The sequence below is a fragment of the Homo sapiens genome, chromosome 8 (assembly GCF_000001405.40).
Source record: "Homo sapiens chromosome 8, GRCh38.p14 Primary Assembly".
Taxonomy (NCBI): domain Eukaryota; kingdom Metazoa; phylum Chordata; class Mammalia; order Primates; family Hominidae; genus Homo; species Homo sapiens.
In genome coordinates this window covers 69,661,809-70,543,276 of record NC_000008.11, presented here as the reverse complement: position 1 = coordinate 70,543,276, position 881,468 = coordinate 69,661,809, and the positions used below count along the sequence as shown (strand labels likewise).

At 40.7% G+C, this 881,468-nt stretch overlaps 3 protein-coding genes, 4 long non-coding RNA genes and 14 pseudogenes across 64 annotated transcripts, besides 41 other annotated features; 12 read left to right on the top strand and 9 right to left on the bottom strand.

Moving 5' to 3' along the window:
- Window positions 1,145-1,645: an enhancer, noted in NCBI's record as "H3K27ac hESC enhancer chr8:71453867-71454367 (GRCh37/hg19 assembly coordinates)". NCBI's record gives its function as "activates a minimal SCP1, AML or CMV promoter by ChIP-STARR-seq in primed H9 embryonic stem cells {active_cell/tissue: H9 hESC(primed)}" and the evidence as "EXISTENCE:reporter gene assay evidence [ECO:0000049][PMID:30033119]".
- On the top strand, window positions 7,332-18,179 carry LOC105375890 (uncharacterized). Of its 3 annotated transcripts, none has more exons than XR_929030.3 (3): window positions 7,332-8,063; window positions 15,012-15,216; window positions 17,925-18,179. It is a non-coding gene; the product is annotated as an uncharacterized LOC105375890 (long non-coding RNA). The 3 variants fall into 3 exon arrangements; XR_929027.3 differs by having other exon boundaries at window positions 14,978-15,216; XR_929028.3 differs by having other exon boundaries at window positions 14,978-15,216; window positions 17,891-18,179.
- RPL13P11 (ribosomal protein L13 pseudogene 11) lies at window positions 36,414-37,058 on the top strand (annotated as a pseudogene).
- Window positions 57,590-72,143, bottom strand: LINC03020 (long intergenic non-protein coding RNA 3020). The gene is made up of 4 exons (NR_110653.1): window positions 71,432-72,143; window positions 65,114-65,184; window positions 61,969-62,555; window positions 57,590-58,586 (listed from the first exon to the last, which is right to left on the bottom strand). It is a non-coding gene; the product is annotated as a long intergenic non-protein coding RNA 3020 (long non-coding RNA).
- RN7SL203P (RNA, 7SL, cytoplasmic 203, pseudogene) lies at window positions 62,790-63,085 on the top strand (annotated as a pseudogene).
- Window positions 72,144-86,830: 14,687 nt separating the features above from the next.
- Window positions 86,831-433,495, top strand: NCOA2 (nuclear receptor coactivator 2). Of its 49 annotated transcripts, XM_047421241.1 has the most exons (25): window positions 139,469-139,577; window positions 246,477-246,533; window positions 248,022-248,086; window positions 286,720-286,839; window positions 326,513-326,617; window positions 329,202-329,374; window positions 368,418-368,521; window positions 372,898-373,075; window positions 376,523-376,711; window positions 379,711-379,812; window positions 380,423-380,566; window positions 383,625-383,772; window positions 386,037-387,306; window positions 394,794-395,004; window positions 398,429-398,635; window positions 401,878-402,093; window positions 404,945-405,074; window positions 411,275-411,440; window positions 414,297-414,575; window positions 414,767-414,844; window positions 416,230-416,671; window positions 418,412-418,589; window positions 419,195-419,393; window positions 421,886-421,975; window positions 429,634-433,495. In XM_047421241.1, exons 5-25 carry the CDS (start codon window positions 326,532-326,534, stop codon window positions 429,643-429,645), a joined length of 4,602 nt encoding a protein of 1,533 aa, XP_047277197.1. In that variant the 5' UTR covers window positions 139,469-139,577; window positions 246,477-246,533; window positions 248,022-248,086; window positions 286,720-286,839; window positions 326,513-326,531; the 3' UTR covers window positions 429,646-433,495. The 49 variants fall into 49 exon arrangements, with proteins under 49 accessions (XP_047277196.1, XP_047277189.1, XP_047277203.1 ...); XM_047421233.1 differs by lacking the exons at window positions 139,469-139,577; window positions 248,022-248,086 and adding an exon at window positions 139,060-139,251; XM_047421247.1 differs by lacking the exons at window positions 139,469-139,577; window positions 286,720-286,839 and adding an exon at window positions 139,060-139,251 and having other exon boundaries at window positions 416,230-416,464.
- Window positions 100,768-101,309: an enhancer, noted in NCBI's record as "OCT4-NANOG hESC enhancer chr8:71354203-71354744 (GRCh37/hg19 assembly coordinates)". NCBI's record gives its function as "activates a minimal SCP1, AML or CMV promoter by ChIP-STARR-seq in primed H9 embryonic stem cells {active_cell/tissue: H9 hESC(primed)}" and the evidence as "EXISTENCE:reporter gene assay evidence [ECO:0000049][PMID:30033119]".
- Window positions 118,658-119,190, top strand: RPS18P11 (ribosomal protein S18 pseudogene 11; annotated as a pseudogene).
- Window positions 138,693-138,852: a silencer, noted in NCBI's record as "silent region_19271". NCBI's record gives its function as "represses an Ori minimal core promoter by ATAC-STARR-seq in GM12878 lymphoblastoid cells {active_cell/tissue: GM12878}" and the evidence as "EXISTENCE:reporter gene assay evidence [ECO:0000049][PMID:35858748]".
- Window positions 138,953-139,072: an enhancer, noted in NCBI's record as "active region_27507". NCBI's record gives its function as "activates an Ori minimal core promoter by ATAC-STARR-seq in GM12878 lymphoblastoid cells {active_cell/tissue: GM12878}" and the evidence as "EXISTENCE:reporter gene assay evidence [ECO:0000049][PMID:35858748]".
- Window positions 139,543-139,852: a silencer, noted in NCBI's record as "silent region_19270". NCBI's record gives its function as "represses an Ori minimal core promoter by ATAC-STARR-seq in GM12878 lymphoblastoid cells {active_cell/tissue: GM12878}" and the evidence as "EXISTENCE:reporter gene assay evidence [ECO:0000049][PMID:35858748]".
- Window positions 139,893-140,182: a silencer, noted in NCBI's record as "silent region_19269". NCBI's record gives its function as "represses an Ori minimal core promoter by ATAC-STARR-seq in GM12878 lymphoblastoid cells {active_cell/tissue: GM12878}" and the evidence as "EXISTENCE:reporter gene assay evidence [ECO:0000049][PMID:35858748]".
- Window positions 140,213-140,872: a silencer, noted in NCBI's record as "silent region_19268". NCBI's record gives its function as "represses an Ori minimal core promoter by ATAC-STARR-seq in GM12878 lymphoblastoid cells {active_cell/tissue: GM12878}" and the evidence as "EXISTENCE:reporter gene assay evidence [ECO:0000049][PMID:35858748]".
- Window positions 152,481-152,848: a silencer, noted in NCBI's record as "fragment chr8:71302664-71303031 (GRCh37/hg19 assembly coordinates)". NCBI's record gives its function as "represses an EF-1alpha promoter that drives an FKBP-Casp9 reporter gene in an ReSE screen in K562 erythroleukemia cells {active_cell/tissue: K562}" and the evidence as "EXISTENCE:reporter gene assay evidence [ECO:0000049][PMID:32094911]".
- On the bottom strand, window positions 185,829-185,930 carry RNY3P14 (RNY3 pseudogene 14; annotated as a pseudogene).
- Window positions 251,045-251,785: an enhancer, noted in NCBI's record as "H3K4me1 hESC enhancer chr8:71203727-71204467 (GRCh37/hg19 assembly coordinates)". NCBI's record gives its function as "activates a minimal SCP1, AML or CMV promoter by ChIP-STARR-seq in primed H9 embryonic stem cells {active_cell/tissue: H9 hESC(primed)}" and the evidence as "EXISTENCE:reporter gene assay evidence [ECO:0000049][PMID:30033119]".
- BTF3P12 (basic transcription factor 3 pseudogene 12) lies at window positions 269,109-270,014 on the bottom strand (annotated as a pseudogene).
- Window positions 310,822-311,323: an enhancer, noted in NCBI's record as "NANOG hESC enhancer chr8:71144189-71144690 (GRCh37/hg19 assembly coordinates)". NCBI's record gives its function as "activates a minimal SCP1, AML or CMV promoter by ChIP-STARR-seq in primed H9 embryonic stem cells {active_cell/tissue: H9 hESC(primed)}" and the evidence as "EXISTENCE:reporter gene assay evidence [ECO:0000049][PMID:30033119]".
- Window positions 323,696-323,745: an enhancer, noted in NCBI's record as "active region_27506". NCBI's record gives its function as "activates an Ori minimal core promoter by ATAC-STARR-seq in GM12878 lymphoblastoid cells {active_cell/tissue: GM12878}" and the evidence as "EXISTENCE:reporter gene assay evidence [ECO:0000049][PMID:35858748]".
- Window positions 393,921-394,658: an enhancer, noted in NCBI's record as "NANOG-H3K27ac hESC enhancer chr8:71060854-71061591 (GRCh37/hg19 assembly coordinates)". NCBI's record gives its function as "activates a minimal SCP1, AML or CMV promoter by ChIP-STARR-seq in naive H9 embryonic stem cells {active_cell/tissue: H9 hESC(naive)}" and the evidence as "EXISTENCE:reporter gene assay evidence [ECO:0000049][PMID:30033119]".
- Window positions 412,789-412,838: an enhancer, noted in NCBI's record as "active region_27505". NCBI's record gives its function as "activates an Ori minimal core promoter by ATAC-STARR-seq in GM12878 lymphoblastoid cells {active_cell/tissue: GM12878}" and the evidence as "EXISTENCE:reporter gene assay evidence [ECO:0000049][PMID:35858748]".
- Window positions 418,980-419,164: a silencer, noted in NCBI's record as "fragment chr8:71036348-71036532 (GRCh37/hg19 assembly coordinates)". NCBI's record gives its function as "represses an EF-1alpha promoter that drives an FKBP-Casp9 reporter gene in an ReSE screen in HepG2 liver carcinoma cells {active_cell/tissue: HepG2}" and the evidence as "EXISTENCE:reporter gene assay evidence [ECO:0000049][PMID:32094911]".
- Window positions 437,861-438,368: an enhancer, noted in NCBI's record as "H3K27ac-H3K4me1 hESC enhancer chr8:71017144-71017651 (GRCh37/hg19 assembly coordinates)". NCBI's record gives its function as "activates a minimal SCP1, AML or CMV promoter by ChIP-STARR-seq in naive H9 embryonic stem cells {active_cell/tissue: H9 hESC(naive)}" and the evidence as "EXISTENCE:reporter gene assay evidence [ECO:0000049][PMID:30033119]".
- H2AZP2 (H2A.Z histone pseudogene 2) lies at window positions 439,009-439,858 on the top strand (annotated as a pseudogene).
- Window positions 454,389-454,683: a silencer, noted in NCBI's record as "tiled region #5072; K562 Repressive DNase matched - State 8:EnhW". NCBI's record gives its function as "represses a minimal TATA promoter and a strong SV40 promoter by Sharpr-MPRA in K562 cells {active_cell/tissue: K562}" and the evidence as "EXISTENCE:reporter gene assay evidence [ECO:0000049][PMID:27701403]".
- Window positions 454,586-454,645: a silencer, noted in NCBI's record as "silent region_19267". NCBI's record gives its function as "represses an Ori minimal core promoter by ATAC-STARR-seq in GM12878 lymphoblastoid cells {active_cell/tissue: GM12878}" and the evidence as "EXISTENCE:reporter gene assay evidence [ECO:0000049][PMID:35858748]".
- Window positions 465,245-465,371, top strand: RNU1-101P (RNA, U1 small nuclear 101, pseudogene; annotated as a pseudogene).
- Window positions 468,380-469,226: an enhancer, noted in NCBI's record as "OCT4-NANOG-H3K27ac hESC enhancer chr8:70986286-70987132 (GRCh37/hg19 assembly coordinates)". NCBI's record gives its function as "activates a minimal SCP1, AML or CMV promoter by ChIP-STARR-seq in primed H9 embryonic stem cells {active_cell/tissue: H9 hESC(primed)}" and the evidence as "EXISTENCE:reporter gene assay evidence [ECO:0000049][PMID:30033119]".
- Window positions 471,072-471,801: an enhancer, noted in NCBI's record as "OCT4-NANOG-H3K27ac-H3K4me1 hESC enhancer chr8:70983711-70984440 (GRCh37/hg19 assembly coordinates)". NCBI's record gives its function as "activates a minimal SCP1, AML or CMV promoter by ChIP-STARR-seq in primed H9 embryonic stem cells {active_cell/tissue: H9 hESC(primed)}" and the evidence as "EXISTENCE:reporter gene assay evidence [ECO:0000049][PMID:30033119]".
- Window positions 471,802-472,531: an enhancer, noted in NCBI's record as "OCT4-NANOG-H3K27ac hESC enhancer chr8:70982981-70983710 (GRCh37/hg19 assembly coordinates)". NCBI's record gives its function as "activates a minimal SCP1, AML or CMV promoter by ChIP-STARR-seq in naive H9 embryonic stem cells {active_cell/tissue: H9 hESC(naive)}" and the evidence as "EXISTENCE:reporter gene assay evidence [ECO:0000049][PMID:30033119]".
- On the top strand, window positions 472,025-491,626 carry PRDM14 (PR/SET domain 14). Its single transcript, NM_024504.4, has 8 exons — window positions 472,025-472,127; window positions 473,393-474,116; window positions 474,745-474,798; window positions 474,890-475,047; window positions 476,772-477,042; window positions 484,435-484,637; window positions 487,876-487,977; window positions 490,973-491,626. Exons 2-8 carry the CDS (start codon window positions 473,417-473,419, stop codon window positions 491,198-491,200), a joined length of 1,716 nt encoding a protein of 571 aa, NP_078780.1. The 5' UTR covers window positions 472,025-472,127; window positions 473,393-473,416; the 3' UTR covers window positions 491,201-491,626.
- Window positions 481,661-482,251: an enhancer, noted in NCBI's record as "OCT4-NANOG hESC enhancer chr8:70973261-70973851 (GRCh37/hg19 assembly coordinates)". NCBI's record gives its function as "activates a minimal SCP1, AML or CMV promoter by ChIP-STARR-seq in primed H9 embryonic stem cells {active_cell/tissue: H9 hESC(primed)}" and the evidence as "EXISTENCE:reporter gene assay evidence [ECO:0000049][PMID:30033119]".
- Window positions 508,069-508,128: an enhancer, noted in NCBI's record as "active region_27504". NCBI's record gives its function as "activates an Ori minimal core promoter by ATAC-STARR-seq in GM12878 lymphoblastoid cells {active_cell/tissue: GM12878}" and the evidence as "EXISTENCE:reporter gene assay evidence [ECO:0000049][PMID:35858748]".
- Window positions 532,300-532,494: a silencer, noted in NCBI's record as "fragment chr8:70923018-70923212 (GRCh37/hg19 assembly coordinates)". NCBI's record gives its function as "represses an EF-1alpha promoter that drives an FKBP-Casp9 reporter gene in an ReSE screen in K562 erythroleukemia cells {active_cell/tissue: K562}" and the evidence as "EXISTENCE:reporter gene assay evidence [ECO:0000049][PMID:32094911]".
- Window positions 535,246-535,747: an enhancer, noted in NCBI's record as "H3K27ac hESC enhancer chr8:70919765-70920266 (GRCh37/hg19 assembly coordinates)". NCBI's record gives its function as "activates a minimal SCP1, AML or CMV promoter by ChIP-STARR-seq in primed H9 embryonic stem cells {active_cell/tissue: H9 hESC(primed)}" and the evidence as "EXISTENCE:reporter gene assay evidence [ECO:0000049][PMID:30033119]".
- Window positions 547,845-548,411: an enhancer, noted in NCBI's record as "NANOG-H3K27ac-H3K4me1 hESC enhancer chr8:70907101-70907667 (GRCh37/hg19 assembly coordinates)". NCBI's record gives its function as "activates a minimal SCP1, AML or CMV promoter by ChIP-STARR-seq in primed H9 embryonic stem cells {active_cell/tissue: H9 hESC(primed)}" and the evidence as "EXISTENCE:reporter gene assay evidence [ECO:0000049][PMID:30033119]".
- On the top strand, window positions 555,523-555,915 carry SUMO2P20 (SUMO2 pseudogene 20; annotated as a pseudogene).
- Window positions 563,217-563,316: a silencer, noted in NCBI's record as "silent region_19266". NCBI's record gives its function as "represses an Ori minimal core promoter by ATAC-STARR-seq in GM12878 lymphoblastoid cells {active_cell/tissue: GM12878}" and the evidence as "EXISTENCE:reporter gene assay evidence [ECO:0000049][PMID:35858748]".
- Window positions 563,722-564,404: an enhancer, noted in NCBI's record as "OCT4-NANOG-H3K27ac hESC enhancer chr8:70891108-70891790 (GRCh37/hg19 assembly coordinates)". NCBI's record gives its function as "activates a minimal SCP1, AML or CMV promoter by ChIP-STARR-seq in primed H9 embryonic stem cells {active_cell/tissue: H9 hESC(primed)}" and the evidence as "EXISTENCE:reporter gene assay evidence [ECO:0000049][PMID:30033119]".
- Window positions 565,145-566,073: an enhancer, noted in NCBI's record as "OCT4-NANOG-H3K27ac hESC enhancer chr8:70889439-70890367 (GRCh37/hg19 assembly coordinates)". NCBI's record gives its function as "activates a minimal SCP1, AML or CMV promoter by ChIP-STARR-seq in naive and primed H9 embryonic stem cells {active_cell/tissue: H9 hESC(naive and primed)}" and the evidence as "EXISTENCE:reporter gene assay evidence [ECO:0000049][PMID:30033119]".
- Window positions 567,004-567,932: an enhancer, noted in NCBI's record as "OCT4-NANOG-H3K27ac-H3K4me1 hESC enhancer chr8:70887580-70888508 (GRCh37/hg19 assembly coordinates)". NCBI's record gives its function as "activates a minimal SCP1, AML or CMV promoter by ChIP-STARR-seq in naive H9 embryonic stem cells {active_cell/tissue: H9 hESC(naive)}" and the evidence as "EXISTENCE:reporter gene assay evidence [ECO:0000049][PMID:30033119]".
- Window positions 585,701-585,909: a silencer, noted in NCBI's record as "fragment chr8:70869603-70869811 (GRCh37/hg19 assembly coordinates)". NCBI's record gives its function as "represses an EF-1alpha promoter that drives an FKBP-Casp9 reporter gene in an ReSE screen in K562 erythroleukemia cells {active_cell/tissue: K562}" and the evidence as "EXISTENCE:reporter gene assay evidence [ECO:0000049][PMID:32094911]".
- Window positions 595,965-596,545: an enhancer, noted in NCBI's record as "H3K4me1 hESC enhancer chr8:70858967-70859547 (GRCh37/hg19 assembly coordinates)". NCBI's record gives its function as "activates a minimal SCP1, AML or CMV promoter by ChIP-STARR-seq in naive H9 embryonic stem cells {active_cell/tissue: H9 hESC(naive)}" and the evidence as "EXISTENCE:reporter gene assay evidence [ECO:0000049][PMID:30033119]".
- SDCBPP2 (syndecan binding protein pseudogene 2) lies at window positions 598,991-600,468 on the bottom strand (annotated as a pseudogene).
- Window positions 600,532-600,581: an enhancer, noted in NCBI's record as "active region_27503". NCBI's record gives its function as "activates an Ori minimal core promoter by ATAC-STARR-seq in GM12878 lymphoblastoid cells {active_cell/tissue: GM12878}" and the evidence as "EXISTENCE:reporter gene assay evidence [ECO:0000049][PMID:35858748]".
- Window positions 600,592-600,641: an enhancer, noted in NCBI's record as "active region_27502". NCBI's record gives its function as "activates an Ori minimal core promoter by ATAC-STARR-seq in GM12878 lymphoblastoid cells {active_cell/tissue: GM12878}" and the evidence as "EXISTENCE:reporter gene assay evidence [ECO:0000049][PMID:35858748]".
- On the bottom strand, window positions 613,255-613,372 carry RNA5SP270 (RNA, 5S ribosomal pseudogene 270; annotated as a pseudogene).
- On the top strand, window positions 620,230-620,526 carry RN7SL675P (RNA, 7SL, cytoplasmic 675, pseudogene; annotated as a pseudogene).
- On the top strand, window positions 682,722-684,307 carry LOC100288097 (BAG cochaperone 4 pseudogene; annotated as a pseudogene).
- A 4,003-nt stretch (window positions 684,308-688,310) lies between these two features.
- Window positions 688,311-709,165, bottom strand: SLCO5A1-AS1 (SLCO5A1 antisense RNA 1). 6 transcript variants are annotated; one of them, NR_186568.1, is made up of 4 exons: window positions 709,084-709,165; window positions 699,880-699,975; window positions 692,968-693,140; window positions 688,311-688,605 (listed from the first exon to the last, which is right to left on the bottom strand). It is a non-coding gene; the product is annotated as an SLCO5A1 antisense RNA 1 (long non-coding RNA). The 6 variants fall into 6 exon arrangements; NR_186566.1 differs by lacking the exon at window positions 688,311-688,605 and having other exon boundaries at window positions 692,486-693,140; window positions 709,071-709,165; NR_186567.1 differs by lacking the exon at window positions 688,311-688,605 and having other exon boundaries at window positions 692,486-693,046; window positions 709,071-709,165.
- Window positions 708,034-708,143: a silencer, noted in NCBI's record as "silent region_19265". NCBI's record gives its function as "represses an Ori minimal core promoter by ATAC-STARR-seq in GM12878 lymphoblastoid cells {active_cell/tissue: GM12878}" and the evidence as "EXISTENCE:reporter gene assay evidence [ECO:0000049][PMID:35858748]".
- SLCO5A1 (solute carrier organic anion transporter family member 5A1) lies at window positions 708,299-876,231 on the top strand. Of its 3 annotated transcripts, NM_030958.3 has the most exons (10): window positions 708,299-708,423; window positions 710,108-711,510; window positions 781,402-781,534; window positions 787,636-787,853; window positions 805,073-805,237; window positions 838,048-838,246; window positions 860,934-861,093; window positions 863,658-863,899; window positions 866,604-866,668; window positions 869,951-876,231. In NM_030958.3, the coding sequence occupies exons 2-10, from the start codon at window positions 710,604-710,606 to the stop codon at window positions 870,406-870,408; spliced, it is 2,547 nt and encodes an 848-aa protein (NP_112220.2). In that variant the 5' UTR covers window positions 708,299-708,423; window positions 710,108-710,603; the 3' UTR covers window positions 870,409-876,231. The 3 variants fall into 3 exon arrangements, with proteins under 3 accessions (NP_112220.2, NP_001139480.1, NP_001139481.1); NM_001146008.2 differs by lacking the exons at window positions 708,299-708,423; window positions 866,604-866,668 and having other exon boundaries at window positions 709,922-711,510; NM_001146009.1 differs by lacking the exons at window positions 708,299-708,423; window positions 805,073-805,237 and having other exon boundaries at window positions 869,951-870,944.
- Window positions 708,464-708,543: an enhancer, noted in NCBI's record as "active region_27501". NCBI's record gives its function as "activates an Ori minimal core promoter by ATAC-STARR-seq in GM12878 lymphoblastoid cells {active_cell/tissue: GM12878}" and the evidence as "EXISTENCE:reporter gene assay evidence [ECO:0000049][PMID:35858748]".
- Window positions 709,974-710,043: an enhancer, noted in NCBI's record as "active region_27500". NCBI's record gives its function as "activates an Ori minimal core promoter by ATAC-STARR-seq in GM12878 lymphoblastoid cells {active_cell/tissue: GM12878}" and the evidence as "EXISTENCE:reporter gene assay evidence [ECO:0000049][PMID:35858748]".
- Window positions 710,234-710,323: a silencer, noted in NCBI's record as "silent region_19264". NCBI's record gives its function as "represses an Ori minimal core promoter by ATAC-STARR-seq in GM12878 lymphoblastoid cells {active_cell/tissue: GM12878}" and the evidence as "EXISTENCE:reporter gene assay evidence [ECO:0000049][PMID:35858748]".
- TMX1P2 (TMX1 pseudogene 2) lies at window positions 743,035-749,255 on the bottom strand (annotated as a pseudogene).
- Window positions 752,169-752,463: a silencer, noted in NCBI's record as "tiled region #147; HepG2 Repressive non-DNase unmatched - State 24:Quies". NCBI's record gives its function as "represses a minimal TATA promoter and a strong SV40 promoter by Sharpr-MPRA in HepG2 cells {active_cell/tissue: HepG2}" and the evidence as "EXISTENCE:reporter gene assay evidence [ECO:0000049][PMID:27701403]".
- Window positions 804,330-804,379: a silencer, noted in NCBI's record as "silent region_19263". NCBI's record gives its function as "represses an Ori minimal core promoter by ATAC-STARR-seq in GM12878 lymphoblastoid cells {active_cell/tissue: GM12878}" and the evidence as "EXISTENCE:reporter gene assay evidence [ECO:0000049][PMID:35858748]".
- On the bottom strand, window positions 823,512-831,741 carry LOC105375889 (uncharacterized). Its single transcript, XR_929026.3, has 3 exons — window positions 831,657-831,741; window positions 828,353-828,429; window positions 823,512-823,600 (listed from the first exon to the last, which is right to left on the bottom strand). It is a non-coding gene; the product is annotated as an uncharacterized LOC105375889 (long non-coding RNA).
- Window positions 831,627-832,127: an enhancer, noted in NCBI's record as "H3K4me1 hESC enhancer chr8:70623385-70623885 (GRCh37/hg19 assembly coordinates)". NCBI's record gives its function as "activates a minimal SCP1, AML or CMV promoter by ChIP-STARR-seq in naive H9 embryonic stem cells {active_cell/tissue: H9 hESC(naive)}" and the evidence as "EXISTENCE:reporter gene assay evidence [ECO:0000049][PMID:30033119]".
- Window positions 842,782-843,053, bottom strand: RN7SKP29 (RN7SK pseudogene 29; annotated as a pseudogene).
- Window positions 852,949-853,243: a silencer, noted in NCBI's record as "tiled regions #11728 and #13723; K562 Repressive DNase matched - State 24:Quies". NCBI's record gives its function as "represses a minimal TATA promoter and a strong SV40 promoter by Sharpr-MPRA in K562 cells {active_cell/tissue: K562}" and the evidence as "EXISTENCE:reporter gene assay evidence [ECO:0000049][PMID:27701403]".

Genomic DNA, 881,468 nt, shown 5'->3' with positions numbered 1-881,468 from the left:
TGCCTGGATAATTTTTGTATTTTTTGTAGAGATGGGGCTTCACCACACTGTGCAGACTGGTCTCGAACTCCTGGACTCGAGCATTCTGCCCACCTCAGCCTCCCAAAGTGTGGCATTATAGGCATGAGCCACCACACCCAGCCCCAAGTGTTTTTCTTATATTATTTTGTTTACTTTTCCAATAATTTGCTTTATACAATAAGGTACAAATTATTTATATTTCTAATAGATATAATCAATAGAGAATTCATAATAGTATTAAGCATTTATTCATCAAATGATACAGTACCAAAGATACATAAAGCAATAACTTTGGAGATAAAAATAAGGATTTGTAGAAATGCAATTGACATGTAACATAATAACAGCCCCTTCACAAGCTCTGTACAAAATCAACTAGACAAAAATAAGGAAGGTAAGGAAATTTGAACCATATACTTTCTTTACATGTGTCCAAAGAACATCTTTTTGAAAAATAATCCGTTATTAGAGCAAAGAAAATCTAAAAGAAATAAATCAAAACAGCAATAATTGAAAAGGCCACATTATCTGATTAAAGAGAATAAAATTAAAAATTCGTAAAACATTTAATTTACAACAACTCTTTTAGCCTATTTTCATTGTCACATTGCTATACAGCACTACTGGAGAGTGGGTAATTTATTAAAAAAAAAAAAAAGGTTTATTTGACTCACAGTTCCATAGGCTGTACAGGAAGCATGGCTTGGGAGGCCTCAGGAAACTTACAATCATGGCAGAAGGCCAAGGAAAAGCAGGCACATCTTACATGGCCAGAGAAGGGGGACTAGAGTGAAGGGGGAAGTGCTACACATTTTAAACAACCAGACTTCATGAGAACTCATTCACTATCACAAGAGCAGCAAGGGAAAAGTCTGCCCCCATGATCCAATCACCTCCCACAAGGCCCCTCCTCCAACACTGGGGGTTACAATTCGACAAGAGATTTGGCTGAGGACACATACCCAAAACATATTATTTCACCCCTGGGACCTCCCAAATTTCATGTCCTTCTCACATTTCAAAATACAATTATCCCTTCCCAACAGTCCCCCAAAGTCTTAACTCATCTCAGCATTAACTGAAATGTATCATCTGAGATAAGGTATGCCTCTTCCACCCATGAGCCCATAAAATCAAAACCAGTTAGTTACTTCCAAGATATAGTGGGGATACAGGCACTGGCTAAATATGACCATTCCAAAATGGAGAAATCAGCCAAAACAAAGAGACTACAGGCCCCATGCAAGTCCAAAACCCAGCAGGGCAGTCATTAAATCTTAAAGCTCCAAAATAATCTCCTTTGACTCCATGTCTCATATAGAGGCAACACTGATGCAAGGGGTGGGCTCCCAAGACCGTGTGCTTCTCCACCCCTGTGTCTCTGCAATGTACAGCCCCCTTGCCTGCTTTCACAGGCTGGCACTGAGTGCCTGCAGCTTTTCCTAGCACACGGTGCAAGCTGTCGGTGGATCTACAATTCTGGGGTCTGGAGGATGGCTGCCCCCTTCTCACAGCTCCACTAGGCAGTGCCTCAGTGGGGACTCTGTGTGGGGGCTCCAACCCCACATTTCCCCTCTGAACTGTCCTAGTAGAGGGTCTCCATGAGGACTCCACTCCTGCAGCAGATTTCTGCCTGGATATCCAGGTATCTCCATACATCCTCTGAAATCTAGGTGGAGGCTCCCAAGCCTCAACTCTTGCACTCTGTGCACGCTCAGGCTTAACATCACATGGAAGCCACCAAGGCTTATGGCTTGTACCCTCTGGAGCAGCTGCCTGAGACATAGCTGGAGCCCTGTTAGCCACAGCTGGAGCAGGAGCAGCTGAGAGACAGGGAGCAGTGTCCTCGGGTTGCGCAGGGCAGCAGGGCCCTGGGCTTGACCTACAAAACCATTCTTCCCTCCTAGGCTTCCAGGCCTGTGAGGAAAGGAGATGCCATGAAGGTTTCTAAAGTGTCTTCAAGGCATTTTCCCCAATGTCTTGGCTACTAACATTCCACTCTTCTTTACTTATGCAAATTTCTGCAGGCAGCTTGAATTCCTCCCCAGAAAATGGGTTTTTGTTTTGCTACCACGTGGTCAGGTTGCAAATTTTCCAAACTGTTATGCTCTGCTTCCTTTTTAAATATAAGTTTCAGTTTCAGATTATCTCTTTGTTCACACATAACAAAAATGAGCTTGGTTCCAGTTCTCAATAAGTTTCTCAAATCCATCTGAGACCTCCTCAGGCTGGACTTCACTGTCTATATCACTATCAGCATTTTGGTCACAACAATGTAACAAGTCTCTAAGAAGTTCCAAACTTTCCCTTACTTTCCTGTATTCTTCTGAGCTCTCCAAACCCTTTCAACCTCTGTCCATTACCCAGTTCCAAAGCTGCTTCCATATTTTCAGGTATCTTTATAGCAATGCCCCACTTCCCGATACCAATTTTCTGTTTCTGTCACCTCTCACATTGCTATAAAGAACTACCTAAGACTGGGTAATTTATAAAGAAAAGAGGTTTAATTGACTCACAGTTCCATAAGCTGTACAGGAAGCATGGCTGGGGAGGCCTCAGGAAACTTACAACCATGGCAGAAGGCTAAGGGGAAGCAGGCACATCTTACGTGGTCAGAGAAGGAGGACTAGAATGAAGGGGGAAGTGCTACACACTTTTAAATAACCAGACCTCATGACAACTCACTCACTATCATGAGAACAGCAAGGGAGAAGTCTGCCCCCATGATCCAATCCTCCAACATTAGTGGTTACAATTCGACATGAGACTTGGGCGGGGACACAAATCCAAACTGTATTAAACACTAATAAAAATTCACATTTGGGAAAAAAAGTAATCCTTTCTTATCCTAAAAATAAAATTCCATAAAGCTATACTTAGAGGTGAACTTCTGGCCTTAAATGCTTTTATGATCAAGAAGAGAAGATAAACTAATAAAATCACTACTTAAATAAGTAAGATGTAAACAATAACTTTCCTTTAAATCACTATTAAACTGTTAAAAGTAAAATGGAGGAAACATCCCATTTATAATAGTAAAACAATAAAAATAGAACCATATATACTTAAAAAATGTGCAGGAACAATACAAAGGAATTATAAAATTATATGAGGACATTAAAAATGTGAATATTCAGTTAATAGGATTGTTTAAAAAATGTGAATACATTGAGAGATGCATCATGCTTCTGAATGTAAAAGCTGTGAAATGATCAGTTTGTCCCAAGTTAATTTCTGGATTTCATGTAAGTCTAGTCACATTGCTAATTAAAATTTTTAAATTGATAAAGTAACTAAACATTTATCTTGAAGTATAAACAATGAAGACTATTTTCTAAAAATTAGAAAACTAGGAGTAATGAGGAAAGAGACAACCAGCAACTAAACATATCAGAGACTTCTACTTCTGGTAAGAGAGGATAATGCAGACTAAGTGTCTCAGATAAACACTCTCCTGAAGGCAACTAGACAAACTAAACAAAATATAATGATCCTCTGCTCTAAGGTAGAGGATAGCTAACGAGAAAGTGAAGAATTCTTGGGTTACGAACCAGGGAAGTACAGTGGCCCAGGGAAGTAAACCAGGGTAGTGTTGGTCATTCCAAAGGGGCTGCTGAGGGACTAGGAGGCTGATCTGTGCTTTCACAGTCTCTTGGGGCAGAGAAAACAGGGAAAGGAATTTCAGGTGCACTGAAGGGAACTCCAGTAAAGCCTCTCACTTTGGGTTGAGATTCTAAAGAGCTGCTTCTAAGGATTTTTTTTTTTTTTTTTTTAGAGAGAGACAGGGTCTTGCTCTGTTGTTTAGGCTGGAGTTCAGTGGCACAACCATAGCTCACTGCAGCTCACTGCAGACTTGAACTCCTATTCTCAAGTGATCCTCCCACCTCAGGCTCCTTTAGTGCTAGGATTACAAGTGTGAGCCATTGTGTCTGAACTCAAGGAGGATTAATAAACTGAAATACATGGGGCATAGGTGGGAACTACAGTTTAATTTCTAATCATCTTAGCTCCTCAGTTTGGTGCATGTGACCCCAGGCACTACAAATGTAAATCCTCTCAGAAGGAAGAAATTATTACCCAAGTTCTCTCAATTATTTCTAAAACAATTTTGCAAGTATGTATGGCACATAATAGAAAATAGCCATGTACATGAGGAGGTAAGACAATAGGAATACAACACAGCACAGACAAAGGAAAATACAAACATCTCCAGGTGCAGCAGCTCACGCCTGTAATCCCAGCACTTTCGGAGACCACGGTGGGCGGATGGCTTGAGGTCAGGAGTTCAAGAACAGCCTGGCCAACATGGTGAAACCCCATCTCTACTAACAAACCAGAAATTAGCCAGGCGTGGTGGCACACACTGGTAATTCCAGCTACTCAGAAGGCTGAGGCACAAGAATTGCTTGAACCTGGGAGGTGGAGGTTGCAGTGAGATCATGCCACTGCACTCCAACCTGAGTGACAGAGTGAGACTCTGTCTCAAAAAAAAAAAAAAGAAAAAGAAAAATATAGACAGACACATGAGGTCTTTAAATATTAGAGTTTCTAGACACAGACTTTAAAATAACCATGTGTACTCTCTTCAGAGAGATAAAAGATTGAGAATTTTGGCAGATATTTTAAAAAATGGAATTTAGAACTGAAAAACTCAATAACTGAAATTAAGGAGTCAATGGATTGAGTTTAACAGCAGATTAAAACAACTGAAGAGAAATTAGTGTCCTGGAAGACAGACTACAAGAAATTTCTAGAATGAGGTACAAAGAGACAAGAAGATGGAAAACACAGATGAGAAGGTAAGAGACATAGAGAATTCAGTAAGGACTAGCTTAAGTGTAGAGCCCCAAAAGGAGAGAATAGGGAGAAGGGAGACAAACAATATTTCTATAGATAATTTAGTTAGAAATCATTTAATAAACATGAATTACATATTTAAGGACCTCTAAAAGTTCCAAACAGAATAGAAAAAAAGAAAAAGAAGGAAGGAAGGAAGGAAAGAAAGGAGGGAGGGAGGGAAGAAGAAAGACAGAATGAGATCTATGTTTAGGCACATCACAGTGAAAAACAAGATAAATAAAACTTAGAAGAAAAGAGAGATTGTCTTAAAATAAACCCCCCAGAAAGACAATTTAAATTCAAAGAAGCTACATTAAACTGACAGTTGATTTCTAGCAGAAGTCATGGAAGTCAAAATATACTGGAATAACATCTTTAAGATTCTAAAAACACCAATCAACAAACTAACCATTTCAACCTAGAATTTCATATCCAGCAAAAATATCCTTCAAGAATAAAGGTGAAAGAAAGGCATTTTTAAAATTGCTTGAACCTGGGAGGTGGAGGTTGCAGTGAGCTGAGATAGCACCACTGCACTCCAGTCTGGGTAACAGAGCAAGACTCCATCTGGGGAAAAAAAAAAAAGTTCCAGGTGCTAGCATCTTCTGCATTTGTGCAAACAACAATAGTAACGTTGGTATTTAAAATACAGGGAGAAAATACCTGACAACAATGGCATAAAGGTTAGGTGAAGATTAATAGAAATATTCTAAGGTGCTTGCACTCCCTGGAAAGAGGCAAAGACACCAATTCTTATTAGACTTTGTAACGTCAAAAAGGTAGGCTATACTCATTAGAGTAATTACCTAGAGACCTAGGGTACCACCAAAAGAATAATTAAAAGGCATACAATTTCCAAGCTAATGGACAGGGGGAAATGAAATAGTAAAAAATCTTATCAATCTGAAAAAGGGCAAGAAAGGAATATAACATGGAGCAGGCAGAAAAAAGAGAGTGTGTTTAATAAGAAGGTATATTTACACCCCCAAATATCACTAATTAATGAAATGTAAATGGGCAAAATGCTATAATTAAAGGCAAAGATTGTCACACTGGATAGACAAGCATATTTTTTTCTCTGTATAATTTGATGCTACATTATTAGGTAAAGATAGATACACGCACATAAGCACATGCTCAACTTTCTGTGTTTACAACATAAAAATACAAAAACATAAAGTAAAAAGATGGAAAAAGCCAAAAACTAGTTCTCTGAAAATACTTGTATCTCCCTAGTGAGAATAATTTTTGAAAGAGAGAGGAGGCACAGATTACCAGTGTTAAGAATGAGAAAGAGAACATCACTACAGATCATTCAGACATTGAAAAGACAAGAGAAGGATATTATGGACTATTTTATGCCAATGCATTTGAAAATTTGGATGAAATGGACAAATTCTTATAACAATAAATTTTATAAAATCGAGCACAGAAAGACAATAAAGAACTCTTGATTTATGACAAAGGTGACACACAGAGAAATGGGAAAAGGATGATCTCTTCAATAAATAGAGCTGGGGCAATTTCCAAATACAAAAAAAAATTAACAAGCTTGATTAGTATGTCACACCAAAAAGAAAAATAGATTCCAAAATATTTATAGGTATAAATGTGAAAGTCCACAAAATAAACCTAGAAGATAATTTTGACTATCCTCATAACCTCAAAGTAGGAAAAGATTTCTTAAATATATATAGAAATATACTTTAAAATGTAACATATTTATATAAAATATAAAACATATATTGTAACATACAAATTTATATTTAAATATATTTTCTTAAAATATATTTTAAAATATATTTCTTAAATAAATGTGAGATTTGAACAATAATGTTAACCACAGAGGAAAAGATTGATAAATTGGATTTCATCAAAATTGCGAACTTCTTTTCATCAAAATGACGAGAATAAGAGGGCAAGTGACAGAATAAAGGAAATTATTTGCAATATATTTATCATATAAAGAACTTGTATTAATCAATAAAGACAGACAATCCCGTAGCAAATGAACAAGACACTTCACGAAAATGATATTCCAATGTCCAATAAATGTATATAAAAGTACTTTATTTCCTTATCAGAGAAATGCATACCATTTCAATGTTATTACAATTACAATCTCACCAGAATGGCTAGAATTAAAAGGATTGGCAACACAAATGCAGAAGATGCCAGCAACTGGAACTTTTTTTTTTCCCCAGATGGAGTCTTGCTCTGTTACCCAGACTAGAGTGCAGTGGTGCTATCTCAGCTCACTGCAACCTCCACCTCTCAGGTTCAAGCAATTCTCCTGCCTCAGCCTCCCAAGTAGCTGAGATTACAGGCACTCGCCACCACGCCCGGCTAATTTTTGTATTTTTAGTAGAGATGGGGTTTCATCATGTTGGCCAGGCTGGTCTCGAACTGCTGACCTCATGATCTGCCCACCTCAGCCTCCCAAAGTGCTGGGATTACAGGCATGAGCCACAGCTCCCGGCAGCAACTGTAACTTTTGATGCAGGATTTTTCTTCTCGGTCACTTTGCAAACCGGGACCTCCGGCCAGCGATGCCCCACCCGCGCCCTGCTCAGCCACGCTGGCATGCCCCAGCTCGCCTGTGTTATAGCTTCTATCCGCGTTCGGCGGTTCCCAAGCTCTTGTACCCACGTTCGGCGGTTCCCAAGCTCTTGTACCCGCGTTCGGCAGTTCCCAAGCTCTTGTACCACGCCTGAGAAGAATGAGGATACGTTGGACATTGAAGGGTGAAGAGGGCGGAGAAGAATTTTATTGAGCAAGGGAACAGCAATTAGCGGAGAAGGGACTCTGGGGGGTGGTCGCCCACCCCCTTAGTCGGATGGTTTTTTCCTCCCCTCGTGGCTGGGTCACGAGCTTTTTATAGGCTTAGAATAGGGGAGGGGCAGGTCATAGGTAGTATTGGAAAAGGCAACGCTTGATCGGTTAAAACGCATTATTTAGAAATAATTAATCAGGAAAGAGCGGGGGCAAAAAGGAACAGAAATACTCAGCCTGTGTCGCGGGTTTCATCTGGGACCAGCAGTTCAGTGTTTTTGGCTGGAAGGTGGGGTTTCACCCCATCCTCCTGGGCATTTAGCAGCCTCCAGCCGCTCTCACTTTCGTGTGCCATGGACGAGATGATAAACTGAGATTGTAGAGGAGTTGCAGTTCTTGGCAGTGACCAGGTCTAGAGAACGACCACTGAGGTAAGTGACTGAGGTGGGTAGATGACAAGGGGAGTTAAAGGTGCTGAGAGGCCTGGGTACAGAAGCAGTCATCAGCGTGGATATTAAAATCACCAGGAACAAAGGCTGACGTGGTTTCGGAGAGACTTACAGAAAGCTAAAAGCTAAAATGATGGAGATGTGAGGGGCTCAGCTCAACTGATGACGGTATCAGTAGGTGTGGTAGACGGTGGATGGTATAGTCTGAGGACAGGAGGTGAAAGCTAGGGGAGCACAGGGACTTTCTGGTCCACCACCATCCTCGTCTGTCTGACCAATACATCTCTCTGCTGGGTTTCTATGTTATCTTTTTCTCTTTTAAAATTTAATTACATTCCATCTCATAGATTTCAATCGTTGATTTACTTATTCCCTTTCCCAACCACTCTATGAGAACACCACGTCTAATTTGATTTTGTGTTCCCGAGGCCTCGCTCATTGGAAGCACTCAAAGATTCTTTGTTGGATGTATGAATGAAGAACTTGTTAAGTGCACCCGCAGAGTATACGTGGTTGGCTCAGCCACGCGAGGTTCAGTGTTAAGCACAGTCCACTGGGAGGCAGTGTTGTGCAGTGAAAAGGTCTCAGCTTTACGAGACAGAAGGCCAGATCTCCAACATCAGTTCTGCCACCTTCTATCTGCCTGACCTTGGGCCACAGTCTCCTTAAGACACAGGCAAAATGGGAATACTGAGAAAGAGAGTCATTTTCTTACAGGAGTACTGTGAAAATTAAAGGTAATTTAGGTAGATTTAGGTACAATATCCGCATATAGTCGGTGTATTTATCATAGGGTAACTTGATTGCTTTCTAATAACAGTAAGCACGATTGCAGGTTAAGTCTTCCAAAGAAGTGTTTTTCATAATCATGCTGCAAATGATTCTCACTCTAAAATTGTCAGCCCAATTCTCACCTCTCTCAGAGGCCTTGTGGTTGGATGCTTGAGGCTCAGAGGTTCTCAGGGCTCCATGAGACTGGGGGCTCCACTGGGGATCAGGCAAGTCCAAGACTTAAGGGACTGGCCCTGGTTCAGCTGCATGTGCATTAAATAGATTTTTGTGCACTGGCCTGGGAAACAAGCCACCATCTATAATTCTGTTTCTATGGGGAAAGGCTTTCTGTGTTCCAAACAACCGACTTACTAATGAACTCCTGGAACACAACCTATGTGTCGATGGGGACTGGCCGACTGGGTTTTCATGGCCGAGTCAGCCGCCCAAGCAACTGCACAGTGTTGAGCTAATTATAATGGGTTCTCTACGGTGACTAATCTAGCTGTGGTCTCCACAATTGAAGTGGAATTTTGAAAAACTGGAGAAGGTTCTGCAAAAAACCACAAAGATGATTAAAGGACTTAAGGAAAATCTAGTCTGGTCTCTACAGTTTTAAGAGGACTGTAGAAACTATCCATGTAATCATCACTCTCGATTGAAAAAACAAAGTATGCACGCCTGTAGTCCCAGCTACTCGGGAGGCTGAGGCACAAGAATCGCTTGAACCTGGGAGGTGGAGGTTGCAGTGAGCCGAGATCGTGCCACTGCACTCCAGCCTAGCATCAGAGCGAGACTCCATCTCAAAAAAGAAAAAGAAAAAACAAAGTATTTGATTCTGTACTGTGGCAAGTGCATTTCTCACTTGTAAATTTACTATAAATTGGCAGAGAAGGGAGCCAGAGTTTGTTGGGCACCCACACCAGGGGATTAGACACTCTGCAGGCCCTTTACATGCAATATTTATACTTATTCTCACAGCTACCCTGCCAGATAAGGCATACTAATAATTATCTCTGTTTTACAGATGAGGAAACTGAGATTGTGTGAGATTAAGTAATTTTTTGAAAATCTTAAAATTAATAACATGGACCATAGATTTAAACCTAGGCCAGATTAATTTCAAAGCTTCTCTAATCAATTTTCCACATGCAGCCAGAATGATCTTTCTGAAACATAAACCTGAGAGGGTCCTTCCCCTGCATCAACACTTCCATGGCCTCACTATGCTCCTGGGATGAAATCCAAGCCTAACATGACCGATGTGACCCCAGGTGTTCTGCCTCCCACATAGCAGCCCTGGCTCCTACTGTCACCCACTCCCACTCTGCCCTGATGATAGCATCTATATTCAGAGATCTTTCCACTTCTTGATTTCTCCATATGCCTCCAGCCTCCAAGCCTCACACACATAGCTCCACCTGCCTTCCTGCTGTGTCTCCTGTTGGCCAACTTTCTCCCACTCACCCTATGCATCTCAGCTTGCACATGCCTTCTAGGTACAGGCTTATCAGCCCTTCTCTTGGGTCTCAGGGCGTGCCACATTTCCTGTATAACAGCATTCATCACTAGGAATTGGTTCAGCCACATCTCCCAACACAAACACACACACCCCTCACTCAAGAATTATCTGTTAAAGAAATGTTGAATGGAGTGGGGTGTGGTAGCTCACACCTATAATCCTAGCACTTTGGGAGGCTGAGGTAGGAGGATCACCTGAGGTCAGGAGTTCGACACCAGCCTGGGCAACATGGTGAAACCCTGTCTCTACTAAAAATGCAAAAATTAGCCGGGCATGGTGGTGCACGTCTGTAATCCTGGCTACTCAGGAGGTTGAGGCAGGAGAACTGCTTGAACCCGGGAGGCAGAGGTTGCAGTGAGCCGAGATTGTGCCACTGCACTCCAGCCTGGGCAACAGAGTGAGACTCCATCTCAAAAAAAAAAATGTTGACTGATTATATCACAAGTTATTTAGTTATTTTTACAAGCAATAGTTAAAAGACTGACATTTACAAAACATTTACCTTTTTAAAAAAGAGGAGTTGAGGTTATCCTGATCACCAACAAGTAGCTCTTGTTTCCTAATATGTTTTCTTGAGAAGAAGGAAAGGAACACAGCTGCCCGTAGGATGCTGGGAGTTGTGCAAAACGTTAGTTTAGCATGCACATCGAGTGTGTCCCACAGTGAACATCATCCACTGCCATCCTGGTCATGGTAGAAATGAGACTGCCAGGCTTCCCGCCCTTTACTTCAGGAAAGAGCCAATCTACTGCATTTAAAAGAATATTGATTTTGCAAAGTCCTCCAAAGAAAAATCTCCAGCCCTATCTGGTGTCAAACAACCCTAGGCATCAGGAAATTCTTCCTTTTGTTTAACTTTAATGAGCCCATTCTTTTTGTGTCCTTGGCAACAGAGGGAAAAAACAGTCATCATCCTCCACGCAATGGCTCTTCTGAAGTTTAAGTCCAATGCTGGCACTTCTTAATTCACCTCTGATGCATCTCCTCTCTAGGCTAAATAATCCTAGGTCCTTTAGCCCTTGTTTGCTGGTCACAGGATGACTATTCTGCTTTAGCTCTGAACTCTCCACATTCTCTCAATTCCCGTAGAACTATGGAGCCGGGAGCCAGCCCCAGCTCTCCGTTACAGCTCTGGACAGTACAGAGAGCAATGTAACAATTACCTCATGATACAGACATGCTTTTCATTTGCTACAGTTCTCTGCTTGCATTTTTTTCAATCAACAGAGCTGCAGGATTGTGACAATTCTTCCCGGTCAACTGGCTGTCCACTAAAGCTATACTTTAAATTTTCCAGCCAACTGCCTTTGAGTAGTTGGCACCTTGCCTTTGAACATGTTCACTTTTCAACTCCAAGTGCATAACCCTGAATTTTTCTCTACTGAACCCCATCCAGTTTATGTCCCATTATTCCAGTTGACCAGGATTGCCTTCTCTGATGACTCTAGCCCCCTGAGATCTTCCGGTTTTATGATATTTCAGGGTTTGCGTTATGTTTCCCATGCGTATTTCTTATTGACCAGTGCATTAGTCAGATTAAGCTAAAATATGCTGCAGTAAACAAATCAGCAAATCTCAGCGGCTTAGAACAATAGTCTGGGGTAGTTTTTTGTTTTGTTTTGTTTTCGAGAAGGGGTCTCACTCTGTTGCCCAGGCTGCAGTGCAGTGGTGCAATCTCGGCTCATTGCAGCCTCCACCTCCTGGGTTCAAGCCATCCTCCCACCTCAGCCTCCGAAGTAGCTGGGACTACATACGTGCACCACCACATCCAGCTAATTTTTTAATTATATATGTATTTGGGAGATGGGGCTTGCTATGTTTCCAAGGCTGGCCTCGAAATCCTGGACTGAAGCAATCCTCCCCACTTGGCCTCCCAAAGTGCTGGGATTACAGATGTGACCCACCATGCCCAGCCAGATTGTTTTTCATATTCACACTACATTTCCCACACTAATTGGCGGAGGGGTTCTGATCATCAGAGTCCAGGTGGCCCAGGTTGACAAAAGTTCTACCACTGTGTGAAATCAACAGAAGGCTTCAGGGTTCATGGAAAATGGAGAAGTTTTATACATATTTAATACAAGTAGAAGTGATACCCGTTGTTCAGTTAATAGGGTTGCTAAAGTTAACAACAAAAAAAGCTAAAAAAATTTTTTTAAAGCGATACCCATTGTTATGCCAACATTTTGTTAGCTAAAGCAAGTCACATGGATGTGACTAATTCTGAGGGGATGTGTGCTCCCAAGGAAAGAACTGGAGAGAAATCTTGGCATTCACTAGTTGTCTCCCAGAACCAATGAGATTCCATTTTCCTAAACACAGTGATCTTGTCTTTTATTTCTGCATCATCATAAATTCAACCATAAATTCTCAAAGAAGACTTATAGATTCTCAGCCAATTTTTCTCCCACCCAGCATCTCTTACAAAAGTAGGGGCATTTTTCTATTCCGTGGTCCAGATTATATACGAAGATATTAGTTCAAAGACCAGATTCTGCCAAAAGCTGCTGGGCAGAATGATGAGGACTGAGCCACTGAGAACAAATTTCCTCTTTACTAAGAGCACTGTACAATATAGAATTGTTTAGAAACCAGTGTCATGAGCTTGTGAGGGACATCTCTTTCAGTCTACCAAATCCACTGCTCAGCCAAATTTGGGTTAGAACTGATCACATGTTACAAACACAAGAGGGAAGTGCAGACCCTCATCAGTGGCTTTAAAATCGAAACAAGACCAAGGAATCTGGTGGAGAAATGAGCCCCACAGAGAAGAAACGACAGTGGCCTAGGAGTCTGAGCTTCACTCAGCTTCTAGGGAGCTCTGTGACCTTTGGAAAGTCTCTCCACCCTGCAGGAAATCAGGTCTAGCTCTGTCATGGAAGAGGGTGGGACTGACCTGTGACTCCCAGCTTGGGTTGCTGCTCAGAGTCCCTGAAGAGATTTTTTTAAAACATGGATTACTAGCCAGGCGCGGTGGCTCACGCCTGTAATCCCAGCACTTTGGGAGGCAGAAGTGGATGGACTGCTTGAGCCCGGGAGTTCGTCAACAGCCTGGGCAACATGGTAAAACACCGTCTCTCCTGAAAATAGAAAAATTAGCTGAGTGTAGTGGCCTGCACCTGTGGTCCCAGCTACTTGGGAGGCTGAGATGGGAGGATCACCTGAGCCCAGGAGTCAAAGGTTGCAATGAGTCAAGATCGCCCTACTGCATTCAGCCTGGGTGACAGAGTGAGACTCTGTCTCAAATAAATAAATATATAAATAACAAAAACAATAACAATAACCATGGATTCTTAGGCTTCACCCAGGCCTTCTAAATCATCTCAGGTGGGACCTGGAATCTATTCTAGAAAATAACCTCTTATGATGCCCTTACGATGTGGGGCACCCCATGACTCTGTCCTTGACCTTCTTTTGGACTGCTCTGTCTTCAGTCCAGACACAAGGAGCACAAAAGTGAACTCAGCCCTTAATGGCTCTGTTAATATCCAGACATCCTACAGGTGATTGCTGCAACCATGAATCCCATCAGCGAAGCCCGAGAAACCTGGATTCATCTTTTAGTCTTTCCTCTTTCCACCCACTTAGTCTTTTTTTTTTTCTTTAAAAGACAAGTTCTAGCTCTATTGCCCAGGCTGGAGTGCAGCTGTGGTATCTTAACTCACTGTGACCTCCATCTCCTGTGCTCAAGTGATTCTCCAATCTCAGCCTCCCAAGTAGCTGGAACTACAGGTGTGTTTCACCACGACCAGCTAATTTTTATATTTTTTGTAGAGACTGGGTTTCACCATGTTGCCCAGGCTGGCCTCGAAGTCCTGAGCTCAAGTGATCTGCCCACTTTGGCCTCCCAAAGTGCTGGGATTACAGGCGTGAGCCACCACGCCCGGCTCCAGTTAGTTTTTCAGCCCTAAACATTCCTCCTGTTTATGCCCAGAGCCACTGCCCCAGCTCAGGCCTTCAACGTCAGTGGCCTGGACTATTGATTGTATCAGCCTCTCTCTAGATGTCCCTGATTTGAATCTCATTGATTCCTCCTCCCATTCCATCCACACCCCTTATTTCCCCAAAGATCTTTTTTTTCTTTTATTTTTTATTTTTATTTTTCTTTTAAGATGGAGTATCGCTCTGTCGCCCAGGCTGGAGTGCATTGGCAGAATCTTAGCTCACTGCAACCTCTGCCTCCAGGTTCAAGCAATTCTCCTGCCTCAGCCTCCTGAGTAGCTGGGATTACAGGCATGCACCACCACACCTGGCTAATTTTGTATTTTTTAGTAGAGATGGAGTTTCACCATGTTGGCCAGGCTGGTCTTGAACTCCTGACCTCGGGTGAACCACCTGCCTCGGCCTCCCAAAGTGCTGGGATTACAGGTGTGAGCCACCATGCCCCACCCACCAGAGTGACCTTTCTAACATAAAAGATCTGCTTAAAAATCTTCAATGTTCTTTCTGTTGACTCCAGTTTAAAATCGAAATTCCCTTGCATGGTATTCAAGGTCCTTGTCCCAGCATGACAGGGCCATGGGCAGGAGCTTCCCTGCTCACAATGCACCCTACAGCAATACTCGGCCATTAGTCGTGCCCCAGCTTCTCCCTGTCTTTGCAGGGGTTGCTTGCTCTGATGGAAACGTTATTCCTAGGCTTCATTTCTGAATATGGATGTCCCACTGCCAGCTTTGGGAAGCCTTCACCATCTCTGCCTATACAGATGGACACACTCCCTGCCTGTGCTGCTGCTAGACTGTGCTTACACTTCCATCACAGAATTTATTTGATTGGGTTATCATGGCTTCTCTGCTGGAATGGAAGCTACTTGGGAGCCTGGGGAAATGCTTGGCTCAAAGCGTAAGTATGTGAAGAATACATGAATGAATGAATGACCCTGTCAGCTCTAAACATCCTATAAGTTTATCTTGCTTCATGGCCAGCACAGGGGCTCATGCCTATAATCCCAGCACTCTGGGAGGCAGAGGCGAGCGGATCACCTGAGCTCCGGAGTTCGGGACCAGCCTGGCCAACATGGCGAAAACCGGTCATACTAAAAATATAAAAATTAGCTGGGTGTGGTGACAGGTGCCTGTAATCCCAGCTACTGGTAGGCTGAGGCAGGAGAATCACTTGAACCTGAGAGGCAGAGGATGCAGTGAGCTGAGATCACACCACTGCACTCCAGCCTGGGCAGCACAGTGAGACTCTGTCTCAAAAAAAAAAAAAAAAAAGTCTATCTTTGCTTCAGTACAAAATATGAAGTATAATATTAAATTCCAAGATTAAATTAATACCTGAGCAATGATTGGCAGCAAGGTATGAATGAAATAGAGGTCTGAGCAGGAGGGGAAGAAGCAGAGAATGGGGAATCAAGATGGGGAAAATGGGTCAGGCGCAGTGGCTGGTGCCTGTAATCCTAGCACTCTGGGAGACTGAGGCAGAGTCTTGAGCCCAGGAGTTCAAGACCAGCCCTGACAACATAGTGAGACCCTGTCTCTACAAAAAATAAAAAAAAAAAATTAGCAGGACATGGTAGCATGCACCTGTAATCTCGGCACTTGGGAGGCTGAGGTGGGAGGATTGCTTGAGGCCAGGAGTTCAAGAGCAGCCTGGACAACATAGTGAGACCCCTGTTTCTTAAAAAAAAAAAGACTGGTCAAAATCAGGGGGTGCACAGAGAAAATAATGTTCAGGCCCCAATTCTGCCCAGAGCAATTCTCAATACTGAAGTTGTTTTAGGGAATCTCAAAGTACAAGTCAAGCAACTAGAAAATTAGGATCCACTTGATTGAAAGTCTCTGAATAGCATGATTTCACAGAAGCACTGCCTGCGTTCTTAAAGCAAATTATTTTCACTTTCTGCTGCTTTTCTCTGACCTTCTTCTCAAGTACTGACATGCACTAAGTTTGAAAAAGCTGAAACTATCCTTAGAAAAATTCCAAGACGCAGAACTTCCAAAGTGAAGAAACCTTTCCGTTGGCTTTTCCCTGGAGGAAAGCTTCACTGACAGGCTCCTTCATGCTCCCTGCAAAGACCAGGGCTCAGATATGTGCCCTCGGTAGTCAAGGCCATCATCACTGTGAAAAATGTCTCTCTTTTAAAACATTTCTTGTTTAAACAAACATTAAAGAAATATTTGGTGCCAGATGCTTAGAGCTGGTGGCACAATGAATTTTTTTTTCTTGAATGTTTATGCTGCCCAGCCTGTAGAATTTAAGTTAACAAAGAACGTTTAGTATAAGGTAGCAATGTGGATGAATAGTTTTTTTGTGTGCTTACTAAAAAGTGGGGCTCCAAAGAACAAATCAGAAACCCATTAGGCATAATTTTGCTTCTCCAAAGATGGACAGAAGTCATGTAGGGGAAATGGAGAAAATTATAAAAGACTGTATTCTAAAGGGGCAATAGTCAAATGTCAGTCGAAGAACTTTTAAATGAAAACCAAACTAGCCAGCAGTTGGGCTATAAGAATGAGCCACCACAACCTGCTCTCTGCATCTCTCCTGTGTGTCTCAATCTCCCTCTGTTTCCCTCTCATACGCAGACACACACACACACACACACACACACACACACACACACACTCTTCACAAATGGAATTTAATAAATCAGAACTTCATCATGGCTCTTTTGGCTTGACACTTAAACTTTCCAATAGTTACTGATATAAAATTTTTTTTTGAGATGGGGTCTCACTCTGTCACACAGGCTGGAGTACAGTGGCTTGATCACAGCTCACTGCAGCCTCAACCTCCTGGGCTCAGGTGATCCTCCCACCTCAGCCTCCCAAGTAGCTGGGACTACAGGCTCGCACCACTGTGCCTGGCTAGTCTTTTATATTTTTTGTAGAGAAAGGGTCTCACTCTATTGCTCAGACTGGTCTCAAACGACTAAGCTCATGTGATCCTCCCATCTTGGTCTCTCAAAGTTCTAGGATTACAGGCATGAGCCCCTGTGCCCACTTTTGCAAAAAATTACAACAGTGAAGCCAGGCACAGTGTCTCATGCCTGTAATCCCAGCACTTTGGGAGACCAAAATGGGAGGGTGGCTTGAGCTCAGGAGTTTGAGACTAGCCTGGGCACTTCAAAATTTTTTTTTAAAAATTAGCCAGGCATGGTGGCATGTGCCTGTAGGCCCAGCTACTTGGGAGGTTGACATGGGAGGATTGCTTAAGCCTGGAAGGTTGAGGCTGCAATGAGCTGAGGTCATGCCACTGCAATTCTGCCTGGGCAACAGAGGAAGACTGCCTCTAAAAAAAAACAAATAAATCACAACAGTGAGAAAATGCCTACAGGGAAAGGCATGGGCCAAACTAACTATGGGAGAAATTTAGTTTATAGTTTAAATAATAATAGCCCTTTTATAATAATTATTATAAAACTAATAAAAGGCCACAAATTTAGGATTAAGAGAAGGGCCTGAATTCTGCTAAGAAGTAGGTTTAGTTAAACAATTACCAGCCATTGTACTGGAGATCACAAGATTTGTAACTTCCCCTATTACTCCTGTGAATAATGTCACTATTGTAGAGCCTAAGATTGGACTTTTGAGATGTCTTTTCAGACTTCTGCACTTCTGATGGTTGGATGACTCCACTGAGACCCAAGACTTAAGACTCACCTGGTCCTATAGCCCCCACCCAGAAGTGGACTCAGCACATAAGAACCATTTTCTACATCTCTATGATTGCACCCCTGACCAATCAGCAGCACCCATTCCCTAGCCCCCAGCCCACCTAACTATCTTGAAAAAACTCTAGCCTCCAAATTTTCAGGGAATCTGATTTGAGTAATAAAATCAACCCATCTGTTATTATTAGTCTGGCCATTTAGCTGGTTCTATGTATATTAAACTGTTTCTCTATTGCAATTTCCCTGTCTTGATGAATCAGCTCTATCTGGGCAGTGGGCAGGATGAACCTGTTGAGTGGTTACACATCTGGGTGTCAATTATTGCTGAGTAACAAACAACTCCAAATTCTGATATTTAAAACTATATTCGGCCAGGCACGGTGGCTCATGCCTGTAATCCTGACAGTTTGAAAGGCAAAGGCAGATGACTCACTTGAGCCCAGGAGTTCAAGACCAGCCTGGGCAACACAGCAAAACCCTGTCTCTACAAAAAATACAAAAATTAGTCAGGCATGGTGGCATGCAACTGTAGTCCTAGTTACTCACAAGGCTGAGGTGGGAGGATGTCTTGAGCCTGAGAGGTTGAGGCTGCAGTGAGCTGTGATTATGCCACTGCCCTCCAGCCTGGGCCACTGAGTGAGACACTGTCCCTAAACAACAACAACAACAACAACAACAACAACAAAACCACATTCATTTACAATCACTCATGTATGCAGAAGTTAGTTAGAATTTGGCAGATCTAGTCTGGGCTCAGTTGGGCAACTCTATTGTAGATTGCAGCAGCCAGAGTGGCTCTGCTGCTCACTGTAGGTCTCAGGGGTGACTCTATGCCCCATGTCACTTATCCTTCTTGAACTAGCAGGCCAGTCTGGGAATGTTTCTTTCATGATGGCTTCTGAGGTTCAAGAGCACAAGTGCAAACACATAAGGTCTCTTAAATCCTAAGCTTGGAATGGCATACTGACATTTCTACTTATGTCATTGGCTGAAGCAGGCAACATTGTCAAGCCCAAAGTCTACCCACAGTAAGGCCTTGACAGTGATATGAAGGCAGGGAGGGGTGAAGAGATTCAATATACTACATCTTCCTTTTCTTTACTTCCTGTAACTGACATGTTACAGAGGCCTATTGATTTTACCACAAAAATCTCCTGAATAGTTCTGCTTTTCATCCTCTCCCTCATCACCGCTCTCATCTAAGCTATCAGGTTTTATCTGGACACTGCAGTAGACTCCTAAATGGTCTCTAGTTATTCAATCTCGGGCCTAACCCCAAAGGGATCTTTTAAATTCACAGACCTGCTCATGTCACTTGCTATGGCTGTTATTTTTTGAGGATAATGACAAAAGTTTCTTCTATGGCCTAGCACCCCCATATAATCTGACAGTCATCAGCTCTCCGGTCTCATCTCTAAACCACTTCCTCTCACTCTCTGTGTTTCAGTCCTAAATGGCTTCCTTGCAGTCTTTCATAAGTGCCTTTACAGATACTGTTTCTTTGCCTAGAACCCTATTCTCTACCACTACCCCATTAATTCTGACTTATCCTTCAGAGTTTAGCTTGAAGATTTTTTCTTTAAGAAAGCCTTCTTTGATGCCACAGACCAGACCACCTCTTTGTTTTGGAGAGTCTGAGTCTCATGTCACCATATACCTTTACATCACTTTTTGCATTTTGCCATCATGGAGCATTTATTTGTGGGATTATTTAATTAATGTCTCATTTCTCCAACCCACAGTGGTAAACTCCTTAAGGATAGGAACTATGTCTATTTTTGCTTATTATTATATCTCAGTGCCCAGCATGGTACTTAGCACATGACAGGGACTCAATGCATTTTTGTTTAGTGAATGAACAAACTAGCCCAAACAATGAAGAAAATAAAACTTACTCTCTTTTCATTAATTTTCTCAAGAACCTGAGAATACCCACATACTTTTTTTTTTTCAGACAGGGTCTCACTCTTTCACCCAGGCTGGAGTGCAGTGTCACAATCTTTGCTCACTGTACTTTCCACTTCCCAGGTTCAAGTGATTCTCATGCCTCAGCCTCTTGAGTCGTTGAGACCACAGGAACATGCCACCATGCCAGGCTAATTTTTGTAGTCTTAGTAGAGACAGGGTTTCACCATGTTGGCCAGGATTGTCTTAAACTCCTGCCTTCAAGTGATTCACTTGCCTCAGCCTCCCAAAATGCTGGGATTACAGGCATGAGCCACTGCGCCCAGCCCCCACACATTTTAAATCAAGCTTTAACAGGAAGAAAAATGCAATCTCAGACAAATTACAATTTCTAAGGACAATAAAAATCTTCACCCACAGACTCCTCTGGCCCTATATCCATCCCTTCCTAGTCTTAATCCAGATTCAATTTAGCAGAAAAAATCTTCCAAGACCCAAGGACCTTTGTTTATGTTTCATTTCCTGAATGTGTCCATGATGACTGAGAAGAACTATTGTAGAACTTGAGTTCCTCTAAGAAGAAAAACTTGGCTGCGTGTGGTGGCTCATGCCTGTAATCCTGGCACTTTGGGAGGCCAAGAGAGGAGGATTCCTAGAATCCAGGAGTTAGAGTCCTGCCTGAGCAACATGGGGAGACCCCATGTCTATAAATACATTTTTTTAAAAATTAGCTGGGTATGGTGGCACGTGCCTGTGGTCTCAGCTTCTTGGGAGGCTGAGACAAGAAGATTGCCTGAGCCCCAGAAGTTGAGCCTGCAGTGAGCCTTGATCATGCAGCTGCACTCCAGCCTGAGCAACAGAGCAAGGCCCAGTCTTGAAAAATAAAAAATTTAAAAGAAAAACACAACTAAATAAAGACAATACATTCAGGTTTTTTTGTTGACGATGATCCTTACTATTTTCAATTCCAATCAACAACTTTTATTAATATTATGGTAAATTGATTACATTCATAGCCCCAATTGGTGGTCTCTCTGTACCCATGATTTTTGCAATATGACATTGTAATTTGTCAAGCGATAAGTATATTTCCCCAGCCCTTGAATCTGGGTTGGTATTGTTTTTTATCTTGACTAATGTAGTGCAGTGGAAATGACATTGAGCCACTTATGAATCTATGCCTCAAGAAGTCTTTCATGCTCCTGTTCTCTCTCGTGGACCTCTCTCAAATGGATGATGTGATAAAAACAAACCCAGGCTGGCCTAATGAAGGACAAGAGACCATGTGGAGGAATGACAAGTTGTCCCAGCCAAGGCCCTAGGCCAGTCAACCCCTTGCCAATCTCCAAGCAGAAATCTGCCAAGATTGGCCCAGATTCACAGGAATGATTTGCTGAGCTAAATAAATGTTTATTGTTTAAATTGGGCTTGGTTTGTTACATGGCAATAACTAACTGGAACAATATTTAAGACAACGTGCTAAGTTTATAAAATAAATTATTACTATTCCCATCCCCTTTGCTCTGCCCTCAAAGATAGACCTAGACAGATGTAGTTTTGAATCCTCTGTCTTTTATCAAGCAGGTGACTTTGGGCAAGTAACGTAAATGGGTTAATCACTCTTTCCTCCGTTTTAGATCCTCAAAGTTGTAGTTGGCACATGGCCACCCACCTACACATGTTTATATGACTGCCTTCTGGCCAATGGACTCTAAATGAAATATCATGTAGTAGAAACCTTACTAAGCAAAGCAGTATGTTTCCTTTGCCCTCTTTCTCTTATCCCTTTCTTTGCTGTTGGCACTGCAGCCAGTGAGCATTTATAAGAGAGAAAGAGCTTCAGTCCCTAAGTACTTTGTAGAGCAGAACTATAAAGCCAGGCCTAGAATGCCTACCTCTGGACTTTTATGTAAGATAATACAATTCATTCTTTTTAAAGACATTATTATTTTAGGTTTCTATTACTTGCAATTGAACCTAATCCTTGCTAACATATAGTAAGCATGCTAGCAAATTTCTTTGCTGGCTTGTTGTAAGCTAGATGATAAGTGCCTGGCATCATTTGTAATGCACAGTGACAATAAATGAATGCAGTTATTACTATTTTTTATTGATAATAATAATAGAAGCAATACCAACATACCTCCCTAGCTAATGTTGAGAGAAAACTGGCAATACTGTTAAAGTCAGCTGAAGTAATGGGCTCCAGTCACAACATTTGCATAATAGCATAGATCTATGAAATGTGTTTCTTGATAATTTTGTCTTAAAGAATTCTTGATTCATCCCTCACTAAAATAAAAATTTTACCTTAATGAAATTTAGGAAACAGATGTCCATTAGATATGTTAGTATAGCAGTCACTTTGTTACAAATTCTAACGCATAAAAGAGTTTTGAGCATGTTCTATATAATTCTCATTTCTTCATAAACATTTCAAAACTCTATGAAGAAAATATAATCTTCATATATATTTGAAAAGCAATGTTATATATTTTAAATGCTATGTTTACTAAGGTAATACAGTTTCTTCACAGAAAATTATACATCAGCCTTAAAATATTTAAAAATTTTATTTTAAATATTGGAAGAAGGAATCGTTTTTAGAGAACAACTACTATTGTGATCCTGCCATTAGCATCTTTGATATTCTCTACTGTGAAGATCATTGAGACTTGGAAAGTCAGCAAAAAGGCATGCGGAACCTCCCTAAGTCTTGAATCCAATTTTTAAGACAATTTTTCCTCAGAAATATGGTGAAACACAGAGAAGTCATTCATAATGAGTTCCTCAAGCAAAAATTCTTTTTAATTATTCTGACATTGGAAAAAGAACTCACAGAGACATACTCTTCACAGTGGATTCCATATAGCATTTAATAGTTATGTGTCATTAGCAAAATAACTGACAGGTCCCAATTTAACTAGAATGGGCCTTTTCCCATTAAGGTGCTTTTTACAATTCATTTGTTCCCAAAGCCTATGATAAAGGCTTTTCTATAAATCCTATGCTGTGAAGATCAATAGAGAGATTTAAAAATGGTTATTAGGGGAAGCTGGTCAGAATATTGCAAGAAAATCTAAACTAATTCAACAAGAAAGTCAAGAAATGGTTTTAAGGTGTAAGTAGACTTGAGATGTTTTTAAGAGAGGAGTAGCAGTCCGCCTAGTGAAACACACAAGGGTATAAGAAGTACAGGTCAAGGCAAGAGTTGAGATAGAGGCTGTGGACAAGTGGCAGGTGGGAGATTAGTTGGGAATAGTAGGACATACTACTGGGAATGCATATCATAGGATGTTATATTGAATTCATTAGGTGATTGGTAACCATTGAAGGGTTTCAAAGAGGAGGATGAAAAAGTCATTGCTGGCTTCACTGGGTGAATTTTACCAAACACTTACAGAAGAATTAACACCAGTTACTCATGAATTCTTCAAAAGAAATTATAAACCAGTATTTCTTATGAATATAGAGATGAAAATCATCAACAGAGAATTAGCAAACCATATCCAGCAACCCATAAAAGGATTATACTCCATGACCAACTAGGATTTAATTCCAGGAATGCAAAGTTGGTTTAACATTCAAAAATGAAATAATGTTATCATATCAATAGAATAAAAAATAACCACATAATCATCTCAATAGATGCAGAAAGAACATTTGAAAAAACCAACTCTTGGCCGGGCATGGTGGCTCACACCTATAATCACAGCACTTTGGGAGGCCAAGGCAGGCAGATCATGAGGTCAGGAGATCAAAACCATCCTGGCTAAAACAGTGAAACCCCATCTCTACTAAAAATACAAAAAAATTAGCCAGGCATGGTGGCTAAATTTTTTAGCTGAGTAGTCCCAGCTACTCAGAAGGCTGAGGCAGGAGAATCGCTTGTACCTGGGAGGTGGAGGTTGCAATGAGCCAAGATTGTTCCACTGCACTCCAGCCTGGGCGACAGAGTGAGACTCTATCTCAAAAAACAACAACAACAAACAAAACAAAACAAAAAACCAAAAAAAACCCCAACTCTCTCTTATGATTAAAAAAAAGTTCAACAAATTAGGAACAGTGGACTTCCTGAACCTGATAAAAACCATCTAGAAAAACCCATAGCTACTATCACACTTAATAGTGAAAGACTGAGTGATTTCACCCAAGATCAACAACAAAAGGAGGACTGGGCACAGTGGATCACACCTGTAATCCCAGAACCTTGGGAGGCTGAGGTGGAAGGATTGCTTAAAGCCAGGGGTTTCAGACCCACCTGGGCAACATAGTGAGACTCCTTTCTATAAAAAATTAAAAAATTAAAAGTAGCTGGGTATGGTCACACACACCTGTAGTCCTAGCTATTCGGGAGACTCTGGCAAGAAGATCAATTGAACCCCGGAGTTTGAGGATGTAGTGAGCTATGATCACACTCCTGCACTCCAGCCTGGGCAACAGAAAAAGACTCTAGTCCTTAAAAAACAAAGAGAAGGATGTCCATTCTAACTAGCTCTATTCAACATTGTATGGGGGTTCTAGCCAGAGCAATTAGGCAAAAGAAAGAAATAAAAGAAATCTCAATTGGAAAGGAAGAAGGAAAGCTATCACTATTTGGAGATGACATGATCTCATATACAAAAAAAACCATTAGAATGAATAAATGAGTTCAGCAAGGTTGCTGAATACAAGATTAATATGCAAAATCAATTGTATTTCTATACACTTTCACTGAACAATCCAAATATGAAATTAAGAATGTGATCCTACTTACAATAGCATCAAAAAGAATAAAATTTTTAGGAATAAATTTAACAAAAGAAGTGCAAAACTTTTACCTAGAAACTACAAAAATCGTTGAAAGAAGTTAAAAAGATCTAAATAAATGGGAACACATTCCACGTTCATGGATCAGAAGATTTAATTTTGTTATAATGGCAATACTCACTAAATTGACCTGTGAATTCCATGCAATCCATATCAAAATCCCAGCTGGCTTCTTTGTAGAAATTGACAAGCTGATTCTAAAATTCACATGGAAATTCCAAGGATCCAGAATAGCCAAAACAATTTTCAAAAAGAACACTGTAACCCTTGCACTTGGGGAGGCTGAGGTACGAGGATTGATTGGGGACAGGAGTTGGAGACTAGCCTCAGCAATATAGTAAGACCCCCATCTCTAAAAAATGTTTAAAAAATTATCCAGGTGAAGAGGCATGCACCTATAGTTCTAGCTGCTAGGGAGGGTGAGGCAGGAGGGTCACTTGAGCCCAGGAGTTTGAGGCTTCGGTGAGCCGTGATCATGACACTGCACTCCGTTCTGGGTGACAGAGTGAGACCTGTCTCTAAAAAAAAGAAAAAGAAGATCAAAGTTGGAGGGTTCATATTTCCCAATTTCAAAACCTACTATAAAGCTACAAGTAATCAAGACAGTATGGTATTGGCATAAGGATAGACCTACAGATCAATGAAATAAAATTAAGAATCCAGAAATAAACCCTCGCATTTAGAGTAAATTGCTTTTTGACAGCGTTGCCAAAACAATTCAATAGAGGAAAGAATAATATTTTCAACAAATGGTGCTGAGACAACTGGATATCCACGTGCAAAAGTATGAAGTTCGACCACTATCTTATACCATACACAAAAACTAACTTAATGGAGCAAAGATTTCAGTGGAAGAGCTAAAACTATAAACTCTTAGAAGAAAATGTAGGCGTAAGTCTTCCTAATCTTTATTTGGCAGTGATTTCTTAGATATAACAACAAAGCACAAGCAATCAAAGAAAAAAATAGATAAATTGGATTTCCTCAGAATTAAAAACTTCTATGCTTCAAAGGACACCAGCAAGAAAGTGAAAGGACAAACAACAGAATGAGAAAAAATATTTGCAAATCATATATCTAATAAGGGACTTTTTATCTAGATTACATGATATTCTAGTCAATAGCAAAATACAAATTACCTGATTTAAAAATGGGCATGGAATCTAAATAGATATATCTCCAAAGAAGATAAACAGATGACCAATAGCACATGAAAATATGCTCAACACCAATAGTCACCAGGGAAATGTAAATCAAAACCAAAAGAGATACCACTTTACATCCACTAGTTCGGCTATAATAGAAAGGACAGACAATAACAAGTGTTGCCAAGAATGTGAAAAATTGGAACACTTCTGCACCACTGGTAGGAATATAAAATAGTGCAGCCATTTTGGAAAACAGTCTGACAGTTCCTCAAAAAGTTAAACGTTAGAGTTACCACATGACCTGGCAATTCCACTCCTAGGTGTACACTCAGGAGAACAAAGTAGATACCTGATAAACACATGAAAAGGTATGTCCACACAAAAACTAGCAAATGAATGATCATAGCAGCAGTATTCATAATAGTCAAAAGGTAGAAAAAGCCAAATGTTCATCAACTGATTAATGGGTACACAAAATGTGGTGTGATCATAGAATGAAATTTTATTTAGCCATAAAAACAATGAAGTACAGACACATGCTATATCTTGGATGACCCTTGAAAACATTTGGTAATGGAAAGAAGCCAGTCACAAAAGACCACATAGCACATAATTCCATTTATCTGAAATGTTCAGAAAAGGGAAATCTAGAGAGACAAAAAGCAGATGTGTGGTTGCCTAGGGCTGGGTGGGGAAATGGGGAGATTGGGAGGTCATGGTTAAAGAGTACACATGATGAAAATGTTCTAAAATTGATTGTGGTGATGATTGCACAACTCTGTGAACATACTAAAAACAATTGAATTGTTAAAAAAAAAATCAATACTATGCTTTAGGGGAATCTCTTTGACTGGCGTGCAAAGAAACAGAAGGCATGAAGACCAATTAGGAGGTTTTTAATCTTGACTCTTAGAGAGAAAGCATCTCATCTCCAGGTCTTCTTTTCCTTCAATCTCCACACCCATTCCCTTTAAATATAATTAAAACACAGTTATGAAATCCATGCTTGATAAATTGGTAAATAAGCTATGGGATGGGGCTAGGAAAAAGGGGGTCATAAAAGGGAGCTCTTAACTCTATAGTGATCATTTTATTATTTAAGTAACCAAGGGCAAAAGATACTTCTCAATTGTTTACATAAAAGTCACAAATTTAAATTTAGGTTCTGAGCAAGACATGTTAAGCTCACGTAGAGCCTCAGACTAAATGGTGAATGAGTTTTTGTTTTGTGCCTGGCACATAGTAGGTCCTCAGTGTTTTTCAAAATAAATTAAATGAATGAATTTTAAGAGTAAACATAAACTTTATAATGCGTTATATAAATATGACCAAGAAAGGCACTGTGAGATGAAAAAACAACACATAATCTTAAACTGGTGAAGGAGAAGAAGGAAAGAATGAGGAGAAAGGAAAACTCGTAATTCAACAAGACAGCAAGCCACTAAAATGTGTAAGAAGTCTCTTTCATTCCCTTCAGGAAAAAAAAATTGATGAAGAAAAAGGTTATAAATTTATAAAGAAGAGTGAGGATATTGTACCTAAAGAATACAAAAGGATGAAAAATCAATAAAGGCAATTCATCACATTAGCAGGCTAAAGAAGAAAAATCATATGATTATATTAATAATGCAGAAAAAGCATTTGACCAAACCTAACATCCATTTATGATTAAAGACTCTCAGCAAACTAAGAATAGAGGGGAATTTCCTCAACTTGGTAAAAAATGAAAAAGGAAATTAACAAACCAGAAACCAAACCTTTTAAGGATGCAGAGGGGAAAAGAAATTGCTACTCATCCAAAAATTTGCTAAATAAAAAGTACAGTAGAGGAAAAAGAGATTAAGGAAAAGAATAAGGAAGTAAAACAAAACAGAAATAAGCTATCTTCAGTATCTAAAATGGAAAGTAAGAGTTAGACATCAGAAACTACCCAGGCACAGTCTTATTCTCCCAGACCAGTTTTGGCCAGAGAGATCTGGTTTCTCCTATTTAGAGAGCTCTTGTTCTCTGTCCTAAAAAATAATTAGGAAGTTGAAAAGAAATAAACGAGATTCAGGGATTACTAAATGCCATCTCACAAGAATGATGATTAAAATATCATGATTAAGAATCAAGGACCTTTAGCCCCTTTGAGTGCTGATTACAAAGTGATTAGTAGGGATTACTGTGAGATTAACAATGTTTGCAAGGAAGATGATTTGATTCATTCCAGGCGTTAAGGGACAGGGGTGGCAGATGGTTTCGTTATACCAAGAGAAACTGTAAAACACACAGACTAAAAGGCAATCATCTTTTTATTCTATTTCCTTTGAAAAGAGGGGAGGGAGAGACTCTTGACGGGTGAGGATATGTTGTTTAAAGTTGTATAGACTGTGTCATATTTTTTCCAATTTGTCAAGAGTGCGAAAATGAAATGATTAGTTTCTGCCTGGGAAGAATGAAGAGATCCAGATAAAGAAAACATTAAGTCCTAGGTGCCCATTTTGTCCTTTACATATTAATTAAAAGCCCTTTGATGGGAATTTATGGTGTGAACTAAACTGCTTGGTTTACTATTTAGACAGCTGTGAAAGGAAATAAAATAGTTTAGATGTTTAAACTAGTACTTGCATATGCAGATGACATGTCAATGATTGTATCAACTGATGAGTCTGTAAAAAACATCTCTTGAATGTTTGAAGCATATGTTGTAAAGCAGCTGGTTCTAAAATAAGTTTAAGAGTAGCTATTTGCTTAATAGAACTGACAAATAGGAACAGGTGATGGTCTTGGAAGAACCCATTGTTTAAAAATGAACCAGTTGGGAGCTTAAGAGGGTTTTTGGAGAGTCAAAACAATGAAAAAAATCAAAGAAGAGAATAGATGTAGCAGATAAGTTAGTGTCTCTCTAGCCGATTTGGAAGTTATTTTATTGTAGTGAATATGTTGTTAATCAAAAAAGTTTCTCATTGCCTTGAGCCATATGGAAGTGATTTACCATGTTTTTCTTGCTGTCCATTTGCAAAGTTATGTTTGAGGGAGCTGGCAAAGTGCCCTTCTAAAAAACACTATCTTTACAAAGTTACCTTAATGAGCTGATTGAAGACAAGATTCTTTGCATGGCAACCATGAGAGAAGAGGTTGTCTTAACTTGTAAGAAGAATCCATATAAGAAAGAACTTGACCAAAAAAAGAAAAAAAACACTCTTTCTCAAATAATTTTGTTATTCTGAGACATGCTTAGGAAGCACGTACACTAAATACACTGACTGCATAGAATTATCTACAGAAGGGCCTTTCCAGTCAGTACAGTTTGTAAGCATTATTTTCTAATCTTTTAAAAACTTTTACTATGATGAAGAGACTTACTGATATGGAATGGTTAAGAGGCTACTAAATCCTCTCTTTAGGCAAAATGATGAAAGGGAAAGAGGCAGAGTGAGAGTCAAGGGACTGGGTTTCCAGGAAGAAGTCCACCACCAGTTGTCACTCACTCTTCTCCTACTTTGTTTTCTTCACCTGAAAAAAATATTAATAATAACTGATGTTTATAAAATGCTTATGTCCGGGCATGGTGGCTGATGCCTGTAATCTCAGCACACTGAGAGGCGGAGGCATGAGGATTGCTTGAGTACATTTCAAGACCAGCCTGGGCAAGCAACATAGGGAGACCCCATCTCTACAAAAACAAAAAAAATAAAATGCTTACTAGTGGTCAGGCACTGTTTACACATTTTATATAAGTGTATTAGTTCGTTTTCATGCTGCTGATAAAGATATACTGGAAACAGGGAACAAAGAGAGGTTTAATTGGACTTACAGTTCCACATGGCTGGGGAAGCCTCAGAATCATGGTGGAGGGCAAAAGGCACTTCTTACATGGCAGCAGCAAGAGAAAATGAGGAAGAAGCAAAAGCAGAAACCCCTGATAAACCTATCAGATCTCATGAGACTTATTCACTATCGTGAGACTAGCATGGGAAAGACTGGCCCCCATGATTCAATTATCTCCCCGGGGTCCCTCCCACAGCACGTGGGAATTCTGGGAGATACAATTCAAGTTGAAATTTAAATGGGGACATAGCCAAACCATATCATCCTACCCCTGGCCCCTCCAAATCTCATGTCCTAACATTTCAAAACCAATCATGCCTTCCCAACAGTCCCCCAAATCCTTAACTAATTTCAGCATTAACCCAAAAGTCCACAGTCCAAAGTCTCACCTGAGACAAGGCCAGTCCCTTCCACCTATGAGCCTGTAAAATCAAAAACAAGCTAGTTACTTCCTAGATACAATGGGAGTACAGGTATTGGGTAAATACAGCCATTCCAAATGGGAGAAATTTGCCAAAGCAAAGGGGTTACAGGTGCCATGGAAGTCCAAAATCCAGCAGGGCAGTCAAACTTAAAACTCCAAAATAATCTCCTTTGACTCTAGGTCTCATATCCAGGTCACACTGATGCAAGAGGTGGGTTCCCATGGTCTTGGGCAGCTCCACCCCTGTGGCTTTGCAGGGTACAGCCTCCCTCCTGGCCGCTTTTGTGGGCTGGCATTGAGTGTCTGCAGCTTTTCCAGGCACATGGTGCAAGCTGTCAGTAGATCTACCATTCTGGGGTCTGGAGGACGGTGGCCCTTGTCTCACAGTTCCACTAGGCAGTGCCTCAGTAGGGACTCTGTGTGGAGGCTCTGACCCCACATTTCCCTTCTGCACTGCCCTAGCAGAGGTTCTCCATGAGGGCCCCACCCCTGCAGAAAACTTTTGCCTGGGCATCTGGGCATTTCCGTACATCTTCTGAAATCTAGGCAGAGGTTCCCAAACCTCAATTCTTGACTTCTGTGCACATGCAGGCTCAACACTACATGGAAGCTGCCAAGGCTTGGGGCTTCTACCCTCTGAAGCCACAGCCTGAACTGTACATTGGCCCCTTTCAGCCATGGCTGGAGTGGCTGGGACACAGGGCGCCAAGTCCCTAGGCTGCACATAGCACGGGGACCCTGAGCCCAGCCCACGAGACCACTTTTTCCTCCTGGGCCTCCAGGCCTGTGATGGGAGGGGCTGCCATGAAGGTCTCTGACATGGCCTGGAGACATTTTCCCCATGGTCTTGGGGATTAACGTTAGGCTTCTTGCTACTTATGCACATTTCTGTAACCGGCTTGAATTTCTCCCCAGAAAATGGGTTTTTGTTTTCTATTGCATAGTCAGGCTGCAAATTTTCCAAACGTTTATGCTCTGCTTCCCTTATAAAACTGAAGGCCTTTAAAATAACCCAAGTCACCTCTTGAATACTTTGCTGCTTAGAAATTTCTTCTGCCAGATACCCTAAATCATCTGTCTCAAGTTCAAATTTCTACAAATTTCTAGGGCAAGGGCAAAATGCCTCCAGTCTCTTTGCTAAAACATAACAAGAGTCACTTTGCTCCAGTTCCCAACAAGTTCCTCATTTCCCTCTGAGACCACCTCTGCCTGGACCTTATTGTCCATGTCACTATCAGCATTTTGGTCAAAGCCAATCAACAAATATCTAGGAAGTTCCAAACTTCCCCACATTTTCCTGTCTTCTTCTGAGCCCTCCAAACTCTTACAACTTCTGCCTGTTACCCAGTTCCAAAGTCGCTTCCACATTTTTGGGTATCTTTTCAGCAATGCCCCACTCTATTGGTACCAATTTACTGTATTAGTTGGTTTTCACACTGCTGATTACGAATACTTGAAACTGGGAACAAAAAGAGGTTTAATTGGACTTACAGTTCCACATGGCTGAGGAGGCCTCAGAATCATGGCGGAAGGCGAAAGGCATTTCTTACATGGTGGCAGCAAGAGAAAATGAGGAAGAAGCAAAAGCGGAAATGCCTGATAAACCCATAAGATCTGGTGAGACTTATGTACTATCACGAGAATGGCATGGGAAAGACCAGCCCCCATGGTTCAATCACCTCCATCTAGGTTCCTCCCACAACACATGGGAATTCTGGGAGATATAATTCAAGTTGAGATTTCAATGGGAACACAGCCAAACCGTGTCAATAAGTTATTTCATCTCCCAACAGCACTGTGGTGAATACAATAATCATCATTTTACAGATAAGTAAACTGAATGGAGATAATAGAATACTTCAAACCTCTCATGAGAATGCATTATAAAAATTTAAGGGTTTTTCCAAACACTGCATGTTCTCACTCATAGGTAGGAATTGAACAAGGAGAACACATAGACACCGGAAGGGGAACGTCACACACCGGGGCCTGTGGTGGGGTGGGGGGAGGGGGGAGGGATAGAATTAGGAGATATACCTAATGTTAAATGACAAGTTAATGGGTGCAGCACACCAACATGGCACATGTATACATATGTAACAAATCTGCATGTTGTGCACATGTACCCTAAAACTTAAAGTATAATAATAAAAAATAAATAAATAAATAAAAATTTAAGGGTTTTTTGATCTTAAAAATAATATTTAATCTCAACTGCAGAGTAGTTAGGCATAGCCCAGACTAAGAAAGGTGGACATAGAATAAAAGTTTCCCTCTATACCAACCCATGATAAAAAAGCTTAGCAAGCTAGGAATAGAAGAATATGGGGTTTTCGTTGTTGTTGTTAATTTTTAAAATTAAAAAAAAGAGAGAGAGAGACGAGGTTTCGCCATGTTACCCAGGCTGGTCTTTATAATAAGTCCTGGGATCAAGGGATCTTGGGTCTCCTGGGATCAAGGGATCCTCCCACCTCGACCTCCCAAAGTGCTGAGTTCTGATATCTAGGCAGAGGTTCCCAAACCAAATAAAGTTAGCCAGGCATGGTGGCATAAACCTGTAGTGCCAGCTACTTGGTAGGCTGAGGTGAGAGAATCGTTTGTGCCTGGGAAGTCAAGGCTACAGTGAGCCATGATCTCACCGCTGTACTCCAGCCTAGGTGACAGAGTGAGACTGCCTAAAAAAAGAAAAAGAAAAAGAAAAAGAAAACTACAAAACTGTATTGAAAGAAAACTGTGGTGGAATTCAAAATGCAATGTTTGTAGATTAGATGATGTGATATTGTAAAAATGTCAATCTTCCCAAATTAGTCTAGAGATTTACCATAAATCCAATACACATCTCAGCAAGTTCTTTTAAAAAATAAAAAACTGATTAGCAGGGCACAGATATTCACACCTGTAATCCCCACACTTTGAGAGGCCAGGCAGGAGGATCGCTTGAGCCCAGGAGTTTGAGACTAGCCTGGGCAACATGGTGAAACCCTGTATCTACAAAAAATACAAAAAAAAAATTAGCCAGGTCTGTTGGTGGGCACCAATAGTCCCAGCTACTTGGGAGGCTGAGGTGGAAGGATCACTTGAACCTCAGAGGTTAAGGGTGTAGTAAGTCACGATTGCACTACTGCACTCCAGCCTAGGTGACAGAGCAAGATTCTGTTTCAAAAAAAGGAAGGAACGAAGGAAGGGAGGGAGGGAGGGAGGGAAGGAGGAAGGGAGGGGAGGGGAGGGCAGGGGAGGGGAGGGGACGGGAGGGAAACTGATTAGCTGATTCTAAAATTTATGTGGAAGTTCAGTGGACCAAGAATAGTCAAGACAATGGTGAAGAAGAGCAAAGTTGAAGGACTTATTATAAAACTAATATAATTGAGACATATTATTAATACAGAGATGGACAAATAGACCAATGGAACAGAATATATAGTTCAGAAATAGAACCACTATAGTGCCATGAGGGAAAGAATGGTCTTTTCAAATGCAGCTGGGTTCACCAATATCCATATTGTATGAAAATAAAATTTGAAACTTATCTCTCACCACACACAAAATTAACACTAGATGAATTTTAATCCTAAATATAAAACAATAACACATCTAGAAAGAAGACATAAAAAATATTCTTGTGAGTTTGAGGCAGGCAGTGATTTCTTAAACAGGACATAAGAAGCATTAACCATAAAAGTAAAGATTGATAAATTGAACTACATTGAAATAAAAACCAGTGTTCATCAAAAGGCATTAATAGTTCCAAGACTAAGAGACAAAACAAGAAACAAAACAAGAGTGAAAAGGCTACAATGCCAAAAAAAAGTGAAAAAGAAAGCTACCAAGTAGAAAAAGATATTTGTAATACCTATATATAACAAATGAATCATAACTATCGTATATGAAACATTTCTACAAATTAATAGAAAAGAAGCAGACAACCCAATAGAAAAATGGGCAAAAGACTTAAATTGGCATTTCATAAAAGAGGACACTCAAAAAAAATCATCAATCATATGACAGGCTGCTCGACTTTATTAATCACCAGGACAATGCCAATTAAAACCAAAATGCAAATTTGAATCACTGTACCCCACCAGAATAGCTAACATTAATAATAAGACCACAATATCAAATTTAGGCAAGAATGCAAAGCAATTTGGACTCTCAGACACTGTTGGTGGAAGCGCACATTTGTAACAATGTTGGAAAAGTGTTTGATAATATCTACTGAAGTTGAACTTACCCAAACCCTCTATTTTTTATGTATAGCCAAGAGATGCTTATATGTACACCAAAAGTCATGTACAAGTGTTTATAACAGGACTATTCAAGATAGCTCAAAACTCAAAACAACTCAAATGCCCATCAATATTTCACAAATAGGGCCTGGCTACAGTGGCTCATGCTTATAATCCCAACACTGTGGGAGGCTGAGGCAGGTGAATCATGGGAGCTTAGAAGTTTGAGACCAGTCTGGGCAACACGGTGAAACCTCATCTCCACAAAAAATACAAAAATTAGCCAGGTGTGGTGGTGCACACCTGTGGTCCCAGCTATTCAGGAGGCTGACGTGAGAGGATCGCTGGAGCCCGGGAAGTCAAGGCTGCAGTGAGCCATGATCATGCCACTACACTCCAGCCTAGGTGACAGAGTGAGACCCTGTCTCAAAAAACAAAAATTCACTTGTTGCTCCATAGGTCCATGTAAGTTTATGAACAGGAATAAAGAAAAGAATATGAATAGAATCAATTGTTCTTCAAGCAATTCTTGCAGGACCTTCCTGAAATGTTGATCATTTCTGGGCTCATTGTCAGCACTGGGGTAGATAAAAAGCTACTGTGGGTTTGAATTTTTTTAAAAAATAAAGAAGACATTCATGCAGCCAAAAGACACATGAAAAAATGCTCACCATCCCTGGCCATCAGAGAAATGCAAATCAAAACCACAATGAGATACCATCTTACACCAGTTAGAATGGCGATCATTAAAAAGTCAGGAAACAACAGGTGCTGGAGAGGATGTGGAGAAATAGGAACACTTTTACACTGTTGCTGGGACTGTAAACTAGTTCAGCCATTGTGGAAGTCAGTGTGGCGATTCCTCAGGGATCTAGAATTAGAAATACCATTTGACCCAGCCATCCCATTGCTGGGTACATACCCAAAGGATTATAAATCATGCTGCTATAAAGACACATGCACACGTATATTTATTGCGGCACTATTCACAATAGCAAAGATTTGGAACCAACCCAAATGTCCAACAATGATAGACTGGATTAAGAAAATGTGGCACATATACGCCATGGAATACTATGCAGCCATAAAAAATGATGAGTTCACGTCCTTTATAGGGACATGGATGAAGCTGGAAACCATCATTCTCAGCAAGCTATTGCAAGAACAAAAAACCAAACACTGCATGTTCTCACTCATAGGTGGGAATTGAACAATGAGAACACATGGACACAGGAAGGGGAACATCACACACCGGGGCCTATTGTGGGGTGGGGGGCGGGGGGAGGGATAGCATTAGGAGATATACCTAATGTTAAATGACAAGTTAATGGGTGCAGCACACCAACATGGCACATGTATACATATGTAACTAGCCTGCACGTTGTGCACATGTACCCTAAAACTTAAAGTATAATAAAAAAAAATTAACAGCATAAGATCAGAACTTTCGGCTGGGCATGGTGGCTCATGCCTGTAATCTCAGCACTTTGGGAGGCCAAGGAGCGTGGATCACTTGAGGTCAGGAGGAGTTCAAGATCAGCCTGGCCAACATGGTGAAACCCCGTCTCTACCAAAAATGCAAAAATTAGCCAGGTGTGGTGGCACGTGCCTGTAATCCCACCTACTCAGGAGGCTGAGGCAAGAGAATCATTTGAACCCAGGAGGTGGAGGTTGCAGTGAGCCAAGATTGCGCCACTGCACTCCAGCCTGGGCAACAGAGCAAGACTCTGTCTAAAAAAAAAACTAAACTTTTTTTTTACTACTATGATAAAAAATAGTGTTGATTGTTGATATTACTGGGAAAACGTATTGTCATTTCTACTCTTTCTTGCTCTGAGTATTATAAGTAATTATCCCTTTTCAAATTTATTCCCAGTTAGTGCCTATCTTCAAATTTCTAATGCTCCTAAGTCTCATGTATTTATTGAACTTTCTATGTGTTACTTTATTTTCTTTCCTCTTAATCAACAACTCTGACTGGTAAGTAGTAAGGTTCAACCTCAAATAGCTGGTGTAAATTGCCAGGATACCAGGCTACTAAAAACAGCAAACTGCAGTTAAATTCTCTTTCTTCTTTGTCATTTAAGAAAAGTTGAGCCCTTTCCACTCAGCTGTTTTCTTGCACAGGAGGGCCATAGTCAGCCATGGAGCCCAGCAGGAAAGGCATGATCTTCAAGTCCCACTTCAACAAGCACTGGCAGTGGTGTGTGGCTACATGGTTCAACCACGTCTGGACCCATCCAGCCCATAGTAAGGTGCTGCATGGTGAGGTATCACACCAAAGTACACGCTGGCCAGGGCTTCAGCATGGAGGAGTTAAGGGTGGTTGGTATTCACAAGAAGGTGGCACAGAACACTGACATCTCTGTGGATCCGAGAAGGCAAAACAAGTCCACCGAGTCCCTGCAAGCCAATGTGCAGTGCTGATGGAGTGCCACTCCAAACTCATCCTCTTCCCCAGGAAGCCCTTGGCCCCCAAGAAGGGAGACAGTTCTGCTGAAGAACTGAAATTGCCCCAGTAGCTGACAGGACTACTTATGCCTGTCCAGAATGTCTATAAGAAGGAGAAAGCCCGAGGCATCACTGAGGAAGGGAAGAACTCCAAGGCCTTTGCTAGTCTCCACGTGGCCTGCACAAATGCCCAGCTCTTCTGCATATGGGTAAAAAGAACCAAGGAAGCTGAAGAACAGGATATTGAAAAAAAATAAAGATAAAGCCCTGGGGACTTGTAATAAATCAACAGTAAAAAATAAAAAGGAAAAAAATAAAAGAAAAAATGAAAAATTGAGCCAAGTGTGGAGGCTCACGCCTGTAATCCCAGCACTTTGGGAGGGCGATCACTTGAGGTCAGGAGTTCAAAACCAGCCTGGCCAACATGGCAAAACCCCATCTCTACTAAAAATACAAAAATTAGCCAGGCATGGTGGTACATGCTTGTAATCCAAGCTACTCGGGAGGCTGAGGCAGGAGAATCGCTTGAACCTGGGAGGTGGAGGTTGCAGTGAGCCAAGATCACGTAACTACACTCTAGCCTGGCCAACAGAGTGAGACTCTGTCTCAAAACAGAAAAGGCAAAATAAAATAAATAATTAAAAATTATCTGAGCACGGTGGTGTGCACCTGTAGTCCTTGCAACTAAGGAGGATGACATGGGAGGGTGGCATGAGCCCAGGACTACACCACTGCACTTGAGCCTGGGTGACAGAGTGAGACCCTGTCTCTAAAATGAAGAAAAGAAAAGAGAAGAAGAAAAGAAAAGAAGAAAAGAAAGAAAAGAAAAGAAAGAAGGAAGGAGGGAAGGAGAAAAGAAAGAGAAAAATAAAGAGGGAGGAAGGGGAAGGGAGGGAGGGAGGGAAAAAGAAAAAGAAAGAAGAAGGGAAGAGAAAGAAAGAAAAGTTGAAAAGTTCAGGGTAGCATCCAAATGTACTCTACTGTTGAAGCTTAACACAAATGGTGGAAAGGAAAAGCTGATTAATACTCTTCTAAACCAAAGTCCTTAGGACAATATTCAAAAACTTTATTCCTTTCAATAATCAAGGCAAAAGCAGAAGAGCAATCATGAATTGCAAGTTAAACTGGAACCTTGATTTTTACATTCTCTCATGTTAGAGCTTCCTGGATCCTTAGAAAGCGAATTCTGAACAAGCTCATTTCTGTACCTTAGACAGCACATACTCAAAAAAGAATTGGTCTGTACATTTCCACTTTATGTTTTAAAAATTTCTGTATCCAAGGTTTCTGAAAATCATATGAGTGAATTGCCTTGGGACAACTTCAGATCTGGTAAATAAACAACTTGCTTCCTCCTTATAAGCATAGATAGCTAGAAGCAAAACTCTTTTAGCCAGGGGTTGGAATTTCTCAAGAGAGAAATAAAAGATTCTTGACTTTCAAAGATTGCTAGTGATCTGAGGCAAAAGTTTAGAGCTGTTTTTCATTGACACTAGGATCTGTGATACAATTAGGCACCTTTCTCCCCTCCCAGCCCTTCCTTATCCAGAGGCTTATGGTAACTAGAAGACGACTAGTTGAAGCTCACATTCTTTAAAGTGGACACTCACCTTATCAGGAACTAATCTATGACTTCAAACATCTCTAAGATATAAGAACTAAAACCACCACATTTTAGGCCAAATAGAAATTAGCTAAGTCTCATTTTCCCCTTTGTGTCATCCAACTGACATAAAGAATATTATTGTCCATTAAGCACTCATCAATGAGGACACAGTGTAATCTCAGCACTTTGGAAAGCCAAGGTGGGAGGATCGCTTGAACTCAGGAGTTTGAGACCAGCCTGGGCAACATGGTGAAACCCCGTCTCTATGAAAAACATAAAAATTAGCTGGGCATGGTGGTATGTGCCTGTGCGCAGCTACTTAGGAGGCTCAGGCAGAAGGATCACTTGATCCCACAGAGGTTGGAGTGAGCCAAGATCATGCCACTGTGCTCCAGCCTGGGCAACAGAGTGAGACCCTGACTCAAAAGAGGGAGAAAAAAGGAGACCTACAACTCACTTTAACATAACATTTTGAAATTTTGAACACCAGGATGGTATTATGAATAAGTATTTTTCAAATTGGACTCATCCAACATCCTAAAATCAGTGCAATCAAAAGAGTAGGCATTTCATTGTCTTCTCAGAGACCAAAACTTGTGCAAAAAGTTAATATATTGATATATATTAAATGTGGTATAAACATGCTAAGAAATTCAGGTTATATACTGTATTAGTTTATTCTCACACCATTATGAAAAAAACTACCCAAGACTGGGTAACTTATAAAGAAAACTGGTTTAATTGACTCACAGTTCCACATGGCTGGGGAGGCCTCAGGAAACTTACCATCATGGCAGAAGGCACCTCTTCACAGGGCAGCAGGAGAGAGAATGAGTGCCCAGCAAGGCGGGAAGCCCCTTATAAAACCGTCACATCTCATGAGAACTCACTATCATGAGAACAGCATAGGGGACCTCCCCCAAGTCATGATTTAATTATCTCCCCCTGGTCTTACACTTGACATATGGGGATTATTACAATTCAAGGTGAGATTCAATGACACAGAGCCAAACCATATCGTTCCACCCTGGCCCCTCCCAAATCTCATATCCTCACATTTCAAAACCAATCAAGCCTTTCCAATAGTCCCCCAAAGTCTTAGCTCATTCCAGCATTAACCCAAAAGTCCAAGTCCAAAGTCTTATCTGAGACAAGGCAAGTCCCTTCTGCCTATAAGCCTGTAAAATCGAAAGCAAGTTATTTAGTTCCTGGATACAATAGGGGTACAGGCATTGGATAAATATTCAAAATGGGAAAAACTGGCCAAAACACAGGGGCTACAGGCCCCATGCAAGTCCAAAATCCAATAGAGCAGTTACGAAACCTTAAAGTTCCAAGATGATCTCCTTTGGCTCCATGTCTCATATCCAGTGATATGGACAGGAGGCAGGGAAATACTGCGTAGAAGAGGGCAGTTCCCTGGCAAAGGCCCCATCCTCAAGCCTAGAAACCCATGGCTCTAAATGGGAACAGGCATTCCTGTTTTATGCCCAATGTTGCCTTTTGGCCCACTATGCCCCCACCTATCCTGTACCCATATAAATCCCAAACCCCAGGCTCCATGAGCAGAAGAGCAGCAGAGAAGGAGAGAAGAGGAGCATCTGAACGTCAAGAGGAGTTCGTCTGGGGATGGTCAGAGAGGAGATCGGCTGTGGGATGGCCAAACTTCAGGGGAGGATCAACTTCCCACTCCATCACTCTTCCAGCTTCCCATCCATCCCACTGAAAACCACCTCAGTCACTCAATAAAATTCCTGTATTCACCATTCTTCAAGTCCATATGACCTGATTCTTCCTGGACACTGGACAAGGACCTGGGTACCAAGAGGGCAGGGCATAAAAGGCTGTCACCCTGACTCTCCACTGAGCTGGTTTAACACTTAGCTGTCTGCAGATGACAACTGCTAGAAAAGCATTAATTGTAACACAACCCTAGATGCTACCATGGGGCCAGAGCCCCAAAGCGCCTGCCCTGGCTCCTGCACCTGCCTGTCTGCATGATCCCCCTCCTATAAGGTGTTTGAGCATGCAGTGGCTGAGCAAACAAGCTGCACCCCTGTTGCAAGTCCTGTGAGGGGGACAGAGAACTATCCTGTTTCACCAGGTCATGCTGATGCAAGAGGTGGGTTCCCACAGTCTTGGGCAGCTCCACCCCTGTGGCTTTACAGAATACAGCCTCCCTCCTGGCTGCTTTCATAGGCTGGCATCGAATATCTGCAACTTTTCCAGTCACACGGTGCAAGCTGTCAGCTGAGCTAACATTCTGGGGTCTGGAGGACAGTGGCCCTGTTCTCATAGCTCCACTAGGCAGTGCTCCAGTGGGGACTCTGTGTCGGGGGGCTCCAACCCCACATTTTTCTTCTGCACTGCCCTAGCAGAGGTTCTCCATGAGCGCTACACCCCTGCAGCAAACTTCTGCCTGGACATCCAGGCATTTCCATACATCCTCTGAAATCTAGGAGGAGGTTCCCAAACCTCAATTCTTGTCTTCTGCAGACCTGCAGGACCAACGCCATGTGGAAGCTGCCAAGGCTTAGGGCTTGCACTTCTGAAGCAATGGTCTGAGCTGTATCTTGGCCCCTTTTAGCTATGACTAGAGTGGCTGGGATGCAGGGTACCATGTCCTGAGGCTGCACAGAGCAGGCCAGAAACCCATTTTTCCCTCTTAGGCCTCAGGCCTGTGATGGGAGTGGCCACCATGAAGGTATCTGACATGCCCTGGAGACATTTTCCCCATTGTCTTTGTGATTAACATCGGCTCCTTGTTACTTATACAAATGTCTGCAGCTGGCTTGAATTTCTCCCCTGAAAATGGGAATTTTTTTTCTATCACATAGTCAGGCTGAAAATTTTCCCAACTTTTATGCTCTGCTTCCTCTTGAATGCTTTGCTGCTTAGAAATCTTTTTCTGCTAGATATCCTAAATCATCTCTCTCAAGTTCAAAGTTCCACAGATCTCTAGGGGAGGGGCAAAATGCTGCTAGTCTCTTTGCTAAAGCACAGCAAGAACCACCTTTATTTCAGTTCCCAACAAGTTCCTCATGTCCATCTGAGACCATCTCAGCCTGGACTTTATTGTCCATATCACTATCAGCATTTTGGTCAAAGCCATATAAGAAGTCTCTAGGAAGTTCCAAGCTTTCCCACATTTTACTGTCTTCTTCTGCGCCCTCCAAAATGTTCCAGCCTCTGCCCGTTACCCAGTTCCAAAGTCCCTTCCACATTTTCGGGTATACTTAAAGCAGACCCCACTGTCTGTGTTACCAATTCACTGTATTAGCCCATTCCCACACTTCTGTGAAGAAATACCCAAGACTGGGTAATTTATAAAGCAAAGCGATTTAATTGACTCACACTTCCACATGGCTGGGGAGGCCTCAGGAAAGTTATAATCATGGCAGAATGCACCTCTTCACAGGGTGGCAGCAGAGAGAATGAGTGCCGAGCAAAGCAGGAAGCCCCTTATAAAACCATCACATCTCGTGAGAATTAACTCACTATCACAAGAACAGCATAGGGGAAGCCCCCACCCCGCCATGATTCAATTAGCTCCACCTGGTCCTGCTGTTGACATGTGGGGATTATTACAATTCAAGGTGAGATTCAGGCAGCAACACAGAGCCAAACCACATCATATACCAATTTTACAACAAAATTACTGTTAACTTTTTAAAGGTGTAACAAAAGTCTTCTTATATTTTAAAGATACATATTGATGCTGGGCCTGGTTGCTCATGCCTGTGATTCCAGCACTTGGAAGGTCAAGCAGATCACTTGAGCCCAGGAGTTCGAGACATGCCTGGGCAACATGATGAAACCCTGTCTCTACAGAAAATATATTTAAAAAAAAATTAGCTGGATGTGGTGGCATGAGTCTAGGCCCAACTACTCGGTAGGCTGAAGTGGGATGCTCATCTGAGCCTGGGAGGTCAAGGCTGTAGTGAACCGAGATCACATCACTGCACTCCAGCCTGGGTAACAGAGCAAGACCCTGTCTCAAAAAATAAATAAATAAAGATACTTATTGAAATGTTAATGGATGAAATGATAAAATGATGTCTGGGATTTACTTTAAAATAATCCAGGGAAGGAGTAGGGGGAATAGGGGATACTGATAAAAGAAGATTGGCCATATTTTGAGAATTGTTGAAGTGAGATGATGGGTTTATTATATTCTTTCCTCTACTCCTGTATGTGTTTGAAAATGTCCACAATGAAACGTTTAAATAATAGAGTTGTAAATTCATGAATGATTAGGTTTTGCTTTAATATATGAGTCTTTCCATAAACCCATTAAATTATTTAAAAATGGATTTCAATTCTCTTAATTGATCCTCCAAATCTATAGGTAAATGAATTTCTTCATCAAAATGTATTTACAACTTGCTTAACATTCATTTATTGAATGCATGTATTCACACAGACTTGGAAGTATTTATACTTTTAAAATCAGAATATATACAGTTTTCTATCTAGAAAGAATATGTAAGAAAAGATTCTAATGAAGCAGGCACTGCTGTATTGTGGGAGAGATCGACAGGTGACGTCAGGACACCTGGGAGTTCTAGCTCCAGCTCCACCACTAAGAAGCTAGGAGACGTAGAGCAACCAATCAAGTCCTCTGGGCTTCAGTTTCATCTATTAAATTACAGTAATGTTAGCTGCTCTATCTGCTGCACAGGGTGTTTGGGGATTCATATAAGTAGTAAATGTAACAGCCCCCTAAATGGTTAAAAAAAATAAAGTTGCTCTTTCTAGCAAGGCTTCATTAAAATGCACCACCAGAGTAGAATCTGAGGCAGTGTCAACATAGAGTTGGGAGCAAAGAAATCCATCATCTAGCCAATTGTTTTGCTATGTGACACCAAACAACCAGTTTGGCTGAATTTCTCACTGACTTGTCCAAAGGGAGCAGATGTTTCAGTCCTATTGTTGCAGTCCTTGGAAGACAGACCTTTGCCACGTGTGAAGTCAGGTACGGGGCTGAGCATCAGGCATTATGCTGGGTTGCTCTGCAGGGCTCAAGCTGAGTGCTGATGAGGCTAAAGGGAGGGGACAGTTGGGTAGATAGTGTCAGCACAGAGTCAATCAGGACCCTTAGGACCCTGTTAGAGACATTAAAAGACAAACAGCAGGAACCTGTACCAACAGCAAGCAGGAGAAGCCCCTTCTCTACCAGGGTCCTATATAGATTGGTGCAGAAGTAATGGCAAAACCACAATTACTTTTGCACCAATCTAACACATCTTGCTAGCTCCAGATTGTTTTAGAAGCTGGCAACTTTCTGAAATATATATCCTCAAAGCCTCTTTCCTTTGTTCTGTGTTTCTTTCATCTCCATTTGTAATGCATTTAGCCCATTTTTGGCAGGAAGGCCTCTCTGGTGTGTGCTGGGGAGAACTGTCCAAGGAGCTGAAACTCTGCAAGTTTCCGTTCTACATAGACAGAGAGGGTGAGGCACTTGGAACCAAAAGATATGGGGAAATTCAGCCCAATAATGGTTTTCATCCCTTGAAGATGACAATATGGTTTTGGTTTTTGTTTTTGAGATGGAGTTTCGTTTTTGTTGCCCAGGCTGGAGTGCAATGGCATGATCTCTGGCTCACCACAACTTCTGCCTCCCAGGTTCAAGTGATTCTCCTGCCTCAGCCTCCCGAGTAGCTGGGATTACAGGCATGTGCCACCACACCTTGCTAATTTTGTATTTTTAGTAGAGGTGGGGTTTCTCCATGTTGGTCAGGGTGATCTCAAACTCCCACCCTCAGGTGAAACATCCGCCTCGGCCTCCCAAAATGCTGGGATTACAGGCGTGAGCTACGGTGCCTGGCCGACAATAATGTCTTAATTTATTAGAATACTTGCGTCATTTCTTTATGAAACTTTCACAGTTGCACAAACAGCCATTCTTCTCGCTCTGCCATAGAATGAAGGTAATGTTCCATTGGAAATAAGACAAAACTCTTTCCCCTTCTTTTCTTTTCGAGCCTCAACAAGCAGCTTATATTAACCAATGCCTGCCTCTATGAAGTCGTGCAATCTTGCATAAGTCACAATGTCTCAGAGCAACTTTCTTCCTAATCAGCAAGATGAGTGGGTTTGGTGAGCTTCTCCTATCATCTCTGTGATATTCTGAAGTTCTCATTCTCTGGTTCTTACCAGAATGCTTAGAAAAGAGAAGCTTTTATAATCTTGAACTCCTGAGCTCAAGTGATCCTTCCACCTCAACCTCCTGAGATACTGGGACTACAGGTGGGCCACCATGCCTGGCTAATTTTTTAATTTCTTATAGACACAGGGTCCGCTATGTTTTCCAGGCTGGTCTTGAACTCCTGGTCTCAAGCGATCCTCCTGCCTCAACCTCCCAAAGTGCTGGTATTACAGGCGTGAGCCATTGTACCCAGCAAATAATTTTTCTTATAATTATTTTTATTCAAAAATCTTCCTAACATGCATTATAATCCTTCTGATGAATTCAAATTCCAAATTATAACACTAGCAAATTAAATCTAACAGACTATTAAAAGAATCAGGCCAGGCATGGTGGCTCACACCTGTAATCCCAGCTCTTTGGGAAACTGAGGTGGGAGGATCACTTTAGCCCAGGAGTTCAAGACCAACATAGGCAACATAGTGAGACCTCATCTCTACAACAATAAATAAAAAATAAAAAAACAACTGAGCATGGTGGCAGGTTCCCATGGTAGCAGCTACTTGGAAGGCTGAGGTGGAAGAATTGCTTGAGCCAGGGAGGTTGAGGTTGCAGTGAGCAATGATTGTGCCACAGATCAAGACCTTGTCTCAAAAAAAAAAAAAAAAAAAAAAGGATCATATATCAAATCAAAGGAGAATTTATTCTGGAAATGCGAGGAAGGTTTGATATTGCTAAGTGCATTAACATAATTTGGTATTGGCCAGTTGCAGTGGCTCACACCTATAATCCCAGCCCTTTGGGAGGCCGAGGTGGGCAGATCACTTGAGTTCAGGAGTTTGAGACCAGCCTGGGCAAAATGACGAAACCCCATCTCTACCAAAAATACAAAAAATTAACCCGGTGTTGTGGCATGCACCCGTAGTCACAGCTACTCAGGAGATTCAGGTGGGAGAATCACTTGAGCCTAGGAGGCAGAGGTTGCAGTAAGCTGAGATCACGCCACCACACTCCAGCCTGAGTGACAGAGTGAGATATATATATGTGTGTGTGTGTGTATATATATATATATGTGTGTGTGTGTGTGTATATGTGTGTGTATATATATGCACATATATACACACATATATGTAAAATTGGTATCAGTAAGACTAAAGAGAAAGAATCTGTAATTATCTTAGTTTATGATAAAAAGACAATTGATAAAATTCACATATTTTTTCTTATTCCTAAACTAGTACTATAAGGAATTTTTATTTATATGGTCTTAAAATTTGCCTTAAACCAATCGCCAACCTCATTTTTTTTTTTTTTTTTTTTTTTGAGACAGGATCTCACTCTGTAGTCCAGGCTGGAATGCAATGCCGCAGTCTCGGCTCACTGCAGCCTCGACCTCCCAGGCCCAAGCAGTCCTCTGGCCTTAGCTCTTCATGTAGCTGGGACTACAGGCATGTGCCACTATGCCTGGCTAATTTTTGTATTTTTTGTAGAGACGAGGTCTTGCCATGTTGTCCAGGCTAGTCTCAAACTCCTGAGTTCATGTGATCTGCCCATTTTGGCCTCCCAAAGTGCTGGGATTACAGGCATGAGCCACTGCGCCAGGCTGCCAACTTCATTCTTTAATAATGGAATTCACAAAAACTATTCATGTGTCTGTCCATGGTTCTTGAATCTCCTAAAACTATATACAACACTTTGTATGTCTATCTTTCTAGAGTTCGCATTAATCAAATACTTAAAGGGATAGGACATACCAAAAATTCTATAGAGGTGTTACCATTAGTATCAGGAAGAGGGAAAGGAGCTTGCTATTTGCTATTACCACTATTATTTAATAATATTCTGGAATTCCTGGCTAATGCAATAAGACAAGAAACAGAACCAAGAAGCACAACTATTAGACATTAAAAAGATTAAATTATCATTATTTGAGGATGATGTGATTATAGTAAGTTCTTTAGATTGCAAGGCATAGAAGCATGCTTAAGTTATATTAGTTTTACTTATCAGTTTATTATGAAGATACGTGGGAAGTCAAGAGGAGAGGAATCAGCCCCATTGAGTGGTATGTTGCCTGGGACAAGGGAATATGTCTAATGATCTGATGGCAGATGTCCCTTGTTCTTCACTGCTGTGCTACACCACCAAGGTGATTGATCTCCTATTTCTGCTATAATTAACTAATTGGCAGAATCTATATGTCTCTTCTTTGTAAACAAACTTGCTTTTTCCTGCTCATATGGCCAAACCCAAGTCATCCTGACTCTGGGGCCAACCCTCCTATTAGTTTAAGGGAAGTGAGAAGAAAAAATTCTCATTCTTGCTGTTGTTCAGGAATATCCACAACATTGTTCAGGACCACAATGCTTCAACCAATTTCTGGAATGTGCTATAATACTGAACACAGCCATCGCTAAACCTAATCCATGTGTATTTATTCACTTCAATGCTTCATTGGGAAAATCCAACTATCCATTGGCTTTCGTATGGGGAAGGATAGCAGTTTCACTAACGAAGTCAAACTTGGGATATGACAGCTTCTCTTGGTAATTTACCTGGCTTTTAGGCTCACGCAATCTGTTCCCATACATACTAAGTAATAATAATTATAATAATGATAATAATAGCTATTACTACTCTTTGAAATGGGGGCTGGGCGAGGTGACTCACACTTGTAACCCCAGCACTTTTGGAGGCCAAGGTAGGAAGATCACTTGAGACCAGGAGTTTAAGACCAGCCTGGGTAACATAGTGACATCCTGTCTCTACAAAAAATAAAAAATTTAGCCAGGCATAGTGGTGCACACCTGTAGTCCCAGCTACTTGGGAGGCTGAGGTAGGAGGATCACTTGAACCTAGGAGTTGGAGGCTGCAGTGAGCTAGGATGGCATTGCTGCACTCTAGACTGAGCAACAGAGTGAGACATTGCCTCAAAAAATAATAGTAGTAATTAATAAATAAGAAATAGCCTAATGGTTAAGAGTATGACCTCTGGAGCCAGAATGGATTCAAATCCCAGCTTCATCACTTGCTAGCTGTGTAATATTGGACAAGATATTCAACCTCTCTGTGCCTCGGTTTCCTTGTTTATAAAAATGAGAATGATGGAGTTGTTTTGAGGATTAAATGAGTCATTGCCTATAAAGCACTTAGATTACCTAGTTAATACCATATAAATTGTTTGTTAAATAAATAGCTAATGCTTATTGAGCACTTACAATGTGCTTGACACTATGCTAAGTATTCTGCACGCATTTTTTCATTTAAATCCGATAATCACCCTATAATGATGACTCTCACAATATAACAGGGTGTTTAAAAGGGACTCTTTCTGTCTAAGTTTCAGCTGGGAAGAAAATAATACTAGCTAGAATTTCCACATTCCAAAGTGTGATGCTAACTGACTTCTGCAAGACTTGCAAAGGAGGTGATTAAGAACCAGCTTTGAGCCTGAGGTTAAAATACCCAGGAAGGGGAGTATTTTGGGGAAAGGGCATAGTAAATGAAAAGAGGAGAGTAGTTCCCTGACTACAAATCAAGTGAGAGGGCAATAAGGAGAGACTTAGAAAGCTCACCCTGTGTCTCCTGGAGTTCGGGGACTCAAGGGTCTAGTATCTTGTGCCTGCCGTTTGATTCTGCAAAATCTAAAGAACTAGGACTTCCAACCTGTGGCTAGAGCAAGGACAGCTGCTTTCATAGGAGCAAGTTGACCTGCCAGAGATGGCAGGGCAGAAGTACGCGATTTCCCTGGGCAGCATACTCACATGGGATAGGGCAAGCCTGGGAGTCATTTTACAAGGGACCTGACGTCAGTGACATGGGACCTTAATCAGAAAATAGGGGGTGGGAGGTCACTGAAGCTTGTAAGTGACCAGCCCCAAGACAGCCATTCCTGTGTTGGGTGCTGCTAGTATGTTCCCAAGTAGGGGTCTCCAAAGAGCCAACAGAAACATCGCATGTAAGAAAGAGTCAACTTGATCATCTGTCAGCCCCAGAGAACTCCAGCCACAGCGTCAGTCAAGAAAAATCACTGATGGAGCATGGTGGCTTGTGCCTGTAGTCTCACCTACTCTGGAGGCTAAGGAAAGAAGATCACTTGAGGCCAAGAGTTTGAGACCAGATTGGGCAACATAGCAAGACCTCATCTCTAAAAATAAATAAATAATAGCCGGGAGCAGTGTCACTTGCTGTAATCCTAGCTACTCGGGAGGCTGAGGTGTGAGGATCGCTTCAGCCCAGGAGGTCAAGGCTGCAGTAAGCTATGATCACGCTGCTGCTCTCCAGCCTGGGGAAAGAGACACAGTCTCTAAAAAAATGAAACAAAAATCCCAGAGGGGTCGGCTGCTCTGGTTGGGGGTTGGGGTGGGAGAATGGGGGTTTGGGATTAGGGAAAACATAGGTTTGAAAGAGAAGAAGACAACCAGAACCCAGCCCTTTTCTCTTTGCAGATTTATGTAATCAATCAGTGCTGACGTCAGGGAAAGAGAAAATGAAGCTCAAATTGAGATTTTTACATAGGACTAGGCATTTCAATTACTGAAATGGGACTGTTTTGCAGTTACATGTGATAGAGATAGTAAAGTAACTGGAGTAGTCCTAGGACTACCTTAGATTTCATCCCAGGGACAGAAAAAGGCTAGCCCTACTGAGTAGGGGAAAGAAAGCTATTTTTCACTTGTAACCCATGGAATCTGATTCTTCAAACAAGATGGTGGCGGTAATAATGATAATAACAATAACAACTCTTAACATTTACAGAGCTTACTATGTGCCAGTTCAGGTTTAAAGCTTATAACATGTCTTTGTTCATTTAATTTTCACAACAATCCTAGGAGGTAAACCTATGGAGTATTGTAAGACCGATGGACAAAAAAAAACCACTGATGCTTAGAGGAATCAAGTACCCGCCCATGGTAATAAGCTCAGAAGTGGCAAATCTGGAATCCATTTGATGTTAGCACACTCAACTGTGACCCCTGGCAGATCACCTTCTGCCCTGAGCAACTTGTGAGCACAATAGCAAGTCAGAAGCTGTCTCATATGGACATAGGTGTGATTGAAAAGGGGCATCGACTTACTCCAAAACCCCCACGATTATCCTCATATCCCACACTTCCTGTGGGCTCCACACAGTACCCTGATCTACAGGGACCTCTCTAACTCATGAGACCAGTGGAAAATGTTCCTGAGTAGGTCTTTTTTGGAAAGACTAAGGGAAGATTCGTGACATACTGCTGTGGTTTTATAGCAGCCTTCTTGAAAGATATCTAGCCTTTCCTTTCCTTGAGAGTGCCTTGGATTTTTTAATTAACTTAAGTCTGGGACTTGCCTGAGGGCCTGGTACTCCTTGCTCTGTTGAGTTTGAATTGGGTACAGAATCCTGTTTGTCAGGTCTGAGGTTTTTCTTCTGATACAATCAAACAATCCTTAGCCTTACCTGATAGTCTTGTTCCTGTGCTCCTCTTAATTGATAAGCCAAACCGTGGGGTCCTGAGCCAATCCCATGCCCACTTGGCTCCCAGCGCTTCACAGCTGCAGCCCCCATGGTGGCATATCCCATGTGGCTTTAGTCTTACAATACCCACTACCTGGACCCTCCTGTCAAAGCTCCTCTCATCCCCATTGTAGTCAGTAAACTGATTTTTGTTTCAAGTTTTTGAGGTAAGATATGCGATGATAAGCAAGGATAAACTGGGCGTTAAGAGTTAAGGTAAGGTCCAGAGTTTGAAAGATAACAAAAATCAGCTGGGCATTTCAATCGCTTGAGCTTGAGATTTCCAAAGGTAGTATGAATGTCAAGATTTTCTTACTATAAAAAAGAATGTCTCCTAATGACTTATACCTTTATTATTATACCTGAAGGATTAGGAATAAAATCACATACAGTTAGGAAGACAGACATTGACAAATAGGTAAAAATAAAATACTAATAAACATAGCCAGTTGAGTGTGGTGGTTCACACCTGTAATCTCAGCACTTTGGGAGGCCAAGGTGGGCAGATCACTTGAGGCTAAGAGTTTGACACCAGCCTAGCCAACATGGTGAAAACCCATCTCCCCTAAAAATACAAAAATTAGTCCGATGTGGTGGTGCATGCCGGTAATCCCAGCTACTCAGGAGACTGGGGCATGAGAATTGCTTGAACCCAGGAGGCAGAGGTGCAGAGAGCTGAGATCATGCCTGCATTCTAGCCTGGGAGACACAGAGAGACTCTGTCTCAAAAAAAAAAAAAAAAAAAAAAAGCCACATGGCATATATTAAGCCATTATGAACAATTCGGTACTGGTGTATGAAGAGATAGAGATAAATAAAAAAGAACATAGAGACTTCAGAAATAGTCTTGAATATTAATATTTTGTCTAAGATAAAGGCTAGTTCCAATTCAGAAGGAAAATAAATGGTGTTGAGACACTTGGCAAGCTATATGGGAAAAAAAATCAAGTTTCAATTCCTACTGCACTCCTAATTAAACAATAAAATCCAGATAGCTCAAAGATTTAAAGATAAATGTAAAACCATAAAAGTACTAGAAGAAAACATGGAAGATTTTTTTTTTTTGTTTATAGTCTTAAATTAAGAGAGGCCTTTCTTTTTTTTCTTTTTTCTTGAGACGGAGTCTTGCTCGGTCACCTAGACTGGTGTGCGGTGGCACAATCACAGCACACTGCAGCCTTGACCTCCTTGGCTCAAGCGATCCTCCCAAAGTGCTAGGATTACAGGTATGAGCCACTGTGCCCGACCAAGGCCTTTCTAAGTATGGGACAAAAGACATAAGGAAAAAAATACATTTGGCTATGTAAATTAAACATTTCTACATGAAAAATTACCATAAACAAAGTTGAAAAGCAAAGACAAACTCAGAAAAAAATATTAGCAAGTATGATAGAAAAGGAGCTAATTTCCAAGAGTGCTTAGGAAGGACAGACAAAAACAGAGACAGAAAGGCAATGAAAAAAGCAAGAAAGGAAGGAGAAGATCAGGGAAGGAGAAAGGAAGAAGGAAAGAAAGAAGAAAAGACTTGGCAAGACTTGAAACAATTGTTCACAGAGAAACACATATTTGTGTAAACACAACAATATACTCATATTCAGTTGTAATCAAAGAAACACAAAATTTTAAAACAATGCGTCATTTTTAACCCATCAGAAAACTTTGTAGTCCATAATATTAGCACAGATATGGGGAAACAATCACTCTCTTACAGTGTGAGAAAATACATTAGCACAGTCTCTGTGAGGAACAATTTGTTAACATTCAAAAATTTTATACACTTAAGTTAAATACAAGCCAACCACAGTGGCTCACACCTATAATCCCATAACTTTGGGAGGCCGAGGTGGGCAGATCACTTGAGGTCAGGAGTTTGAGACCAGCCTGGCCAACATAGTGAAACCCTGTCTCTACTAAAAATACAAAAATTAGCCAGGCATAGTGGTACACGCCTGTAATCCCAGCTACTTGGGAGGCTGAGGCAGGAGAATCACTTGAACCTGGGAAGCAGAGATTGCAGTGAGCCAAGATCATTCCACTGTACTGCAGCCTGGGTGACAGAGTGAGACTCTGTCACACAAAAAAAAAAGGTAAAAAAAGTTAACTCCAAATGTCCTTTGACCTACAAGTGTTTCCAAAAATTTATGTTAAGATTCATAAAAACCAAATGAATAGTGATATTCATTACAGCATTTTTAGTAACAAAATGCTTGAAACACCTACATTTTTATCAATAAGGACATAGTTTAATAAATCATGGTACAGGCCAGGCATGGTGGCTCACGACTATAATCTCAACACTTTGGGAGGCCAAGGTGGGTGGATCACATGAGGTCAGAAGTTCGAGACCAGCCTGGCCAATATGGTGAAACCCCGTCTCTACTAAAAATATAAAAAATTAGCTGAGCATGGTGATGGATGCCTGTAATCCCAGCTACTCGGGAGGGTGAGGCAGAATTGCTTGAACCCAGGAGGCGGAGGCTGTAATGAGCTGAGATCACACCATTGCACTCTAGTATGGGCAACAAGAGCAAAATTCCATCTCTCACACACACACACACACACACACACACACACACAAAAAAAAAAAAAAGCCGGGCGTGGTGGCTCATGCCTGTAATCCCAGCACTTTGGGAGCCCAAGATGGGCAGATCACGAGGTCAGGAGATCGAGGCCATCCTGGCTAACACGGTGAAACCCTGTCTCTACTAAAGATTCAGAAAAAATTAGCTGGGTGTGGTGGCGGGCACCTGTAGTCCCAGCTACTCAGGAGGCTGAGGCAGGAGAATGGTGTGAACCCAGGAGAAGAAGCTTGCAGTGAGCCAAGATCGTGCCACTGCACTCCAGCCTGGGCGACAGAGTGAGAGTCCGTCTCAAAAAAAAAAAAAAAAAAAAAAAACCGCATTGCCAAGTCAATCTTAAGCCAAAAGAACAAAGCTGGAGGCATCATGCTACCTGACTTCAAACTATACTACAAGGCTACAGTAACCAAAACAGCATGGTACTGGTACCAAAACAGAGATATAGATCAATGGAATAAAACAGAGCCCTCAGAAATAATGCCACATATCTACAACTATCTGATCTTTGACAAACCTGACAAAAACAAGCAATGGGGAAAGGATTCCCTATTTAATAAATGGTGCTGGGAAAACTGGCTAGCCGTATGTAGAAAGCTGAAACTGTATCCCTTCCTTATACCTTATACAAAAATTAATTCAATATGGATTAAAGACTTACATATTACACGTAAAAACATAAAAACCCTAGAAGAAAACCTAGGCAATACCATTCAGGACATAGACATGGGCAAGGACTTCATGTCTAAAACACCAAAAGCAATGGCAACAAAAGCCAAAATGGACAAATGGGATCTAATTAAACTAAAGAGCTTCTGCACAGCAAAAGAAACTACCATCAGAGTGAACAGGCAACCTACAAAATGGGAGAAAATTTCTGCAACCTACTCATCTGACGAAGGGCTAATATCCAGAATCTACAAGGAACTCAAACAAATTTACAAGAAAAAAACAAACAACCCCATCAACAAGTGAGTGAAGGATATGAACAGACACTTCTCAAAAGACATTTATGCAGCCAAAAAACACATGAAAAAATGCTCACCATCACTGGCCATCAGAGAAATGCAAATCAAAACCACAATGAGATACCATCTCACACCAGTTAGAATGGCAATCATTAAAAAGTCAGGAAACAACAGGTGCTGGAGAGGATGTGGAGAAATAGGAACACTTTTACACTGTTGCTGGGACTGTAAACTAGTTCAACCATTGTGGAAGTCAGTGTGGCGATTCCTCAGGGATCTAGAACTAGAAATGCCATTTGACCCAGCCATCTCATTACTGGGTATATACCCAAAGGATTATAAATCATGCTGCTATAAAGACACATGCACACGTATGTTTATTGCGGCACTATTCACAATAGCAAAGTCTTGGAACCAACCCAAATGTCCAACAACGATAGACTGGATTAAGAAAATGTGACACATATGCACCATGGAATACTATGCAGCCAGAAAAAATGAAGAGTTCATGTCCTTTGTAGGGACATGGATGAAACTGGAAACCATCATTCTCAGCAAACTATTGAAAGGACAAAAAACCAAACACCACATGTTCTCACTCATAGGTGGGAACTGAACAATGAGAACACATGGACACAGGAAGGGGAACATCACACTCTGGGGACTGTTGTGGGGTAGAGGGAGGGCGGAGGGATAGCATTAGGAGACATACCTAATGCTAAATGACGAGTTAATGGGTGCAGCACACCAACATGGCACTTGTATACATATGTAACAAACCTGCACATTGTGCACATGTACCCTAAAACTTAAAGTATAATAATAATAAAATAATAAAAAAAAACATGGTACATTTATCCAATGGAATACTATACAACTGTTTAGAAGACTGAATTCCAGCATTATGAATTGATACAGCATTGCCTCCACAATATATTGTTAAGTAAAAAAGTATAATCTGTTGAACAATGTGAAGAGTATGCTCTAATTTGTGCTTATAGAAAAGGAAGCGGGCCATTTCTACATAAACATCTTTGTATATGCATATATGTTTGTTTTTTTTTTTAAAAAAAAACCTCAAGCTCATTTTGGAAGTAAAAATGGTATAAACCATCTAAAGAGAAAAACACTTTAATCCTTTATGTAATGGCAACAACAACAACTGTATCATCAACAAATTGTGATTAAGGATATCCTTGATTGATTATTTTTTATCTAGCTCTTGTATTGAAAGTTTTATTTTTAAAAAATATTATTTTTTTCCCCAAGATGAGGTCTCACTCTGTTGCCCAGGCTCTAGTGCAGTGGTGCAATCATAGCTCACTGCAGCCTTGAACTCTGAGACTCAGATGATCCTCCTGCCTCAGCCTCCCGAGTAGCTGGGACTACAGGCATGCACCACCAGCTTGGCTAATTATATTCGATTTTATTTTTTGGAGAGACAGGGTCTCACTTCGTTGCCCAGGCTGGTCTTAAACTCCTGGCTTCAAGCAATCCTCCTACCTTGGCCTTCCAAAGTGCTGGGATTATAGGTGTGAAACACTGCACCTGGCCAAAAATATAAATTTTAAATATAAGCATGCTTTCTCTGATTTCCTTTTTTCTTTTAAAAACAAAATAATTTTTCTTTTTTAAACTTCTTTCGTTACATAGTAAGTTCCAGTTAATCATGGTTTACTACATATGTTTGCTTAAGCAGTTAGAAGGACCACAAAAGGCAGGATGGAATTACCTTTGCAGATAAACAGAAAATCTTCCAGAAGCCTCTAGAGCACCCTTGCTTTTTGCAATTTTTCTTTCTTTCTTTCTTTTTTTTGATATGGAGTTTTGCTCTTGTTACCGAGGCTGGAATACAATGGCACGATCTTGGCTCACCGCAACCTCCCCCTCCCGGGTTCAAGTGATTCTCCTGCCTCAGCCTCCCGAGCAGCTGGGATTACAGGCAAGTGCCACCACACCCTGCTAATTCTGTATTTTTAGTAGAGATGGGGTTTCTCCATGTTGGTCAGGCTAGTCTTGAACTGCCAACCTCAGGTGATCCGCCCACCTCGGCCTCCCAAAGTGCTGGGATTACAGGCGTGAGACACTGTGCCCAGCCTTGCAGTTTTTCATCAAGGGCAGAGGACAATGATGAAAGGCAGGGGTCTCTACTCCAGGACCTTCTGCCAACAGGCCAGGGAGAGTTCTCAGGGAACTAGTCGGCAACATTGAATATGGAAGTCATGGTGACCTTGATGGTCTAAAATACTATAATCTAGTTTCTGCAAAAAAGGCTTAACTTCATAAAATACTTAATAATATTTAAGTATTATTATTTTATTAATGCTTTGATAAAAGCATTTAGAAACTAGGATAAGTTCTCACTTCCATAAATAAGTGTTGCCCACGTCAAATTTGAGCCATTTTCCTGGAGCATGTCTCAGACCCTGTTATGACTGGCAAGTAGAAAATGAGAATACGCTAGTCTTCAGACATGTTCATTTGATAGTTTTCATCACGATACATTTAGCAGTCATAGAAATAAGAGGAAAATATTTAAGTTGGTTCTCTATGAACCTTAATTTTCCATCTGCAGCTTAATAGCTAACTAAATATTATAAATACTTAACGAAATGGTCTTGGTCTTAGGCAGTGATTCTTCACTGGGGGAGATTTTTACCTCCAGGGGACATTTGGCAATATCTAGAGACATTTTTGGTTGTCACAACCAGGGAACTGTTTCTGGCATCTCTAGTGGGTAGAGACCAGGAAGGCTGCCAAACATCCTACAATGCACAGCACAACCCTCCACAGCAAAGAATTACCCAGTCTAAAATGCTACAGGCCAAGGATGGGACGCCGTGGCCTTTTTGTTCCTAGTGTAATAGGTGAAGTATCCCTGCTTGAACTCAAGCTCAGGAGAAAATCCAACCTTCCTTTGAGTTAAAGTCATCAATTCATTGTTTATGAACTTAATACAGTTCTAAGAATGATCAATTAGCTCCTGAAGAACATCTTCTTAGGATTTACTTCGTCTTTTTCTCTCTCCCACTTTCAGACTGAATTACATATTCTTGCAAGAGGCTCCCAAAATACCGCAGGCATTCTTCTACTACATTCTATATGACAGCTAAGACTTATCAGTCCTTTACTACGTGCCAGGGAGTGTAGTAGGTGCTTTATATGCATGGCTCTTTTTTTAATTTTTAATTTTTGCGGGTACATAGTAGGTGTAGCTGGTCTTTGTAAGCTCCATGGCCACCTTCCTCAAGAGGTGTTGCTTTCCTCCCTGCCTCAAGAGTACACCTGTGCTTTACAGTACCATGCCTTCCTTGTCACACGACCCTTGCTCTCTGATGCTCACATCAGACTCCCTCCTACAACTGGGTCTTATTCATTTCTCTATCTTCACAGCATCTCAGAGCCTCGTGCATAGTAAGATAAGTGATGAATGAACAAATGGATAATTGGCTATATAGATATATGCTGTCAAATTTGGAAACTTGTTGCATTTGTAATACCCCCATATAGATTCTCTGCCATATAAAGGAGACAATCTATTTCAGTTTTTTCTCTATGCAAAAGAAAAAAAGGATTGAGAAGTAGTATAGTATCTGGAGGCTTCTATAAAAGTATTCGGCTAAAAATACTGGTTCTTATCTTGACTCTGTGTTTCAGTGTCTTAATTCAATTCCCACTGACCTAAGAAAAGCAACATTATTCAAGAAGCATTCTATTGGAAATGTTTCCTGGGAACAGTTTATTTGGTTGATCTTTCAAATACTTTGTCACATGTAATAATATCTGAAGTAAGTGTTAAAATGGTTTTACAGTTTCTGTGTAGGGTGTTCTGTTGACTGGTGTCATCTGTCTGCAGCTTTTTCACAGTGAATGTGTAGCCCTATTATGTCTGTTCAGAGAAAGCTACATAATCACCACTTGGCTTGACCATGGGGTAGCTCTTTGGCACATGGAAAAGATGTACAAGTACAAGGCCACACTACAAGTCTTATCTTTTCTTATTTAGAGATCAGTGAACGCAGAGCTTTTTTTGTTTTTTCCAGGTTGTTTATTCTTTTTAATTATGAATGCACATTTATTTATTCATGAACATTGGGAAAAATGCAAATACATCAGAATCGTTAAAAATCTACAGCTCCTCATTCTTCACTACTAGTTTCTCTTCTCAGAGGTAAACACTTTTTCAAAAATTCGTATTTTAAATTTGGGGGTGGGTAATTCACATGGTGCAAACATCAAAAGCTATGAAAAGGTGAAGTTTCCCTCCCATTTCTCATTGCTCCAAAGCAGGAAATCATTGTGATTAATTTTGTTTGTTTTTCCAGAATGAACACAAAGTTTTATAATATTTGGAAAGGACACTGTTCCTCAGAGTCCACCCTCTAAGCTAAGCATTTGTGATATAAAGTCAGTAGAAAATATATTAACATTTTCCCCCTTTCTAGATGTATTTCTAGAACCAGAGAAAGGAAAGGCACACAGGGGAGTAATAGTCTCATTAAAAGTTTGAATCAACCAAATAAATTTGTTTTCTTCAGAGAATAGTTTATTGCTTCGATTTGTTGACTTGTAAGAGAGATGGAAAAGGAATTGTCCAAAACTTGGGCAACTTTTTTCTAACATACATATAGGAACCTGCCTAACACTTTAGATCTGGCACCTGGTTATACTGAGCAAAAGTAGTGCTTTGGCTTCAGTTCCCATGTTTCTTATAAATCTGAACCACAAACATCTCTGTGTGATGCAACTGTCCTAAGCAAAGGCCAATGGTTTTCCAGGAAATGTCTTCAGCATTGTATGTGTTCAAGAAGCATGTTCTCATCCCTTTCCTGACATAAAATCGTGCTACTTCTCCATGTGAGAAACACACTTGCTAGTGTGGACATTTAAGTCACAAATCTATCAGAGGGGACTTTAAACTTTAGCTTCATTCAGAATGCGTGCCTGAGGCTTAGCGTGACTGGCAACACTTTTGTTTTCAGACTTGCCTGTTATTTTGCTTTGCCTTCATTTTTCCTCCACATTTGTGCTGAAAAGAAAAAAAAATTGCCCAATAAATACAACACTCAAGGAAACAATACGTACATGATATGAACTGTCCAGATTTTTCTCCTAACAATACCTTCTATTTAATCAGAATCTGAAAATCTCCAAGTACTTTGAAGGCTTCCAAAACATTTTCTTCCTATTTTAAATCTCATTAACTAGCTATTTTATCCTCGCAGTGCCCATATAATGAAAGTGGAGAGAACAGGGTATTATACCTGTCTATGCATGAGGCCACAGAAATAGCCTAAGTGCTCAGGGACACACAACAAGCCAGAGATAAAATCTAGGCAAGAATTCTGGGCCCCCGCATCATTATTAGCTCTGCTGAGCCTACTGTGCTTATGGCATTCTTTCCTTTGCCTTTAAATAAGAAGTTCTCCTGCCTACAACAGTACACTGTCCATTTTGTCAATTGAAAAACCAATGTGCAGAGAGGACGAGTGGTCCCCCAGGTCACCTGGACCAAATACAGGAGCTAAAAATAGCACGTGCAATTGGCAGGCCCTGATCCTTCACTCAGCTCCTTTAACCTCACGTTTGGGGTTGCAATATTAGAAGATATTAGAAGTCCATGTATCTCCTGAGTGAAGGCTTTCCTCCAGCTGTGGCCAACCGCGAGCTTATTGCTAGCACTATCCAAGCCAGGTCTCTAGTTTGGCCATCGACAAAGGGCAGGAGGTGGAATCCAGGGCTACTTGGGAATAATGAGGATAATTCAGAGGAAGGTGTTGTGTGTCTGGAAAATACAAATAGGTCAGGGGAGGCCTGGAAAGTTGTGAGGCCTTGGAAAGTTTTCTCAATTTCACATTTCCTTTGCTTATGGGCATACGGCCTTAACAAGGTCCACATTCGCAGTCACTCATGTCCCTGCATGTCCAGGTGAGGAGAGCACATTGAATGAACCAAAACCCTTAGACATCTACTCCTCAGACATTTCGAAGTTAAAAGCCATTAAAATCAAATAGATGGAAAGAAAATCCTCATAGTATAAGGAGCGTTTCCACTATAGAACAGATCCCTGGAGTAGTGAATTTTTCATTTTATCTCCTTTTTATTTTAAGGCACATTTGAGCTCCAGAGACCTTGACAAGTTTCTCACCAATGGTTTCTTCAGTACACGAGAATTTCTTTAATTGAGGAGAAGCAAAAAAGTTGAAAAGAGAGTGAAAGAACAGGATTACAACATTAATTAGAACACAAATGGATGCCATTTTCTATTCAAATTCATAGACTGTCACATAAAATAAGCACCAAGTTTTGTTGGTTATAGTAAACTATTTTTATTATAGAAGTAACAGTTTTTCTAATTATAGAAAAATTAGACATTTCATGTGAACGAAAAAGAAAATTCACTCATAATCACATCACCAGAAGTAATCACTATATAATTTATGTGTGTGTATACATACATTCATTTAAAGTAGAGATCATATGATGCATACCATTTAGCAAACTACTTTTATTATTGTACTATATGGCATAAATATCTTTTATGGGAATAAATATCTACATCATTTATTTTATTTTTTGAGACAGTCTGTCTCTGTCACCCAGGCTGGAGTGCAGTGGCGTGATCTTGGCTCATTGCAACCTCTGCCCCCCGGGTTCAAGCAATTCTCTTGCCTCAGCCTCCTGAGTAGCTGGGATTACGAGCATGTGCTATCATGCCTGGCTAATTTTTGTATTTTTAGTAGAGACGGGGTTTCGCCATGTTGGCCAGGCTGGTCTCAAACTCCTGACCTCAAGTGATCTGCCCGCCTCAGCAGTGCTGGAATTACAGGCGTGAGCCACTGCGCCCAGCCAACATCATCATGTTGGCCAGGCTGGTCTCAAACTCCTGACCTCAACTGATCTGCCCGCCTCGGCAGTGCTAGGATTACAGGCGTGAGCCACTGTGCCCTGCTGACATCATTAATTTTAATAGCTGTATAACATTTAATTGTATGGATATACTTACATTTATTTAATCAACATTATTGTTGGACATTTAGGTTGTGTATGAATTTTTCAATAAGATGGAACAGGTCTAGAATAAACAGGCTTATACAAGTTCTTTACCTACTGGTTGAATTATTTCCTTAATACAAATTCCTAGAAGCAAAGTTTCTGGGTCAAAGAAATGCACATATTTGCAGGCTATTGACTCCTTCAATAACCATTTAAAAATAGTAAGCAAAGGAGGTAGTTTTTGTCTAAAGTAAACCTGAGTAATAGAATATTATATTAGAGGAATAAATTAAAAATCATATCAGAAAATAGTGGGGTTTTTTTTCATAATTATAGGCCAGGCGCGGTGGTTCACACCTGTAATCCTAGCACTTTGGGAGGTTGAGGCATGAGAATTGCTTGAGCCCAGGAGTCCAAGGCCGGCCTAGGCAACATAGTGAGACCCTATTTCTACAAAAAGTAAAAAGATTAGCTGGGCATGGTGGCATGTGCCTGTCGTCCCAGCTACTCAGGAGGCACAGGTGGCAGAATTGCATGAGCCTGGGAGCTCAAAGTTGCAGTGAGCCATGATTGCACCACTGTACTCCAGCCTGGGCAACAGAGAGAAATCCTGTCTCAAAAAAATTAATAAATAGTAAATAAAATAATTATAGCCAGTACCTTCGTAAACTCTCATTTTAGTTCTAAATCTCAGTTTAAGGGTGAAAGAGAGAAGGGTAATGTGGAAGGGATTGAAGGATACACAACAAAAATCTATGCATAAACCAAACAAGGGACAGAGAAAGGGGGACACACAGGGAGAAAACCCTACCGCCTATTTCAGTCCGTAACTCCCTCCCCACATTCCCTTTTGGCTTTTAACCAAAAGTATGGGTTCCCTGACATCTCTAAGTGGACTTAACTCTCAGTGTCCAGGCCCCAAACTAACGAACAAACACAGATCCACCAATCAACATTTCCAGCCATCTCACAGTGAAACTCACCAGGAGAGGGGCCTTTCTTTTTCTTAGTGTCAAACTTTTTAGCACAGTTTTATTGGCTGAATTTTCAATTTCATCTTCAAACATGTAGGAGACAGGGAAAGAAAACATTTTCTACAGTTTCTTAGAGTTATAAAGAGTAAAGCTGCAAAAGCGTGTGATAAATTATGCCTACTTTAAAAATATATTGACTAAAATTTAAGAAACTGAGGTCTGCAGAAAACCCCTCGTAAATGAGACCCAAATGCCTTTTGAATGCTCCAGGATAATCACTACCTTGCATGCTAGACTTTCTTAAGTGTGGTTAACTTTTAAGTAGCCAATTTTCTACTATTTTTCCCATAATGGTTTTTGCCTTGGATAGGAAAATTGAATATAAGGTCAGAGCACTTCGACATTCATTGAACAAATATGTATTTAGGACTTTTAACTTACATTTGTAACAAATGCCGTGAAGAAAACATAAACTGGCTCATGGAAGAGAAAGTGGCTGTTTCTTTTCTTTTCTTTTCTTTTCTTTGGTAGAGACAGGGTCTTGCTCTGTTGTCCAGGCTTGTCTTGAACTCCTGGGCTCAAACGATACTCCCACCTTGGCCTCTCAAAGTGCTGGGATTACAGGTGTGAGGCACCACACCCAGCAGACGGAGTTTTGACGAAGGAATAAGGAGCAGCCCTGGCCACAGCTGGTGGGAAGAAGCCAGCCAGCAAGAGAGAGCATTCCAGGCAAAGGACACAGCCTAGGAAACTCCAGACAATACATCGAGGTAAGTGTGATACATTGTGAATATGGGCTCTGTCGATATAAGAAGAGACAGTCCCTCTGCAACACGGAGCCATATTTGGGGCCTTTATAACTTTAGATAAGCAGGCACAAACAAGCCTCTGACCAAATAAAAACTAACTTGATTAGTTTCTCTTCGTCTTTAAAATATGGCACACTCAAAGTAGTAATCAATTCATTAACACATTTTTTTTTTCATGATGGGGTGAGCACATTGATTCTGCTATGACCATGCTTAAACCTAGTGGAGAAGAAAAATGAATACTGGAAGAATTAAAATGCATTGAAATGATAAACCATGGACGTTAACTGAACATTCAGTGAGAGTTCATAGATCATTTCTGAGAAGGGCAAGTGGTCCAAAATGGGAGGTGGGACTTCATCCATTTCATCAATAAACATTTGCTAAATGTTTATACTAAGGCTAGGTATTGAGACAGACACAAACACAGGATAACTAAAATATGTCTTTGTTGCTGGACATGGTGGCATGTACCTGTAGTCCCAGATACTTGGGAGCTGAGGCAGGAGGACAGCTTGAGCCCAGAACTTCTGGGCTGTAGTGAGCTATGCTCACTGGGTGTCCACACTAAACTGGCATCAATATCATGACCTCCCAGGAGTGAGGCCCACTAGGTTGCCTAAGGAGAGGTGAACTGGCCCAGGTCAGAAATGAAGTAGGTCAAAATTTCTGTGCTAATTAATAGTGGGATCTCACCTATGAATAGCCACTTCACTCCAGCCTGGGAAACTTAGCAAGACCCTATCTCTAAAAGCTAGCTAAACAAATAATATGCCTTTGTCCTTGGAGAGCTCACTGCCTAAAGGAGAGAGACTGAAAATTAAATAAATAATTACAGTTCAACATTATAACACAGATATGTGCAAATGATTGAAGGAACTCTGATACTTACGGGAGCATGAAGGAAGACTGACCCACATCAGAGCAAATAAGAAACGACATTTGTGCCAAAGCTTAAAGAGTGAGTTAGATTTTATTTAGGGTTTAGGTTCTAAATGCTGATGTTGGCCGGGTGCGGTGGCTCACACCTGTAATCCCAGCACTTTGGGAGGCCAAGGCAGGTGGATCACCTGAGGTCAGGAGTTCGAGACCAGGCATGGCCAACATGGTGAAACCCCATCTCTACTAAAAATACAAAAATTAGGCATGACGGCGTGCTCCTGTAGTCCCAGCTACTCGGGAGGCTGAGGCAGGAGAACCACTTAAACCTGGGAGGCAGTGGTTGCAGTGAGCCGAGATCATGCCATTGCACTCCAGCCTGGGCAACAGGAGCAAAACTCCATCTCAAAAAATTAAAAAAATAAAAAATAATAAAATATAAACAAATAAATGCTGATGTTTGAAGTGAACCCTTAAATCACCCATAAAGTACAGCACCTAGGTATTTAGTATCTAGATATTCAGTATCCAGTAAGCCCCACACAGCCAGTTTTCCTCCAGCTTTGGAACAGATTGTTGCTGCTTCTTTGAGCACCAGATGCAGAAGTTGGCTTGTGTTTATTGGCTCTGTTGTATGAAAAACGGTTATCCTTCAACACTGGGATTACACCCTCTGTGGTGAAAGCCTCACACTAACACAGGACGGGCACCGGGGGTCTGAGTGGACTGAGGGAATGGTAGGGTAAAGTCTCGCATCTCACGTTCATTCACAAACATAAACTCATTATGTGAAATGAATGGGCAGGCAGTATTGTCCTCATTCTCCCTGTCTCTTTGAGTGAGAGACAGAGTGAATAGTTGAAATCTCAAAAATTAAACTGACAAATGAGTAGATCTAAGAAAAAAAAATTAAACTCATGTGATGTGGTTGCTTATCCTGTGAAGAAATGAGAGAAGGATATTGTACATAGAGCGACAAGATGTGGGAAGACTTGGAAACCATGGAGGATTTGAACTGCTTGAAGAAAACTAAGAAGTTAAGGATGGTTAAATTATTGGACAAAGAGATAGGTAAAACAGAGTTGGACGGGTTGTCACACCATAGAAAACATGGGACTTGACTATGCAGGCAATGAGAAACCATCTTTTAAGTTAGAGGGTGACTGGATGGGTGTATTTTTGGCAAGACCATTTTTGTAGCATGGTAAAGATGAGGTCCAAAAAATTATTTTCTGTAAAGGGTCAGATCATAAACATTTTAGGCTTTGTGGGTCATATGATCTGTGTCACAACTACTTATTTCTGCCTCGTAGCAGACATGGACAATGTGTAAACAAATGGGCATGGTTGTGTTCCCATAAAACTTTATTGATGAAGACAACCTGTGGGCTTGATTTGGCTCAAAGGGCCAGGGTTTGTTGATTCCTGGATTAGAAAATGATGAGGTTACTTGTGAAGAGATGAAGAGGTAAGTGAGGTAATAGTCTGGGCCAGTGGTTTCAAAGTGTAGTCCCTGGACCAGCAGCATTACCATCACCTGGGAATTCCAGAGGATGGGAGAGGCAGCAATCTGAGGTTCAACACACTCTCCAGATGACGATTTTTTTGGTTTTTGTTTCTGAGACAGGGTCTCACCCTGTTACTCAGGCTGCGGTGCAGTGGCATGATCATAGCTTACTGCAGCCACGAATCCCTGGGCTCGAGTCATCCTCCTGCCCCAGGCTGCCAAGTAGCTGGGACTGCAGGCGGACCACCATACCTGGCTAATCTTTTATTTTTCGTAGAAACAAGGTTTCACTATGTTGCCCAGGCTGGCCTTGAGCAATCCAACCCACTCAGCCTCCCAAAGTGCTGGGACTAAGGTGTGAGCCCCTGCACCCAGATGATGATTCTTATACCTGCTCAAGTTTGAGGACCACTGGTCTAGGAAAGAAGAAAGACAATGCATTTCCACATTTGGGAGGTGACACTAGGAAAGAACAGAATAGGGCAAATTTAAGGCAAGATGGTAATCTCAATTTCTAACACACGTACAATGAACAGGACTTTGATGATTATCTGGGTGGGAGGCTGGGGAGATGAAAAAATATTTAAATTCTATTCAGATATTTTCTACACACCTAGATCTCCCATGCCTAAAATACTGCTAGGTGTAAGGTAAGTGCTCAAAAAACGTTTTTTTGAATGCATCAAGGATGATTCAAAGTTCAGCTTAGGTGACTGAAGAGGTGAGACATGCATGGTATTAGCCAAGCTAGAGGACACACTTTGTTGTTTTTGACAGTTGTGAGGGAAAGAGATAAAGGAACATTTATTGATCAAGTATACCTGCTTTGCCTATGATGTGCCAGGAAGTATTTTACATCCATTATCTATTTGTCCCTCAAAATAACTTTTTAAGTAGTTATTATCATAATTTTACAAATGAAGACAATCACAGTTCCCACAGGGATCAATGGCAAAGAATGAGCCTATCCCTGGCAGTGAGTGACAACTAAACCCAGGCTCGTTGCACTTTGAAGAACAGAGTCCTGTTTTGCCTTCTGGCCAAACTTTGCAGAATATGTTTAAGCTGTCACTATAAAATATTCTGAAACTTTACTGTTTACAAAGCAGCTTCGTAGATTATTTCTTTTGAGGGACATCATTTGGTATAGCAGCAAAAGCATAAATTTCTAGGTTCAAATCCCAGCTTGGTCACTGATGCCATGCCTGGATGAGACCACAGGCCCATGTGTAAAATGGGGGTAATGATAATAACTATGCAAGTGAGATGCTGCTATGCAAGTGAGATGAGATATGTAAAGCACCTGGTGCAAAATGAGAGCTCAGTAAATGGTAGATACTATTATTTCATGATCCTTAATACAGCTTATTATGTACATTTGAGAGATGTCTTAAAAGTACCTCTTAATGAGTTCCATTGCTTTGCTTAAAAGACTTATCTTCTTGTTTAAGGCAAGTTGATGGTTAAACAGATTTTGAATTTGGGTGAGGCGGCTCCATGTAAAGGCTGGCTTTAGTGCACCTCCTTGCTCCTAGTCCTGCCCACAGTGGGCACCCACTCCACTGGTTTCAAGATCCATCCATACAGGTTCTCCTTCTTTAGATGAGTTAAAAAAAAAATCTTTCTTTCCCTTACTTGTCAAGTGAAACAATGGGTGGGGTTGACTATCAGAAAACAAAAGCTAAAGCAGGTAAAGATGTTCTTGAAAGAAATGCTTCCTTGTTTCAAAGGAATTTTACTCTCTGGGATGAAGGCAAAAAAGAAATAATCTGAAAAAGAGCTGGATTTTCTAAAGAAGTAAAACTAATCGCTGGTTCCCTTCCTCTCTTCCATACTTAGAAGGGCCTAAAGGGGTGGTGGCTCTCCACTTTCAGAATCTGAGAGTGTCACTTGTTTGACCTCCTGAAGGACACGTTGTGGACATCACCAGTGCCTTTATGGCAGACAGGTTGGTTTGTGACATTGTGTTTACCAGCTTTTGGGAGAGAACCTTCTTGCTTTCAGGTATGTTTTAGGTGATTAGAGAGCAAGGCTACTACTTTTGCAACATACTAGATAAACAGCAGTTTCCATATTAAGGGGAAATCATATCATACCTGACCATCTTGCCTCCTTGGTTCCACTGGATTAGAAAACAAGCAGAGATAAACACAACTTTGGTGGAGTTGGTTGCACAGCAAGGAAAGGAATAACTAAGCCCTTTAAGATCAATGTAACTGACAGAGTGCATTCTGCAAAAAATAAACACAGCTCTAGGAGAGTTATTGTGAACAATGGTATCTGAAAATGATAGGTGAATAATTTTGATGCACAGATCTTTTTCCCAAGATTGGAAACAAAATCTTCTCCCCTTCTCTCCCATCATTTAACCAAACTTTTGGTCCTCTGATAAAAATCATGCTGTCAAAAATGACTGAACTAATTTGTGACTTTTGACCAAATCAATTTTGATGTAATACAAGATTAAATGAGTGGTTTCTTTTATCCCTCAACCTGAGGTAGAACAAATTGTACTGCTCACGGTGTCCTGCCACACAGGGCTGACTTGACATAAAGCTCAGTATTTTATCACAAGATTTGGAGAATAATTATTAGAGATCCACTTTGCGTGATGTTTATTGGGTTCTTAAAAGATAACTGACCATTTCTTATCACAGAACAGTAGTCTGACATGACATTTGGGATTATTTGAAGGTCTAGTTCAGGACTCTCAGGCCTTCTGTGAGTCTGCCCATTTTTGCTTTGAATTTATTAACTGGGATGACAAGAACCAAGATCTCCCCGCTCATGTTTCTTCCACTCAGTGATAAATTGGAGGGGGAAATCATGCAAGCAATCCTTACAGTGATTTGTACTCATAGCCATTCACACTTACAGCCCTTTGCCAATTACACCCATGTTGTAACTTCTGACACGTAAACAGGCAGTTTCTCACATGAACATATGTTGCTCTCCCCTTTTGAGAAAATGAATCCCAACCTTAACCACACTAGTGGGCTGTGATTAGTTCTAATCCCTAGGTTTTACAACAGGAAAATTGACTATCAGAGAACGAGGGAATGGCAAGTAATCACTCCTGAGTTCACTTTTTTTCTTTTCCAGAACGGCATCACATAACTGCCCCAAACTTTCCTTCAATATACTCGTCAAAATGTCCTCAAGGAAATCATCCTGAAATCCATAAAATGAATAAGCCTGCCCATTGGAGTTGTTTTGCTTCAGTGTAATAGTTGGCAGGAAGATGTGGTCAAACAGACTGCACCATATTAAATGGATTTTATGTTTATTGACTACTTGTAGCACTACTTAATTGATTTATGTGTGTGTGTTAGAAAGCTTTATGCTATGAAACTAAAATATATCATTTATAGTTTATTAAGTCCTGCATTTAGTAAAAGTTGGCATAAGGCCCTAGGTCAGGAACTTTACCCTTCTGTTACAGCAGTGTTTCTGGGAGAAAATAATAGTTGATACACTTTATTTCCACGTATAGTAAATTGCCTAGGAATATAATCCACATGGAAAGGTGGCTTGTTTTTGTTTTTCTTAGGGTCTTGCCCTGTTGTCCAAGCTGGAGTATAGTGGCGTGATCTTGGCTCACTGCAACCTTCGCCTCCTGGGTTCAAGCCATCCTCTTGCCTGAGCCTCTAGAATAGCTGGGAATACAGTCACTCATCACCATGCCCAAATAAATAATTTTTTTTTGTATTTTTTGTTGATACTGGGTTTTGTCATATTGCTCAGGTTAGTCTTAAACTCCTGAGCTCAAGCAATCCTCCCACCTCAGCCTCCCAAAGTGCTGGAATTACAGGTGTGAGCCACTGTGTCTGGCTTGTGTTTCTCAAGTGCTACTCACTGTCATATTACCACTGTGTTTGAATGAGCATTCTTTTGTGATTCTGAGTTGAAATAATAAATTAGAGAAAATGGTAAACGAAGTATAACTTAGTACCTAAGGTTTTTATTCTACTAGTTTTTAGAACTGGCAGGAGAGGCCTAAGACAAAATAAAAAAGATATTATGATAATGCTAAGATCTTGCAAACTGTAATATAATAATGCTCAGATTTTGAAAATTATATTAAATATATATATATATACATATGTACTATGTATGAAAATCAGGCCGAGCGCAGTGGCTTATGCCTGTAATCCCAGCCCTTTGGGAAGCCAAGGCGGGCAGATCACTTGAGGTCTGGAGTTCGAGACCAGCCTGGCCAACATGGCGAAAACCTGTTTCTACTAAAAATACAAAAAAAAAAAAATTAGCTGGGTGTGGTGGCACATGCCTGTACTCCCAGCTACAGGAAGCTGAGGCAGGAAAATGGCTTGAACCCAGGAGACAGAGGTTGCAGTGAGCCGAGATCGTGCCACTCTGCACTGCAGGCTAGGCAAAAGAGCGAGACTCTGTCTTAAAAAAAAAAACAAAAACAAAAACAAAAGATTAATTAAAATTATAGTAAGTTTTAATATAATTACCACTGCTGCATGTTGGTACTCATAGATGGATAACCAACATTAGGAACCTGAGCCTGGCTGGGTGTGGTGGCTCATACCTGTAATCCCAACACTTTGAGAGGCTGAGGTGAGAGGATTGCTTGCAGCCAGGAGTCTGAGACCAACCTGGGCCACACAGTAAGACACCACACCTCTACAAAAAAATTAAAAAATTAGTTGGGCATGGTGGCACATGCACATAGACCCAGCTACTCAGGAGGCTGAGGTGGGAGGATCGCTTCAGCCCAGAAGCTCAAGGCTACAGTGAGCTGTGATCACACCACTCACTCTACCCTGGGTGACAGAGTGAGACCCTGTCTCAAAAAAAAGAACAAACAAAAAGCAAAACCAAAACACAAAAACCTCCCTGAACCTGGTCTTCAGTCACCAAGGTGCTACATAAAGGGTACCAATAATACTTAGAGTAATCAAAATCATAGAGACAGAAAGTAGAATGATGGTCGTCTGGGGCTGGGGGGAGAAGGGAATGGGGAGTTAGTGTTTAATGGATGTACAGTTTCAGTTTTGCAATGTTAAAAAAAAACTTTAGACAATTTAACAGAGTTTAATTCAGCAAAGAACAATTCAAGAACCATGCAGACTCCCCGACCTCCTTGAATAAGTTAAGAGCAACTCTGGCACTGCCTCGCAGTCAGAGAGGATTTTTCACAGAAAAATGCAAGTGACATACAGAAAACACACGTGAGGTACAGAAACAGCCTGATTGGTTACAGCTGGGTGTTGAACACATTCGATCAGTTGGCTACCTGTGATTGGCCAAAACTGGATGATTGGCACAAGAGTAGGTTACAGTCTGTTTACACCTCCAGTCAGGTTACAGTTCACTGTGTATGGAGAAACATTTAGACCAAACTTAAAATATGTAAGGAGGCAGCTTTAGGCAAAACTTAATTTAACAATTGCCCCCTTTTGGTCAACCTCTCAGTTTTGATTGGCCAAAACTTTAGACATTGATGTCACTCTGTCACCATTGTCAGTGTACTTATTTGGTCTCAAATCTCAGTGGGAAATAGCAAAACAGTGAGTTTTTAAATGTGAGAACCAGGACTTCAGGTTTGTTTTTTTTTTGTTTTGTTTTGTTTTTTTTGGTAAGGGTTAGAACAGAAGGGACCTCTTTATGCTGGAATCTCCTGTTTTCAGGTGAGAAAAAAAAACTGGTCTGTTTTTGTTGTAACCAAGAAAATGCTGAATCAGGAAAGTAGTAATCTAAAAATGGCAGCAAAGCTTTGCAGCTTCCTTAGTTTCATTTTGATTATGTCTCATTTAGCATGAGTGACTCCATTTTGATTTGGTCTGGTCTGTTGGGGCCTAGTGCAGAAAGAGGTCTGATCTGATTTGGCCTAGGTCCAAAACAATGGCCTCTCATAATTTTAACAGCAAGATGAAAAGAATTACAGAAGTGGGTGGCGGTGCTGGTTGCACAACATTTTAAGTGTATTTAATACCTCTGAACTGTATACTTAAAAGTGATTAGGATGGTAAATTTTATGTTATGTGTATTTTACCACAATTTAAAAAGTAAACCCAGTAGCAGCGGCTCCTGCCTATAATCCCAGCAACTTCAGGCGCTGAGACAGGAGAATTACTTGAGCCCAGAAGTTCGAGATTGCAGTGAGCTATGATCACACCACTGTACTCCAGCCTGGGTGACAGAGCCAGACCCCAGTTCACAAAAAATAAATAATTAAAAATTAAAAAAAAAAAAGAGGTGCCATTACCTCTAACTGTGGCGTCTCTTGAGCGTGATTTTGAGAGGAAGCCAGTGAGACCAAGAACCCACCAATTCCGGACACAATTTCAGGCCTCACTCTAGCCAGAGTTGCCGGGCTCTTGGGTATGGGCAGGTCCTGTTTTTCCTGCTTCTGCAGCACCAGGGCAATCTACTTGATATGGGAAAAGCTCCCTTGTCCCCCTCGCAGGGTGTGTGATGAGGTGTGGCTCGATTCTTCAGTGCCCTGCTGCTCAGACCTCTAGGGGAGCATACAGGCGGGCAGGCTGTGGGGCTCCGATCGCACAGCAGTGTCTAGGGGTGAATATTTACAGCTCCTGAAGCCCCAGTGGGCGGGCGTGTGTTACAGGATGCTCTTTTAGGTTGCCATCTATAGGCGGTTTGTGTTAGCTCAATTACACCCCCTTTCTTATCACAAGGACAGAAGGATTTCTGTATCCTGGGGTTTCTTGCCCTGGCTTACCTGAAGAATCGGATTACACGTGGGCTTGGAGAATGAGTGCAAGGTTTTATTGAGTAGAAGTAGCTCTCAGCAGATGGGGGAGCCAGAAGGGAGATGGTTTTCCCCTGGAGTCGGGCCCCTTGGCGGCCCAGGCTCTTCTCTGACTGCCCCGTCAAACTCCGCATCATTCTGCTGGTGCATGGCCTGCCGGTGGTGTGTCGGTGCCTGTCGTTGTGTGCTCTTCTGCTGGCATGCTCCTCTCAACGTCCTCTCGAGGACCAGCCACTTGCGTCTTCTTCTGCTAATGTGCTCCTCTCCATGTCTGGCTGGCTGTGTGTCTGCCCACTAGGGTCTTGGGAGGTTTTGTTTTGTTGTTGTTGTTGTTGTTGTTGTTGTTTTTGAAGGAGTCTCTGTCGCCAGGCTAGAGTGCAGTGGCGCAATCTCTGCTTACCGCAACCTCCACCTCCCGGATTGAAGCGATTCTCCTACCTCAGCCTCCCGAGCAGCTGGGACTACAGGCGCGCACGCCATCACGCCCAGCTAATTTTTGTATTTTCAGTAGAGTCAGGGTTTCGCCATGTTAGCAAGGCTGGTCTCGACTTCTTGACCTCGTGATCTGCCCGCCTCGGCCTCCCAAAGTGCTGGGATTACAGGCATGAGCCACCGTGCCCGCAGTCTTGGGTTTTCGTAGGTTCAGGATCGGCGTATGGCGGGCCAGGGAGGTCTTAGAAAATGCAACATTTGAGCGGGAAAGCAGGAATGGGGTTCGTCGGGGAGGAGCCTTAGCCAGGGACCCGCCTTTCTCTACCCAGCACTTCCCTTCCTCCATTCCGCATCATTTAAAGGGACCACGCTTTTCCCTTCCCAGCACTCCATATCATACTGACCTCACTCCTCCAGTCCTGTGAGCAGGACCCAACAAATAAGTAGTATGAGAAATAAAGCTTAGCATCTCTATTTGAAAACACAGGAAAAATTGGGGGCAAAAGTTGTGTTCCATATTGGAATTTATTTGAATTGTCACATCCAGTGTCACTTCTCTTTTGATATATGTCAAGAGCAATAACTATGAAATATTACATATAATTGTTTCCATTCTAAGCAATTGAACCAATGTTCAGCTAATAGCATTAGTGAAAGAGAACACTGCCTGAGCAATGTAAAATAGCGGCTGATATAAACATTACTAGTATTTGGCTTTGAAATATGCTTCTTATAAAGACTTAGATTTACACATGGCAGATTTGATCTCAAAAATTCCAGCAAGACTAGGTGCCATGGTGGCTCATGCCTGTTATCCCGGTGCTTTAGGAGGCTGAAGTAGGAAGATCACTTGAGGTCAGGAGTTCAAGACCAGCCCTGGTAACGTAGCAAGACCCCATCTCTACCAAAAAAATTCAAACAAAATAAAATAGAAGCGTAACTCAAGAGAATTGGGAGGCGGTCTTGCCTCGTTATCCTGGCGTTTACTTCCCACCCCTCTGCCTACTGGCTGCTGGCTGGCAAAGATTGCTAGTGCTCCTAATGGATGCAACTCACAAGGTCAAACTTTTGCCTCCCAATCTTTCCTGACTCAGAGACTTTCATTTTGTGTTTTGTTTGGGATTGATTTAAAGTGCTTCTCTCGCTAATGTGTAAGTTTCATGTAAAAATCAGTGTAAAAATAGAAAACTGAAAGGTCAAATTAAGTATTGTGAATAATGCAAGTGCTGTTAAAATTAAAAGCAAGATTTGCTGGAAGTGATGTGCCCTAGATTGATAGTAGATGGAATCTATTTGTATACCTCGCAGATTATTATGTGTGAGTGTATTGTTCATTTGTCGACCATCATAGACTGGCTTCCTTCTTCTACTTAACCTGTTTTCATTTAGTTTCTTTTTTTTGAGACGGAGTCCCTCTGTCGCCCAGGCTGGAGTGCAGTGGCATGATCTTAGCTCACTGCAACCTCCACCTCCTGGGTTCAAGCGATTCTCCTGCCTCAGCCTCCCGAATAGCTGGGACTACAGGCACGTGGCACCACGCCCGGCTAATTTTTTGTATTTTTAGTAGAGATGGGGTTTCACCGTGTTAGCCAATATGGTCTCGATCTCCTGATCTCGTGATCCGCCCACCTCGGCCTCCCAAAGCGCTGGGATTACAGGGGCGTACCACCACACCTGGCTAATTTTTTGTATTTTTAGTAGAGATGGGGTTTCACCATGTTAGCCAGGATGGTCTCGATCTCTTGACCTTGTGATCCGCCCACCTCGGCCTCCCAAAGTGCTTGGATTACAGGCGTGAGCCACTGTGCTCCACCTATTTAGTTTCCTTATGGCAGGTCTTGGTGGTATTATGGAGCCAGACAGACCAGACTTCAAACCCCAGTAGCAATGCCACTTACAAGCTGCGGGAGCTTAGGAACTTGGCTTATTGTCAGTTTTGACCCTTACTTGTGCCACCTCAAAATGGCATTAATCACACCTCCTTGATAAAACTGTTACAGGATTAGTGATTCCATGTGTATTAATAAGAGCACATTATCTGTTCCATCTTCTTTTATCAATTTTGCAATAACTAATACAGCAACATAAATATTGTGATTATTTTCTTTGGCAGTAAGTTTTGTACTGATAAAGTTAAATAGAATTATTTTATTGGATTTGGGGAGTAAAGAAAAGCTTTTAAAGGGAGAGATTTTAAAAAAACAGCTTTTAAACTAAGCACAAGTAGTTATTTAAGTCTTGCATAGTTATTTCCTCCATTTTGAGTATGATTCATCCTTCTTGCTTAATCATGTGTGGGTTTGAATTTCTTTCTGGAGTAGCTTCTTTATATAGACTACTTTAATAATACTGCTTGTTGTAAACCTACAGGATGCATTTACCTCTGGGAAGTTATTTAGGTCGCAGCTACACATTCAAAACGCTTCGATAATGGTGACCAAACTGATGCTGAATCATCATCAGTTGAGTGAATTTCTTGTGCCTGCAGTACCGTCCCTCATCCTTTAAGACTGGGTCTTGTGTCCACTTCTCTATGAAGCTTTCCTTCGTTCTCTAGAACCTTCTCTGAAAGGTCCAATCCAGTCAATGATTGCTCAGCCCTCAATTCCTATAATATATATTTCAACCCATCAATGTAGCTCTTAACTATATACTTTCACGTTAGTCTCCATTTTAGGTGGTTTCTGCTTTATTTATTTATTTAATTATTTATTTTTATTTTTTTAGACAGAGTCTTGCTCTTGTTGCCCAGGCTGGAGTGCAATGGCACAATCTCAGCTCACTGCAACCTCCACCTCCTGGGTTCAAGTGATTCTCCTGCCTCCGCCTCCTGAGTAGCTGGGATTATGGGCGCCTGCCATCATGCCTGGCTAATTTCTGTATTTTTAGTAGAGACGGGGTTTCACCATGTTGATCAGGCTGGTCTCGAACTCTTGACCTCGTGATCTGCCCGCCTTGGCCTCCCAAAGTGCTGGGATTACAGGCATGAGCCACCGCGCCCGGCCGGGTTTTTTTTGTTTGTTTGTTTTTTGTTTTTTTTTTTAGCTTTGAATAGATTATAAACTTCTCCAGAGCAGATACCATGAATGAGAGAGGTGAGAGTGTGATCCCGATGTAGGGCTATTGTGTTTTTGCTTTTTCTTAGTGCCTCCCACATAATTTGACACATGAAGAGAATTCAACATATTTCTTATGTGACTAACCACAAGCATTCATAAAAGGGAAGTTTTTGTGAAGTGGCTAGGCCTTTCTGGTCAACTCTGGTCTTTTAAATTTTTCGGTAATGTGGGAGGTAAATACTTTTAAGAACACAGGAAATTACCACGACACAGAATATTTGGTGATTTGTGAGGTGAATCAAGATGGAAAAGAAAACTTATCCTAATAACACAGACAGTGGGTGTGCACTCAGATTGCTTTCATGGTACATGAGGATGGCACATCTAACCACAGTCATGCTGCAAGCCAACAGGCCTACCATGTCTGGGTCACCTGCCGGAAATTATCATCGCAGCTGAAAAGACAAATCAGGTAGTTGATTGACTGGATCTAATTCAACTGTCTTCTAATATTATTTAGATTCTACTATTCTTTAGGTAAATTGTCCAGGAAATGTTATATGCTGATTAATTGTGCTTTCAGGAATGTACATGTGTCTATGATAATTTTTTTTTTTGAGACAGAATCTTGCTCTGTCACTCACACTGAAATGCAGTAGCATGATCTTGGCTCACTGCAACTTCCATCTCCCGGGTTCAAGCAATTCTCCTGCCTCAGCCTCCAGAGTAGCTGGGATTATAGGCTCCTGCCACCACATGTGGCTACTTTTTTTGTTTCATTTTTAGTAGAGACGGAGTTTCACCATGTTGGCCAGGCTAGTCTCCAACTCCTTACCTCAAACAATCAACCTGCCTCTGCCTCCCAAAGTGCTGGGATTACAGGCATGAGCCACTGCGCCCAGCCAACTATGATAATTTTGCAATCCCAGAGCAATATGAGAGAATGATACAAATCTAGAGAACCACAGTCCTGTATTAGTAAACACTGAGTCATTTTTTTAGTAAAAGGTATTTATTGAGCACATATTATGTGCCAAATCAATTTAGGTGCTAGGGACACATCAAGGCACAAGACAAACAAAAAATTCCTTCTGTCATGAAGATAGCATGCTGGTAGCTGAGAGAGATAACAAACTATAAACAGAAGTATTGTGATATAAATTCAGGTAGTGAAAAGTTCCGTGAAAAAAATACAGCAAATGAAGGATACTGAGAATGACAAGGGGCAGGTGACCTAACTTATAAAACATGGAAAGGGAAGGTCCCTCTGAAGAGGCAACATTGAACAGAGACCTGAGACATATGATGCGACAAGGCAAGAAGCTTCCAGGTAGAGGATGGAGTAGTAGAATAGCCCTGAGACACAAGCTAGCTTCATACCATACACATAAAGAATATCGAGATGCCCAGCATGGCTGGATTCAGGAGAGAGACAGGGAGAGTGGTAGTTGGGATCCAGTTCATGTAGGGTCTTGTAGTTCGAATTGTCTTCTGAATATTTTGGAAAGCTTTTGGAGGCTTCAGAGTATAGAAATAACATGATTCAGGCTACATTTTTAAAACATCACTCTGGCATCTGTGTAGGGAAAAGATCCTTTGGAAGACAAGATTGGAAGAAGGGAGGCCAGTCAGAGGCTATAACTATAGTCCAGGCAAGTGATGACAACAGCCTCCACCAACATGGAAATCATAGAAATGGTGAAAAGTGGTTGGATTCAGAATATATAGTGCTGGCGGTTCTTGCTGATGGATTGGCTGAAGGATTTGAGAGAAAAAAAAGACTCTGATCTTTCTCATCAAGAGATAAAAAATATAAGGCCGGGCACAGTGGCTCACGCCTGTAATCCCTGCACTTTGGGAAGTCGAGGTAGGCAGATCACCTAAGGTCAGGAGTTCAAGACCAGCCTGGCCAACATGGTGAAACCCCATCTCTATTAAAAATACAAAAAATGGGGACTGGCCTAGCCTCCCAGCCTACATCTTTCTCCTGTGCTGGTTGCTTCCTGCCCTCAAACATTGGACTCCAAATTCTTCTGTTTTGGAACTTGTGCTGGCTTTCCTTGCTCCTCAGCCTGCAGCTGGCCTATTGTGGGATCTTGAGATCATTTAAAGAAGATATCAAAAGAGGAACTGAAAAGTATTTTGACGGAGTCGCTTCCAAGATTGCCGAATAGGAAGAGCTCTGGTCTACAGCTCCCAGCGAGATCAACGCAGAAGACGGGTGATTTCTGCATTTCCAACTGAGGTACCTGGTTCATCTTATTGGGACTGGTTGGACAGTGGGTGCAGCCCACGGAGGGCAAGTTGAAGCAGGGCAGGGCGTTGCCTCACCCGGGAAGCACAAGGGGTCAGGGAATTTCCCTTTCCTAGCCAAGGGAAGCTGTGAGTGACTGTACCTGGAGGAACAGTACACTGCTGCCCAAATACTGTGCTTTTCCCATGGTCTTCACAACCGGCAGACCAGGAGATTCCCTCCTGTGCCTGGCTTAGCGGGTCCCATGCCCAAGGAGCCTTGCTTCACTGCTAGTGAAGCAGTCTGAGATCGACCTGGGATGCTGGAGCTTGGCGGAGGGAGAGGTGTCCGCCGTTGCTGCGGCTTGAGTAGGCAGTTGTATGCACACAGTGTAAACAAAGCAGCAGGGAAGCTTGAACTGGGTGGAGCCCACCACAGCTCGGCCAGGCCTACTGCCTCTCTAGATTCCATCTCTGGGGGCCGGGCATATCTGAACAAAAGGCAGCAGACAGCCTCGGCAGACTTAAACGTCCCTGCCTGACAGCTCTGAAGAGAGCAGTGGTTCTCCCAGCACAGCATTTGAGCTCCGATAACAGACAGACTGCCTCTTCAAGTGGGTCCCTGACCGCCGTGTAGCCTGACTGGGAGACACCTCCCAGTAGGGGCCAACAGACACTTCATACAGGTGGGTGCTGTTCTGCAGCCTCCACTGGTGGTACCCAGGCAAACAGGGTCTGGAGTGGACATCCAGCAAACTCCAACAGACCTGCAGCTGAGGGTCCTGTCTGTTAGAAGGAAAACTAACAAACAGAAAGGAATAGCATCAACATCAACAAAAAGGACATCCACACCAAAATACCATCCATAGGTCACCAACATCAAAGACCAAAGGTAGATAAAACCACAAAGATTGGGAGAAATCAGAGTAGAAAGGCTGAAAATACCAAAAACCTTGAACACCTCTTCTCCTCCAAAGGAAAACAACTCCTTGCCAACAAGGGAACAAAACTGTACAGAGAATGAGTTTGATGAGTTGATAGAAGTAGGCTTCAGAAGGCCAGTAATAACAAACTTCTCCAAGCCAAAGAAGCACGTTCTAACCCATCACAAGGAAGCTAAAAACCTTGAAAAAATGTTAGATGAATGTTACACTAGAATAACTAGTGTAGAGAAGAGCTTAAATGACCTGATGGAGCTGAAAACCACAGTACGAGAACTTTGTGACGCATACACAAGCTTCAACAGCCGATTCGATCAAGTGGAAGAAAGGACATCAGTGATTGAAGATCAAATTAATGAAATAAAGTGAGAAGACAAGATTAGAGAAAAAAGAGTGAAAAGAAATGAACAAAACCTCCGAGAAATATGGGACTGTGTGAAAAAACCAAATCTATGTTTGATTCGTGTACCTGAAAGTGACGGGGAGAATGGAACCAAGTTAGAAAACACTCTTCAGGATATAATCCAGGAGAACTTCCCCAACCTAGCAAGACAGGCCAACATTCAAATTCAGGAAATACAGAGAACACCACAAAGGTACTCCTCGAGAAGAGCAACCCCAAGACATATAATTGTCGGATTCACCATGGTTGAAATGAAGGAAAAAATGTTAAGGGCAGCCAGAGAGAAAGGTTGGGTTACCCACAAAAGGAAGCCCATCAGACTAACAGCAGATATCTCAGTGGAAACCCTACAAGCCAGAAGACAGTGGGGGCCAATATTCAACATTCTTAAAGAAAAGATTTTTCAAACCAGAATTTCATATCCAGCCAAACTAAGCTTCATAAGTGAAGGAGAAATAAAATCCTTTACAGACAAGCAAATGTTGAGAGATTTTGTCACCACCAGGCCTGCCCTACAAGAGCTCCTGAAGGAAGCACTAAACATGGAAAAGAACAACCAGTACTAGCCACTGCAAAAACATGCCAAACTGTGAAGACCATTGATGCTATGAAGAAACTGCATCAATTAACGGGTGAAACAACCAGCTAGCATCTTAATGACAGGATCATATTCACGCATAGCAATATTAACCTTAAATGTAAATGGGCTAAATGCCCCAATTAAAAGACAGACTGGCAAATTGGATAAAGAGTCAATACCCATCGGTGTGGTGTATTCAGGAAACCCATCTCACATGCAAAGACACACATAGGCTCAAAATAAAGGGATGGAGGAAGATCTACCAAGCAAATGGAAAACAAGAAAACAGCAGGGGTTCCAATCCTGGTCTCTGATAAAACAGACTTTAAACTGACAAAGATCAAAACAGACAAAGAAGGCCATTACATAACGGTAAAGGGATCAATTCAACAAGAAGAGGTAACTATCCTAAATATATATGCATCCTATACAGGAGCACCCAGATTCATAAAGCAAGTTCTCATAGACCTACGAAGAGACTTAGATTCCCACATAATAATAATGGGAGACTTTAACACCCCACTGTCAATATTAGACAGATCAATTAGTCAGAAAATTAACAAGGATATCCAGGATTGAACTCAGCTCTGGACCAAGTGGACCTAATAGACACCTACAGAACTCTCCACCCCAAATCAAGAATATACATTCTTCTCACCACCACACAGCACTTATTCTAAAATTGAACACATAATTGGGAGTAAAACACACCTCAGCAAATGTAAAAGAACAGAAATCACAACAAACTGTCTCTCAGACCACAGTGCAATCAATTTAGAACTCAGGATTAAGAAACTCACTCAAAACTGCACAACTACATGGAAACTGAACAACCTGCTCCTGAATGACTACTGGGTAAATAACGAAATGAAGGCAGACATAAAGATGTTCTTTGAAACCAATGAGAACAAAGATACAATGTACCAGAGTCTCTGGGACACATTTCAAGCAGCGTGTAGAGGGAAATTTATAGCACTAAATGCCCACAAGAGAAAGCAGGAAAGCTCTAAAATCGATACCTTAACATTACAATTAAAAGAACTAGAGAACCAATGGCAACCAAATTCAAAAGCTAGCAAAAGACAAGAAATAACTAAGATCAGAGCAGAACTGAAGGAGATAGAGACACAAAAAACCCTTCAAAAAAATCAATGAATCCAGGAGCTGGTTTTCTGAAAGATCGACAAAATTGATAGACTGCTAGCAAGACTAGTAAAGAAAAAAGCGAGAAGAATCAAATAGATGCAATAAAAAATGATAAAGGGATATCATAAAGGTTCTGAAATTGAGGAACTAATTAATAGCCTACCAACAAAAAAAAGTCCAGAACTAGACAGATTCACAGCCGAATTCGACCAGAGGTACAAAGAGGAGCTGGTGCCATTCCTTCTGAAACTATTCCAATCAATAGAAAAAGAGGGAATCCTCCCTTACACATTTTATGAGACCAGCATAATCCTGATACCAAAGCCTGGCAGAGACACAACAAAAAAAGAGAATATTAAGCCAATATCCCTGATGAACATCAATGTGAAAATCCTCAATAAAATACTGGCAAACCGAATCCAGCAGCACATCAAAAAGCTTATCCACCACGATCAAGTCAGCTTCATCTCTGGGATGCAAGGCTGGTTCAACAAACGCAAATTAACAAATGTAATCCATCCCATAAACAGAACCAATGACAAAAACCACATGTTTATCTCAATAGATGCAGGAAAGGCCTTCAACAAAATTCAACAGCCTTTCATGCTCAATAAACTAGGTATTGATGGAACATTATCTCAAAATAATAAGAGCTATTTATGATAAACCCACAGCCAGTATCATACTGAATGGGCAAAAACTGGAAGCATTCCCTGTGAAAACTGGCACAAGACAGGGAGGCCCTCTCTCACCACTCCTGTTCAACATAGTATTGGAAGTTCTGGCCAGGGCAATCAGGCAAGAGAAAGAAATAAAGGGTATTCAATTAGGAAAAGAGGAAGTCAAATTGTCTCTGTTTGCAGATGACATTATTGTATATTTAGAAAACCCCATTGTCTCAGCCCAAAGTCTCCTTAAGCTGATAAGCAACTTCAGCAAAGTCTCAAGATACAAAATCAATGTGCAAAAATCACAAGCATTTCTATACACCAAGAACAAACAAACAGAGAGCCAAATCATGAGTGAACTCCCATTCAGAACTACTACAAAGAGAATAAAATACCTAGGAATCCAACATCCAAGGAATGTGAAGGACCTCTTTAAGGAGAACTACAAACCACTGCTCAACGAAATAAAAGAGGACACAAACAAATGGAAGAACATTCCATGTTCATGGATAGGAACAATCAATATTGTGAAAATGGCCATACTGCCCAAGGTAATTTATAGATTCAATGCTATTGCCATCAAGCTACCAATGACTTTCTTCACAGAATTGGAGAAAACTACTTTTTTCATGTGGAACTAAAAAAAAGCCCACACAGCCAAGCCAATGCTAAGCAAAAAGAACAAAGCTGGAGACATCACGCTACCTGACTTCAAACTATACTACCAGGCCACAGTAACCAAAACAGCGTGGTACTAGTATCAAAACAGATATATAGATGAATGGAACAGAACAGAGACCTCAGAAATAGCACCACACATCTACAACCATCTGATCTTTGACAAACCTGACAAAATCAAGAAATGGGGAAAGGATTCTCTATTTAATAAATGTTGCTGGGAAAACTGACTAGCCATAAGTAGAAAGCTGAAACTGGATCCCTTCCTTACACCTTACACAAAAATTAACTCAAGATGGATTAAAGACTTAAATATAGGACCTAAACCCATAAAAACCCTAGAAGAAAACCTAGGCAATACCATTCAGGACATAGGCATGGGCAAAGACTTCATGACTAAAACACCAAAAGCAACAGCAACAAAAGCCAAAATAGACAAATGGGTTCTACTTAAACTAAAGAGCTTCTGCACAGCAAAAGAAAGTAGCGTCAGAGTGAACAGGCAACCTACAGAATGGGAGAAAATTTTTGCAATCTATCCATCTGACAAAGGGATAATACCCAGAATCTACAAGAACTTAAACAACTTTACAAGAAAAGAACAACACCATCAAAAAGTGGGCAAAGGATATGAACAGACACTTCTCAAAAGAAGACATTTATGCAGCCAACAGAAAAATAAAAAAATACTCATCATCACTGGTCATAAGATAAACGCAAATCAAAACCACAATGAGATACCATCCCATGCCAGTTACAATGGCAATCATTAAAAAGTCAGGAAACAACAGATGCTGGAGAGGATGTGGAGAAATAGGAACCCTTTTACACTGTCGGTGGGAGTGTAAATTAGTTCAACCATTGTGTAAAACAGTGTGGTGATTCCTCAAGGATCTAGAACTAGAAATACCATTTGACCCAGTGATCCCATTACTGGGTATATACCCAAAGGATTATAAATCATGCTACTATAAAGACACATGCACACGTATGTTTATTGCAACACTATTCACAATAGCAAAGACTTGAACCAACCCAAATGTCCATCAATAATAGACTGGATAAAGAAAATGTGGCACATATACACTATGGAATACTATGAAGCCATAAAAAAGGATGAGTTCTTGTCCTTTGCAGGGACATGGATGAAGTTGGAAACCATCATTCTCAGCAAAATATCACAAGGACAGAAAACCAAACACCACATGTTCTCACTCATAAATGGGAGTTGAACAATGAGAACACATGGACACAGGGAGGGGAACATCACACACCAGGGCCTGTTGTGGGGTCGGGGGCTGGGGGAGGGTTAGCGTTAGGAGAAATAACTAATGTAAATGACGAGTTGATGGGTGCAGCAAACACATGTATACCTATTTAACAAACCAGCACGTTGTGCACATGTACCCTAGAAGTTAAAGTATAATTTTAAAAATATACAAAAATTAGCTGGGCTTAGTGGCAGGTGCCTGTAATTGCAGCTACTCAGGAGGCTAAAGCAGGAGAATCGCTTGAACCCACAAGGCAGAGGCTGCAGTGAGCCAAGATTGCACCACTGCACTCTAGCCTGGGCAACAGAGCAAGACTCCATCTCAAAAAAAAAAAAAAAAAAGAGAGAGAGAGAGAGAAAGAGAGATAGTAGAAAATAGTCACTAAAATTTAAGACCAGGTGCCTACAATCCCAGCTACTTGGGAGGCTGAGATGGGGAAATACTTGAACCCAGCAATCCAAGACCAGCCTGGGCAATAGAGTGAGACCCTGTCTCAAAACAGAAAAAAAAAGTTTAGTTGCGTGAAAATATGTACAACCAGAATATTCTATACAAATAGGAATGTGAAAAAGATATCAAAGGTGAAAGATAACTTTGAAGTTTGTCAAACAACTACTTAACAGTAAAGCAACTAATTGGTGAATGAATTCAATCATCAGTTGTGAAATAAATGTTTAAACTTATTCTACCATTTCTTTCAACAATCTTTCTTGCGTGCCTACATGTTTATATTTTTGCCTATCTACATATACAACTGCTATGGTTTGAATGTATGTGTCTGTCGAAAATTCATACATTGGAACTTAAACCCAAAGATGATAGTATTAAGAGAAGAAGCTGTTGGGAGGTGATTAGGCTATGAGGCTCTGCCGTCAGACTTGGGATTAGTACCCTTATACAAGGGCCTGAGGGAGAGAGAGAGTTCCTTGTTTTGCACTTCCGCTCTTCTGCTATGTGAGGACACAGTGTTCATCCCCTTTGGAAGACACAGCAACAGGTGCCATCTTGGAAACAGACAGCAAGCCATTACCAGACCCTGAACCTGCCAGTGCCTTGATCTTTGACGTCTCAGCCTCCAGACCTGTGAGAAATAAATTTCCTTTTTTTTATAAATTATCCAGTCTAAGGTATTTTGTTATAGCAGCACAAGCACAAACAGACTTAGACAACAACATTTGTGGCCAAGTAGAAATCTATATCTCAAGAACACTAGGTCAGAAGTCTATGGATACTGGTTTTTAGGGCCTACCACTGTCGAACTTTGGATGAAAATGAAAAGTATGTAACTATTTAGTTATTCCCGACTACTTAGCTGGGTAGCTATAGCTTTTCATCTTTATCCAAAAATATAAACAGAGCAGACTGGGCACGGTGGTTCATGCCCATAATCTCAGCACTTTGGGAGGCTGAGGCAGGTGGATCACTTGAGGTCAGGAGTTCAAGACCAGCCTGGCGAACATGGTGAAACCCTGTCTCTACTAAAAATACGAAAATTAGTAGGGTGTGGTGGCGCACGCCTATAATCCCAGCTACTCGGGAGGCTGAGGCAGGAGAGTTGCTTGAACCCAGGAGGCAGAGGTTGCAGTGAGCCAAGATCATACCACTGCACTCCAGCCTGGGCGACAAAGCAAGACTCCATCTCAAAAACAAACAAACAAACAAACAAAATATATATAAACACAGCAATCATGTGAAGATAGTATCATCCCAGAATAGCAATGGCATATCATCACCTCCTTAATGACTGCCTTACTTAGACCTGCACAGACCCCAGAAAAGCACCCAGAATATAAAAGCATAATTAAATTGCAATTGGGCAAAAACACCAGGCATAATAAAACACTCAATAAATCTGAAGAAAATATTCATAAAAGCAAATAATACACAAAAAACCAGATGCTAAGATCAAAAACAAGATTACAGTGTCTTGCAAGAAACAAAGCAGTCAGTCCTCAAATGTGCAGTGGTTTATTTATATTTTTTAAAAATCAAAAACTTACATCTACCTGGTTTTTCTCATGCAATTTCTTCATATAAATCAAGTTACTCAACAATAACAACACTTAATATTAATAATGTGAAAGAACCTTCACAAATTATTCCAGAAAACATAGCAGTGTGGGAGTATGTAATTTTTTATGGATGAAGGATGAAAAAGCTCAGGCATAGCCCAAGCTAATGTCTTGCCAGTGGCAATTGAGCAAGTTAATGACAGAGCCAGGAGAACACAGAGGGACAAGCCGAACAGTTCTGTGCCGATAAAAGGAAAGATGTGAACTTAGTCCCACGTTACTAATTGACTCATGTATTTAATCATTCAGCTACATTGCTCCCTTTGGCATAAGTTGGATAGATTTTCTTTTTATTCTGTTTCAGCCACAGAATTAGAAACATTTTACAGTTAGAGACATGTAATATACATAATCAAAGCAACACTAATGAAAAGAAAAACAGGATGGAAAATGAAGGATAACAACTTTTAGAGTGTCAAGGAGAAGACAAATATATTAAGGATGTTACTTTTTAAGGTCACTATAAATGTGTAATCAAGTACATAAAATTTGGTGTGATACAATGGTAGATAACATTGCACTTCATCAAACTTTTATAAATTATGTCTTTAAGGAATCAAAAAAAGGGGTATACATGGAAAAATATATACACTGACTAATGCAGAGCTAGACGAAGAATTATAACCCAAGAAACAAGATAGTCAGAAAAACATAAAAATATCTTTTTTAAACGTCTTAAATGTATTTTAGGCAGGACTGTTGTCAGGGATATTGGCACATTAACATGACTTTTAAATATTCAGAGCAATCTGTTAATAAAATTATCAGCCAGAAAGAACTTTCTTAATTATAGAAAAAAGACAAAACAAAACCATCACTAGGGTACAAATTCTCAAGACCAAGACTTCAAAGAAACAACAACTTTATGCTAAGCTTTCAAGGTCAACAACCAGTCCAACAGACTGAGAAGTGACCAAAAATAGAGATAGATAGCAGACTTGCATCATAATGGATTAAGGGTTCCTAAAATATAGATTTTTTTCTTCGTGCTGCTGACTCATTGTGAAACAATGAAAAGGTTGCTCATGCACACAAGCTAAATTTTAAAACACTTTTGACCCAGAGCATGTAATAAATGCTATAAATGCTCTGTCTTTCTCCTGCCAAAATGTCCGTCAGTTCAGAGAGAGTTTGCCTACATAATGCCAGACATCTGTGCAAAAGCTGAACAGCTTGGTCAAGGATTTTAATGTTTTGTCGACATGGTGCCAAACATCTGGGTATTGGAAAAATATCTAGATAATTGACTGACTTTTTACTTTTCATCCAGATGTTTGGCATCAGAATTAAATACTCCCTTACTATATAAGTACATTTATCATGTAAAAGTGCTAACAATATACTCTTAATATAAAAAATAGGTTTAAATCTGCATATACAATGTGATCCCAGCTTTGAAAACAAAAATTGTATATATGCTCATAGAAAAGAACACAGAAGGAAACATACTGAAATGTTGAAAGTGATCATTCATCCTCTGGGTGGTGGGATTATTGTCAATCTTGATGTTACATGTAGTTTTTTTTTTTTTACTTTTTCTAATATTCTTCAATAAAGCATGTATTGCTTTCATAACCATAAAAGCATTTTAATTGTGTGATTAGATGGTATCAGTTAATTTGGAAACTGAAAGAGTATAATTTATGGCTTGGCATTGTATACATACAATTAACTATAGCTATGAACCTACTAGTAAGTTATGCTGGTTTGGGAAAAGCAAATGAAAAGTAAATTAGCAAAGATAGAAAAGCTCCAGAGATCTAATGACTGCTACGCACACATGACTTGAAACAACGTGCCTAACAGGTTTTTCCTCACTCAACTGACTGGAACTCTTTATTTTGCACACACCCCACTATATACCTGCTGGCACAAACACACAAGCCCAGAACACCAGGTGCTGTTCTCAACAACGTCCGGCGCTTGACCAGTGCATTGAGAAGGTTGGTCCCCAATAACATCTATCTCAAGACCACTTTCCACAGCCTTTTAATCTCCCACTCCCAGTCCTCTCTCTTTGTTCTCTTTCCACTCTGACGAATTAAATTTAGCCCTTATTCTTTTTCTTGCTTTAGAAAAGTTCCTCGAAGTTTAGACGTGTAGAATGTTAGTGTCCTCAGCATATCTCGCCCAAATCCCTCCTTTTATAGGTGCAGAGACTGAGGCCCACAGAGGTTAAATGCCAGGCTCAAGGTGGTACAATCAAGACTAGAACAAAGGGTCTGTTTTCAGATGCGGGCATTTTTTTTTTTTTTTTGCTACGCAATGTTACAATGGTTACTCTAGTCCCCAAATGTCTTCATCTATAAAGTAGGATAAATATTTGCATGCAAAGTGCTTTGGGATTTTTGAGATAGAAACTAAATATAAATATTAAGTATTATTTTGGCAACCTTTTTCATTTTATAAACTCTGCTATCCAGTAATGCTTGGAAAAATTAGATCTGATCTAGATGGAATCTCAAATAGAATTTTAGTAAAAATGTCAGCTCCTAAAAGCATCAAGACCTTAATTGTTCTGAAATTGTTAGGAAAGCAAGTGTTCTTCAGATGATCTAAACAATTCCAAATTAAATAAAGAACAAATGGTAAAGTTATCTGGAAACTTTTGAAATGAAACATCTGAGATCCTTTTCAAACAGTAACAAAAAAAAAAAAAATGAAGGACTCGCGTTGGGTGATTTTTTTTTTCCAGCCTTTGTAGAGACCAAAGTGACCATAATTGGCTGATGAATCCCATACACTCTTCAGTGGTTGTTAATCTTAAAAAGCTGTTCAATAAACAACACTTAGAGTAAAAAGGCAAACACTGTTGTCTTTAGTTTATTTTAAGGTTCTTCCCATAGTTCAAGAACAAATAGACTATCCTGAAATACACCAGGTAAACAGAACCGAAAAAGAAAACGGCTCCCACTTTCTAAGCAAATTTAAAGCTATGCAGCTTAAGAATACTATTTGGTAAAGCTTTCAGTTTTCCCATTCCCTTTCCGATAGGAGGGAAGAAAGAACAAAATAATCATTTCTAGGCAGTGAGCCCTGTAATTACATGCAACCTGCTTAACTCAATTCTTCAGAGCCAACCCAAGAAACACTTACACATTATAAAGAATGTAGCAAACACGTGCTTAGCTAGATCTGGAAACATCCGTAACTCTTAACACTTCCTGGTTTTTTAAAAAAGTATTTATTTGCTCAAGTCATATAAAATGTGAAAAGAAGTAAGAAGTTAATCTGTAAATATTTCATCTCTTCTATAGATTTAATGTTCTTTTCAAAGTATCCTTTCATGAGCCTGGGCTTGGAGCCACAAAGTTACTAGTACGAAAGCCCATTATTGCTCGAATGTATGTAGTACTTCTATTTTCAAAGCATTTCGCCATCATTAACTTCAATTTCACCATCATTAACTTCATGTCGACTAAGCAGGATATTGGTTTTGATGGGGAAATGATCTAATCCAGTATGGAAAATTCTGTATCTAAAAACACCTGAAACAGGAAAACTTTTTATCTTTTCATTTCTTTGTTTGTGTCTGAAACTTCTCAGTACAGAGGGCTCACAAAATGTGCCTCACATCACTGCAGAATGAGGACAACAGGGGTATCCTGTCTCGTGGAATGGTTTTTATGGTAACTGTCGAATTTGTGTTTGTTATTGGCAGTGATGGTGCTGTTTTGATAAATGTTGTTGATTTGGTTTTGTTTGGGATTGGTTTGGCTTCTCAGAAATGAAAAAAGGTGTTTAAATGAAGTAATTGTCAAGCTAAAAATTGGAGTCTGCTTGTGTTCCAAGGTAATTTAGCTGATGGTCTACTTGTACTACCTTTGAGATAAAACAAAAGATTTTTAGGAGTTAGGGACTCTAAATACAGTTTCCTCCGAAAAAGGTCAAATAGCCAAGCAGTCAATTAGAAGGAAAGTTTACAGTCAAGTTTTGATGAATAGAGCAGTTCCGTTCTTTGCACAATTGCTAGTTTTGCATCCTGTCATTCACTCTTTTCTCAAGAACAGTTCAGAGCTGCCGAGCTGTCATGAGCGTGACTTGATTCCTGTGAATTGACTGTGTTCCAAAAGCTCATTATTGGAAAACTTTTCCATTTGATGCTAAATATAGAGTATTATATAAACACAATGTATTATAGGTCAAATTCTGTTACCATAAATGCTAAGAGGCTATCCAATTTGGAGTTAGGAAGGGAGTATTAGAATCTTATAATACAGATAAAATGTGATTACAATTATATAAAGCAAAACTATTTTCAAGGCTTAGTCAATGGGCACCATATTTCAATTCTCAGTAGAAAATCCTTAAGAGTTTGTCAAAATGAGAGTTACTTTAAATGAAACATGAACAATTCTCAATCTTTTTCATCTCACAAGGATCTCACCCTCCTAAACTCATAGCGCTTATTCCCATACCACCACATAGAATGTAATAGTATATTGCTTTGTGACAATGCTCATATGTTGTTTAAAGCATAACATTATCTAGCATTTTCTATTTCTATTTCTCTCTTCAACTTGACTGTAAAGTCTTTGAGGGCAAATATCCAGTGTTTGACTTCTGTGTGTGTTTCACAGTGCTGAATCCACAGTAAGTCCTTAATGAAAAGGATGGAGAAAGGAAAAGGAAGGAGCGAGAAGATGGTGTGACAATTTCAGGCAGAATAGATAGCCCTTCGAGAGGGCCTCACTGAGACTTCAGGGGATTTTATTTAATAAGGAAACCTCTTATTCAACACTTGATTTAAAATAAAGAAGGGGAATAAACTGAGCATAGCTTTCTACTTATGAACAGACTAGGCTTATAAATGTCTAGCTCCCAAATGCATTACCCTATACAGGAGTGTGAGTTCATCTTTTAAGCTTTAGGATCAGGTTAATACACATTCTATCAGCCACCTTTGGGCAAAATGGATTAGTTTCATCTCCACTCCATGTGTGAAGAAGGAGGCAACTCCTGTCCGTGGTAATTTCTGCGTGAGCCTAGGGGACCACTCAGCAACTGTAGGATCTCCTTGCTGTCTACCTGCCCCAGACTCTGACATTGGGCGCATTTCGATGTGGGCCAACGCCAGGGTAAGGGGAAGGTAGATAGCAAGGACTAGGGAAGTCTTGCCACAAAAGTTTCATCAGGAACACTTTGGCCAGGCTTAGCATTTAAATTCTCAAGCTCCAAGCCCTCTCCTGAATTAACATTAGGCGAATAGGCTCCTCTATCTGAAGGTTCTACTTAAAAGTTTGTTAGGTTGGGGCACTTCTGTACTAATAAATATTAACCCTTACTCTTCAAGAGAATCTTTAGAATTTCAGTCTGACCTTGATCCTGGGTTACATTAGACTGAAAATACAAAACCAAACACTTTCACCTGTACTGCTAATTTTCTATCTCTTAAAGAACTAGGTCTTGAAAGAAGATTTTTATCCTAATCTTCAACTCCCAGTTCCTTGCAATCTTTGTAATCTTTACTTCCTTCCATTTACTCCCTTCTAATTGCCCTATGAATAGAGTGATCATATAATTAATTGTTCAAACCAGGAGACATTGAAGTTTTATGTTTTTGTTTGGGTCTTTTAGATTTTTGGTGTTGGCTTTTTTTTTTCTTTTTGCAATTTTAAAAATTGATATTTAATTCACATAAAATTCACCATTCTAAAATGTACAATTAATTGGTTTTTAGTATATTTTGTGTTTTACAAACTTCAATTCTATCTAGCTCTAAAACATTTTCATCATCCCTAAAGGAGACCCCACACACATTAAGCAGTGACTCCCCATTCTCTTTTCCCCCAGGCCCTCGAAACCACAGAGATACTTTTGTTTTGTATGGATTTGCCCATTCTGGACATTTCACATAAATGGAATCACACAACAGGAGCCACTATGCCCAGTCTTGTTATTTTCTCTTTTTTTGATTATAGTTATCCTCATGGGTGTGACATGGTATCTTGTAGTTTTGATTTGCATTCCGTAATGATTAGTGGTGTTAAACATCTTTTAACATGCTCATTGGCCACTTTTTATTTCTTTGGAGAACTGACTATTACAATTATTTAACAGTCCAGGTGAAGTGGCTCACACCTGTAATCCCAGCACTTTGGGGGCCAAGGTGGGCAGATCACTCCATCCCAGGAGTTTGAGACCAGCCTGGGCAACATGGTGAAACCCCATGTCTACAAAAATTACAAAAAATTAGCCTGGAATGGTGGCATGTGCCTATAGTCCCAGATACTTGGAAGGCTGAGGTGGGAGGATCACCTGAGCCTGGGAGACAGAGGTTGCAGTGAGCTGTGATGGTGACACTGCATTCCAGCCTGGGCAACAGAGTGAGATCCTGTCTCAAAAACAAACAAACAAACAAACAAACAAACAAACACCTTAAATGCCCATTTTAAAAGTGAGTCATCTTTTTATTGTTGAGTTGTAAGAGTTCTTTATCTATTACAGACACTTTAACCTGGTATATGAATTGCAAATATTTTCTTCAGGATATTTATAAGTGAAGGGAGAGAACTGTTAATACTTGCTCAGAGAATACAGACATACTGAGACAGTTTCAAGCAAAACAGGACATATGATCAACCTACCTGTGGAGGATCGTGATCCAGCAGGTTGAAGAATGAATGTTATTTCAATTTTAATGGGACAGTCTATCTAAATAATCAAACATAGTCAATCGAACCAAGTACCCTTTCTGCATTAGCTGCAGTGCTATATGCTGTGGAAAGGAATCTAAAAAAAAATAGTTTAAAATATTTGTGAGTGCTTAAGCAACTTTAAGGTCAAGATTGAAGGACAGAAGAAACGCACACATTATAAATGAAAGGATTTGTGTACTACGGTGGCTTAGAAGAAGAGATAAGTGTTAGGATACTTAGAGAAATTCTAGCTCTTTTTCTTTTTGTTTCCTCCTTTTTTTTTTTTTTTTTTTTTGGTCTCACTCTGTCATCCAGGCTGGAGTGCAGTGGGGTGATCATGGCTCACTGCAGCCTCTGCCACCCAGGCAAAAGTGACCCTCCTGCCTTAGCCTCCCGACTAGCTGGGACTACAGGTGCGTGCTGCCATGCCTGGCTAATTTATATATATATATATATATTTTTTTTTTTTTTTTTTTTTGAGACGGAGTCTTGCTCTGTCCCCCAGACCGGAGCACAGTGGCGCGATCTCAGCTTACTGCAAGCTCCGCCTCCCGGGTTCACACCATTCTCCTGCCTCAGCCTCCCTAGTAGCTGGGACTACAGGCGCCCGCCACCAGGCCAGGCTAATATTTTTGTATTTTTTGTAGAGACAGGCTTTCACCATGTTACCCAGACTGTTCTTGAACTCCTGGGCTCAAGTGATCCGCCCTACTCAGCTCCCAAAGTGCTGGAATTACAGGCATGAGCCACTGTGCCCAGCCAGTTCTAACCTTAAAGAACAGATAGCACTGAAACTAAGAGAATTCTTGTTTTGAAAAGGAAGTGAGTTGGCCAGGCACGGTGGCTCATGCCTGTAATTCCAGCACTTTGGGAGGCCAAGGCGGGTGGGTAACCTGAGGTCAAGAGTTCGAGACTAGCGTGGCCCCCATCTCTACTAAAAATACAAAAAGTACCCAGGAGTGGTAGCGCACCCCTGTAATCCCAGCTACTCAGGAGGCTGAGGCAGGGGAATCACTTGAACCCAGGAAGTGGAGGTTGCAGTGAGCTAAGATTGCCCCATTGCACTCCAGCCTGGGCAACAAGACTGAGACTCCATCTCACAAAAAAAAAAAAAAAAAAAAAGAATAAAAAGAAGTGAGTTAGTGCATCTGTTCAGGTTGCTTTAACAAAAGTATCATACACTGGGTAGTTTATAAACAACAGAAATTTATTGCTCACAGTTCTGGAGGCTGGAAAGTCCAAGATCAAGTTACCGGCAAATTCAGTGTCTGGTGAGGGCCCACTTCCTGATTCAGAGATGGTACCTTCTTGCTATATCTTCACATGGTAAAAGGGGCTAGTTAGTGTTCAGGAGTCTCCTTTATAAGGACCCTAATCCCATTCACATGGGTGGAGCCATCATGACCTAATCACCTCCCACATGCCCCACCTTCTGATACTATCACATTGAGGGTTAGTTTTGAACATATGAATTTGTTCAGGATGTAATAGTTACTGAGAGCTCTAGCTCATGTGTGTGACATGTGCTAGGGAGTCCAGAAGGGCAGAGCACCCTTGTATGCTCCTATGCTGAGAGAAGGAACGAAAAATAAGGGCTGTGTTTCACACAATGGTTTTGTTCTTCTCTTTCCAACCTCTTACGTTATCACCCCATTAGAGCAAGGAGAAAGGTTTCTAAAAATAAAAAAAAGGTATATATTATTCTACATTCCTGCTTTTGAAGAACACAGCAGCCATTCAGAGCACATTGATTCAATTCTGTTGCTACTTCGTTGCATTTCATACTGTCCCAACCGGAAATTAGCCCTTAATTTGTACTTGCCTAAAAGCACTTTTATTGCTAAAGGTTGACATCGATGCTTTCTAATAAATAAGTCAACTTTGTGAGGACAGGTGCTTTCCTGTTCTCTGGTCTAGTCCCATGTGAACGTCTTGGATCTGCCCCTGCAGACCTCCTGTTCACTCTGCTCTCTGCCTTTGCTCTCTGGCTGCTGCCCACACAGACTCAGCCAGTGGGCTCAGGTCTCTGCAGATGCTGGCTGAGTTCAGTCAGTGGGGATCCCTGGGTAGAGATTGGAGGAGGGAAGAAGGGTAAGATCAAGGTGTTGGTTCACCTGGCTCCTTTTCTGTAAGGTTCCCTGATCCTGCCAGCTCTCTCCCTGGTCGTGTTCCTTTGCTCGCTCCCTCTCCTTCAGGACCTACAAGGGGTGACAGTTTTGCTGGTGCTAGCCTTGAGTTCCTGCATAATCCTGCTTTACCCACACCTTTGAAATTAATCCCTTTTGTAAATAAACTCCCTCTGGATTATTGTAATTTGAATGTGCCATCTGTTTACTCTTGGGACTGTAACTGATATAAATGCTCATAGTGCCCAAAACTTTAGAAGGTGCTTAACAAGTATTTGTGGAATAATTAATAAATGCATAAATGAGAGCAGGTGCTTCTATTTCATCTTGTTTTCCTTGACAATTACCTGGTTAGAGAAGAGATTTTTGATAAGGGACATGAAACTTGTAAATTTTCAGTTTACACTTAATGTATAAGTTGACTTCATTTTGAGAAATCTATTTTTAATTTAAAGTGTAAGGTAGGCCAGGTGCTGTGGTTCACGCCTGTAATTTCAGGGCTTTGGGAGACTGAGGTGGGAGGATTGCTTAAGGCCAGGAGTTTGAGACCAGCCTGGACAACACAGTAAGACCCCATCTCTAAAAAAATTTTTTTTAATCAGCTGAGCATGGTGGTGCGGCACCTGTGTCTCAGCTGCTCAGGAGACTAAGGTGGGAGGGTCTCTCGAGTCCAGGAGATCAAGGCTGCAGTGAGCTGCGATTGCACCACTGCATTCCAGCCTGGTTGACAGAGCAAGACTCTGTCTCTTAAAAAAAAAAAAAAAGCCAGGCAACAAGTCTCATTGTATGATAATTCTGCCTTATTTTGTCACCACAATAATTAAGTATATTCTTTTCTGTGCACTAAGCAAAAACATGTAAGATTGGAAGCAAGGGACATTTTAACATTTTTTTCTACATCATGCGATGTAAGTGGTGTGTGTGTCTGCTCAGTATCAAAGGAAAAAAGAAAAATGTTGTTTTTTTCCTTATTTCAAAAACATCATACTTTTTCTTGCAATTGTTTTCTTAGTCGTGATGCCAATTTCTACCTTTGCCAATTGTCACACTGAGTGCTTCTGATCACAGGGCAGTAGTTCAGAAAAAGCCCTAGGGTATAGTACACTAAATTTTAACTTTAGTCTTACCTCTTTCAGTTTTGACTTCTCTTTGTTCACTCTGATATTTTTGTTTTGTTTTGCTTGTGGTATGTGTGTCTGTGCACACACACATATTTTCAACATGGCCATGCTACAGAGAAAGGCATTTCTTACCTTCCAGCATACTTATAAAAATATTACCTGCTTTCTCACAGAAGCAAGATATCCATAGCTACCTGCCCTACAAAGATCAATAAAACTTTCTTTTTGCTTTCATAAATGATTTCCTCAGTCCTCTAATTTTCTTGAGGACAAGAAGGAAAAAAAATTAGCATTAGCCTCCATTTTATCCCTTTGTTCAGGAGACTTTATAAGCTCCAAGAAAAAAAAAAAGTCTGTTAGAAATAACAACTATGCCTATGCAGATTCCCTTTGTCAAGAAATTTGATTAGAATAAGAATATCAAAGATTGTCAAAGATCAGTAATGGTGAATTAACAGATCGGGGGCTAGGCATGGTGGTTCATGCCTGTAATCCCAGCACTTTGGGAGGCCAAAGCAGGAGGATGGCTTGAGCCCAGGAGTTTGAGACCAGCCTGGGCAATATGGAGAAACCCCATCTCTAAGAAAAATACAAAAAGTAGCAAGGTGTAGTGGCATGCTCCTGTAGTCCTAACGACTCAGGAGACTGAGGTGGGAGGATCACCTGAGCCTGGGAGGTCGAGGCTGCAGTGAGCCATGGTGGCGCCACTGCACTCCAGCCTGGGTGACAGAGTGAGACCCTGTCTCAGAAAAAAAAAAAAAAAAAAGAAAACAAAGACCTAAGAAATGATGGCCATTTCAGCTAGTGTGGAAATGAAAAATGAAAGTATAAATTAACTATCAACCAGGGATTAGGAGAAAAAAAAAACTTGTCTCAAAGAAAAAGTCTGTGGAACAACTTTTCGGTGGATTCTAAGTGAGTCAGTCACTCTAAGTGAGTCAGTCACATCTCTTGGATGGCGAACAGACTGGACACAATGGGTGTGGCCGCCATTATTTGACTGGACACGATCCCTACTGCTTTCTAAATTGGGAGCTTGCTACATGATCTTTTTGGAAAAGTTTCTTTCAAATTATTGCCTGAGCTTGTCATGGCTTGCCCCAAAGCAGCCAAACAACTGTCTCCTATGTGCTTTTTCGCCCCAATCCAGCTATTGTGTGCTCTGATGCGACTGAGGGCTATGCTCCTAAGTCTGGTCTGCATCTTAAGGAGAAACGACAGGGAAAGAGTTTGGAATGCTCTAGCCCACTCAGTGACAATGTGTTAGAGTGTTTTCCTCAAATAAAATGCCATTCTTAATTATATTTTCCTCAAAAAATAATTCTCTGTGATTGCCAAAGAGAAATTCATTCATATGTATCTTTGTTACTCATTTTCTCGTGGATTCTGTAAAACAGATTATTATCACTGTAGTATGTGTGAATTTTCTATATTGCTTTGATTTCAAGACAAACTGAAATTTTGATTTGGTGATTTTAGCGAAAACATTTCAGGAAGCCTAGAATTGCTGAGCAGGCTCAGATTTAGCTTCCAAGGACAGGACAAATCGTGAAGGCTTTGTTGCATTTTGTGCATAGTTTGGGGTGAACATCAAATCTTGAAGTTTCCAGAAGGACAAAGGTTGTGTTAAATGGCATATTTTCTTATCCTTCTCTTTCTTTTTAATCCTTCTCATATAACTTGTTGGAAAAAAAAAGAAAGAACCATTTCTTTCAGAAAAATCAATTTAAATGGACTCTCCCATCAGATGGAAAAACTGAGCGAAATTGAAAAATAGCTCAGCTCATTAGAATACTTCCTGGGGACTCTCTGGGGGAAAGGCAGGGAGGGAAAAAAATAGGGATTTACAATAAAATTAGGGATGAAAACAAAAACAAAACCTCATTCCAAACTATTATGTAATGATGACCCAGGAATTATGGCAACGAGAGATATAGTCCAAAACTATACAGTAAGTGCCACAGTCATTGGCAAAGGAGCTAAGGGAAACAAAAGAAAGAATCAACGCTGAGAATGGGAGGGTTTTTGTGAATGTCTACACCAAGAATCTGTGAAGTTCTGTAATCCTATATTCTTCCACAGTCCTCTGGAAGGCACCTTAGGGGTTAATGTGACTACGAAGCTATCTGAGGCAAAAACCAAATTTTGGGCACCCAGCCCTGGAGCCGATAAAGGGGTTGTGGTGGTTTGACTTCAGGGCCCTACTGCTTCTCCCAGTTCTCCGAGTGAGCCGTCCTCGAATTGAAGTGCCGCTTTGGGCATGAGGAGCAGAAGTAGCAATGTGGAGGGGTGGAGACAGCTTGCTCTGAAGAGCTTTTTGTCTGGTGATTCTGTGACTAAAGATAATATTTGTTTATCTTGTATGTTTAACTTGTGTCTTGTAATCCAGAAAGCTGGAAAAAAAAAAAGTAGAATTACAAGTAAGTTAGTGAACCAACCCATAGTATAGGGTATAATTTCTAGGCATGGGAAGGGCAGGAAGAACAAAATCAGCAGTTATGATAGAATGTATTTTTTCTGTGCTCTCTCCGACCCTTCCAGTAGGATAATTTTACAATTAAAGTGCTGATTGCGCAGCAGTGTTTGATGTTGAGTTATTCTGCGCTATTCATGGAAGCAACTTTCTTACTTCTTGCATAGTTAAATGATTTTTAAAAAGAAAATAAAACATCAATCAATCAATCAAACACAAAAGTCTTCCAGTGGCACTCCAAGGCTGGGAAGCCCCAGGCTGCAGAACATGGAGAAGGATTTAAAACTCGAACATCCTCCCATCAACAAAACATGATTACAGTAGCTCTGTGAATATACCAGATATTATAATGAGTGTGGAGAGGCCAGAGGCGTGGGGGGTCTTGGGGCAACACGTTTAGGCTTTTAAAGGATAAAAGGCCCAGAAAAATTCCAGGAAGGAGAAACTGTATGTTCTATCACAGCAGTGTATTTTTTTCTCAGTGAGATCAGCTCCTCCTCTTTCTCTCGTTACAGGCTCGGCTCAATATTATTGAAGTAAAGCCAACAGCAAGTTAGCAAACCAGCAGGGGAGCAAATTGATTATACAGTTAACTGTGGAAAAACTGAAATTCTTTATTAAGGGAAAATGAAATACAGTTAATTTATGCTTCAACCAAGCCTTTCCCCACGTGGCATTTACTCTATTGGTTCTTTGACTTTGCTGTGAGGCTGTAACTCAGCCAAAAAATGACAGAAGCTTTACTGATTTAAAAATAAGGCAGGTTTTGAGCTTTTTTCCCCCCTTGCATGATGATTTTTCCAGCTACAATTACTGTAACTCACTCATTATAGAGGATAACATGGCAGGCAAACAGGCAAGAAAAAAAGTGTGGTAAAACAGTTGGCAGAATGTAAATTGAAAGTCTTTGCCATCTAATTTTAAACAGTATTTATAGAGAGCACCCATTGAATACAGCATTCAACGTCTCACACAAAATCTCTTAAGTAGTAGACACATTTGCTGAAGTTGTTAGCAAAACTAGTGGACCCTAATAAGTGAAAGAAATTAATAAAACTCTAAGCTCCAAATTTAAAAGATAGAATCAAGGTGAGGTCCATCAATTTCATGTAATTTTGAACTATAAAACCTAATGCTGGGGTGCCCCTTCAGAATTAAAAATAATATTAATGTTTTATACACACAAAGAAAGCTTTCAAAGATCTGCATTCTATATTTTGTCTTATTAATTCTTACAACAGCCCCAGGTTCAGAGAAATTGCTGTATTATTTTCTAACTTTTTATTTTGAGATAATTATAGATTTTCATACAGTTGTAAGAAATAATGTGGGGAGATCCCATATACCCTTTGCCCAGTTTCCCTCAATGACAATGTCTTGCATAATTATAGTACAATATCACCACCAGAAAATTCACACTGATGCAGTCCAGCAATCTTATTCTGTTTTATATGCACTCATTTACATATATGTATGTGTGAAGGGGTGTGTGTATATACTCAGTTCTATGCGATATTTTCACATGCATAGTTTGATGTAACCACCACCAGTGAAGATATGTAATAGTTTCATCATAAAGATCCCTCGTGCTACCCTTTTATAGCCACAGCCACAGCCACCTCCTTCCTACCCCACTCCCTAACCTCTGGCAACTACTAATCTGTTTTCCATCTCTGTAATTTTGTCATTTCAAGGATGTTATATAAATGGAATCGTACAATATATAGCCTTTTGAGATATCCTTGAGATCTATTCAAGTTGTTGTGTATATCAATAGTTTGACTCTATTAATGCTTAGTAATAGTCCATGATATGAATATACCACAATTTGTTTAGCTATTCACCCATTGAAGGACATTTGGATTATTTCCACTTTGGGACTATTACAAATAAAACTGCTGTAAACATTTGTTTACATGTTTGTGTGTGAACATAAGTTTTTATTTCTCTGGAATAAATGCCTAGGACAATTGCTCTGTGTGTGTGCGTGTGTGTGTGTGCAAGCACGCGTGTGTGCATGCTTAGTTCTATACAATTTATCTAATGCTAAGATTCATGTGACCATGACCATAGTCAGAATATATAGTATTATTCTTTTAGCAATAAAAATATAATATTATAGCCGGTAATTGCAGCACTTTGGGAGGCAGAGAAGAGAGGATCACTTGAGGCCGAGAGTTCAAAATCAGCCTGGGGGGCAATATAGCAAGATCACATCTCTACCAAAAAAAAAGTTTTTTTTATTAGCCAGGCATGGTGGCATATGCCTGTAGTCCCAGCTACTCAGGAGGCTAAGGTGGGAGGATCCCTTGAACCCAGAAGTTCAAGGCTGCAGTAAACTATGGTCTGATCATGCCAGTGCACTCCAGCCTGAGCCACAGAGTAAGACTTTGTCTCTAAACAAAATTTTACAGACAGATAGAAAAATAGAACAGAGCTACCCTGCAGCATGCTGAATTGGGGCAATTGCTCTGTTTCAATTCAATTATATTCAAAATATATACAAATATGCAGAAAATCACTGCTGTCTAAAGATAGTGATTCCTGTAAGTTATAGGCATAATAATAAATATATTATACCTAGTATTATTATTATTATTTTGCGACAGGGTCTCACTCTGTCACCCAGGTTGGAGTGCAATGTCATGATCAGACCATGGCTCACTGCAGCCTCAACCTCCTGGGCTCAAGTGATCCTCCTGCCTCAGCCTCCTGAGTAGCTAGGACCACAGGCATGCGCCCCCCACCACCCAGCTAATTTTTAAAAACTTTTTGTAGAAATGGAGTGTCACTTCATTGCTCAGGCCGATCTCAAACCCCTGGCCTCAAGCGAGCCTATCACCTCAGCCTCCCAAAGTGCTGGGATTACAGGCATGAGCCACCATGCCCAGCTATGCCTATTATTTTAGTAAATTTTTATGTCTTCGAGGAAGCCTAAAAGTTTTACATTTACTATGTTTTTGTTAGAAAAAGACTTGTTAAGCTTTTTTGTGCAATGGACTGCGTACGGATGCTTACCCGTAAGTGTCTAATTCTGAGTCAATATCACTGCTTTTATTTGGAGGATTCTAAGATAATGAAATGTGAGACATTGGAATCCTATCTCTGATCAGAAGAGGTATAAAATGGCTCAGAAGAGGTATAAAAGAGCCATTCCTACCACAGGACAGCTAGAATCATCCTCCAGCAGAAGCGACCTGGGGAGTGGTTATTAAAGACTTCAAGACAAAGGGAAAAGCCTTGGTATGTTGGGACTGCAACATTCTATTGAAAGGTAAGACCCTTTGCATAAGCAAATCAGAGGTCAGTAGCTGTTGGCAAAGCCTTGTTACAAGAAAATAAATACTGCTTAGAGGAATTTCACCCTGTGTTTCACAATTAGGCGTGTGCTATTTAAGTTAGCAAAATTTTCTAACTTAAGAAGTTTCCCTTTTCATGCAAATGAAGGTTTTTTCAAGCTAATTATGAGCTAAGAAAACCAGTACTTCAAAAGTATGTGAAAGGTTAATATACAAGAATGGTGACTATTTTTGTCTCCACCGAAGTGATAACAAAGGTGAAAATAAAGTTTCAAATATGTTGCTTGAGGGATTTATGTGTAAATACATCCAAGTAAACACTAAGATAACCTGAGGAAGTTGGTAAATGTTCTTCAGCCCTAAAAGTTTACTTCTATACATCTAGAATGGCTTAAAATGCATGTGTGAGCTAGGCCAGCGCGTGCCAACTTTAATGGGAACATTACCTGTGACTGTGACCCTGTTAAATGCAGCTTCTCTCATCGGCCTAAAGACCTGAGAGTCAGCCTTTCTCTTTCTTTCTTTCTTTCTTTCTTTCTTTCTTTCTTTCTTTCTTTCTTCTTTCTTTCTCTGTTTCTTCTTTCTTTCTTCTCTTTTTCTTTCTTTCCTCTTTCTCTCTCTTTCCTTTCTTCTCTTTCTCTTTCTTTTCTCTTTCTTTCTTTCCTTTATTTCTTTCTTTCCTTTCTTTCTCTCTTTCCTCTTTCTTTCTCTCTCTTTCTTTCCTTTCTTTCTTTCTTCTTCTTCTTCTCCCACCTGTGACTGTGACCCTGTTAAATGCAGATTCTCTCAGGGGCCTGAAGACCTGAGAGTCAGTTTGTCTGTCTGTCTTTCTGTCTTTCTTTCTTTCTTTCTTCTTTCTTCTTTCTTTCTTTCTTTCTTTCTTTCTTTCTTTCTCTTCTTTCTTTTCTTTCTCTCTCTTTCTTTCTCTCTTTCCTGTTTCTTTCTCTCTTCTTTCTTTCCTTTCTTTCTTTTTCTTTTCTTTCTTCTTCCTTTTCTCCCACCTGTGACCATGACCCTGTTAAATGCAGATTCTCAGGGGCCTGAAGACCTGAGAGGCTTGCTTGCTTGCTTTCTCTCTCTCTTCTTTCTTTCTTTTCTTTCTCTTTCTTTCTCTCTTTCCTCTTTCTTTCTCTCTCTTTCTTTCCTTTCTTCTCTTTTTCTTTCTTCTTTTCTTTCTCTTTCTTTCCCTTCTTTGCTTGTTCTCCCTCTCTCTTTCTTTTCTTTCTTTTTTCTTTTTTCTTTCTCTTCTCCCTCTTTGTTTTCTTTCTCTCTTCTTTTCTTTCTTTCTCTTTCTTCTTTCTTTCTCTCTCCTTTCTTTTCTTTGTTTTTCTCTTTCTTTCCTCTTTCTTTCTCTCTCCTTTCCTCTTTCTCTTTTCTTTCTTTTCTTCCTTTTTTATTTCTTTCCTTTTTTCTCTTTCCCCTTTCTTTCTCTTTCCTCTTTCTTTCTTTCTTCTTCCTTTTCTCCCACATGTGACCATGACCCTGTTAAATGCAGATTCTCTCAGGGGCCTGTAGACCTGAGAGTCTTTCTTTTTTCTTTCTTTCTTTCTTTCTCTTTCTTTCTTTCTCTCTCTTCTTTCTTTTCTTTCCTCTCTCTTTCCTTTCTTCTTTCTTTCTCTCTTTCTTTTCTTTCTCTTTCTTTCATTTCTTTCCTTCCTTTTTAAATTTCTTTCCTTTCTATCTTTCCTCTTTCTTTCTCTCTCCCTTTCTTTTCTTTTCTTTCTTTCTTCTTCCTTTTCTCCCACCTGTGACCACGACCCTGTTAAATGCAGATTCTCTCAGGGGCCTGAAGACCTGAGAGTCTGTCTTTCTTTCTTCCTTTCTTTCTTTCTCTCTTTCCTCTTTCTTTCTTGCTCTCTTTCCTTTCTTGTCTTTATTTCTTTTTCTTTCTTCTTTTCTTTCTTTCCTTTCTTTCCTCTTTCTCTCTTTCTTTTCTTTCTTTCTCTCTCTCCCTCTTTTTCTTTCTTCTTTTCTTTCTTTCCTCTTTCTCTCTTTCTTTCTTTCTCTCTCTCCCTCTTTCTTTTCTCTCTCTCTCTTCTTTCTTTCTTTCTCTCGCTCTCTCTTTCTTTCTTTCCTTCCTTCCTTGTCTCAGTCTCTCTCTCTCTCTCCCTTATCTCACTCTGCCACCCAGGCTGAAGTGCAGTGGCGCATCTCGGCCCACTGCCACCTCTGCCTCCCAGGTTCAAGCAATTCTCGTGCCTCAGCCTCCCGAGTAGCTGGGACTACAGGTGTGTGCCGCCACACCTGGCTAATTTTTGTATTTTTTGTTAGAGACGGGGTTTTACCATTTTGGCCAGGCTAGTCTCAAACTCCTGACCTCAGGTGCTGGGATTCCAGGCGTGAGCCACCACTGCTAGCTGAGATTACTCATTTGTTTCTTTCTTTCTTTTTTTTTTCTTGGAGACGGAGTCTCGCTCTGTTGCCCAGGCTGGAGTGCAGTGGTGCAATCTTGGCTCACTGCAACCACTGCCTCCAGGATTCAAGCAATTCTCCTGCTTCAGCCTCCCGAGACTACAGGTGTGCGCCACCATGCCCAGCTAATTTTTGTATTTTTAGTAGAGATGGGGCTTCACAGTGTTAGCCAGGATGGTCTCGATCCTCGTTTCTAACAAGCTTCCAAGTGAGATGATGCTGCTGGTTTGGAGACAACAAGGAGCTGTGCTACCAATGGGTCTCTCAGTGGCCTTTTCGGGTCCCAGAGTCTTTGGCAAGATTGCTCTCTTGACACCTTGTCTTAATTTTGAGGTACTGAGCACAGAGCATGTTGGGCTCCAAGGGAAAATTGGTATAGGTGGAGACGGGTTGGCGAGAGGCCCAGCACACGGCAGGCCCTCTGACAGGGGCAGCCCTGAAAGGACAGCGACGGGATGAATAGAGTCCATGCAGGCTTGATCCAGAAGGCTCCACCTTGGCACAGAGCAGCAGAAGCCTCCTCCGCGGGGCTGAGATTGTAAACTGAGCCAGGTGGGCATCTGGGTTGGAAGTCCTTCCTCAGCTCTGTTCCACCCTGGGAATGCCTCTGCTATTTTCTTACAGTACTATGTTCACCTTATCCACGTATTAGATCTTCCTTCTCTATCTGACAGTACACTTCTTAAGGCAGAGCCACGCGTTCTACTCATAGCACATAGAACTTGCTCAGTAAATTTTTTTGAATGGTTGAATGAATGAGGTATTGCATCTTCATTTGTGCTGTTTCCTCCCCCCGAGTGCCTTCCCCATCTTGTCTGACTGATCAGACCCAAATCGCTTAGAAGACTCAGCTCAAGGGTCACCTCTTCCCTGGTTTTCCCTGTTCCTCCTTCTCACTGGCCAGGTACTGTGGGGCACTGCTCTTCTTGAATGCTACCGCTACACTTTGTCCATGCGGCCACTACTCCATTATGTCTCTGTGAGTTCCTTCAGGGCAGGGACTGTGTTTAACTTAGTTTTGACTCCCTGGCACTTAGCACAGTGTTTGGACATAGTAGCACTCCATATATAACTGGGCATAGCAAGAGACATACAAACTTAGGAATTTAAACCACAGATAAAAGGAAAAAAAGGCAGTATTTTATATTGAATTAGTCCCTGTCATCAGAGGATATTATAGGACCTATACACAGCAATCCCTGTTAAACTTGGTTAATGGAGTAACTATTACTTTACCAATTTTCCCTAAGGATAACCTTAGAAAAAGAGTATAAGCCCTTAGAAAAGGACTTAGGCAGAAGCCCAAATTTCTGGATAGAAAGAGGACAATGCAGAAAACCATTGGAATGTAGGGCCTATAGAATGCCCTCTATTCAGATATCCTGAAACATCCCAATGACTACATTTCCACCCCCTCACCTCGGTGTTTGGTATCACATAGACTTGAGCCTTCAACTAAATTCTAAAATTGGAAAAAATAATCTAAAATTGGAAGAAACCTTTTGTCCTAGCTACTGGAAGCCAGTGTTATTTATTCCCAGATCAAGGTCCTTATTAAAATGCATGTATTTTTTAAAATAAATGTAAATTCAATGGCAACGAGTCCTCAATATAAAACTCTCCAATCAGGCCAAGTCAATCTCTTTAAAATTTTCCCAACAGTCACAATTTATAAAACATGTAAGCCAAACCCAATAAATCAAGTAAATAGCATTGCATAATGGAGGCTTAAATATAGAACAAGACAAGCCAGAAAAGTTCAATTAAGTAAATGCTGTACATATGTCTAGCTTTGGTGAGGTCAGTATAATATATTGGGTTATTTTAGTATAAAGCCAAGTAAAATAAGATAATTTAATGATTAAATAAAAAAGAGGAAGAAAAAAGAATGAAATGAATACTTTAGGAAAATATAATGGACCAAAAAGTCCTAGAACAAGCTAGGGTTTTGAATTACAATACACTTTTAATAGAAACCCTAGAATTAGTAAATAGGAAAGTTGTGAAACTCTGAAAACAACACAAAAATAGAGTGAAATTCTCTGAATAATTAGTGCATACTATTGTAATTGTGATTTTTAAATCCTAAATTGTTTTCAGATAATTAATATGTAGCAAAAGCAAAATGTACATATATGATATAAAGTTACCATGGAGATATTAGGCCATTGAAGGAGTATGTAACTCTGAAACAATCGGATGAAAATGAAAAATGTATCTAATCATCCAGATGTTTTGTCTACACAGTTGCAAAATTATAATATTTCAAGCTATGTGGGTGATTTAATGAACTTACATTTTTCCTATGAATGTTTGATCCTGGCCAACAATGTTTTCTACCTCTTTGCAGTAGAAAGGGGATCCTATCAATTAGGAAAAACTTAACTCATGAAAAATACAACTGTTACATGTATGTATAATACAATATCCATGAGCAAATGTCTATAATGATTATGTTGTCAAACTAATCATGATTACCTTTTCTCTTCTAATATTTTTTGCTGTACATTCATTTATTTTGTTCTTCACTGATGCTTACAGGCAAAAAAAAGAGACTGTGACTACTGTAAGTCTTCAAATGCTTAGAAAAAATATATAGGAGAAAAACTTTAAGTGGAGAAATCTATCCATGAATGTATTGTCTTATGCACTGGGAAACAGGAGCCATTTTTAAATTTTACCAGAAAAACACTTTTGGACAATTTGTATGTCATCATTGTGTCTGAACATAAACTTGAAGATTATTTCTTCGGTCAAACCAGATTTTTTATCAGTTTCCAAACACACCTCTGTGCTTTCCTTGGCTCATATTAATTCATGTATTCATTCAATACCAATTATTAAGCACCTGGTAGGTGTCAGACATTCTGCCAGATGCAGGTAATACAAAGGTGAAGTAATACACACAGTTGGTGCCCCCGTGGAGCTTATGATCCACTGGGGCACACAGACTTCAATCAAGTGATCATACAAATGAATGGCATGAGAGCCTGTGTGAGAGGATTTGATCTCCAAGGCTTCCCTGAGGAGGTGGCACTTGGGCTGGGGTCTGAAGGATAATTAGGAGTTACATAGGTAAAAAGGTGGTACAAAGTTGTTCCAGCCAGAGGGAATAGCATATGTAGAAATCATGTGACAGGAGAGAGGGTACCAGGAACTAAGATGGGCCTATGTGGCTAGACCAGAGAAAGGACAGGAACATGTTCAGGTGAAGCTCCAGAGAGAAAGTATGTGACAGAGCACGCCCCTTGCAGGGCCTTGTAAATGAATGGAATTTCATCATATCCCAAGATATTTTTCCTAAAAGGCCCTTTGAAATCCTATATGGCCGTTCTCAAATGCCACCTCCTCCAAAATGCATTTCCCAATCCCCTCAGCTAAATGTGTTGTTCCCCTCCTCTATGCTTCAGATAACGGTGGTCATACCTGTGTCGTCTCATTATCCCTTTCTGCCTTGTATAGTGGTTATGTGTGCTGCTTAGTGTCAGGGTTGTGAGTTTATTCACCTTTGTATTCCACACATATGTAATAAGTGATCAATCCATGTTTTGAATAGCTTCAATTTAATCAGCACTCTGGTTCAGCAATTTGAGCCACTGCTTTTTCATAATCAAAACTGCTGGTTAAAGCCTTTAGTAGTTCTATGGAGTGGATAAAGGATTTTGACAATCACAGGTAAACTATGAAATGTGTGGCAAAATATTGTTACATCTAGGCAAACTGGAGGAGATATGACATACCTGGGTACATGGCTTACTGATATGGGAACACGAAACCATTTGTAGCTCAGTATTCAACTTCACAGCTGCACGAGAACTAATGGCCTTTACCATGTTGTGAAAGTTCCTAGGAATGCTGTGTGATCCTGAGATGTGGGTGACCTCCAAGGGCAGGTGCTCACTTTATACCTGACCAACTTTCACACATGTAATAAACGTTGGCTATATAATACTAAAAATTTGGAAAAAATTTTAAAATTTTAGTTGAACAGTCTACCAAATAACTCTGGTTTTATCTAGAATTGTGGTAATGCTTACAAATAATCAACGTCTGGGCATTAGGCTAAAACAGAAAATATGAGACATGGAAATAAAATGCATGCCTCTGAAAACTAGTACCTAGTTTTATTATTTGTTTTTTGTTTTGGTATCTAGTTTTTGGGGAAAGAATTACTTTTTTTCCTTTAAAAATATGGCTTTATTAAACACAGTTGAATAAAACTTATATGAAGTCAATTCATTCTTACACATCATGGAGAGGAAAAACGATCATGGATAAAACTAATAATAAAATGTTTTCTATGTCAGACGTCGTGGCACGCACCTGTAGTCCTAGCTACTCAGGAGGCTGAAGCAGGAGGATTGCTTAAGCCTAGGAGTTAGAGGTCAGCCTGGGCAACATAGCAAGACCTTGTCTCTAAAAAAGGTTTTCTAAATTATAAGCAGCAAAATTATTAAACACAAAGTGAACATTCACAAAAATAAATGTAACAAGATAAAATTAAAATAAAGAAAAGAAAGAGAGGAAGATCATATATATATATATATAAGTGTAAGTATTATACTTATATATATATAAGTAGAAAAGGAGTAATTGCTGTTTATGTGTTAGGCTTGCTAGGTATTTTACATGTGTGAATTTATTCAATCTTCACAGCACTCCTATGAGGACAGTACTATTATTATCCCCATTTTACAGAAGAGAAAACTGGAGAACAGAGAGATTAAGTAGCTTGTACAAGGTCACACAGCTAAAAAGCAGTAGAGCTAGGACCTCAGTTGGGGCAGTGTGACTCTCCAGAGTGTGTATTCTTTTTTTTTTTTTTTTTTTTTTTTTTTTTGAGACGGAGTCTCACTCTTTCGCCCAAGCTGGACTGCAGTGGCGCTATCCCGGCTCACTGCAAGCTCCGCCTCTTGGGTTCATGCCATTCTCCTGCCTCAGCCTCCCGAGTAGCTGGGATTACAGGCGCCCACCACCACGCCCGGCTAATTTTTTGTATTTTTAGTAGAGACGGGGTTTCACCGTGTTAGCCAGGATGGTCTCGATCTCCTGACCTCGTGATCCGCCCGCCTCGGCCTCCCAAAGTGCTGGGATTACAGGCGTGAGCCACCGCGCCCGGCCGAGTGTGTATTCTTAATGAGAGCAGAAATTGATTTTTAGGGGATAAAAACAAAATCTTAGATATTACCAAGGTTTGTGGCCCTCCCAAGGGACAGATACATAAACAGTCACATAGTACACAAATAGAATTAAAATCTCATGGGGAAGGAGAGATTGGTTAAGAAAAATATGTCTAAAATATCTCCTTAGGAGTGCAATGAAAATGAAGGCTGAGGGCAGTGGTTACACCTGTAATCTCAGATTCATTATATAAATGAGATCATTAGCATATGTGTTGTCATCAAAATCATGGGAGTGGATGAAATTGCACTTTGAGAAACCAAGGTGGGAGGATGGCTTGAACCCAGGAGTTCAAGACCAGGCTGAGCAACACAGTATTACCCCTATCTTTATGAAAATTTTAAAAAAATTATCTGGGCATGGTGGCACCCACATGTAGTTCTAGCTACTTGGAGGCTGAGGCAAGAAGATCACGTGAGCCCCGAAGGTCAAGGCTGCAAGGAGCTATGATTCCATCACTGAGCTCCAGCCTAGGCAACAGAGCAAGACCCTGTTTCCAAAAAAAGAAAAAAGAAAGAAAGAAAGAAAATGAGATTGAGAAACACTACGCTAAAGTTTGTGCTCATAACTCCTATTTAATAATGCCTCTCAAGCTTCATGCTGTGTTTTTTCTTTTCTCAGAGAGCAAATTGAAGGGGTGATGTTCACATTTCATTAATAATGTGGATTCATGAGCTAGCTCCATAATGATGTAGATTCAGTCTGCTAGAATGTGTCAGTTCTGAAATAGCTAATTTAGCTATCTCCAAGTAATGTTATCGTATCAATTTTATCTCCAAGTTATTAATTATTGAAGTTTTCTTAAAACTTTATTTATAGTATGCTTGTTTTTATGGTATTCTGCTACAGAACATATGTTCCGATGACCGAAGACAATCCTGAGGAAACTTACAGAGTGGGTTCTGTTTATCCTGCCTGGCACTTTCCCTATTATTTTGGAGCTCCTCCTTGACCTCTGAGTTCTCTCTTTTAATCTTCCCTGGTTATTTATTTATTCATTAGACCCAGTAACATTTACTGAGGACCCTGTGCAATTTCATTCACTTCCATGATTTCGATGACAACACACATGCTAATGAGTCTCATTTATATAATGAATCTGAAATCTTTCATCCCAGCAAATATTTTTTTCCCTGAAGTTCCAGAGGACCAGACTGCCTAGTGGACATTTCATTGTCAAGTCCCCCAAATTACATAAAACTTAACACATCCCACAGGGAATGACCTTTTTCTGCATGTGTGCTTCTCCTCCTGGTGCCCCCTTTAAGAAGCGGCAACTTCATCCATCTCATCACCCAAGCCAGAAACCTGGAAGCATTTGTCACCGGTCACATTCAGCGAGTGACCAAGTCTTGACAACTGTACTTCCTTAACATTTCTCAGATCTTTACTCTCCTTTCTAGTCAAATATATTACTAAATTCACAGTCTTATCACTTCTGTCTAGAAAACTGTTCCCTGCTTTGAAACTCTTCAGTAGCGGCATTGCATAAAGAATGTAGGCCCTATATGATCTGACCTCATTGGGCATACCATTCCATCACCACTCACACTCTACATTTTTGAGGCTTGTAACTCATTTTTAACAAGGTCACTTTGAAAATGTCTGAATCAGAGGCCCTAAATTGGCATATGGGAATCCACCAAAGCTACCTTTGACATATAGAATGGAAAACATGTCCTGTATTTGTTGCCTGAATGTGAATTCCTACCTAAAGTGGACTCCTCTTTTTTTTTTTTTAGTGTACTTCTCTTAAAAGCAAAGACATCAAACAAAATATATTGCTATCACCCCTACAGTGCCTTGTGTACTATAGATGCTCAATAAATATATTTTGACAAAAATCACTATTGACTATTATTCTACAGACTTGCATGTTCTTTCTCTTGGAAATAGAATTATGTTATGAGACCACAGTATTTCTTATTCATATAATTTGATGGGAGGGCAGACAAAATAAACTATAAATTCAATTTACTGACTTACTTATTGAGGAAATTGAGATATTACCAAGTAAAATATAAATATCCAGTCCACTTTTTCAAAAGACAGATATGTAAAAATATAGTTATTGCTAAAACTGGTTTGTGACATGCTTTCTCAGTTTATTTAATGTAATTATAGCCTGTAATCAATATATAAACAATAGAATTCCCAAGTAATACATAAATCACTGAAAGAAATAGATTAAAATCAGCTGTTTTTTGTTAAAATATTGGGGCTTTAACCAAAACATAGATTTTTAACTTTGCTATATCTAAACTTATTATAGGAAATATAAAAATACATATAAGCATGAAATTACCATTAAAAAGAATTTTTATTGTAATTTTATTTCCTGGGAATTCAGCATTTATTTGTTTTTGTGAGTGAACCCTAGGATTTTACTTTATTTTATTTATTTTTATTTATTTATTTTTTGAGACAAGGTGTCACTGTATTGCCCAGGCTGGAGTGCAGTGGTGCAATCCTAGCTCACTGAAGCCTCCATCTCCTGGGTTCAAGCAATCCTCCTGCCTCGGCCTTTCGAGTAGCTGGGACTACAGGTGCATGCCCCTAGGCCTGGTTAATTTGTTTTTATTTTTGTAGAGACAGAGTCTTGCTTTGTTGCCCAGGCTGATCTCAAACCCCTGGCCTCAAGCAATCCTCTCACCTTGGCCTCCCAAAATTCTGGGATTACAGGCATGAGCCACCGTGTCCAGCCAAAACCCAGAATTTTCTGAGTTCAATTTTGGTTGGCCAACTGCCAGTCTGAAATGAAGACCCTCTCATCTAAAATCTTTGTAGAGCAGATACATCATAGAAATATTTCATTTGTAAATCAAATCCACAGATCCACAGAACTGTTTCATTTCAAAACTGTCTACTTCAGCCTCACTGTCAGGGAAATTGTTAACAGATTCAAAACCAGTAATGAAGATGGACTTGCAGTATCTTTGCAATGATCAGTATTAGCAAGTAGTGTAAATACCTATCTAGGACTCATCCATATAATCATCTGTACCTATGGTTATCAACCACTGGTTTACTTTTATGTCCTCCCTAATTTTGTGTGCTTGAGAGCACGCTCTGATTTTACCATTTACTATTCCGTTCAAATAAACTTTGATTCCTAGTCTGGTGCTAAATACAGAGTGCTCAAAAACATGTCTTTCAAGTGTATGAATTGATTTGAAAATACGTCTGTATCTTTTAAATCAGAACTATATGAATAAAAAATATTTTAGTAAATTGTCAAATTAGGTTGGTCACTGCCATATCTTTCAACACTATGTAAACAGTAATTGAAACTAATAGACTATTTGAAACATATTTTAATTAAAATTCATATACAAACCCATGTATAAAGTATATGTTAAGCTATGTATTTTACACAGATTTCTGCTATTAAATTTATCTAAGCATATTCAAGGTTTGAAATGCATATAGCCCAAAGAACGAATACTTCATTCATCATGAAAGACTAATTTGTTTTATGAGAGTGTGGAATAAGCATTCACCACAAGAAAACATTTTAGTACAACCACCTTTCACAAATAGTGTATTTCTGGTTTCTTGCTCTACAGTGGAAGAGCTACAAAAAGCAAAAGCAAACACCTTTGTGGTAATCAATAAGTAGCATTAGTGCTACATATATTATGCTTCCAACAGAGTTGGGTCTATTTTTGTTTTATGTTTCAATGTACAGCATTATCCTTTGGCAATGTCAAGAGAATGAAAAATGTGCTGTTTATAAAATGAAGTATTGAGCTTATTTTAGATATCACATCTTACAAAAACACTCTCAAAATGCAAAAGCGAACCCTCCAAGTTCAATAGAATAATGTATATTGGAAAGGGGTAGAAATAAATTATTTATTATACATAATAAAATATTTATTTAATTTAAAATATATACACATAATTCCACAAGCCAGCAAAATTGAACTGTCATTTTTGAGATTCTCAGCCAGTCTTTACTTATCTGCATATATAATTTTTACATATTGTAATGGAATAAAATCACACTTTCATAAGATAGAGTTTAGTGTTTTAATGTCATTTGCAACAATTTGCCTTATTATTGACATAAAACTCCAACATACAGCTTGTTTTGAGCATTTATCAGTGGAGACCTTCATTTTTGGCCAGATTTCGTAAATCCATTTATTAACTAGAAATAAGTTGATAGATAAGGTAGAAAAAAACCCGTTATTTATTAAACTCAACATACCTTTTTTACTTCATTTCCTGGATTCTTGAATCTTTAATCCAATTAGCATTAGGCTGTGGAGTATGAAAAATAATCGGCAAAATCATTACTCAGGTGAGAGTTCCTTCTGATGACCTGTGTGTCTTCCTCCTCACTCCAACACTATTACTTTACCTTCCAGTTAAGAAACGAAGCAACCATTTTTTTTAATTGAGTGAAAGGGAACATTTTTGTTTTCCTTACAGATTATTAAACGTAATGCCGAACTAACCTATCATGACAGCCAATGAGGCAGTGGTTGAGCCAAAGAAAGGGGGTAGAGGGCAGGAAACTGAGCGAGGAACTGCCACAAGGCAGAAGAAAACATTTGGAGATGACTATGTTGGCTATCTCCATCAAGGTGGCGGTTTCAAGGATATATACATATGTCAAAATTTACCCACTGTAATTAACTGCTGTTTATTGTGTGCCAATTATCCCTTTATAAAGCTGTAAAAAATGTAGTGCTATTGTAAAAGTAAAGATAATTATTGAAGTAAAAGTAGTTATCAAATGTCTGTGATGTTATGCCATTTTCCTTAAAGGGGCAAGAGATTTTGCCTTTTTATCTCATTTTATCTGTAAGGTAAATTCAAAATTTTGGGAAAGCTTACTTAAGGCAAGACTAATTTTCCATATATTGTTTAGCTTGCTTTCTATTACAATTCATAGTTGCACTTCACCATTATTAAAAAATACAGGTTGGGCTCAGTGGCTCATGCCTGTAATCCTAGCACTTTGGGAACCCGAGATGGGAGGATCACTCGAGCCCAAGAGTTCAAGATCAGCCTGAGCAACAAAGTGAGACCCTATCTCTACACGAAATAAGAAAATTAGCCAGGTGTGGTGGCACACTCCTGTAATCCCTGCTGCTCGGAAGGCTGAGACAGGGGGATCGCTTCAGCCCAGCCATGATCACACCATGGCACTCCAGCCTGGGCTGACGGAGGGCGACCCTGTCTCAAAAAAAGAAAACAAAACAAAAACCCCACACACACAAAAACAAAAGCAAAGGTCCTTTAACTAAAAATAAAAATAAAACATGTATTAAAGCCCTACATTCTTTTTGAGTGTACAAATCACTTTTGCTGATATCTTTATGATTTTAGTCTTTAATCCTGTTCTTGAAATTGACGATTGAGATTTAAAACCTCATATGTATTACTTTTATACTCTCCATTTATGGTTAATTATGATTGTTCCATATTTCCCCTTATTCTTTGCCTGTATAAGAAGACAGTGAGATGTCAAACAAGATTCTTAGGGATGACTTTACAACCATCACAACTCTGGGAGAAATTGCCCTACATGTGTACAAAGTGACTCTAATCTAGAAAGAAACATAAATTTACAAATAAAGTAGCAAGCAAGAAAGGATGAAATGGAGGAAGGAAGGGAAGCAGAAAGAAAAATGCATACATTAAGGGGAATTACAACACAGTTACAGCACTCCTGCTTTATTGTAAAGGCATACCTAAGTAGCTCCACTTAATTGAAAGGCTTGTCACCTCTGGAACAACCTTGTGGATGCTTTCAGCCTCCACAACTCTGAGCAGAGAAATTGCCTTCATTTAGCAGGAGCAATCTTGAAGGTTGGTGCTCACCCTCATGCCCCAGCACCCATGCACATATTTTTACCAGGCTTCAAACATAAATGAAAGAATGGGGCCTATTATAGTATTGCTGCAAAACATCTCAAAATTATGCATTTATAATTCCTGAAGGTAAGCTGATGTGCACTGTACTCAGCTTGATCCAGACAAATATGTTTTGGCATGAGGCAGAATAATGAAAAATTGGTATTTTGAAATTTGTGAAGGTTTTGAAATGCAGAGACTCCAAAATAGTTAAATATTGACATCAGCCACAATATATCTTCCTTCTTCTTATATGAGATTGAAAATCATACAAAAACATATATAGTCGTTTCCCACAGTAAGTAGCTGACATGAAGTGATAGCTTTTGTTCTAAACTTTTTTTTTTTTAGCAAATTAGCTCGGCATGGGCACATGTTAGATTGCCACACAGAGGGCATATTGCTCGCTGAGCAATTTGCCCTACAGAATAGTTGCTATGCTGCCTTGCTTTGGGCACACTGCTAAGCTAAATTCCTGTCTCCTGTCATCATTGACAGTAGAACAGCTGGAAATTAAAGATTGCAAGATACATTATAATTTCTTCCTTAAACAATTTTTTTAGATAACAGCAAGTTATTTTTATTTTTATTTTTAGATATGGTCTCACTCTGCCACCCAGGTAAAGTGCAGTGGCGCAATCCCAGCTCACCGCAGCCTTGACCTCCTGGGCTCCAGCAATCCTCCTGCCTCAGCCTCCTGAGTAGCTGGGACAACAGGCATGTACAACCATGGCTGACTAATTTTTATTTTTATATTTATAGAGAAAGACAGGTCTTGCCCAGGATGAAGTGAAGTGGCATGATTATAGCTTACTGCAGCCTCAACCTCCCAGGCTCAAGGGATCCTCCCGCCTCAGCCTCTGGAGTAGCTGAAATTATAGGTGCATGCCATCATGCCCTGCTAATTTTTGTATTTTTTTTTTTTTGTAGAGACAGGTTCTCCCTATGTTTCCTGGCTGGTGTCAAACTCCTGAACTCAAGCAGTCCTCCCTCCTCAACTTCTCAAAGCACTGGGATTATAGGTGTGAACCACCATGCCTGACCAGCAAAAGTATTCTGAGAAAACCTTCGAGGGGAAATATAGCCTATTTTTATCAATCCTGCCATGAGAACCATGTTAATTTTCTCAATTTTTTTTCCTTATTTGTATGTCATTTTAATCAGAGATTCAAGTATATTTTATTCAAAATTTTAAACATTTTAGACTTTCCTTTTTCACTTAAAAAAAACCTCAAGAAGGACAGGTTTATGTGAACTGATTTTTGTGGCATATAATTGTGACATTTATCCATACGTAACTAAAATACTGAATTTATGAAGCTGGAAAAGCCACAACATCACAGTTATACCCTGCCTGGTTTGACTTCCTAGAAAGTGAATGTAAACCACTGGCTTGCAATCATGTTGACGGAGTGTCACATGGCATATGTCATAAATTTGGGGACCACAGAGCTCCTCTCCTGGCATCTTCCTCCTACGGCCAACTTTCAGCATAAATAGTTTGCTCCAGTAAGTTGAGAGAAATTGAACAGGGGCAGAGGCTGGGAGAAGGGGTACCACTTGTACAAATTGTGGGAAATCACTACTCAACTTTTTATAACATTAAGACACTTTGTAAGGGCTTTTAGAATATTCAAGCAGCAGGTTATCGAGCTATTTGCTTGGGGCTTTTTTTGGTACTAAAATATTTAAATGATATAACACTATTTCGCTGACCAATAGATAATCTGAGGAAATTTAACTGCTTTTAAATAGAGATGTAAGATTAGTAAATGAAAAGGTGTTACACTTTATATATCTGATTCTAGTAGATCATTCGTGTGAACACATCCCTACTTATGCTCAGATATAATTCTCTACCTGATGATATCTTACTCTTCCTTTTTAAAGTAAAACTTTTATATTTAAAGATTCATAGTTAATTTTCATTTTATTTCTCATTTTACTAGTTTCTCTGTTTTAATGAAATGCTCATTTTTCCTCCTGAAAACCAAATTATTACTAACTTCAAGGCCACTTTAAAAATATTAATTTAATTGAGAATTACAATTTGGCACAGTGTTAGAATATAATACATACTGAATATAATTTAGGCTTTCTTGGCTTAAAAAAACAAAACCAGGCCAGATATACTAGTATTACTGTGCTCACACCTGTAACCCCAGCACTTCAGGAGGCTGAGGTTGGAGGATCACTTGAGCCCAGGAATTCAAAACCAGACTGTGCAACATAGGGATAAATTTAAAAATTTAAAAATTAGTAGAGTGTGGTGGCACACACCTGTAATACCAGCTACTTGGGAAGCTGAGGCAGGAGGATCCTTTGAGCCCGGAAGGTTGAGGCTACAGTGAGCTATGACAGTGACACTGCACTCCAGCCTCAGCAAGACCCTGTCTCTAAAAACACAAAACCAAAAACCAATTCAGAGTTTTGTAGTGTCTCATCCTCACCACCATATTCATTCATTCACTCATTGATTCATTTCAGCTCTATTTTTTGAGTTTACTACATGCCGGGCACAGAACAAGGTGCAAGAAATTTTAAAACAAACAGATGCATAAGACATAGACCTTGCCCTCCACGAACTTGGATCAAATAATATTGAATGGGTAGATCAAAGAACCACTCACTAAAGCTTTCTAGTTGACAGCATGCCAGGTATCAAAGAGTTCACAGTGCCTGCCTTTAACTTAAAGCATGACAGGTTTTCTGCTGGTCTTTTAGTCAGTTCTTAGTTTATATTCCAGTGCCCATAATTATGTCAATTTGAATTGATTTCTTCAGTACAATTTCATGTAACTATATGAATAATTTATAAAATTAAATATATAAAGTGTAATACCTTATCATCTATTAATCACACTGATCTGTTGAAAGGCAGTTATTTTGTTTCTTAGTTTTATTTTAGTATGAATGTTTTTATCGGTCACAAAAATAGTGTCATATCATATACACATTTTGCTTGCTCTGAAACATGTTCAGTATCTCTAAGAGTGCATTAGTTTAGATTATCAGTTGTAATGGATGGAATGACTAGTCTACCTCCCAAACTTGTTACTTCCCAGTAGAAGGTATTAGGTCATCTCTCTTTTGGCCCAGAGGCATAAATTACCCCACTATGAAGAGAAGAGTTTTGCTGTTTACTTAGCATCTAATTTTTATTCTCTGCTCAGATTTATTTCATGAATAATATACCTGAAAGAGCTAAGGGAAATGAAGACAGTGATCCAGATAATTTTGGAAAATCCAGTTCCATTCACATTCCATCCTCTGATTGTGCCTTAGGCCTGTTGCTTGGAAGAGCAAATGAGTCGTGGACCCAGACTCAGGCTGGGGAGCAGGCAGTCCTAGGGCCATAGTGGCACACAAAGCCCCTAGCACCAAAGGCATCACCAGGCATGGGCAGTGCAGCCAGTGGGGAGGGTATGGGGTTTGCATCATCTTTTCTACTTCCCACATCTTCTCCCTTGCGTTCTGTCTGAATTAAAGACACCACCCAGGTGCTAAAAACTAGACTTAGTGTGCAAGCAAAGAAGACAGTATCAGGATTGACGTTGAAATTTAGGCTGGATAAGGAGGAAAGTGAGGATTTGATTTGGGTGAAGCACGGTGAAAAAGTAATAGAAACAATTGGTCATGGATCTGATGGGTGGAATAATTGTTGCCATTGAGGCAGTAAAAGGAATGGAGTGAAAGTGGCTAAGAAGGTAGAGGAATGGGGCAGGGAACAGGATGTGAGGAGTTCAGGGAGGGGAGTTAGTTTAAGCTTCAAATTCTAGTGTGGCCACCGAAGGGAGGGGCTGGGTGGGGTGACAGGCAGTCTTTAAAGGAGGGCACCACTAAATTCTCAGGAGTCACCACTAAAGAACTCATCCATGAAACCAAAAACCACCTGTACCCCAAAAACTATTGAAATGTTTTAAAAATGCAGATTAAAAAAAATAAAGGGGAGCACTGCAGGTACTGAGAGCCCAGAGTGAGTGATTCTTAGAGAGATGGTTGGAATGGAGATGGAAATAACAAGACCTCATGCTTAGTGCAAGGATGCCTTCCAGAAACAGGAGTGCTAACTGAATTCCAGCTTTGGGAGGGTATTTAGTATTGCCTAGTTTCTAGAAGATGCATTTCTGTCATCGCCTATCACCTACCTTCCGCACATGTTAATGTACAAGTAGGAGTTTAGTGGCTGAGATCTCTGTTTATGTATGTCCTTTAGAACTGTCCTAGTGGAGTGAGTGGCCCTCACTTCAGCAGCCTGGACATTTGAACACTCCACCCATTTGGGAGGTGGGGCACTTGGCAAATGATGATCCACGCTGCCTTTTGAACTGCCCTTGAGCTAGGGATGGTTTGTACATCTTCAAGTGGATGGAAACAACTCAAAAGAAGAGTAACACTTTGTAAGCAATGAATATTACATGAAATTCACATTTGCGTGCTTAAATAACGTTTTACTGCAACACAGACCACCCATTGTTTCACATTGTCTGTGGCTGCTTTCCTACTACAAAGACAGAATTGAGTAGTTAGGACGGGGATCACGTATTTCACAAAGGCTAAAATATTCACGATCTGGCTTTTTGCAGAAAAAGTTTGCTCTTCCACAGGAGGCCTGCACACCGCCGCTTGTGCTGCTGCCTTATCTCTTGTGATCCCTGAGAAATTCCAGCATATTTTGCGAGTACTCAACACCAACATCCATGTTGGCAGAAAATAGCCTTTGCCATCACTGCCATTGAGGGTGTGGGTCGAAGATATGCTCATGTGGTATTGAGAAAGCAGACACTAACCTCACCAAGAGCACAGGACTCTCTGAGGATGAGGTGGAACATATGATTGCCACTAAGCAGAATCCATGCATTCAAGATCCCCAACTGGTTCTTGAACAGGCAGAAGGATGGAAAGGCTGGAAACTATAGCCAGGTCCTGGCGAATGATCTGGATAACAAGCTCCGTGAAGACCTGGAGCAACTGAAGAAGATTCCAGCCTGTAGAGGGCTGCACCACTTCTGGGGTCTTCGTGTCTGAAGCCAGCACATTAAGACCACTGGCCACTGTGGCCATACTATGGCTGTGTCCAAGAAGCACTAAGTCTGTGGCCTTGTCTGCTAATACATAGTTTATATACCAAAAGAAAAAGGAAAAGAGAAAGTTTGCTGCTCCCTGCTCTAAACATTAAATAACCATTCATTTGTATATCCTCTGGAAAACAAACTATCTGCTGTATGCTAAGGATCCTCATCAAAAAATAAGATGTTAATCACAGGAGAGGCCATTGTGCAGCCAAGAAAAGAGATCGAGATCGGAGCTGAGGGAAGACTGGATTGGCGGAGAGTGTCGGGGACCCTGTGCTGGCTCTATTGCTGCTGTGGGACAAGAGTGTGCTGCCCAGGACCACTTGGCACAGATCTGGGGTGGATTGAACCCAATTTTACCCTGGTACCCCACTTTTGTAGCCAGTTACTCGTTCCTTTGAGTCTCCGCTTATTATTCCATGAAGTGGGATAGTGATTCCCTCACTGGGTGGTGACATGTGACAACCTTTACAGAAGGCCTTGTGTGGAGTCAGCCTTCGGTCATGTTCTCTTCCTTCCCCCTCATTAGGGCGAGACCTCCAAAAAGGACAAATTACAATTTATATCACCAAGAGACCATTTCACACACTGCAGCAATGAGAGAGAAAAATTTTCATCTTATGATCTCCTGCACTTCAGAGGATTCAATTAGAAAGTATAAAGAAAGCCCAGGCGCGGTGGCTCAATCCCAGCACTCCGGGAGGCCAAGGTGGGCAGATCACCTGAGGTCAGGAGTTCCAGACCAGCCTGACCAACATGGTGAAATCCCGTCTTTACTAAAAATACAAAATTAGCCAGGCATGGTGGTACATGCCTGTAACCCCAGCTACTTGGGAGGCTGAGGCAGGAGAATCACTTGAACCTGGGGGGCAGAGGTTGCAGTGAGCCAAGATCGTGCCATTGCACTACAGCCTGAGCAACAAGAACAAAACTCTGTCTCAAAACAAAACAAAACAAAACAAAAAACCACAAGAAAAAAAGAAAGTATAAAGAAGGCTCAGCCTTTACACTGAGCCAAGTGGAGGGAAAGAGTATAGTGGAGATGAAAACACACTGAGCTGTACCATGAACATCCCAATCAGGAGGTTAATACATTACAGTACAGCCATATGACTGAACATTATATAGCTCTTAAAAGAAAAATAATGAGTGGGGCACAGTGGCGGCCCCTGTAATCCCAGCCACTCAGGAGGCTGAGCCTAGGAGTTAGAGGCCAGCCTGGGAAACATAGCAAGACCTCATCTCAAAAGAAAAAATAAAAAGAAAACGTAACAACATTTTAATGACATACATAAAATATGAAAGATATGATAGTGAAAAATCAGAATATAAAATTGTATATACAATATGGGATTAACTGTATATTTAAAAGAAAAAAAACACAAAAAGAATAGGAAGGAATAAAAAGCTCATGAACTTTTTTTAAAAACAGCATTTTGGCCAGGCTCAGTGGCTCACACCTGTAATCGCAACACTGGGAGGTGGGAAGATTGCTTGAGCCCAGGAGTTCAAGATCATCCTAGGCAACATAGTAAGACCACGTCTCTACCAAAAACACGAAAATTAGCTGGGTGTGGTGGTGCACACCTGTAGTCCTAGCTACTTGGGAGGCTGAGGTGGGAGGATCGCTCGACCCTGGGAAGCAGAGGTTGCAGTGAGCTGAGATTGCACGACTTCACTCCAACCTGGGCAACAGAGTGAGACCCCAACACAAAAACAATGACAACAAAAAAAAAAAACACAGCATTTTGAGAAATAATTCACATACAAGGATATGCACCTTTAAGGCAAAACACGAGACTTCAAGAAAATTTGGACTTGCAGTGGGTGCTTCAGGTTGCCTTGGCTCTGAGCCACAGGCTACATTCTTTACTCTCTTAGAGGAATCTTGCAAGAAGCACTAGTTTAACTAAAGCTTTCAATTCCCTAACTTTGCAGAAAAGAAATTTGGGCCCCAGAGAAATGAAGAGACCTCCTTAAGGACACATAGCATCTTTTCTTTCTTTTTTTTGGTGGTTTGTTTATATTTTTACTTTTTTTTTTTCGAGACCGGAGTCTTGCTCGGTTGCCCAGCCTGGAGTGTAATGGCGCAATCTCAGCTCAATGCAACCTCCACCTCCCTGGTTCAAGCAATTCTCCTGCCTCAGCCTCCCAAGTAGCTGGGATTACAGGCACACTCCACCACACCTGACTAATTTTTGTATTTTTAGTAGAGATGGGGTTTCACCATGTTGGCCAGGCTAGTCTCGAACTCCTGGCCTCAGGTGATCCACCCTCCTCAGCCTCCCAAAGTGCTGGGATTACAGGCATGAGCCACTGCGCCTGGCATATATTTTTACTTTTTTAACTATATTTTTACTACATTTACTTTTTTTTTTTTACCAAAAGCCCAAACCTCACCACACGTATGCATCTAAATAGCAAAGTAGGAACCAGAACTTCAAGCTTCAAGTTTAATACACCTAAACATGCCAATCATTTAATATCTCTTTTCTAGTCCTCATCCACAGACACATATAGTTTTTATGTTTTCGGAATTATTATCGTATAGACACTAATTTAAAAAATACTTTTTTGTTGTTTGAGACAGGATCTCACTCTGTTACCCAGGCTTGAGTGTAGTGGTGCGATCATAGCTCACTGCAGTCTTGAACTTCTGGGTTCAAGCAATCCTCCTGCCTCCGCATCCTGAGTAGCTACGACTAGAGGCGCATGCTACCACACCTGGCTAATTGTTTTGTGTTCTTTTCTTGTAGAGATGGGGGTCTCGCTATGTTTCCCAGGCTAGTCTTGAACTCTTGGCTTCAAGTGATTCTCCTACCCTGGCCTCCCAAAGTGCTGGGATTACAGGCGTGAGCCACCGTGTCAAGATTTTAAAGAATTAGTATTCTAATACTAATTCTTTTTTCCCCTCTCAAGTTCTGTCATGTCAACTTTGATTCTTCTTTAGGCTTTCCTCTTAGTGTATTAGTCTGTATACCTAATACACTTGCTGTGTTTGCCTGCCTACACAGTATTTTTTGTAAAAGCCCCAAAAATTCAAAGAGCCCTTTTATTAGCATTTGTTAGAATCTCTGACCTCATTTTAAAATTTAAAATTAAATATTTTTTCCTTTTCAAAGTTTACCTCTTTAGATAGTACTTACAATCTTTCTCCTTAAGTTTTTAAAGATAACAGATACCTTAAAAAACACTTCTGGCCGGGTGCAGTGGCTCACGCCTGTAATCCCAGCACTTTGGGAGGCCAACGCAGGCAGATCATGAGGTCAAGAGATCGAGACCATCCTGGCCAACATGGTGAAACCCCGTCTCTACTAAAAATACAAAAATTAGCTGGGCGTGGTGGTGCAGGCTTGTAGTCCCAGCTACTCGGGAGGCTGAGGCAGGAGAATCACTTGAAACCAGGAGGTGGAGGTTGCAGAGAGCAGAGATCGCGCCTGCACTCCAGCCTGGCGACAGAGCAAGACTTGGTCTCAAAAACAAAACACAAAAACAACAACAACAAAGAACACTTCTGTCTCCAGCCACCCCCAGCCTCCTGAAGGGAGAAATGGACTCTTTAAACTCCCCACCTCCCTTCCCACAGCAAAGAACTTCTTTGCCACAATCATTAGAGACCTCGCTTTATTTTCATGCCCCTTAGAACATGCCATCGGTTGCTTCTCTCTTAGTTAGCATAGTAGTTCTCAGCCTTTCCTTCACATTAGACTCACCTGGGGTTGGGGGACTGGTGTTTCTAATTTATTTTTACTGGGATGGGGACATGATTCTCACTTTCAGCCAATTTCAGCCAAGATTAAGAACTTCTGCCTTGGATAAATAGGTTTAAATAAATGTGTTTTTCTAACGGTATTTTTGTTGTAAAATAAGTCCAGTTGGGAAAGTAAAAGACTTGGCCTTTGTGAAAGAAATTTCATTTAGTATCATTTGGAGCTGGCAGAGGAAGTATTTTTTGAACAAGACCATGGAAATTACACAACTAACTTTGTTCTCATCCATTCATTTATTTATTTACTATCCATTCATTAAAAACCTGCCCTGTGCCAGACACTAGAGATTTAAATATGGTTCTTGCTTTTAAGGGGCTTACAGTCTAATAGCAGGAGAAAAATACTCCAGCACATATGATAAAGTGACATATACGCTTGCCAGAGGCATGTGCACAGGCTTTCCCAAAATAAGGAATATGTTAAAATTTAATTTCAAGCATATTAACAAAGTGTATTTCTATAGCATTATACCTAAATCAAGTTTAAAAACTGTCGTCATTCATGGTTAATTGGAAGTCATGGGAAATGTATACAAACATTATAGTTATATCAATAGCAAATGGGAAGTTTATTTGAAATTGAAGTCACATTTGAGGGTGCCTTAAAATGACAAAACTGATTAACAGTTGGTGAAAAAAATAGTAAAAACTCAGTTTGGTAGATGACACAAATCATTTAGGATTATAGGAAAGGAGAGTTAAAGAGTTAGATGAAAAGCAAGTAAGCAATAAAAGTATATGAGAAAGGGACATTAAAACAGACCAAGAATAGAAAAGAAACAATAAGTAGGGACAAGAAAAAGGGCAAAAACAATAAGTAGGGACAAGAAAAGGGGCAAAAAAAGTAAAAGAGCCCATCGTAAAGAAAGTATAATCACTCTAGAATAGAGTTAAAATGTAGTTAAGATTATCACAAGTTAATGATATATTTAAAGGGAAGGAAAGAATTTCAAATTTTAAAGAAAACAGATTATGCATAATAGCATAGTACTTAAAAATAGATACTATTACACACATTTTCATTGACTATTTATTTAAAACATGCTATATAAAATATATCCTTTTGGTTCATTTAAAAAAACATCATTTTAGGAGTGAGCAGACTAAAGATAAAAACTCCTTGAAGAATTGCAACAATGTCCCTACTTAAAATTTAACATATGAAAAACCTAGCAAAAATCAAGAAAAAGCCAACAGTGAAACCAAGCCAAATACACTGGGAGGGTTTGTTCAATAAAGAATCTGGATATCTAGTTTTTTTTTTTTTTTATAAAATCCTACAAAATTCCACTATACTATAAAAAATCTTGAAATTATGCCCATGGGGATCCAAATCTTCTCAGCTTGGCACTGACAACCCATTATACACACTGATGGAAGCATACTGAATAGAGCACTCACTTTATTACTACAGATACATCACATTGCTGGTATTATGTTTATAACCAATTGTCAATTATAAATATGTTTTTTTGCATTTTAGAGCAAGTTTGCTAAAATGAATATATTGCAAATATAGTACTAGATTTTTGGTCACCAAAGAAAGTGAGTTAGATTGTTTTAACTACTATTTCAGTGTTATGTATATTCTTTTGAAAAATATTGCAAAGAGATGGTGCTTCTGAGCAAAGTGGTCTATAATAGTAGTTTTCACAGAAGCATTTTGTGCAGGGAAGGCATATCTATAACTAGAGTAAATGCTGCTTCTTTCATGTTAGAAGCAGTCCAATGTAATTGACCTACCACTAGGTAGCTAGCTGATTAGGGAATGGTGCCATATGGGGGACTCGGTGTGGTCTCTGCTGCTGGCAGACTGGGGATTTAGCAGTGGCATCCACTGATTGGAAGTCCATATTGCCATCATAGTCACCTTGTTTATGAGTTTGCTGAATGATGACAGGAGTCTCTGGAAGGAGGCTGACTGGTATCCACAGAACGGGACCTCCTATTCACCATCATGGCATTCTACACAGCATTGCTTCTGATCAAGAAACTCATTTTATGGTAAATGAAGTTCAGTAGGCCCAGGGTCATGAAATTCACTTGTCTTACCATGTTCCCCACCATCCTGAAGCATCTCTGGCTTGACAGTACAGTGGAATGGCCTTTTGAAGACTCAGTTATAATGTCAGCTAGGTGACAATACCTTGCAGGACTGGGACAGGGTTCTCCAGGTGGCTGTGTGTGTTCTAAGTAAGTGTCAATAAATGGTGCTGTTTTCTCCCATACCCACTATTCACAGGTCTGAGAATTAAGAAGTAGAAATGGGAGGGAGTATCGCTACTATGCTACTGATTCACTAGCAAAATTTTTGCTTCCTATTCCTGAGATTTTATATGCTGCTAATCTAGAGGTCTTAGTTCCAAAGGGAGGAATTCTTCCACTAACAAACATAACAATGGCTCCATGAACTGGAAGTTAAGATTGCGACCTGGCCACTTTGGCTCTCTCGTGCCTCTGAATTAGCAGACAAAGAAGGGAGTTAATGTACTGCTGGAATGATTTATTCTGATTGCCAGGGGAAACTAGTCAGCAACTACACAATGGAGATACGAAAAAGGCTGAAATGCAGAAGATCTATTAGGATGTCTCTTAGTCCTCTATACCCTAGAGTAAAATCAATGAAAAACTACAACCCAATTCAGGCACAACTACTAATGGCTTACTTAGATCTTTCATGAATGAAGTTTTGAGTCACCTGACCGGGTAAAAAACCACGATCAGCTGAGTAACATGCTTGTTGAGGGCAAGGGGAATACAGAATGGATAATGAAAGAAGGTAGTTTTGTTTGTTTGTTTGTTTGTTTGTTTGTTTGTTTTTTGAGACAGAGTCTCACTCTTGTTGCCCAGGCTGGAGTGAAATGGCACAAGCTTGGCTCACTGCAACCTCTGCCTCCCAGGTTAAAGCAATTCTCCTGCCTCAGCTTCCCGAATAGCTGGGATTACAGGCGCCCACCACCATGCCTGACAAATTTTTGTATTTTTAGTAGAGATGGGGTTTCACTGTGTTGGCCAGGCTGGTCTCAAACTCCTGACCTCAGGTGATCCACCCACCTCGGCTTCCCAAAGTGCTGGGATTACAGGCATGAGCCCCTGCGCCTGGCCTTTTTTTTTTTTTTTTTTTTTAATAGAGACGAGGTCTCACTATGTTGTCCAGGCTGATCTCAAGCTCCTGGCCTCAAGAGATCCTCCTGTCTCAGCCTTCCAGAGTTCTGGGATTATAAGCATGAGCCACCATGCCCAGCACCAAGAAGGTAGTTTTAAGTACTAGCTACAACCACATGACCATTTATAGAAATGAGGCTGTAATTGTTTCCTTATTTCATTTGAATGCATGTATGTGTGTATAGGGCAAATATCTTGTTTTCTTTCCTTTCCTCCCATATCCCCTTAACATATAACATAAGATGTATTGATTTTACATCAAGTATTTAAGTATTATCAACTTAACATCTGCTGTGGTTTAAATGTGTCCCCCAAAAAGCATGTGTTAGAAACTTAATCCCCAAGGCAATAGTGTTGGGAGATGAGCCTAATGAGAAGTGATTAGGCTATTACCGCAAGAGTGGTTCATTATAAAGGGCAAGTTTGATACCCTTTGTTCTCACTCTCTCACTCTCTCTTTTCCCTTCTGCCATGGGATGATAAAGCATGAAAGCCCTTGCCAGATCTGGCCCCTCAGTCTTGGACTTTCCAACTTCCAGAATCATGAGTCAATACATTTCTCTTCATTATAAATTACCCAGTCTCTAGTATTCTGATATAGCAGCATTAAATGTACTAAGGCAATATCATAGTAAAATTTAAGTTACAAGATATCAAGAAGAGTGAACATTACTCAAGGACTTTGCTTTCCTCTCTGGGGAAAGTGTTAGTGTATTTTTGGTTACACACAAGATAGTTGTATCATGTTAGGCAGAAGTATGAATTTTTTATTGTCTTCACTTGGAGATTAAGTATGGCTTAAGAAGACTGCATGGATCCAACTTGAGAAATAGTAGTCTGTGGTGATTTATTTAATGTGTCAATTTGTCTAGGCTGTGGTGCCCAGTTGTTTGGCCAAACACTAGTCTAGATGTTGCTCTGAAGGTATTTTAGATGTAATTAACACTGAAATCAGCAGTGCTCATTGAACATTTAAATCAGCTGAGCGCATTAAGAGAAAAAAAAAAAAAACAAAAAAACTGAGGTCCCCCAAGAAGGAAGGAATTCTGTTTCCAGACTTCCTTCAGACTGAAGACTGCAACATCAACTCTTGCTTCAATTTCCACCCTACTGGCCTTCTCTGCAAAGTTTGGACTTTCAAGTCCCCACAATTGCATGAGCCAAATCCTTAAAATTAATCTCTTTATTAGATATAAATATCTAATTTCTATTTCTCTAGAGAACTCTAATACAAAAATGTTTGGCTTTTTAGGAGGATTGCAATCGTAGTAATATCATAAAGAAGAAATACATTATGAATATCTATGAAGATGGGATTTCAAATGCAACTAATTATCATGGTCTAAAGCCTTTGTTACATTTGGTAAAATTCTGTCTTCTGTTACAATGCTACCGTAAATGAGTGCAGAGTTCTTGAAGTGAAGATGATAAATCTAAACTACTTGTAGATAAAATACACTTAGGTCTCAAAGTTAAAATTAGCAAAAAGGTATAGAGGTAGTGGTGGGATGGCACTTGTCTCCTAACCCGTGCCCAGCAAAGTAAGAGCCATATGGGCTGTAGAGGTGTTGCCTTTCTGGTCACAGTCACCCAATATTCCCGCCCACAATTACTTCAGTAGGAATAGGAAGTATTTTAACTTTGATTGCTGTAAAATTCCCCTGCCTAATTTATATTCTGCAACCCCTTCATTCATTGATTTCATTGAATTTTATGAAACAAAAATATCTATCGTATTCTAAGGGTTTTCTTAGGCACAATCACTCACTCCACAAATATTTATTGAGTGCCTAGTATGGGCCGCATCTGCTGTAAATTTCATTCAGATAGAGGAGTTTGTTTAGTACTGGGTCTCTAGTACTTTTTGTTTGTTTGTTTGGGACAGAGTCTTGCTCTGTCACCCGGGCTGGAGTGCAGTGGTGTGAACATGGCTCACTGAAGCCTCAAACTCCTGGGTTCAAGCGATCCTCACACCTCAGCCTTCCAAGTAACTGGGAACACAGGTGAACATTAGCTAATTAAAAAAAAAAATAAAAAACTCAGGTTAATTTTGAAGAAAGTTTTTTGTAGAGATGGGGGCCTTGCCATGTTGCCCAGGCTAGCCTCAAACTCCTGGGCTCAAGCAATCCTCCCACCTCAGCCTCCAAAGGTGTTAGGATTACAGGCATGAGCCACCATGCCTAGTCTCCAGTACTTGAACTAGAGTAGAAACTGAACAAATTTTCACTGAATTAATAAATGGAAAGAAACATACCCTATCTTTTTTTTTTATCATTTTGTGCATTATCTCCTGGGCTTCATGTCAAAGGTTGCTAATAAATGCATCTTAGTTATGAATATAACAAGTCCTTGAATGGCTATTAGTTGTGTCAAAAGGCTTTTTTAAAAACTGTGTTTTATGAAGGGCTTTGAAGTCTTAGATGGAAAGCACAAACAATCTTCATGCACTTATTTCCAAAGTTTACTTTTTCATTTATTGGTGGTAAAGTAAAGCATGTTTTTCTATAGAAACCAGATTTTCGAGGAGCCTAAATTCTCAGAGCTGTCTTCCTAAAACCTGTGACATCAATAATAGTACTGTACTGGTAATAAAACATAACCATCATATGCATTTTTGTGGAAAACTATGCTGCACTTGGATAGGGACTCTGCTAAACATGTATAGATGAAGATGGGGCACCTTGGGGTAATGTGGTTGCTCTGTCGGGGAATACTCAAAGTCACCTGGGCTTGGGATTTTATCTTAGGGATGGCAACAAGGGATCCAGAGGAAGGAAAACAATCATCTCCAGAGGGAGGTAGAACTCACATATGAGGCAATGGTGATATTGTCAATGAAACCACTATTAAAAAGGGAGAGAAACAGCTGCAAAGCCCACAGTAAGGAGAGAGAAGAGGAAAGAGGATAAGGGAAGAGGCAGGCAGAGGCAGAAAGAGAAGGGAGTTCAGACATGGAAGAGCATTGTTAGTCTTAGACGGTGGTTAGTTGACCATGTGTAAATCAGAGACAAAGTGTATGAGAAAGTACCCAATATTAGTAATTTATTTTAAAACTTGGTCTAAAGAAAAACAGGGTCTAAATGTTAGCTTTTGTTGTTTTATAAGAAAAGAATGTGATTAAGTAAAACAGTTATTATAGAAGGAATTTAAATTTTTTAAACTAAATATCATATATACACAGAAAATATTTATAACATGTGTGACAGATATAGGAATAATAAATATTCACATACCTACCACTCGGTTTAAGAGCTTGGACATTAATCATCTAAAAGGGCATGGGGGTGGGGCACGAGACCAACTGCAATCTCTCTGGTAGTCGCATGGCTGGAACTTCATAATTATTTTGGGGGAAAACTGAAAACAAAACAAAACAAACAACCCAGGGGCCGAGGCATTTAATCAAAGATGTTAAAAAACGACATTCATAAATAATGGACTAATAAAAGTATAACATTGATTGACTCTGTAAATATTTTGAATAAAAACAAAGTTTTGATTTTAGAGTTCAGAAACTATTGCTGGAGTGGGTGTTCAGTGGTAAGACTCTCTGTCAAGTGGTCCATGTTTATAAAGCCTATTTCAAAAGAAGTGAAGGGTATATTACTCTTCTGAAGATGGTTCTTTTCCTGAGGCAAAAGAACAATTATTTAGATGCAGTCTGTTTCGCAAAGGCATTATTCTATCCCAACTGTAACTGAACATTAACATAGGTTTCTGGATCTAGGGTTTTATAAAACTTGCATTTTAACCAAAGGAGTCTGTTTTTCTTTGAATGTTCTTTAGTTCCCGGATGTAGTGTTTCAGAGCTGCATGGAATCTTAAAAATGTAGGACTCAGGTAGGAAACTGAGTCCTAGATGCATTTAATTGCATGTCCAGAAGATTTGCTTGAAAAAATTCTAGAGATGGATAGTGTTGAGGGTTGCACAGCAAGGTGAATGCATTTAATGCCACTGAATTGTAACTTAAAAATAGCTAAGATGGCAAATGTTGTGTGTAAAGAAAGACACACACACAAAATGCCCAAGTCTCATTGATTATGCATTCAGATACCGGTTTAGAACCTTTAGAACCTATGTCTCTATTCTTTTTTTTTTTTTTTTTTTTGAGACGGAGTCTCACTCTGTCGCCCAGGCTGGAGCACAGTGGCACCATCACAGCTCACTGCAACCACTGCCTCCTGGGTTCAAGTGATTCTCATGCCTCAGCCTCCCAAGTAGCTGGGATTACAGGTGTGCACCACCACACCTGGCTAATTTTTATATTTTTAGTAGAGACAGGGTTTCGCCATGTTGGCCGGGTAGGTCTTGAACTCTTGGCCTCCAGTGATCTACCTGCCTTGGCCTCCTAAAGTGCTGGGATTATAGGTATGAGCCACTGTACCCGGCCCACTATTAACTTTTATGTTAAGTGGTGTTAAGTCAGGTGAAGCCAATACCTGGTGTTATGTCTATCTGTATTCCAATTTTTACATACTAGCAATACTCAAATGAGATGTGATTCTCACATTGGGCTTAATTTATTAGATTCTAGTTTTTTTTTTTTTTTTTTTTTTTTGAGACGAAGTAGTGCTCTGTTGCCCAGGCTGGAGTGCAGTGGTGTTATCTTGGCTCACTGCAACCTCTGCCTCCTTGGTTCAAGCAATTCTCCTGTCTCAGCTTCCTGAGTATAAATTCTACTTTTAATATATATCTAGAGCTTTCTTTTGGAGTTACTAGAGATAAACTAAGAGAAAGGAGATCTTTAGACAAAATGTCAATACTTAAATTGATTTTACATATCTTTATATATTTTATATATATATATAAAATATGTTGTTTTACTATTATTTGTACTTACACTAAAACTAAACAAATAGACTTTATTGGGAACTATATCAACTTATTTTTGTAAAGTAATCTTTTATTTTCTATTTTTATTCTTTTTAGAGACAGACAAGGTCTTGCTTCATTGCCCAGGCTGGAGTACAGTGGTGTGATCATAGCTCACTGCTGCTTGAACTCCTAGGCTCAAGCTACTCCTCCTGAGTAGCTGGAATTACAGCTGCTAGCCACCACGCCTGGGCTGTAAAGTAACATTTTATGAAGCAGCTGTGCTAAAATCTGTGAGGGATGCTAAGAAATCTAAAATATAATCCCTGTCTTCAGGGAGTTTACAGTCTAGTTAGGGAGCGAGATTCAGTAAATGCAAACAACAATAACATTTAAAAAATTGAAGTGTAATATACATAGGCACACAAGTCATTTGTATACCATGAATAAACTGTGCACAAATGTTTCATAAAATCAACATGTCCATGTAACCTCCACTCGGATTAGAAACAGAATATTCTCAGAATCCCCAAATCTCTCTCATGTGCCTTCCTAGGCCGCACCTACCTGGCAAAAGGTAACAACTATCCTGGTATCTATCACCATAGATTAGGTTTGCCTGTCTGACCTTTATGTAAATAGCATCATATAGTAGTGTTCTTTTGTATCTAGTTTCTTTTATTCAAGGTTATTTCTCTATGATTTATACATGTTATTGTGTGAAGCTATAGTTTGTTCATTTTCATTTCAGTATAGTATTCCATTGAACAAAAATGCTGTAATTCATTCAGTCTTCTGTTGAAGGACTCTATAGGATACATACTAAGGAACAGAATTATTAGGTCACCCAGGAGACATGCTCAGCTTTAATGGATATTGCCAAACAGTTTTCAATTTACATGCCAAATTTTCATTTTCTAATTGTTTCTAATATATAGTAACACAATTAATTTTTCTATATTGACCTCCCATTCTAGAGATCTTATTAAATTTAATTCTAATAGTTTGTAGATTCCTTTGCATTTTTCACATAAACATTCATGCCATCTGCAAATAATGACAGTTCTATTTCTCCCTTAGCAATCTTTATGCCATTTTTTCCCCTTTTATCACATTGGCTAGAACTGCCTGTACAATGTTGGTTACAAATGGTAATACTGGGCATACTATTTGCAATTCTCTTTCTCAATCTCAGGGGGAAGCTATAAATGTTTCAATATTGAGTACAATGTTTGTTATAGGCTTTCTGTAAATATACTTCATTATACTGGGGAACTTCCCTCTTACCCGGTTTTTTAAAATGCTAATAGTACTTTGTTTAGGTATAATTTGCATAAGTTAATAGCAAAATACACAAATCCTAAGGGTACAACTCAATACATTTTTGACAATGGTTTGTCAAAATGTAACTATCACCTAAATCAATATTAATCACCCCAGAATATTTCTTCATCCCTCCAAAATTCTGTCTTCCCTTTTTCCAGTCAATCTGCACCCCCCACAACCCTAGCATCAACTTTCATCATTATACATTCATTTTGCCTGCACCTGTAGTATTCTAGCATAAATGCAATTGTACAGAATGCACCCGTACGACTACTTTTGCTTAGCAAAATGCTTCTAAAATTCATTCATGTTATTGCATATTTCAGTAATTTGTTCCTTGTATTGTTGAGTACTATTCCATTGTACGAATATACCACACTTTGTTCCTCCACATAACTTGACGATGGAAATTAGTTTCCAGGTTTTCACTATCATGAATAAAACATCGGCCATGCTTGTGTTCCAAGCACTTTGGGAGGCCAAGGAAGGAGAATGGCTTGAGCCCAGGAGTTCAAGACCAGCCTGGGCAACATGGTGAAACTCCATCTCTAAAATAAATAAATAAATAAAAAAGCCAGGTGTGGTGGCACACACCTGTAGTCCCAGCTGCTTGGGAGGCTGGGTTATTATTATATTCTATATTATTAATGTTCTATACAATCTTTTGGTGAACATCTGTTCTCATTTCTCTCAGGTAAATACCTAGGAGAACTGTAGGGTAGAATTGTGTATACTTAACTTCATGAGGAAGTTTCTGTTTTCCAAGGTGTTTGTACAATTCTGCCAGCAAAGAATAAGAGTTCCAATTGCCCAACATTCTCCCCAGTATTTGATATTGTCAGTTTTTTGTTTTTTTTTGGACAAGAATCTCACTCTGTCACTCAGGCTGTAGTGCACTGGCACAATCTCATCTCACTGCAACCTCTGCCTCCTGGGTTCAAGTGATTCTCCTGCCTCAGCCTCCCCAGTAGTTAGGATTAGAGGTATGCTCCACCATGCCCAGCTAATTTTTGTATTTTTAGTAGAGACGGGATTTCATCATGTTGGCCAGGCTGGTCTCGAACTGCTGACCTCAGGTGATCCGGCTGTCTTGGTCTCCCAAAGTGCTGAGATTACAGGCATGAGCCACTGCACCTGGCTGCTCTCTCTTTCTTTCTTCTCTCTCTCTCTCTCTTTTATTCTTTCTTTCACACAGGGTCTTGCTCTCTTGCTCAGGCTCCAGCTCAGCTCATTGCAGTGGCATGATCATGGCTCACTGCAGCCTCAACCTTGCAGGTTTAAGTGATCCTTCTGCCTCAGCCTCCCAAGCAGCTGGGACTACAGGTGTGTGCCACCACACCTGGCTTTTTTATTTACTTATTTTAGAGATGGAGTTTCACCATGTTGCCCAGGCTAGTCTTGAACTCCTGGGCTCAAGCCATTCTCCTGCCTTGGCCTCCCAAAGTGCTTGGAATACAAGGATGGCTGATGTTTTCTTCTAGGAGCTTTATAGTTTGGTTTTTATCATTTAAGTCTATGATCCATCTTGAATTCATTCTTGTGTATGGTAAGAAGTCACTATTTTCTCCAAACTGATACCTAGTTGTAGCACTACTTATTGACAAGACTTTCCTTTTTCCATTGAATTTATTTGACAACTTTGTACAAAATTCATTGACTATAAGTTTGGGGGCCTATTTCTGAATTCTCTATTCTGTTCCATTGATCTGTTTGTCTATTCTTACACCAATATCACACTGTCTTAATTAGTGTAGCTTTATAGTAAATATTGAAGCTGGCAGTGTAAGTCATTCAACTCATGCTTCCTCAAGTTTGTCTTGGCTATTCTAGGTAATATGTATTTGCATATAATTTTTAGAATTAGACCTCAATTTTTACTTAAAAAGCTTGCTGGGATTTTGATTGGGATTGCATTGAATCTATAGATCCATTTGCTAAGTGTTGACATGTTAATACTGATGACATCTTAATACTGTTTTTTAAAACAGAAATGGAGTCCTTTTGCCCATTTCTGTTGCCCAGGATGGTCTCAAACTCTTTGCCTCAAGTGATCCTCCCACCTCAGCCTCCCAAAGTGCAGGGATTACAGGCATGAGCCACTATACCTGGTCCCATCTCTTGTTTTAAAAATTTAATGTTTTGGTCTGGCATGATGGCTTATGCCGTAATCCTAACACTCTGGAAGGCTTAGGTGGGCAGATCACTTCAGCCCCAGCAGTTCAAGATCAGCCTGGGTAAGACGGTGAAACCCCATCTCTACAAAAAAAAAAAAATCCAAAAAAAAAAAAAAAAGCTGGGTGTGGTGGCACACACCTGTATTCCTGACTATTAGGGAGGTCAGGGCTGCAGTGAGCTGTAATTGTGCCACTGCACTCTCCAGCCTGAGTGACAGAGTAAGGTCATGTCACACACACACACAAAAATTAACTTTTTAAGAGACACAGTATTGCTATGTTGCCCACGCTGGTCTACAACTCCTAGGCTCAAGTGATCTTCCCGCCTCAGCTTCCCAAGTAGCTGGAACTACAAGCATGTGCCACTGTGCCCAGTCTATTTCTGTTTTTAGGCCATTGTGAATTTCTATTAGCAATATTTTTTTCTCAATGTAGAGATCATGTGACATCTTTCATTAAATTTATTCCTGAATTTTGATTTTTAAAATGCTTTTGTAAATGGCATTTTAAAATTTTCATTTTCCAGTTGTTTCATGCTAACATACAGAAGAAATACAATTGACCTTGTACCTTGTGATCCTACATTCATTTTAGTAGTTCATGGATTCTTTTGAATTTTGTACGTACACTATATCATCATTAGTGAATAAGTTTGGTTTCACCTCCTTCCAATTCATTTTCTTGTCTTATTGCACTGATAAAATTTGCAGAGATGCCAAATAACTTGCCCAAGTTCACCCAGTTAGTAAGAGCCAAGATTGAAACTCATGTCAATCTCACTCAGAATACCCTGGAATGAGTGTGGGTGTATTAATATTTGTTTTTGCTTGAGAAATAAGGGAGGTATGAATAGAGGGGGAGAAATAAGGGAGGTATGAATAGAGGGGGTATATCAAAGAGGTTCTTAATCTAAGATGAAGGATTTGAATTGTATTCCATAGTTAATGAAGGATCATTAAGTGTTTTCAAGTGGGAAAGTAACAAAATAAGACTGAGGGGATCAATCCTGTGACAGTGTACAGTATGACTTGAAGGGAGCCCATTCATTCATTTATTCATTCTTTTCATGATCATTTATTGAGTATGCATTATGTTCTAGGAGACAGAGTCTTGCTCTGTCACCAGGCTGTAGTGCAGTGGTGCGATCTTGGCTCACTGCAACCTCCGCCTCCCGGTTCAAACAATTCTCCTGCCTCAGCCTCCCAAGTAGCTGGGACTACAGGAGCGCGCCACCACACCCAGCTAATTTTTTTTTTTTTTTGTATTTTTAGTACAGACGGGGTTTCACCATGTTGGCCAGGATGGTCTCAATCTCTTAACCTCGTGATCTGCCTGCCTCGGCCTCCCAAAGTGCTGTGATTACAGGCGTGAGCCACTGCGCCCAGCCAATGTGTTTCTCAGAGTAGTAGAAATACAAGTGATGAAGAGTAGAATCCTAACACAATCTTAGATATGCAGCGAAGGCAGTTCTATGACTTTGCATTAATTTACTTGAAGTCTCTGAAGCTCAGCTTTATTGTACATAAAATGAGAATAATATACATACAATGACTACTTCAGTAAGGAAAAAATTTATGTAATATGCTTGACTTATATTAGACATTTGTTTATTGTAGTTATACTATTTAAGGGATTTAGAAGAGAGCAAACAATAAGAATGAAACATTTCATCACAGTCGTTCAATAATCAAATTGACAAACAAATGTTTTAACTGACGCCCCCACCCTATGATTACATTTTAATAGAATGAACTATAGATTTTTGCTTTGGCAATTTAGGAATGCACCAAAACAGAGATAACTGTGCTACATATTAGCTGACATAATAATATTCCCTTACATCTGTATAAAGAGCTTGATAGTTAACAAAGTACATTTATTTACACCATTTTGAGTCTTGCAACAATTACACAGATGAGGAAATTGCGATATTTAGTGACTTGTTTGAGGTCACACAGTAACTTACAGAGACCACTTCACATCATATTTATTTGCTTATATTCTATAGCTCTTTTTTACCATACTGTTACCTCTAATCTCATGATGTATGCTAGTAGTATTAACTCAAAAATAGTATAGAATCTCCCACTTTTATGCAGTTTACTTATGAAAAAAGTGAGTACTTTGAAAACTGTGGAAGAAAAGGCAGACAAAAATAGAAATTCTTGTCTTGTAGCAGTCATATTGTTCTGATTATTCCTAGGTTATATTGTTAAATATATAATTTGTCATTTTCTTTACTTTTCCATGCTGCATTTATGATTCTGCTGACATTTTTGGTGTTTCCTTGCCTCATCCATTCACGGTATGTTATTTCTACTTCCACTAAATTTCAATAATTTCCTTCCCCTTTATGATCTGCACCCACATATTTTTTCCTTGTTGTTCTCTCTTGGTAATATACCTAGTTCCTATATCTTTGCCTTCTTTTTTCTTTCCTTCTTCTTCCTTTCTTAATTTGTGTCATTGAGCCAACTTATTTACCGCCTCCTCTACCTTTTCATTTTACATTATCATAGTGATGATTCACTAAAAATTATGGCTAGTTTTAATAAACAATTGTTCTGAGGTCTCATGGGAATCAAAGTTCTTTCTAAGTATGGAAGATGTTTTTTATAAACATGTTTTATGAGCAAGGGATTGGAAGATGAGGTGGGGAAGAGGACATGAGGATCGGAATAGATACTATTATTTATATTTCACAAATTCAATGAAACAACAAACATCATACATTCCTTGTTAGGTGCTATAGCATGTACAAACAAGAACAAGACTAGGTCTTGGGCTCTGTTGCACTTACAATCTAGTGAAAGAGAAAGACAAACATATAAACAACTCTAGTGCAAGACAGACTACTGTTACAGCAAGAGCCTGAAGTTCAGAGGGCACCCAGAGATTGTACCAGAGCGCGTTTAAGTCACACAATTCAATTCAAGCTCAGGCAATTGAGTAGCACTTGGGCATGGAACTCATCTACTATGCTGTCAGACGTTTTTGTTTATTTCTTGTAAGAAAAAGTCTTCAGCCGTCGTAAGACGTTTTATTGGGTAATACGGGAATGCAATGGGGGGAGTCATTTGTTTGCAGAGGTATCATGGGTAGTTTTAAAAAGTGTGAAATCTACGATTGCAGAGGACTGATAGACTCTGGACTTCTGCCAAAATGGGAGGGATAGCAAGCAAGAAGGAGAATCTTTTTTTTAAATTTTTATTTATTTATTTATTTATTATCACAACTCCTGATAACTCACAGTTGGGGGTGAGGACAGGAAAGCAAATCGGGAGTTCAGAATTGTGACAAACCTCAGGTGACTACTACCCCATTGTAGACAAGCTACAGACTGGTATTAGCAGAAGATAGGCCATAAACAAACTCTCCATTTCCTCTCAACGCTTTGGGAACATAATTCTATTATTCCAGCTAGCTAAAAAAAAAAAAAAAAAAAAAAAAAAAAAACCTTTAAAAATATACATTAATACATAGTCAATGCAAACATTTCAAACATTAGATAGGTGTGCAAAATAAAAAGTGGAAGTGCCTCATCACCCACTTCTTACACTCCCCAGCGCTAACATTTGTTGTTATAGGCTTCCAAGCATTTTCTATCCACAAACAAACACAGACACACACACCCCACACATTTTTTTTATTCTTTTCCCAAATAAAATTGGCGGTACACCCACAAATTTTAGGATGAAGACATGTTTAAAAGCATGGGCTTTGGAGCTCACCAGAACTGGGCTCACATCCTCTCCAACTACTGGCTGTGACCCTGGGCAAATTACTTTAAGCTTCAATTTTTTGTGTGAAGTGAAAAGCGGCAATGACTTCGGAAGGTTTGAGGATTAAGGCCTATAGCATATATACATCACCTAGCACAGTCAGATTCACAGTAAGTGTTCAATAAACACTCTTATTGTCTACCGCAAGTGACCTTTCTCATTATAAGATTAAAATCAGGGAATATGTTCCTCTCATAGTTTGATAACTGCCATTAAACAAAAGTTTTTTTTTTCAACTAATTACCGTATAAGTTGGAAAAAAAACTTGCTTTTCCAAAGCGTAAAACAGATTGGTCTAAGTAACACTTAAATGGGGGTTCTCGCATTTTCAGTGCCAATCTCCTACGTCCCCTCAGTACTTTGTTCACGGATGTCTAGAGAATGGACTTTCCAATACAAACTTATGATTTCATGATGTGCCGAAAATTCTCAACCAGGTTAAGTTTCACACTCTGTGTGCAGCATTTGCTTTATCCCGCAATTGCCGGGTGGTGCCCCTTCCAGCTCCCACAGTCGCGCCTCTCCATCCCCTCTGGAGCTAGGACTGCAATGGGAGAAGCCTCTCCCTGTTGGAGCCGTAGGGGACTTGACGGATGCGGGGCGCCTCCGGGGAGCAGCGGCAGGACCGGGAGTTGGGTAGGGTGAGGTGCGCCCGAGGGGGTGCAGGGTGCTGGCCGAAGGGTCCGGCCGGACGGGCGCGAGGGTCCTCTGCTGGCGACCCTGGAACTCGGCTCTCCCCGATCTTCGTCCTGGGGCACCGTCCCTGCCGTCTGCAGCCCCCAGGCCCCACTGCCTCTAACTCAGCGGCCCAGGCCCGTCCCAGTCGCTAGTTTTCTTTTTGGCATTGCCCTTTGCCCTCCCATGCAGTCCTCTGTTGACTCTCTCTTCAGTTCCAGTCACCTCTAGGTCACCCTCCCTCTACCACAGTCACCCATTTTGTCCCCTGTCCCCTTACTCTTCTTCACCTCTCCCCGGGCCGCCTTCTCAGAGGACTCTGCCGACGGAGATGCTGCGGACCCCGCGGCCAGGGGCTGCTCCCCGGACAACCCTGCGTCCACCTTTGCCCCTTCCTCGGGGGCGCGAGAGGCAAGTTTCCGCCCCGTCCTTTTCCCGGTGACAGGACTTGGCGGCGGCCACTGCCGGGGAGGCAGAGGGAGGGACGGCCTGGCTCCCGAGCCCCCTCCCCTGCTCGCGAGCTCGCGCTGTCTGTCTCTCCGCAAGTGCGGAGACGCGGAGGAGGAGGAGGAGGAGGAGGAGGAGGAGGGAGTTGGGGGAGGATCTCCATTGAAATAAACAACCAGGCAGCAGTTATTAACACGGGAACATGGCGGCCGCAGCCTCGGCTACAGCTTCGGCGGCGAAGGTCAGCGCCGACGGCAGCCGGCACCTGACGGCGTGACCGACCCGAGCCGGTAACCGCGCCTTCCCCCGGGGCCGCGAGGGCGGGCGGGGGGCGGGCGGCAGGCGGGGGGCGCCGCGTCCCCACCCCCGGCCGCGACTGCCCTTCCTGCGCCGAGCTCCGACAGAGCCGTGCGCCTCCGAGAGGCTGTTTTTGTGTGCGGGGACCGCCGCCGGAGTGCGCGGAAAACGGGAGTTGCATCCCGGAGGCGCAGCGACGCTGGGGAGTTGGGGCTTGGGGGTGGGGAGGGCGGGAAGCGACGGGGAGACGCGGAGTCCCCGGGAGAGAAAGGAGGCGCTCCAGCGCCTTGCGAGAGCTCAGGAGACGAGTCCCGGAGCGCGAGGCGGGCGGAGGCTGCAGCCCGCGGCGCGGGCGAGAGGTGAGCGCCGAGGCGCGGCCGGGGGTGCGGGCGCGGCCCCCGCCCCGAGGAGCGAGTGCCCATTGCCCAGCCCGGTGCGGGGTCGGCGGAGACCGAGGCTCTAACCCCTCGGGGGCAGCGCGGCAGAGCCGAGAAGGTGAATCCTGGGAAGGTGCATTCTTTAATGGAAGCGCGGAGCGGCTGCAGCGGAGAGTGGGAGCCGGGCGAGGGGAGGCAGGACTCGGGAAGTGCTGGGGGTGTGTGAAGGTGAAGCGGGGTGTCGGGGCGGCCGGCGAGCTGCAGCGCGGGGCGGGGAAGGGGAGCCGCGGCCCGGCGGGTGGCCCGGGCCCGTGTCAGCCCCGGGGGTGGGGGGCGAGGGGCGCCGAGCACCGCGGGCGGACGGGAAGGAGCTGCGGCGGGCGGGGCGGGCGGCGCGCTGGGGCCGAGCAGGCCGGGCCGTGGTGGGGGCGGGGAGCCGGGGGCCGGGCCCCGGCGGCGCCGAGCCGGGCTCGCCCCTGACTGAACTTTCTGGGTGCGGGCGTGTATGCAGGAGGCGCGCTGGGGCCGGGGCCGGGGGCGGGAGGCGGACCGGGAGGTTCCGGGTTGGCTCGCCAGCGCCCCCTTTTCTCGCCCCCTTCTCTCCGCCCCTGAAGGGACAGGCCCTCGGGGCCCCAGGCGGGAAGCGGGAGGGGCCCTGTGGCCGCCTCGCGACGGTCACGCCCCGGGCACGGGGACCCGGCCCTCTCGGGCCCCTGGGGGGTGCTGGGGGAGGGGGCCGGGGTCGTCGCTGCCGGCTGCGCTCCCCGCCTCCTCCCCTCGGGGGAGTCCCAGAGGCGCCTCTTCCGAGACCGGGGGTGGGTCGGTCCCTGGTTAGATGGCCCCTCCCTCTTCCCCTCCCTCTAGTGGTTTCCGGGGCCTGCGGGACCGAGGGGCGGGAATCGGGGACTGGAGCCCCCTTCCGCTGGCCCGGAGCTGGACTGGGCCTCCCGCGTTCTGGGTCCGTCACTGGTAGGGGAAACTTTCCCAAACCAGAGACCGAGCCTGAACACCTTCCTCCGCCACCTCGTCCTCTAATCCCACTCCCTCTCCACCTCCTCCGACGCCTTCCCCTCCCACCGACCCGAATCTCGGTGCGTCTGACTGATGGGGCAGTGAGCCAATCGAAGGCAGGGAGCTGACCTGCCGGGTGTCGGTGAGCCAATCGTGCGGACCGGAGGAAGGAAGGGGGCGGGGTTTCTCCTGACCAGTTAGAGCAGAGTTGCATGCGGGGCGGGGGAGTCATGGAGACGCTGAGAGCCAGCTACTCTTGTCCATCCCCGAGTCACCCGCTCCTTGATTTCTGGGGTTGTGTCACTTATAGGGGCTCCGACCCGCAGAGGCTGCCGAGGCACTCGAGGTCCTGTATGTCTTTCGTACCGAAATAGACGTTGTCTTAGACACGACGAAGTCTAAAGCCACTTTAGGATGTGGCAGTAACTCACCGAGGCCGGTTTCTAAAATGGCATATGCTGTAGTGATCATGTCCTGGACCTCAGCGTCCGGTTTACATGCTAAGGGTCACAGAAGACAGAAGTTACCCGTTTACCTCTTATCTCGGTTTCACTCAGCTATGCCAGAATGGGGACAATGAAATTTGAAAGGGAACCCTGAGAATGAAGGCATGGGAGCAGTATCACGTCAACTGATTATTGGTAGTAGAAAGCATCATTGTTCATAATGGCTTCACTGGTTTCTTGTTTAATTAGAGCTCCAGTTCCCAAAGTGTACTTGAAACTTCGGCATTGGGGATGTCATTAAAAAAAAAAGTTGTGGTTTATGGTATGCATTTTTTTTTCTTTTTGCAAACAAAATGAAGTTGGGAACTAAAGCATCACTGATTGAAACATTAAGTGTGGGTATTTAAGGAGCAAAGCTAATCAAAGAATATTTGTCTACAGGAAAAAGTCTGAGTAAAATGTAGTTTGCCAGATTACTCCCACACAAAAGATTCTTAAAAATAATTTTAATTTTCTTAAACACTGCTGAATTGTACAGTGTGTGGGTACTTTTCTGGTTTATACAAGGTTTGGAGACATCTTTGGTTTTAACTGTTTATTGCGCGTTCAGTCAAGTGACTTTCTCAACTCTTGACTTTTAGGAACAGAGGTCTTTGATTCTCTGTAAAGATCACAGGTTGCTCTGCAGGAATAGCAGTCTTTTAAAAAGAAAGCAGCTGCTACAAAGCATGTGTGTGTGCGCGTGTGTGTGTGTGTATGTGTGTGTGTGTTCCTGTTCTTTGTTGGTGAGGTTAGGCACACTGACAGAAGTAATGCTCCCTTTCTCACCTGGAATTTGTAGAATCTTTGGGAGCTCAAAGAATGAAAAGTGTTAGATTAAGAATGAATTCATTGATTTTTGTCATAAGTATCCCATGAATTTAATTTTGGGAGTGTTTTCTTTTAGGTATCTTATGTGGAAAATGTGTATCTTTTCTATAAGTCAAGCTTTTATTAATCTTGGGTTGCTAAGAAAGAATCGAAGGGGACTGCAGTTCTAGGGAACAGTATTTGCCAAATCTTACAAATGTGTTCTGTTGTAATATAGTGTTTTCAAATTTACCATGAGAATTCCCAATTCAGGATCATTTTGGGTGCATGTAGACAAGAATTAATTGCATTTTGCTGTGGCTCTTGAGATGTTTTTTGTAATAAAATAGTAAAAACAGAGAAGGTAAACCAAACACTTAGACTGACAGAGAGGTAAGGAGTATTAAAAACAACATTCAAAATTTGACAACATTCAAAACCCCCCACCATTTGTTAATTTAGTTACTTATGGGCACTCTGACATATGCCCTTCTCTCTTTTGTATGCTGAAGAGCAACACATTATTTTACTTAATTCTTTGCAACAATCCTTGAAAATGTGGTAAGATTCTTGGTGGCAGAGAGAACCAAGTCTCCTAATGGCTGGCTTGGGGGGAAAAAAACCTCTCAAGCATATGGAGACATCTAGAAAAAGATGTGCATCGTCAGCTGTGATTCCATTGTGTGCTCTCAGACTGGATCTGAGCTTCCTTCCTCCTGGGAATTTCAGTCTTAAACAGAGGAGTTCTTTGACTTTTAGATGTCAGTATACTGAAGCAGGAGGGTAGAAAAGGAGCTCACCAATTACGGATTTATTATGTTTTGAGTAGTTAATATGTTTTGGATTTTAACCCTTCATTGGTTAAATATAATTTAGATGAGTGGCTTAGTGTTAGAAGAGCATTTTATTGGAAATATAAAATGTAAGGCTTGGAGGGGGATTTGGGCTGTGGATAAAGGGGTAATGCTCCTTAGTTGTCTTTATTTATAGTTGTATCTTATTAAAGCTTTCCAAGCTTCAGTAACATCAAGGATCTGTGAGCAGTCCTTCCATTATATGCCCTGTATTTAAGGATTCAGTACCGTAGCTGTTTCAAATTACATAAGGTTGAAATGTGACCCATAAGTTGACAGCTTGGATTTCTTAGGAAAAATTGTTTGTGTTGTATTGAGTTGAAAAGCAATTCTTTAAGCACTCTTTAGGATATTGGATAGTAAAGGAAAATACAAAAGGGGATGGTCTCTTTAAACAATTTTTCTGAAATGCACAGCATGTGCCCTCATTTGATATTTTGGCCATTATTGTGTCATGATCGAAGTTATATTTAAAAGCCAAGTTAATGCTTATTTATTGTTATGAAAAAACTGCTATTTAAGAAATTACTAACTTTAGTATTTTGCGTATGTAGTTTTGTTTAGTAATGTATGTTATTACATGCTTTATTGATTTTAGATTAAGAGAATAGGAGGGAGAAAATAAGTCACTGCTTTAAGGTATTGGTCTTTTATTGCAGCAAATCATAAAATCAGCAACAAATCAGGATCTTTTTCCATAGTATAAGAATAAGACTATAGTTCATACCAAAAATGAAAGCCATTTAAGGGAAAATGGAACAAAACCTTCAGTTTTTTTGTACCCTTTCATATTTAAGGCTAATTTTACCTCTCTATGCCTTACTTTTCTAAACAAACAAAAAAGGTTCTAAGTGTTTGTGTTCTAGGTGTTTGTGTTTTTCCTTTTTTGTTTTTAAAGGCTTCTAGTAGGGCTTTATGAATTGCAAGCTGTAAAAAGAATATGTCATATTACTCTCTAAAGTCTATTACAAGTAATGGCTGGAAAAGCTATGAAATACAATTTTAATGTTGCAGACCTTCAATTCAGACATCATAAAGAAAACACATCTTTATGGATTCTAGATGCTAATTTCTAGATAGAGGTGATCACGAATGTGACTTTTGTGGGTATTTTAGAAGCTGGTGTAGTTCTCTTAGCTGTGGTAAAACATTATGAAAAGGAGTGGAAATCTTAAGGATAAACTATGAAGGCAACTGAAATTAAAAGACTAGGTGGTCTGTAGGTAGATCCTAATACTGTTAGCTTTTAGGGCAAAGATTTTATGTGTTTACTCTATGAAATGTTGATCAATGACCACATTTCTGGGTCCCCATGGCTGTGATGACATAATGCAATTGTGGAAATGTTGATTCCAGGATAATTTTCAGTTGGTTCTCTGGTTGGAAATTTCTAGAGAAGAATTAAATGACAAGGGAACCTATGGTGGTGTTTTACATAGCTGTTTTTGAGGCTTTGGACACAGAATCATATAGGTAGAAGTTACTCGCAACTGGTTAAATGTTCTAAAGGAAAAAGAAAACATCTTTACTTTGACTAGGCGTCAGCTGACAGATAACGTGGAGAATTGAAATTAGCCTGTTAATTCTGGCAGAATTTATGCTTTGTAGGCAGCCAGTTCCGAATTGTTTGAGTTCCCCTGGCCAACTTAAATCTTACTTTGGTCTTGCTGTTGTTGTTATTATTATTATTATTTTGAGATATGGTCTCGCTCTGTCATCCAGGCTGGAGTGCAGTGACATGATCACAGCTCACTGTATAGCCTTGACCTCCTAGGCTCAAGTGATCCTCCTGACCCAGCCTCCCAAGTAGTTGGGACTACAGGTGTGTGTCTCCACGCCTAGCTAATTTTTGATATTTTTTGTAGAGATGAGGCTTGCGATGTTGCCCCAGGCTGGACTTAAACTCCTGGGCTCAGGCGATCCTCTCCCCTTGGCTTCCCAAAGTGCTGGGATTAAAAGCATTAGCCACCGTACCTGGCCATCATTTTGGGCTTTTTGGACCTTGTGTTTGCCTTCTTGTCTGACTTTACTATTGCTTCATTCATTTTATCGTTTAGTCGTTTGATGAGTACTGTGTCCTGGCCTTTTCAGTGTACTTTGATAGTATAAACCATCCATTACAGAGCCAGTAATTAAAGGGGGAACATAGAGTGGGTGATCACTTTTTTTGGTTGGGGAGGTGGGAGGGGACATATATGCCTTAATTTCAATTTGCTTTAGTACTAAAGATCTGTTCTTTTTGTGTGTATGTAATTTTAATTATATAATGTCAGCACATTGTGCTTTGATTTGGGTTTGGGTTGTCTTTTCCCTGAAAATGGGGTTGAAATGTTTATAATAAAAAATATTGTAAAATGTCCCCTTAACTGATTAGCTTACAACCGAATAGATTTCATGTAATGAAGGTATGAATATTTATAATTCTTTTTGTTTTATTTCCTCTGGAATCATGTTTTGTGCTCTCTGTCCTTGAGTCCTGTGTGGTGTATGGTAAGGATGGCACTCTTTAGTTGGGCGAAGGTGATAGGCGTTGCCTGTGTATTGTTGCTGCTTTAGGACTACTCATTTTGGGCCTTAACTACCTAGGTTTCTAAAGGATGGAATGCTCCTGAGTGCAGCCTTGTGCAAGTATTCTGCTATGGTTGTCAGTTTTTCTAGATGTAGCTTGTTCTTGCTCTTTTTTTTTTTTTTTTTCCTTTTTTTGAGACAGGGTCTCACTCTGTTACCCAGGTTGGAGTGCAGTGGTGTGATCTCAGCTCACTGCAACCTCTGCCTCCCGGGTTCAAGCGATTCTCTCACCTAAGCCTCCTGAGTAGTTGGGACTGCCGTCACATGTCACCACTCCCAGATAATTTTTGTATTTTTTGGTAGAGATGAGGTTTCACCATGTTGGCCAGGCTGGTCCTGAACTCCTGACCTCCTGCCTGCCTCAGCCTCACAGAGTGCTAAGATTACAGGCATGAGCTATTGCACCTGGCCCATTCTTGCTCTTGACTAAAAGGTCTGTATTAGAAGAGTAACAATGATAACATAAATGATAATAGCAGCTATCATTGAGTGCCAGGAACCTGATACAGGCTTTTTTGATGTGTGCTTCATTCTTTAATTCTTGCCACAACCCTATAAAATAGAGGTTACCTCCATTTTCCAGAAGGAGGCTGAAGCTTAAAGTGAGTTTAAGTCCTGTGCCTGTGAGCAAAACTTTGGCGAGGAAAAATTAACTTTGCCACTAAGTGGGGGAAATAAATAATAAACATCAGAGGGAATGGTTGAATCTGAAAAAGTCTTTCTTTTAGGAATCTGATAAAGCAAATGTTTGTGGGACATTATAAGGCTCAGTCTACTTGTTAAGTCCGTAAGAAGGATGAATAGATTTGAATAGTTCCAGTCCTGCAAATTGTATCAGGAGGCATCTTCCAGACTGTTGCCTTAAGGAGGGCTTATACCTGCACAGAGGTTATTTATTTTAAGACCCATGAATAGTCTCTAGCTTTTTTAGTCATCAGCTCAGTTTTTAACTATTCTTGAAATTATAGATTTTTTCTTTTAATTTTCAGGAAATAAGAATTATATGGGTGAAGTAAAATAGTTAACATTTATTGAGTGCTTACTGAAAACCAAGTGCAGGGCAAAGATGACCGTACAGTACTCTTGTATGTTTCTTACTGTAGCATTGAGAGGTAGAACCCTGTTCTTGTTAGCTCTCTTACCCAGTGCTTTATTGAAGTAACATAGATCAGTAATTCTCTGCTAGTGAAAAGGAAAAGAGTAGGGAGTGTATTTTGCAAGAGCATATTCAGGTTGCCTGTTGTTCTCACAATAAAAAGCTCAGAAAATAAAGCTCAAGAAAACTTGATTGTGGGGGATAGGTAGAACATAGATTGACAGAGCACTATAGAGGATATAGGCTTAGAAAGGATAGAATGCTGATACAGGTATTTGGCTTCTTATGCCCTTAAAACATTTAATTCTAGTATTGTTTAACTGTTGTGCGCAGATTGTGTGATGCATGTTTTGCAGATGTTTTGTAATCATGTAGCATGGATGACTAGGTGTTGAGGTATTGTAGTCCCAAAAAGAAGGCTGATAATATATTCAGTCATCTGACTTCTGCTCTGCTATTTGTGGAATTCTTCTGTCTGCTCAATTGTTTGCACGGAGCGCGGAGAGCTTTCAGGGAACTCTTTCACCTGCACATATAGGATCAGCATGCATTGCTTACAGTGTTCCAGCTGCTGAGACTGAAGACCTGTTGTCATCGACGAGAATATAATGCACGGTATTTTCTATTATTCATTTAGTGTGTCCATATGAAATATGACCCAAAACCTTTCAAGGCTTAACTTGGAGAGTGTTAGTTCTGGTAGTTCCTGTTGGTGCTGACTGATCTCTGCCCATTGAAGTCCCCGTCTAAATGAGGATTGTCTTTACTAGCAGATCATTCCTGCTTATAAAATCAGTACATGATTTAAATATGAAACAATTTCCCTTGTCTTTGGTATTGTAGTAGCATTTGTCAGAATATTTAATATTAACTTATCTTAAAATTTCTAATTGTACTGTTAATATGCTTAAAAAGGAAAAGCTTTCAGTTATTGTCGAAATGTTTTTAGATTCCTAAATAAGGAATACGGAAATTCCGTAGTAGAATTGAATGTCGGGAGTATATGAATTTCTACAAATTTAACCTAATATTACAGCATTTCTGGAAATTACAGAAGCAGGTTGTAGTTATGGAGACAGGCATTGGGGGCTTGCCGGTGCTTGAGGCGGTTCTGCTGTCCTGCATCTGCCATCTTGTGCCAGCAGCCTGTTCTGGATGTAGCATAGGGTGTGCCTGGCATTAAGACCAGACTCCAGTAGCTGACCACTTACTACGCAGTGCTTTGACATCAGGGTGGAATGATAAATAATGATTCAAACTTCTGACCACTTCACTTTGGGTATGAACCTTTGCACATCTTTCTCCTCTACCTCCTTTTATCTTTCTTCTTCCCTGACTTTAATTTTTTCTTCAAGTTGAAGATTAAATATAAGTGGTAGTGAAAAGAATACAATCAAGATTACGGGGGAAGTCTGTTACTATCATTAAGGATTTCATGTATGTAGATCATGTCTGATCATGATCTACAGTTTCCCCTTTACCAAACAGATTTACTCTGCCAAAAACACTTAGTGAAGAAGTCAGCTGTTTGTTAAGAAAGCAGTTATGTTGTGCCTGTGTTAAGATCGCTTAACCCAAGAGTGGTGAGGTATTGGCTGATTTGTTGTTGGAGTTAGTTGCTGGACAACATTGTGGTTCAGAAGACTGGGGCTGAGCTTCTATTGTAGTAGGATCGAGTATTACATTCCTTAGCTTTTATATCTGTATTTTATTTTTTCCCTGTTTAAGGATATTGTTATAAACCCTACAGTGTTAGATGTCATGAAAATGGTGATTAAAGCCATCAAAATGGTGTTAGCTGAAAATATTAAGACAATTTAAGATTGGTGAAAACTGTAGTCAAATTGCTAAAACTTGAAGAATGCCTGCCTCTTTGGAGTTTCTCAATATATTTTCAACTTCCGTAATTCTATTTTGAGACTTATTTTGTGTGGTGTTCTTGTTACTGTTTTAAGTAATATTAATGTTTTGATTCCTTAAAGCTTTTTCATACAAGTGTGATGTAAAAATATTTATTTCATTTCAACATGTTATTTTGGCCAGGCGCGGTGACTCACGCGTGTAATCCCAGCACTTTGGGAGGCCGAGGTGGGCGGATCACCTGAGGTCAGGAGTTGGAGACCAGCCTGACCAACATGGAGAAACCCCATCTCAGTTAAAAATACAAAATTAGCCGGGCATGGTGGCGGGCACCTGTAATCCCAGCTGCTTGGGAGGCTGAGGCAGGAGAATTGCTTGAACCCAGGAGGCGGAGGTTGTGGTGAGCCAAGATTGCGCCATCGCACTCCAGCCTGGGCAACAAGAGTGAAACTCTGTCTCAGAAACAAAAACATGTTATTTTATTATATTTGAGCACCACTGTACTCTTTTCTAAATAGGCAGTACGTCATGAAACCTAGTGAAGGAAATGGGAAACCACATGACTATCTTTTCCTTATACTGTGCTACTTTTTATTTTAAGCAAAGGGTTGTACAATCAATTAACGATCCTAATAGAATGGAATATTCTAAGCTATTACATGTAATACCAAAAAATGACATATTCGCTGACTGAACTTACTGACAGTGAACAACAACAATAGAAGTCAACAAAATGCCTGGACGTTGAAGGGCATTGGAAAACAAAACTGGAGCATTATTTCCTGGTTAAAGGACACTCATGCAATCAATAGCAGCATTCTCACGATCGTTTATTATCTCATTTCTAGTATTAAGTATTTTCACTTTAAGAAAACACATTTAGCGGAGAAGAGAACCAGGAGACAAGGGGAGCCCAGATTTTAGGCTCCAGGGAAGCAAAGGCTTGGGCAGGAAGGAACTGGGCCTGGGCACACCTGGCCTGGCCCTACATGTGGGTTTCAGGGTGATCTGAGACTCTTGCAGGCGTCATGAACTGGGAGTCACTAGGAGAGGCCTCAGCTGTTCCCTGCCTCCTCTCACTGTGTGTATGGGTGGGGGTGGAGGATGTTGGGGGCCAGCTGCTGACCTTTGGTGGGGAGGGAAGAAGAGAGGAAAAGAGGGAGCCTTTGGTAGGTAGATAGAGGATGGGACAAGTCTCAGCAGGTGGAGGCCCTAGATGCTCACTTGCACTACAATTGTACAATTCAGGATATCCCACCAGGAGCTCATGTATAGAGAGAGCCGTTTAATCCGAATCCTTAATTGTGGAACAGAATGGCAATGCTGATGGCCTGTGCCCTTCAAGCACCACTAAGCCCCAAAGCTCTTCTGCCCTCATCCTCTGTGTTACCAGACTGAGCATTTGGGGGATTGTTTTCCCCTTCTTAGGACAGAAGTGATCTTGGATCTGCACCCAAGATCAGATAAAGAGTAGGTAGTCCTAAGGCAAGGGAAGGCTTTCTGGGGCTTGTGGTTTTCAGAGGCTGAGTTCCCTGTCTTCACTGGGCTTGTGTACCTCTAGGGCCCTTGGAAGGAGTGAGGGGAGGCAATGTCTTCCCACCGAGGGGTAAAGAGAGTTTTCCCTTTCCCATCTCCTTCCTATTTCCTTTTGAGGTTCAGGTATCCCTGGGAGCTTAATCCCACATTTTCTGGGACTACCACAGGTTTTCATAGATGTTTACTCCTTTAAGGCAGTCCTCTAACCTTCAAATCAGAAACAATAAAGAATTAAATTTTTGGCTTTGTCACTTCAGTAAAATTGGACATTTTTCACACCTGGACTTATTAAATTTTCCCCTGCAGAATATTTTGCCACTGGAGTGAGAAGAGGGATTAATAGTATCAGTTTTTAGTGGATAGAGGAGGAAAAGGTAAAGAAAACCTTGGGGAAATTCAGTAGTTCTGAAAAGGTAATAAAACAAAACCAAATACAAAGAAAGTATACCAGGGTTGGCACTTAACTATTTCCATTGAAGAAGTGATAAAAAAAGAGAATGAAGGCATCACTTAAGGGCTGATGTCTTAATAGATAAATAATGAAATTCTACAACTATCCAAGGAGCAAAGACCTTCCAGTTCACACATTAATATATACTTGTGGCAACACTTGTAAAAATGTTCTCAACGTTCTTCCCAAATTTCTCCTTTTAATAATAATTTCTTATTTTGTGGGATGTTTTTATTTGCAGAATAAGTCAGAAGGCTATCCATCTGTCTGTCATTTATTCATTTTCTGCCACCAACCAATGAACGTTAAATCGTAGAAACACTGTGCGACTCAGATGGAAAAGTGGGCGGCGCTTTGTGCAGTGTCCTGTTGCCCTCCTAGCTCCCCTGATCCTTTAATAATGTGGTAGAATGAGAGGCTAAATACTGTTATTTCAGTGTGTTCTTGTTTTCAGTTCCTGACAAAAAAACCTGCTAGAAAAGTATTGGGGTTTAGGGAGGACTAAGGATTTCTTTGGTCCCAACTTTCTTTATGAAAAATTTCCTACACACAGGTTGAAAAATAGTACAGTGAATCCCTGTATAAATTTTGCTATAAATGTTTTTAATTTCTCCTCCTACCCTCTCCACGGTGTGGTTGTGAGTATGTATATTGGATAAACCATTTCAAAGTAAATTACAGATATGATTCTTCATCCATAAAGTGCATTGTCTTAAAATCAAGGCATTATCTTAGGTAACCACACACACAGTACCATTATTAAACCTAAGAGAACTAATATCATCTAATATCAGCTCTATTTCAGTTTTTCAAGCTGTCCCCAAAATGGCTGTTACAGCTTTGTTTTTCAAACGAGGATCTAATCAAGTTTACTCATTGCATTTTGTTCTCTCCCTTTCATCTCTTTTAAGGTGGACCAGTTCCCGTGGTTTGTTTTGTTTGTTTAGACTTTTTAGAGTCTAAGCCAGTTGTCCTGAAGAGGATGCAATTGTTCTATCAATTTTGGGGTGTCAGACTTCAGTTTCTCCAGAACTGTTAGGAAATTAAGTTGTTAATGTGTTACTGAGTTTGATCAGGGCTGAAGAAGCACAGCCAACCTTTGAGAGCTTATTGCTTGAAATGATGGCATCCTTGGACCTTTTCATGGCATGTTCCTTCTGAAGTCTCTAGGTCTGGGCCTAGACAAACTTTCTACTGGCAGATCATAAGGAGATGCAAATGAAGAGGTAGTATCTGACCATGAGACATTTACCGTCTAACAACTTGAGATATTTTTTCCCTCCTGGGAAGTAGATTTCTGTTTTAGGCTCAGATTAAGGAGGGGGATAGAAATTGAGACACTTAATTTTACAGCCCCCTTGGCTAAATAGAAAGCTTTTATTCAAACACTTATTTGGAGTAACATTATGGAGACGAAAATTTCCTGGAGCTTTTCGGAGCAATAGTAACTTCAGTTTCTTGAATACTTGACTACTTCATAACTTTGAATTTGGAAGTTTCTGTTTCTCTCTTCTGTTTTTCTTTGCAATGTCTTCATCTGTTCTCCCTGTTGACTTTTCCTGTCCTATAATTATTTCCATCTTCTTTACTTTATACCTAACCTTACCTTTTCTCTTTCCTACTTTAGGATCTTATTAGAAGTGTGGTAGAGCCCTCTCTTCCCTCTTGGATCACAGTGTGCATAGGGGTTCATTCTCACTTTGAGAAATAGACCATAAATGTAAAAATCATTCATAGGTATGTAGTAGACACCAGAGAGAGGTACCTGGTCAGTCTCACTCACCTAATCCAGTGGAGAAGTAGTAGTAGTAATATTCTTCATATGTATGTGTGTGTGTATGTATGTATGTATGTATTTATTTATTATTGTTGTTTTAGAGACAGGGTCTTGCTCTGTAGCCCAGGCTGGGGTACAGTGGCACGGATCATAGCTCACTGCAGCCTCAAACTCCTGGGCTCAAGTGATCCTCTCACCTCTGCCTCCTGAGTAGCTGGGACCACAGGTGTGCGCCACTATGTCCGACTAATTTTTTTTTTTTTTCTCTATAGAGATAGGGCTTGCTATGTTGCCCAGGCTGGTCTTGGACTGGGCTCAAGTGATCCTTGTGCCTTGGCCTCCCAAAATGCTGGGATTATAGGTGTGAGGCACTGTGCCTGGCCTCATAATTATATTCTTAATTGTAGATAGAAAAACCTTGGTGTAAGAGTAGTGGGCAGGAAAGATTTTGTCACCCAAGAAAACAATAAGAATTATCACAAGCATTTGAATAACTCCAGAAAAACACTTGGCTTGAAACTTTTAAGCTTTGGAAAAAGCAAAACACAATGAAGTTATCTCCTCTGACTCAAAGTAAGTCCTCTTAGAGTCATTGTTAGGCTAATGGCCTTGAATCAGGCCCTGCACTTTTCTGAATGGGACATAGAGACCTAGACAACATCTCCCAACCCCAGGATAGAAAATGCTGCTTAAAAATAATGCAGATATTATTTTGTGGAATTAATATTTAAAACTGGGAAGTCATATACTTAGAAGATAGAAAAAAGAATGGAAAGAAAAGTGACACTGGTCATAGACCTTTTTTGTTTAACAAATCTGGGCAATTTTAAGGTGACTATGAACTTGAAATAATATGTGACTCGGATTTTTATTTTTATTTTTTGTAAACATTTTCCTGAAATGGCCGGATATGGTGGCTCATGGCTGTAATCCCAGCACTTTGGGAGGCCGAGGTGGGCAGATCACCTGAGGTCAGGAGTTCGAGACCAGCCCACCCAACATGGTGAAACCCCATCTCTACTGAAAATACAAAAATGAGCTGGGTGCGGTGGGCACCTGTAATCCCAGCTACTCGGGAGGCTGAGGCAGGAGAATCGCATGAACCTGGGAGGCAGAGGTTGCAGTGAGCTGAGATTGCACCATTGCACTCCAGCCTGGGCAACAAGAGCAAAACTCCGCCGTCTAAAAAAAAGTTTTCCTGAAATGTCTTACAGACATACTTGATGACATTCTCCTTGTTCTTGTCATTCTGTATGTATTGTGCTGCTTTTAAAAAAATGTTGGCGTTGGCCAGGCATGGTGGCTCATGCCTGTAATCCCAGCACTTTGGGAGGCTGGGGCGGGCAGATCACCTGAGGTCGGGAGTTCGAGACCAGCCTGACCAACATGGAGAACCCTCATCTCTACTAAAGATTCAAAATTAGCCAGGTGTGGTGGCGCATGCCTGTAATCCCAGCTACTCCGGAGGCTGAGGCAGGAGAATCGCTTGAACCCCAGAGGCGGAGGTTGCGGTGAGCTGAGATGGTGCCATTGCACTCCAGTCTGGGCAATAAGAGCGAAACTGCGTCTCAAAAAAAAAAAAAATTTGGCCTGTTGGAGGGAGTTTGCCAAAATATTGGAGTTGCACACTGAGTGGCTCTGCTACAACCCAAACAGATGTGATAGTAGCTTGGGTCAGTTGGGAGGAAAATACTTAAATAGTCTGAAGTGTAACGAAAACAGGGACATTAAAAACAAGGGGGAACAACAAAAATAGTATAAAGACAGTGATATTATTGTAAAACAGTAACTATATAAAACCCCCAGAAAATGAGATCTCTTGCTTGGTTCTGTTTTTTATTCCTTTAAAAGGCACCTCCAATTTTAAAAGTAGTCACTTAGGAGAAATACTTATAAAATGAGTAGTATTTCCCTCTTTACTAAACTTACTTGAAATGTGCAAAAATTCACTGAGATCTATGAGATCTTTTAAGATACTGACCTGTCTCTCTCCACTAAGTAATTGTAAACTGTAGACCCTACACTAAAGAATTCTAGGCTTTTACTTAGTTTCATCTTTGTTCCCTGAGACCTCTTTCTGTCTGCGTGTGTGTGTGTGCGTGTGTGCTTTTTAAAAAGAACAGTTCATTTCCTCTTTTCTAATATTCTGTGTTTTATCTGCTGTGGATTTGGAAATCAGATAACCAGGTTTGTTTGTTTATTCAGCAAAAATTTAATGAGTGACTCGTATATTGCAGACACTAGTATACAAAGATTAAAAAAGAAATGTTCCTATCCTCGAAGACCTTACGCTTAGGGAAGGCAAAAGCCATGTAGACAAATAATTATTGTATAATATATACATTAGAATAAAAAATTGTATTAGAGTGGAGGGCTATACAGATATGTTACGTGAGCAAACTGCATTTTGCAAGGTGAAGGAAGGCCTCAGAGCTGCTGTAGTGTTTGATTTGAGCCTTAAAGACCGGCCTAGATGAGATTTCATCAGGGAAAAGGAATCCTAAAGAGGCCTATGCATAGGATGAAGACAGAAAATATTATAGTATGTTTCTATTTTTCCTCATTTTACATATACCTTTAATAAGAGCTGCATGATAATTTGAGAGACTTATCAATAAAGCTAGTGATCTTTAGTGCACAGAATGTGGAATATTTATTTTGAATATAGGGAAAGCAGCCTTAAATTCTTTGCTTCCTTTTCAGTTTTTTCCTTGAGTTCTGAATCAGGGAGTTCTATTTACTATTGCTGCATTATATACCATCCCAAACTTGGTGGCGTTATGCTCACAAATGTTGTGGCTCAGAATCATAAAAGGTATGATTGACACAGCTTATCTGCCCCATGATGTCTGGCACCTCAGCTAGGAAGACGCAAAGCCAGGGCTGAGTCTATGACTGGGGAGCTGGAATCAGCTGAAGCCTTGCTCACCTGCATGCCTGGCCTTTCCTACTGGCTGTTGGCTGGGATGTAGGCTAGGTTGCAGGCTAGAATATCTACAAATTGGACTCTCCTTGTACCTGCTTGGACTTCCTCACAGCATGGCGGCAGAAGTTCAGTGGATGAAAATTCCAAGGAAGCTGTGTTCCCTTTATGACTTAACCTCAAAAGTTACATAGGATCACATATGCCCTTAGTCCCAAGCTGCCCCCCCGCCCTCCCCCTCTATCCCCCATCCAGATTCATCAGAGAGGAAGCCTTGATTCCAGCTGTACTTCAGAGGAATTCAGCAGGGAGGAAGCATTGATTCCAGCTGTACTTGGAAGACACATTATAAGAGGAGCATGTGGGATAAGAGATTGCAGTCGTGTTGGGAGCCACCATCTGTCTGTCACAGGCTAATTTGTAGAAAGTTGAAGCGTTACTGTCCTTTCCTTTAAAATAAGAGAGGAAAGAGGATTTATTATTTCTGAGACGTATGAAGTGATTCAATATGAGATATAATGACCAGATGTTCTTTAGTTTACAAAAGAGAGCATTCTTAAACTATATCTAAAGGGATTTTAGACAGACATTTAGAAGAACTTTCTGATATTGCCAACATGGCAGGGTGGTGCATACCCAAAGCCCCAGCTACTCAGGAGGCTGAGTCAGGAGGACTGCTTGAGCCCAGGAGTTTGAGGCTACAGTGTGTTATATGAATAGCCACTGTACTGCAGCCTGACAACATAGCAAGACTCTGTCTACAGTAGGTAAATAATTTTTCAAAAAGTTTATAGGCTTTTTTCTTGACTAGAGGACATTTGTATGATTTAAAAGAAAGTTTACCAGACCGGGCGTTAAAGCGAGACCCCATCTCTACCAAAAATAAAAGAAAAATTAACCCAGCTACTTGGGAGGCTGAGGTGGGAGAATTGCATGAGTCCAGGAGTTTGAGCTTGCAGTAAGCCATGATCATGCCACTGCACTCTAGCCTGGGCGACAGAGTCAGACTCCCATCTCTTAAAAAAAAACTAAAAATATTAAAAAAGGAAGTTTAATAATGGTTAAGTATACTGCCTCTGGATGGACCTGTTGCATTGGACAAGTGCTTTATTTCTGAGTCCCAAATTTCCTTTTTGTTGGATGGGGATAATAACACTTGAGTTGCTGCTGAGCATCAAATAGAAGATTTTTGTTATTCATGAAGCCAGAATGAATTAGATGATTTTAAAGAAGTCTTCTGGGATTGGATTCTCTGGTTATCACTAAGGAAGATTGAACGGCATTAGTTAATTTTTTAAAAATTTTTCTTTACATTCTAGAATTATCTTTTTTAATAAAGAAAAAGTATGGCCCCTCTCTATTGTTTCTTCTCATATACAGTGTGTAGAACTCTTGATTAAATGACGATGACATGTATTTTTTGGACTGTTTATTTTACCACAAGCGTTTCCAGGGAGTTAGCCCTGAAAGCCACTTATAAGTAATAATGAACACAGTTCTCCCTGAAAGCACTAGAATGATGCTGCTTCCCCAGATGATCCATTTTGTAGATTAAGGCAGCCTTTTGTAAAAAGATGCAGGGCTTTTTACATGGTGAGAGCATGGATGATAGAACAAGTCTCTCATCCAAGAGTCTATACATTTATTTTAGAGTATATAAATTATCTACTTTGCTTATCAAAGTGGTAGTTCCAAGATCTCATTCACTGAGATTTATAAAAGTATGGATGCATCTAGAAATCTGTTTGTAATTTTAAAGAGAGTTTTCAAGTGACTTTTGATAGATATAGTGGGGAACAGTACTTGAAGATCCCTTTGTCTGGTCCTAAGCACAGAGGGTCATGGAATCCTCTTTCCCATAAGGAATCCTGGTAACCTGAGAAGTGTGGAGATTACTGGCAAGACTGTCCATCAGTCTGCACGTACTGTTTGGGCTCACTCTTGCGTATTAAGAAATTTCTCAATAGCAGAAAGAGAAGAAAACCGTGCACTAAAGTAACTAATGTGTGTTTTGTGTACCACAAGTTACACACAAATGCCTCAGAAAAGGCATTTCAATTCTAAGGATAAAATGAAAGTAAAATATTTCAAGATACTATGATTAGTTTTTTTTTTCCTCATCACTCTTACAAGGTGATGCCTAAAAGGCAGAAAAATTGTAAAATTTGTGGAACATTCTATTGGAATATGTTAAGTACCTGCAAAATTTGGAGGTCTTGGCTGGGTGCAGTGGCTCATGCCTGTAATCCCAGCATTTTGGAAGGCCAAGGTGGAAGGGTCACATGAGGCCAGGAGTTGAAACCAGCCTGCCCAACATAGTGAGACCCCATTTCTACAAGAAATTAACAAAATTAGCTGGGTGAGGTGGCGGGCACCTGTAGTTCTAGCTACTCAGGAGGCTGAGGTGGGAAGAGTGCTTGAGCCAGGAGTTGTGGCTGCAGTGAGCTATGATGACACCACTGCACTCTAGGCTGGGTGACAGAGGGAGACTCTGTTTCAAAAAATAAAATAAAATTGGAGTTTCTTGAATACAAGAGTATTTGTTTTTCAGTTCTGTGAAGGCAGTTTGGTGTAGCACTGTCTGGATTGCCATCCAACTCCATCACTTAAACAAGTGTGACCTTGCGCCCCAATTTTTGTAAATGTTCGCTGTTGTTATTGTCACTTTGAATCACCTGCAGTGATAGGTATTTGACATACAGTTGGTGTTCAATAAATCTTGGTTAGTTATTTGGTATTATAATTCAGAGTAGATTATTTTAAATTCAAATAGAGGATGTTTAGAAGAACTATGAAAAAAGTTAGTCTTGAAGACAAGACCCACCTGTGCATTCAGGATTATTTATGGTCAGGTTTTTATGGTCCTTCTTTATCAATTGAAGGGTGTAACAGAAATGCAATGGGTGATGCAGCACTCTGTAGTCCATAAGGATACATTATGAATTATTTTCTAATTATTCACTGTTTAGAGTAACTGTGTTTCTACTTTGTTTGTTTACAGAATGATTATTATTACAATCCCTTAACATTTTAGCACTTGGTAGGTCTGATTCAATGGTTCTCAATGGATGGGAGTGGGGAAGGACAAAGATGATCTGATGTATCATTTGGCTTACCAACATTCCTGTCCCTGTTACATTCCTGTGGTTTCATGGTGGTTGAAGGTGAACCTGACAGTGCTGTTTTACAGAGAAGATTGAAGGGAAGGTGTTTTAAGTCAATAGAGTTAAAGCTCTTTATGTTTTGGAAAAAATTTGGGGGTTATTTTAAAAACTACTCAGAGGTGATAGAGTATTGTAATTATCATATGGAAAATAATCCAAGAAATATAGTATATAAAATTCACATTTCATTAACCTGGAAAATTGACTGATTGTTTGATGTATCTAAGTGTTGGACTTAGAAGTGGACAGTATTATATTCTCGACAAAGAGATTATATTTAGATTTCTCAGAGAAGTGTGTAATGATTAAACTCAATGTTGGAACCATTTGGTTAATTTAATTATAATTTAAAATAAAACCCCTTTTGAGAAAATTCCTGCATAAGACTTAAGTGTTATTTTTGACTAGTTCAGACTGTGGCTTAATATACAATAATTTTCTCAGAAAAATGAAGCTCTTGCGAAGAATGGTTGGGCATATTTCACCAAAATCAAGTATTTGTGTGTGTGTTTTTTTTTTTTGGAGTTTGAATATAATCCTGTAAGTAGATGCTTCAAAACCACTTGAATCACCATGGAAAGCAAATCTCTTTAGTTATTCTCCATCTAAGCAGCCTTTGCCGTACAGTTTAATTAAATCTAATCATCAGTAATAGTTCTCTTTTCCATAGGGATAAGTTGGTTCTTTGGGTTTTTCAAGATTTGGCCTGTTTCAAAGATAAATTCACATTTTACAGAGGTTTGCCCATGGTTATACACAAATGGAGTACACTGATGTTCTCAGAGGTGATGGAAAACTTGGTATAGCTAAATTCCCTGATGGAAAATTTCCAGATCCACAGGGAAAGGTGAGATATTTAGATACAGTTACCAGAGAAGACTATTTATAAGCTCTGTTTATGAAGTTCAAAGGAATAAACTTTTTTTTTCTTAGAAGTATGAGTAGAGCATTCAAATAGCAATAAAGAAAATTTCTAGGCCAGGCACGGTGGCTCACGCCTGTAATCTCAACACTTTGGGAGGCCGAGGTGGGCGGATCACCTGAGGTCAGGAGTTTGAGACCAGCTTGACCAACATGGAGAAACCCTGTCTCTACTAAAAATACAAAATTAGCCAGGTGTGGTGGTGTATGCCTGTAATCCCAGCTACTCGGGAGGCTGAGGCAGGAGAATCGCTTGAACCCAGGAGGCAGAGGTTGCAGTGAGCTGAGATCATGCCATTGCACTCCAGCCTGGGCAGCAAGAGCGAAACTCTGTCTCAGAAAAACAAAAACAAAAACAAAAAAAACTAGGATGATTTTAGTGTCCCTCTTCTGTAAGAACATAACCATTTAAAATGTTGGATTTCAAGTATTCCAATTTAAACATGATTTATAAATCTCAGTAACACTGCATAGGTTAGACCAATAACTTCTAGTAAAACTTCTGACAGTGTGTCTGTCTTAAATGAGTAATTATAGGTCAAGGGATTAAACAAAAGGAGGTAATTCCTGGTCCAGCTCCTCCTTGGTGAGGTGTTTTCCTCTTAGATCTGGTTGCTGTACATTCACACAGGCGATAACACAGCCCCATCCACTATCTAGCCCTGGCCTTCATATCCCAGCTTCTTGGTGTCTTGATAGGACTTCTCTGGAAGCGCGTACCTGTGTGCACGAACATCTGAAGGAAAGGTGTGCTCTGGGCGCTCTGTCCAGAGTTCACCCTTTCAGGTAGATGCCTCTGCAGTGGGTATGAAAATTGACTTTCTACCATTTTCTGTAATTTTTCGTATTTGTTTTTAATCTTGAAATAGGAACATTTATTAGTAAGTCAAATGAGCTATTCACTCAGAGCTGTGGAAACTGCAGAGTACCATCTGTGTAGTTTGTGATGTGCCATATCAACTCATATTTGAGCTTTTAGCAGGAAAAGTGACATAAAATTGCGAAGTATTATTATTAACACGGCTGATCCTACAGTGAATCAGGGTGAGGAAAGAATCTCTGTGGTACAGACTGCTTTTCCATATCGGTTGTATTAACCCTTCTGGAACGCGTGCAAGCATTTGGTAATTTTACCAATTGGTACCCACCAATTGATCATCTTGGTTATGTCAAGAAAGAAATGCCTCCATGTTCTGACTTGGATCAGATTCATTTTTACAAATTATAATTTTCATTCAAAATAGATATCTACTAGCTTCCCTCCCTGGTTCTTCTGGAATTCCTGAACAACAATGCCTAATAGCTGCTGTTTGTATCTAGATAAAACTGTTGGTGGACCTGGTGCAACAGATATTCAAACTTTCCCAACATGGAATATTAGTCTTTCCTGACTTTATCACATTGGGGCCAAGATTTCTTTGTTCTCTTTCTTCCTTGTGGAAACGACATTTTAAATGTAAGCCTTACACTATGCTAAACAACCCTTTATTCTAGCCAGTTTATTTATTATTGCCAGTTTCTTTATTGGGAAAAGTGATCTTCGAAGTCAAAAAGCCGTCTGCCTGCTTGTGTCAGGTGGGCCTCCTCCTGGCCTCGGGGCACTGACTTTTCTTAGAAGAAGCCTTTTTTAGCAGCTTCGGCCCTCAGCACTCTCCTCTCCTGATCCTAACTGGTGCTTATTTCCCAGACCATATGTTGGCTGTTAACCTTACGATAGCTTATTTTATATTCTGGCTTTTTCTGTATGTATTTAGGTTTTATGCTGCTAACAAAATGATAAACTCCTTCAGTGGCAGCAGCAGCCTGGGATAGTGGAAAGTGAAAAGAATTTGGATTTAGAGGATGATTTGGTATCAGTCTCGCTCCTCTATCCCTGAGTTGGAAGCACAGGCAAATTCTAAAACATATTCTTTAAAAGTAGTCTCATGTAATAATACCTGACTCACAGGATTTTGTGCATTTTATAATCTATATAGATTAAATGCTTTTTACCTATAAAATGCCATTACGGATATTATTTATTGTGGTTGTGAGCACATGGGTAAGCCACCCAGTACCTGGATCAGATTTTACATGAGAGCTTCAGAGGTTCTTGGGAAATGTCAAGTAAAATGTGTTATATTTTCAAAACCTATTAGCTTTGTTCCCTCTGCTGCATACTTCATTATCTCAGGTTTAGTCTTGTATTTCTGTTATCATCTCTATATAAGCTTGAATAACAAAAGAAATATTATTATTTTACATTTGGTAATTATATGGTGTCACTACAACAATCCCAATTCACCTGCTAGGCTGGAAAAGAAACATACTTTTCCATGATTAATATTAGTGCTTATGTAGCATTAGTATTATACCTTCGTAGGGTTCCCTGTAATAACTTTTATCACAGAGTCCTAATACATTTTTCATTGAGAGAGATTAGCACTACTGCCTTCACTTTAACAAACGAGCCATTTGAAACAATGGAAACTTGATATTTATAATCGAGTTAAGATTAGGATTTAGGATCCCATTGTGTATTAAATAGAAGTTACATTTTAATATTCTGTTGTTATTACGCTGTTTTTCTGTGCGGCTTCCTGAAATTCCTAAAAGTTAAAGTTTTTGGTATTGGCAAAATATCCCTTTACAAATGGTTACAAAAAATTACTATGGAAAAGTTTAATAATAATAATGTAATGAACGCCCATGAACCGGTCATCTATACCTTTATCTATTACTCCCCCATCTGTTTTGAGGCAAGTCCCAGATACATCTTTTCATCCTATAGGCATTTTTTTTTTTTTTTGAGACAGTGTCTTGCTCAGTTGCCCAGGGTGGAGTGCAGTTGTGCCATCTCCACTCACTGCAACTCAACCTCCTGGACTCAGGTGATCCTCCTACCTCATCCCAAGTAGTCGGGACCACAGGCGGGCACCACCACACCTGGTTAATTTTTTATATTTTTTGTAGAGGTGGGTTTTTGCCATGTTGCCCAAGCTGATCTTGAACTCCTGAACTCAAGTCATCTGCCTAACTTGGCCTCCGAAAGTGCTGGGATTACAGACGGGAGCCACGGCCACAGGCCTTTTTTTTTCTTTTTTAAAGAAGAAAATTTCGTGTGGTATATATGAATTAACAAATGCTCACTCGAACAAAATTTTGGGCTGTATAGTCCTTGAAAATTTTTGTTCCGTGGTAGCGTAATAATAGTGCAATTAGGCTTGGAGAATGAGGGCTGTACAGAATGAATACCAGTAACAGGCATATAGTCTAGGGGAGAGAAACATTAATAAACACACACAGTTCTAAGCTCTGTGACAGCAGAAATCTTTTTTGCCTTGCACAGTGTCTGAAACAACGTAAATGCTAAGCAGTTTGTTGAGTGAATGAAAAAAATTAGTAGAAAGTGGAATTCTTGGGAACATGAGTCTTGTTATTTGTGTTCAGTGTCATTTGGGATTTAAAGTATGTGTGTGTGTGAGTGAGTGAGTGTGGCACTGTGCGAGTGAGGAGTATGAATTAAGAATTTGCCTTGACAGAGAATTTAGGTTTGCCCTAAAACTGAGTTCTGAAACCTAGTAGGATCTCATCTTACAAAAGTATTATGAAGTGCATAGGTAAATGGAAAGTAATTCATGCAGCTCTACTAAATGAAACAGAATGAAATGTAATTTTAGAACTTGTACATATAATTAATTATTCATTCTTTAGGCTGAAGTTGACTTATGGCATTACTGATATTTATTTTCTTTCTTTCCTTTTACATTAAGAACCTGCTTGACACTTGTTTCCTGTCTTATTTATAGAAGGCTTAAGCTGTATGTTAATTACTCATGTTTGCATATTCAGAGCACTTAGAACTAATCCGACTGCCTTTTTTTTGAGCCTCATTAAGTTATTTATAAAGTTCATACTCATTGACACCTTTATATCCTTCAGTGGGAAATTTAATGTGAGAAAACAGCATTTCAGTTTATAATCAGCCATGCGTCATTTTTGTATGAGTTTTAGTTGATGCAAACTGGTAGTTAAAGCATGATACAGAAACGATAGAATCAGAAGTTTAGTTGCTCTAAATTTTATGTATAGGATAAGGACAAGACTCTGTTTTTGCTACTAATATATATTTTTTAAATTTTTAAAAAAATCTCAATCCTGCTTCTTCTATAGCTACTTATCTTAATATGTAATATATTAAAATTTTGAATGGGCAAAAAGATGACTTTTTTCTCTTCGGGTGTGCTTTGTATAAGCAGTAAATGCAGTTCATTTTTCCCAGATACTGTCTTTGATAAAATAAAATGGTGGCAGAAAGAGATAAAATGTCAGTGACAACATGAACTGCTGATATGTGGAAGACAGGCAGTCCGATGCCTCCATCACACAGCAGTGCATTTGTCTGGACCAATTCGTGGAAAAGGCAGAAGTCTGCTAGGGAACTGAAAAGATTGTATGAAACCACATGATATTAAATCTTTATTAGGGATCTTGAAAGGTTTGATTCTCCCCGTCATGTGCTATGTATGTTTAACAAATATTTCTAAAACATAGGGTTTGTCCCGTCCTTATCAAAATAAATGAATTGAAGTGGAAGGACAATAGAAGCTTTCCTAGATTGGAGGGTGGGTATAATGCTTTGAGTTTACCCAAATCTTTTAGAAACCAGAAAATCATTGTAAGTATTTTTGATAATTTAGGCTTACATGGTGTTAAATTTTAGCTAAAATAAGGAAAAATTACCATATAATATTTATTTTGTAAAATGCTACTTAAAACATTAAGAGATTTATCTTGGGATAGACTTCTTCCCACATTTTCTACCCTTATCCTTTAACTGCTTGTCTTCAGGAGAGGAAGGCATCAAGCATAGAGATTAAGGGTATGGCTGAGGAGCCAGGCTGCCTGGGTTTGAAACCCAGCCATGCCCCTTAGGAGCTATGTGGAAATCATCATCATGGTGTCTGCGATTTGGTTCTGTTGCTGTGAGGATTAAATGAGGCACTGACAACAGTGCCTGGTACATAGTTAAAGTTGTATATGTGTTCACAATTACTAGTCAGCATCATCAGGCTGCTTTTAGCAGAGTTGATTGAATAACATTTCTTCATTTTATGTTTTTTTTTTTTTTTTTTTTAGCATAGCCTACAAGTGCAGGGACTTTGGAACTCGAATAACTTGCATTCTCATTTGCTGTTATTTTACAAATTATTGGCCTTGGGAAAGCTTTTCAAATACATTGAGCTTCAGTTTTCTCATTTTTGAATTAATACACCATAAGATTGTGGTAAGAAATCAATGAAACTATATTTGGAGTTGCTAGACCCGTTCGAAAATCTACCAAAGCTACAAACCATCTCCCTTGAAGAAATGGACCCCTTCCCTGCATTTTGCATACTTCAGCCATCTGTGAAGAAACATGTGGGGATCTCCTACTTTATAATGGCGTTGGGTTAGGTGTTCCTTCCCATTTCTACCTATGACTCTACTTCCCTCAATTTAGAGCCAAGCATCTGTCAGATTTTCAACATTCAAAAATATTTTTTGTAGTATATAAAAGATTTAAAATAATATTTTCTTTTTTATTTTAAAATTATTTTTATGGCGATGGGGTCTCACTATGTTGCCAGGCTGGTCTCAGACTCCTGGCTTCATGCAGTCCTCCCACCTGGGGCCTCCCAAAGAATTCTAGGTGTGAGCCACTGCTCCAGGTCAGTTTGTGGCTATTTTATTCAAGGTGGTTTATATGCTGTGTAAGCGGTATCTCTTAAGCCTATGTTACTGACCTTAATCTTCCAGGAAATAAGTAACTGGAGGGAATTGGTCCATTTTACTTGCAGTCTCATGGTTCCAACTTGGGTGAAATTTTCTGCTTCCTTCTCAAACCCAAACTGATTTTGGCACTGATAATTAGGCCAGTATCAGTCTATGGAAATCAGAGTCAGAGTTATCATTGTTAAAGACTGGAGTACTGACTATCAGACTTGTCATTTCCTTGGGAAACAAAAATAATTAAAATCCTGTGCTTTTTTGCCCATTTAATTTAGATTTATAAGCTCCAGTGGTAGCAGCTGTCTTATTTTAGATTTTGTGCAAGAACTGTCACATTTTTGGTGCTCAATTAATGTGTTTTTACTTTTTATCTAAATTAATGATTCTGCCCATGAACTAATTTACATATTTCCATTTTCAGTACTATGGAAATGGGAAACATTCTTTTTAATTCAATGCCTGGAATTCTAGACTAAAAATTCCAGATCATCAGGCAGTAGCATAAAAGACAGTTTGATTTGAAAAATGTGATTTCAAATCACAGTTTGATGTGATAAAGGATTTTTTTTAAAGCTGTTCAACCTATTTTGCTTAGAAAGATGGCTCAGAATTGCCAAACTGATTAAAGATAGAATGTTAAATGATTTAATCCTTTGTAACATACTTTGGATACTAAAAAATGTAATGTACTAAATACTAAATTTTTATTTATTAAATTTATAAGGTACTATTCCTTTTCTAATTATTTTGAGGAAATATAAATGTGTTAGAATTGTTAAGAGTTTTTTTTTTCTTGTCAAGTTGACACGGAGATTTCTAATGGATAGGAAATATAAGTTTTTAAAAAAAGTTTCCATGTAATCAGGATTTTAGGAGTATATATGATCCATGATATAAGAATTAGTAGAGATATTTCATTCATTTTTTTCATTTTGGTTTTTGACTCATTAAGGGAGCTTTGATTAATAGGTCCTACAAATAAATACATAAAGCACTTTTGTTTTCCTGTGTTGATCATAGTCTTAGTGTATAGAAAAAAAAAAACACAACGTATAAGCACATTTACTACAGAAAAAGCCATCATCGTCATCTGTGGAAAATCAATATATATTTTTCAAAATTTAGATTGATGATCATGTGTTAGCAGTGTTAGCTAAAGCTTGGGGGCTGCTCCAGGGGTCAAGTACAGGCCAGCGGAGCTCTGGCATCATCAGTGACTATGAGATTGACTTTCTCAGGCAGCTTACCTAGCGCCGGCCCTGAGCGCCCTGGCTGAAGATGAAAGATACACCTGAGTAAGATTTTGACAGGAAATAGTAATAAATAAGTGTTGTGTTGGTCTGTATCTATAACACTGCTACCTTTGGCTAAGCCCAGTAGATTTTGCCTGTCTATGAAAATTGAATTTTGTTGGTCTATTTTTATGGAAATTTTAGAATAAAGTAAACCATTCAACCATAGATCTTTAAAATAATGTTGCATTTGCACTTATTTATCTAACAGAATTCTAAGATGTTAAATCTATTCACACCCTGGTCTCTTGATTCTGTAATAGAATTTTTCAAACTGAAGGTCACAATCAACTAGTGTGTCCTGAATCACTTTAGTGGATTATAACCAGCTTAAAAACAAAACAAAACTAGAGAATATAATAGAAAAATCCAGACTGTATTGCACAGAGTTTAGGCAAGTATGAAGGTAGGTGCATACACACGTTTGTGTGTGTGTGTGTGTGTGTGCGTGTGTGTGTACTGGGCCACTGTGTAAAATGTATTTTTTACTATGGTTGCACTCAAGAAAGTTAGATATGATAATATCAGTTACTCTCCCCGAAGGAGACTGACTAATGACCTATTCAAATTTTGAGGACACTTATTCCTAAAATAGGAAGTGATAATGTGCCTTCTGGTGAGTATTGTAAAATTGCCACTGCATTTTGTATTTGGAAATACTTATCCTCCTCCTGCCCTGTTTCTACTTTTATGTATGTCTTCTTTACTACTGGTGTATTACGGAATAACGACTCTCAGACAGTGTTCCTATGGACTGAGGTATTTTACTACTAAAGTTGAATGGAAGAGTATTTTTCCAAATCTTAGAAAATAATAATGAATAAAATTATAGTTCTTCTCTCATAAGTTTTCCATAAGTCTTCGGTGACTCTTATTGTCAGGGGATAAAATTAAAGTGAAAAGAGCAAATGGGTATTAGTAGGAAAAGTCATGCTTAATTCAGCAGTGCTATCTTTTTCATAAACATAAAAAATTGTATGCTTCATGTATATAATATGGTCTTATTTTCTGCTATTAAAAGGTTTCTTGTTCATAGGGTGGAATTAGAGATATTGACATTTCATGCTGTTCGGTAAGGTAGTCTGATATTTGAGCAAGTCTGAAAATGACCCTGGTTGTGGAACTCTAACCAGGTTCACCTCGATTTTCTGATCAGCAATTGAAGTTAGAATCAGTATCACAAATGTGGACTGAGCACCAGTAGCAACATTACAGTGACCTGAGATGTGTATATTTAACAATTTTATTACAAATGTGTTGAAATACAGCCTTTTTCTTTTAAGTCTCATTATTTTTGCCCTCAATTTTAATTTCTATCTATGTTTAGGGGTTACTGAAATAGCATATTCTGTTTCCTTCTGATTCCCAAGGACACATGATGAATCCTTTTTGAGTTTCCTGAAACAGCCATCTCACCTGATGCCACTGCAAATTTCTAGCCAAGCAAAGGCTTTTCTTCATCTTAGAATTCAAGTGACAGACAGTTGGCATTTTTGGCATACGGAGTTGGGTAGCCTTCCTCTGGGATGATCTTTTCATTATTGCATCAGTTTAACTAATAGCACACAAACACGCATATGCACAAGTACTTTATTTTTATTGATGAATATTTAGCTTTTCTTAAATACCTGAAATACGGTCATTATAATAAAACAACCAAACATTAATAGATGTATATAAAATAAAAAGTGAGTCTTCATTCTTCTTGGAATAATCACTCTCCCCCGATGAGAGTTAATAGTTTGCAGTTTATTGATATCTTTTTTTTTCATTTACCAGGATGATATGCGATGTTAAAAATGCAGACGTAGGGTGACTGAACTTTTTTTCTACTTAAGTTATTCTGTAGATTTATTATATATAATTGTTTTCCTTATGAAATTGTTTATTAAGGAAACATTGGAAAATATAGATAAGTAAAAAGGAAAACTTAATTTTCTGTAATCTCATCTTTTAGAAAGACTTTTTTTTAACGTATCGGCATATATGCTTTCACTTTTCTTTCTTTTTTTTTTTTTTTAAAGAGACAGCATCTTTCTCTGTCTAGAGTGCAGTAGCATGATCATAGCTCACTGCAGCCTTAACCTCCTGTGCTCAAGCGATCTTCCCACCTCAGCCTCCCGAATAGCTGGGAGTATAGGTGCACACCATTGCCCCAGCTAATTTTTAAATTTTTCGTAGAGATGGGGTCTGGATTTGTTTCCCAGGCTGCTCTTGAACTTAAGGGCTCAAGTGATCCTCCTGCCTTGGCCTCCCAAGTTGTTGGGATAACAGGTGTGAGCCACAGCACCTGGCCTCACTTTCTTTTATGTGTGTCCATTTCTTTTTTCTTTTTTTTTTTTTTTGAGACAGAGTCTAGCTTTGTTGCCCAGGCTGGAATGCTGTGGCGTGATCTTAGCTCATTGTAACCTCTGCCACCTGGCTTCAAGCAATTCTCCTGTCTCAGCCTCCCTAGTAGCTGAGATTACAGGCATGTGCCACCATGCCTGGCTAATTTATGTATTTTTAGTAGAGACAGGATTTCACCATGTTGGCCAGGCTGGTCTCGAACTCCTGAACTCAGGTGATCCGCCCACCTCAGCCTTCTAAAGTGGTGGGATTATAGGCGTGAGCCACCACACCCGACCAGTGCATGTCCCTTTCAATATAGGCTTGATTTAATGAAAATGGGATTTTATTTATATATTTTTAAATTCATGCTATTTTGACAAGGGGATTATATTTTCAGTGTTGTTTTCCATACTACTTTTTTCCCCCATTCAGCAGTGAGTGAAAAATTATAGAAATTGACAGGCTGGAACTAAAATTCATATGGAAGTGCAAAGACTTAGGATACCCAGAATTTGTTTTGAAAATGAAGAATAAGGTTGGAACTTTTACACTCTCTAATTTCAAGATTTATTATAAAATCTTCAAGAATGAAAGTATTGTGGTCTTACCATAATAATAAACATATAGATCAATGGAGCAGAATATAGCCCTCAAATAGACCCACGTTATACGGTCAATTGTTTTTTAGTCAACAAATGATGTTAAAACAACTGGATATTGGTATGGGAAAAAATGAACCTTGTCTACTTGACCTTTCCCTCATAAAATACATAAAAACTAATTTGAAGTGGCTCATAGGCCTAAATAGAAAAGCTAAAACTATGAAAGTTTTAAAAGTAAACTTAGCACAAGATAATATCAACTTTGGTTAGGCAAGGATTTCTTAGAACACAAAAAAGTACTAAGTGTAAAAGAAAAAATGATAAATTAGATTTTATAAAAAATAAAGCTGTCTGCTGTTCTAAAGAAGCTGTTAAGAAAATGAAAAGGTAAGCCACATATTGGGAGAAAATATTTGTAACACAAAAGTCTTTTATCTAGAATATGTAAAGAACTCTTATAACTTAAATCAACCCGATTTTTAAAATGTTCAAAAGACTTGGACAGATGCTTCACAAAAAATTGAAAGTACAGGAAAAGATATTCAACACCATAAACCATCAGGGAAATGCAAATTAAAACCACAATAAGATGGAGTAGCTAAACTTTAAGAAAAATGTGAGAATACCAAGTGCAGGGGAGACTATGAAGCAAATTAGATCTCATTCTTTGCTGGTTGAGGTGTTCTTTGGAAAACAGGTTCGCAGTTTTTTAGAAAGTGTCTTGTAAAGTTTAAAGTATACATACCATATTCCTAAGCATTAATCTTATAGGAATGTAAGCACATGTCCACAAAGACTTTTTACATGAATGTTCCTAGTAGCTTTATTGATAATATTCTCAAACTGGATAAAACCTCAAATGTCCATGGGTAGAGTAAATGGTTGAATACAGTGTATTATTCATACAATGGGATACTATTTAGCAATAAAAAAGAACAAACTAGTGATAAACTAACACCATATGGATGAGTCTCAAAAATATTATGCTAAATAAAGAAGCCAGACATATATTGTATATTTCCTTTCATATGAATCTTAAGAACAGGGACAAAGTAAGCTGTAGTGGTAGAAATCAGGCAAATGGTTGCTTGGGATGTGGTGGGGAATTAACTGTAAAGGGTGATGAGGGCACTTTTTGGAATGGTAGAAATGTTCATCATATTGTGGTAATAGTATGCATTTGTTACCTGTGTGTTAAAACATACCAGACTTACACATTTATACACATCAGTATATTTCATGAAAAATAAGTTTTGGTATAGCTATGCTTTATTTAAATGATGGAAGGGTGCCTTTGAGAAGTGTATGAATTCTGCTGTTCCCCTACTTCCTAGCCACACAATATGACCTAGGCTGAATCATAAAATAATTTAAAATGAGCATTTGTGGCAATTCTCTGAAAAGAGTAGGATTTTGGGTTGGTGGGGTTGGTTTGTACTTGTTAATTGCTTCTTTGGAAGCTGGCTATGCGTGCTCAGTTTGCATAACCCCCAACTAATCTCAGCACTTCTGAACATGTTAAAGCATTAAATTCTAATTTCTGTACTAAGAGTTATATTCCTTTTCCCTCTTCTCCAGTAACTAAGAGAGCTTTAGTAGTGATTTTTGTATGAGTGGATGACCTTTGAGCTTTTTTAGAATTTTAGAACAGAATCTGGTTTCCAGAAATAATGTTTTAAAACCTGCTTGGAATTTTTGGTTTTTGTCTGTAGGGTTTCAAAATAAATGTATTTTATGTCTGGGCTTTTTGTGTTTTATTCTGGGTTTCTTTCTTCATTAACTCGGTATCCAGCTCACTAACTTTTCCACTTTTCCTTGCCCAAATCCATGTATGGTTAATATGATTTTTAGCCTAATAACATTTTTTCCCTAATACTTTAGAGGTAAAAAAATTATAAAGATACACAGTGTAGATTTGTGAATATTTGTTAGTTTTTAAACTAATGAGTTTTACTTATTAGACATCAGATGAACGTACTTTGTTATATTATCTAATAATGCACTTTTAAAAACTTACAGTTTTTAAAATAGCTCTCTTAAGAGATCCCTGTGATGCAGGCTAGAAGTGATAAGAAATTTTCTTAGAGTTTTGAGGAAACTGTTGCTGTAAGTGTATTTTAAAAGCTGCAGTAGTGTTCTTATGTCCTCTTGGGACTGAACTGTTTGCCCACGTGTAGTACATTTGTGTTTATGTGGTTAAACAACAACAACAACAACAGAACTGTAGATTCATGTTCATAAGATCAAAGTTTTCATTGCTAGCCAATAGTAAAATATCCTGTATCAGAATATTAGGAATATCTATAAATCACTTAAAACTTTTTAGTATCTTTGTAAGTGAAATTGCTTGTCCTTTTTTTCCATAAAATCAGGCTATATATATGTTAAATAAGAAATCTTAAAAATTTGATGTCTCTGTGTTAAGTATAAGAATTCTAGATTATTCTGTGCTATTCTTACCTTTATTTTATTTTATTTTGTATTTTTTTATTGTGGTAGAAAAAGACATTTCAGAATTTACTATCTTAACCATTTTCAGGTGTACGTTTACATTGTTGTGGTTACCTTTATTTTTATTTATTTATTTATTTATTTGAGACTGAGTCTCACTCTGTCACCCAGGCTGGAGTGCAGTGGTGCAATCTCAGCTCACTGCAAGCTCCACCTCCTGGGTTTATGCCATTCTCCTGCCTCAGCCTCCCGAGTAGCTGGGACTATAGGCGCCTGCCACCACGCCCGGCTGATTTTTTTGTATTTTTAGTAGAGACGGGGGTTTCACTGTGTTAGCCAGGATGGTCTTGATCTCCTGACCTCGTGATCCGCCCGACTCGGCCTCCCAAAGTGCTGGGATTACAGGCGTGAGCCACCGTGCCCGGCCGGTTACCTTTATTTTTTAAGGTGGCTTAATTTAAACACACGTATCATTATTGCCCAGCACAACAAAGGATATGTGGGTTTACTTAGAGTTTTCTTTAATTTAATATCACTAGTCTAGAATTCTAAGAAGTTGATTCACACACCATTTATTCCTGGTAAATATTCTCTAATTGTTTGACTAGTAACCTGCATATTCTTTCTATCATTCTTCTAATTGTGGCCTCTATTCCTTAGGATATTCCCTTCCTTCTCTTTTTTTTCCTTTTCTCACCTGTTCACAAAAGTATTTTTTTTTTGAAATAAGGAATAAATAACGTACGTGGAGGAAACAGATGTGTTCATCTTAAATTCATTATTTTTCTTACATAGGTTTAGATTTTTTTTTCCAGAAGAGTTGATCTTATGGCATATGAAGTATTCTTAGAACATATCCAGGTGAAGCAGTCATGGCTGAGACACAGTCATAGTTAAATGATGGCATTAGGAAGAACGTGGAATAAATAAATAAGACCCAGTGTGCTGATTTTCCTACTGCCTGAGTCCTTTTAGCTGCCACAAACCCATGATGGAAAGGAAATAAATATGTCAAGAAAAAGTAAGTTTTTTTGACATAGGATTTGTATTTATGGAAGTACAGTAAAAGTTTTTATTTCATGATTGTTACTATTTAAAATATACTTTTCTCATATAGGTGGGAAATAATTTCTAGAGAGCTCCATGAAAGGAAGCCTGACATTTTTTGGACATAATATTCTTCATTTGTGTGTTTTCTCTTAATTGCTCTCGCCTTTTCTTTGCGTGTTTTTAAATATTTAGTTTAAAGGCTGGGCACGGTGGTTCACAGCTGTAATCCCAGCTCTTTGGGTGACTGAGGCAGGTGGATTGCTTGAGCCCAGGAGTTTGAGACCAGCTGGGCAAGATGGCGAGACCTTGCCCATACAAAAAAATAAAAAAGTAGCCCTTTGTGGTGGCACACCCCTGTGGTCTCAGCTCCTCTGGAGGCTAAGGTTGGAGGATTGCATGAGCCTAGAAGGTTAAGGCTGCACCACTGCACTCCAGCCTGGGCGACAGAATGAAACCCTGTCTCAAAAAATAAAATACTCAGTTTATAATCCTGAAAAAAAAAAAAGATTAATGAGGCACTATTCTGCCTTTAGTACTTTGTAGCTTCTTGTCTTACTCCTTAGGCAAGCACAGAAGGTATAATGTGCCTGGGACAGAAAAATCTACTATGTGCCCAGAGCTTGACTCAGGTTGTCTTGTGAAAACCTGACAGTATTACTAGGAAGTAGGTAATAGCATCCCCTGTCAGCCCCCCAAAACACATACATTGACTGTTTGGATTGCTTGGTGATATCTCAAATTAATCATTGGCAGAAGTAGGATCTAAATCGAAGGATGATGATAAAGATTGTGTGCCTTCTGCTCTATCTTTAAAGCTGCCTCATGCTGCCAGGGAGCAAGACACAGTGAAACTCATTGTGGATAATTGGGTCCATGCCTCACTAATCAGAAAACTGAGTTGCAATATATTACATTTCTCTGTTCTATTATGATGGGAGTAATTTCATTATAAGTGAGTTTTTATAGCACCATCTAAAAAGAATATACACTTTAAGAAAATCTAAAATCCAAACTTAGAAAGCCAGATTAATCAGGGATATTTATTCACTTTACATTGGTGTCTCTCAATTTTATAAAAGAACCAATTGTACTACAGCCTTCCTTAAATGGACATCTTCCAAATGTTTCGTATGTTTAAACTATTTGAGTTACCAAAATTGAATTTGTGTGGAATTTTTTAGACTACGTCAGTGTGTAAAATGAACTGAGTTTCAAGTGAAGTCTATTCATTTTGATAATGGATAGAAAATCACATAGCATTTAAAATGTTGCTCAAGTTTATTATTTTAGGCATACTGTTAACTCTAAAGAAATGGGTAAATGTATAATGAAGTAGTTAATGGGACAGAAATGGAATTATCCCTTTTTTTTCCTTTTTTTTGAGACTTTACTGTTATTTTTGGAAAACATTTAATAACTCTTAATATTTTAGTAGCCATTATATCAGAGATGCTACTTTTGTTTTTGTAGAATAGATTTACAGAGTACATAAGCAGCCAGACTTTCCCACAGGGAGTGACAGAATAAGTTGTGCAGTTTTGGGAGGGGTTACATTGACCAATAAATGATTTCTGTCAGTACCCAAAGGGCACCCTTACGGCCCAACAGAATTAATGAAACTGTGCAGCAGCATTAATTTCCTTTTGAAAGGCTTAGGACCAATAATACTGTCCTTATTTTCTAAATTAAAGTGAATTTTTATATAAATACAGTTTGTTATGTGACACTTAAGAAATACAGTGAAAGGTTTTAATAAACAGTCTAAACTATACTTAAGCTGTTTTATAAGAAAAATAAAGTGAAGAGTTGGTGAATTTCATTGATATAGATAACGAGTTACTTTGGTCTCAGTAGCAGATTTTGACTTGAAAAACTAAATAATGGCTGTATTTCTCTGCCTCATTTAATTGTGCACCATTTTGCTTTTTTGGTCTTTTATCTATAATCCATCCATTACTCCCCTTTGAGATTAAGTTTTCTAAAACTCTGCTTTCATTCCTCCCTCAACTTTTCCATGTCTTATAAATTGCCTCTTGGTTAAAGTCCCAGCCTAGTGTATTTTACAGCCCCATCTCCAAGTATTTCCCTATGCGGCCTTGCACTTCAGCCAGATGTCTCTAGCCAGCACTTGTGACACTCTCTTTGTCTTTCTTTCTGTCCACGTCCTATATATGCTTTACAGCATAGAAGAATAAGCCACATTTAACTTTCCAGACCAAGCCAGCACACTTGTATGTCAGGTTTTGAAATTGTTGCAGCTTTGAGTATAAAAGCTGTTATACTTTGCATTGTCTTCTAAGATTTCTAAACTCTTAAGTTATTTCTCTCATTTCCTAGTCTTCATTTGGAAATTTACTGAGAGCAGAGGCCTGCATCTTATACTTCTGAGTCTATGTTGAATTCATTCCTACAGTGTCTACTTCTATGTAACAGTATTTTACACATATTGAAACCCTAAAAAAGACACAGAATTAAGTCATAGAATTTTAGGGCTAGAAATAATTTGTAAAAGGTTGTCATTTATAGTTGAGAATACTGAGTCATAGAAATGTTGATTTTGATTAATAGTATCTTGAAATCATGGTATGGCTTGGAGAAGTGTTATCTGTTATTTTTATTTTAGTAGGGTCTTTGTGGTGGTTTTCACTTTGATTCTTTCTGAAGAAATAGCTTTAAAAATCCTTAGCACTTGGATATGTAATTATTTTACTAAGATAATTTTCAAACACTTTGAATAGTTCTACTTAATACACGGAAACTGATGATCAAACATTTAAATTGAAACTGTTTGGACCTGTGAACTGGTTTTTACTAAAAGCTGGAGTACTGTGATTATTGGTCCCTCTGTGCAGTAACTCCAAAATCTATGTTATACTCTCAGCAGTCCTATTTATATATGTTATTGGTGTAACTATTACTCTGTTGGTAGTCTTTTCACTGTATCTGGAAATGCAGTCCACCTCCTGAGGAAAAAAGGAAAAAAATAGTAGTACTTAATACTATTATTCCCACAGAGCTTCAGAAATTGGCACAAAAGTTTTCATGTTAATCTCACAAATGCTGTTATTTTGAATTTATTTAATTTCAAAACAGTATTCAGTGTCTTTTCATGAAATGCAAACTTAAACAAGGTCAGCATTATAGAAGGAAATGAGAACAGTCTTAGGAGTTTGTATTAAAGGAGATAGCTATGGTTGAAAGGAAAATCTGGGCTACTAGTAACTTGTGTTTATTTCTAAAACAATAATTTTTCCTCCCCCAAGGCCTGGTAGGGTGTTTTGAAGGTTGTATGTAAAGTCAGACATGATCGGGTTGCTATTATTGTCCTTTAGGAGAACTGTAGAAGATTTCTGCTGTGCAGTGTCAGGAACAGGTTGCTGTGGATGATGAGAGTATCCTCATTGGCCACTATTATTCTGTATGAATCTTCTGCTTTTATGAACCTTTAGCACATCTAGGGGTAAAAGGCGTGTTTTATTTCAGAGCTACGAGGTCAGAGTTTGGATGATATGCTGCCAAAGTGTGTGAATTGTGGCTACTGGAGTTCTGAGATCCCATCTTTGCCTAAAATCAGAATTCTAGAACAGTAAGCATTCAATAAGCACTCCAAGCTTCCAAGTAACCTTTTTTTTTTTTTTTTAAAGCCAATGGCTGCTTAATTTTATACAATGGTTTTCTTGCTTGTTTTCTGAATGTTGTAGATAAATAACTTATGCCGGCAATGGATATATAATTCTCAATCAGATTCTTAGGGAAAAAGCCAAAGTAGTAAAGAAAACCTTTTATATCAAAAAATATAATTTGTAAATTTGAGGTTTAGATTTAAAAAATAACATTAATATATACATATTAAATATATATATATATGAACTCTTCTCCCCCCGAAAGCCCCTGAGTATTAAATATTTTGGTCTTACCAAGTCGTGACTAAGGCATATTAAAGCCAGTTCACATGGAAACATTTAATAACCTTTATATTACTATTTCCTAGATTTATAATTTGTATTAGATACTGTACAGAGCCTGCTAGAGAAGCTTTGTGAACCTGTGCTCTGTGTATTTCCCCCCTCTTTTAACAGTTGAGAACATACTTTCATCAGTCTGTGTCCTTTTCTCAAATCCACATACTTCACTTTTGGGATGCTATTTTTCCCCCTAGAATGTGGTCACAAGAGCCTTGTGGTCATAGGAGGGCTCTCGTGGGATCTTTGGAATTGGCCTAGATTCAGGCTTGGGTGCCCGAAATTGGTCTTGTGGCTTTTGAGGCCAGGCAGTGAATGAACAGTGTTTAATGCTGGTAAGAGAAGCACATGCTCATGGCTTTGTTAGCTTTTGTTTAAAGCTCTTTTCCCTGAGTTGCATGAGGTGCAGATTTAATAATTATGTTCATCTCTTGCTTATTTCATTATTTTCCCTCACTGTCTCTTCCTTCTGTCATTAAAATGAAGGTGTTTGTTGGGCTGGTGATTGTTAAGGGCCTGGCTCTCTTGCACCTGTGGTTTTGCTGGGTGATAATCTTCTTTCTCCGTTTTAAAATTTATCCTCTTCTTTCATTGTCATATTTACTCATTTCTTTCTCTTTTTTCTCCCTTTTCATTGTGAAGGAGAACTTAGAGCAGTGTTTTCTGTTCTTCTGCCACCGGCAATGGCTTTTATAGGCAGAAAGAACATTGGTGTCTCTAGTGTGGAACACTTATAAGGCATTTTAAAAACATTTACGTCTGTAATTGGAAAAGGGCACCATAGGAAAATATGAGCTTTAATCATTAACTTTCTAGAAGTTTATAAGATGGGAGTATTTTCTCCTGAAAGAATACCTATGGTCTATTTGAAGCTTAGGCTGAAAAAGAGTAGGATGCTGTATAATTTGGTTCAGAATTAGATGATTTAGAGACTACATAGATAATCAGAGAAGGAAGAAAAATTTGGCTATATGTAGATTCCTTGTTTTTAACTAGAATAGGACTTCTTTCTCTGGGCATATTATTTATGGTTGTCATACCTGTTTTTTTTGTTTGTTTGTTTGGATTTTTTTTGTTTGTTTGTTTTTTGAGACGGAGTCTCGCTCTGTCGCCTAGGCTGGAGTGCAGTGGTGCGATCGTGGCTCACTGCAGCCTCGACCTCGCAGGCTCAATCTGTTTTCCCACCTCAGCCTCCCTCGTAGCTGAGACTACAGGTGTGCTACCATGCCCAACTAATTTTTGTATTTTTTTGTAGAGATGGGGTTTCGTCATTTTGCCCAGGCTGGTCTCAAACACCTGAATTCAAGTGATGCACCCTCCTTGGCCTCCCAAAATATTGGGATTACACACATGAGCTACTGAGCCCAGACACATATGTTCTAAAGAGTTGGCACTTCATAAGAATTCATTGGATTGAAGTGAATATATTTTTTCCAAATTTCTTAACCACATCACTCGGCCATTGTAATAAGACCCTCCTAGACTTGCAGAAACACTTGGAACCACATCAGAGTAGATGAACAGAAATGGTAATCTCTACCACAGAATCTCTATGCTGATGTGCACAGACTGGGGGAAAAAAAAAAAAAAACAAACCTTTTTACTTTATAGAACTGGTCTGGTAGTTATTGAATATATTACTTTGCTCCTGAAATTTGCTAGTTTTTTTTTTTTTTTTTAAGTATTGGGAGATGGAATAATGTAGTGGTCAAGAGAGACTGTGTCAGATGCATTTGGTTTTGAGTCTTATCTCTTCCATTTATGCCCTGTGACCATAATCATCTGTGGGATTAGCATGCTAGCTTAAGAATTCTCATGTTCATCTTTCATAGCTCAGAGTACACTAAACTAATAGCAGTTATTAGCATTTTTACACTTCACCATTAATAGACTTCATTACGCATCATCTGATTTAGTTCTGCAAGGTTCCTCGACGCTGTTTCTTGCTGTTTTCAGTTTGCCACATTTTGTCTTCAAAAACATTGCATTTTTCTGAAAAAGTCAGAGCTGGTGTTACCATCAAATTAAACAGTTGACTAAACATTTTTCCCAAGTAATTTTTTTAATGCTTTTTGCATACACCTTTTCTTCCTTTTCTCCACTTTCCACATACTGTATTTGAAGAATGAGTTTTGTGGCTTTGCTTTCAGATATGACATTTCCTTTTTTTTTTCAGTCCTAAATGTAAAACTCAAAAGTTTTAAGCCATAGCCCCTTTATTTGGTGTTGGGATTAACAGCTAAGGTAATGCTTCCTCTCCATATTCTTCCTGGTTGTAGAGACGTTAGTCACATCTGCTTTCAGTTCTTGTCTTTCTAACTGGAGACTGTGTCCCATAACGCAGCAGTCTTTCTCTTCAGCATTTTTTTTTTCCATTCTTTGAGTCTTTATTTGTGGGTTTTTTTTTTCATTGTTGTATCCCACCTGTACTGCATATAGCATTCAAGTTGTGGGAATAGCAGTTTTATAATAGCATAAAGAGGGGTTTTGTTTCCCATACACTCCTGAGGATGGCCGGCATCTTCTTGACCTTGAATTGAGGGCTTTAAAAAAAAATCAGTTTATATACAGTAAGATCCATCTCTTTAAATGTGTAATTCTGCAAGTTTTGGCTGATGTATGTAGACAAGTGTATGTAGTCAGAAATTTTACTCTGCTTCTTTTTGGTCAGTGCCAACCCTACCCTCAGTTCCTGGCAACCACTGATCTGTTTTTCTCTTTCTGTAGTTTTGCCTTTTCTAAAATGTCATGAAATAACAATCCTACAGTCTTTTGAGTCTGGCTGTTGGGTGTATGAGTAGTTTATTCCTTTTTATTGCTGATAGTATTTCATAGTATGGTTGTATCAGAGTTTTATCTATTCACATATAAAAGACATTTGGGTTGTTTCCAGTTTCTAGCAATTATGAATAAAGTTGCTATAAACTTTTGCCTACAAATTTAGGAACATAAATTTTTATTTCACATAGGTAAATATCTAGGAGTGGGCTTACTAGGTTGTGTGGTAAGTTTAAACTTGTTTACTTTTTTTTTTTTTTGAGATGGTGTCTAGCTCTGTCACCCAGGCTGGAATGCAGTGGCGTGATCTCTGCTTACTGCAAGCTCTGCCTCCTGGGTTCACACCATTCTTTTGCCTCAGCCTCCCGAGTAGCTGGGACTACAGGCGCCCGCCACCACGTCCGGCTAATTTTATGTATTTTTAGTAGAGACGGGGTTTCACTGTGTTAGCCAGGATGGTCTCGATCTCCTGACCTCGTGATCCACCCACCTTGGCGTCCCAAAGTGCTGGGATTACAGGTGTGAGCCACCGTGCCAGGCCTTTTTTTTTTTTTTTTTTTTTTAAAGACAGAGTCTTAACTCTGTCAACCAGCTGGAATGCAGTGGCAGGATCACAGCTCACTGTAGCCTCGACCTCTCCGGGCTCAGGTGATCCTCCCACCTCAGCCTCTCAAGTAGCTGGGACTATAAGCATGCATCACTACACCTGACTAATTTTTGTGTTTTTTGTAGAGACGGGGTTTTGCCATGTTGCCCAGGCTGGTCTCAAACTCCTGGGCTTAAACAGTCCTCCCACCTTGGCCTCCCAAGGTGCTGGGATTTCAGGTGTGAGCCACTGTATTCAGCAAGCTTATTTACTTGTAAACTTAACTTGTTAAACATAAACTTTATAAGAAACTGCCAAATAGTTTTCAAAGTAGCTATGCCATTGTGCATTCCCACCAGCAGTATATAAGGTTTTCAGTTGCTCTGAACCTCACCAGCACTTGGTATTGCCAGGTTTTTTCTTCTTTTAACCATTCGGATAGGTGTATAGTGGGATATGTAATTGAGTTTTCATTTTCTTGGATGACAAATGATATTCAGCATGCTTTTGTGAGCTTATCTGCCATCTGTATATCTTTTTTTGGTGAAGAGTCTGCTAAAATCTTTTGCACGTTAAAAAAACCTTTTTTTAATTGAGTTTTGAGAATTCCTTATATTTGCTGATCAGAAGTCTTTTATCAGATATGCGACTTGTGAGTTATTTTCTCCCAGTTTTTGGCTTGTCTTTTCATTTATCAATTATTCTTTGATGGATTGTTTTGAGCATTGATTTTATACTATATGAAAAAAGGTTTTAAAAAGTCCATCTAAATATGTCTATGTGCATTAACGTAGACGTATGGTTTTGATTATCCTTTTTTCTTGTTTTCCCTCTATTGTTTGACTTGGCCTTTCTATATTCTCCCCTTTGCTCACATAAACACATATTTTCCTTATTTATTTTAAAATTAGGTCCTTTAGGGCAATACAGTAAATATCTGTGCTCCAAAAAAATCAATCCTGTCACACCAATGTTTAACGGACTTTGAAAGAATGCAGCTGTATGGAGGAAATGAATTCTGTTCTCTGTCAAAATTGTAAAGGACTGCTTGTTTTAACAGCTACTGAAGATGGAAGCATTTATACTGCGGCCATACGGCTTGTCAAAACTAGATATGTTCCTGTGTTTAAAATATTTGGGATTTTCCAAAAGTTACCATTTTCTCTTGATCCTTCTTAAGGAGTACTAGGTTTCTGATTACAGTTAACTCCTACTTCACTGTTAAACTGTCTCTGAATAGACTTAAAATATTTAGCCCATTTAGATAAATGATTGAGCGTCGTAAGTATTGGCATTCCATTTTGGACATTTAGAAATGTATTTACATATAATTGGATTATTTCAGATTTCTCTATTAATGGAACAGGTTGGTTCTACGTTCTGTAAAAGTAGATTTTTAGGGAAAGCTGAAGACAACATATTCTTTTGAATAATGGTAGGAGATAATATATGTCAAAATGTCCTCATTTTTATGCATATTAAAGAGTTAGAATATGTAAACATCTAAAATGAATTAAGATTTCATACATGTTATTTTTTTCTATTCAATCATGTTTTTCTTCTTTCTTTCTTTTTTTTTCTTTTTTGAGACGGAGTTTTGTTCTTGTTGCTCAGACTGGAGTGCAGTGAGCCTCCTGGGTTCAAGTGATTCTCCTGCCTAGCCTACTGGGTAGCTGGGATTACAGGCACCCACAATCACGCCTGGCTAATTTTTTTGTATTTTTAATAGAGACAGGGTTTCACCATGTTGGTCAGGCTGTTGATCTGCTCACCTTGGCCACCCAAAGTGCTGGGATTACAGGCATGAGTCACTGCGCTGGGCCCTCAATCATTTTCATAAAGCTAGAATTTTCATTGTAAATGTTTGCTCTGTAGAGACAGTTTTGTTTTGAAGAAGCTAGTATTATAAAATGATAACAGATTAAGATCAGGGTCATTTTATTTAACAATGCAAAGTTATTAGCAATGGTGGATTTAGGCATAGAATTTTATCTTAATTTTTTAATTTAATTTGGCCTTTTAGAAAAACAGCTTTTGCCATTAAGCAGTGTGTTTGGCCAGAGGCCACAATGAGATCAGTATTTTACAAGTAACTTTTTTTTTTTTTTTTTTTTGAGCTGGAATCTCCACTCACTCTGTCACCCAGGCTGGAGTGCAGTGGTGTGATCTTGGCTCACTGTAATCTCCTTCTCCCAGGTTCAAGCAATTCTTCTGCCTCAGCCTCCCTGGTAGCTGGAATTACAGGCATGGGCTACCACGCCTGGCTCATTTTTGTATTTTTAGTAGAGATGTGGTTTCACCATGTTGGCCAGGCTGGTCTCTAACTGCTGACCTCAGGTGATCTGCCCACCTCAGCCTCCCAAAGTGCTGGGATTACAATCATGAGCCACCGCACCCGGCCTACAAATAACATTTTAAATGACAGATTATATTGCAGTCTTCTGTTTATGTGGAAATGAATGGTTTTGTGAAAACTCTGGCTTTTAAACAGGTGTATTGCAAGAAACTCTCTTGGTGGGATGAAATAACCATGAACATAAAATCTTCCAATGACCTCTTTTAAAATCTCCTGTGCTGTAATTAACTACCCTTTAAATATAAGGGTTCTGTTTGTACTGCTAATTAAATTCATAGTTAAGACTTGTAGAATAGCATTTAATTTATGTGTTGTTTTGTCTTGGGACTTCACTAACTTGAAAGGTGATGAAGGTATAAATAGTGAATTTTCATTAAAATGTACCAGAAAAATATGTGCTAAATTCTCAGATAATGACTAGCTTGTCTGAAAACTAAACATATGGCTAAAAGGGACAAATCAACGGTTTTCTTGCTGTATGCTACAGTTTTATGTTAGGCTCTTTCATTTGCTCATTGATCCTGATTTGATTTTGGAGGCATTTAAAATGTACTAAAATTTACCTGATTACTTATAAATTAGCTTAATTAGTGTGGGCTTCTATAAATAAAAAATACTGCATTTGTTATAGTTAATTCAGAGTAGGGATAACCTCAAAATATTTGTGTCAAAGTTTTTGTATCTGTTTCTCTTTCCTAAGGGATTGCAGCAAAACTTAGAGCCTAGGAAGAGAAAGAGAAATATCAAAGATGGAACTGGGAGAGATAGACACTGCAGAATTAAGCAAGATGAAATGATCCACATTCAAAGTAAAATTTTAGGGCAGGGTATGTATATTTGAAATGCAAATAAAATGTAGAGTGATTACCTCAGTGTTTATTAGAAGAATTTGTCCTTTTGCAGGCCAGCACAGGAGGGTATAAATCTCTGTTAAGGAGTCTAAGACAAAGAAGATATTAAAAAAATTGAGGTGAAGTTGAGTTAATAATATAGACTTAACCTTTTTAAAGCAAACAATTCATTGGAATTTGGTACATGCATAATATTTTGTAACCACCACCTCTCTCTAGTTCCTAAACATTTTATTATGGCAAATGGAAACTCAGTATCCATTAAACAGTTTTTCCTTGTAACTTCCCCTTCAAGAGTGGCTGGCAACCACTAATCTGCATGTTGTCTCTATGAATTTACCTATTCTGGATATTTCATATAAATAGTATCATATTCTATTGTACCTTGTTTCTTTTTCTTAGCACAAATTTTCTAGGTGCATTTATGTTGTAGCATATATCAATTCTTTATTCCTTTCTATGTCTGAATAATATTCCATTGTATGGATATACCACAGTTTACTTACCTGTTCATTCATTGATCGACATTTTGGCTGTTGCTACCTTTTGGCTATTTTGAATAGCTGTCAATATGTGTACATGTATTTGTTTGACTATCTGTCTACACTTTCAGGTATATACCCAGGAGTGGAATTGCTGGGTTATATGGTAATTCTGTGTTTAACTTCTTGAGGAAATGCCACACTGTTTTCCACAGCAGCTGCACCATTTTATATTCAGCAATGTATGAGGTTTCTAATTTCGCTACATCCTCACCAACACTTGTTATTAGCAATTTTTTTCAAAAATTGTAATATAGCCATCCTAGGGAGTGTAAAGTGGTTATCTCATTGCAGTTTTTATTTAAATTTCCCTAGTGACCAATGATGTTGACATCTTTCATGTGCTTATTGGCCATTTGTATATCCTCTGGAGAAATGTCTGTTCAGGTCCTTTGCTCATTTTTTAATCGGTTTCTCTTTATGTTGCTGAGTTGCAGTAGTTCTTTATTTTAGATACTAGACCCTTATCAACTATGATATACATATAGTTTTCACCAATGCTGTATGTTGTCTTTTAGTTTTCTTCATAATGTCCCTAGATGCACACACACTTTAAATTTTGATAAAGTTTGATTTATCCATTTTTCTTTGCTTTTGCTTTTAGTGCCAAGTCAAGGTTGTAAAGATTTGGCCTGCTGTGTTTTCTTCTGAGAATTTTATGGTTTTAGTTTTTACATTTTGGTGGTTGATCTATTTTGAATTAATTTTTTATATATAGAATGAGGTGGGGGTTCAATTTCATTTTTTTGTATGTGGATATGCTGTTGTTCCAGCATCACATGTTGAATAGACCATTCTTGCCCCACTGAATACTCTTGACATCATTGTTGAAAATTAGTTTGCCATAGATAATGTATTTCTGGACTCTGCATTAAATTCCGCTGATTTTTATATGGGTCTTTATGCTGGTACCACACTGTTTTGATTATGATAGCTTTGTAGTAGATTTTGAAAGCAAGAAATATGAGTTCTTCAACTTTGTTCTTCTTTTTCAATATTGTTTTGACTATTCAGGGCCTCTTATATTTTCATATGAATTTGAGGATTGGTTGGCTCTCATTTCTATTAAAAAGGCCATTGGAATTTTGATAGGAATTGCATTTAATCTTTAGATCACTTTGGGTATTATTACCATTTTAACAGTATTAAGTCTCCTAATGCATGAACAGAGGATAATTTCCCATTTATTTAAGTCTTTAATTCCTTTAGGAGTGTTTTGTAGGGTTTTTTTTGTTGTTGTTCTGTTTTGTTTTTTTTGCGACTGAGTCTCGCTTTGTCACCCAGGCTGGAGTGCAATGGCATGATCTCGGCTCACTGCATCCTCCGCCTCCCAGGTTCAAGTGATTCTCCTGCCTCAGCCTCCCAAGTAGCTGGGATCACTGGTGGACACCACCAAGCCCAGCTAATTTTTGTATTTTTAGTAGAGATGGGATTTCACCATGTTGCCCAGGCTGGTATTGAACTCCTGACTTCGGGTGATCCACTCGCCTTGGCCTCCCAAAGTGCTCACATTACAGGTGTGAGCCACTGTGCTCGGCATCTTCCCCCCACCGCGCTTTTTTTTTGAGATGGAGTCTTGCTCTGTCGCCCAGGCTACAGTGCAGTGGCGCACGATCTAGGTTCACTGCAAGCTCCGCCTCCCAGGTTCACGCCATTCTCCTGCCTCAGCCTCACTAGTAGCTGGGACTACAGGTGCCCACCACAACGCCTGGCGAATTTTTTGTATTTTTAGTAGAGATGGGGTTTCACCGTGTTAGCCAGGATGGTCTCGATCTCCTGACCTCGTGATCTGCCGACCTCGGCCTCCCAAAGTGCTGGGATTACAGGCGTGAGCCACCGCACCTGGCCTTTTTCCCTTTTTAAGGCTAGTCAAGTAAAGCAGTGAGAGTGGAGAAGAAACAAATAAATCTGTAAATGGTTGTGATCAGTTAGTTGTAAACACCACTGCACTCTGGCCAGCCGTGTTTTGTAGTTTTCAGTGTAAAAAAAAAAAAAATTTTTTTTTGCCTCTTCAGCTAGGTATATTATTCTTTTGGATGCTATGGTAAATGGAATTTTCTTAATTTTTTTTGGATTGTTCATTGCTGGCATATAGAGACACAACTGGTTTTTGTGTGTTGATTTTGCACCCTGGTAGAGGAGGGCATTTCAAATAAATTTTGAAGATTAGAATTTGATAGCTAAAATAATGTGGGAGGAGTATGTTTGAAGCAGGCGGAACTCATTAAGCAAGCATTTGTTAAACTGCCACCTTCATGTATAGGTAGTGGAGGAAACAAAGATTTATAAAATGTAGAAGCTACCCTCAAAGAACTATGTTAGGGAAAATAACCATATATAATAACTCTAACAGGAAACAGACTATGAGACATGAAATGCAGGGAGAAGGCCAAGAAAAGATGACTTTAATCTAGATTAATGATGTTCCCTGTTATGTAAAAACAAGTAGTCTTTTTAGTCATGCCATCAAATATTTTGGTAGCTAAATGACAGAATGAATGTGAAAATACCTTTTGAGGTAAAAGCATTATGGTAGTATACATACTGTCAAAGCATTATGGCAGTATTGTAAGGTGAAGTTATTTCTCCTCTGCTGTGGTTTTTACGTCATCAGTCTGGGTAGCAGTCAACTAATAGGAAAAGCGTTCTGCTTTTAGGGATGTTCAGTAGTTTTAAAGGGTTAATCAGGAATTTGTGATCTGCTTGTTTTTTAGGAAAAAGGATATTTATTTATAACTATTAAACACACCGTTAGAATTAAAATATGTAGTATTTGAAACTTTCTAGCCTTTATTCTCCACTTGTCCTTTTTAAAAATCATTGGTTCAGTAGTTTCTGTAACAATTTGTCATAATTCATGGTTCCTTAGGAATACAGCTATTAGAGCTATGTGCCTATGCTGCTGTAGAATGACTAGTGGAGTGATTTTACTTGTTTTTGCTGCAGGGATACTTATTGGGAAGAAAAAAAGCAATCAACTCTTTCTCTTTTTCTTTTTCTTTTTGGTATCATTTACAGACATTGGGTCTTACTATGTTGCCCAGGCTGGTCTTGAACTCCTGGACTCAGGCCATATGCCTACCTCAGCTTCCCAGTGTTGGGATTATAGGCATGAACCACTGAGCCTGGCTGTGATCAACTTTTTATAAGGGAGACATGGATTATAAAATTATCTCCCCATAGTCCTTCTAAATTCTAAGATGGCAGGTAAAAATTATTATTATAATCATATGTTTAGTCTGAGAAGTATGAAAATACTTGTGTAGCCCTTGGGTAGACAGTAGTTCCATTTAAATGTAGTATCCCTCTACTTCTACTGGAGATAACCATTTAGTCCCATTCAGAATCATGAGAGAGATTAGCATAAAACTTTATATTATTAGATTAAGTTTTATGTAATATATAAGTAGAAGTATGAGAAAATGATTTCCTAGAATGAGGATGGCAAATTTAAGTTCCCATTCTGTCTTTAGCTGTTCAGCATGTCCATAACAGATATACTAATGAATTACAACTTTTGTTTTGAAATTTGCACATGGCCTTAAAAGCTTTCTTAGCCTAGGGCTTCAGGCAGTATTTTGGAGTGTGTAGGTAACAGGAAACTATTTGCATTTCTTAGAGCAGGGGTGTCCAATCTTTTGGCTTCCCCCACATTGAAAGAAGAATTGTCTTGGGCCACACATAAACTATGCTAACACGATAGCCGATGAGAGAAAAAAAAAAAGAAAAAAACAAAAAAATCTCATGACATTTGAAAAAAGTTTATGAGTTTGTGTTGGGCTACATTCAGAGCCATCCTGGGCCATGGATTGGACAAGCTTGTCTAAGAGAATACAGGTTCCCTGAGGATAGTTCTCACCCCCTCATTTTATTGATCACACTGTATCTTCAGTGCCTAGAATAGTGTCTGGCACATGTAGGCTCAATATCAAAGTAAAGAGTGGAAATCTGTCTTAGAAGGTGTTTGCGAGATATTCTGGCTTGAAGGACTCGTAACTGTGCTTCCTTTGTTTCAGAGTCAGAATCTGTTCCCCTTCAGGTGGATGTTTGTGTGTTTTTATTAACTTAGGTCAGCACTGTCTTCTGGTTTTGAATGTTCTTCTGTGTTCTTCATACTGAGCATGGCTGATCTGGCCATGTGCCACACATATGGTCAACATAGTAATAGAGATAGAAGTACAATTGATAACTTGATCAGCATTCATTTCGCCATATATAATAGCTTGGTTTGGTTGAATTTGCGTTTAAAATATTATACAGAGTGTGCTAATTACTGCAGTGTCAAAATGGATTAGACAGCTGACAAAGCAAACATTCGAGGACCAACATCTGTGCCAAAACACCTTTAATTACTGTAGGCTTTGATCATCTTAATTTTTCCCATAAATAAATTCATTATATTGGTACTGTTCACATCTCAGAGAATAATAAACTATCAGCTTTTTCACAGTTTATGCCATATAAGAATAAATGTCTTTTCCCAGTCTTGCTTAAGTGAAGTTCTGCCATTTTTTCAAGATTGTTATTATGCAAACATATTTTTCATAGAATTCCTTAGCATTAAGTAGAGCTTAAGTATCATTAATATTAAACTCTTAATATTAGTTCATCTAAGAGATACGAGTATTTTCCTAGTAGATACCATTGTCAAGAGACTTGGAGATTAGAAACATATTGTTAAATTTCTTCAGAGATGAAGGGCCAGGTTTCTCTAGTCCCTGGCCCATTGGGTTAGGCCTATGTTTCAAATTTTTGTATGAGTTTCAGACTGTAGAATAGTTATTCTGTGTTAAGAAAGCACATTTTCAAAGCATATGTTTTCTAGAGAATGTTTGCTACTGCCTTAAAGTAGAAGAGTGCATACTCCTGAAATCTACCTTAGAACTATCTTCGGGGGAATCATGTGAGAAGGTGCAGACTTTTCATTGATTTGTAGTTGAGTATGAATTTTTCCTCTGAGATAACTTAAGCCACATCAACAAAACATCAAAATAAATCGTTATAAAGTTCAGTCAGATTTATGATTTGGTATTTCAAAAGATCACATGGTTACATAGTGGTGATTTTTAAAAATAACTGTTTAAATCACTTTTATAAAAACAGTTCAAACAATGCCCTAACGATATAAGAAAAGATAAGAATGACATACATTTTCATATTATTGGTGATGCTCTGTAATGGGTTTGGAATTACAACTGAAACCTTCTTGGTCATACCCTTGGGAGAAGGTAGATTGTGCAAATAAAGAGAGTAGTTCCTTTTTTTAAAGGAGAAATGGTTTCATTTGATAGTTACAACTCTGATGGATTCCAGAGCTAAGGTTTTGGCATTCATTGCATGCAATTAGGGAGATTAAAAATGGAACTGATTTTCAAGTAGTTTTATTGGGTAAATTATATTACCATATTTAACCATTTATAAGGGTCAGTGTATTTATAAGACATATCTAAAGGTCTTAATGGGGAGTTAAAATGTATATCCAGCAAACAATTCTAGGACACTGCGCAAGCTTACATAATCAAGCGTACTTAAATCGTATAGGCCAAACCATAATTACCTTAGAACTTAGATATGGGAGATTATCAGGGTTGGCCATTGTTATTGGTATTGATATTTGGAAGGTATGGACAATGTGTCACATAGTGGAAAGAGACTGAACTGCTGACAGATAAGTAACAAGGTTCTAGTCCAAGTTTTACCATTAAAGATGTGTATGACTTTGGCCAAATCACTTAACTTTCTAAACCTTTAGTTTTTTTCATTTTTGAAATGAGTTTATATGATCATTTTGATTTCTAAGGTCTCTTCTGTCTTTCCATCTAGTATGCTAAAAAAGATTTACCAGATAAAAACTTTTTTTTGGAGAAAAAGTTGGCTTATAAACATAATGTTTGGCCAGGCATGGTGGCACCCCCCTTTAATCCCAACACTTTGGGAGGCTGAGGTGGGAAGATCATTTGAGCCTGGGAAGTTGAGCCTTCATTGAGCTGTGATTGTGCCACTGCACTTCAGCCTGGGTGACAGAGGGAGGCCTTGTCTCAAAAAAACAAAAACAAACACATGTTTACGGATGGTTTAGGTTTCTTCAAATATCTTAAGGTGGTTGGTTTTCCTAAAGAGGTTTCTTTAATGGTGATAGACTGTCACTGTGCTATGACTTTAAGCTAGATTGCAGTAGTTACTTTTTTAAAAAGAAATGTTTTTAAAGTAAAACTTGAGTTTGCATTAATAGTTTGGCTCTAACAACCTAATATTTTCAAATTAGGAAAAATTTGAAGCTCTCACAAGTAATTCAGCATTAAATATGAGAATGTACTAAAGCATAGGGTGGATTGAGGCACTGTATGTTATGCTACTACTAAGGTAGTAGCAAAATAAGCTCTTATGGGTGTTATCTGCTGCCAGGATGGCCAGATTGAATCAGAAACAAAGTCAAGATTTCAGCTGGTCAACCTGTTTTATTTAGGACAATGTTTGGCAAATTGGAGAGTGTGACCTGTAAGTGGGTTGTAAAATTAATTTAGTGGATCACGACCAGTGTTAAGAAAACTGTAATAGAAGAGAATAGAAAAGATGACAGTATGTTACATGCAGTAACGGTAATTACTTGTTTGTTGCAGTTGTTGTATGTATTGGTTCATGGTGTGAAATGTATTTCTTAACTACATGGTGTTTACTATGAGCACTTAGCACAGCTCATAGAACATTCAAGATAATAGGCAGTCAATGAATGTTCAACTGCACTAAATTTAATTTAAACTTATATAGGAAAAAATTGCACAAGTAATTTCAGAAAAGTTTTCTAACACAAAATGGCATTAGGAAAATTGGTAGAACTTTAACTGTTGTGCTGGAATTATCTTGTTATATGCCTGTGACCTTCTTGGGTCTGTGGGGACTTAGCTTTATATCAGTGTGCATGATGGAAGAGCCTGATTTTTAGAGTCAGAAAGAACTGCGTTCCAATTTTGTCTCTTGACCCATATAAACTTCTGGACATTGGGCAATTTTTTTCAGCACTCTGAGCTTCAAATTCCTCATTTAAAAAAGACGACATAATAGCACTTACCTAACGATTAAGAGAGGGATCAATTCTAAACATCTAATACTTTGCCTGGAACATAGTAGATGCTTAATAAACAGTTAATTAAAAGGGTATGAAACATAATTGAATACTAGTATATATTTTAAAACACTGTTTTGAGTATCCAGGAAAAAGTATGAAGTGTAAGAGTAATTAAATCACATGCATGGGTAGAAATTCCTTGTGACCTTTTGAAAAATTGAAAAAAAGCATAATTGTAAAAGATTGCTTCCTTTTTTAAAAAAAAAATTGCCCAGTTAGCATAATATGCAAGATGTAAACTAGAAATTAAATGAGCCAAAACCAGAGTTAGTTGCTTGTAAAGATTAAAAGTGAACTCACACTGGGTGTGGTGGCTCACACCTGTAGTCCTAGCACTTTGGGAGGATGAGGCTTGAGCCAGGAGTTTGAGAACAGCCTGGACAAAATAGTGAGACTTTATCTCTACTTAAAAAAAAAAAAAAAAAAAAAATTAGCCGGGGTGGTGGTGTGTGCCTATAGTCCTAGCTACTCTGGAGGCTGAGGTAGGGGGATTGCTGGAGCCTAGGAGTTTGAGCTTGCAGTGAGCTACGATCTTGCTTGTACTTCAGCCTGGGTGACAGAGCAAGACTTTAAAAAAAAAAAAAAAAGGAAAAAAAGAAAAGGTGAACCCAAATAAATGCTCTCAAGTCAAGAAACCTAGATAAAGATTCATTAGTAATTATTGAAATTGGTTGATATTCATGTGTAAATTATATACTCAGGGATGAAAAAATAGGGATATGTTTAGATGGAATCTTTATAGAAATTTTCTTTTAGAATTAGAAGCAGACAAAACTTTAAAGAATAGAATATCCTGGGTTTAATTAGCAAACAAGTACAATCAGTTGATAAAATGGTGTTCACTCAAGAGTTTTCAGAGAATTAATAGGTAGAGTTATGGAGCTGTTGGCTAAAATGTATAACCTATTACTCTTCATATCAATCATGTTCATATAAAGGTAGGTTGTCGGTATATGTTTACCGTGGTTTCAATGCCCTCTCTAAAACTCAGGTTGAAATTTAATTGCCATTGTGACAGTATTAAGAGGGATCATGAAGAGGTGATTAAGCCGTGAGGGCTCTGCTCTCATGACTGGATTAATGTCATTATTGTGGGAGTGGGTTTGTTATTGCAACAATGGGTACTTACAAAAGTGAGTTTAGCTGTCTCTTGCTCTCTCATGCTCTCTTGTCCTTCCACCTGCTGCCATGGCACAGAGGCCATCATCAGTTGCCAAGCATCTTGATATTGGACTTCCCTGCTTCCAGAACTGTGAAAAACAAATTGCTTTATAAATTACTGAGTCTGTGGTATTTTGTTATAGCAACACAAAATGGACTAAGACGATGTCCCATTATAAGAACGTTTGTAGAGGACTTACAGATAACTATGGGTCAGCTTGTCTTGCTATATTTTTAACACTCAGGAGTTTAGAATAAAACAAATTATTGAATTTGGTTTTGTAAACCAAAAACCTGAATGATTGGTATACTGGAGTTATTTAGGGGATTATGGAGTATGTTGAAGAGAAACAGTGAAAATAATTTATGTAAACTTTACAAAATCTTTCAAGGTTCTAATCTGAAAGGAATAAAATCTTTTGTGTTACCATAGGATGGAGGAGAAATGTTTATTCATGGAATCACATTGATTTAGTAAGTAAACATCAGTTGTGAACTGTCACTCTTTAGAGGAAAAAGTGTATTATGTGGGTCCCCAAGTTGGGGCCAATTTAATTTCACATTTTAATAAATGGTGTAAAAGAAGGTGTATGTAGTCAATTTTTAGCTCTTTTGGATAGTGAAATATCCCAGGAAAAAAACCTAACTGCAGATAATGAGTGAGCAAAAAACTGAGTGAACTCATGTGAGATAGTTTTCAGTGGTATATTTGGGGGAAAAAATCACATGAATTATAATTATTAACTGAGGAGTCTTGAATTTAGTTAAAGTCAGGAAAAGAATCTATAAGCTATCATAGATGATTATGGATACTGTGCTAAGAAGATCCACAGTATGCTAGACATTTTTTGAGAGTATGGGAATAGTAAGTTATCTTGCCATTATTCAAAATCATACCTTATACACACCCAAGATAAATACTATATGTTCTGTTAAATAAAAATAATGAAGTGTCTGGCTACGTAACAGTATACTAATAAATATTTATTCCTTGGGGCTTTTAATACTAAGGAGGAAGTGGAGGAGGAAGATGTAATTGAGGTTCTAAAATGGGACCTTGGATGAATTACTCAAATTCCATCATGCTGGAATTGTGGGCAGAGTATGGGTGCTTCTAGGAATTTTATAAAAGTCAGTTTAAGATAAATATCTTAATTATCTATATAATATTAGAGAGTAAGTTAGTGGAAATTAGTACCATAAGATGGGATATAGACTGAACAAATTTTTTATGAAAATTAGATTCACAGATGATACATACATAATAGAATAGTAAAGAAAATCTGAGATATTTAGAACATATTTTTTCCTATTTGAAAAAATGACATGAAGATCTTCATTTAGTGTCAGACAGAATCTAGGATTTATGGAAAGCTTAGGAGTTAAAACTAGTGAAGTATAGTTGGTTGTGACTGGAGACCACTCAAAATGTATAGTGGGGTTATCAATACTTTTTATCAGGTGAAGGAAGAAGCTTCCTTCTATACGGAGTTTGCTAATAGTTTTTTTCTTCTCTAGTTTGCATCTATTGACATGATTATACAGTTTTGCTTTTTTTATTTGTTAGGGGATCTCAGGTAAAAATTCATAGATTTTTAAATTTAACTTGAGATAATTTTGGTAACATACATTTCTTTAGAATATTACCCATATGTAAATTTGATAATGTCTGTTTCTCTAGAATATTACCCATATATAAATTTTCAAATATTGGCATAAAGTTGTTCATAATTTTTTTTTATTGTGACAGCTCTGTATCTATGGGTGTAATGATGTCATTTTTCATGTGTGTATGTTTTTGTTTGTTTTTGCTTGATTTTCTTGACGTCACATTTTAATAGTAGGGACTATACTGTTACTCGTCATTTTACCTCAAATATAATACTCACAGGTAACAGGCTCCAGTGAACTTCCAGTGAACTGAATAACCTTGACTTTAATTCTTCTGTTTCTGGCCAGTCTTCTCTGTGTCCATTGCTAACTTTCCTTCCCCTTTTCCCTCCCATCCCCCACTGCCATGCCCCCCACATTTTCAATTTTTTCCCTCTCTTCTATGCCAGTATGCCCTTTTAATTTAGTGATCTTATGCAATCCAAGCTTTTGCCTTCTCTTATTTACATAGCTCCCAAATTTATAACCTTAACCTGACCTTTCTTCTAAGCTTTAACTGCTGGCTTGACATTTCTCCCTGGGTATCTCCTTGCTTCCACCTTCAGTGCAGCACAACCAAAGTGAAACTCCTTACTTCCCTCCACCCAAACCAGTTCTTTGTCCAAATTTCCTGGTTTCTATTAATTGGCACTGCCACTCACCCAGGCTCAAAATGTCAGTCATTCTGAGACTCTTCTCTCTTATCTTACATGTGCTCATCTGCAAAGCTGTACATTCTACTGCTACAACCTCCCTATATGTATACATGACCTCCCTTATCATCCCTTCAGCCACCACCTTTATTCAGACCCTCACTGCTTTGTACCTGGACTACTGTAACACCTCCCTGTCTGATTGAATCTAGTTCATCTGTTACACTGAGGTGAGATTAAATTTGCTAAACACAGTAATTTTGTACCACTCTTTAGCCCCAAATTACGTAGTTCTCATAGCTGCTAAAATAAGAACAAACTCTTTAGCTTTTCCAGGTCTTCCATAATAATGCCCAAATATACCCATCTTGGCTTGTCTTTCCCTTACTACCTTACTGGCACCTGTATTCTAGCATAAGTGTTTTATCTCTATTGTACTTTTTAAAGTTTCTGCTCAGCTGTTTGCTCTTCAGGGAATGCCATTTCCCTTATCTCTGCCTGTTGAAAGGAAGCTTGTCGAGGGTAATCTCTTAGATTCTTTGCTAGGCTTTATGACCCACAAAACACTTTTCTTTATGCTTTTTAGGGCACCTACCTCACTTTGTATTGTAGCCAATTGTTTACTTGCTTAATATTTCAGATTATAAGCCCCTGGGGGGTAGGAACTATTTTTTACTCAGCTCTTTCCTTTTTATTGCTTTAGCAAATTAGCATGGACAAGAAATATTGATTGAAAATAATTAAAATGATTACAGTTGTTTTTTATTTCCTTCAGTGAAATTTCCTACACTCTCTTCTTAAGAAGTTTACTCCAATGCAAATTAACAATACAGAAGTCCAGTAAATTTATCTATTTTAGAGATGTAGCTGCATGTGTACAAGTCTTGTTCTTGGAGTGTTTTGTGTTACTTTTCTAACAGGTGCTATCTTACAGTATAATAAGGTTTCTGCTTGAAGTGAGACCAGAGACATTATAGTTGAGGCATTGATTGATTGTGCTGTAGCGGGGCTAGGTTATATCTACCTCTACACTTGTTCTGGATATCTAAAAATTTTTTTAAGACAAGGTCTCGCTTTGTCACCCAGCTGGAGTGCAATGGTGCAATCATGGCTCATTGATTGCAGCCTTGACCTCCCAGGCTCAAGTGATCCTCTTACCTCAGCCTCCCAAGTAGCTGGGACCGCAGACATATGTCACCATGCCCAGCTCATTTTTTTTTTCTTTTTTTTTTTAAGATGGAGTCTTGCTCTGTCGTCCAGGCTAGAGTGCAATGGCACGATCTTGGCTCACTGCAACCTCCGCCCCCTGGGTTCAAGTGAGTCTCCTGCCTCAGTTTCTCGAGTAGCTGGAATTATAGGCACCCGCCACCAAGCCTGGCTAATTTTTGTATTTTTAGTAGAGACAGGGTTTCACCACGTTGGCCCGGCTGGTCTCGAACTCCTGATCTCAGGTGATCTGTCTGCTTCAGCCTCCCAAAGTGCTAGTATTACAGGTGTGAGCCACCGTGCCCAGCCGATTTTTTTGTATTTTTAGTGAAGACAGGGTTTCGCCACGTTGCCCAGGCTAGTAAGATAAAAGTACATGTGTGTAAATTCAACGTGGATAAATTTAAGAAGTAAATCCCACTATCGTAGTTTGTTCCTTAATCCATAGAATGAAGATGATTAAAAGAGAAGAGATTGAATTTTGTTCACATTAAAGAAAACTGTTATAGGCCAATTTAATGTGAATCTGCCATTATATTTTACATTGATGATATTGTCAATTATTAAAATGATGCCTTTGTAGTTGAAAAGTCATGATTAACCTGTCCATTAGCCTGTCAGCAAACTGAACTGATGAAATGTCCTCATAATAAAAGATTCAGGAATACAGGGAACAGATGCATATGGAAATTACATTAAGCAGTAATTCTGTCATTTACAAAAGTTAGGTTTCTCTGCAACCTAACAGCTTGAGTACTTGTTAGCTACATCTTGGTTCTCTAACTTCTACTCTTTCCTCCCTGCCTCCCTTCCACTGGTATTTTCGGTAATATGAGGTAGGCACTAGGCTGAGAACCAGCAATGCATTGGCGAATAATGTACACTCAGAAGCTGCCTCATTGAGCATCCACTCCACTTTTGGATATGTGTGATAAATGATGTTCTTTGTTTTGTAAAATAGTTTCTTATGACAGTGTTTATCTTTTTAAAGGAAAAAGGCAGGCAACTCAAGTTCAGATTGATAGTCATTTCAATAATAATGAAAAGTTTAAGCTTCAGCTATCTAAAAAAATTACTGAGCTCAGTGCAGCTACAGGCCTTAATCTGAATCCCTTTGCTTATCTCTGTCAATAGGGATATTGTGAAAAAGAGAAGTAATAAATGTTTAGCAAGCAGTTTGATATTTACACCCAGTGGCTGCAAACAGTTATTAAAAGCCATTGCATAGGTCAGGATAGCAGGTTCGGTGGCTTGGCCAGGACGAGGGCTAGAAGAGCACTGTCTTTGTGGCTTCAAAGAAGGAGATACACGTGAAATTATTCTACTCTTGATAAAACATTTTCTTATTAAATGCTTAGAGTTAGGATTTTGTCTGTAGATTTCTGTACACTTCAAAACATCCTGAGAAATTCAAGTACTGTTTGTGAACACAAGCAAGTTGATTATTTCTTGATTAGGATATTTTATATACAATACTATAGATTTTAATTCCACTTAGTAAAGACAGCTCCCTGACAAGGCCTGGAAAGGTCATTTCGTGAGACTACAACAATCACAACCATTCATTGTGTTTGGAGGCAAGTATTGGGGCTGGAGTGGGAGTTCCTGTTTGGTGTGCTGGGAGGATTGTTGGACATGGGACCCTGGTTCTAGCTGCCTTCTAGCCTCAGCTCTGCTTCTGCTAGCTGACCGCCTGAACTTAAATCATGTTTTCCTGTATCCTTTGGGCATTATTTGATTTTAGGCAAATCACTTGGCATCATTTTGCCTAAATTACTTAAACATTTTTGAGGGTGTTGGACTAGATGCTCTTTCAGATCATGTCCGATTAAAAAAAATCTGTGATTTGCAGAGCAACAGTAGCAGAAAAATACTAAGCACAATAAGTTGATGAGAAGTATTTAGTGCTTGTGCAGCATTTAGGATTTTATGGCTAAAACAAATCTAAATTATGAATGATTCATCATTTTAATAGGATTTTACAAGGTACTTGGAATGGGTCCAAGCATTATATGTACTTCTAAAAGTCAAGGTTTCATTACTAACTGCTGCTGTTGTTTTTGTAATCCCTCAGACCCCTTGTGAAGAGAGAAGATAGTACATATTGGGTCAGTTGTTGAGTGGATGTGCTGTTAATCCTGTGGGAAAAAATTACATGTCTCTGAAAATGCTTTGAACTTTTATCTGGCTGAAAAAATACATTTCTAAATTTGAAGACAACTCTGAGCAGAGAAAAACTTTATGAATCCTGCATGATATGTTTACAAATTATTTGAGAAAACTGCCTGTGAATGTCTTTGGCATGATTGTTTACCCCTAGAGTCCCATATGTCACACATTGCCTGTTTACCCCTGGGGAGTAACCATATTGCATTATTTGTGATCCTTTGGAGTTGTATGAAGGATAATTTAACTTTTCAGATGTGGTTAATATACAGGCCCTCATTCCTAACTATTAACATACATAGCATGACAGGCTTAAATGTTTCCAGGCGTGATTGAGGAATTTGGACATTAAATTACTCTTAGATTATCTTGGCCATTGTAATTTACTACAGAACTGCAGTTTGGGCGTCAACACTTGAAGAGAGTATGTTAACATGAACACCACTTGAGGCACATTTTACATTAAATAAATTGTCTTCTTGAGACACTTAAGTGTTTATTATTTTTTAAAAATACAGTTTAGAACTCTTGTCTTTTGAGTGCTTGAAGTTTTGTTAATAAGCAGGCCTTGATTTACATAATCCTGACTGATGTTGTGAGACATTTACTGTAGCTGGAGCACTCTCTCTCCTGCTCATGGAACTTTACTCCCCCCAGTCCTGCTTTTATCCCTGCCCTAGTCCAGAGAAGCCATCTATCTTTCATCCACTTCACAGAATAGAGTCTCATTTTCCTCCAGAAACAGCTCACCATTAATCAGTGCATAAGAGGGCCCATTTAATACTGCCGCTGTTTGCAGCTAAAATCCTTAGAAATCTAGAGAGTTTGTTATTAATGGAGACATAAGAGAGGCTGTGTTCTATTTTGTAGCGGACCAGAGGAGGAGCAGATGAGGTGGGCAGAGGTAGCAAATGAGGTGAATTGAAAGAGAGGCAGAAGGCTGGCTTGGGCTGAGAACTGCTTGCTGTTATAGCTCTGTGGGCTGCCGCCCCGCACACTCTGTTCCTTACCCATGTCTATCTTCTCTCAAGCTTAGTACCTACCCTCAAACTTCCAGTCCCCATCTGGTCTTCAGCCATTCTCAAACCTTTCCCACCTCTCCACCTCATTCAGTGGGAGGCACTGCCTCACTGCAGCAAGGTAGAGAGTCGATGGATTCCTGATGCCCCCTAATTGGAATTCTGAGTTTTCTCACTGAAATGTTTGTGCTCATGCCAGTTAGTCCTTGTAGAACTGTAAGTATACTGTAGTGCTATACAGTTAGAATACACGGGTTTAAAAGGCTTTTGTTGCTGGCCATAGAATACATAGATTAAAAAGGCTTTTGTTGCTGGTCCTAGAATATATAGATTAAAAAGGCTTTTGTTGCTGGTCTGGGGTAACCTTATAATCATTTATGACATTGTTCACAAGAGTGTCCCAGGTTCTAAACAGTCAACCTAAAATGGATTTTTGAAACACATTTTTCTAGAAAGATTATGTTTTCCCATGGAACTCATGTTCAATTGTCTTCTCTTTCACTTTTTTTTTTTTTTGAGATGGGGTCTTGCTTCATCACCCAGGCTAGAGTGCAGTGGCACGATCTTGGCTCACTGCAACCTCTGCCTCCCGGGTTCAAGCGATTCTCCTGCCTCAGCCTCCTGAGCTGGGATTACAGGCACCCGCCACCATGCCTGGCTAATTTTTGTATTTTTAGTAGAAATGGGGTTTCACCATGTTGGCCAGGCTGGTCTCGAACTCTCCTGACCTCAAGTGATCTGCCCGCCTCGGCCTCCCTCCCAAAGTGCTGGGATTACAGGCATGAGCCACTGTGTCCGGCCTTCACTTTTCCTTAACTCTGAATTAGAATGAAAGCTTCAAGTGATACTAGATCCTTAATGAAAGAGAAAGTAGGGATCTTTTGTTCTTAGAATTTCAAGTTGGTCACCCATTTTAAAGTGCTATAAATAATCACTGATTATTTGATTTTTTTGGATCAACTTTGAAATGGTACTGGTGTGGAAAGGTTCATATATTATTTTAGTTTTTTGTGACCTTCTAGGAAGGATATTATGTATGACAGAATGGAACTTAAGAACCTGAAAAGGCATAAGTAGAAATTTTACACTGATTTCATTTATTAGAATGCAAGTTTTTAAAGGGATATTTGATCCAAGGCTTCGAATAAACTTCAGTTCTACTATTGACTTTGTCCCTTGAAACTTTTTACTAACCTATGGAGTTACAACTTTAGGCACTTGCTAATGTATTTGCAATGACTGTTGAAATAATTCAAATTTATTGACCATAGGAGGATACTAAATATTTATCTTTCCTGTTTAGTGCCTGTAGTGAAATAGAATATAAGTTAATGGTTAATGGCTTATAGGCTATTATTTCTGAAATACTATCTTCATGTACTCTATCTAGTGGTATCATTTATATTTTGTATGTGTTAAACAGCATATTTGGAATCTACCTTACATAAATTTTGCAGCTTGGGTAAAAAAAAAATTCCAGGAGAGATTTTCTAACCATGTAGGGATGTGTGTGTGTGTGTGTGTGTGTGTGTGTGTGTGTGTGTGTGTGTGTAATTGCAAAAGAAGAAAAGTGTGTAAGTTTGGGCTAGGGAGAAGTCCTTTTTAAAAAAAAAAAAGGTAATGTAGTAATATTATAATGTGTATTCTGGCACTCCTGCAATATCTAGTGCATTCTAGAATGTCTCTGCTTGGCATTAATTCAGCATGTGACAATCTGTGGCAAGTATGTTAGCTTAGTATTGGGATGACCAAATGAAAAATGTGTTTGTAGATGTAGAACCAGAGAAGGAAGCTGAAGTATTTAATGCAGTATTAAACCAAAAGCATTTTAACATAAAAGTAATTTAATTTGCATTGGTATAAACATTAGAGGGAACAAAAGGCAATATTTTTATGTTTTAAATTTTGAGGGTAATAATTTATAGAATTCTTTTGAATTTTCTGAAAACTTCAAAGTTGACTTATGAAAGCCACTTAGTAAGAGAAGCTTTGATTTTCTACAGGCCTCAAAGGACTGCCTTAGGGTTTATTGTTTTGTTTTGCTTCCTGTTTAATTTTCAAGATGCTGAAAGTGATTGCTTATTGTGGTTAATTTAAATAATCCAGATATTTTGAATTTTAAAACTATGAGGACTTTAATGTCATTCATTTGTCAAAACAGATAAATAATTTAGAAGTGGTTGGTTGGCTGAATAATTCCTTACGCATGTAATATCAGCTCATGGAAGTATTAGGTATATTATCGAGTTCTGTAGTACAGATAACAAATTTTAAAAATACATCAAATCCTAGCAGCATTTTTTAAAAGTTTAAAAAGTTTGTTTTTAGGAGAAAAGAATCCTCAGAGCTTTTTAATTAGTTATATTCAGAAGTTGTCTTAGATAAAAAGAGATGTGTATTGAAAAAGTTTTTGTATGGAATATGGCATTTGCACAAAATACATTGAGTAGACAACATGGTTTTGAACATGTATTATTAAATGGAATGCATTTGAGCATTGGAAAATTCATCCTAAGGTCTTTCTTTTGTTCCTTTTGTATCTTCCAATATTATGGAAGATTATATAGCTTATCCGTTATATTTTGTTACACTAAAATTTAGAATTCACTCATTAAAAGAGTATAAACAAGACAGTAATATTTTAAGTACTAAATAAGAGCAGTCATGAGTAATATTTGTTACCTTTGTTAAAACAAAATTCATTGCTGATTAACAAAGCAATTAAGTTGCTTTTTTCCCTCAGGCATGCATCATTGCAAGACAGTTTTACCAACTTTAGTTATGGACAATTAAACTGTGTGGCTATGTATGTGTATATTGAGGAACTAACACATTTATAAATTGGTTGAGGCAGCAAGACTTCATTGACTGCCCTTGTAGTGTTGGCCAGTTTCATAGAATTTTAACTACTGATTTATTTTTATTTACTTAATTTGTTTTGAGACAGGGTCTTGCTCTGTCACCTGGGCTGGAGTGCTGTGGCACAGTCATAGCTTATCCTAACCTCAAACTCCTGGGCTTAAGCGATCCTCCCACCTCCCAAGTAGCTGTGACTACAGGCATGTGCTGGCATGTGCTACCATGCCTGGCTAATTTTCAAAGTGTTTCTAGAGATAGGGTCTCACTATATCAGGTCTTGAACTCCTGACCTCAAGCAATCCTCCCACCTTGGCCTCCCAAAGTGCTGGGATTACAGGCATTGAGCCACCATGCCCAGCCTATTTGTTTCTTTTTTTTTTTTTTTCAACTTTTTAAGTTCAGGGGTACACATGCAGGATGTACAGTTTTGTTACATAGGTAAACATCTGCCGTGGTAGTTTGCCACACAGATCATCCCATCACCTACGTATTAAGGTCAGCATTCATTAGCTATTTTTCCTGATGCTCCCTGCTACCCCCAACAGGCCCCAGTGTGTGTTGTTCCCTACCATGTGTCCATGTGTTCTTATCATTCAACTCCCACTTACAAGTAAAAACATGCGGTGTTTGTTTTTCTGTTCCTGTGTTAGTTTGCTGAGGATAGTAACTTCATGTCCATTCATGTCCCTGCAAAGGATATGATCTTGTTCCTTTTTATGGCTGCATAGTATTCCGTGGTTTATATGTACCATATTTTCTTTATCCAGTCTATCATGTTGATTCCATGTCTTTGCTATTGTGAATAGTGCTGCAGTGAACATATGCATACATGTATCTTTATAATAGAATGATTTATATTCCTTTGGGTGTATACCCAATAGTGGGATTGCTGGGTCAAATGGTATTTCTGACTCTAGGTCTTTGAGAAGTCGCTACACTGTCTTCCACAATGGTTGAACTAATTTACACTCCCACCGGTAGTGTAAAAGCATATCTTTTTCTCTGCAACCTCGCTAGCATTTGCTGTTTTTGACTTTTTAATAATCGCCATTCTGACTGGCGTGAGATGGTATCTGTCTCCTTGTGGTTTTGATTTGCATTTCTCTAAGGATCAGTGATGTTGAGCTTTTTTTCATATGTTTGTTGGCTGCATGTATATCTTCTTTTAAGAAGTGCTCGTACATGTCCTTTGTCCACTTTTTAGTGGAGTTGTTTGGTTTTTTCTTATAAATTTGTTTAAGTTCCATGTAGACTCTGGATATCAGACCACTGTCAGAAAGATAGATTACCAAATGTTTCTCCCATTCTGTAGGTTGTCTGTTTACTCTGATGATAGTTTCTTTTTCTGTGCAGAAGCTTTTTAGTTTAATTAGATCCCATTTGTCAATTTTTGCTTTTGTTGCAATTGCTTTTGGCATTTTCATCATGAAATCTTTGCCCATGCTTATGTCCTGAATGGTATTGCCTAGATATTCTTCTAGGGTTTTTATAGTTTTGCATTTTACATTTAAGTCTTTAATCCATCCTGAGTTAATTTTTGTATAAGGTGTAAGGAAGGGGTCCACTTTCAGTTTTTTGCATATGGCTAGCCAGTTCTCCCAGCACCATTTATTAAACGGGGAATCTTTTCCCCATTGCATGTTTTTGTCAGGTTTGTTGAAGATCAGATGGTTGTAGGTGTGCAACAGTTATATTACTGAGTTCTCTATTCTGTTCCATTGGTCTGTGTGTCTGTTTTTATACCAGTACCATGCTGTTTTGGTTACTGTAGCCTTGTAGTATAGCTTGAAGTCGGGTAGTGTGATGCCTCCAGCTTTGTTCTTTTTGCTTAGGATTGTCTTAGCTATTTGGGCTCTTTTTTGGTTCCATATGAATTTTAAAAGTTATTTTTTTTTCTAATTCTGTGAAGAATGCCAATGGTAGTTTAATGGGAATATCATTGAATCTATAAATTACTTTGGGCAGTATGGCCATTTTCATAATATTGAATTTTCCTATCCATGAGCATGGGATGTTTTTCCATTTGTTTGTCTCCTCTGTGATTTCGTTGAGCAGTGGTTTGTAGTTCTTCTTGAAGATGTCCTTCACTTCCCTTGTTAGCTGTATTCCTAGGTATTTTATTCTCTTTGTAGCAATTGCGAATGGGAGTTCATTCATGATTTGGCTTTCTGCTTGCCTGTCTTTGGTGTATAGGAATGCTAGTGATTTTTGCACATTGATGTATCCTGAGACTTTGCTGAAGTTGCTTATCAGTTTAGGAAGCTTTCGGGCTGAGACTATGGGGTTTTCTAGATGCTGGATCATGCTGTCTTCAAACAAAGACAATTTGACTTCCTTTCTTCCTATTTGAATACCCTTTATTTCTTTCTCTTGACTGATTGCCCTGGCCAGAACTTCCAGTACTATGCATAATAGAAATGTTGAGAGAGGGGATCCTTGTCTTATGCCGGTTTTCAAGGGAAATGCTTCCAGTATGATACTGGCTGTGAGTTTGTCATATATGGCTCTTATTATTTTGAGGTATGTTCCTTCAATACCTAGTTTATTGAGATTTTTTAACATGAAGGGATGTTGAATTTTATTGAAGGCCTTTTCTGCGTGTATTGAGATAATCATGTGTTTTTTGTCTTTAGTGCAGTTTATGTAGTGAAGCACATTTACTGTTTTGTGTGTATTGAACCAACCTTGCACCCTGGGGATGAAGCATACCTTGAAGCCACCTTGATCCTGGTGGATAAGCTTTTTGATGTGCTTCTGGATTCAGTTTGCCAGTATTTTATTGAGGGTTTTTGCATCACTCTTCATCAAGGATACTGGCCTGAAGTTTTCTCTTTTTTTGTATTTCTGCCAAGTTTTGGTATCAGGATGATGCTGGCCTCGTAGAATGAGTTAGGGAGGAGTCCCTCCTTTTCAGTTTTTTGGAATAGTTTCAGTGGAAATGGTACCAGCTCTTCTTTGTACCTCTGATAGAATTCAGCTGTGAATCTCTGGTCCTGGGCCTTTTTTGGTTGGTAGGCTATTTATTACTGCCTCAACTTCAGAATTCATTATTGGTCTGTTCAGGGATTCAGTTTCTTTCTGGTTCAGTCTTGGGAGGGTGTATGTGTCCAGGAATTTATCCATATTTTCTAGATTTTTCTATTTCATGTGCATGGAAGTGTTTATAGTATTCTCTAATGGTTGTATTTTGTGGGGTCTGTTGTGATAATCGCCTTATTATTTCTGATTGTGCTTATTTGATTCTTCTCTAGATTTTCTTCTTTATTAGTCTAGCTAGCAGTCTATCCATTTTATTAACTTTTTCAACAAACCAGCTCCTGGATTGGTTGATTTTTTTTTAAGGGTTTTTTTGTGTCTCTATCTCCTTCAATTGAGCTCTGATCTTGGTTATTTCTTGTCTTCTGCTAGCTTTCGGGTATTTTTGCTCATGGTTCTCTAGTTCTTTTAGTTGTGATGGTAGGTTATTAACTTGAGATCTTTCTAGCTTTTTGATGTGGGCATTTAGTGCTACGAATTTCCATCAACACTGCTGTAGCTGCATCCCAGAGATTCTGGTATGTTGTCTCTTTGTTCTCATTAGTTTCAAGAACTTGATTTCTGCCTTAATTTCATTATTTACCAAGAGTCATTCAGGAGCAGGTTGTTGAATTTCCATGTAGTTTTGTGGTTTTGAGTGAATTTCTTAATCTTGAGTTCTAATTTGATTGCGCTGTTGTCTGAGAGACTGTTATGACCAGTTCTTTTGCATTTGCTGAGGAGTGTTTTATTCCAATTACGTGATCAGCTTTAGCCTCATTTCTTTTACAGAAACTTGTATAGTGTTTACCATGGGCTAGGCATTGTTCTAAATACCTTTGTTAATATTGACTTACTTAAACCTGAGAGCAACACTGTGAAGGGGTTTTGACTGTTTTCAGTGTTACAGATGGTAGAGTTATACAAGTTACGCAGAGGCTGGGTAACTTGCCTAAGGTCCCACAGCTATTATGTATAGGATCACTATTCGAGTCTCAGCAGTTTGCCTCCTGAATTTTTGACCTTAACCACTGTCCTCTGTTGCCTATTCAGAAAGGTCTCTCTTGGAAAGTTGCGTCCAAATTCTTTCCTTTGTGAGACTCTTTCCTCTCAAGCTTTTTCTGACCAGACAAGGGACCTTGGGAGGGACATGTTGGCAGGAGTTTCTTACATTCTTGCTCTTCTTGATGTTTGGGAGGCAGTGTGGCAGCTGTGTTACACCACACACACACACACACACACACACACACACTCCTCAGCAGTGCTGGGTAGGCTAAATTGTGTGTACAAACACTTAGAGTTGTCAATTATCAGTCCATACCAGGTATTCAAAAACATTAATGAGTTTATTTTGGCACTCAATTTGTTTTGTGAGTGCTCCTGCTCCATGGCATCTTTATAAATATAAACTTGTCTCCGTCAGTATATATATTTGTGGGACACCTATTGTCTCTTATTTTTGGCTATTTTGGAAGATGACTTTTTTCCATTGTGGTGCCCTAGTCCTCTCCCCTCTTCACATGGCCCCTCCAGAGTGGACACCTGTGTTCACAGCACCATTATTTACAATAGTCCAAAGGTAGAAGCAACCCGGGTGTCCATCAGTGGATGAATGGATAAGCAGAATGCGGTATATACATTGATTTGGTTTTGCACTGTGTCCCACCCAAATCTCATCTCAAATTGTAATCCCCACATGTTGGAGGAGGGGCCTGGTGGGAGGGGATTGTATCATGGGGGTGGATTTCCCCCTTGTAGTTCTTGTCATAGTGAGTGAGTTCTTACGAGATCTGGTTGTTTTGTGGCATTTCCTCCGTTTTCTCTCTCTCTTTCTCTCTCCCTCTCTGTCTCTGTCTCTCCTGCCACCATGTAAGATGTGCCTTGCTTCCCCTTCACCTTCCACCATGATTGTAAGTTTCCTGAGGCCTCCCCATGAGGAACTGTGATTCAATTAAACCTCTTTTCTTTATAAATTAAGATACTTCTTTATAGTAGTGTGAAAATGGGCTAATACGTACATATAATTAAACATTAATTACCTTTAAAAAAGAAGGAATTTCTGATACATGTTACAATATGGGTGGACTGGCTAAGTGAAATAAGCCAGTCACAGAAGGACAGATCCACCCATGTGTCACATAATGATTTTTCAGTCAGCGACAGATCATATATACGACAGTGGTCCCATAAGATTATAAAGGTACTTAAAAATTCCTATCATCTAGTGCCATAGCCATCAGTATGTCTTAGCCCAGTGCATTACTCACATGTTTGTGATGATGCTGGTATAAACAAACCTACCATGCTGCCAGTTCCATAAAAGTTCGCAGTAATGTCATAGGTATCCCTGTTCACTCACCACTCACTCACTCACTCACTGACTCACCCAGCATCTTCCAGTCCTGCAAGCTCCATTCATTGCAAGAGCCCTATGCAGGTATATAATTTTTTAAAAATCTTCTATACCTTAAAAAAAATGTTTCAGACAGTATTTTTACTGTGTCTTTTCTTTGTTTATATATATTTAGAGACACAAATGCTTGCCACTCTGTTGCAGTTGCCCACAGTATTCGGTACAATGGCATACTGTACAGGTTTGTGGTCTGGAAGCAATAGGCTATACCATATAGCCTCGGTGTGTAGCAGGCTCCACCATCTAGGTTTGTGTAAATATGCTCTACAATGTTCGCAAAATGATGAAATCACCTAACGATGCATTTCTTGGAAGGTATCCCTATCATTAATTGACACAGACTGTAGTGTATGATTCTACTCTTATGAAGTACCTAGAGTAGTCAAATTCATAGAAATAAGATAGAAGAGTGGTTGCCAGGAGTAGGGAGCAGGGGTGCGGGAGGAATGAGAGTTGTTTAATTGGTATAGAATTTTGGTTTTACAAGGTGAAAATAGTCCTGGAGATTGGTTGCACAACAGTGTGAATGTGCTTAACAGTAACTAAACTGTCCATTTAAACAGAATCATGGCAAATTTTTGTTATGTGTGTTGTGTCACACACAGAAGAAAGCCCTTCAGATTTGGTGTAAAATCTGTTTAGCTGTTGTAGTGTGTTGCTTCAGTAGACAAAAAGACAAAAAGACAAACCAGCTCAGTTCTGCTTTTGAGATGACACACATTGTGGTACCTGTGTGAATGTGTTTGTATCAATTCAGAAAAGGCCTGTTGTGGAAGTTGAAGAAAGGGAAAAGCCAGTATGGGGGGCAGTGTGAGCAGAGATCATGGAAGCAGAAATGAATGGAACATGTCTAGGGTGACTGAGAAAATGGTCATAGGGAGAGATCTTTTTTTTTTTTTTTTTTTTTTTTTTTTTTTGAGATGGAGTCTCATGCTGTTGCCCAGGCTGGAGTGCAGTGGCACAATCTCAGCTCACTGCAACCTCCACCTCCCAGGTTCAAGAGATTTTCCTGCCTCAGCTTACCAAGTAGCTGGGATTACAGGCATGCACCACCACACCTGGCTAGTTTTTTTATTTTTGTAGAGATAGGGTTTCACCGTGTCGGTCAGGCTGGTCTCAAACTCCTGACCTCAGGTGATCCGCCACCTCGGCCTCCCAAAGTGCTGAGATCACAGGCACATGCCACTGCGCCCAGCCAAGGAGAGAGAATCTGACCAGAGCAAAATGAATATTACTAAGAGCTGGTATCAGTCTCCATTTTTTCAGTCTCTACTTTTTGATAATTGAAGTTTGGTCATTTTGTTTATATTTCATTTCTCACCACATCTATCAGGTAGAGTATTTGATGCCTTTTGCCAAGGATCATTTCAGGGAATGCTCTGCGCTGTGAGTTACTAGGATTGATGTAAGGATAAGTCTACAACCCCCTTCCCTTAGAATTTCATGCTCTAATAGGCAAGATAAGAAACGTGGACCAGTATAACTAAAATGCAAGACAGAGAGTCGAGTGATATGCAGTATCAAGAACGTTGTACATAGACTAGAGAGATGGAGTTCTCAGAGGGAAGACCAGGGAAGGTCCTAAAGAAGTAGGAGCGGAACTTTGAAAGAGAGGAAGGATGTTAATAGGTAGAGCTAATAAAGGTATAGATCCAGGGTGAGCACATGACACAGAAAGATACAGGGAAGGCTTAAAGTGTGGGAAGACAGTGCATTGACACCATCAGAAGGTCAAGCCAACAGATGCTGTGTTAGGAAGCATGAGGGTTGATATATGGGCCATTTTGTGATTGTTCAGTGATACGGCTGATTTGATTCTTTGGTGTCCATCTGAAGTAGGAAATTAGCTTGGATAAATAAATAAGGAGGATATAAATTTGGCCTTAAAAGTTAGGCATAGGGGTTAAAATTTGATTGAGTTCACTATATAGAGCTATTGAAAGAGTTCTGAGCAGAGTTTTATCAGGTAGGTAGCAGTATGTAGAGTGAATTGTATTGATGAGAAAGACTGGGTAGTTCAAAGGCTATTGAAGAGTGAAAAGCATGAAGACCTGGACTAGGGTAGTAGTAGCAACAGACACCAAAAGAAGAGAGGATTAACCTGAAGTAGAAGAAATAGTGGAAGGAAGGAAGGAGGGAAATTAACAACTAAGATGCATATTTTATTTGCAAAGCATTTATTGCTTGACATTAACTGGCCAGTGTTACCCACTCTTAGAGAATAGGTATGTATATTGCTCAGGCAAGGGGCATTGTCATGTAACAGTCTGGGTGAAGAATCTTTGTTAGAGCAAGCTGATGGGGAGGGTCTTGGATGGCTTTTAGGACTGGTGAATTGACAAGTGCAGGTAGTGGTCACCATTAACGTGTACTGGGTTTGTTGGCTGTGTCCACTGGTGTGCCTAGGCCAGTGGTTCTCACCCTTCCATGCCTTGATAAATGGCAAATTCTGTTAAATTTTGAAAGTTTGTGTTAATTTTTTGCTGCTGATGTGTATTCATGTCGCCCAACAGAGTGTGAAAGAGAATCTAACCCAGCAGGTTATTCATGGCAGTGTTGGAGCAAGGCAATGATTGCTCTTAAGAAGCAAGAGGCTTAATCTCTAGGCCAGTGCCCAGAACTGCCCATTGCTGGCAGAGTTCAGGAAATGTACTTCAATAGCAGTGGCTGCTATTGGGAGTCTGGGACTGATGCAGCTTCAGGGTGATGGGACAGCATTGGCACCCCAAGGTACCCATCGGTGTAATAGTGAATGCTTAGGAATACTCTGGGCATGGTTCAGTTTAGATGTGGGTTTTTAAATTCATTCAGGTCTGCCCAAAAAAAGTCCAGTCTTTGAACATGCCCTGCAAGCAGTTGGAAAAGACCGGTCCAGCCAGCTCTTTGATAAATGCTGCAACTACATAATGGGGTGGATGAAGGTAGGGTGAAAAGAGAATGGAATTTGGAAAATGAAATCATAAGTTTGAATCCTTGCTTTGCCACTATCATTGAGACCCCAGGCAAGTTATCTCAGAAACTGAGAAATCCCAGTTTTTACAGTTTCTTTGTAAAATGAAAGTAATCATATTTACCTTTCAGGCCTAATCTGGTAACTGTAGTTAATGACTATAAAGTTCTAGGCATTGTACTCCATGAATAAAAATAATTTATTTCCTGTCTCCACTGTGGGATGACTTCAGTGCTTTATTCTTCTCTGTATTAAGCAACCACATCCCAGCTTTCGTAAAGCATGTGTTTCTCTGAACTATGGACTCCTGGAGTTTGATCTTTAAAGATTAAATAGGCTTAGAGTAGTCAGGCCAAGAAAGCAAGTGTTGGTCACTTGTGAATTATTTAAAATGGAAAAAAATAATTAGATATAAGCATCAAAATTTGCTGTTAAAAATCTATTTAAATTGTAATACATCTGAATACACAGTCATACACATTATGAAGCACCTTTAAAAAAGGCTCCACTTGCCACCCCCACCTAAAAACAGCAACAGCAAAATTTATGACTAAAATAGTCAAAGGGGATTTTGGCAGACTTTTCTATCAACTTCCACAGAAAAAGACCCATTTTCCTATTTAGAATTAGGAAGAAGAAGTTGGGAAAATGTTTTAGAGCAGCGTAGAGTCAGAAATATCATATTATAATATATTGTAGTATTGTGGAACATATTCAAGTGTAGGTAGTTTTCTTTTAATTATTAAGCATAGTTTTAAACCTGCTTACAAATGTAGCCATTTTAATTCACAGTGGGCTAAACTTGGCACAGATATTCTCTGCTCAAACACAAATGTAGTTGCTTTTTAACTGAAAAAGTTGACTTGCTCCTTTTTCAAAATTCCTAGAGATTTAAAAAAATGTATTTACTTTGTCCAGTTTTAGCTACAAGCAATGGTGTTGGCTTCTTCCCCAACCACTTCTAATTCAAGTTACTGTTTACTATATACTTTTGTTTTTAGTAAAATAGTTGATTTACAAGTCTTAAAATGGCTTCTCTCATCGCATAGTGACTGCTTTTCATAAGTATTGTTTTTGAAACCTTAATAAAGGAGCGCATGTAACATGAATATAAAAGAAAATCCTGTTGACCTTGAGGGTACTTTGCATTCTAACATTTTCAGCATCTCTATTCATGTCATGATGTAAGTCATGTTTTATTGTTTAAAAGTGTAGTTTGTCTATGTATGTGAAAAACTGCATTTATTCATACTGCCTTTGCTGGGACTGTAACATCTTAATGATTTTATTTTGTTCACAATATGTTTGATTGCTCCTTCACTGAATATGAGATTTTTGCTTTAGAAAATTTAAATGTAAGCATTTAAAGATACAGCTTAAATGAAAATTAAAGCTTAGCTTAAAATGAAGTTGGCTAAAGTCTGACTTTTACTTTGATTTCTCTGGTCGTATGCAGTTTAATGCCAGAAAAAAAATGTAGATCTAAAATAACATCAAAATGTTAGACTTTTTAGAAGTTTCACATAAATTAATACATAGCATTAATTTTAGACATTTTAACGTAAGGAATATCTGTTACTTGTAGCTATGAACTCTTAGGCAACTGAAGAGATCTGTAAAAAGGAAAAAATCTGTAATTTAATACAGTTTTAGCAATTTAAAAATTAGCTTAAAATTTGTAGTACCATTTTATATTTCAGCAAGCTAAAATTTTGAATTAGAGTAAATTCAAGGACACATAAAAGCTGTATTAAAAATTTAAAGACTAAAATGATTACTTTTCTGATTATGTGCTATACTCTATTGTGTTGTTTTAGTTTGTTTGTTTTAGTAAGAAAGCTTTATGCTGTTGTTTCTATGTGCCAGAAATGATTAGCAGGTGACAGTTTTACTCCTGATCATTATTGTACGAGAAAGCCCAGTAAAGAATATCTTAAAAATATCATACATTTGCTATATATGTAAATGTAGAATTTGCTTTTTTTTTAATTAAAAGCTGTACCATATGAGCATTTCAGGATGTAAATAAATTCCTCCTCCATGTTAGAACTGTTTTCTTTACTGACTGTTCTTAAGTAAGTGGGAGTACGGGAGGCTTTAAAATGAATTAGCTAATTGAAAGTTCTTATTTAGGAGAGAAATATTATATATTAATTCCTTATCTATTTGCTTTGCATAGCTGCCATTTCCAGATAACTGAAGATAACCAGCTCGTAGGTGTTAGAATTGCTTTTATTTTATTTAACCACTTCAACTGGAAATTTTTTCTAAGTGTATTGCACACAGCCATACTTTTTAAGATTGCGTAAGCATAACCTGTCTTTTTCTTGTGACTCAGTAAATACTGTGCACGTTACTTTTTGTTAACTTGTGTTCAGCATTTTGCTTTTGTACTATGACATAAGACTTTTCCAAATTTTAATTTCTGGTATCTGATTTTTTTCTATGACTGCCAGCTATTGTTTTTACTAATTGACATTCATCTTTTTTTTGTTTGTTTTTTGGGGTTTTTTTTTTTTTTGAGACATGGTGTCTGTGTCACTCAGGCTGGAGTGCAGTGGCATGATTGGAGCCTACTGTAGCCTAGACCTCCTGGGCTCCAACAATCTTTCCATCTCAGCCTCCTGAGTAGCTGGGACTGCAGGTGTGTGCCACCATGCCCGGCTTATCTTTTTATTTTTTGTAGGGACAGGAGCCTCTCTATGTTGCCTGGGCTGGTCTTGAATTCCTGGCCTCAAGGGATCCCTCTGCGTTGGCCTTCCAAAGTGTTGGGATTACAGGCATGAGCCACCGTACCGAGCTCATACATTATTCCACTGTGTTCCTTATTTGAAGCAAATAAGAAACCAGATCATCATCATCATCATCATCATTATCATCATCATCATCATCATTTATTGAGTGTTTTATAATCTTCATATCCTGTGTCAAAGTCATTATTCCCATCTTGTACTGGAAAAAAAAATAGGTTTAGATAGGTTAAATAACTTAATGGAGGTAAGGCAGTTGGAAGTGGTAAGATGGAATATGACTCAGATGAGTTTTTCTATATATATAAATATGTATGTGCCTTTGTAAATACTACCCAGATGAAAACAGGATATTTATATCACTCCAGAAGGTTCCCTCTCCTGTGCTCTTTTCCATTAGTATTTCCCCAGAGATAACCGCTGTGGTGACCTTGGTCCCTATAAGATAGAGCTCTGTTCTTTGTAATTAGTTTTACCTGTTCTTGAACTTTATAAAAGTTGAATCATATAAGACGTACTTTTTTGTGTCAGGCTTCTTTGCTGTGCATTGTTGCATCCATGAGATTTCTGAATGTTGTAGTATATAGCGTTAGTGCTTTTGTTTACATTGCTTTGTAGTATTCCATTATATGAATATATTAATATTTATTTATCCTATTGATGAATACATCAACATTTGGGTCACTTTCTATTTTGGTGTTATGAATAAAGCTGCTGTGAACATTCCTATTTGTGTTTTTTGTGGACATGAGCCCTCACATCTCTTGGGTATACCCAAGATCAAAATTGCTGAGTCTTGGCTGAGGCATGTGGACTCACACCTGTAATGCTAGCATTTTGGGAGGTCCAGTTGGGAGGATGACTTGAGGCCTGGAGTTCAAGACCAGCCTGGGAGACTCCATCTCTACAAAAAATTAAAAAATAAAAAAGGTCAGAAACAGTGGCTTATGCCTGTAATTCCAGCACTTGGGGAGGCTGAGGTGGGTCGATTGCTTGAGCCCAGGAGTTTGAGACCATCCACATGGCGAACTCCCATCTCTACAAAAGGACAAAAAATAAGCCAGGTGTGGTGGCTCACGCCTGTAGTCCCAACTACTTAGGAGGCTGAGGTGGGAGGATTGCTTGAACACATTGGGGGCTACGGTGAGCTGTGATAGCACCACTGCACTCCTGGGCAGCAGAGTGAGACCCTGTCTCAAAAAAAGAAACCAGAAAACAGTAGCCAGGCATGGTGGTGTGCATCTGTGGTCCTAGCTCCTTAGATGGCTGAGGCAGGAGGATTATTTGAGCCCAGGAGTTCAGGCTGTAGTGAGCTATGATCATGCCACTGCACTCCAGCTTGGGTGACAGAGTGTGAGATCCTGTCTCTAAGAAGGAAAAAAAAATTGCTGGGTCTTGAGAATAAAGTATATTGAGCTTTAGTAGGTACTAGGTACTACCAAACAGTTTTTCAAGTGGTTGTATCAGTTTATATTCTCATCAGCAATGTTGTGGAAGTTCTAGTTGCTCTGCATCCTCATTACTTGTTGGTATTGTCCTATTTTTTCTCTTTGTTTTTAATTTTATTTATTCTGGTAAGGTATCTAGTTTGACACCAGAGAAATGCAAATGAAAAGTTATTTTTTAACATGAAAAAATATTTAATGTGAAAAATGTATTCTGTGTGTACAGATGAATAGGTGTGTACATGGTCTTGAACCTTGCTGAGTTTTTTTCCTCTTAACCTCAGTTTTTATAAGTGAGCCTTGATTGCCTGCTTAATCACTGATATTAATAGAGTTCTTCTATAACAAGGACAAGTTCAGTATTCTAGAAACCACTTGTTTAGTTTAGAATTTTATTTAAGGAAATTTATTCAAGGAATTTAAGATGGTAAATGTCTATTCAAAGAATCCAGTTTATGAATGATGTCTAGGAGACCTAGAGAGGACAAGAAAAATTGTACCCAAGAATGTCACAAACTTATTGCGTAGAAACATACAAATTGTCTTGTAGAAGAACTGAGGAAAGACCTTTACAGCTGAAAAATAATCGGTTTCTTTCACTGAAATATAGCAGGTACATATAATCTATAAGACTTAGAATTGTATTCATTCGATGGTTTACATAATCTCATAGCTATTCTGCTGAAAAGTTCTTGAATTGATTAGTTCTTGGTTTTCCAAGTTCAGTGCCATTTACAGGTCTTCAACTTTTCTGTATGTGTCTCAGGTACGCTGATTAGTCAGACGGTCTCATCTGAAACTAATGTATAATAGTGCTAAGTTGTGTAACTTGCCATACCAGTTTTACAGTGTTTTTGTTTTGCTCAAAGTAGATGAAAGGTTTATTTAAGTGTGGCCACACTGGTACTGCATTCCTGGTGATCTTGGTAAGGTTAATGACAATCTTTGTCATAGAAATCAGGAAATGTGGGTTGAGCCTCTGGGATGCATGTAGCTGGTTCGTTAAAATGCTGCTTCCCAAAGGAGTGGAGATTGTTGGAAGCTCTTGGTAGGTAATGTAGCTTTAAAAACCCATCTGTCTGTCTGTCTGTCTGTCTCTCCATCTATCTACATTCAGCTTTTTTAAAACTCTCTTAATACATCAGTGTTTAATCATAATATCTACTGTGTGATTGCTTTCTCTAGTAACATTAAAAACCGCTTTGGAAATCCAGGTCGGTTTTTTTCCTGGTTTTGTTTTAGTTGGAGTGTTTTGATTAGTAGTGATGATGGTCATATAGTGAGATTGTACTTGTACTTTAACTGGTTGACTTTTAACTACATTAATTTTGTCTGTTGGTATTCTGATTTATGCCACTGCTATTTACTTTTAGAAGGTGGATTGAAGAGTTGCTTAAAATAAATGTCTTTGAAACAGAATCAGTTAAAGCAATTAAAGCAGTTTTGGTACTCACTTAACTTTGAGGTATCCTTTGGACAATATTTGAATGGATTATATTAATGAATTTTGCAAAAATTTCAGGCTTCTCACAAATGTATAAATGTAGGCATGCATTTATGTGCAGAGAATACATACTGCATTCTTGCTTTCTGTTGAGTATGTTGTTACCAGGCACACTTTACTTAATTTGTTTCAGATATATTCCTTAATGACATTATTCAAAATGCAAATGAATACAAGGCAAGATTGTTGCTCATTTGAAGATTTGTTCATTTCAAGACTTTTCATGTGTGCCTATGTTTTAAGGAAAGTGATGACAGAAGCCGAATGTATTAATCTCCTCGAGCAAACTTCAAGAATATACTTAATCTTGAATATGAATGGAAAACTTTGAAGTTAGGCAAGGAAAGCTTAAGCAAAGGCAGTGAAGTGAGTTAGTGGCTGGTAAAGGACTACTGGGACAGGACTGAGTGAAGTTAAGATTGTCCTTAGTGTGATCTCTAGAGAAGCTAGGAGATAAGTTATGTATTAGAACCACAGTAAGGTAGCTGAGGCCTTTAATTTTTTAAAAGACTGTTTCTGCATTTTGTAAAGTTAGTGTTGAATTTAGAGACTATTTCCAATACTTCAAAGGCTAAAACTAATGAAAGCTGAATATATCTCATTACATTTTCTGTTCTTCTTTATGCATCTGGATGATCATGAATATTGAGTTACCAGTATGTCTAGGAGTGAATCTGTATAATGGTCAAGTAAACTTTGCTAGCTTTTGAGCTTGAAATCTTCAACACTGGATCACTGGAGGCCGTGACCAATGATCTCCATGATTTGTTATATATATATCATGTAAGAAATTAAAAATTTGCTATCAGTTTTCCTCATGTGAACCCCCCTTGTTTTATATTTTATGAAAGACATGTCCTCCAAATTACTTTGTTTTCTGTATAATTTTAGGAATCACAGCTGTGTGTGTGTGTGTGCATGTGTGTGTGTGTGTGTGCACGTGTGTGTGTGTGTGTGTGTGAGAGAGAGAAATGCAGAAAGGGTAGTTTTCTGTCATTTTATTTGTATTAATTTTATTGCTGTCACTATTTTGAACTAACAGTGAAATGCCTGTATCCTTTCACATGTATATGGGAGAACTTAATAAAGGTAAGAGCATATGTACTTTATATACATATATACACGGACTTATTTATGTGATGGTGACTTAATTATAAAGGGTAAGAGGATGTATACTTCATACATAGATGTACACAGACTTACAGTTTATATTACATGTAGTAGACTACTTTGAAAATAGTATTAATTGAACCATATCATGGGTACTAGGAAGAATTGACAAAAGTGTTTATATGATTAAGAACTGTAGGAGTTTTGGTGGAAGCCTATTAAACTGTAACTCAGTGTTTTTGGCTTGTCTTGCCAGTTGTGAAGAGGTGAGGAGTAGTGCAGGCTAGTTTCCTAGTGGCCTCATTTGAGCTGCCTCTGCTATTAGAATGGTAGGTGTGTCCCAGGGAGAGCAGTCAGCTACTTAGAATGTTGGTGGTAATGGCCTTCATTTGTGAGGTGATGAGGTTAGAGATGATGAAGCTTTGGCCAGAAAGATCAGAATGGCAGACCAAGTAAATGGGCCACCCATGTGAAAGATTCTGGGGGATAGCTAGATCCCATTTTAGCCTCGATAAAGAACAGACAAGATTCTTAAATGAAAAGTATAAGTGAAAACTTGCAGTTAAGATGTTATTTTCAGCCAGGCACGATAGCTCACGCCTGTAATCCCAGAACTTTGGGAGGCCAAAGTGGGCAGATTACTTGAGTCCAGGAGTTCAAGACCAGCCTGGGTGACACGGCGAAATCCCATCTTTACAAAAATTAGCTGAGTGTGGTGATGTGCACCTGTAGTCCCAGCTACTTAGGAGGATCACCTGAGCCAGAGGAGGTTGAGGCTGCAGTGTGCCGAGATTACGCCACTGTACTCCAGCCTGGGCGACAGAGTGTTTAAAAAAAAAAAAAGATGTTATGTTCTACTTTCTATTTATTAAATTAGTAGAATGAGTGAATGAGTGAGAGACTGCCCTTTGTTAATTAGATTGTGATTGAAAGAGCATTTTCAGGAACTAGTCTTTGGTATAAATTGTTACTACTTTTCTGAAAAACCACTTTGGCTTTGTATAGCAGAAGCCTTACCAGTTGAGCATATCTTTTGACCAAGGAATGCCTAGGAAATAATTATATAACCAGACGAAGATTTGTGTTCAAAGATTTCTGTCATACAGTTTCTGTAAACAGTGAAACAATGGAAACAGCACTGTTTAACAGGAAAGAAATGGTTAGGTACATGATGCCATATTCTTAAGATAGGAATAACAGTAATGGTAAGGGCAAATAGCTAAGTAGTAAATTATTATGTTTAAAGATATGGATAGTAAAAACATCTGAAAGAAATAAATTAAAAAATATTAGCTAAAATACTAAGAGAAGTTACTTCATGGGGGTAGAGATAGTGGTGAATATTTCTTCCTCTCTTTTATGCTTTTTTTCTATTTTTCAAAATTTCCAAAGTAAACATAAAAAGGAAAATTTAAAAAGATCAGAGTGAATGATAACTTCATTAAAGGGGGAAAGGTAGAACTGACTGCATTTGAAATAGTTGGTTCAGATATGAGGCCACGTTTGGAAACAGTACCTAATATCTTGTCTCTTGGAACAAGTCCCAAGGATAGCAAAATCTTCTTGGAATGAGTAAGAAAGGGTTATTAATTTTCTTTTAAAGGTTGTTGATCTATAGAGTTTATCCTATATGAGTACCTTTTTTTTTTTGGGGTTGGACACCATGGCTCGTGAGCTTTTGGGAGGCCAAGGCGGGTGGATTGCTTGAGGCAGGAGTTTGAGACCAGCCTTGACAACATAGTGAGAACCCTGTCTTTACAGAAAATAAATTAAAAATTAGCTGGGTGCAGTGGCACGTGCCTACAGTCCCAGCAACCTGGGAGGCTGAGGCAGGAGGATCACTTGCGCCCAATAAGTTTGAGATTGCAGCGAGCTTTGGTCACATCACTGCACTGCAGCCTGAGTGACAGAGCGAGACCTTGTCTCAAAAATAAACCTAAAAAAAACAAAGATATTAATACAACTTTTTTATATCCTCTGGCACCTGGTACTTGATGAGTTCATGAGGAACTAGAGAATGAATGAATGAAATTTGCACTGCATTTTGGTCACAAATTGACAAGATGTCTCCATATACTTTAGGGATTAGATAGCATATATTGATAAGATGGAGAAAATAGAGATATTTGGAGTAGAATAATCACCAGCTTACTTAGTATATTTTATCCTAACATGTGTATCCTAGGCATATACATGTCAGTCTTGAAAAATGAAGTCCTTTATTAAGACGGATTTTCAGAGGGAGAGAAAAACTAGTAGCAGAACCAGTTAAGGTGGTATGTGGGACCAGTAATGGGTAGGGGAAGGGCTGGGCCTGGGAAATGGGACCCCAGACTGTTCAGGGAAGCATGTTCATCCCCACTGAAGATTAGGACTGTCCTGGAAATACCATGTTAACCTACCATATGGTATTGGATAGTTGTGTTTGTATATACATATTATTCTTTAAATTTTGGATCTTTTTGGGAGTTCATTTTAAAAACTATTTTTTTTCTAGAAAACCAGAAAATTAGCACATAGGCTCATACCAGGTGTCAGAAAGGTTATTGGAGATAGTTGGGTAGATAGTATTTATTGAGTGAGACAATGTTATAATCATATAATCAGTAGTCTGATTTACACATCGTTTATGGTAATAAGTATCCCCAGGCAATAATCTCCCCCCCTTCAATAATTAGCAAAGGACTTAATGTATCAAATAATTATTTTTTAAAAAAATTTTGTTAAATTTCCAGATTAGGCTGTTAGCACCCTTAATATCAATGACCTTTTTGAAGTTTGCTAATTTTTTTTCCTACCTCAGATAAATCTGCTTTTCACTGTCAGCATTACTTATGTTTCATCCTGTGTTCGTGTGCTTTCTCGCTGTTGCTACATTCAACATCCAAATTGTAATTTATATTTATAACTGCCTCTCATCTAATTATATTCTTTCTCGTTTTTAAAACACAGCAAAATCAACTTTAGCTAGCCATTATACTAAAACATACTACATTTTCTTTTAAACTTCTTTTAGTTTGTTTCCTCTAGATGGTAAACTCTACTCAGGCAGGGATTATGTTTGATTATTGATGTGAATGCAACTTTTTAGAACATAGCTGCGTACTCAGTGGACTCAGTACATACTGACCAGTTGTTGAAAAATCTGATGCAGCCTCCCTAAGTGTTTAGCATAGCCAGAGTAGTTTACGTATTCGTTAAATCTGACTCAGTAATTAGCAGACCTAGTGTTTAAGTACTGGGGAAATACCTGCTTGCCTCTCACAGATGTCAAGAAAGTACCTGGTAGAAGAGTCTTACGACACAGCCTAACTTGTGTAGGACAGAAGATACCATCTGGACTTTGTAGAACCCAGAAATACAAGTCTAAAAATATCTTGATAACAAATTCTTTGAAATATTTTTGAAGGTCCTGAGCACTTCACTTTTTTGGCTATATTATTAGGAATTGTTTGATCTCTGCAATTTCAACAATGATTACAGTAATCACTGTCATTATCAAGCATTTACTATGGGCCAGACCCTTTCCTAGGTACTTTACATACAATATATTGTTCTGTTAAAAACTTAACAAGGTTTGTATTATTATTTTACAAATGAAGAAACTAAGGCCGAGGGAGGTTAACTAACTTGCCCAGGATCACACGTATGGTAAAGGCAGAAGTAAATACTTGAGATATGGTTTGTTGAGTTCTAAAACTTAGGTGAATTTTACCTCCTAATACGTCTCAAGGATGTGGGTACTGGAGGAAGAACTGTACTGAAATCCAAATATTTGGTGCTAGCTGTTTTGTATAATACTAGTAAATATTCATATTGCCCTTATGGTATTGCTTATGATCATACAATAATTGGTTCTTGCTTATATAGAAATCTACAGTTTTCTGTAGTGAATATATGTGTTACAGCAACCACAACTATTTATCTGAAATATCAGTAAATATTTATCATAGGAATGAACATATATTAAGTCTTGACAGAGCTCTCGAGGCATAATGACTTGGTTGAAAGTAGCAGATTTCAGTAAGAACCATGCCAAAAATATTAAGCTATAAGTTATTAGTGTACCTAGTTTTAATGGCAAACATGATGATTTTCTTAGTGCCATATGATGAAATAAATAACTTACTAGAAGTTTGTAGACAGGTTTTTTTTTCCCCCTCTGGAGACAGAGTCATGCTTTGTTGCCCAGGCTGGAGTGCAATGGCATAATTTTGGCTCACTGCAACCTCTGCCTCCCAGGTTCAAGCAATTCTCCTGCCTCAGCCTCCCACGTACCTGGGATTACCATGCCTGGCTAATTTTTGTATTTTTAGTAGAGATGAGGTTTCACCATGTTTGCCTGGCTGGTCTCGAACTCCTGACCTCAGGTGATCCCCCCGCCTGGGCCTCCCAAAGTGCTGGGATTACAGGCCACCTCACCTAGGCTAGATAGTTTTATTCACTTGGCTGTTTCACCAAAAAAAAAAAAAAAAAAAAAAAAAAAAGGTATATTCTGAAACTTAGGAAAGCATTACCTAAGAATCAAGTTTATAAATAAAATATATTCTTGATGAAGGAAAAAAGCAAAGCATTTCTGATATATTAGAAATTTCAAACCTCATAGGAAAGAATGCTGTTTTGCTTCTTGTGTGGCGAAGGGTGTCTTAGTAAGTCTACTTCCTCTGTGAGAAAGAAAATGGATGTGCACAGCCTGCCTGGTACCTACTGAAATCTCCTTTGGATAAATAATTTCTTTTTCAAAAATTTTAATTTTGTAAATTGGCAATTTGTAATTACATACTTATGGGTTACAAAGTGATGTTATATTTTATGAATATTGGCTGGGCATGGAAGCTCATGCCTGTAATCCCAGCACTTTGAGAGGCTGAGGCAGGTGGAGTGCTGGAGCTCAGGGGTTCAAGATTAGCCTGGGCAACATGGTGAAACCCTATCTCTACAAAAAAAAAAACAAAGTGATGTTATATTTTATGAATATAATGTGGAATAATTAAATCAAGCTAATTAACATATCCCTCATTTTGAAAACTTTATGTGGTGAGAACATTTGAAATTTAAGAATTTTGATGTGTATAATACACTGTTGTTAACTATACTTTCCATGCTGTACAATAGATCTCAAAATGCAAAACAATAGAAAACCCATTGAGGCTTTCCAGGGGCCTAGAAGAAAATCCCAAAGTTAATTTGGAGCTCAGAAAGTTAATTTAGAATTTGATTTTGGGAAGCTTGTCAAAATTATTGAAGGTTTAAAACACTTGATCAAAATAGGATCACAGGTCACTGCGAAATAGTAGTCATTCATTTAATCAGTGTGATAATAAAAGGATTTCAAAAGGCAAATACAGAAAGTTATATATTTGTAGATAAAACCTTAGTTCTTTAATAGAGATAACTCATAACACTTACTAAAGACAATATGCACAGTGAATCATACTGATAAAACACAGAATCCTTGTTTTCGAGACCAGTTACCTAAAAGATAAAAACCTTTCATTATTTTTTATTAAGAGCAGATCAATACTCCTCCAAGAAAACCTTTTTTTTAACAGAGTATCAGATTACCTGTTTTGTGTTAGTGTATTTTGATATATATGCTCAGTTTTTAGAAAAACTTTTAATTTCCTTGCAATTTTAGCCAGTTTGATTGCATGTAAAATTTCTTTTGCAAGTTTCATTTTCCACAAACCTTTTACAACCCTTCTTATAGCCTATGCTTTTTATTCATATTGGAACAACCAGTCACTCTAGGACAAAAATTACTATCTTTTTCTCTTAATAAAACCATATCTTTCATGTAAGCCTGACTTACCAAAAAACCACATTCCTTTCCTTGCATAAAGAGTTTTTTCTCTTATTTCTAGTTTTAATTATCATATAGTAGAGTTTTTAACTTAGTGATTTTAATTTATAGAGAAAACTGAGGAAGTAATAAGCAGTTGTGAGCTGTTGTGTATCAGCATTTTGTAGATGAGCACTGTTTCAAAATTTTTAGAACACTTTTTCTCATAATGTAGTTTCTTCATGTTTTTTTTAACAGACCCAGATATATAGCTTCCATATAAAAACAAGATGTCAAAATACATATACTTTAAACTTGTATTCAGCAATTAATGTTTCAGCATTTTAACTTACATAGAAATGAGGCAGACATTTCATGAATATCTATTTAAGATTTCACGTTACTGCAAAGGAATTTTAAAATTTTGAAAAGTGAATTTATAAACATTTATACTATTCACATTCACCTAATTTATTCATTCTTAATAGTTATGTTTGAATTGCTCATGGAAAACAAGGCTACCCATCATCATATTTTTTGACAAATCGGACAGTTAAAAATATCACAGAAGCAAAGAAACCAATAACTTAAACTTGGTTTTTCCCTCTTCCTTTTACCTCCATGTCTGACATGTATCAAGCAATTTATTTTCATGAGTATTCTGCAATAAGCTTGGATTTATAGTTTTAAGGTCTTAAATATCTAGGAGATAACAAGCCTGTTTGACTAGTAAAACTAGGTTTAAAGAAAGTATGCTTGCATTATAATTGATGTTAGCAATTCCAAAAACATTTTTAACAATAATTTTAAAACTAGCTTTATTTACCAAAGATTATCTCAGATCACCTGAAGTAAAAGACATTAGTTTCTGTTTTCTGAGAGAATATTTATTTAAGCATCACTTTTTAAAAGCCAGCTAAATAGAGCTTTTATTTATTTATTTATTTATTTATTTATTTTTGAGACAGGGTCTCTGTTGCCTATGCTAGTGTGCAGTGGTGTCATCACGGCTCACTGTAACCTCCACGTCCTGGGCTCAGGTGATCCTCCCACCTCAGCCTCCCAAGTAGCTGAGACCATGGTCCTACACCACCATGCCTGGCAAATTTTTGTATTTTTTGTAGAGTCAGGGTTTCACTATGTTGCTCAGGCTGGTGTCGAACCCTTGGGCTCAAGCGACCTGCCCACCTCAGCCTCCTAAAGCATTGGGATTACAGGTGTTAGCCACCATGCCTGGCCTAAATAGAGCTCTTTATAAATTTCAGAAACATCATCCAAGGTATATAACATGCATAATAGACATACACAAATGTACAGATGCCAGTTTCCCAATAGTTTCTCTCCCTGTTTCAGATTATCCGTCTTTCCCGTTTCATTGCTCTAGTCAGTTGTTAGCTAGGCAACCCTAAATTTGTACTTGGAAAGGCGTGAATGTTAATGTGGAAAGTTTACTTCTCAAAGGCACTGGGAAAAAATGGAAGTTTTTTTCAAGAAAGAGCTTAGGGCGTATTGCCTTTTGTCAGAGGTCAATGGTATAGAGACTGTGGACTAAAATTTAGGTCTGAATATCTCCAGAGCTCATCTGGGTGGACAAAACACCCATTTTCTGCTAAAACTGGATACAGTGTATTTTCCTATGACTTGGTCTTGAGATTTCTGCCTGGGGAGTGGCTGTAAACTGTAGTCCTGCCCTGATGGGCCTATTGAGATAGCCCCTCCTTCTTTTTTTTTCTTTTGAGACAGGGTCTCCCTCTGTCACCCAGTCTGGAGGGCAGTGGTGATTACAGCTAACGGCAGCCTCAACCTCCTGGGCTCAAATGATCCTCCCACAGCCTCCCGAGTAGCTGGGACTACAGGCAGGCGCCACTAAGCCCAGCTAATTTTTTTGGTATTTGTTGTAGAGATGGGATTTTGCCTAGTTGCCTAGGCTCACCTCAAACTCCTGGGCTTAAGTGATCTGCCCTCCTTGCCTCCCAAAGTGCTGGGATTACAGGCATGAGCCACCATGCCTGGCCAGCCACTTTTTAAGAGCACTGAGCAGGAGGAGAATTAGGTTCAGGTGTGTCAGTTAGGGAGCCACAGAGGAGGATTCAAAAGATATGCTGAGGCAACAAAAAGCCATAGGAATTCACTGCAGAATTTTACAAGGAAGTACACAGATGAGCCTAGGAGAACATTCAGAAGCCTATTCAAAATAACCGCCTGAATGCCAGAAAGGCGTATTTTGGAAACAAATTTTGTTAGGTGGCTTTTCAGTTTAGCTTCTGTTTCTTCACTGGCTTATTGAGTTCCAGGTGGGGCACATTAACAAATAGGGCTGATTAAGCATTATGACTGCACTCAGCATGGAAAGCTCTGAAAAAGAAGCAAACCGGCTTGACCTGAGGGCCTAACTTTTATAAGACTTTCCCAATGTTCCTTTGTTTTTGTGGTGAGGTAGTAACTAAGTGAAATGGCCTGCAACTTGAATTTTTTTGTCAACTAGTTTTAAGTGTTTCATTTTCCTTTTGTAAAGTGTCTTAAAAGTGGCAATAAACAATTTTTTTTGAAAACTTCATTTTTTTTTGTTTTTTAGAGACAGGGTCTCACTCTGTCACCCAGGCTGGAATACAGTGACATGATCGTAGCTCACTGCAGCCTCGAATTCCTGGCCTCAAGCAGTCCTCCTGCCTTGGCCTCCCAAAGTGTTTAGATTACAGGTATGAGCCACTGTGCTGGCCTGAAATCTTTTTAGAAGCTTCTACATACCAATAGATGCCCCTGGGTTGGCCTGAATTAGGACTCCTTATTTTTAAATGGACTTCTTAAAGTGCAGTGCTGTTTATCTGAAATGCTCCATGTAATGGCCATTGTAATTCTAAATTATCTTTGTTGTGATTTTGCCATTTTTGCCAGTATTTTGTAGCTTCTGGGACCTAACACTTACTCATATAAAAGACAGGTTTATCCAGAAGGTGGAGTACTTAGTTCTTTAGAAATTAAGGATCTCATTTTTTATGTTGAATATTGGATCTCTCAAATCTGAGGTAAAAGCCTAAGAGGGAAATGCCACAGTGTTGGGTTGTGCAATGCTTTTGGTGTGCCTTCTTGTGCAGATACTTCCTGAAGGTGGTGGCACTGCTGTGTTTTGTGTCCAGTTTATCCTCTCACGACAGTCTTATTTTTTCATGTCTGGTTAATCTAACAGCTCTTAAGTGCTTGAACCAGGTCCACCAGTCAAGTTGTGACTTTTGGCACTGGGATCCCCTTGACTGACTAGCCAGTGATTTCCCCCTACCAAAGCACACAAGAAAAAGAAACAAAGAGGATAGAATCCAAATCTTTGTGAATTCTGAAACCTGGAGATCACACCCTCTGCAATCATAGCCACTCATTGCAACCGCGGTACATTGCCTTTAAAACTGTAGCTCTTGCTAGCCACTGCAAACCCCAAGAGTTCATGTGCTCTCTTATAGCACAAACTAACCCTGAGTTCAAAAGCCAAAACTATCCAGGGGCTCCACGCAGAGATCAGAGTCTGAACCGTGAGGAACTTACAACCTTCCGAACAGTGTGAGGAAGACAGGGGACTTTAAAAGAGGTGGGCAACACCTCTCCTGCATTCCCCATGGGTCTCGGGCGTCATCAGCAGTGTTTTTCAGGTCCCACTGTTGGACACCAGAACTACCAAAAGACAAAATTACAAGAAGTTTAGTTATAGATTTGATTGGCTTTTATTTTATTTAACATCAGGTTACTTCGGTTACTTTCTGGTAAGGGTTAAAGCACAGGGGACTTCCTTATTACACTGGCTCAGGAAGACTGTAATCTCCCATTTTCAGAAAAAAACTGATCTGTTTTGGGATCTATCTCCTACCTTGAAGTTTCCGTTTGGTTATGTGGCATAGCATGAGTAATTCCAGTTTGGTTTGGTCTGGTCTGTTGGGACCTAGTGTAGGAGCTCAGTCCAAAACAACGGCCTCCCATAATTTTTGTTTAACAATACCCAGAAGTGGGATTGCTGGATCTGAATGAGTAATTTCTTGAATGATCTGGAAACAAAACCAGAGTGCTGTTTTAGAGAGTTCTATCGGGATTGAGATGAAGTGTTTGGCATTTGTGTAGGAAGGTGTCTGGCTTCTTGGAGTTGGTTGAGGTAGTATCATGAGGGACACTCCCAGGACTTGGTAAAAACATAGTGCCTTTAAAACAGCTCATTGAACAAGTTTGAGCCCTCATAAACCAGTTCAGTCTCCAAATCTAATAAGACTTTGCTTTCAGCCATATGGTGCTTTGACTCGAGAGGAAACGAGACTCTTAATGTTCACACAAACATAGTTTATTTACTGAGAGCAGATTTTTCATCTAGGCATACCCTCTGTATTGTTTCTGAAGGTGATGCTGCATTTTCCTTACCTTATGCATCGTGCGGATGACTCTCCCTAGAAAGCATGTACTGCAGTACTTCAGCTGTTTCATCATTAATGGAAGAGGCTCACATTCAAAGCAGTGTTCCTTTAGGAATTTTCTTTAGAAGTTCCGTCATCTATTAATTCCTGCCTACCATAATATTATACCCCAGCAGGGCAGTGTTTCATTGGAATCAGATTAGGGCTCAATTCAGTCCTCAGCCCTCCTGATTTCTCTATCTTGGTTCCTCTCTGGAAGGCTCTCAGGGCCGCCAGCCGTGTGGCCTGTTTGAAAGCATTAGGTTGTGGATGAGGCTTGTGGCAGGAATGTGGGTTTGCTATTAGTGTTGCAAAATCACTTCTTATAGAGAATGGTGCCTTCCTCCTGCCTCCTGCAGTCTGGTTTTAGATTATTTTTCTTGTGGTTTTGGTTTGTGAGTGTGTCCTCATGGCTTTCTTTTCCTTTATTCCTTTTCCCTTTGTTAACACAGATAGGGAAGAAAAGAATAAGCAAGAGATACTTCTGTATTTGTTTATAGTGTCAAGTTTTATAGGCGACTTCCCCTTTGTCTTGTGTAGTATAAGGTCAGGGTAGTTAAAATGTTTGGAATCATTTAACTTACTTTCCCAGTAATGCTTTTATTGTTTTGGTATTAAATATAAGTATTAATAATATGGTTATAATTTAGAAGGCGTGGACATGAAAGAATCTATCCATAATGGCGTCATCCATACACAACCACTTTTAGTGTTTTAATGTATTTTCTTTTGGGTCTCTAAGAGGTTATTCTGTTTGTTTTGTTTTTTAAGTGTTTTTGCTGGAAATGAAATTTCATAGGTTGGAATTTTACCTCATTTTCTCAATTCTTTCTTTTTCTTAGAGGTGTTGAATGCCCAAAAAGACACCTGAAAGAAAAGAGGAAGAAATCAAACATAGAATGACTTTTGTATCATCAGCATCATCAACAAGCTAGATGATCATCCCTTTATAATCAGTGTCAAGTATCTTACTTGATTTCTGTAAGACATAGGCAAAAAGTGATTGTGAGGCACAGTGCATTGCCTTCCTTAGCTCGTCAAAACTTCTTTACCTTCCAGTATTTTATTGAACATGTTGGAGATTTAGGACACTCAAATAAATGAAAAGGCTCAGATATGTAGGAGTGAGTGGTATCAACCCACATCAGCGTTTATCATTTCTGCCTTCCTGCTAGATAAAATGAATAAGTTCAATGAAATGTCTACTAGAAAGCATTGATTACATAGCACACTTGCGTTTCTCTTGTAGGCCTTAGGAAACATGGTTCAATTCTCAATTCATTATATAACTGAGAAAGACAACAGTCTTGTTCACACATACAATAATACAGTTTTAATATTCTAAAAAAGCATAGCAGTTGCTGAAAAACAATTTTGGAATGCTTAAATAACAATCCTTTTCATTATTTTTTAAATTATATTTTACATTTAGGAAATGAATGCTGCTTGGTTTCATATTTAAAAAACATTTCAAAACCCTCACTTTTCAATGTTTCAGGGATTTTGTTCTAGTTTAACAATCTGCAGAGTGTAAATTTCTTGTTATATCCATCATACAGGCTTATTACATCATGGAATTTAGGCACTGGAGATGGTAGTTCAATTTTTTTAATGTGACCTTCCAAAATATGCTGTTTGTTATTGTTTTTGTAAGTAGTTTAGACATAATTCCTTAATCTAGCATTTGGAGTCTAAACTCACTTGCAGAGAGGTCACTTTATATAATTTTAGTCCATAGATAGAAATAGGATAATATAGGTTGGTGAAGCATACTGTACTTTGATGCCTTTATGAGTCTTTGTGGCATTCTGTACTTTATTTTAAAATATGACTTACTCATTTATTTGTGGACATGACAGTTGCTTTTTTTTTTTTTTTTTTTTTTTTTTTTGGAGTCAGAGTCTTGCTCTGTCGCCCAGGCTGGAGTGCAGTGGCGTGATCTCGGCTCACTGCAAGCTCTGCCTCCCAGGTTCACACCATTCTCCTACCTCAGCCTCCCGAGTAGCTGGGACTATAGGCGTCCGCCATCATGCCAAGCTAATTTTTTGTATATATATATATATTTTTTAGTAGGGATGGGGTTTCACCGTAGCCAGGATGGTCTTCATCTCCTGACCTCATGATCCGCCCTCCTCAGCCTCCCAAAGTGCTGGGATTACAGGCGTGAGCCGCCTTGCCCGGCCAGCAGTTGTTTTTGAAGTTTACTTTCTGTTTATGGCCTGGTTAACAGATCACCTTCTGAATTATAAAATGGATATAATAGGGGGATGGTGGAGGAAGTGGGGAGAAACTTGTATAAACATTTTAAGGATTAGGAAGTGACTGAAATATCTAAAATCTTTTAGCCAACACTGAGTACTTCTATTCCTAAAAATTTTTTCGTGTGTGTACCTTAAAAGTAAATATATAACTTACTCTGTTGTTAATTCTTCCAGTTTTAAACAGAAATTTGATTTGTGAATTACAGAAGCATAACATTTCATATATATGAGGTGAAGGGTGAGGTTTGAGACTAGAGCCCACAATTTCTTATTTTCTCAAAATAACTCTTTTCAGCTTCCCGAGTTACCACTATTACCAGTGACAAGTCATACCTCTTTGCCTGAAGTGGTAAGTTATACCACTTCTAAAATACCATTACTAAAAACAGCTTATTTCTAAGCTGCCTTACATTTTCAAAAGCATTTGAAAGTATTTTTGGACTTGCTAAACATTATTAGTTAGAAGTAAAAAGAAACTTGTTTGGTTATTAGGGAACTCATCGTTGCCTAGAGGAAGGGTTAGAAATGCCTAATCCCTTTGGGAATAAATAGATATATCTAGTGTTATAAAATCATGAGCACAAGATAAATTCAGATTAGCTAATTAGCCTTTGCCTCATCATTTGCTATTTTATAAATAGGGCAAAACCACACTTATATTAATAGTTACTTCCATGTTACAAGTAGGTTAATGGGCTCAGTGATTAAGTAATTTATCTTCCCCTTTACCTGTAAATGTTTGTTCCCAATTTTAGATACAGATCTCTGTAATAGTTTAAGATGGATTCAAATGTTATTTCTCTGATGTACATTTTCCCCCAATTACCTGTCTTTGCTAATATGTATTTAAAGTATACATTTCATCTGAATTGAAGTCTCCCCAGATTTTTCAGTATTAGTTCTGGGTATGTGATTTAGCTAAGAAGGAGACCTTTTAATATGATGTCATGTCATTTGTGTCACGAGAGTACACTTTAAGATTACGAGAAGATTTTTTACCATAGTTCTCTATTCCAAGTTGCTGTTGATTACGAAGTACGATATTGGGTCAACAGCTTTTCAGGAAATGAAAAAAGGGACACTGTCGTGTTAAATGTACAAATAGTAAGATAATTTACCTTTTCAGAAAAGATGAAAATGTGGATGTTAGAGAAATAAGGAAAAATTATAATAATTTTGTTTTTTATTTAGGAAATGATCATCTTTTAAAAATACACAGAAGTGTTTTCCAAGATGATTTTGTTCATTGGAACAAAAGTGCTTTAGAATGACCGTTGGTATTTTATAAAAAGTCTGAAGTATATATCAGTCAGCAAATTTGTGAAATGCTAGATTAAACTAAAGACCTTATGTGCATTATTAATCTACAAATATTCCAAATCTTAATTTCATACAGACCCCCTTTTTCCCCAAGAAAGATACATTGATTTAGGAAATCCTGATAGATGGTAATATTTTGATAATGTGTTAAGCCACTGGGATTTTCTTGTTCCAGGAGTCTTGAAAATAATTTTGAGATATAAAGGCCTAAAATTGTACTGTTTTAGGGAATTTAAGACTATGACATTGGATTTAAAGAAACAGTATATTCATTTAAAAATAAACACCATTTTTTCCCCTTCCTTGTAGTTCTTGTGAATTTAAAAGTGGCTTGTTTCTGGAAATCTCTTGCGTGAGCACTGAGCTAGAGTCAGAAGATCTGATTTCCAGGTTTTTCTTGGCTAAGTGACTTTAATCAAACCATGTCACCTCACTCAGCCTCCCTTTAGGCATTTTCCTAATGCACATCAAAATTACAGGGTCAACATACCTCACAGAGTTGTTGTAAAGATAAAATAAGAAAGTAGTCTATCTCTAGGCATTTGAAACTTGTAAAGTGTTTAGTGCAAGATTAAGGAAATAATTGCACCTTAAGCAAATAGAAGATGTGGATGCCTTAAAACCTTGTTTAGACTAATGGCTCTTTATTTGAGGATGGTAGAATTTTTTTAGTCCTAAACAGGATTTAGGGACAATTGTGCCACTCTCTCCTTTTGTCACTGAGGAAACTGAGGACTAGAAATGTTAAGTGATTGGCCTTGGGTCTCACAGAGATCCAGGAAGATGGCCAGGTCTTCTGACGCATGTTCTGATGCCATGGCCAGTCTCTAGACCAGTCTAGAAGAGAACAATGAGCTGTCTGTTAAGTAAGACATTCTTCAATATCTTCTTCCCAGATATTGCAACTTTTTATAATGGAATGTTGGTATTGTTATTTTAAAGATCCTGATGATGTTCTTGTGCAGTACACTGTTACGACTTTTATACTGTGTTTTGGGTAAAAAATTAATAAGTTGCTTTTTAGCAGTGATAATTTTTTTCTTTTTTGCATCATATTTTAAAAAAGAAATTCTGACAAATTACTATGTAATGTGCTAAAACTGAAATTATGAGAGAAAAGAAAATACAAGTTAGTTTATAATTCTGTTACTGCTTCATTGTCATCTGTGCGATACTGACATTTAGAGCACATAGCACTTGTTACCACTTTCCCCCACCCTATTCCTTTTAAAATATTTTCAAGAGAAAATGAAAAGGGCAGGTATGTTTCTTTGTGACCTCTTTTGAAAACATTTTTTTTCTTTGCCTCAAATATTACTGGGATAAAAAAATAGGATTGCTTATTTTTCTTGGACACACTTAAAAAAAAACTAGGAAATAAATGTATTATCAGTCAACAGACAATTGCTGAGAATCTACTACCGAGACATTGTGCTAGGTGCTAATGATTTTAAGACATACTACGGTCTTTTGCCTAAGAGACCATAAACATAGTTATTTACTGTGTTGTTCTTTTACAATGTGATATCAGACATTTTCTTTTATTTAAAAATACCATGTAGAATAATTTTCTCTATTTGTGTTCTTTTTGGCATTGTATGAAATTTGAATAGAGAAATGCTACAAATAGAAAGGTGTGAATAATTTTAGAGCCCTGAGGATGATATTATGAAAGGTTAAATTGTCTATGCTTTAATAAAAGGAGCAGTTAAAAATTATTTTAGTCACTGGAATAGTGAGTGTGTTTGTTTGAATTGTAGCACACCTAGACAGAAATAAATCTTGTTAAAACAACAGCTTACTACTGACCTTACTTGCTTTGCCCATTTTAGGCCCTAGAATCTTGACTATAGTAAAATAGAAGAGGTCTACTATGTACATTTGTAAGTGTATCTTTAAAAGATATTTTAACCTGATACTTTATGAAGAAAAAATAAAAAGAATTCATTACGCATGCCTTGAATTTATGGTCTGAAATCAGAACCCAAACATTTTATTATATACTATAGTTAACTAAAGTGTGTTTAGATACTACAAACTACAAATAACTTTTTGTGGGATTTTGATTCAATCTTCACTTCCTTCTCATAGAGGAACTCAAACTCTCGGTCACTCTATGAGATTTTTTTTTTTTTTTTTTTTTTGGGAAGACAGAGTCTTGCTCTGTCACCCAGGCTGGAGTGCAGTGGTGTGATCTTGGCTCACTGCAACCTCTGCCTCCTAGATTCAAGCAATTCTTGTGCTTCAGCCTCCCAAGAAGCTGGGATTACAGGCACCCCCCGCACCATACCTAGCTAATTTTTGTATTTTTAGGAGAGACGGAGTTTCACCATCTTGGCCCCTTGCTGGTCTTGCTGGTCTCGAACTCCCGGCCTCAAGCAGTCCTCCCTCCTTGGCCTCCCAAAGTGCTGGGTTACAGGTATGAGCCACTGCGCCTGGCCTGTGTTTTGATTTGATCTGAATTGTTGGTTATGTCCATAAAAAGCTAGCTATTTTTTGTTTGGTTTCGTTTTTTTGTTTGTTTGTTTGTTTGTTTTCGAGACAGGGTCTTGCTCTGTCTCCATGCTGGAGTGCAATGGCGTGATCACTGCTCACTGCATCCTCAATCTCCTGGGCTCAAACGATCCTCCTGCCTCAGCCTCCTGAGTAGCTGGTACCACAGATGTGCACCACCACACTCAGCTAATTTCTTGTTTATTTCTGGTAGAGATGGTGTCTCACTATGTTGCCCATGCTGGTCTGGAACTCCTAGGTTCAAGCAATCCTCCCATGTCGACCTCCCAAAGTGTTGGGATTACAGGTGCTTGCTACTGCGCTTGGCCAAGGCTAGCAATTTTTGTGGGGAAAAAAAAAATTTAAGTACTGTATATAGAAAGATACCACTATGATACATAATGTTTTCTTGTAAGTTCCTTGAAGGTAGGACTTTTTTTGTTTTTTTAAACCATTATATTCCCAGAGCCTTTATATATCCCTGTTTATATATCCCTTGTATATAAATCTTTGTTGGGTAAATGAATTAATTAATTTTTATTTATCCTTAAGCATCGTAATCCTTTTTTGTGTTTGTTGCCATTCTGGTTTCCAGCTTGTCTGCCCGAGATGTTTCTTTTTTTTTTTTTAAGTCCTTATTACTATTTATGAAAGGCGATTCATTTTTGTTCTGGTGATCTATCTATTGTTTAAAACAATAATTTATTATTAATATAGCTCATAATTCTGTGGGTTAGGAATTTGGACAGGGCACAATAGGGATGGTTTGTCTCTTCTGTATCTGGAGTCTTAGTTGGGAAGACCAGGAACTGTCAGGGGCTATAATAGATGGGGCCTGGCTGGGCATTTAATTCTCTTTTTTCATATGGCTTTTCCACATGGCCAGCTTGGGCTTCTTCATAGTATGGCAGCCTCAAGGCAGTCATACATACGTAGCAGCTCAGAATGCTAAGATCGAGGGTTTCAGGAGTCCCAGGCTGAAGCATCAAGGCTCAGAAGTCCCAAAATACTGCTGCTGCTATATTCTCTTGGTCAAGCCAGTCATTAAGGCAACCCCAGCTTCAGGGGAAGGGCGGTTACACTTCAGTTCTCAATGAGAGTAGCAGCAAAGAGTTTATTGCTGTCTTTAATCTTTCACAGTTTCTGTTCAGAGTTTTTGTTGTCTTGTCATTATTATTAACACTATTAGGCTGTGGTTTATTCTAGGATGTCTAGCAAAATAACTATTTCCAAGTGTTTAGATATCAAATGGTAATAGCTCCTCTTTTCTCTCCATGCTGTAGTTTGTGGCCTGACTGCCTAGAGTGCTCTTTGTCCTAGATGGGCTAGAAAGAGGGGTGTTAGATTCCTTTTGATAGAAATAAGAACTTCCCAATTGGGAGTTCATGCTACAAATGAATTTCCCCCATGGAATAGAAATTCCCAGAGGAGAATACCTGTAACTATGTATCTATATCTATTTGTATGTGTTTGTATATACATGTTTTATATATATATATATTTATACACACACACACATATATGTGTATGTATAAATACACTCACAGATACACACACACACACCTCATTTCATAGTAGATAACTTGTAGGCCAGTAGTACCCAGATTATGATTTCATGTTTCTATTTAAAAATTTTTCCCAAATCTGCAAACTGGCATAGGAGTGCCACAATTTCAATTTTGTCAAGTCATTATATGAAAATGAAAATGACCACTTACTAGCATCACCATTTCAGAAAATAAAAGGAAAATTTAGCCCCATGAAACAGTAAGCTCATAATCTATAATAAAGTCAGATTCTTCACATTTACTGAAATTTAGCTTTATAAAAAAGGATTACATTTTTTCTTTTAGTTTTAAAAGACTTTGTTCTTTAGTTACAGTTCAGAGACATATTTTGGGTACCACTGGTAGGACCTTTGATTTGTCAGTGAAATTTTTGGTAAACAAAACATGTACATGAATGATTCTTAAAATCTACATTTTATGGCCATATTTATTATGTAAATAATTGGGAATGTTAACTTGGTTAATGGCTCCTATGAAAAGCAGCCAGTTTAGTATGTTACTAGATTCCTTTTCAATACAGAAGATTTTAGTTTAATTAAGACCTATAAAACAAAAATAGATTTACTAACTAAATATAAACAAAACTACCAAATCGATAAGATTTAAATTAGCACTACCATGCAAGCGTATTTGGCTGTAACAAAATTGCTGTGTATAATCTGCTGAGCTCAGGTTACATTGAGTTCAGCATGTACTGCTAGTAGCTGTGTGAAGATGTTTCAAATACTCCACATGAATTTTCTTTACTGAATTCATAGAAAACTTTCCCTCTCAAGATTTGACTTCAAAGAAATTAAAATACTCATCTTTAACACGAATGTAAGCACAAATGGAAGTCCTGAAATTAAATGGCAATAAGTTATCAGTTATATAATGGTCGTCCACATGATTTAGCATATCCATATGTTAAGTAATTTCAGATTTTCATCAAAATGAAAGCATGAAATTAGAAAATTTCATGGATGTTTTATGGACATTTATATACATTCTTGGTCTCTGGGACCCCCAGTTTGAAGAAAAATTTAGCCACAATAGATTGTTTTCCTAGCTGTCTCCCACCTTAGGTTTCAGAATTGTCTTCTTTTCTAATGAAATTCCTTGTGTCAAGTAAAGTTCTCATTTTGTCACAGCCTTAAATTTTTTTTTCTTCACTGTCTTTTATCCTGCAATATTGTATTATTTCTTCTATTTTTTTTTTTTTTTTTTTTTGCTTATGTAGGTACAACAGCCAATAACTGAATAATCTTGTTAGTGAAACCTTTTTGGGTAACTCATTGTTAAGTTGGTGCTTGTGACTGCTGTGTAAGGCTGGCTTTTAGAAAGTATCTTCTTGATATCAAATCCTTTTCTTTGAGGGAATAAGGAGTTGGGTAGAGCAAGAATTGCAGAGAAGGGAGCCTGGCAGAAGAAGCAGTAATAGAAGCAACCTGGGAGAGTGGAGGCCTTGAATTCAGAACGACCTGGATTCAGTTGGTATTTCTTCCTCTTGCTTTAACTTGAGTAAATTGCTTAACTTCTCTTAGTTTCCTCATCTGTAAAATGGATTTTTAAGAGACATGGTCTTGCTCTGTCACCCAGGCTGGAGTGTGATGGCACAAACATAGCTCACTGCAGCTTCAACCTCCCAGGCTCAAGCAATCCTCCAGCCTCAGCCCCTCAAGTAGCTGGGACTGCAGGCACGCGCCACCACACCTGGCTAATTTTTGTATTTTTTGTAGAGACGACGTTTCGCCTTGTTGCCCAGGCTCATCTTGAGCTCCTGAGTTCAATAATCCTCCCACCTCAGCCTCCCGAAGTGCTGGGATTACAGACATAAGCCACTGAGCCCGACCAGCATGTAAAATTTATAGCAGGGGAACTGGCATCTGTTTCATAACAAAAGGTAGCTCCTGTTATTCTGTATGCTTAGGGTGTTGGAATGCTCATCTCAAGATCTATCCAGTTTTATTTATGTTTTGTATGTTAGATATTTTATCAATAAATTCTAGCTTCACAACTAAGTTAGAAGGCCCTTTCACACCTTTTCATGTACATAGTGCCCTTCTGTGACGTGGAGGTTGAATAGCAATTGGTTAAGATAGGATAGTGAGGCCCAAGTTTTAATGATATATTTGTTCCTGGGTTCATAGAAACTCTGTTAGTCATGAGGACTGGGAGAAGTCCTGTCATCAGTAGAGGTACTAATCTCTTTGAGCCCCAGATTTCCATCTGTGAAACTCAGTAGTTGAAACGTGATTTCTAAGTTTGCTCTAGATCTCAATTTTTTCCCGAAATGGTACTGTTGCCATAGGATCCAGTTTTCTCCAGTATTCCTCAATGTTTTTGTTAGAACCTAGGCACCTAGTAAAATGAAAAATCCCATTTTTAGTTTTTTAGGAGGACAAAAAACTCTATATAGTCTCACACAGTAGGGCCACATTTCTAATGAAATCTGTTTTCTGATAACATTTCTTCTGAGTGACATTTGGATCCATGGGATGACTCAGTAAAATACAGAAAGTTGATTAAAATGTGGCTAGGTACTAACTACTCCACAGGTAAAGTTCTTCACTGTCCTACACAGTGAGTTGCAAAGCTTTTCTCTTAGTCTGGTGCTAGCTTTTGGAATACTACATTCTTTCTACAACTCTGTAAAATATTGACATACTTAATCGCATAATACATAATTATAATTTGAGTCAAAGAAAATAAACTTATTTTTGTTTGATTAAAACATTATGGCTATGAATACCTATTATACACACTTGTGAGCTGTTTTCAATTTTTTTTCTGTTTAAAATACTGTTCATTTGGTGCTTGCTATCCTTTGTTTTGGTGGGTCGGTGCTGCCTAGCAGGCAGGCAGAGCAGTAAAAATACAGGTCCTGTGCTCGGGCAGTCCTGGGTTTGACATCCGGGTCCGTTTTAAGTTTTTTGACTTTAGATAAATTGTGTTACCTTACTGTCTTCCTTTTTAAGGAGACACCTCCTCTCTTGCCCTCGTACATGCTTTGTGTGCATTTTAAAAAATTAATGTTCTCTTTATTGTATTGAAATAATGATTATATCTTAATGCGGTCATGTTGTGTTGATAGATTTGACCTCTCTGTAGGAGATGAGAATTGACAGTGACCATCATTTGGGGAAGGGTGCCTTTGGTGGCAAGTTTGTGCTGGTTCCTCTGAGGCTGTCTTTGAGGGTACTTTAGGTGTTGGAAGTTAAAGACTGCCGCTGCCCTTTGTAGTTACATATATAATGTTAATGTTGGCTGGGGTGGTGGGTCACGCCTGTAAAACCAGCACTTTGGGAGGCCTAGGTGGGAAGATCACTTGAGGCCAGGAGTTCCAAGTCCAGCCTGAGCGACATAGCAAAACCCCATCTCTACAAAAAAAAAAAAAAAAAGAATGAATAAATAAATATGAAAATCAGCCAGGTGTGGTGGTGCATGCCTAATATAGTCCTAGCTACTCAGGAGGCCGACATGGGTAGATCAACTGAGCCCAGGAGGTCGAGGCTGCAGTGAGCTGTGGTTGCACCACAGCACTCCAGCCTGAGCAATAGAGCAAGACCCTGTCTCAAAAAAAAAAAAAAAAAAGCTAGTTACTTCTGGTCCACTTTCTTTTCTTACCCATAGTCTTAAGATATTATGCATATAGTTGCCAGGCATGGTGGCTCACACCTGTAATCCCAGCACCTTGGGAGGCCAAGATGGGTGGATCATGAGCTCAGGAGTTCAAGACCAGTCTGACCAAGATGGTGAAACCCTGTCTCTACTAAAAAAAAAACAAAAAAACAAAACAAAACAAAAAAACAAAAAAATTAGCCGGGCATGGTGGCGGGCACCTGTAATCCTAGCCACTCAGGAGGCTGAAGCAGAGAATTGCTTGAACCTGGGAGGCAGGTGTTGCAGTGAGCCGAGGTCATGCCACTGCACTCCAGCCTGGGCGACAGTGCAAGACTTGTCTAAAAAAAAAAAAAAATATGCATATAGTCACGCATCACTTAGATGCATTCTGAGTATTGCCTCATTAGGCAAGAGTGTACTTACACAAACCTAGATGGTCTAGCCTGCTACATACCTAGGCTATCTGGTGTAACCCATTGTTTCTAGGCTACAAACCTGTGTAGCATGTTACTATACTGAATACTGTGGGCAGTTGTAACACAATGGGAAATATTTGTGTATATAAACATGTCTAAATATAAAAAAGTGCAGTAAAAATATGGTATTATAATATTACAGGACCACTATGGGATATGCAGTGTGTCATTGACAAATGTTGTTATGCAGTGCATGACTGTATATTATACAGAATCTTGAAGTGTTTTATAGGCTCGTCTGTATTGTACCCAAGGGATATAAAAGGAATGATTCTAGGCTCAGTTGTGTCAGAATGGTCGTTGCAACAGTAATTAGGGGAAAAAAGCTAAGGAGAAGATGAATTTCTGAGGGGAGTTTATAATCTAAAAATTATCCACACTATTGGGAGAAAAACAATAAAAATTCTACTTATAGTGTGTTGGGGCCTTTTTACTTGAGGTGGGGGTGGATTGGTTGTTAGGGTGGCATGCTCTAGTCTTGGTGGGGAACTATCCCTGAGCCTTTTACCTCTGTTTAAGAAAGATTAATTTCTGCCCAATAACTTATCTTCCCCCTCCGCCGTAATTCTGTTAAAGACTGTTGTCAGTTTTTTGGCAAAGCACCCTAATAAAAGCCCTAGGACTTCTGCAGTTGTTTAAAAATTACTAGTCCAGCAGCAGGTTATTGTCTTACTCAAAGATGGATGCAACCTCATCCTTGCCCTCAAACAGCTCACAGTCTAGAGGAGAAGATAAATTTTAGTATAAGATAATGACAGCAATCATTTGTACATGCCGTATCCAAATTCTTATTTCCTTTTCACATGTCAACACTTCAACCTTCTCTAGCCTGATTTATATCTTTATCTCTCCATTGAAACTGTCCTTATAAAGGGCACCAGTAATTTCTGATTGCCACATCAAGTAGAAATCTTAATTTCCAGTGTCATTGAACAATGGGGACCACCCTCTCCTTCTTGGAATTATCTCCTCTGGAATTTTATAGTACTTGTCTTTGCTGGTCTTCCTCTTGTCTTTTAGGTAATTTCTTCTCATTTTCCTTGGTCAATTCCTTTTCTACATAGTTTTTACCTGTAGAAGTTCCTCAAGACTTAGTTCCAGTCTCCCATCCTCCTTTCTTTATATTTTCTGCCAAAGAAATCTTAACCATTTCTATGGATTCAAGTGCTATTTTCAAGTCAAGGGCTGCCAATTTAGTATCTTTCATCCTTTTCCAAATTTGAACTTTGTACATTCAACTACAGATATGAGATTAATTGGTTGTCTAGGTCTATCTCTGGGCAAGAATACTAGTCTTTACAGAGTTGCTGTTTTATTATAGTTGCTTTATTGTATTGCCTCTGACCATGGTAGGCAAGAGACAAGATGGAAAGGAATGGGCATAATGAGATCCGTGAGTGTGATGGATATATTATTTTTCACTGTGTCATATATGTAAATAGTGGATGTGTATGTAACTGTAGCTTAAGAATTTTTAAACTGATATATTTTTTCTATATATCTGTTATAATTATGGCCTATGAATTTTTTTTACATTTAGTGAGGATGAAAATTTATTAAATTGTATATCTAAATCTCTACTTGTTTAACTTATGACTAATTGTACTTTCAGAAGCTTTTTATTAAACTGAGTTGAAATAACAAAAGAACATCTTAAGATTGACTTTCAGTTAACTTTAAGCACTGGTTTTATTAACCTAAAAATTTATCTGTATTAATTTGTATACCTTAATAGGCAAAATGAGTAGTTGGAAAGAATAAGTAGGAGGTTAGTTAATGTTTACCTGTAAGTTATCAGGGCTAAATGTTATTTTAAGGGAGTTTTGCCATGATTCTGTTGACCTTACAGAGGACTTTGGAGAATGAAAATTACCTTTAAACATTTTCATTAGTTAAGAGTTATTGTCTGCAGTGGAGGTATAGCCTTTTAAACAGAGAAAGAAATCATGAGCTTGTCTGCAGTATATATAGAAGTTAATCAGTCAATTTATAAATTATTCTTCTGAGGTCTAGATGCTTATTAGCACCATCAAACTTATTGGGAAACAATTTTACTTTGCATGTCTAGTCCTCATTCTTTATATTATTAAGTCTTCTGCAGTGAAACTTTGGAATTTTACTATTTTATTAAAATTCACATGAAGGCTATATATTAGGACACATTTGCATTACAAATATATGTAATATATTTGTATAATAACAATATCATGTTCAATAATCTGAAATAGTTTTCAAAGGTAAGTCGTGAAAGTATGACTTTCTTCTTGGGGTTATATCCTGTGGTGACTTAAAGGTGTTTTTTGTGTTTGAGAGTTTGTGCTTTTAAGCAAAAAAAAGGGAAAAATAAATTTTGTATTAATCATATATTATGAGTGTACACTATGGGTATAAATTCACATGTGCTTGGCTGGAACTATTGAAAAATCTTAAGTAATTTGAGCAGTTCTTCCTTAGCTTTTTCTTCTGTTCCCTGTGCGTTCTCTTTTTTCCTGCCAGTCTGTCTGGCTGGCTTGATTAAGGTGGTGCTGGCTGGCCTGAAACATGAAGTGTGATAGTTGTTGGGCTGCCCTTTTGTTTAGTCATCTCTTTCCAACAGCCTGTTTGTTCCATGTTTTCAGTTGTCCATGAAAAAATTGACTTGGTTGTTTTGAGTTGACAAACATATCTTTCTTTTTTTTTTTTTTTTTTTTTTTTTGAGAAAGGGTCTCACTCTGTCACCTAGGCTGGAATGCAGTGGCGTGATCACGACTCACTGCAGCCTTGACATCCGTAGGCTCAAGTGATCCTCCCATCCCAGCCTCATGAGTATCTGAGACTACAGACATGCGCCACCATGCCTAGCTAATTTTTTTGTATTTTTTGGAGACGGGGTTTTACCTTGTTGCCCCAAGCTGGTTTCGAACTCCTGGGCTCAAGTGATATGCCTGCTCAAGCCTCCCAAAGTGTTGGGAGTACAGGCGGGAGCCACCATGCCCTGCAACAGACATATCTTTATTTACATCCAGCTCTATTAGTGATTGCATCCTTTGATTGGTAGCAGCTTTGAGAAAATTGTGAGGCCTACATTTGGGCTGAGAAAATAATAATGCCAAGATTTAATAATAGTGTCTGCCAAAGGTGCAAGATATAGGGAATACCTTTTGCTGGTCTTGTTAGTACTATACCAAAAACCTCAAGAAGGCAGTTTTCAGGTTGGTCACATTTCTGCCATTTGCTTTTTCAAATCAAGTTGGCAAAAATAGCATTATCAAAACAGTGACCTTCTGTAACAGCCTACTGGGTAAGATCATGTATGAACTCCAGAGTCAGACTCTTGTGGGTTAGAACCCAGACTTTTGCTAGTTCATCAGCTCTCTGGCTTTAGAGAGAGCTCTTCACTCCCCAGTTAGGTTTCTGTATCTATAAGGTGGACATGATAGTAGCAGGGCCTACCCTCATAGGATTGTTATGAAGGTTAAATTAGGTAACACACAAAAAGTTCTCTACTCAGTGCTCTCACAGAATAAGCATTCAATAAATGCTATTGATGCTATTGTTACATTGTTGTTAAGCCAAAAAAAGTATGGCACATCTCTTATTATAGTAGTTATAAATTAAAATGTTCTTTTAGCCAGTATTACAGCTGTCATTTCATTTTCTTCCCAGTTTCCATTGCTTCCTCTGGGTCTGTTTCTATCCATTCACTTAAAAAATAAATAAAATGAAATATTGAGCATATCTTCTTCAGTTCTCTCTCACGCCCTGCCATTAACCTACACAGTTCTAATGCTGCCAGCTGTCTTATTTATGTGTGGTGTAGATTCAGTCCTGACTGCTTTTTGCCTCAGACTCGTGAGGTGTTACTCCACCTGCTAGTTGATGCTCTACTTGGCAGGTGTTCACACCACCATATGCAGCTAGAACTACCTTTACCCTTAGATCCCTACTCACGCGGAAACTGTAGCTATCACACAAGAAAGAGCAAGGACACACAGGTGCATTTGTGAAAAATCACTAAAATATTTTTTAACATTAAAATTTTTTTTTGCATTTTAAAAATTTAAGTATAATTTGCAGACCATAAAATGCACCCATTTTAAGTAGCAGGAGTTTCAGTACATTTTTGCAGTCATATATCTTGTGTCTGTTATTCATCTTCTTTAGGACACAATTCAGTTTTAGAACAATTCTATCACCCCACAAAGTTATCTTGTGTCCATTTTTAGTCAGTTTCCATTTCCATATCCTGACACTGGAAACCATCAGCCTGTTTTCTGTCTTTATAGTTTTACTTTTTCTAGAAATTTCAAATAAATGGAATCATACAATACAGTGTGTGTTGTATTTGTGTCAGTCTTCTTTCATTTAGCATAATGTTTTTGAGGTTCATCTGTGTTGTTCACATATTGATAATTCATTCCCCTTTATTGAGTGGTATTCCACTGTATGGATGTACAGCATTTAAGAAAATCCCTTGATAAACATTTGTATTGTTTACAATTTTTGGCTATTGTGGACAATAACTGCTGTGAACATTTCCATTCAGCTCTTTGTATGGATATCTCTTCCCCAAGAGAAATGAAAACATCAGGGATAAAATTGCATTGTGTAGTGAGAAACTTCCAAACTGTTTTCCCAAATGACTGTACTATTGCATTTTCTACCAGCAGTGGATTAAAAGGGGTTCTGATTTCTTCATATCCTTGTCAACACTTCAGATAATTTTACTGGTTGTGTAGAATATTTCATTGTGGTTTCAATTTCCATTTTCCTAATAACTAATGATGTTGAGTATTTTTTCATGTACTTTTCCTTATTGTATATCTCATGGTGAGTTGCAGAATATGTTGCCCATTTAAAAATAATTGAATTATTTGTCCTATTATTAAGTTGTAAGAGATCTTTATATATTCTAGATACATGCCCTTTATCAAATAATTTAGCTCCTTATATAATATATTCTAGATATGTGTCCTTTATCAGATAATTATTTTGCAGATATCCCCAAAATTATCCCTACTCCTTCCCTTGAAACACATTCTTAGAGGGGCTTTGTGAAAACTCTCGGGACAGAGCAGTAACGAGATGCTTCTTTATTATAGAGCTTTTATTACCTCCACTTTTGCTTTAAATGACTACTAGTTTCTCTTAGTAACTTATAAAAAAGTTTGTAATTCTGTTTTTATGGAAGTATTTTATTCTTTTTGTTTAAAATGTTACACCAAGGTATCTAGATGTTTGGAAATTTTAGTATCTTTATATCTCCTAAACATCTTTCTGGTTTTTTTTGTTTGTTTGTTTGTTTGTTTTTTGAGTTGGAGTCTCCCTCTGTCGCCCAGGCTGGAGTATAGTGGCGCGATCTCGGCTCACTGCAAGCTCTGCCTCCTGGGTTCACGCCATTCTCCTGCCTCAGCCTCCGAGTAGCTGGAACTACAGGCGCCTGCCACCACGGCCGGCTAATTTTTTAGTATTTTAGTAGAGACGGGGTTTCACCGTGTTAGCCGGGATGGTCTTGATCTCCTGACTTCATGATCCACCCGCCTCAGCCTCCCAGAGTGCTGGGATTACAGGTGTGAACCACCGCGCCCGGCTAACATCTTTCTTTAGCATGGGTGCATTGACACTTTTGCCTCATGTTATGGTAGCTTATTAATAAAAGCTTACTGAATAGTATAGAGCCAACAGTAATCATTTAATATAATTCCTACTAATATCACAAGTTTCAGCTCCTGATTGTTGCATAATATGATGTCCTTGAGCAAATTAGTTGTTGGTATAGAATTATAACGGGCTTAAGTAGGCCAGCATAATGAATACATTTATCCCAGTAGTGTTAGAAAGAGTTGATGACTCCTATTACTTAAGTTTATTGCACACTATTCACTGACTGCCACTTGAGTGGAATCCATTCATTTTATTTACTGTGATAACTTCTTATTTGCATATAGATTCTTTTTGTTTGTTTTTCATGAAGTATCTCTGACTAATACACTAGCTGCATTTCATTATATATGATGAGTTCAAGACTGGCCAGGTCTTGGTAAAAATCAAAATGCCATCTTTTTCTGTTTCTCTCCCCTGTAGACCTTTTAGATTATGAAATCAGATGTTTCTAGTGTCCAAGAAAAATAGTAATTTTGATATTAAATTGATGTTAACTTGTTTGTGCTATTGGATTCTATTTACTGTTTTAACGAGTAAAGGGCTCTTAAAGGAATTAGTAATGTTTTAAGTTTTGATAATCCAAATTGTAAATTCTTACTGATGGATGTCATTTGAAGGAAGAAAAATCTAGTAGCTTAGTTATAAAAACATTCCTTGGAGCTGATTAAATCTAGTAGTGTTTAATGTTTTTTAAAAATTATTCTTAAAAAGAGATACATTTTCAGTATCGTTACTAGTAGCAATCAAGCCACTTTTCTTGAGTCCATAAAATATACAAAAGCAGTAAATATTAATATACATAAAATGCCGTAAGCACATACTTCTTGTTTTCATATTCCTCATTGTGTTTCTTGGGAACAAACTTAATTGGTGCAGTGGAAGGATCAGACGAAAAGCTGCAGGCTCATTTACAGCGAAGCACTTTGTTCACAAAGACACAGACTCTGAAGAAACATTGCAAACAGTTGCCCTCATTATTGAAAATATTCAGTTCTTCCTTTTCTTATTCACCTTTTCTCTTGCAAATTATCTTGGTTATTATAACATCATTTTTACTGCCATAAAGGCTGTCCTTGGCTGGGCATGGTGGTTCACACCTGTAATCCTGGCATTTTGGAAGGCCAAGGCAGGAAGGTCACTTGAGGCTAGGAGTTCGAGACCAGCCCAGGCAACTTAGCAAGACCCTACCACTACAAAAAATAAAAGATTAGCTGGGTGTGGTGGCGCATGCCTGTAGTCCTGGCTACTTGGGAGGCTGGGGCGGGAGGATCACCTGAGCCTACGAGTTTGAGGTTGCAGTGAGCTGTGATAGTGCCACTGCATTCCAGCCTGGGTAGCAGAACGAAATTTTGTCTCTGAAGGGGGGAAAATAAAAGATAATTCTTGAGATAAGAAATTATTTAGTCATTCAGGCCTTTTGGTTCCATATAGGTAAACTGTAAATCATGGTAAATTAAGATTAGCATGGGAACTTTCTTTATTTATTCAGCACACATTTTCTGCCTGTTACAATGTGCTGGGCACAGCCCTAGGAATGCAGTGTGGGAGTAGGTCACTAGGGCCTCCTGCTTTTACTCAGCTTTTTGTCTCATAGGGAAGGCTGGTGGTTAGACAAGCAGTTAAAGTATAAGGACGGCCACTCAGAATTTGTAGGCACTTCATAATTCACAATGAAATGCAGCCTTATATATTTTACATTACCTTGTACAAATAAAAGTAATGCAGCAAGTCTACTTCTTGATTTACCATGCGATTTAATAAGAGATGTTATTAATGCATATTACTTGTGTATTGATGGCAATTAACAAGTATTACTTTGAAAATCGGTTATAAAAATCACATCTGCTCTAAGGAATCTTAGGATTCTGCAGATTTTATTCACGTTTATTTGTTTGTTTATATTACAGATTTCTCTTGGATTTGGCTACACACTTATAGATCTTCTGCACTGTTTACAGGCACAGGTGAGTTAACGTTGAATTCTTCATATTGGATACTTTGATATTTAATTAAAATTTTAAAATTCTTTATATAGTTTAGGAAAATATGTAAATAAGATGATTTTAAATAAAAACAATAAACTGTATATTTGTCTATATTTCATTTTTATTATGAAAGTTCCTTACAAATGTATTGGAAATAACATTTAAAGGTAAAATGCTCATATCTGTTTATCAGTGGTTACTATATCTATTTGGGATGAGTTTACATTATACCCATTGGATGAGTTGATTACAGTTTATTCTAATTTCATAGCCTGACAAAATGTTTATTATATTTATTTTTATATGTAAAAATTTGAGTGGTGGTATTTCTCATTTCTTAGCAAACTAGCATAAAAGAGGAGAAAAGAAAAGTTACTACAGATTTTAGCAGCAAATCTCAGACTTACAGGGGTAGATGTTATAAAATGCAATGAGCCAACCTTTCTTGTCCAACCTGTGTAAAATAGCTTCTCAAGCACTCCGTATCACACAGCTGAAATTGATTTTTATCACAATATTTATGATCATGTGATATATTTTTACTTACTCTTTACAACTTTCCCTGCTAGCTTCATGAACATCGGGACCATTTCTATCTTGTTCAAAACAGCATCCCTAACACTTAGGATGGTGCCTGGTATACAGTAAAGACTAAATAAACGTTTGTTAAAGTAATTATCGGGTAATAAACATTAAGAATATATTTATATTCAGAGACACTGAACTTTGTAAATACAAATAGAAATAGTTTATTAAGCTTATTTCATTTTTTGTTTTTGAGATGGAATCTCGCTCTTTCACCCAGTCTGGAGTGCAGTGGTGCAATCTTGGCTCACTGCAACCTCCGCCTCATGGGTTCAAGCGATTCTCCTGCCTCAGCCTCATGAGTAGCTGGGATTACAGGTGTCCACCAGCATGCACCACTAATTTTTTTTGTATTTTTAATAGAGACGGGGTTTCACCATATTGGCCAGGCTGGTCTTGAGCTCCTGACCTCAAGTGATCTGCCTGCCTCGGCCTCCCAAAGTGCTTGGATTACAGACGTGAGCCACTGCGCCCAGACTCTTAAGCTTATTTCTAGATATGAAATTAATTTATACCGTGAACTTAAGGTATATAGCTCTTAAATGTTATGAAAAATTAGTTGTATTAGATATTTTGTGTATCCAAATATGCTTAATCAGGGTAGAATTAAGAAGATAACTCTTCCAATTCCACATTTATTTTGTCACTGTCCCAGAAGGTTCTTACAATCAAGTAAAGAACAAACCTGAAGGAAGTGTGGCAGCTTCTCGTCTCCATACTGGATCATATTAACATATTAGATGTGTTTTGTGGTATATTTATAGAGAGCAAAGTAGATTTGAAAGTTGTCCAGTTTATATCGCTGCAAACCAAATAAATTAATATTTTCCCACTACCTGCCACTTGATACAAAATGTAACTTATTTCGTTTTTTGTTTCTAGGTTGGGGAAATGTTTTGGTCATTTTCCTGCCCTATATATTGATGTGTTTGAACTCATTATCAAAGGTAGCGGTAGGCATAATTTTATAAGCTGACTACTTATTTCCTTTCCTTGTGTCCATGACAGTTTTCTTTGTGCTTCAGGATGTCAGTTGTTATTGGGTTCTTGTCTCGTTTTATTTTTTTGTTCTTTCTTACCTTTTTCAGACATTTGCTTCTCTTTCTGCCATCAGGATTTTTCATTTATAGAAGGAATTAAGTCTGACCTTTAAGAATTATTGAAAGTAAAATTTTAGGGATTATACAGCTGTTTCTGATTCACATCTATTTTACAAGTGCAATTTGCAGAGATTCTACTGATAATACTAATAACAACTATTACTTATTGCTCTTTTACTGTATGCTAGGCATTATGTAAGTGCCTTTTGGTTGTCTTCAAAATAACAGATAAGGAAGTTGAAGCTCAGAGAGGTTAAATGACTTTTCCAAGGTCATATCAAGTAAGAGGCAGTTTGCCACTCCAAAGACCTTGACCTTAACCACTGAGCTCCATTTTCTGCCTAAATACCCCTAGTACAAGAATATTTGTGACAACAATTGTAGTACATGAAAATCATATTCATATTTGAAGACTTCAAAATTAATTTAAAAGCCAAACATTATTTCACTTATATTTCATTAGGAGACCTTAACTTGTAATTGTTATTCCAAACTGAAACATGACGACTCATTTGAAATGTAATGATTACCTAAACTATTTAAGTTCTACTCTGAGACTTTGATTTTATACTCACAGATTATGGGTAGGGGCATGGGGGACAGCTATTCTAATTCCTTTTTCTGTTGTAAACATGATATGCTATTAATATGAATCAGCATTCTTTCTCTCATGCAATATTAGAAATTTTAGATTGTAAGTGGCATCTGTGGTTCATTGGATAAATCACTTTTCTTGCAAAGAACAGATTGTTTGAAATATAGTGACTATAGAATTACTTAGAACCTTTATCTTGAAAAATTTGATAGTTTGTATCTCTGGGAAAAATACTTTAACTATTGAAGAAATGAAGTTTAGTATATAGCCTTGCAGTATATCAGGAGTTGGTTCAGATAGAACTTTAGCTTCTCTTACTTAGTTTATTTTCAAAGCTGAGTAGGACATACTATGTAAAAATATAATTATTATATTTTGGGTCTTAAATTTATAAAGTGGACAAAATGTTCTGAAGGACAACTTTGTTGAATATACCTTAAGATTTTGATTTGAAAATATTATTATTTATATACTTCCTTAGACTTTCCAAAAGAGTTGTATCTATGAGTGTAAATGCAAATTCCAGATTTGAGTATATGAAAAATGGAATTCTGTAGTTTGAGTTAAAAAGACAAAACTTATTGAACAGACTGAACTATGATTTTTAATGTACAGCTAGGTCAGTATTTCCGTTCTAGTCTCACATTTTAAGCATTTTTAAAGTTAGCCAATAAAATTTACTTGGCATTGATAATCAAAACAGGAGCAAGAGTTATATAAATCTATTTGGCAATATAGCTTTGAAATGTAATTTTCCTTTCACTACAGAAAGTTGAACTCACTGTGGATTTATATAGACCTTGGATTTATTTATAAGTTTTCTCTGTGTTGGAAGATTTGGGTGGGAGGATAGGGTGAAGGTAGGTTGGTGAATTGTTCACACATGCTAAGTACAGCCCAACTCTTAAATACCAACATGGGGGAGAAGTTCTCCACTGTACAATAAAACACAATATATACTTCATGTAGTACCAGTTTACTTTGTTGTTGTGTACTAAGTGCTATATACTAAAAATTAAGCATATCAAGGCCTAAGAGAAACTTTGACCATATTGGATATGACATGGTTGAAATACATTTCAAATGAATATTTGTTGGAGTTTTTAATCCCTCCTTTGTTCATAGATGTGAGAAGATTTGTGATTAGATATCTGATTTAACTGGATGTATATGTATCCATGAAGATATGGGCACTTTGATTTGAGGTACAGGTATCAGGCTTTGGGCACTATCTACTGAAAATCAGTATTAATCTAAACTAAAATTGAGAATACTGAAATATATATCTTTTGCTTTAGGCAAAATCTGCCCATATTTATTTATATCACTATTTTTGTGGTATTTTCTTCAAATGACAGCATGGTAGGCACTGTCATCTGTAGAATTAAAAAAAAAATTTAAGTTGACAAAATGCCCTCAGTCATTTAACTGTTCAGAGTAGAATCACGATCCTGGTCTCACAGGGTAGACTCCTCTGCACTTAATACGCAGAACGGACTACTGAACTCAGGATGATGTAGGCTCACATTGAAATGATCTTCTGATGGGTGTTGTTGACACAAAGCCAGCAGTTGGAAACTGACAGGCAGTTTACTCTTTTCTTGTTGTTTTCTTCCTTTTATGTGCACACATTAGTGTGAACCGGTTAGCTTAGTTTTCCTCATTAAACTAAATCATTCAGCACCATTAACTCTCCTTTCTCTCTTCCTGACTTCCTTTTACCCTTAGGCCATCCCTAGCCTAGGCTAAGTGCTATAGGAAATACAAAGAATGGTTGCCAAAAATTATTAAATTAAAAAGGATTATCTATCCATGCAAGTTTAACTCCATGTTTCCTTGTTCGATATTTTTACATTGTGTTTAGGTTTTCTGATTCTTTTTTTTTTTTTTTTTCCTGAGATGGAGTCTTTGTTGCCCAGGCTGGAGTGCAGTGGCAAGATCACAGCTCACTGCAGCCTCTGCCTCCTGGATTTAAGCGATTCTCCTGCCTCAGGGCTGGGTGCGGTGGCTCACACCTGTAATCCCAGCTCTTTGGGATTCCCAGGCGGCAGATCACGAGGTCAAGAGATCGAGACCATCCTGGCCAACATGGTGAAACCCCATCTCTACTAAAAATACAAAAATTAGCTGGGCATGGTGGCGTGTGCCTGTAGTCCCAGCTACTTGGGAGGCTGAGGTGGGAGAATCGCTTGAACCCAGGAGGTGGAGGTTGCAGTGAGCCGAGATCACGCCACCGCACTGCAACCTGGCCACTGCACGCCAGCCTGGCGACAGAGCAGGACTTCCTCTCAAAAACAAACAAACAAAAAACAGGGCACTGATTTCTGAATTATATGTCTCCCTATTCAAAGTCTTTTTTTTTTTTTTTGAGACGGCGTCTCGCTCTGTTGCCCAGGCTGGAGTGCAGTGGGTGGATCTCAGCTCACTGCAAGCTCCGCCTCCCAGGTTCATGCCATTCTCCTGCCTCAGCCCCCGAGTAGCTGGGACTACAGGCGCCCGCCACCGCACCCGGCTACGGGGTTTCACCGTGTTAGCCAGGATGGTCTCAATCTACTGACCTTGTGATCCGCCCGCCTCGGCCTCCCAAAGTGCTGGGATTACAGGCGTGAGCCACTGCGCCCGCCCGGCCAACTTATTCAAAGTCTTAATCTGTCCATGTGAATCGAGGTTAAAGCAGTAGCAACAACAACAAAATGCTATCATTAGTAAATGTTTTGTTTATTACTTAGTGTTAACAGAGCTCTCAGAGTGTGCTCTTAGGAAGACACGCACCTCTTAAGGTAGGTGTGTCTTGCTTAGTGAGGTTGAACAAATCACAGTCCAGGCAATCTTCATTCTGCATGATGGCATTGCTGTCTTCATATGGACAGACAAGTAGAATGATGTTGGAAATCATGTATTTAGAATTAGACAGTAATTTAATTTTTTTTTCAGAATGCACAAGGATGTTGTTTCTTGGAGTATAAGAGAATTGAATTTTAGCTTAGAGCCACTTTACTGTGGGAGCAACTTTTTTTAAATTGAAAATTTCTAAGTGTGACCTCTGTTGGCATAGCTGGTATTCTTTGAAAGTAATTAAAATGAAAAGTATTACCAGTCCATATCTTGTGTAAATCTTTTGAGTTAGCATGTTTAGAGGAGGTAGGACTGGTGTCAGAATATTCTGAGAAAGTTAGGGTGGGCCATAATTTCTCAGCTATGCTTTCTGTACTAGAAAACAGGAGAGATTTATGCATAGGAGTGGGATAAGTGGTTTAATAGATTGTTAATAAAATACATATCTGTTTGTTGTTTTTGTTGTTGGTCCTTAGGGTTCAATTCAAACTTGAATATTCCACTTGTCTGGGTGGTACAGTTGTTAGCTTCAGGGAGAAGGTCTGTGACAAGTAGAATTTCACATAAATGCCACCACAGTAACTTTTGAAATACTTGGCATTAGATTTGGGTCAGTTAGTAGGATTTTTAGCTAGGCTGTTCACTTTCACTTTGGAAGGCAAATGCCAGATGTATGTTATTTTCTAGGCAGGTGCTGAATTTGAGTCAGCTAACTTTGCCAGAATCCCCTTAAAGATAAAATAGCAAGTAAAGTCAGGCTGTTTCCATCAAACACCTTATAGTTTTGTTTTTTTTTTAAGCTGAAATTCATACATGTTATTTTGAACCATTTATAACATCTAGATACAAGGGTCTAAATTAAGCATTTATAAAATTATCCATAGCCATGCAATTAAGTTTTTTTTATTTTACTGTGATTCTTTAGCATTAGGATATAGGTATTTCTATTTATTTTGACTTGTATTGCTAGCTTGAGACTCAGTATAATGGGAGAAAACCAGAGAAATTAACAGTAAGCTTTGCAAATTATGATTTTTATCTTAATTCCATGCATTAGGTTGTCTAAGCCTTGTTTGCTATTTCATGAATGATTCATGGATGTCTATAATCAATGGAAATAGGCCGGGCGCGTTGGCTCACACCTGTAATCCCAGCACTTTGAGAGGCCGAGGCAGGCGGATCACGAGGTTAGGAGATCGAGACCATCCTGGCTAACATGGTGAAACCCCGTGTCTACTAAAAATACAAAAAATTAGCCGGGTGTGGTGGCAGGCGCCTGTAGTCCCAGCTATTTGGGAGGCTGAGGCAGGAGAATGGTGTGAACCCAGGAGGCGGAGCTGGTAGTGAGCCGAGAAATCGCGCCACTGCACTCTAGCCTGGGCAACAGAGCGAGACTCCATCTCAAAAAAAAAAAAAAAAAAAATCAATGGAAATGTATTTTTTGGCCTAGGCACCATTATATTTTGCCTTCTCATCTACAAAGATTAAAGAGAAAGTAAGAAGTATACGTAGGGGTAGCATTTAGCTGAGGCCTAGGCACCATTATATTTTGCCTTCTCATCTACAAAGATTAAAGAGAAAGTAAGAAGTATACGTAGGGGTAGCATTTAGCTGAGCACAGTGGCGTGTTCTGTAGTCCCAGCTACTCAGGAGCCTTGAGGCAGGAGGATTGCTTGAGCCCAAGAGTTGGAGGCTGTAGTGTGTCCTGATTACCTGTGAATAGCCACTGCACCCCAGCTTGGGCGACATAGCAAGATCCAGTCTCTTAAAGAAAAAAAAAAGTGTGTAGCACTTAATAATGGCCAAGTAGGGAGTCAACATACAGTTTAAATCAATGTAGTCCAATTTTGAGGAGGATCTTTTAACTGCATGCTTCCATGCAAGGTTGCTTTTGTGGTGCCACTGTGTATGGAATTGTTTGTTTTCACTACTTTTTAAAAAGTAGAATTAAGGACTTCCTTTTTTTAAACCAACAGTTTTGGCTTTTTTGGTGCCAGTTACATAAATTTTACAAGCAGAAGTCACACATTAGTGTCAACCTAATGGTCTGGAAATTTGTTAACTATCAGTATGACAGAACCCCAGCATGGTTTTATCATGTTTCCCTGAGAAGTGAAAAGAACTGGGAAAGCAAGGATGTGATAGGCCAGAGTTTCAGTGGAAGGATGAATGGGGAAATTTTTAAGATACCTACCAGTGTTGGATATGAGTACTGAGACTTTTAAATCTTTACCTAGACTATAAAAGACTATCTTTAAAAGAAACAGCTGTGTCATAATTATTGAATTGGTAGCTTATTCTAGAATATAGAGAGTAGTGGCCAGTGAAAACAGTTCATCTCTCAACTTTTCAATTCTTTGTCATTAAAAAGGCTATTTGATCTAGATTACTAATTCTTCCTTTTAAGTGGCGGTTTTATTACAGTCCAGAAAACACTTCTGTTTCCTGGGTTATAAGACAGAGTATGAAAATAGAAGATAGTTTTGAACTCATGTATTTTGAAACTGTATCATGATTACTTACGCTATTATATTTGAATAGAATAGAAATATAAAATTCTTTGACTTAAACATCTATTGGACAAATTGGTTTGATGAGTTTCTTATTAATATAAAACAGTAGATTTTATTTTATTAACTGAGTAGAATTTAGATTTTTTTGTAACTAGATGCTTTGGGAACAGTTAAATTTTTTCTCTAATATAGAGGTTAGATGTTTAATTGTTGCTGCTGCTTCAAAATATTCACAAAATTTCATAAAATCTTTATTGTCTGACACATAAACTATTTGCACTTGTGCGCTGACATATTGCGTATCAAAGTCAGGTTCAAATTTCCTCTTTAAAGTATCTTTTGGAAATAGGAAATGATAGCCTTTTGTAAAATATTGCTGTTATCTTTTAAATGTATTTTTAACATATCCTAAATGCAGAAGCATGTTCCTTTAAACCGTAATGTGTGTGCCCTGTGTTTATCTATTTCCAATATTGTAATTTATTTCTTCCTTTTTTTTTTTTGTTTTTGTTTTGAGACAGGGTTTCGCTCTGTTGCCCAGGCTAGAGTGCAGTGGCGCAATCTCCGCTCACTGCAACCTCTGCCTTCTGGGTTCAAGCGATTCTCCTGCCTCAGCTTCCCCGAGTAGCTGTGACTAAAGGTGCGCACCACCATGCTGGCTAATTTTTTTTGTATTTTTAGTAGAGATGGGGTTTCGCCATTTGGCCAGGCTGGTCTTGAACTCCTAACCTCAGGGGATCTGCCCACCTTGGCCTCCCAAAGTGCTGAGATTACAGGCATGAGCCACACACCGGCCTATTTCCTCCATATTTTTAAAAGGAAAAAAAATAACCCTTCCTCTTTCACATCATAGTGAATAAAAAATTCTTGGAACTGAAAGATCATTTATAATAGCTAGCATGCCTATTGTGCTTATCATGTGCCAAGTAGTGTTCTAAGCCTTTCTCATAGTAATTCACATAATCCTCAAACCTATGATGTAGCTGCTATTATGATCCTATTTTAAAGACGGGTAGACAAAGGCACTGAGAAGTTAAATAACTTGCCCAGTGATTTGCACCTAATTAGCCAGTTAGAGGCCAAATTGGGAATCCAGCCCAATCTGGCATTTGCAGTTTTTGGCTTGTGAAACTTGGTTCTCTTAAAACAAACAAACAAACAAGCAAAAGACGGAGAAAGCCAAAAAAGAATTAACTAGTAATTTTCAAAATAAAGTTTCAGGCTGACTTTGTCATTATAGGTAAGGCTGTGACAAGGCTTAATGCTGTGTATGCCATTTTCTCTACAGTGAGGGTCTGCAGGCTCATATCATTGTGGCTACTAGCTAGACTGAAGTCCATGAAGTTGATAAATTGCCTATTTTATCAGACATGATAATCTGCCATTAATTAACAAAGGAAATGCAGGTTACAGAAATGATATTATGCTGTTTCGTGGCTTCAAATGAGGTTACACAGATAATGCTTTCAATAGGATGTGTGTTTAGCTTTTCTATTAACATGGTTATTTTGTTTTGAAAGATGGAAAAACAGGGCCCAGCCCTACTCCCTTTGATTCGTCTCTTTAAAAATGACTTCACAAGTTTTATTCAGTAAAAAAATTCTTAAAAAGTAATTTAGAATTCCCATAATCAGAAGCCTATATAGGACCTTTTTACGCAAAGTTGAAGAAAGTTTTCAATTCTAAAGCAAATTTCAGCTTTGATTTAGAAAAGAGTACATTCTTTTGTTCCAGCAGTGAAAAGAAAAAAATTTAAAAAAGAGAAAATACTACATTCTAAGAGTGACTAGAGAATCCTTTCAATTACTTTTAAAAACCTAATTAATTAATTAATTAATTAATATATTTTTTGAGACAGGATCTTGCTCTTTCACCCAGGCCGAAGTGCAGTGGTGCAGTCATAGCTCACTGCAGCCTCGACCTCCCGAGCTAGATTGATCCTCCTGCCTCAGTGTCCTGATTAGCTGAGATTACAGGTGTATACCACCACATCCGGCTAATTTTTGTATTTTTTTGTAGAGACAGGATTTAAGCATGTTGGCCAGGCTAGTCTCTAACTCCCGGGCTCAAGTGATCCGCCCATCTCTGCCTCCCTAAATGCTGGGTTTACAAGCATGAGCCACCACACCTGGCCAAAAAACCCTTAATTTATATTGGACAGTTTTTGTTTCATTTTGACTATATTTCAGATTATCATACCTTAACAGACATGGCCTTTTTATTTTATAAAATGTTAAGAAAAATAGGCCATCCTTTCTCTCAGATTTCCCCGGGTTTTGTTTTGTTTTAAATATATATAGGGGAAATTACAGCTGCTCTTTACAATCAATACACAGGGTTTTTGGTTGCTTATGAGTATCTGTGATATAATTAACAGTATTTACCATGAACACAAAAAGAGGTTTTAATTGCTTACTACCTAGAATTTACTTTATTCACAACTGCCGTTTTCTTTTTCTCTTGTCTTTTAAAGCAATTTCTAAGCATACATAGTAAAGATAATTTAATTAATAATGTGAAATATGTTTTTAGTGTTTGAGCAATTCATGCTGTTTCTTAAATCACTGGTTAAATCCACCTTTAAAATTTTATCTTTGAGTATTTATATTGTAGCTCACGGTTAAGTCTCTTGAAAAGTTTGTTTCATTTACTTTCTAGCAAGGGTTTGACCACATCTTTTTAAAACAGAGATGGAAATATATATGTATATTTCCTTTTCCTTTTTCTTGCTCTGTCACCAGACTGGAGTGCAGTGGCACAATCATAGCTCACTGCAACCTTGAACTCCTGGGCAGAGGTGATCCTCCTCCCTCAGTCAACATGCCCAGCTAATTTTTTATTTTTTTGTAGAGACAAGTCTCGTTATGTTGCCCAGGCTGATCTTGAACTCCTGGGCTCAAGTGATCCTCCCACCTCAGCCTCCCAAAGCACTGGGATTACAGGCATGAGCCACTGTACACAGCCTGGAAATATTTTTTATACATTAGAATATAAAGAAGTGCAAATTTAAGAAGGAAACTTTTCTTGCATACCTACATTCTGCTAGGCATAATATGCTTTTTATTTCATCAAATTCTTACCAGTAGCTTGGGAGAGAGAACTTACCCCATTTTTAGCTGAAAACACTAAGGTATAGAGAGATGAATTAAATCATATTGTCAGGTAGGTAGTTCTGGAATTTGAACCTGAAACTATATATTTCCAAAAATCTCTTTCTGATATGACATAGAGCCTCCTCTAGTGATACAAATGGAACTTGTTGATTACATGAAAGCCCTGATTTGTTTTTCATTCCCCATCCAACCGGTAGCATTTTTCAATTTAGTCTGTACTCATTTCTGGAGCAATGATAGTGCATGCAGTAAAGTAGTCATGTTTTAGGTATACAGAAGCAATATATATAGTCCTACCCACATCTTACGGTGTAGTAAGAGAAATGGCAAACATTAAGTTACGTGAATGGGATTACAAAGCAGTGTATCAACAAATGTACAATAATGTAGTAGGCATAGAGTGCAGGAAGGGCAGTGGGCACTGTGCCCATGGCTGTCTGTCTCTCAGTGTTCTTCGCCATGTGCGTATCTTGCTATGAAGGCTACAACCTGCCATCTATTTTAGATCATCACAACAGGAGTAGTTAGAAATGAAACACAGAAATAAGGGGAATCTTGATTAATGGGACTCAAGTGCCAAAAGGTAGGAAAATGACTCTTGGTTATCATCTTAGCTGAAGTATGTGAGCACTTAATGGTGGATGCTGTGTTCTAAACCTTGTCTAACTACATAGTAAATTTATTTGCTAAATGATAGGAACTCATAACACTTGGGTATCTACAGGACTCTAAGTAAATTCTTGTTGATTTTTAATTTTCTTACTAGACCTTAATAAATTGTATCTGATATATTTTCTATTTGAAGAATACCTCTAGTTGAAGAAGTATAAAACATGGTTAAGCATGAGGCTCTCAAAAGCTATCATGAATATAAGGATATTATAAGACCATGTCCTTTTTATAGGTAGTCACCTGTAGCTACATCAGATGGAAAGTGTAGAGCAGGTCTGGTTTTATTGAGCATATAATGTAAAGCCTACCTTGAGGGTCCTTTATTCTTGATACCAACTTGAGTCTAATCTGTTCTCCCCGTATAGATTCTACTTCCCTGCTCCGTGGGACATCTGTTCTTTTTCTAGTATGTGGTTTTTGTGTTGAGATAATTCTCTCCCCGTCTCCCCTCTCCCTTCTCCCTTCTCCCTCTCTCCTGTCTCCTCTCTCCATATTGTGCCTTAAAAGTCTTCACTTATGCTGCCAGAGGGTAGAGGCAAAGCTTCTTTCCTAACAATCTCATGATACGTTGAAATCCCCTTCAGTAATACACACTCTCTTCCGTACACCACACCCACACACACAACACACACACGTTCTCCCTCATTTGTATATACCATCCCTTAAGAATGGATGCTCATTAAGTTAGCCACAGATTATCTGAAGTTACCTGATAGGCAGTTTGTAACAAAGGGGGATGGGAGAAGGTGGCTGAGAGGGTTAAAGTCCCTCCCTATTATAGTCTTCCCTTTCTAGCTTTTTAGGAACAAATGAGTATCATGAGAGCTAAAGACCTTCAGAAAGTGAGGATAAACAACTACAAAATTTATTTTCTAGGACATTGCTCTCTTGAAAATCACTGAGTATTTCTACTAATTTTCTTTTAATACATGTTTTCTTTGTGACTACTTCCTTGCCTCCATCTACTTCCACCCTGTCAGGCCTCCTTTTAGAGGGAGAATAGGAGTGAAAGAGAAAGAGGAGGACATTTATTTTTCAAATTTGTATCCAAGGAGGGCTTCACACAAATTCTCACTTGAAAGCACCGTCCAGAGATTCTGAGGATGAGAATCTAAAAAGAGTTATAAAAGTGGTGAAGCATGTTACCTGTGGACCCCAGCAGATGATCATTTGTGTTCTTCAGCCTCTCTCATCCCATTTCTAGTGCACCTTGCTGTTTTCAAGGGGTGTTGTCATTCTTGGCAGTCATCTAGTGAGGAGAGGGGGCTGTTTCTAACATGGAGGGGAATGTTGCTTATTTATTCAAGAGGAATACTTCTAAACATTGTTATTGCTAAATATGTTATTGTAAACCTGGAGAAAAGGGGAAGAAAAATCATTCAATTAGACAAATAAATGTAGATTGAGCATCCCATATCTGAAATCCTCCAAAATCTCAACTTTTTGAGCACCAACATGACACTCAAAAGGAAATGCTCACTGGAACGTACAGGATTTCAGATTTTTGGATTTGGAATGCCAACTAGCGAGTGCAATGCAAATATTCCAAAATCTGAAAAAAACCAGAAATCTGAAATACTTCTGGTCTCAAGCATTTTGGGTAAGGGACACTTATCTTGTATTATTTTGACATATTATCAGAAAATACTGTATAATGGTAGGTAGACAACATAAAGACTTTTAATACCTCTTTACTGATTGTTCTACCAATTACTATAGCAAATAAAAGTTAAGGCTGGGCTCTTTGATCTTTGTGTCTTACATCAGAAAAAGGTGTAAGTGAACCAAACATGCATAAGAGTCAGTGAGTCGGTAATTCACCCACTTGTTCCCAGGTGGTAGCTGTGAGATCTTGTGCAAATTGTATTTGTTGCCTGGACTCAATACTGAAAGCAGTCTGAAAGATTGCTTCTAGAAATCTGTTGTGACTCTGCACTTAAAAACTCATCAATGACCATTTTAAATGCATCATTTTGGTATTACGAATACACATCTCCACTTTGAGAGTGAAGGAAAAAAATGATACAATTTAACTAATGTCCCTAAGAACAACTAGTCGCACCTATCGATGGCAAAGTTTAAATTCCCCATTAGTTTTCTGATTTTTGCCTAGAATATCTGTTGGAAGCCTCTCTTCAATTTCGTGGATAAACCAAGGAAGATACCAGTGTTAGCACTGAATTACAGAATGTGTTCACTAGAAGATAAACTAGTAGATCCTGAGTTAAGTCAGCATGAACCAGAGTCCTGGGGCCAAGCTCTGTCTGTACTGAATTTTATTCTCAGTGTTTAGCCCTGCTTGTGGGTGGCCTTCTGGATGTTTACTAAAATGAAAATTCAGTTTTTGTGAACAGACACACTCATTCATATGTGTGCTCACATGCACACACACTGTGAGTACATTAGTATTTTAGAAAATGGGGACACTGAGATCACTCTGGAGCGTCATTGCACATCAGATGTGGGTCCTGTCACTTGGGTTTAATATTACACCAACCCTAGTAGTATCCAGCTGACTCTCTTATTAGCAATATTGAACGAATCATGGAATTTTTGACAGGAAAATTTTATGATTGGGAAGAAACAAGTCCAGGAGCCTGGCTACTTTTTTTTTTTTTTTTTTGAGGCAGTTTTGCTCTTTTTGCCCAGGCTGGAGTACAATGGCACGATCTCAGCTCACTGCAACCTCCGCCTTCCGGGTTCAAGCGATTCTCCTGCCTCAGCCTCCCGAGTAGCTGGGATTACAGGCGTGCGCCACAATGCCTGGCTAATTTTTTTGTATTTTTGGTAGAGATGGGGTTTCACCATGTTGACCAGGCTGGTCTTGAACTCCTGACCTCCAGTAATCCACCTGTCTCGGCCTCCCAAAGTGTTGGGATTAAAGGCATGAGCCTCCGTGCCCGGCCTTATGGCCTGGCTGATTTCATGTAATTAATTAGTAGAAAAGACGGGACCCATAATAAGGTTATCCTGTTGCCTGCACAGTCTTTTTGTTGGCAGTTGTTTTTGTAGTCCTTGATATATGCATGATCATATATCTTTATTAATCTTTATAATCAATCTGTATACATCTAGTTGGATATAATGAACTTGGATTAACATGAACCCCATATTGAGATGCTCAAATAAATAGCATTTTAATCTCTTACATTGCTGTTAAATTGAATCTCAGGAAATTAGAAATCAGCATATATATGTACACACTAATTTGTTGGGGTTAGTAGACATTTGGTCTTATCTCTCACCTCTTAGGTTTCATTATTTTGTGTTGGTATCAAATATTCAGAATGATATTCCTACAGACTATAAGATCTTAAGTTGTAGAGAAAGATAAAATTATATTTTGAATGTTATATTTTACTAAAATAGGAAATTATATCATACACTTTTAGGAAGGCTTTGAATAATAAATAATGATGAACCACATTTGGTGGTGATAGTGGGGTAACGTAACTTATCTCATGAGTATTCTGATTAATAGTGGCTTTGTTGTAGAATCTCCATTTTGCAGGTGTAAAGATCTGAAATTCTAAAGCTTAGTGTGTTTTCAAAACTGGTACTGTGAGCAGCTCTTGAGCATTGACCCTTGGCCACGGACTGCTGCATGGTGTTCAGGCAGGATATGTGGAAGAGAAGGCTATGTTTCTCTTTTCCTGGAAGCCTCTGATTCTGTTGAGTGTTGTTACTTTTGCTGCTACTATCCAAGAAAACAAAGAGGTGGGGGGTGATGAGTTTCCTAGTTTAGAGGCTTTTCTGGGAATGCTCCCTAGCCACTTGTACTTAATTCACCTTTTCCCTTGATCTACAAGAGGCCACAGCATAATCTTTTCTGTATCACCAGCTGCTTATGCTCCCTAAGTGGAAGAGAGATTTAAGTTAATGCAACTGCAGAGTCTTTCATACCTGGAATTTCTAATGTATTTTTTCCTTTTTTTTTTTTTTTTTTTTTTTTTTGAGACAGGGTCTCGCTCTGTCACCCAGGCTGGAATACAGTGGCACTATCTTGGCTCACTACAACCTCCGCCTCCCATGTTCAAGGTTGATTTTCCTGCCTCAGCCTCCCAAATAGCTGGGACTACAGGTGTGTGCCACCATGCCCAGCTAATTTTTGTATTTTTAGTAGAGACGGGATTTCACCATGTTGGCTAGGCTGGTCTCGAACTCCTGACTTCAAGTGATCCACCCACCTCGGCCTCCCTAAGTGCTGGGATTACAGGCATGAGCCACCATGCCCAGCCTATTTTTTCCTAAATTTTAATAACTGGTTCCCAGTGCTTAATTCACATTAGAAGCTTCCATAGCCAGGATGCAGATGTGTACACCACATCTTCCCAGCCCTCTGCCTTCCCCTGCAGATGCCCATTATCTCGTGTGACATGCTCTCCACAGAGCTCACACTGGCCTCCCATTCTTAAGATCGTGTATGAGTGGGAAGCCCTCAACGATGTTATGCAAAGTCATTCTTTTGGAAAAAGAGCCTGGAAGTAAGGGGTAGAATGGATTTCTATGAGGCATAACTAACTAGTAGGAAAAAGCCCCAAAGCTGCTTGGTGTAGATCCTATGCTTGACTCCAATTTTCTGATTATTCTTGGTCATATCGTTCTTTCTACTGTACTATACCAGTCACTGAGGACACAGATGATGTCTCAATTTCAGTATCTTCTCCTGTCACCAAGAAATCTAGTTTAGATTAACACTCAATTTTGTAACATTTCATGAACACTATATTCAGAAAAACTGGTTCTATCCTATTTACTCCACCCATAGGGAAGTAGTTGGTATATTGTGTATGGGTCAGTATTTCTATATCTTACATGAAATTTGGAAGAATTCTATACAACCAAACCTGACCCTTCAATTTCAGCAAATTGATTTCTGAGAAAACAGATGAATTTTGATTTATCTTACGTCTCTAAGGATGAAAGCAACAGAATTGCGATCGCCCCTCAGTTGGTCCAATTCTGTGCTGTCTTTTATCATTTTCCCCATTATAGGTTGAAAGCTTCAGATGTCACAATTTCCCAGGGTCTTAGGATTCTACCCTGGCTCTGGCAGCCTACCTTCATTGTTTTACCCACCAAAGGAAATGGTAGAAACTCAGCTCTGAGGCAAGGGGTTATGGCTTCTACTAAGGTATCCCTAAGAATAGGGCATATGCTTTGTCTGAGCTTTAAACTATATAAATGGTGATGCAGAATGGCAGATGCTTGAAAGGTAGGTATAGTCTCTTAATGCCTAAGGTAGACTAACACAAGAAGATAGATTCTTGATGTGTGTAGTCATGGACTCCTTGGCTGCAAGTGTAGAAATGCAACTCAAACCAGTATAAGCAAACCTGGAACTTATTACCTTTTGTAAGTGGGAAGTCCAAAGCTACAACTGGCTCAGGGCAAGTCTGGATGGAAGGAATTAAGTGATGTCATCAGGACCTTCTCTTTTTCTCTACTTTCTTGTGTTGGCTTTTTTCAATTAGGACCTTACGTCATGGCAGAGAAGGTCATTAGCAGCTCTGCCTTATGTCATTTTAACAGTCAACAATCCCCTCTCAAAAGGATCTTTCCTGATAGCTCTAAAAAAAAATTACAGGAATGACTCTCACTGGTCCATGTTGGATTACCTGCCTGTTCCTGAGCCAATCTTGCCAGGGGGCTGAAATTAAGGCACAGCATTTTGGCTAGTCCTGGTCACTCTAGAGGCTGTGAGGAAGTAGGGATATTAGTCTCATCATGAACCATGTGACCTGACAGGGGAGGGTTGCTTGCATGTGTTGTAGAGGGGTAAGCCAAGGTTAAGGTTTGTGTTTTGTATTTCCTTACCAGCTTTTTATCAACCCCAGAGCCTAGGAAAGTCCTTCTTACTCAGGAATTATTCAGGTATACTAATAAGCATAGCATTTCCTCATGAGAGCCACAAATAGTGTTGAAAATCCACTCTATGCCATTGATTGTACTAGATCCGCTGGTAATGAGAAAAGACACATTTCACTCACTTGGAGTGTATGTCATTGTGGAGGTGATGGCATATTGAAAAAAAGGTAGGAAATAAACAGTTCCATCATAAGGGGAAGCACCTACTGCGGGTAATTCCAGGCAGAGAGGGCAGCATGTACAAAGGTTCAGTGGTGAGAAGAGGGAGCAAGGCCTTTGGAATAATGAACTCCAGTTGTTCCTCATAGGTGCAGCAGAAATAGCGAGAGGTCAGGATTATGGAGATTGGTAAGGCGAGATCATCCAAGGGCCTTTTGCTTGGTAAGCCATTTTACTTTAATCTTGAGTGCCATAGGGATTCATTGACGGATTGATACAGGGAAATGAAATGATTTTTTTTTTTTTTTGGTTGGGGGAGACAAGAGTCTTGCTCTGTTGCCCAGGCTGGAGTGCAGTGGCACAACGTCGGTTCACTGCAGTGTCTGCCTCCCAGGTTCAAGCAATTCTCATGCCTCAGCCTACCTTGTAGCTGGGATTACAGGTGCACACCACCACACCCAGCTATTTTTTATATTTTTGGTAGAGACGGGGTTTTGCCATTTGTCCAGCCTGGTCTCGAACTCCTGGCCTCAAGTGATCTGCCCACCTCAGCCTCCCAAAATGCTGGGATCACAGGCATGAGCCACCGTCCCAAGCCAATTCATTCATTTTAGAATGAATGCCCTGTCCTGGGGTGAATGGACTAGAGGAGGGCAATACTGGAGGCTGAGGCGGGTTTAGCCTGTGGAAGTGATCCAGATGAGATGTGAACTGAGGGGTAGTGGCAGAGGGGATGAAGATAAGCGGATTCTAGGAAGTGACTGACTTCTAAGGGAAGGAGGAGTCACCCCAGGTCTTACAAAAGACCTGGTTTGGTCTCCTGTGGATATCCAGGCTCCCTATGATCCACATCATCCCATTACCATAAACTAGTTAGTAGACTTTCTATATTGATGGAACGTGAATATGAGAATGTTCATAGCAGCATTAGTCATAATAGTCCCAAAATAAAAACAGTCCAAACATCCATCAGCTGATGAATGGATAAGTAAAACTTGCTATATACTTCAGTGGAATATTATTTGGCAATAAAAAGAAGTGAAATACTGATACATGCTACAAAATGGATGAGCCCTGAAAGCATTAAATTTAGTGAAAGAAGCCAGTCATAAAGGCCATATATTGTATGATTCCATTTATATGAAATGTCCAGAATAGGCAATGCTGTAGAGATAGAAGGTAGATTAATGGTTGCCTAGGGCTGGGATTGGAGAGTGGGAGAAAATGGGAGTGAGTGCTAATGGATATAGGGTTTCTTTTTATAGTGTTAATAATGTTCTAAAATTGATTGTGGTATTGGTTGCACAACTCTGAATATACTAAAAACTATTGTACATTTTATTTAAATTGATGAATTGTATGGCATGTAAATTATATATCATTAAAGCTATTATAAAGATATGAATATGGGAGTAAAGTCTAGAAAACAGAAAACTGGCTGGTAGAATCAGGCATATGGAATACATCAAAAACGACAGTGGGGAAATAGCAAAAAACTGGAAAAAATTTAAATGTCTAACAGAAGGATGGATAAATTGTAGTGTATTCATTTTTTAAAAAATGACAGTGAGTACCCTGATAATTAAGAAATTCACATAAAAGTATGAATAGTGTATAAACGTGACCTAAAAATAGCATTTGTGGGAACATTTAGTTTAGAAGTAATTTTTTTTTACTCAACTGTCTGGCCCTTAATACTGCTATTAACATTACCAAAGAACACCATTTAGGAAGGTAAAGAAACCATGTACTTTAGCAAAGATTTTATTTTAAAATGTAGGGATTTTATTTTTAAAAAAGTTTCAGGATTAGTTTCATTTAACCGAAAGATATAGCTACATCTTTAGAACATCTTTACAGAAGAACCAGTAAATATTTTCTCATCTGAATTGTGAGTTTCTTAAGGTTAGGGTAAATAGAGAAAAGAAGAGATTATTACTTGGAAAAACAGAAAAGGCAAGAGATAGTAGTAATGTATAGTAAAGTTTCAGAAGGAAATTGGACAGTTAAGGATCACTCAAGCTTTAGTGACTTCTGTCATTTGTGCTTTATTGCAGAAATGTTATACAGACCATTTTTGGGCATTTGTCTCATTTTGTTTTTGCGTAATCACTGAAGCAATTAGGAAAAAAAACAAAAACGCCTGCTTTAGATGAAGAACCCGAGGGAAAAAAAATTAAAGAGCTTGCCCATGGTTGGGACTGGGGAATGAAGGATAAAACACAAGGTGGAGAAATCTAGGTTCTGCTTAAATGGGGTCTTAGAAATTGTTTTTTAAGAGAAAGTATTTGTGCTTTAGTATACTTACACTTTATTATGTTATTCATTCTGAAATTATTTTACTTAGACAATGAGACAGCAGAATGAAAGTGGCTAGTAAAGAATGAAAATATCAGAAAATTTAGAATGCCATGTAGATGATGTCTGTTTTTTAAAGGTCTGTATATCAGAATTTGAGAGAATTGTTTTGAGACTAACGGGTGTATATATTAGTCCTCACGCTGCTATGAAGAAATACCCGAGACTGGGTAATTTATAAAGGAAAGAGGTTTAATTGACTCACAGTTTCACATGGTTAGGAAGGCCTCAGGAAACTTAACAGTCATGGCAGAAGGGGAAGAAAATATGTCTTCCTTCACAAGGCAGCAGGCGAGAGAAGAATGAGAACTGAGTGAAGGGAGAAGCCCCTTATAAAACCATCAGATCTCAGTGATAACGTACTATCACAAAAATAGGATGGGGGAAACCACCTCCCAATTCAATTACCTCCCACAGGGACCCTCCTAGACACCTGGGGATTATGGGAACTACAATTCATGATGAGATTTGGGTGGGGACACAACCAAACTATATCAGTGTACTTAAAATTTGGCATTCAGAAGTTTTTGCTGCCATATTTTGAATTTACTTCTTAAATCGCCTCAATTTGCTATTCTTTAATGTTAATCTTTTTTTCCCCCTAAGAGCAAGTTTCTCATCTTGGAATCTGGAGGATTTATTTGTCTTTCCTGAGAATTTCCTTTCCTTATCTTTTTAATTGCAGTGCTGTTATGGGTCCTGTCCCAAATTTCTTCCTTAATTTCTTTTTCTCTTTTCATTTAATTTAGGCATATTCATTTTACATTAATGATCTGTGCCTCCTTTTATCTTGGAGGAAGAAATTGGTATTCTTTGAGTGTATTGTGAAATTCTTCCATTAAAATTAACAGCAAATATTGAAATATGTCTCTGATAATTAGGGAATCATTCATAGAAAGAGGAACAATTCTAGATGTTTTCAAAGGTCATCTCAGTCAATATTTTACCTTACAGCTAAGTGGACAAAAACTTTGCAAAGTTTAGTATTTTTTGGCCAAACTATTTCTGCTATACTACCAGCTACATAGCCTTTATAGTTGTTGAAAGTGTTTAAGCATAAGAACCATCGTCTATCTATATATCTATGACACAAGATTTTCAGTGCACTTTTAAAAATTAACACATATTCTACTGTTGGTTGCATCTGTTCCATCCTAGTTCTCTAGAAGAACTGCCAATTAGAGTCTAGTTCTTTGTGTTGGTGTTCTAATTAATCAGGAAAGCAAAATTTGCTTTTATGTCTTTGTGAAAGCCCTTGCTAATTAGAAACATTAATTCAAAATTTTTTTCATATTTTCTCCGCTAAGCTTGTTCTTCTTTGGTTAGCTGTTTGTTTTTTTAATTAGAGTAATACTACATAGACAACCTGTTTTAAGGTATCAGATTCCTACATATAAAATAATTTAAGTAGGAGTTGATCATTTGTATTGCTAAAGATTATTCAGTTTTAAAAAAGAACTCAGCAGGTTTCCTTTTAAATATTAAATTTCCTTCACATATTGAAAATAAAATTCAAATTTACATGATTTATATAGTATTTTTAAGAATACAATTCTTTAATAAGCTGAACAACTATATATAAGTACTTATTTCTTTTTAAGGACTATATTCTACTCTTAGATGATTTCTCATTATACCTACTGAATTTATGGTGATGATTTCAGTTTACTGGAAATTTCCTGTGGTTAATTAAGAATACAGTTTTGCAAGTAAAGTTTGATAACTCTAAATGAGAGAAATAAAACTTGAGAATTAGAGAATTTTAGAAGATGGCATATTTGTACTTATTTTGATTTTTGGAATATCTGCTCATTTAAAATAATCAGAACTACAGATGAACCTACTGGCTGGGTAAAGATGCCTTTTGATTAGGTATATATGAGTTTTTTATGTGCAGAAATTTTAATATATTTAATTGTAGTGTAAATCTGTTAGGTCTGGAAATGGTATAACTTACTGTGCCACTTCTCTAGCCGAAATCTTAATTACGGGAGATGATGCCTCAGTGTTTCTGTTGTGGACACTAAGAGGTGAGACAGTGGAGTGAGCGAGCATCTTCAGTGGTAACAGAGTTCACGAGTAGCGATGAGATTGAGGTCCTGATTATGAATACTTTTCAGTTCATATTTTATGGGATTGTTGCGTTGCAGGCCACCAGTGATTTTGTAAAGGAGTCTTAGAATAATTGCTGTGTTCTATAAGCAGTATCTTTCGGAGTTATTTTGGAAGAAAATCATTTTGCTAAATATGAGAATAAATATTTGCTTGATCATTAAAGACTGTATTTGTAATATGAATGTAAAACAGATTTGTGGATAGAGCTAATGTTGAGCAAATTTATGATGGGATATTACCAAAATTATTCAGAGAATTTTTCAAGGATGACATAAAGCAAAAGAATTTTGTGATTGGTAATTAGTTTAAAAAAATAACTGTAAATTTTTGACCCTACTTAAAAAGCCCTGGAGTTGTGTAAAGCACTTACAGATGGCAAGATTGAGCACATGGTAGGTTCTCGCCCTTCACAGCAATTACAATTAGCTGAAGCTCTGTAGGCTTTGGAAACTTCAGTATCCTAATGGAGTAGATATGGATCTGAATTATTTTTCAGGTGCTCATATGTATCAGAGAACCACCAAGCACTTTTAACCAAAAAACAAGTTTTTCTTGTTGCTTTAGTTAAATGTGTCCCTGATGTAAGGTTTTTTTTTTTTTTTTTCCAAACATGAGAACTTTATACCACCTGTGTTACACTACACTGTGATTTACTGTGTACAGATCGGTGTCAATGAAATAAAGAATAAAACTGTATACTAGGCAAAGAACTTCGTTAACCTTTGTTTCAAACTTTATTCACAGACTTCTTCGGCTTAATTAGCTGCAAAGAATGAATTGCGTATAAGCAAAAACTGAAAAGAGCTGTAGTGTCCAAGGGACTTGAGCTTAAAAATATTAGAGATCTAGATTTTATCAGACCCATAAACAAAAATTTCTTAAAAAGCAGTCATAATATAAAATAGCAGCTCCCAGTAACTTCTTCAAGTTTTGTCTTCAGAAGTTGAGTCACTGAAGTTGACTCACTTCAGTTTGCCTCATTCTTGGAAGCCTCATCCAAATTCTCCACAAGATCTGGAACTTCATCATCATCATTCTCTCCAGTAGTAAGTGGTGCTTTTCCACCCACAGATTGTTTGGACAGTGCTTCAGCCAGTCCTTAAACTAGTCAGACTGCCTGCACCAAGCTGGTTTAAGATTCTGGGTAGCATTTCTGTCAGCTGCTTTGTCTCAGTATAGCCTGTAATGGTGAAAGTGTTCACTGCCAGAGATGTCTGGGCTTTAGGGTTGTTAAAGTGGATCACTGTTGCTTGGTTTGTAAACATATTCACCTCTTCAATGCCAGAGATTTCTAACTTCTTTAAGGAGAACTGACGTTTTTTATCATTTGCTGTGGCTGTTCTGTGAACCACCTTCTTTCTGTGAGCAGTTCCACCAATGGGCACTTTTGCCTGCAGTTTGGCGAGTTTTTCCTGGTTCATGATTGTTTCTTTCATCTTGTCGCAGCGGATAAGGGGCTGCGCGGGGGACTAGGGTTGGTGCTCAGGGGGTCTCGGGGGAACCAGCTGAGATTAGGTGCACACACACGGGGATGCAAGATGGCAGCTCCCTGTTCTAAGTTTTTTGGCATCATGTTGCAAGTTAAAACCACTTACACTGAAATTTCTGAGATGTCTGCTCACTGCTTTAGGCTACTCTTATCATCATTTAAAAAATTATAGGTGTGCCTTGGCAGCATATAAATAGGTACTGATTCATTGTTTCATCCATTGAAATAATTTTGGCAGATTTATATACACAATCATTAAATCAATTCACAGATAAGTTTTTAAAATAGGAAATATCAAAGATAAAGTTATTTTCTTAGTAAAATACCTAAGTAGCTACATACAATGTATAATTTGGCTTGTAATTAATGTATTTCACTGTTAATATTTCTGATAGTATTAGAGATTACTTTAAAAATGAAGATGAAAGTTAGTTTTCTTCACTGTAAATATTAAATTATTACTTTATAAGTGTTTAATAAATCTCTACATATTGAATAATAAAGGGATTATTATTTTACATCTTTAAAGAGAATTTTTATTTAGGAAATTAACATTCAGCCTAATGTTATATCTAACATGGTGTCCTTTTGTACAATTGTATCAAATAAAGAATAGAAACTATATTATGGTTTCTAGTGATGCCCTAACCACTAGTGTTTCATTTTTCTGGTGTTCCCTCTTACGTGCACACCCCTTGCTCCCCTTTGGGTTGACTTATAATCTGACTTTTGTGACAGATGTTAGGAGGTGGAGCAAAGGAATTTCAGACCAATCAGTTAAGAGACTGCTGTGGGGTAAGAAAAAAAAATTAGCCTCTTAAAATTACTCTTATCAAAGGAAAAAAAGTTGGAAGCACATGATAGTATAACCAGAAACATGACACAGAAGAATTAAGGGAAGAGTAGAGGAGACACGTAGATAAGTTAGATAGTTACTGCTGAGAAGGTTTTTTAGGTGGGGGTAGGGGTTTCATGTTGAAGCCTGTGCTTTGCTTTGAGTGAATCTGGCTTAATTTCTGTAAACATCCCTCCTTCTAGGATGAATCAATGCATTTTAGCCATGTCTATACCTGTAGCAGAATACTGGTGATGAAAGTTTACAGGCAGTTTAAAAAAAGAAGAAGAAAAAGTGAAAAACCTTGATGTTTCAAGGATCCCACAGTTTCTGCCAAGTTTGAACACATTCCAAAATCCTAAAAAAGTGTGTACTTTTGAAGCTTTATTTTTCAAGTGTTTGTATGTACATTTCTGTAAGTTGGAAATCAGTCAACAATAAATACGTACTTTAAAATATTTCTTTTACTTTGGTAATTACACATGTGTGAAGAATTCCTACAATTTTTCAATCTCTTTATTCAATTTACTGGGATATCTGTACAGTTTTTCCTATGGAAAGTAATTTCAGTGGAGAGATTTAGCTAGGAACTTCATTAGGCAGCCTGTGTGATTCAGGAGCAAAGGAATAGCCTGTTAGTTTAATGTGTAGAAGGTTGTGTTTGCAAACATGTGGGTTGAGGGCAAGTATGTAGGCACAAGCTGTCAGAAGCAAATGATGGATCTGGTGGCTCTGGTTTGCTAAGGCGTTTCTGTCTATCTCAGTCGTGCAGGACCTGGCCATCCTGTACTGTTGCTGACTGAAGGCCAAAGCTTCGCAGAGCAGAGTGCTGACATGTTTCTCATTGTACATTTGATGTTGAAAGCACTAACATGTAAGCTCTGGAAAGCATTTAATCACTGTAGTTTCTAAATAGTCAAGTCTAGTGAGAGCAACTTTCAGTAATTTACAACTTAAAAAGTTGAGTGTTTTTTCCCCTAAAAATCTTACTTTATTAAGGCATTTAATTTTAAAGGAGGAAGAACTTCTTAGTTTTCCCATTAGAGATTACAAAAGAGCATAATGACTGCTTATTACACAGTCTTCACATAAACATAGCAGTTTAAATTTACAGTCAGGGTACCCTTTATAGCTACATTTAGTCAGTTGAAATATGTAAAAATTAATACTAATAATCTCAGTGTGTTCCACAGTACTCTGGTGCTTACCTTGTTTTTTATTTTTTGTTAACTCAAAGACATAGCAAATCTGTCATTTACTATACTGTATCTTGCTTAGAATCAGGACCAGAAATGAATGTTTATTTGAAAGATGGCAAACAAAGATCTCCTTCTTGGTTTAAAAAGATGTTTGAAAAGAGCATATGCCTGTGTTGCGTTTTTAATGAGCCAAGATGTATTTTCAACATATATCTTCCCCTCTATTGCATATTACAAACAAACAAAAAATTAACAAAGTTAGCATTCTAAAGTATGTTCATAGAATTTCAATGCTAATTTAATGTGCTTTGAAAATTCATATAATTCATCATCTTTTTCTTTATATTTAGACTAATTGCTCATAGGTATGTGTTCAAAATAAATGAATTTAAGCATGATTTTATATGGTGTTTTTAAAATAACTATGCAAACATATTTATTTCAACAGACAATATTAATGTCTGTTGATTAGGCAGATTTCAAAATCGTTTTCCTTGTGTACCAGGAAAGTAAATGGAAGTTTCTTTAATGAGAGCAACTCAAATATTTAATTTCAATCTGGTTGTTGTTATTGTTAAAGGGATAGGGAACCAAGGTAGCAGAAAAGACTAAAGCAGAATTTTTTTATGGTTTTTTACTTTTAAAGAAAACAATACATTTATATAACAAATAATGGGATTATAGTGGCCACTGTGCCTACCTGCTATCCCCCCACCCCCGCCAGCCACCCCGACTACAGCACACACTGTCTGGGACACTGCTGAACAAAATTACAGGTTTAGGATTTGATGTACATCAATAAGTCGCCTGTCCCGTGGCCGTCAGTTGCATGCCAGATAATGGTAGCATTATCATCTTTATTTCTTAGCATCTTTACTTTAGAGCTGGAAGAGACAGTAGGAATCACATCATTGAAGGACTACACTTTAAAGTTAGGACCTAGAGTTAGTAAACAATTTTTCGGCTGTTGCATAGTTGAGGGCCATGCTGGGACATGAATCCAAGTTTTTGCCTTCCAAGTTCAGTGACTCTTTTCATCAAATCATGCTGCTTCCCTAATGTTCTCTTTTCTTTTTTCTTCTTTTTTTTTTTCTCCCTGTTTTTTGAGACAAGGTCTCACTGTGTCACCCAGGCTGGAGTGCAGTGGTGAGATCACTGCTCACTGCAGCCTCGACCTCCCTGGCTCAAGTGATTCTCCCACCGCAGCCTCCCCAGTAGCTGGGACTACAGGCATGCGCCAGGATAAAATTTAAAAATGAGCCTGGCTAATTTTTAACAGTTGAGGTCTATGTTGCCCAAGCTGGTAATTTTTTAAATAAATGAAACATTTTTACTGGTTGCCGTTAGTCAATTAAAGTAGTATGTGTTGAATCTGGCAAAATTCATAATTAGGTTTCAGTAAATGTGTGTTATATGTATTTTTAAAATCTCTGATAACCTAAAGTATCCTTAAGCTACCAGATGGAAAATTTAAGTTTCAACATAGGCACATCTATGAATTTTTCTTACTGTTGATGAATTTAGGTTGACTTGCCTTAAGTCGGAATGCAAACATGTATATTTTGTATATTGATTGAAGTTGTTAGTTTGTCTTAGTGAAAAATTGGAAGTGCTCCTTAATGAAAATTAACATTTAAGTTGAAGCCACAACTTTGTTCCATATTTTTTCTTCCTGTATTTATTAGCTTAGTGCTACCATCATTGTTTTGACTATACTAAGCACTAGAAAGATGCCAGTGTGTGTGCTGTAGAAAAAAGTTTGCACTCCCATGACTGTGGATCCCGACTGACATTCTTTTTTCTTTTTTTAATTTAAATTAAATTTTTTTTAGAGATAGAGTCTCACCGTGTTGCCCAGGCTGGTCTTGAACTCCTGGTCCTTATCCCAGATTTGAACCCCTGAACTCTTAGCCTCCCAAAGCAGTGGGATTATAGGTGTGAGCCACTGCACCTAGGCCCTCCATCACTATTCTTTTATGGCAAGTATGCTTGCAGTTGTCACAAGAAGGTCCTGCCCACGTTTGCTTTAGAATATGTGAATTCAACTTGAAATATTATGCTGCTATTAAAAATTATATTGTCAAAGGCTGAACCAACAAGGAAAAATACTTCCATGGTACTGGTAGGTAGAAATGGTAGGATTTAATTTTATATAACTGATTTTAAAAAATTACATTTTTGATATAAAATTCTTGGAAGTAAATATATCACATAGTGTATATAGTGGAAATATGCATGTCCTCCCCCCCTTCACTTTTCCTTACTTTCCACGCTTTTTCTAGTAACCACTTTCTGTATTAAAATAATAAATTTGAGGGAGAAAAATCTATAAATATTTATCTTTACAGACTAGCTGCGGAGACAACTGGGAAAGTTGTGTTTATAATTTTTCAAGCTCAAAAGAGCCTACTAACCAAAATGATACTTGCTCAGTCTTATTAAGCATTGAAAGTATATTTATAGCTTATTACTCCAGTAACTAGTGTTACTGTTACTCCATGTTAAAAATGCAGGATTTGTACAGAATTCATGTTAGGTGCTTTTCTGTTTTACTTGTACTAACTCATTTAATATTAATAAAAACCCGTGAAGCAGTAGTGATGGTTTTTGCTCTTGGGGCCTAAAAATATTAGTAATTTTTTTAAGTTAACATAGCTAATAACCAGTGCAGCCCAGATTTGAACTAGTGTCACACAAGAGCCTATAATCTTAAGCATTATATAGTAATTACCTAAATTTTATGTTATGGTATAGAAAAGGTGACTTAGAAAGAAAAATAAAGGGAAAAATAGTCAAATAAAAATAGTCAAACTGTACCTAATGTAAGATTTTGCCTGTAAACTGAATGGTAAATGTTCAAATTTCTGTTTGTTGCCATGTCATGTAAAAATGGCTAGATTGAGTATCATTAAATTTAGAGGGTACATGAGGAGCCCTATAATGTAAGCTAGATGGTCTACTTGAAATTATCTTTCTGGGGTGGATGTCAAAGATGGGCAGTGGACTTCTCAAGTAGCTGAAACAGAGAGATAATGAGAGATTTCGAGCCACTGTGGATTAAGAGAGATGAGCCTTGTATATAAAGACAATGAGGATAGAGACCAAATTGTGGTTTAAAAAATGAGCTCCAAATGAAGGTCCCAAGGGTAGGCTCCAAATTGTAGTCAATCTAAAGTTGATTTTAAAAGCAGCTGCTTCTCTTGTGGGCAACTGCATCCAGCAGGAGCAGCAGGGATTCCTAACAGAGGTTGATAATTCTTCTGAAAAACCAGGTAGGCTAGCTAGTTGATCAATAATGAATTCCCACATATCCTGCTTCAAATAGGAAGTCAAATATGAAAAACGATTTTGTGAAAGAGGAATTCAAAGTTTTCTTGATCATATTTATTATAATTAGCAATTTTGTTAATTTCTCTATTCTTTTCCAAATCCCATTTTCATTGGTGCTTTTAGCAAGGTTATAAATACCTAACGTTTGTGCCTTATGTGATAAATAGAATAAAGACATTTTAAAAATAGAATTTTATGGCCTTGAGATTATTTAATATGTAATTCAAATATTTTAATTGAATATTTGAATATTTCTGTAGGTATTCCTTTCTTTCACTTACTAGTCAAAGACAGCATTTCCATCACCTAGCAGAAAGGAAATGGATCTTCCAACCTGGGTAACATGGCGAAACCCCATCTCTACAAAAAAATAAAAAATAAAAAATAAAAAATTAGCCGGGCATGGTGACGTATGCCAGTAGTCCCAGCTTCTTGGGAGGCTGAGGCAGGAGGATCACCTGAGTCTGGGAGATTGAGGCCTGCGGTGAGCTGTGATTGTCACTGTACTCCGCCTGGGTGACAGAGCGAGGCCCTATCTCAAAGGAAAAAAAAAAAAAAAAAAAACAGAAAGGAAACAGATCTTTATTAGCTCTTCTGGTGGGAAATGAGGATATTGGCATCTGTTGAAAATAACCTAGTAAAAGTTTGTTGGATTCATGAATGAGTGCGAGGCATGCTTCTAGCACAATAAAATACGTCTTTTTCTAATTTACTTATGCCTCATAGTCATGAACATCTTCACAGGTAGGTGTAAATATTCTCATTTTATGGAGATTAATGTACAGAGAAAGTAATATGGCCAGAGGTGGTGCACAGTGGAGCCCAGGTTTCACACAGACCTTCTGACTCCAAGTCCATTGTTCTTGTATAGATGTATATATACATCACAAGAAAATGCTGTAATTGTTCAAAGTTCCAAGGATAGGCATTGATTATTTTGGGTCAAAAAATTAGAAGATTATAACTTATTTCAAAATTCATTTAGCCAGAGAATGTTGAACCCTAAACACAAAGTACTACGTTATTGCCCTGTGGAATAAATGAACTCCTTGTCTTTAAGAAGCACATAATGTAGTTGAGGTTGACATATACATTAACAAAAAGAGCAAAACAGTATTTAATTCATGCGTAGTATATATATAGGCATTCTGTGAGTGCCCCTAGAACTGTGTCTCCTGTCACATGCTAGGCATCCAATAAATATTGATTGATTGAATGAATGAGTCTAAATTAGAGTGTATTGGTTAGGGAGGCATTTATGGATTAGATAAGACTTGTGTGGCAAGGTCTTAGAAGACAACTAAAATTTAGATACTGTGAGAAAGGTGGTGTTAGAGAGGATGGCATTCCAAACAGGAGACACAGGATGACCAAAGAAGAGGTGAGAAGGAGCAAAGCCCATGCAGGGCTTTGAATAGAGCAGTTTGGCTAGAGGGAGCCATTTATATAGAGTAATGGAAGGTACAGTTAGAAATAACCGCTTTGAGCCAGGCTTAAAGACCTTTACATGCTAGATTAAGGAGTTTTCATTGTATTGTTCAGCAATGGCTGCTGTCAAAGAGTTAAATTCCAGGAGCTAACAAGTGACATTACCAAAGTAACATTTTATGTAGATTGATTTGCCCTTGAAGCTGGGCATGGTGGCCTGCACCTGTAGTCCCGCCTACTCAGGTGGCTAAGGTAGGAGGATCACTTGAGCCCAGGAGTTTGAGGCTGCAATAAACTGTGATCGTGCCACTGTACTCCCACCTCGGTGACAGAACAAGACTCCATCTCTTTTTGTTTGTTTGTTTTTGTTTTTGTTTTTGAGACGGAGTCTCACTCTGTCACCCAGGCTGGAGTGCAGTAGCGCGATTTCGGCTCACTGCAACCTCTGCCTCCTGGGTTCAAGCAATTCTCCTGCCTCAGCCTCCTGAGCAGCTGGGCCTACAGGCATGCACCACCACGCCCAGCTAATTTTTGTATTTTTAGAGATTTTTGTATTAGAGACGGGGTTACACCATATTGGCCAGGCTGGTCTCAAATTCTTGATCTCGTGATCCCTCAGCCTCCCAAAGTGCTGGGATTACAGGCGTGAGCCACCACGCCCAGCCGACTCTGTCTCTTTAAAAAAACAAACAAAACAACAACAACAACAACAACAAAAAACTGAAGTTTCTGGTTTGCTCTTGGTACACAGGGTGAATTTGGAAATTGGAGAGAAAATAGATCAGAGGTGAAAAGACTAGTGAGAGAGGCTATGCGTTGGTTCAGAACAGTAGGGATGGCATTCCAAATGGACTGAGTGTCTCTGACATCAAAAAGATTTGTCAGAACCTGATTACTGATTGTTTTGAAGAAGAGGAAGTCAGTATTTTTTTAAAAAATAGAATTATATATAGGATAATAGTCTTAAAGTTGTTCTCTGAGAACTAGTGTCTTATTAGTGTGTTCTAATTGAGAACTGCCATGCTATGTCATTCACTTAATCTGGATTTTAGTTTTTTGTTATGTTTTACCTGTTGAAAAATATAACACTTAACTGTTTCAGCTCGTGCTGTCATAACAAAATACCATAGACTAGGTGACTGAAACAACAGACATTCATTTCTCACAGTTCCGGAGGCAGGGAGTCTAAGATCATGGTGCCAGCATGGATCCCAGTGAGAGCTCTCTTCCTGTCTTACACATGGTGGCCTTCTTGCTGCATCCTCACATGGCAGGGAGAGAAAGAAAGAGAGAAGGGGAAGTCTCTGGTCTCTTACATGGACACTAATTCCATCATAAGGATCCCATTCTCATGACCTCCTCTAAACATAATTACTCCCTAAAGACCTCACCTCCAAATACTATCACATTAGGGGTCAGGACTTCAATTTATGAATATTGTGCCCCATAGACGTTGAGTCCATACATGTAATTTTAAGCCCTTTTTGGATTATTTATATCATTCTCTTCTTTTCTTAGAGGTAAGTGCTATCCAGAATTTATTGTGTATTATACCCATTTAAAAAAAAGTTTACTCTTTGTGTATTTGTTTATAATATTTAGTATTTTTTTAGGTTTTAAAGCTCAGTTAAATAGTATACTATTCATATTATTCTGCAACTTCTTTTTTTCCTATAACATTATGGGTTTTTTTTTGGTGATAATATCTATGTAGTTGCAAGTCAGTCAAATGTTGTGCAGTATTCCATTTTGTGAACATATACAATTTATCAGTTTTTCTCTTGATCTGCATTTAGGTTGTTTCTAATTTTTTCCAATTTCAAGTATTCCGGCAGTGAACATTTTTGTTCATGATACCTTACATAGATATGACAGTTTCTTTAGAGTATTACCTATGAGGGTAATATCCCTAGACTGGGTTGTATGTGATTTTTAGCTTCATTAAATATTTTCAATTTATTCCAATTTACATTGGAGCCTGAAGTATATAGGTTGACATTTGGTATAAGACTTTGTTGTTGTTGTTGTTGTTAAGAGATGGAGTCTCATTCTGTTGCCCAGGCTGGAATGCAGTGGCACTATCACACCTCTCTGCAGCCTCTAACTCCTGGGATCAGGGGATCCACCCACCTCAGCCTCCCAAGGAGCTGATTCTACAGGTGTGTACTACCATGTTCAGCTAATTATTTTATTATATTGCCCAGACTGGTCTGAAACTCTTGGCCTCAGGCGATCCTCCTGCCTCAGCCTCCCAAAGTGGCGGGGTTAGAAGCATGAGCCACTGCACTCAGTCAATCCCCCTTTTTTTTTTTTGAGACAGAGTTTCACTCTTGTTGCCCAGGCTGGATGAGTGCAATGGCGTGATCTCGGCTCACCGCATCCTCTGCCTCCCGGGTTCAAGTGATTCTCCTGCCTCAGCCTCCCAAGTAGCTGGGATTACAGGCAGAAGCCACCACGTCTGGCTAATTTTGTATTTTTAGTAGAGAAGAGATTTCTCCATGTTGGTCGGGCTGGTCTCAAACTCCCAATCTCAAGTGATATGCCCGCCTTGGCTTCCCAAAGTGCTGGGATTATAGGCATGAGCCACCACGCCTGGCCCACTGTTTTTTTTAAGACTTAATTTTTAATAACATGAGGGGTATGAAATGGTATTTCACTATTCAGTTTCATTATGCGTTTTCTGATTACTGTTGAGATTACACAGTGCACAGTGGCCATTCTGATTCCTTCTTCTGAATTGCCTGTTAATATATTTTGCCCATTTAACTGTAGGGTGATTTTGTTTGTTTGTTTTTTTTTTGAGATGGAGTCTCACTCTGCCGCCCAGGCTGGAGTGCAGTGGCGCGATCTCGGCTCACTGCAAGCTCCGCCTCCCGGGTTCACGCCATTCTCCTGCCTCAGCTTCCCGGTGATGTTTTTTATATTGACTTACAGATATTGATGTGTATTCCAAATACTTCAGGTGGAATTTTTAACCCTTGGTTAACTAGCTCTGTTAATATGATAGAACTCTATATCAGATCAACTTTGGTGAAAAAGATGACCTTTTTTGGAAAAAGGATCATACCACTTACATGAAACGGAGTAATCTGTTTGGTCACTACAGTTGTGCACCCTTATACGTGGTTTCAGTTATCTGCGGTCAACTGTGGCCCAAATTTATTGCATGGAATATTCCAGAAATAATCCATGAGTTTTAAATTGCATACGGTTCTGGGCATTGTGATGAAATTTCCCGCCATCCTGTTCTGTCCTGCCCAGGAGGGGAATCCTCCCTTTGTCCCTCATCTCCACACTCTATGTGCCACCCACCCATCAGTCATCTAGTAGCCGGCTTGGTTATCAGGTCCACTGTCTAGGTATCGCAGTGCTAGTGTTCCAGTGACCCTTATTTGACTTAATAATGGCCCCAAGGCACAAGAGTATTGATGCTGGCAATTTGGATACTCTGAAGAGAAGCTGTAAAGTGCTTCCTTTAAGTGAAAAAGTGAAAGTTATTGACAAAAACAATCATAGGCTGAGGTTGCCAAAATCTGTAGTAATAATGAATTTTCTATCTGAAATTGTAAACAGTATATTGTTATAATTCTATTTTATTATTAACTATTGTTGTTAATCTCTTACTGTGTCTAATTTATAAGTTAAACTTTATAGGTATCTGTGCATAGGAAAAACCGGTGTATATACAGTTCAGTAGTATCTGTGGTTTCAGGCATCCACTCGAGGATGAGGGGGACTACTGTACTTCACTTCCCTAAAGATAAAAGAAATACAATCTCTATTGCATCAAGGCTGAAATTATAGCAGCCTTCTCAGGCCTTCTTGCCTCCTCCCACATTGACTGCCACTGTTTTTTTAGCATTTGTGTCCACTGGCCCCATTGTCCTTCCTCTATTAAATGTCCAACCTGTTTAAAAGTTGGTATTCCACTTGTTGAGAGACCTGGCCTTGCCTGGCAGCATGGGTGCTTGATTTTGCCTTTGAATCTTTCCCGCAGCAGTACCAGCCAAGCTCGTATTTGGGCTATGATTCAAGGAACTGCAATTAAGAGTAACCCTGATTCAACTTTCCCATCTTCTCTCCTCTTTGTAAAGGTACTTTAAGGTGTGTAAGTTTTAAAAATCCATATGGTAACTCCTGTAGGACCAGAGGACTGGACATGTTGATTATCCTGTGCATGTGCTTAATCATTAAAATTATATGAAAGTTAGTACAGTAAATATGATAACAGTTAAAAGAACCAAGTGAGACTCTGGGTTTGAAATCAAGCTCTGACAGTTACTATAAAATGGGGGATACTATAAATATCTGCTTCATAGGGATGTTGTTAAAGGAGATATATATAAAGTGTTTACCATTAGGCTTAGCACTTAATAAGCACTCAATAAATATTCGCTGGTCTCAAAATTAATTTGAAGCTTTGATATTGAGATGGTATTAGAGTGTGAGGTGCTTGCTAATTTTTTATATTATAATTATTTTATAATATCTTCTATATATACTGAAGTTTTAAATTTTTAACTTATTTTACATGTTTTCCTAAATGAAGACTTAGATTTATCTGCAGTGGTTGGCCATCATATTCGCTGTTTGCTGTATCCACTTTTCCCCCCTCATCTGGAGCATGCCTACCATTTTGTACTTTTTAAAATTTTTTTCTATAAAAGCATATCGTCATATAAGCAAGGGAGAGGGTTAGCTTTGAAGAGTCACCTTTTATGTAATACGCTGTTTTATCTTTACTATCACCTATAATAGGGGCTCGGGTGGTGTGGCATTTCCCAGTAAAATGTCTGCTTTGTTCACTCACTAGTTTATGTTTCAGTAATTATTGTGATTATTCCCTTTTTTGGTAAGCGTTTTGTAAATGTTTTAGTTGTTAATCATTTTTTAGCTAGAAACTTTTACTTGACAGTCCATTTATTATTATTATTATTATTATACTTTAAGTTTTAGGGTACATGTGCGCAATGTGCAGGTTACTTACATATGTATACATGTGCCATGCTGGTGTGCTGCACCCATTAACTCGTCATTTAGCATTAGGTATATCTCCTAATGCTATCCCTCCCGCCTCCCCCCACCCCACAGAGTGTGATGTTCCCCTTCCTGTGTCCATGTGTTCTCATTGTTCAATTCCCACCTGTGAGTGAGAATATGCGGTGTTTGGCCTTTTGTTCCTGCGATAGTTTACTGAGAATGATGATTTCCAATTTCATCCATGTCCCTACAAAGGACATGAACTCATCATTTTTATGGCTGCATAGTATTCCATGGTGTATATGTGCCACATTTTCTTAATCCAATCTATCATTGTTGGACATTTGGGTTGGTTCCAAGTCTTTGCTATTGAGAATAGTGCCGCAATAAACATATGTGTACATGTGTCTTTATAGCAGCATGATTTATAATCCTTTGGGTATATGCCCAGTAATGGGATGGCTGGGTCAAATGGTATTTCCTGTTCTAGATCCCTGAGGAATCGCCACACTGACTTCCACAATGGTTGAACTAGTTTACAGTCCCAGCAACAGTGTGAAAGTGTTCCTATTTCTCCACATCCTCTCCAGCACCTGTTGTTTCCTGACTTTTTAATGATTGCCATTCTAACTGGTGTGAGATGGTATCTCATTGTGGTTTTGATTTGCATTTCTCTGATGGCCAGTGATGGTGAGCATTTTTTCATGTGTTTTTTGGCTGCATAAATGTCTTCTTTTGAGAAGTGTCTGTTCAGACAGTCCATTTTTTAAGGAATAGATTCCCTTTAAAATAAGTGTTACTGTTCCTGCTTTTAAGGAAAACAAATTGACAGCCTTAGTATCTTTAAGAGTAGAACATGGATGTTAGTGTACTATTCAGTAATTTTAAATTGACTGTATAATTGTGCTTGTGATAGTTAACACTAGAAGTTGAACAGTTAATTTGTTCATTATAATGTTTAAAGCAAATGGTTAGGTATGTGCCTACCTTAGCCCCACATGTAGATAGACCCTTCATCCTCATTAGACTCTACCTTGTTGGTTTAGAGTTAAAATTCATTTGGAAGTTTCAGGCCAAGAAATAATACATTTGAGATGTTAAAGACTCATTTCCAGCCAGACGTGGTGCCTCATGCCATGGTGCCTCCCAGCACTTTGGGAGGCTGAGGCGGGTGGATTGCTTGAGGCCAGGAGATCGAGATTAGCTTGGGCAACGTGGTGAAACCTTGTCTCTACAAAAAATTTAAAAATTAGCTGGGTTGGGAGATCACTTGAACCCAGGAGGTCGAGGCTGCGGTGAGCTGTGATAACACCACTGTTCTCCAGCCTGGGCGACAGACCGAGACCCTGTCTCAAAAAAACAAAGCAAAACACAGAAACTCACTTCCATTGTCTAAGCATATATTCATACATTGACAGCATCTAAGCTACTGGAAAATGGATCTTTATTTGATTTTGCTTTAACTTTGTTAAGGAGGGTTATGGTTGTAACTTTGTTTCCTGGTAGTGGTGTTGACCAGGAAGGGATGAGTTAGAGGAGTTGTCTTGTTGTCAGATTTTCTTTACACTTTGTATTTGACTCATCCTGCTGGCTAATAACCCTTGTGTTTAACACCGAATCAGGGACTCAGTACAGTGAATTTGTTCTTTATTCAGCCATTTTAATTTCTGTTTACATATGGCATAGTGATTCCCAGTTATAAGACTTTTATGTGCGAGAGCTCTCTTAATAACAAAACACAGAAGTTTGTAATAACATTTAGTATAAGGATTGAGGTTTTATTGAGTGATTCTTATTTTTATTTAATCATTGCTTTGATAATATTTTTTCAACTGAAGTTTGAGGTTAAGTGTCTAAGACTCTAAATTCTATTTCTAGTTTTATATATTTAAATCATGGTAAAGTTTTACGTACATAATTGCTCTATATATATTTCTTCATCTAACATTTTACAAATAATAGTAATTTCTCTTCCATGTCTTTTAGTAATAATTATTTTTCTCTATGAAACCCTTTATGATTCTCTGGAATAAAATGTTATTGAAGTATAACAAAATAATTGTGACTACCATCAAATTTAAGTTTACATTATGTACCAAGGTATCATAATAAGTCCTGTAGGGAATACGAAGATGAGTAATAGAATCACTATGCTGGTCTATTTCATGTTTATAATATACTTAGGGCAAAATAAGTACATAGACAGTAATAACCATGATATAACATGAATAGTTTTCTACTTTTTTGTCCTTATTTCCTGATACAGGCACATATTTATAGACTGACCAAAAGGCTCTGTCAGCGTAGTCCATTGGTTTCAGGGGATTGAGAGAGAGGGGAAGGTCTCACTTGTATGAAGCACTTAAGAAAGGCCTTCTGAGGCAGCAGCTATTGAGATAATAAACCTTTGAGGGTCAGTAAGACTTAGGCGGAAGATGGAAGGAAAGGTCACTCAAAATGTAAGGATGGAAAGCATGAGCAGTGATCTGTCTGCATAAAAATGCCAGGCCAAGTCAAAGAATACTGCACACAGTATGAGTTTGGTTGGAACGTGCACCATACAGCTAGGGGAATATTTGATGGACAGAGCTAGGGAACTGGGTAGATTGCAGAGGCCCCTGAATGCCAGGTCACTGTTTTGATTTCACAGAGAGTAAGAAAAAGAGAAGTGACATTTATTGAGTTCCTACTATATGTTAAGAACTATGTTAGATGGTTAATATAATCATGTTTAATCCTCAAATCAGTACTGTACAGTAATTTCTATCTCCATGTTACACATGAGGGAATTGTAACCTAATAACTTGGTGCTAATTATAGGATAGATTGAGTAAGGGAGAGACCTGGCATGAGAAGAAGTTATTGGTGGTGGGGTTACTGAAGAGAAAGAAATCTTGATAATTGTAGAGGGATTGGAAAGAAGGTGATGTGATGAAGAGAAACTGCAAAAGTAGAATCTAAAGGTCTTGGAAATTGATTGGATTTGAAGATTGAGAGAAAAAAGGAGTTAAAAATATTTGCTGGTGACTTATGAAAAGTAGCAGATACAGATTTCCTATCTCCCCTCTCCTGGGGAAAAAAAAATAGCAGATAAAGAAAAACTTCCTCAGAAAGGTGAGGAGTTCAATTTTGGGTACATTTAGGGAGATACGTTTATGAGAGCTTGAAAGTTGGGCACGGTAGTAGCTAAGGTGATATCCTGAAGCTACAAATGAAAATTGGGTCTCATTTACATGAATATGATCTTTGATACTGCATCAGCAGACAAGATTTCAAGGAGCAGCTTTGTAGTGAGAAGAAAGGGCAAGGATGTTATTCAAGAAATGCCCATTGGGCATTACAGGTGGTTCACACCTGTAATCCCAGCACTTTGGGAGGCCGAGGCTGGCGGATCACTTGAGCTCATGAGTTAAAGACCAGCCTGGGCAACATGATGAAATCCTATCTGTACAAAAAATATAAAAAATTAGCCGAGCATGGTGGTGTGCCTCTGATCCCAGCTACTGGGGAGACTGAGGTGGGAGGGTCACTTGAGCCTAGAAGGCGGAGGTTACAGTGAGCTGAAATTGTGCCACTGTACTCCAGCCTGGGTGACAGAGCGAGACAGAGTCTCAAAAAAAGAAAAAAGAAAAGAAAAAAGACATGCTCATCTTTCTTTTTTTTTTTTTGCTGTTGTTGCGGAGGTGGGGCTCAGTGACAGGGAGACGCAGATCCAAGACAGATCAGGGAGGTAGGAAGGGAGAAGCAAGATACTGCCAGTGTCATTGAAGCCAAGGGACAACAGGGAAAAAGTTTTCTGGTAGAGGCCAAGTTGTACAAGACTTCAGAGAATGGCAGGAAACTATAGTCTCTGTGTGGTTCTCAAGGGCCAGTGACCCTATGGCATTTGGAAAGGGGCGGGGGTGGTTTTGGCAGTAGCGATGTGAGGCGTGCTGCCTTAGTTTAGCAAAGCACAGGGGAGGCCCCGACGGCCCCATCTCAGATGTCCACCTCCTGCCCTCTTCTCTAATCCTCCTGCCTGCTGCTCTTTCTCCTTAGTGCTTATCATCATCTTACATACTATGTCTTTTCCTTATTTATCTTGTTTATTGTCTGTCTCTAGATTGTTAGGTCAGGAGGGCAAAGATACTTATCTGATTGGTTTGCTGCTATATGCAGTGCCTAGAACAGTGCCCTACATTTAGGAAGGACCCCAAGGAATGGTTCCTGAATAAATGTATGGCAATTATAGTGATTTGAATAACTGACCTTTCTCCTTCAATATACTGTAAGCTTCTTAAATGGAACTGAATCATCTTTGTAACCCTATGTATTGTAACTGATATATGAAGTTTTATTTATAGCAGCATCAGAAGGGAAAAACCAAGGATTTGGGACTCAACTGGTGTGAGTTTAAATTTCTTCTGTTCTTACTAATTTGGCCCCAATTAAACTACCAGACCTCTCTCTGAGCCCTATTTTCTTCAGCTGTAAAGTGGACTAAACTAGTACCTCTGTCATAGGGCTGTTGAGGATTAGAAGATGACGCCTATCAGAGTGGCTGGCACATTGTTTGTGCCCAGTAAATAACTGGTGTTTTGCAGTCTTTCTACTCTGTAACCTTGAGTAATTTACTTCACTTCACTGTTTTTTCATCTCTAAAAGGGGAGGATGAAACCAATCTCATGAGATTTGGAGGAACCAATGAGACAGTAGGCACAGGTGCCCTCTGTTTTTGTATTGTGATTGAGAGCACAGACTCTGGAACCAGACTGCATGAATTCCAATCCTAACCCATTTACTTTAGCTTTACTTGACTTTTCTGTGCCACAGTTTCCTCATGTGTAAATTGGGAGACATAACAGTACCAGCTCCATGGTACTCTGAAAAAAATGGATGTGAATATTAATAAAAAGCTTAGACCAATATTTGGCATATGGTAAGCACTAAAAGTGTTTGATTTAAAAAATAATAAAATAGTATGCCTTTATTGCTTTTTTCTTTCTCTTCAGTCTGTCAAATGGTATAAAGAATGGGGCACCTTTACAATGAAGTCGGCCATGTTTATGTTGGAAAATATAATGAAACAACAAAAACAATACTACTGCTTCTTCATGGTTTGACCTGACTGGGTAAGGCAGCTGTGGTCCCAAATCTTCCATGCAGCAGCACTGTAAAATCTGTCCTTTAGTCCCTGTTCTTGTCAAGATTCACTTACTACTAGCAATGGCAGCCTGGTTGAGAGCTTGTCTCTGAAAAATGTTTTTGTCACTTGCAAATCTGCCTCCATTTCCTTGCCTCCCGTTCTGTCAGCTGGTCTCTAGGAATGGTTAGGAATGTAGTTTGAGTAGAAACCTGGGAGGAAGCAGCAAAATGAGAGGGACAGGTGGTGAGTGGCTGGCCAATCTGGAAACCTTCCCCTCTTGCTAGGGAAGGTTTTCTGTAGTAGCAGTAACAAAACTATAAGAACATATCCTTAAATGTGTCTCTCAGTTCGTTAATTCTGTCAAGGGTAAAAGGTTTCTGTATGTAAAGAACCACAGAGCTTATTACATCACTGAGGACTTGGCTGAATCTTTATTCACATCCAAAACAGACTTAGGAAGGAAAGGTAGCAGCTTCAAGTCAGCAGATTCAGCTTCCATTCATGTAGCAAGCTGCTGTTGGAAAAGCTGTTGTGTGTAGATCTTCTTTCCATTAGCAGAGGTTCTACTGGATCTTCTTTGTGTGTGATTCATCGTTATGCCTAATCTGCCCCCGACTCTCACCTTGGTGCTGGGGTGGCAAGCATGCTTCAATCTCTGGTGCCAGTTCCTATTGATTATAGTGATTGTGTGGAGTGCTGTGTTGAGGAGAATTGAGAGGCCACATACAGGCTTAAAAGTGATTTAATTGGCAATGTCTGCTGTGTGAGGGGAGAGGAGGTAACCACAGCATATGTGTTGTGTATGTGCCGAACGTGATAGATTCCACGATAGGGCTCACCCTTGAGAGATTCAAAGTCACATTTTGTGTCTGTGTATTTTTGTCTTTGAATTGGTATGTACATATTACTGTATTACACAGTAAAATATAAATAAACTGGGAATTATCGGTTAGCTTGGGTTATATAGAATTACCTATGTATGCTTTTCATGGCTTGCTTAAAGCGTGGATCTAAATTATTATTCTTTCATTTCTGAAATAAAATTACCTATACTTTTCTACACTTTTTGTGAGTTTCTCTTGTTTAGTTGATACATGATTCTGATCTCCTGTTTTTTAAGTTTGGCAAAAAATACTTTTAAATTCTTGGGTAATTTCACTTACCAAACTACTGACAAATTAACATGAGTTGCTTGAAACCTTGGGCACACAACAGGTGGTTGTGACAGACTCGGGGGTTCCAATCATTGTAGAACAGACCAGAGATCTCTTTCCTTAAGGAATGGTCATGTGTCTGTTGCCACTTGGCTTCTCTCCTTATGGGTCAGAGGTAATCCTCAGTTTAACCATTGAGGTATAAAAGTATTTTTTAAATTTTATTTTGTTTTCCTTCTTGTGAATCAAAGTCTTTCCTAATTTGGCAGCTGACAAAGAATACTCTTTCATTGAGTTAGAATGTTGAAAGTATAAGCAAAAATTTGAGAGGCACTTTTTACATTTGCTAAGTAAAGAAATATTTATATTAGACTTTTCAAAAAAGTATGATAAAATATACATAAAATTGACCCTTTTAACCATTCTTAAATGTATAGTTCTGTGGCATTAAGTGTATTCACACTGTTATACAGCTATCAACAACATCCATCTTCACAATTTTTTCATCTTCCTTTACCCGTTAAACACTCTACCCATTAAACTCTTAACTCCCCATTCCTACCTGCCCCCACCCCCGCCCGCCCCTGGTAACCACCATTCTAATTGCTGTAGCTACTTAAAGATTTGACTACCTCATGTAAGAGGAATCATACAATCTTTGTCTTTTTGTGACTGGCTTATTTCACTTAGCATAATCTTCAAGGTTCGTTTATGTTGTAGCTGGTGTTAAAATTTCTTTTTCATGGCTGAATAATACTGTATTGTGTACCACATTTTGTTTATTCGTCTGTCAATGGACACTTGAGTTGCTTTCACCTTTTGGCTATTGTGAATAATGCGGCTATGAACATGTGTTCTTACATCTATTCAAGTCCCTGCTTTCAGTTCTTTTGGATACATACCCAGAAGTGGAATTGCAGGATCATGTTTTTTGAAAAATTTTTGTTTTCCACAGTGGCTGTGCCATTTTACATGCCATCAGTAATGCACAAGGGTTCTAGTTTTTCTGCATCCTCACCAACACTTATTATTTTCTATATTTTTGATAGTAGCGATCCTTATGGGTGTGAGGTAGTATCTTATTGTGCTTCTTATTTGCATTTCCCTAATGATTAGTGATGTTGAGCATATTTCCATGTGCTTATTTGCCCATTTGTGTGTCGTCTTTGGAGAAATGTGTATTCAAGTCCTTTGCCAGTTTTTAAATCAGATTCCTTGTTTTTTGCTATTGAGTTGTAGGAGTTCTTCATATATTCTGGATGTCAATCCCTTATCAAATATACGGTTTGCAGTTTTTTTGCCTGTCCATGGGTTGCCTTTTCACTGTGTTGATAGTGCCTTTTGATGCCCGAAAATTTTTAATTTTGATGAAATCCAAGTTATTTTTCTTTTATTGCCCATGCTTTTGGTATCATATATAAGAAATACCAAATCCTGTGTCATGAAGTTTTTCCCCTGTGTTTTCTTCTAAGTATTGTTTAACTTTTTCTCTCTTACATTTAGATCTTGTAATCATTTTGAGTTAATTTTTGTATGCGTAAGGTAAGGCTCCAGCATTATTCTTTTTCATGAGGATATCCAATTTTCCCAATACTATTTGTTGAAAAGACTATCCTTTCCCCATTGAATGGTCTTGGTGCCCTTGTCAAAAATCATTTGACCATATATGTGAGAGGTTTTTTTGTTTTGTTTTGTTTTGTTTTTTTCTGGGCGGTATTTGACATTTTAAGGTTAAGTTCAGAGTTTCATCATTTCTCAGTGATATTGCACACTTCCTAACTATTGTCCCTAATTCAAGTATCATTTTTGATACATTTCTACTCTGGCATTCTGATTATGTTTTCTAGGTTTTGCCTGCTCTTCTATTTTCCCTCTTTGATTATGAGTCCCTGGAGGGCAGGGATTTTGTTCTGGAGACCTAGTGCCTTATGCGTCATTGGTACTGAATATGTGTTTGTTGGATGAAATTAACTTAGAGCTAAAAAAAGAAAGAACTAGAAGACATCAAGTTAGGTATAAAAAGTACTTTTTCATTATTATAAACTATTACTATGGCTTATGAGCCTTTAAGGAAATATGTCTTTTTTCTGCTAATGGTATTTTCCCTCTTTTCCCATGCTTGCCACTGTGACTGCAGTTATCACCCTCTTCCTTACAAGGATAAATAATCTTCACAAAAATTTGAGAGGAAGACAAGAATAAGTAGAAAACAGAAGAAAGGAAAGGAAAGGTGAAAGAAATAAACCTCATTCAAAAGCATTTAACAGTACACTTGAAGTTGAGTCAGAACAGGCTGAAGGTGCTAAGAAGCAGTGATATGCTGTGAGAGATGCAGTCTTGCAGACAAAACTTAAAACACATGTTCCCTAGCACCTTTTGTCACAAGTGTCTATTGTGCCTGTTGAAATTTGGAATAGATGAATAATTAATTATTTGCCTCAGAATATAACATCTCTACAAAGAGTAGCCTTTTGTCTTCGACAATTCTATTTGTATGGTCAAATCTGCGAATAAATGAAAACATTAATTAGTCTAATCTTCATCAAAGTAGGCTGTCCAAAAAAAGACATAAAAACCTTAATACCAATGACCTGTGTAATACTTGATGCATTGAGGAGCCAGGTTTCTTCAGGGCCCTAACGTATGTGATTGTCACTTTCTTTTGACTCTATTTGGGAAAAGTTAATACATAGGAGAACCAGAGAATGGTAGAGTCAGAAGAGCAAATCTGGTTAACCCACCAGAGTTAAGGATGGGAAGAAGTTATGTAGGGCCATTAAGCCATCATGGTCAGAGCATATGTTGTACCCTGAAAGTTCCATTCCCTCTAACGTTTTATTTTGTTTTATTTTTTAAAAATAGATACAGTGTCTCACTATGTTGCCCAGGCTGGTCTTGAACTCCTGGGCTCGAGCGATCCTCTGACCTCAGCCTCCCAAAATGCTGGGATTACAGGCGTTAGCCACTGCAGCCAGCCACTAACTACCACTACTTAAGTAGTATGATCTTCTCTCTGCTTTCAGTTACTTATTGACTTAATAACAGTTTGGGAGATTCTCCTTACTTAGTACGTAAATGATTCTAAAGCTAGGCACATTCAGCCCTCCATGTTTGCAGGTTTCACATCTTTGAATTCAACTAACCATGGATCAAAAATATTTTTAAAAACCAATAAAAATAGTACAAATTTTAAAAACACAATATAACAATTATTTACATAGCACCTTGTATAGGCATTATAAGTAATCTATAAATGATTTAAAGTCTGTGTGTAGGTTATAAGCAAATATCATTTTATATCAGGAACTTGAGCATCTGAGGATTTGAGTATCCATGGGAGGTCCTGGAACCAATACCCTGTGGATATAGGGAATGACAGTACTGGAAAAGTCTAACCAGAGACAATGGTTATCCAAGTCTGAGAATTTGAAACGGATGACTTTGAGATTCCCAGGCCTAGATGGCTCTCACATTCTTTTTAGCCCCTTTTAAAGTTCTAGTTGTTCATTAAAACTGTCAGAGACTTATTTGGGAGTAATACTGATCTCAAAGAGCTGGATTAATACTGAATCAAATTCTTGGGATCTTTCTCTGAGCCTTTGGCATTTTTGGAAGCCCAAGGTTTATAAGGTATAACCTGGATAGACCATTAGGGTTCTCATTAACTCTGGTTAACAGATGACTTAAGAATTTCAGTTTTAACCTAGTGATACTCCACTGACTTCAAGGAGTAAATACATTTTTAAAGGCGACTTACTTTAGAGTGGTTTACAGTGTGCTAATTAGGAAGAATTTAACTCAGTCATTTCAAGCCTCTGAAATCCTTGGATGAAGTACAAATGCTGAGATGGAAATGTAGTATGCTATTTGTATATTATTCCATTTCATGAAGTGGTAACTTGGCAGAGTCGTATTTAGAAGTGATTGCACTCTATAGTCCTTCTCCTCAGCCCTCTTTTGTGTGGGTATAATCTACTGCAGTAGTATCATAGACATTTATGCACTGCTGTTTGCATAAGCTTTTTATTGGAAATAACCCAACAAAATAGCAGTCCCTGCTAGCTTAGCACAGTTGGGCCTTTTCTAAGGCTCATTTTCCTACACATCAAGAAAAAAAACTCTCTAGTTAATGTTAGTGGGATGATACCCACAAGCAGGAGATTCAAAGATGGCCCTTTTCTTTATCCCTGGCTCACCTGAGGAAGGAGGTCAGAGGCCCAAGTGACTTAATTCTATGCAGATCTATGCCTAATGGAAACAATAAATTCAAATGGGCAGTATTACTTTTTCCCTTACTATCTTACTATTTATGAAATGTATTTCTCACTGCATTTAAAAATGTATTTAACATATAAATTATTTCATGATATTTTATCAGGTTTTAAAAATCTGATATTTAGCTGTAGTATGGAATTACAATGCTAATGGGTTTACAAATTAATATTACAAATGACTGAAAAGTTCACACTCTGCAACTTGTTAAACATGTCACCTTCAGAGCTTATCTCATTTTTAATTAATAAATATGTGGTCATAGTGTGTAAAGAAGAAATCTTTATAGATTAAAGATTTGTCACCTTTTGGAACAGTGGACTCTGTTTTTTAACATTTGTATTATAGAAATTTAGAATAGTATAGTAAACTTCCATGTACCCTTCATACCCAGCTTCAGAAGTTATATAAACATTTTTGCCTTCTTTTTGAAATGGGGTCTCGCCGATGCCCAGGCTGGAGTGCAGTGGCACAATCTCAGCTCACTGCATCCTCTGCCTCCTGGGCTCAAATGATCCTCTTGCCTCAGCCTCCTGAACAGCTGGGACCACAGGCGTGCCACCACGCTCGGCTGACTTTTTTTTTTTTTTTTTTTTTTTTTTTTTGAGACAGGGTCTCACTCTGTCAACCAGGCTGGAGTGTAGTGGCACAATCATGGCTCACTGCAGACCTTGGCCTTCCAGGTTCAGATGATCCTCCCACCTCAGCCTCCTGAGTAGCTGGAGCTACAAGTGTGTGCCACCACACCTGCCTAATTTTTGTATTTTTTTGTAGAGATGGGTTTCACCATGTTGCCCAGGCTGGTCTCAAACTCCTGAGCTCAAGTGATCCACCTGCCTCTGCCTCCCAAAGTGCTGGGATTACAGGGCATGAGCCACCGTGCCTGGTCTTTGCCATGTTTTTAAATGATGAAAACGACATTACTAAAAGTTTGGAAATTAGGATGAAAATGACCTCTGGTCTCACCCAGTTTAACTCTCATCATCATTTTTTGGTCTTCTTCTTCTTCTTCTTCTTCTTTTTTTTTTTTTTTTGGAGGCAGATTCTCTCTCTGTTGCCTAGGCTGGAGTGCAATGTTCTGATCTCGGCTCACTGCAACCTCTGCCTCCCAGGTTCAAGCGATTCTCCTGCCTTAGCCTCCGAGTAGCTGGGACTACAGGCACACACCACCACGCCCATCTAATTTTTCATATTTTTAGTTGAGGCAGAGTTTCACCATGTTAGCCAGGCTGGTCTCAAACTCCTGACCTCAGGTGATCTGCCCGCCTCGGCCTCCCAAAGTGCTGGGATTACAGACATGAGCCACTGCACCCGGCCTACAGTTTTGATATACAGATACTGTTTCTTCTTTTTGCTGAACATGATATCAAACTAAGAGCTAATGGTGGCTACCATCAATTGATGTCTTCCTATGCTATGCACTGGGCCAGTTGCTTTACATATAATTCATAGACTCTTCACAATAACAATACAGTAGTATAAACATCCTCTCTACCCCAGAGACACACATTTATAGATAAGGAACCTAAGACAGGGAGGTTAAGTAACTTGCTCAGGCACTGCATATCTGGCATATGTATTCGGGCAAAAGTCTAACTCTGAGTGCATGCTCTTTCCTCCCTCTAAAGTGGCCTCTTCAAAAGCATTTTTTCATATTGCAACGTAATCACCTTTTTAAGGAAAAAGAAATATCAGTATGTAAATTTTGACCGTGTATCATATAGAAGCAGCACTAGGACAGATGCTGCTGTGGGTTAGAGGGATAAAAGGTATGGTGTCTGCTCTTCAATGTCAGTGCTCTAATGCTGAGGAGCCTGCCCCATCGGGTACACTAACAAAGAAAATGCATGGTTAGCTCAGGCCCACCCTGGTTATCTTTCTTTCTTAGAGCCAGTTGTGCCATGTAACATAAACTAATCATAGAGGTAAAAACATCTGTCATATTTACAGTCCTAGGAAATGTGCAGGACATGTCCATCCGGGGGGTGGAGAATCTTGCAGAACCACGTCAGAATTCTGTTCATCACAAGCTCCCAATTGGAAACAACTTAAATGTCTACCAATAGGAGAATGGATAAACTGTGGTATATTCATACAATATCCTAAGCAGTGAAAAGGGACAAATTGTTACTATACAGTCACCCTCTGTATTGGTGGGTTCTGCACACTAGATTCGGCCAACCTCAGAAAATACTCGGGAGAAAAAAATTTTGTCTGTACTGAACATGTGCAGACTTTTTTCCCCTGTCATTATTCCCGAAACAATACAGTATAACAACTATTTGCATAGCACTTACATTTTATTAGGTATCATAAGTAATCTAGAGATGATTTCGTGTATATGAGAGGATATGCGTAGATTATATGCAGATTCTATACCTTTTATATCCAGGACTTGAGCATCCATGGATTTTGGTATCCAGGGGGAGCTCCTGGAAGCAATCCCCCAAGACCATGCAGTAATATGGATGCGTCTCGAAAGCTTGGTACTGAAAGGAGCCAGGACATAGAGTACTTACTGTATGATTTCATTTATTTAAAGTTCTAGACAAAGCAAAACTAATCTGTGGTAACAGAAAATCAGAGTATCGTGGTTGTTGGCAGGGATGAGGAGATGTGGAGTTTGCCTGAGAACAGGCACAAGAGAACTTTGCAGAGTGATGGAAGTGTTCTACATTTTGATAGGAGCCTGGATTACAGAGATGCTTTCATTTGTCTCAACTATTGAACTTTACTCTTCTCTTTAGATCTGTATATGGCACTGAATGTAAATTGTACCTCAATTTAAAAATGAAAACATTACTCTATTGAATCCTTGTTTTACTTCTCACCAGACTCTTGGATTAAGAAATGAACCACCATTATATACAACCACCATCATAAAATGTTAAAGCTAAAAACAACTTGACAAATTATCTAGTCTAATTCCCTTGTAAACACTACTGCCTTGGTGAAGAAAAAAGTTTAAAATTGCTAATGATAAAATCTGCTGTTGCTATCTTCTGCACTCAGGAGGAGAGTTAGGCAATTTTACCAATTCGTGTATGCCAGCAGAAAATATGAGAGAGGGACAGATTTGCTAACAGCAATACATCTTGAAGTGTAAGCACAGAATCTGGATCAAGACATTTTACTTAGATTTGTTTGGCAGAAGGCATTATCTTAGCTGCGATTGATCTGGTCAGGGAATGCACAGCATTTTGCTGCTGCCCATGATCTGGCTGAGAAATAATTTGTAAAAGCGCCGTTGTAGTTAATAAAGGACACATGGTGTTAATGTTAGCGTGTCTGTGACCTCACGCTCTCTCTATGGAAGTGATCTATAAGATTGCCAAAGGTTTCATGACCTTGTGAGCAGAAAAAGAACACATTTGGGTAGACGGATTTCACAAACCACCCCCTGCAGTTTTTTGCTAGTCTTTTAAAACTGCAGTCATTGCATTGATTTTATATGTTGCCTTGGCTGATTATTGATTTTAGTCATTGCATTGCATTGCATTGATTGTATATGTTGCCTTGGCTGATTATTGATTTTAGATTTTAAGTCCATAATGAAAATATTTAGGTGGTGGTAAAAATCATTATAACTTTTAAAGGTTCTTTAGCAATTAAAACATTATCTTAAAAATTCTGAATTGTGCTTTTTTGTGTTTTCATTATGAGGTGTTGGCATAGGCTGGTATTTTAAATTTTTTATGTTTATTTTCTTCATCTCTGAAATTACTTTATTTCCTAATTGAATTTCTTTGCTCAGGTCTTTATGGAAACTTATGTTCCCTGACACCTCACTAATCATTTCAGGCTCTGTTAGTTGTTAGTGTTGTCTTCCAGAGTGGCCATGGTTCCCTTCAGTGACTTAAAGAGAATTAGTAAACACTCATTCTATCCTATTTATTTCTATGTTGAGTGGTTAATTAGAGTAAACTAGGAGTTTTGGAATTGGAGTTGTTAAATTCTTTGAGTTCTGAGAACTTAGAGAATTTTTTGTATAGATAACTTTTATATGATAATAATCCCTTCTGGTATCTGTAATAATTCTTGGTTTTTCTGTATTAAAGAATATAAGTTTGGCTTGGTTTACTTATGAATAATGCAGTTTATGTAAAATGATTTTGTGAAATGAAAACTCTCTGTCTTGATCTGGTATTAAAATAATCCATGAAGTATCTACACACAAAAGAAAATTAATGTATGATTCCACTTATATGAGGTATCTACAGTACTCAAACTCATAGAAACAGAAAGTAGAGTGGTGGTTGCCAGGGGCTAGGGGAGGAGGAAATAGGAGTTGTTAAATGGGTGTAGAGTTTCGGTTTTGCAAGATGAAAAAGTTCAGGAGATCTGTTGCATAACAGTATGAATGTGCTTAACCCTATTGAACTGTACACTTACAAATGGTTAAGATGATAAATTTTGTGTTATGTATATTTTACCACAGTTAAAAGTAAAATATATATATTAAAAATATGTTTTGCATTTATGAGATGAGGAAGCCAGTTACAACCAAGAAATGTAAAATATAGTTTAAATTTCTGTTGACTTCAGATTAACAGAATCTGTCATTCTTTTAGTCTCCTCGTGTACAGCATTCTTCACTTTGCACATTGCACTTGAGCGTAGTTCCTTACACCATCTTTTTCCCCACTTTCAACTACCCAGCACTCTCACATTTAAACTTCTTCCTCAAATTGCTTGCTTCATGGATTAAGAACAATTTTTAATGTGAAACAAACCATAACCAAAGATAAAGTAGGAATATAATGTGATCAGCTGCTTTCTTTTGATCTGGTGCTTCTACTTGTTACTAAGGACATTTAAAAAAAACATGGAGCAGCCTCTGTGTGTCAGGTACTGTGCTGGTGTTTCCAGATATGTGTTTTCAGAGTTGATTATTTATCAGAAATGGACAAAGGTAACCAGCCTTAAAGGAACTTCTGATTATTATTTTTTAAGATGCTTTGGCCATGGGAATATTTTTCTTCTTGGGACAAATTATAAATTACTTAATAAGGATATATTCTTAACAAGACTACATTTTGATGTTAAAAAGTATGTTTACATGTGTTTTACTAATACAGGGAATTAATTCTCAGTATGTGGATAGCTATAATGTCTCCAAAGTGTTCATTATGCCAGATTTGTCAGATTTATATCATTGAGGGCAAAGCTCAAGAGAGTATATATTTGCTTTTAACTGCCCCTCACTGTTCATGGCCAGTGTAGTACATCCTAGTGAAAGGAAGACCATGCATCAGAATGTTTGTTTTGAGCATTTATTTTTAGCAGCAGATCTAGAAATTATATTTTCATTTTAGGGTATATATTTTTTATTTATTATGAACATTCCAAGACTAAATAATTTTAGACATGCGTATGTGAGTGCATGTGTACATTGCATGCACGTGTGTATGTGTATGTGAGAGAGTGAGAGACTGAGTCTGAGACTGTGTGTGAGAGAGAAGGAGAGGGAGAGAGAGGGAGAGAAAAGAAAAAGACATTCCCTTAATAGCAGGAGGGGTAGAGGCTTACTCAGTCTATTATCATAAAGCTCTGCTAATGTAGCTTCTGAGTCATGTGACTGCAGAAAAGGCTATTATCTCAATGAAAAGGAAACCGGGTTTTAGAGCAAGCAATAGAATAGAAGCAGGAAGAATTTTCGAGTGTTCCACCATGCTGGATTGTCAAAGGGGGATCTGTCTGATCAGCAGCTAAAAAAGGATTTGTGTGGCTAGTTTGTCAGCTATCGTTAGAAACAAATGATAGAGGAGATAAGCGGCGGGGTGCTCAGCATGTGCTTAGGTTTACATCAAGATGTAATGTTGGTTTGGGTTAACAGAGGAGATTTATCTCTGAGGCAATAAATTTATTGCTAATTGTGGGGGTTTTTGTTTTGATGAGTGATGTATGGTATTTGTATTTACATCACTGGTGAAGATAAAGAGAAGCTGCTGAGCTCTAATATGAACTGCAGAAGCTGTGGACAGTTACAAGGTGTGTTTCAGAAGTGCTCTGACTTAATATTTGGTAATGTTCTTGGAATTCTGTGTGCTTGTGGATTGGATGTGCGGTGCGTTGTAGAAGGGAGAACTGAGCGTGACAACCAGGCAGTGATAATGTTCTCAGGAACACATAGATACAGTGTGACCCAAATTGATTCCGTGGTCCTTATTTCTTTTGTGTTTGTGTAGTGTTTTTAAAATATTCCTTGTAGTTTCTTTATGTAGCCAAATACAGTGTCACGCTTGTTTGTAGGAAATATTTTGGTAAGCATTTTCTAAAATTCAGGAGGAGAATCTTAATTTTTTAGATGCAAATCTTAATTATTAAGGAATAAATATAACTATAAGCTTTATCTTTCTACCTTTATACTTTTTATCCTTTTCTAATTTCAAGCTTAAAGGGGAGCTTTGTGATAAATTTGAAATTATTTAATTTTTGATTACATGATAAGTACAGCTTTTATTTTTGGTGGAGGCCTTGATTCAGTGATTTTTTTGTTGTTGTTATATATAGTACCTAACTTTCTCAGATTGATCTTATGCTACTGTATGCAGAGAGCTAAATAACATACAGTTAATCTTCAGACTGTACTTGTCTGCTTTTGCTCATGTTAATGCTATTAATTCTCATAGCAGTCTGTACCTGTCTCTTAACCTTGGAAAATGTAGCACTTGAAAGTCTGAGATTGGTGAAAGATAATCAGAAGCATTATCTGAAAAGGGTTAACAATTACACAACATATATTCGGAGAATGATTTTGCTAATGTTTTTCATTTAACTTCTAGAGCAGATGGGCTGAAGTGTATGTATGTTTCCAAATCACATATGATTTTGAAACTAAACTATACTGTATACAGTTCCCTTTTGAAATTGAGGTTGGAAGAGGTAAGGAATGTATCAGGCAATTTCTAAGGTGTATAGACAGTTTAACAATTAATTCTCGCTGTCTTTTCTAATAAAAGATGAGAGCAACTCAAACATAATTTTTAATTATACTAAGTGCAGGAGATTCTTCTTTATATCTACAAGCCATATCTTAGCACAGTATAGTTTAATAAATCATTAATTTTATTAAATGGGATTTTCTTTTAAAAAGCAGACAACACTGGCACTTTACATAGAAAAACAACTTGGTTCAAATAAGCAGTTAATTTGGGATTTTTTTTAACTATCGTATTCTCCCACATTCTTTTTTTTTTTTTTTTTCCATTTTTTATTTTCACTGCTCTTTCAGTAACTCTCATGTTCTTGTAAGTAGTCTGTGAGACAGGGTTACATACCATTTTCAGGGTTACATACCATTTTCCGCCCAGAAAGCACTAGCACCATATGTTAAATATTTTGAATAATAAAAGTTTCAAAGTTGTATTATTTGAGCTTTCTTTGTTTTTCTTTATTTTTAAATCTTATTTTGTTACCTTATCTAAGCCTTTGAATGAGCCAAGACTTTTGTAATAATTAAAAGGTATTTTTATTGAGCACCTATTATTATTACAAGCCACTGTATGAAACAATATGGGAACATGAAGACAAATAAGATATTTAATCCAATAAGTTAACTTATAACTGGCGTTGGAATCCAGCCTCAGTAAATGTAATTATCCTGTATCTTATAGGAATTTAAAATGGCTAAAAGGAATAAAACTTATCTGACTGTTGAGAGAGTACTTCTCTGATTTTGTGAATGACGTTTCATATGAGCAGATTTGGATGGTAGTTTTAACTGGTCTGCATCCATGCCATTTCATTTTCCTTTGTTTCAGAACAGAAATACTTTTTGTTTTTTAAATAATCTTCTACAGCTAGAGTAGTTTTTATTCCTGATGGTTTTGTTTTTCCCCTAGGACATAAAATATCAGTCCTTTGCAAATTTAAAGTATTTTCATAAACAGATTAACATATTGAGTTATCTAAACAAACAGTATTTACTTTTAGAGGTTGGGGAGTGAGGAAGCACCCCAGTATTATTATCAGAGTTAAGAGGTGCAGGTGTTGAAGTCCAGGTAGCGTGTAAACAAGCCAGATGTCTAGCTTGCAAATCCTGCTACACTTCAGAATTCCAACCACAGTAATTAACCACAAATATTATAATCGGGTCTGATCTTGTCAGGCTGAGGGGGTTTGTTTCTTGGAACGAATTTTAATTTGTAGAATAGATAGGGTAAGAAAAAGTAGAATTAAGTGTGATCTTAGTATTCAGTGTTGTAAAACTCAGTGAAATGTGTTCATAGGACCTTTTTGTTTTTTGAGAAGGTAAAAGTTTGGGAAGATTTAGGCAGGATTAAAGTACGGGGCTATATTTTAGAGACATTTGAATTCTGTGGAAGCCAAGGGAATATAAGATTCAGGAAGTGGAAAAGCCTGTGTAACAGCCAGCAAATTTTCCCACGGTACCTCTTATAGGATTTGCTCTAAAAATTATCATTCAGAAATGCAGAAAAAGGTTTAGAATCAGTTGGCTTATCCATTTCTCTCACAGGTGCTTTGGTCCTTGTCATTAAAAAGGTAAGACTTTGCATTTTTTAGCATGCGTTTTAGTAGTGATGGCTCTTTTCACCAGGTTCACAGTTAACATGCAGGGTTATGGCTTGTAGTAATCACTAATATAGTACAACATAAACATACATTTGCATTATTTTAATGTTAAAGATAACATGGTTATTGCTATGTATGTTTTATTAAAGATTTTATAAGAAACACCAAACACTATAATCTTGACATTGAATGATTGTTTCTTCTTTAAAAGTCAGTCAAGATTAAGAAGTATGTTGAGATAGAAGCTAGATGTTTGGTTTCATCATTTTAGATGTCAAATCCAATTACAATAGTAAATTGATTGGCTAGAATAGTCATAAAAGCATACTATGAGGCTTATGTTTAAGTTACCTGTTTTGTTTCTATAAGTCCTTAGACTGTAGTCAAAATGAATGATAAATAAACATAGTATTGAAACCGTAATAGCCTTTTTATTTTTAGTTCTACATTAATTGGTTTTTCCAAATTTTGCTTTCATGTTTTAATGTGAAAATGTCCATTTTTATATGTCATTTTTACATATGCTTATTAAAAATAAAATTTTAAAGGCTTTGTTTTTACTTTTTCTTTTGATGAGGAAAATGACTTTTGCAAAACAATTAACGGTAGTTTTAAAGCTTATCTTTTATGTAGAACTTACATGCCAGGTCCTGTTCTATGGACCTTACATATATTAATTCAATTCCTGTTTCACAGTTGGGAGATGGAGACATGGAGAGGTAAAGTCACTGGTCCAAGCTCACACAGCTAATGAGTCAGTGGTGCAGGATTTCAGCCCAGGTAGTTTGCCTTGAGAGTCTACACTCTAAATTACTATGTATATTGAGTTCAGATGATGCTGGGTTCAGTTAGATTTGCTGATTTATTCTAGAATGAGGACAGGATGAACATAATGGACAAGGAGGGAACTATTACAGTTGAAGTGATTTTTTGTTTTTTAATGTTTGTACTTTAGTGAACTTCTGTTTCATTTCAAGTATGTTAAGAGTAAGACATTATTTAAAGAGTATTCGGTCCGCATTGAAAAGAAACATATTCATGAACATTAACTCCCAGCTAATTCAGAAATCTGCTTTAGAGGAAGGAGAATGAAGGAGAGCATTAAAATTGGGATAGCAGAGATTGTTAAAACAGAGTGACTATGAATTGCCATGAGATTAACTGGGTGGGGAGAAGCTTTGTAGTTCTGGGATCTGAAAGAAGTGTGTTGCATATTTTCTTACTTAGTTTCTTTTCCTTTTTCTTGGCAAATGGAGAACTTGCTGCTTCCAAGGTCCTTTACTCACTGCATTGCTATGATGGAGCATTCAGGTATAAAAACCACAGAGAATCCAAATAAAGATCCTTGTTTACAGATACCAGGGATTCCATAAAGAGGAGGAAGGTATACAGACCCTTCCCAAGCCCATAGTCTTTGAATCAGTAACTACATGTTAGAAGCAATTAGAAGTCCACCTTCCTTGGTAGGACATAAGAGCCTCTTTCACTATCTGGACCTGCCCCTCCCACTTGGAGATTCTCACCTAGTCCCATATTCTACCTTTAATGTAATAGCATTGATTCTCCTGATTTCACAGGAGTTATGTTTTATAAAGTTGTGGGAAACATTGAACTGGCGAATTCTGAGGCATGGCTCCTAGTGGAAAATTGAGGGCTAGGTTCCTGCAGGCCTCTGGTCACATCATCTTAGTCATCTGATCAATACATAACCTTATGTGTATTTCTGTTTAAAGACAACTTATTTAATATGTAAGTTACATAATATTGTTGATTCATTAAGATTGCACTCACAGTCAACAGCAATGTAACTCCTGCCTTAACAAAGCTTGTCTAACATTCATATTTTCTCATAAGGCACATCACAGCCTTCTGGCACTTCGGAACCCTCTATAGCGTTCCAACATCACGCTTGGGGGCCATTTTCAACATCAGAAGAACAAAAATGCAAAAAATGTGGCCCTAAAGAGACTGAAGAAAGATAATTGCTTTACAGTATGAGATCTGAAACAAGACAGAGCATCTCCTGTTTGAATAGGGAGTGTTATTTGTGGAGTACCTACAATGGGCCAAGTGTTTCAGATAATAATGACAATAATAGTGAAGGCAGCTTATTTTTATGAGGGTGTTTCTGTATACCAGGCCATGTACTTTTCTGCTTTATCTCATTTAATTTTCATTCAAACTTGTGAAGTAAATGTTATCTGCAAATATTACAGACATGGAAACAGCTTTGAAAGGTTAAGAACCTTTCCTAAGGTTGTGCAGCTAGTAAATGGTGGAAGCAAGAAATGACACTGAAGCTTGTTATTATCTGGAGGTTCAAGGCCGTGTTAGGAGATGCAGTCAAATAGGGCTGCCCTTCTCAACAGAGCTTCTTTGTTGGAAAGGGGTAGAGGGCCACATTTCCCCAAAGCCTTTGTGTCTGTGTGATAGTCTAGATATGGAAATCTGGAAGGATTGGGCACAAGAGATTATTTCCTGTGTGGAGAGGTTGGAGAATCATGAACTTGTTGACTGTAGTAGCAAAGGTGGTCTCTCAGTCTGCTTCTGCTCTGCCTGTCATGCCAGCTAACCAACCTGTTCACACTCTCACTGTGTATCTTTTCTCTGCCTTGTAACTTTGGCTCATTCATTTCTTCTTGTAACTTTATTATCTTGTGGTTTCTTCCTATGTGTCTTTTTAGCTGTTGTTTTCTCTTCTCACTGAACAATTCTCTCTCTTAATTATCCCAAAGACTGAGAGAACCTGATTGAGCCAACCAATCACCATTGTCTTTGTCTGGATAGAACTTTTGTGCCAAGCCATCCCTCTAGACCCTGGCAACCTGTAGATTGGATACCTGAATCAAGTGCTGGGGGGCGGGCAGTGTCTCATGGTGTTGTCAGGGTGTCTTCTGTGTAAGGAGATGGAGAAAAGCTGCCTTATATCAGCAGGTTGTGGGTCCTTAGGAAGAGCTGTGGGAATGGATTGTTTGGTCCAGAATAGAGTGCAGTGGAGTCTTGTACTACATGACATTTACCAAGAAGATCAACAAAGACTGTAGGTCTTGTGTTTCTTCATGCCTAAAATTTGAAGACCAATTTAAATTCTCTGGTTTTTCTGCTTGGTGGTTGGTAGAGGTTAGTCTTTCATTTAGATGATAAGTTGTTGTATATGTTTATCAGAATGAACCATTGTTCAAATATATTCAGTTGCCATTGCAAGGCCGAAACAGAATTCCTGTAATGACCTGTTTGAGGCCCCTTCTGTCCTACCCGGTTTGATCTCCCATCACCTCCAGATATTTCAATTCCCAGGTAAACTCAAGGCAGTTGAAATTATATTCTGGAACACAGTCTTCTAAAGTTGATTAGAAATGTTATCAGAGTACCTAGGATTCAGTAGGAAAAGGCAAGGTAGTGGATGTAAACAGAAGGTGGTTTCTTATACAGAGGTTAATGTGAGCAGAACACACCAAAGTAAGAGAAATCAACCCAACTACTGTGAGACACAAAAATCTATTGTTTCTCTAGAATAGTGGGTCAAGATTGCAGATATGGAGGGAAATGGGGACACAGTTGAGCTTATGGGGGCCTGAATCTGTCCTGAATGTCTAAACCACCTAAGTTCTGTATAATTTTGTGGTTTGGTCAAGTAATGTACCATATTTGCTGTTGGTTATGGTCAGCACCTGGAGCTGCTGAGAACGGTTTGGGTGCTAGAAATGAACAGAAGCACAAGTCACCATACTCCAGTGACATAACTCAAGGAAGATTTGGGTAAAGGGAAAATTCATACTTCCTTGGTCTCCAGGGACAGACAGTCCACAGACTTTGAGGATGACATGTTCGTCTTTTCAAATATGTTTTACCTAGATCATTTCCTTGTGTTGTTGGCAATTCTCCTGTTACGTATTTCTAGATAGTTATTTAATGGCATTTCTTAGACAATGGGAAGAATTGTGCAGAGCATGGCATTTGCAGTCAGAGCTTGGTTTCAAGCCTTGTCCTGTGATGTAAGAGCTTTGAGACCTTGGAGAGGTCGGTCATGTAACTTCTCTGAATCTGTTTTCTCCTCTGTAAAATAGGAACAATATTTACATTGTGGAGCTCTGAGAATCAAATAATGTCATGCATAATACATTCTTCAACACTATACTAATTACTAAGCACCTAATATATTGTTATTTTGTTTGTTTTTTAAACTGCATATTTTGTCAGTGTGGCATCTCTTGTCTGTGAAATATTCCTTTAACACATGTGGTGTATTTTCTCACCTACGTATGTTTCCTCTTCCTAAGTAGTTTAAAACACACACACGCGCGCGCGCGCGTGTGCACATGCTTATTCATTGACTAAGTTATCCATGAACCTGTCATTTCTGTCTTCTGGAGCAACATGGAATCTCATATTTCTATCTTAATCACATATGTTTAATTTTGCCTTTGTTTTGTGGTCTGTGGGTACATTTGTTATTTTTAGTATCAAGTCATTTGGCTAAATCATATTAAATTGCAATCACCTAAAATCCCCTGGTTATTTTGACTTAAATGACTGTCATCTTTGGTTTCCCTTACTTAGAACGTCACACAGTTAATTTTTTTTTTCAACCTAATGGCAAGTGTGTGTGTGTGTTCTTGGAGTAGTTCTGCTGGCTATGAAGAGTATGTAGTAATATGCTAAAGCTTTGTAAACTCTTCTTTTGTTGTTTTGGAAGATGGAGTGTTGCTCTGTTGCCCAGGCTGGAGTGCAGTGATGTGATTTTGGCTCACTAGAGTCTCCACCTTCTGGGCTCAAGCAGTCCTCTCACCTCAGCCTCCCTGGTTTGTGGAACTACAGGGGCATGCCAGCATGCCCGGATAATTTTTGTATTTTTTTTCTTTTGTAGATACAGAGTCTCACTATGTTGCCCAGGCTAGTCTCAAACTCCTGAGCTCAAGCAGTCCTCCTGCCTCAGCTTCCTGAAGTGTTGGGATTACAGGCATGAGCCATTGCACCTGGCCCTAAATTTTAACAGATACAAAACTATAAGTTTATACTTAAAAAAAAAAAAAAAAGGAAAATACTGGATGGAATTATTTACTTGAGATGAGACATGCACAGTAAGAAGTTGAGAGAGTAGCAGTGCATCAAATAATGAGGCAGTGTCCTAGAGGTAAAGAGTACAGGCTTAGAGTCAGACAGCGCGGGTTCAAATCCTGCTTCTGCCAGCTGTTGGCTGTGTTTGACCTTAGTCATGTTACTTGGATTTTCATTCAGGGAATAATAATAATTACTTCATACAGTTAATTGTGAGGATCAAATAAGATAATACAAGTATACTACTATACCATAGTAAATATTCAACGATGCTACCTATTTTGGTGAAGTAGCTTCAAACTCGATAGCAGTTTGTAAAGCAATTTATTCCATGAATATTAAGTACTTGTGCATCAGGCATTCTAATAAGGGCCTAGGATTTTTTTACAATGAGAAATACTTCCTTTCTGTCTTTCAAAGAGCTTAAAATATGGTAGGGAAAAGGCATAAATAAGATAGTTATGATATACATGATTAATGGTAGAGTTATATGCAACTGTTCTTCAGTATTACAGGGGATTGGTTCTAGAAACCCAGTGGAGACCCAAGTCCACCAATGCTCAAGTCCCTTATATGAAATGGCATAGTAATTGCATATAATGCGCATCCTCCCATATACTTTAAATCATCTCTAGATTACTTACAATACCTAATACATTGCAAATGCTATGCACATAGTTGTTATATTGTACTGCTTTTTTATTTGTATTACTTTTATTGTTGTTTTTTTCTTTTAAGTTTCCAATTTGAGATTGGCTGAATCTGCGAATACAGAACCACAGATACGGAGAGGGCCAGCTGTATAGGCGTTTAGAAGACAGAAGAGGGGAATTTAATCTTGGGAGGAAGAGTCAATGTGAGCTAGGTCTTAAAGATGAGTGGGAGTTACCCAAAAGGACAAGATATATGGCTTATTGCATATATGACAAGCAAAAGAACTTAGGTAAGAGCTGGTATGTAGTAAGTGAGGAACCATGTGCATTTATAGTTCCCGGGCAAACAGAAAAGGTCAAGAAATGAACCTGGAGACAGAGGTATGGGCTAGATCATAAGGCACCTTGTATTACGTTTGAGAAAGCACAGACTTCGTCTTGGAGGGAGCGAAGACTATTGAAGGATTTTAATCAAGGAAGTTATCTGGAAATAAGGAGACTTATTTTGGATAATCCAGGTGAGAGGTGATAAAGACCTAAAATAGAAGTAGTAGTGATTAGCAAAGTGATAAGAGGAGAGACTTGAGGATATTGGAGAGGCACAGATATCTTATTGATGATTTGACAAGAATACAGAAGTATAAGGAGGATGTTCAGTGGATTGACATCTTACACATGGGGCATTTTGGGGGCGGGGAATAAAAATGGATGTGTTTAATTTTCTGAGTAGTCACTTAGCAGGCGGCATGATTTTTAAGGTGAAAGCTTTGAGAGGTGAAGGCTGGAAAGATGTGGGAAACCCGTAGGGATAACTGATACCACCAAAGATACTATAAAGCAGCAGTTCTTAATCCTAGTTGAACATCAGAATTATCTGGAAAATTTTTAAGAAAAAAAATTTGTTTTTTGAGACAAGGTCTCACTCTATTGTCCAGGCTGGAGCATAGTGGTGCGATCATAGTTCACTGCAGCCTTGATCTCCTGGGCTCAAGAAATCCTCCTGCCTCAGCCTCCCGAGTAGCTGACACTACAGGTGTGCACCACGATGCCCAGCTAATTTTTGATCTTTTTGTAGAGACAAGGTCTTGTCTTGTTGCCCAGGCTGGTCTCTAACTCCTGGGCTTGAGTGATCCTCCTGCCTTGGCCTCCTAAAGTTCTGGGATCACAAGTGTGAGCCACCGCGCCTGGCCTAAGAGAAGTATTGATGGTCATACCACACCTCTAAAATTTCTGATCTGATGGGTCTGGAGTGGTACCTGGTTATCTTGGATGTTTTTAAATATTTTTTTAAATTTTTTATTATGGTAAAATATCCATACAATTTGCCATTGTAACTATTTTAAGTACACATTTCAGGAATGTTAAATACATGAACAGTATTGTGCAACCATCACCATTATTCATTTCTAGAACTTTTTCATCATCCCAAATAGAAACCATTAATAACTCCATTCCCTCCCACTCCCCAGCCCCTGATAATCTATGTTCCTCTTTCTGTCTCATAAATTTGACCAGTCTAAGTACCTCATATTAGTGAAATCATTCTTTCATTTAGGGTATTCTCAAGGTTCATCCATGTTTTAACATGTATCAGTACGATACTCCTCTTTAAGGCTGAATAATATTCTATTATATGTGTGTGCACCTTTTGTTTATTCATATGTTGATGGACATTTGGGTTGTTTTCACCTTTAGCAAAGCCTATTCACCTATTATGCTGCTTAGAGCATGGATGTACATATGTCTGAGTCGCACATAAAGTTCACATCTTTTGGGTGTGGAGGTAGAATTGATGGATTGTATGGCAATGGAAAATGAAAATCAGATGGTTTTTATCTATGCAGCCATGGTTGGGAACCTATGGTATAGAACAGGGGTTCTTAATCTGGAGGATCCATAAATGGTCTTAGTGAGTTAGTGACATTTTGGAAAAGTTGTATGTCATATTCTGTATGTGTGTGCTTTTACTTTTTGGCCTTGGTCAGGTACTCAGAGAGGTTCATAACCCCAAAAGCTGTTAAGAATCACTGACCAGAGAACCTAATTTTAGGGACAGGCAAAGGATTTGAGTAGGCACCTCTCCAAAGAAGATATGCAAATAGCCAAATAAACACAAGTAAAGATGCTCAATATTGTTATTAGGGAAGGGCAAATCAAACCCACAATGAGATATACTGCTTAATATCCAGTAGGATGGCTATAACTTAAAAAGAAAACAAAAAGAACAAGGTTTGGGGAAGATTTGAAAAAAAAAGTGGAATCCTTGTTTATTACTGGTAGGAATGTAAAATGGTGTAGCAAGTTTGGGAAGTAGTTTCGCATTTCTTCAAAAAGTTAAACATAGAGTTACCATATGACTCACCGATTCCATTCCTAGCTATATATCCAAGAGAATGGAAAGCATACATCTGTGTAAAAACTTGTACACAAATGTCCATGATAGCATTATTCATAATAGCCAAAAAGTAGAAACAACCCAAATGTCCATTCACTGAGTAATGGGTAAACAAAATTTGGTATAGCTATACAATGGAATATTTGGCCATAAAAAGAAATGAAGTACTGATACATGCAGCAGTGTTGCTGAGCCTTGAAAACATTATGCTAATTGAAACAAGTGAGACATAGAAGGTCACATATTATTTGATTCTGTTTATATGAAATGTTCATATTAGGTAAATCCATAGAGATAGAGAGTAGATCAGTGGCTGTGAGGGGCTGGGAGAGGAGAGAATGGGGATTAATTGTATGAGTTTGGGGTTTCCTCTTGGGGTGATGACAATGCTTTGGAATTACATATGGTGATGGTTTCACAACCCTGTATATACACTAAAACTACTTTTTAATGTATATATTAAATTGCTGCATTTTACGACATGTGACCTCAGTAAAGCTGTTAAAAATAATTTTTAAAATAGAGATGAATGAGGAGAGAACTAGCCAGATGGAAACCTGGATAACTTCAAAAAGGAAGAAGATCCCATAAAAGAGATTGAAAAAGAATAATTATGTAAGAGGAGGACCTATAGATTGTTGTGTCATGAAAGCCACAAAATGGAGAGGTTAAAGGAGGAACCACGGAAGGGGTGTGATTTTTAACTGTGGTAAACACAGCAGAAAGTTTGGTAACAACATACAGTATGCCCAAATTGCTGTAGGTTGGCATTTGAATGTCATGGAAGACTAGGGAGGGCAGATTTAATGGGGTAATATGGGAAGAGATACAATATCTTTGGGTCATAGAGTGAGTGGAAGGGAATAGGAGAATAATCTACATGCCTGTATTCCCTTATTTGAATCTCAAAATTCAGCACACTGAAAATGGAAAGGTGTTTTGTAATTCATTTGGCAGTAAAACCTGACCTGAATGGATGTGAGATGATTTATAATCATTTGTTTCATTTAGTGTGAATATTCATACATTTCACTGCAGAAATAATACTGAATTTGATTATAGAATGCTTCTGTAGACCCTTCTGGGGTTATAATGAAATATGGTATATGACACGTATTATCTTTTTTTTTTTAAACGGAGTCTCACTCTGTCACCCAGGCTGGAGTGTAGTGGTGCGATCTCAGCTCACTGCAACCTCCGCCTCCTGGGTTCAAGCGATTCTCCTGCCTCAGCCTCCTGAGTAGCTTGGGAGTACAGGCGGACACCACCATGCCCAGCTAATTTTTGTATTTTTAGTAGAGATGGGATTTCACCATGTTGGCCAGGATGGTCTTGATCTCTTGACCTTGTGATCTGCCCGCCTTGGCCTCCCAAAGTGCTGGGATTACAGGCATGAGCTACCGCGCCTGGCCGACATGTATTATCTTTCTAGAATGAAATATATATATATGTATATCTACGCACGTGTGTGTGTGTGTGTGTGTGTAAATTCTAAATCATATGGTCCCCAGTGTTTGGGGATAAAGGAATCCCAGACCTTTGTATTCTTTAGACAGGTCTGGATGTGAAGGAAGATTTGAGATTGAATGGTAGTTGGAGAGGAATTTAAGCTCATCCTTGAAACATTTTTATTTTAAAGGATGGAAATGACCTGAGTATGCATTAAGTAGAGAGGAAGAGGTTGAAATATTGCAGCAGGGTCTCCCAAGGTGAGGAGGGGAATAGAAATGGGGTTGGAGTAGTTAGTGTTTACAGGCAGAAGGATCACACATTCTCTGAGACACCAGAAGTGATGTTGAAGATGGAGTTGGCTATCTTTCTAAGCAGGAAGAAGGGAAGTTGAGGAAAATCAAATTGAACGGGTATTTACTGAAGTGGCAAAAGCTGGAAATAATTGTTGAGGTCAATAGAACAAGCTGAGAACAAAGTAAAGGATTGACAGGCAGGACTAAGGGCCTGGGCAATTTTAGAAACCCTGAAATCTTTGGGGCCCCTCTGCCCCTTGTTGCTTGATATTCTCCATCAGTGCTCAGCTTCCCCTTATGGTGGAAAGACTTGGGAATGAAGTTTTGCAGAAAGAATTCTATGAGAGGGTGGTGTGAAAGAGAACTGAGGTGGCTGCAGGTGGGGAGGTGGCTCTAGCTTGAGAATGACGGAAAGGGGCAGGGGCTGGCATACACTGAAGACTGTTGGGGAGGAAGACAGTATGAAAGCTAGTGTGCTAGGAGTTTGTGGACCAAAAAAATGGTGTTCAAATGGAAACAGTACTGCGTAATAACAAGGTTCAGGGCATGATTATAGAAGGCAGCGGCCGAAGTGGAGGGGAGGTGAACTTCGTTGGAGTTGACAGACAAGGACCTGCGGGATACTCATTAGTTCATCCACACAGTCTTTGAAATTACTCAGAATGATGACCAGATTTGAGCTAGAGAGGAAGCGCTAGTCTGATGGCAGAATGCTTCAGTAACTGTGGGGGATTAAGCTGCATGTTGGTGAACTTAGGAAGATAGATAGAGGCGTTCTATGGTACTGGTAGAGAGAGGGTTTTTTCAGAGGAGGAAAGATTCTATATAAGGGCATCTTTGTAATGGAGTGAGGAGAGGGTGACCCCACCTACTATCCCCACTACACGTGTAATGAGAGGACAGCAGCTTCTACTGGAGTGGACTGCAGGGAAGTGGTGGCCTGTCAGGAGAACCAGACAGGATTAATATCCTATTAACACCCAGCAGGTTATTCCACCAGCCTTAACTCAGTTTTCCATTGTCATCTAGCCCAGTAGGTTTCAGCTGATCTCCTAGGGTCTTTCCTCAAGGGATTCTGCTTTAGTTGGTCTGGGGCGGAGCCAGGAAAACTATGGTTTCAAAAGCTCCTTGGGTGATTGATTAGTGGCCAAAGATGAAGACCACCAGTGGAACCCACATTTTGCTTTCATCTGCACAACAGCATTACATCACATGCCTAGCTGACCTCAACATATTGCACCTATGGCATACCTGACTCGGCATTCTTTCATCAGAGTAGAAATGAAGTGCTAAAACAATTCAAAGATATTCAATTACTAGGAATCAGTTTAAATTGTGAAACAGTGTCACACCATAATCTTTAAATTAGCAAAGCATTTTTAAAACATCTTAATACTCGTTGTGAATTGTGAGAAGGGAACTCGCATACTCTGCTAAGGGGATTGTAAATTAATACAGTCTTCTTGGAAAACAGTTTGACAGTACATAAATAGGATTAAATATGGTCAGACCCTTTGATCTAATAATTACATTTCTAAGACTATTGTAGGTATATAATCAGAAATGTGGATCAAGACATATTTAAGATATTAATCAGTGTTACTTATAGTCACAAAAATGGAAACAAATGGTTAAATATGGTATATTCATATGATGGGATATCACAGAGCCATTGAAAATTATAAAGACATTTAATGACATGGTGGATAACATTAAGAAAACAAAGACCCAGCTATAAAATTATATATACACTTTGTGCTTGATTGTATACACACTTACATTTTAAAATACTGAGCAGGAAATTTTTTAAGTTATTGATTGTTCTCTGGGTGGTAGGAATATGTGCTATTCTATTCTTTTGTGTTTTTGTATTTTTCTAAATTGTATACTAGGAGCATGTTTATTAAGCAAAAAGTAAGCTTTAAAAAATTAAAATTCTTACTCTAATCTCTTTAGCAAAAAGAATAAGGAAAACTCATTTGGGATGAATGTTGCTAGAGAAGTCCTTGCTCATAGTAATCCCCAGTGTGTTTTCTAAATACTTGCAAACTATCTATTTATCTGTTGCACAGTGTTGCCAGGTTAAGCCTGTTGGTTTTGTTCTTTTTGTTTCATATGATAGCTTTCTTGAGATATAATTCACATAAAATTCAGCCTTTTTAAAGTGTACAATTCAGGAGTATTCAGTTTATTTGCAAGTTGTGCAGCCATCACCATGATCTAATTTCAGAACAGTTTTATCAACCCCAAAAGAAACCCTGTACTCAACAGTTACTCCCCATTTCCCCTTCCCTCCAGCCCTTGGCAGCCACCAATCTCCTTTCTGTTTCTACGGATCTGCTTATTTTGGACATTTCATATAAATGCAGCCATACAATATGTGGCCTTTTGCAGTATCCTATTAATGAGTCTCCAGTATCTCCTCCCTACACTGCTGGAAACGTCATTTAGACCGCTACCATGCTAATCTTTCTAGCGTAACTGTGACTTTACCATCTTCAGCTCAAAAGTTTTCATTGTACTCACAGTTTATTAAATTGACAAGAGCTATTCCTTATTCTGGGGGTTAAGGTTTTCAGACTCTACAAAGTAAGTGCCTAACTAAATACCTGGTAAATAAATGAACTAAATGAATTAAATATACTCTACCTTATCTCTTCTTTTCCTTCTCCCTCAGAGAGGAAGATAACACTATGTGTTAGTCAGATTTCAGGTCACCCATAGAGCAAGACAATTTCTTTCTAAAGTTTAGGGCAGCGGTTCTTACATCTCAGCAAGCATCAGAATCATGGGGAAGGCTTGGCAAGCTGATGCTGTGCTTCACCTCCGAAGTCTCCTTTCAGCAGGTCTGGTCAGAGCCAGAGAGTGCATTTCTGACAGTTCTCAGGTGACCCTTTGATAAGCATGGTTCTGGGGTCGTGCTGGCTCAGGTAGGATGCAGTCAGCACTCAGTCCAGGGCCTGGCAGTAACCTGGGGGAAAGAGGAAAGTGAGGAGGGGAAGGACCCACACTCCCAAATCCCCGGATCCCATGGTCATCCCAGCATGCAGGCTCCCCACAACAACTCTAGCATTGTCTCACTCTTTAGTAACTGTACCACTTTGGTGCCCTGAAGTTCTCTTATACATGCTCACCCATCTCCCCTTCACTTTGGAAAATTATACCCATTCTTCAAAACCTAGCTCAGGCATTCATAAAACCTTTGCCTACTCTTCCAAATGAAGGAAGTAATTTTTCCTTCGTTAGCACTTTGTATTTTTTATGTATATTGTCTTGTATGTTAATTAATTCCATACTTGTATCTTCTTCCTAAGTCTTGCATTTCATGAGATCAAATTCTGTTATTTACTCAGTGACTGTATTGCAGTGTCCATAGAGCAAAGCATTTTGCCCTTAGCAGCTACTCAATAATTATCAGTACAGTTGAATTCAATATCAGAAGAAAATAAATGCAAATAGATTTTTAAGTTAAAAGCCTGTAATTTAGGCTGTATTTTAATACCAAAAGAGACCTGTTTTAATTAGAAACTTAACCATATATAACATTAGATTGTTCAAATATATTTTTGCCCTAAATATAATAGTCACTGCTCTTGGTTCAGAAACATTGACTTGAAAGAAAATACCAACTAAAGAAATCATATATTTGTGCTATGAACACGTATATACTGTGTCGTGGTGTCTCTGAGAGCTAGCTTAGTTTTCTCCACGTCATTCTATCCCAACTAGAACCAGGGTTTAAATTTCAGCTTGATGGATTATTATCAATTTCATTTTAGTATCAGGCAGAAGGAATATAATATAGCTAGCTGTCTCTGAGGCGTCAAGCAATTATCTCAATTTCTTTCAAGTTTCATTCCATGCTTATTACTTGCTAGTTATAGCTAAATAGGGTGCAGCAATCTTAGAGATCTTTATCCATAGGTGTAGCTTTTATAAACAATTGTTCTTTATTCTCTCAGTGGAAAAACGTCTTAGGACTATTTAAAAGAAACAGGTAGAGAGCAACATAAAAAATAGAAGGAATTTTCCTTAATCTTTTTAATGCCTACTGTAGACCACCCTTATTAACTACTCAAGGGATAACTAGAAGCTACCTTTCTTGAATCCAATTACATATTTAGTTCCACAAAGCGTAATAATTCTCCATCTGGGGCTATAAAGGGGAGAAAACCCTCCACTGGCAGCTTGCCAAGGCTATTCTGTGCTCTTCACAAAGTTTGTCTGCCAAAACTAGAGGGTCCCCCCAGTCTCTGACACTGAGGTCAGAGAATTGGACTCCACTGTACAATCCCAATGATAGCAATATGCTTATGCTTTTGCTGACAGCTACTTGCCTGTGTCTCAAGTTTGAAACTTAAAATAGCTAAAATATAAATCGTGATCTTACAGAATGGCTGGTTTTGATGATTACCAAAATCCATCATTTGAGGGAGAAAAAATTGTTAAATTAAGGGTTTTGATTCACATTTTTAGGTGCCAAGGTAATTTTCAAATTCCGTTTGTAAAAAAGACTTTCTAAGTTCTAGTAATTCTCAGTAAACATTCTGTAGGGATGTGTTATTTGCAAATAAAAATGCTTAATTTGGCTTTTTTTTTTTTTTTTTGAGATGGAGTCTCACTCTGTCGCCCAGGCTGGAGTGCAATGGCTCACTGCGACCTCCACCTCCCAGGTTCAAGTGATTCTCCTGCCTCAGCCTCCCAAGTAGCTAGGATTACAAGTGCGTGCAATCATGCCCGGCTAATTTTTTTGTGTTTTTGTAGAGATGGGGTTTCACCATGTTGGCCAGCCTGGTCTCAAACTCCTGACCTCCGGTGATCCACCCCACTCTGCCTCCCATAGTGCTGGGATTACAGGTGTGAGCCACTGCACCCGGCCTAATTTGGTTTATTTTTATGAGATAAAATTGGTATCTTTTTGGAGCAGGGGAGCTTCTGTTAATCTAGAGCTGCCATTTTCATTATTAATGTCAACCATTGCCTCATAGCAAGTAGTGTTCAGAATAATTGTAATGATCTGACGAAGAGTAAGTTTTTAGGAATTTGTATGGTAAGAAAATGATTCAGAGGTCCCCCCAAACTAGATTTTTCCTTCTTGTTATTTTTTACCACTGTAGAAGTGTGGTGGAAAACAGAGAAAAGAGCATAAAAAGGTATTTCAGAAGAATACTTCTTACACACTCACCCTAGAAAGGAAGCATTATTTACACTGCCAAAACAGCCTATAACTGTGTCCCTTATTTCTTATCAAACCACAAGCCTTTATTAAATTTGGGTCCTGTACTTTTTTCATGCAACATGCTTGAAAGTTTTGCAGAGGCAAAACTGTGCTTTTCTGTTTGATTGAGGTAAAGAACCCACAGGAAAGTTTGGAGTTAAATGAGTGACAGTGGACAAAAGGGAAGAAGGAGTGAGTTTCTTAAGGCCCATCCCTGACAGAGACACTCGAGTGGGAGGCAGCAGCATGAGCCTGCCTGGAGCCCACAAAGGGCTGCCTCATGGTGACAGTGGGTGCCAACAAAACCGTGGACCCTCTCCTGGGAAAGAGGCAGCTGATCAGGAGGCATTTAAAAAAGTGTTACTTTCACTTTAACATACCATGGGCTTGGAAAAAGTAAAAGGGAACCTTTAATTCTTCCTGGTGGAATCTGTGAAGCCTGCGTAAAGGGAGTATGCTTTGAGCTGCTTTGGAAGGATAGACCAGATTTTTCTGAGATAGAAGGGCAATTTTAGTAACCTTTACTGGAAAGCTCTTGTGATTTAGATATATTTCTTGCTCTGAAAGAGTTGGTAGAAGAAAAAACATGAGAAGTCCATATAGTTAAAGAACATATGATATGCTAATGACTCTAAAATATCTAAGTATCTGTCTATATTATACAGAAGAACTTAGGATAAATATAAGTTTACCCTAAGTTTTAAGTATAGTTTTATATATATATATATATATAAATAATTAAAACATAAGTTTTAAGTATAGTTATACAGATTTAGTAGGTTGGAAATTGTTATAGAATTATCCTTTGGTTTACCAAAGAAAATAATTTTTACTTGAAATTTCATTGCTAATACCAGTAAAATGAGATTTGATTTCTCATTTCATTCATTGTAGGCAGTCTTTGTGCCACTTAGTACAGTATAGGTTTCCCTCAGTTGTTGCAAGATTTTTTCTGAAAATAAGCATGTAAACAATTCATACACTTACAGTTTATATTCCAAAGAGCAGGTTACTTTAAAAATTCCGTTTGGTTTGCCTAGGTTTTAGTTTGTTTGTTTTTCCCAGCAGCACAGTCAGCTTTATTTCATTCCTTTTCTTCTTTCTTTCTTTCCTCTCTCCCTCCTGTTCTTTCCCTCTTCCTTCTTATTATAAACTCACAAAAGTCTGATGTGTTAATGAAAGGGAATTTGGAAAATACAAAAATTAAATTACATCCGTAATGCCCATTGAAATAATTTAACTGCTAATATTTTGATAACTTTTCTGTTTTAAATTAATTTTTAATTTTTTAATTTTCTTTTTAAATTAATTTTTCTTTCCAAATTCACCATCAATTTAGATTATTTTATAAACATTTATAGTCTATTAAATTCAGATAACAGTTTATGTTTATTAAATAAGCCCTTACTATATGCCAGCTGCTCTTCTGTGCCCTTAACATTTCATGCTCTCAGCAAGCCTATAAAGGTATGTATTATTGCTCCAGTTTTACAAATGAAGAAACAAAGCTCCAAAGAGGTTAATTAAATAACTTGCCACGGGTCAAATATGTAGTGTTCTAGGGATTTCCAGCCAGAGTTGACACCAGAGAATGTGATCTAGGCCACAACATTGTACCGCTTTTCATATGATTAATGGTTGTATATTAAAGAAATTATATTATGAATCTTAGAGATCTGTTAGAAAGCTCTCAGATAACACTCATCTGAGAGGACTTTGCTGGCTACCTATGTAAAATAGTATCCCTCACCCCATCTACATTATACTCTCTTAATCTTACTGCCTTGTTTTTCTTCTCTTTTTCTTTTTCTTTTCTTTTCTTTCTTTTCTTTTCTTTTTTTTTTTGAGACAGAGTCTCACTCTGTCGCCCAGGCTGGAGTGCAATGGCACAATCTTGGCTCACTGCAACCTCTGCCTGGGGGGTTCAAGCGATTCTCCTGCCTCAGCCTCCTGAGTAGCTGGGATTACAGGCATGCGCCAACACACCCGGCTAATTTTTGTATTTTTTTAGTAGAGGCGGGTTTCACCATGTTGGTCATGTTGGTCTCGAACGTCTGACTTCATGGTCCACCTGCACCGGCTCCCAAAATGCTGGGATTACAGGCGTGAGCCACTGCGCCTGGCCCTACCTTGTTTTTCTTTATACCTCTAATCACTATCTGATGTGGTAAATATTTTGTTTGTTTTACTATTCCCCACCCTCTCCCTACTTTCCTGTTAGAATATAAGAGTCAGTGACTTGGTCTATTGGGTTTATTGCTATATTCTCCAATAACTAGAACCTTGCTTGGTGCATAATAGGTATTCACTAATATTTGTTGTGATCTGCATTCCCCCTTAATAGATCATGTCCTCTTGCTGCCGCTGTCTGAGAGTCTCGGGATGATGGGCAACTTAAGTACTCCAGTGGAGACTGAGACTCTGGACAGGAGAGGAGAGGGGTAGGGGAACAGAGGAGCAGGAGGACAGGGAGGAGCGGGGCAGGGAGTGGGGCACTCTGCGCCTAGCCATGATATTGTATGCCTACCAAGAGCCAGATTCTTGTTTCCTGGACAGTTTTTGCCAGTTGTACTTCTTATTATAATGACATAATTTAATTAATATATATGTAATATAATAAATTAATTAAATATATGTAACGTATCAAGTGTGAGTTTGAAAAGATACATTTGTTTCTGTGAAAACTAAGACTCAAAGTGAAATGAAGAAACATTGCTGCCAAATGGGTGTATAGGACACATAACACATGTCTAATAGACTGGGAAAAAATCATACAAATCTGCACCTTATAAGCACTTTTAAGAAATCTAAGTGTCTATAAGTTCTAGGTCTGTTTTAAATAAACAGAAATTGGAGAGTAGACACTGTTTTTATTGCCCACTATTTAGATGATAAATTATAGGTATAGGTATGATTTATGCAAGAAGGACACTGTGAAACTCCAGTGGAGACTGAGACTCAAAGTTACATTTATATGTTTAAAATTAAAAGGAAATTATTAAGGTGTAGTATGTATCATTTTTACAATTACCCTTCATAACTGACTTTTTAAATTAACCAATTACCATTTCTGAAACAGAAGAAAAGGCTTTTACTGTTTTAAGTGAAACTGAGCATTCTTGGTATGCCAGATAAAATTTCTAGTTGGTGTCTTATTTAATAGCTTCATAATAAATTCAGTAATAACAAAAATATTTGCTTATCTTCGGGGAATAATTGTGCATGAGCTGAGCATGACATCTTTTCTGCACTGGAATGTGAGCTGCAGGAGGACAGGGACTGTTAGCTGTTTTGTCATGACTTTCTCTCCAGTGTCTGCAGCAGTGCCTGGAGCATTAGTTATATATTGAATAAATGGATACATGATTCTAACATATGCACTGTTTAACAGAAAGAAGTGTTTTACATTTCACAGTGATACTGTTTTTAAGAAAAAGAAAAGTGCTTTCAAATTACATAGTCACTGTTGACTAAGTTAAAATATAGTGCTTCCTGTAATACATACTAGTTTATAAATTTCTCTCTTCAGTGAAAGTGTCAAAGTATAGGACCCTTTAATGCCCACATTACAGTGGTTAAGAATTGAGGAACTGTTTGGATTCATGAGCTCCAAGACTTCCTGTGTGGCCTTGTTCAAGTTACTTTATTTCTCGTGTACCTCAATTTCCTCATCTATACAATGGTGATAATCAGGCTGTTACAGGAACTAAAGGAGTGTATACAGGTAAAGTACGTAGAAAACGCCAACCAATGTAGAAACACTCCATGGATGATGGTTATTATCATTACACCCGTGATCTGTGTGACCTGTTAGGAAACAGGTCGGAGAGGTTAGATAATCTATAAGATGTATATATACATACATATCAAATTGTGGCTTTTAAGCAAGGAAATATGTGCTAAGTAACCTAACTCATAATAAGTCTTCAATAAATGTTAGCAAAAAAACCAAACAACATATTATGCTGTGAGAGAGAACTCTCATTTATTTAAGAACTGTTGACAACTCAAATGATAAAAACACTCTTTGTATAGGTACAGACTGTCTTGACCTTGCCAGTTAACTTTCTCAGGAATTAGAAAGTCATTTTTTAATCTCATAACAAAATTTAAAATGGGTTTCAGAATGAAGAAAGATAATTGAATTTTAGTCTGGACAAGTTATGAAACTCAAACACAAGTGCTACATTGTAGTCCTTGATTTGATGACTTCTTTCCAGAATGCTAAGCCTTTGGTGAAAACTGGTTTTCAGAATAATAAAAAGACACTGAGTACACTCTGCTTGAAGGGGAGAGAAAATGCTTACGTTATGCAAGGAATGCAGCTTCTTCCTGCGATGTTTTCTCATCTGAGGCCTCATTAAAACCTAGTCTTGCTATTCCTGGCCATATTCGCACCAGCTGACGTCGATATATAAGCAGTCCAGTAACTGGCTATGTTAAGGAACTTGGCCTATGAGAATTTAGAAAGTAGAAGCCATCATGTGCCACTGATGTCAGACTAGACATTTTCGCCCATGTTGGTAATGATAGTTTAGAACAGCTCCCTGCTACTTATGTATTCTGGCCTGAATTCTGCTAAGATAAGACTTTGAAGGAGGTTTTCCCCTTCTTTAGGACAGATGCAGATGATGGATATGTTGCAGCAAAATATTTGTGTAACCAGTGAACATGAATGTAGCCATTTATTTGATTATTGCAGCATGTGTTAAAGAGCTGCTACTGCCCATTTGCAGCCTAATGTGTTTATTACAGTCTTCCCAATGGCATCTTGAAGTGTCTTTCAGCTAAAAAATTCATGAGTATTATTGGCTTTCAGTCAGAAAATGGAATATGTCTTCTAGTTACTGTCTAATATACCACTTTAAGGCCATTATACAAAAGTAATCTAAGAGCAGACGATACTGAGAGGAAGGAATTTTTAGCTTAAACATTTGTTTATATACTGTTATTACTGTTCCTGGACTAAGACACAGCATAAGAGAAGGTAGGTGCTAAAGCCAGTTTACCTAGAGACTAGTTGTGGTTGCAGGATATGTTATTTTCTTTAATCCTCTACCTAACAATAAATGGCTAGTGTTTTAGTATTGAAAAATCATATCCTAATAATAGTGGTTTGTGTCTATCTTATTGTTATTTTTAAAAGGCAAATGTACAGTAAACTGCTCTAAACTAGTAAAGTTGAACTTATTTGAAAACAAATTCTAGATTTTTCTGGATTTATTTGAAGTGAGTCCTCTAAAACTTTGTAACTTAACTGTTGTTACTATATGAATTAATGTACAGTTTTTTGATTCTGTACATTAATCTGTAGATACAGACTATAGTATGTGAGGCAAATTAAAATTTTACTGTATGAAAACCAAGAAGCACTACAGTATTACGTAAAGATGACGTTAAAAGAGCCCTTATGATCTAGTAAAAAAGAGTAATGACACTTGGGAGGAAATAATACATAATTTTACTAGGTAAAAATTTTAAAAATATTGTGTCATGTCCTCTATCACTGTTGAATGCATTACTTGTTTGCCAATGGGAAGCAACGTTTGATTTTCTGTGCGCTGTCATCCCAGCATTTAGTAAATCCACATAGTTCTACTTCTGTTTTATTTGTCTGTGTGATGATTCTTTGTATGAATCAACATTATATCCTTGAGTAGTCTGTATATTTCCTGCATAGAATATTTATTCAACTGTTGCCAGAAGTTGGGATCTTGCCAAAATAATGTCTGCTTTGGGTAATTTCGACCAATTAACCCTATTTGAAAAGAGGTATTTCCCTTCCTCTAGCAACTGGATGTCTTCTGTATCATCTTACTGACTTCCCAAGTTTGGCCTACTTTCTTTTCTTTCTCAGGCATCTACATCCAAAAAGCACATTTTGTTTATTGAAGCATTAGATACTATGTTTTTTAGACTTATCAGAGCCTGGCCCAGAAATTTTGCTTTTATCCTTATAAAGGGATCGCTCTTGGAACACAGTGTACTTTGAAGGAGAAACTGTTACCAGTTTAGAATGAGCAAATGTTTTCATTTGTGATAAAGCAATAGTGGATGCAGCTTTAGCTGTTGAGGTGGGATTCTGAGAAACAGTGGGCTCTAAAAGATTATCCTTCTGTAGTTTAGTTAAATAGAAATGGAAGGGTATTTAAGTGAGGTTTTATGTATACTTTTAATATTGCTTGAGCATTTCTTGGTTTTAAAAGTTTGTAAAGGGTTAGACTACATATTACACAATTTCATATGTCTATCGTAAAGAGAGCTCAGAAGGAACCTCGGAAATCTCTAAGTCTTTCTGTTCTCATAACAAGAGCTAGATGATTTATCAGGCAGGTCCTCTTCAAGTAGACATTCATAAGAGAAGTGGTTTCAGTAGCTCTTTCTGTGTCGTTTCTAACTTGGGGAATTTCAGAGAAGGCCTAACTTTAAGAACATTTATTGGAGCTAGCAGTCAGGATCAGATGTTCGATCACTTTATTATGTTTGGAGTTCAGCAGCAGTAGTATCCTTATTCTTTAACTGAATTTGTTCTGTATATAATGCATCTGGCAGTTTTACAAGCCTTGTTTGGAAGATAGGCTGTCTTGATAAAAGATAAAATGCATATTATCGTTTACATAAATTATGGATGATTAACAAGCTTTAATGGTATGAGGTTGTATTGAGAGCAACAGCTTTGTTACCTTATAAATTATATTGGTGAATTCCATGAAAGTACATTTTTGAATTGTGTTGAGGTTTAACATTTTATTTTGCTTTCTGTCATTATGCTAAGGATTCAACTGGCTTTGTTCACCCCTCCCAGAATATTGTTACTTTTTAGAGATAAAACTTACTAATCGTAAGGCTATAACTCTTCCCTACCGTCTAGCTCATCCAAGCTGATATCAAGGGATGTAAGGGAGGATGTATGGTCACTGTGAAAACAGGGCTATTGTGTTGTTACAGATAACAAGAATGGATGATTTGAAACTTTTTTTTTCAGACTTGTCCTTTCACAACCCCCAACATCTGGTAGAAACTGGTTTGCTCTCAATGACTGTAATTACCATCAAATACAGCCTGAGAGTTTACTTGTGTCATTTTCAGTTTTTGTGATTTACGTTAAACAGTTTCAGCATTGAGAGTGAGATGCTTAAGAATTTTAATTTCATGTGAGTGTGCAGAAATTATAAGAAACTATTAATTTAGAGCTGGTCACCAAATGAAATTTTAGAACCTTCAGTGCTGCTCTTTAGTATTTTCCATCTCCTACCTTTACACTGGAAATGAATTTTTTAACTTCGATCTACAAAAGTGCATAAAAATTCCTCTGTCCATAGAGTTTATTTTAGATATTTCTCTATGAGTGACTATACACTAGAATGTACATTTGTATAGAAAAAGTAATTTATATAACTTAGAAGAAAGTCGTTTTTATAACTTATCTATCTCTCTCTGGTTTTTATTTGTGTCACTTCTGCATTGCCCAGTATTTTGAGTTGGGGGAAAAATGAACTCACCTGGCCCCACCTCCTGTTCCAGTGTGAAATACTGACACTTGCTGCCAGCCCAGCCTCCTCACATAAGCATTAGAAATATCAGACAGTCCACTAGGTTAGAGCACCTCATTCATGAGGTTCTGTTATTTATTCGGCTCTCCCACTAAAATGCAGGGCATAAATTTATGTGTCTGCTCTAAGACTGCAGCTGTCTGCCCCCCCTCCACCCTCCTCCTGCCCTTCCTGTGTCAGTGTTACATTCGCTCCCCCCACTTTTGGTCTCAGGTCTGTCTCCTTTTTGTTTTTATGGGTGATTTGCAGTGATTCAGACAGGGCATCCTTGCATGTTGGCACTTCCTGGAGGTTACCAGGAGGCAGCCATCCTTCCTTGGCTTGGCCAGGCATCCCCGACTCCACCCCACTTTCCCCTTGGTGGTGGAAAGGTGGGTTGGAGGTGTGTACTGGGGCACATAGCCCAGGAATGTTGCTCTGAGAAGAGGACATGTGCAGTAGACACAAAAATATAAGGAAGCAATTATGTTCATCAAGCCGAAAGTTGCAGATTTTGAGGAAATGTGTTTAAGATACCACTACATAATAAAAGGGAAAACCACTTGGCATTTAAATAACTTACTTCAAGAGGAAATTATGATATTTTCAGTCTACAAATAGAGTGGTTTTTAAGCCAACCTTGAGTAGGTACAAGCAAATTATAAACAGTCTGCTCAAATGATTTTACTATACTTAGACTAGAAAATGGCTCCTCTTCTCTCTCCCTCTGGTCCCTATGTCCCAGTGCTGTCCCTCATATGTTACAATTGTTCGTGTATGTATTTTAGAATATTCACAGGTAAATGATGCAAATAATATATATATAATGTTAAATCATCCTCAAACTGGGTGTATATGACTTTAGGTAAAACAGTTCCTTACTTTAATTGTCTGTTGAAAGCTTTCTGATCTTTCTGATAATACTATACATTTTAGTATATGTGGCATTGCTTTTGAGGGGGGGAATAGCCATTTTAACAAAAAAACTTGTCACCTATACCTACTATATAGGGCATTTTGCTATGCTGTATATTGAAGGCTATATTGTAATGATAGAAACTTTCTTAAGTTTGTATGACTTCTAGAAAGCTGCTTTCAGAGTGAAAATCTCCTAGGTCATTTGTTGAAAGGTTACTTAGACTGGATGTGTAATGTTTTTTCTTACATCTCATGATTGAAACCATGGGAATTGTGATTCAGAGAGAAGTACTGAAAGTGAATGTCTATAAGGTATCATCTGAGAAGGGTTCTGGAATTTAGGGTTTTGTTGTTGTTACAGAGATGGGATCTTGATACGTTGTTCAGGCTGGTCTCCAACTCCTGGTCTCAAGTGAGCCTCGCATAGCTAAAAGTGGTGAAGCTTGGACATGAATACTGGCCCTTCACTTCTCTGCTATCCTGCCTCTCATAGTCTGCCTCTCTCATAGTAAATAAATACAGATTATACTTATTATCAGGCCAAAATTGTGACCACAGTGTGGGACATTGGGACTTGGTTGCATTGCTCTAACCAGCAAGAAGCTTGGGTATCAGCTTTGAGAATTATTCCCTTCTGTGTCACCTCTTGAATCAAATGTGTACCAGTGGTGCAGCCTCCCTAAACGGATACAGTATTTCTTCATTCTGCTTACATATGACTCTTTAAAAAAAAAAAAAAAAAAACTAACTCCACTGCGCTATTGTATCAGAAGTGGCGAGAAGAAATTATTGTAGTACAGCTGAGACTGGGCAGCCCAGATTACAGGGAAGAAGTGGCCTGGCGGTTTGACTGGTACGCGTTATGTTCCTTAGCCCTCCTTGCTCTTTGTCCTTACTCTTGATTGTCCTCTGTCATCTTCCTTAAGTTCTCTGTCTTCTAATGCACTTTACCTTCCCTTTGATTTTTTTTTTTTTCTATCCAGAAAAGAAAAGAAGCCACTACAAAAAGTAAAGGAGGGGCAAAGGTGATTTAGAAGTCTGGGGGCCAGAAGGAAGGGGAAGTAGTATCGAATAGGAGCTCTAGGAAAGACTTTAAATGCAGATTTCAGCTTGTCCTGCTGCATTGTTTTTTCTTTTGGTAAGCAGTTATTGAACACCTTGAGTAGCAGTCTTTTATGGTTTCCTCACAGTCTTTGTAAGTCTCTTTGTTTAGCTCTTTCAGTACGTAAACCTCTGTCACTGGCTTGTTCTTGCTTACCTAAATATTATTTTGATTATGTTAGTGATGACGAGCACACTGATTTTCTTACATTTTTTTTTATTTTCTTACTGAGAGGAATTCAGCAAGCAGGAGCTGATCATGGTTCTTCCCACTTGGGGGTCAGTAAAGTTCCCCTGACTTCTGGGGCATATCTTAAGACCTTTGGCGTTAGCAGCCAGAACCAGCTGAGGGAAGGAAAGTTTGGAGGCGGCAGGATGTGAGAGAGGAAGTGACCATGCTGTGTGCAGGGAGGCGAGCTGCCACAGAGAGAGGGCACCGATGGAGGAGCAGCCAGGCAGCTGCTGCAGGAGAGCCAGGCACAGGAGCTTCCCGAGGGGCCAGGAAGATCCCCCACTAGGGGGCATTGATTAAGAGGCCTTGTGCAGGAACTCGGGGCTACAGGGGTGTCAGATGTACCTAGTTAAATTTGAAAACCTTCAATTTCGTGTCCTGGCACTGGCTCTTCCCCGGGCTGTCTGTTGTGGGTGAGCTGTTGCAGCATAGACTTCACATTGGCTAACCCAAAACAGAGACTGGGAGGAGCCCCTTACAACACCTGTAGTTTCCACATGGTGCAAGATCACTCTTGAAACTGGAGGCTGGCAGCCCAAACCCAGAGCTGGTAGATTGTAGTTCATGGTGCTGTTGAAATACAACTCGTGTTTAAAGAATTTGGGCCCAATGAGGTAGGCTTGTTTGTTTCTTAAATGTTAACCTTTACATTTGCTTAATCTTAAAAGATTTTTTTAAAGAGACGGCTTTTATATTAGAAATTATACATGCACATAAAACAATGTTAATTACTGGTCTCAAATTTCTGATTGGAGTCAAAATTCTTTTATTGTTGGTAAAATGATCAGACACTTCATCATCAGCTCTCTTCATTTTTTTCTTCCTCTTCTCTGTTTTCTGTTTTAGTTGCTGATATGTGTTCAAGATGAGTGGGATGGGAGAAAATACCTCTGACCCCTCCAGGGCAGAGACAAGAAAGCGCAAGGAATGTCCTGACCAACTTGGACCCAGGTTAGATTCTTGCTGAGAAAAGGAATCAGTATTGTCTGTTAAAGCCACATGAGTGCTTCTTTGTTATTTTAGCATTGATTTTACTGCTGATTCAAATATTGAGTTGGTTTTTCTCCTTAACAGTTAAATCTCTGAATATGTACTTGCTTACATTTTGAATATGCAAATCAGTTACAGATTGTATTCTTTACAAAAAGAGGAAAGCTGTAAACTTCTGATATCTTTTGACTCTTAGAATCAATTTATTTAATAATATTGAGTTTGATTACACAATATTATAACAAGAAGATCCTATAGTAAAAAGGATTTGCCGTTAATTTTATAATGGGTTTTATTTTTGTTGTTTTATTTTTAAAGACATAAAATGTTAAACCCATGTACTTCTGAGTTGAGAACAAAGATTGTGGCTCTTTAGTGAATAAAACAAAGAATTTTAAAGCAAATTTCATCTCATATATTATGGGTGGAAGTATGAGTTGTTATAATGCCCATGTAGGGTAATTTGGCAGTATCAAAATTATAAATGCATATCCTGTTTGAACTAGCCATTCCACTTTTAGGAATTTTCCTATTATATACTTTAACACATGCAAAATGACGTGTATATGAGGTTACTCAAATTGCAAAAGATTCGGAAAAACCTAAATGTCTGTTAAACAGCTGTGGTACATCTAGAACCTGGAACACAGTTCAGCTAGGATAAAGATGAGGATGCTCTTTATGGGTTAATATGAAAAAAAAATCTCTTAAGAATATTGTTACAGACAAAAAGCAAGGTTTAGAAAATGTTTTTGGAATATTGCCATCTGTATAAACAAGGAAGAAAAAAGAATGTGTATTGTTTTAGGATAATCAAGAAACAATAATTGTTGCTACCTGTTTCGGTGGATGAGAACTGGGCAAATAGTTACCAAAAGTAGAAGAGAGACTTTTCACTTTTTCAATGTTTTAAATCATATAAATAATTTTAAGAATTAAATAAAAACAACACCTTCTACCTAATGGACAGTAAAAGCATCAGACATGAAATAGTAGGGAAGAGGGCTAGGAAAAGTCATCAAGAGAGGCAGAGCAGGAGAAAGGGCAAAACACCAGTATTTTATATTCCCTTTTCCCCTTCTAGTTGCCAAGCAAAACATCAAGCCCAATAAATCTCCACTCTCTACATCCCAGCCCCCAGCTCCTCTAGGTTCCCTACTACTTCCTGGTAAACCACAAACTTCTGTCTGTCAGACTGCCTTTAATAGTCAGGAGCCCTACCTGGGGAGGCAGTGGGAGAAAGTGGGAACTGTTTCAGCTGTGGGCTGTAGTGGCAGGTCTCTGAGCCCTCCCTCTGGGGCGCTCAGGGGTCTTTTGAACACAACTCCCCTTTCTCACCTATTTGTCATTTATTTCTTACCTTGTGAGAGGGTGAGAGGGCATGGGTGGAGGGTGGTGGAGGGGGTCAGAATGGGAACTGGGCTATTCTAAGCATTCCAGCCACTCTTTACCTTTTGCTGTAAAAACAGAAGCTACGGGTAAAAATGAGACTTAGAAAAAAAACCAAATTCTGAATTACTGTGCCAGTAATTCGTGGGGTGATCCTGGACAAATTGTATAAACACTATAAAATAGAGACATTGTATTATAGTATGTATTTATGAAAATCAAACATATTTAGAGATGCATATATGAAAGTCTATTGTGAATCCAGAAATTTTAAAATTAGTATTATATACAAATAATTATATATAAAAATACAGAAAGCTGCTACATTAAGCAACTTGCTTTTCTTCCTTATTGTATTGTTTTGAATGTCATTTAATGGGCCCCCCTTTGCACTTGAGAAAATAATTGTATGCTGTTATTATGAAAAGGAACTTTTCAGTTTACTATTTTGTCACATTCTAATGGAAGATTTTGCCTCTTTTGATATTTTTCCATTCCATTAACTTTTTAAACTTTAGTTGAAATTGGACTGTTTGTTTATATTTTGCATGTCATTCAGCTTGGACAGTTAACAAATTTCCTGGGTCAGTTTCGCTTTTGTTTCTAGCTGTATTGTGACTTTTTGCATTACCTAAAAAGGCTGTTTGGTTTGCTTACTAACATTCTGAAGAAGTCTATAAAATTATAAATATCTGGTTTTATTTTTTATGTTTTACCAAAAATTATTGAAATTTATTCCTGTTATTAACTGGGTTAACTTCTCTTCTTTTACTAATCTTAAATAAATTTTAAAATATAACCTCCTTTACCTTTTTGAAACATTCTTTTATTTGTCAACTAATTTGGTGCCCACTTGTTTCAAGTACTGCACTAAGCACAGTGGTGAGCACAGTCCAGGTCACTGTGAAGTGGACAGTCCAGTGGGAGACGCCAAACACATTGAACAGATAGTTTCATTACAAACTAGGCTTAGGTTGATTTTTTTAAAAAAACATGGAACACTTTTGGAAAATTGTGTTTTTCCCCCAAAAGTATTTCTGTGTTTATATAGGTAGCTTTTGTTTGCTATCTTTGTATTAAACTTGTTTAACACGTTCATTTTTTTCACAATAGCTCTTTTTCAAATACATCATAAAAATGTGTTTCTTCTTTTAAGCCCCAAAAGGAACACTGAAAAACGTAATCGTGAACAGGAAAATAAATATATAGAAGAACTTGCAGAGTTGATTTTTGCAAATTTTAATGATATAGACAACTTTAACTTCAAACCTGACAAATGTGCAATCTTAAAAGAAACTGTGAAGCAAATTCGTCAGATCAAAGAACAAGGTAAGAGGACTGAATTAGTATTTTGAAGAGTTGAATTGGTTTCTGTTTTTCCCTGTGTGAGAAGTCCCTTCAGAGTCCCTTTAATCCATTTCTTATGCTTAAATTATTGATGAGGAAATGATGTCACAGTGTAAGATGAATGCAAGTATCACTTGCAGTGGTTTATAAATAGGCTTTGTATAAAATTCAGCCATACCCTAAAGACAGAGAAGACTGAGGTGAGTCAGGGTGATGGAACTTTTCATCTAGTAAACTCAGTTAGGTGCCCACAATTCTCCTCCCCACACTGTGGCATTTTCAAGGCATACACAGCAAGTGACCATCAAAAGTTGCAAGTAGCAGCCAGATTGAGATGTAAACCAGAAGTAAGGAAGTGAAGCACCTCCTATTTCAGCTAGTCAGCATATTTGATTAATCTGAGCCTCAACTGGCCATGACACTAGATTAGAATTTCATATCCTGAATGACAAGAGATTTGAAAGTCTCTAACCTCCAGTAAGAAATCCATCTGTGAACTTGAAACATAGAACATGACAGCTCTCTTCCTATGGTTTTCTTTTTTTCTGAGATAATTTTATGATTCTTTTCTTTGATATTTATGCCTACAGAAAAATATCAAGAAAATAATGTTTTTAAGAACACATTTGACTTTGTGGTGCCAAAAATAAATCTTTATTCGGCATGTATGAACAACGTTTTGGTGCCCAGGGCCAATATATGCTCTTGAAGTATCTGTGTACTGCTTTTCTTTAGGCCTGGGGAGATTATTATCTTTTGTAATCTGGTGTGGTTTTTTTTTTTTTTTTTTGGTGTTTTTTTTGAGACAGTCTCACTCTATCGCCCAGGCTGGGGTGCAGTGGTGTGATCCTCAACTCACTGCAACCTCTGCCTCCTCGGTTCAAGCGATTCTCCTGCCTCAGCCTCCCGAGTAGCTGGGATTACAGGTGCCTGCCACCATGCCCTGCTAATTTTTTAGTATTTTTAGTAAAAACAGGGTTTCACCGTGTTTGCCAGGCTGGTCTGGAACTCCTGACCTCAAGCAACCCTCCTGCCTCGGCCTCCCAAAGGGCTGGGATTACAGGCGTGAGCCACCGTGCCTGACCTGTAATCTGTTTTTGAATGCATCCTCTTAGAGTTCAAATTTTTAAAATCTGCCTTTTATATAATATTCAAAAAAGGCATATTTCATAAAAATAATATCTTTGTCTTTATAATACATGAGCCTGAAACTGTCTGCTCTTATCTGTCACAAATCCTAGCTACCTATTAGCATATCATCTTAGCGTTTTCCATTTCATACCTATACTGTTGAGCTAAATTCTGTATAAAATAGTTTTACAAGTATAGTTCTGTCTTCTAAGAACATAAAAATATACATATAGCATTCACAACACAGTTTCTAACACCAGCCCACTCTGCAAATCAGTCTTTATTTCCTGATTTCTCCATGACCTTTAACATCCAGTGGGTTTCTTCTCCCAGTGCCCATTTCAGTCCCCTTCATCACTCGTCTTTCTTTTCCCTTTGGGGTTCACTAGTTATCAAAAACTCAGTTTAAACCTCAATTTTGTATCTTCATATTTTAGTGTCAGCAAAGGGATAAAATAATATTCCTAGAACTCTTAGGAGAAATAATTGGTTAAAGTTATTAACCAGTGCCTTGAAGTTGCTGTGTTTCTAGTTGCTGATGTCATTACAGTAAAGAAATCATTAAGCTTCTTGTTTTAGGTTTCTAAGGATTATGAATGATTCAGTTTTGAGAACACTGCATGTTTAGGTAGTACTTCTACATTTCAAAACAAATATATATATATATATATATATATATATATATATGCGCCACAAAGAAGGTCTTGCACAAGTTTTTAAAGTTTGCAAAACCTTGGTAATTCCCCCTTCAAACCATAAAACATGTTCAGATGTGTCATGCTGGGACTGCGCCATACCTTAACCATAGTTTTAATCATAGGGCTGCATACCACAACCACCCAAGAAGCAGCAATATATACCCTGTCACGTCTTATTCTTCTAATAATGTTCCTGCTAATTTGAAAAGCAACGTGTTTTGTAAAGGGAAGCAAAACTTAAATACCAAATGAAAAAACGAAAAGCATAAATGTATTTTTAAGTTCTCAACTACTCTGATATTTTCCGAATAGTCTTTGTTTAATAATTTGTTTTTTAAAAAGAGCAGAATTGAATCAGACAGGAGCTAGGTATGAATCCTGGTCCATTTAGGAGCTTTTTGAACCTGGGCAAATTATCTTATCTCTGAGACTCAGTTGCCTCATATAGAGTTTAGTGCTAACAATACCTAGGTTACATAGCTGTTGAAGATATCATGAGCCATGTAAATTCAGTAAACACCTGTCATAGTAGATGTTCAGTAGTTTTCATTCCTACTTAAGCAGAAAGATGCTGTTTTTTCTTTTTTTTTCTTTTTTTTTTTGGAGTCTTGCTCTGTTGCCCAGGCTGGAGTGCAGTGGCGCGATCTCAGCTCACTGCAACCTCCACCTTCTGGGTTCAAGCGATTCTCCTGCCTCAGCCTCCCGAGTAGCTGGGATTACAGGCATGCGCCACCACGTCCAGCTAATTTTTGTATTTTTAATAGAGAAGGGGTTTCACCATGTTGGCCAGGCTGGTCTCGAACTCCTGACCTCATGATCTGCCTGCCTCGGCCTCCCAAAGTGCTGGGATTACAGGCATGAGCCACTGTGCCTGACCTATTTGTAGAAAGTAAAAGAATTTTCTGGTGCCAGAAAATCTGTGCAACCCATGCGTACCACTCCATCAGCAGCTCTGTTTGGGCCAGTTTGATTTTTCTCAGCATCTGACAGCCAGTAAGAACAACACATAAGTCAGGCCAAAGCCTTTCTCTCTAACTCTGTCTTCCCCCAACCCCAACTGATCCCCTGACCAATCAGCATAAATAAAATCCAACTACCATCTTTACACCATTATCCAGACTTAATTTGTATTTCAGTCATAGTTGTCAGCGTGAATAAAATGCATTTGGGAGCTCAGGAGAACATGCCCATTATGTAATAAACCTGCCTATTTATCCTAGAGAAGTTAAACTGGGTTGCATGAGGGGCCATACTAAAGAATACACAATGAGGAAAGCTGGGCTCATCTTTATGGAACCCTGCTCCAGTGTCAGAAGCTATGACGTGTCAGCCAGGCATGGAGGGCTCTTTCCCTCAAGTCTGTGCTCTGTCAGTTACTTCTCAACTTTTATATGCTTTATAAATAAAGGGAGAGAAGAAAAGGATTTTTAAATGGCCTAAAGGATGGAAATTTGGAGGGGAAATTACCAGCTAGTTAAATTAATAAGCATTCTGTTGTACGTAGCGCTTTATGAGACCCGTGTTTCATAAACGCTAGCCCTCCAAGAGCATTAACTGTGGAATGGACTTTGTAGAAACAGAGCAAGTACACACAAGAGTTTGATGCTAATAGTGTGACTGCCATCAAATAGAGAATTCCGTACATGTTGGTGGGGTTTTTTTTGGCCGACATTCATAATCCTTAGTTATTAGCTAAGTTAGTTACTTAGTAATTAAGTTAGATCTTCTGTTGGCTAAATAATCTTGGAGAATTTTTAATACTAGCTAAGACTAAATAGTTCTTACTGTGTGTCAGGCAGTTTTTAAAGTGCTCAGATTTGATAACCTATTTCGTACTCAAAACAAACCATGGAATAGGCGTATTGTTTTCCCCCTTGGCAGGAGGGGAACCTGAGACACAGAGTGGTTAAGTAGCCTGGCAAAGTCACACAGCCATTAAGCGAAAGAATAGGGCAGTCTGGGTCTGGAATCTGCACTGTCATCACAGCTTTCTGATACTGAAGTAGGATATTTCTTTATATTTGGTATGATAGTCATAAATGTTTAGAACTTCTCTCTTCTATAACTTAGAAACAGGAGTCATGGAAACAGATAGCAAATAACCATTTTCCCTAACTGGGAGGCTAATATTGCTTCTATTCCACAGAAAAATAGTAAGCACAGGCATACCTCAGAGATACTGCAGGTTCAGTTCCAGATCCGCACCATAAAGCGAATATAAAATAAAGCAAGTGACATGAATTTTTTGTTTTTCCAGGGTGTATAAAAGTTATACTTCACTGTACTGTAGTCTATTAAGCGTACAATGGTATTACTTCTTTAAAAAATTAATACATTTTAACTTAAAAATACCTTAATGCTAGAAAGTGCTATAACAAGCATATGAGCCTCGTCAACAAGTTCTAATCTCTTTGCTGGTGGGAGGGTCTTGCCTCAATGTTGATGGCTGCTGACTGATCAGGGTGGGAGTTGCTAAAGGCTGGGGTGGCTATAACGATTTCTTAAAGTAAGATAACAGTGAAGTTTGTCATACTGATGGACTCTTACTTTCATGAAAGATTTCTCTGTACCATGCAATGCTGTTTGATGGCATTATACCCACAGTAGAACTTTCAAAATTGGAATCAGTCCTCTCAAACCCTGTTCCTGCCTTATCAACTAAGTTTATGGAATATTCTAAATCCTTTGTTGTCATTTCAACAGTGTTCACAGCATCTTTACCAGGAGTTGATTCCATCTCAAGAAACCATTTTCTTTGTTTATCCGCAAAAAGCAACTCCTCGTTTGTTCAAGTTTGATCATGAGATTGCAGCAATTCAGTCACATCTTGGACTTCACTTCTAATTCCAGTTCTCTTGTTATTTCCACTGCATCTAGAGTTACTTCCTCCACTGAAGTCAGGAATCCCTCCAAGTCATCCATGAGGGTTAGAATCAGCTTCTTCCAAATTCCTGTTAATGTTGATATTTTGACCTCCTCCCATGGAATCATGAATGTTCTTCATGGCATCTAGAATGGTGATTCCTTTCCAGAATATTTTTCTTTGTACTTTGCCCAGATCTATCAGAAGAATCACTGCCTGTGGCAGATACACCCTTACAAAGTGTATTTCTTAAGTACACCTTGAAACATGGCTATAGCATAGATACTGTGTTAGTTAGCAGGCATGAAAACAAACATTTTTGGCCTTGTACATCTTCATCACAGCTCTTGGGTGACTGGGTCCATTGCCAATGAGCAGTAATATTTTGAAAGGAATCTTTTTCTAAGCAGTACATCTCAACAATGGGCTTAAAATAGTCAGTAAACCATACTATAAACAAATGTGCTGACATTCAGTCTTTGTTATTTCAGGGCACAGGCAGAGTAGATTTAGCATTATTCTTATGAAGAGCCCTAGAATTTTCAGAATGGGAAGTGAACATTTACTTCAAGTCACCAGCTGCATCAGCCCCTTAACAGAAGAGTCAGTTTGTCCTTTCAAGCTTCGAAATGAGGCGTTGACTTCTCTCCTCTAGCTATGAAAGTCCTAGATGGCTGCTTCTTCCAACAGAAGGTTTTTTTGTCTACATTGAAAATCTATTGCTTAGTGTAACCACCTTCATTAATGATCTTAGCCAGACCTTCTGGATAACTTGCTACAGCTTCTCCATCAGCACATGCTGCTTCACCTTATATTTTTATATTATGGAGGATTTTTTTCCTTAAACTTTATGAACTCACCTTTGCTAGCTTTAAACTTTTCTTCTGCATCTTCTCATAGAATTGAAAATATCTTCTGCATCTTCTCATAGAATTTTCTTCTGCATCTTCTCATAGAATTGAGAGGGCCTTGCTCTCAATTAGGCTCTCATTTAAGGGAATCTTGTGGCTGGCTTGATCTTCTGTCCAGACAACTGAAACTTTGTGCATATCAGCAAAAAGGCTATTTCACTTTCTTATATTTATTTTATTTTATTTTTTTATTTTCAGAGATGGGATCTCACTAGGTGGCCCAGGCTGGTCTCGAACTCTTAAGCTCAAGAGATCCTCCCACTTGGCCTCCCAAAGTGCTGTGATTATAGGCATGAGTCACCACGTCCAGCTGTTTCACTTTTTTATTGTTGATGCATTCGCTGAAGTAGCACTATTCATTTTCAATTGCTTTTCTTTTCTTCTTCTTCTTCTTCTTTTTTTTTTTTTTTTTTTTTTTTGAGGTGGAGTCAGGCTCTGTCACCCAGGCTGGAGTTCAGTGGCGCCATCTCAGTTCACTGCAACCTCTGCCTCCCAGGTTCAAGCAGTTCTTCTGCCTCAGCCTCCCGAGTAGCTGGGATTACAGTGCCCACCACCATGCCTGGCTAATTTTTGTATTTTTAGTAGAGACAGGGTTTCACCATGTTGGTCAGGCTGGTCTCAAACTCCTAACCTAAGGTGATCCACCCGCCTTGGCCTCCCAGAGTGCTGGGATTACAGGCATGAGCCACCACACCCCACCAATACTGCAGTTTTTAATGAAGATTAACTATTTTTCCACTGAACTACATATAATTCATTTTCGCACATTTTCATGTGGCTTAATGGCTTATATGGCTAATGAAATCCTTAAAATTAGTGAGCAGGGATGGAATTTCTATTCTCATTTCCTCCTAGGATCCCCTTATTTTATTTCTTAAGTACATGGAAGTTTTTTGTTTAACAGCTTTCAGATAAAGAGGATTTAAATAATTGAATGTGTTATAATGCTTTAGGATTTATGATGTGAGCTCTCACTTCAAGACCCAAGCCGGCTATCACACTCTGATAGAAAGTAGACATCCCTTGTTTTCTTGATCACCTTGTACTTGTATGAAAAGAAATTAATTCTGTCATTAATGTATGACACTAATCATACATCAATACTGTATGTATTGCTTTCATTCAAGAGTAAATATTCATTCAATAAATTTTGTATTGAGTATATACTATATATAAAACGTATGGTTATTTGCCAGGGGAAATCCAGCAATCAGTAAGTACATGATTCTTTTTCTTGGAGCTTTCACTCATTTGGGGGAAAATCAGCTTTCAGACAACTAGCTGTGGAACTGTAGGGAACAATGGAAAGGAATGTGATTATTAAAGAAGCCTGTTGATTATTAAAGAAGCTGGCACAGGCTTCGAGGAGGACAATAAACTTGAACTGGGTCTTGCTGTAAAAGTAAGATTTTAATAGGTAAAAAAGTCGGGGCTGGGCGTGAGGAGAGGCACTCCACACAGGAAATAGAGGAGCCTGAGTGCTCAGTGGCATGTGGTGTGTGCCGGGTCAGACTGTAGAATAAGATGTATGGGAGCACTTGGTTGGATTTGAGGCTGAAAAGGGCAAGTCAGAGCTAGATAGGAGAGTAGTAAGCCCAGTACAGTAAGCAATATTGGAATTTGGAGAGGGTAACATTAAATGAGAGACCTCTAACCATCTTCAGCAGAGCTGGCTTGAAGTCATCTACCATCCTCTCCAGATTCTAGAGATACTCTATATTTGGAATGGGAGATAATTTGGATTTTTAAAAATTCTAAATCTAGAGGGGGAGAGGTGCATAACTAATGAAACAACAAGAAAAAATGAAGTTAAAACAAATGCTGGAAAACTATAAAATTTCTCATTCATCAATAAGAAATAAATTTTGTTTTATAAATAAGCTTTCATTTATTTTTATAATTTAAATAGACTTAGAAGGAGCAGGAGGAAATGAAGAGGGGGAAATGACAGAGGTGAAAGACAGTGAGAGAGACTCACAATGACAGAGCTGGACACAGAGAGAGGAATATGGAAAGTACACTCAGAAGTACCCACTTGCAGGTTCAAACACCAAGATAGAGAAATTCTTAAATATCTTAGTTTATAGTTCCTTATGACATTGTCACTAATGACTTAATGCAGAGTCATATTGTGACACTGCGGGCACATTTGTAGATAAGAGCCCTTGGGCTGAGCCCACTAGCTGCCAGTCCTTACCTTCTGTCCTACTCCCACCCCAGCTTTAGTGAAGAGTGCCCACATGTTTCCTGGCTGCTCAGCCCTCTCTTGTACTTGTCAGAGGGTGGGGGAGGTGAATCAGTATGCTACCTGCTCCTGCCACTTTGATTGCTGGGGCATAGTATCTGCCATTGTGCCCAGGGGAGTAATACTTGGCCATTCCTATACAAGAATCTGCTAAAGGTACTCCTTAAGATCCTCCTTGAGGGAGCCAGGTTGATCATTTGCCCCGACTTCGTGACTACTAGCGGAGTCTATGACAAAGTCCAAAAGAAGAACCCTCACCATAGAAGACTAGTACCCCTGTGATTTGTCTCCAGTCCTGCCATTCTCCCTTGCTCCAACCGACAACCTCCTTTGCACTTGCATCTCTTCCCCATGACATACACTGGCTCAGGCTCTCACGTTGTGGTTTCCTCCTTCTGGGTCTTCTGTTTGGGAATGCCTCTTTTTTTTTCCCCTCTCAGCTGGTTGACATCTGCTCACCTTTAGTAGGCCATCCTGATGGAGTATCACAGCTATTCTGCGTTTGTAGTGTATAGTGACAGGGAATCTGGGTGGATGATAGTAGAAGGTCCAGTGGCAAGGGGGCTTCACCAAGACCTCGGGTCTGACCAGTTTGGCCTACTACTGTATTCTTGTGGCTCATTTCATCAGTACGTATACCCAAAGCCCATTACCCTAGACTACTTATTATTGCTGACACATACTTCACATACTTGTGCTTTTTCACTTTGGTGTGATTATTTGTATTCTTTCCTCCCTATCCAAAATACTGCTTTTCCTGTTTCTGTCTATTCCCATTACATTCCTACTGTTCATTCTTCAAGGCCTATCTCAAACACTGCTTTTTTTTTCACAAAACACTTTCTAATCTCCAAACAAATATGAATTCATCTCCTTTGACATCTCTGGTACTGTCTGATCTTACTCTGTTTAGTGTTTGTTTAGTGTTTTAGGTACTTCACTTTCTCTTCACCCACTGAATGACAGATTTCTTGATGGCAGAGGTTGTATTATCTACCTAACCCTTGGACCTGCAGCACTTCTTTTTTTGAGACAAGGTCTTGCTCTGTCTTCCGGGCCAGAGTGCAATGGTACGATCTCCGCTCACTGCAACCTCTGCCTCCCGGGTTCAAGCGATTCTTGTGCCTCATCCTCCTGAGTAGCTGGGATTATAGGTGTGCACCACTACAGTCATGCACCACCATGCCTGGCTAATTTTTGTATTTTTAGTAGAGACAGGGTTTCGCCATGTTGCCCAGGCTGGTCTTGAACTCCTGAGCTCAGGTGATCTGCCCTCCTTGTCCTCCCTAAGTGCTGGGATTACAGGCGTGAGCCACCGCACCCAGCCACCTGCAGCGGTTTTGAGTATCATGTTTGTTCTTAGTTTATGTAAAATAAATATTTGTTGGATTTTTCTGATTCCTGGCCTTTATTCAGCCTTGTGTAATGGTTTTATATCAGGAGAAAATACTGCCCTAAATTTAAGAACATAACATTTGTATTATAGTAACTGAGTGAATACATTCCCATCCTTGCACAAGGATTACAGATTACAACCTATCTTGTGACAAATATTATTTACAATATTTTTGTTTGCCTCCTGATAGTGCATTAACATCTTTATAAAACAAGTGGTGGTGAACTGTTAACTCTCTTAGATTCTGATAAGCATAGCTGGAGCCCTGTTTGTTTTTGTAAGGATGAAGAATCCTCACAGCTTGTCGACTAGAATATATTTTGAAATCCTATTCGCCGGTCATGGTGGCTTATGCCTGTAATCCCAGCACTTTGGGAGGCTGAGGCAGGCGGATCACTTGAGGTCAGGAGTTCGAGACTATCCTGGCCAACATGGTGAAACCCCGTCTCTACTAAAAATACAAAAATTAGCCTGGCATGGTGGCACACGCCTGTAATCCCAGCTACTCAGGAGGCTGAGGCAGAAGAATCGCTTGAACCCGGGAAGCAGAGGTTGCGGTGAGCCAAGATTGCACCACTGCACTCATGGGTGATAGAGCGAGACCTCATCTTAAAAAAAAAAAAGAATCCTATGAAAAGAAGTATTTTATAATTTTTTATTAGGAACTTTAATTACCATGGAATATTTTCTCTAATGTTTTAAATAGACATATTGTTTTAGACTAGAATATATAATATAGAACGCACATTCACATTTTATGTTAGTGCTGCGCAGATATTAGATATATTGGTTTTGAAATAACTCATGTAAGAATTTGCCGAGTACATTTAAATTTCTGTGAGCTGATGTTTACATTTAATTCATTCTTTTAGTTTGAAGAATGATGCCAATTTTTGAGAAATGAATTAAATATTTGTGCTGTGGTAGGGAGAAGAGTTTAAACATAGAAATAAACAAAAGATATAAGAGCACAAATACCACTGTTTATTATTGTCATTCACTGGTTAGCTTAGGTTTAAAGTAGGTTTTTCTGTTTCTTTCTTTCTTATTTCTTTTTTTTTTCAGTTGAGGTCTTGCAATGTTGCCCAGGTTTGATTCAAACTTCTGAGTTCAAGTGATCCTCCCACCTCAGCCTCTTAAGTAGCTGGGATTATAGTAAAGTACATTTTTCATGGGTGTTTGTTTTGGGTTTGTTTTTTTAAAAACAAATCAATAAGAACGATCCTATTTTAAAAATCTGTTGTACTGGTAGAAGAAGGGAGAGGGAACTGTGACTAATTTTATGGACTTTAGACTTACGTATTTTCAGACTGATATGGATTATACAGTAATAAATTACACATGCAACTATTTCCTCTTTCTTTTTTCTTTTTTTTTTTGAGACAGAGTCTTGTTCTATCACCAGCCTGGAGTGCAGTGGTGCGATCTCGGCTCACTGCAACCTCTGCCTCCCAGGTTCAAGTGATTCTTCTGCGTCAGCCTCCTGATTAGCTGGGACTACAGGCACATGCCATCATGCCCAGCTAATTTTTATATTTTTAGTTGAGACGGGGTTTCACCGTGTTGGCCAGAATGGTCTCGATCTTTTGACCTCGTGATCCACCTGCCTCAGCCTCCCAAAGTGCTGGGATTACAGGCATGAGCCACCACTTGATCTCTTGACCTCGTGATCCGGCCACCTCAGCCTCCCAAAGTCCTGGGATTATAGGCATAAGCTACCGCGCCCAGCCCTTGCAACTATTTTCATTGGTCCTTCCAAGGAGACTTTTTTTTGGTTGGTGAATTTGTGGGTGGGGTAGTAAATAAGCACATAAAGTAAATTGACTCTCTTACCAATTTTTAGGTGTAAATTACAATATTGTTAACTATATGCACATTGTTGTACAGTGGATCTCTAGAATTTCATCTTGCATGAGTAAAACTCTGTTCCCAGTAAACAGCAACTCTGTTTCCCTGCCCCTGACAATCACCATTCTAGTTTCTAGTTCTGCTAGTTTGACTACTTCGGATACCTTATATGAATAAAACAAGGCAGTATTTGTCTTTTTGTGATTGGGGTTCTTTCACATGGCTTAATGTCCTCAAGGTTCATCCATTTTGTGGCATGTGACTGGATTTCCTTCTTTTTTTAAGCCTGAATAAGATTCTACTGTGTTATATACCACATTTTCTTTATTCATTTATCCATTGATGTACATATAGATTGCTTCCATATCTTGGCTGTTATGAATAAAATACTGCAATTAACATGGGGATGCAAATATCTCTTTGAGATCCTGTTTTCAATTCTTTTGGGTATATACCCAGAAGTGAGATTACTGGCTTATACATGGTAATTCTGCATTTAAATTTTCAGGGAACCTCCATAGTGTCTTCTATAGTGGATGCATCATTTTACAATTCCACCACCAGTGTGCAAGACTTTCCATTTTCCCATACTCTCACCAACACTTACTCTCTGGGGGTGGTTTTGATAGTGGCTGTCCTTAATAGGTGTGAGGTGATATCTCATTGTGGTTTTCATTTGCATTTTCCTGCTGAATAGTGATGTTGAACATCTTTTCCAAGGAGATATTTTGAAAAGAATAATTATCTAATACTATATTGCATCACAGAATGCCTTCTATAGTCAAGTATCATAATATTTATCACTGAATAATCTAGGGCACTAAACATGATCATAGGCCAAGAAAATGGGAGCGGGGAGATTCTAAGGTACAGGAAGGAGGATTCTTTGAGGCAGATTAGAAGTCAATAGGAGAATGAGAGAAAACCACCATGGCATTGACATCTCCTTTCTGGACATTTTGCCTCATTTCAGTCGTTTCTCATGTCCCCCTAAAGAGTATTTCTTGCGCTGAAGCTTTTTGCTACGTTAGACTTCCTATACAGGTTACAGGGAAAGAAGAAGTGTAATGGCTGTCCTTCTATCTGTAGTTTGGGCATGGGCAGAATAGAGGCACTCACTTCCAGTTCTTTCCTCCTCTTATTACTGCTGCTCACTCTGAAATATTTTAGTTCATTTCTTCTTACAAAATGTTCACCTTTTGTTAATTACTGAGTCATTTATCCCTGGTAATCAGTGTAGGAGCTTGTGTTTTTATCCTCTTATCATCCCCATCCCTGAGATTTGTAAGGTAATAACTCCGGGGCAACAGTAATAGTGTTCTTCACCTCAGCTTTATAGGTAAGAAATGGAGCCTCTTACAGCTTAGGTGTTGTCATGAGTGCAAAGTCTGCTAAAAAGTTGACCTGCAGTTCTGGACTTGGAGATTATGATTGCTAGTCCAGCTTTTACTCCAGAGGTGTGTTTATCAGCATGTCAGATTCTGGTTCATATTTTGTTAAGAGATTTTCTGTGAATGTGACTGTAGAGGATACTTCACAAAATTACAAGAATTGCAGTTCTGCTTGTAATACTTATTGATTTAAAGACTCTAAATACCAATTATCCTTTAACCTGAGAATTGATTTTAATTTGACCTTTTTTGTTGTGGTAAATATTCATAATATAAAATTTACCATCTTTAAATGTGCAGTTCAGTGGCATTAAGTAAATTCACTTTACTTTTTTTTTTTTTTTTTTTTTTTGAGACACAGTCTCACCCTGTTACCCAGGCTGGAGTGCAGTAGTGTAATCGTGGCTCACCGCAGCCCCTTGACTTCCTGGGCTCAAGTGATTCTCCCACCTCAGCCTCCCAAGTAGCTAGGACCACAGGTGTACAACACCACATTTGACTTTTTTGGTAGTGTTGAGTTCTCGCTATGTTGCACAGGTTGGCCTTGAACTCCTGAGCTGAAGCAGTCCTCCCACCTCGACCTCCCAAAGTGCTGGGATGATTACAGGCATGCACCACCACACCTGGCCTTACATTCACATTTTTGTGTAACCATCACTACTGTTCATCTTCTATGAATTTGACTATTATAGTTACCTTGTGTAAGTAGAATCATGTAATATTTGCCCTTCTGTGACTGGCTCATTTCACTTAGTGTAATGTCCTTAAGCTTTATCCATGTTGTAGCAATTATTGTTCCTTCAATTGTGTCACCTGACTAGGGATAGGTAGTGGCGAGTCAGAATTACACAATGATTTTGTCAGTCAGGAAACCCTTAATGAATGCCTTCTTCATGGAGCTGGAGTTGAGCAGTAGGAGAGACAGGCCACAGATCAGTAAATTACAGTGCAAAATCCATCCCTAGAGTAAGGCAGTAATGCTGTATGCCTTAGGAAGTGATCTTGCTTGGGCTTCATGGAAGGTGGTTGGTCTCTTGCCTTTCAGCTAGAAATGAATAGATAAACCAGGACCCATAATATTGAACTCCAATAATATTTGATGTTCATTCTAACAGAGGTACATACGTGTACCTTATAAATAAATATACATATTTTATGCAGTCACCCCTCTGAATCCATGGGGGATTGGTTCCAGGACCCCCATGGATACCAAAATCCTTGGATGCTTATGTCCCTGATATAAAGTGGTATAGTATTTGTGTATAACCTATGCACATCCTCCTGTTTACTTTAAATCATCTGTAGATTACTTATTATATAATATGTAAAACAATATAAATGCTATATACATAGTTGTTATAGTGTATTGTTTAGGGAATAATGACAAGGGGGGAAAAAGAAAAGCTTGTTCATGTTTGGTACAGACCATCCATCTTTTCCTGAATATTTTCAATCTGTGGTTGGTTGAATCCACCAATGCAGAACCCATGGATACAGAAGGCTGACTGTATACATTATATAGAGGTACGAAAAATCCTGATAGCGTGAGTATTAAAGATGTTTCTTTTAGCAAATTCTGGCCTAGTTGGCTGTCAATGGATGTAATTAGCCTACAGCTAACAGAGGAGTGAATAGGGAGATGGCAGGATGTGGCCTGGGACCAAGAAAGATCTGAGTTCTGCCTCCTTATGATGGTTTTCTTGTCACCATACTGTTTGCTCGTTCTTCTTCTCTTTATTGCCAAATTTCTTACAAAATGAAGGAAGTTACACTCCTGTTTACTGTTCAGCAGCTAAACTCTGGCCTGTGTGCCCCTCACTGCTCCCTGGACTGTCTGCAGCGACTCCCGTTGATCAGAGGTGGCAGCTCTTCTTCCCATCTGCCTGCCTAGCTTCTCTGGTAGCTGTCTCTGTTGACCATCCCTCTCTACTTTTTTTTTTTTTTTTTTTTGAGATGGAGTCTCACTCTGACAACCCAGGCTAGAGTGCAGTGGCGCAATCTTGGCTTTCTGCAACCTCCACCTCCTGGGTTCAAGCAATTCTCCTGCCTCAGCCTCCTGAGTAGCTGGGACTACAGGCACCCACCACCACACCCAGGTAATTTTTTTTGTATTTTTAGTAGAGACAAGGTTTCATCATGTTGGCCAGGCTGGCCTCGAACTCCTGACCTCAGGTGATCCTCCCACCTCAGCCTCCCAAAGTGCTGGAATTACAGGCATGAGCCACTGCACCTCACCCCTTTCTACTTTTGAGCTGTACCACATTCATCCTCACTCACTGGCTTTTTTTCCTCATCTAAACCTTGGCCCTTTCTTCTTCTCAAATAAAATTCGCTCTTTAATGAGTTTTAACTATTGCTTGTATTTGTGCTGACTGTCAAGGTAAATCTGCCCTTGACCTTTCCCTCATCTTTCATTGCACAGATACTCGGTGAGTCCCTCCCCACAGCCCCCGTCTTACAGTTTCATTGTCCGTCCAGATTGCCAGCTACCATTAGACATCCACAGGGGTGTTCCACAGGTGCCTTAAATTGATACTCTCAAACCAAACCCGTTTTCTCCTCTGCCTTCTGAAAAGACTGCCTCATCCTTTTTTCTGTGCTCTATCTCAGTCTGTGTAACCACCATGCGCTGATCACCTGTTTTGTCCTTACCGAGGCTAGAAACCTCAGTTCCAGCCACCTTCTCTTTTACCTCTTCCTTCCCCACAATCAGCCAATTTAGTCAGCTCTGTCAGTTCCTCACTGTATTCTGTGCTATATAACCCTTTTTTCCCATGTTTATTTTCAGCACTCTAATTTAAGACATCTTTTCTCACCTTAACTCATCTCTGCTTCTTTACCTTCTATAATCCATCCCCGCTGCTATCACCATTAACTTTCTAAAAATACATTGGCTGTGTAACTCCTGAGCCTCCAGTGAGTCTCCCTGCCTGCAGGACGAAGGAAAATGCCTTCCCATGGTATTCAAGGCCCTTTGCTGGCTGGTCCCATTGTACTTTCCAGGCTGTCTCCTGCTCTTATCTTTCTGGCCATCGTACTTCTAGGCAGACCTCCAGCCTTAATTACTCTTTAACTCATAACTGCACAGCTTGTGTGCCACTTTTAGATCAAATGTATACATCATTTTGGCTTGTAGTGTAGTTTAAACTGAAAACAACAACAACAAAACACAAAAAACTCCCTATTACCATTACCACGACAGCTCTTTTGTGGAGGAACCTTATCTTAATAATTTTTATACCCTTTTACCTGTCTTGTACATAAGAGATACTTAATAAGCATTTATACAAAATGAACAAAAAGCCAGATGCCATTACTCACACCTGTTATTCCAACACTTTGGGAGGCCAAGGCAGGAGGATCTCTTGAGGCCAGGAGTTTGAGACCAGCCTGGGCAACGTAGTGAGATCCTGTCCCTACAAAAAATAAAAAAAAATTAAATGGGCATGGTGGTGTGTGCCTGTAGTTCTAGCTACTCAAGAGGCTGAGCTGGGAGGATCACTTGAGCCAATGCACTCTAGCCTGGGTGACAGAGAAAAGCCTTGTCTTTAAAAAAAAAAAAAAACTTTTAGAGAAAATGTGAAAGCAGCAAGAAATCCAAGGTTTTCTTCAGATGCTTTAAGAAGGTATGAATAGAATAATGAAGAAAAAGAACACATTTAAGGACTTTCATTAACTGCTGTGTCAGTTTAAAATAAATTCCAATGATATGGTCTGGAAATGACCAAATGACCAGGGAATATGCCATAATTATATTTAAACATGGTGATTTCTTATTAATTCATACTTACGTTCAGGACACATTGGCCAGATATCTTCTATGTTCAAACACTGTGCTAGCCATCAGGAATATAAAGACCTGTAAAGCACTGTCCCTGTCGTTGTGGGGCTCTCAGGCTGTGCAGACAACAAAGAAATCGTTAAAGCTTTTTTAGAATAGCTGCTCCTCAGCATATGTCCCTCACCCTCCCTGACGTAGGGACCCACCCTCAAGGGAGGCCAGTGGGGGTCCAGCTTGGCCTGTGCCTGCATTTAGTAGGTAATAAAGCTGATACCTGGATCTAAGAAAAAGAAGAAGTAATAATAGCAAATTAGTAAGTACTATGATTGATTGATTGATAGGTTGATGTAGATATATAGTGATATAAAGGAAAGTGGGATAAGAGAAGGTAGGAAGTAAAACGTTTTTTGATCTCCGGGAGTATATTGAAGTTCACCATATGGGTAATGTTTAAATAAAGTCTAATACTAAGAATCAAAATTCCTTGTATCCAGGGCTACTTAACTATACTTTTTTCTTTAGCAGCGTTAAGAGAATGTCATGTAAATGCATTCATACATACTGTTTTCAGCTACCTCATCCCATTTAGACGCCTACTGCATTCTACACTCTGTCCATAGAATAGATCTGTGAGACTGCCTCAGGATTGGAATTATTGCCTATGTTTCATAGATAAGGAAACTGATACACAAAAACAGTAGTAAGGTTGAGGCCTTAAAACTAGTCAGTGACAAACTAGAACCCAAAGCGCAGTCTGGTTATTCTGCAGCCTGTGATCTTTCACCTCCGCATTCCATTACCTACCTGAGAATGGTTGTCATGTCTTCAACTTTGCCTTTGTTTATTAAGACAGAAAATGTTGTTCCACAGAGAAATTCCAAAAGCAACACATTCAAAATAAAAATAAAGATTTGTAATAGTTATTGCTGTGTCTTTAGAGATAGTTTTTTAGAGGTAGTTTTAACACATATTGTTCAGAAAAGAGATTTTGATAATTTGAGTTAGATGTGGTTTCATTAAAAACCTTAAATCTTATGTAGGCTGTAGTCAAGGCCTCTGAGGCATTATAGGTTAAGGAAGCACTATAGCAAACAGCACCTTTAGGTCATAACTGTCTCTAATCCAGGGTCCTGTATGTTCTGCACATCTAAGCATTTCTAACCAGGCTTTCATCGCCGATGTATATCCATCATAGGTGAAGAGAAAAAAGGAAAGGTTATTTTTTATTTTTATTTTTATTTTTTTGAGACACAGTCTAGCCCTGTTGCCCAGGCTGGAGTGCAATGGTGTGATCTCAGCTCACTGCAACCTCCGCCTCCCAGGTTCAAGTGATTCTCGTGCCTCAGCCTCCCAAGTAGCTGAGATTACAGACGTGCACCACTATGCCCAGCTAATTTTTGTATCTTTAGTGGAGACGGGGTTTCACCATGTTGTCCAGGCTGGTCTCGAACTCCTGACCTCGTGATCTGCCTGCCTTGGCCTCCCAACATGCTGGGATTACAGGCGTGAGCCACCGTGCCCAGCCAGGAAAGGTTATTATTCTTCTTCCTCCTCCAGATGCGAGAATTCCTCATGGCCATGAACACTATCTGAATACTGCTGCTCTGTATTCAGAGCACTCATGCCTTTCTGTTGTCTTAAAAGGAACATAAAATATGGGGTTCAATGAATGATGTCCCCTATAATGCTGTTCCTTCTGGGCCACTCTTCTCACAGGTGGCTGTAGTTTGGCGTGGTGTGGAGCACAAGAAGATGTGACCACACGGTGTTTGGGGTGGGAATGAATTGGTCTCTTAAAGGAATGTGGTGAAGCAGCTATTGGGAAGAAAGTTGTAAGCGGTGTAGCAGGATGCAATGGAACGTGGGATTTCTGTAGCCACCGGGGATCATCAGATGAAACAGTGATTCCTGTATGACCATTTATATTTAAGGGACTTGTAAATATCAAGAACTTTGGTCTAACAATCTGCTTGTAAAGATAAAATATAGAACATAAGATGTAATTAATATTACAAGCCAAAAGCCAGATGAATGACATAAAAATAATTAAGTGAAAATTTTATATTGTACATTTTCAGAGGCAGAATTCCCTCTAGGCTGACAAAGCTTAAGCTTCAGGACCCCTTACTTGTATGGGTCCTATATGTGCCAGGAGCTATAGAGTGTTCTAGATAGGACCCCACGTTTCAATCAGGAAGCACTTCTTCAGAAGCATTTCAGATTATTATCTACAGAGTTCTCAGAAGAAGAAATTTGAATCTTGTTCATCACTCTAGTGTTTACAGCTCTTTTCTCATTCTATGTAAATATTCACTTTTATACTCAATTTTTTACTCTTAAAGAGACACCCTTCCCTGTAATTAAGCTCCAGGCCCTACAAAATGCAGATCCATCCTTATGTACTAGCAAAGTCTGTCACATATACTCTGTCAAAAGCAAAAGGGTCAGCTACTACAGTGAAATGAGAATTCACACATACAGAGTGCTGACTTGGTGCCAGGCACTGCTCTTTCATACGTCATCTCATTTCAGCCTTGCAACACTCCCTGTAGGTAAGTTGAGTTATTATCTCCATTTTACAGAAGAAGAACCTAGGTTTGGGTCTAGACTCCAGACTTCTCTAGAGTCACACAGCTAATAAGTGGTAGGACTAGCATTGAAGTCTAGATCTCTACCTAGCTCCACATCCACTGTCTCCCAGTGAAGTGGAAAGACAATTAAACCTGTTACCCAGCTGTTTACTCTTGGCTTTGTCTGCCATTTGGAAGAAGGTTGTTAGGAGTCAATTGGGTAAGCATGGTATCAGCTGTTATTTGAAACACAGAGACACCGAGTTTTAGTTTACTAGGAAGAATATTTTTTGCAGATCCCTATTTCAGAAGATGATGCACACTTTCAAGGCAGGTCAGCTTTTCCTGTCAGGAAAAAAAAAAAAAAAAAAAAAGAAGATAAAAGAGCCCAGAAAAACAGAAAGTTGCTCTCTAGACCAAAAAAGACTTCTTGGTATTTAGCCAGAATATTGGATACCAGGCTTGTTTTAGAACATTCATTTTGTACCCCTATGTGAGCAGATGAGGAATTTTTCTGTCAGAGTGAATGTTCTGTTGTCCATCATAAGATCTGTCCATCTTCACTTGTGCGATGTAACCTCTAGATAAACAACACTGGCCTTGTTAAGGTGTTCTCTCCCATTTTGGGAAGTATGTTGGGAGCAAAACAGACTTTGCAGATAGTCACTGTGACCACCCCAGTATTCATTACATCATTGATCAAAAATGAAGGAATGTAATCTGAGGGCCAAGAGTGCTTAGCTATATACAAGACCGTATGCAGTGTGTTTTAACTTGTGTTCTGGAAAAGAATGTAAAATCTGAACTTCCACCTAGAAAATGAATTTATTAGATTTCAAATATTTACACTTAAAATTTTAGATATGAAATTGCATCTTTGCCTATGTTTCTCATTTCTGTTGTTTTGTACAAAAGGAAACCCCAATTCAACATAGTCACATAGAAAAAATACACAGCAGAGAAAAGTTGTTCATTTAAAACGGACTTGGATTCTGCTCTTCCAGTGTTAGAACCTTGATATCTGTAATAGATTTAGAGTCCAGTTGGAGCTGTCTTTTTTGGAAATAAGAAATTTTGTCTGAGGAAGAAGAGTAAAATAAATAATGCCAATATCAGCGTGGTGCTGCTTCCCGTACATTCATCACTGAGATGCCTTTCCACTGCCAGTTAACACCAGATAGCAAACATTACAGAACTCTGAGGTCGTTTTGGGGAGCCTGTATCCTCTATTTCTTTAGGCCCGAAGTGGTTCTCAGAGCAGTGGTGATTTCTTATTTAAGCCTGTCTACATTAGATGGGCATGCGCATACCACCATTCTGTAAGATTCCAAGTGGTGTATTCATTTTGTTACATCTGATGGGAGGAAACAGAAGAGGAAAAGAAGCAAGCTCTTTTGGGATTGACATGATTAAACTCAACTTCTTAAAAGCTTTTTTCCTCTGGTAGACCATCTTCAATTTGTAGATCCTTTATGTCAGATGAGGGGAAAAAATTACACATAGTACATTTTATTTGGAATATTGTTAGATAGCTGAATTGTCAAAGATCAGAAGTTGTTACATATTTTTGTCTCTTAGATAATATGGAAGTATATACCTTGTGTGATTGCATTTGGGAGTCTTTTTTTTCCCTCACTTCCATGCTTTCTTAAGAAAGAAAGAGACCTTTTAACCTTTAAACCTTTTCTTTTTCTGAGATTTAACTATAAGTTAATTGTTCAGAATGGAGGGTATTTTCTATCAAACCAATGCAAATTTTGGTGATTAGATTATTGGACCAGCTCCATAAGGCCTATTGTTATCAATATTGCATCTAACGAGAGAAGTTCTTAATCTATGTGGTGCATATAGCTCTGATGGTGTAATGATAGATAGTTCTTTTAGAAGCATTACTGAACTTACTGTAACCTGTTCTTCATGTTATATATCATTTTCAAGTATGATATTGTCCTATGGGTCTCCATTTTTTTTTTTTTTTTTTTTTTTAATAGAGTCTCGCTCTGTCGCCCAGGCTGGAGTGCAGTGGTGCAATCTCGGCTCACTGCAACCTCTGCCTCCCAGGTTCAAGCAATTCTCCTGCCTCAGCCTCCTGAGTAGCTGGGATTACAGACATGCGCCACCATGCCCGGCTAATTTTCGTATTTTTAGTAGTGATGAGTTTTCACCATGTTGGTCAGGCTGGTCTCGAACTCCTGAGCTCGTGATCTGCCCGCCTCCGCCTCCCAAAGTGCTGGGATTACAGGCATGAGCCACCGTTCTTGGCCAGGTCTCCATTTTTATTGATGTTAAAAAGAGCCCTCTTACCCCAAAAGGTGGGAACCACTGACCCAATGTTTATTACAAGGAGGGATACTATAGAGGCTAATTGATCAACACATCCATATATTTCCTGGGAAGATCTGTTCTGGATTTCCAGAGAAGCCTGGAGCATGGTTGCCTCTTCCTTCCTTTCTGCCCTGGTAGTGTCCTGGCTCCTCCCTTTGCAGGCCTCCACTGCCATGAAATACCAGGCAAGACTCTTAGGAGCAGAGGGGCAGGCCCGTGGGTGGTGGGGTTGTCCAGTCACAGGTGTATGCACAGGCTGGAAGCCAGGAGCTACTAAGGGCTCAGGCTAGCACAGTAACTCTTCTAAGACTCTGGCAAAGTTCCTTCCTTTACTTTATAAGTCACCTGCTTCCCATTCTGCTGTCTTCCTCTAGCCATCAGTTTATTTCTTTTTTTTCCCCTCCTCTGGTCCGCTGTAGCACAAAATTCAGGTTTTTATGTACAGTTGTCCCTGAAGCAAATGCTCAACTCTTTGGGGAGTAAGGATTGTTACTGTAATAACAAAGTAAAATAAGGGAAAAGTCACAAACTTTCAGCAAATCTTAAAAACTCCTACTAAATGGTATTCCACGTACAGATACAATTGGAAATGTATTCTTTGAAATACATGTAAAGCTTGGTTTCAACTCTCCCATGTTGTCTTCAGTCTTTTATTTTTTGTTTTTATTTTTATTTTTGTTTTTTGAGACGGATTCTCACTCTCTCGCCCAGGCTGGAGTGCAGTGGCACGATCTCAGCTCACTGCAGCCTCTGCCTCCCAGGTTCAAGCGGTTCTCCTGCCTCAGCCTCCCCAAGTAACTGGGATTACAGGCGCCTTCCACCATGGCCAGCTAATTTTTGTATTTTTAGTAGAGATGGGGTTTCGCCATGTTGGCCAGGCTGGTCTCAAACTCCTGAGCTCAGGTGATCCACCCACTTCGGCCTCCCAAAGTTCTGGGATTACAGGCATGAGCCACCGTCCCTGGCCTTTTCAGTCTTTAGAAACCCCTCAGTTTATCTCTTTTAATCTCACAGGAGATTCTCATGGGTCTCTCTCACTTCTATAAAAACATATCCCATTTGTGTATGTCTCTTTCTCCCTCTCCCTCCCTCTCTCTTCCTCCCTCTCTCTTCCTCCTTTTCTTAGAGACAAAGGCCACTGTATAGGTAAATGATGAGTCTTTTATTACATGAAGAATTAATGTAAGGTTCATCTCTTCAGAGGAAAACTCAGTCTAATTTTCTAGGAGCTCCCTATGCCAGAGGATATTCTAAGTGGGGGGACTAGGAAATGTGGGTGAGGCTATGTGTGCAGCTTGAGGAGTGGATAGAAATCCACCCTGTCTGTCTTTTGACTGGCATTATTTCAGTACTGAAGTGATTGTACATTACCTGGCTAACCAGGTGGACATTTGAGTTTTTGTTTACTACTTCAGTGGCTTCAAATTGATAGAAGTTTTATCTTTGATTTCTGTCTATTCATTATAGTAGTCACTCAGAATTGTAAGAATATACTCTCTGCCCATTCCTTGCCTATAGGACACAATAAGGCTATTTTCATATTTTTTTAAAGCACACAAATGATGAACAATTTAACTTTTTTTGAAATGACCCTTGGAGTGAGAGTGGGAGAAGTCATTCATGATGAAGCTGAAAGTTTATGGACCTGGTATCAGTGTTTGTAAAGACCTGCAGTATCAGATATTCTTGTGTCAAAGTCATGTACCTACCAGCTTCTCAATTAGTTTTCTTGCTGTTAGGTCCACTGCTTTTAGCTCCCTTACCAAAGTATCCTCCACAAATGATCCTTGATTTTTAGACTCCCATTCCCCTGATTTTTCTCATTTATAATGTAGTCATTTGAAGTTCATCTTCTTCCAACTTTCTTTTACTTTACTTTTTTTTTGGAGACAGAGTCTCACTCCATCGCCCAGGTGATCTCAGCTTACTGCAACCTCTGCCTCCTGGGTTCAAGTAATTCTCCTGCTTCACCCTCCCAAGTAGCTGGGATTACAGACGTCTACCACCACGCCCAGCTAAATTTTTTTTGTATTTTTAGTAGAGACAGGGTTTTGCCATGTTGGCCAGGCTGGTCTCGAACTCCTGACCTCAGGGGATCCACCCGCCTCAGCCTCCCAAAGTTCTGGAATTACAGGCATGAGCCATCACACCAGGCCTTACTTTCCTTCTTATAAATAGTTTATTATAGTAATTCGTCTGAAGAGCCCCTGAGGTACTTTCATATACTCTACTAAACCCTCTCTGTTTTTGGAAATCAAGGTTTTAATTGAGCTCCCAATCCATATTCGGATACGTGAGAGCAAAGATCTAAACACCAATGAGTTTTATTTAGTTCCATTCCTGACTTAGTGACTCATAGTTTCTTTAGAAAGGACAGATAGTATAACTCCTCTTTGTATAGATGCTTTTGTAGTTCCATGATTGTAGGTTTTTCTCTAAGTCTACCACTTAACTGGGTTTAGTTTTGAAAAATTAACAGATTTCTTTTTATTCCTGCAGGGTATGTTCTTAGCCTGAATTTTTGAGATTTGTAAGTCTAATTTCCTTGGCAATTGGATTTATCCTGAGAGGATAATATAAGAGATTATTAATCTTCACATTTTTATTTTCCAAAAATTTTTTTGAGCTGTTATACTTCAGAGAACTAATTAGGCCCTGTTAGCATCCTGAGGTGTATGTATTGTTCCTGGTGTGTTGATGGAAGTTTATTTTGAGTTAAGTAATCAGCTTTGCTATGTTCATTCTCTGATGAAAGCATTCTTAGTGAAAATCTTAGATAATTAGAGTCTTTCTTTATTCAGCATCCAGATCAATGCTGTTTCCTATACTCTCCAAACAAGTGGAGTCTTCTAGCTAAATAAAGAAAAACCTTTTTAATACTTATGAATTCACAAATTTCAAATTTAATTTTTCTTTTGTTCATAAATCCCTAACACTTTAATCACGATAATCCACTAACCCCATTTCAGCACTTGGCTTAACCGTGGCAGTGCACCCTAAACCCTATAAGAGGCAGAGCTTGTCTTTTTCATCTTTGCATTTCCACCATCTAATATCATGTATTTTTAAAAAAGAAAACATAAACTACTACTTCTCTAAAACAAAATTACAAATGAAAATTAGAGAGTAAAATTCCTCGTCCCATGTGCTTGAAGTTGCTGCTGTACAGCCTGTTCAGCCCACTTGAGGGAAACAGTGTTTTCTCCAGAGTGTGGGTCACTTGGGTCTACATGGTGTCTACATGGGTCAGCAGTTGCATGGTGAATAGAGATACACAGATGAAAAATGGAATTTCTGGCTCAGAGACTGGACAATCTTGAGGGAGTTCTGAGATCTAGATCAAATAAGACGATTTATATGATACAGTAAATGATATTATGGACATGTTGTGGAAGCACAGAGGGTAAACAGCTTGGATCCCCTGAAATTCTGAGATTTCCTTGAGAAAATGGCATCTGCTGAACCAAGAAGGCCCGTCACTATCCAGTAAATTCAGTGGCACCTAAGAGCCTAGCAATGCCACTTCAACCTGGCCAGCTCTGGTAGAGAGACACCCCAAATGAAGTGGAATTTAATGCATCGTGTTCCTTTGGCTGGGCGTGTCCGGAGGAAAAAGAAATAGGCATTTCCCATCCATAAGACAAATGCTGTTGGCAAAAAAGGAAGAAAGAAAGAAAAGAAGAGAAAGAAAATCCAGCATTATTTTAATTTGTTAAAAAGAAACAATGTACATTTGGTATAGTATTCATGTTTTATTCTACTGAGAGTTAAATCAGTTTTATCATTGATAACTGAAGAAATTTTATTACTGTTAATACTGACTTTGATTTAAAATTTATTAGTAAGAAAGCCATAGAAATATAACTAAATTTAATTCATAACAGCAATGTCACAAAATAATTTTAATAAAATATACTTTTCTTTCTTGTAAGTTTCTGATTCCATTTCTATTCTCTCACAAAGCAATATAATCTTTCTGTTTAGTAGAAACTTGTCTATTTCTTTTCATTTTGACTTAGCCTTATGAAGTCTGTTCATTCCACTTTTCAGACTGAAATGATTTCAGGTTTTTTTTGTTGTACAATTAAATTATTTAAGCTAGTTTTTATTTGTAATTTGTGAACAGGTCTATTAGATTTTTGCCATTGTAAGACTGCTTGTCATTATAAATGCAGAATAATATTATTACTTCCTGCCTTTCTTCTGTAGAGCTCAGAGTGCTTCACATGCATTATTTTATTAAGTCTCATAACATCCCTGTGAAGCAGGGCATTTTGCAAGTGATTATTTATTGCTTTGCTGAATCAGCATAGCCTTACGGCATTATGATAAGCTTGGAAAAGATTGAGGTCGTGTACTAACTTGCTCTCAGGAAACCCTATATGCAGCCAAATATTTTCCTTGGCAATACAGAGCTGACAAACTGCCACCATTCCATTCTCTGGGAAGCCCACTGTCCGTTGATGTAATTTAAAAACAACACACAATGCGTTTTTGAAAAAGCAAATCTAAGACAGTATTCAGTTTATTTGAGAAGCAGGTGAATTACATATGAAATGAGTACACCATCATCCTCGTGTCCAGGCTATCAGTCTACAAAAAAAAGGCTACCTTCTGTTCTTGCTATGGCTCTGAAAACTGGACCTGCCCAGCTGTCACATCAGTCATCTTCAGCCTCACCTGTAAGCCATCACCTGGCAGGCAGGATTTCCAAAAACAGGTTTCTTGGATTCAACCCATGCATCTGCATTGAAGCTAAGCTTATTGTTTCAAACTGCCACTGGGGGAAAAATGCCATTGGGTAGAACTTTTCTGAAGTCTTATGATAGTGTATTACTAAATTAGTTAGCATCTAGAAGCTTATGTAGGATAATTAAATTGAAAGAAGAAGAAATTTTATGAGGATTTTATTTTATTTCATTATTTGAATGGTTGTAGAATGGTGGGGAAGCATCTCTTGTGGTTAATATATGTAAAACAAAACTAATTTTAAGGTAATTTAAACCAGTTAATTTGATAGGGAGTAACTTAATTACCATGTCTTTTTCATATTTATAATTAGATACTGAATTGTGATATGTTCTATGGCCTATATGGATGATCATAATTAATTTTCTGAGAGTTTTTCGTTTTTGACTTATCCATCCATAGCCATGGTGCTCACAGTCTGTATATCTGTCTGTTGTGGCTCAAACTTTTCCATAACATCTACTGGAAAATTGTTAGACTTTAAATAGACATTTGTTCTGATTTCTTGCAAGTGGATTTGATTGCTTAAACAGTCCTTGTATTTGAGAGCACGTAACCGATATAAAATCTCAGGGAATTACTAAATTACTGAGGATATTACCATTTTTTCCCCTCAGGTTACAAAATTTGCTGCAGAATTAAATAAAATAAGAAAAGGAGAGGATTTGGTTATAGAAAGGTTAGTCTGGATACCAAATTTAGGAAACATTGTAAATGTTGGTTGGCCTTTGTTAATGTCACTTTGACCTCAGCATGCAAATTGTAACCACCTCTCTTTCACACTTGTGCTGGGCTTTGCAGCATGGAAGTGCCAGCCATTTCTAAGGCCCTCACTGCTTCTCCTGCTGCCTGGTTGAGGCATGTCAATTTCTGAGTGATGCCAGTCCTTGTATTCTTTTTAATTGCCTACTGCTTTAAATAGTTGTGGAAGGTTGGTTGATGATTCACTGCCATGCCTGCTTAAATTGGAGAGAATTTATGCTGTAAGGTATTTAAAGGGTCATTTTAAAGATGTATTTAAAGCTCTTCCTGTTGTCATTATGAAATGCAGTAATTATTGAATGGATATTTGACAGGACCTCTTTTTCTAGAATGTCCTTTGAATTTAGGTGTTAATGAAGATGTTAATAAAGAAAATTCACATTTTTACAAATTAGGAAGATCTACTTTGGAATTATTTTCCAAATGCTTCCTAGTCTTTCTTCTCACCTACTGTTTTACCTGATCTCTTACTCTCAATACAGTGAGCATGTTACACAATAAGACATACTGTAAATTTGTCTGTAAATACATATCAGGTTTATTTGTTACATATGCAAACCTTGCTTTTAAAAATTTTGTAGTAGCATATTTTTGATCTTCAGAACAAATCAGGTCCTTTATTTTACCAGACTTTACTTCGCAGAATTTACCTGTCCCAGGTAACAGCTCTCTTCTGGAAGAGGGCCCTGATGATCTTAGTGCAGAAGATGAATACTTCATAACAGCTTTGTCCCTCGCAGCACCTTGCCCTCTGCAGTCAGCCCTGATCTGAGGGGCCTTGGTAGTGCCGAGTTCATAAGGACTGGGACCATTCTGAGATTAGCTGGTCAGGGGAGGAAAGTGAGGAGGGAGGACATACACTTTGTATGTAAAAATGTGAATTCAAAATTAAGCTGTTTCAAGCATTTGAACAGAATCTGTTTCTATATGATATAAATATTATTCTTTATGTAGTTTTCCCCACAGAAGTTCTGTTAGGAAGAACATAGACCTTCTAATGGTTAGAAAGTCCCTGGGTTGTGAACTGAGACCCAGGATTATAAACTTTTTACACCATCCTTTCTTGACATCCTGGAGGATAAATCTGGGCTCCTTTCCCCAAGATGGGTTTCTCTGGAGAAAGAGAGAGAGAGAGTGAGAGAGTGTGTATGTATTTAGGTTTATTATTTGTATGTGCGTTTTCATTGTTAGGTGGCCGCATTCCTATACGTAGTTTCTAATAGGTTAAAAAAAAAAATCCTGTGAACCAGGTAGAAAATAAACATACATGTAGAGAAGGACTAATGACACAACAAATAATGGCAGTTGGAGAATCACAAGAAATGGTAAACTCTGCCTGTAGTAACTGCTCAAATTGCCAAAAAAATACTTGAGACTAGACAGACCTATTCTCATATACCCACTTATTTTCCTCCCTAAATGTTCACTTAGAAATTACCTAGTTTTTGTCTTAGCAGTCAGCTTTCCAGAGAGTTGATTTGACTGAAGCAAATTCTTGGCTACTAGAGATCTTTGCCTGTGGGAGATTTGAGTGGTGTCAGATTGTAAACTTTTCTGGAGCCTGCCTCTGGAGTTGTTCCACCTCCACGCCACCCCACCACGTGCCCCATGACCCTGTCCACAGAGAGCTTGCGCCCTGGCCACAAGCAGCCTGCACTCGCCTTACAGTTACTTCCTTTGTTCTCATGGTCTTTCTTGTTTTGCTCCCTGGAGTCTGCTGTCCTCTCAGCCCCATTCTCCCTGTGCCTTCATTGCTTGGCCAGAGCCATGGTGCTGCGTATATTTATGCAGAGTTCTCCCATTGTTAACACTGCTTTGCTTTCTCTGCTACAATGATATGATTTAGCATAATGTTTTAGGCTCTAAATTGGATGATTCTGTGTTCTATTATCAGCTTTTTGCATTAGGTACTTTAAATTAGGAACACCTGCTTTTTGAAAAACCACACTGGTGAGGTCCTCCCATGATTGCTCAAGCAAATGCTAGAATGAGAGAACTGGGAATAGACGGTAGTAAGCAAAATGAAACCGGGAATTTCAACCTCCCTATGATATTGTTAGAATCACAGTAGGGGAAAGGAGAAGAGTCTACATATGATGAGTTGTAGCAGTCTCTTTAGAATGACATCAGATCCTGTGTCTGTAGAGAGAAACTGGAAGGAAAAGATAACCAGATGGGAGAAAAACACAAGGAGAGAAATGCAAGCAGGTCTGAGAAGTGGAACAAAATGCATTGGGGAGCAAGATGTCAGTGAAAAGGAAGTGAGGAGCAGGGAGGATTCCTAGGCATGGAAGATATGGCCCCAGAAGACAAATGAAGGTCAGGTACTAGGATGGTTTTCAGTCCTTTCGAAGCCTTGAGAGACACCCCTCCAGATAGCCACCATTAAGGTGAAGCAGCGGCCTGGGTGTGAAGCCTTGCAAGCTTCATAGAAATGAGGGTTGGTGGCAGAGCCAGAAAGAAGAGACAGCACAAAGTAACCAGCCCCCCTTCCTTTCCTTCATCCTTCCCTCTGTCTTTCTCTACACGTTTATTGGCCATCTTTAGGGCGTTCAGCTTTATTTTAGTCATTGGATATTCAAAGTTGAATAAGACAGGAAGAACCTTGGCAGCCTCTCCAGGGATTTTAGCCCTTCGGCCAATCCCACTTTATAAAGCCACCTATAAAGCGCTGCTTTATAGGTGGCTTTCCTCTATCAGCTGTTAACCTTATCCTTAGAATCCAAGGCTTCTCGCAGCACTCTGCGTGGGAGGGACAAGAAACCTGATGAAGTGCTCTTTTATCCTGGCTCCCCAGGCAAATGTGACAATTTGTACAACCTCCACTTGGGTAGGTTTATTTTCTTAAGAGCTGTGAGTGGCTGGGAAAATCCCAAGGACTGAAAAAAATGTCTGTGTTACCCAGATCACTTTTTTTGTAAAGTAGGTTGTAACTTCCTAGATGAGAATCTGGACTAGTAAAGTAGGCTGGTTGGGGTTTTTAAACTTCGTGGCTCAGGTGTAGAGAAAGCCTTGGTGACTTTTCTTCCAAATCCTCTTCTCATTGGCCTGACCACCTGAGCTATTATTCTTGATGCCCTTAGCAAATACGGTCTGACCTTTTTTCTCATCCCATCTCTACCTAATACTTTGACTCCAAAAATAAAAAATCAGAGTCTTAAAATGAACCTCCACTATGTTAGGTATATGGTAAAGCTCTTCCAAACAGATACCTCTGAAGAGACATTTGTGATATTTCAGCCCTGGCTAAATGGAATTTAATTTTAGCTCCAGCTGTGAAACTGTATTCACAGCTGTGAATACTGTGTTCAGTATTAACACAACATCATTGAGCGCCCACTATGTGCCAGGCAGCAAATAAAAAGTCATTTCTTACAGCCAAGGAGCCAGCAATGTAGTGAAAAGGGACAGACATGAAAATAGATCATTTCAAAATGGTGAGGGGAATGTTAAGATGGGGATGGGCATAGGGCATCACAGAAGCACGGCGGCAGGGGCCTAACTTCGTTGACATGAGCTTTCTGGAGCTGTGGTGGCATCTTCCAAGAGAAGGGGTGGAAGGGCATCTGTGCCAATGGAACAATCTGAGAGAATGCTCAAAATCTTGAAAGAATGTGATGCATTTGGGGGGAGACAGATACTAAATATTGCTATGGTGTATAAGCTAGGAATAATGGGAGATGAGGTTTACTGCGCTAATAAACAGAATTGTGATTTAGGAGATTTTAAAAGTTGCACAACTAAGACCAAAGTCTTAGAATTTTATAAACAACTTTTTAAATATAATTTTCATATTTTAAGCTATTTATCAGAAACTTTATTAAGTACTCCTACAGTGTAACTTTGTTGGCCTTGCTTTTGAGTTGACATTCATATTTGGAAGAAATAGAACTTTTTTATAATTTGGTCTTTTGACAGGCTTACTCATAATCTTCTGAATAAGTGATGACTTCGAGCCTCACCTCACTTCTCATTTCTTTCACACCCATTGATTTTTTTTCCTTCTTTCATCTAATCTCAATTTCACCTTTCAACTTTCTAAGCAAATTATGATTCCTTTATTTCCTTGTTCAGGTAACTTCCAAAACTTTAGTGAGTGGAGCCCAATAAATTAGAATTTACTCTGAAATAGCAGTTTTTATATTTTATTTTGCCTTCACCTCTCAGTACTCCATTGCTGTGGAAGATACAAATAGAGATGCACCATTATCATATCAGGGAATGAATGAATGCTGCCATAATAAATGTAGTAATATGTATAATATTTAATACTTGTTGGCTTTCAGTTCACTAACTTGAAGCACTTCTGAAGCCATGTTTCCATGGGTTCTTTCAGTGTCTACATTGTTTATTGTGTGCCTAAGTATTTTTTTTCTTCTGCAGTTGATCTTTAAATTTAAGCTCCTATAGGACATGAACTGTGAGGTGCAGGAATTTGGATTATATAAAAGGAAGATTTTGGACAAATTGTTATTCACTGACATGGCTTATCATGAAAGATTTTCCACTGCCCATTTTACCTTTCAGTAAATTCAATACTGATAGGTACTATATGAAGTGGGCTATTACATAGTAATATGTATGGGCAATAGCAGAGGGAATGATAGTGAATTCCCATGAACAAAAGCATTTTCTATTAAAGTCTATTCTGTCTATACTCAAAGCCTAAATATTCTGTCTAATACTCAAAGTCTATTCTGGTTGCTGTCCTTTCTCTTGGTAACTGTAGTACATTAATTTTAAAAGTAGGCCTGTGTATTTCAAACTTGAGACATGATTTTTGTTTCTACTTAAGTAGTCATGCCTTATACCATTGATGAAAATGAAGCCAAATATGTTGCTTTCTCTAAAGCAGAGAGTAAGAGGGTTTTGCTGGGTGGAGATGGCCTTCAGATTGGTTAATTTTGCTATTTCTTCATGCTGAAGGGAAATCATGATGTTAAGAAGCTCAATGTCAGAAAAAGAGGGAGGCAACTTGCGGCTTAGGTTCCTCCCACTACTAAAGAAAGTGCAGCTGCGCGCTTTTAATATGCACGGCAGGAGACTTCAGCAGCTTGATGATATATAGTGCATTAATGTTGAAAAGATAAACACATTTGGAGAGCACAGGAAGGGCCTTGTGTTTTTATGTTAGCAGAATGCTTCCTAATGAATAAGAATGTGCTGCTGGCTTCACAAAGCCATATGGCAGCTTTTCTAATTTTAGTTGGGTGCAGATGCATAATTCTCTCATTTTACCTTCTAGAACCTTGGAGATGCTACATAACTTTTCCTGTAATATTTCATCTATAGTGCTTGGTCAGAAACTGCCCATCATTGTTTCAGTGACTTCTTTGCTCTGCGTAGGTCTCACTGCTGCTGGGTTTGACAGTCACTTCACCTGAAACATCCAGTTCCTTAATGCAGGAAAACATAGAAATTGTGGATGTTTTCCCATTAGAATCTTCAAATTTGTTGTGGAGGTAATTAGACTTGTGTTTGACGTCAGTCTACTGAAAAATTCGTAGATTTCTAGGTGAGTGATTTTACTCACTTTGAAGCAGAGGAATTAATTATAAAACCTACACAAAGTATCAGATTCCATTTTAGTCAGAGATTCTATCTAATTTAAATAATACAGCTTCTGTAAAAACAACTCTCCTCAGGCTTGACCAAACAGAAAGATAACCTAAATTCTTAATTGTCTTTACACATCAGGGATCTGTAAACATGGGCAGTCTTAAAATGTCTCTATATATGTGTACATACCCTGTGGATTATCTCTCAGTAGATGCATTATTACAGAGTGAGTGACATTGTTTGGATTCTGACTTTTTGAAGATAGACTAATTTCTGCGCGTTTTCTACAACCTCTTCAGATGATCCCCAAAAAAGGAAAAAGCAAGAGTATCAACTTCTACCATAATGACAGTGTCACCCTGTCCCTATAATGGGAGACATTTAATAGCATTTAGGTTTCTAAGTAATCAGTAGTGGTTGCCACTGCTGCTGCTGGAGTTAGAACAATTACGTGGCTGTCCCTTGAGCATGACTGCCACCCCAGTGAAGGGATAGAACTCTGTTCTGGTAATGCTTTGTGGAAAGACTCTCTGAATTTGTAATCTCAGTTCAGTTGCCTAATAAAAAATTGATTAAGAGTACCTAATACTATGAGATTAAGTAAGCTACCAAAATTAATAAATGATACTTCAGAAGATTATGTAAAGGCCTTTTTTTAAAACATCACTTGATAATTTAAAAATGTTTAATTGTACTTTTTTAAAAATAAATTTTTTGCTAGGATCAGTTTCTAATTTATTGTTCTCACCAGAAGACTGGAATTTTACTTTCAGTTTATGCATGGAGCTGAGCATGGTGGCATTTGCCAATAATCTCAGCAACTTAGGAGGCTGAGTCAGGAGGATTGCTTAAGACCAAGAGTTCAAGGCTGTAGTGTGTGATGATCACACCTGTGAATAGCCACTGCACTCCAGCCTGGTGACATAGTGGGATGCTGTCTCTAAAAATAAACAAATAAATAAATAACAGATTTATGCCTGTACATGCCAATGAGCAATTTAATACAGCTGCTTCAAAAAATAAATATTTTTTCCTTGTATTTTCAAATCACTTATATTTCTAGGATCAGATTCTTCCCTGTTCACCTTTTCTTTTGTTCTAAGAGAAAGCACGAATAATAATTACTTATAAAAAAACCTATGGAATATAATATTAATGATTTTTCCCCAGTTTGTGGTATGACTCATCTTAACATGGTCCCTGAAGAGATGGGGTTTTGTTCTTCGCTTTGAAAGTGGAAATCTAATTAATTGGTGTTGGATTTCTGGAGCGCGGGCAAATGGAGAAGGAGATTGTGAGGGATTGCTGTTCAAGCAGCCACCCAGGAGGAAAAGGCGAGTCAGAGAAAAATTATAGAGGCATCCTTGGATGATCTCTCCAATCAGGTTTTGCATTTGTAAAACTGGGCGCTATTAAAAAGATCATAGCTACTTCCTACTGATCAGATCTAAAAAGATCAGAGATATTTTATGATTTCTTTAAGTCTTTTGTGAGTGAGGAAGACAAGGATAGAATTAGTATTTTCATTGTTACTTTCTTAGGTCGTGGTCTTTATCTAAAAAGAAAAACTGTGGGGATTGGGCATGGTGGTTCATGCCTGTAATCCCAGCACTTTGGGAGGCCAAGGCGAGAAGATTGCTTGAGCCCAGGAGTTCAAGACCAGCCTGGGCAACAGAGTGAAACCCTGTCTCTACAAAAACAAAAACAAAAATTTAATAAAATAAAAAGAATAACTTTAATGGTAAAAGCGTAGCAGGAAGAAATAATGAAGTCAGGGCTTAGAAGAAATATTCTAGTAGTCTCTGAAAATTTGATTTTATCATCTCTTTCTCTGATTTAAAAAGATTTCCATCTGTAATAATGAGATTTCATAAGGTTTTGATCATATGAAACTCTGAGACGAGCTTTCTACTGTTGAGTTTACTGAAGGATATTTTTGTAACAGAATATATTTTTATGGTTAATGGATGCAAAAGATAGAAAAGTAAATATAGTTTGTGACCGCTGAGAAAACTGCCTTATTTAAAAATATTTAATAGTGTGTTTTAGTGTAGTAATGCTGTACTTACAGAAGTATAAATATCTAAGGATTTAAGCTTATTTATATCTGGTACATAAAAATAGCATACTCATTACTGAAATGCTCTGTCAAGATACCAGTATATGTCCGGTTAACATAATAGTATCTCTCTAAAGAGTCCTTTTCTTTTTCCTCCTCCCTTCCTCCCTTCTTTTCCTCCTCCGGTATAATATCAAGGCTCAACTGAACATTCAACAGAGGTAGTAATTACTTCATGAAAAGTACCCAAATAACATAAATTTAGGGCCACTTTAATTTAGATTCCGATTACATTGGTAAAGCCATATTTCTGAGTGTTTTCTATCACTTCATATTATTGATTTTTTTCTTTTTAATATTGAGAAATGGTCAAAGCACAAATTCAATACAGAATTAAAGAATAGATGACAAATTAGCTAGAAAATACATATGTTTCATTCTTGTGAGAATAAGAGTAAGCTCTGAATTCTTCACCCTTTTTTCTTTTATTAATGAGGAATAAAAATTTCTCATTCTCTTAATATATATAAATAGCATTTGTGTAAATATTGCAACACTTTTTAAAGCTTCTCTTGCAATTAACCTATAGAGTCATTTGGAATTTTCTTTCAAATCACAATTTCCACTAATATAAGTTTAGATTGATCTTGTGAACAACTTTGTTGTTTTATTTTCTGTCTGAGTTTGCTAGAGTTCCAGCTTAGATCAATGTTTCGCCAGTGTTCCTTACCATGGGCTTTCAAACCAGGCTGAGATTTTGTAGTGGCCCGATGCCAGCCACACATCCGTCTCCACCTGTTTTCTTGCTGTCCACTTGCATATCCTGCAGAATCCAATTCGGTTACAACAAATGTGAAATACTTTCAGCTATGTCCAGCCATTTCCATCCCTTTTTTTGAACTGAGGGCTTGCTGTTTAGCCCTATGTTGTGCTCATTTGGTTGGGTTGTATACTTTTGCCCTCCTGGACAGAGGGTGAGCCCTCGGCAGACGAGGATTTTTCACTTTGCTTCCCCTGCACAGACAGTGCAGGCCACAGACCAGACACACAGACATAGGCTACTCTGCCCATCCCAGTGTCACTGTTCCATTCCCTCATGTGGGCTCACATAGGCCACTCATTCTCCATTACTGGTGTTAGCTACTGCTTTCTTCCTCTTAAATATTTATCAGTTGACTATTTTAAAGAATAAAACAGCATGTTTTGCATTTATAAGTAATGTTTCAGGGTAATAATTATTTTTATCCAGGCTTTCCTCCAGTTGTTCCTCAAACACATGTTTTGTGAGATCCAAATCATCTCCCAATTTAAATTGTAGGCCCTTACCCCAAATTATATCTGATAAATTCCTAAAAATAAAATACTGTACATATTTGATCCTGATTCTACATAACCTCTGACAAAAGTCTAAAATTCTTTGCCTGAGCACATTGCTAGAATTTAGAATACCCAGGCATGAAGACTTAGCAGTGTTGAGGAACCTGCCTGATTGAGTTATCTAAGTGTAAGGTTTTTGTATCACACAGAATGTCGATGGCTGAATTTAGATCCTCAGAAAGATTATCATACCCTGATAATATAAACATCTCACAAGGCCTACTTATTGTCTTTAAAAGGCCTAGAAATGGGTTACTATCACAAACATCATTATTTTGTATTTATTTTGCCCAAAAATGCAACATTAGTATAGATACCATAGGAAACAATAATTCATTACTATTGTGATATCAGAATCTCATGTGCCAAATAGGCTGATGTTTTCTAGTGATCAGCGATAGGCACAGGGTTGCCTTTGTGATTGGGCAGCTGTTGTTTCCTCTCACTCTCTCCCGCAACATTAACCTAAATTAAATTCATTCTTAAAAAGAATAAAATAGGACTTGGATCCTGAGAGAATAATAGGACTTGGGATCCTGAGAGAATATGAGATGCCTTGAAACTTCTTGACTATAGCAAGATAAGATTGTTATTTAAGACCAGTTTTTAGGAAACCCTTTCCCATATTACTTGACCCTGTCCACCTATTCTATCTTCCTCCTCTACCCTGGAGGTCCTGTGAGGCAAAAGGGGAAAATTACTTTATCTTTCCACACACCCTCGATCCCACTTGCTCCCATGCTTCTGGGAGGAAGTGCTGGTGGTGGGTCTAGCCTTTCAGTCAGCCCCCATAGATGCAGTGAAAACCTGGTCTGAAATAGGGACGGTGCTATTGAGGATCCAGACACAGTTCAAAAAGCTTACCTTCAAGTCGGGTAGCCTACTCTTTTGTGGACTGTGTGTCACACTGTAGGAGGCAGGAGAATGGGGATATCCTCCTAGGAAGATGTATCAGAATCTCAGCAAAGCAGACCTTTCAAGCTGTCTGTGTGTTCCCACTGCACATTCTGATAGACCCCCCTCCAGGGAGGTTGTCTTCTCATGTTTACCATTGCATTTTGAGAATCACTGCTGCTACTGAAAGATGGGAGAATGTGACCCCTGATGCGACCCCTGTGAATAGTTAGGCGAAGGAAAGGCTGCAGATCAGTCAGTCTGTGGGATGTCAGCACATTGCTCCTGCATGTGGACTGCTGCAACACTGAAGACAATAAAGAAGTAAGAATGCAGTAGGACCACATAAATTATGACATGTTTTATATGGGCCTTGAGATTTAGTATTCATGAAACATAGGGATCCTTAGGTCTGAGGCACACTGGGGCCTCTACAACAAGGACTGTTAAGGGAGGTACACACCCTGTCCACATCCAAGAAGACCCCACAGAGTGTGGTGTGGATGGAGGTGCTCAAGGAAAATCCAGCATAGCTACTGTAGCAAGATGGCCCTTGAAAATTAGATGAAGCAGCAGGTAGCAGTACAAATCCTATTCCTGTACTGGTGGGTAGAAAAGTGAGCAGATCTTGAGGAGAAATCAACATTCTTAGAGAGTGAACTGCCAAAAAAATTAAAAAGTATGCCCCAGTGCACATTTATTTTACTGTGAGTCTATTTGGCAATGAAAAAGATTCCAGTAAAAGGGGGTGGGGGCGGTCACATGCAATAATTGGCCAAGCCAATCCTGTGGCTGGAGACCCTGAGGTATTTGCCGCCTCAGAAGGGACCGGCTGAGGAATTGGAATGAGACCAAGCCTGCAGACAGAACAAATGTACAGGACCCAGCAGTGAGGAGCTTGGGAAGGCAGCAAAGCCAGAAATGAAGCAAGGACTGACAAATCCACCAATATTGAGTTATGAAGGCTACCAGACAAGTCATATCTCTATTTATAGGCAGTCACAATTTTTTCGATCTAAAGAGGTGAATCAGGAATATATTAGAGAGTTGATAAAGCAGATACAGTCTGCTTATGATAAGCTCTGCAGAGAAATTACTACATTTGGAACTCAAGGAAGAACTAATCAATACAGATATGCTAGTATTAAGATACATTTGTAAACTTCTTTGTATTTTTAAAGAGTGTTTCACATACCATCCCATTTACTTTGGCTCAGTCCATGATATACGGGAGACAGGTAAATTGAAGCAACTTGCTTGAAGTCATACTTCTTAGTGACTGAGTTTGAGCTTGAACTGCACAGGTCATCCTCCCCTCTGTGAAAGCTTTGTCATGGGAATGGCAAGATTGGGAGGACCCACATCATTCCTAATTGTTTTCTAGGTTCTCAGCCATAAATTAGGCTTTACAGATTTTCAACATACTGTATAAAATATTTTTGACAAAAAAAAAAAAATTATTAAGGTTCTGAAAGCAGGTTAATTCTGAGTGCTAAATTGATTTACAGTTTTCTATTTCTACGTTTAATTACAACGATAACATGCAGTGTAAACAGGATATAATTTATTCAAGTACAAATAATTGTCACGTTGTTTTGTGTTGTTTTCTAGCAAGTTGTTGATATGTATGTGTTATGCTGTAAACTTTTTTTGGTGTTCTTGAAATAACTACTTTACCACATACGTTGATAAGTGTGCATCTTTTTCTTCTGTGAGCTTTTTCACAAAACATTCTCATTCTATGAAGAAATGTCTTCCGGGGCCTTCCTGTCTTCATGAGCCTAAAATTTGCCTTGCACGTTTCCATCCAGGAGCGCACGCTACGCGCCTTTCTGCTAGATCAGAGGGCAGCCATTGAAATTCCCCAAGTGCCTGGTAGGGTGCTTCTAACCTCTTAGATGGAGAAGCACTTTGAACAAGTCAGGGACCAAATCTTCCTGTCCACTTTAAATGGGAATGTAAGCAGAAGTGGAACAGTAAAAGAGTCCAGGCAGACATTGCAGAATGTCTCATGGGGGCAGCCATAGCAGTTTAGGAGTCCTTGTTACTTCTTCAAATGTGTGCAAATCTATCTGTGATTATGCTACCAAATTCTGAACAACAGACCTTCCTTTATCCTAGTTTGGGGAATCTCCTGAGTAGAAATTAATTGTGCCATAGAATATAGCAGTTTCATAATCTAGAAAAAAATGCCTGTTGGGGACTGTCATGAAACCTCAAAATTCATTTTCTGGGCAGCCTGAAAGTGGATCCAAGCCACAGGTTCTAGAGGTGAAAAGTTAATGTTCTGGCTTCTGCTTCCAGCAGTTTCTCCCATTTAGGGGCAACAGGGATGTACTGTAACTCTTTTGTAGCTGCATCTGATCCCACTAGAGATTTTTAAAAATCATTACAGTAAAAACATTTCTGTGTCACTCTGTCCTTGAAATAGCACTGCCATTTAATTCACACTTATGTTTATTGCAGAGAAAGCAGCAGCTGCCAACATAGATGAAGTGCAGAAGTCAGATGTATCCTCTACAGGGCAGGGTGTCATCGACAAGGATGCGCTGGGGCCTATGATGCTTGAGGTAGCACATCTTCATTTTAGTGCTGTATTTTAAAATCTTGTTGATCTTCACATTATTACATTTAATTTCAGGTGAATATAATTTAAGGAGAATCCACACTAGTACTAGTACTATGGACCTCTTGAGCTTGCTGATATGCCTGTGTGTCTCTATGTATGTTTTGGCTCCTGCTGCCAGTATATGTGTGTTTGAAATTAACATAGAATTAAATTAACTAGATTAGAGTAGACATTGACAAGTTGTAATTGCCAGTTGAGCATTTATTTGAGAAACTGTATTCACAAGTCCTACTAAATTCTGTGTTGTATTTTAGCTTGAAATGTTCTCAAAATTCTTAAATTTTGTACATGCCATGTACAAATGCCTATACATACAGGTTAAAATATGAGGACCAAGGAGGAGCTTTATGCTTTCTATTTATGCTATTTGAAACTAGCTTATTTATCTCATAAGGAAGAAAACTGAAATAATAGGCAAAAGGAACTTTTAAGAGAAGCATAAGGTTGGTCTTAACTACCTGTTGTTTATTAACTTCAGGAAGCTTTATGACCAGCTAATGTCTACAGTTTGTAAAGTACAGTTTTTCTATTTTATTAACTAGTACTAAACGCCAAGTGCTTTGCTGTACCTGTTCCAAAATTAAAATTCAAGATGTAGGTTATGGTAAGATGAGAAAAAAAAATGTCAGTGAATATATAACAAGAAACAGAGGAACCCTGAGACATAAATTATGTCAGTTCTCAGGATAATTTGCTCGGCTGATGATACGATGAGGTTGAAAAGACTGCATGGCCAGAAGCTTTGCAGCACTGCCATTGTAGAATCAGCTAGCTTGCTGCAGCAGACAATAATTAGTATTTTTAAAACAGAGATAACCAATAGTCCCCCTTATCTCTTTTTTTTCAGTTGATGCTTAAAGGGATTTTTATTTTTAGAAAATCTAATTCTATGAAAATCTACCATAAAATTGGGGGCAGGGCGGAGGGGGGGCACACAATAAAGACTCCAAGAGCATCTGACCCAGTCTTTGTATTTAGAAATGACAAACTTCATTTCCTGGGGCTGGACCTGCTGGCCAAAAGGCTTTAAATGTCCCAGTGTTGGCCCTTGCTTATCTCCTCTAGAATCACTGGCTTGAAAACATTCAGCCTCCCTTTCCAGGAGAAAAGCAAAAACACACTTAACCCAATTTTCCATAGTCAACAAGGCAATGGAAGGCCAGAGAGTGCTACTTCTCTCTGGGTTCTTAGAAGCAGATTATGAAAACTATAACTAGGTGGACCATTTAGAATTAAATGAAAGAAACTGGATAATTTCCTTTGGAAAATGTTTGAATTACAAATTAAAAACTGATTTGAAAATTATGTTAACTAAATTATTACAATTGGGAAATTTCCCTATACATGTGTTTATTCATTGTATCTTGGGGTGGGGGGAACATTAGAGTGGCAACTCCTGGGAAGACTTTTGATACTTCTAAATAGAAATGCTGGGAATAACAGAGCTGGGACTCAAGCCCTTTGAGACTGAGTTCATTAATTGTAGAAATCAGATTGCTAGATGTCAGTAGACCTGATGTCATAAAATCAAACCAACATTTTTGTCATTCAGAATAGTCTTCTGAGAATTTAGTGCATTGATCAAGAACCTGTGTAGCAGGACTTGAGTGTTAAATGTGTTAGAGAGGTTATTCTTAAATCTGGTGACTTATGGTTTGAATTTAAATTTTTGTCCCTGTTTACGTGTAATCACTTAAACAGAGAGAACATGTTCTCATGGAGCTGTTCCTAGGCATAGATGCACACTCATGCTTACATCATAGCATAGTGGTTGCTAGGCAACAAAACCAAATGTCAGCTTTTTTCATCAGAGCATATCATAGTGAGCCTTAAAAAAAACACAGCTTTATGAGAGGAAACAATTTCGTCTTTCAGTTTTATTATACCTCAAGTCAGTCTTTTTACTGTGGTATAAGCAGTAGGAAGCAACATGTACTTTTAAAAATGAACCATAGGTAATATGATTATGAAAATCCCTATCAAAGGGTGTATCCAAAGCAGTGAGTTGAAAAGGGACACTGGGCATGTAACTTATCACCTAACCTCCTGAGTGCACACACTTGCACACAGTTCTCAAGGTTAGTACCATGTATTATGAAAGGCTATTTATTTACATATAGTCTTGCTTTGTCCTGCATGTGGTTCATACAATTGAGAAAACCTGATAGAATGTTTTAAGAAAAACTTAAAAACCAAATGGGTGAACCTTTCTCTGGTGCCTTATGGTCAGTTCTAATTTGAGAGAGCACTTAGTTTTGTGATTAAAATAGAATTAAAGATGAAATATATTCAAAGATAGCTCATAAAATAGGAGCCTGTTTAATAACATAAGGGAAAAACAAACTAGGGAAAAAGTAAACACTTCAGGCCCCATCCACCAAATTCATTGTTGTATGTGTATACATGTGACATTCATGTTAAAAATAGTAATAAACTTGCTGGGCATAGTGGCTCATGCCTATAATCCCAGCACTTTGGGATTACAGAGTGGTGGGAGGATCACTTGAGGCCGAGAGTTTGAGACCAGCCTGGGCAGCATAGTGAGTTCCTTTCTCTACAGAAAATTTAAAAAGACTGGCGCACTGGCTCATGCCTGTAATTTCACCCCTTTGTGAGGCTGAGACAAGGAGGATCACTTGGACCCAGGAGTTCAAGACCAGCTTGGGCAACACAGGGAGACCCCATCATTACAAAAATAAAAAAATTAGTCAAGTTTGTAATGGTACATGCCTGTAGTTCCAGCTACTTGGTAGGCTGAGGTGGGAGGATCACTTGGGCCCAGGAGGTGAAGGCTGCAGTGAGCCATGATCATGCCATTGCACCCCAGCCTATGCAACAGAGTGAGACTGTGTCTCAAAAAATAAAAAATATCTGGGTGTGGTGGTGCATACCTGTGATCCTAGCTACTCAGGAGGCTGAGGTGGGAGGATAGCTTGAGCCCAGGAGTTCAAGGCTGCAGTGAGCTATGATCGTGCCACTGTACTCCAGGCTGGGCGGAGAGCAAGACCTTGTCTCCAAAAAAGATAAAATTGTAATAAACACATATCACAAAGAAACTGACTAGACCCCATGGCCCTGGTCCCAGGTATGATGAATCAATGTAAAGCTTTCAGTCCTGATCACTCACGTGATCCATAAAACAGAGCTTTGATAAGCAAGGGTCAAAAAGAGAAAAATGGGGTAATGTAACCAGGAGAAACTAAACCCCCAACATTTCCATCACCAAGGTAAACATGATGGGAAGTGGATTAGGGGTGAATGAATATTAGAGTAGAGGACTGTACTGAATGGTCATCAAAGCATGAGCTTTGGAATCTGATCCTTCTGGATTCACATTCAAGCTGTACTACCACTGACTAGTTCTGAGACTTTAACCTCTTTGAGCCTCAGTTTCCTCCTCTGTAAATTGGGAAAGATAAAAGATTCCTTCCAGGAGGTACTTGTAAGGCACAGTGAACATGCTCCACAGCCACTGTTATTATCTCAACTTCCTGAAATGATCCTAGATTCTTTATCTCCTTCCCTTACCTCCGTTGGGATGACAACAAAAAGTGAGGCTGTGAACTCATTACCGGAAGCGTGCTACTGTTATTTGGGTAATTTAGGAACCTGCATCTTAATCTGGAGAACAAGTAACATAGAATAATTTGACATAATTAGTGCCCTTCTAAGGTCAGGGCAATGCTGAGGTCCCCATGAAGGTGAGTTTGCCACATCAGAGACACTTCCGAGACCCTTTCCCATATACACCAAGTAATAAAGGATTGATGTTTCTTTAAAGGTCTGAAATTATCTGTGATGTTTTTCATATAATCCGTGACAGCTAGGTGGTAAAATTCAGGAAGGTTTTCCTGGTAATTATCCTTAAACTGGGGAAAAATTATGACCCCTTTCTCTCATTGTATAACATGACAAACTATAGATCAAAATTACCTTGCATTAGGTTGATGACATAAAAGTTGTTCTTGGCCCCGTGGAGTATGTCAGTCTCATTTTGAAAATACAGATGAATGTCTGTACACTTTTACTTCACGGTAATTATCTCCTGATAAATTAATGGAGTTAGTGTTGGTCGTTTAGTTTGTGACAAGAAACCCTAGTCTAGGCTCTCTCTCCCACTTACTAAGATGGAATAATTTCTATTTCACCAAGAGAAAATGTGTTAATTGTTCCTGAAAACTGGGAGAGGGCTGAGAAAGATCTCTTTTCTATCTGTGTGTGAATTGTGTTTCCTTGAAAGGGATCATTCCCTTCTTAACAATTGCATGTGATGTTATGTTGCATCCTTTCTAACACAATTTGTACTTTGTTCCCTAGGCCCTTGATGGGTTCTTCTTTGTAGTGAACCTGGAAGGCAACGTTGTGTTTGTGTCAGAGAATGTGACACAGTATCTAAGGTATAACCAAGAAGAGCTGATGAACAAAAGTGTATATAGCATCTTGCATGTTGGGGACCACACGGAATTTGTCAAAAACCTGCTGCCAAAGTCTATAGGTAAATGTCTGCTGGGTCTCCCTCCCTACCTCCCGTCACCCCCACCTGCCCTGCCTCATACACACAGTGTCTTGGTTGAAGTGGATCAAATAAAACTATATTATATCAGATGGGGAGGAGAGTGACTGGGTAGTTTTTTACAGATGCTTGTGTGTTTAAGCTTAAAAGTCATGGAAAAGGGGGCATCTTCAGATACTGATCTCAAATGAGTGATCATTTTCGATCCTATATTTAAAGTACGTGAAAATCATTGCTTCTTAGCCAAAAGGCCAAGAAGTGATGATGATGATGATGATGATGATGATGATGATTTTGCTTGGCAGTAATTACCTCATGATAAATGAACAGAAATTGATTCAGATTCATGAAAATGATTCAGATGGAAAGTACTTATATGGCAACTATTTTCATTAAGATTGTTGTATTTTTTTTAATTTTTTATTTTTGTGCATACATAGTAGGTGTATATATTTATGGGGTACATGAGGTGTTTTGATACAGACATGCAGTGTGAAATAGTCACATCATGGAGATGGGGTATTTATCCCCTTGAGCATCTGTCCTTTGTGCTATAATGCAGAGATTGTTTTTTTAAGGTGACACATTGCCTCACCCTGTTCCATGCTAGCCAACTTTGTTTTGTCCATTTTCTCCATGACCATCTGAAAAGTCAAAGGTCATGAGAAGTTTGAGATTCAGCGTATTTTGAGTCCTGCACATGAAGCATATTATAGGTGTGTACACATTCTAAAAATAAAATGTTAAGGAACAAGTGGCAGATGGAGAGGTTCAGATGCTATAGCCCAAGCCCTGAATGGGCTCTTCGGTCTTGCAGACTCTCCAGTGGGCCCTGTAGGTGTGATCACCAGATGCCGCTGCCTTAGCCTACTCTCCCTGTCTGGAATTTCCTGACTTCATCTTATTTTGGAGATGTCGTCCGAGTACGTGATGATTAAGGACACACTGTGCAGTGGGTGATTCACAGCGTGGGCCCACCTTAGCTGCTGCTCTAGAGTACTGCTGTTCCCACTCACTAAGTGATTCTTTTTTTAATATTCTCAAATTGATGATGCTAAGAACATCTTCACGGATTGAAGGAAGTGCAAAATAAGGTCAAATCCTGAGTTGGCAAGTACTTCTGTTCTTAAGATTGTTTATACTAGCTGGTCTTATTGTTGTAATAAGTAGGAAAAGGTCCTTTTCAAATTTCATTCGGGCTAGCTTTTCCTTTATGTGATAATTCTTTGTTCAAAGTGACTATAACAGTGATACAAAATGTATGAATACTTGTGTAGGATTCCTTTATTATATTCTCTAGTAAATTAAGAAAATGGGATTTCTTATTTCAAGTAACTAATATTTTCAGATCTCTTCAGTAGTTTTATGACTTCCTTAAAAGACTTCTACTTATTAATTCACTATTATTAATTCACTTGTCTAAAGAGCTCTTTGCCTTACTTTATATTGTATCCTTTTAACTTTCAACTTATTAATCTGACTTAATAAGAACTCTTTTTCCCTTCAGTTGACTACTCTGTGTAGTCTTTATTTTGTAAATAAGCTTTTCAAAATGCTGATACTGGCTGGGCTCAGTGGCTCACCCGTGTAATCCCAGCACTTTGGGAGGCCAAGGCTGGTGGATCGCTTGAGGTCAGGAGTTCAAGACCAGCCTGGCCAACATGGCAAAACCCTGCCTCCACTAAAAAATACAAAACATTAGCCAGGCATGGTGGCTCGTGCCTGTAATCCCAGCTTCTCCAGAGGCTGAGGCATGAGAATCCCTTGAGCCCAGGAGGTGGAGATTTCAGTGAGCCAAGATCACGCCACTGCACTCCAGCCTTGGTGACAGAGACTCTGTCTCAAAAAAGTAATAATAATAAAATAAAATGCTGATGCTGAAATAAACTTCCCAAATGTCTGCAAAAACATAAAAAGCTAGTTATGGGTTTTTCTGTAATTTTCAAATAATTTCTTACAGCTAACTTTTTCCTTTCGAGGGTTTGTTTCCTTTCTCATTCTACAGCCCAGTGGCCATGGGCTCTTTGGGTTCACTGGGCCATTCATGGGCCATTGGATTCGCTGTAACACCTACATGTCCTTCTCCATTTTCTTTAGCTGATGACTGGAGAATATATTAGTTTTCTTATGACTCACCCTTTTTTTGATCTCCTGTTCTATTGTCCTACTGTCCCCAGTATATTTTAGATAAAGCATAAGGAATGATATAGAAAAGAACACCAAAATGAGAATTAGGATTGATTCTGATTCCAACTTTTCTAGTAGTTGAACATGTCTTTGGACATCAGATTTTTTTTATGTGTCAAATGAGGAAGTTAACCTGGTAAAATCCATAAACACCCTTTAATTCTCAAAATCAGTCATTGTTTTATTTCTTTCATTGTTATCTCTAATGCATTTCAAAAATAATTGTTGTCTTTCCTCTCTTTCATTGTCTCATTCTTAAATATATACTTTTTTTAGTTTTAATACTCAAATAGATGTCTGAAGTAGTTAACTTGAAAAGAAATGACATTTGCACTGTATTTTCAAGGATTTTTCAGTCTTATTGAAGAAATGTACATGAAACAATTTAAAAAGACTACCACTGAACAACTTAGGAAAAACAAAGTTATAAACTATATACTAAAGTTTCTGTAAAATTTGAGAAAAGAAAAATCTGCCCAAGGAGGCAGTATGGGGGAGTAGTTAGTAAAGTATTGATTGTAGAGGACCTCAGCCTTAGAGCATGAGTACCTATGGAGAGAGAAACTGAGGCAACCTGATATGTCAGATAGGGTGGCAGCAGGAGCAAGGACATCCATGCGGGCCCGGTATGGTGGAGCATGGGGAGGCTTGTGCAGGGGAATGTGGAAGATCCCGTTAGATGGATGCAATGGAGCTGGTTAGTGAGAGTCTGTGTTAATGGACTTCATCCTCCAGACTACATCAAGTCTAAATCCTCTGAAAGAATTTAACGTGCACTACATTTGGTGCCACTCACAGAATTTTGAGCAGGGCTGACTTATCTAAAATTAGAATGCAAGTAGATTGAACTAAATTTCTAAGAAATCAGTTAGGAAGACGCAAAAGTAGAAAACTATAGTATTCTAGTAACAAATAATCCAGGACTGGACTTGAAGGGAAGGAGTCAGGGTAAAGAAGTAGTGTAGAAAATGTTTTGAAAATCCCAAGATTCCACATGTATTCCAGAACTTGAAGTATAATAAAAGAAAAAAAAATTGGAAAAAAGAAAATCCCAAGATATTCCCAAGTTGTAAAAATGGTAAAGATTTTTCCTCCTCTAGATTATGAAAGTATTTAGACAAGTATAAAAGTAGTACATAAAGATGAAATAATCATATTTTTCCTACATCATTTTAATAATTCAGAGGCAATGAATCTGATGTTTGTTTCTTTGTAAAACTGGATTACTTTTGCCTTGCTCAGTAAATGGGGGATCTTGGTCTGGCGAACCTCCGAGGCGGAACAGCCATACCTTCAATTGTCGGATGCTGGTAAAACCTTTACCTGATTCAGAAGAGGAGGGTCATGATAACCAGGAAGCTCATCAGAAATATGAAACTATGCAGTGCTTCGCTGTCTCTCAACCAAAGTCCATCAAAGAAGAAGGAGAAGGTGGGACAGAATCCCTAGGGTGTTCTGTGTGTCTGTGTATTTATTCCTGTGCTACTTCCTTCACACTTTAATTAGTGGTCACCCAAAGAAAAGTGAGGAGGCAGTATCTTTGTTCTTTTCAATTTTACTGTTTTGTGATGGAAATTTTTAAGTCTTCAGAACAGCACTGTCCAACAGAATTATCTGCAATGGTGGAAGTGACATATCTTCACTGTCTGGTGTGGCAGCCACTAGCCATGTGTGGCTGGTGAGCCTTGAAATGTCAGTAGTGCAGCTAGGGGGCGGGAGTTTTAATTTTTATTAAATTTACGTTTGAATAGCCACATGCAGTTAGCGGCTACTGTACTAGTATAACTGTATTAGTGAGCACACTTTTGAGGGATCCTAGGCTCTTTGAACATCTAGTGCAAGCTGTGAGCCACAGCCCTAGAAAAATGCACAGTTTTCCTGGCACGGTGGCTCACGCCTGTAATCCCAGCACTTTGGGAGACTGAGGCGGGTGGATCACGAGATCAGGAGATCGAGACCATCCTGGCCAACATGGTGAAACCCTGTCTCTACTAAAAGTACAAAAAGTAGCCGGGCGTGGTGGCTGGCATGTGCCTGTAGTCCCAGCTACTCAGGAGGCTGAGGCAGGAGAATCACTTGAACCTGAGAGGCGGAGGTTGCAGTTAGCCAAGATCACGCCATTGCACTCCAGCCTGGGCGACAGAGTGAGACTCCATCTCAGAAAAGAAAAAAGAAAAATGCACACAGTTAAAACAACCTTTTAAATATACTTTCAAGGGGTTAATGGAATCCATGTAGCCTATCCATGGATGCTGGGCCCAGAATTGATAAAATACAATGGTACTAAAGAGAGGATAGAGACAGGAGTGGGGAATGGAGGGGGTTTTAGACTCTAAGCTTATTAGGCTGTTTGCCATAAAGATGTGCTGATGTAGCATTCACTTCCTGAGCCCACTAGGCAAGCCGTCCACACAGCTGAGTGTCACTCTAATACAAGGCAGTGTTGAAGAGTGCATTGTGCGTGGGGAGCAGAAGGGAAAGAGCTGAGGACCACTTGTGACTGAAAACATCCCCGGCTACATAATCAGACAGGCCAACTCCTAATTCAGCTGCTCCCAGCTCTGGGACTTTGGACAGAATCCTTGGCCTTTCTGAGCAACAGTTTATTATCAAGTGAAGTCACCAATACCAGTATCAGAATGTAATAAGGTTTAAATGAATATGCTGAACTGTGGTTGGCATTGAATGCTAGTTATTTAATGCTTATTTTAAAATTTAAATTTTATTGAGAAGGAAATATTAGAGCTGTTAGAGATAATAAACACATAGTATTTCAAAATTAAGTTTTTTGCCTAGGTCAAATGATTTTATTTTGTTTTATGCAGCGGAGTAAGTGCTGCTAATTTATCCATCTGATAATATTCCAAGGCAGTATAAAAAAGGAATAGCTGAGCTAATTTATTACTTTGTGCTTTATAAACATTTTTTGTACATTTAAAAGTACGTTCTATGTTAAGTTAACACAGTATAGCATAAGCACAGGGTTTCTGAGCCATGGCATGCTCAGATTCTAATCCTGGCTTTGCCGAAGGTTTGCGTGACATTGGACAAGTTACTTAAACTTTGTGCTTTGATCTTTTTGTCTGTAAAATGGAAATAATGCTACTACGTGTGTCATAGAGCTGTTAAGAGGATTAAATGAGTTAATAACTCATACAGTAGCTAGAAAGGTGTTTATCTCGTAGTGCCCAAAAATTTAGTTGTTATTTTCTTGAGGACTATAATTGCATTTTAGTTTTGTGATACCAGCTATTACTGGATATTTCAGTCTTGTTGAAGAAATAATACATGAAACAGTTTTAAAAGACTACAGTAGAGCAATTCAGGAACAGCCAAGTTAAAAACTATATCCTAAAATTTCTGTAAAAGTTGAGAAAGAAAAATCTGTCCAAGGAGGCAGTGTGGGGTCCTATAGTAGTTAGTGAAGTACTGATTGTAGAGGACCTCCGCCTTACAGCATGAATACCTGTGGAGGATGAAATTGAGGCAGCCTGATATTTTAGATAGGGTAGCAGCAGGAGCAAAGAAAAATAATAAACTCTTTGTCAAATTCAAGAAATTCTCAAATTTAGAGGTAAACAATCAGAAATCAGTGATATAAGAAGACATGAAGGGATTACTTAAGTTTTTTGACAACAGCATTTGTCCAGTGTTTTTTAAATGGAAAGGGCTGTGCAGAGTACTCTGCATGTTACAAAGATAAATAAAACTTTTCCCTTTCCTCCAGAAATGAACCCTGACGCATAAGACAGTTGAAGCAAGGTGAGGATTAAGTGATTAGAATTGGCTGTGTGAGAAACCGTCCACAGCCAAGATTCTGAACTATAATGCAGCTGTTCTGGTGCACGCTGCATTTTCTAGGTATTGTGGGAGTCGTTCTCTGAATCTGCGTCTAGACCCAGTTTATATTCTTTGCTTTAAATTGCATGTTGCCATTGTAGTATTTACTTAGTTTGGCATAAGGTGTACCTAGTTTTCCTGAACCCTAAAACTCAAGAAGCAAACCCTTGACAAAACAAGAGTATCATATTTTAGTTTCATCATTTTTGTACTTCATTACAAATTAACCTGGTTTTCTATCAGCCATTTAAAAAGAAAGGATTTCATTTTTTTTTCTACTGCTGGAGAGAGGGTTTCAGATTATTAACGTTTTAGTGTAGTCGATGTATTTCCATCACATGTATCGCGGGGACTTGGCAGTTTATCCTTTGCTCCCCAGCTCTCCTTACACAGCCACCCTCCGTCTCCCTTACCCACCTACCACTTTCATGAAGAGAATAAAACCAGTAGGAAGCTCAGGTACATAGTGTTTCATCACTGTCTCCCTTACTGCTTTTTTAATGACAGGCTGTGCTGTCATAAATACACTTGGGTTTGTTTGAATCACTAGAAAAGCCCAATATGATAAATGTAAACATGTGTGGTTTAAGATTTGCAGTCCTGCTTGATTTGCGTGGCAAGAAGAGTTCCCATGAAGGAAAGACCAGTTCTTCCCTCATCAGAAAGTTTTACTACTCGCCAGGATCTCCAAGGTAAATTTCCTCTCCAAAGAAGACCAAAGGAATCATTTTAGAATACTTACATATTTGGGAATGCAAGGACTCTATTTAGAAGACTGTAAGGATGCTAGTACTAGCAATTGCTGCTGCAGTAGAAATGTCAAGGAGTTGGAGGACCGGAGAGAGAGCCACTGGCTCTCACTGTATACCCTTTTGTTCCATGTACTTATGTTACCTAGTTTAAATAAATACATTTAAATCTTGTTAAAATTTAATTGTTTCTGGCTGGGCACGGTGGCTCACACCTGTAACCCCAACACTTTGGGTGGCTGAGGCAGGAGGATCACTTGAGGTCAGGAGTTCAAAGCCAGCCTGGCCAACATGGCAAAACCTCATCTGTATTAAAAATACAAAAATTAGCCAAATGTGGTGGTACACGCCTGTAATCCCAGCTACTTGGGCATCTGATTCACAAGAGTCGTTTGACCCCAGGAGGTAGAGGTTGCAGTGAGCTGAGATCGCACCACTGCACTCCAGCCTGGACGATAGAGTGAGACTCTGTCTCAAAAAAAAAAAAAAAAAAAAATTATTTCCATAAAGAATAGATCAACATGTAGGTATAATGCCTGCTGTTACTTAATAGGCAAGATCACGTCTCTGGATACCAGCACCATGAGAGCAGCCATGAAACCAGGCTGGGAGGACCTGGTAAGAAGGTGTATTCAGAAGTTCCATGCGCAGCATGAAGGAGAATCTGTGTCCTATGCTAAGAGGCATCATCATGAAGGTAAGCATCTCTAAATGATTTTTCTTAAATTATTGCTTCCTGTGGGAGCTTTCTGTCAATGATTCCTGGAGTTCACCTTGGGAACAGAGCTGGTGACTGTTCTCGTGAGCTGTCTCATCTGGCCCCAGTGTTGCCATCTAAAGGAAAATTTAACAGGAGAACCTGTAGGACAGAAGAGTGATGAAAGTAGAACAGGAGATGATAGTGTCACAGAGGCAGGCAAAAGGAGGAAGAGGTCATTTTCTTTGATCCAGGGGCTTCTAGATATGTGACAAGATTATAAGTACCATCTAATGAAAAGAAATATTAACGATTCAGTTAGAATCTGAATATAAGAGTAAGTGGAATTTTGGAGAGTGAGTGAACCCCTGGTGAAGGTAACAGTGGGACCCCAAGCCCTTCTTCAAGGTGGTAACCAACAAAGACTATCCAGGTGTTTCTAGAGGGCCCAAAAGTTGACACGACTTGTCTCAGCTCACAGACTTAAGCAATAGGACAGCTGGAACTGAGCCCAAGACTTCAGTAATAACAGCAGCCCTTATTGAGCACCTGGTCTTTGTGTGGCATTATCCCTTTTGCCTCCTCTCACTGGCCCTCACAGCAAGCCTGTGATGTGAACATCACGTCTCTCACTCTGGACAAGGGGACGAGGAGGTTCAGGCAAGTGAAATGACTGACTCTCTAGCATTCAGTGTCAGTGCAGGACGTCCATCTGAGCTCATTTTGGTCACTGTCATGCTGCTTCCGAAGGTCTTCCCAAAGAATCACTTTTTCTCAAGTGCATTGTTGTTTTCTGTTAAAGAGGTAGGAACCAAAAAAAAAAAAAATTCTTTTGCTTTAGTATGTGCTAATTTGGGGAGGGAGACTGTCCTTCTCTCTGTGTCCCAGCAGTGCGGTTGGCCAGGGCTCCACATGCACTGTCAGCTGCGCCATGCTGCACGTGAGGGACTCATGCAGTGCAGTGCAGCTTGTAACTCAGCTTCAACAGTTGTCTGCATCCTTGCAGAAAAAAATTTGTAGCTAGTTATTGAAAATGGAGTTTCAGTTTGTCATCATCCACCTAATGTGCATCTGGCACTTTACCAATAGTGTTGGTATGTTTAAACTTTATACTTTTTAGATCACTTATAAAAAAGCAAAAATCTTAATAAATGACCTGTTTCTCCCATGCCCTTTTTTTCCCCTCATCTTATTCATTCTTTTCATCCTATTCATCCTATTTTTTAGAAATAAGTGCATAATCCAACAACTTGTGTCTTCCGTCATTTTTCTTCAAGTTTGAAAGAATACAAGGAAATAATGATGCTACATTGACAGAAATCAATATTTAACCTACTATTTCATTACATCTGGTTTAAAATAGGAAGAATAGTAATAACAAAAACTAAGAAACTGGCATAAGCAAACATGTTCAGCATCCTTGGGTCCTGAGTTTAATTCTTTGACAACCTGATTCCTTACAAAAGGATTTACACAGATGGATCAGGCACTGCACTAGATTTAAACAGATGGGACCCACTGGAAGGAAACCCCGTATAGACATTTCAAACTTTTGAAATAGGTAAGATCAGGAATGATCAGTTACATTGAACAGAAATCTACTGCAAAGCGTTGTTTAAATGGAGGCACTTCCTAAATGTGTTCAGGTGCGTGCTCACAGATACCTACTTTTCAGAGGTGTTGGATGTAGACCAAGAGGAAATGAAAATCTTTAGGGATCACAGCCAAGGTCAGGTAAAATTCTGAAATTATAAGCCATTGGAAATATAAGTCTTACTATAAAAAATTACATTTATGTCATCTTTTAGACACTTTGTGCAAAGCAAGATACTCACATGTTCAGTAATTCATTTTCAGTACTTCCACTTCAGACTAACATTGTGCAACAGTTGATGGCAGAAAGTGAAACCTAAATGTAGTATCTAACTGAAACTGCAGAGAGGAGTCATTAGACAAATTGCTTAAAGTGAAATTTTACGAAGAAATTAGAATCCACATTATATGTCAGTCTCTCTCTCTCTCTCTCTCCCTCTCTCTCTCTCTCTCTCTCTGTCTCTCACTTGTGGCAGTTTTGTGGCATGGTGAATACACATGGTTGCTTTAGGGGTAACTATTCAACCCACAAAATTTGTGCTGAGGATTATGTGGTAGCAACATAGTAGCCTTGTTAAAATGGTTTAAGAGGAACTAAATTCTATGTCTTTTTTTTTAACTGAATTGAAATGTTCTTTTTTAATAGGTGATATAAGACAGTTATAAAACATAGTAGCTTTAAAAGATAAATCTCAATTCTTTTAAGAGAAATTATATTAACCTAGTTGATTTGTGTTCTATTTTGTTATTGTCTTGAAAATGGAAACACCTGATCCCTTATCTAAAAGTTAAACCAATTCCAGTGTTGCTAAGATTTGCACTTTTATTGTTTCAGTTTTGTTTAGCCTTTTTTTCTCTGAATAGATTCTTCTGATTGTTTATCTTTTACTTCCTGTTGTCCTAACCACATAAATAATACTTCTTACACAGTGAGAAACAGGACTGGGGGAGAGTAGTGTGTGAGATGATGGATTGAACAGTACGTAATTTCTAGATGAATATTCAGAGAACATATTAAATGTCATAAATTTTATTTTCATATTTGTATTAGTTTTACAAGGAAATTAAAGTCATATTGTATACGTAAGAGATACCCTGTTTATACATTGTGTTGTTTTCTACCATTTTAAGCAAATCATTATAAAGCTTGTTTGAGCAGTTAAATGGTTTACACTGTTTTGCCATAATAATAAAGATTTTAAGAACACAGTTTGAGGGTCCAGGCTCTTACTCCTTTTCATAAGGAAAACAGATAATTGAGGTTATTGGTATTTTCAGTGAAAAGTAAATGTGCTTTTAAAATGTTATGTTTCAATCTCATAAAGTATTACTTATAACTCTTTACATGCTGGTGGGAAACTATTATGAAACTTAATGAAGTTGATTACTCTTATTATGTCTTGTCCTCCCCGACCCCTCAATTTTTTTTTCTAAACGTGCCTTCTGTTTCCTTGCTTGCCTGCAGTACTGAGACAAGGATTGGCATTCAGTCAAATCTATCGTTTTTCCTTGTCTGATGGCACTCTTGTTGCTGCACAAACGAAGAGCAAACTCATCCGTTCTCAGACTACTAATGAACCTCAACTTGTAATATCTTTACATATGCTTCACAGGTAATCCTAGTTCTAAGAAGTCATTTTCCATTTCCAAGTTAAGAGGAGATATTACAAAAGCAGCAAATTATTTTAGAGCTTTGAGGATTTGTTAGACATTTCTTCTCATCAATCCCAGTAATGTAAAATATAAAATTAAATTGTTATTAGCTGTTGGCTAAAAGACAATTCATAATATAATTGGCCCTCTGTATCCATGGCTTCTGCATCCCAGGAGTCAACCAACCACAGATGGAAAATATTTGGGGGAAAAAAAAAAAAATATATATATATATATATATAATGTTATACTGTATTATTTGTATTATAACTATATTTACACTGTATCAGGTATAAGAAATTATTTCTAGAAATGATTTAAAGTATATAGGAGGATGTGTGTAGGTTATATGCAAAAATTATGCTATTAATTTCAGGGACTTGAGCATCCATGGATTTTAGTATCTGCAGCGTGGGGGCAGGGTGGAGGCTAGAACCAGTCCCCCATATAACCAAAGAACAACTGTACTGGCAAAGTAGGACTCTACTTTGAATTTTAGCCTTAACACTAGTTAATTGTAAAACCCAGTTGGCACTAAGTTTGCTTAGACATGATTGCCCATTACATTGAAAAAGGGAAATTTATTGATCAGCTCCCAGTAGCAACAAATGCAGGGCAGGAATATTGATGTCACTAGTATGATTTCTGCTCCTGTGTGTTTAAATGTAGAACTGTTTGGTTTTTTTGTTTTGTTTTGTTTTTTGTTTTGTTTTGAGGCAGAGTCTTGCTCTGTCTCCCAGACTGGAGTGCAGTGGCGCGATCTCAGCTCACTGCAACCTCTGCCTCTTGGGTTCAGGCAATTCTTGTGCCTCCACCTCCTGAGTAGCTGTGATTACAGGCATGCGCCAGCCTTGAGTGATCCTTCCACCTTGGCCTCCCAAATTGCTGGAATTACAGGTGTGGACTACCACACCTAGCCTAAATCTAGAACTTTCTATGTATATATTTACAAATAATATTTTAGATTTTTGTTCTCTGGTTCAAATTAACTTCTCAACATTAGACCTTAAATTGAAGGGTAATAAACATTTTCATAAAAAAGTGAAGATAAAGAAATTGAATATTGATTTTTAAATAAATGTCATAAGCCATATTGTCTTAGAGCACATATTTAGGAAAATGATTAAATTTCATTAGTTATCTAAATATTTATGCTTATGCTGTGGAAAACTTTATGAGGTCCTATCAGTAAATATATAACGTTGCTCTGGCTGAGGAGTTCCATTTTATCACATTTCTCAATTCACTGTTTAGGAGTAAAAAAATCAGGCAACTCTGTTTGCCAACTGTTAATAAATCTAACCTCAAACTGAAACAATTTGAAAGTGATTACAGATGTGGCAAATTTCACCCACCTAACGAAAAGCTGATGTTTGACAATTTGTGAAACCTGTTTTATTTGGATTTGTGAACACATTTGGTAACTCAAAAGTGACTGCCAAGGCTGTAAATTAAAGCTCATAGAACTTGCAAAATCATCTTGCTCAGAAAGCCTGCTTTTAGTCATTAGTAAGGAGATGGAATGGAGTTATCCAGAAGTAGAAGAATAAGATCCCAAACTAAAGTCACTCTGAACTTCCCTTCCCATGCTGTTGGCTCTGAGGTCTTGCTCTGACTTGGAGGGGTGTGGGGTGAGGAGATGAGTGGAAATCTGTTAAACAAGGTGATCTAATTCTAAACAGTTTTAGTAACTATTAGTTCTAGAACTGGCAGAGTTTCTCTTTTAACAGTTAGGGGCAAGTTGTTTTCCCCTAAGCGTGTTTATCTTGAGCCAAGTAGTAAATATCAGAGCTCTGGGCTTACAGATGTGTCTATTGTTAGGAATTATAATCTCTGGAAAAAAAACTGAAGACAGCTCTACTCATTTCTTTAAGACAGTACAAGCTCTCAACTACTCATGAGAAAGATGTATTATGTAATTGGAACCCTGTTAATGTCTTGTCTAGTAAATGCAATTTAAATACAGTAGTAGTCAAATTTAAACACACCCCCTCTGTAAAACCAGACATCTTAATGAGTTGCCTGAAAAACATCCCTCTTGGTCCAACACTGTACATGTTCAGTCTTGTCAATAATTGCAGATGATTTCAACAAAGTATTATCTATCCTTAAAATGTAGCCTGTTCTTTTAAGGTGAAGAGGCCATATCATTTTTAAAAATTAATAACAACTTGCTAAGTATTTTTCCTTTTATCTTACATTTTTTTCTTTTCTCGTTATACAGAGAGCAGAATGTGTGTGTGATGAATCCGGATCTGACTGGACAAACGATGGGGAAGCCACTGAATCCAATTAGCTCTAACAGCCCTGCCCATCAGGCCCTGTGCAGTGGGAACCCAGGTCAGGACATGACCCTCAGTAGCAATATAAATTTTCCCATAAATGGCCCAAAGGAACAAATGGGCATGCCCATGGGCAGGTTTGGTGGTTCTGGGGGAATGAACCATGTGTCAGGCATGCAAGCAACCACTCCTCAGGGTAGTAACTATGCACTCAAAATGAACAGCCCCTCACAAAGCAGCCCTGGCATGAATCCAGGACAGCCCACCTCCATGCTTTCACCAAGGCATCGCATGAGCCCTGGAGTGGCTGGCAGCCCTCGAATCCCACCCAGTCAGTTTTCCCCTGCAGGAAGCTTGCATTCCCCTGTGGGAGTTTGCAGCAGCACAGGAAATAGCCATAGTTATACCAACAGCTCCCTCAATGCACTTCAGGCCCTCAGCGAGGGGCACGGGGTCTCATTAGGGTCATCGTTGGCTTCACCAGACCTAAAAATGGGCAATTTGCAAAACTCCCCAGTTAATATGAATCCTCCCCCACTCAGCAAGATGGGAAGCTTGGACTCAAAAGACTGTTTTGGACTATATGGGGAGCCCTCTGAAGGTACAACTGGACAAGCAGAGAGCAGCTGCCATCCTGGAGAGCAAAAGGAAACAAATGACCCCAACCTGCCCCCGGCCGTGAGCAGTGAGAGAGCTGACGGGCAGAGCAGACTGCATGACAGCAAAGGGCAGACCAAACTCCTGCAGCTGCTGACCACCAAATCTGATCAGATGGAGCCCTCGCCCTTAGCCAGCTCTTTGTCGGATACAAACAAAGACTCCACAGGTAGCTTGCCTGGTTCTGGGTCTACACATGGAACCTCGCTCAAGGAGAAGCATAAAATTTTGCACAGACTCTTGCAGGACAGCAGTTCCCCTGTGGACTTGGCCAAGTTAACAGCAGAAGCCACAGGCAAAGACCTGAGCCAGGAGTCCAGCAGCACAGCTCCTGGATCAGAAGTGACTATTAAACAAGAGCCGGTGAGCCCCAAGAAGAAAGAGAATGCACTACTTCGCTATTTGCTAGATAAAGATGATACTAAAGATATTGGTTTACCAGAAATAACCCCCAAACTTGAGAGACTGGACAGTAAGACAGATCCTGCCAGTAACACAAAATTAATAGCAATGAAAACTGAGAAGGAGGAGATGAGCTTTGAGCCTGGTGACCAGGTAAGTTTTATCACATCTTCTCGCAGGTGTACTAATCTGTATCCATCAAGGATTTTCTCCATAGGGGCATTTTGAAGTCTCAGGTGATTGGATAAAAATAAGCTTTCTCCTTTGTTGTTCTTATCTTGAAAATCTCGCTGAAGCTGTGTGTTTCAAATACTCTCCTAGCAGAGTGACATTGTTATAGAACATAGGTGGGCAGGCCTTTTTTTGTGAGGACCAAATGTAAGTATTTTAGGCTTTGCAGGCCATATAGTCTCTGTCACAGCCATTCAAATCCACCATTGTAGTGCAAAAGCAGCCACAGACACTGTGTAAACAAACTTGAATATGACTTTGCTCCGATAAAACATTGCTTATAGACACTGAAATTTGAATTTCATGGAATTATCATGTGTCACAAAATATTTAAAATGTTTTTAACCATTAAAAAAATGTAAATTCATTCTTAGCTCATACAAAAACAAGATTTAGCCCACAGGCTGGTGGTAGTTTGCTGACCTCTGTTATAGAAGCTGCCTGAATTGGAGATAATCACTTCCTTGAAACTGGGCTTTGTCAGAACAGACGTAATTGAATTATTTCTTATTTACCTTTCTCTCTTTTTAAGATCAGAGTTTAACTGGTTTTGAAACCCAATGAAGGTCGTTCTACCTCTCTTTATTCTTAACTAAACTTCTGATTAATGCAAAAGAATTTCTTAGACCACTGGTATAAAAAATATTTAAGAGGGAAAGGGATAGTAGAAAGGAGAAAGAAAGATTGAACTGATATTAGTACGTCTGAGCCATGGTATGTAAATTCAAAACTAGAATAATAGGCTACATTATGTGCTCTCATTGTCTGAAAAATAAGTTCCCTGAAAAAATCCAGGATACCTTAAGTGATATTCAAAATAATACTTATTTATACTTGACAAATTAAAATTGTATATATTTATGGTATACAACATGTTGTTTTGAAATCCATATCCTGGAATGGCTAGACCAAGCTAATTAACAAATACATTACCTCACATACTTTTTGGGGTACAAACACTTAAAATCTATTAGTGATTTTCAGGCATATAATACATTGTTACTAACTGTAGCCACAGTGTTGTACAATAGATCTCTTGAACTTACTCTTCCCGGCTAACTGAAATTTGTATCCTTTGACCAACATCTCCTCAACCTTCCACCCCAAATCATTCTTGATAATCCTCTAAGGAGATAATGACATCACAGGGAAAAAGTAAGCTATTTTTCTTTATTAAAAAAACAAAAACAGACTGGGTGAGGTGGCTCATGCTTGTAATCCCAACACTTTGGGAGGCCAAGGTGGAGGACTGCTTGAGGACAAGAGTTCAAGACCAGCCTGGGCAGCATGATGAAACCCCATCTCTAGAAAACATAAAAAATTAGCTAGGTGTGGTGGCATGCACCTGTAGTCTCAGCTACTCAGGAGGCTGAGGCTGCTTGAGCCCAGGAGTTGGAGGCTGCAGTGAGCTATGACTGCACCAGTGCACTCCAGCCTAGGCAATAGATTGAGACCCTGTCTCAAAAAATTAAAACCCATTTAAAGAAAACATGGGTTATTAACAGCCACAGTGACTTGGCATGAGACGTTTCCTAGGGAATCAATGATCAAAGACTTTACCCTAGCCATCACTTTTCTCTAGTCCCTGAATATGCCCTATACTTCTTATCTGTTCTTGGGTCATGATTGGTTAAGAAGTGAAGAAGCCAAGAGGGCTTTCCTACTTTAAATGACTCAAGGTTTGTCCTTGAAATTTGTTTTGCGAGAGGATATTTCATGTGTCAGTGTCTTCAATGGATGGAGAGAGGAAAAGCACACCCCTTGCTGTACCTTGGAGCTCTGCTGAGTCGGTAGAGCTAACCCAGAGGCAGGTCTGGGGTTGAGAGCCATCCTCAGGGAAGCCAAGGCCACACTTGCTCTTCTAGCTGGGCTCCATCTAGGCTTCTAAGCACTTGGCTTCCTTATTTCTTTCACTTTGATGTCTCGACAGCTGCTACCATTCCTAAAGGTCGGATACAATTTTTCAAACCTTCATGTCCTTCACAAGGGAAGCGGAGCCAAATTATATAAACGTCTTGGGTGATTAATCCTTAAACTTAGATATTAGTGCAAGGTTCTATTAGCAGCTGTTCCGTAACACTGTAAAATCATTAAATGGGGAAACTGGTGTCTCAGCAGAAAATTAATAGCAATGTCTTGAATAAAGTGAAATGTAAAACCATATTAACACCTGTAAGTGTTTTAATCTTTTGAGGTGTACTAGATTAGAATCTACACAGCTAGTGGTAATCCAGAGTGGCAGGCACAGACAATGGCACTCCGGTCTCTTGACACATGCTGGAGGGCAAGATGGTCTCCCCTAGCTTAGTGTCTAACGTGGCCAGGCCTTCCCTGTGTAAACGATTTATTTCTATCCTAGGCCTGATCTGAGGCCCAAGGGACTTAGAGGGTCAAGGAAAGGGGCCACTCTTTGGTATTTCTGTATTTATTTATGTGATTGCACTAACTTCAGACAAGAAACTGACAAAAGAGGAGTTTTTTAAAAACTCCTTGAGTCACTTGCAGTTTCAGGTTATTTATTTAGGAGAAATGTTTTTCTGATAAAAATTGTCTCACCTAGGAAACATAAAGTCCAGAGTGTAATCAGCACAGATCTGTTTTTTTGGGGTGAATCAAAAAGCAGTGTACACAGGCACACATGCATGTGCACACACACAGAGGCACATATAGTAAGTATATTTTTCTTAATGAAATCCAGTCTCTGGTCTCGCCCTCCCTTTACTCTCATGTAAAACTCCACCAGAAGTACTGCTTTAGAGCAATTTTAACATCAAAAACATTGCAGCTTGAAAAGTTACCACAGGAAGTGTGCATTACCTATATTTAGATCAAAGTTAGAATGACTTACTTTAAGAAAAAAACAATGATTCTTTCACCTCTTGCTCACCTTCACTGTTTCCAAATACAGGTTAATTGTATCTCCTATTGATTGCTGTACAAACTTATTGAAGACTTTTCTTTCATTTCAAGGGAATACAATAAGTTATTTAGTGAGATAAAACAAACTATTAATGAGTCTGAATTGCACAGTTAACTGTCTTGTTATTTTGATTCAGAAAAGAGCCATTGACTGAGTGTGTGTTTAACCTATTACTAACTTATTAATGACAGGAAGTACTTCGATGGTGCTATTATACCCAAAATAGCATTTTTTACCGAGCAGAGTGGTTAAACATTTGTTTCTACAGCATTTCCTAACCAGCAGGAAACAGTAACAGAAAAATTTCCAGTATGTTTACACACTTTTAAGTTACATGCTTATTTACACAGTGGAACATGGTTGATACTTAACCAAACGATACTACTGGGTCCTTTCTAATGCTGCTGAGACACGTATGATAAGGGTTTGGAAATAGTCTAAAAAGAATTTCTTCTTGGTATTTGACTCCATTAGAAAGGCAAACCATATTTTAAACTGATAGTGTCCTGAAAATTTCTCTCCAGATGTGGTAGAATTGTATTACCATTTCTTAACAACTTTGTGTTAGGCAAATATGGTAAAATTATACTTTTTATTTAAAATATTTTGAAAAGATGCCTTGTAATTTATTAGAATACTGATGTTGTTTAAATGCTTGTGCTTTTTATATTTCCTGCAGAGAACAAGTTGATTTGACATGAAAAAATCCTAAAACCAGAAAAATGAAAAATTAAAGAAATCAAGTCTGATTTTCATTTTGTAGAACTTTTATAAAAATCTTTCTGACTCATTTTCTGCCTGAAATAGTTTAAACTAACAACTCAAATTGATGTGGCTAATTTGAGCATTCAAATAGATGCCTAAGCAAAACTTTGAAGTATCTTGGCAAAGCATTTTAAAGGAAGGCATTAATCTTTTTGTCTTGTAAAGAAATTGTGCCTAACAAAGTGGATAGAGACTAGAAGAACTTTTGATGAGAATTAAAGCCTACAAAAATTGAGGGGAGAAAATTTTTTAACAGAAACTTAATGTGATCAAATTTATTCCTTCCAAAACTTACATGAATACAGAAAAAAAAAAATTCTGTAGTCATCAAATGTTACTGTTAACCTGAGGGGTATAGATATTCTGAACTTTATCTCCTTGAAGAAGAACATGTAAAGTGAACTTACGACAATTAATGTTAAATGTGTACTCCATAAATTGACAAGGAATAAACACAGGCAAAGCAATATTATCTCTAGTTGGGAAAACTTCATAGTGCATTTTTCAGATGCCAAGCTTGAATGAATTCAAATAGTGTTCATAGTTTTAAGCCTTCATAGAACTAGTTCCTTTTGATACTAAGAAGATCCTGAATGGCTTTCTTAAGAAAAATGTATTTAGGCCGGGCGCGATGGCTCACACCTGTAATCCCAACACTTTGGGAAGCCAAGGCAGGCAGATCATCTGAGGTTGGGAGTTCAAGACCAGCCTAGCCAACATGGTGAAACCCCATTTCTACTAAAAATGCGAAAATGAGCCAGGTGTGGTTGTGCACACCTGTAGTTCCAGCTGTTGGGGAGGCTGAGGCAGGAGAATTGCTTGAACCTGGGAGGCGGAGGTTGCAGTGAGCCTAGATTACACCACTGCACTCCAGCCTGGGTGACAGAGTGAGACCTTGTCTCCAAAAAAAAAAAAGGAAAAGTGTGAGTCTAGACTGTTCTTAATATATATTGTCAAAAGTTCCTTTTACATATGTCTGGGATTGGAAGCAAATATAAATGTATCCATTGAGAAATAACATACTTTACTTTTATTGTTTACATGGACCTATTTATTTTGGATATTTCTCTTAAAAGTAATCTGCAGAGCTTTCTCAAGAGGCAACTCATCACTTATTATAGCCCACCTCCCTCACCCCCACACATGGAGCTTCTACCTTTTAAAAATGCTCAACACAGGACAACATTGTAGTAGGGAAACTGGTTTTCATAGAACAGATATAACCTTCTCAGTTTATTAGAGGCTTTTTCTGATCTATCTTCATGACAAGTGTAAGGAAATTTACCACACATTTTTATGAAACATTTTCTGAAAAAGTAATGGAAATTATAGGAATTCCTATGAAAAAAATTACTGATTTGGGGAAGATTTTTTAAAGTTTGTGTTAATATGATTAAAAGAAATCATCGTGTTGACTCAGTGCCCATTACTTAGTTCTAGGCACTGTCCTTGGAGGACAATCTATGTTTATACTGAGAATAACAGTTTATACCTTATGCATTCAGCAAAACATGATAAAGAAGATTACAGTGGAGTCAACTTTACATATGTATTTTAAGTACATAAAGTCAGTTTTATGTTCCTGGAAGAACAGATGGTTATTAAATGGTTATTTCAGTAGTATGAGCAGTTTTGCCCACCATTGAACTCAATGAATACCTGCCGTAGTGGAGTGATCATGAGGTGGGTGACATGACTTTGCTGGGTTTTGGTTCCCTTGTGGCTCTAATAGTGTGAACATGTACCTATGGGCTTTTTAAATGCAGTATGGCCCCTACATAAACTACTTCACTTAGGACTCAGCCAAAGAAATAGTAATTTGCTGCCACTCTGGAGGAAAGACTGTTGCTGTTGGAGGAGATAGTCAGTGCGGTGCCTTCCTACAGAGCTTTAAGGATAATTTGACCTGTCTGTGACTGTTGGTACTTTAGGATGCTAACTTTGGAACCCAGCTCTTAATTCATAACTGACTCTCCTGTATTAGATACCTCCCTCTTTTGTTACAATTGAGTGGCTAAACTAGCTAAAAAATGGTCTTGTAATTGCTCTAACAATGCGTTAGGAAAATGGATCTCCCAATCATTGCTAAGCTAGTTGTCTCTGAGAAGAACCAAATAAAATCTCACTTCATTCTATTCTTCCTAACTTGAGAAATATTTCCAATCAAAAAACATCTCATATGGATGTTAAATTTGCTGTAAGTTGCAAAAATCTTAGCATATCCAACCTCTGCATGGGGAGGAATTGTATGTCGGATAAAAATGTAAGCCATCCTACTTTCAGTGTAACTCATTATTAGATGTATGCCATGTATTTCATTTGATTTGCCAGTGTAGATGAAAGGAATAGTTGTGGTCAAGGATTCAAAGTCCAATGACTGAGGAAACTAACTTACGTTTTCCACTTACACATCAAGAAAATCGTTCGTACTACTTTCTGCACTAGAAAGCAATCCTAGCATGCACTATCTGATTTTAAATATCTGGCACATAGATAGGTTATATTTAAAAGAATATCTGTAAAATCTAGAATAAATTCCAGTTTAGCTTCCTAGCAGAAAAGTGCTAAGTGTGAAATAGTGGTGATACTTAGCTTATGTTAGTGCTTGAATTTTGTTTTTTTTTTTAATGGAAGAGAAAACTTAAAAACATTTTTTATGGCTTCTGTAGACAGGCACGGTGGCTCTCTCCTGTAATCCCAGCACTTTGGGAAGCTGAGGCAGGAGGACTGCTTGAGCTCAGAGACCAGCCTGGGCAACAAAATGAGACCCCCATCTCTAAAAAAAAAAAAAATCAAAAAATTAGCCAGACATGGTGGTGGTGGTGCATGCCTGTGGTCCCAGCTACTGAGGAGGCTCAGGTGGCAGGATCACTTGAGCCCAGGAGATCAAGACTACAGGGATGAGTGTTTGCGCTACTGCTCGCCAGTCTGGGTGACAGAGCAAGACCCTTTCTCAGAAAAAAAAAAACAAAAAAAACATTTTTATAGCTTCTGTATAATTAGGTTAATAGTGCTATGTTTGGGGGGCAACCAGTTTTTATCCTGCTTCCCTACCTTTGTTACCTAAGCTGGCAAAAGACTGGGAAAGCCATTGTCATTCAAAATTGAAAGTCCAAGCAGAAAAAAAGGACTACTCAAATTGAAAAGGCAGTGCTTAGTTCATGGATGCTTCAAGCTTATTTTGCTTCTCTCTCCCCACCCCTGTGTTCTTTTAAAGATTAAAAAAAAAAAAATCCTGAAGGGAAATGACTGTTTGTTAAATACTGATTGGGTGCAAATTTGGATTACATTATATGCCAGTTTTTTGTTGTTGTTATTTCTTAGGGAGTTTTGATGATAAAACCTAGACCTGGACCAAAGTCATAGTCTATTCATAATTAATTGGAAATATATATTCTTATAATTAATTGAATGATAAGCATAAAATAAAGGAGAATTTATAAATTGCCAATAAATCACAATGCTGGAAGAGAGCTTTCTTTCTTATTCAGCCATCTCTTTTTATAGATGAGGAAATTGAGGACCAAGAGATTAAATTATTTGTCCTTTGTTAACCTAATTTTTTAAAAGATGATCAATTATCTGTTAGGCCTGTGGTATGCAGGAATCTACCTATTTTATTTGGCTGTGGTGCCTTATGGCAGTTAGGTCAGTGATTGCAAATGGGCTTGTGGTGTCTACTCTTAGAGTAGACTGGATAAACTCTTCTGTTTGTCAACTACAGCCTGGCAGTGAGCTGGACAACTTGGAGGAGATTTTGGATGATTTGCAGAATAGTCAATTACCACAGCTTTTCCCAGACACGAGGCCAGGCGCCCCTGCTGGATCAGTTGACAAGCAAGCCATCATCAATGACCTCATGCAACTCACAGCTGAAAACAGCCCTGTCACACCTGTTGGAGCCCAGAAAACAGCACTGCGAATTTCACAGAGCAGTGAGTATGAGAAATGGCTGGTTATGCCAAGAAATTTCCATATAATCACTATCAGAAACAGGGATTATTGAAGTCTGATGCAACCAGCTTAGTCACTTTAAGGTTTTTGTGATCAAATAGCACCATCTACTGTCCTGGTCTTTTGAAACAGTATTCAAAATGGATCCTCCTGAGCATGGTTCTCTCACATTCTCTTGTGGGTTAATTTAATCAGCACTGGACAGGGAGACTGACCTACATTGATGAAGTTCTTCAACTGATTGTCATATTTCCCTTCATTTCAGTGACTGCCTTCAGACATGGAGTTTATCCTGGATTTTATGTGTTTAATAGACAATGAAATACTGAAATATATAACATTTGGGAGCTATGCTGACTTTTTAGGGATAATACACTATTTAAAAATATTCTACCCTCCCAAACTGCTCAGCTGGTAGTAACAAAAAATAAATTTAAAAAAAAATAATAAAATATTCTACTAAAAGTATTTTTACATGAAAGGGCTACACACATTAAAAATCTTGCCCTGTCTCAGGAATCTTCATATAAACATCACTTGACGTGGAACTTTACGTTTCTAAATGTATTCTAAGTTAAGTTGTCTGTTTAGAAAGAACATCTTCTATCTTTTCATTTTAAAGTTTTGTAAGCTTAGGATAAACTTGTTTACTATGAACACTCAGTTTACAAACTTGATTAATACCTGAAGTTGTCTGATAATCTTGAATGGAAGAAAATATCTGTTATGTAGCAAGGCCATAATTTATGAAAGATAGATAACCTCTTCAGCATTAAATTGGCAAAACAGAGTGATTTTTCCTTTTCAGATACAATTTGAGCCAATACCTGGCATTTGTTCTCAGATCAAAAATGGCAACCATCAGTCAAATCATAGAACATCTTTCATTGCTAGGTCTTTTCTCAAGTGATTTCTGACCATTCTGAAATAGGAAAAACAAAAGACAGATGAGTTTGGGCCGGGCGTGGTGGTGGGTGCCTGTAATTCCAGCTACTCGGGAGGCCGAGGCAGGAGAATTGGTTGAACCCGGGAGGCGGAGGTTGCAGTGGTCCGAGATTGCGCCGCTGTACTCCAGCCTGGGCGACAGAGCAAAACTCCATCTCAGAACACACACACACACACACACGCGCGCGCGCGCGCGCGAAAGATTTGCATGTGACCTCTCAAACCTCACTCTTTCTTGGGCAATGGAGAGTTAATTGTGGATCATGGGAGATCACGAAGTCAAAAGAGTTGAGAATTGGGTAAGAAACACACTAGACAGGCTGGGCGCAGTCGCACGTGCCTGTAATCCCAGCACTTGGGGAGGCTGAGGCAGGTCGATCACCTGAGGTCAGGAGTTCAAGACCAGCCTGGCCAACATGGTGAAACCCCATCTCTACTACAAAAAATTTGCTGGGCATGATGGTGGGCGCCTGTAATCCCAGCTACTCGGGAGGCTGAGGCAGGAGAATTGCTTGAACCCGGAAGGTGGAGGTTGCAGTGAGCTGAGATCATGCCATTGCACTCCACCGTGGACAACAAGAGTGAAACTCAGTCTCAAAAAAAAAAACAGACACACTAGACAGTCCATGCTCATTAGCCCTAGGGGAGGTTATGAAGGACTGTGTAGAATTTATGGTTTCTCCTCTTTCTGTAGCTCCTGGTGGTATTCAGATTATTGATGGCAACCTGATAACCAAACCTGAGGAAGTCATGATTAAGCACGCACATAATTTCCATTCTCAGCCCTAATTTTTTAAAATATTTTATTTCTATCATTGATGGTTAAGAACTTTTTCTTTTAAATGTGCTATTTCAGACTATGTTTATATAATTCAGGAAAATAAAGTACTTGATGTTATGTAATAAGTTACTATAATTTGTAATATCTTAGTATTAAATTTAATAGCGTTAACAAATTATAGGTTGTCAGTGTGATGCTGGTCTAGTGCTTAGTACACAATAAATTCTTGTCAACTAGCTATAAAAATCATATCAAATCCAAATATGTCTAGAATTTAAAGAAGCTGTACTTTGAAAAGTAAGCAGGGTCCTACAGCTTTAATTTAATACTGCTTTAGGCAACAGAGTTCACACTTAAAATTTTTAACTTCTAATGAGAGTAACCACTTTTAATCTAATTCTAATCCTAGGAAAGCCCAGTTAAGAAGTGATGTTCTAATATCCAAACCATGTATGTATAGGTTTGGTGATATATGTAAGAGATGTTAATAGCTTCATAGCTGTGAGAAAGCAGTACTCCTAAGTCTGAATATTATAACGTGAAAAAAACACTGGTTTAATTAGCAAATACAGTTATATATTTGAAATTACTATTGGGAGCCAGACACGGTGGCTCATGCCTGTAATCCCAGCACTTTGGGGGGCCAAGGCAGGAGGATCACTTGAGGCAAGAAGTTTGAGACCACCTTAGGCAATATAGTGAGACACTGTCTCAACAAAAAAATTTTAAAATTAGCCAGACCTGGTGGTACTTACCTGTAGTCCTAGCTACTCAGAAAGCTGAGGCAAGAGGATCTCTTAACCTTTTCTTAAGCCCAGGAGTTAAAAGCTGCAGTTAACTACAATTGTGCTGCTACACTCCAGCTGGCACAACAGAGTGAGACCCTGTATTAAAAAAAAAAAAAAAGGGCTGGGCACAGTGGCTCAGGCCTGTAATCCCAGCACTTTGGGAGGCCGAGGCAGGCGGGTCACACGGTCAAGAGATCGAGACCATCCTGGCCAACATGGTGAAACCCCGTCTCTACTAAAAATACAAAAATTAGCTGGGCATGGTGGCACAGCTGTAGTCCCAGCTACTCGGGAGGCTGAGGCAAGAGAATCACTTGAACCCTAGAGGCAGAGGTTGCAGTGAGCCGAGATCGGGCCACTACACTCCAGCCTCGCAACAGAGCGAGACTCCGTCTCAAAAAAAAAAAAGAAAAAATTAGCCGGGCATGGTAGTGCACGCCTATAATCCCAGCTACTTGGGAGGCTGAAGCAGGAGAATCTCTTGAACCTCGGAGGCAGAGGTTGTAATGAGCCGAGATCGTGCCATTGCACTCTAGCTTGGGCAACAAGAGCGAAACTCTGTCTCAGAATAAAAAAAGAGAGAGAGAGAATGAATGAATGAATGAATGAATGAAATTACTATTGGTGAGGAAGGTATATGGTAAATAATATACATGTGTTTGTTTTGTTTTGCAAGATCGTCAAGAATTAGAGACCAGTTGATTAGATCACACATCTATGCTTTGGGGTGCTGCATGTGTTTTTTGTCTGTGATTTTGTCTTTTATCTAGGTAGTTGGTCCCTGACATACATACCTTTGTCATTTTACAGACATTGTCCCTAAACACTACTGTTAATATTATTTTCCATTATCCTATATTAACCTTCAATTTTCATTTGTTTTCTCCTTAGCTTTTAATAACCCACGACCAGGGCAACTGGGCAGGTTATTGCCAAACCAGAATTTACCACTTGACATCACATTGCAAAGCCCAACTGGTGCTGGACCTTTCCCACCAATCAGAAACAGTAGTCCCTACTCAGTGATACCTCAGCCAGGAATGATGGGTAATCAAGGGATGATAGGAAACCAAGGAAATTTAGGGAACAGTAGCACAGGTAAGGGGTCAAATGCACTGTTACTTTATTGGTGGGTTATTTAATTTAATGGTATATTTATCCACATCAAACTAGTAGAATTTTTCAAGTGAACTTTTTATGTTAGAAAATAACATCTGAAAGTGAGAAAATTCTACAGATTTTCACTGTGAGAATGGCATGTGGGAAAGCCTTTGGGTGAGCTAACCATTTAATTCTGTGATTGTTACTTTTATGAGGTTTCCAACCATTAATCCTATAGCTGAGACTTATTTCACTTCTATCCCAGTTACTGTTCTAGGCATTGCAGGGTATATATAAAATTACTCCAGGGATAATTTACTGATACCTCAAAAACTTATGGATTGATTATTTGTGTTTGGAGAATTTCAGAATAAGAGCTTAAAATTCAACCAACCTTTTATACTTCTAGGTGATAAAATTCTTATTCCAAAAAGTACTAATTAAAAATAAAGAACTTTAAACAGTAATATGCCTGGCCTAATAGCTTTCAGATCTGGTCCCCAGCTCCCTTTTGAAGATGTAGGAAGTTGCCTGTGATCAGGTTTGGATGTTGACCTGCTATAATTGCAGGTGTCTGGCAATTTGCCTAGGCACATTTCCTAGGTAGTAGTCACTGTCTCAGTGGCCATTATATTCCCAAGCTTATATCCAGTTCAGATTGGAAGTCACTGCAGTAGCACCGATTGCTGTTGCCACCACATCCACATCCTGTACCCTGTAACATATTTTTATTATGGATATAGCAGGATGCTGTTTTCTAATGCAAAGCTGCTCACAGTTTATAGCTTTCTTCCTCTGTCTCAATGAGTCACTAGAAACAAAGGCATGGAAAGAAATCTTGTAAGAAGAACTTATAGTGGTAGGTGTTTTAACTGTTGGTATTTTATTTTTAGCCAAGCCTGTATCCCTATACACACATTGAGTGCTGTTTACACAGTTAACTGAATATAAGAGTTCAATTTAAGGGGAAGAAGTAGATTTTTAACTTTCTATTGTTTATAAGGAATTCATGGCAACTGTGAACTGTGCTGTATTAAGGTAACTTTTTCCTTCAGCAAATATTTATTGGGTGCCTGCCACATATGTCATGCACTGACTGCTTCACTAATTATATAGTCATATTCATTTCATTAAATATTCAGTAAACAAAGATTAATTTAAAATTTAAGATAAATAAAATATTGATTTATATAAAGTTCTATAAGAGAAAAAGGAGCCATGATTTATTAAGGCTTACCAGCAGAATACAAGAAGATATGAGTTCTTGTAGGAATCTTCTGCAGGAATTTGAGAATAGGCCTGTATTAAAATCCGAGCAGCCAAGAGAGCACTGGTGTCCAGCCTGTGAAGATCATACAATACTCTCACGCTGTTTAAAAAAACACAGACTAGGCCAGGCATGGTGGCTCATGCCTGTAATCCCAGCACTTTGGGAGGCCAAGGCGGGTGGATGACAAGGTCAGGAGTTCGAGACCATCCCGACCAACATGGTGAAACCTCATCTCCACTAAAAATACAAAAATTAAATGGGCGTGGTGGCGTGCACCTGTAATCCCGGCTACTCAGGAGGCTGAGGCAGGAGAATCACTTGAACCCAGGAGGCGGAGGTTGTAGTGAGCCGAGATCATACCACTGCACTCCAGCCTGGGCAACAGAGTGAGACTCCATCTCAAAAAAAAAAAAACAAAAAAAACAAAACACAGACTGAGAGGGACTTTCCCATTTATCATTGCAGTAATATTGTTGAATTATGGATCATTCTCTTTTTTGCTTTCTAGACTTCCTATAATCTTGTCATATTATTTAGATAACAGATTTTTAAAAAAATAAAATCCCTTTTTCCCATAATATTTTTCTATAGTTCAAATCTAATTCTAAAATGGTTTTTAAAATATGTGTTAATAGAATACCCTTCTAACTTTTTATTTTAGTTTATTTTTGAGACAGAGTCTTACTTTGTCACCCAGGCTGGAGTGCAGTGGCTCAATCACAGCTCACCATAGCTTCAACCTCCCAGGCTCAAGTGATCCTCCCACCTCAGCCTCCTGAGTAATTGGGACTACAGGCATCTGCCACCATGCCCGGCTAATTTTTGTATTTTTTATAGAGATGAGGCTTCCCCATGTTGCCCAGGCTCACCTCGAATTCCTGGGCTCAAGCAATCTGCCCACCGCAGCCTCCCTAAGTGCTGGGATTACAGACATGAGCCACCGCGCCTGGCCTCTTAACTTTAAAATCTAACTGACTACCTTTCACCCTTAATCATCACAGCACATTCTCATTTCGTAAGTGAAGAAACGCCCACAATGCATGTTCATTTGTTAAATATACCCCATTTTTAGTTGTTTATCGTAATTAAAGAAAATGAAAGCAGCCATATATTTGAAAGCAGAACCTTCATGTATCCATCATTAAACACTTCAAAATGAAGAGACCTCATTTGAAGAGTTTTCCCTTTAGAATATCAAGTCTTAGCAAATGTTTGGCCATTATCAGCATCCTGGGGGCCAGGACAGGACAGAGCAAACACAGTCCTGCTTAGCAGCGTTACGCTCTTATGTGTGGTCAGATAACTGTTAACACCTCAAAAAGGAAGGGATTTTTACAAATCTGTCCTAACCCATTCTAGGTCTGTATAGTCAGGAATACAGTGGATACAAGGCAAGGAACTCCCTTGCCTTGGCTATGAAGAACTACAGTAAATATCAGAAAGATCTATAAGTTCTCCATTGCTTAGAGGCTACTCTTGGTCAGTTTTGAAGTATACCCTGAAGGAGACTTGAGGATAAAGTCTCATATAGACTTCAAGATATCTTCTATGATTATCGTTTATAATGAGAGTATTGATTATCAGTTTTTACCTTATTCCTCTTGGCCTCTACCTCCCTTTTGGAAAGTAAAGCATTGACGTGTATATCAGCTAATGTGATTCACTTCCTGAGGAAGGAAGTTGGGGTTATCCACACGCCACGGCACCTGTTTCTAAGTACAAATGGGAACAATTTTAATAGCTTTTCTAAACTATAAAGAGCGGCAGGTCCATGTTATGAAAACTATGTAGTGATTGCCAATTGTTATTTCTTAGCCAAGGTCCCACATCTGCCCAATGAGAACATTAGCTATTGGCTAAGTGTGAATTACAGAATGATTGTTTTGTAGGGTAAGATCATCTGGTGTTCATACATGCTAAATATGTTTTCAGTTACTGCATCTCTCAGTTTTCTTTGGCTTGCATGCAGGAATGATTGGTAACAGTGCTTCTCGGCCTACTATGCCATCTGGAGAATGGGCACCGCAGAGTTCGGCTGTGAGAGTCACCTGTGCTGCTACCACCAGTGCCATGAACCGGCCAGTCCAAGGAGGTATGATTCGGAACCCAGCAGCCAGCATCCCCATGAGGCCCAGCAGCCAGCCTGGCCAAAGACAGACGCTTCAGTCTCAGGTCATGAATATAGGTAAGGTGGCTCTAGTGCTGTTTGCTTTTAACTTTTATGCTCTCTTAGAAAAGAGAGCGTCATAAGTTCTTTCAAGACATGCTTCTTATGGGCATTTTAGATAATCCTCCCATGAAGCTGCCATAAGTGGGATTTTGCTGGAACTCTGTATGGAATTAGAATCTCAAAAGTTCTTCAGTCATATAAGAGACCCAACTACCTTTGAGATGTTTTATTTTTACTAAATTACCTAATTTCAACTTTGGGGAAGAAATGAATTATAATGTCACACTATTAATAAAGAAATAGGCCAGGCACGGTGACTCACGCTTGTAATCCCAGCACTTTGGGAGGCCGAGGCAGGAGGATCACTTGAGGTCAGGAGTTCGAGACCAGCCTGGCCAACATGGTGAAACCCCATCTCTACTAAAATTACAAAAATTAGCTGGGTGTGGTGGTGGGCACCTGTAACCCCAGCTACTCAGGATGCTGAGGCAGGAGAATCACTTCCTGGGAGGTGGAGGGTGCATTGAGCCAAGATGACACCACTGCACTCAAGCCTGGGCAACAGAGCAAGACTCTGTCTCAAAAAAAAAAAAAAAAAAAAAAAACTTAGGTGGTACAGCAGTAGTTTCTAACGCTGTGTGATCATCAGAACAATATCAGGAACTTCAAATGCAGATTCCTGGGCCACCACCTAGACTACTAAATCAGACTATCCCAGGCCCTCACTGAAGGTTGCAAGGTCTTACAGAACATCTCACAGAATGTGAGGATTACTAGAATTCTATTTGGAGACAGTTCACATATTATTAAAATTGATGGTCTGATACATCATATGATACCATTTATATGAAATGTCCAGAATGAGCAAATCTGTAGGGACAGAAAGTAAAGTAGTGGTTACCTAGGGCCAGGAGTTGTGGGGAGGGGCTCAGGTAGGAAGTAGGGAGTGACTCCTAATGAGTAATGGGTTTCTTTTTGGGGGAATGAAAGCGTTCTGAAGTCGATTGTGGTGTGATGGTTGTACAACTCTGAATATACTAAAACTCATTGTACACTTTAAATAGGTGAATTGTATGTTATGTGAATTATCTCTCAATAAAGCTGTTATATTTTAAAAATTAATGGTCTGTACAACTCATACTTGAGATTATTTCCTTTATCATTGACATGTTAGCCCTCTTCTTGTACATTAGCATAATTCCAATAAGTTTATGTTCTTTTCATATACTTAGATATTGCACAATGAGGAAGAGCTAAATAATTCACAAAAAGATGCCAGGCACTGTGGGAGGCTGAGGTAGGCAGATCACCTGAGGTCAGGAGTTTGAGACCAGCCTGGCCAACATGGTGAAACCCGGTCTCTGCTAAAAATACAAAAATTAGCCGGGGGTGGTGGCGCATACCTGTAATCCCAGCTACTCAGGAGGTTGCGGTAGGGAAATTGCTTGAACCCGGGAGACAGAGGTTGCAGTGAGCTGTGACTGCAACACTGCATTCCAGCCTGGGCAACAGAGTGAGACTCCTCCTCAAAAAAAAAAAAAAAAAAAAAAAAAAGATGGCCAGCGTTGTTTTGACAAGACAGTGTAGAATTTTCATCCTAACTTGGCATTAGTTTTCTTACCTATTTAATTGTTCAGCATATTTTGGCTTATTGTTTCTCAGAGATGGCATTTATATTGCCTCACTACATTGAATGTACTTAATGAGTGATTCTCAAACATAAATTTGTATAATTTGACAGCACGAAAAATGCTAAAAACTGATTTCTGTGCAAAATTAAATGAGAAATTTAAAAATATTTATTGATTAAAAATCATAATAGTGAGTACCTTATATCCAGAAATGTAATTTATTCTCAGTCTTCACTGAAGAGCATCTGGCTCTTGAGCTGGAAATATGGCTCTATAAGCTTTATTGTATAGCTGAGTTTCTCTGATTTTTAATAAACTCCAAAAGCTATTAATTCAACAGAAAATTATCTTTTGGAATGGAATACAGGTCTACAGATAATGATGATAATATAATTTTTAAAAGCTCATCTCATCCATTGGCTTTAAAGCCTTTCGAAGAACTTCGGAGAAAGAGTGCTTGTGGGTTGTCTTGGCCTCCTTTCTGCTCTGCTCTTTCTCTGGTAGGGGAGCCAGCTGAAGTACAGTTAGTCGACGTTCAGGAGCCAGCAGTCTCGACATGGTGCAGCACCCTGATTCCCAGTCAGAGAGTCTGCAAGGCCAAAACTATTTTCATACTAATCCTAAAACACTGTTGGCTTCTTCACTCTTATTATCGCCCAAGCGTTATGGTAGAGTTTTCCAGAAATTTTACATGCTATATGATATCACAGAAGATGAAATGCGAAAACAGAGGATTTCACTCTATTCCATTAACCCAGGCATTAAAGCTATTTGCAGAAATGTAAAACGATGCCAATAAAAGAATTTTTTAATTTTGCAATCAAAAATCTTATTTCTTCCACTTACTTGGATCTAGAAAAAAATCTTTTAACATATAATTCATTTATTGTGATTTTTAAATGAATCTACACTTTTTTCTGTTTCTCAATTTCAATTTCCAGTACAGTAAATATCAGTAAGATATAACGCACATGAATAAAAACTTTTTTGAGTATTTAAAGTCTTAAATGCTAAAGGTTTAGAACTGCTTGTCTAGATATTCTCTGAAATGGCTTTCATATTTATTGACTTCTATTTCAGAATCAGAATTTTATCTTCTTATATTCACCTAGTTAATTATTACTGCTTCTGTGTTTTCCCTTTTTCATAAACCAGACATTTCACTTTATATTACATAGCAGAAATAAATGCTTCCTTGATTAAAGATGTAAGATTTTTTTCTTCTCCCTTTCTAGGGCCATCTGAATTAGAGATGAACATGGGGGGACCTCAGTATAGCCAACAACAAGCTCCTCCAAATCAGACTGCCCCATGGCCTGAAAGCATCCTGCCTATAGACCAGGCGTCTTTTGCCAGCCAAAACAGGTGAGTCCTGAGCACCTAGGGTAGCCAGTTATTTTATACCTGTCCAGAAATTAATCTTTTCCTTTGGAGTAGTCGGTGCCTGACCAGTTTTCATTTATTGGTACTATATTATCTACTGTGCAGTGCATGAAGAGGAGGGGTGAATCCAGAAATCAGTATGACCTAGGACATACCTTTAAAGGAGTTACAAATTAAATGGAAAATAACATATGTATGCTGATAACTGTAATATTGAGGTAGTGTGTGGTATAAAAATCATAAGCCATGTTTCAGAAGATCATCCAACCAGGATGCTTGGAGAAGCCTTCAGAATCTTGAAGAAAAGGTCTCATTTCAGATGGCAGAGATGACAGGAAGCCAGTCCAGCTGGTAAAAGCTGCATATCACAGGGCCAGAGTAAGGATTGCTGTGAGTAGAATTGAGGCAGTGGGTGACAGAGGAAGAACCTCAGGCAGGCGGTGTGGCTCGTCCCAAACTGGCTGCCAAGGGCAGTGGTAGGCGCACACTGTGTAGACAGGGAAGCATGCCCCAGGTAGATAGCCATTGCTGTCGCACTTGGAGCTGCTGTCATACTTGGAGGTGGTGGTTTCTCACAGTCCATCTTGTTCTTTGATTCTTGTTTCATGACATCAGTGAATGGTAGGCTATTTCTAGATACGTTTATTTGATATGTTAGAAACCCACCCATTTCCATGGAAACTTGAATATAACACAGGACAAATGTATAATAATTAAATCCACCACCTGTTAGTTGTTTTTGGATGAAATGTCAAAGATTAGTTTTTAGGAAGAACTAGACCCAAAATTAGGATTTTTAGTGTTGCCCAAACAGGAGGAGAGTTCTCTTAAAACAAAAATGGAGCTAGACGCGGTGGCTCACGCCTGTAATCCTAGCACTTTGGGAGGTTGAGGCGGGCAGATCACCTGAGGTCAGGAGTTTGAGACCAGCCTGACCAACGTGGAGAAACCCTGTCTCTGCTAAAAATACAAAAAAACTTAGCCGGGTGTGGTGGCGCATGCCTGTAATCCCAGATACTCGGGAGGCTGAGGCAGGAGAATCGCTTGAACCCGGAAGGCAGAGGTTGTGGTGAGCTGAGACCGCACCGTTGCACTCCAGCCTGGGCAACAAGAGCGAAACTCCAGTGATAGAGTCAGCATGTTAAGTTTGCTGTGCAAGTGTCTGTGACTCAGCACTGCCCTAGCATGTTGTTGTTTCTGTTACCATCAGTTAGGTTTTTTGCATAAGCAATGTGTGGACAAAACATTTTCATTACGTTTAAAGTTATTTCAGTTTTTCTAGCCACTCTCACATTTTTATTTTAAATAATTCAGTGTGGAAGAAACTTAGAACCAGCTTTATGGTAATCTTACTGTCATAGAAAATCAGAAGTAATGGGTAATAAAGTTTCTAACCATGTCTCTCTTTTGAAATAAAAGAAGAGCAGTGCTTTTTAAAAATCCCCTTTATAAGCATCACAGTTAATATTTAGGAACCAGGTTTTTTAACGTTTTATGAATCCAGCATCAGTTTATGTATACATTTCAAAAAGATAGTAGTTTAGCCCTTAAATCTGTAACATTCACATATTCATGTATTTATAGCTAATTTCCACTTTTAGTTCCATTATGGGTTTTTGGGTTTTTTTTTTTTTCCTTCATTCATCTGGTATATAAAAGAGATCTTTATAATATAGCCAAAAATTTATAGATGACTTTTTAAAGATATCTGTTGGTTTTATTAAAGGGGTTTTCTCTTGAAATACAATAGCTGTCTTTCATGAAAGACTTCCTTTTGCATTAAGTTCACAATTTGGTGGATTTTTGTTTGGTTTTTTTGTTTTGAGACAGAGTCTCACTTTGTTGCCCAGGCTGGAGTGCAGTGGTGTGGTCTCGGCTCACTGCAACCTCCACCTCCTGGGTTCAAGTGATTCTCCTGCCTCAGCCTCCTGAGTAGCTGGGATTACAGGTGCCCAGCTAATTTTTGTATTTATAGTAGAGACAGGCTTTTGCCGTGTTGGCCAGGCTGGTCTCGAACTCCTGACCTCAGGTAATCCACCTGCCTCAGCCTCCCAAAGTGCTGAGATTGTAGGTGTGAGCCACCGCGCCCAGCCTAAGTTCACAATTTTAATTTGATTTTCCCCTGTTTGAAATGTATCTCTAAGTAAGGTTTCTTTTGTTGACTATTTCTCATCATTCAGTAGCTGCTGCTTTTTTGCAGAATTTTGAAAATACTTTTGAAAAGTGAAGAAATGGTAATGTTATGGTTTCTCAATCAAGTGCTGAGAATTTGACCTAATTCTCCTTCTTAGTCCCGTACTTAATGACCTACTAGTCCATAAATAAACATGTAGACTTTAAGGTATGGGATTTCCATTGATTATGGATCTCTCTCTGCTTGTTTATTAGTTATTATTTTGCACCAGCCTGGGGCCTGTGTGTGTTTTTCCCTTTATTACCCTGAATTCTATTCTCGTCTTAATATTATATTTATCTGTCAGATGCTAACTAGGTTGTAACTATATGTAATTGCCCAAAACATAGGAAAATAATTTCTTCATTGTGTTAGTGGCCATTTATAAAGTTCAGATTGGGAGTCTGGATCAGTGTTTTTTCTGTAAGCAAGCATATTATGACATCTCTAAGGGAAGTGATATCACTCATGCCCAAATTTATAACACCAAGCCACAAGGCAGTATGTATTTCTGAATATAAAAGTGGTTTTTAATGTATTGTAGCTCAGCCAAATCAGGAACCTTTTGTTTTCATCCACTAGAAACTTACTGCACCTATACTGTGTTTATGTTCAAGCACTGGGCCAAAAAGAGGTAGAGGATGCAATGCTTGCCCCGTGTGAGCATGGTGTGAAGTTGTGTTTTTAACATAAATTGTTAGTATCAATTCAGCATAGCACAGTAAGTGGTTTAATGCTGAGAGGAGAAAGCGGGGCAGTCTATGAGGAGATGGGTGGCACCCCAATGGAAAGTAGACCCTCAGCTGGAGAAGAGCGTGGGAAGGATGGGGTAAATGTCAAGGTATTGGTTTTCTGGTGGTATGTGTAGCATCTTTTGGAGAAAGATCAGCTGCCCGTGGTAGCTGGAGCTCACAGGGAAGGCATGAACATTAAGTTTGGGAAGGTTAGGCGTTACCCACCACCACTACCACCCTATTCCAGGGGCGTTTTCCTGGGAGAGCTGAAGAACCACATAAGAATTCTGAGTAGGGCCTGTTTGCTCTGTAAAGTGTGCTTTGGGAATGGGAACCTGAGAGCATCATATTAGAATTAGAGATACCATGCAAGCAGGAAAGTTGTTGGGAAAGTGTCCCGAGAGTCCCAACTTGTGTTGAAGAGGGCCTTGACCAAAGTGGGACGGTCTGGAGGCACTGTTTAACTTTTTAATCTCTGCATTTATTTGGGGTTTTTTAAATTAAAAAAGAAAAGCATGTAACAAAAAGTGATTTTATGATGTAGGAAATTGTTTAAATTCAAATGATTGTTTTAGTTGTTTGTTATTAAGCATTTGGCTGTATTGCTGATCTGTCAAGGTGGAGTGGTCTTACAAAGGCACGAGACAGTGCCTGCCTCCTCCTGACAGTGGGTTTCCGCCAGATGTGAGGCTGAGAAGTCTGCTTGTACAGCCTGCACGCATTAGATTTCACACGAACCTGCCATCACTGAATACATCTGGGACGGGAGGGTTGCATATGAATGCAGCTTCCAAAGAAACAAGTTGAAAATGACAAAATCTAGGTAAAGAAAATCCTTTAATGCCTAACTTAACTAGCATTTTTAGGGAATGAGGTAGCTGCCTAGGAGAATTTGGTAAATAGCTGACATTACTCTTGACTGACTTGAACTCTTTCATGGAACTCCTGCCATATCCATGTTTGTTGGCCCCTCCTCATTGAGGAATCTCCTCTCTTTGCTATCATGGCAGACAGTCCAGTGGTTTCTCCCTCTCCTGACTGCTTTTCTGCATCTGCTTCTTCCTCCCGCTCCCTAAGTGTAGCAGTAGTGGAGCAGTCTGATCACATTTGGTTTAAAGAAAGTTCTAGGAGAGTGTGGGCTGTGGAGAAGAAGCAGGAGGAAGGAGCCAGCAAGCTCCCAGCATGTGTGACTTTGTGAAGCCCAGTAGTGACAAGAAAGGGGCAGAAAGGGGCGGGAGTGGGAAGAGCACCTGCCTCTCAGGGGTCTGGGTGGGTCCCTTAGAAATGCAAGGAGCTCCTGCAGTGAGGAAGTCGGGGAAGCAGGTGACGCGTGGCCTCAAGGGACCCTCAGCTGGACAATTTCCAAGTTACTAGAGGTGAGTGGAGAGAATAGGTTGTTATTAATGCATTCCTTTATGAACATTTGAAATTAATTGTTGGTTTCAGTGCTAGCACTTCAGTATTTCAGAATTCTAAGCCAAAATAGCATATTAGAGCATTTAAAAACCACATGGCATATTGAACTGTGTTCATAGGTAACTTCATTTCTTGATAAGTTTATTCTGACTTGCTTAAGAATGAGTTTGCTCATCTATAAACTTTTTGTTTGTTTTTTAATCTGTAAATGTTTATTTTCTCCAAAACATCATGTAGTGACTCTAAGAGTACAAAATAGACTTTTGGTAAAGTACAAATACCATTTTCCCTTTTAGTATTCAGGCAACTCAGAAGCTCTTTTTTAAAAGCCTCCTCTAGGCTAGATGTGGTGGCTCACGCCTGTTATCCCAGCACTTGGGAGGCCAAGGTGGGAGGATTGCTTGAGTCCAGGAGTTCGAGACCAGCCTGGGCAATGTAGCAAGACCCTGTCTCTACAAAAAATGTACAAAAATTAGCCAAGCGTGGTGGTACACATCAAATCTGTAGTCCCAGCTACTCAGGAGGCTGAGGTAGAAGGATTCCTTTAGCCCAGGAGTTCAAGGATGTAGTGTGCAATGATTGTGCCTGTGAAAAGCTACTGCACTCCAGCCTGGGCAACATAATGAAACCCTGTCTTTACCAAAAAAAAAAAAAAAAAAAAGTAGCAGCCAGTTGTGGTGGCACACACCTATAGTCCTAGCTACTCAGGAGGGTGAGGCCAGAGGATCACCTGAGCCCAGTGAGCCATGATGGCATCACTACACACATACACACACACACACACACACACCCCTCCTCTACTCTAATCTGACAATTAATTTAAATGTATAGGAGTTGTATGTACCATGTAATTTAGAGTTTAGTGTTCTGATTTCATCACCAATTATCTTATATAATAACAAATATAATTTGCATGTTGATGATCCACTTTCCTTATGTACCTAATGCAGGAAGGCTAACAGATACACTTCTTGAGGGTTTTAATAAATGTTTTCAGGCCAGGTGTGGTAGCTCACGCCTGTTATCCCAGCACTTAGGGAGACCGAAGTGGGTGGATCGCTTGAGCTCAGGAGTTCAAGACCAGTGTGGGTAACATGGCGAAACGCCATCTCTACAAAAAAATACAAAAAATTAGCCAGGCGTGGTGGCGCGTGCCTATAGTCCCAGCTACTTGGATGCTGAGGTAGGAGGATCACCTAAGCCCGGGAGGTTGAGGCTGCTGTGAGCCATGATCACACCACTGCACTCCAGCCTGGGCAATGAAGTGAGACCCTGTCTCAGAGAAAAATAAATGTTTTCCAGGCCTGCTTGTGCATGACTAAGAAATTTCCTATCAACCCAGCCAAATTTAATCTAGCTGCAGCTGAGTTCAAGAAAGTTAATGCAGCTCTGATGCCTCTAGTTCTCTCATTTCTCCCAGGTGGGTCATCACAGCTTCTAACTAAGAATCTTAAGTCAATCCGTGATTCCTACTAAAGGGCAGAAAAGTCCTTTGGTTCCTTCAATGCCAAGTAAATATTTACATGCTTGAGCAGTCGGTGTAGGTTGGTGAGCCCTGGACTCACACAGATCCATGTGGACCTCACCTCACTAAGCCTCAGCTTTGCCAGCCGTGAAGTGGGACCAATAGAAATAAAAATCATACCTTAAATGTCTAGATTTGTGCCTGGCCTGTATTGGGCACTGAATAAAGTGTATCGAATATTTCAGACTGTCCTTTTGTTCTGTGTTGAGTTGGTACAGTAGTTTGTTGCAACAACCCTGGAAGTCAATTGATACTTTCACCTTTGAGATAAAGAATTTGTTCTCTAATCAACTAGCTTTTCCATTGGCCCAAGGTGACATTTCTGTCTTTACAGGCAGCCATTTGGCAGTTCTCCAGATGACTTGCTATGTCCACATCCTGCAGCTGAGTCTCCGAGTGATGAGGGAGCTCTCCTGGACCAGCTGTATCTGGCCTTGCGGAATTTTGATGGCCTGGAGGAGATTGATAGAGCCTTAGGAATACCCGAACTGGTCAGCCAGGTATGCGCGGAAGGGCAGCAGGTGGGGGCCAAGCGCTCTCATGGGCGCAGAGGTGTCCATTTTCTGTTTACAGGTACTCCACGGTCTGCTTTTTAGAATATATTGTTGTTGTTTTTTTTACCTCAAAACAGGCTGGCCCTGTTTCTTCCTCCCCTTTCCTTGTAACCCTCACATAAACTTTTGCCTGAGAATGGAGAGCACTGAAAATGAGCATTGCATACAGTTCAAGTTAGCAGAAAGACACAAACTCAAGTCCATTTCACCTGGTGTCCGCCCTTGCTGATAGGGAAGGACACACAAGATACAGAGAAACCACAAACAGCACATTGCTGCCTTGTGACCTAGAACGCTTCCCCCTGGAAGTTGGTGTGAGTGTAGTCGTGACCCCAGTATTCATTTCACACCTGTGGGCTGGTGATAGGAAGCTGTTTGTGCTAAAAGAATACTTTCCACATAAGTTAGCAGAAGTCATTTTACAGGTAGCTGCAACTCTTTCATCATTTTTACCTTTAAAAATGGCGGGTTAAACCTTTCACTTATGGTTTAGCCCAGGAGTTCAAGGATGTAGTGTGCACTGACTGTGCCTGTGAAAAGCTACTGCACTCTAGCCTGGGCAACATAATGAAACCCTGTCTTTACCAAAAAAAAAATAAAATGTCACAGCCAGTTGTGGTGGCACACACCTATAGTCCTAGCTACAGTTCCTTTCACTTATGGTTTAGCCCACCATAATTTTGGGGATGTTTAAGCGTAAATGGGAATATAAAAAAGTTAACTAATCTTAGTGAGCTTATTTAGCTTTCTTCTTCCAAGTAATTAGTTGGTTACTATAAAAAAGGAAGTCCCTGCTTTTAGAGTACCTGATAGCAATGATATAGTAAATAACCTAACATAGTCCCTTGAAAGAACAAAACACTATCTGAACTGACTGCACAGCTAACTTTGTGTGAAGCAGTGCAGCCTGGCTTACTGTGTAAAGAGTAACCCAGAAAAACCATCATGTTCTAGTTACTGTTTTCCTCCTTACTTAGCATGAATCATCTTTATTTCTTACTGCCAAAAAGTACCTGCCAGTGTCCAGTCTACTTCTTGGCCATATGATGTGTCATCATCTTTCTGAGAGAAAGATGATGCAGAGTCATTGGAGACTTCTCTGAAACATTAAAATTAGTCTTGTCATAATTCCCACAGTTGAGCAGACACAGGTGGGAGTTGTGACTTACCAATTCATATTGAAAACAGCAGAATGGAAAGAAATGACTTGAGGTTACATGATATAACCTGAAATAAGAAAGGAAAATGGAGTTTAAGTATTTCCTGTGTGACTGGTTTGCTTTGTCTTCAGTGATAGTTAGAATTCAGCCCTCAGTACTATTTTATCCTTGAGTTTATCTAAGTGACATTTTAAAATGTGATCCGTGGAGTTGCTGAGTGACTTGTAATGTTATCAAAACAGGTGTCATGTCTTTTAATATTTTTAGTCCGTTTTTCACTCATTTCTGTTATTTCTATTTTGTCTCATCAAATCCACCATCATTATAATATTGTCATGAAACTGAATTATAGAAATATGTTTATTAGGTAGAATTGAGGGAAGTATAGAATACAAATTATTCGTATTCATGTTAAAGTTCTGAGATGTTTTTGTGTTTAGTTAGAGCAGTAATTCAGCAATGAGTGGTTTCCTCTGCTTAGGCTCCATCCCTGTGTTTAGAATTACCATAGGGAGGGCAGTGGGCTCCTGGCTGTCACAGGCTGGCCTTAGGGCTGTGCTGATCAGAGCTCAGGGCTCTGGGCGGCTCCAGCACTACATGGGTAGATGGTTTTCAAGAAGGCCTAGGACAACGCTGAGCTAAAGAAAACTTGAGGCTGGGCGTGGTGGCTCACGCCTGTAATCCCAGCACTTTGGGAGGCTGAAACGGGCAGATCACCTGAGGTTGGGAGTTCGAGACCAGCCTGACCAACATGGAGAAACCCCGTCTCCACTAAAAATACAAAAGTAGCCGGGCTTGGTGGCGCATGCCTGTGATCCCAGCTACTTGGGAGGCTGAGGCAGGAGAATTGCTTGAACCTGGGAGGCAAGGTTGCAGTGAGCCGAGATCACAACATTGCACTCCAGCCTGAGCAACAAGAGCGAAACTCCGTCTCAAAAAAAAAAAGTCAGGAGTGACAGACACATAAACCATGTCTAGTAGGTAATGAGAGGATGATGGCAAAATGTGGGGCACGTAGGAAATCCTGACAGCCACAGAAAGCAGTAGATAATAGGCAGCGCATCACATTGGTGAGGAGCTCAGATCCCAAATCACAAACTGAATTGGACCCCACCATGTACTAGCTGAATAGGGCTTATTGCAATTCAATTCATGTCTTTAAGTCTCATTTTTTTAAGCTACAAAATCAGGATAATGATGGTCAGTACCCCACACTGCTGATCCCAGTCAGGTGCCAAAGAGGTTATCTAATTAAAATGAACTCTACAGATATGAATAATCAATCAAAAACTTAACACTTCCAGGGGATATTTGCATCTGAAAGTCCAGGCCAATATGATTGGTGGAGTGGGTAGGAGGCATTCTGTAGTCCTGACCCATTTTTCCCCTTCCCTTGGAAGAAGTGCTGCTGGGAGTCCAGTGTGACCCCGGCTTCTGTCCTTGTGTAACCAGAGCTGTGAGCAGAAGCATTTTCTAGAAAGACAAGTGGAGTCAAGCTCTAAAGGTACCTTTGTGTAGTAAGTATAATATTAAAAAGTATAAAAAGCTTCAAATATATGATAGTGAGAGAAAACAGCCTTATATTGACTCTGCTGTTTTTATGGTTTAATTATTTGTTTGTTATTTGGGACTTTCTCTCCAGAGCCAAGCAGTAGATCCAGAACAGTTCTCAAGTCAGGATTCCAACATCATGCTGGAGCAGAAGGCGCCCGTTTTCCCACAGCAGTATGCATCTCAGGCACAAATGGCCCAGGGTAGCTATTCTCCCATGCAAGATCCAAACTTTCACACCATGGGACAGCGGCCTAGTTATGCCACACTCCGTATGCAGCCCAGACCGGGCCTCAGGCCCACGGGCCTAGTGCAGAACCAGCCAAATCAACTAAGACTTCAACTTCAGCATCGCCTCCAAGCACAGCAGGTCTGTTCTTCGATGGCACCTGGGAAGTCAGGGGTGCTGGGTGGAGGACATGGGGAAGATGATGTGAGACAGCACAGCTGTCCAACAATGTGCAGATACTGGGTTGGGGAGGGCAGTTACTTGGGAAACTTGATTTAAAGTAAAATGTATTCTGTTCTTAAAATGTATTCATCCTGTTTGTATGTATTTAGAATCGCCAGCCACTTATGAATCAAATCAGCAATGTTTCCAATGTGAACTTGACTCTGAGGCCTGGAGTACCAACACAGGTAAGGCAACATACCAGCCATTAGCTTTCATTGTATGCATGCAGCTGCTTTTGTCATTTCTTCCTCTCTGAAGAAAGTTAACTTAGTAGACGTGGATCCAGATCAGCACACTAGCCCTGTACTGTCATCTAGTTACCTACTAGTGTGTTATATTTTTCCCTTCTAATCACTGCCATTTTTATTGCCAGGTACAGTCAATTCTTGTTATTCTAAGAAGTTGTGCTACATAAAGTTACTGCAAACACTGAATTAGAGAACAGCCAACTATCGTTCCTAGGAGGAATACAGGGTTGGGTTCCTGCAGACCTCTGGTCACAACATTGTCATCATCCAGTCAACACATAACCTTGTTTTATGTGTGTTTCTGTTTAAAGAACTCACTGTAACTCAGGCCTGAATGGCGCTTATCTAGCACACCTGTTTTCTCCAGAAGGCACATCACCGCCTCTTGCACTTAGGAACACTAGAGAGCACTGCAGCACCATGCCTGGGAGCCAGTTTAAGCAGCAAAATCACCAACAGGAAAAGCAAAAAATGCAAAAATCTTGGCACCAAATAGATCACAGAGGACACTAGTTTACAGTATGAGAGCTGAAACCAGAAGGCAAAGTGTTGCCTTGTTCAACCTCTGCTGGAAGTGTGCACATTGCATATCTGAAATGTTTTACCACTGTGCTCATGTCTACGAATGACTGTGACAGTGGCATGTGTATTGATTTGGGGGTTACAAATAAATTTTACTGAGTAGGCAACTTCAGAAATGTGGAATTCATAAATGAGGATCAACGATATCTTAGCAGCCTCATGCCTCTCACTGACAGCAAGCACTGGGATCCCTTCCCTTCATCCATCCTGCCTTTCCTCCCTCTCCACCCTCCACCTCTGACTCGGTCTCTGTGCGTTCTTATCAGGCACTCTCCTCGCTCTCCCCTTTTCCTCCTGCCTCTGCTCAGCCTTTTGTGAAGTGCACCACGTCACCTTTTGTCCCAGTGATTTTATTTCTCTATAGACTTGAATGTCACTTGAATGAGACTCTAAACTACCATCCTCAGGGTTTATATTACAGTCTTCTTATAGAAAGGACTGTGTTATTTTGAGATCCTTCAGTTAATTGTGTCCTTACAAAATGATTTAATTGATATTAGCATCAAACTTAACTCTGCTGAGTCATAGCAAAGCTTCAGAATAATCATATCTTTAGAACTTAGAAGCTCATGTTCTCAATCACTAGTTGTTCAACTCTGAGTCATTCCTTTCATGTAATTTTTTTCCAAATAATTTTACAGATGATAGTACCATTTGCTAGCCTCTCTATAATACTCACTTTGTTTTTTAATCTATGTCTGTCCCCGACATTTTCCTCCATGTGTTGCCCCGGATTTCAGGCACCTATTAATGCACAGATGCTGGCCCAGAGACAGAGGGAAATCCTGAACCAGCATCTTCGACAGAGACAAATGCATCAGCAACAGCAAGTTCAGCAACGAACTTTGATGATGAGAGGACAAGGGTTGAATATGACACCAAGCATGGTGGCTCCTAGTGGTATGCCAGCAACTATGAGCAACCCTCGGATTCCCCAGGCAAATGCACAGCAGTTTCCATTTCCTCCAAACTACGGTACTGGACTTAGATCCCCACCACCTTTCACCAGTCCTTTCTCCCCAGTGTCCCCCAGTGTTGGGTCACAGCTCCTCTCTCACAGCTCTTTGCATGGCTCCCAGATGAATCTGGCTAACCAGGGAATGATAGGAAACCTGGGAGGACAGTTGGGGCCTGTGAGGAGTCCCCAAGTCCAGCACAGTACCTTCCAGGCTCTCAGCTCAGGTACCTCCTTTTCTCTGAGTGCAGGTCTTACTTTAAGAATGACCGAAGTAAGTGTGTGTGCATAGACTGTGTCTATCTTGTGTGCGAGCGTGTATGGATCTATGTTTATGTCAATGTCTACAAGTTCATATATGTTTATATATTTGAAAGCCTCTGAGTCTGACTCAAACAAATCAATAGATACAAAATGTAAAAAGACCTCTATAAATTTAAATATAGACATTCTGCGACTTTTGAAAAATACTTTACAGATTATACCAGATCATTAATGAATAGGTAATTCTTGAGAAGTACTGTATAGAAACTACAGTGGGAGACCTTTTAGTCCTCTTCATATTGATTTGTTGTTTAATGTCAGTCTTAAGAGATACCAAGTGTGTAATGTCATGAACATTAATATTTGTGTGCATGTCATGTTCAGTTAATGGTTGAATTATTGATAAAGTAAGTGCTTACATTAATGTTAATATTCAAAAATGACTTTCCCTACCCTTTGCCAGTTATCTGTAAATAACTGTGAAGTCTGTTGCCGAAATCCAAGTCTCCTGTTTCTTTAAAGAACAGAAAGATAATGTGCAGCCTTTTTCTATATGATCTTAAGCTTTTCTTTTGTAGCTAATTTAAATATTAATTAAATATGCATGTTTTACAAGTCTTCTATGCAAAAGTGTACTTAATACCATCCTCAAAATACTCTAAGTTGCCTCCTTTGTTTCCCAGCTCCTTTCTCTATTTCCTTCTTGATGATTTAGAAAAGTGTGCTGAAAGTTCTCTTTCCTTTTAGTTTAAATTCTGTTTGCCTCGAAACTGAACAAGAAGCATACATTGAATTTTTTTCTTATTCTTACTAATATTGGATAGCCCTAAAGTACCACAGAGCTCTTTATAAAGACAAAACAAGCTAACCATGAATACAGCTATTTATTTTTAAAGGTGGATCCATCTCATCATGGAATGGCTTCAGCTAATTTAATATAAATTTATTCAAATGTGTTGACTTTTGATATATAGCTGAACTTTAATCCAATTTAAATTTAATTTAAACAATCTGGCCAGGTGCAATGGCTCATGCCTGTAATCCCAGCACTTTGGGAGGCCAAGAATCTCTTGAGCTCAGGAGTTCAAGACCAGCCTGAGCAACATAGTGAGACCTTATCTCTACTAAAAATTAAAAAAATTAGCTGGGCATGGTCGTGCATGCCTGTAGTCCCAGCTACTCAGGAAGCTGAGGTGAGAGGATCCTTTGCGCCCAGGAGGTCAAGGCTGCAGTGAACTATGATCACGCCACTGTACTCCAGCCTGGGCAACAGAGCAAGCAAGACCCTATGTCAAAATAATAATAATAAGCTTAATTTAAACTAATTGCAGTGATACTTTGAGATTTTATATGTGTATATATATATATATTTCTTGTTGATCAAAATATGTGACTCATTCTTGATTTGGAAAGGAATTTGAAGAAAGAATAGCATTGTTTCTTTCTAACTCTAGCTATGATGGTTAATGGTTCCTAGGCACCATCTAACTACTAAGGGGAATCAGTATGGAGATTTTATTTTCTCCATATTTTATCCGAGCTTGGAATCTTTCTTAAATGTATGTAATTAATCAGTACACAATCATATATTTGAAAGTAATTTTTTATGCATGCCTAATTTGGAATGTTCTTTCCCCCCCACCAGTCTCTACAATATAACTAACAGTCTCTTTTGGATTTCTGTTTCTGTTTTTTTTTTTAAGGAATAAGTCAGCAACCTGATCCAGGCTTTACTGGGGCTACGACTCCCCAGAGCCCACTTATGTCACCCCGAATGGCACATACACAGAGTCCCATGATGCAACAGTCTCAGGCCAACCCAGCCTATCAGGCCCCCTCCGACATAAATGGATGGGCGCAGGGGAACATGGGCGGAAACAGGTAACCGCAAATCCTTCTCCTTTTCATACCGCCACTGTGACAGCTGAAGGACATCCCCCACCTTCATGCCTGCACCCGAGGAGCTTTCTGTTTGTTTTTATCAAACGTAGTGATAAAGGATGGCTTCTAGGTCACCGCCTTCCACAGCAATTTCTATCATAAATTGGTCGGTGGTACCTTGTTAGGGATGTTCTTGTTCCTCCAAAGAATGTTCCTTGCTAAGCTTTTGTAAATTCTAGTGACTCCTGCTCTAGGAAAAGTAAACTGGCTTATTTAGAAGTTTGCTTGATATCGCTTGCATGAGCAAAGACTTTAAAAAAAAAAAAACAGAAAGAAAGAAAGGAGACAGGTAGTCTATAGAAAGTTTCCCTGGTGATCATTTATCACAGCAACACACAGAATTGCCCCCACAGCTTCATTGAATGCCACTTCCCCTGCTGTCTCGGCTTCAGCAAGCCCACCACCTGCCGGCTGTCTCAGCCTGGGTTCATGCAGTTCAGGTTTATTCACTCAGAGTAAACGCCTGAGAAACAAGTGCCCTGAGCTGCCTGCCTCTGGATACCAGCAAGCTGTAACATTCATTCAATCTTTCCATTGTATTCCAGCATGTTTTCCCAGCAGTCCCCACCACACTTTGGGCAGCAAGCAAACACCAGCATGTACAGTAACAACATGAACATCAATGTGTCCATGGCGACCAACACAGGTGGCATGAGCAGCATGAACCAGATGACAGGACAGATCAGCATGACCTCAGTGACCTCCGTGCCTACGTCAGGGCTGTCCTCCATGGGTCCCGAGCAGGTGAGTGCCCAAGGAGAAGCAACCCAGTGGCTTCATATCACGGCTTTTTTTCTACTTCTGCATCAAATATATCTTTCCATGTATCTGACTTTAGCCACCAACTCCCACATTTACTTTGAGGAGTGTTTTTCACCCTTCACCTGTGTTAGTGACATTAATAAAAATCTTTGTTAATGATTAAATAAACAGAAAGGATTCCTGACTGCTTGAGGAGCTTTTAAAATATTTTGTAACTTTCTTATCATTGACATTTTTCTCTTGAGGAATTCACCAGTATCTAAAATGAATCTCTAAAGATGAAATAGTGAGTGTACTTTTAAAATAGCTCTATTTGGGGGTTATCGTTTGGGGGGGTTTTGTTTTGTTTGATAGAGAGTCTCACTCTGTCACCTAGGCTGGAGCGCAGTGGCACTATCTTGGCTCACTGCAACATCCGTCTCCCGGCTCAAGCAGTCCTCCCACCTCAGCCTCCTGGGTAGCTGGGATTATAGGCACATACTACCGTGCCCGGCTAGAGGATTATAGTTTAATAATGGATTTATTTCTAAGTGTAAAACCAGATGAAAAGCAAAGGCCAAACTACCTGCCATCCAGTTAGTTTGAAATGATCCTTCATTTATGCAAAGAGACCGACACAGATAATCCAAAAACTATTCTTTTTACTTTGGAACGTGAAGGCAATGATTTTTTAAAATAATTGTTTTGCGTTGAACAACATCAAAATGATTCTGTTCCTAACTTCACTAGATGGCAGAGAGACTCAAAGCATTTGAGATAGCAGTAGCCAGCCTGGAATCCAAAAATCTGTGGCTGATTCAGAGGTAAAAGTAGAGGTTAATAATTGTACCATGGTATTTACAGAAGATCTTGTTTTTAAAGGCCCAAAATGCTGACCACTCTACCACTGATCCTCAGTAGTTCACACAAGTAAAAAATATGGCAAGACCTTGACTCTTATTTCATATAAGGAGAAAGTGCAGTATGGAAAGTGTAAATGACTTAAGCATGAAATCACTGACAGGTCTGTGAATGTCTGTTAGAACAAGATTGTGAGAATGGTGAAAGATTGAAGAGTTTGATTAGATCTATTTAATTCTGTTAGTAGACCACAATTTTTGTGAAAATTTTAAGAACTATTACAGAGCTTCCGTGTTTTATTTAAAACGATTAATAAAAATGGAAAGTGGTACATGAGAAAATTTAAAGCCCTTTGCATTTTAAGAAGGTTGTGTGCTTGTAGTAATAACTTACACTTCTGTTGTTGAATTGATGGCAGTTAAATGCTTATTTGGATACATTAAGCAGACATAAAGAAATACAGACTTTTAGCCTGGCATGTTGGCTTGTGCCTATAATCCCAGCTATTCAGGAGGCTGAAGTGGGAAGATGGCTTGAAGCCAGGAATTCAAGACCAGTCTGGGCAACATAGTAAGACTCTGTCTCTGAAAAAAAAAAAAAAAGTTTAAATTAGCTAGGCATGGTGGCAGGTGCTTATAATTCCAGCTACTTGGGAAATTGAGGCTGGAGGATCTATTGAGCCCAAGAGTTTGAGGCTGCAGTGAGCTAAGATTGTACCACTGCACTCCAGCCTGGGTAACAGATCAAGACCCTATCTCTTAAAATATATGCGTGTGTTTATAGAGAGATATCTATGCTTTTATTTCTTCAATGGAGAAATGTAGGGTTGATGTTTTATTTCCTGCAAAAATGGGCCACTAATGACTCCTAATTTGCTTGCTGAGGAAAAGCGTACAAAGTAAGGGCTACTGAGATAGTCTAGTGTAATACGATCTTAGTCCAGTCTGCTCAGCAATGAATTGATGCATTTTTATTTGATGTATTTTTAACAATCCAGATTGTTTTGAAACTTCTGCATGATTTTAAACCATTTGAATCCCATGGTTAATTTGGAAGCCCCAAGGCACAACTGCAGTGTGTCTTCCTACAAAAATCATTATTCTATTAGCATTTGCAAATTTACTTTCTAATGTGTAAAGAAATGTACAAATGCAAATGAATAGTCCATTTGGTCAGAGTAAATTGACAAAGTCCAGCACTAGTTTGGGTATTTACACTTGCTCTTGATAATTAATAACTTGCCTAAGTAGCAAAGATGTCAGGAATTTCTCAGATGACTTCAAAGTCCCAAATGTGAGTCATTGGTCTAATTTGAATAAGCCAAGAAAGCATGCTGGTTATGGCACAAAAATGGCTCTATTATTATTAAGTCAATTGAATTTGATTTCTGTACAGCATGCAGATAAAGGTTAATTTTGAAGGCAGCTAGTATTTCATGAGTATTTTCATGTTCCTCTAGACTCCGCAAAATACGTACATGGGAGAGCTTGTGTAGGATGAGGCCATTGTTCTGCAGTTCCTTTTCCCCGTTTTTACACCCCTAAAAACAGAGGAAGGGCGGCGGCCACTTGTTTTCCAGTGCACTCTTGGACATTCTGCTCTGCGTAGCCACTGTCCTGTCTTCTTGTCCTTAGGTTAATGATCCTGCTCTGAGGGGAGGCAACCTGTTCCCAAACCAGCTGCCTGGAATGGATATGATTAAGCAGGAGGGAGACACAACACGGGTAAGAAAGAACAGTGAAATATATGAATATGGAAGTAAAGCAAACATGAATATTTGATAGACCAAAAGTGGCATAGATATATTGTCAACCAGTAGATTAAAGATAATCGTAAAATATCTTCTGGTTTCATCTGGCATACAGTGCTTTTGTGTGAATGATTATTTCTTTAAGCTCATTTTAACTCAGCTAATGGTACCATATGAATTAAGAACACTAAATTTTTTTTTATTTATTTATCTTTTTTTTCTGTAGTCTTCGTAGCCAACAAAAGAACAGTAATTTTGCCCTGGAATGATACTATGATAGCAAAGGAAGAAATAATGTGGCAAATAATTAGTTGTGTTAGGGCAAACTTTTATTTTTGCTATTTCTGAATTATAAGGCTAGATTTTTAGGAGGATTAAGAGGAATTAACTTACATTGTTCACTCCCTTAATTAAGTCTTCTTAAGGGTTTTCTATATTTCGTTGTGTTTAGGAACAATCTAGTACATTATTTACATTATTGTGTTATTTGCCTATTACACCTTAAACACTTCTCTTTTTGTTTTGTTTTTTTGTTTTGTTTTGTTTTGTTTTTTTGAGACAGTGTCTTGCTTTGTTGCCCAGGCTGGAATGCAGTGGCACAGTCTTGGCTCACTGCAACCTCCACCTCGCGGGTTCAGGCAACTCTCCTGCCTCAGCCTCTTGAGTAGCTGGGATTACAGGCACATGCCACCATGCCTGGCTAATTTTTGTATTTTTAGTAGAGATGGGGTTTCACCATGTTGGCCAGGCTGGTCTTGAACTCCTGACCTCAGGTGATCCACCCACCTCAGCCTCCCAAAGTGCTGGGATTATAGGCGTGAACCACCACACCTGGCCTATTAAACACTTGTTCTAAAGAGAATGATATTACCATGTTCAGCCAATGAAACTGTAGAATAATTAGTACTTAGACGTAATTGAAATGTGTACCTAGCAGCAGATCTCTTGCAGGAAGAAGTCTGAGCAGTTTGGCACATAGATAAATGGGCCTATGTGGCCCTTTAAGGTAAGAGATATTACCCTTCACAGTAGGTAGCTCTTTTTTAAAAAATCCTATCCCATACAACCTGTTAAGTGGAAGAAAATATTTGCAAACCATTTATCCAACAAGGGACTAATATCTATAATATACAGAGAACTCAACAGGAATAAAACAGATAATCCCATTAAAAAGTGGGCAAAGTTTGTGACCAGCCTGGCCAACATAGTGAAACCCCATCTTTACTAAAAATACAAAAATTAGCCAGGTGTGGTGGCACGTGCCTGTAGTCCCAACTACTTGGGAGGCTGAGGTGGGAGAATCACTTATACTTTGGAGGTGGAGGTTGCAGTGAGTGGAGACCATGCCATTGCACTCCAGCCTAGGTGACAGAGTGAGACTCCATCTCAAAAAAAAAAAAAAGTGGACAAAGGACATGAATAATTTCTCAAAAGAAAATGTACAGGTGGCCAGCAGTTATATTAAAAATGCTCAGCATCAGTAATCATCAGAGAAATACAAATAAAAACCATAAGGAGATACCATCTTACCCCAGTCAGAATGGCTATTATTAAAAACACAAAAAATAACAGATGTCGGCAAGATAGAGTAAAAAAGGGAACTCTCATACACTGTTGGAATGTAAACTAGTAGAGCCAGTATGGAGATTTCTCAAAAAACTAAAAACAGAATTATCATTTGATCCAGGAGTCACACTGCTGGGTTTCTACCCAAAGGAAGAAAGGTCAGTATATCAAAGGGATACCTGCACTCTTGTGGTTATTGCAGCACTATTCACAATAGCAAAGATACAGAATCAACCTGTGTGTCCATCAGTGGATAAAATGGATAAAGAAAATGTGGTACATATACACAGTAGAATACTATTTAGCCATTAAAAAAATGAAATCATGTCATTTGTGGCAACGTAGATGGAACTGGAGGTCATTATCTTAACTGAGATAAGGCAGGCACAAAAAGACAAATATCTATTGCATGTTCTTACATATGAGAGCTAGAAAATTTGTTCACATGGAAGTAGAGAGTGGAAAAATAGATAACAGAGACTGAGAAGGGTGACTGTGAGGGCAGGAGAGGAGGAAGAGAAGTGGGTGAGAGGTTACAGACATACAGTTGGAATAAATGTAATGTTAGCAGAGTAGCATAACTATAGTTAAAAATGTATTGCATCTGGGTAATGGACACCCTAAAACCCTGTCTTGATCCCTCACTATGCATTATGTAATGAAATTTCATATGTACCCCCATAAATTTGAACAAATAAAAATAAAATAAAAAATCCTCTCCTGGCCAGGTGCAGTGGCTCAAGCCTGTAATCCCAACACTTTCGGAGGCTGAGGCGGATGGATCACCTGAGGTCAAGAGTTTGAGACTAGCCTGGCTAACATGGTGAAACCTCACCTCTACTAAAAATACAAAATTAGCCGAGTGTAGAAGCACACGCCTGTAGTCCCAGCTACTCGGGAGGCTGAGATAGGAGAATTGCTTGAACCTGGGAGGCGGAAGTTGTAGTGAGCCGAGATCATGCCGTTGCACTCCAGCATGGGTGACAAGAGCAAAACTCTGTCTCAAAAAAAAAAAAAAAAATCCTCCCCCAGTAGAGACAGTACAAGGTTGTTGTTCAGTTTCCTCCCAAAAAAAAGTGGGTATTTGATGATTTGGTTAATACTAGCATTCAAGTTGAGAAAGTAATAGCATAAGTTTGCTCCAGATTTTAACTTACTGTGTGCATATTCTCCATGCGGTTTCTCTTGTTTTTAAGAATCACAGTCCCGAGTGGCAGAGGTGCTGGCTGTTGGTGGGAGTCCTGTAGATGTTGTCTGTATATACCTAGAGGGGCTGGTGTCTTTCCTGGTGCCAATCCTGTTCTCTCCTCCACTGAGTACAGGAAATGAGTGGCCACACAACTCAGTCGTGGCTTATGTGCAGAAGTTGAAATCAGGAATGCACTTCCCAGAAGAACAGTGATGTTACTGATAATTGGGCTCCCACAGAGGGGCCATTTTAACCCAAAAGTGCCAGGGAGCTCAACCTCTGAGCGTATCATATCTCTATGGGAGAAAAATGGATTTGGGAGGCCAGGCTTACGTCTCCCTCCCTGAATTCACCACAGTGAGATTAGACCTCCCTGCCTCACCCTTCATCATGCGGCTGCATGCTAGCCACCTAGGCCAGGGCTCCAGCAGAGCAGGTGCCCCGAGAAAGCCACTCCGTAGGGTAAGGCCCTCAAATATTGCATGGGCCCCGTCTGCCACCCCTGTCTCCCAAGAACCCCAGGAATTGACCTGCCCTGCCTTGTGCTCTTTCTTCAGCTGCCATGTAACCTCCAAGAAGAGACTCACCTACTATAAAAGCAGAACACTGAGATGGTCCCACATTCTGCCTTTTAAAAATTTACAGAAACAACCAACATGTACTGAGCATTTACTGCAAGCCTATTCTCTATTAAAAGTTTTGTTTAGATTCCCTCATTTAAACCACACCACAACTGTCTGGTAGAGCTACTGTTTTGAGAGTTTAATGACTCGATCAAGGTCTTACAACACTGGGAAGTAAATCCAGGCCGGCTGACCCCAAATATGCATTCTTAACCCCTGCACCCTCCTGCCACTTCCCTAAAGGGAACACTGAGGGCTTGTGAGATTTTTCTAAGGGGTTTTATGCAGGTAACATTGGAGAAGGCCAACAATGGATAATTTTCTTCTTTGGTGCCACTCCCTTCTCTATTTAGATCTTGAAGGGACAAGAAAGATATTGATAAACAATGTGGACAGACAGTAAATATTCAGCTACATTTTTGGAAGCATCCTCAGCCTCAGGCATTGGGATTCTTCATCTCAGGAGGGAGGAACCTCCCAGAGCGAGGGAAGGGAATGAATCTTTTGGCCTCGAATTTACCAGGGATAGTGCCAGGCCCTTCGTAGGTATTTAAGGTTCCCCACCATTTCAGATGAGACTGAATCTCAGAGGATGAGATAATTTATGCAGGGCTACCAGCTAGTCTGAAGACTTAGAGAACTGGTGACCCAGACCAATCAAGGTAGAAAGTGCCCGGCTGGGGGTTTAGGGGTAGGCCTGCAACCAGCCCTGTGGTGCGGGCCACACGGCAGGCTGGCAGGACCAGGGGTTCACCTTCACGTGCATCCTGGTGGCCCATGGGGGCCCTTTAAACCCAAAATGGAAAGAGTAGTGTTAGGATGTAAGACATCAATTTTCAGTAAATATAGGATGTTCTCTCTTCCCAGCAAAGGCGTCTTTCAGGTGAGGCACAGTGGGTGGCACGCTTGTAGTCACAGCTACTCAGGTGGCTTGAGGCCAGGAGTTCTAGGCTGCAATGAGCTATGACTACACCTGTGAACAGCCACTGCACTCCAGCCTGGGCGACACAGCACCTCTCTGTTACCATCTTGCTCAGGCCACTGATAACCTCGTCAACTTTCCCTGTTTTTTTCTAGTCCCCCTCTTGAATCTGCCTCATCCACCTGCACTTTCTTCATGCTGATTGTTAAGGCCAGAGAACAGTCCGTCATAGAGACTCATTTGCTTTAGAGAATAATCTGTATAGGATATCCCTTTTCATTCATCAGAAATAACCGGAAGTTACTTGGATTTGTCACTGTGCTACTTATGTGCACATTGACAGGGGTTCAGTCATCATCCCGTGTTTCCGTAATAAGCTCTGCTGCTGTTATGAATCAAGGAGCTTTTTCCAGAATTTTTTTTTTTTTTGAGACGGACTCTGTGTCGACCAGGCTAGAGTGCAGTGGCGCGATCTTAGCTCACTGCAGCCTCTGTCTCCCAGGTTCAAGCGAATCTCCTGCCTCCACTTCCCAAGTAGCTGGATTACAGGCCCATGCCACCACACCCAGCTAATTTTTGTATTTTTAGTAGAGACAGGGTCTCACCATGTTGGCCAGGCTGCTCTCAAACTCCTGACCTCAAATGATCCGCCTGCCTCGGCCTCCCGAAGTGCTGGGATTACAGGCGTGAGCCACTGTGCCCTGCTCTTTTCCAGAATTGTTATTGGTAACTTGGTTCTATTTGTTGAACAAGATACTACTGTCATCCTTTTTTTTTTTTTTTTTTTTTAAGACAGAGTCTCGCTTTGTCGCCCAGGCTGGAGTGCAGTGGCGCAATCTCGGCTCACTGCAAGCTCCGCCTCCCAGGTTCATGCCATTCTCCTTCCTCAGCCTCCCTAGTAGCTGGGACTACAGGCACCCTCCACCACGCCCGGCTAATTTTTTTGTATTTTTAGTAGAGACGGGGTTTCACCGTGTTAGCCAGGATGGTCTCGATCTCCTAACCTCATGATCTGCCTGCCTCGGCCTCCCAAAGTGCTGGGATTACAGGTGTGAGCCACTGCGCCTGGCCCTGTCATCCATTTTTAATTGACTGTTCCATTTATCTTGAATTGGAAATTATAATGGTACCTTGCTTTAAGCAGAGCTAGTATGTACAACCGTTGACTTACCAAAAATATATATTTAGAGAAGGGCAGTTATTTGACCTAACCAGAAGATTCTTCCTTTTATAAGAACTTACAGTATTTCTTTATATTTTAGATATATTTAAATAGATTAAAATTGAGTTTACTGCTCAGCAGCATGGTTCTCTTGTAATTACTTGTATTTACTAGTGTTATGAAAATTGATTACTAATAGGGTCGGCTTTTAGTTGATGATGATGGTGATAGTGGTGATGACATTTACTGAGCACTTATGATGTTCCAAGAACTATTTAAACACTTCATGTGCATCATTTTGTTTAATCCTTACAACCATCCTAGAAGTATTAGGTACGTAATGGACCCCACCCCTAAAGTGACACAGCCAGGGTACACCCCAGGCAGCATGACTCCAGAGGTGTGTGCGGAGCACAGCATTCTCCTTCATCAAACTGATTCTGGCCGGTGGCTGCTCATTGATGTTAGTCCATGCCAGAGAATACTGCCTTACAAAGTTTCTAAGCCTCAGAAACGCAATAGGTATAAATACTTCTCCGGGAGGCTGAGGCAGGAGAATTGCTTTAACCTGGGAGGCAGAGGTTGCAGTGAGCCGAGATCGTACCATTGAACTCCAGCCTGGGCAACAAGAGCGAAACTCCGTCTCAAAAATAAATAAATAAATAAATAAATAAATACTTCTCAGTAGACTTTTTCTAGACTAACTGGAAAATTGAGGGTTTTTCATATTTTAATCAGCACCATGGAGTGTTTTTATATGAAATCATAAAAGTGACACAAGTTAGGAATACATATCTATTCAGCTTTATATTATAAAGTATGCTAAATGTTCTTCTCTGAGAAGTAAAATCACAGGTATTCTAAGCTCATTTTTTAAGCTTAGGAGAATTGTGCACCTGATCAGGGGCTAATGTAATTCCACCTTTGGCCACTAGAACTCATGATCTGGCAATACTTTCCCCAGAACTCTCTTTTTGGAGTGCTAAGGTAAAATAGATTATTTGGAGCTGGCTTCCTCTCTAATCTTACTTAAATTAGATAATTTCTAATGGCCCTGATGGGCTAGAATTCTGTGTCTAAATATCTAAATCCCAGAAGCAATTGTTCCCAAAGCAGACAGTATTTCCACTAACCAAACTCAGATCATGTTGTTATTTGTAATAATTTGATTTGTAGCAAGGTACAATTATAATCTCCAGTGTTGTCAGCCTTGCCTAGTCGGGCAATTTTTGTGATAGCAGTGACCAAGAATGTCTTGTTGTGGATATATCCCAGCACCTAGCATGTAATAGATGCTGAATTAATATTTGCTAAGTGAATGAAAACTTTTGGAAGGAAGATAGTCGGTAGCCAAAGAAAATCATTGACAGATATATTTGCACCAACCAAAGAAACAACGCCACATAATTTGCTCACTATAACCTTTGGTATTCAGTCATTCACATCATCAGCACATAGCAGCCAAAAACCAGCAAGAACACCCCAAGAGGCCGGGTGCAGTGCCTCACACCTGTAATCCCAGCATTTTGAGAGGCCAAGGCGGGCAGATCACTTGAGGTCAGGAGTTTGAGACCAACCTGGCCAACATGGTGAAACCCCATCTCTACTAAAAATACAAAACCCCAGGAGTCAAAACCCATCATGATCTAGCTTGCTGAAGCCAGGGAGAACACACCCAGAGAACCTTGGGAGTATCTGATTAGGGAAAATCAGGAGGGCCATTTTATAGAAGAAGGGTTTGTACTGGATGAATTTGAGGAAGAATTAGGAAGCAGTGGCCCCTTCTGGATCGGATGCTGCCAAAAAGCAGCTGGGTGAATTGTTCTGTCATCTTTATTGAAGGTGGGAGAAATGAAATTGAGCTAGGATGTTGTTGGTTGGAGAGCGGTCATTAAGGAGAGATTCATCATCCATTTGCAGACGATGGCCTGCGAGAAATAGCATGTAGGATTCGCTGGGCTCCTCCTTGGCTCCTGGAAGCGTTGTGTGGAGGGAGGAATGGCGCCCTCTGCCTGTTCACCTCCACATCGAATGTACTCATCCAGATGCGGCCTCTGTGATTTGCTTTATTGAAAACAGTCAGGAATTTTGATGTTTTTGTGGTGGGCTTTATGATGTTTTTTTCAAAACCTCAAAGATGTTTCACAACTTTTTATCTGTTTTCCTACAGAAATATTGCTGACACTGCTGAAGCCAGTTGCTTCTTCAGCTGACCGGGCTCACTTGCTCAAAACACTTCCAGTCTGGAGAGCTGTGTCTATTTGTTTCAACCCAACTGACCTGCCAGCCGGTTCTGCTAGAGCAGACAGGCCTGGCCCTGGTTCCCAGGGTGGCGTCCACTCGGCTGTGGCAGGAGGAGCTGCCTCTTCTCTTGACAGTCTGAAGCTCGCATCCAGACAGTCGCTCAGTCTGTTCACTGCATTCACCTTAGTGCAACTTAGATCTCTCCTGCAAAAGTAAATGTTGACAGGCAAATTTCATACCCATGTCAGATTGAATGTATTTAAATGTATGTATTTAAGGAGAACCATGCTCTTGTTCTGTTCCTGTTCGGTTCCAGACACTGGTTTCTTGCTTTGTTTTCCCTGGCTAACAGTCTAGTGCAAAAGATTAAGATTTTATCTGGGGGAAAGAAAAGAATTTTTTAAAAAATTAAACTAAAGATGTTTTAAGCTAAAGCCTGAATTTGGGATGGAAGCAGGACAGACACCGTGGACAGCGCTGTATTTACAGACACACCCAGTGCGTGAAGACCAACAAAGTCACAGTCGTATCTCTAGAAAGCTCTAAAGACCATGTTGGAAAGAGTCTCCAGTTACTGAACAGATGAAAAGGAGCCTGTGAGAGGGCTGTTAACATTAGCAAATATTTTTTCCTTGTTTTTTCTTTGTTAAAACCAAACTGGTTCACCTGAATCATGAATTGAGAAGAAATAATTTTCATTTCTAAATTAAGTCCCTTTTAGTTTGATCAGACAGCTTGAATCAGCATCTCTTCTTCCCTGTCAGCCTGACTCTTCCCTTCCCCTCTCTCATTCCCCATACTCCCTATTTTCATTCCTTTTTTAAAAAATAATATAAGCTACAGAAACCAGGTAAGCCCTTTATTTCCTTAAATGTTTTGCCAGCCACTTACCAATTGCTAAGTATTGAATTTCAGAAAAAAAAAATGCATTTACTGGCAAGGAGAAGAGCAAAGTTAAGGCTTGATACCAATCGAGCTAAGGATACCTGCTTTGGAAGCATGTTTATTCTGTTCCCCAGCAACTCTGGCCTCCAAAATGGGAGAAAACGCCAGTGTGTTTAAATTGATAGCAGATATCACGACAGATTTAACCTCTGCCATGTGTTTTTTATTTTGTTTTTTAGCAGTGCTGACTAAGCCGAAGTTTTGTAAGGTACATAAAATCCAATTTATATGTAAACAAGCAATAATTTAAGTTGAGAACTTATGTGTTTTAATTGTATAATTTTTGTGAGGTATACATATTGTGGAATTGACTCAAAAATGAGGTACTTCAGTATTAAATTAGATATCTTCATAGCAATGTCTCCTAAAGGTGTTTTGTAAAGGATATCAATGCCTTGATTAGACCTAATTTGTAGACTTAAGACTTTTTATTTTCTAAACCTTGTGATTCTGCTTATAAGTCATTTATCTAATCTATATGATATGCAGCCGCTGTAGGAACCAATTCTTGATTTTTATATGTTTATATTCTTTCTTAATGAACCTTAGAAAGACTACATGTTACTAAGCAGGCCACTTTTATGGTTGTTTTTCTTGCCCACTCTGGTAGGGGAAAAATCTTTTATTAATAGGTGTCAGTTTCAGACAACTCCAATACCAAGAAACTGATGACCTTTTTTGAGCTATTTCTCCTTAACCCCTAATACCTTTCTTACCTAAATTTCAGAATGATATCTTTTTGATGTCTAAAAAGCAAAGCATTTTATAATATCTCATTAGCCAGGCTTTTTAGGAACAGAGAAGTTTTTCCTTGAAATTTGATTGTTTGTTTATTTGTGGCAGGGTGAAAAATGTACAAACTACCCCTATTTATACTTATATCTCTCTCTATATGTACGCATTATGGAAATATAGGAAGAGATATAGCCCAAAGATAGATGGTAAGTAGACAGTCTGAAAATGTTGCTCCATACTAAAGAACCTTTCTGGAAATTTGCATTTCGCTACTTTTTTCCACTTGAGAGGGGTCTCAATACAGGGAGGTGGCCAAGGAACAACACTTCTCAGTGGCCACCAGTTCATATATCCCCTCAAAAGGCTCTACTTTTCTCCACCAAACCATTGGGTTGCCCAACTGTGATGGAAAAAACAAGCAGATGTTGGCCCAGAACTCCAGGACCTCCCCGTGGGCTGAGGCTCATGTGGCATACAATTCAGTGTGACCAGTTTTAATGTTCAGAAATATGTGAATTAGAATGACTTTTAACTTCACACAGCACAAAAGAGAAATGGAGTTTAAACTGGATTTGTTTTGTTTTGAGTTTCAAGTCCCTTTTCACTACAACACCGTCCAAAACTATCTACCTATCTCTTCTTTTTTATCCATCTGCCCGCTGTATTTTAATGTCAATCCTAATTCAGACAAATCCGCAACTTCATGATACTGGTAATTTATAATAATTCGTGATCATTGCTGTTTTGAAGGAAAAGAGATGATAAATTCTCTTACGGTTTCAATCAGGTAATGGATTTTGTTTTACATCTAGTTAGGAGAAGAAAAGTAAGTGAAGGAATCCTCTGATCATATTGATCACTATAGAAGCAAAAGCCAAATCAGTTCCCTTCATTATCAGTATTTCTCATGCTGTACACAATAAATTTGTTAGACTGAGTACTTGGTTTTTGTTTAATAGAACAAATAATCAGTGTTTCACTTATATTACTAAATGTGAAAAACATAATGTGAAAAGTATACATACATTAACTTGGTTGTAAAACTCATTTTAAGTGTTCATGTAATGTGGTAAGTTTAAAAAGTGAAGTGAGCTGTTTTACTACAATGAATTCGTTTGACTCAAAGATTAAAATGCCCCTCCCCCTATGTGTATCTCTTATGGCCTGTAATAATTGAAAGCAATGTTTTTGCAGTTTATATAATGCAATTTTTAATCTGTGTTCAAAAATGGAGTTCATATGGGCTTAACACATGAAATGGGTGGCACAGATCCACTTGCAGAACCCAAAGATACACAATCAGTTTTGAAATGCAACTTAAGCCATTAATTGTTGGTGTGAATTTAAAATTTTCTAGTGTTTGTATGGTGGTATGCTGCCTAAGAGCAAAGCATCCTCTGCACAAAAGAAAATTACTGTAGTGGCTTCGATTTTAATTAGAATTTTCTCCCTGGTGTTTCTTTATAGACTAAAGCAAAATCTTTTAAGTTTCTTACTACAGGTAAAAGCTATGTGCAAGAACCTCAAAATGCTAAAATCTAGCATAATGCCTTAGATCTGTTTTTAAGTCTTGTATATTCCTACATAGCTGTCCGATGTATTATATTTGTATAGTGAATTGTGTACAATTTTTGAATAAGTGCATCATCACTTAACCTTTATGTTGTTTGAATAGTGATGATGATACATTTCTTCAGACATTTAACTGTCATTTTTTTCCTTTGTCATTTGTGAGTTTTATTTGTACAGTTCCTCATGAAGTTGCATCTGAGATGTGTGTATATGAAAAGATTATACAAGGGTAAAATTAAGCAATATATTAACTATGGTTCTTCAGGAGAAAGCTTACAGTGTTTCAGGTTGTGATTTATTTTCAAAATGGAGTTGACTCTGAACATCACTTTGTTCACCTGCATTGATGTTTGTATTTCTAGTGTGAGCAGTTTATGCAAAGGTAGATATATTCAGAGAAATTTTAAATACATTTATGCAAGTTAATATTGCTTTGCTGATGCTATTTGCTTATTTGATGTTAAATAATGCTATTGTAAATAAAGAATTCTGTTGTTATTGCATCATTTAATAAATTTTAATGCCTTCGGGTTTTACATGGCTTTAGAGATTTTAATGTGTTTATATTGTATCTTCTTTCATAATTGCATTTAAAAAGACCTTGTAATTTAATAATTTATTATATTTATATGGTAGTTGACACTGTTGACAGCACCTTAACATTTAATTCTTCCAATAACCCATTTTATAAATTTTTACATTTGAAATAAAGGATTATCTAATAACTTAATGGCAAATATAAGCCACATCTAGTTCCATTCAGTCCTAGATGACTCATCACCATACTGTTCCACCTTCCACTCCCAAATCTCCAGACACATTTACAAGAATAATGTGGACTTCTGACTGGCTTAGGAAGGTCGTATCATGCATTAGAATATCCATAATGGTTTAATAGTTGATAAGCAGTACAAGTACAGTACCTGAAACCTAGATCATAAACTATGTGAAATATTAGGAAATACAACCTGGAATTGTATTTTTAAAAGATCCCCCAAAAAATGATTAGAAAACTATATCAATGCTATTAACTATTTTAACAGATTAAAGGAAGAAATAAACATGATTAACAATGAGTGCCATTTGATAAATTTGTGTAGGACAAACGTTAGCTCTCATTCATTTTTAAAAAATAAAGCTAGGAAAAGTAAATGTCATAAATATATTTAAAGTTATCTGATGGCATTCCCAATGAAACATCTTAATGGTGAACTAAAAGTATTAATTAAAGTCAACAAAACAAGGAGCCCCACTACCAAGACTAAGAAATAAAGTACTAATACGAGAATAGACAGAAAACATTTTTGACAACTTGATTATGGGAAAACCCGAAAGGTTTTTGGGTTTTTGGTTTTGCCCTGCTTTTGGAATGAATAGAAAAGCTCTGTAAGATGGCTAGACTATACAAAAATCAATGTAATCTATCCACACTAATTTTGAAATCGTATCTTTAAAAGATGCCCATTCACAATAACAAAATAATACAATGCTTATTAAGTGGAATTACATCTAACAGGAAGTGTCACAGAGCTTTGTGAAGAAAACTAAAGGTTAATCAAAAGATGTAGATTTTAAAAAATGGAGACATGCTATCAACCCAGAAAGACCCAAATATAAGACCATTCATTCTTTCCCGAAATTCATGACAATCCCTATCAAGAAAAAGAAGTAAGATGCATTTGGAAGAAAAAATGTATGATAATAATGAGAAATTTGGAAGATGTGGGACTTCTAACAAAACATTTTATAATCTATTGATTTGTGGTATAAAATACTTAACACAGGTAGGAATAAATACTCTTTATTTATTCCTTTACTTAACACAGATAGGAATAAATACTCTTTGAAAAAGAGCCCAGAGACAGATTGCTGTGTAAATATAAAATCAATATATGACAGATTTCATTTCTAATTCACAGAATCATTGTTCTAAAAAAAAATGGTGTTGAGACAGTTGGTCACATTTGAGTGAAATACCAAGCTTAACTCCCTACCCCACGATATTAACAAATGCCAAATGGATCAAGGGTTAAACATAAATGTAAAATTGCTAGAAGGTTATGTTTGCATTATCAGAAAAGTGGAAACATCTTTTGAAAAACAAGTTATTAAGAAATGGATAAGTAAATATACATATATTTGTGTGTGTATAAGTATTAGATTTATTATATATAAGATTATATTAGATTTATTTATATATTATATATGTGTATACATATAAATCTAATATGTAATATATATAATATTCTACCAAAAATATTCTAATATTCTACATATACATAAATCATATATACTGTAGACTCACCAAATATAATGTATAACAGTAATATTAAAATACAAAGTTAAAAATGAAAAAAGGAAAATGAGCAAAAAAGATGAAATACTGAAAGTGAAAAATGGCTAATATTAGGTGTTGAACATCATAATAAGTTGCAAACAAAAATAGTAAGGAGATGCTATTTTTCATTTATTGATTTGGCAAAAAAGAGGTTAGTAATAGCCACAAATAACTTCCATGGACTATGGTGGAAATGAACATTCTTTGGCACCTGGAATAAATGTGTAAGTTTGGTAAGATAGGTATTTCTTTGTATTTTGGGTAGAACTCATGACTGAAGCCATATGGCTAGAGTTGTCTGGCCTCCAGTTTAATTCTTCAGAATGTCTCCTCTTACTTTTTAAACCTGTCTATTCCACCTACTGCATATTTGAACCAATTTTTTTTCCTAGCTTGTGTTTACTTTGGGTTTATCTTGGTAGGTTTTTTTCTAACTTCTTGAGAATGTATAAATTTTTCAACCTTTTTTTTTTTTTCCTACTGTATAAATTTCAAGGCTATACGTCCTCTTTACAGCTTTTAGCAGCATCCTACACATTTTGTCTACTAATGCTAACAAAGTCTCCGATTATGGTTTGGAATTTTTCTCACTTCTGTTGATTTTTGCTACTTCACTCAGAAGCTATGTTATTAGGAGCATATACGTTTCTCAAGACAAACTGGCTCTTTTATATAATGCCCCACACTGTCTCTGGTAAGCTTCCTTGCCTTGTTTTCTTTGTCCGAAATGCACATAGACATGCTAAAGCTGGATTCATTTTGCAGGTTGTATCTTTATTCATCCTTTAACTTCCAACCTTGTAGACAGAATATAAGTGGTTCCTTACTAATTTTTAATCTGGTTTGTTATCAGTTACTGAGGTCTCTTTCTCCCTTTAAGTATATTATCTCTGCTTTTGTACTTTGAAACACTATTTGGCACATAGACAGTACCAATATAACAGTTACATGCCCTTCTGATGCATTGACCCTTTCATCATTTGGTCAGAGATCAGAAAGTGAGGGAGCCTGATATGGAAGAAACTGGGAGGTGTGTTCCAGGTAGAACAAACAGCAGGTACAAAGGTCAGGAGACAAAACCAACTTGTGATGTCTGAAGGACGGTGAAGCCAGTGTGTGGTTAGAAAGACACTTGAGGGGCAACCTCAGGAGGCGAGGGCCAAAACGCAGCCTGGGGCCAGATCATCCAAGGTCTCAAGGACCAAAGCAAGGAACTTGGTTCTTATTCTAAGTATGGAAGCCAGTGGAGAGTTTCTGTTTGTTTTCGTTTTTGTTTTTTTTGTTTTGAGACGGAGTTTCGCTTTTGTTGCCCAGGCTGGAGTGCAATGGCGCAATCTGGGCTCATTGCAACCTCCACCTCCCAGGTTCAAGCAATTTTCCTGCCTCAGACACCTGAGTAGCTGGGATTAGAAGCATGTGCCACCACGCCCCGCTAATTTTGTATTTTTGGTAGAGATGGGGTTTCTCCATGTTGGTCAGGCTGGTCTCGAACTCCTGACCTCAGATAATCCACCCCCCCCGGCCCTTGGCTTCCCAAAGTGCTGGGACTACAGGCATGAGCCACCACACCTGGCCTGGAGAGTTTTTAAAAGGGAGTAATAGGACCTAACTTTTGTTTTCAAAAGGCCAGCAACTATGTGGAGAAATGTCTCAATTTAAAAAATAATTATGGCTTGGCGCAGCGTCTCACACCTGTAATCCCAGCACTTTGGGGGGCCGAAGCAAGCGGATCGCCTGAGGTCAGGAGTTCGAGACCAGCCTGGCCCACATGGTGAAACCCTGTCTCCACAAAAAAAAAAAATAAATAAAATCAGCCGGGTGTGGTGGCGCGTGCCTGTAATCCCAGCTACTCGGGAGGCTGAGGCAGGAGAATCGCTTGAACCCAGGAGGCAGAGGTTGCAGTGAGCTGAGATTATGCCACTGCATTCTAGCCTGGGCAACAGGAGCAAAACTCAGTCTCAACAACAACAACAAAAAGTTAAAATAAATTTTAAAAATGAAATACCACACGGGGCCAAATTTTTTTTTTTAAAAAGTCCAGGGAAATCAGTTAATAGCCTATTAAAGAGGTCAGTTAGAATGGAGGATTGAACCCATGACTACCTCATCTCCCTCCCATATCCCACTAACACAAATGCCTTTTTTTTTTTTTTTTTTTTTTTTTGAGACAGAGTCTCACTCTGTGGCCCAGGCTGGAGTGCAGTGGTGTGATCTCGGCTCACTGCAACCTCTGTCTCTCAGGTTCATGCGATTTTCCTGCCTCAGCCTCCCAAGTAGCTAGGACTAGAAGTGTGCACCACAACAGCCAGCTAATTTTTGTATCTGTAGTAGAGATGGGGTTTTACCGTGTTGGCCAGGCTGGTCTCGAACTCTTGACCTCAAGTGATCTGCCCACCTCGGCCTCCCAAAGTGCTGGGATTATAGACATGAGCCACTGCACCCAGCCAAATGCCTTTTTTTTTTTTTTTTTTTCACACACAGGATCTCTGTCACCCAGGCTGGAGTGCAGTGGCATAACCATAGCCACTACATCCACGAACTCCTGGGCTCAAATGATCCTTCCACCTCAGTCTCCTGAGTAGCTAGGACTACAGGCGTAGTCCTAGCCCAGCTAATTTTTTACATTTTGTAGAGACGGAAAGGTTTCACTATGTTGCCCAGGCTGGTCTTAAACTCCCAGCCTCAAGTGATCCACCCGCCTCGGCCTCACAAAGTGCTGGGATTATAAGCATGAGCCACCGCGCCTGGCCCAAATGCCTTTTTATAAAGGCATAAACCCACAAGGACAAGGATAATAGGAGATGAAACAACAGCAACAAAATGTAAGTTGAAAGCTGATAAAAGGGTGGTGACTCATTTTGTAGCCCCTGGAAAGCTGAATGGCAAGCAGTGAGTAACGTCAAGAAGCAAGCGAAGTTTCCCACAGATGTCTCCCGGCTCAGGAGCCAGCCAGCACCTCTGGATGCGTGATTAAGAAGCCAAATCATCTGGGCGCGGTGGCTCACGCCTGTAATCCCAACACTTCTGGAGGCCGAGGCGGGCGGATCACCTGAGGTCAGGAATTTGAGACCAGCCTGGCCAACATGATGAAACTCCGTCTCTACGCAGGGCATAGTGGCGCGCGCCTGTAGTCCCAGCTGCTCCGGAGGCTGAGGCAGGAGAATCGCTTAAACCGGAGAGGCGGAAGTTGCAGTGAGCCGAGATGACGCCACTGCACTCCAGCCTGGGTGTCGGAGTGAGACTCTGTCTCTAAATAAATAAATAAATAAATAAAATGTGGCAGGGATACCAAGGCAGACCCAACAGGAGACAGGACTGCTGTAAGGAGCAACCTTGACTCAAGCACTCTGTCGGCCTTGCCAAACTTGGATTTGGGACTGCACTTTTAGACCCTTTCACCTAACCTTCCTTCACGGTCTTTCCGCTCTTCTAGCCTCCCCTCGATTCCTCCCTACTTTCAGGCGATTGGCAGGTTAAGGAGCTAATTGTTAAGAGGTTTTAGATGCTGAACTAAGGAAGGTCTGTTACGCAAAAGATAGAACCCTTGTAGGAAAAGCCTGGGGCCCTTCAACATGGGTGGAAATATCTGGATGGATACTTCTGAAGCTATTGACTGAAGCTCCCTGAGCCTTCTCGGCTTGTAGAGAAGGCCCATCCTTCCCTACCGCGAGCTATCGGCTTAACAGCTACAATCAAAAAAGATAAGAATGGGCAGTTTGAATCGCGGTGGGACGAAGGAGTCTCGCCATGGGTCTGATTAGCCCTTTCTCTGCCTTGCTTGAGCTTCAGCAGAATTCGAAATGACTGGCGGTAAGGCTGGGAAGGACTCCGGAAAGGCCAAGACAAAGGCGGTTTCCCGCTGCCAGAGAGCCGGCTTGCAGTTCCCAGTTGGGCGTATTCATCTACACCTGAAATCTAGGACGACCAATCATGGACGTGTGGGCGCGACTGCCGCTGTGTACAGCGCAGCCATCCTGAAGTACCTCACCGCAGAGGTACTTGAACTGGCAGGAAATGCATCCAAAGACTTAAAGGTAAAGCGTAGTACCACTGGTCACTTGCAACTTGCTATCCGTGGAGATGAAGAATTGGATTCTCTCATCAAGGCTACGATTGCTGGTGGTGGTGTCATTCCACACATCCACAAATCTCTGACTGGGAAGAAAGGACAACAGAAGACTGTCTAAAGGCTGCCTGGATTCCTTGATATCTCAGGACTCTAAATACTCTGCCAGCTGTCCAGTGTTGCGGATTCCAGTGGACTGCATCTCTGTAAAAAACACAATTTTGCCTTTTTGAAATTCTATGTGAGCAATCTGGAAGTTTAATTAGCTTTCCAACCAACCAAATTTCTGCATTCCAGTCTTAACCATATTTAAGTATTACTGTGGCTTCAAAGAAGCTATTGATTCTGAAGTAGTGGGTTTTGATTGAGTGGACTGTTTTTGAAAAACTGTTTGGATTTTAATTGTGATGCAGAAGTTAGAGTAACAAACATTTGGTTTTGTACAGACATTATTTCCACTCTGGTGGATAAGCTCAATAAAGGTCATATTACAAACCTAAAAAAAAAAAAAAAAAAAAAGAAAAGCAAAGAATGAAGGAGCAGTTGCCTCAATTAAAAGTCATGATTCTTGTTCAGTTTCCAGAACTGAGCCAATTTTCAAATCCAAAATTCACTGATAGGAGGTGGCCAAGACCCTAGGGGTAAGAACCCTGCAATCTCATGGCAAATATATACTGCAAGGATTCCCCCAGTATTTCCCTAAAGGGAGCTATGGTCATTTACTCAGGTGACTATACACTGGGAGACATTTAAAGGATTCTTGGCACAGGGTCTGAGTTGACATTGATACCTGAAAACATGAGCGTTATCCCGAGCCCCTGCTAGATTGGGGGCCAAGTGATCAATGGAGTACTGGCTGAAGTCCCATTCACAGTGGGCCCAGTGGTTCCATGGTCCCAGTTGGCTTTTCCCAAGTCCCTGATTATACAACAGGAATTTTATGCTTGGCAGTTGGAATAATCCTCATGTTGGGTTGCTGGCCTGTACTGCCTTGGAGTGGAGTGGGGCAGTGCAGATGAGCACCATTAAAGACCTTCATATAGAATACAGAGTGCTGGCCCTTAGCATTTGCAGGGTGATCCCTGCTTTTGCACCCCGGAGAATGACTGTAGGCTACCACAGATGTAACCAACTTCATTTCTGATTGCACTGCAAGGCTGGATGTGATATTGTCACCGTGGCAGACTAGGCATCAGGTACGTGGTGATGCAGCCAGTGATTTGGCAAGTGCATTCCTTTCCATTGTAATTAGAAAAGAGAACCAGAAATATTTGCTTTCAAACAAGAGAAACAGGAATATTCATTTATAGTTTATTTCAGGACTATATTAAGTTTCCCAACATCTGTCATGATATAGTCCAAAGAGAACCTGGACCACGCAGACATCAAGCAGAACATGACGCTGACCCATTCTATCAGTGACGTTGTGCTGATTGCACAGGACAGATGAGAGGCTCATATACCAGAAGTCTTGGTAAGCTCGTGGGAAGTAAATGCTATGATGACTCAGGGACTGGCTGCTTCAGTGACATTTTGAGAGGTCCAGTGATGGAGGGCATGCCAAGATAACCACTTCAAAGTGAAAGGCAAATTGCTGCATCTGGAATCTCCTACCACAAACAAGGAGGCACAGCTCCTGGTAGAGCTATTTGAGTTTTGCAGGTAACACCCTACACTCTGAGGACTACTATTCAGTGCCTTCCACATGCAGGAATACTTCTCCAGCCTGTAAACCAGGTGACACAGAAGGCTTCCAGCTTTGAGTGAGGCCTGGAGCAGGAAAGGGTTATGTGACAGGTCCAGGCCACAGTGCAAACCACACTGCAACTTGGACCATCTGATCTTCAGACCCTATGGTGTTGGTGGGGTAGGGGTAGTCAGCAGTTGGAAAGGAGGCAGCGTGAGGGGATGGGTAATGGCGAGCTCTGGTGGAAGAATCAGATCGCAGCCTCCTGGGATTCTGGAGCAAGACCATGATATCCACAGCAGAGCAGCTTATGCTGTTTGAGAAGCAACTGTTACTGGAGCCTGGTGGAGATAGAACCCTTGGCTACCAAACACCATGTGACCACACGTCCATAAGTGACTGCTGGGAACTGGGTTCTGTTGGACCCAACAAGTCATAAAGTCACATGTGTCCAGCAGCAATCATAAAATGGAAGTGATCCATCAGGATTGGGTCCTGGAGGGGCCACAGGGCATGAGTAAGCTGCATGAGCAAGAAGCCCAGAGGCCCATGTCACCCATAACAGATGCACCCATGCCCTCCCCTGGTTATGTGTACAGCCTACTAGGGAGAGTCCATATGACTGGCTAAATAAGAAGGAAAAAGCCCAAGCTTGGTTTACAGATGGATCTGCTCAGTTCATGGGTAGAGCTAAAAGCGGACATTAGCCACACTGACGGGTGGCCCGGAAAGAGGGAACAATGTTCTCAATGGGGGAAGCTGCAAGGAGTAGATACGTGTGAGGAAAAGTGGCCTGAAGGGAAAATATGTACAAATTCCTGGCCAATGACCAATGGTCTGAGCATCTGGTCAGGGACTTGGAAGGAAACAGATTGGAAGATTGGAGACAAGGAATCCTGAGAAAGAGGCATGTGGATGTGCATATGGAAATGGGTAGACAGTTCAAGGACTTCTGATTTGCATGTTAATGCCCACTGGAAACATCTACCACAAGAGACGCACTGAACAACCAAGTAGACAAAATGACTTGCCAGTGGACATGAGCCACCTTCAGTCACCCCAGAACGGCTGGAGACATGAATGGCATGCCCATGGTGGCAGAGACGGGGCTCTGCTTGGGCCCAACAACGTGGATTTTCACTTACCAAGGCAGAGCTAGCCATTGCTGCCTCCGAATGTCCAACTTGTGAGCAACAGGGACCAATACTGAGCCCCAGTATGGCGCTATATCTCCAGACCAGATCTGTGAAAGGCAAACACATCGTGCCCCTTCAATCTTGGAGGGTCAGCAGTTCATCCTCACCGCTTTAGATACCCGGGCATGGATTGACCTTCCCTGACCACAGATCCTCTGCCAGGCTTGGGGGATTCCTGATTCACAAACACAGAATTACAAGGAGCAGAATATCTGACAAGAGGCCCAACTTCCTAGTGAAGGTGGGGCAGGAGGGGGCCCCTGGCCATAGGGTCCATGGTCATATGACAGACTGCTCCAGGTTGAAGCAGCTGGCCTCACAGAGCTTGGGAGCAGCTTCCTGAAAAACAACGGGAAGTGCTAGCTCGGAGGCATACTCCTTCAGGATTCAACTTATGCACTAAATCAGAAACCTCTAAATGGCACTGTGTCCTTAATCAGAGAATATGTGGATCTGGGACTCAAGGGATGGAAGCAGGAATGGCCCCTTTCAACATGATTCCCAATAGCCCACTGGGGAATTTTATCCTTGTCATCCCCGAAACTCTGGGTGCTGCAGCGTTGGAGGTCCTGATCTCGAAGGGAGCACACTTGCCAGTGGACATGGTAAGGGTCCATTGAACTACAAGTTACGGCCGCCACTGGCACACTTAGGACTTCACATGCCCAGAACCAGCAGGTGAGAAGAGTCACTACAGTGGCAGGGCAATTAACCCTGATTGGCAGGAGGAAGTAGGGCTGTCCAGTGCATCCCAGAATTGCCTGGATCCATTGTAACTGTGAATGGACACATGCAGCAAATCTGGACTGAAAGACTCAGAGCCCTCAGGAATGAAGATTTGGGTCACACCCCCAGGGAAGCCAAGGCCTCCTGAGGTGATTGCTGAGGATGAGGGGAATTTAGAATGAATGGAGGGGGAGAAAGAAGGCAAGTGCCAGTTGTGGTCTCAAGACCAATGGCATTGATGGCGACTACAGTTCATCCCACTGAATTCTCTCTTCTCAGTTTTCCCCAAGAAAGAGAAGTCCACAGAAATCACAGAGGAGCAGACCCGAATATATGTGAAGAAATAGATCTGTGAAGAAAGAGGTGAACTATGGCATAACAGCAATATTTAATGAAATAAAGACAAAATTTTCCAAATCTGATGAATGATATACATCCACAGATCCAAGAAGCTCACAAGCCTCAAGTAGGATAAAACGCATGCACCACCCACACTCATTTACTTATAGACACATCAACATACACGCACCAAGACGCACCACAATCAAATGGATGAATGCCAGTGATGAAAAGGGAAACCATAAAAGCAGCCAGAGAAAGATGACGCATTACACACAGGTGAACGGCATAAGAATGACTGCAATCTTCTTTTGATTTTTATTTTTTAGAGATGGAGTCTTGCTATGTTGCCCAGGCTGGTCTTGAACTCCTGGCCTTAAGCAATCCTCCCACCTCAGCCTCCCAAGAAGCTGAGATTACAGTTGTGTACTACCATGCCCAGCTGGTGCAATCCTCCAGTCAAAAACTACACAAACCAAGGCTGGGCACTGTGGCTCATGCCTCTAATCCCAGCACTTTGGGAGGCTGAAGCAGGAGGATTGCTTGAGACCAGGAGTTCAAGACCAACCTGGGCAACATAGCAAGACACTGTCTCTACCAAAAAAAAAAAAAAAAAAAAAAAAAAAACACTTCACAAGTCGGAAGAGAAGACGTGTGACTGGACAATGAAATATGACTAAAATTCTTAACATTTCAGTCAATGAAGTCAATTCAGAGGAGAAATATGAGTTCTGGTACTTGTCTGGACACCCAGTAAAACCAAAATGTACTAGAATAAAAACATATAGAATGATTCTGAATATCTTGGAGGAAAACCCCAGAGACAATAATGGAGCACTCTTTTTCCCTCTCCTCTCCTCCTCTCCCCTCCCCCCTCCCTCCTTCTCCCCTCCCCTCCCCTTCCCTCCCCTCTCCTTTTCTTTCCTATCCTTTGCATTTCAATGGCTACAATTGAAGCACTCTTTAATTCCCAGATCACCAATATTCTTAAGACAAAGAGGATAATATTACACAAAAAACACAGACAGCTGGGCGCAGTGGCTCACACCTGTAATCCCAGCACTTTGGGAGGCTGAGGCGGGCAGATCACCTGAGGCTGGGAGTTCAAGACCACCCTGACCAACATGGAGAAACCCCATCTCTACTAAAAATACAAAATTAGCTGGGTGTGGTGGCACATGCCTGTAATCCCAGCTGCTCGGGAGGCTGAGGCAGGAGAATTGCTTGAACCCAGGAGGCGGAGGTTGTGGTGAGCCGGAGATGATGCCATTGCACTCCAGCCTGGGCAACAAGAGCAAAACTCCGTCTCAAAAAAAAAAAAAAAACCCAGACATTGGCCAGGCATGGTGGCTCATGCCTGTAATCCCAGCACTTTGGGAGGCCCAGGCAGGTGGATCACGAGGTCAAGAGATCGAGACCATACTGGCCAACATGGTGAAACCCCATCTCTACTAAAAATACAAAAATTAGCCAGGCATGGTGGTGGGCACCTGTAGTCCCAGCTACCCAGGAGGCTGAGGCAGGAGAATCACTTGAACCCAGGAGGTGGAGGTTGCAGTGAGCCGAGATTGCATCACGGCACTCCAGCCTGGCCACAGAGCAAGACTTCGTCAAAAAAAAAAAATAATAATAATAATAATAGAAACACAGACATTGAAAACTCCAAGTCAAAAAGTGATTCATTAGCACTGGATTCTGAGTGTGAATTTTAGGAACACCTTAACCAAATTATTTCTCTCGTATTTTCTTTTTCACAAGAGTGATATATGATTAAAATTTATGTCTAGCAAGTCTAAAATAGCTCTTTCAATAAATATAAAAAGTTAAATTCTAAGTGATAGGATGAGGTTGTCATGGTTAAATTGGCAGCATCTTTTTCATTATTATGGGTTATAAAATAAAAGTTCATCTTTCGGCCGGGTGAAGTGGCTCACGCCTGTAATCCCAGCACTTTGGGAGGCTGAGGTGGGTGGATCACCTGAGGTCAGGAGTTCGAGACCAGCCTGACCAATATGATGAAACTCCATCTCTACTAAAAATACAAAAATTAGCCAGGCATGGTGGTATGTGCCATAATCCCAGCTACTCGGGAGGCTGAGACAGGAGAATTGCTTGAACCCGGGAGGTGTTCAATATCGGCCACTGCATTCCAGCCTGGGCAACAAGAGCAAAAAGTCTCAAAAGAAAAAAAAAGTTAATATTTCGGCCTGGTGTAGTGGCTCACCTGTAATTCCAGCACTTTGGGAGGCTGAGGCAGGTGGATCACCTGAGGTCAGGAGTTTGAGACAAGCCTGGCCAACATGGAGAAACCCCGTCTCTACTGAAAACACAAAAATTAGCTAGGCATGGTGGTAGGTGCTTGTAATCCCAGCTACTTGGGAGGCTGAGGCAGGAGAATCACTTGAACATGGGAGGCGGAGGTTGCAGTGAGCTGAGACCGCGCCATTGCACTCTAGCCTGGGTAACAAGTGAAATTTCATCTCAAGAAAAAGAAAAGTTCATCTTTCAACAACTGAAGACATTTAGATTCTTTTTTTTTGAGACAGCGTCTCACTCTGTCGCCCAGGCTGGAGTATAGTGGCATGATCACGGCACACTGCAGCCTCACCCTGCCTGGGCTCAGGTGATCCTCCTACATTAGCCTCCCGAGTAGCTGGGTCTATAGACACACAACACCACCTAATTTTTGTATTTTTTGTAGAGATGGGGTTTCGCCCACCATGTTGCCCAGGGTGGTCTCAAACTCCCAATCTCAAATGATCCACCCACCTCGGCCTCCCAAAGTGCTGGGATTATAGGTGTGAGCCACCACGACTGGCCCTAGATTCAATTAAATAAGATTATTTAACACTGTTCAAGGAAAAAGAGCCAACATAGTAAGACCTGAAACAAGATACCTCACTAGTTTCAGAAGAGAATTAAAGAACCTACTGGGGGTGGGTGAGGTGGCTCTCGCCTGTAATCCCAGCACTTCAGGAGGTGGAGGCTGGTGGATCACTTGAGGTCAGGCAGTTTAGACCAGCCTAGCCAACACGGTGAATCCCCATCTCTACTAAAAATACAAAAAAAGTAGCTAGGCGTGGTGGCACATGCCTGTAATCCCAGCTACTCAGGGAGGCTCAGGCAGGAGAATCACTTGAACCTGGGAGCAGAGGTTGCAGTGAATGCCACTGCACTCCAGCCTGGGCGACAGAGCAAGACTCTGTCTAAAAAAAAAAAAAAAAAAAAAAAAAAAGAAGCTACTAGGCTCATAAGAAATGGGTGAAAGGGGCCAGGTGCAGTGACTTACACCTGTAATCCCAGCATTTGGGGAAGCTGAGGCAGATGGGTCACTTGAGGCCAGGAATTGGAGAGCAGCCTGGACAAATTGAAAAATCTGGTCTCTACGAAAAATACGAAAAATTAGCCAGTTTCATAACCCATTCTCAAAAAATAAATAAATGGCCGGGCGTGGTGGCTCACGCCTATAATCCCAGTACTTTGGGAGGCCAAGACAGGTGGATCACGAGGTCAGGAGTTCGAGACCAGCCCGACCAACATGGTGAAACCCTGTCTCTACTAAAAGTATAAAAATTAGCTGGGCGTGGTGGCACATGCCTATAATCCCAGCTACTCAGGAGGCTGAGGCAAGAGAATTGCTTGAACCCAGGAGGCAGAGGTTGCAGTGAGCCGAGATCGTGCCACAGCACTCCAGCCTGGGTGACAGAGCGAGACTCAGTCTCAAAAAAAAAAAAAAAATTAAATAAATAAAATAAGTACAGACAGGATCTCCCTATGTTGCTCCCTAAATAAATAAAATAAGTAGAGTTCAGGCTGGTCTTGAACTCCTGGGATCAAGTGATCCTCCTGCTTTGGCCTCCCAAAGTGCTAGGATTACAGGCATGAGCCACCACACCCGGCCAAGACCCTGTCTCTTCAACAAAAAATTTATTTTAAATTAAGTAGGCATGGTGGCTCACACCTGTAATCTCAGCATTTTGGGAGGCTAAGGTAGGAGGATTGCTTGAGCCCAGGAGTTCTAGGCTGCAGTGAGGTATGATCACGCCACTGCACTCCAGCCTGGGCGACAGAATGAGACCGTCTTTAAAAAAAAAAAAGAGTTTTGAGGGAAAATAGGAGGAGGCAAGGAATAATAGGGAGGCAAAGAACACAACAGAACTCCAAAAATAAATTATCTTAGTGATTTTGTAAAGATCTCTGAATTTTTAGTTGAGTTATTTCTTTTCCTTTTCTTTCTTTTCTTTTTTTACCTAGCCCAGGACAAAGATGAATAGTTGGATAATTTCTATTAACCTACCTTCGCTGATCCTTTCACCAGCTCTGTTGAGTCGTGTGGTAAGTTTATTGAAGAATCTCTGGCACCAGCTGTTTAATTTCTAGCACTTATTTATTTATTTATGTTTGAGAAAGTCTGGCTTTGTCACCCAGGCTGGAGTGCAGTGGCCTGATCTCAGCTCAATGCAACCTCGGCCTCCAGCATTTAAGTGATTTTCTTGCCTCAGCCTCCTGAATAGCTGGGATTACAGGCATGCACCACCACACCTGGCTAATTTTTGTATTTTCAGTAGAGATGGTGTTTCACCATGTTGGCCAGGCTGGTCTCAAACTCCTGACCTCAAGTAATCCTCTGCCTGCGCCTCAGCCTCCCAAAGTTCTGGGATTACAGGTGTTACAGATGTAAGCCACCCTGCCTGGCCTTTGTAGCACTTTTTTTTTTTTTTTTTTTTTTTGAGACAGAGTTTCTCTCTTGTTGCCCAGGCTAGAGTGCAATGGCGCGATATCAGCTCACCGCAACCTCCGCCTCCCGGGTTCAAGTGATTCTCCTGCCTCAGCCTCCTGAGTAGCTGGGACTACAGGCATACGCCACCATGCTCAGCTAATTTTGTATTTTTAGTAGAGACAGGGTTTCTCCATGTTGCTCAGGCTGGTCTCAAATCCCTGACCTCAGGTGTTCCGCCTGCCTCAGCCTCCCAAAGTGCTGGGATTACAGGTTTAAGCCACCGAACCCAGCCCTTTCTAGCACTTTACTTGACTTTCTTTCTTTGTTTCTTTCCTTCCTTCCTTCCTTCCTTCCTTCCTTCCTTCCTTCCTTCCTTCCTTCCTTCCCTCCCTCCTTCCTTCCTTTTTCTTTTTTTTTGAGATGGAGTCTCACTCTGTCACCCAAGCTGGAGTGCAATAGCACAATCTCGGCTCACAGCAACCTCCGCCTCCTGGGTTCAAACGATTCTCCTGCCTCAGCCTCCTGAGTAGCTGGGATTACAGGTGCATGCCACCACACCCGGGTAATTTTTGTATTTTTAGTAGAGACAGGGTTTCACCATGTTGGCCAGGCTAGTCTCAAACTCCTGACCTCAAGTGATCCACCCACCTTGGCCTCCCAAAGTGCTGGGATTACAGGTGTGAGCCACCACACCAGGCCTTTCTAGCACTTTTTTTTTTTTTTTTTTTGAGACAGAGTCTCGCTCTGTCCCCCAGGCTGGAGTGCAGTGGCCCGATCTTGGGTCACTGCAAGCTCCGCGTCCCGGGTTCACGCCATTCTCCTGCCTCAGCCTCCGGAGTAGCTGGGACTACAGGCGCCTGGCACCACGCCCAGCTAATTTTCTGTATTTTTAGTAGAGATGAGGTTTCACCATGTTAGCCAGGGTGGTCTCGATCTCCTGACCTCGTGATCTGCCCGCCTCAGCCTCCCAAAGTGCTGGGATTACAGGCAAGAGCCACTGCACCCGGCCTCTAGCACTTTTATTTGACTCTTTCTTGCTGTTTTCATCTCTGTGCTGCAATTTCCCATCTGTTCATGCATGTTGTCCACCTTCTTCTCTAGAGCCTTTACCATAGTCATCACAGGTCTTTGAAATTCCCTGTCTAGGCTGGGGGCTGAGGCAGGAGAATTGCTTGAACCCGGGAGGTGGAGGCTGTAGTGAGCTGAGATTGTGCCACTGCACTCCAGCCTGGGTGACAGAGCGAGCCTCTGTCTCCAAAAAAAAGAAAAAGAAAAATTGACAACAGGTATCAGGAGTCTTTTTTGTTTGTCCCATTTCAGAGAATCTTACCTAAGGCAAATAATACGAAATACAGAAAAACTGTGAGCACAAACTTATGTTGGCATTATTTATATTATTGAAAAATTGGACATAACTTAAGTCAATGATTCTGTCACCTATTATATAGGCTATTAACCTTCTATGAACTTTTCATGATGTTCACACAAAAATGAAATCACCCGGCAACTCTGCTCTCAGAATGCATCCCTGTCGTTAAGCGACACATAACTGTAGTATCAGTTTTCTTAGTCTTTCCTCATTAGACATTTTTAGCTGATGAAATTCACATAACTTTTTTCTCTGACTTTTTTCCAACGTTTGTAAATATGCTATAATGATAATAAACTGCGTACTTTCATCATCAGAAACGCCTACGCACAAACCTCCTGCAGAGAAAGCAGAATGTTTCTCCCACTGGGGGGCCCCAGACCCTGAGCTAAGCAGCTGCGATGACCTCCCAAGCGAGGGAGTAACCACGGCAATTGCTTTGCCTTCTCCCTGTGAAAGTTCGCTTTTCACTGTTTGTTCTCTTGTTCCACAGCTGGCCATTGTCCCGCTCCTGATTTGGACTGTCTACTTGCCTTTTCCACAGAGACACCGGCGCCCTCGGCCCAGCACCCTCTTGCCAGTGGTTTCTCATAGAGACGAGCTCTCTCTTAATAGTTTCTATGTGGTCTGAACAAGAGGATTTTTAAATTCCTCTTGGAATTTAAAAACAAAACGAAAACACAGAAAATGATACTTCCTAAAAAGTAAGTGCCTTCTCTGAATCTACCCTTTTCCAAACTGCCCTACAAAGAACATATTTCAATTCAATTCGTGTATATTTATGAAGTATGTGCAGTGTGGCAGGAACTAATGGTGTGGAGGCCAGGGGTCAACAGATGGGTAAAATCCAGGACTTCCAACTGAGCCCACGGTCGCCAGGCCATGTGGTAGGAGCACGTGAGTAAGCGGTGGACAAGGTAGAAATGGGGCTTCTTGATTATTAGACTGCTCTGGATTCAGCATGCTGAGGCCTTGGGTGCAGCTGGCCAAATGGAGGGCAGCTCATGCGGAATCAATGAGCTCTCTCACAATACAACAAAGCTCCAATCACCAGGAAGCTGACCTCACAGTCTAGACTCAGATCCCTGGATTCATCGACCCCTGTGGGGTCCTCTTGCATCCAGTGCCCACCAGCCCACTGACTCCCTCTAACGCCCTGTTCTGTTGTCAGAATCTGTGCTGCTGAATGGTGAGTTCAGCCTCTGGTGGACCCCTCATTCCCTGGTTCTCTTCATTGTCCAGAATCTCCTGAGACTCCCAACCAGTAGGTAGTGGAGTCGGAACATGCACTTGGGTTGGCCAACCTGCGATCTAGGGCTCCATCACAAAACACACTGCCCCGTGGTCTGGCCTCAGGAAATTCGAGAGTTTCTGAAGAGGTGTGGATGGATGCCGGATAGACCCGCGGGACACCCCTGCAGCCTCTGCAGTGCATTGGCAGATGCTGTGGCGAGGCTTCTCTGGGTATTGTGAATATCCTGCATGTGTATCAGGGACTTAAGCACTTCTATTTCTGCTGCCTGCCAGGCATGTGTCTAACTCCAGCCCAGGTAGTGGGGGCTCCCCTTAAGAAAATGCCATGCTGTGGACATGATAGTGAAAGTGGCATTTCTGAGTGAGCAGGAGCATTTTTGGCTGAAAGGTGGAAAGGAAGATGCGCAGGAGGGGCTGCAGAGGAAGATGAAAGGAAAGAAAATGATGGAAGCCAATGTAATTCACTCCTTCACTGACCAAACAAATATTAAGGTCAGTGCAAAATTGTGGTTTTTGCCATTATTTACTTACAAACTGCTTTGAAAGGGCAAAAATGAATGCCTTATGGTCTACCTGGAAGATACAAATATAAGTAAGCAACTACAGAAGTAGGGTACCTGGGCTGGGCACGGTGGCTCATGCCTGTAATCCCAACATTTTGAGAGGCCCAGGTGGGAGGATTCCTTGAGCTCAGGAGTTCGAGACCAGCCTGGGCAACATAGCAAGACCTCATCTCTACAAAATACAAAAAAGAATTAGCCAGGCATGGTGGTGAGCACCTGTAGTCCCAGCTAAGTGGGAGGCTGAGGTAGGAGGATTGCTTGAGCCTGAGAGGTCAAGGCTGCAGTGAACTATGATTACACCCCTGCACTACAACCTGGGCAAAGGATCAAGACCCTTCCTCAAAAAAAAAAAAAAAAAAGTAGGGCAGAAAGTTATAGTCCTCCCAAGTGAAGTAAATTATAGGAAATAGGAGTGACTACTTTGCATTGGAAGGTTTTATAGAAATGGTGGTATTTAATCTGTTTCCAAAGGTCAGGAGTTGAGCTACTGGAGTTGAGGAGGTATACTCTCCAGGTAAGGAGTCCAGCACCACCAGCCTCTTAACTAGAAGGGAGACTTCCTGGGACCAAGCGTGGAGAGAAACTGCAGGGCTATCCCTGCTAAGACCAAAGGCCCACCTTCCAGCCTCTTCTAATAGACAAGCAGGCTCCGGGGAGGGACACAGGGGCAGCCAGTCCCAGGCTCTTTCATCCAAGGTAGGCAATAGCCTTTTCCGATGAACTAAGCCCAAACTGGTCGTTGGCAAATAAAGCTACTTGCTCTTGTTAAGACTATGTCTTTCTGGTCGGGCGCGGTGACTCACGCCTATAATCCCAGCACTTTGGGAGGCCAACATGGGCAGATTACTTGAGGCCAGGAGTTCAAGACCAGCCTGGGCAACATGACAAACCCCGTCTCTACTAAAAAATACAAAAATTAGCCGGGTGTGGTGCCACACACCTGTAGTCCCAGCTACTTGGAGGGCTGAGGCAGGAGAATTGCTTGAACCTGGGAGGTGAGGTTGCAGTGAGCTGAGATTACACCACCGCACTCCAGCCTGGGTGACAGAGCAAGACTCTATCTTAAAATAATAATAATAATAATAATAATAATAATAATAACAACAACAATAATAGGCTGGGCATGGTGGCTCATGCCTGTAATCCCTACACTTTGGGAGGCTGAGATGGGTGGATCACCTGAGGTCAGGAGTTTGAAACCAGTCTGGCCAACATGGTGAAACCCCGTCTCTACTAAAAACACAAAATTAGCTGGGCATGATGGTGCGCGCCTGTAATCCCAGCTATTTAAGAGGCTGAGGCAGGAGAATTGCTGGAACCCAGGAGGCAGAGGTTGCAGTGAGCCAAGACCACGCCATTGCACTCCAGCCTGGGCAACAAGAGTGAAACTCCATTTCAAAAAAATAATAAAATAATAATAATAGATGTCTTTCCCAGATGTCTGGGACCATCACCATGTATCAAGGCCCCTACCCTTCAAGCTAGGCAAGGAGTTCTTTGAGGACATTTAATCAGTGTAGAAAGACCGAAGAGGCAAGCTGGGCTTGGTGGCTCATGCCTGTAATCCCAGAACTTTGGGAGGCCAAGGTGGGCGGATCACGAGGTCAGGAGATGGAGACCATCCTGGCTAACATGGTGAAACCCCGTCTTTACTAAAAATACAGAAAAAAAAAATTATCTAGGCGTGGTGGTGGGTGCCTGTAGTCCCAGCTACTCGGGAGGCCTCATGAGGCAGGAGAATGGCATGAACCCGGGAGGCGGAGCTTGCAGTGAGCAGAGATTGCGCCACTGCACTCCAGCCTCTGCGACAGAGCGAGACTCCGTTTCAAAAACAAACAAACAAACAAACAAACAACAACAGAAAGACTGAAGAGGTTGTTCTTGCAGAAACAGGATTCCTGGGAGCAAACAATTCCCTGGGACTATTCCTCAGCAGAGGTCCTCGGGAGCCTCTGAGCCCTCAGTGACTGGGTCTTAGAGACGAAAGAATGAAAAACAGGAAAGTGAGACAAACTCCAGATATTATTGTTGTTAATATTAGTGCTGTTTATTACTCATGAGAGTAAAAGCATGAAAGTGTGAAGAGAGGGAAAAGTAGGAAAGAGAAAGCGAAAAAACGATCATTTGCCCTGAGAGACATGGCCGCCAATCATCACACAATGCCCAGGAGAGTGATCTGTGGGGCCCCTGCAGCAAGTGTCAGAGAGAGAGGGGGAATCAGAAAGTGCCCCTCAAAGCAGGTTCTTAAAGGGAAGAGAAGGAGAGGACCTGGCAAGAGCTACTGCTTTTCTTTTTATTTCTTGCCTCCACCAGGGACCCATAAGATGAGCTATAAATCATGAGGCCGGCATGGTGGTGGGCACCTGTAGCCCCAGCTTCTCAGGAGGCTGAGGTAGGAGGATCTCTTGACCCCAGGAGTTCAAGGAGGTAGTGCACAATGATGGTGCCTGTGAAGCTACTGCACTTTAACCTGGGCAATATACTGAGATCCCACCTCTAAAATAAGATGAGCTGGCCGGGTGTGGTGGCTCACGCCTGTAATCCCAGCACTTTGGGAGGACAAGGCAGGCGGATCACCTGAGGTCAGGAGTTCGAGACCAGCCTGACCAATATGATGAAACCCCATCTCTACTAAAACTACAAAAATTAGCTGGGCATGGTGGCATATGCCTGTAATCCCAGCTACGCGAGAGGCTGAGACAGAAGAATCACTTGAACCTGGGAGGCGGAGGTTGCAGTGAGCCAAGATCACGCCATTGCACTCCAGCCTGGGCAACAAGACAGAAACTCTGTCTTAAAGAAAAAAAAAAAAAAGATGAGCTACATATCACCTCTCTAGGCTGACCATACACACACACACACACACACACACACCCCACACACACAAACACATCCCTACCTTTCTGGAACAATTCTAACAAACTTGAGCAAAAGGAACTGTGAACAAAATTTTATCTATACTTGCTTTCCGAAGACTGACAACAGTCACGAGATGTCAGAGTTAATGTAATAAGAGGAAAGAATGGAAAAGAGAAGTTCAGCATTCATTTGGTTTAAAACTAATGAAATATGATAGAAATTTCAAATTTGTCTTTTCTTTCCCTACTTCTCCCACCATTTTAAAAACAAGGAAACGAAGCCTAGATTTGCAAGAATAAAAGGTTTGGGTTTATTTACCTGTTGGACTCTATACCAGTTATTGATTTATTGCCTCTCACCTCTGAATTCACCTTATTTGACTGCTTTGCGAAAATAAATCTGAACCTTTTCAAGAATTTGCCGTTGGCACCGAAGTTTTGCCAGTAGAGGGCGCTCGAGAAACATTGCAGGAGAAAGAGTTTTGCCTCCGGCTCGGTGGAGTCTCAGCGGGGTTGGCAGGGGCGCGTGGTTTCGCTGGCCCCCAGCGCCTTTGGCTCACAGGTTCTCCAGGGCCCTCCTGCTGCCATACACAGCCAGCAACACTCAGTGGCCAGTGGCTTTCCCCTGCAACCTCCTAAGGTGGTTTGTAGCCAAGGCGCGGTAGTGAGACATCTTCCCATAAACAGCTTTCCCCAGCACCCTACAGGACTGATTTCTAGCAAGTTTCACCATTATGGCATCACAGCAACTTGTCCGCCGTTCAGTAGCCATGACTGAGCCATGGATCTCAGCCCACGGAGTATGGAGTTGGTAACACATATATTATTGCATAATCATGCCAATCTCCTGCTATAGAGAATAATTCTTTATAGTAAGCTTTTCCTGTTCAAATTACTATATGGTTTTTCTCTCTCTGGATTGGTCCTAGATGGATACAGACATTTAAACAAAGCTGGCTCCTACTGTAGCTGCATCAGATTTGCAGGGGGGCGTGCAGTGCGGGGGTGGGGGGCTGTCAGGGGTATGGGTTGGGGGGTGGTGTAGGGTAGATCATGTTTCTGAAGACAAAAATTTTGTACATAGGAGTAATCTATTGTATTTGTTGGCCAAGCATGGTGGCTCACGCCTATAATCTCAGCACTTTGGGAGGCCAAAGTGGGCAGATTGCTTGAGCCCAGGAGTTCAAGACCAGCCTGGGCAACATGGAGAAACTCTGTCTCTACAAAAAATACAAAAATTAGCCAGATGTAGTAGTGCACACCTGTTGTCCCAGCTGCTTGGGAGGCTGAGGTGGGAGGATCACTTGAGCCCAGGAGGTTGAGGCTGCAGTGAGCCATGATCAGGCCATTGCATCCAGCCTTGGCAACAGAACAAGACCACGTCTCAAAAAAAAAAAAAAAAAAAAAGTATTTGTTGCAAATTATCAAAACTGCAACAATTAATGAGAAACAGAGACAATTCTCCATTGTTCTGTACATTTTGTGAGTGCAACAAATACCCTCTATTCTACACTATGTTTTCTCTTTTTTTTTTTTTTTGAGATAGAGTTTCGCTCTTGTCATCCAGGCTGGAGTGCAATGGTGCAATCTCAGCTCACTGCAACCTCTGCCTCCCGGGCTCAAGTGATTCTCCTGCCTCAGCCTCCCGAGTAACTGGGATTACAGGCGCCTGCCACCACGCCAGGCTCATTTTTGTATTTTTAGTAGAGACGGGATTTCACCATGTTGGGCAAGCTGGTCTCGAACTCCTGGCCCCAAGTGATCCACCCGCCTTGGCCCCCAAAGTGCTGGGATTACAGGTGTGAGCCACCACGCCTGGCTCTGGACTGTTTTCATATAGGATGTTTGAATGGCCAACCACATGGAAAATATAGTGTCTCCCTCTAGAGACAAGAGTAAGTTCGTTGTCTTGGAAGATAGAGCAAAGGGCAGGTGTGCTCACTGCCCATTATAAATGATAAGATTCCCAACTCCCTACACACCTATAATGCAGCCTTCTGTGTGCACTGGAGTCATCTGACCCTCCACATTGCCCTGTGGGATTAAGACTTTGAGAACTCGTGCAAAAATGTTGGTAGTCTGGCTGTTGCTGTTGCTGTGAGTGATAAATTGCCCTTCAGCTCTGGCCCTGGATTCTGATGTCTTCAACCAGCAACCATGAAGCTATGGCAGGCTGCCTTGGTAACTTGCAAGTAAGGATGAAATCTCAGATCTTTCACAGATCTTGACAATGGGTTTCTTGTAGACAATCTATAGTCAGAACTTGTACTGTTTTTTGGAGTTTGTTTTTATTCAATCTGATAAACTCTGCCTCTTAATGGCATAGTTAGACCATGCACATTTAATGTAATTATTGACATGCCTGGGCTTAAATCTATCATCATTTTCCTTCTGCCCCAAGAACTTCCTTTTTAAAGCTATTTTTATTTTTATTTATTTATTTTTATAGACATGGAATCTTGCTATGTTGTTCAGGCTGGACTTGGACTCTTGGTCTCAAGGGATCCTCCTGCCTCCACCTCCTGAGTAGCTGGGACTACAGGTACAGACTACTACACCCAGTTAAGAGCTTCCTTTAGCATTTCTTGGAGTGCAGGTCTGTTAGTTATAAATTTTCTCTGCTTTCGTTGGTGTGGGAAAGTATTTATTTCACCATAATTTAAAAAAGATTTTGGGGGGTAGGTCGGGCATGGTGGCTCATGCCTATAATTCCAGCACTATGGGAGGCCAAGGTGGGTGGATCACATGAGGTCAGAGTTCAAGACCAGCCTGTCCAACATGGCAAAACCCCAACTCAATACAAAAAATTAGCCGGGTGTGGTGGCACCTATAATCCCAGCTACTGGGGAGACTGAAGTGGAAGAATCACTTGAACCCAGGGGGTGGAGGTTGACTCTGTCTCAAAAAAAAAAAGATTTTTTCAGGGGCACAGAATTCAGGTTGACAGTTCATTCAGTATTTTAAAGATGTCTCTATATTGTTTTTATAGTTTGCATTGATTGTAATGGAAAGTTTGCTGTCATTCTTACCTTTTTTCATCCTTAGGTAATGTCTTTTTTTTTGTTTTTTTCTGGTTGGTTTTAAATATTTGTTATCAGCACTTTGGTGTTTTTTGTTTTTTTTTTTGAGACAGAGTCTCACTCTATTGCCCAGGGTGGAGTGCAGTGGCACAAGCTCAGCTTACTGCAGCCTCGACCTCCTGGGCTCAAGTGATCCTTCTACCTCAGCCTCCCAAGTAGCTGGGGTAACAGGCATCCACCACCGTGTTGGCCAGGCTGGTCTCAAACTCCTGGCCTCAAATGATCCACCCACCTTGGTCTCCCAAAGTGCTGGGATTACTGGTGTGAGCCGCACCTGGCCTAGCATATCTATACTAACTATTTTATCATATTTCTCTACTAATTTCATAATTGCTATCACTTCTGAGTCTGTTCCTATGGATTGTTTTGTATTTTGGTTATGGGGTCCATTTTCTGCCTTCCTGCATGCCTTTCTTTTTTTTTTTTACTAGATGCCAAAAATTGTGAATTTTACATTCTTGAGTGCTGGATTTTGTTCTATTCCATTAAAAACTGTTGAACTTTGTCCTGACATGTAGTTACTTAAGATAGGTTTGACACTTGCTTTTGAGGCTTGCTTTTAAGCTTTGTGAGGGCAGGTCCGGAGCAGCCTTTAATGTGGGACAATTTTTTTTTCCCACTCTTTAGGTAACAGTCCCCAATGCCCTATGTACTGTGGTCTCTCCGTGCCGGGTGACTGGAATGAGAAGTCTTCTCAGCCCTTGGGAAGATCCTGGAATTGTCTGGCCCACTGCTCTCTAGTGGCTTTCCCTGGCCTTGTGGGGTTTCCTCTCATACATGAGTAGATCAGTGCTCACCTGAAGACTCAGATCCCTTTGCAAATTTCCAGACCCATCTTTCTGTGTGGTTTCCCCTTCACTAGTATCCTGTGCACAAATTCTAACCACCTTGCCTCACATCATTAAAAAATAAGCCCTCGGCCAGGCGCGGTGACTCACGCCTGGAATCCCAGCACTTTGGGAATCCAAGGCGGGTGGATCACTTGAGGTCAGGAGTTCAGCCTGGCCAACATGGCGAAACCCTGTCTCTACTAAAAATACAAAATAAGCTGGGTGTGGTGGCTCCCACCTGTAATTCCAGCTACTTGGGAGGCTGAGGCAGGAGAATCGCTTAAACCCAGGAGGTAAAAGTTGCAATGAGCCAAGATCATGCCACTGCACTGCACTCCAGTCTGGGCAATAAGAGTGAGATTCCAACTCAAAAAAGAAAAAAAACAAAACAAAAACAAACAAACAAACAAACAAAAAAAACCCTTAGATCTCTGTCTTCAACTCAGCCAGCCCAGGGGATTTAATTTGGGGACCTCTTTCTGTTCTATGTCATAGAAACTGCCTCAGTGGTAAACTTAGGCATCCTACCACTTGGCTCATTTGTTTCCCTTCTCTCGGGTGTCACAGTTCCTGTGCTGCCTGCTGCCCACCGTCTAAGAACAGCTGATTCATATATTTTGTCTAGTTTTCTATTGTTTATGGCAGGAGGTCAACTTCCCTGGCAGTTCATCCTTCATAGGCAAACAGATAATCCTGTATCATAGATTCATAATGTATTGCCAGATTTCAGTGTCTCATTTTATTTGCAATTTTGCACTTTCTCATAAAAGTGAGATTGCGTTTTTAAAGTTTTCTATCTTGGTGGGGTGCGGTGGCTAACACCTGTAATCCCAGCATTTTGGGAGGCCGAGCCAGGTGGATCACCTGAAGCCAGGAGTTTGAGACCAGCCTGGCTAACATAGCAGAACCCTGTCTCTACTGTAAATACAAAAATTAGCCAGGCGTGGTGGCACACACCTGTAATCCCAGCTACTCGGGAGGCTGAGGCAGGAGAATCACTTGAACCTGGGAGGTGGAGGTGGCAGTGAGCCGAGATTTTGCCACTGCACTCCATCCTGTGAGACAGAGTGAGACTCTGTCTGGAAAAAATAAAAATAAAGTTCTCTATGTTTATCTGTCTCTACTGGACATGAGGTTTACATAGACTTCTCTAATCATTACTTTAATCTTATCTTTATCTATGGATATGTTTTCTTTCTCATTACTATTGCTGTATATTTCTTGTTTTTTGTTTATTTTTTTCCTTCCTTGGTTATGTTTGCCAAAGGTGTATCAGCTCCAATGATTTTTCCAAAGCAGCAGCTCTTGGTTTTATTTATTAATTTCTTTATTTTTAGTTTGTTAATCCATCAAGTTTAGGATTTTTTTTTAAAATAAATCCTTTCCTCCTGATTTCATTAAGTGTATTTAGTCATTCTTTCTCTAGATTCTTATCTTGAATTCTGATTTTGTTTATTTTCTATTCTATGTAAATGTCAAAATTGGCTGGGCATGGTGGCTCACGCCTATAATCCCAGCACTTTGGGAGGCCGAGGCGGGCGGATCATGAGGTAAAGAGTTCAAGGCCAGCCTGGCCAACATGGTGAAACCCCGTGTCTACTAAAAAAACCCAAAAAATTAGCAGGGCGTGGTGGTGCACAACTGTAATCCCAGCTACTGGGGAGGCTGAGGCAGGAGAATCGCTTGAACCCAGGAGGCAGAGGTTGCAGTGAGCCCAGATCGCACAATTGCACTCCAGCCCAGGTGACAGAGCAAGACTCTGTCTTGAGAAAAAAAAAAATGTTAAAATCATTTATGGTTATGATTTTTTTTCTACCTATGGCTTTGGCTGTCACTACTGTGAATCAGAACACACACCCCCCATCAGTTGTGGAAGACAGAAGCAGAATGATAGCTCTGTTGGTTATGGAATTATAATTGTACAATGTTTTGTGCTTCGAGTATCACTTCTTTCTTCAAGTAGAACCTCACCTCGGTTATATCAACCATGACCTTGAGGAATCAACCAAAGAGTCATTCCAGGTTTGATATCCCATCTCAGGAGCTTCCCAACCCAACCTGTAAGAAGAAGGAAAAAAAAAAAAAGCACACCCATTTCCCATTTCAGGATTGTATGTGGGTGTTTTTACGGTTTGTTTATCTCATAACAGGTTGTTTATTTAAGGAGGAATGATTCCACAATTTGGAGGTCCCATGGAGACTCAACTGTGACTCTCTGCCATTGCCAGGACTCTGCATCTGGGCATCTGGTGGTGGCGGGGGTGGGGTGAGGGCTGGTCTCTCTTCCGCTTGCATTTTCTGGCCTCAGCAGAGAGGGGAGCCGCACACTAAGTGTGAGCTCCAATTTCATTGACGTGGCTAGTTTTCTCAGGAAAATCATATTTTACCCACTGAAACTCCACTTTTCTGAGTAGACCTATCTTTCTAATGATTCTTGGTGGAAGTATGCTCTTTGCCTAACCTTATCTTTATCTTGTCCTTTCTTATATTGTGTAATGACATGGAAAAAAAGCAACAAATGATCAATCCACAGAGTCCCAATGCGTCCATGACAAAAGGACTGACAAGTGTAAGGTCTTGTCACACCAGTCTCCCTCGGTAGATGAAGTTTGCCTTGGGTAACCATCTAAAAACCTTATGAAGTCTATTATTCCCCTAGCTATCCTTAAGAACTGATTTGGGAAAAAAAGTCTCCAAAAACTTTGATCATCAGGGGCTGCAGTTATCAGTTCTTTGGTCAAAGGCAGCTAACCTCTGGTTGTGGGCTGAGATCAGAAGTACACAAGCAGCAGGTTTGGTCCTTACCAATTCTCAAGGGGTTGTCTCAGTCCAAGAAAGCCCATGCCATGCCTCCTGGATACTCACTTCTTTTCTTTTTTTTTTTTTGGAGACAGAGTCTCACTCTGTTGCCCAGGCTGGAGTGCACTGGTGCAATCTCGGCTCACTGCAACCTCCACCTCCCAGGTTCAAGCAATTCTCCTCCCTCAGCCCCCTGAGTAGCTGGGATTACAGGTGTGCGCCACCACACCTGGCTGATTTTTGTATTTTTTGGTAGAGATGGGGTTTCACTCTGTTGGCCAGACTTGTCTTGAACTCCCAACCTCAGGTGATCCGCCTGCCTCTGCCTCCCAAAATGCTGGGATTATAGGCATGAGCCACCATGCCTGGCCTGGATACTCACTTTTTAAACATATTCTTTGTTTTTGTTTGTTTGTTTGAAACAGAGTCTTGCTCTGTTGCCCAGGCTGGAATGCCATGGCATAATCATGGCTCACTGCAGCCTCGACCTTCCCGGCTCAAGCAATCCTCCCACTTCAGCCTCTCAAGCAACTGGGACTACAAGCATGCGCCACCACGCCTGGCTTATTTTTAAATTTTTTATAGAGACAGGGGTTTCCTGTTTCCCAGGCTAGCCTAAACTCTTGGTCTCAAGCCATCCTCCCACTTCGGCCTCCCAAAATACTGGGATTACAGGCATGAGCCACTGCGCCCAGCCTTTAAACATATTCTTGTTATTCTTATGCGTATCTTACAAAGTGACACAATTTACCAAATGACCACTTTGAGGAACTTTAAATGTGACCAAAATTATCCATTTTAGGAACATCTTAAAACAAAAGAGCAAAAAAAGGGGGAAGTAGCAAATGTTTAATATTTAATTGTCAGCCTTTTATGACCGATATGAAGAACCTGAGAATCTAGAATAGTGCTTGGAAGCAATGGTCCCAATCTCCCTGATGTACATCACCTAGTACATGTATCTAGATGCTAACCCTACCTTAAAGAGTCCACTGGAAGGACCTGGGAAATAATCTATGTATTCCTGAGGACCAGCAAACAGAAAGGGACTTTTAAGAAGCACAAAATGTAGTGCAATCCTTACTGAAGGCAATACCTACTTTATTTTGAGTAGAGATTCTCTGGTCATTAATCCAGTTTTTTTGTGTTTGTTTTTTATTTTTTTTTTAAAGCAAATTCATTAAAAATTTTAGAAATTGCTGGGCATGATGGCTCACACCTGTAATCCCAGCACTTTGGGAAGCCAAGGCGGGCGGATCACTTGAGGTCAGAAGTTCAAGACCAGCCTGGCCAACATGGTGAAACCCCAACTGTATTCAGGGTGTTGGGTGCCTATTACCCAGCTACTCAGGAGGCTGAGGTGGGAGAATTTCTTGAACCCGGCAGGCGGAGGTTGCAGTGAGGTGAGATTGCACCACTGCACTCCAGCCTGGGTGACAGAGGGAGACTACGTCTCAAAAAAAAGAAAAGGTTTTAGAAATCACCTTCAGACAACAGTCTGGGATAGATCAATAGGCAGATGTTTTGCTACATTATCCTCATTGCTTATGAACGGCCTTTAGCCAAAATTCAGGGGTTTGGTACTTAAAGGCTAGAATAAGAAATAACTCCACTAACAGCCCTATAGCATGTGTCCAAATCTTCTGAGAAACTCTTAGAACAAAAGTAGAGTAAGATCCTAAACAACTTAACGGTTTTTCAAATTAAACAACTGGATGACCTCACAACCTCCACAATCCCCCCCAGCAAAATGCCCAGTGATAAGAATACTTGCTGCTACTCTGAACAAAAGAGACGATGGAAAACCAATTGTCTCACTTTGGGCAAAAAGGAATCTGACAGATAATGAGACAGTTCCAAGAGAGAAGATGGCATCCACTTCTGAGTCTTCCCTTAAAACTTGCAAGAAGATATCATTAACTCTTCTGGGCCACACTCAGGGTTAGGGGTGCAACATTTTCAACAACAACCCTGCCACTAAGTTCACTTCTTGTCCTTGGAGTCAGCAAAAACCAAGAGGTGGATGTCTCCATCTGCCTGGCCACTCCCTGTATCCTGGCCACTGTTATTCTTGGTCTTTTTACTAAAAACACCCTTCTCTTGTGACATCACACCAGCATAAACTTAATGAGGAGTCTTTATTATGAAAATGGAATCACCAGATTAAATTTTCCTAGAAGGGAGCTCTTCCTTGAAACTCATGAGGGTGTCTCTATTCATAATCAAATCATAGCTAATTTGGATACAGATACATAAACCAGACACAATTTGAAGATCTTTGTGAGGTACCAAGTCCTAATGAGCCAAAAATGTATCACCATTTTAGGATTACTGGGGCTGAGCACATCAAGGTTCAGACTGACCAGGTCCCAACCTTCACCCAGCCTTGTACAATTCCCTTGAAGCCAGAAGAAAAAAATTAAGGCCCATAGTAGAAGGACTAATAGGCAAAAGACTCATTATTCCTTGGACCAAACCTTCTCACGCTCCTATCCTGAGTATTAGGTAACTCAACGCATGAGTGCGCAGATTTATTCATGATCTTAGGGATATCGTTAAGATAATTATTCCCCACATTCCAGCAGTGCCAAGTCCAAATACTGGACTTTGTTCTTTCCCCCAGTCCCGCCCAAGGCCATCTATTTCACAGTTGTGCATCTATGTTCTTCCTTCTTTAGAACCTGTTCTCTGTCTTTTTTTCTTTTTTTTTTTTTTTTTCGAGACAGAGTCTCACACTGTCGCCCAGGCTGGAGTGCAGTGGCACGATCCCAGCTCACTGCAACCTCTGCCTCCTGGGTTCAAGCTATTCTCCTGCCTCAGCCTCCCGAGTAGCTGGGACTACAGGTGTGTGCCACCATGCCCAGCTGATTTTTTTTTTTGTATTTTTAATAGAGACGGGGTTTCACAATGTTGGCCAGGATGGTCTGGAGCTCTTGACCTCGTGATCCGCCCACCTCGGCCTCCCAAAGTGCTGGGATTACAGGCGTGAGCCACTGGCGCCCAGCGAACTTGTTCTCTTAAATCAATGCCTGTTCTCCTGTCCTTAGGAGAACCCACAGTACATGTGGATTGTTATGCCTCAGAGATTCACTGTGGTTCCTTACTTTTTATAAGTTCTTAGGCCAGGCGTGGTGATGGCTCACCCCTGTAATCCCAGCACTTTAAGAGGCTGAGGCGGACAAATCTCTTGAGGCCAGGAGTTTGAGACCAGCCTGGGCAACATGGTGAAACCTCGTTTCTACAAAAAATACAAAAAATTAGTTGGGTGTGGTGACACACACCTGTAGTCCCAGCTACTCGGGTGGCTGAGATGGGAGGATTGCTTGAAACTGGGAAGTCAAGGCTGCAGTGAGCTGAGATCACACCACTGTCCTCCAGCCTGGATGATGGAGTGAAACCCTGTCTCAATAAATAAATATAAATAAATAAATAAATAAATAAATAAATAAAATGAAATAAGCTCTTAATCAGAATCTCAAGGACCTTAAAGTTCTTCTATAGGATGAGCTTTTGCTAATCTCTGAAGATTAGAAAAGCACTAAAAATGAATTCTTTCTACCTTCTATTTTTGCACAAAAGGACACAGGTGCTCAAAAAACTTGAAGTTTTTTCAGAAAAAAGGTTCATTATCTAGATCATGATCTGTCTCAGGCAAGTCTCTTCCCTCTGATTGACTGAACTTCCACTCAGAACTGCCCTAAACTCACCACTGAAAACTAATTGCTACGTCTCATGAGGGATTGTGGACAGGGAGCTCCCAACTTCTCTGCAATTACTTCTTCTTTAGGACCCGACTAAATTCTTGGTGACAGACTTGCCTCTCCTGGGAACACAGCATGAACAGACATTTTACACGCTAGAGCTAGCTCTTCAACAAACCCCATCCTTGACTGCTCTAACTTACCATAAACATTTCTCCAGGTTCATAGATGATCTGCTCAGGTCCTTGAGGTTTTAACTCAATGACAAGAAAACCACCCATGGGTTCCAGCCTGGCCAACATGGTGAAAACCCGTCTCTACTAAAAATACAAAAATTAGCCGGGTGTGGTGGCAGGTGCCTGTAATCCCAGCTACTCGGGAGACTGAGGCATGAGACTCACTTGAACCCAGGAGGCAGAGGCTGCAGTGAGCTGAGATTGCACCACTGCACTCCAGCCAGCCTGGGTGACAGAGTGAGAATCTGTCCCAAAAAAAGTCCCAAAACCAACAAAACAAAAACAAAAACAAAACCACCCATGGTTTACTGTAATGTCCCTGCTCCCTACTCTACTGGCAAAGGCCTATCTACCTTGTCTCAAGGCAATGGCAGTCATTGTCAACTCGGGGAGGCTTCTGCTTACTTAGTTTTGGGATCTCATGAACCCAATGGTCTCCCAAGTTGTATAATCACTGCTACTTAATCAAATGGACAACATTTCTAGCTGAGCCACCTTGCATCCTATGAAATATTGTTACAATATACTTACCTGACCAGGAAGATTCCATGATCATGAAGGTGGTTTTCCCAGGATGAGGCTTATCCATTGCACTCCAGATGTGCTGACCCTTGAAATTTCCCCAGATACAGGAAACTTGACTGCATTGAAAGGAAAGAAAGAAAGAAAGAAAAGGAAAGGAAAGGAAAGGAGGAAGGAAGGAAGGAGAAAGAAATAAAGAAAGAAAGAAAGAAAGAAAGAAAAAGAAAAGAGAGAGAAAGAAGAGGAAGAGGAAGAAGAAGAAGAAAAAAAGAAAAGAAGAAGGAGAAGAAAGAACAACTAATGCAATAATGCCCGGGTATGGGGGCTCACATCTGTAATCCCAGCACTTTGGGAGGTGCTGGGATTGGATGGATTACTTGAGGTCAGGAGCTCGAGACCAGCCTGGCCAACACGGCAAAACCTTGTCTCTACTGAAAATAAAAAAATTAGCCAGACTTGGTGGTGGACATCTGTAGTCCCAGCTCAGTCCTGGGCTGAGGCTTGAGAATCACTTGAACCTGGGAGTGCGAAGTTGCAGTGAGCTGAGATTGCGCCACTGCACTGCAGCCTGGGCGACAGAAAAAAGAAATATTGTTCTTTTCCCTATACATATGTCTGTCAATCACTGTGGTTATTTGAACTCTGCCATGCTCCTTCCATCTCAAAAGAAAAAATGCCAAACTGGCATTTGTCCAAGCCCCATGCAGATGTAATAGAAATACTTTTGGAGAGTCCATAATTGACCCTGATTGTTGATGGGTCAGATCTGCAGACAGAGGCAGGATATGATCAGTCTGACTTTGCCATAACAGATCTCAAATCACCCCTAGAATATGCATCGTTATAGCCCAGATGGCAGAAGCGATTGCTCTCACTGGAGCCTGCCAGCCAGCTGGAGAGAAGAGAGTTAGCATGCTCAGACAGATTAGTCTTGGGGTCATTTATAAAGTCTGGGTGCTCTGGAAACAATGAGGCTGTCTAACTTCAGTGGGGATTCCTATCAAGGTGGAACTTCAAAATACCTTAATGCTACCCAAGGAATAGGTAGTATCTAGGTCTAGAATGATCTAGATGCTAGGAGAAATGCCCTGTCTGATCACTTACCCTAAACAGGGGGCCCTTACAAAAATACTGGTCCATCGAGATAAGAAAAAAATTCCATGACCTTGGAGGGGTTCAAGGCGGCCATTACAGGATGCTAAAATTGGGCCTCCATATCAAAGAAAAAGTACTGAGGCAGATTTGGAGGTAAATACATGAAGATACTCTCTGGTGTTCCCAGGATGGTTTCTTGGAAGCACCAGAGTTTCTCCAGTGGAGAGGGCCTTGCTGAGGTCCCAGGTGGGACCACCCGCCAACACAGGGACACACTGGCTGCCATTGCAGACAACACTGTCCCTACCAGGCACGCCTCACTGGCTGTCAGTATATACTCTTGGCGAAAGCAAGCCATTAAGATGGGCATGGGCAGGAACCAAACTTCAAGGCCCATTTGAACTCCTCTAAATGGGTTTCCAATAATTACCCCTGTGGTGGGACATAAATATGGTTGCTGTTTGCTTTCTTCGGGGTGCCTCAAAGCTTCTCCCCTATCAAAGAGCTAAGCCTCTTGAAATATATAGTGAAGAGCATGTGCTATAAAATTCCATTTACAGGAAGTCAGAACAGGCAAAACCGCATGTCTGGAAGAAGAAAAAAATGGAACAGTTACTGGGGGAGGGAATGGGAACAGGGATTACCTGGGAAGTGACTTGAAGGCGTTTCTGGGGTGTTAAATTCTATATTGTGATAGGGATTGAGGCTACACTTGTTTATACAACTGTCAAAATGTTTTTCCTTTCTTCTTTTTTTTTTTTTTTTTGAGGCAAGTTCTCGCTCTGTAGCTCAGGCTGGAGTGCAGTGGCACGATCACAGCTCACTGCAACCTCCACCTTTCCAGCTCAAGTGAACCTCCCACCTCAGCCTCCCACCTCAGCCTCCCACTGGCATGTCACTACACATGGCTAATTTTTCTATTTTTTGTAGAGATGGTGTTTTGCCATGTTGCCCAGGCTGGTCTTGAACTCCTGACCTCAAGTGATCCACCCACCTCGGCCTCCCAAAGTGTTGGGATTACAGGTGTGAGCCACTGCACCCAGTCAATACTTTTTTTTTTTTTTTTTTTTGAGGCAGGGCCTCACTCTGTCACCCAGGCTGGAGTGCAGTGGTGCCACCTTGGCTCACTGTTACCTCCACCTCCTGGGCTGAAGCCATCCTCCCACCTCAGCCTCCTGAGTAGCTGGGATTACAGGCATGCACCACCATGCCCAGCTAATTTTTGTATTTTTTTGCAGAGACAGAGTTTCATCATGTTGCCCAGGCTGGTCTCCAACTCCTGGACTCAAGGGACCTCCCTACGTCGGCATCTCAAAGTGCTGGGATTACAGGTATAAGCCACTGCACCCAGCCATCAACTGTCAAAATTTATGGTACAGCCAAGATACATGCATTTCATCATATGTAAATTTTACCTTTCAAAAAAAGAACCATAAACAAAATGCTGAATTTGATTTAATGATATGCATGCTGAAGTTCTTTAGTGATGAAGTATGCTGATGTCTGCAGTGACTTCTTACTACTTCTTGGTGAATACTTGGAAGTAAAGCTGTAAGGATACTTACATCTTAGCAAGTGTTCTCTGCAAGACCTGGTGTCTGCTGACATTCCAACCTCAAGCTGTCTCCTGGCACCAGTTCTGTGAATCAGCCAAGCTTCCTCCAGGCTTAAGGCCTTAGCACCAAGGGTTCTGTGGCCCTGGAGTACCACTTGTCCTCATCCCCTTCACCAAGTTCATTTCTACACATCTTTCCAATTTGATAGGTTGGGAGAACCCTCCTGTACTCCCAGCCTAGACTGAGGCTCGTTACTTGTACTACACTTTCTTCCCTCCTTATTGCAGTTCATAGTGACTCATTCATCAAGTATTCACACACATACAGACCTTCTTCATTAGGCTTTTAAGGGGATCAAGACTGCTTTGTTCACAATTGTATTCCCTATGCTTGGCTTGCTGACTGGCTCATCAATAGGCAGGCATTCAAAAGAAACTTTGTTATGTAAATGACTAAAAGGCAATTAGAATACGATTTTACTTCTTATGTGAAAGACAGGCAGCTTTAAAGAATTGGCAATACTCCCAAGGTGTGGTAGCTCACACGTGTAATCCCAGTACTTTGGGAGGCTGAGGTGGGAGGATGGCTTTACACAAGGAATTTGAGACTAGCCTAGGCAATATAGCAAGACCCCCGCCTCTACCAAAAATTAAAAGGTTAGGCGGGTGTGGTGGCACATACCTGTAGTCCTAGCTCCTGGGGAGGCTGACACAGGACAATTGCTTGAACCCAGGAGTTGGAGGCAGTAGTGAGCCGCAATCATGCTGCTGCATTCCAGACTAAGTGACAGAGTGAGGGCCTGTCTCTATGAAAGAAAAAAAAATTTAAGGCCGGGCGTGGTGGCACATGTCTGTAATCCCAGCACTTTGGGAGGCTGAGGCAGGTGGATCACTTGAACTTAGGAGTTTGACATCAGCCTGGGCAACATGGTGAAATCCCTGTCTCTACAAAAAACACAAAATTAGACAGGCTGAGATGAGAGGATCGCTTGAGCTGGGGCAGTTGAGGTGCACTGTAGCCTGGGCGACAGAGTGAGACCCTGTCTCAAAAAAAAAAAAAAGGAATGGCAATATTCGGTATTAGATGAAGCATGGAGAAATAGGCACTTGCCCTCACTGCTGGAGGAAGTATAAATTGGTATGGTTTGAAGTACTTGTTTATTTTGTATTTTTTGAGGCAGAATCTCACTCTGTCACCCAGGCTGGAGTGCAGTGGCGTGATCTTGACTCACTGCAACCTCTGCCTCCTGGATTCAAGCTAGTCTCCTGCCTCAGCCCTCCGAGTAACTGGGATTACAGGCTTGTGCCACCATGCTTGGCTAATGTTCGTATTTTTAGTAGAGATGGGGTTTCACCATGTTGGCCAGGCTGGTCTTGAACTCCTGACCTCTAGTGATCCACCCACTTAAACCTCCCAAAGTGCTGGGGTTACAGGTGTGAGCCACTGCGCCCAGTCTTGAAGTACTTGTTTAAATGATCAGTGTTTATACCTGTTGATCCAGCAACTTCACACCTGGATATTTCTTCTACAAGGCACAGTAGCACAACTATGTATCTGTATCAGTGTTTCTGTACACTGCCAGAAGTATTGAAAAACTGGCAACAACTTAAATACCTTTCAAGAGGAGGCTGATAAACTATGAGCACACCTATAAAATGGAAATTCTGTACCACGCAACCATTATAAAGAATAAATTTGCCGGTGTGGTGGCTCAGGTCTGCCATCCCAGCAATTTGGGAGGCCAAGGTGGGTGGATCCCTTGAGTTCAGTAGTTTGAGATCAGCCTGGGCAACATGGTGAAACCTGTCTCCACAAAAATATACAAAAATTAGCCGGGCTTGGTGGCGCATGACTGTAGTCCCAGCTAGTTGAGGGGAAGGGGCCGGGTGGTGAGACGGGAGGACAGCTTGAGCCCAGGAGGCAGAGGCTGCAATGAGCCAAGATCATGCCACTGTACTCCAGCCTGGGTGACAAAGTGAGACCCTGTCTCAAAATAATAATGATAATACTAAAATAAGGTTAATTCTACTATACTGATAGGGAATGATTACTAGTAGGAGCTAGGCCGTTGCAGAAACGAGTGAAGTATAATCCCATTTTTATTTTTACAAAATCCTACGTAATCCTACACAATCTAAAAGTATAGTGGGTTTTGGTTTGTTTGTTTGTTTGTTTGTTTTTAAGGAATGGGGGTAGGGAGCAAACCAAACTGTTGATCAGGATTATCTCCTAGAGTAGAAATGGGAAGCATGGATTTCAACTTTTCTTTTATCGATTTCTCCCAACTTCTTAAAACAAGCAAGTGTTATTTTAAAATAGTGTCAAATATAGTAAACTCTGGATTCTTTGCAAAACAAACCTCTAAGATAAGGTTTGATATTGCTTCCGCTAAAATAAAGCTACGACACTTCCGTGCACGAAAAAACGGCCTCTTGAGGACCTGCAACCCACAGATCACCCAGGTGCCCCCATATCATTCTTGAAATCCTACCTGTAAAGCCCAGGAGGAAGTATAGCGAATGCCAGTGGGTCTAGGAGCTCTGGGGTGAGCACGCCTCCGGAAGGAAAACGGCAACAGAATTTATTCTGCTTTTCCAAGTAAATGATCCTTCCACAGAGGCACTTGGGACAAGAGGCGACGGGTACTTTTCACGTTTTCGATCTATTGGCTAAGATCCTATCACCTCAAAACAAGGAGACGAGGAAACCCTGGGATCTTGATCCCATTTCGATTGAGAAAACAACACGCTCCTTGCGAAGCGAAACGGGGCTGGCCGCGGGCAGCGCGGAACCACGCGAAGGCGTCGGGGGCGGGCGGGCGCGGGGACCAGGGCCACCCGGTGCAGCAAAGGGGGCAAGCAGGCGGCAGGGCGCGCGGGGAGACAAGGCTGAGTGCACGCCGCCCGCGCCCTCGAAGGCTCTAGTCCCACTCCTTCCTCCCTTCTTGCAGCCCCGCCGCGCCCTGGCGAAGGCTACAGGGTCAGGTTCCCCGCACCGAGGAGCCCAGAAGCCCGGCTGCGGGCGCTCTGAAGATCCGGGACCCCGGCCTCCGTCCCCCGCCAGCTTTAGGGACTCTGGCGGCGTCTCTTAGCCGGGTAGATGTTCCTCCTTTCCCTCTCTCTTCCAAGCCGCTGCCAGGCCGGGGGTGAGGCTGCACCTCAGTCTTCAGCCCCGAAGGCCGCGCCCGGGGCGGGTCGCTCCCCATTCAGCTAAGAGGAAGCAGCGGCCGGGGGGCAGGCGAGGAACCTGTCCCGGCTCACCCGGCAAGACTGCGTTTCCCCCACCCTCGGCGCTTCTTTCTGTGAATGTGAATGGAACTAAGCGTTCCTTTCTCTCCCTCAATGGCCGGCGAGGAGAATTCAAATGCGGTCTTTGGGCGCTCGGTATGGGTCTGGACCTTGGTTTTCAGAGCCTGCGCGTCCAAGGTCGCTAGCCTTTCCCGAAGGAAGTGACAGCTGCGGCGGCGCGGGAGGCCCATCCTCGGTCGTTTAAAGCCACTTAAGGAATAAAAGCCCCCGAGAGAGCAAAACGACCACCCGAAACCTCGGAAGCGTCGGGGGTGCCGGGCCCAACGCTCCCACGTGTCACTGCCGGGGACTCGCGAGGCGAAGCTTCCCAGCGCTCAAGGCGCTCCCGCCTCGTCCCCAGGTATCAGGAACAGACACCCACCAGGTCCACCAGCGGGTCAGACGCCGCCTTCGGGCAGGCTGGGATCTTCCGAACTGGGAGCGGAGAGTAAGGGGCTCGACCCCGGGACGCGAGTCCGGCCTTCTGGACTCCGGTTCAGGGTGTGTGTGCGCGCGGAGGGGCTTATCTGGGGGCCCTGGGTAGCACACGTGTTCGGTTTTTTTCTCCCCGACTCCGCACGCCTGGAGCGGCAATACTGCCTGCCCTAGAAGGCCAGCGGCGAGTGCTCGCCACTAGGGTCCCAGGGAGGGTTTGGAAAACTGATGAGTTAAGTGAGCGACCCCAGGGGACAGAGGGCGAGTCGAGAGTCGGCCAATGGCTGCGGTGGGCGGGGAGAAGACGACGCGGGGATCTGCGTGGGCCGGGTCAATTCCCTACCCTCGACCTGTCGATGCCCCGCGGCCCCGCCCGCCCTCTTAAGCCTGGCTCAGCCCTCAGGGCCCGCCCGAAGTCTACCGAGCCCGAGTGGCCTACCGAGCCCGAGTGGCCCCGCAGCGTCCAGGAGGCGCCCGCTCCGCGGTGGCGCTCTTGGAGGTGGTGTCGGAGGTAGGCACGGGACAGGACGCGCCTGGGGCCCGGGGCGGTGGTCTTCCAGGGCCGTTGGGGAGGGCGGCAGCACTCGCTGGCGCAGTTCGTTTTGGATGGTCGTTCTGCCCTCTCGGGGGCTTTGAATCCCAAGTTGCAGATCCCTGAGGTCGGAGGAGGCTAGGAGAAGGGCGCCTTTGGAGGATCGGGAGGAGACGGGCCGCTGCCTGTGTCGTGGCTGACCTCTTCTCCTGACCCCGTGTTCTTTAATTTCTGAGTCATGACCCTGCTTGGTTTTCTTATTGGGCTCATTGATCTCAAGACCCGCCGGCCCTGAAGGGGCTTCATTCTTCAGCCTCGGTGAACTTGCTGCCTGTCTATTAAAACGCCATCCTTTCCCGGCGGTGCGGGGGCGGGAGGACTGGCAGTCGCCGAGGCTCTTCGCTCCCACCTGGCCAGGGCTCGTCCACGCGGCTCCCGAGGGGCTACCCCAGGCCCCAATAGTCCTGGTAGAATGATTGGAGTTTCCGAGGAACCCGGGGAATGTGGCGGACGCTGCCCGCGAGGGAAAAGAGGTTCAGGCGGCGCATCCTAGGGCAGCCAAAAGTGGCGCGCCCCTCCCCTGCGGGCAGTCAGGACCGCCAGGACCCGCGGGGTCACACCGCTGGGCCAGAGCAGGTCGCGGGGTCCCTGGACCTGCCCGGGGGCTCTGGGAGCGCGTCTCCATCTGCGCGGTGCGACCCAGGGTCCTCGGCTCTTCCCTCCCAGCCGAGGGCCCAGGAGCGCCTGGAGCTGTCGCTTGCTCCATTGCCCTCCGACCGCCTGCGCTCGGCTCCCGGCCCAGCCCCGAGGTTGGCAGGGCCCCGCGGCTCCCACAGACCCTACCAACGAGTTTTGTAGGACTGAGAAGAAGGAAGGAAAGGGAACTTCAATGGGTTTTGCAGGAACCGGGTTGGGGGCCGAAAGCGGAGAGCGGGTGTGGGAAGGCGGCCGGGCTTAGGGAAGGGGTGCTTGGAGAGGGAAGGGGAAGGCAACACTAACCCGGAATTTAGAGTAGGGCAGGATCCCGGCAGATTTCCGTTTGGGGCTTTTTTGTGTTTGCTTCTATTGCTGTTTTTTCGTTTTGTCTTAATTGTGGGAGCGGGCTGGCGGGATCGGACTGGGGGCGTTTATCCTGTTCCCTTGGATCTGGGGCTGGCTGGGGTGGAGGAGGCTGGTGGGGAGGCGCGGGTCGGACCCCGGGAAGCTCCCGCGCGGTGTCCTCAGCGGCGCCCGCTTTTCTGCAGAGCCGCCGAGCGTGCGGTCCCGGGATGGCTCTACCCCGGCCAAGTGAGGCCGTGCCTCAGGACAAGGTGTGCTACCCGCCGGAGAGCAGCCCGCAGAACCTGGCCGCGTACTACACGCCTTTCCCGTCCTATGGACACTACAGAAACAGCCTGGCCACCGTGGAGGAAGACTTCCAACCTTTCCGGCAGCTGGAGGCCGCAGCGTCTGCTGCCCCCGCCATGCCCCCCTTCCCCTTCCGGATGGCGCCTCCCTTGCTGAGCCCGGGTCTGGGCCTACAGAGGGAGCCTCTCTACGATCTGCCCTGGTACAGCAAGCTGCCACCGTGGTACCCAATTCCCCACGTCCCCAGGGAAGTGCCGCCCTTCCTGAGCAGCAGCCACGAGTACGCGGGTGCCAGCAGTGAAGATCTGGGCCACCAAATCATTGGTGGCGACAACGAGAGTGGCCCGTGTTGTGGACCTGACACTTTAATTCCACCGCCCCCTGCGGATGCTTCTCTGTTACCTGAGGGGCTGAGGACCTCCCAGTTATTACCTTGCTCACCCAGCAAGCAGTCAGAGGATGGTCCCAAACCCTCCAACCAAGAAGGGAAGTCCCCTGCTCGGTTCCAGTTCACGGAGGAGGACCTGCACTTCGTTCTGTACGGGGTCACTCCCAGCCTGGAGCACCCAGCCAGCCTGCACCATGCGATTTCAGGCCTCCTGGTCCCCCCAGACAGCTCTGGTAAAGGGAGTTCACACCATTTGGGAGTCGAATTGGACGGGAATGCAGGCGGGAACGGGAGTGTCCGGGAAGAGGCGCTTCCAGGTGGAGCTGAGGCTGCAGAGTGCGGGAAGGGGGAAGTACCTCCATGAGAGCCAGGGCTGTTCTAGGCTCACTTCTGAGGCCCTGCTTGCTTAACTGCATGACTAAGGTTGGTTTTAGTGAGAGCTGAGGACCAAGAGAGAAATGGTTCCTGCAGCGAACTCCCAGGTAGGTTCAGATTCTATGCTAACATGCAATGACAGCCTTCAGCAGTTCACACCTAACAGTCCCAGCTCAGCTAGCTACGCTGACCTTAGTCAGGCATTACCTCTGATCCTCAAATTCCTTGAATTTGCCTAATGGGGTTAATTACATAAACTTCCATGAGGCTGTTCTGAGTCTCAAATGAGAAATTGTATATGGAATTGTTTACAGTGAAATCGTGTATGAACAGACCATGTAAAATGAGCAGGGAAAAATAGAAACAACAAATAAATATCAAACTGGGATGATGGTTACCTTTAGGGAATTAAGGAGGGAAACACCTCATAAAAGCACTTTATAATGCATTTTTAATGAAAAATTGTTTTAACCTGCCTTTTGCTAGGATCTGATTCTCTTCCTCAAACTCTGGATAAAGACTCCCTTCAACTTCCAGAAGGTAGGCAGGACTCCTTGCATGGATTTCTTTCCCTGAACTAATGCAGAGTCAACTCTCCTCATTCTCTTTTCCTGCCTCGGCTTTCCCCTAGGTCTATGCCTCATGCAGACGGTGTTTGGTGAAGTCCCACATTTTGGTGTGTTCTGCAGTAGTTTTATCGCCAAAGGAGTCAGGTTTGGGCCCTTTCAAGGTAAAGTGGTCAATGCCAGTGAAGTGAAGACCTACGGAGACAATTCTGTGATGTGGGAGGTAAATCTGTTTCTGGTGGGTCTGCTGCTGAAAATGGGGCGGGAGACTAGTCCGGGGAAATCTTGGCCTTTGCCCTTTTGGGAGAGTCCTGGTCAGAGAGAGAGGACATCCAGGGCAGATATCTGTGGTTTGTGTTGCCTGTAAAAGGAAGGAACGGCCAGTGTTTGCTCCATGAGGATAGCACCTCTGCATGAATTCTGTGTTTTGTGGGTGCCTTAAGTCATTTTAGTCTGGAAGATTAGCAATGGAATATACATTTAAAGAATCAATATGTTGTATTATATTTATAGACAAAACTAAATGCTTTAGATATTATAGAGTGCTGAAACTATGCTAAAGAGAATAAAAACAAGTTTTAAAATTCAATATTATTCACCTATAAAATTAGTCAAGGATTAAAAAAAAAATAACCAGATACTCTTCAAGATCTAGTGATGATATATTAGGGATATGCTAGTGGGACTGCAGTTTATTACCTGCAGGAGAAAATTTGTCAGAATGTATCAGATACCTTAAAATGTTCAAAGTCCCTTGACCCTGAATTTCTACTTCTAGGAATATAGTACAGGAAAATAATCTGAAATTGAGGCTATGTGGAATATGTTAATCCTAGGGTTGTTTATAATAACAAAATGTTGGAGACAGCGAAATTGCCAGCAGCAGAGAAAGAAGTAATCTTTCTTTGTTTTTTTTTTTTTGTTTTTTTTTTCTTGAGACGGAGTTTTTGTCTGTTACCCAGGTTGGAGTGCAGTGGCGTGATCTCAGCTCACTGTGACCTCCACCTCCTGGGTTCAAGCAATTCTCTTGCCTCAGTCTTCCGAGTAGCTAGGATTACAGGCATGTGCCACCATGCCCGGCTAATTTTTGTATTTTTAGTAGAGAGGGGTTTCACCATGTTGGCCAGGCTGGTCTCGAACTCCTGACCTCATGATCCGCCTGCTTTGGCCTCCCAAAGTGCGGGGATTACAGGTGTGAGCCACCAGGCCCGGCCTTGAAAGAAATAATCTATAGCTCCATTAATATGCATGAAACCTAACTGGGAGTAAAATATAAAACTATTCAGTTGTGTTTAAGTGGTGGAATTAAATAAAACCTTTTTGTTTCACTTACCTCTGCTTATGAAATTAACATGTGCTCACTATAGGAATTTGGGAAGCAAGAAAGTGATAAAAGTAAGAATCTTTTAGAATATGTCACATTAGGCAGGCTCAGTGGCTTACACCTGTAATTCTAGCACTTTAGGAGGCCAAGGTGGGAGGATCACTTGAACCCAGGAGTTTGAGGCCAGCCTAGGAAAGAGTGAGGCCCTGTCTCTACAAAAAATTTTTTTAAAAAAATTTGCCAGGCGTGATGGTGCATGCCTTTAGTTCCAGCTACTCAGGGGGCTAAGGTGGGAGGATCATTTGAGCCCAGGAATTCGAGGCTACTGTGACCTGTGATTGAGCCACTGCACTCCAGTCTGGGCAACAGAGTGAGACTCTGTCTCTGAAAAAAACAAACAAACCCAATATGTGACATTACCTAGAGAGGTGTCCTTAAACTAACAAATCTATGTTGGCATAAGTAAATTTATAAACTACTTGTAATGACATAAAAATCAGAATGATAGAAGTGTATTTGGTGGACTCAAGTGTGATATTTAGGTTACAAGTATTAAAAAATTTATTTTATAGATTAGACCAAAAAAGAAGTACAATACAAACTTCATGTCTTATTTCATTTAGATCTTTGAAGATGGTCATTTGAGCCACTTTATAGATGGAAAAGGAGGTACGGGGAACTGGATGTCCTATGTCAACTGTGCCCGCTTCCCCAAGGAGCAGAACCTAGTTGCTGTGCAGTGTCAAGGGCATATATTTTATGAGAGCTGCAAAGAGATCCATCAGAACCAAGAGCTCCTTGTGTGGTATGGAGACTGCTATGAGAAATTTCTGGATATTCCTGTGAGCCTTCAGGTCACAGAGCCGGGGAAGCAGCCATCTGGGCCCTCTGAAGGTGAGTGCACACCCTCGCCTTGCCCAATGAGGGCATCCCAGTAGAAGGACTGGGCTCTTTTCCACAAACCCTCCATGCACAGCTCCTCCCTCCTAAAGGCTAATGCAGAGGACTAACCGAGAGTGTCTCTAACCAGGGGGGAATTACCCAGGTGAAGGAAAGCATCCTCAATTTCCCAAAGCTGCGGAAGCTACTCCTATTTATAAAGATATATACTCCTATTTATAAAGACTTGTTCTTCTTCCCTACCTTCCACCCCAAGAGTAAAAGAAAACGTACTAAATGGATGTAACTTCTACCATAGGTGAGCCAGTTTCTGATTCATCTCTGCCCAGGCTAATGTAGCTGAAGTCTAATCACTAGAGCAGTGTTTTTCAAATGGTGGGTTGCAGAGTTGCATGTCTTAGTGGGGTGGGAAATCAATTTAGTGGTCAAGACCCACATTAAAAAAAAAAAAAAGTATAGAGTAGAATAGAAAATATTGATGGGAATCCCTTAAGAGTAAGGATTGTTTTGTGAAATTTCTATTTCACATGGGTATATGTGGGTATGGTGGGTGTCAAGCATAAAATACATTGCCTACTATGGGTCTCAGGCAAGTTTGAGAAATACTGAGCTGGACTCTCACTCTCAAACTTTAATGTGGGAATGAATACCCAGGGATCTTCATGATGCTGGTTCTCATTCAGGGTAGGGGCCCAGGATTTGGTATTTTTATCAACTTGCAGGGAGTGCTGCTGGTCCTGGTCCCTGGTCCACATTCCAGTAGCAAGGGGCGAGGGAACCACCAGCCCACTCTAGGGGTGAGACTTTGGAATTTGCATGTTAAATAAGCTCTCCAAGTGATTTCTATATACACTGAAGTTTAGGAACTACTAATCTAGTAGGTGGGACAAGATAAATGTAAATTCCTGTAAATAAGAGAGAAGGCAGGCCGGATACTGTGGCTCACACCTGTAATCTCAGCACTTTTGGAGGCGGAGATGGGCGGATCACTTGAGGTCAGGACTTCAAGACTAGCCTGGCCAACATGGTAAAACCTCATCTCAGGTCGGGCACAGTGGCTCACGCCTCTAATCCCAGCACTTTGGGATGCCGAAATGGGCAGATCACCAGGTCAGGAGATCAAGACCATCCTGGCTAACGTGGTGAAAACCCGTCTCTACTAAAAATACAAAAAATTAGCGGGGCGTAGTGGCACACACCTGTAGTTCCAGCTACTCAGGAGGCTGAGGCAGGAGAATCATTTGAACCCAGGAGACAGAGGTTGCAATATGCCAAGACCGCACCACTGCACTCCAGCCTGGGCAACAGAGTAAGACTCCGTCTCCAAAAAAAAAAAAAGAGAGAGAGAGAAGGCAAATTATTATGATGTAATAAATGTGTAAGGAGCAGGTTTAAAAAAAAAATGGCCCAGGCGTGGTGGCCCACGCCTGTAATCCCAGCACTTTGGGAGGTGAGGCGGGCGGATCACGAGGTCAGGAGATCATAGCCATCCTGGCTAACACGGTGAAACCTCTTCTCTACTAAAAATACAAAAAAATTAGCCGGGCGTGGTGGCGGGCCCCTGTAGTCCCAGCTACTTGGGAGGCTGAGGCAGGAGAATGGCGTGAACCCAGCAGGGGGAGCTTGCAGTGAGCTGAGATTGCGCCACTGCACACCAGCCTGGGCGACAGAGCGAGATTCCGTTTCAAAAAAAAAAAAAAAAAAAGTAAATTGCATCTGCATGCCTGTTTTCCTGCTAGGCTGAGATGCTTCAGGGCAGGAAATAACCCTAAACACTTTAGTATCTCGTGCTTCTGGATCCCAGTGCGTACTGACTGAGAGGAAGACATTAGAACTAAGCTAGAAAAAGCTGCTTAGGGATGAGATGAAATAAGGCACGTGTAAGAGGGAGAGAGGGAAGGCAATCAGGCTCAGGGAACAGTGAAGCAGAAGGCAAGGAAATGTCCAGAAATTAGGGGGTAAATAATAAGCAGTCATTATTTATCTAATGATAAATAATGAGCAGTCAGCCGTCATTATTTATCTAATGATAAATAATGGTCCCAATGATGAGGGGCTGTCAGGATTGTTTTGGTGAACTATCTTCCTACTCCCCCAGGTATCTTATGTCCATGCTGGGTTCCCCCCGCCACTGAACCATCATAAGCCCTCATTCTGTTGCTTGTTCTGATCGCCTCTGATATCTGCATACAGGTTGAGTATCCTTTTTCTGAAATGCCTGGGACCAGAAGTGTTTTGGTGGGTGGTGTGGGTGTGGGAATGTAGGTGAAGATAGGAATGGAGGCAAAAATGGTTGGGATTCTCTATGATCTGTGGAGCTCTAAGTTGTCTCCTACTTAGCACCAAACCAAGACCTGTTGGTCACTTCCTGAAATGTACCAACTCCTTTCGAAATAAAAGTCAACAGGCTGGGCGTGGTGGCTCACACCTGTAACCCCAACACTTTGGGAGGCCAAGGTGGTTGGGTCACCTGAGGTCAGGAGTTCACGACCAGCCTGGCCAACATGGTGAAACTCCGTCTCTACTAAAATACAAAAAATTAGCTGGGTGTGGTGGTGCATGCCTGTAATCCCAGCTACTCAGGAGGCTGAGACAGGAGAATCGCTTGAACCCAGGAGCAGAGGTTGCAGTGAGCTGAGATGGCGCCACTGCACTCCAGCCTGGGTGACAGAGTGAGACTCCATCTCAAAAAGAAAAATGAAAGAAAGAAAAGTGAACAATGGATTTGAGAAAAGTATCTGCTTAGTAACTGGCAAGATGGTTATTATCCTTTTGAGAAATCATTATTATTTTTTGAGATAGGGTCTCACTCTGTCACCCAGACTGGAGTACAGTAGTGTAATCTAGGCTCACTGCAACCTCTGCCTCCAGGGTTCAGGCATTTCTCCTGCCTCAGCCTCCCGAGTAGCTGGGATTACAGGCATGCACCACCACACCCAGCTAATTTTTGTATTTTTAGTAGAGATGGGGTTTCGCCATTTTGGCCAGGCTGGTCTTGAACTCCTGGACTCAAGTGATCCACCCACCTTGGCCTCCCTAAATTCTGGGATAACAGGCATGAGACACCATGGCCGGCCATTTTTGAGAAATTTTTTCACCGTATGTATCAAATTATTACAATGTTTGTAACTTTGATGTCTCAGTAATACTCTTCTGGAAATCTATTATCGAGAAATAGTCCAAAAGGAAAAAGCTATGCTTATGAAAATTTTTAACTGTGGCACCACTCTTGTGAGTGAAAAATCACAAACAACCTAAATGTTCAGTAGTATAATAATTAAGTAAATGATGATACAGGCTCAGCAGCTCCAATCAAGAAATCCCAAATCCAAAATGCTCTAAAATCTGAAACTGAGCACTGACATATTGCCAAAAGTGGGAATTTCCACACACCAGTACTTGACACAAACTTTGTTTCATGCACAAAATTATTTAAAATATTGTGTAAAATTACCTTCAGGTGGGCCAGGCACGGTGGCTCATGCCTGTAATCCCAGCGCTTTGGGAGGCCGAGGCAGGCAGATCACCTGAGATCAGGAGTTTGAGAACAGCATGACAAACATGGTGGAACCCCGTCTCTACTAAAAATACAAACAAATTAGCTGGGCATGGTGGCAGATGCCTGTAATCTCAGCTACTCAGGAGGCTGGAGCCGGATAATCGCTTGAAACCGGGGGCGGAGGTTGCAGACCGAGCAAGATTCCGTCTCAAAAAAAAAAAAATTACCTTCAGGCTATGTGTATAAAGTATGTATAAAACAAAACATAAATGGACTTTATATTTAGACTTTGGTTCCATCCCCAAGATACCTCATTATGTATATGAAATATTCCAAAGTTCGAAAAAAACCTGAAATCCAAAACACTTCTGGTCCCAAGCATTTCAGAAAAAGGATACTCAACCTATTTGTTATTAACATGGAATAGTATGCCGATATCAGAGGCAATCAGAGCAAGCAACAGAATGAGGGCTTATGATGGTTAAGTGCAGGGGATACCCAGCATGCAGATAAGATACTTGTGTTCCAGTTCTGAACCAAGTGATACCTGATGCTTACAGCATTATTATGAGGACATATATTTTGGACAATGGAGGGAAACTTGTAAACAACTTAATTTGTTGGGAATAATTATAAATGAATGTTAATTTGTTAATCTGTTAATATGAATGGTTTGGATGTGATAAAAAGGAAAGAAAAATTAAAATTCCATTGCATTCTCAAATGAGTTTTTTTCCCCAAAGGCTTTTTGGTGGGGATTGGTGGTAGGTGGGAGCCTTCCTCTTTAAGGTCTTGAGTGGTGAGGGAAGGGTCTAGACTCTATGTGGGCGGGTTATTTGAATATGCAAGCATTCCCCTCTTGTGAGGGAGAGAGGGAATTTGGGTGTGTGTTTTGGGGTGTGGAGGTGTGAAGAGCTAGGGGGAGGGAGGATAGGGAACAAGATAAAATTAGGAAGGATAGGGAACAAGATGAAATTAGGTTTCATTTCTACCTAAGTGGTTGTTCTTAAGCGAACTCAGTATTGAAACTTTATTCTGAATTTTGGTGTGCTTTAGTGCTTAGGTTTGTAAAATTGCTGACCCTCTCTTCCCTTCCCACCCCAGGAAGCAGGAAGGCCAGGTATTTCTGACCAATAAAAATTCTACCTCTGTGCCAAAAAAGTGTCCCAGCACGGGGATTCTGAGAGTATTAGCACCTCAATGAAAGTGATAGACAGAGCAGGGCGATGGATCAGCTTGGGGCTGGCAGTTGCCTTCCTGGTTATTTACTTAATGAATAGTTTATTTCCTTAGCCACCTGTTAAACGTGCCTGGGATGTAGTTGTCAACTAACAAAGCCCCTGATGGACAGCTTCCCTGCTGTCCTGATGCTGAGAAGATTTCTATCTGCAGACTCTTGCATAGACTCACTCTTGGCTGCTCTTCCTCCCTGGGGTCAAACAATGAGATCTCTGTGGTGCATTCATAGTCAAAGCCACTTTATCCTCTGGGATCCAGAGTGTCCTCTGCAGGGATGCTTTTGTAGGTGGCCCCTGTTCTCTCGCCTTCCCCCAACACATAGACACCCCTGGACGTGGGACCTGCTTTGCTAGAGTCTAGCTGCACCCTCTCTAACTTCTCTCCTCCTCCCTCCTCCATTGATAAAAACAGATTTACCTCTCAGTCTTGTCTGCCATTCAGTGATAGTATCACTCACATTGGTAAGACTCGGTAAGTGTTAGAATTAAATTAGTCATCACGGTAACCCTGTGCATTAGGGAAGTCAAGATGCTTTCAACCTTACTCTATACATAAAGATTCTAGCTCTGGAATCTGCCACAAGTTTTGAGTAATGAAGTATAAACTAAGAAGGTCCCTTGAATTGTGTAGAATAGAACAGCACTGTGAGCTGCGGGTGTCCTGGTGACTGCTCTGAGCTTGTAACTCAGGCTGATCTTAAAGGCACAAAGAGAAATAGGTCGGCCTCAGTGCCTCAGTGTATTAACCTTGTAACAAGTGCCAGGCAGGAATGTGTTCAAGAGCTGCAGGGTTGCACTGCCCTTAAATGGGGCTGGTGGAATGGTCTCTTCAACAGTACATATCAAGGAACAAAAGGGAAAGAGAGCCTATAGGTTAAGATATTTAAGAGACATAGCAACCATATACAACATGTAGACTTTGTTTGAAGCCTAATTTGAATGGACTGACCAGAAAGTAATTAAACAAATATATATGTGTGTATATAAATGTGCATATATAAGTACATATATGTTTCTATAAAAGAATAAGAGTTAATCGTTTAGGTATGACAATGTGACAATGACATTATGGTTATGTTTTTTTTTTTTTTTCGAGACAAAGTGTTGCTCTGTTGCCCAGGCTGGAGTGCAGTGGCTCAATCACTGCTCATTGCAGCCTCAACTAACTTCCCCAGGCTCAGGTGATCCTCCCATCTCGGCCTCTGGGACTAAAGGCGTGTGCTATCATGCCCAGATAATTTTTATTATTTTTTTGTAGAGATGGGGTCTTACTATGTTGCCCAGGCTGGTCTCAAACTCCTGGGCTCAAGCGATCTGTCCACTTCAGCTTCCCAGAGTGTTGGGATTATAGGCGTGAGCCACTGCACCTGGCACAATTATGCTTTTTTTTTTTTTTTTGAGATGGAGTTTTGCTGTTGTTGCCCAGGCTGGAGTGCAGTGGTGCAATCTTGGCTCACTGCAACCTGCGCCTCCCAGGTTCAAGTGATTCTCCTGCCTCAGCCTCCCAAGTAGCTGGGATTACAGGCAGGCACCACCACGCCTGGCTAATTTTGTATTTTTAGTACAGACGGGATTTCACCATGTTGGCCAGGCTGGTTTTGAACCCCTGACCTCAGGTGATCCACCTGCCTCAGCTTCCCAAAGTGCTGGGATTATAGGCGTGAGCCACTTTGCCTGGTCACAATTATGCTTTTTAAAAATATGTCATCTTCTAAAGATTACGGTTAGATGTTTTTGAGTCAAAGGATGAATTAGTATTAAAATAATCTACTATGGCGAGCGGTGATATAAATGAAAACAAAATTAGTTACGAGTTGGTCAAAGCTTGGTGTTTGGCACATGAGGGTTTATTACACTATTATTTTCACTTTGGTATGTTTACATTTTTCTGTAATAAAAAGGTTTTTAAAAATTCTCTTGGCGGCCGGGCATGGTGGCTCATGCCTGTAATCCCAGCACTTTGGGAGGCCGAGGCAGGTGGATCACAAGATCAAGAGATCAAGACTGTCCTGGCCAAGATGGTGAAACCCCACCTCTACTAAAAATACAAAAATTAGCTGGGCGTGGTGGTGTGTGCCTGTAGTCCCAGCTACTTGGGAGGCTGAGGCAGGAGAATCACTTGAACCCGGGAGGTGGAGGTTGCAGTGAGCCGAGATCACACCCCTGCACTCCAGCCTGGGTGACAGAGCAAGACTCCATCTCAAAAAAAAAAAAAGAAAAGAAAAGAAAATTCTCTTGACCAGGCACAGTGGCTCACGCATGTAATCCTAGCACTTTGGGAGGCCAAGAGGGGCTGATCACCTGAGGTCAGGAGTTCTAGACCAGCCTGGCCAACATGATGAAACCCTGTTTCTACTAAAAATACAAAAATTAGCCAGGCGTGGTAGTGGGCACCTGTAATCCCAGCTACTTGGGAGGCTGAGGCAGGAGAATCGCTTGAACCTGGGAGGCAGAGGTTGCAGTGAGCCAAGATCGTGCCACTGCACTACAGACTGGGCAATACAGCAAGATTCTGTCTCAAAAAAAGAAAATTCCTCTTGAAGTAGCCAAAGAATTCTTGGCTAAAAATAAATAAATAAATAAATATCCTCTTGAAGGAACTAGGGAGGGAAGTAACTGAAGAGACATTGTGTTTGCTGTGTTTGACAGAGTCTGCAGAAGGCTACAGATGTGAAAGATGTGGGAAGGTATTTACCTACAAATATTACAGAGATAAGCACCTCAAGTACACCCCCTGTGTGGACAAGGGCGATAGGAAATTTCCCTGTTCTCTCTGCAAACGATCCTTTGAGAAGCGGGACCGGCTTCGGATCCACATTCTTCATGTTCATGAGAAGCACCGGCCTCACAAGGTGAGTATTAGGAGGACACATGACCCACCATCACGTTCTCTCTCCCTTCCCAAGCTCCTGAACACGGGGAGTTGCCTTGTAGGTGCTAGCTGCAGGGCTGTGATGCCTGACGGACACCCTCTCTGAAGGAGGAGAGGATAGTATTACGGAACAGGCAGGCGTGAATAGGCACAGCGATGCACATGTGTTAGGATGCAGGTACCCACAGAGGGAGGAACATGGAGGAAGGAGTGTCCACGGCCACCTGGACACGTGGATTATGAAAGATGCACAGAGGTGGCCTTGAGCCAAGTATAGAAGGACAAATGGGGTGTCTGATTTATACTGGTGGCAGGGTTAGTTGGGCAGGAAAGAGTCGAGCTGTTCCAGACAGGAGAGAGCCTGGCATGTGCTCCTGGGGAACTGCGCCTTGTTCCAAATCTGTGCAGGTGTGTTGACAGGTATAGGTAAGAAGGAAGTGAAGGCACGGTCCTTCCAAGGAGCGGAAGGCCTCTACAGTGGGCCGAGGATTTTGTAAGACAGAAAATCAGTAATGACATTACGGAGCCATTCCAAATACCTGGATGCTCTGCTAGGCTTGCTGCAAAAAAGTACAATATTCCCTTGGGCTTAATTAAAAGGAGGACGAGGCTTGGGCACAGATGTATTCTTGCTTGACTGTTGGCCTTGTCGGAACTACCTCAGGCAGCTACGACCTTGAGCCCATTTTCCTGTTTTGAAAACTGAGAATAAAATCATCATAAAATTGTCCTAATTTCTCCCTTCCTTCCTAAGCTTCTGGAAAAGTCATGTTTAATCACTATATTATATACTCCTATAAAATTTGAATACATTTACAGTTATCATGCATTTGTGTAATTCTAAAAGGATTTAAAAATATCAGGACGGTGAAGGTATTTCTCGCTTATTAGACTGGCAAAAGTGAAAACTATCCAGTATTCTGATAGTGAAAAGTTTGAGACTGCATGTTCATCAACACAAAATTGATTATATAAATTATGGCTTACTGGCCAGGCGCAGTGGCTCACGCCTGTAATCTCAGCACCTTGGGAGGCTGAGGTGGGCAGATCACCTGAGGCCAGGAGTTCGAGACCAGCCTGGCCAACATGGCGAAACCCCATCTCTACTAAAAATATAAAAACATTAGCCGGGTGTGGTGGCAGGCACCTGTAGCCCCAGTTACTCTAGAGGTTGAGGCAGGAGAATTGCTTCAACCCCAGAGGCGGAGGTTGCAGTGAGCCGAGACTGTGTCATTGCACTGCAGCCTGGGTGGCAGGAGTGAGACTCCATCCCAAAAAAAAAAAAAAAATATTGTCTTATCAAGCAAAAACCAAATTACAGAAGATGTATAGAATGCTTGCTCTCTTTGAAATTGGAGGCCGGGAGTGGTGGCTCACGCCTAATCCCAGTACTTTGGGAGGCCGAGACAGGTGGATCACGAGGTCAGGAGATCAAGACCATCGTGGCTAACATGGTGAAACCCCATCTCTACTAAAAATACAAAAAATTAGCCAGGCGTGGTGGTGGGCACCTGTAGTCCCACCTACTCGGGAGGCTGAGGCAGGAGAATGGCGTGAACCTGGGAGGCGGAGCTTGCAGTGAGCCGAGATCGCGCCACCGCACTCCAGCCTGGGTGACAGAGCGAGACTCCGTCTCAAAAAAAAAAAAAAAGAAAAGAAACTGGAGGGCTGTCAACCAGGAGGTCAGTAGATGACAGGACTGATGAGGAAGCTGGTGATAGTGAGATGATGGCTTACCCTTCAACAGACGAGGTGCTCTTACAGTACAGTGGAGGAACAATCTTTTTTTTTTTTTTTTTTTTTGAGACAGTCTCACTCTGTTGCCCAGGCTAGAGTACAATGGCATGATCTCAGCTCACTGCAACCTCCACCTCCTACGCTCAAACAATCACCCAACCTCAGCCTCCCAAGTAGCTGAGCTGAGGCTATAAGTGCATGCCACCATGCTCAGCTAATTTTTTGTATTTTTTGTAGAGATGGGCATGTGGTGCGCACCTGTGGTCCCAGCCACTCGGGAGGCTGAGACACCAGAATTGCTTAAACCCAGGAGGCAGAGGTTGCGGTGGGCCGAGATCATGCTACTGCACTCCAGCCTGGGCAACAGAGCGAGGCTCTGCCTCAAAAATAAATAAAAATAAATAAATAAACAAATACAAAGATTTGCTCTCTCCTCTGCCCCATAAGCATGCCTGGAAAGAGGTTGTGAAAGCACAGAAACCTTTCTCAGAGAAAAATTGTTTTTTCTCTTTAGTTAGTGTAATTTCCTTAAAAGTGATGTCAAAACCAAAGGCCTTCTGCTTTATCCCTGGCAAACTCTCGGTGCTTGCACCTCTCTGGTAGTTTACTTCACCTGGTGTAGAATTCCTGAGACAGTTTCGAGAGGAGTTGCCAGGGTCAAGAAACAATATTAATTATTCACAGCGTGTGAACAAAATATTAACCTCTTCATGCAAGTTCAACACGTCTCAGATAATCTGCTACTGTGCATTACCATGTTGGCTTACATGTTCATCGTCACCCCTCCTTGATTTCTAGCTCCTGGTTTCTAGCAGTGTGGAGCACACAGTAGGTACTCTGTAAGTCGTAGATAATTGTTGAGTTAATTGCACAGTACTTGTAGTTTACTCATAGCTCTGTGAGGAAGGCAGAGCAGGTATTTTGCCCATGAGCAAGATCGGGAAACTAAGATTCCAGATTTAACCAATGTTCTGTAGTCACACAGCTACCTGTTGAGAGAGCAGGACTAATTCAGGCCTCTGCCATATACCACAAACCTGTTCAGTTCCCACATTCCACATCTGAAGCAAGAGTTCTCTCAGGTCGGGTGCCGTGGCTCAAGGCTATAATCCTAGCACTTTGGGAGGCCAAGGCAGGAGGATCTGTTGGAGTTCAAGACAAGGCTGGGCAACATAGTGAGACCTCATCTCTACAAAAAAAAATTTTTTAAGTTAGCTGGCTTAGTGGCACGCACCTGTAGTCCCAGTTACTCAGGAGGCTGAGGTGGGAGGATCGCTTGAGCCTGGGAGTTCCAGGCTGCAGTGAACCGTGATTGTGCCACTGCAGTCCAGTCTGGGTAACAAATTGAGATCCCGTCTCAAAAAAAAAAAAAAGAAAAAAATTGGAAAAGAGTTCTTCTCTAACCCCAGGTAAACGCAAGGTTGAAATGGACTTGTTAGAGGAAGGTGTGATTTCAACTATATTTTTCTTTTTCACCTTAGTGTTCTACATGTGGGAAATGTTTCTCTCAATCTTCCAGCCTAAACAAACACATGCGAGTCCACTCTGGAGACAGACCATACCAGTGTGTGTATTGTACTAAGGTAAATGGAACCTCTTACTAAGGGATGTGTCCTGAGCTCTGCTTGAGTGTCTATGGATAAGAACTTGAAACAAAGCCTGGCTTAATGAGTTCTTGGTAAATGTTAGTCAAATATCAGCCCAGTCCTCATTTCCACCCCTAAATATGCTCAAGTTTGCTAAAGATGGTCAAATATAACCAACCTCCTATTGCCAAGCTGGCATTTAGAGTACATGTAATAAAATACATTCCAAATTTATGGGGACCTGATGACCTATTACATAGTATTTAAAAGCACTAGCTGAGTGTGGTGGCTCACACCTATAATCAAATTTTCCATGCATCGGTGGCTTATGCCTGTAGTCCCAGCTACTTGGGAGGCTGAGGCTGGAGAATTGCTTGAGTCCAGGAAGTGGAGGTTGCAGTGAGCCAAGATTGCACCACTGCACACTCCAGCCTGGGTGACAGAGTGAGACACTGTCTCAAAAAAAAAAGGAGGGGGTGGGGAGGCGTGGTGGCTCAAGCCCGTAATCCCAGCACTTTGGGAGGCTGAGGTGGGCAGGTGCCTGGAGATAGGGAGTTCGAGACCATCCTGGCCAGCATGGTGAAACCCCATCTCTACTAAAAATACAAAAATTAGCTGGGCATGGTGGCACGTTCCTGTAATCCCAGCTACTTGGGAGGCTGAGGCAGGAGAATCACTTGAACCCAGAGGCAGAGGTTGCAGTGAGTCAAGATTGTGCCACTGCACTCCAGCCTGAGTGGCAAAGTGAAACTCCGTCTCCAAAAAAAAAAAAAAAAAAAAATCACTATTTCATAGTATTTAAGAACACAAACATGGCCAAGTTTCAAATCCTGCCTCTGGTGCTTACCTAGCTGTGCCACCCTGAGCAAGTCCATGAACTCCTGTTAGTTTCCACATTGATAAACTGGGGAGAATAGTCTTTACCAAGTTGTTGGATAACATCAGTAAAGTATATAAAACTCTTGTAACAGTGCCTGGCATAACATAAAAGTACTACTGGAATGTTAACTGCTATTATTACTACTTTAATCTGTGAAGGATGCTACTGATGTAATTTTCTATAGGAGCATTGCAGAAGCGGCATCTAGTCTATGTTACACAGAATACAGAGTTGTAAAAACAGAGATGAATCATGTGGTTAGAGGTTGCTATAATAGAAACAATAGGTTGACCACGCTTTAGACATATTACACCAAAATAGCTCTATGCTACCCAATGTGCAGTTCGCGGTTAATCATATGTGGCTATTTCAATTAGTAAAGACGAAGTAAAGTTGAAAAATTCCGTTCCCTAGGTTGCATTAGCCACATTTTAAGTGCTCAATGGCTCCATGTGGCCATTGATTTCCAAGATGGACAGCGTGGGTAATGAATATTCCCATTATTGCAGCAAGTCCTGTTGGAAAGCACTGGTATAGATTATGTTTTCAGTCACTGAGTCATTTACGCTTTTTACAGTAAAGCCGTAAAAGGAGTAGAGGCTGTCCTACAGCTACTTCTAAGCCTCTCAAAAGGAATAAAACATTGAGTCTACCAGATTAGAGCAACTAATACCTCCAAAGTGTGTGTCAATAGAATGAAAATAATGGGCATAGAAAAACACCACTGAGCTGGGCGTGGTGGCTCACACCTGTAATCCCAGCACTTTGAGAGGCCAAGGTGGGTGGATCAACCTGAGGTCAGGAGTTTGAAACCAGCCTGGCCGACATGGAGAAACACCATCTCTACTAAAAATAGAAAAATTAGCTGGGCATCATAGTGCACCTGTAATTCCAGCTACTTGGGAGGCTGAGGCACTAGAATCGCTTGAACCTGGGAGGTGGAGGTTGCAGTGAGCCAAGATTGTGCCACTGCACTCCAACCTGGGTGATGGAGTGAGATTCTGTCTCAAAACAAACAAACAAACAAACAAATAAAACAAACCTACAAACCATCTCAAAAAGTTTAAATTAAAAAGAAGAAGAAGAAGAAGAAAACCAGTAAGGCACTGACTTATGCAAAGACACTGGCCGATATTAGCTTCTGGTCGATATTAGCTTCTCTTTCTGTAATGAGGTTTGTCTTGAAGTATGATCCTAGGACCCACATGCATCAGAATTGCTTGTTTAAATGCAGGCTCCTGGGTCTCATGTCAGATTTATTGGGTCACACTCTCTTGGGTGGGGTTGGTAATCTGCTTTTTTTTTTTTTTTTTTTTTTAAAGAGAGGGTCTTGCTCTGTTACCCAGGCTGGAGTGCAGTGGTGCCATCATAACTCACTGCAGCCTTGACCTTCTGGCTCAAGTTATCCTCCCACCTCAGCTTTCCAAATAGCTGGGACCACAGGTACATGCTACCATGCCTAGGTAATTTTTTTACTTTTTGTAGAGGTGAGGTATTGCTATGTTGCCCAGGCTGGCAGTCTGCTTTTTTTTTTTTTTTTTTTTTTTTTTTGGAGACAGAGTCTCACTCTGTCACCCAGGCTGGAGTACAGTGGTGCAATAACGGCTTACTGCAACCTCCGCCTCCTGGGTTCAAGAAATTCTCCCATCTCAGCCTCCTGAGAAGCTGGGATTAAAGGTGCACGATAGCATGCCTGACTAATTTTTGTATTTTTAGTAGAGATGGGGTTTCACCATGTTGGCCAGGCTGGTCTCGAACTCCTGACCTCAGGTGATCCACCTGCCTTGGCCTCCCAAAGTGCTGGGATTACAGGTGTGAACCACTGCGCCCAGCCTGCAATCTGCTTTTTTACAAACTGGACCTCCAGATAATCTAGCCATTGAAGAACCACTGTTCTAACATCCAGTGCTTCTCAAAACTAGCCAGAAGGACACATCAGTGGAGTCCTTTCGGATTAAGGCTACTGATGATGACCAGGAGTGCTCTATGGCCTTAAAACCCAAGGTTCGTCCATAAGGATGAGCAACAGTGAAATTTACCCCTTAGTTTAATTGGTTGTCCAGCTCGTGGAAGTTGACTTTTTCTTGTGTTCTGTATTTCTGTTCTCTGCAGAGGTTCACAGCCTCCAGCATACTCCGCACACACATCAGGCAGCACTCCGGGGAGAAGCCCTTCAAATGCAAGTACTGTGGTAAATCTTTTGCATCCCATGCTGCCCATGACAGCCATGTCCGGCGTTCACACAAGGAGGATGATGGCTGCTCATGCAGCATCTGTGGGAAAATCTTCTCAGATCAAGAAACATTCTACTCCCACATGAAGTTTCATGAAGACTACTAGCCCTGCCAGGCACAATGACTCACGCCTGTAATCCCAGCACTTTGGGAGGCAGAGGTGGGTGGATCACTCAAGTCCAGGAGTTCGAGACCAGCCTGGGCAACATGGTGAAATCCTGTCTCTACCAAAAAAATACAAAAATCAGCTGGGGGTGGTGGCACATGCCTGTGGTTCCAGCCACTCAGGAGGTCGAGGTGGCAGGATGGTTTGAGCACAGGAGACGGAGGTTGCTGTGAGCTGAGATCGCCCCACTGCTTTTCAACCTGGGTGACAGAACCAGACCCTGTCTCAAAACAAAACAAAACAAAAAAAATGAGTAGCCCTCAAGAGTGTGGAGACAATGTAAAAACAAGAGATTCGGATTCTCTCTATTTCCTTTTATGGGTTATAGAAGTCCCTGCAGTTGGCTGTGTGTGGTGGCTCACGCCTGTTATTCCAACACTTTGGGAGGCCCAGATGGGCGGATCAGCTGAGGTCAGGAGTTCAAGACCATGCTGGCCAACATGGTGAAACCCCGTCTCTACTAAAAATGCAAAAATTAGCCTGGTGTGGTGGCACATGCCTGTAATACCAGCTACTTGGGAGGGGAATTGCTTGAACCCAGAGGCGGAGGTTGCAATGATCTGAGAAAAAGGTAGCTTTTTCTCTACTATTTGCCTTGGGCCCCCAATTATACAATGCGGTCATCACGTGTTACATTTCTTTATAGAAAAGATTCTTATACAGAGAGGCAGATCCCAACATGTTACCCAGGCTGGTCTCAAACTCCTGGGCTCAACTGATCCTCTGGCCTCAGCCTCCCAAAGTGCTGGGATTATAGGTGTGAGCCACTGCATCAGGCCTAGAACAAATCCTCTAAAAATTCGCTTATCATACTGTGCACTTGGCAGAAACAAAAACAAACAAAAACCCCACTAAATAAATAAATATTAATTTAAAGCCAAGCGTGGTGGCACAAACCTGTAGTCCCAGTTGCTTGGGAGGCCAAGGCAGGAGGATCCCTTGAGGTCAGGAGTTTGAGGCTGTAGTGCTCTATGATCACACCTGTGAATAGTCAGTGCACTCTAGCCTGGAAACAGCAAGATTCCCACTTCTAAAATATACATAAATAAATTAAATAAAAGTAAAAATTTGGCTGGGCACAGTGGCTCATGGCTGTAATCCCAGCACTTTGGGAGGCTAAAGTGGGCAGATTGGTTCAGCCCAGGAGTTCCAGACGAGCTTGGGCAACATGCTGAAACCCTATCTCTCCAAAAAAAAAAAAAAAAAAGAAAGAAAAACTAGCCAGGTATTGTGGCACATGCCTGTAGTCCCAGTTACTCAGGACACTGAGGCGGAAGGATCAGTTGAGCCTGGGAGGTCGAGGCTGCCATGAGCCATGATGGTGCACAGCCTGGGTGACAGATCGAGACCCTGTCTCAAATAAATAAATATAAATAAATAAGAACTCATTCGAGTCAGAGCTTCATTAGTATTGTAACTCCTCGGTCGTGAATTAATATTCCATCTTTATTTTGATTAATTTTAAACACTTTGTTCCCACCCCTCCCCCACCACATGACAAATGCCAGTTAATGTGTTTAGCTCCAAAGTTACTTGGAGGGCACAGAAGTTATCTGTCGCACCATCTGTGATGTTAAGCAATTGGGGAAGAAATATGATAACCAAATGAAGAAAGGCTAAAAAAATACTGATACTGCTGTAGGTTTAAACCTGATTTCATTATTGATTAATAGACAGTATGAAATATACAGGATATTTTGGGGGGATTTTCTAATTAGCTGGTAATTAGAGGCCCACTGAAAAGAAAAATGTGCCCTGCATGGTATCCTACGGCTGATGCAAGTGTTCGGGGAATGGGTTTCTCTAACGTGCACAGAGACATCAGACTCATCTCATACGTGGATCATAATAGCCAACAACTATCGAGCATTAACCCTGTGAGAGGATACCACTGAGTTTACCACTTTACAGATGAGGAAACTGAGACTGAGAGAGATGAAAGAAGTGGGGCAAGCTGATTTGCCTCTAAGAGGCAAAGCCAGGTCTGCCCAGCTCCAGAGCCCAGCCTCCTAACTAGCCTCTATGCCTGGTTTATGGATCCTGTTAAGAATATAGCATTTTTTCTGGGCCAGGTGCAGTGGCTCATGCCTGTAATCCCAGCACTTGGGAGGCTGAAGCAGGTGGATCACCTGAGGTTAGGAGTTCGAGACCAGCCTGGCTAACATGGCAAAACCCCATCTCTACTAAAAATACAAAAATTAGCCAGGCATTATGGTGTACAACTGTAATCCCAGCTACTCGGGAGTCTTGAGGCAGGAGAATTGCTTGAACCCGGGAGACAGGTTGCGGTAAGCCGAGATGGTGCCACTGTACTCCAGCCTGGGTGACAGAGACTCCATCTCAAAAAAAGAAAAAAATAAAAAAAAAAAAGAAAATAGCATTTTTCTGGAGACTACCCATCCCATTCTTCCCTATATTAAGTTAAGCAATAACAGACTGAAATACCCACGTGGAAGATTTGAGACCAGAATAAGCAGGATAAAAGTGCTTTGAAGGCAGCCACAGCTGCTGAGGATCTGTCCCATCCCAGCTGTGTTTCTGCTGACTGCCTGGGGATCTGCTGCACCCTCCACCCATGGCCACAAATGGAGCAAATTCAATATGGAACAGATGCCCCTTCCAGAGGGAGGCTCCCAGCTCTAGCCCAGTCCTTTGAGAGAGAGATATAGTGCAGGTGGAAAAGCAGTGACAGATTCTACTCTAGGGAATTATTTGCTGCCTTGCTGAAGTCTGAGTAATTTATCCTAATGGGAATGTGCCCTGTTGTTTTAGGACTGATTTACTTCATGTTAATTAAGACAGAACAATGGTCTTTCGAAGACGTGGGGGCTCATTGTGTAATTAGGCAGCCTTTCCTTAACTGCTGGTTCAAAATGTATTACTCGAAACATGTTCTTACTGTTATGGGTTTAAACATTATTTTTAAATCAAATAGTAAAACAAGTCATCACAAACTGGTGTGATCCCAGTTTTTTCACTCACTGAATAATTCAAATTAACAACTTCATTCTTTGACCTAGAATAGCAGCAAAGGGAGGTAGGGTTATTTTTTCTTATTTTATTTTTTTTGCTATTTTCTAACAGTCATTCAAATGCATGCATGCCAGTAATTGAACAATCAAATAATAATACCGTATAACGGATAATATATCCTATACTAACTAGAAAATTTTGGGGACCATTTCATTTAATACCTGTTTACTCAAAGTTTTGGTCATATTGATAGGGTTACATAATTCAACTTTTAGTTTGGGAAATACAGTCATTCATAACATAACATCTTTCTATAGTAATACCCTGAAGCTCTTTTATGTTTATTTTTTTTAATGTATATTATTGGCCAGGTGCAGTGGCTTATGCCTGTCACCCCAGCACTTTGGGAGGCCGAGGCAGGAGGATCACTTGAACCTAGGAGTTTGAGACCAGTTTGGGCAACACTATAAGACCCTGTTTTAAAAATATATTTAAAATTTTTAAAAATAAAATGTATGTAATCTATTTCTAAAGCTAATTTAAACCAGTTTAAAATAATAATAAAAGCTGTAGACAGCCAGGCATGGTGGCTCATGCCTGTAATCCCAGCACTTTGGGAGGCCGAGGTGAGCAGATCACCTGAGGTTGGGAGTTCACCACCAGCCTGACCAACAGAGAAACCCGGTCTCTACTAAAAATACAAAATTAGCAGGGCGTGGTGGCCCGTGCCTGTAATCTCAGCTACTCGGGAGGCTGAGGCAGGAAAATCACTTGAACCCAGGAGGTGGGGGTTGTGGTGAGCCGAGATCACGCCATTGCACTCCAGCCTGAGCGACGAGCGAAACTCTGTCTCAAAAAAAAAAAAAAACAGTAGACTAGGACAGTCAAAGTAGAAGACAAAGCACCACGTAGAATGTAGAATGAGATTAAAACTACGCTAATACACTTATTCTGGCTGAACATTTTTAGATGCAGCATAAGGTATAACATAGAGAATGCAGATTTTGGAGTCAGGCAAACTAGTATTTGTCCCCCATTTCCTCATTGTATAATGTTGGAAAAATCATTTGATTTCTGAGGTTTAACATCACATCCATAATATTGAAGAACCATTGCTTTATTTGATTTATCCTCCCAGTCACTGCAGCTATTAATTAGGAGACACCATTATAATGAGGACTGCAGGCAGTATGGTGTACTTACTGGGAATAATGGATACCAGTGGAAAACAGTTTTCTTATTTTATTGTTGGAAATACAGAACTGTTTCTGGAGCTACAGATAGAATTTAGAGATCTCCTGAGGTAGTTTCTCTGCTTATATTTCTTTTCCCTACCTGAGTCTGTATCTGATAATTGTATCATCCTTCCACTCATTAGAATAAAAAAAAATGTATAAAGAGGGACATTTAAAACCCTGAAAAAATAACTAGGCTAAAAGTAAAGCGGCATCCCTGATATTGATGGTGCTCCTAATAAGCCCTCAGGATGTCCTTTCTGAATCTGGGGAAGTTGGCAGTTGCAGTGAACAAAGCTATCAGAGTAGATAGATGCTTGGGATCTCAATGGGCCTGCAGAAGACTCAGTGTTCTGGCCACACTGGCCACAAAGTTACAGCTCATTTGTACCCAGGCAAAGCACAGGGCAGGCTGGGGTTGGTAGGAGCTGCCATTCCAAGTATAATACAGGTAAAATCACAAATACTGTCCTAGACCATCTATTATTGGTGGATCTGATTTTGACATTATAGATTGCAGAATATTTTGCTCAGACATAGTTTTTAAGGGCGTTCAGAATGCTTTGTGAGGCCGGGCACGGTGGCTCATGCCTGTAATCCCAGCACTGTGGGAGGCGGAGGTGGGTGGATCACCTGAGGTCAGGAGTTCGAGACCAGTCCGGCCAACATGGTGAAAACCCATCTCTACTAAAAATACAAAAATTAGCTGGGTGTGGTGGTGGGCACCTGTAATCCCAGCTACTTGGGAGGTTGAGACAGGAGAATTGCTTCAACCCAGGAGGCGGAGGTTTCAGTGAGCCGAGGTCACACCACTGCACTCCAGCCTGGGTGACAAAGCAAGACTCCATCTCAAAAAAAAAAAAAAAAGTTTTATGACTCCAGGGGCAGTAACTGAATAACTGCAATGGACTCTTAAATTTATGAACCCTGCCCAAAGTTCAGGGGAACAGACTTGTACATTGAATTATTTCAATAGAAACATTGAGCTAGAATCTCATATCATAGAACTTTTTTGTTGTGGCCGAGCACCATGGCTCACGGCTGTAATCCCAGCACTTTGGGAGGCCGAGGCAGGCAGATCTTTTGATGTCAGGAGTTCAAGACCAGCCTGGCTAACATGGTGAAACCCAGTCTCTATTAAAAATACAAAAATTAGCCAGGCGTGGTGGCATGTGCCTGTAATCCCAGCTACTCGGGAGGCTGAGGCACAAGAATTGCTTGAACCGGGAGGCAGAGGTTGCAGTGAGCTGAGATCGTGCCACTGCATTCCATCCTGGGTGACAGAGTAAGACTCCATCTCAAAAAAAAAAAAAAAAAAAAAGAACTTTTTTGTTATTTGGCAGATATTAAAATAGAATTACCAAAATTATCTTGAAAGGAAAATAATGTTAAAAATTATATAAAACAGAGATAAATGTCTTCCTCATTGACATTCTCTTCATAAAGTATGAGAATCTCATATAGAAAATAATGGTTTTCTTTATTTTTTTTTTTTTGAGAGAGAGTTTCACTCTGTCACTCAGGCTGGAGTGCAGTGGCATGATCTTGGCTCACTGCAACCTCCACCCTCCGGGTCCAAATGATTCTCCTTCCTCAGCCTCTTGAGTAGCTGGGACTACAGGCGCCTGCCACCGTGCCAGGCTAATTTTTTGTATTTTTAGTAGAGATGGGGTTTCACCATCTTGGCCAGGCGGGTCTTGAACTCCTGACCTCGCGATCCACCCGCCTCGGCCTCCCAAAGTGCCTGGATTACAGGCGTGAGCCACCGCTCGCAGCCAGAAAACAATGGTTTTCTACATTATTCAAAGAGGTTACGTGTTCAAGAAATAAAAAGTACTTCCACTAGTTAATGCAAAAAATTTTCACCACATCACTTTGTTGGTGTAAAGGAGCTTAAATAGAATAAATTCTAGTATTTTGAGATGAGATATTTAGCCCTGATTACAACTAGGAGAGAGAATGTTTAGGGAGAAGATTGGTTCTATTTTTGCACATGATCTCAGGATATTCTTTTCACTGTTAAATTGTTTTTCATCTTAAATTATCTCAGAATTCTTATTTATTTATTTATTTATTTATTCTCAAACTCCTGACCTCAGGCGATCCACCTGCCTCTGCCTCCCAAAGTGCTGGGATTACAGGTGCGAGCCACTGCACCCGGCCAGAATTCTCTTCTCTTTTGAAAAATAAATTTTAGGCCGGGCACAGTGGCTCACGCCTGTAATCCCAGCACTTTGGGAGGCCGAGGCAGGTGGATCACGAGGTAAGGAGATCGAGACCATCCTGGCTAACACGGTGAAACCCCGTCTCTACTAAAAATACAAAAAATTAGCCGGGCATGGTGGCAGGCGCCTGTGGTCCCAGTTACCCAGGAGGCTGAGGCAGGAGAATGGCGTGAACCCGGGAGGCGGAGCTTGCAGTGAGCCGAGATCGAGCCACTGCACTCCAGCCTGGGCAACAGAGCTAGACTCCGTCTCAAAAAAAAAAAAAAATTATTGTTTATATTTGAGATGAGAATTCTTGATACATTTTTTGGTATATTAAAAAGTGAGATAAATTGTTTGTGCTTTAACATGTAAATTGCATCGTAGATTCATAAAATTCATCTTGGATTTATTTCTAGCACAGTACTTTCTATTGAAAGCAGTTTACTATCAAGAAAATCTATCAAAGGGGATGGAATCCCATTCTTCATTTTCATGAATTGTTTTAAAAAGTGTTCTTCTGGCCAGGGTCGGTGGCTCACACCTGTAATCCCAGCACTTTGGGAGGTCGAGGTGGGTGGATCACGAGGTCAGGAGATCGAGACCATCCTGGCCAACATGGTGAAACCTCGTCTCTGCTAAAAATACAAAAATTTGCTGGGTGTGACCGCACGTGACTGTAATCCCAGCTACTCGGGAGGCTGAGGCAGGAGAATCGCTTGAACCTGGGAGGCGGAGGCTGCAGTGAACCAAGATCGTGCCGCTGCACTCCAGCCTGGCAACAGAGCCAGACTCCGTCTGGAAAAAAAAACAAAACAAAAAACAATGCCGGGCGCGGTGGCTCACGCCTGTAATCCCAGCACTTTGGGAGGCCGAGGCAGGCGGATCACGAGGTCAGGAGATCGAGACCATCCTGGCTAACACGGTGAAACCCTGTCTCTACTAAAAATACAAAAAATTAGCCGGGCGTGGTGGCAGGCGCCTGTAGTCCCAGCTACTCGGGAGGCTGAGGCAGGAGAATGGCATGAACCCGGGAGGCGGAACTTGCAGTGAGCCGAGATCGCGCCACTGCACCCCAGCCTGGGCGACAGAGCGAGACTCCGTCTCAAACAAACAAACAAAAAACAAAAAACAAAACAAAACAAAAACAGTAGACCTCCATTTGTTTCTGTGTGGGGAAGGTAGGGGGTGGGGGAGGGGCAGGGGTTGAAACTGAATTTCGCTCACTCTGTCTCCCAGGCTGGAGTGCAGTGGCTCATGATCATGGCTCACTGTATCCTCAACCTCTTGGGCTCAGGTGATCCTCCCATCTCAGCCTTCTGAGTAGCTGGGACTACAAGCATGGGCCACCACGTCCAGCCAATTTTTTTTTTTTAATAGAGATGGAGTTGTCACTTTGTTGTCCAAGCTGGTCTCTAGCTCCTGGGCTCAAGCGATCTTCCCGCTTCCTGGGCTCAAGCGATCTTCCCACTTGGTCTTCCCAAAATGTTGGGATTACAGGTACAAGCCACTATGCTGGGCCCATTTGTGTTTTTTTTGGCATCTCTATATATGTATCAATTGTTTTTTTCAATTTTAGCATGTGTGCTGCTGAAGCAAGCACTTTTTTTTTTTTTTTTGAAACGGAGTCTGGCTCTGTCACCCAGGCTGGAGTGCAGTGGGGCGATCTCGGTTCACTGCAAGCTCCGCCTCCCAGGTTCACGCCATTCTCCTTCCTCAGCCTCCCTAGTAGCTGGGACTACAGGCGCCCACCACCACGCCCGGCTAATTTTTTTGTATTTTTAGTAGAGACGGGGTTTCACCGTGTTAGCCAGGATGGTCTCGATCTCCTGACCTCCTCATGATCCACCCGCCTCGGCCTCCCAAAGTGCTCGGATTACAGGCGTGAGCCACCGCGCCCGGTGCAAGCACAATTTTTTAAGTGTTAATAATGAAAATATTATGTAAGATTTTTCTTACCTAATATATTATTTTTTTAATTCTTGGCATTTGTGTTTTGTTTTGAGACATAGTCTCTTTCTGTCGCCCAGGCTAGAGTGCAGTGGCGCTATCTCTCTCATTGCAAACTCAGCCTTTCAGGCTCAAGCGATTCTCCTGCCTCAGCCTCCTGAGTAGCCGGACTCACAGGAGCACACCACCACGTCTGGCATTTTTGTATTTTTGGGGAAATGGGGTTTCACCATCTTGCCCAGGCTGGTCTTGAACTCCTGAGCTCGAGTGATCCGTCTGTCTCGATCTCCCAAAGTGCTGGGATTTCAGGGGTGAGCAACCGTGCCTGGCCTTTTTGTGTATTTATTTATTTTAAAGAGACAGAGACAGGGTCTCACTTGGTTGCCCAGGCTGGTGTGCAGTGGCCATTATAACTCACTCAAACTCCTGGGCTCAAGGTATCTTCCTGACTCAGTTTCCTGAATAGCTGGGGGTTGGGGGTGGGGTTCGCATTATTAACCAATGCACGTACTGAGATGCAGCCAGAGAATGCAGAGGGAAAACTGCAAAACAAAATCACTCATTTTATCCCCATTAAGCTTGCTTTGGGGTCAGTAGGATTTTTTTTCCTTTGGAAAAGTTTCCTCAACCTTACTGCTACAAGGCTGTGCAGACCTGACCTAGGGAAGAGCCCTCTAGGTGAATTCCACTCCCCCGGGTTATCTGATTTAAAGGTGCCAGAACCAAATTCTCTTAAATTTGATTTTGAATCTATCTTCCATTAAAACTGTGTACGGTGTCTTCCAAGGTTGCTGTTCCGGATTCTCCTTAGAGGGAACCGGCCGTCTCTCTTTCCCAGTTGTTAAATACTATACCAAATCCCTTCAGCCCTAAAACCCCCTCAAGGCAAGTCCAAGGTGGGTCTCTCTATTCCTGATGATAACAGGGGGGTCTGAAATCTTTCCTGTTGACTAGTAGCTTAGGTTATGGCTGGTGTGACATGTGGCTGGTGTGACATGGGATCCCAGTCTTGTGCACGTGCCCAAGGGGAGGACTGCAGGGCCTGGGAAGGCCAGTGCAAAGACAATGCTCCAATATAAGGCCCTTTAAGGCCCTCCAGGCTCTGGCTGCCTGGGGGTTTTGAGCCTGCAGACTCAAGTGCCCAGTAAGAGGAAGAAGACACTTGAACACTGTCAGCCAGGAACTTTTGCAATTGCCAATTTATGAATTGCAAAGGCACCTCCTGGTTCACCAGTTAGCTGGATACTTACATGCAATTGTTTTTTCAAGATGTGGCAAGATTTGAGAGGGAGAGAAAGTAAATACGAAGAAACAGATGTTTGTAAACTATTACTTGAATAACAAATACAAAATGACTCTCAAAAATAGAGATCTGTCTGTGAATTACAGTATATTAATCACAAAATGCTTAAAGGCAGCATAGGGGAAATTCTCTCTGAGAAACCTAAACTCACAACCCAAACAGGACAAACACTATGATTCCACTAATATGTGGTACCTGGAGTAGTCAAATTCACAGAAAGTAGAATGGTGGTCACTGGGCCTGCAGGGTGTCACTGTTAAATGGTTGTAGAGAATCAGGTTTGCAAGATGAAGAGTTTTGGAGCTGGATAATGGCTGTGGCTACACAACAATGTGAATTTACTTAATGCCACTGAATGTGAAGTAACTCAGGAATGGAAAATCAAATCTTGTATGTTCTCATTCATAAGTGGGAGCTAAGCTATGAGGATGCAAAGGGATAAGAATGACATTAATATAATGGATTTTGGGGACTGGGGGAGAAGGGTGGGAGGGGGGGTGAGAGATAAAAGACTACATTTTGGGTTCATTGTACACTGCTTGGGTGACAGGTGCACCAAAATTTCAGAAATCCCCACTAAAGAACTTACCCATGTAACCAAAAACCAGCTATTTCCCCAAAACTAGTGAAATTAAAAAAAAAAAAAAAAAAGGCCAGCCTCAGTGGCTCACACCTGTAATCCCAGCACTTTGGGGGGCCAAGGTGGAAGGATCATTTGAGACTAGGAGTTCGAGACTAGCCTGGGCAACATGTAAACCCCATCTCTACAAAATACAAAATAATTAGCCAGGTATGGTGGCGTGTGCCTGTAGTCCCAGCTACTTGGGAGGCTGAGATGGGAGGATCACTTGGACCCAGGAGGTCGAAGGTGCAGTGAGCCGTGACTGTACCACAGGGACACCAGCTTGGGTGACAGATGACAGAGTGAGACCCTGTCTCAAAAAAAAAGAAATTTAAAAAAAGTTTAGACAATAAATGTTACATCTATTTTACCACAATTTTAAAAAATCATTTTAAAATAATTTTTTTAAAATTAGACCAATGACAGATGCTACAAGTGGACAAACCATATGAATCCTGGGGCTCTAAAGGTACTGCCCCAATGGACAGCCTTCCCCCAGCTCTGAGAGGCTTTTCCCCTGCTGTCTTGTCTTTGTTCCTAGCTCTTCCTATCGGATCCCGGCACTGATGATAGTGTGAGGGCTGCACACTCCCCACTCCCAGGAGAAGCTTCACTTTTCAGAGTGTTTACTCCAGGCCCTCTCTCTAAGTGGCTACCTGTCAGTTTCCATTTCAACTCTACCTCTACTTGCAGGACTGCTGACCACCAACTGACATATTACCTGTATTGATTCTCTAAGAGCTGTCGAGGTGAAGGGAAAGACTATTCTAAGGCAACCCTGAGCTCTTAGCTGAGTGGGATCATAAAACGCCCCCATTAAAGGTTTCATTCAATAACAATCTTTGCAAAAGTAAATGGACATCAGTCTCCCACCCCCACAACTAATACAGAGGCCATTATCAATGGGCAGAGAGCACTGAACGGCGGCAGTATCAGTTTCCACATTTTCAAATGATTCCTTTAATGAAAAGCTGCATTCTTTTCAGGCCATAAAACACCAAGGAAAAGTCTATTCATTTAGCTATTGTACATATTAGCTTATTTATTTATGGCTAATGCTGCCATCAGCATTCCCTGGGTGTAGAGTTAACTCACTTAATGATTGGTTGATAAATTGCTAAAAAGCGGAGAGGTTGAAATTGGCTATCATGCAGGGTGATTTAAGTTTGTTTTGTCATTTCAAATACAAACTCACTGTCTTTATACTCTATTTTAAATGATCCATCTCACATAAGGTGTTTTATATTCGCATGCCTATTTGATCCAGAGTGCACAAAGATTGATTTTCAACCACGTGCTTAGGAAATAAGCATATTGTCATTATTTTACCAAAAGAGAGATAACATCTACTAGCTATTTGAAATAGATCTTCACCACCAAATTATGGACTCTTTTATTGCAAAACTCATCTTCTCATTCTTTCCCTCTCTTGCTCCCTTCCTTCCTCCCATCTTTCTTTCATTAAATAGTTACTAGTAGGATCATCTCAGCAGTTTTATGTCTTGCATAGCAGGGACTCGATGGTTGTTGACGCAATCTGCTTTGGGGAAAAAATAGTGCCTAAATGAGACAAGTCATGAATGGGTCTTGGAAAGCAATTAAACGCTACACCTTGGTGTTTTCTGAACATCAGGGTTCAGAACTTCATTTCCTATTTGTACAATTCTGAAGATACTGTACTTAAAAATGTCCACTTGTATTTACTTGATAATAGCTGATGTGGAAATGGTGGAAGATAAGAGTAATGAAATGTTGACAGCAAAATGTGTTCTTTCATTAAATTACCCCCTTTTCTTTGTTAATTGAGATATACATGTAAAAATCTGAAATAAACTACAAAGCGAGGCCGGGTGCATGGCTCATGCCTGTAATCCCAGCACTTTGGGAGGCCGAGGCGGGCGGATCAAAAGGTCAAGAGATCGAGACCATCCTGGCTAACATGGTGAAACCCTGTCTCTACTAAACATACAAAAAAAATTAGCCAGGCATGGTGGCAGGCACCTGTAGTCCCAGCTACTTGGGAGGCTGAGGCAGGAGAATGGCGTGAACCTGGGAGGTGGAGCTTGCAGTGAGCTGAGATCGCGCCACTGTACTCCAGCCTGGGTGACAGAGCGAGACTCCGTCTCAAAAAAAAAGAAACTACAAAATGAGGCCTAAAGTTCACTTGCTAGACCTTCAAAATTATGTTCTGCTGAAACAAATGGAGCAGAAGGAGGGCTGCCCATCAGCCCACAGCAGAATCACTAACTGCAGTTTACAAATCTGAGAGCCCTGCAAACCCTGGTCCCAAGGATACTCCAACTTCCATGTCCAGCAGGCGAGTCGGCTCCTGAAATATGTGCTGCCCTCTGATGTTCCTCCCCGCTCCTGGTTCCTGGGGTACATTTACAGGCTTCCTGCATTCAACCTGTAAATGTTTGTGCCCTGCACTCTTGTCACTGTTCTCTCTGTCCCTGCACAGTCTCCTGCATTGCCATAGCTTGTTTCGATTGCCATCTGTACACTGACAATTCCTACATTTTGATCTGTCTTTCTACATGGAATCTCTACTTGTGTGTCTCAGAGGCAACTGACTTTGACACATCTAAAACTAAACTCAAGATCTTTCCTACAAACCTGACAGTGTCTCCATCCCATCCCCAGGTCCCTATCTGAGGAATGGCACCACTATCTACTGCCCTAGCAAGCTGGTTGTCACACCTCACACCCAGTTCATGCAATTCATCTCAGAAGCCTAAGGCCCTCATCTCAACCCATCTGATAAAATAACTTTTATATCTGTTCTTGCCCCAATCCAGATCATTTTCTTCCCAGCTAGAGGCATCTTTTCAAAACACAATGTTATCACTCCTTTGCTTAAGCCCCCACCCCCTTTTCTTTTCTTTTCTTTCTTTCTTTCTTTTTTTTTTTTTTTTGATACAGGGTCTCTGTCATCCAGGCAGTGGCACACTCACGGCTCACTGCAGCCTTGACCTCCTGGGCTCAGGTGATCCTCCCACCTTAGCCTTCCTGATAGCTGGGACTACAGACACACACCCAGCTAATTTTTTATATTTTTGTAGAGACAAGGTCTCACTCTATTGCCCGAGCTGCTCTTGAACTTTTGGGCTCAAGTGATCCTCCCGTCTCAGCCTCCCTAAGTGCTGGGATTATAGGCGTGAGCTACTGCCGGCCTCAAGACCTTGTAAAAGCTTCACATTTGTAGTCCACAATTTTTTTTTTTTTTTTTTTTGAGACGGAGTTTTGCTGTGTCACCCAGGCTGGAGTGCAGTGGTGTGATCTGGGCTCCCGGCAACCTCGGCTTCCCAGGTTCAAGCAATTCTCCTGCCTCAGCCTCCTGAGTAGCTGGGATTATAGGCACCCGCCACCACACCTGGCTAATTTTTGTATTTTTAGTAGAGATAGGGTTTCACAATGTTGGCCAACCTGGTCTCGAACTCCTGACCTCATGATCCACCCACCTCGCCATCCCAAAGTGCTGGGGTTACAGGTGTGAGCCACCGTGCCCAGCCTCTGTAGTCCAAAATCTTTAACACTGACCTACAAGGCCTTGCCTCTTCCTCCAATTAGGTCTTGGGCTCCCTTTAGAACTCTGTTATGGCCACATAAACTTTCTTTCAGCTTTTTTTTTTTTTTTTTTTTTTTTTTTTGAGACGGAGTTTTGCTCTTGTTGCCCAGGCTGGAATGCAATGGCATGATCTTGGCTCACTGCAACCTCTGCCTCCCAGGTTCAGGTGATTCTCCTGCCTCAGCCTCCTGAGTAGCTGGGATTACAGGCATGCGCCACCACGCACAACTAATTTTGTATTTTTAGTAGAGACAGGGTTTCTCTATGTTGTTCAGGCTGGTCTCGAACTCCCGACCTCAGGTGATCCACCCGCCTCGGCCTCCCAAAGTGCTGGGATTACAGGCGTGAGCCACCGGCCTTCTTCTAGTTTTTAACAAGCCAAACTGCTTTCTGCTTCAGGGCCTTTGCTTATGATATCCCTTCTGCCTAGAACACTCCCCACTCTTCTGAAATCTGTCTGAGTGCTGACAGCCTGGATTGGGATCCAGGCTCCACCATTTAACCAGCTGTATGACCTTTAACTTCTGTAGTCATTAGTTCTCTTATCTGTAAAATGGGGTAAATAATAGTACTTACTTAATCCTTAAGTAAGATCCTGTGCACAGTCTTATCCTTAATGCAGTGCCTGTCTTTAGTGTTCAATAAATGTTAGATATTAATGTCAATATTATTTCCTTCTGTGTCCGCAACAAGCACTGCATATAATAGGTGGCTCAATGAATAGTTGTGAAATGAGTAAATGAATGAATGTGCGAACAATGTGATCTGGCCTTCCCTTTGTTGTCATTACTTTGGAACTAAAATATCCCCAAGTAAGAGTGACAGCAGCCACCCAGGGCACATGACAGTGTGAAAAAGGGGAGATGAGGACACAGAGCAAAAGGACAAATGCGAAAGCATGACATGCAAAGACAAGCATGGGAAAGACAGTGTAATGATGTCCTTAGACCTTCTGCCAGCAGCTTGTATGTCTGCTATTTTCCACTGAGTGTGCACAAAGAGACGACAGCCCCAGAAACTGAGCAGTTGTGACCTATGGGAGTAGGTGTGGGGGATCAGAAGCAAGGTAGGAACATATTTATTCAGTCAACAACATGTATGGTGCTGGATGTGCTAGAGATGCCAAGCACAATGGGTTTTTGGTGCAGTTAAAGAAGGTGAAGGCCAGGTGCGGTGGCTCACGCCTGTAATCCCAGCACTTTGGGAAGCCGAGGCGGGCGGATCACGAGGCAAGAGATCGAGACCATCCTGGCCAACATGGTAAAACCCCATCTCTACTAAAAATACAAAAATTAGCTGGGCGTGGTGGCGCATACTTGTAGTCCCAGCTACTTGGGAGGCTGAGGCAGGAGAATCGTTTGAACCTGACAGGCAGAGGTTGCAGTGAGCCGAGATCACACCACTGCACTCCAGCCTGGTGACAGAGCGAGACTCCATCTCAAAAAAAAAAAAAAAAAAAAAAAAAAAAAAAAAGAAGAAGAAGGTGATGCCTTTAGAATAGAATACCTAGAATACCCCGTCTGATCATGATCTACCTGCGTAAAGACCTTGTCACTCTTGCGTATTCTCAAACTCACTGGTAATGAAAAGATACGAGTGCACCTATTCTGCTAAACCTATAGACTGGCACAACCCTTTAGTAAGCAGTTAAGCACTGTGCACCAAAAGATCTGTAGTCTTTTTTTTTTTTTTGAGAGGGAGTCTCACTCTGTCACCCAGGCTGGATGCAGTAGCACGATCTTGGCTCACTGCGACCTCCGCCTCCCAGGTTCAAGCTATTCTCCTGCCTCAGCCTCCCAAGTAGCTGGGATTACAAGAGCCCACCACCATGCCTGGTTAATTTTTGTAATTTTGGTAGAGATGGGGTTTCACCATGCTGGCCAGGCTGGTCTCAAACTCCTGACCTCAGGTGATCCGCCCGCCTCAGCCTCCCAAAGTGCTGGGATTAGAGGCGTGAGCCACCACGCCCAGCCAGGTCTGCAGTCTTTAACCCGGAAATTTCAGTTTTGGGTATTCCTTCCAAAGAGTCAGAAATACAAAGATATATGAACAAGAATGTTAGCAGCACTCTTTTTGATGATGAAAACTGCTAACAGCCTAAATGTTCAGCAATAGGACTTGTGGCACATTGCTAAAATTGAGTATTGGGTAGTTACTAAAACTGAAGTTTTTCAAAGACTGTTTGGCATTCTTTCTACAAACATTTTTGAGAACCTTCTTCAGGACATTGGGAAACACTCACAATACAATGCTAAGCTGAAAGTAATCCAAATTCTCTGTATAGCAAATTCTGTGTATAGCAGGTGTTATCTCTGGGGCACTTATAGATAATTCTTCATTCAAGACAGGTAACAACTATTTCATCCATTTTTCCAGGCATTAGTAGCTGAGCAGATGGAAATTAGATGGGAAACCCTCCTAAGAAGCGTCCATAGACCTTATTTGAATTCTTTCACAGCTGTCATTATGGACTGAAGCTACAAGCCACCCAAGCCTGGCCTGTCACTCCAATGGGCCTTAGTTTCCTTACATGTCAAATGGGGAGGTAGGATTACATTATTATTGCTACAGCTTCTATGAACAAAATATGCAAGGCAGGCGAGGTCTCAATTATCCTTTGTCATTAGCATATCTTTGTTTTCTGGTCCCTTTTGGAAAGGCCGAATGGTGTGCAAAGCTGATAAGCATTTGAATTAGAGAACTCGGGAAAGGCATTTTTTTTCTCCTGGTCCCCAGCAGCCTCCAACTGGGCGATGGAGAAGAAGAGAATCACAGAATGGGTGTCCTGTTGGTTTTGGGGGCGGAGGGACAGCACGGCAGATTCTGAGGAATACGATAACGGCTCCCAGGGATCCTCGAGCAGATGCCCCCAGGCGGGGCCGGCAGATGGCCAGGACTTCCTCTCCCGGTTGTGTCCCGGGGGAGCCGCAGCCACCTCGGGTTCCGCTTCCTCTTCGTTTTCTGGTCTCAAGTGGGAGTCAATCTGGTCTCTGCTCTCAGACACTAAGGCCATCCCTCCCCACCAGTCAGGGGCACTGGGAACGGAGGCCCCAGCGCAGCCCCTCCCGCCCTCTGTGAAAGCCTCAGGGAGACTTCTCGGGGAGGGGACGCCTAAGGTTACCGCGGCGAAGACCCTCGAGGGTCTAGAGGGGCTGTTTGAAGCCTTTCGGGCCTAATCGGAGCTCTACATCAGAGGGCATTTAATTGGCCTTGAAATTTTCGATCGATTCCCGAATTCAACACACTTTGGAAAACGTGCCTTGAGAGAGGCACCGGGCGAGAAGGGGTGCAGAACACATGGACGCCGGCTCACGTCCCCAACCCGCCTCTGGATCTGGGAACCGCAAGCCCCGCCCCTTTGCCCGTAGCATCCACCTTCCGCACCCCGGCAGAGGCCGAGGGTCCCGCCAGTCTCAACCCGACCCCGCAGCCGGCACTCCTGCGGCGCGCGCGTTCCGAGCTCTTGGGGCCAGTGACGCCGGCGCCCTTCCTGCAACTCCGGGCCGCTTCTTGAACCTGACAACCTCTAGGGAGGCGAAAGGGAGAGTGGATTTGGAGAGGAGCAAATTCCGTATATTTAAAATAACGTTTTTCTCCTAGCCTTACAAAAATAACATTGCGGCCAACCTATACCCAGCATCCAGCCACCTAGAGATAATCACTCTTCAGTCTCCGCCATCCAGATTATGTCTACGTGTTTTCTCTTTTCACCAGAAACTGTTCTGTAAACAGCTTTCCCCCCATTTAGTGTGTAGTGAGCATTTCATTTTGATAGTATTCTCCGGTAAAATGACTTGAAACGTGCCCATTAAAGTCGACCAAAATGATTGGTCGGGCGCGTGGCTCACACCTGTAATCCCAGCACTTTAGGAGGCCGAGGCGGGTGCATTACGAGGTCAGGAGTTCAAGACCAGCCTGGCCAAGATGGTGAAACCCCGTCTGTACTAAAAATACAAAAAAATTAGCCAGGCGCGGTGGCAGACACCTGTAATCCCAGCTACTCGGGAGGCTGAGGCAGAGAATTGCTTGAACCAGGGAGGCGGTGGTCGCGCCACTGCACTCCAGCCTGGGCGACAGAGCAAGACTGCGTATCAAAAAAAAAAAATTACCATGATTTACAATCAATCGACTATTGTGAAACAGGTAGCTTACAATTTTTTGAGTATTACAAATAGCTGTGCTAAACATCAGTGTAGATTAAATAATATACCTACATCCCAGACTGTTGTTCACTTGAATACATTTCTAGACGTGAACAAATGGAAGAAAACACAGGTAAGGAATGGAAAGGTTGGGCCCAGGTGTGCCGAGAATAGCACAGCGACAGCACAGAAACAGTGGCCACTTCTTCCTTTCTTTTCTTTTCTTTCTTGCTTGCTTGCTTTTCTTGCTTCCTCGCTTTTTTGTTTCTTTTTTCTTTTCTTTTCCTTCTTTTTATTTTTGGATCTCGGTTCATACAACCTCTGCCTCCCGGGCTCAAGCGCTCCTCCCACCCCAGCCTGCCAAGTAGCTGGGATTACAGGCGCATGCCGCCACGCCCGGCTAATTTTTGTATTTTTAGTAGAGACGGGTCTCGCCATGTTGGCCAGGCTGGTCTCGAACTCCTGGGCTCAAGCGATCCTCCCGCCTCGGCCTCCCAAAGCGCTGGGATTACAGGCGTGAGCCGCTGCGCCCACCTCCTTGTCACTTTCTTGATTTACCTTGTTGCTTCCTGTCCTCCCAATAATTATTATTCAGAGCTGAGCTGGATAAAGCAGGGACCTGATTTCACCAGGACAAACGGTGCCAGAGATGTTTTCCCCTTAAGAAACCTAGCTCAGAGACCCGGGGTCGGGGATGGGGGGTGGGAGTTACGAGGAGAAAAGGCACAGGCGGGGGCAGATCCGGATTATGAATGGATGCTCCTCCCAGGTGGCACCCAGAGCCTGGCCCCATCCACGCGTGCGTGGGCGCGGCAGGGGGTCGTGACGATGGCTGTGACCACAGGTGGTCCTCCTCTGACCCTTGAAGTGCCCAGTCTCTCCCTTCCTCCTTTCTCCTCTCCCTCCCTTACTCCACACCTTTAGACCTCCTCCCCTTCCCCTCCACCTGGCGCAGATGAGTGGGACCAGCCCAGGCGCTGCGAATGGGGCTTTGGGCTAGAGAGGGGGCAAGCGAGCCCGAGCGCGGACCACGCGCAGCGGCAGAGAGGGAACTGAGCGCGGCTTTACTCCCTCCCTCCGCTCACGCCCCAGGCATCCTGGAGCTCCCAGACCCGCTCCTGGCAGAGCTCCGCCCGGCCAGCTACTGCCCTAACCCTGGGGGCTTGGCTCCCTCTCCATCTATCTTTCGGGAGTGCCCAACCACAGCTAGAGACCAGCCGATGGAGGAAAGGGTCTAACTCCAGGTTCTTTATCTGCACACTGAAATGGGGGTGACTGGTTTCTTTTAGTGGTGTTTTTCTTTTTGCCTGAAGGGGATCCGTACATCTGAAAGCGGTTCGTGAGGGAGCAAGGCGTCAAAGCCGGAGGGAGGCCTTTCCTCCCATCCTTGTCTTCGTGTTTTGCTAGCTGTTCAGGGAGTGAAAGGATGAAGCCTTAGTGCAAGGCCGATGCAGACCACTCACCTGCCATTTTGTGGTATTTTTTCATTATTCACTTTCCCTAAATCTGACTCCCCTGTACATCTACTTCACAACTGCATAACCTTCTTGAATATAAGAGATTAGCTCTTATACTGCTCATGTTGGTTCCTTGATAGATTAGTATATGTATAATATATATTTGTATATGTTAAATATATATATTTAGGCCAGGCTTAGTGGTTCACATTTGTAATCCCAGCACTTTGGGAGGCTGAAGAGGATGGATAGCTTGAGCCCAGGATTTCGAGACCAGCCTGGGCAACATGGCAAAACCCCTTATCTACTAAAACTAGAAAAACTAGGTGGGCATGATGGCAAGCACCTGCAGTCCCAGCTACTCAGGAGGCTGAGATGGGAGGATCATTTGAGCCCAGGAGGCAGAGACTGCAGAGAGCTGAGATCATGCCACTGCACTCTGCATTCCAGCCTGGGTGACAGAGTAAGCCGCTGTCTCAAAAAATATGTACATATACACACATAACCTGCCTGCTTGTGTGTGCTACTTACTGCTTGAGCAAAAGATATAGCTAGGAGTAAAACCTATGCAACAATTGCCCTGCATAGCAATAGGCTGCTTCTCATACTCACTGCATTTTAAAATATTTATTTATTTATATATTTTTTTGAGACAGAGTCTCGCTCTGTCGCCGAGGCTAGAGTGCAGTGGTGCGATCTTGGCTCACTGCAAGCTCCGCCTCCCAGGTTCACGCAGTTCTCCTGCCTTAGCCTCCCAAGTAGCTGGGACAACAAGCGCCCACCACCACGCCTGGCTAATTTTTGTATTTTTAGTAGAGATGGGGTTTCACCATGTTAGCCAGGATGGTCTCGATTTCCTGACCTTGTGATCCGCCCACCTCGGCTTCCCAAAGTGCTGGGATTACAGGCGTGAGCACCTGGCCTAATTTTTATGTTTTGAGACAGGGTCTTGCTCTGTCACCCAGGCTGGAGTGCAGTGGCATGAACATGGCTCACTGCAGCCTCGACCTCCTGGGCTCAAATTATCCTCCTGCCTCAGCCTCCAGAGTAGCTGGGACTACAGGCATGCACCACCATGACCAGCTAATTTTTTATTTTTCATACAGGCAGGGTCTCACTATGTTGCCCAGGCTGGTCTTGAATTCCTGGACCCAAGCAATTCTCCTGCCTCTGCCTCCCGAAGTGCTGGAATTATATACATGAGACACCATGCCTGGCCTCATACTCACTGCATTTGAACCATCATTAATAGGAATGTCCCCTGACTACTGTTGCAGGGGTCAAGGGATATATAGGGAGATAATTTACTCTACCTGGGTCACCACGCTTCACCTAGCTAAACTCCTTAAATCTCAGCTTAACCTTCCCTTTCTCTGGGAAATTAGTTCTAACTTTTCCCCATAAAATTAGGAGGCATAAATCCTCAGGAATCCCACCCTTGAATGGATTAACTTAAAATGAATCACCAGGCTGGGCACAGTGGCTCACACCTGTAATCCCAGCACTTTGGGAGGCCGAGGCGGGTGGATCACCTGATGTCAGGAGTTCAAGACAAGTCAGGCCAACATGGTGAAACCCTGTCTCTACTAACAAAATATAAAAATTAGCTGGGCATGGTGGCAGGTGCCTCTAATCTCAGCTACTTGGGAGGCTGAGGCAGGGAGAATTGCTTGAATCCGGTAGGCAGAGGTTGCAGTGATCTGAGATGGTGCACTGCACTCCAGCCTGGGTGACAGAGTGAGACTCCATCTCAAAACAAAATAAAATAATAAAATAAAATAAAATAAAATAAAATAACCTCTCTCTGATGGTCTATTATCCCTTGGGAGTGAAGGAGGGCTGTGAGTCATGGGAAGTATACCAGATGTATAAATAGCATGAACATGAAATACGATGTCCAATATACAACTAGTGAGTTAGAGTGAACTAGAAGGATTGGGAAAAGATGCAGCTGGCAATGGAGGAATGCTTCATGGAAGGCAAACACTGCGAATAGAGTTTTGGAGAACTGAAAAGATAATATTTAAGAAAAGAGAAAAAGTTTCATTATGCCATTGTTCTAGAAAAGTTGACTCAAGATATGTGGGAAACCATGGGAGAAAAAAGAAGCCAAGCAGTTGTGAAATCTAAGGGTTTCTTTTGCCTTTATCATCAAAATTCTGGAATCAGGTGTGATGAAGACCTGAGTACTATACATGTTAGCACAAAAATGTAAATTGCATAAGAGAAGTCTGCTGTATTTGAATTGCTTGGTTTGGAAGGTCCAGGGGAAACATTTAGAACCCAGATGTTTATATCTGTTCCCTCATGAAATCCAAGTGAAATAGTACTAAAAGGCTAAAAAGGAGAAACCTATAAAAACAAAGGGAAAAGAAATGACAGTAGATGAGCGATTTCAACCTAGTTTTTTGTAGAAGGCTGGAAGCAGATGGCCAAGTATTAACTGATTTAGCCAACCCGAGAGAGCTGACTCCCCTGAGTTGGTGGCGAATTTGACAAGAACCAAGAGAATTCCCACCACAGACCTCAGGACGGCTCAGGAAAAAAGACATCAATTTCTTCTGAAAACGCGAGTGTGGGTGGGAAGGAAATTAGGATAATTGGTTGGAAGTTGTATAACGAGCAGTTAGATGCACAGATCTCATCCCCAACGTGTGCATCCAGGCCCACCTGAGAGTGAACAGAACATGCCAAACAGAGCATCCCCAACAAGGATCACCAACATTAGAGAAAAGCCTCCAACATACCAGACAGAGACCAAAATAAGGAAATAGGGCCAGGGGCAGTAGCTCATGCCTGTTATCCAGGCACTTTGGGAGGCCAAGATGGGTGGATCACCTGAGGTCAGGAGTTCAAGAACAGTCTGGCCAATATGGTGAAACCCTGTCTCTACTAAAAATACAAAATAAATTAGACAGACGTGGTGGTGCACATCTGTAGTTGCAGCTACTTGGGAGGCTGAGGCAGGAGAATAGTTTGAACCTGGGAGGCGGAGATTGCTGTGAGTTGAGATCGTGCCACTGCACCCCTCACTAGGCAACAGAGTGAGATTCCATCCCCGCCCCCCGCCAAAAAAAAAAAATAAGGAAATAGAAAGAAAAATAGAGACAGTATATGGAGCAGAGAAAACTTTAAAAATAAACTCTCAGACCTTCAGAGACATACTAGAAGATCTTGCATTCATGAAACAAGAACAGGGGTATATACAACAGTAAACAGAGGACAAAAACCCCTTGGAAATTAAAAATATAACAGCAAAATTTTTTTTAAATAGCACAGTTGGAAGGGTGGAAGATGAAATTGAGGAAATCACAGAAAGTATAAGAACAACAACATTAACAAGCACAAACAAGTGGAAAATGGGAGAGAAAAAAAGGTTTAATCCAGGAGACCCCAAATCTAAAAGGAATTATAACCGCTGATATGGTTTTGTTGTATCCCTACCCAAATCTCATCTTGAATTCCCATGTGTTGTGGGAGGGACCTGGTGGGAGGTAATTGAATCATGGGGGCAAGTGTTTCCCGTGCTGTTCTCATGATAGTGAATAAGTCTCATGAGATCTGATGGTTTTATAAAGAGGAGTTCCCCTGGACAAGCTCTCTCTCTTTGCCTGCTGCCATCCATGTAAGATGTGACTTGCTCCTCCTTGCCTTCCACCATGATTGCGAGGCCTCCCTAGCCACGTGGAACTGTAAGGATCCAGGAAACAGAGGACACAGCACAGATGTTTGCATCCCAGAATAATGGCAGGAGAAGTCACAGGATGATGGCTATGTCCCAGGGCCAGAGAGCAAGCAGTACAAACCAGAGCAGAATGGAGGCACCTCAAGGGGTAAGGAGGGAAGTGAGGAAGAAACCCACAATAAACTAGGCAAGCAAACACCAGCCAAAAAGGAAGACACTTATGAACTCCAGGGATAAAAAGAAGTGGTAACAAATAAAAAGTAAAATAAAAAAGAATTTTTAAAAAGTAAAACAAAAAAAAAGAGAGAAATGGTACAGGAAAGGGAAAATATGCCATAGCTATAGCCAGGATACTATTTAGCTCATCTAGGAATAATATGTGCTGCCATAACAACAAACAATGAGTAATACTGATAAAACTGAAAGAATGATATGAATATATTGTGAGGATAGAGGGAGGGGATAACACATGTGGGACCTGGGAGGTATGAGAGCCTCATCTTCCATAGTAGGAAGGCAAGAGTTAACAAATAAAATAAAAGAAAAGAAAATAAATGGTGGTATATACATATTATTTACAAATTTGGGGCTAGCTATTGCTGATAGTTTCTTTAGGGAGAATATGAATCAACAATAGCCTCACAGCTTACCAGCAGTAAAAGAAAGAACAGAGAAAAAAAAGAAGAAAAGAAGGAAAAAAAGAAGGAAAGAAAGAAGGAAGAAAGAAAAGAAAAGAGAAAGAAAAAACAATGGGGCATGCTAGGATTAGGATCTGGCAAATTTTTGTTATAAACTCTGCAAAATTATGTGAGTTTTTAAATAGTTGTTATTTTGAAACATTTTAAGCCTAACAAGAAGTTTCAAAGATATTACATGGGGTTCTCATGTACCATTCATCTCATTTTCCCCAATGATAACATCTTATCTAACCATAGAACATTATCAAAACCAGGCAATTGACACTGTTATAATACTATTAACTCTACGTGACTTTTAAAATCATGTTCATATATAATTTTGTTTTGAATAAGCATTAAAAGAGAAAGATACGGCCGGGCATGGTGGCTCACGCCTGTAATCCCAGCACTTTGGGAGGACGAGGCAGGTGGATCACGAGGTCAGGAGATTGAGACCATCCTGGCTAACACGGTGAAACCCCGTCTCTACTAAAAATACAAAAAATTAGCCGGGCGTGGTGGCAGGAGCCTGTAGTCCCACCTACTCTGGAGGCTGAGGCAGGAGAATGGCGTGAACCCGGGAGGCGGAGCTTGCAGTGAGCCGAGATAGCCCCACTGCACTCCAGCCCGGGCAACAGAGCGAGACTTCATCTCAAAAAAAAAAAAAAAAAAAAGAGAGAAAGATACGGGCTGGGCATAGTGGCTCAAACCTGTAATTCCGGCACTTTGGGAGGCCAAGGCAGGTGGATCACTTGAGGTCAGGCATTTGAGACCAGCCTGGCCAACGTGGTGAAATCCCATCTCTACTAAAAATACAAAAATTAGCCGGGTGTGGTGGTGGGCGCCTGTAGTCCCAGCTATTTGGGAGGCTGAGGCAGGAGAATCGCTTGAACCTGGGAGGTGGAGGTTGCAGTGAGCTGACATCTCGCCACTGCACTCCAGCCTGATGACAGAGTGAGACTCCGTCTCATAAAAAAAAAAAAGAAAGAAAAGAAAAGGGCTGGGTGCGATGGCTCACGCCTGTAATCTCAGCACTTTGGGAGGCCTAGGCAGGCAGATCACGAGGTCAGGAGTTCAAGACCAGCCTGGCCAACATGGTGAAACCCCATCTCTACTAAAAATACAAAAAATTAGCCGGGCGTGGTGGTGCACGCCTGTAATCCCAGCTACTCAGGAGGCTGAGGCAGGAGAATCGATTGAACCCAGGAGGCAGAGGTTGTGTTGAGCGAAGACTGTGCTACTGCGCTCCAGCCTAAGTGACAGAGCAAGACTCCGTCTCAAAAAAAAAAAAAAAAAAAAAGAAAGAAAGAAAGATGGACTGTGTTGCATAGCCTGGAGGTGAGACAGCCAAATAAAAAGAGCTCCCCAGAGAATCTCCAACTGGCCTGCACACTGGGAGACAGGGTGGGGCCTTGGGAAGTTTCTGAGGTTCTCAGCTAGTGGGGAGCCTAGTCCTGTGTGGTAACCTGGGATTCAATCTGTGAGATGGGGGCCTGTTAACAGGAACACCTCTCGCTTTGCTGTGTTTCCTTTTTACTCAACAAATTCCATAACCCCCTCACCCTTCAAAGTGTCTGCGAGCCTGATCTTTCCTGGTTGTGTGACAAGAACCCGTATTGCCTCCAACAGAGGCTGTAGCATAGTGGTGCAATCAGAGCTCACTACAGCCTTGAACTCCTGGGCTCAAGTGATCCTCTCACCTCCTTCCTAAGACTACAGTTGAAAAACTTTCTATGATTTACCATACAATCTTTCTGGCACATTCTCTCAAATTCCAGATTGTGTTTTTCTTTCCCATTTGTTTGTTTTCCCCTTCTTTTTTTTTTTTTTTTTCTGAGATGGAGTCTCTTTCTGTCACCCAGGCTGGAGTGCAGTGGTGCGATCTCTGCTCACTGCAACCTCTGCCTCCTGGGTTCAAGCAATTCTCATGCCTCAGCCTCCCGAGTAGCTGGGATTACAGGCATGTGCCACCACACCCCACTAATTTTTGTATTTTTAGTAGAGACAGGGTTTTGCCATGTTGCCAATGCTGGTCTCAAACTCCTGATCTCAAGTGATCTGCCCGCCTCGGCCTCTCAAAGTGCTGGGATTACAGACATGAGCCACTGCGCCCAGCCTGTTTTCCCCTTCATTCTAGTCATTTTTCCTTTTTCTTTTCAAAATCACAACCTGTTCCTAAAATGCATACATTCTTCAGTCTTGTTGAGCAATTTAATTCACTGGACAAAACCCCCCCAAAATATTGAAAATATTTTGTCTAAAAGAATTTCAGACAGTTGGTGATATACAGTTTGAAGAATTTTGGTAGCAATTACAGTTAAATGTGTCTTTTTGGCTTGGGGTATAAGTTTAGAGAGAGCATGTAATCTTGACCATTTCTTCATCACTCATCTGGTACACATTTCTAGTTACATTTCCCTTCAATGCCTCTGAGCAAACACTGGGCACTGATTGAACATTTTCGCTAACTCACGCAAAAGGCTGCTTACTAGAAATTGATTTGTTGATTTTTAAAATGCCTCTTAGAATAAGAATCCTCATTAAATTTCATATTGGAAAAAGAAACAGTATGTATGATAGACACCACCAGAAATCTCTGTGTGCTGCATATGTACAATTTTTTGTAGTCATTATATTGAACATGCCTCATTTTAAGAGTATGACCTTGAGTTGTCATTGCCTTAGAAAACATGGACTGGTTAGGACATCCATTAATGTCCTAGAACAAATGCTGTAGCAGAATCCCCAAGAGAGGCAGGGATTTTACTGGTCTCCGGACACAGGAATCCATTTGTTGGAGCATGTGCTGAGTGTGATGAGCTGTAAAATGAAGTTAATTTCTGTGCCAGACCAAACTAGGTGAAAGACCGAGCAACCCGATGAGGGCTGCATATCCTTCTGAAGGAACAATAACTGTATTTTTTCAGATACTGTCATATGTTTGTTTTGGTTTATTTCACAGGGCCATATAGAGCAATAAAGAGGAATGAAATCTAAGTAATCACTCCAAATCAGAGTCTAGGAAGTTCTCACTGTGAAATTTTTAAATTTGAGTTGTATTTCATGCAGAGTAGTAGAAGACAATACCTTATGGCATCCTCTAAGGGAAAAAGCTATTAGCACGTGTGTCATAGGTCTTTGTAGCTGAAAATTTTACAACAAAAGAATTGCAATTTTTAGGCCAGGAGCGGTGGCTCATACCAGTAATCTCAGCACTTTGGGAAGCCGAGGCAGGTGGATCATGAGGTCAGGAGTTCAAGACCAGCCCAACCTACATGGTGAAATACAAAAATACAATTTTCAGTCTCTACTAAAACACAAAATTAGCCAGGTGTGGTGGTGCATGCCTGTAATCCCAGTTTCTTGGGAGGCTGAGGCAGGAGAATCGCTTGAACCCGGGAGGCGGAGGTTGCAGTGAACTGAGATTGTGCCATTGTACTCCAGCTGGGCAACAAGAGTGAAACTGTCTCAAAAAAAAAAAAAAAAAAAGAAAAAGAAAAAGAAAAGAATTACAATTTTCTTTCTTTCTTTTTTTTTTGATACGGAGTCTCACTCTGTCACCCAGGCTGGAGTGCAATGGCACAATCTCAGCTCACTGCAACCTCCGCCTCCCGGGTTCAAGCAATTCTCTGCCTCAGCCTCTAGAGTAGCTGGGATTACATGTGCCACCACCACACTAGGCTAATTTTTGTATTTTCAGTAGAGATGGGGTTTCACCATCTTGGCCAGGATGGTTTTGAACTCCTGACCTTGTGATCCACCCGCCTTGCCCTCCCAAAGTGCTGGGATTACAGGCGTGAGCCACTGCACCTGGCCAAGAATTGCAATTTTCTATCTTCCCTTTAGGGTATTGAATTGTCAAAGCAGAGGCCAGGCACAGTGCTGGTGAGAAACAAGTGACAAGATAAACTTGCCCTCAGGCTGTTAAAAAGCTGACGGGAAAAGTTCTCATTTCAAAGCTGCAAATTTTCAGTCTTGCAAATGATGGGGCTTGAATTCATTTTTGGGCCTGACAGTTTCTTGGAAATGGATAGATCACCTGAATCTAGGTATGCAAACTCAAAGAACTTATCAAAACATGTTGCAAATTGCCCTTGGTGAGATTATAAATGGCTATTTTAACCCCTTATCTGGTGGGTCGGTCACTCTCCTACTCCCACCCCTTGAAACATTCTCTGCCCTTGACTTCTTGAAAGGATGGCCTCTGCAAGGTCCTCCTGTCCTCCTCATGGACCTGCTCTTCTAGCTACACAGTAAACCGTTGTTCATGATAGTCACCTGGAATAGCTGCTGAGGTTGTGTCCTTACCTCTGTTCTGGCTCCCCTTCAATCCCTTCTTGCTATAGTAAACGGACGTTTAAAAACACAAACTGGGCTGGGCAAGGTGGCCTCTAATCCCAACACTTTGAGAGGCCGAGGCTGGTGGATCACCTGAGGTCAGGAGTTTGAGACCAGCCTGGCCAACATAGTGAAACCCCATCTCTACTAAAAATACAAAAATTGCTGGGTGTGGTGGCACACGCCTGTAGTCCCAGCTACTTGGGAGGCTGAGGCAGGAGAATCATTTGAACCCAGGAGCAGGAGGTTGCAGTGAGTCGAGATTGCGCCATTGCACTCCAGCCTAGGACACACAGCGAGACTATGTCTCCAAAAGAAAAAACAACAACAACAACAACAAAACACAAACCTGGCTGAGTGTGGTGGCTCATGCTTGTAATCCCTTTGGGAGGTCAAGGCAGGTGGATCACCAGAGGTCAGGAGTTTGAGACCAGCCTGGCCAACATGGCGAAATCCCATCTCTACTAAAAATACAGAAATTAGCCAAGTGTGGTGGTGCATGCCTGTAGTCCCAGCTACTTGGGAGGCTGAGACAAGAGAATTGCTTGAACCTGGGAGGCAGAGGATGCAGTGAGCCGAGATTGCGCCACTGTACTCCAGCCTGGGTGACAAAGCAAGACTGTATCGCAAAAAGATAAATAAATAGGCCAGGCTCGTGTCTGTAATCCCAGCACTTTGGAAGGCAGAGGCAGGCAGATCACGAGGTCAGGAGTTCGAGATCAGCCTGACCAACATGGTGAAACCCCATCTCTACTAAAAATACAAAAATTAGCCAGGCATGGTGGTGCATGCCTGTAATCCCAGCTACTCGGGAGGCTGAGACAGAAAAATCACTTGAACCCAGGAAGCAGAGGTTGCAGTGAGCCGAGATTGCGCCATTGCACTCCAGCCTGGGCGAGAGAGTGAGACTCTGTCTGAAAATAATAATAATAATAAATAAAATAAAATAAATAAAAAAAAATACACCAACCTGGGCTGGGTGTGGTGGTTCATGCCTATAATCCCAGCACTTTGGGAGGGCCAAGACTGGCTGATTGCTTGAGGTCAGGAGTTCAAACCAGCCTGGCCAACATGGTGAAACCCCATCTCTACTAAAAATACAAAAATTAGCCAGGCGTGGTGGTGCATGCCTGTAGTCCCAGCTACTTGGGAGGCTGAGGCAGGAGAATTGCTTGAACCTGAGAGGCGGAGGCTGCAGTGAGCCGAGATCATGCCACTGCACTCCAGCCTGGGCAACAGAGAGAGACCCTGTCTCAAAAAATAAAAATAAAGGCTGGGCGCGGTGGCTCACGCCTGTAATCCCAGCACTTTGGGAGGCCAAGGCCGGCGGATAAGGTCAGGACTTTGAGACCAGCCTGGCCAATATAGCGAAGCCCCGTCTCTACTAAAAACACAAAAATTTGCCAGGCGTGGTGGCACATGCCTGTAGTCCTAGGTACTCGGGAGGCTGAGTCAGGAGAATTGCCTGAACCTGGGAGACGGAGGTTGCAGTGAGCTGAGATCGCGCCATTGCACTCCAGCCTGGGCAACAGGGCGAGATTCCAACTCAAAAATAAATAAATAAATAAATATAAAAATAAATATAAAACCACAAACCTGATCTTAGCCCCCATTGCTTACAGCCTTTCAGTGGCATTTTATTGCTCCTAGGAAAATTCCAGAGGCATCATCATGCATGCAGAGCCAGCCTGATGAGTTTGGGTGGCCTTTCCAACTTCCAGTGGAGCTGTCTCCTTTCCCACCCTCCAGGCACACTGGAGGTTTCACACACATACATTTCACAAATGAAGGGAAAGCCCTTCAGTGGAACAGCCTCTCCCTCCCCTCCCTCAGTGCTCTCTGCCTAAGAAACTTATTTTTAGTTTCCAACTTGAATGCCTCTTTTTCAGGGAAGCCTTCCCCATTCCAGTCTCTTCTTAAATTGTTCGCTTTGCACAAGATGCGGAGAAACCGGGAATCAGCAGGGTGTGTGTGGGGAAGCCAAGCAACCCACTATCGCCAGGAAAGCAGAGGGCAAGGTAGCTGCAGAAGTGAGGGACTGGGAGTGGAGGTGGATGGGCGAGTGAATGGCATGGGCTTTGGGAAGATATGGAAAGTGGTTTCCATCATGACTTAGCCACTCTCATTAGGAAGGGGATTTTGGAAAGTTACTCGATCTCTCTGAACCTCAGTCTTCTCAGCTCTAAGTGGGTTGATGAGGTTTGATGTGGGGCTTCCAGGAAGGAATAGTTGAAAGAGGCTGCTGGTTACTAGTTATGCTGTGGGTGTTGTCAGCCTTTCTGGCAGCCTAGTCTGAGGTTCAGTGGCTCTCTTGAGGCTGGCTATGTAGATTTGGGAGCTATCAGCATCTGGGTGATAGTTAAAGTCAGAAGAGAGCCTGAGGCCAGGTGTGGTGGCTAACTCATAATCCCAGCACTTTGGGAGGCTGAGAAGGGAGGCTCACTTGAGCCAAAGATTTCAAGATCAGCCTAGGTAACATAGTGAGGCCTTGTCTCCACAAAAAAATAAACGAAATTAATCAGGCATGGTGGCATGTGCCTGTGATCCCAGCTACTTGGGAGGCTGAAGTGGGAGGATCCCTTGAGCCCTGGAGATGGAGGCTGCAGTGAGCTATGATTGCACCATTGCACTCCAGCCTGGGTGACAGAGTGATACTCTGCCTCAAAAAAAAAGAAGTAGAAGAAGAAGAACAACAACAGCAATAGAGCTTGAGATTGCCAGGGAGGTGAAGAGAGGGGAAAGAGGATTGAGGCTGGAACAACGGGAGCATCGGCATTTATAAAGGTGGCACCCTGCCCCGTTCGGCACACAGCAGGCACCCAGTACATCCCATACATGTACCTCTGGGTGAAATGATTAGGCTTCTGATAAAATCTTAGCCCTTAACTTAATTCCCAAGATTTTGGCCTTTTGGCAACAGAAAACATTTCCCAGTAGCCCAGTGGATAGGAGACTCTGGGTCCAGGGCAATTGTCTTGATTATAATTTATCTATTTGAAGAAATGCTAACCAGAGGACTAGGGTGAGACTACACTATCTATCTTTTCCTTATTCCACTGGGAGCAAACTTCTGGCTCTCACTCCTGACAGGTCTCAGGGACTGAGCTGCTGCACGGGACACCAGGTGTCTGAGTGAACTAGCTCGTGTAGGCTTCACACCATGCCTTCACAACAGGCCTTTTTATTATTAAAAAGAAAAGCCAGGCCAGGCCTTCATTTGTTTCTTGTATTTTATTTTATATTACATTATTGTATTTTATTTTTTGAGATGAAGTCTCACTCTGTTGCCCAGGCTGGAGTACAGTGGCGTGATCTCGGCTCACTGCAACCTCCGCCTACTAGGTTTAAGCAATTCTTCCTGCCTCAGCTTCCTGAGAAGCTGGGCTTACAGGTGCCTGCCACCATGCCTGGCTAATTTTTTTATATTGTTTAGTAGAGACAGGGTTTTGCCATGTTGGCCAGGCTGGTCTTGAGCTCCTGACCTCAGGTGACCTGCCTGCCTCAGCCTCCCAAAATGCTGGATTACAGGAGTGAGCCACTGCACCCGGCCACATTATTTTATTTTTTAAAGATAGGTTGTTGCTCTGATGCCTAGACTGGAGTGCAGTGGTGTGATCATGGCTCACTGCAGCCTCAACCTCCTGGGCTCAAACAATCCTCCCACCTCAGCCTCCCCAGTAGCTGGGATTACAGGTGCATGCCACCATGACTGGCTAATTTTTGTATTTTTTTGTGGAGATGGGGTTTCATCATGTTTCCCAAGCTAGTGCTTCTTGTATTTTAAATTATTATTCGAAAGCCAAGCACTGTGGGATGTACCTGTAGTCCCTTTACTTAGGCTGAAGCAGGAGAACAGCTTGAGCCCAGGTATTTGGGCTGCAGTGAGCTATGATCCACACCTGTAAATGGCCATTGCACTCCAGCCTGGCAATACAGCAAGACCCTGTCTCTAAATAAATTTTTTAAAATTATTATTATTAGCTGGGTGCAGTGGCTCACACCTGTAGTCCCAGCACTTTGGAAGACGAGGCAGAAGGATCACTTGAATCCAGCAGTTTGAGACCAGCCTGGGCAACATAGTGAGATGCCATCTCTACAAAAAATAAACAAAATTAGCTGGGCATATTGGTATATGCCTGTGGTCCCAGGTACTAGGGAGGCTGAGGTGGGAGGACCACTTGAGCCCAGGAGTTTGAGACTGCAGCGAGCTGAGATCATGTCACTGCACTCTAGCCTAAGTGACAGAGCAAGACACTGTCTCAAAAAATATATATATTATTGTCATTTTGAGATAGGGTCTCATTCTGTTGCCTAGGCTGGGGTGCAGCAGTGTGATTATAGCTCATTGCAGCCTCAAAGTCCTGGGCTCAAGTGATCCTCCCACCTCAGCCTCCCAAATAGCTGGACCACAGATGATCATCACCATACCTGGCTAATTTTTTATTTTTAGTAGAGACAGGGTCTTGCTATGTTGCCCAGCTGGTTTCCAACTCCTTCCCTCAAATGATCCTCCTGCTTTGGCCTTGCAAAGTTTTGGGAATACAGGAGCCACTGCACCTGACCTATGAAAATTATTGTTTGATGCTAGCCTGGGCTTGATATGCTTTGCCAGCACCTCAGCCACCCCTGTGCCTTCAGCCTTGAAGATGCTACCGGTTCCCCAGGTTCTGGTTGTGCTCGGCTTTGCTGAGTCTCTGGATTTTGCACCAAACTGGCCTCTGTGCCCTGGACATACATCGCTCATAACAAAGAAATCAGGACACCACGCTGGGTTGGGGCCTTGTCTGGTCTTGGGTGGCTTCTCCAGTTTCCCAGTCCAGCCTGCAGAGGTGAGGGTGAGGATTGAGCCCACCACACTCACAGGGTGGCTAACATTACCCTTATTCAGGTGCGGCTTAGCTGGCTTGGCTCAAATCCTCCTAAAAATAACCTTGGAAAACCATGGGTGCCTTCTCCCCACTTTAAAGTTGACATCTGCATTTGTTCATTATAAGTTCAAATAATTACAAAGGATGACTTTTCTGGCACATTGTAAACACTGACTTTAAAAAATGAAATGGTTATACACTCTTTAAAAAGTATCGGCTGGGCAAGGTGGCTCACGCCTGTAATCCCAACACTTTGGGAGACCAAGGTGGGTGGATCACAAGGTCAGGAGTTCGAGACTAGCCTGGCCAGCATGGTGAAACCCCGGCTCCACTAAAAATACAAAAAATTAGCTGGGTATGGTGGTGTGCATCTATAATCACAGCTACTCGGGAGGTTGATTCAGGAGAATCACTTGAACCCAGGAGACAGAGGTTGCAGTGAGCCGAGATTGCGCCACTGTACTCCAGCCTGCACGATAGAGTAAAACTCTGTCAAAAAAAAAAAAAAAGTATATAGTGGAATTAGAGCAGGCACTGTGGCTCACACCTGTAATCCCAGCACTTTGGAAGGCTAAGGTGGCATGATTGCTTGAGGCCAGGTGTTCAAGACCAGCTGGGGCAACATATGGAGAATTAATCAAGCATGGTGGTGCATGCTTGTGGTCCCAGCTACTTGGGAAGCTGAGGTGGGAGGATCACTTGAGCCCAGGAGTTCAAGGTTACAATGAGCCATGATAGCATCACTGCACTCCGGCCTGGCCGACAGAGTGAGAACCTGTCTCTGAAAAATAATAATAATAAATTAAAAATAAATACATACATACATAAAAAGTATCTAGTGGAATATCTGTACATTAATTATTGAATACTCACCATTATCCATTAAAAAATACACTAGTAGTCTCCTTTTTTTTTTTTTGAGATGGAGTCTTGCTCTGACACCCAGGCTTGAATACAATGAGGTGATCTCTGCTCACTGCAACATCCGCTTCCCAGGTTCAAGCGATTCTCCAGCCTCAGTCTCCTGAGTAGCTGGGATTACAGGCGCCCGCCACCACGCCCAGCTAATTTTTGTATTTTCAGTAGAGATGAGGTTTCACCATGTTGGTCAGGCTGGTCTTGAACTCCTGATCTCGTGATCCGCCTGCCTCGGCCTCCCAAAGTGCTAGGATTACAAGCATGAGCCACTGCACCCAGTGTAATCTCCTCTTTAACATTTGAAAATTTTACATTATTCCTTTTCTCTTTGAACATTGCATTTCACTTACTCCACACATTTTTACTTTTTTTTTTGTCTAAATAATTTTATTCCAGCCTGGCCAACATGGTGAAATCCCATCTCTACTAAAAATACAAAAACTAGCAGGATGTGGTGGTGCATGCTTGTAATCCCAGCTACTTGGGAGGTTGAGGCAGGAGAATTGCTTGAACTGGGGAGGCGGAGGTTGCAGTGAGCCGAGATCGTGCCACTGCACTCCAGCCCGGGCGACGGAGTGAGACTCTGTCTGAAAAAAACCACTTTATTACTATTCTTTTCTTTCTTTCTTTCTTTCTTTTTTTTTTGAGATGGAGTCTGGCTCCGTTGCCCAGGCTGGAGTGCAGTGGTATGATCTCAGCTCACTGTAATCTCCGCCTCCCAGGTTCAAGCGATTCTCCTGCCTCAACCCCCTGAGTAGCTGGGATTACAGGCATGCACCACCACACCTGGCTAATTTTTGTATTTTTAGTAGAGATGGGGTTTCACTATGTTGGTCAGGCTGGTCTCGATCTCCTGACCTCGTGATCTGCCTGCTTCGGCCTCCCAAAATGCTGGGATTACAGGTGTGAGCCACCGCGCCTGGCTTTACTAATATTTCTTTTATCTAGAACATGTCTCTCTGACAATAGAACACGTAAATCAATAAATTTTATGGAAATAAATAAATTTTCCATCAAAGGGAAAATTCTCAACTAGTTTTTTTCCCTGTGACCATGATGCAGCTAAGTGTTAACAAATCTATTCTGCATTATTATTCTATTAGTTCATAACTAATACAAACACATAAGTATATTACATATTTTGAGAAGGAGTTACAAAGAGAAAAAGTAAACCTACTGAAAATGTGTCTCTTATTGACATGGATCATAATTAAACTTTCTCCATGTGCCTAATGGAAGATGAAGATATGCTCTCCTCAAAACAAATTGATCTGGCAGCTAGCATATAAATTCGTTCGAGGTTAATAGGAGATAGAAGATATTAAACATTTTACAAGATGAAATAAAATGAGGATTGACTATAATTAGCAAATGTCATGATCTGATTTGCTAATGTAATTTTTACCTCTTTTAAGAATAACACACATCAAATATGAAAGAATAACATAAAAGCTCTATCTGAGGGTTTTATCCAGTATGTTTTGAATAATTTTGCAGTTTAAAAAAAAATTTCTAATCATATTTAAAAGGAATCAGCTTTACTAATGCAATTGTTCTGCCTGTTTGAAGGTATCCCCTCCCCTACCCTAGAGTGTGGAGTCCCAGGACCGAGTATTGAGAATAGCTAAAAAAGAATTGCTCATGTTCAAATGTTAGACAGTCTCTTTCTTTCTCTCTCTCCTTCCTTCCTTCCTTCCTTCCTTCCTTCCTTCCTTCCTTCCTTCCTTTCTTCCTTCCTTCCTTCCTTCCTTCCCTCCTTCCCTCCCTCCTTCCTTCCTTCCTCTCTCTCTCTCTCTTTCTTTCTTTCGACAGAATTTCCCTCTTGTCGCCCAAGCTGGAGTGCAATGGTGCAATCTCGGCTCACTGCAGCCTCCGCCTCCCGGGTTCAAAGGATTCTCCTGCCTCAGCCTCCCGAGTAGTTGGGATTACAGGCATGCACCACCACGCCTGGCTAATTTTGTATTTTTAGTACAGACAGAGTTTCTCCATGTTGGTCAGGCTGGTCTCGAACTTCCAACCTCAGGAGATCCGCCCGCCTCGGCCATCCAAAGTGCTGGGATTACAGGTATGAGCCACCTCTTCTGGCCTAGACAGCCTTTCTTAGCAGTCCATAGTTCTTCCCCAACTCTCTTTCCCTTTCCTCTTGGTACTGTCTCTCAGGAATGACGCATTCTGTGACTAATGATCAGGAAAAGAAGGAGCAAAGTCAAACAAAAATTATCATTTTTCCACTACTTACTCTACCATATATGTAAAATAAAAATATCTGATACAGACCAAAATACCACATTTCTAAGGCCATGTTTCTCCTTTAATAGATGTAAGATTAGACAGGGAGAAGACCAGGAAATGCAAGCCCTGAGGATTTAAGGCAACTGGAGTGAGCATTAAAACAGTCTTCCTCTTTGGGTCTCCAAGAGGCCTTTCCACCCTGGAGCAAATACACAGCTGCCTTCGGATGGGTGAGACGTGCATTTTTCTTTTGTAAAGCTGTTGTGAAGCTGAGTAATTGCGAAAGTAAAGGGTTTGGTAGGTAATTCCCCTAAGACTAGGTAAGGTCTCACCAGGTGCAGTGGCTCATGCCTGTAATCCCAGCACTTTGGGAGGTTGAGATGGGTGGATCACCTGAGGTCAGGAGTTCAAGACCAGCCATGACCAACATGGCGAAACCCTGTCTCTAATAAAAATACAAACAATTAGCCGGGCATGGTGGCACATGCCTGTAATCCCAGCGACTCTGGAGACTGAGGCAGGAGAATCGCTTGAACCCAGGAGGTGGAGGTTTCAGTGAGCCGAGATCATGCCATTGCACCCCAGCCTGGGCGACAAGAGCAAAAACTCTGTCTCAAAAAAGAAAAAAGAAAAAAGAAAAAAGACTACGCAAGGTCTCATAACCCTTGGAAAGTGTTTGTGTACCCCAGGGGTATGGGCACTCCAGTTCAAAGACTTGACCTTGGGGTGGTCTACGGGCGTCAGAATGTTCAACACCTTTGGGAACCTCCATCTCCACTCGCTTGGTGGTCACAGAGAAAGCAGCTGACTCTAGTCTTGAAGATGTAACAACCAAAGTGCTGAGAAACATGCTGGAGCCAGGTGTGGCTGTGGTCCTAGCTACTTAGGGGGCTGAGGTGGAAGGAGCCTCTGAGCCCAGGAGTTGGAGCCTCTGAGTCCAGGAGTTCGAGCCCGCAGTGAGCTAGGATAGCATCACTGCACTTCAACCTGGGCAACAAAGAGAGACCCCACCCCTTCTCTAAAAAAAAAGAAGAAGAAGGAGAAGGAGAAGAAAGAAGAAGAAGGAGAAGTTCTAGAACTTGCCTAAGGCCACACAGTTGCTAATGTCAGAGCCAGCAATTGGAGCTTCTGTCTGTGAGTTTGTCTTCACAAGTACACCCTTTTTCCCCCACCTCCACTCTGCCAACACCTTTCTGTCCAACTATTCCAAAGTCTGGTTGTTTACAGAACTCTTTTATGACCATTATCTCTTCTCACCCTCATGGCAACTTTGTCAGGTTAGTGTAATAATCTACTTAGTAACAAAGGGAGAGTAAGAGATAAGCAAGCGCAGGGGGAGGGTGGAATATCGTGTCAGTCACAGCCAGACAGTAAGCACACCCTGTTGGCAAAATGTTTTGGGATACGACTCTTGGGCTCAATACAGGGCATCTGGAGAAACATATAAACCTCATTTACCCAGTAATTCAAGAACCTGCCTTTTTCTAGAAAATATTGAAATGACTATAATAAGCTAAAAAAGGAGGTGGGCTGGGGGAAGGGGACACCTTTTCAGGCAGAGGGGACAGTATGGTCAAAGGCAGAGGCAAAAACAAAAACATCATGGTGAAGGCAAGAACGTAAAAGCATTCTGGAATGAAAATGTCAAACACTGCTCAACCCTCAAGTTACCTTGCCTAAACATAAGGTGTATTACTTGGATTGCAACTTATCTTTCTTTTTTTCCTTTTTTCTTTTTCTGAGACAGGGTCTTACTCTGTCATCCAGGCTGGAGTGCAGTGCGATCTCGACTCACTGCAACCTCCACCTCCAGGCTGAAGGGATCCTTCCACCTCAGCCTCCCGAGTTGCTGGGACTGCAGGCATGCACCACACTTGGCTAACTTTTTTTGTATTTTTAGTAGAGATGGGGTTTCACCATATTGGTCAGGCTGGTCTCGAACTGCTAACCACTGGTGATCTGCCCGCCTTGTACTCCCAGTGTTGGAATTACAGGTGTGAGCCATCGCGCCTGGCCCCTGCAACTTATCTTTCTATATTTCTCATTTTTCACATGAAAAGGTTGGTCTATTGTATCTGATTTTATGGAAGCTGTGCTCTGTATTTGTGGGTTCTGAAATTGTGCTTATGATATGACTCATTACTGATTGTTTCACATCTTAGAGATGAGGTTAGACTGAAATGTGGACCGGAAGCCTATTTTTGTGTTTCAATTTAAAAAATAAAGCCAGGCGCAGTGGCTCACGCCTGTAATCCCAGCACTTTGGGAGGCCAAGGCAGGCGGATCATGAGGTCAGGAGATTGAGACCATCCTGGCTAACATGGTGAAACCCCGTCTATACTAAAAATACAAAAAAATTAGCCGGGCGTGGTGGCGGGCGCCTATAGTCCCAGCTACTCGGGAGGCTGAAGCAGAAGAATGGTATGAACCCGGGAGGCGGAGCTTGCAGTGTGCCAAGATCACACCACTCTACATCCAGCCTGGGCGAAAGAGCAAGACTCTGTCGCCAAATAAATAAATAAATAAATAAAAATAAAAATAAATGCCTGCCGGGTGCAGTAGCTCATGTCCATAATCCCAGAACTTTGGGAGGCCGAGGCAGGTGAATCACTTGAGGCCGGGAGTTCAAGACCAACCTGGCCAACGTGAAGAAGCCCCGTCTCTACTAAAAATACAAAAATTAGCTGGGTGTGGTGGCACCCACATGTAATTCCAGCTACTTGGAAGACTGAGGCGTGAGAATCACTTGAGCCTGGGCAGTGGAGGTTGCAGTGAGCCAAGATTGCACCGTTGCACTCTAGCCTGGGTGACAGAGCAAGACTCTGTCTCAAATAAATAAATAATAATAAAAAAAATTGCTGACCAGGCGTGGTGGCTCACGCCTGTAATCCTGGCACTTTGGGAGGCTGAGGCGGGCGGATCACGAGGTCAGGAGTTTAAGAACCAGCCTGGCCAACATGGTGAAACCCCGTCTCTACTAAAAATACAAAAAAAAAAAAAAAAATTAGCCGGGCGTGGTGGCATGCACTTGTAATCCCAGCTACTTGGGAGGTTGAGGCAGGAGAATTGCTTGAACCCGGGAGGTGGAGGTTGCTGTGAGCCCAAATCGTGCCATTGTACTCCAGCCTGGGCGACAAGAACAAGACTCCGTCTCCAAAAAAAAAAAAAAAAAAAAAAAAAAAAAAAATATATATATATATATATATATATATATATATATAAAATTGCATATGTATGTATACAAAAACATATATACAAATTTATGAATAGGTTATCTCTGAGAAGACATACAAAACCCTGGTAATATGGGTTGAGTTCCTGGGAGGGCAACTAGTTGGCGAAAACTAGGAAACAGAGGTATAGAAAGGCATTACTTTTTCTCTGTCCACTCTTTTGTGATGTCTGAACTTTGTGCACACATTATCTACTGAATTCGTTTAATAAAGAAAAGAACTGGAGACAAAGATAAGAAATGGTACTTATTTGTAATGAGTTTCTTAAACTGACAAAAAAGGGAAAGGCACACGGCGGTGGCAGAGGAGAGACGTGTGTTGGAGAGTGAGACCAGCAGCTCTAGGTGCTGGCATGCCCACCCTCACAGCCCCGGAGCCTTGGGCAAGTGAAGCCTTTCTCATTGGCTTCTGTAGTGTGTATTCCCTGCCCTGGGTAGTACAGATGGTCCCTGCAGAGACAGATAATGAAAGCACTAAGTAGTTTATCAGCATATACTAAATGCCAAAATGATTTCAAAGTTTAAGTTAAAATCTAGTCTATTCTGACTGGGCGCGGTGGCTCACACCTGTAATCTCAGCACTTTGGGAGGCCAAGGTGGGTGGATCACCTGAGGTCGGGAGTTCGAGACCAGCCTGACCAACATGGAGAAACCCCGTCTCTACTAAAAATATAAAATTAGCCAGGCGTGGTGGTGCATACCTGTAATCCCAGATACTCAGGGGCTGAGGCAGAGAATCACTTGAACCTGGGAGGCAGAGGTTGCGGTGAGCTGAGATTGTGCCATTGTACTCCAACCTGGGCAAAAAGAGCAAAACTCGTCTCAAAAAAAAAAAAAAAGTCTTGGCTATTCTTTAAGTTTTAGAATTTCGGGCCAGGTACAGTGGTTTATGGCTGAGGCAGGTGGATCAGCCAAGGTAAGGAGTTTGAGACCAGCCCAGGTAACATAGTGAGACCTTGTCTTTATTTTAAATAAAGAATAAGGCTGGGTGTGGTGGCTCACGTCTGTAATTGCAACACTTTGGGAGGCTGAGGTGGGTGGATCACCTGAGGTCAGGAGTTTGAGACCAGCCTGGCCAACACGGTGAAACCCTGTCTCTACTAAAAATACAAAATTAGCCGGGTGTGGTGGCACATGCCTGTTAATCCCCAGTACCTGAGAGTCTGAGGCAGGAGAATTGCTTGAACCTGGGAGGTGGTAGCTCTCAAAGTGGGGTGCCCAACAAGCAGCATCAGCATCACCTGGGAATTTATTAGAAATGTTAAGTCTCCAACCCCAGACTACTGAATCAGTGACTCTGGGGATGGAGCCAACCATGTGTGTTTTAATAAACCCTCCAGGTGATACATGCTCAAGTTTGAGATTCCCTGAGCTAGAACTATACTGTCCAGCATGGTAGCCATTAGCCAAAGCTGTCTGTTGAGCTCTTGAAATGTGACTAGTTGGAATTTAGATGTGTTGAAAGTATAAAATATACACCTGATTTCAAAGGTTTAGTGTGGAAAAAGAAAGCACAATGGTTCATTAGCAATTTTATTTAGGTTACATGTTACAGTGTTATTTTTGAGATACTGGTTTATATAATATACACTATTAAATTAATTTTACTTGTTAATTTTTAATTTATTACTATTGTTACTTTTTTTTGAGACAGAATCTTGCTCTGTCGCTAGGCTGGAGTGCAGTGGCGTGATATTAGCTCAATGCAACCTCCGCCTGCCGGGTCCAAGCGATTACCCTGCCTCAGCCTCTTGAGTAAGCTGGGACGATAGACATGTGCCACCACACCCGGCTAATTTTTTGTATTTTAGTAGAGACAGGGTTTTACTATGTTGGGCCAGGATGGTCTCGATCTCCTGACCTCGTGGTCTGCCCGCCTCCGCCTCCCAAAGTGCTGGGATTGCAGGCATGAGCAACCATGCCCGTCCTATATTTCTTTTTTTTTTTTTTTTTGAGACAGAGTTTTATTTCAGAGAGTTGGGAAAATATGAGAAATGTGACATCCTCTGACAAATGTTTTACAAAAGAAAGGCATAATAATTATTATTATTATTTTATTTTATTTTTTTGAGACGGAGTTTCACTCTTGTTGCCCAGGCTGGAATACAATGGCATGATCTTGGCTCACCGCAACCTCCACCTCCCGGGTTCAAGCGATTCTCCTGCCTCGGTCTCCCGAGTAGCTGGGATACAGGCATGTGCCACCACGTACGGCTAATTTTGTATTTTTAGTAGAGACGGAGTTTCCCCATGTTGGTCAGGCTGGTCTCGAACTCCTGACCTCAGGTGATCCACCCGCCTTGGCCTCTCAAAGTGCTGGGATTACAGGCGTGAGCCAACGTGCCTGGCCTTTTTCTTTTTTTTGAGACAAAGTCTTGCTCTGTCGCCCAGACTGGAATGCAGTGGCATGATCTTGGCTCCCAGGTTCCAGGGATTCTTGTGCCTCAGCCTCCCCAGTAGCTGGGACTACATGTGTGCTCCACCATACCAGGCTAATTTTTGTATTTTTAGCAGAGATGGGGATTTCACCATGTTGGCCAGGCTGGTCTCGAACTCCTGGCCTCAAGCAATCCACCCCCCTCGGCCTCCCAAAGTGCTGGGATTACAGGCGTGAGCTATCGCGCCTGGCCCCAATGTTAAATTTTTTTTTTTGAGACGGTGTCTCACTCTGTCGCCCAGGCTGGAGTGCAGTGGCGCGATCTTGGCTCACTGCAGCCTCCGCCTCCTGGGTTCAAGCGATTCTCTTGCCTCAGCCTCCCGAGTACCTGGGATTACAGGCACCCACCACCATGCCCAGCTAATTTTTGTATTTTTTTAGAGGCGGGGTTTCATCACGTTGTCCAGCCTGGCCTCGAACTCCTGACCTCAGGTGATCTACCTGCTCTGGCCTCCCAAAGTGCTGGGATTGCAGGCATGAGTCACCGTGCCTGGCCGATTTTGAATTTTTTAAACGTGGCTATTAGAAAATTTAAAATATTTCTATTGGATAGTGCTGGTCTAGAATATTGAAATATTCTCTCAGTGTTGGAGAACTCCATTCTGAATTTGAGTTTGGAGAAGAGGTGCTTCTTGTTGTATATTTTGTCCATTTCCTGCAGAGCAGGAATCATCATGATCATCATCATCATCATCATTATCGTCATCGTTGTCATACTCTTTCTTTGGCTGAGAGCAACATTTGCCTGATATCCTGAATAACAGAGGCCCTTCACGCAAAATTTCCAAATAATGTCACCAAAATAGGACTGTTGCACCAAGTGACTAGTGCTGGAGAGTGTGTGCTGACTTCGTGGGACTATTCTTATATTACCATATTCCAACTTGGCTGGTGTTAAAATGTAAGATAAAGAAAAGATGGTTAAAAAAAAGTAGTAGGGACTCTGTGTCTTGAAATAAAATTGCCTCCTTAGTTTGCCCTTGCACAGTTGAGCATCAGTGCCTTATTGATCAGAATTAGGAAGTTAATAAGGTTTGGGCTAATTAATCAGATGGGTAGGGACTGGAACTGCACTGCAAGGCTTAATCAAGTCATCAAAGCTCTCAAGCCATGAAGAAGGTAATTAAAGGAAAAGGATGCCTGTTATATAGTAACAGGAGACCAGGAGAGGACAAGAGCAAGATAGAGAACCTCCATTTTCTTTTGTACACTTTTCTGATATAAATCAGGCCCAATGACCACAGCACGTTGCTTAGCTTCCTATCAGAGAATTGAGTTGAATGAATTTATAAATCACCTCATTGGGTAATTTACTTGCTTCACTTGCCCTAGACTAAATGTCAATGAAACTACACTTATTTATATCAAATCTGGGCTTCGCCAGGTTCTGCAGAAATGAGTTCTTGAGGATAACCTGCAGTTATCATGAAAGGTTGCAGCAATTCTGACCTACAAGCAATGCATAATTGAGTAGTTGATTATTCAACAGATACTGAGTGCCCCTGCTTTCAAACATTGTATTAGACACAGAACCATGGACCTTATCAACTGTAGAGATACTCAGGTAAAGTATGCTGCAAGGTGAATGTTGGAGATTCTTGGGAAATATTTTTTATCCCTGGTGCTCAATCGGTCTGTGCCCACACCCTGCCCCTCCTTAAAATCCTTCACTGTACCATTCTCAAACTCAAGCAGAAAAGAAATAAGGATGACGTAAGGAGGGGAAGATGCGAAGGGGAAGAAGAGGCATGAAAATAAATGCAGAGATTATTGTGTGACCCAGACATCATTGTGTCTGGATTAGATTCTCTTGGACTGGGGTGATGAACTCAACTCAAAGGAATAGGAGGTGTGCCGCTATTCAAACTGGGTCTGACCTTGTAGGTTAATAAGAATATCAGCAAAGCACTGCTATCTTTTGGGGACTATCTACAAGACCCTAAGAAAAGAGTCCATTGGATTTCAAAACCAGAAAAACCTAGTGTCCTTTGTCAAGAGCATTTCGGTGGAATGGGGTAGCAGGAGCCATGTTGCAGGGGAAGGGAACACCGCAAACTCATCTGTTTTTTTCTCTTGCGAGTCAGGGTCTCACTCTGTCACCCAGGCTGGAGTGCAGTTGGTGCAATTATAGCTCACTGCAGCTTCAAACTACTGGGGTCAAGCAATCCTCCACCTCAGCCTCCTGAGTAGCCAGGACTACAGGTGCGCACCACCATGCTAGGCTAATTTTTTAATGTATTTTTTGTAGAGATGGGGTCTGGGTTTGTTGCCCAGGCTGATCTCCAGCTCTTGGACTCAAGCAATCTCCTGCCTTGGCCTCTCAAATTGTTGGAATTATAGGCAAGTGCCACCAGGTGAAAGTGCCCAACCTCATCTTTCTTGTCTCCTCCCTTCCTCCCTCTAAACTCTTTCTTCCTCCTTTTCTCTCTTTTACAACTCGCAGTGTCTGTGGGGACAGGTTGAGCTAATTAACATCTGAATGTTCCCTTGTTTTCCTGCCCCCAATCCTTGAGTCTCTCTAGTACTTACCAAATCTTATTAAAATGTGAAGAGGAAGTATCTTGAAATTAAGTACTCATCTATTCAATGTAATGTATAATACATTCTGAAAATAAATAAAAGGAGTGAAGGGATCCTTAACAGACATTAAAATGTTTTGTGAAACTACAGTAAGTGAAAGAGTTTGGTACTGAGGCATGGATACACTAGTCTCCCCTTACCTTGGTTTTGCTTTCCCAGGTTTCAGTTATCTGTGGTCAATTGTAGTGCAAAAATATTAAATGGAAAATTCCAGAAATAAACAATTCAATTCATAAGTTTTAAATTTTGTGCCATTCTGAGTTATGTGATGAAATATTTCGAGGTTCTGCTACATCTTGACTGGATGTGAATTCTCCCTTTGTCCAACATCTCCATGCTATAGACGCCATAGAGGCTACCTTCCCCTTAGTCGTTTAGTAGTTGTTTGGTTATTGGTTAACAGATTGCAATACTTGTGTTCAAGTCACCCTTATTTTACTTCATCATGGCCCCAAACTGCAAGAGTAGTAATGCTGGCAATTCAGATATGTCAAAGCAGAGCTGTAAAGTGCTTCCTTTAAGAATAAGGAAAGGGGCCAGGTGCGGTGGCTCATGCCTGTAATCCTAGGACTTTGGGAGGCCGAGGCGGGTGGATCACCTGAGGTCCAGAGTTCAAGACCAGCCTGTTCAACATGGTGAAACCCTGTTTACTAATAATACAAAAAAAAATTAGCCGGGCATGATGGCGGGCAGCTGTAGTCCCAGCTACTTGGGAGCCTGAGGCAGGAGAATTGCTTGAACCCAGGAGGCGGCGGTTGCAGTGAGCTGCAGAGAGCTGAGATAGCGCCATTGCACTCAAGCCTGGGCAACAAGAGCAAAACTCCGTCTCAAAAAAAAAAAAAAAAAAAAAGAATAAGGAAAGGAAAAACAAAAAAGTGTGCTGAGGTTGCTAAGGTCTACAGTAAGAGCAAATCATCATCATCTTCTTTTTCTCCTTCTTCTTCTTCTCCTTCTCCTTCTTCTTCTTCTTTTTTGAGACAGCGTCTTGCTTTATCACTCAGGCTGAAGAGCAGTGGTGTGATCCTAGCTCATGACAGCCCCGACCTCCTGGGCTCAAGCGATTCTCCTGCCTCATCCTTTCGGGGAGCTGGGACTACAGGTGTGCACCACCACAGCTGGCTAATTTTTTAATTTTTGTAGGAGGGGTCTCAAACAATTCTCTAACCCTCTGAGTTGGTTGGGTTGGTGCAGCAAAGTGTTCAATGAGGAGTCAGCAATGGAGTAAACTCTAATACAGGGAGAAAATGGTTTTGTTGGAGGTTGATCATAAACATTAAATACAAATCTTTGATATTCTGGCCTCTGACCTCATGAAGCACATTCATAATTGATCACACAGGGTTGCTAAATCTTAGTATTATAGTAAAGTTTCCATTTAGATTAAATTTTAAGTTTTTTTAATTGATAAAGCAATAAAATTACATGCTGATTATTTTCAACTGTTTTGGCAATAATTTCAAACTTGGAGAAAAATGTCAAGAAAAGTACAAAGAACTAGGCCGGGTGTGGTGGCTCACACCTTCAATCCCAGCACTTTGGGAGGCCGAGGCGGGCAGATCACCTAAGATCAGGAGTTCGAGACTAGCCTGACCAATATGGTGAAACCGTGTCTCTACTAAAAATACAAAAATGAGCCGGGCGTGGTGGCAGGTGCCTGTAGCCCCAACTACTCGGGAGGCTGAGGCAAGAGAATCATATGAACCCGGGAGGTGGAGGTTACAGTGAGCCGAGATCATGCCACTGCACTCCAGCCTGGGCGAGAGAGCGAGACTCCATCTCAAAAAAAAAAAAGGAAAAAAAGAAAAGTACAAAGAACTTCCATATGCCCTTGAACAATAAGATTCACCAACTTGTAAAAAACAATTCACTAATCACTTAAAATTTATTTTTCTTCCACACATTTTTATTAGAAATGGTGCTTGCTGGTTAGCATACGATAGGTAATGCTATTTAATTTAGCACAACATCTATTATCTTTTGTATGTTAGTTTTTTCATGGCTGTTCATAATGAGGACCTCTTTGTCCAAGAATTCTATCACCTGGAAATTTTGAGAATTATTGCCCCCAAGGTGTGCTCTGGTGGAAATTTCACAAGAAATGAGCAGGGGGCTCGCTTGAACCTGGGAGGCAAAGGTTGCAGTGAGCCAAGATTACACCACTGCACTCCAGCCTGGGCAACAGAGTGAGACCCTATCTCGAAAAAAAAAGAAGAAGCAGCAGAGAGAAAGCAGGATCTTTTTCAGGACCTTCATCTTAGTGGGATTTTCTCTAAACCACTACATTGCTCTATCATTGGCCTTTCTAGTAAAATTATTGGTTTTTAAATTTATTATTATTTTTCCTTTCTTTCTCCCTCCTTCCTTCCTCTCTCTCTTTCTTCCTTTCTTTCTTTCCTCTCTCGCCTCTCTCTCTCCTCCCTCTCTCCCTCCCTCCCTTCCTTCTTTCCTTCCTCTCTCTCTCTTTTTTTTCCTATTTATTTATTTATTTTTGAGACGGAGTCTCGCTCTGTCACCCAGGCTGGAGTGCAGTGGCACAATCTCGGCTCACTGCAAGCTCCACCTCCCGGGTTCATGCCATCCTCCTGCCTCAGCCTCCCGAGTAGCTGGGACTACAGGAGCCCACCACCACGCCCGGCTAATTTTTTATGTTTTTTAGTAGAGACGGAGTTTCACCATGTTAGCCAGGATGGTCTCGATCTCCTGACCTCGTGATCCGCCCGCCTCGGCCTCCCAAAGTGCTGGGTGTGAGCCACCGTGCCCGGCCCTTTTTTCCTTTTCTTTTCTTTTTTGATAAGGTCTTGCTCTGTTGCCCAAGCTGGAGTGCAGTGGGACAAACATGGCTCACTCCAGTCTCAACCTCCTGGGTTCAAGTGATTCTCCCACTTCAGCCTTCCAAAGTGCTGGGATTACAGGTGTGAGCCACCGCGCCTGGCCCCTTTCTAGTAAAATTAAAGTATTGATTCAAAAACGTTCCCTTGGCTGGGCACAGTGGCTCAAGCCTGTATTTAATCCCAGCACTTTGGGAGGCAAAGGCAGGAGGAGTCCCTTGAGCCCTGGAGCTTGAGACCAGCTTAGGCAACGTAGTGAAACTCCATCTCTACCAAAAGAAAAGTCCCCTTTGCAGGTTCATTAGCCACTGTCACCATTCTTACTCTATTGTTATAATGGAAAGTGTGAGTTTTGAAGTCAGGCAAACTCAGAATTGATTTAAGACTATCACTTACTAGAGGCAGGACTTGTCTTCAAACCTTGAGTCCTCATTGGTAAAGTAGCTGATCACACAAGATTGCTACAAGGATTAAAAAGAGATCCTATAAAGAAAAGTGCCTGGCACATCACAGGTTTTTGATAAACGCCCCATGCATAAATGATTTGTAAGTAGTTATGAAACTAGGAAAGCCAGGAAGATCATAGGGAACATAAACTGACATGCCTCAGAGAGTTGTTTTTGATTTTAACATCTTGGATTTTTTGGCATCTCCCTACCACTTTCTCCCTTTTCTCCCATCTGCAAAATGAAGCATGGTAGGTCATCATCAGCATCTATCAGCTACTGTTACTGAGTTTTCTTTACCTCTCTTCTAAGTGTTATACATGTTTCATTGTAATTCTCCTAATAACCCTATGTGCTAGAAATGCTTATCATCTTCATTTCACAAATGAAGAAGCTGAAGCTTTGGAGGTTCTGCAACTTGCTGAGGAATCACCCAACCATCACTGAATCACTTTACTATACTGAAAATACAACATAGTTATGCTGATGACCCTGAAGAAAAAGGTTCAATTATGTTTAATACATTCTCTTAAAAGGGCAGGGAAGTGGGCTGGGCAGTACATTTTAAAAATAGTCTCACTGAGCTGGGTGCGGTGGCTCACGTCTGTAATACCAGCACTTTGGGAGGCCAAGGTGGGCAGATCATGAGGTCAAGAGATTAAGACCATCCTGGCGAACATGGTGAAACCCCACCTCTACTAAAAATGCAAAAATTACCTGGGTGTGGTGGTGCGCACCTGCACCTGTAGTCCCAGCTACTCGGGAGGCTGAGGTAGGAGAATAGCTTGAACCTGGGAGGTGGAGGTTGCAGTGAGACGAGATGGCACCACTGCACTCCAGTTTGGTGACAGAGTGAGACTCCGTCTCAAAAAAAAAAAAAAAAAAATTGAGGCTGGGCGCCGTGGCTCACGCCTGTAATCCCAGCACTTTGGGAGGCTGAGGCGGGCGGATCACAAGGTCAGGAGATCGAGATCATTCTGGCTAACATGGTGAAACCCCGTCTCTACTAAAAAGACAAAAAATTAGCCGGGCGTGATGGCGGGTGCCTGTAGTCCCAGCTACTCGGGAGGTTGAGGCAGAAGAATGGCGTGAACCTGGGAGGCGGAACTTGCAGTGAGCCAAGATTGTGCCACTGCACTCCAGGCTGGGCAACAGAGCGAGACTCCATCTCAAATAAATAAATAAATAAAAATAAAAATAAATAAAAATAGTCTCACTGACATATGATTTATGTGCTATTGTAGCCAGACATGGTGGCTCAAGCCTGTAATCCCAGCACTTTGGGAGGCCAAGGCGGGTGGATCACCTGAGGTCAGGGGTTCATGACGAGCCTGGCCAACATAGTGAAACCCCATTTCTATTAAAAATACAGAATTAGTCAGGCATGGTGGCAGGTGCCTGTAATCCCAGCTACTCAGGAGGCTGAGGCAGGGAGTCATTTGAACCCAGGAGGCAGAGGTGTCAGTGAACCAAGATCGCGCCATTGCACTCCAGCCTGGGTGACAAGAGCGAAACTCCATCTCAAAAAAAAAAAAAATTACGTATTGTAAGTGCACAGTTAAATTATTTCTAGTAAATTTATGGTTGTGCAACCAATCCCACAATCAGGTTTTAGAACATTTCCATCACCCTAAAAAGTTACCACATGCTCACTGGCAATGAATCCCTCTCCCAACCTTAGCCCCAGGAGAGCATTGATCTGCTTTCTTTCACTATAGATTTTTCTTTTCTAGAAATTTTATAAAAATAGGTAGATATATACATCATACAATATGTATTTGGCTTCTTTTCCTTAGCATAATTCTTCTGAGGCTCATCCATACTGTTGCAAGTTTCAGTAGATTGGTTCTTTTTATGCTAAAGAATATTCCATTGGCTATTTATGAATAATCCTGCCAGCAATGTTCATGTATAAGTCTTTGTGGGGAAGAAGTATTTTTGCAACTCAGAAATTTTAGGTAATTCAATGATGACTATATTGTCAGATCAAAGCTAATAAGATTTAAGCAGGCTGCTTCTGAGAGGTGATTGAGCTGGGAGAAAAAGTGTATATAAGTGAAGGGGGGCTGAGAAAGAGAGGACAGAGAAGAGGGGGACTCTAATCCTTAACATCCTCTTTTTTATTTTTTATTTTTTTTTTGAGATGGAGTCTGGCTCTGTTGCCCAGGCTAGAGTGCAGTGGCACCAGTGGCGTGATCTTGGCTTACTGCAACTTCTGCCTCCCAGGTTCAAGCAATTCTGCCTCAGCCTTTTGAGTAGCTGGGATTACAGGTGCACACCACCATGCCTGGCTAATTTTTTTGTATTTTAGTAGAGATGGGGTTTCACCATGTTGGCTAGGATGGTCTCGATCTCCTGACCTCGTGACCCACATGCCTTGGCCTCCCAAAGTGTTGGGATTACAGGTGTCAGCCACCGTGCCCAGCCCTATCATCTTTCTTTAAAAAAATTTCTTTTATTTTATTATTTGTATTTATTTATTTATTTATTTATTTTGGAGACAGTCTCACTCTGTTGCCCAGGCTGGAGTGCAGTGGCATGATCTCAACTCACTGCAACCTCTGCCTCCTGGGTTCAAGCGATTCTCATGCCTCAGCCACCCCAGTAGCTGGGATTACAGGCATGCGCTACCATACTCGGCTAATTTTTGCATTTTTAGTAGAGACAGGGTTTCACTTTGTTGGCCAGGCTGGTCTCAAACTTCCAACCTCAGGTGGTCCACCCACCTCCACCTCCCAAAGTGCTGGGATTACAGGCGTGAGCCAATGTGCCCAGCCTATATACGTGCCCTTGTATCTTCCCATTACATTAAGGTGTAAGTCAATTTGCTACCGCTGGCCCTTCAGACCAGCACACTGGCTGCAGAGCTTGGCCATGGCACCGACCAGAAGGACTGCCCTCTCTTATATATCTGACAAAGTGTTACATTTATTAAGATTCAGCCTCTCTCTGACCACCCTTTCCCCGTCAGGTGAGCTGTAGACCCTTCTGTTCTCTTATATCTTTACATAGCAGTGGTTGTCAGTTGTCCCTCTCTAACCATCTGGCAGATATATGATCTACAATATATCTATATCCATATATGCACATACATCTTGCTGTTTTTTGGGGGCGGGGGGATGGGATCTTGCTAGGTTGCCCAGGCTGCTCTTGAACTTCCAGGCTCAAGTGATCCTCCCACCTCTGCCTCCCTAATGCTAGCATTATATGCATGAGTCACCACGCAGCCACATCTTGATTTCTTTTGTTGATATATCTAACTTCCTTCAGTACATATGAGCTCATTGGCAGCAGAGGATTTTTGGTCTTGGTCATCTATGCATCCTTAGCATTTAGCATGGTAAATACTCATTATGTGTTTGTGAAATGAATAAAAGAACTAGCAAATGAATGAATAAATAATAAATTAACATTCTGGGAATAAAAGAGAAAGGTGGTCTCACTGCAGATCCAATATAAGGGACAACATTTATGTGTCATGGAGTGACAGCATGCACTGGTGTGTCATAATAAGTTGTAAGGTAATTTTACAAATATTTTGTTTTTTCGAGAATATACTCAAGTTATGACCCGGGCATGGTAGCTCACTCCTGTAATCCCAGCACTTAGGGAGGCTGAGGCAGGCAGATCACTTGAGGTCAGGAGTTTGAGACCAGCCTGGGCAACATGGCAAAACCCCCATCTCTATAAAAAATACAAAAATTAGCCAGGGGTGGTGTGCATACCTATAGTTCCAGCTACGTGGGAGGCTGAGGTGGGAGGATCTACTTGAGCCCAGGAAGTCAAGGCTGCAGTGAGTGGTGATCATATCGCTGCACTCCAGCATGGGCAACAAAATGAGACCCTGTCTTGAAAAAAAAGAGAGAGTATATGCAAGTTTGCAAATATACCCATGTTGGCTTGCTTTAACAAAAAATCAGAGCAGATTTGAGGTTATTTATACAGTAATATGACTCTTACTTGCTTTCCACTATATTTTCTTGAGTGGGAGGAAAAAGGATAAAGTTACATATGGTCATTCAAAACTGGTGCCCAGGCTTGGGTATGCTCAGTCATGTGCTGTGAAAGTGGATTGCATCTGTCAGAAGTCACCGTATAGAAGAGGACAAAGCTGTCAGGCCAGAATACCATGAAGAGGGAATCTGTGAGGTGCTGATTCCAGAGACTCCTTCCCTGACTGGGACTGAAACAAAGGCAGTCATGTCTGTCAAGGAGGAAGGCATTCATTCTTGGCATGCAGTTGGTAGGTACAGCACTCTGCCTTCTTTTGCCTGGAAGTCCAACACACTGTACCCACTAGTATGCATATTTTTTCAGGATGTGAAATGAAACTCCCTAAAAGAGAGACTTGGTCTCTCTTGGAAAACAGTTATGAGACACACATATAGAAAAATTTCCATCTAAAATAACCAGAAATTTTGATGATAAAAGCTTCTGGAACTGGGAAAATTCATTTGTGTGTTATTTCCTTACACCTTAAGTACAAAGACCTATTTTCTACAAATTCCTCTTAAACTTCAATTATCATAAAATTGACCACATGTCAAAAAGTGACAGATGAATTGCACCAGAAATCCAAATGTGTAAGAGCCTGGCATTTCTGCAGACCAACTGGTGCTTGAATGTATGACTCCAGAAGAACTAACCAGGTTCACAGACATCTATTATTTTGGCTATTTATTTATTTATTAATTTATTGACACAGAGTATCACTCTGTTGCCCAGGCTGGAATGAAGTGGTGTGATCTCAGCTCACTGCAGCCTCCACCTCCTGAATTCAAGCGATTATCCTGCCTCAGCCTTCTGACTAGCTGGGATTACAGACATGCGCCAACACGCCGGGCTAATTTTTGTATTTTTGGCAGAGACAGGGTTTCACCATGATGGCCAGGCTGGTCTAGAATTCCTGACCTCAAGTGATCTGCCTGCCTTGGCCTCCCAAAGTGCAGGGATTACAGGTGTGAGCCACCACGCCAGGCTTTGGCTGTTTAAAACTAATAGCTATCAGGCCAGGCGCGGTGGCTCACACCTGTAATCCCAGCACTTTGGGAGGCCGAGGCGGGTGGATCACGAGGTCAGGAGATGGAGACCATCCTGGCTAACACGGTGAAACCCCGTCTCTACTAAATATACAAAAAATTAGCCGGGCGCGGTGGCAGGCGCCTGTAGTCCCAGCTACTCGGGAGGCTGAGGTAGGAGAATGGTGTGAACCTGGAAGGCAGAGCTTGCAGTGAGCCAAGATCATGCCACTGCACTCCAGCCCTGGTGACAGAGTGAGACTCCGTCTCAGAAAAAAAAAAACCTGATAGCTACATGTGTTCATCAGGGCAGGAGGGGTATAGTGTGATTCAAAAGCAGCAACCCAAAATGACAATCTTTGCTCTATTTATTTATAGTTACCTTAATTCTTTTTGTTTGTTTGTTTATTTTGTTTTGTTTTGTTTTGAGACAGGGTCTTGCTCAGTTATCCAGGCTGGAGTGTAGTGGCTCAAACATGGCTCACTGCAGCCTCAACCTCCTGGGCTCAAGCGATCCTCATTTTTGTCTGTTTTGTAGAGACAAGATTTTGCGATGTTATCCAGGCTGGTCTCCAACTCCGGGGCTCAAGTGATCTGCTTGCTTTGGCCTCCCAAACTACAGGCATGAGCTATCACACCCAGCAGTTGCCTTTATTCTAATGAAAAAAATTAAACAACTTATGTGAGATTTCTTTCCATGGTTTAATTATAAATTGTTTAAAATCACCATTTGTTTGTATTATCATTTTAATTATGCAAAATAGATGCTGTGTAATAAAATAACAGCAAATACATTGAATGTCCCCTTTTACTCTTGAAAGTGTCCTGGTTTTGATGATGTAATCGCACTATTCACTGAACATTTACTTGGTGCTATGCCCTTTTCTAAGTACTTTATATGGACTCGTTATATATTGTAGAGGTCCCATACATTGTAAGACCATGCCTTCAAATTTTGAAGGCAGTTAGCGATTCAGCATTAGCTAGAATGATATTGTGCATGCTACTAATAGATTCTTCTTAGTATTTTCATTAGTCAGGAGTGTAATGGTGCTGGGGAAACCTAATAATAAAGTAAGCAATGGTAATCGATTGTTATGGATTAATCAAAGAGTACATAAAGCAGAGCATATACATTTTGGAATGAATCATCACCATTTGGAAGCATTCTGTCCTTTCAGGGAAGATGAATGAGCATTGAGAGAAAACTGATTTTTTTTTTTTCTCATTAATGACACTTCTTTTCATTAAAGGTAAGTTTATCACTGTTAATTACCTTCATTCCTTCAACCAGACTTGTATAGGAGAACAGGACTAGAGAAAAAAAATCTGAAAAACTTATCATAATCAAATGGAAATTATTGGTTCTTTCACATTTTGTACCCCTGTATAACAAAAATTAAAAATTTAATTCCCTGACAACTCTATGACTATACTAAAAATCATTGAATTGTACACTTCAGTTGCATTGTGTAGTATTTGAGTGAATTATATCACAATAAAATAGTTCTTAAGATTTTTTTTGGCTGGATGCAGTGACTCACATTTTGGGAGGCTGTAATCCCAGCATTTTGGGAGGCTGAGGCAGGAGGATTGCTTGAGCCCAAAGTTCACAATCAGCGTGGGCAAAAAAGTGAGATCCCATCTATACAAAAAATAAAATCAACCAGGCATGGTGGTCTGTAGGTCTAGCTATTTGGGAAGCTGAGGCAGGAGGGTTGCTTGAGCCCAGAAATTTGATGCTGCAGTCAGCCATGATCACATCACTGCACTCCAGCTTGGATGACAGAGCAAGACCCTGTCTCTCTTTTTTTTTCTTGAGATGGAGTCTCTCTCTGTCACCCAGCCTGGAGTGCAGTGGCACGATCTCGGCTCACTGCAACCTCTGCCTCCTGGATTCGACCGATTCTTTTGCCTCAGCCTCCCAAGTAGCTGGGACTACAGGCACATACTACCACGCCCAGCTAATTTTTGTATTTTTAGTATAGATAAGGTTTCACCATGTTGGCCACAATGGTCTCGATCTCTTGACCTCATGATCCGCCTGCCTCGGCCTCCCAAAGTGCTGGGATTACAGGCATGAGCCACCACACCCGGCCTGACCCTGTCTCTTAAAAAAGAAAAAAGTGGGAGTCTGGCCTATTCACATGTAGATCTATCAAATCAGAATCTCTGGGGATGGAACTGGCCCACCAGCAAGTTTAAAATCTTCCTAAGTGATTTCAACATGCAGTCAAAGTTGAGAGACACCAGTTTAGCTAAAGATGACTGGGGTCAGAGCTCTGGGTGACAGGTACCTTCTTCCAACTGGATAGGGTAGAAACGGGCCCTTTCCTAAGGGCAGTACTCATGGATACTGCTAAGTACTAACTCTGGATGAGCTCAGCATGTACTGAGTGGATACAAAATAAGAGGACAACATAGCTAAGGAGGGCTGGAAGCATGAATTAAAAGAAAAAATCAAGGTTGGGCACAGTGGCTCAAGCCTGTAATTCCAGCACTTTGGGAGGCCAAGGCGGGTGGATCAACTAAGGTCGAAAGTTCGAGACCAGCCTGGCCAACCTGGAGAAACCCCATCTCTACTAAAAATACAAAAATTAGCTGGGCGTGGTGGCACGCGCCCGTAATCCCAGCTACTCTGGAGGCTGAGGCAAGAGAATCACTTGAACCCAGGAGGTGGAGGTTGCAGTGAGCTGAGATCGCACCATTACACTCCAGCCTGGGCAACAAGAGCAAGACATCATCTCAGGAAAAAAAAAAAAAAAGAAAGAAAAAATCAAAATAGAATAGAAAGAGCTAAGGAGGCAAAGGAGAACCTAGAAACCCTTTAATTGGTCTTACATTTTAAAATTAGAAAGGACATTAAAAATCTAATTAAAAAAAAAAGATATCTAGACCGGGTGTGGTGGCTCATGCCTGTAGTCCCAGCACTTTGGGAAGTCGAGGTGGGTGGATCACCTGAGGTCGGGAGTTCGAGACCAGCCTGGCCAACATGGTGAAACCCCATCTCTACTAAAAATACAAAAAAATTTAGCTGGGAGTGGTGGCGGGCGTCTGTAATCCCAGCTTCTCAGGAGGGTGAGGCAGGAGAATCACTTGAGATTTTTTTTGGCTGGATGCAGTGGCTCACATTTTGGGAGGCTGTAATTGTAGCATTTTGGGAGGCTGAGGCAGGAGGATTGCTTGAGCCCAAAAGTTCACAACCAGCCTGGGCAAAAAAGTGAGATCCCCTCCAGGGGGCAGAGATTGCAGTGAGCTGAGATTGCGCCATTGCACTCCAGGCTGGGTGACACAGTGAGACGCTGTCTCAAAAAAAAAAAATCTAATTCAATATCCACAGTTTTCTAAGGTAAGGGATTAGAAATTAAGCAGTGTATCCCAGCAGGACACATTAGTTTACAACAAAACCTTGAGTAGAAGTCAGGATTTATCAGTGCCAGTGCATTCTAAACCTAATACAAGATGGGAGGCCCTCCTTGTTTTCCAAGTCATCTGCCCCTGAAACAGAGAAGCTGCAAAAATGCAGTACTATACACAATTCTCACAACCTGGCTTTCCTGTATGTTAACATTTTACATAGCCAACTTTCAATGATCCAAGCCAAAAAATTAACATTGGTACAATGCTATATTCTTTTACAAATGAAGGAACCAAGGCCTGGAGGGGTTAAGGGACTTGCCCAAGGGCGCTCAGTCAACAAGTGGCTGAATCTCCATAACCTTAAAGGACACAGGTACCCAGTTCCCTTTTGTTTCATCTGAAGACCACTTTACATTGAAACATGTTTCTAGAAGAAGGCTGGTTATAAGCATTATGTTGTCCGGCTGACTCCACGGATGCAAGACTAGAGATGAGGCTGCTAGAACTGCCTCGCCTGCTCCTCTGGAAATAGGAGTAGCTTAAGCCCACATAACTGTATGGGCATGTGACAGCCCCCTCTAAGAAAGGCCTTTGCGCCTGGTTCAATGCTCTGCTGTTTTTTTTTTTTTTTTTTTTTGCACAGGTCTCACTGTCACCCAGGCTGGAGTACAGTGGCATGATCTCGGCTCACTGCAACCTCTGCCTCCTGGGTTCAAGCGATTCTCCTGCCTCAGCCTCCAGAGTAGCTGAGATTACAGGCACACGCCATCATGCCCACCTAATTTTTGTAGTTTTAGTAGAGACGGGGGTTTCACTATGTTGGCCAGGCTGGTCTCGAACTCCTGACCTCAAGTGATCCTCACCGCCTTGGCCTCCCAGAGTATTGGGATTATAGGCGTGAGCCACCGCGCCCGGCCCCTGCACTCCTAAAATTCTTAATTATTTTATCGTTGAACTTGTTTTGTAAGTAAAATCCCATGGTACAAAGGAGTATGAGCATGAGCTGGAGCGATAAACCCGCAGCAGGGTGGGGGACTCCGGCCTGCGGGCAACGCAGGCAGGGCCGGCGCCTGAGCCATTATTCAGGCGCCCAGTGCGCATGCGCAAGCCTCGCCACGGCGGCGAGGCCGGAATAGACCTCGGAATAGCTGTGGCCACTGTAGCAGCTGAAGGGCTGCGGGCGGGAGGAGGGCTGCGCGCGTGTGTCTTTGGAGTCCCTCCCTGCAGCGCCTTGCCCGCCCGTTGGTTCACACAGGGCAGACGTTGTCAGTAAATCATTACAGAACAGAAGCGTCCGCGTGGACATTGCCATCAAGCACACCAGGGGTTACTGGACTTCTGCAATGAATTTAGACTCTGGTTTTGAAAACTGCTGCAGCATTGCAAAAGTGAATATCCACAGGCTTAGAAATAGAAATTAAAGGCCGGGCGCGGTGGCTCACGCCTGTAATCCCGGCACTTTGGGGCTGGCGGATCACCTGAGATCAGGAGTTCCAGGCCAGCCTGACCAATATGATGAAACCTTGTCTCTACTAAAAATACAAAAATTAGCCGGGCGTGGTGGCATGTGCCTGTAATCCTAGCTACTCGGGTTGGGGGGGGGGGCGGGGGGGACCGCGGGGAGAGGGTGCTGAGACAGGAGAATCGCTTGAACCCGGGAGGCAGAGGTTGCAGTTAGCTGAGATAGCGCCACAGCACCCCAGCCTGGGCAACAAGAGCAAAACTCCGTCTCAAAAAAAAAAAAAAAAAAAGAAAAGAAAAGAAAAGAAAGAAATAGAAATTAAATTTAAAGAGTGTCACATTCAACAGAAAACACTTTTCATATGATGCTTCGGATGAACCAGTAATTACAGAGAAAGACAATTTTAAAATGGCTTTTGGCCGGACACGGTGGCTCACGCCTGTAATTTAAGCACTTTGGGAGGCTGAGGCCAGTAGATCATCTGAGGTCAGGAGTTCGAGAGCAGCCTGGCCAACACGTCGAAACTCCATCTCTACTAAAAAAAAACAAAAATTAAGACCGGGCGCGGTGGCTCACGCCTGTAATCCCAGCACTTTGGGAGGCCAAGGCAGGCGGATCACCAGGTCAGGAGATGGATACCATCCTGGCCAACATTGTGAAACCTTGTCTCTACTAAAAATACAAAAATTAGCTGGGTGTGGTGGGGGGCGCCTGTAGTCCCAGCTACTCCGGAGCCTGAGGCAGGAGAATCGTTTGAACCTGGGAGGCGGAGGTTGCAGTGAGGCGAGATTGCGCCACTGCTCTCCAGCACGGCGACAGAGCTAGACTCCGTCTCAAATAAATAAATAAATAAATAAATGAAATTTAGAAATAAAACGGGTTTTTCCTAAGGTGATGGTTATCCCAGTTACACTGATTTTATCTTTACAAGTTATATGAATGTATTAAATTATCATGTGCACTCTGAAAATGGGTACATCTATGACATATCAATGAAAACATTAAAAAATAGGTCAGACTCAGTGGCTCCCGCCTGTAATCCCAGCACTTTGGGAGGCCGAGGTGGGCGGATCACCTGAGGCCAGGAGTTGGAGACCATCCTGGTCAACATGGTGAAACCCTGTCTCTACTAAAAATGCAAAAATTACCCGGGTGTGGTGTGCTTCTGTAATCTCAGCTGCTCAAGGGGCTGAGGCAGGAGAATCACTTGACTCTGGGAGGCAGAAGTTGCAGTGAGCCGAGATAGCGCCACTGCACTCCAGCCTGGGTGACAGAGCAAGACTGTCTCAAAAAAAAAAAAAAAAAAAAAAAAAGGCTGAGATGGGAGGATCACTTGAGCCGGGGAGGGTGAGGCTGCAGTGAGCTGTGATGGCACCACTGCACTCCAGTTTGGGTGCCAGAGGGGGGTCTTTGCAGATGTAGTCAAGTTAGGGATCTGGAGATGAGATCATCCTGCATTATCCAGCTGCGCCCTAAGCCCAATGACAAGTGTTTATAAGAGAAAGAAGAGGAGGACCCAGACCAGGAGAAAGTCATGTGAAGATGGAGGCAGAGATTAGAATCCTGCAGCCACAAACCAAGGAATGCCGGGAGCTGCTAGAGGCTGAAAGAGGCAAAGAAGCATTCTTCCCTAGCACCTTTTGAGGGAGTACAGCCCTGTTAACACCTTCGTTTTGGACTTCTGGCCTCTGGAACTGTGAGAGAATACATTTCTGTTATTTTAAACCACCCACTTTGTAGAACTTTGTTACGGCAGCCTCAGGAAATTAACGCAGTCGTCTTGCAGAGCATAGTAAAGCTGAACTTCAGTGTTGGTAAATTCTTGTTAAGAGGATTTATTAGCCTGTTTTTTATGAAACCAACATTTTGGTGGCATCATTCAGAACAGTCCTGTGGCTCCTCCATCTTGCCACCAACGCTATCTAACTTCCCGAATTCCCCCCTTCTCCCTCCTACGTTTTATTCCCAGACCACTGATCTGAATAGAGAATGCACAGGTAATACCCAAGGTGACTTATTAGGAAGACAACTACCTAATTTAGTATTCCAACATCAGAAAACGTAAATCTAATGAAGGATGATTTTTACCCAAATGAACATCGGGAAGGTAATTACCGCTGTGATTTGGGGGTGAAGTAGCACGCTTTGTTTCCTCAAGGTGTTACTTCTCTGTATTAACAGAGCCACATCCAGGCCTTGGAATGCCTTGTTAAGAGAAGAATATTCTCTTTCTTTCAAAGCTGCCAGGCATATGTTTCTTTATATTTTCCTTCTTTTAAGAAAGAAACACAAACTGGTTTTTTTTTTTTTTTTTTTTTTTGAGACGGAGTCTTGCTCTCTCGCCCAGCCTGGAGTGCAGTGGCGCGATCTCGGCTCACTGCAAGCTCCGCCCCCCGGGTTCACGCCATTCTCCTGCCTCAGCCTCCTGAGTAGCTGGGACTACAGGGGTCCACCACCGTGCCCGGCTAATTTTTTTTGTATTTTTAGTACAGACGGGGTTTCACCGTGGTCTCAATCTCCTGAACTCGTGATCCACCCGCCTCGGCCACCCGAAGTGCTGGGATTACAGGCGTGAGCCACCGCGCCCGGCCCCAACACTAAAAGGATGCACAAACAGATTGATATTTCTCTCCCAAATGCGGCAGTTACGAAGAATGAGGCAGATCTGCGTTTATTGAGTAGAAAAACAGAAAAAACATATTTCAGAACAATGGGTATTTAGTCCTTGCATTTTTTCTCTTTTGTCTCATAGCTTTAATAATTATCTTTATGTGGACAAATATTATATTTATATCTTCAGCTTGGATCTCTTCCCTGAGCCCAGATTCTGCCCAACATCTCCACTATGAAGTCCAACAGGCATCTCAAACTTAATTTGTGTGGCTGGGCGCGGTGGCTCACGTCTGTAATCCCAGCACTTTGGGAGGTCAAGACAGGCAGCTCACGAGGTTAGGAGACCGAGACCAACCTGGCTAACATGGTGAAACCCCGTCTCTACTAAAAATACAAAAAATTCGCCGGGTGTGGTGGCGGGCGCCTGTAGTCCCAGCTACTGGGGAGGCTGAGGCGGGAGAATGGAGTGAACCTGGGAGGTGGAGCTTGCAGTGAGCCGAGATCGCGCCACTGCACTCCAGCCTGGGCGACAGAGCGAGACTCCATCTCAAAAAACACACACACACAACAACAACAACAACAAAAACCCACTTAATTTCTGCAAAAACAAATCATGGCATTCCTCCCTACCTTGCTTCATCCATGACTTCTCTCAGTTAATGCCATTCTAATCTTCAGCTGCTCAGTCAAATGTAAGTGAACAAGCAGGTAAGCAGGAAAAAAAAAAGGCCTTAGAGTCATCCTTCTCTTGTCTCTTACCCTACATTGAATCCTTGAATGGGACCAGCCCTCACCATCTCTGTAGCTGTTGCAGGGCTCCTAACATCATCTCTCTGGCGTGATCACAGCTCACTGCAGCCTCAGTCTCCCTAGGCTCAGGTAATCCTCCCACCTCAGCCTCTTGAGAAGCTGGGGCTACCGGCATGTACCACCATACTTGTCTAATTTTTTTGTATTTTTGGTAGAGACAGGGTTGGCCAGACTGGTCTCAAACTCCTGGGCTCAAGTGATCCGCCTGCCTCGGACACTCAGAAAGCGCTGGGATTACAGGCATGGGCCACCATGCCCAGCCACACACTGATCTTTTTAAAACCTAAGACAGGTCATGTCACTCTTCTGTTCAAAATCTTCTGTAGACATAAATGAAGACCAACTGAGAAAAGCAAAGGCTATTTATTCAGCGCTTGCTATAGCAAGGCAGTCAGCCACCATCACTTGTGTTTGCAGAGTCTCAAAGGCAGGTAGGGGAAACAGAAAAGCTTTATAGCAGAAAAAGGGAAGGCTTCAGGTCGGTCCTGAATGGAGGCTGCTGGCTTGGGAAAACTGTAGGTGGCTAACTGAAGGAAAGCACCTGATGTGATTGGTTAGGGGTGTGTATTTGACTTTTCTGCTTGGTCCTAAGTTGGAAGTGAGCATAAAAACCAGGGAAGCTGTCAGTTACTAATCAAGTTCTTCCTAGCCATTTTGGGCCAGTCGTTATAGCTGGTGTTATTTAGCATCCCGAACTGTTTTAGAGATAGAGTGTGGCTTCTGCAAGTCTGAGTTAAGCATGCTGGATCCCTGTGCTGTTAATTGTAGATAAGGGATTGATTTTCTGGGCAGGTGGCTGCAGGTTGTCGGTCAGAGTTCTAGTTTATTTATTTATTAGAGATGAGGTCTCTCAATGTTGCCCAAAGTGCTGAACTCAACTCCTGGGTTCAAGTGATCTTCCTGTCTCAGCCTCCTGAGTAGCTGGGTAGTCCCAGCTGTGGCACCAAGCACTGCTCAGAGTACTCTTTTTATTTGTATTATTATTAATTTATATATTTATCTGTTTTTGAACAAGGTTTTGCTCCGTCACCCAGGCTGGAGTGCAGTGTGGCACAATCATAGCTCACTGCAGCCTCAAACTCCTGGGCTCAAACAATCCTCCTTCCTTAGCCTCCCAAGTAACTGGGACTACAGGTGTGCACTAACACACCCAACTAGTTTTAAACATTTTTTGTAGCTGGGCACAGTGGCTCATGCCTGTAATCCCAGCACTTCGGGAGGCCAAGGCGGGTGGATCACCTGAGGTCAGGAGTTTGAGAACAGCCTGGCCAACACAGTGAAATCCTGTCTCTACTAAAAATATAAAAAAATTAGCTGGGCATGGTGGCACACACCTGTAGTCCCAGCTACTCAGGAGTCTGAGGCACCAGAATCGCTTGAACCTGGGAGGCGGAGGTTGCAGAGAGCAGAGATCGTGCCACTACACTCCAGCCTGGGCAAAAGAGCGAGACTCTGTCTTGAAAAAACAAAACCAGGCCGGGCGCAGTGGCTCACGCCTGTAATCCCAGCACTTTGGGAGGCTGAGGCGGGTGAATCATGAGGTCAGGAGATCGAGACCATCTTGGCTAACGCGGTGAAACCCCGTCTCTACTAAAAATACAAAAAATAAGCCGGGTGTGGTGGTGGGCGCCTGTAGTCCCAGCTACTCGGGAGGCTGAGGCAGTAGAATGGCGTGAACTCAGAAGGTGGAGCTTGCAGTGAGCCGAGATCACGCCACTGCACTCCAGCCTGGGCGACAGAGTGAGACTCTGCCTCAAACAAACGAACAAACAAAGAAACAGACAAAAAACAAACCATTTTTTGTAGAGACGAGGTCTCGCTATGTTACCCGGGGTGGTCTCAAGCTCCTGAGCTCAAGCGATCCTCCCATCTTGGCCTCCCAAAGTGCTAGGCTTACAGGCGTGGACTGCCACGCCTGGGCTTCTTGCTACCCCTTAACAATAAGGCAGCTCCTCCTCAGGCTTTCACAGTCAGCTCTTACTTCTACTCCAATGCTTTTCCTTCAGGAAATCCCAAGGTCACTGTAGATAAATAAAATAGATTTTTTGAGCTCCTTTAAAATTTTTATTTCATTGTTTAAATTGACAGATAAAATTGTATTTATCATGTGTAGCATGATATTCTGTATATATACATTGTGGAATGACAAGATCTAGCTAATTAACATATGCATTACCTCACATAGCTATCATTTTTGTGGCAAGAATGCATAACATCCACTCTGTTGGCATTTTTCAAGAATACATTATATTGTTATTAACTACAGGCACCATGGTGTATGGTGGAGCTCCTTGGAACATCTCTCAACATAGGCTGATGGCATAACAGCAATGAACGGACACAAAATTATATGGTCTACATTTGTCATTCTCTGAAGGTCTGGCTAATAGATAAAATGTTGACTATCAGGGTAGAATTGAAGGGCTCCATTTATTTCAAAACATTCCCTAAGTAGACAGCTTTTTGACCGGCGTGGTGGCTCAGGCCTATAATTCCAGCACTTTGGGAGGTCGAGGTGTGTAGATTGTCTGAGCCCAGGAATTGGAGACCAGTCTGGTCAACATAGAGAGATCCTTCCCTTCTCTCCCTTCCTTCCTTCATTCCTTTCTTTTTAAAAATCATTTTTATGGCTGGGCACGGTGACTCATGCCTGTAATCCCAGCACTTTAGGAAGCTGAGGTGAGCAGATCACCTGAGATCAGGACTCGAGACTAGCCTGGCCAGCATGGTGAAACCCCATCTTTACTAAAACTACAAAAATTGGTCAGATATGGTGGTGGGAGCCTGTAATCCCAGCTACTTGGGAGGCTGAAGCAGGAGAATCACTTGAACCTGGGGAGCGGAGGTTGCAGTGAGCTGAGATCACACCACTGCACTCCAGCCTGTGCGACAGAGCGAGACCCTATCTCAAAAAAAAAAAAAAAAAAAAAAAAAATATATATATATATATATATATATATATAATTATTATTATTATTATTTTTTGAGACAGAGTCTTACTCTGTCACCCAGGCTGGAGTGCAGTGGCACAATCTCGGCTCGCTGCAACCTCCGCCTCCTGGGTTCAAGCAGTTCTCCTGACTCAGCCTCCTGAGTAGCTGGGATTACAGGCATGCGCCACCATGCCCGGCTAATTTTTGTATTTTTAGTAGAGACGGGGTTTCACCGTGTTGGCCAGGCTGGTCTCGAACTCCTGACCTCGTGACCCACCCGCCTCGGCCTCCCAAAGTGCTGGGATTACAGGCATGAGCCACCGTGCCTGGCCTATTATTAATTTTTTTAAAAAAAAGATTTTGCTCGTTCCATGCGAACCTGGTACCTCTCTTGTGAAGCTACAGCTGAGGAGACTCTGATGCTCACCATAGCTGACGAAAAGCCCAAGGAAGGAGTCAAGGCTGAGAACCACGATCATACTAATTTAACGGTGGCAGGGAAAGATGGTTCTGTGATGCAGTTTAAGATTAAGAGGCATACACCACTTAGTAAACTAATGAAAGCCTATTGTGAAAGACAGGGATTGTCAATGAGGCAGATTAGATTACAATTCCACAGGTAACCAATCAATGAAACAGACACACCTGCACAGTTGGAAATGGAGGATGAAGATACAATTGATGTGTTCCAACAGCAGACGGGAGGTGTCTACTGAAAAAGGAACCTGCTTCTTTACTCCAGAACTCTGTTCTTTCAAGACCGAGGAGATTACATTCTCAATTAGAAAACTGCAATTTGGTTCCACCACATCCTGACTACTACAGTATAGTTTTCTCTATTCTTTCATTTCCCCTTTTCCCATTCCTTTATTGTATGTAAAGTAATTGGTATATGTGCACAAGCATATTGCATTTTTTTTTAACTAAACAGCCAATGGTATGTTTTGATTGACATCAAGTGGAGATGGAATGGGGAAAAATACTGATTCTGTGAAAATACCCCCTTTCTCCATTAGTAGCATGCTCATTCAGCTCTTTATATTCCAGTAATTTATTTTACTCTCACTGTTTTAACAAAAAAATAAATAAATAAAAAATAAAAATCCTTGCATACTTTGTTCAATTGGAGAATTTTACTGTTTTTCATTTATCATTGTAAAACCAAGGACAATTTTATAACTTTTTTCTACGTAGCTGTTACATGTAGGGCAATCTGTCTTTAAGTAGGGATAAATTACTCTAAAACAAAAAAGAATCCTAGATAGTTTTCCCTTCAAGTCTTGTTGTTTAAATAAACTTCTTGTTTAAAAAAATAAGTGAATAAAATAAAAAAGAGTTTTTACTAAGATGGGGGGCTTACCATGTTGCCCAGGCTGGTCTTGAGATCCTGGGCTCAAGTATGTTTTGTGGTTCATCCACATTCATGTATTAGTACTTCATGCTTTTTTCTTTCTTTCTTTCTTTCTTTTTTGGAGATGGAGTTTTGCTCTTGTTGCTCAGGCTGGAGTATAATGGCGTGATCTTGGCTCACTGCAACCTCTGCCTCCAGGATTCAAGTGATTCTTCTGCCTCAGCCTCCCGAGTAGCTGGGATTACAGGCATGTGCCACCATGCCCTGCTAAATTAAATTTTTAGCAGAGACAGGGTTTCGCCATTGTTGGTCAGTCTGGTCTCGAACTCCTGAGCTCAGGTGATCCACCCACCTCAGCCTCCCAAGTGCTGGGATTAAGGTGTGAGCTACCGTGCCCAGCCTACTTCATGCTTTTTTATGGCTAAGTAATATCTCAATGTGTGTATACCATGTTTTGTGTAACTGTTCATCCACTGTTGGACATTTGGGTTATTTTCATCTTTTAGCTCTTGTGAATAGTGCTGCTATGAATATTTGTGTATAAACATTTGTTTGAATCCCTGCTTTCAATTATTTTGGGTTTCAAGTAGAAATGGTGGGTCCTATGATGATTCTATAATTGCTTTTTAAGGAACAGATAAACTATTTTCCATAGTGGCTGCAGTATTTCACAGTCACACCAGCAATGTAAGAGGGAGGGGTCAAATAATAAATTTGCCAACATTTGTTATTTCCCACTTAAAAAATTATAGCCATGCCGGGTGTGGTGGCTCACGCCTGTAATCCCAACACTTTGGGAGGCCAAGGCAGGCGGATCACCTGAGGTCAAGAGTTTGAAACCAGCCCGGCCAACATGATGAAACCCCGTCTCTCCTAAAAATACAAAAATTAGCCGGGTGTGCTGGTGGGAGCCTGTAATCCCAGCTACTCGGGAGGCTGAGGCAGGAGGATCACTTGGACCCTGGAGGCAGAGGTTGCAGTGAGCCAAGATGGCGCCATTGCATTCCAGCCTGGGTAATAGAGTGAGATTCTGTCTCAAAAAAAAAAAAAATTATAGCCCTCCTAGTGCGCACGAAGTGCTATATCGTGGTTTTGACTAGTATATACCTAATGACTGATGATGAGAAACTATTATCTTCTTTGGAGAAATATTTAAGTCCTTTGCCCATTTTAAAAATTGCACTTTCTGCCGGGTGTGGTGCATCACGCCTGTAATCCCAGCACTTTGGTAGGCCAAGATGGGTGGATTACCTGAGGTCAGGAGTTCAGGACCAGCTTGGCCAGTATGGTGAAACCCTGTCTCTACTAAAAAATACAAAAATTAGGCCGATTATGGTGGCTTACACCTGTAATCCCAGCACTTTGGGGGGCTGAGGCAGGCAGATCACAAGGTCAGGAGTTCAAGACCAGCCTGGCCAACATGGTGAAACCCCATCTCTACTAAAAATACAAAAATTAGCCAGGTGTGGTGGCATGCACCTGTAGTACCAGCTACTTGGGAGACTGAGGCAGGAGAATTGCTTGAACCTGGGAGGCGGAAGTTGCAGAGAGACAACACCGCGCCATTGCACTTCAGCCTGGGCAAAATAGTGAGACTCTGGGCCGGGCACGGTGGCTCATGACTGTAATCCCCGCACTTTGGGAGGTCGAGGTGGGTGGATCACCTGAGGTCAGTTTGAGACCCGCCTAACCAACATGGAGAAACTCTGTCTCTACTAAAAATACAAAACTAGCCAGGCATGGTGGCGCATGCCTGTAATCCCAGCTACTTGGGAGGCTGAGGCAGGAGAATTGCTTGAACCCAGGAGGCGGAGGTTGCAGTGAGTCGAGATTGTGCCATTGCACTCCAGCCTGGGCAACAAGAGAGAAGGAGAGAAGCTCCGTCTCAAAAAAAAAAAAAAAAAAAAAAGTGAGATTCTCTCTTAAAACAAAAACAAAACCAAAAACAAAATTAGTGACAAGAGTGAAACTCCATCTCAAAAATAAATAAATAAATAAATAAAATTGCACTTGTTTGTCTTTGTTGAACCACTGCATCTGTTTATTTCTGTTATACAACAATGATTAATACTTTTAATGGGCCGGGCTTGGTGGCTCTCACCTGTAATCCCAGCACTTTGGGAGGCCGAGGTGGGTGGATCACGTGGTCAGGAGATCGAGACCATCCTGGCTAACGTGGTGAAACCTCGTCTCTACTGAAAATACAAAAAATTAGCCGGGTGTGGTGGCGGGCACCTGTAGTCCCAGCTACTCAGGAGGCTGAGGCAGGAGAATGGTGTGAACCCGGGAGGCAGAGCTTGCAGTGAGCCGAGATCACGCCACTGCACTCCAGCCTGGGCGACAGAGCGAGACTCCATCTCAAAAAAGAAAAAAAAAACACCACTTTTAATCATGACCCAGAAGCACACCCAGAAAGAATATATTAGAGTCACCATAATTTTGGTATTTGGAGATTATTGTCATATTTCAATTATTTGACAATTGATAATCCAATTATAATGAACATAACCATTAACGAGGCTATTTGATAGAGCATCTCATTCTTCAACATATTTCTTTCTTTCTTTTTTTTTTTGAGACAGAGTCTTGCTGTGTTGCCCAGGCTGGAGTGCAGTGGTGCAATCTCAGCTCACTGCAATCTCAGCTCACTGCAACCTCCGCCTCCTGGCTTCAAGTAATTCTCTTGCCTCAGCCTCCCAAGTAGCTGGGACTACAGGCATGCACCACCACGCCTGGCTAATTTCTGAATTTTTATTAGAGACAGGGTTTCACCATATTGGCCAGACTGGTCTCTAACTCCTGACCTCGTGATCCACCTGCCTTGGCCTCCCAAAGTGCTAGGATTACGGGTGTGAGCCACTGAGCCCAGCCTGTTTCTTTGAATTTTATTTCTTTTTGAGAAGGCGTCTCACTCTGTTGCCCAGGCTGGAGTGCAGTGGTGCGATCTCAGCTCACTGCAACCTCCACCTCCCAGGTTCAAGTAATTCTCTTGCCTCAGCCTCCTGAGTAGCTAGGATTACAGATGCCTGCCACCATGCCCGACTAACTTTTGTATTTTTGGTAGAGATGGGGTTTCACCATTTTGGCCAGGCTGGTTTTGAACTCCTGACCTTAAGTGATCTGCCCACCTTGGCTTCCCAAAGTGCTGGGATTACAGGTGTGAGCCACTGCGTCTGGACTCTTCAACATATTTCATTCAGTAATAATGTTTGCTAAGTAAATTGCTTTTCAGTTGCTATACCGTATGGATTTGCAGGAAAGAGTTTTGTATAGGCTTTCTGTCTAGTCACCCCGTATAACAACTAAAGCAAAGTTGGCTGCTTGGAAAAGTTTTTTTTCTTTTCTCACCAGAGGTTGAATGCTGGAAAAAGTTTTTAATTTTGACATTTTCCATCCTTGATTTTAAGCGTATTTAATAATAACTATAATAATTTCAAAGTAATTAGGTGTTACCTGGGTGCTAGAAGATTCTAACAATAGGTTATTATTATGTGCTTTGCCAAAAATACTAAATTCAGTGGCCAAGTATTGTATTGGCCTGCAGGAAAAGCATAAGAAATAATGGGGTTGAGTCCAAGGGAGAAAGTAAAGGTTCTTTTTATTCTGAATGATCTAGCTTACTCTTAAATTTGTACAATACCTAACCTCTCTGCTTTGGTGAACCTTGGTTATCATCTATTCTATAGAATTAAAAACATGGTGGGGGCTGAGTGTACTGGCTTACTCCTGTAATCCTAGCAATTTGGGAGGCTGAGGCAGGTAGATCACCTGAGGTCAGGAGTTCGAGACCAGCCTAGCCAATATGGTGAAACCCTGTCTCTACTAAAAACACAAAAATTAGCCAGGTGTGGTGGTGGGTGCCTGTAGTCCCAGCTACTCAGGAGGGGGAGGCTGAGACAGGAGAATTGCTTGAACCCAGGAGGCAGAGGTTGCAGTGAGTTGAGATTGTGCCACCGCACTCCAGTCTGGAGGACAGAGGGAGACTCCTCTCAAAAACAAGCGAACAAACAAACAAAAACATGGCGGGACAAGGTAGGTGGCTCATGCCTGTAATTCCAGCACTGTAGGAGGCCAAGGTGGGTGGATCACTTGTGGCCAGGGATTTGAGACCAGTCTGGGCAACATGGTAAAACCCTGCCTCTACAAAAAATACAAAAATTAGCCAGGAATGGTGGTGCACACCTGTAGTCCCAGCTACTCAGGAGGCTAAGATCAGAGGATTGCTTGAGCCTGGGAGGCAGAGGTTGCAATGAGCCGAGATGGCACCACTGCACTCCAGCCTGGGTGACAGAGACTCTGTTTCAAAAATAAGTAAATAAATAAAAATGAAACATAAAAAATAAAAACATGCACAGTGAATTTTCTTGGGCAAAAACCAAAAGCCAACTGTCTTGACCTTCATTTCCAACTCTAAAGGCCACTGTACCTTAACTTAGCCAAATGACCAGATGGAAAATGATTGCATTTTCGGCCAAGAAATGCAGTGCTAGGATCTTTTATTTTAGCTAAATCTTCAGAAATGACATTAATTTTGGTATTGGAAGGAAGCCATATAGCACTATTATATTAAAATCCTGAGGATTCTTTTTTTTTTTTTTTTTGAAACGGAGTTTTGCTGTTGTTGCCCAGGCTGGAGTGCAATGGCATGATCTCGGCCTACTGCAACCTCTGCCTCCTGGCTTCAAATGATTCTCCTGCCTCAGTCTCCCAAGTAGCTGGGACTACAGGCACCTGCCGCCACATCGGCTAATTTTGTATTTTTAGTAGAGACAGAGTTTCGCCATGTTGGCCAGGCTGGTCTTGAACTCCTGGCCTCAAGTGATCCACCTGCCTTGGCCTCCCAAACTGCTGGGATTACAGACATGAACCACCGTGCCTGGCTACAAATAGGTTCTTAAATTTCATCAAGATTATACTCTTGATTTGGTTTTGATTTAGATTTTTTTTTTAAATGATAGCTATACCAACAAGTGCATCAGCCAGATACAGTTATGTAGTGTCTCCTTCCAAAGAGAGAAGCTTTGCCCACTGGGATTGAATCTTATTAACCTTGGCCTAATTGTGGTCTTGAGCCGTCACTCATTTATTATTTATCTTCATACCCTCTAACCTGGTTCTCTATCCATTTTAAACAAACAAGATAGCCCTAAGGGCTCTCTTAAGCCACCTAAAATACAGACATTCTTCCACTTACCCGACATCCCTAGGCCCTCTCCTTATAAAAAATGGCTGAACCTGACAGGATCAGCTGCATGGTTCTTGAGATAAATAAGGCTTAATGTTTGCATTCTTTAATAAATCCAAGATATACCAAAGGTCTAATATCCTAAAATATATAAAATAAAAATAATTTTAAAAAGAAAAAGAAATCCAAGACTAAAAAGCTATTGAGCCAGGCGCGGTGGGTCACACCTGTAATCCCAGCACTTTGGGAGGCTGAGGTGGGTAGATCATGAAGTCAGGAGTTCGAGAACAGCCTGGCTAACATGGTGAAACCCCTTCTGTATTAAAAATACAAAAAATTACCGAGGCGTGCTGGCAGGCATCTGTAATCTCAGCTACTCGGGAGGCTGAGGCAGGAGAATTGCTTGAACCTGGGAGGTGGAGGTTGCAGTGAGCCGTGATCGCGCCATTGCACTCCAGCCTGGGAAACAGTGCGAGACTCCATCTCAAAAAAAAAAAAAAAAAAAAAAAAAGCTATTGAAATCTTAGGGGTGTAGTTTCAGGCATTTGTTAGCAGAGGCTGGGGGACTTCCAGGGCTTGCCTTCTTTGCCTGCCCGTCGAAGTGGGCCCCTAGTCACTGGCACTGTTTCCAGAGTCAAGATGGAAGGCAATCTAATGTCAATAGAATGCTGAAGCTGTACCTACAATTGGCATTACTCAACGCTGCACACACCCAGTCTTCTAAATTGTGAACACCTAATTTAGGCATATCTTGCCAAGGTAAGTGGTCAATTGTACACTATCCTCTTTATCTCCCTCTTGCCTGGAGGCCATTTCAGCTAGTTATCAAAGTGTATCTTCCATCTTTCCTGTATCTCTGCACACAGGGACATTGGCCCAGCCATGCCTCCCTTCTCCATCTTTTACTGGCAAGAGTTTCCTTACAGATATAAACACAATCTTTTTGCCTGCCTCAGGTTCCGTCTGTCCTCCAGCTCATACTTTGAAGGACAGGAGGAGAGGGAATCTCTTTAATCCTCACTCAACCTCACTTTTGTTCTAGAAAGCCTTCTAGAAGGGAAGACTTTGAGATAACTCATGCAGTTTCCTAAACTTGCCAGAGGAGAAGAGGCACCTGGGCTGCTGGTTAAAATACCTACTCTCGGGGGCCCCAGAGCGGCTCTACGGAGTGACTCTGAGTAACTCCAGGGAATGGGTTCTGAGAATCTTTCCTTTTAATCAGGGCCCCAGGTTATTTTTTTTATCACTAGGATAGTTTTGGAAACAGAGGCCTAATCCAGTTCTTCTCGAACTTTAGCATGTCTCGGAAGCCCCTGGAGGCCTATGGAAACCCAGATGGCAGGGGCCCCACCTGGGAGTTTCAGTTTCAGTAAGGCTAGGGTAGGGCCCGGGAATTTGCATTTCTAACCAGATCCCAGGTGATGCTGATGTTGTTGGTCAGGGAACCCCACCCTGAGAACCACTGATCTGTCCAGTGGCTTCATCTGAAAGTGAGTTATCTAGCTGTGAAGGGATTTAGGCATCACGACTGAGATGATAAGAATAGTGCTACGTCAGTGTCAAGGAAATGGTGAGCTATCCTTCTCAATTACATACACTAGCTAAAGGACACTCGATAGGAAAGAAATCACGCCTGCCTGCAAACCTCCTGAACAAGCCCGTAACAGTCTCTAATTAAATCTGCTTTTCTCAAGCACTGGAATTACGGATGAATACACCAATTTCTTATCCTTTTATTTTTACAGTTTTGTTTAATTTCATTTTGCTTTCTAGTCTTTTTTTTTTTTCCATTGCAAATTAGCAGAATGACTGTGAAAGCTTTTGTGTCCTGGCCAGAGAACTTCACAACTATTTTAACATAGTTTCTTCTTTTTTTTTTTTTTTTTTCCTGTAACATAGTTTCTATGGAAAAAGTTATTCTAATTCCAAACAAATGAGCTCTGAGGAAACTTTGGGAACAGATCTTGCTGACTCCGACACAGTGCAGTGTGTGTGTTTGGTAGGTTCATTACAGTGTGTGGGAATGGTGCAAGAACTAAGCTAGTAACTGGAAGCAGAGTGCATCAGCCGGCATTTTGCTGATCAATTAGGTATTGATGCGTTTGCTCCTGTAAGTAGGTCTTTGGGGAGTGACTAAAATGGGATCCAATACTTTGATGCTGTACTACTTTGCAGACATTATGAGAGTTAATAAAACTCATTATCTTTTAGCTTCTTAGCTTCCTTCTGGCAAGGGACAAAACACTAATTTACTCTAGCATAGCCTTCTCTCTGTGTGTGTGTATGCAAGCAATTAAAATAACTTTCATGAAAAACAGTGCAGAGTGAAAACGGGTTACCAACATTTATCAGCAATTTATTTGTGGAATCCTGCAGTTTCAGTGCATTGTTATGTTGATTCTACTTTCTAAGATGTCTGGCTTCTTGGAATGTAAATCTCATCAAGAGAGCTTGTGGTAACCTCATATGCATTTATAGATAAATATTTTCATTCACTGCCGAGGACCTGTGAAGAACATTAGAATGCACAGCTCTGGTTGGTGGGCAAGGGGAATAGAGAAGGAGAATTTATGCAAATTTTAATCACTGTTTCATGGGGTTAAGGGTGCAAACTGTCCAAAAATAAAATAATTTAATGAAAGGGAAAGACCAAATGTTCTTTTCAAGATCTTTAGGCAGAAAAGTTTGAATGCATTACACAGGGAGAAAAAAGTATTAGAGATTCACGTTAATTGACAGCAACAAATTGACAGCTATGTTGTCAGTACTTTCTAAGGAGTCTTTGTGTAAATATTGGGTAAATATAATGAACAGTCAAACAGGAAATTTTGATGTAAATTAAACTTGCAAGAACTAAGCAAAGGCAATCTGAATTAAAGAAAAAATTCAATAAAACTAAAGTTCTGTTTTCAAAGATGCTTCTTTTTTAGTCTTTTTTTTCAAGAGACTTATACACTTAATTTTTATTCATTAATGTCAGAGATGAGTCTCTAAGATTCTGCTTTGTACATGCTGCAGGAAAAGAATTCAAAAATGGAGTTTTCTGTCTAGTATAACATTTTGGAGGGCAGAGGGGTGGGATGCCAGGAAATGAAATGAAAAATTAGGTATCTGGGAAGCTGTGCCTCAGAAAAATTTTGTAAGAGGCAAACAGTAAGGACAATCTTGGCTGAATAGATACATTGAAAGAATAACCTGCATCCTGTCTGCATGCCTTTTTCTTCACTGAAAAAAAAAATGATGGTCAATATTTTGTCAATTTTCAAAATAATTAAAAAAATTGTTTTACTATGTGCTCATTATACAAACCCAAATACTACAGAAATATGTGTAAAATAACCTACCTACCCACTCCCCCCAGTATTGGATCAGATTAGCTCTTCCATTTCCATTTTCATCAGAAAACTAAGGTAGAGTGTGAATAAATGACTATTTTTCCTGGAAAATTAATTGGGAGTTGTAACCAGTGAATCTTGAGTTCATGCTATGCTTTCTCAGGCTTTCTCTCTGTGGACTTATAAAAATGTTTATTTTACAGCTACTGTATTAAGCTGCACCTGTTTAAGAATAAAATTTATGTTAGATTTTGGCATTCAATAGAATCTGTCAGGTAATCATTCTTTTAGAGGAAAAAGTATTGCACACACAAATGCTTCACGTTTCCTTGTGGTCCTATCAATCCATTCATTGATCAATGTCTCATGAAAAAATAAAAAGGTCAGAATGGACTTTATGGCATATAGACCCAGCTAGTTAATAATCTACAGACTGGACTTGTCTTCCCCTTTAGGAAAGACCTGGCCCAAACTCCAAGACCTAATAAACCTAATTAGTACGTGTTAAAATAATTGCAGTTGCTGCGATGAGGTTAGCAGTGAGTGACACTGATGATTTGGGAAGTGATGATGGGGGGTTGGGGGCGTGGAGGGAGCAAGCTTTTAAAACCTTTAAAGGTTTTCAGAGTTTTATGCCTCATTGTAATCGTGCAAAGATGAGGCAGGGACCCATGACTCACTTTGGCTCTTTGTGCTAAAAGGGGTCTCTATTTAGGTTAAAACGAAGCACTTAGCCCATGTTTTAAACAATGAAAGGTACTTAGGCTCTAATACCTTAACCCTGCAGAGCCATTGTCTTCTTGCAAGTATATTCTATAGGCTTTGCACTCAAGATTGATCTATGTAAATAAGAAAACCTTTTGTTAAGTAAATTTAGGAATGCAAATAAATATGCAAGAAAAAGAAGCAATTAAAAAATCTTTAACTTACATTACTAGTCATTCAAGTAATAAAGCCATCGAGAAAAAAATAGAAGTGTATGTGGGGTTGTAAATGTGTATTTATTGAGTTGCAATATATTCTTTAGTTTAAAAAGCACTGCATGAGGGGAGGGGAGAGAAAAATAAATAAAAAGCACTGGGTGAAACACAGAATTGTACCACTTGCTAGTTTGATTGGGAGCAGGTAAACTGAGTTAAGTGAAACACTTAGATAGTGTATTCCTTTTTAGATAGTCATACATCAATTATTTTTCTATTTTCTGAACATAATTACAGTGTACCAGATATAGTATAGTCATCCACAATTTATCTTTCTGTTACTTTATGTAAACACACAAGGTAAACATCAAACAATGTCTTAAATTTACAGGAGAAAATTTCAAGAAGTCTATTTTCTACTTTTGTCACCTTTGGCAATCATAACTATGGGGCAGTAATTTTATCTGTTATTTTTAAGGTGAAGTGAATCTCAATGACGTTTTTCTTGTACATATTATGTTTTCTAATGGGTTCATAAAGTGTGTGAACAGGGATCTTTTCTTAGCTTTCTGCGGGGCCAAGGCCAGAAGGCCTTCATCCTATCCCCCTTCATGCATACCATGAATGTGTGACCTTGGGCAAGTCAATTACCTTCTCAATGCTTCTGTCTCTTCCGCTGTGAAATGGGAATAATAAACGTAGTACTAAATCAGAGAAATGCTACCTGGATTGAAGAGACTAATGCAAAATACCCAGCTTGTTCAATAGAGTACGTTTATTATTATTTGGTAAATATCTTACTAGATATGAAAGTTACACTTAATGTTTATAAACTTGTAAAATCTTTGCTGTGTTTTCTAGTAGAGATAATAACATTTACTAAGTATTTGCTTAGGGGCAGGCAGGTTTTGGGTTCTTTAGATACCTTTTCTCATTTGATTTTCAGTCACTCCATGAGGTAGGAATTACTACTGTCGTTATGTGTAGAGAGTAAACTGTCCAAGGTCACGTGTTGTGGCAGAGCTGGGATGGGGTTCCCAGTCTATCTGGCTCAGTACTGGACGCATACTCAACTGTGTGTCATCACTATGGATTGGCCCTCAGCCCTTTTCCTTCTCTATATGCTGTCCCCAAGTGGATTCATTCATTTCTGTGCCTTCCACTGCCACTGATGATTCTGTAGTTACAGCAGATCTTTCTCCTGTGCTACAGACTTCTTATTTCTAAATGCACACCGTTTAGATCTCAATTTGAACTCCTTTCCTAACTAACTATCCCTCCTGAATTCTTTCTGTCACCAGGCTGGAGTGCAGTGGTGCCACCTCGGCTCACTGCAACCTCCGCCTCCCAGGTTCAAGCGATTCTCCTGCCTCAGCCTCCCGAGTAGTCGGGATTACAGGAGCCCACCACCACGCCCGGCTAATTTTTCTATTTTCAGTAGAGATGGGGTTTCACCATTTTGGCCAGGATGGTTTCTGTCACTTGACCTCGTGATCCGCCCTCCTTGGTCTCCCAAAGTGCTGGGATTACAGGCGTGATCCACCATACCTGGCCCCCTCCTGAATTCTCTATTGCCACTTAATGGTCTTTTGTCACTTAATGGCGTTACCAGAAACTTGGGAGTGACCCAGGATGTTGGGTCTGTCTTTCCTTTGTCTTCCACATCCAATTCATTGTCATCAGGTCCTGCCTCATTTCAACTTCAAATTAGCTCTCAAATTTTCCCTCTTCCAGTTAACAGTCATTACCTTAATTCAGAGTCCCCACCCCTTGCCCCATTTTTTAGAGATGGGGTCTCCTTTTTTCTTAGCCTCCAAAACCACTGGGTTTACAGGTGTGAGCCACTGTGCCTGGACCAGTTTGTACTTCTTTCTTCTTTTTTTTTGAGACAGGGTCTTGTCACATCCCGTGCTCATCTAATTTTTGTATTTTTTTGTAGAAATGATATTTACCATGTTGCCCAGGCTGGTCTTGGACTCTTGGGCTCAAGCGATCCACCTGCCTCGGCCTCCCAGAGTGCTGGGATTTCAGTTGTGAGCCACTGCACCTGGCCAGCTTGTACTTCTTAAAACTAAGATGACATTGCCCGTCTTTGACACACACTGGGCTTGTTAACTCTATGACCTTAGGCAAAAGTTGGCTAAATTCCTCTCCTGTAAATTGGAGATGATAATAGCGGCCTCATAGGATTGCTATGAAGATTACATGAGGGCCTGGCACAGCGGCTCATGCCTGTAATCCCAGCACTTTGGGAGGCTGAGGTGAGTGGATCACCTGAGGTCAGGAGGTCAAGGCCAGCCTGGCCAACATGGTGAACCCCCCTCCCACAGCCCCCCGCCACCTGTCTCTACTAAAACAATACCAAAATTAGCCAGACATGGTGGCACGTGCCTGTAATACCAGCTACTTGGGAGGCTGAGGCAGGAGAATCGCTTGAACCTGGGAGGTGGAGGTTACAGTGAGCTGAAATTGTGCCACTGCACTCCATCCTGGGCGATGGAGCAAGACTCCCTCTCCAAAAAAAAGCAAGATTCAATGAGACAATGAAGACATTATTATTATTATACATCTTGAGCCAACATAGTAACATGTAGAAAGTTTTCAATAAATGCTGCATGGATTAATAAACCTATTAATACATGTATCATGTCTTTTCTTCTGGTGACCAATAGGATGCAGTCATAAGAGTTAAGACTGCAACCATGATTATGGATATTCTTATGACTTGTTGGTTCTAGAACAAACTGAAATTTGTTCTAAAAGAAGGTACATTTTGGCTGGGCATGGTGGCTCATGCCTGTAGTGCTAACACTTTGGGAGGCTGAGGCAGGCAGATCATTTGAGCCCAGGAGTTTGAGAGCAGTGTGTCCAATGTGGTGAAACCCTGTCTCTACAAAAAATACAAAAATTATCCGGGTGTGGTGGCTTTCACCTGTGTTCCCAGCTACTCAGGAGACTGAGGTGGGAGGATCACCTGAGTCTGGGGAGCTCGAGGCGGCAATGAGTCATGATCCCGCTACTGTACTCCAGCCTGGGGGACAGAGTGAGACCCTGTCTAAAAAAAAAAAAAAAAAAAAAACTAAGAAGGCAGCCAGCACATTTTAATTTATGTTGATGCTATTTAATGGACTATACAGGAAACAATTCTAAACGCGTTTCTTTTCAACTATTTTAGGACTTGGAGAAATATGAATTTAGAATTAGAAAATGGTCTAGCCAGGATTTGGAGAAAAGTTCTTACATGGAGCCAACATAATTCACAAATACACACAGTCCGTTATGGCTTTATCTTACCCCAGGTGATGAGATAGAGAAATGAGAGCTTTGGGAGTTAACTTCCCATCAGGAGCAGAGAACAGGCAATAACTATTACTCTATGGATGCCAAACAGACATGCCCGTGTCGGGGAAATCTGGTGCATATTAATGACATTGATCAGAGTCCTTCTACCATGAAGCTATTACCCAAAACAGCTCCAGATTGGATCATTGGATTTTTTTTTCTTTTTGAGATGGAGTCTCCCTCTGTCGCCCAGGCTGGAGTGCAGTGGCGCAATCTCTGCAAGCTCCGCTTCCTGGGCTCAGGCCATTCTCCTGCCTCAGCCTCCCAAGTAGCTGGGATTACAGGCGTGTGCCTGCACGCCCGCCTGGCTAAGTTTTTGTATTTTTAGTAGAAATGGGCTTTCACTATGTTAGCCAGGCTTGTCTTGAACTCCTGACTTCAGGTGAGGTGCTCACCTCGGCCTCCCAAAGTGCTGGGATTACAGGTGTGAGCTACCACGCCTGGCCAGAACATTGGATTTTTCTTACTCATACACTTTTTTTTTAAAGGTAATTGGTCAGGCACAGTGGCTCATGCCTGTAATCCCAGCATTTTGAGAGGCTGAGATGAGAGGATTGCTTGAGGCCAGATTTTGAGACCAGGCTGGTCAACATAGCGAGACCCCATGGGAGGCCGAAGCGGGTGGATCATGAGGTCAGGAGATCAAGACCATCCTGGCTAACGTTGTGAAATCCCGTCTCTATTAAAAATTCAAAAAATTAGGTGGGCGTGGTGGCGGGTGCCTGTAGTCCCAGCTACTCTGGAGGCTGAGGCAGGAGAATGGCCTGAGCCCGGGAGGCGGAGCTTGCAGTGAGCTGAGATTGCACCACTGCGCTCCAGCCTGGGCGACAGAACGAGACTCTGTCTGAAAAAAATAAATAAAAATAAAAATATAAATAAAAAAGGTAATTGAAGAAGATTATCTATGTAATCTTTTTATAATATGTGTAGCATATAACATAGAAGATAGTGAATAATATATTCTGAGTTACAGTTTTCTAAATATTTGAAATGTATGTTTTCCTTTCAAGTGGGTTAGAATACTTCGTTGAAATTCTCAGTTTGTTCCCAAACATCAATGACATGATATCTTTTTCTTTTTACTCACATTACCCATGGGCGTCTTGTAAGGTACTCAGTAAATATTTATATAATAAAGTTCTTGAATTAAGAAAATGTATGAATCATGGGAAGGAAAGAAGTGGAAGACAGAGCCACTTCTGTGGCTTTTGGCTCCACTTGAGTACTGGCTAAGGGTCTTTTGGCTACAAGTGCAGAAACTGGCTCAAGCTAGAATTTTTTGTAGGGACACAGGTAGGCTTTGTGAAAGCTGAAGACTCTAAACTGGAGTCAGGAACCTGAGTACACTCAAGCGTTGTCCTTCTCTTCTGTCTGTTTTGTTCTTAGGTCTCTGCTTGATTCATTTTCCTCTCTCTCCTGCCTCTTTCATTGACTCCTTCTGTCCCCACAACAGAGTATAAAATGGCTACCATCAGCTTCTGCATTTAGATACAGCAGGTCCAGCCTCCTGCAGAGGTTAACCTCCCTCAGAGTCCTATGCACATTTAAGGAGGAAAGGATTTTGATTGCCACGGCTCAGCCAGGTTCCCAGTGGGACTTATCAGCCATGAGCAGGGTCAAGGTTAGGTCTTTCCACAAACCTGGAGGGAATCATTCCCATAGCCAAGAGTTAGACAGAGGGTGCTTACTTTTGTACCCACAAAAAATTAGGTAAGGCCAGGCGCGGTGGCTCATGCCTGTAATCCCAGCATGTTGGGAGGCCAAGGTGGGTGAATCACATGAGGTCAGGAGTTCGAGCCCAGCCTGGCCAACATGGTGAAACCCCGTCTCTACTAAAAATACAAAAATTAGCCAGTTGTGGTGGTGGCACCTGTAATCCCAGCTACTCAGGAGGCTGAGGCAGCAGAATCGCTTGAACCCGGGAGGCAGAGGTTGCAGTGAGCCGAGATCTCACTATTACACTTCAGCCTGGGTGACAAGAGCAAAACTCCATCTCAAAAAAAAAAAAAACAAAAAAAAAAACTAGGTCAATTGGCAAGCAATTTGGGAGGGATCCACAGTATATTACCCATTTTTATAAAGTAAGCTAAAAAGTTATTGGCCAACATCTAAAATTTCTGTCTTGTTTCCCTTCTCATTTTTTTTTCGTAGTATTCATCCAAAAAGAAATATACTGAATGGAAAACATGTAACAATTTACAACATTCTTGTAATATCTATGCCATTTACCATTTCTTTAATGAGGTCCTTAATTCTTTTCTTACTTTATTTATTTATTTTTTTGAGACAGGGTCTCACTTTGTCACTGAAGCTGGAGTGCAGTGGCGGGATCATGACTGACTGAGGTCTTGACCTCCTGGCTCAAGTGATCCTCCCACCTCAGCCTCCCAAGTAGCTAGGACTACAGGTGCTTGCCACCACGCCTCGCTAATTAAAAACAAAATTTTTGGCCAGGAGTGGTGGCTCATGCCTGTAATCCCAACACTTTGGGAGGCTGAGGCAGGTGGATCACAAGGTCAGGAGTTCGAGACCAGCCTGGCCAACACAGTGAAACCCCATCTCTACTAAAAAACCAAAAATTAGCTGGGCATGGTGGTGCGTGCCTGTAGGCCCAGATACTTGGGAGGCTGAGGTTGAGCCTGGGAGGCGGAGGTTGCGGTGAGCCGAGATCGTGCCACTGCACTCCAGCCTGGTGACAGCAGAGGGAGACTCTGTCTATTAAAAAAACAAAAATAAAAACAAAAACAAAAACAAAACTTTATTGTAGGCCAGGTGCAGTGGCTCTGTAATCCCTGCACTTTGGGAGTCCAATTGCTGGAGGCCAGGAGCTCAAGACCAACCTAGGCAACATCACAGGACTTCACCTCTAAAAAATTAGAAATTAAAGAAATTAGTTGGGCCGGGCAGGGTGACTCATGCCTGTAATCTCAGCACTTTGGGAGGCCAAGGCGGGCTGATCATGAGGTCGGGAGATTGAGACCATCCTGGCTAACACGGTGAAACCCCGTCTCTACTAAAAATACAAAAAATTAGCTGGGCATGGTGGCGGGCGCCTGTAGTCCCAGCTACTTCAGAGGCTGAGGCAGGAGAATGGCGTGAACCTGGAAGGCAGAGGTTGCAGTGAGCCGAGATCGCGCCACTGCACTCCAGCCTGGGTGACAGAGCAAGACTCCATCTCAGAAAAAAAAAAAAAGAAATTAGTTGAGTGTGGTGGCATACGCCTATAGTACTAGCTACTTGGGAGGCTGAGGCAAGAGGATCACTTGAGCTCAGGAATTGAGGTTACTGTGAGCTATGATTGTGCCACTATACTCCAGCCTAGGCAACAGAGTGAGACCTTGTCTCTAAAAACTAATAATAATAATTAATAATAATACTAAATACTTTATTGGTAAAAAATGCTAATGGTCATCTGAGCCTTCAGCAAGTCATAGTCTTTTTTTTCTTCTTCTTTTTTTTTTTCGTGAGACAGAGTTTTGCTCTTGTTGCCCAGGCTGGAGTGCAATGGCATGATCTCGGCTCACTGCACCCTCCACCTCCTGGGTTCAAGCAATTCTCCTGCCTCAGCCTCCTGAGTAGCTGGGATTACAGGCATGTGCCACCAAGCCTAGCTAATTTTTTGTATTTTTAGTAGAGACGGGTTTCTCCATGTTGGTTAGGCTGGTCTTGAACTCCCAACCTCAGGGGATCCACCTGCCTTGGCCTCCCAAAGTGCTGAGACTACAGGCGTGAGCCACCGCACCTGGCCCAGCAAGTCATAGTCTTCGTGCTGGTGAAGAGTCTTGCCTTGCCTTGATGTGGATGGCTGCTGACTGATCAGGGTGGTGGTTGCTAAAGGTTGGGGTGGCCATGGCAGTGTCTTAAAATAAGACAACAATGAAGTTTGCCCATTGATGGATTCTTCCTTTCATGAAAGATTTCTCTGTAACATGCAATGCTATTTGATAGCATTTTACCCACAGTAGAATTTCTTTCAAAATTGGAGTTGATCCTCTCAAGCCCTGCCCCTGCCTTATCAAACTAAGTTTATGTAATATTTTAAATCCTTTATGTTGTTTCAACAATGTTCATAGCATCTTCACCAGGAGCTGATTTCATCTCATGAAACCCCTTTCTTTGCTCATCCTTAAGAAGCAACCCCTCACTTGTTCAAGTTTCATCGTGAGATTGCAGCAGTTCAGTCATGTCTTCAGGGTTCATTTGTAATTCTCATTCTCTTGCTATTTCCACCACACCTGTGATGACTTCCTCCATTGAACTCTTAACCCCTCAAAATCATCCATGGGGGTTGGAATCAACTTCTTCCAAACTTCTGTTAATATTCATATTTTGACCTCTTCCCATGAATCATGAATGTTCTTAATGGCATCTAGAATGGTGAATCCTTCCTAGGAGGTTTTTAGTGTACTTTGCCCAGATCCATCATAGGAATACCTATCTGTGGCAGCTATGGCCTTAAGATGTATTTCTTTTTCTTTTTCTTTCTTTCTTTTTTTTTTTTTTTTGAGATGAATTCTCACTCTGCCACCCAGGCTGGAGTGCAGTGGCACAATCTCGGCTCACTGCAATCTCTACCTCCTGGTTCAAGTGATTCCTGTGCCTCAGCCTCTTGAGTATCTAAGATTACAGGCATGCACCACCATGCCCAGCTAATTTTTGTATTTTTAGTAGAGATAGGATTTCACCATGTTGGTCAGGCTGGTCTCAAACTCCTAACTGCAGATGATCCACCCACCTTGGCCTCCCAAAGTGCTGGGATTACAGGCATGAGCCACCATGTCCGGCCAGTGCCTGACCTTCTTAAAATGTATTTCTTAAAAAACATGACTTGAAAGTTGAAATTACTCCTTGATCTGTGGGCTGCAGAATGGGTGCTGTGGTAGCAGCATGAAAACAGCATTCATCTCCTTGTACATCTCCATCAGAACTCTTGGGTGACCAGGTCCCATTGTCAATGAACAGTAATATTTTGAAAGGAATCTTTTTTTTCTGAGCAGTAGGTCTCAACAATGGGCTTAAAATATTCAGTAAACCATACTGTTAACAGATGTGCTGTCATATAGGCTTTGCTGTTCATTTCTAGAGCACAAGCTTAGTAGATTTAGCATAATTCTTAAAGGCCCTAGGATTTAAAAATGGTAAATGAGCTTTGGCTTCACCTTAAAGTCACCAGTGGCATTAGCCCCTAACAAGAGAGCCAGACTGTCCTTTGAAGCTTTGAAGCAAGGCATTGACTTCTCCCCTTTAGCTATGAAAGTCCTAGAAAGCATCTTCTTCCAGTAGAAGGCTGTTTCACCTACCTTGAAAATCTCTTGTTTAGTGTGTTGACCTTCATCAGTGATCTGAGCTAGATCTTCTGAATAACTTGCTGCAGCTTCTCCATCAATGCTTGCTGCTTCACCTTCCACTTTTATGTTATAGAGATGGCTTCTTTTGTTAAGACAACTTGTGCTTGCTTCAAACTTTTCTTCTGCAGCTTCCTCACCTCTTTCAGCTTTCATGGAATTAAAGAGAGTTAGGGCCTTGCTCTGAATTAGGCTTTGGCTTAAGGGAATGCTGTGGCAGGTTTGATCTATGCAGACCACTCACTTTCTCCATATCAGCAATAAGGCATTTCACTTTCTTATCACTTATGTGTTCACTGGAGGAGCACTTTTAACTTCCTTCAAGAACTTTTCATTTGCATTCACAACTTGGATAACTGTTTGGCGCAAGAGGCCTAGGTTTTGGCCTGTCTCTGTTTTGGACTTGCCTTCCTCATTAAGCTTAATCATTTCTAGTTTTTGGTTTAAAGTGAGAGATGTGCAACTCTTCCTTTCACTTGAACACTTAGAGGCCATTGTAGGGTCTTTCATTGGCCTAATTTTAATATTAGTCCAATGTTAATATTAGTCCAGGGAATACAGAGGTCCCGAGGAAGGGGAGAGAGATGGGGGAAAGTTAGTTGATGGAGCAGTCAGAACAAATGCATTTCTCAATTAAGTTTACAGTCTTACACGGGGGTGGTTTATGGTGCCCCCAAACAATTACAATAGTAACATCAAAGATCACTGATCACAGTTTACTACAACAGATATAATAACAATGAAAAGTTTGAAATGTTGCAAGAATTACCAAAATGTGACACAGATATTTGAAGTGAGCATCTGCTTTTGGAAAAATGGCACCAGGGCATGGTGGCTTATGCCTGTTATCACAGTGCTTTGGGAGGCTGAGGCAGAAGGATTGCTTGAGGCCAGGAGTCCAAGACTAGTCTGGGCAACATAGTAAGACCCTGTCCCTACAATACACATATACATATATGTATATGTATTGTTTAATGTATATATGTATATTAGCCAGGAACAGTGGCTCATACCTGTAGTCCCAGCTACTGAGGCAGCAGGATCACTTGAGCCCAGGAGTTTGAGGCTGCAGTGAGCTATGATTTGTACTCCAGCATGGGCAATAGAATAAGAACCTGTCTCTGAAAAACAAAACAAAAGGGCAATGAAAAATGGTGCCAATAGACTTGCTCAATGCAGGGTTGCCAGAAACTTTCAATTTGTAAAAAACACAGTATCTGTGAAGCTCGATAAAACAAGATGTGCCTGTATTATTTATCTCCTTTATTACACAAAAAGTAGCCTGCTTAACACTCTTAGATTAGTTAGTTATTGCTGCATAGCAAATTTCCCTAAATTCAGCATCATGCAACAACAAACATTTATTACTTCTCTCAGTTTCTGAGAGTTGTGAATCCAGAAATGATTCATCTGGGTGGTTCTAGCTCAAGGTCTCACAAGAGGTTTCAGTCAAGCTATCGGCCAGGGCTGCAGTCATCTGAAAGCTTAAACATGGATAGAGGACCTACTTCCAAACAGGACTTGCTCACATGGCCATTGGCTGGAGTCCTCAGTGGCTTGACACATGGGACCATCTGCGTGTTTTCATGGCAGTGATTCAAGAGAAAGGGCAAGGAGGAAGCGGCAGTGCCTTTTATGGAGTCTCTGCAGTCACCATCACTTCTTTTCTCATTCTTTTTTTTTTTTTCTGAGTCGGAATTTTTTTTTTTTTGAGACCGAGTCTCGATCTGTCGCCCAGGCTGGAGGGCAGTGGTGCGATCTCGACTCACTGCAACCTCCGCCTCCAGGGTTCACTCCATTCTCCTGCCTCAGCCTCCCGAGTAGCTGGGACTACAGGCGCCCGCCACAACGCCCGGCTAATTTTTTGTATTTTTGGTAGAGACGGGGTTTCACCATGTTAGCCAGGATGGTCTCGATCTCCTGACCTCGTGATCCGCCCGCCTCGGCCTCCCAAAGTGCTGCGATTACAGGCGTGAGCCACCGCTCCCGGCCCTGAGACGGAGTTTTGCTCTTGTTGCCCAGGCTGGAGTGCAATGGCGCGATCTCGGCTCACTGCAACCTCCGCCTCCCAGGTTCAAGCAATTCTCCTGCCTCAGCCTCCCTAGTAGCTGGGATTACAGGCATGTGCCACCACGCCCAGCTAATTTTGTATTTTTAGTAGAGACGGGGTTTCTCCATGTTGGTCAGGCTGGTCTCCAACTCCCGACCTCAGGTGATCCACCCGCTTCGGCCTCCCAAAGTGCTGGGATTACAGGCATGAGCCACCCGGCCCGGCCACTTCTTTTCTCATTCTATTCCCGAGAAGCCAGCGTCTAAGCCCAATCTCTACTCAAAGGGAAGGGGCATTAGGCTCCACCTCTTGAAGGGAGAAGTATCAAAGAATCTGTGCACATATTTTAATACCACAACAATTATTTTGCACCTTTTTTTTTTCCTGGAAAGTCTTGGTCCTGGGGGGGAAAAAAAGATCCAATATATATCATGAAGATTTTTAGATGTCTGTACATATAAAGCTTTCCCATTCTTTTTTTATTTTTTAATTTTTTTTTTTTGAGACAAAGTCTCACTCTGTTGCCCAGGCTGGAGTGCAGTGGTGCGATCTCAGCTCACTGCAGCCTCTGCCTCCCAGGTTCAAGTGATTCTCCTGCCTCAGCCTCCCGAGTATCTGGGACTACAGATGCGCGCCACCACCACTGGCTAATTTTTGTATTTGTATTTTTATTTTTTTATTTTGTATTTTATGTTATTTTATTTTTTTGAGACAGAGTCTTGCTCTGTCACCCAGGCTGGAGTGCAGTGGTGTGATCTCGGCTCACTGCAACCTCTGCCTCCCAGGTTCAAGCAATTCTCCTGCCTCAGCCTCCTGAGTAGCTGGGATTACAGGCATGCACCACCAGGCCCAGCTAATTTTTGTATTTTTAGTAGAGATGGGGTTTCACCATGTTGGTCAGGCTGGTCTCAAACCCCTGACCTCGTGATCCACCCGCCTCGGCCTCCCAAAGTGCTGGGATTACAGGCGTGAGCCACCGTGCCCGGCCGACTTTTGTATTTTTAGTAGAGACGGGGTTTCACCATGTTGGCCAGGCTGGTCTCAAACTCCTGAGCTCAGGTCATCCGCCCACCCTTGGCCTCCCAGAGTGTTGGGATTACAGACTTGAGCCAATGCGCCCAGCCTATTTTTAAAATTTATTGCCAGGTGCAGTGGCTCATGCCTGTAATCCCAGCACTTTGGGAGGCTGAGGTGGGTGGATCACCTGAGGTCAGGAGTTTGAGACCAGCCTGACCAACATGAAGAAACCCCGTCTTTACTAAAATTACAAAATTAGCTGGGCGTGGTGGTGCATGCCTGTAATCCCCACTACTCGGGAGGCTGAGGCAGGAGGATCGCTTGAACCCAGGAGGCAGAGGTTGCAGTGAGCCAAGATCATGCCATTGAACTCCAGCCTGGGCAACAAGAGCAAAACTCCATCTCAAAAAATAAAAAAAAAGGCTGGGCGTGGTGGCTCATGCCTGTAATCCCAGAACTTTGGGAGGCCAAGGTGAGTGGATCACGAGGTCAAGAGATCGAGACCAGCCTGGCCAACATGGTGAAACCCCGTCTCTACTAAAAAAAAAAACACAAAAAATTAGCTGGGCGTGGTGGCACGCACCTGTAGTCCCAGCTACTCAGGAGGCTGAGGCAGGAGAATTGCTTAAACCTGGGAGGCGGAGGTTGCAGGAGGTTGCAGTGAGCCAAGATTGCACCACTGCACTCCAGCCTGGGCAATAGAGTGAGACTCTTTCTCAAAAAAAATGAAAAATGAAAATAAATAAATAAATAAAATAAATAAGTAAAATAAAATTTATTTAATTTTAATTTTTTTGGGGGGGAGATGGGGTCTCACTGTGTTGCCCAGACTCGTCTTGAACTCCTAGGCTAAAGTGATCTGTGCACCTCAGCCTCCCCAGATGCTGGGATTACAGGTGTGAGCCACTGCACCCAGCCCAATTCTGTTTTAATTTTTGATTTTTGTTAGAGACGGGGTCTCACTATGTTGCCCAGGCTGGTCTTGAACTCCTAGGTTTAAGTAATCTGCCTGCCTCAGCCTCCCAACGTGCTGGGATTACAGGCATGAGCCACTGTGCCTGGTGCTTTCCCATTCTTTTCTCCATTGTTGAACGTGTTGTCATTAATTTAAAAATTTCTATAGATGGGCTGGGCATGGTGGCTCACACCTATAATCCCAGCACTTTGGGAGGCTGAGGTAAGTATATCACTTGAGGTCAGCAGCTCAAGACCAGCCTGACCAACATGGTGAAATCCCGTCTCTACTAAATATACAAAAATTAGCCGACTTCTCAGAGGATGAGGTGGGAGAATTGCTTGGCTTGAACCTGGGAGGTGGACGTTGCAGTGAGCCGAGATTGTGCCATTGAACTCCAGCCCAGGCAACAGAGTGAGACTCCATATAGACAAAAAAAGTTTTCTATAGATGGACAATTGGATTGTCTTCACCTTTTGCTATTAGAAGTCATGCTGATTTTAATAATCTTGCTTATTTAGAATGTATCCAGGGATAACTTAGGATAAATTCTTAAAAGCACCCTTGCCACTTGAAAGGGTCAATGCATTTGTAATTTTAATATATATTGCTAAATTACCTCCATAGGGGTTGTACTTCTCCTATATCCCCCACAGAGTATGTTGCCCAAATTTTGATTTTTTGCCAGCCTGATAGATAAGACATTATGATATCTCCATGGAGGTTTAACACACGTATACTTTCTTCACTGTGAGTGAAATTGAGCATCTTTTCACATGTTGCAGGCCTTTTCTGCTTTAATTTCCCTAAACTGTCTATTCATGGCCATTCTTTGCCATTAACAGCGCCCTTAAATGTGACACTTTTTCCTCTGGTAGTCTCACTGTGTGTGTGTGTGTGTGTGTGTATGTGTGTGTGTGTGTGCAAGTGTGTAAATAATAATATATTTCTCTGTTGCTGCAATCTCTCCTCCACCCTCCCCGCTCTGATGTTGTTTGATTTTATACTCCCATTCTGTTTTTTTCTCACTAATAAAATGGAATACAAAGACTATTAGTCAATTAATTTTATTTTTTATTTAATTAATTTATTTAATTTGAGACAGAGTCTAACTCTGTCTCCCAGGCTGGAGTGCAGTGACGCGATCTCAGCTCACTTCAACTTGATTCACCTCCCGGGTTCAAGCGATTCTCATGCCTCAATCTCCCGAGTAGCTGGGACTACTCTCCTTGAGCCACCATGCCCGGGTAATTTTTTTTCGTATTTTTAGTAGAGATGGGATTTCACCATGTTGGCCAGGCTGGTTTTGAACTTCTGGCCTCAGGTGATCTACCCGCCTTGGCCTCTCAAAGTGGCAGGATTACAGGCGTGAGCCACTGTACCCGGCCTTAATTTTAGTTACTACTCACAATTAACACATCAGATATCTCATTAGGTAGATGCTTCATGTCTTCTGCACATACTTTTTACGTCTTCTTTGCTGCATTAAAGAAAAACACGGCATCAGAGACAAATAGGCAATAACAGCTGTGATGCTATTTTTAAGTGTGGGAGCTCAGAGCCCCATCCTGGTTTTATTTCAATGAGCTGATGAGGCAGCAGCGATGGATGGGTTCTTGGACCTTTCCTGACTACTGGAGAAAATGGGTTCAAAATAGAAATGACCTTTTGGGAAGCACAGGGAAATTTTGGAAAGCCTGATGAGCTTCTGAAACCATCTGTGTAACATCCCTCAGCAAATGTATTTTCAGAGAAATAAAATGACTGTAGAGTCCATTTGCTTTCCTTCTGGCTCACTGAATCACCTCTGACTCTAATTTGTTTTTGTAAGTCTGACTCAGGAACAATCGAACAAATTTGGGTTTGTAATTTTCATAGGAAAGTGAGCCAAGTGTAGGGATTAGAAATGTCTATGTGGGTAGGGTCCAGTGGCTCACACCTGTAATCTCAGCACTTTGGGAGGCTGAGGCAGGAGGATTGCTTGAGCCCAGGAGTTTGAGACCAGGCTGGGCCATACAGCAATACATCATCTCTATTATCTTTATTATTAAAAACAAACTAATACATAAAAATTTTAAAAAGAAATGTCTATTTACTAAAAATAAAACCTTCCAGCCAATAGAGACAATTTTATTAACTAAGGTTATGATTTATTGATTCATAAGTGCTTAGGGAAATCTGAAAATATGGCAGGTGATCATTTCTTCAAGAAAGCCTCCTAGCTCAACAACTCTTATAAAAAGTATGAAAAGGCACGTTATGGTGGTTCATGTCTATAATCCCAGCATTTTGGGAGGCCCAGGTGGCCTTTTGAAATCTGGCAAAACTCTGTCTCTACGAAAATAAAAAGAAAAGAAAAAAAAAATAGCCAGATGCGGTGGTGCACACCTGTAGTCTAGCTACTTGCGAGGCTGAGGATCTCTTGAGCCCAGGAGTTGAGGCAGAAGTGAGCAGCGATTGAACCACTGCACACCAACCTGGGCGACAGAGCAAGATTGTGTTTCAAAAAAAAAAAAAGTTTTGAAAATAACAGTGATGTGAATGTGAATGTGTGTTGTTGCTGTGATTTCTGGGTATTGGGTTCTGTATTAGTTTCCTAGGGCTGCTGTAACAAAGTACCATCAGTGAAGTGGCTTAAAACAACAGAAGTTCGGCTGGGTGCAGTGGCTCATGCCTATAATGCCAGAACTTTGGGAGGCTGAGGTGGGTGGATCGCCTGAGGTCAGGAGTTCGAGACTAGCCTAGCCAACATGGCAAAACCCCGTCTCTACTAAAAATACAAAAATTAGCTGGGCGTGGTGGTGGGCACCTGTAATCCCAGCTACTCAGGAGGCTGAGGCAGGAGAATCACTTGAACTGGGAGGTGGAGGTTGCAGTGAGCCAAGATCGCACCATTGCACCCCAGCCTGGGTGACAAGAGTGAAACTCTGCCTGAAAAAAAAAAAAGCAAAATGTTAGTCATAAAGGACAAATAGCATGATTCCTGTTTTTTTGTTTTGATTTGTTTTGTTTTGTTTTGTTTTTTTGAGACAGGATCTTGTTATGTCACCCAGGCTGGAGTGCAGTGGTACAATCTTGGCTTGCTGCAGCCTCAAATTCCTGGGCTCAAGCGATCCTCTCACCTCAGCCTCCCGAGTAGCTGGGACTTCAGGCATGTCACCATACTTGGCAAATTTTGTTAATTTTTTTGTAGAGACGGGGTTGCTCTATGTTGCCCAGACTGGTGATTCCTATATTATATAAGGTTCCTAGAATAGTTAAATTCATGGAAGCAGAAAATAGAATGGTGGTTGCTTAGGGCTGAGAGGAGGGTGGGAATGGGGAGTTAGTGTTTAGTGGATATGAGTTCCCTTTTGGAAAGATGAAAAAGTTCCAGAGATGGATGGTGGTGATGATTGCACAACAATGTGACTGTATTTAATGCTACCGAGCTGTACACTTAAAAGTGGTTAAATACAAGGCTGGCCGCGGTGGCTCATGCCTGAAATCCCAGCACTTTGGGGGATTTCGAGGTGGATCATGAGGTCAGAAGTTCAAGACCAGCCTGGCCAACATGGTGAAACCCCCTGTCTACTAAAAATAAACAAAATTGCTGGGTGTAGTGGTGTGCACCTGTAATCCCAGCTACCCAGGGGGCTGAGGCAGGAGAATCGCTTGAACCCGGGAGGTGGAGCTTGCAGTGAGCCGAGATTGTGCCACTGCACTTCAGTCTGGGAAGCAGAGCAAGACTCTGTCTAGAGAAAAAAAAAAGTGATTAAATACAAAAATTAGCCGGGCATGGTGGTGGGCACCTGTAATCCCAGTTACTCAGGAGGCTGAGGCAGAGAATTGCTTGAACCCGGGAGGCGAAGGTTGCAGCAAGCTGAGATCGCACCACTGCACTCCAGGCTGGATGACAGAGCAAAACTTTCTCTCAAAAAAAAAAAAAGTGGTTAAAATGGTAAACTTTATGTTCCAGTTATTTTCCCATACACAACAACAAAAAAATGGTTACAATGGTAAATTTTTATTTTAATTTATTTTTTGGGACGGAGTTTCGCTCTTCTCACCCAGCCTGGCGTGCAATGGCATGATCTTGGCTCACTGCAATCTCTGCCTGCCGTGTTCAAGTCATTCTTCTGCCTCAGCCTCCCAAGTAGCTGAGATCACAGGTGCCTGCCACCACGCCCGGCTAATTTTTGTATTTTCAGTAGAGACAGGATTTCACCATGTTGGCCTGGCTGGTCTCGAACTCCTGTCCTCAGGTGATCCTGCCACCTCGGTCTCCCAAAGTGCTGGGATCACAGGTGTGAACCACTGCACCCAGCCCACAATATATATATATATTTTTTTTTAGGAAAGGGTGTGCTAGCTCCCTCGTGATGGAAGAAACCGACCAAGCCAGTGGTGGTTGCAGCCCTTCCTGTGATAACTTTGATTCAATTAAGCACGTTCTCTTCAGACAATCAAGGGTTAGTGGTTGTGGGGTGGAAGGGGGTTAACTGGTGGTGGAGGGTGTTTTGATTAAGAGCTTTATTTTGTTATCTTCTCCTAGGGCTCAGAATTCTTTTTTTTTTTTTTTTTCCGACAGAGTCTTACTTTGTTGCCCAGGTTGGAGTGCAGCGGCAGCGGCGTGATCTCGGCTCACTACAACCTCTGCCTCCCTGGCTCAAGTGATTCTCTTGCCTCAGCCTCCTGAGTAGCTGGGATTACAGGTGGCCACCACCACGCCAGGTTAATTTTTTTTGTATTTTTAATAGAGATGGGGTTTCGCCATGTCGGCCAGGCTTGTCTCTAACTCCTGACCTCAAGTGATCCACCCGCCTTGGTCTCCCAAAGTGCTGGGATTATAGGCGTGAGCCACTGCGCCTGGCCAAGGCTCAGAATTCTGACTGAAACTCCTTTTTTGGTTTGTTTGACACCTTTTCAAGGGAGTATCACTTTCCCTGCTCTGAGTCTAGTGGCCTAGTCACTTGTAGAGTTATTTCCTGAGAAACCCAAGCACCACTCCTCTGATCTTGGCTAGGAAAGCAGTTCACAGCCCCTGTGTCTTCATGAAAAAAATGTATCACTCAAGGGCCAAAAGGTGGGTATTTGGATGTGAGTTCTTTGGTCTTTTGTCTAGGTATTTCTTGAATCTCAAAGAGCAAAATATAATATAGCCCCTGGTTTTCTAAACAAAAGTATCATACCAAGAGACTTTTTGATATTGAGAATTTCCAATTAAAACAAAAATCCATTATCGTGGAAAAATTGGTAGTTACTCACTCATTTGTCAATGCAAAATAAGAGACTAAAAAAATATGTAGCTTTCTAATTTTAGCCAGGCCTGTGCTCTTCATAAAAGCTCCCTGTCGGCTGGGCATAGTGGCTCACGCCTATAATCCAGCACTTTGGGAGGCCAAGGCTGGCGGATCATCTGAGGTCAGTAGTTTAAGACCAGGCTGACCAACCTGGAGAAACTCTCATCTCCACTAAAAATACAAATTAGCCGGGCATGGTGGTGCATGCCTGTAATCCCAGCTACTCGGGAGGCTGAGGCAGGAGAATCGCTTGAATACGGGAGGCGGAGATTGCGGTGAGCCGAGATCGTGCCATTGCACTCCAGCCTGGGCAACTAGAGCAAAACCCTGTCTCAAAAAAAAAAAAAAAAAAAATGCTCCCTGTCACCTCTCTCCGCATTGCATTCCTGTGATCACGGGTAGTTGTCAAGTTGAAAATGGTAAATGACCCTACAGCCTTTGCTAAGAAACATTATGTATTCAATTAATGGCCCATAAAATGATTTAGGTAAAAGACAAGACTGCAATTTCTTCTTCCAAAGGAGAAAGAAAGACGATACTGTCTAATTTACCAAACTTCAAGCTTTTAAAAGGTTTTAGGAAATGTAAAATATCTCTTGCACAGGATTATAGAAGCTGAAAGAGGAAACCTGGAGCTATAAGTCAAAGAGAAACTATAGGTACATTCTAAAGGTACATTCCTTTCTGTGTATGTGACTGTTTCCTCCTCGCAGCCTTTCTGTGGGCAGATTGCTCATTTAATTAGAGAAAACGTTGATATGGAATGAGATAAACACTGTGTACTTAAAAATTAAATTAAATACACCAGGCACCATGGCTCACGCCTGTAATCCCAGCACTTTGGGAGGCTGAGGTGGGAGGATCCCTTGAGCTCAGGAGTTTGAGACAGTCAGGGCAACATAGTGAGACTCCCATCTTTATAAATAATAATAAAAAAATATATTAGCTGGGGCCGAGTGCGATGGCTCACGCCTGTAATCCCAGCACTTTGGGAGGCCGAGGGGGGCAGATCATGAGGTCAGGAGATTGAGACCATCCTGGCTAACACGGTGAAACCCTGTCTCTACTAAAAATAAAAAAAAAAAACAATAACTGGGCGTGGTGGCAGGCGCCTGTAGTCCCAGCTACTCGGGAGGCCGAGGCAGGAGAATGGCTTGAACCTGGGTGGTGGAGCTTGCAGTGAGCCAAGATTGCGCCACTGCACTCCAGCCTGGGTGACAGAGCGAGACTCTGTCTCAAAAAAAAAAAAAAAAGAAAAATATATTAGCTGGGTGTGGTGGTGCACGTCTGTGGTCCCAGCTACTCTGGAAGCTGAGGTGGGAGGATCACCTGAGCATGGGAGGTCAGGGCTGCAGTGAGCCAAGATCGCTCCACTGCACACCAGTCTGGGTGACAGAATGAGACCCTATCTCAAAAAAAAAAATTATATGTAGAAAAACGTGACATTCATAAGGAATATACACAGATCCTTTGCTCTTTATCACATATACTATAGATGAATAAAGTTGCATAATTAAAACAACATGGCATGAAAGGAAAGTGTGTAACACCCCAGATGGTAGGAAGGCACCACTGAAGAAGGGGGTACTGTATGTACTCTGGATGTCTGTTTGTATTTTTTTTTTTCTTTTTGAGAGGGAGTCTTGCTCTGTGGCCCAGGCTGGAATGCAACTGCACAATCTCAGCTCACTGCAACCTCCGCCTCCCAGGTTCAAGCAATTATTCTGCCTCAGCCTCCCAAGTAGCTGGGATTACAGGCAGGTGCCACCATTCCCGGCTAATTTTTGCATTTAGTAGAGACGGGGGTTTCACCATGTTGGCCAGGCTGGTCTTGGACTCCTGACCTCAGGTGATCCACCCACCTTGGCCTCCCAAAGTGCTTGGATTACAGGCGTGAGCTACCGCGCCTGGCCTAGATGTCTGTTTTCATGAGACTGTTAACTTTACCAACATCTGAAGAGGTTCTTTAATTCAGGACCTTATAATAACATCAAAAGTGTTCTTTGAGGACAGGCATGGTGGCTCACACCGGTAATCCCTGCACTTTAGGAGGCTGAGGCGGGCAGATCACCTGAGGTCAGGAGTTTGAGACCAGCCTGGCCAACATGGCCAAACCCTGTCTCTACTAAAAATACAAAAATAAGGTGGGCTTAGCGGCAGGCACGGGTATCCAGCTACTCAAGTGGCTGAGGCAGGAGAATCCCTTGAGCCCAGGAGGTGGAGGTTGCAGTGAGCCAAGATCGAGCCATTGCACTCCAGCCTGGGTGACAAAGTGAGACTCCATCTGAAAAAAAAAGTATTTTCTGAGAATGGCTGAACTACACAATGAAGTGAGACTTCTGTTTTCTGAAACCACTGGCTTAAGCGTGAGTAAATATATCACAAACACCGTGTTGTGTGGCTTTGGTATTAAGCCCTAATTCATCCTGAGGCAGCTGTGGGGCACTGGACTGGGCATGTCAGGAGATGTCTTCATCTGTCACACCCGGAACCCTGTGGCTGCCCTGGTTCTTTTCTGGCTCTTTCTCTGCCGCTCCCTGATGATAGGCACCAGATGGATACCAACCACGGAAACACTAGGTCTCTCTCTGCAGTTGCTCAGAGCTCTGAAGAGTTGAGGTTCGCTCACTTTTGGAAGTCCCCACTTCATCCTGGGAGGGTAGGCGCCTCACTGCACTGTCGGCAGCTCTCTCATCTGTCACTCTCAGAGTCCCTGTGAGCCAGGTGCTTGTGTCGGTGGGGATGCAATGGGGATACTGCTCAACTTTTGGATACTAGCACAGAGCAGCTTCCAATTTGAATTGCACCTAAAAAATCCTCCTCCCCAAAGCAGGAATTATAGACTCTGAGATTCATTCAGTCTTTCATTCATTCATTCATTCATTCATTCATTTTGGTCTTTTTTCCCTCGTAGTAGAGAAAGCAATCAAACCCAAATTTGATCATGTTATTATTATTATTATTTTTTGAGACAGAGTCTCACTCTGTTACCCAGGCTGGAGTGCAGTGGCGCAATCTCGGCTCACTGCAAGCTCCGCCTCCCAGGTTCACGCCATTCTCCTGCCTCAGCCTCCTGTGTAGCTGGGACTACAGGCGCCTGCCATCACGCCCGGCTAATTTTTTGTATTTTTAGTAGAGACGGGGTTTCACCATGTTGGCCAGGATGGTCTCGATCTCCTGACCTCGTGATCTGCCCTCCTTGGCCTCCCAAAGTGCTGGGATTACAGGCATGAGCCACGGCGCCCGGCGATCATGTTATTTTTCTGCTCAAAAAATAGCCAAAGTGCCACTGCCCTTAGAATGAACTCTAAGTCTGTATCTTGGCTTACATGTCATTCTTTGGGTCTTTATCATGAGCTCTATGCCATGTGCAAGGCCAGTTTTAAGATATTTGGGATGGATCGGTGCAGCAAATAAGACCCCCCATGCCACAGGGGCTTGCATTCTGGCCAGGGGAGATAGTAAATATAAACATGACATGGAAGTAAATTTTAAAGATTGTTAGGTGATAAGCACTTGGAAGAAAGCAAAAGTAGTGCATGGGCCGGGCGCAGTGGCTCTTGCCTGTAATCCTAGCACTTTGGGAGGCGGAGGTGGGTGGATTGCTTGAGGTCAGGAGACCAGCCTGGCCAATATGGTGAAACGCTGTCTCTACTAAAATACAAAAATTAGCTGAGCGTGGTGGCTACTGGGGAGGCTGAAGCAGAATTGCTTGAACCCAGGAGGCGGAGGTTGCAATGAGCCAAGATCACACCACTGCACTCCAGCCTGGGCAACAGAGTGAGACTCTATCTCAAAATAAATAAATAAAATTAAATAAAAAGAAAAAGTAGTGCATGGAGTACAGGTGTGTGGTGGTGAGTTGTCCTTTCAATCAAGACCCTAACTGCTTATCCTTGCCCTGGGCCTCCCTGTACACTGACCACAAAGTGCTCTGCCTCAGTGCTTTTGCGCTGGTTCCTCTGCAGGGAGTGCCTCTCATACGGATCCAGTTTTTTTGTCACTTCAGTCAGTTGTCTCCTCAAACGTCATCTCCTCTGAGAAGACCTTCCTGCCCACTTAATCTAAAGTTCCCCCACCCACCCCCAGCAAACTCTATCTCCTTATCTTGCTGTTTTCTTCATGATAATTAAACAGGGTTGTGTGATATTTGCATTGGTTATATATTTGTCCTCTCTCTCTACCCACTAGAACATAAACACCACAAAGTCAGGGATTTTGTGTGATAGTTTTGCTTTTCTATCACCAACACCTAGCTTTTTTTTTTTTTTTTTGAGAAGGAATCTCGGTCTTTCGCCCAGGCTGGAGTGCAATGGCGTGATCTTGGCTCACTGCAACATCAGCCTCCTGGGTTCAAACGATTCTCCTGCCTCAGCCTCCTGAGGAGCTGGGATTACAGGCGCCACCACCATGCCCAGCTAATTTTTGTATTTTTGTAGAGATGGGGTTTCACCATGTTGGCCAGGCTGATCTTGAACTCCTGACCTCAGGTGATCCACCTGCCTCGGCCTCCCAAAGTGCTGGGATTATAGGCGTGAGCCACTGCGCCTGGCCCCTTTTTACATTTTCTTGTACCTTTGTTAACACTGAGCCTAGTATTTATTTCATTCTTGGTTCTGAATTGCTGCTGCTGCTGGGGGTGGAGGTGGATGCTGATGGGACCAATAAGTCCTCACCCAGAAGCTTCCTCAAGTATTAAATATTCTCTCAGGGGACTGCCCCAGGTGTTCTTTGTCTAATGCTCACCTTTCTGAGGCTCCATGTAGGTCTTTATAATATGAATCCAGGGCTCCGATTATGCTGACACCAAATTGGCGTGTTCTAACCTCAGCTTCAAAAGCTTCATTAGAATCACAATGGCTAATATGATGGAGCACTTACTTTGCTGCCGACTTCTTGCTAATCTCTTTCTGTGCTTCAAACGTTTTCAGTCTCACCCCTCTGAGGTGAATACTATTATTGACCCCAATTTTACAGATGAGGGAGCTGAGGCTCAAGGTCACACAGCTGGTGCAAAGCCGAACCGAGATGGGAAAGCAGCCCACCCCACTCCAGGATGCTACCTTTCACTGCAGTGGACCACTGGTTCCAGATTGGCCCTCATTTTGGAAGATGGGTTTCTGTACTCCCACAGTCCAAGCCCCTTTCTCAGCTTCTACTGAGATGTTGGTGCCTGTAGGCAATATTCTTCTTTTTAATTCCTGTTAAAAACTTGTCCCAAACCCCTGTCAGGTTTCTCCTACTGAGAAGCTTTGGGGGACAGCATGGAAACCTCAGACTTTCTTCCTCCTGTCTCAAGGCCCAGAGAAGAAACAGCTGGAATCCGTTGGTTCTGGGCTTGCTTCCTCTAACCTGGGCCCCGCGGGGGTCCTGCTGGGCCTGTTAGAGGTGAGAGCACCTCACAAGCTGAAGGGTCCCTAAAGCCCCTCTTTCTTGCACTTGTTTTATTGGGTGGCAGGGCCTTTTGAGCACTGTTTCTGCTCCCATAGAAAGTTCTACCCTCCAGTAATGTTACTAAATTATGCATCTGGTAGACAGGATTTTGTCCTTTATCAGAACTTCTCTGTAGGGTTGGGAATACAGGAGGGAAGGAGGCCTTGACCTCTCTTCCTAAAGGTTAGAGGGTCTGACCCAACACAAAGCAACATGCATTTGGACTTTAGTTTTCATTTCAACAAAGAGGTGATGATTTTCCAAAGTGACATATAATCATTAACCTCCTAGTTGGATTGGAAAATGGATCTCTCCTTGCAGCTTCTATGCTCAAACCACTTCATCACACTGTTGTCTTTGGGTAATTTCAATTAGAGTATAGACTGTCTAGCAGAGTATCATGTCCCCAATAATACGGTGGCTGGATAAAGGACAGGAGAGATGAAGGAGTTATGTAAATCATATTCTGTTTCCTAAAATGTTTTCTAGAGCAATATTCTGTTTCCTAGGTTTGCATGTCTGTGGGTAAGCTAGGGTGCTTGGTGACTCACATCTGCTTACACATTCAGATCTTTGTGAGGGAGTCGTATAATACTGAAGTTCAGCTAGGTATGTAAAAATCTATATATTTAGCCAGTAGGATAACATTTGATTGAAACACTTCTTCAAGGACCAAAGACTTTCCCCTTGCCAGGGAGCTGAAATACAACTTTCCCAAAAGATCTTGTTTGCTTCTAAGAAGAACCACATTACTGAACATTGAGCCTCAGTTGTCAATTTTATGGGTACCTGCGGATAAGATATTGTGATTCTTTGTTTGTCTTTGCCTATTGTGTGTGTAGACTGTGGTGTAGAAGTTCAAAAACAGAACAGTCCTTTCAGTACTCCTCCAGCTGTGCATCCCATAGACCCACAGGGGAGAACTAAAGCTTGTACCAGTTTATGCTGTTGAAGGATTCAGGTCCTCTTCCCTAGCCCTAATGCCCTAATGGCCTCTTCTTTCTTTCTTTTTTTTTGAGATGAAGTCTTGTTCTGTCACCCAGGCTGGAGGGCAGTGGCCCGATCTCGGCTCACTGTGACCTCTGGCTCCTAGGTTCAAGCAATTCTCCTGCGTCAGCCTCCCAAGTAGCTGGGACTACAGGCGGCCACCACCACGCCCGGTTAATTTTTTGTATTTTTAGTAGAGACGGGGTTTCACCGTGTTAGCCACGCTGGTCTCGATCTCCTGACCTCGTGATCTGCCCGCCTCAGCCTCCCAAAGTGCTGGGATTACAGGCATGATACACTGCGCCCGCCCTCTTTTTTTTTTTTTGAGAAGGAGTTTCTCTCTTGTCGCCCAGGCTGGAGTGCAATGGCACAATCTCAGCTCACCGCAATGTCCGCCTCCCGGGTTCAAGCAATTCTCCTCCCTCAGCCCCCTGAGTAGCTGGGATTACAGGCGTGTGCCACTACACCCGGCTAATTTTTGTATTTTTAGTAGAGAACATAAAACTTCATTCAATAAATACATCAAATGATAAAATAGATAGTGTCCAGTAACCATTAGGGAGCAATAATAAAAGCAAACTAAGATGAAGAAGGGAAACATTTGAGCCGAGTCATAGATGTTCTGTTAAGCACTATGTCGTGCAGACAATAAAAAATAAAAGTGGACTTGATGGGCCAAATCAAGTATTACTAAATGCAATCGAGGATAAATGTCAAGGCCCTTGATTTGTCAGAAAAAAATCAGCTGCAGAAGTATGGGGGGGTAGAAATATTAATAACTTGGCACTTAGGTGTCAAATAGGCTTTATCTGTGTGTCAGCTGTCAGTGGCTGATTGAAGATTGTGTTGAGAAGGAACCTGAGAATACTTCTAACTTTTGAGTGTTAAAAGAAAAACCTAGGCTGGGCATGGTGACTCATGCCTGTAATCCCAGCACTTTGGGAGGCTGAAGCGGGCAGATCACCTGAGGTTAGGAATTCGAGACCAGCCTGGCCAACACGGTGAAACCTCGTCTCTACTAAAAATACAAAAATTAGTTGGGTGTGGTGGCTCATGCCTATAATCCCAGCTACTTTGGAGGCTGAGGCAGAAGAATCGCTTCAATCCAGGTGGCAGAGGTTGCAGTGAGCCAAGACAGCACCATTGCACTCCAGTCTGGGTGACAGAGCAAGACTCCGTCTCAAAAAAAAAAAAAAAAAAAAAAAAAGGAAAAACCTTAAACAAATTAAGTTGAACACAGTTTAACTGAGAAACAACCGATATCAAGTTAGGCAGCCTCCCGAGCCAGAGTAGGCTCAGAAAATCCAGTGCAGCCATATGGTGGATTTTATGGACAGAAAAAGGAAAATGTCCTACAGAAAACGGAAGTGAGGTATAGATACAGCCAGATTGGTTACAGCTCAGTGTTTGCCTTATTTGAAAACGGTTTGAACAGCTGGCAGCCTGTGATTGGCCCAAACTCAGTGACTGGCACAACAGTGTGTTATAGTCTGTTTACACATCAAGTGAGGTTACAGTTCACTATGTATGGAGATACCTTTAGGCCGAACTTAAAATACACAAGGAACCAGCTTTAGGCTAAACATGACTTAACACAGGGAACAATGTGACACATTGAGTGGCATTGCCTGTCATAGATGGCTGGTGGTACATATGTAGTAAATATCAATTCATGAAATCATCTATGCATTTTAGTAGATGGCAAGTTCTGAATGTGTCAACAGTGTAATGTGACTGCCTCACATCATTATACTATGTTAGAGGAAGTATAGTTTCAGGAAGAAAAGAGGCCATGCATCGCAGGAATCCTGTGCTCAGTACCGGGTCTGCATTTTTTGGAAGGACATTGATGAGCTCATTAGAGTGTGTTGGAGATGGGCATCCAGGGTGGCGAAGAGATTGAAAACCATGCCAAATGAAGAAGGAAAGTGTCAGGGATAGTCTGGATGTGAATGGAATTAAGGTGGCACTTACGGCCTAGATACATAACTATTATGTGAAAGAAGAATTAGGTTGAACTCAGAGGGTAGAAATAAGACCAGAGTCGAAGTTGTAAGGAGGCAGATTTCCACTTAACACAAGGAAGGATTCCTTAACAATTTAAGTGTTTTGAAAATGGAACGTAGGGCTAGGTGCGGTGGCTCACGCCTGTAATCCTAACACTTTGGGAGGCCAAGGCTGGAGGACTGCTTTAGCTCAGGAGTTCGAGACCAGCCTGGGCAACATGGCAAAATCCAGTTTCTACAAAAAATACAAAAGGTAGCTGGACATGGTGGTGCGTGCCTGTAGTCCCAGCTACTTGGGAGGCTGAGAAGGGAGGACCACCTGAGCCTGGGGAGGTCAAGGCTGCAGGGAGCTAAGATCACACCACTGCACTGCAGCTTGGTCGACAGAGTAAGACCATTTCAAAACAAACAAACAAACAAAAACCCACAAAAAATCCAACAGAATAATCCTTAATAAATGGCTCACTTTTAACATGAAAAATGATTTATAGTAATGTCTTTACCCTTGACTTTGTCACCATTTTATTTTATTTTTTGAGACAGGGTCTCACTCTGTCACCCAGGCTGGAGTGCACTGGTGAGATCTCAGCTCACTGTCTCCCAGGCTCAAGTGATCCTCCCACCTTAGCCTCTAGAGTAGCTAGTACTACAGGTGCATGCCATCATGCCCAGCTAATTTTTTTTTTTTTTTTTGAGACGGAGTCTCACTCTGTCGCCCAGGCTAGAGTGCACTGGTGCCATCTCAGCTCACTGCAAGCTCCGCCTCCCAGGTTCACACCATTCTCCCGCCTCAGCCTCCCTAGTAGCTGGGACTACAGGCGCCTGCCACCATGCCTGGCTAATTTTTTGTATTTTTGGTAGAGACAGGGTTTCACCGTGTTAGCCAGGATGGTCTTGATTAATTTTTGTATTTTTTAGTAGAGATGCGGTTTTGCCATGTTGTCCAGGCTGGTGTCAAACTCCAGGGCTCAAGTGATATACTCGCCTTGGCCTCCAAAGTGCTGGGATTGCAAGCACAGACCACCATTCCTGGCCTTGTCACCATTTTTTATTTTTTATTTCATTTTTTTTGAGACAGAATATTGCTGTGTTGCCCAGGCTGGAGTGTAGTGGTGCGGTCTTGGCTCACTGCAAACTCCACCTCCTAGGTTCAAATGATTATCCTGCCTCAGCCTCCCAAGTAGCTGGGATTACAGGGACATCCCATCTCAACTGGCTAATTTTTGTATTTTTAGTAGAGATGGGTTTTTGCCATGTTTGCCAGGCTGTTCTCGAACTCTTGATCCCAGGTGATCTGCCTGCCTCAGCCTTCTAAAATGCTGGGATTACAGGCATGACCCACTGCACCCGGCTCTTGTCAACATTTTAATCAAAGACTTGGATGAATATAAATAAAGTCTACTTATCAAATTGTAAATAACATGAAGTTGAAGGGGGTTGTAAATGTATGGCATCATAATTCTGAAAGATCAGATCATATTGCCTGGCTAGAATGATAGGTGAGATCTAAGAAATAGAAATGTAAAGGAAATAGTATAAGATTCTACAATGGACTCTGAAAACCCAACTGGACAAATTTGCATGAGAAAGACTCACAGACTGGCAGCTAATTTGAATAATTTGGAGCAGCATGATCTGATAGAAAAAGAATACAAGCCATGCATAAATTTTGCATTTTCTAGTAGATTCCTTAAAAAAAAAAAGAAAAGAAGCAGATGAAATTAATTATAATAATATATTTTTACTGAACTAAATATATCCAAAATACTCATACTGATTACATGTTGAACATGTATAAATTATTGATATATTTACATTTTTATATAAGGTTTTTGAAATCCAGTGTATATTTTATATGTACAGCATATCTCCATTCAAAAGCTAAATTTAAGGTTGAGGTCAGTGGCTCATACCTGTAATCCCAGCAATTTGGGAGGCTGAGACAGGTGGATTGCTTGATCCCAGGAGTTCAAGACCAGCCTGGGCAATAGGGTAAGACGCTGTCTCAAAAAAAATACAACCACACACACACAGAAAAACAGGCACATTGGTGTGCACCTACAGTCCCAGCTACTTGGGAGGCTGAGGTAGGAGGATTGCTTGAACCCAGCAAGTTTGAGGCTGCTCTGGGCAACATAGCCAGATTTTGTGTCTAAAAAAAAAAAAAAAAAAAATTAAAAGATTTTCAGCTAGGTGTGGTGGCTCATGCAAATCCCAGCCCTTTTGGAGGCTGAGGCAGGAGGATCACTTGAGGCCAGGAGTTTGAGACTAGCGTAGGTGACAGAGTGAGACCTTCTCTCTCTGTTTTTCGTTTTTGTTTTTGTTTTTTGTTTTTGGGATAGAGTCTCACTCTATTGCTGAGGCTGGAGTGCAGTGATTTAGCCTCGGCTCACTAAACCTCTGCCTCCTAAGCTCAGGTGATCCTCCCACCTCAGCCTTGCAAGTAGCTGGGACTACAGGTGTGTGCCACCATGCTTGGCTAATAAAAAATTTTTTTTCGTTTTTGTTTTTGTAGAGATGGGGTTTAGCCATGTTGTTTAGGCTGGTCTCATGCAATTCATCTGCCTTGGCTTCCCAAAGTGCTAGGATTACAGGCTTGAGCCACTGTGCCTTGCCTCTTTTTATTTTGAAAAATTATTATTATTATTTTTTATCTTCTCCACAGATAAAGAAGAGACCTTGTCTCTGACATATATATTTAGGAATTGAATTGAGTCTGTTTTTTACATTTAAATGATATAAAACTAAAAATTTGGCTGGGCGTGGTGGCTCACGCCTGTAATCCCAGCATTTCGGGAGGCCGAGGTGGGTGGATCGCCTGAGGTCAAGCATTTGAGACCAGCTTGGCCAACATGGTGAAACCCCGTCTCTACTAAAAATACAAAAAACTTTAGCTGGGCGTGGTGGTGCACATCTGTAATCCCAACTACTCAGGAGGCTGAGGCAGGAGAAGCACTTGAACTCGGGAGGCAGAGGTTGCAGTGAGCCGAGATTGTGCCACTGCACTCCAGCCTGGGCAACAAGAGTGAAACTCCATTTCCCCCCCAAAACAAAACAAAACAAAACAAAACCCTAAAAATTCAATTTCTCAGTTGCATTGGCCATATAGTCAGTGCCCAATAATCACATGTGATTGGTGGCTACCGTATTGGATCATGTAGCTGAAGCGGTTTTAGTTGGTTTGAGTTGTTTAGGAGCTTACTAATAATTTGAAATAAAAGTACATATTTTGAACAAGGAAGTTGACGGTTCTGTTCTACTCCACTTTAGTTAAACTTTACCTGAAGCGTTTCACTCACTTCTAGGTAGTAGAGTTTAAAGGGACAAAGACAAACTGGGTGTGTGTGTGCTTGAGTGTGTGAATATAGAAAGTGGCCCTTGGAGCAGGGGTAAGGCTTACCTGAGGGTGTAGGATTAGGGCCGAGGCTTGGAAGCCCACACAGTATGGGTTGTTGTGTGATGTAATGGACTGATGACTCCTGGAGTCACAATTTTCTGGGAGAGATATGGCAGAAAATTTCCAAGAGCAGAATGGCTTTTTGAGCTGGATTCCCCTCATAGTCCCTTTCAACTCTGATTTCACAAATTCTTTCCTTTTACTAAGGGATCATTCAGGATTCCTTTTGGGGGAGAACAAAGTAACATTTATGAATTAGAGGGGACTTTATTATTATTATTAGATTCTTGCTCTGTCACCCAGGCTGGAGTGCAGTGGCATGATCTCGGCTCAGTGCAGCCTCCTCAACCCAGGTTCAAGCAATTCTCACGCCTCAGCCTCCTGAGTAGCTGGGATTACAGGCGCACGCCACTATGCCTGGCTAATTTTTTTTTTGCATTTTTAGCAGAGACTGGGTTTTGCCACATTGCCCTGGCTGGTCTCAAACTCCTGACCTCAAGAGATCCACCCGCCTTGGCCTCCCAAAGTGCTGGGATTACAGGCGTGAGCCGCCGTGCCTGACCTCACCCTTATTATTATTTATTTATTCTTATTATTTTTTTGAGATGGAGCCTTGCTCTATCGCCCAGTCTGTAGTGCAGTGGCGCGATCTCGGCTCACTGCAAGCTCTCTGCCTCCCAGGTTCACGCCATTCTCCTGCCTCAGCCTCCTGAGTAGCTGGGACTACAGGCACCCGCCACCACGCCTGGCTAATTTTTTTTTGTATTTTTAGTAGGGACGGGGTTTCACTGTGTTAGCCAGGATGTCTCGATCTCCTGACCTCGTGATCCGCCCGCCACGGCCTCCCAAAGTGCTGGGATTACAGGTGTGAGCCACCGCGCCCGGCCACCCTTCTTATTTTCTAGATGAGAAAGCAGGGACCGTAAGAGAGCCTGCTCAAGGTCACATGGCTTTTTGGCCTTAGAGAGGTGCCTGGGAGCTGGCACTTCTGCGGTGGCATGGGTTAGGTCTGCTCCAGATGGATACAAGTCTTGTTAAGGGGAGAATTTTTAGATGAAGGCATAGGGAGTGAGGCTATATTCTTTCTCTCTTACTTAGAATAAAAGGAGTCATTATGTAAGATGCATCTGTGCCTAGTATGATTCCTGAAAGGTCAACGCGTTCTTTCAGTTGAAACCAGTACACGGGTGCCACCTACAGGATTTGTAGAAAACAGATGTTCAGCATTTTCCTATCAATAGGCTTGGCTTTCAGCACAAAGGTATTAGACATTCATTTAAGGCCATCTGAAAATTACTATTATTAATATTCAAAGGGGGCTGATAACTAGTGGTTTTGCTGAGGAAAAATGTGTAGCCTAAGAGACCTAGGAGTGACAGAGAAGGCTGTGAGGTCGTGTGCCTATGGGATGTGACATCAGGACCATCTTTTTTTTTTTTTTTTTTTTTTGAGACGGAGTTTAGCTGTTGTTACCCAAGCTGGAGTGCAATGGCGCGATCTCCAGCTCACCGCAACCTGTGCCTCCTGGGTTCAAGCGATTCTCCTGTCTCAGCCTCCAGAGCAGCTGGGATTACAGGCCACCATACCCAGCTAATTTTGTATTTTTAGTAGAGACGGGGTTTCTCCACGTTGGTCAGGGTGGTCTCGAACTCCCAACCTCAGGTGATCTGCCTGCCTCGGCCTCTCAAAGTGTTGGGATTACAGGCATAAGCCACCACACCCGGCCTTAAAATGAGCTTATTAAGTGAATGCCTGAAGTATGGAAGGATGGTATAATGGGACATGTTGGGGAAAATTATTTATAAAATAATTCTTTAAAAAAATTTTTATGTATACATATTTAATTAAAATAGAATAGGTATAAACCAAAAAGAAGAAAAAAATCGGGATAAAGCATCACTACCATTTTGTTTGCAAAAGGAGTCAGGATATGAAACAAATTACCAGAAAAATACTCTAAGTTCATCCCAAAGTAGCTAGGTTACATAATCTTAAGAATCAAATACCATAATTAAGTATTATACCACTTAATCCACAAATGAACAAAAGAGGAGTCAAAAGTTTATCCTGGTTTAGGGTAATAATTTTTACATTAAATATATAGTGATTTGCTTCTCACAAAGTGGTACTGGCAACTTTTTTTTTTTTTTTTGAGATGGAGTCTCAAAAAAACTCCAGTCTGTTGCCCAGGCTGGAGTGCAGTGGTGCGATCTCGGCTCACTGCAGCCTCTGCATCCTGGGTTCAAGTGATTCTCCTGCCTCAGCCTCCCAAGTAGCTGGGATTACAGGCACGCACCACCACGCCTGGCTAATTTTTGTATTTTTAGTACAGACAGGGTTACACCATGTTGGCCAGGCAGATCTTGAACTCCTGACCTCAGGTGTTCCCCCCCGCCTTGGCCTCCCAAAGTGCTGGGATGACAGGCGTGAGCCACCACACCCGACCTCAAAGGCAATCATTCTAAATGTACTATGGTAGCATGTTAAAAATGGAAGTATGCTATAGAACTAAAGTAATATGAATAGCACTACTCACTACCTAGGAGAAAGGTACTGGTTCTCATGCAAAGCTAAGCCTGTATCAGTCATCCTAATCACAATGGCTTATAAAAGCATCAGGTTTCCAGTAGAGAAACTATTCTAGGAATGTCAGTAATCTCTTGAAAATTTCACATCTGTTAAACCAGGATAAGTCTACAACTATTTTGAAATCTGAACAAGGTATCACATGAAACAGTAAGATTCCCAGCCATAATGTAAGATAGAAAGGTCCTCATGCATATGCTTGCTGGCTCCAGGAAAGCTTCATGTGCATAATACAGAAGTTGCCAAAGAAGGAAACTGGAGCTACATTTCCGTGGTGCCGTGAATTTTAAACCTCAGGAATGGTGTGATCCATTAGGCTTTTCATAATGCTTGGTGCCATCCGCTTAATAATATGCTCACGGCTGGGTGCGGTGGCTCACGCCTGTAATCCCAGCACTTTGGGAGGCCGAGGTGGGCAGATCACAAGGTCAGGAGTTCGAGACCAGCCTGGGCAATATGGTGAAACCCTGTCTCTACTAAAAATACAAAAATTAGCTGGGCGTGATGGCAGATGCCTGTAATCTCAGCTACTTGGGGGGCTGAGGCAGAAGAATCGCTTGAACCTGGGAGGCAGAGGTTGCAGTGAGCCGAGATTGCAGCATTGCACTCTAGCCTGGGTGACAGAGTGGGACTCTGCCTACAAAAAAAAAAAAAAAGTTCAAAGATAAAAGGAGGCATGATTGTAATAGTAACTACAGTCCCATATGTTGACAGTATGTCTGCAATTTGAGAGTTCTTCAATCCAGTGACATTCTGTCTGTTGATTTCATAGATGTTATGTTCCGTGAGAAGACCATTTCTGGCTGCAGAGCTGTTTTTCACTGTGGATCACTGTGGACGTTATTTTTCCTTTTTTCTTTTCTTTCTTTCTTTTTTTTTTTTTTTTGAGATGGAGTCTTGCTCTTGTCACCCAGGCTAGAGTGCAATAGTGCGATCTTAGCTCACTGCAACCTCCACTCTCGGGTTCGAGCGATTCTCCTGCCTCAGCCTCCCAAGTAGCCAGGCACCTGCCACCATGCTCGGCTAATTTTTTTTTTTTTTTTTTTGAGACGCAGTCTCACTCTGTTGCCCAGGCTGGAGAACAGTGGCCTGATCTCGGGTCACTGCAAACTCCGCCTTCCGGGTTCAAGTGATTCTCCTGCCTCAGCCTCCTGAGTAGCTGAGATTACAGGCTCCCGCCACCATGCCCGGCTAATTTTTGTATTTTTAGTAGAGACGGGGGTTTCACCATGTTGGTCAGGCTGGTCTTGAACTCCTGACCTCGTGATCCACCTGCCTCGGCTTCCCAAAGTGCTGGGATTACAGGCATGAGCCACCGTGCCCGGCCTATTTTTCCATTTTTAAAGATAAAACCAACATGTCCAGTGCTATCCTTATGCTTGGTAATCGTCCGTTCAAAGGGCCTGTCACGAATTGTCATGTCATGGTAATCTTCTCTCCAAAAGCCTGTTTGAGCACCTTGTGCGCTTTATCAGAGCTCCACCCGGCAGTTTTCACCACTGATCTGGAGTACTTGGTCCCCAAATCTCAGACCAACCAATGAGGCTGGAGAATTAGCCTGGACTAGCTGAACAAATATATCATTATCTATTGATTTAAGCCTGAGTCCAATTTTTCCATCTTGATCCTTACACAAAATGACTTCGCGAATCCCTTGTTTAATTTCTGCTCTACGAATTCCAGCATCATTTTCAGTTACAGGAACCACCATACAGATCATACCGGAAGATCTTGCTACCAACTACCTCTGAATTGATGCACCAGAAACCACGGCCACATTTGCACGTATTTCTTCTTCATTTCAACTCAGGCCCATGTATTATTGAGAGAGCTCCGGATATAGTTTGGGATAGAGATTTCCATCTTGAGAGATGGGAGCAGCAGCTTCTGACAAAATTGCTGGGTTGGCAGGGTTTGCAGAAAAAGCAGTTTGAGCCTGAGTTACATTGTCTTCCTTCAAGTCTTCAAGAGATGGATAGAGAGACATTTTTGCAGGATTCTTCTAGCTCACAAGGACCCACTCGCTGCCGCTGTCGCCTCCGGTCACTGGCACCGACTTCTGAGGCCCGAGGGTAAGAGAGCGGCGCGCGCCGAGGACCGTTCCCGAGGCGCGTCACGGCGCCGCCTAAAAGAATTCTTCATAGCTGGCAATATTTTACGTATTTTTGGTGACTGTTCTAAGGGGTGGCTTGTTGGGAAGGGCTGTTGAAGCTGCAAGGATTTCTCTGGGCAATTGCACGCTATCTCCTCCTATGTAAGCATACCTTTGAATTCCTTCGGGCTTCCATTCTTGTCTCAAGCCCCTGTATACCAGTTCTGGAGCTAGCGAGGCAACCAACCTAAACCTCCGGATTTTCCCCAGGAGTGGCTGACTCTGCTGTTCTTTCTACTTATACCAGAGCGCCCTCTGCTGGACACGCCCAGAAGTAATTCTCAAATCTCGATGTTTGGAGTTGGCCCTCTCCCTCATTTGCCAGGAAAGTGACCCCTTTTCCTAGTGTGGGAGAAAGGCGAGTATTTCACTTCCTCCTATTTTCCCTCATCCCTCATCTCTCTCTTCCACCAAGACGGAGCTCTTCCCATGAAGCGAACATTTCTGTTCGTGAGGTGGCTCTGAGCAGGGGTGAGACGCTCAGTTTTGTCCTGTTGCTGAGCCCAGCTCCCAGGTGACCTTGTTCAGGGTGAAGTGACACTGTGCAGACCACTGGGCCCTTGGGAAGGGCACCTAGAAACTCTAACTTATTTGCATTGGGATGGAATCGTTACGAAGGATGAGGTTAGAGCCCAGAATATACAGTCAGAAGCGGGGCATAAAACTCTCTTTGAGCTTTTTAGCAACCAGCCCGAGGAGGATGGTGGAATCAGACAGGACAGTGTGGCGAAGAACAGTGACAGTCCCTCAGCACGTGTTGATGAACAGCAAAGCTGTCCTAACGTGCACTGAGATGTCAGGTTCACTCATTAGCAAGAGTTTCATATCACATCCTGGCTTTACAGTGGTTGTGAGTTAAGCAACTGACATGTCTCTTTTGAATAGCTGAACATGCAAAGATCAAATCTGCAAATGCCAAGAATCTATGGTTCATGGTGTGTATCTAAAAATAAACAGGCTGCTAAGGGGAAGTACAACTATCCCTGGGGCTGAAACCAAAGATAATTTCTACTGTCTAGTAGGAGACATCGTATTGTGCAGTGACCAACATCCTCTACAACATTCTTATGATAAATATGAATGCCATGTGGTTCTTTTAATATTTCCTTGTTGTAGATTGAAGTCATGCTACCAAAGCATAATTTACTAGAAAGAATTTGAGGGTGAGGCAGGGCTGTGTTTGGTATAAAAAGAATGGAGTCCAAAACACACATCAGGAGGAGGACTATTCTGGCGAGGTGGTAAGTCACTGGATGTTTGCCTGGGTACATTTTCTTCCATAGTGAACCTTCCAAGCTGATTGAGGGCACTATTTTCAGCAATGGATTATCCTCTTTCCTAGCTGCTAAATGATCATTTTTATTTCTTAATACTCAGCAAAGACCTACTCCATCCCAGTTAATGAACACAGGATTTTTCTGACCTTGAGCAGAAAATTAGATTCTTTAAAACAAAATGTAGAATGCTGAAAAATTTGTGGTCTTGCAGGGAATGCAGAAGACTCATTGGTCAATGGTTTAATAACTCTAAGCTATTATGTAGCATCACTTCTTAATCAGTTTTCATAATTAGATTGATTATATATCATATAATGGTGTGTTAAACTCATGGAAGGTCATGTCGATTTAACCCAGACAAGATAATTTGACCAGGCTCAACTTTTCAAAAATTATCAGTGACGGGGCTGGGCACAGTGGCTTATGCCTGTAATCCCAGCACTTTGGGAGGCCGATGCGGGTGGATCACGAGGTCAAGAGATTGAGACCATCCTGGCCAACATGGTGAAACCTTGTCTCTACCAAAATACAAAAATTAGCTGGGTATGGTGGTGCGTGCCAGTAGTCTCAGCTACTTGGGAGGCTGAGGCAGGAGAATCTCTTGAACCCGGGAGGTGGAGGTTGCAGTGAGCCGAGATTGCACTACTGCACTCCAGCCTAGCAACAGAACAAGACTCTGTCTCAATAATAATAATAATAATAATAATCAGTGATGGAGTCTCATTGTGTTTCCCAGGCTGGGCTGTAACTCCTGGGCTCAAGTAATACTCTCATCTTAGCTTCTGGAGTAGCTGAGACTATAGCCATGAGCCACCTTGCCTGGCATCAGTAATAATTCTTTTCTCTTTAACAGTGAAGGAAAGTCTGGGTGTGGTGGTTCAAGCCTGTAATCCCAGCACTTTGAGAGGCTGAAGCGGGATGATTGCTTGAGCCCCAGAGTTCAACACCAGCCTGGGCAACATGGTGAAACTCCATCTCTACAAAATTAGCCAGGCATGGTGGCATGTGCCTGTAGCATGGTGGTGCACACCTGTAGGCCCAGCTACTCAGGAGGCTGAGGTGAGAGACTCACTTGAGCCCAAGAGGTGGAGGCTTCAGTGAGCCAAGATCACACAACTGTACATCAGCCTGGGTGACAGGGTGATCCCCTCGTCTCAAAAAAAAAAAAAAAAAAAGTGAACTAAAAAAATAGGTGATCAATATATTTGCCTTAATTTGTGTATTTGTTTTTGTGGAGCTTTTACATGTCTGAATTGAGGCTGGGTTTTAAGTGGATGGTCCTGCATCTGCTTGTGGCTTGCCTTGGCAATATTGTATAGAGGAACCACATTAGGGTGTGGGTCTTGACATGGAAGACAGGCTCATCAGAGGATTTCCAGGTAACATAGACCAAGCCTTCTCAGGAGGGAGATTTGAGAGGGTGAAGGGGGAACATCATTACTAAGAGGTGGGAATTAATTCTGGGGAGAGAAGGGACAAAAAAATCACAGATATTTATTTCAACAGATATTACAATGGTTTGTGGCTTCCAAAGAGCCACAGTACATACAGAGATACATGGTATATCCGTAGTATTAAAATTTCATGGTGAGGCATGATTAGGAAAAAATGTCTGCTGGTATAGAACGGTGCACTGATATGCTGGGGCAGCTCTTGAGGTGTGTTAGAGGCCAGGCGGTGATGATGAAGATGATCAGGGTGATGCCATGCCTTTGTTGAGGGTGTATTTATTGTATGCTAGGCCTGTGTAAACACCACATGTGCATGATGTCATTTCATATTCAAAAGACCAAGTACGGAAAGTGAGATTTGCAGAAGCTGGGCAAGTTGTCCAGGGGAGGAGGTAATGTTTAGTGTTTGAGAATTCAGGCTGAGGTATGAGACCAGGCCTCCAACGATAGCATTTACTAGTCATTGGACCTCTGTTAGGCCTCACTTCCTCAATTATAAGTTGGAAATATTAATAGTAGCTTCTAAAGGGTTACTGGGAGAACTATATGACAAAATGCATATAAAGTGCATAGTAAAATGCTGAATAAAGGTTAGTTATTATAATTATTATATTAAATATAATAATATATTTAATACATATACTATTTTAAATACAATGACTATATATCATATCTATAATATAAATGTAAATATTATAATACATTCTATTTATAACATAAATATAACAATTATAATATTTTGCAATATATAATATAATAAAATTGTTATTATTATTATTAAAGTCTGCACCCTTCACCACTTCCTTTTTTGTTTCAGCTAGAGTGCTACACTTGGTTTCTTTTCTTTTCTTTTTTTTTTTTTTTTTGAGACAAAGTCTCGCTCTGTCGCCCAGGCTGGAGTGCAGTGGTGCGATCTCGGCTCATTGTAGGCTCCGCCTCCCGGGTTCATGCCATTCTCCTGCCTCAGCCTCCTGAGTAGCTGGGACTGCAGGTGTGTGCCACCACACCGGCTAATTTTTGTATTTTTAGTAGAGATGGGGTTTCACCATGTTGGTCAGGCTGGTCTCGAACTCCTGACCTTGTGATCTGCCCACCTCAGCTACCCAAAGTCCTGGGATTACAAGTGTGAGCCACAATGCCCGGCCCCTAGAGTTGGTTTCAATGTGTGTACTTTTTTTTGCTTGTCTCCACTTCTTTTGTGTTTGATTTCTTCTTCTATATATATATTTTAAATATAGAGACAGGGTCTCACTATGTTGCCTAGGCTGGTCTTGAACTCCTAGACCCAAGCAATCCTCCTGTCTCAGCCTCCCAAAGTGCTGGGATTACAGGCGTGAGCCACTGCACCTGGCCTCTTTTCCTATCCTCTTTTTTTTTTTTTTTGAGAGGAGGTCTTGCTGTGTTGGCCGGGCTGGAGTACAGTGGCATGGTCTTAGCTCACTGCAGCCTCTGCCACTCGAGTTCAAGTGATTCTCCTGCCTCAGTCTCACGAGTAGGTGGGATTACAGGTGGCTGCCACCACGCCCAGCTAATTTTTTGTATTTTTAGTATAGAGGGGGTTTCACCATGTTGGCAAGACTGGTCTTGAACTCCTGACCTCAGGTGATCCACCCGCCTCGGCCTCCCAAAGCGCTGGGATTGCAGGCGTGAGCCATTGTGCCCAGCCAACTTCTATTCTTGGTAAACATCAATAAATACGTCTTTAGGGATAATAAACTGACATTTTAGGGCATAGCCAAGCGCACATAAAATAATATTCAATTTCACAGATGCTATTTTATCTTTCAAATATATTTGATATTTGAAATGCATCTTCAATAAAAGACAGATGACCAACTCAAACATTTTTTCTACATATATGAAAGGATTGGTATAATTAATAATGAAATTGCTTTTAAAAATCACTAAGAGATGATAACTCTTCCAACAGAAATGGGCAAAGGACAAGATGAGGCAATTCATGCTAAAAAAGGAACAAAAATGGCTAATAAACAGGTAAGCAGTGTTTACTCTGGTAACAGTGAATTGTCTTTCTTTTTTTTTTTGGAGACTGGGTCTATCTTTTTTTTTTTGAGATGGAGTCAGGCTGTCACCCAGGCTGGAGTGAGGGTCTCACCATCTTGCCCAGGCTGGTTGTAAACTCCTGGGCCCAAGCCATCCTGCTGCCTTGGCCTCTCAAAGTGTTGGGATTATAGGTGTGAGCCACTGTGTCCAGCTGAATTGTCATTTTTGTTCATGAAATTGGTGAAATTTATTTTTTATTTTATTTATTTATTTTTTTTGAGACAGAGTCTTGCTCTGTTGCTGAGGCTGGAGTGCAGTGGCGCTATCTCGGCTCACTGCAACCTCCACCTCCTGGGTTCAAGCAGTTCTCCTGCCTCAGCCTCCCAAGTAGCTGGGATTACAGGCATGCACCACCCACACCCAGCTAATTATTTTGTATATTTAGTAGAGATGGGGTTTCACAGTGTTGGCCAGGCTGGTTTCAAATTCCTGACCTAAAATGATCCGCCCTCCTGGGCCTCTCAAAGTGCTGGGATTACAGGCATGAGCCACCGTGCCTGGCCAAAATTTAAAATGATCATTATATCTCTTGCTAGTGAGAATGTGAAAACATAAGCAATCATGCACTATTGTTGGCAGCATAAAATAATTTAACCTGTTAATAAAAAGCAGAGCTGTTTTTGGAGGAAAGTTTATATGTATCAAAAGCCTTACAAATTATGCAAGACTTTTGATCAGGAATTCCATTTCTAGGAGTTTATCTTAAGGAAAAAATATTTTCTTTATATTTTCATCTGAATGCAAAGATGCATATGTAAGGATTATTATTGCAGTTGTCTTTATAATAATAAACAATTAGAAACAAGTTAAATACAGGCCGGGTGCTGTGGCTCATGCCTGTAATCCTAGCACTTTGGGAGGCTGAGGCAGGTGGATCACTTGAACTCAGGAGTTCGAAACCGGCCTGAGCAAACATGGTAAATCCCCTTCTCTACTAAAAACACAAAAATCAGTTGGGTGTGGTGATGTGCGTCTGTAATCTCAGCTACTCATGAGGCTGAGGCACAAGGGTTGCTTGAAACCAGGAGGTAGAGGCTGCAGTGAACTGAGCTCTTGCCACTGCACTCCATCCTGGATGACAGAGTGAGACCCTGTCTCAAAAAAAAAAAAAAAAAAGAAAGAAAGAAACAGGTAAATTCTTAGTAATAGCTATTTCAGTTATTATTGTCAAAGACACTATTGTTCAATAAAATGGAAAGATTTTTCTTTTCTTTTTTTTTGAGAAAGGGTCACACTCTGTCTCCCAGTCTGGAGTGCAGTGGCACAATCATGGCTCACTGCAGCCTGGATCTCCCAGGCTCAAGGGATCCTCCTGCTTCGGCCTCCCGAGTAACTGGAACTACAGGCATGTGCCACTAGCCCACCTAATTTTCTTATTTTTGGTAGAGATGGGGTTTCACCATGTTGCCCAGGCTGGTCTGGAACTCCTGGGCTCTATTGATTCGTCTGCCTTAGCCTCCCAAAGTGCTGGGATTACGGGCGTGAACCATGGCACCTGGCTGATTTTTCAATTAATGTTGTCAAGGTAAAAAATCAGAGCATAGAATGGTACCTGTTCTATGATACTGTGCTTGCTTAAGTAGAAAAATGTGTCCATATGGCCATAGAAAAATATTGGAAGCACATAGCTCAAACTGTTAAAAGCAATTGCCTTTGCATATAGAATTACAGGCGATTATGTTCTTTTTTGAAGTTTCTGCAACAAGCAGGTTTTATGTTCTAGTTATTATTGCTGCATTATAAACCATTGTAAACTTAGTGACATAAAAGAACAATTATTTTATTATGTCAACAAGTTCTGGAATCAAGAATTTGGAAGGTCAGAGTGGGGATGGCTTGTTTCTGCTTCATCCTGTCTCAGATCTTAGCTGGGAAGTGACTAAACAGCTGGAGGCTGGAATAATCAGAAGGCTAATTTGCTCACCTGCCTGACACCTGGGCTAGGAGGACATTAAAGGCTGGTCTGATGCCAGGCGCAGCAGCTCACGCATGTAATCCCAGCACTTTGGGAAGCTGAGGCGGGTGGATCACTGGAGGTCGGGAGTTCGAGAGCAGCCTGATCAATATGGTGAAACCTGGTCTCTACTAAAAAAGATACAAAATTAGCCTGGATGCAGTGGCTCATGCCTGTAATCCCAGCACTTTGGGAGGTCGAGGCGGGCAGATCATGAAGTCAGGAGTTCGAGACCAGCCTGGCCAACATGGTGAAACCCTGTTTCTACTAAAAATACAAAAATTAGATGGGCGTGGTGGCGGGCGCCTGTAATCCTAACTACTCAGGAGGCTGAGGCAGGAGAATGGCTTGAATCCGGGAGGCAGAGGTTGCAGTGATCTGAGATTGTGCTACTGTACTTCAGCCTGGGTGACAGAGCAAGACTCCATGTCAAAAAAAAAAAAAAAAATTACAAAATTAGCTGGGCGTGGTGGTGCATGCCTGTAATCCCAGCTACTTGGGAGGGTGAGGCAGGAGAATTGCTTGAACCCGGGAGGCAGAAGTTGTAGTGAGCTGAGATCGCACCCTTGCACTCCAGCCAGGGAGGACAACAAGAGTGAAACTCTGTCTCAAAAAAACAAAACACAACAAAAAGATATATAGGATCTCTGACATCGCCTGTAATCCCAGTTCTTTGGGAGGCCGAGGTGGACGAATCGCCTGAGCTTAGGAGTTCAAGACCACCCTGGGCAACATGGTGAAACCCCTTCTCTACTAAAATCCAAAATCAGGCAGGCATGGTGGCAGATGCCTGTAGTCCCAGCTACTCAGAAGGCTGACGCATAAGAACTGCTTGAGCCTGAGAGGTGGAGGTTGCAGTGAGTTGAGATTGTGCCACGGCACTCCAGCCTGGGGAACAGAGCAAGACTTCATCTCAAAAAAAAAAAAAAAAAGACTGGTCTGCCTTCTGAAGCCCCTACCTGTGGCTTTTCCATGTAGCCTGGCTTCCTACCACCAGCATGCTGGCCTCGGTGTAGTTGGACTCTCATGACAGCTCAATAGAAGTTGAATTTCAGCAAGTCACAAGCCAGTCCATACTTCAAGTCGCAAACCTATCCATATTCAAGACATCCATATTCAGTTTGAACTTCTACAAGTCTTAAACCTGTCCATATTTATGAGGAAAGGGACACAGATACCACCTCTTGGTCACTTTGTGGAAAAGTGGGATGGGAGACATAGTTGCAGCCATCTTTGGAAATACATATATATTACTTTTGTATTTGGAAAAAAATCCATAAATATCATTGCAGTTAAAAAAAAAGTCTATAAAATACCTAGGAGCCTAATTATCTGAGGTATTCATTGCAGAATCATTTTGCATAATTGAGTTGAAAAGAACTTTCCTAGGTTTTGGAAGGAAAGACATCTGTGTGTTGCTCCTTGTGTCCTGGGTGAAGGTGTTACCTTTGAGATAATCCTGTGTGTGGGTGCCAGGGTAGATGTGGGGAAGGATGGGGGCAGGATTGCCAGACACAACACAGGACATCCCGTTACATTTTTTTTTTTTTTTGAGATGGAGTCTTGCTGTGTCTCCCAGGCTGGAGAGCAGTGGCACTGTCTCGGCTCACTGCAACCTCCGTCACCCTGGTTCAAGCTATTCTCCTGCCTCAGCCTCCCCAGTAGCTGGGATTACAGGTGTGCACTACCACGCCCAGCTAATTTTTGTATTTTAAGTAGAGACACGGTTTCACCATGTTGGCCAGGCTGGTCTCGAACTCCTGACCTCAGGTGATCCACCCGCCTCGGACTCCCAAAGTGCTGGGATTACAGGCATAACCCATCCCATTAAATCTGAATTTTAGATAAGTTACAAATGTTTTGTGTAAGTGTGTCCCATGTCCCAAATATTGCATGTGCCATACTTATACTAAACAAATTTTCTTTGCTTATCTGAATTTCAAATTTAACTGGTTATCTCATATTATTGTTTTTGCTAAATCTGGCAGTCATAATTGGGGGCAGTTCTGGAGATAAGCCCGAATGGGCCATTGCCACCTTCTTATAACTCTCCCACTGCCCGGCAGTGACGAGAAGAGCTCTGGCAGTGGTAGGGAGATTCTATTTTCAGCGTGGGCATCAACACAGTCTGAGAATAGAACAGGGCAAGGGATGGGTGAAGGAAAGAATGTTTTCCAGTATGTGAAGGGGGATCTGCCAGTAGGGCTGGAAACCTGGACTTGATTCCTGGACTAGTTGAAAACTCACTTTGACCTTGGACAAGTCACTAAATCCCTCTATGGCCAAGTTTCTTGTATAAATCCTACTAGTCCAATAGAGGGTTCTTGGGAAGATGAATATGAAATGAGTAAAGCTGCTGTGAAAGCCTTAAAAAGGAGCCCTAGGAAGGAAAATTCAAAGTATTGGTGCTAGTTCCCTCATTCTGAGCTGGCCAACACAGGACACCTGAAGGGCTTTCTCTACAAACTTTCTCTGGATGAGCTCACATCATTGTTTTTTATTTTTCAAAGTATTTTATTTTATCTTTTTTACAGATAGGTCTGTCTTCATCACCCAGGCTGCAGTACAGTGGTGAGATCATAGCTCAGTGCAATCTCAAACTCCTGGGCTCCAGCAGTCCTCCCACCTCAGCCTCCCAAGTAGCTGGGACCACAGGAATGAGCCACCACACCCTGCTAATTTTTAAATTAATTTTTTTGTTTGTTTGTAGAGACAGGGTCTCACTGTATTGCCCAGGCTGGTGTCTAACTCCTGACTCCTGGTCTCAAGTGATCCTCCCACCTCAGCCTCCCAAAGTGCTGTGATTACAGGAGTGAGCCACCACGCTTGGCTAACATTGTTTTTAAACAAAATATCAAGCCAAAGTGTTGTTGCTTTTTAAAATCTATCCCCTGGCCCACTTTGGGCTACATGAACTAGGACAACACCAGACGTTTCTGTGAATTAAAGAGGTAAATGTGCTGTGTCATTAAGTACTACTTTTTCTTCGTCTTCACTTATCTGCTATGACTAGTCTGCTGTGAAGTTCACACTAGTTAGATGCATAATGTGCTCTAAAAAGCTGTGTTCTTTTCCTTCTCTCTCTGCTAAGATGCAATTCCAGTAGCTAAAGTAAGGCTAGTGAATTTATGCCTATTTCCAAATAGAGATCTGGCCAATGACAAAGGGTTTTGTTTTTTTTTTTAATTTTTTATTTATTGGTTACTAGGTAGAAAAGGCTCCTGCATGGCTACAGTCCGACATAGTTCTGCACAGCAGGAGGGAGGCAGGCAGCCTGCTCCACTAACAAGAGGAAGTCATTTTTACATAATTTTCACAAAGATAGAAGGGTTTCCATTTTCTGGGGGGGGCGATTACAGGCACCTGCCACCACGCCCGTCTAATTTTGTATTTTTAGTAGAGACAGGGTTTCACCATGTTGGTCAGGCTGGTTTCAAACTCCTGACCTCAGGTGAACCACCTGCCTCGGCCTCCCAAAGTGTTGGGATTACAGACATGAACCACTGCGCCCAGCTAAAACCTCTATTAACTGGGAACCAGTTGTTTGGAATCTTCAAATTCGCCCCACTTCCAAGTCTGCATTTTAGCATTTAGTATATTTTTTATCAAATACTCAAATATTTGCTGAGTATTGATTTCGTAAAGCAAGCCACTCTTAAGAAAGTCACATTGTAAGTTTATTAAAAAGGAATAAATAAAAACAATCTTAAGTATCTCCTGAGGTGGCTATACATTCAGCTCTGTTCCTTATTTTTGTATTTTTTATTTTGAGTGTAGCATTGTAAACATACAATGCATAGTGAGACTTTGGGTCCAGCGCTATGGCTAAAGCCTGGCAAAATCCCCAGGATTAAGTACCCATGTATTTTGACTATATGGGTACTTAATCAGTCAAGGGGAAATGCTTTTGTTAAAAACAAGGTTTTTCCCTACAATTAAATAAATAAAAATGTAAAAAAATTCAGGATCTGCCGGGTGCAGTGGCTCACACCTGTTATCCCAGCACTTTGGGAGGCTGAGGCGGGCAGATCATGAGTTCAGGAGTTCGAGACCAGCCTGGCCAATATGGTGAAACCCTGTTTCTACTAAAAATCCAAAAAGTTAGTCAGGCGTTGTGATGGGTGCCTGTAGTCCCAGCTACTCGGGAGGCTGAGGCAGGAGAATTGCTTGAACCCGGGGGGTGGAGGTTGCAGTGAGCCAAGATCACGCCAATGCACTCTAGCGAAACTGTGTCTCCAAAAAAAAAAAAAAAAAAAAAAAAAAATGGGATCCAGGACATAGGCTCATTTCACAGAAATTTAAACAATTTAAACAATTGCATGAATAACATCTTCTTCATAATCATAGTTTTACCATATGCTAGGTAATACTAATATTAACTCACTCCTATTTCCATGACAACTATGATCCAGTAAAACACTCGCAAAAGTCATGTCTCATTGGAAATATGTATTGGATATTTGAAGGTTATTTGACGATGAGCTAGACCCGGCTTAGACTGTACCTAGAGTGCATAAATCCTGTTTGCACATTAGATTTCTATGGAGGTGGGACCTGGTTCACCTTATTCTCCAGGCACTGACAGATAATTGAATCTCACTAAATATTTGATGAACAAAGTAAATAAACTGAAGAATAGTATTTCTTTTTTTTCTTTTTTTTTGAGACAGAGTCTCGCTGTGTCACCCAGGCTGGAGTGCAGTGGCACAATCTCGGCTCACTACAAGCTCTGCCTCCCGGGGTTCATGCCATTCTCCTGCCTCAGCCTCCAGAGTAGCTGGGACTACAGGCTCCCGCCACCACGCCCGGCTAATTTTTTTTTGTGTGTGTGTTTTTAGTAGGGACTGGGTTTCACTGTGTTAGCCAGGATGGTCTCGATCTCCTGACCTTGTGATCCGCCTGCCTCGGCCTCCCAAAGTGCTGGGATTACAGGTGTGAGCCACCGCACTCAGCCCTAAGGGTAGTATTTCTTTCTTTCTTTTTTTTTTGTTTTTTTTCGCTCTTGTTGCCCAGGCTGGAGTGCAATGGAGTGATCCCAGCTCACTACAACCTCCGCCTCCCAGTTTCAAGCAATTCTCCTGCCTCAGCCTCCTGAGTAGCTGGGATTACAGGCAGGAGCCACCACGCCCAGCTAATTTTGTATTTTTAGTAGAGATGGGGTTTCTCCATGTTGGTCAGGCTGGTCTCGAACTCCCAGCCTTAGGTGATCCACCCACCTCGGCCTCCCAAAGTGCTGGGATTACAGGCGTGAGCCACTGCGCCCGGCCAAGAGTAGTATTTCTTAAACTTGGGTCTTATAACTAAGGCTTAGAGAGGTTAAGTAAATTCCTCAGGGTCACACAGTAAGTGATGGAATGGGGATTCCAAACCGAGGACCCCAGGTCCCATGGCCTTAACTGTTACTGTCAATTGCCTGTTATGGTTAATTGACTCCTTAAATTATACATTCATACATACATACATACATACATACATACATACATATGTGTGTGTGTGTGTATGCATACAGTCATGTGTTGCTTAATGATGAGGACATGTTCTAAGAAATGAGTTATTAGGCAATTTTGTCATTGTGTGAACATCACAGGGTACACTTACAAGCCTAGATGGTATAGACTACTACACACCTGGGCTCCGTGATATAGTTACATACCTGTACAGTATGTTACTGTACTGAATACTGTAGGCAACTGTGATGCAATGGTATTTGTGTATCCAAACTAGAAAAGGTGCGGTAAAAATACAGTATAAAAGACAAAAAATGGTACACCTGTATAGGGGGCACTTACCGTGAATGGAACTCACAGGACTGGAAGTTGTTCTGGGTGAGTTGAGTGACTTTATATATTATAATAAAGCATTTAATAATAACAACACATTATTACTATTATTACTACCAATACATTATTACTATTATTAATAACAAGAGATTATTACTATTAATAATAATAATTTTTTATTACTATTATTAATATAAAATTTAATTTATAAAGCAGCACTCTTCTTTCCTTTAAAGACTCCAGCACTCAGTAGTCCTAGGATTCTCCTATCCAAGTACTAACCAGGCCTGACCTGGCTTAGTTTCTGAGATCAGAAGAGACTGGCTACAGTCAAGGTGGTATGGACATAGGCAAATACTCTTCTTTCTTCAATAATAAATTAACCTTAGCTTACTGTAACTTTACTTTTTTTTTTTTTTTTTCTGAGACGGGATCTGGCTCTGTTGCCCAGGCTGGAGTGCAGTGGCTCAATCTTGGCTCACTGCAACCTCTGCCTCCTGGGTTCAGGTGATCCTCCTGCTGAGGCAGGAGGATCCCTGCCTCAGGAGGCTCCTGAGTAGCTGGGATTACAGCCAGCACCATGCCTGGCTAATTTTTGTATTTTTTGTAGAGTTGGGGTTTCACCATGTTGCCCAAGCTGGTCTCGAACTCTTGGGTTCAAGCAATCCACACACCTTGGCCTCCCAAAGTGCTGGGATTACAGGCATGAGCCACCACGCCCAGTCTAACATTTTACTTCATAATAAACTTTTTAGTTTTTAAATTTTCAACCATTTTGTAATAGCACTTTGCTTAAAACACAAACACATTGTATAGCTGTATAAAAATATTTTCTTTTTATTGTATTAAATAGCGATGAGGGGGTCTTAGCTTGTTGCCCAGGTTGTCCTTGAACTCCTGGACTTAAGCAATTCTCCCGCCTTGGCCTTTCAAAGTGCTGCGGTTACAGGTGTGAGCCAGTGTGCCTGGCCAGTTTTCTTTCTTTATATCCTTATTCTATAAGCTTTTTCTCTGTTTTAAAATTTTTACTTTTTAAACTTTTTTGTTAAAAATTAAGACACAAACACATTAGCCTAGGCCTACAGAGGGTCAAAATCATCAATATCACCATCTTCTACCTCCACACCTTGTCACTGGAAGGTCTTCAGGGTACCCTAGGAGCTGTCATGCATGGAACTGTCATCTCCTATGATAACAAAGGTATTCTTCCTCTGGAATACCTCCTGAAGGACCTGCCTGAGGCTGTTTTACAGTAAATTTCTTTATAAGTAGGAGTACACTCTAAGATAATAATAAAAAGTATATTATAACCGGGTGCAGTGGCTCACGCCTGTAATCCCAGCACTTTGGGAGGCCGAGGCGGGTGGATCATGAGGTCAGGAGTTCGAGACCAGCCTGACCAACATGGTGAAACCCCGTCTCTACTAAAAATACAAAAATTAGCCAGGTGTGGTGGTGCGCACCTGTAATCCCAGCTACTCAGGAGGCTGTGGCAGGAGAATTGTTTGAACCCGGGAGGCAAAGGTTGCAGTGAGTCAAGACGGCGCCACTGCACTCCAGCCTGGGTGACAGAGCGAGACTCTATCTCAGAAAAAAAAAGTATATTATAGTAAATACATAAACCAGTAACATAGTCATTTATCTTCATTATCAAGTATTATGTCTATACATAATTATATGTGCTATATGCCTCTACTGGCAGCACAGTAGGTTTGTTTATACCAACATCACCACAACACACATGAATAATGCATTGTGCTACAACATCGTTGTGCTATAATGGAGTTTTCAGCTCTATCATAATCTTATGGGATCACCATGTCCATGTTATGGGAACGTTATGGGAACAACATTTATATGTTTCACCACATTACTGAATACTGTAGGCAGTTGTAACACAGTGGTAATCATGTTTGTGTATCTAAACATGTCTAAGCATAGAGAGGTACAGTATAGAAATACTGTATTGTAATCTATGGGACCACCGTCATATATGCAGTCCCCTATTGACCCAAATGCTGTTATGTGGCACATGACTATACTTAGTTCTTTGGCCATTTTGCTGTTTCTAGTGAAAATACTTGTACAAACAGCATTAGTTAAGAGTATGGACATAGGCCGGGTACGGTGGCTCATGCCTGTAATCCCAGCACTTTGGGAGGCTGAGGCAGGCAGATCACCTGAGGTCAGGAGTTCGAGACCAGCCTGGCCAACATGGTGAAACCCCCATCTCTACTAAAGATACAAAAAATTAGCTGGGTGTGGTGGCAGGTGCCTATGATCCCAGCTACTCGGGAGGCTGAGGCAGGAGAATTGCTTGAACCCAGGAGGTGGAGGTTGCAGTGAGTCGAGGTCGCGCCATTGCACTCCAGTCTGGGTGACAGGGCAAGACTCCGTCTCAAAAAAAAAGACTGGAAAGGTAGGCTAGGGAAAGACCTTGTAAGAACTCCACAGAACTATATACACTTGAAAAAACCACAAAACAACGCAGAGTAATAAAAAGTAATATAAATACACTTAACAATAGTGCATTATCAATAATTATAACATACTAATCTCTCAAAAGTGTTCTGGGAAATAAAAATTCATTGTTCAGTTTTTTTTTTTTTTTTTTTTTGAGACAGAGTTTTGCTCTGTCATCCAGGCTGGAGTGCAGTGGCACGATCTCGGCTCACTGCAAGCTCCGCCTCCCTGGTTCAGGCCATTCTCCCGCCTCAGCCTCCCAAGTAGCTGGAAGTACAGGCACCCGCCACCAGGCCCGGCTAATTTTTTTGTATTTTTAGTAGAGACTGCATTTCACCATGTTAACCAGGATGGCCTCGATCTCCTGACCTCGTGGTCCGCCCGCCTCGGCCTCCCAAAGTGCTGGGATTACAGGCGTGAGCCACCGCGCCCGGCCTCTCAGTTTTTTAATCTTTGGGTCTGAACCATGTCAAGTGTTTTCTGTTACTCTCTGAAGGACAAAACTTCTTCCTCTCTGTCTTATGGTTGTTAAACTGTTCTGCGGCTCACTGAGAGATGGAAGGGACGCACGGCCTGCCCTGGCCATGTTTGCCTGGTGAGGCTGCTTCAGCTTCCTCTTGGTGGATCTGCCAGGGTCTCCCTTGATTTCCTTGGAAACAACACAGTGATGTGGGCTCCAGCTGTGACAAGAACGAGACTTTGTCTCAAAAAAAAAAAAATCAAACTGCATTTATTTTTATCTTATTTTTTATTTTTGAGACTGAGTCTCGCTCTGTTGCCCAGGCTGGAGTGCAGTGGTGCGATCTCAGCTTACTGCAACCTCCGCCTCTTGGGTTCAAGTGATTCTCCTGCCTCAGCCTCCCAAGCAGCTAGGATTATAGGTACATGCCACCACACCCAGCTAATTTTTGTATATTTAGTAGAGAGGGGGGTTTTGCCATGTTGGCCAGGCTGGTCTTGAACTCCTGACTTCAAGTGATCCCCTCGCCTCAGCCTCTCAAAGAGCTGGGATAACAGGCATGAGCCACTGCTCCCAGCCATGTTTTCTCTGTATTTTCTTTCTTTTTTAAAAAATTATTTCCTCTAGTGTTTAAACTTAACATGTTTTCTTCTTATACTTTTATGGTTTCTTCTTTTTTACACTTAAATCTTTGATTCATTTAGAATTTATGTAGGATAAGATAGGGATCTCTTATTTTTAATTTTAATTTTTCAGATGGCCACTCAATTGTCACAATATTATTTATTGGTTAACCTATCTTTTCTTTGCTTATTTGAAAGTCCACCTTTACCATATACTAAATGTCTATATAAGTCTGGGTTTATTTTTTACTTTTTTCTGTTCTATTGATGATTCCAAACAAATCTGACAACTTTTAAGGGATTTTAAAAATGATTTGGAATTTAATTGAAACGCAATATTTCCTATTATTTTAGACAATTAAAATAACCAAAAATTTAAGATATTTGATTTATTACTATTCCTCAATTAACCTTTTATTGTAGTCAATATTTTGAACCCAACCTTCATTAAAAAACGCCTCCATGTTGACTCTCTTAGTGAACATTGTGGGTTCCCATGGGAACATTATGCAAGAAAACGAACTATTTCAGATTTGTTTTACTCACTGTCCTCCTTGTTTGCTCTTTTGTCATTTAATATTAAAGCATACATATTTATGTAAAATTACTATTGTAAGCATAATGTCTTTGCACTTTATTGTTAAAGCTGAAACTTTCAAATATGTCTCCATCTACTTTTTCTTTCCCAAGTAAAACATTTTAAAATTATGGTAAAATATACATAAGAGAAAATTTACCATTTCTAGCCTTTTTTTTTTTTTTTGAGATGGAGTCTTGCTCTGTCGCCCAGGCTGGAGTGCAGTGGGGCGACCTCAGCTCACTGCAACCTCCATCTCCCGGGTTCAAGCAATTTTCCTGCCTCAGCCTCCTGAGTAGCTAGGATTACAGGCATGCGCCACCACACCCGGCTACATTTTTTGTATTTTTAGTAGAGACGGGGTTTTGCCATGTTGGCCAGGCTGGTCTCGAATTCCTGACCTCAGGTGATCTGCCTGCTTTGGCCACCCAAAGTGCTGGGATTACAGGCGTGAGTCACTGCGCCCAGCCCATGTCTAGCCATATATAGTGTATATAGTTCAGTGGTGTTAAGTACATTTTTAAAGTGTATATAGTTCAGTGGTGCTAAGTACATTCATACTGTTGTGCAACCATCAGCACTAACCATTTACTTTTTAAAATAAATTTAAAATTTGTCTTTAAAAAGACAGAGATAAGCTTAAAATGGCATGTTGAATTCTTGGGAAGCAAAAGCCAGTCAGTAATTTGAAGCCGACACGCACGGCATCTCCCTGGAACACAAATGCATTCTATAAAAGGAATTTGTTTCTTGGCTCTAAATGGCAATACATTAAATTTGCCCATTTAGAAATTGATCTGAAAGCTGGTTCTTAAACTCTCAGATTCAGCATGAGCTCAGAGGCCAAGTTGTGACCTCAGCTTCTCCTGTTCTTAGGACAACAGGACACACCAGCATCACCCACTCAATCACTGTAGCCTTTGTGAATTTGTCCAAGACCTGGAACTTCTCATTTTTTTTTTTTGATGAGGGTCTCTCACTGTTAGAGAAATGGAAAAATGCCTCTTTCACACATCCTGAATGCTGATCCCCTGCACCCTTCTCACCTTGCTGCATGTGTCACTCCTACCCGATGAGCCAGTTAATCTGGGAATATCTTTTTTCTTTTTCTTTTTTTCTTTTGCGTGTAGCCATATGCCATGGAGCTCCAGATGAAGAGGTGCTAGCACGCCATATTGCGGCGCACTGCCACGTAAAAGGTGTTATCCAGGCCAGACTCTAAGGGTTATCCTTCTGAGTGTAGAGGCACTTTTAAAAAAGGAGTGCTTTCCTTCTCGGTCTTGTAGAGTGACATATGTTAATGAACGGGGCGGAAGAGAGTCAATTAAAGGAAGCCGGGGCCTCGCTCAGCGGAGTCAGCTCTCAGGTGGTCCTTGCTTGGAGCCAGATTGGGAGCAGCTGTGTAGTTCTTTCCTGACAAAATCCTGACCCTCTGCACATTGAAGAGTCTGCTTTTCAACAGATTGCTGCAATAATGGAAAATGGAATGGGCATAATTTTCCCGTTTTCCTGTAGCTATTGCACTTTATTTTGTGCATCCTTTTTGGCTATGCTTATTGCATAACTTGTCTCACAAAAGTTAAAAATTGACATTATTACAAAAAATTATAGGACATAGTATATTATATGTATTACTGGAATTAATCTTTGAATGAGAAAGGAATGAAGATTTCCCCTCTCTCCGCTTTTGCAACCATGCCGAGAGAAGCTGGACAGAAAAAAGATTGGAATGAGCATTGATCCATCTAATGAAAGTCATAAAGTGCAAGAAACAATGTCAGTATCTTGGTCATTTTTTTTTCCTGTAGATAACTTGAAGCTAAATTGATCAGTTTTTCTTCCCTGTAAAATGAGGATAATAATAGTGTCTTTCTTATAGGGTTGTGTTGAGGATTAAACAAATTAGCAGACAGTGCTTAGGACAGTGCCTAGAATGGAATAATCTAAATGCTAGTTATTGTGATAGGCATTTTAATTCTTACATCATTTCTTATTCCATCTCTGAGTACATTTGGAGACATCAGCATTTTTGAGAAACTCTCATATTTTTCTTCTCTTTGAACATTGGTTCCACTTGTTCTTAGAGGAAAAAGTTACCACAACCCCCATCTCACCATAAAACAAAACAGCAACATTACTACAAATTATATTTTGATTTGGATCAGAGCTAGACATTATATTGCTTTTTTTTCTTTTTTCTTTTTTTTTTTGAGATGGAGTCTTACTCGGTCACCCAGTGCAGTGGTGCAATCTCGGCTCACTGCAACCTCTGCCTCCCAGGTTCAAGCGATTCTTCTGCCTCAGCCTCCTGAGTAGCTGGGATTACAGGCACGTGTCACCACACCTGGCTAATTTTTGTATTTTTACTAGAGACGGGGTTTCACCATGTTGGCCAGGCTGGTCTTGAACTCCTGACCTCGTGATCCACCCACCTCAGCCTCCCAAAGTGCTGGGATTACAGACATGAGAAACCGCTCCCGGCCTCTCTTTTTTTTAGACAGGTTCTCGCTCTGTAGCCCAGGCTGGAGTACAGTGGCATGATCTCAGCTCACTGCGACCTCTGCCTCCTGGGTTCAAGTGATTCTCCTGCCTCAGCCTTCCGAGTAGCTAGGATTACAGGCATGCACCACCATACCCAGCTAATTTTTGTATGTTTGGTAGAGACAGGGTTTTGCCATGTTGGCCAGGCTAGTCTGAAACTCCTGACCTCAAGTGATCCACCTGACTCGGCCTCCCAGAGTGCTGGGATTACAGGTGTGAGCCACTGTGCCTGATCTGCTTTCTTTTCTTTAATAAATACAGTAATGCTTTCTTTAAGTGTATTTGCTCATAGAAAGATATTTTGGAAGAGAAAATGGGTCCTGGAAAGTTAGAGTTGGAGAGTACCTTTTATTCATTCATTCAACTGCCAGGTACTGTTCCCTTAGCTGAGAAGACAGAAATGGGCAAGCAGATGTGGCTCCTGCCCTTAGGGAGCTTTCCTTATTGGGGGAAGATAGGCAAGAAACATGCAAAGACAATTTCAATTTTATAAATATGTGTCACAAGAAAACAAGAACAAAACTGTATCTCATTGATAAAGAGGGACTTGGGGTAGTGGCATGCACCTGTGGTCCCAGCTCCATGGGAGGCTGAGTGGGGAGGACTGCTTGAGCCTAGGATTTCTGGGCTGTAGTGCGCTATGTCCATTGGATGTCCACACTAAATTCAGCATCAATATGGTGACCTCATGTGAGCGGAGACTACCCAGTTGCCTAAGGAGTGGTGAACCAGCCCAAGTTGGAGACGGAGCAGGTTAAAACTCTTGTGCTGATCAGTAGTGGGATTGAATCTGTGACTAGCCACTGCACTCTAGCTGGGCAACATAGTAAAACCCTGTCTCTTAAAAAAAAATTATATATATATATATATATATATATGGGGAGGGGTAGGGGAGGGCTGCTTAAAGTCACATGGTCTTGTAAGACTTCTCTAAGGAGGTAACATTTGAGGTCAGAATGGTCAGGGGAAGGAATCAACCCTGGGAAGACCTGGGGGAAGAGCATTCAAATTAGAAGGAACAACGATTCCATATCCTAACACAGAGTCCAGGTTGCTGTGTTTGAGGGACTGAAAGGCCAAGGGGGATAAAAGGATAAACTGAGGCTGGTGTGGGAGGCAGGGCCAAGGTCTTGTAGGGCTCCTGTTATAGTAAGGAATTTGTTTTTTGTGTTTTTTTTAGACAGAGTCTTGCTCTGTCACCCAGGCTGAAGTGTAGTGGTGTGATCTCGGCTCACTGCAACCTGTGCCTCCCGGGTTCAAGCGATACTCCTACCTCAGCCCCCCAAGTATGGTGGTGCATGGCTGTAGCTGGGACTACAGGCATGCACCACCATGCCTGGCTAATTTTGTATTTTTAGTGGAGATGGGGTTTCACCATGTTGGCCAGGCTGGTCTCGAACTCCTGACCTCCGGTGATCCGCCCGCCTCAGCCTCCCAAAGTGCTGGGATTATAGGCGTGAGCCACCATGTCCGGCCATAGTAAAGAATTTGGATTTTGTTCTAGGTGGAATGTGAAGCTATTTGAGGGCTTCAAGGAGGAGATCATGACCTAATTTGCATTTGAAATTGGTCTAGTTGCTGAACAGAGAATGAATTACAGTAAGGGGCAAAGAGTGGAACCAGGGAGTGGGGTCAGGAACCTGTTGCACTGGTCCTGGTAAGAGAGACGATGGGGGCTAGGGTCATCATGCAGGAGAGAATGGTCACTTTGGAGACATGTTGTGGACATGGAATCAACATGACATGCTGATGGCTGGGTGTTGGGTGGAGAGAAGGAGAAGATTCAAGGATGACCCTTGCATTTTTGGCTTCAACAACTGGATCAACTCTGAGTTCATCTAGTCTAGTTCCCCAATTTGAATTCGATGAACCACTAACAGGACAAAATTGGTGTAGTCAGCATATTGATGCTATTGTTTCTTTTGTCAAGTCAGTTTATTACAAAAGCAATAGCTATCATCATTTCCTGCCACCATCATTTCCTAGAAGAGAGGATACTCTACCAATGAAAAAGTAGGAAAGGTTAATTTTGAATAATCTTAGAATTAAGAGAAATCCTTTCAATTCAATCAAGTGAGTTCTAGGGAAAACTCATGACTTTGTTCTTTGTTCTTTATTTTTTTATTGTTTTGTCATTGATCAGTAGAAATGTTGTCATACCTGGACAGGTACTTGGGAACCATTGGTCTATTTGATCCTTCTAATCCAGGCAGAACAATGATCTTCCAGCTTCTCCATGAATACTCTCCATGAAGGGGTACATCTCGCTAGGTAGCCCATTCTGTTGTGAAAGAGTCCTAATTAATAAATTAATACATGGTCCCCTGCCACCTCCATGTCCTTGCATTGCCCTCTGGATGTACAAGGAGTAACGCTAATCTCTGGCATCACAGTCTTTCTTTCTTTTTTTTTTTTTTTTTGAGACCTCCGTCTGTCTGTCTGACCTCTGTTGCCCAGGCTGGAGTGCAGTGGCACAGTCTTGGCTCACTGCAATCTCCACCTCCCGGGCTCAAGAGATTCTTCTGCCTAGCCTCTTGAGTAGCTAGGACTACAGGCACGTGCCACCATGCCCGGCTAATTTTTGTATTTTTAATAGAGACGGGGTTTCACCATATTGGTCAGGCTGGTCTTGAACTCCTGACCTCGTGATCCGCCTGCCTCGGCCTCCCAAAGTGCTGAGATTACAGGCGTGAGCCACTGTACCTGGCCTCACAGTCTTTCAAACCTACGAAGAGGTCAGTCATGTCCGCCTTCTGAAAGGGCAAACATTTCTAGCTCTTTTAACCAATAATTCTCCCTTGATACAAATTCAGAATATATAGATAACATGGTGTACTAGTTCGTTCTCGCATTGCTATAAGAAACTACCTGAGACTGGGTAATTTATTAAGAAAAGAGGTTTAATTGACTCACAGTTCTGCAGGCTGTACAGGAAGCATGGCTGGGGAGGCCTCAGGAAACTTACAGTCATGGTGAAAGGCGAAGGGGAAGCAGACAGAGACACATCTTCACATGGTGGAGCAGGAGAGAGAGAGAGAGAGAAAGAGGAAGTGCTACACACTTTTTTTGTTTGTTTGTTTATTTTTTGAGACAGAGTCTCACTCTGTCACCCAGGCTGGAGTGCAGTGGCATGATCTTGGCTCACTGCAACCTCCACCTCCCGGGTTCAAGTGATCTCCTGCTCACTGCGACCTCACTGCAAAGGATTTAAAGGCTGGATACCTGGATATTTATTCTGGAATTGAGGGAGGATGAGGAATTTGACTGCACACAGAGGTCTTGATCTCATAACCCTCTAGAATATTAACATCATTTGTTTAAGAGAGACCTGGATTTAGAGGACAAATTAGTTCATGTTCAAAGCTTTAGGGCTTAAAAAAAAATCTGGCCCTGCTCATTGTGATGAATGTCAGAGCGACTATTTCTGACTTAACAGGCATGTAATTTAGAACTCATATTTATGAAGCACCTGACATGGTGTCTTGCTACTTGGTGAAGGTTTATTTCTTTTTCCTTACTCCCTTCCTGACTTCTTTTCCTCCTTCCTTTCTTCATTCTTCTGATTTGAATCTGTTAAGAGAACACTGCTAGGCGTCGTTAAATATCTGAAGCATGTCAGAGCACAAGCTGAATTTGCAAATATCTGGCTTCAACTTGGCAGTCCTTTGACCCTTGTATGCTTAATGACGAATGAAAAAACTATGTTCCTTTAAGGTAGTTTTCTTTTCTTTTCTTTCTTTCTTTTTTTTGAGACAGAGTCTCACTCTGTCATCCCATCTGGAGTGCAATGGCGCGATCTCGGCTCACTGAAACCTCCACCTCCGGGTTTCAAGCAATTCTCCCACCTCAGCCTCCCAAGTAGCTGGGATTATAGGCACCTGACATCATTGACATCATGCCTGGCTAATTTTTGTATATATATATATTTTTTTGAGACGGAGTTTCATTCTCGTTGCCCAGGCTGGAGTGCAATGGCGTGATCTCGGCTCACTGCAACCTTGGTCTCCTGGGTTCAAGCAATTTTCCTGCCTCAGCCTCCTGTGTAGCTGGGGTTACAGGTGCGTGCCACCATGCCTGGCAAATTTTTGTATTTTTAGTAGGGACAGGGTTTCACCATGTTGGCCAGGATGGTCTTGATCTCTTGACTTCGTGATCTGCCTGCCTCGGCCTCCCAAAGTGCTGGGATTACAGGCATGAGCCACCGTGCCCGGCCCCAGCCAGGTAGTTTTCTAAGAAAGCTATTTCCTAGGTTGTATACATGTTGGACCTCAAGAATCCTAAATATATAGGTAGAGTTCTTCTAGTTTAGATATTTGTACTTAATAGTAAACAAACTCATAGGCAGAGGATGAAAAAAATTCCAGCTGGATGTAGTGGCTCATGCCTATAATCTCAGCACTTTGGGAGGCTGAGGTGGATGGATCACCAGAGGTCAGGAATTTGAGACCAGCCTGACCAACATGGTGAAACCTTGTCTCTAGGAAAAATACAAAAATTAGCCAGGTGTGGTGGTGCACACCTGTAATCCCAGCTACTTGGGAGGCTGAGACAGGAGAACCTGGGAAGTGGAGGCTGCAGTGAGCCGAGATCACACCATTGTACTCCAGCCTGGGTGACAGAGCAAGACTCTGTCTCAAAAACAAACAAACCCACCGCCCCAAACCCCCACAAACACCAAAAAGTTCCATGCAGGGGGCACAGAGAGCTCCCATAAAGTAATGGTGGGTCTTAATTTTTCCTTGTATTTGTTTGCTTTTTATTTTTGGATGCTGTGTAGTAGAGTTTTTAAAGGCCAGGGATGATTATATCTTCTACGTGGATGATACATTTTGCCAATATAAAGTGTGCCTTAAACCTTGTGACTGGAATTCCCCTTTCCTGATGTTAAACTTGAACTTCTTTTTCCTTTTCCGTAATAATGACCTGGCCTGTCTGTCCCAGTGTTCATGGTTAATGTTGGTGGGTGCTTGTTGGCATTTCAGAGGGGAGCAGGGCTTTGGGAGAGCGCAGTGGCCAGTGCCAAATTCACCTCTTCTAACAAAGCTTTCCTGATTTCACTCACCGTTCACCCTTTGCTCTGGTTGTGCTCTGCTGTCTGTCCCTGCTTGGTGAATATATACATATATATATGTGTGTGTGTGTATATATATGTGTGTGTGTATATATATGTGTATGTGTGTATATGTGTGTGTGTGTGTGTGTGTGTGTGTGTGTATATATATATATCTATATATATATATATTTTTTTTTTTTTTTGAGACAGAGTCTCGCTCTTTCGCCCAGGCTGGAGTGCAGTGGCACGATCTTGGCTCACTGCAAGCTCTGCCTCCTGGGTTCACGTCATTCTCCTGCCTCAGCCTCCCGAGTAGCTGGGGCTACAGGCACCCGCCACCATGCCTGGCTAATTTTTTGTATTTTTAGTGGAGACGGGGTTTCACCGTGTTAGCCAGGATGGTCTGGATCTCCTGACCTCGTGATCCACCCGCCTCAGCCTCCCAAAGTGCTGGGATTACAGGCGTGAGCCTACGCGCCCGGCTGGTGAATATATTTAACTGTGGACATTCTGTCACCTGACCTGAAGTTGTGAGTTTCTTGATGACAGGGTTTTTTCATACACACACTGCAGAAGACTGCAGTCCACACTCTGATTAACTTTCACGTGTAGGGAACATTTTCTTTGGCGAATGCTTCAAGTTTAACAAACTACCTCTCCTCTTGAATAATTTACTATTCTTTTGTGCTTCTTGTCCATGTAAAAATGCTAATTCTACAAATCAAATGCAGTATCAAGTGCATGATTGCTACAAAAAATTCCATCATAGAGAATTGGGGGTCCAGTTAACTACCAGTAGAATATTTACCATTATTTATACTTTTAAAATTAAAGTTATTATTATTATTGCCAGGTGTGGTGGCTCACACCTGTAATCCCAGCACTTTGGAAAGCCAAGGCAGGAGGATCTCTTGAGCCCAGGAGTTCAAGACTAGCCTAGGCAACATAGTGAGACTCCATCTCTACAAAAAAAAAATTAAAAAATTAGCTGGGCAAGGTGACATGTGCCTGTAATTCCAGCTACTCTGGAGGCTGAGGCAGGAGGATCACTTGAGCCCTGGAGATCAAGGCTGCAGTGAGCCGTGATTGTGCCACTAAACTCCAGCCTGGGCAACAGAGCAAACCTTGTTTCAAATAAAATAAAATAAAAAAGATATATTGACTCGTGAAAAAAATAACGGATTACAGCATGCTATATATAATATTATTATAGTTTTATAAAAAATTTTATATCTCCCTACAATTATTGAATAGGAATATTCCAAAAAATTAGCAGTGGTCATCTCTGATTATTTTTCCCTTCTTATCGCTTATCCATATTTCCTAGATTTTCTACTATGAGCACACATTTCATTGGTAATAAAAATAAAAATAAGCATTTCTTTAAAAATATTTTCTAGGTATTTCTGAAGCTCTACCAGAACACAGAAAAAAATTAATTAATTTCATTTTTTTTGAGATAGAGTTTCATTCTGTTGCTCAGGCTGGAATTAAGTGATGTGATTATGGCTCACCGCAGCCTCAACCTCCCAGGCTCAAGTGATTTTCCCACCTCAGCCTCCCAAGTAGCAGCTGAGACTACAGGTGCATGCCACAATGCCTGGTTAATTTATTTTTATTTTTATTATTTTTATTATTATTTTTTGAGACAGAGTTTTGCTCTGTCACTGAGGCTGGAGTGCAGTGGGATGATCTCAACTCACTGCAACCTCCACCTCTCAGTTTCTAGCGATTCTTCTGCCTCAGCCTCCCAAGTAGCTGGGACTATATGCCACCACGCTTGGCTAATTTTTGTATTTTTAGTAGAGATGGGATTTCACTATGTTGGCCAGGCTGGTCTCAAACTCCTGACCTCAAGTGATCCACCCACCTTAGCCTCCTAAAGTGTTGGGATTACAGGCCTGAGCCACTGCGCCCAGTCTATTTTATTGTTTTAGAGATGGAATTTCCCCATGTTGCCTAGGGCCTCTTGACCTCCCAGGCTGATTCGGATTTGAGAGGCCATGGAAGGGGCCAGGAAGCCAAGATGGTTCTGTTGCAGTTTGTCACAGACAACACTGTTAAAACACAGCATTGTGTATATAATCAACTGTTAAGAGAAATATATACTTATGAGGGCAAATCACAAAATAGCTTTCGGCTGGCTATGGTGGCTCATGCCTGTAATCCCAGCACTTTGGTAGGCCCAGGAGGGAGGATTGCTTGAGCCCAGGAGTTCGAGACCAGTATGGGCAACATAGTGAGACCCTATCTCTATTAAAAACAAAAAGGCAAAATAACTTTCAAAGCATGTCTAATAATGATATATATATTTTTTCTATTTAAAATGTATTTCACACAAATGTGCTTCTTATACCTCCTAAACCTCCCAGCTGGGGTCATTGATTTACACATTCATTTTACTAATATTTTTGAGTATGTAGCATGTGTTGGGCACTGTGCTTCATGCCCAACTGAGATACAGCATGGCACTTGGGAAGGTGTAATTCACTCTTGCTTCCTGCACTTTTCCTGTCACTCCTGTGACAGCATCTGGCAGGTTCTAGTCAGGTTTGCTTATCACCATCTTATTTTCCCTTCATCTAAGGAAAGGAATGTTAACTTACTTTGATTAAAGTCCTCCTTTTTATTTGAGTTCAACCTCCACCTCAGAGTGACCCACTCTAAGTAGTTCTGTGATTTGCCTCTTCTGTTCCTTCAAAATGTCATATCTTAGGTCAGGCTAAGATGCCACAGAGTGGGTGGCTTAAGCAATAGACATCTATTTTTCTCAGAGCTCTAGAACCTGGGGAGTCTAAAATCGTGGTCCAGCAGTGTCCAGTTTCTGGTAAGGGCCTGCTTCCTGAATTGCAGAAGGCTGGGGAGAGAGAGGGAGAGGAAGAAGGGGAGAGAGAGAGAGAGAAAGGGAGGGAGGGAGAGAGAGAGAGAGAGAGAGAGAGAAAGAAAAGAAAAAAGAAAGAAAAAAGAAAGAAAGAAAGGGGACTCTGTAGTGTCTCTTCTCTTAAGGGCACTAATCCTATCATGAGGACCTCATCCTCATGACCTCATCTAGACCTAATTACCTCCCAAAGGCCCCATCTCCAAGTACCATCATATTGGGGGTTAGGTTCTTATGAATATGAAGGGTTGCAAACATTCATTCCATAATGGTCAAGTCTGTATAATCAGATTGAAGTCAATAAACTTCTTAAACTGCATAAGAAGTCTCATACCTATTAATGTAGCGCTATATAGTGTCCCTCAAAAAGCATGTGTTGGAAACTTAATCCCCAATGCAACAGTGTTCGGAGGTGGGACCTAATGTGAGGTGTTTAGATCATGAAGGCCCCATCCTCATGAATGGACTAGTGATGATTTAAAAAGGGCTTGAGGCCGTGAGTTTGATCTCTTGCTCTCTTGTCCTCTCTTACTCTCTTGCCTTGTGCCTTGGGATGACATAGCAAGAAGGCCCTCACCAGATGCCAACACCATGCTCTTGGGCTTCCCAGCCTCCAGAGCTGTGAGCCAATGCATTTCTGTTCTTTATAAGTTACCCACTCTCAGATATGCTGTTATAGCAGCACAAAGTGTACTAAGACACATAGCATAATTTTCAGACACATTATGATGACTTATTTTTCTTTTCCTTTTTTTTCTTTTGAGATAGGGTCTTGCCCTGTCACGCAGACTGGAGTGCAGTGGCACGATTATGCCTAACTGCAGCCCTGACCTCTCAGGCTCTGGCGATCCTCTCACCACAGCCTCCTGAGCAGCTGGGACTAGAGGTGTGTGCCACCATGCCCAGTTAATGTTTTAATTTTTTTTTTGTAGAGATGGGGTCTTACTATGTTGCCTAGGCTATGAGACCTTAGTAATATTACTAACATACATTGTAAAATAAAACGCATATCACATAAAATTGACATTTTATTTTAAGACAAAGTCACAGGGCAGAGATTTTCGAAATTTTTCAGTTCACAGTGCCCTGAGTATTCACTTGTTAAGTAGTTAGGTCTAAGCAATAGTATTTGGTAGCCATTTGAAAATTAGTAAACTCATAAATGGAAATAAAAAATTATTTTATTCTTAAATAACCATAATTACTAATAATATGTGTGTACTTCTTGGGCCCGGCACAACTTCTCAAATTTTGAAATCAGACAAGATAGCCACCTTCATTTCTTGTACCACACTCAGTTTTATGTGATTATTATTATTTTTTTGAGAAAGGGTCTCACTGTGTTGCCCAGGCTGGAGTGCAGTGGTGTGATCTCAGCTCACTGCAACCTCCACCTCTTGGGTTCAAGCAATTCTCATGCCTCAGCTTCCCGAGTAGCTGGGATTACAGGCATGTGCCACCATGCCAGGCCAATGTTTGTATTTTTAGTAGAGACAAGGTTTCGCCATGTTGGTCAGGCTGGTCTCAAACTCCTGACCTCAAGTGATCCACCTGCCTTGGCCTCCCAAAGTGCTGGGACTACTGGCGTGAACCACCGTGCCTGGCCTGATTTTTATTTTTTTAAATTTATATAAAAGGAACTGGCAAAAATTTAGCTTTGCAAAGGCATGACATCATTGAAATGAATGTAGCTATCTTATGTTGAAGTTGTGAAATGCCTCAAGTTAGCAGCTTGCCTGGTGTCTGACAAATATCAAATGCCTTTAGAAAACTTTAAATATCCTGTTCACTGTGGTGCCACAGAATGTCTATGTTGTTGGAGAACAAGATCAATTCTTTAGAGATCCCTGTTCATGTAGGATTACTAATTCCATAAATGAGCACAAACTGCCATTATCCTTAGACTTGTTCAGTTAGGATAGTCGAAAGGTAAACCCTTGAACTAGTCTTTTATTTATTTCTTTATTTCTTTTTTTATTTATTATACTTTAAGTTCTAGGGTACAGGTGCACAAAGTGCAGATTTGTTACATAGGTATACATGTGCCATGCTGGTTTGCTGCACCCATTAACTTGTCATTTACATTAGGTGTTTCTCCTAATGCTATCCCTCCTCCTGTCCCCCACCCCATGACAGGCCCCAGGTATAATGTTCCCCGCCCTGTGTCCATGTGTTCTCATTGTTCAGTTTCCACCTATGAGTGAGAACATGCTGTGCTTGGTTTTGTGCCCTTGTGATAGTTTGCTCAGAAGGATGGTTTCCAGCTGCATCCATGTCCCTGCAAAGGACATGAACTCATCCTTTTTCATGGCTGCATAGTATTCCATGGTGTATATGTGCCACAGTTTCTTAATCCAGTCTATCATTGATGGATATTTGGGTTGGTTCCAAGTCTTTGCTATTGTGAATAGCACCGCAGTAAACATACATGTGCATGTGTCTTTATAGTAGCATGATTTATAATCCTTTGGGTACATACCCAGTAATGGGATTGCTGGGTCAAATGGTATTTCTAGTTCTAGATCCTTGAAGAATCGCCACACTGTCTTCCACAATGGTTGAACTAATTTACACTCCCACCAACAGTGTAAAAGCATTCCTATTTCTCCACATCCTCTCCAGCATCTGTTGTTTCCTGACTTTTTAATGATCGCCATTCTAACTGGCATGCGATGGTATCTCATTGTGGTTTTGATTTGCATTTCTCTGATGATCAGTGATGATGAGCATTTTTTCATATGTCTGTTGGCTGCATAAATGTCTTCTTTTGAGAAGTGTCTGTTCATATCCTTTGCCCACTTTTTGATGGGGTTGTTTGTTTTTTCTTGTAAATTTATTTAAGTTCTTTGTATATTCTGGGTATTATCCCTTTTGTCAGATGGATAGGTTGCAAAAATTTTCTCCCATTCTGTAGGTTGCCTATTCACTCTGATGGTAGTTCCTTTTGCTGTGCAGAAGCTCTTTAGTTTAATTAGATCCCATTTGTCTATTTTGGCTTTTGTTGCCATTGCTGTTTGTGTTTTGGTCATGAAGTCTTTGCCCACGCCTATGTCCTGAATGGCATTGCCTAGGTTTTATTCTAGGGTTTTTATGGTTTTAGGTCTAACATTTAAGTCTTTAATCCATCTTGAATTAATTTTTGTATAAGGTGTAAGGAAGGGATCCAGTTTCAGTTTTCTCCATATGGCTAGGCAGTTTTCCCAGCACCATTTATTAAATAGGGAATCCTTTCCCCATTTCTTGTTTTTGTCAGGTTTGTCAAAGATCAGTGGTTGCAGATGTGTGGTATTATTTCTGAGGGCTCTGTTCTGTTCCATTGATCTATATATCTGTTTTGGTACCAGTACCATGCTGTTTTGGTTACTGTGGCCTTGAAGTATAGTTTGAAGTCAGGTAGTGTGATGCCTCCAGGTTTGTTGTTTTTGCTTAGAATTGTCTTGGCAATGTGGGCTTTTTTTTGGTTCCATATGAACTTTAAAGTAGTTTTTTCCAATTCTGTGAAGAAAGTCACTGGTAGCTTGATGGGGATGGCATAGAATCTATAAATTACCTTGGGCAGTATGGCCATTTTCACGATATTGATTCTTCCTATCCATGAGCATGGAATGTTCTTCCATTTGTTTGTGTCCTCTTTTATTTTGTTGAGCAGTGGTTTGTAGTTTTCCTTGAAGAGGTCCTTCACATCCCTTGTAAGTTTGATTCCTAGGTATTTTATTCTCTTTGTAGCAATTGTGAATGGGAGTTCACTCATGATTTGGCTCTCTGTTTGTCTGTTATTGGTGTATAGGAATGCTTGTGATTTTTGCACATTGAGTTTGTATCCTGAGACTTTGCTAAAGTTGCTTATCAGCTTAAGGAGATTTTGGGCTGAGACGATGGGGTTTTCTAAATATACAATCATGTCATCTGCAAACAGGGACAATTTGACTTCCTCTTTTCCTAATTGAATACCCTTTATTTCTTTCTCCTGCCTGATTGCCCTGGCCAGAACTTCCAACACTGTGTTGAATAGGAGTGGTGAGAGATGGCATCCCTGTCTTGCACTAGTTTTCAAAGAGAATGCTTCCAGTTTTTGCCCATTCAGTATGATATTGGCTGTGGGTTTGTCATAAATAGCGCTTATTATTTTGAGATACATTCCATTAATACCTAGTTTATTGAGAGTTTTTAGCATGCAGGGCTGTTGAATTTTGTTGAAGGCCCTTTCTGCATCTATTGAGATAATCATGTGGTTTTTGTCATTGTTTCTGTTTATGTGATAGATTATGTTTATTGATTTGCATATGTTGAACCAGTTTTCCATCCCAGAGATGAAGTCGACTTGATCGTGGTGGCTAAACTTTTTGATGTGCTGCTGGATTCGGTTTGCCAGTATTTTATTGAGGATTTTCTCATCGATGTTCATCAGGGATATTGGTCTAAAATTCTCTTTTTTTTGTTGTGTCTCTGCCAGGCTTTGGTATCAGGATGATGCTGGCCTCATAAAATGCATTAGGGAGGATTCCCTTTTTTTCTATTGATTGGAATAGTTTCAGAAGGAATGGTACCAGCTCCTCTTTGTGCCTCTGGTAGAATTCGGCTGTGAATCCGTCTGGTCCTGGACTTTTTTTGGTTGGTAGGCTATTAATTATTGCCTCAATTTCAGAGCCTGTTATTGGCCTATTCAGAGATTCAACTTCTTCCTGGTTTAGTCTTGGGAGGGTGTATGTGTCCAGGAATTTACCCATTTCTTCTAGATTTTCTGGTTTATTGGCATAGAGGTGTTTATAGTATTCTCTGACGTTAGTTTGTATTTCTGTGGTATCAGTGGTGGTATCCCCTTTATAATTTTTTATTGTGTCTATTTGATTCTTCTCTCTTTTCTTCTTTATTAGTCTTGCTAGTGGTCTATCAATTTTGTTGATTTTTTCCAAAATCCAGCTCCTGGATTCATTGATTTTTTGAAGGTTCTTTTTGTGTTTCTATCTCCTTCAGTTCTGCTCTGATTTTAGTTATTTCTTGCCTTTTGCTAGCTTTTGAATTTGTTTGCTTTTGCTTCTCTAGTTCTTTTAATTGTGATGTTAGGGTGTTGATTTTAGATCTTTCCTGTTTTCTCTTGTGAGCATTTAGTGCTATAAATTTCCTTGTACACACTGCTTTAAATGTGTCCCAGAGATTCTGGTATGTTGTGTCTTTGTTCTCATTCGTTTCAAAGAACATCTTTATTTCTGCCTTCATTTCGTTATTTACCCAGTAGTAAGGAGTATTCAGTATTCAGGGGCAGGTTGTTCAGTTTCCATGTAGTTGTGCGGTTTTGAGTGAGTTCTTAATCCTGAGTTCTAATTTGATTGCACTGTGGTCTGGGAGACAGTTTGTTGTGATTTCTGTTCTTTTACATTTGCTGAGGAGTGCTTTACTTCCAACTATGTGGTCAATTTTGGAATAAGTGTGATGTGGTGCTGAGAAGAATGTATATTCTGTTGATTTGGGGTGGAGAGTTCTGTAGATGTCTATTTGGTCTGCTTGGTGCAGAGCTGAGCTCAAGTCCTGGATATCCTTGTTAACCTTTTGTCTTGTTGATCTAATATTGACAGTGGGGTGATAAAGTCTCCCATTATTATTGTGTGGGACTCTAAGCCTCTTTTTATGTCTCTAAGGACTTGCTTTATGAATTTGGGTGTTCCTGTATTGGGTGCGTATACATTTAGGAAGGTTAGCTCTTCTTGTTGAATTGATCCCTTTACCATTATGTAATGGCCTTCTTTGTCTCTTTTGATCTTTGTTGGTCAAAAGAGGGACCTGACTGTTAGGAGGAAAACTAACAAACAGAAAGGAATAGCATCAACATCAACAAAAAGGACATCCACACCAAAACCCCATCTGTAGGTCACCAGCATTAAAGACCAAAGGTAGATAAAACCACAAAGATGGGGAGAAACCAGAGCAGAAAAGCTGAAAATTCTAAAAACCAGAGTGCCTCTTCTCCTCCAAAGGATCGCAGCTCCTCACCAGCAATGGAACAAAGCTGGTCCCTCTTTTGATCTCTGTTTTATCAGAAACTAGGATTGCAACCCCTGCTTTTTTTTTGCTTTCCATTTGCTTGGTAGATCTTCCTCTATCCCTTTATTTTGAGCCTGTGTGTCTCTGCATGTGAGATGGGTCTCCTGAATACAGCACACTGATGGGTCTTGACTCATTATCCAATTTGCCAGTCTGTGTCTTTTAATTGGGGCATTTAGCCCATTTATATTTAAGGTTATTATTGTTATGTGTGAATTTGATCCTGTCATTATGATGTTAGCTGGTTATTTTGCCTGCTAGTTAATGCAGTTTCTTCCTAGCATCAGTGGTCTTTACAATTTGGCATGTTTTTGCAGTGGCTGGTACTGATTGTTCCTTTGCATGTTTAGTGCTTCCTTCAGGAGCTCTTGTAAGGCAGGACTGGTGGTGACAAAATCTCTCAGCATTTGCTTGTCTGTAAAGGATTTTATTTCTCCTTCACTTATGAAGCTTAGTTTGGCTGGATATGAAATTCTGAGTCAAAAATTCTTTTCTTTAAGAATGTTGAATATTGGCTTCCACTCTCTTCTGGCTTGTAGAGTTTCTGCTGAGAGATCTCCTGTTAATCTGATGGGCTTCCCTTTGTGGGTAACCCGACCTTTCTCTCTGGCTGCACTTAACATTTTTTCCTTCATTTCAACCTTGATTTCAACCTTGGTGAATCTGACAATTATGTGTCTTGGGGTTGCTCTTCTCGAGGAGTATCTTTGTGGCATTCTCTGTATTTCCTGCATTTGAATGTTGGCCTGCCTTGCTATGTTGGGTAAGTTCTCCTGGATAATAACCTGAAGAGTGTTTTCCAACTTGGTTTCTTTCTCCCATCACTTTCAGGTACACCGATCAAACATAGATTTGGTCTTTTCACATAGTCCCATATTTCTTGGAGGATTTGTTCATTTCTTTTTACTCTTTTTTTCTCTAAATGTCTCTTTTTGCTTTATTTCATTAATTTGATCTTCAGTCACTGATACCCTTTCTTCCACTTGATCAAATCAGCTATTGAAGCTTGTGCATGCGTCACGTAGTTCTTGTGCCATGGTTTTCAGCTCCATCAGGTCATTTAAGGTCTTCTCTACACTGTTTATTCTAGTTTGCCATTTATCTAATCTTTTTTCAAGGTTTTTAGCTTCCATGTGATGGGTTTGAACATCTTCCTTTAGCTCAGAGAAGTTTGTTATTACTGAGCTTGTGAAGCCTACTTCTGTCAGCTCGTCAAAGTCATTCTCCATCCAGCTTTGTTCCATCGCTGGTGAGGAGCTGTGATCCTTTGGAGGAGAAGAGGCACTCTGGTTTTTAGAATTTTCAGCTTTTCTGCTCTGGTTTCTCCCCATCTTTGTGGTTTTATCTACCTTTGGTCCTTAACGTTGGTGACGTACAGATGGGGTTTTGGTGTGGATGTCCTTTTTGTTGATGTTGATGCTATTCCTTTCTGTTTGTTAGTTTTCCTCCTAACAGTCAGGTCCCTCAGCTGCAGGTCTGTTGGAGTTTGCTGGAGGTCCACTCCAGACCCCGTTTGCCTGGGTATCACCAGCGGAGGCTGCAGAACAGCAAATATTGCAGAACAACAAATGTTGCTGCCTGATCCTTCCTCTGGAAGGTTCGTCCCAGAGGGGCACCTGCCTGTATGAGGTGTCAGTCATCCGCTACTTGGAGGTGTCTCCCAGTTAGGCTACACGGGGGTCAGGGACCCACTTGAGGAGGCAGTCTGTCCATTCCCTGAGCTCAAACACCATGCTGGGAGAAACACTGCTCTCTTCGGAGCTGTCAGACAGGGATGTTAAAGTCTGCAGAAGTTTCTGCTGCCTTTTGTTCAGCTATGTCCTGCCCCCAGAGGTGGAGACTAGAGAAGCAGCTGGCCCTCTTGAGCTGTGGTGGGTTCTGCCCAGTTGGAGCTTCCCTGGCTGCTTTGTTTACCTACTCAAGCCTCAGCAATGGCGGACACCCGTCTCCCTGCCAGGTTGCTGCCTTGCAGGTTGATCTCAGACTGTTGCTGTAGCAGTGAGCAAGGCTCCGTGGGCATGGGACCCATCAAGCCAGGCATGGGATATAATCCCCTGGTGTGCCATTTGCTAAGACCATTGGAAAAGTGCAGTATTTGTGTGGGAGTGTCCCATTTTTCTAGGTACCATCTGTCATGGCTTCCTTTGGTTAGGAAAGGGAAATCACCTGACCCCTTGTGCTTCCTGGGTGAGGTGATGCCCTGCCCTGCTTCAGCTCACCATCCGTGGGCTGCACTCACTGTTCAACCAGTCCCAATGAGAAGAACCAGGTACCTCAGTTGGAAATGCAGAAATCACCTATCTTCTGTGTCATTCACATTGGAAGCTGCAGACCAGAGCTGTTCCTATTCGGCCATATTGGAATGGAATCTATTTTTTTCTTTTGAGACAGGGTCCCACTCTGTCACCCAGGCTGGATTGCAGTGGTGCAATCTTGGTTCACTGCAGCCTCAATCTCCCAGGCTCAAGCAATATTCGTACCTCAGGCTCCTAAGTAGCTGGGAGTACAGGAACATGGCATTATGACTGTCTATTTTTGTATTTTTTGTAGAGACAGGGTTTCCCCATGTTGCCCAGGATGATCTTGAACCTCTGAACTCAAACAATCCTCCCGCCTTGGCCTCCCAAATGGACTCTTGAAAATGCTAAATGAGGCCGGGCATGGTGGCTCATGCCTGTAAATCCAGCACTTTGGGAGGCCGAGGTGGGCTGGTCACCTGAGGTCAGGAGTTCGAGACCTGCCAGGCCAACATGGCAAAACCCCATCTCTACTAAAAATACAAAAATTAGCCAGGTGTGGTGGTGTGTGCCTGTAATCTCAGCTACTCAGGAGGCTGACGCAGGGGAATCACTTGAACCTAGGAGGCAGAGGTTGCAGTGAGCCAAGATTGCGCCACTGTACTCCAGCCTGTGTGACAGAGCGAGACTCAATCTCGAAAAAAAAAAAAAAAAAAAAAAAAAAGAAAATGCTGAATGATTCTTAAACTGCAGGATGTCATTAAGTTTCACAGATAATTTTTTTTCCCTTTTCTTCAAGCTCTTAATACATTTGGAGAAATAAAACTCCAAATATTGGAGAAGGCTGTTTTTGAATTTGGCAGTCTGATAGGCATATGATAATAAAATGAAATAATATTGGAAAATTAACAAGGTTATCTTTTTTTTAGGGTCTTCACTCTTTACTGCCTCTGTCACAGAAAAGGAGCATTAGTCATTGAGAACCACGTTACACAGACTAGACAGACAGAATATAAGCATGTGCAGCCACTTACCTTATCGTACAGCACAGACAGCTCAGCACACACAGAAGCTGCTGTTCCTTGCAGGGAATGGCTTCCCCCAGATCAGGCAAGCCAAGCCCATGCCCCCTAAGTGGGTTTGGAGATGAGTCGGACTTGCAGGTCTTTATGGCCAGGCTGTCTGTGGTGGCTTGGGCTTCGCTGTTGAGTCAGTCCAAGAAGGATTCCCAAGCCTACTCTTGGGAAGGTAAGTTGGGTAAAGTTGGGAGTGGCCTAAAAATCTGGTCCTTATGGTAGGAGAGGGCTGTACAGAGGCTCTTCCTGAGTCTGGGGGACAGTATAAAGTCAGGCTGTGCAGAATGGGGCAGGTTTGGCTCTGTGGTGAGAACTCCTCCTTGTAGTGTCCTGCAAGAGACTCCAGAGGTGATCTGGTGGGCTAGGACCTCCTCACATTGCAGGGCTTGCTCTCTGGCCTTCGGGGTGGCCAAGCCTAACTTCGCGTTTCCCTGTCTCCCCTTCCTCACTATTCTCTGAGCCCTAATGGCCTTCTTTCTCCTTCTGCAGTAAGCCAATCTTGTTCCCACCTCAGGCCCTTTGCAGTTGCTTTCGCTGTAACTTTCTGCCTTTTAAATTTATTTTTCTATTTTTCTTCATGTTAATTATCTAAATTAATTTTATTTTATTTTTTTGAGAAGGATTTTCACTCTTGTTGCCCAGGCTGGAGTGCAGTGGTGCGATCTCAGCTCACTGCAACTTCTGCCTTCCAGTTTCAAGTGATTCTCTTGCATTAGCCTCCCGAGTAGCTGGAATTACAGGTGCCTGCCACCATGTCTGACTAATTTTTTTGTATTTTTAGTAGAGACGGGGTTTCACCATGTTGGCCAGGCTAGTCTCCAATCCTGACCTTGTGATCCGCCTGCCTTGACCTCCTCAAGTGTTAGTATTACAGCCATGAGCCACCCTGCTGGCCTATTTATTTATTTATTTATTTTTTGAGACGGAGTTTCACTCTTGTTGCCCAGGCTGGAGTGCAATGGCATGGTCTCGGCTCTCTGCTTCTCAGGTTCTAGTGATTCTCCTGCCTCAGCCTCCCGAGTAGCTGGGATTACAGGCATACGCCACCATGCCCGGCTAATTTTGTATTTTTAGTAGAGGCAGGGTTTCTCCATGTAGGTCAGGCTGGTCTTGAACTCCTGACCTCAGATGATCTGCACCCCCTTAGCATCCCAAAGTGCTGGGATTACATGTGTGAGCCTCCATGCCCACCTATTTATTTATTTTTAATTGACAAATAATAGTTATGTATATGTATGGGGTACAATGTGATATTTTGATCTATGTACACATTGTAGAAAGATCAATCAAGTTAATTAACATATCCATTACCTTACCAGCTTATCATTTTTTTGTCTTTTGGTGACAATGTTAAAAAATATTGTTTTAGCAATCTTTTTTTTTGAGACTGAGTCTTGCTCTGTCACCCAGGCAGGACAGTGCAGTGGTGCAATCTCAGCTCACTGCAATCTCCACCTCCCAGATTCAAGTGATTCTTCTGCCTCAGCTTCCTGAGTAGCTGGAATTACAGGCACATGCCACCATGCCCAGCTAATTTTTTGTATTTTTAGTAGAGACAGGGTTTCACCATGTTGGCCAGGCTGGTCTCTAACTCCTGACCTCAAGTGATCCACCCTCCTTGGTCTCCCAAAGTGCTGGGATTACAGGCGTAAGCCACTGCTCTTAGTTCTTTTAGCAGTTTTGAAATATACAATTATTAATAATTCTGGGCCAGCTAGGTGGCTCACACCTGTAATTCCAGCACTTTGGGAGGCTGAGGTAGGCAGATCACGAGGTCAGGAGATCGAGACCATCCTAGCCAACAAGGTGAAACCCCATCTCTACTAAAAATACAAAAATTAGCTGGGCGTGGTGCCATGTGCCTGTAATCCCAGCTACTCGGGAGGCTGAGGCAGTAGAATCCCTTGAACCTGGGAGGCGGAGGTTGCAGCGAGCCGAGATCATGCCACTGAACTCTAGCCTGGAGACAGAGGTGGACTCTGTCTCAAAAAAAAAAAAAAAAAAAAATTGTGGGCCAGGCACGGTGGTTCACGTCTGTTATTTCAGCATTTTGGGAGGCCAAGGCGGGTGGGTCACCTGAGGTCAGGAGTTGGAGACGAGCCTGGCCAACATGGTGAAACCCCATCTGTACTAAAGATACAAAAAAATTAGCTGGGTGTGGTGGCGTGTGCCTGTAATCCCAGCTAGTCAGGAGGCTGAGGCAGGAGAATTGCTTGATCCTGGGAGGAGGAACCTGGTTGCAGTGAGCTGAGATTGCACCACTCTGCTCCAGTCAGGGTGACAGAGTGAGACTTCGTCTCAAAAAAAAAAAAAAAAAAAATTGTGTTCAGGCTGGTGCAGTGGCTTATGCCTGTAATCCCGGCACTTTGGGAGGCAAGTGGATTGCTTGACCCTGGGAATTCAAGAGCAGCCTAGGCAACATAGCAAAACCCATCTTTATTTAAAAAAAAAAAAAATTAGCCAGGCATGTTGGTGCTTGCTGGTAGTCCTAGCTGCTTGAGAGGTTGAAGTGGGAGGATCACTTGAGCCTGGGAGATTGAGGCTGTAGAGAGGTGTGATCCTGCCACTGCACACCAGCCTGGGTGACAAAGCAAGATCCTATCTCAAAAAAAAAACCACAAAAAACAAACAAAAAAACCAACTGTGGTCATCATGCAGTACAATAGATTACTAAAGCTTATTTCTTCAGTCTGAGACTTAGTACCTTTTGATTAATACCTTCCTTTTGCCCATCCGTCCTCTTCCCCACCAGCCTCTAGTAACTACCTTCCTAGTCCCTTTTTCTATGCCTTTGATGTTTTTAAATCCCACATGTAAGTGAGATGATATAGCATTTGTCTTCTTGTGCTTGGATTATTTCACTTACCATAATGTCTTCCAGTTCCATTCATGTTGTTGTGACTGACAAAAACTTTCTTCTTCTTAAAGACTGTATAATATTCCATTGTGTATATACACCACATTTTCTTTTCTTTCTGTTTTTTTAGAGACAGGGTTTTGCTCTGTTGCCTAGGCGGGAGTGCAATTGTGTGCTCTCAGCTTACTGCACTCTTGATTCCAGTGGACTCAAGCGACCCTCTCACCTTAGCCCTCAGCCTCCTGAGTAGCTGGGACCACAGGCATGTGCTGCCAAGCCCCGCTCATTTTTGTATTATTTTGTATAGATGGGGTTTCACCCTGTTGCCCAGGCTGATCTTGAACTCCTGGGCTCAAGCAATCCACCTGCCTTGGCTTCCTAAAGTGCTGGGATTATAGGTGTGAGCCACCATGCCTGGCCTACCACATTTTCTCCATTCATCTGTTGATAAACACTTAGATTGCTGTCATATCTTGGCTATTGGGAATAATTCTGAAATGAACATAGGAATGCAGATATCTCTTTGACATTGTGATTTCAATTCCTTTGGGTATACACTCAGAAGAAGGATTCCTGATCATATGGTAATTCTAATTTTAGTTTTTTTTGAGGAATCTCCTTCTATTTTCAAAATGGCTTAAATGTAAGAGCTGAAATCATAAAACTACTAGAAGAAAAGCTCAACATTAATCTGGGCAGTGATTTCTTAGATAGGACTCCAAAAGAACAGGCAATGAAAACAAAAATAAACAAATGGGGCTGGGTACAGTGGCTTATGCCTGCAATCCCAGCACTTTAGGAGGCTGAGGTGGGTGGATCACCTGAGGTTAGAAGTTCAAGACCAGCCTGGCCTACATGGTGAAACCCTGTCTCTACTAAAAACACAAAAAATTAGCTGGACATGGTGGCAGGTGTCTGTAATCCCAGCTACACAGGAGGCTGAGGCAGGAGAATTGCTTGAACTGGGAGGTTGCAGTGAGCTTAGATTGCACCACTGCACTTCAGCCTGGGCGACACAGTGAGACTCGCTCTCAAAAAAGAAAAGAAAAGAATGCGCCGGGTGTGGTGGCTCACGTCTGTAATCCCAGCACTTTGGGAGGCCGAGGAGGGAGGATCACCTGAGGTCAGGAGTTTGAGACCAGCCTGGCCAACATGGCAAAACCCCATCTCTACTAAAAATACAAAAATTAGCCAGGCGTGGTGGCAAGTGCTTATAATCCCAGCTACTTGGGAGGCTGAGGCGGGAGAATCGCTTGAACCTGGAAGGTGGTGGTTGCAGTGAGCCAAGATCATGCCACTGCACTCTAGCCTGGGTGACAGAGCGAGACTGTCTCAAAAAAACAAACAAACAAACAGAAAAAACAAAAAGAAAAGAATGCTCAAAGGATCTACATAGACATATGAACGGCCAATATATATATGAAAAAAATGCTTAATAGATACATGAAAAAAATGCTTAACATCTCTAATCATTAGGGAAACGCAAATTAAAAACCACAATGAGATATCACTCCATGCCTGTTAGGATGACTGCTAACAAAAAGATATATAAGGCTGGCATGGTGGCTCAAACCTGTAATACCAGAACTTTGGGAGGCTGAGGTGGGTGGATCACCTGATGTCAGGAGTTTGAGACCAGCCTGCCCAACTTGGCGAAACCCCATCTCTACTAAAAATACAAAAATTAGCTGGGCTTGTTGGTGGGCACCTGTAATCTTAGCTATTCGGGAGGCTGAGGCAGGAAATCACAGGTTGCAGTGAGCCAAGATCGCACCATTGCACTCCAGGCTGGGTGACGAGTGAAACTCCGTCTCAAAAAAAAAAAAAAAAATAGATATATAAGGATTGGTGAGGATGTAGAGAAAAGGGAACCATTGTACCCCATAGGTGGGAATGCAAACTGGTTTAGCTTTCTGCCATTTTTAGATATTCATATGGTTGGCTCTATTATTTCACTCAAGTTTTGCCTCAAGTGACACTTTCTCTGAGAATCCACCTTGATATCTCCCATCATCCCTTCTAGGCACAACGTCCTGTTTTCTTGCCTTCAATGCACTTATTTTGCACATTTATATACTTGTTGTCTTTCTTCTTCCATTAAAATATAATCACCAGAACAGCAGAGACCACATCTGCCTCATTCAGTGCTGCATCCCCAGTGTCTAGAATATAAAAGAAGCTCAATACCTGTTGCATGGATGGATGAGTAGATGAACCTCCCAGGAGTTGAATTTCCCTAGAAGACTGTCCAGTTCCGTTTTTGGAAGAGAGGCACAAGAGGCTCTAGCTTTAGTGACTTCTCAGTGCCTAGTGAACTTCTCCATGATGTGTGGTAAAACAGGCCCTCTTTTCCCCTTAGGTGGAGGGGACTACTCAGCTGACTTAGCTTGTAAGTTCTTATTTGAGAAAATGGTCTAGTGCCCAGTGGGGCGTGTGTGTGAGCGTGTGTGGGTATCTGGCATCTCAGCTTTATCATGATAAGGCTTCTTTCTTCTTCCTAGTGAAGAAGAAAGGAAGAAGGGGAGGGAGTAGGAGTGGAAACTTTATTATAAGAAATCATCTTGGGGCCTGCCAAGGGAGGTGAAACAATATGGAAATACAAGATAGGCTAGTGTACAAGACCACAGTGTGGGTTCTTGGGGTACAGAGGGCAGAAGACCTCTAATCTTCCCTATTTGTACTCTGGGCTTTGTTCAATGGCAAACTTCTAGTCACATTTCTTGGTAGCCATAAGAAAAACCAATCATAGCTGGGCACGGTGGCTCTCGCCTGTAATCCCAGCACTTTGGGAGGCCGAGACAGGTGGATCACTTGAGGTCAGGAGTTCCAGACCAGCCTGGCCAACATGGTGAAACCCTGTCTCTATTAAAAATACAAAAATTAGCTGGACGCAGTGGCGTGTGCCTGTAATCTCAGTTACTCAGGAGGCTGAGGCAGGAGGATTGCTTGAACCTGGGAGGCAGAGGTTGCAGTGAGCTGAGATTGCACCACTGCACTCCAGCCTATGACAGAGTGAGATTCCATCTCAACAAACAATGAAGCAACCCAGAAAAACCAATCATAAGTAAGAAAATTATATTGGAAAGAGAAAGGGAATAAAAAAGTAAAATAGAGGTAAAAAGCTAGAGGAGTTAAAATTAAGAATCATAAGAAAAAAATTAAAAAAGAATACTAAGCACTTAAAGTTTAAGACATTTTGAAAATGAGAGTGATGTAAAAGAGTTAAAAGACATGGAAAGCTAGAACTACTGAAATGAAAAGGTAACTATGAAAGTGAGAAGGAAATACGTTAAAAATACAGCTAGAGTTGAGAATAAAGATTACAGGCTTGAGCCACCGCGCCCAGCCTAACATAACTCTTAAGTGGTTGAAGAGGAGCTGTCTCTTTTTATCAGTGGAAAATCTTTTCCAGAAACCCTCCTTCCTCCCACAGCCGACTTTCCCTCATGTCTCATTGGTCAGAATCATGCCACGTGCTCATATCTCAACCAATTATTGGGCGAGGGAAATAAGAGTATGATTAAACCAGTCACGGTTAGGAAAGAGTCTAGACTCATGTGAAATAATGGGTGTGTGTTACCCGAATGAAACTGAGATACTATTAGCAAGGCAGAAGGTGGAGGCATGACTGTGAATATAGGCAACCACCAGTGTCCGCTTGTATGTCTGACTATGGAATGTTTTCAGATCTGACAAGAAGTCAGGCTGTAAACATTTTGCCCAAAAACTTGGTGTTACAGATGTGATCTTTTGAGAGAACAGCTTATCAGGAGCCCAAGGAAAGAACACTTCATACAGTTGGAGATGGCTTTAATCATTTCTGCTTTACTCTGAATAATATTTGTCCTCTTAAATTGCTCTCCACATCTTTTTCAACCTTTTAAATCATAATTGTGGGTAAGCTGAGAATTTTTCTAAGTTTCAAATGGGAGGTAAGAACTTAGGAAATAATACATTCTGTGTGTACTGAATTCCAGGAGAAGAACGAAATGTGACTTCAAATTGCTGACATTATAAGATGTATCTGTAAACCAGAAAGTGGTAAAAATAATGTGAAGTTAGCCAAACTCTAGGGCTCACATCACGGGCAGCCGAGTGCGTTGTCATCATCCAAGGAGGAAATGGTCTCTTAAAGGAGACCCTGTCTTTATGCATTGCATTAGCCATTGTAATTTCATGCAAAAACCTTCATGCAGACAGTATGAATGCAGCAGATAGAATTAAATGGGACTTAGGAAATTGAACCGAAAGAGATTTTTCCCCCTATATGAAGTCATTTACATAGTTTTCTGGAAACTTTTTGTTTTTAGCTGTGTTTAGTTTCCAACTATATTTACCCAGCATAAAGTATGTTTATTTACGTGAAACCCATAGATTTATTTTGTTAAGAATTCTATGGGAAGTGTGTGTGTAATGTCGTATTCGTTTGTTCCAACATTGGTGTAGTGAAGCTATGAGGACTGGAATCTGAAGGCTTGGAGTGTGTCTCAATTTGGCCACATGTTGCCATGACTTAATCAGTTAGATGAGCTAATACTCCAAGGGCATTTATCTCAGGGCCTGTCATATGATGAATACTCAATCCCAACCACTGTTAAATCTCACACATTATATGGTAGGTAGTAGGGTTATCCTCACTTTACATATAAGGGGATTAAGGCTCATAGACAGCAAGTAATTTATTTAGTTAGTAAGTGGTGGAGCTGGGATTTGAGCTTTTAAGGTGACGCTAGGCAGATAACCCTCTGAACCTGTTTTCTTAGCTGCATGAATAAGATATTGCCTGAGTGCAGTGGCTCATGCCTGTAATTCCAGCACTTTGGGAAGCTGAGGTGGGAGGATTGTTTGAGGCCAGGAGTTTTGAGACCAGCCTGGGCAACATAGTGAGACCCTGTCTCTCCAAAAAATACAAAAAATAGTCAGGTGTGGTGGCACACACCTGAAGTCTCAACTATTCGGGAGGCTAAGATGGGAGGATTGCTTGAGTCCAGGAGGTCTAGGCTTCAGTGAGCCATGATCACACCACTGCACTCCAACCTGGGTGACAGAGCAAGACTCTGTCCCAAGGAAAAAAAAAAAGGAAGAAGGTACTAGTGAACCCCTATTTCCTCATGGTTACACTACCGTGGGTAACAATTGCAATGATGTTTAGAGTCCCAGTTCCCCTCTGGCTCCTTCCCTTCTTCTATTGGGGGCTCAAGCCCTTTCTTGGAGTTTGCAGCTTCAGATGTGGCTATTCACAGCCCTTCTCCTTGTATTTCCATAAAGGGCCCCGTCTTTTTGCTCTTATTTTTTAACTGCTTTTCTTACTTTTATTTATTTTTATTTTTTGAGATGGAGTCTCGCTCTGTCACGCAGTCTGGAGTGCAGTGGTGCAATCTCAGCTCACTGCAATCTTTGCCCCCCGGATTCAAGTGATTCTCCTGCTCCAGCCTCTTGAGCAGCTGGGACTACAGGCATGCGCTACGATGCCCAGCTAATTTTTGTATTTTTAGTTGAGAAGGGGTTTCACCATGTTGGCCAGGCTGGTCTCGAACTCCTTACCCCAAGTGGTCCACCCACTTTGGCCTCCAAAAATACTGGGATTACAGGCGTGAGCCACCAAGTCAGCCCTGTTTTTCTTTTATTTATTTATTTTTAATTTTTTTTCGCAGATGTATTTAGCTGCTTTTCTTGCAGTTGGTGGGATCGAAGGAAGTTCTTGTTCTATACTCACTGATTATATCCAGTTTCTAGGCCTTTGAAAGGTAACCCACCTCTTTTAGGGACAAAGGTTCTTGGGGCCAGTGACTGCAGGCATCTGAGGGACACCACTCAGTCTATAGCCTAATGCATTCCTTGCTGGCTATTTATTCGCTTAACAATTGTTTCAATGTGCGCATGTGTTCACCATGGTCTTTGTTATTTTTACCTTCTTGTATCCCAGATATTCCCTCTGGTATCACATTCTTTTTATTTTTTACTTTTATTTTTGAGACAGAGTCTCACTCTGTCACCCAGGCTGGAGTGCAATGGCATGGTGTCGGCTCACTGCAACCTCTGCTTCCTGGGTTCAAGTGATTCTCCCGCCTCAGCCTCCTGAGAAGCAGGGACTGTAGGTGCGTGACACCAATCCTGGCTAATTTTTGTATTTTTAGTAGAGACAGGGTTTCACTATGTTGGCCAGGCTGGTCTCCAACTCCTGACCTGATGATCCTCCTGCCTCGGCCTCCCAAAGTGCTGGGATTAAAGGTGTGAGCCACCGCGCCCAGCCTGGTATCACATTCTTTATACGTGGGAAGTAAAACTATGAGAACTTCCTTTAGTGAAGATTTGCTGGTGGTAAGTTCTGTTTTTGTCTGCCTGAAAATGTCTTTATTTTCTTCTTGTTAAGGCTACCTTTGGTCAGTATAGAACTCCATCTAAATTGATAGCTATACTTTTTCCATAACATTGAAGGGATTCCACAGCTTTCTGGCTTCCACTATTGCTGTTGAGAAGATGGCTGTCGGTCTAACTCTGTTAAAGTTAATTTGTCTTTATTCTTGGATAATTTTAAGATTTTTTTTTTCTTTTTCACAACAGAGCTTCACTCTGTTGCCCAGGCTAGAGTGTGGTGGCACAATCTCCACTCACTGCAAGCTCCGCCTCCCAGGTTCATGCCATTCTCCTGCCTCAGCCTCCCGAGTAGCTGGGACTACAGGCGCCTGCCACCATGCCCAGCTAATTTTTTGTATTTTTAGTAGAGACAGGATTTCACTGTGTTAGCCAGTATTGTCTCGATCTCCTGACCCCGTGATCCACCTGCCTCGGCCTCCCAAAGGGGTGAGATTACAGGTGTGAGCCACTGCGCCTGGTCAATTTTAAGATTTTTTGGGGTTTGTTTTGGCCTTCTATTTTATTATGATGTATTTATTGATGGATTTGTTTTTGTTTATTTTGCTTGGAATACATTGGGTTCCTTGAATCTGTGTATTGGTGTATTTGATTATTTTGGAAAATTACCAGCCATTCTCTCTTCACATATTACCTCTGTTGCATTTTTCTGCCCTTTTCTCCCAGAACTTTGATTAAATGTGGCTTAAACCTTCTCTCTCTATAGCCTCCATGTTTCTTCCCGTCTCTTTAATATTTTACGTATTTTTTTTTCTCCAAGATGTAGTCTGGCTTCTGAGGTACCTTCTAGTTCATTAATTCTCTATTTATTTTGCTTTAAAACATATCTAGTGTGTATTAAATACTATTATTGTGTTTTGTATTTCTAGAAGTTCAATTTTGTGTGTGTTTGTGTGTGTGTTGCTTGTGTTATTTATTTATTTATTGAAACAGGGTCAAAACATTGAAACATTCCCCAAGAATATCTTAAAAGAATTGTAGAGGGTCCAAGCCCCAATTTTTTGCTTGCATTAAGTGTTTGTTCTCAGCTTTGCACCTTATTGCCTCATGTGTTCTCTCTTTTTTATGTCGATACTATTCATATATTATACCAAAGAGACGTAATGCATCACCTTTTCCTTATGCTTCTCCTTACTCTATCATCCACATAAGCCTTATATGTAACTCATTTTATCAAAAGTTAATCACACCTGTAATCCCAGCACTTTAGCCGAGGAGGACAGATTGCTTGAGCCCAGGAGTTCAAGACCAGGCTGGGCAACATGGCAAAACCCTGTCTCCACCCAAAATACAAAAAATTAGCTGGGCATGGTGATGTGTGCCTGTGGTCCCAGCTACTCAGGAGGCTAAGGCTGAGGGAGGATAACTTGAGCCTGCGAGGCAGAGGCTGCAGTGAGCTGACATCATACCACTGCACTCCAGCCCTGGTGACAGAGTGAGACCCCTTATCAATTAAAAAAGAAAAGTTGGGAGCGTTAAAGAAGGGCTGCACATCAACGCTCCGAGAGCAGCAAACAATAACAAATTAGAATGAGTATCTCTACTCTTAAGAATTCCAGCAACTGGTCATTTCTTACTGGCCTATTTCTCACTGGCAGTTTTCTCCTAGGAACTTCTCTCATGCTTTTTTTTTTTTTTTCTTCATTCTCCTTTTGCATGAAGAGCCCTCAGCACCCTTCAAATTTATGTTCATTTCCCATGCTGTGCAGTTTTAGGCCCCCAGACTTCCTGCAAAGCACCTCCATCATTATCTTCAAATATCCAAGAATTCACTATGATGTTCTGTTGATTAAGTCTGTGCTGTGGTTTAAATGTTTGCCCCCTCCAAAACTCATGTTGATATGTAATCCCAAAGTGGTAGTATTGAGAGGTGGGGTCTTTAAGAGGTGATTGGATCATGAGGGCATTCATGGATTAATGGGTTATCATTAGAGGACTGGTGGCCTTATAAGAAGAGGAAGAGAGACCTGAGCTAGCACTTTAGCCCTGCATCACCCCTGGGACTCTGTAGAGAGTCTCCGCAATCAAGAACGCCCTCTCTAGTTGTAGCACCTAAACCTTGGACTTAGCCTCTAGAAATGTAAGCACCTAAACCTTGGACTTAGCCTCCAGAACTGTAAGAAATAAATTCCATTTTAAAATAAATTACCCAGTTTCTGGTATTTTATTATAAGCAAAATAAAACAGACTAGGAAAGTCGTTAATCTCTTCTTTAACATAATCAAAGTTTTAAGTAAGCTTTCCCTCCATCATCAGCTTTTGTTAACAGAAGGAAACAGTGTAAAGTTTATCTCCTAGACTGGGCATGGTGGCACATGCCTAAAATTTTAGCAATTTGGGAGGCCAAGGTGAGTGGATCACCTGAGGTCAGGAGTTCGCGACCAGCCTGACTAACATGATGAAACCCTGTCTCTACTAAAAGTACAAAAAAAATAGCTGGGCATGGTGGCATATGCCTGTAATTCCAGCTACTTGGGAGGCTGAGACAGGAGAATTGCTTGGGAAGCTGAGAGGCGGAGGTTGCAGTGAGCTGAGGTCGTGCCATTGCACTCCAGCCTGGGCAACAAGAGCGAAACTCTGTCTCAAAAAAAAAAAGTTTATCTCCCTAATGATGTAAATGGTGGTGTCACTCATCTTCACTTATAGGGATAATTATTGGCAATTGGATTTTTTTGTTGAAAATAGCCTATTTCCCCCTTCTGATCAAAATAAATAAATATGTACTTACGTGTGCAGGAATGTACATATACTTGTATACCCACACCCTTACACACAACTTCCCCCTCGGAAAGATAACCTAGTGATATATCTAAGGTTTTCCTAAAATCTCTGCTTTAGATTTACTACAACGCATGAATAAATAGGTGACAGAGACTGTCAAGTCCTAGGTCATGGATGAGTGATTTTCTTTTTTTTTTTTTTTTGAGACAGAGTCTCGCTTTGTCACGCAGGCTGGAATGCAGTGGCACAATCTTGGCTCACTGTAACCTCCACCTCCCTGGTTTAAGTGATTCTTGTGCCTCAGCCTCCTAAATAGCTGGGATTACAGGTGCATTCTACCATGGCTGGCTGATCTTTGTATTTTTAGTAGAGATGAGGCTTCCCCATGTTGGCAAGGCTGGTCTTGAACTCCTGGCCTCAAATGATCCACCTGTCTTGGCCTCCTAAAGTGCTGGGATTACAAGTATGAGCCACTCTGCCTGGCCATGGATGAGTGGCTTTCAAATTGCGTTCTAAGAAACCCTGAAGATTGGTGAAGCCCATTTAGGAGAAGGAGATGTGGGGGTGAGGGGTGAGGATAAAGAGGAGAAAAAGAAACAGATTAATTGGCAGGAGGATTCAAGCTCTCCTGCCTCTCTCACAACCAGATCAAATTTTGCCCCGTGTTACATATTTGGATATCGGTAAAATTTTGTTTGTATAGTGAGTTCAGAGGCTAGTAAAACATTTGCATTACTGCTATAAAACCTGGATCTGCAAACTGTGGCCCACAGGCCAAATGTGGCCTCAGTGAAGTTTGTCTTTGTAAAGCCTGTGAGCTAGGAACAGTTTTTACATTTTTAAGGAGGTGTAAAAACAAAACCCCCCAAAAACCCAGAAGATGAACATTTGAGAGACAGAGAGAAAGACAGAGAGAGAGAGAGAGAGAGAGAGAGAGAGAAAGAGAGATCATATGTGATCTGCAAAGCCTAAAAAATAGTTGCTGTCTGGCCCTTTACAGAGAAAGTGTTATGGAACATGGAACATGGTTATGGAACATGGCTGTGGCACTATTTGAGGTAAAAATGAAAATCTAGCTAAATACACAGTAAAGAAGTAATTAGATAAAGCATATGCATTGCTTAGGATTAGATTCAGCTACAAATAAAGGAGATCCTCAAATATCAGCAGTTTGGGAAAATACAAGTATATTTCTCAGTCAAGCATTTGAAAGGTCTTCAGTGTTATAAAATACCGTGGGTCAGAGATCTAGGCTTCACTTCTCTGTGGCTCTACCATGGATTACTTTCGTTCTCTGGGTCACTACTTGGTATCCAAGATGGTTGTTGGAGCTTCAGGCTTTTTGTTTGCATCCAACCAGCAGGAAGAATGAAGCAGGGCGGAAAATGAAGCATTCTACTTGTATTTTATTTATTTTTTTTGAGACAAGATCTCTCTGTTTCTCAGGCTGGAGTGCAGTGATGTGATCGTGGCTTACTGCAGCCTTGACTTCCTGGGCTCAAGTGATCCTCCATCCTCAGCCTCCCAAGTGTCTAGGACTACAGGTATGTGACACCACGTCTAACTAATTAAATGTTCCTTTCTTTTGGTAAAGATCGGGTTTTGCTCTGTGTTACCCAGGGTGGTCTTGAATTCCTGGGAAGCAATTCTTCCACCTTGTCCTCCCAACGTGATGGAATTGATCTCTACTTCTACTTTTTTGTATTTTTTTCTTTTTCTTTTGTAGAGATTGGGTTTCACCATATTGGCCAGGCAGGTCTTGAACTCCTGACCTCAGGTGATCTGCCTGCCTTGGGCTTCCAAAGTGCTGAGATTACAGGCGTGAGCCACCATACCCGGCCTTCTGCTTTTATCCCTTTGGGCAGAGGTTAATTATATGGTCACATCCAGCTTCAAAGGAGCCTGGGAAATATAGCCTTGATTCTAGGCATTCCTGTAGCCCGTTAAAAATTTGGCAATCAATTATATGGAAGAAATGGAGACTGGATATTAGAGTCTCTATTACACTATAGAGAGTCAACTCATTAATTAATTTATTTGTTCAGCCTCCTACCATGTACCAGGTGCCCTGCTAGACATTGGGAATACAAATTGGATACAACATGGTACATTTCCTGGAGGAATTCAAAGTCTAGAAATCTTCTTATATTTTGAATGGCTTCTAATGGCTTTTCCAAACTCTGTGGTCTTGATTCATTGCAATTCAATGTTAGCTTTTTTTTTTTAATTGGCTTGCTTAGAATGCATATTTTTGACCACTGTCAATTGTGCATTTAGATTGCATCTTTTACTTTTTTTTTTCTTAAAAAAAAAACTTAAGAGTTCTAATGCACAGGGTCTGAGCAATGAACATGGAGTTCTTTGTCCTTCTGCTATCATTGTTAGGATGTTTGAATTATTCTGTAGGTATCTATCATTCTGGAAGTAACATTGACATATCCACAGCAGTCCTGTACTGGGAAGCAAAACAAAAAGTCTCCATGAGGATTAAATGGGGCCCTTTATTTTTAACTTTATACAAATTTGCATTAGACCAGTATTCATTAAATGAGTAAAAACCCTGCATACTCAGTGATGACAGGATGCATTTATAAATGCGTTAATCTCTCAGTCGGATGAGTGATTTTCTGGGAATCTTTTGCCAAAACCCCTCAGGCTCAAATGTATGGTGAGTGAGCTCGGGCTTTTATCCTTTTCTAGGTTGACTCATGTAATTCTAAACTCTGATAACAACGGATATTCAAGGGAGGGGGTTGTTTAAAGTGAAAAAGCGTTTTTGTTTAACATATGTTTTAATCATGGGTTTGATCAAACTGGGATGCTTTCTCTCATTAAGAATTCCCTAAGCCAGTAAAATATTTGGGAATATCATTTATTGTTTATGAGTTCTACTTCGATTAAATAAATGCACATGCTACTAACATTCAGGCACTTTGTATTCACAAACCACTTTATGGCTGCTGCTGTAGTTTTACCAGTAAGTCTGGTTTTCAGTGATTTTTTTTTTCCCATTTCTTTTTTTCACTTGCCTTTGTTTCACTTTGCCTTCTGAAATGTTTTCTGCCAAAAATCAGGTGAGCTCCCAGATTAGAGGTGAGGGAGTTGGGAAGACAAGACATAACCAAGCCCTATACACCAATGCCAACTCAGTAAGTGACACTTTGACAACTGAAAAATGTAATCTCAGAAGTATCGTGTGTTCTTCAAAATGGCTAATGTATTTTGGAAGGCAAGGATATCAGGACATTAAAAAAAAAAAAACTAATTTAAAACATACTTAGGCTAGTCCTGTCATTTTTTTTTTTTTTTTGAGAGAGTTTTGCTTTGTCCCCCAGGCTGGAGGGCAGTAGCATGATCTTGGCTCACTGCAACCTCCACCTCTTGGGTTCAAGCAATTCTCCTGCCTCAGCCTCCCGAGTAGCTGGGACTACAGGTGAGGGCCACCATGCTCAGCTGATTTTTGTAATTTTAGTAGAGAGGGGATTTTACCATGTTGGCCAGGCTTTCCCCCTGAACTCCTGACCTCAGGTGATCCTCCTGCCTCAGCCTCCCAAAGTGCTGGGATTACAGGCATGAGCCACTGCGCCCAGCCTAGACCTGTAATTTTTAACATTCGTGGTGATATGTGATATGAAAAACACAAATCGGTTATTAAATACATCTTTTTAGAAATGATTTCTAGTTTCTTAAGAAATAAGAATAAAAGTAATATGAAATCATATCAAATGTTTCCATATGAGAAATCTTTTTATGATTCAGCACAAAGTAGCTTTGTTAACAAAAACAATACTATATAATATTCAATTCCAAGATTTAACCCTTTACGACCTGAATGTTTATTTTCTTTTCTCTCTCTCTCTCTCTTTTTGCTTTTTTTTGGAGACAAGGTCTCACTCTGTCACTCAGGCACAATCATAGCTCACTGCAGCCTCAACTTCCTGGGCTCAGGTGATCCTCCTGCCTCAACCTCCCAAGTAGCTGGGCCACAGATGTGCGCCACCATGCCCAGCTAAATTTTGTATGATTTATAGAGACAGGATCTCGATATGTTGCCCAGGCTGATCTTGAACTTCTGGATTCAACTGATCATCTCATCGTGGCATCCCAAAGTGCTGGGATTATAAGTGTGAGTCACCTCTCCCGACCTATTTATTTCCTTTTCTTAGGAAAGGAATAATGTCAACCTAATTTACAGAGTCTCTGTGAGCCCATACTTATTCTCTTTTGGAAGACTATGATAATATATATATATATATTTTGGAAGACTATAAGAATATATATGTAAATCTTTGATGTCTACTATGTGGTACCCTTGTGCAGGCAAAGGCTGCACAGTCTTCTGCTCTGGTCCTATGTGGAGATGCTCTTGCTGGAGCATATTTGCGTAGCCTCCGCAGGTATTGGCTGAAGAGCACCTGCTCCCCAGTTGCATAGGATAGTCTGTATAGTAGAGAATCTTAGTCCTGTAATAATTAGTATCACAAATGGGGAATTCTCTTCTTTTTCTTCTCTTTCTCTCTCTCCTACTTTAATTATGTCTACTTCCTTCTCTCTTCTCTTGTGTCAATATTTTTGCTTTTCTTAAAAACTCAAACGTTTAGCGGGGCACGGTGGCTTACACCTGTAATCCCAGCACTTTGGGAGGCTGAGGCGGGCAGATCACCAGGTGAGGAGATCAAGACCATCCTGGCCAACATGGTGAAACCCCATCTCTACTAAAATTACAAAAATTAGCCTGGTGTGGTGGCGTACACCTGTAGTCCCAGCTATTCGGGAGGCTGAGGCAAGAGAATTGCTTGAACCCGGGAAACAGAGGCTGCAGTGAGCCGAGATCGCGCCACTGCACTCCAGCCTGGGCGACAGAGTAAGACTCCTCCTCCAAAACAAACAAAACAAAACAAAACAAAAAACCAAAACAAAACTCAAACGTTTTTATTATGAGAATTAATTCTAATACACAGAATGTTGAAAGAGTATAATAAGGACTCATAGATCCACCAATTATCTTCAACAATTGTTAGCACTTTGTTATTTTGCTGCATATCTATCTTGGTTTAAAAACATTTTAAAATGTGATAAACTATACATTACATTAAACACTAACTCCATTGTCTGTCCTGCCAGCCCCTGTTAACAACTATTCAACCACTGTTGTACTTTCTTCCTTTATGAATTTGCTTACTCTAAGTACCTCAAATATTGAAATCATGCAATATTTATCTTTTTGTGTATGGCTTATTTTATGAAGCATATGTCTTCAGGTTCATCCATATTGTGGCATGTGCCACAATTTCCTTCCTTTTTAAGGCTGAATAATAGTCTATTGTACACACACATATTTTGTTTGTCCATTCATCTGCAGATGTACTTTTGGGTTGTTTCCACCTTTTGACAATTATGAATAATGCTGCTATGAACATTGGTGTACAAATCACTGTTTTTATTTTTTGGCTGAAACATTTGAAAGTTCCTGAAACATGGCATTTTCCCTTTCAGTTCTTCATTATGTCTCTTCTGATAATAATTGAATTCTCCTATATCACTATAGCATCATAGTCACATCTAAGAAAATTAACAGGGATTCTCTAATCTAATGTCATCTAACACTTATCACATATTTAAATTTCTCCATTGTTCCAAAAATGTGTCTTAAAACTGTGTTACCTTTGATCAGAGTTCAGTCAAAATTTCTGCATTTCAATTGGTATGTCTTGTTAGTTTTTCTTTTTCTTTTTTGATACAGAGTCTTGCTCTGTTGCCCAGGCTGGAGTGCAGTGGCGTGATCTTGGCTCACTGCAACTTCTGCCTACCAGGTTCAAGCGATCCTCCTGCCTCAGCCCCCCTAGTAGCTGGGATTACAGGCATGCAGCACCAGGCTCAGCTAATTTTTATATTTTTAGTAGAGATGGGGTTTCACCATGTTGGTCAGGCTGCTCTCAAACTCCTGACCTGAGGTGATCCAACTGCCTTGGCCTCCCAAAGTGCTGGGATTACAGGCATGAGCCACTGCACCCGGCCTTTTTTTTTTTTTTTTGAGACAGAGTCTCACTTTGTCACCCAGGCGGGAGTGTAGTGGCGTGATCTTGGCTTACTGTAGCCTCGACCTGCTGGACTCAAGCAATCCTTCCACCTCAGCTCCCTACATAGCTGGGACTACAGTGGCACACCGCCTTGCCTGGCTGTTTTCTTTTCTTTTTTTTTGGTATTTTTTATAGAGATGAGGTCTTGCTATGTTGTCCAGGCTGGTCTTGAATTCCTGAGCTCAAAAGATCCACCTGCCTCGGCCTCCCAAAGGGCTGGGATTACAGGCATGAGCCACGCTGTATGGCCACTTGCTATTTTTTTTTTTTTAACGTTTTTATTTGGAGCATTTCAAACATACCCAAAAGTAAGTATACCGAACATACACCAAAGTAGACATGATTGAACAGCGGCTGCTGGTTGGTGGAGCCTCTGATCCTGCATACCCAGCACTCAGCTCCACCAACCAGCAGCCACTGTTCAATCATGTCCATTCACACTCCTGGCTACTTAACCCTCCTGTAGAATTTTGAAGCCATCCCAAGCATCATATCATTTTCATCTGTAGCTATCTCCATATACATTCCTAAAAGATAAAAACACTTTAAAAAACATAATAACAATATCATTATTACACCTAAAAGCTTAACAATAATTTTTTTCTTTTTTTTTGAGACAGAGTTTCACTCTTTCATCCAGGCTGGAGTGCAATGATGCCATTTCGGCTCACTGCAACCTCCATCCCCCACATTCAAGCGATCCTCCCGCATCAGCCTCCCAAGTACCTGGGATTATAGGCACCTGCCACCACGCCCTGTTAATTTTTGTATTTTTAGTAGAGACAGATTTTGCCATTTTGGCCAGGCTGGTCTCAAACTTCTGACCTCGTGATCTGCCTGCCTCAGCCTCCCAAAGTGTTAGGATTACAGGCGTAAGCCACTGTGCCTGGCCAACAATAATTCTTTAATATCATCAAATATCCATCAGTGGGTGAATTTTACATGTATGAGACAATTTCCAGTTGTCTCACATATGTAAAAAACATTTTAAATAGTTAGTTTAATTGAACCAGGGTTTTTTTAATTTATAAGGCCTCCTTTATCTCCTTTTTCTTTTCTTCCAGTTTTTGAATAAATTAGATTGTTTGGCTGATGGTTTCCCATAGTGGAAATGCTTCTGATTGCATTTCTAAGGTATAATTTAACATGGTCCTTAGTCCTTTGTATTTGCTTTATTTATTTTATTTTATTTATTTTTATTTTATTATTATTTTTTACTGTTCCTTGCAGAGCAGGGCTACCCCATGGGCCTGTATTTGCTTTAAATTGATAGTTGGATCTCGAGGCATGCTCAGATTCATATTGGATTTGTCTTGGCAACATCATTCATAGCTGGTGTTGGTTTCTTTCATTAGAAGTCACTTAATAATTAGTTATCTATTTTTGGGGGATGTTAGCAGACTCTGATGCTCAATGGCTATCTATTAGTTCATTAGGGCTTTCAAAAGTATGAGATTCTAATCTAGCTTATAAAATTTATTAGCTGCAATACTTCCATAAAGATAATTTTCCCCTTATCTTCTATCTGGTTGTCCAATGCTATAATTCATATAGAAATAGCAGGAAAAATATTTGAGTCTTCTATCAGTTTTCAAAATAAGTTGGTTCCCTGGTATCCTTAAACAACACCTTTTAAAAAAAGTATCATTGTGAACTGAGAGATTGAAATATATCAAATATATTTCAATCTGTTGCAGTTATTTTTCTTATTGATTTTTACATTCTTCTTTGGCCAGTAGGAGCCTTTTCAAATTGGCTCCGTGTCTTTTTGACATTACCCTAGTAATATTTGACCACTTCTTTGCTATGTGGTAAAAGATGTTCCAAGAATAGATGTTATTTATTTCTTGCCCCAAACCTGGAATTAACATTTTTCTCCCCATGGAATGCTGGTTACTTATTGTACGTTAACATGCAATTTTAAGAATTAATACAGAGAGACTTGGTGTACCCTTTATCTAGTTTCCCCCAGTGGTAACATCTTACAAAACTTAAGTAAAATGTCACAACCAGGATTTTGAAATCAGTACAATTAGAATAAAGATGAGTTCTATCACCACATGAATCCTTCATGTTTCCCTTTTATAGCCACACCTACCCTTAACTCCAGCCCTCTGCCCATTTCTGACTTTTGGCAACAACTAATCTGTTCCTTATTTTCATAATTTTGTCATTTTGAGAATGTTATATAAATGGAATCACACAGTTTATAACCTTTGGGGTTGGATTTTTTTTCAGTCAGTGTAATTTCCAGGAAATTCATCCAAGTTGTTACATTTATCAATAGTTTGTTCTTTTTATTTATTTATTTATTATTATTTTTTGAGGCAGAGTCTCCCTCTGTTGCCCAGGCTGGAGTGCAGTGGTGTGATCTTGGCTCAGTGCAACCTCACCTCCTGGGCTCAAACAATTCTCCTGCCTCAGCCTCCCAAGTAGCTGGGACTACAGGTGCACGCCACCATGCCTGGCTAATTTTTGTAATTTTAGTAGAGACGGGGTTTCACCATGTTGGCCAGGCTGATTTTGAACTCCTGACCTCAAGAGATCTGCCTGCCTTGGCCTCCCAAGTGCTGGGATTACAGGTGTGAGCCACCGCGCCTGGCCAATAGTTTGTTCTTTTTAAATTGCTGAGTAGTATTCCATGATATGTAGTTCGTTTAACCATGCACCTGTTGAAAGACAAATGGGTTGTTTTCAGTTTTTGACAATTATGAATAAAACTGCTATGAACATTTGTGTACAGATTTTTGTGTATACATAATTTTTCATCTCTCTGTCATACATGTCCAAGTGTGCAATTGCTGGATCATAGGGTAGTTGCTTGTTTAGCTTTACTAGAAAGTAAATGCACCATGTTACATTCCCACCAGCAGTGTAAAAGCCTCAGCTTTAGACATTCTAATAGATGTGTAATGATATCCTATCAAGGTTTTAACTGAATTTTTCTAATGACTAAGGATATTGAACATCTTTTTTATGTGCCTTTAAAAATTTATTTATTTTTTGAGATGGAGTCTCACTATGTCGCCCAGACTGGAGTGCATTGGTGCCATCTCGGTTCACTGCAACCTCTGCCTCCTGGGTTCAGGCAATTCTCCTGCCTCAGCTGCCAGAGCAGCTGGGATTACAGGCATGTGCAACCATGCCCAGGTAATTTTTGTATTTTTAGTAGAGACAAGGTGATGGAGTTTCACCATGTTGGCCAGGCTGGTCTCGAACTCCTGACCTCAAGTGATCTGCCCACCTTAGCCTCCCAAAATGCTGGGATTATAGGCATGAGCCATTGCACTTGGCCTTATGTGCTTTTTCCCCCCTTCTTCTTCTCTTTTTTTTTTCCATAAGCAGGTCCTCTTTGGTAAAATATCTTTCCAAATATTTTGCCAATTTTATTATTGGGTTGTTTGTTTTCTATTATTGATTTTTAAGAGTTCATTACATATTTTCATAGAAGTTCTATACCAAATATATGGTTTGAAAATATTTTCTTCTGGTCTTTATGTTTTTATTCTTTTTAATCAGTGTCTTTCATAGAGAAGATGTTTTTCTTATTGAAATGCAACTTTACCAGTTTGTTTTTTTATGGATTATGATTTTGGTGTTACATGTAAAAAATGTTTGCTTAACCCAAGGTCATGAAGGTTTTCTCCTAAATGTCTTGTAGCTTTAGATTTTATGTTTAGGTCTATTACATTAGTCTGTTCTCACATTGCTATAAAAAGCTACTTGAGACTGTGTAATTTATAAAGAAAAGAGGTTTAATTGACTCACAGTTCTGCAGGCTCTACAGGAAGCATGGCTGGGGAGGGCTCAGGAAACTTACAATCATGGCAGAAGGCAAAGGGAAGGCAGACATATCTTCATATGGTAGAGCAGGAGAGAGCAAAGGGGGAGGTGCTAGACACTTTTAAACAACCAGATCTTGTGAGAACTCACTCACTATCACGAGAACCACCTCCATGATTCGATTCAATCACCTCCCACCAGGCCCCTCCTCCAACACTGAGGATTACAATCTGAAATGAGATTTGGGTGGGGACACAGAGTCAAACCATATCATCTATGTTGTATTTTGAATTAATTTTTGTATACGGTACAAGGCATAAACAAAGCTTGTTTATTTATTTTTGAGACAAGGCCTCACTCTGTCGCCAGCCTGGAGTGCAGTGGCACGATCTCAGCTCAGGGCAGCCTCAACCTTCTGGGCACCAATGATCCTTCCACCTCAGCCTCCAGAGTAGCTGAGACTACAGGTGCACACCACCATACCTGGCGAATTTCTGTATTTTTTTTTTTTTTTTTTTTGTAGAGATGGGGTTTCACCATGTTGCCCAGGCTGGTCTCAAACTCCTGGGCTCAAGTGATCCATCCGCCTTGGCATCCCTAAGTGCTGGGATTATACTCTGGAGCCACTGCTCCTGGCCCAAAGTTTATTTTCGTGCATATGGATATCCAATTATTCCATCAGCATTTGTTGAAAAGACTATCCTATCTCTACTAAATTACTTTTATATCTTTGTTGGAAAGCATTTGTTCATTTAAGTGTGTGTCTAGTTCTGGACCCTCTATTCTGTTCCATTGATTTGTCTGTTGTTATGCTAATACTACACTGCCTTGATTAGTCAAATTAGATTGTAATCTATAATATATATTCTTCTTTTTCTAAGTTGTTTTGGCTATTTTAGGTTCTTTGCATTTCTACACTTGATCTTAGCCAAAAGGCCGAGAAGCGATTATTCTTTGCATTTCTATATGTGTTTTAAAATCAGTTTGTTAATCTACATAAAAGCCTGCTAGGATTTTGATTGGGATTACATTGAATCTAAAGATCAATTTGGGGAGAGTTGACATCTTAACAATCTTGAGTCTTTGGACCAATAAACAAGTTATATCTCCCCACTTATTTAGGTCTTCTTTAATTTCTCTCTGAAATGTTTTGTAAATTTTCAGTGTACAGGTAAAAATTTTGTCAGATTTATCCCCAAATATTTAATTTTGAAGTGCTATTGTCAATGATATTGTTTTAAAATTCTAACATCCAATTACTCATTGCTAATATAAATAATATTGACTATTGTAAATACATCTTGTATTTTACAGCTTTATTAAACTCACTTATTAGTTCTAGCAGTTTTTTTTGGAGATTGCATCAGATTTTCTACATAGACGATTATTGATATGGTTTTGCTATGTCCCCATGCAAATCGCATCTTGAATTGTAATCCCCATAATTCCCACATATCTAGGGAGAGACCTGGTGGGAGGTGATTGAATCATGGGGGCAGTTTCCCCCATGCTGTTCTTGTGATAGTGAGTGAGTTCTCACAAGATCTGATGGTTTTGATGGTTTTATAAGGGGCTCTTCTCCCTTCACTCCTCACTCTTCTCTCTCCTGGTGCCATGTGAAGGAGGTCCTTGCTTTCTCTTTGCCTTCCACCATGATTGTAAGTTTGAGGCCTCCCCAGCCATGTGGAACTGTGAGTCAATTAAACCTCTTTTTTAAATAAATTACCTAGTCTTGGGTTTTTTGTTTTGTTTTGTTTTTTTGAGACGGAGTCTTGCTCTGTCGCCCAGGCTGGAGGGCAGTGGCGCGATCTCGGCTCACTGCAAGCTCCACCTCCCGGGTTCACGCCATTCTCCTGCCTCAGCCTCCCAAGTAGCTGGGACTACAGGTGCCCGCCACCACGCCTGGCTAATTTTTTGTATTTTTAGTAGAGACGGGGTTTCACCATGTTAGCCAGGACGGTCTCGATATCCTGACCTCATGATCTGCCCGCCTCGGCCTCCCAAAGTGCTAGGATTACAGGCGTGAGGGTTTTTCTTTATAGCAGTGTGAAAACAGACTAATACAATCATTTTGCCTGCAAATAAGACCATTTTACTTCTTCCTTTCTAATCTGGAAACTTTTAAATTTCTTTTTTTTTTTTGAACTATTTTACAGGTTAGAATTTCCAGGGAGTGTTGAATAGAAATAGTAAGAGCAGACATTCTTGCCTTGCTCCTCATCTTCGGAGGAAAGCATTCAGTTTTCCACTATTAAGTATCGTGTTAGCTCTAGGGTTTTTTTTTTTTTTTTTTTTTTTTTTTTTGTAGATGCAGTTGCCTGTGCTGCTAGAGCCTGGGTACTGGGGGAGCTGCATATGTTGCAGTAACCTGCTCAGCAAGCACACCTGATCCAGGAAAGAAAGCACTTTCTCCCTGCAATGTCTCTTCTATGCCCTCCACTGACAAAACTTAACATTAGTCAGCTGACAAAGCAAAACATATAAAGGGCCTACGCCCATTTTTGTAGATTACACAAGGAAGGGCAAATATGGAACCAAGAGGCAATAAATTCAAAATTGGAATACTGTCTTTCAGGGATTACTATCTGTCATTACCTCATGTTCAGTATCTTGCAAACTGTCGTTTTGTGTATTTTGTCCGCTGTTTGGTTGCTTTAGGCAGGAGAGTAAATCTGGTCTTTGCTATCCATCTTGACTAGAGGCAGAAGTACCCCCTTTACTACTTTTTTGAATAGTAATTTCAGCATGCCATCTGTTTCCTTCTAGAACCCTGATGGATGCATGTGTATTTCTTCTATATTTGTATATGTAGTAGTTAGGTTGAATCGTTTGTTCAGACTTAGGTTAAACGTTTTTTTTGCAAGAATTCATTCATAGATCATGTTGTGTATCTCATATTGCCTCATATCAAGTTGTTTCACTTCTAGCCATACTAACTTTGATCACCTGGTCAAGGTGATGATCATCAGATCTTACTGTTATAAAGGGACTTTCCCCTTTACGTTTAGAAAGGAATATGTGGGGTGACACTTTTGCACCTTGTGACTGTCCTATTGCAGAAACATTTTCACCTTACATTTTTTAGTATGCACTGGTGATCCTTGCTTGAATCAGTGTCTTTATTAGGGTTTGGAAAACAGTGAATTTCCAATTGTTTCATTCCTCCTACATTTGTTATCTGGCATTCTTCTGTAAAAGAGAGCTTTCCACCATCAGTTGGGGATGAAATGTTGATTTTCTTGAAAAGATAGGGTAAATACTTATTTTTCCACATTAATTACTGATTTTTAGAGAAATGAGTTAGTTTAACAGTCACCTCCAATGGTGAATGAGTTCTCTTCTCTCTCCCTCCTTTAGTGTTACTTTGGACTCAAGCATTTGATGTATCCAATATTTATAATAAGCTATAGTTATAATTTAAGAAAATTCTTGTATTGTCCCAAATTTGGCCACAGATATGCTTCCAGTGGTATCTGATCCTTTGCATGTGTCCCCTCAACCCTTTCCCATTAGTCTTTAGTAGCATCTTTGCTTTCTGGAATTGTATACCCATCTTGTTCATTCCTTGACCTACAGTTGGAATCACTGTTTCTTCAAGGAGTCTTGGGGAAGTTTTTGGAAAAGTATCTGTGTGTTAGGCGGATGTGTTAGAGTTTTCCAGAGAAACAGAACTAGTAGGATGTGTGTGTGTGTGTGTGTGTGTGCATGTGTGTGTATTTATTATGGGAACTGGCTTACATAATTGTGGAGGCTGAGAAGTCTCATGATCTGCCATCTGCAAACTGGAGAAAGAGGAAAGTTGCTGGTGTAGTTCAGTCTGAGTCCGAAGGTCTGAGAACCATGGGAGCCAACGGCAAGCCTCTGTCTCAGGCCAAAGGCTTAATATTTGGGGGGAGGAGGAGTCTGGTGTTAGTCCTAGAGTCTAAAGCCCCCAAAACCAGGAGCTCTAATGTCCAAGGAAAGGATAAGGTGGACGTCTCAACTCAAGAAGAGACAATAAATTTGCCCTTCTCTGCCTTTTTGTACCATTCAGGTGCTCGATGGATTGGATGATGCCCACTTTGCTGAGGGTGGATCTTCTTTCCTCAGTCCACTGATATGAATGCTAACCTCTTCTGGAAACACCTCACAGACACACCCAGAAATAAAATTTTACTGCTATCTGGGTATCCCTTAACCCAGTCAAGTTGACACAAAATTAACCATCACAGTGGGTTCATTTTCACTTGAGTCTCATTGACTTTAGGCTCTAACTATGAACAGGGCTACCAAATATGTTAACGGGAAGAAATCATGAGTTTATATTAACTTTCAATTCTGTTTCACATTATCAGAAAATATTTATAAATCATATTTGATAAGAAACTTGTATCAAGAATATATACATATATACAATTCAACAATAAAACTCAATTAAAAAAATCTAATTAAAAATGGGCAAGAGGCCAGGTGCAGTGGCTCATGTCTATAATCCCAGCACTCTGGGAGGACAAGGTGGAAGGATGGCTTGAAGCTAGGAGTTCTAGAACAGCCTGGGCAACAAAGCAAAACTCTGTCTCTACATAAAACAAAAAAATTAGCCAGGCATGTGGTTCATGCCTGAAATCCCAGCTACTCAGGTGGCTGAGGTGAGAGAATCACTTGAGCCCAGGAGATAGAGGCTGCAGTGAGCTATGACTGCACCACTGCATTCCAGCCTGGGTGACAGACCGAGAACCTGTCTTAAAAAAAAAAAGAGCAAAGGATTTTGTAGGTTGCCTGTTCACTCTGATGGTAGTTTCTTTTGCTGTGAAGAAGCTCTTTATTTTAATTAGATCCCATTTGTCAATTTTGTCTTTTGTTGCCATTGCTTTTGGTGTTTTGGACATGAAGTCCTTGCCCATGCCTATGTCCTGAATGGTAATGCCTAGGTTTTCTTCTAGGGTTTTTATGGTTTTAGGTCTAACGTTTAAATCTTTAATCCATCTTGAGTTAATTTTTGTATAAGGTGTAAGGAAGGGATCCAGTTTCAGCTTTCTACATATGGCTAGCCAGTTTTCCCAGCACCATTTATTAAATAGGGAATCCTTTCCCCATTGCTTGTTTTTCTCAGGTTTGTCAAAGATCAGATAGTTGTAGGTATGTGGCGTTATTTCTGAGGGCTCTGTTCTGTTCCATTGATCTATATCTCTGTTTTGGTACCAGTACCATGCTGTTTTGGTTACTGTAGCCTTGTAGTATAGTTTGAAGTCAGGTAGTGTGATGCCTCCAGGTTTGTTCTTTTGGCTTAGGATTGACTTGGCGATGCGGGCTCTTTTTTGGTTCCATATGAACTTTAAAGTAGTTTTTTCCAATTCTGTGAAGGAAGTCATTGGTAGCTTGATGGGGATGACATTGAATCTGTAAATTACCTTGGGCAGTATGGCCATTTTCAGGATATGGGTTCTTCCTACCCATGAGCATGGAATGTTCTTCCATTTGTTTGTATCCTCTTTTATTTCTTTGGACAGTGGTTTGTAGTTCTCCTTGAAGAGGTCCTTCACATCCCTTGTAAGTTGGATTCCTAGGTATTTTATTCTCTTTGAAGCAATTGTGAATGGGAGTTCACTCATGATTTGGCTCTCTGTTTGTGTGTTGTTGGTGTATAAGAATGCTTGTGATTTTTGCACATTGATTTTGTATCCTGAGACTTTGCTGAAGTTGCTTATCAGCTTAAGGAGATTTTGGGCTGAGACACTGAATAGACATTTCTCCATGGAAGACATACAAATGGCCAATAAGCGCATGAATGGGTAGATGATCAACAGTATTAATAATTAGGGAAATGCAAATCAAAACCACATTGAGATACTACTTAATCCCTACTGGGATGGCTAAAGTAAAAGACAGACATTAACAAGTACTTACAAGGATGTAGAAAAATTTGAATGCTTATACATTGTTGGTGGTAATGCAAAATGATATACCAACTTTGGAAAACAGTTTGGCAGTTCCTCCAAATGTTAAACATAGTTGCCATATGACCCAGCAATTCCACTTTTAGTTATATTCTCGAAGAAATGAAAATATATATCCACAAAGAAACCTTATACATGAATGTTCATAGCAGCATTATTTATAATAGCCAAAAAGTAGAAACAACCCAGATTTCCATCAATTAAGGAAGATTTATATATATATATATATACTCGGGAGGCTGAGGCAGGAGAATCACTTGAACACGGGATATGGAGGTTGCAGTGAGCCGGGATCACACCATTGCACTCCAGCCTGGGTAACAGATTGAAGCTCCATCTCAAAAAATATGTATATGTAGTATTCTCATTTCACAGGCCCACAGATGGAGAAGGATTTTTCCACAGGATGGTTCATATGCAGAGTCTCACTCATACCTGACTTAGATACCAAGATTTGAAACTTTTGAGCTGATGAGATTTTGGACTTAGTGTTGATGTTGCAATCATTGAGATTTTTTGAGGATTTTGGGATGGATGAATGTATTTTGCAAGTAGGTTAGATGTGAACTTTTGAAAGTCTGAGGATAGACTGTAGTGGATTGAATGAGCCCCCCTCAAAAGATATATTTATATCCTAATCCACCATACCCGTGTATGTTACCTTATTTGGAAAAGAGGTCTTTGCTGATGTACTTAAATTGACTATCTTGAGTTGAGATTATCCTGGATTATCCAAATAGGCCAGAAATTCAATGACAAGTGTCCTTATAAGAGTCACACAGAGGACAGAGAAGAGGAGAAGGCAATGTGACCACGGTGGCAGAGATTGGAGTGATTTGGCCACAAACCAAGGAATGCCTGGAGCCACCAGTAGCTGAAAAGCAAAAAGGAACAGATTGTCCATCTATTTGAGCTTTTGGAGGGAGTGCAGCCCTGCTGACACCTGATTTTAGACTTTATTTTTTTTTTTTTATTCAGGGCCTCCCTGTGTCACGCAGGCTGGAGTGCAATGGTGCAAACATGGCTTACTGAAACCTCAACCTCCAGAGTTCAAGCAGTCCTCTTGCCTCAGCCCTCCTGAGTAGCTGGGACCTTAGGCGTACACCACCACACCTAGCTAAATTTTTTTTTTGGTAGAAATAGAGGTTCACTGTGTTGCTGAGGCTGGCCTGAAACATCCGGACTCAAGGAATCTTCCTGCCTCATCCTCCCAAAGTGCTGGGATTACAGATATGAACCACCATGCTCAGCTCAGACTTTTGGTTTTGAAAACCGAGAGAAAATAAATTTCCATTGTTTTAAGCCACCCAATGTGTGGTGGTTTGTTACAGCAGCAACAGGAAACTAGGACAGATTTACTTTGCAAAGTCAAAGTAGCCAGTTACAAAAGTCTAAATATTGTTTGATGTTATTTATATAAAATGTCTAGAATAGGCAAATCTATAGAGACAGAAAGTAGGTAAGTGGGAGAAAGAATGGGAGAGACTGCTGATTGGTATGAGATTTTCTTTTGGGGTGATAAAAAGTGTTCTGAAATTAGATAGTGGTGATTGTTGCGTGATTCTGTGAATATAACAAAAATCAGTAAGTTTTGTACTTTATTATTTATTTTTTTAGAGATGGGATCTCTCTGTGTTGCCCAGGCTTGTCTTGAACTCCTGGCCTCAAGCGATCCTCTTGCCTCAACCTCCTGAAGTAGCTGGCTTACAGGTGCAATCTACCACACCCGGCTCTGAATTTTGTACATTTTTTTTGTCTTTTGACAAAACCAAATGGGTTGTGGAATGAATTTTGTGCTTTAAAAGATTAATTTTATGGTGTGTGAATCATATTTTAACAAAGCTATATAAAACATTTTGGCCAAGTGTGGTGGCTCACACCTGTAATCTCAGCACTTTGGGATGCCAAGGTGGGCTTGCTTGAGGCCAGGAGTTCAAGACCAGCCTGGGCAACATAGTGAGACTCCAGCTCTATAAAAAACATAAAAACTTAGCTGGGCATGGTGGGGCGCACCTGTGGTCCCAGCTACTTGGGAGGCTGAGGTGGGAGAGGATCACTTGAGCCTGGGAGGTTGAGGCTGCAGTGAGCTGTGGTTGTGTCATTGTACTCCAGCCTGAGTGACAGAGTAAAACCCTATCTCAAAAAAGAAATCAATGTGGTTTTCTTAACTTATTGATTTTATATTTATATCTTTTTAAGTTGGAAATTGAAAAAATAAGATTAACATATTTATTTGCTTGATCCTAGTAGACACATAAAAGGGCTTCAAAATTACAATGTCAATATTATCACATCATTACAGCAATAAAAATATGAGGCGAATTTTGAGAATTTTTTAGGTAGTTCTTTATTTTTAGACTACATCCCACTAAAGAAGGAACTGTCCAAAAGGTGTCTAAAACTCACTTGAAATAAATTTTTGCTTTGTGTCAGTATGTTGCTCACTGGATATAGAATTAAGTTTTCTTTTTCCCAATTTTAGGGTTTCTTTCCCTTTTTGATGTAATTTTACCTATTTCATGAACATTTAAAACATTTAAGTAGGTAAAAACTCAAAATTATATAAAAAGGCATATTCAGAAAAGTCTTACTACCATCTCTATCCTTCTCCTTATTCCCCACTTTCTAACCCCCATACAACTAGCTCTATTAGTATTCATTTCTGATTTATCTTTCTAGAGTTTCTGGAAAAATAAGCAAAACTAAAAACACACATATATAGTGTGTATATATAATACATATATTGTGTATATATAGTCTTATTTTACCTATTTTCTTCCTTCCTTCCTTCTTTCCTTCCTTCCTTCCTTCCTTCCTCCCTCTCTTTTTCTTTTTTTCTTTCTTCCTATATTTAAAAAAATTTCATAGAGTTCCTGTGTCACTCAGGCTGGTCTTGAACTCCTGGGCTTGAGTGATCCTCCTGACTCAGCCTCCCAAAGAGCTAAGTTTATAGGTATGAGCCACTGTGCCCAGTCTACCTCCTTTCTTATATAAAATATAGCATTTTATGTATACTGTTGATATGATTTGGCTGTGTCTCCATGCAAATCTCATCTTGAATTATAGTTCCCATAATCCCCATGTGGGATCTGGTGGGAGGTAATTGAATCATGGAGGGAGGTTCCCCCATCCTGTTTTCATGCTGGTGAGTTGGTTCTCATGAAATCTGATGGTTTTTATAAGGGGCTTCCCGCTTTGCTGGGCACTCATTCTTTTCCTTCCTGCCATCATATGAACAAGGACGCATTTGCTTCTCCTTCTGCCATGATTGTAAGTTTCCTGAGGCCTCCCCAGCCATGCTAAACTTTTAACCCTTTTTCCTTTATAAATTACCCAGTCTTGGGTATATCTTTATTAGCAGTGTGAGAACAGACTGATGCAACTGTAGTGCATTTTTTTTTCACTTAATATGTACTGGAAACTACCCCTTATCAATACATAGAAATCTTACTTATTTTTTCCATGACTGCCTATATTTCATTGTGGGGGTAGTTTATTCAGTCATTTTTTAATTGGTGAAACATTTGGGTTGTTTCCAGTCTTTTGCTGTCACAAACAGCTCTGCAATTACTATCCCAGTGAATATTTTGTTTAGTATTTATGTAGATTCAGGATAGATTCCTAGAAGTGAGATTGCTGGGTCTAACGGTAAATGCTTCTTTAATTTATTCCTGTCAGCAATGTATGAGAGAGCTGGTTTTTCCCCAGGCTTATCAGCCAAATGAATTGTCAACCTTTGGATTTTTGCCAATCTGACATGTGAGAAATTATATCTCACTGCATTTTGAATTTGCATTTCTCTTATGAATTGAGGTTAAGCATCTTTTCCACATGTTAACAAGCAAATGACCTGTCTTTTTCTGAGATTTCATTATATTTTGTTTTTTAGAGATGACGTCTCACTGTATTACCTGGTCTTGAACTCCTGGCTTCAAGCGATCCTCCCGCCTCAGACTCCTGAGTAGCTGGGACTACAGGCTGGTTATGTTTTTAAAACCTTTTTCTATAGGTATCTTTGTCTTTTTTAACCCTGAAATTCTAAGAGCTTTTGTATGTTAGTTCTTTGTGATGTAAGTTGTAAATATTTTCTTATAATCATTTATCTCTTAACTTTTCCTTGTCGCTTTTGAAATGGCAAAAATAACATAACAAAAATTAAAGAAAAAGTCATATTATTCCATGGCCTCAACATAACTATTTTTACTTTGCGAATGCCCTCCTAGATATGCCTAGATTTATGTTTAGGTCTAATCAATTCTAATCACTGGTCACATCTTTTGGATTCTGCTTTTATTACTTAAGATTAGGGGATAACTCGCTTGGATGGGTCACATTCTAACTGATTAATTTGTTGACACGTGGCAATTACTTAAAATCAGCGTGCTCAGGTGTCTGGAGTCCTGATTCGCTTCCACACTTCTCAAGGTCACTGGAAATTGCAGGAGGGAATCAAATCCTCCCCAGCACTTGGAAGGCTGAGTCAGTTCTGTGGCCAAAAACAACTGGATGCCAGACTGCCATTTGGAGTTTTAGGACTAGTTAATTCCAAGGCTTTTATGTCTGTCCTCAGTCACCACCCCCAAGTGCCAGCGGCTGGAAGACTCAGTCCGTCCTCCCCTGTTCCCTCATTTTAATAGGCTGCTGCTTCCGACATGTACACAGTGATCTCTCTTTCTCCCCGTCTCCTCTCTTCCTCCTCCCCTTTCTGAGTCTTGGCCTTTTATAAAGAACATCACATTTATAGTTGTTAGTGTGGAGATAATTTACTAAGTGTTTAAATTGCGTCTAATCTAATTTTTCTCCTGGTAGCGGAGGAGGTTAGCGTTTCTATCTGCATGTACCCCGACCCCCTACAACCTTGCTTTCAATATTTTTCTTTGGCAAGTGCAAGGTGACCAGATTCAGAATTCTGAATAAATAAACAGCAAAATTTTATGATTTCTTTTTTTTAAAGCTTAAAAGCTTTTTTTGGGCCAGGCACGGTGGCTCACGCCTGTAATCCCAGCACTTTGGGAGGCTGAGGCGGGCGGATCACGAGGTCAGGAGATCGAGACCATCCTGGCTAACACGGTGAAACCCCGTCTCTACTAAAAATACAAAAAATTAGCCGGGCATGGTGGCGGGCAACTGTAGTCCCAGATACTCAGGAGGCTGAGGCAGGAGAATGGCATGAACCCGGGAGGCGGAACTTGCAGGCGGAGCTTGCAGTGAGCCGAGATCGCGCCACTGCACTCCAGCCTGGGCGACAATATGAGACTCCGTCTCAAAAACAAACAAACAAACAAACAAACAAAAAACCTCTTTTTGATGTACCATAAACACCTTGGGCATCTAAATTATCTGTAGAAAATACATCGAGCGGCCGGGCGCGGTGTCTCACGCCTGTAATCCTAGCACTTTGGGAGGCCGAGGGGGGCGAATCACGAAGTCAGGAGATCGAGACCATCCTGGCTAACATGGTGAAACCCCGTCTCTACTAAAAATACAAAAAAATTAGCCGGGCGAGGTGGAAGGCGCCTGTAGTCCCAGCTACTTGGGAGGCTGAGGCAGGAAAATGGCGTGAGCTCGGAGGCGGAGCTTGCAGTGAGCCGAGATCGCGCCATTGCACACTCCAGCCTGGGCGACAGAGCGAGACTCCGTCTCAAAAAAAAAAAAAAAAAAAAAAGAAAATACATTGATCTTGTTTTTAAGTCTTATTTTTAGAACGACAGTTACAGAAGGATTATAACCATATTTTAATTTGAGTGCATTTCTCATTGCCCCGTTTTTTTCTTCATATTAAATAGGAGAATATTTGTATATATACACATGTGTATGTATGTATGTATGTACGTATGTATACATATATTTTGGGGAGGTAGTTTTTTAAAGATGACCGTATAGGATACACCTCTTCTCCCCGTGCCTCTATTTCTTCTTCAGTCCCACTATTTCGGAAGAACTTTGAAAGCTATGGGACTATTAACAGTGGGGATATCTCTCTACAGTATGCTATGGTTCACAAATGCTTGAGTACATTATTTTGTTGGACTCCAGACAGTTATTTCTCTGATAGCTTAATTAACAGAATTTGTCAAACTTTAGAAAACTCTGAAGAGCTTGTCTAAAGTGTTTGCAAAGACTTTAAATTTTAACCTTCACTCAAAATCTTCATGAATTGTCTCAGTAGGTAGTAAAGATAATGAACCGAAAAACAGCCTGTGTCTGGCTTTGCATCTGGCACCATTTATCTGTACTTCTACATGTCCAGGAACTGCTTTACATATGGACCTAAGCATTTGCAAAATCTTTTCACAATTTTGCTTTTCAAGGTCTAAGGTGTTAATTGGGAGATTACTATGGTAATCCAGTAACGATAATCATTATCCTGAAAAATTAGGGAAGACTTTTCTTCTAACCTGCTTACAGTGCTTTTAATTAAAAGGAAGAGCAGATGATGTGGGCTATTTCTATCTTAATGAAGGTTCATTCATTAGTACCATTGAACAGCTTTGTTTTAAAAATGGTTGGGCCTACTTGCCAGTTTGTTAAATGGTGGTTTTTATTTCTGTCTATGCTGTATAAACTATTCACTGTGATTTTTATAACCTAAACGTAGTATGTTTTTCCACTGATGTTCTTGCCTGGGGCATTCTCTTCCCTGTATTATAACAGCTTCCTATTTTTGCCTCTGCAAATTGATGTAAGAGTGGATGAAGAATGGAAAATAGGGCTCTTTTGTTTGAGGCTACTTAGCAGTTATCATGAGTGTGTAATTTCTGGAACTAGACAGAGCCAAAGGGCACCCTAAGCCCTTTAAAAACACCCAAAAGAGATCGTTTTCCTTTGTTGCTCTATCATTACCGTGCGGTCGTGACATTTTCTGCTCACATGATTCAAAAACAGATCTTCACAGCTGCCTGGGAAGTCCACCTGCCACGGAAAAATGATTTTGAGACAGTGCATGACTTCACTGCTTACTGTGTGCAGTGTAACCAGCTCTCACTTTTCCAGGCTAATGAATGTTAACCGAGAATCCTCTGGGGTCTATTTGAGCCACGAGTTTTAGCCTTCTCCTCCCTTCAATGTCTTATGAGCTCTGCTCACAAGGATGGGTCACAATGAATGAAGTTGAGTTTAATCTCTTTCATTTCCCCTGCCCTCACTCCTAACTGGGGGATTCAAAGGATATTTCCCCATGTTATCATTGATCTCCTCGCCCATTTGAAAAATATGGTAAGAGTTTCTTCCAAAAGCTTCCTCCTCTCTCCCTTCCTTCCTTCCTTCCTTCCTTCCTTCCTTCCTTCCTTCCTTCCTTCTCTCCTTCCTTCCTTCCTTCCTTCCTTCCTTCCTTCCTTCCTTCCTTCCTTCCTTCCTTCCTTCCTTCCTTCCTTTTTCTTCTTGCTCTTGTTGCCCAGGCTGGAATGTGGTGATCTTGGCTCACTGCCACCTCTGCCTCCCATGTCCAAGCAATTCTCCTGCCTCAGCCTCCCAAGTAGCTGGCACGCCCAGCTAATTTTTTTTTGGTATTTTTAGTTGAGACAGGGTTTCACCATGTTGGCCAGGCTGGTCTGGAACTCCTGACCTCAAGTGATCCACCCACCTCAGCTTCCCAAAGTGCTGGATTACAGGAGTGAGCCACCATGCCCGGCTTGCTCTGGTTCTTTAGGACTTGTTAATCAACTAATTTCCATTTTATTCTTCTGGCTGCTACAATGTCTACTTTGTCAATGTCTCCTTGATCAACAGCTTCTAGTGGTTGAAAATCCCAGGGGCTCCTTGATCTCCTTGATACTCTGTGGGAGTTTGGACAATGGGATCAGTTGCCATCAATGCAGGAACTACTTGTGACAGTCGAATCGGCTTGCCTGCATTTCTCTCCCACTTTGTGTACCTCCCTGATTTAGGCAGAGCTCACCAACGATCTCTAAGCTGTCCCCTGGTTGTCAGGGCCATAGACTGCAGTTCCCCATTCAGGTCTTCCCGGGCTGTATTCCACGTGAAGTCTTTCTCCAGCTGAAGTCTTCCCAATCATTGAATCTCATTTCCTTGGGGCCTTGCTCTACGGAAGGCCAAGGCCATCCCTCACCATGCCACCACCTGCCAAGTCCTGACTTAGGCACTGTGGACACAGAAATGAATAGGATGCAAACTTTGTCCTCAGGAGCTTTCCCTTGAGGAAGAGGATGTGGACCACAAACAAATGAGAAAATCATGTTCTGCTGAGGATGCGGAGTGCCTGGTGGGGGAATAAGCAGGGTGTGTGGTCAACTCCTGGTGGTTGCAGAGAGGGCTGTGGTCAGGTAAACTTCGGAGAGGAAGTGACTGCTGTGCTGTGTCTTAAAGGATGCTAGTGGGTTAGTTAAGCGGACAGTGGGGAGAAGGATAGTCTAGGCAGAGCAATGCTTATAAGAGAGTTTAAAGAACTGCCAATAGTTTAATATGGCTGTGGCATAGGAGGTGTAAGTGTGTGAAACTTTGAGAGTTGCTATTGAAGCAGATAGAGATCACGTGGTGGACAACTTTATATTTTCCGGTGGGCAAATGGGAGTCATGGAGGGAGGGCAGGAGGAAGATGGAAGGGACATTTTGATGAGAAGATGTTTTTATTTTAGAAAAACGTATCTAGCGGCATGTAAGAAGATTGGAGAGGAGCTCAAGGAGAATGGAGGGATTAGAAGTTATTCTAGTGGAACAGGAGAGAGACCATGAGAGCCTAGATATGGCAGCAGTAGTAGGAAAGGAAAATAGCGGTGGGTAAGAGAGATATTGAGGATGCAGAGCACTGTGAGTGTAAGGATGGGGGTAGTTAAGGAAGAGTAAAAATCAACCATAACTCTCACATGACCAGATTAGTGGTCCATTAATGTAGACTATGTTTCACTTTGTGAGAATAAATATCTTAAACAATTGCCTGCAGAGAGAATTTTATAAGTAGACTTCTTTTGGTAAAAAATTAAGCTTTTCCTGTAATCTCAGCACTTTGGGAGGCCGAGGTGGGTGGATCACCTGTCAGGAGTTTGAGACCAGCCTGGCCAATGTGGGAAAACCCCGTCTCTACTAAAAATACAAAAATTAGCCAGGTGTGGTGGGGGGCGCCTGTAATCCCAGCTACTCAGGAGGCTGAGGCAGGAGAATTGCTTGAACCTGGGAGGCGAGATTGCAGTGAGCCGAGATAGCACTACTGCACCCCAGCCTGGGTGACACAGTGAGACTCTGTCTCAAAAATAAAAAGTTTTTATTTATTCAATTGACAAATATTTATAGACAGTTTATTAGGTGCATAATACTTTGGTAGATGCAAAGCTGAAGATGGATACTCTCATTATGCAAAAACGCATACATACATAAGATTTCCAGACTGTGAAATGAGACAGCATGAGATTAATTATTAAAATGCGATGTATGGCCGGGTATGGTGGCTCACGCTTGTAATCCCAGCACGTTGGGAGGCTGAGGCAGGTGGATCACTTGAGGTAAGGAGTTCCAGACCAGCCTGGATAACATGGTGAAACCCCATTTCTACTAAAAATAAATAATTAGCCAGGTGTAGTGGCATGAGCCTGTAATCCCAGTTACTCAGGAGGCTGAGACAGGAGAATTGCTTGAACCTGGGAGGTAGAGGTTGCAGTGAGCCAAGCTTGCACCACTGCATTCCAGCCTGGGCAACAGAGCAAGACTTCATCTCCAAAAAAAAAAGCACTATATATTAAAATTTTTTAAAAAAATTGCTATGTACAGTAAAGGGACGATTTAAAACCATTTACAGAATACTGTTACAAAAAACCTAACTGTGCTCCATCCACTGCAGACTCCCATTAAAAATTAAGTCATAATAACAACACCGAGGAAATGATAGGCTTGCCGTACTTTATAGAACAAAACAGTTTTTATGCTGGATAGGGTATTGAAAATCACTGGGGTCTGGTGATTCCCAGCCTTGGAAATTCAGAGAGGGAGAGGCTGTTATGATTTCTCCTTCAACATTTAAATGGAAATTAGTCCTAGGATGTGCTAGTGACTTTTTTCCATCTAAATAATAGGGCCTAAACAGGGCCTTAAAAAAATAAAATGTGTAGAACAAACTTTACATGAAGCTATGGAAACAGAATAGACTATTTTGCTTAAAATAGAACGCCTATATTTAGGAGCTTTTAGTCTGGAATGACCTTAACATTTAAGGCAACACAGTAGTTTTAAGTCTGATCATAAACCTTCACGTTCTATCTTTTGTCTCTAAACCACTCCATGGGCTTAACTGTGTTGCCAGAGAAGAATGAAAATTGAATGTAAACAATATATTTTCTGCTTCAGGATTTGAGAACATCCCTCTTCCTCTCTCTGGCCAGCAAACCTTTGAGAGTGTGCACTACTAGTAATCTACTGAAATACTGTTTGTGATCATTCCTAAAACTGAACAGGGAAGGGACTATTGTCATGTTCTGGTCTGAGTGTAGGACATTCCTGGTCTCAGGTCAGTTTTACCTCACACCCACTGAGACTTGTGACAAGCTCCAGCCTCTCCCTGGTCTTTAGGTTCAACATCTGTAAAATGAAGAGATTAGGCTGGAACAGCAATTTTCTACCTTGGATGTACAATAGAGTCAACTGGGAAACGTTTAGAAAATACTATGGCAGGCCCCATTTCCAGAGATCCAAGGGCCTTCAGCTTGAAAATCTTATTCTATGAAATGATGTAGGCCTGTCGAGAGACTAACTTCATGGGCCTTAAGCAACGTCAGGGACCATCTTTACTAAAAAGAATACAAAATTTAGGCCAGGTGCAGTGAGTGGCTCAAGCCTGTAATCCCAGCACTTTGGGAGGCCAAGGAGGGTGGATCACCTGAGATCAGGAGTTCGAGACCAGCCTGGCCAACTTGGTGAAACCCCCTCTCTACTGAAAATACAAATTAGCTAGGTGTGGTGGCAGGTGCCTGTAATCCCAGGTACTTGGGAGGCTGAAGCAGGAGAATCACTCGAACCCAGGAGGCGGAGGTTGCAGTGAGCTGAGGTTGCGCCATTGCACTCCAGACTTAGTGATAGAGCAAGACTCCATCTCAAAAAAACAAAACAAAACAAAACAAAAAGACAAAATTACAAACACAAAATTCAGTATAAAAAAGATTTATTTAGAATGAAAAAGAAATCCCAATAAATTACAAATTTTTAAAGAGTCAACAGATTTATCAGACATAAAAAATCCAGAAATATAAGATAATATTTTTATTAATTAACTACCAGACATGTCTTGTATCCTTTTTTCCTTTATATTTCTTGACTGCTTACTCTTCAGTTATTTCTTCATTTAACAGCAATTTTGCAGTATTTTCTTATTTATTTGTTTTTCATCTTTGGCTAATTCTCTTTGAAATTTTTGCAATATTTTCTATGGAGACAATAAAAAATTTAGTCTTTTGTGGTTGATTAATTTTTAAAATTATTGCTAGCTTAGAAAAGTTTATTTCATCTGGTTGCAGTGGCTTATGTCTGTAGTCCCTGCTACTCAGGAGGCTAAGGCAGGAGGACCTCTTGAGGCCAGGATTTTGAGGCCAGCCTGAGCAACACAGTGAGACCCTGTCTCTTTCTCTCTATATTTTTTTATTATTATACTTTAAGTTCTAGGGTACCTGTGCACAATGTGCAGGTTTGTTACATAGGTATACATGTGCCATGTTGATTTGCTGCACCCATCAACTAGTCATTTACAATAGGTATTTCTCCTAACGTTATCCCTCCCCTAGCTCCCAGCCCCCAACAGGCCCCAGTGTGTGATGTTCCCAACCCTGTGTCCATGTGTTCTCATTGTTCAACTCCCACTTATGAGTGAGAACATGTGGTGTTTGGTTTTCTGTCCTTGTGACATTTTGCTGAGAATGATGGTTTCCAGCTGCATCCATGTCCCTGCAAAGGACATGAACTCATCCTTTTTTATGGCTGCATAGTATTCCATGGTGTATATATGCCACATTTTCTTTATCCAGTCTATTATTGATGAACATTTGGGTTGGTTCCAAGTCTTTGCTATTGTGAATAGTGCCGCAATAAACATACATGTGTGTGTGTCTTTGTAGTAGAATGATTTATAATCCTTTGGGTATATACCCAGTAATGGGATTGCTGGGTCAAATGGTATTTCTAGTTCTAGATCCTTGAGGAATTGCCACACTGTCTTCCACAATGGTTGAACTAATTTACACTCCCACCAAAAGTGTAAAAGCGTTCCTATTTCTCCACATCCTCTCCAGCATCTGTTGTTTCCTGACTTTTTAATGATCGCCATTCTAACTGGCATGAGATGGTATCTCATTGTGGCTTTGATTTGCATTTCTCTGATGACCAGTGATGATGAGCATTTTTTCATATGTCTGTTGGCTGCATAAATGCCTTCTTTTGAGAAGCATCTGTTCATATACTTTGCCTGCTTTTTTGATGGGATTGTTTGCTTTTTTCTTGTAAATTTGTTTAAGTTCTCTGTAGATTCTGGATATTATCCCTTTGTCAGATGGATAGATTGCAAAAATTTTCTCCCATTTTGTAGGTTGCCTGTTCCCTTTGATGATAGTTTCTTTTGCTCTGCAGAAGCTCTTTAGTTTAATTAGATCCCATTTGTCTATTCTGGCTTTGTTGCCTTTGCTTTTGGTGTTTTAGTCATGAAGTCTTTGCCCAAGCATGTGTCCTGAATGGTATTGCCTAGTTTTTCTTCTAGGGTTTTTATGGTTTTAGGTTTAACATTTAAGTCTTTAATCCATCTTGAGTTAATTTTTGTATAAGGTGTAAGGAAGGTATCCAGTTTGAGCTTTCTACATATGGCTAGCCAGTTTTCCCAGCACCATTTATTAAATAGGGAATCCTTTCCCCATTTCTTATTTTTGTCAGGTTTGTCAAAGATCAGTGGTTGTAGATGTGTGGTGTTATTTCTGAGGCCTCTGTTCTGTTCCATTGGTCTATATATCTGTTTTGGTACCAGTACCATGCTGTTTTGGTTACTGTAGGCTTGTAGTATAGTTTGAAGTCAGGTAGCATGATGCCTCCAGGTTTGTTCTTTTGGCTTAGGATTGTCTTGGCAATGTGGGCCCTTTTTTGGTTCCATATGAACTTTAAAGTAGTTTTTTCCAATTCTGTGAAGAAAGTCTGTGGTAGCTTGATGGGGATAGCACTGAATCTATGAATTACCTTCCACAATGGGCAGTATGGCCATTTTCAGGATATGGGTTCTTCCTATCCATGAGCATGGAATGTTCTTCCATTTGTTTGTGTCTTCTTTATTTCACTGAACAGTGGTTTGTAGTTCTCCTTGAAGAGGTTCTTCACATCCCTTGTTAAGTTGGATTCCTAGGTATTTTATTCTCTTTGTTGCAATTGTGAATGGGAGTTCACTCATGATTTGGCTCTCTGTTTGTCTGTTATTGGTGTATAGGAATGCTTTTGATTTTTGCGCATTGATTTTGTATCCTGAGACTTTGCTGAAGTTACTTGTCAGCTTAAGGGGATTTTGGGCTGAGATACGGGGTTTTCTAAATATGCAATCATGTCATCTGCAAACAGAGATAATTTGACTTCTGCTTTTCCTAATTGAATACCTTTATTTTTTTCTCTCGCCTGATTGCCCCGACCAGAACTTCCAACACTACGTTGAATAGGAGTGGTGAGAGAGGGCATCTTTGTCTTGTGCCAGTTTTCAAAGGGAATGCTTCCAGTTTTTGCCCATTCAGTATGATATTGGCTGTGGGTTTTTCATAAACAGCTCTTATTATTTTGAGATACATTCCATTGATACCTAGTTTATTAGAGTTTTTAGCATGAAAGGTTGTTGAATTTTGTCAAAGGCCTTTTCTGCATCTATTGAGATAATCATGTGGTTTTTGTCATTGGTTCTGTTTATGTGATGGATTACGTTTATTGATTGCGTATATTGAACCAGCCTTGCATCCCAGGGATGAAGCCAAATTGATTGTGGTGGATAAGCTTTTTGATGTGCTGCTGGATTCAGTTTGCCAGTATTTTATTGAGGATTTTCACATTGATGTTCATCAGGGATATTGGCCTAAGATTCTCTTTTTTTGTTGTGTCTCTGCCAGGCTTTGGTATCAGGATGATGCTGGCCTCATAAAATGAGTTAGGGAGGATTCCATCTTTTTCTATTGATTGGAATAGTTTCAGAAGGAATGGTACCAGCTCCTCTTTGTACCTCTTGTAGAATTTGGCTGTGAATCCATTTGGTCCTGGGCTTCTTTTGGTTGGTAAGCTATTAATTATTGCCTCAATTTCAGAACCTGTTATTGGTCTATTCAGAGACTCAACTTCTTCCTGGTTTAGTCTTGGGAGGGTGTATGTGTCCAGGAATTTATCCATTTCTTCTAGATTTTCTAGTTTATTTGCGTAGAGGTGCTTATAGTATTCTCGGATGATAGTTTGTATTTCTGTGGGATCAGTGGTGATATCCCCTTCATCATTTTTTATTGCATCTATTTGATTCTTCTCTCTTTTCTACTTTATTAATCTGGTGAGGGGTCTATCTATTTTGTTGATTTTTTCAAAAAACCAGCTCCTGGATTCATTGATTTTTTTGCAGGGTGTTTTGTGTCTGTATTTTTGTCAGTTCTGCTCTGATCTTAGTTACTTCTTGTCTTCTGCTAGCTTTTGAATTTGTTTGCTCTTACTTCTCTAGTTCTTTTAATGGTGATGTTAGGGTGTCGATTTTAGATCTTTCCTGCTTTCTCTTGTGGGCATTTAGTGCTATAAATTTCCCTGTACACACTGCTTTAAATGTGTCCCAGAGATTCTGGTACGTTGTGTCTTTGTTCTCACTGGTTTCAAAGGACATCTTTATTTCTGCTTTCATTTAGTTATGTACCCAGTAGTCATTCAGGAGCAGGTTGTTCAGTTTCCACACAGTTGTATGGTTTTGGGTGAGTTTCTTAATCCTGAGTTCTAATTTGATTGCACTGTGGTCTGAGAGACAGTTTGTTGTGATTTCTGTTCTTTTACATTTGCTGAGGTGTTTTTTTTTTTTTTTTTTTTTTTTAAGGCAGAGTCTCGCTCTGTCACCCAGATTTGCATGTGGTGGCGCAATCTCGGCTCACTGCAACCTCCGCCTCCCGAGTTCAAGGACTGCTCCTGCCTCAGCCTCCTGAGTAGCTGGGATTACAGGCATTTGCCACCATGCCCAGCTAACTTTATTTGTATTTTTAGTAGAGACAGGGTTTCTCCATGTTGGTCAGGCTGGTCTCGAACTCCCGACATCAGGTGATCCACCTGGCTAAGCCTCCCAAAGTGCTGGGATTATAGGCATGAGCCACCACGCCTGGCCACTGAGGAGTTTTATTTCCATTTATGCGGTCAATTTTAGAATAAGTGCGATGTGGTGCTGAGAAGAATGTATATTCTGTTGATTTGGGGTGGAGAGTTCTGTAGATGTCCAGTAGGTCTGCTTGGTCCAGAGCTGAGTTCAAGTCCTGGATATCCTTGTTAGTTTTCTGTCTTGTTGATCTGTCTAATATTGACAGAGAGGTGTTAAATCTCCCATTATTATTGTGTGGGAGTCTAAGTCTCTTTGTAGGTCTCTAAGAACTTGCTTTATGAATCTGGGTGCTCCTGTATTGGGTGCATATAGATTTAGGATAGTTGTATTACCTTTACCATTATGTAATGGCCTTCTTTGTCTCTTTTGATCTTTGTTGGTTTAAAGTCTGTTTTATCAGAGACCAGGATTGCAAATACCGCATTTTTTTTTTTGCTTTCCTTTTGCTTGGTAGATCTTCCTCCATCTCTTTATTTTGAGCCTATGTGTGTCTTTGCACGTGAGATGGGTCTCCTGAATACAGTACACCAGTGGGTCTTGACTCTATCCAATTTGCCAGTCTGTGTCTTTTAATGGGGGCATTTAGCCCATTTACATTTAAGGTTAATATTGTTGTGTGTGAATTTGATCCTGTCATTATGATGCTAGCTGGTTATTTCACCCGTTAATTGATGCAGTTTCTTCCTAGCATCGATGGTCTTTACAATTTGGCATGTTTTTGCCGTAGCTGGTACTGTTTGTTCCTTTCCATATTTAGTGCTTCCTTCAGGAGCTCTTGTAAGGCAGGCCTGGTAGTGACAAAATCTCTCAGCATTTGCTTGTCTGTAAAGGATTTTATTTCTCCTTTACTTATGAAGCTTAGTTTGGCTGGATATGAAATTCTGGGTTGAAAATTCTTTTCTTTAAGAATGTTGAGTATTGGCCCCCACTCACTTCTGGCTTGTAGGGTTTCTTCTGAGAGATCCACTGTTAGTCTGATGGGCTTCCCTTTGTGGGTAACCCGACCTTTCTCTCTGGCTGCCCTTAACATTTTTTCCTTCATTTCAACCTTGGTGAATCTGACAATTATGTGTCCTGGGGTTGATCTTCTCGAGGAGTATCTTTGTAGTGTTCTCTGTATTTCCTGAATTTGAATGTTGGCCTGCCTTGCTAGGTTGGGGAAGTTCTTCTGGGTAATATCCTGAAGAGTGTTTTCTAACTTGGTTCCATTCTCCCTATCACTTTCAGGTACACCAATCAGACGTAGATTTGGTCTTTTCACATAGTCCCATATTTCTTGGAGGCTTTGTTTGTTCCTTTTCATTCTTTTTTATCTAAGTTTATTTCTTCTGGGCGCAGTGGCTTATGTCTGTATTTCCCATGACTCAGGAGGCTGAGGCAGGAGGATCTCTTGAGGCCAGGATTTTGAGGCCAGCCTGAGCAACATAGTGAGACCCTGTGTCTATATTTTTAAAAATCTTAGAAAAGAGTTTGCTTCAGTTTCACACTTCATTATTCGTAATATCACATACGTTTTTAGGATTGTTGCCAAATTTGGGAAAATCTCTGCTAAGATTTCATCATATGTGAACTGTAACATTTGGAAGGATTTTCTAGCTTAGTACACTTAATGGTTAATTCTGTGTGTCAACTTGACTAGGCCATTGGACTCCTAGAAATTTGGCCGAACAGTATTCTCAATATGCCTGTAGGATGTGTCCAGATGAGATTAACCTTTGAATTGGTAAACCAAGTAAAGCAGGTTGCCCTCCCTAATGTGAATGGGTCTCTTTCAACCAATTGAAGACCCAAATAGAACAAAAAGGCTGAGCAAAAGGAAATGCTTCTGGCCTGACTTCTTGAACTGGGACATTAGTCTTTTCCTGCCTACTACTTGAACTAAAAATTCAGCTTTTCTTGGGTCTTGAGCTTGCCAGCTTTCAGACTTGGACTTACACGGTCAACTCCCCTGGTTTTCAGGGATTTGGTCTCTGACCAGAACTACACCACCAGTTCTCCTCAGTCTTCAGTTTGGCAACTATAGATCTCAGCACCTCTAGGCCTCCTTAATCATGTGAGCCAATTCATCATAGTATATCTCCTTATATAAATTGTATATCTCTATCTCTATCTCTTTGTACCTGTATCTGTATATCTATATCTCCTTTAGCTCTGTTTCTCTGGAGAACCCTGACCAATACAGTAGACTTGAAACCTTCTTTTTTTTTTTTTTTTTAATAGATGGAGTCTTGCTCCATCGCCCAGGCTGGAGTGCAGTGGCATGATCTCAGCTCACTGCAACCTCTGCCTCCTGGGTTCAAGCAATTTTCCTGCCTCAGCCTCCTGAGTAGCTGGGATTACAGGCAAGTGCCATCACTCCCAGCTAATTTTTGTATCTTTAGTAGAGACCGGATTTCACCATGTTGGCCAGGCTGGTCTCAAACTCCCGACCTCAGGTGATCTGCCCGCCTCGACCTCCCAAAGTGCTGGGATTACAGGTGTGAACCACCATGCTTGGCCTTAAAATTACTTCTCTATGCATCTGTAAAGAGAAATCCATAACCTGAAAAGAGAACTAAGTCTGAATTCTGAGTAAGGTTTTGGATCTTATCCAAAATTTTGTATTGTCAGAGCAAAATCACACAAGTTCTAAACACTGTCTAAGAATATGCAGTGGCTTGTGTAAATTAAAACTTAATTTGGCTTGCCCGATGGGTCGGCCGTTGGGGGTGGGAAGCACTTCAGGGCAGCGGAGCCCATGTCGGCCCTGAGGCGCTTGGGCTACGGCCCCAGTGACCATCTGTCCTACAGCCGCTACTACGGGCCTGGGGGTGGAGATGTGCCGGTGCACCCACCTCCACCTTTATACCCTTTTCACCCCGAACCTCCCCAGCCTCCCATTTCCTGGCGGGTGCGCGGGGGCGGCCCGGCGGAGACCACCTGGCTGGGAGAAGGCGGAGGAGGCGATGGCTGCTATCCCTCTGGAGGCGCCTGGCCAGAGCCTGGTCGAGCCGGAGGAAGCCACCAAAGTTTGAATTCTTATACAAATGGAGCATACGGTCCAACATACCCCCCAGGCCCTGGGGCAAATACTGCCTCATACTCAGGGGCTTACTATGCACCTGGTTATACTCAGACCAGTTATTCCACGGTAGTTGCAAGTACTTACCGTTCACCTGGCACAGCCCAACTCCAGTCTCTGGAGTCTATCCCCAGCAGGACTGTCAGACTGAAGTACACCCTCTTAGGGGGCAGGTTGCAGGGTATCTAGCTTCACAGAACTCTGGAATGACCCTGCCCCATTATCCTTATGGAGATGGTAATCGTAGTGTTCCACAATCAGGACAAACTGTACGACCACGAGAGAATGTGTGGGCTTCTCCTGGTGCTTATGGAATGGGTGGCAGTTATCCCTGGCCTTCGTCAGCGCCCTCAGCACCACCTGACAATCTCTACATGACCTAAAGTACTTCACCATGGCCTAGCAGTGGCTCTCCTCAGTCACCCCCTACACCCCCACTCCAGCATACACCCCCACTCCAGCAGCCCAAGGATTCTTCATACCCCTATAGCCAATCAGATCAAAGCATGAACCGGCACAACTTCCCTTGCAGCGTCCATTAGTACGAATCCTCTGGGACAGTGAACAAGAATGATTCAGATCTTTCGGATTCCTAAGTCCAATATAGTGCTGAGCCTCAGCTGTATGGTAATGCCACCAGTGACCATCCCAACAATCAAGATTAAAGTAGCAGTCTTCCTGAAGAATGTGTACCTTCAGATGAAAGTACTCCTCCGAATATTAAAAAAATCATACATGTGGTGGAGAAGGTCCAGTATCTTGAACAAGAAGTAGAATAATTTGTAGGAAAAAAGACAGACTAAGCATACTGGCTTCTGGAAGAAATGCTAACCAAGGAACTTTTGGAACTGGATTCAGTTGAAACTGGGGGCCAGGACTCTGTACGGCAGGCCAGAAAAGAGGCTGTTTGTAAGATTCAGGCCATAGTGGAAAAATTAGAAAAAAAATTATGAAAGGATTTAGAACAAAGTGAAAGCCTGTTACTAACTTGACCAAAGAACACTTGATTTGGTTAATTACCCTCTTTTTGAAATGCCTGTTGATTACAAGAAGCAATACATTCAACTTTCCTTTGATTTTAAACTTGAAAACTGGCAAAGGAATGGAAGAATATTTCAGTCATGAGTTGTTTTCAGTTTTCAGACGAATGAATGTAATAGGAAACTATGGAGTTACCAATATTGCCGAGTAGACTCACTCCTTAAAAAATTTATGGATATCTGCAAGCTGCTTCTTATCAGCAGGAGGGAAACACACTTTACATAACAGGCTTATCAGAAACCTACAAGATGAAACTAGATATAATCTGAGACAAACAGGATGTGTTTTTTTAAACATCTGGATATCTTGTCACATTTTCGTACATTGTGACTGCTTTCAACATACACTTCATGTGTAATTACAGCTTAGACTTTAGCCTTCTTGGACTTCTGTTTTGTTTTATTATTTGCAGTTCAAAAATATAGTGTTATTCGCTACTTCTTGGTACCTTTTGTAGTAATATGTTTAATATAATTATTCAGGAGACTATATTGACAGCCAGAGAATATGGCAGTTCTGAAAGAATTTATATCTTTTCACCACTTGAATATACTGCAATGTGTAGAGAGTAAATTGTCTCCCTTTTTGTATAGATCATTAGGTTAGAGGTTTTTTTTTATACCACTTCTGCTGTTCATTGTAGTAGTGGAAGGTGAATTTGGAAATGGCATTGACATAAAATGAAAATGTTTACGGACATTTTTCTTTTTTGCTTTTTTATTGTATTTGGATAAAGATCTACTTAAAAATTACCTATTTTTTTTTCCCCAAAGTGTAATTATGTTTTCACTATTGCTGCTTCTATAGAGGGCATTGTGATAGAGAGATACAGATGAAACATTAAATGCCACAGCGAGTAGAAATGATGACTACAAAAAGTAAAAAATATTACTTGGTAATGTCATACTCCATCTAAAATATTAGTTTCATCTATGAGCAGATTTCAGCTCAGTTTATAGTTAAAAACAATGAGGGTAAAAGGGGATTCATGCTCAGGGAATGAATCAGCCATAGTTAGAGGGGGAAATTATTATTTTCTTCATTTAAAGGTAGATTTTGTGTTTATCTTTACTTCCCTGAATTGCATAAGATAAAATTGCCTTTTTAATAAAAAGACATTTATTACCATTATCAACAGTCATTTTAGAGCCTAATTTAAGAAAAGGATATTGAAAGAGTCTTTGTTGGCCTTGCTTGGGTAGCTCTATGCTGTTAGATAGAAGAGACTTTGGTAAATAACTTTTTATGTCTCAGGTGAGTACACAATATTGGTTCTTGGAAAAACAGCTGTTTCTTCATAAGATACCCAAGTGATAATTGTTTTCCCCTAGACTGTCAGGCCTATGATTAAATACTAAATCTATTAGCTGTATCCACTCATAAACCAAACCAAACCAACACAAACATATTAGATGAGGAGAGGAAATGCAGTAAAAATACTGGCTGGGTCTTATGGTTGGGATGAGTAATTTTATAAGATAATATGGTGATAGTTTTATTCTAGGATTTTATTTTTGGCCTAATACAGGAATGTTTTTTAAAAAGGCTTTTCTATGAAAATTAGAAATTTATACTTGAGATTAAAAGTCTAGAAGGGGGAGGACCTTAAAGCTAAGTTACCAGTAAGACAATGAATAATTCGGAAGAGAACACTACTGTTTTACTGACTAAGTGCCCAAGATGCCAATTTCCATGAAGTCTTGATTATATATATGTACACATGTTATGCACATATATACATATATGTGTGTTTTTTAACAGTTATTTTTTAAGTTTTTGAGATAATTTTAGACTTACAGAAGAGTTGTAAAAATAGTAGAGTTCTTGTATATTCTGCACCCACCTTGCCCTTATGTTAACATCTTACATAACAATAGAATATTTGTCAAAATTAAGAAATTAACCTTGATATAACACTAACTACAGTATAAAGTTTAAAAAGTAGAGAATTTAGTCTTTTCACTAATGTCCTTCTACTGTTCTAAGACCCAGCCTTGCATTTAACTGTCATGTCTATGTTGTGTCTTCCAGTCTGTGACAGTGTATCATAACAGGGGATACCTGATGTTGTAATGCATTTCTGGTGTTGTTAACCTTGATCACTATGCTAAGGTGGTGTCTGCTAGGATCCGCTACTGTAAACTTATTATGTTTTCCTTGTAATTATTGAATATTTGCTGGAGATACCCTGAAACTATGCAAATGTCCTGTTTCTGCTTAAACTTTCACTCATTTTACTATCCATTGGCAGATCTTGCTTGTGGCAATTACTACTGTGGTGCTCTAATGGTGATTTTCTATTTCTCTGAATCCTTCTACACTTATTAATTAGAATTCTTCTGTAAGGAAGAGTTGTCACTTCTGGATTTATATTTTTAATTATAATAAGATATTCAAGATAAGTATAGATTTAGAACTTAAAGATGTTAAACCATGTTAAAATTATTCCAAATACCAATATCAAAGAAAACTGAGTTGGTAATCTATCTCAGAAAAGATATGAACTTAAGAAGGAAAATAGTATTTATGATTTGTAGAATTGGTTCAACTTTTGACTTAATATTGACTTAGGACTGAATTCAAAGTTTTCTTGAAATTTCACATCTGGACTTTTTTTTTTTTTTTTTTTTTAGTATTTATTGATCATTCTTGGGTGTTTCTCGGAGAGGGGGATGTGGCAGGGTCATAGGATAATAGTGGAGAGAAGGTCAGCAGATAAACATGTGAACAAAGGTCTCTGGTTTTCCTAGGCAGAGGTCCCTGCGGCCTTCCGCAGTGTTTGTGTCCCTGGGTACTTGAGATTAGGGAGTGGTGATGACTCTTAACGAGCATGCTGCCTTCAAGCATCTGTTTAACAAAGCACATCTTGCACTGCCCTTAATCCATTTAACCCTGAGTTGACACAGCACATGTTTCAGAGAGCACGGGGTTGGGGGTAAGGTTATAGATTAACAGCATCCTAAGGCAGAAGAATTTTTCTTAGTACAGAACAAAATGGAGTCTCTTATGTCTACTTCTTTCTACACAGACACAGTAACAATCTGATCTCTCTTTCTTTTCCCCACATTTCCCCCTTTTCTTTTTGACAGAACCACCATCGTCATCATGGCCCCTTCTCAATGGTCGCTGTCTCTTTGGAGCTGTTGGGTACACCTGCAGAAAGCCTGTCACTTCACACTTGGAAGATTGCACAGCGGCCAGGCAGAGGTGCTCCTCACTTCCCAGACGGGGTGGCCGGGCAGAGGCACTCCTCACCTCCCAGACGATGGGCGGCCGGGCAGAGACGCTCCTCACTTCCCAGACGGGGCGGCCGGGTAGAGGCGCTCCTCACATCCCAGACGATGGGCGGCTGGGCAGAGACGCTCCTCACTTCCCAGACGGGGAGGCCGGGCAGAAGCGCTCCTCACTTCCCAGATGGGGGCGGCCGGGCAGAGGTGCTCCTCACTTCCCAGATGGGGTGGCCGGGCAGAGGCACTCCTCACTTCCCAGACAGGGCAGCCGGGCAGAGGCGCTCCTCACCTCCCAGATGATGGGTGGCCGGGCAGAGGCGCTCCTCACTTCCACATCTGGACTTTTTAAAGTGTCTACATTTATATTACTTTGGGGATCATTTTGTCAAGGTCTTGAATAAAGTTACCCAGTCCTAGCATGGTAAAACAAAACAAAAGAACAAAAACAAACAAAAACCCCCAAAAACCCTTAATTTTGGGTAATTAGAATCTTACAAAAGAGGCCAATTCAACCAAAGGGGAACATGGTCATTGTTAAGACAATATGATTTTTTGAAGCATACTTGTTTTATGGGAGGATTTCTGTGTAAGTATTGAATAATTACAGTGCTTTTGTTTGCCAGATCCACTAATCAACCTGTTTTGAAAGGTTGATGGTGGTAAGAATTCTGGCAGGAAGTCAAGATGGTAATGGCTTTGCTCACCATCAGGTGTTTGGCTATCTTCCTTGGAGGAAGCTGGAGGGTAACTCCAGTGAGGTATGTCTGTGACTAATAGGGCTGATTAAAAAGCAAACATTTTAGAATGTCTCTATCCTAATGAGCGCTGTCCCTTTCAAAGTAGGATGCTAAATGCTACTTCCAATATTGCTACTGTTAAGCCCAATTTTTTTGGAATCTTTTGGAAGAAGGTTCAGATCTTATGGCACAATCTTTAGAATACCATCAGTGGTTGACACTATCTTTGGGGTTGGATTTTATTTTTTGGGGATTAAAAAGATTTTCAGAACCAACAACACAAATAAAGTATCTGATCAAATCTACTCACAGTGCTTTCTCTCAAAAAGCAAAATGTGAACATAAAATAATGAGATACAGTTTTCTTCTATGGCTGACAAGCTGGTTCTTAGGGCAATTTTGTGACAGATGCAGATGACTGGTCCACCTTTCTTGCATGCTTTTCTGTATCAAAGGGGCTAGGAAGCTATAAACTATATTTTCTGGGTCCTTTTGTAGTGTGGGCCCAGATGTTGCTGGTTTTGCCAAACAGGAACACTGGCAAGGAAAGTAGAAGGAGGAGTGAGACATGGGGCGCATATGCCTCCATCCCTGTCTCTTATGTGAGAGTTCTACTGCCAACACTGCTACTGTTACCTCTGATTTTTTTGGAATCTTTAGGAAAAAGGTTTAGATCTTATGGCACAATCTTTAGAATAGTATCAGTGGTTGACACTGTCTTTGGGGTTAGATTTTATTTTTTGGGGATTAAAAAGATTTTCAGAGCCAACAACACAAATAAAGTATCTGATCATATCCATTAACAGTGCTTTTTCTCAAAAAGCAAACTGTGACTGTAAAATAATTAACATGTGTTAATTGCTGTTAGACACATGCTCATTTCAGTCTGAAAACCAAAAATGTGAAGCTCAGACAGGCTGAGTAACATCCCTGCCATCACACAGCCAGTCAATGACCAGCCTCGATTTTAAGCAGGTTTGTCCGGTTTCAGAATCTTACACTAATTGTGTAATAAGAAAGACCTGGAAAGATCTAGGTTTGAACATTGTCTCCACCGCTGACCAGCTATGTGGCTTTGGGGAAGTTACCTAATCTTTCAACCCGTTTCCTCTTCTACAAAATGGGGATAATGATGTCTACTCTTAAGGGCTTATGAGGAACAGAGATCATATATGTCCAGTTGCTGTAAGGAATGGGACAGGCATTATGTCACATCATCCTTGCAGACTTTGCCAACAACTGTCAGTGAAACTTTGGGAAAATTCCTTACCTTCCTCGGGTTTCAGTGTCTTCATCTTTAAGATTGGGGTATGAATGGCAGGACAGGAATGGGACTAAATGAAGCTTAAGAGGATTATGCAGGGTGAGGGTCAGGTGAAGGCTTTGAGCCCAATATGACAATGCCAAATTTCAAAAATCCAGAAATCTGGGGTTTTCATCTGAAATCTCCCAATTTTAAAACTTGGGTAACTAATTCAGAAAACTAAAAAAATTATATATATATTTGTATACATGTTTATACACACACACACACACACACACACACACACACACACGTGCACTTTACCACCAGTCTGATTTTGCCACAGGTTTGTGAATTTTTGGCAAAACAATTCCTAAATTCCCTCCAATCTAAAGTCATTGATTTGACATTAGAAAATAACAGTGGTCCAATACCTAGTCTTGACTTACATAGCTGAGCCCAAGGTCATGGTTCAGTCTTTTGCCTGCATTGTTCTAATAGCTTTGAGAGTGGTCTTTCTACCTGCAGTTTCCATCCTATTTCAGTCCCTCCCAGCTTTTCCTGAAAGATCAGTTTTCATAAAGTCCTGCTTTATCCTGTCACTGCTCTGCATAGAAACCTTTGATGAGTTTCTATTGCCTACATACTAGAGTCCAAACTTCTCAGCCAAGGGAGACGATCTTTTCTATCTTCCTGCCTGTTTTTCCCCTTCACATGCCCCAACTTTCCCAACAATTTGAGCATCCCTGAGACATCCTGCCCAGGGTGCTTCTGTTTTGGTCTCCTTTATCAGGGGTTGCTCTGTCTCAGAGGCCGTGGGTTCTATTCACAGATATGAAAATTCTGCTTACTCTTCAGGGTCTAACTCAAGTCTTTCTTCATCTATAGAGTATTTCTCTCCATGGGTTTTGCACCTGGCAGAAGTCAGAGTCTTGGTCTTAAAATTGCAGAGGGCTGATAGCATTCTGTCTTGGAGGCATATGAGTAAGCTGATCTTATTAGGTTTTCAATAGCTTGGATTACTTTGCTTGTTCATGTTTTTGCATATTTGTTATACATATTTCTAAGACTAGTAAAAATAATTTCCAAGGTTTCAGACCTTTCTTCCTAGGGGATATTTTCTTTAGGGAAGATTGGGGAAGAATGCACATAGTACAGAGAGAAAATGCATGTTTTTGTTTACCTATAAATCTCTTCTTTTAATTTATTTATTTTTAAGGCAGAGTCTTGCTCTGTCTCCCAGGCTGGAGTGCAGTGGCACGATCTCGGCTCACTGAAACCTCTGCCTCCCAGGTTCAAGCGATTCTCCTGCCTCAGCTTCCTGAGTAGTTGGGATTACAGTTATGCATCACCACACCCAGCTAATATTTGTATTTTTGGTAGAGACGGGGTTTTGCCATGTTGGCCAGGCTGGTCTCGAACTCCTGACCTCAAGTGATCCGCCTGCCTTGGCCTCCCAAAGTGTTGGGAATACAGGCTTGAGGCACTGCACCCGGCCTCTTATTTCTTCTTAGAGCACATTTCTTTTTCTTTTCTAGAGTTGAAGATTCATCACAGGTCTAATACGAGCTAATTTTCACAATCTTTCTGGTTCAAAAAAAATCACAATTGTCTTCTGGTGTGAAATTTCACAAATAATGACAACTAAAGGAAGGGAAAAAGATCTTGACTTTTAGATGTTATATTTCTACTGACATGACTATTTGCCTGGCCATTTCTCAGTTTAAGCAAGCTAAACCTAGACTTTAAAAGCTCTAATTTTCACAAAGGGATTGACATGAGACAGTTCATTTATCATTCAAATCCCATTATCTGATGACAGGTTCTGCAGCCCCCAAATGGAATGCTAAATCCTGTAAAATCACTTTCTTGATGTTCCAGGTGGTACATTCTACTACGGGGTTATTTTGTATTCATCAGTTACAGCAAAAGAACTAGAACAATTGTCATGTATCCCTGAAATCCAAAGAGAATGGAGCATAGATGTCAGGCCAAAAATACAGGCACCTGTGTATGCATATGCTGAAACCAATAGCAGTGATGAGTGAAATAATACAGCACTTTGGATGGGCGCAGTGGCTCACACCTGTAATCCCAGCACTTTGGGAGGCCAAGGCGGGTGGATCACCTGAGGTCAGGAGTTCGAGACCAGTCTGGCCAACATGGTGAAAACCCAGCTATACTAAAAATACAAAAATTAGCTGGGTGTGGTGCCAGACACCTGTATTCCCAGCTACTTGGGAGGCTGAGGCAGGGAGAATCACTTGAACCTGGGAGGCGAAGGTTGCAGTGAGCCAAGATTGCACCACCGCACTCCAGCCTGAGTGACAGAGTGAGATTCCATCTCAAAACAAAACAAAAATCAGCACTTCTTCCTGGCTTTTTGGAGTTTTTCTATAATCAGATAATTATCAAAAATGTCATCAATAATAAAGGACAGCAGAGAGGAGAGAAGGGAATTCGAGTGGATTTTGTAAAGAGCCCTTTTCAGGTATCTCAATATAAAGAAAAGGCTGTTCAAAAAGATATGCTAAGGGAAGTGAGGCTCAATAGTGCACACCTGTGGTCTCAGCTACTTGAGAGGCTGAGGCAAAACAATTGCTTGAGCCCAGGAGTTCTGAGCTGTAGTGTGCTGTAGCAATTGGGTGTCTGAACTAAGTTTGGCATCAATATGGTGACCTCCTGGAGTGGGGTCCACCACGTTGTTTAAGGAGGGGCGAACTGGCTTAGGTCAGATATGAGCAGAATCAGTAGTGGGACTGGGCCTCTGAGTAGACACTGCATTCCACCCTGGGCAATATAGTAAGACCCTAGCTCTCTCTCTCTCTCTCTTTTTCTTTTTTTGGAGATGGAATCTTGCTTTGTTTCCCAGGGTGGAACGCAGTGGCACAATCTTGGCTCACTGCAATCTCTGCCTCCGGGGTTCGAGCGATTCTCCTGCCTCAGCCTCCTGAGTAGCTGGGATTACAGGTGTGTGCCACCATGCCTGGCTAATTTTTGTGTTTTTAGTAGAGACAGGGTCTCACCATGTTGGCCAGGCTGTTCTTGAACTCCTGAGCTCAGGTGATCCACCCACCTCGGCCTCCCAAAGTGTTGGGATCACAGGAGTGAGTCACCGCGCCTTGCTGTCCCTGTCTCTTAATTTTGAAAAAAAGAAAGAAAAAGACAATGTGGGACACTCTGAGTGAGTTCCCCACCTTTCTATGATATTTATTTAGACAAGGTCTCCCTCTGTCACCCAGGCTGGAGTGCAGTAGTGCAATCCTGGCTCATTGTAGCCTCCAGCTCCTGGGCTCAAGCGATCCTCCTGCCCCAGCCTCCCAAGTAGCTGGAACTACAAGTTCATGCTACCACATGTGACTAATTTTTAAATTTTTTGTAGAAGTGCGTTTCCCTTTGTTTTCCAGGCTGGTCTTGAACTCCTGGCCTCAAGTGATTGTTCTGCCTCAGCCTCCCAAAGTGCTGGTATTACAGGTGTGAGCTACCACATCTGGCCCCATGATTTTATTAAAAAAAAAAACTAGTATGTGATGTTTGTGATTTGGAATCTCAGGAAGCCAGGTTTGATTTCATCTCTCTTTTGCAAGACAGGCCACCAGAGAATGAGGCTAGGTTTTCTCTCTCATCACTAACAATCAGATATTTCTCAACCTTACAGTGGAATGCAGGCTGGAGAGGGGCCGTGGCGCTCAGAGGGTGAACTTCAAGGGAAGCTTGTTCCAGGAGTGCGGCTCACTGTGTAGTAAAGGAAAGGCGGGCAGAGAAGGATGGCGAAAAATTCATGAGTTGGAAATGAAACCAGGGGTAGTTACTCTCAGCTTCGGCAGTCCTGTAATAAGCCAAATCCTAGTCATTAGAGATTTTGGTTATATGGGGTAGCTTATTTTGTGTCTTTATTCAAAACTACAGCATGTATTATTTGCATTTGGATTGCTTCATCGTACTTAAATATTGCACTACAGAGAAATGTTTTATCTTAATCAATACACAAGCTCCTAAAAGGATCACAGCATTTTTTGGAGAAAATTGAGCAAGATGGCTAGGAGTGTAGATTCTGGGGTGTAGATTCTGGAGTACAGCTGGTCTGCATTTGACTCTCTCTCCACACTTTCTATGCTGTGTGAATTTGGGCACGTTGGTGATCATCTCTGATTCTCAGCTCCCTCCTCTATTAAAGGGTTTGGTAATACCTCCCTGATAGTGAAGATGAAATCATGTTTGTGAAATATGTAGTGCTAATATGGTAAATGAGAGAGATCATTTTTGTTTTAATTTTGTGAATTCTTGAGCGGTGGTGGAATTATTGATAAGAAGGGGATTCTGGTGATTGAAAGGTGAACAAACAAAATCAACCAAATATTGGACCCCCAAAGATAGGATGTTTTATTGGCCTGGCAATAATTTTCTAGTCTGGAGCTAATCCTGGAGAAGTGTGTGACCCCCATGAAACAAAAGATACAGGTTCCCCTGCCCTCTAACAAGCAGAGAGAACAAATAATACTATTATTTTTTTTTCTATCTTATTCTTTGCCTATATATATATTTTTTATTATACTTTAAGTTCTAGGGTACATGTGCACAATGTGCAGGTTTGTTACATGTGTATACATGTGCTATGTTGGTGTGCTGACCCATTAACTCGTCATTTACATAGGTATATCTCCTAATGCTATCACTCCCCCCTCCCCCCACCCCATGACAGGCCCCAGTGTGTGATGTTCCCCTTCCTGTGTCCAAGTGTTCTCATTGTTTAATTCCCACCTATGGGTGAGAACATGAGGTGTTTGGTTTTTTATCCTTGCGATAGCTTGCTGAGAATGATGTTTTCCAGCTTCATCCATGTCCCTATAAAGGACATGAACTCATCCTTTTTTATGGCTGCCTGGTATTCCATGGTGTATATGTGCTACATTTTCTTAATCCAGTCTATCATTGATGGACATTTGGGTTGGTTCCAAGTCTTTGTTATTGTGAATAGGGCCGCAATAAACATATGTGTGCATGTGTCTTTATAGCAGCATGATTTATAATCCTTTGGGTATATACCCAGTAATGGGATGGCTGGGTCAAATGGTATTTCTAGTTCTAGATCCCTGAGGAATGGCCACACCGACTTCCACAATGGTTGAACTAGTTTATAGTCCCACCAGCAGTGTAAAAGCATTCCTATTTCTCCACATCCTCTCCAGCACCTGTTGTTTCCTGACTTTTTAATGATTGCTATTCTAACTGGTGTGAGATGGTATCTCATTGTGGTTTTGATTTGCATTTCTCTGATGGCCAGAGATGATGAGCATTTTTTCATGTGTCTGTTGGCTGCATAAATGTCTTCTTTTGAGAAGTGTCTGTTCATATCCTTCACCCACTTTTTGATGGGGTTGTTTGTTTTTTCCTTGTGTGTCTGTTTGAGTTCATTGTAGATTCTGGATATTAGCCCTTTGTAAGATGAGTAGATTGCAAAAATTTTCTCCCATTCTGTAGGTTGCCTGTTCACTCTGATGGTAGTTTCTTTTGCTGTGCAGAAGCTCTTTAGTTTATTTAGATCCTGTTTGTCAATTTTGGCTTTTGTTGCCATTGCTTTTGGTGTTTTAGACATGAAGTCCTTGCCCATGCCTATGTCCTGAATGGTATTGCCTAGGTTTTCTTCTAGGGTTTTTATGGTTTTAAGTCTAACATATAAGTCTTTAATCCATCGTGACTTAATTTTTGTAGAAGATGTAAGGAAGGGATCCAGTTTCAGCTTTCTGCATATGGCTAGCCAGTTTTCCCAGCACCATTTATTAAATAGGGAATCCTTTCCCCATTGCTTGTTTTTGTCCAGTTTGTCAAAGATCAGTGGTTGTAGATGTGTGGTATTATTTCTGAGGGCTCTGTTCTGTTCCAAGATCTATATATCTGTTTTGGTACCAGTACCATGCTGTTTTGGTTACTGTAGCCTTGTAGTATAGTTTGAAGTCAGGTAGCGTGATGCCTCCAGCTTTGTTCTTTTGGCTTAGGATTGTCTTGGCAATGCAGGCCCTTTTTTGGTTCCATATGAACTTTAAAGTAGTTTTTTCCAATTCTGTGAAGAAAGTCATTGGTAGCTTGATGGGGATGGCATTGAATCTATAAATTACGTTGGGCAGTATGGCCTTTTTCAGGATATTGGTTCTTCCTACCCATGAGCATGGAATGTTCTTCCATTTGTTTGTGTCCTCTTTTATTTTGTAGAGCAGTGGTTTGTAGTTCTCCTTGAAGAGGTCCTTCACATCCCTTGTAAGTTTGATTCCTAGGTATTTTATTCTCTTTAAAGCAATAGTAAATGGGAGTTCACTCATGATTTGGCTCTCTGTCTGTTATTGGTGTATAAGAATGCTTGTGATTTTTGCACATTGAGTTTGTATCCTGAGACTTTGCTGAAGTTGCTTATCAGCTTAAGGAGATTTTGGGCTGAGATGATGGGGTTTTCTAAATATACAATCATGTCATCTGCAAACAGGGACAATTTGACTTCCTCTTTTCCTGATTGAACTCCCTCTATTTCTTTCTCTTGCCTGATTGCCCTGGCCAGAACTTCCAACACTATTTTGAATAGGAGTGGTGAGAGAGGGCATCCCTGTCTTGTGCCAGTTTTCAAAGGGAATGCTTCCAGTTTTTGTCCATTCAGTGTTATATTGGCTGTGGGTCTGTCATAAATAGCTCTTATTATTTTGAGATACATCCCATCAACACCTAATTTATTGACGGTTTTTAGCATGAAGGGTGTTGAATTTTGTCAAAAGCCTTTTCTGCATCTATTGAGATAATCATGTGGTTTTTGTCTTTGGTTCTGTTTATATGCTGGATTACGTTTATTGATTTGCGTATGTTAAACCAGCCTTGCATCCCAGCGATGAAGCCCACTTGATCACGGTGGATAAGCTTTTTGATGTGCTGCTGGATTCAGTTTGGCAGTATTTTATTGAGGATTTTTGCATCAATGTTTATCAAGGATATTGGTGTAAAATTCTCTTTTTTGGTTGTGTCTCTGCCCGGCTTTGGTATCAGGATGATGCTGGTCTCATAAAATGAGTTAGGGAGGATTCCCTCTTTTTCTATTGATTGGAAGAGTTTCAGAAGGAATGGTACCAGCTCCTCCTTGTACCTCTGGTAGAATTCGGCTGTGAATCCATCTGGTCCTGGACTTTTTTTTGGTTGGTAGGCTATTAATTATTGCCTCAATTTCAGAGCCTGTTATTGGTCTATTCAGGGATTCAACTTCTTCTTGGTTTAGTCTTGGGAGGGTGTATGTGTCCAGGAATTTATCCATTTCTTCTAGATTTTCTAGTTTATTGGCATAGAGGTGTTTATAATATTCTCTGATGGTAGTTTGCATTTCTGTGGGATTGGTGGTGATATCCCCTTTATCATTTTTTATTGCATCTATTTGATTCTTCTCCCTTTTCTTCTTTATTAGTCTTGCTAGCAGTCTATCAATATTGTTGATCTTTTCAAAAAACCAGCTTCTGGATTCATTGATTTTTTGAAGGGTTTTTTGTGTCTCTATCTTCTTCAGTTCTGCTCTGATCTTAGTTATTTGTTGCCTTCTGCTAGCTTTTGAATGTGTTTGCTCTTGCTTCTCTAGTTCTTTTAACTGTGATGTTAGGGTGTCAAGTTTAGGTCTTTACTGCTTTCTCTTGTGAGCATTTAGTGCTATAAATTTCCCTGTACACACTGCTTTAAATGTGTCCCAGAGATTCTGATATGTTGTGTCTTTGTTCTCATTGGTTTCAAAGAACATGTTTATTTCTGCCTTCATTTCATTATTTACCCAGTAGTCATTCAGGAGCAGGTTGTTCAGTTTCCATGTAGTTGAGCAGTTTTGAGTGAGTTTCTTAATCCTGAGTTCTAGTTTGATTGCACTATGGTCTGAGGGACAGTTTGTTGTGATTTCTGTTCTTTTACATTTGCTGAGGAGTGCTTTACTTCCAACTGTGTGGTCAATTTTGGAATAAGTGCAATGTGGTGCTGAGAATAATGTATATTCTGTTGATTTGGGGTGGAGAGTTCTGTAGATGTCTATTAGGTCTGCTTGGTGCAGAGCTGAGTCCAATTCCTGGATATCCTTGTTAACTTTCTGTCTCGTTTATCTGTCTAATGTTGACAGTGGGGTTTTAAAGTCTCCCATTATTATTGTGTGGGAGTCTAAGTCTCTTTGTAGGTCTCTAAGGGCTTGCTTTATGAATCTGGGTGCTCCTGTATTGGGTGCATATATGTTTAGGATAGTTAGCTCTTCTTGTTGAATTGATTCCTTTACCATTATGTAATGGCCTTCTTTGTCTCTTTTGATCTTTGTTGGTTTAAAGTCTGTTTTATCAGAGCATAGGATTGTAACCCCTCCTTTTCTTTGTTTTCCTTTTGCTTGGTAGATCTTCCTCCATCTCTTTATTTTGAGCCTATGTGTGTCTCTGCATGTGAGATGGGTCTCCTGAATACAGCACGCTGATGGGTCTTGACTCTTTATCTAATTTGCCAGTCTGTGTCTTTTAATTGGAGCATTTAGTCCATTTACATTTAAGGTTAATATTGTTATGTGTGAAATTGATCCTGTCATTATGATGTTAGCCGGTTATTTTGCTTGTTAGTTGATGCAGTTTCTTCCTAGCCATCGATGGTCTTTAGAATTTGGCATGTTTTTGCAGTGGCTGTTACCAGTTGTTTCTTTCCATGTTTAGTGCTTCCTTCAGGAGCTCTTTTAGGGCAGGCCTGGTGGTGACAAAATCTCTCAGCATTTGCTTGTCTGTAAAGGATTGTATTTCTCCTTCACTTGTGAAGCTTAGTTTGCCTGGATTTGAAATTCTGCGTCAAAAATTCTTTTCTTTAAGAATGTTGAATATTAGCTTCCACTCTCTTCTGGCTTGTAGAGTTTCTGCCGAGCAATCTGCTGTTAGTCTGATGGGCTTCCCTTTGTGGGTAACCCAACCTTTCTTTCTGGCTGCCCTTAACATTTTCCCCTTCATTTCAACTTTGGTGAATCTTACAATTATGTGTCTTGGAGTTGCTCTTCTCGAAGAGTATCTTTGTGGCATTCTCTGTATTTCCTGAATTTGAATATTGGCCTGCCTTGCTAGGTTGGAGAAGTTCTCATGGGTAATATCCTGCAGAGTGTTTTCCAAGTTGGTTCCATTCTCCCCGTCACTTTCAGGTACACCAATCAGATGTAGATTTGGTCTTTTCACATAGTCCCATGTTTCTTGGAGGCTTTGTTCATTTCTTTTTACTCTAAACTTCTCACTTCATTTCATTAATTTGATCTTCAATCACTGATACCCTTTCTTCCAGTTGATGGAATCAGCTATTGAAGCTTGTGCATTCATCATGTAGTTCTTGTGCCATCGTTTTCAGCTCCATCAGGTCATTTAAGGACTTCTCTACACTGGTTATTCTAGTTAGCCATTTGTCTAATCTTTTCTCAAGGTTTTTAGCTTCTTTGCGATGGGTTCGAAATTCCTCCTTTAGCTTGGAGAAGTTTGATCATCTGAAGCCTTCTTCTCTCAACTCGTCAAACTCATTCTCCATCCAGCTTTGTTCCATTGCTGGTGAGGAGCTGCATTCCTTTGGAGGGGGAGAGGTGCTCCGAGTTTTAGAATTTTCAGCTTTTCTGCTCTGTTTTTTCCCCATCTTTGTGGTTCTATCTACCTTTGGTCTTTGATGATGGTGACGTACAGATGGCGTTTTGGTGTGGATGTCCTTTCTGTTTGTTAGTTTTCCTTCTAACAGTCAGGACAGTTAGCTGCAGGTCTGTTGGAGTTTGCTGGAGGTTCACTCCAAACCCTGTTTGCCTGGGTATCAGCAGAGGAGGCTGGAGAACAGTGAATATTGCTGAACAGCAAATGTTGCTGCCTGATCGTTCCTCTGGAAGCTTTGTCTCAGAGGTGTACCCGGCTGTGTGAGGTGTCAGTCTGCCCCTACTGGAGGGTGCCTCCCAGTTAGGCTACTCGGGGGTCAGGGACCCACTTGAGGAGGCAGTCTGTCCATTCTCAGATCTCAAACTCCGTGCTGGGAGAGCCACTACTCACTTCAAAGCTGTCAGACAGGGACATTTAAGTCTGCAGAGGTTTCTGCTGCCTTTTGTTTGGCTATGCCCTGCCCCCAGAGGTGGAGTCTACAAAGGCAGGCAGGCCTCCTTGAGCTGCTGTGGGCTCCACCCAGTTCCAGCTTCTGGGCCGCTTTGTTTACCTACTGAAGCCTCAGCAATGGCAAGCGCCCCTCCCCCAGCCTCGCTGCCGCCTTGCAGTTTGATCTCAGACTGGTGTGCTAGCAATGAGCGAGGCTCCATGGGCGTGGGACCCTGGGAGCCAGGCGTGGGATATAATCTCCTGATGTGCCATTTGCTAAGACCATTGGAAAAGCGCATATTAGGGTGGGAGTGACCTGATTTTCCTGGTGCTTTCCGTCACTGCTTCCCTTGGCTGGGAAAGGGAATTCCCTGACCCCTTGCACTTCCCGGGTGAGGTGATGCCTTGCCCTGCTTTGGCTCACCCTCGGTGGGCTGCACCCATTGTCCTGCCCCCACTGTCTGACAAGCCCCAGTGAGATGAACCCAGTACCTCAGTTGGAAATGCAGGAATCACCCGTCTTCTGTGTCGCTCAAGCTGGGAGCTGCAGACTGGAGCTGTTCCTATTCGGCCATCTTCGAACCGCCCCTGAGAAAAAATATTATTAAGATGAATGCAAAAGATAGCATGGCATAAGTATAACTATGGCTAACATTTAAGCACCTACCTTGGTCCAGGCACTGGTCTGCGTGTATGTTTGAAGCATATGTTGCATGTGTTATCCCATTTGATGCTTTGAAATAGGTATTGTGTTTAACCCCAACTTGGAAACTGAGTAAAAAGAGCTTTAGGGAATTGCCCAAATCCATACTGCCGTAAGTGACAGAGTCAGGACTAGATTTATGTGGTTTGGCAACGAAGTCCTCTTTTCTCTGTTTAATCATTAAGGTGTGTGCCATTTAATTGGCAGCATTTTTTCCTTCTTAGTGGTCCATGAAATAATGGTGCATCTTAAAATTGATGATGTCTTTCTTGTAATTAAAGTTGGTATAGTGACACCCACACACTCACCACAAAGATTTAATCATGTTGGTTTGCTATGAAGTCCTTTACAATTTTTTTTAAATTAATGTATTTTTTAAGAGATAGGAGTCTTGCTATGTTGCCCAGGTTGGTCTTGAACTCCTAGCTTCAAGCAATCTTTCTGCCTCAGCCTCCAGAGTAGTTTGGATTACAGGCTTCAGCCACTGTACTTAGCTGGGATCTTTCTTTGTCATCATTCTATTCCGTCTGTCCTACAAATGAAGCAGGCCTTCTGAAGAGGGGTGGGGAAGTCAGGAAGGATAACAACAGGTCTAAAGTGATACATTTAGAATTGTTAGAGTATCTGTTCTTTTCCATAATGTAAGGAAATGATAACCTGGTGCCATCCCACCTGCTTCGTAGAGGGGCTTCAGCAGTGTGTCATTGCAGTGATTGTGTTGTTTTGTATCATCTTGTGTTAATTATACTTCTATGCTCTGGGATAAGACCACTACCTTTAGGTTCCCCTGAAACATAGATCTTTCTATGGATCTAGGAAAGAAGCATGTCCTCAGATAGGCAATGGAAACCCAGAAAGTAGGATGGAGAGAGAAATTCCAGCTTTCTCTGGGCTTTGCTCTCTGGATCTAGATTTTTTGAGAAGGCTACAATTCAGGGTTGTCCTTGAGTAGATCCTAAAAGGGACTTCGTCTACAGAGAGGCAAGCTAACAGCAAGGCAGAGGGACCCCAGAGTGTGACTGATAAGCTGTAATTTTCTAGTTGATGACCTAGTATTTTGATACTTGTCCAGGGACAGGATAGAGCAACCACTTTGCATTTTTAGGCAGAAAGGGATTCACTATAGGAGGTTAGGGGCTTACAGAATATCCAGAAGATCTGGATACATGGTCTCTAGGGTGGGTCACCAGGAGTGATGCTATAACACTGCAGATCCATCCTGCCAGGAAAGCTGGTACTTCTGCTACAATCTGCAGGATGAGGAGTCAAAGGCATTCACTGGTCTCTTGACTTCAGGGCATCGTGTAGTGGCTGAAACCAGAAATCAGAAAGCAGCCAATACTGCAGCTGCCTCTCAACATCTAGAAGCTGGAATTTGGACAAAAGAATACCAAAGCAGAAAAATATCATGTCTCCATGAACTGCTTGCTGGCATAGACAGCCACAAAGGATATGGCCTGTGCCTCACCCTACCTTCCCAAACGTGCCAGAGTACATCAATTCTTATCTAGAACCTGATACAGAGGGAATCTGGAAAAGGTAGTTTTATAGCTTTTCCAAACTCTGCCATTTTTTTTTTTTTTTTTTTTTTTTTTGAGACGGAGTCTCGCTCTGTCGCCCAGGCTGGAGTGCAGTGGCGGGATCTCGGCTCACTGCAAGCTCCGCCTCCCGGGTTCACGCCATTCTCCTGCCTCAGCCTCCCAAGTAGCTGGGACTACAGGCGCCCGCCACTACGCCCGGCTAATTTTTTGTATTTTTAGTAGAGACGGGGTTTCACCGTTTTAGCCAGGATGGTCTCGATCTCCTGACCTCGTGATCCGCCCGCCTCGGCCTCCCAAAGTGCTGGGATTACAGGCGTGAGCCACCGCGCCCGGCCCAAACTCTGCCATTTAAGAAAGAACAGAAAAGTAGGGAGTGCACACTGACTGCCAATCAACCACATCTAACACAGTTACTTTTGTTTTATCACATGAATTTATTTTCCTTTATTAGCCTTTAGCCTTGAGGAAAGACCTGTTTAAAAGTTCAGACCTTAGATCAGCTGCACCGTAGAGTATAAGTGAAGCTAATGTCTCAGTGGCAGCATCAAATTAGGCAGTGCTGGTCAAGAATTGTGTAGGGTCTAGGATTTTCACCTTCTTCCAAGATGACAAGTTATCCTGTTAGGGTTTCATGGATACTGGGGAGAAAAGACTCCAGGGTCAGAGACAAAGGATATTATCACTTATGGCAAAGGCAGCAGCCAGAGGGTGAGAATGATGCTTGTGCCAGTTCCCCATGCCCCACAAGTCCCACAGGGTGATGCAAAGAGCTCACTATAGATGCCTGTGCACATGATGGGTTGCATCATGGGAGAGAAGCACTGAGCTTAGAGGATACATTACTTTTCAATAAGCAGAAGCAGCAAGGCTGCTCTTTGCCCAGGGGAAAATATTACCTCATCCCTCCAGGTTGCTGGCTGCAAACACAACTCTGAGAAACGGCCTGGGTAAAGAGTGGTGTGACATTACTACACATACATGCACACACATCCATATACACATATAGGTTTTCACCCATGGCTCCTGACTTATAACAGTCATCTGTTCTGATGTTGGGGCACTGTAGGCCTCAGAAGCAGGCCTCAGGAAACACAATTTCTTTTTGACCCTCCTCTGTCCTCTCTTCTTCTGCCCAGGACAGTCTTTCTTTCTTTCTTTCCTTCCTTCCTTCCTTCCTTCCTTCCTTCCTTCCTTCCTTCCTTCCTTCCTTCCTTCCTTCCTTCCTTCCTCCTTCCCATCCTTTCCCTTCCCTTCCCTTTCCTTCCCTTCCCTTCCTTCTTTCTTTCTTTCTTTCTTTCTTTCCTTTTTTTTTTTTTGACAGAGTTTCACTCTTGTTGCCCAGGCTGGAGTGCAGTGGCATGATCCTGGCTTACCGCAACCTCTGCTTCCCGGGCTCAAGCGATTCTCCTGCCTCAGCCTCCCGAGTAGCTGGGATTACAGGCGTGTGCCACCACACCTGGCTAATTTTGCATTTTTAGTAGAGATGGGGTTTCTCCATGTTGGTCAGGCTGGTCTTGAACTCCCGTTCTCAGTTGATCCACCCGCCTCGGCCTCTCAAAGTGCTGGGATTACAGGCATGAGCCACCGCACCCGGCTCCAAGGTAGTCTTTCTGATCGGAGGTCATAAGACCCTCATCCCAGAGGCAGTCCTGCCCCATACCCTGAAGGTGCAAATGCAGCACAGAGAGGCCAAGGAGAATATGGTCAGACAGGGCTTGCTGGGTTTCCCCCACTCAGTCTATCAGTATTAGAGCCTCTGCTTTTTGTCCAATCACCGTCTGACATGTTTGTCTTCAGTCATGTCTATCCAAGGAAGTCTCCAAAAAAGGCCCAGGAGGACAGGGTTCAGAGAGCTTCTGGGACAGCTGAACATGTGGAGGTTTCTGAGGGGTGGCGCACCTAGAGCGAGTATGGAAGTTCTGTGCACCTCCCCGCATACCTCCCCTGTGCACTTCTTCATCTGTGTTCTTTCTGATATCCTTTGTATTAAACTGGTATATGTAAGCGTTTCCCTGAGTTCTGTGAGCCTGTCCAGCAAATTAATCAAACCCAAAGAGGGGTTGTGGGAATCCCAAATTGAAGCTAGTTGGTCAGATGTTCTGGAGGCCCAGACTTGACTCTGGGTCTAGGGGAGAGAGGAGGCAGTTTTGTGGGACTGAGCCCTCAACCTCTGGGATGTGATGCTATCTTGAGGTAGATAGTGTCAGAACGGAGTTGAATTGGAGGATGCCCAGCTGGTGTCTTCTGCAGAACTGATTGCTTGTTGGTGTAGACTGCCCACCAACATCTGGTCACAGAAGTCTTTTGTGTTGATTGTTGCGGTATGAGAGCAGAGGACAATGCAGTTTGAGTTTCTCTGCATTCAGAAGTGGTTAGGGCTTTGCATTCTAGGTGCACCCAAGAGAAACATGTAGAGATGCTCACAGCCCATGGAGGACTGCCTCTTCTAACCTGCTTCCTTCCCCTTCCCATCCGACCACTTTCTTTTCCAGGCCAAGGTGGCAGTGGTGGTAATTATGAAACATCTTTCAAGGGAACATGATTTTTTTTTTAAGACAACTGTCTCCTCTTCACAGGGAAGTTTCCCTCCATTACTAGCCTTGGAGTATCTGGCTTTATTATTATTATTATTATTGTTGAGATGGAGTTTCACTCTTGTTACCCAGGCTGGAGTGCAATGGTGCGATCTCGGCTCACTGCAACCTCCGCCTCCCCAGTTCAAGTGATTCTCTTGCCTCAGCCTCCCAAGTAGCTGGGGTTACAGGCATGTGCCACCACACCCAGCTAATTTTGTATTTTTAGTAGAGATGGGGTTTTTCCATGTTGGTCAGGCTGGCCTTGAACTCCCGACCGCAGGTGATCCACCCACCTCGGCCTCCCAAAGTGTTGGGATTACAGGCATGAGCCACTGCACCTGGCCTGGCTTAATTATTTTTTGTTGTTGTTGGTTTTTGTTTGTTTGTTTATTTTTTGAGACAGGGTCTTGCTCTGTTGCCCAGGCTGGAGTGCAGTCGCGCAATCACAGCCTACTGCAGCCTCTACCTCCTGGGCTTAAGTGATCCTTTTGCCTCAGCCTCCTGAGTTGCTGAGACCACAGGCATATGCCACCATGCCTGGCTATTTAAAAAAAATTTTTTTTTAGTGGAAATGTGTTCTCAAGGGATCCTCCCATCTCAGCCTCTTAAAGTGCTGGGGTTACAGGTGTGAGCCACAGTACCCAGCTAATCTGGCTTAATTATATTAAGGGAGGTGGCAGTTTCTTTATAGGGAGCCAAGCCTCCAGGTGTTCATGGAACTGTGGTTTCTTGGGGGTGTGGGACTTGCAGTGCTAAGTCTCTTTGGACACAGTTGGTCACTATACTCCTTTAGCACTTGCAGGGCCCTCAAGCCACCAGGGCTGGAGTGATTGCCTGCATTCATTGTACCCCAGGGCCAGATCTGTTCCTTCTCAGGTTTTACCCAACCTGAAATTCACTTCTAAGGAAGGATATACATGCCAAGTTCTATTAAGGGGCTACCTTAAAGATACAATGTGTCTCCTCTTAAACAACCAACACCTAATTCAATTATGTTACTGGCAACTATGTATTATGTTTTGCACCCACAAAATATTCTGAACCAAAAACTCAGTTCTTGTTGTATCTGGGAGACCTCTGAAGTGAACCTTCTTTAAGAAGGAAGGGAAGGGCTGTGGGAAAAGGCTCCCTTCAGCTTTCTTCTGCCCATTCTCCAGGACGGCCAGATTTTAAACCTGTAGACTGCCCTGGAAATTGCAAAGGCTACATACTTGTTATATGAAGATCAGGAAAGAAATCATTTATTTATTTATTTATTTATTTATTTTTAAAAAGAAGTCATTTATGTATAAAGTCGATGGACTTAGAAGAAGCAAACGTAAGTCTGAAAGTTTGAAGAGGGTTTACAGTCATATGCTTCCTCTCCCAAAATGCCAAACAAGGCAGGCATTCTGGTTAAAGTAACTGTAATTATTGAGTGAAATAAGGATAGTAAACACTACCATAGGGGTAGTAGAACCCCGTGATATGAGTCCATTTCTTTGTATTAATCAGACAATTACGGCTAATGAGGTGTGCTCTTCTTTTTCAAAGTCATATTTAACTGGGAAAGATAAAGCAAAAGAAATGCTTCTTGCTGAATGTTTTCTTCTTGTTTCCTATGTGAGTAAAATTGGACCTTTTAAAATTTTGTCTTTTTTAAAGTCATATTTAACTGGGAAAGATAAAGCAAAAGAAATGCTTCTTGCTGAATGTTTTCTTCTTCTTTTGTGAGTAAAATTGGACCTTTTAAAATTTTGTCTTTTTTAAAGTCATATTTAACTGGGAAAGATAAAGCAAAAGAAATGCTTCTTGCTGAATGTTTTCTTCTTCTTATGTGAGTAAAATTGGACCTTTTAAAATTTTGCTGTAAATCATGATCTATTAGTGGCAATAAAAAAATCCATAGGTTCTTAGAGTTGCATCTACTTTACGGTAACTGAGCATGAATAAAGACAGAGTGTTTCAGGGACACGATTGCTTGATTTTCAAGTAGGGAAGTCCTGTGATGTCCCCTGATGTATCACATTGAATTCACTGATGTCTGGAGCTGAGACTGAAATGAGAGAATGGGACACAGAGCTTGGAAGGAGGTAATAGGAGGTAGGTTGATTCTGTGTGGATTTAGAATCAGCTCAGAAGAGTATTTGGGTTCAGGAAGTGCCACGTATCTTTGCTCACTTTATCAGCAGTAGAGGACTAAAATCTGGGCAGGGTGGCAGCGGGAGTCCTATTGCCTGTTTGTAGAAAAGTGACTGTGCCTGATGGCGATCTCAAGAGGAGGAGACAATGGCAGGGAATGAAGAAATGCCTCGGTTGATAGGTCAGTCTTGCAGCTGCCAGAAGATTGATGCTCTCTCAGCATGGACTTCAAATACACACTGATTGTTCTTTACTGTCAACTGGCCTTAATTGTTCTCTAAGGATCGCTGTAGATACGACGGTTGTTGGACTAAAGGGAGATAATCAAAAGAATCAAGGTGCATTGACGAGTCAGGATGTTATTCAATGGCAGGAGAGAGGGTAGAGAGTCAGGGTTAAGAGGTTAAGTAAGAACATAGTCTTTTGGAGCACATTGGTTCATATTGTCTACAGAGCAGCTGTGTGCCTATATAAAGTTACTTAACCTCTCTACACTTATCACATCTGTAAAATGGAGACAATGCTTTCATTGGGCAAGGCCAAGGGCCAGTGGAGGGGCTTCGACCTGGCAGCAATGGCCAGCATGGTCACTGGTACTTGTGAGCAACCTCCTTTCCTCCATTAGAGCACTATCCTGCTCTGTCAATGGTCACAAGTGCCCTCAGATACTCTTTTTTTTTTTTTTTTTCAGTTATCATCCTGTTTGTCTTCCCTGCAGCCTGTACACATCTGACCCTTCCCTTCTTACAGTCGTCTGCTCTTTTGGCTTTTCTGATGCGTCCCACACCTCTCTGACCCTTGCTTCCAGTCTCCTTCCTTTGGCTGTACGCTGTCCTCCTAGATTCTTCACAATTTGGATGATCTTCCCTATTCATTCCATCCTTTCTCATGCCACCTTTGGGCTGATGACTACTGATCAATATTCCTAGTCCAAACCTCCTGTGTGTCCAGTGGCTTATGGGACACGTACACTGGGATGTCCCCCAAACATTTCAAACTCAACACATGTAGATGAGAACAATCTTTCTCCTAAAGCATGTTTCTCCACCTGTGCTTTTATTGGCTGTCAGGCACGTAGTCACCCAACTTGGTGCTAGAAACTTGGGAGTCATCCTACCTCGGCTGGTTTTCTTCTCTTGCAGATTGCATCAGCTGCCCAGTTCCCTCCTCTCCATGCCCCCTGCCAATGCCTCATCACATTTTGCTTTCAGACTGCCTCCCAACTCACTTCTGTGCCCGCAGTGTGGCCTCACATCTGTCTACCTGTCACTGCCAGAGCCAGCTCTCTGGTGAGGAAGTCAGAACGTCATTGCCCCCACATTATTGACAGTACACAACTTAGGAAACCCGTAGTGCCCCTTTCTACTCAGCCACTCTTGCAGTCTGGTCCTCTGCCCCATCCCTGCAATCTTCTAGGAAGCTTATCTACCTATTGACTGGCAGCACCATGCCCCCGTGCCTCTGTTCTTCCTGCTGCGTGGAAATGAAGGCTAATGGATATTGGCTACTCCAGTAGCAGGCTGCATAGATGTACCACGTTGTTTTAAGCCATTTACATGAGTATTTCCCCCACAAGCCAGAGGTTTCCTCCGACCAAGTATCTTGTCTTGTTTATCTTTGGTCCCAGAATCTACTATGGTGAATGAGACATGGTGTGTGCCCAAGGCACGGAATAAACGATCAGAAATGATTTATTTATTCAGAGTGGGCTGTCAGCTTCAGCCGCTGACTTTTCTAGAGACCGGCTCCCTCGGGGCTTCAGCGCTCTTGGGCCCCCGCAGCCACGCAGGTGAAGGGCAGCGGGGTGGCTGGCTGTGGGAGGGCTGGGCTGGGTGGCTGCCCTCGCGCCTGCGCCCTCGGCTGCTCCTCTCCGGGCGCGTCTCTGTGCGCGTGTGTCTGTTTGGAGCGGAGGAGAGGCTTGGGTGACAGGCGAGGGGTGGGGGGAAGAGTTCAGCCTGAGTCACAGTCTCATTCACTGATTTCTCTTCGGCTGGACGGAGGCTGCCTCCTCACGCGGCTCCCAACTATTCCCGTAGCTCAGTGCCCCCCTCCCGCCGCTCTACTCAGCCAGGCAGACAGACTGACAGACTCGCTAGTGAGTAGCGGCGGCTTGAGCGCCCGGGCAGCGCGGCGGGCTGTCGCCGGCGGTCTTGTCTTCCCACGGGCTCTGTGTGTGTGTGTGTGTGTGTGTGTGTGTGTGTGTGTGTGTGTGTAGGATGTGCGTGTATGTGATGTGCGCGCAGGGGGTGTCCCTGGGATTCCACGCCTGCTCCAAGAGCTCCCTGCCGGGATCCGCGTGTCCATCCGAGTCTGCGATGCTGTGAGGGCGCTCGCCTAAGCAGGGGGTTCGGACGCCCCCCGCGAGCGGCGAGAGTTTGCTGGGATTCCCCGGCTCCTCACGCAGCGGCTGGTGGGGTTCCCCGGGAAGGCGCCTGGGTAAGGCAGCGGCGGGGAAGCCCGGGATTGTGAGTGGCTGGCAGGCCGGGAATCTGGGAGCGGGTTTGGCCCAGCACAGCCGAGGGAGATGCCGGAGCGGCCACCCTTGGCCGCCCAGCCTCTCTGCCTTTCTCCCTTGCCCTTCCTCCTTTCTTTTCTCAGCAGCATCACAAAGGCGCGCTGCAAAATGAAACCCAGTGTAGTGAAGCTCGGCTGTCTCCCACCTGGTGCATATTCCGCCCCCCGTCCTTGCCCCAGGCTGGAGGAGTGGAGTGGGGGTCCCCAAGATTAGGGGCGGGGTCTTACCACGGGGGCACACCTGTTTTCGATTCTTGCTGAATTCAAGCTGGGTGCGGGATCGCGAGAGAGGTTCCAGTACGCCGGTGTGTGTGTGTGTGTGTGTGTGTGTGTGTGTGTGTGTGTGTGGCCGCGCACGCGCACACGCTCCCCAGGCCCACGCTAGCGGGGTGCGCTCAGTCAATAGCACACCTCCCCGCCGGCCCGCGTGCGCCCAGCCGGCTCCGTGGGCTCCTCGCGCGCTCTCTGACAGCGTGCCGGGATCTCTTTGTTTGGTTGTGGCTTCCCTAGCTCTCGGCAAAGCAGACGGATTTTCGGTTTCGTTTGATACCGCGCTCTGGGACTTAGTGCGGGCCACAGCCTCGAATGCCCCTGGTATTTGTAATTGAAGAGTTCTTTCGGTCAGGGGGTTATTTTTGGTGTTGGGAATAAAGAGGCAAGCATGTTGACCTTTTTGCTGCTGCCTTCGGCTTTGAATGTGTGTCTCTGGTGGAGCAGACAGATTCAAATCTAGTCGCGCACACGTGCCAACGCACACCAGTGTGCACACACATTTCTACACACGTAGTTTACCCCCACCTTCTTTTTTCCTTTTAGAAAAATTGGGACAGGGAATACATTGTGTGTCTGTGAAAAAGTTTCCTTTGTTCTTTTGGGCATTTTCTATTTTGAGTAATGGAGTAGGAGTACGGAAAGGCTGCAGTTAGTTCACTCGATTAAAAGACACTGCCTCTGAGTCAGAGCTGCCAGGTTGATAATTATTAACATATAAAAGCAAACGCAATGTTTAAGGCAGAAGGGGCGGGACGGGGGCAGGTCCGCGGCAGACAATGAGGGAGAGTCTCCGCCGACCGCCTGCTGCTTATTGTTCCGGGACTGGAGACTGCAGCCGGCTGCTGCCTAGTCCTCCGGGGCTCCGCTCCTGACTAGCTCCTCCGTCCCTCTAGGGACGGTTCGGGGTCACCTAACCCTGGTCCCCGGGGCGCTGGGACGCTAGCCCCAAGCCGCAGCCGCTCTTCGCTGACCGCCCTCTTTCTGCTTTGCAGGTCGGCAGCTTCACTCCCGAGGGTGCCGCGAGCCCAGGCGGCGAACACCCGGTACCCCTGGCGCAGCGAGGTGGGATGCTGTACGGACAGCAGCGCTAAGTGCCCCCCCACCCCCGGCGCAGGGTGCACTCGCTCCTGGCCGCGGGCCCAGCGGCGGCGGCGGCGGCGGCGGCGGAGGGGATGAGCCCGGGACGCGCGAGGCGCCTGCCTCAAGCTACCGCCCGGAGAGGGACGCCGAGTAGGGCTCATCGCAGTACCGCGCGGACCCCTGCCCCCTGTGGCACGCGGCTGCGGAGCCTTGAAGCCGTGTCTGTGATCAGGATGCACTGGGCGCCTCGCAGCTGGTGAGGATGCCCTGCTGCGCGGCCCTGCGCCCCCAGCCCCAGTCCCAGGTGGGCAAGACTGACTGGGCCCGGCTTCGGCCCCTCGTGCCGGTGGATGAAACGTGCCGGAGTGCTTGGGTGCCATCAGCTATCAAATCTGAATTCTAAGCGCCATGGACGAAGGCACTGGACTGCAGCCCGGGGCGGGAGAGCAGCTGGAGGCGCCGGCCACTGCAGAAGCTGTCCAAGAGAGGTGCGAGCCGGAGACCCTCAGGTCTAAGAGTTTACCGGTCCTCAGCAGCGCCTCCTGCCGGCCAAGCCTCAGTCCCACTAGTGGAGACGCCAACCCGGCCTTTGGCTGTGTGGATTCTTCGGGCCACCAGGAGTTGAAGCAAGGCCCGAACCCGTTGGCCCCCAGTCCCTCTGCCCCGTCCACTTCGGCGGGGCTCGGGGACTGTAACCACAGGGTGGACCTCAGCAAAACCTTCTCGGTGTCCTCCGCCTTGGCCATGCTCCAGGAGAGAAGGTGCCTCTACGTGGTCCTCACGGATTCCCGTTGCTTCCTGGTGTGCATGTGCTTTCTGACCTTCATCCAGGCGTTAATGGTCTCTGGGTACCTGAGCAGCGTAATTACCACCATTGAAAGGCGCTACAGTCTGAAGAGTTCCGAGTCGGGGCTGCTGGTCAGCTGCTTTGACATCGGGAACCTGGTGGTGGTGGTGTTCGTCAGCTACTTCGGCGGCCGGGGTCGGCGGCCCCTGTGGCTGGCCGTGGGTGGACTCCTCATCGCCTTCGGGGCAGCCCTCTTCGCCTTACCTCACTTCATCTCGCCCCCCTACCAGATCCAAGAGTTGAACGCCTCGGCCCCCAACGACGGCCTGTGTCAGGGTGGCAACTCCACCGCCACTTTGGAGCCTCCGGCCTGTCCGAAGGACTCGGGAGGAAATAATCACTGGGTCTACGTGGCTTTATTCATTTGCGCGCAGATTCTCATTGGAATGGGCTCCACACCTATTTATACCCTGGGACCAACCTACTTAGATGACAATGTCAAGAAAGAAAACTCCTCCTTGTACCTAGGTAAGACTTTCCTGTTCTCTCAGATATGTTTCACTCACACTGAAACTTACTTTCCTTACAAAAATCAAAAGGAAACATGTTCTTTCACATTTTCATGTATATTATAGATTAAAGTTCACTTTATTTTACGTTTTAGCCTTGCTGTAGTGTGTTTTCAGTTTGGGAGAGAATCAATTAGTTGAGAGTTCTTGAAACTAATTTTCAGACTCATACTTCATGTTTGTCTTTTCCCAAGTAACATAAACTTTAAACTGTGGGGTGATGCTTCTCTCTGTTGCTACCTACCTATGGAAAAGCTCCAATTTGTCAAGTTTATATTCTAATACACTTGTTGAGGAAGGAATAGCAGTACCTCATGTGTAAAGTTTTGATGATTTTCTGCTTCTATCTGCTGCTGCTTCTGATTTCTGTCCAGAGCAGCAGGGATGGTGGCGTGGCCAGACTACATACATCATGCTTTATTGCCTTCATACCTGTGTTTCTTTTCTTTTTTTTTTTTTTCTTTTTAAGATGGAGTCTTGCTCTGTCACCCAGGCTGGAGTGCAATGGCATGATCTCAGCTCACTGCAACCTCCGCCTCCTGGGTTCAAGTGATTCTTCTGCCTCAGCCCCCGAGTAGCTGGGATCACAGGTACCCATCATGCCTGGCTAATTTTTGTAGAGATGGGGTTTCACCATGTTTGTCAGGCTGGTCTTGAACTCTTGACCTCAGGTGATCCACCCTCCTTGGTCTCCCAAAGTGCTGGGATTCATACCTGTTTTTCTTATACGTCACCTGCACCACTATCTAAAAACAACAACAAAAATTTGAATAATGTCAAATGACTGGCTTACCTTTATGAAGAAGCAACACCACAGGTTATAAGGTTTATCCAAAGCTATTTTTATTGCTGTCAAAAACCCTCAATTGTATGAACTTGGGAGAAGAATCCATTCCTATTTTTCTGAAAAGCCGTGGCTGTGGGATTTGGTGTGTTGACTTGCATAAGTCAGCATCAGTGGACAGGGGTGCTTGAGTTAAGTACAGGGGGCTCATCTGAGGCCAGGCAGCAGTTGCAGAGGGTATGAAAATTTACATCCTAGAAATTTGAGGTTGTTAGCACCTCCCTGTAGTAGCTGGTTCTTAAAAACTGAACTTCTAAGGGATGGATTTGAACCCATAAGAAGGATCAATGGCTGTCATACCAGATGAGATTTTTGTTTTTCTATTTCTGTACTGGAGTGCAACCTAAACAAGCTAAAGGATTTTACTTTACTGAAAAAACTGAAATGGAAGCTGGGTGTGGTGGTGTGTGCCTGTAGTCCCAGCTACTCGGGAGGCTGAGGCAGGAGGATTGCTTGAACCCAGGGACTTGAGACCAGCCTGGGAAACATAGTGAGACCCCATCTCTTAAAAAAATTAAAATGATAAATAAGCAAATACTAGCTATATTTAGCAATTTATTAGCAATGTGCTGATAGGATTCTTGATTTGGGAATAGTAAGATTTTCAAAGGACGGTGTAAATGATATCCAATATAAGAGGGCTATGCTTTGTCCTCAGTATGTTTACTGTCCCCAAAAGCTGTTATAGAGGGGTGTTTGAGTCCTCAGTAATCCCCACTAACTGGTTCAATGGGTCAGAAAAAGAGTTTTATAACTTATTTTTATCACTACATGCAAGAGAAAGAAATTTCCTTTCTGGGTAGAGAAGAATAGCTTGCTTACCATCTTGCCTCTCTGTTTTCTAACATTTATTAAGACAAAATTTTAAACATACAGAAAAGTTGAAACAATAGTATAATAAGCACCAGTATACCCACGACACAGACCCAATGATTGTTTATTTTGTCATGCTTGCTTTATCAACCTGTGTGTGAGTGTATATATGTATAGAAATATATTTTGGGAGATGGGAGGCTAAGCCTTCTAAAAGTAATTGCAGACACTGCCAGAGCATCTTCTAAAAATGAGGGTATTCTTTTACATAACTGAAGGAACATCAACATCCTAAGGAAGTTCATAATCATTCCCTAATATCATTAAATATTCAGGCCATATTCAAATTTCCTCAATTGTCCTCTGAAAGTCTTTTATACTGATTGATTGATTGAGACAGGGTCTTTCTTTCACCCAGGCTGGAGTGCAGTGGCACAATCTCAGCTCACTGCAACTTCTGCCTCCCAGATTCAAGCAATCCTCCCACCTCAGCCTCTCAAGTAGCTGGGACTAGAGACCTGTGCCACCGTGCCCAGCTAATTTTTTGTGGAGATAGAGTTTCATCATGTTTCCCAGGCTAATAATAATTTTTTAAATGAGGAACTAATCAAGATTCATTCATGCATTGCATTTGGCTGTTAGCCACTTTAGCCTTCTATAATCCAGAACTGTGCCTCAACTTTTTTCTTTTTCCATGGCATAGACTTTTTGAAGGGGCAAGGCTAATGTTCCACATTCTAGATGTATCTGATCATTTCCTCATGGTGTGACTTACCTTGTTCCTCCATTCCCTATATTTCTTGTATACTAGAAGATCAGTCTAGAGGCTTGATCAAATTCAGACAAAACATTTTTGGTCTGACTATGTCAGAGGTAATGCTGGGTGTTTTATATTACATGCACCTTGCTGTTCATTAGTGACGTTAAGTTTAATCATTTGGTTGGGTGAGTGATTGGTGGGTCTTTCCATTGTAAAGATACATTTCTCATTTTGAAAATAATGATCAATCTGTACAGTGATACCTGGGCTCTGTGTAAATATCCCAGTTGTTTTTCATATTCTTGCTGATCTTTGCCTCTATTTACTTTGAAAACTTGGATCTCTCTTTCATCCCACTTTTGGTAGCATCAATACAGACTTGCTTTGTCAAAATTACAGGCAGAACCCTATCGAAAGGGAGAACATCCACTAACAACAGCCCTGAGATTTAACTTTTCTGGTAGTGGTTGCCCATCCAGAAGAAAAATAGCAAGTGCATATGAAATGCATATTCTGTGCTAGGTACTCTGCTAGTTTTGGGAAGACCAAAAGTGAGACACAGTCCCAGCATTTGAGGTGTTTTTAGTGTAAAGCAATACCGCCAGTGCAAGGTAGGGGTGGAAAGTGACATGTGCAAGGGAAGGAAAAGAATAGAAATGGTATTCATTTTCTTTCCTCCTTCTTTTCTTTTCTTTTCTTTTTTTTTTTGAGACGAGTCTCGCTCTGTCGCCCAGGCTGGAGTGCAGTGGAGCGGTCTCGGCTCACTGGAAGCTCCGCCTTCCAGGTTGACGCCATTCTCCTGCCTCAGCCTCCCGAGTAGCTGGGACTACAGGCGCCCACCACCACGCCCAGCTAATTTTTTGTATTTTTAGTAGAGACAGGGTTTCACCATGTTAGCCAGGATGGTCTCAATCTCCTGACCTCGTGATCCACCCGCCTTGGCCTCCCAAAGTTTTGGGATTACAGGCGTGAGCCACTGCACCCGGCCCTTCTTTTCTTTTTTAAAGATACTGATTAAATTGCTTTTTTTTTAAAAAAAAAAAAAATGATGAATGCGTTAGAACACATTCTTTAAGAAACCTGGGAGAATTCTGCTTTCTATTAAATGGATCTCAGTAGGAGCTACAGTAGTTTGAGTATCAGAAATCTTAGATATATTATTTCACTTAATGTTCTCAATGACCTTATAAGATGGAGATTATTTTCCCTATGTTACAGATGAGGAAACAGTCTCAGAGAGTTTAAGTGACTTACTAAGGGCCTCAACCCCATGACTTTCTGACCCCAGGGCCCTCGAGCTTCCTTCTACAGTGCATGGCTCTTTGGCAAGAAGCCCTGAGAACCAACTGTAACCGCAGGATGTGCCACGTTCAACAGAGTTTTCCAACAGCGCAGAAGAATGCAGAATGTAGAATTGCCTTAAAGTCATCAAAACATGATCAAAATAAGATTATTCTCTAAACCGTTTAAAGTAGGTTTGATAGACTACCTCTGTACAAATTAGAGACTATTATATCCTTAGAACATGAGCAGTATTGACCAATTATGATGTGAGACCTTTCCCAATAAATAACGAATTAAAATGTCTTTCTTATTTTTCATAAAGCTGTTCTATTGCATTACATTTTTTGCCACCCACCCCTTCCTTAATCTTCCTGTCCGTTTTTCTAACTTCTCATTATAACCTCAGAGGAAAGAAAAAAATCAGGTAGTAGGTTAGTAATTACGAGCAGAAACAAATATCTGCAGCAACGTAAAAACCATTGAAATGGAATGTAATTGTATATCTTAATCTTTTGAAAGTTCTATGTTAACATTCTGGCAGCTTTAACTGTAGAAGAGATGTGGTCGTAGATGAGATACGGCAGCATTTATAGCCACTAAATGCCTTAACTTCTGCAAGGAGAGAGGCTTAGAATTGACTAGGAGCATAGAGAAAGCTTTGTAGGTATTAATAAGAAGCAAGGTTAGCAACTAGACTATAATTTTTTTTTCTCTTTTTTTAAATATTATTATACTTTAAGTTTTAGGGTACATGTGCACAATGTGCAGGTTAGTTACATATGTATACATGTGCCATGCTGGTGTGCTGCACCCATTAACTCGTCATTTAGCATTAGGTATATCTCCTAAAGCTATCCCTCCCCCCTCCCCCCACCCCACAACAGTCCCCAGAGTGTGATGTTCCCCTTTCTGTGTCCATGTGTTCTCATTGTTCAATTTCCACCTATGGGTGAGAATATGCGGTGTTTGGTTTCTTGTTCTTGCGATAGTTTACTGAGAATGATGATTTCCAGCTTCATCCATGTCCCTACAAAGGACATGAACTCATCATTTTATATGGCTGCATAGTATTCCATGGTGTATATGTGCCACGTTTTCTTAATCCAGTCTATCATTGTTGGACATTTGGGTTGGTTCCAAGTCTTTGCTATTGTGAATAGTGCCACAATAAACATACATGTGCATGTGTCTTTATAGCAGCATGATTTACAGTCCTTTGGGTATATACCCAGTAATGGGATGGCTGGGTCAAATGGTATTTCTAGTTCTAGATCCCTGAGGAATCGCCACACTGACTTCCACAATGGTTGAACTAGTTTACATTGGTTGGTTGAACTAGTCCCACCAACAGTGTAAAAGTGTTCCTATTTCTCCACATCCTCTCCAGCACCTGTTGTTTCCTGACTTTTTAATGATCGCCATTCTAACTGGTGTGAGATGGTATCTCATTGTGGTTTTGATTTGCATTTCTCTGATGGCCAGTGATGGTGAGCATTTTTTCGTGTGTTTTTTGGCTGCATAAATGTCTTCTTTTGAGAAGTGTCTGTTCATATCCTTTGCCCACTTTTTGATGGGGTTGTTTGTTTTTTTCTTGTAAATTTGTTTGAGTTCATTGTAGATTCTGGATATTAGCCCTTTGTCAGATGAGTAGGTTGCGAAAATTTTCTCCCATTTTGTAGGTTACCTGTTCACTCTGATGGTAGTTTCTTTTGCTGTGCAGAAGCTCTTTAGTTTAATTAGATCCCATTTGTCAATTTTGTCTTTTGTTGCCATTGCTTTTGGTGTTTTAGACATGAAGTCCTTGCCCATGCCTATGTCCTGAATGGTAATGCCTAGGTTTTCTTCTAGGGTTTTTATGGTTTTAGGTCTAACATATAAGTCTTTAATCCATCTTGAATTAACTTTTGTATAAGGTGTAAGGAAGGGATCCAGTTTCAGCTTTCTGCATATGGCTAGCCAGTTTTCCCAGCACCATTTATTAAATAGGGAATCCTTTCCCCATTGCTTGTTTTTGTCCAGTTTGTCAAAGATCAGATAGTTGTAGATATGCAGCGTTATTTCTGAGGGCTCTGTTCTGTTCCATTGATCTATATCTCTGTTTTGGTACCAGTACCATGCTGTTTTGGTTACTGTAGGCTTGTAGTATAGTTTGAAGTCAGGTAGTGTGATGCCTCCAGCTTTGTTCTTTTGGCTTAGGATTGACTTGGCAATGTGGGCTCTTTTTTGGTTCCATATGAACTTTAAAGTAGTTTTTTCCAATTCTGTGAAGAAAGTCATTGGTAGCTTGATGGGGATGGCATTGAATCTATAAATTACCTTGGGCAGTATGGCCATTTTCACGATATTGATTCTTCCTACCCATGAGCATGGAACGTTCTTCCATTTGTTTGTGTCCTCTTTTATTTCATTGAGCAGTGGTTTGTAGTTCTCCTTGAAGAGGTCCTTTATGTCCCTTGTAAGTTGGATTCCTAGGTATTTTATTCTCTTTGAAGCAATTGTGTATGGGAGTTCACTCATGATTTGGCTCTCTGTTTGTCTGTTATTGGTGTATAAGAATGCTTGTGATTTTTGTACATTGATTTTGTATCCTGAGACTTTGCTGAAGTTACTTATCAGCTTAAGGAGATTTTGGGCTGAGATGATGGGGTTTTCTAAATATACAATCATGTCATCTGCAAACAGGGACAATTTGACTTCCTCTTTTCCTAATTGAATACCCTTTATTTCCTTCTCCTGCCTGATTGCCCTGGCCAGAACTTCCCAACACTATGTTGAATAGGAGTGGTGAGAGAGGGCATCCCTGTCTTGTGCCAGTTTTCAAAGGGAATGCTTCCAGTTTTTGCCCATTCAGTATGATATTGGCTGTGGGTTTGTCAGAGATAGCTCTTATTATTTTGAGATACATCCCATCAATACCTAATTTTTTGAGAGTTTTTACCATGAAGCATTGTTGAATTTTGTCAAAGGCCTTTTCTGCATCTATTGAGATAATCATGTGGTTTTTGTCTTTGGTTCTGTTTATATGCTGGATTACATTTATTGATTTGCGTATATTGAACCAGCCTTGCATCCCAGGGATGAAGCCCACTTGATCACGGTGGATAAGCTTTTTGATGTGCTGCTGGATTCAGTTTGCCAGTATTTTATTGAGGATTTTTGCATCAATGTTCATCAAGGATATTGGTGTAAAATTCTCTTTTTTGGTTGTGTCTCTGCCAGGCTTTGGTATCAGGATGATGCTGGTCTCATAAAATGAGTTAGGGAGGATTCCCTCTTTTTCTATTGATTGGAAGAGTTTCAGAAGGAATGGTACCAGTTCCTCCTTGTACCTCTGGTAGAATTTGGCTGTGAATCCATCTGGTCCTGGACTCTTTTTGGTTGGTAGGCTATTGATTATTGCCACAATTTCAGCTCCTGTTATTGGTCTATTCAGAGATTCAACTTCTTCCTGGTTTAGTCTTGGGAGGGTGTATGTGTCCAGGAATTTATCCATTTCTTCTAGATTTTCTAGTTTATTTGCGGAGAGGTGTTTGTAGTATTCTCTGATGGTAGTTTGTATTTCTGTGGGATCGGTGGTGATATCCCCTTTATCATTTTTTATTGCATCTATTTGATTCTTCTCTCTTTTCTTCTTTATTAGTCTTGCTAGCGGTCTATCAATATTGTTGATCTGTTCAAAAAACCAGCTCCTGGATTCATTAATTTTTTGAAGGGTTTTTTGTGTCTCTATTTCCTTCAGTTCTGCTCTGATTTTAGTTATTTCTTGCCTTCTGCTAGCTTTTGAATGTGTTTGCTCTTGCTTCTCTAGTTCTTTTAATTGTGATGTTAGGGTGTCAATTTTGGATCTTTCCTGCTTTCTCTTGTGGGCATTTAGTGCTATAAATTTCCCTCTACACACTGCTTTAAATGTGTCCCAGAGATTCTGGTATGTTGTGTCTTTGTTCTCGTTGGTTTCAAAGAACATCTTTATTTCTGCCTTCATTTAGTTATGTACCCAGTAGTCATTCAGGAGCAGGTTGTTTTGTTTCCATGTAGTGGAGCAGTTTTGAGTGAGTTTCTTAATCCTGAGTTCTAGTTTGATTGCACTGTGGTCTGAGAGACAGTTTGTTATAATTTCTGATCTTTTACATTTGCTGAGGAGTGCTTTACTTCCAACTATGTGGTTAATTTTGGAATAGGTGTGGTGTGGTGCTGAAAAAAATGTATATTCTGTTGATTTGGGGTGGAGAGTTCTGCAGATGTCTATTCGGTCTGCTTGGTGCAGAGCTGAGTTCAATTCCTGGGTATCCTTATTAACTTTCTGTCTCGTTGATCTGTCTAATGTTGACAGTGGGGTGTTAAAGTCTCCCATTATTATTGTGTGGGAGTCTAAGTCTCTTTGTAGGTCACTCAGGACTTCCTTTATGAATCTGGGTGCTCCTGTATTGGGTGCATATATATTTAGGATAGTGAGCTCTTCTTGTTGAATTGATCCCTTTACCATTATGTAATGGCCTTCTTTGTCTCTTTTGATCTTTGCTGGTTTAAAGTCTGTTTTATCAGAGACTAGGATTGCAACCCCTGCCTTTTTTTGTTTTCCATTTGCTTGGTAGATCTTCCTCCATCCTTTTATTTTGAGCCTATGTGTGTCTGTCTCTGCACGTGAGATGGGTCTCCTGAATACAGCACACTGATGGGTCTTGACTCTTTATCCAATTTGCCAGTCTGTGTCTTTTAATTGGAGCATTTAGTCCATTTACATTTAAAGTTAATATTGTTATGTGTGACTTTGATCCTGTCTTTATGATGTTAGCTGATTATTTTGCTTGTTAGTTGATGCAGTTTTTTCCTAGCCTCAATGTAGACCATAATTTGTAATTATATCTTACATATAAGGAGAGAGAGAAAATGTGATCCTTTGGAGGCAAGACATTTGTAATTCAACAGGGAAAAGAGTAAGAATGCCGAACTAGGTAGGAAAAGGAAGAGAAGGATGCATATCTAGAATACAAAGCCACAACTCTGATTGGGTGATATTCAGGATCAATAATGATTGGCATGGTTCAGCCATCAGTTAAGCAGGGTGGGTGCTGGCTCTTCCACCTCCCTAGTGTGTCCCACTAATTGCCAGCCCTGACTTCACATGACAGAGAAGGGCTAGAATTGGCCCCATGCCTTAGAAAGAGCACCGGAAAAGAGGCAGAAAAATTGTATTTTAGTTTCACTCTACCAACAACTGGTCATGGGACTTCAGACAAACCCCTTGGCTTCTCCCAGCCTGTTTCCACCTGGGGATTACTACATTTGTTTCTCTTGCTGTAACATTTTGAAGACCAGGTGGGATTCCATGTGTGCGAGTGTTCTGCAAGCTGTAAGGGACAGTGCTCTGTTCTGTCAAAGTAGAATTCAAACTTATCCTAGGGTGTGGGCAGAGAGGGGAGTGAGAGATAGTTTGCTCTTTCCAAGTATGAAAACCCTTAAATGTATCTATTCTAAAATTGGAAAAAAGAAAAGAAACATTGCATGGGAAATTAAAACATTGTATAGGAGAGCACTCCTGGGAAACATTGAACAGGAACATTTTGATCAGTGTTTTCGTAATGTTATAACCGGTTTAATTAAATTTTCTCAGGACTCAAGGTTTTATCATGAGAACTTTCTCCATGCCAACATTTGATGATCATCTTTCTTTAATGTATGAACATTTAAGTAATGCATATTTGCACCTAGTATAAGACAGTAAAAGCTCCTTTGAAGTTTGAGGGGCTTGTGGTGTGCCATTTCACCACTGTGGGTCTACATTTGTCCTCATGGACTGTGGCGGAATGTATGGTGAACAAGGACAGGCCTCAGGACATACTTGGAAGTAATTATTATTGCTTTTATTTTTATTTTTTATTTTCTATTTTATTTTATTTTGAGACAGAGTCTTGCTCTGTTTCCCCAGGCTGGAGCGCAATGGCACTGTCTTGCCTCACTGCAACCTCTGCTTCCCTGGTTCAAGTGATTCTCCTGCCTCAGCCTCCCAAGTAGCTGGGATTACAGGCACCTGCCACCACGCCTGGCTAAGTTTTGTATTTGTAGTAGAGATGGGGTTTGCCATGTTGATCAGGCTGGTCTCTAGCTCCTGTCCACAGTTGACCCACCCACCTTGGCCTCCCAAAATGATGGGATTATAGGCATGAGATACTGTGCCTGGCCATATTGTTTTTCTTTTCTTTTCTTTTTTTTTTTTTTTTTGAGACAAAGTCTCACTCTGTTGCCCAGGCTGGAGTGCAGTGGTGTAATTATGGCTCACTACAGCCTCAAGTTCCCTGGGCTCAGGTGTTTCTCCCACCTTAGCCTCCCTGAGTAGGTGGGACTACAAGTGTGCACATGTGTGGCTAATTTTTGTATTTTTGTAAATATAGGGTTTTGCTATGTTGCCCAGGCTGTTCTTGAACTCCTAGCCTCAAGTGATCTGCCCTCCTCAGCCTCCCAAAGTGCTGGGATTACAGATGTGAGCCACTGCGCCTGGTCTATTCTGGCCTATTTTCTTCTTCTTCTTCTTTTCTTCTTCTTCTCCTTGTCCTTCTTCTCCTGCTCCCTCTCCTTCTCCTCCTCCTCCTCCTCCTTCTTCCTCTTCTTCTTCCTCTTCTTTATCCTCTTCCTGTTCTTCTTCATTTTGCAAATTTTATTTTATTTTTTGAGACGGAGTCTCACTCTTTCACCCAGGCTGGAGTACAGTGGGCTGATCTGAGCTCACTGCAACCTCCACCTCCCAGGTTCAAGCGATTCTCCTGCCTCAGCTTCCCGAGTAGCTGGGATTACAGGGGTGCGCCACCATGCCCAGCTAATTTTTTTTTTTTAACATTTCTTCAGTCTTCTAAAAGTAGAGTGAGCTTCAAATCAGTTGAGTTGTATTTCTTCAAGATTTTATAGTAATATAAACATTATATATGTGTATATATGTCTATTATATGTCTATTAACTGCCAGCCCTGGCTTCACATGACAGAGAAGGGCTAGAATTGGCCCCATGCCTTAGAAAGAGCACCAGAAAAGGGCAGAAAAATTGTATTTTAGTTTCACTCTACCAACAACTGGTCATGGGACTTCAGACAAACCCCTTGGCTTCTCCCAGCCTGTTTCTGCCTGGGGATTACTACATTTGTTTCTCTTGCTATAACATTTTGAAGACCAGGTGGGATTCCATGTGTGCATACATACACATGCATATATACACATATATGTGTGTATATGTCTATGTACACATATATGATTTTAATATATGCATAGATATATTTTGCTCTTTTTGATTTTTTTCTCTGAATATGAGAAATATTGTACGGAAAAATATTTTTTTAAACTTTATTAATTTTTTTAAATATATTTTTTTGTAGAGACATGGTCTCATTATGTTGCCCAGGCTGGTCTAGAACTCCTGACCACAGCAATCCTCTTCCCTGAGCCTCCTAAAGTGATGGGATTACAAGTGTGAGCCACTGTGACTAGCCTATGGAACAATCTTGATCAGTATTTCTGCAATGTTGTATAGAGCAATCTACAGATCAATATCTATACAATTTTATTTATAGTGATATATACAATGAAAGATACATATATGTATCTTTCAGTTCAGTGTTCTCTGGAACCATATAACCATGTGTACCAGTGGTTTGACAAGTTAGGGGTTTCTTTGTCTTGAGTTATAAGCCAGCTGGGGTGGGCAGTCAGGGGCTGGTACAGCCTTGAGTGCTGCCAGGTCCCTGGGCTCTTCCTCCTGGGCTGTTCTTAGTGACAACTGCTGTGTCTCAGTTATCACTCACCTGTTCCCACAGAAGAAGGGAAAAGTGGAGGAGGCAGTACCTGTTTCCTCTAGAGGATGTCCTATTGGCCAAACGGAGTCACCTGGCCTATTCCAGTTAACGTGATTTTGAGAAGGCAGATTTTAGATTTTCCAGGCTATATGGGAGAGGAAGACAGGTGAGAGGAGGGTGGAGTGAGTGCTGAATGACTCCCGTCATATCGACCACACCAGTCATGTTCACACGGTTGCCCTAGTACGCAGAAAATACAGAACTGTTTTGTTTTGTTTTGTTTTTGAGATGGAGTCTTGCTCTGCCACCCAGGCTGGAGTTCAGTAGTGCAATCTTGGCTCACTGCAACCTCCACCTCCCGGGTTCAAGCGATTCTCCTGTCTCAGTCTCCCTGAGTATCTGGGACTACAAGTGCCTGCCACCATGCCTGGCAAATTTTTGTATTTTTAGTAGAGATGGGGTTTCTCCATGTTGGCCAGGCTGGTCTCAAACACCTGACCTCAGGTGATCTGCCCACCTCGGCCTCCCAAAATGCTAGGATTATAGGCGTGAGCCACTGCGCCTGGCCCAGAACTGTTTTTTTCTGACCAGTATTAGCAACTATTCTAAGCACTCTGTAGCATTAGTTTTTCTGATTCTTTTTGTTGGGATTTTAAAGAGGCTCAGTAAATAGCACCTCTTTCCCCACCTTGAGTTCTGAGTTAATTGAGAAATATGACAAAGGGAGCACATGGAGGCCAAAATATCACTTTTAAAAACCGATAGAAGTGAGGTTGCAGAATGTAGCTCATATCTTTGTGCAAGTGGACTTTCTAATAAAAGCAGAAATAAATAGGCTTGGCCATCTAGCCATGGGCAATGCTGGACCCAAGCAGTGTGCCTGCCTGGGGTCTCCCATGTGGAGTAGGGGGTGGCGGTGGTGTCTCGGTGGTACTTATGCCAGGAATGAGCAGGACTAAAGTTTCACTCCCTGCGTGCATACTTACTCCCAAGAGGCAAAAAAGAGGAGCTGTGCTGAGCATGCCCGGTTTATTCCAAATTCATCAGTCACATTAATCCCCTTCTTCCTTCCTGAGGAGGAGCAGTGGCGGCAGAGAGAAGGTAAGAAAGGAGACATTGAGAGTGGGAATACACATTGCCTCCTAAGACTTGTAACCCATTTTAAAATGCTGCTTTAATTTTGCTTGTCTTGTTTACAATGTGTTTACCTCTGTAAACCACAAAAAATCCTTTTTGGAAGTAGTGTCTGTGCAAATCATGAATAAATAAAAAATAATCTCCACTGAAAACTAACATGAGGCTGAATGATGATTGAGGGATTTGAGGGGTTGATTCCAGGACACACAGATCACATTGAATGATGTGGCGCCATGAGTGGAAGACCACAGAGCATCAGCTTCTTGTTAGGATGCTCATGAGTTTTGTGTGTGTTTGAGACAGTTAATTTGTGCCACAGATATGTCTTCTGTACAACAGTAATGATTGAATTTTGATCAGCTGTGTGGTGGTCATTTTTGGCCTCTAAGACAAATTCATCTACCAGGCTGGGAAACAAACCCATTTTGGGTCTAACTGCAAAACAAAGGGTTTTAGTGCCTCACTGTGGAAAAGACAGTGGGTGCATATTGATTTATTCAGCCCACCCACAAATAACAGAGATCAGCCTTTTTAGTAGCATTTATGGTAGAGTTTTCAAATAGGGTTTTATTGATCTCTCCTCTCACATTGCTGTGAATTCTGTTATCTATGTGGTCTGAAACAGTCCTTCTGAAACCTGAATGTGTGTGAGACTCTCAGGGGATCTTGTCAAGATGCAGATTCTGTTTCTATAAACCTGGCTTTGAACTGAAAGTTTGTGTTTCTAATATGCTCCCAGGGGAGTCCATTGCTGCTAATCCAAGGGCCACATTTTGAGCAGCAAGGATCGAAAGACCAGAGATATTTGGCCCTTTTCAGTGGCAAGAAGTCTCTCTCTCTGGGTTTGGGGTTGGAGCCACTGTTGGTAAAATCAGGGGCTAATTGCAGTTCTACTTCATCAGGAAAAATATCTTACTGCATTTGTGAAAGTAGATGTCAGTTTTGGGTATTTCATAAACTGTGGCTACTTCTTAGAATTTCACAGTTGGGTGATATGATCACTAATAAGTTCAGTGAGAGAAATGATGTGAGATGAATGGTATCCATTTTGATATTCACCAAAAGAAGTGCCACTTTCTATTTTCTCCTGACTCAGAAGGCTCTGTGCAGTTGAGTTTCTCCCTTTTGGTAGAACTCTTGATATCGGAGGTGAGTCTGCAAGCCATGTAACCCCAGGTGAGCTCACCTTCTAAGGCCCCTTGGTGGGGAAAAAGCAATCAAATCCACACATTTGGCTCTGCTTTTTTCTTTAAAGACAATCTAGAAATGTTAGCAGTGAATTGGGAGTTTGGTGACAGACAAATGTAAGATCTATATTGAAAATCGTTTTGGAGAATAAGGATCAGAAGTTTTTCCATTGCAAAGACTTGATCATACGGAGAAGGGGGCATACTGGCCTGGTTGGCTGAGGTTCTCTCCAGGGGTACTATTCAAGCCAAGATGTTTCCTAGAGATCATCTCATTTAACCTCATTTGTGAAAATGATAATTTGGCAGGCAAGGAAGCCCAGATTCCAAAGGATGAAAGGATTTGGGCAAGAGAAAACAGTATGATAGTTCCTTAAAAAATTAAAAATAGAGTTATCATATGATCCAACAATCCCAATTCTGGTATAGATCCAAAATAATTGAAAGCAGAGTCTTGAAGAAATATTTACACTCCAGTGTTCATAGCAGCATATTCACAATAGCCAAGAGGCGGAAGCAAGCCAAGTGTTCATCAGCAGAAGGATAATCAATATGTGATATCTATATATCTATATAATATTATTCAGCCTTAAAAAGGAAGGAAAGTCTGACACACAACATGAATTAGCCTTGAGGATATTATGCTAAGTGAAAATAAGCTAGTGGCAAAAAGACAAATACTATATAGTTCCACTTATATGAGAGTCAAATTCATAGAAACAAAAAGTAGAATAGTTGTTGCCAGGGGCCAAGGGAAGGGGAAAATTGGGAGGGGGTTGTTCTTTAATGGATTTAGAGCTCTATTAATACTTTAGCAAAAGTTCTGAGAGATCTGTTGCACGATGATGTGAATATACTTAACACCACTGTATACATTTACACATGATTAAGATGATTTAAAAAATTAAGAGATCTGTCCAGGTTATACAGTCAAATTGCCTTGAGTCTGAATGGATATATGGACTATAAATCCATCTGAATTAAAAAAATAATTATGATACAAATGGAAATTCTAAAAAGTTCAAGTCCTTGAATGGTAAAGTCACTTCTCCCAGCCTATGCAGCATTCTAGCACATGTTAAATAATGTGAGTCTGTACTTCAGTTATGAGAATTGTTTTCTCAGGTGTGTGGGAATTTCAAGTCATTTCTTTTGGGCATAATTTTAAAAAGAAGAAATAGGGACTTGGGAAGAGAAAAATAAAGGGAAAGTGGATTTTAGAGTAGGCACGTTAAGATTAAAGCCTTCAGGGAGAGAAATGAAGGTGAAGAAACATACCTGTGGATTTGAGTTGTTCTACTGTGTGTTTCTGGGGAAAGAGATTGGAATACTTGGAGGTAGAGACTATGGGTTCATGTCAATGTGTTCTGCTGTGTTGGGTGCTCCTGCAGTAGCCAGTGCTTGCACCCTGTTTCCTGTGTTTTCAGTTTCCTTTTGCTGGAGAAAAAGAGATGGGGGTCCCACAGCTGCCCGATCCCCCTCTTCAACTACCATTGGCAATTTTACAATACTCAGGTGGTGCAGGTTCTTCACTTCAGTTCCTGTGGAAAACTTTGTAAGTTTCAAATCATTCTAAAACAGTGGTTTTCAATCAGGGATGATTTTGGCTCTCTGGAGACATTTGGCAATGTCTAGAGTAATTTTTATTGTCACAACTTGGAGAGGGTCTGAGGTATTTCATCGTGTTTAGGACAGGGATGTTGCTAAACATCCTACGATGTCCAGAAGAGCCCCCAGTATCCAATAATTATCCAATAAAGCATTGCCAATAGTGATGCTCTAAACTCTTTTTCATCTTAAACTTTCAAGTTACTCAATATCTTGAGTTCCTTATATCTTGGAACTAGAAGTCAAAAATCTCTAGATCATAGAATCAGAGAAGTATTGAATATATGGATGGAGGAGACTTAGGAAAAAGATCTTTGTAAGTAAGGAAGTCTTCTAACAAGCAAGGGATAGGAAGTAGAAATTAACTGTGTGTTACTCATTGCTACATTGTTGCTCAGTAGATACTGTAGTATCTATAATATACTGTGCTGTTAATAGTTTAGAGAAGTTACTATGGTGTGCTCCAGTGGATTATTTTTAGTGGGTGCAAAAATATTAGGGCTTTCATGGTTTCTTTAGTTAATTTAGTTCCCATCAGCTTAAAAAATTTAACCATGGGAATTTCCTGGACCATATTATTGGAATTGGGAATACTGTAATCCTTGAAGAGGGAATGATGTAATTTTGTGTGTGTGTGTGTGTGTGTGTGTGTGTGTGTGTGTGTGTGTTGATATTTTACCTCTCTTTTAGTTGTGGTGCCTTTAGGAAAAGAAAACATCAAGACAAGGAATTGTGGAAAATTAGAAAGCAGTTAATCAGCATTCTAAAGCAGAGCTCATCAATGAAGTAACTGGACATCAAGAGGAGCTGTAGGATAGATTTAATGAGGAGTTATAAGACCTAGAGTTTTTCTTAAAAACAAATGAGAGCTTAACTAAAATAAACAAATGGACAAAAAAACCCAACAACTGTGATATGGTTTCATAGGTGGAGGTCTAACAAGGACTATTTTTACAGAAAATATTTTTGAGTGTTTAAAATATGCCAGGCATTGTACTAAACACTTTATTTAATTTTTAAAATTGTAATTTGATAATTTATAACAGCATAAATTTATGGGTACAAAGTGATGTTATGATTTATGAATACAATGCAGACTAATTAACTCAGGCTAATGAACATATCTATCATTTCAAATACTTAACCTTTTTATGGTGAAAACCTTTGAAATTTACTTTTAACAATTGTGAAATGTACCACACTCTATTAACTATATTCACCATACTGTGGAATAGAAATTAAAAACATTTCTCCTCCCTGAAATTTTGTACCCTTTTAATCATCATCTCCCCACTTCCCCCATCCCGCAACCTCTGTAACCATCAGTCTACTCTCTGCTTCTATGAGTTTGATTGTTTTAGATTTCACAAGTGAACATGATTTCATAAGTGAGAATATGTGATATTTGTCTTTCTGTGCCTGGCTTATTTCACTTAGCATAATGTTCTCTAACACCATCCATGTTGTCAAAAATGACAGAATTTCCTTCTTTTTTTTAAGGTGGAATAGTTTTCTATATCCATTCATTTATTGATGGACACGGGCTAATTCCATAACTTGGTTATTGTGAATAGTGCTGCAGTGAACATGGGAATGCAAATATCTCCTTGACAAAGTGATTTCAAATCTTTGGTAACTCACTTTGGGTATTTTGGCAAACACCCTGCAGTGGGATTGCTGGATCATACGGTAATTCTATTTTTAGTTCTTTGAGAACCCTCCATACAGCTTTCCATAATGGCTGTACTAATTTACATTCCATTAGCAGTGTACAAGTTTTCCCCTTTCTCCACATCCTCATCAAAACTTGATGATAATAGCTGTTCTGACAGGTGTGAGTTGATCTCTCATTGTGGTTTTAATTTGCATTTCCCTAATTCTTTGCAATATTAAGCATTCTTTTCATGTCTGGTGGTCATTTGTATGTGTTCTTTTGAGAAATGTCTATTCAAGTCCCTTGCCTATTTTTTAATTGAATTTTTTGTTTTCTTGCTATTGAGGTATTTGAACTTGTATATTTTGAATGTATGGCTTGCAGATGTTTTCTTGCGATCTGTGGGCTGTCTGTGCACACTGTTAATTGTTTCCTTTGCTGTGCAGAAGCTTTTTATTTTGATGTAATCCCATTTGTCTACTTTTACTTTTGTTGCCTGCACTTTTGGGGTCATATTCAAAACATTATTCCTAAGATCAATGTCATGTAGTCTTTCCTCTATGGCATTTCCAATGTCATGTTTTTTTCTTGTAGTTTGTTACAGTTTCTTGTCTAAATATTATTTTGTTTTATCCTCAGAACAACTATGTAGTAGTTATCCTACTTCTCACATTTTATAGATGAGGAAATTGAAATTAAATAATATGCTGAAGGTCATCTAAAAAGTGACAAAACCACAATTCAGGTCTTCCTCCAAAGCCGAGGATCTAACCACTGGCGTTACAAAGAGGGGAGGGAGAAGTCCATAAACTTCTGGTGTGACTTTGGCTGAGTTTTTTATATTTTAACAAAGGAGTAAGGCTAGTGGTTTCTTAGATTCCTGTCGCCTCTTAAGTGTTCTAGTACTTTGGTTCTGTGCTTTGTTCAGTCCGACTTGATGTGGTCTTTTTCTGCAACTTGAGACTCAGGTCTCCAGAGGAGTCCTTGAGCCATTAGAAGCCCATCCCTTGAGCATGTTCTCCACCTCCCGGCGGCTTGAGAGATGTCGTAGGACAGCTGTCCCTGGGGAGTTAGGTAGTCCTTTTGCTCCTTTTTCCCAGCAGCTGTGTATTACCTGATGGTAAATTCAGAGTCTACTTCCCCTCTAGGGAATTATGACTGCTCGTTAAACTGTCACCCTGCAAAAACGCTAATCCTTGTTCCCTAATATAACTTAGAAAGACAGGGGCAGGTTACCCCTGCTTAAAAATAAAGAGCATATTTATGTAATTAATATTCTCAGCAGAATGAAATTATATAATATGCAAGTGTCTGAAATGGAATGGTACAGCTCCTGGCATTCTAGCATGTGGGAATTCTTAGCAATAATACTTTAATGAGTCTTGGTTTTGTCAGGTGTTTTCCTAATTTTTTCACTTTAAATTCTTACAAAGGTCATAGAAGTTTTAAGATACTTTTTTTTTTATAAAGAGAACTGAGAAATTTAAGTGAGTAAGACTGCATAGAGTAAGTCCCTGATCTTAGACTTCCTGGCTGTAAATCAATTTCTGATCAATGTGTAATGACGGACCAACAATCCTCATTTGCAGAATGTCTTTACATTTTTTTGGGAAAGATATTTGCTAGTATTTTGTCTAGAAATTTGCTTATGTCTCTGGTGTTTTATTTCAGCTGGAAAGGGAATGTGTCCTGATTTGAACTTCATTTTAATGGCTTTCCCTTAGATGGAGGACAGCAGCAACTTTTAACAAGATGAAAAATCTTCGTAGAGAAATCTGAAAAATTACCTATGAGAAAGACTTCCTTAAAGATATACATAAATCTAACAAAATGGTTCCAAAAGTTGGTTTTGCTGCTAAGATGTCTCCAGTTATTTTGTTATTGTTAAACTCTCAAAAGAAATTAGTTTGAATTTCTTCACTTAGGATTGGTGGAAGGCAGTGGTAGTGAATGCAAGTCATGAAGAGCGATGGGTAGTGTTACTCTAAATTGCTGGCTTCAGTTTTTTGGTTGTGCAAAGTTCTCCTCTGTACACACTTTCTTTCCTTTTAGGTTCTAGAGCCATTGTTGTCAGGGAGAGGTCTGCAGGGCCCTCACGTGGATTCTGGTGGGGCACTTATTTATTTACTTATATGAGACTCATACTATACTTTGGAAATTATTAATTTAGGACATAAACCTTGCAGATCATCCAGTTTTGTAGAAATGGTAAATTATACATAGATGACTAATGTGCAATTTGACACAAACTAGTCCACAATTACTGACATGACTTTGACCAGATCACGTAATCTTTCAGGACCTCAGTTCCTTTTCTGTAAAATGTTTGACCCATGTCTGCTCAGATGGTTTCTAATCTAAGCTGTGATTTTTTTGAAAGCTTGCTTAGGGTTAGGAAGAGTGGGAGAGGGGAGTTGCTATACCGTATATACTGTATTTCTGAAACTAACGTTAAGAAGTTGCTCCTGATCCCCAAGGGCTTTAAAATCTAGTTTTAGGGTTTCTTTAACACCATTTATTCTGGATAATTTAAGGTTATCTGTGAGCTTCGTGACCTCCAGCAAGTTACTCGACAACTCTGGGTTTCAGTTTTTGCATTTGTAAATTGATGGACTCGAATGAGAGGGGTTGCAAAGGGTCTTCTCAAAACTATACTCTGGTTTCTTCTAAACCTACTGTGGCCTAGATCCAGATGCTAGCATACTCGAAGTAGTTGTTTGTTAAGAGAGTGGCCCCTGGGGTCCAGCTGCCTCGGTTTGAATTCCCACTTTGTCCTGGCCAGTGGTGCAAACTGGGGCAGCTTCTGTGGCCTCTCTGTGCCCAGTCCTGCCTCTGTTAATGCAGGGATCATGTGGGCCAATGCCCAGGATGCACTTAAAACACAGCCTGGCCTGGCACATGGTTAAACACTAAAAAATGTGGGCTGTCATTACTTTTAAAATTTAATTCCGTTCAGGAAGAGAGTGGTGTTAGCTTTCATTTTAGCGGGCAGGGTACAGCTCTTCTTGTGGCTTTTCTGAGCGGGTTGCCTGCCTCACACAGTAAGCTTGCTCAGCCCGTCCATGTTGACGACTCTTGCTTGGGTGCTGTGTATTTGGTTGACCCTGAGCCAAGAGGCATAAGAAATGTGGGCTTCATTACACCAGAGTGTTCTTGGCTGGGCTGAGCCTCTCCATTAGGCATCCACCCCATTCCCCATAGCGATGAATGGAATCTCTGCTTCCTTGTGTCTGGAGAGTCTGTTGAGAGCTCCCCTACGAAGCAAAGAGTGACACGGGAGAAAGAAGACGAAGCTTTCAGGTTATAAATAGCTTCCTCACAAGATGCTCTTGCTATGGGCTTCTGGTAATTACGACAGGCGCTGTTGGTTATAATCAAGTTTAATTGCTGAGGAGCGTAGGGAGGTAGCCCCAAACACGTAAGCTCACGGGCTATCTTTATGCTTTCTCTATCCAGTTCTGGACCTTAAAATCTCTGATTATGTCTCCAACCAGCAAGATCTGGTTGTGTATGGGAGTAACTCCAGAGCCCTTTGTGGTTCCTGGAGTGGGTCTGGAACTTTCATGGATAGTCTGCCTGCTGAGACGTTGGCTCATGCACTTTACTGCATGTGGGAAGGTGGGATGGATTGAATAAAGGAGCAGAGAGCCAATGCCCTGGAAATGCAGATATGGGCCTTTTTGCCTAACTTCTCTCATAGAGGCACAGTCTGTGTTCGTGGGTGTGCATGTGAATGTCTGTGTACTGTGTTTGGGGATGTAGACCGAAACAAAAAACCAGCAGAAGACATGGCCACAAAGCATTTTCAGGGGTTGTTTCATAGTGTCTTCCAGAAATGTGACCCAATCTTGCTGCAGCTGAGCAGGAAATTTTAGATTTCTTTTAATTCTTGTTTATCCAAGGTCAAATTATACTTTGTAAATTATTATTAAAGTCTCTTGTTCTTCCTTCTCTAACTGCAGTGAGTTTATTGTCTATTGATGCTCCATTCAGAGTTTGTATGGGCAAAGAAAGGAAATTAAGACCTCATTAATTGATTTTTCTACTTAATTACTTTTATAAAATATTTTGCCTGAAAAGTTGAAAGTGATGTCTGAAATAAAGTTTGGATTCCTGAAATTGGCCAACATCACTCACGCCATGATATCACATACTTGCTGAGTGGTCAGTGTTTGTTAGAATTTGGCTTTCTTCTGTCTTTACTGTGGGAGCTGGAACGGCACTCCTCCAGCTTCCTTTCTGTCCACTTTTAGGCCTCAGGCTATGATAATAGCTTTAAAGTGGCTAAGAAGACCTCTGTAGGCTCCGCTTCTTACCCTCACTCCTCCACCATCTTGCTTTGCCCTGCTGCTTATGCCCACTGCCTGGGACCTGGCTTCCTTCTCCCAGCCCAGTCCCTGCAGATGCTAGTGCACTATTTCCTTGGATCTTAGCTGCGACTTTTGCAGGATGCTGTGGTTTGATCTCCATTGGCTCTACCCTCCAGCATGGCCAGTTCCACTAAATGCGGTGCCTCCTCAAGCTCTCAGAACCCCCACCTGGGCCTGGGGCACTGGAACCTTTTTGTCCTGGCATGGAAATCAGATGTTTAAGCCATGCACTGGTGCTTTGCTGTACACAGCTATAATTCTCAGTGGGGGTTATCTTGCCTCTGTAGCTGGAGAACTCACTGGGTTAGGCATAGTCCAGTGTTAGTGAGACTTGTGATCATGACCATGAGTTATGTGTGAGTCATTCACCATTGTTGTGCTCCATATTCCCCTGCTCTCGTCTTGTCTTGTCAGCTTGCAAATGATGCTACCGATCTCCAGGAGGCAGGTAATAGAGCAATGCTCACCCATCCTAGCAAAGAACAAAACACAACCAAAGCAAAAAAAGTACTCCTTCCTTTTCCCCTCCTCACAAAACACACACACACACACACACACCACACTCCTTAGATCGGTAGCTGTATTTCCATACATGAAAGATAGCATAATAATAATAATCATAATCATAATAATAATAAAGTTGGCATAATAATGATGATATGGTAATTATAATAATCATCTTGTAAGTAGCCTTGGGGAGTCAGGGTGCTTAAATGTTCTAACCAAGCTGCTTTTAAATGACTCAAAGGATTCTAAATCTTTTCAAATTTTCTTTTGGAAAATTTGACTATATTCTAATGACTTACTTGTCCTTCTTTCTTTTTAAAATTTAGGTGCCATACAAAACATTTGCACATTTCATTGGCAATTGTATTTAAGTTAAAAAAGAAATATTTGTTTTCCTCTTCAGTGATGATATCTTTTCAGATACTTAAAAGATAAATTGTCACTCTATCTGAGTTACTAGGCTAAAAATACATGTTGATTATTGTGCATTTTTATTAATCTGTTGATTTCAGATTATGCTGGTTCAATTTTGAACCTTTAAGCTTGTCTTGCTTTAAGAAAAACTGATAGATAAAAATGAAAACTTAAAATACATACTTTTTTGGGGGAGGAAAGGTAAACTTTTTACATTGTAACAAAGTCTTTTGCTTTATTATGAATTCTTTTATTTATTTATTTATTTTGAGACAGAGTTGCTCTCTTGTCCAGGCTGGAGTGCAATGGTGCTATCTCAGCTTACTGCAACCTCTTCCTCCTAGGTTCAAGTGATTCTCCTGCCTCAGCCTCCCGAGTAGCTGGGATTATGGGCGCCCACCACCATGCCTGGCTAATTTTGTATTTTTAGTAGAGACGGGATTTCATCATGTTGGTCAGGCTGGTCTCAAACTCCTGACCTCAGGTGATCCACCTGCCTCGGCCTCCCAAAGTGCTGGGATTACAGGCATGAGCCACCACGCCTGGGTCCTTTAGTTATGATTATCAAAATTTAGACTTGGTATGTAGCTTTCAGGAGAATATTTATCCATTAAAATCTCACACATCATGGCGATTCTTTAAAGACTTAAAGACAGAAATACCATTTGACCCGGCAATCTCATTACTGGGTATAAACTCAAAAGAATATGAATTGTTCTATTATAAAGACAAATGCACTTGTTCGTTCATTGCAGCACTATTCACAATAGCAAAGATGTGGAATCAACTTAAATGTCCATCAATGATAGACTGGATAAAGAAAATGTGGTACATACACACCATGGAATACTATGCAGCCATAAAAAAGAACAAAATCATGTCCTTTGCAGGAACGTGGATGGAGCTGGAGGCCATTATCCTTAGCAAACTAACACAGGATTAGAAAACCAATTAGCACATGTTCTCACTTATAAGTGGGAGCTAAACAATGAGAACACATGGACATAGTAACAACACACACTGGGGCCTTTTGGAGGGTGAAGTGTGGGAGGAGGGAGAAGATCAGGAAAAACAACCAATGGATACTAGGCTTAATACCTGGGTGATGAAATAATCTGTACAACAAACTTCCATGACACAAGTTTACCTGTGTAACAAACCTGCACATGTACTCCTGAACCTAAAATAAAAGTAAAAAAAAAAAAAAGCTTTCATTACAAAAAAAAAGAAACCTCGCACATCTATTCACAATAGCCAAGACATGGAAACAACTAAGTGTTCATCAATGGATGAATGGATTTTAAAATGTGGGACAGTGTATAAATACACAATGAAATGCTATGCAGCCTTAAAAACCAGGAAATTCTGAGCTGGGCGCGGTGGCTCAAGCCTGTAATCCCAGCACTTTGGGAGGCTGAGGCAGGCGGATCACCAGGTCAGGAGATCGAGACCATCCTGGCTAACATGGTGAAACCCCGTCTCTACTAAAAATACAAAAAATTACCTGGGCGTGGTGGCGAGTGCCTGTAGTCCCAGCTACTCGGGAGGCTGAGGCAGGAGAATGGCATGAACCCGGGAGGCAGAGTTTGCAGTGAGCCGAGATCGCACCACTGCTCCAGCCTGGGCGACAGACCGAGACTTCGTCTCAAAAAACAAACAAACAAACAAACAAAAAACAGGAAATTCTGTCATTTGCGACAACACGGATGAACCTAGAGGACGTTACATTAAGTGAAATAAGCCAGGTAAAGAGAAACACATACTACATGAGCTCACTTAAATATGGAATCTAAAAAAGTCAAACTCATAGCAGTAGAGAATAGAGTGTGGTTTCAGAGGCTGTGCGGGAGAGGGCCAGAAGTGGATGGGGAAAAGGGAGGCGCTGGTTAACGGATACAAAACTTCGATTAAACAGAAGGAATAAGTTTTGGTGTCTGATTGCACAGCTCGATGACTGTAGTTAATAATAATGTATTGTATATCTGAAAATAACAAAAAGAAAGGATTTTAAATGTCTTACCACAAAGAAATGATAAATATTTGAGGCAATAGGTATGCGAATTATCCTTACTTAATCATTCCACAATGTGTACATCCATTGAAACATCACATTGTACCCATACATGTATACAATTATTATGTCAATTAAAAATAAAATAAAATGTAAAAAACCCCCTCACACATGTATATTCTAATTCCAGATGTTTATTTCTCACTGATCACAGATGTGGCCAGTAAATGGTTCTCTCTGTGTTTTGAGTTTCCGTTGCCCTGTAGTACAGTTTGAAATTGGGTAATATGATGCCTCCAGCTTTATTCTTTTTGCTTAGGATTGCCTTGGCTAATCGAGCTCTTTTTTGGTTCCATATGAATTTTAAAGTGGTTTTTTCTGGTTCTGTGAAGAATGTCATTGGTAGTTTGATAGGAATAGCATTGAATCTGTAAATTGCTTGGGCAGTATTAGCCAAGATTTTCTAATTAACTTCTGTTTTCCCACTCTACATCATGTTTATTGTTTCTTTGTTAAATGCATAGAATGTGTTCAAGGTTTGTCCAGAAGCTCCCGAGGTCTTATGCTTCTGAGTTGCACAATTGTCTGCCATGCAAATAAATATAAGACCTTGAGACATAGGCACCAGCTCTTCAGTGAGTTTGATATTAATAAACTGGAGCCAAGGTTTGATATTCTGTAAAGGGAGGTGGGTGAGACAGTGGGAAGGGAGTGGAGGTGGATCTGGAAGCCTGAGCCTGGATGTTAGGCTTGCTCCTGCACGTGTTCCTCTGCGGTCTTGAGCCACTCAGCTGTTCTGGTTCATCTTGTTAATTTAGGCATAATAACTTCTACTCCACCTATGTTATACACGTGGAGATAAGATGTAACAAGATCAATGGCTACAGTGTACTTTCATTCAGCAAAGATGATATACACATGCTCTGTGTTAAATGCCGGGTCCTAGCAGGAAGCAGGACTGCCTTGTTGGAACTTAGACTCTTATGTGAAGACAAACAATAAACAAGTAAACAATAAGGAATTACAAACCAAGGCAAGTGCTATAAATCAAGGAAACTATATATTGCATTTGGGGAGGGGTGCTTAAATAGGAAGATCATTAAGAGGAATTGATGTGTAAGCCAAGGCTTAAAGGATGCTTGAGAACTGTAATGTGTAATGTGTAATGTTAGTTCACGATTCTGATATCAAAAACCCTAGAGTGGAAGTTTACACATGTGTGAACATCATAATCATCTCAGGCACATCCTTCAAATTGCAGATTCATGGACCTTCCTCTGGCGGGGGTTGGGGGAGTCTAATTTAGTAGTACTGTGGTCAGGCTCTAGAATCTAGAATCTGCATTTTTTAAAAGCATCCAGATGATCCTGTTGATCTGTTAAGTTTGGAAACTATTGTCTTGGAGAAATCCTAGTGAGAAACAAGAGTTTCCTTTCAAAGGAATGACTATGGCTTAGTCTTCCTTAATTATGCTTCTCATCTGCCACGCTTTGCTTCTTACACCACCTTCACGATTTGGAAACTTCTGTGATCTAGGACCCTGAGCCTCCCCAACGCTGCTATGGGACTTGTTCCCTTTTTCCCAGCAGGTGTATTATATGAAGAGAAACTTCCAGACGCTGTTAAGTGGGAGAAGGGGCTGTATTTCTAGTGCATATATTGGAATTCTGGTGTATACCATTGTATGTTGAGTTGACTGCTGTGGCCTGGTTTGGCAATCTAAGTCTTTTTGTAATTTTATACCCGCAGGAAAAATGTTTGGAATTCCATAAAAGTAGGCATGAAGAATTCTCCCACCATAATTCATTGTATCTTTGCCCTCTGCCTAGTTTTAATATAACTTTAATATGCTTTGTGTACATATTTAATATATTTAATGTAATTGAGTGGTTTCAAATTGAGTGGTTTCTTGAGTGGAACTAGAAGTAGCTCTTATCTTGGGATCATAGGTTCTACCGAAGCCTATTTGAGTCTTGGGGAAAAGGAACCGAAGCTGCTTCCTCTCTTCTCTCTCCCTCCTGGGGGATTTCAGGGGATTCAGTAGCAATTTATTTGAGAACATTAGAGTGGCCATTGGGATTTCCCTGTGAGAGTTTTTGGTTTGTTTTAGAAATCCTCCTTTGCTCCAAGCTATGTTTTAAAAATGTCCAGTAGGCTAGTGGCTGGCAGGGTGTGGCTCGTGTCAAACAATCTTTTGGAACACAGCCTGTCACCTTCTGCTTCAATGGAGAATGGCCTGAATAGTGATTCTTAGTTATCTTGGATGTGCACTCCATTGCTTTTTATGCTCAATCATTGCTGCCTGTAGGACCACCCCAACCTGAATGATGACTGTCATTCTCTGATAAGAGGAAGGAGTTAACACCTGGTTTGTGAACATATTTATCTTAATAAATCACAGGGAGTTGTTAGAGCTCACCCTTTTCTTTCATCCAGGAGAATCCAGAAGTGTCAAGGTTTCTCTGGCAGGAGCCCGGCCTGCAGGTTGGGTGAGAAACTCACGAATAGGACTCTGACATGTGTGTTCAACTCTCCCTTGGAATGTCTCACTTTTATTTCAGCACAATTCCCATGTTCACCTCTGAGGTGTAAGGTGGAGTGGGTAGCCTCCTGCTTGGTGTGCTAATAACCAAAACAGATTACCAATCACCTTCCCTTTGTTTTCCTTGGCATGCTGAAAAAGGCATACAAAAATACTAATATGAGCATCAGAGAAATAAATAAACTCAGAAAATACAAGAAGCAGCTGGGCACGGTGGCTCATGCCTGTAATCCCAGCACTTTGGGAGGCCAAGGTGGGCGGATCACCTGAGGTCAGGAGTTTGAGAACAGCCTGGGCAACATGGTGAAACCCCGCCTCTACTAAAAATATAAAAATTAGTCAGGGGTGTGGTGGCCTGTGCCTGTAATCCAAGCTACTTGGGAGGCTGAGGCAGGAGAATTGCTTGAACTCGGAAGGTGGAGGTTGCAGTGAGCCGAGATTGTGCCACTGTACTACAGCCTGGGTGACAGAGTGAGTGAGACTCCTTCTAAAAACAAAAAAACAAAAACAATAAAAAAGAAATACAAAAAGCTTAGAACTTGGGTAATTTTTAAGGTATAGATTTTAGATTTTAGCAAAAATGTCTTGCTTCTAGGACTGGTTTTATCTTATGCCCTTTCTTGAGAATTCTAATGTCTAGTCTCAGAGGACAGTGAAAAACTCACATATATCTAGTCAGACTTAACTTTTGCATGGTCTCTCGCTTGCTCCCACAAGGAAGGCAACTCTTTCCTAACCTGCTTTTCCTATAGTTAGAATTCTTATTTTTCAAGATTTTTTCTTGGCTGCTGTTTCAGATTTCTTCCTCTCCTTTCCCTCTCCCCAGTGGTGAGGTGAGGAAGGGGGTGTGGAACTCAAACTTTATTTTATTTTTTAGAGACAGAGTCTTGCTCTGTCACCCAGGCTGCAGTGCTGTGGCATGATCATAGCTCACTGCAGCCTCAAACTCTGGGGCTCAAGCGACCCTCTGGCTTCAGTGTAATTTTTCAGTTTTGTGGAGACAGAATCTTGCTATGTTGCCCAGGTGGTCTTGAACTCCTGGCCTAAGCAGTTTTTCCACCATGGCCTCCCAAAGTGTTGGGATTACATGTGTGAGGCACCACACCCAGCCATACACTTTAGTGAGTTTCAGAATCACATAAAGGGCTTGTTCAAACCCAGATTGCTGGGCTCCACCCCTAAGAAGGTAGAGGGGAGCTGAGAATTTGCATTTCTAAAAAGGGTCCAGTGACGCTATGCTAATATCCCTGGTTTGGTAACAAGGCTCCGTGTTTTTTTGTTTTTTTTTGAGACAGAGTGCAGTGGCGTGATCTCAGCTCACAAGCGATTCTCCTGCCTTAGCCTCTCGAGTAGCTGGGATTACAGGAACCCGGCACCATGCCGGGCTAATTTTTGTTTTTTGAGACAGAGTCTCAGTCTGTCACCCAGGCTAGATGGTAGTGGCGCAGTCTTGGCTCACGGCAACCTCTGCCTCCCAGGTTCAAGTGATTCTCCTGCCTCAGCCTCCTGAGTAGTTGGGATTGCAAGTGTATGCCACCATGCCCAGAAAATTTTTTGTATTTTTAGTAGAGATGGGGTTTCACCATGTTGGCCAGGCTGGTCTTGAACTCTCAACCTCAGATGATCCACCCGCCTTGGCCTCCCAAAGTGCTGGGATTACAGGTGTGAGCTACTGCGCCTGGCCAATTTTTTGTGTTTTTAGTAGAGACGGGATTTCACCATGTCTCCCAGGCTGATCTGGGATTACAGCTTTGAGACACTGCGCCCAGCCAATAATACTGTATGTTCTATAGAACATGATGTTCACAGACTTCATTCATTGGTTCATTAATTAATTCATTCAACAAATATTTACTCATTCCTGCTGTTCTCAGACAGTGCTGTGGGTGCTAGAGGTTATGCTGATGCACAAGATGAAGTTCTCGCCTCTGGGAGCCTCTGTGCTGGTGCAAGAGGCAGACATATATCATGTAATGTTTGTCTGGTATAAGGGCTATGAAGAAAAAGCAAATAAAGTAGGTCTCTTTGTAGGAGAGTGGTGGCTAGGGAGGATTTCTTTGAGGAGATGAGGCCTCCAGGCAGAGGAGTGGCAGGGGTAAAGGCCTGAGGTAGGAAAATGTTTGGTGTGTTGGAGCCTCAGCAGGAAGAGGCTGGTCTTACTGGGAGTTGAGGGAGGGAGAGTGGTCAGAGCAGGCGGCACAATGTTGGTAAGAGTCACACACACAAATATTCCTGTGACCAGATACGTTCAGGAAATATTCGTTTCAACAACACTAAAACTTTTTTTTTTTTTTTTTAGTGTTTTTTTGAAATAGGGTCTTGCTCTGTTGCTCAGGCTACAGAGCAAGCTTAAGTGCAATCCCAGCTCACTGCAGCCTTGACTTCCGGGGTTCAAGCGATCCTCCCACCTCCGCCTCCCGAGTAGCTGGGACTGCAGGCATGCGCCACCACGCCTGGCTAATTCGGTTCATTATTTTTGTAGAGATGAGGTCTCACTATGTTGCCCAGACTGGTCTTGAACTCCTGGACTCAAGCGATCCTCCCACCTCGGCCTCCCAAAGTGCTGGGATTACAGGTATGAGCCACTGTGCCCAGCCCACATTAAACGTTTTTCTTTATTGAAGAATTTTCTAAGCCCTTTTATCGTGCTGATCCCCATTATTAATCTCCAGGAGAGAGATAAGGTATTTTTTTCTCAAATTTACGTGACCATGAAAATTTTACTCCCACAATCACCTCGTAGACTGATGTTCTTTGAAATGCATTTGGGAAATCTCAATCTAGCAAGTCCTACTCTCTCATTCTCTAACTGGGAAAACTGAGGAGCAGAGAAATAAAATAGGCTGTTCCAAATAATAAAGCTTGAGGCGACATGAGGTGGTGGAAGGAACACAGAGTTTGGAGGTGGAAGATGACGTTTGAGACTTTGCTCTTGCATTTTGTGAATGTGGGACCTGGCCTCTGTTGCCTGAACTCAGCGGGTCTTAGTTTGCTCAGCCAAAATGAGAGATTGCACTGTTTGCTCTCTGAGGATCCTGGAGTCACTCTGGGTGAGTGACTACTGATTTTTTTGACCAGGGAGCCTTGTGTCAGCTAAGCCAAAGGAAAGCACTGGGAGATGCACATAAATACATTCATCAAATACCATCATCTAGGTTATTTTTGCATTCAAATGAATATACTTCCCAGGCAAGTAATTAAAATAAAATCTGTCAGAGAATGTAAAACTCTAAATCATAAAATGTTCGTTAAAAAAAAAGAAGCAATGGAGAAAGACTAAGATCTATAGTAATGTACTTTGCTGTAAAATATTTTAGCATTGATTTCCATTTTTATGAAATTCATAGTTGATTTGAATACAAACAGTAAGTCTCATCACAGGTGAAACCTATCTTTTTCTTGTTTGCTTTCCGAGGAATTGTTGAGGAAATAATTAGGAAAAAAAAGACTCTTGGATTTTAGTTTTTTACTAGCTGTAAAAGCTACTTTGAGTTGATGTTTCTTTATCTATAGGAGGGATCCAAATATTCCTTAAGGTCTTTACAGCTCTACTAATTTAAGATATCTGTATTTGACAATTTTTGCCTTGAAGAGATGTTAGCAATAGAATCTTGGTCAAGGTGTGGCTGGGACCTGAGGGTTCTGAGGACTTAGGATGTGAGCTGTGTACAGGTAAGGTAAAGTCATGGTAAATAATTATGTTAAAGAGAAGATGCCAGTTGGGAGCTCTTTGGTGAGATTTTCCTAAGGAATTCTGCTGTTCCTGCAGAGCAGCAAAGTTTGGGATTGTTTAAAGAAAGAATGAGGGTGTGTAAGTTCCATTATTATCTGTTCACAAGTGTGGGTTCTCCTCATTCTGGGCCCAGGGTAGGAATGTACTTTCTGGCACCTTTGGCGTTGGATGGGGCCATGTGACCAATTGTGGCCAAACAGTCCCATGTAGTTCTGCAAGGTATATATCCAGGCTGGAACACTTAACTGCCAGGGGAACACCCTTTTCCTCTGTCAAAGGGGTGGCAACGTTCTGGTGCCATCAGCCTGGGTTCTGGAATCAGAAGTCATGGAGCAGATATCCCAGATGACTCTTGAATGGATTATGAATTGTGACCGAGGAATAAACCTTCGTGATTATAAACCCTAAGATATTTAAGACTGCTTGTTACTGCAGTGTAATGTAGCCTGTGCTGACTACTGGATTCAATAAGTTGAGAAATCCCAATGAATCAAAGGGAGAACAGCTATCTGGTAAATAATTATGTAAAAGAAAAGATGCCAGTTGGTATCCCTTTGGTGAGATTTTCCTAGGAATTCTGCTGTTCATATAGAGTAGCAAAGTTTAGAGACTTGGCTAAAGAATGAATGAATGAATGTGTTCCATTGTTATCTGTTCAAACTGGTATAAGCTATAAAGCACATCATGCAAGAGGCAGTATGCTAGTTTGGGCAGGCCTCTTCTCCTCCTCCTCCTCCTGGGAGGTCAAAGCTGCAGTGATTTGTGATTGTGCTACTGCATTCCAGGCTGAGTGACAGGGCAAGACCTTGTCTCAAAAAAAAAAAAAAAAAAAAAAAAAATTCAAGCGTCTGTGAATTTTCAAAATGTAAAATACCAAGGCTTTTCCGAATCAGATAAATCAGGAATGTTCACCTTTACATCCAAAAAAGAAAAATGACAAAAAGTTCAAGTAGAAGTTCAGCAGAATAATGTAAAATCTGAAATAGGTGACCAAAATTTCAAATTATCAACAGATAGTTCAATTTGGTGGATCTTTCAGTAAACTTTAGTTTGAAACAACAGCAAAAAATACCATTTACCAAAACATGAAAAATATTTTCAGGAAATTATTATCTAATTTGAAAAATAAAAAATGAAATCCATAGTAAATAAGAAAAATACAAAAAAGAAAATCAACCTTTGATATGGTTTGGCTGTGTCCCCACCCAAATCTCATCTTAAATTGTAGTTCCCCTAATCCCCACATGTTGTGGGACAGACCCAGTGGGAGGCAGTTGATCATTGGTTATCCTCATGCTGTTCTTGTGATAGTGAGTTCTCACAAGATCTGATGGTTTTATAAGGGGCTTTTCCCCCTTTTGCTCAGTACCTCTCTTCGCTATTGCCATGTGAAGAAGGACGTTTTTGCTTCCCCTTCTGCCATGATTGTAAGTTTCTTGAGACCTCCCCTGCCATGTTGAACTGTGAGTTAATTAAACCTTTTTCCTTTATAAATTACTCAGTCTCAGGTAAGTCCTTACAACAGTGGGAGAATGGACAAATACAACCTTTATAGGAATCAAGAGAATATTATGGACAAATAAAAACTTCCTAGATCAATAGCATATCGTGCATTACTGTGTGTAGAAAACTGTAATTAATATAAGGTAGTTTTTGTTAGTTGCATATTCTAAAAGCATGAAAAAAAATTGATTATATCTCTAACAAGACCACAGAGTTGTCATTGAAATACACATTTCTTGAGACAATGGGCAAAGTTCCCATTTGTGGGATATTTCTTTTTATTTGTGGGAAATATCTTCTTCTTTTCATACAGTGAAACAAAGAAAAATTGTACCAGATGAGAATTCTTTTTCTCTAAAGTAAGCTTCTTAAATACCTCCAATAACGTAATACTTGTAAAATATAAATTTTCAAAACTCAGACTTGAAACAGGTTATTATTAAACAAACACACACAAATCTCATTGCTTGGCACCAGATTTTTCAAAAGTTAAAGAATTATTTAAACCACCAAATTGTGCTTAAATCATATTTCAAACTTTTATACTTAGTGCTTTTATGTTCTGAATGTAGACTCTCAATCTAATGACAGTCTAGTCTGAGCCCTGCAATATATAGACAAGCAAGTAACATTTCACTTCAAACCAAAAGAAAAGATTAATCTTCTATTGTTGTCAAAATCATAACATTAAGATAACTATAAAAGTTAGGATTTATCCATGGCCAATGTATAGCATTCTATGGAAAGCCTTTCTTTAATCCTTCTTTACTTTCAGCTTCCTCTTTGGAAACTTCTTCATCCACCTCGTGTTCCTCCTCCACATTGTTCAAAGGTTGAGAAGATTCTGGTAATAATTTTTTGGACTGGTGCTATGGCTTGGATCTGTGTCCCTGCCCAAATCTCATGTCGAATTGTAATCCCCAGTGTTGGAGGTGGAGCTTGGTGGGAGGTGATTAAATCATGGGGGTGGTCACTCATGAATGGTTTAACACCATCCACTCTGTGGTGTTCTTGTGATAGTGAGTGGGTGAGTTATCATGAGATCTGGTTATTTAAAAGTGTGTAGCACCTCTTCCCTCTCTCTCTTCCTCTTGCATTGGCCATGTGAAGTGCCAGCTTCCCCTTTGCCTTTCACTGTAATTGTAACTTTCCTGAGGCCTCATCAGCAGCCAAACAGAAGCCTTCATACTTCCTCTACAGGCTGTAGAACCATGAGCCAATTAAAGCTCTTTTCTTTATAAATTACCCAGTCTCAGGTATTTCTTTAGAGCAGTGCAAGAAAGGACCAATACAGAAAATTGGTACTGAGGAGTGGGGCATTGCCATACAGATACCTGAAAATGTGGAAGTGACTTTAGAGCTGGGTAATAGGTAGAGGTTGAAAGAGTGTGGAGGGCTCAGAATAAGACAGGTATTGGGAGAAATTCAGCCAGATATCAGGTGAAATTCACCCCCGATATTTCATGTAGGTTCTTTTCTATTTTCCCTAAGTGTCGGCTGGTCTGAGAAGTAAAGGGAAAGAGTACAAACGAGAAATTTTAAAGCTGGGTGTCCGGGGGAGACATCACATGTCGGCAGGTTCCGTGATTCCCCCTGAGCCATAAAACCAGCAGGTTTCTATTAGTGGTTTTCAAAAGGGGAGGGAGTGTACAAATAGGGTGTGGGTCACAGAGATCACATGCTTCACAAGGTAATAAGATATCACAAGGCAAATGGAGGCAGGGCGAGATCACAGGACCACAGGACCGGGGCAAAATTAAAATTGCTAATGAAGTTTTGGGCACGCATTGTCATTGATAACATCTTATCAGGAGACAGGGTTTGAGAGCAGACAACCAGTCTGACCAAAATTTATTAGGTGGGAATTTCCTTGTCCTAATAAGCCTGGGAGTGCTACGGGAGACTGGGACTTATTTCATCCCTACAGCTTCGACCATAAAAGACGGCCACCCCCCGCCACGAAGTGGCCATTTTAGAGGCCTGCCCTCAGGGACGTATTCTCTTTCTCAGGGATGTTCCTTGCTGGGAAAAAGAATTCAGCAATATTTCTCCCATTTGCTTTTGAAAGAAGAGATATATGGCTCTGTTCCGCCCAGCTCACCGGCAGTCAGAGTTTAAGGTTATCTCTCTTGTTCCCTGAACATTGCTGATATCCTTTTCTTTTTTCAAGGTGCCCAGATTTCATATTGTTCAAACACACATGCTCTACAAACAATTTGTGCAGTTAACGCAATCATCATAGGGTCCTGAGGTGACATACATCCTCCTCAGCTTACGAAGATGACGGGATTAAGAGTTTAAAGTAAAGACAGGCATAGGAAATCACAAGGGTATTGATTGGGGAAGTGATAAGTGTCCATGAAATCTTCACAATTTATGTTCAGAGATTGCAGTAAAGACAGGCATAAGAAATTATAAAAGTATTAATTTGGGGAACTAACAAATGTCCATGAAATCTTCACAATCCATGTTCTTCTGCCATGGCTTCAGCCGGTCCCTCCATTTGAGGTCCCTTACTTCCCGCAACACAGGAAGATGAAGGAAAGTTTGGAACTTCCTAGAGACTTGTTAAATGGTTGTGACCAAAATGCTGATAGTGATATGTACAATAAAGTCAAGGCTGCTGAGGTCTCAGATGGAGATAAGGAACTTATTAGAAACTAGAGTAAAGGTCACTTTTGCTATGCATTAGCAAAGGTCTGGCTGCATTGTGCCTCTGCTCTAGGAATCTGTGGAACTTTGAACTTGAGAGAGATGATTTAGGGTATCTAGTGGAAGTCATTTCTAATCAGCAAAGTATTCAAGATATGGCCTGGCTGCTTCTAACATTTTATGCTCATATGTATGAGCAAAGAAATGACCTGAAAGTTGAAAAAAATATATATACATACACACGTATATATACATATATAATATATATACATGTATATATGTGTGTGTGTATATATATATATATAAAATGTTTGAGACAGAATCTTGCTTTGTTCCCCAGGTTGGAGTGCAGTGGCATGATCATGGCTCACTGTAGACCTCTGCCTGCCAGGCTCAGGTGATCCTCCCACCACAGCCTCCTGAGTAGATGGGTTTATAGGCATATGCCACCACGCCTGGCTAATTTTCTTGTATTTTTAGTAGAGGCAGGGTCTTGCTGTGTTGCTCAGGCTGGTCTTGAACTCCTGTTCTCAAGTGATCCTCCTGCCTCAGCCTACCAAAATGCTGTGATTACAGGTGTGAGCCACTGCACCTGGCCCTGGAATTTATATTTAAAAAGGAAGCAGAACACAAAAGTTTGGTAAATTTCCAGCCTGGCCATGAGGTAGGAAAAAAAAAAAACCAACTCTCATTTTCTAGGGAGGAATTCAGTCAGGATGGATAAATTTTCATAGTTAAAAGTAAGACAAATACTAATAGATAAGACAATGGGAAGAAGGCCTTGAAGGCACTTCAGAGACCTTCATGACAGCTCCTCCCATCACAGGCCCAGAGGCCTAGAAGGGAAGAGTGATTTCATGGGCCAGACCCAGGGCCCCCCCTGCCCTGTGCAATCTTGGGACACTGCTTTCCACATCCCGGCTGCTCCAACTTCAGCCATGCCTCAAAGAGTCCCAGGTACAGTTTGGGCCGATGCTTCAGAGGGTGTAAGCTGTAAGCCTTGGAGGCTTCCATGCAGTGTTAACCCTGTTGGTGCACAGAGCACAAGAGCTGAGGCTTGGGAGCCTCCACCTAGATTTCAGAGGATGTTTGGTAAAGCCTGAATGTCCAGGTAGAAGCCTGCTGCAGGGTCGGAGCCCTCATGGAGACCATTTACTAGGGCAGTGCAGAGGAGAAATGTGGGGTTGGAGCCCCCACACAAAGTCCCCATTGGGGCACTGCCTAGTGGAGCTGTGAGAAGAGGGCCACCATCCTCCAGACCCCAGAATAGTGGATCCACTGTCATCTTGCACCCTTAGCCTGGAAAAGCCACAGCCACTCAATGCCATACCATGAGAGCAGCTTTGAGGACTGAATCCTTTAAAGTCACAGGGCAGAGCTGCCCAAGGCCTTGGGAGCCCACCCCTTGCATCAGAGTGCCTTGGATGTGGGACTTGGAGTCAAAGGAGATTCTTTTGGAGCTTATGATTTAATGACTGCCTTGCTGGATTTTGGACTTGTTGGACTTGTAAGGGGTCTGTAGCCCCTTTTGCTGAATTTATCTCTTTTGGAATGGGAGTATTTACCCAATTCTTGTACCCTATTGTGTCTTGGAAGTAACTAACTTGTTTTTGATTTTACAGGTTCATAGGCTGAAGGGATTTGCCTTGTCTCAGATGAGACTTTGAACTTTGGACTTTTGAGTTAATGCTGGAATAAGTTAAGACTTTGGGGGGACTGTTGGAAAGGGATAATTGTATTTTGCAATGTGAGAAGGATGTGAGATTTGAGAAGGGCCAGAGGTGGAGTGATATGGCTTGGATTTGTGTCCTCGCCCAAATCTCATGTCAAATTGTAATCCCCAATGTTGGAGGTGGGGCCTGGTGGGAAGTAATTGGATCACAGGGGTTGTCCCTCATGAATGGTTTAGCACCATCCCCTCAGTGCTGTTCTCATGATAGTGATTGAGTGAGTTATTGTGAGATTTGGTTTTTAAAAGTGTGTAGCACCTCTTCCCTCTCTCTCTTCCTCCTGCTCTGGCTATGTGAAGAACCAGCTTCTCCTTTGCCTTTTGCCACAATGGTAAGTTTCTTGAGGCCTACCCTAAAGCTGAGCAGAAGCTGTCATGCTTCCTTTAGAGCCTGCAGAATGGTGAGCCACTTAAACCTCTTCTCTTTATAAATTACCCAGTCTCAGCTATTTCTTTAGAGCAGTGCAAGAATGAACTAATATAACAAGTATGGCTGCAGTCTGCACCTTTTTGAAGGACAAAGGCAATCTGCCACAAATATCATAAAGAGTCCTAAAAACAGCCCTGAAAGCAGAATTGCTAAAGCAAAAACTGTATACAATTTCCAAACCGGTAATCTAAGGTCTTCAATAAAATAGTTATGACAAATCCTGATCCACATAGAGAGCTGAAAGAGTGCTGACATACTGCTCATCAGAAAAGAACCTGAACCAAACCATGATGGAATTGGTTCAATACTCTTCCACTTTTCATCACTTATAAAGTTTCTGAAGTCCTTCTTAGTCCTTGGACCCTGATGGTGTCTAAATTCACCATCTTTACAATGATAAATAGTAGGAGAGCAGTTATGATGAACTGTCTACTCAGTCCTGGCTGCCCTGTGACATCTACTTTTGCTACATTAACCTCAAGAACTTCTCCCCATTCAGCAAAACTTTCCCATTCTGGTGGAAGCTTTTGACAAGCAGGGTACCACAGGGCACAAAATTCTATCATCCAGTCTCCTTCCAGCAACTGTCTTCAGTTCTCATCCATGGTAATGCATACATCTCCCTGCCACCTGTTCTGTTTCTTTCCATGCCCTCTAAAGCAATAGCACCAGGACTGCCAGGGAAACCATGACTCCCAGAAAGTGCCATGTCTGCTGCTTGCCCACCTCACAAGTGAGGCAGCCTCAGCAGACTTGATCTCTCTGGGCCCTGGTTTCTCCATCTGCATAAAGGGATAGTAATATTATCTAGCTCATAGAGTTGTTGCAAAGAATAACTGTTAAGATATGTCAAGACCTTAGACTAATGCTTGGAATGTAATAGGCAGTCAATAAATCTTAGCCATTCTTCTCTCTCCTCTACTCCCTTTCCCTCTCATTTTTAAAAATTTTATTTTATTTATTTATTTATTTATTTATTTATTTATTTATTTAGAGACAGAGTCTCACTCTGTCACCCAGGCTGGAGTGCAGCAGGGCAATCTCAGCTCACTGCAACCTCTGTCTCCTGGGTTCAAGTGATTCTTGTGCCTCAGCCTCCCAAGTAGCTGGGATTATGGGTGCGAGCCACCACACCCGGTTAATTTTTGTATTTTTAGTAGAGAGGGGTTTTGCCATGTTGGCCAGGCTGGTCTCAAACTCCTGACCTCAAGAGGATAGGCCAAGGCTGATCCATCTGCCTCAACCTTCCAAAGTGTTGAGATAACAGGCGTGAGCCACCATGTCAGCTCTATTATTATTATTATTTTTATTGACATAGGAAAAAAAAGACTCAAAGGATAAACATGTGTGAAAGTAGCCATCTCTGGGTAGTAGGGTTCTGAATGACTTTTATTTCTTTGGATTTTTTTTTTGATACCAAATTTGTGTGCACTGAACTTAAGTTACTTTATAGTTAGAAAAAAAATATTATTTAAAAACAGTTTATTGGCTGAGCACAATGGCTCACGCCTGTAATCCCAGCACTTTGGGAGGCCCAGGCAGGTGGATCACTTGAGGTCAGGAGTGTGAGACCAGCCTGGCCAGTATGGTGAAACCCCGTTTCTACTAAAAACACACAAAAAGTGGCTGGGTGTGGTGGTGTGCACCTGTAGTCCCAGATACTTGGGAGGCTGAGGCAGGAAAATCGCTTGAACCCAGGAGGCGGAGGCTGCAGTGAGCTGAGATCATGCCACTGCACTCCATCCAGCCTGGGCAGAGAGTGAGATTCCGTCTCAAAACAAAAAACAAAAAACAAAAAAACCAAACAACAACAACAACAAAAACAAACAAACGAAAAAAAACCTTAAAAAAACCCCAAAACAGTATATTTACTATGATTTTTTTTCCAAAGAGTATACCACTCACTACATTAAGTCCTATGATTAGTGCTTTTACCTCCGTTTTATGACCTATTTCCATTAGCTTTCATCTACTTTGAAACGTCTTGCATCTTGACTTTAATTTCATTAATGATATTTTTTCCCTAGGCCACCTATTGTTGAGACCAGTGAATCTCCTGGTCTCTAATAACTTATCAAGTCTTATGAATCTTTTCTCCTAAACCTCTCACACTACTGTCCACTGTCCCAGCCTACTTCTGATCCTTACCACTTCATGTCTGGACTATCGAGTTTTCTTATCCATCGGGTTCCTTTTAATTCTTACATAGTAAAGCCAGACAAATGCTCTTAAAATACCACCTTATATCATTCCTTTGCTCAAACACTGGCATAGGCTCCTTATATTCCCCATTGCCGAGGACAAAATCCAATTTCCTGGCTCGACATTGAAAGCTGTCCACATTACTCTATCTCTGCTATTTCAAATAATTCACTCCTTACCTTATTTACGGTCTTTTCCTACCATATTTCTGTACAGGAGCACTTTTGCCCTCCTGCCCCCTTTATGCCCAAATTTTACTTGTCCTTCAAGATCTTGCCTTAATATACACTTGTCTGAAATGTTCATTTTTTTTTTCCTTTGTGAATTGCGATAGCACTGCTCTGTTTGGCCATTAATCACACACTGGCTTGAGATTTTCTTATGTTGAAATGGTATTAATCTATATCTTTTAACATTTCTGTTGTCTGTTTCTTCTCTCCAACTAAATTATAGTATTTCTAAGGGTGCTTACATTTTCTAACACCCCAGTGCTCTACAGAAGAAGATGGGTAATAGCTAGGATATTGGCAGATGGATTAATATATCTAATATTTGATAAAAATAGATGCTAGAATAAAAATACTTCATTTTATTTAAAAGCAAAGACAGAATTTTGACTTGGATCTTTTCCTTGTTGACTTTGTTTTGACTTTACTATTTATAATGTTGTTTATCCTGATAGTCTGAGCTTCTTTTAATGGTTAGATCAATATTTGCTTGAATATCTTCCAAAGCAAGCCTTCTGTAATTCACTTATTAGAGAAGGTCTTTAAATTCTTGGGTATAGGATTTTAAAAATGAAATAATGCTTCAGTTAGTAAAATCCTAGTTTCAGAGCAAATGCTTCTGTTGTTAATGACCTGGATGCTGTCACACTGGACTCTGGGCTTCTTGAGGGAAGTTACTATTTCTCAGTCGTCTCCATGATCTCAGTGCCTAACACAGCCTCTGGCACGTGTGTACTTGCTGTGTCAAATGAAAACTGCGGAGCAGCACTGCAGACTTGGAAGGAGAGAAACATTACATCTCAGATATTTTTAAATGTATTAAATATTTGTCATGAATTTAATATTTTTCTTCTAAACAAACAAAGCACAATTTTTAATGACTGTAATTTAACAATATAGTGTCCCTCCCTCAAATCTCTTATCTCCTGACTCAGTACATCCATGTCTTGGATTTACAGTGTCTACTCATTTTATCATGATTGCTGCCATTCTGGTTTTGCAGAGGTTTCACGTTTCTCTGTCCCTGCAGAGCGATCATGCTGGGATGGCTCCGTGCATGTTCTTGCCCCCAGTTTCTGCTCCTTTGAAATGTACCCTAGAACACCCAGGTGGTGGGTGGTGATGGGAGCTCAGCTAGCCAAGAATGAGGGAGGAAGGGGATGTGATCAGAGGACCTTTAGGCTGCAGGAACAGAGGGACAGTTACAAGAAGCCTCAGCTCTGCACCCTCTGACAGCCTGGGGAAATTCCAGCCCTTTATTCTTTTCCCTCATCCCTTCCTTCCTTTCTTCCCTCCTCCCTCCATTCCTCCCTCCTTTCCTTCTTTCTATGTAAGTAACATTGGAAGGGAATATGCTGTTTGTACAATGGCAGTCCTGGCAACAGCTCTCTGTTCTCTTCAAATCCCCTGAAGTCATGGTATGCCTCTGGCCTTTTTTCTTTCTGGTTCTACTCACTCAGTTGTTACTCAGTCTTCCTGGGCAGCAGTTGTGTTTATGATGCCCTCAGAATGTCAGCAGTCTCCCTTTACCAATCCCATGTGACTGCTGATCTTCACCTTCACTGTCCTTGATTCTTTTTGTTTTTAGTTCATACTGCTCTTGTTCATTGTAGTTTAAAACCGCATATTATTCTGATGTGTGCACGTATCACAGTTTCTTTCCTCAATTATTATTCTTTTTTTTTATTTTAGAGATAGGGTCTCATTATATTGCCTAGGTTGGAATGCAGTGGCTATTCACAGGCACAAGCATAGCTCACTGCAGCCTCACACTCCTGGGCTCAAGTGATTCTCCCAGCTCAGCCTCCCAAGTAGCTGGGACTACACGTGTGTGCCACCACACCTGGCTCTCTTTCCTCAATTTTAATAGTTAAAATTTATTAGGGATATTAAGTGTTTAGGTGAGATAAATGTTACAAATATGTTTCTCCCACTTTTTAAGTATTTATTATTATTATTACATTTTTTAATTTTTAATTTTTGTGGGTACATAGTAGGTGTATATATTTATGGGGTACGTGAGATGCTTTGGTACAGGCATGCAGTGTGAAATAAGCACATCATGGAGAATGGGGTATACATCCCTTCAAGCATTTATCCTTTGAGTTACAAACAATCCAATTACACTCCTTTTTTTTTTTTTTTTTTTTGAGAAGGAGTCTCGCTCTGTTGCCCAGGCTGGAGTGCAGTGGCATGATCTCGGCTCACTGCAACCCCGCCTCCTGGGTTCAAGTGATTCTTCTGCCTCAGCCTCCCGAGTAGCTGGGATTGCAGGCATCCACCACCATGCCCAGCTAATTTTTGTATTTTTAGTAGAGACAGAGTTTCACCATATTGGCCAGGCTGGTCTCAAACTCCTGATCTCAGGTGATCCACCCGCCTCAGCCTCCCAAAGTGCTGGGATTACAGGCTTGAGCCACCGTGCCCGGCCCAATTACCCTCTTTTAGTTATTTTAAAATGTACAGTTAAGTTATTATTGACTATAGTCACTCTGTTGTACTGTCAATATTTTTATTATTTTAAAATAAATTTTATTGTATATATTTGAGGTTTACAACATGTTGTAGGATACATATATTAATAGAAAAGTTACAGTAGTGAAGGATATTAACATATCTATCATCTCAGATAGTTAATTTTTGGTGATAAGACAGCAGCTAAAATCCACTTATTTAACAAAAAACCCTGACATACAATATAATTTTATTAACTTTAGTTCTCATGTTGTACGATAGATGTCTAAACTTGTTCATCATACACATCTGCTGTTTTGAATTCTTTGACCTGCATTTCCCATTCCCCGGCCACTCCCCCACCCAACAGGTGGTAACCACTGTTTCATTCTCTTTCTGAATATTTGAGCTCTTTTTATGATTCCACATAGAAGACCCTTACTGTCTTTGACCACTTACTTGATGATGCCTCAAGGGAGATAACACTTCTTGCCTAGGAAGCTAAAACATCTTGCCTATCAATGTTCAGGTTTATTCTCCTAGGTTTTAATTTTTGTCACACATCCAGCACTATTACTTGCATACTGATTTTTGGGACAGTATGGGTCAAAATTGTTCACAAAACACAAAATAAATGGATAAAAGAGAAGCCAACAATATGGAGACATATTTGCTTTGGTAGATTGGCTGAAGGTGATGGTGCTCTATAGTAGCTGAGGCCCATTAGCCAAGAGGCACAGTGTTGTGTCCTGGGTCGGTTTTACTGCTTGAGAATGCGTTCTGTTTCTTGGGGGATGAACACACACACAATACTGAAACAGATGACTATATGTGTGGAAATAAATACATATGTTTGGGGATATTTCAGAGACAGATAGTATTTAGAAGAATCAGCACAGGGTGTGGTATCCTTAAGCACAGTAGACGTGGATTCCAGAATCATGCCAAATTACTTGCATTCAAATCTTTTAGGTTTGGCTTCTGAAGGAACTCAACCTAAGACATTTGCAATAGCAAAGACTTTCATATTTGTGAGAAGATAATTTTAGATTATACTAAGACTATAAATTTAGTTGGGATGCTTTCCTTGTTCCTTAATTAAGGTACACAGTAGGGAAGCATCTTAAAGAATAAAATGCTAATGCATTATATTGTTATAGTATCTAATTCATTGTTTGAACAAGATGAACATTAAAAATGATAATTATATGTATAATCAGTTTATACCAAGGTTGTTAGAGTGAATTGTTTACTGGAGATATGAGGGGTGATTATCATATCACTCTAGCCTCATATACTATGATGTTAGTAATTCTTAGAGTAATATGTTTATAAAAACTCCACAAGATGTAATCTGGGTGAGGAGTTTGCAAGCTGAGTTGGCATGATTTGGATAAGACCGAATCCAAATTAGTAAGTTAAATGTAGAATACACAGCTAGGAAGACTGAGGGTCACTTGAGCTGCATATGGAGACTGTGGGCTAAGATAGGTAACGAGATTTTCACAGGTCTCAGTATACAAGTCCTAGACTCAGCAGATTACCATCCAATTCCGTATTAACACCTTGAGCTCTCGTACAGTCTTTTGTTTTTTTTAAATCAAGTTTTCCCTTGTAATGGTAGAGTAAACATAAATTTCACACTTATGGGATGAGCATACTTCACAAAAGGAAGCAAAGCTCCTTAATGGGGTAATTGTTAGTGTGTAATTTTGGTTTGAGTTGCTGAACTAGTGAATAATCTCAGGGTTGCCCTCCTGAAATAATTTGAAATTGTGTGATTTTTTTCTTTTAAATCTACCTCTGGATTTGTTATGTAGGACTCTAATGAGATTAAAATCCTATAATCAAGAACAGAAATGTCATTCAAAATGAGAAAGCCGGTAAAAGAATGGGCTAATAACAATATTGGGTTTGATTCATGATTTGGGAGAGGGGTTTAAAACATTTATATATCATGTACATTGTAAAAAGAGTGTTTTTAAGTCAGTTTGTGTAGAACACCCTCTTGAAAGTAGTTTTGACCTCAAGGTTGTTGGGGAGATTAAGGAGATCATGTATAGCTAGTGCCTGGCATCTGTTTGCATATACCAGTTCTCATAATGGTTTTCCACTGCTACTATTCCTCTGCTATGACTTCTATATTCTGCTAAAAGCTTTGAGATCCAATAGTTAGTTCATAACTCACATGATGGCAAAGCCTAACCTGACCTGATTTGAGGCTATTTTCAAAATCATACTTAGTGTGAATACTTGTTCGTTTGTTGCAGAAATGTTAGTGTGCTTGATTTTGGAATGCCATTCCAGACTTCATTGGGATGTTACATAACATACATCCTCAGGCACCATTTTACTTTTGTAAAATGTGAAAAATTCTTAATTCCAAGACACATCCAGCTTTAAGGGTTTAGGCTGAGGGATTGTGGACCTGAAGTCATGTTATCATCCAAACCGGGCAACCTTGATTCATTACCATGGTGCATAAGCACATGAGGATGCTGATAACTAGGGCTGTCTGCAAAACTAACAGCTTCTTTCGGGTCAGTGGCCGGACACTACTCAATTGCAACGATCATGTGGCATAAAGAGAAAGTTATATATTTGAAGCACTTCCAATGCGGGAAAATCATTTGTCAATTTAGGCCACGTATAGGTCTGAATCTTGATTGGTCAGAAATGTATCAGAGGTTGGAAAGAATAAAGTTACTTTTTGTAAGAAGAGGTTGATATGTCAGTGCTAGATGCCACGAGTTGAAATGACGTAAGGCTCCTTCTGATTTCATGCTGTGGGTGATGATGTGAGACTCTGGCTGCATTCATGGGGAAGGGATGAGGACAAGTCAGCAGGGGGCAGCTGCTCAGCCCTGGGTTACAAACAGGTTTCCTTGCCTTCTGCCATGCAGACAGCTTTGCAAATTCAATCTACTAACATTTTAAATGCATCTTCACTCTTTCTTCCAAAATTATTGGAATGGATCCTTAACTATTCCCTATTTTGTTAGGCTGAGTTGTCAAGGCTTTTACTTAATTTCTTTCAGGCTGTTTAAGTAGTCAAAGTATTCATTAATTTAGAGCTTTCTCCAAATATTTGACATAGACATCATTTTCCTCAATTACCTAGACAGTTCTACGCAAGATAATTTTTTGAGGGATTCTAGATGACCAAGTATGTACTTTAGCTCTCCATTTTATAGATGACTACAAAAACAACTATTAAGTTGTTGTTGTGTGTGTGTGTGCCCACATTTGCCAAATCATGAAAAGATCACTTTCTTGGGGAGAACAAAATCATGGATTGTTTCTAAGGGTTCTTACTAATGAATAGTATTACCCAAACTCCATTAGATGAGCTGCTAAGATGCATTGCACTTGTGAAAATTTGGTACATCACATTAATTGTTGTAGCTTAAGCACTGAAGCCTGCTAGGGACAGCATATAATTATTTTTTAAAATGCTCCTAGTATTAGTTTTTTTGTCCCTCAGCATATTTGCCTATTGGTGAAACTTCCTGAAAGTAGTTAAAAATTGAGGGATTGGATGGATCATGAGGTTTATAAGATCATGATAAATCTGTATCATTGACAATAAGCTAAACAGTTGTCACATATGAAATAATGTTACTTATTCAGGCCATCCCTGATATGAAATGCAGAACTCTTAAAGAGAGTATGAGATAGTTAGATACATCTAGAAGCAATTTTTGGTGATCACAGTTGACATTTTTATATACAAGTTTCTTTGGTATTTTTAGAAGTATATTAACTTTCCATTTTGAACTATTAAATATTACATAATAACTATATCATCTGTGGTCAGGCATCAGAATTAATGCTCTATAACTGATGAGATTACTCCAGAAATGTCCTTGAGAATTTGATAAAATGTATAAGTGAATTTGAAAATTTCACATAGTGTATTTATGCAAACATCTCTATAATAACTTTGCTCTGAATATTATAATAGCTTCTATGACTATTCAGGATTCTCTATTTAAAAGATTAGGACTTGGTGTTGAGATTTCTTATGTATTATTTGGCTGTTGCACATATTAATATCCTTCTGCTAGGAGAGCAGCAATGGTGGTTTGATTTCTTTTGGATGGTTTGCTCTTGATATTTGTTGGGTTAAAGTGTGATTTCATTTGTGGCTGTATTTAAATTACTTGGGAAGCCATGTGGTATAGTGTAGTACTTGGATTTCAAAGTCAGACTTGGGTTTGAATCTACTGCTTACTAGTTTTGTGACTTGGGTACATTTCTTACTATTTCAAAGATCAGACAGCTTCTTCAAAGTGCAAACTAACTAAACTTATATTTCAGATAACTTGTTGGCAGGATTTACTATTGTGTTTAGAAAGCACACAGGAAGCACTTTATAAGTATTCATTCTCTTCTTCCTTTTCTGTCTCCTGAAGTCTATAGTTATTGGGACCACTGTTAGGCATTTATCATAGAATAACTTATGTCAATAATTATATTTTTTTGCATCAATTTTATTGAGATATGATTTTAAATTACAATAAGATTTACTAAATTTAAGTATAGAATTTGGTTGCTTTGACAAATATCTATAGTCCTATATTTATCACTACTATCATGATAATGTTTCCATCACCCAAAATGTCTGCTTGTGCCATTGTGCAATCTCCACCCCCTTTTTGCCTCCAAAACCACTTGAGATGCTCTCTAGCACTAGTTGTGTGAACATGTATTTTAATTTGTCTTGGGTAATCTAAGAATGGAATTGCTGGGTCATATGGTAAATTTCTTTCTTTCTCTCTCTCTCTCTCCGTCCTTCCCTCCCTCCTTCCCTTCCTTCCTTCCTTTCTTCCTTTCTCTCTCTCTCTCTTTCCCCTTCCTTCCCTTTCTTTCTTTTCTTTTCTTTCTTTCTTTCGCTTTTCTTTCTTTCTTTCTCTTTCTTTCTTCCTTCCTTTCTTCTTTCTTTCTTTCTTTCTTTCTTTCTTTCTTTCTTTCTTTCTTTCTTTCTTTCTTCCTTTCTTCTTTCTTTCTTTCTCCTTCCTTCCCTTTCTTTCTTTCTTTCTTTCTTTCTTTCTTTCTTTCTTTCTTTCTTTCTTTTTCTTTCTTTCTTTCTTTTTTTTTCAGACAGAGTCTTGCTCTGTTGCCCAGGCTGAAGTGCAGTGGCACACTCTTGACTCACTGTAGCCTCTGCCTGCCAGTTTCCAGCGATTCTCCTGTCTCAGCCTCCTGGGTAGCGGGGATTACAAGCACACACCACCATGCCTGTCTAATTTTTGTATTTTTAGTAGAGATGGGGTTTCACCATGTTGGCTAGGCTGGTCTCAAACTCCTGACCTCAGGTGATCCACCCGCCTCGGCCTCCGAAAGTGCTGGGATTACAGGCGTGAGCCACCGCACCTGGCCTGTATGTTTAACTTTCTAAGAAACTACCAAACTATTTTCCATCATGGCTGTACTTTTATGCATTCCCACCAGCGATGTATGAGAGTTCTAGTTGCTCCACATCCTTGCTACTACTTGATATGGTCAGTCTTTCTAATTTTAGTCATTCTAGTGATAGTGGTATCTTATTGCTTTTATTTGCACTTATCCAATGATCAATGGTGTTAAGTATTTTTGCATAGATTATTTTCCATCTTGATACCTTCTTTGGTGATACAACTGTCCAAAATTTTTGCCCTTTCTCCATTAGTGTTTTAATCTTCTAATTATTGAATTGTAAGAACTCTTTAGGTATTCTGGGTATGAGTCTTTGCAAATATTTTCTCCCAAACTTTGGCCTTGCCTTTCTAAAAAATAGACTTTAATCTAGGTGTAGCTTTTTAGGTTAAAAAAAGATCTTATTTTTTAGAGTTTTAGGATCACAGCAACATTGAGAGAAAGGTACAAAGATTTCCCGTGTATTCCCTGCCTCACACATGCATAGCCTCCTCCATTATGAAGAGTCCCACCAGAGAAGTAGGTTCATTACAAGTGATGAACTTACATTGCCACATCCTTGTCATCCAGGGTTCATAATTTACATTAGGATTCATTCTTGGTGTACATCTTATGGGCTTGTACAAATGTATAATGATGTATCTCCACCGCAATTATCATTTCATTCTCCGTATAGGTCACACACTCTTTTTAGGAAGGGGCATGGCCCTCTTTTTCACTCATAATATTTAACATAAGATATTTTAAAAGTATAACTTCACCAAATAACTACTGATTGATTAATGATTAGGGAATGGGGTGTTTTGGGTAATTCCAATTATCTGACAACCAGATATGCAAATTCCATTTTCAAAGACTTTGGTACAAAAAAAATACACTTAACCATAAAATTGACATCATCATCATCATCCTTTTATGAAGATACCTTTTTTAATTTTTAAAATTTAAAAATTAAAATTTAAAATTAAAATTCAAAATTTTTATATTTTAAAAATCATTTAAAAAATTTTTCGTAGGTACAGAGTAGGTGTATATATTTGTGGAGTACATGAGGTGTTTTGCTACAGGCATGCAATGTGAAATAAGCACACAATAGAGAATGGGGTATCCCCTCAAGCATTTATCCTTTGAGTTACAAATAATCTAATCACATTTTAAAAGTTATTTTAAAATATACAATTAAGTTATTATTGACTATAGTCATCCTATTATGCTATCAAATAGTAGGTCTTATTCATTCTTTCTATATTTTTTTGTACCCATTAATCTGAAGACATTTTAAAGTCTGGCAAGGTCTCAGAATAATAATTTTAACTATAAAGTTATATATAATAATAGAAGTAACAATAATGATCATTGTTATAGCTGACATTGATGAGCATTTAGTGTGAAGGGCTTTATGTACATTGTTTCATTTACTCCCCTCAATAACTCTTGGAAGTAGATAAATTATGATCTACTATTTATAGATGAGGAAGCACATCTAGTGGGATTAAGTAACTTGTCTAGGATCACAGAGCCAGTCCCTGATAGAGACCTACACAGACAGCTGATGCTGAAGCCAATACTCTTACGAACCTCTTGAATATGAGTTGAGTCATAATTGCCCTGAGGAAACTGAATATTACTTTAAAAATTTTTAAAACAAAATGCCTGGTATTAGATGGGTCATTTGGCACTTTTGTCTTTTTCATAAGAGTAGACTGTAGACGACTACACCTTCCAAATGAGAATTTTTTTCTACTGCTATAAATTGAAGTGTTGTGTGATAGAAAAAATACAAAAGGCTTAGGCATGTTAACTTAGTAAGTAAAACTGTATTTATAAGTTCTCTTTCTTATTGTCAGATAACAAAAATAAAGGGATTACTTTTTTTTTTTTTTTTTTTTTGAGACAGGGTCTTGCTCTGTCTCCCAAACTGGAGTGCAGTGGCAAGAACATGACTCACTGCAGCCTTGACCTCCTGGGCCCAAGATATCCTCCCATCTCAGCCTCCTGAGTAGTTGAGGCCATAGGTGCATGCCACCACACCTGGCTAATTTTTTAATTCTGTAGAGATGGGGTCTTGCCATATTGCCCAGGCTGGTCTTGAACTCCTGGTCTCAAGCAATCCTCCCTCCTTGGCCTCCCAAGGTCTTGGGATTACAGGTGTGAGCCGCTGTGCTAGGCTGGATTATCTATTTTTTTAACCTTTTTATATAACTTATAATTTTTGATGTTTATTTATTTATTTATTTATTATACTTTAAGTTCTGGGATACATGTGCAGAATGTGCAGGTTTGTTACGTAGATATACATGTGCCATGGTGGTTTGCTGCACCCATCAACCCATCATCTAGGTTTTAAACCCCACATGCATTAGGTATTTGTCCTATTGCTCTCCCTCCCCTTGCCCCACACCCGCTGACAGGCCCTGGTGTTTGATGTTATCTATTCTTAATTCAGATGAATTTATTATATTATTTCATTGATGAAGTGGTGACAAAGAAAAATTCTTTAAGTTAGGATAATAGGCCGGGCGCAGTGGCTCATGCCTGTAATCCCAGCACTATGCAAGGCTGAGGCAGGCAGATCGCCTGAGGTCGGGAGTCCAAGACCAGCCTGACCAACATGGAGAAACCCCGTCTCTACTAAAAATACAAAATGAGCTGGGTGTGGTGGTGTATGCCTGTAATCCCAGCTACTTGGGAGGCTGAGGCAGGAGAATTGCTTGAACCTGGGAGGTGGAGGTTGTGATGAGCCGAGATCGCGCCATTGCACTCCAGCCTGGGCAACAAGAGTGAAACTCTGTCTCAAAAAAAACAAAAAACAAAAAACAAAAAACAAAAACAAAAAAGGATAATAATAGTATCTACTACATAAGGTTGAAGTGAAGATTAAATAAGAAAATACATATAAAGGCCTTAGCACAGTATCTTACAGACAACAAATGCCCAATGTTATCTTATAGTAACAGTTCTATTCTCAATGACTGTTGACTTTGACTACTAATATGTCTCTGAATTCAAGAATAAACTTTACAAGGAACCCTAGTGCAGGCAGCCTTACTTAAAGTGTACCAAGACTAACTCCTGTGGATTGATGCAAAAAACAGGGTAGTGTTAAAGGTGTCCTAAAGGGTTTATATCACTCAAATGTCTATAAAATCCAATGGATGGCCATGGTGATGCCAATGACTGCAGGGACTTTGCACAAGACATTGTTCCATTTGTGCTTTGGTGTTGCTCTGAGCCTGGATCTTTCCAATGGAAATCATGCTTCTTCAAGTGCCTGGAAAGTACAGTGTGTCACACAGATGCCTGTTGACCTGGAAGGTGCTTCCTGGCAGTGACTCAGCCTTCCCAGGAGGTAAGTTGAAGCTGCTCTTAACAGCTGGTATGCTCTTCTGAGGCTTCACCGTAATTACTGAAGTAAATGGTATGCAACATATTTGGCATGTATTTTCCAGATAATGTACATTTCCCTGCCATCCTTATGGAAGCCTATTAGTGATGAAACTGGAAAAGGAAATCTAATAATGAGCTTCTTTTTCATTTAGAATGCTTTTAAGCCTCCTGCTACTAACAGCTCCAAAAATATTTTGAGATTTTCCGCTCTGATGTGATTTTTTTTTTTCAGTAGCAGAGCCCTGTATGCTTCTTTTTTATTTGTATAAATTTATGGGTTACAAGCATAATTTTATGGTGTCTTAGGTAATTGGGTAATACCATGGATAGATGGCATAGTGATGAAATTAGGCCTTTTAGGGTATCCATCACCCAAATACCATACATTGTACCCATTAAGTAATCGCTCATCATCCACCATCCACCCTTACCCTTCCAAATCTCCATATTCTATCATTCCACAGTCTACATCCATGTGTACACATTATTTAGCTCCCATTTGTAAGTGAGAACATGTGCTATTTGTCTTTCTGTGTCTGGCTTGTTCCACTTAGGATAATGGACTCCAGTTACATTCATGTTGCTGCAAAAGATACAATGTTATTTTTTATGGCTGAATAGTTTTCCATTGTGTATATGTACCACATTTTCTTTATCCAGTCCTCCATTGATATGCACTTTGGTTGATTCCGTATCTTTGCTATTGTGAATAGTGCAATGATAAGTGTGTGAAGGCAAATATCCCTTCGATATACTGATTTCCTTTCCTTTGGGTAGATACCCCAGTAGTGGGATTGCTAGGTCAAATGTTAGTTTTATTTTTAATTCTTTGAGAAATCTCCATACTGTTTCCCACAGTGGCTATACTAATTGACATTCCCATCAACAGTGTATAAGAGTTCCCTTTTCTCTGTATCCTTGCCAACATCTGTTATTTTTTGTCTTTTTAATAATAGCCATTCTGGTTGGTGTAAGATTATATCTCATTTTTGTTTTAAATTGCATTTCTCTGATTATTAATGATGTTGAGCATTTTTTTCATATGCCTGTAGGCCATTTATATGCCTTCTGTTGAAAATTATCTATTCATGTCCTTTGCCCACTTTTTAATAGAATTATTTTTGTTGTTGTTGGGTTGAGTTCCTTATAAATTCTGGATATCAGTCCCCTGTTGTATATATAATTTTGCAAATATTTTCTCCTATTCTGCAGGTTGACTGTTCACTCTGTTGACTCTCTCTTTTGCTGTACAGAAGCTTTTTAGTTTAATTAAGTTTCTTATAATTAAAATTTTGATACCTTTTTGTGTTTTGGAGAAATGTGCCCTTAAATGAAAAGAGGACAGGCTTTGGGTTCAGACAGAGTTAAGTTCTAATTTGGGTTCTACCACTTACTAATTGCCTATCTCCTTAACTTCTCAGGGACTCAGCTTTCTCATCTGTAAATTGAAAATGACAGTATGCTTTTTTCCATAAGGTTGTTAGTGTTGATGGCACAAGTAATGTGAAGTACCTAGTGTAGTTTCTGAAAGGTAGTCATTAAATAACAGTTATGATTCTATTTTACTTCAGCATGAATTAAGGTTCAATTAAAATACTGCTTTGGGTTTATGCCTTTATAAGTTGAACCTCTGAGATACTGCCAGCTCTGGAAAAATTGATTTTACAAATAAATTTTCTTTTTATGCAAATAGTCTTCTGATTTCCTTGCATAATTTTATTCTACATAGTTAACATGTTAAAACTATAAACTTTATAGAGAAATGGCTTTTTCAGATATGCGTCTAAATAAAAATTTACCCATACTTGTGTGGTTTATAGTCATAGCTTAAATAATTATAACTACCTTAGGGGTGAAAATTAAAATAATGTATGCAAACATTTTGCTGATACCTGGAACACAGTAAATGCTTAATAAAAGACTGCCACGGTTTATTATAAGGGCCGGCAAACTTTTTATATAAAGGGTCAGATAGTAAATATCTTAAGCTTTGTGGGCTGTACCATGTCTGTTGCAGTCGCTCAACTCTGCCATTTTGGTGTAAGTAGCCATACACTATACATAAATGAATCCATATAGCTGTTTTCTAATAAAACTGTATTTACCAGATCTGCTGGTAGTTTGTTAACCCTTGAATTGTTATAATAGTTTGGCCTATAAGAAGTCATCTTGAAGTACTAGGCAGATCAATCTTATAGAAAATGGGATGGTTGCTTTGCAAATACTGTCCTGTACATACATTCTTCAGAGATTATTGATGTTCAGGATGTGTCAGGTGCCCCTGCAAGAAATGCTATAGACATAAGAACAAATAAAACAAGTCCATTGTCCTGTAAAGGCCTTCTTCAAGGTAAAAAAATACTGATTTGTCCTAACTTTACACAAAGATAGCACATTTGATGGCTGGAGTATTAGCAGCTGAATAATATAAAGCTACTACTAATTCCCAAAGATATGTTTAATTTTTTTGCTTATTTTAATATGTATTCAATTAGAGAAAACTGAAAATATGAAAAGTTATAAGGAAAACACCAAAATCCCACATTGTAATTTCACTAACCTGAGCTAACAACTTTTAACACATGGATGCATTTCCTTCTATTCTATTTTTTTTTAATGACTTTTTGGAAGCCTATTTTACATACCATGTTTACCTACTCTAAGTATACAACTCAATGATGTAAATGTATAGAGTTGTGCAACCACTTCCAGAATCCACTTTTAGATCTCTGGTCCTTCCTTTTATTCCTGAGATAAAATTGACATAAAATAAACTGTACATAATTAAATATACAATTTGAAAAGGTTTAACACATATATGCACACACACACACACACACACACACACACACACCCCATACATATATGTAAATATGCAATAGTCCCCCATTGTCTGCAGGGGATACCCCCGAACCCTTGATGCATGCCTAAAACCTCGTATAGAACTGAACCCTATATATACTGTCTTTTCATACGTATACATACCTATAACAAAGTTTAATTTATAAATTAGTCACAGTAGGAGATTAACAACAACAATAATAAAATGGAACAATTGCAAGAATATACTATGATAAAATTTATGTGAATGTGGTCTCTCTCTCAAAATATCTTATTGTACTGTGCTCACCCTTCTTGTGGTGATGTGAGATTATAAAATGTCTGTGTGATGAGATGAAGGGAGATGAATGACGTAGGCACAGTTGACAGTTGTGGAGTTGACCTTCTAACGACACTCAGAGGAAGGACCGTCTGCTTCTGGCATCCAGTCACGACGACCTCGACGGCTGGATGTCAGGAGCAGATGATGTTGATGACTAACGCGTGGGTAGCATAAACAGCGTCGGGACGCTGGACAAAGGGAGGATTCACATCCCCGGTGGGGACAGAGCTGAACAATATGAAATTTCACCAGGCTACTCAGAACAGCATGCAATTTAAAACTTAAGAATTGTTGATTTCTGGAATTTTCCATTTAATATTTTTGGACTGCAATTGGCTGTGGGTAATTGTTATATTGGAAAGTGAAACCAAGGATAAGTGGGGACTACTGCTACCACCCCACCCCCCACCCACACACACCCCAGTGAAGCCATCACCACAGTCAAGATGGCAAACAGATCCAGATCCAACATTGCCAAGAGTGGTTTTGGGCCTCTTTTGAATCCCTCCTTCCGCCTGACCTCCTCAGTCCCCGGGTAACATTGCTCTGGTTTCTTATTACTATGGGATAGTTCACGTTTTCTAGAATTTCATAAATTGAATCATCCAGTGTGTACTCTTTTATGTCTGCTTTCTTTCACTCAACATAATTATTATGAGATTTCTCCACATTTCAGCAAGTATCAATAGTTCATTTCTTTATATCGCTAAGTAGTATTCCATTGTATGACCATACTATAATTTGTTTATCTCTTCATCTCTAGATAGATGTTTTGGATGTTTCCAGTTTTTCACTACTACGAATAAGGCTTCTATGAACATTTGTATGGACATATGTTTTTATTTCTTTTGTGATCATACCTGGGTGTGGAATGGTTGAATCAAGTGATATGTATATGTTTGACTCCTTAAGACACTACTGAAATGTTCTCCAAAGTGGTTGTACCAATTTTACATTCCCACTAGCAGGGTATGACAGTTCTAGTTTGCATCACATCCTCAAGAACACTTGGTATGGTCTGTCTTTTTAATTTTAACCATTCAAATAGCTGTTTAGTGGTATTTCACTGTGGTTTTAATTTGCACTTTACTGATGACTAATGATGCCGAATATCTTTCATGTGCTTATTTGCCATTTATGTATCTTTTTTGGTAAAGTGCCTGTTCAGAAATATTTTCTACAATTGTTTCCTGCTAGATATTTTTTTTTCTTTGGTTGGTTTGTTTTTTTGAGACAGGGTCTCACTCTGTCGTCCAGGCTGGAGTGCAGTGGCATGATCACGGCTCACTGCAGCCTGAAACTCCTGGACTGAAGTGATCCTCTCACCTCAGCCTCTTGAGTAGCCGGGACTACAGATGCATGTCATCATGCTCAGCTAATTTTTGTATTTTTTGTAGAGATGGGTTCTTGCTATGTTGCCCAGGCTGGTCCTGAACTGAGCTCAAGCAATCCGCCAGCCTTGGCCTTGCAAAATGCTGAGATTACAGGTCTAAGCACCCAGCCCAATCTTTTTTTGAAGGTTTATATAATCGTGACCACATTATTAAAAGAATTTTGTATCCTTCATTTTCACTTAAATTTTAAAATAAGTATTTCTTCAAGCTATAAAAATTCTTCATAAACATTAAAATTAATAGCCACATTGTATCTCAAAATTTAGTTAACAATCACTTTATTATTAATGTTGTTTCTATTATATACATAATATAGTGATAAATGTTACCATGATATATATATGGGAATTAGTGTCCAGAAGCTTGATCGTGTGACTTTGTACCAGCATTGGACAAGAATAACTAACTCATTGATTTTGTTTCTGCACTGAGTGTTATTTCAGTCTTTGTGAGTTTATTAAATTAGAACTGTATCTCATTGTTTGCAGCTTTTTTTCTTTTTCTTTTTCTTTTTTTGAGACAGGGTCTTGGTCATCCAGGCTGGATTGCAGTGGCACAATCATGGCAAACTGCAGCCTAGTCTGCTGGGCTCAAGCCATCTTCCTGGCTCAACCTCCCAAGTAGCTGGGACTACAGGCATCCACCACCACACCTGGCTAATTTTTAATTTTTTTGTAGAGAACTAGGTCTCACTATGTCGCCCAGCTTGGTCTCCAACTCCTGAGCTCAAGTGATCTTCCCGCCGTGGCCTCCCAAAGTGCTAGGATTATAAGCATGAGCCACTGTGTCCAGCTGCAGCTTCTATTTCTTTGATAACTTGTGAGGTTAAAGTTTTTCATGAGTTCCTTTATGTTTTGATAAGTCCCATCCATTTTCTGTTTGTGTTCTAAGGGGATTCATCCTTAACTTTTTATGAAAAATTTTTTGTTCCAAAATATACTTTAAAAAATTTGGCCTAATATTTTACATGCCTTCCTGATAACACCCCGTACTCCTTCCTGAAGATCTGATGAAGTGTATAAACAGTGGTCACTCACAGGTGGCAATCTGATTTTTTTTATTATTATACTTTAAGTTCTAGGGTACATGTGCACAATGTGCAGGTTTGTTATATATGGATACATGTGCCAATCTGTTGTTTTAAAGCCACAGCATGTTAAACCCATTCCCCTTCCATGCCCCAGATACTAATTAAGCATAACTGGCTGCTTCTTATACATTTGTATGTTCCTTTTTAGGGAACACATTATTCTCTAAATAATTTTCAAATTACTTTGAAAATATTTCTAAAGGAAGTTAGTGAATTACAACCAATGATTTCTCTCTATGGCAGCGAGGAGAAAGCTCTCTAAATCTACTGAAACCCTCTTCCCCTCTCATTTGTGACCTGAGATGCTCTCTGGATGTTTCAGCAAAGTGATAGACTATTCCCTGACTGCCGTGGCAGCTGTTCTTTTGCTGTCAGGCCTGTGTCAAAATAATGGAATCACTTAAAATAAAAAAAAAATTGCTGCACAAAATAACTGAGATCAAAGGCCTCTTATCTGCCTGTGCTTGTGAGTGGAAGGAATGAGTTGGAATACTTTTCTTTAAATACAGTGCTCTGGTGCTTTAAAGTACTTTGGCTATTTTTCAGGGAATATGTAAGTTGAAAGAGAGTTGGTATCACTGTTGCAGTATCATGGCGACGTGGATTGTTCTTCATGTCCTCTGTTATCTGCAGTGCTGTGTCACCAAACACATACAAGAGGGTGGCCTCCTATCATTATGCCCCACACCAGGGTTAATAGTCATTTGAGGACTTAGGCATGTGCATAAAATGTTTTTCTGTGGCACCACCCTGGGTGCAGTCCCAGACCCTGAGACTGGACCTATATTAAGCTTGTAACCTTAAACCACTGTGGGCACAGCTCTAAGCAGGGTTCACTGCCATGTGTGGCAGCTGAGAAAGTGGGTTACACACCGGAGGGAATATGGGGGAGCCATGGGCAATGAGCAGTGAGCTGGGGGTGGGGTGTGACTTGGAATCAGAAGGTGACAATTTAGAGACCGAGTTCAAATGAGGGAACAGTAAATCCAGGTCAGTTATAAGGAAGCTCTGAGGACCCAGCAAACCCACCTTGGGATGGTAGTGGCCTGTGGAGAGCCTGGAGAAGGTAAGAGTCAGGGATCTGTGACTGTAAACCATAGGGACCAACTCTGTAAATCAAGGACTCTATTGGGGTGGGATTGGCGGAGGTAGAGATGCTCACTGCAACAGGGCAGCCCTGAGGGCCTAGCACCAGGAGCCTATGGATGATTCTTCAAGGCTCTGATGTAAGGACGAAGCTGCAGCTGCTTCTGTTATTTTACCCAAGATTCAAAGTCCATGTCTTCATCCCTTCTCCATTCAATAAAGGCTTATTAGTGCTTACAGTCAACACTGCTTAGGCACTGATAATGCATCAGTGAGAAAAACAGTCCTTGTTCTCATTGAGCTGACATTCCAGTGGGAGAGGCAGATAATGAACAAATATATAAATGTATGCAGTGCAGTGATATGCACCTTAATGAAAACTGCAGCAGGGTGGGTGACAGCAGAATGGAAGCAGGTGGCAGGTGCCATGTGTAGATGTGTGGAACACTGTGGCTTCTGTAAGGGGTAATATTTGGGCAGAGATCTGGAAGAAGTAAGGGAGTGAGTGAGCCATGTGCATCTGAAGAAAGATCTTCCAGGGAGAAGGGTATCTGAGTGGCCTGGGTTGGTCACCTGTCTACTGATGAATCATGGAGGATGGGGCCCCATGAATGACAGGCTATCAGGACTGTGTGCAATAGGGGTGACCCCCAAAGGAAAATGGAATTGCTTTTACTATAGAAATTCAATAAGCAGAAAGAAAAGATGTCCACCACAGTTGAGGGTGGTGTTTCTTTCACTGAATTCTGCCCCAAAACAGAGAGAATGAATGAGAAGGGGAATTGTTTCCACTTCCAAGAGATGGGGACAACAGGAATGAGGTGGACAGAGAGGCCTTGGACAGCCTCTGGTACTCTGGACTCTCAACTGAATCCCAATGACTGGTGCAAAAGCAGAGAGGGAAGAGGGTGTGGGAGGAAAGATACAAGTGTTCAGGAGACCCGAGGATGAGCGCCTGGACTCCCCATTCTAGATGCTGGAGCCTGCCCTCAATAGCACAGTGGACGTGACTTGTTCTTCTACTGCCATCTGGGAAACAACAGAAGACCATTTCCAAATGCTATTGCATGGTAGAGGGAGCCAGTTCTGTACTGCCGTCACCCTCTAGGGCACGCAGAGAAGAGGGACTGGCAGCCTGCATGCAGCTGTGTGTGCATCAAAGCCACAGGATGGGCCTAGGGTGCAGGCGATGGTGGTCACTCTTCTCTGCCTCTCCCTGAGTGTGGCCAGTTGCAATTCCCTGAATACACCATGCACGTTCAAATCTGTGTGCCTTTGCCCATGTGTGCTGCTCAGCCTTTAGTGTCTAGCATCCATGAAGCCTTCTCTGTCCTCCCTCCCCAACTAATTATAACGTATCATTCCTTTCCCACAGTCCACAGCATATAATTGGTGCTTGTTGCACCCACTCACTGAACCTTGGATCATGGTGAGTTTTACATGTGTCTTTCCTGGAAGAAAATGCATCAGTTTTGTTCACCTTTGCAGTGAGCCCTCCCTGTCCCAGTGCCTTGCATCACAGAGTGCATGGATGAGTGGGTGATCTCTGACCTTTTAGGGCATAAGGCCAGGAAGGAGGTGACTATGCAGCCCTACATGATGCTGGTTTTGATTGGGCCCCTCAGTTTCCCACGTCCAGGGAGGCCCATGGCTCCCTGGCTGACCACGGTTAGGAGCTCCAGAATCATTTCTTTTCCTTTCCTTTCCTTTCCTTTCCTTTCCTTTCCTTTCCTTTCCTTTCCTTTCCTTTCCTTTCCTTTCCTTTCCTTTCCTTTCCTTTCCTTTCTCCTCCCTCCCTCCTTCCCTCCTTTTTTTTCTTTTCTTTTTTCTCGCTCTGTCACCCAGGCTGAAGAACAGTGGTGCAATTATAGCTCACTGCAGCCTCAACCCCCATCACCCCACGGGCTGGAGGGATCCTTCCACTCCAGCCTCCCAAATAGCTGGGACTACAGGCATGTGCCACCACACCTGTCTAATTTTTAATTTTTTTTTGTAGAGATGAAGTCTCACTATGTTGCCCAGGGTGGTCTTGAACTCCTGGACTCAAATGATCCTCCTGCCTTGACCTCCCAGAGTGCTGGGATTATATGCCAGAATTATTTCTTGTGATTCAGGGGCATAGATTTCCAGGCAGGTTGAATTATTCAATATAGATTGTAGAGTTCAGAGAGTTGTTCCCCGAGGTTGCAAGTGATCCCATGGAACAACGCTGTTTGAGATAATCCCTGATGCAGCCCTGTTGGGTTTTTGTGATGAAGAAGGAGGAGCATCTCTGAATTCTGCCAGGAATGAGGGCAGCAGTCTTGATGAGTGGTGAAGTAGCTCCCAGAGAATGTTGCAGGGTGCAATTTCTCCCCATCTCTAGAGAAGCCATTGGGAAGGTCAACCCATAGGACCCTCCCCAGGGCCAGGCTGGAGCTGAATAAAGAGCCCTCTGGCTCGTCTTAGTGTCAGCAGTTATTCATCAGAGAACTTGAATTAGAACTCACATTTCTCATTACTGGATAATGTGAGAGAGCAAGCATGGGTTCCAGCTAATCAAACATGCCATGTGCCAAGTGAGCTTGAGTCCTGGAGAGAATTAACTCTAAGCCTCTTAGGCTACCATCCTTTACCCACTGGATGAGCCCGAGGGGCATCTGGGGCAGCAGTGACAGAGACCTCTGGGCAAGATATGCCCAGAAGAGGTGTGATGCTGCGCCCAGCTTCTCATGAGCGATCACCAAAACTGATCACAAAATATGCACCACATAAGAGAAGAGTAAGATAAACACTGTTAAACAAGATCATGTAAGAAGACTAAAAAAGGAAAGAAAAAGCATTCAACACTAAAAATAAAGTAAAATTAAGGAATATAACAAAGGTTTAAAGTTCTAAAATCAAGATAATTGCTACAAATAAATTTAGCCTAATACAAACAGCACTAAAAAAGTAGGCAAACTTAAAAGTATAGGAGACAGAAAGTAACAACACATTCAAAAGAAAAACATGAAAGTTAATTTTTAAAATATAACACCCCAAGAAATGTTTTAAAAGATAAAATACATTTAAAATGATGTAAGATCAGGTGGGGCGTGGTGGTTCACACCTGTAATCCCAGGATTTTGGGAGGGTGAGGTGGGCAGATCACTTGAGGTCAGAAGTTCAAGACCAGCCTGGCCAACACGGTGGAACCCCATCTCTACTGAAAATACAAAATTAGCCGGGCGTGGTGGTGGGCACCTGTGATCCCAGCTACTCAGGAGGCTGAGGCAGGAGAATCGCTTGAACCCGGGAGGCGGAGGTTGCAGTGAGCCAAGGTAGCACCACTGCACTCCAGCCTGGGTGACAAGAGTGTAACTCCATCTAAAATAAAATAAAGTAAGATCAAAAGCTAAAAGTGAAAGAGAGATTAGAGTATAATAAAGGTTAAATCTGCAGGAGAAAGTTAAAAATGTGATGGTAAATGGGATTAAAAATAGCAGTTAATGTGCTTTAATGTCAAAAGCAGAAGTGATCATAGAATAAGGGGAAGAGTAATTTAAGAAGAAAATGAAATGCAAGTTCTGAAGGTCCAGGAGCTTGGGGCAGATCAGTGCAGGAAACACTGGCGGGGGCAGTGAGGAGGCAGCTAGGAAGCTGTGGCAGGGCCAGGCTTCTTGAGAGCCACCTCTCGGCTGAGGCAGCTGTGATGTCCAAGGCCAGGGTGAGATGGAGAGCTGGCTTTCCCTGTTGAAGGTGGCCTTTTTGGAAGGGTCTGAAAAGATCAGAAACCCTTCCCATCATAAGTGGCTTCTTAACTCCACGAAAGTACACAGCTGAGCTGGGAATGGATTTGCGACAGGGGCGGGTGTGTATATGTGGGTGGGTGTCGCAATCTTTACGTTGGGGTCTGCTTCATTAAAAAAATTTAATTAACTAATTAATTAATTATAAAATAATAAAGATGGGTCTCACTATGTTGCTCTGGCTAGTCTTGAACTCGTGGGCTCAAGTGATCGTCCCACTTCGGCTTCCCAAAGTATTGGGATTACAGGTGTGAGATACCGTGCCGGGCCGGGATCTGGTTCTTTGCAGCATATACATAATAAAGCTTCAAATAGGTCATACAATCTTCAGAGCAATAATCTCAGCTAGATATTTGTAACAGCATAAAGCTGGCGTCCATAGGGGATTGACTATGAAGTATAAGATAACCACCCGATGAGGCACCATTTAGACATAGCAAATGTTATGGAAGAATATTTATTGACATAGAAAAAGCTGGAGATAGCTACATGAAAAAACATAATTACGGAACAATAATTACTGTGTAATCTAACTATTTAAAAAGTTTATACAGTAGATGAATACATGAATAGTATGAAATATTTATTACTATTGTTATTGTCACTGTGGTATTATTTGGGTAGTAGAGATTGTGGTGATTTTTTAAAAATTATTTTTTGTGCTCTTGAGAGTTCTCCCTAAATAAATCCATCTTATATTTAGTAATCATTAGGAAAAACCCTAAAGTTTAATTTAAAATAATTATAGCAACAGGCATAGACACACACGTGTTCAACTCCAGAAAGATACCCTACACTGGCCTTTCTGCAAGGAAAGAAAGGCCAGATGTTCTCTTTCCCAACTCCCATCTCCCCAGCCTGTCACAAAAACCAGTTCCTGGATCAAAAATAATGAATCCAGAAGAGATAACTTACTAAGATAACATAAAGGTGTTAAGTATGTCATGTATTAAATAATGTATGTATGTTATCTATACAAAATTAATATGTAATAATAGTTATTAGAGAATTAATAGGTAATTATTCAACATAAAAATCCAACTTAATATTTCTTCTATGTTTATTATATTAAGCAGGTTATATGCATAATCTTATTAGGGCTCAGAGAGAGTGACTTTTGACATGGCACAGGTGTGGGGGCTGGGGTCTGATCTGAGGATGTTCACTTCAGTGCTTCCTATGTCAATAGTTCAGTATTTTAGGTTTTGGGGCAGATTCAGAAAAGTGTGATTCATGTTGCCTGCCCTCAAAGTCTGAAGTCTGTCTAACCTAGCTGGAAAGATGGAAAAAAGTGATGAATGGGTGTGTAGTGATAATACACAACATAATAAAGTGGGCAGTGCAGATAATACTTGATGTGAGCACCTAGGACAGACATTCCTGTGGCCTGTGTGGGTCAGGCGAGTCCTCAGTGAAGCAGTGGGCTCTCAAGGATGGGGAGTGTAGCCCATGTGGGTCACTGAGCTAGCTCTAGGTCAAGTGTACACAGGATGTTCTGGAGAAAGAATGACCATGCGACCAGCACATAGACAGCAGACTCTGGGGACTAGGTCAAGCCTGAAGGGATGGTACCAGAAGATGTCAGTGTGCCGACTGAGTGAACGGGGTGGAAGCACAGTCAGGAGAGAAATCATGTCCAAGGCTGAGGGAGGCAGGCTGTGGTCAAGGTGAGGACAGACATGTTAGACGAGCAGTGAAGTAATAGCAAGAGAAGGGAAAGAGGAATGATATGGCTTCAGTTGGGTTGGTATCTGCTAGGGACTGAATTGTGTCCCCCAAGGATTCATATGTTGAAGCCTTGACCCCCAGTGTGATTGTATGTGGAGAGGGAGCCCTTAGGGAGGTTGTTAAGGTGAGATGAGGTCATGTGCCTGGTCCCTAATCTATGAGGTCCTTATAAGAAGAGGAAGAGACACCGGAACGCTCTCTTCCTGCTCGTGTAGAGAGAGGCCAGGTGAGGACGCAGCAAGAAGGTAGCCAACCACAAGACAGGAAGAGAGGCCTCCTCAGAAGCCAGTGCCGATGGCACCTTGATCTCAGACTCCACCCTCTTAAACTGAGGAAATCAATGTCGGTTTCTTAAGCCACCCAGCGTGTGGCATTTTGTCATGGCAGCCTGAGATGACCAATACAGTCTAAATCTATATAAGTCTAAGTCTGTGACTATGGGCAAGTGATGGGCATTCCTTTGATGTGTAACCTGTACATCTTGCCAAGGTTGGGAGGAGGTACACCCAGAGAAAGGAGGAACCAGAGACATAGGATAAGAAATAAGGGTCATGGTCATTCTTTTGATCATGATATGTAATCAATCTATAAAAAATTCATATTGAATGCCTCCCATGTCCAAAGAGGCAAGGTCTTACTCTGTTGCACAGGCTGGAGTGCAGTGGCATGATCATGACTCATGCAGCCTTGACCTCCCAAACTCAGGTGATCCTCCCACTTCAGCCTCCCGAGTAGCTGGGACTACAGGTGCGTGCCACCATGCCTGGCTAATATTTGTATTTTTGGTAGAGATGCAGTTTTGCCATGTTGCCCAGGCTGGTCTTGAGCTCCTGAGCTCAAGCAATCAGCCTGCCTCAGCCTCCCAAAGTGCTGGGATTACAGGCATGGGGATTACAGGCCACAACTGGCCTAAAACAGCTTATTCTTTTTCTTTTTCTTTTTGTTTTTTTTTTTTTTTTTTTTTTGAGATGGAGTCTCATTCTGTCACCCAGGCTGGACTGCAATGGCACAATCTTGGCTCACTGCAACCTCTGCCTCTCGGGTTCAAGTGATTCTCCTGCCTCAGCCTCCTGAGTAGCTGGGACTACAGGTGCCTGCCGCCATGCCTGACTAATTTTTGTATTTTTAGTAGAGATGGGGTTTCACCATGTTGGTCAGGCTGGTCTCGAACTCCTGACCTCATGATCTGCCTGCCTTGGCCTCCCAAAATGCTGGGATTACAGGCATGAGCCACCATGCCTGGCCTAAAACAGCTTATTCTTATATAGCCTGTGTGCCAGGCATTCCACATGCTTTACAGGTATTAACTCCTTTCATGCCTATGATAACCTGTGAGTAAATATTTCTATCATCTCAGCTTTACAGATGAGGAAACAGGCTCAGAGAGCTTAAGCAACTTGCTCAAGGTCCTAAGATTGTTGAGAATTGGAGCTGAGATTTGAACACATGATTTTGGAGTCTGTGCTTTATCCACTATGTAGTACTATGTAGGATGTGATTCCTGCTGTCAAGGATGCAGAGTTTCTTGAAAAGATCAGATATAAATATTTGACAGGATAAATAGAAATAAAAAGTAGGGCACATTTAATCTCAGATGAATGGAATGATTTAGCGTGCTCTCAGAGGGGAGTGGGCACTCCATTGCCTGTAAGATAATCCAATGGGGTGCAGGAAGGACAGATTGGGACTTCTATTTGTGTTTATATTACTGGTTCATTGAATAGCCCAAACTTCCAAGTTCTTCATCAAGAGAGAAAACCAATGAAGGTGTAATCAGATCTGTTGGGACACAGTCAAAAAACATGAAATTTATCAAGTTCACTGCATGAAATATGGGTTGATATCTGCTGTTATTAGCTAAGATGTCAGGAGCTGGTGTACACTGAGGAAGAGTTTCATCATGACATCTACTGTTGTTCATGACAGTAGAGCGTTCACTGGCTGAATGGGAGCAGTGAGAGTAACGAGCTTGTGAGTGCAGAGGGCTGTGTGCCTCCTCCATGCGCAGGGCACTGGGGACATAGCAGTGAGCACCACTGACCAGCATCTCTTGAGGAGCTTATGTTCCAGTTGGGGAAGACAGATGATAAACAAGATGGACAAAGGAAATATGTAGTGTTAGGTGGCAATATATACTAGGAGAAAAATAAAGCGGGAAAAGGGGTGGTAAGAATTGGGCAAAGAGTCTTTAATTTTTAGTTGAGGTGGCCATGTCAGGCATCAGTGAGAAGGAACTGTTGGAGTAACTAACTGGAGGGAGTGAGTGAAGGAACCGTGTGGCCATGTGGCAGAAGAGCATTCAAAACACACACATGCACACACACATGCATACACACACACACACAAACACACACATGTGCACACAGAGCAACTGGTAAGACCCTAAGGTGGAGATGTGCCTGGAAGGTTAAAGAACGAGGAGACCAGTATGACTGGAGCCTAGGGAACAGGGAGTGATGAGAGATGAAGTGGGGAGACAAAGGAGAGGGTGCCAATGTGTCGGCACGTCCCTGTAGCTACACATGGGTTTCATGCTGTGAGTGGGATGGGAAGGCACTGGAGGGTGTGAGCCAAGAAGTGACATGATCTGGCTCATGTTTCTAGAGGATATTAAGGCTGCTGTGTTGACATACATTGTAGGGAAGTAAGGGCAGAAGCCAGGAGACCAGCTGGAAGGCCTAGGGCAGTTTTCCAGATGAGCCTGGACCAGAGTATTAGCTATGGAGGTGAGAAGGGGCTGGATGCTGTATATAATTTGATGGGAGAACCAACAGGATTTACTGATGCATTCGAAGTCAGCTGTGAGAGAGAGACTAATAGTACCTATGCATTACACAGAAAACACTTCCATTCAAGATAAGTGCTTAAAACCTTTTACTTCTAGAGATGCATGATGGAGTGTGAGGGCTGCTAGAATAGACAAAAAAGAGTCTACAGGGATTCTGAGGAGAGAGGCCACTTAGGGGAGGACAGTCAGGCCTGGACTTGGTTGGACCTTGAAGAATAGGTAGGATCCAGAGAGTTGGAAAGGCCCAGGCAGAGTATGGTGAGGTCAGCAAAGGAAGGGACCTGGTTCCACCTAGGCCTGTGCTGAGCATGGGGCCTGGAGTACAGGCTTTAGATCTTACAGTTTTAAGATAGAATGGTAGCAGGAGGCCGGTTTGTCCTGCACTTGAACTCCAGGTAGGACAGTTTAGACCTTTACCTTCAGTCAGTAGGAAGGACTGAGAGTTTTCGACTGGAAGAGTTGAGTGGTACGGGTTTGCTTCAACAATTTACTTCTCTTATAAGCTCTGAATGAGAACCATTGGTTAATCCACTAATGTTAGTGCAGTAGCCAGAAAGGCTTCTTCTAGCCAGAAATATTTCTTCCCAGAGAATGACTTATTTACTAAATGGGACCAGGTCAAGAATTATATATGTATATGTGCCTCTGTGTGTGTGTGTGTGTGTATATATATATATATAAATACTCATACAGAGTAATATACATATACACACATTCTTATATAACTGTAATATACCGTCATATATGTACATGTATACATATATAATTGCAATATACTGTAATATATACACATATACACATATATGTAGTTGTATATGTGTGTATATGTGTGCCATTGTGTGTGTGTGTATATATATATGTATCTGTATACACACAGGCACACATATACATACATATACATACACAGGCACACGTATACATACATATATATACACACAGGCACACAGATATATATGGGAGTGATTCCACTGGACTTGCTTGCTATATAATAGAAATAAATGTTTCTGGTTACTTTTCCAAATTTTAAAAAGCTTTATCTATATTTTAGGGAGTAGTTAAGGGTTTTTTTGGTGAATGCTATTTAATGAATTTTCCTCTTACTGGATATTGTGTGTCTGGCCTGTACACATCCTGCACAATCCCGCTTGCCACTCCAAGATGTTGCAGTCAGGTGCACCTGGCATAAACACTATGGCGGAAATACCCTTTTCCCTGTCTGTGTGTGTAAGATAGCTTCTTTCATGCCAGAGGAACTATTTTGGGAGAATGATTCATGTCACATTTTGGCCTCATTACAGTTTTAAGTTGTTAATGATGCCGGTTTGTCTGGAGGTGGAAACATAAGTGTTGTCTTCATATGCGTATGGGAATACCTATAACAGAAAAAGTACTTTCTATTCTTGAGTTACAGTCTAGACTATAAACAAAGAGATTAACAAGATCTTTATCAAAATTCTAATTTTATTGATGAGAAGCATGCTTCTGAAAAAGTACGAATTACTTGTGGCTCTGCCTCCATTCTCCATTTCCAAACACAGATGGAGAGTCAAAGAACTTAATGTCTTATTGTTACAAGCAGATGATTCTATAAAATAAACACTGTGCTTTCTCTTTTGAAATAGTGTGAAAAGTGAGAGCAGGTGTTAAATTACTGTCTTGCTGTTTGTGGTTAAAAGTAACAGGAGGTACAAAATCATTCAAAGTGTATTTAGGTGTGAATGATAAAGTAAGGTGAAGCCATTCTAATTATTCCACTTTGCTTTCTGGTAACTTTAAAGGATATGGCAAAGCTTCCTTATTTACTCAGTGGTTAACAATGTATGCTGACATTGGAAATGAGGAACTCTTAACATCTGAGTTTGTTACCAGGCCTTGTACACAACAGTGCCATAAAAGTGTTTATTGGCTGGGTGTGGTGACTCACGTCTGTAATCTCAGCACTTTGGGAGGCCGAAGTGGGTGGATCACGAGGTCAGGAGTTCGCGACCAGTATGGCCAACGTGGTAAAACCCTGTCTCTACTAAAAATACAAAAATTAGCCCGGTGCGATGGCAGGTGCCTGTAATCCCAGCTACTGGGGAGGCTGAGGCAAGAGAATCGCTTGAACCGGGGCAGCAGAGGTTGCAGTGAGCCAAGATCACACCACTGTACTCCAGCCTGGGCGACAGAGAATCCGTCTCAAAAAAAAAAGTGTTTATTGATTTGTCCCAAAATAACTGAGTTCAAATAGGAAAAAATTAGGTTTGGAATGTGGCTAGATTTTTCTATGATTCTCAAGGAATTCCATATCCTATCTTAAAATTTTAAAATTGACAAAATATTACTTATTTTATAATTTTAAATTATAAAAGTGAAAATTGAAAAATAAAAAATTAAAGGAATGCTAATGAATTTGTTGTTGTTTGCTATACACCCTTTTTTTTTTTTTTTTTTTTTTTTTTTTTTTTTTTTTGGAGTCTTGCTCTGTTTCCTAGCCTGGAGTGCAGTGGTGTGATCATGCCTCACAGCAATCTCTGCCTACCAGGTTCAAGTGATTTTCCCACCTCAGCCTCCCACCCAGCATAGCTGGGATTACAGGTATGCATCACCATGCCTGGCTGATTTTTGTATTTTTGGTAGAAATGGGGTTTCACCATGTTGGCCAGGCTGGTCTCGAACTCCTGACCTCAAGTGATCCACCTGCCTCAGCCTCCCAAAGTTCTGGGATTATAGGCATGAGCCACTGCGCCTGGCCTGTTTTTCTTTTTTTTTTTTCTGAGATGGAGTTTTTGCTCTTGTTGCCCAGACTGGAGCGCGATGGCGTTATCTTGGCTCTCTGCAACCTCCATCTCCCAGGTTCAAGCGATTCTCCTGCCTCAGCTTCCCAAGTAGCTAGGATTACAGGCACGTGCCACCACACCCAGCTAATTTTGTATTTTTAGTAGAGACGAGGTTTCACCATGTTGGCCAGGCTGCTCTTAAATTCCTGACCTCAGGTGATCCACCAGCCTTGGCCTCCCAAAGTGTTGGGATTACAGGCGTGACCCACCGTGCCTGGCCTATATGCCCATTTTGATGGCAAGATTTTTGGATACAGTGACAACCTTTTTGATACACTGGCAGTGAGACATACTCTCCCCACCCCCTTTGGGCATGTGCTTTAAAAAATTATTTTCTGGTTCATCTGTGGTTGGTGCTTTCCATTTGGAACTTTTGACCCATGCCATTTAGGTAGATTTATTCATATTTGAGTAAGATACTTCAATTAACAGTAAACCAAATGCATTGTAACATCTTATTTAATTCTAACATGGTGGTTTGAAAAAATATTAGCAATGTGAGGACACTTAAGCAGTTTTGTCAATTCAGCTGAATCCAGCCTCATAGCAAAATCTGGTCTTAAATTCCCTCATCGTGCTAGAATCTTCTAGCTATGATGAGTGAAACCTACTTTTTCCTTTTTTTTTCCTTATCTTAGACATAAAAAAAATCTTCTCTTGGTTATTCAGTGACTGCCTCATTAACTAGCCTGGGTCTCTATTTCTAGAAATTAGAATTTAGTGGTTCTGGAGTGGGGTCTGAACACTTATATTAAAAAACAGGGCCGGGTGCTGTGGCTCATGCCTGTAATCCCAGCACTTTGGGAGGCCGAGGCAGGTGGATCATGAGGTCAGGAGATCGAGACCATCCTGGCTGACATGGTGAAACCCCATCTCTATTAAAAATACAAAAAATTAGCTGGGTGTGGTGGCGGGCGCCTGTAGTCGCAGCTACTCAGGAGGCTGAGGCAGGAGAATGGCATGAACCTGGGAGGTGGAGCTTGCAGTGAGCTGAGATCACGCCACTGCACTCCAACCTGGGTGACAGAGCAAGACTCTGTCTCAAAAAAGAAAGAAAGAAAGAAAGAAAGAAAGAAAGAAAGAAAGAAAGAAAGAAAGAAAGAAAGAAAGAAAGAAAGAAAGAAAGAAAACAAAACAAAAGCCACCAAAAAGCTCTCCCAATGATTCTTACGCTCTAAGAGGACAATAGGTTAACAAAGGGCAAGCTTCAAAACCAAGATGTAGACATGGACACAAATCTCCAAAGGTCTCCGTTTTTGGAAGTTAACTGGATTGAACTGTGAGATGTCTGTGGTATGAGAGTGAAATGAGAGAACTCCTAACATGTAATAAAACGTCGCTGTATTTCACATTTCCCCTTCTGTCTTCTCAGCCATCATGTATGTCATGGGAGCACTTGGCCCTGCAGTGGGATATTTATTAGGTGGACTTCTTATTGGTTTTTATGTTGATCCCAGAAATCCTGTTCACCTTGACCAGAATGACCCTCGTTTCATTGGAAACTGGTAAGTTCTGTTTTCTAATTTTTAAATTTCAGTTCTTACTAATAATAGTTAAAGTCATGGTACACTTGTATTTAAAATTTTTCCAATGGGGAGACAAAAAATAGCTGAAAGGTGCCTGGGAAGGGGTGACAGGCAGGTTAATAACATCCCAAAGAAAGCTACGTCCTAATCCCCAGAACCTATGAATATGTTATCTTACATGGCAAGAGGGACTTTGCAGATGTGATTAAGGACTCTGATATTATTTTAGATGACCTGGGTGGGCCCAGTGTAATCAAAGGAAAGACGGAAGCAGGAGGGCAAGAATCAAAGAAGGAGATTCGATGATTAAAGCACAGGTTGGAGTGTTGTGCCTTGAAGATGGAGGAAGGGGCTGCGAGCAAAGAATGCAGGTGGACTCTAGAAGCTGGAAAAGCAAGGAAATGGGTTCTTCCCCAGCCTCCAGCCCTTTCAACCATTTTACACTTCTGACCTCCAGAACTGTGACATGAATCAGATTGTGTTGCCTGAAGCCACGAAGTGTGTGGTAACTTCTTATAGCAGAGAGCTTATACAGAGGGTTTGGGGACACTGGCTTAATCCACATTCTTTAGGATTGGGGTGCTTCCTTTATAGCAGAGTGAAGGAAAAGGACTGCTGTGGCTGCGTGGGGACTTTCCTGCTGACTTTAATCATACCTTTCAGTATCTTTTCTGTGCCTTAAAAAAATACATTGTTTTCACTTTCTTATTGTATTTGGTGTCTGCTTTACAACCCTCTCCCACTGCCTGGAATGCCAGTCCTGCTTTTCCATTGTCACACTCTCAGTGACCCTTTTTTCTTGCTAATATTTTGTTTCCTCATGTGTGCTAGAGATTTAGCTGCTTTCTCGCTTGCTAGGACTTAATTGTCCTGGAAAATAAGTAATGCTTAGGACTCAGAATGAGAACTTCAACTTTGGATGTTATGTTATTTATCCAAATAACAGAGTTGCGTTTGAGTTCTTGCAGTCCTCAACTTGAACATGATAAGTTATTTTTCACAATTGCAAGCACTAACTGAAAATATTGGTGTCCTGAATTCATTTCATGTGGATTAGCAATATATATACATTGATAAGGCATTTTCACTTTATAGTTAAGAGAATACTTCAGTATTAGAAAAGATATGTGCCAAGTAATTACTCACTCACTTTTTTTTGGAACATAGACACACATGGAGAAAGTAATTACTTTCTAAAAAATGTCTTAGAGTACTTTATTCTCTCTGTGTTTCATTACATGATAATAACATCATAACTCCGAGGTTGGTAGGAATAATGTTTAACACTATTGATTTTCAAAGCAGCTAACAGATATTAATTGTTATACACACTTCCTATTTTCATAAGTAATGCTCTTTGAAGCTGGAAGTGTTATGTCTGGTAGAATTTTTAAATCATACAGAAAGGAGTTCCCCTGTCAGCATTAGGGAAATAACACAGGAGTTTTAAGTTCTTGACTCATAGTGAAATTTTTGGTCTTGTCTGTTTTCTTTCCAGTTCTGAAATTAATCAGAGTAGAGATGTTTTTCATTGTCAGAAAACCAGATTAATTAACTCTATTTATGAACATCCAGCATATGTTCTGTGTTCTATTTAGAGGTCCTTAAGGAGGGCACAGTGACAGGGAAACATCTGGAGGGAAAGATGGGGAGAACCAACTCAGGTAGGGAGAAGGAGGGAAGGCAGGAGCTTTAGTCTTACCAGTGCTTTATGCCATCTTTTGAACTGTTTTTAGGAGATGTTAGTCCAGTTGGCAGCAAAATTGAGAGATGAGGGCCGGGTAAGGTGGCTCATGCCTGTAATCCCAACTTTGGGAGGCTGAGGCAGGTGGATCACTTGAAGGTCAGGAGTTCGAGATAACCCTGGCTAACGTGGCGAGCCTCCATCTCTACTAAAAATACAAAAAAATTAGCCGAGTGTGGTGGCGCATGCCTGTAGTCCCAGCTACTTGAGAGGCTGAGGCAGGAGAATCACTTGAACCTGGCAGGTGGAGGTTGCAGTGAGCTGAGTTGGCACCATTGCACTCCAGCCTGAGTGACAGAGCGAGACTCTATCTCAAAATAAATAAATAAATAAATAAAATTGAGAGATGAAGAGTATAGACCCTGAATCCATATTCCCCTGGGTTTAAACCCTAGTCTGCCACCTAATACCTATGTGAGCTTGGGGAAGTTACTCTGTGCCTCAGTTTTTATAATCCATAAAAGAAGGTAGTTATGGTACTTATTATCATAGGGTCATTGTGAGGAATGAATGAGTTTACATGTCTAGCACTCTAAGTTGTTCCTGCTGTACAGTATGTGTTAGCTATTCAGTCCTTTGAATTTAATCAGTGCTCAAGTAATTTTATCCATTTTTAATGGCTCAATGTTAGTTCTATACATGATAAAGATTGTCAATATAGAAATATATAATGAGGGTCTATTTAAACATGAATTTGAATTTTATTGAGTAACTGCTTGTAACACACTTCTACCTTGAACAAAGACATAGTTATTTGATGCAATGTTATTTTATACGATGTCTAGCAGCAGTGATAAGTTTTCAATGGGCACATGCTGAAAGGGAGAAGGAAGGAAGGAAGGAATGAATAATGCTAAAATGTATTGGGTGCTTATTTTGTGTCAAGCATTATACTAAGCTCTACAGACATTCTCATTTAAGCCTTGGAACTACCTTGGAACAACCATAGGTAGTCACTGGTATGTGCATTTTGCAGCTGAGGAAATTGATGCTCAGGGAGTTCAATAATTTTCCATTAGCCTCAGAGTCAGTGAGAGCTGGGAAAAGAAACTGACTCCGGAGCACAGCTCTCAGTTCACTCTCTTAACTGGCCCCCTTAGTGAATGGTCTCTGAGTCATGGTTCATGAAAGGGATTTAGGTAGCTTGGCTTTTCAAGTGTAGCTGTTATTGATGTGTCTTTTTCCAACAGGTACTGCACACTTTCTTGTCTCAGCTTTTCTCAGAGTCCTCTTTAGCATCATTATTATATGATGTGTTGTATCGATGTTATTTGAGACTGTTGAATAATGTGAGTTGGTTTGCTCTGCTTTGAAGTGACCCCACACTTTAATATTATTTTTGTATTTTTTTGTTTATTTGCTGTATTTCTCCCCTTCCTGTTATGCACCTTCACTTTGGGCTATTATGAGTAAATTTTTAATGTTTGCATATAATCTTAAGTTAATGGCTGGGGCTGGGATGGGCAGGGAGGTTGAGTGCAATGCTATGTAAAAAGCATGCCGGGTGCGGTGGCTCACGCTTATAATCCCAGCACTTTGGGAAGCTGAGGCGGGCAGATCACTTGAGCCCAGGAGTTCAAGACCAACCTGGGCAACATAGTGAGACCCCCCACTTCTCTACAAAACAGTAAAAAATTAGCCACTGCGCCTGTAGTCCCAGCTATTTGGTAGGCTGAGGTGGGAGGATCACTTGAGCTCGGGAGGTCAAGGCTGCAGTTAGCCATGATCGTGCCACTGCACTCCAGCCTGGGTGACAGAGTGAGGCACTGTCTCTAAAGAAAAAAATCAAGATAAATAAATAATTAATTAAAAAGCAAACCAGACACACAAAACTAGCTATCATGAACTGATTGTTAATTTGGGGACAGATGTTTTATGACATCCATCATAACACTGTCTTATTTAATTTTGATGATCCCCAAACATACTTAATACCCCACTTGTAGATAAGAAGGCTGATTTGGAAAAGCAAAATAATTTTCACAGGATCCTATAGTAAGCAAGTGGTAAAGACAGGATACAAACCCAGGTCTGCCTGAAGCCACAGCCCATGAGTTGTCCCCTACACTACACTGCCTGCCGTCTTCTGGAGAGAGTGTGAGAGCTCAGGGAGCTGCAGGGATTCAGGGGACTGGAATGGAGAGTTCGTGGAGAGAGGCTCCAGAGGCAAGTGAGCAGTGCCTGATAGTGCCTGATGGGTAAGGACCTCGTAAGCAGCCAAGTACTAAGAGGGCCAGGCATTATCATAGCTATGTTCTCTATAGACAGATGACCTTTTTAGTTATTTTTATTTTTTTTGAGACAGAGTTTCACTCTTGTTGCCCAAGCTAGAGTGCAGTGGCAAGGTCTCAGCTCACTGCAACCTCTGCCTCCTGGGTTCAAGCCATTCTCCTGCCTCAGCCTCCCGAGTAGCTGGGATTACAGGCACTTGCCACCATGCCTGGCTAATTTTTGTATTTTTAGTTGAGATGGGGTTTCACTATGTTGGGCAGGCTGGTCTTAAACTCCTGACCTCAGGTGATCCACCCATCTCGGTGCTGGGATTACACCTCAGGTGATCCACCCAAAGTGCTGGGATTACAGGCATGAGCCACCGTAACCAGCTGACATTTTTAAAATTAAAACTGTCTCTTTCAATTTATTTATTCAGCATGTTTTTTTGAGTACCTAATCTGTGTCAGGCACTGGGCTGGTGATTACATTCTGAATAACTGAGATTGCTGGAAGTCTGCCCCGAACAAACTTCTCAAAATAAAGCCCTTTACTGACTATCTTAAAATCTTCATTTGATGTAACTTTAAATATCTTTGAAAATAGCACACTAAATTATTAATGACTAATTGTAGGAATCATTCTCTCAACTGTGACCTTTAGCAGCTGATAACAGCACTTTAATAGAAACATTATTTTAAAAAATGAATTTTCACTTTGCAATGGATCTATAGTCTTACCTGATTGAATTCAGCGTTAATACTTATGATGCTGCTTGCATTCTGGTTACAGTTGATGGGAATGTGTTGAGCATTTATGAACTTGGAAGCTTGAATGGCAGAGTTTGGAGGTGAGGAATCATAGTTAGAACGTGGCTACCCTGTTAGGGAGTGCCAGGGACCTCTGATTGCTAAGGAAATGTTGAAAGGGAACTGAGAAATTGCCCCACGGGGCATCATGCAGTCAAGAAGCCCAGGGCTCTAATACTACAATTTCATTCTACTCCCTGTGTTTGCTTCCTAGTGCTCTGCAACGTGGCAATCTCAGGTGAATTTCACGACAGAATTCTGAGTCTAATAGCTCCTGTTCTACTTCTTTTAGGAAGCTTTCCGATACACATTAATTTCCCCTCTCTGAATTTTGGTAGCACTCATAATCTGTACCATATAACCTAATATTTAATTATATACATTTTGCATTTCTTAGAGGTTTCTTATATTTTTGGCTTGCTTATGAACAGGTTGTAGGTTCTTGAAGGCAAGGACTAAGTTTAAATGTCTTTGTTGGTAACCCTCATACTTGGTGAAGTATTGTGAAGGCCAGCTAAGTGGGAGGCAATACATTCTCTTTTTATTTTTTTTAAGTTTTGCTCTGTCACCCAGGCTGGAGTGTGGAGTGCAGTGGCCTGATCTCTGCTCACTGCAACATCCGCCTCCCAAGTTCAAGTGATTCTCCTGCCTCAGCCTCCCGAGTAGCTGGGATTACAGGTGCCCACCACCACACCTGGCTAATTTTTGTATTTCTAGTAGAGACAGGGTTTCACCATGTTGGCCAGGCTGGTCTCAAACTCCTGTTTCAGCCTCCCAACGTGCTGGGATTATAGGTGTGAGTCACCGCGCCCAGCTGGGTCAATACATTCTTAAGTGTTTGCAGAAAAATATTTGAATATTCTCAATAATTTAAAACATATTTCACATGGGATATTAATGCTTTTCTTATGACAAAAAAAAGTCTATATTGGTCCACATAACATGCTATTGTCTACATTATTTTTCTATTGAATTTATAATTTAGGGATTTATCATAAAATACACATTGTAGAAGGTTAGCAATGCTAGCAGAACTAACTCATTGGTGCTCAAAAATACTTGAATGAAATTCGAATCAGGTTGCTGATTATAATATTCAGTATAACACTGGTATAATTATTGAGTAGATTTCTCATTTATATCACAGAAAGAGAGAATTCCTTCATTTTCTTAGTTTGCTCAACTTCCTACTGCTTTACAGTTGATTACAAAAAGTTTTCTTCAAAATTTTTTCACCACAAACTTCTGCTTTACTAATTTGTTCTCACTCACAAAAGAAAAGACGTAAATGCTATTCACATTTTCCAATTTTTTAGGTGGAGTGGATTCCTCCTTTGTGCCATTGCAATGTTTCTTGTGATATTCCCAATGTTTACTTTCCCAAAAAAGCTTCCACCTCGACACAAGAAAAAGAAAAAGAAAAAATTTTCTGTTGATGCTGTTAGTGATGACGATGTTCTGAAGGAGAAATCAAACAACAGTGAACAAGCGGACAAAAAAGTTTCTTCGATGGGATTTGGAAAGGATGTCAGAGGTAAAGTATACCTCTTGAATAAATACATGCATGGCACTTTGATCAGTGCTACTCATAGTGTGGTCCCAGGCCCATGCTGTCTACCCACTGTCTGTGGCCAGATAAGTACTAAGATTGAGAGTAAGTGTTGCAAAACTCTTAGAAACTTGACAGAGTAATTTTTTTGCCTGTTGCATCTAAGAATAATTTAAAAATTAAGGTTATATTTTGTATGTTATTTAAAAATTAATTTTTAAATAATTCATCATTTGTGTATTTTGCAAAAGTATTAGTAGATGACAGACTAGAAATAATAATTTAAAAAAATGGTTTTTCCTCACACACAGTTTGAGAAGCACTGATTTAGATCATAAAGAAACAGATGTCTATATATGTTATTTACTATAATTAGAGATGTCTGATTTTTAAAATATTAAAAATCAAGTGCATTGTGCCATGGAGGGTTTATTTCAGGGGAATAGTGGCTTTGGCAGTGTGGTTTGATGCCTACATAAGTATAATACCTACCACTAGAAAGGGATCTCACTTAGCAGCTCTGTCAAATGCTTGCATGTGGCCCCAGAGAAGGGTGGCCAGGGGATGGACCTCCAAATGCAGTGTAAAAGCATCCAGAAGGTCTTGGTGATATATGGTTTATTTTTTTTCATTTTTATTTCTCTTAAAAATACTGATTATATTAAACTAGATTAGGCAATCTATAACCTAAACAATTTGAAGTGATCATGACCAGACAATATTTGTTCAGTATTTCATATATCTGTTGAATGACAATAAGTCCCTTTAATTCCAGAAACCTATAATGTGACACTCCCATTAGTTTTAGTTTTGTTTCCAACATTCTCTGAATTGATTTTTTTGATATAAATTATGAAGCATAATATTTATCAAGTACTTTCATCAGTCAAGGTTGTGTTAGGTAAAATTTACCTAGGCACATTATCATCTCGTTTTGACTGTGTACACAGTGTGGCCAAAGAGGAACATTTCCAGCCTGGAATAAAGTTACTCATATGTTACAGACATGTCGCTATGGCCTAAGAACAATAATAGTTAGATTGGACCATTTTTAAAGACTGTAATTTTTGAAAGCAAATGAAGTGCTATTTCATTGAAAATGCCTCTTTCCAGTTACATTTTAGATGTGGCCCTCTCCCTTCCCATGATTTTGTGACAGTGTGCACTTTTGGAACTGTACATGACTTCTTATGCTCTAATAACATAAAGCATTCTCTGGATGCTGGCATGGCCTGATCTCTTCCCATGTGCACCAGCCCAACATTTTTGTGAACCTATTGTAGACCATTATGGCTACTATCAAAAGAGTGATTTTTTTTCACAACTCAATTGAGATAAGGTTGATGTCAAAGAATTTAAAACATAGCAATAATCTTTGATTCTTTTTTTTTTTTTTTTTTTTTTGAGATAGGTCACCCAGGCTGGAGTGCAGTGGTGTGATCTCCACTTACTGCAATCTCTGCCTCCCAGGTTCAAGCAATTCTCCTGCCTCAGCCTCCCGAACAGCTGGCATTACAGGCGCCCGCCCACGGCCAGCTAATTTTTGTATTTTTTTTTTTTAGCAGAGATGGTATTCCACCATGTTGGCCAGGCTGGTCTCGAGCTCCTGACCTCAGGTGATCCACCCTCCTCGGCCTCTCAAAGTGCTGGGATTACAGGCGTGAGCCACCATGCCTGGCCAGCCTTTGAGTCTTCATTTATGGAGACTATAAAGTAGACTCAAAGGGAGAAATAAAGTCATATGTAAGATAAAATTATATGTTTTATAGCTTAGGGTTAGGTGACTTGAATATGAAATATATGATCTATTGGACAGTAGAAAAAAGCGGGGAGAAGATTGATATCAAATACCAACAGCAGATACAACTGTTGCTGAGAATGAAGTTCTTTTGGAAGATGCAGTGTAGACAATGCTATCAATGCCCTGTCCACATTTTTGGACCCTACTGTTTTCATGGCAGAGGTCCACCAACTGCCAGGACTGAAATCATTTACCTGAAGGTTTTTCTTTGTGGGCTGAGAAAACTGCTTGGCTCCTGCTTGAGGCGGTTTTCAGGTACCAAGGAATGAACCCCCTGGCCTCCCATGCCCCAGAGAAGTCTTAACCAGATGACTGGATGAACACCGCAGCTCCTGCCCCTCTTGGGGTAGGCAATTCTGAGGTGTGTTTCTGTGTCTTTCGTGGGCTCTCCTCCCTTCCAGTGCACTTCGACCACACTCTCCACCCAGTGTTCCCTGAGTTGCCCCAATAAATTACTTAGATGCGAACTCTTGTCTCAGGGCCTTCTCCTGGGGAACCCATACTTAGATATGCAAGTTCAAAAGCGATCAGGGCCATTGAGAATTCAAAAATGATTTTTGGAAATTGAATGTATACACTATTTTATGGGATAACTTCTTGTACTGCCAGGGGTTGCTTTTCTCTGTCTTCTCTATGCTCAGTTTGATGGTTCAAGATATTTTCTTTTAAAAACGAGAATAAGAGGAGTCCTTGAATGGTGATGGGTAGTTGGTTTATAAAATCTGTTTATGTTCTGATTTTCTTGTTAGTATTTTTGATAAAGTCTCCTTTTTTTACCCTATGCCTTGATTATCATGACTGATCCTACTTCTGCAGCCAAACCTCCTGACTGGGACACACAGCTGATTCATTTTATTATTTCCACTTGTACTGGATTCTCTAATCATATCAAGACTGGAACTTCAAGAGACACATTATCTTGTTAGAAAGAAATACTGTTTTAATTGAATTACACTGAAAATGTTTTTGCTAAAAATGCCATTGATGATATAAAATGATGTTCAATTAGAATATTTAAAATTAATTCATTTTTATCTTGTATACATTGATTTCCTTTAGTGTATCTAATACATATCACCTGAAGAAAGTGACTCATATTTAATATAATTTTCCAAAGGACAAATTAAATCTCCAGGAATCATTCTGCTATTGACATCACTTTTTTTTTTTTAACAAAGCTGAGATTTATTATTGAGGTTACTTTTTAACAAAGCTGAGATTTATTATTGAGGTCTTGCCTTAAAAAATGATTCATAGAAAAGTCCATTTTGAGTTAAATCTGAGTTTGAGTCCCAGATCCTTTTTTCCCTTCTATTTTCTGGAGTAGGGCTTCTTTTGGTCTTAATTTTTAAAATTTTTATTCTATTTTAGTTTATTGAGACAGAGTCTCTCTCTGTCACCCAGGCTGGAGTGCAGTGGTGTGATCTTGGCTCGCTGCAGCCTCAACCTCCCAGGCTCAAGTGATCCTTCCTGGCTCAGCTCCCCAGTAGCTGGGGCTACAGGCCTGTGCCACCACACCTAGGTAATTTTTGCATCTTTTGTACAGATGGGGTTTTACCATGTTTCACAGGCTGATCTAGAACTCCTGGACCCAAGGGATCTGCCTGCCTCAGCCTCCCAACGTGCTGGGATTACAGGTGTGAGCCACCACGCTTGGCTTTTTGGTCTTTACTTTATATTTGAAATTTGGATACCAATATTAGTACCTTCAAAGAGGAGGTAGAAGTTGGTAACTTATACTTCCTTAAACAGAAAACTATTGGCCAGGTGCAGTGGCTTATGCCTGTAATCCCAGAACTTTAGGAGGCCAAGGTGGGCGGATTACCTGAGGTCAGGAGTTCGAGACCAACCTGGCCAACATGGCAAAACCGAGTCTCTACTTAAAATAAAAAAATTAGATGGGCGTTGTGGTGAGCACCTGTAATCCCAGCTACTTTGGAGGCTGAGACAGGAGAATCGCTTGAACCGGGAGGTGGAGGTTGCAGTGAGCCAAGATTGTGCCACTGCACTCAAGCCTGAGTGACAGAGGCAAGACTGCGTCTCACGAAAAAAAAAAAAAAGAAAATTATTTGAGCCATACAGAATGGCGCCCTTTTGGGAAGTTCTATTGTAGAGAATGATAGAAGAAAATATACTCCACCTCCACATTTTAATGACAGACATTGAGAAAATCTGACTCAGTGTTTTCATACTCTTATTATAAATTATGCAGGAATAACACTGATTTAAGACACCGCAAAGGGGAAAGTAGAATTCTCAGTATATCTGCATTACATTCCACAAAGAAATTAGCATTGATTCCATCAAAAATCTTACCAATAAAAATAAACACTTAAAATATTTAAGTGAATCCATTTTCCTGAGGTTTGAGGTCCAGCATTTTAAAGCATTCCAAATTTAACTGGGCAGCCTTCTATCTAAAAAACTTTTGGTGGCAGTTAATCATAAGAATGATTTTACTTTCTATGTCCACTTTTTAATCTTTGAAGCTTAATTGCTTAGTATTATTTATTAAGCATAAAATGTAACAGAGATTTCTCTGCTAGGATTTTGTCTGTTAGAGTGCAATATATTTAAAATCCTAACTAAATAAAATAGTTACCCTGAGGTGATAAACTGATTTAAAGAGGCTACTGAAAGTTGGAGAATTTTGCTCATGGAAGGATAATGTTGGCATCATTGAATTCACTGAATGTTCACTCTATAGAGGGTGCTGTACTCCATGCTTTAGTTATACAGTTGAGTGAGCCATGGTTTACCCTCCAAGAGCTTAGAGTCCACTGAGGGAGCCAGGACAAATACAGATGGAAATGTATTAAAGGCCATAAGAAGAGAACAGGTGCAAAGCTGTGGAGGTTCAAGGCTGCAGAAGGAGCATCCAGTTGAGGGATCAGGAAAAGTTATATGGAGGAGGTGGCATTTGAGATGAACCTTGAAAGACTGGGAGGATTTCAGTAGGTGGAGGCGGGTGTCAGGAATGTTCAGGCAGAGAGAGCAAAGGCCAGAAAACTGGGACTGTGTAGATGTATTTGAATGTGCTGAACAAGCGTTTTGTGGTTGGTCTGTTGGACATATGTGGCAGAGGCCTGGGAGATGAGGTTGGGAAGGTCAAGCAGGGCACATGGTGGAGAGCGTGAGTTCTAGTGTGAGTTCTTCGATTTCTTTTCTAACGGGGAATGGGGAGGTTTGAGTCGGTGTTTGGTAGCACTCAAAGAGGTAGATTAGGGAGGAGGAGGAGCAGATTGTCAGGAAGGGGCACAGGTAGACAGCTGCAGACAGAGCCCAGTGGAGAGGTTTCGACTAGTAGAGAAGGAAAGGACAGCAGCCTGCTAAACTGGCCCTGCTGCATCGACCCTTGCCCCCTTTCTACCTGCCTTCCCTTCAGCAGCCAGAAATGTTAAAATGCCAATCCTTTGCTCAAAGCTCTGTGGTCTCCCAGCTCATTCATAGAAAAGTCCACTCCTTTATGACCTATGATTTAACCCCTGGTTACCTCTTCGACTTTATCTCCTTTCAGTCCCACTTGTTTATTGTGTGTTCTGCTTCAGCCCCACTGGGCTCATTGTTGGTCCTCAAACGTGCCAGAGAGTCTCACCCCAGGACTTTTACACTTGCCACGCTTGTGCTGGGAATGTTCTCTCACTTCCCTCAGTGCACTTCTCACGTGGCCCCTTATCAGTGAGCCCTTCCTTAGCCACCCTGTTAAAAATCTCTGACCTCTCCTTCAAGGCTTCTTACCTCCATCCTGCCTTTAGTGTTCTCCTTAGCACCCATCACTCACTCACCTACCATGGATTTTACTTACTTATTTATTGTCTCCCCAATGAGAAAGTAAGCTCCATGAAGACAGGAATGTTTTTTTTTTTTTGTCCATTACATTTCCTGCTAAGTTTACACCACCTAGTAGGTACATAGTAAATATTTGATGAATGAATTATTGAATGAGAAAAAGAGGTCATTTCTTTTTCTTTTTCTTTTTTTTTTGAGACTGTCTTGCTTTGTCTCACTCTGTCTTGCTCTGGAGTGCAGTGGCGTGATCTCTGCTCACTGCAACCTCCGCCTCCAAGGCTCAAGTGATTCTCCTGCCTCAGCCTCCTGAGTAGTTGGGATTACAGGCACCCACCCCCACACCTGGCTAATTTTTGTATTTTTAGTAAAGATGGGGTTTCACCATGTTGGCCAGGCTGGTCTTGAACTCCTGACCTCAGATGATCCATTGCCTCGGCCTCCCAAAATGTTGGGATTACAGGTGTGAGCCACTGCGCCCGGTGAAACAGGTCATTTCTTTAGGGTGTGACAACTGATATGGGAATGATGGAGAGAGATACCAGAGGTGATTATAGGGTTTGAACCTCAGATAATGGGGAGAGGAACTAGTTGAGAGAAGCAGAAGGAATAGATTCTGAACTTGAGCTGCCTAAGAACACCCAGAACCATTGCATATGCTCCTTTGCTAGGTGTTTTGGAACAAGTATAGTATGAATGTGTCCAGGTCAGTTTTTGACGCAGCAAAGAGGGATCACTAAAAGCTACATGCCTGGGCCCTGTGCTCTTAGTCTTCTTGCATACTGCCTTTGCTAAATAGCACTTTAATTTTGTGTTTGCAGTTTTATTGAAAGCTGCTGCTTGAATTCCCCATACTTGCCATAGGATGGTTGCTCAGTGCCCTTTATATAAAACCCCTTTCTTTGGATCATTGGTTCTCAAACCCAGCCTACAACAGCATCACCACAAAGGCTCCCTAAAACCCAGGTCTTTAGGCCCCAGTCCACAGTCTCCGATTCAGTAGGTCTGGAGTGCGGCCTGAGAATGAGCATTTTTTAACAATTTCCCAGATGATACTGAAGCTGTTGGTCCAGGAACTGCACTGTGAAAACCACAGCTCCAGAACATAGTTAGGAAAAACTTTGTTTTCCAGGAAGAAAGTAGAATGTTTCTGTGTTTCTGATAATGATGATTATATAGCTTTTTGCTTTGATGGCCAGGAAAGTCAGAGTCAAATCTAAAACCCAGGAAAAGTCTTATGGCCACATTTAATTCTTTCTCCCGGTTTGGATGCTCTGCTCTATTTATGTTTTCTGTGTATCGAATTATTTGTTTCTTTCCTGTCTATTATTTTATTGTATGTATGATTTCTGGTAGTAAGCCACATCTTTAGATTTGGACTTGCAGCTTAGGAGGTGAAAGGTAAATGGTAACAGTCCAGGCAGAGAAACCCTGAAAAAGAAAGCTCTTTCTCTATACTCAGCAAAATAACTGTGGGGTGACTCATCAAAGTAGCATCTCCTTAGAAAGATATGTGAACATACTCATGAGTGCTGATTTAAACAAGCAAGGTAGTACTGTGGCCAGGAGCCACTAATGATGTATTTTAGGCCCTGGCAGCCATGTGTACCCCCTTGTCGTAGGCAAGTGTCTCAGGCTCAATGTGCTAAGCTGCCAGGTGACTGTGGCGTGCTAGTGTCATCTAGCTCCTGTCTTTTCCAGGCAAGCAGCAAATGCCATTTGCTGGTGTGTTTTGGAGGGGAGGGAGGACTTAGAGTACCTTCATGGGGCCTTATGATTGGGAAACCCGTGGGATCATTTCTTTCAAAGAAAATGAGCAGGAAATGAGGGCACATAGGTCCTGTGTTGGCCATGTTGCATATGATAAGCAGTCTTGGTTTTGCTTTTACAGAAAACCCTGACTAAAAATAGTTTGATTCTTCTGGATAACAGCATGGAAAAGTTGTATCTGCCAAATGCTCAAGAACATACAGGATCATGCAAGATTCACAGGCCATAGAAGTTACTAAGGTTTTCACTGCAGGACGATCATATTTTTTCACCAGCTTTTTGACGCACCAGAAGGCTTTAAAGAATAAAAATGACAGGAACTGCAAGATTAGAGATAATGGAACATTTAAATACAGTCATCCCTTGGTATCCACGGGGGATGGGTTCCAGAACTCCTTGGTGGATACCAAAATCCACGATGCTCAAGTCTCTGATATAAAAATGGTGCAGTATTTGCATATAAGCTACGCACATCCTCTGGTATACTTTAAATCATCTCTTGTTACTTATAATACCTAATACAATGTTAATGCTATGTAAATAGTTGTTATATGGTCTTGATTAGGGAATAAGGATAATAAAAAAGTCTGATGTGTTCAATACAGATGCACCCATTCATTTTTTTTTTCTGAGTATTTTCAATCTGTGGTTGGTTGAATCCATGGATGCAGAATCCATGGATGCAGAATCCATGGATATAGAGGACCAACTGCACTTTAAGTACTCATAAAAGAAGAGGATCAAGAAGTTTCATGAGATGTTAAAGGCTGTTCAATAATTTGCACCCATGGGATTTTAACTTATAGAGATGTCTGAGTGATGATATGACGAGGTTAATACCGCTGGTAGAATAAATTACTTACACTTCCTAAGAGAAGGGGGCATGCCTTGCCATGCAGGGCCACAGGGGGAGCATCAGGTTGGTCAGGAGGCAGAATCGGAGCAAGGCCAGAGTCTAGGCCACAGCCTTTGTTGGGATATCCTTGGGAAAGAGCTTAGGATTGGCTAGTTTGAATAATGTCCACAGGCTGTGGGCTATAAGGATGATCTCCAGTTGTCTGGTACCTGACCCTGGGTGATTTAGGACAGGTGAAGTGTGTGTGAGTTAGATAAGGAGGTGGTTGGGGCTACCAACTTGGGATTGGTTGGTTTGCTTATGAAAGGTATGCTCGCAGTGGCAGCTGAGCCCAATGCTATCTCTAAGAAGTGGCTATAGTCCTGGGAGGGCAGTCTCTCGCTGGCTGGCAAGCTTTTTAAGAAGTCAAAGCATTATAAAATATAGAAATTTATAAACATGATTAATATGGAAGCTTATGTGTTCTAGCTGGAGTATCTGCTCACTGGCCTCCTTCGGCCATAATTATCACGTGGTGTTCCCTCTGCCTTTCTTTATTACACCACTTTTCATCCTCCCCCTTGAGGAGGCCTTTCCTATGCCCTCAAGGCAAAGGCCTTGGTACTGCCCATGTGCTTTGCAAAGCACCCTGTATTTTGGCAGTATCACATTATTTTAAAATTTATCAATAAAAATCCCCATCTTTTATATAACTATGACCTTCTACTCTGGTTGCTTTCATCTTCACTCTTGGTCTCTGTGCCCAATGTGAATTTTATGCCTTGTTTGACTTTAGTCCCTTTAAGCTGCCTTTGTCTGCTTGTTCGATCACTCTTCTCTCAAAATGTACTTTTATATAAGAAATGGGTGTTATTTAAGACTTTTAGGAAAGGACTAGATGGGTTTCCAAATGGAGCCCAATAATTTAAGTATTGAGATAAATGCCTGGCAATATCTATCCTAAGGAAATTTCTTTTTTTATTTTTCTTTCTTTTTCACAAATATCTTTATTGGACAATCACTACAGGACTAAGAACTCAGGATGCATACATGAAAAGTTACAGACCTTGCCCTCAAAGGGAGGCAGAAAAGAAAGTAGACACAATATTAATATGTTAAGTCCTAAAATGGAGATATGCACATTCTAAGAAGGTGGAAGGAAGAGGAGGAAGGAATCCATGTTGGCTGCCTGAGTCAGGGAGGACGTTCAGGGTTGACACATTTCTGCATCCTTTTAAAATTGCAGCTTTTAAAACAAGATCCTAAAAGTAATACATGTTCATGACAGAAAATTTAGAGAATAAAATAAAAGTGAATTCCAATCCCATTTCTGAAAATAAAATGCTTAACTTTTTTTAATAGTAAGAAAGTATTTATATTTTGAAACTAGATAGATGTGGTGGTTGCACAACATCGTGACTGTACTAAATTCCACTAACATTTTTACTTTAAAATAGTTAATTTTATATTCTGTGAATTTTGGCACAATAAATTATTTTTTTAAAAGGGTATGTATTTTAGTGGAATTTAAACATTAGGAAAATAAACTGCCTGGGCTACTAAATTTTAGATAAATGTTAGTATGTGTGGATATATCCATGTCAAAAATTATGAAAAGCATTAAGAGGGGCCAGTATGTTTGTTTGGTATTTAATACTCATAATTTATACCTGGGTAGAAATGTACATTTTGGGGTAATAAAATTTAGTCAACTGCTTCATAGTAATACTAACTTATCTATTTTGTATAATAATAAAACAAGCAGTAGTCCTCATCCCACCCCCAGTTTAAATTTTAAAAAAAGATGTAAAAGGAACAAAATTAATAGCTTATGTTTACTTTTAGAAGGGCTCTTTAGAAGAACATAAAAGAAATGTTGGTGTGGATGCACAATGTCGGTGGGTAAAAACAAACACACAAACAACACATCCTGGGGAAGGAATTTTCTTGCAACCAGAAAAAAAAACTAATCAGAAAATTAATGAAGGTTAAAAAAGATGGTGAAAAACTAATTAGCACACAGAAATTAGTATTCCTAATTATGATTTTGAATCTTGAAGAAAATGTCAGATTATGCTATGCATTCACTAGTATTACCAGTTAATACAACAAAAATATTTAAAGCTTTGTTGCTTAAAGAGGCAATCACTCAGAAATCTGAAAAATTAAGCATATCTCTTTCCCAGATATGCTGGATAAAGGACAATATTGTATATTTTCTGTTTCTCCTGTTAGTATTTTAATTCTTCTTTAATGGACATTTTAGTTTATAATCTTATCTGATGCCATTAAGGATTCTTTAGCATTAAAGAACCATACTTTTAAAAGGAGCATAATTTTCTATTTTCAGTGAGTTCACCACTGTGGACCACCTTTCATCTTATGACTTATGCTTTCTTAGCTCTTAACCTGCTCCCCAGGAGGAAATTATGTCTCTTTGGAATGGACTCCATTTTTTCACAAGTATATGGCTATTGCTTTAGTACAAATTATTGCAGTGATATAATAAAGAATGTTAATAAATGCATTCCAAGTATATTTTTTGAGTGCCTCCTATAGGCCAGATGAATGCTGGGAGCTGAAGATGTACAGATACCCCAAGGTCCTGCAGTCATAGCTTTTATAGTCTCCTGAAAGGAACAGACAGGTAAACACATGCAGCTACCTAAGAATTGATGACTAGAGCTATGGACCAAGTACATGGGAGCACAGAGAGGGAGCCCCCTAGACTGTCTAGAGAAGCTGTGGATGCTTCCTACAGGGGCAGATGCCAATCCTGAAAGTTGATGGATGAGTTTGACATTTGCCAAGGAGATAGGTGGGGAATACCACAAATAGTACAGAGATGAAGAAGACCATGCCATGGATGAAGCTTGGGGCAGGGCAACCGTAGGACTACAGAGTGGAAGGGCAGGCAGCAGCCCGCTCTCACAGGCCTGGCGCACTCAGTGGTGTTCATGGTAGCTGGGCCGCCTTCTTATGCTTCTTATGCTTGGTCAATCCCTTTGTTGGCATACATTTTTCAAATATATCATTAAAACAAAGTTTGTTTCAGTAATCTAACACAACAGCAAAAAGACATGATATAGATCCTTTCAGGTTGTAAAGAGCAGAAGCCAGTTCCAGCCACCTGAGATACTGGGGTTCTGGTGCAAGGCTCCAGGGGAGAGGAGAAGCCCCAGCAGCTGGGCCCCTGGCAGATAGGGATGTGCCCATTGCCATTGAGCTCCACAGTCACTCTGCAGACTCCACTGTGGCTCCAGGTTCAGTTTTTCTTACTTTTGTCTCTCACTCAAATCTTCATACTCCCTGCCTAATTAGCCCTTTATAGTCTCCAATGCAAACACTCCAAGGGAAACAAAGCCAAGGGGTTTTTGGCCAGTCTTTGCTCACATAGGGTGCCTTAGGCTTCTGGTGGCTGTTGGGTTGCCTGTAGATAGCACCTCTGAGTCCCGCCTCCTTCCCTGGTCTAATCAGCTCATTTGGGGATATCAGGTCCTATGGTAAAAACCTTGCAGCTTCTGTATAAGGAGCCACAGAGGATGGGTCTTGCAGTGTGACAGGGACTTGCAGAGCCCTCTCCAGCCTGGGATATATTTCTTATCAAACTAAATAAACTTCCAGGAAGTTCGTCTCTCTGCCCACTTGAAAAGATGATTGCACCTTTCAGGTTCACCGAAGTTGGTGCTTGTTTAAGCTTTGCTCATCCAAATAAAGACCTTTTGTAGTACTAGTTACTCGGGAGGCTGATGTGGGAGGATTGCTTGAGCCCTGAGTTTGAGGTTGCAGTGAGCTATGATCACTTCATTGCATACTGGTCTGGGCAAAAGAGGGAGACCCTATCTAAAACAAACAAACAAACAAACAAAAATAAAGACCTTCATCAAATACAGACTTTAAATTATGACTTATTTAACAAATGAGCATAAAATATTCACACATGCTGGAACCCACTTGGCTAATGGTCAAAAAATTACAAACATATCAATACCTTCTGCCTTATATCATGCTGTGATCAGTAGGTTTGGAGAATAAATTACGGCCTCTGCCCTCAGTGAGACTGATCCAGTCTCTCCTAAACACCATCCCTTATCAGCTTCCATAAGAATCTGGTCACAGCCAAGCACAGTGGCTCACGCCTGTAATCCCAGCACTTTGGGAGGCCGAGGCGGGCAGATCACAAGGTCAGGAGATCGAGACCATCCTGGCTAACATGGTGAAACTCCGTCTCTACTAAAAATATAAAACATTAGCCAGGCATGGTGGCAAGTGTCTGTAATCCCAGCTACTTGGGAGGCTGAGGCAGGAGAATCACTTGAACCCTGGGGGCAGAGGTTACAGTCAGCTGAGATCACGCCACTGCACTCCAGCCTGGGCAACAGAGCGAGACTCAGTCTCAAAAAAAAAAAAAAAAAAAAAAAAGAATCCACTCACACCACCTATCTCAGATTTTCTGAATTTTGACCAAAGGCTTTGGAGGCCCCTGGGTGCACCAGATTTATTGCAGCATAGCTCTGTTGTGATTGGAGTACAATTTAACACCAGGTCCGTGTGCACGTGATGATGGGGCCGCCTATACTGTCATCGATATGCACCTGGAAGGAGCAAATGATCTGCCAATGCTATTAACACTTCTTTTAAAAGTGATTTCAGAGTATAGACCACCTTAAATTATAACCTCTTGAATTTTGGTGCTTTGTGTTGAATTTTATTCCTACTTTACTACTGTTTAAGGCATCTCCTGGTTTTAGTGCCAGCCTGAATTTGTAAGATTTCCTAGCATTAAATGATCAAAAATTGATAATCACTGTCATTATTTCATCATCTCTCCTTCATCATGCTTTTTACTGCATCTTTGGTTTTACAATGACACAGTTATAAATGACACCAAGAAACTGATCTAAAATATATTCTGTAGCATAAAAATTAAGTATTTGGTTGCAAATTTAGGAAGGTTTAACAACTTCTTTGCTAACTTAGTCTTCTAAATTTTGTGTTTTTGAAATAATTTTGAATTTACATGAAAGCTATAGAAATAGCACAGGGCACCAGTGTACCCTACATCCTGATTCCCCAATTGTTAACATTTCTGAGAAATTGAGGGTGTGGTACTCTACTGTCCCTAATACTTCAGTGTATGTTTCCTAAGTACAAGAACACTCTCCTATATAACCACAGGACAGCCATAAGAATCAGGCAATTCACATTGATCTGGTGCTATCATCTAAACCATAGGCCCCAGTCAAATTTTGCTGATTATCCCAATAATGCCCATGATGTCCAAGATTCAATCCAGGATCACATGCGTTTAGTTTTTGTGCCCTTTAGTCTCCTTCAACCTAAATCAGTTACTCATCCTTTTTTGTTTCTCATGACCTTGGTCTTTTAAAAAAGGTACAAGCAAGTAACTTTGTATATCCATTAACTTTGAATATCCATTAACTTTGAATATCCTTCAATTTGGATTTGGTGATATTTCCTGATTTATGCATGTTTGCAGGCACACCACTGAAATGATGCTATGCTCAGTACATAGGAGCAGAGACATATAGTGTTAATTTGCCCTATCACTAATAGGCTTTTATCACTGGGATAAGATAGTATTTGCCAGGTTCCTTCATTCTAAAGTTAATAAGTATAATGTATTATTAATCAATGAGTAATTAAAAAGAACTTTGTGGGGAAATATTTTGAGGCTATGTAAATACATTTGACACCTATTATTTGTGGCAGCTATGTTCTATAAAGTCACTGTGAACACTGGATTAGCCTGGACTGAACTTCACTCCTACGGAGGGTACAGGGTTGGGTTCCTATTACAACATAATCGTCAACCAGTCAATCAATACATGACCTCGCTTTATGTATCTTTCTGTTTAAAGACTCCTTATTTAATATATAGGGTTGATTCATTATCATTGAACTTATGGTCAATTGCACTGTAACTCATGCCTGAAGGAAGCTTATCTAACATGAGTATTTTCTCCGTAAGGCACATCATAGTCTTTTGCACTTTAGGAACCCTAGACAGCACTGCAGCACAAGGGATTTTAAACAATGAGATCACCAACAAAAAGTACAAAAATGCAAAGCATGTGAGACAATGTATTATGGAAAGGACACGAGTTTACAATATGACAGCAGAAACAAGAAAGCAGAGTGTCACCTTGTTCCACCTCAGCTGGGAATGTGTGCATTGGACGACTCAAATTTTTCTCTGGTCTGCATGTGACTGTGAAAGTGCTGTGAGTGTTAATTTTTGGGGTTACAAATAAATTTTAGCAAGTAGATGTCTTTGGAAATATGGAATCTGTGAATAATAAAAACCGACTATATCTCATTCCTATTAGATTTTTGCTTACTGGTTTAGCATCTACAGAGGTCAAATTGTCCCAGATTGGGCTATTGAGAATCCTTCAAGCTGTCTTCTGTGTCCTTATGACATGTCCTCACCATTCCATGAGCACATTTTTGCTTTCTTGTTCAACAAGATTTTCTAGGCTTATCTTGTATTATCTCTGCTCCAGTTGTAAAGTTAGACATTTTTCCAGGGAACTCTTGTTCCTTTTATTAGAAGATGGTTTTTAGAAATCAAGAATTGGTTGCTAGGTGGATGCATTCCTACCAGGGTGTCATTACTTCTAAGCCTTGTGAGCAGACGGAGAAGGACCTATATTTATACCCACATACAAACACACACACAGTCTATCATCCATGTATCTATCTTCTTCTAATCTATTTATCTATCTGTCTATCTGAACCATGAATTCATACCAGTACCTCCAGTTCCAATCTGATGTAGAACGATCCCCCTTTCCATATTTGTAACTCTCTTCTTTGGCAGTTAGAAAACTGATTTCCATTATTTTCAATGTATTTATAACTTTCTAAGTCTCCTTTGATGTAAAAAATCACCCAGTCCCACCAACCAAAGGTACAACCCTGTATACTGTTCTCCCACCCCAACTCCTGGAGGGCTGTAGGCTGAAAGCTCAGCCCCAGTAAAGGAGAATGAGAAAGGTAGAAGAAAGGAACTTAGAGTCGTTGAAGGTCTGAACTTCTGCTAATTCTTCTTAGATAACAGCAGACTTTTTTAATAAAAGAAGAGAGAACCATCATGCATGTTTTTAGTTACCCTTGAAATTAGAAGGCTATTTTATCATGCCAAATGGCTATAGAAGAAAAACCCGTTCAATATAACCAGTATTTCTTAAAACAGTCATGTGATAGTATGTTACTTTCTTATGTTAAAAATTTATTTTATATTTCTCCCAGATGTTTTAGAGTCAACACATTGGCTTTTAATATGCTGCTAAACTTAATTTGAATCTTTAAATGTTGATAGGTAATCTTAACTTTCTAAGTTCTAAATTTTGGATATGACATTTTAATTTACAGTGTTTACAAGAGGCTGTAGGATGATTTTATGAAGCACTTTATGTTTTTCTCTGGTGTGTTTATCCATGTAAAAAAATAAAGCATGCATCTTAATTTTTATTTTAAATTGTTAATTTAAACTTTAGAAATTAAATTAAAATATAGAACATTAAATTTAGTTTAAATTTTAAAATGATGACAGTGAGCAGTCTTAACTTTCTAAGTTTCAAATTTTGGTCAACAGGAGGCTATGAATTATAGCTTTAATACAAATTCTAGGCTAATTTTAATGAAATGACTTTATTATGTTGAAAGAGATAACCGTTCTGAGATGACTGTATTGCCAAAAATAATACAGCTTACCTTTTCTATGAAGATACATAAAGATTACATAAATGTACATTAATTCAGAGAACACAAAACCTTAATAGTCTGGTGTTATATATTTTTCCCAGATGTTTAAGAGTTAACACATAGGCTTTTAATATACTGCTAAGCTTAATTTGAATCTTTAAATGTGGATAGGTAATCTTAACTTTCTAAGTTCTAAATTTTGGATATGACGTTTTAATTTACAGTGTTTACAAGAGGCTGTAGGATGAGTATGATTGAGAAGTATATATTTGACCATATAAAATACATTGTTTTGGTTTGTTTGATTTTTAATTAAATAGAATTACACACATATATGTACATCTATTTTTGCAGCTTGCTTTACACATTAATACAAATATTTCTTGGAGTTCTTTTATGCCAGTACATACAGCTCTATTTTGTTTTTAACTACTGTCTAGTTTTCCATTATATGGCTGTGCCATCATTTATTTAAACATTTCCCACTGATGGAAATGTAGATTCCCCCCTCCTACATTTTTGGTATTATAAATTATGCTCCAATGAAAATACTTGCACATATACCTTGAAGCACATAGATGGCAGGTTCTGTGAAATAAATGCCTAGACTCAAGGGTGAGGCTTTACTTTCTTTCTTGGAGGCAGCTCAGCAGGTGCTAAACCCCCACCTTTCAGCTCTCCTTCCTCTTTGGAGATCTTTGTTCCCCAATTCAAGCACCTCAGAGTGTCTGACCTGATGGCCTCATTCTTTTAGCTTTTTAAACTGTGACTATTTCCTGTTTCATAATGAGCCTTGACAATCAGAAGTATAACATCATGTAGATGCCCACAGAAGCAGAATAGCTACATAATAATATTACTTGGGAGAAGTGGAAATTGTAATTTAAGGCTGCATTGCAGGCACTTTACACATCTAGTGGACTTTAAGGCCTTAACAATAAATAGCATTGCCTTAATTACTGAAGAAATGCAAATAATTCTAACAGTTTTTGAAACAGGAACTATCAGTTGGGTACTGCTTATAAGGATATTTGTGTATGGGTATGTTTTTAGGTACTTTACTTAATTTCCATATCCTGGTTGAAAGTTAAAAAAAAAAAACAAAAGAAAATCTATTTAAAGAGGATGGTTTCTAATCGTCATCAGATCTTTCTATTTTTATTCCTTGGTGGCAAATGTTGCTGAATGGCTATTTCCAGTTCATTTCAAAAACAATTCAGTTTTATTTTGTTTTCCATCCATTGTTTATAACATTCATTTGTCATTTTTGTCATTTTGTAGACCTACCAAGAGCAGCTGTCAGGATCTTAAGCAACATGACATTCCTTTTTGTGAGTTTGTCATACACAGCTGAGAGTGCCATTGTAACTGCTTTCATTACCTTCATTCCCAAGTTCATCGAGTCACAGTTTGGTATCCCAGCCTCCAATGCCAGCATCTACACTGGTAAGGCACTGCCGCTAGGGCTGCTTGAAAACATGATCATTTTGACCATGAAATGGAATGGGTAAAGAGAAAGTTCAATCTAACATCGAAGTGTTAAGCTAGTTCATTAACAGCTACCTTTCCCCCCAGATTTTAGGAGGAGGAAATCCTGGAAAGTGTTCTCTTTGATTCAGATTGTATTACCATGTGACACATTTCCCAACTGTGTTTTGGGAAGGGAGAGAATTTTGCATATTTATATTTCTATGGTTCTCAGTTTAAAAAATGAAATAGGCAATGACATTCAAATTTAAATCTAAATAGATCTTTTTATGGGTTGGCATGGGTTTTAAAGTGTTAAGTTAAAAAAAATTGATAACCTGAAATATAGATCAGTTTCATGGTAGCAGGATTTCCCCTTCAGAAATGTGAACAGATTTTATTTGAATTACTGGAGATGTGTGAAGTTGAAAAGGAAATGTATGAATTTTATTTTAGATGTTTGATGTCTGGGAAACTGATTTTTAGGAGACTTTGATGCATATACCCATAGTACTTAGTGCTTAAAATCTTCTTTCATAATAAATTGGATGCTTAGAAATGTGGAAACATTAATTCTCAGATATTGGAGGAATTTTCAGTATATTATATAATGTAATATTGTAGATATTTTCTTAGTGATATCAAAGATGGCTGATTGGCCATATCTTCCTAAAGGCTTAATTTATTTAATAAGGTATATTTCAGTAGTTGAAGTGTATTTAAATAGTGTAGAATTATGATAACTTTTCAAGTGACTTAGGCTCCTACGTTCTCCAATTCCACATTCAAATCCAGTAAACTTGAATTATCTGAAAATGAACAAGCATCACTGTAGAAAGAGAAATTGATTTGAAATATCTGGGTAATCACTTTGTTCTTTACTTCATCTTATACATATAAAGACATACAACATTGGGTTGTGGGCCCAGGATAGCACATGTTTTTATAAAGAATACACTGCTGTGGACTATTGTAATTGTGACTTAAAATATGTTTTTCTTGATCTTGGTTGCAAAAATATATGATTTCCTATATTAAGGTAAAATTTCCAGATTATTTTATAGTTTGGTTGTGAGAAAATCTAAACCTTCTACTTGTAGTTTAACTCTTCCACTAACCCTTTGTTGAGCAATGATTTTTGGACAGGGAAAACAAAAGTTGTCTTGAAGTTAGATTCAAAGCCACACAGCTGTTAATTATAGGGTAGTCTCCAGCATTTCCCAAACTAAGTTTCAATATTCAAAGGTGTTAGTGGGAAGACAGTTCATAATAAAATAAATTTGGAACTTGCTGAGTTAAACAAAGTATCGTAGGATTCTTTACTGCAGGCCCTTTCATTTCCTTTAATATGCCGATATGCATCGTGAAACTCCCAGAAGACGACTCAGACTACAGCCTTTTCCAAAGTCATTTGACCATGAAACCTGATTTTTTTAGAGGCATCTTTTTCATAAACAGTGTTCCCCAGGATACACATAGGGAAGCCATACTGTGTGCCCCAGTTCCAGCCAGACTAGGGAGCAGAGCTGCCTAGATCATCCCACTTCTCTACAGATGCACCATTTTCACCCCAGGGTTAGTGGGAGAGTAGTGCAGTGCTGAGCCGGGTAGGCATTAATGCACCTTGAATGCATATGGCTAAAGCCATCTCTTAGTTACTGGTAGAGGCCAAGGCTAGACAGACAACTTGTGGAAAATAAAGGGTTCAGCTGGAGCTGGGGTGTCGGCTACAGAATAAAGGGTTCAGTTGGAGCTGGGGTGACGGCTGCAGACTTCCACAGCAGTGTGGTTGAGGCAGTGGCCACTAAATGTGTCCCACTTGGCCAGGAAAGTGCAGGATTGAATAAGGCTAACTCACAGTGTTCATCCCATGCTCCAATGTCAGAGTTAAAGAAGCAATATCTCAAAAATGCGACTTCCATTCTGATTTTGTCATCAGCAACTTTTGTTTGTTTTGATCATAGCCAATGCAGTTTATACAATGTTTGCTATTCCACTTCTTCTGATAAAAAGCTTTTTATTTCCAGGTCACATATTTTTTCTTCCTTTATAGATAGGCAGCAAATAATAATAGTCAAGAGATATTAAGATTGATTAAGAGTAGAGGGGGGCCTGTCAAATTGCAGTAAGATTAAACAGAGATGATAATTATTTTTAAAACTACTCTTGGTTTTTCTTTTCTTTTTTAAAAAATTTTAAGTTCTGGGATACATGTGCAGTATGTGCAGGATTGTTACATAGGTAAACGTGTGCCATGGTGGTTTGCTGCACCTACCAACCCATCACCTGGGTATTAAGCCCCACATGCATTAGCTATTTTCCCTGATGCTCTCTTTCTCCCCTCAATCCCACAACAGACCCCAGTGTGTGTTGTTCCCCTCCATGTATCTATGTGTTCTTACCATTCAGCTCCTACTTATAAGTGAGAACATGCGAGTTTGGTTTTCTGTTCCTGTGTTAGTTTGCTGAGGATAATGGCTTCAAGTTCCATCCATGCCCCTGCATATGACATGATTTTGTTCCGTTTTATGGCTGCATAGAATTCCATGGTGCATATGTACCACATTTTCTTTACCCAGTCTATCATTGATGGGCATTTGAGTTGATTCCATGTCTTTGCTATTGTAAATAATGCTGCAATGAACATACGTGTGCACGCATTTTATAATATAATTATTTATATTCCTTTGGGTATATCCCCAGTAATGGGATCGCTGGGCCAAATGGTGTTTCTGGTTCCAGGTCTTTGAGGAATCGCCATACTGTCTTCCACAATGGCTGAACTAATTTACATTTGCACCAACAGTGTAAAAGCGTTCCTATTTCTCTACAGCCTTGGCAGCATCTGTTGTTTCTTGACTTTTTAATAATCGCCATCCTGACTGGCATGAGATGGCATCTCACTGTGATTTTGATTTGCATTTCTCTAATAATCAGTGATGTTGAGCTTTTTTCATATGTTTCTTGGCTGCATGTATGTCTTCTTTTGAGAAGTGTCTGTTCATGTCCTTTGCCCACTTTTCAATGGGGTTGTTTGTTTTCTTCTTGTAAATTTGTTAAAACTCCTCTTGGTTTTTTGAATTGTTATCAGTTTAATCATTCTTACTCTCTGGGCATAGATTTCATTTTTCAAAGAAATTTTAAAATTTGAGCTCTTTTGTTCTCTGAATCCCTTTTTTTAATGCATGTAGACTGAAATGGGGAATTGAGAAATATATCTGAAAAAGAATTTATCATCTGACAAAGTTTTTGAGTTCAAATTCTCTTTTCACTTAAAAAAATTATTTAGATACATACCCTGACCTTCACTGCAATTTGTTTGCGTTGTGTTATGGATAGAGAGGAAGCACCAAACACCTACAGAAGGACTGACCTTCTATTGCTCGCTTGTTCACATTGCCATTGAATGCCAGCTCTGTGCACAGCACTGTGCCTGGTGTGTGGCTGGGGAAATCTAAAGACTCACACCAGGGCCTTAAGTTGCTTACACATCTAAGAGGAGAGAGAAAACTTATGAAATACATTAGAAAAAGCTGTCTAAATAAATAAACAGAAAATTTGGATCACAGAGATTATTTTCGCTGATGGGGCAGTGTGGTTGAGTTTCATTTCATGGACAATGGCTTTTAACTAGGTTTTTAAGGGAAAGTAGAATCTGCCCATTTGGAGTTTGGAGAAAAGGTGTTTATTTCCTGTGGAGGACCAGCTTGAGCAAAGGCAAAGCAGCAGGGGTGGATAAAGCTTACTCTAGTGGCAAAGGAGGGTGGAGGGGAGAGTTTATCCCTAGGTCAGAAATAGAGCTCCAAAGGCAAGCAGGTGCAGGGTGGGAAATCTGCTCAGGGACCTTCAGCTCCACTTCTCTCATGCTGTAATCACTTGAGGACACTTGTGCCTGGCGGGAGGTGGTGACACCAATGTCTGACGAGGGCATCATCGCAATACCAGAGTCAACCCCACTTCACTCCTCTGGTATAGTGTGTTTCTACTGAACAGTGGGGTCTGTGTCACAGTGCTCTCCCTGCTCATGGTCTTTCTGCTGACCCACTTGGGGTCACATCTATCTCTTGAAAGTAGTTAAATATTATGAAGTTGGTATTTTGGAGAAGCCTGAAATGATGGGACGACCCCTTGTATTAGTCTGTTCTCATACTGCGATAAAGACATATCCAAGACTGGGTAATTTATAAAGAAAAGTGGTTTATTTGACTTACAGTTCTGCATGGCTGGGGAAGCCTCAGGAAACTTACAGTCAGGGCGAAAGGGGAAGAGGCACGTCTTACATAGTGGCAGGTGAAAGAGAGTGAGGAAGAGCAGGAAAAACTGCCTTATAAAACCATCACGTCTCGTGAGAACTCTCACCATCATGAGACTAGCATGGGGGAACCACCACCACGATCACATCACCTCCCACCTGGCACCTCCCTTGATACATGGAGATTACGGGGATTACAATTTGAGATGAGATTTGAGTGGGGACACAGGGCCAAACCGTATCAACCCTGAAGGAGCAGTTATACAGGGTGCCCGTGGAATCCATTCACTGCCGGTAACTAGTTGCATGGCTTTGGTCAAGTCACTTTCCTCCCTAAATTTCAGCTGAAACTGGAGTTTATCTGTAACTTGAGGATAGTCTCTCCCCTGTCTCTCTCTATGTCAGCATTGTTGTGAGGATCAAATGAAGTAGTGAATAGTGATTTGTTTTGAAGCTTACTTAACTTCAAATAGGTACAACAATATAAATGGAAAAATACAACCCGATCATATCACAGTAAAGAAAATTATTATTTATGATGATAGCACCTTACATCTGAAGTTGTGCACTTTGAATAGGTCTGAGAATAAAATTTCTGTAATAATAACGATGATAATAAAAACACTGCTGACATGTACTGAGTGTTTACTAAGTCCAAGGCTCTACCTAAGCAATTTTATGTGGGTAACATCATTTAATCTATGTAACTAATGCCTATGAAGTAGATATTATTAATTATGCCAGTTTTCTAGATGAGAAAAAAAGGGCCAGAAGGGTTTAAGTAACTTGCTGAAAGGCAAATAGTAAGTGTTAGAACTGGATGCTAGAGTCTTGTACTCCTTGGAGTATATAAATATTTCTATGTGATTTTTTTTTTTTTAGACGGAGTCTCGCTCTGTCGCCAGGCTGGAGTGCTGTGCCGTGAACTCGGCTCACTGCAACCTCTGCCTCTTGGGTTCAAGTGATTCTCCTCCCTCAGCCTCCCAAGTAGCTGGGACTACAGGCATGCGCCACCATGCCTAGCTAATTTTTGTATTTTTAGTAGAGATGGGATTTCACCATGTTGGCCAGGCTGGTCTCAATCTCTTGACCTTGTGATCTGCCCGCCTCTCCCTGCTCATGGTCTTTCTGCTGACCCACTTGGGGTCACAGTGCTGAGATTACAGATGTGAGCCACTGTACTCGGCCTCGCTATGTGATTTTTACTGAAATATTATAATACGTATATGCTGTTGTCATCATTTCGATTTATTTTTTTCACTATTTCCAAAAAGACAATATTCCAAAGGATTTAGGATTCCACTTCCATCCACTCAGCCATGGTCCACAACGTCTGTTTTCAGAGCACTGTGATCTTTCAGCATTGCCTTTGCTTGGGCTCTTGCCCTTTGATGTGTACAATTATAGAGTTAGAGCTATTGGTTTGTCTTTACAAGGGAAGTAGCCTTGGAAAATTCCATTTTGTTTTTCACTGTAGAATAATTGAGATACTTACTTCTGCGGTAAAAGAATTAGGTTGGGGTGTAATTTTTAAAATTACTGTAATTTTTATTGTTGTCTAAATAACCAAATATTTGCCATCCATCTTCAGCCACTGAATTGGGATTTGGTTGAAGTGATTTACAGCAGTGCCACTGAACTTAAATTGCAGCCTTTGGGAATCACTTCATCTTTAGATGCAAGAGATATATGAATGGGCTTTGATTTGTTTCATTCTTCTAAGGGCATCAACAGCTTTTATATAAGTTTATGAGCAGTTTTTAAAATTTTTGTACTAGTTTTGTAAATGTATACACAGATTTTTCTCTTTAATGTTGAGATTAAGCATTTAAATACAAATCTAAGTGTTTTAGGTGTAGATGTCCACTATCACTGGCCATTTCCAAGGTCAGGTGATGACACTTGCCCCTGAGACGTGTGCTGACACTACTCAAGCATGGTGGCTCTGAGAGAGGAGAAAGGTACTTGCAAACCAACATTTTGTAGCAGGTGCTAAAGTCTTCCCACTTATATCATTTTAATCATTATTGAGATGAATAGACGCTATTAGGAACAAAAAGTGAAAATTATAGGCTCTTTGTCTTTTGGGGAGAGAGGTATGTATTAATATCATGCTGAATTACATTTGTTTCTCTTCAGTGCTAATGAGAACTTTTGTAAGAGCTCATAGTGGACAAAAAGTCAGAACACTCAGCTTCTCTTTATCAATCAACTAATTTAAGGAATGTTTGGGTGTCTACCATGTGGCAGGTTCTTAGCCAGTGCTCTAATGGCAGTTAAACAGGGTTCAATTGCTCTTTAACAATGTTTTTAAGACTCAGATGACCCAAAATGATAAGAAACACATTGGCATTTCTTGCAGGAAAGGATACTACATGGCATCAGCATTAAAGTAAAGATGATTAGGTTGGTGCAAAAGTAATTGCGGTTTTTGCTGTTGAAAGTAATGACAAAAACTGCAATTACTGGCTGGGTGTGGTAGCTCATGCCTGTAATCCCAGCACTTTGGGTAGCTGAGGCAGGTGGATCACTTGAGGTCAGAAGTTTGAGACTAGCCTGGCCAGCATGGCGAAACCCCGTCTCTACAAAAAATACAAAAATTAGCCAGGCGTGGTGACACGTGCCTATAATCCCAGCTACTTGGGAGGCTGAGAGGCATGAGAATCACTTGAACCTGGGAGGCAGAGGTTGTAGTGAGCCGAGATTGTGCTACTGCACTCCAGCCTGGGCAATAGAGCCAGACTTCATCTCAAAAAAAAAAAAAATTGCAATTACTTTTGCACCAACCTAATACTTTGCAGCCACAGGCCATCTCACATGCTTGAATATTTTTATATTCAAGCCATCTCACATGCTTGAATATTTTTAGTATTTTCTTGGCCCCATAGATTCCTGCTATGTAACCAGTTTCAACAGCCGAGCTCTCCAGGGGTCTTAGTGAGACTGGTTACAATAAACATGAAATGAGCATGTTTGGAAAAATGATTTAATCTAAGATTTTAGAGAAGGAAGAAATTACAGAGTTCATGCTCATTTTTGTCAATAAACAATGCTGACAAGCTGGTACAAACCATCCTCAACCACTTAGGACCCATAGTTATAAGGCAACACTGTTCATGAACATGTTTTGTGCCTTGACTAGGAGTCAGTGCCCTACAGATGCACGTTGATGATTTGGCAAGACAGCTCAGGCTAATTCCAGGCCTGTGTAGTTACTCCTCGCAGGGACTCCCAGGGCTTTCGCAGTACATAAGGTGGACAGTGTTTTTCTCTCCAGGTCTGTTTTCTAGTCTAGAAAACAATAACTTGAACTGAAATGAACTCTATAATTCTTCCTTCCCTAAAATCTTAGATTAAATAACTTTCCCAAAACCCTGTGTACCAAATACACATTTATTCTTACCTTCCCTATAGAGTTATATTGTTTTCTTAAAAGGGACTAGTTACTAACCAATTCATCACTCTGGTATTTGTAGTAATGTTGCATCCCCACAAACTCTGGCCATGTCCAGAATCAATATTATCTGTTTTGTTTTGCTGTGGGCAGCCTAATGTAGTACACAGACCTCTCTGAATCCCAGATCTGTGACTTAACTAGATGTAGGCTTTTAGCCAAGTTGCTTACCCACTCAGAGTCTCAGTTTCTCATTTGTAAAATGTGAGTGATCATTCCCCAGGGCTACTGTAAAATATTAAGTGAGCTAATTAGATCTTAAAGCATTTGGTATACAGTAGATAATCAAGAAAAATCAGTTTCTCCTCTTTTTCTTTTATGAAACTGTGCTAAATTTAAATTTCCTTTAGGAAATCTTGTTAGGTTTTCTGATTTTAAAACAAATTGTATTGGTCTACTTTACAGTGGTAATTGGAAGGCTTTTTGTTAAATCCCACCCGCGAAGAGAGGTAATACAGTCATATAAAATGGTAAGAGGTGACTATTTTCATCTTGATCATAGGAGTAAAGTAGTGGAAACTTTCTGGGGCGGGAGACAGTAAGGAGTCTTAGGGAGGGATGTCCATGCTTGCAGCATATTACGAATCTCTCTCTCACACACACACACGCTCTCTCTCTCTCTCTTTGAATTATTCCAAATCAGTTCGCCAAATGACCAGCTTCTTGTTTGGCCAGTTCCCCCAATGACCGTAATTTCTTATATGATTCTTTCTCTTTATTTACTAGTTTTCAGAGTAAAAATTTATATTCTAGCAAATTTATATAGTGGCCAATAATTTGTTAAAAGTATTATTAACTCATTTTTAGGTGTTTGATGTGCTTTACTCCATTGCAGTTATCTTTTTTTTTTTTTTTTTTTTTTTTTTGTTGGGACGGAGTCTCGCTCTTTCGCCCAGGCCGGACTGCAGTGGCACGATCTCGGCTCACTGCAAGTTCCGCCTCCCGGGTTGATGCCATTCTCCTGCCTCAGCCTCCCAAGTAGCTGGGACTACAGGCGCCCTCCACCTCGCCCGGCTAATGTTTTGTATTTTTAGTAGAGACGGGGTTTCATCATGTTAGCCAGGATGGTCTCCATCTCCTGACCTCGTGATCCGCCTGCCTCGGCCTCCCAAAGTGCTGGGATTACAGGCGTGAGCCACTGCACCGGGCGCAGTTATCATTCTTTTTGATGCTCCAGTTGCCCAATCTTTGGCCATTGGGAGCCCCTTAAAGTCAGTACCTGTGTCCTTTGGCTCTACCTCAGTAGTCTTTGTGGTTTCTGTCATGACAAAAGGTGACTCACTTACCTTCCACATTTCCTGCCCTGGACCTCGGATCAGTCGTATATCTGCAAGGAATCTTGGTTTCTTTGACAGGAAAATGGTACTTGGACACCATCATCTGGACACTCGGGTTGCCCATTGCTCATTGCTACAAGATCGTCATTGTTTCTGGACTTTTTCTAATTAAAAAAAGTCATGAGATTATACTGATGTTTGCACTTCAAATGTTAATATCACAGTTATTACTTACCTTTTCTGATATTATATTTTATCTCTTTTGTTTAATGATAAAAATCTTTTTTCTAATGACTTTAACATAATTATTTTATTCAAGTGTGTGTGTGTTTGTATGTATGTATAATAATTTCAAACCAATTCTCAGTATTATTTATTAACCATAAACCATAAGACATATAGCACAGAAGTTAATCGTAAAATACTAAATACAGCTTTAGACTTTTGTAGTTTGTTTTGTTCAAAGGCCATTTCTTACTGCAGATGTGCAAAATACTGTTCTGAAGTTATCTGAAGTAATTCTTCTCTGTTTGGTTATATCTGATATATTGTGATGTTTGTTTTAATTTGTTTTTGGTTTTTAATTTTAGAATTACCTTTTTAAAATTTTAAAGTTAAATTTGTATTTAAAATTATATAAAACATTTATATGGTTTGAAGGTCAAAACTATAAACAAAGTACATTCAGAGAGGCCTCAGTTCCATTCCAGTTTCTTCCAATTCTCTTCCTCTCTCTATAGGAAGCCATTTAAAACATTAGTTTATCCTTTTTTATTTCTTTTTAAATACATAAGTAAATACATGTATTACGTATGCAATATATATAATATATACATCGGTATTTTACATTAGTGTTTTTCACCTTTCTTTCCAAAGGTTGGCATGCTATATGCCCTGTTCTGTACCATACAGTCTAGAGACCTTGCTCATTTCTGGATAGCTGCACGGTACTCTATTGTGTGAAGTCTATTCAGTCCCCTAATGATGGGCGTTTGGTTGTTTCCATTCTTCTGCTATGACATGATAGTGATAGGTATAAGTCACTTCATACTAAATAACCCATTTTTCTAATACATTATACTTGTTCCTTTTAAACTATCTGATTGCCCAGCATGTAGTTTGCGTTTGCGCTGGCAGAGAAGCTGATTCCAGAAAGGGAAAAGAGACTGAGAGACTGTGAATATTTTTGTCACATAATACTCAGGCCTCATCCTTCCCACGCTCTTTCCTGCCCAAGATTTAGCATTTACCCTCAGATTCTTATAAAGATCAAAAGAATGAATCTTTGTGAAAATACTTTAAAAAGCCTATACAGCTTTTGGGAATCCAAAGCAAATTGACATCTTTCCTTCAGTGGAGCCTGTGCTATGATGGTGAAAACCGGTGAACTTTATTAGGCTTCCACTCTGAGCCAGGCATGGCATTAGCGAGGTGCCTTCCATGCATGCTTTGCAGTCTTCACCACAGTACTGCAGTGGGAGGGAGTCCTCTCTCCAGTGAAGAGTTGATGAAAATGAGGCAGGCAGAGCAGTTTTTGCAAGAACACACCTCACAATCCATTATAGGTCCATATTATACAGATTGAACTGTATAATATGTAACTGTATAATCTGTAACTCAGAGAAGCTGCTTACAATTTGGAATTTTTATTGTGTCAATTTTTTCTTCTCCAACTTTCATGTACTAGGTAAGACATATAGCATACAAGTTAAAAGGGTCAGTTTAGGAGACAGATCTTGTTGAAATTCTTACTCTGTTTTTTCATCCACCCATCCATCCAGCCATCCCTTCGCCCATTCATCCATCTATCCACTCACCCACCCACCCATCCATGCACAACTATTTATAAAGCTTTTGCTATGGGCCTGGCACTATGCACAGGGAAGCCATATGAGAACACGGAGGGGTCCCACCTTCAAGGCCTCACAGTCTAGTGAACCTTGTAGGCTGCCTGTGACCCTGGACCAACTCATTAACCTCTATGGGTAGCAAAGGCTCTGAGGATTAAATGAGATAAAGTATGTTGTGGGCTTCACACAGTGCCTGGAAAGTAGCTATTAGTAATAAATGTATTGCACATTTATTAGTAATAAATGAGATCTTCCAGGAAGAGGAATCTAAGGCAGAAGAGTAAATGCAGGACTTATGACATGTGGAAAACATTCATAAGAAAGATTATCTGGAGGGAATGGATTTTAAGAGGAAGAAGAAAAATTATGGCTAATAGGAGGTAGAGGCCGGGCATGGTGGCTCATGCATGTAATCCCAGCACTTTGGGAGGCCAAGGCGGGCAGATCACTTGTGGCCAGGAGTTCGAGACCAGCCTGACCAACATGACAAAACCCCATTCTCTACTAAAAGTATAAAAGTTAGCTGGGCATGGTGGCACACGCCTGTAATCCCAGCTACTCAGGAGGCTGAGGTGGGAGGATCGCTTGTACACAAAAGACAGAGGTTGCAGTGAGCCGAGATCGCACCACTGCACTCCAGCCTGGGCAACAGAGTGAGACTCTGTCCCCCCAAAAAAAAAAAAAAAAAAGGAGGTAGGAAAATGAAAGAGAAAGCAAGAGACTTGATACTGAAGTGAAAGGCTGAGGAATAATCTCATCTGAACTGAAGGAGGCTAGGAGATATAATATCAATGATAAAAATACAATTGCTTTAAACGTGTATCAGCTGAATCGGTGTAGGGTCAGGGTCAAATGTTTATATCTCTGATTTATTTACTCTGCATTTATTTTTCCAATATAAATGGCTACTTTTCACAACTCTTAGTGGGAAAAAAGAAATTTTAAGTGTTTTAATTTTATATATTTGGGCACAGTGCAGGAAAATGTCTGTTGACTAAATCTTTCAATTAACTAAAATGTTTTTTGCTTCACTTACCTTTGATGATTAATAGCACAGTCCGTATGTCTGGGATTTGTTTCCCAAGCACATGTGTGCACGCTCACACTGAAAAACAAAGACAAACATGACCTACTTATGTGGATATATTCTGGGCTCTGAGGACATTCACCTCGGTGCTCTCCACATTACCACCTCTATGTTCACAGCACGGTGTTCTGAATAGCCCAGATCCCCTCGAGAGCCTTAGTCATAAAAAATATTATATGTTGTTCACAGAGCAGGATTTTTTGTGAATAGAAGTCAGGTTGAGAAAGATTAGAGAGCTTTTCAAAAAGACTGAAAATCCAGAGGAAACAAGGAAGTGTCAGAAGCAGACGTAGGAGCGTTTCTGCTACTGAGTGCATCTTATCCTTGGTTCAATCAACAAAGATATGCCCAATAGATTTGATGAAGGAATGAATAAAAACTTTCTTCTTCCTGACCCTTAGGGTTTGCATCTCTACAATGAGGATTTGAATTAGACAATGTTTCACTAAAGGGCAACTAACAAACATCCCACCATCCCCCACGACTTACAAAATCCTCTGATTTTTATGAATAGCTTCTTTTTCCAGGCATTCAAGTTAATCACTATCTTACCACTTTACTTTGGATCTATACCTTTTCCTGGCAGTTAAAATTTCTTCTGTGTATACATACATACATACATACATACATACATACATCTTTATTCTTTTTCTCCCTTGGTACATGAGATGGAACTGAGGTTGAATTGCTTCACTTTTTGCCTTTCTGGGGGTACTTTACAGAAATAAGGTAGCTCGATGTTTAAATTTCTGCCTTTGAGAACCCAGAAACTTCTTACTGGGCATGTTAGCAGGCCCATACCTGCTAAAATGAGTGATCCCTACCTGCTCTGTACTGAACCAATATGGTATAGGAGAAAGGTTGTGGGTTTTGGCATCGGAAGTTCTGGGTTCAAGATCTGCCTCTGCCCCTTACAAGCTGTGTAGCCTTGAGTGAGTCAACTAATTTGGCCTCAGTTTTACTGGCTGTGAAATGCTATAACTGTATCCATTTTAGAGGGTTTTTGAAGTTTTAAAAATTAAAATTTACTTAAGTGTAAAGAACAACACAAATATTAATTATTAATGAGAATGACCCTGGCTTTTCTCCCTATTTATCAAATAGACCATCCTCCATATAAATGACAGGAGAACCAGGATTATTATTGAAAGAGATGAGGGAAGGGGAAAAGTAAGAGGCAGGGTAGATAATTAATAAAGACACAGGTGTGAATTCAAGCATCCATTGCCTCACAGTTAGTGGCACACTGCGGCTAGTGACAAACTGTTCTGACTCCCAGCTCCTGCTGCGGCCTCTTATTTCCCCAGAGATGCTTTCTGTTTACTCATAAAGATCACATCCTGAGCTAATGAATATCCTGGCCCTTAAATATGGCCAGGATAGAGTTATTAACACAAGGCAGGAAATACCTTACTCTTTTTTCTAAAGAATGAAACGTGCTTAGACATTATTAGAAGTGGAAGTAATGTCCTTTTGCTGAACCGTCTCACAATGGACCTCAGCAAATTAGCTTTGCTGCCAGGCTCAGCTTCCTGGTGAGGCATCTTTCCATTGTCCAGAAGGTAGAACTTGGGTTTATTTGGATATGTTACTGTTAGTCTGATTAGATTTCAGGCTAATAGTTAATTTTTTCAAGTCATCGTACTGAAATTCTTCTCCTATCTCTATTTGCAATAAAGATGAATATAATTTATGTTTGATTTTTGATTAAAGTGGTTATTTAGAAATGTAGGTGCACACTTCCCTTATTACCTGTGCAAGGGACAATTTGTGTATGCTAATTTTATATAGAGTAGTTCAGTGATATTATTATTCAGTGATACATTATTCAGTAGTTCAGAAGATATTATTTAGCAATATCTTCCTTAAATTTGTTTGAAATAGGTACTGTATAAATACCAAACCCTTTTGAAAATGTAAAAAATTGAATAGGTATTTATATATTAAATGCAAAAATTGAATGCTTACATATTGTAGTATCCTTTTAGTCAATTGGCATATACTGCTGTTACTAAAAAGCATACTAGGCCCGGCATGGTGGTTCACACCTGTAATGCCAGCACTTTGGAAGGCTGAGGCAGGCAAATCACCTGAAGTCAGGAGTTCGAGACCAGCCTGGCCAACATGGGGAAACCCCATTTTTACTAAAAATACAAAAAATTAGCTGGATATGTGGTGCACACCTGTAGCTTCAGCTACTCAGAAGGCTGAGACAGGAGAATCGCTTGAACCCGGGAGGCGGAGGTTGCAGTGAGCCGAGATTGCGCCATTGCACCCTGTCCTGGATGACAGAGTAAAACTCAGTCTCCAAAAAAAAAAAAAAAAGCATACTAAAATTGTTGTTAAACGAATGAGCACCTATCCTATTTCTTGGGGAAAAACTTCAAGGAAAGAGATTTTACAACTCTCCTTGGCTTCCTTTTCTATCAGTTAATAAACCTGTTCATATTTTTTAAAGTATGAACCTTTTCCTCTCACCTCAAATTTTTTTTCTTTTGAGGGATATAAAGGATAAGTGAATTTTGATTTTGAGAAAGATGTTAACTTGGGATGGGCATGGTGGCTCATGTTTGTAATCCTAGCACCTTGGGAGGCCGAGACTGGAGTATGGCTTGAGCCCAGGAGTTTGAGCCTGGGCAACATAGTGAGACCTCATCTCTACAAAAAATAAAAAAAAAAATTAGGTGGGCATGGTGGCTTGTGCCTGTGGTCCCAGCTACTCAGGAGGCTGAGGTGGGAGGATTGCTTGAACCCAAAATGCAGAGGTTGCAGTAAGCCAAGATCGCACCACTGCACTCCAGCCTCGGTGACAGAGTGAGACCTTGTCTAAAAAAATAAATAAAATAAAAAAAGAAATGTGTTTAATTTGTATTCAAACATTCATCATGCACAACATTAAAATTATTAACAAAATAACCTTATAGACAGAATAAAAAATAGTTTTAATGTTATGCAAAACAAATACATCTTTACAAATACTTCAATATAGCTGAAAATAAAAGCTATGGTCTTGTGCTATGCTTTTCATGTTGTGGTCAACATAAAATCTAGATTCTTCAGTAGGTTTGTTTTGTTGTGTCTTATACTAACATGAGTAAACGTAAAATGCCAATAACTTGCCAAAGAATATATATTTACTATAGTCTCATATATTGTGGCTAAATTATGCATCAAGAATAGTCAGTCACTGCCTCATCTCTGTATCAGCCAAATTCATTGATGCGTATGTATGTTCCTACATATGTATGTATATATTCACACACAATACGTACACGCATACACACAAATATTCACACACACACACACACACACACACACACACCATGCATGTGTTAACAAATCTCATCATTTTTGTCTTGAAGATCTGAGTTTGTTTTAGGAGACAGTGTAACTAACTGAAAAAATGAGTAAGAGTTAAGAGACTAGGTTTCAGTTTTAGAAGGAACAATGGACCTGGAACTTAGGCAACAGATTTCTCATGTCAGACCTGAAAGAGCTCTGCCTTTGAAATCAGATTTTTGTCCTGTCTTTGTTTTGTTCGCTTGTGATCTTGGACAAGGTGTGTCATTCATGTATCTTAGTTTCCTTATACAAAAAATGGGAATAAATAATAATCCATAAGATTAAATAATATTAAGTGTAAGTACTTCAAGACTTGAAGTACTCCACATATTTATTATGATTATTACATTGTCATTTCATTTTCTCAGTCTGTTTTCTTATCTGTATAAGGAGATAATACCTGTTTATAGAGCTGTTGTATTGATCAATTAAATAATTGATGTGAATGTGCTTTGAAAAAGTCATAAGGGCTTATTTCCCTCCATGAGTTTAGGTTGTTGTTGGTAATCTTGGTTAAAGTTGAAGTCAGCTCACTCTAACATAAACGCATTTATTATTTTATTTTATTTATTTGTTTGTTTTTTTGAGACGGAGTCTTTGCTCTGTCACCCAGGCTGCAGAGCAGTGGTAGATCTCAGCTCACTGCAACCTCCGCCTCCTGGTCTCAGGCGATTCTCCTGTCTCAGCCTCCCAAGTAGCTGGGACTATAGGTATATGCCACCATGCCTGGCTAGTTTTTGTAGTTTTAGTACAGATGAGGTTTTGCTATGTTGGCTAGGCTGGTCTTCAACTCCTGACCTGAGGTGATCTGCCCGCCTCAGCCTCCCAAAGTTCTGGGATTACAGGCATAAGCTATCGTGCCTGGCTTATAAATACATTTCATCTTTTAATCATAGCACTTATTTTTTTGGTGTGTACCTCAGGATCGAAGACAATAAGGGGGTAAACCCTTTGAAAGGAATTTTGAGTTTCCTGCTGTTTTAGGTGGAAAATTAGTCTAAAATATCTTCCTTTCTGAAATAAATAGGATTTGAAAGAAATGATCCTGAAGTAAGTTTCTATAAATAAAAACATTTTTTTCTTCATTTTTAGAATAAAACTGAGCACCTGCTCCTTCAAAAATGAAGTGGCTTAAATGACTGAAAAGATCTCACAAAGAAAATAACAAACATTTGTAATTTAAGTGTATGTTTATGGGAGCACTAGCCTCATATAAATCTAGAAAAAGCATTGGATTTAGAATCAGATAACAGTCTAGGCCTTGCTCTGGCATTAATTAGCCAATGATTCGAGGTGAATCACTCATCTTTCCAGAGTCTCACTTTTATTTTATATCTATAACACGAGGTAGTTAAATACATGATCTCTGGGCTCTTGTGTTAATTTAGGATTATATACTTTTTGAGAATATCAGAGACTCAAAGGAACAGAGGCTTGAACAAAAGAGATCATTATTTCTCTGTCACATAAAATTCTGGACATAACTCAGGGCTGGTATAGGGACTGTAATCACCCACAGTGCTTCCAATTTCTTCTCCATCACAGACTCCTGTCCTCATAGTCCAAAGTGGCAGTCCAGTTATTATGTCTGCATTTCAAGTAGCAAAATGGAAGGAGGAAGGAGGAAGAGCATGGATGTACTACTTTTGCTTACATCACATTGGCCAGGACTTGCCACATGGCCACACCTAGTTGCAAGGGAGGCTGGGAAATGTAGTCTATTCCAAGCAGCCATAAGTCAAGCTGTTACTCTAGAATAGGGATCTTGGGCCAAAGTTAGCCTGCTTCCTGTTTTTGTAAATAAAACTTTATTGGAACCCAATCACACCCATTTGTTTACACATGTCCATTACACTACAACAACAGAGGTGACTAGTGTAATAGACACTGTCTGGCTCACAAATTAGAAAATATTTACTATCTAGCCCTTAATAGAAAAACTTGTCAACTCTTGCTTTAGGAAAAAAAAGAGTAGTCATTGGAGAGTAAGTAGCAATCTCTGCTCTAGCGCCCTTCCAAATTCTATGATTTTGTGATAACACACAAACAAATAAAAAGCCCAAACACTTTATTTCATGAGGTAGTAATATATTTTAAAATGTTAGTAAATACTAAAACATGACGTTTTCTCTTGTTCCAATGGGTTGAAACTTGAGTTGTGCCTATTAAATTGTCCTGTTTTTGTTCTGTCCACTTCCTGATTTTATATGGCCACTCTCAGTTCCCATCTAATTATCTAAGATGTTAGCTACTCTCCTGCAACTTTGAGTACAGAAATATTAACACTTTATTTGGCATGTGCCTTGCATAGTCTTCATTTTGGTGAAAATAAAAATGTGAAAAGATTCAGGGCTACCTTTGGTCCTGGTGAAGACTTCCTAGTATAATATCTGGGGTCGTTGGTGAACCAGGAACCATCACGCCATTAAAGAAGCCCGTGGTTGTCAGTGGGAGGTACATTACATTCGCACTTGCTACATTGTATTTTCTTCCTTTGCTGGTTCACATGTATCTTTGGGGTTAAATTTTAAATATTTATTGCATTTACTTCTTATAGCTTTTCAAGTTATATTGTTGTCTTCCAAAGAGAAGTTTTATCTGAAAATATGTGATTTTGTTATTAAAAACCAAGAATAAATAAGGTCTGAGCAATAAGGGGAGAAGATTAGATGATTTGCTGAAAGATTTAGAGATGGGTCTAATAAAATTTAAATTTTTGTAGGCACACAGGAACCATGTCATCTGTTTCCTTTCTAGTAATTTCTACCCAATTGTTGCGGGAAATTAAGGAATTGGAGAGACTGAACGGAGTGCAAGAAAGTGTTTATTTAATGTGTACACCGGCTCAGCGGACATGTGTCCTGAGAGTCTGAGCCTAGAACAAATAAAACGAGTTTAAGCACTTTGAGGCGGGCACTACGTGAAGCAGGAAGCAGGCTTACAGAAGCGAGAACAAAGGCTGCTGTGACACTTTTGCAACATGTCTTACATGTCTGGGAAAACTTGGTTTGCAGGTTATGCGTCTCTGTCTTGTGATCTTGCAGCTGTGCAGGGAAGAAACGAACAGGAGTTTACAGAGCCTACAAAATATGAGGAGGGTAGATATGGTTAATGTTTCTTGGGAGAGACAGTTAATATTCTCTTCCAATTTTAACTTCGGGGGGGCTACTTAAATTCTTTTTAGCCTTGGTTAATACAGCAATTCATTCTATGAGCTATTGTTATTTGTCTTACTATTACTTTAATCTTTACTATTATTACTTATGCTATTATTCTGTTATTTTCTTAACTTCCTACTTCACAATGACTAGTTTCTATAAGGTTGATTAATTAATGGATTTTTGAAACCTAAGTTCTCATAGACAGTAGGGTTGATGTTCTCCACAGATGCTCCGACCATTAGATTCCTAGAGTATGTTTGCGCTTGTAAAACTTATTTTGTGGATTTCATTATCTGGTGGAATTGTGCATGTCTTTTGAAACAAACAAACAAAATCTTCAGGTTAAAAGTGCAGTATTTAGCATACTGGTTAAGATTTTCAACCCGTCTGTCACTGTCTTGTCCAAAGTGGTTATTTTTTTCTGGCTTAAGCTATCTTATTCAGAGAGCAAGGTGAACTGATTAATTTTTGAAGTTTCTTCTTGTTACAAAATGTTTTGATTTTTATTATCCTGGACTCCTGGTAAACTTTCTTTACTGAATAGATGGGGACAGTGTACAACTGGAGTATCATTTAATCCCCCTAATGCTGTGTTCACGTTGCTCCTTCAGGTTTTTGCTCAAATGGCCCCTTGTCAATGAGACTTTATCCAGGATCCCTCAGTTAAAAATGGAACTCCTCTCCCTACTCCTCATTTTCCTTTCTCCGCTGAGCATTTTTCTCTGTAGTATTTTTTACCTTCTAACATTCTGTACAATTTGCTTAATTATTGGTTTGTCTGTTTCCCACGTTAGATTGTAAACTCAATCTGGGCAGGAATTTTAGTTACTTTTATTCCCTACATGTCTCCAGAGTTTAGAACAGGCCTTGGCACAGAGTGGATGCTCAATAATGTTTTCCGTTAAATTAAATATATACTTTAAAAATTACATATTTTTGTAAGTTTTCTGAAAGTTGTTTTAAAAAACATGTTTGTCAATAACCCAAAAATGAATTTATGAATTTTAGCTCAACTACCATTTAAGTAATTGAAGATTAAAAACACAATGTGATAAGGGGCATCTATGGAAAACCCACAGCTAACATCATACTTAATGGTGACAGACTGGATTGTTTCTCCCTAAGATCAGAACAAGGAAAGGATGTCTGCTCTTGCTACTTTTATTCTTTGTTACACTGGAGATTATGCCCAGGGAAGTTAAGGAAGAAAATGAAATAAAAGGCATTCAGATAGGAAAGGAGGAAGTAAAGCTATTTATATTTACAGATTATGTGATCTTCTATGGAGAAAATCTTAAGGAATCAATTATAAAAACTATTAGAACTAATAAATATGTTCAACAAGGTTGCAAGATCTTACAAGATCAATATACAAAAATCTATTGTATTTCTATACACTAGCAATGAATCAAAAATCAAATTAAGGAAACAATTTCATTTACATTAGCATCAAAAGAATGAGTTATTTAGGAGCAGATTTAACAAAAGAAATGTAAAACTTATATTCTGAAAACCACAAAACATTGCTTAAAAGTAAAAGAAAATGTTGGTCACAAGACACAAAATTTCAGTTATGTAGGAGGAATAAATTCAAAAGATCTACTGTACAACATGGTGACTATAGTTAATAACAATGCAGTGCATTCCTGAAAATTAAGAGTAGATTTTGTGTGTTCTCACTACAAAAAAGATAAGTATGTGAAGTTATGTATATTTTAATTAGCTCAATGTAGCTGTCCACAATGTATCCTCATTTCAAAATGACATGCTGTACCTGATAAATGTATACAGTTTTTATTTATCAATTAAAAAATTAAATGTTAAAAAATTAAAGAAAATGTAAATAAATGAAAAGACATTGCATGTTCATGGATTGGAAGACTTAATATTATTAGGATGTCAATATTTCCTAAATTGATCTATCTGCAGATTCAATACAATCCTCATCAAAATTCCAACTGGCTTCTTTGCAAAAATTGGCAAGCTGCTTCTAAAATTCAGATAGAAATGTAAGGTACTGAGTATAGCCAAAACAATCTTGACAAAGAACAAAGTTGGAGGACTCATAATTCCTAATTTCAAAACTTACTGAAAAGTAACAGTAATCAAGACAGTGTGGTGTGGGATTAAAGCAGACAAAAACATCAGTAAAATAGGGTAGAGACCCCAGAAATAACCTTATATATTTATTGTCAACTGATTTTTGACAAGAGTGCCAAGGCTATTCAATGAGGAACAAATAGTATTTTCAACAAATGGTGCTGGGACAACTGAATAGCCGCATGCAAAAGAATGAAGTTGGACCCCCTACCTCATACCACATACAAAAAGCAACTGAAAATAAATCGAAAGCCTTAATGTAAGAGCTTAAATTATAATACTCTCAGAAATAAACATAGGCATAACTCTTTGTGACCTTGTATTAGACAACATAACCAAAGAAAAAATAGATGAGTTGGAGTTCGTCAAAATGTAAAACTATTGTTCATCAAAGGACACCATCAAAAAAGTAAAAATGGGCCAGGCATGGTGGCTCATATCTGTAATTCCAACATTGGGAGGCCAAGACAGGAGGGTTGCTTGAGCCCAGGAGTTTGAGAGCAGCCTGGGCAACACAGGGATACCTCATCTCCATAAAAAATACAAAAATTAGCTGGGGGTGGTGGCGTGTGCCTGTAGTCCCAGCTATTTGGGAGGCTGAGGAGGGAGAATTGCTTGGACCTGGGAGATTGCGACTACAGTGAGCCATGGCTGTGCCACTGTACTCCAGCCTGGGTGACAGAGCAAGGCCCTGTCTTAAAAAAAAAAAAAAAGGAAAAACACAGCTTGCAGAATGGGAGAAAATATTTGCAAATCATATATCTGCTAAGGCAGTTATATCTAGAACACATAAAGAACTCTTACAACTCAATAATAAAAAGAAAAATAAGCCAATTAAAATGGGCAAAGTATCTAAGTAGACATTTCTCCAAAAAAGATGTACCAATGTCCAACAATAAGCACATGGAAAGATGCTCAACCTTGTTAGTTATCACGGATATGCAAATCAAAACCACAATGAGGTACCACCTCACACTCAGATGGCTAAAATCAACTATTATCTGTGATAATAACAAGAGTTGGTGAAGATGTGTAGAAATTGGAATCCTTACACTGCTGCTGAGAATGTGAAATGGTGCAGCCACTTTGGAAAACAGTTTGGTACTTCCTCAAACACAGAGTTAACATATGATCCAGTAATTCCATTTCTAGGCATGTATCCAAGAGAAACAAAAACATATGCTCACACAAAACTTGTACATGAATGTTCATAGCAGCATTATTCATAATAACCAAAAAGTAGAAACAACCCAAATGTCCATCCACCAATGCATGGGTAAATATTATTAATAAAATGTGATCTAGAAATGCAATGAAATGTTATTTGGTCATAAATAGGAATGAAGAACTCACACATGCTTTAACACAGAGGAACCTTGAAAACATACTAAGTGACAGAAGCCAGGCACACATATTGTATGACTCCATTTATATGAAAGGTCTCAAACAGGCACACTTATGGAGGTAGAAATTAGGTGGTGATTGTCTCGGGCTGGAGCAGTGCGGGGCAAGGGAGGGCTGGGTGTGATAGCTAATGGGTGTGGTGTTTCTTTTTAGGGCGATGAAAATGTTCTAAAATTTTAGTGATGATTGCATGTTTCTGTGAATATACTAAAAACATTAAACTGTACACTTTAAGTAGGCAAATTGTGTAGTATGTGAATTATAGCTCAGAGAAGCTGTCAATTAAAAAAAAGAAACACAATATGTCTAATTAGTGATGTGACTATATTTATGAAATGTCTGCTCTGGTCTTCCCTATTCACTCGGCAGAATTAATATGGTTTCTCAAGAGCAAAATTTCCACCTGGCCTTAGTGGGGCAAGGGCACTCTAATAGGTATAGTTCAGATGTGCAGACTTTTGTCTCAATTTTTTTTCCATATACAGAGTTTGAAAAATCTGCTTACTTCTCCTAGGGGAAGGGTAGCTTTGTCAGGGTTTTGCAGTTCTGCTATTAGTGGGCGTCATGACGATGAACTGTCTCGATGGAAAAGCTCCGAGGACTGCTGGATTTGGACAACAATGGACAGAGGAGAAGTTGAAAGTTGCTGACAGAAAATGGATCTTGCCCAGAGGACCTCCAAAGAGGGTTTTGTACTTGGCATGGGCCACATCTGTGGGCTTTACTTGTATGAATGGAAACCCAGTACAGAAAATTGATACCAACGTCGTTTGAGGCTTATTTTGATAGCTGAAAAAGTTAATAAGGTGCTCTTATTCTCCTGTGAAATTTCCTCTGCAAAGGCTCCCTACCCACCTTTCCAGTAGTTTGCTTAGCGGTTTTCACCTTCAGTTTCCCAGCACTAGGGAAAACGGAAGTAAATACTGTGATTTTTGCATTTCATCGTTTCAAGTGGTTTTTGCCCTCTGTGGGTTTATCGCGTGGATGCAGAAAATTCTTTTAGGTTTGTAAGCCATCAAAGATGAAATATTAATTTGATTTGATTTTTGAATCCCTTTCATAAAACAGCTCAGCATTCTCTTTTATGCATTATTTCAGCCAGAGCTTTACAGAAACCTGAAATGAAAAGCATGGTTGTTTTCACTGTTGAATGTTCCTTTTTATTACCTTTCCTTCAGTGATCCCCAGACCTTGAATCCTGAGATTGGGGTTCTCATATTTCTCTCCTACTGCACAGTGTCTCCCTGTGTTGGTAAAGAGTTGAAGAAAGTGTTATTATGAGTGAATGAGATCCGTCTGGCCTAAGAGGAGTTAAATATGGGCTTTATATAAATATCTCCCTGTTGAAGTCATTGAGGCTAAGGTTTTTAGAAGTGTGTAATTCCTTTGAAAGCCTTTACTAAAAATTTCAGCAAGGCTACGCTAGAAATTCAAGGACATTCTCTTTTGGTTAGCTGTAAGTGGTCCCATGGGAGCCACACTATGATTGTCACGGGGAACCTGACAGAGGAAACTGAGGCTGATGAAGTCTACTTCTGTCTCCTCTAACTGAAGTTATAGAGGGGCAAAACTTGAGACAGCTGGGGTGCAGCAGCTTTGAGCCAGGCGAGCTATCCCCCCAGCTTATCTGCCTCAAGAGAACTCCTAAAAGAACTTACTGTAAGTTCTTCTACTCTGCCTAAAGGCTTCTTCAGGTACTGGCAGCTTTGACTGCAACAAATGCTCAACGCATGCAGGCTGCCTTTCCTAATCCTAAGTCCAAATAGGGATTTGCTACCCCTCCTTTAAGTTTTGGCTTGAAGCTATGCTGTGAAATATTATGGCTTTAGAGAAAAAGTTTGTTCTCTGCCTTAAACAGCCACTGAGTTCAAAGAAAAAGGTACCTTAAATTAATTCTAATGATACATCTTGTTCATTGTTTATGAAGGGATTGCTGAAATTTTTTACAACAGTAAGATTGAGATATATGAAAGAGAAAGAGATATACTGTGCTTTTAAACTTTGTGGAGTCATTTATAGTTTGTGAGAATGTATACTTATCGCGCTGTCTCTTCTCAGATCAGTTAAAATTTGCTAGCTTCAAGGTTTGGGTTTTTTAAATAATCTTTTTAGTAGTTTGCTTCTGACAGTAGTTGATACTTATTTCCTACAAGAAAATGTTTGCAAGAGAAAATGGAAGCTCAAAAGGGTAAAATTATTTATTCTGAGCAAGAGGAAAAGATGTCTTTTGAATCATCGGGTTAGAAGCTTAGGCTTTAGAAAAGTGAAATAACCTTGAGTCAGTTTCCTTGCTCTAGAACTCTTTAGGTGTTTCTTCCTCTGTGATGTGGAGAGAATGCTGTATTCCTTCCAATCTGTCACACTTTTGCTGGCAAGATGCACCATGATTTTGAGTTATTATGAAAGAAAAATGCTTCTAATTAGATTATGACATAAGGCTTGCATACTATTGATTGTAAGACACACTTTGGGTTCAGAGCATAAAAATCTGTAACATTTGAGAATTAAATGAGATACTGTATTTAGATCAGTTATCACAGTACCTGGCATGTAATCAACATCTGTGTGTGTATGCAGTTGTTTGTGGGTGTGTGGGTGTGCACTTGCACACACACAAAAAAGGGAGGAGGGAGGGAGAGAGAGAGAGAATGAATGAGTGAATAAATGGTACTTTCTTCTTTTCTAGGTACTCATTCTGCTTTCTTGTCCGTCCCATGTGCCCAGCCAGGCAACAGCAGAATCCACATGTCATGATGGCTTACAATGATATTCCTTAATTATTGATAGTCTCATGTTTGCAAGCCATTTATTTTCAACAGAACTTAAGAAAACTTTGGACATGGAAAACACAGAAAGGGCAGTGAAACTAGAGCAAAGAAATGACAATGTCTAAGATTCTAAGAGCCTGTCTTTATTAATTTAAGTCACCATGGTTGGATATTCTGTACCACTGTAATTTCACAACAGATAAGAGGTTTCAGAGACTGATATCGTACTCTGCATTTCCTTTGGTGGCTTGGCAGTTTAAGCTTTTGCTAATAATGTTCAATTCAGAATCTTGGTAAAAGTGAGATTTTTCAGGCACCATCTAGATATTTAGTGCTTATCAGTTTTAAACTGATTTTAGCAATTTATTTTAACCTCAAATTAGATCTTAGATTATCTATTTGTAAAATGGGATACAACCTAGTTCCAGGAATAATTGAAAATGGAAATTAATGAGCAAATCACTTAAAGATTTTATATAATAAATTCAAAGTTATATAAGATTTTATATAATAAGTTCAAAATGAATGTTTGTTCTTTCATCCAAACACACACTAGGCGTTGGTCAGTGCTAAATAAATAGGAGGATACTGAAAATATAGACAAGAACCTTAAAGAAAGATAACAGAAAGATAGAGAATAAACACAATAGGAGTGACAGGTGTGATGAGAGGGGCTAGCGCTGGGTACCATAAAAGCACATTGTTGTTGTCTTAACAATAGCAACAATAGCACAATTGAAGCTCCCTGAACCTATAATACATTCTTGATAATGAATGGGTTGCCTAATTTTGTTCTCTCCTTTGGTTCAGGTTTTCCTGTGCTCCAAATCATGCTTTAAGCTCCCGTATATTTTCTGTGTCTATTTACAATACAAATTGGCAAAAATTGGAGCGAAAGAGGAAAAATTCAGTCATTAGCTTTTATATTTGGTAATTAAATAAATATTAATTTTTCATAAAGACCCTTTGGCTCCATGCAGCCACAAAATTGGGGTCCAGAATAAAAACGTCAAAATCGAATGTTGTGGCATAATAGTGCTTGACAGAGAAAGAAAGAAAGTAGGACAATTAATGTCTATTTGCTTGGATAAATGACTAGATAAAAGATTTCCAGCTGGAAAGCAGCAGGATATTCCCAGACCTTTTATGAGCAAAGCAGAATCTTCTGCATTGTCAGCACTTAATGTTGCAGTGAGTTCTTTAGATTCAGATAAAAGACATGCTGCTAAATATCTAAGAGTTTTATGTGTTAAGAACACATAGTAAGTAAATATCAAAGGTTTGTATATTTAAAGAACACATAGAGGTTTATGTTGGGCCACTAATAGATTGCTTAAATTCAATTCTATAGATTAAATAGCATATAGGAATTTGCCTAATTATAATTCCAATATATATGTGCAAATTTAAACTCATAATATTAGGCAGATAATGAAATTCATGCTTGTTAAAATGATGATGATGATGGCCAGCATTTATTGAGTGTATGCTGTTGGTCAGACACTGTTCGAAGCCTTTCACAGGTCTTAATTCATTTAATCCTAACAATCCTATGAAGAATATACTATTATAATCCACATTTCAGAGAGGAGAAAATCCGAGGCCTGGAAATGTTCAGTAATTTGCCTGAAGACATGCAGCTTGTAAGTGGCTGAGCTGAGATTTGAACTTAGGGGATCTGGCTACATAGCCCAGACTCTTACCTGGATCTGCCTCTTGAACATATGGAATTGCGTTGGGTTCTCTCCTCTACGGCTGGCACCTCGGGCCTCGGGTGCCTGGGCTTGGTGCATCTTCCCACGCTCTGCCCCCCTTGCCCTCCCCACCGAACATATGGAAGTGTCCTTGGGTATCCATCCATTGATGGCCTTTTCCCCACCTGCTTTTCTCCTGCGCTCCCCAGGTCTTGGCCATTAGAGGGCGCTGGAGCAGGAACTCGGGGGTCCCTCCGAGGCTGGGAACGCGGCAGGGTCGGGGCAGAGGCGCAGAGAGGTGAGGTGCGCAGTGGTGAGAGGCGCAACGGAGCGGCGAGCTGACTCTTTGGGACCTGGGGACAGAGGGAAGGGAAAGAGGGCACCAGCCAGGGACGTGAATTTGAGCTCAGAGAGGGCTAGCGGCAGGACCGTAACTTCTGCCGGGAGAACCCATCTTTTCTATTTATCTTTTCCACCCCCAATAGGGAGTGGGCAGGCGGGGAGGCCTGGATGGCGCGTGGTGGTGGGTGGAGAAACTGACTCGCAGCCGCTCCATAAGCTCACCCGGAACTACTAGAGCTGCTGTACCTGGAGCCAGGGGCTTTGAGTGGGGGGGACAGTATGAAGGCTCTGAACTGTCCGACCCCATCCCTGCTGCTCGTCCCAAGACGCGTATAATTCCCCAAAGCAAACTTCGGATCTTTCTCTGATCGGAGATCCAAGCAATGTCCATATTCGCGTAAATGAGTGGTCAGACCTTTCTGTTTTGATAGTGCAGCGAGATACAGATGATGGGGGCGCCGAAGAACATTTTCATGGGTCTTCACTCTGTTTGGTGTGCCCTCATATTTACTGATGACACGTGTTCTATTTTTGAGAGCCTAATGCTAATTAGGATGCATAATCAAATAAATTATGCTGCTGTTTAATTATGACTCAGCTACCAGCACGGAGATTTGTTATCCTGAGGCTGTAGTACAGTATCCGCGGCTCCATAATTGCTTAGTTGAAATTGAAATTTTATGAATAAAACGTTTTCATTCTAAAGGTAAATTAATCACATTGATAGCATGTATACGTTTTCTTGGTGAGGAGGGTACTTTATTCTCCAGCTCATCTCACCCTAGAGCTCTGGGTGAGATTCCAGGGACCTATTGGGTGTAAGAGGTCGCTGTGATAATTAGGGCCCAGCTTGGGGCTGGGAACAGAAAATGTCAGTTTCTATCCAAACTTCCCTTTTTGTGCTGTGCACTATAGAGCAGGCCACTTCCCTGAGCCTTCAGTCTCCTCATCTGTAAAAGGGCCATTGCCGGTCGGGCGCGGTGGCTCACTCCTGTAATCCCAGCACTTTGGAAGGACGAGGTGGGTGGATCACCTGAGGTCAGGAGTTCGAGAACAGCCTGGGCAATATGGTGAAACGCCATCTCTACTAAAAATACAAAAATTAGCCGGTCGTGGTTGCCAGCGCCTGCAATCCTAGCTGCTTGAGAGGCTGAGGTAGGGGAATCACTTGAACCTGGGAGGCGGAGGTTTCTGTGAGCCGAGCTCACACCACTGCACTCTAGCCTGGGCGACAAGAGTGAAACTCTGTCTAAAAAAAAAAAAAAAAAGCTGTTGCCGATTTCACAGGACTCTGGTGAGGATTACAGGATGAACACTAGCTACCAGGCAAAACTGACTTTAAGTTAATCTCAGTCTTCCTCTGCTTCTCTTTGTGGGTTGTTGAACATGCCGGAGCATGCAACCGTGCAAGTGAATGCAGCTGCAAGCTTCTGGTGTCCAATATTGTCTGGACCCATATTACCCTCTATTACATATTCTTAGTAGTGCCGACTTCACTTTCCCATCACGGTTTTTCCAACCCTTGGCCACAATTAAAATTCTCAATATCTCTTCCTTCTAAGAGGTGGTTTTGTTTTCAATTATACAGAAAAGAAACCAACAAAAATCAAAGGTATAAAAAATGAATCTACAGCATGTTATGAATTCTCGGAGGAAAAACGTCTGCAATGAAATATGCCAGAATGCAATCAGTGTATATTTGTTCCTTCCTACTTTTCTGTTTTCCTTCCTACTTTTCTGTGTTTTTCAACTGTTTTGTTACAATATGTATTACATTATGTTTACAGAATAATGGAAAAATAAAACAGAAAAACTAACATTGTAAAGCTACTACTCACCCACGGATTTATCCTCTGTTCTAGCCCAGAGAAAGGAGTTTCTCTCCCCCTATTCAGGGCTAAGTTGATTATCTGTGCTATTAATTCTATGTTATCCTGACTTCTCAAGGATCTTGCATTGTCATTAGCTGAAATTTCCCCTCCACATTCAACCATTCATTCCCTTTTTAGTTTATTTTCCTCAGTATATAAATGTGTTTAAGTCCTCTCTGCATCCTAGCAAACAGATAAAACCCTCCAAACCTCAACCCTGCCTTGTTCCCAGTCTAATTCTAGACCCATATCCCTTCTTCCTTTTATATGCAAAGTTCTAGAAAGAGCTGACTGGATTCTCAAACTCTAGGGACTCATGACTGACTACTCAACCCATCGCAGTCTGGTTTCTACCTGCATGACACTCTTAAAATTGCTCTTGTCAGAGGTCCAGTGACACATTGTCTCACTTCAGTCTTTCTTACTGGACTTCTCTAAGGCACTTGATACTGTTGTCTATTTTCTCCTTGAAACTCTCTCCTTGGTTTCTTGGTTTTCTTCTTTTTTTTTGAGATGGAGTCTCACTCTGTCACCCAGGCTGGAGTGCAGTGATGCAGTCTCAGCTCACTGCAACCTCTGCCTTTTGGGATCAAGCAATAATTCTCCTGCCTCAGTCTCCGGAGTAACTGAGATTACAGGCATATGCCACCAAGCCCTACTGATTTTTGTGTTTTTAGTAGTGACGGGGTTTCTCCATGTTGATCAGGCTGGTCTCGAACTCCTGACCTCAAATGATCTGCCCGCCTCGGCCTCCCAAAGTGCTGGGATTACAGGCATGAGCCCCATGCCTGTCCTCTCTCCTTGGTTTTCTATGGCACAGTTGTAATGGTAATAACTACAATTTTTTTTTTTTTTTGAAACAGTGTCTTGCTCTTGTTACCCAGTCTGGAGTGCAATGGCACATCTTGGCTCACTGCAACTTCTGCCTCCTGGGTTCAAGCCATTCTCCTGCCTCAGCTTCCCAAGTAGCTGGGATTACAGGCACCCAACATCTTGCCTGGCTAATTAATAACTACAATTTATATTATATACCGAATACTATATACTGTATCTACTTATAGATAGTGCCTGTAATCTTCATTCTAAGGCTAAGGTAAAAGGAAGACATCTCCATGACGAGGCAAAGAAGTCTGAGTTAGAAAGTTTAGGAAGCCTGCATGATTACATGGCTACAAAAGATGGAGTGAGGATTTGAACTCCAGTCTTTCTGAATCCAAAGCCCAAGTTTTTCCTGCTTCCGACATTTTTGTTTCCCACATTTCCTCTGGCCTCTGTGGCTGTTCATTTTCAACTTGTTCTGTGGACTCACCTTTTTATGATACCCCATTAACATTGGCACTCATCCGAATGTTGTAGTTTTGGCCCTTTTGTTTTACTCTGCACCGTCTTGTTGGAACATCTCATTTATGCCATGAATTCATCTCCTGGCTATAAATCCCCCAGCCAGCTCTTTGTTGATCTTGCAGCCCACAGACACAACTGGGTGGGGCATTTCACCTGATTGTTCCTCAGGCCCTTCACAATCAACAAGTCTACAATGGGGGCCATTGAGCTGCTCCGCACACACATTTCTTCCTCATGTTCCAGATTTCTTCCTTCATCTGGTGTCATGCAGTCATCCTTCCTCTCTCCCTGTCCTTATCTAATTTATTGGGCCATCTTTGTGGGGCCCTACTGTGGCTCACAAGGACCTTTGCGGTCATCCTCCTGACCACTTCTCTGACTTGAGTTTTGACCACATCTAAGCTGTCTTGCATGTCATTTCAAGATTGACCTTTGTAATACACAGCTTCCATCCTGTCAGCCGCAGCTCAGAATTCTTCAGCGCCCTCCATTATCAGAAATACAACCTGAGCTCCTTTTCATGGTCTTTCATGGTCTCTGTTTTCCCTACCTCTCTTCTCCAGGTCTTTCCACCTCCCAGCTGCTTCCTTTCCATAATCAATATTTTGGATTGCATTGAATCCTCAATTTCGTTATTTCATGCCTCTGTGCATGTATTTTCTTTGTGCAGACATTTTCTTTGTGTAGGATATTCTCTGTGCTGGTCCATTGGGCAGATTCTGTCTCATCTATTGAGATTCACCTCAAATACTGCCACTTGTGTAAAACCCTCCCAGATTTCATCCAGGGAAGACTCTCTCCCTGCACTTTGTATAATTATTTTATTGTATTCTAATTTCTATTAAGTTGTTTGTTTCTCTTTCAGATTGTAAGGTTCTTGGGGGCAGGCACCATGATGATTTCTTTATTTTATTTTTTTGAGGTGTGGAGTCTCACTCTGTCAACCAGGCTGGAGTGCAGCGGCACGATCTTGGCTTACTGCAACCTCTGCCTCTAGGGTTCAATCAAGCGATTCTCCTGTCTCAGTCTCCTGAGTAGCTGGGATTACAGGCGCACGCCACCACCCCTAGCTAATTTTTGAACTTTTAATAGAGACATGGTTTTGCCATTTTAGCCAGGCTGGTCTCGAACTCCTGACCTCAACTGATCCGCCAGCCTCGGCCTCCCAAAGTGCTGGGATTACAGATGTGAGCCACTGCATCTGGCCAATTTCTTTATTTTTTTACAGTGAAAAATAACATACCCAGAAGTACATTAAACATAATTTAAAGATAATTATAAAGTTAACACTGTGTAACTGTCTTAGTTCATTCAGGTGGCTGTAACAAAATTACCATAGACTGGGTGGATTATAAACAACAGAAATTTATTTCTCACAGTTCTGGAGGTTGGGAAGTCCAACAACAAGGCCCTGGCCCCGTGTGGTGAAGGAGGGCCCAATTTCTCATAGAAGGCTGTCTTCTCACATGTGACCTCCCACCATGTAACTTCACATGGAAAGGTGAGGTAGCTCTTTCAGGCCTCTTTTATAAGGGCATGAATCCCATTCATTAGGCCTCCCACTCTTGTGACTTAATCACCTTCCAAAGGCCCCACCTCCTAATCACTCTGGGGATTAGGATTTCATCATGTGAACCTTTTGGGGACACAAACATTCAGACCACAGCAGTAACTATTACCCAGGTCATGGCATGAAGTATTTTTCAGCACCAGAGGAACCTCCTGCATCCCTTCCTTATACCATGAATCCCTCTACTATCTTGGCTTTTATGTTAATTACTCCTGGGTTTTCTTCATAGTTGTACTACCTGTTTGTGCATTCCCAGACAATGCTGTTTAGTTTTATAAGTTGTTGAACTTCATACCAACGTAGTGATGTCTTGTGCATTCTGCTGCATGTGGTTCCTTCCATTCATCATTGTCTTTGTATAATTCTTCATACGAAGTTGTGTGTAGCTATGTTTCTTTCCATTTAATGAGTGTATAGAAGCAATCCTTTATATAGACATACCATATATGATATATTTATTAATGGACATTTGGTTTATTTCCAGTTTTTTACAATTATAATGCTTCAAATATCTTGTCCACTTCTTTTGGTACCCATGTGCACAAGTTTCTTCAGGGTATAGATCCAAGAATGGAATTGATTGCCACAGGGCATGTATATCTTCAACTCTACCAGATAATGCCAAACTGTTTTTCAAAGTGAGTGTTGAGATTTACATCCTGCCAACATGTTGAGAGTTCCCAGTACGTTACATCTTTAACGTGTGGTATTTTCAGACTTTACAATTTTCACAAACGTGATTGGTAGGTAGTGGTATTTCACTGTGGTTTTTAAATTAAAAAAATTTTATACATTACATTCGTACATATTTATGAGGTACATGTGGAATGTTGTGACATGCATAGAATGTGTAATGATCAAATTGGGGTATTTAGGGTAACTGTCACCTGAGTATTTATCATTTCTATGTGTTAAGTGCATCACCTGTATTTCCTTCTGTGTAATGAGGTTGACCCCCTTTCACGTGTTTATTGTTTGTCTGGATTTTGTCTTTGGTGAAGAACTTATTCAAGTTTTACTCACTTTTGTAATGGATTGCTTGTCTTTATTTTATTGCTTTATGAAAGTTTTTATTGAAATCTGGATGTGAGTCCGTTGTTGATTGTATGTGTTGAAAATAATATTATACTATAAAATCACACACAATGAAGATGTATTGATTATAGTAACTTTTGATTTTTTACCTCAGTACTACTGAGCAAGAGACAGAATAGATAAGATGAATAATAGTGTACATGAGTTCAAATTAATCCTCTCCTTCTCTTCTCCCCAGGGGTTATTATCGTCCCCAGTGCTGGTGTTGGTATTGTCCTCGGAGGCTACATTATAAAAAAATTGAAACTTGGTGCCAGAGAATCTGCAAAACTAGCAATGATCTGCAGTGGTGTGTCTTTACTATGTTTTTCAACCCTATTTATTGTTGGATGTGAAAGCATTAATCTAGGGGGCATAAACATCCCTTATACAACAGGGTAAGTACCTCTTAAGAGCCGTGTCGTGTCTGCACGATGGAGGTGCAAAGCCCTGTGGTGTTTGTGCATCTGCAGTCAGCCTCATACCCCTCCCTCCAAGCTGTTCTCCCTGTGTGTGCTCTGTGTGCTCTGCCTCTCCAAGTGGAGCATGCACTCCTGCAGGGCAGAAGCCAGGGTCTCGTCTTCCTCTGTGCCCCTTCTGACCCCACAGAGGGACTTTCATAGCATTTTAATTACATCAGATGAGGATGAAATGCTTATTGGATTAATGAAAATTGTTTGGTTTTTATTATAATGTTTTAATAGGGAATATGTGTTTCTGTAGCTCAAAAACATAAAATTCAATGAAAATACAAGGTACAGTGAAACCTCTTGCTCTTACCCAAGTCCTCCATCCACCTAGCTCTTCCCATTCCTGCAAGCAAAGATGAAACAGGTAACCCCTTTCATTCATTTTTTTGCATATCCTTCCAAGGCTTCTTTATTTAAGACATTGTGGATATGTATTTTCAATTGTCCCTCTTTTGTATCTAAAATAGAGCATTCATACATGCTTTGCTGAGCTTTTAAAAAATGGAACAATATAGCTTGGAGATCTTTCAGTACTGGTAGTAACAATCTGAAGCATAACTCCCCCTTACCATGACTGTATTGCAGGCTGAGCATTCTCTTAAGTGCTTTACATATGTTAATCCATGAATCCTCTCAATAACCTATCAAATAGGTGCTGTTATCATCCTGAGTTTACAGATAGCAAAACGGAGGTACTGATCACATGTAACCAATGGACTGCTGACAAATGTTTAAATGGCTCTCTAAAAAAGGCTCATGGCTGGTGCAGTGGCCCAGACCTGTAACCCCAGCACTTGGGGGAGGCTGACGCAGGAGAATAACTTGAGACTGGGAGTTCAAGACCAGCCTGCGCAACATAGTGGTAACCCATTTATACAAAAAGTAAAAAGTAAAAAAAAGCCCTGATTTGTGGCATTTGGCAATTCTGAGATGTAAATACACCTCTGTGGCTGATTTCATGTCACCAACTTGTCGACCCTGAACACCGAATTGGGAGGAGGTGCTAAGTCACACACCATTGTATAATGTTTCTATCATACAGGTAGAATAGACTTAAATAGCCTAGGCAAGAGCATTGATAATAGTAAAATAATTAGAAGATGATGAGTTTTACGTATTTATTATCCTTGTCTTTAATACCATTTAATTGTATGTTTATATCATTTAATTTTTAAAAATAGTTGTGTTAAACAAACAATTGACAAAATCCCTTAGAATTTCGCAGTAGAATCTTGTCATCCAGGGTGGCTGCCTCCAGTGCACCACTGTCCAGAACCCAAGACTTAACCTCAGGCAATTTGGCTACAGTGTCTGTGCCCATAAGCACTGCCTTTAACCACTGCATAGCATTCCATTGTATTCCACTTTGTATTTAACCTGCCCCCATTTGGTGGGCAGTGGGTTGTTCCTAATCTTTAATTGTATTTATTTATTTATGTATTTATAGACATCGTCTCACTATGTTGCCCAGGTTGGTCTTGAACTCCCGGTCACAAGTGAGTCTCCTGTCTCAGCCTCCCAAGTAGCTGGGATTATGGGCATATGGCACCGTGCCCAGTTAATTTTTAGTTGTTAAAAGCAATGCTGCAATAAATAACTTCAAGGCATTTATCACTTCTCTTGTGTGCTCTGTATGTGCAGGATAAATTCTCAGAAGTGAGATTGAATAAATAGTACCAAATTACCTCCACAGGTATTGTACCAATACCTCACCAGCAATGGATATGAGTGCTGTTTTCCCCACACCCTCACCAAAAGGAGGTGGAAAGCTCTTCTGTGAGAGTTATGAAAACCTTAACTTTTATTTCTTTTTCTTTTCTTTTTTTCTTTTTTCTTTTTTTTTTTTTTGAAACAGAGTCTCTCTCTGTCCCCCAGGCTGGAGTGCAATGGTGCAGTCATGGCTCACTGCAGCCTCAACCTCCCAGGTTCCAGGGATCCTGTATCCTCAGCCTCCCAAGTAGGGAGAGTCTACAGGCATGCACCACCATGTCTGGCTAATTTTTTGTATTTTTTGTAGAGACGAGGTCTTACTTTGTTGCCCAGGCTGGTCTCAAACTCCTGAGCTCAAATGATCCTCCTGCCCCCACTTCCCAAAGTGCTGGGATTACAGGCATGAGCCACTGTGCCCAGCCAACCTTTACTTCTTAACCACATGTAGTTTTGTTAGGATCTGCTCATTTAACAGAGCTTCATTGTCCAAGTTTTGGTGCTTGGTGCCAAGAAACACTTCTGTTTCCTTTTGTTTCTCAGTGGAGTTTTATGTTCTAAAATGTTCCACTTTGCATTTGAATAACAAAAGCTTTGATTTCATCTAGCCAATTTAGAATGTTTGGGAGTGAGGAGAAGGAATAACAAATCAGAGTTTATTTAGATTACAGAATACTGTGCCATCTTTTGTCCTGGGAGTTATTTTTCTACCAGAAGACATTGGTGTGTGTGTGTGTGTGTGTGTGTAAGATGTGTGTACCGGGTATGTGGCTTCTTGATAGTGCCTAATAGGATGGCACAAACAATAAAGTCTCTAAAAATGAAAAAGCAGTATAGAATAAGAACTCAGGCTCTGGAGTGGAATTAGAATTTGGATCTTGACTCTGCTTGGCTGGTTGCTTAATGCCAAACCTCAATATCTACTTCTGTAAATTGGGGTGATGTTAGCAGCAATCTCAGAAGGTTGTGGGCAAGGGTTATGTGTGTAACACATGTAAAGCTCTCAGCTCAGTGTGAGGCACTGAAGGCTAGCTCTTGTCATTAGTCATCACTAATAAATTAAGAATAATTTTTATTTCTATCAAATTATGTTTTATTAAAATTAGAGAACATAAATAGAATTAAAAAGTTCATAACAAAAACCCAGCAGTCTTATGACTAGCTCTGATTTGCAGGGGCAATAATTTTAAATTCTTTTTAGCTGTTTCTTCTACAATGTGACTCTGTATTTTTCAGAAATACTATATAAATTAATCAAACTAAGGTATTATTTGTGACTTCCTAGCTTGGCAAATGAGGAGCTTCACTTTACCTTTACAAATTGTGGTCAAATCCTTTTTTTGTATTTTCATGTTAAATTTATGACATGTGTATTGTCAATGGAAAGAGTCGAACTCTGTAAAATATTTGAAGACATTTATTCTGAGCCAAATATGAATGACTATGGCCTGGGACACAGCCCTCAGGAGGTCCTGAGAACATGTGCCCAAGGTGGTCGGGGTGCAGCTTGGTTTTATACATTTTAGGGAGAAATGAGACTTCAATCAAATACATTTAAGAAGTACATTGGTTTGGTCCAGAAAGGCGGGACAACTCGAAGCAGGGGCCTCCAGCTTTTAGGTAGATTAAAAAATTTCCTGGATGACAATTGGTTGAGTTTATCTAAAGACCTGGGATCCATAGGAAGGAATGTCTGGGTTAGGATAAAGGACTGTGGAGACCCAAGTTCTTACTTGCAGAGGAAGTCTTCCAGTAGCAGGCTTCAGAGAGAATAGACTGTAAAATGTTTCTTATCAGATTTCAAGTCTGTGTTGATGTTAATGTTGGAGAGGTATAATGAGTCATGCCAGACTCCCCACTTCCCATCCTGGTCTGAACTAATATCTCAGGTTAAATTTTAAATAGCCCTGGCTGAGAAGGAAGTCCATTGAGTTGGTTGGGGGGCCTTAGAATTTTATTTTTGGTTTACAGTATCATGATTAGATTTCCTTATTTGTGTAACACTGATTTTCCTGGAATTAATAATTGCCTTATTTTCATTTACTTTGCTTTCTTTGAATCTGCATCCAGTTTCCCACACCCTCTGAGAGCTCAAAAAGTATCTCAACATGACCTTCCACTTATCTGATGAGCTCAGAGTTCCATTTCCCCACTCCTTGGAGTCATCTGTGCAGGGCCCACAGTCCCCCTACTCTCATCTGGACACAATGTTTCTAGGCTGGCTGCCCGGCTGTCATCCTGAGAATTCCTGTGCCTCTCTCTGTATTGATCCTTTGTTTTTTGGACTCTGTGGAGTCCTCTTTTTTGATTTACTCCCTCATTTTGATGGAGCACATCCTCCAGTAGCTACAAAAAGGTTGTGTAGGCTGTAACTTTGGTTTCTTGGGAGACTTTTTATTATATATATTGATAAATATTATATATAAATATATACACACACATACACACCGTTACATTTGATTGCCAAGGTGGCTGAAATTTTGGATGAGTCATTTTTACTCAGAGTTTTGAAGTTTTTGCCCCATTGTCATCTAATTTCTAATGCTCTTTTTGGAAGTCTGGCTTTTCTTTTTCCCAATGCTTTGTATGAGATGTATTTTTCCTTCCTGGGAGCTTCCTTTTATTACTAGTATTTCAGAATTTTACTATGATGTGTTTTGAGATGGATCATTTTGATTTTTTGCTAGGCACATGGTGAGCTCTTTCTGACTGGAGACTATTATTTTTCAGGTCTGTTTTTAATTTCTTTTTTCTCCTTGCCATTTTTTCTCGTTCTCCCCTTCATTGATCTCTCCTTTTCTTGTTCTTGTTTGGGGATACTGGCAACTTTTTGCATGCCTTTGACCAAAGAATGATCCTCCTCTGTCAGAGAAGGTTGCCCTCTTTGACCAAGTGTGCAGCTTCAGGAGGGACGCAGGTGGAGCAGTGAGGGAGGCAGGGGCACACCCGTCTATTCAGCCAGATCAGCTGAATCAACCCTGACAATCAATGCGGTGGCAGGTGTCACAGCCAAATTACTCTCATATCCTCCTTTCCTTATTATTTATCACCATTTCATATGTCCTTTTCTGTTCTACTTTTAAAAAAGATTTCTTGCATTTTATCTTCTAAGTCCTCTGTTGAATTCTTTATTTTGGCTGTCATCTTTATTTTTTTGAAACAGGGTCTTGCTCTGTCATTCAGGCTGGAGTGCCGTGGCACGATCATGGCTCACTGCAATCTCTGCCTCCTGGTCTGAAGTGATCCTCCCACCTCATCCACTGCAAGTGTCCACCACTACACTGGGATAATTTTTTGTAGAGATGCGGTCACTCTATGTTGCCCAGGCTGGTCTTGAGCTTCTGAGCTCAAGCAGTCTGCCCACCTTGGCCTCCTAAAGTGCTGGGATTACAGGCGTGAGCCACCTCACCCAGCCTATCATATTTTTAATTGCAAAATTCTTGCTGGATTTCAGAATGTCCCTTGTTTCTAACCATCTTGCTTTATGAGTGGAATATTTTCTCTTACTTTTCCAACATTATTTAGACTTCCTTTTCTTTCCTAATTTGTCTCTGTGTCCTATAAGTGCCTAACTTTCTGTTTATTTTGCCGTCTTGATTGTGTTAGCAGCTCTGCTCAAATTTCTGGTGATCCTTAGCTTGCTCATGGTATTGAAGAATGAGAACTTAAAAAGCTGAGCAGTTTGCTGTGTGTGTGTGTGAGGGTAGGTCTTGTCATCTGGTGGGTCTCGCTGTGGGAGGTGGATACAACTGGAGTTTTCATCAGGGTGCTGCAGTGTCAGAACCCAAGGGCTTACCTCTGAGGTGCTTCAGTTCCTCAAGAGATGGATGCTCCTTTCTCTCCTGCTAGGGCCCTGCTGGGGAGGACTACAGGCTTGTAAGCCTTGCTGCTGGCATCCTAGAGCTGAGAGTTGGGGGAACGGGCCTGGGTCCTCACTGTTCATTTTGCAGGCTTTTACCTAACTTCCCTGTCATCATTCTAGCATCTCACCGAACTTCTCCTTTATGTGTGGTGCTCTTATGCCAGAGCCTTTGGTGCATTTTCTCCAGAAAACAGGGAGTATGAGGGAAGGAGCAGTTACCTAAGTAGAGAAGGGATGGGAATTTGCTTAAAATTGTGTCGTAGATGGACTATATCTTTCTTGTGTTACTGTCCTCAAGGTCTAAGGGCCTCTTCTTTCTCTTGCTACTTGCCTTGATCATGTCCATATGTTTTCCTAAGTTCTCATTCACGCTTTCTGTTTTACTGAATCTTCCTCTTTCCCTGAACTCCATCCTCCTGCTTCACATTGGACTGCTTGCTCAGTTGACATAACTTACATCCTGGGACCTCCTTTCAGAAGTTTCGTCAGTTGTATCCACTAGTTTTTGTTTGTTTATTTATTTGGTAACTCCTCATTTTGCCAGAAAAAAACCTCAGATAACTTCCGTGGAAAGGGAACATGGGAAGAAAGTATTTCTGAGCCTGTGAGCATATTAAAGCATCTTTGTTCTTTCACATTGAAGTGATAGTTTAAGCAGGCGTAGAATTCTAGGTTAAAAAATTATCAGCCCCATTAAAAAGTGGGCAAAGGACATGAGAAGGTACTTTTCAAAAGAAGACATACACACAGCCAACAAGCATATGAAAAAATGCTCAACATCACTAGTCATTAGAGAAATGCAAATCAAATCCACAGTGACATGCCATCTCACATCAGTCAGAATGGCTATTACTAAAAAGTAATAAAATAACAGATGCTGTCAAGGTTGTGGAGAAGAGGAAATGCTTATACACTGCTGGTGGGAGTGTAAATTAGTTTAGCCATTGTAGAAAGCACTTTGATGGTTTCTCGAAGAACTTAAAACAGAATTACCATTCAACCCAGCAATCCCATTACTGGTTATATATCCAAAGGAATATGAATAATTCTACCATAAAGACACATGCACACATATGTTCATTGCAGTATTATTCACAATAGCAAATACATGGAATCAATCTAAATGGCCATCAATAAGAGACTACATAAAGAAAATGTGGCATATACACACCACGAAATACTATGCAGCCATAAAAAAGAATGAGACCGTTCCCTTTGCAGCAACATGGATGGAGCTGGTGGCCATCATCCTAAGCAAACTAACACAGGAACAGAAAACCAAATACCGCATGTTCCCACTTACAAGCTAAACACTGAGTACACATGGACACAAAGAAGGGAACAACAGACCCTGGGGTCAACACTGGAGGGTGGGAAGAGGGAGAGGTTGGAAAAACTGCCCATTGAGTACTGTGCTGATTACCTGAGTGATGAAATGATCTGTCCACCAAACCCGCTTAACACATAATTTACCTGTATAATAAACTTGCACATGTACTCCTGAACCTAAAATAAGTTTAAAAAAATTGAAACAAACAAACAAGTAAAAATAAAAAAAATTATCTTTCTGGGGACTTGGAAACCATTGCTTTATTTGTCATCTAGCATGTTCTGTTGCTGATAAGAAATGTAATTTCAGCCTTAGTTCTCATTTCTCTGTGGCTAACTTTATTTGGAAGTTTTCAGAATACTTTTTTTCAAGGTGTTGTGAAATTTCTTAAGGAATGATTTACCCTCAGATTTTGTCATGGATGGAGCCTTCTTATAATCCTAATGCCACCTTCTCAGAGAGGCTTTCCATCTCTGCCCAATCTAGGGGAGCCCGCTGTCCCCCCACTCTTGATTACATTATTTCTCCTTAGTTTCCTCATGGCACTTAACATTATCTGAAATTATCTCATTTAATGATTTGCTTTGCTTTTGTCCCCTCTGTCTAAAATATGAGCTCTTTGGGCACTGTTCGTAGAGCTGTGTGTGTATATATATATAATTTTTTTTTGGAAACAGAATCTCGCTCTGTCGCCCAGGCAGGAGTGCAGTGGCACAATCTCGGCTCACTGCAACCTCCACCTCCCGGGTTCAAGCGATTCTCCTGCCTCAGCCTCCCGAGTAGCTGGGATTATAGGCATGAGCCACCATGCCTGGCCCAGCTATCTATATAACAGTTGCATCCTCACCATCTAAAATATGTATGATATTTGTTGTGTGAATGAATGAATGAACGAATGAATGAGTGCCTCGGCACAGGGCTTTGTTCATTCATTGTACTAGGCACTTTCTGACCCTTTTAATGCAACATATGTCTTTTTTTTTAAACTCATTTTCTCTTTTCCCTGTGTTCTCTAGTACTGTTGTTAGTCAGATGTTGGAACGTATGGACTGGTTGCCTGTGTGTTTAATTTATTCTCTCATATTGCATGCTTTTGTCTTTTGCTATGAGAGATTTTTTTAAGCCTTGTTTTCTATCTTTATGTACATTTTTTATTTTGAGGATTTTTTTCTTTGCTGGATTCTGAGTGTTCCCTTTTCATAGCATTCTGGTGTTGTTTTATGGAGTAATGTCTTCTCAGATCTCTCTGCACATATAATTAGGATCTTTCTTTTAACTTTGTTTTTATGCCTTGCATTTTATCATTTTGTTTTAAAGAATCAGTTTTTCTGTTTGTTTATTCTGGGCTTTGCAGATGACAATACTCAGCCTAACATATCTCAGATCGTGTCTTTTCTCTCCCTCTACCTCAAATACAAGAATGAGGGGATTTTATTCAGAGTTCTCAACATCTAGAGTAGAAGTTTAGCTTTTTAAATTTCTTCCAGGTTCCTTAGAGAAGCACTTCCTGATGAATTTCTGGGCCGTAAATTGGAGATGGGAGGCAACGGATAAATGAGAATGGAAGGGCTCACTGATACAATTTGTCTTCCTTAGATCTCCAGGGAGGCCCACAGTTTTTTCTCCACATCTCACTTTTGCCTTCTGTCACATCTGCTCACTTTGAGCTCAGAACCCATGGAGATTCGATCGGGCAGGCTGGCTCCTCTTTCTCCAAGGCGGCCTCTGCCTGTCTCACATAAACCCATGCCTATCTACTTGCCATTTTTGTGGAGTTTGGTGTCATGCTTTCCTTTTAACCCTACTCTGCTTTTATTTCAAGTGTGTTCTCAGAAGGGAACGGAAAGCACAGTCCACGTCTTACCTGCTTTTAAACAGCAAGTTTCCTCAAGACTCTTAAAGCCCCTGCTTAACACCACACCTACCTCACCCATCCTGAATCAACTGCTGCTGGGCTTGCCCAGCACTGCTGGGAAAAAATTACATAATGTGCTGATTGGCTCCATTACAAATGTATGAGTTCCAATCTTAGCAGGACCTCATATTTGCTGAGCAATCCATTTACTTCATCCCAGTCAGCTTTCTTTCTCATGCCCATGATGGTGGCTCTGTTTTTATTTTTAAACCCATTTCTTCAAGTCCTTTATCATACCCTGGTCTTGTTTTTCTTAGCAGACAACCTAGTAGCCCATATTAGTTACAGGTGAAGTTATGAAGAATGAACTTTCTGAACTTCTTTCTTCCATCCCCTCAAACTCATCTGTCTAACACAGTATTGTTTTCAAAGGCAAGTACTGGCTCCATCATTTCCTAACTGTGTGACCTTGCAAAAAAATTACATACCATTGTTGAGTCTTGGGTTTCTCATATATAAAATTGGTGATAATGTCAATCTCTCCTGGTTACAAGCATAATTAAAGTTCATCTCTCCTGGTTACCAGCATAATTACTTATACATTTGGTTGAAAACATTAAAATAGTGCGGAAGGGTTAAAAAAAAAAAGAGAGAAGTCAATGTCTCCTTTTCTCATCCTCAACCTTTCTTTTTTTTATTTTTTATTTTTGAGACGGAATCTCGCTCTGTCATCCAGGCTAAAGTGCAGTGGCACAATCTCGGCTCACTGCAACCTCCGCCCCCTGGGTTCAAGCAATTATCCCTGCCTCAGCCTCCTGAGTAGCTGAGATTACAGGTCCCGCCAACATGCCCGGCTAATTTTCGTATTTTTTAGTAGAGATGGGGTTTTACCATGTTGGCCAGGCTGGTCTTGAACTCCTGACCTTACGTGATCCGCCTGCCTCTGCCTCCCAAAGTGCTGGGATTACAGATGTGAGCCACGATGCCTGGCAACCTTTAGTTTAAATCATGTGAATATTTTAAACAAACATTTGTAGTTTTGATAATGAGGATGATACAGGGAAGTTTCTCATATTTCCTAGCACAGAATCTAGCACTTTGTATATGCTGAAAAAAGTTAGTTTCTTATCTCTACTCCCTTCCTTTCTGGATCATGCAGAGCAATTCCATTTTCTTCTTTAACAGATGAATGAATGTCTGGCACCTACCTCTGCTCAGGGATGTTACTCATATAGTGAGGCTGCAACTCTTATGAACTCGACGGAAATTTACATCTTTATTATCTAATCCATGAATTACAGTACACCTTTTCTCACTTAGTTGTATTCAATCTAGAACAAGTAACCTGACTAAGAGTGCTGGAAGCTGCTGCAAGGACCCAATTGTTTTAGTATTTGCAGTCTGACTTTAAAGGAACTTTATAAATTGTAGCAAAGGAATAACTCAGTTTCCATGGAGAATTTTTCTGGTTTCTCAAGTCCTAGGAATACAGTCTAGAATGACTTAATGAAAACACTACTGGGTGGTGCGGCTGTATAGGCGTGCCACTTTTAGAGTAGCAGATACCTTTGCGTGAACAAAAATGGAATCCTTTCTCCAAGCAGGGTGTGAGCTACATTTCAGCTTTGCTCCCTTGGCTGGGTGCCCTTGTGCAGTGTACAACCTGCTCAACAGTATGTGGCTGGCCTGCCTAGTAAAAACTGTTTCTTGTTCTGCATGATTTTAAGACTTGCATGTGGCTTTTTTCCCTTTCAAGTCAATAAAGAGAAAGATGAAGGGAGTGGCAGTGAAGAGAGGAGTCTTTGTAAGGTACATGTTTGGTTCAGTGTGATTGGCACTTACACATGTCTTATGCTTACAACATCCCTCTACTGTTTATATTATTATCTATGTTTTAGTTAAAGAACCTGAGGCTTAGAAATGAAGTGATTTATCCAAACTCATCAGTTAATAAGGAGTGGAGCTGAATCAGATCTAGATGATTTATGTCAGAGTTTGCATTCTTTCTGAGCACCTCACTGAGGTGCTGTTTTAAATTGTGTATTTCATGCACGTACGCACCTGCATGCACACACAACCTTCTTGCTGAATGAGCTATTGGGGATGTATCTACTTCTCAATACTGCATGGCTTTCTGATATTTCAAAGCAGCTGAGTTACAGGCATCGTGCTACATGCTGTGCATGCCTACAGCATTTGCTCTGTGGCTCTCACATCAGCCAGTCTAGATTTTCACCTGAGCCTTGCCACATACTGGCTGTCTGAGTATGGGCAAATTATTTGACTTTTCTGGGCTTGGTTTCTACATCTTTAAGGTGAGACTACAGATAGTATCTATCTAGTCGGATTGATGTGAGGATTGAGTAAGATACTTGGCCAATTCTTTAACCTTTCTGTGCCTCAATTTCTTCAACATTAAGATGTGATCAATTATAGTACTCATCTCTTAGGATTATAGGGAGGATAAAATGGGATAAAATTCATAAATTGTAAGCAATTGATAAATAACTATTTAATGGTATTTTTCTCCTTATTAATGAGGATAAAGTCTCAGAGAGGTTAAATAACTTGCTTGAAGTCAAACAGCTAGAAAATGGCTGAGCTAGGGTTTGAAATTAGGTTTCTTTGGTTCTGGATGCAATGCTGCAATACTTTTGATTATTACACTATTTTGACAGAAGAAAAAAATACAAAGAAGAAAGCATGCTATATAAGCCAGTTCCATTCATTAAAGTTTATGTGAAGGGCTTCAGGTTTACAGGCATGGTGAAAAGACTTAATGACTGACCCATCTTTGATTAGTATCAAATACTCATAAGTCACCTAAGTGCCTGAGATGGGGTTGGGATGTTTTAGGAGAATGAGCTTTTCCTGTGAAGCCAAAATGGAATCACAGTCTTTTTGTAGAATGAACCTGATGTGTTATTAGTGGTTTTCTTAGAAAATTCAGATTTGATAGCCAAGATATGGAAGCAACTTAAATGTCCATAGACAGATGAATGGACAAAGAAAATGTGGTATGTTCATGCATCACATAACAATGTTTCAGTCAATGATGGACATATACAATGGTCATCCTGTAAGATTGTAATGGAGCTGAAAAATTCCTATTGCCTAATGATATTGTAGTCATAAGGTCGAAGTGCAATGCGTTGGTCATGAGTTTGGAGTGATGCTGGTGTAAAGAAACCTACTGTGCTGGCAGTCCTTCAATAGTACAGCACATGTAGTTGTGTAGAGTACATAGAACTTGATAATAAGCACCTGTGTTATTGGTTTATGCATTTACTATACTATACTTTTAATCATTATTTTAATGCATACTCTTTCTACGTATTAAAAAAGTCAACTGGGAAACAGCCTCTGGCAGGTCCTTCAGGAGGTATTCCGAAAGAAGGCATTGTTATCTTAGGAGATGACAGCTCCATGCATGTTATGGTCCGTGAAGATCTTGAGACAAGATATGGGGGTGGGAGACAGTGATACTGATGATCCTGACCCTGTGTAGGTGTAGGCTAATGTGTGTGTTTGTGTCATAGTTTTTAAGAAAAAGTTTAAAACGGCAAAAAAAGAAAACAGTTTATAGAATAAGGATATGAAGAAAAAATACTTTTGCACCACAGTTCAATGTGTGCTTTAAGCTAAGTGCTATTACAAAAGAGTCAAAAAGCTAAAAAATAATTACAAAGTGTATAAAGTAAAAAAATTATAGTAAGCTAAGGCTAATTTATTATTGAAGAAAGAACTGTGGTTTTTAATGGATTTAGCGTAGCCTAAGTGTACAGTGCTTATGAAGACTACAGCAGTGCACAGTCATGTCCTAGGCCTTCACATTCACTCACCACTCACTCACTCATTCACTCACCCAGAGCAAATTCCAGTCCTGCAGGCTCCATTCATGATAAATGCCCTATACAGGTGTATCATTTTTTATTTTTTATACTTTTTTATTTTTTGAGATGGAGTCTCACTCTGTTGCCCACGCTGGAGTGCAGTGGCACGATCTTGGCTCACTGCAAGCTCCGCCTCCCGGGTTCATGCCATTCTCCTGCCTCAGCCTCCCAAGTAGCTTAGATTACAGGCGCCCGCCACCACACCTAGCTAATTTTCTTGTATTTTTAGCAGAGACAGGGTTTCACTGTGTTAGCCAGGATGGTCTTGATCTCCTGACCTTGTGATCTGCCCACCTCGGCCTCCCAAAGTGCTGGGATTACAGGCGTGAGCCACCGCGTCCGGCCTTATACTTTATTTTTATTGTACTTTTCCTATGTTTAGACACACAACTCCTTGCCATTGTGTTGTAATTGCCTATGGTATTCAGTACACAAATATGCCGTACAGGTTTGTAGCCCAGGAGCAATAGTCTATACTGTATAGCCTAGGAGTATAGTAGGCTAGACCACTTAGGTTTGTGTAAGTGCATTCTATGACATTTGTACAGTGATGAAACCACCTGATGATGCATTTCTCAGAATGTGTCCCTGTCATTAAGTGACACATGACTATATACATACAATGGAACACTATTCAGCCTTAAAAAAGAAGGAAATTCTGCAATATGCAACAACATAGATGAACCTTGAGGACATCATGCTGAGTGAAAAAAGCTGGTCACAGATTTCACTTACATGAGGTATCTAAAAGAGTCAAGTTCATAGACTCAAAGAGCTAGAATGGTGGTCATCAAGGCTGGGGCGATTGGGAAAAGGGTTGTTACTAATCAGGAGCCATATAGTTTTAATCAAGCAAGATGAATAAGCTCTAGGGATCTGGTGTTCAACATCATGTCTAGAGTCAACAATACTGTATTGTACACTTAAAACTTTGTTAAGAAGGTAGATTTCATGTTAGGTATTCTAACCACCGTAAAATAAAACAGAAACTTCAGACTTAAAAATCTGATGAGTTTTCATTTTGAAAGATCGTGAGAGCTCTAGCAAAATCCTGGCCCATTTCCAACTCACATAATTACATTCCCAGCACTCACAATTTTCCTCCAGTTTTAATTAAGAAATGTGTTTTGCTTCCTCTCTGTGGCTGCCAGACTGTACTTCATACAGGTGTGTCCTAATCACCTTGGACCCGAAAGAGCTGGCATTGACCATGAAAACTTTGGTTAAGTGATGCTTTACATAAATCCATTGTGTAATGTGAGTTATTGCCCCTCACTCTGCCTTTTCTTCAAATAATTTTTTAAATGGGGTTAAGTCTGATGTCTGTATAAAGACTTTTTAACCAGTGCTATGTGCTGATGAATCACTTAGTACTTACTTACTGTCTATGACTATCTTTCATTTATCAATTGTCATCTTTTTGAACTTAAAGCAAAATCTATTATATTATCTGGGTTTGTGACTTGAGCTACTGAGCTGAAACTTCTCCAGGGGTGATTCTTGAGCTACCAAATGACCAGGAAGAGTTTTCTCAGTTTTCTGCTCTTGGCCGAGACTGTTGGACAGGATGATTCACTCAGTTCCACCCAGCTCCGAAATATTTCCCTAAAGTATCTTCTCTGAATATAGCTTTATTGCCCCATCGTATTCAGACTATAGAAATTAAATAAATACAGTCTGTTAATTCAGACCTTTGCCACATGCACAACTCAGCTTCCTCTTCACCACACTTGATTTTACCGTAGGACAACATGGTGTCTTTAGATAGTTGACCAGCCCTCCCAGTTGACTGGCATTTCTGGCCATGTCATTCCTAAATCCTTCAATTATATCATTCAAACCATTCATCTCCTTGCCTGTGTCTCATGGGTAGCTTAATCTACTTAAGAGTTTTTTCTCCATTGTTTAAATATTTTAGCACCATTCCACAAAGGCCCGCGGCGGGTGTTGACGCGATGTGATTTCTGCCCAGTGCTCTGAATGTCAAATTGAAGAAATTCAATGAAGCACAGGTAAATGGTGGGAGTAACTATGACTCTCTTAAGGTAGCCAAATGCCTCGTCATCTAATTAGTGACGCGCATGAATGGATGAACGAGATTCCCACTGTCCCTACCTACTATCCAGCGAAACCACAGCCAAGGGAACGGGCTTGGCGGAATCAGCGGGGAAAGAAGACCCTGTTGAGCTTGACTCTAGTCTGGCATGGTGAAGAGACATGAGAGGTGTAGAATAAGTGGGAGGCCCCTGGCGCCCCCCCGTACCCGCAAAGGGGCGGGGCGGGGTCCACCGGCCTTGCTGAAATAAAAGAGGATACAAACAAATGGAAGAACATTCCATGCTCATGAGTAGGAAGAATCAATATCGTGAAAATGGCCATACTGCCCAAGGTAATTTATAGATTCAATGCCATCCCCATCAAGCTACCAATGACTTTCTTCACAGAATTGGAAAAAACTACTTTAAAGTTCATATAGAACCAAAAAAGAGCCCGCATCACCAAGTCAATCCTAAGCCAAAAGAACAAAGCTGGAGGCATCACACTACCTGACTTCAAACTATACTACAAGCCTACAGTAACCAAAACAGCATGGTACTGGTACCAAAACAGAGATATAGATCAATGGAACAGAACAGAGCCCTCAGAAATAACGCCGCATATCTACAACTATCTGATCTTTGACAAACCTGACAAAAACAAGCAATGGGGAAAGGATTCCCTATTTAATAAATGGTGCTGGGAAAACTGGCTAGCCATATGTAGAAAGCTGAAACTGGATCCCTTCCTTACACCTTATACAAAAATTAATTCAAGATGGATTAAAGACTTATATGTTAGACCTAAAACCATAAAAACCCTAGAAGAAAACCTAGGCATTACCATTCAGGACATAGCCATGGGCAAGGACTTCATGTCTAAAACACCAAAAGCAATGGCAACAAAAGCCAAAATTGACAAATGGGATCTAATTAAACTAAAGAGCTTCTGCACAGCAAAAGAAACTACCATCAGAGTGAACAGGCAACCTACAAAATGGGAGAAAATTTTCGCAAGCTACTCATCTGACAAAGGGCTAATATCCAGAATCTACAATGAACTCCAACAAATTTACAAGAAAAAAACAAACAACCCCATCAAAAAGTGGGCAAAGGATATGAACAGACACTTCTCAAAAGAAGACATTTATGCAGCCAAAAGACACATGAAAAAATGCTCATCATCACTGGCCATCAGAGAAATGCAAATCAAAACCACAATGAGATACCATCTCACACCAGTTAGAATGGCAATCATTAAAAAGTCAGGAAACAACAGGTGCTGGAGAGGATGTGGAGAAATAGGAACACTTTTACACTGTTGGTGGGACTGTAAACTAGTTCAACCATGGTGGAAGTCAGTGTGGCAATTCCTCAGGGACCTAGAACTAGAAATACCATTAGACCCAGCCATCCCATTACTGGGTATATACCCAAAGGACTATAAATCATGCTGTTATAAAGACACATGCACACGTATGTTTATTGCGGGACTATTCACAATAGCAAAGACTTGGAACCAACCCAAATGTCCAACAATGATAGACTGGATTAAGAAAATGTGGCACATATACACCATGGAATACTGTACAGCCATAAAAAATGATGAGTTCATGTCCTTTGTAGGGACATGGATGAAATTGGAAATCATCATTCTCAGTAAACTATCGCAAGGACAAAAAAACCAAACACCGCATGTTCTCACTCATAGATGGGAATTGAACAATGAGAACACATGGACACAGGAAGGGGAACATCACACTCTGGGGCCTGTTGTGGGGTGGGGGGAGCGGGGAGGGATAGCATTGGGAGATATACCTAATGCTAAATGACGAGTTAATGGGTGCAGCACACCAGCATGGCACATGTATACATATGTAACTAACCTGCACATTGTGCACATGTACCCTAAAACTTAAAGTATAATAATAATAAAAAAAAAATTTTAGCACCATTCAAAATCATTTATTGTAGATATTACTAATTTTAACGGAAGTTTCTGAGAATTAGAGGGGAAAGAAGTTTGCTTAAAAGAGCATAGACATACATGTTTTTGGATTATCCTAGCTCCTTCTATTTATAGTCTTAGAGTTCATTTCTAGATGTAAATATATGAGTTCGTCTTTTTTTTGGCTCTATTTGGAGACACAATGTTTGTTTTACTTCGTTTTAGGAGTATCAGGGGGATAAAAACTATAAGCAAATTTTCTTTCTGCCAAGTTTGAAATTTTGTAACCAAGATCTAAACAAATCAACATGAAGTCTGTAAGGTATCATGTTTTAAGATATATACCCTTAAAACATGATAAGTTTTTATTTCAAAAATGCCTATGAGTATCATTAAACTTAGGACCAAGTTTACCTTTCTATACCCTTATATTAACATATGTTATGTTATATTATGATTATGTATATGTTAAAATTATATATATGTTAAAATATGTTATATTAACATATTAACATAACAATATAATGTAATGTTAGGAGGAGACAAAACAGAATTTAAAACTTTACATACAATCTTGGTAGCAATATGTTATTAATGTTAATCTATACGTACATTGAGAAAAGACCAGAACAAAATATACTAAAAGCATTAAAAGTGGATATCGCTGGGTGTTAGCACTATGCATGAGTTTAATTTTTTTGTCTTTGTGTATTTTAAAAAATTTCTACAATGAGTATGTATTACTTTAATAATAAATAAAGATATTTTGAAAAGCCATATAAGTGACACATTATTTTATTTGAAATGATTTTGGACTTAAAGAGATAGTTTGTACATATTGTGGGTTATTACATGTAAGTTTCAAGTTACACCTGATTTAAATTTCTTGTCTACAAAGCTGAAGGGAGCTTTAATGATAAAAATAACAATTAGACGCAGTAATCACAATTTCCTTGAATATAGTCCTCTTCTAAACCTATGCTAGCACATATGCTATGACATACTGCGCTTTGTTGATTAGTCTTACTCTCCTTCGTGTAGTCAGGAGGGGTATTTAATAGCCATAGACGAAAAGATTTGGCCCAAGGTCACATAGCTACTAAATGGCAGGCCTGAAACTAGATCTCCATCTAGTTCTTTTCCCACCATTCTCTGTAGGAGTAAATTTAAAAGCTATTTTATCCTTTTTGAAAGGAAAAATGTCATGGTAGCCTTTTGCACTCCTCACGTTTGTGATTGTGTTACTGCTATTCATTCATGCTTCTGTTAAGTGCGGAAAGATACCAATATCTTAGCGCGTGTTATGTCCCAGGCACAATGCTGGACACTGGCCATACATTCACCCGCCTAATCCCCCACAACGACTGTGTGATACTGACATTTTGATAACTGTTTACAAATATAAAATCTGAAATTCACAGCACTTGTGAATTGTGGATATGAAATTGAACCCAGCTCTTTCCGACTCACACTCAGGAACACTGAAAGCAGAGTGCGAGAAAAACTGCATTAGAGCTTTCTCCAGGAAGAAGAAAGCGAAATAAGCCACCCAGAAGACCTGTGCTAGAGGAGTAAAACTAGGGACAGTTACACAAAGCTTCCCTGCCAGTGTTGGGGCTTACAGATGCACACTGTGGTGAAAGATAAAATTGGGTTTAAATCCATTTCTGACCCTTACTAGCTGTGTGACTTTGGCAGTGCCTATCCTCTCAAATCTTCAATTTCTTCGTCTGAAAGATGGAAGTGTGGCAATAATAATGACAATTCTCATGGGGAATGAATGAGACAACTTATGCTGAGATCTCAGGGTGCAATACATGGAACAAAAATAGGGTTCTGCTGATGTTAGTTTTAAATGATAATGATGATTATGACGATGATAATAATATTTATAAACCTGAAGTTGCATAGCTCTGTATAGCCAAAGAAGGGTTCTCATATGAAGCCAAAAATTTAAGTGGCATTGAAAAGAAACATTCTCATTGAAGTCTTCTTGAAGACTGAGATAAATTGATGAAGATTAAGAAATTATGAGAAAGATACTGTTCTAGTTTATTAGTATATTTTGCTAAAGAGGTCTTCTCTCTCTTTTTTTTGCTGTGTGAAGCATGTTCTTTTAGTCCACGTGGCATGAGCATAGTATGTATGGATTTCTACTTGTCACATCTTTTAATAGAGAGGAACTCAAAAGGAGGCAGAAGTCCCTTAAAAAAGTTAGGGGACTTCTCTTTGATTTACAGAGACCAGTAGAAGTATGTAGTAGAAGTATGTTTAGATGGGGAAGTTGAAGTGTTCTTTAGATCTTGGGGTAGGGTGATGGGACACAATTGCTGTGGTGTGAATGTGATTTTTGAGGGCCACTGTGTTCTTACATACTTAGCTGTAATGACCCTATAGCAGAAAGTGTTTGAATTATGTTTAACAATCATCTGTCTTGCTGTTATATATTACTTTACATAAGCATCGATCCCTGAGTGATTGATTTCACAAAGATTGGATAACAAGGTTGTTGTTTTTACTTGTTTTCTCTTTTGCTGTCTCCCCAGGGCTGGTTTTCTTGAGGCCTCAATGATTGTGGGGCTTGCCATGATACCTCTTATAGTTTCCCATTCTTTAAAGTTAGCAAATTTGCCAGATAATCTCAGAGATCCCTCCATCTCTCTAGCTCTGTAATTCCATGATTTTTATAGTAAGATGAAATGTGTGACTCTCAGGCTTACATTGTGGACCACCCAGTTATAAGGTATTGCTATCGAGGCCCCGTGCCTCACTCAAAATTAACACTTACATTGATTCTTGAGTTAACACGATTCTCTTATCTGGAGGACTACCTTCAGTAAGAAGCCCTTGTGCATTTTATGTCTTGCCAGAAATGCTTTTTGTTTGTTGGGAAGGTGCTGCACAGTCCTTTTGCACAAGGATGAGGGCAGCCTTCAGTAAATAGTCCTTGTGCATTTTGTGCTCTCATGATGGGTTCTCTTCAGGCTAATGAGAGATTGCTTAGTGTTACTCAGGTTTAAACATTTGTGCTATTATTAGAATCCAGTATGTTTTCTGGAGAGTGAATGACAATCAGACAGGACATGATTATTCTTAAAAATGATTTTCAGCACAGTGTAAAGGATGAACCACGTCAGCAGCTTTTTGTGTGTGTACCATGATCACCTTCTCTCCTAATAACTTTTTCATGAATGCCCACTTCCTTTCATTGCTATTTATATTTGTTGCATGTATTGATTTTCTTAGAGCCTTTCATTTCATAGCATTTATTTGTATCAGACACCATGATCTCATAAGAAAAGCAAACATACCCCAGGGTGACCTGGGTCTGTGCTCGTTTCCTAAACTCAGGAAAGCTTTTTGCCTCCTTGAACAGTGTGAAAGTTGGTCTAGAACAGAGTGTCTCATCCTCAGCACTATTGACATTTGGGCCAGATAATTCCTTATAATGGGAGGTGGTGGGGGCCTTCCTGTGCATTGTAGTGATGCAGGCAAAACCTCAAAATTGGGTCTCAGCTAGGAGGAGTTCTTGGCTTTGCACAGGAAAGAATTCAAGAGCAAGCTGGCAGTGAAAGAAAACAAGTTTATTAGAGAAGCAGTGTACAGCAAAATGGCTCCTTCATAGAGCATAGGTGGAGTGGCCCAGAGAAGCACTTGTGGATTGCTGGCTGGCTATATTTATACCCACTATTAATTATATACAAAATAAGGGGCAGGTTATTCACAAACTTTCTGGAAAAGGGGCAGAGAGTTCCCAGAACCATATAAGGTAACTTTTGGGCCATTTGCCATGGCATCATTTATAAACTGCCATGGTGGTGGTGGGAGTGTCTTATGCAAATGTATTATAATTAGCATATAATTAGCAAAGCAACTAGAGGTCGCTTTGGTTGCCATCTTGGTTCTCCTGGATTTGGCCAGTTTCTTTGCTACATCCTGTTTTGATCAGCAGGGTTGTGACCAGGGCTCAGAAAGCAGGTCCCGCTGATCTCCTACCTCAGTAGGAACTACTGGCCCATTAGATGCCCGTAGCACCCCCTCAGTTGTGAGAACTAAAATTGTCTCCTGACGTTGCCAAAGGTCCCCTGGGGGGGCAAAATTGACCCAGTGGAGACCCACTAGTCTAGAATAATATTTTTTTAGGTATATACAAACTTTAAGATGATATGACACTAGGAGTTTGTGAATGTAATGATTATTAGAGTCTTGTCATACTTTTTTTCTATGGAGCGACATGAATGAAAAACAGAATTTATTTGCCTTTTGCATTGTTAGGAGGATTTCTTGATAAGACTTTAATATTGTTTTGAATTTGTTTCCCCCATTAAAATTTAAGGACTCATTATCAAAGTTTGAAAGAGGCCACAGGAGAAAAACCTTTGAACAAACACCAATTAACACGCATGATTGGGATGGGCTATGCTACTGTATAAGTGGTACCAGCATAGTCATTAAAGATAAGTCTTGGCCAGGCATGGTTGCTCACGCTTGTAATCCTAGCACTTTGGGAGGCCAAGGGGGAGTGGATCACGAGGTTAGGAGTTCGAGACCAGCCTGGCCAACATGGTGAAACCCCATCTCTACTGAAAATACAAAAATTAGCCGGGCATGGTGGCAGGTGCCTGTAATCCCAGCCACTCGGGAGGCTGAGGCAGGCGAATTGCTTGAACCTGGGAGGTGGAGGGTGCAGTGAGTGGAGATCACGCCACTGCACTCCAGCCTGGGCGACAGAGTGAGACTCCTTCTCAAAAAAAAAAAAAGATAAGTCTTGGTGGCGAGGGAGGGAGTTGAGGGGCGAGAAATTACCTATTGAGTGCAATGTACATCAGTCAGGTGATGGGTTCACTAAAAGCCCAAACTTCGCTACTACACAATATATCCACATGACAAAACTGTTCTTTCACCCCCTCTAAATCTATTTCAAAAAAGATAAGACCTGGTACGTAACAGACATTCCAAAATATTTGTTAAATGGGTAGATACTGGAAAAATGGATGGTTGGATGAAGGATCTGCTATTGCTAACTCATCTAGTCTTGGGAACAACATTTCATCAGTGATACACAAAACTGGTGGTCACAAAAGCAAAAGCGGTCATGGGGTACGAGCAGTACAGAGCGCCTTTCCTTTTCCTGTGGATCCCCCAGGTGCTCCTCTGCTCTTCCACCGCTGTTTGTTTACACTCTTCTCCCCAGGCCTATATCCTTACCTGCCTTTCCTTCCCTCTATATTTGTTGCCTGAATTTATTTTCTTCAAGCCTTTCATATGGTATCATTTCTTTGTATCAGACACCATGATCTCAAGAAAAGAAACCCACCATATTTGATTGTGGATCCACACCGGGGCAATCCTGAGTGAAGAACTGCTTAATCTTTATTCTCTGGTTGTTTAAATCAAACTAGCAATGTGATTCCTAATCATCTTTGAAAATACTTCATTTTGATTGTCTAGAGCCCCAATGCCTTTCTTTGATAATTTATTCTAGAATACAAGTTTTTGGTCGAAGGAACGTATATTAATAACTGGGATAGATGGATTTTAACAGTGATCATGTGCTCACAGTGATGTTATTGATTCAATACTAAAAAGTATTTTCTCCATTTTATAAAGAAATTGAGGTACAGATTTGTTAAGATGTAGAGCCTGGCGCCTACAGTAAGTGAGTAGTTATATTAGGGTTGGAATTGCAGAGCCCAGATGTTGAGACCAGGTTCATAGCACCAAGAGGGAGGGTGAAATTGATGTGGGGCAGTAATTTGATAAAAAGCATTGAATCTGTAATACCAGTAAGTTGAAACATTTTTCTTTATGTTTTGTTTTAAAGTCACAAAATAATTGTTGAGGATGACTACTTTGGGTATCATGGCTTTGATTCAATGGGAAGAATATTTTCTCTAAAATGGACAAATTATTAATTTCAAGACCTTTCCTATGAGTTTTATTTTGGTAAGTGTTGCTCATGATCTGCTTCTCTTCTCTCTTAGACCTTCTCTCACCATGCCCCATAGGAATCTGACAGGAAGCTGCAACGTTAATTGTGGTTGTAAAATACACGAGTATGAGCCAGTCTGTGGATCAGATGGAATTACATACTTTAACCCTTGTCTGGCTGGCTGTGTTAATAGTGGTAATCTTAGCACTGGGGTGAGTATATTTCACAAGTTCCTCTTCTGTTAGTCCAACATCCTGTGACAAGGATGTGATGAAATTCCTATGCAGCTACAATGACTTCAGTCTTTCTTTTCAAGAGGCTCCAAGTAACCTACAAAATACCTCTGATGAAAACCTAGAGGAAAGAAAATTATGCATTGCTATTATTTTTTTTTCCAGGGATGACTGGAACATTTGGGTGCAGGGATTTTGTTCCATATCAGCCTTCTCCTACTTTATATTCTGCGCCAAGTCAGTGAAACTTGATAAGGTTGAGCTCTAGGCCTGCCATTTGTTTCTCTGACAGGGCCCTTGTGATGGATTTGAAGGTCAAGATGACCACATTTGGTGCTGATAAAAAAGTATAGGAAAGCACCTCCCCTGACTGGAGTCTGTGAAGATGGGTGATGGCCATTTTTCATAGACTATATCAGTTCAGTTCCGGCTTAAAAAAAAACTTTCAAAGTAAAGATATTTCTGACAGTTCAAGAATAGGCTATTTTGAGAATTCCCTTTCCTGTAAATTATAAATGGGCTGTAATACTGTGGGAGAAGGTTTTCATATTCTACTGTTTCTTTTTTTTGAGATGGAGTTTTGCTCTTGTTGCCCAGGCTGGAGTGCAATGGCATGATCTCGGCTCACCTCAACCTCCGCCTCCCAGGTTGAAGTGATTCTCCTGCCTCAGCCTCCCTAGTAGTTGGGATTATAGGCATGTGCCACCATGCCTGGCTAATTTTGTATTTTTAGTAGAGACGGGGTTTCTCCATGTTGGTCAGGCTGGTTTCGAACTCCCGACCTCAGGTGATCTGCCTGCCTTGGCCTTCCAAAGTGCTGGGATTACAGGTGTGAGCCACTGTGCCCGGCCTCTACACAGTTACTTATTGAGCCCAGTTTGATTCTTTGTGAAGAACAGATTGTACGAAGTTGCTTTCACTAAAAGGTTAAAATGCATGTGCTTGTTCTGTGCAGGTGATAAGGGATTATACCATCCACTGAATGTTTTGGGGATATTGTTTTTGATGTCTGAGTTTTAAACTGCAATGATAAATTGAGAATTCCTGTTGTTTGTTCCCCATTATATAATTGGTGAACTCCACTGTGTCGCCATGTTGAAAGGGTGAGATCTGTTCTCTTGGTGGCGAAGTCCTTTCTTGAGAGTGAGTGTTCATCCTTTAAAATATGCCAGCAGTCTTTTGAGCATGACAGCCAAACAGTGCCCCATCTTCATACTTTTTCTTATGACTGCTTCAAGTATTCAAAGGTTGCAATGAAGGCCAGCTGATGTCCATTTAGTCTGACTCTGTCACAGTCCAGGAGCAGTACTGGGTGGGGGCTGTAGTAGCCAAGTTACATCCATGGAGCTGGTTGCTCTTCTATAGGGTGTAGGGCACCAGCTAACTAAAGGGACTTCAAAGATGTTTAAAAATGGAAGCACCAGAATGTATATTAACTTAGACACCGTGGAAAGCAGTTTGGAGATTTCTCAAAGAACTTAAAACGACCACTCAACCCAGCAATCTCATTCCTGTGTATGTATCCAAAAGAAAACAAATTGTTCTACCAGAAAGACACATGCACTTGTATGTTCATCGCAGCACTGTTCACAATAGTAAAGACATGGAATCAAGCTAGGTGCTCATCAGTGATGAATTCCATAAAGAAAATGTGATAATATACACCATGGAGTACTACACAGCCATAAAAAAGAATAAAATCATGACCTTGGCAGCAACATGGATGCAGCTGGAGGCCATTATCCTAAGTGAATTAATGCAGGATTAGAAAACCAAATACCGCATGTTCTCACTTATAAGTGGGAGCTAAACATTGGGTACTCATGGACACAAAAATGGAAACAATAGACACTGGAGACTACTAGAGGGTGGAGATGGGGAGGGAGGTGTGAAAAACTACCTGTTGGGAACTATGCTCATGATTTGGGTGATGGGATCATCTGTACACCAAACCTCAGCATCACACAATAGACCCGTGTAACAAACCTGCACATGTACTCCCTGCATCTAAAATAAAAGTTGAAAAAGAAAAGAAAACGGAACACCAATGAGATGTTCACTATTATTGGCGCTAAAGTCATCACGATTGCACTATAAATTCTCTGCATTTAATAGATGTTTACTTTAGGGCCCACTGTGTGCCCAGAGTTGTGCTAGGTGCTCTGTGAGCACAAAGAAAAATAAGGTTTGGATCTGTTTTTTGAGGGGCTTCTCTAATTGGAGAGCCCAAGAGTTAACAGCAATGGAGGCAGAATATAATGATGACAAAAATGAGCCTGCAGAACGTGAATGGTATTGAATGTTGAAAGCTTCTTAGAAAAGTTTAGGTTTAAACAATTTTGACCAGCAGACTTTGATTCTGTTAGACACACACTTGAGATCCTTACTGTTACCAATGAGGAAGGTACTTTCAATGAAATATTTTGTGTTTGAAAAAATATTTGAGCTATTTTAGAGTACTTTTACTTAACTTTGTCTTAATATTCTTATGCCACAGTTAGCTTTTGAGGGGCACACAACTCATCTTTATTTTGCTCACTTAGATACGGAATTATACAGAATGCACCTGTGTCCAAAGTCGCCAAGTGATCACTCCACCCACCGTGGGACAGCGAAGTCAGCTCCGTGTGGTTATTGTCAAGACTTATCTCAATGAGAACGGCTATGCTGTGTCTGGGAAATGTAAACGGACCTGCAATACTCTTATCCCATTCTTAGTTTTTCTTTTCATAGTCACCTTCATCACAGCATGTGCCCAACCATCAGCTATCATAGTAACACTCAGGTGAGAACAGCATTCAACTTCTGGGGTGGGTTCTGTACTTATAATTTCCAGAGCACATAATCCAGGACAAGGGGCTTATGTGGTAAATCAGAGAGCAAAGCAAAATTAGCATGTGCAGGAGGGCGCTCAGATATTTGCCTGGTGAACTTAGGAGGGATTTTTCCCTGTTGGGAAGGGAAAGAAAGGTTGTAACATTTCATACTTTGGAAAGTTCTTTATTCAGTTGGGTTATATTCTTACTGTATAATGAAACGTCTTTTGATGTTTTTGATTCCTGAAGTCTCTGCCCTACGAGGTTCAACTTCAGGAGTTGAAAGTCATCACTCTGTCAGCTGTGAGAAGCTGGACCCCAGAGGAGGGCAGGAAGTAATTTGAGAAAGTTGCTAAATCGTGCATACAGCAAAGGCTATTATCTTCAACCTTATAGATAGTTACTGCCTTCAGGATCAGTGGTGATTTATGCTGGGCCTGCAATTTGAAATGCTGAGTTCATTAATTTTACTATCATATAAAATTTCAGAGTTGAGTCAAGAAAAGGGCATATTGGGGAATGTGATTTCTCCCTTTTTTTTTTTTTCAGTTTTTCAGGCTGTGCTTTCTTTGCCATATCTTGTTTGGATTTTTTGTTTATAAGAGGACATGGAAGCTACTTTTGTCCTATTAAAAATGTTGGCACTGGTGTTCCTGGACCAAAATGATGGTCGGGCTGCTATTTTTTTGCACTGCAATAACGTGATACAGATGAACAGGGGAGGAAGAGGGTTTTTATTTCTGTAACCAGTTACAGGGAGAAGGCCTGGAAATAAACACCAGACCAACTCAAAATTACAAAGTTTATTAGAGCTTATATACATTCTAAGCTATCTGTCTACGTGTAAGTGTGCATTCATCTAAAGACATAAGTGATTAATTTCTTTTAATTTATAACTAAGATCTGAATCTTGAAGACCTTCTTCTGGAGCCTCAGTAAGTTTACTTAATCTAAATGGGTCCAGGTGCTGGGGTGATTACCCTTATCTTGTCTCCTGCTAAATCACGGAGGTTTGGGGAGTTCCTTCAGACCCCCAATAAACCTGTTTATGGAGGCCTAGGGAGTTTTTTCAGACCCCCAATAAAACTTGTTTAATCCTAAATGGATCCTGTTAAGAATTTGTTCATTATTTTGTCGTGCTTTAAGGCCCAGGAAAGACTTAGGCAAAATTCTTGGTGGACTTTTGTTACATTCCAGCATTTGTATAAGGGCACTGGCTTTTAATATTTAACTTAAACACTCAGTCTGTACTGAAACAGTTGTTATGGAGGCCTGCCACGCTGATACATTCACATCGGTGTGTTGATATTTACAGTAAGGACTGCAGTGGACAAAGGAACTGGGCAGCGTGGTGAAGCCAGAAGAGCTCACCCATGGGTCTGGGCAGCTTCTGCCCAGATTAGGGGGTGCAGTGCAGGGAAGGGGATTAGGGGGGATTAGGGGGTGCAGTGCAGGGAAGGAATGAAGAAAGGGAGTCAGTTCTTACTCTTTCTCCAGGCTCCTCAGATGCCACAATGCTGGGCACCTTGCAGGAAGCACCTGCTGAGATGTCATTGCTTAGCAAGGGCAGTTGGCTGCACCAGATGTATTCTGGCTTCCTTCCCACTTGGTGCTGAATCAGGCATTTCCCAGCAAAGCTGTTCCTTGACAGCCAGATAGTAGTGCATGAAAGGCCCACTGGTTTGTTTACTCAGTTCTTCCAGCAGCAGATATTTATGGAATAACAACCTGTGTGCAGCACTTTGCAAATTGCTCTGAGAAATAAAGAAATTGGGGAAAAGGTGACAAGGGCACTGGTCTTGGGAAAGTTCCTATTATATACCATACTCTCATGGGTATGTGATGGAGAGGTTAAGGTACTGCAGCATTAAAAAGACATGAATCATTCATAAATTTACTCAAATAATCTTATTCTTTGCACTTTAATTCCTCAAGAGATGTTAAATAACCCATTGGCTACTTTTTCTTTTGGTGTTCATAAATGGCAAATCGCCAGTTGGCTTCTAACCTAAAATTTCAGAAAAGGAGCCCTTTAATCTTTGCTAATTACAGAACCAGTTGACTCCAATCTTCCTGTCACATGGGAATAACTTGGAGTATAAGTTTTTAAAAAAGAAAAAAAGATGTGGTTGGAGGGCTTATGCTTCCTCTGATCTTTGACTTGTTTCCTATACATTTTTTGAATATACTTTTATTCTTTACTCTTCTTTCTTCCTGTTTTGGAAGAATTATTGGAGTAATTTTCAATGTATGCATCTACCACTCTGGAAGATGCAGGCACACAGGCAAAAAAACAAAAACAAAAACAAAAACAAAAAAACCGTGCAGTATTTAAGATGAAATTCTATAATTAAAAAAAAATGGATCTGATTTTGGAAGCTCAGTTAGAGGCATTCCAGCTTCTTCAGCCAAAAGCCTTTAACCCTCTACCAGTATTTTTGTAGAAACAATTAGAGATAGTCAGAGTTTCTTTGATGTCTACATTGGGAAAACCTTTATTCAGGGATTTAGCCACCAGCAATCTTGTGTGGCTATTGTTAGTAAATAATAGTGAATTAAATATTTTGGCATGGCATCTTTAGTCCCTGGCTCTGCACAAAGCCGACTTGATTTGACATTCATTTTCTTGGGGCTACTATTTAAAATGCATTTCCTTCTTTCCCTTCACTGTAGGTCCGTAGAAGATGAGGAGAGACCTTTTGCACTGGGAATGCAGTTTGTTTTGTTGCGAACACTTGGTACGTCCCTGAATTTCCAAGTGTACCTCTTAGTTCCTCTTTGCAGATGGCAAATTTTCACTGTCCTTTAAAAATGGCAAGTCATGTCATTTATTACCATGAATAAGATTTTACAGGCTAGTGGTGAGGGTACAACTTCCTTGTTTTCTGATTTGAACTAGAAGCTGACAGGTTCTGTTGTTTGATGAAACAAAACAAAACCAACGTTAGGTTAGTTTCTTTTTCATTATGAACATAAACTTGGACAAAATTCCCCAGAATTTTGCACAGTAAGAAATAGGAAATCAAGCAATTTGTGAAGAATTTGTAATCCTAGCATTTTGACCCCTTTATGCCTTTTTACTATGAAAGCAGTAGAAATTGGTCTTTATTTGTGAAGTTTTCAATGCCTCACTTCTTTACAGTAATTTTATTGGACTAAACAAAGAGTATACCTATCAAGTTTTCTGAGAAAAAGAAAAAACTTTAAAAAGGAAAAGAAAGGTCTCCAAAGTGACATATAGGGACTGCCTTGTAAGTATTTACTTATCAACAAGAGAAGCTCAGTAGTGCTGTGTCCATGTGATAAACCACAGAGTACATTTGTACGGGTGGAACATAGGTCTTATTTTTACAAACACCACATCCCTCTGTGAGTTCTTGAGACAATGGGAAATAAGCATGTAACATACAACATTCCTTTGATCAGTTTCAATGTATTTTAAATTGACGTCTTTGTCATCAAGCTTATTTTTCCTTTTATAATGTCTTTTTCTCAAGTGGCAGTCTGTCATTTCCTTCAGCTGTTATTTTCTCCTCAGTAATCAGTGTCATTGTCTACAAGACAAAAAAATTGCTTTTTGATTCAAATTTCTTATTTCAGTTTTGAAGAGGTAATGTTTAAAAAGGGCATCTTCTGACCCCCTGAAGCATGAATCCCCTGGCATTCTCCATTTGTCATATGTTGTGGTTGATGGCCCAGTCCAAGAATGAGCATTTTCAATAAGCCCCAGGAGGAAAATGCTTCTAGTTCCATTTAATGAGTGGCTTGTTTTTTTCAGTACTAATAAGACTCTGAGGCTATCATTTTTTAAAAAACATGCTGTTTAAAGGAAATCCTGACACACTTAGATATAGTGAAGAAGTCTGCCTTAGGCCGGGTGCAGTGGCTAATGCTTTAATCCCTGCACTTTGGGAGGCCGAGGTGAGTGGATCACCTGAGGTCAGGAGTTCGAGACCAGCCTGGCCAACGTGACGAAACCCCATCTCTACTAAAAATACAAAGAAATTAGCTGGGTGTGGTGGTGCCTACCTGTAATCCCAACTACTCAGGAGGCTAAGGCAGGGGAATTGCTTGAACCTGGGAGGCGGAGGTTGCAGTGAGCCGAGATGGAGCCACTGTACTCCAGCCTGGGCAACAAGAGCAGAACTCTGTCTGAAAAAAAAAAAAAAGTCAGTCTTATAGATCTTGTTAAAAGTTAAACAGTATTATTTAGAAATAACATTTAGAAATAAGGAGATTTGTTAACCAAAGGGGTAATTGAATAAGAAAAGAAATATATATGTATATATATATGTATTTTTTTTTTGGAGACAGAGTCTTGCTCTGTTGCCCAGGCTGGAGGGCAGTGGCACAATCTCAGTTCTCTGCAACCTCTGCCTCTAGGGTTCAAGTGTTTCTCCTGCCTCAGCCTCCCAAGTAAGTGGGATTACAGGCACTTGCCACCATGCCTGGCTAATTTTTGCATTTTTTTTTTTTGTTTTTTTTTTTAGTAGAGATGGGGTTTCACCATGTTGGCCAGGCTGGTCTTGAGCTCTTGACCTCAGGTGATCCACCCGCTTTGGCCTCCCAAAGTTCTGGGATTACAGATGTGAGCCACAATGCCTGGCCAGAAAAAGATAATTTCTTCTTTTTGCTTTGCCCCTCTCTGATGCCGTGGAGTTGGGGTCATTTGATATGATTTGGAGGTAAAGGTGAGTCAACAGATGTATGCTACAGCATCAAGAATAAGTGGAGGGAGAACATTTCAGACATTTATTATTTAATTCAACTTTATTTTAACTTCTATGGATTGTGAAAAAGTCTAGTTGGGCCAACAAGCCAATTTTCATTTCCCCCCAAATTCTGAAGCAGAAAAAGAGTTTTAAAAACTTTAATAATATTAAAATTAAACCAATAGACTTTATTTTAAATAAAAACAACTTATTTAAAACGTATCACTCACAGCTTCCTGGGTTATCAGCCTGCCTATCCTCTCTGCCTTCCTTTCTGTCTTCCTGGCTCCCTTCCTCCTTTCTCTCTTTTATTCCTTCCTCCCTCCTCCCTCCCATTGCTATCTTCCATAAATTTTTATTGAGGTCTTTGGGATGCAAAGAATAAAAGGCGTGGCCCCTGCCTTGAAGAAGCTTATGGAGTGACAAATTTGTAAACATTTAAAATGCTATGTGATAGTTAATAAAATGGAGGTAGATCCAAAATGCAGTGAGAATATGATGGCATCTGAGTAAGTCAGGAATTTAAAGGGGGCATAGATATTTGCAAAGTGAATGAGTTGGGGGAACATTTTGGTAAAGGGAGTAGCATGTGACACAGGAGTCTATGTACTAGGTAGACTTTTTTTCTCATTGGATTAAGGAAATGTCTATGTCATAGCCCAGACAACGAAGCTACTATTCATCTCAGATGTTTCACAAACTTCAAAGATGAAATTTATGCCATAATAAAGTTCCTTCATATATATAATTTCTTAGATTTATAAGTGCTTTTACAAAGTTGCCATGTTATGTGGTTTCTGACTCATAGGAGATGCTGCTTTTCTCGTACTTTTCCTGCATCCAAGGACTAAAGCCCAACCCACAAGAACTAAGCGTATCGAATTTTGGTGGGTAATAAAGGGTTCTAGTATAGCCTGTTGAATACTTAATGACAAAATCCAATTTTTAAGATTAAAAGGATTCTCTAATTGTATTTTTAGCAATACCCCTTTTTTCAGCTTTATTGAGGTATACTTGACAAATACAATTGTATATATTTAAAGGGTACAACATGTTGATTTGATCCTAAAAATCAACAGCGCATTCTGGGTGGCTAACTCGACTTTAAGTGTTTATCATATAGTGAATGCTTTTATGATAAATATATTGTGATAAAATATGATGCGTCTTAAAAAAAATCTGGTAACACAAGAAAATCCCTCCCCTCAACTGGTTTTAGAGCACACAAGTACCTTGCTAATTTACAAACCTGTTTTCCCTTGGAAGATGTGCTAAGTCTTCGTATTTTCTTCTTCTCCACCCCTCTAGCATACATTCCTACTCCAATCTACTTTGGAGCAGTCATTGACACCACCTGCATGCTCTGGCAACAGGAATGTGGTGTGCAGGGTTCTTGCTGGGAGTACAACGTGACGTCGTTTCGTTTTGTGTATTTTGGTTTGGCTGCCGGCCTCAAATTCGTTGGGTTTATTTTTATTTTTCTGGCCTGGTACTCCATAAAATACAAGGAGGATGGACTGCAGAGGCGGAGGCAGAGAGAATTTCCCCTGAGCACCGTGAGTGAGAGAGTGGGACACCCCGACAATGCCCGGACTAGATCTTGCCCAGCTTTCAGCACCCAGGGAGAATTCCACGAAGAGACTGGCCTGCAAAAAGGGATCCAGTGCGCAGCACAGACCTACCCGGGGCCCTTCCCAGAAGCAATAAGTTCCTCTGCGGACCCGGGGCTGGAAGAGAGCCCCGCTGCCTTGGAGCCGCCCTCCTGAAGCTTGAAAATGGAAGAATTTAGTTTTGTTGGTTGAATTGAAAATGGCGACTTGAGAAACAACTGTGCCTTCTTTTCTTTCTTTCTTTTTTTTAACCTCTACAGACACAATCCTCAAACCAACAAAACTCAGTATACACAGCCGCTATTCATTGAGGGCTGGATACCTCAACAAGACTGAGAGCCTTTCCCCGCTTCTCTCCAAGAAGGAGACGTTCAGCTAGATTTGTTCCCATTTCCGTTGTGTTAATTCAAAGCTCATGCTCCCCTACGGTACAGGCTGAGGTACACGGTTAGCAAAACCATGGGAAGGGGAATGGCGGTGCATATCATTAACTAACACTCCAAACAAAGGTGAGCTTGCCCAGGACTTGGCATTTCCAAATCAAAGTTTTTAGATATGAACACCTACTGTGAGTTCTGCTACAAAGCACAAATGAATTTGTCTCAACTATGCAATTTGATTGGAAAAATGTATGTGCAGCATGTTACATTTACTTTCACGGAATAAAGCAGATATGTTTCTGAAAAGAGGAAGCTGAACTTTCCATCCAGTACTGTTGATAGCATTTTAAGCCATAGCAGTTATAAATCAGGTAGAGTTTTTCAAATGCTTCAGAGGAACCATAGGCATAGTGTGATAGAAGGAACAGCTACTTCAGGTCGTAGGACACATTCTCTTTCAGTCTGCCTGCCCCATCCTAAGATAAAGAGGCTGCTGAATCATAAATCTGATAGCTTAAATATAAACTCCAGTATTCTTTTGTAAGGAGCATTAAAACTAGTGTGCTAAACAATATGGCTAGAAACTGTAATTTGAAATGCATAATAGGGAAAGAAAATGACAGCTTTCTCATCCAAGAAAATTGTTGCAGAAATTTTCTTTAGCTCTACGGGCCCACAAAGTCACTGGGAAAAGTCCCACCTGAGTATTTTAGTTACATCTTGAAAGCACTGGCAAATCTGTGTGGTTTTCTTTTTTTCTGGACAGAAAATTGCTGTGGTTGCTCCTGAAAATGCATACTTATATCAGGAAATCTGTGCCTGGGATATGAAAATCACTTAGAATACAGGAGGAGGGAGATCTGTGTTCTGGAACAGAATATGATCTTAAGTAATTGTTGAAAATTATGTAAAATAAACCAGTCCATCCGAAAGAACCCTACTTTATCAGAGATAGAATCGTTTTACACTACCCTTTGATTCCCCCTTACTGTAAGTTTCTGGCAGTGATTCTGAGAGAGGATTTTTCTGTTCCTAAATGCACTTTGGGTTCATTACCCATCATTCTTTTCAGTACCTCCCAGCACATCACTTTGAAGTAAGCATCATAGAGAATGCTTTCTACATGGCTCTTAAGATAGATGCTTCCTGACGGCGCTAACGGATTGACAGCAAGTTAGCTCAGGGGTTCTGGCTGCCAGGGAGTGTAAGGGCCAAATGCTGATATAATTGTGAACTTTTTCTGCCAAGGAGCCTATGGTCATGGAGGGCTAATTAGGGAAATGTTTTTCTCTTCTGGTTTACCCTTATCCCCAGAAGAGATGTGATTGACAGACTGTTCCATGATTCAGGCTTCTGCTCTCCAACCTTGCTTGACTGCACAGGTGGAATTGTGCAAATACTCCTGGGTATAAGGCTGTTTCCCTCTCTTCCTAGGAATGACATTGGTCAAACAGTTCTCTTGGTTGCATACAGTTTGTGTTAACACTGTTAGACTGAACAATGTCTACAAGGGGTGGAGCTAGTGGTCTCAGGGGCTAAGGACTTCCCTCTGGTTCCTGGGCTTGGCTCTCGGGGAGGTGAGGATTCTTGCTTGGTTAAGACTGTAATTGCACTGGTAATTGTCAGACTCTGGCCAATGTGGCATATATTGGAAGTATTCAAAAAATCTTGCTGATTAAGAAAACCTTGCTGATTGAACTAGTGTCTCCTTTGGGGCCTCAGGGTTCCCCTTTACCCTCTATGGGAGAGCTCTGATCCTTTAAAGGAGAAATTTTCCTTTGGTGTGGGAGTTAAAGATATGTAGATTGGAGAGGTGTGGTGTTTTCTTAATTTTCTTCTGATCATTAAGATACTGCATTGAGAGAATTTTGGTGGGATTGGCACTTTTTCTGGTAGCTAAGATTGCTGGACTCAGCACGGAGTAGTTAGAGAGCCCCCTTACTCCCTTTGCTGCCATGAACAGTCATCCAGTTTGGCGATCACTGATCAGGTGCCAGGTATCTTCAGGTGTCATATTACCTGATTACCATCTGCCACTCCATAAAATCCTTTGGGATGATTGGGCCAGAACTCAAAGAAATGGGCCTGAAATGTGCACCACAGTGTTAATATTGTACTTCCTCAAGTATCTGCTCCTTATAAATAGCAGGTATTTCATTAATGTGTTGTTGGTGAATGTAGACTAAGTAGTAAAAATCATGAGAAAATAAAGCTTTGGAATATGTACCAATTAAGAGTGGTTCACAAAATACTTGGGGCTATGGTAGCATCACTGGAATATTACATAGCCAACTGAAGTGACTGTTTTGTAGATGATACCATTTAATTGTATATATAGGGTCTTATATGTTTCTTAATAAATTGATCCCATTACTTTATAGTCACAGCTCCTATTAGAAGTTTTAATGAAGACTCTCCATGAGCTTAGGCTTCAAATTACTTGTTTTGGAAAAGGTCATCTTGTCCTTTATAAACTGTAAATTCATATATTATTTAGCTTTAATATGCAAATACAATATCCTTGAGTTCATCCTATTAATTTAGAAACTCCCAGGAGGTAAGATGGGTGGTTGGAGCGCATTCTTTGGTTATTTTCATTAGCATTAAGTCCTTATTCTTTATAGGTGGATTTAATTCTTGAAAATATTCAAAAGTAATTCAGAGTCAAGGTGTTGGGGATGGAGAGAAAGGAGGAACAGAGAGGAAAAAAATTAGCATTTGTTGAGTGTTGACGATTTGTAGAGCATTTTGACAAGCACTTAATATACATCATCATTCATTTTGATCCTCTTAATTACCTTGCAAAGATTTGATTCTTTTTTTTTTTTTGAGACAGAGTCTTGCTCTGTCACCCAGGCTGGAGTGCAGTGGCTTAATCTCAGCTCACTGCAACCTCCGCTTCCTGGGTTCAAGTGATTCTCCTGTTTCAGTCTCCTGAGGAACTGGGATTAAGGTGTGTGCCACCACACCCAGCTATTTTTTTTCTATTTTTAGTAGAGAGAGGGTTTCACCATGTTGGCCAGGCTGGTCTTGAACTCCTGACCTCAAGTGATCCACCTGCCTTGGCCTCTCAAAGTGCTGGGATTACAGGCATGAGCCACCATGCCCGGCTGATTTTATTATTTTTTTAAAAAACATATGAAACCAAGACTCAGAGAAGTAAAATAACTCATTTAGGATCATACAGAATGGTAAAGTCAGGATTCAGACATAGATTTCTCTCACTCCATTATTCATTTTTTACACTACGCAATGTATACAATAGCTTTTGGTTAACAAAGGCAAGGTGACTATAAAATCGTGAGATTAAAGCATTTCAATTTTTTGATATATTACCGTTTATGAAGAGTAGAGAGGTTTTTTTGTGTAAATAAAAAAAACTGTAGGAAACATCTGTAGGAAATATCAAGATTTAATGTTTAACTAGATTTTCAAGGTAAATTTACATTTATTTAGCTAAGTGTTATATTAAAGTTATTTGTCATAACATACCTCAAATATTTATTTATAGTTCATATTTAATACAGAACAAATCTAGTCTTCGTGTTAACATCGGGTCTCGGCAGAGTTTCTGAAATGAAACATTATGAAGAAAGGTAGTTCAGATTTGTTGAATCTGAGCTTTAGGGATTTCAAGTGTATTTTTTTTTATTTTCCTCTTTCAGAATATTAACATCTCTATTAGTTTTTTGATGAATATGAGTTTTAAGATTCCTAATAAGGGTTTTAAGTGAACACACATAAAATACATATCAAACCACTGATCCCGATTGTTCCCTTTAGTCGCTGTGACATTGTTACCTTTAGTGGCATGCACTTGGAAATGTCAGCCTTCAGAGAAGGGGGAGTTACATGGAGTAAGGCCTCATGGATGTCATGGTGGTCCTCCATGTTCACCAACCACCAAGAAAATTCTTCTTCAGTCCACAATTCCAGCTTGCGCTCTTTGGTGCACTTGGAGCCAGAAAGTGTCTTTTTGGCCCTGTTTTGTAGAAACCGTGCATGTACCAAAGAGAAACTTTAGAGTTTGGATGGAGCTGAAGCATTGATGGGAATTCCCTAGTGCACCCAGGAGCAGGAGGCAAGCCCAAGCCTCGGGTGGTAGCCAATTATATTTTGTGATCGTGTATGTACTTAAAACATCAGAGATGACACAGCACATGAATATAACTATTGATATGTAGGTGCATACTGAGTATTCTAAGTAGCAGATAGATACCAAAATACTGTATAATCCCAGAATTGCCTAAACTGCAGGTTTGCTAGTTCTCTGTTATACAGACCAGTAGGTAGCCTTTCCACACATTTGTGTTTTCTCTTCCATAATAAGAGAGTGCTGCGGCTGGCAGGCAAAGGTAGTTGCCTCATGCACTTTATCTTTTTGTCTTTTTCTCTTCTTCATCTTTTGGGATGCTGCTGGCTGTATCTGTCCCAAACTTCTTGTTGCATTAGAATCAGATCTGTGTATGTTTGAGGAGGTTTTATTTTAAAGACTTCAGTTTTACTCAGCTCTAGGAAGGGTCAAATACAACAACAACAACAAAAAACAGAAAACAAAAAACCCTCCCTAGGTGTTTGCTTTTGCAACATTAAAAAAAATGCCTTGGTGCTAAAAAGTATTTAATGACGCATGTTCACCACTAAAAAGCGCCACTGAATTCACAGTATTTCACTGCTAAGTGGCTGCATGTACTTTGTGTTTGGAAATCTGAAGAATTTTCCAGAAAACAAGCATCCATTACTCTCATTTCAACAGTTACTCCATCTATGCTGCAAAAATGAAGCGTGAAAGGGGGGATACTTTTCTATGGAATACTCAGTGCTTTTGATATTTATTTTAGCAAGAATAATCAGATGCCAAAAATAATTTCAGAGAAAGGTAGAAAAAATATTTCAGGTAACCTTTTCTTATTTCTTCTCCAAAAAGATTACACCCATGTAAGGTATTTTTAACACTGGGGTTTTGAAGGTGTTATCTTTTCTGGTATCCTATCACTACATGTTAAAATTGAAGGAGAAAATATTATTGAAACTAAAGTAATTGCAGGGACACATTAAACCAAAGGGGTGAACAAAAGAGGTTTAAAGTTTGTATCTAGAAATGAAAAATAAGAATCATTGGTAAGACTAGTACCGATTATTGGCAATTGGTAATTGATAATTGGTAAGAGTAGTACCAAATAATGGGCATTTTTCTTAAAATACATACCTCTACCCCAAACCCCAAATGTTAATTTAGAATCCTGAAACAGGCAAGTCAGGCTCTGACTCTTTTGTTTAAGGAAATGTAATACTGTGTCAACTAAACTGGCATTAGGTTCTTAGTGGAGTGTGTGTTTGTGTGTGTGTGTGTGTGTTTTGTGTAGAGGTATGTTTGTGATGAAAGGTTTTGCACTGTTGCATAAAGAAGTTTGATTTTGTGATTTTTAAAATGATATTCATTTGGAGACTTTTTAAGGTAATTTAAAAGATGTATAATTTCCGTGTGTTTAATGAAATCTGTTGTCGATGTACTAATCTTGGTTTACAGCATCTTGAATACTTGATTATTGAAAATTAAGAAAAAAGTTAAAAATGAATAAAGTGTGTTGGACTGAAATGAAATTGTTTCTAGAACTTTGTTGTTTGAAGGGATGAAGCAATGAGACCAATGCGATTGTCCACCCCTCCTACATCATTAACTCCTTACCTAACTGTTAACTCTACATTGAAGCAGAATGTTCTATGTGTAAAGTTTTAGGAGTATAGTTTAAAGAGCCATAGCATGTTTTTTTTTATTGAGTCTCCAAAGAGAATAATTTTAAGTAATTCATCACTTACTTATTGAAATTCAAAACAGACTTTCAGAACACAGAGCTATGTACCTTGAATGTGATTTGTTAAGTTATACTTAAATAACATATTAACCCTGAAATCTCAATGGCTTCATAACACACAGGTCTGTTTCTCATTCACTTACATATCTATTATGGCTCTGTTCCACATAGTCTTTCAGGGATCCAGGCTGACAGAGGCTCCACCATCTTGAAGTGGCACCACCTGGAACTTTCATCGTTAATATTGGTTGCTGGGGCAAAGAAAGGAAATGCCCTGAGAATGGCAAAAGAGCTTTTCTCTTTCTCAGCCTGGAAGTGCCATGTGTCTATTCTCCCATTTCATTGGCCCTAAGTAGTCTCATGGCTCTGCCTAAGAGCCTGAGGTCCTGAAAATATAGAGGAGTAAATGGTAAGAATTCAGTGGGTATAATTCTTTGCCACATGGTTGACTTTGATAGGTTAAGAATAATTTCCAAAGAAGTCCAACTCATTATTCCAAAAACTGGAATAATTTCTAAAGGCATGAATATCAAAACTTGGTCAACAAAGCACTGAAAATCTCCCTTCCTCCTGTCTCCTAGTATGCTACTGAATAGCAAACTAATCATTCATTGTTAAAGTGGCCCAGAAGCCAGTGCTCTGAGACAAGAGTAAGAAACTTGCACACGTACTCCTGAACTTAAAAGTTAAGTTAGAAAGAAGAAGAACTTGAGCACAGATCCACTTAGGGAGAAAAAAAACCCTGGATCTAGAGGTCTCTCCTGACTAGTGGCAGAGTTTTCTAAACACACTGGCATCTAAAACTTTGGAGTGAGAGGTGGAAGGAGGTAAGGGAGTCATAACTCACGGACTGAAGCACAACGTGAGTATATTTAGAATCCTGCCTTGAGCACTCTGTAGGTGGGAAGCAGCATAACTGATTTCCACTTTTCATTCCCTCATCCCACTGCTCACCTAAAGGGTCGCAGTGGCCTAAGCTACATGAGTTATTGGGGGAGGGGAGTATAGGTGTCAGTGTTGACTTCCCCCCATCGCTTTCTACATTCATCAAGGCAGCCGTTTATGCAAAGAGCAAGTAGTAATCCCTGCCTGAATCTACCATCTTCTGCTCAATTATGTGTGCATGAGTTAGGCAAAAGGATCTCTGTTAAATTTCTTAAATTTCCCACACTTTCAGCATATAGGTAGATCTGTGTTCGGTATTGGGCTTTTTATTTTTATTTATTTATTTTTTTCTCTCTCTCTTAACATTTTATTTTTATTTATTTATTTATTTATTTTTTATTATACTTTAAGTTTTAGGGTACATGTGCACAATGTGCAGGTTAGTTACATATGCATACATGTGCCATGTTGGTGTGCTGCACCCATTAATTCATCATTTAACATTAGGTATATCTCCTAATGCTATCCCTCCCCCCTCCCCCCACCCCACAACAGGCCCCGGTGTCTGATGTTCCCCTTCCTGTGTCCATGTGTTCTCATTGTTCAATTCCCACCTATGAGTGAGAACATGCGGTGTTTGGTTTTTTGTCCTTGGGATAGTTTGCTGAGAATGATGGTTTCCAGCTTCATCCATGTCCCTACAAAGGACATGAACTCATCATTTTTTATGGCTGCATAGTATTCCATGGTGTATATGTGCCACATTTTCTTAATCCAGTCTATCATTGCCGGACATTTGGGTTGGTTCCAAGTCTTTGCTATTGTGAATAGTGCCGCAATAAACATACGTGTGCATGTGTCTTTATAACAGCATGATTTATAATCCTTTGGGTATATACCCAGTAATGAGATGGCTGAGTCAAATGGTATTTCTAGTTCTAGATCCCTGAGGAATCGCCACACTGTCTTCCACCATGGTTGAACTAGTTTACAGTCCCACCAACAGTGTAAAAGTGTTCCTATTTCTCCACATCCTCTCCAGCACCTGTTGTTTCCTGACTTTTTAATGATTGCCATTCTAACTGGTGTGAGATGGTATGTCATTGTGGTTTTGATTTGCATTTCTCTGATGGCCAGTGATGATGAGCATTTTTTCATGTGTCTTTTGGCTGCATAAATGTCTTCTTTTGAGAAGTGTCTGTTCATATCCTTCGCCCACTTGTTGATGGGGTTGTTTGTTTTTTTCTTGTAAATTTGTTTGAGTTCATTATAGATTCTGGATATTAGCCCTTTGTCAGATGAGTAGATTGCAAAAATTTTCTCCCATTCTGTAGGTTGTCTGTTCACTCTGATGGTAGTTTCTTTTGCTGTGCAGAAGCTCTTTAGTTCAATTAGATCCCATTTGTCAATTTTGGCTTTTGTGGCCATTGTTTTTGGTGTTTTAGACATGACGTCCTTGGGTATTGGGCTTTTTGAATAGGCACATTAGAAAATGTTTCTTTTTAAGAAATGAGGAGGGGGAAAGGTTATGAATATGGTCACTTGTCGTCCTTGCTTTAGCACCAGACTTGGTACAACCTCAGTGTTTTAAGAGCTGTTAAAAAGCATCTAGTTCCGCTCTTCTTTGCAAAATTGCCAGCTAGGCAGAGATGACCTCTGTTGGTTCAGTGTATGGGAGCTAAAAAACATTTTTAATTGCACAAAGACTTTGGAAAGCAGGGAGATCGATATTCAGTGCTCACTTTTGAATTGAAACGTCAAAGTTTGATGCAGTTCCAATTTAAAATACCAATATAAATCAGAAGCAAAAACTGTTCTTTCGCCTGCTGGAATGGCTAAGATCCTAAGCACTGAAGAAAGGGCAAGTCTGCCAAGGATCAAGCTGTTCTAGCTGTATTCTTGTCAAAATGGTAACACCGAGAGGTGCGCTGCTACTTTAGAAATCAAAGTAGCTGCTTTGCAGGGGTGGGTCCTGGAGCCAAGCAAAGATGTCTTTAGTTGAACTAGACTACCACCTAGTGGTCATTTTGGAAAACACATGCTAATCTCGTGTTTTCTGGTTCTTGGGCTTGATGGGGTGATGCTCTTAGTGATGCGAAAACAGATTAGGGTGGCAGGGTCGGTCCATGACCCCTCTCCTGCTGAAACTTACTAGAGGTTGGGTTGGTTCCGCTCTAGCTCTGAGTCATACGCCCTGTTGGGGCTGGAAAGGGGAAACGTCAGGGAAGGAATGGGGAGCCCGGTGGTGGATGCAGATTCTGGACCTGAGTGCCAGAAGGAGGCCCACTGATACGAGGACCAGGAAATTCAGACAGAAAGCAATACCTTCGCCAGCTGAAGAGTAAGGTAGTGCGGATTCCTTTGTCCCCTATCTTTCTGTAGTGCTTCCCCCAACGTGAGGGCTCAGGGATTCTGTGGTCTCAACAGAGAAAATTTGATTTTTAAAAGTCATTCTCTCTACTTACTTCAAACAGCAGAGGGGTCACTACAAGGCCCAAGGTACTGTGCTGGCAACGTGCTCAGTGTCAACAACACCACTGAGAGAAAGGTGAGTTAACTAGACCACAACCAATGATGGTCACATGAGGGTCAGTTTCTTGGTCAGCAGTGGGGAAGGGTGAGGTGATACGTGTGGCCAGTGATTTTTCTTCCATTGGCCGCAGACTTGGTACAACATCAGCATTTGCTTACCGGGAGGAGAGTGTCAAATAGGGGAGATAGTAGTTTCAGGGGTCGATGAGTCCAGGAAAGTGAACACAAAAGGAAAAGGTAAATTTTGAACTGATATGGGAATTAAAGGATGGACAAGATTTCTCCAGGTTGAGGTGGGGCTGGGGGTAGATATTATAAACAGGAGGGGAAAGAGAAGTGAAAGTTCCGGCCTGGGAAGGCGGCGCTAACCCAGGAGCAGCTGAGAGACAGGTGAGGCAGGGCGGGAGCAGGAGCTGGGTGGGAGGCTGGGGCTTCTTGTGGCTTAGAGTCCAGAACACGGAGGGCATCAGGAAGCACTGAAGGCCTCTGAGCAGGAGACTGAGATCTGAGCCAAGGTGGTGGAAGACTCCCCAGGCAGTGAGTGTGGGATGTGCTGGGAGGTGGGAAAGGGAGGAGGTGGGAAAGGGGCTTGGGGACTATCGCAGCTTTCACAGCCCCTTCTATGAATCCTGGGGGCCTAAAAGCCCCGGGTGTTAGGGCATAGTCAGGTATTAATTGCTTAATGAATACCTAATTTAATTATCAACTGAAGGTCTTTGTTTTCTGTTAAATACATTTCAGAAATATCAGGCAGAATTGGACTAATTTGGGGAATGGAGGGTTTTAAACGAGCTCTGAAAAACAAGTATTTAAAACACTTTTTTTAAAAAAAAGCCAACATTTTGAGATATATTTGGCAAAGGGATGGAGTATATTCATTCCTTCTCTCTGTACCAAAACTGCACATGCTGACGATCATATGTTTGTTTGGTTATTTTTAAAAGGCCAGGAGGGTCTCAGAAATAATCTCATTTGGGTAGGGACAGTTGGTTTTTGTCTCGCACACCAATGCTTATTCAACAGCAGAGCTGGCTGGAGAAGTAGTTGGCTGTGTTGAGAAGGCCTGTAAGGCCACAAATGCTCTAGCTTAATGGACAAGCGTCCCATTGGATTAGCAACGTCTTCCCTGGGGATATTTTGGGAAAAGAAGTCACATATGCTATGTATTTGCCATCCTTGACCCAAATCTCTTATTTTACAGTTGAGGAAGCTGTTTTAGAGAGGTTTGTGTGACTTTTCCAAACTCACAGAAATAGTAAAAAATAGTGTCTGAAGTTAACTTGGGTCTTGTTGAGTTTCATGTTCATAGTTCTTTCCACTAGTCCTTGCAGATGTGGCCCCCGATGCCCTCTCTTCCCCGTTCTGGTAAGTGTGAATGTGTGTGGGGGGGTGCGTGCTTGCGTGCCCCCCACACACTTGTGTATGTGCATATGAATTTAAATGGAGAAAGTAGAGAGGCCTGGCCTCTGAGAGATCTCTTCCTCTTTTACGTCTAGGGAAGTCGCTCAGCTCTTCTGAGCCTCAGCTTCCTCGCAGATCAAATGAGGCTAGCTGGGCAGCCAATCTCTAAGGGCCTTTCAAGATCCGATAAACAGCTCTGGGA

Excerpts from the sequence above, each read along its gene's own strand:
- NCOA2 (XM_047421240.1), top strand. The coding sequence starts at position 326,532 with ATGAGTGGGATGGGAGAAAATACCTCTGACCCCTCCAGGGCAGAGACA. Across the intron at positions 414,576-414,766 it reads ATCGCCTCCAAGCACAGCAG|AATCGCCAGCCACTTATGAA; the intron begins GTCTGTTCTTCG and ends GTATGTATTTAG. Across the intron at positions 416,672-418,411 it reads CTTCCAGGCTCTCAGCTCAG|GAATAAGTCAGCAACCTGAT; the intron begins GTACCTCCTTTT and ends TTTTTTTTTAAG.
- PRDM14 (NM_024504.4), top strand. The coding sequence starts at position 473,417 with ATGGCTCTACCCCGGCCAAGTGAGGCCGTGCCTCAGGACAAGGTGTGC. Across the intron at positions 474,799-474,889 it reads CTCCCTTCAACTTCCAGAAG|GTCTATGCCTCATGCAGACG; the intron begins GTAGGCAGGACT and ends GCTTTCCCCTAG. Across the intron at positions 487,978-490,972 it reads AGTGTGTGTATTGTACTAAG|AGGTTCACAGCCTCCAGCAT; the intron begins GTAAATGGAACC and ends TGTTCTCTGCAG.
- SLCO5A1 (NM_030958.3), top strand. The coding sequence starts at position 710,604 with ATGGACGAAGGCACTGGACTGCAGCCCGGGGCGGGAGAGCAGCTGGAG. Across the intron at positions 781,535-787,635 it reads CCTCGTTTCATTGGAAACTG|GTGGAGTGGATTCCTCCTTT; the intron begins GTAAGTTCTGTT and ends CCAATTTTTTAG. Across the intron at positions 805,238-838,047 it reads CAATGCCAGCATCTACACTG|GGGTTATTATCGTCCCCAGT; the intron begins GTAAGGCACTGC and ends TCTTCTCCCCAG.